This window comes from Rhyacophila brunnea, unplaced genomic scaffold (assembly GCF_057557595.1).
Source record: "Rhyacophila brunnea isolate RB1 unplaced genomic scaffold, BYU_Rbru_1.0 scaffold_2, whole genome shotgun sequence".
Classification (NCBI taxonomy): domain Eukaryota; kingdom Metazoa; phylum Arthropoda; class Insecta; order Trichoptera; family Rhyacophilidae; genus Rhyacophila; species Rhyacophila brunnea.
Window position 1 is genome coordinate 12,942,589 of NW_028232859.1, and position 1,153,433 is coordinate 14,096,021.

General features: G+C 32.6%; 16 protein-coding genes and 1 pseudogene across 27 annotated transcripts; 7 read left to right on the plus strand and 10 right to left on the minus strand.

Annotated features, from left to right (window-relative positions):
- Positions 1 to 1,500: 1,500 nt before the first annotated feature.
- LOC147071881 (uncharacterized) lies at positions 1,501 to 427,719 on the plus strand. 3 transcript variants are annotated; one of them, XM_085947408.1, is made up of 12 exons: positions 1,501 to 1,925; positions 5,850 to 6,102; positions 51,702 to 51,766; positions 143,734 to 144,295; positions 415,469 to 418,877; positions 419,898 to 420,139; positions 421,505 to 421,581; positions 422,844 to 423,249; positions 423,965 to 424,095; positions 425,516 to 425,668; positions 425,896 to 426,059; positions 426,867 to 427,719. In XM_085947408.1, the coding sequence occupies exons 4-12, from the start codon at positions 144,187 to 144,189 to the stop codon at positions 426,997 to 426,999; spliced, it is 4,824 nt and encodes a 1,607-aa protein (XP_085803534.1). In that variant the 5' UTR covers positions 1,501 to 1,925; positions 5,850 to 6,102; positions 51,702 to 51,766; positions 143,734 to 144,186; the 3' UTR covers positions 427,000 to 427,719. The 3 variants fall into 3 exon arrangements, with proteins under 3 accessions (XP_085803534.1, XP_085803532.1, XP_085803533.1); XM_085947406.1 differs by lacking the exon at positions 51,702 to 51,766 and having other exon boundaries at positions 1,501 to 1,618; positions 5,896 to 6,102; XM_085947407.1 differs by lacking the exon at positions 51,702 to 51,766 and having other exon boundaries at positions 1,501 to 1,548; positions 5,896 to 6,102.
- Positions 427,720 to 445,011: 17,292 nt separating this feature from the next.
- Positions 445,012 to 449,531, minus strand: LOC147071882 (E3 ubiquitin-protein ligase LRSAM1-like). The gene has a single exon (XM_085946294.1). The coding sequence runs from the start codon at positions 449,281 to 449,283 to the stop codon at positions 447,127 to 447,129; it is 2,157 nt and encodes a 718-aa protein (XP_085802420.1). The 5' UTR covers positions 449,284 to 449,531; the 3' UTR covers positions 445,012 to 447,126.
- A 21,822-nt stretch (positions 449,532 to 471,353) lies between these two features.
- GAPcenA (GTPase activating protein and centrosome-associated) lies at positions 471,354 to 526,435 on the minus strand. 2 transcript variants are annotated; one of them, XM_085947411.1, is made up of 25 exons: positions 526,306 to 526,435; positions 523,463 to 523,620; positions 516,882 to 517,097; positions 500,455 to 500,596; positions 499,393 to 499,573; positions 491,978 to 492,142; positions 491,827 to 491,861; positions 489,696 to 489,886; positions 489,182 to 489,304; positions 487,800 to 487,919; positions 486,796 to 487,065; positions 485,708 to 485,867; positions 485,495 to 485,585; positions 483,036 to 483,180; positions 482,047 to 482,235; positions 479,852 to 479,977; positions 479,613 to 479,723; positions 479,392 to 479,522; positions 478,241 to 478,362; positions 477,277 to 477,380; positions 475,179 to 475,301; positions 474,494 to 474,554; positions 473,564 to 473,673; positions 473,330 to 473,426; positions 471,354 to 472,727 (listed from the first exon to the last, which is right to left on the minus strand). In XM_085947411.1, the coding sequence occupies exons 2-25, from the start codon at positions 523,610 to 523,612 to the stop codon at positions 472,375 to 472,377; spliced, it is 3,516 nt and encodes a 1,171-aa protein (XP_085803537.1). In that variant the 5' UTR covers positions 523,613 to 523,620; positions 526,306 to 526,435; the 3' UTR covers positions 471,354 to 472,374. The 2 variants fall into 2 exon arrangements, with proteins under 2 accessions (XP_085803537.1, XP_085803536.1); XM_085947410.1 differs by having other exon boundaries at positions 499,393 to 499,579.
- A 1,179-nt stretch (positions 526,436 to 527,614) lies between these two features.
- Positions 527,615 to 532,852, plus strand: LOC147071884 (uncharacterized; annotated as a pseudogene). Its single transcript, XR_015070702.1, has 2 exons — positions 527,615 to 527,698; positions 531,203 to 532,852. The product of XR_015070702.1 is annotated as an uncharacterized LOC147071884 (transcript).
- Positions 532,853 to 538,150: 5,298 nt separating this feature from the next.
- On the minus strand, positions 538,151 to 545,799 carry LOC147071885 (cytoplasmic 60S subunit biogenesis factor ZNF622). The gene is made up of 6 exons (XM_085947608.1): positions 545,215 to 545,799; positions 540,925 to 541,119; positions 539,456 to 539,610; positions 539,090 to 539,236; positions 538,584 to 538,712; positions 538,151 to 538,493 (listed from the first exon to the last, which is right to left on the minus strand). The coding sequence occupies exons 1-6, from the start codon at positions 545,689 to 545,691 to the stop codon at positions 538,382 to 538,384; spliced, it is 1,215 nt and encodes a 404-aa protein (XP_085803734.1). The 5' UTR covers positions 545,692 to 545,799; the 3' UTR covers positions 538,151 to 538,381.
- Positions 545,800 to 558,594: 12,795 nt separating this feature from the next.
- On the plus strand, positions 558,595 to 559,494 carry LOC147071886 (uncharacterized). The gene has a single exon (XM_085947605.1). The coding sequence runs from the start codon at positions 558,732 to 558,734 to the stop codon at positions 559,359 to 559,361; it is 630 nt and encodes a 209-aa protein (XP_085803731.1). The 5' UTR covers positions 558,595 to 558,731; the 3' UTR covers positions 559,362 to 559,494.
- Positions 559,495 to 562,166: 2,672 nt separating this feature from the next.
- LOC147071887 (uncharacterized) lies at positions 562,167 to 574,457 on the minus strand. The gene is made up of 7 exons (XM_085947604.1): positions 574,308 to 574,457; positions 568,064 to 568,363; positions 566,843 to 566,930; positions 566,574 to 566,757; positions 565,310 to 565,422; positions 564,481 to 564,762; positions 562,167 to 563,658 (listed from the first exon to the last, which is right to left on the minus strand). Exons 2-7 carry the CDS (start codon positions 568,333 to 568,335, stop codon positions 563,578 to 563,580), a joined length of 1,020 nt encoding a protein of 339 aa, XP_085803730.1. The 5' UTR covers positions 568,336 to 568,363; positions 574,308 to 574,457; the 3' UTR covers positions 562,167 to 563,577.
- Positions 574,458 to 575,648: 1,191 nt separating this feature from the next.
- LOC147071888 (uncharacterized) lies at positions 575,649 to 582,597 on the minus strand. Of its 7 annotated transcripts, none has more exons than XM_085946312.1 (7): positions 582,543 to 582,597; positions 581,449 to 581,711; positions 580,882 to 580,969; positions 577,767 to 577,950; positions 577,569 to 577,681; positions 576,865 to 577,062; positions 575,649 to 575,757 (listed from the first exon to the last, which is right to left on the minus strand). In XM_085946312.1, the coding sequence occupies exons 2-7, from the start codon at positions 581,655 to 581,657 to the stop codon at positions 575,686 to 575,688; spliced, it is 864 nt and encodes a 287-aa protein (XP_085802438.1). In that variant the 5' UTR covers positions 581,658 to 581,711; positions 582,543 to 582,597; the 3' UTR covers positions 575,649 to 575,685. The 7 variants fall into 7 exon arrangements, with proteins under 7 accessions (XP_085802438.1, XP_085802440.1, XP_085802436.1 ...); XM_085946314.1 differs by having other exon boundaries at positions 582,123 to 582,567; XM_085946310.1 differs by having other exon boundaries at positions 582,033 to 582,567.
- Positions 582,598 to 588,385: 5,788 nt separating this feature from the next.
- On the minus strand, positions 588,386 to 610,931 carry Raf (serine/threonine kinase raf oncogene). The gene is made up of 10 exons (XM_085947412.1): positions 610,299 to 610,931; positions 603,606 to 603,797; positions 599,466 to 599,587; positions 596,587 to 596,707; positions 595,496 to 595,760; positions 593,962 to 594,074; positions 592,949 to 593,169; positions 592,089 to 592,180; positions 591,586 to 591,761; positions 588,386 to 590,042 (listed from the first exon to the last, which is right to left on the minus strand). The coding sequence occupies exons 1-10, from the start codon at positions 610,899 to 610,901 to the stop codon at positions 589,689 to 589,691; spliced, it is 2,259 nt and encodes a 752-aa protein (XP_085803538.1). The 5' UTR covers positions 610,902 to 610,931; the 3' UTR covers positions 588,386 to 589,688.
- A 1,550-nt stretch (positions 610,932 to 612,481) lies between these two features.
- aft (cap methyltransferase 2) lies at positions 612,482 to 617,569 on the minus strand. 2 transcript variants are annotated; one of them, XM_085947414.1, is made up of 4 exons: positions 617,228 to 617,569; positions 616,768 to 616,953; positions 615,645 to 615,765; positions 612,482 to 613,846 (listed from the first exon to the last, which is right to left on the minus strand). In XM_085947414.1, the coding sequence occupies exons 1-4, from the start codon at positions 617,558 to 617,560 to the stop codon at positions 612,573 to 612,575; spliced, it is 1,914 nt and encodes a 637-aa protein (XP_085803540.1). In that variant the 5' UTR covers positions 617,561 to 617,569; the 3' UTR covers positions 612,482 to 612,572. The 2 variants fall into 2 exon arrangements, with proteins under 2 accessions (XP_085803540.1, XP_085803539.1); XM_085947413.1 differs by having other exon boundaries at positions 617,033 to 617,569.
- Positions 617,570 to 618,156: 587 nt separating this feature from the next.
- LOC147071891 (U3 small nucleolar ribonucleoprotein IMP3) lies at positions 618,157 to 623,384 on the plus strand. The gene is made up of 4 exons (XM_085947415.1): positions 618,157 to 618,411; positions 618,502 to 618,713; positions 622,531 to 622,706; positions 623,265 to 623,384. Exons 1-4 carry the CDS (start codon positions 618,275 to 618,277, stop codon positions 623,286 to 623,288), a joined length of 549 nt encoding a protein of 182 aa, XP_085803541.1. The 5' UTR covers positions 618,157 to 618,274; the 3' UTR covers positions 623,289 to 623,384.
- A 484-nt stretch (positions 623,385 to 623,868) lies between these two features.
- LOC147071892 (aarF domain-containing kinase 1-like) lies at positions 623,869 to 628,817 on the minus strand. The gene is made up of 5 exons (XM_085947416.1): positions 628,158 to 628,817; positions 627,658 to 628,068; positions 626,688 to 626,861; positions 626,373 to 626,573; positions 623,869 to 624,968 (listed from the first exon to the last, which is right to left on the minus strand). The coding sequence occupies exons 1-5, from the start codon at positions 628,575 to 628,577 to the stop codon at positions 624,651 to 624,653; spliced, it is 1,524 nt and encodes a 507-aa protein (XP_085803542.1). The 5' UTR covers positions 628,578 to 628,817; the 3' UTR covers positions 623,869 to 624,650.
- Positions 628,818 to 635,648: 6,831 nt separating this feature from the next.
- Positions 635,649 to 896,698, plus strand: LOC147071893 (uncharacterized). Its single transcript, XM_085946419.1, has 13 exons — positions 635,649 to 636,305; positions 675,728 to 675,869; positions 741,591 to 741,770; positions 745,303 to 747,640; positions 767,108 to 767,927; positions 875,794 to 875,894; positions 877,147 to 877,384; positions 878,061 to 878,221; positions 882,181 to 882,371; positions 883,803 to 883,913; positions 892,073 to 892,254; positions 892,731 to 892,947; positions 895,255 to 896,698. Exons 1-13 carry the CDS (start codon positions 636,297 to 636,299, stop codon positions 896,574 to 896,576), a joined length of 6,012 nt encoding a protein of 2,003 aa, XP_085802545.1. The 5' UTR covers positions 635,649 to 636,296; the 3' UTR covers positions 896,577 to 896,698.
- Positions 896,699 to 913,247: 16,549 nt separating this feature from the next.
- LOC147071894 (uncharacterized) lies at positions 913,248 to 914,110 on the minus strand. The gene is made up of 2 exons (XM_085947756.1): positions 914,053 to 914,110; positions 913,248 to 913,955 (listed from the first exon to the last, which is right to left on the minus strand). The coding sequence occupies exon 2, from the start codon at positions 913,946 to 913,948 to the stop codon at positions 913,295 to 913,297; it is 654 nt and encodes a 217-aa protein (XP_085803882.1). The 5' UTR covers positions 913,949 to 913,955; positions 914,053 to 914,110; the 3' UTR covers positions 913,248 to 913,294.
- Positions 914,111 to 914,793: 683 nt separating this feature from the next.
- Positions 914,794 to 925,239, plus strand: cm (AP-3 complex subunit carmine). Its single transcript, XM_085947723.1, has 10 exons — positions 914,794 to 914,962; positions 915,366 to 915,453; positions 915,899 to 916,042; positions 920,770 to 920,829; positions 921,030 to 921,151; positions 921,615 to 921,774; positions 922,848 to 922,961; positions 923,048 to 923,237; positions 923,485 to 923,636; positions 925,003 to 925,239. The coding sequence occupies exons 1-10, from the start codon at positions 914,928 to 914,930 to the stop codon at positions 925,186 to 925,188; spliced, it is 1,251 nt and encodes a 416-aa protein (XP_085803849.1). The 5' UTR covers positions 914,794 to 914,927; the 3' UTR covers positions 925,189 to 925,239.
- Positions 925,240 to 933,808: 8,569 nt separating this feature from the next.
- Positions 933,809 to 1,093,703, minus strand: LOC147071896 (arrestin homolog). Its single transcript, XM_085946420.1, has 12 exons — positions 1,093,612 to 1,093,703; positions 1,083,926 to 1,084,090; positions 1,037,566 to 1,037,689; positions 994,761 to 994,908; positions 994,113 to 994,115; positions 940,855 to 941,002; positions 938,906 to 939,036; positions 937,018 to 937,114; positions 935,747 to 935,855; positions 935,148 to 935,292; positions 933,908 to 934,410; positions 933,809 to 933,871 (listed from the first exon to the last, which is right to left on the minus strand). The coding sequence occupies exons 1-12, from the start codon at positions 1,093,701 to 1,093,703 to the stop codon at positions 933,809 to 933,811; spliced, it is 1,728 nt and encodes a 575-aa protein (XP_085802546.1).
- Positions 1,093,704 to 1,109,413: 15,710 nt separating this feature from the next.
- On the plus strand, positions 1,109,414 to 1,116,296 carry LOC147071897 (chymotrypsin-2-like). The gene is made up of 5 exons (XM_085946421.1): positions 1,109,414 to 1,109,417; positions 1,110,216 to 1,110,459; positions 1,112,612 to 1,112,867; positions 1,114,226 to 1,114,369; positions 1,116,075 to 1,116,296. Exons 1-5 carry the CDS (start codon positions 1,109,414 to 1,109,416, stop codon positions 1,116,294 to 1,116,296), a joined length of 870 nt encoding a protein of 289 aa, XP_085802547.1.
- Positions 1,116,297 to 1,153,433: the final 37,137 nt, after the last annotated feature.

The following is a 1,153,433-nucleotide window of genomic DNA, read 5'->3' on the forward strand; positions in this document are numbered from 1 at the left end:
GTAGGTTAAACTACAAAAATTTTACGGGCCATAGTTGTTAACTATTCCTACATATTATAACACACGGAGTAGAGAAAATAATTGTAAAGATTATACTTATTTGATTCATATTATCTTCACTTCAAAAGCACAAGATAAATTTATGTATTACGATGTTTTTAAGAATAATATTGAAGTTGATATTATTTTTTTATTTTATGTGAAAATGATTCTTAACTCAATAGAAACCGTTTATATAAAGCATAGCAAAAGTAGATATCTTTTTACTCCCAGTTTTCAAAATTAATAACTATGGAGATTTATTATAGTTGTTGCTTACATGAAACTTCTAATAAACTACAGGAAGTACAGGAAGGAAGAAAATGTACATATATATATATACACAAAAGGAAAAGAAGCTACTTATTTTTTTATTTATATTTGATTAATAACTGTTTTATAGTTGTTTATTGTTTCAGGAATATTGTAATATTACATGATAGTATGGCTTTATTATTTTGTGTGCGAGGAACGATTATTCAGTTGATATATTATTATTGTGAACTGGTTGATTGACAGGTTTGAAATCAACTACTCCTTATAATTTATACATATTTTTATATAAGTTAGGTTAACGTCAGTTTTATGTCAACTGTTTTTGTGACGAGTGCTTCTTTATCGACTGAGATCGTTAGTTCTATGTTGATACACATCCATCACTAGGTAATCGACGGATAGGAAAAATGAAAAAAAAACGTTCCAAAACGGCACAGTACAAATTCTGTACATATCACGATACTCAATCATAAGAGTTAAGATGGGAAAGAAGAAGAAGATTCTATCGAAATGTTACATTTCATGATATTTAAAAAAATAAACGATTCGAAAACTTGTAATTTAGGTCTCTGTAAATTGAAGATACTACTAAAGATTTAATTTAAAAACATGTAATTCACTAATAAGTTTTTATCTTTAAATAAAAAGTCTTCTACATCAAATGATTAAAAGTGGGATTTTCTCAAATTTTCTTTCACTTAAAATAATAAAGTTGACGTGTAGGTTAGGCTGGGTTGATATCTCTTACTTTGCATGAAGTATTAATGAAATAAGACTTCCAAAAATATGATATTACTTTTTTAGCAAACTGTATGGGGTATATACAATATTGAGAACATTTCATTTGAAAGCTCAAAAAAAATTCAATAATAAAAATTTCACCAATACACCAAAAAACTCAGTCTAATCTGTTATGACGGAAATGAAAAATAACGTAAACTTAACATCTTTCATCATGAAGAGTGTAAATACGAATGCATCACTATAAAAGGCGTAATAAAAAATATACATGCGAAATTTTCTTAATAAAACTCCCATATAACATCACTGCCTTCTAGAAGTAATGAAACTGTGTACCTCCAGTTCCGCCTTGTTGCTCTCTCGTTCGGACATATTGCCGCGTCCCTCTCTACCATCCCTCCTTTAGTACCTCCACGGCGAGGCATTCAAAACATAGGAGGTACTAGTACGTCACGGACTTTCATCGTGAGTGGTTATGTAGCCAAATTTTCGGTACTAAATCTATTCGAGTGTGCTTACGTGAATGTTCGAAAGTGTTTTTTTTATACTTTACTATACAAACGTAATAATGATTATAAAATCAGTTTGTTTCATAAATATTTATTAGGTTTGATGGAGAAAAATGAAAATTTAATATAATATCGTAAAACGGAAAGCTACTTTTTGGAAGTGGTTTTGACAGCTATCGTATGCTGTCAAAAAAGTTTTTTCAACGAAACATAAAATTGCCGTATGTTTCAATACACCTTGTTTAATTAATGGACTGATCAGTGATCACCGAAGGTTGTTGTAATAGTTCTTGTTTTTGTTGTTTTTCCCCAAAAGTGAATCTGTTTCTATTTTTGACATCGTCAGGCTTACAAAACAAGGTAACTTGATTAGGCGTTTGCTATACATACATATACTTTTCCGTGTTTCATAGTCAATGCAGAACAAAAATATATAATATTTGTCTTTTTCTGTATTATTATTATTATTATTATGCTATAAAAGTTGTTACTATATTATTATTTTATTTTTATTTATTTAAAAATCTACTTAATAATAAGTTTTATATTAGGTATTTCAAAACAATGTTTACATTACCAATTTTTTTTGACTTCGTTAGACAAACATCTATAATAATTATAATTATAAATGAATACATAATTATTATTCTCATTGTTTATATATAGTTATTGAATGAAAATAATATAATAAAGACAGTGCCTGATGATGTCGTAATAAAGTGTATTAGCCAGATATATACATAAAGACTATTGAAATATTTAATGGAACCATTACGATGTAATTTTTCAATTATTAAATTAATAACTTTTTGGCATTATATATATGCGTCATAAAATTGGGAATTATGAGTAAATATTCATCATATTTCTACTATGATTTTGTCGACGTACCTACGTGGTAATTAATATTACCACAATTTTGCAAACATCTTTCAAAACATCTTAATTATGCATGCACGTTTCTCCATATTGTATGCATGTCTTCAAATTTTACTAAAAGCCCAAATGCATGACAGGCTGTCGAAATGTTTACATTATTATAACAATATATAAATACTAAAATGGCATATTAAATTTGAACTGAAAGTCTGAGAAACACTTAATCTTTAATTATAATTTCACCGTCAACCATATTTACTTACTTAATTTACTTCTAATATTTTCCTCAGTAATTGTCATTTTAATTACTTAGTACGGCTATAAATATTGTTATAACTGATCTATTTTCTTTCTTACACTCATTGGCATAATATCATAAAATGAAGGAAGTGTATAAAAATAGAATGACAAAAAATGCCCAAATACTATTACTTTGCCCATTAAAATCATTTTATACAGATGAAAGTCATGGAAAAATTAATTTTACCTACACTGCAATAAAAGTCAATTTCCAAACTCATTTGTATACCTACCTCAGTTGTATCGTTATTTTAATTACTTAATAATAATTTTATGGAAAATTCGTTTGAAGACATTTGTCATAATATTTTATGTACGTACTTAAAACTTAACTTTACCTACATTTCAGTAAGTGTAATTCATACAGATTTTAGTCACATATCTATAATAACATTTTCTGGAAAACTAACCATTTTTATTTTCAGATATTATTGGAACGGTATAATATCTTACTAAATATAATCACTAAATACGTACCAAAATGAATACTTTGGCTTTCTCAATAGCTATGTTAGTATTTTATGCACAGGATTGTATGAAATAAGTAATACAAAAACTCTCGTTGTCATGGAAATAACATTAAATTGTCACAATAGGAATATTGTATAATGTTCTCATTTTTAAACTACTATTTTAATATGTTATATTAGGTTGATATGTAATAAATTAACACTAAGTAATGAAGTTAGTCATTACAGTACTGCCAACTACCCATTATTGGTGGAAAAATATATATAAAATAATACAGATGCATTATGTAGTAATTAACTATTAAATCCAGATACTGTAAAACGTAACGATCAGAAAAGGCTTTGTCCACCTACACCAGTGATTCTCAACTAGGTCCGAGAAAATTCGAAAATAGCTTGCTTAAAAAGCATAACTTGAACTATTTTTGACAACAAAGTAAAAACAAGGTTTAATATGACAGCGAAGCATTTTTAAAGTTTAGATTAATTGGATAACACAAAGTTATTATTTAAGTCGCTTGTAATAGTTTGGGTAGGAAATTTTTGTAGCAACAAGGAATAGAGGAATGGAAATTGTGGAATGTCGCCGCATTCTATGAACTGTTTTGTTTTCTGTCAATGCATTTTAAATTTACACGCTAACAATACAATTACAACTTTAAATATGTATCTATTGCTATACTATTTATTATTGTGTGTGTATTTTTAACATGCATACTAGTTTTTAATGATAATGTAGAAATGAGTGGAATATACCTGTATAAATATATTATGATAACTCGCGCACCCGAATATGATTATGCAATGCAATCTATGATGGGGTTCTTCTAGATTCTACAAAATATTTCATAAGTTCCTCCATATAAAAATGTTGGGCATCACTGGTTTAGAGATATATTGTCGATTGATGTCATTTTAATATGTATCTGCCAAAACTTAATTGAAAATAAGATAACTCTAAAGTCTAAACTAAAATCTAAGGCCTAAGCCAACAAACTCGGTCCAGATTGTACCTATTTAAAATACATATTATGCGGATTAAATAGACACTATATTATATTTAACGCTTCTTATTTATTAATTTAATTATAATATATGATTTAATAAACATATAAGTAGTAGGTGCCTAATTCATTGGATTTTTTTTGTTTGTTAATTATTTATTGGGATAGCATGATAAGACGTACCTCTTGTATTTAAAAAAAAATGATTTGACATACTTACATTTCACTATCGCTTGTGTATGCAATATACTCAGGTGTTATTACACTGGAGAAAGTTTCTACGTAGAAAAAAATGCGGCCTTAATAAACTATGAACCTTCGTTTTATTTTAACATACACTTTTTATGTACGTTCAATTTTATTTAATGTTTTATACTAGCTCATATTAATTATTAGAATCAATAAAATTTCCAAATTAAATTTATTAATTTACCGCCAAATTTATTCCATGTTTATTAATACTGACATCTCGGCTACCTCTATTAGCATGCTTCGTTTTATAATACAATTAATAACTTATTAATTTACCTTGTAACGATGCAGTCTAAATGTAAGAGAAATTATCTCATTAAAATAATTATATCCGTTGTTTTATAAGGAAGCATATACAAAGTATTCTGTTAACTTAATGAATGAGACAAGTATACGTTTCATTTTCTTGTTTATCTGGCCACAAAATTTACTTTGCACAGGTAAATTTTTATCGTAGCGCGCTTCGGCTCTTGTCTCTCGTTAGCTATGTAATGTATCGCTTTTGACATTTGTAATTGGAACGTGTTTATTGAGAAACTGAAAGTTTTAAAAATGGCGGGCGTTTTCTTTTTTTCTGACATAATCGGTGCAAAATATTTTATATTGTTGTCGGTTTGGAACAGATTTTTTTTTTGAACAATATAGTATTTACATTGTTATTCGTGTTACTATTTGCATTATTATCGTATTCCAATATAACAAAAGTTCGATTACTTAGCAATACCATCAGTGGCGCAACAACTTAGGGTAGGTGCTATGCTATGCTCTTTCTATCCTGGGCCAGTGTCCTCCAGATGTCTGCGCCGGCTGCTCTAACATATTTTTTGACACCATCCAACCACCGGAGTGGTCTTGACCTGACAGTCTACCTCCGACGGTCCGGTTTAGTATCCGGAATTCAACTCGGCGATTGAGCACTATCCATTATTGCTACATGACTCGCCCATCAGAGGTCCAGATTATGCCGAATACGCCACTATTCTTCTTCTAGTATGGGACCATAATATATCCTACGCAGAATCTTCCTCTCAAATACCTATATCAATATAGCAATTGTCATATTTAACAATATAATTAACTTAACAGAATTTGTCATCAATATATTCATTAAAACCAACGGATTAAAATAGGGAAATTTAATTTAACCTATTAGCAATATTAAAAATTATAGAAACCACGTAAAAACATAAATATTGTTTTGTAGACAGACAGTATAATCAAAATACTTCCCCATACTTGTTATTACTTAATCATATTATATCAACATAAAATATAAAGGAATTATTATCTTCATCAACTGACAATATTAATTTCGTTTTGGGTATACACTTTTAATACTCGGTCTAGCAAATTACCATGTTTCATTTTTTTCCATCAAGGTTGGCATGCCTGTGTTTCATATACTCACCAGTGTTCTATCTATAGGATTCGTTACAAATGCTCATTTTCCATAGAAATAAAAGTTGTGCAAGATACATATAAATAGTGCCGGGTGTTAATATGGATACATAAATATTCAAAAAACAAGTTTCGGCATTGGCCTGAAAGTGGCAAGTGCGACGGAGACTGGCCGAGTTTATGTAACGACTGCAACTTTGCGACAACGGTTTTGCAACTCTCCTGCTATATTCGGTAAGTTAATATATTTTTTCTTAAATTTATAACTCGAAAGAGTTAAGACAGGTACTTGCTTTTAGTTATTTTTTTGGATGTATGAAAATTTTAACCAATTCTTGATACAGCTATGTCTTCATATAAAAATAGTGAGCACTAAATTTTGATTACTTCATACAGAATATACATAAATCAATAGATTTTATTACTAAGATCTTATTAATTGATTGAAGTAAATATTTATTCACAAAGAAAGATAAAATACTTGGTTAATTACCATATTTATCAATAGACCCAACGTATTTCCCTTTCGCAATCATTGTAAAGCTAAATCTTTAAAAACAAATGTATAATTATTAGTTTATTAGTTCGTTTCTAACGTTTTATTACATATGAATGTTTTTTGTGTTGACATCAGTCATCATAAATATTATATATAATGTGTAATTTTTGTCGAAATTTTAATGCTATATCGCTACTCTACAATGTGCCATATATTATCAATCTCGCATACATATATTACGCCCACGGTAACCGAGCGGCTTACGCGTTGGCTTATAATGTCGTGAATCCCAAGTTCGAATGTTGGTTCTGGAAAATACATATATTGTATTTAAATTTGTGTTTGGAGTCAGAGTATGGACCTAATTGGTTAAGTAAGCGGCTAACGTCCATTTTTCGTGAAAAAAAAAATATTTTAATACAAACCTTCACTCTGTGGAGGCCCATATTATGATATTATTAAGATCGGACAAAATAAAAGTAAAAATACAGGGATTCAATTTTCAAGTTGGATTGATTTTATAATGTAAGTATTCTAACTAGGGTTATTTTGAACAAACACGGCATTAAGAACGATTAGACCGCTTATCAAATTATATTGCTGACAATTTTCTAACCCCCCTAACCGTAACTGTAATATACCGATTATAAGATGTACCATTATATTATTTAAATACCAATAATAAAATTAAAATATGCAACCATAAAACCCTTCTTACGAAAATGAAAGTCACATAACGACATTTAGGGCTTGCGCAGACAGAGCGCGGTCAGGCGGTCTGCGTTCCGCGTTCGGAGTTCGGCGTTCTTTGTACTGTATGGACTTCATACTGTATGGGTACACAGCCGGCGGTCAGACCGCGCCGGTCAATTGGAACGCTAGAGTTCTAGAGTTCTATGCCCGGAATTACAAAGAACGCCGTACCTCCCGTCCAGTCCCGTCATAGGAATTTGAGCAGTCACACAACATAGAGCGAAACCACACGGGGGAGTGAGTACGCAACAGCGGTGCTTTCTCACTTCCACTCGCAGTCGGAATATAGCGGTCTCGCATTATGCAGCGCTTGTGTCAGTACAAAGTTTGTAAACAAATGGAACGCTTATTGTTGACCGCCACCTGTCTGCTGTCCCTGAACGCTAGCGGTCAACGGTCGGTTGAACGCAGAACTCCGACCGCTCTCTGTCTGCGCAAGCCCTTAGTAAAAAAAGCTATAAGTAAATATTATATTATAATTTGTATTTTTACTTATAATACCTATCACTGTCAGAGTCTGAATCATATCTCGACTCATTGTATCTCTAAGTTTTTCATTAAAATATTGTTTTTGATACTGATTGTAAGATGTCATCAATTTTAAAATACATGCTGAGTTCAGAAACATTAAAATAGAAAAAAATGCATCTTAATCGATGCATTACGGTAATAGTTATTCTAGCTGTAATCGAGTTTTACCGCACAAACTTCAATTCAATACATTTAATGATTGATTATATTATCTGCAATATTTCAAGAATTGCAAAATAATAATTTATCAACATAATAAATAAATTGCATGTTTCATTTGCAAATATTTTATTGGTTTTTGTGTCACTCTTGTGCGTTAATTTTCTTTTAACAAACCGGTCGGTTTTGTAAACAACTGCTTATCACGAACGGCGAATTATCATAGAAATGTTTTCTAAATGACCAAATATTTAATACACTTTAGAACTTAGTAACACAATAATACATAGGAATGGATGTACTGGACATAATATAACGACGTTTATTGTTCAACTATTCTTTATTATTTCTCTTCTTTGTGCTGGCCACGAAGCTGTATGCTGACTATGCTATGATTGTGTCAATTTATTTTTTTCAATATTTTGGAGAAATATCTTCGTGCGTGGCGCAACTCATTGATTGCTGTCGCAAATTGCGGCATTTTTCTCAATGGGATTTCAAAGATTATTGTTACAAAATATCACAATTTGAATTGCATGCTTGTCATGAATACAATCAAAATTTTACATTACCGGCAGGTAATAAGACCTACTAGAAATCATTGTTGAAAAATGATAAACCGCACCATTTATCACACTTTATTAAATGATTGCTTTTTTTATTCCGTTTTAAGTCAACCAGAAAATAGGACTACATAATGGCATATTTTAAATCATAAAAATAAAGCGACTTTATTTTTTGTTACAAGTGACATAGAGAGATATAAACACAAATCAATATAACATAATGGCTTTATTAAACATTTTAAAATATCAGTTCATACCTGTTGTAATTGCAATTTATACATAGTTAGTTTTTATTTATATGAAGTGTTACTACACCAGTGGGTCTATTATATACATAAGGCTGCTTTTGGTCCACTACGGTAACTAAATAGGGTAGGAAAGTATCGAATTATTAACACATATTAATAAATACTATGTTTTAACAGCACCTCTCTTGGCTGTGATAAATTTTAGACCAATATAGAAAGTTTTGACAGTTCAGACGGTTAACTTATTGTAATTGTTACAATAAGTGTTAATAATTCGATACTTTCCTATCCTATTTAGCTGCCGTAGCGGACCGAAAGCAGGCTTGTGTATAGAATAGATCCACTGACATGTTCAACGTGTCGATCGCGGGATCGATTTTGGTCGATCGCAAATTTACAAATCGTACCAAGAATTGAGTATGAAAATATTAAAAAAAACCATGTAGGTACCTACATTTAATTGAGATAACTATTTTTATTTTTTTAACCAACATACATGAAAATCTTTCATTAGGAAGCCCGCATGAACGCATTGTACCACCTCACTCACGGCCTGCCGCAGTAGTGAATAGTGAAAGACAGAAAATATGTCAATCCTCTTATGGTCGCGCAGTAGGCTCTTTGTAGGTACATCAAGAGAATAGTTTGAAGACTATGCCTAAAAGGAGACCAAGACAAATATTGTTGTTTAATATGTTTGTTCAGGTTAAAGAATGACAATGGGAGACTGTGGTAAATCACTACCAGTTTTGAGTATAACTCCAAGATTGATAAAATAGGTAATTCCTATTAAATTCCTACTAATAATTTGATTTGACAAAAGATTGAATAAAATAAAACAAAATATTCATTAATTATGTATGCAACGTTAAGGTTCAAATAGACTATATGACGATCGGGCACATATATGCTAAGAGCGTTTTAGTGTCTATGATCAAATCTATGCCATTCCGACATTTATACATACATATTGTATGACAGCTATGACATCGTATTTACATTCTGTGACACCTGGGTTTTTCGACATATATATGACCGATCGTCATAGAGTGTATTTGAAGCATTACACGCCCATGGCTGGGCATACAAATGCCAGTGATTTTTTCATTGCATGTTTTTTTTAGGTTTTTATGTTTATAACGCATGTTTTACAACCGCTCCATAAAAAAAACTTTTTAGAGGCCCATATGCTCTACTTAGAACAAATTTAAATACCATGTTCACTTTTATATGATATATTTTTCACAACTACTGAATTAAGGCACCCTCAAGCTCTCTTCTATTTTACTCGGTTCCTTATACTTTGCTGTCACGTAATTCCGCCAAACTTTAATAGATCGTAAATCGATCTACTTTAAAGTGGTATTTTGGTCATCATATTATTATATCCCTTGGATACTACTAGAATATTGCATTTGTGCAACAGCTACCTAATATATTATAATTTATTGACAAATAAATACATTCAAGTAAACAACTCAATAGATATTTCGTTAGTATATCTAATAATATGTACTTTTTGGTCCTAAATTATAATATATATATTTTAAGCTAAATCAACTAAGCATGTATCTCAGTAAATATGCATTTAAATAAAAACTATTTTGAAACTTCACAATGCACAACACGATTAAATCTATTATTTGAAGTACCGTTTCTACTTCATAATAACGATATTTGATTTGCTCTTTACACAGAATACCTTTGTACTGACTTCAGTTTGACTTTGTGATAATAGAGGTGGTACTTATATTGGATGGTTTTTTTATATTCTATTATCCGTCCTACAAATGGATACAAATTAAGAAAATCCTTCATGAGTTTTGCGTAGTAACCTAACACGTACAGTTTCCAAAGTGATTTTACATCGTAAAGTACAGTGCAGGAACGAGGGTCCGGGCATTTAGAAACCGACGCCGACGGCGCCTTCGCCGTAAAACGACGCCACTTCGCTGAGTAACGGACGCTAGAACACGATCCTGCGACGCCCCTATCGCATTACTGCCATTTAGTGGGCGCCCAGTGACGACTAGTAATAGCAGCAAATACTATAGACAAATTATTATCCCAAAGACCGAGGAAGTACGTCAATCATAAACTAAAGTTGATAAAATATATTTTTAAAATTCAAAATCTAACAAAGATGAAAATTGTTAGACGCATGCTTTCTGTATAATTTTACAAATAGATACATGTACATAATAATATATAATATGTTTTCAAAAAGTCGGTGTATAACGATGCGAAATACGAATTCAAAAAAAAATTAAACAAACATTTTTTTTGTCAAAGTAATCCCAAAAACAATACTGTTTTGACGATCTATTATTATGTTGGTAACAATACATACAGAATATATTAAAAAAAAAACAAAAAATGTTAATACCCTCGTTTAAAAATCATACACTGTAAAAATGATTATTTTCACCGACTTTAAACTGTATTAAGTAATTTATTTTAACAAATGGAAACAAAAGTATATCCATATATTAAGGGAGTAGATGTGCAAAAAAAAACTTGTAAATATGTTCTTTTATTGTGCTCAAAAGTACCAGAATACAATTTTTTTCCACGTCACTGAAATTGACTGTGTACAGTGTAGTGTTGGGCTGAACCGAGGGTCGGGGTTTTCCCGAATTAAAGAACTCTTTGATGGTTATTTCCCTCAATCGTGCGACCCCTGCGTGATAATAGAATGTCCTACAAGGACAACACTGTGGCAAGTTAACCCAAATTCTAAATATTAAGTAGTTTCGGACATATTTCTTCTTTAAGTTCATGAAACATACATTATCATTACAATGCCACTAGTAGTTACTGAAAATAACGTGTTTTTATAAAGAATACGTATACATATTTGGAATAGTTTTATATAATCATTCTTATATCTTGTGTATTATTCAATTAATAAAAAATAATTTTGGTACTCAAACTTATTTTATTTATAACTGAAATTTAGAGAGATTCTGACGTCGTGTAGGAATCAAAGATAGTAATGGTATGATAAAGATAAAGTAAGCAATAAAATAATCAACAAACTGGCGGAGGAGAGGTATTTCTTAAAAAGAAAGATATCAGCATACTAAAATAATTGAATACACGAATTAATAAAATAGGCACTAAGTACCAAATTACTGAATCTAAGATATAAGGGTTTTAATGAATAATTCATTTATTTTTCATAAAAACCCTGTTTTATTACCGTCTCAATAGATTTAATATACTATCTTATTGTCCTTAGAAGAAGTAAAGATAATATGTATAATTAAACAGTGTAAGAAAAACATGTTTGAACAAAGATATTTTAGATAAACACTATGTCGCAACAATATTTTCTTAAAATATAGACTATGTGTCATGCTCTATATCGAAAGTCTCATCAAAGTCAATAAAGTCTCAATGACACATGTTAACCAAATGTCACTTAGTGCCTATTTTTAAAGTAATCACAATGGCTTTTATACCCAGAACACTCTTTGAATATCCACATAAGCTCAAATATATTTTTGGCACTTAAACATGTATTTAGGATATTGGTGATGGTACATAGAAAATTTCTGCATACTCACCTTTTTCTATTTTTGGGCACTTAGTGCCTATTTTATTTCGTGTATTCAATTATAATAATGTAAATTGAAAATTACAGCCGGAAAGAACAAGATCAGAGTGACGCGTTACCTGCGATTCGAATGACGAAAATGATGACATTATAATATAACCATTGCGACAACATCTCATTTATGCATGTATAGTAATTATCTTGGTAGCTTTATTTGTAAAACTCACTACCCAATACCCATATTACGATTGATGTTTGCGTTGGTACAAAAAATCTGAATTTTTTATATTATTATATAGATATCTAATGTTAAGTCTTTGAATAAAAATACTCAATTAATACTTTGGACGCGGAAGATGCACACGGCGCGTAATGGCCAGGCGGCCGATCGATGTAATTAACGTGCATTTTAAAGGGGGCAATTAAAATCTCATTATCTCTTCAGCAGCGAAAGCGTTAAATAAATAATTATATATTATAATATTAAAATTTACTTCATATTTTCATACAATATCCGTTATTAGACGTCGGCGATAAGTTCGGCCATTTCCTCCCTGTCCATCGCTGCTCTAAATAAGGATGGAGTACTGAACCCTAACCGGAACGTTCTTCTTCTATCAATAACTTAATAAAAAAATACTATGAAATATTTTTATTGCTTTCAGTTTTTTTAATTGTTTTATAAGTTAACTACTATTACAGCCCCGCATAGTAATAAGCATATCCGGTTGCATCCATCATTAATTATGTCTTAATTATTGAGGACGTTTAAGAAACCCTTCTTCTATACAAACGGAATTTAAACACCTAAAAATGATGCTTAAAAAACCATGACTAACGATTAAAGTAGGTGGAAATCATTTAAATTAATTGCAGATTAATTTTGTAGTAAACAAATCACTTGCTCTGAGATTAATTTTATAAAGCTAAATTGATATAAAACTGTCCAGTAATTAGTATTACACTCGTAAATTACATTAATTACCTTCAACAAACGTTAAGTAGGTATAACAAAACAATTATTATTTATGTAATCGTGTTATAATGTTCTATGTATACAATATATTTGTTTGTATGACTGCTAATTCAAGACGTACACTATATTTTTGATTCGCTATCAAGTAAAACAATAACAGCATAAAATCATTAAAATTATTGCGTTCACGGTATATCTTGAATAGTTACATATCTTATCAATATTCACGTGAAATAGTCAAACATTAACCGGTTTTATAATGAGAATAATATTTTAATGTCACAGAGTGCAAATTTACTTTTGATTTTCAACAACTATTAATTTTGCAGATATAAAATTAAAAAAATATACATATATTTCATTTCTTTCAGTTAGTTATTATTATTCCACTGTAGTTTATGACGTATTAAGTCTCTCAAATGTGTACTTCTGTATTCTATCAGGAAAGCATTTCATTTTTCTGATTCCACTCACAAAACTACGTAAAAATACCGTGAGAGTGATCGGTCTTCCTATCCATTTCTCTCATATAATATACAGTTATTAATGAAGTTTTCAAATGTAGGAAATCATGGAATATCCTGATACCTATAGCGTATCGTTTAATATATAAATGTATATATATAATCGTTCGAATCTGTTAAACTCTGCAAGCATTTCAAAATTATTAAACATCTAGATAATTTCAGATATGTATTACAAATACATTATTATTTAGAAAACTACACGTGAAATCGCAAAAACCCGTAAGTTATAAGCACAAGTCTTCAACGTTGCAAAATTTTGTATCTGTGTACTTCGTCTCAAATTTAAAATGATTTGTGTACATAAAGTAAGCTTTACAATTTCAAGACGTTTACAACACGCAAACAACATTCTGAGCGTCTAGTGCGAGCAATTTGGGCGAGCACTAGCGAAATGGTCTATGGTCTCGAACATTTGAATGCGAATGCGTTCGCTCGTCCACAAACCAAACGCACGGCACGCTAGAGTCTAGATGTATCTATAGTCTAAGATTAAAACAGTTTAAAGAAACAAACAAGTAGACGCAGTATTCTAAAAAAAGTTTGAATAATAAATACAAAAAATATGAAGTTGGTAAGTAAATGGAAAAATGCTGAATGCGCTAAGTAGTTAAGAATTTATAAAACAACGTCTCCTGTAGGTGGAATATATCGATATCTGAAGTAATTTGGTTGAACATAATTATTATCGTCCTCCCAATTGGCATCATCAATGGCACGTTAGTTATTATGCACCTTGGGAGAACCAACAACCGATGCTCCCGATTTCTAAGGGAATTATGAGGGATACACCGGTCAATAATACGAAGAATGGCAGAGTTCCCATTTACAACGCGTGTAAGTCGGAAATTCATAAATGGCCAAATATCTAGCATTTAGTTAGATAGTATACCTTAGAGAAAGTCAGCAACTGCTAGTAATTATTGCATATGAGTGTTCTTATCTCAAAGATTGGCACGTATGTCCACTCTAACTGCATTTCCATAAAGTATCTATAAAAACAAGAAAAAAATAATTTATTGAATAAATTAAAAATTAAGTGAATTCGGTGAATGGTTTGTAATCAAATCGCTGTAATTTTCTTAACATTAACGTACTTACTCATAAAATTTCTGCTATATTACATATTATTATATATTTCCATGTAGTAAAAATGAAAGGTATAGATTAGATATAGATTCAATTATATTAAAATATAGTACATTAGATTGGCTATTTTTAGTATTTGTTGTGTAACTTCCAATCAATTGAATGGATTTTTGCTGTCCGCTTCGTTTTTATTTTTTAACATGAAAGTAATTTTTTGTTCAGCCGAATGTTACCTCTGTCAAAAATAATTTGATTAATTGAACACTGTTTCAAATTGATTGAAAAGTTTATTTTCCGCGCTTTTTGGGGCTTAACAAATTGTATGCTAACGATAGATAGGATAAGACCAATAAAAAATGACAGCTTAAAACGGATTTTATTCAATGAACAGATAGTACATGATATTTTAGTTTCAGTAAATAAAAAAAATATACGAGAGATATAAATATTTCCACTATCTCATACGTTTCAATTTAGAAGAAAAAACAAAACTCTTGAATTCCAGCATGACGGAAAAATTCCTTATTTTATAGATATAGATGGATATTTCACCTGTCGATATTTAAGGTGTTAAATTATATTCTGCTCGTTAAGTTAGAACCCATTTATATCGAGGTAAAATATAAATGGGTTTCGTAACTAAAATTAATTGGTAAACCCTGACATATTATATACTTACATTATTTTTACGCCTATTATCGTTATTTATATCTTAACATGTAATAATAATAATATACTTTAATCATGTAATGAATTAACATATGAAAATTAATATATTTACAAGTTAATTTATTAATTTTAAATACACCCAACACAATATTTAGACTATTTTTTGTATATATATATATATATAATAATGTCATTAGGCGTTGGGATGTGTAACGCTAGTATTTACTAAAATAATACACCAGAGATTCTTAACCTATGAGTTTTTTGGGACATTTGGGACATTTTCAATGATTAAAAAAATATTGAGATAATAAGTATGGTACCTTTCAAATTAATGTACAAACACTTTTAAAAAGTTTTTCTTTAAAAGTTTCTGGATTTTTTTTATCAAAAAATAGTTCGTATTACAGAAAAAATGTTTTGACTAAATCTCATTAAAAAAAATTGGTCCCAAATCTGAAAAAATATGTACCTACTGTAATAATTTGAGTCTCACCTCAAAAAGGTGAAGAAACCCATTACAATAAAATGTTTCTTAGGTTTTTAAAAAAGATTCTTTCATGGTAAAAAATATAACATTATTGTTTCACATTTGATAAAAGAAAGACAGAAAATAAACAGTTTGAGTAGACACACATAAATTATTATTAGGTTTAAATATAAAATTTTTATAAAATGTATTACACATTATTAGATTTCTGGTACTGTCTGCAATCAATGCAATATGAATAAAAAATAATCAAAAGAGTTTTATAATTTTCAGTTAATATCGGCTTCAATAATTTAATTTTTGCCTTTTCGCATATTCAGCCTCAATCTACATAATAATATATTGTATTCCTACCTATATAGGTATGGATGGTTAACTGATAAATGTTATTAGTATGCTACTATTAATATATTAAATAAACGACGTTAAAAATTATACAAATTACTTATCAGCACAAATAAATGTTCAAGTTTCTTAGAAAAAAGTATTTTCAACTTATTCAGACGAAACAATACAAAACTCTCATAACTGCATTAGAATAAAACTATTTGATAGGATTCAATCATACAAATTTTAAGCCAATTATAAATAAAATGACTAATATATTATTTAATAAAAAAAACTGTAAGAAAAACTCGTGTAGTAAAAAAATATGTCGTGAATACCGACTGAACATTTAATGAAATAAAGGTTGCAAACATCAAAATTAAATTCATTTTATTTGTTTCTACTTATTTGTAACACTATTTTGAAATGAAAATATACTTTAAAATACACAAAGCTCAGTTATTAAAATCATTTAACTTATTCTAACAATCTATTTCGAGTTTTCGCTAGAGAAATAAACGTTCAGTAAAATGAAAACGGCCCTTAAATACGTAATGCCCTTTGGCGAGAGCTTCGAATGGTCGGAACCATCGATTCACCACAACGGCTGTCTCAAATTAGCTCGCGGAATTCCTCCCAAACAGTTTGCCAAACAATCTCTCGTCTAATCCATTAGCACCGCCGCAAATGCAAAGTGTAAAGTTTCAAAAATTCCCTACGCAAACGTCTTGCGAGAAGGCTTTCGTAGTGGCTCGTAGCATCCCGTAGCACTCAGCTGTAATGGCGCATGCAGCTTTAATAGAATCGTGCTTTCGGTAAGGTTTTATGTGATTCTGTTCTATAATTATATCAAAGTCGTTTCTAACCGCGTAATCTGGAAATATATTAAAAGCTTTAGGTATATTACAAGGCCTACTTACAGACTTAAATAGAATTTAAATACTACTCCAAACGAAAAGTGTTTCTGAAAAATGACGAATTGGATTGATTCTTTCATTGGATATAATTATATATGTATTTATAATATTTTAGATCATTTTAGATTTTTTAAATCTTACCCTGTATGCGTATGTTCTGATAAGGCATATACTTGTAAGATGAAATGAATATTTAAGAACATATTAGGTATATAATTTTAAAGTACATGTGAAAAATATATAATCACTAGAAAATTTATTTATGATAAAAAAAAATTCGACACCCAGCGGAATTCAAGCTTGCACCCCCTAAGATTCGCGCCCATGTACTGTGACTGCTAAACTAGATGTGTATTAACTAATTGTGTCGAATTCAATTCGCTGTGCATATTTTTTCTAATTCTTAATTTTCACTGAATCGCTTTCTAAATTGCGTTATTGTTTTGACAATCGGATTTTTTTGCAGATGTAATTTTTATTATATTAATTTTCAGAGGTGTTTTTTTAATGTATGTTCAATAAAGAATGTTATATTCTTAAATCTTGTGAATTATTTGATGAGTAAACAAATGGTTTGTTGAATCTCCAGAAGGTTTTTTATTATGCATAAGTTTATACATAGTTTTACAAAATAGGAAAAGTTGATACTTCCTCGAAATATGATACCAAAGTATAATATGTATGTACTAGCTACTAGATTGATTTAATTATTTCTTTTAATTTTTTTATCATTGACTTCATCATGATGTTTGTAACATTATTCTTTCAACTGAAACAGATCTGATACGGACACCCACATTTCAAAAGTTTCGATTTTTTTAGCGCTGTGTTAATGAAGGTTTAGTCACACCCCCTCTGTACATAAACACCGAAAAGACTTACATTTCTTTCTCTGAATCCCAGATTTAGGTCATAACCACATATTATTATTATTATTCGAGAAATGATGATATTTAAAAAATATATAGAAAATCAATGAGTTGATAAGAAAAACCGAATTGTCCATGGCGAATTCACATTGAATAAAATATACGCAATTGTTAAAAATACTAGGAAAAAATAACTAATATTTATATTTTTACTAGCTGAAGTACCCGGCTTCGCACAGGGTCGCTTCGTGGTTATATTTATCTTAGATATTTGAAAAATAATAAGAGGTAATTATTCTTTTAATATTAAAATATCTGTGTAATACAATATGGCAATATGAAAATAATTCTAATAGGAGTAAAGGTCAAACATAAGAACACTAAATTAAAATCGAATCCAAAATATGAAAACGTTATTAATGTTATTAATATGTAGTAAAAAAAAATCAAAATTGGATGGAACAAACAAACAACAAACTTTGTATTTTATATAATAATAATTTAGAAACCTTCGCAGGTGTGCGCACAACAACTGACAAAAGTTTCATCGCAATCGGATGAATGGTATAGGAACGCATACGAATAGTAGAAGAAGATGATTTTCTAAATTAGAAATCTTCGTGGGCATGCGCATGACAACTCACCAAAGTTTCATTGCAATCGGATTAATGGTATAGGAACGCATACGAATAGAAGAAGAAGAAGATGGTTGTACTAATTCAAAAACCTTCGCGGGCGTGCGCACAACAACAGCTGGTCAAAATTTCATCACAATCGGATGAATGGCATAAGAACGCATACAAATAGAAGAAGAAAAAGATGATTGTACTAATTCAGAAACCTTTGTGGGCAAGGGCACAACACTTCATCAAAATGTCATTGCAATCAGATTAATGGTATAGGAACGCATAAGAATAGAAGTAGAAGATGATTTTCTAATTCAGAAATCTTTGTGGGCATGCGCACGACAACTTACCAAAGTTTCATTGCAATCGGATGAATGGTATAGGTACGCATTCGAATAGAAGAAGAAGATGATGGTTTTACTAATTCAGAAACCTTTGCAGGCGTGCGCACGACAACTCACCAAAGTTTCATTGCAATCGGATGAATCGTATAGGAACGCATACGAATAGAAGAAGCTGGTTGTACTAATTTAGAAACCTTTGCGGGCTTGCGCACAACAACTGGTCAAATTTTCATCGCAATTGGATGAATGGCATAAGAACGCATACGAATAGAAGAAGATAGAATGAAGAAGAAGAAGAAGATGATAATTTTTCTAATTTAGAAACTTTTATGGATGTGCATACAACCACTTACCAAAATTTCATTGCAATCAGATGAATGGTATAGGAACCAAGGAAGAAGAAGAAGATACTTGTACTAATTCAAAAACCATTGCGGGTGTTACCACAATAACTGACGAAGGTTTCATCGCAATCGGATGAATGGTATAGGTACGCATTCGAATAGAAGAAGAAGATGATGGTTTTACTAATTCAGAAACCTTTGCAGGCGTGCGCACGACAACTCACCAAAGTTTCATTGCAATCGGATGAATCGTATAGGAACGCATACGAATAGAAGAAGCTGGTTGTACTAATTTAGAAACCTTTGCGGGCTTGCGCACAACAACTGGTCAAATTTTCATCGCAATTGGATGAATGGCATAAGAACGCATACGAATAGAAGAAGATAGAATGAAGAAGAAGAAGAAGATGATAATTTTTCTAATTTAGAAACTTTTATGAATGTGCATACAACCACTTACCAAAATTTCATTGCAATCGGATGAATGGTATAGGAACCAAGGAAGAAGAAGAAGATACTTGTACTAATTCAAAAACCATTGCGGGTGTTACCACAATAACTGACGAAGGTTTCATCGCAATCGGATGAATGGTATAGGGACCATACGAATAAAAGAAGATAGAATGAAGAAGAAGAAGAAGAAGAAGAAGATGGTTGTACTAATTCAGAAACCTTCGCGGGTGTTGGCACAATTATTGACGAAAATTTTATTGCAATCGGATGAACGGTATAGGAACCATACGAATAAAAGAAGATAGAATGAAGAAGAAGAAGAAAATGATGATTTTTCTAATTCAAAAACCTTCATGGATGTGCATACAACCACTTACCAAAATTTCATTGCAATCGGATGAATGGTATAGAAACCATACGAATAAAAGAAAATAGAATGAAGAAGAAGAAGAAGATGATGATTTTTCTAATTCAGAAACCTTCATGGGTGTGCATACAACCACTTACCAAAATTTCATTGCAATCGGATGAATGGTATAGGAACGCATACGGGACAGACACACAGACAGACAGACATACAGACAGACAGACATTCATTTTTATATATTAGTATAGCCTATACTCTTCCCGCAAGTGCAAGCAATAAGTTTACAAAGTTTTATCGCAATCGGATGAACGGTATGGCTGCGCATTAAATACGAACAAACAAACACACAAATATTAATTTTTATATATTAGATAATGTAGTATTGTAGTTTACATAATATTATATTAGAAGATAACGCGTGTTATTTAAGTATTAGTATGTATTTTTTTCAAGTCGGTTTATATTGCAACACTATATTATTTAGACCCCACGGTGGCCGCGCGGCTTAAGCGTTGGACTATTACGCCGTGGGTCCCAGGTTCGAATCCTGGGTCTGGCAAGTACACATATTGTTTTTCAATTTGTGTGTGAGTCTATGGACCTAATAGGTTGAGCGAGTGGCTGACATCCATTTCTCGTAAAAAAAAAATTGTTAATACAGACCTCTACTCTGTGAGGCCCATATGATCCTATTAGGATCGGACATGGTTGAAAGAAGGTACCTACTTTGAAACATTAAATTTATTTGCACATGTTCAGAAAAAAATTATATATTATTATGTTTTTATCATATTTATAAAAATCTTTCATATTTTAGATAAATTTATAATACGTATTTCAAACGTAGATTAAATATATACTTGGTATATAGGTGGCATAATAAAAAAACATGGTAAATGATTGCTACACTGAATTTATTCAATTTTGTTAAATTAATTATTAATAATAAATAACACTCAGTTAGGAATATAGAATTCAATAAAATTTACTACTTCTAAATAAATACAAACAAAATTTTGAATTGCTCTAAGAAATAATATGATAAGCTATATATTATGATGCATGGTTTAAACTGAAAATCAATTTCATCTGAATGACATGCCTATTAATTTGATTCACAAAGCAAAATTTATTGATGTTATCATTGCAAGTTTTGATTGAAGAAGTTTCATTACTTAACAAAGTTTTGAGTTATGTCTTATAACATTACATTATTTAAGTATTTACTGACGTACGTCTATCTGAGATTATTATCGAGGTATGGTTTTGTCAGATATCACAAATTTAATTCATAAAGTAAATCCACCAATTCTTAAATAGTTACTTGTCAACCTAGACCTAACCTAGGTATTTAGATATATTGTTCTATTCATTATAAATACACAAAATTTAAAAACACCTCAGAAAATTATTATATAACTATGTACTAGAAAAAATATTTTTGAAAAAAAATACGGCACCCAGCAGGATTCTAACCACTAAGCTTTATGTCTTATCTAAATGTGACGATGTTAACAACTGGTAGTTTTTACGATTCTCACTGACAGGTCTTTAAGTTTCCTTATTTTTGGCAGTCGGCTTTTGTATTTCGAATCAAAGTATTAATTTACTTTAATTACTAACCGGTGTCAGCACCTCACCAAGTTTTTGTTATAACATACTTGGACTTGCTAATAATTTAATAAACTATTTTTTTATTCAACGAATAATTTACAATAATCAAAAATGTTTCATTATTGAACATACATAATTTGAAAACACTGTATCGTATTTTTTCAAAAAGCTTTTTTCTATTGGTTAAATAATTATGTAAATATAATACACATTTTGTTCAATTTTCATTAAGTGTTACTATATCATAGAATAAACCACAATATTTTATATACTATTATAATATCATTGTATATACCCACTAGTATAACTTATAGTTCAAACATAACATTGAATAATCTATTAGATAAATTTATTTATTTACATTTAAAAATAGAATAGAAAATATAGCTTGAATACAATGAATTATATATTTTTTTTTTAATTAATGACAGTTTAGTTATGTAATTATTTGGAAGTGCGAGTACGTTATAACTAAAATTTTGAGTGATTCGAGCATCGGTTAGTAATTTGGGCACTTAATTGATACCATGATATAAAAAAACATCCAAATCGATAGACAACAATAACTCAATTTGATTCAGCTGAGGCACGGTCTAAAACGATCGTGATTACGCAACGCACAGATTGTGCAAACGACACGTGACGAATAAAACATAATTTTTTATAAAAATGTTATGTTTATTGTTATTTAAGTAATAATTATAATATATTCATTGACATGTTTTGTTTTTCAAGTAAATGGGTAACGTTTTTTAGTCATCTTTAAACGATTTAAGAATTAATTCCACCGTCGCGACGCCATCACAAAACAAATTGACGTGCGAACAGGTCGACTATCGCTCTCCGACTGGCAACCCATGCAAAATTACGTCACACCTATTGCTGAAAATTATTTGCCGTTTCACTGAAGTATGTATGCTCTTAAGTAAAAGCTACTAATTAACTTAATCGTAATTAAGTAAGACATTAGTAGCTGTTTATTTATTGAAGGGATCACCAATTTGTGGTTTTCTACTTTTGATGTTTTCACTACTACATTGTTGTTTCGCCATGTGGATTATAAATTAATACATTGAACTAATTTTGATTAATGTTTATTGTTTAATTGTTTAAATGCGACCAACTTCACAACTAAATTATAACGCTAGCGTTAATAAAATTCCCTGTCGATAGATGTTACTATATTACTTCAGTGGTTACAGGTTCAACTCTTTTCAGGCGTCGTATTTAAAAAAAATCCTATTAGGTATATATCTGAGGTGTTATGTATATTAAATATATCTATTAGAATATTGCTGTTAAATAGGTTGACCGTGCGATATAAAATACCTATAACATTCGTTCTGCAATAGAGTTGCACGAAATCACACATTCGATGTCAGTATTTCATTTTTGTGACAAAGATTGATATATTGCCCGTCAATTAATTATTTCCTAAATTATCAATACTCCAACAATGTTGTACTCAATATATATAAGTAATATTTTCCGATTTTCTGGTTCGTCAAGTAATAATCGTCCATCTACTTTTGGCCACGACTAAACGCGTTCAATAAGAGCGTATTAAAAGTTACTTCTTCCCCGAATTTTCCCCACCCCGTTGCGATTCTCTGGGAACTCATACGTTATAATAACACAGCGAGCATGGTGAAGTATCCACGACGTAAAATTCGTTATCTTAATAAAATTTACTTTGTTATAACTTGTAACAAGTTATAATTATGGAAGTTTAGCAGTGCGGTCGATCTACGAGAGATTCATACATACTACTTACAGGCATGGTACACAATCGGATTATCTTACATATATGAACGCTGTAGTATATTTGAGATAACATGCTAATTTTAAGTTGTATTTATTTGTTTACGAAAATTACTCAGTAATAAAATGTAATATAAATAATATTATACAAAGTGAAATCTAAATAAATAATAAGGAAAAAAAAAGTAACAAAAAATAACTTTCGTAATCAAAATTATATAAAACATGGATATCATAAAGTAATTATTAGTATTAATTGATGGATAAACAGAAAACTATAGATTAACTAAAATAGTATATCGCTCATGAGAAAACAATACCTCGTATGCCACATCACACTATTTGTACACGAGATGAAAAAAATCTATATAATCTCTATGATTCCATCAAATTTATCACGTATTTTTCGTATTCTACTATTAATCTTAATAGTGAAATACAAAAAATGAAGAATTTATATGCATTAATAGTGTCTATAGAGAGTTTTCTTCAGCTCGTGTTTTGTGATATACGAGGTATTGTTTTCTCATGAGCGATATGTAAAACATTTTCTAGCCATCCCAAATTTTAGAAATAGTTTATTAATAACTATGTACTTAGAAACGGTTCTTGCTCTTCGCAAATAAATCATTCTAATGGAGCTCGAAAAATGTAATAAAAAATTAAAATAAAAATCTGTTTAGTCGACGGAAAATAAAGATTTAAGAATTCATATAATACTGCGTATTTGCAGCCCTTACTTTTGCATCGCTGTATAACTTTATGACTAATGTACAAATTTAATTAAGATTTTTTTGTATATAAGATAATAATATAATATCAACATGTGGGTTTTTGTTCAGTGGAAATTTATATTACTAACTAACAACAAAATTATAGACTTAACCTCTTCAATACGTCCATAAAATAATATAATTTACAAAAATACACCAATCGCACTTGTAATAAACCATTTACTTTATTCAACGAATAATTCACAAGATTTGAGAATTTAACATTCAATAGTAATATATTATCTATAATATAATTATAATGTATGTGTAAATCTGAGATGTTTTCAAATTATATATACTCAAAGGTAAAATCAAACATATAAACTACTCACACAGTAGATACTATCATGGAACCATAAATTATCATTTCTCCGATAGTGTATTGTAAAGACTGCAAAGTTAATATATGTAATATTTAAGTGCACTTGTTCATTTCTATCATCTAATTAAAATTCAAATACAGCCGTAATTAAGAAACTTGGTTATCCGTCAGTGTATTAATACGTTATTATGCTACATAAATACGGAAATAATATGTACTATTTGAGTATTATTGATCGTTCATTTATGTCATCCAATTAATCTTAATTGAATATATTATTATTTCATCATGCACATATATTATTTATATAATTAATCCTTGAAAAAGGTGAATTTACTAATGAATGAAACATGGTCAAAGCAAATGCAGCATGTGTGGGAATAGAAATACGTAATTACCATTAACTTAATAGCTAGTTAGGTACTTGTTAAAATATGACTGCATTCAAAAAGTATTTTTGAATTTTCATATACAAATATACTTACTTATTACATAACTCGAATACAATAATATTTGATTTTTGAACTGTTGAAATGCAGAGTTCAATAGGCCCATTCAATTTGCGTGATTGATTACTTCCCGAACTTCAACATCAGAATTATTACAACCACAACTTGCATGTTTAAAGCCTTGATGAGGAACTAAACACGCAGGGTAAAAGTATCAGGAAGATGTTAATCTTGAATTATCAATATGTATACACCAATCTTAGCAGTTAAAAATGTTTCAACCGGCGAAAAGACTCTTGCTTATTTAAATCTAAAAAATTTCATAAAAATGATAGTGTTATTACTTCATACCTATCAATTGACAATTCTACCCATTGCAGGTTTTGGTTTTCTCAATATAATACTCCTATGCGATCCACGAAGTTCAGTGCGTAAGATGCTGGCCTTTCTTCATCTGCGGGCTTCGGAAAGTCAAGATATATTTATGTATTATCTTAAATGCTGTTATTTGTAATTGTTTCACTTCTAAACTACTGTTTTACCACACCAATATTATTGGGTCTTATGGCCTGTCAGTAATAAGAAAGAAAAAATTTAGAGTGTAAAACTTACCATGTTTCAAGATTCAATCAGTTACAAAACCTTTGGAGGCCCAAGTAGACAATACTACAGTAGTTAATGTATACTTATATATCTTTTGACAGCATGGCCACTATAAATAAGTCACCGCATCCCACTTATATACATAACATCATCAGCCTGAATCTATACACTGCTGGATGAAGGCCTCTTCAAGCTGCTTCCACTTCTCTCAGTCCTGTGCGTTGCGTTGCCACGTAATTCCGCAGAACTTTATCATTTCATTGATCCAGCGGCATCTAGGTCTACCTTGCGTACGTTTTGTAGCTCTTGGATACCACTGGATTACTAAATTCGTCCAACGATTGTCTCTTCCAGTGAATGTGTCCAGCCCAACATATATAAGTACATATATTATATTAAAATATATTACTGTAGTCGGACCTCGATAATATAGTATTATCGGTTTATTTTATTTATAAAACTATTATATTAATCATCATAATCAACTGAGGTAAATACACTATTGAATGAAGGTCTTCCCTAGCTTCCTAAATTCTTCTTAGACTTTAGTTCTTTGCTTCCATGTACATCTACAGAATTTTATGATTTCGTCTATCCATCGGACTTTAGGGCATTTTTGTGCGATGGTTTGTTTTGTGGGGTTTCCACGTTATGCCCAATACGTACATTTCCATTCCATAATTATTAGCCAATTATATATATTAAGTAATATTGCATGGAAATATTTTGTATTTAGGTATATGTTTTTTTTAATTGTACCTTAAATTATAATAACATTGTTTAAATCGCCACCGATAATCATAACTTATTTTTTACAATAAATCACTGATATTTATTTATTAATAACTTAAGTGGTATTAAATATTTATTAAGTTAGATATATCTGAATTGAAAACTTCTGGAAATTTTACTTTTTAACCGTAGATACATTCTAGATATTCAATCTTCGGTATTGCCATTGTCATTGACTACATTTTAGTTTCACTTTCGTCTGCGAGTCGATTTTGTATGGAGATTATAATCAAGACGTTTTGAAATTTAATCAAAATCAATTATTTATTATTGCCGAGTCAAACCGACAACTAAAGGTCATTGTTAAATAATAATAGTTCTAGGCTAGAGTCGCATTTCCAAACTCTGAGATGATTCGATCTGGTTGAATGAAATACAGCCTTTACCCAATACTCACTGCGTATTAAATTTTGTAAGTATATAACTAATTTGGACTTAAAATGTTTGGCTTGATATAAAAATTATAAGTATTTACGATATAATCAATTAACTTAAATTGTATCGGTCAATAAATAAATACCTACTTATATAAACACTAATCTAATTTATTATATCTATTATTTTAAACTAAGAGACATATTTTTTCATTGAATAAATGGGTACGACAATTTATCATAATAAGTTAATTCAAAATTCATTTGAAATGTGAACCTGTAATTAGCGCATCATGGTTCTGGATTGTTTATTTGATCATTGCATCAACGTTGATTCAACATGATATGAAATTATACCTGTCTATCGAATTTCATATCTCTGGGGACGAAAATATGCAAAATGACGCTTGCGTATATATATATTATTCTATTTATATTATTGAGCTAAATTGTAGTTAAAATAAGACTAGTAAATTATAAGAAAATGTGATGCTCGATTAGTAATTTTAGTAATTTACCAAGAATTTTATTATCGCATATTAAAAACGTTAACATAAGAATGCTTTTACATTAAATTATATCAACATGTTTGATCCTAAGAGAATCATATTATGACCCTCTAGAGAAGGGAGGTTGTATTAACATGTTAACATCATAAATGGATGTTAGCTACTCACTCATAGCGTCTGCATCTACATGTACCACTGAACGGTGCATTCGACCCTTCCGCCGTAGTTAATGTAGAAGTCAGTCGGCACGGCATGCCTACACTTGGTATATAAGGGGTATATATACATACATAAAAATACAACCGCAGATGGATTTGAGGTGCTTCTTAAGTCCATTCTCTTGGTCCAAAGACGCAATGAAAAAACAACATGTAAGTCTGCCAGACCTAGTATTTGAACCTGAGATTCGCAACATTATAAGCTGAAACATTACTGTTAAAATATTTCAATTTAAACTGTATTAAAATAATATGTAGTTTTGTCTTTATGTGTAATAATAATTATATTTTTAATTTTATATTAAATATCTAGATACGTATATAATATTATTTGATTGATATTTTACGTAGAAACTAATCACCTTAACTAAATGATCATTCCTTGTAACTCTATACATTTTTTCAATGAGAAGAAAAAATATTTAAAAATTAAATCTACTGTTTAAGAAAATTAAAAAAGTAATCATATTTTAATGTGAGAAAAGAGTGGGTATTTAAATATATTTATTTTTACTATATATATTAATATCAAAGATATAGTACTTATGTGCACGGTTTGGTTTTTTTTTTAAACTTTGGCTGGGAAGTAGAATATTAATTTAAATATTCATCAAACCATCTAACTCCCATTATCTGTTTTAAATGTTTATTGTTCTACCTTAATTTTTTTAAATCACACATTAGTTAGAAAACTCCCAAATTACATCTACGGAGTTACAAAAAATGAGTAATGTGCTTCGAATGTAGTAAATGCTTTTTTGCAGTTACAATACATAAGACAGATTGATAGATAATTAAATTTGCTGCAACACTTCATACCTAACTCCTTTTTCAAACTTTTCTTAACACATACGAGGAATGATCATTTAAGTGACGTTATGTACCTATCTTCTGTATTTTTTGTCAATTCCATATCACGGTGCGTAGTTTCTGTCATTTAATTTCATATTTTTTTTGTCTCTTTGGTTTACTACCTACTAAGAATTTAATCGGTTATCCGAGTAAAATTACCCGGTTATTAGTTAACTTAGAAAGATTTGGTTTAACCCAGTTTAGATCTCTAATCCAATGGTAGAACTCCCAGGAGCCTGACTCAGTATATGCGTGTATCATGCATAGAGTGGAAATTAAATCCATATTATATGTGTAAGTGTGTGAAATGTAAACCAATGATGATGTTGTTGCGTACTGTACGCTTTTCCTATGGGAGTTTCTGCCATCCACGGGCATATATTAAGGCTCTACCATCGCCTCTCTAGTTGTAATTATTGACAATGTGATTTTGTGTGGTGACTGTGTTTTTGTTTATTTTTTTTTCAACGGTTATTTGTTTTATTTACCTTATCCATATATTATGTGTATTAATTTAGCAAACGAATCCACGGATTAGTCGATGAAATTAAAATCAACGATAATAATAAAAATTATGGATTAACGACAAGGAGTCCCGGTGTTGCGATGGTAGAAAATTTAATTGTAAGTAATCAGTTATACACACGTATACATTATGGCATGAAGATTTGTATTCAAAGAACAGATAACATTAGGATCTGTTTATATATTTTTCGTCCAGCATTTCACCAAGCGATAATTTGTATGCATTTTAAAAACATTTGCCGTTTATTTGAGATACAACGCTTAGTTGCCGATAGAAATGTTACAATTAGATTGAATTATAATTTAAAAAATGACCTTGATTTGTATCATATATCTGATAATAATGATGGCAGTGGCGAAAAGTTGGAGATAAGTTGTTAAAATCAGAGATAACATAATATAGTGGACACTAAACTTTGCCAATCATACCTATTTGTTTTCATTGAACTAAGACTACAAACTGCAGATAGTTTTGGTTAAATTGATTTTTAAAAACTAACCAATTCTGTAATTGCTATTCTTAGTTTAATAAAAACAAATAATGATGACTGACAAAGTGTAGTATGCATTATTTATTTCGGATCTTAACGGCGTACCTCCACACTTCGCTACTGACTGATAGGTACATACTTACCTACTTTTGAATAATTCATAATTCTGCCCGTAAAGTGCGAAAATTATAAGTTGAAGTGTCATGGCCGCCGTCGTGGCGCTGCGATATAATATGAAATGATTGTCAGTATTGTAATTCAGGCTTCACGTTAAACTTGCCTCAGTCTACTTATATAATATGTCGTTATTTAGTTTTAATATTTAATATAAAAACTATATACCTACGATAATAACATATTTCTAGCACACATATCTATTTTATTCTCATTATTTCTTGTATTTCGGTAGGCTTTTATTACGTATGAATATTCTAAGTCAACCAAAATTATATATTCTTATGATTCTCTTTTTTTTTCACACTATAAATCAACATTTCTTAACTGTTTAAAAATATATTAATACCATTCAACAATATTATTGTAACCATTGTTATTTTACAAATAATTGACAAAACGGTCATATTTTTATAGGTATATGAGATACTTGTGACTCTTTTTAAAACTATTTTTTTGATCAATGCATGCTTTATAAAGACTGTACACGTACATGCATTTACTGGCACCAATGTTGTGTGAATTAAACTATCGCGATAATAACTGTTTACACGCAAAGTGCTGACTGTCTTGCCAATCTCATTCTTCGAGCGTAAGCGAGACGCGTTGTTCTCATTGTATGGCACTATTTAACATGTTGTGAAAATTGGTAAACGTCAAAATGCATTGCGCTGTGTAGCTCGTATTTTTCCGACTGGTTCGCCACTATCGTTCTTGCGCATAAATCATACAAGTTGCAACTTTCGCGTGAAAATTCAGAAGCTGCTTAATTTTTTTGATCCATGCACGCAGTCTTGCAACATGCACGATAATACGTAGGTATTTACATTTACATTTTTATGGTCGCAACAATTTTTACTACCCCAGTAAAGCCATGGACATCTAAACGGGCTATTATACATTTTATTTATTTGTTATCGAACACATAGTAAAATATATTTTGCAAACTTTTCATACTAATTTATATTTTTGGAGAATTTTCAAAGAGTAAGAAAAGACAGTGCGTCATAATGAAATATTATATGTACATCTTTTCTCCACAGTAAAACATATTCAAGCTTTGCTTCTTAAGATACTTACTTAAAATGCTTTTGTAATCTTTATACGGTGTGTGGACCCTTAATTAATATAATATACATTTTACATTACAAAACCGTAGAAACATAAAAAGTTCAACGTTATGAAATGTTTCTCAACAGAATATTTTAATAATGATGTTGTCTTCATTATAATACCTCTGCATTATATAGAATGTGTGCATTTGTAAAAGAAAACATTATTTCACATTCTTTAGACTAATATCGCAACATTTCTTCGTGTAACATAAAAAACGCCTGTCAATTCACTTTCAATAAAGACATCTTACTAACCAAGTACGTGACTGATGGATTACTGACATATTTCTATGCACTTGCATGTAAGCATCGCCAGAGCAACACTATACTAATGTTAGACAAAATTATTGCATCACAATATCTTTACTAGAAAATATTATACAAGAATCTGAGTCATTTAAACATCTTACATCAACAAAGATGTGCATTTTCAGCCGTTGTGGTTTTGTGTTGGTCACCCACATAAAGATTGACATTTGGCTGAATCAAAATGTCATACGTAAATAATACCAATTTAACATACACCTTTGGAGTCAGAACATGATGATGATTTTTCTCCACCCACTTTTGGAAGGATTAAGTAATTGATATTATGTATCAAATACATTGACAATACCTGGAAACAATCATATGAATTATATAATTACAACATTATTTAACAGTGATTGCTGAAGAAATAATATAATAATTGTTAAATTGATAACACTGCGTTGGCAGTACATCATTGCATGTAAATAATAATAAAAGTTGCTAACTGTGTTGACGTTTTGGTTTTGTTGCTTAGGTATAGTTATTTGCAATTTTGTGCCATTTTTCATTACTTTAAAAGTTTTACTTTAATCTAAATTTATTCAAAACACACTTGAGTGTGTGATGACCTTAGTCTTATGTAACTACTCCTGATACTGAAGATTACTGATACATCACATCTATTATATACCATTCATACGTACTAAACAGCTCCAACGCGTTATGCTTCATGGATTCTGCGAAGCCGTGATCTTCACACCCTTTGTTTCTTACTTAGGTATTTTGTGACATTAGTTAAGTTAAGTTTTAGATTACTTGTTTTAGAATGAATACATTAAATTAAATTGTACGATTATTATATTTTAAGTCATAGTTTTAACAGTGAACGTCGATATAGTTATTGTTTTAATTGAAAATTCACAAACAGTATTCAATTTTACCACATTTTTATTGGCTCGTATTCTTGTTTATCCGATACAGATTTTTTCTTGTGTGTCCAGTACAATTTTTTTCTTGTTTGTCCAAGATTTGTATTGGACGATTGAAGATTTTTAACTAACTTCCCGAATCCCGACTAGCTAGACATTCGAAACTTTTAGAATATATCAGAACACGACGACAATGTATTCTTTTAATACTTTTGGCCATCTTTAAGCAGAATTCATTTTCAGTTAATTCTGTTTTGTATGTTTCGGAAAAAAATCGTTAAAATTAAAACACTATTATTGGTGGCTAAGGGGGTCCTAGCAACTAAATTATTAATATATACGTGCGTTACTATGGAAATCAATATGAAATGTCAAAATGACATTTCAGTATTCTATACTTTTATTTATTCAGTATTTCTATCAAGTACAAAAAAAAAGTATTTATTAATACATAGAATTGTCAAGTTTATATGATTCAATAGAAAATTTAAAAACGTGGTATATAAAAAGTTCTTTTTATCTTATAATTATTTGATTATCACCCTACAAGATTTCGAGAGAAGCAGAGACTTATGAAATAAGTACATATTTTTAATTATTGTTATTTAATTAAGGATTTCACTATTTTGTTTCAATATATAAAACCATTATCAACCATATTTCTAAAGTATAATACCATTTTATTATCAAACATATTTGAATGAAAGCATAAGTCGACATCGACTAATATTATTAATATAGACTTCTTGTTTAGTCATATTCCCTTCATGCTACATAAGCAGTAACAAAAACAGAAATACTGAATAAATACGATGTATTATTGCAGATTTTGATAACATAAATATGCTATTTTTTAAAGCCCGTATCGTATTTATCAAAAGAATAATATTCGTTTGATGTAATATCAAATAGGTAAAATTGAATAGAAACCATAGCAATTTCCCATCACATGCGCTATTACGTTGTTAACTTGCTCAATCAAGCATGTTAATAGAATATAATTATTATTACAAATATGTATCCTTGTCAGAAGGGTACTGACATGGCACTAAGAATGAAGGTTTTCTGGATAAATGATATATAATTTAAAAACACTCCAGAAACATACATAATATATTTTTTTAAATCTTTATAAAAATATGACGGCGGATAGGACTTACACCGCTTTAGAAATTTAGCCACCGGCATATTACCTTATTACTACAAGTGCAACTGAAGCACATTAAAAAATTCACTAATATTAGCGACTGGATTTAGTGGCTTGAATCAAGGTACCGATAATAATATATACTTACCTGAATTACTGACCAGGAATTTCTTTAAATTTTATTATACATACTTGCACTTGCTAATAATATTTTATTTTTTTATCCAACATTAATAAAATTGTCAAATTTGATAATGTAACAAAGTCTTTCAAACCTGTTTCGATGTATCTATGTCAGTATACATGTCTCTCTATCTGTAACGTTTAAGCTGTCTCTCTCTGACGCACTTATGAGTTTGCGTCTTTGTTGCGCGATTTCATAAATATAACACCCACATTGCATCCCTCTAAAGTGCGCTCCATTGAATCGCTCAGTCACGTATATGCATTTCACGCAATGCTTATTCAAGTAAAATACATCGGCTTCATCGAAATGGATACCTACCAATCCATATTGGTATTCAAATCGACGCGTTATTTAGCTATGATTATTGTTACCTATATTACTTTGCTTATGATATTATTGTTAACTAAAATTATTATTGAGCACATCGATAATAATGTTGACAGGTTGCACTGCCATCTGGTATTTTTTTCTAGTATTTATATATAATTTCGCGTCGTGATCATTTTTAATATGCATATATACACGTAGGCAAACAATATTCGCGCGATAATGGCGTTGGCGATTAAGGCTATACCTCAGTTGAGGCATGGTCTAAAAAGATCGTGGCTAGGCGATGCGCGGATTGTGCAAATGACGCGTGCCGAACTAAATATAATTTGTTATATAAATCCAACATGCATCCATTTAATGTTCTGTTTATTGTTCTATTAGTAACAACAATAATATATTCATTGACATGTTTTCTTTTTCAAGTAAATGGGTAACGTTTTTTAGTCATCTTTACATGATTTAAGAATTAATACCCCCGTTGCCATCACGAAACAAATTGACGTGTTCACAGCTTGACGTTCGCACTCCGATTCGAGTCCAAAATTTCGTCACACCTATAGTTGAAAATTATTTGCCGTTTCACTGATGTACCGCCTTAACGGTCGCGCAACTTCTTATTTTGCGATAATATTCGCTGCGTGTGGAATGGAGGTAAGATCAATAACTACGTTTCAAACGAATATGAAGTTTTACACTTGTATTACATATAGTATTAATTTATTGTCTTCAAAACAGACCACTTCAAGAAGTAAACCGTAGGGGTAGCTAGCTGTCACGTGGTCGCACATATAACTAATGACGCCGGAAGTTGTCGGCAAGTTCGTTAATGCGCATAGTTACAGAGGTTCCAGTGGTTGTGTGATGTCGCCAGAATAATTAACAGGGCCACGAACACATCTTTATTATTTTGACGTCTTCGCTATTCATCAATATCACGGCGCGATGCCGTGAAAGGCTTTCCAAAGTCGTAAACTAACTATAAACTTGTACGCGCAAGTTTGTGAACATTTTGGGGATACAAGTTCAGCTTTGAAACATACAATGTCATGTAAACATTGGTGTGGCTTTAAAACTTAATAAATATTACCCCAATAATCCTTAGTAATCCGATACCTACATGTTTTATTATATGTTTTTCATGTAACTACATAAAGATATTGTAGTATTAGTATAAGCAAAAGCATGGCCCCCATATCCTGAAGCGGGCCCCTCTACCTATCGCTTAGGATAAAGACACTGTGATGCTCTACAGTAGCGTTTTCTAAATGGTGTACGCGGTAAAATTAATGTTTATACCTATTTAGTGCTCTTTTGTATATTTTCCATATCCATCCATTTGAATTACGTTAAAGTGCCCTGAATTATGGAGTGGTCGAGTATCAATACATAATTTGTATCGTACAACCACATAATTTGAAATAATATCATAATTGGCGAAAAGTAGCGCCGCAGGCGACTTTTTTTTATATTTGAGAGAATTTGTGATATGTGTTTATATCACTTATCCTGTCGACTCACAACGCCGGGCTCTTCCTGAGCCCGGGCCCCCAGGCTAGAGCTCTGTCAGCCCCCCCCTTGTGGGGGCCATGAGCAAAAGGTACCTATATATTATTACCAATACTATATCATAGTGCATCACTGAGATATTAAACGATAAAATCAGCGCGGAATCGCTTTAGATGAAATAAAATATGTGGCAACACCAAAGTATATTTTTATTTCTTTAACACTATAACAGTCCATGATGCTCAATGACTGTACATACCTACAAACTTATCTAAAGACTAGATAAGAGAGCCACTGTCAAAAACTACTCATATGGTAGTTCGTAGTTCCAGTTTTGACCGTTCTTTAGATAAGTTTGTAGGACTGTACAGTAGTGTATTTAGTAATGAGAAATAATCACAAACATTCAGATTTTGAATAAACTACATAAATGTATTGTAACATCACCGGAAATTGAAGCCAAAGCCTCCAGATAAAAGACCAGTGCCTTACGCACTGGACCGCTATAATTTCAGTAATCACCATCCCCACTAATGCAGTAACGGATATTAAAAGAACGGATGAAAATAATACAGTTAACGACAGGAATGTAATATGCACATTAAATTTTTAAATTGATAGTTTTGTAAATACTGGAAGGAATCCAAAATGAATGAGTGATTTATACACACGGTGTCGTTCTGTCCTGATCATCTTCAACTTTTGGCCGAATGAGTCGCTCTGATGACCTTAATACAGCGATGTGTTTGTTAAATGTAATCACAACGTTTAGAAAATCAGGTATGATATAGTTTGAAACAATATTCATAAAACTATTGAAGATGAACTTGGCAATCCGTGTCCAGCGCAACTGATGCCGTTGGGAACCCAAGAGGAAGGAGTTTAGTCGTAAGTGCCCTCCTTAATGTGGAAAATTGACCGCAGAGGAACACACTGATTGAAAGAAGGCGGCGGAGGAGTTTGAGACTCGAGTTGAGCTGTAGTGGCATAAAAGAGAAGAGATTCGATACCGATCGATATATTTTATATATCATTCTTTGATTTTAACAATAAATAATTTATTATAAAGTAATAAATTTCATTATTTTCTATGTGACTTAGGTTTTGTCTTCCATATTCACTTTTGTATCTTCAGTATGCACACCAACGATAAACATAATATATAATACAGACTGTGATATAGGCTGTAAATCTATGTTATGGTCGCGAAAAGATATTGTTCTTAAGTTAATAATTTACTCTAGCATGTAAAAGTGATGGAAATTTTGTTTATTAAAATATATTACTCGCAAGTATCATCGGAATCGTCCTAGTTCTGACATTTTCTAAATAATTTATTATCTAAATATTGCAAGTTCTTTTGTATATTATGGTATTATTTTTCACTGTACGTAACGTCGAATGAAAGTACAAAAGTTACCTGTTTAATTACGTAGGTACGACAAGAAATGCGCAGGTAGTAATCCCATTATTTTGCAAAACACAGTAAATAATATCCAATGCGTTGCCAGCAAAGTTGAGGTAGAGACTTTATTGTCTATTTGAAATTCATGTTGACTTTCTACGCGAAGAAAGTTGAGTCGACGTTTGAACAGGAATAATTTAAATGCATTCACGATAATTAAGCTGCCGTTGAATAAATGTCTTCTTGAGTAAATCACAGCCAACGAATTTCATGCGTGCACACTTTTGGCCAACGTATAACTTTACATACATTATAATTCATTTTATGTTTGAATTAGAATAACAAAAGCGATCTTGTTTATGGGATACAATAATTTATAAACCTACGGTGATTTTTTTGCATTTTATTAACTTTCTTTAACAATACATTAATTATTGTATTTATAAAAAAATAGACGCCTTTAATTTTTTTTAAATCCTATACGTCTTTACAATGATTTCATTTGACAGAACAAACATCTTAAATCACGCATTGAAATATAATAAGTTAGGCAAATAACAAGGAAGTTATTTTTACTTGTAACTTACTTATAGTGTGTTTGTTTTTGCTATACTAAATTAATTATACTTACCTTAATAATAATACACCTACGCGCATAGATTTTTAATATCTCTGTCTGTTTTACGCTCATTTTTTTATGATTAAAAGGTCAATGTATCATTGATGTAATTCGAGTATAATTGGCAATATATAATAGAAAAAAAGGAAAACCATTTCCTAAAATAGCTTTGAATATATATTTAAAAATAATAAATATATAATACCGTTTGTCGATTGTTGTATGTTAAAGAAAACTGTTTATTACACACTAAGAATAGATTTTTATGCATTGTAAATAAATATGTTTTTGAACTGGCGTTTACATGGTATAACCATATTATAATGGTTTTAAAATTCCATTTTACAGTCATTTATGTTATTATAAACCCATTCTTACATATACCGTGTTAGAGATAAGTATAATATATTATAGCCTCAAATTAATAGCGGTCAACATAAATTTTTTTTTTTTTTTTAGAATTATTAATAACCATGTCCTTGCTTTTTCGTACAAGGTGGTTTGTTAGTAATTTTGAATAATCACAAACACCCAGGCTTTGAGAAAAACACATAAATGTTTTTGTCATGACCGGGAATCGAACCCAGGAACTCTCGGGTGGAAGGCGAGCGCCTTACCAACTGCACCACGAGAGCCGCCGGTCAACATAAATTGTTCGACACTGAAATTTCGAATAATGAATAAAAAACTTAGTTTCAACTTTATTCATACACAAATAAAATAAGGTATTGTGGCGTTTATAAATAAAAAGAAAACGCATGATTGTTTTATTCCATTGCAAATATAACTACAAGACCGTCACTAGATTTTAAAAAAAAATAAGTGTCTTGTACAAAAATTAGCAATTAATTTATAATACAGACATTTACTGCTGCTATTAAAAAACTATTCTAACTTGAATTACAAACACTCTTGATTAAGGCCCGTTTCAGACGGGACACAGTTGTCGCGGTCGATATAATATAGGAGACCTTTGTATTCGAATAAAGGGACATTTGTCTCATGTTTATGAACGCCCTAGAGTTAATGAATCAACGCGTGTCTGGTACATTTTTCCGTCGGCCGCTACATTCCCAAGCCGCCGATATACTTGTTTTTATTACCGCAGCCAGTTTTATGTTATAATTTATAACGCGAAATTATGCATTGACTCATTAGCTCTGTGGCGTTCATAAACATAATACAAAGGTCCCTTTATTCGAATACAAAGGCCTCCTATATTATAACGAGCGCGACACCGGTGTCCCATCTGAAACGGGCCTAAGTCACATTTATACATACGGCAGCAGTTAAATTCTGATTTAAATGGTTATTTTCCAACATACTACCAGGTACTTATAGGTTTTATAGTTTTTAAATTGTAAATAATCTTTCGAACATATTATTATTATGTAAATCAACTTTGACTTATTATTCTGTATAGGTAGACTACTAGCGTAATAATAAGAAAGATGACATATATGTCATCGAATATAGATTATGTTCGTGTAATAGTTCTTTGAATGTGAAAACTATCCATCTAGAAATTGTTTGACGGTGGAATGATACATGTAGAAAACAGTGAATGACGTATTATTTTGTAATATATTTTTTTGAATCTGCTTTAACACACTGTTGACAATGATTGAACACGTAAGTATGTAATAAAATTAGAAGAAAAACGGTGTAAATCAAAGAAAATATAGGTATATTTTTTTAACAAAGAACCACGTAGGTTAAGTTGTAGATTTAAAAAAAATTTTAATTTTTTGTTTTGATATACCTATCACTGGTTCGTACAGGTAAGCCTATTTTTTTTAAATATTACAAAACTTTATAAAAATAAAATAAAATATACACATTAAGTAAGTAGGTAGATAGCTGGTATCCACACAAAAAAGCACTACTTACGTATATATATTTTGATATATTTACTATATTGATATAAGAAAAGGATGTACATATAACATTATGAATTTAATAATACATTTGTTATATTAGAATATCTAAAATGCCAGTCAAAATATATGTAATGTTTACATTGCACAATATGAATAACGCGCTAATATTCCATAATAAATTACAGCTAATATTACCGTAGATACGATAATAGAAAACAACTATTTAATACTATAATGAATGGTCGAGTAATTCACTGAACTCGTTCCGCCCCGTACGTGCCTCGCCAGAGATCATACAGCACCATGTAAATGTAATATCGTTGTATGTACTTGCGCCATCATCGCGAAAATATTTCAACGCGTCGGCGTAGAACAAGCGCGAAACCCGCATCCTAGACTGACAAAAGGTCGCGGATCGAGATACCTCGCATATTTATATTATTATTACACTCGGATTATATGATGCGATCTCGTCTTCGATGTAGTGACATAATATGCGCCGTTGCAAAATCCATTTATGTTAAATCCTATCTTTTGCCAATACAGGCAGCTTGTTTTTTATTGTTCGTGTAAATAATTACATGATTGGTATTTCGTATATTCTTCCAAATACCTGTTGAGGTGAACAACTATATTAAGTTTAACATTTTTATTGTGTGGCAAACATATTTATATTAATATGATATTATTTGTTACTTTTCTGTTATTACGTCGAACAACATTATTATTTTCATGAGTTTATAAAGGTTAATATTGAATCAATCTAAGAAGGAATAAATGTAACTATTTCGTTAAATTTGACACGACCGATTATATATCCTTACCTTTATTATATTAAGTATTAAGTCTTCTTACTAAAAATATTTTTATTGTAAATATATTACGTAGGTTTAATATTACTAACTGTAACTATTCACGGAAACTCATAAAAATAAATCAAAGTCGAGTACTTACTAAAACATATAACTTAGCAACGATCCGAATCGCTTTTGTCCGGTTTGAAAGATATTTTCAACCGACATTTCTCAACCAATTGGCTTAGCATTTACTTAGTATAATAATTATATTTCTAAACATATTACTAGCAGGCGTTAATACAATAATTCATTAAAAAGTGAATTACATAATTCGGTTTTTTAGAATAAATTAATACCTCTGGCATTATATTTAAGTAGGAATAAATCATTTATTCGGGTCATTTTAGAAATTATTAGTAATACGTATCGTACGGCGAATCAGTTATAGACAAATATTTTCTATTGTCGTCTAACTAAAGTTCACGCTTTTTCATGATTTTTATAACATCGGTTATTACAAATGCTATATTTTATTTACTTAATGATAATTTAAACTCTTCTTAGAAGTTGTCACCTTGGACAATTGTCTTTAGTTTCAGCTTGATGAATGATTAGATTGGGTTGATACATTATAAACTGGAATATTGATAAATGCTTTTGTCGTTTACTATATTCTCAAGAGTATTGTTATTTTCCAATATTCGATGCATTGTAAAATTCTCTGATAAATATCATCTTAGGGAGGGGATTTTGGCATTGCATTTGACAGCTATCTGATATTTAGTCATCATAATATTGTGACTACTATTTTTGTTAAAAGGCCCTAAAATGTTTGGTGTTATCTTAAGTATTTCCGGACCTTGCCAGATCTTACGGAATTAAGAATTATTTATTATTCCTCAATTTCCTGATTCCTTAATTCGAAGCATCCACTCTCAAGAGCGAGTCTATTGTTTAGGCCCCGTATCAGTTTATGTACAGTTTTATAGTGAATAGAGTTAAGAAGACATTTTTGAGATTTATAATATTTTTCAAGATGTTAAATATTTATATAAAAATATTAGAATATTATTTATACTTAACAGTTTTATTTCAATTTTCGTAATGTCAACAATTTATATATTATCTTAAAATCTTATAACCGGTTTATTCATTCAATATTGCAAATTTGTTAAATTAAAATACATATTTTAATGTCATTAACGTCATAATAATTATGAACGAGCAATATTTATATTAAATACCAAAATATGCGTCATTATGCGATAGAATCTAAAATGCACTGTCAAAAAATCTTTTCCGTGAAAAATATTATAAAATACGGCTTAAGTATATATAATACATAGAATCATATTGTGTCACATTCCAATTATATTCTGCAGCCATAATCACTTCATAATTATTACTACAATTCAACAATGACATGGTATTATTTAATATCTTATTGGCATTGTTCTATTTGATAACGTATAATTCAGTGTTGTTCTGGTAAAATGACAAATGTTATTTTTTGTCAAAAATGAGCATTATTTGATATAAAGTAAAAGATAAAAATGACTAACGACATGTCGTAAGTCATCAGTAAATTTTAATAAGCTATTAAAAATCAATAGTATATATATCTTCGGATATACAAATATATGATTCTTTCAAATTAAATATATGTGTGAATATTAAATATGTTTTATATTTATATTTGATTTTAACCATTGTCAAATATTAATTATCTTTGGATATAAAAATATATAAGGCTTTCAAAATATATATATGTGTATGTGAATATTAAGTTTGTTTTATATTTCTATTTTTTAATATATTACAGGTAATTTTATAATCTACACTTAACCATTTTAATTACCGTTTAGAAGATTTTGAAAAAAATCAGAGCTTTATGTGTAAAAACCATTTTTGTTGATGGTCTAACACTTTCATTTTGATTTATTCACTCTCATAAAATCTTTTGTTTGAATAACACGTATTTCTAAATAATTTGACATATTGAATGTTAATAATCGACTTTTCTATACAACTTTATACTTTTCCTGACATAAAAAATAACCATAAATAATCATATTTTTTACACTAATTACTACTCACATATTATCTAATAGTATGTAATCTTATAAAACTGAAATTCGTAATGTATATTAAATTTGTCATATTTGTCAAAGATATGATTAATATGTAATATGCCATTTGTTCCCATAAAAAAATAAAATTTTGAATTTTTGATTTCATCACTTCAACACGATTCGATTGGAAGTAGTCACTATTGACATTTATATATTATCTAACAATAATTTACATCTTCTCTCCATATACATACATTATTGTTCAGAATGAATTTAATATAATATGCTCTTCAATTATTCGTCAATAAAACAATGGAATTAGTAGTATTAAATTATATTTATCTAGACATGATAATATATTTTAATTAACATTTTTGTTTATTGTATTTGACGTATATTTCAGTCTATATCAAAATAGATTTCACTCTCACTTAATAAAAAAATAAAAAATAAATCTTGAGTATTCCCTTTGAGTCATATTATATTGTCATCTTTTTTCATTCTTAGGCGGCAAAGTTGCGTGGGCATCGCTGGAAGAATAATGACGTATCCTTGACCGATGCGATTAAAATATTTCTAGATGACAATCGGCTTCCACCTTTTCATTGACAATGATGCTCGCATGATAATCATCATGCGTAGCAATAACGTCATTTGTTTTCTCGCTTACATAACTGTTAATGATATGACTGTCACTTTGGTAAGTGTGATAATAGTAAAGTTGTAACATCTAATGTTCCAAGATTTAAATAAGATGTCATAATAAGATACAACGGAATAAGGATTAATTGAATAAAGCAAACATGTACTTACTTTCTCGGATTTATCTATTCTTATACGTATACATTCTCACTACAACGTTACTACAGTCATATTCTCTGTTTATATTTTGTGCTTATTAGATGCCACTTCATGCCTGAATTTTCCAGTGATTATATCGTTTTCGAGCAATATGCCAGCGCATTGTTATTCTATGCATTTGTTATATTTATGTCATTCATGCTATCTTATAGTGAATGTAAATAAAACCAATTATTTTACCATTCTCTTATATTATGTACCTAAGTAAAATAGTTGTTAAAATACTGTCGCTAATTGATATCAGTTCATTCGTAATCGTTGTCGAAAGATACACCTTTTTGTGAAGCGAGTGAACAAAACTACCTTTTTTTAATTAAATAATAACTTTACGCCAAGACCCATTATTATAGTCAGGCCGTAATACGAAACTGTAAACTTCGATCGTAGTGATATTCATTGCTCATACTTCAAAATCAAAAACTTAAAATAACGATTTTTGCATATATAAATAAATGGCAATAATTTGAACATATTGTATAATTTAAAAACACATCAGATAAATATAAAACTATCATAATTGAAAATTAAAAAATAACTATGACGCCCAGCGGAATTTGAACCTGCACCCTTGGGATTTACGCGCATGCAATCTCCACAAAAAATTAGCACAATTTAGAAATCGCTTCAGAAAGAATTGTGAAAATGATTTGTTAATTTCGTTGCAATTAGATAGAATGCACACAGTTTAATTGATAGATCACATGGGCGCGAATCCCAGGAAAGCGAATTTAAAACGCGCTGGGGGTCGTGTCATATTTTTATTTAAAGATTTTTTTCTAGTATTATATTTCTCTGATGTGTTTCCAATATATGTATGTTCAATATAGAATAAAACATTTTGAAATCTAGTTTATTCGGTAATAATAATTTTAATGAAATAAAATATTCATTTATTGCAAATAGGTTACCGCATTGCATTTAAAGATAATCAATAACTATCACTATTATCGTAATTCGTAATTCAGTATCACGGCCTAAATAGTAATATATTTGTTATAGTTAGCCTTGCTTTACGCTGTATATTGATTCGTATTGTAAGTGTTGTTCTCTCACAGAGTAGTACGCAATGATTCTTTAATCGGTAAAACCAAATTGTATGAGCGATTTGAACGATTTTTATAAATATTAACTGCCCGAATGAATAACTTTAAAAAGCCTTGTAAGTATGAAAGTTGTGCGGATGTCAATTCTATTTTTTGTATAAATTTAATAAGAAATTGTATTTTTGTGACTCAGACTACTGTTTTATTTCTACAGGTGACCATGATCTGCGGTATTTTCCTTGTTGCGTTATGATTAATCTGTAAAACACGTAATTCATTCTAGTCTTTCATATTGATTGAATATAATAATCTTTTTATGGGAAAGTGTGAATACACCTCAGATGGAAAATACGTTCAAGTGCTTCGCAGTGTTAGTTGTATAGATTGGTTTGCCATTATGATTATTGGTAAAGTCATTTATTTTTAATACATTCTGCTATAAGTTTAACATCATATATGATTGGTTTTTGAAACACTTTGTGTGTCATCTACAATATTTCTGTGGGAAATTTGGTAATTTAAAGGCGTTAATTCAATTTATCCTTTTATTCATTTATGCCTCTATTATGATTCATTCGCCACATTGAAGTTATTTATCAAGTTTTTACTCTTTTCTTTTCGTACACAGTTTGATGTTTTTCAAGAGATTCAGCGTTTATTTGATATCATGATAATTATTTTGTATATAACATAATATATAGAAATGACATAATATATAGACACCTGTTTCTTTCACTTGATGACCATTCTTAAGTATAAGTACCAAAATTTTCGTTTAAGTTTATGTCATTTTAGAATTATTATCAAAACTGTATCGTGATGGTAGAAAAAATGTATGCATTGTCGGAAAACGATAGTTGGTAAAATTCCAAGTGATAATTATTGTGTAAAATCGGTGGAAATTTAAATGAAAAAAATCAAGATAAATGGGGAGCAATTACGGTTCACTTATTTTTTAATTCATCATTATTTTTTTATTTGTTTTGATTTCACACACAGAAATACCTATTCGGTATAAATTTATAATATAATTTAATTGGTGTTTATTTAACATAAGTAGGAAATACTTCTTCGAAATATATAATCACTAGAAAAATCTTTTTAAGCGCTTCAATGAGTATTGTAAAAACTATTAGTTAACTTCGTAGCAATTAGATAGGATACGTATAGCTTAGTGATTAGCGCACATGGGCGCGGATCCCGGGGGGTACAGGTTGGAATCCTGCTGGGTCTCGTATTTTTTTCAAAAAGTTTTTTCTAGTGGTTATATATTTTTCAGACACGTTTTCAAATTAAGTATATTCAATAAAATAATGTTACATTCTTAAATCAGGCGAATTATTTGTTGAATAAAAAAATAGTTTAGTTCTAATGGATTCAAGCTCTGTACTATTATATTTAAGTCGTTTTTTGCGACCCGGATTTCACCTTTCGGCATCTTCAGGCTCCGTGTACACTCACCAAAGGTAAACACATACGAAAGGTGAAACCCGGGTCGCAAAAAACGACTTAAATAGAATAGTACAGAGGTTGAATCCATTAGGATTTAAATTCAAATTCCATCAAGTACCTTCAGTCGATAGTATTAATAAAATAGTTTAGTGTTTATTTATTAAAAACAAATTTGCATATTATTCTTTTCTTTGTATTTGGATATACCTACTGCATCATAAAATATTATAAGTATTAAGTAACTTGTATTTCCTTAAAATTGGCCTCTTGTATAGATATAATCATCGCGTCCAAATGGAGCGAATGAAAAATAATTCGCATTTTTTGTTCATTTTCCTATAGGCAAGTATTGCCATTGTAATAGAATGCAAGGCCGCCAGGAGTCAGCGACTATGCGGTGATTAACAATAGGTGACCTCTGACTGTGTTAATTTTTGTGGAAAAACCACAAAGTCATCTTATAAATAAAAATAAAACAACTCGCTTTTGAATGTTTTACGATTATCGGAATTCCTCTTCGATGGAAACATTTAGAATTCTATATTTAAAAATGGAATCACAGTATTTGCAACACACACTAAAAATATGTGAGACACAGTAAGTACTTAGACTTCAATGAGGGCAATTACATATTATAACTATACAGTTATATTTATGATCAGTAATTAGTTCGAATCCCAAAAATTCACATATGGAATTACTTAAAATTTCAAGGTATTGAGTTAATAAATGCCCTTTCTTTATAATTAAGTAAAAAAAAATAATCAAAAAATTCCATTGAGTCATACAATCGAATATTTTTTTGGGATTAATAATTAATTCAATTATATACAGGAAAGACCAGGATAATAATTCTTTATTAAACAATTCATTGTGAATGAGTATGTTTAAAAAACCATTCCGTCAAAAATTAAATTTTAAATTACAAGTATCTCAAAACAATGGTGCTTTTAGCTGTTTCCCTATTTAACTCTCGTTGTTTTAATGTGTATTTGGAGTCATACCATGAACATAATGAGTTTAGTAAGTAAAATCAAGTTGTCCTAAAAAATAATCTATTATAAAAACTCCCTTGTGAGACGGCTTGGTTGTAGTTGGCGAAATTGCTTCGGCACCTTTATTTTTGAAGATTAATTTTATACGAACATATTTCATTGTATAAAATACGTGAATTTCTATAAAATAACTTATTTATTGCATGTATAAATGAGGGGAATTGTAAAATTTAAAAGAATGCCTTTTTTTACAATAAGAGAATCTCATGCCTTTTTATTGATATATTAATTGCAGTGTTTTCAGGGTAATTTATCAATTTGTTCAGTAGGTTCCATGAACAGTGACAAAATAGAACATGACAAAACAGAAAATGACAAAACAGAACATGATAAAACAGAACAGTGACAAAACAGAACAACGATAAATATAACTATGACCTTTCAGGAAAAATAAAAATGTAATATTGAAATTGTCCAATCTCTATTATGTGATTTTTAATAGCTTAGATTTTCAATACGCCATAATAAATCAAATTATATACAATGTTGCCATACAGTAGGTATATATAGTGTTGCCGGCAAGCATAGGAAAGCTCATCTTAATCAATATAATATGTTCAAAATGATTGGGTGACTAGGTACAACGAAATAATGACCTAACCTAACCTAACCTAACCTAACCTAACCTAACCCAACCTTACCAAACCTAAATAGATTCCACAAAAATTAATGTTTCATTTTTCCCCTGGCTGTTCTGTTTTGTCACTGTTCTGTTTTGTCGTGTTCTATTTTGTCATTTTCTGTTTTGTCCGGTTACCGTTCGGCGTTCAGTGGAATACTGAAATATAAAATATTGGTAAATTATACCATGGCAATTATATGGTTGACCAAAATAACGGATAAGGTAACTTTAATATTATCTTTATCAATGCATAACAGCAGTTGAGGCTTGATGAAGTAAACCAAGCCATCACCTTTCATGGCTGTGCTAACATAGTCGATGGCCTAGGCGCATTTGCGAAACCGGTTCCCCTAGCAAATGACTCGGCGTGGATTGTAAATGTCGCAAGTAAAAGTGAACTGAGTTTGTGTCTACTAACACTAACTACTTGCTTGCTCGCTTGCTCAAATAGCATAATATACTTACCAGTTGAGAACAACTATACTGCCAATGGCCTGCGGAAGGCTTAACTGCGCCAATCCCGAACCATGGCAAATATTTTATTATGACTGTAGTATTTATGTATTCGGTGAGATTCATTTTCATTATGAAAATGAGTCCCGATTATATAATTTTATTTTCGCAGTATAAATATGATATTTTATACCAAGACTATTTTAATAATCATCTGTCTATTTAAAATGACATTTTTAGTACCAAAAAATGTACGAGCATATAATATGTTGATGGATTAAATTGTTTGAACATATATTATATAAAAATATTTTGTTGATATTGAGCTGAATTTATCTAATTTAATCGATTCTTTATATTTTTACCGTATGCCACAACACTGAAATAATTAACATAAAATTATTATAAACAACATTTTGTAAGTATATTTTGAAATATATTAATTATTAATATGCATACATTGTTATAAAATATGTTTTCGAATACATAATGCAACCAGTATTATTTTTTTAGTGTATTCAACATTTAATTTAAAGAACTTATGATATTTATTTATATATATCGTTTTATCGCTTCCTATTCACCAAATAATATGAAATTATTTAAACTTTAGAATACGTAACAATATATCGAATACAACTTTAACCCTTTCATTTTCTAGTTTGTTATAATATTGTCAATGCAAAGCATGTTGTTTTTATTTCAAATCGGTCCTGTTGAATAAATCTCAGATACCAACATAATATTGTTTAGCTTGCTATAAGTAAATCTAAGATTTGAAATGACTTAATTGGCAAAATTAATTACTATCTGTTGTCTTCAGTTTTAATTTTATATTATTTAAAACCTTTGTATATGTTAGTTTTTCTTCATTTAATATATATTATTTTAATATTAATGAATCATAATATGATTATGTATATAGGATTATTTGTTGAAACCTAATCATAATAATGTCATAATATTAATACGTAATAACAGGTACGGGATTTATAGAGTTGTACTCAGATAGTTCGTCTGATCAGCACGATATCGAATGATTTCGACAGTAAATAATATTATTTGTTTCAGTTTTTGTATTTATTTATTCAAAGCAAATTGTGATTTCAACTACATCGCTGTCTATTGTTATTCGTCAAAATGTCGACAGATAAAAATTCAATGACAAAGCGTAGCCGTAGAAAATTTATCGCGATAAATAATTTTTATAATATAAATATTGTATAAAACGAAATATAAAATTTTGGCGTAATTTCAACCTGGCATTGTTTTCAGTAAATATGTAGGTATGTGATCTTGTACGCTGGCCTGGGTCATACCGGTTTTGAAAGCCGGTTATTTAAAATTTTATGTGAACTTTCATTTTCTTTTTGCAAAATCTTAATGCTTACTCAACGTTTACTTGCAATCTAAAGAATATTCCAATAATTTATAACATATCGACAGCCTATTTTCTTGCCAATTGAATAATGTATAACTCCCTATAAAAGACCCGTCATAGCATACCACCAACACTTTAAATAATGGTGGCACTAATGGAAATTGTATAATCTCGGTGATGGTTTTAAGGACATGAAGCCACCCTGATAAAAAAAATACAATAACAACCATTAAATTACAACTATTGTTTATCTGTTTAATTGCATATGACCGGTTTAAACTCTTTGGAGGGCTCCTTTCAATTTTTCTGTCAATCGATTGCGTTATTTGTATCATACAAACTCGCTGCCATGTATTCAAGACAACTTCTTTCTGATTTTGTCTTTTCTGTCTTCTACTACCCTTTGCTGAATTATAAACTGTAGAAAATCTTACTTTTCATTGCGGAAAATATAGACGAATACTGGAGGCTTTATGCATTGTATAATAGCTATAAGTGGTTATAAATTTATCATATTATGTAGTTAAGTCTTTTATGTGCTTGATTATTTGTATTTAATTGTACATTATTATTATTATGCTGCTATATTGTGTATACTGTAGGTGTATATTATATAGGCGGGTATATGTTTTCATTTATTGAATAATAATATATCGTTGGTTAAAGGTCTCTGGATGCAATTTAATATATTATTTATTTAACAAAGTAAAAAAAAACTTTAAAGCTAATAATTACCGAGCTTAGCGAAAACATAAATTTTAAAGAAAGTAAAGTAATGCTTTCTTATAATACTATACGTAGGTACTATGAATTGTGTTGACAAATATTATATTGTTCTTTAATGTTCCAGTATTTTAATGTTTTTGTATACTTAAAACCTATGCGATATGTTGTCTAAACCAGTGGTCTCTAAACTTTTTTGTTCGCATACTCCCAAGACAGAAAAAAGAAGCTGCATGTAACCCCAATATAATATCGTCACCTCAATACTACAACTAATTAACTGATTTTCACTGTTTTTGGAAAGCTATTGAATATGATTCTACATTTTCTTCGCTAAAAAATGATAAAACTAGATAAATCAGAATTTAATGGGAACATAAAAAATGTTTCCTACGTCGTATGACCAAACTGTATAGAAAAAAATACCAAATAATGTTTGCATCATAACTGCTGTACGCTCCTTACAATAAACGTCATTAGAAAATGAGTCAATTTTACTTAACTATTATACACGTGAAGTAGAACAGCGTAAGTACTTATACTATTTTAGTTTCATTGTCTTTTTGATTGCCATCAAAAGAGTATCACACAAAATTCAAGGCCCGAAACATTTATGAAACTGAGAAATTTGCAATTATTGTGATTCACTTGCTATTTCTTAGAGTGTTGCAACTCTAAAACGCGGTTCGTGCCAGCTACAGTAGTAAGTTACTGCCTATCCTAACATAGCCGCATTCCTACCCTGCCTTTGTAACATAGAAACGACAATAATATGAAACTAACTTGTATCGGAACGTAATATTTTTCTGGCACTTCGTATTCGATTATTCCGTGCAAGATTTTCAAATTATCTGTTCTATTGTCTATCGCTGTGTGAAGTTGGGCACGAATTACAATCGAATCATATATTAAAAATGGCGGTCGTAAACCAAACAGCTGATTGTCAGTTATTCAAGCATGCAGTGTGGTTAAAACATTATAATAATTAACGGACATTATTAATACTATAACACCCAAACTAATTTCTATAACTACTGAGCAATATTATGTACATATAATTATTCCAAAAAGTAATTGGTTATATCCTCATTGTAAAGCTTGTGTGAAAGTTAACCTTCATTTCAGTTGAATAAAAAAAGTCACTGGCCTTTATTGTTTTAGAAATACAGTATTGCCAGACTTCAGAACTGTACAATAAAACATATTATAATAAATTTCTCGCAAAAATCCGTAAGTATAGTTTCAAGGAAACTGCATGGTTAGGTGAATGACATTAAATATGATTGACTCATTTTCAAAAATATTCATACTTATATAAAAATACATTAAAAAGTCTACCAATATAATAATTACAGTCAAACAGGTTGTCTACAATCAATTAATTATTAAATATATGAAAAGCATGTATTTTATTTATAAAAAAAGTTTGAATTATATCCAGATGGATAAATATGAACTTTTTGTATTTACAGCACAGCACAACATTTGATGATGATTTAAAAAAAATATTAGTATGGTTGAATGTTTAGCCACTGGAAATATAATATACTCGATGGCATATAAAAAAGATATCAACCTCTTTTGAAATTTTGTTAGACTGTACATATCGAACTGTTAATTGTTATATGAGTTTCTTCCAAATATATAGCATTTAACTCAGTGTACCCATCGTAAACAAAAAAATATAAACGTGGTATAAATAATCAACCTAATTTAATCGTTGGCTTTAGTAACCTTTCCCCGCTTCACTATCATATTATAGTAAATTTAAGCATTGTCCCTATAGAGGCAGCTCTCGTAGTCTAGTACGTAAGCCGTTGATCTTTTATCCGAAGGCTCCGCGTTTGATTCCCGCTGAGGTCACAATATATCTATGTGATTTTCTCCAAGCCTGAGTGTCTGTGATTATTTTACTCATATTATTAAATACACTACGGTTTCACTATTTTACTGTCATTGAGCCTCATGTTCAAAATAGTATATAATCTAATAATATACTCAAAAGATAAGCTTGCAATTAATTAAATGTAAAGAAAAATATTTAAAACTACCTACTTACTGCAAATATCGTGTAACATATTTTAAAAATAATGTATTTTGGAAACAATTAACACAATCTGTAAGACGAAATTAGAAATGAGAAAACAATCAATTAAATTAATATTAAAACCAATTATACCTATGTGAATTTAATAATTATTAATTTGGCATTTTATTCAATATATATATTTTTTCTTTAGGTACGTCCAATTGGTGCTGTGAATAGGGCCCCCAACTAGCTTCATTCGTAATCATGCGAAAAAAGGTATCTTCATTGTCTTAAGTAAAAGTATTTTTTAATAATTATATTATACATTGATGTTTTTTGCAACCAGCTATTATATAGACTCTTTTCCTTTGATTGAGGATCCGTTTTTTAATGTCATGTATAACTTTACTTTACTACCGAGATTATCCATTCTCTCCAATGCCTGTGTATAATGGAGTTCTTCACCGTTCTGCAAGACATCTGCATAGCAGTTCTACTATTTATACGTCACTCACATTAAACGTGAAGCAATGTATAAATATATTAATATGTACCATGTTTCATTAAACATCACATTTAATCATCAAACATTTTACTCGTAATGTGACCTGATATTAGTCTTAAAAATCGTTTGACTTCATTTTTACTCAGAGATATTTTGAAAAACGAAAGATCTTTGAATAAAGCTTTGAGAAGATGGAATAGATTTACTCCATTTCTCCTTATTTAAGGATACTCTGTAGTGGAAATCTAACAACATGGTTTGGCACGTTTTTATACTTATTATATTATAAAACCTCTGATTAAAAATATCAAACTGAATACCTGCGTAATTTAGTATTTTAATACGAGTAGAAATTTAAATGCACAGTGAAAACTTTTGCACCTGTTTCGTTTTCATTCAAAAATAACGGCAAACGTTCATTATTTCTTCGATAATTGGTTCAATAAACAACGATCATTATTATCTATCTGACAATCTATATTACAATTTTGTTTGTTTAACCAATTTTGACTTTTAAAAATAGCTTGGACAATCGTTAGCGATCGTCATCGCAAAAAATGTACCCCAAGGCAGTTGCTTGGTTATTCAGCCGCAAAATATTCGATTTTTTCTTTAGTTTTTTCAATGAATGTAGTCTAATATTATTATAATTGTTGGATTGGTCAAAGCGATATATTTATAAACAATGAATAAAGCAATTAAATGCACTACTCTAATTATTGTTATTGTCGACTTTCACTTCATATTTAATTATGCACATTGACACCGACAATTTCATAATTAATGCAATTTATCGTAATGTTATGCTCTCGTAATGCCAACAAAAACATTATATTATATACAAGAACTTATGCAACATATCTGGAATAAAACATAAATAGTACAAAACCAAAATATATAACTATTATTACCTACACAATAATGCACCAAAAGCTGCGAACTAGTGCATTATTTTGATGAGATACCTTTGTTTTTTTTTATACATTAATAAACCCGTATGATTTTAAAACTTCAAATTTCTGCAAACATCGTGAACAATAATTCATACAGTCGTGATAATAATATTATGTAAGCGATGCAGTTCTTCTCTGATTAACTTATATTTTCACCCAAGCATGTCGTTTTGTAATGACGTGTACTTCCAAATTGTATTCACCAGTAATTAGTTTTTGGGATCTTGATCTACATCAGAAATCTTGAGACACGTTCAATTATTACACCTATGCTCAAGTTTAAATCATAGCCTTGCTTGTTGTTGTAGTTTTAGGTAACCGGAGGAGTGGTGCTCCGACGCTTGCAACAAAGAGTAGGTATTTCAAGATTCCACGAAATACTCTGTCAGAGTTAGAAGCTAGCGCCTGAATCGGGCAAGTTTCACAATGGACAAGAATAACATCAAATTTGGAAAATAAGTCAAACGATTTAAGGGGCACCATGATCATGGTTGACATAATTATTATTATGAATATGAAATCTCAAAATTATGCGCGCCTACGTATGATACTCTTAAAATATTTAAATATCATATTGGTTTGATGTTTTTATTCATTTGAAAATGATGTCACTGAAAGATGTTTTTTAAAGTTCACTAATATCGTAAATGTCAGTCTAAAATATTTTGAAGATGTTCTAAAAAAAATGATAGCAGCAAAACCTCAGCAGCAAGCTGCCAATTTCTTTTATTGATATATTATAATGCTGGCTTCACAAGCAATATTACAATATAATAACTATATAGTTACGAAAGTTGTGATACATTTTATTTCATATTATGATTTCCTCAAGTACCTAGGTATAGTGTATAGTCCACTTATTTTTTGGTACCTGTACACACATAAAAACTTTAGTTTTTTTTGAAAAAATAAATAATATGTTTCTAAGCAGTATATAATATCTACCTCCATATATAGTGATTACCTTATATAAATATATGCATATTTGTCTTGAATTATCTGTATTTAACGCATGAGAACAAAACATACAAATGTGAAAGATATCAAGACATAGAGAATACATATTAAACATAGGTACGTGTAAACGCAAATTGTAAATTTGAAAAATCGAAAAAATCATCTTTTTGAATCAGGTCGTGAAAGAAAACAAATGATACTCACATAATAGTTTGACAGATACTTACATTGCGATACTGGTATATCGAGTGGTTAGACTATCGAGAAATTAGTGTTTTATCCAAGAGACTTAAGGGTAATTATTGTAACCTTAAGCTCAGGCATCAGCCGGAGTCGATTCACTGCTGGATAGTGACTTTCCTTAACTCCACACTTCCCGATCCCTTCACTGCCACGTACATCTACCAAATTCTCATGTCTCGTATATCTACATTTTTGAAATACACAATATTCACTGTTTTCAATGTCCATACCTTTATTATTTTTAATATAAACAATGGTCAAAGTTTTAATTAACTATTTCTTTTATTCAACGAATAATTCACAATATTTAAGAATGTACCATTCTAATTATTGAACATACATAATAATCTCATAAGTGTTTTTAGAATTATATATGTTCAATAGTCAAAGTAATTCAACATATTCGATTAATATAATATAGTTAAACTTATATGTACTTACCTAACTAAAACCCGCTGAAAACTGTGTCATTATTCAATGTATAAGTTGTGCTATTATTTTTGCTTTTGACCTACTCAAATTTCAGTAAGTACCATACAAAATATTGAATAAAAAATAGCTTTTGAAAATGTATGGTTTGTGATAACAAACCGGATTGCTTTTCGTTATATTATATTACCTTCCATTTTGTCACATCCACACCCGGCCTCAAAATGATTTAAAGCAGTACGGATTGCCATTGAAGTGTCAATTAGTTCCCAAAAGGCAACTCAGCGATGAGTTGACGCATATCTGGAGTCCTGAGGGGCCAACTCGTCCATAACTTGCGGGCCGGCGTTATCACACGAACTGTTATTCAATTATGGAAGTTGCGACGATTGGATCCGCCGAACTTTGCCGAACTTTGCTTGTCGGCGAGTGTTTCTATCGCGGAGATTGCTTGATGTCAGCTAAAGTCAACAGAAAATGGCAAAATTTCGATTGGAAAAACCTTATTTTAAAATTAGTGTCTTACTATTAATTTATAGCCAATTAATTTTATAATTCATTATTTCTGTTAGTAACTCCTTTAACAATAGTTAAATATTTATAAATACATTATTCAAAAACACCTCAGAAACATAGGTACATAATAGAAAAAAATAGCTGCCGGACGGTACTTGAACCCGCAGCCATCATATTCTAGTCAATGTGCCTTACCAATTACGACTAAATTAACTACTAGTCATTCGACTGAAGCATTTCTCAAATTTCGCTAATATTGGGGGTCCGACTTTTGTGCTTTGAAAAAGTGTCAATAATAGGAACCTATCTACTTACCGTGATTTTTTGCCGACGCCTGGGTCACTCCAAATTTTAGTTTTAACATACTTGTACTGGCCAATGAAACTTGAATTTAAAATAGTTTATTTGCTAAAAAAAATACTCATAAATATTGACCTTGCTATGCCAAAAGGGCATTTGTAATTTTATAGGGCATCAATGTAAAATCATTTTTCATTCATCAATGGTTTCATCGTATTATTATATTTTACGCGAAAAAATGGTTATTACTTCGTCGTGAAATAATTCTTGCTGTTCGTATTTTTAGCATGCTAAATATGAAAGTCTAAATATTCTACTACATTTGACTGAATACTTGCCATGACGTCACTTTTCGTAGGCCACGCTAAACCTAAGGCACTTTAAAATATTCAGTAAATTCTTAAAGATTGTATTGTAAGGCTTAATCATTTTTTTCCGTCATCTTGATAAAAATGCATAGCTTTCACGTTGAACCTATGCATACGAGATACCTTTTTAATAACCATACAAAATGCGTGTTTGTGGTTATTTCGACGATTTAAAATTAACAACTCATGCATGTATTTTTCTATAGAATAGATATACGGCAAACAGTCATCCCTATTTTCCGATTCGGCCAAAATACAATTAAATAATTTTCTTAGGAATAAATAAAATATGAAAAATAATACTTCTAACTAAAATATAGGTACTTACATACTTTTTAAATTTCTATATAAAGCCGTATGTAATGCAATTATTTTTGTATTAAGTATTATTATTATTTAATGAAGACTGAAATATACTTAATGTGTTATTTCTCTACTTAATTCTAACCTAAAAATTTACAAGAATTACTATTTTCTCCTTATATAGACGCTGACACCAAATCCCCCCCTCTCACTTATATACCCAACAATTTTATCATGATATTTAGTATATTATAAACTAAAACATAGATTATTGCTACTCATCTAATATATCTAATATATAAAAAATAATATTTGTTTGTGGGTTTGTTTGTTTGTTTGTTCGTTTTGAATGCACTGCCATACCGTTCATCCGATTGCGATAAAACTTTGTCAACTTATTGCTTGCACTTTCGCGAAGAGTATAGGCTATACTAATATATAAAAATGAATGTCTGTATGTCTGTCTGTCTGTGTGTCTGTCCCGTATGCGTTCCTATACCATTCATCCGATTGCGATGAAATTTTGGTAAGTGGTTGTATGCACACCCATGAAGGTTTCTAAATTAGAAAAATCATTATTTTCTTCTTCTTCTTCATTCTATCTTCTTTTATTCGTATTGTTCCTATACCATTCATTCGATTGCGATGAAACTTTCATGGGTTGTTGTGGTAACACCCGTAAAGGTTTCTGAATTAGTACAACCATCTTCTTCTTTTTCTTCATTCTATCTTCTTTTATTCGTATGGTTCCTATATCATTCATCCGATTGCTATGAAACCTTCATAAGTTGTTGTGGTAACACCCGTAAAGGTTTCTGAATTAGTACAACCATCTTCTTCTTCTTCTTCTTCTTCATTATATCTTCTTTTATTCGTATGGTCCCTATATCATTCATCCGATTCCGATCGTCAGTGGTTGTGCCAACACCCGCGAAGGTTTCTGAATTTGTACAACCATCTTCTTCTTCTTCTTTATTATATATGTATTCTTTTATTCGTATGGTTCTTATATCATTCATCCGATTGCGATGAAACCTTCATCAGTTTTTGTGGTAACACCCGTAAAGGTTTCTGAATTAGTACAACCATCTTCTTCTTCTTCTTCTTCTTCTTCATTATTTCTTCTTTTATTCGTATGGTCCCTATATCATTCATCCGATTGCGATGAAACTTTCGTCAGTGGTTGTGCCAACACCCGCAAAGGTTAATGAATTTGTACAAACATTTTCTTCGTCTTCTTCATTATATCTTCTTTTATTCGTATGGTTCCTATACCATTCATCCGATTGCGATGAAACCTTCGTCAGTTGTTGTGATAACATCCGCAAAGGTTTCTGAATTAGTACGACCATCTTCTTCTTCTATTCTATATTCTTCTATTTGTATGAGTTCCTATTCCATTCATCCGATTGCGATGAAACCATTATCAGTTTTTGTGGTAACACCCGTAAAGGTTTCTGAATTAGTACAACCATCTTCTTCTTCTTCATTATTTCTTCTTTTATTCGTATGGTCCCTATATCATTCATCCGATTGCGATGAAACTTTCGTCAGTAATTGTGCCAACACCCGCGAAGGTTTCTGAATTAGTACAACCATCTTCTTCTTATATTCTATCTTCTTCTATTCGTATGCGTTCCTATACCATTCATCTGATTGCAATGAAATTTTGATCAAGTGTTGTGCTCACGCCCGCAAAGGTTAATGAATTGATAAAACTATTTTCTTCATCTTTTTCTTCAATTCTATCTTCTTCTATTCGTGTGCGTTCTTATACTATTCATCCGATTGCGATGACATTTTGACCAGTTGTTGTGCGCACGCCCGCAAAGGTTTTTGAATTAGTACAACCATCTTCTTCTTCTTCTATTCGTATGCGTTCCTATACCATTCATCCGATTACAATGAAATTTTGATCAAGTATTGTGCTCACGCCCGCCAAGGTTTCTGAATTGAGGCAACCATTTCTTCTTCTTTTTCATCTATTCTATATTCTTCTATTCGTATGCGTTCTTATACCATTCATCTGATTGCGATGAAATTTTTGTAAGTTGTTGTGCGCACACCTGCAAAGGTTTCTAAATTAGTATTATATAAAATACAAAGTTCGTTTAATCCAATTTTGGTTTGTTAGTGCATATTAATAACATTAATAACGTTTGCGTATTTTGGATTCGATTTTAATTTAGTGTTCTTTTGTTTGACCTTTACTCCTATTAGAATTATTTTCATATTGATATATTGTATTACACAGATATTTTAATATTAAAAAAATAATTACCTCTTATTATTTTTTAAATATCTAAGATAAATATAACCACGAAGCGACCCTGTGCGAAGCCGGGTACTTCAGCTAGTACTTGATAAAATGTACTATGAGGACAGAACACATCAAAAATAGATGTTATAACATTTTTTTAATCTGTTATTATTTCAATATTTTTTATCTGTGATTATTGTTCCCATTGTCTCCCATTCGAAATCATGATATTAAAAAATCTATAGAATACAAAATATTAAGATGGTTGTATATTCCATCAGGTAATTCATATAGGTAATTAATCATACTGTATTGTATTGTACCACGGTTTTAATGAATATGTCACAATGAAGACAATTTTTAATTTAATAAATTCTATTCTATATTAAAAAAAAAAATTACAAGATAAAAAGAACTTTTTATACACAATGTTTTTAAATTTTCTGTTGAATCATATAAACTTGACTTGACTAGCTTAAACGATCAAAAAAATTTGTACTTGATAGAAATAATACTGAAATGTCATATTGACTTCGATAGTAACGCACGTATATATTAATAATTTAGTTGCTAAGACCCCAAACCCTAGCAACCAATAATGGTGTCGAAATAACTTTTCTTACATTAAATTGAATTAATTTTCATATAATTCAATGCTACTTAAAGATGGCTAAAAGTATTAAAAATATGCATTGGCATCGTGTTCTGATATATTCTAAAAGTTTCAAATATCTATCTAGTCGGGAAGTTAGTTAAAATCTTGCAATCGATTTTAACTTTGATTTTTTTAACTTTTTTAACTTAAAATTTTTTTAACTTTGATTTTTTGTGGTTCTTTAACCACCGGACAAATAAGAATACGTGCTAAGAAAAACGTTGTAAAATGACATTAATGCGTAGTGTGGATCATCACATCTTCGAAAACAACTAAGAAAACAATTATCTCAAAGAAAATCAGTATTATACCTATCTCTGTTATTTTTAAGAGCCGCTGGATTTATATTACGAGTAACTCTGTCCCATTGCGAACGGTTATACCGTCTGAAGTTTTCCCGCCCAGACAAAACTGCGGAGACTTGCGGGCATTTCGAGAATTCGAATTATATGGCCTTAATATAATAATATTGGTCATAACTTGTGGAAATTTCGCCGGCCAGGGGATGGATATTGAATTATTGCTGAATGTCACAGTGGAGTAAATAAATGATAGAAGTATTCGTTTAATATCGACACGTCTCTGGAAAACTGTACGAATCATAAATACTAGTATAGACATCAGAAGTCGGATACAATTTATGTGAAATCAATTTTTTTGAAGTTATACTTCTTTTGGCGCGTTTGGGAAATCAGATCAGAATGTATTTTTGGCGTGTGACATGTAACACATAATTTATTTTTTCACACAAAAAAAACCGCACTCGATTAGATTCGAACCACCGATTGTTCGGTTATCAGCCTAACGCACTACCTTTATGCCACAGTATCATACTGCAATCGTGACGATTATACAGTATAATTTTATAGTTTAGAATAGTTCCGTTGCCTAGGCAGCGAATTTATTATTGTCGGCCATTTGCAATTCTTTACGTAAACAAACTATTAAACGTCAGATTGAAAGTTGGTACTTTAAAAATGAAAACAACGAGAAACCATTATATAATTTAGTAATATAAGTTAAAGTGTATAAAAATAAACCAACAGCGTTCCAATAAGCTGTCCTTTTTCTTGAGTGTGCAACTTAACAAGATAATTAAGAGCTAGTCAAAGAATCTAGTCTATCATAAGTTTTGTTTTTGTTTTGTTACGCCAAAGAAGTATAACTTCTAACGCGCGTACATAAGTACACACACCGATTTTTTACTTAACTAATCTATATTAGGTACTAACCTCATTACATTTATCATGATCATTTTTAAAATATGGTCATAGCTTACATATAAATTATATAATAAATTTAAATGTGTGGTTCTCTTCTTTTTGGTCCTATACATTGCGTTGGCCACGTACATCCAGCGAACTTCACTATTTCATTAATCCTGTAGATATACCTTTCGTATATTTTCTACGTTTTGAATACCACTGAAAATTACATTTATAATAATTAAATACGCAAAGCTCTCATTTTTTTCTTTAAATTTTAGTCTCAGTATAAAGATATTATATATCCAAGAAAAATATTTTTTACGAAACTTTTCTGTTTTTTTTATTATGTTTAATTTGTGAAGAGTTCTGTGTTATCATGCTGTGAAAGTAGATACATATAAAATACAATTTAATGATAAAAGAATAATGAATTTACTCAAGCAAATAAGAGATTAAAGAATATGTTGAAAATGATTTTCAATAAAATTGGTTCATTAGGGAATTTCTCTTAGTAATAGTTCAAATAATTTTCAAGCATCACTAAACATAATAATATGGATGATTGGGTTAATCACCTCTCATTAAACACCTGTCAATTCTCGATAACTTTATGATCTGTCAGATTCTCACAAATTAAAACCTATCAGTAATAGAGTAGGAATCTACATCACGTGACCGATTGGTATTAACACTATTTTATTGACATACCAATTAAGTGAATAGAAACTGCATTCCAATAGAGTTATTAACATGGCCGTATCATTGTTAATGATTTCTTACTGTTCATTTAATGACAAGTGAATTAATAAACTGGTGTAAAACTGTAGAATAATAAAATCTAAGTACTTACAATATTTCGTTATTATTTATATAATGTAATTTCAATAGTTTACCTAAATATGCGTGATTAACAATATTACGGACTATTTTGTACTAGTTAGTCATCCATTATGGCTTCATTTCTGATATTAAGTACTGTTATTATGTTTAAATAGAAATGTCGTGTAGAATAATTGAAAAACAATGTCTGCAAATTGAGTTATTTTCTTCATTATTCTTTCATTTGTTACTGTCATTATTAGATGATTGTGTCGACACAATAGTATCTTTCTGTATCTGTAAAGTAGGTTTTTTCACAACTTGTTAACAGTTAAACTAATAATAATAATAATAATAAAACCGGTACATTATTAATATTGAAAGCTTGTTTAACGTGATGTTACTTTATTATAAAAAATGGAAAACTACTACACCAACATTGTTTATTTAAATTAATATTAATATGTATTATTTCCATCGTCGGAATTTTACAAATCTAAAGCGTTTTTTTTAACTAGGTATACGATATAGCCCGAAACGCGTGTCAACACATTCTCTTCTTCGTCAGGACTTTATGACTGATATCTAGATGATTTGGCCATCTGAAACCCTTCTACATGATCTCACCTAATCCTTTTCAGCACAAAAGGCTTTTGTCAGTTTGAAATCTGTGACACTATCCCAATCCGACTTTCTACCTAACCCAATATCAATGTGTCGGAGAACTACAGGATGCAAACCACATCCTCTGGGAATATCCGAGAATGTGCTCCGAGAAGGAAGAGATACTCAAGCGGGTCCAACCAGCTGTTGGACCCATCAAGCCGTCCGACCTGGTCGGCACAAAGGTTTTTTACCTATATTGCATTAAAAAAAATTGCGGCGTCTTATTGCGGACGTGAAGATCTCTTCACATAGTTTTTGTATGTCCGTATTATTTAGCTTGGTTTTTGTAATATATTTATAATTAAATTCATTTCCTTTTATGTTAGTTCTTCGTGCCTTTCTATCCTATGGCACTTTTTATTGACTTAGTAAACTTGGTCAAAGCTCACTTGAGAGCTTGGTGACCTCAGTTTTGGGTACCTGCTCCTGAGACATTACCAGGCATAGAAAAACTGCTGATGTTTCACATCGATTAAGACCGAGTATGGTGCGGGGTGGGTTGGTTTTGAAGGGTCTTTGTTTGTGTTTACCCAATATCACGCATTATTTACAGATTGTGAGCATCTTTGCGAAGTATATGACCAAAAGATTGCAGTTCATGAAGAAATCTAAAGTTCACTGATTATGGAGTGATTGGTATTTTTGGTCATCTCGTCTATCATCTGCCTACTTTTGCATGTACTGTCCATCTATCATAAGCATGACAATATATAAAGTGTTCAAAACCATCATTAAGTTTACTTAACAGTACTTAAGTAACTTAAGTTAACAAGTGACATCGCTAGACTAAGGAATAGTGGGGAAGACAAGATGGTGCCTTCATTCAGTAATCAAACTCTAAGAAATTTAATTCAATTTTGTTCTTCAAAGGTAACAACAACTCAAACAAATTTTGTAGCAGCACATTTCAGCATTTTTACGACGTGAGCACTTCCATAGATAATAATATTTGTTGAAAATAATGGCGGGAAAACTAGACAATAGAGACTAGAGTAACAATTTTTCCATCACGGTTCACGGGCATAAACAAACATTTTCCATCAAATTGCCGACTTTTATTGGGTCCATATATGTCTGTATTTTGCAGCCATTGTTTGTTTCGAGTGATTGTTCTGCTATATTAGATTATTCAAGCGTTACAGATGCGGATTATTGCTTTGTATTTTAGAAAACTAAGGTACAACCGGATAGCGCTCTCAGTTTTTTTAAACTCTATTGTATTAAGGTTTTAATTTCTGACATTTATCATTCACAATAGAGAACTTTTCACCTACGCATACCTTTGTGTAGTTAAGTGGAAAATAATTATCTTATGAAATTAGCCTAGCTAAAAAAACAGTCACTCTAATTCTGTGGTATTATTGTAAACTGTATGTATACCATTCAAACGATCTAGTATGTATTCAAATGTCTGTCAACTTGTATTTTAACAGTAAAATTTTCATATTATAACATAATATATAATTTATCATTCAATTCTTTTGTTATTTCTTCTGAAAATATTTATGGTAAACCACGTTTAAATATAGTAAAATTACTGTTAAAAAGTAAAAGTTGAAGCAGTACCTAATACTGATTAATTCACCGGATATGTTCTATTGTATGAATAATTGTATAACTATGTATCTCTGAGAAGTCTGGTTCCCTTAATGGAATGTATCTGGTGCTAAAACCCTCATCTGGTGATAGACTTAGTGGTAGAGATAGTGACGTAGCTAATCAAAGTGCCACCATTAAGCATATTAAGAATACTGTCTCTTTTCAATATAGTTTTAAATTATCTAAAAAAATACCTACTTATCTGTGAATTTATTTTTTTGTTTTTGCTCTCTTAAACAGACAAATGCACGTAAAGTTTGTAAATTGATATGCACAAAATCTACTGAGAATTTCCAACATTTCCACAAAATCCACTCTCAAACACTGATTGTTTTAGGTACGTGGAGGTTCAGACACCCTTGTGACATTTTCTTTTATCTGCGATAAATTGCCATTAACATTAAATATTCGTAGTTATATTGTCAATATTTTTATGCGGTTATTTTTTAAATTAAGTTGCCGTTACTTTCTAATGAAGAGAATGAATCATCTAATTCATTAAAAACCACAGCAGGTCTCAATAGTAATATTTGTATTCGTCCATTCATTCGTTGCCGTTTATAATGCGCCGCCCATATACAACGCATGACCTGCCTACCACTACCGGACGTCACTGGATAGAGATTTCAGTACGCCACTTCCTTGCTTCAACCATATTTGCAACGATTAACATGTCCATTTCGCGAATAGCGTTCATGAGAATGGTAGAAATTCGTACCATTTATGTCAATACAAAAAATATATTTATATATATTGTTTAGACTTGCATGTCATTTCTGATAAATTTTCTGTCTTCCTACTAAGCTAATCCTAGTAAAAAATATTTCTCCCAATGTAATTTTATTTAGGTTTTATCCACGTGTATAGTTGTTCTTTTTTACATCTATATCTACTGATGTATGAATAAAAATAAATGTGTACAACGTATCAACTCTTGGATCATCAAACTAAACTGATGATTCCAGTTACGGATTGCAATACCGAATAAAAATATCAATACCGGTTTTTCGGTATTTCTTAATGAATACCGGTATTCATTTAAACATAAAAAGTACTTATCAGTAAATATAGCTATTAAAATTTCTTTAAAACATTATTTTATAGCAAAAACCTACATTTTTATTTTATTATATATTGTAGAATTGGTGATTTTTACAAATAATTTGAATAAATTGATAATTTTAACTAACACCCTCAAAAAAACTAGTTCAGTAAGACGTGCAGATAACTGTGTTTCCAGAAAATGCTTTTTCAATTGAACGCTTGTACAGTCATCAATAATTTTACTATAGAATAATAAAATTGGACATTTGTCACGGATGTTTTCTATTTCGAAATAATGTTATGTTAATTTTTCGCGACAATTTTATAAATAGGTACCTGTATTTGATGGATTTTGTTTTACTACTATTTAAACTTTGTTGGGTTTAGTAAATATATTTGCATTTTAGCAGCACATAACTTATACACTAAATTTAATAGGCAATACAGTATAAAGTAATGTAGAAATAACATTAAATTCATTTTCAAAAACGTAAACGAGTGTGGTTTTTATTACCGAAAATTCCGGTATTTCGGATTTTAAAAACCGGTTTTTCGGTATTAATAAAAATACTGGAATACCGGTTTGGAAATACCGGTATTGCAATCCCTAATTCCAGTACTTTTGAATCAACATTGAATCTGAGTGTATAATCCTCCACTCCACAAAAGCATATGCCCAATATGAAACATAGGTACTTACATGGTAATTTAACAAAATGAAATTAATTAATCATACGAGTTGAGTAATTGCAGTATTTTTATAGTGTGTAAAGATTCTATTTTATTCTACTCTTTGGGCTTTTGACAAAACTGTACAGTCATCGCAGCCTTATTTTCGTCTCAAACTCAATAATTGCCTATTTCAGTTGACATACATTCTGGCCTAGTATACTGATGTCAGTCAGTCTAATGACAGACATTGTAAACTTCTTTATTTAGTGGTTTAAATATAATTATTTTCACATGTTCATATAGGTAGGTAGTAGGTAAAATGTATTAAAATCATAGAATGTTTAAAGAATTACTTGGGGAAATAATATATTATAATAATATGTTTATATTTTGTACATAACATAAAAGAGAGATAAATTTCTAAGAGATTTAGTTAATATAAAGAATACCTAATATTTACTACATAATAATTTACTTATTTAAGTAATATATTCCTTTACTACGAGACATAATAAAACTATGGTAGCATAAGCTCAAATAAATCATGAAATAATTTGTGTTTCATAATAAAATGTTTCTTCCATTTAAAAGTGGTTGTTATCAAGTTATTTTATAGGCACATTGTATAGCTATAATTTCAATATCTTTTATGTTATCTTTGTTAATGAAGCAAACTGTAATAATTTGCTTTTAGTTATTTTTAATTGTTCTAACTACTAATCAAATTTAATTGTAATATTCCATTAATATTACTTGAATGTTTTTCTCAGTTACCGCCCGATGTAATTTGGAATAAAATGTTGATATTGCTAATGATAATTTCACTTCAAAAATGATATTTCCTGAACTAAAAAGAACTCATATAAGTACTTTAATTTCTGTTTCAAACTTTATGTATTGGATATAATATATACCTACTGTAAATTCTATACTCAGTTCACACTTCAGACACATATTTTTACGGATACAAATGACACGACAGCATAACTGTAACTCTATATTAGGTATATGAAATTTTTACCGCACACTAGAAACAATACTATACAATGATAATATAAATTATATTCAACACTACATATCGGCTTATTTTTGATTGATCTTTTGGTTGTCATAAATACATTATAAAGATAAACGGTTTGTTTATAAAGAGAAGATGTCCATCCCCTTATTTCATATATTATTACATTTTTCATAAATACTATCAAGTTAGAGATTTGGTAATGATATATAATATTACTTATTGAGGAAACAATTATTATTGTTAGCAGATCTGATTAAGTATATAGACCGCAAACCCTTATTTTACGAGGCATGCCGCTTTGTGTTGGACCGTTATCAAAAACGCAAATCGTGGGAATTTCGTTTTATAATTATTTTTATTCGTTCTTCTAAGTGCCTAACTTTTGAGGTTGATTGTCCGCGGTGAGAAATTTAAATGTCGTGTAAATAATCGTAATAAAGGCAAGCCATAAAAATTTGGTACAATGATAATATTACTGCTTGTAAAATAATACACAAAACAAGCAGTGGTATTTATATTCATAAATAAAGGATGGAAATATTTTGCAAAATAAAAATAGCTAACTATTCAGTTAAATTTATTATTAAAAATATTAATCACGCTTTGTAAATTACTTATTTCACCCTACCATGCTCCAGTATCAGAGTATAGGGCAGACATAAAGTTGCACAATTTCTCTACGTCTATCACCACGTTCCTTCTCTCCAGCCATGTAAGACCTGTTGCATTTGTATATTGTGTTCGAAATTAATTTTGTCAATACTTGCCTGTTTATTTTTTAAATTCATATTTTGCGCCATTTCGTATCGCTTAACTAAACAGTGTAGATGAACCTCGAAAGACACCGCCCGAGCGTGAAAAGTCATAGGCTTTATTTATCTTATTTTGATAGTTGAACAATCATTATGAGTGACTTGTGTTAGCATAACATATTAATAATTAATATATATATAGGTATATACCTAAATATATACCACGATAGTTTGTTTCATGGGTGAGGGAGAATAATATGCTATACTCTTAAGGCCATTTCTATATTTTAAGATCTATGTATAACCATTTCACATAATATTATATAAATGTGTTATTGTAAGGGTAAAATATTAATACAAAAAATACTTAACCCCGATTTGTACTAGCTCTCTCTACCTGTTTATCTGAAGGTTACAGTAGGCATAAATGGTATGAAACTGAGTTTGTTTCACTGAATCCTAAAAATCACCAAACACTTATTTAAATCATATTCAAAATCTTCCGCCAAAAAATAAAAAAGCCATAAAATGGAATGATTCATCGAACAAATACAAAAGTGAGAATCTTTTAAATTCATATTCCGTTCTGGTATTTGAACCAAGCCTTCGCTAAGATATTCAACATTCACTTTTTATAAAGTTAACGTGCACCTGTACAAAGTAGGTGATTTGTTTCCGAGAAGATGAACGTCGCTTGATACTGTCTTTTACTGAGATAAGATAGAAATCTCTGACAAATACCAATAACATTATTTGAACTGCGCGGAATCAAAACGTAACAAGTGACTAAATTGTTAGAAATTTTGTTTGTTTACAAACGAATGAATCTGTGTAGGTTTTTGATTTATTTATAAATAAGTTGATAATTTGACCTCGTTCCGCGTATAATGAAGTAAACATCTGGTAATTTATTTTGATGCTTGAAAATTATAAGTAAATTCATTTCTTCTTATTTTGGTTCCACTCGTATCGAAGATATCACCAATTTGATCCTTGATGCGGCTACTCTAAACCAGAGCTAGAAACGAAACCAGAACCAAATCCTGGAACGTTAATAACTTCTTAATTATCTTGAAACTGGAACTTTTGATTCTGAATATTGAAAACCTCGAATGAGAACTAAAAACCATTAAAAATGACGGGATTCCGGAGGTTTCAGCGAACTTATTTTTTGTCATTCAATCATTTAAATCAAAATATTAATTTTCTGAATTACTCACTGGTGTCAGAATCACTCCAAATTTTTGTTATAACATACTTGCACTTATAATTTAATTCTTTTTAATTCTTTTAAAATTAATTAATTAAAAAAAATGTAGTGATCAGCGGGATTATTTAAACACAAGGCGACTATCGGCCTCTAAAGTGATAAAGTGATTTATTACATATTTTTTTATTGAGGTATTGTAATTGTTACATTAAATTAGCCGTTTAAAGAGTCAAAACTGTCTCAAATTTTGCTCTAAATTTTATCACAGCCAAGAGACCTCTCTTGTTAAAATAAAGCACTCATTGCTACAATTACAACCAACTTATTCTAATTGTTACAATAAGTCCTAATACTTTGATACAAACCTACTCTAAGTTTGATAATATTTATCACTTTATCACTTTAGCCGCCAATAAGTATAGAATAGACCCACAGAAGTGTTCAAATTAAGTATGTTCCACAAAAAAATGTTACATATTTAAATCTTGTGAATTCTTTATTAATTAAAAAGAAGAGTATACTTATATTGTTTTAGTTTGAAATATTAAATATAATCGCGTTTCTTGTATCAGCGTACTAGAGGAGTTATCTACATTATTATGATTTTCCTCTGAACATGTAACTTTATAACCAAATTATTGTCACGTAAATCGAATTTCAATTTATAAAACTTCATGTTTATATATTATAATATATAGCTAAAAATCTTGTGTATGTTTCCTTTGAACATTTTTTAAAACACTTTACTTTTGTAAGATTACATTTTCTATTACAGCTGTTTCCTCGCCTCCGTAACTAATAATATTTTAAGCCTTTTTGGTGATGCTGTGTCACTTTTTCTGAGTCTTTCTGAAGTAAATATTGCAAAATAACTTTCTGGATACTTCTCGATGCTGTCACTTGCAAAATATCACCTCGTCAAATATTTTCACCCGTGAAAGGTTTTCCTACGACATATCTACAGATTTTATACAGTACCTACATGGTGTCTGAAAATAACAGAGTTTTTTTTATTAATTTAAAAATAATAATAAATTAATTAAAACCTAAAAAATACAATTAACAAAGTAGGTACTATGGTATAAAATTCACAGCAGTAACTTTTTAGGAGAGAATTCAAATGTATTTTTTAAACTGTTATTGGATGATTTAATATAATGAGAAAACTTTATGCATTTAAAATATACCATACACTTATTAAGAAAAATGCTATCCATTGAAATTAAGACATAACAGCCAGCCAGACAAAATAGACACAGCAGATAACAAATTATTAATTCAAGACGTTCACAATATGACATTTAGAATAAAAAGTACAGGGAAATCAAATTAGTAGGGGGAAAAAAAACCAAAAAATAATTTTATAGCAAAAGAAGATAATAATTGAATCGTTGGCACGGTGATTATAAATCTCTAAAAGCGATAAACGTTAGTACAAATACCATTCGGTTCGCTAAAGATGTATGTTTGTAAAATTTGTCATTTTGAAAATGATTTTTATATTCAGTGTTGAATAATAATAGTTATTTTTTATTTAAATACTATATTTTATGATACCATAATTTTTGTACACCTTGTAAACACATGCCGAAGTTATTTTAAAATTTTCCTGTCTATCACAATTGACATGACAACAACTCAGATGTTTTAAGTATTCAGTTTGATCTATATTTTCAGTGCTGTTTTTGTGGAAAAAGAAATAAAAGCATGAATGATTTTAAACTTAAATTAGCTTCATTCATTCAATATTATTCTCAAGATAAACTGTAATATTACTCAATATTTAAATGAATTTCTTTCTATCTATACCTAATAATATATCGACAACATTTTAACTTAAAATTAACTTAATCTAAATAGTGACAAAGCGATATAGTAGTACACGATGGTCTAATGTTTATCTAATTTTATTATTGTCATAAAAAATATTTAAAATGCCATATTTTATGTATAACGTCCAAACAATTATTCAACGAGACAACGCTTCCATTTTATTGAAATACATATTTTTTAAATGTAATTTTATTAAAAGGAACAAATAGTTATCTGCATTGACTATATTTTTTAGATTATAATAATATAGGCCTCCACTGAGTGGAGGTGCGTATTTACAAATTTTGTTTTTACAATAAATGGATGTCAGTCACTTTGCTCAACTTATTAGGTCAATATTCTGACTCCTACACATATTGAAAAACAACATGCGTACTTACTAGACTATGGATTTGAACCTGAGATCCACGACGCTATTGGCCGATGCTTAAGCCGCGCGGCCATCGTGGGTGTTCAATTATTAATGCGTATAAAATAGATTAAAGCGAAAATGTTTCAACCAGTAAAGTTTGTATACTGCAAATATGTAACATGAAATAGAAAGATAGAAATCAGAAAATAAAAACAGTAAAGGAATATTAATACATTTAAATGGATAAGTTCCAATGTTAATAATTATATATTATTATGTTGGTGATATTATTGAAACGCATATATTATACTAGTGTGACAAAGAACAGAAAAAATATAAATTTGAATTACGATCAGTTTCAATCATACAATATCTTAGAAATGGCGCGTTTTAGAGAAGTAGGTGAATTATTATTAAATGAACCAATGGTAGGAAATAACCATCATAATTTTTACGAAAACTATGTAAAAAAATCACTGTCAACAATGGTCAAAACGCCAAAAATCATAGGTTAGGCACAATGTCGTTCGATTTTATTTTATCTAGGAGAGTAACAGCCTACGTCTTTCGCCATGTCAATGATGCAGCGGTCGGATTGTGCTTGCAGTTGAAAGGGTGATTAAGAGGCTGAAGTGCTGGGAAACAATTGAGACTAGGGGTTGACTGAGGGAAATGGCGCGATCTTATGTTTACCTGACGACTATCGACTGACGATTTCTGCCCGATAGCTAAAAGGGTACATTTGACATACGTTTTTAAAAAATAGCCTAGAAGAGTTAAATATTAAAAGCATTTTATTATGTACTTAATTTTATAACATTTAGTTCACTGCTGTTTATAAAATGTTATTACAACTCTTAGAGCAATTTCTCGAATAACTAACATTTCTTCTAGTTTAGTAGGAAAATTGTCCTCACAATTAATATTTTCAACATGTTGTAGAAAGTAGTACCTATTTGATACCAGATGACACCAAATCGGGTTTTGAGATTACACGAAAATAATTAAGTACCTACTTCCTTGTTGGGTAAGGTATTTTCATTCACGGCAAAATTATTTGACGAGTTCATTTATCTACGCAAAAATAATAAAAACGCAAACTTTTTTTTACAAAATTTATTACTCAGGTGAGTACCGCTCTTACACACCCACAGGTGGCCCTCGTAGTCCAGTGTATAAGACGCTTACCTTTCATCCGGGATTCGGTTCTCGGTGTGGTCACATTAATATATTTATGTATTTTTCTCAAAACTGGGTGTTTGTGATCATTTCTCTTCTATTACTAAATACACTACTGTTTCACTACACTACTTTCATCGGGCCTTATAACCTGTTGGTTGTAGTGTTAAAAAGAATATAAGTAATATACAATATAAATAATAGAGGAATGTTACTAATGATATTAGTAAATTTAATGCTTTTAAAATACTAAAAATAATAATGTACACTTGTCATAACATATAAATAATGTAACGTTGAAAATATTTATGTAGAAGTTATAATCGCATATTTAATTTTTCAGTCAATTTATTCATCTTGGCCGCTTATGCTCTTATATTCTTTAGTTTCTCATTTCATTTCATTGTTTTATTGTATGTTATTTTAAATATCTGTTTGTCAAATTATATAAGGAAATATGTATGTTTAAGAGAAACATAAAGAAAATTCATTACGAATAGTACTTACTACTTCTTACATTTACCTAAAATCTAAACCGTCACAAACGACCGCTTCTCTAACTGTGGGGCACTAAAGAGGTCCTCGGGGAAATCACGCGACGGGACACCATTCCGTGGACCGCAAGTAATCTGTTTATTGCCGGCAACATTTCGTTGTTTCGTTTCTGTACATTTTTTTTCGCTCCATTTTATCATGCGGAGTAATTTTTCAATTTACGAAATGCCAACTTTAAATGAAAACGTCTCCGCTTATTATTGTATCGCCGTTTGCAAACGTCACTCATAATCCTTCGGCTCGTTTTTTTTTCAAACATTAAATTCGTGTCTACAAAATTCGTGGAAAAGAAAAACGGTTTATTAACCTTTTTCTATGTAAAAAAGTAATCTTCTTTCTACTTTTATAAGCTTCTCTATAATTTACAGTTGACGCTTTTATGCTTATGAAAAATAAAAGAGTTCAAGGATATCATTATTAAATGATAGTTTTACGAAAATTATTTACAACTCTCTCTCTCTCTCTCTCTCAATAAACTTATTTATACTTTTATTTAACAGCTAATACCGTACACACTATTTTGAATATAGAATGTGACACAAATATATTACATTATATTAATATAATATCATGTAACGTTTAGACTTCACTGTTATCTTCCACTAGTCAGAAGGTAAGAAGCATGATTTTGATATGACGTAAATTTAACTAACCTATTGAACAACAAGAAACAAATAAAAAAAATAAACAACAATTTAAATACCCCTTGATTAATTCTCCTAATTTAAAAAAAAATCGTCGATGATTTGCATTCTACATTTTAGATATATTATAGTACAAATTACTCAATTAAGAGACAGTTGTTGTTGTCTTCCCGAGTACTAATTAAAGAAGACTCATTTCTAACGTTTTTCAAAAACTATTTTATTTTTGACTATTCTTGCAGACGCCTATGCGCGTTTTATTCAAATTCAATTATTTATGTCAAATTAATTCTCGGTCATATCAATACATTGGTTTATATCCATTACCGATGCATTATAATAATAATGAATTATTTAATATTAAAACTTTTTCATACTTTGATACCAACCTGTTCTTTATAAAAATACCCTAAATGGTAAAATGTCTGAATTTTAAGAATCATATTATTATCAAAGTGTCTATAAATCGCAATATTTCACTATAAAAACGTTGACTTATGACTTCGACACGACATCTGATAAAAGTTTTCCTAAACTGCTTTAAAATCATGAAAATAATTTGTATATAAGGTTTATTAAATGCGGTTAATAAATTAACTCTATCTACATTGCAATAAATACTAATGCATATTGCAAATTGTCGTTTATCTCTTTAGACTACTGTTCTCCCATTCTGAAAACACTTGTATACTTAAATATTGCCACATATACGTTGTTTATTGTACCTTCATGATATATAAACAATTTTTACGTTCATTATAACATCTTATTATAACGTATCTACGATTTTATATGAAATACCAAAGTCGAAACATAAAAATGACAATTAAACACTCAAGAGAATTACTTATTGCCAACATTTTGATTGAATTTATATAGGTACTTACCTAATTTCGATATGAAAATATTATTTTAATTAAAAAATAATATTAATTCAATATAAATACTAAGTCATAAAAATATGTTATTAATTATAATAACTCACGTCGAAATAAAAGTATTGTTATCAATTTAGTAGATAGAGAATACTTTTGTAATTAAAAGTCTCATCTTGGGTAGTTATAATATATTTTCAATATTATTTTATTTCGCAATTTTTATGTCACGAAATTAATTAAAAAATATGCAAATCTCAGTCTTGCGGGGATTAAAATGATTAACCTTTACTATATGCGGAAGCGTTTATCGTTCATGTTAATTTGTGTGTTTAAGTTGATAGTCATGACTTTGACTATTAATCGGCTTTCTTTAGTCAATAACTATACAAACCATTATTAGTATTATGATATATATATATATATATTTAATTAGTGTCATTTTAATATATTACAAGGAACCTTCTTCTTCTTCTTGCTGGTGCTTAAACCCTAGTATTGTATTCAGTATTTTTGTTTTACTGGACAATGTCACCAATGTTAGTCTAGTTGTTTTAACGGCTGAGAATACGTCATATTAAGTTGTTTTTAAAGGCATGTAATCATTATTAAAAACCAACAATTGGGCAAATATCTAACAACTATTCCTCATAAAAATTTGTACATATAAAATCCACTATATAGAAGCTCGTATACTCCGTTTAGGATATTTTATATTTACTTTACACATTACCGTAAACCACAGATACAATGAATAACCACAAAACTAAGAATCGCCTACAGATATTATATTATCATTTTTAATTATTTTTGCGAGACTCACCAACGTTAAATAACTACTTGAGATCGAGTCATCAATCTAGGTTTTAAGAATATATTACTTATATAAATGCTTATATTTGGAAGGTTTAGATCAATAATCTAAAAGTTACCTGTACGTCCATTAATTTTGAACTTATCAATTTGTATTTTTTTCCACTGATTCCTTAGGGTCATTTTGCATTGTTTACGAATAAGTTTACAAAAACCTTTTCATTTAATGAATTCTTTTACTTTCCAGATAGACAATGCCCATAAATCATTTTCAATATCCAAGTTGAACGTATAAATTTCCAAAATGAAATTCGGCCATCAATTATTTGCAAACCGGCGTAGGTACCTACTCGAAAACTTCTAGAAGTTTGTTGAATAAAGTTTTAATATAAAAAGACTTGATTAGGCGTTGATTGATTGCCGCCGGTTTGCATGAAATTAATTACTGTTATGAAAGGCTCATAGCGGTAGAATTTGTCAGGGGGTTTAAAAAGTGAAACTCTTTCTATTATCATTTTTATAATTTTAGTGAAGACTATTTTTATTAGACGAATTATATCATGGAGTATGGACCTAATAGGTAGAGCAAGTGGCTGATATCCATTTCTCGTAAAAAAAAATTGTTAATACAAACCTCCACTCTGTGGAGGCCCATATGATCCTATTAAGATCGGACATGGTCGAAAGAAAGAAGAAGAAGAGGTCACAATATATTTATGTGATTTTCTATCTATATATTTGTATCTAACTTTTAAATAAAATCAGAGTCAGGTGGAAGCAATAAGGCACTGTAAGGTAGTGTGCGGAGTGACAATGGAGGTTAGTCATATCGGTAAGCCACGGAATGGCTCGCTCTGACAAACTTTCGACAAAGATTACGAGGTGCGTGAGTTTCACTAGTCTTTATCTGCAAGCAGACTTATTTTTCAAATAGTACAATCTCACACCTTATTATATTGTTAATATGAAGTTACATTTAACTTTTTACAATTTAATATGTGTTAGATATTACGTATTTTAAATAGTTGTAGTAGAAAAGGTACCTAATCATATACGTGTTCAACATGAGGCGTCATTGCATGACTCGGACCATTTGTTTTTCATCCCGCCGCCCATTTGATTGAATAAAATTACAAAACTTTTCTTCACAAAGGGATAAACTTCTGCCTGTTTTTTTTCTGCGGGGCCGCCGCCGCTCGTGAAAAATGACCGCCGTTTTTGGTAAGGATTTACGAATCTATTAAATTCTAGATCGGACATATCCACCAAATATGTGCACCAAAATGGTATAAAAACTCATTCTAATAATAATAATAATAATATAAGTATTATGTTCAAACATGAAATCATATTTTCGTATATGTACTAACTAATTGCGAGTCGAGTTTTTTTATTTTGATTTTTATATTATTACTCAAAGATTGATTAAACAACCAGCTTCTTTACAATAAAAACCATGTTATTTTTTATGTGTATTTAACTCAGCTTATTACCACTGGGTTAAACGAATGGCTAATAACTATCCCTCACCAAATTCTGTCCCGTAGATGCCCATATGCCCCCATTACGTTAGAATATGATAATTTACTTTTCACTAAGAATTATTGACAGTTAATATAAAGATATTAAAAAAATAATAATGCTTAATTTTAGTTATTTTTTATAATAATACTGAAAGGGTATACTTAATGTTTAAGAATGCAGCATTCTTTATAGCAAAAAGTCAACTTGAAAAGTCTCATAAATATACATAATATTATAATATACTATAAAAAAGTGTATTTTTCGATCGTAATTAAAATTAATATGAAAAAATCAACAAGGAACGCACTTGGTTCAATTGCGCAGTAACTAAAGAATTCAATCATCAAGATAAAGCTGTATGTTTGATCTCTCTTGGTTCAAGATTTTTTCGAACATATATAATATTCGTAAGGTTTTTTCATGTTATGTATTTACATACTTAGTAATAATGTTAGAGTTAGGTATACGATCTTTCGATCCTTTTTCCATATTTAAAATTTCGGTATCAATAAAAGCAAATATTTTCTGTTCTATCGTAAGATAGGCATTTCGTTAGGATGGCAACAGTGACTAATTGAGGCGAGAAAGGAATAAAAGATAAGTTTTGGAGCGAAAAAATAGCGTTTAGGAAAAAACTCAAGTAATTATGGAACCGTGGAATTGCGAAAGTTCGATGCAATTTTATTCCCGATGGGAGAAAATACTATTGCCTTTGTTTATAAAGTGGGAGTTACTTATTGTATAAATAACACGTTATGTTGAATGGCAAAGCTTTCGCAAACAGTCGTAATAAATTAACCGTATATATTTGCAGAGAGAATATTAAAGCTACTATGAAAGCTTCGACGGATTTCTCTACATATTTTTTTGAATATAATACGAGCTAGGTACCTACTTAGTCTGAATCATTTAAATAGTGATTTTTTTTAAGTATTTATTACATCATATTCTATGTTTTCTTTTTTAAAACAAAAAAAACTAGTATGCATTAACGGCATTCTTTAAAAATAAAATACGTCTTTAACCACATTTATAGAAGACTCAGCATTTACTTGATAGCATTTCATTATAATTTATACATTAAGTTCACCACTTGATATTAACGACGTACTTTAAAAACTACTACACGTAATACGTCTTTCCGATTATGTAATATTATAATAATTATTATTGTCAATACTGTGTGATCAGAGTAGATCTATTTAATCATAAAAATCTATTATAATATCAGTTGACTGCAATAAACAATGCTACTACATTTCAATGCGCAAATTAATATAGTTCAAATATTGGTTTATCTGTGTCCAATTTAACTGTTTTAAATGGTAAATCAATCAATAAATATTATAAAGTGCCATAATAATAAATATTTACAAGGCGCCATTCCATATACAAAGTGACTATCAAAGGACATTTTTCAAACTAATAAAATGTTGCTTTTAATTTCATTGTGTGTATGTGTACGCAAGCTAAATTGTAATAATTAACTATTTCTTTTATTCAACGAGATTCACAAGATTTAAGAATTAATAATTCTAATTATTGAACATACATAATTTTTGAAAAACACTTCTGAGAAAATAAATTTTAACAAATAATAGACAAAATCTTTTTGAAAAAAGTAAACCACCCGGCTGGAATCGAACCAGCATCTCTTGGGTTTACTCCCCGTCCGCGTATTATCATCTATGCTACGAGGCGACATACTAATTGCGACACATTTTAACTATTGGCCTTTTTTAATACCTGCTCATCAGCGCTCCTCTAAATCAAGTTACTTTGGCAATCGGTTTTTGTTATTAATTTATCTACTGATTAGTAATTGATATTATCATCATAATATTTCAATTTTATAAAATAGTTATGGTGGTATACATGACAATTGAATATTAGGTATATTTTCCTTTTTTTATTTTTCGTTTCTTCATGAAACAGGCTGTGAAGTCCAATCACAGTGGCAATACTCTCAGGCTTGATAAATTCATATATTAGATTATGTAAACATATTGTAACCTCACCAGGAATCGAACCCAGACGCTTCGGGAGAAAGGCCAGCACTTTACGCGTAAGATATACAACAGAGATATTTATGAAAGCAACAAAAACACAATATGTAAAAGATTATTTAATAATTGCCAAAATTCATGGCCACTTTTTTTGAAAGTTTAAAACACTATTTATTTATTACACCGACTTTACATCTGGATTAAGAATATTTTTTTATCTCTCCAATTCTGTCGATTACGGTAAATTTGATTTGGGATTAGGCATTTATTACGTTGATTGGTGTCAGTAAGTAGTAAAATCCAATACCAATAAGCAAATCTTACACCACATTTACTCCAATAGGTTACAGCTGGTATAACATTATGTATATGCTCACATATGTATTAACAATTCGTCCGTTGAATTTATCAAACAATTTCTTCTTGAATATGAAAAGCAAAAGTGAAATAAAGTCAGATAACATTCATAAATCGTGCCTCTCAGGCTTAGATCGCGATGCGCTACTTTTGGTGTCTCGGAGCAAAAGTGGACCAACTTGAAATTTAATGCCTACTTGAAAGACGATTTAACTTTTTTTTGTTGTTAGACGTTTCTTTTGTGGACCGCATGCGATGTGCTGGAGGTTTTGTTTATTCACAAGTGCGTGGATTTATCAGGTTGGTAGTCACTTTGCGGTTGATCATGATAATGACCACATTTTTTTACTTGATTATTATGGCACGCGTTAATTTTGTGGTGTATTGCATGAACTTTTTTGCCGAATATACTACTTACGTACGTTTCAAATTTGTGATGCTGTCGTAGTTAATTAAGCTCACATCTCTGGACCCCACGTGGGTGCAGGTTCAAATCCAACGTCTCTCAAAAATTACATCTTTTTGATCCAGATCAAGTTTGGCAAATGTCCATCAATGTATATACGTAAAGAAGTATGTCAATAAAACATCCACTAAAACTAAAACGGTAATATATATATACATACTATTCTACTTCATTATTCTATAACTAAGTTGATATTTTAATTTAACGTATAAATGACGATAATATTAGATGTCTTAAACGTAGTAGGTAGGTGTATACTATTTTTTCCAAAATATTCTGAGATTATTAGAGATCCAATCACTTTTTTAATATCGCGTCAATAAAGGGGACCAAAGGTGGTGATATTTACATTTTGGTTTTATTTTGAATGCAAGCCAGAACCACCATTTCGCGGCCAAATAAACTGAGTTGGCTGCAAAAATTTTAATTTAAACTTAAATTTAAAGACTTGTTGCCTGTATATAGCGTATATGTCTAATTCCGAGACGACGGTGTCGGTTTATACAAAACTATGTGAGTGGAATGGTGATCCGCAAATAGGACTAGAAACGTTTAAACCCAACGGCCATACCAAAAACACATTTTCATTTGGATCTGCACAACACTGTCCTTTTGATCTTCAAATGAATATTGTTTTCCGATACAACTTTTAATTATTGAAACCGACCCTCCTCTAGCCTCCTCACTGATGAAGGCCATCAAACGGAGCCCGGTTCCAAGCTAGATCAATGAAAGAGTCTAGAATTCTTAGTACCAGATACTTAATTACCTTTATAATATAAACAAATTCGTTTCGTATAAAATATATGTAAAACAACGATATATTCATTATTTATTTTTTAATTGGCAGACAAATATAATATGTTGGTATTTATGGACATTTTTGTTGAACAGATGACATTTTTCCATTATTATTATCACCATGTACTGCACAAACACACTATACAACATATAAAGCAAAACCATGCTGCAAGAGCACATTTTTTTCTCTCCAACATTCTCCATTAAAATAACATACAGCCAGTTAGTTATTCATATACGGGGAGCGAAAAACGAAATAATAATATGTTCTCTATTAAAGTTTTCCCGCGCTCGGGGAATTTTATTTCGTTTTGCGAACGGTCCGGGAATTTCCCCAGCCGACCTTTATGCCGAATGGAAAATGGACGGACACTACCAGCTTTCATGAAAATCCACTTTTTACGATTGGTGTACGAATTAGCGGATTTGTACATTCTACTAATTTTACAGCCCGTATAATTTAACAAAGCTCTAGTACTTGTAAACGTATTTACAATGCCAACAGTTGTGATGAATCTTTATGTCGTAATTTGGAAAATATCATTACTTAGGTATAAAAAGTATTTTATAGGCGATAAAATTTTGCAAATAACGTATTAAAATTATGAATAAATATTTCACAGTGTTATCAAACAAAAAAACAAATAAACGCAATAATACCTACTTATTACACAATTTAATATTTATCAGGACTGGTCTCGTAAGTCAACCAATCAGTTGGCAATGTTTCATTGAGGCGGATGAAACTGGTTTTGATGATTATTAAATTATATAGAAAAAGTATTTTTCTTATTAAACGAAGATTTGAGAATGTAATATTCTTTTCTTTTATCGATGGCTACGTGGCTTAAGCGTTGGCCTATAATGACGTGGGCCCCAGATTCGAATCCAGGGTCTGGCAAGTACACATATTGTTTTTCAATTTGTGTATGAGTCAGAGTATGTACCTAATATGTTGAGCAAGTGGCCGACACCCATTTGTCGTAAAAACAAAATCTGTTAATACAAATCACCACTCTGTGGAGGGAGACCCATGTGATCTTATGATCTTATTAAAATCGGAGATGATAAAAAAAACAATATTTTATTGAACATACCTACATAATTTGGAAATACCTCAGATATATACTTACTTGCTAATTTCGTTGTAATTAGATAGCACGCACATGGCTCAATTGGTAAATCAAATTGTTGTAAATCCAGTGGATGCGGGTTCGTGTCTCGCTGGGCGTCGTATATCTTTTTCATAAAGATTTTTTCCAGTGGTTATGTATTTCTCTGCGCATGAATCTTTGGAATAAGTTGTACATATTATATTTTATTTCAATTCAAAATTATACCTCATGTTTATTTAAACAGTGTAGATTGACGGAAAAGTTTGCATAATCTCAATTATATTCAAATTCTACCATAAAAATTTAAGCATATTGTTTATATTGAATATCATAATATTATAAAACAAAGGGTTGATCAAATGGTTGGCAATAAATACTTACTCGTCATAGCATTGTTAAATCTCTGAACTTAGAACACACGCAGTAATACACTTTAAATACATCGCAATAAAGATTTGGTAGCGTTTAGAAATTTTAATCTGGCATTATAATGATGATGAATAATTAATGAATTGCTCGTCATTTTCTCATTCTTCAATGACGTTATACCCAAAATTGATCCATAGCATCCTCTATTCTCTATAGACAATATTCTGTCTACCACTGCTCTTCCCAGCAATGCTCATTGTTAACACACTATCTTTCTAGAAAAGTCATGGTATTCTAACTGATTTCTTTTTGGGTTTCAAGAGTAGTTAGTTATTAATTCACCTAGTCACTAGTGCATACATCTTAATTACTAAATTTATTCCATAAAAATAATTATTTATAATCATTTTTTTATCAAAAGCATTCTCCCATAATTATGATTTATATTAGATACCTATATTAAATTCTATAAGTACATGTTTATTTGTCGATAACAATGTTGGTTGTCAAGACAACAAATATAAATGATGTATCTAGTACGTAAAATCATTGATGAAGTAGAGTAAATTTTTAATCTGTAGGTAAAACTGCTTAACACGTGTTTATTTTTAAAATAACTGAATAGTAAAACATAATATTATATTCCATAACACATTTTTTACCACAAATGGACAATTAGCTTTTTTGTCCAATAGCCCGAAACTAAAAATGGCATCCGGCTTACCGCATTAGACTTTTTCTTCTTATCTATTACGTTATAAATGGTGATCAAAGTAAATAAACAAATACTTATCTTAAAAATCGATCTCAGTGATTGATTTGACAAAATCAGAGAAGATAGTGTCGTAAAAAGTTACAAACAATTAATTATTATTGCAACGGCTTATACGTTCTGAGAAAGCATTGAAAATTACTCAATAGATAAACAATAAATTCACAGTTTTTGTTATGACGTCAATCATTTTCTTCTCCGCAATAAAGTAAAATAAAAAAACGACTTTCTTATTGTGAACTGTCATTCGGTAAATAAAATCCATAATTTCGGAAGCGTATAAATTATTGTTAATTGAACAAATATCAAATAACGTTTTTTAAAGACACTATATTCTAACAAAACCTATTTTATGACAGTTGAATCAATTCAATTATTTGAGTTTTCTTGAAATAAGAATAATATATTTTTAAACTGCTTGTTCTTTTGTTTTGTTTTGATCATAGATAATAATATTATCATTTACCCTAGTTCTTATAATTATTATTATAAGAAATGTAGTCGGTCACTAATTTCCTTTATAATAAATATATTTTTGCGTTATAATTTACTGATTTTTTTTGTGATTTCACCGAGGCATTGACTGCAACTCGCTGTCATATCGCCTCTTCTCTTCTAGAAGGGGATCCGTCGATCAGGTCCTCACTCCTATTCTGTTAAATAACTTTACATTTTGCCTAGCTCTTCCGTCTTACCCACCGCCAGGACACCCTTCAATTCGTCGACATTCTCATAGATATCCGCAATTCGCAGCTGTACTCTGTGAAGTTTATATTTAGAGCATTGTAGTGCTATATGTTTTATGTATAATGCCCTCTAAAACATGATATTCGCTTCTTCCCATGAGGACATCAAATCTTTTGCCCATGGTGTGCCCTGTTCTTAGCCTCAGTATTAACTTAAGCTCATTCCTCATCAAAGAAGACTCTACAAACCAGGGCTCCTCTCGTGGTGATGGTAGAATAGACTTACTCCATTTCCCCTTTTCTAATGATGCCCTATGGTGAAAATCTATCCACATACTTTGGCACATTTTCTTTATAGCCTCATTACAATCCAGGTTTTCTGGTATCATTTACTGATTATTATGATGTTTTGATGAACTTCATGTTTCAAATTTTATCACTAATGGATTTTAAGACTTATATTAAGTATTATTAAGTCAGTTAGAAAAACATAATGGTCTAAAAACCATTACATTGTAAAAAGCTTTTCAATATTTATTTTTTTATTCAATGTGTACATTTTGAAACGCTTAATAAATCTATTATTACTTCACCGGATGTTGATTCAATTCGTCAATAATATTTATGACGGATATAAAAAAAATTAGAGTGATATTTTTTTACGTAACGTTTCAATAAGTTAAGGAAACGGAAACGCATTAGGCCTAAAATTAATATTTTAATCACTATAATACTTTCCATCCGGTAGACATATTAGATAATTTTAATAATCTAATAATATTTTTGTAATTATTGTGCTTTAATATTACGCCCACGGTGGCCGCGCGGCATAAGCGTTGGACTATAAAGCCGTGGGTCCCAGGTTCGAATCCTGGGTCTGGCAAGTACACATATTGTTTTTCAATTTGTGTGTATCAGGGTATGGACCTAATAGGTTGAGCAAGTGGCTGACATCCATTTCTCGTAAAAAACAAAATCTGTCAATACAAACCTCCACTCTGTGGAGGCCCATATGATCCTATCAGGATTGGACATGGTCGAAAAAAAAATAATTATATTCAAACAAATTCAAATCTAAAAAATACTGCATCTAATAATTATTGTCAAATATAGAAGATTATATAAAGATGTTTTTAAGGCTATAATTTTTACCAATATACGTTTTTCTAATCACTCGTTTCTCTTTTTTCCAGGTATGTTCCAGTTCTATGGTTGCATAATAAACAATATAATGAACTCAACAAAAATACAGTAGGTACACACTATTTATAGTATTACGTGAATTAATAGGTAAGTAAATAATATTATTGCTTGATTTCATTAAATTTCATAACATTATATTGCGTGGAATTAACAATAATCGTAGTCTTTATGAGTAGTTTTAACTGTATACACGATCATCGTCCGGTGGTCTCTGCATTAAGCTTAGCAGATATGCCAACACCAGTGGCGTGTGGTGGTTTCCAAAATTCTTAAGATTGGGAGTGCACTTAAAACCCGAAAATTTATTCGAAGCGCTTTTTTTAAACAATAAGTTTTCTTTATGTTACCAATAAAGTGAGTGATTTATCATTATTATATTTTGAATTAAAATATCTAATTTGTGTATTAGAAGACAAATGTACGAGTATATGCTTAATATTATACTGACTCCATGAATCTAAAATTATGTAACCCAAAAATATTAACAAGTACTTATTGTAAAGATAAATTGACTAGGTTTAGGTCTGTTACCGAAAGTTGAGGCGATCACAGATACGAAAGATTGTGTGTATTGGTGTATTTTTTTTTTTTTGATTAGTTCAATTTTTTTTCCTAAATCAAGACGAAGAATCTCCTTTTTTAATAATCAATTTAAATAAAAAATTAAACACCTGTTTGTAATGCAATGCGTCTATGTGAATATTCTGGTTGCCTCAACTTTTGGTAACAGACCTATAGTATATACATATTTTTTATTTAATATGTCTATAAAAAATATCACAAGCATCCCAATACGAGCTAATGATACTTCTAAAATACAAAATTTGACAACCTTGCAACGCACAATTCTTTAATACACTGATTTTTTGCTCTTTACAAAAATTAATCAATTCAGAGAATGTTTCTTGATCGATATGAAATTAATGAGACGCAGACGCAGACGCTCGACATAAAATAATATAAAAATATAACTCACATAATATGTCACTCGAATAAATAAATATAAAGCTTTATTGGTTTCTTGGTTGGTCTGTATTGGTTGGAGTCTGTGTTTTAAATAAGGTATTTAAATACGGTTTTATGGTACACTTAATTCTAATAATGATTTTAATAAACGAAAGATTTAAACAATACTGATGATTTAATATTTTAACTTCATATTTTATAAAATTGTCAGCTAAATTTGAATACCTGCTTATCAGGGAATACAATTAATGGGAACTAAAATACCTAACGGGTGTGGAGTAATAGGCAATCTCGAGTGTAGAAGAATATGGGTTAAACACGTGTCAAGAATACGTCATTCTAAGCCTTTCCTACGTTCTGATAACTGCTCACGGTTTATGCACCGACGCTCATTCAATTTTAGTGTATTTGAAGGTTGCAACCCACACTATTGCACGTATATAATGTGTGTTTCATTTTCGTATGACACTCACACATTCAAAACCCTGCATCAAATTAATATAGTGTATTGAGGTATAGTTTATCTGAATTATATTTATTAATCTGTCCTGTGCTACTTATACAAGACAATCTATTATTAAAAAGATTAATTTTCATATAATATATATGAATTTATCAATAATACACAAATTCTTATCTTCACGTATGACTATAATACGGAATGTGATATTGTTTAAGATTTATCTCAATATTTTCCTTTGTCATGTTTTAACTAAAGCCATACGTCACTATAACATTGCGGTAAAGAAGTTTTTTACACATCCGATAGACTGCATACAGAATATAAAAATTTAAGAGCATACGAATAAAATGGAAGATAACATACATTCCTATTCAATGTTCTCTTTCGCTACTCGTTGAATGATTGTGATAAACTTTTACTACGAGATAGTATATCAAGTTTTATTGGTTAGTAGTACTGCTTGGAAAAAGTATTATATTTTACAGTAAACCTGGTTGATAAAAACTACAGCTGAATTACGGGTGTCTTACATATAATATTTTGTTCTTGTGGTGATGTTACGTGTTTTATATAAGTTTAAGTTGTTAGGCATTATACAAAAAATATTTAGAATCTCATAAAATATAATAATTCAATTATTTTGTTAAAATTAAAATAAGCATAATATTGTAGAAACTACATTTTTTTCTTATTAATAATCATGTCCTTGCTTTTTCATACAAGGTGGTTGTTAGTAATGTTAAACGATCACAGACACCCATGTTTTGAGAAAATCACATAAATACATTGTATCCTCACCAGGTTTGAACCCAGAGCTCCCGGATGGAAGCCCAGCGCTTTACGCACTGCACCACGAAAGCCGCCTTGTAGAAACTGGATTAGTAGATTAGTGTTTACTTATTAATAAATTTATTCTATATTCTAATGGATCCTACAAAAAATGTAATTAACATAGTTCGTCAAAGTAAGAAAACTTGATTCCAACCATTATTTAAATTATCTGCTATCTTATAAAGTGGTGTTCTAAAATATGTATTTCTTTTAAACAATATCTATTCACAATGACAGTCCATGATTATCAAGTACGCAGTCGAAGACTGAAATCCACGGACACTTATGGAGCTCTTGCATCATGACTTTTCGTGTAGGTACACTATCATCTCACGTATACGAATCACAAAAGAAACTGCGTTCCTCGTATTATGTATACTCAGATCTAACGTCCACTCGGTCTAAAGCGTTCTCAATTAATAATATGCATGTCACAATTTTCCTAACATAGAAATTTTAAAATCATCTTGCTACTGCAACATAACTATTAGAAATAAGAAAGTTTTTCTTATTGAATTAGTAGAATTAATAATAAAACTTTTTTTGTGTAAAATTTTGATTGTTGTTAATTTAAAATTTGTGCCATTGAACTTGCAGTCATATAATAAAATGTTTTTATGAGTTTATGACTGTGAATAGAAAAATATAGATCGCCATTGTTTCATATGCGATATTTATCAAATTTAAATAGAATTTGAAATATTTTTTTTACACATCTGCAATATGGAAGTTTTCCATTGTTGAGTTAATATATACATATTATTTTAACACACTTCTCATGATTTTATTTTATTTTTTATAGCATGTGAATGCTCATTTAGTAACAATCTGCTATTCAGTATCTACTCTCAATTGATAAATTGTATCGTAATAATATGTATTTACAAATATCAAGCGATCAACATATTTTACATTATCATCCTTGAATTTGGACATATGTTTTAAATATATTATTTTTTAATAAAAGACAAAAAATATAAACCTATTCTTTTTAACGCCACAACAGACCATGCAGCCTACTGATGTGTAGTATAGTGAAACAGTCATGTAATACAGTAGAAGTGAAACAATCAAACAAATGTTGTTGAGTGAAGGTTGTATTGCAAATTTTATAACTGATTAATGTGAATGATTGCCATTCGTCTCACCTAGTAGACTCGCTCTGAATCAAATGCACATTGATCAAATAATATGTATTTTTTTCCAAACGAGGGATCGGGAATTCAAATCCCTTAAAAAGTTTAATGTTGAAAGTTTAAGCTGAAAAGTGTTTTTACACTGAAGCGCTTTTTAAATTTCGTATATTTTTTGGCAGTCGGCTTCTGCATTTTATGTCAAAGTATTAATAATATCCTTAATTACTAACCGGTATCAGGATCTCTCCAAATTTTTGTCATAACGTACTTGCACTTTTTTATAATATGATAATAATTATTATAAGTATATTTCTATGGGGCGTTTTCAGATAATATATAATTAATAAATTATTTAAATTGTTCGATTTTATGAATTATTTGTTGAATAAAAACAATAGCTCATTAGATTTACTTCTGTTTATATTTAACTAGGATCGTCATCGTACTTGTAATTCGTTTGATAAAAAAAGACTTTTTTTTTGAATTTTTTGGCATCTACCAATTACGTGAGAAAAAATGTATATTTATATAATATGTTGCATTAATAGGAAAATAAATTAATTGCCTTAAGACGGCGTAAAGTTAAAACGCTTCCATTGAAAATCCTAGCTAGGGCCAAGTGAAAATTGTTAAGTTGTTACAAGATAGACGCAAGCCTGCAAGCGGGTGTTCCGAAAATATTTGGTTAAGTTGATTAAAATCAAACACACTTAAGAAAGGTAGAGTTCCTCAATTTAAGGGCCTGCCGCTAATAGACAATGCCAGTTTAAACTACCGAAATGATTACTTAGCAATATCCAAAATTCATTAAGTACCGGCTCTTCAACAAATTAAAATAACAATTTACCGGGAACCAGTTAATATCAACGGATGTATTTTTAACTTTTAATGACGATGTAATTTGACTAAGCATTGTTAATTTTATCTTTGTTAGTATTTGGGATTCCTTCCTCGAAGTTTCTGGAGTACTTTTCAACAGTATCCAATGGCTGGACTGATAAAACTCGTCTAGATTTTGACTACAACTTTCTTAAACTAACTTTCGGCAGCGTTTTCTGTCAGATAACCATATCATTTTTGACACTAAAATTTTATCTAGCTATATTTGCATTAATATTTTAAAGCAGTGGTACACAACCAATTTACCCATTTCTTACCCATCTCATTGTTCACGGGGCGCAATCGGTAAAAGTGTTGAAAAATATTATAGTATGCTAGAATAGACATACATTTTACTATTTTCAATTGTATAAGTTACATGTTAGAAGCTCTAATCACTCTCCACTTTGCATTACGTGCAAAAAAATCATGGTGCATGGTTTTCTGTCAGTGACGATTCATAGTTTATATATCGAACACAATTGTTTTTCATTATCGTTCATGAAACATTTGATGATGTGTCATTTTTCACTGCAACAAATGTTATTTTGTTACAGGCCGCGGGTTGTGCATCACTTTATTAAAGAGTAGACATTACCACATTAAATTAGTATATTTTGAGAATATCATCTTAAACGAGCCACAAAGTGTTTTTTGTGGTACGGTATCCTTGTATTTTTAGGCCCCCATATATTTGATGTTGAATACGCTATTCACTATGGCCAAGCAGTAATATGTCGGCTTATAATGACGGCGGTCCCTTGTTTGAATCCCGAGTCTGGTAAATTAATATATGTGTTTGTTTAGGCTTAGACCCAGGGTATGGACCTAATAGATAGAGCATGTGGCTAATATACATTTCTCAAAAAAACAAAAATCTGCTTCCACTCTGCGGAGACCCATATGCTCTAACATGGTGATGTATGTATATATGTGTTTTATCACTTGACGCGTGATACATTATTTATACAAACATGTCAACGGGAGAACGATTAATTCAGTATGTTTAATAGTATTGAGATTGATTGAAATTTCACATAATAAATATTTAATTTCAAATATCTATGGTTACAAAACATAATTCTCGTAATTATATATTTTTAGATTGTATATTAGGTATATACATTATACCATCTTTCTTTAATTTATGGTTTGATTGTCAATATCAAGTTTTACTTCGGCAGTATTTTTTGACGCAACACTATTTTTGTAACATATCTGTATCTATATACGAGGTGGTTGTGAAGATGTATCACCACAGTATCGGATAAATTTATAATTGTATATATTATCACATTTCTTTAATATTTACACATGCTGTCTTTTCCACTTTCTTGTCATATTAGTTGTTATTTGTAATTAAGATATTTTTATATATTTGTATGTATTATGTATTATGGCGCATTGGCCAAAAGCTGTAATGCCGTAATACTCTTTTTTATAAATAAATAAATAAAATAAATAAATAAATAATGTTCGACTTCCAGCGACACTTCGCTAAGCAGTTACCTATTTCTAAATCCAATTACCGACTTGCAACTGCATTTTCTCGTAACTAAACTTTCCGAACTAGCTCTAGATTCTGGAACTTCGTTAGGGCGATGCCGTTACCTGGGTTTCAGCTGCGAAGACTTGAGCTTTCAACTTGCAAGCTCGCTCATAAGGCGATACGCCGAACCAGTTCTGGATTTCATTTGAAACTTTGATGGTATATTGTTATTATATTGTAAAGTTTTGTTTAGCAAACTATACAAATTACTATAGGCATAGCGTTGAATAATATTGCTTTAAAATTTCTAATGAAATTTATATATTATAACAATGTCTAAACACATAAGTCATACTTATTATTCATTTTCCTAATAAATAGATTCATTTTTTATTTAATAATGAATAGGTATGAAAAATATTTAAGAATAATTACCTAAGTAATATATTATATTCGCACATTAAAATAAACTGTTTTCACTAAGTGCCCACAATATTGAAAAAGATGAAATTCACATCGGAAATGGACGGTTTTCACAAATGATCGACAACTTTAGTGTCAAATGATAAATTTGGAAATAAATAGTTTACACTTATCGATTGACTATTGTGACATTCAAAAATGAATAGGTGTATCGACGAAAGATACATTTTGCTCCTTTTTGCAGTTTAATTAATTAAAAGAATACTTTAACATGATTAAACTTAATATTGTACATATATATTCAAATATAATAGTAGGTATATATTATTATTAAACTGGCGCTAGGGGCCGTTCAGGTCCATGGCCGACTGCACAACGTTTTTCCAGGCATCTCTGTCCAGCGCTCTCTCTTCCCAGTTGACTATCCCCAGCCTTTCCGCATCCCTTTGAATGTTGTCCGCCCATCTCCGTCGAGGGCGGCCAAGAGGTCGAGTGCCAGCTGGTGTGCCTTTTTAAATCCTATAGAGAGTTCTAGATCGTTCAGATCGTACAACGTGGCCCGCCCATCTGAGCCTTCTTGACCTCAGAATATTAGTGATTCTAGGTTGGTATCGGTCGAAGAGCTCAGCGTTTGTGCGGATGCGCCACCGGTGGTTCTCATTGACGGGTCCAAGTATTCTCCGGAGGATTCTGTTTTCAAACACTTGGAGCGCCTTTTCTTGTTTTTCTGTTAAACCCCACGTTTCACATCCATACATGACGATTGGCTTGATGACCACGTTATACACCCGGAATTTCGTTTTGATGGACAGCATTTTGGACCTGAACAGACGACTCAGCGCGAAGTACGCTGCATTTCCACTTCTCAGTCGGTCAGAGAGCTCTAGGGACATTTCATTTTTAGAGGTAATGTTGGAGCCCAAGTACTTGAAGAGAGAGGTTCTCTCGAACGAGGAGTTTCTTATTCCAATGTTTCCAGAGGGTTCAATGCCTCTTGTCATTTTCAAATACTTGGTCTTTCCCACATTTACTCGTAGATTCAACCTTTTCGCTGTGTCCTCCAGAGGAGTGAAAATATCTCTGACTTCTTCTTCAGATTCTCCGAGCACCACCAAATCATCTGCGTAGCCCAATATTTTATGGGACCCATTCAGGGTAACTCCACCTTCTGCTTTCAGAGCTTCTCTAACGGCTTTCTCTAAAGCTAAGTTGAACAGCATTGGTGATAAGGAGTCGCCTTGTTTTAGTCCTGCTGTCACCTTAAAAGATTCTGATATACTACCTTGCATATGAATTCTACTTCTGGATCCGTCCATGCATACTTTTATTATATTTATAAGTTTTGACGGTATTTCAAATTCTTTCAATATATTCCAGAGAGCTTCTCTATCAATAGAGTCATATGCGGTTTTAAAATCTACAAAGAGACAGTGTACATCTTGGGCGTATTCCCATTTCTTTTCAAAGATTTGGCGCAGTGTAAAGATTTGATCGGTAGTACTGCGGTTTCGTCTAAAGCCGCATTGGTAGTCACCAAGAATGTTTTCGGCATATGGTAGAATTCTTTCGAGAATAATGTTCGACAGAACTTTGTATGCAGTAGGAAGAAGAGAGATGCCACGGTAGTTTGCACAGTTGAGTTTGTCCCCTTTCTTGAAGATAGGACAGACCAGTGATTCTTTCCATGCTTCAGGGATCTTTTCTTCCTCCCATATTTGTTGCAGTAGCTCAAACATGGCACTAAGAAAGGTTTCTCCTCCATGCTTGAGAAGCTCCGATGGAATATTATCGTTTCCTGCCGATTTGTTATTCTTTAAATAACTCAGTGCTCCCATCAACTCTGCCTTATTTGGTGGCGGTATAAGAGGTTCTGCTGTCGCGATTTCTGGCGATTCCAAAGGTTCATCTGGTACAGAGCGTTGAAGTAAGTTTTCAAAATGGGACTTCCATATGTTTAGCACTTGCTCTTTGTTTGCCACTATCTGACCCTGTTGATCTTTGATTTGTAGCGTGCTAGGTTGAAAGCCTCTTTTTTCAAAGCTCACTTTCGAGAAGAATGATCGAGTTTTATTTCGTTTTGCTTCTTCTTCCATCTGCTCAAAATTACTTTTGATGAAGCTTCGTTTGCACTTTCTCAGATGCTTTCGGACATTTTTGCACGTCTCGCTATATCGTTTCTGTGCTTCTTCGCTCTGCGTATTTTGCAGATAGAGCGCTCTTTCTGCTCTTCTCTCCTCCACCATTTGTCGGCAAGTGTCGTCGTACCAAGGGCACTTTACTTTCTTGGGTGCCAGTCCTATCGAGACTTCCGCAGCTTTTACCATTCCTTCTTTTAGTCTCTTCCACCTCTCATCGATACTCCAGGCTTCTCCTTCGGTGAGTTTTCCGATTTGGTTTTTTAACTCTTTTCTGTAGCTATCTCTTCCGTTTGGAGTTGTCAGCTTTTCTATATGGTACTTCACTCTCGTCTTCGCATTTGCGTGGGCTGTCTTTTTAAGTTTTTCCCTAAAGGTTGCTATCGATAAGTTGTGGTCCGTATCACAGTCAGCGCCTCTGTAGCTTCGAATGTTTTCAATAGCTTTATGGTGTCGTCTATCAATTAGAAAATGGTCAATCTGGTTAAAGGTCTTCCTGTCCCTTGAATTCCAAGTCACTTTATGTATATTTTTACGAGGGAAAGTGGTACTTCGGGCGATTAAGTTTTTGGCGCTGCAGAAGAGAGCCACTTTTTTACCATTTTCGTTAGAATGATCATGTAGGCTCTCTTTTCCAATAAAGGGTCTGAATACAGCTTCCTTCCCTATTTTCGCATTGAAGTCTCCTAGCACACATTTGATATCATGTCCCGGTAGCCTGTCAAAAGTCGCTTCAAGGAGATCATAGAAATTATCCTTTTCGGCCTCTTCTGAAGTCTCTGTCGGGGCATGTACATTCACAAGTGATATATTAAACCATCTTCCTTTGATTCTGAGCACACATATGCGCTCGTTTACGGGTTCAAAAGAAAGTATAGCATCTGCTACTTCTCTAGCGACCACAAAACCTGTTCCGAAAACATGTTTCCCCTCTGTGTTTCCGCTATATTAGATAACATGCTGTCCGACTATAAGTTCTCCGCTATCCGGCCAACGGGTTTCCTGGATGGCGGTAATTTGAACCTTATATTTTGACAGTTCTTCCACTAGGTTTTGAGCTGCGCCAGCTCGGTATAGGCTGAGTACGTTCCAAAATCTTATTCGTAGTCCATTTTTCGGTCCGGGTCGTCTAGAAGCGGTTGCCATATGTCCGAGGCATTGTGTAGTATTAGTAACCTTTGGTGATTTCACGGGAGAGAGTGGTTAACCCTCTGCCCAACCCCCAACCTGGAGGGCCAGGTCTGTTGGTCCGCGGGAGATATTTTATTTTTCTCCTACCCTTGATTAGGGCATTCTCCTATCCTCTTATATTTTAACGACAATTTCTACAACAGTCTCATATTTTATTAAATCTGAAATATATCGTGATCATAGTGATATTAGCTACGAGTAATGATTATTTTGCTTCGTGAAATATTGTTTCGCCTTGTGAATTTCCTCCTTTTTCTATGTGATTAGTTGTCAAAACTAAGTTTATTAATATTTATAAAATGTGATACGTTACTTTTGTTTGGTATTATTTAGTTTATGTGAAAACTATTTTCTGAACATTTGAATATTTTTTGTTGGTGTGAGTTTTGACTAACGTCATATGCGATTAATTCCCACCAGTTTAAAAAACTAGTTTTTTATTAAACGAATAATTCACAAGATTTAATAATCTATACGAGAAAATAGAAAAAAATCTTTTAAATCACATAGCAGGACTATTTTGATACTCATTTAGGTCCTAATTTTCTGTAGAATGTAGACCGTGGTTGTGATATAATATACACTATAGTACACCTTCATTCTTGAATCCAAATTTGGTCTCTATGATATTATTCTTACATCTTTTCTACATTCTATGACTGAATATCGTGACCTGGATGATTAATTGGTCTTTAAACAGCGGTCATTTTCTTGGTTACGATCCACCCTCTTTATATTCTGTAGCAAACAAGCTCTTATATCAGTGAACAATCCGTGGCACTATTGATTGTTTCTATTGAAAAATATTATTTCAAGTTTCAGTTTTTTCAAAGTTTCTTTGCTCTCTGGGTAAGTATATGTAAGCTAAAAACTGGAGATTCCGGCACAGGCAAACCGAAAAGTTTGTCTCAAATATCAATTTTACTGACGATTGACTCGTTTGTAATTTAATGCGTTCCTGAGATTCAATATTTGTGTTACATAGATTAGAGTTAATATTGTTTCTCGTATAGATAACCCACCATTGAGACCTTATTTTAAAAGTTAATATTACCTAGGTATTATATGGGTATATAAACTCAATGATATGGTTGCAGAAAAAAAGTAATTTTCAAACCTTTTCTTTCTGAAGACTGAAAAACAAACGTATTCGAGTAATATAGTAGGTGTTTGGTAGTAAAAAAATTTTCCAGCAATTATATTGTACTTGTTGGAATTGAGAAAGTTCGCAAATCAGCAAAGTGCTTAATATCTGTCTGGGGAGTTTATTTTCAGCCAACTCTCCTTTTTCGTTTCGAACGGCTCCAAGTTTAACGAATTGTTATTTTTTCCATAGAAATACATCATCTATCGGTGGCTTCAGTGTAATTAAAATAAGGCAATAACTTAGTACAATGAACGAAATATATTTTTAGTAAACCGTTGAAGGTAGTATTACAATAAGAAATAATTCATCCATCATTAGAGAGTTAAATTAATAATGCATATTCCACACTATACATTATTAATTTTTCTACTATATAAACCATAAATAAACGATAATATGTTACAAAATTTGAAGAGATTTAAAAACCTACTTTTGATGTTAAATTTTAAGCTCGCTGTGTTATATTATACTGCAATAGTACCTACTTATATATATAAATAATAAAAACTAAAAAAAAACATAATATAGTATTTATTCTGATATCAACCGTTCCGAGGATGAAGTTGTGGCCCGAAAAAGCTGTAAACGTAAATGAACCAGTTAAAGTATAATTAACAAAACGAACTCTGTATCAAAACCTATAGAAAAATAATGAAGTTCTATGACGTCCATCTACCAAGATTTGACAATTAATACCATTGATAGTAAAAAAAAAAAGTAATGTCAATATGTTGTCCAATTGTCCATTGTTCAATCATTTTGGTGAAATAAGTTAATATAAAATAATATCTGAACAGAAAATAGATAACTGAGATATTGTTTCAATCAAATGTTGTACATGACCTACCAAAAATGCTGTTGCAGGTAACCGATAGCAGGTGAGCGACGGTTTGGCGATCACTGATTAAATTATAGAGGAATTTATTCGCAAGAATCTTTCACAAACTTCTTGGCAAATGTATTTTTTTTTAAATTCGTGCGTGTCGCTAAGCAAAAATATCGACTTTACAAAAGGAAAAGGTCATAATCCTCAGTTTTTTCAAAATAGGTCTTATTGCATAATAACGTACACGACTTTTAATATGCGTTGTGTCCAAAGAATGTTAGCTGCAAATGCCGAATTATTATCTAAATTTAACCACCAATCAAAAAAAAAAAAGTTTCGTGGGAAAAAAGACTTAGGAACATCATTTTGTTAGGTTTTTTTAATTAAATCAATACTTAATATCAGATTAAAGATATACAAACCATATTAACAGTTATCATGCACTTCAAGGTTATGTCTATTTTGTATTTTAACTTTGACCGAAAACGTTTTTTTGCCTACTGTAAAATTTTATTTGTATACACATTACACCCTTTTTCCCTTCCAGAGTTGATATACCTAGTCATAATGTATACAGAAAAATAAAATACATAACATCACTTACTGACTGACATCCACCTTTAAATTTGACTGCGATATCTCTTTGGGTATTAATAATTGTCATTCGCATAACATATATCTAACGTGGCTGAATAAGCCAAACATTCCGATCAAATCAATAACCATCATAAACAATAATATTTAGTATATTATATCACAATAATATTAATATTAATTTTAGAATCTATGCAGGCTTCATTATAGATATTTATAGAATATACACGGTTTCTATCCCACATCATTCGCGTCATATAATACATATGTCTGGCGAATAAATAATACAGAACCCCCCTTTGAGATATTTCGTACAGAGCAGAATCCATTATTTATTTCCTGGGCTGAGATTTAATGCAATGCGATGTTAGTTAAACATATATTATTAGTCTTTGCAACAAGCTCGTATTTCGCTTTTGTACACTCATACGTTACATTCGCTGTACGGTTGTTCATCAGAGGCGTTTGTACGAGAAAACAATATGGAATAATAAATCGGCACCCCTTGAGGTATAAAAATAAAGTGTTTTTTTTACCCTATTTCTGGAAATAAATCAAAGACTTTCATTTACTGAGCATGCTACAGGGTATTCGTTTTATTCTATTAATTACTTTTGTTTTTCCAGTTTTTTTAATGCTCTAGTTCAGTGTTCTCAAACTTTTTTATACCTGCGGACCGGTAAAAATAGGAGAATAATACATTTATAACTATTATTTATATTGTATTTAATTCATTAGTTTTTTTTTAAATCTTATAATATTATAACACAATATAACAGTCCGATAGTGAATACAATAAAAATATTAAATGAATTGTTACCTACTCCATAAATTTGAGAAAGTTAATTTTAAAAAATAGTGCGAAATTAATTCATGCATCAGGTCTCTCTGTTTCGTTTTTTTTACTGACAAAGTCGAAAAAAGTCTTTTCACATGAATACTATTGAAAAATTTTAATGATAATTTAATTGCTTTGTAACTAAAAATATTTGTATTTTATGCCTGGATACCAAATTGGCATCAAAAGACGACTCGATAGTTTTCTTAATTCTCAACTATCAATTATTGACGTCTCCGAAGAAGTGATTATTTTTTTTAATGATGATTTGCTCGGAATTCATGACAAACATTTTAAAATAAAAGACAACTATTTGCGGACGGGCGGTTGGGAAACACTGATCCAATAGTAACCGCGTTTTATTATTTTATAACATAGTATACATAACAACGAGATTATGAATCCAGTGACGTCCCTAGACAAAATGCCGCCTCTACGCAGTGCCAAAATGCCGCCACATTTATTTATATTATTTATTATATATATTATTTTTCTTTCATGACTCAATCAATATCTAAGAAATGTTTTGTATGGATACATTACTAACAATACCACTAATTATTAATCTAATTTAAATGCGATTTCTGCTTCAATAAATAATATTGCGAATCTACAATTTCAGATAGGTATATTTAAAAATACACCTGACAACTTCCAAAACGAGTAACTAGCAAACATATTTGGATAAATTTTAAATTAATGTGAGTATGTACCTACCTACAATTCAAATATTATTTGCAAATCTCTACGTCTTATCATTACTGTTCACTAAGGACGTGACCTCCAAGGACAACGGAAGTAAACAAGACATGGCATGGCGAACCCGACAAAAAAAAATAATGTCGTTTTAAAACTTGTATAGTAATAATTAATACATTTTGTTTCCAACCAGTGAGCTGAATTTTTTAATGGAAATATATTTTTGTTATAACTAAGTTTAGGTAGCTATTTCTATATATAAATAATGATTCTTTTCGATTTGCCGCCCTTCGGGTAACTGCCGCCCCAAACGACGTTCAATCTGCCTACCCCCACGGGATGTCACTGGATGAATCCATATAATAAATCACCAAATATGATGTAGCATTTTTTATTATTCTTCAAGTCCCATCCCTTTAATTCAAGTTAGACTATCATTAACAAGATTTTTACATTTTTCCTATGACAATGTGCTGTAGCCAAGATTCACGTGATTGGTATCAAATCGACTTAAATCTTGTTCAAATTATATATCACAGTGACCTTAAGACATTTGTTTACTTACATGTCTTTCTATAAAATTGTGATAAGGAAGGCCATGATTAGTGTAATAGGTCACTAATCGAATTAAATCTTTGTCAAACTCTCTACTATCTGTACCAATCTTTTAAGCCATTATTCGAAATCGGTTTTTGTTTATTAAATCAAAGTAGGTACCTACTACTTTAATTTTTCGCCAATATTTTGCCAAAGTAGCTTGATTTCGAAGAGCGCTGATGAGCAGGTATTAAAAAAGCCAATAGTTAAAATTTGTCGCAATTAGTACGTCGCCTTGTAGCATAGAGGATAATGCGCGGGTATACCCAAGAGATGCTAGTTCGATTCCAGCCGAGTGGCTTACTTTTTTCAAAAAGATTTTTTCTATTGGTTATAATATGTTTTCTCTCGAAATGATGTATGTTTTATAATAAGTGGTTATATTTACGATACTATATTTTTCATATTTACAAATTAATATTTTATTTGAAATTTAAAAAAATCGTAAAAAGGTATTTTTATCAATTAATTCATATCTCAATACTAAATAATAATCTATCGCCATGCGTATTGATTTTTTCTCATTTATACATTATTAAAACTGAAGAGCTTCGTGGTTAACTTTATGGTCAATATTATTAATGAGAAATAAGTTGATATAAATATTATCTTGGATAGTTTCCAAATTTGTGTTCTTTAAACATTCAGATCAATCATTCAAAACACTACCTACCATATAAAAAATTTCAAATATGTGTAAACTATTTTTTTGTTGAACAATGGTGACATGCATCCTTCAAGATCCAATAATTTGTGCTACGCCACTGTCACACATCACACGCGTAGAAGAGTTTCCCATCTAAATTATTCAAGTTTCGCAGTAATTAACAGATTCCTGTACTCAGTTAGAAAATGCTTCATGCCACGCGTTTTGTTAGCACATGGCAAATGAAATTCATATATTTTATAATCAAAAGACTGCAGCGTAAACAGACTTCTTACCCACTGTATTATTTATATAAAATTATTCTGTTGGCAAAATGATATGCGTGAAATATCACATACTCTGTCTGTCTGGGAATATATTATTACTACATGTGAGAGTATGTTTCTTCCTCTAAAATTATTTAACGTTTATAAAGCAAATATTTGCTTATTTTATAATTATATGAGGCATTTAATTATAAAAACCAATAAGCTCATAATTCAATATTATTAAAAAAAATACATTTTTATGCATCAATCTTACTCAATCCGCTTACATGATACTTTATTTTATAATATATCGTATTTGATATTCAAACTAGAACAATAAGTATACCTACTCATTTTTATTTGGTGATAAACTCGTATTTTTATTAAAATATATGAAAAATAATAATTATTCATGTTAATCTAAATAATCGGTTCCTGTAAATTCCATATTGACGACGGCTTAATGATAACGTGTCACTTTATAATGTCGTCTTTAGAAAATTCACATATTGTTTTTCAATGTATGTTTGAACCTAGATTTAGAGCATGGACACACTAGGTTGACCAACACAAACACAGACCCCTCCAAACCAACCCGCCCAGCACCACACTCGGTCTTAATTGAGCGTATCACTAGGCCCTACATTTGGCGTAAAGCATCAGCAGTTTTTCGTACTGATAATGTATCAGGAGCAGATACCCAAGATTGAGGTCGCTCTTAAGTGAGCTTTGACTGATTTTACTGATTTACTCTAATGCAAAGTGCCGTGGAAGAGAAAGGCACGAATAATTAACAAAAAAGAAAAGGAGTTTAATATATATAACAAAAAAACTAAGCTAATCATACGGCTTGCAAAATTTATGTGAAGAGATCTTCACGCCTACAGTAAGATGCTGCAAAATTTACTGAACCATAATTTTCTAAATGAATAAATGAAAATTTGAAAATATAGAATTTTCTAAATGCAATAAAATAGGTTGACCAAATTGCAAACATCCATTTTTCTCTTCATAAAAATACTGTCTTACTTCTAATGAAATTATGCGTACGCGCTGGAGTAAACTATATTAACATACTTACCGTAGCTTGACATTTAATATTTTTAATTTTCTACATCTACAAAACTGTCAGACGCCAGTTCTATAAGTATTATCTTTACACTTTTTATTTTTATATTGGAAAAATACAACATTTTCAATAACTTTTTATAAAAGGTACATACTGTTATTTTAATAATAAAATACCGCCCGACGACAAATCATTATAAAATAATATTTTATTTAAAGCTGTTATTTATAAAACAATATTTAAATTATTACATTAAAACACTTTCAGTGTTATTAATTAAATTTACTTAGAGTTCAAATTAAACACACCACTTAAAAGTTATTCCACTAAATCGCGCACTTCATTGTTATTACAGAAAACAATCATTTTCCACGGAGAACTGAAAATCGTTTGTTCCGTTGAAATCACAATACGCCCAGTGTTACATTGTTATTATTGTAATATTTGTCAAATTTATAAATAATTCCACCGTTGTCCTTAAAGTGGAGAGTTTTGCAGAGTACCGATACACAAAGTAACATCATCCCCGAGAAGCTTAATGTCATAGATATTTTCGAGCTTTCAGCGCTGAAAGCTCTATCGGATGACAGTCACTTAACTTGCGAGAGAGCTTTTGTTTAAAATCAATCAAAACGTCTAGCATATTGACATTGAAATTTTAATTGCTCACTTTTGAGATAAATACGAAAAACAAAACCTTTGAGTTATTGTTGAGACTTAACTGTTTTTCGGCTTAGGCAACTAAAGATGTTTATTAAACACGTTCCAAAATAAATAGAATTTTACTCAGACGCTCTAAGTACTGCGTCCTGTCTCGATACAACTTTCTTTCAAAAAACATAATGTTGATATGTACTATCGATTTGAAACTTTTTACTGTTCATAATTCGATATAAAATATGCTACAATGCGACACAGTTACGGCTTTATAATTTTTATATTTATATTTAGTATAAGTATATTTTACTAAATTTTACAAACAGAAAATCGCATTACGTAAAACATATTATTAAAAGACACATACTGTTGAAAAAGCATTGAAATTCATTGTTTGTTCAACCACATACTACACTATTAACTTATTATTTAACTACTATAATAGCATAAAGTATTATGCGATTATTACGCTATTATATTACGTCGGAGTATAGGTACATAATAATAAATTCAAATCTTTATTAGTTTTATATTAACGAAAGGCAGATAGATAATACATAAATCCTAAAGATTATCCAAATCACAATACTAGAATCAATCATAAATGTCATTTCAAAACAATTACTATTATTTCACATGCGTTAAATTACAGCATTCAAAAACAAAAAATGATTCATACAGATTATATGAGTCGTATTTATTTGTATTCTTTGCCTATTTGGAGAAGCCCATTACCCCTTACCTTGCCACAGGTCTCTTGAAGTTTTGATCATGATCACTTAGTTTAGTTTTTATAGTTTTTTTATAGTTTTTTTTCCCATATATTTTAAAACTTTAGTCCGCTGACACTCGACCAGCTTTAATGCTAGGTATCTATTGAAATACTTGAAAACAAAAACTCCACAATTGTGCATTTTTGTCTTTTAATTTAAAGATATTTCATTCTCAATTATTGTAGATCTTTGAAATAATTGTGACACGTCTATGAAGTTCTACCAATTTAAAGAACTAACCTATCATTGGTGATACCAATTGGGAGGGGAGTTTATGTGGACGTAATTTTATAAATTCTTAAAATATGGTTACTTAGCTCATTCGGCGTACTTTGATTTACACTTAAAATTATTATTTTAATATTTACCCTTTTATACTACTTTTATTTCTTTGTTTTTTAGATACTTACTGTTTGAAAACAATGTCATGTTGTGAACGTCTTAATTTTTCAATTTGTAAAGTTCACTATATTTAAAAAATATATTTTAATTTAGAATTGTAATGCTACACCTACATTTACTTCATCTATGGTTACACCATTAAATCATAATATTATATTTTCTTTAAAAACTGCTTTGTTAATAAAATCATGAAGAAATATAAACCAACGTCAGCAGAAATGATAATGAAATAACTAGATAAATAATATTTAAAAGTTCACAGATGGTAAACAAATCCTGGAAATCCAGGCTAGATCGTTACGTACGGCAAACCTACCGATATAGCATAATTTTTGAACCAGCATATTTCCCTATTGAGAAGCACCAGTATACCGGGTTTCCTTTGTGAGCGCAACCAGCGTTTATTTATCCCTGGTTTTATTTTCATTTAATTAATGTTTTGAACTGCTGGAGGGGATAAAAAGACGAGCAAAGAGTTTCTCCAAGAACTTATTCTGCGGAAGAAGGAGGGTGGAGTTTATTGTTTAAGCTTTTACTTATACAAGGAATCAATGAACAAACAATCGGATGTAGCTCTGAGAATACTAAACAAGTCTTTTCGGTTTGTAGAAATGTTTATCTCAGTATTTGTTTTTTAATCATAGATAGTCCTGCTACATTTAAAGTATCGATACTGGTATTGTATCTAAAGAACGGTATCAATACTCACAATTATCATAGTGAAAAGTTTCTAAAGAAATCCACCAGAGTGCAAAATTTATAAGCTGAAGTGTCATGGCCGCCGTCGTGGCATTACGATATATTATGAAAGGATGATTGTCAGTATTTTGGTTCTCGAAACGGCCACGCTTCACGTTAAATTTGCCGCAGTCTAGACTTTTCACTGAATTACATGACGTTACATAATTTTCATTTTATTTCCAAAAACCCTTATCCTAATAATTCCGATCACTTATTACAATTAATGTACGAGTATGTAGTTTTGGTCTCCCTTCAGTAAGCATTAATAAAATTAAATTTATAAATTGGTTTTCGTACCTATATATTAGCTGAAATATCTTCTCCCAGCAATACCAATAACACATAATATATTTGTAATCACTTGAAATCAGTTGGTTGGAGCGGACCCTTTTTTGAGTTGCTCCATTCCAACTTCGCTCCGGGACCTAATACTTACTCTAGCTCCGCTTCAGGGTTTTCTCCGCTCCCATTATATGTATACAGATATTAAAAAATCTAAATAAATATGTAAGTATGTAGTTTTAAAATAGGGTTTATTTATTATTCATCATTTTTATTAATGATTATATTACTTAAACAAAATTCCCGGCAGCAAATCATCTTTCATTATCTGCCTCTTCTCACTTAAAATTATTTTTATTAATTTTAGTGCTGAAAATTACCTCTCGATACTCGCTCGGTTAATGGGCATACTAGATACGACTCGACATGCCGCTTGAATTCATTCTGGGTATTCGTCGATAGCCTCAAATGCCGGTTTAACTTTGAGTTTTACCCATACCCTCCATACTATTAGTTCCATGTTTTTTACGCCTTTGGATCAAACAAAGAAAATATCATTTAAAATTAGAGTCAAGACAAGATTCTTATAGGAAACAGTATCAAAATGTGTATCGGTACCATATCGCAACTAGGGTATCAAAACGGGTAATCACATTGAAATAAATGTATGGGTACCTTCTTGACATCTCTAATCGTAGGCGTAGATGAATTCTATTTTTGTCTGAATTTATCGAATGAAACCAAACTTTACTAATTGGGATTAGGTGTACTTAACGTTATAATGGTGCTGTAAGCATATACGATTTACTGTCTAATGGGGTTCTAATTTTATTTCCCTCAAGGTGACGTAGTTAGTAAAGCGCTCACTTATCGGCTTAATCGGAAAATAGATGTATCAAGTATAAAAAAAAACATTATAATATTTAATATAATACACGTAATATTTATTATTCTTGCTATCGTGTAAATGCGTGTTTAGTCATCAAATTAATGTGAACGCATGTATGCGTGGCACGACACACCACGCTTTCATCTCATTGTTTTTTTCTGAGAATTTATATGTGCGCACGAACATTCGTATTGTGGAGTAAAGCGTGTCATTTGTACGCGCGTAGGTTTATTTCAGTACACAAATGGTTGTTTTGATTTATCACAAATTGGCAGTTCATCTTCAACAAGTTTTCGTCCATTTTATTCACAAAATCAAGATTAAAATAAAAAATAAGAATCAGATATTATAGTTTGCAGACCTTTCCAATTATTTATCTGCGTATTTTAAAAATTAGTCACCCTATGAGTTCAAGCAATTTAGAGCTATATTATAGCAATACTTCTAAGGTATTAACTTTCCGTAATAATAAATCATGGTTTTGATAGGCATACCTTTATGTCATAGAAATTAATAAAATTATAAAGATATAACAGTAAACCATTATACTATTAAAGAGGGCTGCCCAGTTTGTTCATGAATGTGCAATGTACGAGGATAGTTGAGTTTACAAATCCATCAAAAATATTATTGATTTTGTTTTTATTTTATGTCAATCACTTGCGTATTAAAATGTTTTCCATCGCTTTTTACAGAAAATGTATCCTCCCTGTCAAACGAAAATTGACAAACACTATAGATACTCAATCTAAATTGGCGGCTCTCGTGGTGCAGTGGGTAAGGCGCTGGCCTTCCACCCGAGAGTTCTGGGTTCGATTCCCGGTCATGACAAAAACATTTATGTGTTTTTCTCAAAGCCTGGGTGTTTGTGATTGTTCAAAATTACTAACAACCACCTTGTACGAAAAAGCAAGGACATGGTTACTAATAATTAAAAAAAAAAAAAAAAAAATCTAAATTAGGTCGTCAGTTAGCTGGAATATACATACTGTCCCGCTTTGACATTTCCCTCGCGCAATGGCCAATAAAAATTCAGCGCAACTCCACGCGGCATCCTTCGCAATACGATGTAACATTTTACAAGCGTTAGTGGTAATTTAATTTTAACGGCTAATGTTTTACCACGTTTTTATTAGCTCGTATTCTTGTTTGTCCGGTACAGATTTTTTCTTGTGTGTCCAGTATAATTTTTTCTTGTTTGTTCAAGATTTGTATTGGACGATTGAAGATTTTTAACTAACTTCCCGACTAGCTAGACATTTTAAACTTTTAGAATATCTCAGAACACGACGACAATGCATTGTTTTAATACTTTTAGCCATTTTTTAAGCAGAATTAAATTCATTTTCAGTTAATTCTGTTTTGTATGGAAAGTTATTATTGTTGGTTGCTAATGGGGTCCTAGCAACTAAATTATTAATATATACGTGCGTTACTATGGAAATTAATATGAAATATCAAAATGACATTTCAGTATTCTATATTTATTCAGTATTTCTATTAAGTACAATAAATTTTTTTATTAATACATAGAATTGTCAAGTATATATGCTTCAACAGAAAATTTAAAAACGTGGTATATAAAAAGTTATTTTTATCTTGTAATTATTTACATGTAGTTTTCTTGAGCTATATTCTGATAATGATATAAATTATTAAGAAAAAAATGTTATTAAAAAACGTTATCATAGTTCATAGTTAAACTACGCGATTGACCGTTTTATGGATAATATAATATGCGTCAAAGATATGTAAGTGCTATCTTACAGATATTGAAAGACAAAGACGGCATGTTTGATTTAGTTAACTTCTTATGGTGGATAGATTATAGATAAATGAATTCCTATAACATAAAACATAATAATATGTTATAACGTAGTAATTTTGTAGTTATATTAATATTCCTTACACATTCACAATAAAACATTTGAGGTTGGCATTTCGACTAATTCCGATTACCTACAGCTAATTTTCGCCGCCTCCCATACCAACTCATCTGCTTATTTTAATTTGAGACTACGCCTCACAATACCATATAATATTTTATTCACTATACTTAAAGCTTAAAGGGGGTGGCTTTTTAAATATTTCGCCCTAGGGGCGAATCTAATTCTTACTCTTACGTAATTACCGTTCACCCACTTCAAATAAAAGTATATATAAATATATTTCTTGTACTAATTACTAGGCGCATTGTACAAATGTATAACTTTTCCGAGAAGCTTTTCCATTTGACTTTTCCAGCACTTAAAGGTTAACATGCGTGTCAATTTGATTTGTACGTAATTAAGATGTCTCATTTTTCCTTTGATCCTATTACAGCCAGTATAAATTAATTATGTTATTCGTTTAGTAGCTCGTGGGTATTCTCGTTTCAGATTAAGCCGGATTAAATTAATTGCATAATAAATAGCGAGTCAGTAGTAGCACGCTCTTCGAATTAGCATGTCATCTATTAATTAATTTTGACTCGTCTTTTCATTAAATTAAATATCTGATCTTGAATGCCTTTAAATTTAAAGTCATATCTTTTAAGTGAACAAAATTACTACATAAATTATGCGTCAAAATAATATGTATGAGCACCTCAACTTACTTGTATGTTAAAGTTCAGTCTAAGCTAAGTTATAAAATTTTGTCAAAATAGCACTTACCTAAGTAATTGTTATCAGCTTTTTAAATAATATTGTATTATCTGTTTGCTTTTATAGTATAGTAGAGACTATAATAACTTAATAACAATTGTTTCATAATCCATGAAATAAAACATTTTCAATGTCATTTTTAAGACGCAGTGGCTTAACAAATAAACCACAAAATAATCTCATATGTAATACAATATATTAATAAACATCTAAAATAATAGCGTATTTCACCTGTCGACCTATCATATACAAATTTACTTTATTTTTGTACATCTAAATAATTATTATCATTAATAATGGCTCGTCGTCAAAAATGGATAGTGCCAAACACCCGTGAGGTATAATGGATAGCAGGCCATATGATCACAATTCGACTCGTAGGCTCAAACTTTGGTGGTGGGACGTTATCAATAAGGTTGCTAGAGCGGCCGATATAAACACATGCAGGATACTGGCCCAAGTTAGGGGGAAAAGAATTATGTTCTTATAGGACATTAGGAGCTGCCTTCATTTATTAAGCCACTGATAATGACGATCATATAATTTTCATTTACAACGATCCAGTTCTTCCTTTCGATTTCTTCAGGCTTTATCTATATAATATATTGTAATTAGACCGCATTAGTTAAGCTAACATATAACTTACTTACTTCAACTGGCGTTACAGACCATTCAGGTCTACGACTGATTGCACTACTCAAGGAATCTCTATCCTAATCTCTCTTTTATTCCAGTTGGTCCCATCGGGTTCCTCTTAGCGTTATCCGCCCATCTACTCCAGAGGCGGCTCAAGGGCTTACAGGGATACTTTATAAACTTTATGAAGAACTCTAGATACATCGCATCTAACAACATGACCAGCTGATCTGAGTCTTGGAGCGCTCAAGATATTGACTTTAACGGGATTAATTTGTGCGTCCACCTTTGGTTTTTTTTAACCGGTCGAAGAATTATATCTAATAAGAAGAATAAAAATCTGAAATGAAAAAACAATCATTCTGGAAGTACCTATACAATATGAAAAAGTTAGGTACATTTTAATAAAAACTATATGTCTAACAAAAACATTTATTCAGTTGATAGTATTTATATAATTTTCTTTAGGACAGTATGTTTAAAGTTTTTCGTAAGTTCCACAAACTTTATGTGGATAGTTATTTAACTAAAGCCGTGTATCTGGACAGCAGCAATTTAGAGAAACTCGCTATTTTCTTTAAATTGACAGACATTGGAGAATCCCAGTAATAAATATTTATTTAACTAGTCCAACAAAATATACCTTGGCAGTTGTCGAACAAACAAAGAAGTTTATGCTCAAAAGCACGTTCAATCATTCGCGAACACGTTCTGTAAGAGTGTAACAATAAAACCCCCAAACTTGTAGCTATAGCTTGTTTCGAAGTTTCTTCACTCTAATTGAAATCTACCAGACGCCATAATGTAACAGTTTACAGCGAAGAGAGGAGTTACGCAAAACCGAAACTTGTCATAAATGAAAAGTTTCACTTGCCAAGTTTGATACACCACGCTAAAAACAGACTATTTGGACAATTTTGTCATTTAAACGCTAGTCTATATTATTATAGAAGTTTCCAAAGGAACATGAAATAATATTTTAGTCAGAAATACAACAGTTTTGAATTTTCCTCGCACTTAATTTAAATAAATTGCAATATTATGAAGTATATACGGTACTGTTCGGTTATCAGGAATACAGCGGAAAACACATTTTGAAAATACCCGATAAACTGGATTATTTATTAGGTTAACCGTTAACCTAACCAAACCTAACCTAACCTAACCTAAACTAACCCAAACTAACAAATAATCCAGTATATCGCGTATTTTCAAAATGTGTTTTCCGCTGTATTCCTGATAACCGAACAGTACCGTATATACTTATTCTACATTAAATTATTTGTCTTGATGTGTCTGTCTGTAACGCAACGCATACAGCGTAGCACAGAATACACACACTCTCTCCGAATGCCAAAAGCATGTACATAAAACAATAATCGGTTTCTCTCTGACGCACTTAAATTTCCATGCGAAATAGTTTACGTCTTTGTTGCGCAATCGCATAAATGGAACATCCACGTTGCGTTTTCTCATGGGTTCTGCATCGCTTAGTCACGTATATGCGTTTTGCTCACACTTTCTTAAACCATTTACTGTATTGTATTAAAGTTTCATTGCATTTATTAATAAATATAAATATTTAAGACAAATGAAACTTACGTAAAAATACACGGACTTTGTTAAGGGGGGACATGCTCGTCGAAGGTCAAAATTGAGTTTTTATTGTATTTTCAAACCATGATCCTGGACACTTCTTAAACGTTGTAGATAATCTATTTATATAATTTTGAAGCCTTATTATCTTTTATAATTATTTTAAACATTTGATGACTGCATAAAGTATTTTTGTTACATAAAATAGTATTCTTTTAAACCTCTCGCTCTAATGTTTTAGAATATAGTCATATTTCGGTACATAACTGTGCAGTGGTGTTAAGATTTTTTACATTTATTAATTTTTAAACGCATTTATAAAACCATTAGCATAATTTATTACGAGATAATTTTTTTTAAATATTCACGATAAAAAATTATATTGATAATCTCTGTGATCGCAAATTTGACAAGAATTAGGCATTTTATTATTCAAAAAATCGGCAAGATTAACACATTTGAAGATAATTCTAAAGATACTATTTATAAGCTATGTCTTTGACCATTCAAGTTTGATGAACATCTTACGAATATTGATTGCTTTATAATAATTATTATCTACAACGTTTAATGAATGTCCAGGGTTATGCTCTGAAAATACCATAAAAACTCCATTTTGACCTACGCTGAGCATGTGGGCCCTTAAACGAAAGCGATGAAATAGGCTAGATGTAAGTGGATTTTGGAATTGAAACTGGAACAAAAGATAAATTCATCTAATGTAATTCGTGATGACTAGAAGAAATCTCATCTACGCATATCCAGGGTTAAATTGTTCTACTACATCACTTCACTAGTTTACAAGCAGTATAGTTATAAATGTTAACCTCATACTTTTGTAACCTTGTTAAAATATTTAATATGCATTTTGAAGACTAAATAATTAAATGATAAATATGAATCGATTGTTACTTTTTAAGAAACGAGTTTTGCAATACATTTCTCTTTTCAGTATATGTTGTTGCTTTACAGTTAAACAAAGAATGGAAAATATTCGTCTAGCTTGAAAATAAATGACTTGTTCATTTTGGAAAATCCTCGGAGGCACTTCTTGTCATCATCAATCTTGAAAACTTGCTTGATTATCTTTTCGTCTTAGAAGTAAATAAAATAGTGAAAATACTGAAAGTTTGTTGAAAAATAATGCTTAAACTCTACTGAGATTAACTGAACTAAAATTTTACGTTGGTAAAATAATATAAACAACATGTAAGTTAAAATATAAGACAGAGAATTTATCAGTAAATAAACGTAAGTATATTATGACTTGTTAAAATTGTATTAGATAGGTACTGTCATTTCCCTCCATTTTATAAAGTGAGAAGCACGCTGTCATTTTTATTTTCGTATGGTTTTTCGTCTGGATTCGGGATGTGGAGGTGAACAATTAACACACCGGAATTGTGATGGAAGCGGCGAGGTTTAAAGTTAATATTAAATAATAGTTACATTTTTAATAATTTATTTTACGGAGGACAAAATGTGCGTGTTTACTGTTTGCAGCATATTACCCGCCATCTTGTGTTTCGCTTTCAACGAGAGCATTGTCGAAAAACGGCGACGATGCAAATATTTTTCAACTGTCGTAATCTACGGCATTGCCGGCTCTATTATTATTTATTTTCGTAATCAGCCCTTACTATTTGTTGGATTTGATACCGACTCGGGCCTCTCCAGATACACAGAGACATCCCCAAATGGGGACCATTCGGAGGTGTAACAGTACATAATACAATTGCTAATATTTATATCTCTTTTTATTATATTAATAGCAGTACTACCAACTATCATCCACTAATATAATATGATAAATGACATAGTTATGTAAAGTATTTTCACAAGAACAAGGATTGAAGAAGATTTAATTGTCATGCAACTAATAAATAAGCCATACTTACGACAGATATCGCAGATACGAAATTTGTAAGTAACTTACATTTATTTTATTAGTACGATTTAGATTCACGCAAATTCGGTATAATCTTTTAGATTTTTGTGGGAAATTTTATGCTGTTGCCTGTATGAACAACCGCTAGATTCAACCCACATGCCGCCAAATGCGTGTTATGCAAACTATAAAAAATACATAATCTTAGAAAAGCTAAGTCATTCTTGCAGATTCTCATGCTGCCCCGATCGTCCCCTCGATTGAGTGAAACATTTAAGCCCGATCGTGAAATGTCACGTTGGATTATTCCGTGGAGCCATGGCCAAAATATAATAATTACTATTTTTAACGATCAGTCCGATCCGATCCAGAACGAAGTGTCCTTCGGTTGATGATTATTGTACGTTTTCGGTAATTTTTAATTGAATTATGCACATTATTAAGAATTATTAAGTAATTAATTTTAGCCACCACCCAATGAACGATACAAAGTGATGTTTTACGATCGGAAGTGATCGGCGCAGACGATGGGCGTAAGAATTTGCCAGTGTAATGTTGCCTTAAGAAGTGCTATGTTAGCAATGCTGATTACTATGTTTATAGTTTTACAAAGTTTACAAGTTTTATAAATATCTATGACAAAATTACTGCTGGCATATTATTATTATTATTCAAACGACCCATGTCAAATTTTCAGTTAGATCTAATGCGTGGTTATCATTTAGTAGAATCGGTACTCTTTCGTTGTTTCCGCGGCTATGGGGAAAAAATAGTTCCGAGCCGTCAAAAACATTTTTAATAAATTAATACTCACGTAGATTAAAGTGGAGTTTGGTGAAGTTTACAGAGATTCTGCAACAGCGTTAAAAACTGTTTATTTTTGGATAAATGGTTGAAAATGTGACCGCACTATTACCTAAGATGAATCGCTCTCCAAACGCCATATTAAGGTCACCACAGACAAAATAATTGATACCAACTATATTATAGTATTTATAGCTTCTACGTATATCTTTAAATTTCTTATTCTAGAATATACGTAGGTAGTATAATTATTAGCCAAAAATATATGAATATGTACCTACTTTAAAATATTAAGTTCAATACTTTTTCTTGCGATGTTTTCGGCAAGTAGAAATAAAAAAATGCTCTTGTGGACATGGATCAATATAATTGATGTGTACTGTTTTTATCTAATACAAATACTTATCTACATACCTTTTCAGTCGATATGACATCATTCATTTTCAGTTACAAATCGTTTACCTGCATCTAAAACGTAGTCTTAAAAAAATAACAGGGCAAACATAGAATCTAATGAAAGCGTAAATCAATTATTTTGTAGTAACTAAATATGGAAGAATTATTATGATATTTTTATTTCAAAATGTATATGAAAATTATAAGGAATATCCTGTACGGTATCCCCCACTCATGGCAGTCACTCAACCGACAGTTGCCCCACATTGCGCCGATCTAGCCTATAATATCAGTGGAGGTTTCACAGTAAGTCAAAACTATACAAACACTGTCTAATAACTCAGCCAAGCGAGTGACAGTTGGTTCACGAATCCCAAACAAACATTTAATTATGACTACCGCTAGCATTTGCTAATAATAATCCGAATTATTATGCAGACCACGTGCGTTCGCGATTCATTCGGTAAGGAGTGAGAAAGGTGTACGGTGTGGTGTGGTTCCGCCGCGGCCCTACATGGAGCTAGAAATGCCTCCAGTTATTTGCAGAGGTGGCAGACAAACCTTAAAATAAATACCGTCGAATTGCTTAAAAGTTAAACCCTACAACCGAGACCCTTCGTAACTTCACTGCAAGTACAGAGAAATGGTATAACTTTAATACGATATAAGAAGAATGTTTTTGGCATCGAGAATGCTTTTTTTATATTAACTATCTACACTAATTCTTCTATACGTAACTAGCAATTAAATTCCAACTACTTTTTGCGAGGGTTTATGTAGAAAAATACCGCCATAAGTTAGAAATACTAATAGCAAAATTCCTAAACATTTGCAAGAGACACAATATTTCATCACGTCCCGCATACAAAACACCCTTCGCAAATAAATAATAATAGTAAATTAACAATTATTAACGTCACACGTCTCCTCAATAATTCAAATAATGTTTATATGCATCATATGTGTCGTATTTAATTATATAAATATACCAGTGGTGTACGGTTTATAGATACTGTAAATGATTAGAATTTTAATATAACGAGTGAACCCGTGTATTCGAAGATACACAAGTTAGTTCTAGAAAGATTAATATAGGTATATAATTTTGAATGCAATTACAATATTATTATGTACATTGTATAAAAAATTGCACATATGCTAGTTAGTGCTCTATGCTTGGGAATGTTTTTTTTCCAAAAACTTAATTATTATTTCTATTATCGATATAAATAATAGGTATTTAAACACACCATCTTCATAACTAAAGAGTGTTTTTTGCCTGAATATTGGGTTGAAACAACATAACATAAATTTAATTATTATAAGGTTGGGCCACATTTCATTAATACGAAATTAAATTAAATTACCACAGTCTTATATTACGCTAAGTTGCTATTTTGATGAATTTGGTAATAAACTTATATTGTAAGCGAATGTTATTAGAAGCTACGTTATTTTTTACTTTGTAGAAAACATGTACTGAAATAGTGCATTTAAATGGTTATATATATTATTTATTAAAAGAAAAAAAAAGTTTTATGGCATTTCAGCGATTGGCCAATATGCCATCAAAAATAAATACAATATAAAATGATTTCGAAATTGATTTTATTTGATAACAGCGTATCTACGTGGCTAAATTTACATTCTGAATAAAATAATATGTAAACTTGGAATGTTGAATTATTTTCAAAATATAGTTTGTAATTTTTAATAACGAAAGGAAGAAAAAAAACCTAACCAGCATTTTTATTGTTTTTTAATAACGTCATTAATTAATATTGGATTGGAAAAATAAAACGTTATTAATAATCATCATATTGTACTTTGACAAAAATCATAACATAAACTTTTTTTGTGCCTTCTGTAAAATTTGATTTGGGTGGGTTAAGTCCTTTTACTATTTAAGAGTAAATATATTAATTGTATTGTTATTAATAGTATCATTAAACAGTACTATTACCATTGAGTTTTACTCCTGGCTTGAGTGCACAAACTTAATGAATGACCGTTATTATTACGGTGCGAGAACGTGAAAATTTAGACCGCCTACAAAAATGCAGAACTACGTGACCAGACTAACTCATCTACAACGTTTACGCTTATGCTATAAAGAGTCGTGGCTATTAGTCTGAAACTCTGCTATTCATCGCTGCGATTAAAATTATATCATTAATTCGGTTACATAGCTGTCTTCTTCAAAGCGGGTTAATTAACCCATTTTATTTAATGTTAGGTATTAACTTCCTGTCCTTATTAATGAGGTATACATATAATATTGCTATTCTTCATAATATAACAAACTAACTTCATCTATTGGATTATTATTGTTAGTTCCTAAGAATATAATAATATATAAGTATATCGATGGCTTAGTGCACATGTGTTTTATGTCTGCTTTTGTAAGTTTTGATAAAATCAAATTTACATGGTTTAAGTCGATTAAAAATCGAAGCTAACAAATAATTTATTATTACCTATTTTAATGGGATAATATTGTTTGTAATAATGACATAATTTGGACGTACAATATTTTCATACAATATTTTTAAATTATAGTAAAATATTTTTCAATCTGTCGAAACCCATACAATATAGAATGGTAATTTTCGTTCGGTAATAATTTATGTACATACTCATATGATATCTTTTATTGCATATGTTTTAATTTTGTAATTACATATTTCATAACTAAAAATGAGTCATTATTTTCATCTTTTATAACAAATACATTATGGTATTGTAATAATCAGGGTTTCGAACTAGAACTGAACCGAAAACCGAAAAAACCGTTATTTTTGTCGAACCGAAAACTGGAACCAAACCGGGAAAAAAAATCGGTTTTTTCGGTTTGGTACATGATCAAACACGCACGTTAACAATATGATCTTATTCCCCACTTCAGTTGTCGTTCAGTTGTGGTGACGCAATCCGCCATCTTGACATAATTTAATTTATAATATATTAATTTAAAATTTTATGGCTTCGGCCGTGCGGTGCAGTATAACTTTTGGTTCTGAAGCGTGGCACCGGGCTATCATACAAGTATCATAAAATGTTCTAAATTATGGTAGAAAATATTTTTTTAAACATATAAAAAAATGTTAAAAATAATCACTCGGAGCTGAACTGAAAACCAGAAACCGGAAAACCCGATATTTTTTTTCGGAACGAAAACTGGAACCGAACCGATATTTTAGTTGAATTAGAAATGAAACTCGAAACGAAAAAAAATAACGGTTCGAAGCCATTGTAATAATGGCCATTTAGTTTTAAGAAGTATTAATTTATTATATTTTATAATATTAATAACTCACTTATTTTGAGTAACTAACTCATCTTGTCAGTGCTACGTACATCAGAATTCAAAACTAACTCAATAATATAATAGAATATGTATCTACGTAAGTATATGCGATGTTTTATTATAATGCTCGAAGGTATTTTGTAAAGGATATAAAACATTTCGTTAAAAGTAATTGTTTTCAATCAAATTCGTAAAAGTAATGTAGTTATAACATAAGGGTATTAAGGGGCTTACAGCATTACAAAGGAAAAGATACTCAAAGACAGCCTTTGTTACATGTTTTGAAATATAATATTTTGTAGTTTGTATTTCCGTCACACATTTCATGTATCAAAAAGTATATATGCGAGCTTAATGGACAAAAATACAATTCACCTTTTTCATTTAACCTTTTCGGGCAGTTTATTTCGCATTTGCTTTCATTCCACTGTTTATACTTTGCTTAACCTCCTCAGGTGTATCAAATTGTTTCCCTACTCCCTTCATATTTCTGTAACTATTTATTCCCATGCAATCTGAATGAACAATGAAGGGACGAGACCCTTTTATTTTTATGCAGTATATAAGGTTACAATGTTTTTATTTGTGATAGCTTTGTCGTAGGAAAAAGCATCCCGTCAAAGAGATTAAACACTTTCAACACAATACCCAATCACAAGTATTTGTTAAAACTTATACCTACTACATATTAAAAAAAAAAAACGACGCTCAGCGGGACTCAATTTTCGTAAATTTTGGTAGTCGCTTTTGTATTTATTTTTAAATCAAAGTATCAATTACCTCAATAACAAAACGGTATTAGGATCTCTCCTAATTTTACTTGTAACGTACTTGCACTTCATTTCACGGAAACGTCTGGGGCGTTCACATTATCCCTGCCCTTCGTTATAGACGTCAGTCGTCAGTGGTTGTGTTTATCGAAGTGCGTTTGTCAATTTAAGATAGGCGAGAATAAATTATATAATAATAGTATGTAATGCACACAATGTCAGACTAAACATTGAATAGGGCAAGTTTTTAAGCTTAAAAAACGGCAGTACATTTACTAGGGATGGCATTACTGAAAAGTAACTTTAAAATGACGAACAAATAGATATTGACTGTTTAATCTGCAAACCGGTTAACTCCTTGGGCAAATTGTTTAGGAAGGAGAAAAATTTAATAATTTAACTATCAAGCTGAATTTAACAATTATTCCAAACATATACTTGAAATTTATGTTTTTTTACAAATAAGTTTCACGATGAATTAATACAATATTTTAGCTTCTTTTTCAAATAATATAAAAAAAATTATATAAAGAGCGGAGTTGTTCCATTTAAGACAAAGGGGGGGGGCAAATTTTTTGGATGGAGGGCCAAATTCAAGAATTCAAAATGAGCCGGGCCGCAAGTAAAATACCATTTTTAGATATACACTATTTATTATTAAGAAAAATAAACATTTCAAAAAAATTAATGAGAAGAATGAAAGTGATGTACATTTTTTAACATTTTTTTAAATTCAGGTGTTAATTTTGTAGTTGATATTCTCAAAACTGCTTGTAAATGGGCATCGCAGATGTTTGATCGTAAAGAATTTTTATTGAGGTTCATGATCGAAAATGTTTCGATGCAATTCTCTTAAATCAGTGTCACACTGCAGATTAATAATCTCAAGTTATACTCGTAGCTCTGTCGGTACACTATCAATATCTATTGAAAATGGACCGCGTACTATTGCTAAACTTGTCTCAATTTTTCAAGAGTTACCAAATCTTTGTGAAAAATCGTCATTTTACCATATTCTTCAAATTTATATTCTGGTATATTCAGCAACTTCAAAGTTGGAAAGTGGTCCACGTTGTTATTCGATATTTGTCGAAGGAATAACTTGAGTTTCAATTGAAATCCATTCAAACTTTTTACCATATCTTGCAACGCAGAGTAAAAGTATCCAAATGTGTCACGATGTTCAACGTAGAAAATAGTGGTTACATAGTATGAGACGAGACACATGGAAGACGTACTGAGATAATACATTTACGAAACAACAAATTCTTCAAATAAATTGAAGAATTTGTTTATATTGTCAATATTTAAAAAAAATATATGAACAAGTTATTCGTAATCAGAAGTACAATAAATGATGGCGGGCCGCAAAAAAAATCCCCCGCAGTTTGCTCCCCCCTGATTTAAGGTATTAAAATTTTGGCACCTGCAGTTAGATGTTTTGTGTGAAGAACGATAACGCATTTATTTATAGATTTATAAATTCAAAATTTTGTGTGAGCATAGAAAACATAATTTATAATACAATTTCATCACAATCTAATTTTTTGTCAAAATTACAGTTAGCTGGTTTGTAGATGAAGCAGTCGATATTTAGAAATGAACTTTTTTTTGTTCAACAAATAATTCACATTTTCTGTGGGATGTTTTCAAATTATGTAAGTATGTTCAATAAAGAATGTTACATTCTTAAATCTTATGAACCTACTAACGCCTTATCAACAATATATCATCAAGTCTTTACGACAGTACTTTTCGGACACATAAAATTAAATATTAAACAATAATTAATTAAAATTATTAAGTACATAATTTTTCCAAAGCTTCCGCGATATATTACATTATATTTGATAGAACTTTCTCAGTGTAAAAATAATCATTAAGTCCGCAATATCACTTAGTCAGTTTTACCTTTGAAATGAGAAAAAAATAATAAGTCAGCGAAAGCCCAATAGCGCCCTTAAACCAAAATTCATTGAATACAGCATAATAATTATGTTATATATTATCCTTTTTTCTTTTCTAATGTCAGCTGACGATGACATATATTATAAAACTGGCATTTTTTTAGTGATATAATATTTTTACATTATTTTATTCGCCGTCTGTATTTACACACTGAATATTTAATTCCGCTGTGAGTATACCTTTCGCAATGTTGCCATACGACGGCAAACGTCATTTTTTTCTATTTCAAATATTAAATTACGCCTTCGGGCACGCTGACGTCTCGTTTTGCGGTTTTTTCTCTCCTTTGAGTGGATTTTGTAAACTTCATAAAACGGCACTGCTTTGAAATTATTTCAAACAAAATGTTTCTGTTATAAGGAGAATAATTATTATTAATAATTAATAGTACTTGTAATTAATGAAATAATAAATGTTGTTGTTAATAATTGTAGCGAATATTAAAATACACATATTCTAATTAATATATTATGTTTCTGAGCAATTTAAATGATGTTTTAAAATGTATAATTCAATGGCATACTTTTATAATTTAGATGTTTTATAGATATAAGAATATTTTTTTATCTATTATCATTATGCTTTGGTTTAGACTAGGCTTAATTAAAAACTAACATACAACAGCTGCAATGTGTATTCTTAGTTCAATGAAACTATTGAGTATGAGTGACAAAGTTTAGTGTCCAGATCTCCACAGCCAACTCCACCCTTCACCACTCATATTTAATATAAAGTCACATAATTATAATCGGAAGTTTCCACAAATTAGTTGAATTTAATATCATCGTCATTAGCCGGCGTCTATCTACTGCCAGATGAATGCCTCCTATAGTTTATTCCACTCTATTCGGTTACTCGTTGTCAGTACGTAATCCACCAAACTTAATGTGTGCATCTAACAAGAGGGTGTCCGGGCTGCCGTTTACCTTTGGGTACCACACTTGTAAAACAGTTGTCCACTCGTTGAGTGACATATCAGCCCCCCTGCCATTTAATCAATTTGGCGACCGCTATTTCATCGCGTACTTACTCTTGTCTATCTTTTAGTACATTGTTTTTTGTGGTTTTTATCCATTGAGCTTAATATGCACTCAGCGCAACTTGGCATGGAAATGAATTTAATATAATGATTGGTATAGGGACATTTGTAAAATTTAAATACAGTTTTAAATCTTGCGTGTTATTCATTGAATAAAAAGACAACGAGTAAGTCTTTCTACATTAGTTCTGACGATCCGTGAACAATTTTTAGTGAATATTTCAGATATATAGAATCATTAACGAAAAGTTGTTTTTTAGGAATATTATACAAAAACCCAAATTTGGAATACCGGACCGCCTCCAGTAGTGGGTCTAGGGACTTGGAAGCCCGGGACACTGACTGATTTTGAAGCCCCCTACGATAAAAAATAAATACATTCCACAAATTCTATAAATATCTCTTGTAACTGTTTCATCATAAGTAGTATATTTTTTGTGTTCTATTACGTATCTGTTTGAGTTGTTATATTATGGCCCATTTGATGTTAGTTGCAGGGATTTCATTATGATTTGGGTAGTATTTTACACTCAATTTGTGAGAAATGCATGACTTTTTAAGAACTTGGTATAATTTAATAATTGTATGACTGATGTCGACTGTTTTGAGGCCATCTTTTAAATTTTATGACGAATCGATTGCGTCATTTGCGTCAAAGAAAATCGCTGCTAACCGCCTCTAAATTTTACTGAAATGTATTGTCATCACATTAACGTGTACCAATTTTCATATCTCCGAGTATATAATACGCAAATATTGAGTGTGACAGAAAAAATATTTATCATAATATATTATATTTTTATTATTTATTATGTATGCATTAAAAATACTTAATATATACTTGTGTTGTGATGCATGAAATTAGCTTCGGGAGATTGCAGCAAAATAAATTACAAATCAACTCGCGTCTAATTTCATTCTGTTTACGACAAAATAATGATATTTTATTCAGACGCATTTTCCTTTGACTGTAATATATTTTCTCAAGAATAATAATATTATGCTTGTTCGTATTACTTCGTTGAGATTTTCAATATTCACTCCATTATATAATAATATATGGAAACACATTAGCTTGAATATAATTTTATATTTCAAGATTGTATGTATTAAAATGACTAATCTGAAATATAAATTTGGACAGGATTTGTACACCCTTATTGAACGCGTAATATTCTTAATTGTATGAATACAAATATATTGTTTAAATAATATTGAACTGTTATTTAAATTAATAATACTATTTAAACTTTCAAAATGTTTTAATTGAATATATATATATATATAGTTCATAATAGGTACGAGTATATACGTATCATTATAGAAGATTTCACTTATAGCGTTTAATTTTTATATTGATAATATATTATAATATCAGTATCAAAACATTGAACTTATTGATTACTTAATTGAATATTGTGTATTTTAAAGTTTGTGATATTTTATATTGAAGTATACGTGTCAATTTTTTAAAAAAAATATTTGGAATTTTTAAATTGTGATATTTTTATAATACAATCAACTATTTATAATTATTGTAGCAGTATACAATAGCGTAAACAAGACAAAACAACTATTATCCGTGTTTCACTGCTGGATGAAGGCTTTCCCTAGCTCCCTCCACTCTTTTTGGTCTCTAGTTCAGCGCTACCACCTAATTTCATCCACCGAACTTCATGAGTTCGTCTATCCAGCGTATAACAAGTTTATAGTAACTGGAAATGCCATCTAGGAAGCCTTGTTAGTAAATATCATTACATTACCTTGACTTAGTCATAAAGCTGGTTGCTTTTACTTAACGATCTTTGGGGCAGTTCCTATAACGTTCTTGTTATAATTAATTCGCATAAGTCATGGGTGGATCGCTAGCTCAGAAGAATGCCCATATTATAATGGACTGGAAAAGATGTGTGTTTCTCTTTTTTGTGATTTTTTATGTCTCTGAAGTTTTTATTTTCAATTATTTTGAATCTAACATTTCTAAATTTTTTTGAATATTCAGTATTCAATACAAAATAATATTTTTTTCATTTTATTTTATGAAACGTATATTATACGGTCGGGATTTTTACTAAAAACTTCCAAATTGCCATATTTTTTTTTGCTTCCTAGTCTCAAAAAAAAATCATAAACATTTATATAATTTTTGTTAAAAAATCTATCTTCGTACGGTCTCTATAAAAAATATAAAATTCTCAATAATTTTAATATACGTCCATACACGAAAGAAAACATAAGAAAAGAAAAAGAAAATTGACCTAATCTCTCTGAGCAATCATAAGCGCTTACTTGTATATTATTATTCGTTTCATTCCGGAAACAATACTGTCTTATATAAGCTCCATTTTATAAAAAAAAGTGTAATTTGTTAAAGTGTTCACATAATGTGGATAATGTGGATAATGTGGTTTTCCTCACAAGATAAAAAAGTATTACAATGATGTTATATCATAACACGCTTGGCCTGAAGATAATAATATAATTAATATCAAAATTATTATTTCCTTATCTTGTTAATCTACAATTTATAATCTAATTAATAATAACATATTCGATTTGTTGTTGTTATTAATGTATCATCATCAGTAAAGGTCAATCCACTGCTAGAGGATTGCCTCCCCATAGCTCCTTCTACTCTCTTCGGACCCTAATTTTTCTCTGACGTTGTTATTCTGAGTTCATCGATCCTGCGGATTTTAGTGCCTCCCTATTATAGTCGTTCAGTTCCAATTGGGTACTACTATTTGACTGCATTTGACCAGACCACTTACCGAGCAACATGTTCAGCTCATTTCTTTACATAATAAATATGTGAACTATATCACAGTACGTACTGCCTATCCCTTGGTTTCTTTCATGGTTTTCCACGTTATCCCCGAACAACTGCAATACCATAAAAATATAGCTTCTTAACATATTATTTAGTATTTGTTATTTTTTGCAATATATTGAGATTGCTAAAAAATCGAATTTTGGGGTAAGGTTATTAAGAATGTCACCTATAATATTTAAAAAAAATCGTCAGCAAGAGTTATTCCATAATGAAATTCTAACTTTGTGTTAAAGTTTCGAGCGGCTAACGCGTCGTGGGTCCCAGGTTTGAATCCTGGGTCTGTTAAATACACATATTGTTTTTCAATTTGTATTTGGAGTCAAAGTATGGACCTTATGGGCTGATCAACAACAATCATTTCATCTAAAAACGAAAATATGTTAATAACAAACCTCCACCCTCTGAAGGCCCATATATGATCTTATTACGATCAAACATTGTCAAAAAAAGAAAGAATAAAAAATATTTTAATGTAGTTCACGATGACGTGTGAGTGGTCAAGTCATGGGTTTTAGGTTGGAACCTCAAATCTATGTTATTTTTCTATTTGTGTTTGTAGTATGGACTTAATAGGTTTATTTTCTGTGTGCCTTTATTAATACCTCGCATTTACTATTGAGGTATCTTTAAGGTGGACTTAATTTGAGTTAGTGCTTAATATCCAGTTCTCGTAAGAAAAATACTGCCAAAAATTTTCGACGCAGTTTAAGATCAATATAGAATTGTATAACCAATAAAAAAGTGAAAAAAACTTTAATGAATCCACAAAAAAATATTATTTCAAATTGGTCTCATGTAAAGTTGCAGATTGGCTCATACGCATTTTTCGTTTTATACTCACGATATAGTCATAATTGTGCTTAAGATTCCTATGTATTTAAATATTTTTTTTAATGGCCCCACAAAAAAATCTCAAAAATATCTATCTGTTTCAGACATTTTGAAACATTTAAGCCCTATTTGTTAGCACCCATTTTTAAATATTTTTGGATAATAACATATTTTTACATAATCTAGGTTTAACCACATATTTTCACATAAACACAAAAATAATGGAAAACCGTTCCATAAAAAATGAATTGGCTTTCATCACTTATATTCATAAAATTATGGTCACCTGGTAAACACAATTGAAATGTTAGAATCATCTATAAAGTCACAAGTGGAGCAAATTAATATTTTAAACAATACTGCTGCTAAAATAAGAAAAAATGTTGCTGGACCAATTGAAATAAAAATAAGTACAAAATTAAAGAGTGTTTCAAATAAAAATACTGGACTTCAAACGCTGCAGAATATGAAAGCTCTTTTGGAAAATTCAACTTTTTCTACTTCAGAAATATTTTCATTTACAATACTACGCAATAATGATATCTGTAGAAGTGGAAAGAAGTTTTTCCATTTATAAAAATTTGCTATGATCAAATCGTCAAAGATTTACTTAATCATTATCTAGAAGCATTATTTTATTATTAATTGTAATAAAGCGTTTTTTTGTTTCTAAATAAATAATAAATTAAACTGTTGAAATATATATGATTTATTGTAATACTTTTTTAGCACCTATTTTTGTTTTTTTAGCACATATTTTCTAATTATATCTACATATTTTAGGTACCTATTATTCATTTGTAGCACCTAAAAATCTTTAGCCTAGTCATAATAATTATGAAATGTTCGTATAATATATTTCAATCTTCTTCTTTATTCCAAATTGGCAACCATTTTTCTATTCCCTATACTGAGCCTAGATTACTTCTAGAAAACTCTTAAGCAAGTGATCGTTTTCCATTACGAAAATGGGCAGAGTAATTAATAAAAATAATGTCTCACATATCATATTATATATTGTATAGTATATCTGTGCAGACAGTATAACGTATTATAATCCTATAGAACGAATGACTACTGATATTTATTTCTCTTTAATATGACATTTAACTAGCTTATAACTATATTATCAGTAGTGTTAATTGGTTATTTAACGTTTACTAGTATAAAATAATTTAACTAAATATATTAAACTAAACAGATTACTATGATGCATCTATTTTTAAAATAAAATCTCTATGTAATCATAATCAACTAAAAAGTGAAAAATTTCTATTACGTATTATTTATTAAGTAAATCTGTGTATATTTTTTGTTATTTCGAATCATTAAACGTATTTTTTTATATCAGACCAATTTTTCTAATCACTTTTATTTTGTTATATATTATTTGAATCTCCAGTGGACAATTTATTAATTCAATAAAATGACAACAGAAGTGATTACCGTATTGTGACTAATGAAATTGATAATATTATCTTCTTCGTTTGAATTATCATTTTTTATCCTCTTATGATTAGCTGTCAGAATTAAAACATTAGTTACTATTTTATGCACGGATAATCTGCAACCAGACAATCAAGAGTCTGCCGTATATTAAATTCACGAACACGAACAAACTAATATATTTTTTTATGATTTGCAATAGTGTGTAATTGTATTCGATCTAAAACTGACCATATTTAAATACCACAATTTTGATTGTTATTAATTTATTCAAAGCTATATATTTCTTGACACGTTTCCGACTTAGATCAAGCCCACATTTTTGTTTTACTTTATCATATTTATGAATTAACAGACGCCTAGTGAAGGCCGTCTGGTTAAGATTAAAATACAATAACTTTTGACGCATATTAAGAATACTGTATTGTATTATGTATACCTACTATAAAGGCTTGCACACACGAAAGCATTATTTCCTACTTGAAAAACGGCATACATTTATCGTAATAGATTTTTAGGTTTCCACCGTGCGTTCTTTTCGTTTAACTGGGAACAAAATGTTGCTCAGAGTATAATAGTATGTTATGACAGTTGTGATGACCAGAGATATCAGATTGAATATTAGATTTTGCTGAAAGTTCAGGAAGCCATGACGTTTTGACGTTTCTTTCAGCTAAATGGACCCTTTTGACATACTTAAAAGTAGCGTTTGTATTCATACACCTTACACTTACAGTATACTTCATTAACACGTTATTATCTCTTGAGAATGACCTCTTCAATAACCCCATATAAAGCAAATCTATTTAAAACTCTGAAAGTCTCAAACATTATTTAATTGTTGTAGCTTATTCAAGCATTATATTATAAATTGCATGCACCGGACGTAGATACCTTATAAATATAGTATATTATGTATAATGTATATACATATTGCATAAAATGTAACGTTTGTAAGATAATGGAATTTGTGAGCGTATAAATAATTCATAATGTTACCTGTTTTACCCATAACAACAGGCTATATTTTCAATTCGAAATAATAATACAAAATAATACAATTGCTACTTGCAGATCAATTTTATTTTTATTACACCTAATAAATTGTATTTTATTCAAATTTGAATTTTAATAAAATAAATAATTTTAAAAAACCTCGGAAACATAACTTACCTTTTATAAATACATTAAAAATGGGATATTTATAACAGTCGTACATATATAAATTACACTCGTAACATAAATGAATAAAACAATGAACTTTTTATTGAAAAGCTTTTAATATATTTATAAATTGTGCAATATGTCAATATTAGAGATCATACTTTCGTCAGCATCTTTTTCCTTTAACCACACAGCCCCGAATGAGTTCTGACCTCCACAAATAGCTAAAACTCCGATGAACCCATAATCAACCCATTGGACGTAAAACTCACCTGCGTCTTTTATATACAAATATTTAATTAACTCACGATAAAATTGAATATGCTACGCTAAAAGTTATAAACTAAACTAAAGCGTGGCGCAATATTTTACCGTTCTATCAAGCATTAGTTCATAGGCTAAACTCTGTTATTTATTTTATTGTCCTAACATTTCCAACAGTAAGTTTCACACTTATTTATTAGACACTTTATGTATTAAGTCGTGACCACTGCAATAAATATTATATGCTGCTTATAATTTATTTTAAGATATTCGATGGAGTGTCTCAAAAATATTAACACGTATTAACCATAATGTTAAAAAAAAGTATTAACATATAACTTTACTCAATCTGAGTTACATCGTTATTACCAGAATGAGAAGGAAACGGAAATCAAAAAATAAAATCACGGTAGGTATTATAGTTGTTGCATAGTCAGGCCGTAAGTAGGATCGTCATAATATCTATCTAAAGGTATCGGTATCATATCTATCATAAAGTATCAATACTTTTTTGACATCCCTAGCTGTGAGATGAAACTTCTAACATCGATTGTGATTCACTCATCACTCATACTTCAAATACAATACGTTAAACTATTTATAGAATATGAACATTGTTGCATATTGTAATAAATGGTTATAATTTGAACGAAATAGGCAATCAAAAATTTCCATTTATTGAGAACAGGTTCTCAGATTTCTTTCGAAGATAATCAATAACTATCACTACCATCATAATTCGCAAATCAGTCCAACGGTCTGAATATAGTCAGCCTTGCCACGTACCGAATCATTGTTGCGTATGATCCAGTGATACGATGCGATGCAATAGAGTATTTAACTCTCGAAATGGAAAATTTTTCGAACCGGAGCGCTCAATAATTATCCGAAAATATTTATGTATATGTATTTTATAAAAATAAATGTGTTAGATTTTTTCTTATATGACATATATAGCTCAGACGGTCAAATAATTTTTTCTACAAGATGGAGTGATAATTTTGGAAATTTCATGAACAGGAACGGCGCTCTGGTGCCTTCCGATTCAATTTGAGCCCTGAGTGTATGACAGTTCTAAATTAGTGAATAAAAATTGCCGATCGCTTTTGTCGTGTTTGTCGTGTATTTATATCATAGATATTATTTTGACTTGCCTTACAACGTTCGTCCACACTAACGATACGTGGATATAGAACAGATGGATACAGATAACAAATGGTATTACTATGTAATCCGTTAGTCCAATCTTAAAAAATGAACTTCAGATATACAATGCAATGTTGATACCATTTTATAACGTTTTTCTTAGCTTGTATTCTTATTTGTCCGGTACAAATCTTACAATCGATTTTTAACTAACTTCCCAACTAACTAGACAATTGAAACTTTTAGAATATATCAGAACACGATACCAATGCATTTTTTAATACTTTTAGCCATCTTTAAGTAGAATTGAATTCATTTTCAGTTAATTCTGTTTTGTATGAAAAGTTATTTCGACACCATTATAGGTTGCTAGGGGTCTGGGGTCCTAGCAACTAAATTATTAATATATACGTCCGTTACTATGGAAATCAATATGACATGTCAAAATAACATTTTAGTATTATTTTTATCAAGTAAAATTTTTTTTGATCGTTTAAGCTAGTCAAGTCAAGTTTATATGATTCAACAGAAAATTTAAAAACGTTGTATTTAAAAAGTTCTTTTTATCTTGTAATTATTTTATATACGAATACTTAAGTCATAAATGAAATGTCGGAAAACAGTCTGAGAATATTAATTTGAACAAAAGATTCTAAAAGCGATATTTGGAACCAAATATTACGATACAGTATGATTTATATGACACAACTACAAAATCGACGGGTAATTTGAAAGCACCAAAATTTTACGACTAAGATTCTCTGGTCATGTTTATCCAACGATTGAACACGGATCAATCAGTCCAAAAAAAATGATAACGGTGAAACTGTTTAATCAGAAGAGAGGCGTGCTTAAAAGACCCAAGATACTAAAGCAATCAAAATCTCAGATTGAAAGATAATAGATTGGACTACATACTAAATTCAGGACCTAATCAGATTGCCATAAAATAAATGATGATGCTACTAAATCTAATAGGTAGAATTTACCTATATTTAACATTTTTAATATTTCCTTCTTTTTTCACGGGGATGAAAATCTAATAAATGTACTTCATGGTCTTCTGAACTATAAGTACCTATATATCTAGATCACTGTGATATTTAAGCGTCTGATAAATTGCTTTCTTTTACTAGTAGACTGTGTGAGGAAAGTGAAAAACGGTAGGAAAATTTGTGATATCTTATTATGAATAAATTTTCAAAATGAAAGTTTATTAAAATGTAATAAATTCCAAATCCAAGTAAGCGACCTCAATGCTCAGTGAATAATAGAAAAACTAGATAACATTAATTTATTTGGACTTTCGTTAGATTTTAATATAATGTACTTATAATATATATACTTACACGAAGGTTGTCTAAAGAAAATATAAAGATGAAAGATAATCTTTGAAAAATAAATTTTCTAAAGAACTTAAAATTTGAGAAGATATTTTATCAATGAAGACAACACGGAAAATTTTCTATTTTTATACTTACCATTATTTCATTGAACAGCTTTTTTCACACAAGGGCTTCAACAGTATGTCCCTAATTGTACATTTCTGACAAAGTGTGCCGACTATTACAATGTAATAAAATTTGCTTCGATTAAAGTAGTTGTATTATTAATGTACCTGCCTACTATATGGGTCGTACTCAGTTAAAATATAGCATGTGACAGCCCACAATAATATTATCTAATAAAATATATACACAACCAAAGAAAACTAAAATAATGATACATTTTTTATATATCTAACTAATGAAATAAAAACAATTTCACACATCTTAAATACTGAATATTATATTTAAAATATTAGGTAACGTCATACATTTTGTGATTATAAATATTGTATAGTATACAATTATTATTGTTTAGTACTTTACGCACATACGTAGGTACTTTAATAAAAAAAACAACGGTTTCGTTTGTTTAGACGAACATTTTCAATTGATATATGTACTTATATACTATTATAAATACAAAAAAATATATAAATACTGCATGCTTATAATATATTCCACCATAACCGTTAATGCGTTTTTGCGCCAACATTTTTATTTTTGCTACTTTTTCCGAGATTTATAGAGTCAGTTAAAATGAGTAGCCATTTTTATGATGTTGTCAACAAAAATGTATGTATGTTTGTACCTACCTACAGTTTTTAGACCTGTTAATGAATTTATAATAAAAACAGCATTAACGTTGAATAGTTACTATTCACTTATTTATTTTAAGATGATTTATTATGTAGATAATATTTAAAGTCTCTGTATTGACACTATTGACAGTATGGGTGGAATAATAAATCAATCCTCGTAATATAAATTTTAAAGAAATTCTTGTATGTACCTATTGAAATTATTTCTATAAGTCATGGTAAACATTAACTTACGGTACCTAATGCACTTTTTTTGCGGTGTATAGTAGTCGGACACAAAATCAAGTTAGGTACATAGGTACATAATAATTATACATAAATGATCAAATCAATAAATCGGTGATTAAACCACTCAATGAGACCCTGCGCTATATTAGTATAATGATAATAATACTCGTACTATTATTGGTAATAGTAGAGGTCTATTTGTCTATAAGCAGAATTGATATACCAGATATTCTCAAACATTTTGTATCATGATTCATGGCACATTATTCGAATTAATTTTTTTCATCGCACAACGAAGAAAGCTTAGGGACGTCCACTTTTTTCAAACTGGTAGAATGTATCATTTATGATTTATTTTGTACAACAGTTTATGACGATCCTACACCGCTTTAGTATCGTTAAATAAATTTCCAAATAAGATTTTTAGAATTTTCATCATAAAAAACAATTAAAAATCAAATTATCTATACATATTAATCGATTACCTAGTTTAAATTTTGTAAAATTATTAACGCCCACGATATCTGAGCAGGCTTATAATGTTGCGGGATCAAATATTTGATCTGACAAATTCACATGCTGTTTTTCAATGTGCTTGGACCACATTGTGAACCTAATAGGTTGGTTGAGCAAGTGACTAACATACATTTCTCGTTCTTTTAATTAAACCTCCACTCTATAGAAGCTCATATTATATTCTTCTTAAAATTTTTTTCGCCGCAGGCTACTTTATACCACTTTTACTTACCTATTATAATACAAAATTACCGTTAAAAAATATTTAGTTTTACCAAACGACCGTTAGGACGAAAATATTTAGTTTTACCAAAACTTACATGATTAATTTTATTAATACATGGGACGCTAAAGACGCGCCCAGCGCGTTACGATTAAGGTGGCCATTCGATATAATTAGCATGCTATTTAAGTGTGGTAATTTAAAAGTAATTGTCTAGTCAGCAGTGAATGCGTTAATCTTGTAGTATACTTTCCGACTGCAAGCGGCACACCAGTTGAGAATCTCTATTTTATTCTGTCAGACAGGTGGAGTGGAGTTGCGCGTATTTCATCGCGTAAGAATAATATTGACGACGGAATGTGAAAGCTGACCGCATATTCGCTAAGCACTATATTGCCACTACTCTGTGACTCACAGTAGACAAAAGGTGACCTGCCATAAATTTAATAAAATAATAATTATACTTCAAATAGGTTTCATGTTAACGTTTATTAAAAAATACTTTTTATTAGTCTTGTATATTACAAGTATTTTTTAAAGCATTTAACGCGTTTTCTATAAATTTATTTATTATTCATATTTTTTTCACTAGTTACAAATATTTTTTAATAAATAAACTGTGCTATTGAAATGTTGTATTCAATTCAATCAAAATGGTATTATTTTTAATTATTTTTTTAATTGTCAAGTATTTGTAAAACTATGAAAACTGCAGTAAGTATAAAATTTTTATTATTTTTAATTACTAGTTTGTAGAAATTTAAAATTATTTAATATTTGTTTAATAAGTGGTTAATTGAATATATTGACACATCCTACGGGTCTAGGACGATTTGGCACCGGGACAACTGGACGCCACGGAATTCGAAAATAAATACACGTTAGGTACTTATAGGTATTTTAAAAAAAATATTTAATATTATTATTTATGTTTAAATGATTATAGTATGATTTAATAGTTGGTGAGAATGTAAATATGCAGACATAAATAATGATTTAATCGTGCATATGTTTAAGTTCCAACGAAAAAAGAGTTTTTTATTTTATGTAAAGCCTTATGCATGGTATTTCTCAATCCGCAATGAAGAATACATTATGTTAAGAGTAAAATGAATTAAAACTACTAAGTAGTAGATAGAAACTGATTAAAATACCTCGTCTACGTTCTATGACAGTGCGGCGTCCAATTGTCCGGAGTCCAGTCGTCCCATTCCCGTAGATACATTGTACCTAGTATTTCCGTTCGCATTATTTTTTAATACCATGGTAATGACATTTCGTACATCGGTGTCTGTTTACATACATAGTAGATGTCAACAGTGTGGATAATAAAATAAAACATATTATTTAACACTGCTAGTCTTTCGTGTTTGTGTATTTAATCCGTTTTCAGATTTAAAATATTAATTATATTAAAAACTATTTGTTTAATTACTTGTTAAAATGTCATCAGGTTTGCGGGCTATTCGTCGGCCGATGAGCACACATTAAACGCTAATTACTCGAAAACGGCTAATATTATTTACTAATTACTGAAATTGTATGCATCTTGATCTATCATTATTCCATCCTTTGGTTTTATGATCCATGTTTCCGATGCATAAAAGACCAAGCTGTCTACAAGAATGTAATAAATTTAATAATAAATAGTCAAATATAATTTTTACCACTTGTATCTATTATTTATGTATTTTAATACATGACAATAATGGCATTAGTTAATGGCCATACCGATAGTTCAACGAAAAACTAGCCTATGCATCTGTCAAAAAATAGTTGTTTCGCCAATCAACTCCGACGTGACATTATTTCCAGCTCATTATATAGACAAGACGAAAAAAATATTTATCTTATAAACTGACTTAAGGCGTACTTCATAAACGAGTTTCGCAGAATACAAAAAAAATATTTTCGCTTTTTTTACTCTTAAAAAAATATCTCTAGGCGTATCGTGGGCAAATGTGAAGGAAAAGTTTCTAGTAAGTAACTAGTATAGACCTGCTTTTTTCATTTTCTTTCAATATACGAACCTCTATTTTTAGTACATGGTACAAGACGTATTCATTTATTCCTTCACGTTTGAAGATAACTATAAAATAACATCAGTTTATATTCGACGAAATCAACTATTTGATTACTATCATAAGGATAGAAACCTACAAACAAGAAAGATATTTTTTATTATTGAATGAATAAATACACAAGATTTTTTATGATAATATTATTTATTTAATATAATATTATGTAACCTACATAATTTGAAAAACTTCAGATACATATTCATTACAAAAAATATTAAACATGGAACATGCTTTGCCTACTGATTCTCTGAATGCTGGTTATCTAAATTTGAAGGAAAATTTAATTATCAAAGTAACCGAATCCAAAGGATTCAAACGATTATTATACTTTTCTGAAAATTATGTAATTACAATAATAAAACTAAAGAAGAATAACAGACAAACAATACGTCGCACGCTACTGAACGTAAAATGAAAATAATCGGCGCGCGTAAGTAATCGGGGCGGAGGCGGGGCGCGGGCCGCGAGCGGGCTGCTCGTCTATAGCTGTTATTCTACGTTTATTTTTGTACATTTTCCATGTTAAAAAAAGAAAACTATTTGTGCCATACGAATTATGAACCTGTTTGAATAATTACACACTGGAATATGCGATTAGCAATAATTAACCAACCAGTGCAATATTAATAATATCAAAATTGCCGAAAAACTATGCGTTATCTCTATTGCTAAAACTGTTTTCTATTCAATCAATAATATACAAGATTTATAAATGTGACGTTTTATTTTTAAATATATATAATTCAGAATGCTTCAGAAGTAACTTTCAGAAAAATATTTATTGTAATATGTTCATGAGATGTTTTATAATATTATGTATATTCAAGAAAGACTAATAATATTTACCCAATATTTAATACCATGCTACTTAATTAATATTAAAATGTGAAAAATAATAGCTTCTTCTTCTTCAACCATGTCCGGTCCTTCGAAGAACCAAATCACGCTATCGGCTGTACCTCCAATAACTTCTATCACTCATCAGTCTCTTTTCGTCTTTTGGTATGGTACCAGCATATCGTATCTCATAATCTACACATCCTGTCGATGGTACTTGAAACTTCTTCTTCCAGTTGGTTCAAAGATAGCCTCATTACTCATACCAAAAATCCACCGCAAGCCATCTGTTCTTTGATTATTTTTAGGGCCACGTATGAAGCATGATATTATGATAAATACATTTAATTCCCTATTTTAATTACGATAAGAGTTATAACAAAAATATGTTATTACGTTTTTCAAAAAATGACTTCCTATACTGTCTAAAATGTATTTTTCAGAGCTTACGTATGCATATACGAAAGCTAAAAAGTCTTAATACTTTAGCTAGAGCTAAAAACTTTAAAAAAATAAGTAGATACTTTAAAAGTACTTATCGTGTAATAGGACATTATTTTCATATAAGAGTACATGGTATACACCAACTTTATAAAATAACTGTCACAGATAATAGCGACGATGTTGCTTCATAATACTTATACCTTTAATAGAGTCAAACGGCCTGTTTAATCATAATAATTACCTATTTACATATAATATGTATATAATATCGCAATCATGTCCACATTATCATTTATCTAAAAAACATAGTAAAAATTTTACTGTATAACTAAGTAGCTTTATTTCTTGTTTCTTCCCAAAAATTATTTGTCCAGAACGAAAGCTGAAAACGTTTTTTAAACTTTTCTTCTCAAAAAATATTTTCACAGTGTAGACCAGTTTTACCCACTTTTAAAAATGCAATCAGAATTCAGACCAAAACTTTTTTTTAGTCTTGAATGATTAGATAGACCTTTTCTAAAATAAATCAATACTACAAACAAATGTGGATCTTGACCGTTTTCAGGAAACGTTTCCACTTCTCTATAGCTGCAAACTCGTTGTATTTCTTTCTACTCAGTTAAACCATCTTATTCTAGTTCTAACAACAATTATTTTTCTTCCATTTAATAATAATGTCGAGCAAGACGCTTTCTTGTCTTGATAGATAAAATTATAATATGATTCACGTACACTTCAGCACATATTTAGATCTTGTGAGTGCATCTTAGACACTCAGTACAACTTTCAAGTGCGCTTAATATGTAGTACGCCATGGTATACTCCCCCATAACAGGTGTAACGAGTTGCAGAAGTAAAATCATGACACGGTCTTTCCCAGCACTATTTTTTTTGTGGTTTTACCGAGGATTTGACTGCGACTCGCTGTCATATCGCCTCTTCTCTTGTAGAAGAGGATCCGTCGATCAGGTCCTCACTCCTATTCTGTTAAATAACTTTAAAATTTTTGCCTAGCTCTTCCGTCTTACCCACCGCCAGGACACCCTTCAATTCATCGACATTCTCATAGATATCCGCAATTCGCAGCTGTACTCTGTGAAGTTCATATTTAGGGCATTGTTGTGCTATATGTACAATGTCCTCTAAAACATGACATTCATCGCAGAGCTGCGATTCGCTTCTTCCCATGAGGACATCAAATCTTTTGCCCATTGTGTGCCCTGTTCTTAGCCTCAGTATTAACTTAAGCTCATTTCTCGTCAAATGAGACTCTACAAACCAGGGCACCTCCCGTGGTGATGGTAGAATAGACTTACTCCATTTCCCCTTTTCTAATGATGCCATATGGTGAAAATCTATCCACATACATTGGCCCATTTTCTTTATAGCCTCATTCCAGTCCAGGTTTTCTGGTATCCACTGATATGGTACCCCTGAATGGCCCCAGCAACACTTGTGAGGGCGCTTTGGTCATTAGACCATGTTATACACATTGGAAGAAAAATATGCGAATGTATGTATTTCGAAACTACGTAAATGCGGATATCCATGGGCTCTAGCGCGCACTAACCAATATGTTGTAAGGTTACGTTGGGTTAAAGGACACTGAACGTATGTTATACCATAGCATACGCACGTATATGAGTATAAAAACGTGGAAGATAGTATAATGAAAATAATGTAGACGATACTCTATTTATCGGATTGTCTACTTAATAGTCAAAGTGTGTTTTTAATTAAACAATTCTGTGTGTATTTATATATTATAATTAAATAGGGGAAGCTAAAATCCCTTAACCCTGCTTCTCTCACTATGTGAGGCAGCTTCGTCCTTATCTACTGTGCTATATGAAAACTGTGTTATTTTTTCTTTCAAATTCCCATTCCGTGCAGTGCAAGATTCGAACTCAAACAAAGGGGATCGGAGTGGAGTCGAGTGGATGGTCGATCCACTATTGATTCGATTCTTTTGTTAGAGTATTATGCCTCTCGCAGGATTTCCACAGAACAGTATGTATTCTCTGCTGAGGCTGGCAGATAGTAAATTGACTTTTAAGTTAACTTACATTTTCATTATTTTCTTAACCCCTCTCGATACGCCCGATAATCATTTAAAATAATAGTTAACTACAAGGTGCTATATAAGGTTAAGAAGAAACGATATTAACGTATATATATAAATATGGTTATTTTAGTCTACGTATAGCTATTTCAGTTGTAATCCGAAACCAAGACTATAATTATATTATTAAAAACTACTCGTGAAACATCTGTAATAAATAAAGAAGACAGATAGATATAACAAATGAATATATATATTAAATGCACTTATTTTTTAAAAACCAATATACAACGGTTAGATTTCTTTTATTTTGTCTGTCAATTCATGGTGGAACTGCATTGTATTGTTGTTTTAATTTAATAAAACGCATTTTTTTTGTAGTACTTATTCCATTTTTAATCAATAGATTAGGACCGGTTTCGTCCACCTCAGAGGGACATTTTCAAAGTGGAATAACAACTACAAAAAAAATGCGTTTTAATAAATTAAAACAACAATACAACGGTTAGATCAAGGCATGCGTCGCTCTACTCATTCGTTCCATTTCTATGAATTCCCTGTCAGTACATTCAGATACATACGTCAAATTCACACTCGACTGTGTGAGCGTGCTTGATCGAAAATGATTGGATATAGATGCGTGTCACTCTAATTACACCTCACCTCACCACTCAATCGCTGCTATTCAACGACATAATGATATATAGCACGTGCATTATGTTCGAGAAGTTTTATCTTTTACCTTCGGGAAATTAATTTGAGATATCGATGTGAATCTATATTAAATTAGTAATAGTAACGTAGTCTATAAGTGGTACATATATGTAGTTTTGTATATATAACGTAACACATATACCGACAAGAATAATAAAAAAATATAAATCATATTATGTTATGCCTAAAAACCATGGAAAGTGTCAAAACCCTGATCAAATTTAAAATATAATGAATACCATCGAATACATTGTTTGATAAAATTTGCAATATATTTTCTCCCTGTAAATTTTGATCATTACCTATCTAAAGAAATAGTATTTTGACGAAAATACAAATAACCGTTTTATCAAATTGAAGACCTCAACAAGAATAAAATTGCAGGGAGTTTAACAAGTGGTCCCCGAACACTTGCAGACTTATAAATCTTTCCTTTTGCGTTTTTCAAAATGATTTAGTCAGTGATTCTCAACAGGTTCTTATACCAGTTTGGAAAAATCCAGGAGAATAATGGACCTGTTCTATGTGCCAAATCTGCCATATTAAGGTCATATTTTTACATATTTTTATTTTTTAGAACTTTTACATAATTAATTAGTCATTTTGGGTCTATTTTATGTTCTCTACATTTCCAATTAGCCAATTACCACAATGCAATATTACTGTGTTCAGGACAAATAATTCTAAATATTGCACTATTTTAACATTTATTAATCATACAATAAATTTTATATATTTCATGAGACCTTCATGTTTGTTTCTATTATTCTCTAGTAATTGTGATATTGCCACGTATACTAGAAATTACACTTTACACTTGTTTAATTATTTCACGGTTTTAACATACACCCACGTACTAGGTAATAATATATTAGCAATAATTAATAATAATAATTACATTTATAATATTATTATAATTTGCTCTTTTGTCAAAGAGGTAACGCTATTAAACTGGAGATTGCAATTCTTAGGGTAGAATGTTCAATCTCAGGATTTCACGAAAATTTGTCCATTTTTACCACGTATTCTTGTTTGTTCGGTGGTTGTTTATCCAGTACAAATCTTGCAATCGATTTTTAACTAACTTCCCGACTAGCTAGACATTTGAAACTTTTAGAATACATCAGAACACGATGCATTATTTTAATACTTTTAGTCATCTTTAAGTAGAATTGAATTCATTTTCAGTTAATTCTGTTTTCTATGAAAAGTTATTTCGGAAGAAATCCGTAATCCAATCCACTATTGGTTGCTAAGGGGGTGGCCCTAGCAACTAAATTATGAATATATACGTGCGTTACTATGGACATTAAAATGACATTTCAGTATTCTATATTTGTTTGTTGCAAAATAGCAAAAAAAACGATTTGTTGACAATTGCCTTATTTGTCCTAAATTATTAATACATAGAATTGTCAAGTTTATGTGATTCAACAAAAAATTTAAACACGTGGTATATAAAAAGTTCTTTTTATCTTGTAATTATTTCTTTTAATGTCTACCTATTTTTGTTCAAAGTAGACGATATAATATAATATCATGTTAAGAGACAAGTATTTTTTCAATATTTATTATTTACATTATTTATTGATTACACTTATATTATAGTTAAGTAGGTATATAAAAATATTATTTGTATCTCGTAAAAATAAAATCTTAATCTTCATGCTTTATTCGAGAATTTTCTCTCAATTTTGAGATATTCTAATGACGATAAGTTTTACTGTTCGCAAACTTTTGCATAAACAGAAAAAAACAATATTAATTAAAACAGCTTTCTCAGAATTTAAATTATCAAAAGTTTTCGTTATGTTTCCATTGATATTAAATTATAACTTCTACAATCACAGTTTCTCAAGATATCAATATTTTGTAAAACCTAACCCAAAAACCTAAGCTATTTTTCACAAAAAACATATTTTTAAAACTAAATCCAAAATTCCAGAATCAAGAAATCGGTTTTCAGTCAATCATTTTTTAATTCTTAGTCAGCATTTCCAAAAAACTTGGTTTAAAAACCATTAATTGATAAGGGTGTGTATATGAATTAATATATTATTATTGATATATTTTATTAGTTACTCACCTAGAATTATATTTTACTAATAAATTCTCACCTGAAATTAACACTTTATCTAAAAGTCAGTAACATTATTAGTCAAACAATGCCCAGGTAAATGCTTGACAAAATTTTTATTGTATCTGATATTCCAACTAGTAATTTTAAAGGCTTGAATATAAACTTAACACAATGAGACCAGATATTTTTTTGTAAAAAAATATTTTAACTTTTTTCATTCAAGGCCCAGTAACAGGTAACAATGCTTCATGATTGTTTTTGCTATCCAGAATAACTGTATCGTTGAAATGAAAAATTCTATAATAAGCTTTATAAAAATAATACCAAATAAGTAGTATCAACCTAGAAATAAATATAATTTCGTTTTTTGTACTTTAAATAAAAGTTTCAACAAATTTAACGTTATTTCCAGTCCCATAACAAATAACTGTCACTATTAAAAACATTACCGTGATGTCTCTCAAATAGTTATTAAAGATTATTTGTATATATATATTTCTAATGCATTATTTTTTTTGTATCGTACAAACTTATTACCTACCTATAGCTGCTTTCTTGTGTAGTTGCACTTCACGACAATTCTATTATTTTATTACATATCCATACTCGAGTACCGTATTTCACTGTGATGGGACATTCTCGCCTTGCCATAAAACTAAACATTGTGACAAAAAAACTAAAATATTTGGACTAATTTATGTGTATTATGATTAAACAAAATATATCCGTGAGAATGAAAATTTAGTAGTTATCATTGTAATAATTATTTATTTCTTATTTAATCCCCTTTCCGGGAATTAATCATCAACCGACTATGTCTTCAAAGAACACTTGGGAGTGAGATGATAGTACCAATAAATTATTTTAACTTATCCTTTATATTTATCTTAATTTTACTTTGACTCTTTATCTTTATTTTAACTTAACTTATCTTATCAACATATTATAAATATTATTGTTAGGTTTACTTACTGATTTTACCTTAAGTTAAAAGTTATTCCTGTATAATCAAGCAGGCCATCTTTTATACAAAGCATATCCCATACGATAGAAATTATTATTCTCTTATGTTATTCGTTTTCTAACAACTTGTGAGAATCTATCGATCCCCCCTCATTTAAAGCGTCTTCTTATTAGGCACTTGTTCGTGTTTAATATATTATTATTATCTTTATTTTCTCTGAATTTCCACAATAATATTTATTCTTATTGTGTGTTGGCAAGAATTGTTATTTACAATTTAATTTTGGGGTAGGTACGTAACGAAACCTGAGAATCAAATAAAAGACTCCCTTTCCTTTGTGTTAGCAATCATTCACTGCATTGAAACAGCCCTACAAATCAATTTTAGAATTCGGCTTGAATTTCGCTATCGCAATCACCTTCTATCATGTAATATATTTTATATAAAATCATTTAATGTTTATCCAATCATTAGTTAGAGTTTATGGATACCACGATGTAGAGGCTTCAATGATCCCTGTTGCTTGCCAATCTTCTTGCGCATTTTCTGGTCACCATGTGGATAGCAGTGGCGAAGGGTGGAGGTAGGCTGTTAAGATCCGCCATAAATAGTGCACATTAAACTTTTTCAGACATACATATTTGTTTTCATTGAAATAAGACTACAATTTACAGATAGTGTAGGTTAGATTTTAAAATTCAATTAAACCCTGAGAAACCAAGCCATAATAGATATTAGTCAAAAAATACATGTCTATCTATAAAATATCTAAAATTATGCAATTAAATCATACATAACTTTGAGTATTTTATAGATAGAATAATATTTTTTATTTATTATAGTTTGGTTTACGCAGGGCTTAATGAATCAAAAAAATGAACCAAAAATATGTGTAATATGTAGTTTTAATCCAACGAAAACAAATAACTATGAATGAAAAATTGTACACAATTTTGTCGTATTGCCCAAATTAGACCAAATCTATTATGGTTTCGTTTAGGCAGGGTTTAATTGATTTTTAAAAACTAACTAATACCATCTGTAAATTGAAGTCTTAGTTCAATAAAAACAAATACATATGACTAACAAAGATTAGTGTGCACTATTTATAGCGAATCTTAACAGCCTACCTCCACCCTTCGCCACTGGTGGATAGTATCCAGTGGCCTTTCATAATACCAGAATCTGGTTGGCTTGAAAAACAGATGGAGCACATTAACCTGGTCCAACACTGCTTACTCACTTTAAAAGTGATGAGAGTCCGCTAAAATCATAACAATAACGACAATATCATAACCAATACTGTATACGATTATTTAACGTTTACTTTTGCTCAAAAAAAAATTAATATGAAAATCGTCTAAGTACTTAAATTATACACTGTCCTAGAAAATAATCTGTAATGAATAATATAAATTGGTTTATTTCTCATCCGTAATTTAAAAAGTTATAATGACTTTAAATACTATTGAGTCCTGCATCCTGTGATCGTTCATTAGAGGACTTTCTGCCATACGTCAACCTGATGAAATTTAATCGTATTGACATTGTCTATCGATGCTATTCTAGTGGGAACTATTTCTGACAGTGCAATTTTGCATTTATATCTATGGTTATGTGTGTCTTTTACACACTGCCGTCATATGACTTAATACGTAATTAATTCATACATCTATACAAAATATACAATAGGTGTTATAATTTACAATTTTTACTAACCTATAACCAATTTCATACTATGAAATTATGTATAGTATAAACTTATATTTGACTGTATGGTTAATTTATTAAGTATACAATAACATTTACTAATAGCAGGAGATAGGTACTCTCTCTATCTTTTCAAATGCTTATTTAAATATAATTTTAAATTTCTTTTTGTGAATAAAAATCGTAAGTTTACGTTGCATTATTGATCAGTGCTTTACAGAATATTATAATACTTGTATACTGTCTACCTGTAGTACTATGTACACATTATATTGCGCGATGATAAGACAACCTTTACTTTGAAAGCTTAGCTATTTGACAAAGCTTTGTAAGAGACTAGTAGAATATTATATTTCTCAGGAATATTACATTAATAATATTCATTATATGTGATTCCAGACAATGTATGCATGCATTATAAATGACTATTATTATTATTATTAAACTGGCGCTAGGGGCCGTTCAGGTTCATGGCTGACTGCACAACGTTTCTCCAGGGATCTCTGTCTAGCGCTCTCTCTTCCCAGTTGACTATCCCCAGCCTTTCCGCATCCCTTTGAATGTTGTCCGCCCATCTCCGTCGAGGGCGGCCAAGAGGTCGAGTGCCAGCTGGTGTGCCTTTGTAAATCCTATAGAGAGTTCTAGATCTTTCAGATCGTACAACGTGGCCCGCCCATCTGAGCTTTCTTGACCTCAGAATATTAGTGATTCTAGGTTGGTATCGGTCTAAGAGCTCAGCGTTTGTGCGGATGCGCCACCGGTGGTTCTCATTGACGGGTCCAAGTATTCTCCGGAGGATTCTGTTTTCAAACACTTGGAGCGCCTTTTCTTGTTTTTCCGTTAAACCCCACGTTTCACATCCATACATGACGATCGGTTTGATGACTACGTTATACATCCGGAATTTCGTTTTGATGGACAGCATTTTGGACCTGAACAGACGACTCAGCGCGAAGTACGCTGCATTTCTACTTCTCAGTCGGTCAGCGAGCTCTAGGGACATTTCATTTTAAGAGGTAACGTTGGAGCCCAAGTACTTGAAGAGAGAGGTTCTCTCAAACGAGGAGTTTCTTATTCCAATGTTTCCAGAAGGTTCAATGCCTCTTGTCATTTTCGAATACTTAGTCTTTCCCACATTTACTCGTAGGTTCAACCTTTTCGCTGTGTCCTCCAGAGGAGTGAAAATATCTCTGACTTCTTCTTCAGATTCTCCGAGCACCACCAAATCATCTGCGTAGCCCAATATTTTATGGGACCTATTCAGGGTAACTCCACTTTCTGCTTTCAGAGCTTCTCTAACGGCTTTCAACGGTCTCAAATGACTATAATATTTATTAGAGAACAAATAAACTAAGACACGCGTCCCATGGCAATGAATCAATATTCTGAGATTTTAATTTCAATAGTTTGCTAGTAAAATTAAGTTATACTAGCAAATTCTTATAATCTTTTATTTATATTGTTTACATTATTTTTAATAATAATTATAGTACTGATGATTAAAGGAGATTAAGATACATATAACTTAATAAACTATTTAACGAATAGAACACAAGATTTTAGAATGTAACATTCTATAATAATACTCGTATATTAAACATACATAATTTGAAATCATCTCATGTATATAATCACTAGAAAAAATCTTTTTAACAAAAGAATATGACACCCGACGGAACTTGAACCTGTAACCGCTGAATTCACGCTAGTGTGCTTTTTGGTGATATCATGTTTCATTGGCAGTTTTTTCATCAGCGCGTACTTATATTATAGGAATACGTGAAAAAGGATTGCATGTTACTAATTTGTATAAAAGTAAATTAGACTCTATAATTCATGTATAAATGGTTTTACTATTTTCAATTAAATGTGTTTTATTTGTATCTTTTTGGATTTATGTTATGTACCCTTTTAAATAGGTACTAAAAACAATAATCAATATTAAAAATAATCAATTTTTGTGTCAAATAATGAATCGTTTAAGAATAATATCACATTTATAGAAAAATGAAAATAATTGTGTACAATTTATTATCGGTTATTTAACATTATCCTTATACATACATACAACAAATCTATTTTCCCAACTGTGATACTTATACACATGGGTGCTTTTTTAAATCATCATTGCCTCAATTTAAACAGGCCTGTACCCCCCCCCCTCCCATACGTCAAAAGTATAATATGTTCGCTTTTATTTGCATGTTTATGACAACAATCATATTAAAATATTTAAAATTTTGTAACCAACATTCTTCACAAAGACACTCTTACAGTCTTACGAAAAAGTCAACGATACTCAATATAAAACTATTACAGAAAGGGATGCACTAAACTTATAATATATGTATACTTAATATCGTAAATATCGTAAATATCGTAAGACATTTTATGGTAAATACATAATATATTTCGTATACATTTGCAATAAAACATATGAGATAGGTAAATCTGGCAAAGATAGCCGCCCCCGTACCAACCCATGTGCTTATTTTAGTTTACAAATAAATTCCACAATATTATCATTTATTTATTATACGTTAAGCGCAGTTACAGCAATACTTAATTAAAATACTATCTGGAAAAATATTTTCATTACATCTTGAATTCTATTTTTCTTTCTCGAAAATTTGGATGTGGTGTTTTAATAGTGACGGGGTGGACTTGTAATTTTTTACAGGGGTGGCCGAGTCTACTGGGGCGGGTCCATTGATATACTACTAGATGAGGAGTTCCCACACAAGTGTAATTTTAAAAATGTAGCACAAAAGAAGATATTACGAATATCGTCTTATAATATTTCCTTGTAGGTATAATGCGTTAAGACCATTAACATGGATTCCCGAATTTCACCCGTATTGCCCTGGCATTAAAACTAAATTTGCGTTCTTGGAATAGTGACCATAAGGGTGTCTGCAACCCAAAGCTTGCAAGCTACCAAACAATCATGTCTGAACGGACAGAGCAAGCCGTCATGCGCTGACTATTAGTTAGAGTAAGATGCAAGCTAGATCGGAGTTACTCATAATTATTGCCAGGTCGTTTTCGAGACAAATATTAAGTGAGCTTATATCAAGTTAAGTCCGCTGATATTAAAACAGTAAGTTTTAACAGTGCGTCGCTATAGGATTGGTTTCCCGAATATCCGTTTTTGTCGAAATCGACCTCTTAATGCAGAATGTTTTTTTGTATCTAATTGGACGAGAACCATCCCTTTCTTTAAATTACTTTGTAATGGTAATGAATACATCATTCATATTCTGTAAAAATAACAATTTAAATATCTCCATGTATTAAAATATAGGATTATGAAATTTGTTTTTCGTCTCCTGAACATTTGGTCTATTCGGGAAACCAATCCTACAGCGACGAGTGGTCAAGTCGCTGAAAATCGGGCGTCATTTTAAGAAGCATATGATTCATCCAGTAGTATGTCAATGGGCGGATCTGATTATAATCACGATTTATTTTTATATTTTATAGATACATTTTGTTTCTATCATAATTCTCATTTTGTTTTCTTTTTGTTACAGATCCACTGAACGAACGAGCTCTTCCAGACGACACAACAAGCCAAATTTACAATGACGAAAGAAGTTTAAAATAATTGCATCAGTTTTTTCAACACCTCTCTTTCAAACAGACCGTGAAGTAAATCAGTATTATAACAAAACAAAAAAATAAATAAAGAAGAATCATGCTTTATAGTCGTATTGCTCAAACTATCTTCCAAATAATGCCAAAATCATCGACAAGTATTTACAACAGATAATGAATTTCACCTAAATATAGAATCTTTTTCTGATATGAAACCATAAGACTTTAAAATGTGCTAAATTGTAATTATAAGCAGTGAATGTGAGTGCCAAATTTTAAATTTTAAAATAATAAAAACGTTCCATTTACTGTCACATTAATTAGTGGTAAAAGTATTTTGACAGATAAACGTTGTTCCGTTGTTTCAAATTATTCATGTGTGGAATAGTATGACATCGCAGGAACGAAAGAACAAGATGGCGACCAGTATCATTTGGCGGGACTTATTGCAAGTCATTTTCGGAGTATTGCTATTAGCTGGAGCATCTAAATCTCAAGGTAAGAATTATATTCATTCATTAATATTATGTCACTTACTACTGGCCCTTCATGCCAGAGGTTCCAGATTCGACTCACGTTGAAGTCACAACACATCTACTTATATGATTTTTTTCTAAGTTTAGTTATGCCTGTATTGTCTTGTTCCTCTATAATTGGTTCCCTCGTGATCTGTTGTAATCTTAAAATACATATCGCACACTGAGATCTATAGGGTCATAACTGAAACAACCCAAAAATGACTTATGAATGCATTTCGATAGAAAAAAATCTATTTTTTAATGCTATATGGCATTAACTGCTACTTGGAAGCAGTGGCCTCTTACATAATTGTATCTATGGTTATTTTATATTTAAAAGTTTAATTTAGAGCTATATAGAGGCATTATCTTACATTAGGCCCATTTGTCTAAAAAACATTTCATCTTTGGTACAATATTTATTGTGCTAGACTGCCGTATTTTCAGCAGTCTACTGCAATTAATTGAATTTTAGTTAATTATTTAAAATTCAAACTCAAATCACTCAAGATTATGTTATATGCAGTTATGTCCCTATAGATCTCAGTGTGCGATATGTGTGTATGTGTGTGTATGAGGAAGAGTACAGGTAAGCTGTTAAGAATCGAAATAAATAGTACACACTAATTTTTGTCAGTCATACGTATTTGTTTTCATTGAACGAAGATTACAAATTTGCAGCTGATAGTGTTGGTTAGCTTTTAAAAATCAATAATTAAACCTGCAACCAAACCGATATAATTATAGTCTCTACGTTGATACAAAAGTATGTAATATATTTAAACTTTGGATTCAACTTGAATAAAATATTATGATAAAATTAAATCATACTACTTAATTGAAATGGAAGGCTTTATCTTTAAAATATCATTGAATATTTTTTAAAACATTATTTGAATTATTATGCAATTTGCTGCCTTATTGAGAATCTAAACAAATGTCTAACGAATAACAACCAATCCTTCAAAAAACTGATATTGCAATACGTGCGCATAACGTTACTTGGTTACAAGCAATAATTAATTAACATATTACCCAGTACATTTTCAAACACGTACACATTACATGTCTAAATAAAAAAATACACCTATAACATTAATTTTCACATCGACGGATTCACGCTCGAGATGCGTTTAAGAATTTCATATCATTCTTTTCATATACTTGTGTATTTTTTTCATACGTTTCTTTTGTAAATTAGATTACGACAAGCAACATCGGTCATGCTTCAATTACCTTCCGCCATGATTTTAATTCGTTGCGAGATATTCTATTGCTAAATTTTTTCCACGTCCAACGTTTGATGCATGCATTGTGTTATTACGTTTATATCAAAGTCACGTATTTATGCTTATTCTTAGACAATATTTTACCCAAACGAAACCTTCGCAACAAAGTATGTCGGTATTAGAACATATTCGGTATTCTGTAAAAATCGTAATTCCATCCCTATTCATATTTACGAATTAATTATAATTTTAGATCAGCTAGGATTATTTCTAAACTATTAATAGAGTATTTTAATATATTATTGAATATGTCTAACAGTCTATTAAATCAATAGGAATACAATAAAAAAATAGTTTATTATTAACTAAAAGTTAATTTGTGGTATTTTTTCCAAAACAAAATATTCACAATTTTTTCCCGATGAATGCTATGCCGCAATTATAAGTGGGTCATTATTATAAAAAACTACACCAAGTTTGGTAAGAAGACCCTATTTTAAGAATTTATAAAATAGTGTCCACCTAAACTCACTCACACGCAAGTGGAATATATCAACACTCGAAGAAATTTGGTTATAATTTTATCGCCCTACTAATTGGCATTATCGGTCAGTGGCAGTTTGATTCTGCACTTTGGGAGAATGAACAACTGATGCTTTTTTTTCTAAGATAGTTAGTTATCAGGGACACACAGGTCAACACTGCCCAGAATGGCAGAGTTCTAATTTTATACCTCGTATAAGTCGAAAAAATATGTATATATAATGCCCACCATGTGGGTAATACACAATATGTTGCCATGTAATTAATCTTTATATTAGTGAATAGCAGGAGAAAAATAAGCGAAAATTAAATAAGTATATCGGCAAATATTTCATACTTCTGCACAGTGTATAGAAGCCACACGATTCTGGATCTGAGCTAGCTTCAGATAGTCTTTTTTACCCAATTTCTTTTTCATCTTCTCGTGTTGGATCCTAAAAACCAGAAATATCGCACTCAATATGGTAAATTCCAAATGATAAATTCATTTTATAAATTATCATGAAATATCACTATTTAACTAATACTACTTTTGTATGTTTAACATTCTCAGTTCAATTTAATTAAGTATCCCGCAACTTCGACAAATAATGGCAAGTGTCTATATCATACTATGTATGATCCATAGATTATCAATAATCATATAGCCTTCATGTTTATAAATAATATAAATTTGTTAGCATAATTATTTCCATAACAACTATAGCGATAATGACATAGGAAACAGAGGCGTACTTAACGTTGTTCCGTGTGTGTGTAATTATCTTTGCCGGATTTTCGCTTCAAATGCTCCCAAGAATTTGCCCGCTTGGATGTTATAATTATAAGGCTTATGAATAAGTTGTGGCATTGTTTTCATACTTGATTACATATATGTCGCAACCGAAAACTTGAGCCGCACTACGTAGGCTCCATCCAGAACACAACTTGGAGTATTAAAGTTGGAACGGAATCTACCAAACGTGAGATAGAATGGAATTCAGACTATTTATACCGACAAAAATAATATTTTCATAAGTTTACAATTGTATAAAACTTTATTTAAATTCTACTTTCACATCAATATGTATTTAACTTTTGAAGCATAGATAATAATTTCTGTTGCGTATACTTGATAATTTTTTTTCCGGAGGCAACATTTTAAACGATTTTTATTAAACATTGCCCACTCTGTAGGTTTGTTAAATAATATTCTTAATTCCAAATTTGACATTAATTAAATATATAGAATAAGCATTAAGCTATTTTATACAATATATTATACACAATAATACGAATATAATAATTTATTATTTATCAAATAATTCGTAGGTCCTATCTGTTTACTCAAACACTAACAGTAATACCACAGTAATTAACGAGATTCGCAATTGCAATTGTTCCCAACCTTAAAATATCCACCTTCACTACATGTAACTTGGAAATTTTTGTCAGCTATCCCTTTCTCGTAACGTTGATAGAGGAACGAATGATTCTTCTGGCATTGCGGTCAAGACAAAATCAGTGTGGAACGGTGTTAGTGTCAATTGAAAGTAACGAGACCAACACCTAAATGACTCGCCTGTACTGCCACAATAATCTGACACTATTTTACCTACTATACTTGATAAAGCTCACTATGTGAGAGAAACACGTATCGTAGGTTATGTAGTGAATACTAAGTGATAAATTATTATGAATTATCACCGAGAAAACCTAGATTTTTTTAAGTGTCTTCATAAATCTAGTACTTTCTCATTATCCTTAGTTTGTAGTCGATATTAATAAGTTGTCAAAATCAACCAATAAATCATTTCAAATATTACAGTTCAATATGTTTTTTTTTATAAATGATAAGTACAATAAACTATAATGTTTATACAAACGTTTTGAATCTAAATATTTTTCTGTTTATATGACCAGATATCTTGGAAAACTACATACCTAGGTTAACTAAATTTTCTAAAATTTACAGAAATGATATCATACAACACTATTGATGATGTAATTGTATACTTATATTATTTTTATGTTAAAAGTTTAACAAAAATCGTTACCATATTAACTCCTGAGCGAAGAATATGGGCATCCTAAAATTGAGGATTATTGCAATAAACTTTTAAATAAAGTTGAATAAATTAAACAATAAAATTGTTATTCATTCACTAAAGCTTCGTCCATCTTGTTGATAAAACAAACATTAAAAATCCAACATAAAATTTATTATTATTCCTAGGCAGACAGACGAAAAAAAATTACTTTAATAATATTTCCTGCCAGTCTTGGATGAAATAATATTCTAAATTTACAGTACAACAAATTTACAATATTATTTACACAAATGAATAATCAGTTCTGATTTTGCGTTGAAATTAACATAACTTGGCGCCAAGTTCTAAAACTTTGCTTTCCATAAACAATTCAGGCGTATAATTTGGCTTTATTGCCATACAAATTACCCTTGGGTACTTTATTTAACTCTTATTGTCTGCAATTTCATATTTGGCACACGGGCCCTATTTTATAAAAGATTTTCAGCTGTCGAAAAAGATGATTGTAGAAAAACTGATTGAGAAAAGAATTTGTTTTTAAAGAGAACACAATTTTATTCGAGAAATAGACTGTCTTGCTGGCTTGTTGGATGAAAAAAAACAAAATGGCCTCCAGTGAAATCGATGGCCGCTAAAATGTTTCTTGCAAGCAGTAATAATAACAATATCGAAATTCGCGAGATAAGTACAACTCGGGGAAAAAATTTTCAACGCTCAGTTGGTTGCTAGGTATTGCTACACAAGTACTTACCGTGACAGTCGTCCAAAGCTAAATGGGAGAGGAAAAAATATTTCTTATTTTGTATTATTTCTATGGAGTATAATGTATAAGGTACAAGATGCAAAGCAGTAGCCGACAAGACACGGCCCGGGGGGCGACTCGCGTCTTTCTTTGACGATCCCTTTGATGTAATATTTACAATGAAAATCCACGGCAAAACATTACTTAGTTTCGGAGTTTGTGGGATATTTTAGTGGTAGCAGTGTTTTATTTAAAACCAATGTCTATTAAAAAAAATACTTCCACCATTTCTTAGTGTATGTTTTGAATCGTTCTATTTTCAAATATAAAATTAAATTTTATACTAACATTCCAAACTTGAATATGTGTTGTGTTTTTTACAATGTTAACCAAAGACGTTGAAAAAATGTTCATTTGTAACAACAGTATTATATTCTGATTATTTTTTTTAATAACCATGCCCTGGCTTTTTCGTACAAGGATATTACTACGAGCATAATGCATTGCACTTCAAATAAAAAATATATTCAATGTGCCATCATTATTTAAAATATTCAGTTAAAACATCACAAAAATAGCAAAATATATACCATAATATATACAGTACAACAAAACGTCTAAATAGACCGCCATATTGTATAGTAAGCCCTTTTATTCGTGGTTTTTTTATAACCAATTATTATACCATACTAAAAACATTATGAAATCACCTTTAATAACCTACAATATATTTATTTGAACCTAAATAAACAGGTATAGTCCAAATTCTGATATAAACAAAATAAATATGATCCACTAACTTAAACGACAATAAAGGAAAGCTTTAATCAAATTTAATACATTGCACCTACATTTATTATTATTTTCTAAATTACTTAAATAATCAAGATAAAATACTCCATAAAATATATAATGTAAGTTTCATATACACTCTGTTTAGCTAGATACTCAATGTTATCGTAAAAAGTTTGAAGCATAAGAGATGGTTTTCGATAACTTGTACGAAAGCAAATGTTCGAGTGTAAATTGGCCGAGACTATCAGGTCAGGCCTATTTACAATAGCGAGAGAATCATTTAAAACAAATAGAACTTCATCGGTCAACTCAACGCTGGAGATGTAATTGATATAAATTTTAAAAATAAATATATACATAACAACCATATATTTACTTGATACAAGAGCTAAGTATATAAAACATAATTAGATTTTTTTAAAATTAGTTCTATAATATTGCGTGGATTTTTCCCGCCTTCCGGAAATGTTTTTTAACAAATTTATTTACGGGAAACGGTTGTTAATTTTTCGCAATATATCGTCTCGTTTAATAATGTATAAGTAAATTTTAGCGATGTTAATTGAAGGTATGGTAGTGTGACAGTCATTGCTTAACGGCACTATTTGAATAATATTCAATATATTAATTGTCATAACACTACGTGTAAAAGAGAAAATGATAATTTTAATTTAAGTATGCCTTCTCTACTCAATCCATTGTAACCAACTCAGCTAGTTCTAATAAATTGTTAAATAGGTAAATCAGTTTTTCCAACAATACTTTAAGAGTGATAGTAATCTTTTAGCAAAAACTGCAATGGAATTCAGTTTACTGATAACTTTGAATGAATCAATTATGTTATCACGTGGCCGCATGGCTTAAGCGTCGGTCTATAACGACGTGGGCCCCAGTTTCGAATCCTGGGCCTGGCAAGTACATGTGTCACTACATTACAAAATCAGCCAAGTCTACCTTTAGGTATTTTTGACTTTGTTGTGAATTGCTGAAGAACTACTTCTTTCTAACATTTCCGCATTATCAAAATGCGAAATTAATAATTTTAAATATTCTATTCTTGAAATAATATAAACTTTCACCCTTGTGACTGTGAATTTGAGAAAACAAAAAGCTGTTTTTCTCCTATTCATCTATTATGGACATGGCTGGTTTTGAAATCTACGACAAATATATTGTTTTCCAAAGTATAATGTGTTTGAGTCAGGGTATGGACCTCATAGGTTGAGCAAGTTTAGTGGCTGACATCCATTTCTCGTAAAAACAAAGTCTGTTAATACAAACCTCTACTCTGTTGAGGCCCATAATAATAATATGATCTTATTAGGATCGGACATGGTCGAAAAAAAAATATGTTTTTAATTTTTAATTGTACCTACATCGTATTTTATACGTGTTTTTATTAGTTTGGGGTGTTTTTTTAGAAGGTGATCCAAATGAATTTTGAAAAATTTATAGTTTTTTATAAAAAATAAGAATGTACTTAAGTAAGTATATAACTTCATTTTTTTTTCATTTATATCGAATTGAGGTTTGATGCAGTCACAATACCAACGCTCAAATTGTTTTAAATATTAAGGATATTTTTTTACCTAAAAAAAAAAAATATCTTTAATGTTTAGAGACGTGTTGATTATTTAAAATAAAATGTACTTATATAACTATTTATCAAGTTGTACAAACGTATGTTTAACAGAGTAAATATTCCTGCGGGTCTATTCTATACACAAGGCGACTATCTACCGCTAAAGTGATAAAGTGATAGTATTTATTACATACGTGTATTGAGGTATTATGATTGTTTATAATAAGTTAGCCGTCTAATCAGCTAAAATTGTCTATCTCGCTCTAAATTTTATCACAGCCAAGAGAGGTGCTAATAAAATATAGCACTTATTGCAACAATTTCAACCAACTTATTGTAATTGCTACAATAATTGCTAACACTTTGATAGAAACCTACCCTAAGTGTGATAATATTTATCACTTTAGCGATCGATAAGTATAGAATAGACCCACTGAAATCTAAAGCATGATAAATCCAAATGAATTGACACGTCTATATTACGATGTATATTTGATTTGAATCCGGGCAGGTACATTATCATTGATTAATTTTCATTAAAAAATGGATTATTACCAGGCACCACGTAACCGCTCTAATATTTTATGAATCTCTGGAATATTTACCCACCCTAACAGTGAATGGCGTGAAATCGGTGGTCAGTCTTTCGGGAGAGAAATCAAATATCGCCGACTGCGAAATTCGATTCGTCATTGAATAGTAATAAAATGTACATCCTCCGTTGGTTTATAAGAATGAAATTAATCGACCACGTAATCCATTTTCCAATAGCTGTCAACCGCTGAGCTGGGAATTTATTTCGAGACAGTCAATAACGTTTTATTGCGTCGCGTATTGTGTTGCCAACTTCTCAAAACTTCTGCTGCGTTCTTGATCGCAAGTTTCTATGCCCATTTTTCATTTTTGTTTATTTTTTTCAGATATATTTCCATATCATGTTCGTTTATATGAAAGATAGCTTGCAAGAAGACAATCAAAATTCAATTTGAACACTTGTGAAACTATATTTCAATCATTCAATGTCAACTTTTCTACTTTTTGACATTTCCTTTTCCTTATAACGTAATACTTATTTAATGAACTATTTTCTTTTATTCAAGGAATATTACACAAAATTTAATAAAGTTACATTTTTTATTGAATATTTACATATTTTGAAAACACCTCATACAAATAATATATAACCACTAGAAAAAATCTTTTTGAAAAAAATACGACACCCAGGGCCATTTGAATTCGCGCCCATGTTCTCTAACCAACTAAAATAAATATGTCCACAAATGAACAAATATGTTACAATTGTCACTGAAACGGTTTTGAAAAAGCAAAGTCTGTTGAAAAATAGCATAACATATGTTTCTAAGAGTCTCATGCACTACTGACTGATCTACCCCGGTATTTTTTTGTTAGTAATTATCTGTAAAAATAGTCAAATCATACTTGAATGCGTGGCGACTTCGGACTACTCTTGGAACATTCTTGGTCATAAAAAAACTGCTGATGATTCAATATTCCAACGTAGTGCCTCATGATACGCTCGATTAAAACCGAGTGTGATGCAGGGTGGGTTGGTTTAAGTGGGGTATTAGATCTTTCAAAGTTTTGTTTCAGCTATTAATTAATTTACATAGAATTTCATCAAAAAGTAAGTAAATATGATATACTAGAAAAAAAATACTAGGTGGCAGTTCCACCTATTAGATATCAGCATCTGTCAAACTATCTCCTATCCTAATTCCTATCTTTCTTCCACGACCTGAATAAAATAAACCGTTCCTTTATTTTTCAAATTTAGAATTTACGTATGAAACGGTGTCAGTTTCTTGTGGCAGTGCGGGTGACTCATTTAGGAGTTGTTATCATTACTTTTAGATGACACTAATATCGTTCCAAAGTGATTCTGTCGTGGCCGCAATGGCGGAAGTATCTGTCCTTTACCTTTTCTTTCAACTTATCTCATCCCCTACATATTTACATATGTTTTCTTTCATGTGTTAAGGATAAATCAAGATAAAAATATCATATATACATAAAAACATTTTTATTTCATATTTTTGTCACCATCTTAGTATGGTTTTTGACACAATATTCACTTGATACTTTTATATATATTTTTTAATATTTTTTGTTCATTGTATATAATATAGTTACCGATTTATATTCTATTCAGGAAATAATCAGTCATAACGGTATATAAATACATAATAACATAAAACATTATATGTATGTATAAAAGGATTGCAACCAGTCATACATAAACATAACAATGGCACGAAACAGAACGTAATCATATCAGAATTATTTTTAATTCGGTACTGATACACAAGTTTCAGAATGCAATATTTTCACTGAGTATATCTAATTTATAACAGCATCAGAAACCTAGCTGTTATGAAAAAAAGTCTTTTAAATACTTCATATTGTTATGAAATATCGGAAAAATTAGTACCTATTTCAGTCGGTAATTAAATTAAAAGTAATTGGTTAAAAATATATATCGACGTGCTTCCACCCGCCAGTATTAATATAAAAAGATTGAAAAAAATCATAATATGACATAAATTTTGTTAGAAATTTATTATATTAATTGTCTTAAATTATCTAGTAAAACTTGGTAGTTTTCTTTTTTAAATAAAATTCTATTTTTATCTTTACGTCGTAAAAATCGTAAATTAAATCGTCTCTTTAGATAATAATATGTACATTTCTGAGGTTCTAGTTATAGTTATAGTTAAGATAACATTTATATTATAAATTCGCTACTTACATAGAAAGAGGCAGTACCTAATAGAAAGAATAAAGACCGGTGAAATTTACCTATATAAATATCCAAATTATCATGCGTAAACAACAAAAAGAAAAGAGAATAACAAAAGAAGAAAAAAATGTAAACAGACCGATCAAATAAAAACCATAGACTGATCCTCAAAATTTTATAAAATTAAATAGAATTGCGAGACACTCATTATAATCTGATGTCACCATTATTAACAGTAATAGAAAAAAATAGAGGTTTAAAAAATATAAATGTGTAGATTACAGTATCTGTCATTTATTTACAGTCTGTTTTAATTCGCATATCTCTGTAGCACGATTTTGACAGTGGATTTGTAAGTGAACGTTTTTGTTGTACAAACATTAATCCTCGGAGATTAATATAATATGATCGTAATAAATTTGTTAGTGTAAAACGGAGCAGTCGGTACCTATAATAATTTTGTTATTTGTTACAGTAAAATTTGTGTGATATTTCATTTTGTGAAAACCGGAGGACGTGTATGTACAGTCCAATTTTGTTGATAGATTAGTTTATACGGTTGGGTTCATAGTATTCAATTATATTTTTAATACAATAATTACTTCTCTAACATGCTAATATATGTGTACAATATTGTGATTCTTCTACATATTACTTATATTTACCTTATCGTGGTGAACACCTTAAAACATATGCATTGCACACAATATCTGTCAATTAGTGAATGTTCTTATCAGGGTCAACGAAAAAATGAGCAATTTTCCCCCAAAAAATAGGTGTTTAGCTAACAATTGCGATACCAAGACAACCTAGCAAATTTTTTAAAGAAATTCGATTTACCGAACTGGAAATCTTTAACAATAGATAAGGACAGATTGAGAGAAAATTATCGGATAAAACCAAACTAAATTGTCACGTTTTTGATAATGACCATAATATAGATAATTACCTCTCATTTCTCCGAAGTAGAATATGGAGAAATTTGTTTTTTAGATAAGTAATCAATATTCCGTTTAATCAGAAATTTCAATGACAATATCCAAAATTGCTCAATTATTATTACCCAATTTCACTGCACGTGTTGTACGTTTACAGATTACAATCGCGCTGTCATGATATTAGTCATCGTGGATAACTTAAATTCTCGGTATGATTACCATAAACACCACATTGTATTAAAATACATAAAAAATCGGTGTGTGTACTTTTGTACGCGCTTTAGAAATTATACTTCTTTGGCGTAACAAAACAAAATAAGCCGTTACCTGAGTCTATTAATATTACAGTCGATTAGGTTGATGAAAACGTTCGCGATTCATCTGTGTCTCATATAGCACATGATAATTATAATTTTATTATTGTATTGGACCAAAACTCATCTTCGCCATACAGCGGTTATAATCGATTCAGAAGTGTCCATGATGAATTAATAAAAAATCAAATTTTAATATATTTTTTGAATTATTTAACAACTCAACATTCACAAAATTTATTTATTTATTGATATATAATTTTACTCATAAATAATACTTATATAAATACAGCCTAAAATCTTAAATATACACTCCAATATAAATAAAGTTTTATGAATATCAATTAATAGTGTAGACTGTTAGTCTCCATAAATTTGTTTATAAACATATTATATATGTATTATGGCACAATATTGGTTATGTTTACAACACGTGCTCTTTACTTGGTTGTATTGAACGACTAACTAAATGACACTATGCGCATGTACCCTTGAGACCGAAGTGAATATAATCATAATAATAAATGTGTGTTACATCGGCGCGCGCAACTTCGTCACACGCCAAAAATACACTCTGATCCGTTTTCCCAATCGTTCCAAAAGAAGTATAACTTCAAAAACTTCACACACAATATAATATATTATTTATATATATAATAATTTAATATATCTACTAAAATTATGTATATTATACATAATTTTAGTAGATTAAAAGCAAAAGGGCAAGATTATTTTATGATCTCCTATAACGAATATAGCACAAAAAATATTCACAAACGAATGAGAAGTCAAATATTAATGATTCAATAGATCGAATTCAACCTTTTGAATAATTTGAGTATCGTTAGGTATACAATTTTTGCAATTCAAAAAAGTTAGTATTGTGTACTTTTTGTAGTATAAGATGCCGTTTAGTCACAATGAATAAAATGAATAAGGGTTTAATCAGTAATGGTTTGTCGCATACCTAGTACCTACATAATATTATACTTATATGTAATATACTTAATATAAACACTTCTTTATTATTTTATTTAGACAATAAGCATATTTTTTATGATTTTTTGTCTCAGTGTATTCCCTCGAAGCACATCACAGCTCCATCTATTATTTAATTCCTATATGTAAAAAAGAGGCGGATATATTCGGGATAAAAAAACACAAATTTATCCGCACTACGTGAAAAAGGTATGATCCGATAAAGCCCCTCAGAGTTATGTGTCAAGGAAAAACACCCAAAAGTACATGAGATTTTTCATGCTGCCTCTATAAACCCGTCAGTTACCGGAAGGTCGATAATCGCTTCGTCTGATGCTATCTATATTATTTGGAGTTTCTGTATTCTGTTACAAAATAATATGTGTGTGTTTTCTTTTTTGTAATAATATTGCCAGAGTGACATAATTTACTGAGTCATATTGAGCCAGTGTATTTACTTACCTGTAATAATGTAGACGTATACAAGCGTGCACGAAATATCACCTTCTCTCGAAAATGATTTCTTCTCTACTTTAAAAAATGTATCTCATTTTATATGAGCTAAATCAATTACGGAGGTCACAATAATTAGTAGTCCAATCAAAATTGTCATGTATATATTAAATTTGTTCAATTAAAATATTTGTATATATAATGGATTCAGGAGATTTGTATTTATCAGTGGCGTGCGGTCCGGTCCATTGACGCTATGTGTGTTGAGTATCTCTAGAAATACTCGATAAAATAGTAGACATGTATATTTACAATAATATATATTTATTGTGCAATTTAGTGGTAAAAGAGAGAAACTATTTAGAGCAGTGTTTCCCAAACTTTCGACATCTTCGACCCCTTCTATAATTTTCGTAAAATCGCCAAAAAAAATGCATATATTGCATAAAATATTTATTTTTTCCTTTTTTAGTACATAAACAAAATAATAATAAACGAAAAATAAAATTCATTCATAATAAAATATAAATAAAAGTTATACCTATTATAAATGACATTCATTATAATCAATGAGAAGAATGGAATTGTTTATGTTGAGACAGAACAGCATAATTTGGTTCCCTGGTTGTTAATTTTAATCTGAGCCTGTTCCTTTTTTTTGACTTAATGTCTACAATTAATGCTGAAAAGGCAACTTCACATATATTTGAAATTGGAAAAGGCAAGATGTATGACAGGACTTTCTCTGTTAAAACTGGATACACATGTTGCATTTGCAACCAGAATGATCTTAAAGTACACTCCTTATATTTATTTTTCAAGAATCCGTCTGAAGCTAGTTCCAACAATTGCTCTTCTTCCGCATGCGATAAACCTTCTAGCATAGATGTTGTATAGCCCAGTGCAGCGCGTACCCCCACAAAACTCTTCCCGTACCCCAGGGGGTACGCGTACCATACTTTGGGAAACTTTGATTTAGAGTGTCAAACTTATACCTCGTTTCAAGGTTTAATTAGTCATAAACCCACAAGTAGATAATAATATAGTAGATGTATTTTTTTCAACAGCATGCCCACTACCAAAACTCACTGTACGATACTGGTATTTATAATGTGTGTGTCGTCATCATTGTTATTAATTGTTACTTATTATTGTAAAGAAATGTTCTACGTTTTGAAAGGATAACACGGATCAATATATTTCGTATTACCAATCAAATCGCAGTGGCACTCTGCTACTAAATACATAAAGGCCAAGCATATGCATGACCACTTGTAACTGAGTGTACCCATTAGTGACTATCACAAGTCGTTTTGTCATATAACTACTCATAGCCACGTGTTCACCGCTCTTGTCACAATATATGAGTAAATGAACAAAGTCGTAGAATCGAGCTTCACATTAAGTGACTACCGTTGTAAGTTACACGTGCTCAACTCAGAAACGTTGTGTGTGATTAAATGCAGTCCGTAGCGTACATCAACCACGTGTGGCTATGCTTAGTTATCGTATAAGTAGATGTCATGGGCTAAGGCATATAATATATCTCATCTACTTTTTAGGCCATAATTATTATGTTACATCCTTTAACGCCCACGATAGCCAAGCGTTAACGTGTCGTGGGTTTAGGATTCGAATCCCGGGTCTGTTAAAAGTTACATAATATTTTTCAACGTGCATTTGGAGTATGGACGTAATAGGTTGAGTACGTGTACGTCCTGAGTGGCAGCGTTCAGCGTAGCGTTGAGCGTTTTGCGCAACTCAAACGTATAACCGTGTGTGAAAATGTTCGTAGACAATGTCTTTTTTTGGTTATACATTTATACGGTTATACGTTTGAGTTGCACACAACGCTCAACGCTGCGCCGAACACTGGCACTGAGGCCTCACACTAAGTGGTGAGCATTCATTTACCCTATAAACGAAAATCTGTTGACACAACCTCCACTCTGTTAGTTAGTATGTATGTTAGTATGTTAGTCCATATAATGATCTTCTAAGAATCAAAGATGGTGATGTATTGTAATGTATTAATTATACATGAAAACGTATAGCATCTTTAAACCAAATGACGTAATAATTATTGAACAATTTATGATTTTAAATAATCATTTATAAAAAAACATTGTTTTCCACTTATATTACCTGTAAGTTACATGGATAAGTGTTTTAGTATTATTTTTTCAATATTTAAAAACCGAAAGTTTGGTTTTATATTTTTTTCCTGAAATTCGGTTAAAAATACATTGCTAAATTAAATTGAAAACTTTTGTAACTTTTCGGAATAAATATCGTAGGTGTTAAAGGGTTGCAGTAATGAGTTTATAAATCAAAACTCCGACCGCCGTCATTAGCAGTTACTGCCAGGTGACCCCGCGAATGGAAGGACCCCGAAAGAGGATAATTAAATAACACCTCTTTTTAAGAATAATCTAAAATTAAAGCTGCATTGTCATTGTACCCATTCACAGCATGGCGAATGGGCGTGTTTCGCTGTGAAATACCGCGGTATAATACACATCGAAAGAAAATTAGGAAAATTAAAAACAAATTTGCATTCTTTATTGCCACGCTAAAAGGGCTTTGTGGTATGGAGACAATTTCGAATTAGAACAAAAGTATAATATCGTACTAAAATTGGCAACATTACATTTTTACATAAAATATTTTTAATTGTTCTTTATTCAAAAATTGACCTAATGTTTTTATTACAATTAAACATTTATTATCAGTTATAACAAAATGTTATCTAATATTAAAAATACTATGAAAATAGTAGAATTTCATACATTTTCTTATTATATTACTGTTAAACTGAATAAGAGAACAATACTTTTTTCTTTAATTGTGTTAACTGTCAATTATTCATGGTGGAAATGCATTGTATTAATAATATGTTTTAATAAAAACGTAATTTTTTGTGCTGATTCCATTTTTTTATTAAATAATTGTACCCATTTTGTCCGCCTCAGAGAGACAATTTCAACTGATATAAAATAAAACATACATTTATAATAACCGAATTCAAAAAATTGTGAGAGGCATGAATGTTGTCATTATAAATGCCTATTTTATTTTATATCACTTGAAAATGTCTCTCTGCGGCGTACAAAACCATTACAATTATTTATTTTAAAAAAAATAGAATCAGTACAAAAAATTACGTTTTTATTATAAATTAATAATAGTTATAAAGATTATTGACAATAATCAATCAAATTAAATGCTTTAAATTTTATACTTTTATCGTAGTATAACGTTTAGTATAAAGTTTAAAGTATGGCACTATTTATTTTTGGTCAACTTTTATATTGCGATAAAAATGTTTATCCATTTTAATATATATAATATGTACATATATTACGTGTATGTATTTTCAGTAGCTTAGGATAACAACTCATATTCTGCAAGAATAAGTTTTTAAAAAGGTAATGAACTCCTATGAATATTATTGAATACAATTTTTGATTTACATTACAATATAATATAATATATAAATCTCTTAAAGTTTCCTAAGTTTTGTAAGCGAATTATACCGTGTTAGTATGAAAAATACTGATTGCTTACTTCAAATATCTAACTTATACTAACAATAATAAAGTTAACTTGTTCACTCTTATCTCTGCTTTTTTAAATTTCGAATAACTTCTCCCTTTTACACAATACTAATTTACTTGTATTACCATTAAAATTATTTATTACGGTTATCTAATTTAAAATACATAAGTTTTCTGATATAATAGGGGTATATTAAGTATATTATATATTACCGGCTTTGTACCAATGTACAAAAAAAACTATATTTTTGCCCATTTTATAGTAGTACAAAAAGGTTCAACTCGTATATATATATAAGATAAGAACCACCTTTAAAAACTGGTATACATATAATAATAATATTTTATATACGATACACACATGTTTGTCAAAAACCCTCTATGTAGATTTCCACTCCTCAGATACTGAGTAGGGAAATATTTTTCACGGAAAATGGTTTACCTGAAATATCGGATTTTCAAAGGTATGCTTTTAGAGCGTTGTATCATATAGTACACATAGACTCATAGACAATAGCTATATTATAAATATATCAATTAAATTATTATTAATATACTAAGAAAAAATATTTGTTCATTGAATCAACGATATTGATTGCGGAATATATCATTAGCTATACGAACATCTACAATTATTATTTATTTCCAGCGGGATTTCCTTTAACGGATATAGTGCTTTTGGCCGCCTGAATAATGTCTTCAAAAGTGACCTTCTACTGTACGTGTGCTTCCCGTGATTACAAATGCGTAAGAGTAGCACAACGTGCTATGGAGAGGTGCATGCTGGGCATAACGCGAAAGGACAAAAAGAGGAATGAGTGGATAAGGAAGAAGACAAGGGTTTGCGATGTAATAGAGTTTATTAAAAGCCTTAAATGGAGATGGGCTGGACACATAGCTCGAAGAAGAGACAATCGTTGGACAAATCTAGTCATCTAGTGGTATCCAAGAAGTACAAAACATCCGCAAGGTAGACCTAGAGGCCGCTGGATCGGTGAAATGATAAAGTTCTGCGGAAGTACGTGGCAACGCAATGCACAGAGAAGTGGAAGCAGCTTGAAGAGGCCTTCATCCAGCAGTGGATAGATTCAGGCTGATGATGATGATGCAATCGATTTGACAACCGATTTTAAAGGGGGCCCGAAACTGTATGAAACATTAAAAATAAGATTTTAAAAAGATTCGTATTCTCACAAATTGCCTATATATAAAAATAACCACTTAATCTGCGATACATATCTGTAAAAAATTCACCACTAACATCATTGTGTGTCATTAAAGTCATCTTAAATAATAATTGGATAAGGAAGAGATACGTTACTATTTTTAGTAAGTACGTTGGTTATTGAAATTTAGGGTTTTTTGTTTTCAAAACCAGTTCAGTTAGTTCTTCGGGAATCCTAGCACTTTAACCCATCTGTATTTATTGCCATATATTATTTTAGGTTAGTAATAATTCATACTGCTTAACTTATATAAAATTGAATTGACAATATTTATCAAAAATTGTAATGATCCATTAAGATATTATATGGCCACCCAAACGGAGAAGACAAACTTCACTATATTATTATGACTTAACACCATACTTATTTTTTCAAATAACAATTTTATAATGAAGCTATTAATAGAATGCCTGTACATCTACAATACTATCGAGTTGATAATGGTGATTTTTTTTTTCAAATTATAAACCCTATTTTGAGATCGTTCTTGAAAAAATGGATATAGAAAAAAATCTCCACTCGAAAATTGAATTATTGACATAGAATATTTATTGTTGAATCATCGAACAATTTAAAACTATTTTTTTACATACCAAGCATTAATAATATAATATATACATATTATATTTAATCAAAAACGCGTCGTTATACTTATTGTATAATAATCAAGTTACATTTTATGCGTCAAGCGTGTAAAACTAATTAGTTTCCGATTTCCATTATGCACGTTAAGTTAAAAAACAAAGTTTTCCAATACATATCGTTGCTTGACTGTATAAATGTATCAATACCTATAAGCTGTTATTAACTCACTAAAATGCATTGTTGATACCTACTTTAACAAATACACTCAATAATAAATACTTTATCTCTACATATTGCTACAAATATGTACAATTATACAGGTATATACTCGCCATCTTTATGATTAAGTGTGCATATTATATTTTCTATTTCATACAACTATTTTGCAAATGTTGCCATAAATACCCTTTATATTCTGTTTACCATATATTTTACCTACATTACCTATCCTACTTACCTCTTATCCTCTTGCGTGAAACGTAACCTAGTTCCCGCCAAGGAGCCCATTACTATAAAAATGGTTCACCATAAAGTATCCAATTGGGCAATTTATTTAACAGTCAGGGTTTTCGATTGGAAATGATGAAAAAATCAAGCTTCTTACGCTCTACTGCGATGGTACATTCGTATCTCTTTTGAATATAAAAATTGCGCGTTAAGAATATATTTATAAACTATACATATTAAATTTAAGGTATTTCGGATAAACGTGGTTATTATAAGTACTCGTAATTCGCATGATTCCTAGACAGATCGATAGCTTAAGGCTGGAACATAAGTTTTTTTCTAGGATATGTTTTTTTAGGATGGCCACGCGGCTTAAGCGTGGGTCCCAGGTTCGAATCCTGGGTCTGGCAAATACACATTGTTTTTCAATTTGTGTATGAGTCAGAGTATAGACATAATAGGTTGAGCAAGTGGCTGACATCCATTTCTCGTAAAAAAAAAAACAAAATCTGTTAATACAAACCTCCACTCTGTGGAGGCACATATGATCCTATTAGGATCGGACATGGTCGAAAAAAAAATTTCAAATGGATATTTCTGACATTTTTTTAAATTTAATTTTTTTTCTATAATGAAGAATCTAACATTTTTAAATCATGTAAAATGTGTATAGTATTCAGAATTAGATAAAAAAATATACTTAGCAGTAATAATTATTATTTTTAAAGCTAGTTTCTCTATCATTTAGTTGTGTAAAAAATATGAATCATAATTTATTATTGTAATCTCCGTTTGTGCTCCAATTTATTTTATCTTTGTGAGTAGGTATAGATGCAATAACTATTATGAGCTAATTTGACGTTATTTTTTTTATTTATTTATTTCTTAAGTGTGTTGCCATTATTCACGCGCTGTCACTTTCAAATTCCAATGTTGTCGGCACTGAAGATTTTCAAATTCCTCGAAGCGCGAATGTTTGTTTTCATTTCAACGCGTTTCTTCTCTTTTCTTTATATTTTTTCCCTCTTCATCAAAGCCTACTGCATTCGTTATTAACGCAATATTTGAAGTTTACACTTCGCCGAAATATTTATTTCGTATTCACCTGTCTCTATTTTGACACTGAGTTGACAAACGAGACAGCCACCGACTGTCAACAAATTAATATTAAAGTAAATTTCATCAAAAGTTACCATTGAAGTGGCTGAAATTATTCCAAAAATCAAAGGGAAACAGCAAGTCAGTCGACAGTTGGCAATTTCCACCGACTACTTCTTGATTACTAGTATTTATAATTTATTGTACCTAAGTAGGTACTTATTCATTTAAATAATTCTGATTTATTTTTATCATATTGGCTTTTAACATGATTTATTTATGTGTGCATGAAAAATTAGATAACGAAAAGAATCTCAGAATACCTGTGTGATATTTTCTATAAATGGATCTGATGATTTGTAGCTAATATTTTAATCGTGGTCTCGATAACTTTTTTTAGCTTCATAAAATGTTATAGCTATAATCTGTTTTTCGATGTCTTTAGTTTGTATCTAAAAGACAGTTTAATCTTTGAAAATAGAACACCTCGAAAAATAGTGAAACTAAATAAAATATATCGGTTTTAAATAAACCCAGGTGAACAATAAAATTTTCATGTAAACTCTAAAACTCAATAATATTTTGCTGCAAATTTTCATTTTAAATTATATTACTTACTTTAATTGCAGCTTCGATTTCTTATATTTAATATTGTCTTTCTATCTTATTAGAAGAAGATTTTCTCCAAAATATTTCGTTTTAAATTTGTTCAACAGCACCTTCTCCGAAGTGTGTCGGTAATAATATTTATTCAGACATAATTTTGGCATTCTTTTGTTTCAGATTCGTATTTAGACTTTGTCTTATTATTGAAACCATTGTTGCATACATATACATAACATTTAACTGTGACTTATACTTTTAATACACTGTTATCTAATATTCTCGCATGGAAGATTCTCAAGACGTAAGGAAAAATGTGTAACCTTTTTTTCGACAAAATATTACTAATTTTCGAGAATTTTTTTTTTTTTAAATCGTTTGATTTTCGAGAAGAAAAAATATAATATCTGGCATTAAATAATTTGAAATCAACTAACCGTCCACGAAATTAAATGGAAAAATTATAGGACATGGTCCCACTAACAAATATCTAAGATTCTAAAAAATCTAACATATTCAACATTTGTAATTATTTTGATTTAGTCTCCTGGAAATATCTCGTATATTATGTATAACTGACAGGATTTAAAAAATTAATTAAACGATTTTTTTCCTATTTCAAATTACAAAAATTCTATCGAAACCAAAGAATCAGCGGGAAAATTGTATTAAATAATATTGAAATATAGAGAATGGAAATGTAGTCGACAACCTCTCTCTACCAGCACTGTAAATTTCAAACGTGTATTCTCTTTTATTTATCTATGGTCGCCAATGAAAATACATTGTGGACCGCCTCGTAATTCAAAGTGTAGCTTTGCCGCGTAGATGCAGTGCTGGGAATAAAACAAAATAGAATAAAATGCTGACGACAGTGTTGCCAGAGGGCAATATTGTCCGCAGGGTGACGCTCGTAAAACCGCAGCAACATGACAACATGACATGGTTACGCCGGACGAATGGGTTCACTATGAAACAGCGCGGCTAAAAACATCAGGGGTGCTATATTTATCTCGCTGGCAACACTATTTTACATTATTTCGGTAATTTTTTAAAAATGCTTTTACTATGTTTTTAGGACGTGCTATTAGGATCAGATAATAATATACAAAAGCAAAAATACGCCATAATTTATTTTTATGATTTAAAACAAAACACCGTATCAAGTATGCCAAGTCAAAAGAGTTGAGTGTAAATAATTGTAAGTGATTTATAACATTACAATATTTTAAATTCTAATACCCTGTTTACACGTGCATAGATTTACTGTGCACAGAAAGAAAATGTATAGGGAAACATGTATTATCCAGAGTTGGCAAGATTGCGTGCATAAATCAAATAAGATTGGAAGCTTCCAAATTGTGATGATTTTTTCCGCGCAAGTAAGATCTGCGCCTGCACAGTAGAACGATATTGGCGAACCTGCCGGTAAAAAAACGAACTACGCATTTTGAGGTCCGATTTACAATACGACCTGTCAGATAGTAGTATAAAATGACAGCCTCGCATCTCGCTTACTCTTGAAGAATGAGATTGGAGAGACAGTCAGCACTTTTACGTGTAAACAGTTATTGTCATGATAGTTTAAAATAAGCACGATTGGCAACAGTAATTCCATGCACGTGTACAGGCACTATTATTCTAATTCATTGCCAAATTTAAAATGATTATTTGACAGATAGCTACAAACCAGAAGAAAACTGTAAAGTTGCATAGAAATTAGATTTATTGGATGCTGTATTATGTTTAGAAGTGTAATTTCATTCCATGTGCTTATTGTATGTGTGAATGGTGTACATTGTTAAAAATCTCGATTAGCTAATTAACAAATTTTTGCAAGCGTATTAATATACTTAGAGATTTAACTACTACAACTAACCACACGGCGAAAAATTAAATTTTCTTTCAGCTAATGTAAAATATTGCCAGTCGAAATCATCAATGTTTCACATTAGATGAAACAACAGTGCATGTCAAAATCAGAAAGAAAAAACAAAATTGCCATTCCATATATTTTTATTTTTCAAACTTATACATAGTCTTTACGGCTATTACCTATTAAATTAATACAAACTACTAATGTTCAGTTTTTCCACGCACCTTTACCAGTATTTTTATAAATCTGACACCATATAATCCAGACAAGTTAGTTTCCTGGCATTATCTTATAGCTAATAATATATTTATAATGTTGTACATTTATCACATTGTTTATTTAACAAAATATACTGAGTGGGCTTAGTTAAGACATGTTAGTCATACTAGCATATTATAAATCATGTAAACAAATTTTAGAGCCTTTACATAATCGTCCAATTTATTTTCAATATTATAGTACCTACTTACTCAAGTATTAAGTTATCGTTTTTAAAAGAATTTTATTTTTTACAAAATATAATAATCATAAATAAAAATATAAGCGTTTCATAAAATGGGTTACGGATACTAATCGTTGCTGGTTTAAAAAATGATTCTTTAATAGCGGTAATTTATATTATTCACAGTTTCTTATTTTAATGTAAAATATTAATAAGATATGTCAAAAATGCAGAACGTGGGAAATGGTACGACCTTGTGCTTGCCCTATGTTACGAGGCTGTAACGTAAATGAATAAAAACACAATACAATAATTAAATAACATATCATATAAAAGATTCCCAAGATATATATATTAAAAAATATATATATATTGTGATAAATTAAATAAAATCTAAAATAATTATTTAGGAGCAAATTATTGGTCCTTAAAAACTTGACCAAAAATTAATATATAATACATAGGTACTCGTAAGTACATACCATTTTTTTACATTTTTTTTAAATAATGTATTAACATGAAAATGAACAAATTCTATTTTTATAATATTGAACAGCTTAATGGACAAAAATGTCATAAAAACAACGGAACAGAACGCTATAAATTATTGAATATGATCTCAAATTAATTTATAATCTACGTAAGTATCATTCACGGTTTTTAATAAAAATATTTTTCATTTAGTACATGTTAGGCTTTTGGAATTTCTATTAAATATATAAGGCATAGTTACTTGATAATAGTATCTAGGTTTCTTGTTATAACAAAGTTTACCATTAATCCTGTATGAAAAAAGCCGATAGAATTAGCCATTTGTTTTATTTTATTTACAGGTCATTTTTTACAACACTATTTACAGTACTTATTTCTTTTTCAACAAGATTCGTGCAACAAAAAACTAGAGTAATCACCTCTGGCGCCTTAAGAGACAGAAGTAATTTTACGGAGATACTCAAAGCGTGTCAGAATGTAAAGGAGCTTACACGAAAAATACCTAATAAACGTCGGCTTTTCCATATTTTCCTCACTCAAAAACACCGCGCTAAGTGGAAAATATAAAGGCAAAGTAAAACCGGAATCCCTTCTTAACCTCTGTCACTTTCCGTTGCGGGAACCCCCGTTAAAAGAACCGCACTGTAGGTATATTATTAATAATTGAATACTCGCGCCTATATTATTATACTGTTGACAGAGTAAGGACCTGTAAATATTAGGCAGCCATTAAAGAGAACTTAAATTCTTTGAAAAATGTTGAACTGACGCGCCCCTTTAATATTCCTGCCGTATAAAAATGCCAGCGAATGCCGTTTATACGTTACTTTGATGTGTTTTCTTTGTTTATAAATATTTTATGCTAAAAGCAGCAAATGCCATCGTCAACTATTCTCAGTGAACGTACATAAATATCTGAACAATTTGGTAAAGCGATAAAATATGGATACAAATTTATTCAAGTGGATAAGGGCGCGCTTTGATAAATTATAGACTCTAAAAGTCACAACCTATCGTCACGTCTTTTTATTATCTGATATCTCAAGAAGTACAATTTTAACAATACACTACAATACTTAGATAACATTGAATTACTTCATAATGGAGTAATTGTAAAATATTAGTGCAGTCTGCAAACGTACTTACTAAATTCTTTTAGTGTGACTCGTATTTTTTCCATCTCCATTTATTTTATGTCTATAGAAGGTGGTTACTAGAAAATGTACATATTAATATTTTTAAGTAATTGAAGAAGCTACTCAAAATCTACAATAAAAATAAATACGTATTTGTAGGAAACACATGATACTATATCTTTCTATATGACGTATCATTTTAAGTTTGAAGAAATTATCATCATTATCAGCCTGAATATATCCACTGCTGTATGAACGCCTCTCTAGGTTAATTCCACTTTTTTCGGTCATGTGCGTTGCGTTGCCAAGTACTTCCGCATAACTTAACCATTCCATCGATCCAGAGGCCTCTTTCACCTTGAGGACATTTTGAGGGTACTACTGGATGGCTAGATTTGTTCTTTATTCGGACTATGTGTCCAACCTATTTCCATTTGAAGATTTTAGCTAACTCTATTATATTGGAAACCCTTGATGGCAATGCAAATACATACCTAATGTTATGTCTTCACGGAGTCACGGTTATATTAGCAAACTTTCTATGAAGAATATTTTATGACTATTTTCTCAACTTATTCAATCCGTTTTTTAGACCAAACACACGTTGAAAAACGACTACTAATTTTTCACACTATCACGCATCAATATTTGAGAACAATGTTACCCTTAGTCCATCGTAAACTCCCGCGCACATGAATACACGAAATATAATAGGCTCTAAGTACCAACAAGCTGAATATAATATACAGGGGTTTTAACGAATAATTCATTTTTCATTAAAAAAACACTATTTTATTAGCTTCTTAATAGATTTAACATACAATTTTAATGTCCTTAGTAGAAGGAAAATAAATACAATTTATAATTAAAGATTGTGAAAAAACACGTTTATATCAAAAATGAAGAACTCTCTCGAAGAAGTCTGATGACACATATTGACTAAACGGCACTTAGTGCCTATTTTCAAATAATCACGCTGCCTCTTACACCCAAAGCCATATTTTAATATTCATAGAAGCTCTAATATATTTATTTGGCACTTAAACATGTATTTAGGATATTGGCGATGGCACATATAAAACTTCTGCATACTCACTTTATTTTTCGAATTTCGGGTACTTAATGCATATTTTGTTTCGTGTATTTATATACTAACATACTTCCTAAGCTCATCTCTATTTCGAGAAATATACTAATTAATGCTACTCATTTTATTTGGGTAGTATTAGTCAGTACATTGTGTAGTGATGATTTATAAGTTATTAAAATAAAATAATTGATTAATGCCGTTGACATATGGTTAAGGAACAGTAGTCGATAAACTGTCTTTGTAAAATTTTCTAATATTTCATTTCCATCAAAGCTCCTCGTTACAATGTATGAAAAAACACGCTGCGTACGCCCTCCCTTTTGACGAATTTCCCGGGGTTTTCGCGCTGAATGGAAGAGTCCCGCGCGAACAACATGCGACCAGAATGAAATCCCCGGACACAAAAAGCCTTTCAAAGTCTTCCTGGTCCATATTAGGGGCCACAAATCATTTTGGAAAGGGGGGGCGGGCCGATTGTTCAAATTTGTATAGAGGCCGAGAGGAGCAGCGCACTGTTATAAATTATTTGTACCTGCCCACCTGGCTTTTTATAGTTTTTGGGGCGACTCGAAACAAGGGGTCTCGTGTGTTATGGCCGTTTACTTGAAATCTTTGTGTCAGATAATAATTATTACATTTGTATAACAAAGCTTTAGGAAAACCTTTACATCATATTATTGTTAGTAAGTTCATAAATTCAAACAATGGGTATTATACAATTTACAGTACCGTTGTTATAATATAATATGTGTTACTACTTTAAAGAAAACATGAGTGAAGCTCAAAAGTATTTCCATAAATAAATGACTACATAGTTTTTCAATTTTTTGTTTAAGTATCAAATGTTCAGTAGTTATACAATAGGTATATCAGAAGTTTGCGTCAAAATATTTATATAAGTGATTTAATTAATGTATTAATAATACTAATTTTATTAATAATCAGGACCGGTTAAAGTGAACAAAACCTCAAGCGTCTGATGACAAAATTATTCAAAAAATACTTAGAATTCTATGTCTATATGACGTATACACTCTAAAAAGAAACATGGTGATGAATATATTATCCCAGCATGAAAATAAAAATCGAAACCATAGTAATTTTCAATTTAATATACGTATGTTTTTACAGCCATTCGCTTGCTATGTTAAAACATTTATAGCAGTGATGTTTTGTGTATAACCATTTTTAAATAAATAAACTTTTAAGCTGCTTTGTGAAATAATGAATTTATTTATAGTCCTCATATGACGTAGTTAATAAAATCATGAACCTATTTGAATTACGAATTCTAAAATAAATAAAATAATTCTAATAATTTTTCATATTTTAATAATCAAAACTACTTAATTTACGAAAAAAAAACTATTACTTAGTTGTATTTATCAGATGTCGCAAAATCATGCAAACGAAGTTTTCATTCGTAATATTAATTTGATTCCTTTCAATTCCGTTTATTTAGAAATGTATTAAGATTCCAATAACCTTTCCTCGATTCGTAGAAATTATTATTTATAACTCTCAATATTACAATTCTTACCGGCTGTTTTATTCTATTTTAATACCTACGCTTTTTAATGAAAAATAAAAACCGTAATAATTATTTTGGCGTCAATGTGACTTCTTTCTTTTATGCTATATTCTTTTTATAAATCCAAAAGCATAAAATTTGTGAAAAATAGCTGTTATTTTCTGTCATGAAAAAAGACACTTTCAATAATACTCTCATCTCACTGTAATGTCTTTATATGTTTATTTCATAGCCAACCTAATCACCTGTTTCCAATTTTCTTCCAATAAAGTGGGTCGTGTTATTTTACAAGTACCGTGGTTAAAGACAGGCAGCGCCTACTTGTACGGCGTCGCGCCGCTTGATGGGAAACTGAGCAGGAAATTTAATGAAATCGGAAGCTCGTTTTTTTTTTTCTCGGCGGGCGTCCGTTCGACCGGCGCCGGCGTCCTGACGTCTCCGCTGCGATGGACGCTATTTTAAATTGCGTCTTTTTATCTTTTGACCCATTTAATGGTAGTGCAATTTATATTTTCCGGAATAATGCAAATCGCAAAACGTGAAGATGCATATTTTGTAACGAGATTAGTATTGCATCGTGTAAATATTGATTTTCCAAATAAATCATAAAATTAATGTTGACTTTATTATTAACACATCTTCTCATAATGGAAAATAAAGAGTTTGGACTATAACTAGAGGATCTTTAAAAATTTCTATTATTACAGCATTGTACAGCAATTCTAAAAAAAAAATTTACTACGGTTGAAATAGTAGCAACAGAAAAATATATGTTTTATCTAGACTTATGGCAATAGTACGCAATTATTGTAACATGAGTTATTATCCATGTTTGACATTTGACGTTTGACGTTACAGATGTTACGCGATGTTTTTCAGTGTTCATATAAATATTTTGTTCACAATGGACCATTCTTGTGAGTTATCGTAACATTCGTAACGAATATATTATGCAGATTTAATTATTTATCAAATGTAATAATTTAGTGAACCAACAATTGTATTGAAAAGTGCCCAGGAAGCAAGAAAAATATTCCAATGCATTTTTAACGTGCATTCTTAAAATTGCAGAAGTATTTAGTTGTTTTTTTTTTAACTCATTTAGTGCTAACACCGCGACTGGCGCGTTTGGAGTCATTGGCCATTACATATAATTAACGTGTTATTTAAATGTGGTAATTAAAAGGTTAGCAGTGATTGTGTAAATTACTTTCTAATACTTAATTATTGAGATTATATTTTGTTGACGTTCTTATTGGAATGTATTGTTGATTACTGACTTGTTAAATAAATTGAAGTATTCAGTGCGTGGCCAGTTTAACGAATGTCGCACCTATTTATTTATAAATGCTGTTTAGCTACTATTCACTTACTCGCTGACATAATATGCTTTTTATACATACAATTTAGTGGTTTTTATCTTATAACACAATATAACCTATTTATTTTACCTATTGTTATTATTCGTTGAATAAAAAAATAGTTTAATAAATTAATAGCAAGTGCAAGTACGGTATAACTAAAATTTGGAGTGATCTTGACGCCGGTTAGTAATAATTGATACTTTGATTTCAAATACAAAAGCCGACTGTCAAAATAATTAAAAACTTTAAACGCTTCAAAAATATAAAAACTAACTAGTAATTAATTTCTGCACCATTAGATAGGATGCACATAGCTTAGTTGGTAGAGCACATTAGCGTGAATGCGGGTTCGAAATCCGCTGGGCGTCGTATTTTTTTTTAAATAAAATGTTTTCGAATTAATATGTATGTTAACAATGACGTGACATACCACAAATTTGAAACTTCCTCAAAATTATTCTGCAATGTGAAATAACATGCAGATATAATTGTTATTAGCGAAAATACCTTTTTTTCAGCGCCACTTTCATAATAACATATAAACGCGTAAAAACTTCATATACATAAAAGGACGGTTTTCTTTATCACGTTTTTCTTTGTAATATCCAGTCCACATACTTTTTAGATTATATCAATCTCATACAGTTTCTATTCAATTTGGCTATAATATGACACTTTCTATGAATATGTATATATATCTTGCTGCGTCATAACCTTTCATACATACATGTAACACATAATGTAATAATGGTATTTCGCATCATTTATTTTCACCATCGGGGCATACAGAGGAAAACACCCCTTTCCTGCATCATATCAAAGCAATCAATCGAGTCCTTTATGAGATCACTCCTTCCATTGGTGTACCTAAAATAGATATTTACAATACCATATATTTATAAGTAAATTTTCTTACCCCTAGGCAAATATTCGACCATTATGATTTCGATCATTGTATCACTGGTTTTAATTCCATTGGCTGGGTGAAATAAGAAAATTATTTTTTTTTAATTTCTGTATCATAATCGTAATATGTAACTTCACTTTGTGAGAATATATGCTTTAATTAACTATACCATAGATTGTTAATGGTAATTTATCTATTACAATAATATATGATACAAACGTAGAGCTTGAAAGAGTTGCCACTTTGCGAAGGTGGTGAGATTCAAACCACGGAGCATATTGTGGATTGTGGCCTGTTATTTGACTATTTCTGTGATTTTGTAAAAAACAGCCTAATTGAAGGAAAGCCTCTTACTGGTGCTCAGTTCCTATATAATCAAAGAATTAGTTCTATGTTTCACACAATAAATCCTCAGTAACCATCACCATCGCCGTATCTAGAATACGCCAAACATTTTCTTTTACTTGGGTCGTATCATCCACGCTTATATACCTTATATAAAATTGACGTTCAAAATAATTGAATTGGTATGAAAAACCGTCATGATTTACTCGAAAAACAAAAAAGGAAAAGTCAAGCGGGTAGGTCCAATCCATAGGTCATTTTATTAGTAAGCGCGCATGTTGCAGATTATGCCATGTACTTATGACGTACGCGCTTTAGAAGTTATACTTCTTTGGCGTAACAAAACAAAATAAGCCGTTACCTGAGTCTTAATATTACAGTACATTAGGTTGATGAACACGTTCTCGATTCATCTGTGTCTCATATGGCACATGATAATTGTACATAATTTAATTATTGTATTGGACCAAAACTCATCTTTGCCATACAGCGGTTATAATTGATTCAGAAGTGCCCATGATGAATTAATAAAAAATCAAATTTTAATATATGTTTTGAATTATTTACCAACTCAACATTCACAAAATTTATTTATTTATTGATATATAATTTTACTCATAAATAATACTTACATAAATATATCCTCAAATCTTGATACATAATCTTTACCATGAAAAATAAATATACACTCCAATATAAATAAAGTTTTATGAATATAAATTAACAATCTAGAAATATTGGTTATGTTTGCAACACGTGCTGTTTACTTGGTTGTATTGAACGACTAACTAAAAGGCACTATGCTCATGTGCATGTACCCTCGAGACCGAAATGAATATAATCATATTAATAAATTGTGTTGCATCGGCGCGCGCAACTTCCGTCACACGCCAAACGTGTTACATCGGCGCGCACAACTTCGCCACACGCCAAAAATACTCTCTGATCTGTTTTTCCAAACGGGCCAAAAGAAGTATAACTTCAAAACTATTATCTTAGATGCAAACCAATATTTTTTTGACTTTTTAAAAGCATAATATAATATATTAGTTGGTCTCGTCATATAGACAATAAGTGTTATTATATTTTGTTGAAAAATTACAGTATAGATTCCAATTTCAAAATAAATATGGATGAACACAATCGGATTCAAATTTAGTATTTTATTTCGAATAATCTTAAAACACTTTCATAACTTTTCAATTTATTACGACTGGTAGTTACACTCAGAGTTCCAAATATTAGAGAGCAAAATAAATAGTTTAACTTGTGTTTCACGTACTCACTACATAAGTGTATACACTCATTTAAGGTGAATACAAAGTGATAAATTTTATTTTAAAAACACTTATGCATCGCTTGTATGCCACTGAACTACCCCATACTACCAGTGTATATTGGGACACAGTCAATTTCCTGTCTAACATTGCCACCCCCGCCTGCCTTTCAATTACTTCTAGCACGTTTGTGAACGGTGGACCAAAATATTGTACCTTCTATACTACTATGAAAAATTGATACGGTAGATAAATCAATGTTTACAATCATGTCTGTGTCGTCGACGATATGGATAGATGTTTGCAATAAAAAAATTTAGGCCGAAGAGGTCTCTTTAAAAAAATGTCGTTTTGTAAAAATAGAGAGAATATCACCCACTATATAAAATATTTTTCTTCTTCTTTTACCCTGTCACGTCCCAACATTGGGGCATATGGCAAGCACAAGTTTGCGCCACTTTCCTCGGTCCATCGCCAACTCTTGCGCATCCCGCCATGTCAGACCTACAGCACGTAGGTCGCTCTTGTAGCACCGCTGCAGGGTGAGGGAGGGCCGGTTACGGCGACTGAACCCTTGAGGCTGTGCCATAAAATATATGCTATAAAAATATATTAATAAGTAATCTTCCCGTGTGCTATGAATCTACAAATCATATTCTTATTGATTTAAGTTTTGTACTCTACCATTTGTGTCGTTTATGGCGACTTAATGTACTAATTTTACAAGTTATATATTCATTTTATGTATTAGGATAAAACTATAATGTTAAATATAATATATTAATAAACCATCATTTCGATGAGCAATCACACGATATATTGTTCTAACCACTTTCTGTCTATTCTCTATCCTTTGATTCCCACAAACAATAAACCAGACAATGCATTTAAATTGAATTGGTGCAATACATACGTACATTGTACAATGGTAAAGTCAATAATAATTCAATACCTTATTCTCAAAAACAAATATACTGGAAACACTGATCAATATAAAGGTTAGCGCCACGACCTATCCGTCATTCTAACTTCCCACATTTCCATTTCCCTGGTGATAGTAAATATAGCCCCAGTTTCATACAGTCCACTTGGTTATATTAGCCTTTTTAGTAACAATTTTTTTCTTTTAATTTTCCTGTAGTTAAACCAGCTATATTCTTATTCTTGTACTATATCCTAGTGTAATTCCTGGCCTCCTCAGAATCCATCTCCAGGATACCTTATCGTGGTTATATTCTATTCAGTTTTACGAAATTATGACATCTCGAGATATCTCGTTTTCAGAATAATGCAAGTGGATTAACAGTACCTATTAACCACCGGAGTTTACCACGAGTAACTAGCGATGTCTATTTTCTTTACTGAGATGGTCTCAATTATTTTTAAAGGAGAAAGTGGACTGTATGGAATGAAGGTGTAATTGCAACTATGTGAAAAGGGGGGAGTGTAATGAATAGACGATGGGCTAGCACTGTCTTAAAAATAAATGTTGGCATCTGTAAAAGACAATCATATGCATAGAATGTACAAATAAACTAAACATGTTACGCGAAATTGTGTTTAAGCCATGTTTTATAAAAAATTGTAATTATTACTACATCTTTCTTTTATAAGACACTTAGTAGTATGGTATTGTTTAATTAACAATATATGTTACACTCTGAATGTTTAAATAGCGCTGCTTTAACTTGATTCTATTAGCTCTGTTCCCATGATAAGGTAAGACTAAATTGGGAATAGTGAAAAAGGCATTAATTGAGTCAAATACCATATTATTTACAAAATATATCCTACCTAAATTATATTAACTTGTTAGTTACTATTCATTAATCAATTCATAGATAATGTACCATCATAATATAATTATATGTAGGTATAACTTGGCAAAGTTTCTATCTTGGCGTAGTTCCACCTTCAACTCCCTCTCTCACTTTCAATTACTTGAGCCACGTCCGTAAGCGGCGGTCCACGTCTTATGCGGACTCGCCGAATTTAATGGCGGAACAAGACTTGTGGATTTAACACTACGCACCCCACTAACTGAAATTGGTGATAATTAACTAATGCAGCTGTTTTTAATGATGCTATTTTTAAACTATTTTTTCACATTGCGAAAGAAAAAAGTTATCAATTTTACTGTTATTTTTTAAGACTGCGTTCTCACGCTTCAATTTTTTTTGATCAACTTTTTGTTGAATGTTGAACAATAAATTGTTAAAAATTTTCTTACATACCAGTTTAAATTAACTCGATAGTCATAATCATGATGGCGTGAAATAAATTTGGCGAGTCGTGCGCACAACAACTAATTTGTATAAATTCATAAATAATATTACATAACCTATTTTGTACGACCACTTCAATACTCTTTTACATGAAAATGCAATACTTAATTCAGAAACTAAAACTAATCGCATTCAAATCGAAATATATTGTTCTCGTGTGCTGATTATAATATTATCGACTCGAATGAGGACTCACAATTGAATCGACTAAATATAAAAGATGTAAACTTCACACAATTTAACTTAGATATTAATCAACTTTGTTGAAATATGGTTCCTACTTCAATTTAGTTTTTATGCCATTCCACAAACAGCAGTTGATCAACAAAATATCTGCAAATGCAAACGCGTGATTACGAATATTGAAGAATTAAAATAAATATATAAACCTACTATTCTTTTTTTGGTACCATCTTCTTTCTATTAAAGATTGGTGACCAAATTGCAGTAAGTATAATACCTTGTTATATTGAGTCAATTGGAACATATCACCAACATATTGAGCAACTTGTAGAGGTTGCATATCCATTATAATTTCTTTTTCCTCATGATTCTGCAGATACTCTCTTTTTTTAGTAACCCAGAGTTTGTAAGTATTTTTGGCTTATAGGCTCATGTAAAAACTTCTTCATTTGTAACGTGATCACCCAGTAAATTGTCTTTATACGCTAATACAGTATCCAGTCTTCTGATAATACCGCAAAAAAAACCACTTCATGAAGAATTTTGATACTAATCTTGGCAGTGTGATAGGCGTCTTATTCTGTGCATGCGACTATGCATTGAATGTTCTACGTAATTTATTCGCCAGTTAAACAAATTCCACGCTTTATGTAGGTCTTCTTGTTCATAGTATCTTAACCGATAATCCGCGGACCACTGATGGTCCACGAAGATTTTTGGGTGGGCCACAAAAGTTTTCTGCACTTCAAAAATAATTAGTATTCATTTATAAAAGCTTATATTTAATTTCATGTTGTTATATTACCATACTGTGTTGCGAAATTAATTGTTTTGAATAAAAAATCAATTATATAAATATTCATTATTTTATTCCAATGTTGATGATCCGCAAAACATTTTTCGATTTTTTGTCGTTCGCGGATGTATAAAGATTAAGAAACATTGCAGTCTAGTTAATACCAATACTAACTTATCCTAGGGATGACACTGTTTCGTGATAAACACAAAATTCAACAATTCACAAATAAGTGGGCACTGCTATTTTATACAATATATACAGAAACCACAGATACATACATGTAAGTAAAAAAAACAAATGTCTGATATGTAGAATTGTAAACAGTGTTGACGTGAAAAAATAATTGAAAAAAAAAACAATTTAAAATTCTATTTACCAGCCCTCACCGTGTTAATCTCCAAACGCGACCTGTGTACTTAAATCTAACTCCGAACACAAGTTTTCAGATTTGCAGATAAACCACGTACAGAACATTTATATCAATATTTGAGTGAGAACCCTTCCCCTTCTGTTCCAATACACCACACCTTGCCGCCCTGGTCTCCGCAGGTCTATCAATTCGCGCGAATTCGTTAGACCGAGTAAGTTATTCTTTATGTAGCCCAGCTCGTTGCCCATTTTTTTGCAAAGCCTTTTCCAAAAGATAAATGTATATCGTATAGTGTAGGCAAGGAACCGTGCTAATAGAACTTCGCAGATCATTAAATATCCCTAAAATACCTACCTGAAAAACGATTTTTATTGCCTTGAATGTCTGTTTTTATTGATAATTAACTAAGCTTTTTATTGTTATCACATATTTTGTGAATAATTTGTATTCGACAACGTAATTTTCATTTATTTATCTTTACTAATACGAGATTACAATAATTAATATAATAAAAACTCCAATCTGACAAAATTTAAATTTTAAAGGAGAGGGTTGAAATTTTACAAGTGGTCATCAACGATTATTTGTAATAATTCCAATTTGATGACTACATAATAATATAATAAACTAATATGATATTATTAAATAAAACATGTTAATTCAAAAATTACTATAATTAAGTATATTTAGGTTTGTAGTAAATAATTTTGACATCGGAAGTTTTAACAGCTCAACCCTAATTGTGTAGATTCTGTATTTTATTACAACGTTTTTCTTAGCTCGTATTCTTATTTGTCCGGTGGTTGTTTGTCCGGTACAAATCTTTCAATCGATTTTTAACTAACTTCCCCAGCTAGATATTTGAAACTTTTAGAATATATCAGAACACGATGCCAAAGCATTTTTAATACTTTCAGCCATCTTTAAGTAGAATTGATTTCATTTTCAGCTAATTCTGTTTTGTATGAAAAATTATTTCGGAAGAAATCTGTAAAAATTAAAACTATTATTGGTTGCTAAGTGGGTCCTGGCAACTAAATTATTAATATTAATATATACGTGCGTTACTATGGAAATCAATATGATATTTCAGTATTATTTCTATCAAATACATTTTTTTTATTGTTTAAGCTAGTCAAGTCAATTTTATATGATTCAACAACAACATTCTTTTTTAATAATTTTTTTAAGATTTAATTAGCTGTCAATTATTATACTTCATAATATGTTAAATTGTATCATGCTTTATGCTTGTATTAAGATTTTTTTGCTAGAATCAAGCATAAATAAAGGTATCATCCAGTATCACCAGTTTTTTAATTGCTCCGCTCCGACAACAAAATACTTGATCCAGCTATGCTACATGGTCAAAATAAAAATTCAAATTACCAATCTTAGGAATTTTTGAAAAAAAAAATTAATATTAATCTTCGTCGTCATAAATGATTATATAGAAAAGAATTACCGGCAGTACGTAAAATATTTTTCAACTTTGATTTTTATAATTTAAGATTAAATTTAGAGCAGTAAATGTCGAAAATTTTGACAAGTGGAAGAGTAAAAAAATTATGTCCTCCATCCAAAAAAATACTTTTTTACCGATCCACCTCTGAGTCTGCTTCAACGCTCTGATATTACTCGTACTAGCCTAAATAAGTTTTGTTTACTCAATAAACATCCATATAAATACATTATATGAAGTATCGAAATAGTAAATAATACTATGTATATAAATATTCCGAGGGTTGATTTAAGTTGTGACCAATCTATGCATAGTTATTTTATTTTTTTCTACAGTTATACGCACCACTACAACTATATTGGAAAAATATTCCAATTATAATGAAATAAATTTATGCTAATAACATTTAATTGTCAAATTCCAAATTAAAATATAAATTAATATCACGGAAACAGGTAGCTAGGGGTGGTAATACGTGGTTTCCTAGCAACGTTGGTTTAAAATTGCGGCTGGTCCGTTAATCTTTTCATGTTAATTAAAAATTAAAGTCGATTATTTTTTCATTTCTCCCATTTTGCGCGAATTGCGGCTTATTTTTACCGCGAAATTCAATTTGCGAAATAATTGTAAATATTCTTTTGGATTTATTAACGGCGCCATTTTTCCCGGGCAATAATTATTTAGTGTTGTTTTACCGAAATGTTTTTTTTTTAATTTTAAATAACCAAAATAAAAATATTCATTTATCGCTTAGAGCATTAACTTCAATAATTATTAATTTAATTTTATAAAAAGGATTTTAAAAAAATGTAAATTCATATTTTCCTTCTATAAACAGTCATCGCTGTGCATATTTGGTGTATTTTTATTGGTAATAACTCAAATACCGCAACAAATACTCTTGATTAATTCTACGTAGAATAATGCTTTTGTTTTAACTCTGACTTAAGTAAAAAATAATTACAAGATTAAAAGAACTTTTTATAAACAACATTTTTAAATCTTCTGTTGAATTATTATGCTCACACTTGTACTTGATATGAAGTAAATAAAAAACATTTCAAACAAACAAACAAAAAATTTCCATAGTAACGCACGTATATATTAATAATTTTGTTGCTAGGACCACTCCCTTAGCAACCAATAATAGTGGATTGGATTACGGATTTCTTCCAAAATAACTTTTTATACAAAACAGAATTAACTGAAAATGAATTCATTTCTACTTAAATGGACATGCTCAGCGTAGGTCAAAATGGAGCTTTTATTATATTTTCAAAGCATGATCCTGGACATTTCTTAAACGTTGTAGATAATCTATTTATATAATTTTGAAGCCTTATTATCCTTTATATTTATTTTAAACATTTGATGGCTGCATAAAGTATTTTTATTACATAAAATAGTATTCTTTTAAACCTCTCGCTCTAATGTTTAAGAATATAGTCATATTTCAGTACATGCATGTGCAGTGGTGTTAAGATTTTTTAGATTTATTTAGTTTTAAACGCATTTATAAAACCATTAGTATAGTTTATGTCGACATTATTATAGTGAAATATTTACGATAAAAAATTATATTGATAATCTCTGTGATCTTGCAATCAATTTTTAACTAACTTCCCGACTAGCTAGACATTTGAAACTTTTAGAATATATCAGAACACGATGCCAATGCATTCTTTTAATATTTTTAGCCATCTTTAAAATGGAGCTTTTATTCTATTTTCAAAGCATGATCCTGGACATTTCTTAAACGTTGTAGATAATCTATTTATATAATTTTGAAGCCTTATTATCTTTTATATTTATTTTAAATATTTGATGACTGCATAAAGTATTTTTATTACATAAAATAGTATTCTTTTAAACCTCTCGCTCTAATGTTTTAGAATATAGTCATATTTCGGTACATAACTGTGCAGTGGTGTTAAGATTTTTTACATTTATTAATTTTTAAACGCATTTATAAAACCATCAGTATAATTTATGTTGACATTATTATAGTAAAATATTTACGATGAAAAATTATATTGATAATCTCTATGATCCCAAATTTGTCAAGAATTAGGCATTTTATTATTCAAAAAATGGGCAAGATTAACACATTTGAAGATAATTCGAAAGATACTAATTATAAGCTATGTTTTTGACCATTCAAGTGTGATAAACTTCTTACGAATAATGATTGCTTTATAATAATTATTGACCTAAGAATAAGGTAGTGTTTTTTTGAAATACGCCATTTCTTTTGGCATTCCCCAGTGGTTAAGCTACAACATACAGCCGTAGCCATAAATTGACAAACTATAATTGAAGTAGGGAGTAAAATGATGTTAACGCGCGTGTTTGAACGTACACGCTGAGCACGTCCGCCCTTAAAGATGGCTAAAAATATTAAAAGAATGCATTGGCATCGTGTTCTGATATCTTCTAAAAGTTTCAAATGTCTAGCTAGTCGAGAAGTTAGTTAAAAATCGATCGCAAGATTTGTACCGGACAAACAACCAGCGGACAAATAAGAATACAAGCTAATAAAAACCGCATTATCACTTGCATAAAAAATATTTATACCTACTACTTCAGTTACATATTATTAGAATTTTTTTTAATACCAAACCTACATTTATTCATTGCATTCCTTCTTTATCGACCGATCGAATAAGTGACCAGTACAATATTTTAATCACGATAACATTTCCTAACAATATGCAACTGAGGTTATATTTTAAATTCATTAAAATATGTGTATTTTTCATTTTAATAAAGTCAATATCTATTTCGGTTGTAACACCATTATCAAGACTAGAAAAAAATGTGTTGTCTACACTTAAGTATAAAACTCATAGAATGAGACGGGATGATCTCTCTCGCACCCTGGGACAATTCAAGAATAATACCTAGTTATATGAAAATCGTATTAATTTAATAAAATGTATACTATCATTTTGTGAAGTGGAATTTTATTCAAGTAAGTAAATGCTGACTCTAGTAATAAATAATATTTTTACTGAATTGTAATTAATTTTTAACTGGTCAAAAGGCTATTATTCACTTTTTACTTGGTAACTTCAGGATACCTGCTAGTATTGTAGCTTTGTAGGAGCTTTAAGTGCCAACCTAACCACGATTTCATTAATATTTTCCAAAAAGTCAGCTAAATTTAATTCTTTTTTAACCAAAATAATTATTAGAGTTTCGCATTAAATTATTTATTGCATATACTCCATATCTTCAATAAAATATTTTTATCTTTAGATCTTTTTATCTTTTATGATTAGTTTAAATAGTTCTAAAATTATATATTTTGCTTATTCTCAATGTTACAGTGATCCTGATAATTATTAAAATGTGTATTGTAAGAAGATACTGTCACACCCATGATTATTGGGCCTCTCGCGATAGTCTAAATTACGTAATTATTTGGTGTAACCATGTCACCTGACCTCCTAGTCAACAATGGGCGTGTACGTACATCCAAAATTCCTTGAGTAACTGTCAAAATATTCAACATGTACTTAGCACGTAAGAATTGTGTCTAATTATAATAATAGTATGTCAGAGAAGAATGTGATTTGCCGAATAATAGAGACGAAAGCCAAAGGAATTTAACAATAAGGAGTATGTAAGGGAAAGATGGCAACACTGTTCGATAGAAAAAAGTCAGTAGAGGGTCGCCATTGAAAGAGGTAACATCGGCCCCGCGACTCGAGGAGTAAAAAGAAACGACATAACCACCCATGGACGTGAAAAATTTGTTAGAGAAATGGATATAGAGAATTATGTTTAAAGTGAAAGCGAATTAGAGATTAAGCAGTAATATTAAGTGACGGAACTGTGTAAGAATAATATTGTGAATTGATGGTGTGTCGATATAGCTAAAATATAAAAACCACGTTCTCTGAACGAAACAATCAAGACTTTTTCATTTTACTGCTACCTATTTCTATTTATTATTTATTTTTTGTGAATCCCGGGCCCTACCAACATCCCGAGCAACACAGGACCCGTAATATTTCAGTACCTACTACATATTGTATTTTGTTTTAATTAACAGCGATGAATAACTTAATGGAATTATGTTATTTCTGTGAAGTTTTTTATCTTCGTATAATCTTTATCTGTAATGAAATAGTAATCAATCATTTGATGCCATCCTATGCTAAACAGATTGCTTATCAATACGTAAGCCAAATAAAACGTTTCTATTGAACACCATCCGAAGACTAACGTTTTCAGAGTAAACCTCTAATTCTCCAGGAACTTGAGTGGGTAAGATGGCTTAGCGTAATGTCTGGATTAGTTGCCTGTTGTCTTATATCCCGAAGCGCTTAGCCTGTCTAATTATCCTGAGATAAAGGCAACTCTCTCTGGAATGTTTGCCGACGCAAATTACTATGAAAGAAAAACAATGCGACTCCCGAATAGCACAACACGGAAAATGGAAAATACGGGCAGCATATATCTAGTTGATGCAGATCTATAAGTGAAGCCCCGAGGAAATAGACATGTAGATGATGCTATTAACATGGTAGGCGTGTATATCTATGGCTTAATTTGTAGCCTGTGTCTGAACAAAAGGCTGTCTAAACCTAGGCTTAAAGCAATGTTTAAGTTTGGTTTACTAGTCGGATTTGTGTTTTCGTATTTACAGAATTATGAAACTTTATAACAAATAACACTCGAATTATGAAAGTTTTCAGACGATTTTTTATTCCTAAAAACAATATATAACATTCAATAAATCAAAATATAATAATTAACAATCAGTAATCTCAAAAACAAACCCATTTAAATTGCTAGGATTTTTCTAATTAATAAAATAGGATTCTTATACATGAAATTATATAAAAGTATAAATAATAGTTATGCATTATTAAAGTTAATGTTCCGTTCACCAAAGGAACCTAACGGGAAAATATTAAGCTTACAACTTGAGTAAGGTACATTTATCAAAACTTAGGTAAAAGCATTTAAAAGAAAGAAAAAAAGGTCAAAGATAAACTTACAATTTAAAAAAAACCTTATAAAATATTAATTCGTTGAAGGATCTTATTATAACATTATTGTGTTTATCATTAAAATTTAATTTATGTATATATTAAGCTTTCTTTAATGAAGCGAAATGTCATTAGGTTAGTCGTTAACTCGTATGTTATATGTGTATTTAAAAAAATGATTTTAATATGCTATTTTACAATTTTTCATAGTTTTAATAACTTTTTGCAATACATACCAGTATATTTTTCTTTTGTAATATTTTAAATACATATTATATACTTTCAAAGTAATATTGGAGTAGTATTTCTTATTTCATTATTAACTGAATAAAAACCTGCATCCATTTAATTCCAGCTAATGCGCTTTACCAATAATTAAAACAATAAATATCATGTGCCATACCTAATCATGTCGTAATTGGCTAACAAAAATACCGCTACATTTCAAAATCTTGTGAATTATTTATTGACTAAAAAAATAGTTCAATACCTGTATGAATTTCATTATACTCCTCTATACTAACATCGAATAGCCCTTGGAGATCTTCAATATACTCGTATAAATCCAAATTAATTCTAAATTGGTAAACTTCCATAGAGTTTAGTCTTGTATTATTACCCGAGGAAATTGGCTCATTTTGATTGAAGTTCGCCTTTTGAAACCTGAAAGCTAACCACGTGTTATAATTAAGAAAATCTATAGAAATTGACCTATTCATAGGACTGGTAATCATTTTTTTCATTTCGAATTGAATGAGTCTAATTAATTACTAAATTCATGATAATTATTTGTGCATACTATTCATTGCCTGAAAGTAATAGTGGGATAAGTCGAAAATACTAGTTTTGAGATAATTGAACTTTAATGTTTCTGTCATTCTAATGAAATATTTAACTAAATCTTTACTTTGTTTTTTTTCTGCGGCTTATTATGATACTAGTAAAATACTTTTTATCTCAGTTATCTCGCTGTTTCTTTGAAGTTATAGGACAATTTTCATAAATGCATAGTGGGATTTTTTCTTTTAAATTAAGTATTACAAATTTTTAAATCTCAGTGATTCATTATGTAGGTATAGTTTTCAGATATCGATTGGCATACTTATCTCAAAATTGACTTTTTTACTTTATCATACTGTTGCTTTCAGTTAGATTCAGATTCAGTCAGATTTTTGTTACTTATTAAAACATAAAGCTGAGTTTACTGTTACCGCACATTCTCGGTTAACAGTGCCTTAATTTCATTGTACCCACCGCGAGTAGAATGTGTCTTACCAGGGATATCGAGTTGTTGTTACCTTGGTTACTTTATACAATTGCCTAGAATAACAATTCACCTATGCAGTCGCGATATATTCCACTCGTAATGGGTAAAATTAAATAAAGACGCAGATTCTGTTTCTTATGGCTTTTACCTGGTAACAAAATGTAGACGATATCCAGTGGTAACAAAATACTGTCTACACATTGTGTTACATGTCACGGGTCTATGAAACCTGAGAGAGGTGCGGTTACCAATGTGGACCCGGCTTAATAGTTTTAACAATGAATAATAATATAAGGTGCAATATGTTGTTACGAGTAATAATTGTTAACCATTTACCTAACTTACTGGAACCTTATTAAATATAAGAGATTCTCAACCTATTTCACGTCGCAATTTCTTTTTATAATAATTAGCCAAGAAACTTGCTACTCCTGATACATCTGTATAATAAGGTACTTTTAATAGCGTGAAAACACAGTAAAAATAATAAACAATTCTATAATTCGTGTAAACTATTATACTTAACCATATCTTTTATGCTACTTCTTTCCATATTGATTATCAATCATCACATTTTCGCACATCAATATCAATCATCACACGCAAATTCGCAATTAAGTATTACTTTTTCTAATCTCATTAATACTGTTTTTCTCTTCCCCTTATAACCGACTATTTTTGTTCATGGATATATATTACTAACTTTATACTGAAAAAGATTTCATACTGTATGTGAACCCATTATATTTTTTAGGAAATGTGGTATATTAAATTAAAAGAAATTGCTTTGCAAATAACACATACATTAAAATAGTATTCAAAATAATTTAATGGGTTCTGAAACAAAATTCTTACTTTTACGATATCTGAGTTATTTATATTTGTTACAGGTGTTTTAGGCTATGAAACCGTCTTCGAAAATGTCAACTATAATTTCTAATATAAGTTTCAAAATCACTTTAACTGAATTCTGAAGGAAACGCTAGTTTAAAATATAAGAAAATAATTTATATTTATTATCGTTATTATTATTATTATAGATATTATTCCACGATAGCCGAGCGATAACGCATCAGCCTATAATTTCATGGGTTACTGGTTTGTATCCCAGGTCTGAAAAAAAAATATGTTGTGTTTTCCAATGTGTATTTTGACCCAAAGCATACCTTTATCAGCTTGACCTAATAGAATCTCTAAATGGTTATGTGGTGAATTGCAGGATGCCGACCACATCCTTTAGGAGTGTCCACAATTTTGTCGGTTGAAAGGGAAGAGCTTCTAAAGTCAGAGAGAAAATTTTGCAGCCTTTAAAAAGTTTGCGGAATTTCACGGGGAACGAGAAGGTCTTTTCTCATCGAGTAGGAATCACGCACACTCTAGTGCACGCCAACCAATGTCTTGGGAAGTTGCTCCTGGGACACTTTCAACACAACTTTTAAGGGCGCATAACGTTCGTTACGCCACGACATACGCCTGCATAACGGACGTGGAAACCTGATGTGCGGTGTAAGAAAAAGCAAGTATAGACCTAATAGGTTAAGCAAGTGGCTAATCGTAAGTTCTCATATAAACAAAAATTAAAATATATAATCTTGGTAGGATCCAACGTGTTTAAAAGATATATTTTTAATAATTTTGCATTACAGTCAATATTTTTTCCATTTAGTTGTTAGTCGTTAAAGACTCCACAAAAAAAATATTCTTTAACCCACACTGAAACACTAGTATTTGTACATTATATTATTTAGAAGAACACTAACCGAGAGAGTATATCACAACCAATAGAAAAAACTTTCTTTGAAAAAAGTAAGCCAACCGGTCGGGAATCGAACCCGGCATCTCCAACGGGTAAACGCCCCAAACTAGTCGCATTCAGCCATTATGCTACGGAAGACATACTAATGACGACAAATATTTAAGCTATTGGCTATTAAATACCTACCACTCAGCGCTCTTCGAAATCATGTTACTTCGGCAATCGATTTTTGTTTATTAAATCAAAGTAGGTAGTTATTTTACTATTACAACGATTACTAACCGACGTCTAGGAATTTCTCCAATATTTTTTAAGCAACTTCTTGTACTTGCTAATAATTTTTAATTAACTAGTATTAACCGTAGCATAATGGCTGAATGCGACTAGTTTGGGGCGTTTACCCGTTGGAGATGCCGGTTTCGATTCCCGACCGGTTGGCTTACTTTTTTCAAAGAAAGTTTTTTCTATTGGTTGTGATATACTCTCTCGGTTAGTGTTCTTCTAAATAATATAATGTTCAATAATCAGAATGATATATTCTTAAATCTTGTGAATTATTCGTTTGAATAAAAGAAATAGTTAACTAGTATTTGTTTTTTTTTATACCCGGGAATCTATAGCCTCTATCACAGTTCTATTTATTCAAAATTAAGAATTAGATATATTATTAGTTGGTGTAGTGGTTTATATAACCATAATAGTGTCATTGCCAAGTAAAATGATAGTGTATAGGTACCATCTCCAAGGACTTCCGCGATAAAGAGCACACGTTATATCAGTTGCCTTAATTTATAATAATAATGATAATGGAAAATTATTTCCATGACCCAAAAGCAACCACTATATCCACCACTTCTGACAGACATTCAAAGTTATCCCTTAAGAGGGCACAAGAACCTTCTTCCCTTGACACCCTTCATATATTACTAAAATAATACCTTATGATTAGATAGAGGGTAAGACGCTTTTAGGAAGCACCTTGGCACGTAACCTGGCTTAAATAATTAGCTTATAGTGTGCGCGAAAGCCTTATCGTTTATACGGGTTGGTGCGTTGTCACGTGCTTGGTAATTATAACGTGCGAAAACGTAAAAACCACGTAATGAACTTGTCATTTTCATGGTGAGTAAGGTACTTGCCTGAAAGTTTCAGATAAGTGGTGATGTACTGTTTCACCAGAGTTATTATATTCAGTTTGTACCTTCCAACATAATCAAAAGGTTTCGTTAAGTATTATTCATGTTCTTATATTTTCCTTGAATCTCTTTATATCGACGTATTCTGTACATTTGCAATAATGTTCTTGGACTTGTAACATGCTTGAATGCCGGTTTTATTATGACGATTGGATTCTTAATTTATTTAATTATTTACATTCAACACTGAAAATGTATGAATGTAGTGGTCTTTATCAAGAAGCTTCAAAATACATGTTTAAAAACTGAGTTTACACTGCCAATTAAAAAGAGAGGTGCACTGAGTATAGCTAAAAAAATATACAAAATAAAAAACGATCAAAGATGAACGATGTAACTAAAGAGATTTTCGCGTTCTTATTGTATTATATTTTTTCTTCAATACTCAATATACACAATATTTACATTTCTCATGTTTTAAAAATTATATACTTATTTTCACGTTACTCACTTCTTCATCATTGATCCAAACTCAAAAGTGTTATTTGATATTATAGGTAATCAATTCTCTTTTAATACTCAACTCTGTCAAAGAATTGCCTATATTATATTTCGGATAAATAATATTATATATGTAGGTACCTACAGAAAATATGTAACTGTTTACTGTTGTATTATGTGACATTTTATCTTTAACTTTGTTACTTTACAACTGTCATATTCAGTTCGAATACTCCAACATTTTCATGAATATCTTTTATAACGGAATTGAGCGGAGTCTGTCAAATCAACATCGGAAATTCCATAGTGAAAGCAAGTAATCATTTCCATCCAAAAACTTATTTCCCGAAGCCCTCAAAGGTTTATACAAATACATAACCTAACTTTGGTAACTTTTAGTATATATGTATTTAACTTTGCAAAGTTACTTTTTACATCGTTACGAAGTACTGCAAAGGGCGGAGGGATAGGTACTCACAATGAAGTTCTCTTGACCATGAAATTTGATGGAAATATACAATTTTTATTATAAGTTTGCGATGTTTTATTTGTCATTTTATTAGGTTGTTTTTTTTTGTCGTTTTTTTACAGAATAATCACGAATTTATTGAAAGATATTTCATATACCTATATTATGTGGAATACATCAGACACATGTCTATTATAAATATATTTTGAAAACAAAATAATGCTATCTATGCCATGTTTATCAAATAAAGAATAATACCAGGGCTCGAAATGAATTGGAGCTCACGGTAGCGCCGTTCCAGTTCATGAAATCCCCAACATTATCACTCCGTCTGGTGAAAAAAAATATTTAACCATCTGACAGGTTAAATAATAAAAAATCTAACACAATCATTTTTATAAAATATACATAAAATTAGATAACTATGTTAATATTTACTAATTATTTAGCGCTCCGGTTCGTAGAATTTTCCATTTTGAGCTCTAAATAATACATTCTTAAATCTTGTGATATATTCATACAATAAAAAATAGTTATACTAGAAAAACTTGACGGTAGATGAGGTGTAGAAAGAGAAGGTTGTGATTGCTTGGATGTGACCGGAATCGAGTTGAGTAGTGGTTCGAGTGAAGGACTCGAGTGGAGTTATGAGTTATAGACTGTCCTTGCTATTTATACAAATGCAGTTCATACATTACAAGATACCTTGTCACAATTAAACAAATCATAATAAACCTTATTGATCTAGTTATGATTGAGGAAATGCTGACGATTGCTTTCGCTGCATTATTTTGTTTTGACAATAAAACATACATATTAAAGTGTATCACCCTTGTAATGATGAGTGGTATGATTGCTACAAAAATATTTATTCGTAGAAAAATAATAGCATAAAATTATAATTTCCGTTGGTACCCACATACTACTTATCTTTTAATATATAGATATATTTATTTCGATCTTAAGAAGATCAATATGGACCTCTACAGAGTGAAGGATGTATTAACAGATTTTTTTAATTTTTTTACGAAAACTGGATACTAGCCATTTACTCTACTTAATGCATCAATACTCTGGGTCCAATCACACATTGAAAACACCATGTGAATTTTTCAGACCCGGGATTTGAACCTGAGACCTTTGATATTTTAAACCGATTTGTTAACCGCCCGGCCAATTAAAAATGCAATATACTTAAGTGAACATTCATAAGTTGGACAACCTCAGAAAAATAACTGCCACCAGGAAATCAATAATATTCAAGTACCAATGTTTCAAATATTCAATACATGTGAATGAACCTTAGAAAAATGTGCACAACTATTTTTATCTTGGATTTTATTTTTCTTATAAATGTATGATATTGTTCCAAATTATTTATAGTACTTATTAATGTAAATTCATAGTATCGACTTAGGTTACTTGATGGAATTTGAATTTAAATCGATTAAAACTTATTTATATATTTCATGCTATATAAGACCCCATAGTGTATGTTACCTTTGCACAAATTAATCCAGCATTGTGAGGTGGGTCGGTATTTTGAATGAGAAAAAAATATAATTAAGTTTCACGGAAAACAAGATGATATAATAATTAAATTCGTATATTATTTTAATATATTTTGTGTACTTAATGGTTGCTGCGTTATTCGAATCCAAATATGATGAAAGATGTACTAGTTTAACTCATTTAATTGGCTAATTATTTAAAATTTACGACGAATACAATTATTCAAAACGTAATATTGAACGTTATTTGTATAGAAAGAAATTGATTAATATACAAATAATATTTTGTAAAAATATCGTGGTAGTTATTAATTTCTCATAAAACTACAGTGACTATAATAGTTTTTTTCATTGGCATAATATATATCTAATCGTTATCCAAAAATTATTGTCTACGTGGTAAATTATCCAGCTACGTAAAACTAAAACCTAGACGTAGGTAGAAGGTTAGCTAGGCCTGGGATCGATTTAAAATATTATATGTGGATAAGGATTTTAATCAAATAATCATTTAATCGGTACTTCAATAGTGAAATTACAGAGCTCTCTTATACCTTACTATAATATATTACGTCGTGACCAAGTAATGTTATTATCAAATAATAGTTAATGGTGAATATGATTTTAAAATACAAAGTAAGGTTACTTGTTCCTTCCAATTTTGAATTAATTTGTTATGCTTTCGTTTCACTTTTACTACTGTCAAAATTATTTTAATTTTGACACATTTTATGGCTAAAAACAGTTATTTTAATATTGGATAATGCAATTATTATTATTCTTTGTTAAGTAAGATAAATATATATATATCGATCAATAAACTGACTTCGCGCAAAGCCAGGTACTTCAGCTAGTATTACTGTATATTTTAGAAAATCTTATAGTTGAGACTTGAGACACATCAACTACAAACGATATTGAAACTCACAAGAAAAATACGAGTGCTCTAGGCAGACTGTCGTTTTCGTGCAATTTTCTCTTGATCTTCTTATTACAGGGCTGACATCATATTATGTATTTTTCCTTATAGCTGTGTACCGTTAGGTTAGGTTAAGTTAAGTTATGTTAGGTTGGGCTTGCTACAGATATCATTATCAAGCTATGAAGTAGCAGACTGTACCGATTAATGTAATAATAGGTACGAATCCTGTTCAAATATATGCGTGTTTCGAAAAGTGTTAGAAACAGAAAAACTTTGTGTTTACACTAGATGAGATATTTTTAATGATTTATAAGGGTTTTAATAGCTATATTTATATCATCATATTTTATTGAATGAACAAAAATGTCAAAATATTTGTAATATTATAGTATTATATTTTAATATAACATTAATAATCATTCAATAAGTGACAGCACTAGAAATATTCTCATTTTTATAGAATTCAAAAGAAGAGTATCTATTGCATTGAAAATATTACAAACCTGTTTGATTAATGATTGTCATCTTCTCTTCTTTGGCTGATATACTTATACCATTTATATTCATTGAAATAAGAATATTATGTATAACATAAGAGAATTTCCGCTTAGTGGTAAATGGAGGATAATAGTTTTAAGGCAAACAAGTCCACAAATGAAATTTTTATAAAACGAGTTTCGTATAATTTTCACGTACGATAAAATGTCTTACAAGTAGATGTATACTATTTAGATCCGAAATAAATAGTGAACACTAAACTTTGTCCGTCATACTTTTGTTTTCGTTGAATTAATAATTCATATTGCAGATGCTGCTGGTTAGTTTTTAACTACCCTAAACCAAACCATCACAGTGGAGGTAGGCTGCGAAGATCCGACATAAACAGTATACACTTTTTCAGTCATGTTTAATTGTATTGTTTACGCAAAGTTTAACTCATTCACTGCTGACTAGATAATGACTTTTTAATTACCACCGTTACGGCCGCCTGGTCATTGCGCGCTAGGTGCGTCTTCAGCGTCCAAAGTATTAGTTGAATTTTAAAAACTAACCAACACTATAATATTATGCAATTTGTAGTTTGTAGAAAACAAATACGTATGACTGATAAAATTTAGTGTGCACTATTTATGTTGGAACTTAGCAACCTACCTCCACACATCGTCACTTAATACTGTATCTATTTATTTTTTATATATACTATTTTTAATACAATTTCTTTGTTGTGAAATCTTAAAGTGATAATCTGTCTATATAAATATAATAAATACAATTGTATTTGATTTTTAGTAGGTGAATGTATAAAACCGGCACTTACCGTTGACGAGTACACGAAAATCCTTTGGTTTTGACTTCCGTGAAATTTACACGACGTCTATTTGGACGGCAGATCATGGGAACTATTAAATTCTAATATCGTATTATGGAGTCAATATAAAAAAAATGCATCAAATAATTTTATTTTATTTTATTTACACCAGACAGAAAAACCATATTTTTATTAAAAATTAAATTCTTGCATTGTCAATTGTCATTATGGAACTAAGCCCCATTTACATAATATAGGTATTATTCCATAAATATAGTCAAAGGTATATTAGCATAGATACCTACATAGTATGTATAATATTGAAAATTAACATATACACAATAATACCAATAAAGAGTGTAATAATTTAACAATCAGTAGCAGTATAAAATTATTATATGTAGGTATGTCTACAATAATACTTATAAAAGTCTAACCTAGGTGTCCCCATGTTAGTATAAAGCGTCTACTTCAATCCCCAGCATACCTCAAGAGTACCCATACAATCGACTGCATAACTTATTTGGATGCTAATTCACTGTCTCGGGTACTCAGTTGAGCGGCACTCACATGTATTATCAATCAAGCTTATTATTATTTTAATAATAATTAGTTGAACTGACGTTTACGTGATAGAACTACATTAAAATAATTTTTAAAACAAAGTCATTTTTTGTTAATTCTACTTTAATTGGTTCATTTACATTGACAACTGTTTCAGGCTATAAACCCATTTTCGAAACAGTTAACTTTAACCAATAAGATGAGTTTATAGCCAGAAACAGTTGTCGATATAAATAACTCGATTAAAGTATAATTAACAAAAATAGCTTCGCTTTAAAAACCATTTTGTAATAAATAATAGCCTACAAGTATTTTTTATGATGTAAAATGACTATATCAAATTAAATTTTATTCTTATTACAGATTTTTTAATATACGATTTTTGTAACTAAAAAAAGTTATTAAGGCTTCATCTATTTTATTACTCCATCCTTCTCAATATTGCAGGAAAAATTCTATTGAATATTGTGATATTTGGACCGCGTACAAAGTTTCTCCACCGAACCGTAGTGGGAAAGTTTTCCCGGAGCTTTTCCGCGTTATTTTAGTTTATTTAGAGTTTTCCAAAAAGTTTTGTTTATTCTGCGATACTGTCGGTTACGTTTCAAAGCTTCGCTTTGCTTTGCGAATTTATCGGTTTTTTGGTTGGTGTATAGGTAAGTACTTGCTATTGTTAGAAACGTCACACTTTTCGGTTTTGAGGATTTTAAAGTTTTCTTTTCAATGGCGAAGCTTTAAGCCGCATTTTAAATATAATATATATATTTGGTTAAAAGTACACTTTTGCCAAATCTGTGTTTTTGATTTTCCGTTTTTCCATACATAAATTGATATTTGCTAAGGTATACGATAAAGTTAACGTAAAGTAAAAACGTAAAGTTTTTCTCGATACATTTGTTGTTGAAGTAGTAGTTATGAACATGGGCTGAAATGTACGTGCATGGCGATCAAGTCGATGATCACATCCTCTAGGTACTAAGACTACCCGCTGATGGGATCCGGCCGAGTGAAACTGTTTGCTATGGTCCATTCATATACGGGGCTCATCAACTAAGGCGAACTTCAAGGCATCCAAAAACTCGCTGCATCGTATGGACTATGGAGGACGGAATAATTTCGATCTCTCCTTAGATTCATCACTTTTATCTTCTGATTTCTTTCAGCAGAGTTTCAGTACATAGCTTCAGAGAACACTATTAAAGACGGAAGAGGATATCAGTATATATATTTTTAAAACTCTTTCTAAGCACCTCGGTGCTTGGTTGTTACAACACTGCGGCCCTCGGCACAAGGAAGTATTGTAAAATTATATTTTTCAACCAGATACGTTTATTGGGTCAAGGAAAGTGGCCATACACAAATTGTATCTGCATATAATAGGTACATAAAGGATGGAGATTGGATCAGTCAAATCATTGAGGTTACTTTAATTTCAAAGAAGATATTTTGCATTTTTGAAAGATTATAGATATATTATTAATATCATTGTTTTTCTCAGTATTTTATTATTTTATTTATATATTTTTACAATTACAAAATATATACATATATTATTTATTATAATTAACATTACACAGTGACAGTAGTGTAGTGAAATAGTAATGTTATTAGAATTAGAATTGAAACAATCACAAACACCCAGACTTTAAGAGAATCACATTAATATATTGTAACCTCGCCGGAAATCGAACCCGGAGCCCCCAAATAAAAGCTCAGTACCTTACGCACTGAACTACGAGGGCCGAAAAATCACCTATTCATTAAATGTCACTTATTATTAGTTATAGCAAAGAAATTCATCTTCTCTGGTTTGGATGGATTTTGACTTCGTAAAGAACAATACTGGTAGCACAACACTGGTCTCAATAATACTATATAGAGATAGAAGTACTAAATTAACGGTCAGATTACATTCATGATAATTAACTACTTAATGTTAAAAATACACACTTAATAATTTTTACCAATAGCTGAGTAATTCCATTGAGACAATATATTATAATATTATGTTTAAATATAAGGTAGTAATGAGCTTCTGAATCAGTTGTAGCCGTAATTCAAAGCCTGGCTCAAATAGTCACAATCTCTAGTCAATTACAATTTGTTTACTTTTTTATTGTTAATCTAAAAATTCTAATCAATTTCATTGTAAATAATGATATTTTATCGTGAATATTTCAAATTATATTCATTGACATCACCTTTGAAATATTTTTAATAACTATTTTTACCTTCATTAGCCGTAAAGTGTGCGTCAATTTTTAATTATAATATATTATTTAAAAGCAAATTTATTAAAAGTCTAATACAATGATATTTAAGTAGCAATTTGAATATCGTAACAAAATATTGAATAAATATTTGTGCGATTTTTATTTCTACAAAATATCAAAATAATTATTCACTGTGTATTAATTTCCCTAAAACACATTTAGTTGAAAATAAACATCAAACCAGTTGTAAAATTATATTTTATTAATATGTTTGCTCAATTAATTTTGTAATAAATGTTTGTTATAATAAAAGCTTTGAGGCCATTTTAAAAGCTAGCCGTTAATCGCTTAGTCAATTGGAAACTTTTAATTATACAAATATTATTACTTTACAAGACGAATACTTACTGACTTTTGTCGACACAACTTTAATTAATATATATACAACATTATAAATCGAGGAATATTTTTTTTTTATAATTATTAATCAAATCGGAGTAAAACAAAATAATTGACAAAAGGTGTAAAATTAAACGATATAAGTACATATATATAAATCAATAAAATAATAATTATAAAACTATTGATATACCTAAAGATTTCTCCAAGACAAGTATATAAAAAACCTCTTCTGAAAATCTCAAGATTATCTACCTAAAATATCGAATGCATTACCACTTTGGATTTCTTTACTTATTCGCTGTCTCAGGTACTCAATTGAACTGGACTCACTTGTTTTATCACTCAAGCGACAACCGATAATCTCAGCCACCGTCTTCAAAGCAGACAGTATCCAGTGTCCAAATGTCTCGAAATCGAGGGGACAGACAATATAATAAGATTTGTTAACCAAAAGAGCTGTTGAACCTGACGATTGAACTGATTTATTAAGGTGGGATCCCGCTAGTGTGTCCACCACAGTAGCATCCCAAACTATGCATTTTCCTTCTCTTCATGGAATCATCGTCATACCGTCGGGTCGCCTGCTATCTATCGACAGATACCAAGAGGCTCCTCCTTTGACGGAACTCCTGACGAAATTAAAGATCGACAGATCAAAATCATTGCTGATTTTTTTTATCAATATAACTTATATATGAAATACATATGAAATACAAATACTCAGGCTTAACAGAAAGATTTAAATGTATTGTGACCTTGTCGGCAATCAAACCCATAACCCCAAATATAAGAAACTAATACCTTACGCAATAGACTACAATACTCTTTAAATATTCTGTGGTCTTTGGATTATCTTCGCGTCTCCTATTATATTCTGCAGTGAATAATAAATAATACAGCATTTTTTCATAAAGATTTGAAACTACTCAAACGAATTTCATTATTTCGTAAATATATGAATACTGTCAAAAAATATTTTTTCGGACATTGTAATAAAAGTGCATATCATTACAGGTTCAGGTCATTACAGCATTGTTACATATTATTTTTCTAACATGGTTATAGTACATGCTTCAATTTCACATAACAATGCGTTAATATGTAAGTAGTTAAAAATGGCAATAAGGCTGATAATTGCAAAGTTCCATCCACGTTTGCTCTACTATCATTGACATTTTATATACAAGTGTGTATCTTGGTAATGTAACAGTTAAGGCTATACTTCAGCTGAGGCATGGTCTAAAAATATCGTGACTAGGCGATGCACGGATTGTGCAAATGACGCGAGCCGAACGAAATATAATTTGTCATAAAAATTCAACATGCATCCTTTTAATGTTATGTTTATTATTAAATTCGTAATAATAATAGTGTATTCATTGACATGTTTCTCTTTCAAGTACATGCGGAACGTTTTTTAGTCATCTTTACACGATTTAAGATTATATTCCCCCGACGCCATTACAAAACAAATTGAGGTGCTCACACCTCGACTGTCAGTCTCCGATTGGCGACGACTGCGAAATTTCGTTCCACCTACTGTTGAAAATTATTTGCCGTTTCACTTATGTATGCTCTTAATACTAAGAAAGTGGCACTCCGACTTTAGCGCGCCGGGATTAGCGCGCAATACAACCCCGACTTCAGCGCGACAGTAGCACGCAAAATAATATTATTTTGTATTGTTCCAACTTACAATGTTGACAGTAAATTGGAATTTTTAAGAAGAATCGTTAATAATATTGAAATTTAAATATTTATATGGATGTGTGTTTTATACAGTTTATACTTATGTATGTTTTATTTTGATTTCAATTTTTCTAATGTTTTTTTTATAATGTTATTTATAATATTTCGTGTTTTTATTTTAAAAAAATTGACAGTTTTTTTTGGTTTATATTTATGTATATAATAAAATATAACATATTTTATTATATACATAAATAGCGAATGCTGTGTCAGAATTGGAGACACTGTCACGGAATGGTTCGGGGTCACGACCGGAGTCAGACAGGGTTGTGTCCTTGCACCGTTTCTCTTTATCATTCTCTTTGACTTCATACTACGGAAGTCAATACCACCCGACCGAGGCATACCTGTTACCCCCACGGTGAAGCTATGCTACCTGGAATACGCCGATGATGCTGTCCTATTCGACAACTCAATCGAGGGCATTCAAGAGACAATCGACAGGTTGCATAACAACTCCTCTCGCGTTGGTTTGAAAATCAACGCGAAGAAAACCAACGTCTTGTGCAATAGCACCTGTCCTGATCCAGATTTCCCTCTGATTAGCGATGGACAGAGCATCGAGAGCGTCGACAGCTTCAAGTACCTGGGGGTACACATCACGGGAGATGGCATTTTGCAGAAAGAGCTCGCTATCCGAATGGGAATGGCTGGAGCAACATTCAACTCGATGCGAAATGTCTGGGACTCACGATTGTACTCGGTCAAAACCAAATGCCGCCTATTCGACGCTTGCATTCTGACGGTGCTGCTTTACGGTAGCGAATCATGGCACCTTACGAAGGCTCAGAGCAACCGTATACTGAGCTTCGAAAACAGATGTTTGCGACGAATACTGGGTGTGCGGTGGTATGACTTTAGGAGCAACGAGGAGATAAGAGAACGTACCAAGCAGCCTCTCATCACGCTGAAAGTGAAGAGGCGACGTTGGACCTGGCTCGGCCACGTGCTGCGGATGCCAGAAGAGAACTTTAACCTGGCTTGCCTGTTCTTCAAGCCGACCGGATTCCGGCGTCCTGGAAGGCCGCTAAATACAATCTACAGAGTGTATACGGCGGAGCTACGGGATGCTGGTTTGACCTGGAACGAAGCAAGAAGACTGGCGAGCGACAGGGATTCTTGGAGGCGCCGCGTGGTGTCCATATGCTCCAGTTAAGGGGCGGATATGGGCAAAGAAGAAGAAGAAGATTTTATGAATATAATAAATTAATATATATATAATATAAATAATAAACTCCGCGCTAAGGTCGCCGCCGCAAGAAAGTACTATCATTTTTTAAAAAATCTAATAACTTTTTTTTCTTTTTTGTTTCAGGTAATAACGACAACCTCATTAACTGAACACGCAAGGTAATGTTTATTTCGTGTACAAATACAATATTTATTTTCCACAGTTTTATTTATATTTTATGGTAAATCGATAGTTGTCAGAAATCATCGTATTATACACACAGAAATTTAGTAGACGAAGTAGTATTCTAACACAAAGTTAGTTCTTTCGTAAATATATGATTTAGTTGAAAAATAAACTCTACGTAGTATATTGCAATAAGAGTACATACGTATCTGCAAGTGTCCGCTAAAATATTTCCACATAAACTTACATTATATAATTATTGTATATTCTAGTGATAAATGGATTTCATCTATATTGGAAAAAAATAGCGCATATTGTAATTATGCGTTCATGCCTTTTACCTATTATGCTAACGTGCCCACCTCCATATTGGTATTGTCTGTTTTTCGAATCTATGTTTTGATTATCTACATACCTATCTAACAACATTAAAAGAAAAAAATATTAATTTATTGATAAAGTTAATACACAATTTTAAAAACCATGAAGCTTTCATCATTATTCGGGCTCGATCTACGCTGGATAAAACCTCCTTTGTCCCCTTCTACTCTTCTCGGTCCCTAGTTCATTGCTATTACGTACATCTGCACAATTTTCTTGAGTTCGTCAATCCAGTCCCTGTAGTAGTTAGGTACCACTATATCGCCGAACGATATGTTTGGCATATTATCATTTCATCACTGTATTGACCTGCATCGGTTTCTTTTATGGTATTTCATTCATTGTGGTTATTTTTTATCATTAAAATGTACTTTCTTGGATATGATAGGAAGGCCACATTTAAAAAGTGCTTAAAACTAACCTTCGTTTACCTTTCTCGAAGCTTCTGGTACGTTACAGAGGCCTTTTTTGAGAGATAATGTACCTAGTAAAGCATTATGTTGGTATATGAATGCAATGTGGACTTGGGTGTCAAAACGTGTTAAAATGAGGAACCTTTTGTATTATCTCTTGGAAATGGTTTCTGTAATGTCTTACGTAAAATGTCAAAAAATGGAAAACTGGAATAAACTAAGGACCAATGAATATAAAATATATTTCGTATATTACACTGAAACCCACAAATGTAAGCGTCGATTTGGAAAAGATAATCATATTATAGGGTAGCCAACTGAATGCCTAATATTTGACAAACATAATACGAAATAGTTTTAGAATATACATAGAGAGAATTATATGGACTTTATTCATTTTATCGAGGTCGAATTTGTAAAAAAACTAAATTATTACTATTGTCGCTTCGGTGGATGGTTATTAAATATTTACCCAACTTTGTCTGTATCAAACATTCTGTAAAATACATTTTGGCTTAACGCAGTAATCCATGGCTATACAGACGTGTACTCTGACACTAATCAGTATTGTCAACCGTCATTCACAGAAATAAGCCAAACAGGATAAGAAAATAAGCAGTAAAGTGGCAGAAAAAAATTCTAAAAGTATCTAGAACCTAACGTAAAAGAGAGAGAGAATTAATTGTTTCGCAATTAATAAATTCCTTAAGTCACATAACCTAAAAACAATCAGTTGTGACACCTCTTTTGATTATCACTTAAATATTGTACATTATATTTGATTTATTGGTAAGATGTGAAAGAGGCCGACATATTGAGTTTCAAAAAAAAATGTGTAATATTCTAGTTTTCTTGTTAAAAATTGTATGCTGTTTGTGGTTTCGAAAAACACTAGATTTTAGAAACATTAGATGCGTATTTTACAAGCTAGATTTATATTAAAAATGTTAAATCTGGCAATAAAAACGATGAGTTGGTAACACTGCCACTAATACACTAGGGCTAGAGATTGAATTATTAACTAAACAAAAAAAAATGCGTTAGCAGCATGGAATACATTTTATGTAAAATTGGCACCCGCGTCCATGTTGTTTTAGTGGGAATGGAACGACTGGCCTCCGGACAATTGGACGCCGCACTATCGTAGACACGTGTAGACGAGGTATTTTAATCAGTTTCTATCTACTACTTAGTAGTTTGAATTCATTTTACTCTTAATATAATATATTCTTTATCGCGGATTGAGAATTACAATGTTTAACGCTTTATATATAATAAAAAACTCTTTTTTCGTTGGAACTTAAACATATGCACGATTAAATCATTGTTTACGTCTGAATATTTACATTCTTACAAACTATTAAATCTTAATATAATCATTGAAGTGTAAATAATAACCATAAGTACCTAACGTCTATTTATTTTCGAATTCCGTGGCATCCAGTTGTCCGGTGCCAAATCGTCCTAGACCCGTTTTAGTTACGCTTTTTACGATTTTTTTTATATAAACAATACTAGTTCGTTGTAAAAAAAAAACTTATCTCGTGCTTGTTATTTGACAATTTAAGCCAAGTGTATAAGTGTGAATCCAGCTGAATTGACAAAATACAGCTAAATTTAAAAAAAAATGTATTAATAATCTCTTATATTAGATCAAATAAGTTTTTATCGATATCGTTGTATAATGTATATTTTGTATTCTTTTAAACGTTTAGTAAGTAATAATGTTACCATTGAATACCAAGAATACTAGTGTTTTTTATGTATATTTAAGTAGGTATTAAATAGGTAATATTATGCTCGTTTCATTTGCAAAAGACGTAGAATGTTATCATCACATCGTTATAGGTTAAATTGGGTTATTCATAAATGTCAGCATAGTCATTGAATACAGCGCAGCGGGGTGGCCAACAAAAAACTCTTAAACTGCCTCAATTGAAGACCCGTGTTTTTTCCCACCACCCCCTGCTTACTTACACGGGTAACGAGTCTGTCGACCCTCCACGAGCCGCCACTGGATGTTTTTTGCGCAGGTTTGTTCGTATGTTTGGCCTCTAACCAGTGGCGGCGTAGGCGAAGTTATACATTTTTTTTTATTTAACACGACAGCTATAACTTATTTTATGGCTTCCTGACAACCCACTTAGATGGGTCACTGGGTTTGCCACTGAAAATAATATGTACTCACATATATTATAGGAGTCAGATAAATCCGTATAAATCGGATATATATTTTATTCACATATATTTTCTAATGAATTTTATTAAATCACTTCCTCGCTTATAAAACATACACCTTATATGCAGCTGTAACTATAAATAGTAGCTAATAAAGATTCAATAACTTAAAAAGTAAATAAAAATAATATTATTGTTTTTTTACTAATTAAAAAAGACTTAATTTTTTTGGTGACCAGGGATTTACCTTTCGGCATCTTCGTGTACTCACATGGTAAATATACAACTGATACAGGCTATGGTTAGTTGCTGCTTTAGTATGGACCTTAGAGGTATTAAATTAAAAGAGGGGCAAGAAATCGGCTTTCTCATACAGCTTAATGAAACAGGCCAACAATAGTCGATAACTTACGACAAATAGCGAAAAAATTCAGGGCATCATTTGCATACTTTGGTCATTATAATGTACCCATATATTATAATGTTAACATTGAAATTTTGCCACAAATTGATTACCAGCCCGCCCCACCATACTTTTTCGCCATACTAGCCGGCTTCACCATACTTTCATATAACTTGCCGCCCCTAGGTATAGACATATTAAACTAAATTAATATAAGCTATTATTAAAAGGCATTTTTCATTTATAAGTTTTTTTACATTCAAATATTTACTAATTACGTATATTCATAATAAACGTATTAAAATGTTGTTAAATAATAATTTTTAAGTGCAGAATAAACGTAATATTAAATTCTGTAACATTTTTCTAATGTTATTATAATTAATTATAAAATAATAAGTACGTAGGTATAAATATAATATTTTATATTAATATAATAAATATGCATAATAATAATATTACGACATTGTAATTTAGTAATTACCTGTTGTATTTTTTTAATATTAAGTAAAGAGCTTCATAATATGCAACATCAATCAATGAAAGCTTATTAGTTGTAATTAAACTAAATTTTAAATATATTTTATAATCGGTTCAAAATCCTATATATATAATTGGGTATTTTAAACGGAAATATAAATGTTATTCATTATTAAAGTATGTATAAATTAGACAACATTTAATTAGCTTCTGATTAAATTGTATGGCAAAACGTATGCCGTACGCACGTTTGATAATAATACTTTTTATATCGTTTTATTGTGGATTGAGGTAGATATTTTTGATCAAGAGTATTCGTCGGAAGAATAATGAAAGTAAATAAATTATGTATTAATTACTCTGATTATTGGGAATCTCTAAAATATAGATATTCTTGTTTTTAGAGAAATGAGATTTGTGAGAATTAAAGATATTTTTAGGAAATTTTTTATTTAAATTAACTAGCTAAGTTCTACGCGATTCTATCAAAAATTCTATTTTTGATTTTAAATGAAATCAGTGAAATATTATTTCGGAATAAAAAAAAATTCACCTATAGTGAAAGGAAAATCTTAAATTTATTTGGCAGAATAAGAAAATATTCTCAGTTGAACCTGTCACTTTAAAAAACTGTGTGTAAACCTCAGAGGAAAATGTTAATTTGACAGCTTGGTTTGACTTCAAAAATATGAACGTTTTTTAGCAATGACAGTATTTTAATTTCACCCGGAAGACCTAAAAAAATATCTTGAATCTTAAAAAACTAAAAAACCAATTACAAATTCTCGAGATTAAAATATTCCCAAAATACTGAATTCATGAATCTCGAGAATCGCAAATAGTTAAAAACACCACATACTAAACGTAAACTAGACTATAGAAAAAAAACATTGCGTCTATAGATTAACTGACAATCGGTTAAATTAAAATAAATATTAAATATAAATGATTAAATTGGAAATTTTTGCATTATATGACTAATATTTTCCTTTGAATATCTCAATTCCAAATTGACGTTTGAAGCTTAAACCACAGACATCTGATTTCCATGTGTTAACCATCCACCAACGACTAAGAAATACCTTCGTAGGTGAATGTGGTGGTAATTAAGATGTATTCAGACGGCGGCTGACCCCCGCAGAGGAGGCGGTGCCCCTTTTCATTACTCAGGTGAAATATGGCCGACTTCTTCGGTATAGGTGATAACATGAAACTGCTGAATCCTACAGGCTGTACGACTCAATTAAAAATATTTCTTTCGCTTTTACATAGGGTAGCTACTTTATGAAAGTAGGGTAATAATAAATTAACATATTATTTACCTTACGAACTGACCAACTCTTAAATATTAAAATTATTAAAAAGTATGACAAATTCTAAAACATAAGTACCGACGATCTCCTTGTCTTTATATTATATATTATTTATAAGTTTTGACCTTAAATAACCAATACATCGTTTGAACATTATATAATTTAGAAAAACACTAACTGAGAGAGTATATCACAACCAATAGAAAAAACTTTTTTTTTGAAAAAAGTAAGCCAACCGGTCGGGAATCGAACCGGCATCTCCAACGGGTAAACGCCCCAAACTCATCGCATTCAGCCATTATGCTACGGAAGACATACTAATGACGACAATATTTAAGCTATTGGCCATTAAATACCTACCACTCAGCGCTCTTCTAAATCATGTTACTTCGGCAATCGATTTTTGTTTATTAAATCAAAGTAGGTAGTTATGTTACTATTACAACGATTACTAACCGACGTCTAGGAATTTCTCCAATATTTTTTAAGCAACTTCTTGTACTTGCTAATAATTTTTAATTAACTATTTCTTTTATTCAAATGAATAATTCACAAGATTTAAGAATATATCATTCTGATTATTGAACATTATATAATTTAGAAAAACACTAACTGAGAGAGTCACAACCAATAGAAAAAACTTTTTTTGAAAAAAGTAAGCCAACCGGTAAGATGAATAGATTCATTAAAAATTTTGGCATCACATTTCTCTACAGGTCTTTGTACCATCACCATATCACCATCCCGGATGATCCACTGCCGCCTTCAATTTCTTTAGCTGGGCTTCTGTAAATCCCCGTAGTGCAGTCCTACCATATCAGTTTCGGCCGTTTTTCGTTTTCGTTTTTTTTCCTCAACGGTCAGCCTAAATCAGTTAAATCTAACGAGCAAACAAAGCCAGTTAAGGCCACAAAGGTTGATAATTGTATTGCTTAATAAGTGAATATCTCTTCACTTAGATTGTTCGGCGTATATTTCATTAGCTTTTGAATAATATTTTATTATTCATTTCGGTCTGTTATCCGTATTCCTCTCTCCCATGGGTACTCTTAATTAAATGTATTGTAAACTCAGTCAAAGTGCAGTAGAGTGCGTAGTGGCCTCAATCTTGAATAACTATTGAGACATTCCCAAACATAAACAACTGGTAATGCTTCACAGCAAACATAGAGTTTCGTTTTATGTCCAAATAATACTGAATGTGGTGCGGGGTGGCGTGGTTTGGAGGGGTCTATGACTGCGTTACTTGCATAGCCCATCGTTCTGTTAGCTCTTCCGGTATTGTTTTCATATAGCTGATCCAGCACAACCAACAATTTAATACTATCGATTACATTAAATACTCACAAGTTTATTGGGATTCATCATCATTACAGCAGTATTAAAATATTCCCTCTTTGAATCTTTATATCTCCTAAAATTAAATTGGCTGAATAGAAGACAATTAATTTATCGTAAAAAATCTATTTGAGTATTTTCCTAATTTCATTCATTCATTTGGTAAACATTCATTAAACTGAAAAGACTATGCAATGTACCTTTCTGTGTCATTTTTTCTATACAATTAATATTGGGTGACTAATAATAATATTATAATTACGAAAACTCTTTTCCGAGAATTTTACTGATTGCTAAAACATAATTATAAATTCCCTACCCACGGAGGTATCGTATTTTTCCCTTTTAAATATATGTAATATTATGACATAAGGGTAGGTATGTGTATATTTTAAATTTAGAATACTCTTTGAAATATCACGCATATTAATTTGAAAATAATCAAAGAATATAAAATAACTATGGTTCCAAGAATTATTACCACAGTACACTTTTACTAAATGTAGATAGTAAAGAATAGTTATATGTTATGTCTTTTGGAGTTAATATATTTTCAAAATTACTATTAGATATAACAAGTAGAATCATCAAACAGCTATAGGATTTTTTTAGTATGCATTATTTTTAAGTAAGTGACTAAAAAAACAAAACAATAACTATAACGGACATCCGACTCTTAACAGATTTTTTTTCTTTTTAATAAAATACCAACCATTATTTTGTTATGTTAGAATTATTTCCGATTTTGTGTGCCACAGTTTCATATTCCCCGATGTCACATAAATAACTCAAGAACTGACCCCCCGTTGCTATGGCTACACAAATTTCCGACAAGATAGTACATGAGATATAAATTTTATATCTTTAATATTAATTCATCCTAATTGCTATGGGTCGATAGACATAACAAGATATTATCAGCTATATATTTTAAATATTTCATCTCACTTTTAAAAGTCCCCACGATCCTTTTTCTAAATTACTGTAGGTATCTTCCAGTTAATTAGTATAATACTCTACATAAATCATATTTGTATAATTTCCTGTGTTTTATTGCTTTTTTCACATTCATGAGGGATGCGAATAGATACTGATTAAAAAGTGTTTAATAATTCTTTTCACTAGCTCTTAACTAGAACGACATATTGTTATTTATTATACATAAGTTTTAGTGATAATTATATTTGTACGAAACCAGCATTAAATTTATATTTATATGTTGTGAAATAAAGTGCATTTATAATAATAACTTCTACTACTTCACCCTGACACGCCCCAGCATTGGGGCATAAAGCACGTATAAGTTCATGCCCCTTCCTTCGGTCCATCACCAACTCTCGTACCTCTTGCTTCGCCATAACTGCAGCGCGTAGATCACCTTTGTAGTACCGCTGCAGAGTGAGGGAGGCGGTGACGGAACCCTAGAGATTTTGACATAAGGGTACGGAGTGTCACATACTCCCTGGCGTCATCCGGAACACATGTCCCAGCCACGTATATTGAAATATTTATTTAAAAATAAATTTAGATAATTTTGTTTCATTTTATAACCTACTTATTTTTCTGACTTCTAATTTTCATTTTTTTAAGTGTAGTTGTTAAGGTAATAAGATTTGATAACCAACTTCAACAGAACCATTGCTTTCATAATCAACAAACACCAGAATAGGGACAAACATTCATCGATTTTTCTTCTCCGGATTGTCCAATTTTTTAGCGATATAATCTGCAGGGAAAATGACAATTTGAAATAAACTCTTAGTATTTGGTTAGGTCGAAGGACAGATGTGACGAAAAAAAATTCACTGTAGATGGATGTACCAAATGAAGAATTCCACGGTTTTTCACTGAGAGAGGCCCTGCGTCCCCAAGAGGGATGGAGCTAAACCGGGGGGCCAAATCTTACGATTTTCAATAACGAGATCCCAACGGATAAAAAAATTGCAGACAGTCTAACTAAATAAAAATAGATGTCATCGGCTTAGAGGTATATTTCCATGAAATAATATCAGTATCTGCACACTTTTTATAATATTAGCAATAATCCTAAGATATTTTGAAATAGTTTTCGGTCGTGCTATGAAAATTATGTATAGTGCTTTCTGCAGCTTTTCCGATTCAGGTATTGGGCTGCCGGTCTGACAGAGTGTTATCCTGGATGTACGATTTGTTGCAGACTGCAAAGGACAGCTTTCCAATCGAACTAATTCCAGTCCAAAGGTTTACATTGCGCAGCCAAGCATTTCTCCCCTGCACTGCCTGTCAAATTCGAAATCCAATACGAAAGACAATAGCCGGGTTCGACTCCTGTTGAGATCACAATAATATATGTCATATTATGTGAGTTTCTCAAGCCTGAGTATTTCTGTTTTTTGTTTACAACGTTTTTCTTAGGTCGTATTCTTATTTGTCCGGTAGTTGTTTGTCCGGTACAAATCTTGCAATCGATTTTAAACTAACTTCCCGACTAGCTAGACATTTGAAACTTTTATAATATATCAGAACACGATGCCAATGCATTTTTTTAATACGTTTAGCCATCTTTAAGTAGAATTGAATTCATTTTTAGTTAATTTTGTTTTGTATGAAAAGTTATTTTGATACCATTATTGGTTGCTAGGGGGTCCTAGCAACTAAATTATTAAATAATATATATGTGCGTTACTATGAAAATCAATATGAAATGACATTTCATTATTCAGTATTTTTATCAAGTACAAATTTTTTCGATCGTTTAAGCTAGTCATGTCAAGTTTATATGATTCAACAGAAAATTTAAAAACGTTGTATATAAAAAGTTCTTTTTATCTTGTAATTATTAACCTGTAGCCAGTTGTAGTATTACATAATGTAAATGTTCTTATACGTAAATACTTAAAAAACTAAAATTTTAATTAATTGCTATTATGTTCAAATATAATGGACGATTATTTCCGTAAAATTCTCATTGCTGTGGGTTAATTGTAAGTGTCACATAATGAAGCTGTTGCGACAGAGGATATGTCAAAAGTGAACAGACAGTGAAATATTACGCCGTTCATTACGATTATGGTTTTTTTTCCTTGTGCAAAGCACTTCCCGACAAACTCAAAGTGTAAATGTGTACCTACGTTTCTGCTCTCTCATATCTGAGCGGTGGGGGAAAAATAATGTTTTCCACGACACTTTTTTCACATTTTCACATTAATTTTCCAGTGCTTCGCGTAATTTACGGGCCGGCCTTATCGAAAATTAAGGTGCCTTTGGTGGGTTCATTTAGTTGATTTGTTAGGTTACCCACCTGCCTTTTTCGGACAAACAAGCGATTTATCAAAGTATGTTTTCCCCTGAAAAACTAGAAGACTATATCTACATCGTTTTTATCGCGGCTAATGTTTTCATTATCAATTAAGTACCTTCTATTACATATCATAATACAAACGATATCTAGTAAAAGTTAATTAGATAATGTAGAAATAAATTTATTCAACAGTCACTACACGTGTTCGAGTGATAAAATGTTCCCTTCTAAAGCCAACTATCGTGGATTCAAATTCCGTCTTTTACAAATTTATTTGTTGGTTTTTGTGTGTATTTGTATCTAGATAGAGCATGCAACTAATAGATTGATTAATAATTATTTTTCTCTTTTTTAAATGCTAAGAAACCTCATCAAGCCTAAGTTATTTTAAAAAAATGTTATGGTTTAATTTTAGTGAGAATTCATTTAAATCAATCGTAATTTTGATATAGGTACCTACTTACTCATTTAACGAGAAATCTCTTTGTTATATAAATATAATAAACAACTTTTATCAGAATCGTATATACCTACCTCTGATTTAAAAATTCATGAAATACTATGCTAAAGATGGGATTCAAACCCATATTATCACTTGCATTACTGATGAATGATTATCAAGCTACCGCTTTGATCAGTATTTTTTTATTATTAATATTGACAAAAATGAATACAGATAAAATGTATATTCAATTTCTTCTTTTCCAAGACTTTTATACAATTATAATCGGTATGTTTTTGATGCTGTTCAAAATTATTTTTTTCAATGAATAATATTATATCCTTAAACTTTGTTTATTTATTTTTATATTAAGTGTTGAATACAATATACTTTAATTATTATAAAAATAAGATTAAATTAATTAAAAAGCCCGTTTATTTTACTCTTAAGCAGAATTTTCTCTTGTACAATATTTTAAACTGTGGTCAGTTAATAAAATTCTCTCTTTATAAATGCTTTTGGCAGGCTTTCAACAAGCAGTGAGCCGAAGAAATATGTGCTAAAAATCCCCACCGAAGAAGATAAAATATTTTTAAAATTGCAAATTGATGTCAGTATATATCTCTTTGACAATCGAGTACTGAAATTTTAATTAAAATAGCGAGGCGCCTTAAGAATGCGGTAATTGAATAAAGAAGTGACACATTTAAGTAATGACATTCTGTAGAGATTTTATACTTATTGGAATTTTCCAAATTGCAAATTTTAACTAAATTTTACGAGCGACTGTAAAAGGACACTCTTGCTAAAAAAAAAACTCCCCGACCTCGCATAATTTAGAATTAATTTAGAAAATTTTATTTACGAAAAACATCGTGCCTACTATACTGTCTACTAAAAACACAGAAAAGTTTTTAGATTTTACAGTGCTGGGTAGATAATCAAACAAAAAATCGTTAGAGCTTTGACAATCCTTAGAAATACTTTGCCCATGTAATAGTATTAAAACTAAAAATACTTGAATGATAAATTTTACTACAGTTAACTTATCAATCTTCAATATTTACATGATGAAAAATCTAAAATTGAACAAGTGATCAATTTTATATTCGTGTCTGAATCAATTATAATATAACATGATTTAGGAATAATATATTAATTCGAATCGGAATTGAATGAATGCAGATTTGAGTCTGCCAGGCATCAATATAATATGTTATATTTAATAACTTACTTTATAATATAATAATTGTTGTACATTGACCACTTTATTTTACACAATTTTAAATAATTATAATATAAATACCCAACTAAACCAATTGAATCATTATTTTTATCCTAAATAATAAAATGAGTAGCGAGTAATCGAACAAATGGTTTTAACTGAAATCATATTAATTAATCTATTGTCAATTTTATATAACCGTTAACAAACATCATGATTGTTTGAGTAAGTTTTAACATATAGTTTTTTTTACCTACCTACCTAAAAATGACCTTGTATATTTGTCTTGATTATTCAAATTTGTATTTGAGGCCAATAAGATCAGCGAACTATTATAAATTATGTATACCTGTCCACTTGGTGTTTAATATTTTTTTGGGGTGATTCATAACAAGGGGTTCCATGTGTTATACCCGTTTACTTTAAATCACTGTGTATGATAATAATTATTATGTATTACATCTGTATACTAAAGCTTTAGGAAAACATTTACATCGTACTATTGTTAGTAAGTTCATAAATTCAAACAATGAGTATTATACAATTTACAGCACCGTTGTAATAATATTATATAATATGTGTTACTACTTTAAAGAAAATATAAGTGAAGCTCAAATATTACCTTGAATAATAACTACATACTTTTTCAAGCTTTAGTTTAGTTATCAAATATATATTATTTAAAAGTTATGTCAAATAATACATTAGAAGTTTGCGTCGCAGTAGATATTGGCTAATTTACGTTTTTTATTATCTATTATTTATATTATTATATACATATTTGTCTTGATTTATATAATGAGAGAATATATATTATGTAAATGTGTAGGGGAGACATAGATAAAAGGTAATAAAAGAGGTAAGTTTAATAAGTAAGGTCAATTTATAAATTTAAAAAAATAAACTGAACGCAAATGAAAGAATGGTTTATTATTGTAATCTGGTCGTAAAAGAAAACAAATGATACTCTCTTAATTGTTTTACAGGTGCAGTGCTAGCATATCCAGTAGGTTTATAGAAAGTATTAAACTACATTTCAATTACTTTGTGACAGATTGACATAAAGATAATAATATATAGAAGTATGGAATTATTTTTATGAAATAATTTATTTTGCAGGACTAATGCAAAGTTCAATAATGTTGACAGGTGGCGTTACCACCTGTTTATCTTATCTTATATCGAAGAAAAATATTTTTCTCATTAAAAGTGCTCATAAAGTAAAAATAATATTTGTTATACAAAGAAAGAAAATAAATTTTCTAGAAAGTCCACCAACTGATAGAGAGATTTATCAAATTAGTACTATAGATTTTTAAAACGTAGCAGTCATTTTTTTCTGATTCCCACCAAAATTAACATTTGTATTACATATTGTTTTCTCGTTTTGGTTAAATGGTTTCATAAATAGGCACAATTGAGTTGCTGTCTATGGATAACGCTACAGATTGTTGATTTTTTCTGACTTGAATTACATGATTTCGATTTGGATGATAAATGTAGTTCCAACAAGATGGTGCAAGATGCCGTAAAGCTCGTGATATAATCAACTCATTGAAATGTCCATTAAAAATATATATCTGTTATTTTATAACCCTAGGCCTATACAAACATTTTTCATATTACCACCAAAATCGATTGCAAACAAATATTATTATAAATGTATTATTATATATGAAATCATTTTTTTTGAGTTATGTATGCTTACACACATACTTACGTCCGACCCGAATAAAATTGAATGACTAATAAATAATGTTAATGTATGTAATTTTTCCCCGCCACGGCGTAGAGTCAAAAAATCCGAGTGCCGAAGTATCTTCGTAAAACGCTACGATCGTTTAACATCTACGCGTCATATGATTTTGATGTGAAAATTCTATTTTCGGACTAAAGTATGTGTACGTTCGCAAATAAAAAGAATGCTTTCCAAGCCCTGGGATATTTTTATGAACTGTTTTTTTCGCGATTGTTTTTTTTTTATTATTTTATACGTTTTTGGACTGCTCTGATATATTCGTAGTATCAGACAAAAATAGACACAATAACTAAAATTCCTCTTTCTATTTATATTATATTTTTATAAGAAATTAATATTAATAAAAAATATACATTTATATTACATACTTGCCTTATTTTAAATTAATTTAGTCCCTTACATAATATTATTATATGTGTATATTATCTCCGACACCACGATGGCCGCGCGGCTTAAGCGTCAGCGTATAACGTCATGGATCCCAGGTTCGAATCCTGGGTCTCACAAGTACACATATTGTTTTTTTTCAATTTATGTATGAGTCAGAGTATGGACCTAATAGGTTGAACAAGTGCATAACATCCATTTCTCGCAAACACGAAAATCTGTTAATACAAACCTTCACTCTGCGGAGGCTCATAAACGGACATGGTCAAAAAAAATCTCCGACAAAACTGGCAGCGGTTTTTTCACCTATTTACTGTGAAAAATCAGAATTGAGTTTAAATATGTATCACAAATTTATATATTATTTAATAGACATACAATTCGATTAATATATTATTTAATATAAATTATAGATAATACAATTCAAATTTATTTTAAATATAATACATAGTTAATATTAAACTAGCTGCCCGGAATGACTCCCTATGGGAGCAAGTCTATTGTGGAATGAGATTTTCTATTTGCTAATGAAAAATAAAATTGTTATAGTGGAAATTTCAAAGTTTGATTTTAATACTACATAAATAATGTTATGAATATGCATGATTTTTTGTGAAATGGCTATTTTTAGATCTATACTGGCCAAAAACCTGAATAAAAATGTATCATAAGTCGACAGAGAAAATACATTTAAAAGTTTTGAGGGCACTTAAGTTATTATGCTTAACTAATAATCACATGCCTGCATGGTGGTCCAAACATGTCGATATAACTGCAAAGTATTATTATTTATTATTAATACAGGGTAAGTATAAAATAATGTAATTAAAATGTTTTCATTTCCGTGACCGAGCATAATAAATTACATTTTAAGACGTTCACAATGTATATTCTTCTTGATCGTTCCCTCGTGGTGGAAGATCGTGACCACCATGAATTCTACACCTATACACCCTACATCCCTCTCGTTTTCGTTTTTCTCAGGGCAGATTAAAGGTCCCGGTAAGCTCCTTCACTTGGTTGCCCCAGTCCGCCGACGTTCTTCTTTACAAGGTGTCATGAGAATAAAAAAGAAATTACAAGGAATGTGTTTCCTTGAGTAAGCTTAAAAGATCCTTTATTGAGAATTTATAAAACAAATTTCACCTAAACTTATCTAACACACAAATATAATAATATATAAGGGATTTTATTGAATTGAGTACTAAATTAATTTTCAAAGCATTACCAATGGCATCTTAGAGAACAAATAATTGATGATCCTGATGTTTAAGTTAATAATCAATGGATAAAGGAACATGGCATATTGATGATATTTTTACAACAAAAATATGTATATATCTTTATTTAATTTATAGTAATATTGTTATCACACTAAACCTGTCGATTCAATTAGTAAAGATATTTATTAGTATAGAAACGTTCTGATTCCTTAGTCGCCTTATTTACGTGACATTTTTGATAACTTGTTTCTATTTATTAGTAAATAATTAAATATATTTATAGGTTTAATGTAACTTTACAATTCTCCGATTCCTTTTTATCTTAGGTATTCATTAGAAATCGTGACTTCATTCAAATTGCTTCCCACGTTGCTTTGCTCTAGAGATGTCTGCGTTCCGCCTTCGTATATCAATATAATTTATAAAACCTTTATAATAGTTAATTTTAATTAAATAAGTACGTTGAAAATTCTAAAGGTTACCACAAACTTGGGGTAATATTTAAATAGCACAAGATCAATCGAACTAAGAGTAAATAGATGCCTCGAGAGAGGATTCACCGAGTTCATCACTTATTGGCTACTAATTTGAGAAAGTTGACAAATTCTTAATATATTATTTGAAATTACGTATCACTCTTCAATATAACATCACTCGAGATTTTAATGATATAATTGCACCGTCAAACAAAAACTACTACAGATAAAATCCTTTCACATAAAACTAATATAATGCTCTACAAAACTGTCCTCAAGCACATATTGACTTCTGGATTAAAGTGGTAGTTCTTAGCAAAAACACGATAAGTATCACGCCTTATATTATGTTTACATTGATGACTGCACAACCGTCATATACTGAGCTCTTTCTTTCGACCATATCCGATCCTAATAGGATCATATGGGCCTCCACAGAGTAGAGGTTTGTATTAACAGATTTTGTTTTTTTACGAGAAATGGATGTCAGCCTATTTGCTCAACCTATTAGGTCCATACCCTGACAGACACAAATTGAAAAACAATATGTGTACTTGCCAAACCCAGGATTCGAACCTGGGACCCACGGCGTGATAGTTCAACGCTGAGCTCTATCCTGAGCTTAATCCTGAGCTCTACCTTTCTCAAATCGGTCACACTCTTCGACCCTCTTTAACATTGTCCGCCCAGATTTTTCAGGGTTCTTCATTAAGGAGAACTCAAGATATAACGCTTATATTTACGTGACCGACAAAATAGTCGCAATCTTAAACAATTAACTATATTTGGCATAATTTCTTTTCTTTTATTCAAAGACCTCAACATTCATACGGACGCGCAAGCTCTGTTTTCTATAACCAGCTCAAATATTCTTCGGTAAATTATATTTTAGAATACTTGGATAGTCTTAATATTGTTTTTATTTCCGTTTGACTCCAGGCTTAACACCCAGACAGAGGCAAGTTTCACGGTCATGTTGTATGCCCAGAATTTCTTAGACAGCAAATGGTCCTGAATAAGCTCTTCATCGCGAAGGTCCTATTAGTCTTTCAGACCTTTACTATCTATATCGAGAAATATTAGTGTTTTTAACTGTTTATATAGTTGCCTTTTAACCAGTGACAAAGGCTGGAGGTAAACTGTCGAGATCCGACATTAAAATACATACTACACTTTGTCATTTATATTTATTGTATCATATTGAACTTGGAATAAAATTTCATTTGAATTTGGTTAGTTTTTAAAATTCAATTACATCCTCTCTAAGCCAAATCATAATAGTGGAGATATTCGGTGGAGATCCGACAAAAATAGTGCAAACGTCAGTCATACTCATTTGTTTTCATTAAATTAAGAATACAAATTGCAGATGGTGATATTTAGTTTTTAAAATTAGATAAATCTTGCCTAAACCAAACCATAATAGATAAAAAAAATATATATTATGATAGTTTAGATAAGGCTTAATTGAATTTTAAAAACTAACCAACACCATCTACAATTTTTATTCTTAGTTTAATAAAAACAAATAATGTCGGATCTACACAGCCTACCTCCACCCTTCGTCACTGCTTTTAACATAAATACCTAAATAAACGGTTCTAAAATCTACTAAATTTATAAGTACAAAATATCTCTCAAGGTATTGAAATATTTTGAATATATTTGATTATTTAATTAATGAGCTACATTAATACCCTTAAGCCTTAATATACCTAAAGCCAAACTCTGCTTTTTTTAAACAATATCCATCCATGTAGTATATATCAATTTTAAAATTTTCTTCGACAAGATAATAATGTTTGAACTCTATGCACTATATTTGTTAATACAGTAGGTACTTTATCATGCCAGCAATAGTGGTTGACCGATGATGCGGCTTAGTGAAACTAAATTTAAATAATTTATTTCAATTCAAGCTCACGCTAAAAAAACTTCTCAGTAACCCAAAGTCATTTGCATAATGACGGCCGCCCATCCATTCAAAATAAAGGGCGAAGGCATTTTAGCATTTTACGAGAAGTATCGCGAAATCGACGTCCTCCGCTTGTTTGCGCAGGGAGGGAAAAAACAGGCTAATTAAAGGCAACCGATACGCCCTCCTCGATGGAAATAGAGCCTATTTTAATCTCCACTTTTCATTCAGCCCTCTAGTTGCCGTCTCTTTTATGTTTGTATTTAACATCTACTCGGCAATATATTATTTTGTTGAGGATACAGTAGCGTAGTATCTTTTGTGAGTTATTTTGAAATCGCTATTTGTTTGCTAACGTATTTTCCAATACTAGTTCCAGTTCATTTTAATTCCACTACTATCTTATTATAAAATTAATACTATAAACCTAGGGTACTTAATGAAATTTAAATTCTACACAATTTAAGTACCTACCGTACTTTTTTTTATACCGTTGTTTTATTTCTAAATACATACATATACTTTTATCAAGATCTATTAAAGGCATTGACTTTCAAATAATACAAGTAAATGTATATTATTTTACTCACATATACATCAAATCTTCTTTGGCCATATTCGCCGCGGTTACGTGTAAGTTGTACATATGCAGTTCATCGTGGGACACTTATTCGTGCGCCGCAGTACGTGAAACATGAGTTCGTATAACATTTTATCAAATGACGAGTTCTTCGTTGAGCATTTCACCGTGGAATACATTTGTACGTATCTTACAAAATGCGGCGATAGTTTTTAAATAGTATTGTTCCAATTAGATTAACCCTAACCTAACCTAACCTAACCTAACCTAGTAAAGACATCTCCACATGTTGTAGCATACGTATAAATATACTCCACGGTGAAATGTTCAACGAAGAACTCGTCAATTGATTAAATGTTACACAAACTCATGTTTCACGTACTGTGGCGCACGAATAAGTGTCCTGCGGTGAACTGTTTACGCACAAATTTTCGGACACGATTCGCCGCTAGTTGGAGCATATCGACACCACGCGGCGCCTCCAAGACTCCCTGTTGCTCGGCAGTCTTCTTGCATCGTTCCAGATCAAACCAGCATCCTGTAGCTCCACCGTTTACACTTTATAGATAGTATTAACGACATTCCAGGACGATGAATCTGGTCGGCTTGGAGAACAGGCATGCTAGGTTGAAGTTTTCTTCTATTATCCGCAGCACGTGGCTGAGTTAGCTCCAACGTCGCCTCTTCACTTTCAAATTTAATATATTATTGCTACATATTATAAGGTCTAAAAGTTTCCAATATCTACATAATAGTATTCCAATACCTTGGCAGTTTCAATACTTACAAATAATGCCAGTTTTGTAAACGGTGACATATTATAAATAACGTAAACACACCATAATATTATGTAACATTAAATAAATTGTATTGCCATATCAATAAAAAATATACTATCAACTGATAAAGTAACTATTAAATAATGTGAAGTTTATATTAACTACCTATTAATTTATTAATATTTAATGTATTATGTATATTTCGCAGTATTCTTACTTTTACTGTTGTACTTCAAAGTTTTTTTCAATGCATATTTGGACCCAGAACATGGATCTAATAGGTTGAGCAAATGTCTAGCATTTTTTTTTTAAATATGTTTATTATAATAATAAAACGTCTTTTATTGACGACTGTAAAACTAATGGAAAATAATGTCAATTAAAAAATATCCTACTAATTATCGAGCAATCAGAATTATATAAGATAGTGACAAATTTGATCTAGGAAAGCCTACTTTGTTAATTAATAATATCGTATCTGTAAGTGTATATTGATAAATGCATGACTTTCGTTGTTATTTTTATTTAACGTAGGTATCGTCGAAATTCTGTGCATTTGGACCATAGTCTAATATTATAAATCCTCATTCGTGCAGTTTTCTTAGACCAACAGTTGATAAAGACCTCCATTATACCTTTTCCAATAAAATATTTCTTGCAGGATCTTGTCCTTTTTGGAGAATAAATTCCGATTGATCCATCTTTGATTCGCGAAAATTCTGAATGCAAAATGATTTGAATTATTTTACATTTCATCCCGCCTTATTGAATTCTGACTCTCATGCCTCCCGCCAATTTTGCATAAAATTATTTGTGGAAGCGATATTGGTAATTCAATTTAGTAATAAGTTTTGTGTTCACCCAAATATATTTTGAAAAATACTTTCGAACAATTTTGAGTTCTCAATTATATTTTGGAGACTTTTTCACTTAAAAAGCTCCATCTGAATATTTCTTTCAGTTTATTTAAATCAGTTTTCATTCTACCGAATTATAATATATAATAATATAATTTCCTTTCAATCAGTTAAAATATTTACAATAAAATTTATAAAGGCACTTACTGGAATTTATTTTCTCTTTGACAAAACATCATTCGAAACAAACAACGAAATGTGCAGATATATTTAAAAGCTTTTTTCTGAGTATTGCAACATATGGGAAAAGTGTACTCCATTTATATAAAATTAAGGTAACCAAGGTATTCGTTCAACTAAGTTATGGTAATTTTAATACGTCAGTGCCAGACAAGCACACTAGGGGGGTCCGGTCCGGAACCCTCCAGGAACAAAACAAATATGAATTGTTTAGGTGAATGGAATATTCCTTATTCTTCTTAGTCAGAATGATTTGGCTGTCGAACTGCCTTCTCAGTGGTTGGCCTCACTCTTCCACTTATTCTGCAATAATACACGATACATATGTCAGTGGAATACCCGTGGCATTCATAAATTGGTGCACCCACCTGAAAAAAGATTTTTTTCAACATTTCTAATGTAAACATATCATAAATAAGTAATTTTAATAGATGAGATCTACTTGCTTGCGTGTTGAATCAATATCGTCATAACGTAATATGAGGTTGTGGCATTTTCATTTAATTCAAAATTTATCAAAATACCCAACATGATGCTATTTAAAAACAAATAACCTCACTAAATATTCTTTTTATAATCATCATCATCCGTACTAAATTCATTATGGGTCTTAGTGGCTTTTAGAAAATGTTTCCACTGCCCTCTGTTTGCCACAAGCTCCCTCCACAGCCTTCGCTTCAGAGATACTGTCTTTTTTTATACGACCCAACCACCGTAGCCTATGCTTTCCGATCTTTCTTTTTCATTCTTGTATATTAAAGAAGAACCTCTTTGATGATCGAGTTGCCTTCCACCCTTGAGACACGACTTGATCAACGAAGTTTTTTAATCATGTTATTAATATTGTCTAATATATTTTAAACTAACTACGATACCAAAAAATGTTACTTCATTATAAAATAAAATTACTATGTATTTATAACGCAACTTCAAAATGTCGAAAATTTTAAACAATCTAACCTCATATAATATGTTAGCTAAAATATTTCTTACATCATTTGGATATAGCAACAGTAGCGTACGGAGAGGGCAGGCTGGTCGTACGCTGTTAATGGTGGTATATTATAAGTGGCGGTAAATAAAACAATGAATTTTATATTAAAACTATTAGCAGAATGTTACAGCGAGACAAGAGTTTTGTTCACATGCAGTACTGACAAAGTCTGTGGCCTTTTTACATATACAATAGATTTTGTTTTAAATTATAATTACATATATATTGTTGATAGTTTACAATATATATTAAATTATAGTAGATAAGTAAAACATACAAGTTTTCACTTTTATAGTAGGCACTTTGTAGTTTGTACGTCACTGCGTAGCAACCTTGCTAGATAAAAAACTCTATCTGCATATAAGAAGGTTTTTCTTCAAATACTTTGTTACCTACCTTATTTCTTGATACGGCTGAAATGAGATAGCGCTTTAAGGGTGGTTAAATAAACATCCATCCTTTCAACTTGGCTGAGCTATTTCGTTTATTTCCGTTGTTTTTTTTTCAATAAGAAAACAGACTCCCGTAATAACGTGAACTTCATCAATTAATTAAGATCCGCTTCTCCGTATTGATGACGCAACTGTAAATATTTGCTCAGTCGCCTTAGGGTCCGCACTAATTGCGCTGAAACTGCGGTACGTGACGTCTTACACGAAGTCCCGGACCGTTGGTGAGTAAATAGTGGTCACCTCGTACGTTATCAGACGCTTATTACGCCTATTTACTCAGACCTTATTAGTATTTACTGATTGCTTTTGCCCTACTGGATCTATATCGACAAGAAATAGTTCAGTATTACAAGATTTTACAGGGTATTTCAGAGACCCTCAGTTCTAAATACAACTATGAAGAAGAAAATATAAAAAATATATTCTAATAGATTTAAGTTTTGCACTATTCCATTTGAGTCGTTATTTGCGACCCGGGTTTCGCCTTTCGGCATCTTCAGGCACTATTTACACTCATTAAAAGGCAAATACAACCTGACAACTAATCCAATTAACTCTAACCTATATAACAGATCAATACAATAAAGTAGGTAGAAATTTATCACCTGCCTATTAAGTAAAGGATCACAATAAAAAAATATGACAAACAAATTATGAAAACTTGAAAGTGTTTGTAAAAAAACCCGTACTTTACCACTAATAATATACTCTATAAGCGTATATAAATCGTCAAAACCTAATAATAGATCATTAGTTACTATAAACAATAAAATTCTACACTCAAGAGGTGTAAAATCGTCCATTCTGGGAACAATGGTAATGTATTGGGAAATAATGTAGTTAACTAACGAGATATATCTATGACATCAGTCTTTAAGAGTTAAAGCTAAACAATTAATATTCAATAATAATAAAAATATATGAATCGGAGAAATCGAAAGTACGTAAAATCTCACCAGTCTTGTCTTACTTACTGTTGATCGTAGAAACTACTTAATGCTTTTCAGTGGGTATTTACACTAAATTATCATTCGCTTTCTATATAATTATTATAAAATTGAGATCCCTAAAATCATGAGGCCCAGAACAATTTCTAATGTATATTTAAGAAAGTTATATACATTCTCTCTTTATTTTCTGGTCTCTTGTGATAGCTATTAAAAAGTTAAAAGCTTTTTAACTTTTTAATGTCTTAGTTATATCTATCGGTTACATGTAATTTGTACGTATTACATTTCACCGTAGCACAGTTTGCCGTGAGCTTTCCTATCGGAAAAAGATGACCGTATACTACACGAATTTTAAAATGGAAGATAGTAAAAAAATTAACGAACTAGGTTATTGATTGTAGAATACGAAATGGTACATAATACTCGCCATCCAGATTACAAAAGTAGAAACAAAAGACTGGATACATGAACGTACAAGCCCACATATTACACAATATTATATTAATTGTTCACTTAACCCATTGCAGACAGAATTATATTTTTAGGATCACTTAAAAGGGCATGCTGATTACTAAAATTGATATAACTCATGTATTATTCATTCAATTCAAATAAATCTTTTAAATAGTTATAGGTTTTGAATTTTTCTTGTAAGTATTTACATGTTAAGTAAACTTTGTGTATAAGTGGACCGAAAAAAACATGTCAAATATAGTTTTTGGATTGTTTTAACCGTTTTTAATATAAAATGACATAGATAAAAAGTCCATGATAGAAGTAAATAATAAAAGGAAGATATACTAAAACTGGAGCTAAATATAATATTCTTCAAGATATTTAGAAGATGGAGGGCCATTTTATGTTTATTACTGTCTCCAACACCTCATACCTAGCGAACTGATCATTATTTTGACAAATTTAAATAAAAATAGATTTTATAAATCAAATATTTCTTAAAAAATATATCGGACTGTATATAACTAACATCATAAAATGATAGCTACATATATTATTAAGTAATTTCATTTTTAAAAAATCACAATATGATTTTTTTTTTTGATTTTCATAATCTCCTGCATCCTATAACACCGGCGCCAAATTGGCGCCGACAGGGCGCAATGGGAACTTACATAATATTTTTAACGTATTTTTTTTTTTGAAAGAATTATTATCTTTATCAAAAGTGTTATATTGTCTAATCCGGTGTATGTACTTCAAATCTTTCTATATATTATACTACTGGAAGTTGCCATGTCCCTTTCAAAATGGTCACTCATAATTCTGCGGTCTTCAAAATATTTTATGCGAGATAGAGATATTGTTGCATGATGCTGTCTGTCTTTGTGTGGTAAATTTATTTAATAACACAATTATATCGGTATGTACCTATATGAAAATGTTAAAAATTGCTATTCTTAATTCATCATTATTCTCACCAGCCGGGGTCGATCCAATGCTGAATGAAGTCCTCCCCTAGCTCCCGCTACTCTTCTCGGTACCTAGTTATTCGCTGCTATGTACATCCACCGTATATTCATCGGGTTTTAAGTCGTTCCTGTGGGCGTTTAATACCTTTGGGTACCAGTGTATGGCAGCATTTATCCAGCGATTGTCCACTCGCCCAGCGACATTTGCAGCCCATCGCCATTTCATCCACTTAGCAACCTTTATCACATTACGTACTCTTGTCTGTTTCCGTATACATTGTTTTTTATCATCTTCACGCGTTATGCTCTACATGCACCTTTCCATGACACGTTGCGCTAATCGTATTTTTGGACTTCTCTTACATTAAGAATCCATATTTCACATGCATACATGAGCGTTACTAGCACACATCGGTTGAATACTGTACGTGTAAGACACAATTTTAGGTCACTTTTGAAGATAATATTCAAGCGCCCAAATGCACTCCATACCAGTTTGACTCTCATCATACATACCACCGTCAATTGACATTTGTTGTCCAAGATAGACGTAGTTGTTGACCCGCTCAATTTGACTGCCATTGATGAGATTTTATTTTTATTCGACAAAGCAATTTATTATTATTTTTCTCTTTGAGATATTTATCTTTCAACCTGCTTTACGGCTTTCATTTGCAAGCTTCTACAGATTTTACAGATTTTTGGGGTCGTTCAAAGATACAACAATGTCGTCTGTCTTAATTATTAACAATTTATTGTTTTATAAAATTTGTGCCAAACAATATATTTACCGTGTTTTAGTATCTTTAAATAAATAAACAAATATAATTCTCAATTTAGTTACGTTTGTTATAAATTTCAATATTATAATGTTGTTTCTGTATATAATTGTTTCATTGAATCTATCATTCCACGTAATGGAATAACGTCCTAAACCGGGAGTAAATTGTATTCAAAACCCACCGGTCTACAAAATCTGATATCCCAATTCACGTGTTATATAATAACATATCCTATTATATGTGTCTCCAAATAATATGTAAACCAAATATGCGGAAACAGATATCCCTAATATACATAGATACTTTGTGGTGACGTGTCATCAATATACGTCGAAGTATTACTATTTCCGACATAATGTACTACTGGTTCCTGTTCCCTTGATCTATATTGAAGATATTTGTCTAATTCTATGCTAGTAATGAATTCATTTGAAAGATTATGATTAATATACGACAGATTATTAATACTCATATTGAACTATAGAAATAGTTGTTATAATTATATAAGTTATAATAATTGTTTAATATCCAATATATTCAAATTGTAAAGAGTATTTTGAGATGTATTAATATGAAATATGACGTATTTTTTTTATCACGCCAGATATTCCAAATTTCAAATGCCTACATTATTACAATACTTATTTTACAACAATTATTGACCGATTTTTTTTTAAACAAACAAATGTGGTATTGACATCAGATTTACGTTACGCACAGGCGTGGAGTGGGCAAGTTAAATTTTATTAATTTGTAAACAAATTGATAGAGTATACGTTTTATAACTTTGAACTTTTTTCCACTGTTACTACACTGATACGTACGCCTCTTTACATGATTATCTAGTAATAAATGATTAAATAGATAATAATAGATAAAAAATTTATATATTTTCAGAATATATTACATCATTTTCAAACTAGCACCGGAGTGCAAAGTTATGAAGTATATACGTACTGTACCTATGCATCGGTTTATAATTGCGTATCCAATTTTCCAATTTGTGTTTGGAGTATGGACCCAATAAGTTGAGCAAGTGGCTAACATCGATTTCTCGTAAACAAAAATCTGTTACTACAAACCTCCATTGTATGTCGTATTAGGATCAAACACAGAAGAAAAAAATATAAAAATTGTTATTAATAGTTATATATATATATGATAATGATGTTCTATTTTATGTATTATTAAAACCAAAATTGAAAATACACCCAACATATCACATTTTCCTGGAACGAGTTTTAGCTAGCTGGGCAGCTAGCATAAAACTGTTGAAGGTGTAACAGTTTTCGGCTAAAAAATAATTTTATACTATTATAAAAGTATTGTATAATGGAATAATATACTTTCAAGTGAATTCTTCGGCAAATACTAATGTTATGCTTTATTTACTATTTCTTATAATTGAGTATTAATATGTTTTCTTTTTTTTTCATTCTAGGTAAGGATTACCTGTCATATCAATCGAACTAATGATAACATATTTCCAGATATCAAAGGTTGGTAAGTTTGTAAAGATATATTAGTATTTATTAATAGCAACACTAATTCGTTAAAATCATATCACAACTATTCTAAACCGGTTTGGTATTTTTCGTGCGTATGCGCGAATTCTAACCAGTTTGAAAAATACTCGTGAGATATGTAATTTATGGATGATAAATTATTCTAAACATGTGAAAATTGTTGACTTGTCACTGACAGTTAACCATTAATTTTAATTTTAGTTATCTTATATATCACTTTGGTTGTCTGATGACAGAATTCTAAGACATTTAAATAGTAGTTAAAGCCTCTGACAATGAGTCGATATTTGATCGTTTTTTTTTATTTTTTCACTTATGGCATCGGTTCTAAGTAAACATCATATATAATAGTATTTATCCATTTTTATTAAATTCCTTATTACAATGCCGTCTAATAGATTCGAATTGGCTTATCTAATCTTATTGAAAAAAATAATGATATAATATAAAGTATCGATATATAGAATTTATTGTTTGTTAAAACAGGCGTTTTATAATAAATACAGAGAAGTTTGCTATATTATTTATGCTTTTTTAATATGTTCAAATATGTTTTCTTAAAATATAACATTTTCCAGTCTTCATAAAATATTACATTACTGTTGTCTTCTGCCATTATCCAGTGACGTTACTAGACAAAATGCCGCCCCATTTTTTATATAGTATTTTTATTATCCTTTCATGACCCCAATATTTAAGAAATGGATACATTACTAACAAAATATATACCACTAAATACAATTCAAATGCCATTTATCTTCAATAAACAATATTGCTAGTCCACGGTTTTCAGATACATTTAAAAATACACCTGAAAACTTTGAAAATTCGCGAATGGCTAAAATATTTGGATCAATTAACAATCAGGCAGCTATGTACCTAGCTATAATTCGCAAATCTGCACATGTCATTGCTGGTTGTCAAGGACGTGACGTCCAAAGACAACGGAAGTAAACTAGACATGGCGAACCCGACAAAAAATACAGTCCTGTTAAACTTTTTATGTTAATTAATACATTTTGTTTCCAACCAGTGAGCTGAATTTTTTAATGGAAAGATATTTTTGTTATTAGGTACTAAGTTTAGGTAGGTACATATTTCTATATAATATTCCTAAAGATTCTCTTCGATTTGCTGCCCCCAAGCGACGCTAAATCTGCCTACCCCTACGGGATGTCACTGCCTTTATCTGCATTATTAGTTTGAGTAAATATTATATTTCATTTCGGAAAATATTGCCGAAGTATGCAGCCTTTGTGCATTAATTTGTTGATGGCAATAAATTCTCATAATGTAATACATTGGTTACGTAATTAGATTTAACAGGATCTTCACAGTAAAAGAATGTACCATCAGAATATTGTAGGCTTTCCAGATATATATGTATTGGCGTACAATAATGTCACGTTTTCTCAAATTATTTTCTCACAATATGGCAATAATACATTATTATTTTGAGGTATGCCAATAAATATTATTTTATATTATATTTTAACTATCTGTCATGAACTTTTACGTTGTAATAAATGGCAAATTATCAGTATTTTCAAAAAATAAAACTTCATAATATAATAACAATGTTTGACACATTCATTATGAATTTAGCAACTACGTTTATGTATACCTCAGTTTGCAACTTGTCAAACTAAATTGTTATATGGCTACATATATTATATTATTTAAGCATTTAGCGACCATTTCACTAATAAAAAAACACATAAAGTACAAATTCTCCCTTACATTCCCTACACTGCATAACTACATAAAATGTTCATAAAAATCCATCTGGCAAGTTTTTCATAGTAAAAGTTTCAACTGGAAAACTGTCGCACGTTTGACGACACCTGCGGCGACATTTTATACAGACGAATTTTCGAAACTTTTATATGAAATAATAATAAAATATTACGGCAGTGGAGACCTTGGTTTGATTCTATTCTGATATAAAATGCTATGTAGTACTTGCGCTTAGAGACTGAGCATATTTATATATATATATATATATATTTTACTTAAATAGATCCACGAAATATTATATGTGCAGACGTGGACAATTTCGGGAATGCGCGAACAATTGATCGCGTGGACAATAGGTTGACTGGAATTGAAAGCAATTTGTGGAAAATACTTATATATAACTAAATTAGTCAGCACTAGGTATTTCAATAAAAATAGTATTATCAGTATTTCCAATTGAAAATCGGTATCAATACCAGTACATCTTTTCCGTCCAGAATGAACGAAAATTCCGACCAAAAACCGAGTTGAATATTTTTGTGATTATTTCACTTTTGTTTGACGATTCAGTAATTTTAGATACAGCTTTTGTAATCTCTCTGCTCTCTTAAAACCGATAATACCGGTAGTTTAGATGGTTAAAACTAGTATTTCGGTATCGATGAATACTGGAATACCAGTATTACGATCTCTTGTCCGCATGGGCAATAATTTTACTATCAACGACGGTCGATAAAAAAAAACAAATAACGTATCAATACTTTTTGGTTGGGAAGATCATAAATAATTAATAAGAAAGTTTATTGATAATTAATTGTAAAAGTAATTTTCTAATAAGTATTTGTATGTATTTTTTTTAAAATATAAATTAGTAAAGGCGAAATTTCCTGAGTTTCATGCTTACAAAAGCAACCAATTTTTTCAATAAGTCGCATTGTATTGTAGTCCGTACGCACCAATGCGTAGAGTACAAAATGGAGTAGATTTTTATTCCAAGGGCGTACGTGACAAAGAGGGTATGGTGTTTGAATCTTGTTGAAGCGTGGAAATTCAATTTGTTTATTTAAATAAAGGTGGGACTAGTCGTAAAAAACGTAAACAGATACTGGAAAAAATAAATTTCTTTGTTGTTTTCTGTTTTTTTGTTAACGAAAGACTTTTTTTACTGAAGTAAATTCCGGCTTCCTATTACAAATTTTATTTATCAGAGTGAACACAAATATACACATGTACTTAAACTCGTACCTACAATAACTTGGTAAAATAACCCTATACGGTCTGAGCTTTTATGATCAAAAGGAAAATCTGACAATGTAACTGAGTTTATACTAGATTATTGCACAAAGACACCATTTTCTATTATCAGTAATATTCAAAGTATAGGTAAAATATGAGGACAATTTCCCAAGTTAACAATAAAAAAAAGATAACATCAGATCCGTTTTACAATTAGATTCTTCTCAACCTAGCCTGCCTAATTTTCAAGAGAACCAGATTTAGGTGTCCTGGAAATTTGCTAAATATAAAAGCTCTAATGACATGTCCATAATTGATTCCGCTATTTCTCGCAACACACACATTACTATAATATAATTATTATATATGTATATATAGTATAACATTGGTTTTGGTAATCGCTATCAGTTTTATTTATATATTAATTTAAATGATATTTTATTCGACAGTAAATATATTTTTACAATATAAATGATTCATTTTTTTATTTAAATAATTACAAGATAAAAAGAACTTTTTATATACTTACAACCTTTTTAAATTTTCTGTTGAATCATATAAACTTGACTTGACTAGCTTAAACGATCAAAAAAAATGTACTTGATAGAAATACTGAATAATGAAATATCGTTACATATTGATTTCCATAGTAACGCACGTATATAGTATTTAATAATTTAGTTGCTAGGACCTCCTAGCAACCAATAATGGTATCGAAATAACTTTTCATACAAAACAGAATAAACTGAAAATGAATTCAATTCTTAAAGATGGTAAAAATATTAAAAAATGCATTGGCATCGTGTTCTGATATATTCTAAATGTTTCAAATGTCTAGCTAGTCGGGAAGTTAGCTAAAAATCGATTGCAAGATTTGTACCGGACAAATAAGAATACGACCTAAAAAAACGTTGTAAAATACATTATAACGCGGTATATATTATTCACTTTGATTTCATCGATGGTGGTAGCCAGTGTCAATAAAAATGTTCTTGCCCGTCAAGTAAATACGTAATTTCGAAGATTTTTTTTAAATATATAATATCTTTTTGATGTTTTTCTGACTCATGTAATTTTAACGAAGAGTTTTATATTCACTCTCGAATAAAAAATATTAATAATAAAAGTTATTAACAAGTACAAACTTAAACTAACCTCACCACATTTATAAATCAGGTTAGGTTAAGTTACACATTATAATGAAGTGAATGGCGGAACTTAAATTTGATAACGCAGTTTAATGGTGAAAGAGCCCTCACCCGGCATCTAAAAGGTGTGTGTTTGAATCGCACTTGATCCAAGATTATTTTAAGTAATATAATTATTCTTGTTTCTACGGTGCTTCCACTACATCAATTAATCTGTTTCAATTATGCATACCAAGTAAATATTATTTCTGTCATTGACGTACACATAACAGTTAAATAATATCTTTGAATAATAATATGAATTAAGTAACGGCAAACATAATACTCTCTAACAAATAAATAGATTTCCAGTTCCATGCCGATATCCCTTATTGCGTGGTTTGTGTATTTCTAGTTATAGGCCTCAATTCCTTCCTCCCAGTTAATCAAGATATAACTCAAAATAATACTACTACATCTTAATCGATTTGTCGCTATCTTATTTGTATTAGGTGCAAAGCGATTCTCAAAATGTATAATAATAAATTCCAAAACTTTTCTTTATAAAATAAGTACCTACTGTTAGTGATTTGTCACTGCAAACTTTATCACGAAGTAAACTTTTTGATTATGCCAATACAAAAATATATTATATTTTGTTGTAGATATTCTCATAGTATAGTATTTAGGCTAGAAAGGGAAAATGGCGTAGTAGATAATTTTCAGTTTTACAGAACAAAACGAGATAATAATTTTATTTGCTGTACACGCATATTTTTAGCTAACGAGCTATCGAAAAAAAAAACTTCTTCACCGAATAATTCTTACAGGCGGGACTTTTTTTAAACTGAAAATTAAATTGGAAACTATTTAGCCCCATAATTACATAACGCATTAACTTTTTTTTTGATAATATCCAAATAAAGCCGAAACAATAGGAAGCCACCGTGTAGGTACATACATCCTTTTACAGTCATTAAATTTAATGCTGCCAAAATAGAAAAATCTTTCTTCTAATTAATGATCAATTCAATAATATTTTTTAATCAAGAAATTTAGCGTTCACGCGTTGATAATTCATGATAATTTATAAAATATGTATTTATCAATTGGTATTATTAAATAAAAATAATAAAAACAGTAATAAACCAAAAATTGGTTTACAATCTTTTATTTTGAAGATCCATCCACAAACATAATATCAATAATACATGAAATTGTATTTAATATCCTTCTCCCATATTACATGTTATTATCTCCTTTGCTACCCCTATTATACAGTTTTATCAATAATTGTTGAGGTGCTCCTGATTAAATTAATACAAATGGCATACAATAAAAAAAATATAGCAGAAGTAGTTTTGAAATCATCACAACGATTGATTTCAAAATATGATTCAATTATGTAGGTAACTGCATTGTACGACAAATTAGCATTTTATTCTTAAAATTGACTGATATTCCATGAATATGGTGTATATTATACACAATTTTAATATGTTGGTCTGAATTTTCTTCCTTAAAACAATACTAAAAATATAAATTAATATAATGAAAAATCGATACTTTGAATAGTAATAATGAATTGAACACAAGGCTTAATTTACAGTATATTTAAAACAGCTACGTAAAAGTTACAATGGCATATTTAACTAATTTGAAGTCAATATACTCAACTTGGTTACCAGTAGTGCACCTATATTAGTTTAATCCTCGGCGCCTCAATTATAATATTATCAACATTCAAATGTAAATTTCGATATGCATACTTTAATAAAATTTACCTCGTAAGTTATAGACACATTTTGTAATTTTATAATAGGTACTTCAGTAGATTCCAAAGGTGTTAAAAAACTTATGGTAATATTGAGATGAAGCCTACATGTACAAAATTGAAGAAAAATGTACCTCTGATAATTCTATTATGTTAGCTATAAGGGACTTTGCATGGTTATTTGAAGAGAACTTTACACTACTGCTATGACATTTATTTGCTAATTTTCATGGCGTATGTAAAGACAATCTGTCACGATGAATAGATAAGAGGCCAAGCGGCATTTTTATTTAGTTGGAAAATCCTGTAAATTTTATTATACCTTTTACAATTGCATTCAAATAAGCAATTACAATGAACATAAAAATGGCAGCCATTGCTTGAGTAAAGCTCAAATTACAGATTAATAAATTAAAGATTCTCAGGCCATCCGTTCGGACCGACCGTCTGCCACGATCGCCCCCGATCGTGAAAAGTCACTTTTAAGTTGTTCCCTGAAGTCGTGACCGAATTAGAACAATAGTCACAAACGTCACAAAATATCCGAATTAACCTTGAGCTTCCAATAGTGGCCGCACGAGCGTGTCCTGTCTTGCGTTTGACATAACAACACAACAATTTGACGTTTACATAATGAAGACTTTATTTATTATTCTAACAGACAATAGTAATACAAAATAAAAATAATAGCCTAATAAATACAATCAGCAACTTGTAAGTTGTCTACATTTTTTTTGTAGCTTTACTTATAATTGTTCACACTAGCAACTGAACTGAACGTACATTATGAACGAATCAAATCAAGCGCAAACACGATTGAGTTGGTAGCTGAATCGTTCCGTGTAATTGCTATTAAATTTAAAGTCAACGATTGCTTACAACGATCGCTGAATCTGGTTATATCTGCGAGTCTGATGGTGTAATTAGGTCTTAATAAGATAGGATCGGAGCAATGTTAATATTAGTGGAGTCTACCAACATAACCATGCTTCAAGCCTTTGCTAAAAAATTATCTTTGGTAGATTTTTTTTTCATTGGTCAATATTCTTTGACACAGGCAAAAACAAAACAGTATTTAGTTATTGACTCAATTTATAGTCTAATTAATTCAACGTTTGTCAGATTTTCACATAGTTTGAACGTCTAAATTTCAATTTCATCCTTTGAAAGGAAATCGACTTGTCAAACGAAACTAATATAATTATGTTTACAAAACGATAGCACTGAATATTAACTATTCACTGGCTCAGTCTTTCGATTTTCCTTACACGATTATTTGAACTATTTCAAATACGAAACATTTAGTGGCGGAATTCGATCAACGAGTTAATCGGGCCAATCCTAAATATTCGTTTGATACGAGGGTGGGTCAATAATTCCTTAGAAAAAAGCATTAAAACAGTTTTTATTTTTGTATTTTTTTTTTATTTCTCAACATAATCTACTTGGAGCTCAATACACTTGGTTAGACGTTTCTCAATTTTTTTTAAACCGTCAGAAAAATAAGTTTTCGGAAGGTCCTCAAAATAAGCATTTGTCCGATCGATGACTTCTTCATTTGAAAAAAAACGTTGTCCACTTAGCCATTTTTTTAAGTTTGGGAAAATGAAAAAGTCACTGGGGGCTAAATCTGGCGAATACGGTGGGTGGTCGACCAATTCGAACTTCAATTCTTCAATTTTAGCCATTGATCGTAAACATGTGTGAACACGGGCATTGTCCTGATGAAAGAGGATTTTTTTCCTGTTTAAATGAGGCCGTTTTTCTTCAATTTTGTTTTTTAGCTGGTCCAATAAAGATGCATAATAATCCCCTGTTATTGTTTTTCCTTTTTCCAAATAGTCAACGAAAATAATTTCACGTGCATCCCAAAATACAGTAGCCATAACCTTACCAGCTGATTTTACGGTTTTCGCCTTCTTTGGACATGGTTTGCCTTCGCAATCCACTGCTTTGACTGTTCTTTCGTCTCGGGAGTATAGTGGTGTATCCATGTTTCATCTACAGTCACAAAGCGACGAAAAAATTCATCCGGATTGCGTTGCATGAGCGACAACAGGGCTTTAGAGGCCACCACCCTATTGCGTTTATTGTCGACTGTGAGCAAACGCGGCACCCATCTTGCAGAAATTTTTTTCATGCCCAATTTGTCATGTAAAATAGAAATGACGCTACCTTTTGAGATCCCTGTAACCTCAATTATCTCACTCAACTTTAATCTTCGGTCACTTAACACCATATCGTGGATTTTATTGATCATTTCTGGTGTAGTCACCTCTACAGGACGTCCTGAGCGTGGTTCATCCTTTGTTGATGTACGACCACGTTTAAATTCATTTAACCAGTTATAAATAGTTGCAAGTGAAGGAGCAGATATGCCGTGAACTAAATCCAACTCATTTTTTATTTCCTTTGCTGTTAACCCTTTTATATTAAAATGTTTAATAACAGCTCTAAACTCAATTTTCTCCATTTTCCATTTTTCCATTTTCCACAATTTTTAAATGTACGAGAAACACACAACAACCCGACCAATCTGATTGAAACTTCGCAGCATACTGAATCGGTAGTGCCGCTGCATGAAAACAAACCGCTTACAGTACTAGTCGCGCCACCTGTCGGCTTTTCTAAGGACTTATTGACCCACCCTCGTAGAATTCATCATCAAATTCGTTGAGGTCTTTCAAAAGAGATTATTTCAGAATAACGCCACTCAATACTTGAATAATCAATAAGAGAATTTATTAAATTATTATTTTAATTCATTGACCATACATCAGATTTATGAATGTAAGTTTTTTAAGTGCACGAATGGTAACGTCGTATTTTCTGATGAAGTCGTGGGTATCTGGTTGTAATCTCGATTCTGATATACTCACATTTTTAATGTGTGCTTTAATTTCGAGCACGTGTTTAATATGTTGAAAAACTTTTAAATTGCGCAGATTGCGATTTCTTCTAGTGCGCACGAAGGTGAATTTAATTATTGTTACCGTTATTATTTCCGACTTCTGGTGAAATTTATAGCATCATTTTATCTTTCTCATCGTTGCTCTAACTACGTTATATTTTTTGTCAAAACTGAGCTCCATGCTTACTTTGTATGTTTATAGTGAGGCGGCCAAGATCCGCATCAAATCGTATAACAGATGAAAGAATTTTTTTTTGTGTAAATGTGTTACATAAATTCTAAATATATATATAGGTATTAGAAAAACCCAATTAAGTGGAGTCAAACACAATATATCTTTCATATTTTTCGGATGAGTGCTTTTAACCAATTTAGCAATCGAAGTGTCCTTCTTGAAAATAATTTCTAATAACTACGATATATGTACCTGTATGATTACATCAATACCTATAGGTAATTGACGACTATAAATAAGATTACAAATTTATAATCATTGAATAAAAAAACTTATCGACCAAGATGCGTGTATATCAGTTTAGTACTGGCAAATAAATGTCGCGTACAAACTTTCTTGCCACAAATGAACCCGTTAAAAATACTTCCAGATACTTGAATCATTAGCATTACTAACGTTATAAATTCAATATTTAAAATCTCAATCTTTACGAAAGAAAATTTTTCTTGGACACATTTCTATATATATATATATATACTTATATTTTTTTGAGCCAAGGTGTACGACAATCTTTTTTATGTATCCCAATATGTATCGGTAAACATCTCTTTTCATTAATAATATTATTTAAATAAATAAAATTTTAAGCAAAGAACAGCTCGGTTTTCATAAATATTTAGTTTTAAAAAAATGACAAATATTTCCGAAAGTAGTAACGTAGGTATGTATAAAAGGTATAACTTTCATATTTATGTGGAAAATCCCTTCGATCAACTTTTTGAATATTTAAATATTTGCTAAATTCGGCTCAATAAGCTATGCAATATATTCAAAACTTCAAATTTAATATTATATTAAATTTTATATTAAATTTGAAGTTTATCTTCCTTTGAATTTCAATGTCCAGTTAATTCAGTATCACTGCATCAACTACAAATTTCTGGATTCTAAAATAGTTTATGAAATGAGTGATCAGTCATATTCACCACATCTTATAATATTATGAGCAAAATACTACCCTCATATTAATTTCAGCTATGTATATTGGTATATTATATCTCTTCAGCGCGTTTTCATCCATTCATTCTCCGTGTACTCGAAGAAAAATTCAAGATTTAATAAAAATGTCGTCTTAACACTATTATTTTAAAATAACAAAGATGCAATGCGTAAATAAATTACTCCCATCTATTACGATGACTTATTTATTGTGTGTTTGACGTATTCAATGTGTATCGTTATCTTTATTGAACTTGTGTGATCGTACGAACTTACTTACCATATGGAGTGGATGGATAGAGAGACTCTCACAGACGTAACGCAAAACTTGAAGCTTTGAATAATGTGGATGTATTGATATATAGACGCATGCAGATAGTTACAAACGTCGGAATGATGTTGAAAATTGAGAAATTCAAAGTTAAAATCAGAAAAAAAAAACTTTGGCCATATAATGCGACAACTCGAGTGTGCCAACTTCTACATTTTTTTTTTATTCATGGAAGATTACCAGTAAGCGAAGAACATCATTCCTCAAAATATTAGAAACTGGTTTGACATCTCTACACTATCAAAGGCAGTGGCCGATAGGGAAAATGTGGACAGAATCATTAACAAGATCTGGTAATAAAATGGCTTAAGAAGACGTGTGGTCGTAATAGCAATATTTATTTTTATTACATTATTCAATAAACATTTTTTTCTGTGCTTTAAAACTTTTTCAATATTTGACTTTTATCTCTGTTTAATGGGTATTTTAAATTATTATTTTTTATGGTTTAATTATCGAAAAATTATATTTTAGGGGTATTATATTATATCTAAATAATTAATAAAAAGAAATTTGATTCTAAATTACTCGTAAATAAATTCTTGGAAAACCTAACAATTTCTACTTTAATAATTAACGACATTTTACGGACCCGCCGCGAGCGTGATATCATTATACATATTCATAAACATGCCATTGTCCAAAATATAAATAAATTAGGCTTAATTTTGTTACTTCAAAGTATATTGGGTATTAGTATTCGATTAAATCAAAATATTTCCATCATAAAATATTTTGCGTAACGGGTATCTATCTCCTGGGGACACTTGATACTTGGGTACTTTGGTAATGGGGACACTCAAAGCTATACACATTTCAAAGGGACATTGATAGCGTATCCTTCTTTACAAGAAGATTACTGTCTTTAGAAATGGTTCTCAAACATGCTTACTCAGTTGCTTTAACTGATTCTAAAAAGGACATCGCTATAAATTGTTTAAGATTTAATTAAATGCCCATGTTTAAATGGCATGAATATAAAATTGTCAATAGGCTGGTCATGGCTGTTTGCGGTTAGCCTGAGATAGGTAGTCCATGAGTGATTCGATGTTTTTCACCCTTGAATCATATTTACCCAACAGAATCGTACATATACGTTAATATAATAATATATACAATGCATACTTGATTACATAATAAATTATCTGTAGTTTACATGGCTTAGACCATAATACAGCTCCTCCTAAGTCAAAAAGCACATGGAAGGTGGCTTGGAAAATTTGCGTGGGGTTTACAAACCATTCATTACTCAACAAATACTGCTCGCCATCCTGTTGATATAGCGAAATAGTGAAATGTTTGTCTTTCGTTATCTCGGAAAGTCGATCGACACCACAAATAGTGGAATTTTCAGATTGATATGACCAATAGCAAAAATATAAGCAAATGGTTTGAATGGTGTCATCGATAAACTAAGACCCGTTTCATACGGGACACCTGTGTGGCGCCACCGGTGTGGCGAGATTCCGCATTTACATATAAATGAACGCGACACTCGTGTGTCCCCATCTGAACGCGCCCATTCAATTATGTGTAAATGCGGAATCTCGCCACACAGGTTTCTCGTGTGAAACGGGTCTAATCCTCTAGCGAACCCATTCCGCTCTCCGCAATGAATGGGCTCTGCATAATTTGATAATATTATATTTTGATTGAATGGTGGCGCCGCTTGAAAAATTTACGTATGTGCCGTAACTCCGAATCCGCCTCCTCCTCTGTGCGTTAAAGACCCTTGTTAATAGCTTTTCTTTAAAGATGTCCAGCTTAATCGAATTTTCTTGAAATAAATAGGTGTCAGAAAGGGCCCGAGAAGAAATTTATATTAGTACACCTTTGTAATACGTTCCTTCATCAGCTTGAATCAATCCATTGTTGGATCAAGGTCTCCCTGAGTTGATACTCATTTTGGTCAATAATTGTATTACCGCGTACTTTCGGATGACTCTCTTAGGTACTACTGGATGACTCTATTATATTTATAATGATCATGTATTCCATTTTCAAACATAATAATGATGAATGAAATACTTTTGAATAATCCCATTCATCCACGTCGTACTATTGATAACTGAATTACGTAAATATTTCCCACTTTCATGGCGTTCACTATATGGAAAACCCTATAACAATTATTATTAGCACAGACCCTTTCTTCTGTGTACATTTGTATGTATGTTAAATTGTTTTTATTCATTTTTTTATTTATATGTACATATAGTGAATATTATAAATTATTAATTTAAGACGTTCACAACATGACATTTATAAACAAAGAAATATTTTCAAAACAGTATTATATAAAAAAAAAAAAAAGAAATAGATCAGTATTAAGTTATTAAACAGTAGAAAAGTGTAAATACAAAAAAATATATATCAGGTACAAGGAAGAACACCGAATGAGCTAAGCAGACCCTATTTTAAGATTTTATAAAACAACGTCCACGGATTATCTTGTAATTATCTGATAATTGATAAAAAAAAATTGAATTTAATCTATTTTACGAGTATATTAAAAATCGATATAGGTAATTAAAACATGATTAAATAAATCGGAAATGATCGGATGACAAATACAGAAAAACGTTATACATTATAGTATATAATATACTGCCCTGTTAAGTAAATAAACAAGATTTTGACTTTAGTGAAATGGGAACCCAAAACAACTACCTTTTCTTTTATTTTATATAAAATTATTGAATTGTTTTGATTGTTTACTTAGCGGGGCTTTATAGCAAGCATTGTATATTATTTATGACATTTTATTTAATTGTATACTGAATATCAATACTTTTTCTACTGGATACATTACACCATCGTGTTTGATCCTAAGAAGATCTTAAATGGGCCTCCATAGAGTGTAGCTTATATTAATTAGGTCCATAATCTGATTCCAAACACACAAAACAACGTGTGAATTTAGCCAGAACTGGGATAGACTCACGGTATTGTAAGCCAACACGCTACCGCTCGGACATGTGGTCGTCATGGGGTGGAGTATACAGTAGATTGGCGAAAAAGCTTGATAGTTTAAGTTTAAAGGCAGACAATATAGATCTATATAGCGCTTAATTGAAGTTAATGTAACGCTACTAAAGACAAAGTAATTTTCGTGATAAGTCCCATGTTCTTGTCCATTTGAATCTAATCTTATAATAGTATATATCTCGTGGCTTTGTTTATAATGTATGTGGGTATTTAACAATACATTAGGTACCTACTTACAGTCAGTTACGCCGCTATGTAAACGGCTCATTACCCTGATAGATACGCCGAATTACTCTCGGCGGGGTAATTACCCATAGTTTGGAAACCGCTTCTCCAGAGAGTTGATTAGTGCCGGTAAATACGTAAATTTAATCAGTGAATAGAGGCTTCGGATCCGTAACAAATTATCTGGCTATATAATATATATGTAAGTATATATATATATTGTGTCGTCACTTTGTCTTGGTTTGCGAAATTATTTTGTTTGAGAAACTGTTGAATTGCCTTCAATTAAATATTCGCGCCATTAACAATTTAGTGAATACGAATATCAATACTGTGATAATATGTCTTGTAAATTCTCCAATTCAATTATTTGAAAATTGACTATTATATAAATTCTAATTTTGTATCTATATGTATGTAATATATATTATTAGTTCAAGATAATGCACGGTTCTTTGTTTTTTGAAGATCCTGTAGAACAATAATTCAGATAACAACAAGTGCTTTTTCTCAAAATGATACATCTCCTTAGCAATCGATACCTTAGCCTAGATCTGAAACTATTCTCTCAATCATTTTGTATGTTATGGAGGTGTGGATACTCAACCAGGAAATATAGCTGAGAGTTGAGGCTTTCGAGATGTGGCTGTATACATGTGTCGTCAAAATTCCTAAAACTAACTGAGCGACAAATGTTGACGTTTTCAATCGAATTGAGAAAAACGAAGAAGCTTTGCGTATCGAAACCAGAAAACTAGGCAACATTATGAGAGGACGAAAGTACAGTATTCCCCAATATGCCATTCGAGGAAAGATCAATTGGGAAACTTAGCATAGGGCGACGAGTTCAGTTCCATCGAACGGATAGCAGATGATAAAGTAAAGATCGCCTGATGGTGGCGGACCTCCGTTAGGGGATGGAAAAATAAGAAGAAGAAGTAAGACAGATATGTCCAACGCGTCGAATCGTGGGATGAATTTGTATATATCTCACCATATAGCCATAAGAATTGGGTCATGAAACTGGAAAAAAACATGTACATTCAGTTGTAATATATAATTATTTCATTGGTTTTTGGAGGGGAAGTATTGACCATTTCTATTTTTATTCCCTTCATCAGATTACGTGAATGTCATTTTCAAATTAACCATAAGGAAACCACACGTGACTTCATCCTACCGTTGATTTCTATTGCATGACTCATGACCTACTGCAGGAGTGAGAGAAATAAAATATATGAATATTTGCGCTTTAAACTGTGTTTTCCTTTCCAACGCGCAGTGGACTTTTTACACAGAAGGAGATAGTTTTATAATGAGTACAATGACTACAGAAAATAAAATCAAAACTTAAGACGAATGGGTAATTTAGTATTTCTTTGTGATTGTGGAAAAGGCGTACTTATTTTTATTCAATTTGCAACACCTCGGTGTCAAATTTAATATAACACGTTTGTTTAAGTTTAATAATGACAATGGGAGATGTAGATGATCATTGCCAATTTTTATACTGGATACTAGATCACGGCCTACTTGAATTAGGTTATACCTGTTATAGAGTGATCATCGGATTATTGTAGTTTTCGGGAAGCATCAGTATGGATATTTTTTACACACTATCCTTTTGTTTTTCCCAGAAATTATCTATATGAAAAGCAAATATAGCTAGGAAAGGTCTCGAATAATGGATAAAACCAGCAGATCAACAAACTAACTAGCCCGAAGTCAGTCTCGAGTATCAAACATGGAAAGTTTTTAAAAGACTGTGAACCGTAGTAGGGCGAGTCTACAAGTGCAAACCCAAGACATCAAAAAATACACATTATCATAAAAATCAATTTCAACGAGATCTTACTAGCTTATAAAAATGATGTAGGTACTTACTTACATCCACTAAATTGACCACTCTCCGATAATTTGACCGAATCTGAGAGTTTAATAACAAGGAGTTAACTGCAACTTAAATAAATCTTAATATTATCTTTATTTAAAATGTGTTATAAATGTCCAATTTTAATTAGCTATAAATTGTGTAAAAAACATTTTACCTAGTCTCATATTATGATAAATCAAAGCTCATATAATGCCGTGTGTCAGTAATAGTAACACTGTCTGTTTTGATCTATACACTACTTATAAACCATTCTCCACTCAAATTATTTGTTGTGAGATTCGTCACCCCAGACTTAACAAGACCTCTATAGGCACTACCTAAGTTTATGATCAATATATAAAATTTGTATTTTAAATATATAACAACGTAGTAATCGTTTAATTCTTTTGTTTCAATATATCCCATGAACTGGGCGATATTTGACGTGACTTTTTTATGCCAAACGACTACTTTATCCTTTCGAACGTGATTTTTACTTTTAGTAATAACTTCTGCACTATTTTGCCAAAAATTCCCATAAACAAAAGAAAATTAGAACACGTCCCAATTGCTCTCTCCCATAGCAAAAAAAAAACTTTTCTATTACCGAAACTTTCCTCTGAGCCTTTTCATACATTAGTCTACGCCCTAAATAACTACGTAGGTATGACTGAGAGCTTTATGCCGAAAAATTCAATCCACGTCTCGGGGTCAAGGGAAAAGAAGCTTTATTTGTTCGCCAATCGAAAATCATTAACCTTCGATCCGCTCTAATAAGCTCATCTCTCCGCCGTCCTTGAGGGATTATTTTCGCTTGGCCCAAGGGCGACTCTAAGGGTTTGTGGACCGCGGGCGGCGGAGTAAACAAATAATTATGGGAAGGTCGAACATAATAACCCTGAACTTTTTAGACCTTTCACCACTTTTGGTTATGTATTTTTGATAGCGTGAAGCATCAAAGTCAAAAGCTTTTTCAAGTAACACTACACTCATGATAATAAAATATGTATGAGGCTATCTCTATCTACGTTCTTGTCTGTGGAATCAAATGTGTATAGTATTATAACTTAATACTGAATATAATTTTTCAAAAAGCTTCATCGTGTTATCAATGTATTACGACACAATTAATTTCACTACTTTTTGAAACTATTTTTTTTATTCAATGACCAATAAATACACAATAATAATGAATTTAACATTTAATATTCTTACTAATATAATATGTAACGTTAAAACTATAATTTGGAGATGTTTGGAAATTAAGACAAAAATATGTTGTTAATACAACTGATGTCAAAACTACAAATTATATATTATTATTAACTGAATACAAGATATCAAACACCTCAGACATATAGTTAGTTAGTTGACAGTAAATTTATGTACGATTACATAATTGGTAAATGGATACGTCATGGCTTCAATATTAATAATAATTATTATTAATTCCACAAATTAATTCCTAGTCAATAGCTATTTCGCTTCATTATCAAGACTGTTGAAATAAAATAAACGCTATGTGTTTTCTTAAGTTTTTTTCTAACAAAATGGCCAAAATTTCTAACCTATCCACTACGGTAATAATTTCAAAAGCAATGCCAGTATTTTCGGTGTTAAACATAATCTAATGGATTTTGTGTAAATAGCATATATTATTTAGATTAAAATAACAATAGTTTATTAAATTATTAGCAAATGCAAGTACATTAACGTTTGGAGAGATCCGAACAGCGGCTATAAATCAAGGTAAGTACGTACCTTTTATTGGTACCTTAATCTTAACCACAAAACCCAGTAGGTAAAAATTTTAACAAATATTAAGAGACGCTTTAGTTATATAATTATATATAATTACATGGGGTTCAGATGGTTGAATTGCTAAAGCACATTGACCAAAATCAAGTTTAACTTTGAAAAAGTATTCAGCACCATACAATAATATGATATAATATACTAACTGAAAATTCGGAAATGGGACGACTGGCCTCCGGACAATTGGACGCCGCACTGTCGTAGACACGTGTAGACGAGGTATTTTAATCAGTTTCTATCTACTACTTAGTAGTTTGAATTCATTTTACTCTTAACATAATGTATTCTTTATCGCGGATTGAGAATTACCATGCCTAAGGCTTTATATTAAATAAAAAACTCTTTTTTCGTTGGAACTTAAACATATGCACGATTAAATCATTGTTTACGTCTGCATAATTTACATTCTTACAAACTATTAAATCATAATATAATCATTGAAGTATAAATAATAATATTGAATATTTTTTTAAAAGTACCTATAAGTACCTAACGTCTATTTATTTTCGAATTCCGTGGCGTCCAGTTGTCCGGTGCCAAATCGTCCTAGACCCGAAAATTCACACTTTTATACAAAACTGACCATTTTTTTTTGCTTTGCCGCTGGACTTGACTGTGTCAATTTTAAATATCTAAAAATTTACATAAAATCAGATTTTTAAAAATGGAAGCTCTTTCTATTTCCAAAAGCGACGTTGCCATATTATTTATAATTTCTCTAATGTGTCAATCATGCAACAATTTTATAATTACCTATTTTAAGATAACGTTGACATCTTTAGATAGCGTATATCATTATAGATATATTTTTTATAATACATTGTAATAGTAATAAGATAATTTTTTCGTCATATTGTATACGTCAAGAACAGGTAAATAAATTAATTTGAATCACATTATAGCCTTTCAAAATAAAACATAAGAATATTCATCTTTGAACAAGTATTATATTGTTACAGTGAATATCGCCTAATGGCTCAGCCCGAATCTCTCAAATTGAAACTTTTATTAAATCCTTGCTATCCTGTTGTTGAAGATTTGTAACCCTTCCTTGTTTACGTACGTGACAGGCAAGATGATTTATACACCGCGCTTTATTTTGTAGCCGGCGTTTCATTTCGCAATAGATCTTAGCGAGGATACGAACCCTGACCTAATAAATAAATATATGTCATCGGTTTACTTTTGAAGGTCTCACTCGGCCATGGCACGTTACACTTACGAGCTACGGATATTGAATGAAACATTATGTTTACTTTATAAGTAGGTTATATCTCATTGAGAGCATACAGAAGCCAAATATAAACTGCGAAAGAAAAAGTTTGCTATAAAAGGACGAATACTTATTCTAATGAATTTAAGTTTTGTACTATTCCATTTGCGTCGTGTTTTTCAATCCGGGTTTTGCCTTTCGGCATTTTCATGCACTATGTCCACTCAGCAAAAGGTAAATAAACACTGACAATAAATACAGTTAATTCTAACTTATATAATAAATTAATACTATAAAATAGGTAAAAACTTTATCACCTACTTATCAAGACAAGAATCACGATAAAAAATATAACAAACAAATTATGAATAGTTGAAGTGTTTGTAAAAAAACCCCACACCTGATCACTAATAATACACTCTATAAGCGTATAAATCGTCTAAAACCTAATAATAAATCATTAGTAATTATAATCAATAATAATTACAAGATAAAAAGAACTTTTCATAATATACAACGTTGTTAAATTTTCTGTTGAACTATATAAACTTGACTGGACTAGCTTAAACGATCAAAAAAAAATTATACTTATTCTATATTCTATTTCTACTTATACTGTCATATTGATTTCCATAGTAACGCACGTATATATTCATAATTTAGTTGCTAGGACCCCAGAGCCCTAACAACCAATAATGGTGTCAAAATAACTTTTCATACAAAACAGAATTAACTGAAAATGAATTCAATTCTACCTAAAGATGGCTAAAAAATGCTTTGGCATCGTGTTCTGATTTATTCTAAAAGTTGCAAATGTCTAGCTAGTCGGGAAATTAGTTAAAAATCGATTGCAAGATTTCTACCGGACAAATAAGAATACGAGCTAAGAAAACCGTTGTAAAATACTACATTCAAGAGGTGTAAAATCGTCATGGTAACGTATAGTATAAAGCTTAAATCCGTTAGAATGTTAATTCAAATTTCATCACATGCCCTCGTTTGATAGTATTAATATTACGAATACTTATATTCATCTTTACTATTAAAATACTATGGTCGTTCTGGAACTAAAACTATCGTCTAGCATTATTTACTTGCATCACAATTATTACAATGCCTCAACCTTTGGGTAAGTAGACTAAGAGCATTTACTATAGAGTTTTATCTTGTTATCTGTTTGCGATCTCTGACCAAATAACATAATCTTCAGGCTGTTATTAATTAGCCTTGTAGACTATATAACCAGAAACTGGAGAGTGTAGCGCAGGAAAAAGAAAAACAATAATTTCATACTAGTTTGTCTGCTTTTTTCAAATAATAGTTTTCGAAATCAAGACATACCTATAACCAATTTTTCACCCAGACGGCACCATCGATATACATTTTAAACACATTTTCAGTCATACATAATTTCGAAAACACTCATGAGAAAATATAGCCAATAGAAAAAATCTTTTTCGAAAAAAGTAAAGTTATTTTTTCTATTTTTTTTCTATTGGCTATATTTTCTCATGAGTGTTTTCAAAATGATGTATGTTCAATAATTAGAATGGTACATTCTTAAATCTTGTAAATTATTCATTGAATAAAAGAGATAGTTAATTAAATATTTTCAATCGATTTTTCATATATGATTACTATGGCACTAAAGCTCAGCTCGAATTTTGACTACTTGACTACTTTCTTCCAGCCAGTATGACCTTCTGCAATGCATCTTCAGTCATCAATAATGACATTGATAAATGGTAACTCTGCCATTCTTGGTTGAATTTACCTATGTGTCCCTAACACCTATAGTAGAAATCGGGCACATCGGTTATTTTCTTCTCTCAAGATGCACAACTAACCTTCCTTTGGTAATGCATATTTATTTGGCAATAACTGTGTTCAACCAAATCGCTTCGGATAGTGATATCTTCCACTTGCATGAGAATCATTTTAGGTGGATGTTGCTTTATATATATTACAATGTTTTTCTTAGCTCGTATTCTTATTTGTCCGGTGGTTTTTTGTCCAGTACAAATCTTGCAATCGATTTTTAACTAACTTCCCGACTAGCTAGATATTTGAAACTTTTAGAATATATCAGAACACGATGCCAATGCATTTTTTAAATACTTTTAGCCATCTTTAAGTAGAATTGAATTCATTTTCAGTTAATTCTGTTTTGTATGAAAAGTTATTTCGACACCATTATTGTTTGCTATTGGGTCTGGGGTCCTAGCAACTAAATTATTAATAATATACATTACGCGCGTTACTATGAAAAACAATATGATATGTAAAGTACAATTTTTTTGATCGTTTAAGCTAGTCAAATCAAGTTTATATGGCTCAACAGAATTTAAAAACGTTGTATATAAAAAGTTCTTTTTATCTTGTAATTATTTGTATATAATATGTTCTATACTTAGCTGATTCGGTGTACTCCCATGTACTTTTTTATAATCATGTCTTCTGTTTAAATCTAAAACACGTTTGTTTGTTTTTTATGTTATGTTGTAAAACCCTTTAGTTATGAATATATTATTTTCAGGTTATTTAAAATAAATAAAATTGTATTTTAATTTGAATTCACAATCCCTACAATCAGGACATTGTTTTCCGACCGACCTTCTCACTTCTAGGTTTCTAACAATGACCATGTTAGTGCCTGTGTCGTCTCTGGAATGCACTAAACATTTTACGTTATAGGCATGTAACGTACAATGTTCACTGCATCGTCAAACTTCATAAATTTTATGAAGATGGGATTTTTTATTCCAGGCACTCATTATTATACTCCACCCCTATTCACGGGTTCTTATATCCACCACAAAGTCTTATAAATAGCTTTTTTCTAGGTAAAAGTCTTATCGTCTATAAATGGGAATATAATTTAAAATATATTATATTATTCGCAACCTTCAGTTGGAAAATTATGAACTATTCTGTAACGTATTGACATCGTTTTCATCCCCCCGACGTTCAATGAAAGGAAATAGCTTTTTGACAAGTCGCTTACGTTCTTGAGAACCTCGCCTACCAAAGAGCTTTATTAATGTCAAACAAATGTACGCAATAAAACCTATCAAAGACAATGTTTCACGGAGAGATTCCTGTGCGAAAATTAAATCAAATTAATCACGTATACAGACATATTTAAATACAATATTTTTAAAAGCTTAATAAAAAATATTATAAAACTTATAATTCTAACAGAGGTAAACAATTACTATACTATATACTCGATATGTCTTAACTGACGTCCAATCCTGAAAAAAATAAACGCTAATCTCATAAACATATTATAACGCAAAACCAAACGGAAATCCGACATACGTCAGCTAGATCAGAAAGGAAATATTTAAGTTAATGGCCCTACCAAATAGCACCGGCTCTGCATCATGTGAATAATCAGTATTTTTTGTGACTGAGAATAACTTAGGAGCAGTTATCCAAGACTAAGACCACCATCTATTCAAGTTTGCTTTGACTGAATTTACATGACTTTAAGTTAAGAGTGTCAATGGGAGAGACGACCACGTAGAGGTAAAATTAGAAATTACAATAAGTAACAAAATCTAATACAAAACTGTCGAACAATCTAAGTGAAGTGATCATCATGTTGGCAACTTGACGCTGCAAATTTTCTAAATCCAACAAAATGCGTCCAAACAGTTGATTGAACCGACTTGAGCAGATTTTCCATACACATTTTAGGACATTCCCTGACGATTTGGATTTCCTTCTGTATTTCTCTGCCACATGAAAATTTTTAACGGTGACCAAGAAGACCAAGCTGATACCTATATCATAATAAAAAAGATAGGTGAATTTCTCCATGGAATGATTGCGTGACAAAATTTAAAACTGCCTTCGTCATATGCATGACGAGTAAAAGAGTATTTTTACAGTGTCGCTTATCGCTACATACATATATTTATTTTATTATGGTGCTATATTATTGACAGAATACATTTCATGTCACTAAAGATAAATGACGGCAGAGCAAGTCAGGATTATTTTTTTTATTTTCTAAACTCTTTTTTTAAGCACCACAGTACATGGTTGCTACATCAGTTCCGTGCACCGTCGTTTTGGGGCAAGAAAGTGTAGCACCCGTTTCATTCTGATACATTTATAGTGTCATAGAAGGCGATTGTGCATAGATTATGTGGTAACTTAAATCATTGTTCATGAAGTTATATTGTTATAGTGCAAATTTATTCCTCATCAGATAGGTATTGATAACACCTGTTTAATATTAATTGTGCCATAAAATAATTATAACATAAGCCCGCTCGATGATTAAACATAATTACGATAGTATTTATTATGTTTATGTTTGATAATTTCCAAAACATAGATTGAACGATTGAAGTGATTGGGTGACCGAAATTCTAATGTGAAACGGTCTCTCCCCATTCAAAATATAAGTTATATTTCTTGCGGTAGGCCATTGAGTAGCAAAGCTATAGAAAATAATATTATGAAGTTTCATATTTAATAATTCTATATAATACCTAGGTACCTGTATTATTCAACGGGGTATTTATATATAGTATATACTATGAATATGTGGGCGTGCAAATTGTCGCCTTTGAGTAAACATGTTTTCCATGCCAATATTATTAATAAATAATAGGGAGTATAAAGTTATACGTGGTTATATAATAATATATATTATTTGTTTATTGTATTATATATAAAGTCAAAGTTCAAGTTGTTTTATATTGAATATTTAAACATGGGGTGAATGTTTTGCAAAATATTGTTATAAGTATGAAATTGATATAATTTCATATGACACGAGTTTCCGTATGTAATATAATTTATCAAGTAGGAGTATCGAAGATGCAGAAATCCCATAAATAATAAAATAGATGACAGTTTTATCATAGACGTTAACATGTTTAATAGTTCTCTCTTTATACTGTATGCACGTGTTATTTAAGTCCGAAATAATTCAAAAAAGTAATATTTCAAGAATGAAATAAATAAATAGATGCATATTACGCAAATGTTGTTATCGATAATGAAAACAGATATTAACATAATATTTCCCAATCACTCGCTTACTACACTGACTGGCCAAGTTTGGACACAGGTTATCTGAATCTTTAATATCAGTTAGAGAGATTAGTTTGTTGCTCAAAACAACTGTTAACAAAAATAACACAAATAGCGAAAAATTCACACAAAAAACATAAAAATCAATTTGTTCCCAAAATATTATAATCGATATTAATACTATCGACCGAAGATACTTGATGGAATTCGAATTTAAATTCTAATGGATTTAAGGATATAGGTATGTATTTAGTATAGTGTGTTACATTACAAATATCATATTACGTGAGTTTATATGTATATTTTAAATAATAATGTTATAAAAAAGTAGGTACCATGTAAGAGTATTATTGAGTGTTGGCTGTTTAACTAATAACTTTAAAGACTAATATCTCATTAGTTAACTTCATTAATTATTTTCCAATGTTCCTAGAATTGACGATTTACACCTCTTGAGTGTAATATTTTTAGTGTTTACAAAGAATAATGATCTATTATTAGGCTTTGACGATTTATTATAATATGCTATCGAGTGTATTGTTAAATGCTATATATACCTCAGTTGAGGCATGGTCTAAAAAGATCGTGGCTAGGTGATGCGCGGATTGCGGGTCGCAGGTGCGAATGACGCATGCCGAACGAAATATAATTTGTCATATAAATCCAACATGCGTCCATTTATTGTTCTATTTATTGTTCTATTAGTAACAATAATAATATATCCATTGACATGTTTTCTTTTTTAAGTAAATGTGTAACGTTTTTAGTCATCTTTACACGATTTAAGAATTAATACCCCCGTCGCCATCACGAAACAAATGACGTATTCACACCTCGACGTTCGCTCTCCGAATGCCAGCGAGTCCAAAATTTCGTCGCGCCTATAGTTGAAAATTATTTGCCATTTCACTGATGTATCGTCTTAACAAGATATGGTTTTTACTCATTAGGCTTTTTACCGACATTTCAACTATTCATAATTTGTTTGTTGTAATGGAGTTTTTACCTACTTTATTGTATTAATTTATTATATAAGCCAGATTTAAGAGTGTTCGTTGTCAGTTTGTGTTTACCTTTGGTGAATGTGCACGGCATCTGAAGATGCCGAAAGGCGAAACCCGGGTCGCAAAAAACGACCTAAATGGAATAGTACAAAACTTAAATCCATTAGAATATTATAATCTAGTTTTACCAGTTCAATTAAATAATTACTAAAATAACTTGATACTAGAAACTCAGCAAACTTTGGCCACATTATGCAACATTTTGATGAGATTAAATTTCTATGTCTTAATATTGAAGATAAGATTTCCAGTAAACAAGGTTCTTGTATAAAAATTACGTTAATACTCAAAAATCTGGAAAGAAGAAAGAGACCGGCTTGAACACAGCACTCCATTCACAGCAGTGGATTGCCAAAATCATCACTGATGTTTGGAGATGAAATGGCATTAGAGATTAGTATCTGGTAAATTTTTACATGATCTTTTCTGACATTTTATAAACATTTTTTTTTCGAATTTCTAGTCGAAATAGAATAGAATAAATAATATATTGGGAATTTAGATTTTAGGACTCATATTTTTGAAGTTACTTAGAAGCCAATAGAATAGAATAAAAAAAAATTACACTACAACCGGCCATTACGTATAATTACAATAATTTACGTAATGAAATAATTGAGTAGTAAAAAAGTCTTGAGAAAGAAGATGACAAAGATATATTGTGACCTCACCGGGAGTCAAACCCTTACTTGGCTTACACATTAGACTACGAGGGCCGAATATTTTTTTTTTTTTTTCATTAAAGATAAAATCTGGCAGATATGACTATTTATTGGTATGTACTACCTACGGTACAGGTTTCGCTACTGATACCGACAATGCGTTGAAGTCATTAAAACTTTTTCACGGTATTTGTTTTATTTTTCATTAACTTTAACATTTAATAATATAAATCAGTTTTCATTACATAGAAAATCTTTCAAATTCAAAAAGTATTATTTCAGAATGTGTCGGATAGAAAATTTCTTTATTCTTTCCCTTAATATTATTTTTACACATTACAGTTGTTATTAATTACAAACCGGCAGAGGAGAGATGTACTTAGTATCTAAATATAGAACTTGACCTCCCCATTAGAGTTCCCGCGTCACTCGAACCTATGAAGACTATCGGGTGAATAAGGAGGTTGGGAGCTACATTCTTGCTAAATATCAGCTTATTGGAAAAACGATCACGGGCCCAAACTTGACTAACCTATTAGTGTAAAATAACATTTTAACATAATTAACTTTTCATTTTAAAGTCTTCATTTTTCGTTGTCAAACAATAGATTTTGATAATATTGCGCTTATGCTGACATCTGGTTATAAATAAGTATGTCCCCTTATGACGAAAGTTGTGTTAAGTTGATCGCTATTATTCAACCCAGGTTTGAACTTTGAGCGGGAAAAAACTGAAAAACTTTCCTTTTTCAATATCTCGCGAATATTCGGTTTCCCGGATATTCTTTATCGACGACTTTGCTTTTTTCGCGGCAGTGGCGTTCGAAATTCTACTTATTTTACGAATCAATTAACCATTTAATTATTCCGTTATTATCTCTTCATTGCAATAGACATTTATATATTAACGGCCTACGTGCTCCGCGTAGGTCATCGCGAACGTCACCTACGCGGCGCACGTCCCCCCTTTAGACATAAATAACACATTTTAATAAAAATAGATGATAAGTACGTCATAAAATACTATACAATAAATTTACAAATTATATCGGGAAATTATAGAATGAATGTCTTTAAAAAATGTTACAGTTCTGCGTAGTATCAAAACCAGGAAACTACAGTACCCAGGGGGTGGCACAATAAGAAGAAGATGATTTCAGATTTTATTACAATTAATTATTATATTATTTCTACACACATCAACATAATATACCTACGTACTCATAATATTATTGTGTTAAAGTGTATTCCTAACAACTTAATAGAAAGTTAAACATATACTTTATCAAGTATAATAAATGTTGATAATTTAATTAAATAACAAAAGAATAACAGTTGATCGTTAATGTGAATGAAATTTGAAATAAGAATTGCAACTATTTCCATTGATTAATTTCAACCAAATTAGCGAGTGCATAGTGTAAACGCTAATTTATAGCGTTCGGATTGCATCGGTTGTGGGTTGAAGATACATTCGGGGCATATGCATAAATTATTCGTAAGTGCTATTCAATTAATTTGGTTAATACCTGAAGCCATCTATAAATCATGTTTGTAATAACCCCTTCATTTAATCATAAATATGGTTCGCCTTGGTGAAATTTGAAACATCTCCAAAATCGTAGATATTATAATGTACTCGTATAAATTATTATAAACAGACCGATAGTTTGAAGGATAATAACACTCACACATATGGTAAAATATGTGAGTTCAAATCTCACTCGGACCAACTCTTTTTCTAGGATTTTTTAAATATGTATGTTTCTGGTGTTTTTCAAAATAACGTATTATCAACTATAACATAGATTTTGTATTAAGTGCAGTGTCCAGAGTAAGTCATCCAGCGCTCGAAATGAAAAAGTTTACGAACCGGAGCGCTCGATAGTCTTTTGAAGATATTCACATAGTAATTATATGTTTATTTCATAAAAATAAGTGTGTTAGATTTTCTATTATATGGCTTATCTAGCTCAGACGGTCAAATTATTTTTTCCACGAGACGGAGCAATAATTTTACCGATTTCATGAACAGGAACGGCGCTCCGGTGCGCTCCGGTCCATTTCAAGCCCTGAAGTCATCAGCATCTTTACTCTAGTAGTTATCTTCAATTTACTACTCTCCTTGAAGTCCCTACACCTCTTGCTTCTTGGTATTTCGTTGCTACGTACTTCCGCTAAACATAATTTTTCTTTTCGATCCAGTGAACCCTCGGTCACGTTTTAGATCTTTCAATTCTTCCTATAAATGCTGCTGATGCGTAAGGCGCTGGTCTTTTATCCAGGGGCTTCGAGTAAGATTCTCGGTGAGGTCACAAATGTCTCAAAGGCTGTGTTTGTGATGTATTGACATCTATTAGGTGCAGAATTTACCTGCTATTAGTGATGCCAATTGGGAGAGCAATAACCATGTTTAATGAAATCGCTTCGAATATTGATATATTCCACTTACGTGAGGGTTAATTTAGGTTGACGTTGTTTTATAAGTTTTTATATGTTTTTATAGTTCACTCTGTGTGCTTCCATTTACTTTTACTTTTATTTTTGTCATTTTATTTTATTTTATTCTTTTCTTATTTTATTTCTTATTTTATTACTTATTGTATTATTAACTCACATTTTTTATGTCATGTCATGAACGCTTTGAATTTATAATTTGTAATGTTCATTATATGTAAAATAAATAAATTTGATTTGATTACTGATTATAATACTGCTTCATTACACTACTTTCATAAGGCTTGATGGCCTAAAAAGAAAATAAATAATATGAAACAAAAGTGTTCAATACGTTACCAAAATGGAATTGGGCAAATGCCAAATGGAGTAGTATCAAGCGTAAAATGTATCATCTTTTAAGTGACATTATATTATAATATGTTATAGTTTACTTCAATATAATATCCTGGCCGCCACTGCTTCACAGTACAGACAGAAGGGTGGGTACAAAAAACTTACAACGAGGCCATTACACGACATAAAAACTTCGCCATAGCGAGTTAAAAAGTTTGCCCGAGGTACCTTACCTATCGGCATAAATTTCAACTTGTTAATGCGATACGTTTTTGGATTTCCACGTCCCGGATTTATTTTTTAACAAGATAATGATAGATGCGAAATGCGAAATGTAGATGGAACCCGATATCATGACAAACGCTCTCTCCTGTACTCTCAGTCAACATCATAAGTAGTTTTGAGTGACAGGACTTTATGAATTTCGTCGTCAAGCTTAAACGGTTTGTACAGCAAACTTTTAATTTTTCCTCTTTCATAATAATAATATTTTTAATCGCGTTGTTATATTTCCAACATCCGATAATGCATCAGTTTGGCAATACTATAATTTGATATTGGACAATTGTATAAATATATCAAAAGGCGACTTGGATATGGTCCATAGTGCTGTATCCTCCTCTAAATCCGGCTTGTTCTCTCGGTTGGTTCTCGTCTAGTACATTTTGCAGACGGTTTGAGAGAATTTTTGTGAACGTCTTGTAGAGAATAGGGAGTAGACTTATTGGAAATATCATTATCATATTATTGGTATATATAATATACCAATAAAATTGGAGAAATCAAAGAGCGGTACCAGGAATACAAACTGCCACTATGCATGGGTTTTATAGACTATGAGAAGGCGTTTGATTCGATAAAGAAATGTTCAATACTCGACGCACTCAGAAAACAAGGAATCCCTGGACGCTATATAAATATTGTCAATAATATATACAGTAGCGCAACAGCATCTGTAAATCTCCATAAACCATCGCGCAGATTTCCTATCAGCAAAGGAGTCCGACAAGGTGATACAATCTCACCTAAACTATTTACAGCTACCCTTGAAGACTTATTCAGGCAACTTGACTGGAATGACAAAGGGATCCCCATAAATGGAGAATACCTGAGTCATCTGCGCTTTGCCGATGACATAGTAATTTTCTCGCAAGACTCAGAAGACCTCCAAAGCAGAATGCAGGAACTCGCTGAAGTAAGCAACAAAGTAGGTTTGAAAATAAATGTAAGAAAGACGAAAGTCATGTTCAACTGCTTTGCAGGCCAAAAAGAGATCCTCATCAATGGCACTCAGCTCGAACAGGTGAAAAGCTACATCTATCTGGGACAACAAGTATCTATAGATGGATGTATATTTGATGAAATTGTTCGCAGAGTAAAGCTAGGCTGGAGTGCTTTTGGCCGCCTGAATAATGTCTTCAAAAGTGACCTTCCACTGTGCCTAAAGCGCAAAGTGTTCAACCAGTGTGTGCTTCCCGTGATGACATATGCGTGTGAAACATGGACCCTAAGTAAAAGAGAGATCCAGAAACTTAGAGTAGCACAACGTGGTATGGAGAGGTGCATGCTGGGCATAACGCGAAAGGACAAAAAGAGGAATGAGTGGATAAGGAAGCAGACAAGGGTTTGCGATGTGATAGAGTTTATTAAAAGCCTTAAATGGAGATGGGCTGGACACATAGCTCGAAGAAGAGACAATCGTTGGACAAATCTAGTCATCCAGTGGTATCTAAGAAGTACAAAACGTCCACAAGGTAGACCTAGAGGCCGCTGGATCGATGAAATGATAAAGTTCTGCGGAATTACGTGGCAACGCAATGCACAGGACCGAGAGAAGTGGAAGCAACTTGAAGAGGCCTTCATCCAGCAGTGGATAGATTCAGGCTGATGATGATGATGATGATCAAAAGGCAGAATTCGATCGGGCAGCAGAAGTGCTCTTGGTCCCACACTAAACTTTGTCAGTCATACTTATTTGTTTTCATTAAACTAATAATCCTTCTCCGACCATGTCCGATCCTAATAGGATTATTTGGACCTCCACAGAGTGGAAGTTTGTATTGACAGATTTTGTTTTTTACGAGAAATGGATGTCAGCCACTTGCTCAACCCATTTGGTCCATACTCTGACTCATCCACAAATTGAAAAACAATATGTGTACTTGCCAGACCCAGGATTCGAACCATGGACCCACGACGCAATAGGCCAACGCTTACGCCGCGAGACCATCATGGGTTTAATAATACAATTTACAAATGAAGCTAATTAGTTTTTAAAATTCAATTAAACTCTGGCTAAACCTAGCCATATTAGTTTAATTATCCAATATGCAGTCCGATTAAATAGTGTACAATTTTATCTGTCATACTTAGTCGTTTTTATTGAATTAAGAATACATATTGCAGATGGTGTTAGATATTTTTTTTAAATTCATTAACCCCTACCTAAATCAAACCATAATCGATAAAAAAATGTTTTTCTATCAATAAAATATCTAAAATAATGTATGGTATAATGGCATAATTTTAAATATTTTATAGATAAACGAATATTTTCTGACTATTATCTAATATGGCTTGGATATGGTTTAATTGAATTTTAAAAATTAAAAAACACTATCTAAAATCTACACAGTGTAGTGAGTTATTATTGTATGTTATTTACATAGCAATAAACAACATCAAGTGGGATATAATAGTTTCCAAAAAGCCCGAAATGAAAATAGGCAAGACACAGTATAACTTAAAGAAGAGACTCGGAATCGCTGGGCTAATTTAATAAAATTAAGTGTGTCTGACTTACAAATTTACTGTATGTCGGATCTTAGCAGCCTACCTCCACTCTTCGTCACTTCGTAGATCCATAGTCAGTCGGCTTAAGACCGTGAAAAATATGTAAAATTAACGAAATGTATCTTTTAAAAATGTACAACCACGCCATTTTTGTTGTTTCGGGGCTAGTAGAGATATTTAATCATTTTCCTAGCCCCCCTTTCTGGAAATAACTTTAATATGAAATCTAGTGCATTTTTATTTTAAAAATAAATACGATTGACGAGATATTTACCGCATAAAAAATGCTTAGTTATGGTTTATCACTTTACCAACATGTAAATAAACTCCAGCACTAAACTTTATTTTGTCCAGTTAATAGTAGCACCTAGTTTTTGGTTACAATATTATAAGTATGTTTCAATATTTTTCTAATTGCACTATAGTTTTCAGCAAAGTTTTATGAATAATTTCTAGAAATAAATTAATAGGGTTTTTTTATTCAGTTACATATAATATTAAATAAAAAAGATTTTTCAACCCTACCCATCAAAATAAATCTTCAACTAAGTGGGATTCGAACACGAATTTTGCGCCTGCCTGGTGTGGGTCTAACTTAGTCGATTAGAATACATGCTTCATAACTTTACACTCCAGCTCTAGGATGAAAATGATGTAATATATTCTAAAAATATTTTTACATATACTATATATTTATTCATTTATAACTACATACATTAATAACAAGTGAATATCATTTTGATCTAATTTTATGTGAAGTAATCAGACAAAGAGGCGTATCAGTATAGTAAAAGCCAATAACATCAACTGAATTATTGATTTAATAATATATTAGTATACCTTTGTTGAATAACATATTTGTAAGAATGAAAGTAATCTTACACGTACCAATGTTTAGAAATACCGACGCCATTATTTGATCTTTATCGTAATATCTAATAAATTGTAATTAAATACGGTTTCAAAATATAAATATAATTATTCCAGCCATTTTCTCATTTGCTGAAATTTGAAATGGTTTCATTTGTATAGCAATCAACCCGCTGTTCGACATGAGTTTTCTCGAATAACAAGTTTTTCCAGGAATCCATTTCCCAGCAGAGGCTTTGCTGCATGGCTCGGAAATTGATTATGGGTCGGTATAAATTTTATCTAGTTAAGGCATTGATTGAACACGTAATTAGATTTCTAATGAGAAGCCGCCAGTAATTATTGGAAAATATTTTTCTTGTTAAGCAATATACAATAAAAATAGAAATATGATTCAATATTCGCAACGATAAATTTTTCTTTCAATCAGTCAATTATATCTTTATAACAAATGTTATTTTTACATAATATTATGTATTTATCGTATTTTATACTTACTAAGTCAATGACCCTTTTATAGACATGTATGTATAAACTGTTTTGAAGAATAGTAAATACTATATAAATTCACTCCAAGTGGTGTTTATTTTCAATAGTATGGGATCTGTCCATCAGTTTCCTGTGTCAAAAAAACAAAAGTATATCTAGGTATATTCACAATTCGCCAAAGCGTCTTATATCACCACATCGTGGATTCAACATATGGTCATATACTGTGCATATATAAATATGTAAAAAGAGTCAACAACTTGACTTCTTGGATCAATTTGAGATAAATAAATATATTTCAGTCTAAAGAAAGCTAGTTAATGTAGTGTTTGGCCAATTATGGTAGCGCTAAACTCATACAAATTCATAACCCACCTCCCCCAATGACTGCTGTCCGTCCAGGCATTTTAAAACAGTTAAGTTACCTTCAGACTACAAATGCATGAATATCTCAGTGTCTTTATCATAAAATCATTACAAGTGACAATTATATTATGGTCCGTCGTGCTTGTCAATTTAATTCAATAAATTTATATCATCTAGCCGCAATAAGTACAGGTAACTAGTTGTATGAGTGCGGGAACACGGAGTTAGCCTAGCGCGCCCGCCTTATCAACATCAATTGTTATTACCTGGATTTAATTCCTATATAACCCCCCCCCCCCCACCCAGCATCCAATCATCCTCTTCCTACAGTCTACTAAAAAGCGCCACCATGTAGATAAAATCGTTTTTTTAAGAACTCGCGAAGATTGTGGCAGCGACAAATTACGGACCGAGATGAAAAATTGAAAGAACTTCATCTAGCAGCGAAAATACTCTGGCTTATGATACGATGATTATGACTTAATATTATATTTATTTAATATTTTTATTTACCGACTATTTACTATGCTCGAAATAACCACAATATCATCTGGGGATATCTACATATTCGGTTGATAGAATAAACATACTCAAGTCTGGCATACCTTCACTTGGTTATTTATTATTTATTTAGTTTCTACTAAAATTGTGGCATAGCGCGGTTAGAGAAAATGTCTCTTCACACCTAGATTTGATTGAAGTAGTAATAATAAAAATTAAACCGTCAATAATTTTCTACAAACACGTATCTCAAAAAACACAACTTTTCAGGAGAGGCAAATAACAACTTTATTCTGTCAGTTTTTAATTCAGAAATAAATTTTCTTCTATAAAATATCCATTCAGAATAGTTACACATATTTTCACTATGCACTTACGCACTATACTTTCAACCGATCAGTCATATTGTCTGAGATACAAGAATGCGTTACAACTTTACTGTGAGTCATTCCACAATATTACTGCAGTAAACACGTATCTTGACTTACGGGAAAGTGCTTCAGTATAATCATCTGTCGGAGCTCAGTATTCTGCATACTTACGTAACTCAAGATACGAGTTTATAATATTTATAAAAGTATTTTATTGTGATACGAGTTTTTTGTCATTGCTTAAATATATCATGTTATAATACGTGTTAGTGGAATGTGTGCGTATTCAAATTCTGAATTCATTACATCAAATAACTCAAAACTAACAAAAATTGAGATACGTGTTTGTAGAAAATTAGCGACGAAACGCCATTCAGATTCAAGTTTCTCACTGAACGTTCCCAACAATAAGGTGTGAAAACGTGGCGAGTGGTTGAAGATGAGCATGTGGCTGTGTAAATATAAGTTCCTTATCCGTTGTGATTAATTTCAGAGGACTAATTTTACTAGAAAACTAACGCGACCCAAAACCGCCTTCAATAAATATAGTGCTCCCGAAGCATTAACTTTAAACGACTTCACACCACTACACAAGTTAACTAATCTCCATCGAGTGACCGCACACTGTGGGCAAATTTAAAAATGCCCCGAAACAGACGAGGGACACTTGTGCCCCGGCGGGTCGGCGAGACCCGGTCCACTTATCATCCGTCGCGGGTCACTTAGTCCTCGAATGTGTTTTCGGTTCGCAGACCCCGCTTGACGACCCCGCCTCTAATGACCGCTTACCAACATTCACACATGCACATCTCATGACATATAATATGAGTGTTATTTTATATGGACCTTTATTCTGTATAATAACGAGATAGCTGTAATGTCATATTTAATCACGCGAAAAATAAGCATCCTTCACAATAGTGTGACAGTAGCAATATGTTATAAAGACCTGAAACAATTGTGTAAACTCATACTTAATAGAAATAACTCCTATATTACTATTAGAGCAAAGAAGATTGCAGTAGTTAACGTACATATTTTGTTTCTTGTCTAATTATCGAACATACATCATTTAAATAATAACATACCTACCTATCTTTAAAAAATATGTTGCCGAATAGGACTCAATCTGCAGCACCAATTGTCTTCCAGCTAATGTGTCGTTAATCGACCTTTTAATGCAGAATGATTTTTTGTATCTAAATGGACCAAAATCATCCTTTTCTTTAAATTGCTTTGTAATGAAAACAGCATTCATATGCTGTAAAAACAACAATTTAAATACCTACATGTATTTAAATATAGGATAATGTAATTTGTTTTTCATCTCCTGAACATTTTACATTTGGTCTATTCGACAAACCACTCCTACAGCGATGATTATTACGACAATTATAACTAATAGTCACTCATATAACTGAAATTTTAAATTCCTTAATTTGGCTACCTGCATGCTACTGTGGTATGACTTAAAGTACTAATAATTAATATATACCTTGACCTAACCGGCGTCCGGATCTCTCAAAATTTCAGTCTTAACGTACTTGTACTTGCTAAATATAAATTTATGATCAATAAAGAATGTTACATAAGTATTTAAAATTATTCGTTGAATAAAACAAATGTTAATTTTTTTATTAGTAATACACGGACAAAATAAAATAAGAGAAATTTTAATAAAATGTACCAGTCTCAGGAATATATTTTTTTTCTGATTGATATGAGTTTTTTACGTTTTCATTGAAATTGATTTTAGTGATCCAGATTTTGCATTTATGTATTTTTAAACTCTATGAATAAAATTATTTATTGGATTTAATCGAGATCTAGCTTCTTTTGTAGTATATAAGTTATACCTATTGACTATTTGAAAAACGATTCATTTTATTTAACATGTATATAAAAAATATGAAATTCATATATGAAAATTAAATTTAAATTCTAATAATTAATCTAATTAATAGTTTTGTTATATTTCATAAGAATTGGTTTTACCGACCAGACTATTGCAATTTGACGTCGTAAACTGGCAAACAAATGGTCAGATAGCCAACCTTCTGAGATCGGGATGATGTCTATTGATTTTCTTTCAAACTCTCCGTGTTAAAAAAAAACTGCGTGATAGGGGATTACTTCATTTAAATTACATCCAAACACCAAAAACGTGTTGGCAACGCTACGTATATATTTTAATTTAATTAATTGTTTTTTTTCCTAATTAATATACTTAATGATTTTCTGGCTATATGTTGGTGAACTAAATGAATTAATTACACCCATTAGATACACTAGATTAATGCATACGCCATACATTAACTCCCCCTTAGATCTAGACATTCGGTAATGTGGCACATAATTTCCAATTATTTTCCCAACTTACTAGTCTAAGGGTGAACTATTGCAAAGTTTCCATGCTGTTTTAATTATCATCTACGTGACTTCTGCGCCTGCGGCCGCACAAATTTCTAATGCGTGCTATAATCATAACTTATTTATATGGACTTAGGTATAATATCTTAACTGGATAACTTACTATGCGTATCGTATTAGTCTGTTTTACTGTTAGCGGCCATAAAGCGGTACACAACCATGTAAAACCATACGAGTGCAGTAAACGCCCCTACAGGGCTAAACAAAAGTGCGCCATTAAAGAGTAGTTTTGAAAATGATTCTGCCTTATTAGATTGCTTTGAAGTATCGGAAAGTCATACATCCGCAGTTTTGGGAGCAGAATTAAAAATAGCTGTTATCAGTGACAATGCACCTAACATTGTTAGTTAAAGTTATAAATGATCACAACTGTACAAACTGGAGTTAATGAAATAAAAAAATATTGCAGCATCAGTCTCGTGCCTGAATGCGTGCTCGTGTCTCGGGACGGAATGAGCACTTAAAATCACTTCTTTCAGACACGTTTAGAGCGCATAAAAAGCGGCCGTGCATATCCACGGCTGTGCATATATGACGGGTGGTGGTGGGAACTTATTACATTACTTACGCTCGACGTCGATCTAACTACGTTATATTTTCTGTCAAAATTATCGAGCTTGACGCTTATATGATATGTTTATAGTGCAACCATCAAAACTCGCAATTTAGTGGCCCGCGACCTGACTATATAATCGACTATGGAACTATAAAAACATGACTACATCTTTGCAAACAGGGAATTATATGTGATCTTAAGTATCACCAGTGCATTCTTAGTAGATTCATTACAGTAAAAAGTATTTTTAATCGTTTATAAACAATAATTTTTGTTAATCAAAGATTATTTAATTAATTTGAGTTATTTATGTTGACACGTAATATAAACCTATCTTCAGATCGTTTCTAAGATAATGAGTTGGATCGACAATAAGGTGCTCGGCGATTTGTGAATCTCTCTTGCCTAAGTACCTATTGTATCTATCTATGATTTTATGTGTTCTTTAATGTTATATTTATTTTACATTCTGATAATTTAAAAGGTTACCCACTTTTTTCTGAATTTCCTAAAACTAGTAAACTAAAAAAGGTTCTATGTATATTGTAGTAAGCTCAAAAAATGAACGTGCCTCTTTTTCGTGGAATTGTGAACATTCATGCTATCACAAGTAGATAAGCTAAAGTAATATGTATGTAAATGTTTTATCCTATCAATTTTGTTTTAATTAACGACAGAGAGCGGTCACCCCTCGTGTCGATTATTTCTTTGTTTCGTTGTAGTCGATGGAAATTTCCGATCACGTCCTTCTACAGTAATCACAAACTATAATTGAATTCTTTCTCGGAAAATTAATATATTTTTTTTATTAATCGATGATTTTTTGATTAGCTTACATTTAGCTGAAATTTAAATATTAAAAAAAACGAAACTTATTAAAAAAAATATATCAGTTTTATTGTCACCGTGAAATGCGTTGTTACGAAAAATTGCAAAACCCGTTTATTATTTTACATGAATCTCGTGATATTACGATATTTTTAATTCTTATATAATATTACGATGCAAGAGCAATTTTTAAGTAGGTATTTCAAAAATTATGTACGGTTGTCTGATACTAAATTTTAATCTTTTGGTACTCGTGGCACATTTGAAAAAAATGTATTTTGCTTTGTGGCACACTAAGGATTTAGGTTTAAAAATAATTACAAGATAAAAAGAACTTTTTATATACAACGTTTTTCAATTTTCTATTGAATCATATAAACTTGACTTGACTAGCTTAAACGGTCAAAATAATGTACTTGATAGAAATGATACTGAAATGTAATTTTGACATTTCATATTAATTTCCATAGTAACGCATGTATAATTAATAATTTAGTTGCTAGGACCCCAGACCCCCTAGCAACCAATAATAGTGGATTGGATTACGGATTTCTTCCGAAATAACTTTTCATACAAAACAGAATTAACCGAAAATGAATTCAATTCTGCTTAAAGATGGCTAAAAGTATTAAAAAATGCATTGGCATCGTGTTCTGATATATTTTAAAAGTTTCAAATGTCAAGCTAGTCGGAAAGTTAGTAAAAAAATCGATTGCAAGATTTGCACTGGATAAACAACCACCGGACAAATAAGAATACGACATAATAAAAACTATGTAATAAAACTACGCATCATATTTTTTGTAGTCTCATTGTAAAGGGAAGAGAACTACTGTGGGGTGATGCGGAATTGAGATAAAATTTTGATTGGAAGTTAAATTCAGATAAATGGAAGAGCGAGAGTTTATTGTATACAGTTGGTACAAGACTAAATAAAAGAGATATGTTAGCGGTCCAAGGCTTGGTGGAAATGATGCTGTAGTCCCAAGTGCGGTGAGAGAATGCTTCAGGGCGAGATTTGAAAAGAGAGTGCGCTGGTCCGAGGCTCGGTGGAAGAGATGCTGTGTGGAGTGATATTTGTATTTTATAAAAATACGTATGTTATTTTATTTATTAAATAATGGCATATCTAGCTCAGACGGTCAAATTAATATTTTAACGAGACATAACGATAATTTTGTGGATTTTATGAACCGGAACGGCGCTCTGGTCCATTTCTAGCCCTGATAGTATCCACTCTATGGATGTCCATATTATGTAATTTACCAATTATTTAAATATCTCTTGGGGTCTTTATAAAATTGAGTATATCTACGTATTATAATAGAAATTTACATTTTTTAATTAAATTGAAAATTCAGCTGGTTGATGAATAAATAATCCGTTTTTTTTTTTGAAAACATCGTATATTTTTATGACAATACTTAAAACACAAATTTTAAGAATAAAACATGTCATCAGATAACTAATAAGGCTAGATAAAATCAATTTCAAAATAGTTTCATTATGTTAACCAATGCACTCATAAAAAACTTGCTGATCTTTTTATTAGTATTTATTATGACATGAATTCAAAATTATTATAATTTATATGAAATAATGTCACACAATATATTTCACAATGATGATTTTTAAATAATAAAGTTTTGTTTTTTTTTTTATAAATTTTATTCAGCTTAAGGGGATTGCTCTCATTTTTGTACTGTCTCGACGAAAACATATATCTTCAAAACATAATCAAAGCATAGTGATACTTAGTATACTTACACTTTATTTAATAAATTTCTTATAAACGGTACTCTTTTGCTATTCAAAATAACTGAAATGTTTTCTCGAATAAATTGCCAACAGTCACAGCTATCTCATATTTAACTTAAATGCATTTTTTTTAATTTTGATAAAAAAAATAACTATTTTAAGCCACTTCAATTCTGACGTAAATGATTAGGTAGGTCAATATTTTTTTCTACTTTGAGTTAGGGGAACCTGTTGTACCTCGGACCTATTTTCTGTTTTTGATTTTTCATAAATTACTGGTTATAGGTAAAATTGCTAACTTTAGTTGGTTTGATTTTAGCATCTGTTGCGCATGTTTTGATACATGTATCAAATGAAATATCTTGATATTTATGGTGATTTTAGGCCATATAAAAAAATGTGTATTTAGGTCCAAGGTACAACAGGGGTGTTGTACCTCGAACATATGAAGGTTGTACCTTGGACATACATTTAAAAAATCCTAATAAGGGGACATTTAAGTACCTATGCTAAATAAAAGCACAGATTTATTAAATTCGCATTCGCTTGTTTATTACGACAAAAGAAAATAAGCTTTTTACAAATATATTTTATGGAACAGAAGAATTTTTTTTTCATAACAGTTACACTTAATCATAAACCATAAATATCGTAATTAGAATTAGGTAGATATTATAACACATAAAATGAATCGTATTTAATAATAAAACCTCAATTATCTCTTCCTTATCACCCTAATACTTGACCATTTCCTTAACTTGATAAATGTAGATTTAGAATTTAGTAAATTATGTAAATTTAGATTGGCATTTTTCAGGTAGTAGAATTTTCTGGATATCCTCAAGGATAATTCTTCAAGTCGATGTTCTCCGATCATTTCCAACCCTTTAGCGATTTTCGCATTGAGCTAATCTTGGCCCCATCCTTGCATATTTTTAGGATCTTTCCTTGAAAATAATTATTCTCTTTCATAAAGAAAAATTACAAAATCCCCCACTTGATATTCTAAATTCAGTGTAGATTAAAATTCATCTGGAAATTCTTGAGGTCCTTCTGAATCGCTGGAGTCTTGAATTTCAAAATTATCAGCCGATGACTCTGCTGATGAAGATTCGAAACTAACTAATAGCTTTTTCTTAACAGCAGAAACTTTTTTAAGAACATAATTAGTTTTTTTCGATGGAATAATATTTTAAGTCTTCGCCAGCTTGGTTTTCTTCTTATCCTCGATTCTTAATTTCTCCGGTGTATCAGTCAGACTACGAGATCGACCCTTTTCTCGCCCCTGGCGATTATTTTTCCGCGGGGCAGCTTTGGGGTGAGGTCTTATCATAGAAGGCATACTGCAAAGATGCAGCTTTTGTAATGTATTGCAGCAACATATTATGTTCTTCTTCTTCACTGAAAATTTTCTTTGAAGCCAGATTTTCATAAAGGGTGCAGGCTTTTCAGTATTTTCAAAATGATGAATATACTTTCTTATTGTGCTTCTGAGTAACCCGTTTAGTTTCGGAGCTCTGTTCAGCGTATATTTTTGTTATTTTATTAAACGGATCGCACTTTGTATTTTTTCGTTATCCGGGCAAACCCTCTTGATTCCTGTCTCGATATGTACGAGGCATATTAAGTAAACACCTGGAACAAGTTTAAACAATAGTTTGAATTAAATTGAATGTTTAAATGAATGAACAATATGGGTGGCAAACGCGTTGTACCTTGGACATGTTCGAGGTACAACGCATTTTTTATGTCCAAGGTACAACACCACGCCAAAATGACAAAAACAATTAATAGTTTTTTTTAGGTAAGGAATACAAAATCTATAATAACCCAATGTTATGGACATATGAAATTTAATTCAATTACACTATTACTTATTCACACAAGAAACATAGTATGGCATATATTTACAAAAAAAAAATGAAAAAAACTTACTTTTACGAACGAAAATTTTCAAACTCACTTCACATAAACACGCGTGCCGCTTGCCGTCTGAAACTAGCGTCAATTATCCACCGAGATGAAGGTGTTCAAACTACTATTGTAAATTTCAAGATAAAATGGCGCCAATATACAAAAACATGCATGTGTTCGAGGTACAACCACGTCCAAGGTACAACATATCGACAACCCTACATATCGAAATACGTATTTGAAAGTTGCATATTTTCAAAACTGTGAAAAAAATGGGTGAAATGCCTTAAGAGAAAGAGAATGTTACACCATAGAGAAATATTATTACAAAATATCGTGGACATCAGTAGCATTACTCATCCTTAAGAGGCACTTGCAATCGTCCGAAATTGCCCCAACTGTAGTGAAAAGTATTACTGGCTTTTGAAGGTTCGAGTTCGTAAAAGCCATTAAAATTAACGTCCCGGACTCTCTAGTTTCGTCTCCGGCAGAGTGAACATTAGGGGTGTTACATCCCAGATGTGGAAATATCTACGTAAGTGTTAACTTATTTAAATATGGCACTTTTAGGGTTACTTTCCCATCATTTTCGTGGAATGTTTTAATGCCTATCCATTATTCGAAGGCTAACCTTACCCACGGGAATATAATATATTTTGTAAATCTAAGGATATCTCGTGGATATCTAAATGGATTATAACCTCTGAACACATTAATAGTTTTTCATTTATGCATAGATAATTCTAACATAACACAATAATAGTGAGAAGATTTTAATTTCTGTTTCATTTATCTATGGCACTTCGTCGTCAAGCTCTTAAAATCTCTGTGACGAAAAAAAAATCAGATGAGACAAAAAAAACTCCTCTATAAGCTTAAATATTAAGGTAAACTTTATTTTTTGGAAGCCTGTGAATAATATGATTTGTTTAAATAACAGTATTTTGATAGTGTATAATTATAACAAATGCAGTACTATTTACTAAATTATAATAAGTAATGTATATGAACAGAAAATAATAAAAAAATATTTTGACAAAATTGTCGCATCGAAGCTTTGCACGTTTCATTAAATTATAAAACACTGTGTTTTATTTTAATCAATATAATATTTTTTCACCAAAAGTCGGCACTTGACACCATTAAAAATATATCTATAACACTTTTTTAAATAAATTTAAATTAAAGTAGGAACTACATGAATAATCCGTCAACGTGGTCAAAAAAATCTAATCCAAAACTGTTATTGAGTAGGTACCTTTTTATTAATACAGTAAGAAAAGTCACGAAACCTTATACCTTATATTTTGTTTCCTATAAAACAAAAGTGCCCTGAAAATGGGGAAAATGTAATATAATATTTTCAAAAGTATGTCTATCTGACTAATTAAAATGTATATCTAACAATATAAAAGTAATTAAAATTACCGCAACACGAATACTTTGTTAATAATTACGGTAAATATTTCTCGCGGTCTACGAAGAATTAGATGAACCCAACATAATCCAAAGCTTCAAAATGTCCCGTGTGGATCATTTCCAATAGTTAATGAATGGAAATGGGATCGACTAACCTGTAAAGTTTTTGATGCGATCTGTCATATTATATACCTGAAAGGGGTCAACGTCCACTCCGGGGTGTTGATTAACGACAGACGTGCACACAAGAGGGGGAGGGTGGTTTCAAATGTGTGTCCCTGATAACTATGAGCATCAGTTGTTTGTTCTCCCGAGGAGCAGAACTAATCTGCCATTGGTGATGCCGATTGGGAGGCCAATAACTCTGTTCAACCAAATCGCTTCGGATGTTGATATATTCCATCTACGTGAGGATGAGTATAGGTGGACGTTATTTTATAAATTATTAAAATAGGGTCTGCTTAACTCATCCGGTGTACTTCCTTGTACCTATATATTTTTTTTGTATTTACACATTTATACTGTAGAATAACTTAATACTTATCTATCTCTTTTGTTATGTACCTAATATTGTTTTAATAATATTTCGTTGTTTCTAATTGTCATGTTGTGAACGTCTTAAACTTATAATTTGTAATGTCCACAATATGTAAAATAAATGAATTGAATTGAATTAAATGGACCCCCACCAGGAACGGAAAAAGATACAAATTTATAAAGGTTAATGAAATATTACTCCTTCTTCTTTAGGACTTCGACTTCCTGTCGAAAAGCCTTCTCAACGTGTTGGTCCTACTCCTCCCGGCATTCTACGATACTCAAAACCTGTAGTCACTGGAAGACTCGTGGCACTTATAAATGGCTTGAATATTATAATGCAGCATCTTTAAAAGACAAAACAGTTCAGACAACACAAACGGATAAGAAACGTTTGGCCACACGCACGTAATAAATACTTGTGGATGCTATGGATAACTAACCCTCAAGTATACCTGCAGTCCGGGTGTTTATCGCTAGACTCAAAGTGAAGAGAGTCTGGGTATGGGGAATATACTCGAAAAAATATGGGATTTCGTGGATGAAGCGACGAGAAGCTACAAGTGGCAGGCGAGTAAATGTGGAAGTCAGTGGCACCTTTTAGATTTTCTTAATCCACCCCGCCCACTTGAAAATCAATAATCAATTTTCGTAATAGACCCTTCCCCAACCCATTTCTCTGTGTGCGCACCTGATTGAGGAAATATGTTTACCAAAATATATTAATTCAGTATATTGTGCATACTGCTCAACATTATCAATTCCGACCCCTTCTACTCAATTGTTACTTAGATATTTTATCAGCTGTCCCTTTCTTACATTACATATATATCATTACATATACATTTATACGGTAGAGTAGAATAATTGACAGTGATTATAATATTTATGTATAAACTCAAACGTAAATGTTGGTAGTCAAACAACCTCACCACGTGAGGGATAAATAAGCCCGTACATATTTATATATATATGTAATGAATACCATGTAATGAATGTACGAGTATTTTATAAATTATTTGAGGTACCTAATACGGATCAAATGAATATATAATTTAAAAAGGGCTAAGGACAATTTACACTTTATAATAATATGATATATGTATATATGTAAGCATAAAACCGGATTCAAACATATTACTGATTTTAAAAGATATAAACATTTTATTTCTAACATTGTAATATACTCTATAACAGCGATGGCGAACCTTTTTATACTTGCGTACCAAAATATTTTTAACAATGTGTGGCGTGTCAACAGCTAATATTGGGGATCCATTATAGAATAGGATCCGCATTAAGGTGTATAGTAGTAGTATTAATTCATTATTATAAATTTACAGAAATATTTTCGCCCTGCCATCTCCTCAAAGATAATATCTTTTTGTCATATTATGACAATGAAAATTGAATTTAAAAGAAAAAACAATTTTAAATTCGATATTTTATGTTGCTCCTATTAAATAATATGACACATATTGGTGAAACCTTAATTAAATGCGACGTTTGTTATTATACATGCAGAAGATTTTACCAGTTAAACTCATATATTCATTAGACAAACAAAGAAAAAACCGCAGCAAATATGATATTTCTGAAATTCCAAATATATAATAATTGTGGTCATCAAAAACATTTACTGGTGACAAACCATTTAAACCAAACTCTTGTTCATATCATTACAATGACAACCGTCTGACCGGCTCAAGCGCATTATTGCAAGTGTGATGAAGAATAGCCAATTTTCTCATGTAAAAATGCAAATTTATTTTATAAAACTGATTTCATCACTTTCTTTACCTCCTTTCTTTAAGATTCTTACGCGTGCCAGCAAAATTACGGCGCGTGCCAAATGTGGCACGTGTGCCATAGGTTTGGCACCACTACTTTATAGTCTATTGACTCAAATCTATAAAATCTTATTATTTTCATAACAATGCAAGTATGTATGTAACTTGAATGTTTTGACATGACATGTTCTTTTAGAAATACTACAGATATTAATTAACATTTATATTTTAAAGTCGATTTAGATACTTAAATTGATCGCCGGTTTTAATTAAGTATCTTCTTTTAATCTACGTATAAATATTTTTTTATTTTTATTTTTAAAATAATCACAGCCGATGAAAACATATAAATAAACAGTACGCTTCATTTCGTGTAGCGGATTTGAACTGCTTTTATACAGTGACGTCCCTAGACAAAATGCCGCCCCTGGGCACCGCCAAAATGTCGCCCCATTTTGTATACTTACAGTATTTTGTATCATCTGTGCACGTGTTGTTTCTCGTCAGCATGGACGTCGAAGTGCAACGGAAGTAAACTAGACATCGCGAATACGACAAAAAATTACATTCCTGTTAAACCTTTTATGGTAATTTATAAGTTGGTTGGAAATAAATCCATCCAGTGAGCTGATTTTTTTAATGGAAAGATATTTTCATTATTACTAAGTTTGAGTAGCTATTTCTATACTAAATGATTCTCCTCGATTTGCCGCCCTTCGAGTAACTGCCGCCCCCAAGCGACGCTCAATTTGCCTACCCCCACGGGACGTCACTGCTTTTATAATATTAACATATTGTGCAAATGTGCTTTTTATCACTGGTCCGAAATTGTTGGACTTGTTGGATAAGTCTAAATTAATTGGCAGTGTTTCGATTTATATGTATGAATGCACATATTAAATGAGACCTAATCGGCGAACGGTCCAAGCGCAATGAATTCCCCCCTGAGCGAGCAATAACCTAAACCTATTGAACCGGTCGACGCATTTGCGGAGGGATTTTGTACAATTTTTAATTTGATATTTATTTTATTTTATTCAGTGGACATTTCTCTTATATAATGTTGCATTGGAAAGCGTATGTGTCCTTCCAAATGTGGCTGGCGATTTTAATTCCAGGAGCTGATAGACCGGCGTAATTTACCCCAAGTACGTTCTAATAAACATATAAAGAAAGAAAAAATATTCAGCGAGATAATCTACTTTGTAATAATTTCTTTATTAGTAGGTAATTTTATCAAAACTTTCGATGACCAAGGTAAAATAGTGGTGTGTTAGCGTTGCTTTATGGTTAATAAATTATAAAGCAGCTGAATAATTCTGCATTTTCATGAATTTTAAAACAATTTACTAAAATCGGTTTAACCCCAAAGACTGTTTCAAAATTGCTATGCTACGTTGTATCAAAAATGAAGCAACAATCTAGCCTCAGAAAACGTGAAGTAAACATGTTTTCAATGAAATTCTCTAGTGTAATAATGAAGTAATCTACATTTTTTGTAGTGATTTTTTCATTTGATATTGTGTATTTTATTTGTAAAGTTTATTTTATGGTTATAGTTTATAACTACCTTTCATGTTTTGACTGTATTCTCCATACAAATGGATTCCATAAATTATTTTTAATTTAATTACTCTTTGATATTATAGTTTATTGGTTGAACACCCTACGCTTGGGTGTTCAACCAATGTGTGCTACCCGTGCTCACGTATGGCTGCGAGACGTGGACCCTCAACACGAGAGATGTCCAAAGGCTAAGAGTCACACAGCGAGGCATGGAGAGGTGCATGTTGGGCATCACGCGAAAGGACCGTAAGAGGAACGAATGGGTTAGGAAGCAGACAAGAGTACGCGATGTAATAGACGTTGCCAAACAGCTGAAATGGAGATGGGCGGGGCACATTGCTCGCCGAAAGGACGGCCGGTGCACATTGCTCGCCGAAAGGATGGCCGGTGGACAAATGCCGTCATCCAGTGATACCCAAGGGGTACGAAACGGCCACAGGGTCGCCCTAAAAGCCGCTGGATTGACGAACTGGTAAAGTTCGGCGGAAATACGTGGCAGCGAACGACACAGGACCAAGAGAGTTGGAGAAAGCTTGGGGAGGCCTTCATCCAGCAGTGGATTGACCCCGGCTGATGATGATGATGATGATGATGATGATGATTATAGTTTAAGAAAGAATAATATCACTTTCAAATTTCGAGGTGGTAATAATAATTTTATAAAAATATATTCTGAGGCAATACCCAAGATTCCGACCTCTCTAATTCACCCGAAATGTCGAGTTCTCAATTAGAAAAATAAACCCGATGTTTAGATCTTTCTTACATTAAGGGTTTATTTTCACATTTTCCCTGCTAGTACACGTTGGTTGAAATTGTTATGCTTTAGGTATGGAAGGTTACTTTTAAGGTTCACTTTTTCTATGGAAATGTGCATGTTAGGCTGAGAAGGGTGCGCGATTTGTTAAAGGTTACCAAGCTATTGACATGGCAATGGGCCGGGTGTTTAACGAATGGACAAATACATTCAGGCTCTCTGGATCAACAAATTAATTGCCAACACAGGTTTGTCGCATCAAAGAACTAGGGGCTGATAAGAGTGGTTCTAGGGGATACGTTCATCCAGTTATGTATCGACCCCAGCTGATGATGCAATTTAACAAACTTTTAATTTTTTCCACGAGACGTAGCAGTAGTCTCGAGAATTATACGGATCAAGCTCGCGCTCCGGTGCATTTCGATCCATTTCGAGCGCTGCTTTTAATTTGGCCGTGCTTAAGCATCGGCCTATAACGTCTTGGGTCCCAGTTTCGAATCCTGGGTCTAGCAAGTACACATATTGTTTTTTTTAATTTGTGTATGAGTCAGAGTATGGACCTAATAGGTTGAGCAAGTGGCTGACATCCATTTCTCGTAAAAAACTAAATATGTTAATACAAACCTCCACTCTGTGGAGGCCCATATGATCTTATTGGGATCGGACATGGTCAGACTGTAGTTTGAAGGTTTTGGTTTCAATATTAGGCACGCATAACTTCTTGGTCTTTTCCCATTCGTTTGAAGACGTCAACATTTATCACCCGCTCGGTCCAATAAATTTTGAGAATGCGCCACATCTCTCTGCGATATCTACTGGTTTAGCTGATTGATAGCTGCCATTCCATCGACTGAAAACATATATTTACATTAAACCATATGCAATCTCAGATCTAGGTCAAGGTCTTGATAACTAATGAAGCATGTCGTTACATCCCTGTATAAAACAGAATAATGATTTTATTGACGAAGCTAACATTTTATGCTCCTAGCTACTTATGAAAAAATAAAGTAGCAGCTGTATGTCTTAGTGGCCAAAATTTATCTACGGTGGCTGTGACGTCACAAGTTTCGTAATGTTCATTCCGCATCTGGCGTCCGCATCCAAAGTATTTAGGTACGTGCACAGAGACGTGCAAAAAGTTTTCACCGTCCTTACAAGACTTACATAATGTTAAACCTTTGAGTAAATTTTCGGCGAAATTGTTTTCACGGAGCTTCGCGAGCTAACCGCGTCGCACTAGCCTCGGTTAGTTGGTGTGTTCATGTGTTGTCAGATGAATAATATATTTTTCATTAAAAATAATGTTATTTTTTCTTCCTATAATGACATCATACCCTCAAGCCAGGTATGACATTATGATAATATAGGCATATTCTTCTCTCACAATTTTTAGATTTCGCAATAAATACAAGCTGTTGTTATGTACTATAAATCTGCAGAATGCTCTAGGATAATTATTATCCCCCTGTTAAAAAAACCCCTGAACATTGACCCACCGTATAAAAATAAATTATATTTGATTTCAATTTTCCTGGTACAACAAATAAAGACATAGACAGTTATTTTCCAATTAAACAAAATCAAATTATAAGAACATGGGAAAAATGGATACAAATTTAAAATTATACTTAAATTTAATCTACACATTTTGAAGATAGAGGGAGTATATTACTAGATAATAGTAATATTACTACAGTACCTAAAATTTACTGTTTTAAATATTATTATTTCAAATTATACTGTAGAAAAAATATTTATAATGCCAGACGCAATAGTACACCGGTGATACAGAAACGTGTAGCAGAATTTCATGAACTTATAATCTGTAATCCAAAATGATCTCAATTTGGTAATGTTATAATATTATTTTTATCATATTATGCTATTTTAATCTAACGGCATTTCAAATGGAGGGAGTGAATTGTCTGGAATATTTTATATACAGGATTATTTTCTGGGGGTTTCTGTCTGGGGGCTTATTGACGAGGGGTTAATATCCGGGTTCTGTCCAGAGGTAATAATTGTCATATTACCCCCAGGAGGATTGCTTTTTCAATTTTCCTCAGTTCCCTTAACAGTCTTTTTAGTGCATGTGGAACAATAATGGTGCCAGTAATTAACATGTGGACCTATATTAAGTATTTAATGTGTCACATTTAACTAATATGTGGCTAGTTCCACATATGTATATGTCTTCTCCGCATTAGTTTTAACAATATTGTTACTTATCGGTACAGCAATTTCTAAACTCTCAGTTATTTTTGAGGTTTCAAACAGATTGGTCAATATTTTTCAATCTGTAATAATTATAGACTGGTCACAGTAAATATCTTATACCGTTCATTTTCCAGAACAGTTGATATTAGTTGTAATATAAAGTTTTTAGTAATTCATGGTTAATAATTGTTGGTGCACTATTTCCACATTATTATGAATCTGTATAGTCCACACAAGACCATATAGCCATATAATGTTTGAGGCTTTCACGGTTGTTTTTTATCGTAGTATATTCTTGGGTTTTCACCGTGTCTCCTTCTTCCTTCTTTACTCGACGTTTCGGGCTCGTTGCAGAGGCCATTATCAAGAGATATGTTTTATGATGAAATGTAGTGTATGTATGTGAATGTAAACGTCGAGTAAAGAAGGAAGAAGGAGACACGGTGAAAACCCAAGAATATACTACGACCATATAGCCAGGTCGCGGTGCGAATTGCGAATTCCAATTGTAGTGTTAGTAAGTTATTGCTTATGTTTTAAAAGTAAAACGTTGTGTTGATTTTTGGTATATTGTTACTAAGCACTTTCCTTATACATATGCAAAGTCACCCCTTTAGGGGAATTATTTTCAAGTAAAATCTTAATATGACTGGACTATAACTATAGGGATCGTTTAGTCCACACGATTATCATCAGTAGTAGTAGTAGTAGTATAAATGATGCTACAACTCAGCGTAGGCCTTGGTGGCCTCCGACACGGAAATTAGACAACTGGACACCAGGACAATTGGTCACCGCACTGTCGAATGAAATAAATAAAAGTTCGTTACGATTTTATACAGAAAGTAGACGAGGAATATTAATCAGTTTTTATCTACCATTTAGTAATAAAGTTTTAATTCATTTTGCTCTTAGTATAATGTTTTTTTATTGCAGATTGAGAATTATCATGCATGAGACTTGATAATATAAAAACAAAATTACGTTATTTACGTTTGTATATTTGAATTCTCACCAACTATTAACTAATAATATAATAATTTAAATATAAATAATAATATTAATTATGTATATATTTTTAAATTACATTATAGCTCGCGCCCAGTTGTCCCGGCGCTGAATCGTAATAGACCCTCCGACACTGGTTAATATTATAATCGAAATATGCTCTATTACGACGTAAAATATTTTTTCAACAGAAAGTTATGATGCAGACAAGCGTTTTGTACCTATATTATAATAAATAGTTATTATTAATATCTAAATTTCTCAGTTGATACTAAACATACAACATCTGCTCACTAACCCAATGTAGTACACGTTCAATTTTAACAAACAGAGCCGAAATAATTTTATGAAATGTTTCGTTACAGTTTTTGTTATCAAATAGTTTCCTCTAGTAATAATACTCCGTGAAGTTTGAACAGCGACACAGCCACACTACTCCACCGTCTGGTACTGCGGCCGCTTTTACAAGAGCCAGTTTTGCCGCACTTACTCTTTGGGTTGAGTACTGAATACTGTCCTTTGCTTAACTGATATAAAGCAAACCATCGGCCTTCGAGACGTCATTTTAACATACATTTATCTGTATTATTAGTTTTTTTAAGTTATACTTCTTTAGGCGTGTTTAGAAAATCAGATCAGAGTGTATTTTTGGCGTGTGACATGTAACAAATTTATTTTTTCACACTAAAATAAACGCACTCAATTGGATTCAAACCACCGATTGTTCGGTTATCAGCCGAACGCACTACCATTACGCCACAGTATGATTCTCCAATCGTGACGATTATACATTATAATATTATAGTTTAGAATTGTTCCGTTGCCTAGGTAGCGAATTTATTATTATCGGCCATTTGCAATTACTTACCTAAGCAAACTATTAAACATCATAGTGGCAGTTGTCACTTTAAAAATAAAAACAACGATAAATAATTTAGTAATATAAGTTAAATTGTATAGAAGTAAACCAACGGCGTTCCAATAAGCGGTTCTTTTTCTTGAATGTGTAATTTAACAAGATAATTAAGAGCTAGTCAAAGAATCAGGTTATCACAAGTTTTGTTTTTGTTTTGTTACGCTAAAGAAATATTACTTCTAACGCGCGTACATAAGTACCACCCACCATTTTTTTCATTTATCACGTGTGTTCGGATTCCGTACAACTATTTAGTTAGTAAATCATCCGTGTCTGATATCGTGGATACGTGTGATCACAAATATTTTTAAAAAATCATATCGTTTCTAAATAATAATATGTATTTGATCACGAACACATAGTCGGTAGATAGATCACTTTTATGAAGCTGTGGATGCCGGTTGATCCAGTGTCTGACAATAAATACATATTTTTTTATAGTCCGATAATATAACCACCAGGGGCGCGCCATGCGGAGGTATTGGCGGCAAGATTCAGTGCGGAATATATTTTCAAATATAAATATGTGATTGACTGTTTAAAATACTCTTATCATCAACATAGGTGTATACAAATAATAATATAAGGTTAATATCGTAACACAATAGATAAACGTTTCTGCAAAAAATGTATTTCTTTTTGTATGACAAAGGGTGCTAGAAAATAGACTGAATTTTAATAAAAGACAAATTTTCTCATAAGTTTGATACACATATAAAGGGTGTAGGGATTTGTATAGAACTTTAAGCTGGCAGCACTTTTTTAATTGGCGGCCATTTTGTCAGCTGTTAAGTGATTTATGTTTAGTTTGGTTTGGCATTTCAACATGAATAGACTGATGCCTGAACAACGCTTCCAAATTGTGAAAATTTATTTTAAAACAAGATTGCCGTTGATCCCGATTTTCATAAGCGAATTTCGTTTAGCGATGAAGCTCACTTTTGGTTGAATGGATACGTCAATAAACAAAACTGCCGTATTTGGAGTGATGATAATCCTGAAGTGTATGTTGAGACACCGTTACATCCAGAAAAATTGACTGTTTGGTGTGCTTTATGGGCTGGTGGAATAATTGGTCCGTACTTTTTTATAAACGATACTGGCCAAAACGTTACAGTCAATGGTGACCGCTATAGAGCCATGATTACTGACTTTTTCGTTCATCAATTGAACAACCATGATGTGCAGGAGCTGTGGTTTCAACAAGACGGCGCAACATGTCACACAGCTGGTGCCACAATTGATTTATTAAAGGAAACGTTTGGTAACCGCATAGTTTCACGTTTCGGACCCGTGAATTGGCCTCCAAGATCGTGCGATTTAACGCCGCTTGACTATTTTCTGTGGGAATATGTGAAGTCGCTAGTCTACGCCGATAAGCCCGAAACGATTGACCACTTGGAGGACAACATTCGCCGCGTTATTGCCGATATACGGCCACAAATGTTGGAAAAAGTCATCGAAAATTGGACCTCCAGATTAGACTACGTCCGAGCCAGCCGTGGCGGTCATATGCCAGAAGTCATATTTAAATTATAATGCCAGAAGAGCATCTTTCGAATAAAGTAAATTTCATGTCAATATAAAAAGTCATCTTTATTTTATTCCATTTCAAAGTTCTATACCTCTAAAAAAAACACCCTTTAGTTATTAAAAAAATATATTAGGTCATTGAACGTTACATATTAAGATTGTTTTGTTTTTAAAATAGGGACGTACCTACCTATATTAAAAAATATGTGGAAATTAAATGTATGTATAATATGAATATTTCGGAGAAAATTAAATTACCATTTCAATCATTTTTTAGTTTCTATGTTCACTAATAAAAAATAAAAGCCGGGTGACAAGCTCTCTAGGCACTCCTGATAACAACCACCATTGTGTGTGAGTATAGGTATATGCTAAATTCATTGTATTGTGTTGTTAGTATTTTTTTATCGTAGTAAAAATATTAAATCATTCATGTTTCGATTCATTTCTTAATCACAATGATAAGTAAACTGTAATTTTGTGCGTAGTATATATTATTTTTACTGAACGATGTGGGATGTGACTTGTGATATGAAACAACTATCAGATCCTCAAGGCAAACATGCTTCCTTGCATAACTAATTTACAACGGAGGAGATAATTCAAACCTGTATTTTTTACATTTTGATTACAAACTTAATCTAAATATATACAAAACGTAATTCGCTAATATGTATAGATACCATAATGTGTAATGTCAACTTTGTGCGTGGCTGTACCGACCAGAATTTCCTTTTTCCAAATATCATTGACAAGGCCTTATAAATAACTCCTACAGATTTATCCGCTAATTAGATATTTTTACTTAGTTGTTTAGTTCTTTTACATTTTACATTACCTACTACGCATAATTGGATTGACATATCCTGAAATAACAATCCAAGTTTATAATATAAATTTCATCATATTAATATCATGATTATTTTCTAACCATTGTTTTTTCTTGTTTAATTAATTTCTACTTCTAAATGCCGTCACACTTCTCGACAACAAGAAAAATATAATATACTTTTCCAGAAAAGGTTGTAGACATCTGACAAAAACCACCGTTATTGTAATGTAAGTAGAGTTCATTTTTTAAATACATACAAAATATATTTAAAAATGAACATCTGGCGTTAGTATTCAGGTGCATTATAGAGAAAAAAATCATAATTACGTATACAAATCAACACAGTTTTAAAATGGACCATTATAGCAATTCTAATAAAATTCATTTTCCGATACTTTCATCTGCATTGACATTTAGGTATGTATCTGTTTATTATAAAAGAATAAACAATGTGACCTATCATTTAGTTTTTCACATATTTCAACCATATAAATTATAAATATAAATAATATAATACATCAATGGCTAGTAGCTCTTATGGCAATTGTGGTCACTTTGTTACATACCAATACTCGAATACCTTCTTTCGCTATGGCCGAATACCCTCGTCCAAGTTAAACCTAACATAATATTATCATTATAATTTTATATTTTAATAAACAAGATTACCTTTTCTATTAATTTGTCATTCACTCTGCAATAAGTTATTTATGATCATTTTTACGTATGTTATCAACTCATATTTAGAGCTGCTAAAGAAAATTTTTACTATCTATCTTTTTAACTATATTACTGTTTTTTTATAAGCCAGTAATACAACATGCAATAATTAAATCATAGCATAAAATTTAAGATATTTAAAGTATATATTATTTAAGCTGCAGAACTGCAGTGTTAATTAAATATAAATTTATGTTTATACCAAAATATTGAAACTCAAATATAATTAATAAGTCAAAATCATAGTTAGTCATAATAGTGTAAAGCTTTCTACAACAAAAAAATATTGCACGGTACTGGAATATATAATTTCGTGTACATTGTAAAATAGTGAATTTCAACTGTTTTTCTGCCCACACTCTTAAGGTTACCCACCATAGTATTAATCAACAAAAAGTTACAGCTATTACAATCAACGAATAAATTATTTTAGAACTGGCATTATAAATTCATTTGTAATTTTCTAACCCCTTTCAATTATTTATAATACATCAGTGATAAAGAATAAATAAATTCTCTTTCTTGTTATATACCAGTTATTAAAGGTTAATTACATCTGCTCCAGCCCGCATCCCTGCAAAACTGTTTAGGGAAAATTCTCCCCATCTCTGTCGCTGATAAATTTGTTTGCGCCCCTTTCTCCGGCAACGCTTCCGCCCCTCTCGGCGCGCAAACCACTTGTCGCGGTCATAAAAGCGGGGTTTTCCCTTTTCTGAAGCGGCAGGCAGTTTTCGAACCGCCTGACCGGACGGGGCAGCCCCGAATGGTTGATTCGCACCATTATTACTAACCTTCTTAGCCTCGCTGCTGCGGCGCTGTCCGTCAAGTAGCCGAAAAATTTCGATTGTGAAAAGTCGTAATTATTTATATTTTAAATTCGAATGCTTAATCACGTATATTTTCATATTACATGGAATACGCTGTGTCTGTTAATTACGATTGTGACTATTTATATTTACTTTAATAATCTATTACTTATTAAAAGAATAATTTTTCAAGATTTTAAATACTACAAAAGCATACATACAAAAAATATGGCGCTAACAGGACTCAAAACTGCATCCATCGGATTCTGACTTTTTTGATTTAGCATTTTTTTAAGATTCCTCGTTTATGGCACTACAATTGTAAAGTAAGTTACTGTTTTTCTTCATTCACACCATACTTAGAATTGTTATGATGTGTATAAGTATTATGTCTATAAAAAGTTTATATAAAGATAAAAATATTTTTTGTCAACACATTTATCACGCTTGGCTCTACCAACCCTTGTAAGGAAGGTGTTGGCCTTCTCTATCATTCTCCAGTACAATCCAGGGCCGCGCTTGTCAAATTATTTCAACTGAAAATTTCTCTTTGGACTGCCAGCCATCTTAGTTTTGGTTTTAGAAGATTTTTTGAAGAAAATGACAAGTGCCAGAAAACAAAGAAAAACAATTAAATTCTCAATATCGAACAAATAAAATTAGAATTCCACATTTTTACGATAGTAGAGTTTAGAATGGATGCCGTTAGACTCCATAAGAGTATAAGATATCAATCGATACACTATTTACAACACGCACGTCTGAGGACGACTGCAGTTAATGATATGACAAGTTAGTGATAGATGAATTTTCGGAGGAAGGAAAACCAGTTTATTAAAACTAAACAAAGGGGTTCGTTATGTTTGTATCCCAGTATGTACACATTTAAATGATCTATCCAGGAAAATACGGCAAATTAGATACTTATTTTTAACTGATCAGTGCGGCAAAATGATGAATAGAGGAACGATTACCGCGTTAAATTTTTTTGAAACTTTTGTATGACAATTTTTCGAAACCTGGTTATATAAATGGTACGTGCGTGAAAACGACAGATCTAGGAACGATATATCGAGAGTTTACTGTATTATTATAGTTCTATTTTTATGAAAATAATTGAGTGATGTTGTCGAAAAACTGGATAACCCACAGCATGTGATATTTTGAGTTAACTACTTTATCGACTAAAGAAGATTTTCTTTTAAATACGTCAATCATTTTAGTTAAAACATTTATATTAGTAGATAGCAGTAATCCACAAAAATACATTCCACATTTACCCACTTTATCGTTGAAAAACAAGACAAACCACTACAAGATGGCAGCCGATAAAGATTCTTAGGAGCATTACAAGAATTCATACTTCAATATTGAATAAATCCAGGAGTGGTGACAATTCAATCTGGTAAACTTCAAGCTTATGTTGAAACTGTTAATCAAGATAAAAAAAATAACGTCCTATTGGATACATTTACTAATAAAGCTAGTAGTCCCTTCCACTTGTATTTTATATTGATTATTCAGTTTTTCACTATTATATTATTTGCTTTATTTTTGATGAAAATTTAAAAAACCAAAAAGCTTTGGAACATTAATACCACTCAAGGAATGTTAGATGAACTGAGGATAAATAAATTACCTAAAACTACCCTGTAAAATAATAATACTGTAATACTATCTAAATCCATACATTTTCATATATTGAAAAACTAGATAAGTCATATTAAAAAATGTAATTTATAATAAAAATGTAAAAAAATGTTATAGAATATGTGTTAGTTATTTATATGAATATCCTTTGATTGTAGCAAAATTTCACTCAGTATATTGAAGACAATTTTTGGAAACTTTGATGTTGATTATCAATTCTCTAAAACACACTTTTATGGGTTATACAGTTTTTCGACCACACCCCTCAATAATATAATTACATGATACTATGCACGACGAACGTACAGTAATGTAAGATATTAATTAATAAATCTTTACTTATAATCATTTCTTTCTTTTCTTCTTTTGACCATATCCGATCCTAATAGAATCATGTGGGCCACCACAGAGTGGAGGTCTCTATTAACAGATTGTTTTTTATTTGCTCAACCTATTAGGTCCAAACTCTGACTCCAAATACAAATTGAAAAACAATATGTGTATTTTCCAGACCCAGGATTCGAACCCGGGACCCACGATATTAAGAGATAATATGTATTTATATTTTTGCATGTATCGGAATCTTAAAATTTTGATTTTTCCATAGTAAATAAATATGACCGTGCATGTGCTTATATTTGGTAGGTGATTCAGAAATATTGACCCAGTAAGTAATGGAGTCAAAAGTCGCTTCCGCTGACCTGGACAAAATCTCATTTCCTGGCAGATACGCCTAACAGTTATTCGTATCGACGTCTTCGTAGAAAAGTAGAATTTTGACCGGTGTAAACGCCATTCGATCTGACATCCCCGTGACTTATTTTATTTTTTATCTCCTTGACAAGGGTCGGCGAGGGCGAGGCAAAAGACGTAAAGTAAATTTTCCTACCCCTGCTGAATGTTTTATTATTATTGCGGGTAAACTGTCGTTTGACCGGCATTAGGCCGCCTCAGATACATCTGCATACAGGGATAGCTTCTTCAAAGCAGCCATATAAATTTACATGACTAACGAAATAGTACAACGTCTAGAAATTAAGTCTTCTTGAAAATTGAGTAACTATTTGTATCATTCTTCACAATCGTATTTTTATATAGTCATCGTATTTTATATAGGTATACATATAATTTTACAGAGGTTTTGACCTGAACCCGCTGTCATCTATCGTCTTTTTTTCTTTTGAGCGGCGGATATGTCGTTAAGTCTCTCTCTCCAATTCTATTAAATTTCATTCAATGTCAACAGTTCTATCAAACTCTTCCAATCTCTCAAATAAAAGAGTATATTATATTTAATTTAGTCGACATTTTAAAAGACATTTCGCAACTCTACTCAGCATCGCTAAAATTTGGGGTATTGTACCGATATATGTACAATGTTGTCATGAGCATCACGTTAATCACAGAGCTGCGAGTTGCTTCTTCCCAATAGAATATTAGTCACTAATGCATACAACGATTATTAGTGCAAAACTACACTTTTTAAAGAGAACACCAAGCTTGGAATACGTCACATCTACACCAATACCAACGTTTAGGAAAGGGTTCCACCTGAAATTCATCCCTCCTACAAAATGGTAGACATTTATCCAAAGTTTTTTAATATTTACAAATTGGATATCAAATAATATGTTTTTGAAGATGCTTAATTCAGTCCATAAGACGAGATAATATCCAAGATGGCGACCAAAATTGCCGGCACGTAAAAATTGTTCCAAGATTGTGTTTTTTTATTATTTTTCGGCTAACGTATTTTACGACAATCATGCAATATTTTTTGGTTATATATGGTGACCATTTTTATAGAAACGCTAATCAATGAAACCAGACTTGTCACCCATTGTGCGATCTGGTTTTTGACTCAATATCAGCTTGAGCTCATTTATGATTAGAGGGAATTCGATACACCAGGACACAGGGAGTGGGAAAGGCGGAATAGACTTACTTCATTTCCATAAAAATAAGAAAAAATTTGGAGAGTTGGAAAAAATCACACTTAGTCCACTGAGATACTAACTGAGGTTATAAAATCATGTATAATTATTTAAAAATTAAACAAATAGATAAGCAGTATTATTCAAATGCTACTTGATAATCTTAATGTGTACTGATATTATAATTATGGTGTTTTTCAAAAACCAAGTCTCCTAGAACGAAATCGAAAATAATTCTAATGTAAAAAAATACATTTATGAATCTTTTATATCATACCTACGAGATAACTTAACTGACTCTTTAATAGAAATTCACTATAAACGATTTTCTAAACCTCTATTAAATTTATGAGTCTGGAATAGAATGAACCAATGGGCTAGAATTATAAACATCTATTTCGTGTATCCAAATACATAAAACGACTAAAATTAGTAAAAATGTATATTTTTCTATTTTTGAGTATACTACGAGGGTGGGTCAATAAGTCCTTAGAAAAGCCGACAGGTGGCGCGACTAGTACTGTAAGCGGTTTGTTTTGATGCAGCGGCACTACCGATTCAGTATGCTGCGAAGTTTCAATCAGATTGGTCGGGTTGTTGTGTGTTTCTCGTACATTTAAAAAAAAAATTTGCTTGTGGAAAATGAAAAAATGGAAAATGGAGAATATTGAGTTTAGAGCTGTTATTAAACATTTTAATATAAAAGGGTTAACAGCAAAGGAAATAAAAAATGAGTTGGATTTAGTTCCCGGCATATTTGCTCCTTCACTTGCAACTATTTATAACTGGTTAAATGAATTTAAACGTGGTCGTACATCAACAAAGGATGAACCACGCTCAGGACGTCCTGTAGAGGTGACTACACCAGAAATGATCAATAAAATCCACGATATGGTGTTAAATGACCGAAGATTAAAGTTGAGTGAGATAATTGAGGTTACAGGGATCTCAAAAGGTAGCGTCATTTCTATTTTACATGACAAATTGGGCATGAAAAATATTTCTGCAAGATGGGTGCCGCGTTTGCTCACAGTCGACAATAAACGCAATAGGGTGGTGGCCTCTAAAGCCCTGTTGTCGCTCATGCAACGCAATCCGGATGAATTTTTTCGTCGCTTTGTGACTGTAGATGAAACATGGATACACCACTATACTCCCGAGACGAAAGAACAGTCAAAGCAGTGGATTGCGAAGGCAAACCATGTCCAAAGAAGGCGAAAACCGTAAAATCAGCTGGTAAGGTTATGGCTACTGTATTTTGGGATGCACGTGAAATTATTTTCGTTGACTATTTGGAAAAAGGAAAAACAATAACAGGGGATTATTATGCATCTTTACTGGACCAGCTAAAAAACAAAATTGAAGAAAAACGGCCTCATTTAAACAGGAAAAAAATCCTCTTTCATCAGGACAATGCCCGTGTTCACACATGTTTACTATCAATGGCTAAAATTGAAGAATTGAAGTTCGAATTGGTCGACCACCCACCGTATTCGCCAGATTTAGCCCCCAGTGACTTTTTCCTTTTCCCAAACTTAAAAAAATGGCTAAGTGGACAACGTTTTTTTTCAAATGAAGAAGTCATCGATCGGACAAATGCTTATTTTGAGGACCTTCCGAAAACTTATTTTTCTGACGGTTTAAAAAAATTTGAGAAACGTCTAACCAAGTGTATTGAGCTCCAAGGAGATTATGTTGAGAAATAAAAAAAAATACAAAAATAAAAACTGTTTTAATGCTTTTTTCTAAGGAATTATTGACCCACCCTCGTATTTTGTATGTAGTACAATATAATACAACGTTTTACTCGCTTGCTTCACTCCATCATGATCCAGCATCGGGGCATAGGCCACAAAGTTGCGCCATTTTGTTCGGTCCAGCACCTAGCCCCGCGTATTTTGCCATGTCAGACCTGCATTATGTAAATTGTTCCTACAGTAACCCATCATCAACGCCAGAATCTATGCAACTGTGCCGTAAGGGTATCCGAAATACGTTATCCGAGGGTAATTGGGACCGAAAAAAATACCTCAGCGAATCCGCTTAAAGTGGGGACCAAAATTACTTAGTAAATATGTATAATTTGAACACATTTGGAAAAGAAAAAGACACGTGAGCAAGACAGAAATAGCGTAGGAGTATGGGATTGAAAGTGACAGTGACAGTTGACGACTGCGAGCTATTGCGCTTATGTTTTTTATAGTTTTTTTTTTGTATTTTCCTGCATATTCGTTACTGCAGGGACTCGGATAATGAGGGCGCCTGCACATGTCTCTCCCTCTTAAAGTGCCTGTATCTTCGGATTCATATTCGTCACCAACGAATGAAATCTCTGCTCGTGAACAAGACCCATGTCATATATAATACTTAATATTATAACTATAAACAAATAAAATTATTATAACATGTCAACATTTATTAAATTAAGGATGATTTTACGATACGAGATTATTGTGTGACTTGGGGAGAAATTTCATCATAAATTCGTGTTTCAAATAAATGTTTTCACAAAAAGACCTATTCTTCTTGTCGATCATCCCCTGATGGCTGCGGATCGTAACCACCTTAAATATAGTAATCTACTAAACGGCCAAGACTCCACCCTCCACGATATAGTTATAATTCAAATATCATACGTATTTCAAATGTGGTAGCATAGACCTAATACATTGAAATCCATTTCGCGTTAAAAAAAATGTTAAAGAAACCCAAATCCCAAATTGGATTATAATATATAGTCAATTAAACTATATAATATGTATTCATATATTTCATATAATAGGTCAGTAAGTACTTACTTGTGTAAGCTAATAATTTATTTATTTATTTAGACATTGATCACAGAACAAACTATTAATTCAAGACGTTCACAACATGACATTTAGAATAAAAAGTACAAGTAAATCAACTAGAGAAAAAAAACAAAACAAAAAATAATTTTATAGAAAAGAAATAAAATAAAAAAACGAATAAAAAAATACAAATTAAACAAGAAAATAGAATTTTAAAAAGAGATTACATAATACATCGCTAAAAATGTCTACATCTATAGGGAGTGCATTGGCCAGCCGCACAGCCCTCACTATTGGTACCTGGTGACTGGTGAGCCAGACATGAGGAAACAGCTTTCACCCAAAATAGGTCATGGCTGCGACCACGCATGTAATTGACGGGTGCATAAAAATTCATTTTTTTTTCAGAATATCGGGATTGGAAACTATACCACGTGAGAACAGGGAAAAATGCTTTAAGAGCAGAAGTGTATAATATTATGTATATGTAGTGTATAGCAGAAATGTATAATATATTATGTATGTGTAGTATGTAGAAAAAATAATAATTTGACGTATTCTTCTTTGAAATGCTGGATTTTAATCAAGGATTTTCTTTACAAAGGGACAGATAAACACGAACGAAATAATTTCTTTATTATAAATCATGTCCAAAACATATCAGATAAAAATATGTTATCTTCAAACCACAAAGAGGGCTTACAACACAAAACATCTTGACATATTATTCCTTAGGTCTCGAACACAAATGGAAAAGATTAAGCACTGCGAAAGGCGAATTGATTTTCTAGTTATCCACCTTTCAATGCGCAAAGATTGGCCCTTAGAATGCTCGCCTAGTTGGGCCGGATTAATGTCGTCGATTTGATGGGTTGTCGATTTTTATTCTACCAGATCGAGTGAAAGAATTTCGCGTAAAGGTCTTCCTAAGCCTCGTAGACAAGGCCGTTTGTAACGAGATCTTGTACGAGGAGATATAGATTAGTGTCTGCTTTATTCTTCAAATTGCTAGTATTTGTTACGGAATCTCTACATTTTTTATTCAGGAGGAATCAATGTTTGGTCCGTTGTTTTGTACCTACTTATTCGTCGAAATATAAAACTATTTTTTTTTAAAATACCAATAAGTGATACAAATATATCAACAACCATGAGCTTTAGTTTTTATTTTAATCTTTATACCTATTAGTGAACGAGCATGTACTAATAAATAAAATAGTACAAAATAAACGTTCACAAATGATCATTTTTTTTTAAATATATTTTCCTGTATTTACATAAATACAATCTCACTCGAATTTCTGGGATATATAGAATAACCTAAATAAAATTCTAAGAATTTCTCTGTTCAAAAATAAATCAATCGAATCGATCCGAAACCGGTCCTGATTATAAAATATTAAACTAAGACATATTGTGTTTTATTTTAATTGTTTCACACAACTCTACGCTACAATAAGCACGATACGCACAACGCTAAAGGATAAGGCGTAAGTGTAAGTGAATGCGTAAGGCGCTGGCATTTCATACGGGGGCCCCGAGTTCGATTCTCGCTGAGGTCACAATATATGTATATGATTGTTTTCAAAATCTGGGTATTTGTGTTTATTTTCTTTCTATTACTACATATATTAATGTTTCACTACACTACTCACATTGGGCCCCATAGCCTATTGTAGTGCTAAAAAGAGTATAAGTATATATATGTATATATAATTTCTCAAAAATGTAAGATATCTTCGAAATTAAAGTTAGCTCTCAACCCGTTATGTGTATGAAGCTACGAGTTGTGCACGGCCGCCTTCCATGATGCTATAAACGTATCTGATTGAAAAAAATAGTTCATTATCTCGAGAAGAAACTGGCGCTTAAAGGAAGAGTTTAGAAAAAAAAACTATTCTGGTTTCCTCTGCCGTCATTTTGGTTATAATATATATTTATTTATAATATTACATTATTATTAATTCTTTCTAATTTTTACTTATTTTTTATCATTGCTTAATACAATTCGTGTTCCTATTATTTGACTAATATTCCGAGTTAACTTTAACTGCATATTTTAAATTTATAATAATACAGTGTTATGATGTTACCCTGAAACATGTAGTTGTCAAAAGACTTTAATGTCATCTTTTGTCTGTAACTAAACATTACTTCGCTAATGACGTCAACAAAAAATCATAGCATTTGTCAATAAACCGTGCATTATGTCATTAGCGTTATAAAACCAAGGTGAATCGCTACACAAAGTATTACGGTACTTGCTGAGGAACTCTATTATTATTTATTATACTCCCAAAAACAATACGGGGCACCGTTTCGTACGGCGTTGGTATCTTGGAATAGAGCAAACGGTAGACAATGGCTTGTCTATGAATTACTCCTATTCATTAATTATGACTATTCAAGTTATGAAATAGCGGCGCAATCACAATATCATTGTGGGAATTATTGCCAAGGATAGATACCTCGTGAAATAAAGAGAGGCAGGTTTTCTTTAAATTAATGACTGTATTACCTACGTGATTTGAAAAAAATCACACAATTTTGTCATATTAATGACATAATAATATACCCTTGACCCATTTATAAAAATGTGTGGACTTTTTAAATGGTGTCTAGCAAATCTGATTTTTTACTAATCATGTGTATACACGCATACAATATATTAATATAATATACATTTGGACGCCTGAAAAGTATCTTAAAAAGCAGAGCGTTGGAGCGGAGCTTGGAGCAGGAGGAGGGAGCACTGGAGCAATGAGATTTTACCTGGAGCAGGATCGGAGCCGGAGCACCAAAAATTTGTAGTGGTCTACTGCTCCGGATGTTTTTTTATTATTAAATTTTCGTCCTAAAATCCAATGAAAATAGTATCTTTTGACACTTTGCAACACTGGAATTATTTGAAATATGGCAACACTGCTAAGTGATAGATAACCTCACTTTTTTGACAAAAGAGGCAAATAATAAGAGACGATTTGGTGTCGGATTTGTTTATTAGAATTAATAATGAAAATGGCGATTATTTTAAAACTTATTTTTTTAACATTTGTATATTTTATAATACTTATAAAACTTTTTACCCGGAGCGGAGCAGACCCTGGAGCAGAGCTGGAGCAAATATTAGGCCCCGGAGCAGAGCCGGAGCTTAGCAACTCAAAAAAAGGTCCGCTCCAACGCTCTGTTAAAAAGTGACCATCCATTGTGTCTTAAGAGTAAAATGTTCTACCAATGTGCGCCACCAACGCTCACTTATGCGTGTAAAAAAGGAATGCCAACGTGAGAAAAATCCAAAAATTATAAGTAGTGGCATGGCATGGAAAGATGCAAGCTGGGCATAACGTGGAAAGATCACAAAGAACCCAATGGATAAGAAAGCAAAAACGAGTACACGATGTGATATCGCTAAGTAGACAACTGCTGGAGAAATGGAGTCATACAATGGTACCCAAGGGGTACTAAAACTTACTGGATAAACGAACTCATAAAGTTGGGTGGATGTATGTGACTGCAAAGAAGTAAAGACCTATAAAAGTGGAGGGAGCTATGGGGAGGCCTTTATCCAGCAGTCGATCGACCCCGTCTGGTGATTATTATGATGTTATTATTTATGACGTATCTAAAGACAATAATTTTATCAAAGATTTAAATTTTATTATATTTTGTCTTCATCGTAAATTAAGGTAGTTTTGTATAAATAAAGTAAAACATAATACAGTAAGTTCAACATTAAGCTAAGCAATTCTGTTGTATTTCCTAATTCAATGTATATTCAATTTAAATAATTCTCCACGTTACAATATTCGGCCTGTCGCTTAATCCTGTAACTAGGATTCGCAATCACAAACGTGTGTTCATAGCACGTCCTGTCTTCAGTCAGCCGACCTTCCGAGGGAGGACAAAGCATCGTCTGATTAATCACTTGACGTCCATTCAAACTGGGCTGCGAATCTCGACTTCCATGCTCTCTTGTACTCTTGTCAGTGTTGCCATATTTTAAAAGTGGAATTATAGTACAGAGCCTCCAAAATTATAGTATTTGGAGATAAAATATAGTACGCGTTTCATAGTCGGCTCGTTTTTTTTAGGAAAAATATTTCGTCGCGGGCCGCAGGTTCCCGATTTTTCATAGTCGACTTGTTTTTTTTAGGAAAAAAAATTCGTCGCGGGCCGCAGGTTCGCGATTTTTCGTGGTCGGCTTGTTTTTTTTGGGAAAAATATTTCGCCGCGGGCCGCAGATTTCCAAATTTTCGAAGACCACTCGATTGCGAAATAGCAAATGCAGAATTATAGTACTTTTATATAAAATTATAGTACGATTTTCAAAATTATAGTATTTTGGGCGTACTATACCTATTTTATATCGTACATAGTACGCGGACCAAAATTATAGTACAAATACTATAATTATAGTACGGTTGGCAACACTGACTCTTGTGCTCGAGACGTCTAGCCTCAAAGATGCGATGCCTGTGTGGTTATCAACAGAGGTCTGCGTGAATACTATATTATTTGGAGAAATGTTACTTGAAATAGCGTTGTTTTTTGGACACAATTCGTGAGCTTGAATATATTCAATACTTAGTGTCTTACAGAACAACCAGATCTTAATTACCTAAGCAACTAAAAATAATTACAAGATAAAAAGAACTTTTTATATACCATGGTTTTAAATTTTCTGTTGAATCATATAAACTTGACAATTCTATGTATTAATAAATACTTTTTTTTGTACTTGATAGAAATACCATAGAAATATTATAGAATACTGAAATGTCATTTTGACATTTCATATTGATTTCCATAGTAACGCACCTATATATTAATAATTTAGTTGCTAGGACCCCCTTAGCAACCAATAATAGTGTTTTACTTTTTACGATTTTTTTCCAAAATAACTTTCCATACAAAACAGAATTAACTGAAAATGAATTCAATTCTGCTTAAAGATTGCTAAAAGTATTAAAAAAAATGCATTGCTGTCGTGTTCTGATATATTCAAAAAGTTTCAAATGTCTAGCTAGTCGGGAAGTTAGTTAAAAATCTTCAATCGTACAATACAAATCTTGGACAAACAAGAAAAAATTTGTACTGGACCGTAATTCCGTAAAACCGTATTTTTTCGCCGAATATTCGACAAGTAACATTGTTCGGAATAGCTATCTATATTTAAAAATTTTAAACTCGAAGTTTAAAAATAGCTACACTTTAATAATTTTATATTCATAAAACATTTCAGGCAATACTCTGAGTGTTCATTGATATTGTCTTTTTAATAGTTCTGTCAATTTGCGATAATTCCGCATTCTGAGCACGAGACTGCAGAAAAATTGTTAAGCTTTTAAAACTTACCGCTTTTTAAAACAGAGAAACATAAAAATAGAACGCTATTTCCGTAAAAGCTGAAATGATTCCACTCGTATCAATAGGCGCTATTAGTATGATTAACATTGAAGAGTTTTTCCAGTATTTTCAATAGAGGAAAATGCACCGGATTTCTTTGTTCCCTTCTCATACTAATCGTAGTGTTCTGTTTGAAAAATATGTTATAGACTGTCAAATAGAGCTAGTCATTTATTGTCTATGTTTTTTTTTAAATATGGGTGTTCCTTTTTTAAACTTACGACATCTCTTTTAACAATGTTGAAGGTTTTAGGAAAAATAAACTTTTTTTTTATTATTCAAGGTTAAGGTTTAATTGTCTCATTGCCATATTTTATTGTTTTATAGCTTTTAATAAAGCTATGATATTCGAGTAATTGAATATGTCAATTTAAACGTAAAGACATTATTTATTTACAACATCCGTTAAAATTTGTTGTTCGTTTGTTCATTCAAATCACTATAGATAAAAAAAATGTATTACGAAAGTTAGCGTTGAAATACTAAAGATTTCGTTGAAATAATTATAATTATACTATATTATTTCCCCAATTTAAATATTTTGCGAAGGCGTACAAATATGAATGTCTTTTATGATTTTGTAAAGGATATGATAATAATAATAGGTAATTGAATAATTTTATATTTGATATTCATAGATTTCATTTCCTTTGCTATAATATTATGAACGCGTAATCGAAAAACTTGGAAATACTTCTATTTACAATAACAAGATATTTGTTTCATAATATTATAATATAATCAAGCACAAAGCATTGGTGTAGGTATATTAAGCCCTATCCGGAAATTTGTACGTAAACAGTTCACCGCATGACACTTATTCGTGCACCGCAGTTCGTGTAACATTTAATAAAATGACGAGTTCTTCGTTGAACATTTCACCGTGGAGTATATTTGTACGTATGCTACAACATGTGGCGATCTAATTGGAACAGTAGTTTCGTAAGATACGTAGAAATGTATTCCATGGTGACATGTTCAACGAAGAACTCGTCATTTGATAAAATATTATACGAACTCATGTTTCACGTACTACGGCGCACGAATAAGTGTCCCACGATGAACTGCATACGTACAACTTACATGTAACCATATTAAGCATGTTCTCTGTGTATCTAAAATAGGTCACAACTTACCACAATATTAAATTTAATAATGTTATACCTTTGTACCAATATGAGTGAAATATGAAATAGTAAATAATATGAACCATTGCAATATATAATAATTATGTCAACACAAAACTGTAGTTAACTACATTCTTCATGTTAACATGGAGTGGCTTGAGTTGAATTGTATTTAAATACACAATATTCTTAAACAAATTGACTATTAGTATCTACATCTTTCGTATAAATAGGTAGCTGTAAATTGTAAATTTTCTATCAGTTTATAATAGTTATCTAATCGGGTGAATCAGTTTTCTACTTGTTATTAAATTATATTAACTATGTATATATTTAATACCTACTGTAAAATAATGTATTTTATTTTAATTAATAAAATATATTATATCCAACAATAATTTTATTGACAGTACTAATGAACGTAGTATATGAAGAGTAAAAGGGGCCTCATAATATAAATAATCCTGCTAATAGATATCTGAGCCTTTTCATATTGATGTTATTCTTTAGTATACAGAAAAAATAACTAAGCCTAAAATTTTCGTTCATGCTTTTCTATTCTATTCTTTGCTATTCTACTAAAACTAAAGTGTAAAATATTGATGTGTTTTGTAGTACCTACTATGTGTCTCGGCGTAAGATTTACGTTTACTCCATTAAAATTACAAATCTTTTAAAAAATAAGTAAGTAATAATTTTACTAATGGTCTTTTTTTCTTTTTTTTTCAGGTAAGAACTACAACTGCATTGTCCGCATTAGTAGAGCACATCACAAGTTGGTATGTAATTCATACAAAACACTTCACACAGACATTATCGATTATCAATATCGATATATAGGTACAATGATTTTATATTTAAAATATCTACTAATATTTTGTACATCGTTGAAAATATATGTAAATGTAATTAAAATTCGGTTATTAATTACATATGACACGTGTATTTATACAAATAAAATCTGCCATATTTTTTTTACCATCAAGCGCGTGTGATACTTTACACCTTTCTATGAAAATATTATTCAAACATTTCTCTGCTTTATTATAAATTTTCCCATCAACGAAAAACAAATAGAAAAACCGGACGATTCGATGAATTGCTGTGACAAAATGTGTTTACCTGGTTACAACCTCAATAATTTTAATAAAAAAGCCTCAACACACCCGTACGCTGGCGCTCTAAAAAACAATACAATTTACATGAGAAGAGATGTGAAATTGAACGGGTTTGTGTTTGTGATTTATGCCCAGATATCGGGAAGCGAGTTACACATTTGTTATTTCGAAGCGTAAAGCAGTGATCGTAGACACGAGGCTTATGAATCTGACAGACGGGCCATAAAACTTTATGTATTGTCTTCAATGATTAATCGTCCACAATACGTTGATTGATTTAAGCCGATCAATTAATCCATTATGTCGAACCGGGATTTGATGATGTATTGTGAATCAGGATCATAATATTAAATCAAATGTGTTTTGTTTGTACGTAATTTGTGCTGTAATCTATTTGGCATTGTTACTTCACTGCCTTTACCTTAATATTTATTTATTAAACAATATAAGTGGAAAGCTCGAACAAGGATGTAAGAAAACATATCTAAATTCTTGTTAATTAGAAATAATAAGAAATAATGTAGAAACATGCTTTAAGTAAAATAACAGAAAAAGATTTCTTTGGATAATGAAACCTAATATTCCATCAGCATTTTATATACTAAGAAAAATCTCTTGTAACCTGTGTAAAAGTATTATTTCTACAATAAGAATCTTTTCCATGTTTTACAAAATGTTCCTCATTATTTTAAGGAATAACAGCATAATAGGTATAATGTTAATAACATAATAAACAGAATTGGTTATATATTATGTAGTCTCATAGGTCTGAAAAGTGTCCTCACTCATTGAGGTTTTTTTTCTAGAAACGCTGCAATACACCATACACCGGCATACCGTGAATCCGGTACAGTTATGCCACTTTTTTACTCAAACGTCAAGTATATACGCGTCTCATCTCAGCAGTTTATAAGGGTTGTATAACTCGTTGTACCTTTGGAACATAAAGATTTCAAATAATTGATTTTTTTAATTATCTAATCATATTCAACACCATTAATTTATTTTACTGTAAATTTTGAAACGACAATTTTATATAAAATATTTTTATATCAGTTTACATATACCTTTATTAATAAGTGTAGAATTTGGATATATTGTTGAATATAATACCGCGTTCTCACATATCGGTTTTTGCTGTTCAACTGTATGTATGTTGAATGATAGTTTAAGGTCAATTAATAGGTGGAAACTATATTACAACAAAGTGGATCAATTTAATTGAACGAAGTTAAAGTCCTTTCTACTTGTGTCGATTCAATAGTGAATTCGAGGCAATTGGTTGATCATGCTTTATACCCACGTGTCGAGTTTTGTCCTTTATCTATATATTAAATGCTGAACGTTAAATCGAGAGGAATATCCCCACCTCAACTTCCCTCAATTCACTTTACAAGTTGATCAACTTTAAATTCTAATTGTCTTGAGTTTTGTACCATTCCATTTTGAGTCATTTTGTGTGACCTGGGTTTCGCTTTTCTGCACCTTCAGACACCAATGGCAAATACATACTGACAACGAATACAGCTAATTAACGTTTTAAGCAATTTTATACAATAAAAGAAGATAAATCCTGTATACCTAATCCTTTACTTAGGTAATAAGATTTTTACCTTCTTTATTTTCCTCTCGGTCGATAGCATTAATATTTTGATTCAAGTTTGGTTGAAGTATTGCTCCCACTTATCAATTAACTTTCAACTGCCATTCAACGTAAAGTTGAGCAACAAAAATGGACACATGAGAACGCGGTCTTAGTAATTTTCATAAAAATTATCCTTAGATCAGCAATATCCAAACTGGGAGGCGCGGAGTGTTGCAAAGGGAGGCGCTAAAAGTTTAACACAAATGTAGCCACATGTTTGCATTTTGCAAATGCATAGTTTATAAAAAGCTTGGGGGCCCGGGCATAAGACACATCACAAATTTACTCTAATAGTTTTAAAAAAAGTCACCTGCGTCGCTACTTTATTTCATGACTATTACATATTTTGAATATGTGGTTGTGCGTTGCAATTATTTGATGTGATACCTATATGATGATTACTATACTTAAATGATAACTCCCGTCTATATTTTAGGAAACACTACTTCAGAGCACCACACTGCCCTTAACCTCAGCGATAGGTAGATGGCCCCGCCAAAGATCTTAGTCTGGGGGCCCATTCAGGATGTGGGGCTCATGATAGAATCCATGTGTCAATGAACGATGATGCATTTGGATTAACTACTATTGAAAAGGAAAAATTGATAGAATTATCATGCGATATTTCATTGAAACAAAAACCCTAGTTCAATTTTGATTGAATCGAAGTGAAGAATAATATGATACTTTGTCAAGAAAAGCAATGCAAGTTGTAAGTACTGTTACCAAGGATTCGCGACATCATATTTTTGCGAAACGGGATTTTCTTCATTAGCTGCAATGAAATCCAAATATCGATCCCGTTTAGTAGAAAAAGATCACTTTGTGCTAATTAATAAACAAGCACATCCATTGCATGAAAAATAAATTAATTTAAAAATGAATATAATATAAGTAGTAAAGCCTTGTTTGTTTTTATAATTGAGTTTTTTTTCTTTTTTGTATTAGTACATTTTTGGCTATTTAAAAAGGTGTCTGTATTATTTAATGAAATAAAGGGGGGGCGCCAAGATTAGATTTTTTTAAAAGGGAGGCATAGTAACATAAAGTTTGGAAACCACTGCTTTAGATCAATAAAGATTTATATAGACAACCTAGTTAATCAATTAATAACATTAATGAATGATGATATTATAAACCTTCTCCCCTATAAAGCTTCGTAATGTATATGATATCAGTAAACCTACTCGACAATAATATTATATTACATATTTTAATAGGTACAATATATTTGTTGTTTATACATTTGATTTTATTTTTCCGAAAAATTCTTTTATGAAATCAATCTTGGAATACAAAGTGGCATCAAAAAATATTTTCCAAAAAATCCACACCGAACGGCCAGTGTAATGGCTCTCGTTCGTATTGGCGTCATAAAAACTTGGGTTTTTAATCAATAACCCCAGTTTTATTCTAATGACGGAATTTAAATTCTACCCCAGTGCAGATTTTGGAGGCGATGCATTGGCGTAATGCTGAATGTGTGCAAAATTGGGAAACTCGGAAAATTACCCTACCATCAGCCGCTCAAAACTGTTTTCCTACATATTATTATTTTACGATTACTATAAGACACTTTTTTTTATTCAACGAATAATTCACAAGAATTTAATAATGTAACACTGTTATGTCTCCGTCCCTACTAGTTAACTTCATCGCAATTGTATAGGACACACATAGCTTAGTTGGTAGAGCACATGGGCATGAATACTAGGGGTGCGGATTTGAATCTCGCTGGGTGTCGGATTTTTTCTAGTGGCTATATATTTTCTGATGTGTTTTCAAATTATACATAATCATTATATTATTATATACAATGTCTTCCTGATACTTTCATCAGTTTCATCTCATTTTACTGAATATTCGAATACTATTATTTAGAAATTCTTTTTCTTTATTTTCGTTTTTGTCAGTATTAAAAACCGTCACTCTTTTTAAATACCTTAAATATAACGTCTTTCCTTTGATTGATGTATTCCATCGTATATATCGGATAATTAAGGTCATTTTCTTTAGAACATACCTATAATATTCAATAGACGAATATTCTATCACATTGATAAACAACACTAAAATACATTTTAAAAAAATCTCACATTCTAAACTTTCTAATATTTAATATATTTTCGTTTTTTTTTGAGTAGTTGAATATGATTAAGTTAGTAGTGGGCCATGGGTTGGTACCTACCTCATTCTTATGTTCTAATAATAAGTTTGTATATTGCCACACTAATCCCCACTCTTAACATTATATCTAAATATATATCTGGTACCCATACATGATAATGCCTGCGATACAGACGAAACACGTATAGGTATTTTATAATTGCATGTCATCAATCATCATTACTCAACTTGAATTCCATCGAATATAATGTTATTGCAACCTACAGTGAGTGCAAAAATAAAAGGTTTGTAAAATTATAGTTTTAATAAATACCACTCAACGTAGATATTAGAATATGCAATAACTAAATAATCATTAGATATGATTTTACTATTATTATTGAAAAATATATATTTACAAATGTATTGTTTTTAACACTACAACAAGCCATTATGCGCAATGACAGTACTATGATGAAACAGTAGAGCAGCTAACTACGCTAGAAATCAAACAATCACAAGCAGTTGAGAAAATTGTATAAATATATTGTGACCTCACCAGGAATCGAATCCAAAGCCCCAGGATGAAAAGTCATCGCATGAATTAAAGTAGAATTAACAAAAATCAAGTTTCAAAACCATCATCCTGATAAATATATTACATTAATTATTACATTAATTAATGTTATGCATTGTTCTTTAATATTATATGATTGTTATATATTTTATATCAAGACAGATGGACTAGATATAAACGATCGTTCGTGCTAATATATGTTATAATGGTTTCCATATCCCTCTTAAATCCTTTAGATTATCATGAATAATGATAATTTGTTTAATGATTGTATGAAACATTCATGGTCGACTATAGGAAGAGAACGGATGTGCAAACAGAATGAAGCTGTCTGCTGGAAGCAGTCTAGATCCACTTCCAGATGTAGTGTCAAAGAAGAAAATGAAGAAGAGACATAGAAAAGTTCAATAAAATTAAATAGCTTTTGTGCACCGTTAAAAGATAAAAGCATAAAATCAACGCCACCATTATTTTGAACTTGTCCATAGATTTCTAACGATTATTAGGTTAGGATTTTTGTAAGGTTATTTGCCGCTGGATAAAGCTCAAAGTTTACCCGTGCAGTATTGTAAATGGAAAACAAACAAACTCACATTTCAGTCACACTTTTATATTTATACAAAACCGGAATCACGAACATTCGATGAAATTGCCGATAGATTCTTTATGTCTGACATTTAATAATATCTTTTACAGATGCGAGCTATTCAATCACTATACCATTCTAATAAATATGTAGGTACCTGATTTCATTGATACAGTGTATTTGTAAACTAATTTAGTCTATATTTACTTAGTAGAGCTCTTTGTTTACACAGAAAATAATCATTTACTGTCAATTTAGTCTTGTTGAAAGACATTGTATCAATTAAAATAAAACATGATAATATATAATAATCAATAGAACGTACTTTTTATATACTTTTTATTTTGATCAGTAGGGTTGGGGAAGCAGTTCGGGAATTTGCTTTTAATTAGATGAAATCGGTCCGAACCTTGTTAAATCATAATATGGAATAAATAAACTGCTGTGTATAAACAGAAACATGTGCCATATAATAATAAAAATAGTTTGTAGCGGTTTTCACATCACCACATACCTATTTAAGGGTGAACCGTGATTCAAAGATGAAAATATGTCAGCATTTAATTCTTAACATTGAGGGACACGGTGTATAAAATGTCGCTATTTTCACAGTGACCGTATATACATAATTTAATTTGAATGTTTTGTTCTAATAGATTTAAGTTTTGTACTATATTATATTTGAGTCGTTTTCTGCGACCCAGGTTTCGCCTTTCGGCATCTTCAGGCACAATGTGCACTCACTGACATTGACACACTGACAACAAATATAGTAAGTTAATTCTAACTTACAATAATCTGTTTGTTTTATTTCTTGTGATAATTTAGTCAATAAGCTTGGTTTCAAATGTCAAAATAATTTAAATATAATTTAATCTTAATGCTTAAATGCATTATGGCAACAGTTTAATGTTTATATAACTTTTCTGATCGATCATATTATATACTTTATAATATTATTATACATGAGTGGGACATGTGGATAAAAACTTGAACTATTTTGTCAACATACTTTATCCACTACATAGAACTGCAAGTTTTTAAATAAAATTTAATTCACACAAAAAAATAAGAACATTACAGTTCGTTTCTGAAAGGAAACATCATTCAATTGGGGGTTAAAATCATTTTTATTTAAAGATAAAATTGTTAAAAATAGTTCTTTACCATATGTATCAAACATTATTAGAAAAGTTTTATGTCGTTTTCTCAATCACAGTACAGTATGAATTATTACCTTTGCTTCTCATGGCTTCTCATTTATGTCTTATTGCAGTTCCAAAATTATGAAATCTGTAACTGAGTAATCGTTTCAGTGGCTGCATTGAATAATAATATTACTGAAACAAAATATTACTAAAATATATACTTGTATATCATTATAACTTAAAAGTTTCTTTAAATCCTAAGTATAACCAGGTTTCAGCTTTATGCTTTCCGTAAAATTTTGATTCTTCATACAGACCCGCCTTTTGAAAGTCAGATTCATGTAATGAAGAGACTATAATAAAGCTTTCCCTTTTACATAAGGCCTGAAAGAATATACATCAAGTGTTTGCTTCGAATCCAAATAAGTTTAATTTAATTCGAAATGTTACCTCAGCAGAGGCGTAGAATAAAACGACGGAAAACACTTTTTGTCTGTGTGTTGTCGTCCTCCAAACCGATTTCCCTTTGTTGTCACACTTTCCTTGCATTTTCTATCACACAACCTTTATCCTTACGATAGGAGGCTTACCTCTGTTTTCCTTTGATCGTCTCCCAAGTATAAAAATCTCCTATCTTACAGAAACATATAAAAGTGGATTGAAAAAAGAGAGCACTCCACGTTAGATACATAAATTCTCTTTCGCAAAGATAAATATAGCAAGTCGTATATTTATATCTCTCCCATCGTATATATACATACTATACAGTATACACACCGGTGTCCACACCGCTATATGACGATTCACCAGCATAGTATGTATCTGTTTTTTTTATAAAATACAATCTTTTCTACAAAATAAAGTATAAACTGCAATTAAAAACAAAGCCTGTATGCAGTTTCTAAAGCCATAATACATAACAAGTACTACATGTGAAATGAAAACGTATTGTTATCAGAAATCAAGTAGGTACACATAATTTTGAATGTCATTTACTCGTTGTTTGGGTATATGTAATATAGAATTGTATTGACTTCCAATTATCTACGCAAACACGAAAGACTATCAGTATGTAAAACGTTTCATTAATTATTATTCATACTATTGAAACTTTTTTTGTACGAATGCGTCAACTGATGAAGTATTATAATATTTACCATTCAAGGTAGTATACTCAAACTTCCTTGGGTTGTCCAAGAAGATTTCGGGGTCGTCTGTAGTGGAAAGAATGCTGATGTGTAGCGAGAGATACGACTACGCTACCCTTTTCAATGGGAATGGGAACGGGAACGGGACATGAGAGCATGCAATGTTTCGCAGTTTAGAGGTGAATGAACCGGATACGACCCAGAGTAATTAGAACCAAAAACAATATGAAAAAATGGGAATACTCCGATGATCCTTCAAACTGCGAATGTTATGCTAAAGAAACTGTGGAGTATATGATGATCTGTCCGCTGGTTGCATCCAGCTGCACCAACGATATATTTCGATCCAATTACGTGGTAATTACCAAGGCGAAATTTTACGAGAAATGGATCATAGCCGCTCAACCTATTAGGTCCATACTATACTATGAAAGACAATATATTATGTTTTTCCCAGGCACTGGATTTGAATTTATGACTCACAAAATTATAAGCAACTCGGGCATCGTCATTACGATATAATCAACTAAAAGTCATGGAACTGAATCTCTTTAAAAATATATCTAATATTGGCGACTGGCTTTGTAGTTTTAATCAATCTAACAATGATGGGTAGGCACTTACCTTGATTACTAGTCAACGTCGGAATCTCTTCAAATTTTAATCTTAACATATTTTCACTTGATAAATATAATATAAAATATTGAACAAATAATTCACAGTACTTTATAGCGCAAAATTCTTTATTAGACATACTTTATTGTTAAAAACTAAAATATATAATATGTTCAATAAAAAAACCGGTTTACACGTACATGGATTTACTGTCGGCAGTGCATATTGTCGCGACCATAACGATAAAAAATGCAAATGTAAATACCTATTATCGTGCTTGTTTCAAAACTACGTGCATGGTTCAAAAAAGTTTAGCGGCTTCTGAATTTTCACGCAATTGTAGCGACGTATGTGCATGCGTATTAGAACAATAGTGGAAAACCTGCCATAGAAATTACAAACTATACTGCGCTTTGCACTTCGACGTTTACCAATTTTTACAACCTCTCAAATAGCACCATACAATGACAACAACGCGTCTCGCTTACACTTAAAGAATGAAATTGGCGAGACGATTAGCACTTCTGCGTGTAAACAGTTATTGTCTCGATTGTTTAATTTACACACTAGTTGTGCCATTAAATCCATACACGTGTACAGATGCTATAATGTTACATTCTCAAATCTTGTGAATTTGTCGCTTAATAAAAAAAAAATTCACTTAATTCCAGCTCCGAAAATAATCGCATGGATTTTTTACCATAATTAATTCAAATACACATCCATTGATTAAAACAACATTATAATCCTTATTCATTCGGTAATAATTAAACGCATGATACGTTGATCAGAAGCACAACGTGCTAATCTCTGCTTCATGGTTTGTATAAAAGACTCATTATATAAGACTACGTCTTCTATTCTATACTATTCTCATATTTGTGAATGGCATGGCATGATTGATACCTCCATTTCCCATACCATCCATCTAGGCATATTGCACGCAACCTTTTGATTAATCCCAAATATTGTTTCAGAATATAATAATATACTATGCTAGCAAACACACCGGAGCGACGAAAATTATACAGAGACCCCAGGTAACGTAGATATTGAAGTTAATGAAAATGTCGACCCGCTCGCAACCGATCACTTATCAGGCTTTGAAATAAACTCATATACCTACCCACAACTATTTATAATACGACATTGTTATATACCTACTTCTATATTATAAGTGTCCCACCTAAAGACTCAAATATTCTAAAGTGGTATTTTGAAATGCGTATTATAATAATATTGATTGATTAAATTCCACATTAGATGAAATTATGATAAAAAATGAAATTATTAATACTCGTTTTATACAACTTTTAAGTACCTATTAGTAATATTCTCTATTTATCTGGATCAATTAAATTGACTTGTTTTTTAATAGATAAGTTTTGTAATATTTTGTTATCTAAACAAACACAATAGGTAGTACTCATAGTGTTTTAATCAATATAATCTCTTTCCACGTAGAATTAAGAGTAAACAATAAAAAATATTATACATGTTTTCAATAAACAACGACATATACCTTGAAATGTATCTGTAAAAAATATCTGCAATATTGTACAATTATTTTCTATTGATTGAAAATATCTTGTTGAATCTGACAAAAACGATCCTGATAATAATTAAATAATGCGGAATAATTATCTATCATATTATATTGTATTTTATTTTAATTAATAGAATACCTTTCCACCAAGAATAATTATTAGTAACTAATACCATTACAGTGACAATATTACAAAAGAGTACCCACGTCAGTTTTGCTATCTTTTTCTATACCGATTATAGTACGAAGGCGTAAAAATTATAGTATTTCTTAAAAATATATAGGTCGTACAAGAACATTTTTCGTCTTGAATCTTTTAAAATTATGGTATTTTAGTATATTTGGCGTAAAATTAAAGTATTTTACATTTTTCGCGGAATTAAAATTATAGTAGGTATTGTACTATAATTATAGTACGGTTGGCATCACTGACCCACGTAGAATTCTACAAAGCCATGTTTATAATCAAGATATTATTTTCCATCTTGTTGCTATATTTATAGTAGAAGTAGTAATTAATTATCCAGATTTCTACAATATTATATCTATACATTTTTGGTTGACCACTACATCGAGATATTGACGCATTGTATAATGTTCACCACTTTTATATAGCATGCACTTTTCTATAAGTACCGCATTTCACTACTTGTAGTATTTGGTATATCTTTAAGAGTAGGTAATAAGGAGATAAGAGAGCAGACCAATCAGCCTCTCATCACGCCGAGAGTGAAGAGGTGATGATAAACCTGGCTTGGCCATGTACTGCGAAAACCTCAAAAAAATTTCAACCTGACTTACCTGTTATTCAAAACAACCGAATTCCAGCGTCATATGAGGCCGGTAAAAACATGTTAGTGACAGGAATTATTCTTGGAGGCTCCCGTATGATGTGCACATGTTTTAAATGCTTTAATTGAGGAGCAAATATAGCAAAAGAATAAGGAGAGAATTTTTATATTTCTCATAGATTAAGGGTCACATATATTCATTAAACACTTTGCGCTTAACAATGGAAGATCACTTTTGAAGATACTATTCTGGCACCCAAATGCGCTCCATGCCAGTTTGGTTTTGCAAGCAATCTCGTCAAATATACCACCCCACCGTTAATCGTCACTTTTGCTGTCCAAGATTAACGTAGGTAATTATAGTGTAATAACCATAATTAGGTACTATCGACTGATAAACCTATATGTGCTTTTAAATTAATTTTACATTAACCTATGTTATTATTTGGGAAAATGTGCCTATATCAAATAAATACTAATATCTTGATAATTAATATTTATTACCGTGTTGGCTTTTTTAATAACGTTATGCTCTGATATCAGCAAACACATATGCCTTCCGGTGTCTCCGTATGTTGTAATATTATTATTCGTAATTAAAGTTTGATTAAAGGCAGCAGCGCAGCGTGCTTTTACGATAACCGATCCTATAAATTATTGAATCGCTTTTCTTGATATTTTCCAAAGATATGAGACATTTCATAATAACACACGGCTATATCGTATTTCTAACAATACGTTCCATGCGCCATGTGATTGGCTATAATTCAGAACTCTCCCTCTAATCTTTGTTACCCATCTTTATATCTCAATATATCAACCGAAGTATGTTGATATCACATATGAACAAAAAGTATTTATTTATTTATAAAAAAGAGTATTACGGCATTACAGCTTTTGGCCAATGCGCCATAATACATAATACATACAAATATATAAAAATATCTTAATTACAAATAACAACTAATATGACAAGAAAGTGGAAAAGACAGCATGTGTAAATATTAAAGAAATATGATAATATATACAATTATAAATTTATCCTATTTAAAACGTCTACAAACATTATATAATTAATAAAAAACAAATCAACCTTTATGGTGCCATCAAATAAGCTAATTGCACGATACACAGCATCATGAAACATAACATCTGTCCTGCGACGAGGTATCTTGAAGACCGTGGAGCTGCGAGTGATATTGGTGGGAACATGAAAATTAATATTTGCCAGTATATGCGGATTGTAAATGAACCCACGAAGAAGTAAAAAGAAATGCTTTAAAAGAACAATCACTCTTCGGGTAGACAGGGATTGCATTGATAGCATACCCAGAAGAAAACGAGTCGGGAAATTCATTTTATTGTCATTATCATAAGGAAAGAACCCGTATGTTCTTAAGTAGAGAAATCTAAGAAATCTATTGTGGACTCGATCCAGCTTAATTGTGTGCATGAACCTATTAGGACTCCAAATAATGCTGGCATATTCAAGAAGTAGTAAACAAATGTATTGACTAAATATATACGATATGGATATGGCTATATTAATCAGTTTAACATTACAGAATATAAAAATATAGCCTAGTATCCAGAGTTCGTTCAATGGAAATCGAAATGAAATGAAAATTTCAAACAAGCCACTAATTGCAAAGGTAAAAACGTTATGTTCTTTCTATAATACTTTCAGTGTCAGTCAATCGAGGGAGTGACTAACATTTGCATCGTTTATTGCGGACAAATGAGTCACCGGTTGTTTGCTACGGTTCGAATGAGATGGATTACGATTGACGCAATATTTAATAGATATTTATTATAATATGTTTAATTGATAACTTCCGTATTATATTTTATATATCATAAACCAATACATGTATTTTTAAATGGTTAGTAAATAGATAGTGTCTAATAGAATTTAAATTCTAATGGATTTAAGTTTTGTACAATTCCATTTGAGTCGTTTTTTGCGACCCGGGTTTCGCCTTTTGGTATCTTCAGGCACTGTGTACACTCACCAAAAGGCATGCATTGCGTTGAGTATTAACGAACATTTTGTAGCAAAGATAATCTCTTTCTATGTATCTTTCATTATGAGTTTAGATAAATCATGTTTCTTATTGTAGCAATATGGTCTAAGTATGCACCTTTTCTTCATTTTACGAAGTCAATATGACGATAGTATGATTATAAAATTGAAGTAACATTCTTGTTATAACATATATAATTCCATAAGTAATTTTGTAAAAATAATAATATTATGAGGTATGGATGTTTAGAAAATTTCCCCACCAATTTCGTTTTAGATCAGGATCAAGCAGACGCTGGAAAAAATATCACGTGAACTTTGCCAGCCACTGAATGTGATTCCTTACTCATTGCTTGATAGTCTGCCATTCTGGCATTTCTACACCGTAACAATGGCGTATTTGTAATGAAATAATATTTTATTTATTCGTAGAGTCAATGATCCTACGTATTTTGATCAACTTGGTGAATGACAGGAAGTCAATGATAGTAGCTTTAAGATTACTATAGTCATCCAAACTTAAATAATTATTTTATCGTAGCATTAGGTTAAATGTATAATTATAGAAACATTTTCCTAAGTAAATCTGATTATATTTTTAGTCTTCATTATAATTCAAAGTTATTCTTTTGAAAAATAATGAGTTCTCGGTAATTAGTAATGATTATTGAAAGATTTTAAAATAAATGAACATCGGTGGGCGGAAATGTTACGTAAAAAATCAACGCGCAAACATTCAAAAATATAGCTGGAGAAAATAAAATAAAAACGCTCGCTAGTCAAAGGTGAAATCTATAATATAAAAAATATATATTTCGAGTCTTGTGTAGGTAGGTGCGGATAAGAAAAACGAGGCAAAGCGGGCATTGAAATTTTTAAATCAGGCACCCAACAATGGCCCCACTAATGGCATATTATTCCGAAATAAAAATGTACGCAACCACAAAGGCTTATTTTTTTGCTTTTTAACAACCGGATCGCTTTTCTTATGGCACGCCATTTTGCAAAGGGGCATTATTGTAATGCGGCAGGAAAATTGAATTGTTTGCAAAGATTGGGCCTTTATGTCGAATGTATGTACCTACGGTAATATGTTTTATGGCAGTGTAATACGTAACCATACTCAATATAAGTAATTAATTATATTCATTGTTTTCTCTTATTATAGTATATTTAAATGAAATAACGAACTAAGAAATCTACTAAAACAAACATCCCTAATTAATTACCCACCATTTGTTATTTTTCTCGATATTTTCTATATTTCAATATTTTACGTTTCTACGTTATTATAGTCCTTAAAACCCCTGTTCGGAAATTTATACGTATGCAGTTGGCCGTATCATAGTTCACCGTGAATGAACGTGAACCGTGTATTGACATAAAATCCATGACTAAATAAAACAGTTTTAAAAAAAATTCGACCATGTCCGATCCTAATAGGATCATATGGGCCTCCACAGAATGGAGGTTTGTATTGACAGATTTTGTGTTTACGAGAAATGGATGTCAGCCACTTTCTCAACTTATTAGGTCCACACTCTGACTCATACACACATTGAAAAAAAAATGTGTACTTCTCAGACCCATTCGAAAACCTTCCAGATTCGAACCCGAGATCCACGACGCAATAGCCCAACGCCTAAGCCACGCGGCCATCGTGGGTGAAACACTTGAAAATACGTAGTAAAAAACGACCGAAATACAGGAGAAAGACATAATAAAATAGGTAGGTAAGTATATTAGAAAAATAATCATAATATTGTACATAGGTATTTATATAAAATTCTGATAGGTGCTCGTAAGTATCAATTCGTCCATAAAAAATATCTAATAATATTGTCAGCTATATTATTAGACCAACCAATATCAATATAATTTTCTTATTGAATCTAATAAAGTTGGAATATTATTGTCCGCAATTCTCCACGATCAACGGATCATTTGCTCATTTCCTCTTCCCGGTTAAATTTACACGTAACCGTTAAAACCTCCGATGTGTCAATATTTAAATTTTACTGGAGAAATAAAAGCCGCTAAATAAGCAGAAACATGAATGTTGGCTTTCATTTTTTACTTCATATGTGTGTTTAATTTGATTCATCAAAAGATTCTAAAGAACAGGTTGTAAAAAGATTGACATCACCAAGTATTTGTAATAACTCTGATATGATTACTATTACGCAAATTGGAATTTTATGGTCTTATTAAAATTATATTATATAATATTAAATCAGAGGTTTATATAATTAATTATATTTCAATTTTGAACGTTTTACTAAGCTATACGGTGTAATATAAATTAATATAATATACAAAAACATTTTGATAAAATTGTCACATCGTAGGTTTTACTTTAATGATGTTCTTTGTGAAAATACAGTTTAAATTAAAATAAAATGCAATAGGTATAATATATTATTACGTATTATGTACATACACATAATTCAATAATTATTATTAGGACCGATTAATACCGCATAAGAGGATTTCACTAATGATTATTAATTGATTATACCTATGTATTAGTTTTGATTGTAACTATAGTACAACTTACATTTATTTTATACAGACTGTAATATCTACTATTTATATTAATGTTGCCGAGATAAATACTTATATTTAACTGTATTACAGTAAATTATATTTTATTTGAATAGAGAATTTAGTTAAGATTTCATGTTTTCAATCACTGTAATAATTGTTAACATTAAATTCTCTTTCATTTTTTATTTTATTTATTAAGGAAACAAACACATATTGATTACAAAAATTTAAAATATAATAATGAAAAGTTATTGCAACCAGCAAAGTTCGTTTACAGTGTAAACTTGACTACTCTTACATGAAGCCTATTGCATCGTTTTCTCTAGTTCGGCGTCGCTCTATGTCATATTTTCTGGCAAAACTGGTAAAACTATCGAACTTCATATTTATGTGGTATGTTTATATATGGAATTCACTGAACAGGACCCAATATAGAAAAGTAACCTGGAGTAGATGAATGTCAGAAGATCTTCAAAATAAATCCATTAATAAAAATATTATTCTTCTTAAAAGTATGGGTAGGTAACAAATTAGAGCATTAAGTAAGTAGGTACTCCACTTTATTTTTAAATTCTCTCACAAAGTGGACCCATTTTTCCAGAATTATGAGGAAATTTAATAAGAAAAAATATACAAGACAACAACCGGATGCAAGTCATTATGGCGGTTAAATCCGCGGAAATGACGACATCTTAGCCCCCGGGGTGCTTTGCATGGCATAAACATAAAACACACATATTTCAAATAAAGATGCGGCACTTACTGAAAGAGTTGACTAGAAGACAAATGGACGGTAATATAGGTAGTTTAGGGTTTTCAGGGCTTTTGAATTCTACAATATTTTTTCGGATGATATATTATGAATTATAGTCAAAAAATTACTTACGTTATCAAAATTCATACAGATAGGTATATAATGTCATTATAAATATCTTTACAGGATTAATAAATTAGTTATAATTCGAATAAAATACTTCTTCCACGGCGCTACATTCCGGGGTGGGATTTGGCCTCCTCCACAACCGCTCTCCACTCACTCCGGTCTCTCGCCACACTTCTCCAGTTACCGGGTCTTCCTATATGAAGCCAGCCCACTTCTACGGCATCAGCTCATCTCCTTCTTGGACGGCCTCTGGGTCTCTTCCGTTGGGGTAGCCACTTCGCCATGATCCTTAGCGCTCTAACTTCAGGTATTCTCTCCACATGTACCGCCCATCGTAGTATTTGAGACTTACAATATCTTATGATTGTTTGCTGTTCAATCGGCTCTTTCAACTCGTGGTTCATTTTTATTCTGTAGGTCCCATTTTCCAACGTGGGTCCAAAGATTTTTCGGAGTATTTTGCGCTCGAAGACAGCTAATTTGTTTTCCTCGTTTTGAGTTAAGCACCAAGTCTCACAGCCATAAGTGACCACTGGCCTTATAATTGTTTTATATATTAGAAGTTTACTTCTTCGGCCTAGAATTTTCGATCCCACCAGTCGCTTGCAGGCATTCCAGCATTTATTCCCGGAGATAAGGCAGATTTTTATCTCCTCTTATTTTGGGTATTTAGGCTGGATCCGAGATACGTGAACTTGTCCACCCCTTCATATGCATGCTGTCCTATGTCTATATCCTGCAGCGGTACCTGATTGCGTGTGCTGACCATATACTTAGTTTTTGACTGGTTTATTTGCAGCCCAGCGTTTTCTGCTTTTATTTTCATAGTGCCACCATGGTATGAACGAATTAAATACATGAATACTAATTATAGTGTATGTCTGTTTCTTGGGCTACTGTTTTAGATAGGAAGGTGTAATTTTTCTAAAATGACATGCCTCCAATGCAATAGGGACCTAAATCAGATAGGTAAAGATCAAATGTCAATATGTGGCTATATAAACATATAAACGTGCCCTCAAAATCCTTTGGACCGACAGGATAGCTAACGTAACGATCGTCAAAATAATTGATAAAAACCGAGAATATCCCCGTAGTATTAAAACTATAAAACGTCAGTATAATCACCAACATTGTAATAAAACAAAATACGGCATATCTCAGAACAATATCAACGACATGTGTGGTAGAAGAAGACACCGCATTTCATGGCTTAAATATCTAATCTTAAATAAACTCATCCAGAGACATATTGATTTACATCCCGGCTGTGTCAAAATGATAGTAGGTACTCTAAAAAATGAATCATATAATTAATATGGTATGTTATATTATAATATTGTATATTTTCAATAAGCCTCATCACTGAATGTGCTTTATATGCATTTCAGTATCATCTCCAATTAAATAATAATTCAAATTACATATGTATATTCTTCCATGATATTCTACAAAATATCTATCATATGGCGTACTCTTTTCTGGTTCCTTATTCATTTGTTTATTTTGTCGTCTTTCCACGTAATGCACGCCATAATTTTTCTTTAATTGACAGTTCATGTTTCACATTTATCCCGGAACACTATTAGCGCACATTGGTTAGACAGCTTAATTATACCCATCTCAGACACAACCACTTGTGGCTGAGCTTCCCATCAGCGGCTGCTATCCCACATTTCCGTAGGTCTGACTCATCGCAATGACTAATCAGATGCATTCCAAATCTTCCTTTATCTCTAACCCAACCACTGGGACAGCTAATCGAACGTGTTTAACCCATGCGATACTGTATGTACTAACGTCCCATATAAACTGTATATAAAATGTGATCTCTTGGGTAAGATAACCACCAATTGCTATCGTTGGCTACGCGTAGCCGAATGCTTTAGGTCGCGTTCATCATCATGGCTTAACAACTCAGAACAGGTCATAGCCACCTCCGAGATCTTCCTTCAACCGCCCGCTCTACCATACTGTCTTATTAACACCGTCAACTACTGAAGTTTGAGTCTCCCAGTCGATTTTCAACCGTCTGGTCTGCTATCCAGGATATTCCTCGGCGATTGGGCACTGTTTATTTGTGTTACATGGCCCGCCCACCGGAATCTACTAAATTTAATAAATGTAGAGATAGGTACATTCTTCTTGGAAAGGATCACATTAAAAAATACTATTCAGGCGTCCAAAAAATACTATACGCCAGTATATTTTAGCCATATATATTTGAAATGATTGTAAGTAACAAGATTAACATCATCAATATTTTACGATATCCCTAATAGGAAGCAAATAATCCATTATTACCACCACGAATTTTTCCAAACTTTCTCTTCTTAACACATTCTCATATGCCGTAAACTTTCGAACCGACGATAATAATCTAAATGATTCCATTACGAGCGAGGGCAGAATAATTCCCCACGCCGACACTATCAATCTTTGCCGGAGCATCCCTTTTCCGGCCGGCCCCATTCGAGACGCTCCCCGCCGCCCTCCTCATAAATAAGCTTGGGGGGCATCCCCACGGCAGATATCTTGAGGAAGCGACCTTGTTTTTTGCGGAATTTATTTTAATCTGGGGAAATGATAAACAAGAATGATCTGCTCAGCGAAAATTTCTGGAGTAAATAGATGTTGGAAGACGCGGGAGAATTTTTTTCCTTATTTTTTCCGCTTTCAGCCGAGGAGATAAACTTTTTGTTTACTTCCCGTGTCCGACCTGCTGATTTTTTTTCTCTCTTAGGATTGCCTTTTTAATATTATGTATATTTCAATTTCAAACATTAGGTATGTTTTGATATTATTGAAGATAGAATCAAAAATATTCCGAGTGGCGTAAGTGATATTCAACTTTTTTTCAATGTTTGCGTTGTAAATTATGTTGAAACAAAACGAAACTTTACGAACGATAATATCAATAATTATCTTTATTTTTAATATAATTTTATATTTTTTACCAGGCATGATGAACCTGTTCTTTATAAAAGGCAACAGTTATTTTTATAACTTAATACGGTCGCATCCAAAAAACAACATGTACATTATTTTTAAATTCCAATTATTACGCACTAACTTGAGAAAAAAGAAGATTATTTGTATTCATTCAAAAGAACCTTTTAATAGTTTATACAGATCTTAAGACCACATGCTACTCATCTTTGCTCTAAATCATTGTACCTACCTATCTCAAAATGTTTAGCTTATCGTCCCTTTTTTAAAGATATTTTTTTCAGCTGAATGGGAGTGTCAAAATCATATAGGTCGAGTGGTCAGTGCATAAATACCATTATTATCTTTTATGGCACTATAACTATTGGCGGGTCTTAGCCTCTTTCAAGAACTTCCTCCATCCTGGACAATCCAGCGCCGACACTCTCCAGATGCTTTGGCCGAGCATTCCTAAATCTCCACTGGCGCAATCCAGATCTTCTCTTGACCTCGGGGGTTGCGTACACAGGTCGCTTTGATGATATATTCTCCGGCATCCAATGCACGTAACTGATCCAGCGCAGTCTCTGCATTTTCATATACCACGTGATATTTTCGCTCCTCTAAAGTATGTACAGCTCCCCATTATACCGTGACATCCAAATGGCACTTTTTTGTGTAAATATATGTTATAAATAATAAATTGACAAATTAAACTCTAATAAAAATCAGGTAAATTATTAGTTTATGCTAAGCGTCGGCCTATACATATTGTTTTTCAATGTGTGTATGAGTCAGAGTATGGACCTAAAGCCGTGTCCACATTGGCAAGAAGTTGCTGGCAACCTCGTTAAATTTCGATTAAAATAATTTTTGGTGAAACGAATTTTGAAAATTATCGTGAAATTTAATGAGGTTGTTGCCAGTGTGGACACAGCATAATAGGTTGAGCAAGTGACTAACATCCATTTCTCGTAAAAATGAACTCTCCTAATACAAAACCTCCACCCTGTGGAGGACTATATTATCATCTTAGGATCGGACATAGATCAAAGATATGATAAGTACTTATGTAAATCATCAATTTTAACTATTATAAATATCTGGTATACACTACGACATTCATAGTGCACCTCATTAGAACCGTAGCACACAACTGATAGATAATTGATCCGCAATGCTCGATGCAGACGTTAGCCAGTTCTTCGACTAACTGATACTGTGAGTCTGACTGAGAAAATGCAATGTGCTTTACCTCACCATAGCAAACCCCTCCGTTTCAATTTTCATTTCACTTTGAACTACAAAACGTAATGTGATAAGAAATATTAATTAGAAATGTTTGATATATTTTGATCAAATTGAACTACTTAATCAGATTTTGAAAAACAGCTGAATCTATAATGTCGTATGAAAACTTTTTAGGGTCTGAAACATAAAATTGGTATTTTATAAAGTATCGCATCTGCTCTGGTATTCCATATGCTAAAACTTACAATTAATCTTGTTTTATTAATACCTATTTGGCGCCCGACGAAGTCTAGCGCCCGCCTGCACGCGTGGGCGTCACACGAGACAAACCGGTCCTCGACTAAATATAGCCACAGGCACATTTGCATTCAAACAAATTTATTCCTTCTTTCCAACAGTGCGAATAAATAAATAAATTTACTTTGCATGCTTTTTAGAGTTTTTCTCTCTGTGCGGGTAAGCAGAGTGTTAAGAGGGCTTTAAATTTGCAAATACTTAACATCTTTTGACGAAAGCACATTTTTTCTTGATTACTTACGACTGTATATAAATAATATAACATGGGGGTTGAGGGATGGCAACATCTATTTGATGGATTCAAATTGAGTGTAATGTTATTATTATCTACCCAATACTGATAACAAAATACCAGCGTGAAATTTAGCACAGTCTATCTTTTTGTAATTGGTCTGACGTCTATTACCATTATTTACAGTAGTCAATTTTTATTGGTTATCAATATGTAATGAAATTAAATCGTTCACAACTAAATACTACCTGCTCAACTATTGCATTCTGACGGTAGTGAGTCATGGCAAGTATCGACTACAAACATTTCCCAGATAAAGTAAAAAATATAAGCTAGTTGATTGAAAAAAAACCATTGATCGACTTTCGCTAGTTTCAGCTCTTCTACCAAATGAATCACCTAGGAATTTAAATAAATTTCATTAAGGATAAAAGTCGAAGCCTAGGTATACGCTGGGCTGTGTGGAACCGTACTATAACCATGCAACATAATTTTGATTGTTGTACCGGAAAATATTAGAGCGACGCCGAGAGAAAGAAAACGATGCGATAGGCTTCGTGTAAGAGCAGTCGAAAATAATCACGGTAACAACAATTAAATTTACCATATATAATTCGTGCGCAGTATAATAAATCGCAATCCCCGCAATTTTAAGGTTTAAGTTTTTCCATTGTAGCAATACTTTGAAATAGTCCAACATGTATCATGTTTCAAAATTGAGAGTTTTACTAACTAATGTGGAAAAGAAAGAATTAGAATACACCATTTTGATAAATTTGTCACATGGAAAGTTTTAATAGCTCGACGACGAAACACTAATTTGCATGGTTTAATTATAATATATTTTTATTATTTCTTTATATTGATCATTACATTTTGTTTTATTGAAAAAGTTACAATATTGTATATTTTCTTACAAATATTAAATAACTCCAGTGTAAAGGAAATATCTACTTTATTTCTTTAAATAATTCAATATCTTGGCTATTTTGAGCATTGTTTATATTCCCGCCTCGTTCATTTTTCAAAAGGTAAGATTCTTTTTATATTTGCCAGATAACATCTTTATGAAATGAAAAAAAGTGTCGTGAATACTATCTCTTTCCATTTCGTACAATCAACTCTCTCTTTGCAATATTTCAAAGCTTTTTTAGATCAGAGTATGAAGATAATAAAATAATTGATGTTACAAATAGGTTTGAAACAACTTAATTATCTATTTAAACATTTTTTTTATTATCTATTTTGTAACATTAATATCGGTGTTGTTGGGCATGACCTGTAACTACAAAATTTTGAATTTATATGAGAGCAATTTTAAGCTTTAAATTACCCATATAAATCTCTGTTCGTTTTTTTTCCAAGCATTGAATTTTTTTTTTAAATAAGTAACTGAAGAAGAATATGATAATAATTAGTTTGTCAACTATTTCACTAATTATGAAAATAATGTCACTTATCAGTGATCAAACTATGATATTATGGTGGTCATGTTTTGACCAAACTAACAGCTGTGATGTTCACATCATCATAATAATGATGAAATGCTCAAAAATCTTATGTTAATAAAATTATTATTACCATAGCGTTTTGACTATTTCAAATAAAATATAGATTTCGGGTAATTACCAAATGAAAGATAATACTATATTATAGTGACCCAATTTTTACTCTTAATATAAAATGACCAAAAAAACAGTTATGATATTATGCCCAAACAACACCGATATGTATTACTAGATTTATTATCCATTATTCATAATTTATAGAGTTTATTCATGAAAAATTTTACTACAGAAAAGTGTTTAGTGTGGTTAAATTGCCTATCACAAAAATATATCATTATATTCCATTCCTAGACTTAAAACATTGATGTTTGCTTTGAAATTTTGTTATTCTATATTATTATTTATATTTTTTTGGTAATATTTGTGAAAGTTTATCAAAATATTCTAGATACTAATCATGGTTTTGCACTTTATATAGACATGCAAAATTATACGAGATCATTATTATCTTCGTGCACTAATGTGAAATATTTGCTACAAGTCAATTTCCAATGTGAAATAACTCTAAGATAATTTAATCACTGTGCTTTTATTATTATGTTTGAGCTATAAATAAAAACGTTTTGTTCGACGTCTCTGGATTTAGGGCTATAAGAATAGCCGATCCAATCGAAGATTATGTGTGAACATTTACTTCATAAATCAAGCTAAACATCAAAGACGTAGTGAAAGAGTAAGTGATACATACTTTGTCTTCCTCTATAATAATCATAATAAAATATCAGATTTATGATTTTGATTTTAACCCTATCCTCTTTTCTTCGATCAAAGGCTCGCAAGGCGAAACCGGAAATTGATCTGGCAGGATAGCGAAGGCGTCCAACGGATGTCGCTTGTAGGCTGTGTGCTTTTTTACTTTTTACATTTTCACCTGTAAATACGCTTCCGGGCTATGGCGAACACGATTTAATATCCTGACCATCTTAAAACGTGTTGCATTAAAATATAGAGTGCTAGCAACTTTTTATTATGCTCTCAAAAAAATATCCTCTTTCGCAATGCACATATTTTTTGTGTCTGAATATTATTTCCCATACAATTTTGATATAGCAGTTAAGAAATATTAACAGATATTACTATACTCAATGTTATTGTTTCGTATGGACGCAGTGTATCATTGCTTTTCATCGTACTGTTATACGACCTCCCAAGTTTCATAGTATGTTATACCTACTAAATTTTACAAGTTAATAAGGGTTAATAAACAATAGCCATGTAATATGATGTAATACCTACAGAATTATTCTAACTATCAAGTTCTATCTATCTAACACAAGTGTGGGGCATCAGACGGTCATATCACTATGGACCCGCGCCGGATATCATCCACGAAACGTCAATAAAATAATTAAAATGATATCACCAAAATGTATAAAAAGGGACACGCACCTCGCGCCCTACGTCTATTATTTTTAATTCTTTGTAACGCGTATATCTCAGATTTTAAAAATATAAATAAGACACTGAAAACTTATAAACGTACAAGCACACTTTATTGTTAATTTTTTAAACCTTTTTTTATAAAACATTTAACACTACAAAATGTCTAGTATGTTTTATAATAGTATGCTACTAAAATAAATACATATTATAAAACATTTTTTATAATCCAATGCTGTCCTAGTTGGTATATTGGCGTATACCTACTCTATGTAGCATGATACTCATGATAGATATTGTTATTTATATCAGTAAACTTTGCTGATTGATTTAATAAAACTAAATACAATAAACTGAATACAGTATTCAGTTGAAAATGTCCCTCTGAGGCGGACAAAATCGGTCCAAATTTATTTATTAAAGTGGAATAAGTACTACAAAAAAATGCGTTTTATTAAATCAAACAACAATACAATGCAGTTCCACCATGAATTCACAGTTAACAATATAAAAGAAATCACTAAACTTTTAAAACAAAAATTAATATCGCATCAAACACATTTAAATATATATTTTAAGCACACAAGTAAGTACACTAATTATATATATAAATTATATCTTAAAGGCCATCAATAAAACACATGCATTGTGGGTTTACATTCTTAGCCGAGTTGAATGATCGCAAACATGTACCTAACAATAAATGTAAACCAACAGTTGCATTATCCTTGCGACTTCGCTGCTGCCCTGTTACATCAAAAAGCACTTTGTATTTCTCCCACAGGCCCAGCGGTTATGGTATTTTGATCCTACATGCACAATGTACACTTACTTACCTGCAGGCAGAGCTATGCAGGTTCGAGTCTCCGTAATTCCCCTGGCACGTGATTGCACTTTCAATCCAATTTTCTGCATAGAAATGTTATACCGCTGCGACTGAAGCGATTCTTTTAACCCACAGGATTTTTATTCCGACCTTTAAGGCGGTCATATACAACTGGAATATGTTTGTTTTGTATAATATATACATACGGAGGCTTTATTTCCTCAGCATACCCAAAGTAACTTTTTTAAATGTTCAAATATCACTAAAATAACATGCATAAAAAAATTCACTCCCATGTGAAACACATGACCTTCCACGGTGTATAATAATGTATATTATATTAACGGGAATTTTAACAAGAATTGATATTAGTCATTTTACCACCTCATTGGGTTATTTATGGTTTCATCATCAGTATTTTTCAACCTTTTTAAGTGAGAGGCACACTATAATCGTTAAATTAAAAAGTTTTGCTTGAAATAATAAGACATTATAATTTTCTAAAAACAATTCATGACACACTGGTTGGTAAACACTGCTATAGATCATGGTATTTCACATTTTGTACTACCGTCGCCTGTAGGACACTGGAGGGAGTTGTGGAAGGCGTTGCTGGGCCCCATGGGAACCAAAATAAGTTTGAGAAACTATGATAGATGAAAAGACATTGAAATAAACAATATGTATTTTAAATTTTAATTGATTTTAGTTTTGTACTGTTCCATTTGAGTCAGTTTTTGCGACCCGGGTTTCACCTTTCGTAATCTTCAGGCACTATGCACACTCACCGATGGTAAATTATTCACACTGACAACGAATACAGTTAACTTTGCTATTATTAATAACATTGGTGAGTATGCATAGTACCTGAAGATGCCATAAGGTGAAATCTGGGTCGTAAAAAACGACTCAAATAGAAATGGTACAAAACTTAAATCGATTAGAATTTAAATTCAAATTCCATCGAGTACCCTCTGTCGATAGTATTGACATGTATTTTTCAAGACATGACCTAAACTTTCTTAGAGTCTCATTAAAAAACTTTATAATATTAAAACAGTCATAATGGAGTTCTTTAATTCAATTTATGAATCCAAATGTATTGATTTAATTTTTCTTTATTTCAATACAGTAACTAATACATATATTTAATGGAGTTAACTGTCAATGTATTCTTGTCTGAAATATAATAACTGAATACACGTACAAAACGTTTAATTTTAAATAAACGTTATTATGTTCACTGGTCTTTGAAATTGGAATAAAATTTTTGTTATTAATTTCGATATTGTATCATTTTGGTAATTCATATTGCACATAATTAATGCTTCGCATAAATAAAAGGATTTTGAGATGGATTATACCTAACGCATTGGTTTTGAAAATGTTAACCCATGCAATTAATCACCCAAAAGATTAATTCTGACACCAATTTATACATATTAAATTACACCGCAGAATGCTTTTAATGCATTTTTAACTCAATGCGCATCTACGTATGGTGTATAAATACGTGTTCTACAAATATGTAATGTATCATGAAAGCATTCAGTGAATACCTACTGACTGAATGCTTTCATGTGGTGAAAAAAGCCACAGCATAATATGCATAATGAATAAATGCATTGTACATAAATGAGCCAAATGTGTATGGGGTAAAATGTTGCAGTATGTGTCTGCGTCGTTTGCTGAACTTTTGAGTGATTTGCACTGTATCTCTTGACCGGCCTTGAACCATGGTCCTTGTGGTTCGCCTCAAGTGCAACGTCCCACGTTACGGCCGCTCCTCAACTTGCCTCTTCGTGGAACTTCGCCTTCTTTTTGGTCTCTTTTGTTGTTTACCTTTCGAGTCCGTTAAAATACGAAGAAAGAGGGCGTTGACCTGTCCAAAGGACGTAGGACTAACCACTTTAAATGTACTGTTATAATATGTGGGGGAGTGAGATTTTATATGATGTAATCTGTATTATGACTAAACGTAAATTAATAAATAAAACAAAAAAGAGGTTTGCTTAAATCAAGAAGAACGAATATTATAACTGAAATGCACTCATTATTAAATAATCAACAGCCTAACTTAACAGTAACTTTCTCTTCTTGGTCATTACGTCATGTCTGAGAATCGTGATCATTCTGAATTACAGCCAGTTTTAAAAAAAATCTCCACCATTCACTATCCACTACTTCTATCAGACCAGAGAAAATACCACCCCCAGTACGCTCTTTCGCTTGGATACCTTTCACTTATTTCACCTCCCCTGAAGACTACGTACCCAAAACCATCAAACTCTTATTTCCAGTACGAACAATATGTCTGAAAAGAGATTTATGCATATTGGTAACAGCCGTTATTTTATTTTAAGTAAGTAAAATTCAAAGCATTCGGCCCAAGATCACTTTTCAAAGCAATACATTGACCAACATTAGTTAATAATATATTATAAACCAACAATATTTCTATCGTCCATAGAAACTTATTGCTTTACTAGGCAATTGGAAATACGTCTTTCATTCGTTTAATTCTCTTAATCATATATTTTTTTTTATATTATACTTCCAATACATTTATTATATAATTATGTTTTAGATGTTGTTAACTGTAATCTTAAAATATAGCTACATAATTTATTCATATATGGTTCAAGTTAGTAGACATTGAATAAGATATAGCTTATTATCTATAATTAAAACGCTTTCCAAGTATTTTGCGTTTAAATTATATGAAAGCTTTCAACAATGAGTTCTTTCGCGTACCTCCTGGGTAAATAATGATTTTTAATATACTTAATGGACGTAAAACTTTTCTTTAATACGATAGTACGACTGTACAGTTTTTTATTACTGTTTCAACTAAAAAAATATTTTAATTCTTATTTAAATTTCTTCCTCAGCATAATTTATTTAACTTTTTTAAACATCTTTTAATCTAAAATATTCTAAAAGATACGTTGAGAAAATACAGCCATTTTTCAAATATCGAATAGATTTGTGGTGGAATATGATATATTAATTATTTATAAGTGCTTCAAATGGTCCCATAAAACTAAATGATATTAATTTGATATAACAAAGCAAATAAAAGAAAATAATATAAACGAACAATAATATATTTTCATCATTATGACTGACAGTCAGAAAAAAATATATATACATCTAACTGTTGTGAAGATTTGCTGAAAGATATTATTATTGTACAATACAATATTATGCTTCCAAAGTTTTCTTTCAAAAGCTTCCTGGAAAACATTGCTGTGTGCTCTGTACCATTTTTTTTTAATTTCATAAAACATTGCTTTCATTTATTTACACGTTACAAAGGTTAGTTTTTTTTTAAATCACGTAGCCCTAACCAAAGTATAAAATATTATTTTCTTTGTAGTCTCCTTTTTTGAACCCTTTTACTGCAATTTTTCTTTACGTCTATCCAATTTTTAACCGTTTATAGTCGACTATAATATATAAAGATATATTATTTCTATTTCGTTTTTTAGTACTTACCTATCACAAGATTGTAAATTATTAAAATAAATATATTAATAACACAAATAATTCAGTACAATATAAATAGTTGTTGACATTTGTACAAATGCCACAGATAGGTATATACCATATTAGTGGCGAAGGGTGGAAGTAGGCTGTACATAATAATGTAAATATTACGATATAAATAGTGTACACTAAATTTTTTTCAGTCATACGTATTTGTTGTCATTGAACTAAGACTACAAATTGCAGATAATATTGATTAATTTTTAAAATTCAATTAAACCTTGTCTAAACCAAGCCATAATAGATTTTAAAATAATATTCTTTAATCAACAAAATATCTAAAATGATGTATGATTTAATGGCATAATTTTTAGATATTTTATAAATAGATGAATATTTGAAGATACTGAATTTAATAAAAAAAAACTAATCAGCACCATCTGCATTTTATAATCTTAATTCAATAAAAATAAATAAGTATTACTGACAAAGTTTAGTGTGCACTATTTATATCGGATATTAATAATCTACCTCCATCTCTAGCCGCTGTACCATAATATTATAGGCTACATGTGACAAAAGGCGAAACCAGGATCGTTAACTACATTTATAAAATACATAGTATAAAACTCTAATCAATTAGAGTTCATTTTATTTTTCATGAAGTACCCGATAGTAAATTTTATAACTCTTTGAATTTTAAAATAATATGCTTCTGGATATATAATACTTCTTATTTTCACAATTTATATAATATGTATTCTTCCGAAACTAAGATAGTTTAAGCAAGAGGAATACAGACACAAAGTGTTTTTGAAATATGGTGCTGGAGACGAATGCTGACTATCTTTACTTTGTCAAATGTACGAATGATTCCATCACCAGTGAACTCCAGATTCAAGACTGACTTTGATTGATTTTCGTACGCCGGACTCTCAATTGTTTTGGTTATATAGGCCGCAGAGAGGATGATAAACTGGAAAGTCGAAGAGGACGAGGATGATTTTACTTTAGAGTCAAGACGGACAGACCAAAGCACAAATGCTGTGGGGTTTTCACTGATACAGGCCGCTGAATGCTGGAAATATTCACTCATATTATTGTAATTCCGTCACACTTTTTTTTTAAATTTCTATCAATTTTGCAACTCTTCTATATTTCATATTAGATTAATACAATTTATATGTCAGATTTGGAACATAACTATGTATGTATGTATATTCTTAAATTTAGAATTCCAGAAATACACGCAACCATCTACCGCAATGAAATTAATATGCCAGGTATAAGCGCACGTATTTTTATTTTTGTAAAAACAATTAGATACCTTTACGTTTTACCCGCATTGGCCAAATATTTTGTATGTCAAACGGTAAATAAACGGCGTCTCATGCGAAAGGGTTAAAGCTGAAATATTATTATTGACGCGCATTCCGGCTGTTTGTAATCCTTTTTCCTCTCCAAAGGAAATCTTTTCGAATAAACACATGGCTAATGTAACAGAGTGTAAGCCTCTAACATTATGATACGTCACTGCATAAGCCGAGATTGGCAGGGACCAGCAACATTTTTTATCGTACAATTTTTTTATTAGTTACCAGAATTGTATTTTATAGCATTACTCCAAAATGCGTTGACGCATAACAAAATCATTTTCATAGCCACCGGAAGCTTTTGAAATTAACAAAAAATATTATTATATCATTATTACTCATTAATAACATACAATGTTTTACTAAATTGCAATTATTTGAAACTGTCGAGTCGACGATCTCGATGTTTTATCCGTCGCTAATCACAGGGAAATCTGGAGCAGGCTGTCCTGATCCACGCACCTGTGTGCGAAGACACAAAACGTTTGTTTTCTTCTCGTTGATTTTCAAACCAACGCGAGATGAATTGTTATGCAACTTGTCGATTGTCTGTTGAATGCCTTCGATTGAGTTGTCGAATAGGATATCGTCATCGGCGTATTCCAGGTCGCATAGCTTCACAGTGGGGGTAACATGTATGTCTCGGTCGGGTGGTATTGACTTCCGTAGTATGAAGTCAAAGAGGATGATGAAAAGAAACGGAGCAAGGACACAACCCTGTCTGACTCCGGTCGTGATCCCGAACCATTCCGTGCCAGTGTCACCAACTCTGACACAGCATTCGCTATTCTCCTGCAGGCATTTGATCTGTAATATGCATTCTTAATTCGACGAACACAATAATATAAGTATGACTGAAAAAGTTTAGGTACTATATTTTTGTTGGATTGTCCATAGCTACATAGCATACATATACTATTATGGTTTGATTTAGGGAGAGTTTAATTAAATTTTCAAAACTAACCAGTACTATGTGCAAATTGTATTATTAGTTCAATGAAAACAAATGAGTATTCTTAACAAAGTTTAGGGTGCATTATGTATGTGGAATTTTAACAGCCTACCTCCACCCCTCACCAGTTCAAATGATTCGTTACAAAATTTAAAAGGAGTCCTTGAAACTAAGCAAACAATTATTAAATTATGTATACCAAAATCTTGAAAGGATGCGTATTTCTCATAAACTTAGTGAATAATATTACCCAAAGCATTTAAAAAAAACTATGCAACTAGCGTCAATATCAACATCAACATAACCATTCAAACAGATTTGTACTTGTATACAAAAAAAAAATAACCTCTAAGTCTAAGTAATAATATTATTATTATTTTCATCACTGGCAACTTCAATTATTTAGTTTTTAGAAGATCTAATTATGGTATATGCATACTATTAAAAAGGAAACATCTGATTAGTATGATAATTAGAATGAACAATATGTCAAAGGAAATACATTGGAATAGCAATGGACTAAGAATGCCAAAGGTATACTAACTCTAATTTATGTTGTAAAAAGAATAATGGAATCGTTGAAAGATTCTCAGCTACGCAGTTCTTACTCTAACTGAATATTTTAAATGTTTGACAATTGGTACAACTGGTGCAGGTCAGGTAAACATATATTTAGTCACAAGTTTTGGTGGAATATTTCACCGTAAATGGAAATGATATGTTTTTTGTTTAGGTTATGTTACTAGAAACGCTAGTGAAAATGCGCTGGCTGTTTTTAATACAGAAAACTTATTGACTCTCTCTAACTACTGACTCCGTTTAAATGTGTTGTTTATAGCCTATATCTAAACTGGATAACTTCAGATTAATATTTCATCATGATCAAAATATGACATCTAGATTAAGTGTATTCAAATTATAAAAAAATCATTCGGTGACAGATACAATAAGAATACTGAGAAATCTACCAAATGCTTTAAGCATGTCATATTGTATGTAATATTCAAACAATTTCCATCCAAATTTGCTTTCACGTAAGTGAAAATATATTTCCAGCATAGTTGGCTTCATGACAGGTTAATCCTATACCTTGAAATTACAAGAAACAAATACTCCCGGTTGCTAATATAGCTATCAACAAATTATTTCGATTCATACAAGCTTTCTTTAGAAAGTCTTAATGCTTGGGGAGGAGTTTGATACCTGAGGGTTTGATTTTTTAAGGCATATAAAATATATTTTATCGTTTCCAAAATTGACAGAACACATCAGAAGTACAATTACATAAAAATAATTAGTTCTTTTAATGTAACTTAAATCACCATATATATCATTACGGATTACTGCCAAGGTAACGCTGACTCTTTTAAAAATATTTTATAATTCCTTCGTGAGAGATCCTCAATGTAGTGCTGGACAGAAAAATCGTTTGAAGCTTTACAAGCCGTAGCTTGTATGATAGAATCCCAAAATCACCCAAAGAGTAAATCGATTACATACAATCTATAACAGACAATTTTCACCACATGGAGATTTACATAATTCCCATTGGAGTGTTTTATACTTATTTCGTACATAGGTTTAATTATTAAGTTCCCAATAAATTATTTAAGCATTAAAAACTTAATATCAGTTAGATGATAATAATAAATGTATGTAGACGTTTGAATATATTTTGCGAAATTATTTAATCACAGTTTGATTTTCATTTCTGAAATAACACTCTCATATAATTTCAAGTACATACTATAGAAGTCGAGTAGGTATATATATTTTAACCTCTCTTTCAATTCACGTGTCAACAGTTCACGCTCGCTGTTGTGTTTGCTAGAAGAGCTTCGCCTCAAGTTTACTCAGAGCTTTTCTCGCGCTGCAAAAGCTCGTCGGCTGGCGTAGCGTAGCTCACTACACTGGCTGTTTGACGGCTGTAAAAGAGTTCCACTTACAACAGTGGGAATGAGTGCCAGTGCTTTGAGACCCCGTGCTTTCGATTGAAGCTTTGATTGCGTTTTAGGACCTCAAATGCAATGAGCTTTTACCATTGAGAGCTATTTTCCGAAAACTTTCGAACGTTTTGATGGATTTCACAATCTCAGCGTTTGAAAGCTTTAGTTTATCGAAGACATTCTGTTAACTAAATAGTTTAGTTAGACCAAAACTGCATTTCACAACTACCAAAACCAATTAACAAATGTTAATTAAAAAATAAATTACATTTATGGAGACATTATCTAGTTATATTATAAATGTGCTACAATTTTTCTATCAGCTATAACTAGATTCCGATCGTATATTGTATAGGTACCTAGGTATCTAGGTACTATATGAAAACCATGTCATTTAAATGCCTTTAAATGTAATTTACCATTCTCACCATCTTAGTTAGAGCATGTCGGTCGGAACAGCTCGTTGGTTATATCAACAAACTCTCTATACCCACTGTGGCGTAGTGGCAGTGTCTCCATCTGCTAACATATCTCACGTGGTTAAATCTCGAGCCTGAAAATTAATGCATATGTTATTCTTTTTTTTTCAAAGTTTATTTGGTCAATTAAATTTGCATAACTAAGAGGTTAGGCCGATCAGGCTTGGACAAATGTCTAATAAACTATTCATTGTAGGTAGCTACTGTAAAATGTAAGTTTTTTTATGAAATAACGACTTCTCTTCTGCTTCTATATTATTATATAATTGACCTCTCACTGTGTGGTCGCAAACTATTTATTTGAAATTATTTTTGGCGGCTGAATCTTCTTATTAGGCGTTTTTGCTAAATATTAAGTAAATGGAATTTTATAATACCATCCCGTGACTCTTATTGGTAGCTTTTCTTACATTCTAAATGCGATAAAATAATTTTCAATTCATTATTAAGCTAATAGTTTTAATTTAATTGTAAAAAGTGTAGTATTTCTATATTGAATGTATGTATTTTATCATACCAAATGCATTAATATATAATTGAAACACGTACTTACCTATTTCATGACATTTATATATCATTCTTTAACAGCAAAAATATCATCAATAACAGTTTTTCTCAAAGTCGAGTTATATAATATATTGATAAAGATACTTTAAAATGCAGTATACAAGCTTTAAACGTGTTATAAATTCGATTCCGTATATTAATTATAACATAGTGTTACAGTTCATAGGTACATCAAAATGTTTTATAAAAAACGTAATTTAGTAATCAAATACTTACGTAAATAAATTTCAAAATGCCAGTTTGAGCATCCTTAGTATTGTGTGTGTGGGGAGGGTATCAGTAGGTATCGAATAAATTTTTACAATGGGATATTATTTATTATTTGAAAATAGAATAGTATATTATAATGTATGTATATATCACGTTTGACAGTTCGTGTCCTCGTACTTATACGAGTACATTTACGTGCAGAAAGATAATCTAATAGTTTTGCCAGTTGTTTTGTCACGTTTTCGCCCACAATGCAAGGCCGCCCAGTGCATTGTATAAAGTATCAGGGTGGTATATTCAGTTCTGGAAATTATAATACATACAAACAATTTTATAGGATTTATCTAACTACAATTTTGCAAGCAAATATATAGATAAATTGCAATATTTCTCTCAGATATTTTGTAATAAAAACATAATTCTCATATCATAAATGTTCAGCTCTTTTTTAATATTAAATACCTACAACTTGTAACGTGTTATTAAATTTCATAATCACTGGATCTCGGCATGACATATTAATCAGGTGTATATACTTTACCTCCCAGTTTAATTAAGGAGGTTGGAGATGTTAGTTGCGCCATCTAATACATATTAACGATAATTAAAATGTAACGTGTTTTAAATAATCAATACGCATTTGTTCTATAAATTTAAATATAAACTTATTTTTATCTTGATATTTATTTGGTCGTTATAATTAATAAAACAATGACTATTCAAAAATCTTGCTAGTACATCTGGAGTTTATTATATTTTATTGTAATATTACTATTGCCCACGATATCCGACCGGCTTAATTTCGTGGGTCCCTAGTTCAAATCCTGGGTATGGCATAGGTATACACATATTGTTTTTCAATTTGTCTTTAGAGTCAGAGTTTGGACCTATGAACCTAATAGGTTGAGTAAGTGGCTAACATCCATGTCTCGTAAAAACAAAAATCTCTTAATAAAAACCTCCAATTCAGAACAAGAAAATACGGCCATTACTGTAATGTTAACTGGCATTTTCTACTTAACACAATTCAAATTTATTCAAAATCCACATTTATTTATTGACATAATGTGAATTTAATATATCACAAATTCAAGACGTTCACAACATGACATCAAAAAAACAAATAAGCAATATTATACAGTAAATATTTAATAAAAACAAAATAAAATATATTATGCTGTATTAGATAAACAGTAGGTATATTATAGATAGTAAATAGTACATATTCCTACTGTAAATAAATATTACTGTAGATAAACAATATATAGATAGTAGTTATTCTATATAATTTAAAGGAAATCAGGACCGGTCTCGTTCGCTAAACAGAACATACCAGTACAATTACTATATACCTACTCATATTTTTATGGTTTTATTTTAATTAATATATTATATTTGCGACATTATGTTCTTAGTAATTCTGAATCAAAAACGTCAGATGGTTGATAATTATTGTTGATTGTATAATTTTCATTCAAGTTAAATAATTTCATGTCGATGGAGTCGATAGCAATTTTACATTAAAAATAATCGTTATTGTTTATTACCTAACATGATTTATGAATTAAATATTATCGAAAAATTCATTCGTGTGTGTTGAGTCAGTTTCGAATATTTCTCGTTCTATGAAGCATGCCAGTTTCCGCATTCCCGCCATTTTTTTTTCATACCTATCTGTCTGCTGTTCGAAATACTTACACCAATTAAAGTGGGAAACGTGCTTTCTGAATGTCGAGGCTATGTACCTACTTTTTTATTATTGTATGGCTGTCAACTTGTGACAATCGTTAAGATACTGATAATCATTATATAGAATCAAAAAACTGTATCGTTTAAAATAGGCAGAACAAAAAAGACCACGTACTAAATAGTAGAAAGTTAATAAAAGATATAATTATTTATTTTGTTATCCAAGTTTTTAAAAATTCTCTTATAAATATAATATCCACAGAAGTCTTAATCTTCTAACGATTGTTTTCTCAATAGGCCACTATCAAACATTTGATTCTCAAGTCATTCATCTGCTACATGTATTTTATCAATATTAATCTAGGCATTTTTATACGTATTGAGTGTCCAGAATTCTTGTATACCTACGTTACATTTTAGTTCATCTATTGGATTCTCCATATTCTTCCATAATTCATAGGTTCTTGGATGTTTCGTAACTATCATATAGTACCTACCTACCGAGTAACTCGGCAGTCACCCCATGGATGTGGTCCTGAATCCATCTTCGTAAGATTCCATTTTGCAAATCACTTTACCATTAATTCTATTCATATTATTATATACTATGTTTTTATTCTGATTTATATCGACCCCGGGAAAAATCATTCACGTTTTTCAATAATTTGTAAGATTAATTAATTAATTTGTAACTATTACTTTTTAGTATTTTAACCATTGGCGTAATAACTAGATAGTTTCAACTATATGAAAAATATAAATAATAGGTCCCTCATAAATTAATCTGCCCAAAGAGTTTTTAGTCTTCCAGAGTCAAATTATACAAATTTCATTATTTTGTAAACAAATAAATGCAGATAGATGAACGTACATAATTTGAAAACACGTAAGAGAAATATATAACGACAAGAAAATATATATTTTTGAAAAAAATAATACGACACCCAGCGGTATTCAAACACGCTCCCTTGGGATTCGTCTCCATATTGTGCTCTACCAACTAAGCTTTGTGTGTAATAATTTGTATCTTATTACGACAAAATTAACTAGTGTTTTTACAATTATTCTTATTGAAACGCTTTCCAAATAAAATTATGCTATTGTTTGGCAGTCGGTCAATCTTGAACCAAAGTATTAATAATTAAGTATCTTAATTACTAACCATGGCAGGATTTCTCCAAATTCTTTTTATGACTTACTTGCACTTGCTAATAATTTAATTAACCATATTATTTATTCAAAGAATAAAAATATTCTTTGAATGTAAAGAAAATATTTACAGATGAAAGTGTTTAACTACTACAAACTACAACTTTACCTGCATTATTTTAAGAGTCAATTTGAAACTCTAATTTGCATTCTGGTAACGTGTCTACGAGTATAATACCGCCAGATGTTTATTGTAAAAAACATATGGTACGTACTTAAAAAATAATTTTACTTACATTGGTGCGATCCCAACAATTTTGTATCAGACCTGAAAAATGCGTTAACTTTAATGTTGTTATATTGTATGGGAATGGGATAGTGAATCCTAGATATCAATGCTTTTAAGTCATAAATCGCTAGTTCGTTCTTCGTATACCTTCACAATAAATTTAGTAGTGTTCTATTTTACGAACTGCATACTAAAAATACTGTGGACTTCATGTGTTTTACAGAACACTTACTTCAAGTACACAATAAAAATTAGCACCTACTTTACAACATTTCAAACTATAAAGTATCTAATTGTATTTATTCTCTTTCTGTTTCAGGTAAGATACCAATTCACAGATAGGTTTCACGGAATCATTTAAGTAAGTATGTATCTACTTCTCGACATCCATTATAAATAGGTATCATTATAATGTTTATTGTGTTTTGGCGACCAAATTTCAGTATATGGCACTTTTTCAGGTTGCGCAGCGAAGAAAATCTTTATCTGTCTACGTCTCTGCTATTCGCAATCTTTTCTTCCAAGTTATTTTGAAATAAATTTTCAAGTGATGATTTTTTTAGCTAATCAAACTGACGTATAAATATGCAATTTTATTAATATTGTATGTATAAAAAAATAATTGTCTGGATTATGGGGATAACACATTTTTTCATTGCCGAAGAGTAGAGGTAAGCTATTAAGATCCGAAATAAATGTTGCACGCTAAACTATGTCAGTCAAACTTATTTGTTTTCATCGAAATAAGGCCACAATGTATATTGTTTTTGTTAGTTATTTCAATTCAATTAAACCCTGCCTAATCTAAGCCGTAGTTCTATAAAATATCTAAAATTATGCCATTAAACCATACATACATTTAGACATTTATTTTATAAATAGAAGAATATTTTTTGTCGATTATGGTTGGGTATGAATTTTATAAAACTAACCAATACCATCTGTAATATATTATGTTCTTAATAATTATTATTCACCGGTTACGAATAAGTATGGCTGAAAAGATGTGCACTATTTTTTCGGATCGTCCATTAGCATACCTAAACTATTATTGGTTTAGCCAGGTTTATATTGAATTTTAAAAAACCCAAGAAGTAATTTTGAAACAATCTAAATTAAATTCTCTCCCAACGTGAGGCACCTGGCGACAGAAAACGAAAATTTAAACTTAATACAATTATTTATTAACAATTTATATTTTAAAGTTTTTTCAATTAATCAATACGTAGGTACCTACCTATCTTTAAACATTAAAATCGTATCATATGTCTTTTAAAGGCTTATAATTAAAAAACCGTTATATGCTTTTGGTAGTGCATATTATTATCATATTACTTGAACCATTTAAATATATTTTATACATATTTAAATTAAAAACATTGATTAAAAAAAGGCGTGCATACTTGAAATCCTTTTCACATAACATATCTAATTATTTATCTTCAATTTTGAGACCATACCGAAATTAGATTGTAGATTAATAAAAAATAACATAATTATCTACACACAGAAAGCTTAATAAAATCGGTAAATAAAAAAAAGTACATACCTAAATCGTTTTCACATTTTTAAATCTTACACTTCCATTTATGAATCTTTTGTATTCAAATCTCAGCTCATTTCAAGTCTGTTCAAGTGGTGCGCTTTTTGCTTCTAAAACTGGAACGTGGTACACCTATGAACATGCAAGTATTGCGAGTACCTGTCAAATAACGATAATAAGAATATTCACAAAATTTTCTCCCGCTATTTCCACCAAATGTATTATTATATTATGTAGGTAGGTATCTTTGTTCTGTGTACGTACCTACATAACAACAGTAAAAATCTCTCATAGCTACTAGGTAATAGGTAATATTTTTTTACATATTATTATTATACCCATGATAACCACCCAATAAAAAAAATGACAGCAATGATGACAAAAAATCACTAGTCTGGTATCTTTCTAAGTTTACCTACTTACAAAAAAATATTTGACAGAATGAAATCTATGGCCTCATTTTACAATGTTTTTTTCGATATTTTTGATTTCGTGATAATTATGTACTTATTTGTGACTGTGTGATGTTTTATATGCTGACAATATTACCATTATTCGATGTGAAAACACAATTAGATTCTTTTATTGAGAAAGTTTTTTTTCCAAAAAGTTTACCCATTCCTGGCAACATATCTTTATATCTTTCATTTCCGCTGCAAGAAAAATTCGAGAGATTAGTAAAAGAGACAGGTATACATTGTTTGTGCTCTTTGCTCAGCTTCGAATGGATTTGGCACACATCCGTATAACTAAAAGGCGAAATTTGAATTTGGAAAGAATTTTCCACCAGATGAAGTGGAAATAACGAAATAATCATGGCACGCGGTGGGGTTGCCCTTTGTTTGACGTTTCTTTTGATTTTCGTGCAAAAACTAAAAAGCTTTAATCAGCATTTTCACGTCTTTTGTTTAATTTTATAATGATGGTATAAATGCACGAAATTCGTTGAATACATTTACACCAGGTCTATAACCTTTATATATTTTCCAAAAACAGGTAGGCTAATATAGGTAGTACCTATCTGAAATCGATATCCATTCTCATGCAAGCTATTAATTTTTATGTTTAGTGAATTACATTACTTTAGCAATTTACATAAATATTTTTCGATTACTTACATGGAGAAGAATGAAGATATAAAGACTGTAAAACACCCTTAATCCAATAATATATATTAACATTAAATTTTAGAAATGTTTTGGTGATCCTACGCAAGGTTCTTTTACCCAACAGCTTTGCTGCCAATTTTTTATGTATTGCTTGATGAGAGGTCAAGCCATTAAACGCAACAAATACAAAACCGGATGAGTGTTCATCAATATTGAATGCGAGTTTTGTTTACGTTACAAAGCTTAATGCATACCATGGTAAATATAAAAATTTTAATATAAATTATAAATATATATATATTCTATAAAAACATATTCTTTATCACATGTCACTTTGATTTCATATTTCTCCACACTCAAGTATTATACCTTCGTAAAACCCCACCTATTAGGTAACGCATATCCCATTATTTTTGTATTCCGTGCTTTCTTCGCATCTGTATTTAATAGACTATTGCAACAGCTTATGCCTACTTACAGCTAAACTTGAGATTAAACCATATGTTCTGATGATAGGTTTGTAACAAATACTTTAAATAATGAATAAAGTTTAGTTAATAATATATGAGTAAAAATAAAATATACTTATTTATACTCTAACAGAAATACTTATTAAACTAAATATTCTCATATATCATTTGGAAATACCTCCGAAACAATACAACCATTAGAAAATATCTTAGAAGAATAACTGTCGCTTAATTATGTACCTACGTTCAATAAAGAATGTTACATTTTCAAATCTTATGAGATATTCGTTGAATAAAAAAATGTTTATTTAATATTCGTATTATGCGGAATTTTAAATTAGTTACCTATACTATAATACCTACTACCTTCGGTCTATTTTATAAAATTCATTAACCCCATTCATCTGATTTTGTCAAAAATTTAATTCTCATTAAATACCAATTACTCACTATCAGTATCAAATACCTACCTCCGTGTAAGATTTTTATTACATGCATAATACGTCTAATCATTTAAAAAATAAATATTCAACAAAATTGTATCCATATAGCGGAAAAAATTTCAAACTCCCAAATGCCAGAAATCTTTAACATTTTGTATAGAGAGTTTGTTCTTTCTATTTTTTTTTTAAATTTCGAACATCTATTTTTAGATGGTCATTAAACTGTCTCCTGAAAAAAAGTTGTTGTAAATTTATGAGCTGTAGGAGATAAATCAGATACAGAACTAAAAAAATCTTTTATAGTAAGTGTACGTAATGGGATTTTCTTTATTGTGTCATCGTGTTTAAGGGTCGCGATTAACAAACATAGTTTTACTGGTATCCTTTTCAAAATCTGGCACTACATTTTACAGCATCGATGACACCATAACTTGATCTATACATCTAAAAGATCGAAAATATTGTGGATGAAAATATTTTATTGAGGTATGTGCTTAACTCTCTGAAGTTCTCACACCAAATTATACCATCTTTAAATAAGTCATTTTTTATCGATATATTTTTACTGACATAGTTTATATTCAAGTGGCATTTTCAGATCAAGTATCATTTCGTTTAATACCGTCAAAAGACATTTTTTATCGCGACGTTTTGTGAATTCGCAATCTGAATCAAAAAAAAAATGTGTTTACGAGCGATATTTTTCGAACGATATTGTTTACTGCTGTGCGGCAGACCGATATAGAAGTTTTTCGAACGGCGAGATTATTCGAAAATATTTTTCGTTGTGAAGTTTGAACTGGAAACGGTAAGTCCGAGTTGCCAGGCTACAAAATCTCTCGAGTAGGCTCTTCAGTACTTATTTACAATACTGGGAATACTTGTGTCTTCTATGAACTCCGTGGAATTTATTAACTTCAGTATTCTGAGAACGAGTAATTCTATCTATCCTTGAAGATGTCTTACTTACCAGGGATGCTCGTATTCTGTAGCCATTAAAGTTATATATATTTAGATATATTGTTTTATATAAGATTATCAAATAAAAACAAGGATAAAAGCTTTTCCGTCTACGATTCCGTGTTATTTCAAAATCATTATTTGTTTGTAAACATGTTTGTTTAAAAGGCATTAAAAGTCTTACAATGGATTTTCTTTTCTTTGAAAAAGAAAAATAATAATGGAAGATAATAATATTATATTGGATTACTTTAAATCTGAAGTTATCATTATCTAATAATTAACAGGATTTTCATTGAACATTTCCGTTTATTTGACTTAATTGTGGAACCATAATTTTTTTTTATATACTATACTGGCCGAAGTACCTAATATATATTTATCTCATTTAACAAGATAATAATAATTACATTCGTCAGTATTAAAATATCTGTATCTTGGCATACAACATGTCAAAATGAAAATAATTCTGACAGCCAAGTCAAATAAAATGCAAACTCTATCTGTCGTGAAAATTCAAAATTGGAATTGTCAATGTAACTTGAACAAACAAATTTTATATTCTTATAATAATAATGTAGACGTCAGTTGTTGCCAAGTAGGAAAAATAAATAAAACATATTTCGAATTTTATATAATTATATAGATATATTGTAGATCAGAGATCTCTAACTATAGGCCAATAGCAGTTCTTTCGGCTCCATGTAAATTATTTGAATCGATATTACATATACACATCAACCGTCAAATAGACTCTCGCCTCTCCGATTCGCAGCATGGTTTTTGACTTAGGCGGTCCACATTTTATTTATTTATTATTATTATTTATTATTTATTATTATTTATTATTATTTATTATTATTTATTTCAAATTCTATGGATAAGTCAATTCAAGTTGATTCTGTGTACACAGATATTTCCAAGGCATTTGATCGTGTTGATCACGATATTTTATTACAATTGCCGTCAATTTGTTGATTACCATGGGAATGAATCGCGGATTTTTAGAACAAACTCTGGTGTTCCTCAAGGTTGAAATCTTGGCCCAATTTTGTTTTTAATATTTTTTGATGATATTGTCAAAGTTATAACCAATTCTTCTTGTTTGCTATTCGCAGATGATCTTAAACTTTTTCGAACTATTGGAACCCCATTATGCTGTGCGATGATGCAGTCTGACCTAGATGCTATCTCGCAATGGTCTATCTTGAATAAACTTGAATTCGCTACCTCAAAATGTAATATTATTTCATTCAGTCGTTCAAGGCACACTTTATTGTTCCCATACACATTGTCTGGTATACTATTGAGTAGGGCAACGGAGATAAAAGATTTGGGTGTATTGTATGATGCAAAGTTCACTTTCAATCAGCATATTCTTAACATCAGTACTAGATCTAGCAAAATGCTTGGTTTTGTTATGAGGGTTTCAAAATCATTCCAAAACGTCCGAGTGCTACGTACATTATACGTATCATTTGTGTTGAGTATTCTTGAATATGCCAGCATTATTTGGAGTCCTAATAGGTCCATCCACACAATTAAGTTGGATAGAGTCCACAATAGATTTCTTAGATTTCTCTACTTAAGAACATACGAGTTCTTTCCTTATGATAATGACAATAAAATGAATTTCCCGACTCGTTTTCTTCTGGGTATGCTATCAATGCAATCCCTGTCTACCCGAAGAGTGATTGTTCTTTTAAAGCATTTCTTTTTACTTCTTCGTGGGTTCATTTACAATCCGTATATACTGGCAAATATTAATTTTCATGTTCCCACCAATATCACTCGTAGCTCCACGGTCTTCAAGATACCTCGTCGCAGGACAGATGTTATGTTTCATGATGCTGTGTATCGTGCAATTAGCTTATTTGATGGCACCATAAAGGTTGATTTGTTTTTTATTAACTATATAATGTTTGTGCACGTATTAAATAGGTTAAATTTATGATTGTATAAATTATCATATTTCATTAATATTTACACATGCTGTCTTTTTATTGTTATTTTTAATTAAGATATTTTTATACATTTGTATTTATTATGTATTATGGCGCATTGGCGAATAGCTGTAATGCCGTAATACTCTTTTTATAAATAAATAAATTTTATTGTTACGTATTATTTATATTTGTCATTTTTTCTAATGTTTATAAAGTTTCCAATACTTACATAATGCAAATCCATTGTATATGAGTATTGAAATTTTAATAGACTTCAAAGGAATTAGCAGTGGGTACCTATAATAATAATCTTTTAATATATTAATTTGGCGGATAAACTGTTATTAACTATATTCTGTATGAGTTGTGCATTTTCCATTGGTGAGTACCTACCTATATAAATTTTCCGAAAAAAATAAAACTTAATTAAATAGAATTTTCATTCCGAATTTCTATTTAATTATCTGGATGAGGTAAATAACGATTAAATCATATTTTTAGCTCCATACCAGACCAAATAGATGTATGAATTATTGATTTTTAACTATTCGCTCAACTCTTCGGTTTGATGCCTTGGGTTTAGATACACAACATAATTCAAATAAATAACATATGACTTTGGCACAAGCTCCAACAATCGACTTACGAATCAAGAGTCAAGCAATTTTGCTAACTAAACAATTAATATTAAAACTCACTTATTAAATATTTCCTTTATTTTACCTCGCTCCATATTTATTCTCCAACAACGTATATGCAACAATCAGTGTTGCATTTTCATATACCATGAAATGAATGATATCATAAGTATTCAACTACAGTCAACTTCAAACTGATGAGTTCAAATGTATACAGGTAAAACGTCTGAGTTGCCTGACGAAACAGCGTTTGAACTACAATTTAAATACAATCAACCACATAACAGATTACTAAGTACTAAGGCTTTGAAGCTGGATTCATTTTATTACATTATGATTGTCGGACCATAAAATGCAAGAAAGACGGAGCGCGCTGAGACTCTTCAAATAAAAGGTTATTCAAGTTCACAGTACAATTTTTAAGCGTTGCGGATTGGAGAAATGATACTTTGTGTTAAAAAATGGTAAACTTTCAGACCCCGTCCAGGGTGAACGCGTTCGGCGTAGCGTTGAGCGGCATGCGCAATTCAAACGTATAACCATGTGTGAAAATGTTGGTAGACAATGTCTTTTTTTTTGTTATACGTTTATACGGTTATGTGTTCGAGTTGCGCACGCCGCTCAACGTTGCGAACGCATCCACCCTGGACGGGGCCTCAACTGACGATATGTCAAAAAATTTGCGCGAAATACTTGACAGGAATGTGAATTCGTACCACGAGTTGGATAACCCTGTATTACCAATATTGAATGAGCGTTTCGTTTACACAAAAAAAAATAATGCATATTATTATGATACAGACGTCACTATTGCAAATAACATATTATTCTTTAATAGGTGTGTGTTCCATTTTCTCCACACTCCAGATTTAATCCTTTGTATAGATTCACCCAGAAGAAAGCCTACTTCCCATTATTATTGTGTTCTTTATAATAATCAACATTAAAATATGCAGAACTATAAATGCTAAGACAACAACTGTCACAATAACTACTACATTTCCTGATATTTTTTAATGATAATTAACTTTCAATTCTCAGTAATAAGATTAAAAATATAAACAGAGTTAGCCAGATAGTATATTCTCAAAAATCTTACAGCTATTTATACGTATTAAAAGACAGATAAGACTAATATGTATTGAAGTCATGAAAATGAATAAAATAAAACATTCTAATAAATGAGATTGTGTTTAAAAATTACTGAGTAAATTAAATTTACCCAGTTCCACATAATATCTTAACATAATAATAGTTGAGATTTTCAGGATCTATAAAATTAGTATTAATAATTGAATATAATGTACATGTAATACAATAAATTATTGAATTATGTGAGATAGATACGTACGACGTATTGTGTTCTATTTTTTCTTCCTACGTTTTACGTTCAATCCATTCTTCATTTTTTTCTCGTATGGTCGCTTATCTCGTAATTTGAAACTATTTAAAATATATAATCCACGGTAGATACTCCAAAATTTCGACCATGCTAACTTAAGTAAATATTTCTAGATCACAATAAAAACTCATATTGGAGTTTGTAGACAAAAATAACTTTCTCTTGTTATGAAATTCGATCACTGATTCATTAAGTATTTTTACGAAATTGTTTTTGATAATACTGAAAATTATGTGTGATGAAAAATACATGAACACCGTTAATTAAATTTTCTTCGAACTACCAACATCGTCTATGCTTAAAGGGAATCTAATGCTTCTTTCTGAGCGTCAGTTTACTTAAGATATTTTCTTCTTGTAAATATTTAGATTCCCCAGCATAGTAGAGTAGGTATGCTTAGTTTGCATTTTTACCACTGGCAACATTAATATTCAAAACGCTGAATAATTCTAAGAAAAGTCTTACGTGAATCTTCGCAAATTTAACACAGGGTAGTTCGCCACCCTATAATACATTATTTAGATAAGTATCTAGTTGTATTATAATATTATTATATTAACATATATATTTCAAGGATATGACTATTTCAATAGTTACCAATATTAAACATAATATTACAAATAAGGATGTTCTAATTAATTTATTTCTTTATTTATTCTTTCTTATTTATTATGTATTTGTGTAAATTATCTAGAAGCCAAAATGATTGCTTCGTACCACATTGCCCGCTGGTCGAAACATCACGGCTGTGTCAAATCGTCGTGTCATTTTTTTCTAATACCCGTACTTAATCGAAATGCCTAACCAATTATCGCAAAAAAAACCTGTTAAAATACCTCTGCACTGTGGATTTGTATATTATACTACTTGCTAAATATCTCCGCCCTGTGGATATCTGTGTATTAGAGCGGAAATGTATATAAATACTTGATATCAAATATAAAGGGTTATCAAATTATTACTATAGATTTTTCTTTCTCACCAAAATTGATATTTGTGTTCAATATTGTTTGGAAAATCATCGTAAAAATATACGCAGTTATACAGCGTACACAAATGGTTAAAATGTATTACAACGATAATGAATCTATTTGAGCTACGTGTCAGGCATTACGTGGTTAATGTATGGTATGGTACGGTCAAAATATTTCGACCTACAGAGCTTACTATTCCTAACTTAATTGGAAAATTCGAGTTAAACAGTAATACTTGTGATGTTAAGAATCCAACTCGTCAAAAACGTCGTACATGGAAAATTCTACATTCTTAAATATTTGCATTTGAAGGCGTATATAGTACAGTTAACATAATAACTTAAACTGAATGACCATTTGATGCGTCGAAATTTTGCTGATTGGGTTTTAGAGCAACTTGAAACAGACTATGTTTTCATGAAAAAATTATACTCGGCGATAAAGCTATTTTTTTGTTAAATGGCAATGGTAAATAAGCACAATTGTCGCATTTTGAGTTATGAAAACCCACATACTATTATTGAAACACTTTTACATCCACAAAAAATAACAGTTCGGTGTGGTTTATGGTCTGAGGTGTAATTGGACCGTATTTTTTTTGAAAACGAAAATGGAAATGCGGTCACTGTCAATGGAAAACGCTGCAGAAACATGATTACTGATTTTTTTCTGGAATAAATTAGATGATTAATTTTGATCTGGACGATATGTGGTTCCAATAAGATGGTGTAACATAATATACAGCTCGTGATACGATCAACGTAGTAAGAGAAAATTTAAATATATATATTTCTCTTATATATTTTGATAATCCATTAGAGTGCAACCTATTGAAATATTAATTGATTCGTGAAATGGTTTACTAAAAAAATATGATGAAGATGTATCTTTTTTTTTTAAATTGCATCATTATCAGTCCGCGGCGATCCACCACTTTATTATAAAACCTTCCCTTAAGCTCCATCCAACCCTCTCGATCCTTTTCCTTTTGCTGATTTGCATCTCTACAGAATAAGACCATTTAGTTAATGCAGAGAGTTCTAGGGTGGCTTTGTTGCTGTTTAGATGTGCATCTTGCGTGACGGCATCTGTTCAATGGTTATCCACTCATAGTACTGTGCCTCCGGCTCTTGTCGCTTTTTTATATTAAAAATTAAACTTCAATAAACCAACTGTTTTTAATAAAAATTAATATCCGAAAAAACATCAATACAATGTTACCTTATAAAGCAAAACAATTAATCGTTAAATTTGGAATTAGAGAGATCGTGGGCATTATAAATTGTCTAGTAGAAAAGTTTCTTTTCACCCTGTTGCAGACGTGATGACGAAAAATAAATTAGTTGCGATTAGGTGTTCGTGCCTAGTAATCAGGCGTGAAGATTATCAGAAAGATTCTTTCAATTTAAATTTATCTTTCTTCAATATTTGTGGGAGTGAAATTTGAACTATAATAAATGAAAGAATCCAAAATCGATTATATTTCTACGAACGATTCTTTTTTTAGATATGATTTGACATTTTCTTTCATTTTCAAAACCATTATATTAGATAGAAGACTGCGTATAATTTTGTTTCAAAGTCCAATTTAAAATACCTCGTCATTTATAATCAGTAATTACTATTAGGTAAGTATAAAAAAATCTTCAAAATTCAACATATTGTTAACAAAGTTTTGCTGCCATATAAATAGTATTTTTGCAGGTATACTCACTCATAAATCAATAATTTGTTAGATATGATAGAACCTGAAAATATTTAAATGTATAAACTTATTGTATATTATAATTTTATTTATAATATGGTATCCTCAGTCAATAGTGGGGAGTAATTTTCTTTGATTAATATTTCATTATGTCCAGAAAAAGGAGTGCATTTTGTTTCTCAATATATCTGCGCATTGGTCTTTCATTGGGAAAATCAATTCTAAATCTGGACACTTTAAAGTCTACGAGTAGAGATTTATTTCAATCGTGATTCAACTGAATTGGCTAATAATTTCTCCATTACTTCTGGCTGCATCGCGCACGAAACATTGTAGGCCACGATGGCCGTAGTAATGGCAAGCCGGTCGAGACCAGCAAGACTCTAGAGCAACTGCATTGCGTAATATTCAACGATCCGCTCTTATTCTCGTTTATATGTCCCAAATAACAATAATAAAACCAATATGCGACAATATACCTCTGTCAAAGAAGGGTGAACTCAAACTTTCATGGTACACCGTTAATTATAAGAAAACACACTAATAATTAGTGAATTGTGGACAATTTAAAATGGTGGCATATAGGTATACGGTGTAAAGCTTCTCTCTATGTTTCTACATTTACTATAGAGCTAAAGAAACCATAGCCCATGGCCTAAAAATTGGTAGGGGTCTCGGACCGGCACCTGAAAACTAAAATTTGCAAACATACGTTTGCCCTTACGTTTACGTGAAAGATTTAGTAATGACAGAGTCCAAAAACTCAATAAAATAAAATAACTAACATAAATGAAACACAATACATATGTACTATGGTTAATATTACACGTACTCGTATCTGCCAAAACAATCGTAATTTAAAGACATGGAATATCATACAAAATGCCGTTTTGTGGTGGATCAAATTGCGCAGATTGCGATTTCTGCTACTGCGCACGAATTTCATAGGCTAAATTTAATTTTTTATCTCGCTCGGCGTCGCTCTAACTACGTCATATTTTCTGTCAAAACTATCGAACTTCACGCTTATATGGTATATTTATAATAAGTTTTATTTATGGGGAGCACAAGGGTTTATTAAATTTTAATATAATTAGTCATTTTAAACATCATATGCTTCGTTGTAATGGTCAAATATCTGGATAAACAAATATTTTGGACGGGGTGGTCGACGATAAGGATTTTTTATTGCTATAAAATAGAAATCTTACCTTGTTACTTTTTCAACATTATAGCGGTGATGACATGTTGTGGTTACACTGCCTTCCTCATTTGATCTTCATCACCCGCATAATTATATTAAGTAAATACTCTATATTATCTTTGAGAGAGGGATATGTCAATAGAGTTGATGCATAGTGAAATAATGAACCATACACACAGGTGTCTTTAATATTTGAAACTTATTAGCAAAATTACATTATTAAATAATTAAGAATGATGATAACAATTACTTTAAATTACTGTGAATGACATATGAATAACGCATGTAGGTACGTTTACAAAAAATAGCTATAGGCACTCACTACTACCATTGATTGACTTTAAACTATTTTTTCTAAAATAAATTAGTTATTTTTAGCACGTTTTTATTAGCTCGTATTCTTGTTTGTCCGGTACAGATTTTTTTTGTGTATACAATACAATTTTTTCTTGTTTGTCTAAGATTTTTATTGGACGATTGAAGATTTTTAAGCAACTTCCCGACTAGCTAGACATTTTAAACTTTTAGAATATATCGGAACACGGTGACAATGCGTTTTTTTAATACTTTTGGCCATCTTTAAGCAGAATTGAATTCATTTTCAGTTAATTCTCTTTTGTATGTTTCGGAAAAAAATTGTTAAAAGTAATATTAACTACTCACTATTATTGGTTGCTAAGGGGGTCCTAGCAACTAAATTATTAATATATACGTGCGTTACTATGGAAATCAATATGATATGTCAAAATGACATTTCAGTATTCTATAATTTTTATTCAGTATTCCTATCAAGTACAAAAAAAGTATTTATTAATACATAGAATTGTCAAGTTTATATGATTCAACAGAAAATTTAAAAACGTGGTATATAAAAAGTTCTTTTTATCTTTTAATTATTTTAATAATCATTCATCATCGTGAAGCTCGATATTTCAAGGAACAATTTTTATGCCTGATAGAATACCTACTGCAGTTATTGTTGGTCAAACGGAATTGCACTTACTTGGTCATTTCCGTTTTATAATAGTTTAATAAGATTAGTCTTTTACCCGATATATATTTCAACTTTGTCACACGTTTATCTAAATGCTAAAATTTATAAAACATTGCAAACATCGATTTTTTAAACAAAAATATATTATTATAATGATATTGTTGAAAAATCAATGGCGATAGGAAAAAAAATCGGATTCAATCACAATTACTTTGTACTTCTCAGTTTTTTAAACATATATTTGTGGCGTTCGATGTGTGGATTCACTATGGGAGTCGTCGATGTGTCGTAGGTTATGTGTTGAGGATGATGATGAAGAAGTCGAAGATGTATACAGGAGCGAATTTTTTTAGGCGTAACGGTTGGTACAATAGTATGTTACAATACTAAACTTATGATAGGTACGGATCCGAGGTGCGCATCTCGGTACAATCAGATATTGGGCGAAGCGATATAGAGACTGGAAACGTAATTATAGTCGAGTGACATTTTCATAAATCATTATTCGTTAATAATACAGTCAAAAATAATACCTAAACATTATATTCTAGTACACAATTATATTGAACGAGTCAGCGGTTTAAATACGTGTAGCTGTGATTTTTATTTATTACTACAGTCATAATATAATATGATACTATGGGAATGGATATAAGACTAATTTTCTATTGCGATACCGTATTTAATATCGCCAATCAATCTGCTGATACAGGTAAACAGTTGTTTACCGGTATATGAGTCGCTGGGAATTGATTAATGCGGTCGAATAATTTGATACATTAAAAATAGATATTTGATCAATAATATACTGATAGCTACATATTTAATAAAAATTCACATTTAAATACACTCCGTTAGATTGTCTGAACCACACGCACGGATATTAATAAATCCATAAATAATTAGTAATAATATAGTCACCAAATTATTATACTGCGATATTTCTTTATCCACATTGTATCGGGCTGTAACCAACCCGATTGTACAGTGTATGCGACTGCAATAAAGCAGATCTGGTTATCACAAATTACTTCTACAGCCAACCGTAACGTGAATGTCGTATTCAAACATAAATTATTATGACGATAACGCAGCTCACTTCTTGTGAAGACATCCATTTAGTGCACTCTCAAGTCGCGAAATGACGTCAGCGAATAGACACTTGCACGAAAATTGCTTATGAAATGCCTTATAGCTCTATTCTACTCTATTTTCATCTGCAACCAATGTGCCAAGATTTCATACAATGTCTTTCGACAACAGTGAGACCTTTTTTAGATATAGGTAGGTACTTAATGTTACTATGGCTACTTACGATAAAAGAGAGAATATAGTTCTAATATACCTGAGATCCAAACTACGTTACCTTATAAAATAACATTTTAATATTGTTCATACTCCTAATGGTCATGTAATTACGGCTTTACTGTTTTAATAATTTTGGATTTATGTTATGAATAGATTTAAAATTTATTGTAAAAATCTGTATTTTATTGATTTTCGATTTATTTTACTTTAGACCGATGGCTTCCAAACTTTATATTAGGTACCTACCTACTACGCCCCATTTTTAATTTGGCGCCCTAACCTATTTCAAATAGATGAAATGCTTCGTGTAAATAGGTTTTTTTTACACGAAGCAATAAAAAATTAAAGTTTAAACTTTTCATGCACCCTAATTTGGAAACCGCTGCTTTAGACACTCTAACTTTGAGGTAAATACAGCGTTAAAATTGTTACATTGTGTTATTTTTTTTATATTGTTCATTGAATATGAATATTGTTTTTATCAGGGGAATGAGAAAACGGTTAACTATTTGTTCTTGGCGTGATTGCGAAAACAGTCCCTTCAAGAAGAATAATTACACATTTGGTAAGAGTTCTAAATATTTTATGTTTTTTGAATCATATTTATCACGTTTTTATTAGCTCGTATTCTTGCTTGTCCAGTACACATTTTTTCTTGTGTGTCCAGTCCTAGCAACTAAATTATTAATATATACGTGCGTTACTATGGAAATCAATATGAAATGTCAAAATGACATTTCAGTATTCTATATTTATTCAGTATATCTATCAAGTAGAAAAGAGTATTTATTTAATAAATAGTATTGTCAAGTTTATATGATTCAACAGAAAATTTAAAAACGTGGTATATAAAAAGTTATTTTTATGTTGTAATTATTATTATATACTTAAATAATTTTTGAGTATTTAATTTTTAAAATGTATGCCAAAGCAATAAAAATACAACTGGTTTACATATTATGGAAATATAAGCTACAGGTGACTTTGTATAGCAAGTTCATTTGCAGAGAACCTCACACTATCGCTATGACATTTATTTTCCAATTTTCAGAGCGTATAAAAAAACAATCCGTCACAATGAGTAGATGTTATTTAGTTGGGAAATCATGTAAAATTTGTGTAAAACAGTATAATTACTACACTCGAATAAGTTTAGTAATCACAATGAATATAAAAAATGCATATTAATAATGCTGTTTGTAAGTAAATTCGAATGGCAATTGAGCGATCTTAATATTTGAGGAGTTAACCGACTTTACCATTCTTCATGCGCTCGCAAAATAATTTCAAATGTCATAACATTCTAGTCCAAATTCTTTGGCTACTATTGTCACTGAAATGTGCTTCGTAATTTTGAACTACACAACTACACAAGTTACAAAGTATCTTACTCACTAATAGAAATAGCACGTAAATAATCATTCAATTATTTAATATATTCTGCTGATAATTTATATCTTTTACTGATGTATAAGATACCTATATATTCTAGCCACGTTTTTTTCATTGCACAAATACCACTCAATTTCTACAATAAAAACGATAAAAAATAATATACTTCTTAAACATGCAAGTAAGTATGTTAATTTACCATAGCAATATTAGAAAGTTTCAATGCAAATTTATATTTTCCATGCTGTGAGAGTATTAAAATGTTTTAATATAGCAATAGAAGAGTAATTATACGAATAAGTCTTCCAAAACATCCGCGGAAAGGTCTTATATAAATTTCTGTTATCTCATATGGTAATTTTGTGATGTGAAGTAAGCCGTTTGAAACATTTTTCTATGCCACGTTTATTTTACTTCTGACGTTCACGTATGTCAGACAGTTTCTTTTCTTTCGAATAAATTTGTACACAAATTACATTTACACAATCTCCATTTATACACAATTAAGAGAAAACAATACACATTGACATAATATAGGTACATAACAATATTATTAATATGGAGTATTCAGCGGCGATTTTCCTTGACGCAGATGAAGCAATCGATTCGTCAGGAGATTTAAAAGGGGGCCTCGAATTATACAAAACTGTGATGCCGAGTCGGAGACTATTGTTAATCATTCAATCATTAATTTTTGTATGGGTATAATGAACATACTTAATAACACTTTTTTAGATTATTTGGATACATTGATAATGCTCGAATGTTTTGCAATTAATCGTAATTCTAAGCGTGATTGGAAAATAAAATTCTTCTCCGTATCTATAGCTAAATAAGAATGGCGACTAAAATTGAAAGACTGCGTCGGTAAGGCTGTATTCATCTTATGAACAATAATTATGGATTGGGAAATTTTCAGCAATCTGGTAGGGCATAATACGAAGCAACCCCCTCGGTTCGATGGGTAAGGCACTGGCTTGTTATACCTACCCGGAGTTTCGCGTTTGATTTCCAGTGAGGTCATACATATTTGTGGTAATCTCAAGCCTGCATGTTTCTGTGATTGGTTCGTTGCTACTGTATCACTAGGTACTATTACTACTGAAATTGAGTCTCTATCCTGTTGCAGTGGCATTTTATTTTTTCAACCAGATGAAACAATGTTGTCGAACGGTATGAACAAGTATTTTATGTATTTGAACACCTAATAATGGTTTAACGCATATACAATATGTTCGCAAGGAGGCCTCCAACCCTGGCAAGATTCCCGAGTCTCCTTGTACCTAAAACCACCACTGGCCTATTGTAGTATTAAAAAAGACAGAAGATAAAAGTAGTACCAAATTACGAGTGCAGCGTTTTACATAAATTCAGGAGACGTAGGAAAATTCCAGCATTCTCGATCGTTACTCTCATGGTATTTGATGATGAAATTGATATTTTAAGTTTAAAAATTACTTTTGTAATATGTATTGAATTCATCAGAAATGGATATTGCTCTCAGTTCAGTTCGCTTTCGAGCAATATACTTCATTGTATAACCACATTGTAAATTGGTAGGCCTGTCGCTTTTCGGCATCCGATGAATAATGCATAAAATTTCGTATTTATTTACCGTCGAGAGCCCCTAACGATAGCGAATGCATCTGTACTTGTTCTTACGTAAATATGTTAGGTAAACAGAGTATAAATAATTTAATTATCAGTTATTTGTGAGGTACACTTAATTTTAGATGCACTCCTACCACTAAATATTTGGATTTTTTATAGCTGCTAACAACTTCATAATGAGTACCTTTCTTACCTACTCGTTAAAATCGAAATCAATGCTATTGACTGATCATTATAATATTGGATACACCAAAGACTATTAATTATAAAATAAAAATTGATCATTAAGCACATGTTAGTTGACTAACTTAACTCAAAACTACTCTCAAAAACTTATTAAAAAAATATATGTCCACCCGTTACTTTATAGAAATAATTGTATATCCATTTTGTGCATATAATTACTATTTTATGATTGTTTACTTGCAGTATAAACAGTAGACTTATCAAGGGATAGATTTTGGTTAATCTTTCCATATGCCGATAGGAATTGAGTCGTAAATAATTTGTATAAAGCGTAGGTACCTATACTTTAGTATTTTTTTTATTTAATATTGAATATACTTACACAAGGTTTTAATAATTTTAGATTCTTTATTATAGTGATAACATCATTTTGAAGAACCTCAGAAACATACGTTTACAAAAAAATCTAGAAAAAATTTTACCGAGTGGAACTCAAACTCACGTCTTTCACTTTCCGGATGAGTTCTTTTACTTATGCGAATAATAATTAAAAGAAATATCTTAAAAGCGAAAATTATAAAAGCTACCTTTTATTTTTCACTATACAAAATTGACCATTTAACATAGATAATAATATACATTATGCCTCTATGTTTACTATGTTTTGGCGACATCGAGTTATAATATTGTATACGTGAGCTAAAAATTCAACCATTCTTATTTTTACATTGCATTTCACATCATTTAAAATATACAGATATAGGCCACTCACCACTTACATTAAATTCTCATTGTATAAATAGTAAAATGACAATTGGATTATTGACACCCAGCATTACCTACTCTATTTCTTTTCATTTTTTATCTATCCATTATAAGTCAATTTATGTAGCAATGATGCCACACAAGAATTGTAACACATTCTTTTTTTTTTACTTTGCTCGACTTTCACTTCTTTGCCTTGAAATTATAATAATTATAATTTATATCAGACTGCTCCGCGATTCGGTCCAGTTTAAAACGATACGTTACATACAGTAGTCAAAACACTCTCGATTTGTTAATCATTTGTACTTGAATTATAATTGAATAAAATTATTCTCATTTGGAGTGGAATGCTAGATAACATACCTGCTGACAAAATTACGAAAGAAGCAGTTTAATAGAATTCACTTGAAACTAAGACACCGAATCTAGATTACATAGATACAAATAAAAGAATTTTAATAAGTTAAAAAGAAATATTGATTATTCAAAATTCTCCTCCATAACTTTGAGACAGCTTATTAAACTATAATTCAATAATAAAATATTCATAAATAAACTAAATAACAGTTAACTGAAAATGATTGACTAATAAGTACTCATTTTATAACCACTAACTAATTTTGCATTAAAAAATCTTATTGTTTTATATGTATACGTTTTGTTCAATTAAAACATTGTTAACATTACATTATCATTCAATATTGTAAGTATATTTAATTGTATGTTTCATAATTCTATCACTGGACGTTCACATAACACTCTATTTTAAAAGAGAGAATAATGCTACTAGCAATATTTTGCATCAGAATATGAAGCGTGTAATCGAAATTTCTAATAATTTACATTTTAAAGAAAAAAGTCAATTCCTACATATCTAAATATATTTAATTTAGATGATAAAAAATGGGTATTTTGTCATTTAAATGCAGTTTAATAAATTTTTTCATGGAGCAAACAATGTTTTGCGAAATAAAAGATTTTGATATGAACACCTTTCATGAAAATAGACTGGACCCATTTTCGTAGAAGCAATAACCGTTGGAGAACAATATTGCTATTGTTATCCATTGGGACAGAATATCTGAAAGATAGAAAGAGGCTGTTTGGTGAACAAGATAGTCAAGTTTTGTGGAAGTATGTCACAGAATCTACAGTGATATAATCAATTTGGAGAGGGATTCAACTAATCTAAGCGATATATTGATTGATCCATGCTTTGTATAACTTCATTTTTTTATTATAAATTTCCACCTTAGCTCAGATCACTATACAACAGACGCATGCGCGTGCACACAAAAAATTGAGGGGATGCATTTTGAAAAAATATCAATAATATTTTTTAATTGATTTTTAAGGCAGCATGAGGGGCGAGGTTAACAAAATCTAACAAGTTCCATTTACCTCGCCCGCGGAGTACCGCACGTTTCCGGATACATTCCCCATACCCAGACGCTCCGCACTTTGAATCTAGCAATAAACATCAGACCTGAAGGTATAACTAAGGTTATTCACGTACGAGCTATTGCGAACTGTCACATCCACAAGTGGTTATCAAATACGCGTGGCTTTACTGTCATATAATTAGGATCGTTAGTGTCCGTTCGTGTCCGTTCGTGTCGTCCTCATTGTCTTTTCTTTAAGACATGCCGCATCGGAATATTAAAGATAACAGTGAGTGCCTCAGATAATTGCAGCAATTTATGAATTCCACGGGTTCTTCCAGTGGCAACATACTTTACGTATCGTAGAATACTGAAGGAAGTCCGACCAGTCCGTTGAGAAGGCTTTATGACAACAAATCATATGTGTAGCTATCCTCAGTCGTGTGGTCCTGACAAAAAAGAAGGAGTGATATTATATTTACATAAATAATTTGTATTATTTCCATTTCTGGTGGGGTACGGACCCGTAACCCTCCGACATGAATTCAATAGATTTATTAATATTTCAACAACTACATTGTTACGGCTGCTGTCTTTATAAAAGCTAAAGGTTCTATTATGGATTCTTATTTGACTTATAAAGTAAGAAGGTACAGCTCAAAGTCTCGGTTGCCTTTGAAGTTACAAGGCATATTAATTTTTCATAATTATAGGAAAATTAAAAATTCTCCTTGATAAAAAGAAGGTACACAACAGCTTATTTCACATCATTGCAATTAACTCATCGTAAGTGAAAAATGCAGAATATCTAAATTAAAATTGGCGCTTACGTAAAATAAAAAAAGGATAAAAAGTATCTCCCGCCTCGCATTATTTCATTATTTTTTTTATTATTTTTTACAAAGGGAAATTATCAAAAAAGTACATTTTTTTATTAAAAATATTATGAAGACGTAGTCCCTTTGATCATTTTGGTTTTGGCTGCTGTTTTTGACGGCCTTTGCCGAAGAAGCACGAAATAAAAATAAATAAAATACCAAATGTCGTAAGAATTTCTTGATATTTTTTATCAGCTCTTTACGGCTCATTTTTTGAGTTTCTTTCACAAGATTGAAGGTAAGTGAAGCGATCACTTAGCAATAAGTCGGGGGTGGCGCCATTCAAAATATTATCTTATTTTTACAAATTTAATATTCCAAATTTAAATCATAATCTGACATTAGTCTGGCAAAAAATTTGTATTAATAATTTGTTGGAACATGAAAGTTTATTTGAAATCACATACTCTCGGAAAATGTAAGTAGGTGAGTTGTTGTTTTTAATACAGTTAAGGTTAATGCGCAAAGGTGTAAAATGAAGAATTTGGGCTATCTTTGGGATGTAAATCTGAATAGTCTATAGACTTTGTATAGAGCCATTAAATTCCTCGTTTTTCTCATCTTATAAATTTTAAATATATGAATACAACAAAGCACTATTACTGTTAACGTAGTCGTGCTAAAATTGAGAATAAGGTCACATTTAGTACATCAGATGGATATCTTATTACATACTTTTTCACATTATTATTTCGTGAGTACGTGCACTATATGAATACGTGTATTAATTAAGGCTCTAAGTACCAAAAAGTAGTATTGCCTGTAGATACAAAATACCGAGTCATTGCAGTAAAATTTCATGAAGCAGACCTTTTGAAAAACGTGGTTTTACAGTGTGAAGCAATCACGGCAGCTTCTATAATTTTAAGTATTAAGAACTCGCAAGTGTCAACACACCATCGTCAGCCATTTTATATTGAATGAAGTTGACCACTGCAGTGCTATTTACACCATTATAAATAAAACAGACCAACGGACTTACAACGTCAACAGGTTTAAATATTTTGCTGTATTTTTTTGACTTGCTTGAGGCACTTAGACCATAACTGAAGTTATTGGCGTTAGTATGTAGAACACTTTTCTATAAAAAAATCAGTTTTTTTGTTTTTGGTACTTAGAGCCTTAATTAATACACGTATTCATATTATCTTCAAATGCAATAATAAATGACATCATAAATGGTAATTGGTAAACTTTTCATTGGAATTTAACTCGTAATTTTGAATAAATTGCAACATGTTGCTTTCTTTATTTGCCTTATTATAAAGAAGAAGCTATCCAAGTATTCGAAAACAAAATTCTCTGAAAAATATTTGGACCGCTTTAAGAAAAACAAAGGTGGCGTATCCGTATGAATGCCCAGCTCTTCAAAAATTTAAGTACACGTCCTAACGATTTATCCAAGCACTAGAGGGGTCTCTGCAATAGACCATAAGGGGAAAAGATAATCACGAGGTATAGACCAAAGAGATTGGACTGTATATAAAGAGATACAGCATCTCCGAGGTTCGGAAGTGGGAAATTTGTGGCAAAAATAGAGAATGTCACATTTTCTGGATGTAGGCAAGAACCGGATTGAAAATCTAGAATGACAGTGATCTATGTTCTTTTTAAAAACCTCTATGATGTTTTTCAAAATTTCAGATATATTGGGGTTTGACAATGGTCCCGCATTAAATCTTTTCTAGTGATGCATAAGATCTATATTTTTATGAGTGCTAAATTTGTCTTATTTTTACCATCAGACAACTAACTGATTTTCTTTGGTATCGGTTGATCAACAAACGTATAACGTACCCCAATTATACAAATATGACAATTCTATGAATATATATTATTTATGATACATCATGACTCGGCGTGCGATAATAATCCATCCATATCTTTTGAGTGAAAGTATTTTTGATCTCCAATCCATTCAACTGATTAAAATGGCCTTTATGTAATAGAAATCAATTAAATTGGATTAAAATTTGGTATTAATATAATATCCATGTAATTAAAAAATGACATATTGTTAGAAACACGTGATCTGTGACAGATCATTAATAATTATCAACCTGGATTTATAGCTTGAAGTAGCTGTAAACATATATTATATTATTGCATTCTACTTACTTGTCCGTGAACGCTAATTTAGATGGAGCATATAGACACCACGCGGCGCCTCCAACGTGTTCCCAAATCATCAATCAAAAAAATTATGTCGTATGCCTACATCTGTAAATTATTGTATTTAGCTGTCAGATATCGGTGTAGTGCTAAATAAAATAGTACCGAGTCATTGGTATCTTAAAAATTCAAATGCACCACCCCTCCCTACCTTTTCAAAAGTACATTTTTCAATATGTCGATTATTAGATGCGTAAGGAAAATTTCACCGTTCAACAATGTGTTCTACTAACCAACCTACGCGCGTCATGTCTATTTTATTCGTTATTAGATAATGCGCAATGCCTAGTTTGGTGGAGCACGTTGGCTCGAATCCGGTGAACGCGGATTCGAGTCCTATTGGGCGTCGTATTTTATTACCACGTTTTTATTAGTTCGTATTCTTGTTTGTCCAAGATTTGTATTGGACGATTGAAGATTTTTAACTAACTTCCCGACTAACTAGACATTTGAAACTTTTAGAATATATCAGAACACGGCGACAATGCATTCTTTTAATACTTTCGGCCATCTTTAAGCAGAATTGAATTCATTTTCAGTTAATTCTGTTTCGTATGGAAAGTTATTTTGGAAAAAATCGTAAAAAGTAACACTATTATTGGTTGTTAAGGAAGTCCTAGCAACTAAATTATTAATATATACGTGCGTTACTATGGAAATCAATATGAAATGTCAAAATGGCATTTCAGTATTCTATATTTATTCAGTATTTCTATCAAGTACAAAAAAAAGTATTTATTAATACATAGAATTGTCAAGTTTATTGATTCAACAGAAAATTTAAAAACGTGGTATATAAAAAAAATCTTTTTATCTTGTAATTATTTCTAATAATTATATATTTCTCTTTTTTTCGACCATGTCCGATCCTAATAGGATCATATGGGCCTCCACAGGGTAGAGGTTTTTGTAATTACAGATTTTGTTTTTTTACGAGAAATGGATGTCAGCCACTTGCTCAACCTATTAGGTCTGACCTCACACCCATACCCTCATACCCTGACTCACACACAAATTGAAAAACAATATGTGTAGTTGCCAGACCCAGGATTCGAACCTGAAACCCACGGCGTGATAGTCCAACGCTTAAGCCGCGCGGCCACCGTGGGTGTTATATATTTCTATAGGGTGTTTTTAAATTACCTATGTAAGTATGTTCGATAGAGCATCATTGGCTATTTTAAAAATAGTGAGACAGATAATAATAAGTAAACACAACAAAGTGGTCAATATTAGATTATTCGAAGTATTATTTACTCTATTTTCTCACCTATTATTGTTTCTGATTGTTCTTCCGAAGCGCTTACAAGCACACCTTTTCTTGTTTGAACATCACAAAGCATTTTTATCTGAATTGTTTACCGAATGAATATTGGCTGTCGCACCATATCCCCAGCGATCAGCGAAAGCTCTTTCTTTCTCTATGCGCGTTCGAGTTTGTTATCTTTACACGCTATAAACAAAGCCTTCTCCAAACTGTTGAATGTCGATAGGCTCAGTGTGATAAGCCTAAAGGAATGATTGACAGATAAACATAATTAACGTTATCAGACAAAACTCTGTATAGATCGGTGCTTAGGAACCTTTCTCATTCTCATTTCCGTGTAAAATCACAAGCATACTTTTTTGTGATGTAATTACTTTAGCCACTATTGGTTTAGTATAGTGAGAAAATTGCATTGCCCTCTCGAATTATCAGTCAGTCGATAGAGTGGATTACGTCTTCATCACGCATTGTAGACCGGTTATTTGCTACGGTTCGAACGAAGTGGATTATTATAAGTGATAAAATATTTTCTAGCAATTCATAATCATTATAATCGATTTTTTTTTAAATATGTCTAATTAGCTCTACAATCCGACATGGATATTGATTACCTCACGAAAAGATTTTTAAGATTTTTGTTTTTACGAGAAATAGATGTTACCATTTGCGACAATATTATAAGCCGACAAGTTACCGTCCAGTCAAACGATAGTATTTATTTATTATATGTTGTGTGTGTGAAAAAAATTGTATTAAAAAAACTTATAGTTTTCTCTGAGTAAGGTGTGCTTATAAAACAAATTGAGTTTTCATTCATGGATGTTTTTAGTTGTAATTTGGGCATTTACAAAAATCAACCATCGATATCAACCAACCAACCAACAATAATCAACCACCAATACCAATAATGATGGCGGAGCTCATCGCGATAAACGAAGCAATAAAATACACTTTAAGCGATGATTTCTCGGCGCAATCCGATGTCATATTAACTCCAAAAGCGCTTTATAACATATTGCCGCAGCTATTCGTTCACATAACAGTAAAAACATAGCATACCACATTCTTAACCGGATCGAGAAAAATAGAGAAGGAGATCTATGCCTTCAATGGATTCCATCGCAGATGGGTATTGAGGGCAAAAGGACGGATGATCTGGCAAAGGAAGCTGGTCATTCAGGGGTGCCATATCAATAGATACCAGAAAACCTGGACTGGAACTAGGCTATAAAGAAAATGTGCCAAAGTATGTGGATAGATTTTCACCACAGGGCATCATTATAAAAGCGGAAATGGAGTAAGTCTATTCGACCATCACCACGGTTAATGCCCTGGTTTGTAGAGTCTCCTTTGACGAGGAACGAGCTTAAGTTAATACTGAGGCTAAGAACAGGGCACACAATGTGCAAAAGATTTGATGCCCTATGGGAAGAAGCGATACGCAGCTCTGCGATGAATGTCATGTTTTATAGGGCATTGTACATATAATAGCACTACAATGCCCAAAATATGAACTTCACAGAGTACAGCTGCGAATTGCAGATATGTATGAGAATGTCGACGAACTGAAAGGTGCCCTGGCGATGGGTAAGACGGAAGAGCTTGGCAAAATTGTAAAGTTCTTTATCAGAATAGGAGTGAGGACCTGATTGGCGGATCCCCTTCTAGAAGAGAAGAGGCGATATGACAGCGAGTCGCAGTCAAAGCCTCGGTAAAATTACAAAAAAAAACATTATTTTGCAAAAAAAATATGATAAATACTTAATAATGTGTGAAAATAATACGAATTCGGATAGGGGTTTCCGGGCAAACCGGACCAAATCCGGACGTATGAAAAACCTACTTATATGACATCTTTTTATTGTACGTATGAATACCATCAAAATATTAATTATATTACGACGACTGTTGATGAATTCACTGAAAACTACAATAGGTTTCATATAATATAATAATATTATGTCGCTGACTGAAAGTGTGTTGTCTATGCCCACACAAAAGAAAAAACAACACCCGTTTTCCCCGACTATTTCACACTGTGTTCAATTATTTCACGTCGATGCATTCGCCGGACGTGCTTTAATGAACATACTTACACCATACAATGTTTGAACGCATGCGCGGGATATTTTGAACTCGCAATTCGCGCCGAAATAATGACGATAATAATAATGGCTGCCGGCCGGAAGACAAAGGGTCGCTTCCGGTCCGCCATTTGCTTGACGGAAGGACAAACGCACAACGGCCAATCAGGGGGGGCTTTGTCTATGAGAGAATATGCGCTAGCAAATTGTATTTACATTAGCCGGCTTACGTACCCCTATTATATTGCTAGTAGGTAGTTAATACTGTTTTATTGTTTACCAATTTGCTAATCATATCTGTCCCTTTACAATCTTACATGAACCACAAACGGAAAAGTGCAAAATACGGACAAAGAAATCAGAAATTTAATTGTATGTTTCTAAGTTCAGAAAAGGTGTACCAAATTTTGTTGTCTCTATAGTACAAGTATGTAAAATGGTATAATATGTCAGCAGAAAAGTTTGTAAATATTATGTTGTTTAAATGTTTATTACCAATTGTGTTAAATTTATAAATTAATTGAGAAAAAGTACAAACAATACATTATAATTTGTATTTTATTGAAGTGTTTATTGAAGTTATACTTGAGTGTATTTTTGGCTTACACATAATTTATTTTTTCACACAAAAAAACACACTCGATTGGATTTGAACCAACGATTGTTCGGTTATCAGCCGAACGCACAACCATTACGCCACAGAATGATACTGCAATCGTGACGATTATACAGTATAATATTAAAGTTTAGATTTGTTCCGTTGTTAGGCAGCGAATTTATTATTGTCGGCCATTTGCAATTCCTTACGCAAACAAACTATTCAGCGTCATAGTGGCAGTTGTTACTTCAAAAATAAAAACAATGATAAATAATTATATAATTTAGTATTATAAGTTAAAGTGTATAGAAATAAATCAACGGCGTTCCAATAAGCGGTCCTTTTTATTGAGTGTGTAATTTAACAAGATAATTAAGAGCTAGTCGAAGAATCTAGTTAATCACAAGTTTTGTTACGCCAAAGAAGTATAACTTCTAATGCGCGTATATATGTACACACACCGATTTTTTTTTATTATACCATATTGTTTTTCCATCAAGTGGTATTAACAAAGTAAAAAAAATAAAAAACCAAATGAAAAATACTATTTAGCCCTTATCAAAAAAATGTCTTTCAAATTTGTTAACAATCACGGCCGTCGTCAGCGTTAACAGAATGTTTTATTCGCAAAAAGTTTTGCTCGGCTTTTTGTGCTGCAATTTGCAACATCAAAGGCCGTGATTGAAACGTCGAAGGCTGTGTAGATAGATTGACCAATCGCGTGTCCCGTTCAGAATTGTTCGGTTTTTCGCGCCAATTTCGCTTTACATTTTCACCTCCGGGGTGTAATTTGAATTCAGGGCTGCCGTTTGAAAGGGGAAATTGTTAAAACACAAAGGCGAAATAATTTTCCTTTTAATTAAAGTAGTGAAATAACTATTCAAAGCACTATTGTTTGTATTACTTGCCTATTCAATTAGCTGAAATTACGGTTTCCCAACACATGGGTCGCGATGTGTTTTCAAGGTGTCTATTTTGGTATCAATAAACAAGGTAGAAACTAGCAAAAGTTTAATGTTTCACACGTGACGTCCCGTGAGGGTAGGCAGATTGAGCGTCGCTTGGGGGCGGCAGTTACTCGAAAGGCGGCAAATCGAGGAAAATCATTTGGAATATATAGAGATAGCTACTTAAACTTAGTAATAACAAAAATATCTTTCCGTTAAAAAAATCAGCTCACTGGATTTGTTGGGTTCGCGATATCTAGTTTATTTCCATTGCCCTTCGACGTCCTTGGTGACCAGAAACGAAACGTGTAGATTTTCGAATAATTAGTCTGATATCTTGTTAGTATACTTATATCCATACAACACATTTATTATTAGATATTGGACTCATGAAAGGAAGATAAAAATAATGTATAAAAAAATGAGGTGGAACTTTGGCGCTGCGTAGGAGCGGCATTCTGTCTAGGGACGTCACTGGTTTCACAGTAAACAAACAGAGACAAATAAAGTGAAACAAAATTTTAAAACACAAGCAAATCCAGTGCAAGAAACTATAATGTTGATCAAAGTCGTGTAATTGTTTTGAAACAAAGTTTTTTTGTTAATCTGTTTCTAAACTGTATTAGCCTCAGAGCGATCATAACTGTCTAACTAATATCCTCTAGATTTTTTTTAAATATAGATATCTTATATCTTTATGGTGATATTTAGGTCTATACTCCAAAACAGAAACTATAATAAATTGTTTGTGGAATGCACGCGATCTAAATATTTTCTTGGTAATTTTAATTTATACATGATAATATGCATGAATAAATTTCTACGAATATAGTATATTCCAGTGGCAAAGGGTGGAGGTAGGCTGTTAACATACAACCTAAATAGTTCACACTAAACTTTGTCAGTCAAACGTATGTGTTTTCATTGAACCAAGACTACAATGTGTAGATAGTGATTGTTAGTTTTTAAAATTCAATTAAACCCTGCCTAATCCAAGCCATGGTAGATAATAGCCAAAAAACTCGTTTATACCTATATAATTTTAAATATTTATTACAATACTTCGATTATGGTTTGGTTTAAGCAGAGCTTATTAAATTTTAAAAAAACTGACCAACGCATAAAATCTGTAATGTGTATTCTTAATTCAACGAAAACAAATAAATATGACTGAAAAATTATGCACTATTTTTCTCGGATCATCCATAACATACCTAAACTAATTATGGATTGGTTTAGACAGGTTTTAATCGAATTTAAAAAAATAACCAGCACAATCTGCAAATTGTATGCTTAGTTCAATGAAAACAAATAAGTATGACTGACTAAGTCTACACGTGTGCACTAGTGTTGTCGAATCTTAACAGCCTACCTCCACCCCTCGCCACTGGTATATTCTAATCTTCATTATCCACATGTCCCGAATTGACATAAACTTCTCGTATGCGGTTGTTTATTATATTTTTTGTGTAATTCAATGAGGTGTAAATGACTTTAAAAAAGCAAGGTCCTACCGCAAATAAAACTTAATAAATATTACAAAATTCTAATTTAATTAAGCCCCGCATGCCTTCGCATAAATCTTTTGGCATTATGAAAATTAATTTACGCTGCCAGATTTCTACACCGTGCCCGCGAATTCACAACACTGTGGCTAATATTTGCCTCACAATGTTTTGCTTTGTTACTGAAATCGAAAAAATGCAATACATTAATTATTATTACACATACAAAATTCCGTTTTGCATTACGTAAATAATACCGTATTGTCGAATTTCTAATTCACGTCATTTCCGTTTATTAATTAACGTGAAATATTATTAAACACACACTTTTACCCAACTATCGTTTAATGCGAATATTATATTGTTAGCTCTAATTACCGTGATTCGGTATTTTAAGTATCATCCACCTACTATTAGGTACCATCCAGCCAAGCTCAATCTACTACTGGATGATCGCCTCTTATAAATCATTAAATTTATTTTCAATCTGTAGATCTTCCCTATGTACATACATCAGCCGAATTTGGTTAGTTCGTCGAACTAACGAGTTTTAAAGTGGCATGGCCGGCTTAGTACCATTTCATTAGCTAGCTGATCTATGTTACATCGAATACTCTAGTATGTATCCTTATATATTGATTTATTTTGTGGTATTTTCATATTTTGCCCAACATGCATATTTATATGCCGCGCTGTTCGTGCTATTATCTTATAGATCTTATTTAGCTCACATGAAGACTACCTTACTATTATTTATATTATTATTAGGTACTATATTTTATACAAGTAGTGTTATGCATCATTATAAGTACTTAATGTCTAACTGTTTTTATTGAGTTATTTTTTACTAATTCTCCCATATGAGGGGCTTACAAACAAAAACGGCCGTTTCCATTTTCGTAAAATGTTGTTGAGTCGTTAAAGATGGCTTATATTCTTTATACCTGGACATAATTTCTAAAAAAATATTTTTAAATGTTTACTTATATTTTTTGGACCATGCCGATCCTAATAAGATCATATGGGCCTCCACGGAGTAAGGGTTTGTTTTTACGAGAAATGGATGTAGGCCACTTGCCCAACCTATTAGCTCCATACTCTGACTCAAACACAAATTGGAAAACAATAATATGTGTATTTGCCAGACCCAGGATTCGAACCTGGGACTCACGACCTTATAGGCCGACGCTTAAGTTATATTATTATATATTTTTAGTAAGTGTATAAACATTTGTTTATATACTTATTAATAATATACGTATAACATTTTATAATACTTTTTTTAGAAACTATGCATGTTGTACCTAATAGAGAAATTTTTCATAACTGGAAACTGATGTTTTTTTCACTAAATCCCTAATATACTTTTCATAACATTCATGTATTTATTGGCCTAATTCTTAGAGGTCAATAGGTTTTCCAAAAAAAATCTTTCAAGAACTGCGGAACGCGGCCAAAATTCTCACCAAATTATCACCGGTACTTCACCATTAGCTTAATAGTGATATTAACCCTTTCGGCATTTTGTTGTTGATAAATAATTATTTTATCGTCTCAGCTTCTCGATTTTGTGAACACACTGTATATTTACCTATGTAAATTAGTGCTTGTAGTGGTTGGTGGCAGGTTATTGTTGTTTTGTGTACGTGTGTAAAGTGATAAATTTTATATATTACGTGTTAAGACGCTGCTTCTCAATTTAACGTTGTGTTAAACTGAGACACACTGAACCTTTTAAAGGGAATGTATATGCCTTATGCCTTATAATATAATACACACATATATATATTTGTATTAAGAAGATAAATGATCACCGTCATTTAATATGTCACAGTGTAAGTATTTTAAGGTACAAATTAAAAACGATAAATATTTGATGCCAAGTTTTCCATCCCATAAATCATATTATGTAATTAAATATTTATGTGAATAGGGATGTTTCCAAATCTTTTCTTTTCGTGGTCTCATATATGTACTATTATATATAAAATACAATATAATGAAAGTAAACATGTTTATGCATTCAAATAAAAAGAGTAAGTGATAGAAGAATACAATGAAATAAAATTAGCGAAATGTAACTATATCAGTAAGTAAAAACGTTGTTATGAGTAAACAAGTTTACCTTGGGAGCGATTGGGTCGGTAAGAAAAAAAGAAAATAATACAATAAAACGACAAAAGAAAAATTTAGGTTTAAACTTAATCAAATCTTTGATAGTGACATTAGAAACGCGAGGCCCTTACGCAGTGGAATCACAGAATCCCCCCCCCCCCATCATTCAAAAACATGTTTATTATGATCAGGAAACTAAATTCAAATAATTACAAGATAAAAATAACTTTTTATAAACCACGTTTTTAAATTTTCTGTTGAATCATATAAACTTGACTTGACTAGAAAAATTTGTACTTGATAGAAATAATACTGAAATGTCATTTTGACATATCATATTGATTTCCATAGTAACGCACGTATATATTAATAATTTAGTTTCTAGGACCCCAGACCCCTAGCAACCAATAATGGTGTCGAAATAACTTTTCATACAAAACAGAATTAACTGAAAATGAATTCAATTCTACTTAAAGATAGCTATAAAAAAATCATTGGCATCGTGTTCTGATATATTCTAAAAGTTTCAAATGTCTAGCTAGTCGGGAAGTTAGTTAAAAATCGATTGCAAGATTTGTATCGGACAAATAAAAATACGAGCTAAGAAAAACGTTGTAACGTTGTAACGTTGTAAAATAGCTCATTGGTATCATAAGAAACTTAAAGCAATATTGTTAGACGGAAAAGCGATAATTTCATATGTTAATTATTAACTGTTACTAAAGAAGGTAGAAATTTATATTTGAAATCCGATAAAAAGATTATCTAGGCAAATTATTTACACTGCTAACCAAGCAGTCTCCTTACCGTTGTCCAAATTTTATGCCCTGTAATAATTAGAATCCTCGCACACATGATCCAATCGGACCTCGCACTTACAAGTACTGGTTCTGTAAACAATTATGACATTAATTCAATTTCAATTCAATTTTCAATTCAATTCAATTCAATTTATTTATTTTTACATATTGTGGACATTACAAATTATAAGTTTAAGACGTTCACAACATGACATAAAAAAGAGATAGATAGTATGTTATTTAACAAATATGTAGATACAAAAATATTAATTATATAGGTACATGGAAATACACCGGATGAGTTAAGCAGACCCTATTTTAAAAATTTATAAAATAACGTCCACCTATACTCATCCTCACGTAGGTGGAATATATCAACACCCGAAGCAATTTCGTTGAACATAGTTATCGCCCTCCCAATTGGCATTACCAGTGGCAGGTTGGTTCTGCACCTTGGGAGAATAAACAACTGATGTTCTCTATTTCTAAGATAGTTATCAGGGGGACACAGGTCAACACTGCCCAGAATGGCAGAGTTCTCATTTATACCTCGTATAAGTCGAAAAAAATACATAGCTAAATAAAGATTTCTTCTAAATTGCAAACGGCGCAGTACACGTCATCTGCATGCATTCGAGTTAGGTATATAATATGTCAGCTGTATCAATAGTTCGGCGACGATTTTAATCACTATCTTCATGTGAGTTATGAAACTGTCGCCAACAATACACGCGACAAGCGCCGCGAAGTTTTCGCCGACTTCCAGGAACGGGAGACGTCTCCGCAGACCGCGGAATCCGGTCGGGCTGGAGTCGCGTCGGATCCTCGAAACAATCCGACCGCATCGTCAGCCGGCCGACAAACTTCCGCCGCATGTTTCTGAAAAGTTTCTCGTCTGCCCAGCGCTGACGAAGCACTTTTGAAACAAAACTGCGAACACGATGTATGCTAAAGGGTTATACTGTAACTAAAGCAAGCCTTATGATATTCAAATATCAAAACTTAAAATATTAATATTTATGTCCGTAGAAATGAATATCTCAAGTAGGTACAATAAATGGTAATAAAAATTAATAAAAAAAATAACATAACACAATTAAATAGAAGAAAACTACGCCACTAAAACGAGGAGAAAAGTAGATATTACCGTAATTCACCCTCCCAATTTATTATGGAATATTATCATCTCATTGTATCACGTTTGTTGTCTCAATCTTTGTGATTAGTGTTATCGTTGCACATTGTAGAAAATGAGATTGTAGCCCGAAACATTTACCGATATAAAAAAAAAACAAATTTCGTAGGATTACAAAAATCTTTTTTTTAAAGCCATTCGAACACTAAAATACTTAATAGCATTTCTGGAAAGTTTTTAATGTGATTTATTCGGTAGCCATTGACAATATTTTTATTCTTTTTAACACTACAACAAGCCATGAGGCCCAATGATAGTAGTGTAATAAAACAGTATGTAATGTAATAGAAGTAAAACAATCACAAATACCCAGACTTCACATAAATATATTATATTATATTGTGACCTCATCGGGATCGAACCCGAATCTCCCGGATGAAAGGCCAGCGCCTTACGCACTGGACTACGAGGTAAGTAGCGAATCAAATTTTGAACACAGAGGATATTTATATACGCCATATTTTCTTGACTTTTCAATAAAAACGGCATGTTTGTGATTATTCATTTAAATATCTTGGTAATTCTGCATATTTCGAATCCGTCAACTTGCCTAACACCTACTTGAATAACAACCATTTCTTTCCATATTGAAAAGCCATATAATATTTTATCCGATCATTTCAGGATAGCTTGTTTGCATTTTTACTCATCATCACCACTATGACGTGTATTCGGTCACTTCATAAATTGAGCTACACATAAATATGGCTAATTTATAAAGTGTAGGTACTATTTAAATAAATTTATAATAATTGTGTTAAAATGCAACAAATGTGTTTGAAAACATTGAAGTTTGAACGCGCAAATCGAAATAAAAATTTTAACTGTAATTATTAGACCATGAGTCCCTTTGTCAGCTTTATTTTATAATATGCTCCATCTACTATATAGGTAACACGTATTTCAACTTATTTAGTGCGTGCCATTTTTGCTTCATAGGCAGTCAGTGGCATTCACTCGTTTAAACGGTATAAAAGTTACCAAATCATCCCAAAGAATCTAAAAATCTATAAACTTCTTCCTTACTTGTTTCTTCAAGTTTTATATTCCGTCAGTCCATTACACGCCACACGGAATCTAAAAGGATTCCGAGTATTCGCAACTCACTTACAGATGCCAAAACAATAAATTTGTATATTTTTTCCGCAAAGGATTCAAAATTAAGTCAGCCTGATGTTATTTCGGCAAGTTTCCTATAGGAAGGGTTTATTTTTTTCTCGAGGGGACATTTTTTACGTGATGAGAGCAGTGGCTGGAATAATTTCCAAAGAAAGAGGATCGCATTTTTTTGTTTAAGAATTATTAATCAGTCGAAAAAATATACTTACATAAAATGACGGTTATGAAAGAAACAACTTTCTAAAAACTATCTTTCTGATTTCTATCCTTTTTTTATAATAACTAAATGGTTAGCTACTTCATCACGATTATCCTCTGCCTAAAAAAAATGCAATTTGTTTTCAATTCGTCGTGGGTTGTGTTTATTAAGGCCCACTCACATTGAGGTGCATGTCACGTGCTTGTCGCCTGCTGTCACGGGCTGCCGCTACAGGGGGAAAAGTGTGTAATGTCGTTGTGCTTGGTGTTTAAAATCTTATCAGACTGATACTCTCATCCCGTAGCACATTTTGAACCTTTAACGCGTTCGCTGCTGAAGAGATAATGAGATTTTAATTGCCCCTTTAAAATGCACGTTAATTACATCGATCGGCCGCCTGATCATTACGCGCCGTGTGCGTCTTCCGCGTCCAAAGTATTAAACGAACATTGTCAGTTGGCAAAATCTGCCGTAATCATTAAAACAAAAATGAGCGCACTTAACGTTGAACTTCACTGCATCGGCACCTGCATGATTCAATGAACGACAATTATTGAACGTTTTTATCATATTCCACATGCCAACACTTTTCGTCTGTCACGTCAAACTGTCAAACTGACGTTCTTTTTTGTTTTTAGCAGTTGGCACTTTGTATTTTCTATGAGAATGTACTATATTATCTATGGTCTGCAAGCTGTGTTCTATTATCTATGAATGTCATACCGCATGTATTTTAACGTATGTACGCACACGTAGAAACTGTTAAAATTAGCATGAATAATTAATAATAATTCAAATTATTAATACATTATAGTAGGCACTCTTCATCAGTGTCATTCTTCAGTGAATTTACGAGATGGTGCCCGTTCAAAATATTCTGCAAAATGATAAAACCATAGACATTTTTATCGCAGTGAGTTCACATGATAGTCCTCGATATGCACCTCAATGTGGGTGGGCCTTTACTATCATAATGGACTTATTATAAAGTCTTAATAATTGTTTTTATAATGATCCACATGTTTGGTAATGATAATAAATCATCATGTAATATCTGTTCTACAGCCTCGGTCAGACTTTCTCGAAGCTTATGAACCCAAATGTGACTACCTTCACTACGGTGCAGTGGTTTTACCAACACACCGACAATAATTTATGGTTTTACGGTCGGTGAAACGTCGTCGAAGTTAGCGCTACAGCGTAAAGATAGCCGGTTATGGTGGTTCGGAAAATTATTACCTCACAATACAAGACTCCCCTTGTGATAGTATAAACTCTTTGAGTGTACCTAATATAATATTTACTTTGCAATGTTTTATAATTTACCATTTATTTATATATGCAATCCCTTTCGTTTGAGTAGTCCCTGCACGCCACTCCCTCGCTACATACGCAGAGCGCGGGATCTCTTTAAAGAATTTTTATTGCGCATTTTCCTCGCAAGATGTCCTCCGCGACGGGCGGGAAAATATTTTATATTGGAAGACGTAACGTAACGGCTGCGACAACATCCGCAAAAATATCCGCAGATTGACGAGACGCGCCGCTCCAAGTTCAAACATTGCGCGGGATTTTTATTAAAAATATTTTCATTTTGTTCTGAAATGTACATATCTTGTCTAGTCAAAAACAAAAAGAATTCGAATTCCCTACCTATATTAGTAATACTGTTGCCGCTTTTGTTTTATAAGTGTTTTTCTTACATATCTGCCCGAATTTAATAATGTTTAACATTATTATAATAAAAAAATGGAAAATTCACTATAAAAGATTTGGATCTTTCAATATGTTGACTCTGTTTTTTTTTGTATTTTATAAAATACGATAATATATATTTCTATAATGTGCATGTATTTATGTGACAGTATTACAACTGTATTTACTTATGGTATACAACTAGAGATTCCAATCCCGGGATCCCGAGATATTTTCGATACCTATGAATCCCGGGATTGATAAACATAATCCTGGGATTTCGGGATTGATTTTTTTATCAATTTTTATGGAAAATAAAATAAAAGCGAAAATATAACAGAAAAAAAAACTTTTAATAAAAAATAACTACATTAGAAATAAGCTGAGTTTGAATGAAGTTTGATTTATACCCATGTGTAGGTTGCCGATTCATTTTATTTTTTCACATGAATTATTAAAAATAAGAAAAATTGGAACAAAACAATGCTTCACACTTTTAACAAAGTAATTCCACCATGATATCATACTTTTTACGGCAGTTTCATATTTGGCTGACTAATTAGATTTATGAAGCGGAAAGGCCATAAGTACGCCATGATTATTATTGCTCTATTTTAAATCTTGCTAATACATTCATTATGTCTTTACTATCAGAAACAGCAATCTCATATTAAATTCACATTATTATTTATATTACAATATTATTTACTCCATTAAACGTGTGTATGTCCAAGATTGGACGTATACAATATTAACAATAAATGTCTTAAATAATATAAATTATACTAGATTTATGTTTGACCGATTTTATCAATGTTATTTGTAAATATATTTTTTTTATATTAACAATGGAAAAAATGCCAATCCCGGGATTGTCAAATTGTAATCCCGAAATCCCGGGATCAGAATTTTGGCTCGGTATTGGATTCCCTATATACAACCTATGCACTGTATAGTAATAATAAATAATAATGAATTATTCATTTTCTAATTTAAAGATTTTAATAATACGTATTTGACTGCTGACTAGATAATTACTAATTAATTACCACATTTAAATAGCATACTAATTATATCTATAGGACACCTGATCGTAACGCGCTAGACGCGTCTTTAGCGTCCAATGTATTAAATGATTCAAAATAACTATTTATTAAATGTCACAATCGTTCATAATATTATAAAATATTATATTTTTCTACGACTAGATCTGTCTCGCAACAGCCCATTTTTTTACCACACATTTAAAACTTTTCAACGAAAACTTTTACTCACTTAAAATAGGAGTAGGTACCTAACATTTTATTTTCAATCTTTCGCGTTTCTATTTTTTCTTTTCTTTTCAGTTTGAATGGTGGGCTTTATTTTGGGTTCCATTTGTAAATGCCAGCGGCAAACAGCGGCCACTTAACTAATAACAACAAATCGTATCTGGCAATCAATCGACGAGCTGTCACTCTCATTACTTTACTGTCACTCTCGCGGAATTTTTGTATTTCACCAAATCCCTACATATGTATTATAATATATACACAACACCTTATATAGCAGAGGTGGTTAACTTGTTTGTTGTTGCGATTGACTTTTTACATTAACAAACATAATCACAACCAACCCACAAAATTCGAAATAATTGACAAAATGGCTAATGACCTTTATCCTGGTTTGTCCAAAACTCATCTACCAAAAAAGAAAATGTATGCAAATATTTAAATCTGCCAGAGAACAATAAAAGGTATAGGTACTAGAGTCCGACGGCATAGTCATATAAGTCGTTAAGTAAACTAGGCAACGCTTAACCATATATAGCCGAAATCACCAATGAGAAGAATAAGTAACGCATATATAATAAGAACGTTTTATTTATGCTAAATTAATGACGATATCTCTGCACTTATTACATTAAATCTTCGATATTCTTTAAATCGTTGAAAGTTATCAATATATTGTTTTTAAGTTTTCGCATCGCATTTTAAATTTAAAATTGGAGTGTGGTTGTATGATTTCATGGGGATTCATTATCTACTAATCATGTTCCCTACTTATTCCTGTATGTCTTGTCTTTCTGACAGTAGTTCTAAATTCAACACACTTTAGATGTAAAAACACTTAAAGTCATAATGCTAAATTTCCTCATTTAAAAAAGTTGCAATATCTCACAGAATTAATCAAATAAACGATAATATGTTGCCAAATTACAGTAGGTACGACAGCGATTGGCCAAAAACCGACCTTGTTGGCTATGCCTGTTTGTATATCCATAGATAATATATTCCATTCGGGCTAAAAATAAAATAAAAAATATACGTACGGTATTATTACGAATCAGGAAGCAGATTTGTCAATGATTTTATTTGCTTGTACAGACTGACTTTGATTGAATGAATATTTCATGAAAGATTTATTTTTCTCTCAAAATATTGTATATGTACTTATCAAAAATAGTGGCATTAGTATTTAACTCAGGCACGTGTCGACAGAATAGTGGTACTTATTTAAATAAAGACAACAGTATCAATTTCTGCCGTCGTATTTTCTTCGGGATTTTTTTTATATTAAAATAAAAACGTGACTTAAAAATATTTCGGAAACTAAATTAAACTACCATTTTATGATAATGCATAATATGTACATACATTCAATTAAACACACACTTAACAGTAATATAAGTAAGATAACCACATGTTGCCTAGATGACTTCTAGATTTGGATACGTATCAATGCACTTTAAACACACATAATATATAATTATAATGACTTAGTATAAACATGAAAATTTTATGAGATTTACATTATTTATGTCCTGCATAAACGCTATTTTTTTAGAAGCTATTTATAGAGTAGGTACTTAGGTCATTTGTCTTAATTTTGTGTAACTTTGAAGACATTTATTTATATCGTTTTAATGTAAAATTCAATAGGTAATGATGTAAGCTTATGGTTTAGGGTTATTTCCGAATAATGACTGGAGATCAAGCGAGATTGCAATGTGGGGATTTAGTAGATTTAAAAACAAAATTTCCCAAGTGGTCAGATTGTCGAATACCATCTAACACGTGTATATACCTACTACGTTAATACAGAACGGAAGGCAAGTATATGAAATCAAATCCCCCAAAAAAATAATGGTGCGATTACGCTATCACAAATAAATCTTAATTCTAGTTTAGTTACCTGTTACGGGAAGATATTTAGTTAATTTAAAAATAGAGGTCTAGTGAAAAATTGTGTATAATATAATATATATTCATGTTCCACGGTTGGATTTTATTAACGGACTTTTTACGATTAATGATTTCTAGTCATTTTTCCAAACCATTGGAACCTTGCTATTCACCAAAATCAGACTAAAAAAGCGTGTTTTCTGCAGACGCAGGAATCAAACCTGCACCCACGTCGTCTAGCTAGAACGGACACACTACGACTATCAACCACGCGGTGGAATTTACTATTTAGTAATAGTGAAACTGATAACTTTCATACTATTTAAAATAATATCTCTTACTCTAGTTTCTATCATATATCCATTATTCTAGTTGGTTAGTTGAATTTAACAGCCTGTTATAGTGTGTTAGTCGGTAGTAGACAGGAGACAGGTCCGAAGTAGGATATCAAATATGCAAGGCCTGGTTTCTCATCCTCGTTGCCTACTCTGATACTCGAACAGGGATTGGTAAGCGAATCGTGTCTAATTTCCTATCATCCCTATTTTTATTGTTTTTTTAAACTATTTCCAGTAAGACAGTAATAATGGTTATAAAAATCATGTAGTTCATATAACATTCAGAACAGTTACAGCTTCGAATAAAATAATATTAATTTGACAATTTGAGATTTATTTTTTTGATTTCTCGACATATTTTTTTAAAAGTGTATTATGTAAATAAATTATCTAAATAGCTTCAAAACAATTGTTAGGTATTTCAATAAAAAAAATCACCTTTATTGTATTTTTTGTAGATTCTTCTTCAGCTAAATCGAACGTATCACTAACTACAATTGTCTTGGACAACAAATATCTACTGACTGATATATTATTTCGAAATTAATCGCAGAAACAAACAAAAGTAACCTGTCATTATGCCCAAAGTTCAAAGTTTAAAATGTTTAACCGATGTATGCTACCCGTACTAACGAACGGATTTAAAACATGAATCCGTATTGTGAGAGAAGTCTAAAAATTAAAAATAGCGCAACATGACATGGAAATATCGCAAAAAAACAATGGACACAGACAGGTTTCGAAATGGACCGGAGCGCACCAGAGCATCGTTTCGGTTCATAACATACTTATTTCTATAAAATACCCATAAAATTAGATAAATAGTTCAATATTTTCGTAAAATTACCGAGTGCTCCGGTTCGTAAAATTGTCCATTTCAAGCTCTGGACACGGAGGCAGATGTAATATATAGGCCGGACATGTTGCTTGACGAGTGGATAACCACCGATACAGTGGTACTTAAATGGTACGAACGATCACATAGCTACCCTGAAACCTGCTGGAACGATAAACTCATCAAGTTTGGTAGAAGGGACAGTTAATAACTAGGGACCAAGAAGAGTGGAAGGAACTAGACTATTCATTAAGAAAGGGGTCTATTCCGGCTGTTGATTATGATTATTTTAATTGGCTCTATAACCCGATATGGATCTTGACTGCCTCACGAAGAGGTGCCTTAACAGATTTTTTCACGAGAAATTGATGTTAGCCCAGGTTCATGCTTTGGGTCTCAGTACACATTGAAAAAAAGACTACATCCGAAATTCAAACCCTAGAGTGATTTAATATTGAGCTAACATGTTTCCACTCGGTCATCGCAGGTACTTGATGATGATTTATTTGAACCATAATAATATAATTAAATTGGAATAAATTAAGTCAACGGTTTCCGACTACCTACCGGATTTGTGGTCCAGCTCGCGGTGGCCATCTCATCTTAATACTTAATGAAGTAGTAGTAAGCCAACCTCTGCGAGCTTCAATCTACATATTAACAGTACAGTACTCTACTTATCTGAATTGTTAATTCAAAACTATCCCGCTTACTAAATTTGCAATCAGATGCTACAAATTGAATCATTTACAGCTCCATGCCTTAAATTATTTAACATACATGAATAGGTATACTAATAATTATTATACCCAACATTTGGAAATAGCAGGACAATACGTACGTTTCCCTTTTCTACAATATTATTCAGGTACCAAGACTATTGTAGCTAGTGATTGCAATCTCGAACAACATTTTCTACCCCGTGATTACGGAAATCGTTTTTTTTATAAGCCTGGAATCCCGGAATTCAACCCAAGTGAAATTTGACAAATTTTTTTCAGAACGAATTTGACTCTAGATAGAACGAGTCTTTACACGCATTCCGCAGATGAAATTTTAAAGGCAGTTCGATTTTCGAATCATCGAATTCGAACAATTATTGTACATATTGGTAACAATTTTTCTTCATCCATATAAATAACCCCGAAAACAAAATGACGGCTCGCGTTCTGGCTTGAAGTCTGTTAATTTATTTATTTCACCCACGTTCACATTTGCGTCATTTATAATCTTAAAAATAATGGTAATATCTACATAAAATTAATGACAACTTACTATCATTCCAAAGTTCAATTATATATTAAAATATTTGCTTTGAGACAGCAAATTTCTTTATACACTATCCAATCTTTTGAATTTAATTTTTAAAGGCTTATTTTGATAATACGAGTACCATTACATAGAATCGTTTATGTAATTAAGTAATTAATTTTGTGAATCAGAAATTATTGTGGAATGTTATAATAGAAATGTAAAGTTCTTTTCAAATGAACCTGCAGTGCGAAGTCACTTTTAACTTAATCAGTAGACCAGAAGTTCTTTTTTGCTACAATTCTAGACATTTAGGCTCCATCTTTATAGAAAAGGGTTTTTTCAACATCTCTGGGTAATATGCATTTATTCTAACAGAAAAAATCATAATTTGTAGAAACTTGTGTAATTTAAATTGGTGGATATTGTTGACTTTTATGTAGACATCATACATTTCAATTTTGAAATGAAGAATTTTTTTTAAAGTAAAATCGTATCATGAATCGACCAGCATAAATTGAATCACTTTGTACCTATATAATATCTCCACTGTGATATTTTCATGAATTAATTTCGCTCAAATACGAATTCATAATAATATACCTACCTAGGCGGTTCTCGTGGTCCAGTGCGTAAGGCGCTTGCCTTCCACCCGAGAGTTCCTGGGTTCGATTCCCGGTCAGGACACACAATATTTATGTGTTTTTTTCAAAGCCTGGGTGTTTGTGATTGTTCAAAATTACTAACAATAACAACCACCTTGTATGAAAAAACAAGGACATGGTTATTAATAATTCAAATTAACTATAATATTATGTTATGTTACAATTTCATAGTATATACAGCTGCTATATTTTAACAGCAGCAATACCCTAAGTTTGATAATATTTATCACTTTAGCGGTCGATACGTATAGAATAGACCCACTGATGGTGTTTAAAATAAATCAACGTCTATTGGCTAGCATCTTTATACTGTTACCAATCGTTCCTAGCTTTTCTTTACATATTTTTTGGACAATTTCCCATAATTTACCCAGAATGGGACGAGAAAAACAACTGCACATTAATTGGCCTACGTTTAAGAAAGTTGAGAGTAATTTATTAAATAGCCACTAACTTCGCTAGAGTGAACGTTTTAAATGAATTGGTCTGGTTGCCCGTTTGTAATGAAATATGACGCCAATTATTCGCCACAAACTTTACTGGCAAATTTCGTGATATAATTCCTACAGTGTAATAGAACGCTCCCTCTAAATTTGAATATCACATATCCACCAAATGCAATATGACAGATAAGTAATACAAATCCCTCATGTATAGTTTATAGTTACCGAATATTGCAATATAGATACATAGACAATTCGAAGTCAAGCTCTATTCGTCGGATCATCGTAAATATAGCTTACATTTCGTTACTCATGATGCATATGTGCATAATATACGAAAAACTTTTCATTGCATAATAAAGGAATTTGAATAATATAATAAATATGTATGAAGTTTATGTTTAACATATCGACTGCGTTTAGGAAAAAAGGGCGTAACCCACACAGAACAAATTTTACAGGAGAGGCAAAAAACGTTTTTTGAATGATTTTGGTTCAATATTAATAAAAAAAAAAATGGTCACAGACATTGGGTGCATGATGATTGATGATTTGGTGTAATATCTTTTCGATCTACTAATAATTAAAGAATTTATTACAAAAAATCATTAAAATTGAGGGTAAATGTTTTTTTCCTTAAATTAAAACTTAATTAAAACTCAATTAAAACCTGAATTTAGATAATAAATCGGCATTTGCGGCTTACTTCCTTTTTACAGAACGTGTATTTAGTTGTATACATTGTTAATATCTAATAAAAGCACTTTTCGAAAAATCGAGGGTTACGCCCTTTTTCTTAAACACAGTCGATATTCATTTAAATATCGAACATTACAACCGTTTACGATAATTTAAAAAATAAAAGAATATAATACTTATGTAATTTGTTCGACTTTTGTTTCAAAACAGTTTACCTCATTAAATTTGAATCATGTTGATTCGCATAGGAAATAAAATAAATATTGACGTTAGGTACAATTTTTAATGTAATGTTTTATTATATTATTCTTTCTTAGATCTTTGTTAGAAAGTACTCTTTTTAATTGCAGTAAATTAATTTGTATCTACCTATATTTATTGTGTAATAATATTATCGACATTTGTATACGTAATAATATTTTTCTTTTGTTTTCTTTCAGGTATGTTAAAATTATATTCTCCACCATGGCAACGATCGGTAAGATGATTTGCTTAAAAACTTTTCTCTAATAATATAGACAGGTAAAACCATCTTTCATATTAATATAATATAAAATAATTTCTATGGTTTTTAATGGAATATTAAAATTACAAGATAAAAAGAACTTTTTATATACAACGTTTTTAAATTTGCTGTTGAATCATATAAACCTGACTTGACTAGCTTAAACGATCAAAAAAATTGTACTTGATAGAAATAATACTGAAATGTCATTTTGACATGTCATATTGATTCCCATAGTAACGCACGTATATATTAATAATTTAGTTGCTAGGACCCCAGCCCCTAGCAGCCAATAATGGTGTCGAAATAACTTTTCATACAAAACAGAATTAACTGAAAATGAATTCAATTCTACTTAAAGATGGCTAAAAGTATTTAAAAAAATGCATTGGCATCGTGTTCTAATATATTCTAAAAATTTCAAATGTCTAGCAAGTCGGGAAGTTAGTTAAAAATCGATTGCAAGATTTGTACCGGACAAATAAGAATACGAGCTAAGAAAAACGTTGTAATTGTAATAAAAATATGATTTTCACGTGTAAAAACAATTTTTGTTGAACGTTATTCATACCTGCAATACCTTTTGCATAGTATTATATAATATATAATGTAATATAAGATATTGTCATAGTATTCAAGTTTGTGGACATAGGCATTTCTGCTAGTTTGATACCTATTAATTGCGTGTGTTATATTGTTAATTTCCGTTCAATTATAATATGACCTCCCTATAATCATACTAAACCCATTTCACTAAATACGGCTTGCATTTAATCAAAGGGAACCTCCAAGATTAATACATAAATGTATATAGGGTTTGGTTGTAACGATAATAATTAAATTCGATGCAAAATGCAAACTACAAAGCGCGCGCCAAACAGTGTGAACGAAAGATAACAGAATTTAATTCGTCTGTCTGAATGCAATCGGAAATGCAGTTTTGGTGGCGGGAGACCTAATATTCAACGGCTATTTTGAATCAATGAGAACAGTTGTAAACATTCTACTGCAGTGTTGTAATCAGCTACTCATAAATGATTGTGTATTTAATTTTAATTAGTTTAAATAAAACAACATTTTAAATATTATTTGTTATTTCTGTTTTGCCAAATCCTTGGGTGGAGCATAATATGGACAATGGACGACATCACATTTGTTTGTTACTCGCTAGTCTTCTTGCATCTTCCTTGATCAGTGGCGAAGGGTGGAGGTAGGCTATGGAGATCGCCTTTGATACTGTTCGATGTTATGAACCATGTGATGTATTACTATACGTAAAACAATGCTTACATTTCTTACTTCATATTAATATATATATTATACAGCAACACTTCATAACTCATATCAATACTTATTTAAAAATATATTGTGAACCAAAGACAAAAATATCTCCAGACATTCGGTTATCACAATGGTCTTCTAAATAAACGAAAGAAGTTCTGAGTGATAGACAGTAGTTGTGTAGGTACAGTAAAATTCAAATTATATTCACAAAATTTCTATTCCCAATTTCGAAATATCAGATATTCTCATATAGGTACTTAAACCTATAGCCAATGAAATTATATCGATTGAATTTATAGCAAAATAGCTATATGCGCAATATTGCAAAGTATTCCCGTTCTTTTTATTTCAGCAAAATGCCAATCGCATTGCAACACCAATAAATGCATCGCAAAAAAAATCGCATCGAGAACAAAAAAACCGCCGGTGCATATCCGTTTATTCGCATGTATTTCCGATGAGACTTTTCCCGCGTTTTTCAAAAAAAAAAAAACTGAGATTCCGCAAAAATTTCCACATGCAGGCAGTGTCGAGTTAAATTCCGTTTTATTGAAAAGGCTTTCCGGCGCGGGGAGCTTTTCAAAAGGGCTGATGGATTTTTTACATTTTTTTTATTATTTTTGTGTACCGAAGTGCACAGTGAGCGCGAAATAGTAGCGGCTTCCGGCGACTCAGCGCTCAATGCTACTTACTCACGCTGAAAGTCGGAGTAGTGTACTTACAGGCAATAATTTATATGATAGTTTTTTTTATAACATTCTACGTTCCGTAAACTTTTGTTTTATAATAGTTATGCCTTTGTTAAAGATGTGCACACACGTTGGCCTAGTTGTTACAGAGGCCGTTTTTGTATAAATTCAAAGCTGTGACGTGAATGTCGAGCCTGCGACTAGTCAAAAAAAATGTGTGTTATTTTTCAATATATGTGATCCAGTGCAACAATGACTTAGGCAAATGGCTGACGACATTTACTCAAAAACGATATGTTAATATTACCTTCATTATGCGGAGGCCCACACGCTTCGCTCATTACTAAACATGGAAATTTATTATTTTTGTTGACTTATTCGGATTAGAAAGTTTAGACTCATTGAAAAATTCTTTGATAAATTATTAACTCGGTCGCACATCAATCTCGTCCGACTGCAACACGTTGATTTTTCCGATGTGATTTTGATGTCATTCACAAAACACAATATGAAACTAAATTAATGTACTGCCGCACATAACGATTGTGTGACTTTTTTCTGCTTGTCGGACAAAAACAAATTTCACTCGATATGGACCGTAAATTGCAAAATGTTGCATCAGCGCATCCATAGTGCTCTGTTTTTCGGTCAGTCATTCGTTTAGGTTAACCGCGTGGCGTCTTTGTCCCGGCAAGATCTCGGCTGTTTGCGGGGAAGAGGGTTGCAATATTGTCGGTCGTTTTGATATATGAGTGTGCAGTCGAGACGATTTTGAATTTGCGACCAGGCTTACCTACTCAATTAATCTGGCACTACAGATCAGTCAGGTTCACGACGCACTATATAAATGTTCTCCAGGCATCGATGACATTAAAGAATAATAATTGTGTTTTGAATTTCGAATTGAAATGTTCCCTTTAGGGTTTTGAATAATTTGAAATTATATAAAATTAAATGAGTCCCATCAGTGAATTTTTTTATTCATGCTTACGATCGAGTAAATGGAAAAAATGTGGATTTACCTATGAAAAAAATGCGGTCAATAATTTTTGTCCAGGACGGTAAATAGTATTTATGAATCGTTCAACATATCACACAATTAATGATAAGGAAATTAATCTATTTTCAAATGACAGGTTTTTAATATAAGCAATTAAAATCAGAAATAGCGATACAGATGAGTAGGTACACCAAGCATATTACTTACTTTATTTCATTTGGTATATTGATGTGTAGTCATTATTCACTGATAATATAGATAATTTGGTTGCTGATTTTTGGAACGTGGTGTACTATTAAGAATTCAGATTCCGATACGCGATACAAAAACGCGCGAACTTTTTACGCGCGCATTTCTATGGATACAATAACATGGCAACATGGCCGACCCAATGGGCGGGAAAATGTGAATAGAGATTCCGGCGCGACGCCCCCGCTTCGCTGAATGCGATGACGACGTGACGGATGCAGAGCACTCTCAATGCATCGTGACATACCTTTTATTTATTTATCTGTAATAAAAAAATGTCAAATCGTACACATGTTATGCCTTTGATTATCAAGCAGCATGATAAAATATATGGTTCGCAGAAAAATTCTATCACACTACGTATTTAGAGTAGGTATTTGTGTCATTAAGTATGTCAGTCATGGCCCCCACATCCTGAAGCGGGCCCCCAGGTTAAGATATTTACCGGGCCCCCTACCTATCATTAAGGTTAAAGGCAGGCTAACGCTATACAGTGGTGTTTTCCAAAAGGGTTTAAGGTCAAATAAAATTCAGTGCATTTTTAACAATTTTTAACACTAATTAATAACACGAATTATGGAGTTGTGGAGTATTATCTAACACACATCCACCAACAATTGCATCGCACAACCATATATTTAAAAATGTAATAACACCAAAGTAAAATAGCACCGCCGGCGAATTTTTTACTATTAGAGCAAAAGATGTGTGTTTATCTCATTTATCAGATCGACCCGCCACGCCGGGCCCCTAGGCTAGAACCATGTCAGTCATGGCCATGATGTCAGTCAGTCACGGAATTTGACGGAAAACCCCATAGGTAAACTTTTTTTTTTCATATTAATAAATACAATATCATCAAATTGTATTGAACCAAAAACGTCAAATCGTCACCTCAATACTACAACCAGACAACTCTGATTTGGTCATTGTTGGGAAAATGAAATTTAAACTTTACCTGATTAACATAAATCTAGGCTATAATTATTATTAAAAATAAATATTAAAAATTGTGCTTGTCTAATTTTATTGGGAACAATTAAATTAAATGATGTTCAATTGTATAAAATAATATTGTAGATATATTATTTTATTTATTTATGTTTTTAAAGTTATATTACTTGATTAACATAAATCTAGGCTATTTAAAATAAAAAATGAAAAATTCTGCTAGTCTACTTGGGAATAAATAAAATAGTGTTCAATTGTATGAAAAGGTATTGTAGATATATTATTTTATTTATTTAATGCATTTATGGTTTTAAAGTTATATAATATTTTCAAACACAAAATTAATACAGTTTCCATTAACTTCTGACTTACCTAGTTTTATCATATTGTAGAGACGAGAATGTAGAATCATATATATCTCGAAAACAGTGAAAATCAAGTTATCTAGTTGTAGTATTGAGGTGACGAAATTTATTAAATCACACAATAACGGATATCGCAATTCTATAATAAAACCAAGAAAAAATCCAGTAAAAGCGTTTTTATGAACACATAAAAATAATTTAAACACCAGAACATCACAAATTTGACAGAATGAAATCAATTATTATACACAGATTAACTGATAATATTATTTATAAGTCATGTTTTTCCACCGTTATTTTCAGATGTAGATAACTTGCGTGATTAAGCTTATTAATTGTAATATAACATTTTCCAATTCACTTAAATGTATAGAATCTTATTGACTTATTGAATCGGTAAAAAAAACGAAAAATTAATTTTTATAACAAACTAATATGCTTTTACATCCTGGGCACATAATTTATAAATTTGAAATTCCTCTCCTGAAATTTTACTGTTATTGTAAAATATAATTTTACATTCTCTCAATATTGAACCCTGAAATGGCCACGGTCCTTTCTCTGCATAGTTTAAACTTCAACAACATTATTTTTAAGTCAAATGATGGCATGGCAAATGAAAATAATGTAAACTAAATAATATAAAATCATGATATAAAATTAACTGGTTGAATAATCAATCACCGTTAAAAAGGCTGTAATATGGGGCTATTATTAATTTATCTTTTTGTTGGGTTTATGGTACATAATTTCAGTGATTGCCATCCTCAATTTATTATGAGATAAAGAATATTATAAAGGATAAGAATGGTGGTGCATAAAGTTATAGGTAGTACCTAGTACCTAGTCGATACTTTTTTTCGAATAAAATAAACTCCATTTAAATTTTAAGCGGGAAACTTTACTCTCCTCAAAAAATTCAAATAATCTCATTGGTCACATCTAGATAATAATATGTTTTGTATTTATATTTTATCAATACTCATTTATTTTGAGCAGTGGGCGTAATAATATAAAATGTATGTTTCATTCAATTCAATTTATTGTATTTCTTTTTTGTTTTCTACATATAAGAAAGAAATACGAACATGTTGTTAAAGTGAAAGCTTTTTTCCGATTTTAAACAAGAAGCCCCTGGAAATGCTTCGGCAGCTAAATAAATTGATTGTAGGGAACAGTGATACTTAACATAATATCGTATAGGTAATAGGTATATATTTTTTAATATGACTGATATCATCCATGTGCGTCAGTCCAGCCTGCTGTTGGGCCCATCGGGTCATCCGACCTGGTCACCACAAAGGCCAATATTGATTCATTTAAAAATTTTGCGGTGTCTTATTGCGGACATGAATATCTATCTCTTCGCATAGTTTTGTATGTCCGTATTGTTTTAACTTTGTTTTTTGTACTATATATTTATAATTATCATAGAGGTATTAAATATAATTATGATCATTTGTTTTTGTTAGTTCACTATTCTGCTCTCTCCCACAGTATTATTTATTAGAAAGTCTTTGTATACTCAGTCAAAGCACACTTAAGTGCGTGTAACCTTAGTCTCCTGTATCTGCTCCTGAGATTTTCCCAAGCGTAAAAAAACTGCTTCACGATGCAAACGTAGGGCCTCGAGATACGCTCAAATTAAGATCGAATGTGGTGCCGGGCAGTTGGTTTGGAAGGGTCTATGTTTGTGTTGTATTATAATCGCGATGTAATGAACCAAAGCCAGGCATGTCTCTTCCCTCCCTCTTTATGATAAAAGACTGCAAAAAGCTGGTTGTGTTTGAGATTGATATGAGGATCACTGTTTAAATGAAAATTAGTAAGTACCTACCGAATGTTTTCATATTGGTATGATTTCGATTAGTCAGTCTCGTACATATTGATAATAACATGAATCCTAAAAAAAACGCACCTACCCGGTTTTATTTCTGGCCGTCACATAATAATAATATAATGACGACAATTCAATTAGGTAGTGAAATATTTATTAAGATATAACAACGTGTAGCTCCAAAACATCCTGAAGATATTTTCAATTGGGAAATTGTTAATAATTGACAGTGAACAAATTAATAATATTAGTTAAAGATTAATATACAGAACAATTAAACAACGTGGTCATATCGTATGGAGATCCATACAGGTTTACAATTTACATACTAACGTAAAATTAGTATTGAACATACATAATTTTGAAAACACTTCTGAAAAAATGTATTATGACCAATAAAAAAAATCTTTTTGAAAAAAGTAAGACAACCCGCAGGAATCAAACCTGCATCTCTCCAGGTATCGCGCTCGCCGCGCATAGACCACTATGCTAAAGCTTTCATATTAATTACGACAAATGTTAACTATTGGCTCTTATAATAACTCTCTGAAGCGCTTCTCAAATTGAGCTACGATTGGCAATCGACTTTTGTATTTTAAATCAAAGTAGGTATTACTTTAATAATAACTAGCTGACGTCACGGATTACTCCAAGATATTTACCTTACTTGAACTTGCTAATAATTTAATAAACTATTCAGAACCAAAAATATCGCACAGATATTTCATATGGACATTGTAACGTTTAAGGAACTGAAAGTTCTTCAATTGTTATTATAAATACTCACCTACATACAAGAATGGTACTCATATGTAATAACTGTACTTAAATGAGGATTACTAAATCTATGATGCTCCTGCCCGCCTTGCTCCCGCCTCCACCTGCCTTTGCCACCTTCCGGTGTAGAACATGAGATTCTTTCACTCAAAGGGCATGGATACGGCCACTATCCAGAGCAGCTAAACCCACGCCGGGAAGCATCTCCCATGGCGTGGATTCAATTTCAATATGCAAAAAACACTGTCAAATATGACTGCTGCTGTGTATAATACGTTATTGCCCCCATACATCAATGTTCCAATAAACAAAAGTATTGTAATACATAATTTTGTATGAGTCTCTTTGGCTACATTCCAAGCTTTTTGATACTGCCAGTTATCACCTCCAACTCATTTTTTGAAAATGTAACATCTGGAAATGCATGTTAGAGCAGTTGGTAAACCGGCCGTCTATAAAACCGCGAGTTCCGGGTTCAATCCAGCGGCTGGGCTGGGCTGGGCATTTAAAAAATATGGTATTTTTCAATGTGTGATTGATTCAGTGCGAGGACCAAATGGGTTGGGCGATTGGTTAACCACCAACACATATTATGCTCTGCTATGATCATTTACTTTACTTTTAAATCCGAATAAATTGAATACAAAATAGTAAAGATATCGATATGAAATAGAAGTCTTTCTATAAAAAATAAATTTTCAACTAATATCACTAATTAAATTGTGATTGATTGATCTGAATTCCATCAGCGATTAACAGAAAAGAGATTTAATATTTTATGGCAATAGGTACACGGCCAGATGACGATGTTCTCCATCGCTGGTGTAGAAAAGGTGAAAATTGTTTTTTCAGCAATTCCCCCCACCACACATCTTAACGAGCTTTATTTGGCTTTGATCGTTTCTCGTCCCTCGCAACTAACTCTTGCGAAATATGTGAAAATTCCAATCGCAAGATTTCGTTAGTCGATTCAGCCAACCTCTCAAATTGCTGGAGATCACCGTCTAAAGCCACTCGCGATTTGAGTGAACCGACTTTTTTATGTTCTAGGATCATTCGAGATTCCAAACAACAAAGTATTGGAAATTTCTATCATTCAAAAAAACTTCTGTTTACGAATTCGCACTGTTTATCTCGACGATGTTCCGTCGGCACAGTGCCTAACACCTTTTTTTGTAAAATCCTTTTTTCCATTTTGTTTTGTAGCAGTTCCTTTGCACATATTTCAAAGTGATTGCAATCTTTAGCTAATGGTATGTAATTGAAAAAACAGACTCAAATGGAAGTATGTGACATATCGTGACTCGAATCTTGTTTAGAACACAATGAAAAATTCAAGTTTCGTGTCCTTGTTATAAACAAATAACCACTGTTTGACGCGATGTTTTTCATTTAATTCCACTTCTAAATACTAAAAGTTTCATTAATTCAATTAAATATATCCTATAATTTAAGATATCGAGCATATTATAATTTATAATAATATTATTACTTGATTAGGTACCTGTTAATTACTTGGGGCCCGTAAACGAGCAACTTTTTACGGCATATGATATGGCAATTGTGTTGCCGTTAATAGTTCCGCAAAATACGAAAATAGTAATTACGAGGTGACATATTAATGACGACAAACTTTAGCTATTGGCTTTTTTTAATACCTACCCATCAGCGTTCTTCCAAATCCGATCGCCAATAGTAGCTTGATAGAGCCTCGTAGCATAGTGGATAATACGCGGATTACGGTGTAAACCCAGGAGATGCAGGTTAGATTCCTGCCGGGTGTCTTACTTTTTTCAAAAAGATTTTTTCTATTGGTTATAATATATTTTCTCAGAAGTGTTTTTCAAAATTATGTATGTACGAAAATAGTAGTTTATGTTGCCGAATCTTTCCATGTATTGCCCATACTTTCTGGCAGCATTGGTTACTCGATATTATATATTATATATATTGAACGCAGTCGACAATACGGCAATAATTATTCCGAGACAAATATAATATTTCTTTTTCGCTCTGCTCGATACGTGGGTCTCTGTTTGACCTGCTGCCGGCCTACCTCACCCCTGGCAACAACATCCGGTAGTTAAAGCCAATTCCACAATACTTATACAATTTTTGATTTGTTTATGTGATTATTTAGGACGATGTATGCTGTAGAAACTTCATTGCCGGCCATTGTTGTTTTATCTCAAGTCACATGTACGCACAAAATACATCGGCCTCACTTACCCGGTACTGATGTCGGGTCATACATTGCCCAGCAACGGGGTAGGGGAGCAAGGGGGAATTGGAGCCTACTAAGGAAATTATTGAAAAAAGTAACAAAATGTTCTAATCGTTTATTATTAAGACTTGAAATGAGTCCTTTGGTTACATAGTAACAATATTACTGCAATTTCCACTCAAAAATTCTATAACTAAGGTACAAAAAAAACGTTTTCCCAAAAAACACATTTGGCTCCAATTACCCCACGTGTAGGGTAATGAGAGCCAAAAATTTACCAAATATGTAATGGGAGCTTCATATTTTAATATGCTTACAACACTTATACACATTATAACAGATATAGGTACAATAAAATATTAAATATTTACTAATGTAATTCAACAAAAATATGCTCTAGTACTAAAAACATCAAAATAATCAACACGTCATGTTATGGAAGTAAGCAAAAAACACAAATATAATCTTTCTGGTTTCGGAGGGCATTTTCCAACGAAGTCACCGTCCGACCAGCCTTGAAAGTCGTCAGTTTTCTATTTCTGGGCATTTGGAACAATTAAAATCTTTTATACTAGTAAAAGAGGTGTGAAATTTATATAGGGGTAATGGGAGCCACCTAGGCTCCAATTACCCGAATGTCAACCACTTTGAAGATTGATAAATAACGTAACCAAACCATTTTAAACCTTGATTCTGAAACTACTAAACAAAAATACATGTATCTGGCTATACAATGGACACAAAATATGATAAAATAAGTAAAATTTTAAGTACTTACGTTGATGTTTATGTATTGTAAATTTATATAAGCACCTAGCCCAAAACACATTTCCACTCGCCGCGCGCGTGCACGTGCCACTAAGCAGCCGACAGCGATCGACGGGCTTAGCCGACGATTGACGAAGATGTTTTGGTTATTTTCGAGTCATTTTAGTGTTAGATGGTACCTATTTTGCAGTCGCTCCCATTACCCACAGGCTCCCATTACCCCACGCTCCCCTAATAGTTTTACCATTTTTTCTGAATAGCGAATAGGCAATCTGCAATTTTTGATGCTCGTGTACGGACGGACCCCTTTTGAGACTACGTGAATTTATAGGGATATGCGATATACATCATAAATGTTAATTTCTTCTAATTGAGCTTGTTTGAGTTTTCCTGGGTACTATATTAATTTATTATTATTACCTACTTATAAAATACGTAAGTATTTCATTTGTTCAGCATTATATAATACAGGTAGGTAAAACCTAAAAAAATAAAACTGAGATAAAATTATTATACCTAGGTACGTGCTGATGTTATTATGACAAATAATTTATAAGAAAAAAATCGACATTTCGCTTTGTTATTTTGTATACTTGAATCGAATCGACTCTAAGAATGGACCTATTAACATATTAAGTAATCTATATATTTTTATTTCATTAGTATTTCCTAGTAGTAAGATATAATAAAAATATGATCCTTGAAATAACTATAATATATATATATATATTATCGGATACTCTTTTCTCCTACATATATTTATATATACCTAACAAATAAAAGTATCCTATGTAATAAAAGTCGCTAAGCAGATGAACACCCTAAAATCCGCTAGATTGACAAACTCACAAAGTTCGGTGGATGTGGCAACGAATGAATAGGGGACCGATAAAAATGGGTGGAGCTCGAGAGGCCTTCATCCAGCAGTGAATTAACCCCGGCTGATATGATATGATATATATATTGAAAGAATTTCTATGTTAAACAGGGTAGTATCGAGTGCCGGATAGATTATGTACTTAGGTGAATGTTATCTACATTTAGTCATAGCGACCCAATATATTTCTCAGTGACATCCCACAAATTTGGCTAAACCCGATACTTTGTGGCTGGAACGCAGAGGCTTGCAGCCGCGGCTCAGACTCTAATCTCATATTGATTGTTTTCCAAATGGGTAATTTGGCAGGATTGATGGCACCCCTCAAGGTTCGATCCTCGGTGCCCTTGTTATGCGTCGGCAGTCGATTTATTAAAGCTTACCGACATCATTGTGGGCTTTCCGTTATAAGCGCAAGAAAAAATACGTTATCCTATTATAGTCAACCACGCGCCATATCCTAATATGACTCCCACGTTCACTCAGTAATCGGTTTAAAATGATATTTTATATAATCATACAAAAACTAGACAGTTTATAACCATTACCTAGATAAGAAATTATTTTGGTATGAGAATGAATTACCTACTTCATTTTTAACTTAATATCTGTCATTATCAGCTGGTGTCAACCCACTGCTGTACAATAGCTTTCCCCAGCTCCTCCCATTCTTCTCGTCTTCTAGCTCCTCGCCGTTATCAAATTTGATGAATTCGATTATCTACTATGATTCCACTGTATAATTATTTATTTATAGGACGCATTTCCTATTTTCGCTGGGAGTCTCTCTCTTAAGGTGACGCATCAGTGAAACGCCAAATAATTTTCAACTGTACGCGCGACGAAATTTTGTACTCGCTTCGCATTCATTGAGAGAACGGCGAGTCAGACATACGTCACTTTGCTGCGTGATGGCGACGGGCCAATTAATTCTAAAATCGTGTAAAGATGACTAAAAACGTTACCCATTTACTTTAAAAAGAAAACATGTCAATGAATATATTATTATTGTTACTAATAGAATAATAAACAGAACATAAAATGGACGTATGTTGGATTTATATGAGAAATAATATTTCGTTTGACAGGCGTCTTTTGCACCCGCGACCCGCAATCCGCACATCGCCTAGCAACGATCTTTTTAGACCGTGCCTCAACTAATGCATGGCCTTAACTTGCATATTCAGGTACGCGGTTTATCTACAATGCTCCTCAAAGCAAATTAGAATGCGGTAATCCAGCACGTTACCCTTTTGATGGTGAAAAACTTTAATAGCGTACTTCAGTGAAACGGCAAATAATTTTCAACAGTAGGTGCGACGAAATTTCTCCCTAGTCGCCAATCGGACACCGACAGTCGAGGTGTCCGCACGTCGATTTGTTTTGTCATGGCGTCGGATGAAAATATTCTTAAATCGTGTAAAGATGACTAAAAAAACTTTACGTATGTACCTACTTAAAAAAGAAAACATGTCAATGAATATACTATTATTATTAGTATTATAACAATAAACATAACATTAAATGGACGCGTGTTGGATTTTTATGACAAATTATATTTCGTTCGGCACGCGTCATTTGCACAATCCGCGCATCGCCTAGCCACGATCTTTTTAGACCATGCCTCAACTGAAGTATAGCCTTAAGGAAGCGGACAATATCTACGTTTTCTGACGCTGGATGCATCGTCGATAGTCTGGCAGTCAAAGTAAGATACATCAAATAATGGCAGGCATACATATTAGTTTTCCCCTGATGTTCAATGGTCATTAAAGATAAGCGCACTAAACCCTAATCACTACGCCAGTCTGGATTGATTTGCTGCTCAGCTCTATGATCTTGGACTTGTTACCCTACCAACATGTCCATGTGGCATATACATACGGAATGTAAACCACATCCTCTGAGAATGTCCGGAAATATGTACGGAAATAGAAGAGATGGTCCAACTAATTGTTGGACCCATCAACACAAGCGCCAATTTTATTGTATTGCATTTTTTTAAATTGCGGACGTGAAGATCTCTTCACATAGAATGTTCGTCAGTTTTGAATGAGCTTTGTTTTGTGTTACTTATTTTTTTTTAATTATTATTCGTATATTTTTATTTTTCATAGTTCTCCATAGGCACGTTTTATTAAAGTCAATTTAAACTAAGTCAAAGCACACTTGAGTGCATGGCGATCCCAACTTATAGTAACTGCTCCTGAGATATTCCCGGACATAAAAAATTATGCCTCATAGCCAAATCTACGGCCTCATGATGTGCTCGATTAAGACCGAGAGTGGTGCGGGCGGGTTAGTTTGGTGGTCCATGCTTGTGTTGTATATATCCAGCGGCTATCCACTCGCCGAGTGACATGCCCGGACCATTGTCACTTCTGTCTGTAGTCTTATTAAATGGTGTATTTAGTAACTTTTCAGCGTTATATCGAATATACACCTTTCCATATCTCGTTACGACTTTCAATTTCTGATGATTTCTCTTTCATTATGGGTTGATGTTTAAAGTTTAATTATTTAATTTTAGTTTAATTTAATTTAATTAGTTACGTTGAATAAATCGAGATTCACTAGGGTTATTAATTAATAAATCTATATGTACAGTAGAATGTAAATATATACAGAAAAAATTGATAATAACAATGGATTAAAATATAACAGTGCTTATTGTAAGGATACCAAAACTATGCACGCTTGTAATAGATACTGAGAACTGATAGCAATTCAAAAAAGGTTTTTTTTTCTTCTTTAGGTACGGATAGATAGAAAAAATAGAAATGTTGCGAAAATGTATCAATATATTGTACTTATCTAATAAAATACATTGTTTCTTTTGAAATTATTCAGGGCAAGGTACATGTATTTATCTAAATTTAGTTTTTTAATGATTAATATTTTTTTTCAATCAGTGGAAGATTATATATAATTTTATACGGATATTACGGTATTTATTTTCCCTTCCTTATCCTTCAGATGAGTGCCTAATTGAAATTACGTTAGACTTTCTGAACAAACCTCTTTAATATAATACCCATTAGCGGCGCCGGGGTAATCGAAAGCAACTTCTAATCCAGCAATCAGTAAAACAATAATAATATTTGAAGTATAGTAAATCCCAGAAGCCGATCGGTGAATCCCTTCGGATTTAAAACGCTCCTTCCTAATTTGAAACGGAAAATCCCGAACGAACGGAAGTTTAATTCTCGCCAAATTCTAACGTTTTAATTAAAACTGTGAAACTAAAATCTGTAAGCAAACTAAAAACTTTGTCAACAGTTTTACTGCTAACAAACGCTTTTATAAAAACTGTGATGTTCTTTTCTGTAAAGGTAAATAATTGTTGGTACTTTTAATGCATTCGTTTAAAAGTTCTCTGTGAATATGCCGTGACTTCAGCTAGTTAAATTATAGGGTTGCATATTAACATTTTAAAAGAAATTATATGACGATAATTCCATTAAAATTTATAACTTAAGTTTCAGATTCAAACTAAACCACCTGGTGTGAATTTATTTTACGTACCTATATACGTAAAATTACTTATTTTCCATTGCTTATACAATCCATTAAGGATATTGGCCAACTCACAATTTTTCTTAGCCGGTCTTTGACGACAATTTCTTTTTATCCATCTGTTTAATCAATTATGACATGGACAGAGTACTCACCCGGACACTGAATGATATCAGTTCAAATCATTTTATTCTAGGATTTTTTTCCAAAATAATTCAGATGTTTTAATTTCCTAAATCTTGTGTACTTATATTCGGTACCTACCTACTGAATATAAAAATAATTATATGAAATTAGTAGATATAACATACAGTCGTGGTGGTGATAAACGTATACCCATTAACTATCTAACACGATTATTTATGTCATCATTCAATTCGTGTAGTATGCATAACAATACCTACATCGCATAGATCTTGTTTTTTTTTCGATTTTTCTTCACCGCACACCGCGTCACCACACCCGTTATTCGGTCCTCCTCGAAGCATGCAACCAAATCATCGTCGGGATTTGGTAAGTCTAGATCCTCATTGGTGGCAACTCGTATCTTTGGTGAGAACGAACATGCAATCCACAAGAAGATGTTTAAATACGGCAAGTAACGAGGTCGAATATGATCCAAGAACGGGCAATACAATTGCGATCTTTTGAGCACATGTTTGTATATTCCATAACCATGGTCTAGGAAAAGTCTTCCTAGGAAAATTTCGAAAAGTAATTCTTGAGTTTTGGAAGTAAATTATGTACATATCTAAAAATAAAAGTACAGCTTTAAAAAATATCGTGTAAAGGTTCACTTTTAGATCATATTTTTATGACTACGTCTGGTGTGGAAATAACGATAATTTTGTCCAACCCGAAAAGAAGGTTGAATTAATGTTAAATTCAAATGGTTTACCCACACATGATAAAACATTTCGTTTTATTTTCCGTCAAAATAATAATCTGTATACACAGATGAGGCTATGTTTGTCGTGTTAGGCTTCATACATTTATGTGTTCAACGACAAAATTAACACATACCTATCACTACACATTTATGTTTTACAAAAGTACTCAGTTAATTATAAGCATGTTTCAATTTAATTCCCTACATAAATGAATATTTATTTTATATTCGTAATTTATAACATAATAATATTTTCTCTTTATAAAGTGGTGGTTCAAAACATAATATATTACCACCGCGATATAAACTTTGATGAGAACCCATTTGGAATTATAATATGTCAATATTGATTTCGCGTATCGCTGGCCCTTATTTTGAAGCGAATCAATAATAGGTAGGTACCGATAAATACAACTAATAATATGGTCTTGTTTCAAAAATCCACAAGAAATAATAATTATGATTTTTTGGCAGATAGCACATTAAATTACAACATGCGTCTCTCATAAATTCAGCACACACTTATCTCTTTCTTACAATATTTTATTTAATATATATTTTCATTATTAAAAAATATATATGATATCCGATCTCTATTGATAATAGCATCTAATATAATGGTAATATAATCATCATAATATAATGGTTATCAATTATCATTTTTCTTATAATAAAAGATAATTTATATTACTTTATACACATTATTTAACAACAAATATTGACAAATCCACTTTATAATACTTATTTATAGTAATTATTAGTTAATTTTATATAGATAGATAATGACCACAAAGAATTGGCCCTTAACCTTTGATTAAGCCATGGTAATATCCTCCCTTATACAATTTGGCTGTTTTTTATCGGACAATGGATTTTTGTTTTAGAATTATTAATAACCATGTCCTTGCTTTTCGTACAAGGTGGTTGTTAGTAATTTTGAACAATCACAAATACCCAGGCTTTGAGAAAAACACATAAATATTGTGTACTCACCAGGAATCGAATCCAGAACTCTCGCGTGGAAGGCCAGCGCCTTACGCACTGGACCACGAGAACCGCCTAGGTAGGTATATTATTATGAATTCGTATTTGAGCGAAATTAATTCATGAAAATATCACAGTGGAGATATTATATAGGTACAAAGTGATTCAATTTATGCTGGTCGATTCATGATACGATTTTACTTTAAAAAAAATTCTTCATTTCAAAATTGAAATGTATGATGTCTACATAAAAGTCAACAATATCCACCAATTTAAATTACACTAATAAAGTTTCTACAAATTATGATTTTTTCTGTTAGAATAAATGCATATTACCCAGAGATGTTGAAAAAACCCTTTTCTATAAAGATGGAGCCTAAATGTCTAGAATTGTAGCAAAAAAGAACTTCTTTCCGCGAGAGCCGCATCGGGCAATGGTTAAATATTCCCGACAATCAGACTATGGGAAAATCGTTTCCACATAGTTTTTCATGAGTTTTTTTATACCTACTGAAGTTTCTATAAATATCTACATGTAAAGAAAGGATGTATTTAATTGAAATAAATTATAATTATTGCTGAAATAAGTCCCTGTGGGGGTTAAGTGGTTACAAATTATGATCACTGTGGTCATGATGAAAGAGCCGACAAATTGGCTCGGCATGGTGCCTCTGAACCTTACCGCGATAGCTTCTAACAAATTTCCTCTGAGCTACGCAAAAATTACAATTTCACATATGGTGAAAAGCGAAGTGAACTCACGATACATAAACTCATCGACAGGGGAGTTGACCCGAAAGTTTTTACCTTCGATTTCAGCAGCACGAGACGTCAGGGTGTATAAGGGGCTGTGTTTTGAGATGACTCAGATTCTTACAGGTCACGGAGTCATGCGAGCATACCTGCACCGGTTTAAAATAACATCTGATGGAAAGTGTCCATGCAACGACGGAAGCGACCAGGACGTCCTACATTTACTCCTAGATTGTCAAATCTTTAGCAAGGAGCGGCACAACCTGAACTTTTTATTACAGATGGCAGATGCGGACATTCGAGACCTTCCGGGGACCATGACAAACGAGGCCGGAAGAGATACACTTTTTAATTTCTGTATTGATGTAATAAAAAGGATAAAAATAATAAATGGTGACATGTAACGATGATTCACGCCTTTCAGATCCAGTGACTGCAATCATATAAGATAGGATAAGTATATGCTCAGAATATCAGTCCTATGCGACATTTCTTTTACCTCGAGAAAAAACTCGGCTACAAATCGCAGTCCTCAGTTTCCAATGAATACGACAAAATTTTAACAAGTCTTTAAAATCGTGTACTTATAGGTAATACATCATTTTTTTATGAATATACCGTAAAAGTGCTTATAATATAGGTAATCGTTTAATTAATTTTATCCCAACTTTATCTACGTTAATATAAAAACAGGTATCCCACAAATCAACTGTCAAAAAGTTTAATTCGCCATTCACCCAAACAGCGCGGAATTACTTCCCGAATTCCATTATGCGTTACGTCAAATAAAATACGATAACCCATTATGTAAACATCTCAGCAGAGCCATAAATTTATCCGCCCCTAAACAGGCAAAGTCGTAGATCGTAATGTCGCTCTGCAGGGCTCAAGTGATACAATATTGTAGACATAAGTAAGTATCAAGTTTAGCAAAGGGTGTAGGTCCCATCTGCTACGGAAACGAGATAATTAACAACCCTCTTCTTATGTTTTTTAAGCCGGAAACAAACTGGAAAGCTCCGTGGGATACGGCTCAACGTAGACTGGCTTATATTATTATCGTGCCATAGAAAGCTACATATCTTCTGATATTTAGTAATAGTGTAGCTATGTTTAATATCTCGAAGACTCGCAGAGACTTGAACTATTCGAAGCACCTCCGTATATTTATATATGTATTATAATATGTTTATAAGAATATTTACCTACACATTATATCGATATCATAAACGGAAATCTTTTATTTTAGTTAGGAACGTCTATACTTCTCATACATTATAATTAACATATTATGTTAAAATATGTTAATTATAATATATAACAAAAATCTGTTAGACTACTTCAATAGACAGCAGGGCTCGAAATGGACCGGAACGCACCGGAGCGCCGTTCCTGTTCGTGAAATCAGTAAAATTATCGCTCTGTCTCGTAGACGAAATAATTTGACCGTCTGAGCTGGATAGGCCATATAATAGAAAATCTAACGCACTTATTTTTATGAAAAAAACACTTTGATAACTTTGCTATGTAAAAATCTTCAGAAAACTGTCGAGCGCTCCGGTTCGTAAATTTTTCCATTTCGAGCATTGATTTTGCACTTGAGCACTGAGCAGTTACGAGGGTGGGTCAATAAGTCCTTAGAAAAGCCGACAGGTGGCGCGACTAGTACTGCAAGCGGTTTGTTTTCATGCAGCGGCACTACCGATTCAGTATGCTGCGAAGTTTCAATCAGATTGGTCGGGTTGTTGTGTGTTTCTCGTACATTAAAAAAAAAATTTGCTTGTGGAAAATGGAAAAATGGAAAATGGAGAAAATTGAGTTTAGAGTTGTTATTAAACATTTTAATATAAAAGGGTTAACAGCAAAGGAAATAAAAAATGAGTTGGATTTAGTTCACGGCATATCTGCTCCTTCACTTGCAACTATTTATAACTGGTTAAATGAATTTAAACGTGGTCGTACATCAACAAAGGATGAACCACGTTCAGGACGTCCTGTAGAGGTGACTACACCAGAAATGATCAATAAAATCCACGATATGGTGTTAAGTGACCGAAGATTAAAGTTGAGTGAGATAATTGAGGTTACAGGGATCTCAAAAGGTAGCGTCATTTCTATTTTACATGACAAATTGGGCATGAAAAATATTTCTGCAAGATGGGTGCCGCGTTTGCTCACAGTCGACAATAAACGCAGTAGGGTGGTGGCCTCTAAAGCCCTGTTGTCGCTCATGCAACGCAATCCGGATGAATTTTATCGTCGCTTTGTGACTGTAGATGAAACATGGATACACCACTATACTCCCGAGACGAAAGAACAGTCAAAGCAGTGGATTGCGAAGGCAAACCATGTCCAAAGAAGGCGAAAACCGTAAAATCAGCTGGCAAGGTTATGGCTACTGTATTTTGGGATGCACGTGAAATTATTTTCGTTGACTATTTGGAAAAAGGAAAAACAATAACAGGGGATTATTATGCATCTTTACTGGACCAGCTAAAAAACAAAATTGAAGAAAAACGGCCTCATTTAAACAGGAAAAAAATCCTCTTTCATCAGGACAATGCCCGTGTTCACACATGTTTACGATCAATGGCTAAAATTGAAGAATTGAAGTTCGAATTGGTCGACCACCCACCGTATTCGCCAGATTTAGCCCCCAGTGACTTTTTCCTTTTCCCAAACTTAAAAAAATGGCTAAGTGGACAACGTTTTTTTTTCAAATGAAGAAGTCATCGATCGGACAAATGCTTATTTTGAGGACCTTCCGAAAACTTATTTTTCTGACGGTTTAAAAAAAATTGAGAAACGTCTAACCAAGTGTATTGAGCTCCAAGGAAATTATGTTGAGAAATAAAAAAAAAATACAAAAATAAAACCTGTTTTAATGCTTTTTTCTAAGGAATTATTGACCCACCCTCGTATGTTGCTCATCCAATTCAACAACCATTAACGACTCCCGAAAACTTCTCCATTCTGGACGATCCAATTCCATCACTTTGGATGAGTATCTTCAGATCCTTCGTATCACAGTACAGCCATTTAAGTTTCGGCCATCCAGGTAAGGTAAATCATTCTACAGTGGCACAATGGGTACCTACGACAAAAGTGATTTGTAGTTATAGTGGTATTATTACCTGGTATTATTGTAACCAGTAGAAGAATGCCAATACTACAGTGAATCGCCTCTGTAGAATGATTTACTATGTTATTATGGCGAGAAGCATACATAGCTAGCCTTACTGGTAACTCCACCAGCATTATAATACACGTGACCTAGAATCTAGATCAATATTGTATGGGATCTGATCAAATCTGATGTAATATAATTTCTAAACATAGCTTCGACCACTTGTATTTTATATGCGAATAAAAAATAAGCTTATACAGTGGTTGCCAGCTTAAAAATGCAACCAATAAAATGAAGGTTTTAAAAAAATGTCTAATTATTTAGTTTGGTGATTGTAACAAAAAGAACAATTGAATGCTTTTGACTTTTATATTAATTATAATAGTATTTAGTTTTTACGAAGAACTACAACTTTATTATACAATGTACAAGGTAGTCTATCGCTAGGTTATTACATTGAAAAAAATAAGTACATACATTAAAATCGCTCATAACTTATAAATAAATATCACGAAATAAAAATTATACCACTGTGTAGTAGGCAAAGAAGTGGAAAAACGGGCCTCGATAACTCCGTTACAGCGGCCATTTTATGCAAATAACTTCTTAAGATGTCAATCGATGTTAACGATCACGTTGTACTTTGTAAACAATCTATTCATTCAATAAATAAAATTCAAAAATATTTATTTCGCAAATTTTACCAACAACCGCCTTCGTTGACAAACGTACTTTTACCTCCGTAAAATGTCCAGGTCACCTTGCGTGAACCACTATTTTTTATAAAAAGCACTCGGGCATGTCAGTATTAATTTACCATTTGATATAATATATGTATCAATTATTAACATAACGAAAGAAAATTACATATTTTGTTATTAAGATATTTTCAATAATTATGTAACAAATTATCACTCTCTTCCGATTATTTCTACACAATCAAATACTACTCATATAACCATGTTATAATGAGATTTTTTATTTGTGTCTTTTCAAAAGAAATATCTGGGGGATTTTTAGTTTCCAAAATAGCCGTTATGATGACGTATAGGCCACTATACAGATTATGGAAATTGTACTTTATATGTAGTATGTATACGTTGGTTCTCTGATTATATTGTATAATTTAATTTACATGTAAAAGTAGAGTAGTGGTTCTCTCACCACACCACTCGGAAAATGCTTTCTCACTATTTTTGCAGCAGTGCTAATTTAATGTGCCGGTTTATTAAAAAGTTTCCTAGTGGATTCTCGCTTTCTTGCCCCCTCACTCCACTCCACTGGCGCAGAAGGGAAAATTCGCCGACAATTTTAAAGCCGGTGCCACAATATTAAATGAATCATAGTTTTATTCTCGAAATCGTATCCAAAGATTATATAATTTTTATTCAGCAAGTAGTTCGATTCCTCATTTTTTTTCGAATTGATTGTTCAGGGCTAAATCTTTTTTATAACCCGAATTGAATGCTCCCCACAAATCATTATTAACAAGATAATATTATATAGTGTGTTTTCGTTAATAAATTATTCCAATCAGTTATTTTTATGTTGAAACTTGTTTCGGGCTGATAATTCACACACAAAACAATTAAAATATACATATAATTATATTATACTGTAGTGACTTGGAAACCTATATTTTTAATACGTAATACTTCACATTATGGAAATTAGGATCATTATCATTCAATACTTTTATTTTAGCAACTCGTTACATATTTTCACACGTCCAACTTTAACGTTTAACTCAAACGTTAAACTTAACCAAATTACTGTTGACTAAAATTGAGACAATAAAATATTGTGCATACGCAAATCCTGCCTTGATTGAATAACTCGCCTTTTCTATAACTAAATATCCCATACTGGTGACCCCAACGTGACGCGTCGAACAAAGTTTTGTGAATATTAATTAGATAGTTCTGAAAATGGAGTTATAGCTCGAAAGAGCTAAAATATTGTAGAATTAACAAACATTTTGTTTCGATATAATATGTACTTTTAACGGAGTTCTATTACGTAAACGTCAGTTCAATTATTATACCATGTTTATTATTACCAATTAATAAATATTAGTAAATCATTCAATAAAATTGTAATTATACCTGCATACAATCAGCCAATATTCATTAAAATAGTTTATTTTTTATAACTTGACTATATTATATGCCTAATAGGTACCTAGTCAACCATTACAGAAAATTCAGAACAGCGTCATATTATTTTAAATACTTCCACATAAATCGAATGTTTTATTTTCAGTTAAAATAACTTAAGTGACTTCGCCTGTATTATTTTTTTAAATAAACCATGAAATAACTATTTACCCAGTAAAAATAAAAACTAAGTTGTTTTATTTAATTTCGATTGCTTTCCGACAACACAATCGCAATGTCCCTTTCTCTCCTCTGTATGGTCGATAACAAGTAATTCTCCTAAAACTACACCAATAATACATCTTCAAGTAAGATATTATCTCTATTGACAACGTCTAATAATGTCAATATACAAATCAATTACTCACCTTTGCTTCAATCTGCGTCATTTCGTTGCCACTTTTTCCCCAAAACTAAAAGGTATCCTCCCGGCATTACCATATAATAAAAAAGAGGAAATCTCCAATCTGGCAACCCTTTTCGTGTACTAAGTACCCTCCCCCGCTAGACGTCGTTATCTGCAAAATAGTTTCCCGGATTAAGCGTCGCCGGAGTTCCCCGAATAATTTATCGCGCGCAAAGTTTTCTCGGGGAACTTTCAGGCTCGCACATTGCAGCATACTTTCCCCGGTTTGAGTTTTAATCTGCGACTCGCAGTACCTACCGCCACTTCGGCTACCTATATGTTATTTTCTTTTTGCAAAGTTTATCCACTTTGTCGAGCTTTTGTACGATTGGTGGATTAATCTAGTCTCACGCACATGGCAGAAGTTTACAACCCACTCGCATAGTTTCTGCAATCTACAACCGCGGCATAGAATTAATACGCAATTTCAATACACGACATCCGGTATAGGTGGTTTTGAATGGAAACTTATACAAGAGCTTTAGTTAAATCCAAATCCTATAATACCTGCATAGGTGAAAAATCTTATACTGATTTATGTAATCAAGTATAATAAATATTGTAATACTTCTTTTTCTTTTATTTTCTCTAATACATCTTAGTAGCTATCTCCAATTATGAATACTATCGTCCTTTCATATTATCAGGGTTTTTTCTGGAAAAAATCTTTCTAAAGGATAGACTTTGCAGGGTTATATATAAGTTGTACGTATGCAGTTCATCGTGGGACACTTATTCGTGCGCCGAGTACGTGAAACATGAGTTTGTATAACATTTTATCAAATGACGAGTTCTTCGTTGAACATTTCACCGTGGAATACATTTATACCTATCTTACAAAAAGCGGCGATAGTTTGCAAATAGTAATGTTCCAATTAGATTAACCCTAATCTAATCTAGTAAAAACATCTCATAAAATTCGCCACATGTTGTAGCATACGTACAAATATACTCCACGGTGAAATGTTCAACGAAGAACTCGTCATTTGATTAAATGTTACACGAACTCATGTTTCACGTACTGCGGCGCATGAATAAGTGTCCAGCGGTGAATCGTTTACGTACAAATTTCCGGATACGACTTTGCAAAGCATATTGCTTATACCCAGTACCTAATAACATACCAAAAATCAACACTACCGTTGGAGATACGATAACAAGTAGTCCTATTATAAATGTAGGTGTATTTTTTAATATTCTTCAACTTTGTTTGAAAGATATTTTATTTTTACCGCTAATACGTAAAACTAAAAATCGTCTTCCATTTTCCAAGATAGCTGCCGTAGCACAGTATATTATACGAATGTCGATTTTTATTGTGCACTAGCACTATGGCATAGTATGCAAAGCCTCCACTTCAGGATAATTATTTACAGGGATTATTTTCACCTAATATTACTGAACTATTGATAGTATGTACTTACATATTATTCCTTTGAATCTGTTTTAGCCACCCAGGTTTCATATTTCAGTATTTTCAGGCATCAGTAGTATATATTAATATTCTGAACTATTTTTTTTAATATGGTCCACATTTTCCCCACTAAGGATTAGAATAACTTCAAACTGTTATTAAGCTTATCAGTGGCGCCCAACTGCCTCCGATGAATTGAAAAATTACCCCTTAAGTGACCTTATTAAGAGTTTCCAAGAAAGAGAGTCCTTTCGAAACTTTCGTGAGTTATTGCCTTCTTATCGGTGCGATAGTATAGTTCAGTGACGTGCCAAGTTTCATTATAATAGGGATTACAAATTTTAGACTAATTAATCTTAATGTCATCTTGCTTAATAAATTAATTTTTATTATGACACAAGTAAGGAAAACTGTTTTATATACCAGCTACAGTCGCCGGTCGCGGCCATATATAAGTACCCATAAACAACGTACAATAATTTATTTTATTACGCTTTTTGGGTCACAAGTCTGTAATTATACTGATTTACTAAGTAACTACATCTTTCTCCCCTTTTTCTTCTTCTTACAACCTTTTTACAGGTATTCGCTTGGTCTATAATTGCCTTCCACCAGTTGCGGTCAATACATTTTTTTTTTAATATTCTCTCAGCTTGACCAGATTCTCATACTCTTATAATTACTTAAATAACGAAATACCGTTTTTATCCCTTCTGCCGGGTTATCGGTTAGATATTTATAACTAGCAACATTTATTTATTAAAAGTATTGAGTTCTTAAATTCTAATTGATTTATGTTGTATACCTACTATTCTATTTGAGTCATTTTTTGCGACCCGGGTTTAGCCTTTCGTCATCCTCAGGCATTATGCTCGCTCACTAATGGCAAATACACACTGACAACGAATATTTATACCATGATTTACCTATATAGGTATAATATCTGGCACTAAGGCTAAACGGCCTTTTATCCTCGTCATCTGTTGTAGTACTCACGTTTGTATACTTACCTACTAACGAAGAGCTCGTGGCCCTTCGTAGTGGGTCTGAGAGAAGAAAGAAAAAAAATAACAGGAGAAAATATGGGTTATACAGTAGTTTCTGTCGGAGTCAGCACTGCAAAATATTATAATTTTTTTTATATCTTTTCAGATGGAGAGAGAACTAAATGGCCTTTCTTTTGTCTCGGAAAAAAATAAGCTAAGGTGGATTTAAGAGCAGTATTTCTAGTGGTCTGGAAAATTTGGTGGGGATGGCTGGATCGTAAATTTAAAATCTTTAATTGACTGGTTTGGGAAGACTGACATGGAATTGTAGAATTTTGAATACAGTTTCAAGACGTGGTCGTAGATGGTGTTCACTATGAAGAGTGGTATTGCTACTTACAACGAATACAGTTATGTATTGTTTATATAGTACTCAAGTTAGTAAAATAAAAGAAGATAAACCTTATTATTACCTACTTTGTAAAGGAAAGGGTATAAAAACAAATTTTGAATATTTATACTGTCTGTTAAAACCCGTAGTAAAATACCTTAGACACTATTAATACATTCAGTAGGTAAGCACATTACGGTTGACAATTCATAACTCTGAGATACTTAACGCTTGGAATAAATCATAGCATATTTATCACAATGTGTGATGATTTCGGTGTAAAGTGTCACGTTAGAATTGCGTGGGTGGCCTAGGCGCTCAACCCCTAGTCCACCCACGCAATGATGAGCGGAGGGTTTGCACGAAGATGTATCAATGTGACAAGACTTTGGTGGTTTTTAGCGACAGATAGGAAGAAGAAATATAGAATTAGATATTAATCATTCGTTTGCGAACGATACGTAACACCCCACTGGAAGTGGCTTATATTCAACATATCATTTAATCGCTAGCAGTGTATATATATACTATTATTATATTGTAGAAGAAACAAGAAAGAAATACACAATAAATAAAAAAGTTTGAAGTTTTTACGGCATTAAGAAGGCTCGTGTTGATATCTTGATTGTTTGGCGGCTCTAACTTTCTTTTGTACAACATGTTCAGCGTAAAAAAATTAAAGTTAGTTTTTTCTTTCTTTCGCATATTTTAGTAGAAATTTTCCTTTGTGTTTCGTTAAGTTCTTTAAGTAGGCTCGCGACCTTTTTTAATACTTGTCTTATTTAGACTTTTTGATTCATTCAGTATTTATACCCTTCGGTCTGGATGAACTAATCTTGTCTTATAGAGAGGTCGAGTTTAGCCAAATTTATAATCAAGGACTTCAGAGCTTCTCGACAGTATTTTAGAATGCCTACGACTTATACCATTAGCAATTTTAAAATTATATGTATATAAACCATTTTAAAACAGAATACATAATCTATTTGTCGTTGTAGATGTTGTTTTCAAGGCATTATATAAAAAATTAGCATCCAGAATGGCACTTTTCCCACTTGAATTGTAATTAGATTGCAAAAATCGGTGTGTGTATTTATGTACGCGCGTTAGAAGTTATACTTCTTTGGCGTAACAAAACCAAAACAAAACTTTGGATAAACTAGATTCTTTGACTAGCTCTTAATTATCTTGTTAAATTACACACTCAAGAAAAAGGACCCCTTATTGGAACGCAGTTGGTTTATTTCTATACACTTTAACTTACATTACTATTTTATATAATGGTTTCTCGTTGTTTTTATTTTTAAAGTACCAACCACTCTGACGTTTAATAGTTTGTTTACGTAAGGAATTGCAAATGGCCGACAATAATAAATTCGCTGCCTAGGCAATGGAACAATTCTAAACTATAATACTAGACTGTAAAATCGTCACGATTGCAGTATCATACTGTGGCGTAAAGGTAGTGCGTTCGGCTGATAACCGGATAATCGATGGTTCGAATCCAATCGAGTGCGTTTTTTTTCGTGTCAAAAAAATAAATTATGTGTTATATGTCACACGCCAAAATTACACTCTGATCTGATTTCCCAAACGCGCCAAAAGAAGTATAACTTCAAAAATTGTTTTAATTTAGCATGACACGTATTTTCTTTGAACTAAAATCGATAATCGTTTTAATAACTACGTACATGGGCGCCGGCAGCGTGGTGCAACGTGGTCATAATTTTTTTAGATAATTATTGTATATTATATTAATATACACCTAAGGCTGTTGTGTCTGCTCACGAACTCGGGTGTTTGTAACGCGGTCATACCAATGTACCCCTAAGATTCGGCGGAGACATCGATTCTCAAAGCTCAAAAGCCGAGACTCTTGAAGCTTAGTAAGATGCCATGTCTCACAGCCATACAGGAGCACAGGTAGCACGCACGCGTTAAACAAAGAAGAGATGATTTACGTAGCTGGGACATGTATTCCGGATGCCGCCAAAGAGTGCGGCACTTCGTACCCTTGTGGCACAGCCTCAGGGGTTCCGTCGCCGTGGCTGGCCCCCCCTCACCCTGCAGCGGTGCTACAAAAGCGACCTACGTGCTGCAGGTCTGACATGGCGGGAGGCGCAGGAGTTGGCGATGGACCGAGGGAAGTGGCGCCAACTTGTGCTTGCCCTATGCCCCAATGTTGGGATGTGACAGGGTGAAAGAAGAAGAAGAATATAAATATAACAATATTATTTATTGGAGAAGTTCTACACATAAAAAATCAAACATAATGTTAAACAAAATATTATAATAAATAACTGCGACGCTTATACGAAATATCCAACATTTGGTGGAATAAGAATATGAGTTTTCTTACATACACCACCTTACAAAATATCTTGGCGGCGCCCATGACTAAGTACCTATTTAATAAAAATTGCAATTTTCATCATTAAGCATACATTATACAGACATACATATATACATCATTTAGCTACATACCGACTCAAGTAACATGTGTTAATATAAATATACACATTTCAAATAGTCGTTCAATTCCAGTGTTAGGTTTTCTCGACCATGTCCGATCCTAATAAGATCATAATAATATAGGCCTCGACAGAGTGGAGGTTTGTATTAACAGATTTGTTGTTTTTACGAGAAATGGATGTCAGCCACTTGCTCAATCTATTAGGTCCATACTCTGACGTATACACAAATTGAAAAACAATAATGTGTACTTGCCAGACCCAGGATTCGATCCTGGAACCCATGACGCTAGAGGCCGACTCTTAAGCCGCGCGGCCATCGTGGTTTTAGTATCTTCCAATAATAAAAGTATCTTGTATTTATTTTCTTAGACTTGATGAACACTACACTCAGTGTTCGAAGTGGACCGGAGCTATTCGAAAATCAACTTCATTTCGTGAAATCATCGAAAATATCCTCTGCCTCGTGAAAATTTTGTAAATCGAACACGTTTTAATATTTTCGGAAAATCATCGAGCGCGTAAAATATTCAACTACACATAATAAGACACCCCTCTATGACCAAACCATAAAGCCTGCGGCACACGAATGACAAATTAGACGCGGAGTGTCAACCGTGGTCTACATTTTCATACAAAACAAGCCGAGTGACTTTTCGTAATGTGCGAACGAAACCGCGCCACCCCACATGTAATCTGTCACTCGTGTATAAGAAGCCTACGCTGTAATATTATTATTTGTGAACAAATTTAATATGCCAGCACGATTTTATTACAATAATAAATATACGCAATACCGCATTCTGCGGCAGCCATTACATTGTCGACATAACTTCATCGAAAACAATCACAGAAACAAACCACAGGAAAATAAATTATTGACACAACTTACATTCCGATACATTTTGCTCGATTAATATTAAGCAATATTACCAGGTCAAATGCGGTCCGCTGGTATATCAATGTTAACTTGAGTTGTCATCGCGGCAATGAACACGTTTACTATCAGTAAAATGTTGCCGGCGGGCGCTGGTTTAATGCACGGTTTTATGTTTGCGCCGCTTCGTGGCTTTCCATCTTAATTTGGGAAAGAACATACTCCAACTCTAAAAGGTGGATTTTTTTTTCATAGCATCCTATAAAAAGGTAATATATATAAACACGTTATTATGCCACTAACTTGGACTCACCATTTACATGATTACAGTTTTCTACGAGTCATATTAACCCTACTTCAAATATCTTCAAACATGTTATAGTTATAATATTGCATGCAATAGAAATTTGAGAGTAACGGATAACCGATGATATCATCGTTAGAGTATACGTTTTTTTAATTGTATTAATATATCTATTAATAAATAAATAGATAATATATAATATAATAATATATGTAAAAAAAAAATAGAATATATTACACCATTTTCATCCTAGCGCCGGAGTGCCAAGTTACTCTACTATTATACTTTACTAAGGTTTGCGATCCTGAGATTCTGCTCGTATCAACTACACGATTTAAAATGTCTTAATCCCGGGATTAGTTTAATATCTATATTATACATTTAATAAACTATTTCTTTTACTCAACAAATAATTCACAAGATTTGTATTCATAACATGTATTCTAAATATACCTAGAATACAATATGTTTTATCAAGTTAAAAAATGTTAGTATTCATAGAAAACAGTTCGTTTATAAAATAAAATTAGAGATATATTTTTTCAATCAAGATCAATTTAAAATTTCATGCAGGTAGTTATCTTTTTTAGAATAGAGCTTCATTTTATTTCCAGTAGGTACCTACCTACTAGACAATAAAAATATATTTGAATAAAATTGTCCTGGTTGTTGTCTAATCCTGATAATGAATAGATTTTAATCAATAATAAAATGTAATCCAATGTTCGGAAAAAAAATGTTTGTAAGTTGTCATATAAAGCAGTTAAATGTTTGAATCATGTTTCACTCATTGATAGGTGTATAATATGTGGTAATATGAAATCTGGTCCTAGCTCACTATTTAATTATTTTTCACATGTCCTCGTTTAATACTCGGTTAATTATTCTTCATTTCATGATATCGTGCTTTGTTCAATTCAATCTATAATTGTTAAGTCGGTGCCAACTTTTCTTAAAATATCTGTACGTGCATATATTAATATCGATGCTGACAGTGAAGTTATTAAATATTATGCATATTCAATTCACTGCGCTTTAAGATCAGTCCTTGAATTATCTTATTCTCATTAACAATCTAAAATAAATTAAATCACACTAAGCGATTATGACTCAGCTTTAAATAATTCGACCACACGTTAGCTTTTTGGAACACATACACACTTTAATAGTACGGTACCGAGGACTAGTTAGGTGGGTCATAAGTGATTACATTGTAACGTTTACCTTGCCATGTAAAACAAAACTCATTTTGATAAATTGTTTAACTATAATACAGTTCCCACAAAATTTTTAAACTGATTATTTCCTTTATTGGTAAATTCTTACATTCGCCAAAGACCACTAAAAATATATGAAAATCACTAGCGCCATGCAGCGGTGAAATATAAAAGTATATTTTTTCAACCGATCTAATAACTGCCCATCCATAGCTTGTGACTTATCATAGAATACCTTTATTGTTCAGAAAAATAAAAACAAGTTAAAAAAAACTTACTTCAAAGTAGAATGACTAAAAAATCACAAAGTACTGCTTACCATAAATAAAAATTTAGTAAAATTGTGTTAAGTATATTCATTTGTTTGTCATTTAATATTATTGTTTTTTTCGAAACCACTGACCATTTATTATTTTTAATACATCAACCATAATCTCGTACCTAAACTATTCAAGTCTCAACTGTACTTATCGTTTACCTTCACCAGTCTGTATTTATCATTAAATAGCTAGATAAAACCATTATTATCAGCAGAAATATTATAAAATTAAAAGACCAAAGCTTATATTTTTCAATATGGCCGGATCCATCGTTTCAACTAAAGAGCAACGACTAACAATTATTAATATTAAAAGCAGATAATTCTATAAATCCTCTGAATGATACATATAAAAAAGTAGACCGAATAGGATTAAGATAGAAACTATCTACCTAAGCGACTTTATTGCATATAATTCTTAACTACGCCATCTAAGTGTAGTGTTTTCGTCAACCTCATGGACAGGCAGCACATGAATAAATAAAATGTATATAAATCTTGAATAGTGGGCTAGATATAAATAGAATAATAAGACGAATAGGTACATCCTGAAAAGAGAAGCTTAAGATATTGTTTCGATGCATTATCTCTCATAATATTATATGTTTCCCTCCCGCGAGATAATTTTACACCCTCGCCTTGACCTAATAATATTGCCCTCCCTTATTTTAACGTAATAAGTGCTTACTTAGGGAAGAATATTGCGGCAGACGTATAAGGAAATTCAGACACCCCAAAAGTATTTTTATATTTAATTATGAATCTATTAATAAAACCCAGGCTTTCAGGATCTTAAAAATATATATACTTATGATTGATATAGGTAATAATATGATGATTACCTATAATTCTATAATATATTTTGACGTATGACTGAGTCTTTGTATTCGGCAAGGTAGTTGATAATAATTCTAAAAAAGATTATAACATTAGAATCGCTTAAGTATAAATTTTGAAGGAATAGACACGACTAAATAAAAATGCTATCACAGTGTTGACAAATGTGTCCCCTCCAAAAATATCATGTTTAAATTCGGATTCTCAATGTTGGGGGGAAACAAGCCGCGATTACTGCGTTCCGGTGACTACTTTTTATGAGCATAACTCCGTGTGATCTCAACTGACATAGATGTTTACGTGTATTCAATAAATAAAAGCAATTTAAAAATAATTATTTCTTTCGATTAAGTATTTCACAACCGCCCTCGATGACAATCGTAGTTTTACGTCCATAAACTCGTAACAAAAACTTATTTAATTAAAATAGTTATCATTCTATGAAAACTAGTCTTGAAAAGGAGATGAAAATTTTACACGTTGGTACCGTGCTGTAAATATGGCATCCAAAGAGGTGGTGTCATAAATGTATACTCAAATTTGCTCGATTATTACGGATTATTAATTACTAAATGGAAAACCCATCCATGGATGTAGGAAAAAGTCCTCTATAAAGTTGGTACCTAATCCTTTTATCTTTTACCATTGCCAACAAAATGCCTCAACAGTCTTTCAGTGTGTAATGCGAATGATAGCAACGGTATTTTCATTTATTTTGTTCACCTTTCATGTCAGCAATTGTTTTAAAAATAATGTTTCTGACCCGTGTACAGGCTTCAAAAATTTGAAAATGTAAAATTATATTTAAGATTATTATGAATCTAATATATATTTTGATAGTAATAAACAACGTTATTAAAGCAAATCATTCTAAATTTGAGTTAGGACAGTGTGATGCTGAATTAGCGATTTGTGTATCAACTTATGACAGCATATACCTACACAAGATTACAACAGCCTCCTGCTCGCAATATAGGTATTTCAATCGAACAATACACAATCAATCAAAACACCTCACTTTCAACACGCCACATAAAACCATATGCATTAATAAATTAAAGCATATTATCGCTTGCGAGATATATTGTCTTTTATGGTGTTTCCGTTTCCCACCAGGGTCCAACGGCTTACGTGGGGCTTAAGACGTTATGCAAATGCGAGGCGTGTAACCTTATTTCTATGAAAGTGAAAGGCAAAATTGGTTCAGTGGGTCTATTCTATGCTTATCGACCGCTAGAGTGATAAAGTGAAAAATATTATCAAACTTAGGGTAGGTTTGTATCAAAATATTAGCACTTATTGTAACAATTACACGAAGCCGGTTTTTATTGTTGCAATAAGTGCTATATTTTAACAGCACCTATCTTGCTGCTGTTAAAATATCGCACTTATTGCAACAATAAAAACCGGCTTCGTGTAATTGTTACAATAAGTGCTAATATTTTGATACAAACCTACCCTAAGTTTGATAATATTTTTCACTTTATCACTCTAGCGGTCGATAAGCATAGAATAGACCCACATACAGCTTGTGTGTATGCGTGGATCGTTAATGTGTTGGTGAATTGAGATTTTTTTTATTATTGTAAATATTGTACCATTAAATTCACTATTTTAATATTTTAAGGTCATGATGATTGGCTACTGGAAGGTGTTTAAATCGTGCCATAGTCAAGATGTTTTGTATTATATTTTTTTTACGGAAATGATTATATTATGTAGGTACTCATTATTTTTTTGAATTTTCAATATTGATATTCTGATATTCATTAAAACTTTCTTTAACATAATATTGTGTATGGTTCGGAAAACATTGATAAATGTAAAAATTTTGGAAGAAATAAACAACTAATTGTTACAAGATAAAAAGAACTTTTTATGTACAACGTTTTTAAATTTTCTGTTGAATCATATAAACTTGACTTGACTAGCTTGAACGATCAAAAAAATGTATTTGATAGAAATAATACTGAAATGTCATTTTGACATTCATATTGATTTCCATAGTAACGCACGTATATATTAATAATTTAGTTGCTAGGACCCCAGACCCCTCTAGCAACCAATAATAGTGGATTGGATTACGGATTTCTTCCGAAATAACTTTTCACACAAAACAGAATTAACTGAAAATGAATTCAATTCTACTTAAAGATGGCTAAAAGTATTAAAAGAATGCATTGGCATCGTGTTCTGATATATTCTAAAAGTTTCAAATGTCTAGCTAGTCGGGAAGTTAGTTAAACATCGATTGCAAGATTTTTACCGGATAAACAACCACCGGACAAATAAGAATACGACCTAATAAAAACGTTGTAAAATACAAATTTCTATATTATAGTATAAGTTCTTATATTAGAAATACAAAATTTTCGTAAGGCTTTTAAAATTAAGCCTAATGAAACGACAAATAATATTCTCATAATTTTTTCAGTGCGCTGGGATTTGAATAACCCCTCTCCGTATTCTTTACTGTAGGTATCAAAAAATAATAAACTAAGAATAAAAGTGTAATGTTTTAATTTCGCCAAAAAATCAATGAAATCAGTCAAATTAAATGAATTAACTAATGGGAGTAACGAGACTGGTGTTGACCTACCAATTTGTCTACATTTCTACAAATATTATATTAATCATAACATGACCTATTTCACCCTTAGTAATTGTTCAAAAAGTAATAATTGCAATGCCTCTGCGGGTGAATTTGAAAACTTCAACTCAATATCTTGTCGGCGACCGCATCAAAGCTCAATTCGACACAAATTTTAAAAAAATCAAGTTACATTTTCATTTTTTATAAAAATATATTTTTGAAGTTTTTTTTTGACGCGTTTGGGAAATCAGATTAAAGTGTATTTTTGGCGTGTGACATGACACGCATAATTTATTTTTTCACACGAAAAAAAACGCACTCGATTGGATTCGAGCCACCGATTGTTCGGTTATCAGCCGAACGCACTACCTTTACGCTACAGTATGATACTGCAATCGTGACGATTATACTGTATAATTTATAGTTTAGAATTGTCCCGTTGCCTAGGCAGCGTATTTATTATTTTCGGTCATTTGCAATTCCTTACGTAAACAAACTATTAAACGTCAGAGTGACAGTTGGTACTTTAAAAATAAAAACAACGAGAAACCATTATATAATTTAGTAATACAAGTTAAAGTGTATAGAAATAAACCAACGGCGTTCCAATAAGCGGTCCTTTTTCTTGAGTGTGTAATTTAACAAGATAATTAAGAGCTAGTCAAAGAATCTAGTTTATCACAAGTTTTGTTTTTGTTTTGTTACGCCAAAGAAGTATAACTTCTAACGCGCGTACATAAGTACACACACACCGATTTTTGCAACCTAATTACAATTGAAGTGGAAAAAGTGCCATTACGGATGCTAATTTTTTATATAACGCGATGAAAACAATGTGGCATCTTCAACGATAAATAAATTATGTACACACCGATTTTTTTTAATTGTAAAAAGAATATGTTAAAATCGTTTTGTCACCTGTTAGATAACTTAATCAAACTACGTTGAAACATTTAAAATATTCATAAAATACAATTGCCTTCTAAAGAATGTAAATGATACAGGGGTTTTTATCAATTTATTAAGAGTTCATTTTTTAACTAAAACAGTAAATAATATAATATTCTATTGTTCATTGATACATATTAATTATTTAAAATGAAATTCATCACCAAAATGTAGCAAATTGCAAGTTTTGCTAAAAACGTTTTATTTCTAATACAATGTCCTATCGTCAAGTGGAAAAAAGTAATAATCTATATTAGTATGCCTTATTGCCCACTAAACTTGTTCCTTGTTTGTGTCACGAATCAATCCTCTGCTATAAATCTATAGATTAGATGTAAAAAATATCTTATTCGACCTAACCATAGAGAACCTCGTGGGTGAAATAATTCAGAACCCGAGAGGAGCACTGATTTATTCGAAAAAATCTTTTTTTACAGTGTAGGGATTTCTGTTATTGCTTTCACCCATCATTCATTTTTAGCGATGAATATTGGCAGGTGCGTAACCTTTTGCTGTACCTATTCAAATATAGATCCAAAAATTAGCAATTAGCAAATAGGTAACTATCGTGCCATGATTTATAATACAGCAACTCCACAGTAGCTGGTTTTTATTATTGTGTTCGTGGAAACCTACAATAATATCAGTATGTACAGTCAAAGTTGGTTATTACGATCACGAAAATAGCGAGATCTCGGATGTAATGAGGAAACATTCGTTGACATTTTAGTTTATGATTTTCTCCATACATTTATTCACTTTTATAATTAGCTACTTCTCGGGTATACCGAGCAAAACTGTTAATGTGTCGATCGTTTAAAAATAACATTTTCGACCCTAAGCAATAAAATCAGACCGGGCAGTTAACTAGACCGATGCCACCGGGTTCGGATTACGTTTATGACACTAGTTAAGTACCTGTCTAAGTACCTAATTGGTGTTTTCGCCGACAACATTGAAAAAGTATCCACGCATATGGTTGAAATTTCATGTAAAAAAAATTAAGCTTTGTGAAGTCAGTAGGTACCTACCAGCGCCGGCGGCTCAGCACTTCATTACAATAAACAACTTATTTTGTATTTTATGAATGCCATGCTTGTTTCGGAAATTTTTACGATGGTTTTCAGATTTTTTATGTTCTATGCTTAAATATAACGTGTTGCGAAAAATGTTATACATATAACGATATAACGAGTAATGCTTATAACGAGAAAATTCAGTTGGTCCCATCTTTCTCGTAATAATAGTAAGTTCGACTGTATTAAATTTATTTATGATCATATTAACAGAATCAGAAAAAAAACATGAAAATATAGATTGGCCAACGTCACTCTCGATTTTGCTATATTCTTACATACTGTTAAACAATCTTTTTTATTCAAGATAAAATATAAACTTTGGTCTAAAATGGAAATGTTTATAGTTAACAAAGCGTCACTAATTGCTTCATTCGTTCGTTGCCTTTGGTTACTTTTCATTTATCTAAAATTCCATGATTGCCTAATTTATTTCAAAAATTCCCGGGGAATTAATTATAAGGAGGTTATTCTAATCATTTGCTGGATCGTAATTTTCCCAGCTGCTTCATACTCGTATATTATAAATATAGTACTGTAGTACTAAGCCGCTGTGATAAATAAAATAAAAAAAGAATATAATTTATCGCATTGCCTTCTTGGACGCAGTTAACTACCAACATGGGGCAAATAACACTTCCGTAGGTAGGTAGGTAGGTTCTACAATCTGCTGCTATCTATGGACTGTTAAAATGGTGGGACAGATATTAAATGAAAAATTTCTAGCGTCAGAGAGAGGTAAACAGTGTTACAAATCGTAATTCATAAAGATAATTGTCTTTGAAAATATTATAAATACTGGAAACCAAATCAGCGTCAGTGTGTCATATGCGTCAATTCACATTTTTTAGTAAGTATATTCATAACATCGAACCGGTCAGCGCTCGAAATGGAAAAGTTTACGAACCGGAGCGGTCGACAATTTTTTGTAGATATTTATATACCTAGTTATAAAATTTTATGTGTATTTTATAAAAATGAGTGTGTTAGATTTTCTATTATACGGCCAATCAACCTCAGACGGTCAAAATATTTTGTTCACGAGACGGAGCGATAATTTTACAAATTTCACGAACTGGAACGGCGCTCCGGTGCGTTCCGGTCAATTTCGAGCCCTGGAACCGGTGCTACTTTGGTCTACAAAAATTCTGATGTAGGTACAAGACGTTTGTCCGACCAATACTGACCTACGGCTCGGGGTTGGTGGGCCAATGAGCATGCTCTCGATGTATTCGAAAGGAAGAACCTACGTAGGATATAATCAACTCCGAGGCTGACTATGTATAGACGGGCCGGAATACTTAATTGCGAGTTACGATAGTAGTGCTAGTTATTGAATATTTTCTAATGCAATGCGGTGACCTGTTCGGAGTAAATGAAGATTTTCGATTGTATATTTCGTTCAAATCTCAATAATTAACGTATTACCATTTATGAAACAACCATCATATTCAGATTTCCACATTGCACTCGAAGTGCCTGACTATAACTGGCATGTATGTCCCCGTATTAGAAGGAGACGAATGGCGTATTTAACAACGTCTAGAGCTCTACAACCTCTTCCAAGAATAGTGTATCCCCCCATTCGTTACACTTGTTAGACTCCGGTGGGCGAACTATGTAGCAAGAATGGACAGTGTCTAACCGCCGAGGGGAATCCTGGATACCAAACCGGTCGCCGTAGGTCGACTGAGCACGCTCAGACTCCGGTGGTTGGACGGTGTTGACAAAGATACTAAAGCGGCCAACGCAAACACTCTTGTACGACACTGGCCCAGAATAGGGAGATATGGCGGAAGTTCTTGAAGGACGTTTAAGACTCGCTCTGAGTTGTTAGGCCACTGATGATGGTTCTTAACAGTAGTGAAATTCCGAAAACCAAAAACGGAAAGTCCATTGACGTCCCAAGTGGTTGAAATTTTTTGACATATTACGACACACTAGTTTTCGGTTATAGAATTTTACAGAGTTTTAGGTTTTTCGTGGGTTCATTTTCATTTGGGTCATGGCCACTTGTGCGGCATCGAGAAATATTGCATTCCGAATATGTTCACGATTATTAATTAAAATCTTCAGTATAACCAATAAACAGTGGGAATTCACCCACGCAGGATGGCCGCGCGGGTTAAGCGTCGGCCTATTGCGTCGTGGGTAGGTTCGAATTCTGGGTGTGGCAAGTACACAAATTAATTTTCAATTTCTATGAGTCAGAGTATGGACCTAATAGGTTAAGCAAGTGGCTGACATCCATTTCTCATAAAAACAAAATATCTCAATACAAAAATTCACTCTGTGGAGGCCCATATGATCTTATTAGGGGATCGGACATGGTCGGATTCTAAGTCACAATTAATTATTACCAAAACATTATTTTTCATTTTTTTAACAATGGCTTAGTTTATTTAGTTCCGAATTCGGCCGACATACACATAACAATATGTTTAATAGTTTATCTATAACATTATAAGATGCGTATTTTCCGCTGGGAAACTAACCCAACCAACCACTTTGACAGTGTTCTGTTCTTGTAACAATCCAAAATTTTGAACGACTATATTTATCCATAGCAACTGCTAATAGGAATTAAATTTAAATTTTAATACATAAATATAATTACATTATTAATAAAATTCTTACTGTCTGTGTACGTACTCCATGGTTAAGTTGTGCATTCGTGCTCGCGCACACAAGCTGTTAAGAGCACACACGAGTGATTGATTGCCGCGCAATTGCCCAATCGAATTAAAAACAAAAAAATAATTTTCAGTATCAATTTTTATTACTATAATTAATTATAGATATGATGATCACCTATAGACTTTTTTTGTAATTTCTATTGCATCTCAGTTCTGTTTTTTTTCATGCTTGTAGGGATATAACGTCGCTGTTCTGGCAGAAGACACTAATTCGAAAAAAATGTTCCTTATTTCAAACTTTACCGTCTGGAAACCTTCTGAATAAATAAACAGTCTTTATTTTAAAGTCATCCTTTTTACGATTATTTAATAAACTCACATGTCGAGTCACAGAGACGATAAATAATCACATAATAAGAATTTTGGTGCACATAAGTGCTTACAATTCTAATAATATCTTGAAACTGTAATGTAATGTCCACGGTGTTTCCAATTAATATTCCCGGTTGCAACAATGTTGTAATTCGACTAAGAATGTTTATTGCCAGAAAGGAGCATTAAGCTAAGTTTAGTGGAGCGTTAAGGGTGGGCCGGAGAGTTATTAGGGCCCACTTGCGGCCCGAATAACGGCCTTTAATATACCCTTTTATGGCCCATCTTTCGCGTTTTGTCTTTTTTAAATTAATAATTCGACGCGCTGCTTCGCAACGTCAACTATTTTATTGCCAACTGTATTCGACTTTATTGTTAGATAAAATTTAATATCTAAAGTTGCTTCAGAGTCTTCAAAGTACCAAAAATTCGGAACAAATGTTCAATAACCTTATTATTGTTGGTGCGGTCGTATCGATTTAGATAAAAAAAAGCTTTCATGCATTTATTCATGTATTTATATTTATATTTTTTTGAAAATTAGGAAAAAATACATGAATACTATGAAATTTTCAACGACGTTATTTGTCACCGTCTATAGAACTTGACAATATCATAGTAAATTGCAGTTTTAAAATGACTGGCAGAGGCATTACGGCCACCCTCAAGAACCAACCACTCGAGACGAAATTTGGTACTTCCGACCATTTAAATTTTGTTTTCTTTTTTGTTTCAGGTCAAACGGGCTTCTACTTCGGCCAAGATAACAGATTCGCGCCTAACTTCCAGACCAACAGCGCACGAAGCGGCAACTCCTTCTTCGACCAGAGTGGCTTCGGAGGACAGTTCAACCAGCCTCAACCTCAACAACCGCAAGGGTTCTCGAGTCAGTCGTACGACTCTAGATACAGGCAACAGCCTGCCACTTTTCAAACAGGAAACCAGCAATATTTCATCAACCAGGGAGACTACAGAACGCAAACCAATACGGAAACAGTTCACAGACCTGGTCCTTTCCCAAACCGACCTGTTGCAGCAACGTCCTATCAATTTGGACACCCTGCGTCGACTAATCGACCAGAATTTTCTCAATACGTCCAAACTTCACACAATCATGATCCATCGAAACCTGAAACATTTTTAGGACAGATAACTATTAATAACCCGGATCCGTACCCGGATAATCCTGATGAAGTTCAGCATTTTAACAGCGCACGAGTACGACAGCCTGAGTACAATACGAATATACTCAGAACTCCTGCATTAGATTCTGCTGATTTTGATTCCGGATTCCCAAATGCGGCGCAAATTGTTAATCAAGATATTTACGAGTATACTGAAAAAACCAGACCGACTACATTTAATCCGGTTAGAACCGATTATTCATCAAGAATAAAACCTCCAAACAGGAGTGCTTTCAATTCAAGGCCTTCTTTCTATAGTGCATCCAAACAAGAAGAGACAAATATAGAAAGGAAGCCGTTGTCTGCAATCAATGAAAATTATTTCAGCAGCAATGAAAATAACTTCTCCAATACCCGCAATAGGTTCAAACCTAAACCCACGAGCACAACAACGCCTGCCCCACAAACGGAAAGGAAGAATAAATTTACGCCAACCACTAAATCATCCAATAGAGGACAAGCATTCCACTTGAGGTCGAATAAGGTTGGATTTAGTCCACATAAACCGCATTACAGCTCTACAACCGAATACAAACCACTGTTTGATTTAGAGCCTTTATTAGAAGATGAAATCCCAGATTCAAGATTGTTTGGAGACACATTGAGAAAATCGACTAACGGTTCTGAAGATGTTGAAGTAATTAAATCTAAAGTCACTGAAAAATATGATACTACCACCGGCGGAGATCATCAGAACTTTTCACATGAAAGTGGTCAAGAAACAACATTAGATCCTGGCAATGATGACCAAGAATATGAAACCACTGAATTGAACAAGGATGAGCAAAATACTGATGATGTAAGTGAAGTTATCGATAGTGAATACACAACTGAATATCCAAATTTAAGTGATGTTAAGAGAGTCAGTGCACTCACAAAAGATGTATCAAGGGACCGCTATGCCACAACTATAAGTAACATCAATAACGATGAACAATTGGATACATCGGTAGTCACTGAATATTATGATGAAGACGCTGAGTATGTTGATGAGACAGATTCAGTTCCTGAAAAAGAAAATGAAAATCTTGTGGATCAAATACATCAACAAAATTCAAGCAAAGTCATTCCTACGAAAGAAACTGAAAGTCACCATGATGAAGAAGTCGAATATGAAGAAGTTGAAGAAAGTGCAGTTCCAGATGAAGATTCTACTGCAGCTGGAGAAACCTTTGAAATACTCACTATGAAGCCAAAACCAACAATGGTTAAAGATGATAACTTCAAAGGATTTGTTGACAGTGCATTAATTGATAACACAGAGCCTCCTACTTTCGTCACTGAACACTATGTAGAGCCTGAAGTTCACCAAGAAACGACTGAAAGTGAAAATGCCACAACTGATCCACCAACAATATTGTTGGGAGAGGAAGTTGTATCTGTAGTTACAACAAAAAGTGTTGTTAACGGTACATTCTCTGTTATGGATCGTACAAACCCTCCCCAAAAGAGCACTATTCAAATGAATGCACCAACAGAAAGGCCGATTTCTTCAACTTCATCAAATTCATCAGATGATAAAGCAAACAAACATACCAATACTGTCCCCAATGCTACAGAGAGCTGGGTAGTTGTAGCTTCAGTTCAAACATCAAGAAGTGTTTCAGGAGCAAGATTTCTACCATTCCCAGCCGTTGCACAAAGTGAAAAGAAAGAACCACTCGATGCAGACGGTGAACCTAGTGATGAAACCGATACTGAAGTACCTGAAAGTCAAACTGTTGACGCTGCTTCGGTAACTGAAGAATACAGTTCTCATGATAGTAAATCTCCTTCATCTACTGAAAGCATAATTGACAAACTCGACCGAGTACAGTCTGAACTCTCCGGTGGATTTTTATCTGGAGGATTCAAAGATTCAGAACAAGATTTTGCTGTTCTGACAGAAATGCCACATGAAAATATAACCAAAGAGCAAGTCACCACAGTACCTCCGAACCCTCAAATATTCACAGTGAAAATTACATCGACCACTTCTACGACTGAAAGATCTACACCCGAACCGCTTCCGGTCACGATCAAGAAATTCTCCCCGTACTCTCGACCGTCTACGACAACTGCAAAACCGAAAACAAAGTTACCTTTTGATGCAATCACAATGGACGATTTGGCAGGGTTCTTGCCTGCCGGTTTCAAAGTCAGGCCCAGTTTTAGAGATAGAAAAATTACAACAACAACAGAAAAATTAACTAAATCGACAACTCAAAAGCCGGAGACCAGTAAAAAAGATGATTCTCAAAGCACTAGCGAGGGAGCCGGCATAACTTTCAAAAATAAATTAGTATTTAAAGAAGATTTATCCGCACTTCTACCTAAAGGCTTCAAGCCACAGAAAGAGGAGAAACCACCGTCAATTGAAGACTTATTTAAAAATATAAAACCTGAAGACTTGAGTCATCTTTTACCACCCGGATACAAAGCACCTGGAAAAACCAACACTTCTTCAGAGAAACCCTCAAAGCTTGGCAAAAATGCTGGAGTACTTTCTAAGGCGGAACCTGTGGATATATCCTCACTCCTACCTAAAGGATACAAACACCTCACTACAAGCACGACTGAAAACACGAAATCCTCGAACGAAACCTTTGCTGTCACCAAAACAGTTGACATATCCGCATTTTTACCTCCTGGATTCAAACTCAATTCAACCTCTGTTGACAGTGCATCCGTTTTAGACAAAGTCAAAGTCGTTGATGTCTCCTCGCTTCTTCCGCCTGGTTTCAACAAGAAAACGAGTGACAAAGAGAGTAAGACAAAGACTGAAGCGGCAAATGACAATGGAACCGAAACCGCCACTGCAGCTTCCAAACCTGTATCTAACGGATTTAAAATTGTCTTCCCTTCGAGACCTGGAGCAGGAAAGCCAGGGAAAAGACTGACTACTTCGAAACCTAGCAACGAAGGTGGTGCCATGATGGGAGGAGTGTCGGCGCCGTCTATTCAAAAGGGATGGCCAACTAGGTGAGCAACAATAATTGAATTTAACATAAATGTTATAAAATAAATGTATTCGTCACATTCCTATATTATATTATCTATGATCGTTGTCTTAACGAAATTATCACCCAGGAGCTAATTTTAATTTTAAAATGCTTTTATTCAAATTTTATTTTCGACTGGGGAGCATTTGCAAGACAGTGTTGCTTTATTCACGCATGTGGAATTTCATATCAAATTTATTATTTAATTGCCCATTTCCTTTTTCTGAACAAAGCTTAAAAATGACTCAACAGTAGATTGTTGAACCCAATCTTTTGGAACCTCCCACATGCAAGTTGTATTATTAAAACTAATCATCGGTTTACCATTAAATAATATTATACGAATTGTATACTGCTAAACTAAAGCCAATCACATCTTTACAGACAGATTATAATATTATCTGTTTATTTTATTATTGAACAATAACATTTTTAGAGAGATAATATCTTGAAATAAATTTGGGCTCTCAAAATGATGAACTCATTGTCAAATTCTTTTTTAGTCTTGCAAAATACCACTAAGGTACACAGTCTTTATAGATAACTGGAAAACATGATAATATAGCTATAGATCCAAACGGTTGGCAGTATTAGTCTATGGGTTGACATTATTTCTCTGAAAATGATAAAATAAATAATATAAGTACTATAAATAATACAAATTAAATAAACTATCTAATAAATGCTGTATCTGTATATAATGTATATACGACTAAGGGGTTATTACTTTCGTGGATTGTAATATTCAAGTGGACAAGATATTATGTACATAATACCAAAATTCAATCTCTTTGCATAATACATTATTATCCATAAGTACACATACAGAAAATAAAATAAGAGTTTGAATCAGTATTGCTAAACTTATTGCTCCTTTCTGCAGAATATCTTTCAAATAATTAGATTCTGTCATCCTTACTGAAATTATAGATTCGTTGTCATCCGCCATCCAAAAAGATTCACATTTGTATAACGTCATGATTTAACCACTAATTTTCAGAGCGACCACAGAATTCACAGGCTGGCCAACGCAGTCGACAACTCCATTCTCCATAGAGAAGCTGCTGGAGGCTCAGCGTGCGGCTACAGCCACTTCCGAAGGCAGCGTTGAAGCCAGCTCCTCCACGCCTTCGCCCAAGACCACTACCCCCACTACTACTACCACAAGCACGGCAGCGCCTACAACTCCAGGACAATGCGGATCCGAATGCGACTTGGCAGCCACTATCAAAATTGTCGGAGGTTGGTGTAGAGGTTTTTAAAGATTACTGTGTTTTCAATGGGATGTTTTATGGAGAGGTTATTTTTATAATAAATAGTAAAGTTAATGATCATTGTAGAAATATTTTCACCTGATCATGACTACTATTTTTTAGAAAATTACCTGTTACAAAATGCCGGTTTCAAAAACCCTCTGTGTGAAAATGCATATCTGCATTCATGCCAAGTAATTTTTTCCTCATCAATTCTTTCAAATAAAAGTATCATAATAATGTACTATTATACAATACATAATAATCTAATGTATATAAAAAACATCAATTTGAAGTCGATGACAAATGAACAAAATAAATGAAAATAGCGTTGCTGTCATTCTCATTAAACACTGAAAAAATAGTTATTAAAATTAGATTTTTAATGTATATTATAATAAAATGTCGTGGTTCCTTATAATATGGGCAATATTTGGCAAGGCATGAAAAAGATTTATTGGTAGGTTTTAAAAGATATTCTGTCCATAAGGAGTCTAATTCCAAAAAGCGATAAGTCCACATTTGATAAAAATCGAGGAAAAAATACGCACGTATTCCTTGTATAATTTTACACAATACGTATTGATTTATAAATTGCAAAACGCGACAAAACCCTACAAAAAAAAATATTTTAAGTCTCGAATTATTACAAAAAGCGCCAAGTCCGTGTTTCATATTATTTAAAGCTTGGTTGATTTCGCGCGTATTTAAGGCAACCAATGAGGGAACGTTCAATATTGTAAATGGTATCTCCCATGCTGTAGCATCTGGTGACATGACAGTGCCACGGAAATATGTGCCCTATGTATAATAAATTAAAAAGTGAGGTACAAGTAGCGCTACGTCCAATTTTATTTTGCCTATATTTATTACATTTAAGAGTTTATCGGCTGAAACAAATTGCCATTTGGTTCTAATTTCGACATAAAATACAACGGAAAAAATAATCTTACGTTAAAACAAATAATTGGAGCTTGAAACATAAAAACGTTGTTTCCCGCAAATATCGAATTGTGGACTTGTCGCTTTTTGTAATTAGACGCCTCCCATTTCGATAACTTATGGTGATGAGGGGTTGATGATGGAATTAGACACCAACTTTATAAGAACTTTAAGTAATCTTTTTCTATTATTTTATTCATATGGCACATTCTTAAATAATTATAGTTGCCAGTGTAAAGTTGCTAATAGTTTACAAGAATTTAGATATTTTTTTCATACATCCTTAGGTGGGCTTCTACCAAGTGATTTCATAAATTTTAAATCAACTCAATTTAGAATTATTATAGTGCAGAGAGGAACAGTAATATTCTTTATATCAATAAATGTAATGTGCGTCGTTTTTCTATTTCAGGAGTCAAATGGGTTCCTGAACTATTGGATCACAACACAAAAGAGTGGCAGTTACTTGCGAACGAGGTGTCTAGAGAGGTATGGACATTTTTTTGCATATAAGTACTGAGACAATGATAAAATAGTTACATGCAAGATATTCCTACGATTTGGACAACGGTTGATGTCATACTTTATTTTACTAACAGCAAACCTGAAGTGAGTAAGTAATAAGTTAATTGGCTGGAAAAATAAACTTTCAAAAGGCTGTATTTAAAATATCATTTTGCTACATTTGTATAGTTCATTTATTATTAGCTTTATAAAGAATTGAACCCCAAATAATGTATCACCTTGTTTCAATGTTACTTCAATTTCATTTTGTTTTCAAATATGTACCATTTAAAATACCGTACAGTCCAAAGATGTTGAAAAACCTTCATATATAGAGATGGAGCCTAAATGTATAAAATTGAAGCAAAAAAAAAGGACCAACTCTGATTAAGTTAGTTACAAATGACTTCACATTACAGGTTTATTTGCAGAGACTTTCGCAATGCTTACTGCTATAACATTTATTTTCCAATTTCCAGGGCGTTTAAAAGGACAATCTGTCACGATGAGTAGATAAGCTGCTGATAATATTAGACTTTAACATTATTATTTAGTTGAATAATCCTGTTAAGTTTTTGTGTAGTAATCACAATGAACATAAAAAATGGTAGCCATTGCATGTGTCAAAAAATCGGAATGCCAACTGAGTCATGTCAATATTTGAGGAGTTTACCAACTTATGCGTTCTTCATGCGACCTTCATGCGTTTGCTAAATAATTTCAAATATCAAAATAAAAATAATGTATAAGGCTTTATATTTTTATTTTTCCTTATATTTACAGTCAAAATTCTTAAGTACAGTCAGACCTTGAATTGCGAGCATAATTCATTCTAGATACATGTTTGTAGCCCAATGCTTTTCGTATACCAAAGCGAATTTTCCCACAAGACATTATGGAAACTCAGATTATCTGTTCCAAGACTCAAAAATATTCATTAAAAATGACACAAAATATCATTTATATTTCTATTATTTAAATAAAATATAAAGTACTTATTCCTAATATCTCAACTAATTTCAGTGAGAGAGAAAGAGAAAGAGAAGAATCATCAGCTCAGTTTTGATCATGTGACGCTCGGCAGACAATGAGTATACATATTACTCGTATTGCAAGACTTCGGTCATTTATCAAGTTAAAATTTATTAAAAATCGTTGGTTATCTTGCAAAACACTCGCAATCCAAGGATTTACTGTATTCAATTTGGTATTTCTATCTCTAATCATGATCTTCTTTCTTATTACAGCTGAACACGGCCTACTCAAAGTCTCCCAATCTCAAAAAATGGTACAAGGGTATCAGAATTGACGGTTTCAGCGAAGGATCAGTCCTCGTTGACTATTTTGTGGAACTGAACGAGATTGGTGAAAAAATCGATACAAGCGAACTGAAGAAGATGTTCCACACCTCGCTGTCGGACGCCCCTGCTGGCAGTGTAGTAGAAGAAGTCAAAATCGACGATGGTACACCGCCCCCAGACAGATTGACCGGACGTAAAATAGACGGCTTCGATCCTGACATGATGCTGGGTGACCAACCGACCGAAGATAGATTCGAAGGGAATAATGATTCTGTCCAAAAAATCGATAGATCAAAGGGGAAATTGGAGATTGGAAAGTTCATTTTAGATCCAGTTTACACGGAGTTTATTGGTGAGATGTCAATTTGTATTTACTTATAGTTAGACTTGACCTGTCAGTGTAAATTAATAAGTGGGTATTGTACAAATTTATCAACGGGTAGTAACATCTATTATTGTAACTAGTCACTACACAGGTCCGGGTAAGTGATTTGAATTTGAAAAATTTGAAAATAAATACCTAATTAATCTTTTTATATACCTGCACATAGGATAATATGAACATTACTGATGGCATTAATTATTATTTTGGTAATTCTAACAACATAGCAAGTATTTATTGTAAAACCATAAAGACAAAAATAACTAGCTGTCCGATAATGTACATAATGTGGAATTGTGAACATGCACATAGCAAATTTTTCAGGAGAAAATGAGAAGGAGTTACCCCCGTTTCACATGCAATGAATATTATCGCGTGGTATAAAGTAACAAGACCATTCTTTACCGGCGGAGGCAGATTCCCTCGTTTCATATGGATCGAATATTATCATTCGAAAATGGTCATGCAACTTTATACCGTGTGATAATATCCGCTGCTTGTGAAATAGGTAGCTGTTTTTTTCATTTAATTTCCCTTCGCTAACTATAGGCAAACATATGAATAGTGTTATTCCTTGAAGCGAACGATGTCATTGTTTCGTTTACTTTCAAATTCAAAATAACAATAATTTTCTTATTAACTACCTAAGCGTTGAAGTGACTTATACCTATGTATTTATTTTCAGTGTTGCCAAAACGATTGGATCCTTCAGTGGGCTTTGCGGAAGATAACATGCTCCTGCCGCAGTGGGGAATCGCCGTTATTGTGATTGCTCTTGCTTCGCTTCTCTTTGTGGTCATCTTTGGTGTCACAGTGGTTAGTATTGTCCTCGATGGGTAAAAAACTTGGAATAGTCCAGCTAGAGTAAGATTCAATATTCATGCTATAAATCCAACTAATCCATCTACGTTAAGGCTATACCTCAGTTGAGGCATGGTCTAAAAAGATCATGGCTAGGCGATGCGCGGATTGCGGGTCGCGGGTGTAAATGACACATGCCGAAAGAAATATAATTTGTCATATAAATCCTACATGCGTCCATTTAATGTTCTGTTTATTGTTCTATTAGTAACAATAATAATATATTCATTGACATGTTTTCTTTTTCAAGTAAATGGGTAATGTTTTTTAGTCATCTTTACATGATTTAAGAATTAATACCCCCGTCGCCATCACGAAACAAATTGACGTATTCATACCTCGACATTCGGTCTCCAATTGCCAGCGAGTCCAAAATTTCGTCGCGCCTATAGTTGAAAATTATTTGCCGTTTCACTGAAGTATCGTCTTAACCATGTAGTATTTCACTATTCGAAACATTCCTATCAGAGGTGAATATTAACCTATCCAACAACAGTGACAACCAAAAAGATTATTATTTATGGCATTACAACCCTTGGCGAGTCTTGGGCTCGTTCAAAAACTTCCTTTGCCGACACTCTCCAGTTACTTTTACCATAATGATTAAACTATCAAAATAGAGGAAGTAATTATAAACTTTTTATATTCTAATGCTGGATGCGACTCCAAAACATTTTTACTATGATTTAATTATTGCTATTTTTTGTCATTGATTCAACAATTCGATGTCAATCTTGTCCGATTCAAGAAGAAGTTTCTTAATGGACAATTTTAATTTTCAAGATACGGATGTTAGTGTGTATGTATTATTAATGTATCAATGTATTAGTTAGATCCATGGTCTGAATCTAAACACACATTGAAAAATGACACGTGAATTTGTCAGACCTAGGATTCAAACACGAGACCCTTGATTTTATAGGCGAATACGTTATCATTCGTCCATCGGCAGGCATTGGTATTACTTATAGAAAAATTAATATTAATCCATATTATCTGCATTGCATACACTGTTTGTGAATTAAAAAAAAACAAAATGACAAACGGTTGCTGATGCCGTTTTGGCTATGTAGGTACTTAAATAATTTAGATCATTTCCATCTCAGTTAGATCTCGGCAAATAAATATCCGAACACTTAGTTTCAACATTACTAAACATGATCCTGCAATTAAGAATAACATGCAGCTAATGTAATCATCAGCCTTAGGAAACCTTTTTCAATTTTACTTTTCTATATATTTAGAAAAAGGTTTTTCTTCAACACCTGCTTATATTGTAGTAATTACTTACTTAATTTATTTAGATAACAATATAAGACTCCGACAATAGATGTTTTCTTGGACTGCTAATTGAAAAATATGTATTACGTTGTAGCTGGTGAACCGTCAGAAGAATGCAAAAGCGAAACAACCGATTCCTCTGAGCGAGGACATGCTCCGAGAACTGGACAAGTCCCACATGGGAGGACCTGGCCAGGATGACCTTTACATGCACGAGCATGAACCGCCATACCCACCCAGGAATAAGGTAACAATACTTATTTGATCTTGTCTTATTTCAATAACAATAATTAAATAAATAGTTAATTTTATGTTTTATTTTTCGTACTTATTTCCATAATTATATTTATAACAAGCTCAGTTTCATTATTAAGATATTTCTAAATATTAGCGTTTTCTCTCTCAATTATTAGTACTCGTAAAAAAAAGTAGTATCCTAAAAACCTTCATGAAATTTGTATATTAATATTACAGCGAGGATCCACAGCTATGCTGGATCCCCTGCCCTATCCTGGCAATCCCGGGGACTCATGGCGCTCCGAATGGGGCCCTTACTATAATCAATACCATCAGCAACATTATGCTCCAGATTCTGGACGAGGATCTCAGAGTTATACTGGTGGCAACACCAACTATGGGTAAGTTGTGTTTATACTATGATTTTTAGATTGAACTATATGTTTCTAAATTCTGTTACATCTGAAAATAACATAGGTATCTCTAATTAAATATGACATATATTTTTAGGTAGGTACCAAATTATATGATTTTTTCGCTGTGCTCATGGAGATGCCTTTATGAACAAAAAGCGTTACGAGTCCACATTCAGTTAGGACTCATCTGCATCATAGTGATATAAAACTCATTGGTTGGATACCGATCCATACTAGTTCTCACTAACACTCCATTGACTCATACTGTCTAATACAAATATGCCAACCAATAAACAGCCCTGATTGCGTTACAAGTTATCAGAAATTATGTACGATTCAAATCTATACGAATTTAGCTAAAAGCCTACCCTATATAGTAAATCAATGGGTTCCACAAAGACTCGGTACCTACTAACCGATTATTTAATATCTACCGTGTTTTGTGAAAACTGATTTAATTACGCCAATGCCTAATTTTTCAAAATTTATGAAAATAACTACCGTATCGAAAATTTCCAAGTGATTTTTAAACTACAATAATATGTCCTAAACTAGTAGCTTATCCATTGGCACCCGTATAATTCTGAGAAAATGTGGCATATTCTAATTGAATTGCTTCGGATATCAATTTTATGTTCCACTTATGTGAGTTTCTTAAAAAGGGTCTGCTAAGCTCCTCTCACTTAAAGGACTTCTTTATCCACTTTGTGAACATCATAAATTAATAATTGGCTTATACTAAATGAGATATGGGATGGTGTATAATATAATATATTATGTATTTTACTTCAGGTACAGTGGTTCCCAAACTTATGGCTACAATGGTGGCGGCGGAGGGGGAGGATCCCAAAATTATGGGTATTCAGGCGAGGGGGTGCGGACTCTGTACCCACGAAGAAGATCCGACTTTGACAGCAACTTCTGAAGGCACTCCCTCTTCAACTAGACGCAGTCACCATGTACTACGTGTACTGGCCACCGCAATCTGTCAATTTGACCTCTCAAAACTGAAACGGATTACGTGCTATGTGGCCATAAACAATTAATAAATTAGATACTTATTTAAAAAAAAATCGATTTGCTCCTGCGGCACTTCTGAACAACATACAAAAATACATCAAGGCAGATACATGTGAAATTACCATTACGTTAAGTAAAATAGAAAATTCTGACATTTTATGTGTGCAAAAAATTATATTAGTGTAGGTACTGCTATTTTACATATATAAGACCTCTTGCACACATTCATACTATTATGATTGTGCATTTGTTCATGGATTCACACAAATATATACAGTAATTTGCTACATAACACGCTAAGCACGATCTACAATTAAAAGTTTCACATTGATTGTGGCAACTAATACAATTTTGTTTGTGCGTGATTTGAGTGTGGGTCCAAAATTGATATTGAACTAAGACTGCTTTGATACATTATTATACTGTCAGTTTCAAAAATTGTGCCGTGGGAACAAATCTTAATAATAATTATTAAAACTATTAAAGCTTAGTGGTATAGTGCGAAGTATATATAGCTGGAAAAACTGATTCAGTTGGGCCGTGATTTTCAATGTATTTTCCTCTGTAAAGTTGGTACTTATATAAATTTATGAAATGTGGTTAATTTGTAGGTAATGAATTATGCAGGAAAAATTCAATAATATTTTCTATTATTGAAACATTGGAGTGTTTTCTTTGTGTTTACTATGGTAAGTAACCACGGTAACCACGAAATCATCAATCACACTCCAGTGTTAAAATATATTGCGAGATTAAAAAATTAATGTTTATAAATATATCAGTGGCGAAGGGTAGAGGTAGGTTGTTAAGATCCGACGTAAATAGTTCACAATAAACTTTGTCAGTGATACGTATTTGTTTTCATTGAACTTAGACTACAATAATTGTAGATAGTATCGGTTAGTTTTAAAATTCAATTAAACCCCGCGTAAAAATAACAGATAATTTTTTTGATTGAAGAATATTTTTTATCAATTATGGTTTGGTTTAGGCAGTGCTTAATGATTTTTAAAAGAAAACTAACCAACACCATCTGTAATGTGTATTCTTTATTGCGTACTTAAACTATTATGGTTTGGTTTAGGCAGGGTTTAATTCAATTTCAAAACTAACCAACACCATCTGCAATTTGTATTATTACTTCAATGAAAACAAATATGTATGATCTATTTATATCGGATCTTAACAGCCTACCTCCACCCCTCACAACTGGTGTTAACCATGGTGTACTCGTATATTACCCAATTAACGGAATTCATTAATATAACATGATCTATCATTTTTAATAATCTCTCTGTACAAAAAATGATGCAGCTTAAAATTCTATTTGTTGACAAATTTTAATATAACCTTCATTCATTTTTTAAATATGACTTTTTGCCTTAATTGGTTTTCTGTGTGAGTTTTAATCACCGAATGTAAATATTTCTCAAATCTTCAATATTAAACATCTGCATTTTTTGTCTCGGTGCAGTTTGATTATTAAAAAGGAAAACTTTATATTGTTAGTGTAAGTAGAACAGCATAAAACAGCACCAATAATTTATTTATTGAAACATGTTGTTATGTCACCTTATGTGTGTATAAAAATGATATCACTATTCGAATTAAATGTAATTTATTGATAATAAACAAAATATTATTCAATTATTGTTACTGTACACAATCTTCGATGTTTTAAATAGCACAATCTATGTTATCTCTGTACAGCTTATGAATGTAACTGTCAATTCTAGGTAGTTAATAATATTTTTGTTTATGAATCCGTAAAAGTATCGTCTTTTAGGCTACTATGTGAAAAAACAACAGGTTAATAAGAATTGATAAAATTCTGCACATTTTCTTTTCTTTCTAATTCACTAAGAACACGTTAATCGATCAGTAAACCTACAATCCAAATATTATAATACATAGTAACATGTATCTTACTAAAATAATGGAATTACATTAACACATACATAGTAACAGAACCTCAAATACTACCTGTTTTTCGCTAGGTTAAAATTAGTATGAATGGATGAAAATACTCTTATTGAGTGGGTTTTACGTGTGAATTTTAATTGTATATAAAAGATATTTCCACGAATGGCTGTTTACTCAAAGTAAGTAAATTATAGTTATCAATATTAAAGATATGCTGTTCTATCTTATTATATCCTGCCATTTAAGATCGTGAAGTTATAATCCCTAGTATATCTATTGAAGTAATTCTTTTACTTGAAATTATTAGAATACTCAATATTGAGATTTTTATTTTTAAAAGTGTCAACTGTACATTTTAGGGTGTAGTGTAATTTAATTGTATTTCTGTCATTCTTAATTATTTACCAAGCTTATAGAATAATACTATAATGTTAATAAATTAATTACCGTTATTAATTTATCAAATTAATATGAATTTAAATAATGTGCTTATGAAAACATACCATAGGTATATTTACGACAGTATCACATTAATCATTATTAGATTTGTAAGAGATTTTTGTTGAATATACCTTTTATATCCTCAGTTTATTGTTTGTACCTAAAACAATGTTTAATATGCATTACTGTACTGCAATAAATTCCATTGTGTCAAATGTGTGAATGTGAAAAAGTATATAAGAAAATTGTAAACACCGTGAATATAAAACAAACTTCATAAACATTATTTTTTGTATTAGCGCTTAGAAAGTTATAGAATTGTTAATTTAGTGATTGTCAAATCAATGGGTCAAAAAATGGACATATATTATATCTGGAGAGCACTTTGTAAAAACCTGACAATTCATATAAAATTTGAATACATAACGATTCTATCAATCATTCAACGTGATAAGTTGTTATATTTATTCAGCGATACAAGGTTTGAATGACATCTATACCTATTCCTTTATCTTATAAGAATCGGCCTAAACGTTCTGTAACAATGTGTCAAATTTAATTAGGGAAATTATAAATTTCATTCATGTTTTTTGTAAATCTGTGTCCATAAAAATTCATTAAATGAACTATTGCTGTTATAAAATTTATGTATTTTCAGCATGACCTGAATTTTAAATTTATTAATAACATGTAAATATATTATTTTATTGATTCCAATTATAACCTAGTGTTAATTTACTACCAATAATGTTTTCAGTGTAATATTTATACGTGTTTATAAGATTTTATTGAAATTTGTACAAATTCACAACAAACTAAACTTAAAGTTAAAGATAGAGTTGTTTTAATTGCTCAATAATTTAACAAAGGCAAAAAACAAAATAAAACAGTGAATTATTAAAATTTGTTTACTCAATACGTTCTTTAACAAATTTATCAGTCAATAAGTAAGAAAATATTGTACGTAACATGTTTGATTTTGTGAATTTGTACGAATTTTGCAAAAACATTAACAAACTATGTAGGTATTGTTTTTTATTAAATAATGAATTACCTATTTAAAAATATATATTAGACAAATTATTTTTCCAGATAAGCATGATTGCAGAATGATAAAAGGGAAAGTTTCTTTTTGAAGATTTGGTTAAACAATAAATCTCAATAATTTTAACACTACAAACAATCAATGCAAACCACTAATACCTTGCTTTACGGCCGAGATGCATAAATGTCGTTCATATAAAGAATTATTTATTTCCATGCAAATCCATAAAATCAATTACAATTTTAGAAAAAAGTTTTTAGTTGAAATTTAATTATATTTATTTTAAAACCATGTTATTCATTCCTTGTTTGAAACGATAAAGTGCTTGTGATAAATCCTTCGAAATTAACTCTCTTTTGTCATATTATGTCATTTGGCTGATATTTATGATGTTCAAAACTTGTTATTGTTCTTCATCCAAATATTTCTATCTTCAATTGTCCATTATCCAAAAAAATATGCATCTACATACTTACTTATTATATTTTACTTATATTATACAATATTTTTTCCCAATTTCGAAAGCATATTGCAAAAAATTGCGTCACAATTTATAATGGCCATTATAGTGAAAAGCCGCATAAGCAGTAAGAGCCGTAAGATTGGCCATATAGTGAGACGTATATGTGAATTTACTTAATTTTGACAACACATATCAATCAAAAAGAAATTATACAATTACAACTTCATTTAATTTTCTTCCTAGATCGTAAATTTCTACAATAAATTAATGTTAATAACATCAATAAATCCTGAAAGAAACTTGGTATGTTTGGTTTAATGAAAGATTTGTCATTGTATAATAATGAATAACCTTAGTCGTCCCACGATGTGATGTGATGTTTGTTGTGCTAATGATTTACTGTTAAGAGAACCATAGAAGTCTGACGATGATGATTTTACTACCTATTTTAACATTCATATTATTATCTATGGTTTTTATTTTAGTCTAAGATAATAATTATTATTTGACAATGTGAGAACTGGCTACTCTATACTAACCGTAGTGTTAACACTTTTTTTTTATATTCAAGTCAAATGTAAGATATGAAACTGCATGAAACGAATTTTATGTTATGAAGCAAGATAATAAAATGATTATCAAAATAAATAATGAATTTTGTTTCGTACAATTTTTCTTCAGACCTAAAAAGAGGTAGATTAACTGTAAGAAGGAGGATTGGATCAGGATGGAAACTGGAGAAGAAGTACAGGAGTAAGTAGAAATCGAACCCTGCCCTGGATGTTACGCCATGGCCATAATATATCGTCCGATATTCGAATTTAGATTTAAGCTCATCACAGTATAAAAAGCATTGAATGCTATGTCAAATGTCAGCATGTAGCGCCCTCACTCAGCGGACAACTTATATTGATGAATCTATAGTAGTGAGATACCCGGGGTTCCAGCGGCTAGCTCAGGTGTCCATCGAACCCCGGATTCACAAAAAAAAAAAATTAAACGGTTGGAGTATAAATAAAACTCGGTCTTTCGTGTTCGTGACGTGGTCTTATATTTTCTTATGATTTTTAGTTTCACAAATTTATATCTGGGTTTTTACGATTATAGTCGCAGGTCCTATCCTATTGGAAAAGGGACGCTTACTAACTTTTTTTTTTTCTTTTTCAAACTTCGCGTACCCACGCCATTCTACAAAAAGGACTCTCGTGATTGGCCAAATTTTATCGCATGATTTTGATTTGACGAATCACGAGGACCACCTCGGCGCAGGCGCGCAGATATTTCGACGTAGCCGGCAAGTGCGGCAAAATTTATTATTTTTGAATCCTTATATTTAGTCTTAAAATTATCTCTTTCATCCATCATCATTTTTACTTTTTTAAATTAAATTAAATTTATCTTAATTACACCTCCGCCCAATATGCGATTTTCACACACCGGACGAAGGCCTTTACCTATGAATAAAAAAATACTTACGTGGTTGAGCAAGGAATCAGATTAGATGTTTTATGAAGCCGTTTCTAGAGGTCAGGGTTACGTTTCGACTTATAGCTACTAAATGATTATTTTACACCGGGAGAAGCCCGCCTGTAACAGGGGTGTATCAGTAGGTACCTACTATGTATGATTTCGGAAGGTTTTTGTCTTTTTTATATACTTACCTATTTTTCGTTTGCGTTGGTAGATTTGCAAACGTGAAAATTACAATAGGTAGGTACTATCATTATTTCGATGCCACAACTGCAAAGAAATTTCAAGGGGCATACAAGCATATAATACCTATAAACATAATATAATAAAAGTAGACTTACCCATTAACTTATTTTATCAGTTATCTGATTGCAAAACCTTTTTATCAATATGGTTTAAAAACGCTGAACAACAATATTATTCTGAAACTATACATAATATCATTATAATTTATTGACACGCATCATATGTCAACTCGAAAAATATTGCACGACTGCTTTTGTTTTGAAAATATCATGTAGAATTGACATGAAAATTGAAAAGACTGATCGAAAGCTCAAATGTTGATTGGCTGGACCATGGGTGAGCTCTGATTGGTCATTGAAATGGCCTTGTGTCATGCGACTTCGTGTGTGACCGTGCTGCCATCTATTCTGATAACTGAGTATTTCTGATGTATTAGGTGGTCACGCTCGCTGTATGGAACTTTCACCCCCCTGGTTTCTTTTCAACATTCAATCGTGTAACAACCCCAGAAAAAAATTAGTAATGGCCCAGAATAAATAAAAGTCAGCGAAGAATTTACTCGACAGGTTATCTACGGATCCATTCTTGGATCGAATTATAATGGGTGATGAAAAGATCATCTACAACCCCTGGAGCAGCATCTCTCTTTACACCTAAAGCTGAAATGCTCCAAAAAAAGTATTGTTGTGTGTGGTGGGATATTCAGGGCATTGTGTATTATACCCCTTTTACACGTTCATGGATTGCTGACGTATGTAACAAAAAATGCACATGTAAACACGTATTATCGTGCAAATTGCAAGATTGCATGTGTGAATCAAAAACGTTCAAAAGCTTCTAAATTTTCACGTGATATTTCGACCGTGCAATATCTGCGCCTGCTCAGTAGAACGATTGTAGCGTACCTGCCGGTAAAAAACAAACTACACTGCCCAGAGACTCATTTTGGGGTTAGGCAATTTTCACAGTCTGTCAAATAATACCAAATAATAATAACATCGCTTCTCGCTCACTCTTGAAGAATGAGACTGGCAAGACAGTCAGCACTTTTACGTATTATTATCACAATAGTTTAAAATACACACTATTGGTGCAAGTAAATCCATGCACGTGTACAGGCGCTATTATGAGCTTCTAAAATCGAATGAGACTGTAAATGCTGTGACGCATTGTCAACAATTTGGATAATTTAAACCTGGCATTAATTAAAATATGACCGCATTTGATAAAACAGAAAATGTGTTATTTTCACATGTTACATCAATCACCCAATGAAAATTAATTGACCTGAAATGGGAAGTTTTACAGAATCCCCCGCAAAATTTTCCTAATGTGTAAACAACAGAGCAGGTTAAATATCCCCTGTTGAGTATTTTTGCCCTAAAATCCGAAGATTTTTATTGGGATGAAATAAATAAATTGAAAACAGTCATATCTATCAATAGGCATTATATTATATTAGATTAAATAAACGTTTCTTAAAAAAAAAGTCTTGTCTTACTAAAAAATGGCAAGAACTTATGCACCAACCTAATAGTTTATTGTATGTATGCGGGCATAGGGGAGGGGTATAATATTTAAAGAGATTTAATAAATCCGCGATTAAAATCTCACCAAAACAAATAAATAAAATAATGTATATCAGTTGATCTGATTAAGAATAGTTTGTCACAAATATTTTTATACCAGTGAAAATGCGTTTTAAAAATTAAATAAAGAGGAGTTCAGGGCATGGCCGCTGGAGAAATATAATATATCATAATTTAAATAAGAGCGCCGAATAAAGGGATTTCGTGTAAAATTAGAATCACTACACGCCTGATATGTTACAAAGCTTGGTTTCGCATAAATCTTGGACAATAAAAACTCCCATCCTTCGGAGTAGGTATGGTGAGTTAACAAAACCATTAATAATTTTGAAAAGATAATACTGGCCATATAGAAAACGTCGACTTTCGATGGTACCTACCATTAAAGATGCAGTGGTCGTAATAGATAGTTTATGTTACTATATAAATCATAACAGTAAGAAAATTGACGTGCTTTCGATGGTCTATATATGTAACGTATTGTGGATTCCACACAATAGAAGCGAACTCAACTATTGATTGAATATATGAAAAATAAAGTACCTTCAGAACGAAGGTGATATGAATGGCTTAGAAACCTGAAGAATAAAACCTAGTAATTTTAATGTTTAATTGATAGTTTTGTTGATTTGTGCATTAAAATTCATCTTATTTATCCATTATGTCATCCAGGTCATGTATTTTTGAACTACGTTTCAAGGGTTCAACTGCTAGTTTATATGTTGTATGGATAGGGTTGATACTTCTGGAGAACGATATTAACGAACACTTGTTGACATTTAAATAAAAGTGATTTAATTGACAGTGGTTTATACAGTCTATCTAAATCAGATTGTAACTCACAACAATCTTCGACCGACGAGACTTTTTTATATATTTTAGTAGATCTCATCTGCGTAGTTTGCAAATTGTGAGTTAAGAAAACAGATGCCGATATCATTAATAAGATGAATGGCAAGGACCGAAGTGGGACCCCTGCGGTACTCCAGATGGAATTTGTATAAAACTTAATACAAACCCTTTAATTGCCACCGTTTGCGACTGATTTGATATGTATGATGAAATCCAGCGAAATAAATCACCGTGAATCCACAGGGCCCAGAGTTTTTCAAGCAAAATGCAGTGATTAATTTTTATCGAATGCTTTAGAAAAGTCCATATTTATAGCGTCCACTTGGGTTTTACTGCGCATAGAATTAAGCATGAAATCAGTGAACTCAAGCAGGTTTGTTTCTACGTAGCATCTACTGAAAAAACAGTGTTGATTTGGTGGTATGATAGAGTTACATAGAGCTGCAAATATATTGTCGGAGATCTTTTTTTCTAAGAATTTTCTAAAAACAGGAACCTTGTAAACTGGCCTGTAATTGGTAATAGTGCTTTTGTCACCACTTTTCGTTTTAATTGCGAATATTAGTTTCAAAATCAGTTATGTACATGAAACACTATTTTGAGATAACAAAAAAACACACAAGCACATTTAGGACTGCAAATGAAATATTTTGTTTTTGCAAATTAGTCAATTAGGTACCAGAAAAAGCTTTAAAAACTTACTTTCTCATTTCAAAGTTTGTATGAAAATTAGTACAGAGATCCATTTTTGTCTCATTTAAGTTTAAACTCCCATTATATTTGGCCACGTATTTTTTCCAACTTTCCAACCACTTTTCAAACTATCACATTAACAAATAAAAACTTTCTTCCAAAACCATTATAATGGAGTTCTACCACGTAGTAAATGCCATTTCAATTAATTACCTAGTAATATATCACACTTAAAATCACAAATTAATTGTGTGAATGTTTTTTTTTATATTTTTTCAAGCCTCTTTTGTATGTAAAGAATAAAATTATTAAGGTAAAATAATAATACTCATTTTTCAGTTTATATAATTTTATTTCACAATATACGTTTATTCAAATACAAAATATTTTTATTGATCAACAAATTCAACAGCTAGCGGCACCTGCAACATTATTAAATTTTTATAAAATTTAGTCTAAAAGATTTCTCAATAAAACATTATAATTCATTTATCCAATAATCACAACATAACTGTTTTTTTGACAACTTGAGATAGATGACGTACTAACATAATCGGAGCATTATTTTTTTGATTTCTTTGGTTCAATTTCTATTATATTTTTACAGCGTTCAATAATATTTCATTTTGAAATCATAACAAATTTAATTATCAACTCCATTCAATGACTTGTGACATGTAGGTTATCAAAACAAGACAAAATACCGAAGTTTTCGTCTGAGCCATTTTACTTTCCATTTAACATCAATTGTTCAATGTTTTTACAATTAAATTATCAGTCATATGATAAATAAAATGACAATGTTTGTGAAGAGATGCTAATTAAAAATACTGTGTATACTTTAATAATCAAAATGTGGGGGGGGGGTGTGTCTCAATATTTTGTTGTTATCCCTCAAGCCCTATATGATTAAAATACCTGATTGAAAATATAGGGCTAATTCAAAAAAATAATAAATTTGTCTCATTTTGATAAACTAACAAAACAATGTATACAATAAGGAATATGATTCCTACATGAAATATTTACAATTCTACTAGAATATTTTCATCAATTACTTGGCAGCATCCACTAAAGGTCGAAATATTTACCATTGTGCTTGACGCATCTGGTGTGATAAAAAAAAAATCAAAACAATTTGTTTACATTCAATACCAGTATTAATAACCGAACCGGCGCCAAAATGACACCTTCGTTAATGTTGCATGGTGAAAAAATTTCTCAATGTTAGCCGGCTAGCACATCTAAACTCGTCTCGTCTGAAACATGTCAAATACGTCGATATGACGTAGTTGTTATTCACAAAACACACGTTACCAAATGGAGCTCCGCACACTGCTGGTATGTGGCATTTTAGTTTGAAAAAAACATCTGGTGTCGCTAGCAACAAATATAGTACGACTCGCGCTGCATTTCGCTACGCGTCCGTCTTGCAGTTACGCACGTCACTCCCACTAGGCTCCTATGTGCGCGGCCGGCTATGCAACATGAATGCAACATTCCTACAAGGTTTGATTTATGGCTGTGTCGTAGAGACAAGTTTAGATGTGCAAACCAGCTTAGATGTACCTATCCCCTATGTCTTTTTTGTATTATTTAATTCTAACATAGACTTTTTAAATTCTTTGGCATTCTGCAAAAAAATGTTTTAAGAAAACCTTTTCTTTTATATAATATTTTTTTGATGTCACTGACATAATATCTACTTAACTAAAAACATGAGCTAAAAATATAAAAATTCAATCCAGCGATATTAGTCAGCCCATGTAAATGTTCCTGTAAAATTAATTCTGTCATAATATACATTATTAATTACTGTTTTAACTTCCATGATATTAAAATTTATTTGTATTTGACATTTTAATAGTTTTAAAAGTGCGATGACAAGATATAAAATTATTTGAAATATCATTAAGAAATGCAAATGTAATTTGGGAAAACACTTAGGTAATAGTATTACAATATTGATTGCTTCCTGTATTCTCATTGTACGGTCAGGTCTCTTTTTATGCGGTTTATTTTCAAAGCAAATTTTCGATAAAATATATGTTTTGGAGAGTATTAACATAATGAACAACTTATTGTTTACAATACGTTATGTGCAAAATGGGCTGTTTCCCTGTTTTATAGTGAGGAGATATTGTCACATACTTCGGTGTCTTGAAGCAGGCAAGCCCAACGGGCAGCGTTTTATGCGAATGCGCTCCGCGGCACCAAGCGAATGAGTGTCCCTGAGCAATATCGCCCCCCGCTTTCCATAGTTCAATATCCAGCATATTGTGTACATAACAGTGAGCATTTGAATCGTGACACACCTTTTGACGTTTTTTTAAGTGTGAGTCCATGAAATTTAATTTGTAATTGTTTATCTTTTTATATCGTAAGATTAAAATGCAGTTTTGGAAAATTATGGAACGCATCTCCAATTTTTCAATGTAAGGCAAGTCTTTTTTATGTGGTTATTCTGTGGAATGCATCTACCGCATAAGAAGAGACCCCGAGTGTATAATAATTATAAATTAAGCATATTCATTTCACCATTTCAACAAAAAATATTGATAGATAAAACAGGACAATACCAAAAATATAATTCTTCTTGGAAGTTTAAAGAGATGTGGTACTTTTTGTTAAACCTAATAGGTATGCAAACCAAAAAAGTAACAAACTAAACTAGAATTACGTATTAAACAGTTGTGAATTGATTATCTGAATTCAGTCATAAATGAGAAGGGTTTAATAAGAGAATGTTTTAATCCTTCCCACAGCACGTGTTTCTACACATGCAATAATTACGTTCACACATATTGTAATTCAAAATACAAGCTGGCTGTAATGTAACCATGCGTCATTTAATGGACAAAATGTTTCTGTCGTCAAAATATGTGAAGTATGCTTATGTTTCTGGGTATTCGATACAGCAACGAAAAGCATGTAGTTATTATTTGCTTTCTGTTTTGTTGTAATGAGGTAAGAAAAGAAATACTGTTTTAGTAAATATTATTGATTAATATTCTAATATAGTTAATATCTTGCGAGCGTGAAGACTCAGATGGGCAGGTCGCATTATTGGGCGCAATGGATCTAGAAATATTCATTAGAATTATTAAAAGAGCCTCTGGTGTGGGCGGACAATATCTTGTGTATGCACAATAAGGTGGGATGCAGAAAGGCTTGAAAATGACTGACTGGTGAGAAAGCTCGCGACAGAGATTCCTGAAGGACGGTTGTGCAGTCAACCGAGGTCTTGAATGAACTATAGCTCCAGCTTAAATTTCATTGAAATTATTATAGGGCAATATCTTTAGTGAAATCGTCAAGCGTTCGCGGCCAGGTTTATCAACTGGATATATAATGAAAATACTTAATTCTTCAAAACGACAAAAACATAATATTGGACAATGTAGTACGCCCAGCCCGTACAACCGTGTACATACGTGTACGTACAACCGTGTACGTACGGATCAAGTGACATCCAATAAAAATGAGTTATGAATAAAACCTTTTTTTGAAAATTTAAGTGGACAAAATTATTGACCTGTACTATGATTTAATTACACAAACTATGGTGATCGTCATAAGCAATTACACGCAATGATTCAGGTACCAATTGTATCGTATTCACACTTATAATTGGTTTACAAAAAAGTAGTGTTACTAGTGTTAAAAGTGAACTAACATGACGTCACCGTGAACTATTATGCTAGAAACACATTACTACAAGCTCACAGTAAGTTCACGCCGTGGGAAAAAAATCTGCAACGTCGGTATTTAAAATATTATAAGATAGATGCTCCTATCCCGTAGCATATTTTGAACCAAAAACGAATAGTGGCAGCTAGCACAATTTACGATATATACACTAAGGTCACCTCATGTGTAGCATGCCACAGCACCAACCGCAATGCGTGATAGAACGTTTTTTTTTTATTTCCTACAAGTTTACACATTTTTGAGTCACAGATGGCAATATAAAATTTTTATCTTTAATTAATCACATTTGTTTGAAAATTTAATAGGTGACGGACAGTACACGGTACAAGTTTTTTATATTTTTTTACTTTAGAGTCGGTAGAAGATTTTGATATAAACCCTCGTGTAATTAAGTCATATATAGCCATGTTTTTAATTAAATATAATAAACATATTGAAAGAAAAAAAAGGAAACAATTTCATATAGGAAAAGATGTCACTTGATCTATTAAGGCGTAACGCATGCCAATTGTGATAAGAATAAATAAATTGTCAAAGCAAATTGCTAGCAATATTAGTTAATGGTTAGTATAGAAATAGAATAAATAGATATACTTTTTAGGATAATAAATATAATATTAGTAACAATTTCAAGCAAATTATCTTTAATAATCTTTAATGTTTAATAAGACTCACAATCAGATTATATAAATTGAATAGTTTATAGAAACTGCAAAAGCTCACACAACATTTAAAATTCAAATCTTTCCATTCGTAATGATTGTGATAAGGATTATTATGTATTGAATATTATCATCAAAAAATTGTATGGACCAAAGATAATATATTATATTAATATAATTTGTATTACCCAAGTATGTATCAAAGCTAATCTATTGAGCACTTTGCAAACGGATTTGAGTTATTAATAATTCCAAACACACAAAAGTGTAATGTAGATAAGTACATTATTTAAATACTATAATTTTATTATTATAAGAGTACTTCAAAATAGTATAATAAGAAGATACATTATTAATTGGTGTAGTATAATAATGCTCAATAAAAATAAAATAAAATGGTTTACAATCGACTGCATATGTTATAGTTAGTTAAAAAAACATTTCAATACTATTTCTCCAGGGTCTGGAAACATCCGAAAAGTCTTGTGATAAAAAATTTTAAACATCAGCAGACCAGAGGTACAATACAGGCCATAGATTTTTAATTAAAATTAATTTTAAAACCTTATTTAATTATATATTTAATAATATTTAAAAGACACATACTCCGGTGTATTTCTTTTTTTTTTTTTTTTTAAATACAACTACATTGCAGTAAAAATGCACAACATAAGAGTTATATAAAATGTAATAATATATCTGTCAATGTAAAATATTGGCCTTTTTCAGAACTTACAAATCTTTTAAAAATCGTTAAAATAATAATAATTGTATTTTGTATGTGAATAAAAATAATTAATGTTACCTTCTATTTTTTCCTTTTGTTTAAATAGAAAAAAAAACATTTTTTAAATAGAAGTAAAAGTAAACACTTATTTTCAAACTCCACTTAGCATATTATATCTGAAATTCATTTATTGTATTGCAGTTTCCATACTCGATAACTATCTTAACTAACATTTAAACATTTTGTAAAAAACAGTACACGTCTCCATATTATGAAGTAACTTGTGACAGATGATTGACTTATATGTTATAAAATATTCAAAAAATTGCCATTTCCACTACAAGACGGAGCATATGGACATGCACAGTGTGGAGATATCTTAACAAACCATTTTACGGAGATTGGATGTAAACCATACGCTCATACCCTTAGGATCCATGTCTTAAATCACACATTCTGGCTGATGAAATATGTGAAGATGATACAGCCGCAGGATTCAAACCTGAATCGTGAACATGGGTAATATAGCACAATAAACCTAAGGTATATTAAGACTTACGTAATCGACATAGATTTACAATTTACATAATAGATTGAGTTTGAATTCTCACACATTTTGGTATCTCTACACCAGACAAAACAGTGATTTTATCAAACTGAATAACTCTAAGGGCCAAATGCATAGTATAAATAAGTAGGCTCATGCCTCAGTGATTAGTCAACCAATTTTTGGATGCATTACAAATAATGCATAATGGCTTCCTTAGCAGCAAATTTGATACACATGTAAAAACTGTCATAATTACATATTGTGAACAGAAATCAATGTAATATAGTTTGAATGCCATTTACTTGTTTCTGACAAAGCAAAATTGTATTGAGTACCGATTATCTACACAATGAAAGACTAAAAAGATGAAAAAAATGTCTTAATATTATGTTATTAAAACTATTGAGACCAGTTTAGCATTTTTATACACATGCATCAACTGATAGTGTTGCAATTTGAGTAGTATAATCGAAATTCTATAAATACTTTATCCGTGGTGCATATAGTGCAGTTTTCATACTTTTACCATTGTTTTATAAAAAAAATATTTTAATAAGTTACGTAAAATCGAAATATTAAAAATGGCAATAATGTTGGTAGCCATGTTAGTGATTGTTTCGCTATATTTCCATCTATGCAGATGATTTATAATTAGTTAGTTTTACATAACGTTATCATTCTATGCATTAGACCCTAAATCTAATACATACAGTACATTTTATAATTTTCAAATAATAGTTGGCATTCGTATAATCGAACTCTCGGTATTCAACATTATTACTTTTTGTTTCTTGTCCTGAACTTGACTTAATATGTAATGTTCACAGTGTGAATAAATCTCAAATGCAATCTTCACATTATTTATTGAGTAAATAAAACACCACTCAAAATTAACATAGTAATTAATATAGTTAGAACGTATTCATTATTATTTTGCCATAGTACAATCTTCATTGCTTAATTATTCATGTAAAAATTATTTTTATACACGTTTCCAAGATAATTCAAAATGACTTGAAATTTAATAAGTTAATTGACTTGGAAATATAGGCACTGCATCTTTTTTTCCACAAAACAACACAATAATTAAATTGTCAATTTGTTATAGAAAAATGACATAAAATTTGTACAAGTATAAAAATGTCTCCAGCATATTATTATAATTAATATTTCCACGGTTATTTATACCTATATAACATTTTTTTTTTAACTTTTCATTGTATAAATTTTCATCATTCATATCGAATGACTTCTCCGTTTTTCACTGTTAACCGTATCGTTTTTGTGGCCATGGTCATTTTGAGATGCACCTTTTTATGTTTAGAAACAAATAGTTTCAGTACATTCTAGCATGAAAAATAAGTGAGACAATTTATGCCAATTATACCAAAATTATAATTGTTTTAATAATAAACAACTATAGGCTATAGAAAGCGCTTCAGAGAGAATTGTAAAAACTACTAGTTGATTTCATCACAATAAGACGCACATAGCTCTAGTAGCACATGCGTGCGAATCCTAGGGGTGAGGATTCAAATGCGCCAGGCATCGTATTTTTTTCAAAAAGATTTTTTCTAGTGGTTATATATTTCTCTGAGGTGTTTTCAGTATGTTCAATAAAATAATGTTACATTCTTAAATCTTGTGAATTATCTGTTGAATAAAAAAAATAGTTTAATAAATTATAGGAATATCAGGATGTTACATTATAATTACATTCACAAAGGCAGACCACACGTCGAGTTAAATTAATATTATTATAGTTTATTAGCAATACAACAAACTTGAAGTATTTAATTTATACTAGTCCGTTAACATATATAATTTTAGAAGATTACAAAATACAACATTAGGCATTAAGATGGCACATGTCAATTTAATTATCTTTACAACTAATGCGTTCTAATCATAAATTTGCGATGTCTCATATTGTTTCCATCCCACTTTTTTTTCTAAATTATATTGCTAAGAGCAGATTCCATAAGCAGGTTATTAAATTAGAATAAGAAACTATTAAATATTTTAAATAGGTAGGGATAAGGTATATAATATTATTATAACAATATTTGCGTGAAGACTAGGTATTAATTTTGGGATTAGATAAGAAGTTTTAACCAATCCAAAAATGGCTAACCTGAATTATTTTCACTAGTAAGGATATTCTAACGAAGCTAATAAAATGCAATATACATACTATATAAGGTTTTTAAAACGTTTCAGCAACTTGCATTTAATTATATGTCCAGAAAACAAGCCAAGGATACTCCAATGAATACTTATCAATGACAAGTCAATGAATGTTTTAAAAAATATAGGACACAGTAGTTTACTAAAAAAATTGTGGTTACCAAATAGTTGTGTACATATTACTATTGCCATATTCATGTTAGAATTTCACTGTCGTTTGGTTTACAAATGTTTCCAGCAATTTATTCTATGTATGCCCATAATTAATAAATGATTTGAAAGGTTCAAATTGGGTGGCATTATGCATAAACAGTTCTGAAGTCGAAATTTCGTGAAGGGAGAAAATTTTGGAGACCACGGCTTGATTTGGGTTTTAGTCCCATTGAAGAACAGAATGTATTAACTGTTCAACAAAAATGTTCAGAGTTAAAAAATTATAGAAAAGAACAAATAATACTGGTTGATGTGTTTTTTTTGCAATGTTAAAAAGTTTTAAAGTGCCATTGCACAGTTTTTTAAGAAACAACAAAACTTCAAATCCTATACATAGTCATGTACACACTGGAGTTGGCAACATTATAAAAACTGCAACTCAGCTCGTATTGCCCATTAAATCTCTGAATCAAGCAATGAATCTGTAAGCACAAGATCCCATTAAAATATGGTAAAATAAATTATGATAATTGCAATAAATATTTTATGAAGTTACCGATTTTTTCACTGCGTGTACACGACTTAAAAATTTTATTTCAGCCATAAATGCATAACAGCCGTCCAAGTATGATACTTTCATTTTCGCCAGAGAATTACAGCAGTATATATCGTCACTGTTCTGGCAGAAGACACTAATTCGAAAAAATGACATATTGAGTTAGTTATACCAAAATGTTCCTTATTTCAAACTTTGCCATCTGAAAACCTTCTTAATAAATAAACAGTGTTTATTTTAAAGTCATCCTTTTTACGATTACTTAATAAACTCACATGATAGACCATTTCAAACATTTTAACAACTTCAAAGTCAAATTACTCAAAACTAGTATTCTCCAGTTAGTGTGTTCTGCCAGAACAGAGACGATATACAGTAATACTGTGTTAATTTTACTCAATTTGGTCAACAATAAAAATAGTACTTAGCATGGGGAACAATCATAATTCCTGTATATTAGAGAAAATAGCTATCAGTTTCATTCATTATGAACAGTATTTATAAGAATAATTGTTGTTTAAAATCAGTGTGGTTCCAAACGTGCATATCGATAAAAAAAAACTGTATTCTTTATATTAAAGGGTGTATTAATAAACCACCTGTGATCACAATTTGCTTTACACTGTGTTATTTTTTTTATTTTGCATAACAATTCAAAAAGGTTGACTAAAGCATATCACACTAATTATTTATTAATTATGGTGTCATCGATTTGGGAAAACTTGTTGCAAATGTGCGTAATTTGATGGAATTAAATATCTTTTAGCACCATTGGAAAAAAATTTATATTACACATAATATTCTATAAAGGACAGATTACATAGGTATCCCAGAATCTTCCATAACAAAAAGATTTAAGTCACGTAAGACCTACACTAGAATTATTAGTAGATAAAATATAGTCGAGGGAATAATGTATTTATTATATAATACTATAATGACCAAATATGACACGAATAAAAAGGATTAAAGTTAAATGACACGGCAAGAGCTGATGACTTACTGCAAATAAGCATCATTTTGCAATTCTTACAATAAGTAAGAAATTAAATTTTATTCAAGTACATTTAATATTTCCCACACTTATGCAGTTTTTGGGACATTACACGAGATAATAAAAGATGATGAATAGAAAATAAGTGACATTTCTATTTGTTAAATAAATGAAAACTATTACAAGGTTTTTATTTCACTAACCAAAAATACATGGGTTTTAATATGGCATACTTGCGATGTTTTTTTTTTTGGATCAACTGTCTTTTACAGGTGATAATATAAATTATTATTAATTCTACAGGATGTTTTTAAGTCAATAGCTATTTCGGTTGTAACACCATTATCAAGACTAAAAGAAAGGTAGTTTTAATTATGACGTTACCGAATTAGCTTTCGACTTAAAAAAACATACTGTAGAATTTAATATACAGTCGAACTTGGTTATTACGAGGAAGATGGAACCGACTGAATTTGCTCGTTATAAGCGTTACTCGTTATATCAGAGAATAGATATTTTTATATTAGCGCTCACATAACACAAAAAGTCGCAATTCAAACAAAAATACACAATTAGAATTTTTCCCCGAAACAAGCATGGCATTCATAAACCACAAAAGAAGTTGTTTATTGTAAGAACGCTGGTAGGTACCTACTTACTTCACAAACCTTGGATTTTTTTTTTCAAACATGTGTGGATACTTTTTCAATGTTTTTGGCGAAAACACCAATTAGGTAGGTACTTAGACACTTAACTAGTGGCATCCTGTACGGTCGGATTTAATTGCTTAGGGTCGAAATGTTTTGAAACGATCGACACATTAACAGTTTTGAGAAAAATTTTGACGATATCTTAGCTCGGTATATCCGATAAGGAGCTCGTTATAAAAGTGAATAAATGTATGGATAAAATCATAAACTAAAATGTCAGCGAATGTTCCCTTGTTACATCTGAGATCTCGTTATATCCGTGATCGTAATAACCGAGCTCGACTTTAATTTAAATTGTCATTTGTAAAATGGAATTCTGACTTTAAATGCTGATTCAATTATAATACACTGTCTTTTAGATTTTCTAAATTGATTGTGAACACAAACACATTTATTACGTGCACATGTATAGGCACCATAATAAAATACATTGACAAATAAGTAGGTATAGTGAACTCAGTATTATGGCAGGTAAAACAAATATACCGAGTCGGCACTCCGGTCCAATACAAACAGAACCAATTACATGTTTACTAATATAAGCCAATATATATATTCCGACTATGCGACCAAAATATTTATTTCCTTCTATCAGAATCTAAAACCATATGTCATTGTTATCTACAGTGAGGTGGCAATTGGAAGCGTACAAACTCAAATCTTTATTAATAAATTAAATTTGATGTAATGGTATTATTATATTATACAACATCAAATAAATTATTGAAAACTGTTATGGAAGAAATAATTATAGACAATGAGTGTTATTTTCAATTCTAAATATATAGATATTAAGTAGAGGTGGGAATCTTTTTGTGTGCAATTTTTGAGGTGCGAACCGAATATTATATCACTTATAAATCAAAATTACATTAAATTATGATTGTATTTTGGAAAACAATTCATGGACAGAATTCTACATTAATACATTCAAACGTTATGGAATTCCTTTCAAATGAAATATTGTTTATACAATTTACATTGTGCAGTTGAAAAAATAGTAACATTATTAAATGTATTTGTGTAAGGCCCATTTTTAAATATTATATAGAGTATTACGCTAAGATGGAATTACACGAATTTTACGCTCCACATTCCCTCTGCACATCGGACAGGTCTGCTCGATAGCATCGGAGCATTTAACGCAACAGCAAAGATGTCCGCAAGGTATAAATACCACCCCGCATACTTCTTCCATGCAAACCACGCATTCTGTTAAATTCTCTGCAACGATTGAATGCTCTTTTTTAATGACCGGAGCTGCCGGTTCATCCTCAAATCTCTCGGTATCCACAGGAGCTGAAGGTAATTCTTGCTGGCAAGCCACGGACTCACCCAATTTCAAATGTGTTGCTTCGATTTCTTCCAGATAGTATCTGATAGCTTTCAGTATGCCGACTCGGTCGACCGTCAGTCTCACCCCTTGCTTCTGCAACATGTCATCCGTCAGAGTAGCCAGTCCGTGGCTGCTCGACACCCAGTGCACTAAGAATGGCAAGCAATGTATGACGCCCTCCTGCAGTAAATAATTGGCGAAGGCCGGATCCAATTGCCTCTGCGTAGACACTACAATTTCTGGAACAGAATCCAAAAGCTGCTGGTAACGTATCAACCAGAAATCGGAAGACGTTTTCTTTTCCAGTTCCATCGCGTGAAGAGTTTCGATTAACTGCGATCGTCTGATTTCCTGCTGGTCTAAAAGATCGACGAGAAGGAATGACAGCTTTATTCGCTGGTCATTCAAATTGTCTATATTGTCGTGCAACTTGAGCCGCCTCCTGTCCAATTCGATCGCAGACAACTTTGCGAGGTGCGATTCGACCAGATTAATTTCTTGCACCAGTCCCCATGATCGCGCATCACATTTTTCCAGCAGCACACCGACGGCTGCTTTTTGTACGTCTTCATCTTTCAGTAGTCTCTCCACTAAGCCCGACTGAAGAGCATCTCTCGTTTTGAGAAGATTTCCGAGTTGCTCATTCGAATTGAGTTCTTGCATCAGGAAAGACTGCTTGACTTCGGTTTGAGATTCTCCATAGGTTTTCAGAGACTTCTCATACTGGCATTCTTCCTCAAGTAGACTCTGCATCGCTTTCAAAGTATCGACAGTTTTCAGATTGGTATAGTTAGCTCTGCACATTTCTAAAAGTCTATCGTGCTCTCTTTGATCGTATTCCAAATATTGCTGTATGCGTTGCGGATTCAGCGTATTTAACTCGAGAAGCTGCAATACGACTCTCTCTGTAGCCTGCTCTTCCTCTTGAATCTGTTTTATTAACCTCGCCCTATCGTGATCTCTCTCCAGTTGTATTTTATTCAATTCAGAATCCAATTTCATCTGCTCCTGCGTATATTCCAGAAGAAACTTTTCCTTCTGTTTCTTTGACGCTTCGTGCATTTGACTTTCCAATCGATGGAGATCTTCATCTTCCTGCTCCCAGTTGGAAAATTGACACCTCAAACTTCGGTCGTATTCGGCAGGACTCATTACGGGTCTGGGACTAGTCGGTCCTGTAATATCATCACCTAATACACTTCCCGGAGGTGTATATTCAACATTACCCTGTTCACAGAGAAATTTCATAATTTGTGAAGTGTCTAAATGCACAATATCGCTCGGAGGAAATATAAAATTGTCCGGGTCCAATTCTATGATTTGTAAATTAGTCGCTTGGCACAGTTCTACACAGATATTTCTAAGGTCAGCGTTGCCGATGAGCGACAGTTTCTTCAATCGTTTAAGTTTCCCCATGGAATGAGGTAGACATTTTAGATTGTTGTATGAGACATCAAATACCTCCAGGCAGATTAAAGCGCTAATGTGTTCAGTTATTTTTTTAACCTGGTTATGACTAATGTACAACTCTTTTAGATTGACCAGGAATCGTATATCATCGCTTATCTTATGAAATCTATTTTTGCTAATGTTGAGCACTTTCAGTAAGTAAAGGTCACTTAGATTGCCTCCGTCTTCGAGACTAGACAAAGCGTTTTCTTCTAAATTAAGGGATTCTTTTCGAAAAACCTTGCACAAGGAAAAAATCCCGCTCGGCACATTCTTGAGGGCGCACTGAGAGAGATCGAAGGACGGTTCGGGAGATTCGCGCGCCAAGTAAAGCTTTCTTTCCAGGCGCGCCCGGTTGTCTTCGGCGTTCACGTTCTTTCTTCCGAATAGAGACATTGTCGTATGAAACCCTGAGGGCACAGAGCAGCCCATCGAATCCGCTTAAATGGTTAATTATTATTGGTCAAGTTGCTAGTAATATTAAAGAGAATGATGCCTATATACAGCAATTACCTTAAATTGGTGCTGGGAATGAGCTTTCAAATCAAAATAGATAATAAAGCACGAGTAACAATCACGTTATTGATCACATTGTCAAAGATGAGACTGTTTCATTTTGTTCTTATCGCTAGTGAAGCGCACTATCACATTTTTTATAGAAAACAAAATCTGTCAAGTGTCAGAATATTTGTCATAGACAAACAAATCAATTACCTACTCCTTCAGTGTTGCCATCTTTTCAAAGTGGAATTATAGTACAGAGCTCCAAAATTATAGTATTTGTGGAAAAAATATAGTACACGTTGTCATCAATCTGTTGAAAATGTGTAGGTTTTTTGTTTCTCAGAAGAAAAATAACGGAGAATTTGAGAAACTCCGAGACCTCTTTTTATTTAGGTAGGTACCTCTTCCGACCAAACATGCCTACCGAAGAATCCAAGAAATTTCATTTAAAACCAAAATTCTTTTTTAAAGTTTTTCGAGCAATTTTTTTCCAACTTCTCTAAATCTTCTCATATTGCGAATATATAGTGCCTACTTTTCACCAATTTATCGAACGATTCCTGTTCTATATCGTACATAGTACGCGGACCAAAATTATAGTACAAATACTATTTTTCAATTTTAAACCAAAGTCAAGGGAATTGTTTACGTTTTTCGAGCAATTTTTTCCAAGTTCTCCAAATTTTCATATTGCGAAATTATAGTACTTTGCACCAATTTATCAAACGGAAATATCGATTTTTTTGTCATTTTTACATATTTTTGCCGATATTCAAAATTATAGTTGTTTGGGCGTACTATACCTATTGTATATCGTACATAGTACGCGGACTAAAATTATAGTACAAATACTATAATTATAGTACGGTTGGCAACACTGTTAACTCCTTTCAAAGTAATAGACAATTTGATTTTGATACTACCAATAAATTGATATAAATGAATTACTAAATTAATATTTGGTGTGTATATTGTCCTAGATATTGTTTTTTATACGAGAAATGGATGTCAGCCACTTGCTCAACCTATTAGGTCCATACCCTGACACACACAAATTGAAAAACAATATGTGTACTTGCCAGACCCAGGATTCGAACCTGGGACCCACGGCGTTATAGTCGAACGCTTAAGCCGCGCGGTCACCGTGGGCAAAATCTGTCAATACAAACCTCTATTCTGTGGTGGCCCATATGATCCTATTTGGATCGGACATGGTCGAAAGAAAGAAGAATATTGTCATACTTTAATAATCTACTGATACAATTTAAAGCTGTTAGTAAATGATGATAATTGTGACAAATCATCAATATTTTATTAATAATCAAAGGAGTTTTACCTACCATTAAAACTCTTATTATTTTTGTTGACTCTGAAGTCCCTTGAGATGTTGATCGAATTTTTTGCCTTGTGTTCTTCTGTGCTGGCCCCTTTTTACCCCCTTTTCTTCTCGATTATTTATCTCTCTGGTTGCTTATCTTGTTTAACAGGCTGGCAGGACTGACGCTTCTATCGTTAGCGTCCTTTGTCTTTGGTTATTCAATTTGATATGTCTCAAGGAAACCAGGTAGGTGTTCTCTGGACTTCAGAGTCAACAAGAATAATAAGAGTTTTAATGGTAGGTAAAACTCCTTTCATTATTCGCTATTGACTCTGAAGTCCCTTGAGATATCTGTTTGTTATCACCTGGTAAAGCAAGATAGGGTGGATGAACCTAACATGAGAATTAAGTATAACATCTCCTTGCTTTTAGGCTCAGTGCACCGGGCTGAACAGGGAGGTCAACATATTTTGTTCCCCCGCTGTAGAAGTCTGTGTGTCTATCGGTCTCTGGTAAAATGTTTTAAAAGTAGCTTCTTGGCGCCAATTACCTCTGGCCATAGAATGGTAAGGTCATATTGTACCCGTCGTCTCGATGTGAGTAATAATAATATAGCTGTTCTGCGTGAAACTTCATATAGGTTGTATACTAGTGGTGTTGTTTTCTTGAGGTAGTCCACGATTATTCTTGGATCCCAAATCGGTGGTTTTGTAGGTCTAGTCTTGTGGGTGGATATGGCTTTTAACATATGACGCACTACTATGTTACTGCTGATGTCTTTACTGATCATAGGTTTGCAAAAGGTAGCTATGGCTGACTTATGTACAAGAATAGTGTTATATGAAAGACCTTCCTTATTGTATAAGTGACCTAGGTATCTAGCCACTTCCATCGGCTCGGGGATATTATAGCTTATCGTGTTGGCCATGCACCATGTCTTCCATTTGTCCCATGCAGGTCTATAAGTTCAGTCTTCAAAGTGGATGGTCGCCAGCCGGAAGTGAGAAGTGATCTGTCCTCTACCGACCAGCAAGAAACTAACTCTGCCCACCCAAAATTATCCATAACTGGAGTGATAGGTCCCGGACTCGGCGGCCTTGGTTGTAGGAAACCGTTTAGGCGTTTTAGGTTGAAGACGGGTCGTTGACTGCCGTCTTGCTTACTTACTAGGAACAGGATTGAGAGGAAGCTCGGAGCTGGTTCTGCCGATTCCAATACACCCGATTTCTTCAGTTCCGCGATTTGTGAAGTGATCTCCGGTGATTGTCGCGTTTGGAAATCCTTCTGGAATTGTACGGAAGGCATTTCTTTATAAACGGAATACGGGATCCCGTTATTATTTTTAATATTTCGGTGGTGCACCCTTGGCCTACCAGATATCGTGGAAATGCTGGAGGCGTCCCTCTTTGAACGTGCTGAGGGAGACCCGGTCACATGCGTCTAGGGTAAGTGCCCCACGCACCACCTCGATTATCTCTGGTATATATCCCTAACCTGGTCTGGTATCCTCCTCGTGTATCCCTGCCTCCGAAAGGTGTCCTTGTGTGCACCTGACAAAGTGCTAGGTTGACTCTCCCTGCCCTGGTCAACCACTTTGGTGGTCCGATCGAAGACCTTCTCACGACCCCCACCTCTCTCTAGGAACACCACCAGTTTATCTTTATTGAAGATATGTTCGGTCCTAGGTGGGATCTTGTTAAGAGCCTCTCGCGTGAAGGTGTCTTTTATAACGGAGAGGATTTTCTTCCGCCTCATCTGAACCAACTCTGCCCGTTTTCCACAAAGGATTCGGGTGACGTCCTCAGACACTTTGGTGAGTGCTGAAGAGGTCCCGAACTCTTTTACGACTGTCTCAAAAAGAGCCGTACCGATGGTGTGGTCGCTGACAGAGTCGACCACTCGCTGTAACGCGTCCCGAATACACTCCTTTTGAGCGAGCATCGCATTTTGGAGGCCGGCGATCGTACGCTCCATTAGATGTATCGTTTGCGATGAACGATCGTAGGGGCGTAACTCATCGTTGAGTCCCAACTCAACGAAAGACGGGGCCGCCAAATATTGTTTTTGGGTTTCAGCGTAGTGAACCCTCGCCCAATTATCTGTGTCGAAAAGTTGGAGTCTGGTAAGTTCCGCTACCCGAGCTTTGTCTGGCGTCGGAAAAGCAGGCTCCTGTACTACGACACTAAATACAGGCAACGGTATCCTGTTGGGGTTTTCCGCTGTTTCAGGCCTTGCGGGCGGCCGTAAAAAACTTTCCGGAGAGTCGATGTTTACCGTCGGCTTCTGCGGAGTAGGCACCACTGCAGGCAGACCCTGTTGGGTCAAGATTGAAAAAATCTGAGATACCTTGTTATCCAGTGACATTACTGATGCCCTCAGTTCACCTACTGGATCGTCCAACAGTAATTCTGACTCATTTGAGTCGTTCTCTATCGCTAGTCCCTCCGCGACGTTGCTGGCTTCATTACGCTCCGTGTTAATGCACAAATTTCACAATTTAACTGTACTTTCGTTTGACAAAATGTTTTCGCTTCTGACAAAGGAAAAAAACAATCAACTAATGAATAACCAAAGACAAAGGACGCTAACGATAGAAGCGTGAGTCCTGTCAGCCTGCTAAACAAGATAAGCAACCAGAGAGATAAAAAATCGAGAAGAAAAGGGGGTAAAAAGGGGCCAGCACAAAAGAACACAAGGCAAAAAATACGATCAACATCTCAAGGGACTTCAGAGTCAATAGCGAATAATTATCATTCCATGTTTCACATAGACAATAAAAATTGCGGCAATTAACGAGGCTCGCACAAACCAACGCGAATATTCGCAGCGAATTCGCAACGCAGGCGCTATTGCTGTCGCTACCGCTTGCATTTGATGCGAATTTCACGTTTGGCATCACACCAATGAGACAACGACGCAGACATAGAATAAATAATTTTATTTCCGCGCCAGATTTAAAATTGTAAATAATATTAATATTTTACGCCAAATATTCTATAATTTATATGAATTAAATATGACAAATTTACGTACACTATAGCGCTTTCAGAATTGGTACAACTTTTAACCAATTTGCGTAAAGTGTATTATAGGTGGTAGCATTGGTTGGAGACAGACTAAATACATCAGATATTTGATTATGAGCGGCCGTCAAGTTTTAACACAAAACATTTTTATCCACATTTTTTAAATGCATACATTTAAGTAATTTTATTGTATAGTTTTTCATGTATTTTTATGGTTTTTCCATTGAAATTACGTGAAAAATTCGCATTTTTGTATTTTCACTAAGTACCCCGTCAAAATATCCCGAAAAAAACACCCGCCATCGGTACGTAAGGTCCGGTCAAAAGAGTCTCGAAAAAAGCCAACGCCGCTGTAATGCTCCAATTTATGAACGCAGGAGATCTAACGATACAATGAAAACATCAATTTGTCATAAATTTGGCTATTTTTTGAGACTCTTTTGACAGAAACCTCCATACCGATACGGGTGCTTTTTTCGGGATATTTTGACGGGGTAAATGCGAATGGTTGGCAGTATCGGAGACAAATTGCATCAATGATAATATAAAATTACTGATATATTCGAATGCTCGATACCGAAACGTCAAACAATCGCAGCGCTCCATATTTTTTTTTTTTTTTTTTCTAGAATATTGAACTTTGTAAGATAATAGTATCATTTCGGTACTGTTCGGTTATCAGAAATACAGCGGAAAACACATTTTGAAAATAGCCGATAAACTGGATTATTTGTTAGGTAACCTAACCAAACCTAACCTAACCTAACCTAATGACACGATCACGAAATACATACCTTCAGCCGGCACTTCTTGCGACGATTTTGGACGGTACCGTCGTGACCCCTAACTTCGCCTAGTTTTAGTGGGATTTTGCGTAATATCATTCGTTTCGTAACTAGTAATTATATCCAATGAAGTATTGCGTTGTCAATTTTGTACAAGTGACATGAAATTTCACATTTTGTAGGAAAAACATTAATTTTTGATCATTGAAAGACACCAGGCGAAGCATGGTGTACTTACCCGAACTTCGCCCAGCGTTGTATTTTTCAAATGTAGCCATATATATAAATAAAGGAAAAGATTTAATAGTAAATAGATGTGTTCAAAACAATATGAACCATAGTGATGGGTGTATAAGGTTCAATTTAGCAAGATATTGGTAGTAGGCGAAGTACTGAACTTGTTCTGGCGTGTTTTCATACATTAGATAAACTTCTGTCAGGGTTGTCAATAAAACTAATGTGGAATAGTTTTAATAGTTATTTATGAATTTTTTTTGAACATAGTAGTAAGTATAAAAAAAACATTTGTTTACAACTGCAATAAACTAAACTAACTACACATATGCCTATACCTATTTTAAAATATGTTATAATCATTAGAATACAACTTATTAACATATTGAAAAATCGTTTAAAACTACTGAATCAAAATCAAAATTTCTCTGCGATAATATGGGTTCAGTTCGTGTAGAACCAAAACAATATCGGTTTTAATGATTTGAGAAATATAACCAATGGAAATATAACCAATGAAAATATAAAAACGAACATTTGTTTACAACTACAATTAATTAATTTAAATCAACTATACATGTAAGTATACCAATAACGAAAAAAAAAATCAATCGCGAATGCCATAGATAAAAAATGATAGGTAATAAAAAAATCTTATGATACAATTATCCAGCAAACTTTTATGCACATAACACAATATTTATTCACTATATATATATATTCACCATACACATTATGCCGGCGCTCCATTGGCACGCAAGTCAGACGATTTACAGTCTTCGGACTTTTTTTCGCGTGGAGCACCCCTGCGGACTTTTTAGACTTAGGCCTACCGCGCATGAACGATTTCCTATCGTACGGTCAACAATCGAGGAGTATTGCAATGCAACCCCGCGCATGGACGATCGAGCGAACGGCCGAATTGAAAATCTGTGTTCAGACACAAAATTTTACACCGATTCGAACCGGCCGGGGTCCCATTGGCAATGTTTTTAAATGAGAGCCCGCACATGGCAAGTCATGGCCGGCCGAGAGTGCACTCATACATGCACGCACAAGTGACGCGGTCGTATGGAGCACACGCATACATCGAACCGTTATGAGATCCACATTTGACTTGACAGTTCATCGATGCGTACCTATTGGCTTTGCATGCGCGTACCAATCCCATTTTTTCAGTTTCTTTCTTCATAAATTAATAATATATACACCCACATTTTAAAACAGTTTGATAATCTGTACAAAACCTCTATAAATTATATAATATAAGCTCTTCAAAATCCATTTTGACGTTTCTTATATTGCGTCCGCCATTTTTCGGTGCGGCGCATATCTTCAGTGCGCGCGCATTTCCTCCGATCTATATCACGCCATGCGCGCTCAAACATACCGGCCGGTAATAATTTGAATCATGCGCGAGCAAACCAACGATTGTCCGAATGCTACCGGCCGGTTATGTAATCGTCCATGCGCGGTAGGCCTTATAATCCGCAGACCAGGCTCGTTGGATTTCAAATATGTTTGATATTTTACTCTCCGAGTTGCCAGACTTCGTCCGTCGATCGCAATGCAAATTCGATTTGACATTAATACGCAATCATTCGGACCGCAAAAAAATCTGTAATTGTTTTAAACATTTTCATTGATTTATTTGTTAATTTACACATTATAAAATGAGAGATTTACCAATTATTTTTTTATTTGTATTTATGAAATTCATAAAAGAAAACGTAAATCTTGTGTTGTTTTCACTGCTATATAATTTACGCAAGTCTACATTTAAATAACACAAAATTATAGGGTTATCAGAAGACATTACGATAATCGCAATTTTTTACTTTTGACAGCTCGACTTTTTTATTCGTTCATTGATCAGTAGCAGGGCAAAGACAAATCGGACGATTTATTGTCCTCGGACTTTTGGCTCGCCAATGGAGCGCTGGCATTAGAATACAGCTTATTAATATACTGAAAAATTGTTTAAAACTTCTGAATAAAAAATCAAAATTCCTCTGCGATGTGATTTCGGTTCGCTTAGAACCAAAACAATATCGGTTTTATTAATTTGACAAATATCATCTACCACCGGCCAGCCATATCTGTTTCTTCCTTTATTTCTCAAAAATGTTATCGTATAAGTTTCATTTATTTTTTTAATCACTTGCCCAATATAAAAGCGATCCGATTTCTGGACAGGAAATTTGACTAAAACAAAACAATTAACTGCCAGATTGTCATACTGTTCAGGTGTTTCACTCGTTATATTGAAATCAATATCAGTTTTTATGTTTCTACTCTCAAATTCTTCAGACACTTCACCGAATTTAATAGATTCGGTGTCAACATCACTATCTTCTCGAGGCAAAAAGTCATCAGATTCATCGAATAGCGAATATCTACTAATGCTACTAATAGTCTCTTCAGAATCTGATGAATCTGTAAGTATAATGTGTTCTTTTCGCTTCTTAGTTTTAGTGGGTAAAATTATTTGAATATCCGAAGTTATTGTAATTTTTTTGTTTTGATGCCTTTCGTGTTCTGAGCATTTCCAATCTTTTGGATCTTTAGATGTTCCAGGTAGAATTATTTCATTAGATGTATTAGAATGTTCTGGTACACTTATGCTATTTGCTGATGTATTAGCATATTCTGGAACAATTATTTTACTGGATGTATTAGAACGTTCTGGGGGGAAATTGTAAGTTGACGCAGACGTAGCAGGCTGGATGTAAAGTCTTTTATTTCTTTCTTTCTTCATAGGGTTGGGTGGCCTATTTTCCTTCAGGTAATCTAAAAATGATTTTTCTATTGAATATTCATTTATATTTGATACATCAGGAAATTTCCGCAGTACTTTCTCTGGGTTAAAAGGGTATATGCCGGTATTTACAAAAGCACTAGTAATATTATGCCTTTTTTCGTCCAATTCGTTAATCAGCTGTTTAAGAAATTCTGGAAAATGTGCCTTATTTAGAGATGTTTCTCTTGGATTCTGGTATTTATATTTTAATAATATAGTACGCCACAACTTCTTCATGGGCCCAAAGTAACAAACATCTAACGGTTGAGTCAAATGACTTGAGTTTGGTGGCAAAAAAACAAATTTAATATTGTTTGATTGACACAAATCTACAACGTAATGATTGATGTGTGTCGCCAAAATATCTCCAATTATAACCTTTGGTCCAATTTTAGAATTAGCCCAAGGTATAGCTATTTGTTGGAACCAGTCTTCAAAAATAACAGAATCAAACCAGCCAGATTTGCTCCTGTTATATCTTGCTCCAATAGGTCCATTTATTCGCCACTGGTGAAATAAATGTTCAGCTTTATAAACCACATACGGTGGCAAGCAAACACCACCTGCAGATATGGCAAACATCACAGAAATTGATCCTTTTGTGTTGTTCACAACACGTTCTGGATATTTAATACCGCGGCGAAAAATGCACTTGGACGCACCCGGGTCATCCACCAAATTGGTTTCATCATAATTTAATATATTTTCCGGTGGTACATCTTTCAATGTCTCTTTCAAGTTTTTGAAATACATTTCGATTTCACTTGAATTTTTTTCGGCGCGTGATCTTTTTATATTTTGAGTGGATCGTGTTGTTAAATTAACTTTGTTACGTTTAAGAAAAGAATATGCCCATTTTTTCCCTGGCGGATTGCCATCAAATAAAAATTGTCGCCCGTTGGACAATAGGTATCGATGCACCACAAGTCTTAAGTCCAGCAGAGTCAGTGGACAACCGTAATCCCCAGCAGCAATTAAAACTTTCACAATTTTGTCTTCTTCTTCCTGAGTAAGACGGGTTGGAGAACCAACTGGTTTTACATGTTTACCATGTAGCCTATCCAGCAATGTTCTTCTTGGAATGCCAAATTGTTTTTCCGCTTGATACGACGATAACTTTTTATCTCGCATTAATTCTAATGCAATATTCATCATCTCCTCGTCGTGTTTGGTGGTGTAATTTCTTTTTTTATTAGACATTTTCTTCGCACGGAATATTTTATCTGAAACAAAAAATATACTTATGTAGTTAATAAGTAATATTTGTTGACAATATCATGCAGACATGTTATTTTAATACGGATATTTCAAAAACATAATTCATGGAATTTAAATAATAAAAAGTACACGTGCCAACCCTACGCGTAGGCGAAGCTGGGATCACTTTGGCGGGAAAAGGCTCGAGTCTCTTATTAATTCAAATTAAATGCTTATAATCAAAGATAGAGTTCTTAATGTTTTCAATTAATAAATATAAAACTTCATTAAACCTATAGAATACAAAAATAATAACTTACCTTCAACAGATTCTTTTTACAGACAAATTTTTGTAAGACAATTCGTAACTCGACACTCCCGCATCACAAACAAACGTGTTTTCCTGACACATCCACATGAAGTTAGATTCAAATTTTGGCACAAATATTACCACTATAAAAAAATATATCTTTGGAAAGATAGTAGGAATGCCATTGTCAAAGAAAGAAGGGTAATTTTTAGGTTTAACTAAAATAGGCGATGTTAGGTACTGCAGGCGAAGCTCGGGGTCACGACGGTATTATCGTATACGGTATGAAACGGGCGATATTAACTTGTCATACGACCACACGACTCGCAAGTTCTAACATACCCACCCAGTGCGCATGCTCACATACTCAAGTCGTATGAGCGGCTATGGTCACGAGTGCCCTTTGGTATGGGCAATAATGTCGACACGGATTATGACTAATTCAGGTAGTGATAAGTTTCGACATGCCATATTTCGATAACCTACGTCACGTTCGCGAATAACTACGATGTTTCACACGACTCGCAAGTTCTAACATAAGGCCCATGGGTGCGAACCGAATGCAAACGAATTTGGATCGAGTGTTAATAAAGTATTTAAAGGATCCTGACGTCATTCTGTTACTAGGAGGCGATTTTTTTTTAACAATTAATATAACAATATTGTTGTGATGTATTCGTAAGTGTCGACAAGAACTTTTAGTTGACTACCCCCTCCGACTTAGAGCCGAGCTAGCCTAAAGCAGGGGTTCTCAACCTGGTCTAAGGGCAAGGCCGGTTGAGGGTATAACGCCCTTGTGGTTATACCAGGACCGGGGTAACGTTACTAACCCAACTTAACCTAACCTAAACTAACCCAAACTAACAAATAATCCAGTATATCGGGTATTTTCAAAATGTTTTTTCCGCTGTATTCCTGATAACCGAACAGTACCCTTAATACCCTTCCGAAATCTGTGCGTCGCGAATAATTCGCTGTCGACAGCGTTCCCAAAAATTTATTTCGATACTATATACGTGAAATGTCAAAGACAGCTGATCGACTGACACTTGATTCTTATATCGAATTATTTTCCGTGAAAAACATCGCGGAATTATTTCAAAAATAAAACTCCTTGGTAACACAGTTTTAAATATTTATTAAATTATCTTTCTATAGGTCAATTTATTATAGTTAATATTTATTAACAATTTAACATTATATTTTAACTTTAAATAATTACTATAATTATTTTTTATAAACTTATTTAACTAATTTATTATAATATAAAAACTAATTGTAATTATTTTTATATTTATTTAAACGTATAGCTACACACTTATATATTAATGAGCCGCCGCCTATAAAGTTTGGGAAACCATGTTCCATTTATAAAAGATCGCGGAGTACCTATTACGAAGTACTTAATGACGAATTCGTTTGTTTACGAATATCTTCCATCGACGCGTTTTACGTCACAATGAGTGATGACGACACGACAATATTATCACGCAAAATATTCCCGGAGAATATTTTCAAACTACGCGAATTTATTTTGTGTTTTTGCTCAGCAGCAGCACAGATTCAGAGGACTTAACTCTAGTATAGGAGATCGGCGACTGACTTTGTATAGAAAAAGACGTCTTTTTATACCCTTCAGAAGGGATTTTCCCGAAAATTGGCGTCACAGATGCAAAATTCCCCCACTCTAAATTTATATTTTCATCGAATATCTAAAGAATCGTTCATAATTTGGATTAAAAAATTATGTCTACGCGTAAGGGTTCAAATAATTGTCATTGAAATATGGATTGTATTAACTTAAAATACAGAAAAAGATAGTAAAAGGTCTCACATGACTTTTCGGGGCGTGTTCACACGCGAAAAGTGGACCAATTGGGCAGTTTTTCTACCTCCTCCATCAGACCAAGAGCCAGACTCTTGAACCAATTACAGCAAAGCAGTTTATTTCCCGGCTTTTCCGGAAAATTATGAATATTTAATTACGTAAAAATAAGCGGCCTACAAGTATCTGTAGGTGGAACAAGTTTCGTAACAATCGCAAAAGTCCCTCTGGTACTTTTGACACAGATTGGCTAAATATCTTCTGATCCATTTATCAGGATCGCGATTATGGAAAATGAAAAACTATCAGTTCAAAACGGTGCGTATCGCTAATACGAATAACAAAATCAACTTACTGTTCTAGTATGTCAGTGCAAAAGGAATGAGTCAAAATTTAATTGTCTTTTCTTTTATACCCGTTCCTTCCGCGCCGGTTCTACTCAGCTGGGAGGTAGGTACGATTAAAATTTATATAATTACATTTATGAGGTACTTTAAACTTGAGGTATGGCTTTAGATCCAAGTAAGATTCCTACAAGTATTGATTTATAAGGTTTTAAATTTACCTGTTTAGGGTAACTTTTTTTACAATTTGAAAATGATCTGCAGGACTTAATTGACAGATCTAAGAAATAAATTTTATTTGTAAATTAACAAAATAATAATGTCCTCGGACTTACACTATTAGAATTTCGATTCTTGAAATTCCTTTATCTACTTTTTACAAAAGTAGGTACTAAACTCGTACGTACTTTGTTATAATTAATAACATTTATTTATAATTTAAATTAAGTGTGCATAGCTAGTACTTACAATTTACAATCATTAGATTTTAATTATGACGTTATCTGATGTCATAATTTATTTATTTAAGATATTTTACAATATTCAGCGATAAATACATCGCGAAAAAATTTCAAATCCTCTCACGTAAATAAAATTTGATTTTATATAATTCAAAAATGGATTAATTATGAATTGGCATTTGTTTACAACATTTAGCAAATGATATCACATAAGTCGTTTACATTTTATTATTTATTTTTAACCTTAATTCTAGACATTTTAATCACTTACATTTTTCTTACAAGACCGTTTGGTCTACCTGAAAGAAATTCATCCATAGTTCACTCTGAGTGGCTGTAAGTTGCTCAGACTGTACTACGGGACTCATTACATGTTCATTACAGCTTTGTTTAGAGGTAGGCCGCGCAATTTCATACAAAAATCGACATTTACGATCGATCTGAAAAGTTGTGACGTCACAAAATCGTCACAAGAAATGCCGGCTGAAGGCGTGCATTTCCTGGCCATGTCACTAACCTAACCCAACCTAACCTAACCTTAACTAACCCAAACTAACAAATAATCCAGTATATCGGGTATTTTCAAAATGTGTTTTCCGCTGTATTCCTGATAACCGAACAGTACCCTTAATTCCCTTCCGAAATCTGTGCGTCGCGAATAATTCGCTGTCGACAGCGTTCCCGAAAATCACAGCGATTATTCGCTGCAAATTCGCACTCAAGACGCAAGGTGGTCACGCAAGGTGGTCGCGCAAGCGTGCTCTTTCCCGTAAGCCAATACAAGCTTGATTGGCAAATATTCGCTTTGGTGTGTGGACTGCAAAGTAGTAGTATTATAATATAATATACAAAGAGATAATATTATACTAGGAGTATGACCCGGCGCTGCCCAGGAGTGGAATGATTTAATATTTGAAAATAAAAATTCTTAATTTAATACGATGAGTGCAAAGGATTGAATTAATAAAATATAAGAGATTTTCATTTTTAACATAATATATTATATTTTTGTACATGTATTGCATTTAAATATCCTAAAAAGTAGTACATATTCAATTTATTATTTTAAGGCCTTTCTATATAATATATATAATATCCATCCATAATATAAATATCCAATCCATCATTATAGGACTTTTCGATATACAATGTTAATTGTGGCTTTTCCATTTGGTGCCAAAATATATAAGTAGATTTTTACTACTCCCCACTCTTGATGCCGCTACATACAATTTATTGTCCGTGAGTGAAGTATTTCAATCAAATGAGGCAGCACTGCGTCGCCCGCGCTGCGCCGGCTCGGTTGGCTCCCTGCCGATTTCTGATTCTAAACACAATTATTTGCATCTAACTTTGCCATTTGACCTCCAATCGAGCTGAAATAAACGCTTATATTTTTTAAATGTACACATTCTAGTAACATTTTCATTAAAAATGGGGGTTGCAACATTAACTTCCGCGTTTCAATGCCTTTTTCCGCAAAAACCATAAAACTGTCCCCGGGGTGCAACGGGTTATAAAATCTGAAATTCGAGACCCCAACCACGCACTCCGGCTCGTCGGCCTCCGTCTACTCTCCAAATTTTGTCGAAATCCAACTAATTGTCCGTGAATGAAGCATTCCGATCTAATGTGGCAGCACACCGTCGCCCGCGCTGCGTTTAGCGATTCGAATAACACAATTATTTGCATCTAACTTTGCCATTTGACCTCAGATCGAGCTGAAATAAACGCCAATATTTTTTAAATGTACACATTCTGTGACATTTTCAATAAAAAATGGGGGTTGCAGCATAAAATTCCGCGTTTCAAGGCCCTGTACGCGGCGGCATTTTCCGCAAAAACCGTAAAACTTTTCCCGGGGTGTTAACAGTTTAAATCTGAAATTCGAGACCCCGACCACGCACTCCGGCTCGTAGGCCTCCGTCTACCCTCCAAATTTTGTCGAAATCCGACTGCGAGTGTGGATTTGTATAAAGAAAAACCAACACGACAAACATCCAAATATATTTTCGAAATTATAGTATAGATTAAAAAAATAATGTAAATCGACTTTCATTGCCAGCCAAATTTTAGTAGGTGGCCAGCTATTTTTAGAATCAAATAAATCCCTTTAAAAATATATAAATAGGAGCAGAATGATAAAATAAATATTTGTGAAGACTTGTTTTTGACAAAACATGTTTTTTTTCATACTAAAATGAAAAATATTGCTTAGAAAATATACACTAACAGTTTATTCAGAAGTTATGAGGTTTACAAGAACACACGATTTAACTCGTCCATAGCCTGACGCGTTAACTCGGCTCTGGCAGTGATCAGATTAATATTCCAGGGAGTACAATACTTTTCTTCTAATAATTACAATAAACAGTACTCTGGTGGTTTTTTGTGATTATCTCAAAACTCGATTTTTGGAAGATATGAGTTGACTCTAGGTGACTCTTACTTTTGACTCTGCTGGTCACCAAATAGTTAAGCGGTGAGATTATGCTTTTATGAGCAACGTTATTGAATCCCGACAACTGCACCAAAAAAATAATATATCATTTGAAAAAGTAGATGCTGACAAAAAATGTGACAACTCATTGTTTTTTCGAATTATGTCCTGCCAATTGGAACATAATATTCTAGTTTAGTCTTCCACCTCGTACGATTTTGCTTTACCTATCTCTGATGTCAGGCCCGTAAATCACTATTTTCTTGATTCAAACATTAATTTGGTTACACTCAACTGGTCTTTTCTCAATTATTGGTAAAAATTGTTCGTGGCATTTTTATTGATTACTGACTGAAACCATATTGTCAATAAGTTTCCATCGGTTGGCGACCCCTAAAAAATACCTTACCCCCCCCCCCCCAGTGGGATTCCAACATATTATCTATGATTCCAACCCATGGGTTGGGACCAGTGCTTCTTTTAAAACTTTGAAATACTAGTGTTATAAATAAAAATTCTTAAGGTGGGATGTTTGGAAATCATTAATTATTATTTATACACACAATGTAGTAAAGAATATTTTATTATTTGAAATACAAAATCGTTCGACAAAATTTATAAAAACAAAACACAAAGCCAAATATACATAAATAAAAATATTTTAGGTATAAATTGCCAGTTTTTTAAAAGAAAAACAAAAATATTGTACACTGCTATGGCAATCACCAATAAACGAATCATAATGAACTCGCAATTTTATTGTTATTTAAATACCTATTATGATGAAAAATAAAGAAAATTACATACAATTTACCTTTTATATAGATAACAATATAATGCAAAAATTACTCTAAACTATTTTTAGAATAATAGTGTGGCGAATAGCAACCAGAATTAGTACAATAAAAAAATAATAGTATGAAAATATTGTTTGTGTTGCCAATCTTCAAAATATTACACAATTTGTGAGTAAATTGACTTATACTTTAAGATGACAAAATACTGGTGAAAATATTATCAGTATATTCATATTATGTAGATGGAAGGAATATCTGGAATAAATTATATCGTAATCTGTCTATATGATTATCTTTAAGTACTTACTTACGAAAAATGATACTTTTATACCAATAAGGGGAAAAGATATTTAAATATAGTCAATTACCTGTATGTGGCTACATAATGATATTCATTACATACCATGGCATTTTTCTATTGGCAGTTAAACATATTTTTGAAATGAATAAATTATTTGAAATCAAAAAATAGGATAGTAAAAGTAAAATGAGATTTTAAACAGATTAAACCACAAACTGGGACATTATAATGGTCATCCATATTTGTATTAATAATTAATTATTAGTGGGTATTCTAGTAGATTGTTAAATCGGAATTTAACACTATTGCACAAAATTGTCATGGTAATGAAGAATGAGCGTACACTTCAGTAGTGCGCGAATTTAAAATTCCGCTTTACTAGAAAGGCCCCATGAATTCAAAATAATATCATTTGTAATGCCTTGTTTTATTTCTAATTTACTTTGATAGGTTCAAAATTAATTTGAATATGACTATTAAATTATTGTCTCGATAATCCAACCTGTTATCAAATACAAAAACTTTCCTGCAGGAATTTTTCACCTGTTGTACTATTTGGCAATCGGTTACGTTTGACGCATGGCAGTAACATTATTAATTTCTTATTATGTATTACTAAGACATCTAGCTATTATGCCAATAAAGTTTTTCGCTGACATGTCATTATTATTCATAATACTATTTCCGTTCACCTAGCCAATTTTCTAGTACATATTATGTATTATGTAACTATTTACTTAGTAAATCGTTTGCAAATTTATTCTCAATATTCATAGTTTTTTTTTCTTCAATCTTCAACTTGAACTATCTAGATAAATTAGAGTAGTGGATACATAATATAAAAGAAATGCAAATCCTGTTATGCCACATTTTTTCCTATGACTTCTCATAATATATGCTATAAAATAACACCAACCGCTGATATCAAACTATATGAAATACCGTAATAATAACGTACATATTCATTAAATTAACAAAGCATGGTTATATAAATTATAGTTAAAAACAATAAGCTTGGAATTCAGATTCGCTATAAGGAGATATCAACCTTCTTTTGGGGTACAAATTGATGAACAACAATATTATACTGATTGATTGTGCCTGCTACCAATTGTTGGATACATCAGTCTATAATGGCTGCTTCCAATGATTAACAATAGCATCATGCATTGGTTTCACTCCGGGAACGGTATAGGTCTCCTACCGGCTTCTTATACTGAATCAGGATTTCAAAGCTCACTATTTAATAAGTATATAAAGTTTCTTTTCTCAATATAAATGTGTGGCACCGAATATTAAATTCTGAAGATGACAAATAAATATAAAACATCCCCAATAGTAATAAATATGAAATGTTTATGATACTATTAGGCTTACCTCTACATTTATTAGTATGTACTAATATAACCTATATAATAATTTTTGAAAGTATAATAACAAGTGAATTATATTAAATTTTGATAAAATATCTGAAACTTCTAAATTTATAAAAGTTTAATACTGTAACAAATAAAAAATAAATAAAAAAGGAAAGTCCAATATTTTACACAGAAAATTCTTTCAGTATTTTGAAATCTAGGTATATAATGAGAACCATAGAGAATTGAAAGATAAAATTCCTAATTATTTTATCTAGTGGCAATTTATTTCGAAATTTTAGTCTTCTACATTTCACACGACTTTAATAATATTATTATTAAATTTATATTGGAATAGAGAGCAGAAACTGAAACTAAACAAGCATAATATTAAAATGTTAATTACATGTAAAACGACAACTTATTATCTCTTGAATACTTATTAGATGTTTGGACGCTAGTATTGAAAGTATTTTAATAAAAAAAACCTTACTAAACAAATTATATTGTCAATAATTGCCTCCGTGACAGGGCTATAAAACGTGCAGATGATTAAATTTATAATGTACATTAGGAACAAAATTTATCATAGGCAAAGTAAAGGTTTTATTAATTGAAAGAGTAATGAAAAAAGCTTTACTATTAGGCCCATATTATCACACGCTGCAACCTAAAAACAAGAAATTTACTCATATTATTTTAACGCTCATCAGCCATCTTACAATACATAATCCAATTTGTTTAACTATCTCTCATGACAATATCATATTTTATTTAACATACCTACTTATTTTAACTTAATGAGTAACTTTCTTGGTTTTATCTTAACTAAGCTAATGAAGTAGCTTACAACAATCGACCATGTTAATTTCTTCGAATGAAGAATATTATATTAAATGCAAATCATAAAAAAATATATTTAAATTAAAATTTTATAAATGTGACATTTATAATAATATCAATGGCACTAATGATTAATAAATATGGTGACAAATTTGAGACTGTACTTTACGACAGTATGACTAACAAATACAAATCATTTGAGAAGTATTTTAACACAATGACATAGAACTGCTTTCATTATTGCATGTTGCCCATAGACATACTACGCCTTCACCGTAGAAAATATTAATCCACAAATTTAGTAAAGGGTTCGATTATTTGTACTTATAAATAATCGTTTTTTTTCCTTTAATAAAAATGTTTTTTCTTAGATAGGTACAATCTTATTATACACATCGAGTAAATATGTATAAATATAGCGATTCTTTAGATAAATAATGTTCTACTAATATTCCACATAGACAAAAAACTATACACAGAACTAAAACTATTTTAATTATTATTCTGAGTAGTGTTCAATGCGGTAGAAAAATATCAAATTGTATTTCCATAGAGTATCTTTCGTAAATGTATATCCACACAAAGCTATTTTTTTATTTAATTTGACGCATATGAAATCTAAGAATAGGTACACAAACACGAAATCAAAAAAATACAATAATCTGCTAATCCGGCTGCAAATCACATTCAAAATTCAAATATGTTCATACACAAACGATAGCATATATTTTCTTCTTCATATAATGATTCCAAATCACAGACGCTAGCCGTTCCAATACTGGCAGACATTTACAGTACATGGTTTTCCTTTTAAATGAAGAAGTTTCCAAAAGTCACGTAAAGAACGTTGTTGCTTACTACTGTCCATCAAGATCTTCTTGGCTACGTGTTAAAACTGTGAACTAACAAGCTCCTTCTACTTTTAACCGCACTAGCGACTTCCGGTTATTGCCTAGATCTTCTTGTCGGATAGTACAAATGATATTTTAGATGCGTTAGAAATGATGAAAATTAGGAAAACGAATATAACGTAATCAATCCGGAGAATACATTCCGATTTGATGTCATGGATTACATTATTATAAATATATTACTAAGCCTGTACTACATTGTACATTGTACATAAAACTACTGTCAACATGTCACAAATTTGAAGGAAAATCACACATAATTTAATCCACCCGAGTTTGAATTAATGTTTAAATTATTGATGGGAGAGATGTTCACTCTAATTAGTATTTTTGGCGATTATCATTTATACACACCGAATATTAGGCAGGTTACCATATAATTTTTTAACTGCAATATATACAATATTTAGTAATACAACTTTTACGACCAGTCTATTTCTTTGTGAACAAATTATTTAAAAGCATTTGATAAAAACAGACTGATTTATAAGGCTATATAGAACATATTATTATCATCCGTTAATAAGAAAAACTACTTAAGTTGTAAATAAATTACAGACACATTTTAGCAACATCGGAAAATTATAGTTTATACTAATTCTTGTCATTTAAGAACCGCATTCAATTAACAATCCGTAATAAAATTAATAACTAAAAAGGTAATAATATCTGTTAGAATATAAGATATTCTATCACTGGTAATAAAATAAATTACAATCGCGAATGCGATTTAAAAGAAGAAACACTTCAGAATATGACACACTCTGATGACTTGAACATGTATATTTGTCATGTTTTTTAATTTCACCTGATATCCAACATCTAATAAATTTAATATTTAGGAAATCTAAGAAAATAGGAATGAAATTGTTTGTTATTTTTACATGTAAAGATTAAATTTAAATAAATTTGGAATCATAATTTTTGAAAATTTAAATGCAAAATTTACAAATGTGTAACCACCTAATTAACCATTATGATAATGAATCCTACTTAAATCGCAGATCATTGGTGGGAATTATTACGTTCACCAATAACTACACTTAAAATTTTTTTTAGTCCAAAATAATAAAACATGGAATACCGACTCTTTCAAGCACCAGTAGAATATTGTTTCATTCTTGAAGATCAACCAATCACCATAAATTTACTGAATAAATTAAATTATAAAAATAATTATGTGATGTATCACCGTTTCAGTTTGTATTTCATGCTACATAACGCAAGAAAAGATTCGTCCTCATATTATCCTACCAAAATGTTACCGCAATAATGATTTATTAAATTGTTAAATAATAAGGGGAAATTAAATATTTTAATATTGCCTCCAACTTTTGCCGCATTACGCAACCCACTCCATACTACATTTATTATTTTGTACATTTAGTTTAACTAAACAATACATATGTCTAACCTATATATAATTTGACATGGCATCTTTTTAGATAAATGTATAGAATAACAATGAACACTTCTTTTAGAAGACTTACAGAGAAAAGTTGCGATGATTGCTTCCAGCAGGATTAAGGAATTCTTACTATATTAGCTTATAAGTAAAATTTTATTGTAATATATTATGTTGTATTGGGACACGAGGGCTGCACTAAAATTCACCGAATCGAAGTTTAGCGAATATGCGTGACAGCGAAAATTTAAGAAACAAGAAGAGCGGGAAGAAGTATAGGGAGGCATTCATCCAGTGGTGGATCGACCCTGATCGATGATGAAATAAAATGTCACGAAGGAAGCAGAAAGTCTCTCACGTGTGATGCATGATAATAAAAATTTCATTGTCAGTACCGTAATCAAATTACTAGCATACATCTAATAATATGTAGCATACAGATTATGCATCAATTTATTTACAAAATTATATTAGAACTAATAATTGTAATATTGTTCTTAAATTTACGGATACTTTTAATCGGGTCTCTATTCGAAGCGGTTATATCATCCAACAAAAGAAAGTCAAAACAAGTTGAGTATGCCCGAAATTTAACATACCACCCACCGTTTGTTATGATAATTTACATTAATTATAAAACACACCTGCTCATCTTTTAAACACTAATGGTAATTATCGATAAATAATATTGAAAACAGAATTAATATTAAAAATGAGTATGGTTACATATTTTATGAAATAAGCTCACTTCAAACTTTTTCAAGACCAGCCGTGCCTATTTGAAAAAAAAATGTAAAATATATATATTTAACATATTAATATTTATTTTATATTTTAACTTATAAATATATACACAGTTTATATCAGACTTTGTAATAATGATATTTTGCTGATGATGCTTTTCGAACTCCCGACAATCCGACGAACATGGACTCCAAGCCCTTATAATCTAAATGGAGATGCGATAAGGCTGTGTCCAATCAAATACTACTTTTGCATAGCTATCAATCCGTGCAGAGAAATGTGTTCAATAAAAAAAATTTAAAAAAAAATTACATGACAATAATAATATCAATTTCACGTAACTTCCCTATTTGTGTTCAAGTAAAATACAGTGTGTATGGCAACCACACGCGAAAGATATGAAACTATCTGTTTTGCTCTCCATTTTCATAACTTTCAACATTGCCATAGTCAATGTATAGCAACTGTACATGGAATTCTTATCATCATTGTAAACATCTCACCTTCACTTCCACTAGGGTTCTTCGCATACTCACAAAGTAACTCATCAGTTACATTATCTTCCTGACATATCTGAACATATATATTATGTCAAAGACAAAATAGCCAAAGAAGGTAATATGTATTATGGCTTGTCCTTAATGATTCAAATGCATTATATACTAAGTGTAAACCGACGGTTTCTGTTATCTCGTTGTTAGAATTTCCATGAAACGAGTGATTACGCTGTAGATCATCTGACTTTAAATCAGAACAGTCCACCTCGTCTATATTTGTCACGGCCTCGTTGGTGCATTTCTTAGCGTGCGTGGATGTCAACCGAAAAGTTGACGGTTCGAGATTGACTGCAGCCAGCCTACTGTGGGCGTTTTTGATTTTTCAATTTGGTTTTTCGTTACATATCACCCAAATTCACTCTACGATATAAGTTTCACTTCAAAAAAACTCACTGTTGTGTACAAAGGATGAAACAAATCTGTTTCTGAGTACACCCGCTCTCCACCCCAGAAATTCAAATCGAGAGTGAACATTCTATTAAATTTAATTAACAAAACAATAAAAAATCTTTTTAATTTTCTGCACTATCTTATTCCAAATCTCATGGTTAATTGCATAATATTTACTACATGTACGTAAAGTATCTACCTAACATATTCACACCTTTTATTACATTTCAGTTTCTATAAAAACTCTATACTTTACAATTTCTTTAATTAATTACGTATAGATGTCGACTCATCAATCAATTATTAACTATGAACATACTTTTTTTTAATATTTACCGCAATCTTATAAGAAACTAAGTTTCATTTTTAATTAAACGTATCAATAAATATCATTGTCCTAAACACGGCTGACCTTAAAACATTTGAAAGTTTTTACTATAAATGGTAAGTGAACCTTGAATACTTTAACAAATAGATTACCAAACAAAATTTTGTATGTAAATGCTTATGGCATCAAAAGGCAAAACGACAATTAATTTGGTTTTTGGTCTATATTAGATATATCGATAATAAATGTAATGTTATGTTATACATATAAATAATAATAATAATCAATGTTTAGCTACAATGCTATAAATACTTTTCAATACTTTTGTGCAATGCTTTAAAGACAGACACTGGATTGATGATATTAGTTACAAATTAGATGTAGTATCTCCATTGCAGATGATCAAGTTTAGTTTTCATGACAAGTCTTTTGTTGCATTCATTTTTAAAAGAAATATAGATGATGGAAAATTACATGGTATACATTAAACTCTCGACATAACGGATAAATAAAATTCTGTTTCACAATCTATTTGCACTCAAAATTGAAACAGTCACAATGAATCACATTGAATAATATTCTAATGACGCTTTAATATTGAAAACAATATTCGAATTCACTCAGGAGTTAATAAAAATGCGAGCGTCACCCAATCGACGGATTCCCGCCGAGCATCGTGGCGACATCTTGACTCCTGCGTGCGGAGGCCCTCTCGAGCTCATGCCGCCTCTCGGTTGAAAGGCCCTGACTATAGTCAGCCATCATGGAGTGCCTCTTGCCAATTTCTCGAGACAGCCGTGGACTATGCGGTTCTGAGTCTCGTCTGTGATATGGATCCATGGAGTAGAGCTGATTTGAAAGCGGACAACTGTCCTGCCGCCTTATCGGATGCTGATTTGTATAATTCGAAGATTGGCTCGTGTCCTGGTTGGAAGATAGATTGGGCAGGTATGTTTGGAATGAGGGTCGTGAATTTTGCGCTACTTCTTTTATAGAACCTGCAAAACCAATATGACAATATGTTACAGAGACTACTCACAAATCAATCAATGGACTCCTATTCTGAAAAAGTACCGTTATCTTGAAATCTACGTTTTGAGATAGCTAATTATACAAATACATATATTATAAAAATATTCATATGATATGTGATGTGCATGATTACTCTAATATTTCTATTGTCGAGATACAGTGAATTCCCGATCCATCATTTTTGAAAGAACCAGATGAACAACCACATGGTAAATGTGGGAAAACAATGAATGCGGAATAAGAATAAAAATGAAAATTCCAGGTACATAACTAACAATTAAAATAAGAATTTCACACTTTTTTTTGCGTAAATGGAGTTATGAGTGGATGCCGTCAAAACACCACAAGTGCATGAGATATCAATCAATACACTGTTTACAACACAGACGTCTGGGGATAATTGCAGTTAACGATGTGAGGAGTCAGTGAGAACCCAATGGAACCAATCCACCCAAAAATATTTGTCAATATAATTCCACTCTGCGGTGGTTCATGTGCTCCACTTACAATTTATTTACCCATTAACTTTTAATAACTGGGATTATTACAAGTAAAACAAAAGACTTACCTAGCGTCCTAGAGAGCCAAGGAGGCCACGATTGTTTCTGATTGGCCAAGGCAGTTTGGTATTCCGCTACTAGAGTGTTCAGCTGATGAGTTAACTCCTAAAAAGAAAAAATATAATAATATTGATACAATTTCAATTAAGTTACCCGTAGTTATATGTAGGTATGTAGTTATGCCGCAAAATGCAATTGGGACGATTATAGGCTATATTATAATATTATTCGATTAGCCTTACCTGATTGGTGCACTGCGCTTGTACGTGAGCTAGTTTGACTTGAGCCAACTCCAATTCTAATTCCCTCACACGCTGCTGGGGTCCAATGTCACCCTCTGCTATTGACTCCACTGAAATTACATTCATACAATACATCAAATTGCCTTCAACCACATTTATATTCATAAAAACTAATGAATATGTACATGTAGAAAGTTTCAGTAAATACAAAGTCAAAAAAAAAATTATTCCTGGAATTGTATCGAAATCACATGAGTTGAATGATATGCATAAATTTTAAGCTGGTAGACCCAGTTATATAGAGCTAATGGGAAAATAACAGATATATGCATGTGCACTTTGCCATAAAAATGGGTGATCGAAATTTTGATCAATGTATTACCATCAAATTTTTTGTGAAAATCGGAGAAGGCGCTACTGAAACATTAGAACTGTTTAAAATGGTGGCACATGCTTAAAATTCTATGAAAAAGTCAAGTGTGTTTGAGTGGCATAGACGACAACATGTAAATAGCTAATGAATTGCAGATTAATCAAGAAACAGTTGAGCTAATTTTAACTGAAGAATACGACATGAAAAAGATTTCTGCAAAGATGCAAACAATGTGGCATGTCACAGCACAACCAACTATATGAAACTTTCTGGCCAAAAAAGCGATTACACAATTAGATCATCCTGCCGATTTACCTGACTTAGCTGATTTACGGCTATTTCCAAAATTAATAGCTGAATTTTCCAAAAAAACTGATATCCAACAGAATATGTGAAATGGGAAGGCCGTCTAAATCTATGTATCAAAGCATAAGGGAGGTACTTTGTAGGTAGGAGGTAACAGTAGGCACTAGTGTGCAATTCCACACGTATATTTTTTAAAGATACATTCCGGGAATTAAGTTATCATACTACGTACATAAGTGTCAACCATTTACCTGTTTTATTATCCGCCGCATTTAGTTTGCCGCTACAGGTGTTGCATCCACGAATTGCTTCCTAAAATAATATATTACGACATCATTAGCAACACAAAACAACACTAAATTAGCAAGATCAACATTTATCACTTCAGCATTGCAGTGTTTTGTCTATGGTATTTTGCAAGTAGTTTGATTAAAACAAGAGTCTCATAAAATTTTAATATTAAAACAATTGATGGCATTTCCGGAACGTTTTGAGTGTTGAAATTGAAACATGGCGGCTCGTTATTATAGCTGCCATCTTTGATGATTTTACTTTTCGATATGGCTGACATATGCTTTTGACATATTTATGATTGTTTATCTGAATATTCTCTAAATATCTTGGAATAATATTCTGCACATGTTCCGCTGAATCCATGAACTTACCTAATATGTGGATAATTACGATTCAATACCACATTGAGAAGCCACTTGTCATGGTAATACTATGACATTTAAAGTTAAAACTGAACAGATTCGTCAACTTCATGAATAATAATTTAACGAATTAATGAAATTGATTATTTCAGTGAATCTAAAACTGTGTGGAATGCTTGCAGTTTTTCAGTTGGGGGAATGAAGATTACCACAAATGAATCCGGCGTGAAATGACTAGCAGCAAATTTTAACATTAGAAGAGATATACAATAGAATATACCCTAGTAGTTGCCAGCTGTTGATCCAACCGGCTGCAGATCTCTTTGTACTCCTGAAGGATGGCAGCACTGCGGGCCACGTCTACCACCGATCTGTCTGCCTCTTGTCTCAACAAGTCCTTTGTCTGATGTTACAAAAATTAAAATATGACCGAATTACCAAAATGACATTATGTGTAAAAATGATATCCAACTATACTTACATGAGATTGGCATCAATTTAATGCATCTAAGGCCGGGAATATACGGGCAACTTCGTGTTGCTGCTGCTGGCAGCAAACGAACTGCCGACCAAGGCAACTTATGCTGCCGTGCTTGGCAGCAGATGTGTCAGCGGGAGCTGGAGTTTACGAACGAATCTCGACGCATATCCAAAATGAATGTTGAAGGAGAAGCTGTGTTGTTTATGAAAGTGTTGTTGCCAGGGCTCGAAATAGACCGGAACGCACCGGAGCGCCGTTCCTGTTCGTGAAATTCTGAAAGATACCGTTCCGGCTCGTGGATTCTTTGAAAATTGCGTTCCGTTTCATGTTATTGAGATAATATTGCGTGTAGGTATGTAGTTTTTAAAGTTGTAAGAACTGATTCGTGGGAAAAAAATTCTCGCGCTGACAAGATGTGTATATTATTTATTAATGATTAGTCCTACAAGGTCTATAATATAATATAGGCTGTTCGGACTTCAGATGTGTTTACAAAAAGGGCTAAAGGGGCTACAGGTCCAGGACCTTAAAACCTTGCAGCGAAGGAATACACAAATGTACGAGCTTCTAGAATTTTGAAGATAAGAGCCCAATTCCAAAGAAATTGACGAAAAATAAGTGATTTTGCAAAAATGAGTAGTGTAACCATTTAAAAAAAAACTACATTTTAATGTTGTATTGGGGGGGGGTAATGTGTATTAGCGCAGAGCCCCTTCAAGTATATGTTATGTTATGATATCCGAAAAATATTTAACATAATTTGATATTTTTTAATGATTATTCAGCGCTCCGGTTTATAAGATTTTCTATTTCGAGCACTGGTTGTTGCTTGTGCTTTTAGTACGTAAAAGAAGACGTAGAAAAACTCGCAGATTTTGGATACATCCTATCATGTCTCAGAGGGCTGGACATGGTGAATTTCATACTCTATTTATGCAACTATGGCAGGATGAAGATAAATTTTTCTGATTGATTGTTTTTTTCTTTCACCGTTTTCGTATCAAAATCTTTAATATATTTAGCACATAAATTGGCCCAAGCATTATTTTTAGCAACCCTATCACTATATTATGATTCACATTTTAGATTCCAAATGCACTCATAGTTTTTTATGTCACTTATAAAAGCATCCGTGTCAAAATTATTGTCGTCCATATTTGGCAAAAACTCGGACTGGAATGACGGTGCGCATGACTAGGCGCCAGGCGGTGAGAGAGGTGGGAGGGGCTGAGTTGCTATACCGGGCAGCTAAAGCTGCCGAGTGTATTTTTGTGTGAGGTCTTGTTCTGTGTGTTTCGAGTGAGGTCGGCAGCAGTGAGTTGCTGTGTGTGTGTCCGTTATGAGTTTTGTATGAAAAATTGGGGATCTCCGAGTTGCCACTGCCGGCAGCAGCAACACGAAGTTGCCCGTATATTCCCGGCCTAAAAGTAATACATTTACACAAATTATGCATAATATACTGCAACCTTCCGGTTTACTGTATCCAATTTCATTTAATAACAACAAGAATTTCACAGAGTTGACCAATTTATATACAGCAAATAATGGGACTAAGAAGAAGTAGAGTATTTTTTCTTTTCTGACTGTCCGTAGCAAGTGATGGTTTTAGATACGTGGACATTGAATCATTCGACAGGTTTGGAGTCCATCTTGTGAAAATGTTATGCCGTAAACCAACATGAGTGTGATAAATACAGTAATAATGTTACCAGGATTTTTTTTTAATTTCGAAAGATTGTTTTATGCTTACATTCCTTAGTGATACATTAATATGTTGGTCACAGTACAATATAGGTACTTTATGAAGCAAAATTTGGCAAAACTTAAATGCATGTCAAACCAAATGGAAACAGTTTAAATCAATTAGGTATATAATATTATGATAAAGTTTACGAACCTCTTCAAGTTGAGTTTGAAGTAATGACTTTTCTTGACTCAGCTGTTCAACTTGCGATCGAAGATGTTCCATCTCATTGCCCATTTGCTCGCTCTCTGTAACTTCTGCAAACATCATTCAAAATTAGATAATAATATGATTATTTTTTATTTTTATTTTATTTATTAAGGAAACAATTTTGAATACAAAAATATGTTTAAAAAAGAAGAGTGAAATTATATTGCAACCGACAAAGTTTCCATGACGTATAAATTATAATATAGTTAAGCCTAACAAGAATAAAAAGTGAGAAAGTAAGAAGATCATAAATATAATGAAATTACATATAAAAATGTGGATCAATTATAGACAAAAAATTATATTATATGATATATACATACATTTTAAATTTGGTTAATATCCATTGTACAAAATTTTGGAGATGGCGCGTTTAAACGAAACAGATGTATTATTGAAAAGATCAACGGTGGAGAAAGACATATTGTAATTTAAAGAAGAGCGCCGAATAAAGGATTTGTGTGCATAATTTGAATCACTACGACTAACATGGTACAAAGCTTGGTTTCGCATAAATCTTGATGGACAGTGGAAACCCACCCTTTCGAGTAGGTTTGGCGAGTCAACAAAACCATTGATAATTTTGTAAAGAAAATACTGATCAGAAAGATAACGTCGACTTTCCAAAGATGGTACCATGAATGATGCAGTGGTCGAAATAGAATTAGCTTCGTCGTTTCTGTCATTATATAAATCATAACAGTAGGTTTTAAAATTGACGTGCTTAAGAAATCGGCTTTGTACTCCTTCGAGAAGGTTTATGTATGTAGCATACTATATGGATTCCACATGACATTTTTATTATTGTGTTCATATATGTAGTATTGATAATTCATTATTATTATTTTTCATTCTTAATTCACGTGCAACATTTATAATGAGATGAATCAAACATGTCATTACTTGCCTTTGGTAAGATTTTCAAACTCCTGCTGGTACTTCTGAAGTTTTCTCACTTTGATAGAGCACGCCTGTTTCAAGATATGCCTGCTCACCTCCTCGGCACGACATTTCTTCGGAAGTGTAACTCTGGAATACATAAATGAATTTGAAATCAAGTGACACCTCATTAAGTAAGTTAGTAACATTATCATTACGCACATCGATGATTATGATAAAGATGTGTTTTGGGTCCTAATTTAATAAGTTTCAATCAACCATTAGATGTTTATATCAGTGGCGAAGACTCAATAATGATTATTTAATATTTACATTGACTTGTAGAGAAATGATTTAATCACAACTATTTTATTTTAGCATTTTAATTTTAACGGTTAATATTATATTTTTTGAGTTGTGTTCTGATTTAAGAAAGAGCAAGAACAGTGCTGATTGACTAAAAATTTATGAATGTTGCATACGTCAAAAGACAGGACAATTATTTATATAACTGACGTTTTATGGCAGATAGAATGACCATTATGACGTCAGCCAGAAAATAGAAGTAGCTCTGTAGTCAAGTACCTAACTATAGGTAACTGAAATTTTATATAGACTATAGACCAGGGGTAGCCAACCTGTTGCATACCATGCGCCAAATTTTTTTCACAGACGCGGCAGATACGACATACAACTCAAGCACCTTTCTACCTTCTTATGTTCACGGTTGGAGTTGGAAAATAGGGATAGGGGTAGGATCTGCTTCGCTTAGGGGTTGAAAAGGTATAACTCAATCACACAATTAAATTAATTAATTTATGCCAGTTCAAAAATCACCCGTTTATTGGTTTACGTCTCGTTGGATGAAGATAACTCTGGCCCACAGTTGTTGCATGTGATGAGAGAGAGAGCTTTGAGCGTTTAGATTTGGCTAGTCTTTCAATATTTCAAGATTCAGTTATGACACCTACTTCAAAAGAATAAATAGGCGCAAAGATGCAATGTGCCACTTGTAATCATCCAATGTGCCACGGTTTGGCCACCGCTGTCATAGACAGACACATAATTTTCAAATGTTACTTGGGTGCAGGGTTAAAATTTATTATCAACTGACTTGGAAGCTATTTTAACGTGTGTGAGAAAATCTCATGCTACTATCAATTAATTAATGAGTGGTACCTAAAATATTTGAGTATTCCCTCAAAGTCCAATTGCATGAGATCTTTTTTAGATCTCGCAAGCAAAGCGAGGGCGACTTGAAACAGCGTGTCCATTCCTTGCAGAAGGAATATGTCGACAATGTGAAATACCTGGAAAGAAATAAAAAATTTATATTTTGACTATTATTATGAGCGACAGGAGACATTATATTCAACGAATGAGAATATAAGAAAACATACCAATGGCAGTGGAAATCTGGCAGTGAATAATGTGAGGAACCACTGGGAAGCAAACATGTGAGGTTCGACACCCATCACAGCAAAATGTGCTCGTAGATCTCCCATTTGATCCTATAATGATAATACATAGCTATTAATAATAGAGTAACTTACAAATAGACAGGTAGTAAATAGATTGTAACGTTATTTTTAATATAGACAAGTATTTAATAAACAAAATTGTAGTGAATTAAAGTTACCTCCATTAGTCGATGCAGTTGGTAAAGTCTTAGGGTAAGAACTTCAAATCCGTCTTTGTAAAGTTCTCGAAGACCGTAACCATACATTAGGCGAACCAAAACACAAAAAGCTTGCTCTTCCGGCATCTGCAATAACAGTATGTACATTTATTATATACATTATATAAGTTATAAAATATGGTACAAGTAGCTACTACAAATTCAGAGCCAGTGAGATTTTCTTTGACATCCTGCGCAAACTTCACATGTGGAACCACTTATAAAGGCTTTAAAATAAAACTAACCCCAGTCGCACATTGAAAACTGTCTCAACTGGGATATAGTTCGGTGGCGTTTGGGCATAACCTGTTAACTGCAAAATGTTGAATTTACAGGAGAGCCATTTTAAGCTTAGAATTGCCCACATAAATTTCAGTTCATTTTTTTGTTTAAAATTGAAAAAAACATTTTAAAATAAATAACTGAAGAAGAATATGACAATACTTACGATTGTCAATTATTTCACTAATTAGGAAAATAAGGTCACTTATCAGTGATCAAACTATGATAAGGTCATTGGTCATGTTTTGACCAAACTAACCACTGTGTTTGTTCACATATCATCATATTATTACAATAGCGTTTTGAGCATTTTAAGTGAAATATAGATATCGGGTTATTACCAAATGGAAGATAATACTACAGTGACCCAATTTTTACTCTTAACATAAAATGACCAAAAAAGCAGTTATCAGGTTATGCCCAAACGCCACCGAGTTGTAAATCAAAACTGGGCGCAATGTTGCAACTTTCTTCCGTGCGCATGAGCGAGGGTATGCCGGGACAGTGATGTCACGCGGTTAGCCGAAATGAATGAAAAGCAGCTCCTGCACATATGCCGGTACTAAATTTTGGTATTATACCGCGCCCAATGTTAGGTGAAATTTGTTGCTTATGACACCGGCTGTTTTTTTTTCAAATTAAAATGTCGCATTCGAGCAGTGTGCATTAAATTACATGTGAAAACCAAAAAAACCACATTGACATATTCAATGTGTTGGCAATCGACACAAGTTTAGATGTGCCACCCCACTAAGTATAGTAATAATTCCAATTAATATATGTATATTTTTTTTCTAAAAAGTCCAATAGTACGAATGCGAAAGGGAACTCAACATGAGTATGATGGGCGGCAAAGGAAACTCGATTCAAATGTTCAAAATTCAGTCAAACAGAAGACAGAGATCCTAGGACCATTATTGCCAATGCTGCATATGTCATAACAATAACATTCATAGATTTTTTGCCTAGATTACCTACAATATTACTACAGCTCTGGAAATCACCATGTTTTTTGTTTGTTTTTATAAATGAGCAGAATAAAAGCAAAAGGGCTTCTCTCCAAAATATTGAAATTAAAACAAATAACTTTATTAATTACTTTTAATTTAAACAATGGTCAAAGTAGCTCAGTACACTCTATTAATATAGTATAATAAAACTTATAATGTACCTAAACCTTCTCAAAATTATGTCATTATTTTAATGCACATATCTCAATGTGTAAGCGAAGGAGAGAAGCTCTTTTGCTGTTAACCTACTGAAATTAAATAATATGGTAGCGATGGATTCGTTAAGTAAACTACAGTAAATCCTCGATAATAAGAACACAGATAAATCGAAAATTTTCATATAAAACCATACCTTTAATACAAATTTCATAATTCGAAATGATTTCAGAATCCTGGCATATAACAATATTCAATAAATCGTAATAAATTTCCTATCCATCCTATTTCATGTTGATTCATTGAATTTTTTAATTGAATTGAATTAATTGAAAGACTTTTCTTAAAACATCATAAATTACTTATTTTAAGAAGGTAATAAAAGTAATCCTGACATTTTATGACCCATTAACACACACGGAACCGGAAATGTGGTAGGCACATCTATGATCGTAAATGATATTTTAATGAAAATCAAAAAAAAAATTTTTTTTTTAAATTTTAATATTTTTCCCCCATACATTTCATAATTCATAATTCGATTTTTTTTTTCGATTTTCGGTCCCGTGATATTCGTATTAACGAGGTTTTACTGTAGTAACTATTAATAATAAGTAATCCAATCATAATCAATTCGACCACATAACCTGATCATCAACTAAAAGATAATAAGCAGCGTTTCTAATTGATAATGTAACGAACACTTACATGCAGAAGTAATGTGGCAGCCACAAAACTCAGTCCCTGACAGTATCCTACTTCAGAATCGTGGACAGCATAAGCCCTCGCTAGTCTCAGAAGCGAATCCTGTCCCAAGCCGCCGGCCTCTCGGAAATGGTCATGGGCGGGGAAGGTGCGGGCAATGTCCCTCTGAATTACACCTTCACATGGACAGTCCTGGAGAAATATTACACATCATATTTTATTATAGTATACAATAACACCTGCTCGATCGAGACCAATCAATAACTTGACAAAATATTGAATATTCTTCAGAGAGAAAGAGAAATTGTAACTGTCCAAAGATGTCTGAATAGGTTTCCTGAATACATTGTACTTGATGAAAACTAATTGCCATCCGTATTTTACAGATCCATGCAAACATTCTGAGCTTTGAAGAATCACCTTCTTCGTCTTCTTCAGCCTGTAGACATCAGTGGTGAAGAGTAACGTTTGGAAGGAAGTAGGCTATGGTGATCCAAAAAAATAGTAAATGAAATGGACTATCAGTCATACTTATTTATTTGCATTGAATTTAGAACATAAATTGCAGATGGTGTTAGTTTGAAAATTCAATAATCTAAAATTAAGTATGCAATAAGCAAAGAAAAAGTTTTGAATTTGAAAGCCTTACATGTCATACAATTTGCCGATCTGTTTTTTTGAATATTATAGTAGATGGCACCTCATTTCTCATATAACTTGATAATAAATTGAGTGCTCGAATACAGCAACCTAAGGATGCATCTGTGATATTTGGTCTACATAACTGTAAATAGTCGCCTAGTAGTAGACATCTACTGTTGGACATAAACCCCTCCCAATCCTTTCCATTGCGAGTGTTATTGGATGTGGAGTATAGTTCTATTCTATTTCCATTCTTTGCAGTCTTAGCCTCATAGGCATTCAGAGAATCTTAGGGGCATCTTTAGTGACCGTAATATGCTACGAAATAGAGATGAAATTCCTAGATATACCTTAGTGATGAGTAATCTGTATGTATCCATGAGATTTTGATGCTTATCAGCATCAGCTAATCTTTGCCAGACTTCTCCGCGTAGAGCCTCAGGTACACCCAGCTTAACTAGTGAGCCCAAAGCCCGCGGTCTATCTCCATTCCAGCTGGAAATAAACAAATTAACAATTAAATAGTTATTCAAAACAACAGACCTAGTAAATATGCAGTTAGCATTGTGAAAATGATAGGACTACAAGCACCTTTATTCAAATCTGCCGCGAGTGTTCCAAAAAATAGTTGTATCCACAATAAATAATATCTTTATAACATCCACGTTCGAAACGCTGCAAATGATTCTCCGAACAAAATGTTTGTAGACTGCGAAATCTTTAACGTGAGACTTGCCGGCGTTGTATCTTGTCTATGGTTTTCGATTTCGAAGTATTGAAAGTACTGAAACGTGAGAGGAGGGGATGAAGTTCTCCAAGCCACCGCCGCGTAAAGATTTTGCACTATAGTGAATATTTTCCACGGTCTCTGTAGTGCGCGAAATCATTAATTAAATTTGTAGATGTCTTACCGTCAAATAATATAAGTATATAAATCGTATTGATTACATTTCAAATATATTTAAGTCGGCTCGCACATCGGAACTCGTCTCGCCTAAAAACGTGTCGAATACGTCGATGTGACGTCATCGTTATTTAACGAAACAACATAACGCGCGTTGCCAAATGGAGCTTCGCAGATTGATCGAATGCAACTGTTTCGTCTGAAAAAAACATCTGGCTGTTGCATTCGACATGTTGCATCCTTCTCGGGCTCCGAGTCGAAGGGTCGAAGTCACAAAGAAACACCTATGAATTGGTCATTCCTATACCGGCTCGCCGATCACCGCATTGAAATATCAATACGTTTCGAAGGCTACGCGCGACTGTCGCTAGATAGATGTGCGAGGTTGTGTCATGCAACACCGGCCAGCCGGTCTCGGAAATTTTGATTTATGGCTGTCAGGCACACGAGGCGAGTTATGATGTGCGAGCCGGCTAAAAGATTATAATACTTACGATCCCATACAATTAAAGGTTTTGCCTAAAATTGCATTAAGATATTTTTCTTTCATTTTAAAATTTTGTAATATATAATATCAAAATGTTCAAGCAAGATTTTCATACAATAAAGTATAGTTTTATTTATATAAATATTCGTTCTCATTGACATCTTAGAATGGGAAATATGTGAAAATAATATTATCACCATTGTTTTATAATTTGAAGCAAGTAGTAAGGTACACATTCGCAATACTGAAATTACACAATGACATCTCGTATTCTCGAGTGTGCATCAAGAAAACGTAAATAATTTGTTATAATGCGCATGCGCAAAAGATGTTGCGCAACTAATTTACCCTGTTGTACAATTGGTGGATCTTCCTGTGATAAATTACCGTGGCATGGGTTCGAGTTATATCAAATTACCAAAATGCACAGCACGATGCCTTGAACTCGCGGTGGGTTTGTGGAATAAAGCTGCAGGGATAATGTTTACATCAGCTACAGGTAATTTCGCATTGTGGATTTATTTGCAACAAACTTCACACCCATTCCACATCTCTCATAAAGTGAAAGTATTTTGACACAATTTTATTTTAGATTTACTAAAATAGTCGATATTAGATGAGCAAATATCATCAAAATATTCTGAAATTTGAAGTTGTTATGAATGAATGGTATTGTTTTATTAATATTACACACATCGACCATACGACATTCACACTTGACTTATACTGGAATCAAAACATTCACATATTTATACAAATGTAGTCAGAGTGTAGAAAAAGGGCGTAACCCTCACAGAACAAATTTTACAGGAGTGGCAAAAAAAGTTTTTTTGAATGATTTTAGTTAAATATTTTAAAAAAAAAATAGCCACAGACATTGGGTGCATGATGATTGATGATTTGGTGAAATATATTTTCGATCTAATAATAATTAAAGTTATTACAGAAAAATCATTAAAATTGAGGGTAAATGCTTTCTTCCTTAAATTAAAACTTAATTAAAGTTCAATTAAAACCTGAAATTAGTTGATAATTCGGCATTTGCGGCTTACTTCGTTTTTATAGAACGTGTATTTAGTTGTATACATTTTTAATATCTAATAAAAGCACTATTCGAAAAATCGAGGGTTACTACCCTTTTCCTAAACACAGTCGATATTATGTATGTAATGCCTGTCAAAGGACAGACCGCATCAATTATTGTACACAGAACGCCAGCCAAATAGACTAAACTCTGAACTGAAGATGGCGGTTATAAACAATGCCGCCATGTTACAATGCGCCAACTTACAAATTATTACTTTTTCTGTAGCTACCAATTCAACCATACTGAAAATGTTCCTGTTATAAGTTCAAAAGGCTCCGGCCAGTTATAGTTAGAACCTGTTAAAACGTAATAAGTAAAATGAAATACACACCTGCGTAAAACTTGTGCCCAGTTTTCCAACACACCCTCACAGCAATCTTTTGATACCTCTCCCGTACCACTGAGAAGCGGTTCATCACCATCTAAAATAATTCAACTAATTTACTTGAACGATCTTCACAGAAGTTTCCAGAGAAATTTATCAGTCGGTGGAAGAATTTATTGTGAATTAAGATATTTGAGGTGTTGCGGATGGAATGAGTACCTGAGACATCATCATCAGGGCTGGGCGGTGCCGGTTGCGAGGTGAGTGGTGAAGGGAGCAAGCTAGAGAGACTCAGCGTCATATTGAGCCGACTTCTGTCTAACTCGCCGGATGTCTCTAGGCTTACGACTTCGTATTGAACACCATACAAATCTGTGGTCTGCAATTCCAAATATAAGTAGGTATGTAATTATCATCAAGATTGCAAAACATGATTTATGTCTGTTTTTTTGGCAAATTGAGTTAAGTATACCTTCAGACTCGTAGTGAGATCTACAAGATATCAAAATAATAAGGTATGTCTACGTCTTACAGGTTGGGAGAAATAAGCTGTGTTAATATGTGATAATGTGTCCATTGTTTTAATTCCTTTCGAAGCTTAAAATTGCTCTCACGAACAATTTAGAAAAACGGACATATCATGTTTTGCCATCTTACTACAGAATATACAAGTCGGCCATTTTAGATAGATAACCTAAATAGCATACAAAGTCTTGGTGGGAATTCTCAGCAATGTTTTATTTATTCTTATCTTTTATCACAAACTCCCAGGAATTGGAAAAGTCACATAAATGTATTGTGACCTCGCTGTGAATCGAGCCCGGAGCCCCTGAATAAAGTCAATGCTTTACATATTGGACTACGGAGGCCGTTAATAATTCAGCGTCCACAGTGAAGTAGGTGCAGGTTATATGCCTCCAAAGCAGTAATAGTATAACTGAGACAACTTTGAATAGCATATAGCGCCCATCGGGCCATCCGACCTGGTCACCACAAAGGACAACATAATGCTTTTTAAAAATTTGCAGTGTTGTATTGCAGATGTGAAGATCTCTTCTTTAGTATTTCCGTAATGTTTTAGCTTTGTTTTTACGTAATATACATAAATTAATTAGAACCATTTTTTTATGTTAATTCTCAGTACTCATCTCTCCCATGGGCGCTTTTTATTAAATTAGGTCTCAGTAAACTCAGTCAAAGCACACTTGAGTGCGTAGCAACCTCAGGATTGGGCGGTCATAAGACCTGCAAGCTACTTCAATATTATGTTGAATATAAAATTATACATTCATGATGTAAGCACTCACCTCTTTAAGGTTGATAAAGAACTGTTGAATGAGTGGCCTCTTGGAGTAATACCAGAATCTCTCACTGGCAGGGAAGACCTTGACGGGTGTCTCCACCACAAGGCGGATGGGCTCCCGCATAGCACGAATCACCAGGTCCACCGCCACCGTCAAAAACACAGGCGGTGGGTCCGCACTGCCTGTGTTCAGCTCCGCAAACGCTGCATCGTAAACTGACCAAAAGGCACTCGCCGTGCATGATGAACCTGCTACCCCTCCTGCGCCATTCACCTGTTTTTATCATGAAGCTTATTATCAAGTGGTAATTTAAAAGAAATAAAACAGAGAGTCATAGTAGCAAACAGGTGCTACAGCTATGTTCCAGCAAACACAAACGAAACAAACCAAACTGGCAGTCCGAAACCGTCAGAAATCATCAGATTTTTTACGGGAACGCGATTTTGACAACTAATAATTAGCGTTGCCACTAAAACAGCAACACATTTATCGAAATGTCAGCTTGTTATGAAATTCTAACCTCCTATAGCTCGTCGTCTAGACGATAATAACACAAATTTAATTGTTGTAAGTATTTATTTATTTTGTAAATGTATAAAATATAAATAATGCTTCATTAGTTCATTTATGAGATTTATATGACTAAGGTTTTTAAAAATTACTTTTGCCAAAGGCTTTTCCTAATCGCCCATTTGTTTGATTGTTTTCATGTCGACATGATGTGACTCGACGACAATCGAATATAAATTGATAAAATCGATAGGTAGTATTAAAGATTAGTTAGATAATATAATACCTGATAATTCCCGGTTGATACAGTAAAACCTCGTTAATAAGAACACTGGAATTTGAAACTCATATACAAACTGTTTCAGATTTTTTTTTAATTAGTTTCATTTCATTTTTAATCAAACAATTGGAAAGTTTATTATGTGACATAAACCATAACAGAATATTCAATGACAAATAAATGATAACTTCACATAACTTTACAGGTAATGAATTACCATTTCCAAAAGCTGCATGTCGGAATGTTTGACATTTCTCCCGGCGGCCAGCAGGACTCCAAAACATCTCTCGATGATGAGACCACTGCCCAGAAGAGAAGACTGAGACATACTCATGCTCTGAAATATGAAATAGGTACTTATTAAATAACTAAAAACATGACACTTCAGTTAAAAACAGTTATTCCTTTGTCGGAAACTACAGGATCTATGGGGACTGAGAAACACAGGCAATTGTATCCAGGCATGTCTACTGAATGCCAGAAGTTCACTGACAATAATTGACTGGAGACAATACATTTAAGGTTTATTTTTACTATTCATTTGTTGTTATCCGGGAATGAAAATAAAAACCCACTAATGTAATTCATTTAAATAGCTGTAAATTCGAATTAATAAAAATTATCAAGAAAACACTCCAATTCGTATTATAAAATGATATCAATTTGTGGTGTAACAATACACAATTATTATTGATTTGTATAATTATGATGATTATTAATTTTCCTCAATATCACAGAACACGAAACATAGTTTTGTACTAAAACAATTTTTTTTACACTGTTATGCAAATATAGCCAACATTATAAGTAGACAAGACAGATCATGTCACTTATTTTACATATCTAGGTACGTGGATAGGCAGCCAGATACATTGAAGTTAATGCCCTACCAAACCACATCCGCCCCGCACCACACCCAGTCTTAATCAGGTGTATCACGAGACCCTACATTTGGTTATGTATCATTTTTTTTTTATAACTGGAAATGTCTCAGGAGCAGTTACTCAAGTCTAAGGACGCCGTGCACTGTGTTTTATTTTTTTAAATTTGTTTCTTTATTAAACTTCACAACAGGCTGTGTAGCCCAATAATAGTGGTAAAACTCCCAGGCTTGAGGAATTTACATATTAGATTATTTAAATATATTTTGACCTCACCGGGAATCGAACCCAGAACCCCGGGATGGAAGGTCAGCGCCTGACACACTGCACCACGAGAGCCGCCATTTACATGACTAAGTGAGTACCCGTGGGAGAGAGGAGCACGTAGAGGCAAAATTAAAAATTTTAGTAAATAACAAAAAGTTAATAAAGCTGCCGAAAAATCTAAGTCAAGAGATCTTAACGTTAGCAATATGACGCCGCAAATTTTCTAAATGCAACAAAACTGGCATTTGTGGTTGAACTGACGTGAGCAGCTCATTCCTTTCTGTCACCGACAGATACAGGAAACCATCATTATTTTGAATATTTATATGAACAATTACAAAAATACTAAAATGTTAAAACAGCTGCCAAAGATAATTTAGTGTGCTAATATACAGAATATTAACTTTTCTGTGGCTACCAATTTCAAATTCAATAAATTGTAGTTTCTTACCTGTGGCTCAAAACCCAATTGGGCATTGGGCAACACCTGCTGAACTGTGATGGCAACTTGTTTATCGAAACCTGCGCGAAGCTTGAAGCCGACGCGCTCTTTCGGTACAACGCTAAACGTTCCCTGTAAGAAAAATGAAAATAATTAAAAAAAAGTTAATTACCAATATCTTTTCTATTTCAATTTCTCTCCGTTACTGATTATATTAATGATAAAACATACTAGGGATGGTCGTTAGTTATTCGCTCAATCAGTTAGGTCTTAGCTCTGGATCAAACGGATTGTAAAAACACAGTATCAAATCCACACACACGGTTTCCTGATATTCTTTTGTACACTTTTTCGTCTATAGGATTAATTAGACAAAGTGATACGTAATATATTCATAAAATTAACTTTTAACAAATATTACATCAAGATTATATGCATAAATGTTCGATAACATAATTGTGATTTGTGTCGAAGTATACATATTAAAAAATGGCAGGCTGCAAATTATAGTACAATTGCTCACTTTTGCATCGGCTTCTCGTATTTCTATACTGCATTCAAGGACGTGCATAAGCTGCCTGGTGCTGTTGGCCTCGGGAGGGACATTGCCCGTGGTGGAGAGTAGCGACCCACTCATACCGCTCATGGTGCATTCGCTGGTCATAGAGGCGGTCATCGAACGTGGGACTCTTTCGAAGGCCTTCGCAAAGCAACCTGAGTAACGTAAAACATATTATTATGGCAGCAGGACAACATTTAAAAAATAAAAATAACATAATTATTAATTATACAGAATGATTGGAATGACTTCAGAAATTAGAAATTCGCAATCAGTATTTGTTTCAATTAACAGCCACTCATATTATATTATCTCTCAGTTTAATACTTTTAACAAGATAAAACGGGAATGGGACGACTGGCCTCCGGACAATTGGACGCCGCACTGTCATAGACACGTGTAGATGAGGTATTTTAATCAGTTTCTATCTACTACTTAGTAGTTTGAATTCATTTTACTCTTAACATAATGTATTCTTTATCGCGGATTGAGAATTACCATGCCTAAGGCTTTATATTAAATAAAAAACTCTTTTTTCGTTGGAACTTAAACATATGCACGATTAAATCATTGTTTACGTCTGCATATTTACATTCTTACCAACTATTAAATCATAATATAATCATTGAATAATATTGAATATTTTTTTTTAAAGTACCTATAAGTACCTAACGTCTATTTATTTTCGAATTCTGTGGCGTTCAGTTGTCCGGTGCCAAATCGTCCTAGACCCGATAAAACATGTCAATATATTACATACAAAGTGTCATAAATTTCACATTTTTGGCAATTCCTTACACATCTTTCCACAGTCATATCCAAGTTCAAATTAATAGGCTGTGATCTACTATCCAGTATCAAAACTGCCAGTGATCTTCAACGTTGAAAATGTCCCATTAAGGCGGACGAAACCGGTCCAAATGTATTAAATAAAAAAGTGGAATAAGTACAAAAAAATTTTGCATTTTATTAATATAAATCAATAATACAATGCAGTTCCACCATGTATTGACAGTTAACACAGAAAAAGAAAACTGCAACACTCTGTCATTGTCATTCTTTAACTTTACTTAACAATAATTGTTATCGTCTTTCATCCACATACTCAAGACATACTCAATTTCCTATTCGTCGACAAAATGATAAATTTTCTAATTGCACCCTTGCATCATCAAACTATTCTTCTACTGTGCAAGAGCTTACTGCGTGCAACTAATAAGAAACTACACCTCAGTTTAAAGCGCGAGGACCCACACTTTCTCTCACTCCTGCGGCAGGTCATGAGAATCAAGTGATACTCTTAATTTGAAATCAACTTTCACGTAAGCTGGTTAAGGAAATAAAAAAAGAAATGGTTAATGTTTACTCTTCAAAATCCCCATGAAATCAAATTATATTACAAATGAATGTAAACGCGATTGACGCGTTGGACATGCCTGCTATATAGCACATAGGTATATGTCAGTGGTATTCAAAGTGTGTGTCACAATACCATGTGGCGTTTGAAAAATTGAATATTTCCAAATAATCTTTGTACAATGCACTGATGTGATCTCATTTGTTACCTCCAATGCTTCTTCCCAAGATATAAAAAAAGTTTTGGTACAATAACTATCTCAGCATAGCAACTGGTTTCAAAAATACTTTCAAGATAATATGGAAACATCAACACGGATTCAAGATCTGAGAGAAATGGTGATAGCTGCAGCAACATCCCTTTTGAGTAGGGAGGTCATGTGTTGCTTGGGAGTGACACGTTAATGTGAATAATACAACTTTTGGAAGTAAATTCCGTGTAGTTGACAAATTTCCATGAACACCGCTGACGAATTATATAATATATGTGTATCTTGTAAAATCTTTACGTATATCCAAAATTAGTAAGGGGCGGCACTTTGCACAGGTCTGTCACTGGGTAGCTGTGTATAGCTTGATTCCAAGATTTGAGAAACTGCATGATAAACAACATACTCATTCATACCACTAACTTGGGGGCGCTATGAAAAAATCTTCACATGCTTAGGGCTCCATGAAACGATAATGATTGAAAAGCACAGAATAGGTAATTAATTATTATTATAAATTATCAACTAACTTGAAACTTGTGAAACAGCTTCTGCTATATGGCATCTGAAACAATAAGCAATGAAACATTAACACATCGACTTTACAACAACACTTCGTTAATTATATACTTCATTGCCTGTGATTATTTTCAACATATTAATGACCCGATAAAATATTACCTGAAGACATGGCACTGAAAGACGGCCGACTCTTTGGTGTCACCGTGGGACCAAGTGAATGCAAAGCAGGGCGCCTGAGGCGTTCCAGCGGCACCTCGGGCGTAAAATAAAATTCTGTGAACGGCATAACGTGCCATCACTGCATTTGAAGCCGCATCGTACAGCCTACCAAAAAGACAAATTATTATCATAAAAATTCCTATACAGCTGTAACATGATCAAGCGAATCAATCACTATATTATTTTTCAAAGATTTTTTCTAGTAGGCTATGTTCAATATAAGGAATGTTACATTTTCAAATCTTGTGAATTATTCATTGAATAAAAGAAATAGTTAGCGCTAATTAAATGTCAAAACGTCAGATGATTAGTCATACTTAATGGCGCTTAACACTATGCGGATGATTTCAATTTAGTGACTGAAGACACCACTGAATCACTGAATAGTGGCATAATTGAGAAACGCAAGTGACAGCTGTCAAAATAAACGGCGTGTATTTTTCAAGTAAGTATTAATAGACAATTTTGATAAGTTTTTAAATTTCAAGTGTCAGAATCTTTAATCATTGGTAAGTATTTATTTCGAAACGTCAGAATAATGTCGCCAGTTGCAATGTGGAGGGTAAAATAATGTTTGAGCAAGTAATTATAATAAAAAATCGGTTGTAAAACTAAATAATCATTATTTAAATTACGTATGTCAGTAGATATAACATATATCCATTATTATTATGATAATTTGACAAGTAAACAACTTTATATGGGATGCAGAGCAATTTAGGGTTACCATCCTCGCACATTAAGAATATTTGTCTATGATCGCATGAATATTCGGTACAAATAACCATTATTGTGATTATTAAAAGAACCTCAGAAGTATCGAAGGTGCAGCAAAAAGAGCTAAGCATATGGGCACACCACAAAGGGAAGACAGATAACCTTAATTCCGATAACTTTAAACCCAAAATATAATAAGTGATCAATTGATTGATTGACAGTTTACAAATATTATGGAAATTAAAAATATATTAAACTATTATTGTCTAATTGAAAAAACCCATTTTATAAATTATTTCTATTGAAATGATTGTGAATTATTTGTCTTCAATAATTGAAATTGCATGCAAAATTACTAAAGTTAAGTGTGAGTTAATGAATTATTTCAACCTCGAAAAAAATTCGAGTACCTACCTAGGTACCTATAAGTATTGGATAACGGAGTGACTTCGAATTATTGTAATTCATCAAATTATTATTGTACCTACTTATAGTAATAACTAAATAATTATAGTAATAGCATCTAAGATCGTACCTACATTAGCTGTTAAAATAAATTACAATTAATATTGCTCGTTTAATAATTTAAAATTGCTTGTGGCTACATAAAAAAAAAAAAAAATTATAATAATTCATCGCAATACTAGGTATCGTTTCAATAATGGCTATTTAAATTTATTGTACCTAATACATAATAATTATGTAGGAACATGTTTATGGATATTATACTCCCGGATAACTTTTATTATTCATAAAAACATCTAAGGACATAATTAATATCATTAATTAAATTGTCATAATTATTATGTAGGGATATTTTTTTAAAACCTTTTTTTACCTATCTAGGTAGGTATGTAATAATGAGAGAATTATACCTTATTGCATGTTTAATTTTATTAAAAATGTTATACGGTAAAATATTGTTCATAATATTACTATTACAACCAAATTTTTCATACATTTTGAATGAGATTGAAATAGCTAATATGATTGATCGAACTAATAAATCGAGTTTATGTGATAATGATATTAAATTATTCAAATAAAATAGATAGGTAGCTGCTTACTGGTTTACATGTCGATGAGAAAACAATAATTAACTAAGTATAATAAAAATCTTTTAGATATGTAGGTAACGAAACTAATAACATCGAGACAATTAAGGCATATTAATAGTACATTTTGCTTATTTCAAAATTACAGAAATCGATTAATTATTATTATACCAAATAGTTTTATTTATAGTAGGTACCTACCTACTCTTTTGTATCTTCATTGATGATCGACACTGACTAGGCATTTTGATTTGGGGAAAATATTGTTAATTTTTTTCAAAATTTATAATAACCTGGCCACACTGATCACCGTTGACATGTTTACAAGCCAAGCGTCCTTTCAATTTCTATTTATCATTATTTCCTTCCATCGTCTTCCCATTGTCGAGTCGTGTAAACAATTATTGTGACTTGCCCAGAAGTAAAATATTTTTATTATAATATCACGTGGCATTATATTTAATACACGAGCACGTGGTATATTAATTATCAAAATTTAATCTGAATGCGGTACTAAGTCGAGAAACAATAGATTCATTCGCTGTCTACAAAGAGGTATGTAAAATTTTTATTATTTCATCAATATTATTATAATATATATTACCAATACTCCTTTGCTTATTAAGTAAGAATAACATTAATTCCCGTTGGGAGATTAAGTGAAAGCTATGACCACTAATTTTTCGCCATTCGAATCGCTGTTACCATTTTGTCGTTTTCCATTAATGAAATGACTGCTGCATTTACGTGGCGTGTACTTGACAGAAGCTAGGATTTTGAGAATTGTTTTACCTTACCGGCCCTACGTTGAAGCCAATGGTTAAAAACCTTCAGTGGACTGGCTAAAACGATGGCATACATTGAAAGAATTTAAAAAGAAGTCTGATAGTTGGGTTTATTTGTTTGAAATGCCATTGACGGTGCGCGGCGTCACAAGCATCACAGACGTTTTATGGCGGTCTACCGCTGAAATGTGTCAAAATCGCTTATGGCTTTCGCACATCTATATATTATCGTAATTTAAACCCTGACCAGGTTAATATTTATTGTCAAAATTTGACGTAAGCATTGGGACGTACTATAACTATATCAATATTTTTTTTTTATCTTTTAGTTGCTGTTTGTACCTAAAAAAATGGAAGGGTACTTGGAGATGTATATGTCAGATGAATCAACGGAAGATGTTACCCTAAATCCAACATTTAACAATGCACGTCGAAGAATGAAGAGGGAGAGAACTTGGGAGAAAATTATGACGTATAACTGCAAGGAAGATGCCGAGACCGCAGTGAAAGCTGAAAAAATTTGGAGCTTTCACTATAGAAATGCAACAATTGAAGGAAGTAAAATTTATTATCGCTGTAATGCAGTCAAAAAGAGGGCGCAGCAATGTGATGCTGGAGTATATTTACTTTTTGATAGCAGGTCCGACAATGTGTTTTTATTTAAAGCGACTGACCCCCATACCCATGCGGAAGACTTGGCACCAGTAAGGCTCTCTGATGAACTAAAATTGGAAATAAATGCACTATTCGAATTGAAAGTGAAACCGAAAAAAATGACGCAAATTTTGTTAGAAAAGGGATATCAATTCAAAAAAACACAATTGAATAATTACTTATCCAGAATGAAGAAAGATATTTATGGACCAAGCCAGATTAGTATGGGCGAACTGGAGCAGTGGTGCTTGGACCATGCAACGGTACCAGAGTGTGATGATACCGCATATGTGATTGCACATAGATTTAAATATAGCAGTGCGGATGATAATGAATCAGAATTTGGTGTATTCGTCTCAACGAATCGGCTCTTAAGAAATGCTGTTAAGTCGAAAAATATCCACACAGATGCAACATACAAATTGGTATGGGAAGGGATGCCTGTATTGGTCATAGGGTGCACTGATGCCGATCGCCAGTTTAATGTTACTGGAATGGCAGTCTGCTCCCATGAGCAAACTGCAGACTTTATTTTTATTTTTCGAGCCCTGGTTACGGGTGTCTGCAACGTAAACGAGACAATTAATCCTGATTATCTCATCTCGGATGCATCCCCTGCCATACGAAATGCATTTTGTCATGTTTTTGGGGCCGATAAATTACAAATAATGTGCTGGGCCCACATGCGGCGAAATACTAACAAGAAAGTGGAATCTTTGGTCGATGCCCGTTACAGGATGGCGATCATGGCGGACATTGATTTGCTGCAGTTGGCGCCTAATACAAAAGTGTTTCAAAATGCAGTGCCGCTTTTTATAAACAAATGGCTTGACATAGGTGAATCTAACATTATTACATATTTTAATATGCAGTGGCTAACCACACACCAGAATTGGTACGAAGGAGCTGCCGAGCGAACTCCATCGACTAATAATGCACTGGAGGCATTTAATTTATGTATAAAAAGAGAAGAGACATTCCGGGAAAGGTTGCCTGTTGCAAGATTTCTTCAGTTAACTCTCCAGACATCTGAGAAATGGTCGAAGGACTATTTCCTAGGAACGAAAATCATCCACTGCACAACAACAATTGAGTTGCGACACTGGACAGAGGGATATCAATGGGCAAAATCGGATGTGAGGGTGACAATTAAATCTTCACAGGATAATATTACCCAATATTTTTGTCCGTCGGCTGGTTCCACACAGGTGACATCGGAAGAGATTTCTGGTGTTACCCAAATGTTATGGCGTACGTTCGACGAGTACGCAGATATGGCGTTTAAAGTGTGGATAGTGGAAGTGCCCATTGGGGAAAATTGGGTAAATGGGAGATGTAGTTGTCCGAAATATTTTAAGGAGTACATGTGTAAACATTTAATTGGTTTGGCTATACGCCTGAAATATGCTAAACCTCCTCCGGCCGCAAAACAAATCCCCATAGGAAAGAAAAGGCAAAGAGGGAGGCCAAAGTTGGCAACCCGAGCTCTTTTGATAGATTAAGAATGTGTTAGTAATAAGTTTGTAAATAAAAAACTTTTAATGTTTGGCTGTAAATATGTATGTTTTGTATTTTTTATAATCATTGTCGAATGCTAATGGTTGGTCGTTTGTAATTGAAAGGTTTATGTTAGCGATTGACTGTATCTGTGTTTTGTATTTTCGATTTGAGGAGTATGTATTTTATACGATCATTGTCGAATGCTAATATGTAATAATTCATCATCATCGCGGTTTCTTTATGGTAGTAAGTTGTCGTTTGTAATTGAAAGACTTTGTTAACGATTGACTGTATCTGTGTTTTGTATTTTCGATTTGAGGAGTATGTATTTTTTACGATCATTGTCGAATGCTAATATGTAGTAATTCATCATCATCGCGGTTTCTTTATGGTAGTAAGTTGTCGTTTGTAATTGAAAGACTCTGTTAGCGATTGACTGTGTATCTGTGTTTTATATTTATGATTTGAGGAGTGTGTATTTTTTATGATCATTGTCGAATGCTAATAGTTATCATTCATCATCATCGTGGTTTCTTTATGATAATAAGTTGTCGTTTGTAATTGAAAGACTTTGTTAGTGATTGACTGTGTATCTGTGTTTTTTGTCTTTTTTTATAATCATGAAGTGCTAATCGTTGCCTTTAATTGTTATCGTGGCCATTGTCAAATCACAGCAACTCTGAATTTGTATCTAAAAAACTTTGTTTCTAAATCATTATAACTGAGTTTTACCATGCTGAAAGGTCAGTTTGATCAATGTTGTATTTTAATCTACTGCATTGAGTTTGTGTTTTTGATTCAGTTACCCACTGTATTTTTAAATATTAATTATTCTCATCAAAGTCAGTTCACTTTTTATAATTGTGTTTCATGTAATTGTGAAGAGACCTTAAATATAGTCATATTTGTGTAAATGTGTAGGCTTGTGTGTTACTTAGAATGGGATTCTTATGTCGTCTATCCCCATTGATTTTGTTAAAATATTTTGATTGTCTTAGGAAAAATAATAAATGTATTTTTTTGTAAACTGAAGTCTGCCTTATTATTTATTCTAATGTCGAAAATATAGGTACCTATAATAAACTATACAAACTGAAGTATGCCTTGTTATTTATTGCAATGTTGGAAAATACATTTTATAATACCCACTATACAACAGAACTCAATGGAGCATGTATTTTCAATGATCTAGGCCAGAGTGTAGATCCAAAAAACAGGTATGTAATGAACATTAATTTGATAAAAATAATTCTGTTGGACCCAGAGCCAACAGTTACAGCTGACGGCTAAAACGAATTTCTTAAGAAATCTGTTCAGAAGATCCAAATTGTTTCGTGGAGCCATTTTTTGGATACATTCATTATAGAAAAAAATACTATTCTAGATTTCTAGTGGTTGGGAAGTCAACTGTCATCTGTCAAGGTACAACATAACCATAGACAAAAAATATGGTACAACTAACTTATTTATTAGTCTATGGTATAACCCTCGTTGGAGTGCCAGAGAAGAATACTATCCTACAAAAATTTAAAAAGCGGCCCACTAAATTATTTCTGCCCAAATTTTAATCTATTCTGACACACAAATATTTATACTAGCTATTGAGCATTTTAATAATTCCCTGTGCTTTTTTAAATACTTTCTCACATTTATTTGAATACTTACCAATGATTATTTTTTTACTAGTTGTTGATTTTAAATTATTCCCAACTTTTAATAAACTACTTTTAATAAGATACTTCCTGTTTTTGCGTATTAATTAGAAGCCAAAATAAACTATCGTACACAGAAGTCAAGCAAAAATGGGATTACATTTTGTTTGATTTTTATTCAAAATTTAGGTTAATTTTATCTTGTCTATAAAAACAAACAATGTAAAATAGTACTCTGTGTATAGATAATAATAATTTAATTTAAGATTATACTTGTCTATTTTCCACGTCCATTTCTCAAATCTGACCATATTTAGTGACAGCACCACTTAATATGTTAGTTGATTAATTTATCGGTAACATCTCTGCACTTGGCCCTAATTCTTTGATTGGGTGATTCCTTCAAATATTTTAGATAGAAGCGTTAAGAAATTAATAATATCTTGACTTTATGTCTGGTTTTAGTGGTTACAAACAAACATTGTGTATATCAGTGATAAGCAACTTGCGGCCCCGCGGATGAATTTCTGCTCCCCAGTATTTTTTTATAATATATCGATGAACGAACAAAATTATATCGTTTTGTAAAATAATTAGTTTGGGTAAAATAATTAATTAATTATGCGAAAAATATATGTTTATCAAAGCGACATTCAAAATGTATTTGGTATTTAATTTGGCACTCGATGATAAGAAAGGTTGCTCATCACCGGTGTATAAGTATAATTACTTTTTTATAAAGTTGTTCAACAATGACTTTGAAATTACTTTATTATTTTTTTGCTTTTGAAATTCCACACAAAATTCCTTGATTCCATGGAACTGATTGGGAAACACTAGTTTGGAATATGATCTATGTTTCAGTAAAATAATTTTATTGCAAGTGTTATTTTGACTAATAAGGTAAAAGTTATTCCCCAAACAAAATTCCATTGATTAATCAATCATTGGGTAAAAATATAAATAAAGTGTTATGTTCAAGGAGTACTTACACAACCAGTCCCTGCGAGCAAGTGGGAACAGAGACAGCCACCGCAATGCCCATTTGACTCTCCCTTTGCTCGCTGAGCACGGCCATGTTCCTCTGGATTTCCTGCTCTGACTTGGGGGCGTTAATGGTGGCCGCTCCTAGGTAGCTCACTCCGCTGAACACTGTGCACTCTTGGTCCACATCTGACACTTGAAATGACACAATATAGTCACAAAAGAATTTTGTAAAAAATCATTACATTTACTACAGTCGTTTTCAAAATTGTTTCAGTGTGGAAATCACTCAAATCAATTTGTCTCACTTCTTTTAGCTACTTGTTACATTTGCTAACTACACCCACATTATAAAATATCTTAATATTTAAATAATGGATGCGATAGATATATTGATACCGAATTTTATAAATTACATAAACAACGAGGGGTGGAGGTAGACTGTTAAGATTCGACATAAATAATGCACATTAAACTTTTTTAGTCATACTTATTTGTTTTTATTGAACTAAGAATACAATTTGCAGATGGTGCTAATTAATTTTTAAAATTCAACTAAACCCTGCCTTAGCCAAACCATAATAGTTTATGTATGATATGGGCGATCCAACAAAATAGTGCACACTTTTTCAGTCATACTTATTTGTAAAATATTCTTCTATCTTCAGATATTTTAGATATTTTATAGATAAACGAATATTTTTTTTACTACTATCTACTATGGTTTGGATTAGGCAGGGTTTAATTGAATTTACTAACAAAAACTATTTACACATTGTAATCTTAGTTCAATGAAAACAAATACGATTGACCGACAAAATTTAATATGCACTATATATATCGGATCTTAACGGCCTGCCTCCACTCTTCACCACTGTTATATACTGTATAAATCGTAACATGCCGAGGATCATTGAACACGCTTTTGTTTCGGAAAATACATTTAAAAATTACATCACCACTTATATACAATTTAGACCTGGATTTTAGTTCAACCGACAACATAACGCAGAGATTTTGAGTCTTTGATTATAGAATATGGTTAAAATAATTTTGTAACTTTTTATTACCTTCCTCGTCACTCTCGGTGGGTTTCATGTGATCCTGCTTCTCGGTGGGCGAATGCGGTAGAGCATCCGGCGTTGTCTCTCCGTCTTCATCATTATTTGGTGTTTGGTAGAACTTGGAGCCACCCACCAACCTGCACGTATCCTAAAACAACAAATGAATTCGTTGGTTATCTCAAATGAAACAACATTGGATGATTTTTACTGATCAACTCAATATAAAGTAGTTATTTTACCAACAGTTGACTTAAATAGTCATTTTAGTACATAACCCAAATTTGGGAAATAATTTGGTTTCACAACCCAAAATAATATTAATACAATACCACATACAGATAGTAATTAAATGCAAAATACAATAGGTATGTATGATGGTAACAATATTAAATCTTATTCATGTAAACTTTGGCATTGAGACACCATTTATCAAAATTCCATATGAAGTAATCTACGAATAAAAAAAGAAAGAATGAGCAAATGTACAAATCACGGCAATCAGTAAGACCGGCAAATATGGCCGACATTGCGTGATACACAAAATTACACATACGAAGTTTATACACACACGTACAGACCACATGATATTTGTTTACGCCAAATCGTCGCTTTCCAAGATGGCGAATTTGGTTACCCGTTTTTATACTGCAATGAATCAGTATGTTCCTTCCTTTCTTTTTTTATTCGTTGGAAGTAAAATAAACTATTTATTTTATTCAACGAATAATAAATTCACGAGATTTGAGAATGTAACATTGTTTATATTGTTTTAAATTAAGATATCATTTAAGTCCCCTAATTACTCAATAAAAGAAATAGTTTATTAAATTATTAGTAAGGGTAAGTACGTTATAACTAAAATTACGAGTGATCGGGTCGTCGATTAGTAATTAAGACACAATCACTGCTGACCTGTTAATTCATATTTAATTACCACATTTAAATATCATGTTAATTATATCTAATGGCCAACTAATCCAAACGCGCCAGTCGCGGTGTCAGCACTAAATGAGTTTAATTGATACCTTGATTTAAAACACAAAAACCGATAGCCAAACATAACACAACTTGATAAGCATCTCATGTAAAACCTACTAGTGAATTTCGTCATAATTAGAAAGGATGCCCGTAGCTTCATTGGCTGCGAATCCAATAGATACAGGTTCAAGTCCCGTCGGGCCTCAAAAAAAGATTTTTTCGAGTAGATAGGTATATGTCCGAGCTATTTTCAAATTATGTATGTTCCATATGAATTAATTGTAAAAATTGTAAACATAAGTATTAACCATTCTCATGTAACACTTTTTATGCATAACATAACCTTTTAAAAATCAAATTATTTTAGAGCTTTTTTAAAATTAAATATTCAGTTTTTAAAAGGCTTCGAATTTGGAGCCATACACTATACCAGTAATTGGCACCCCATATTTCATATAACTTGATAATAAATTCAATGCTCAAATACAACAGCCTACGGACGCATTCGTGTTGGTTTTTCCACATAGTACGGCGTATATATATAGGCAGTAACATTGCATAATTAAAATTTATTAAGGTACGTACCTATCAAGGTAAGCTCTAAATGGGTGCCGGACGAAATCCCGCAGGCCGAAATCCCGAAGGCCGAAATCCCGAATGCTGAAATCCCGAATGGCCGAAATCCCGAAAGCCGAAATCCCGAAAGCCGAAATCCCGAAAGCCGAGATCCCGAATACCGAAATCCCGAACGCTGAAATCCCGAATGGCCGAAATCCCGAATGGCCGGAATCCCGAAGGCCGAAATCCCGAAAAATAAAAAAATACAAACACCAATAATTGCGCAATTTTTAATTGCGCAATTTTTACAACAAGTGAGACAAAATCTATTTGTTCTACAAAATTGTCTATCCTGCAAAAAATTGCGCAATCTGCAAAACCCATTTTCCACAAAAAATGGGTTTTGTCTCTCTTATTGATGTTTGTGTTATTTTTATTTTTCGGGATTTTGGCCTTCGGGATTCCGGCTATTCGGGATTTCGGCCATTCGGGATTTCAGCGTTCGGGATTTCGGTATTCGGGATTTCGGTATTCGGGATTTCGGCTTTCGGGATTTCGGCTTTCGGGATTTAGGCTTTCGGGATTTCGGCCATTCGGGGTTTCAGCATTCGGGATTTCGGCCTTCGGGATTCCGGCCTTCGGGATTTCGTCCCAAACCCCTCTAAATAATTACTACATAATAACAAGGCCCATAATATACGATTTCCTTAGGATCGAACATGGTAAAAAAAAGCACTTGAATAGTAATTTCCGAGTGAAACAAGTAGGTATTCGAAAAGGAATTGATTCTGTTTTTAAAGTAGGTACATGATGTTACCTACAAAATATAGATAGTCAAATCTTGCCATCTATAATTGAAATTGGCAGCGTTACGAACGAGCGTGAGTTATAATTTGAAGTATTCTAATTGAATTATAAATAACAGGAAGAAAGACGCATGTACGGCATAACTGATGAGTGATGATGACCCATCCAATTCACAACGCAATGAAAAATTATTGTTTGATGCAAATGGAAGTTATCAAACCTCGTCATTCAAATGAGATTTAAATACAAATAAATAAATAACTGGTGGGAGTTTCCACCTCATAACTCTGCACTCCGGCTGATGTACCTACTTAATATATTCTAAAAATATTTGTTCTACATATATTATCTATTTATTTATTTATTACTACATATAATTAGATCCAATTTTGTGTCAGGTAATCGGGCAAAAAAGCGTATCAGTGTAGTAAAAAGTGCAAAAAAAGTGTAAAGCATATAGTGTATACTCTAAGAATATGAAAAAAAAATGAAATTTACCCACATGATTTAATAAAAATCTGATTTTTTCATACGCCTTCACTCACATAAATAAATAGGATTAGTAAATTTGTTTATTTATTCAACGTATATTTCGCAGGATATAAGAATATTACATTCTTTATTGAACACACATAATTCGGACACACGTCAGAAATATACACATACATCTTTTAAAAAAAATTGGTCCCAAGTGGGAGTTGAACCCGCATCCATTGAATCACCCGGACCAGATTTTTTCTAGTAGGTAGGTAGGTGTTTCCGAATTATGTATAATATGTATAATAATAATATTAGACGCAATGATAAATAAATAAACATTTGATTTATTTTATTTTACATAATAGAATCTATATTATTTACTTTGAAATATGAATTGACAGTTATTATAACACACGTATGGAAGTAGGACAACTACAGGCAGATCACGTCTTACAGATAAAAATCACCCAACCACCATTGAGGCTCTTATTTAATATACCATAAGGCATGGCCCCCACATCCTGAAGCGGGCCCCCAGGCTAGGATCTTTGGCGGGCCCCTAGACCCATCGCTATGGATAAAGACAGTGTGACGCTCTACAGTAGCGTTTTCATGTCAAATCATGTAGGTACGCGGTAAAATTAATGTGTACCTATATTTAGGGTTTTTAGTATATATTAATATATCCATTTGAATTATGGAGTTGTACTGTACAACCCATTGATATACTACTGGATGAATCATATGCTTCTTAAAATGACGCCCGATTTTCAGCGAGTCGGCCTTTGTTAAAACTTACTGAGTAAGCCCGGTCTAGCTTGCATCTTACTCTAACTAATAGTCAGCGCATGACGACTTGCTCTGTCTGTTTTGCGTTGCAGCCACCCTTAGGTTTACTATTCCAAGAACGCAAATTTAGTTTTATAGCCAGGGCAATACGGGTGAAATTCGGGAATCCATGTTAACGGTCTTAACGCATTATACCTACAAGGAAATATTATAAGACGATATTCGTTATATCTTTTGTGGTACATTTTTAAAATGACACTTGTATGGGAACTGCTCATCTAGTAGTATATCAATGGTACAACCACATAATTGTAAATAATAATATTATTGGAAGGAAAATAGCGCCTTTTTTACTATAAATGCAACTTTGTGATGTGTGTTTATCTCACTTATCTGGTCGACTCGCCTCGCCGGGCCCCTCCTGAGCCCGGGCCCCCAGGCTAGAGCCCTGTCAGCCCCCCCTTTGTGGGGGCCATGCCATAAAGGAAAATGAAGGTCATGAGATTTACACTGACGTCGACTGTATAGAAAGAAACAAATTATCCTAGCAGCTAAGGCAGCACAGACCTAAGGAATGGAAATCGCCGAGTGCACAATGACGATGATGACAAAAATTGTATAAAAATAATCTTAAACTAAATATAATGAAAAATGTATACAGTTAAGTACCAACCGTTTCTGGGCATTTATCCTTCATCCTTTTCATAGGAACCAATAACTTAATTAAGTGAGCGGTTGTCAGCACTAATTCTTTCATTGAAAGTTATTTACTGAACTCCACGGGCACCCAAATAAAATTCAATACAAAACTCTGAAGAACAAAACTTGTCTTTTAGTCACCGCATAGAAGCGTAGACTGTCACCCACATATAGCACAAAAGATACTAACTAGAAAGTAAAAAAATCACTATATTTTATACCACATTATTTCATTAGTTCACAATATCGAAAATAAAAATCACAGAAGAATTAATATAGATATAGCGGGCAGTTTCACAATCTATCGAATTGGATATTTCCCTATCTTGTCATTTTGCTAAAAAGTGAAATTGAAGGTTTAATAGAATGACAGTAGTGGTTTTTAAAATCATCACTTCCTTAGAAATTCCCAGTGTAAAGAATTTTTCCTTGAGAATGTCAACACAGTTAGGATTTTTTTTAAGCACTGATCCTGTTTGTGGTTGCACAGCAGAGTAAAGGAGTTTCTTATCAATTTTTTATACCACTATTCAAACACATTGGCCATATTAATATAACCTTTATAACACATTAAATAATATTATCTACACACTGATAGTGTCAATAAAAAACTATTATATTATTTACATCAATAATAATTTCTAAATACCAGGGTGTAAAGATACATAAGTCATAAAATTGCATTTTATGTTTTAATACCGATTCAATAAGTCAAATGTTGTTTGGATATGTTATATTACAAACAAGATTAGTCTAAAAAAAAGGTGAAAAGCACACAAACCAAACTTGTGATTACTTATTATATTCATTCCAATGTTGTAACACTTATATTATTTATTAGTTAAATTGGTTTCATTCTGTTCAATTTGTGATATTTTGGTGTTTTCTATTTTTTCTGTGGGCACAAAAACATTTCTACTGAGAAAGAAAAAAAAAATTGACTTATATCGTTTTAAACCCAGGCCGTAGATATTATATTGAATGAGTTAGGAGTATAAATAAAATTCCCAGTAAGACCCATATCCATTAATGAATCGAAAGCATTATTGAAGACTGAAATGATAATATAAATTTATGTATTAAAACTGACAGGAAATTAACATTCTTTATCATTTTCCATTGAAGCATTTCGTAAAGATGTATCAATAGCTATACCTCCTACATGACATTGTGTATTACTACAAGAGGTGACAAGCAGTGTTATCAACAGTCATTAATAAAAATATGCCAGTTAGCGTAAGAAATAAGCTAGTTGGCAGAAAAAAATGTTAGTGTTTCTCTGCCAACTAGTACTTAATAAGATATAATTACAAACATTTAAGAGAAGAGAGATTAAAGGAATGTTTCGCACCTTATAAATATAATTAGAAGTCATACAGCTAAAAAATAATGCAAACATACAAAATTTGGTCATAGCTTAAATAATGTGATGTTACATTTATTTTATTGTTAAGATATATATTATTACAAAAGGGCAGCATGTTGATTTTCAAACAAATCTGGTATATTATTCCAGCTTTTTATGAGAAATTTTAAGCTCTTTACGGTGACGATAAATGATAGATCTGCTAATAACAATGCTAAATTGGCAACGCTTACCACAAGACATCCATTGCAGCAGTGAAACAAGTCAAAGAAATACCCATTTTTGAGGTATTCACACGAATTGTGATCTCACCGTGCATCAAACGAGCACTCAAGGTAAAGAAGCCGATGTCTTGTGAATCGGACCATATGGGCTGCTATATATGCAAGTAAGAAGGAAAATATTACTGTACAAACATTTCAAACGATTGATTAGCATCAGAGTCATCAAAATTAGGTTTCCATGCGAAGATTTTGTTCGCATTCACGAATTAATGGATGTTCGAATGCAACATCAACAAAAAACTCAATTGACACTGATTGACAACTCTTAAGATCATTTACGTTATGCGTCTGCAGTTTTTTAGATCTGGGAATATTTCGGGAGCAGTCACCCAAGACTGAGGTCACCACACAGTCAAGTGTGCTTTGACTGAGTTTACCGAGTGCCATTGCAATGTTCAAGTGAGAGGATTAAAGCGAATGCTAGAAAAACTATAAAAATAAATAATAAAGGAAACTAAACCAAAGGGGTCAAACTAAGTGAAGACATCCTTTCGCCTGCCATATGAAATCTTGCACGAAGCCTATTGGATCGTTTTCTCTCGCTCGGCGTCGCTCTAATTACGTCATATTTTCTATCAAAACTATCGAGCTTCATGCTTATATGGTATGTTTATAGGACCAACAGCTGATCGAGCAGACTACAATAACTCTTCCGTTTCCATACACATTTCAGGACATTCCCAGAGGATGCGGTTAGCATACTGAGATTCACTGCCACAGAGTCACGAGACCGATCAATAAGAAATGTACATAATCAGTTAGTGTGTTAAAAACAAAATGAAATCAGTACAAAAATAACACAGGTCTTTATCAAAAGTGTAACATATGTATTCACTGGTTCTATAAACAAATAACATGCAGATATAAATACCGATTATACTGAAATAGTAAAGTAAACAAAGATAGTGTTGCACAGTTCACTACCAACTAAACGCAAAATGTCATTTTTTTATTAATTTCAATTTTAACTTTAGCAATCTTCCTCCCACTCAATTTTTCTAAACACACTCATGTGACATCCCGACACTTTTAATGCAATGAATCATTAATGAATTGATTAAAACAAAACAAAACAGCAATCATTTAACTGTGTACAATGTTTTGTAGTAATGTACTATCGATGTATGTTTTCAACTGGATTTTAAAATGATAATTTTAATAAACAGGCAAAGTTTCCTTATTATGTACATATTAGGAATATAAAAAACGATAAGTGCTCAGAAATAAATATGCATTGTATGGCTGTACAACATTTACATTGTTAATATTCAATCCATGTTATCTATACCTACTAATTACTCTGTAGAAATAAACAAAATTGAATGTCTGTTTGTGATTTAGAAATAATAACCTTTTGACCAATGTAATTTCCATGGAATGGCAACATAGTGTTTGAAAAACTGTCTGTTTCGTTATAAAAAAAAACTATGAAATGAAAAATAAACTATAATGGTTCTGTTTCAAAGCCATTAAAGGAGTTCAATTAATAGAAATAAACTACATGGAAAAATAAAATTGTAGATAATCAACATCATCAATGCCTGTCTTCTCTTCATATATTATACGTTTTTATGTTTATCAGTATTTTTTCATTTTTCATTCTCTCAGGATTACTGTGTTGTTCTATTTCAAATTATGTAACTTTGTCTTCGAGACATTTATCTTTAAACCTACTTTGCGGCTTGCTACTGCATCTTTTCCTGGAAATCTTCTAGGTTTTTCAAAAAAGACAACAACATGGCCTGCAATGATGATCTCCCACTGTGTCATCTAAATAGATAGATTTTACAGCGTAATGGTGAATAGTTCGGGTGCAATCATGTCGCCTTGCGCTAATGGGCCACAATTACTGTTAATTAGTAATAAAACAAAAACTGAAATTAATGAAACTAATTAGACTAAGTTATTTAACTCTTGTGTGATTTGAACTATCACCTAACACAAATTCTATTACATACTATATAATCAACTAATTGTTGCCACATTTTGATCCTGTCATTGAATGCGGTAGTCTCATTAAAAGCAAAGTCTACTTTAAAAATAATGATAACTTGGCGACCTTTCTTGTATCTTGTACCCTTCTTTGGAGTAATTTAATAGCAATTTTCTACTTTGTTTGATTTGAAAGACTACTCTACTCTTGTAAAGTATCTAACCCAGTGGTTCCCAAAGTTGACTGGGCTCCGACCCATCTAACAAAAATTTCCAATCTTGGGACCCACCTCTTAGCTGTCTTAGAGAAAAGAGGGCATAAATATTGGTAATGCTCAGATTCCCTAGTGGCGAGTCGTGGAACTACTTAATGCTGTCTTATTAATTGTTCTAATTGAAATAAAAAAAATATTTCTTATAAGTGTTACCAATATTAATGAAAGACTGTTGAAATAAGAAACATAACTTAAATAAAAAAAAATATTACTTAAATACCTACACCTGCAAGGTTTTTTTACAAAGTTATTTTAATGGGAAGGATGTATTTGTTTCTTATTTTTCTTCATTACAGTTTTGGCATCAACTTCAACTTATATATCCAATTTATTTCGGTATTTAGTTTTAATGTTAACCATAGCCGAAAATCCGACCTCACATAGATATGAGGTAGTAAAGAGGAGGAGGACTTTCATAGCTTCATCGAACAGGCAAGGATAATTATCAGCAACTGAGAGCCAGAATTTCGTTAACTGTTTACGATTGAAACTATTTTTCAGTGACGTATCTTCTGATAAATCAATGAGTTGTTCTTCACTTGCTTTTGTTGACATACTAGTAGGTAAGTTGTCTTGAAATGGGTTACAAATCCAACGCAACGAATCAAACTTTTTCATCTCTTCCCCAAAATAGTCGTCAAAGTTATTCTTCTATTTACTATTATTACTTCCTATTTTTTTTAATTCATGTATACAGTGGCGAGGGTCCACTAAATATTCGCTCGCGAACCACTGGTGGGTCGCGACCCATAGTTTGCGAAACCATGATCTAACCGATTAAAAATGTATTTGATATGGAAATATATAAATAGATGGACACATTTTTTTTTCATTTAAGACTTATGTTACTTATTGTGAGTGGCGGCTCGTCCATATGCACTACGGAACTGCAGCACCCCCAAGCAAATTGAGAAAAATGTAATATTATAATATACATAAATTTATGTATATTATATGAAAATATCAATATTATTTAAGCGTGTGATAAGCTCGCCCTCGCACCAATACATCCAATGATCAATAATATTATCATACACCGCGGTAGGTACTTGATTTTGCACAGTACCGTTTCCGATAGAATTTGCTCGAGTTGACAATGGGGGGCCCGGGGAGAGAGGCTCGCAGCTGCAAGCTTAATCAGTACTGCGGGTCAGTCAGTCCGATTTCAGTATTTCGCCCATAGACGAATATACTTTCGCCGTTTCTGCATCGCACGTGAGCACACCCGCCACAGCGAGGAAAGAAATACAGCTATAATGATTTATTAACATTGTTAAAAATTATTTCTGCAAGCAATTTATGCAAAGTTCTTTATTTTAATTATTAATATAATTAATAATTTATATTTAATTTTGATGTTAATAGTAAAATATAATCCAAATAAACATTTTTTTTATTTTTAATCAACCGCAACACCCCCAAATATCTTATCCACGATCCGCCACTGCTTATTGTTCTATTTTATAGTTAATTTATTTTGTATTTTATACATGACATGAATGTCTTATATGTATAATTTGCAATCTTCGTTCAATCAAAATATGTATTTTGAGTGAATGGATAGTAAGGTCCAATTAGTCATCCAATAATGATTAATAATACACTATTATGAGGTATAATAAGATATTATGTAACCTATCGTAAAAAAAGAATTCAACACAAGTTGTTAAAAAATTAATGATAAATTTTATTTTTTGTTTGCATTATTTTAACAAATCTAAGCACAATAATTAAGAATTTTAAGATGCACTTAACACTGTGGTTTTTTTTTTTTTAATTACACGTCGCAAACTTTTCACTTTCACATTATGAAAATCCATTCAATACAAGCTAAAATGCTTCTTCAACAAATGTATACACACATACTGAACAAATATCACATACCAACATATTCCTTCTCAGTGGCGCAACACCCATCAAGGTACTTTCCCACAGTGTGTATATCCATAAAAAATGATATCGAGCTCCGTTTGTTAGTAAAATTAAGCTAGAAGTTGACTGCAAATTCATTTATATTCATTAGCCGCCATTTTTTATATTTGAGGCCTAAATTTAAACATGATTTGGTATTGATTTTAATGATGTGAAGGAATTTTTATTTCGCTATTCGCTTTTGCTAATCGTTTACTAACGTGCTTTCAAAAATAAAATAATCCATTTCCAGTCTTAAATATGCTTGACAGTTTATTGCAATTATCTCAAAATGGTGAAATATGGAGGTTACTAACTTTGAAACTAACATCCTCAATTGTCATTAAATGCGCATCCTGTTTTAGAAACAAAGCACACTATGAGATCTCCAAATAATTCTGAAAAGGTATTGCAATAAAATTAATAAAGGCTTCAAATGACTATATTAATCATATTTTTGATTGCGGAATAATATGGCTAAAGTATGCAACTCTTCTGCATTTGATGATAACTCATATTAATAATAGTAGTAAGTAAAAGTGGTGTAATTCACAAAACCCATCAATCAATTAAAATGGGTTTTTTTATGAATCTGCTTTGATTTCATTTTTATGCACTTACCTATTTTTTTCCACATGTACTAAACTTTTAAATCCAAATCTTGGCAGGTTTTTTTAATTCTTAATTTTTCTTTTGCAGTTCACAAATTTTTTTTTTGATTTAATAGACGATACACTTAAAGTACCTTAAGGGGGGACATGCTCGTCGAAGGTCAAAATTGAGTTTTTATTGTATTTTCAAACCATGATCCTGGACACTCCTTAAACGTTGTAGATAATCTATTTATATAATTTTGAAGCCTTATTATCCTTTATAGTTATTTTAAACATTTAATGACTGCATAAAGTATTTTTATTACATAAAATAGTATTCTTTTAAACCTCTCGCTCTAATGTTTCAGAATATAGTCATATTTCGGTACATAACTGAGCAGTGGTGTTAAGATTTTTTACATTTATTAATTTTTAAACGCATTTATAAAACCATTAGTATAATTTATTACGAGATAATTTTTGTAAAATATTCACGATAAAAAATTATATTGATAATCTCTGTGATCCCAAATTTGACAAGAACGGCCGTATGTTGTAGCTTAACCACTGAGGAATGACAAAAGAAATGGCTTATTTCAAAAAAACACTACCTTATTCTTAGGTCAATAATTATTATAAAGCAATCATTATTCATAAGATGTTTATCACACTTGAATGGTCAAAGAGATAGCTTATAATAAGTATCTTTAGAATCATCTTCAAATGTGTTAATCTTGCCGATTTTTTGAATAATAAAATGCCTAATTCTTGTCAAATTTGGGATCACAGAGATTATCAATATAATTTTTTATCGTGAATATTTTACAAAAATTATCTCATAATAAATTATACTAATGGTTTTATAAATGCGTTTAAAAATTAATAAATGTAAAAAATCTTAACACCACTGCACAGTTATGTACCGAAATATGACTATATTCTGAAACATTAGAGCGAGAGGTTTAAAAGAATACTATTTTATGTAACAAAAATACTTTATGCAGTCATCAAATGTTTAAAATAACTATAAAGGATAATAAGGCTTCAAAATTATATAAATAGATTATCTACAACGTTTAAGGAGTGTCCAGGATCATGGTTTGAAAATACAATAAAAACTCAATTTTGACCTTCGACGAGCATGTCCCCCCTTAACTTGTTTTTCAGATAGAGAGAAATGGTATAAACATAATATATTACGCCTGTGATGGCCTAGTGATCTAAGGATCGAACATGCTGATGTAATGTAATGTAAACATATTATATTATACACATAATCACTCATATTATTAAAAAAAAATATCTGACTAATAAATTTATTAATCTAAAAAAAACTTAATTTGGTATGACTTACAATTTAAAACAACATGACGTGAATTCTTTTCCAGCAAGGCTATTCTAACGTATCACTTTATGTATTCAGGCAGTTAATTATCACAAGAAGTTAACTGTCAAAAGTGCTATCTTTTAACACCTCTCTCGGTTGTGTTAATTTTGAGAGCGAGATAGAGTACTCCAATTACATATTGAAAATTGAGATGCGAGATGTGACTATTTTGAAAAATAATTTATGTCATTGGTCACAGCCGCCGCATTTTTTTAATTTTAATTAATACATTGTATTTCCAACAAGAATTGACAGTTAACACCATTAAAGATACTATTATTTGGTTCTCTTTTTTATAAAATTTAGGTATATTTACAACAATTCTATTGAACTTATTTAAAGACCATGATTACTGTGTCTTTACTATTTGTATCAATAATCATACATTAGAAGCAAAATGGTCCAACAAAACAAACATACAGCTGTAAAAATACACAATATTATATGATTTCTTAAATCTTGATTTTTTATCTACTAAATTGAAACTTTTGTGGTTTTTGTTTAAGTATAATTTTTGTGCTGGGACAAATACTCATTATAAAGTTTACTTTTAGTGCAAGCATAGAATTTTTAAGTAATACTTTGGTAATCTTGTGATTAAAATTACAATCAGATGTGTGAAAATGTGTGCCGCGGAATTAACGTCATGCTGTTTTGCTAGATGTGACTTTACATACTGAAGAATCTGACGCACGATTGGACAATGGTCTTGCGGAGTAACCTTTAAGAGTCATGAAAATGATCCTGGCATGTGCAATAGTATATGCATTAGCGATCCAATTAATAAGTAAACAAAAAAACCAAATTGGTACCTATATAAATATTATTACAATTTTGTAGATATAAAAAACATACGATTATCGCTTTTATTTATTCAATATATCTATGCAAACTTTTGAAATATTGTTTGACATGGCTTTTAAATAACTTTTAAATACTTATTTGATAACTAGACAAAAATTTGAAAAGATATCTATCTATTCACAGCAATATTCATATTTTGTTAGTCATTTTTAGATGTTTGCTATGCATAAAATTCACTTGAATCCTGACGAATTTTCACATTTCTCTTAATATTCAGCGATGTGTGATTTAAGATTTTTGTTATTATTTGTTCATTATGTAGATATTTTCTAATGTTTTGTGCTGTTTATTTCGCATGTAATTCAGATTACTTTTTTATAATATTACTTACATAAAATAAAGCTATCCGGGGGCCCAGAAGTTCCGCCACTGTTCCCTACATGCCCTCTGTTTTATTTAACCATTAAGGTGTTAGTAATGCCCATTGTGCATTGTAATTTACAGTTTTGTAATCCATTTATGAAATCTACAATCATCAACACATAAACAAACTAAAGACTGAATACCACACCAAGTCCACTTTTAATGTTCACATAAAACAAAAACCATTATGAAGTTCATAACATTCCAATTTTACTGCGACTGAAATGTTAATGGGTTGCCATAATTGCATAAAAATTATGCACACTTCTGATAAGACCAATGTCATAAATGCAGCTCGCATTGAAAATTGGCAATAATCTCAAGGTCATTTCAAAGGACAAGTTGAAGGTAGCGATAACGCAGGTAGGTAAAATAAGGTTACATTTGTAAGTCGGCTTTTAGCTCCGTTCACATTCGGGCATTTTTTCATTTGCTAGATGAACACATCGCAGTGCATGCGTAGCCCGTACATTGCCTGCCTCAAACGGGTTTCAATGGCCGTTTTTCATGATGAAAGTGCTAGCGCATATAGTTCCATCACCGATGAACTACTTTGCAATATCGTGCCAGTGTTGACAACCAAAAGATTCCATGAAAAATGTATAATAGTTTGTTCAATAATTTTACACCAAATAAGCTAAAAATACAGTTAAGATTCAAAACAAGAAATGTTCTGTGTACTATAGTTTTTTCAAAATACAGTAGGCGGTCGGTAATCCGGCACCCATATTTGTTCACCTATGCCGGATTGTCGGAAATGCCGGATTATTGGATTTCTATAGGAAATAATAAATAATCTGTCAAGGTCGGGCACCGAACTGCTGAGCGAACAGCTCTCCGCTCTGTAATCCGGCAGTTTAATGTGAAACCTGCCGGATTATAGAGCAGGAGAGCTGAGTTGCAAACTGCCGGACTATTGAACATGCCGGATTGGTGAACGCCGGATTACCGAGTGCCCACTGTACTATATTTTTTACATCTTTGTATTAAAATCAGCATTATAAAAATATGACAACACTGCTTTCCATGAAGAATTGAAAATTATTTGATGTATAAGTAAAGACAGTTGACGCGGTGCGTAACACGCGATCAGCCTAATAACCCGTTTATATGCATGGATTTACTGCTGGCAGTACGTATTATCGCGGCCATAACAAGAAAATAGTGTAAATACGTATTATCGAGAAAGTTGCAAGACTGCATGCATGGATCAAATAAGTTCAGCGGCTTCAGAAGTTGCAACTTGCACGATATCTGCTCATACGCAGTAGAAATACAGTGGCGAACCTAACTACACAAAAAATACAAACCACACACTGCGCAGATTTTGACAATCTTTTTCCTGTTTCTGCTCTAAACAGTGATGGAGTGCTGACTCTCTACTTTTACCAGAAATCTTCCCCTGAATAATAAGATACTTCTCGGGATGTCGCATCATGTGCCCCAAGTTTGCTAACTTTCTAGTTATATTTCTTCGGCTTCTTTCATACTAAACATAATATAACTTTATTCTTCGTGCTGATAGGAAGCATGCGTTTGTACACCAACATTTTAAGAGCTGCAAGTTTTTTTATTGTTGTGTTCTTACAGAGTGGAGGCTACACACCTCCATGCTGAACTAAACGACCGAAAAGACATGGCCGATTTATTAATTTAGATCATGGTTACATAGTACTTTTCTCATGTAAAAGCCACGGTGACATACATTCTTTTAGTCAACATACAAATTATATCAACTCAAACAAAAATTAATCTAAGTTCCGTAGGTTTGAAAACCAATAAACAATTTTTAATAGTGGTATTTGGATACCTATATAATTTTACGTTTAATTAATATTTTTTATGGTATTTCGAATTTAAACATATTGTGATATAAGATTCCACAAGGTAAAGGTTATCTTAAAAGACTCACACTGACGTACACTGGATCAGACGTATATTATGCAACACTTAATCCCACAACCTACAGTTTTAGAGACAAAAGTTATTATTTTAAAGATGATTTTAAATAAGCATGTCAAGATGCAATTATTCCGAATCAATAAATCTTAATATATCAACTAAATTTGTATTCATTTAATAGAAGTCTATTTTAGTTATTGTTAATTTATGCACTGATTGTGTTATAAACAAAGTCATCTCGGCCCATTTTAACAACGGGTCTATCGCCCGACACAGTTATCGACATTAATAACTCAATAATGTTGTAGAATTAAGAAAAACATTATGTCTTAACGGCCCACATGCTCAGCGTAGGTCAAAATGGAGCTTTTATGGTATTTTCAAAACATAGCCCCATTTACAAAACCATTAGTAAAAGTAATGTTAACATTATATAGTGACATATTTATGATAAAAAATTATATTTTATAATCTTTGTGATCCCAAATTTGACAAGAATTAGGCATTTTATTATTAAAAAAATGGGCACGATTAACACATTTGAAGATAATTCTAAAGATACTGATTATAAGCTATGTCTTTGACCATTAAAATGTGATAAACATCCTACGAATAATGATTGCATTATAATAATTCTAAGAATGAGGTAGTATTTTTTTGAAATACGCCATTTCTATTGGCATTTCCCAGTGGTTAAGCTACAATATACGGCCGTAGCCATAAATTGACAAACGATAAATGGAGTAGGGAGTAAGATCATGTTAACGCGCGTTTGAACATGTACCGTTTTTGCGTTTAAAAATTAATGAACCTAAAAAATCTTAACACCACTGCACATGGATGTACTGAAATATGACTATATTCGAAAACATTAGAGCGAGAGGTTTAAAAGAATATTATTTTATGTAATAAAAATACTTTATGCAGTCATCAAATGTTTAAAATAAATATAAAGGATAATAAGGCTTCATAATTATATAAATAGATTATCTACAACATTTAAGGAATGTCCAGGGTTATGCTTTGAAAATACCATAAAAGCTCCATTTTGACCTACGCTGAGCATGTGGGCCCTTAATATACCAAGATATTTTCTATTCCGTACCTACACAGATTTACTGGTCTCGCAAGGAAACATTGCATTATTAATTGTATTCTTACAATCCATGAACATAGATACAGAGCAAGTCTGGCTATATTTCATCATCTACCGATACATAATATTAGTGAATTAATTTATCTTACCGTGACCACGGGTGAGGGTTCGCAGACTATGGCTCCGATCTCCGCATTACTGGCAACACCGTCCGCCTCGGTGACGCCTGAAGAACTCATACTGCTGATATTCAGATCAGAAATTTCCCTTCGGAGGTCTAGAGTACTAGAAGCGTTTGTCTCTATGAAAGATCTGCGATTCTTTGCTGCCTCTTCTGATAATGGAGTCTGCGTCTCCAGCAGGACCTGGAACAATAGACATTTTTTACAATAAATTATAAATATTAATTATTACACAGAGCAACTTCCTGCTTTTGTGAGTGCCATTGAGCAACATGCCTTTGCGATAAAAATTTACTTGTGAAGTCCTGAACTCTTCTTCCGGGATATCATGTGTACAATAATATGGCTGTGCGGCCTAGGTGGGTGGTGGAATGGCATAAAATGAATCCGTGTAATATTAAAAAATAATTGCTGAATCAAAAAGTTACTTATGAAACATACCTATCTCCCAAAAGTGTATGAAAGAAACGCCCACATTTGATAATATTTAATTACATATGATGAAGATAATTGTAAGTATAGCATTGACAACAATTACCAGTTAAATAATTTTAAATGGCAAAATAATCAATACAAATATTTTATACAACTTGAACAAAAGAGGATTGGCATGTTTATGTTTTTTAATCCTTCCATTTGTTGAGAACAATGCCTTTTCTGGATCACTGATTACAGCCAGTCAAGCAACAACACTAAACTTGTATACACAAACATCTATGTGTGTATGCGCTAATCAAAACTCAGCCATATGTTTTTTTGTTGGCACTTTTTTCAATTCAGCTAAGGTAATAAATACACAATCACGGTATTGCCAGATTAATAAAATCAATTATCCCTACTGTGTCCTTAACCTTACAGAATTTATATTATCATTACATAATCAGTATGTTTAAAAATGGTATATATAACAACAAAGCTTGTTACGAAATATAATTATACAATCGTGTATTTTATAATTAGCAATAATTTTATCCACTTCATCTATCAATGATTAACAATACTTTACAATAATTCATTATTCAGTTCACAGTTTGATTCAAATGAATAATTTCAATTTTAATCCATCTATTTAAATAATCTTAAATCTTTGAAAGAGAATTAAAACGAGAATTAAAAAGAGAATTGAAACGTGATTATTTAAAAAAGGAAATGATCCTACTCCAAGAACACTATAAAGCCCAAGAAAGTCGGCTGTTCTATAGAAAGATAAATAATGTTAGGAAGGGTTTCAAGCCTCGTATCACAATGTGCAAGGATGACAATGGCATGATACTCACAGAAAAGCACCGTATTCTTGCCCGGTGGGTGGGTTTCTTTGATCAACATTTAAATACCCCCCATAATGATGCCGGCAACACTAACATTAATACTCATGACCAGGAATCAGTACAAAGTGGCATGGATGATAACGAAGAACCACCGACATTAAATGAGGTAAAAGGTGCCATGTCAAGGTTAAAAACAAACAAATCGCCTGGAATAGATAACCTCCAGAGTGAATTAATAAAATGTGGGGGAGAAAGTCTGCTCAAACATTTACATAGCCTAATCCACCAAGTATGGACTTCAAAAAAGATGCCAGAAGAGTGGAAGGATGGGCTGATTTGTCCCCTGCACAAGAAAGGAGACCAACTAGAATGTAGTAACTACAGAGGGGTGACACTCCTTAACTCTGCATATAAACTGTTGTCGATTCTAATATTCCAGCGGCTGGAACGCATTGTAGAAGGAGTACTCGGGCACTACCAAGGAGGCTTTCGACGAGGGAGATCATGTGTTACTCAAATATTCACTCTAAGGCAGATTCTAGAAAAGACCACTGAATTCAATATTAACACGTATCACCTGTTCATCGATTTTAAGGCAGCTTATGATAGCATTAATCGATACCGGCTATACGAAGCAATGCGAGAATTTGAAATTCCGACGAAAATAATTAAACTTGTAGAGATGACAATGACACCAGTACAATGCCGGGTAAAGCTTCAAGCGGAAATATCCGAGCCATTTGTATCACTGAATGGCCTAAGGCAAGGTGACGCTCTGGCATGCCTTCTTTTCAATATTGCGCTAGAAAAGGCGATATGGGATGCAAAGATTGATGCCCGTGGCAGCGGCACGATATTTACTAAGCCTGTGCAGCTGCTGGCGTATGCCGATGATATCGACATCATTGCCATATCAGAATTGGCGCTGAAAAAGGCATTCACAGCACTAGAAGCCTCTGCCAAAAGAATGGGTTTACAAATAAACGAGGCAAAAACTAAATACATGCCTGTCTATGTCACACCACGAGAAGTCGCACCAAAGTTAGATATTGGTGCATACAAGTTTGATACGGTCGACAGTTTCATATACCTTGGATCTCTTGTAACTCGACATAATGATATTACAGAAGAAATCAACAAGAGAATCATGTCTGCGAATAAATGCTACTTTGGTCTGTTAAGACATTTTAAGTCCCGCTTACTATCTCGTCGAACTAAAAGCACTCTTTACAAGACACTTGTAAAGCCAGTGCTCACCTACGCATCGGAAACCTGGACATTAACTCTGCGAAATGAACGAGCCCTGAACATCTTTGAAAGAATAATTCTCCGCCGTATATATGGACCGATCAGGGATGGCACCAATTGGAGAAGAAGATATAATGCTGAGCTCTACGGGCTGTACGAAGATTGCAGCGCAGTTCAATCAATTAAGATTGGGAGACTGCGATGGCTAGGTCATGTGCACCGTATGAATGACAATGAACCGGCAAAGAGAGTGATGTCCAGCAATCCAATAGGACGTAGAAGAAGAGGGAGGCCAAAGATTCGCTGGTTAGATGGAGCTGCCAGTGACTGCCGTATTCTGGGGGCACCAAATTGGAAAGCGGCCACACTGGATAGGGACAGATGGAGGGAGCTGTTGGAGGAGGCCAGGACCCACACCGGGTTGTCGCGCCCCTGATGATGATGATGATGATGATGAAATCTTTGAAAGAAGGATTCTACAAGCAATATTCAGAACAAAGAATGAAGATCCACCATCACAAAATCTTCGAGGAATTTGAGTAACCGAACACAATCGAAACCATTATTTCCAAGCTATGATGGGCTGATCATGTCTAACGAATAGATACGCATACAACAGCCCAGAAAGTTCCTAATGTGAAGCCGTCTGGTCGAAAGAGTGTTGAAGAGAGACACCAAATTGTTGGATGGCATTGCTTCAGATGCACGAGCGAAAAGGATCTTGAATAGGAGGATTGCAGAAGATAGACCAGACTGGGGATGGTAACTTGCGAAGGCGGCCGTCATAGTTATACTTAATGAATTAATGAGTAAGGCACTGGCTTCTCATTTGGGGGCTCCGAATTTGAATCGTTTACGTTTCGTTCGTCGAATACGTTTGTGATTTTCACAAAACCTGGGTGTTTCTGTGATTGTTTCATTGTTATCACTATACTATTCTGTTGTAATGTTAAAAAAAGGCCGTTAAAGTAGCGTTACTTACGTGTGATTTGTGAATCCTAAATCTTTTACTGTCAAATGTACATTTATTCATCCATTGATCCCAAAAGAATTAACAGTGTTATAATATCCATCTGGGGAACTAAAAATCGCCACTGATCATTCATGAATTTCACCATATCCCTTCCCTTAACTTCTGTTCTTACACACTATACACAGCGATCCGACATGTTGGTCACAATATACAAGTCATATCATCATTGAAACTAGAAAATTGTGTAACTCCAGAAACACTACTTTACAGGAGAGACAAAAAACATTATGGTTTCCTATACAAATATATGGTTTTAGAGTTTAATCATCCATGATTTAACAATGTTACAATTTTTTTGGAATCACAAAATTTGCAAGATGGATAGATATTATCAACGGCCACTAGATGGCATTCAAAGTCAATCTTCAATTAAAACAGTGTTACACATTTTCTAGTTTCAACGACGATATTACACACTGATTTCCTTGAATAAGTGACCACAATTAATTAATACATCATATATAGTATATTAATTGACAGACAAAAAATATTTATATTAATAATCGACATTATTATTTCAGTACCTAGTAATAATAAATGAATAGTTGCATAATATAATATTATCATTATGGCATTATTTTATTTATAAGTAAATTATCCTGAATCTCAAAAAAAAAAATGTGCCATGTTGATATACCAATTATAAACCTTTCCCAAATTGTTCACAAAATAATTGAAGTCATTCACACACTCGTCACTCAAAAACATAGAAATTCACAAAGTTGTCTTTTGGCCTATATGCTCATTTTTCCTTCCGCCTATAGATATTAGAATATGTTCATGAATAACAATCAGTTACTAACTTCATTACATATAAATGACATCGCTTCGAAAAATCACCAATGTGGCACCAGAACAAGACTTTAAAAGCACAGTAATTTACTGTCAGGGCAAAAATATATTGAACAAATCTGTAAAGCTTGAATACTTTTACTATCATTCATTTATAATAAAAATTGCTAAACATGGCATTTCGCCTATAGTGGGGATATCACAAGAATGTTTCACAATGTTCTACAATCAATAAGTGTCCAATAGTTGGTTGTGTGTACAAATAATCTGTAGTGTGGCCCAATACCGCAACTAATCTAGTTGCGTAACAAAACAATAAGTGGCCCAATATAAAATGCTGTCAATAAATATGCCTGTTCATTTGAGTTTGAACAAAAAAAATATATTATGGTAAGTAAGTATGTACATATTAAATTTTAAGAATTGCATAATACTTTTGGACTTGTTTGATAATAAAAACAAATTAAATCGAATATGATTAGATTCATTTGCTTTGCAGTGCTTTAGAAATTAAAATTAACAATGAGGTGCTGAGGGAAAATGAGCCATTTTGACATCAACAAATAATCATTTATTTGTCAAACAGGATTCAAACATGTAACTGCTTTGTACGAAAAGTTATAAGCATTTTATTTCCAACAATGGAGTACATTTCTTGGACACGGTGTATAAATTGTCATTATACACCTGTACATAATTTGAATTCTTGGCTTGACTTGTCCTTTCTCATACAGTATAATACCCTGTCATAGATTTACTGTGCACAGTAATAAAATGTATGGGAAAACATGTATTATCCTGCAGTTGGCAAGAATGCGTGCATAAATCAAACAAGTTTGGAAGGTTCCAAATTCAACGCGAAAGTAAGATTATTTCCGATCTTGCGCCTGCGCAGTAGAACGATAATGGCGAAACTGCGGTACAACTACTAATTTTAGGTTAACCTATTTTCACTACCAGCTGTCAAAATTAGTGCTACAAAATGACAACATCGCGTCTCGCTTATAGTGCCTGTACATGTGCATGGAATTAGTCGGCAAACGTGCTTATTTTAAACTATCATAACAATAACTGTTTACTTGTTAAAGTGCTGACTGTCTCTCCAATTTCATTATTCAAGAGTAAGCGAGACGCGAGGTTGTCATTTTATACTACTATCTGACAGGTCGTATTGAAAATTGGTTAAGCTCAAAATGAGTAGTTCTTTTTTTACCGGCATGTTCGCCCCTATCACTCTACTGCGCAGACGCAAATCGAAAATAATCTTACTTGCGCGCAATAAATCATCACAATTTGGAATCTTCCAATCTTGTTTGATTTATGCACGCAATCTTGCCAACTGCAGGATAATACATGTTTTCCCATACATTCCCAACAAGTTTGGAAGCTTCTGAATTGTGCTGATTTTTTATGAATATTATTTTGAATACTTGGAGATAATGATAATGGCGAACCTACCGGTAAAAAAACGAACCACTCATTTTAAAGTTAACCGACTTTCAATACGTCCTGTCAAATAGTAGTATAAAATGACAACATCGCGTCTCGCTTACTCTTGAAGAATGAGATTGGAAAGACAGTCAGCACTTTTACGTGTAAACAGTTATTATGACGATAGTTTAAAATAAGCACTATTGCCGACAGTAATTCCATGCACGTGTACAGGCACTATAACAACATTAATAAACATAGAGAAAAATCAATATTATTTCATGGATTGTAATAAGAGTCAATTGTGAATGTGAATGTCAATAATTGTTTAAATTAATTGAAATATTTATATCCAGTGCATTTACTTGTGCTTTATGGAATATGATTCAAAAGTGTCTACAAACGATTCACTGAAGAATGGTTTTATAGTGGAACAATTTAACCTTGATACTGTAGATGCGACTTCTAGTGTGCAGGAATTATTAATGTCACGAGATTGCTATCGTCGACAGTACTTGCGTCAACAATATTGCTTCGTTTTCTCTCCCTGGTTGAACAAAACAAAAGTCAATATTTTATAAAGTCATTATTGTCTTTTTTCATAACACTTAGCTAGTCGACCTGCAAAGTCAAGCCCCCAGGCTAGAGCCCTGTCTATGCGAGATGTATGGCTATTGATAGTCTCGGATTAGAAATATGGCCTTCTCTAGTATATTTATAAATCCAAAACTTAAAAAGACAATTAAGAAGAAAATAATTAAAAATGTATGTTGTACCTCAGTAAGAGTCTGTTCCAATTCAGATGTGGTGGTTTCTGTTTGGAGCTGAGGATTCACTGTCGGTTTACTTCCACTCGAAATCACAAACTCATATTCATCACTCGTCGCTAGTGATTCACTGGATTTAATACTTGCACTGTCCTCCATACCGTGGCCTACAAATATAATAACAGAAAACTTTATTGCCAAGAAGAAGAAAAAGAATCGCCATAGTGATGAATAGACCATGAGGTTGGTACTGTAATTGAATTTTTTTTTGTTTAGAATAATTATTGGATAGTGTCCAATAAAGAGCGCTTTCCAGACAATATATTATCATAGAGGCCGCAAATGAAACAATTAAAACCTACACACTAGAGCATCTAGTCCCTAAAGCAGCGGTTGTTAACCGGTGCACCGCGAAAAAAATGATAAAACAGAAAAATCCGCGAAATAGTGAAAACCGAAAAGTCCTTCGCGAAATTATGAAAGCCGACGAAAGATCTAATGTGATTTCGATTTTGCCGAATCGGCTTTAACGAAAACATTGCCGAGGGAATTATTTCCGCTATAACAGAATATTTAACTTTAATGGAAGAAAATATTGCATATTAGGTACATATTATTATTGAAAATTATGACTGGATACGAAATCCATTTGCTACGATTGATACATCGAGTTGTGAATTTTCGTACCAAGAATAAGAAGAATTATTAGTCACCTTTCAACGGATCGGGCTCTAAAAATTAAATTTTCTGAAATAACTATGGAGGATTTTGGATTTTTGTACAAGACTCTCTACATAAGGGCACTGAAAATCTTGTTACACTTTTCAATATCATATTTGTGTGAGCTCGGTTTCTCAACAATAACTAATATAAAAACTAAACGAGAAACACTTACGAATGTACCTATATATTTTTTCTTTAACTGTTATGTAATCTGTTCAATTTGTAATAAAAGTTATGTCCACATATTTTTCTTTATTTTCTGACCGTTTGATTTTGGTGCACCGCAATTTTTTCAACAACGTTTTTGGACAACCCCTAATCGGCCATGCCAAAGTCGTTGTGTAGGCTCGGAAAATAAACAGATATGCTGAAATTCACATACAAACTTGATCAACATGATGCTGAACCGGTATTGTCCTGAAAGGGGGTCAGAATCATGCTAAACTTGGATTCAAAAAATCCACAGTGCCATATACTACACATTACATCTCATGTTCGATCGTAAGAGGAACTGAATTAATAGACCACAATATGAGCTATATTATAATAGGCCTCCACAGAGTGTAGGTTGTATTAACAGATTTTTGTTTTTACGAGAAGTTTGCTCAACCTATTAAGTCCATACTCTGGTTTCAAACACACATTAAAAAACAACATGTGAATTTTCCAGACCCACATTTCGAATCCGGTACCCTACGACAATACCGCTCGTTACCGCTCAGCCATCATGGGAATACAGTGAACAGAATAATTCTGATTCCTCCCTAGATTCACCGCGTTTAACTCATGAAACCATATTGTAATTGTAGAGGATATTAATTTGCTACACGTCAAACTGATTTTATGCTTTTTTAAATGATTTGTTGGACCGGCACGGTTACGTCTCAGGTCACAGAAATTGATCCCTGAGGGTAAAGCAATGGAGAGTTTTCAGTAGGGAAGTTTCCTCATGGTAACCGAGACCCAAATTGGGTTGTCGTGACAATGATAATATATGTATTTTTCTGGTTTCAATCACTCCTAAAAATGTCTCATTCCAATGTCTTTAAATATTATTATCTCATTTTGGGTAATTGTGGCGCAGATGCCGTCATGAGTTTTTATCATTTTTTTTTTACGAAAACAGTTTATTCCATGTTGACGATTATAATAAATACCATTTTCTGTCAGCGCATAGGCTTTTCGATCCAATATTTGTTAATTTAAAATTTTCATACATTTTGATGCATCATTATCACATTATATTTATAAGATTATATTAGGTAATATTAGGTTGGGGTAGGTTAGGTTAGGTTAGGTTAGGTTAGGTTAGGTTAGGTTATGTTAGGTTTAGTTCGGTCTAAAAAGAAAGTTATAAAATCTCATGACGGCATCTGCGGCACATTTACCTCATTTTGTATTATAACACTATCCAAAACATTTTGTATAATGAAACTATCCGAGAAGGAAAAGTAGATATTGCTAAAATATATTAAGTAGGTATGTGATGATCCTTATTTCTGGATCAGTAAACATTGGAGATGTTCTAAACAATCTAAACCCACAGAGTTTGTACATAATGATGGAAAGAAAAAAACAATATTATTTGGTATTAAACGGAAAGTCGTAAATAAAAACAATATATTGATGTTCACGATGCATTACTCAAATAATGAATCATTGTTAGTTGATAATAATTATTAATCCCGGTTCATAGGTAAGTAAGTACTACCCAAGGACTTCAACTAGGTAAAAGAAAAATGTTTGATACCTTGCTTACTTACTACCTCAATAGATACATAGTTATACTGTCACAGAATATTTTGATTTCCACATCTGATTTGTGAATAGTTATCTAGTCTTTGTAAAGAACACGTCTTGAGACTTGTGTATTTATGGATTTGGTGTAGCAGTCATTTGTATGAATATTATCAAAAATGCCATATGCATACAAATACGATCATCTCTACATGCTTATAGCTATTATCAATAAATTCCGCACTTTGACATCAGAGCGATTGATGATTGATTGACGTATAAAACATGTAGTACAACATCCAAAATAATCGATTTTTTGCGCTAAATAATACATATTCTCGCAAACCAGAACTGTGATATGTTTTCGTATAATTTTCGACTGAATTACGCACCAAATTAATAATTGGAGTCCACGTTGATGACAATGTTCAAAATTTCGACTTGATAGTCCATAGCTACGTGTTTACATTTACAACAAAAACGACACCGCGAAATAACAAAACGTCAAACTACACAAATGTCACGGAGATGACGGGATTACTTTTTAAATGTATTTTAGAGCTGTTCAAAATACCGTTATGGTCCCATAACAATAAAATATAATTTTTAAAAATGTCTGAAAATATCATTTATATTCTAATTAGGTATGTACGTACTAAATATTTTTTGTAGGACTACTGGCTAAAATATTTTTTCTACATATTTTTTATTGAAACGCAATTCCATTTACTGCTCCAATAAGTCATGTTTTAAATAGGTACCTATTATTATAATAATATTGGGTGTCTTTCGATAATTTTAATTTTCGACCATGTCCGATCCTAATATGATCATAATAGCATCTTCATGTGGATGTCAGTCACTTACTCAACCTATTAGACCAGTGGTTCTCAGTTGAAATTTGTGGCCGCACAATTGACATTGACAGTTCTATGGAAACGTCTGGTGGCTGCACCAAATTTCACTTTTGTTGTGATTGAAAAAATTAAAGCTAAATTTTATTTACTAAAAAAATGGATCAATTTATTTATAGACAAGTTCATTTAATAAAAGACATTTGAACATTTTAGTAGGTACATATCTATTTATTTAAAAATAATGCAAATGGAAATTCCTCAATACTCCTTTTTTTCCAATGCGAGCCGCACGGCTGCTTCAAAATATACATCAGCTGTCAACTGGCTTCGATACCGTCAAATCCTCCAACTTTGCCAATGGGCGATAACTTTGCCCAACAAAATTATCTGTAATCGCTTATAAACAAAAAAATGGCACAAGTATGAAAAATATAAAAAAATTCGGAAAAACATGATTTTTCTGACAATACTCAGAGTTTGGCCTGTTAGCAGTACTGCCAACCGTACTATAATTATAGAATTTGTACAATAATTTTGGTCCGGGTACTATATACGTATACGATATAAAACAGGTTTAGTACGCCCAAAATACTATAATTTTGAATATCGGAAAAAATGCGTGAAAAGTACTAAAATTTCGATATTTCCGTTCGATAAATTGGTGCAAAGTACTATAATTTCGCAATATAAGAAGATTTGGAGAACTTGGAAAAAAAATGTTCTATAATTCTATTATATCTAAATGTTCTGTACTATAATTCCACTTTGAAAAGATGGCAACACTGCCTGTTAGTAGATTCACTCAGTTGCAAGCATAGACTAATATACTTTTGTTGCAAGTTGTATCCCATCGGAGTTGGCGGGTATTTGAGTGATGCCAAAAATAATAAAGTTCTAATTGTTGCTACTGGGTTTACACATAATTCACGTAAGTTATTCTTATTACATATTATTGGTTGCTATTTAACAAACATTTATCGTAGAGTGTTATTCAATTATCTCTTCAGAAACTCGAACAAATCATCTGGGCAATGTTGCCGACATTCTCAGAGTATCGTCTGTCAACATTGCCCACCTTTAGGGTTTTCACTTTTGCAGTAAGGTGAATCGGGGTAAGTGCATATACGGGGTAAGTGCATCTCCGCCTTCTATCTTCCATACATATTATATTAGAATGCTGCCATCTATGAAGAATCTTTTTCAATCAGGTAAATTCACAATATGACCCATAGATGGCAGGTGCACCACGCACATAGGTACTTTTATGACTATTCAAAGTTTTTCAGTTGGTTTATGTCAAAGTTCGAGTCAAGAGTGTTGTCGTAATTTATCAATAACTTTACTAAAACTTGTGCTGGGAAACTACAATTTGGTAAGTACCTTTCATTTGAATTAAAGTTTGATGTGTATATATTTGTTTAATGAATACTTAAAGATATTCTGACTTATAAGACAAGATGCACTTCCCTCCATAATTTTACATACTGGGGTAAGTGCAACTCTCTCTAGTTGCACTTGCCCCCAAATATTTTTGTATGGAAGGAAATTTAACTAGTGATGGGAAATACTTACTTAAGTTAGTACTTAGGTACATATTTTTAAAATCTAAACAAATCTTTTTAAATTATAGTAAGTACTTACTTACTTTTATTTATTTAAGTACAATATTTTAACATTGCAAATTTTAAATATAAAATGGAGTGAGTACCTACATACTTATGTTGGTGTTTTTTTTTCAGAAAGAAAATGCCGAGGAATTATATTAGAAAGACTTCTAAAGCGTCTACTTATACCAAAGAAAAACTTTTAGAAGCAGTGGAAGATGTAAAAAACGGTTGCATAAATGGGTACCAGGCAGAGAAAAAATTCGGAATACCCAGATTGACAATTATGTGTTATGTTTCTGGGAGGCGTGGGAAAAAATCTACCACGATGGGGCGAAGTACAGCACTACCGGCTGAGGTTGAAAAAAGCCTAGCCGAAAATCTACACATCATGGAGAAACATGGATTTGGACTTTCTAAAAAAGAAGTAATTGAGTTAGTCGCCCAATATATTGCGGATAACAATTTAACAACACCTTTTAAAAATGGAATTCCGGGTCATGATTGGTATATGGGATTTTCAAAACGGAACAATTTATCAATAAAAAACCCCAACCAGTCGAATATGCCAGGAAAAGAGTTTTAGATCCGTTTATAATAAATGAATATTTTGATATTTTGACAAACGAGATAGAAAAACTGGATCTTCAAAACCGCCCTCATCAAATATGGAACATGGATGAGACTAGTTTCTCCAAAGATCCCAGCAAAACTAAAGTCGTTGGGCTTATTGGATATGCTTCCACCAGAACGATTAGTTCACCAGGAAGAGATAACACTACGGTTCTGTTGGGCTGCAGTGCAGGTGGTGATAAATGTCCACCGCTTATTATCTTTAAAGGAAAGTTTGTGTGGGATGAGTGGACTGATCCTGAAAAGTCTTCAACTACCCGATATGCGGCTACCAAAAACGGTTGGATGGAGACATCAATTTTCGAAAAATATTTCAAGGAGAGTTTTCTTCCGTCAGTAGGGCCAACCCGCCCAATATTACTAATTTATGATGGCCATACGACACACATAAGCTTGGGCATAATTGAGGAGGCCAGAAAACAGAATGTCACCATAATAAAATTACCTCCACATTCCAGCCATATACTCCAGCCACTCGACTTGAGTGTAATGAAATCGATGAAAGACGCATGGGACGAGAACCTCGTAAAGTGGCAACGGCTGCATGTAGGTTCCAAACTTCCAAAAAAGATTTTTTCAAAAATACTTACAGATATTTGGAATAAGCTTGATCCCCAAATAATAAAAAATGGGTTCAAAAAGGGTGGTATTCAACCACTAGATAGAAACGCTATAAATACTAACAATTTTGATCCTCTAACTTTATCACGCTGGGAAAAGTTTCGTCTTCAAAAATCAGAGACGACTGAACAAATAGCCACTACTGATTTTGAATTGTGTATTGATCAGAGTAATCAAGCAATCACAGAAATATTGGATAAATCAAATCACGCTTGGGATGAAGAATCAGTAGGTCCAACAATCAATAAAGAGCCGTTTTCATCAATAGAAAATTTGGAAGCATTTTATGCTATACCTTCCACCTCAGAACCTTTTGAAACACAATTTGAACCACACAGAGAAGATTGTATTCAATATTCCGAGCCTTCTACTTCTACTGCAAGAAATAGCTACCTTGACCCGTTAAAGAAGATTACAATTTTAGAAGACAAAATAATTCAGCCAGCTAATTTAGATTTCATGGATAACGATGAAAATATTTCAGAAATAGTGCCAATCAAACGGTCATTTGAAGAACTCATGTTAAGATCTATACGAAGAAATGAGCCTGCTAAAGTAAAAAAGACAAAAATTTCACATGGAGCGGAAGTTATAACGTATGATGATGTCATAAAACGTTTAAATGATAAACTCGAAGAGTCTAAAAATAAAATAAGTACTAAAAGAAGTATCTAGTAGAAGAACTATCAGAAGTACGTGACGCAGATATTATATCGATTTTGCCCAATCCCATAACAGGAAGACGAGGAGAATTCATATTTAAAATGTCTTTTAATGGTTTTAATATTCAATAAGTCATTTTGTATTTATTAAAGTATGGGTATACAACATACATAAATGAATGCATTATGTATATTGTCTCCTTATATTTCATTGAAAGTACTTACTATGTTTCAAAAATGCCATAGAGGCGAGGCGATTTGTGAGTTATTATTTCCACATTAATTTTGCTTATTCTGATATTAACTGTATTATTTAAATTTTAAACATATATTTAGGTCGGTTATTACATTTAGTAAATATTGTGAAAAACAAGATTAAAAAATAAACATATTACTTACATTTGTTTTTTTGCCCATCACTAGCAATACTTAGGTGCACTTACCCCATCCTGACCAGTTTTATTTTAAATATGCTTTGTTACACATATATTTAGTATTTTAATAAAGAGAAATTGTGTATTTATTGCGTTTTATTGCATTGGAGATTGAACCTTTTCTTTATGTGAGCAATTAATAAAAATAATATGATAATATGCACTTACCCCGAAAGTGGGGTAAGTGCATATGTTCGTACTTTTTAAATGAAAATACTTAAAAATCAATTAAAAATAGCATATATTGTTGTGGTGATAAAATAATTAGAATAAGAAATAGTTGAAATCCTTTTTATAAAAATTTGAAAGCAATGTGATACTCCTGTGAAATGTGGCACCATTTTAAATTTCATATATGCATTTTATATGGTGCACTTACCCCGATTCACCTTATATATATATATACTTATATATATTTATAATGTAATTTATTTTAGTTACTTTTTGTTGCGTACTTTAACATTTTTGTTGTTTCTAGGATGAACAATACTGGAAGAGCCAAACCTCGTATTAAGAAACGAAATAGCAGACGCCAAATAGGTGCCCTAATGTACAAAAATTATTCAAAAGAAATGTTGGAAATGGCAGTTGAGCTGGTTAGAAAGAAAACTAGATTAGAAGAGGAGCGAAAGCTTGTTAAAGTTCTCATAGCTGTTGCAGACTTCGGAAGTCCATTAACAAAACTGGACCTTAGGTTATTGGTTTTTGACTATTTAAAGAAAAATTCACGTGAAGATATTTTTAACGGGAAACCACCCGGAAAAGCTTGGGTTGCAAATTTTTTGACAAGACATGCTGCAAAACTAACTGTCAGATCTACGCAGAACATTAAAAAGGTTCGGGCTGAAAAAGGATTAGATGATTTAATGGAGCATTTTAATAATTTAAAGGAAGTTTTAAAAAACATACCTTCAATGAATATAATGAATTTCGACGAAACAAATCTATCAGACGACCCAGGGGCAACGAAATGTATATTTCGAAGAGGTGTTAAATACCCAGAAAGGATCGTTAATTCAACAAAAGGCTCCATATCCATAATGTTCTCAGCTACAGCTAATGGTACATGCTTGCCAACTTATGTTGTGTACAAAGCTCAAAATTTGTACACAGAATGGCTAAATGGTGGCCAATCTGATGCCAGATAATATAATTCTACTAAATCCGGGTGGTTTGACTCACTTGTATTTGAAGACTATTTCAAAACAATTATACTTAATTGGGCTGAAAATCTGTCAGGTCCGAAGGTCGTAATTTGTGACAATCTATCCAGCCACCTGAATGTCGATGTGATAGAAATATGTGAGAGAAAAAATATAAAATTCGTATTTCTGCCACCGAACTCAACGCACCTGACGCAACCGTTGGATGTAGCCTTCTTTGGACCTTTAAAAAAAGGGTGGAGGAAAATTTTGTTCAAATATAAAATAGAGAATCCGCAACAGACGTCTCTAAACAAAAAACACTTTCCAAGATTACTAAAGAGTTTGATTGAAAATATTCAGTTGAATGAAAGCAATAATATTAAAAGCGGCTTTAAATCAACTGGAATCTATCCCTTCAATCCCCCAGCCTGTTTTGAAGAAGATTCCTGAGTACCACGAAGAAGTAAATACATATGGGATTGATAAAACCTTATTGGAATACCCGAAGGAAACAAAATCTCCGAAACCTATGGAGTTTAAACGTAACAAAAAAATCGTTACTGAACCAGGAAAATCAATTAGTCTATCTGATATTATTCAACATTCCACCTACGAACCAAATCAAAATTCTACTGGTTTCGAAATAGAACAGTTTTTCGATGAACAATCTAGATTACCTACTGAGATAAATCAAATTAAAAGCAAATTTACTATCATCTCAAACGAAGTAATAAGAGCAGCGGTTTCCATAACCATCCTTTGCGAAAAGACAGGAACCATGATGCATATTACCACAATAAATCGTGGTTGTGTTGAAGAAAGTCATACAGACGTCAGCAGCTGCTCTAAAATACAAACATAAACTATTGTTAAGCGTGTTCAAGACCAAGTGAAAAGCAAACGTAAAACTAAACTAAATAAATTGACTGCCGGTAGTTCGGATGATCAACTGAAAATAATTTAAGTGACTATTCTGTAATGGATTCGTCTTATGGTGAATTACAATTTTCTTCAGATGATGATCTAGAGCAGTGCTCCGCAACCTTTTCTCACCCATGGCACACCAAATGTATTCCCAGAATTCCACGGCACACCACAGATAAAACAATTTATACATCAAAATATGGACCCCACATGCTGAAGCGGGCCCCCTATTTATCACTAAGGTTAAAGACAATGTGATACTCTAAAGTAGGTAGTGTTTTTCAAATAGTGTTCGAGGTAAAATTAATGGTATTCATTGTATGTTTATCAATTTTTTATATTTATTAATACAAACACTCCCTAATCGGATATTTAAAAATATAGTATCAGCGTAGTAATATAGCGCCACAGGCGACTTTTTTTTAACCATTAGAGAAAAATTGTAATTTGTGTTTATCTCACTTATCTGGTTGATCTGCCACGCCCCCCCCTGAGCCTGGCCCCCCAGACTAGAGCTTTGACGAAAGAGAAACCCGAAGTTCTTATCACCCGTCAAGTATGACTGCTTATCATTTTCAATAAAATTATAACTTGAGTTGAAAAAAGTTGCTCACATAGGTATATGTCGTATAAAATGGGGGCTGAACTGCGATAGCCTTGTCGAAAATCCGAGGACATTTTTTATTAACCGAAATCCAGAAAATACCCAATACAACATCGACGAAATTCATTTTTAGCGTCACGTCGTTCCTGAATTCAACAAAATTCTTCACGAATATAATTATAATGCTTCTATAGAATTTCCGGCATTGGTTGCAAAAGGGTTTCGAATCCAGTCGTATTATTGTATGAAAGTAATGATGACATTTCTTTTGCAGCAAAGTTATAAGTTTTTGGGCCGGACCCAAAATTCATTGCTTGTTTTCAGTGGTAGTGAATTTATTTAATATCCCTATGGTAGTGAAGCATATCAATATATTTTTATTCTGACCTTGCATTTTTTTATTATTTTTTTTCAGGTGCTCAAATATATTACCAGCCATGCACGCAAATTTGGCCATTAAGTAAGTATTGTACCTACAATATACAAAATTATTTGCATTTTTTGACACAATGCGCCGCAAAACACCTAGCATCGTCTCGCGGCACACCGGTTGCGGAGCACTGATCTAGAGGATATTTTTAAAAACAAACCCGAAGAAACTACCTGCTTAGACATGTCTGAAGAACCTGCAGTTGGCAAATATGTCTTAGTAAAATTTAATACTGATAAAAATAAAAGATATTACGTAGGTAAAATTTAACGTGCACATGACTATAACTGTTTTGCAACAAAATTTTTAAGAAACAAAATAAAAGGTCATTTTTACTGGCCGGCAGTGGATGATGTGGCTGATATTTATTCCGCTGACATAGAGAAAGTATTGACACAGCCTAAAATTAACCGCCGTGGTGTACTGGAATTTGGCTTTAATTTTATGAATTATTCAATTCATTAGATTTGTATTTGCATTTTATGGGTATGTACCAACCTGTAAAAATTATATATTCTATATTCTGAAGCATTATTTTCGTGATTATTTTGTTACTTTATAAAAGCAGCATTATAAATACTACTTTACCTACTGCATTGAAATATGAGAATATATGAAAATTTTAGTCAAATGCTACACACCTTCGCCTATTCTCAATTTAAGTATGGAAACAATAAATATCTCTATTTTTTTAAGACATAAAATCAAAATCACTCACAATATGTATGTGCCAACGACACCAACATTTGAACAAAAATTGTAAGTAGGGAAAGTTGCAGTATTTTCACTTATAATTGCCTGTTTTTAAAGAGGTTTTAATTCTTATTTCTGTATTAATGTGTTTTTCTATCAATACTGTACACAGTGCCAAATTCTCTATCTAAATCATTTTTAAGATACTTAATTACCCTACTGAATGTCTATATACTGACGTCCCAATTTATTTTTAAGTTATTACTTATTATACATGTTCTTTTTTATAAACTTTCTTTCCATTCTCTTATACTAGGTACCTGTTTTTTTTCTCTTGTCTCATTTTTAACTTCTCCCTCTACCGTATTTATGCAATTTTAAATAACAGTACCTATTAATGGTTGGTTTAAATAATGCTTTATGTGTCCATTTATTGTTGGGATTTGGGACCTATTTGGTATGTATGTAGGGATGTATTTTATATTTACCTTAACTCTGATTTATTGACCTTAATAAATTAAAAAAACACTAAAAAGGATTTTTTTAAACATACCTAGCTAACTATATATTTTTATTCCTTACCTTGATGTTCTGTGATAACCCTGGATTAATGCTAATATTTGTATGAAAAAATCCATAAAGGGGTTGGTAACATTGCCCAAAGATTTATTCTACAAAGTATTGTTTATTATGCCTCAAACTTTATGGGATCGGTAAGTTTAGCCAGTTCTACATAATAGTTCATAAGGACGTAAGAGTAAGTGCAAGAACGTAGTGGTCGCGCGGGGGCGTCATGCGAAACTCAAACGTATTACCGTGTGTAAAATGTTTGTAGACAGTGTGTTTTTTGGGGCATAATACACACGGTTATACGTTTGAGTTTCGCAAGACGCCGCCGCGCCGCGCCCGCCAAATGACTACGGACGAGCACTAATGACTATTATTCAATGTACAAGATCAATGGGCAATGTTGACAGAAATGGCTGATAATTTTGCCCGCTTCAAAAAATTCAAATATTTCCTAAAATAATTGCTTTTTTGTATTTTAAACAGTTTTTCAAACTTATAATGATATTAGTGATCATTTTTAAATAAAAACGCCAGCGTAACATTTTTTTTTTGGTAAAAATCTGAGTATATTAAAAAAGTGGGCAATGTTGGATGATTTGACGGTATTATTTGTTTTTTATGAAGTGCATTACACTGAATGATCTATCGCAGTAGGTATACAGTAGTAAGAAAAATCGACAATATTAATAAAGCAATTGTTGCCAATTAATTGAATTGACTCGATTTTTGGTCAACGTATAACTTCGACCAAAATTTTTTTCAACAATTTCATAATTTTATAAATAAATTTTTCAAATATTATTCTGTAAAGCGCTGGTGGCCGTGACAAAATCCTCTGGTGGCCGCACATGAAAACCACTGTATTAGATCCCTCACACACAAATTGAAAAACAATATGTGTACAGTTAAATCAAAACAATAATGCGGCCGGTCAATTGTGTGCATCCGTATGGGGCGCCATAATAAATGCCTGGCAGCCGATGACAGTGTATTGGTACATATACAATCGACCGACGCATTATTGTTTTGATTTTACTGTACCTACTTACCAGACTCAGGATTCGATTCGAACTTGGGACACACGACGCTATAGGCCGACGTTTAAGCCGCATGGCCATCGTGAAGTAATTTAAATAATTTTAATATTATGCACAAACACTTGTTGTAGTTCATTTCCAACTTCAAGTAGGCGGTGATCTTTCCAGTATCAAAACTAGCAGTCATCTACCACACTCTCCCCATATCATTCTTCAACTTAAGCAAACATATTAATATATTTGGATAAGGACACTGAGGCATTATGAATTAAACATCAGGACTAACTTGTCGTTCATCACAAAGAAATACTGAATTCCCTATTTGTTGTGAAAATTATACGGTTAGAGTGTGATGCAGAACCATACTTAGGCGCATAAGTTATTAAGATATGCGCCTAACGTTAAGGGGCCAATTTCGACGACATAAGTTTGTTGAGAAAGACATAATTATATAATTTATTTTAGAACACATGCATTGCGCTCTTAGTCTTATTTTGGGCACTCCTGTGCAAAGACACATAGGGCGATGGTAAGAAGTCTACGCCTCAGTTTAAAGCGAGTGGATTCATATCTTCTTTCTCTCTCGCATGCTGTAAGTGATCCAATACAATGTGATAAGATGAGGCTCAGAGGGCTTCTACGTGGTTAATCTGAAAATAATATTTTACTACTATTTTTCGATCTAATTCTTAATAGGCAATACGAAACAGAAAAAAGTCTGTTGGTATTACTGTAAACTGCTTTTTCACTATCATTTGCTTTTGTGTTGTAAAAAAACATGGCGGATATTGTATGTTGAGTATTGTATTTTACAAAGATTGGACTCCTCCTCAATATCTTTGTTTCAGATGTTATTCGGCTAAAAAACTGTTTATTAATGTAAGAATACAAAGGAGTAACTGCATTTCGGAACAATATATGCATATTATTAATTATACATTGATAGTTTTTCCTAAAACATCTGTTACAATAACAAATGTCAAAATGTTTACTCTCCAATCCCAGGGCCGTACTCGTAATATTATTTTGAACCCAAAATATAAGATTTGTTTTTCAAAGTAAAAAATATTATTGCTAGTTAATGACATTCATTATTTAGATAAATTTATAATTCATTTCAGAGTTAAATATATTTTTAAGAATACATACCAAATAAAAAATTGTATTTATATGAAGCATGTAATGGAGTAATATGTGGCAATTTTGTTATGTTATATAATTGTTTTTTTTTGTATGATATTCATATAATATATTATGCAGGGCTTTTCTCTGATATTATGCGAAAGAGATAAATACCTATTGTAATTAACTACATATACCTGTATTTTGTGTGTAATAGTTTGATATTAACAGTAAGTATAAACAATATGCCGAAAACAAACCCATGTTATATTATTCTTTCATAAAGTATTTTCAAAATACACATACCTACATGAGTGAATAGTTAATATAATTAACTTTTTTTTGTTTATAATTAACTGTGTAATTATTTTTCAACATGTGTTTTGTATTTAACAGTTTTATTTAAACAATAATATGTAATTTTATATACTTATTATGAACAATATATAAACACAAGATATTTTTTTATTCCAAGATTTACATATTTGTAAATATGGACGTATTGTTATTAACCGATTTGAGTTTAATTTTTCAAAGTATTGTGTTTTTTGTATTGCTATTAAAAATAAAATACTGCCATTTGCATTATTCTTTCTTACCCTCAATCCTTATAAAAATGTTATTGCGGGAACTTTTCATAATGAAAATACGCTCATCATAAATTGGTTGCAAGCTAAAGTATTGATGAAAAAAATACTTAATGGGCGTTTTTATGTCCGAGTACGGCCCACTTCATCTGTAGGCAATTGCCTACAAAACGTGCTCCATCTGTAGGCACCATGCAATCAATGTCTTTGAGTACCGCCCATTTCCATTTTTTGTTTATATGCTTTAACATTTATTTGAAGATGTACAGTATGAAAAAAGGAAAACTAAGATAAATAATCAATAAAACAACAAATAAAAAATTCAATTTATTTAGTATGAAATGTATTTATGTACAGACTGTATAAAGTACATAATATTTACTCCAAGATAATAATATGACGTATTACATACCCACAAATTAGATGGTACAAATTGCCATTAGTTTCAGGATTTTTTTCCCATGTTAACACTGTTTCATTTATGATAATACATACATAATAAGAAATGAGGACAATCTGTACAGCTTAAAAAGATAAAATTGGTTCTAATAATTGCTTTGAATTCTGAAATGAGTTTGAAGTTTATTCGCCTTCCATCCAAGTTGAGCCTGCCATTTCTGTTGAACTCGTCTCATATACTGGATATCACGAGCTCTCCTGCAAATAAGAATTATTATTAAAACTCGATTAGTGTGATTGTGAAAGTACCATTAGCAAGACATTTAACTCAATGAGATTTTATCTAACCTGACGGAGGCCTCAGTTTGGATTGGCGCCCATCCGAGCATTCTGTATTGACGAAGAACACGTCGAAGTTTATCATCGGTTTTACGAACAACAGTTCCAGTATGACTGGTCAGATTCTGTTTGTAGTATCTGCAATTTAAATTAGAAACAAAAAAAATAAAAAACAAGTATCATTGAATTATATTCAAAATTTCTAATAATAGTACAGTGAGTTCTCGACTTACGACGGGGTTCCGTTCTGTCACCTAGGTCGTAAGTCGAATTTCATTACAACAGGTGAGTGCTTCGAAGATCTATCTCCAAATTTAAAACGCAAGTAAACCAACATAAAGCAGCTACAAAGGGTGACTAACTACACATTGTTTAAAAAATTATAGATGACAAATCGATTGCATCATTTTTTTTGTTCATCGTAAGTGCGAATGGTCGTAAGTCGAGAACTCACTGCATATAAATATGAATACATAGGTCAAATACAAGTATAATAATTTCCATAGAAGAAATACCTCAAAAGAGATCTGTGTCCTATGGTGGCTCCTGAAGGTAAAACAAGCTGGAATTCTTCATCATCTATTAAAGACGGAGGCAACACTGGTTCATCTTTGTCCACTTCCATATTTTCATCACCTTCTACATGGTCAGGATACGATGCACTGCAATAAAAATGGGTATTAATAATTTGCTGATAATGAAGAATGTGAAAAGGAGTAAACAGTAAAAAAAACTTCATTGATTTTGAAGAAGACCGAATGACCGAGCAGAGTGGAGGAGTCTGCTTGAGGCAACTTAGGTTCACCTCAGGATGTAGCACCAGAGAAGACGAAAAAATTGAAAGCGGAAGTGTTAGCAGTCTTAACTAAGTAGGTACTTACCTATAGTCATAAAATTCGGTATATTCAGCTAACGCAGGTCCCTCGTGTATTGCTTTACAATGTCCTTTATCTCTCATGTGGCCTTGAGCAGCTTCCTGAGATCTGAATGCTCTACCTGTGTCATTGCACCATATACACATAAAACCTCTGGATATCTACAAATTCAACGCAAATAATTATAAGAGTATGTATCAAACAATCTTGGTTAAGTAAAATATAAATGTTTTCAACCCCTTCATGTTGTTTCAAAACCCTTATAACTGAAAACATTTGTGTAATATACTGATAATAACTTAATATACTTTTATAGTTTGATATGTGGCACGTTTATTTAAATGGAACCATGTTGACAACATACAATTTTGAAGTAGAGGATGTTGTGTTGCCAACCTCTACATTATTGATTATTTATTCTCCAGAACAGTGAACAATATTTCAACTTGAAAAATATAGTGTTAAGGTTTTTAAATATAAAACGAGTTTATTGGTATTCACCACCACATATAAAGATTGCTTTACAACACACGTTTCGCTCACATAGTGAGGTTTATCAAGTATAACCACAAATATACAAATTTTCATGAATCATTTTAAAGTAAAACCTGAATCTTTAGAAAAGATTTGTAAATATTATGATTTGTAATTTTTCTTTGAAAATCGTAATTATTTTTACACCGCTGATAAAATATATAGGAGATTCATTCGCTAATAAATACATACAAACAAGGTAGGTACATATACATAATAGAAAATTGATAAATATTCATTAAAGCCATTTGTCGTTACATGAAAGGGATGATAAATGTCACTCTGTTGTCAGTATCAATGGAGAGTATTATTGCCCCGTTGCACGCTCATTCCTATTGTAAATCTCAATAAAGAACCGAAGAACCGGGTGTTACATTTATTAACTGTTTTCAAATAGACTTAATGTAGGTATATATTTATAAAGCAGAAATTTAACATGATCCATTATTGTCAACTTTAAGAACTATTCAGATACCAATTCGATTCGATCATTCGAAAGTTTGTTTTGATTGGTTCAAAGTTAACAATTGTTATAAGTAAACCAAAAATATATATTGGTCAACTTGGTCAACACCGCAAACTATCGCAGATTTTATTCAATAACATACTAAGTAGTGTTGTTTCATATTATTATTGTCAGTTAAATGACTTGACTATCATTATAAAAGTAAACATCAAACTGACAGCATCGACAAAGGGCACCGTGAGCCGTAGATGGAATCTAACACCTCCGATGCAACCTTCCAACTCAATCATCGTTTTGATACTGATACTCCGTGATAATATTTCGTTGTTGTGTAACACTGGATGATATGATACTTAGATATGGACCAAGTGAACTAAGCCTTTACGGATAGTTATATTATATTTATTATAATTTCAATTGTGTTATGGGTTCTATTAATGTTTTATAATGACGACAAAATGACATTCCATTGTACCTTTGCTCCCAAATATAAAAGAAGTCCTTGTATATCAATGCAGAACTCTGGGTCAGGAATAAAGAAGGAATGAGCTTCCGTCATATGTGACAAGTTTTTGATCATACTCTTGCTGTGGTGGTCGCAGAAGAGGCAATCTCTCGGTTTGATTAAGGAACTATCTTCCTCATCATCTTCCCATTCATCAGAATCAACCTGGAATTAAATACTAGTTATAAAATAAAATAAAAATTATACATGATCATTACTAACAGATGTCACATCTTTTTTACGTTGAAGTCAAAGGTGACGGGGCCTACTAACTGTGGTTACCCTATAAAAATGCCTGAAGCAATGAGTCTCATTTTTGTTTCAATACCAATGAGCATTGGCGGCTTAATCCGGAAAAAACTAGCAGGTCAATTTTGAATATATTATTTTAATTTGCCTTTTCTTTGTATACTGAAAAGACGTATTGCAAATTGACTTTTTATACATTATAGAATAAGTGCTAGAAATTGTTATAGGTAGGTACCTACTTACCCTTCAAAAAATGTCCGTTTTTCATAACGCCAACCCATCGTTAACCGAAATTGCACACAACGCGTTATAATTTTTTGTAAATTAGGTCCACTTTTCTTTCTTTGCTTTTTGAAAAATCATCAATCACACGATTATAAAAATTGTCTATTTTTCCCACATATTTTTTTTCAATACTGAGCATTGCAAGAGCGGTCAGTCTATCTTGGCCCATCGTATTGCGTACAAAGGTTTTTATTCTTTTGAGAGTGGAAAAACATTTTTCACTTTCAACTGTTGTCATTGGTATGACGCAAATAAATTGGAGAACTTTGATCGACTCGGAAAATGTTTCGTTGAAATTATTGCTGAGTAAAAAATGTAGAAGAGAAACTGCACTATTAGCGCCATGCAAATCATCTCGTTGATAAAACACCAATAATTCATTTTTTAACTTGATTATGTTTATTTCTTCTAACAGTTTTACCAAATTTACTTGACGTGTGGGAAAATTATTTTTAAAATCAGTGTAATTTTCTTTATTGAACAAATCGGATATAATGAGATGATCGTTGGATGCGAATCGTGCTTCCATTTCCATTATAATTGTATCACAGACTTCAATTGCTACTGCGTGCGTACTAACTGCTTCACAAAAATGTTATAAATCACTAAAAACCAAACGTTGTGTGTATATGCAATAACTGCACCAAAAACTCATTACATATGATTAAAATAACCAAAGGCATTCGTCAAAACCTGTCAACGAATCCGAACCGCATACACAGTTGCGTCTTGAGACCAATTATCTAGTGAATTCTAGTCAGTGTTATCATTCTGTTTCATTTAATTAGGTGAAAAAATCTTTTGTCTCACACTCGGTCATTGCCGATATTACAGTAATTCACGCACCGTTACAAGCTTCGATGTCGTATTTTGTGTTATATCGATCTCTGTCTTATGTATGAGAAACGAGAGAGAAAATTTTATAAAAATATTCAATTTGGGTCAATTTTCAGACTGCCGGCGAACAAAATATTTTGTTCGGGGAATTATCGCCCAAACAAAAAAAAGCCCAATAGACAGGGTCGACACAATATCGCGCGCCCTATAATTTCAAATCCACCGATTATTATTAATATTATTATATATGACATTGCACATATTATTAATATTATTATGTTGATTGTAAGGTATTTATTTTGGCAGGTCAATGACCGAATGACCTAAGCAAGGAGCCGCCAGTGCCAATGAGTATCATTTTTCATGTCCAGGGTTTGTATCCCGGAGGTCCTTTTTTAGCCTCATTTTCAAAGGTTTTATCCAAATTCGGCTCTATGTTACGACCGTACTCCCTGGATAAACGTCAGATTTTTATACTCAATACTTGAAAGCATCTAAGCGAGATTTTTTGAGCATAGACAATCATCGAAAAAATCGCTATTATATGGCGAAAACGCTATTATAAGCGTAGACAATAAGTAAAAATATAAAAATAATTTACAATGTAAGTATAAAATTCAAACATTTTAAATTAACAAAATTCGCCGTTTTCAAAAATCAGTATAGCATAATAGAGTTCGCCAATGCATTTCATAAAATTTAAATAATTATAAAGTAACCTAAAACATTCGTGCACACACCAAAGCGAATTATTCGCCAATCAAGCTCGTATTAGCTTACGGGAAAGAGCACGCGACGTTCAGATTTCGGAAGGGAATTAAGTTATTATCTTACAAAGTTCAATATGGAGCGCTGCGATTGTTTGACGTTTCGGTATCGAGCATTCAAATAATATATCAATAATTTTATATTATCATTGATACAATTATTTGTTCCGACACTGCCATCCATTCGCATTTACCACCCGCATCGATATGGAAGGTCCGGTCAAAAGAGTCTCAAAAAATAGCCAAATATATGACAAATTGATGGCTTTCATTGTATCTTTTGATCCCCTGCGTGAATAAATGTCACGTTTGTTCATTAACAACAGGTAAGTAGAGAGCATTACAGCGGCATAGGCTTTTTTTGAGACTCTTTTGACCGGACCTTCCGTACCGATGGCGGGTGCTTTTTTTGGGATATTTTGACGGGGTACTTGGTGAATATTCGCGTTGGTTTGTGCGAGCCTTAACCTTCACATAAAAACGCTCTAAATAGATAAGTAGGTATGCGAAAATAAGGAACATTTTTCAAAATAACGTTATAGAGAACAATATATGATATATAAAATTGAGCCGTGTTAACTAAACGACATTGTTATAATTTCTTCAATGGCTTTTATTTACTCTTTGATTAGTGATTGTTCTTATAAGATTGTAATATTTATATCCATAATCAGTATTCCGTATTAACGCATTACCGAGAAAATTAAGATTAAAAAAAATACGAGGTTAGTTTGGTATAATATTTAATATGAAAGATAACACGCTTCATGCATATTTATGATATGTATATTATGCCGAAAGGTAAGTTTTAAGTAGGAAAAGTGGCATTTTAATGAAAACCAGTGACGTTTAATTTCAATCAGTGTGAGACGTTTTATCGAGGCTATTTGACCGGGCCATTTGTTTGTGGAAGCGAAATATTAAATATCATAAACTGGAGCCTGTTTTATTTATTATACATTTAATTAAATGAATATAAATTAAATACGGAATACTGACTATGGATAAATATTATTATCTTATAAAAACAATCACTAATCAAAGTGTAAATAAGAACAATTCAAGCCATTTTCACTCGTATTTCTTATTTTATTGATTAAATTTGAGTCGAAATTATCTGAAATAATAACAATATCGTTTAGTTATGTAACACGGAAAATTTTTATACAAAAAATATTGTTATCTATAACGTTATTTTGAAAAATGTTCCTTATTTTCGCATACTTAAGCCTCAATTACATTGAGCTTCTTTACGAGCTGTTTGTTGGCGAATTTATAATCTGCCTGTAAATTCGCCAATAAACAGCTCGTAAAGAAGCTCAATGTAATTGAGGCTTTACCTACCTTTTCAGAGCGTTTTTAGACTAAGGTTTAAGCACGAGTGTCTTTGTGTCAAAGATTACTTTATAATTATTAAAATTTTATGAAATGCATTGGCGAACTCTAATATACTATACTGATTTTTGAAAACGGCGAATTTTATTAGGTAATTGAAAATGTTTGAATTTTATTCGTTGTAAAAGATTTTTAAATTTGTTCTTATTGTCTACGCTTATAATAGCGCCTAAGCCATATAATAGCAATTTTTCCGACGATTGTCTATGCTCAAAAAGTGACGCTTAGATGCTTTCAAGTATTGAATATAGAAATCTGACGTTTATCCAGGGAGTACGGTCGTAACATAGAGCCCCAAATTCTTTGATTGAATCACATAATAGCACACCAAAGATGTTAAAAAAAACATCTAAGCATGAAACTGAAAAAAGTTACTGAGCCAATGATTAACTTAATTGCAAGTCAATTCACATTGCGGGTTCATGTGTAGTATAATTCTGAGATGAAAAAGTGCTAAATAAAAAATGAAGATTCTTTATAATATTATATGAACGATCACTATTGAGAGGAACAATCACAAATACGTAACCAAAACAAGACATCAATAATAGGTCTTGATTTTTTTTTTATTTACAAGCAATGCAGAGAAAATCTTAATTTTCCTACAGAACTGAACCATACTAAAAAAGTTCTAGATACACAATCATATTGCGGCCTACTAAATAAATCTATGGCCATAATTTTTTTAAGTATGTAATACCTACCTACTACTAAATAGTAAACAAACCTCTTCGATTTCGGAATCAGTCTCCATATCATCAGATGCCTTCACCATTTTAGAGTCGACAATAACAAATTCAGAACCATCAGAGCTGCTAGACCTGTCAACGTTTGGTTTTTCTTCGACTATAAGACTTTTTTCTTGATCTTTTCCTGCCTTCTCCAAACGTTCCAATTCCAAAGCATTGTATCTATCCTCTGCTTGTTTATGTTTCTTGCTATTCAAGTGATTTTCATATGTGTTTTTCGTATTGAAACTTTTGTTGCATGGCTTGCAATGTTCAACCTTGACTTGAGACTGTTCTGCATCGGCCTGGCGCTGAAGTAAAACCCTCTTCTGGAATTCCTCGGCGGTGACTGGCTCGAAATCTGCAACTTTTCTTTTAAGGTTATAGCGATGCCAATCAGTTTTGTAATGTTCTCTCTGGATGTCAGGATCACGGAACCCAACTCTGCAAGTAATACACGTGTATTGGTGAGCCATTTTTCGATCAATTTTAATGTAAAATTACAATATATTTTATAATTTCACAACTAATGATAGTTAAACACGCGCTTGCGACGCAGATACTTGGTTTTGGTTTTTATGACTAAACAACTGTCAAATTTTATGACATTCAGTGTTGCTATCTTTTGTCACCAAATTATGGCACGCAGTCAGTGGTGCCAACCGTACTATAATTTTAGTATTTGTACTATAATTTTGATCCGCGTCAAAATGATTGGACTCCCCTCTTCAATCTCTTTGATCCGCGTACTAAGTGCCGAGCCACACCGGGCGACTCTGGTCGCCAGACCAGTCGCCGAGACCAGACCGATGCATGCAGTTATATGGAACATGCCACACCTGGTCGCCCAGTAGTCGGGCGATCAGTAAAATCACGTTCTTGCGCTCGGTCTGGTCTCGCAGTCTCTCTGGTCGGGCGACCGGTAGCGATGTATGAAAACATATAGTTATATATTGAGTGCTGCCACACTTGGCGATTAGTCGCGAGCAGCTACGCCGCGCCGCGGAGAGGACGTATTTTTTGCATAACTTGCGTGTACATTCATTATCAGCCATGGCGTTCGATACGGATATGTTCATTATAGAGATACAAACGGGACGTATAGACTTCCGTAGGATAGTATCTTGTTTGGTTAGGTCATTCTTGCACAGAGTCAATAATTAATCAAATGATGATATCGACATTCTAACGTAGTTGAAAAATTTGCCAGGGTATTTTCTTAAATCATCATACAACGTGATAAACACTCCAGACAGAAAGCGAGCTGCGACGAAAGGATGACTCTAGATCCTTTTTTTCTTCTTCTTTTCCAAGAATCTTTTATGCCGCAAATACAGTATACAGCACGAGTGCAACGTTTTCGACGTCCATCTTAAAAGTGAGCGAACGGATTATTGGCTGCCTCCCGGTTGCCACGCGCGGAGAGAACGTATTTTTTCCATACTTGCGTAGGTATTGACATGCCCATGGACTTCCCATCTTAAATGTAAAGTCGGAAATAAGACTTTGTAGGCCTAAAAAGCGGCTCTTGACCTTCTAAGTCAATTAGCGGAGTGGAATACATATGACCGTACCACTTGGTTATTTTGCGGGATTCTGCTGGTGTAAGGGATGAGCGGAAGCAAGTAATTAGATATTAAGTATTAGGAATAGTGAAATTGTAATTTACTAATATGCGATTTAATAATATGTAAGATTAGACTAGGAATGTACCGTATAAGTCGGTGTACAAAAAAACAGCGAGAAACGATTTTTAAATCGATCGTAATTCTGCGAGATCGTAATTTTCTTAAAATCTGTAAACGCAATTCCTTCTGGATTAAGGTAATCTATCTTTTGACACCTCAACGAGCTGATTCCGAGGAGGTTCATTTTTTCGGAATGTCCATCTGACAGTGGGGTAGGAAATTTTCAAAAAAATTTAAATGAACATTTTCCGGATTTTTTTTGGAATCAAGTACACCCACTTATACGAAGGAAAAACAAAAAAAAATACAGTCTTGGAAATTGTCTGATCGCCGGATAAAGTGGACAGACGGCTGAGCATTTTGCAGACACATGTACTCTGTGGCCGCCATTTCGGGTAATCGACCAATCACAACTTTGCAATGGCCGCTGCATGTGAAGAGACGGCCCCTTTATTTAAATAAATCAGTTAGAAATTCCCGTTCGGAGAGACACCACGTATCTATGTTGTCTCCGGGAAGATAAATAATATAAAATAGAATAAAGATAAATAAAACGTAGCCATTTTGCACACTTCCCGCGAGATAATTTTATTGTGGTGGTCGTGTTGCCTCTCGTCCGAAGTAAAGTATCGTAATAAGCAGTAACAAGTGTCGCTAAATACGTTACCATACTTCACGTCGAAAAAAAATTTCAAGTAATTGGAGATATAATAATATGCAATAAATTAGAAATACACAACGGAATTTATGTATGTCAGAATTCTGATTGTTGTAAATAATTAAATATACATGTTTTAAAAGTGAAGAGTGCTACATTTGATACGCACATGGTATACAGTTCTGTCTTTGTTACCAAGGTTGTGTAACGTTCTGTATTTGATCCCAAACAATTGTGGATGACGTCACTAAGAAGTAGTTCAAATTTATCAGTGCAGTACAACATTATAATAAAAAATAATGTATTTTTTTATTTATTGATTTCAATTTTAATAGTTACAATATTATACGTAGGAAGTGCCAAAATGTAACAAACAATAAAATACGTTGATAAGCAACAGTGTACTAAAGAAAATAATAAAGAAAACAAACAATATATATCAATTTTTATTTTTTTTGTACTATCAAGGGGTGATAAAACTACCACCTGAGCTACCCGACACCCCCCAGATATGTCAGTACGTACATTCATTATTATTATTATTTATTGGCTGCCTCTCTGGTCGCGACTGGTCTCGAGACCAGAGTCGCCCGGTGTGGCTCGGCTCTAACTATGTACGATATAAAAAAGGTGTATTACGCCCAAAACACTATAATTTTGAATACCGGAAAAAATGTATTCTCATCTTAAAGATTTAAGTTCGACATTAAAAAATTCGCCAAAAATACGTAATTTCCGTAAAATATAAATTGGTGAAAAGTACCTAGGCTATAATTTCAGAAAATTTGGTGAGCCGAGAAAAAAAGTCGTTTAAGAGAGGTTAAAAAGGTCCATGACTTTGATTTAAAATGGAATTTTTGAATTAGCCGCTAAGCATTTTTGGTCAGAAGAGGTAGATAGGTACTTAAATTTAATAAAAAGGGCATTAAAATTTCTCAAATTTTGTTATTTTTTTTTCTGAGAAATAAAAACCGATACATTTTCAATAGATGACAACGCGTACTCTATTTTTTCCCCAATCCTATAATTTTGGAGGATCTGTACTATAATTCCACTTTGAAAAGATGGCAACACTAAGTTCACAGAGCCTCCAAAATTATAGTATACGCGTTGTCATCTGTTGAAAATGTATAGGTTTTTTCTTTCTCAGAAAAAATATGACGGAGAATTTGAGAAACTCCAAGACCCCTTTTTATTTAGGTCTTCTGACCAAAAATGCTTACCGAAAAATTCAAGAAATTTCATTTTAAACCAAAGTCAAGAGATTTTTTCTTCGTTTTTCGAGCATTTTTTCCCCCAAGTTCTCCAAATCTGCTTATATTGCAAAATTGTAGTACTTTGCACCAATTTATCGAACGGGAATATCGAATTATTAGTACTTTTTACATATTTTGTCCGATATTCAAAATTATAGTATTTTGGGCGAACTATATAACAATCCCCTCCTTCAGCAGGAGTGTAATTACCCCCTTCTAAAATTAGCTCAGTCGGATTGGGGCGGGTTATTTAATAAAAGTTAAATTATTATTTATAGTTCGCAATTTATTAAGTTTCCCCACCCCCCAACATTGGTAAAAATAATAGCCGTAGCCCGCATACCTTTTGTGCGGCCATCACCATTGGTAAGTCCTTCTTTACTTTTACGGAAAGAATTTCAAACGCAACAATCAGCAGAGGTCACTCTCAAGATCGAGGACTTAAAGAACTCAGGGGTTCTAGAAGAAGCAGGTCAAACCCTCAGTTTTCTCTCAACCCTGTTTCTGATCAAGAAACAAGACGGGACCCTATGCCCTGTTTTCAACCGAAAGCGTTTGAATGCGTTCCTACAGCCAAAGCCATTCAAACTAATTCACCATTATGAGGTTCCAGCCGTCTTACAAACAGAAGACTGGCTAGTAATAATAGATCTAAGCCAGGCGTACCTCCAGGTACCCATGGCTTCTCAACATCGTCGATTCATTCGAATAGCCTACCAAGGGGAGCTCCTACAATAATTCATGTGTCTCCCGTTCGTGCTGTCAGCCGCTCCGATTATGCTTGCATCCCTGACCAATTGGGTCGCCGAACGCCTACGAAAGAATGGCTGAGAATATTCACTTACTTAGATGACTTCTTAGTAGCCAACCAATCCGAGAAACAGTCTCGGTTCAGGTGGAATACAGGATAACCTTCCTACAGTCTTTAGGGTGGTTAATAAATATTAAAAGATCATGTCTGAACCCAAGCCAACAATGAGGGTTCCTGGACATCACGTGGGACACACACAACAAGCGGAGGTTTGGCGCAAAGACAGAAGCCAAGCATCGTCAATCGGAATGGAAGCTAAGCGCTACCACGTCATGTCAAAACATTGACCTAGTATTCTGGTTACGGAAATTCGTTTGCATGTCAAACCCAAGGAGAGAGGAAGGTGGGGATATTTCGGAATTATTTATATCTTTAAGAGGACCACCAAAACCAGCCACCAGGACAGTTATAGGGAATTGGATAAGGTCAGTACTGTCGGAAGCAGGGGTACAAGAACCACCAGGCAGTGTCCGCTCAGTGGTGGCTTCCTTAAACTGTAAATATACCCAATAGATGATATCTTAAAGAGAGGTAACTGGCGTAGTGAGTCGACATTTCACGACAACTACCAGAGAACGATGGACACACCACCATCAGAAGGGGAAAAGAACCCATTATCTTCTCTATTCAACCATATACATTGAAAGTCACGATGGTCTATATCTCTTCAATGAATCATTGTCACATACAGGAATTTGGCATACCCAACACCAGGTGATAACAAACAGATATCTCAAGTACTTCAAAGTCAAATTCGAATAATGAAAAGAGCTTTACCTACCAATAAAACTCTTATTATTCATGTTGACTTTGAAGTCCAAGTAACTTCTACCTGGTTCCTAGAGCCATATCATAATGAAGACAAAGGGATCCCAAACTCCCTACATAAAAAGTGGACGAGCGGGTATGACCAGTAAATAAAAAGGGAGGAATGACCAACGACAAGGAAAAGGAAAATAAATTAGTAGAATATAACCTCACGCGAAGAAGAAAGAGCAAACCCTACCTCAAGGACTTCAAAGTCAACATGATTAATAAGAGTTTTATTGGTAGGTAAAACTCCTTTCAATTTAAATTTATATTTATCTATTTTTTTAATTCAAGGCGCGAGACACTATCGGATTAATCAAAATGAATGAGTTTACTTTCTAAGGGCGCGACGAATGAATATTAATCGGCACGTAAACAGACATGGATTAGTATTATGTATGTTTGGTGGGCGAACGCAGACTGTCGGTAATTTATTTTAATTTTAATACCGTATTAACACGTAGAGGTACGTGGATTTATTACTTAATTAGTTATAAGGGCAAATGTTGACCGACTGGACTCGCCAGGAAGTCGTCTTATAACCCTCCCTCGGCACTAATATAGATAAGGGATTTTGTATGTCGATTTTTAATCGTACATCGATCTAGTCTATAAAATATCCCTTTTTGAATTTATTTGAATTTACTGGTTTGTCTGAGGGACCAAGTGTCTAGATATATTATGTCATGTTTAAGTGGGCGGATGTATTGTAGTTATAAAATTGAGTCTATGTTATCGGGTTTATTTTTAATGAATTTTTGAAGGGTGCCTGAGTGACAACCTTCGAGATAGAATTGCGAACAATGTCATATGACGGGGTTGAAGCATGATGAGAATAAAATAAAAAGTGCAAGCATTTAGAACTTCTTATCAGGTACCTATTAACATAAGAATTGGCCCTTCAATTTACATCCACCGACCTACACATAAAGATTAATGAGTTTACGATGAAAAAAGTGTCTGACGCGTTTATCTTAATAACTATCTACTATAAACATTCTTATTCTAACTTATAATTACGTCCTTTACAATAATATGAAATAATATTTAACTATTTCTAAAATAATAGAAAAATATTACTTCGTCATAAGGGAATTGCTTGCTTGCTTTGGATAATTGACTTTGACTTTGGATCTTCCTTCTGTGATTTTGGGGCTCACATACGTTTAGCATTATCCCCTTCGTCTCTAATCTTGATCTCTAGGTGAAGGTTTCGCTTGATTCTACGTGGTGATGTGAATTGCCAGGTCCTTGATGAGGGCCGGTAGATGCTGCAGCCTCCAATTTAAGGTGTTGTACTTCGAATCCATTCTGTAGCGATGTGAGGTTCCCGGTTCTTGATGAGGACCGGGAGAGGCTGCTGTCTTCAAGTTCAAGTGTTGTGGTGAGAATCATAACGATTTTGAAAATTTGCGAATTATTTTTCAAAATTAATAAGTTGTAACGATCAAATCTCACACTTGGACCAACAGGAGCCATCAACTGCATCACATATCACCAACCCGCATCACCAGTCGATCATCTCACTCGCCGATCAAGGAAGAAGACCCCGTCACCTATTCAACACAGGAAAAAGACCGGATTTCCGTAGTTATCAGGGGCTTCTCGATCGGCGTGAACACAGAAGACATCACTAATGATCTCCTGCGCAGAAACTTCCCGATCGTCAACGTCCAGAGAATGACCCGTGGCAGGAGCCAGCATCCGATGCCTCTTGTCCTGGTCAAACTCTTCGACAATGACAGAGGGAGGCTCATACACACTCTGCAATACGCATTACACCGCAAAATCAAAGTCGAAACTCCGAGGAGGACCATTGAAGTTAAATTCCCTCCACCAAACCCGCCCCGCACCACACTCGGTCTTAATCGAGAGTATCACGGGACCCGTCAATTGGTGATGTGAAGCATCTAAAAATTGGCCTGGGAGTGTCCTGGGAGAAGGTGCCCAAGACTTAGGTTGCTACGCTCAGAGTGAGCTCTGACTGAGTTTACTGAGTTTACTCTAATTCAAAGTGCCAGGGAGAGAAAAAGCACATAGAAATTACTTAAAAGAAAATGAAGCTACTTATTTATTATATCAAAGAACGAAGCTAATCATACAGGCAGCAAAATTTATGTGAAGAGATCTTCACGCCCGTAGTAAGACGCCGCAAATTTTTTGAATGCAAGATAGTTGGCCTTAGTAGCAACCAGGTCGGACGGGCCGATGGGTCCAACAACTGGTTGGACCGACCTGAGCATCTCCTCCCGTTCGGAGCACATACTCAGACACTCCCACAGGATGTGATTGGCATCCTGTATTTCCCCTCCGCATGGACATGTCGGACGGCTTGCAAGTCCAAGCTCAAAGAGCCTGCCAGCGAAACCACCATGGCCAGTCACAAATTGACTGGTGTAATGGTCTGGAGTCAAATACTTGGTTATCTCCATTCGCCACTGTATGTCTGGAAAAAACGCGTATGTGAGCCGGCCCTTAGTAGATTCGTCCCACTTTCGCTGCCAGGTCTTAATGGCCGCGTCAAGCGACATGAGTCTAATTTTGCGCTTCAATAGTGCTAATCCCTCGCCGGCTTGTCGAGGGGGGGGGACGAGATGAAAATCACCAACGTCAGCCTCCTCACCTTTGAGGAGCAGCATTGAAGCGCCGCTGACCTGAATGTGCAGGTCAAGTGGGAGAATACCGGCCAGGACCGGGAGCGCGTCAGTTGAGGTTGTACGGTAGGCCTTGGTAATGGACAGGAGCACGAGGAGGACCAGAGACACACACCTCAGCTCTACTTGCAATACGATGACAACTCGCGGCATGATGTCAATTACATAAACGCAGACAGATCCCAAGGCAGACATACCCATACTTCACACGGAGGCCTCTACGGAAATGGACCTCACCATTTCCCACGCTGCTCTCTCACATACACCGACCAGACCTCACAGTACTGCTGAGCCTCAGGAAGTAGAAGCAGACATCAGCCCGACAGACGAAGAGATACCCAAGACCCCGGAAATCAAAATTGCAGTCACCCCGGTAACTGCAACAACCGAAACACCGGAAACGAAAACAGAGACACCGGAAATCATCACAGAATCGCCGGAAATCAAAACAGCAATAACCAGAGACACCACGGACATTCCGGATGCTGACCTCAGCAGCGACAGTGACGAGAGCCTGTTCACTCCAACGGGCTCCCCTTACATGTCGCCGACCGGAAATATCCCAGAAACAGACGACAACCCGGGAGCTGACGACAACCCGGAACCTGACACAAACATAATACCTGCAGACGCCACGGCAGAAATAATGACAACACTCAACATCGCAGAGACCAACACTATTGCCAAACAATACATTGATGGCATCCTCAACATAGCGAATAACATAATCGAGAACGACGCGAGCACTCTACCAACAACAGCCTCAGAATGTTATGAACGCATGGGCCTCGAGGAAAACTTCTTCTCAACTCCAAAAGCGAAAAGAATCATAACGGACATCCTCAAAAGAGCGAGCAAACATAAAGTCGAACTAGACCTTGAAGGAGATAAGCCCAAACTAGAGATATTCTCCGAAATACAACTCGCACAGCTTCGCCATGAACTGGAGAGTATTAAGACCTCAGGCAAAAACCACCAACCTCAAATCAGTGAAACAACAAAGATCATCATGAACCTTCACGACGACGATAATATTCAAATAAATATATCACGAAGACTAGTCCGAGAATTTCACCAAATAATAAAGGAGTACCTCCCACACCAGCTCAAGTACCTACCAGACGACATACCCGATTCGGACACAGAACTCCCGGAACCAAACCAAGAGGTCACCCCTCAACAAGGGTGGAAGAAAAGGAAACCCAGAAGAAAGACGCACCATCGCCGACGTTAAGAAGAATGAAGATCGCCGATACAACGGATTACGTCGCGAAGCAAAGAAGAGGATGCGGTGGCCGAACGAAGAGTGCGCCAGGCTCCTACTACTTATTAATTTTGAAAAATAATTCGCAAATTTTTAAAATCGTTATTATTTTCACCACAACAATTGAACTTGAAGACAGCAGCCTCTCCCGGTCCTCATCAAGATCCGGGAACCTCACATCGCCACAGAATGGATTCGAAGTACAACACCTTAACTTGGAGGCTGCAGCATCTACCGGCCCTCATCAAGGACCGGGCAATTCACATCACCACGTAGAATCAAGCGAAACCTTCACCCAGAGATCAAGATTAGAGACGAAGGGGATAATGCTAAACGTATGTGAGCCCCAAAATCACAGAAGGAAGATCCAAAGTCAAGACAAATAATTCAGATGTGAGCGATGCTTCACGCCGATTTTTCAAGATTTTACTTAACATGCGAATTCCCTTATGATTTATATTATAGACGATAGATACAATTATTTTAAGCATAATCATCGAAGCAAATCTTGTAGAAGTTAAGTATTATTCATTTTATAGTACTTTCTTTCTTTTTTCGTTCTGCGCGCCGGGTAACCGCGTCTGTGCGCTTGGTTACACTCACGAGCCGAGCCACACCGGGTGACTCTGGTCTCGAGACCAGTCGCGCGACTGGTCTCTTCGGGCGATTAAGGCCCTCCTCCCACGGCGCAACTGAAATCTGACAGAACTGGTTTGTGAAGGAACTCATAAACTAGCCGATGTGATGCTTCGCACACGGCGCTACTGAAACCACTTGAAATAATAATCACATAACCTCAAACTGTCAAACTGAACCATCAGCTGTTTTGTACAAAAACCGACAACACGCACGCTGCTGCGTTTATTCGAATAGAATTAAGTTATTTCAATTTTGCTTATCTTGTACTTTTTACGTTTTGGGTTGTTAATGATTTTTATAGCATGACACATGTTCGCAGTGCGACCAATTTTGGTAAGAACATATGATTTTTCACCGAATCCAATGATGTTGGTACCACTGTTTTACGGTGACAAGAAACTTCAGAGACCGCGCGACTAGCATGTCGCGTCTCTTCGTGACCGCTTTGAAGCTGAGAGACTCCAGTCTCGCCGTCAGCGAGCCGCCATTGAAATACATTAGCTAGATACTGGCTGGAATTTTAGTTTCAGTTCCGACGGACATAACGTCGCTATAGTACTTGTTTTCCGAATAGACCAAATGTCGATTGTTCAGGAAACGAAAAACAAAGTTCCCTGTCTTATATTTAAATATCAGTTTATATATCAAGCACTCTGTCTCCTTTTTATGATTGCCACATTATCCAAGAAGAGATTTGATGAATAATATATTAATATAATTCATTAAACTTAAAGAAAATACGTTTTATTTACAAGTAAGCAATGTGGATATACGGATCATTCTCAGCGCTGGCTCCGAAAAGTGGATATTCGGAACAAAACAAGGACATTCGGAATGTAAGACCGTAGCGTATCGTTGCATGGACCACGGTATACCGTGTGGTCAAAAAGTACAAACTTAAAAACTTAATATTTATTTACGTAATTTTTAATAAATTTACTGATAGGTACATGATTTTTTGTAAATAGATGATCAAGTTGTATCAATGATCGTTTTTACCTAATTTCATAGGTAATTATAAAATATGCCATTCACCATTTTCTGTTTACAAAATTGGGAATCAACATAAAATTATATACCTAATTATAGTTATAAAAAATCTGTATCCATAGATTTACCTAATAATAATGTAGGTAGTAAAATTTTCCTAATTTCTATATTAAAACGGTGGCAATGATATTTTTATTGGTCACAAATAATGCTTCATTATGGATTTTAATCGAACTTGATACAATTAAACTTATTACAAACCATATATTGCATATTAGGTATTATGTTTTATTGGCATGGAACAAAAAATAGGGGCATGTGTTATAAAATATTCACTCACGAAACCAGAATTAATCTTAATAGATCGTACATTTACTAAAATATCTATTGGATAGCCAATAGTACGAGTATTATAATTATACTTGATGAAAATACAATCAAATGTACTATTCAATGGAAATCCACAAAAAAAAAAATAGGTATAAACATACATCTTATTAATAAATGAGATTAAATATTCGCGTACATTTTAGCATGAATAGATAAAAAGTAAATTAAAAACAGAAAAAGTTTTGATTATAGACATTAATAATAATTATTTTTTAAGACAGTAGTTACCGAGTCACACTGTACAATTCGTATGACCGTTGGGATATTATCTCTGTTTCTCAGTACAAAATACAGTAATTTAGGTTAAAATACTTACTTCCATAACTCTGCTGTAAGTTCAGAGCGAACTGGTGATGTACCAGACAAGATTGATAACGTTACATTTGATAAATTCACTATTTAAACGATAGAAACTTAAAATAACACAATAGTAGTCAAGATCGCGCGCTTTGAAAGACGAAAAACAGACATCAGTCACATATGAAGTGAGCGACATTAGAAGTAGACAGCGCTATATGAAAGCGATATGTGAGAGTGAGACCGAGCTATTCTATTTGACATTCGGAAAATAAGCACAAATCAATCGTTGCGAAACATGGCGTATTCGGAGTTTTAAAAAAAATATCTCTGTTTCTACATGAATATATACAATTTTTATAAATGATTTCGGTGTAGTTAGACAAAAGAAATATAACTGCATTAAAATGTCGATTTTGACAAAAATGGATATTCGGAAAACAAGTACTATAGCGACGATAAGTTGCGCCGTGGGAGGATGGCCTTACTCGGGCGACTTGCCTGCGACCGGGGCCCGATTTCCTAACTATCGTCTCGTGTGGCACCAGACGACATGACGTAATTGTGACGTCAGCCAATACATGCCACCCGCTCGAGCGTGTATTGGCTAACGTCACAATTACGTCATGTCGTCTGGTGCCACACGAGACGATAGTTAGGAAATCGGGCTGCAGAGAGGCAGCCAATAATAATAATAATGAATATATACGCAATTATGCAAAAAATGCGGCGTGGCTGCCGGCGACTGGTCGCCTAGTGTGGCAGCGCTCAATACATAGCTATATGTTTTCATACATCGCTACTGATCGCCCGACCAGAGAGACCAGAGAGACCGGGAGACCAGACCGAGTGCACGAACGAGATTTTACTGATCGCGCGACTTTATTGCTTGCGCGATTACCGGGCGACAAGGTGTGGCATGCTCCATATAACTGCATGCATTGGTCTGGTCTCGGCGACTGGTCTGCCGACCAGAGTCGCCCGGTGTGGCTCGGCACTAACACGGTTGTTGGCTGGCTCACATATACTACAATGGCTTAGTCGCGGGCATTATGAAGCTCATGATATAGAACAAAGAGATTGGAGTCCAATCTCTTTGACATAGAATGATATTAATATTTTTGAATATTGGAGAAATTAGTGGCTTTAATTTTATTCTTCTTCGATGATTATGCTATACATTTTACATACATACATTATCACATAAAAGTCTTAATTATACAAGTAAATATTCTTAAGATTAATTATTCTTTTATAGCATACGTCTCTGTAACTCGGCACGGTCCATTCATCTCTTACATACTTTACATAACATAATAAGTAGATTTATTTCTTTATTAAAACTTATACCTAAACATTTTGTTTCTTAATACTAGTACATATTTTATACAGTTGAAATCAAGGCAATTAATAACATTCAATCATTCATACTTAAATTACCTTGTTTATAGTACTTTCCCGCCCAGCATGTTTACATACCGGACGGAGGTCTTAATCTGTAACGAAACAACATACATAAACGGTTATACAAGGAAGTCGATTTGGTGTTTTTATTAAGCCGTATAATTAGAGGTCAGGTTTACATGTCGGCTTATTACTAAATGATTATCCAACGTGGGAAGCGTCCACCTACAATGTGGGGGTAACATAATATATCTGTTTTATATCGTACATAGTACGCAGACCAAAATTATAGTACAAAATACTATAATTATAGTACGGTTGGCAACACTGTGTGAACTATAATACCACTTTGAAAAGATGGCAGCACTGTACGCAGTGAAAGAAAATAACCTATGGGCAAAAGTACGCGTTGTCTTTGGTTGACAATGTTTTGAATCTTGTTTTTCAATAATTTGATCAGTTTGGTGTGATCCATTTATCATTTAATAAAAGTATATTAGTCTATGGTTTGGTGTAAACAACCTGCAAGTTTTTAAAAGTTTAAACTGATTGTTAACTCAATATTCATGTATAATATTATATTTTTTTCAACATATGGTAATTGCTTAAAAATCATCATTAACTATCTGAATATTCCTTGTCATTACTTTATTTTATGATGAATCCAAACGGTGAAGAGTGTACTTCTGAAAGAAGATATTTCGAAGGTGAACCTGTGAAACTTTATATTAGAGACTTAAAGAACGGCATAAAAGTGAACAGTCAAGATAAATATATTTACGAATTTGCCGATATGTTTTTCAAAAACATACACATTCACGGAGTGGTAACAGAAATATATGCAAACAATACTTCATTAATTCATTTCGAACTGTCAGATCCCACGGGATCGATAGATGTATTTTTTAAATCTGAAAAGTTTCAAGCTAGGGCACCTGACGCATTTTTCTCGGAAATTTCAGACGACTTAAAATGTTTGCAAAGTGCAAATGATGAGAAAATTAGTACTGACGCTTTAGACACGTTAACGTGGATGATGGAGGAAATTGAAGATGTTTCAAGACCTCTTTTCCTGGACGAAGGAGACTGCGTTTCGGTGGTAGGAAATGTAGTCGATGATGAAACATCGAATGAACGCAACATATCAGCTTTCAAATGTTCCAAAACTACCCTGGCTGCAGACGTTATTTGGCTACAAGAATTGGAACTCATATACCAAACCCATTACAGTTATTCCTTGCCAATAACCAATCTAACACCTACAACACAACTAAGCACTACATAGTTTGCAAATAAAATGGTACCTAATTGATATTAATTTAACGCAAGAAAAAACAAATACTGTCGTATTCACGTTTCTGTCACTTTTTACAAGACTTTCCTACATCATCATGTTATTGAAGAACAGTAAGGCACACTGCATACTGATGTTTGAGTAAAACTCACTTCCGAGCACAGATGCAATTTTAATCCACGTGAATGAAACTGAAAATATTCAAGCAAGAAAAAGAAAGTATTTTAGTATAAACATTGAAAGACAGAAATATTTATTAATTGGAAATATACCAATGCACGTTGTTTCATTTATTGGAAGGTTATTTCTTAACACTTAACCAACCGCTCCCGCCACTGTGCGCATCCTGTAGCAGCCAAACACAAAGCACCGGGGACGTCAATAAGATGTCTTTAGACATGTGCAACTTTGCCATACAAAATAAATTCTATTTATGCGATTTTTGCTTTAAGCCGCGTTGACACGGTCCAAGTACACTTGGACCGAGTGCCATCCAAATAGGCATATTCATACTAATTATTCCTATCCAAGCTACTTGAACCGCGTCCTACTCATCCAAGTTAACTTGGATAGGAATAAATAGTATGAAGCTGTCACTTGGATGGCAGTCGATCCAAGTGTACTTGGACCGTGTCAACGCGGCTTTAAGGATTTAATAGATGGTTGAACTTACTCAAAATATGAATTCACGATACCATATTTATTAATCAGATCCAGGGGCAACGCTGAACACATCATTCAGCAGTGTTTATATGCATGCCAGATGTATGTAATAACATTTTAATATAGTCGTAAATGCCATACCAAAGTGAAGGCGAGTGAACTGGGTCTTAAATCATACTACATAAAACTGTCATTCCTTTCCTTCCATGAATAGGCTTGTTTTGAAATCCTTGATGGTGTTTTATTAGTGACAATTATTGTTTAAATATGATTGAAAATTTTTGATTATCAAACATTGCCTGTGTTTTGTTTTGCCTTTGTGTAATTTTCATAGTAGGTAAAGCGTTAACTTGAAATATCATTTTATTGTGATCACCACCATTGTCATACTCACTTTCACTTTGCACTATCTTACAGGCCGTTACTTGAACACTATGAATTGTGTGGTGGCAGTGACGGTTTGAAATACACATTTCAGCATTTCCAACCATGTTACGTATTGTGCCAAAAGATATTTTTTCCAACCGACAATGTTCCATCCAAGCTGTGTGCGATGGTACATTAACTTACATATTATTGTGTTTTGTGAATGCTAACAAATACATTGCAGCCGTTTCAAGCTTGGATGTGTGACCAAGTGTTAGTGAGATCTACACGGCTGTCAAAATACAAAACCCAGTAACTTCAAAAAAATGTATTATATAGAATTTTAAATTTCCTGTCGATATATCGCAAAAAATGGATTTCTCAACCTTTGCATTGTTTTATGGCCTTTGCTAATTATCAATATTTCCCAATATACAAGAATTAGGATTCCCAAATTAAAAACAAATACAGTAAAACCTCATTAATAAGAACACGGATAATTCGAAATTTTCACAAAAAAAACTCCCTTGAACATTATTTTCATATAAAACCATACCTTTAATTCGAAATGATTTCAGAGTCCTGGCATACAAAAATATTCAATAAATCGTAATAAAGTACAGGTACACTATTTCATGAGCCAGTCATTGAAAATTGTGACGATTTTTCTTAAAACGTCATAAATTACTCATTTTAAGAAGATAATATAAATAATCCTGACATTTTATGACCCACTAACACACACGGAATCGGAAATTTCGTAGGCACATCTATGATCGTAAACGAAATTAATGAAATTAAAAAATTTTGAAATTTTAATATTTCCCCCCCATACATTTCGTAATTCAATTTTCGGTCCCCTGGAATTCTTATTAACGAGGTTTTACTGTACACAGATTTGATTTGAAATTTTGGTTTTCTTAAAACTTTAGTGATTTCAAATGAATACGTTTATGTAGTAAGTGGTAAAATTTCCAAAGAACTGGGTAATCAGCGTAGGTAAATAAAAGAAAGCCAAGAAATATGCTGTCATTATTTAAATATATTAAATAATTAACTCAATATCAAATACTTTTAGATAATTAAAATACACTTGAGAAGTTCATGTATGTTTATCAGTACACTGAATGAACCAAACTCTACTTTAACCGGTTCTATGCCTTCAGCATGTTTTCTCGCTCTATGAGTCCGTGGCCGTGATTGACAGGCCGTACATACAAATTTAGCTTGTCCGACTTTAAACTCAAATTACTAGCCACTGTTGATTGATTTGCATAATCTAAAAAATTAAACACAGTGACATCTGTTTGAATAATTATGAAATACTAAGTCACAAATTATCGGTATAACAGCGATTTTAGTAAGAGCTTTGCTGTACGTTCAACGCGTCATTAAAAGTCTGCGGCCTGTCAGATACTGCCATAGTAATATTGTGAGGCACAGAAATGGTATTATATTGGCCATAATCTAATATAAAAGAATCCATAATCGAAATTGTTATTGGATTTGTAACCAGCGGCAAAGTATAGTTGCTAGGTTTTTAATGTTAAACATCTCGAAAATGAAGCAATTTAAAAAAAATACAAGCAAGTGTATTGAAAAATATAATAGAACAGATTTTTGAAAAAAATTCCCTTTTTTGACAGTCGTGTAATTTAGTTATAGTAAAAATGATTTCTCCTATTTGTCTGAAATGAGAATATGTATCACCTCTGTGCCCAGTAGATATATTTGGATATGGAACGTTGATAAAAATAAAACAACTAATTTTCCTTTCTGTAATTTTATTTCACTTCTCACCTAATCAAAATTAAATACATGTTCGACACTCAAATGACCTTTGTAGATAATAAAGATTTATCTCACCATTGTATAAAAACCAATGGTGTCTCGATTATTATTATTTCTATTTGATTCATGTATAGAATAAATCATACTATTTACTCGTACATATTATTTTATTAAAATGTAAAGATATCAATCAAGGGTAAACAATATTGCGATAAAATATTCTACATCAGGCGTATATCAGGTACCCTCAATAATCTAAACTATTTTGTTGTTACAAAAGAAATATTTTTTAACCTACACAGACCATGTCTTCTATAAGAAATATAAATTTACAAATACATTCTTTTATTTTTCAGTAGAACAAACTAGTTGCAACTCATAAATAACATATTATGTAGTACTTTTCGGTGTTATTTATTTTCCCATAGTACAGATGTGTCCAATTTCAAACAAAATAAAATTTATCTAATCTTGCAAAAGTTTATTGGGTGTTTCAACTCTGGGCCAAAAGTAACCAAAAATATTACTGCCTTTCTCAATTTACTGGTTATGTTGTCAAAACACACTAAGATGTTCAGATTTATACAAGTACAAAGTTGCAAATTTGTACTATTTTTTGAGGTAGTCAGTCATACTAAGGAGAAAACCAGTAAATACGCGCCAAATGCTTTATTTTAATAAAATTTTTCAATTTATTAGGGAATCAAGTAAATATAGTCGTAGAAAACATGGTCATTAAAAACAAACACATTACATACCTACAACTAAAATTATTTATGAAAAATATAATCAATAAAGAATCGATACATTACAGTCAGGCATTACGGAATCGCAGTTAATCTATATAATTGTATTTCCTTAGCACATCTACAATGTTACCATCTCAATTAAATTATATGTGCAGCGTGTCAAATTAAAAAAAAAATCAGATTCGGTAAAAACATCTCGTAATGATTAACTTTGCAAGAGTATTGTTCCAAATACGGCAGAATATTCGTTAAGTGTATAATTCTATAGTGTCTACCAAATGGGTCGTCCAAATAACTCCCTTACAATGTGACTAAAGATTATCAAATCTCCCATTTCCCGCAATGTCAACTAAACAATACATCAAATGACAATGACCGCTGTGTTGTTTCCTGTGTCTTTGACAAAATGCTGCATATAAATGAATCCAAAATATCACTGTGAACGAAATACGGATCAATGTAGAAATTTGACACGCTACATAGAAAAATTACCGAATCACAAGTAAACACATACCAATTTATTTAAACGACACTGAAACACTCCATTTTAAAACAAGATTTCATATACTTATATTATCATAATGTAGAACGATTGTTTGTGTTTGTTTAATTTAATTGTCTTTTAAGATATTCCTCGCTTAATATTGTCGTATCCAATCGTTTTGTTTTCTCCTTTTGTTTGGCCGCTCTCCGTCATTGTTTTGGAAGTTATCCATTCCCTGGAAAATAACAAAATAATTGATTACTACAATAACACGACATAAAATTTACATGAGAGTTCACTACCCTCTGATATCATAATTAAGGATTGTTTATATATGTCACGCCCCAATAGACCGCCACAGGGATGGGGTTTGATATTTTGTCATGAAGGTGAGGGTTGTAGGAAATGTGATATCACAAAACTAACAAAATAACTCATTATCTTTGAGATTTAAATATTCTGTGAGAACATTGTTACATTGAAATCATTGATTTTTTAAATGGGTGTTAAAAATGTGATAATTTACGGTAGAGGTTAAAAAATTTCTCTCATGAGGATTAGAGGCGGGGACCAAAAATCGTGTGACATCATTTGTGGATGACCCATTAGTTAAGGTGTGATTTTACTTATACGATCATCACAACCGAATTAAGTGTATACGTTGAAATGAAATCATATTTGAGTGTGTTGAAATTGAGTCAGTTATTAGATGCTGGATTATACTTGTGTTTGTGAATGAATCGTTTTATTTTTTTTTCAATTTAAATGGATAGTTCAAAATGTAGATGGGATCGAGAGAATGATGAAAACCTTAGTCTGTCAGAGCGAGATCGATATTATACCCAAATGATAAAACAGGCATTGAACCTCCTATAATTTCAGTATTACATGCAAACAATATGAAAGTCCTTCCGATATTATTATTGTTTGAATATCAAAAGCACCTGACCAGGGAAAGAAATACGAATTGTATTGGAGACAGTGTCCATTAATGCAAAAACTCCTAAAGAGGTGAGGGAACAGGCTTAAATACAATAAAGTAATATTAAGTACTGACCCAATAGTTTCCACCCCCTCCGAAGTTATTTCCTCCGGGAAATCCGCCGGCCATGCTGCCGCCCCTCCCACCTCGGAAGGCGCCCCCTGCGCCTCGTCCGCCGGCCCCGCGAGGCGACCTGTTCACCATCTGCTGCGGGAAGCGCGGGGCGGACATGGCGCCTCGCGAAGGGTGCCCCATCCAGCCACTGCCCACCGGGCCCCATGACGGGCGCTTGAAACCTCCTCCTCCGCCGCCCACTTTGCCTTTCATTTCACCTTTGCCTTTAGGCTTGGGGGCGTTCTGAAAGAATATCATCCATAATAACTATATAAAAAAATAATTAGACACTATCAATTGTAATGACAAAAAATATTTAAATAAAAGAATAAAAAATCACCAACCACCAGCTTCTGTGTGGTTAAGTTAAGTTAATATAATCGACCTTTTTTATGAGGATCAGTTATTTAATTATTCAACAGATAGGCTGCATGCACTTACAAATGTTGAAAGCAAATGTGATTTAACCCTGCTGCGAAATCCAACTGACCAGGGAGGAAAATATGCTAGTCAATACAATGGGCATAGTCATAGAGATAGACAAACAGGTACGTGCGTATAATGACTTTACCGTGTCTATTAAAATTACCATTTAAAACGCACAATGTATTGTTGATTTAAATTATATAATATGTATCTCTGCTTAATTATGGATACAATTTAAAATATTTTTTAGAGATACATATGTACATACTTTTTCAATAGAATATATATATATAATACGTTACTGTTATTGATAGAGTGCCATAATCTTTTGCATGCACAAAGACATTAATCCAGAGTTAGTTACCTTCTTGACATCTCCACATTTCTCTATAGAAAGCTTGGTGTTGTTCACCATCAAGAGGCCGTTCAGTCCTAGAGCTTTGTTAAAGCTTTCTTCGTCTTCAAATTCCACAAAGCCTAAAAAATTAACACATGATAAAGTGACCATTTAATAATAATCAGATACACATACATTATATGTGTATTATATTATAAGCACAAAGGAAAACATACTACATATTATTATGTAGATCCTGAGAAGTCAATATAGTACTATGTATGTACACGCCCTGGCGGCTCTCATGATCCGATGCGTTAGGCGCTGACCTTCCATCCAGGGACTTCGGATTCGATAACCGGTGAGGTCAGAATATATTTTAATGTGATTTTCTCAAAACCTAGGTGTTTGTAATTGTTTCAATTCTATTACTACACTACTGTCACCGGGTCTCATGGCCTATGATTTTATTTATGATAACTAACCAAAGATTTGTATGGACCTACAAACTTTATATAGAATTATTGATGGGGGAGCCACAGTCGAAAACTACCCAATCAATACTCGCAATTGGACAGAATCTAACATACGAATGACGTTTTCAAAATGGCGTCCATATGGTAGTTTGTAGAACCATTTTTGACCGTTCTTCAGATAAGTTTGTATTTGTACTGTATTTCCTCGTGGTGTATTGACATAAGGTATATTTAATAGAATTCTTTGATGTTTGAAAGCAAAACCGGGAACTCCTTAAAAATGACAGGGTTCTGTTGCCTGGGAAAAAGAGGCAAAGGACGTGAACCGATGAAATGGAGTAATCAATGGATAAAATGCAGATGACCGATTCAGAATCCTGCACTGTTTCGGAATTGTCATGAAGAAGACGACATAGAAAAGATTTTACACTTACATTTATTATAATGAATGGGAAGTAATTAAATGATTCACAATTTAACTTTTTGGTTAGCAAGAAAAATCAGCTGTTGAATCATTTGGAGTATGTTTCTGTTGGCAATAAAAATACATCAGCCACAACATGTGGTTAGCAAATAAAGTAAATTTCAACAGCAGATAAACACATCTTTTGTCAGATTAATAATAATTAATGCCAAATAAAACTTTTAATAACTCAGAGGCCGGGGATTATTTTTGGTTTGAACCAACATGTCACGGCTGCAATTTCATAGCACTTTATAATAGTGGAAAGGGTGGAAGCAGAGGTGTAGTTTTGTATGTTGAAAGATCAGGGGGTAGTCGATAGTCAATTAGATATATTATAATAAAAGTATACCTGTCCGTCTTCCGGGAATTTTGATGGCTTCTTTGATAGGCCCGCACGCGACTAAGAGATTCCGCAAGCACTCCACCGTCATACGAATGGGCATGTTGTTCACCACGACAGAGAGGGGACCCGCCCGAAGCACAAACACCGAAATGGGGTTCCCGCCAACAATGGACCCTGCTTCGGCCAGGGACTGGAAACAAAAACAATTATAGGCTTAAACATTTGATCACGTGCATTGATTAGATTTCAACTTAATTCTCCAAAAAATAACAAACCTTTTCGGCTGCTTCTGCGTTGGAATAATGCACAAAGGCGGTGAGGGTGGTGTCTTTCGACGCTCCATTCACAGTGATGCCGCCTCGCCTAAAAACAAAAAGTATATATGACAATTGTGCTGCCGGTGTTATAGGCAAACTACTCTACTATTATCAAGTCTTGTAAGTCACAGCACTGCAAGCGCTGACACTGTTTCATCATATAGTTTTTGCACGCTGATACTAATACATCACATGCTCTTTGTGTGTTAACTTGTCATAGCAGATACTCTATCTCTGGCGCTACCGAATAATTAAAAGTTCTCTTTTCTGTTTCTCTTCCTCACAATACCTCTACAATCAAAATGATGCCCTTCGCCTTTTTCAGTAAAGGTTTAGGCATTTTAATGAAAATAAAACTCCACGCGATATCGAACACACCCTGAATTATGAACGCGGAAAATGTAGTAGTGGGGAAAGTAAATGCGGGGGTCTCAATTCATTTTTTTTACCGGCAGGTTCGCCACTATCATTCTACTGTGCAGGCGCAGATATGCAACAAATCTCCACTGTTGCATGAAAATTCAGAAGTTTCCGAACTTCTATGATTCATGCATGCAATCTTGTAACTTGCAAAGACTAAGGAGCGCTGGACTACTCAAAAGAGCTAAATATAAATCGACCCCTCGGGTTACAACTCACCCCTATGAATCATTTTGTACTTTGGAGTTTTGAAGTATACCCCCATGCAAACGTAGAGTGCCCTATATATTACTGGTTTCTATATTTGTTACCACGTAACAGATCTAGGAAACACCCGGTAACCAAGTGAGGTACGGTAACAAATGTGAACCCGGCTTAAAAGATCAAATATCGCATGTGAATGGTTGTTCTACCATTATTTGTCATCGTGTTTTAAATGGTGGGTGATTTATTTGGTCCTTTTTTTAAAATAAAATTTTCCAATGTACCAATGACTTTGTGAAAGGGGTCAATAGTCAGAAAATGTTTAGGAAACTCTGCAGTGGTTAGATTCAGATAGGACATTTTAAAATCTGATCAAAAACTCACTAAGGGTAACAGACATGTGAAATGTCTTTCTCAAAATTTAAATATTACCTAACTACTACATATTAAATTGTGTGTTCGCTCAATACCGGAAACGTCTTATCTTGTTAGATTGAAATGAGGAAATCAACGTAAATATTATTATTATTAGAAATAGGGAATAAATTTGCTCACTTTACACATTTGATCTCTCCGTATTTGTTGAAGAGCTCCTTGATGTCGTCAACGTAGGTGAACATGCAGGTGGTGGGGATGTTTAAGACAAAGACAGTCTTCCCGCTGGGCTGGCCGTGCTTCTCCTCCGTCTTGTAGGTGATGAGGTTGGAATTGTTGGTGACCACTTTGTTGCCCTTGGCCGGCGAGGCGTCCGCGATGCCGTTCTTTGTCTCCGCCGCTTCCGGCTCCGTTTTCACTGCCGCTTGGCCTACTGCTGCATCAGCCGACATCTTTTCTAAGATTTCGGAACTGTCTTACCTATAAAGAAATAGTCACCTGCGTTAGCATTCAGTTACTAAGGTTTCCAAACATCAAAAGGAGAATAGCGATGGCAAAACATACCATGTCGAAATTGCAACTAATTCGGAAGAGCAAAAGCATTACCTAAGTCAGTGCAGTGTGGTACATTTTTTAAATATTAAAAATTTCGCAGCACTGAAGAATGTTTACTGTTTCCTTACCCATCACTTTTTTAAAACTCCTAAATTACTATATTCTGGGTATTTAACTTGAGAACGATAACCAGATCAAAGAGTTTGAACTATATCTATAGGTAGGCTTACCATACGTCCCGGTTTGACCGGGATTGCTCCGGTTTCACATAGTTCCCCGACGTCCCGGCCGGTTTGGCATTTTGTCCCCGCTGTTCCGCGCATGAATGATCGATTGTTAATAATAAACTGTCATGATTGGCCGTAGTAGCATATATGTGATGAGAAAGCGGGGAGGGTGTGAAAAAAGTTCATTCCAGCGAGAAGTACGACTGGTACAATAAATAAATTAATTTAAATTTCTGGTGCAGCATATCTTCTGCATTCTTTTTTGTACAAACTTTTAACCTTACAGCGGCCCATGACGTACGATTCGCGTCACAGTAGATCGCGCTTTAGTTTTGTTATAAATAGACAACATTTCATTGAATATTACTTAGTGTTTTTGTGATTTTAAGTTATTTTACACGTGTTTTTTTGACGATTCGTTGCAGCATTCGGATGATGATTTGATTGAAGTGCTCGTGGAAACAATCGAATCTGAAGACGAACCGAGTGACGACGAAAACGATATTGAAGATTGAGATGACGATACTCCTGCAGACATTTTAAATGGTATCGAAAGACCATCATTGTCATGGCAATCGGACCTATTTGATCCTCGTATCTTTTCATTTGATTCAAATATTTCGGGAGGCAAATCAGATTTGCCTTCTAATGCTCGTGAACCGGATTATTTCAAATTATTTGTTAGTGTATCATTTTTGGAGATGATAGTTCGTGAAACAAATAGACAATTTGTGTTTGCCACCAAAAATATGCGTGTACTGAGTGACCGTTTGAAGCGATGGGTAGACTGTACCACCGATGAATTTTATACCTTTTTGGGAATCTGTTTATCGATGTCGCGGAATTCTCGAAATATATTAACAGAACACTGGTCATCAAAAAGATGCTTATTTTCACCGTATTTTTCGGAGTCTGTCAAGAAATCGTTTTGAAATGTTGCTTCGTATGCTCCACTTTTGCGATAACGAAGCACGGGTTTCAGGAGATCGTTTATTTAAAATTCAAGAGGTTTTAACTTCATTAAAAAATACTTTTCAAAATCTATTGTACCCTTATCAAAATATATGCATTGACGAAAGCCTTCTTTTATTCAAAGGTAGACTTTCGTTTCGACAATTTATCAGAACAAAGGCTAGTCGATTTGGGATAAAAATATTTGTAATGGCCGATTGCCATACTGGATTTGTTTTAGATATAATTATATATACGGGAAAACAAACGGAGATCGACAACCAAAACTATATTGGCATATCAGGAAATGTTGTGGCCACTTTACTGAAGCCATATTTGAACATGGGCCACACGTTATATATTGATAACTGGTATAGTAGTCCAACACTGTTCAAATTTTTGCATGATAATGGCACTAATGCTTGCGGAACAGTAAGACAGAATAGACTCGGGATGCCAAATTTCACCACCAAATTAAAAAAAGGTGAAACCGGATCGTTTCACACGGACGATATGATGGCTCTTTCTTGGAAAGATAAAAAAGATGTGACAATGTTTACCACTCTGCATACCAATATTACCAAACCGACAGGAAAAGTCGATTACAGATCGAAAGAACCGATTGTGAACCCCGAGTGCATAGTAGATTATAACAAAAACATGGGTGCAGTGGATCATGGTGACATGGTCATTTCTTCCGTCACATGTGCCAGAAAAACGATTGTGGTACAAAAATGTATTTTTTCACCTTATTGGTTTGTGTCTACTGAATGCCCACGTCATCCACCAAGAAAAAACTGCAAGAAGCAACCCTTGAGAGATTTTCAAATACATTTCCTGGAACAGTTGATCGAAGATCATAAGACTGAACCACGGCAGAATTTGAAACGGAAGGCTCCACTGCCAGCTAGGCTAGACAAAAAAAAAAACCAATGCTACTCGACGATGTTATGTGTGTTTCAATTCTAAGACTGATAAAAAATGTAAAGAAACTAGATATTTATGTAAACATTGTGACATTGCCCTGTTTCGAGCCTTGTTTTGAAATTTTCCATCCGGAAGAAAATTTTCAGTGTTTTATAGTGTAGTAAATATATTTATAAAATTTCTTTATTGTAAATATTCATCGTTGTCTGTTTGATGAAGTTTTTTTATTTGTGAAACTATTTTTTTAAAAGTGAAACAATTTGTGGCAACCCTAATTCTTGTGCAAATGTGAGATTTCGTATGAATAATTTGTTTTTGGGGCTTGTCATGACATCATATCAATGTGAGTGCTATATTTTTTTTTCATGTAGAATTTTTTATTTTATTGAAATATATAATTTTTAGGCCCTGGTAGTATAAACTCTGTATATCGGCCGGGCAGCTAAAAGGTTAATAGGTAGGTAATAAAACAATTTTTGGTGGTTAAATTTGTTTCTTTGCCCTATACCCCGTTCCTGTCCCGGTTTAGAGTTTCATAGTTATGGTAAGCCTATCTAAAGGGATCCATGTGAATTTTTGTATTTACGCTACTTGGTAGTGACTACATACATATTTTTAATGTGGGTTATAGTAACTTAAACTTCACAATAAAGCCAACTCTAAATTATTGATGCTGGTCTAGAAACGCGCATGGCTCAAATCACCCTGTATATCAATCTAACCAAATCAGACATTGTATGCTATCAGGCAACTCATTTGAGTACAATTTTTGTATCTTTCAGCCGGCCATAGTATAACAAATGTTAGTACGCAGTTTGTTAATGTGATGTAACAAATTCATTTTGTTTGATTAATTTAATTTATTTAATTAATTGCAAGTGTAGTTTACTATGTTATTTATAGAAAATCAAAATAATCAATATTATTTTCGGTACTGTTCGGTTATCAGGAATACAGCGGAAAACACATTTTGAAAATAGCCGATAAACTGGATTATTTGTTAGGTTAACCTAACCAAACCTAACCTAAACTAACCCAAACTAACAAATAATCCAGTATATCGGGTATTTTCAAAATGTGTTTTCCGCTGTATTCCTGATAACCGAAGAGTACCTTATTTTCTAATTTCCACAAAATATAGGTATAAATACAGATTGTCAGTGAAGTTATAGTTTAGAGCAGTGGTTCTCACGTGAAATTTAACTGTGGCCGCACAATTAACATTGACAGTTCTATGAAACGTCTGGTGGCCGCACCAAATTTCACTTTTGTTGTGATTGAAAAAATTAAAACTAAATTTTATTTACTAAAAAAATGGATCAATTTATTTATAGACAAGTCCATCTTATAAATGAGAAAGATTGAAATAAAACTTACTGCTTTGCACTTTAAACAAAGTGATCTACCAGACCCAATATTTATTGAATTTATGAGGGCTCCAGAAGACCATAAAAAGTAAGTTATTTCCTATTGTTCAATAACCTCTACTATCAGAAACAGCAATCTCATATAATATATGTAAACACTAAATACAATATTGATTCTTCGAAATTTTACAAATGATATATGTATTTTAAAAAATCCACATACTATGTGAGATGCAGGTAATATCTGTTAAGTGTTTTTCTAATCTAAAACAAACTTTTTTGAGAAATATAATAAATAAACAAAGACATATTTAATTTACTTTCTGAGAAGTTAGATGTTTCACCCATTTTACACTGAGCTATCTTAGCATATGGACACAACAGCCTTCGGTGATTGAGGTAATCACGAAGAGACACTTTACTTGGACGGATGCTGCCAAAGAGTGTGACACTTGGTACCCTTACGGCACGGCCTCAAGGGTTCCGTCGTCGTGGCCGGCCGTCCCTTATCCTGCAGCGTTGCGCCACAAAAGCGACCTACGTGCTAAGCAGGTCTGACATGACGGGAGGCGCAAGAGTTGTCGATGGATCGAGGGAAGTGGCGCGAACTTGTGCTTGCCCTATGCCTATGCCGGGTCGTGACAGGGTGAAAGAAGAAGATCTTCTCTTTATAGAAGGTAAACCATTGCGCACTACCAGAAAATGCTATTCTGAAGACCACCGGCCGCCACTGCCTATACAGTAGTAGGAAAAATTGACAATATTAATAAAGCAATTGTTGCCAATTCTGCGGCCACCAGGGCCGCACATGAGAACCACTGGTATAGAGCAAAATCAAGAATATTACCAATCTACTTGGGTTTCATTCATAATTAAAGAGGGATTTAATTCCAGGAAAAAATTCTCAATTAGACACCTTGTAAACCCAAAGAATCTGCAGCCGCCATATAAACATCCAGAAAAACGTATACAGTGATGCAACGTCTACGGTGGTACGGTCATAAGCCGTCTTACAAGCTTCCTATTACCAAAACTATCCAGTATGGTGACTCTCACCCAAACTATTCACCGCTTCACTACAACATCTATTCGGGCGACTTACCTTGGAGAACAGATGAATCGCCATTAACGGCACTTGCAAACTTGGAACCATGATCACCTGCGTTTTGCAGACAACATTGTTGTCTTTACAAATTTAACCTTTAAAGATAAATGTCATGATAAATAATTGTGAACCATCCGCGATCCTAATCAATTGCAGTCAAATCGAGCGGATCAACAACTACGTATATCTCGGATAACAAATATCAATATTACTAGAGGTATGTATAACGATATTGCTATAAGAACCAAACTAGCAAGGAGCGTATTCGGGCGCCTGAATAGTATCTTCAAAAGTGGCCTTAAATTGACCCCTACTGATGATATAGATATCCAGTTAAAATAACGAATATTTTAACAGGCAACTGGTAAAAAGCTCTTGTGATGAAGGGCATGCCGAATCTTAAAAAAGACACTACATGCCACTGATAAGAGATTGATGTGAAATAACAGAATGGATTTGTAGTAAGCAGAATGTGAAAGATGTACTGTACTTGGGTTAATTTTGCTTACAAATTAGTTTTTGAGAATTCATAATGTGGAAACTGCCTGCAGACAATATTAGTGAATATGCAGTCATCATCATTATGGGTTCACACAGAGATATAATTTCAATACATATTTAGCACATTGAGAAATCAGTATCGGATAACACGATACTTCTGGGACATGATAGAAAGGAGAGAATATGGCAGATATACCAAAAAATTTTAATCATCTCAATGCTTCCTTCACACACTATTTCGACAATGTACTTAAATGAAAATATATTATCAGATAGATACAATATTATGTAGTGTAATTATAGGCATATTATAAAAGATTTTTGATTGGGCTTTACTTTCATTTGCATACTTATAACTTAGGTAAGTACCTACCTGCTTTAAATCTACAGCATTTTTGCCTACAAACGCATACATTAATATTTTAGCAATTTTATAGTGTGAGATGCATAATATACTACCTATATTGTTCTTAAACGTCAGACATGTGAATGTTTGCATGAAAACCACGCCACCTACAAGCGAAAACAAGGAATGAACGTCGTAAAACATGATGCATATTTGAGATCCGATGTGAATGCCATTATTCAAATCGATAAAAAACATCATTCCGATGATAATCAATCATGTATTTTCAAGGACGCATTACAATGCGAAATGATTTTCAAGGGCTTTATAAAAGTGCGTTGAACCCAGGTTCCATTAAATAACGGTACATTTCCAAATCTTGAGTGATCGAAAATTCAAGTTCACATGACATGATTAATATTTAAAGGATCCTGGTGCATCTTACCTGAAAATATTCCTTGAAGCAATATAATTAGTCAGAAATGCGGATTGCGGGAAATATTTTGATCGGAAACACACAGACGCTAAAACCGGCAGCCCGGCAAAAAGCCACCACAAAATTATTGGGACACGCAAATATGGATGGCTTTCTGTCAGTTTTTGTATTTCTTATGTTGGTAGTAAGTAGGCATTTTATTTGACAAATACAGTTTGTCCTTACTGCACATTCTATACTTTCTTTTGAGAGATGGAATACTCGATCCATCATAAATTACGAATTCAAATTCCAGAATCTATTCTTTTTAGCTTTAAAATATTTTTTTACTTAATATAGTATTTTTCAATGAATATTCAATTAAATCTTTAAATAAAACCGGTTATCCTCCGTGGTTACTTTGTAAATTGTACGTAACATTTCACTGTGAGCTTTCTTATCGGAAAGAGATGACAGTCTCAAATTTTATTAGATTCAATATGAACATTAATTCAATTTTCATAGCTGATTTTGGCAAAATTCATAAATTATTCAAGAATGAAAACCTAACCTATGCAGTATATCGGCTATTTTCAAAATTTGTTTGCTGCTGGCTTCCTGTAAAATGTAAACCGACAAGACCCGTATTTTATTTAGACATGAATTTTATGTCAGTACTATACGACTCAAAGAGGTTGGACGGTCTTTAATATACGGCCAATACCATTGCACGGTGAAGTGTGATACGGCGAACTGTGTTATTAATCGATTGTTTTTAAAGACAAAATGATTACCCCAAAGCTCCCGATGCCTGACCGATCTCGATGCTCTTACATGAAGCATAATATTGTACCGTTTTCTCTCGCTCGGTGTTGCTTCAATCATGTCATATGTTTTTGTCAATACTATCGTATTTCGCACGTATGTAACTGTTATCGATGTTGCTATTAAAACAATAATAACACTTCACCGCAAGTAAACCAATATTGGAATTAAAATGATTTACTGTCACACTAAGCAGTTACATATTTGAATCCCTTTTAACACATAACTGACTGTTCCTAACACATATTTTACTTATACGGCATACGTCACATGTACACCTTTTATCCTCAGCCCCTCATTATTTTATTCTCCTGATCACAGTTACTTGCATTTTGTTAAATTTAAAATTAAACAAAACTATAAGATCAATCGCATAAAAGGTATTGTGGCAATATTTTGATCAGCCTAACTGTATGGTCGGTTGGCATTGAAGTCAACGTTGATAGCAATTTGAGATTTTTTTCACATAGATATGAATGGGAATAGAGGGAAAACATATAATTAGGTGCATAATATGAAACTTGAAAGGATCTATCAATAAACATGTCAAGTTAAGAAATGTAATTTTAATAATCTTAATATTTTATTTATAATCAAATTCATGTTTATTATTTTTTTTTTTATCACCAGCGAAGTCCTCAAAGTTATCAAAACCCTGAAACAAAATTTAAAAATACTATTCAAGTTGAATCAGGTTACATATTATTTATTAGAAATGAATGTAACATGGAAATTTGCGTGTTGGGAATAATACAGAGACCACAAAAAAAACCAATGGATAAGGAGGCAAACAATACATGATGTTGTAGACGTCGCCAAGTTAATCAGCCAAACATGATGCATAGTGAGTGAACCACCGCTTGACAAATGCAATCATACATTGGTACCCAAGGGGCACTGAATGGCCACAAGCATGCCCTAAAACCTGTAGGATAAATGAACTCATAAATGTTGGCAAATGTACACGGCAGCGAAAAACTAGACTGAGAATATTGGAATGACCTAAGGAAGGCCTTCATCCAACAGTGGAACAATCCTGGCTGATGATAAGTGAATCCAGATTACATATAGCTCAAAGAGACAACCAATGGACAAATCTAGTCATCCGGTGGTACTCAAGATGTAGAATACGTACGAAAGGTAGACTTATATGCTCGCTGGATCAATGTAATAGATAAGATTTCCAGAAGTTTGTGGCAACAAAACGAGAATGAGGAATAGTTGTTATTGAATAGCGGGAGGTAACCTCATTGTTGTTCGGTCATTGAGACAGATTTTGCTTACTGACAATATTCGTTTTTGCTTCAAAATATGCTACGGGATGGGGCACATCAGTCTGATAATATTTTAAATACCAAGAAAAATGACATTACACACACGGTAATGTGTTCAGGTCATTACTTGCAAGTATGGTGGTATTATATATAAGGTGACATTACAGATTTATCCACTATGCCATGAATACAAAATATTATACTTAATTGTAAAAATATTTTGTCACCATACTGGGATTTCAACCTAGGGTTTTTCACTTGTTAGCCTGACACTTGGATTTGGACACGAGGCGACCAATGACAAAATTTGGATTCACATAGAGTGACATCATGATTAACACACTGCACCTTATTGGCGCAAGAAAACTGGCAAGCGCTACGGACACTTAGAGGTGCCGGATAGTGCATCTGTTTTTACTAGAGGATTTTGTAAACCAGGCAGAAAATGAATTATTTTTAAAAATCTAAATGAAATAAATATTCCTTACCAGATCTTTTCCTCCCTTTTTCTTGCGTGTTTCTTGAAACATTGGTTTTCCTCTAAATCGGAATCTGTTATGAAAACCACCCGATTGTTTGGCAGCTGAATTATTTCTTTGGTAAGCTGATGGGTTGTGTTGATTTTGCTGGTAGTTATTATCAGTGTTCACTTGATGGTCTTGATTTTTTCCCTTTTTCACTTTTTTCTATAAGTAAAAAATATTTTTTTTAGGATTTAAGAATGTAACATTCTTATATTGAACGTACATAATTTTAAAACGCTTCTAATAAATATATAACCAAAACACGACACCCATTCATTGAATAAAAAATAATAATTAAATTAATAGCAAGTGCAAGTACGTTATAACAAAAAACTTGAAGCAATTCCAACGTCGGTTAGTAATTAAGGTAATTATTTAATACTTTGATTTAAAATACAAAAGCCGATTGCCAATATTGGTAACGTAATTTAAAAAGCGCTTGTAAGTACCATTAGTTGAAATTTGTCACAATTATATAAGACATCGAATGAGATATATATATAGAGTACCGTATTTTTTTCCAAAGATTTTTTGATTATATATTTCTCAGAAGTGTTTTCAAATTATGTATGTTCAAAATAAATTTTTCATTAATTATTCATACTGTTACAGTTTTAAGTTTAATAAACATTGTGAGTTAATAATTATGTAAATAATAACAATATTACCGGTTTGATTTCACATCGTTTCTTTATACTCAATACGATTTTGTTAATTAATAAAATACCATTGAGTGACATCGCTTTATTAAATCCTGCCTCATTTTCGAATTCCACAAAGGCTGAAATCAGAAATGAAGATTTTAAATTAAATATCATCATGATGTACAAAACAAAAAACCAATGTTATCGTGAAAATTCACTAACCTGTTTGTTTACCAGGTATTTTGATGCTTTTTTTTATGAGTCCGCAGGGAGCCAGAAGATTCTTAAGACATTCCAACGACATTTGTACAGGCAAGTTTTCAATAACAATCGAATGGTCGCCTGGGTTGAGTCCGTAAACGGTAAGTGGATATCCATTGAAATATTTTCCTGATACTTCAAGAGCCTAGAAGACAATGCAATGACAATGGTTAGCAGATATTAAAAACAATATCAATTTATATTAAAGTTTATATATTGTAATCCACTAAATGTTTACAAAGTTAAGAATACAGTATACAGGCGGACCTCGACTTTCGCACATTTAAAAAAAATCGATTTTTTAAAACATCGCGTTTTGGGGTAAAGATATCCCCCTCTCGCTCACTCACAAGCAAGTGCATTTCTTGCATCACTTGCATCCTGCTCGCACCCGTCACTTTGCTTGTGAGCTAGCTAGGATAGGTTTAGTCTTGCGCAGGAGCACATGCAGGCTTGTTGTGTTGTGCGTTTTGCTAATTTGATTCATTTGAAATATTTCACCTTAAAGATTTATAAAAAAGAGTGAGAAACAGAAAAACTGCAGTGTTGATACGAACAAAGAGAAATCAAGGAAAATCAAAACTTCACATGACGTTCTGATGCGGTGAATCTTTTGCTTCAATCGGACGTTCGTATGATACAAACAGGTCTACTACGATATGTTCAATTTTGAAAAATAAAATTAAGGAATACGTTCAAAATTGTGGAAATATATCTTTAAAGGTTGTTTCCAAAACACACGGCATAGTTATGGATGAAATGGAAAAATATTTGTCATCATGGATCGACGACCAACATCAAAAAGATGTCCCTCTGAATATTTCAATTATTCAAGCGAAGGCTCTTAGTTTGCACAAAGATTGGAAGGCTAGATTAAAAGAAGATTCTAACACGATTTTTCAAGCAAGTAACAGTTGGTTTATATTAAATTCACTGGAGAATCGGCTGATGCAGATAAAGATGCTGCAAAAGAATTTATTTCCTCATTATCCAAAATTATTGAAGATGGAGAATATTCCTCTAGCCAAATATTTAATGTAGATGACACAGGTTTATTTTGGAAAAAAATACCTAGTCGTACATTCTTATCTAAGGAAGAATCAGTTGCCCCTGGGCATAAACCTTCTAAACACCGATTGACATTGCTTCTTGGTGGAAACTTGGCTGGTGATTTAAAATTGATGCCAATGTTAATTTATCAACCAGAAAATCCCAGAGCATTGAAAGGGAAGGATAAAGAATTGCTTCCAGTAATCAAATAAAAAAGCCTGGGTTTACTGCGTTAATGTTAAAAGATTGGTTCACTTTAAATTTCGTGCCAGGAGTTAAGCAATATTGTAAAGTTAATGATTTACCATTTAAAATATTTTATTTAAAATAAGAAAAAGAAGAGTGGCAAACAGTTAACTCTTGATAACTTTTTAAGGGAAACACCCGCAAACCCCACTTAAACATGTCTCTTAAACATCTTATGTTTACTTGATAAATAAATATTTCAAAATACACATAATTTAATTTTTTTTTACTTCCCTCTACTACTTTCGAACATTCAACATTCGCACACCTTTTCAGGAACCAATTTTGTGCGAAAGTCGAGGTCCTCCTGTATTATAAATCACTTGAAAGTGTACTTCAGTGAAACGGCAAATAATTTTCAAAAGTAGGTGCGACGAAATTTGGCACTCGTCGCCAATCGGAGACTGACAGTCGAGGTGTGCGCACGTCGATTTGTTTTGTCATGGCGTCGGATGAATATATTAATCGAATTATAATCGTGAAAAGATGACTAAAAAACTTTACGTTTGTACTTGAAAAGAAAACATGTCAATGAATATACTATGATTAGTAATATAACAATAAACATAACATTAAATTGACGCATGTTGAATTTTTATGACAAATTATATTTCGTTCAGCACGCGTCATTTGCACAATCCGCGCATCGCCTAGCCACGATCTTTTTAGACCATGCCTAAACTGAAGTATAGCCTTAAACATCCGGGATAAAAATGTGATCAATTTGCTTAGGGCATTCAAATCAGCTTCAGATAAGTAGTGTGCTATAGTATGTGACAATCAACATTTAGGAGCTTATGAATGTCAAATGTCTGGCAAATCGATGGCGTGATAAGATGTGATTCACATTGATATTTAGTAACATTAAGAACAATACCAAGACATGAACAGGTGGTAAGGTCTCTTAGCAGTGGACGAATGGTCTAAAATCTGGAGAATTGTCAAGATATACAAGTTAAATAACTGATGATTTATATCCCCAAATGAGACACGACCCTAATAACCAAGATTTCAACAGAGAATATTCAAATGACAGAACATACCGACTGTTTATTTTTTTGTACGCCCTGAAAAGGTAGAATAAAGGCATAATAATTACTATTGCAAAAAAAAAAAAACTTTACAACAATAAGGAATTGTGCATGGCCTGAACAAAAACGATGCATAAGTGCGAGTGAGAAAGTATTCGGCACCCTTATAATCTATGCGACACACGCTAGAGTAAGATAAAAGGTTTACAGATGTGTAGAAGATTTTGTTGTCGGCGTGGCCGCCAAATCTTAGTTTTTTGCTTAACAAAGCGTCGATAACCTGCGAGCGCGTGTTGCTAAAATTGATATTTTTTGTGTTAAACATAAACTCAGTGGTAAATATTTGTAATTAATTAAGTAGAAAAGATGGTTCTGTGTGCTGTATTAAAATGTAGTAGCCGTACTGATAAGCAAGAAGATGGTATTACGTTTCATAGGTAAGTTGATACATGTTCGTGATAATTTATTTGTATATTATTATATATTTTAATATCAAGTGAGTGTTTTTTTAAAATAACTTAAATTATGGATATTTTTACCTATTGCATTTTGACCGCTTAAAAATACCATATAACGTAAAAAAATAGAAAAATATATTTTAAATTTGAGCGTCTAGTGCGAGCACTTTGGACGAGCACTAGCGAAATGGTCTATGTAAATGTAAATGCAATGGGTGGCGTCTAGATGTATCTATAGTCTAAGGAATTGTGTTATTTTTACAATATCAATAATAAAAAAGAATATCAAACCTTTGTAGCCGCTTCAACTGTAACAAAATATATATAGGCTGTGAGAGTTGGTTCTGTTGGATGGCCATATATATTTATACCGCCACGTCTGTATATGGAAAGACAATATATTAAACAATGACAATGATGAAAGGTCAGGGTGCAAGTAGGCAAACATGCAAAAGGTTAACTTTTCTTCTGAGTGCTTTTCTATTCATTTGGTCTTACATTTATATCATAAGAAAATTGACACAAATACGACATAGGCTGTATCAAAGAATGAAGAGAGGAAGATATCGAAAAAGGTTTTCGGAGCCGTATGCGACAGTAGCAAGTGGCGAGGATGATGAACTGTACGTGTTTGAGTGATCCCCATGCTGTTTCACACGTGAAAAAGAGGCCATTACATAGGCCATGTCTCAAAGATGTAAGACACTTAATCGCTCAAAAGGCACCTCTTCAATAGATCGGAATGGAAAAGACAGTATCTCTGGCGTTGAGGCAATGTAGAGTTGTTCAAAATACCCACATTATAAAAATGATGTACCTACTTACTATAATAATATTTTAAATCGTAAACATACTTACTCAATAGATTCAATCTCTCCGTATTCACTAAAAAGCTGTTTCATATCTTCTTCGTATGTAAATATTGATGTTGGTGGAATGTTCATAATGAGGATGCCATTTTTTCCTTTGGAAATGATTTCATTTGGGATTTGTTCGATAACCGACTGTAAGTTATCTGATGTGTCTCTTTTCTCCATCTCCTCGTGTATATCTATCTCTTCAGCCATGTTGACAGATAATTTAAAGAAGTATTACTTGAATATCCTATAGGTATTGTCTTGCTAAAAGAAAAACTTATATTTTAAGTAATGCTGCCATAAATTTTCAAATAGGTAGGTAGGTACTAGTTATTAGACTTTATAGATACCTACTAAATACGAAATTACTGCAAAATTATGACTGCAAGCTGGAAGTTAATAGCTTTTACGATTAACAAATTCATAATAATATGAAAAACATAATAGGTAGGTAGGTACCTAGTCATTATATTATTCTAGCATTGCTTTGCCAATCAAATAAAATGCGAGTTACCAATAATGTTTAACATTTTAAAATATAAATACAAGTAGGTACTTATGTACTGTTTTGTCTATATATCTTACTTGTGAACATTTATTTCGGTAGTTAGGTATATACCTAGTTATAATATATTTTTTATTATTGTATCTTTGAAAAATCTTCTGTTTATTTACCGGCTCTAGGGATGTTATATCAATAGTTTGACGTATCGATACCAATCCTTTTTGCAATGTCGATACTTTTCTTTATATTATATTTTAATACGCTATTCTGAGAATATTTTTTCTCAACAAATGACGGAAAAAGACACTGCCATCGACATATCTCATTGCTTACACATTTACATTTTTAAAAGAGCCACAGATGCCTCAAAAACGCCGACATGCTCGTGAGTCTCGAAAAGTGGCACCACTCTTATGAGCCATATCTAAATGTATGTAAATATGAAGCTAGTGTTTGTGACACATCAAAAAACCCTGTGTGAAGAGACTTTAGATGGTATTGATAATGATCATAAATTTGATACTCTTACTAATTGTAAGCTTAATAACTAATTAACACTTTTCCCACCAATCTCCATCATCGATACTTACCATCGATACGCTACCGACTATGGCTACCGACACCAACGTCAATACTTTTTCTTCTACGCGCAGATTTTACTGCTGTCATATCTATTTGTTGTGTTGGACAGCTTGTAAAAAAGCGATTTGTGTTTTGTGAACATTTTATAGGCTTTTTTTTTTTTTAATATTATTTGCATTTATTCTACCTAGTCTCTTATATTTCAAGATAATCATAAAACAATAATAAGTTTAAAAATAATAATAACATTATAATCATTAAATATGATAATAAATTCGTATTAATAATGTACATAATATAAAATAGTCTCAAGATTTTATTTGAACAAAGTGTATCATCAAACTAGCTACTTACACTTACAAAATGATAATAAAATCGACTCGGATCATTGGAATAATACCTACTTCATATCAAAAAGAAAGAGACCATGGCAGTTGTTGCAACATGTTAGCTTTAATTTTATTATTTTTTTCTTTAATAGTTACAATAAGTGCTACTTTCATAAAAACCTACCCTAAGTTTGATAATATTTATCACTTTAGCAGTCGATAAGTATACAATAGGGTACTGATCACGATACCTACTTCTTCTTTCGACCATGTCCGATCCTAATAGGATCATATTATGGGCCTCCAGAGTGGCGGTTTGTATTAACAAATTTTGTTTTTACGAGAAATGGATATCAACCAGGTCCATACTCTGACTCATACACAAATTGAAAAACAAGGTGTACTTGCCAGACTCAGGATTCGAACCTGGGATCCACAACGCTATAGTCCGACGCTTAAGCCGCGCAGCCATAGTGCGAGTACTTACCATTGTAGAATTGATATATATATATATAAGAGGAAACAGGAGTCTTATTAGGAATGGAAGATAAGTAAACCCATGTTAAGATTTTGAACAATAATTTATTTTAATTTTTTACAAGTCATCATTAAAATACTATGTATAGTTGATAATATTCAATATTGCACTCTGTCATTCATTCACATGCATACAAATTATTAAAACATTATACTGCAATGCCTGAAATAACATCATCATTAGTTATATTTTTGTTTAAATGGTAAAAACCTAACATGGAGGTAAATTACCATAATAATTATACTCTCCAAAGCAGAGCATCAACTTAACTTGACATATATATATTTGATAGACACGGGTATCAACAATCTTCCATTGTATTATTTGAGTGAGTATTTACTTCATGGTGGGTTTATATTATTACAATTAATGGAGGCTGTTGGATACAAAGTCGCTAACCTCCATATTCCACCATTTTGAGATAATTGCCAAAAAATGTCTAGCACAACTAATACGATATTCTTTTTTCAAACATATTAGTAAACAATTACTAGAATAAACGAATAGTAAAATAAAATGTCCATAACGTCATTTAAGTTAATAAAAAATCATATCACTATTCATCAAATATAAAAAATGGCGGCAGATGAACATTAACGACTTTCCAATCAGGCTTTGGTTTAATTCTAATTGGATTTCATATTTTATGAATATCCACATGACGGAAAAGTATCATCAGAATTAAGAGAAATATCAAAATAATTTAAAAAAAGGAGTTACTGACTTTGAAACCAATAGCCGCAATGGTAAGTTACACAATCATGGATTTTGAATAAAGATTACTAGAATGGTTAAAAATAGTTGTCTTTTACAATGTTATCCTAATATGAATATCGAAATATTCCTTCCGACTTCATACAAATAAACGCATACTTAATACCTAATTATATGCATATTCATTCAAAACCATAAATTAATAGAAGCATAAATAATTTTTCAAATTATTTGAAATTTATGAAAAACAGTAATATGTAATATTATTAATTTGATTGCATTCAAACAACATAATCTTGTCAAGCCTTCCTTACTGTAATAGTGATGAAATTGGATATTAAATATTTCACTGACTTATTTATAAAATGTTGCCCAATTTCAAAAAGCATTGTAAATAGTTGTTAACTTATAATAAGCATCATTCATAAACAAACAAAGTCATTGGTCACAATGAAATTTATAAATACAATTATGTACAGTAAAACCTCGTTAATAAGAAAGAACACGGATAATTCGAAATTCGCCGTAATTCGAAATTTTCGCAAAAAATAAGACCCTTGAACATTATATTCATATAAAACAATACCTGTAATTCGAATTTCGTAATTCGAAATGATTTCAGAGTCGTGGCATACAAAAATTTTCAATAAATCCTAATAAAGTACACTATTTCATGAGCCAGTAGTCATTGAAAATTGTGACAGATTTTTCTTAAAACATCATTTATGACCCATTACACACATGGAATCGGAAATTTCGTAAGCACATCTATGATCGTAAATGAAATTAATGAAAATCAAAAATTTTTTTTTCAAAATTTTAATATTGTCCCATACATTTCATATTTCGTAATTAGATTTTTTTTTCGATTTTCGGTCCCATGGAATTCGTATAAACGAGGTTTTACTGTATTTCTCATTAATAATTATTTTTACCTGTACGACTGAATATGGATCACAGTTACATATGTATGTATAACATGTTAATATCGTCGCATGAGAGGTAAAACTCAACAGGTAAAACTGAGTTTTACTTCTTATAAAATGATATTATAGTGTATTACAAAAATCAAAATTATCAAAATGGCTGTGAATTGTGTCAATTGAATAGTAATTTATTCTGTTCCAAATAATGAAAGTGTCTATTTAGTATTCATTCCAATAGAATCTTAAAAACAAGAGCCATCATTCTAGGACCATCCGGACAAGCATAGCCGTACACATCCATAAGGTAAACGTGATAGAATTTCAATCGAAATCAATATAATGTTTCACAAGTCCCAATAGCAAGTTTCTTATATAATAGAGTGAGGAGATAGAAAGCTTAGATGTGATATCAATTTAAATAAGCTTAGTCAAAAAGGAAAGAGAGTAAAGCAAAAATAAGGGGATAATCACAACACACTTTTCAAACACAATCTCTTCCAACATTCACATTTTAAAATTAATGTATTCTAAGACTCTTCCACAAATTGACCACCAAAGTAGAAATAATGAAAATTACTTTCCCAACATTTTTTGTGTTGATGCAAATATTTATATATGCCGACCTCCGTTAAAAACAATTACGGATGTGAATGATAGGTAATCAATCTTTTCAATGAGATGCTTGTGCTCGTTCAAGATAACATTTTTTGTGTCTGCACAGGTGCTTCAAAGAGCTACCCGTAATTCCAGGTCAAATATTGTTTGTGATTTGATCTTCAACGAGGATGATTGCTCATGGATATAATAAGTGGCCAATAATAAGCCCTTTCTCCAATACGGAAAAACTTTTCATTCATAGTCATCAACCAGAATTCAGACAAATGATTATTTTGTAATGAATTTCGAGGGTTCGCACGTTCTTCAAATCGGGGAGCAATTATTAATCGCAAAAATACATTGTAACATGATTCCAAATCGTTCACAGCACACCGGTTGGGAAGCTTTGTCATAGGCAATATTTAAAAGGTCTATTCACATATTTCATTAATAGTAAATTAATATGTCTTGTGATCAAAGTTTTAGTCGTATTCCAGTTAGCGTAAGAAAGACTGCTGACAATAGATGCATAGACGATGCACATTTTCATTGGTGGCTGTCGTCACAGTCGTTTGAATACTGTTCCTGCTACCTAAACCGTTGATACTTGTAGACTTGAACTACTTTCAGATGACTTGAAACTTTGCCAACCAATAATTAATATTACGATGTACACATATCAATCAGCTGGTAGTTTTGGTTTGACGCTTGCGCATATAAATACACACAATCGCCTCAAAACTATTTTATGATGCAGAGTGGAATAAATGTTTTGTTAAAGTGAGTTTGATTTTTCTAATTAATTTATAATATATAATAATTGAAATTTACACATACAACGATGTCAACATCAAACAACGTCATAAAAAGTATAATTGTAATCGGTAAACAATATACGTTTTTAGTATTAGGTAGGTAAAATGTAAAAATTGAGAAGAGTCTTAACATACATGAGAGATTTCTCCGACTTACACCATCAATATTAAGGGAAACGAAAGCCCTAAAGTAGGATTATATTTAGGAGATGTTATGACAAATGATCGTGACAATGATCGGTTTTAAAAAAAACTTATTCACTCGAGAAGTTGTAAGATGTCTCCTAATTATTGACGGCATAGGAACGAAAAATGGTCTACATATTATTAATTAATAATTATGTTAATACTATGCACTGATGAAGGAATTAAATGTTTTTAATCTAAAGATAATCATATTATATGAAAGATTTTATTATAGAGGAAAATAAACATCCTCTATGAATCAACCTTTCATTTGGCAAATTCCTTACCTTAAGTTAAACTTATCTTTGTAACAATTCTATGATAATAATTTATTTATTGTTAACGAAATAATAATAATATATACATGGAATGTACTTTCATAATTTATGCCCTACAAATAGTTTATTTCACATCCTTTCGTTACATTAAAGAAAATATCTTTACAATGGCCATATTTTAACAATACTTTTTTTTAACCAAAAACGCCAATTAATTTAACTGAGCAATAAATTAAATAGTTAACTAACTGTCTCTAATCAATATAATGAATACTATTAACCCATTAGCAACTAAATAGATAATAAAATTACAATACAAACATTTTAGTTGTGGTTAACAGTTTAGTAGGGGTTGATTGCATTTCTAAAGTAGGTACATTACTTATTGGTAGACAATAAGTTATGCAATAACTAATTTTAAAAAAGGATGACAAGAAAAAAATCACTGCTGTCAAATAATACTTAAGAATTCTTCCGTTACAGTGGGACTCGTGAATTCCAATTCAAAGTCCATTTTCAACCGTCTTGCATACATGAGTTCAAGTGAAGCTATCACGAAAGTGAGAGAACTGGCACTAATGTTTTTTTTGCCTTTTCTTATGTATGCAATTTTAGCAATAGCGCTTAATTATAAATTCTCTCAAAGTAATATTGATTAATATTGTTGTCCGTTTACATTTTTCTTATTTATGTTGACTTTTTTACATACATATGGCTTTCGTAATGTTCGTTATAATGTATAAAGAGATTTGATTGCCTTTACGCTTGGCAAGAAAGGTTATGGATCCGATTAGGCCAGGTAAAAACATGAAAATGTACAACAAAAGTGTACACAACATCAAAACCCGACAGCCATTTTGTAGGATGATACCGAATTGTCAACAATGTAAATTTTAGATATATGTAGACTGTTGTTATTATTTCAATATTTAAAGCAACTATCGGCCCACGATGGCCGAGCCGGTGACAAAGTCTGGCAAATACACATGTTTATTCTTCAATGTGTATTTGGAGTCAAGAGTATGAACCTAATATAGGTTGACCGAGTGGATAACATTATTTCTCGTAAAAATTAAAATCTGTCAATACAACCTCCACTCTGTGGCACATGGTGATGTAATTTAATGAATATTTATTACCGGCCTCGCACGTGCAAACACGATGTGGCCGCAATTATTTTAATTGAAATTCACAGAAAACATGTAATGTAATGAACACAGAAAAATCATTTGCATTGGCAACAAAGTTAGAAACAATATTGCATGTTTGTCGCTTTCGATCAAAGTTATACCCATTTCCATATGTCGAATGTACGTACAAATTACATGATAATGGAGACCGAGCGCAGTAACACATTTTTCGTACAAGAGTTTGATTAATATCCTTGCAAATCGATATAATCATAATTAGCAGATGTACTTCTTATACAATATAAAATCATTGCATTTTCGTGTGATGACATTTTGTTCAATGAAGTTTAGCCGGTTTGAGTATTTCTTCTTCTTTTAGTGCCATCCCATATCGAAGGTTGGAGACCAAACATATTTTGTCTCTAAAATCACGCCTTTCGGTGAGATCGAAAATTTTTGATGGTTTCTTTGATTTCAAATTAAATTGAGGGTGCGTCGATTCTTTGTGTGCAAAAAAACCTTTAACTTACAATATTATAAAAAAATCCTCTATATTTCTGCAGAAACACCATTATACGAAGCTTAATACTTGACATTTACAAGATATTGAATAAGCATATTACAAAATGAAATCACTAGTTTTTTTTAAGTATTAAAGAATTAATCCCATTTTAGATTGCAGTCATAAGCCTATAATTATGTGACATTTATCACTAGGTCACATGAAAATAATTACAACTAAAACATTTAAACTAAAATCATAGTATTTTATAAACTCGTTGCAGTCTAGACTTTGCCAGTACTAGTTCCAGTTATGTAGCCCCCGAGGCCACAAACATGACTTAAAATCACACAGTTAATGTGAAAATTATTGAGATCGTCACAATAACGAAATTATACAATAATAATCAGATATATTATCTAATATAACTATTATTCGGGTAAATAAATACTTAATCGAAAATTCTCGTCATAAACAGCCAATGAAGACTTAAATGTGATAAGTCATGGCACCTTGCGAAGTCTCGGAATAATTGTATGTGTACTGGGATTTCGAGAACAGTGATTGTTTACAGTGGTAAAACTTTTTCATTAATGAGGAGCTACAGAGTTCCACGAGATGTATTTGGCAGAGCTACAGGTGCCGGAATAACCTGGGAGGTGCCATGGGTGTTTTGAAAGAGAAAAAGGAGTAGGAAGTAAAATCAATTTAGTTAAGAGCATGGCAAAATTTAGTACTCGACTATTCGTTATGTGTTTAAGCGTTCATCAATAATATGAGAGCATCGTCAATCAAACACTGACTTATCTGCTGTATTTCATTTACAATAAAAATATCTGAAGTTGTGCACAAAAAAAGCTACCATTATAATTGGTAAGAGATGTACAATATGAAACCGATTAATTAAAGGGGAAATAAATTAGTGAAACGATTCGCAGGTTAAAAAATGGCCACAATAAATTTAAAGACATTAAAACTAGACCTGCACGTCTTTAGCGTCCAATGATAAAAACAAAGCGGACAGACGGTCTTGTGACGTTTCCGTACCGGTGCGCCAGTACGCTCTCCGTTAATAAATAATAAAACAAATCGATGGAAAAACGGAAACAGTCGAAACAACACTCGTTTGCATTTACAATTTAAATATTTCCTACGCCGGATCCGTAGAAGGCGGGGAAACTGCTGCCCCCGCTGGCCCCCGGGCCGAACTGAAAATTGACGGGCGTCTTGGGCGAGGCGCACTGGTACACGAAAAAGTCGTCGGAGCCCTGCAGGTGCGCCCGGTTGAGGGTGGGCTCGGAGGCGCTGCGCGTGATTTTGGGCAGGGCGCGCAACATGCTCTCCAGCGAGGTAAGGATCTGCCGGAACAGTGGCCGCTCCTCCCGTTTAAACTTGATACAGTCCTCCGTGAGGCGCTTCAACGCCCGCGGGCACTCCTTCCGTAGCTTGTTGCAGTCGCACCGCAGGTAACCACGCCCCACCATGAACAGGATCTGCACATTGATAATCATTCAATAATACTGTCATCGTTACGAAGAAAGTGGCTGCCCAAAAAGTGAAGAGTTGGTAAAATTAAAAAAACAAAAAATGCTTTAAGTGACATTGTGAACTGTCATATGCCAATTTATAGTTCAGTTTATGGATGTTGTCACTTTTTATTCATCTATTCTTTCTAAATGGAAGATTCCACATGTTTTAAATTTTTAGGTATTTAAAAACTTCCTTTTAATTATGATGGATACCTAAGTCATTACAATATAATTCATATTATGAAAAAATGGAGATGCCACTTTCTGTTTAAGCCGGCTCGCACATCAGAACTCGCCTCGCGTTAAAATGTGTCGAATACGTCGATGTGACATCATCGTTATTTAATAAAACAACAAAACATGAGCTGCGCAGATTGGTCGTCGGAGGGTCAATGTCACAAACAAACACCTACGAATTGGTCATTCCTATACCGGTTCGCCGATCACCGCGTTCAAATGTCGATACATTTCGAAAGCTAAGCGCGACTGTCGCTAAATAGATGTGCGCGGTATTCACAAGCAACATTGGATCTCAGTTCTCGGAAGGTTTGTTCGGCGCACAAGACGAGTCCTGATGTGCGAGTCGGTTAATGGTGAAAGCCAGAGTTTGGGCTAATGAAGAGGGAACTTATAAAACTCATTCTGTTACAACACTACTTGATAGTAATGTTAGTATATTAAGAGTTACTAACCACAGAAAACTTATATCGTCGCTTAAGAAACAACACCGCGGAAGTCAATTAATTAAAATTTTCAGGGGAAATAAAAAACGTCTCAAAAAATTGAAAATTGATACCTTTTAACTTATTTTTTTGTGTTTATTTAAAAAAAAAAACATTTTTTCATTCAAAAAGAATTTTTCCATAGAAGGAACACGGTGTAGGATTTTTTTACCTACCGAATGTTATTCAAAACTCAAAACCGCCAAATGGGGACTTATGCGGTGTTGTTTCTTAAAAGACGATATAATATTCTCTGCATTAACAGCACTTACTTAATGCGCCTTTTGAAAATAAAAAAGAAAATGATGGCCTGCTATTGATGTCTTGCTTTCATTAATAACTTATTTCAGATTGTATGTGATTGTTCATTTAAATAATAATTCTTATATAAAAAACTTCTTTTGGACTTTTAACACTTAAGGCCACGCACGCACACGATAATCACTAGCAGGTACGACTTGTAGAGTGTCTGGGCATAGGGAATATAAGTGCGCAGGTCTGCAATGAAATTGACAAAGTAGTATAGGCTGAGAATAAGCTGTGCTCAGTCGCTAGTTGCTCTACATGGCATGTGTGGATGTCGTATACAGACATTATGGTAAATGCAATCCGCAGCATGTGGTTGCCAGCAGTGGATATGTCTGCGAGCTCCGTAGGACCGTAGGATCAGAGTGCGACCTTGATAAACAAACCTAAGAAGACAATTATTGGAAAACTTACAAGTGTTACATTATGCTGGCAAGACTGAGTTGTTGGCAAGCATGACAACAAGTAAGGCAGCGTACCTGGTCTTTGTTATTGATGTTGGCGTAAGGAAGTTGCCCAGCAAGCAGCTCATACAGCACGACACCGAACGCGTAAACATCCGACTGGAAAGTGTACGGAGTGCTCTCCTGCATGCGAATTACTTCCGGGGCCATCCAAAGGATCGACCCGGTGGGCTGGTGAGACTGTTGACTCCCTAAAAGAGTACAGTTTTACATACATATTAATTTAATTTCAAAAATTTACAGAAAAATACAGAATCACGATAATTTAAAGATTTGGTTGTTCTCTTTCTGTTGTTTATTTTTTAAATTTAGGAGCCTAAGCTAGATTTTGATTCAAAAAAGGTAGAAAAAGTATTCACAATAATTTGGAATACTTTGTTTACCTACAGCTCCATGCTAACACAACCTGGGACGAAGCAAGACTACCGAGCTACTTGGATTGGTAGAGGCACTGCGTGGTGTTCATATGATCCACTGACATGGACTATGAAAAAAGAAAAGACGAAATTCAAACATACCTGACCAGCGAACCTTAGCAGTGGCCAGTCCGAAATCACCAATTTTCACCGACAGGTCATCGTGTAAGAATATGTTATTTGATTTCAGGTCCCTGTAACGTTTTAAATAAACATAATTAAGTACGTCGTGACAATGTACATCGTTAAACTTGTCTCAATTATCCAGAACAATTTTGAGAATAGGATTTCTCAAAGATTATAATAAATATTCTATTCAACAGTAAAAAATTAATACATATATTAAAATCCACATAATTAGTTTTTCAGTCTATTTCGGTTCTAAAAATATTATGTATACAAATTCAAGACCTAATAAGTATTCAATTCAACACTAAAATTTTAATTAAGAAAACAATGAATGTTGCGATTTTTTAAATTCCAATTGTCAGACAGTTATTAAAAAAAAATTTCAAATGACACAATGGTAGAGTATAAAAACTGCATAATATAAATGTAATAATTACAAATTAATAATTTATTGTTGCTTATCAGTAGTTATACCTATAGAGTTTTCATCATACGTAGATTTTTTTATTAACATGGCAATAATATTTTTACTAAGAGGTCAATCTAGTGTTGACAGATGAATTTAATACCGGTAGTCCTTTGTGTTTGCGTATATAATTGGTACCTACTCAAAATAATTTGCTTTGTCGAAAACACGTAAACGACATTAAAAATTATATAGATTTAATTTCTGGTAAAAATATGACAGTGACAATATATCCGTAATTTGAATATACCTCAGAAATATACCGATATACGCTTTCCAAATTTCACTGAATATTGACGAGTAAAAATTTATTGTAGAAATCTGAAGAGGTATTGAAACACATGAAACAATAGAGGTTAAAACGCACCTATGAATGATATTTTTGGCATGCAGATAGTCCATGCCTTGAGCGGTCTGCCGCGATATCTCTATAAGCATCAGCAATTCGAACTTGGTTTCGAAGACGTGGAGATGTTTGTAAAGGCTGGAACCCTCACACCATTGTGTCACGATGGCCAGAGATGGCTTCGAAACGCATCCCATGAATAGCAGGATGTTACAGTGGCGGGTTTTTCTTAGGACTGCCACCTGAAGGTAAAAAAATATGTGTCATAAAAAAATTAGCCAGCAATAGATAATAGCTCGAGACAAAATGTTTTAACAGCTGTCAGCATCGTTGACTTGAATCTGTGGAATTTACACAGGTTAGTTTCTTCCCATAACAATGCAGTTATAAAATATATATACAGAAGAAAATAGTTAGGGTATTCATTTGATCATACCTCTCATCTTCTAGACATGCCGAGCATATGTCTATATGCATAATGTAAAAGATGTAAAATTGGTGCTTCTCATTTTATAACAGACAGTCTTTTCAGGATCGTTTATTTCATGTACATAACCATTTATATTTTTTAAATAGTAACAGACAGTGTATCTATACTGGCATCTATGTAGGTGCTGAACAAAGCATCAATCAATTTTAAATCATATTGTATACAGTTCGGATTTGACTCGCAAGAAGGTATTACATGAATTAGTTATTTCGGCTAGCCGCTTCCAGTCAAACAGTCAATTCAGTAACACTTAAAATGTAAATTAGTTTTCAGTGTAAATAATCAAAAACTATGTCTCCGTGGGATCAAATCCGAACTAACTTTTCTATCATTGTATAAACTAAAATTCAAACAATTAAACATTTAATTTAATCCTGACATTTCCACGACTTACTTGGCTCCAGAGTCAAGCCATAAGCAATCCCTATATACATTATAATAGTACAATTGACAACTTTTGACAACCAATTTATAAAATATTAATAGTTTATTGATAACGATAAATGGGTAAGTAATTATGACAGCAAATGTACACTATTCTTACCTCATTTTTAAAAGCCTGCAGCTGAGCAGCCGATGGCGTCTTGACATTTAATGTTTTGACAGCAACCGGTCCATGCCAATGTGCCTTGTAAACAGTTCCGAAACTTCCAGACCCTGAAATATGAAAAAAAATACTAATAGACTTTGCTATGATATGTTTTACTGGCAACTTTTGTTCTTCTCCACGAGCTATGTCCGCTATCTGGGTCAATAAACGGCATTACCAATATTCCCTGTTACACATCAGTATTCTAATTTATATTTCACTCCAGTATCCTATCATTTACATGATATACTTGCTAGAACTTATGTGATACTGTTAGATCACGCATTGGGACAGGAAACAACACGTTTTGTTCACACTCTGTTTTTTCCCCTGATATCCCACTTATTTGAAAATTATTATAGTAAATATTAGCCAACTCTGTTTAGGTTACAGATCGACATGGAATGCAACAAAGTCAGATCATTCAATGGAAATATATATCCAAATAAATATTATTTGTGGCTTACTTCCAACGGAAAAGTATTCTAAATTGATTCAAAATGCCCTGAAATTAGTGTTTCCATTCACTGACACATGGAAAGGCATGTGTATAGACATTATCAAAGGATTATTTGAAATAGCTGTACTCATAATGCAGGAAGTGGTAGAGAAGGCATAGTCAAAATACACTCTCTTTGCTATGCAATCTCTGTAGGTGGCTCAAAGGTGTTAGTGACCTGATACGACCAGCCAAGAATAGGAATAGGGAATCTACTGCAATTTGGTAGACGACTTTCAATAGAAGACAATATCGAGAGAAGAAAAGGCAATATCTACGGATATCGTATGTGAATTTGAAGAATATCAAATATTTTTTTTATTATTCAATACTAATTATTCGTAAAATTTAAAAATGTTAAATGCTTTATTATAAGAAATATATTTTTGTACTTTCACTTTTTGTAAACATCAAAAATATGGGAAAAAGGTTGGACAGAGTGGGACTTGAACTAACATTTTTCACTTCCCGGGAGGATGCTTTAGCCTAGTGTTTTAGTGCGCAGAAATAAAAAATATTACATTTCAATTCAGCGGAGTGGTATGAAACGACTATATCGTAAAACAAAAAGTACGAGTGAAATGTCTGATTACAGTTGATTTCATCACGTAATACTATTAATCTATTTTAAAAACAAAAATACAATACACAAGCACTTGCAGGTGCACGAGTTTTGAAGATTTTATTGGAATTTTTGGCATAGGCATTTGGACACCAAAAATTCGCAGACCACCAGAAAATTTCTGTGAACCACCCATTGAGAAACACTGCTCTAGCCTATAAGTTATCGATCAAAATCTTCAATAGCAATATGTTTTTTTCCTTAATGTTGAAAATTTAAAATGATACCAAAAATTGCAGTATCATATTCCTATAAAGATTACGGATTGATCATATCAGGTCGCCAGTTTTCCATTTTTTACTTATTTAGATCACTTGCCCCTTTAACGTAAAATAAATATGACCCTAAAACATAATGAAACAACAAACCTATTCTGGGGCCAATTAAGATCTCCTCAGCGTGAATGACCCAATCGTCCAAGCTCTCCCTGGGCGAGAGCAAGTTCTTGTTGGATTCGTCAGCACTCCTGGCTCTGGGGCGGCGCGGCCTCAGTGAGCCCGTGGGGCTGGCCTGTGTGGACTGGGAGTGCGGCGCCCGAGGTGGTGAGCAAGGCGCCACCGCAGCCACCGTTGGGTGGGTGCGATTCGAACTGCTACCGCTGTTGCCTGAATTCGCTCCCCGTGAAGAGTCATACTGCATCACATAATTAAGATCGTAAAACAACGAGTCTGGATGTAACAAGACGGAGGCTTATGAAGTATCAGTATCAAAACACTAGATGTCATTTTCAGAACGTTTTTCGGGAGGTTGATTGCGTAGCCAGAGTAAACATTATATTTTGTAAGTTAGTGAATTGCTTTGACTGGAATGAATACATTAAGAAAATGTTCCAATCATAGATTTCCACCACAGGTCATCCTAAGACACGGGGAAATAGAGTAAATCTATACTACTTTCCCCATCCCCGGTGATCCGGTTTGTTGAGTCGCCTTTGAGCAGAAATGAGAGAGGAAGAAGTGATTCGCAGCACTGCGATGAATGTGATGTATGCGAGGACATTGCACACATAATGGTATACTACCCCAAATATGAATGACTGAGTAGAGCTGCCACTTACAGATGTCCTTGAAATTGTCAAGTATCTCAAACAACATCTGTGGAAACGGAAGAGCTGGGTAAAATTGTAGTATTTAAAAAGAATTCAAAAAGGTTTGATCAAAGACCATATGACAGCGGGTCGCAGTCAAAGCCTCGATAAAATTATACAAAAATCTACCCCATATCCAATTATTTCAGGATAAGCTGACACAAATTTTCCCTCATTATATTATCGTCACATCGTTGCTACAAATGAATCTGCGAAGTGAAATGAAGTGCAGTTAATTCAAACAGTAGCGCATGAGTCGTCTCTTTCTCAGTTTCACTTTAATATATTTAGGCTCTGTCTAGTAGAGAAGGCTTTTGTCAATGACTTTGATGACAGGGGATAAAGGAGGTATTGTAGCAAATTTTAGATTACCTGGAAATTCAATGCCTTGGTCGATTGTTGATGTTCTGCCAGTGTAAGGGGCCTCACCATGTTGATGCAGACGTTTGGAGCAGAGTTGGATCGGTCATGCTGGTTCAGGGATCTAGGATGTCTGTAAGATTTAATATTCATCAACATAAAATTGTGCCATTCAATACTACATAAAAGGCTGCTGTATTCGTTCCAATTGCAATATTTTCATAACAAAATTAGACATAATAATTGCAACATATTAATTATTTCAGGCGACAGTTTGTTAATGACACAACAAATAACATAGTGAAAATACTATATCACAAATCACACACCAAATCACTAGCACCTTCACACGAAGAATTCACGTAACAGGTTCTGGTACTTACAAAATACATATCAATTGTTTTTGCATGCGGCATACATCATTTGAAGAGTTAACGAACAAAGTGCACAGTTCAATTATGAAGTATTTCACCGAGAAAAAGACTTTCTTTAACATTGAATTGAGAATATTAATTCATCGAAAAAATCAGTTTTATTTTTATTCATTGTCCCATAATTCACGCAAATTTTGCACAACACAAACAAATTTGCCATTGTTGAAAACAGTAGACATACGAGAGTTAGCTGGCAGGACGGAAAAACAAGCAACATCTACAATGTGAATATTGGCATTCCCTCCTGTGTTTGGTCTGCCGCTAAGATACCGGATATGTCCCGGCAGCCATCGTTGCTAAGCGACATGAATTGTGTATCGCAACGCTCTATCCAATGAGTATCGGTGTAAAAGGTTCAATTTGTTTTAATGTAAAATCGGTGTCTATCATACTGGTATCGGATACGTGTATCCATTGTGTGAAGCCAACCTTAGTGTGACAGTCTTCTTCCCAATTAATGTAATATTTGTACTATGTGTTACTGTTTACACTGCAACAACGTTTAAACAGGAAGATTTAGTATTCTCCAGTCCTGTTACATATTGAGGGTATACTGACAGAAAGCATTAAGTCATTAAAACAAGTTCTGAGATAATCGAAAATTCGTCTTTAGCGTCCATACCTACTTATCCGGTACCTACTTATTGTATTGATTTATTATATAAGCTAGAGTTAAGAGTGTTCGTTATCAGTGTATGTTTGCCTTTGGTGAGTGTACACAGCGCCTGAAGATGCCGAAATGCGAAACCCAGGTCGCAAAAAACCACTCAAATGGAATAGTACAAAACTTAAATCCATTAGAATTTAAATTCAAATTCCATCAAGTACCTTCGGTCGATAGTATTAAAATAACAAATGAATATTATTTAATTCAGTCCAGTGATGCACAAACCGTGGCCCGTGGGCATGCGGCCCAAAATAACAAGTACTTCATCACCAAATTTTTCATTGAATATGACAAAATTGTAATTTCCTATATACTAAGTTCTATCGTGCAAATACATAATATGAGGCGTCTAATTACAAAAAGCGACAAGTCCACAATTCAATATTTTCGGGAAACAACGTTTTCGGTTATACAGAATACAGCGGTAAACGCATTTTGAAAATACCCGATATACTGGATTATTTGTTAGTTTGGGTTAGTTTAGGTTAGGTTCGGTTGGGTTAGGTTAGGTTTGGTTAGGTTAACCTAACAAATAATCCAGTTTATCGGCTATTTTCAAAATGTGTTTTCCGCTGTATTCCGTATAACCGAACAGTACCCAACGTTTTTATGTTTCATGCTTCAATTATTTGTTTTAACGTGAGATTATTTTTTCCGTTGTATTCTATGTCGAAATTAGAACCAAATGGCAATTTGTTTCACCCGATAAACTCTTAAATGTAATAAATATAGGCAAAATAAAATTGGACATAGCGCAATTTGTAGCTCACTTTTTAATTTACTCCGCATCAGGCACATATTTCCGTGGCACTGTTATGAGTTTACCAGATGCTACAGCATGGGAGACGCCCTTTTCAATATTGAACGTTCCCTTATTGGTTGGCTTAAGCACGCGACAAATCAACCAAGCTTTAAATAATATCGTCACTGTTCTGGCAGAAGACACTAATTCGAAAAAATGACATATTGAGTTAGTTATACCAAAATGCTCCTTATTTCAAACTTTACCGTCTGGAAACCTTCTTAATAAATAAACAGTCTTTATTTTAAATTCATCCTTTTTACGATTACTTAATAAACTCACATGATAGACCCATTATTTCAAACATTTTAACAACTTCAAAGTCAAATTACTCAAAACTAGTATTCTCCAGTTAGTGTGTTCTGCCAGAACAGAGACGATATGAAACACGGACTTGGCGCTTTTTGTAATAAATCGAGACTTAAAATATATTTTTTCGCAGGGTTATGTCGCGTTTTGGAATTTATAGATCAATACATATTGTGTAAAATTATACAAAGAATATGTGCATATTTTTTTCTCAAAATGTGGACTTATCGCTTTTTGGAATTAGAGCCTCATATGTACATAATGCAGAGTGGAGAGTGATTGGTGTAGCTGATATGTAACTAATAAATTAAAAATAATAAAATGTCTCATAGTATAATATCATTATTTTTTTTAATATTTTTACCCACCACTGCGACCCGTAAAAAATTAGAAAATGGATAATTGACCCTTCTTTCAAATAGGTTGGGCACCACTGATTTAGACCATTCATAATTTTGTCTTTTTTTAATTCAATAAGTAATTCTGAATTTTTTGGTTTTTTATTTTATTTTGTGCTGTTAGGGAAAAATAATTATTGTAAGCCTACCTATTGATTTTGTCTGGTTCCAATGTTCTTTACAAAGTGCGAAAATCACCTTCACCTTGGTCGAATTATCTAGTGACGACAGCCCAAAAACCAAATACATAATATTGAAAGTTTCAATATTTTATAACTCACTTGTTATTATCCTGTTCTGCCATCTGCTTATAGCTAAAGTTGTGAGGGAAGTGAAGGATGCCAGCTTGCGTCTCTGGATTCTGAGCTAGTAGCGCAGCGTAGTATGTATCAGTCATGCGTACCTATAAAATATAATATTAATATCTATGAAATAATCTAGATCTCAAACTGGATAATAGAGCCAGAATACCATATGCATCAATAATATTATGTCAAGTAGTCCAAATAACATTAAAGGCCTCGGTGATGTGTGAAGGTCTTAGCGAGCTAAGTTTGAATAACCTGCAGACTTTTTAGGAAAGATGTATATGACATAATATACTAGTTATAGCACCTGTACACGTGCATTAATGTACTTGCATTAATAGTGTGTATTTTAAACTATAGCGATAATAACTGCTTAGAGGTAAATGTGTTAACTGTCTCGCCAATCTCATTCTTCAAGAATAAGCGAGACGCGATGTTGTCATTGTATGGTACTATTTGACAGGTCATGAAAATCAGTTAACCACAAAATGAGTCTCCGCGGTGCGGTGTAGTTCGTTTTTTTACCAACAGGTTCGCCACTATCGTTCTATTGCGCAGCCGCAGATCAGAGTCCAATTGTCAAATGAAAATTCAAAAGCTTCAGAACTTTTTTGATTCATGCATACAATTTGCACGATAATACGTGTATTCATGTGCAATTTTTTATTATGGCTGCGATAATACATATTGTCAGCAGTAAATCCATTCATGTATAAACGGGGATAAAAGTAATAAATGACTACTGGAATATATAGGTACATGAAAATTTGGCACAGATGTACACATCAAAATATTTGCAAACATATAAGGTTTCTAGTTTTAAAAATTTAACTAGTAACAAAACTGTCGAAAATTATTCTTATTGAAAGACAGCTTAATCATTTTGTTATCAGATGAGATAAACCCTTCATTAATAGAAATCAAATTCCATCAAATTACAATCTATCTCAATATATTAGGCTTGTATTACAAGTACATTCGATTATCACGATTAGGCAAGAACCTATCGAAAATGATATTGATACACTATCTCAACTAGTTGATACTTAGTCAGTATTTACCTTTCATTCTCTTCTTTCTTTAATGAAATAAGTAGGGACACTTTCAATTACACAATTTTACATAAATTCTCAGGATATTAATTAATTGTGTTTTTTTCCTGATCTTTATTGCTGATAATTGAATTTAATTACGATTAGTAAACATAGATTGATTATATTTTATTGTCGACTTAAATCATAAAATGTAAGAGATTTTATGATTGCATAAATATATATTTTTATAAGTTTAAATAAGTATGTACCCAACACTGTATTATTTAGTTTACAAAGTTAAATAATTACATTTGTTGGTGGGAATCTGCATTTTTTTCTATACTGAACGACTCATGAAAAACGAAATAATTGGCTTTCAAGTAATTAGTATTTCCTTTAAATGATACACAATATGTTATTTAATAGATGGTGTAGAGCAGTGGTTCTTAACCGGTGCACCGCGAAAAAAATGATAAAAACAGAAAAATCTTCTTCTTAACGAAAACATTGCCGAGGGAATTATTTCCACTATAACAGAACATTTAACTTTATTGGAAGAAAATATTGCATATTAATTTCCTTCCTTAGATATAGAGAATTATGACTGGATACGAAATCCATTTGCTATGACTGATAGGTACATCGAGTTGTGAATTTTCGTACCAAGAAGACGAAGAATTGGTCACCTTGTCAAAAATTTTATGAAATAAATATGGAGGAATTTTGGATTTCTGTCCAAGACGAATAACCACCTCTCTACATGAGGGCACTAAAAATTTACAGTTTTTTCAACATCATATTTGTGTGAGCTCAGTTTCTCAACAATAATTAATATAAAAACTATAAAACGACAAAGACTTACGAATTTAGACGAAGAATTATTGAGGGTAGCTATATCAAATATTCGACCTCATGTTTCTGATATCTGCAAAATCCGACAAGCTCAGGTATCACATCAATTGATTTTCACATCAAATAAATTCCATTTTGTTTTGGGTAATTTTAGTTACAGTTTTCCATGTACGTATATATCTTTTCATTTTTTTTTTCTTTGACTGTTTTGTAATCTGTTAATTTTGTAATAACAGTTATGTTCGCATAATTTCTTTGTTTTATGACTGTATGATTTTGGTGCACCGGATTTTTTTCTTATGATCAAAAGTGCACCGTGACTTCGAAAAGGTTAAGAACCACTCATCTTTTTTCTATATTTATCTAGATTCCAGACTGCAATAAATGCTTATTAACTGGCCAAATTTTTTTCAAACTGGTCAAATCCTTCTAAGTGGCTGGCGTGTAACAATAATATAATTCCAAGAGAAATATTCAAAGGACTTAATTATACCTAATAATAATGTTTACTCTTACGTTTGCAAAAATAGTGGATGCACGTGTTTTTATATTTTACTTGAGTCCAGACTAAATTTAATGTTTGCTGAAGTCATATTAACATTATAATTTTTCCAATAACCAACCTTTCAGAAATACTCACAATTTCAAAGTGGAAAAGGATTGCTTGACTTGCTTGGGTCATAAAGATGAGCCCGTAATTAATACGTATTTAAGTAAAAGAATAATAAAACATACATGTATTTAAGAAGGTGTTTTCTATTAAATAATAAAATATTTTCAAATTTAAACATGAGAATTTTGACCACATAGTTTCTATTATATAGTAATTTAATCAAAATGTGTCATTGTTTACACTAATAATATTTTGAATTTAAAATATAATATTTTAGGTAGGTACCTTTTCAAGTACAAAATATTTTTTCTAGTAAGTTTTTCTGTAATATTTAATGAAAATATGTTGTTTTAAATAATATAATATTTTCATATTTTGACACAATACTATTGACTAGCTTTTTAACTAATAATGCATAGACCTACTGAAAATACCGATCTTTTCCGAAGAGAAGATGATCCAATATGTTTTTCGGAAGTATTGTGATACGTCAATACAAACCATGCCATCCCATTAGATCTCCATAAAAGAGTGTTACAGCAAATATTATGACCTTCTTTAAAAATCTAATAAAAGTTAAAACGCTATTTTCAAACTTGTAGCAGTTTTTCTACAGGCCGTCGATATGTATGTACTTATATTAATAAATAAAGAAATTATGGGTAAATGTCCCGCATGAATTTTTATAACTTTCTTTTTCGACCAAACCCAACCTAACATAACAAAACCTAACCTAAACTAACCTACTCCAACCTAATATAATCCTAGTTTTTGATAATGATGCATCGAAATGTATGAAAATATCAAATTTAATATTAACAATTTTTGGATCGAAAAGTATACGCGCCAACAGAAAAGGGTTTTTAATATAATTGTCTACATGGAATAAACTGTTTCCGTATTTTTTTTTCATATAAAAGCTCATGCGCGCATCTGCGGCACAATTACTAAAATATGTACCTACTAAAATCTGTAGTATTTGAAATACAACGGAACGTTAATAACCATATGTTACTCGATAAAAAACTTATCTTGAAAAAAAAACAAAAACTTTAAACTAAAAGCAGTTTAAAATTTACAGTGGTTTTTAAACAGCTTCATACAATTATGTAATAAAAATATCGACGGTCCCTAAAGAAAAGTCGGATCTGCAAAATGCTATTTTTCAGTACGAGCAATCAAAGATGTTTCATCAAATATCCTTTGTGACCTATTGCTTGCCATATGAATAAAAATACGGGTTATAGAAACTTTTCTAAACGTTTATAAAAGCATCCGTCTGTCCGGTGAACATAGCAGCAACTGTCAGATCCGACGCATTTTTCTCACCCACGCCCAGCCAACAATGTCGGTTGAACCGACATTGTTATTCGGACACTCTCGGTAGATCCGTCATTTTTAACTTGAATATCTCGAAATTTTTCAAACAAACAAAAAAAACTGTGATTGTGGTATAAATGTTTAAAATGTTTAAATAATTTTTACGTAATAATCCGAAAACGACAAAATTTCAGATCCGACTTTTTTAATTGGGACCGTTGGGATATAATAACCCACAAGTATGGAAGGCTTAATTATTGTTATTCAGTGATGTATAGATGGAATGAACCTTACCCGATGACACATGCTGGGCACTTTGCCGGCGCACCTCTGATGGAATTTGTAATTGCATTGGCTACAGTAGAAGCCGGTGAAGAGAAGTCTCCGACAGCATTCGCAGAAGGCCAGTGAGAAGAAAGTCTTCCGAGTGAACTGATGGGAGATGTGCGACATGATCGGCAGCTTGGCCAGTGTCCGAACCGTTACCTGAAACAGAATATTATGTGACAATCTGAATAATGAGTTTTGTTAAGTGCACTTGCGTGGTTTTGACTGTGAGCATCGTAAGTTAACGAATGCTATCCATGATAAAAAATTAGATATGAAAAAGCTATTAACGTGATGGTTGCCGTGATTATCGACTATCGACCAAAAGTGCACCCGCTTGGACATTTCAACGTGCAGTGTGTGGTGACATTTAATCGCAATTTGAAAGACTTTTTGCATCAATTCGTGACTGTTGACGAAATTTGCACCCAACTATACCAACGTCGTCCAAAAAGTGGTGAAAACAATACTGCCCCTATAAGCAAAAAAGCAGCTATTCGCCAAAGTAGCATTTTGAGATAATGACACATTTACGTTTTTTCAACTTTTCTTAAGAAAATTTCCAATAATGTGAATAAATCTTTTGATTTATGGTACATAGGTAATTATATTATAGTTGTTTTTAAAATCATTAAACTTACCTAAAATATCATTTAATATTTAAAATCTTAGTATTTGTTTTTTTATTTCATATTGTGAATATATATTATATCTGTTTCATATATACAAATACAGTATGTCATTATTCCTAACAAAGAAACCCATGTGATATTTTGTTTTTGCTTATAATTCTTGATCAAACTACATAGTTCTATGTAGTAATGAAGTATTACATATTAATCATTCAAGACGTACCTAGATATCTTTTATTTAATTTTGGTATGTATATTTTGATATAATTATTTACTATTAATTTATTACACATTAAACAGTGATAATATCATTAACAAGTAATTTAATATGTGCAAATATAACTAGAAATTTTTGTAAACCTTTATTAATCATGAAAATATATTAGTTTACAAATACAAGTAGGATATAATGATAATTTTAAAACTTATAAAACATCAGTTTGTTTACATGTTCACAATAGAAGCTTTTGTCAAAAAGTGCATTTCATACTCTATTGAATCATTGTCGTAAGAATTTCTATATTTTAAGAACTTAGATCCCTAATTGCTTTAACATTTACAATATTTCCATGTATGGCGGCCCGTGTTGACTAATTTTATAGCTAGATGAGAAGTCACTCCAATTGAAAAAATCTGAAAACGTCATTTCATTCGTCGAGACTTTCCCCGAATTAGCTTATGATAAATGAAATAATGTTTTTAAACAACGCGCAAGTTAGAGTTAGCCTTAACGTCATTCACAGTTTAAATAGTAGTTGAGGTTATGCGGAAAGAACGTTTTTGCGTCGCATTGCTGCCTGTCAAAAATGTCATCCGCCATCGACAAAAACACCGTATGCCATTGTTTATAAGCATAAAAGCAGTATACTTTCAAGCCACACTGGGTTTTTGCTTATGAATCTCTATATACTGGCTTCTTGTACATAATAACTCCCGTTTTTGCGAAAAAATGAAAAACAATATGTCGATTTTTATACTGAAATAAATTTTATACTGCTTTTGACTGTATGTCAAATGGTTCAGAATTTCACGTCGAGCATTCATTATCCGCACGTTAGCTCAATTTGTAATTTTTGTTGAAAAGCTGCCTTTTTGCTTATGGGGGCAGAATACACAAGGACTGGTCAAAGTGCACGGAAGAAGGCGAAGACCGTTTTGTCGGGTGGAAAGATAATGTGTACTATTTTTTGCTATTTCCAAGAAATCATGATTGATTACTTGTTAAGGGGGCAAGGCAATAACAGGGGCCTATCATACAAACTTATCGAATCGTTTGAAAATGGTCAAGATTGTGGCCCACAAATAAGTTGTCTTCAACATCCCATAAACTGACAGTTGCAATACAAAATTACATGAATTGGTTTCTAATCCACTATATTCCCCAGGTTTCTTCCCTGTGGCCCGTGAAACTTATTCCTGTTCACGAATTAAGAATTTCGCTCGATGGCTGATGGGAAGAAATTTTCATCAAATCAGGATGGCATCGCTGTATTTTGGAATGTTCAACAAAAACTATTTTCAGGCAGTATGAAAAAATTGAAAAATCATCAGACCGAGGATGTAGACCTACATAAGCAGTTTGTTTTGATTCAAACTACCTTTGTAAAATTTGAGTACCTACTCAATTTTAAAATATCCATTCCAAAACTCTTTTAACGGTAGAGTATTTCCTTTTTTATAACAAAGCGATGTGGCACACAGTTTGAACGCCACTAATATGGGAGATTTAATTTCGCCTGTGACATAGTTTTTGACATTTCGCAAAAGATAATCCATCCAATGTGGATTTATTTCACTATTGTCCAGCTAACTTTATTACTTAGCCCATCGGTGACCGACTTTATTTTTGTACATAGATTAGAAAATTGACTTCCAACAAACAAATATTATTAACTCAAAAAGTATAATATGCTTAAATCATTTGATTTTTACATGAATAAAAAAAGGACGCTTTAATAAGATTTAAAAGACAATAAAAAAAAAAAATATATATATATATATATATAGCGAGATAGGGAGGTTCAAAGTTCAATAAACAACAACTTTTGTTTATTTTTTTTTCAGAATTTTAAGTTTAGTGCTAAATAAAAATCCAATTACGTCCTAAAGTTTTAAAAAACTGCTTAATTATATAGCATAATCTATTTTCATATGATAACCCATAAAATATCTGAAAATTATTGACATATGCCGTACTTTTCGCATTTCCAGCAATAAGTGTAATTTCGCGAATTTATTCCAAAATTTCAAAAGTTACGAATTTTCGTTCCGAAACTTAAAAACACAAATGATAATCTATATATATATATAAAAATGAATGTGTGTTTGTTTGTCTGTCTGTCTGTCCCGTATTCGTTCCTATACTATTCATCCGATTGCGATGAAACTTTGGTGAGTTGTTATACGCACACCCGGTTTCTGAAAAAAAATTTGAAAATTAAAAAATCTGAAAAGTGGTTTTCAGTCTTGAATGCATCAGTAGCCTGATGCCGAGTACCTCCGCTACACAGATGTACATTGGAACATATTATTATATATGTCTGAGACTGATTGAAGACACATATCCACATTCCAATGTACTTCCATGTAGCGGAGGTACTCAGCATTTACCCACTAACCAAATATTTTTTCCAAAATTTATTTTTTAACCCAGTCTCTCAAAAGGTTACCGACCACTGATGTATATAGTGTTTGTTACTTTTTAAAATTAAATTAAACCCTAAATCCAAGTCATATTATATAAGAGTCAAAAAAGTTTGTGCGTTTTTATTTAAAAAAAAACTTCTACATTAATTAGCAAGACATTTTCATCTACAACAGTAAACATTATTTTAATTTTAGTTATTTTTTTTTTTGTCAATTGTTTAGTCTAAGCAGGTCTTGATGAATTAAAATACATATTAATAATTAAATACAGTTAATATAAATTACTTAATAATTTAAGAAATACTAAAATACTAATAATGAAATACAAAAAAAGTTACATCTGGCGGGAATCGAACGCGGGACGTCCGTGTGGCAGGTGAGCATTCTACCACCGAACCATTTATGGATATCGGTGATTGTTATATTTTATAATACAAAGGAAAAAAAATTGTTCACCACGGCAACTCGCAATTATTTTATTTGTCATATTACAATACGGATTCACTTATTAACGTATAATGTAAATTATTAATTTAAGAAATACATATTAATAATAAAATAAAACACATTAATACATCAGAAGTGAGATTCGAACATACGCCTTGGCAAAATTGTTGTACCTATAACCCAACTTGATTTCACAACTATTCCCAGTTGTGAAATTCGCAGTTATTATACAGTAAAATCATCGCTATTGCAGTCCCGTGCCATGGCGCAAAGGTAGCGCGTTCGGCTGGTAACCGAAAGGTCAGTGGTTCGAATCCACCCGAGTGCGATTTATTTTTTCCTGTGAAAATAAAAGTGGTCACCCATCTGAGTACTATCCGCGCCCGATGGTGCTTAACTTCAGTGATCGGAAGAGAGCGTTCGACCACTCGATTGGTAACAGTCTGCGTAACGCTGGAATTTTGTGCACACAATTTTAATATCACGGCCAGTGGTAAGACATATACATGTCAAAAAAAAATCTAAAATTCCGGAATGGGTAAAATACTCTAATCATGTCAACTCATTATATGGGACGAAAATAGTATGACGCACAAAAAAGAATTGGAAGCGCACGCCCGCGAAGGTTTCTGAAATAATACAACCATCTTCTTCTTCTTCATCTATTCTATCTTCTTCTATTCGTATGCGTTCCTATACCATTCATCCGATTGCAACAAAACTTTGGTGAGTTGTTGTGCGCACGCCCGAGGTTTCTGAATTAGTACTCTCTCAGTAGTCCGCCACTCCAAAAACCAGACAAGTGTCCAATTATTGAAAGCGGCAGATTATAGTGCATACATACAAAATATGGTAAAAATAGTGTTTTTGAGAAATTTGTACTAGCAAATTACGGTTTTATTTATAATCAAAATCAAGTATTTTCTAAATTATACATATTTATAGACTAGGTGGCGTATGCATAGAACAGCAAACTACATTCAAGCTAATTAATGCAAATTTGCATGCATGAACGGTGACTAATGTTACCAACTTTTAAATTTTGATTCACCGATAATTAATTTAAAATTTTGAAATTGTGAATAGGTGTAAAAATTTGCAAACGGTACCATAATTATAAATGACAATTTACAGAAGGTGTTGGTTAGTTTTTAAAAATCAAGTAAACCCTGCCTAAACGAAACCATAATAGTTTTGGTCTAATTTGGGCGATATGACAAAATTGTGCACACTTTTTCATTCATAGTTATTTGTTTTCGTTGGATTAAAAATACATATTACACATATTGTTGGTTCATTTTTTTATTTCATTAAGCCCTGCCTAAACCAAACTATAATAAATAAAAAATATAATTCTATCTATAAAATATTCAAAGTTATGTATGATTTAATTGCATAATTTTTAGATATTTTATAGATAGACATGTATTTTTTCACTATTATCTATTATGGCTTGGTTTCTCAGGGTTTAATTGGATTTTAGAAACTAACCAACACTTTCTGTGAATTGTAGTCTTATTTCAATGAAAACAAATATGTATGTCTGAAAAAGTTTAATGTGCACTATTTATGGCTGATCTTAACAGCCTACCTCTACCCTTCGCCACTGGCTGACGCAATGTATGACTTTGATTTACCGTTACTTAGCGGCAGCAAAATAAAATCTCACGCCTACTCCAGCTTCATCCAGAGTAAAGATTCGATGGATTGGGTGAATGGCTGAGAACCATTCCTCGTAAGCCTTTCAATATAAGCTTAACTCTGAAATAACTATATTCTCCGCTTAGAAGCGAAAAGGATGATTTATTTTTATATTATGTTGAGTATATAAGTGACGCGATCTACGTAATGTTCTGATATTAATTACTGTTTGTAAAACATTGTATATAGATATAAAGGCGCTTTTAAATGATCAGCTTTGCTGTCAGATCAGTCACCGTTTCAGTCAAGCTGTCAGTTAAACAGACGTGTAAATGCAAAACTGAACAACTGGATTTTTCATCACTCATCAGTTATCGTATCCGTTTTTAGAGTTGCCAGTTAAATTGACGTGTAAATTAATATGTTGCCGTAGTTTTCATACTACTTTTCTAATTTCGATTGAAATATTATAATTTCTTTAAATATATGTAGCTTACTGTATTTATTATACCAACCATGTTTAGAAAATTATTATAAAAATATTCTTTTATACATAATTTATGTTTTTAATTGTCTGTTCTCTCTTTTATGATATAAAAAATAAGTTTATAAAAATCAACACGTGGGTCATTTAAAAAGTCTGCGTGGGTCAGTGTCTGACCCGCGGGTCATAGGTTCGCCATCCCTGCTATAGGGTATAGACTGTTTCCACTGAATCCTTGAACAATATCGATTTGAGGGGCAATGAGTGAATATAAATCTGATGTGAGTAATCTTTTTGTGTGCTAACTAAAAGATAAAGTATTTGAAATTGTAAATTTGTAAAATTGGGTTATGAAGTTGTAAACATCTAATACACCTCTGAATCTGAATGTAATATATTATTCCGTCAGTACTAAATCACTATAAGAAAGATGGTACACTCAGCTTTCATTATTAATAGATATATTATGTTTTACTTAATTTATTAGGTACTGTTCGGTTAAAGCGGATACAGAGGAAAACGCATTTTGAAAATAGCCGATAAACTGGATTATTTGTTAGTTTAGGTTTGGTTAGGTTAACCTAACAAATAATCCAGTTTATCGGCTATTTTCAAAATGCGTTTTCCGCTGTATCCGCTTTAATCGAACAGTACCATTTATTATTTTAATTCCAATATTCAAATGAAAATAAAAAAAAATAGGAGATGATGGTACTTATTATTTATACTTGAAACTGAATTGTCAATACCTGTATTATTTGAAACTAATGACAATGTGTTGATATATTATATTGCTAGGCATTGGCTTACCTCCTCTGCATCAATTAACGTGATGTCAACATCCCAGTGAATAAGTTGATCGGAGTCTGTTTTAACAACTTCACACATTTCACAGGTGAGGTTTCTTAACTTGAGAGCCTTCGAAAGTGCCTCACGTAAAGTCACACCTTCTTTCACTTGAACACTGGTCCGCTGTTGATTTGGCAGATGCGCCCTTAGAAGAACTTTAGGTTGTCTAGTTAAAGTGTCAAATTTCTTAGCATTATTTTCATCTTGAAATGAATAACTGTCATCGTTCCTATCGGGAGATTCAATTTGTACTTGTTCTAAAAGTTTACGCTCTTCGAACTCTAAGTTGTGTAATTTAGATGTGAGTTCTTGATATTCACTTAGATACATCGAAGGTGGATGCTGAAAACTGGCAAATTTTGCATTTAGTGCGTCTATATTGTCACGGGTGACATTGATTATGCTCTGTATATTTCTTAGCTCGTACGTCACCGGATCTGCAAAATCCTCGCTGTCCGTGGAAGTGGACATGTTGTTACTGTTAAAAGACAGCGTGGGAATATTTCCATTAAATCTTCTTGTACTATTTTCTTTTTCTCTCGTTACTGCCATTGTTCTCACCATAGAAAAACCGACATGACAGCTAGATGCAGATGCCGTAGTCCTACTAAAAGTACCATTGCCTATGACGTTTTTGTTCGTGCTCGTGAAAGCACCGTTTATTTTTGTCAACTCAATTTTTGATTGATTTTTCATAAAAAATTCCTATCGTCATTTTACACACATGTATTATAAAAATAATCTGTTCTTATACGTTGTAGTACAATTTAAATAACTTTTAATAAAAATATTTGACTAAATATTAACCACATTTTGCGTTTAGGTTTAGGCAATGATTAATTTTAAATGTACTTTTTTACTTGAGTACTTACCTAGGTAGGTATTAATAATATCCAAACTGCCTTGATATAATATTACAATATAAAAAACGTCACTCGTATAAGTAGGTATTTTATTAAATTCATAATTTTGAGTTTGAAACAACTTTCCTACAAAACATAATTTATAATACAGTTGGGTACAAACTTGATGTAGGTACCTAGGTATCTAAGTTTTAAATGAATTTTATTGTACCTAGGAGTCATTTTCAAATAACTCGCATATTATTATTTATGTGGTTCTACTAGATCCGACGAGTAGCATCACTGAAACTATTGTTGTTAATTTGTGGAAATGTGACATCAATTATTTAGAAGTCTATGGTTCGATTTATTTGGCGCGCCACCTGTTTAAAAAAATAATTATCAGGGCTTTTTCCGAAAATGCACACATTTAATATTATTCATTGCCTACTTGATATTTTATGAACCATAAAGAAGCTGTTGTGAACAAATGAAAACATAGAATATAATTTTTATTAAATTTGCAGCTAAATTCCACAGTATGGCTGTGGAATGTACAGGTTCCAAAGCGTGCTGGTCATTGATTTACTATAATAGGATAGTTATTTAGCTAAATTCATGTAGATTTGATGCATTAGTCCGGTTTACTAAATGGAATGTAGCTAATGAGGCATTAACTGATTAGTATGGAGTGGTTTTCGACAAATGAGATTTTATACTGGGTTTGCCCAAACTGAAGGTGGGCAAATGTACCATTTTCATTTGTAAGAACATTTCTAAGAGCTCAATGAAAAAATCAAACCTCAATGGTGCTGATATTTTCTCATATACCTCTTTCATCCCCTGAGTAAGGGTTCAGCGCAACTCAATCAATCTTCATTCATTACTTATTTTTTTATTCAAGACCGAATTATGCACGAGATTTGAGAGTGAAGAATTTTTCATTTGAAAATACATAACTTGGAAAAACTCTGAAACATAACTATTAAAAATTTTTAACTGAGTGGGATTTGAATACCTATACGTATTTTGCTTGCAGTTAGGCATCTCAAAATAGTATCGATATACTGATACCAGTATTGACACTGTTTCTTTTGATATGACATCCTTACTTGCAGGTAAGTGCGTCAAAATAGTGTCAATGCTTTTTCTTTCGATATAACACCCCTATTGCGTATATTCAATCATAAATAAAAATAATTGACTTAATAATATTATACTGTACAATGTACATTATAATCAATTGTTATGTTCAAAAATTTATAGAATTATTTTGAGTGGGATAAAATAAAACAATTTACGGTGTATATTGTATAATAATGTATTCCACATCATATAAAAATATCACATTTCACATTGTGTTGTACAAAGTAAGAAAGATAGAAATAAAAAATCAATTTGGTATTAAAGAAATCATTTGTCTCAAAGAATGCAACATCTCATTATTATTATAGGCGAGCAGGTTTTGGTAAAAATTACCATGGCCTAAAATAGGTATGGGGATCACTCCTAACAATGTACGTTTAACTTGTTCTGCTGATATAGTATTATAAGTTGAGATAATAGTTTCCATAATTTTCAATGCACTGGATTTATTTCGGAAACCCTTCAAATGTATACCATAGTCTCGAATAAAACCTATTTCCATGAAGGATGTTTCAGCGATGATGTATACAATTCCAACGTTGAATTGTGTCAATAAGCTATAATTTTCCAATATCAACGAATCTCCATCCGATAATGTATTCAATTTTTCATTAATAATAGTTGTGCAAGCCTTTTCCCAATCATCAAAACTTTGTGATGATTTGTGTGATTGAAATTTAATACGATACTCATTGACAGTTGATTGAGATTCTGAGGTATCTAGATTCATATTGTCGGTGTCACAATTCTTTAAATAAAACTCTTGAGTTTTATTATAAAGTGTGAGGATAGGAGACAGGACGAATTTAGAAGACCTTACTCTATCTATAGGTTTACCGAAAGTAAACATCAAATCAACCTTTTGGAGTTCTTTGCAATTGATCCATCTGTTAGGAGAATCATCAATGGTTATGAAAGAACTATTAAGAGATAATATTTCATCTTCTATATTAGCAATCTCTTCTTCTTTTGATAATTGTATTGAGTGTTGTCTTTCGTTAAATGAGCCAGTGTGATTTCTTAGATTGAGATGAATAATCGTATCTTCATGGGACAATCCTTTTAAGATCTCATCTGTGGTATCAATCGGCATTAGTCTATATTTATCGATAAATGTGCAAGCTACGGCAGAGCGGTATTTCTTTAAACTGATCTCTCTTCGTAAATGAGGATTTTCATAAGTTGATATGTTGTCATCTATCGTGGCGACCTGGATATTGTAGAAAAACATTGCACAAGATTTTATTTGATCTAAGAAATCAGCAGGCAAGCAGTGAAGAGGGAACATTGCCTTCAACATTACTTCATCCGTGCCAAAGACGGTCTCAATTTTTTTGATGAATCCTTCGATTGAAGAAAATCCACAATATCCTTTACATATTGCATAGACTTCAGAGTTACCGTGCTTTGATGTAACTGGCTTGAATATATTAACAGATTCGAATGATACCACTAATATGTACATCAAATTAATTGTAATGTGTTCGAAAATGGTAAAAAGTTTTACAACAAATGAGCCTCCTGAAATAAATTAATTGAGTCAGCATTATACAATGTAAAGGTATTAAAAACAGAATAAAACACAGCTACTTTATGTGAAGTACGTAATTTACGATAATATCTTTATATCAGTTTTTTCGGAACTGGCCGTATGGCTTGATATCATGCAGCCAGTGAAAATAATAATAGCTTGCCTCGATAATAATAAGACTTCCTCGGTTGTTTCCGATATTAGCTGGTAATTTGGTTATTACCATTAGTAAATTCAAATATTTAGATGAAATGAACATCACAAATCATAAGTTTACCACATTCACGTGACATGAAAAATAAGAATACAAAAGCCGATATGTGCACAAATCAATAATGTAATTTTTGTGTTCGAAATGAAAATATATGGCTAATTTAACATTATTTTCTTTTTCCATCGTATGTTTTTAAATTAAAACAATATGCCCATTTTTGTTAATTGATGAATCAACAATAATTACTATAAATATAAGCAAAATAGAATTGTATGCATGGGAAGGGCTGGATTTACACTTAGAGGGGCCCTGAGCTAATACATATCGGGGGCCCACAGAAAAAATGCTATTTTACAAAATGCTAAATGTTCCTTTTTTTACAAAAAGTTTTTTGCTTTATCATATCGCAGGTCTTCCAACAACAAAAGTTTTGAATAATCTGTGCAAAACTGATTTTTGCGTGTCATAACATCTGAATGCTGTGGTGCCTTCTCATCGCTGTAGGATTGGTTTGTCGAATAGACCAAATGTCAAATGTTCAGGAGACAAAAAACAAATTTCATTATCCTATATTTAAATACATGGAGGTATTTAAATTGTTGTTTTTACAGCATATGAATGCTGTATTCATTACAATGTAATTTAAAGAAAAGGATGGTTCTGGTCCATTTAGATACAACAATCATTCTGAATTAAAAGGTCGATTTCGACAAAAACGGATATTCGACAAACCAATCCTATAACGAAGCTCTGATATACAAATTTGAAACATTTCTGCCAATAGTTATTTATTTGCAATTGAATTCAACAACAGTACACTGGATTGAAAGTAGCTAGATCATTTTGTCGAGCTTTTGGACCCTGCAGATTCAATGTGCGCGACAGGTCTCAAGGTTTTATTCAAAAATTATTGCTTGGACCCTCTGGGCTCCTTTAGCTCCATGATAAATCCGGCCCTGTACGTGAGTATTAGTTTATATCTTTTTAATTAATCACTTTCTATAAGCCTTTGCATTTCGGAAGATAAAGAATATAGATACCGATACCCCAGTTCAATAGGGGAACAACTCATAAAACCTTGTTCCAAGATAATGGCGTTTTAATTTTTTGCAGTAATTCTCATTTTAATTTTAAAGCCTTGATTTCGATGAAAGTGCATGTTTTTTTATATTTAATTTAGTGGAATTCATCAATGCACAATGAAATTGTACATTTTAATAAAGAATTAACCAATAAATTTGATTATATAACGGAATTACTGATTTATCTCGGAAAGCGTTATTCGATTTTATGACACATTTTTTTGTGAAAGAATTAAGAAATTTTTGATTATTTTTTTTGTTGAATTATAAAGAGAAGATTATTCTACATCGAATGGCATTCTTAACTCAAAACCTTTAAATTTTGAGTTGTTCCCCTATTGAACTGTGGTATCGATACATAATATGTATTTTTTGTTAGATTTTGGACATGTGATTTTATTGGGTTATGAAAATCAGCATTATCGTTGTACAGTGAAACATAGATAATAACATATTATTAAGTATCTAGTTTATAATAATATAGCCTATTACCTTTTGATAACAATTGCAGAGCTGTAAAAATTTCGCAGAAATTTAAGGGGTATACGATTGTCTCCTGCTCATCTGGATGGAGCATACAATTAATTGAGCCATCTGCTGTAATGAGATCGATCTGTAATATTGAATGAAATAAATTTCTTAGAGTATGTTCATTTTTTCAGTTTTCAAAATGGCTATTGTACATTAAGTACAATATGTTTAAACTAGATATCCTTTGAAAATGTATTCCGGGACTCAATAAAGAATCCAGACCAAGGATAATTAAGGAGGTAATTTTCAAAAGTAGTCAACTCAAAAAAAAATGAGAATGTATATTTAATTTTCAGAATTCGCCAAATTTAACACCAAATCGTTTAAAAAGCCTACCTAAATATGAGACTAATTTTTTTTTTTTTTTCGACCATGTCTTATCCTAATAGGATCATAAATGGGCCTCCACAGGGTAGAGGTTTGTATTAACAGATTTTTGTTTTTTACGAGAAAAGGATGTCAGCCACTTGCTCAACCTATTAGGTCCATACCCTGACTCATACACAAATTGAAAAACAATATGTGTACTTGCCAGACCCAGGATTCGAACCTGAGACCCACAGCGTGATAGTCCAACGCTTAAGCCACGCCACTGTGGGTGTCAATTATTTCTAATTATATTCTAATTTTTGATAGCAGACAAATCCAGCAAGTTTATTTTCAAGCGGCACCAAATATATTTCAACCAATCACATCATTGCAAATCCAGATGCCATCTTGCTGAATGCCATATATTATTATGAATGAGATTGAAGATGACGCATTTTTTTACTTTGGCAAAATGCGTATTTGACCAAATTTGCCAAATTGACCAAACTACTTCCTGATAATAATAATATGAATAATGTTTTCCATCCGAAATGAAAAACAAAAATACACGGACATTAATTGTATCAAAAGATGTTAAATATACCTGCATGTTAAAATTTACGTTTATGTTTGCAATTTTGATTCAATGTTCAATGATCACCGAACCGGTGTATCTTGGTCTGCACTAGGCATAACATTACACCGGTTATAATAATTTTATTACTGAATATTAAAGTCTATAATCTGCATGAAAATATTGAAGTTTTAACCATACTTTTCCAATTGTTTTCGCTTTGTTGACAAGGTATTGTGAATTGTTCCAGTCCATCAGGTTCCCAGAATAGTCTAAGCCAAAGTCCCAATGACCCAAGGTGTAGAATATAAAGCGATCATCGCAAATCATACTTAACAATGAATTGCTCTCGTAATACGGATTTAAAGTCGATGCCATCCAATTCCACTGAAATTAAATAGAAATTTGTTGAATATAAACACTTTATTAATTTTCATAGTCGTGCATTATAATTTTTTTAAATCACCTCTAGATCTTTAAAATTCAGCTTTAAGAAATGATTTAACGATGCTACAAACGCTCCAGGAGCTTCGCATAGATGTACGCTGTTAAAAGTATTTAGTTTTATAGCGTCCTCAGAGACAATATCAAAGGTATAAGCACATTCATAAAATTTCGTCCATGCTTGTGTTAAAAACTCTGGATTGATTTTCGATCGTACTCTCCATCGAACGTCTCCAGCGACATTGCGTTTTTTTGTATGAAGACTCCATTCTTCTATAGAATAGTCATTCAGCCGACTCTTTTGGAAGTTTAGATCGCTTTTTAAATTTTGCAGTATCGGAATATCCCACGGCTCTGATGTAAATATTTGCGATGCGTCTGGCATATTCCATTCTTTTCCGTATTTGTCAAATGTAAAAATACTGTTAAAAATTGAATCCACTGAAGGGTTATGATAATTTTGTTCTTGGTGAGGCCTGTGTGGTCGTTTCGATTTTTTGAATTTAGAACTGCTAAACGATTTCGGAAACTGGTTCCTGTCAAATGACATTTTATTATTAACTTCTTTGATTCTTTTTTTGGTAAACAAGTTTAAAGATAATCTGACGTTAGTTAAAATACTTTCTTCGTTTTCTTTTTAGCGCGTTCAAAATGTCATGCGTTTGTTTATGGTAAAAATTACCAAACACGCTCGAGATAAAATATCACTATTAGGTAGAACATACAAGATAAATAATCTTTTAAAAATTATTGATCAGTCAAAATCTAATCAAATAGGAAGTTAATATTACATTTAAAAATAATTATATATAACATTTATGTTAAAATACTTATTTTTTCTTTGCTTTATCTACTTTGATTACGGATAGGTGGGATTTGTCGAGACGGTTTAGTTATAGCTGTATGAAAACTAAAAAGATGCGGCAATTTTAATAGGGTTTGATTATAAAGCAACATTATTTACCTATAACAAACTGATAAAATCAATATTTTATTATTCATATAATGTATAAAAATTTCGGAAAATTTAAATTTCAATTACCTATTTAGTCTTATTTTCAAATCGAAAGTCAATTTACGTGACTGAAAATAGAAATGCAACACAAAATCGATGGATATTGCGATAAACTATGGCTAGATATAGGTACTCTATGGATATAATAGCTGTCAAACGTCGGACCTTGTGCGTTCACACGATTTTGGAATAATTTAATTTTCAATTTCGCAGATAAGTAATCCATAATCCAATTATTATTAAATAATAATGGTGCGTAAACTCAAATATCATGAACAAAAGTTATTAAAGAAAGTTGATTTCATATCATGGAAAGTTGACAACAATCTCCACGAAGTTAAGGTTATGAGAAAATTCTGCATCCAAAAACGTGAAGATTACACAAAGTGAGTATCGTACAGCTTACAAAATTTAGTTTTGTCCAAAAAATCTAGAAGGTGATGAATCTTCAGTAACCCATATCATTCATTTTATAGGTACAATAAGCTGTCACGAGAAGTGCGAGAATTGGCCCGGAAGATAAAAGATGTAGATCCAAAAAATCACTTCAGAACAGAATGTAGCGCCCAACTATTGGAAAAATTGTTTGTAATGGGACTTATTTCCACGAGATGGGATTTGAGTTTGGCAGATGAAGTCACAGCTACTTCTTTCTGTAGGCGCAGACTTCCTGTTATCATGTACAAAAGTGAGTTCAGCCTTCATTCACCCTTTTAGATTACTATTGTAACTACATCTACAAATATATTATATTCAAGCGATGACATTGTTTGAATGTATTACATTTGCTGTAGTAGTTGTCACTACAATAAATTTAAAATGTTTTGTTTTATATTAATTGGAAAGACAATGAATGGAGAAAAACTAATGGTAAAAATACAGTATATATACGAGGGTGGTCCGTAAAATAAGGTCTCCAATTTTTTTCACAAAGAAAAACACAGAATTATACATTGTTGGAAAGCCCGGACTTTGCATGCAATGTAGCATTTTTCGTATATACGTGTCATAGAACTCTTCCACCGCGGCGTGCAGGTAACATACAACCTCTTCTTTCCCACCTTGCACACATCTTGTGATAATGCAAATGTTCTGTCAATAGTAGTCTTATTGACATCAGGGATCAATTTCATCAGGGCACAGCTCCCGAATCGTCACCCGCCGATCTTCAACCATTACCCTCCACTTTTGCAATAGTTTCGTCCGAAACCGATGGCCGTCCGGCACCCTGTTCACCATGGACGTCTGTACGTCCGTTTTTAAACTCTGCACCGTTTTCACACGTTTTTGATGTCCACACACTTCACATAACTGTTGATAAATTTCTATGGGCGTAGTGTCCCTTAGCACACAAAAAACTAATAACAGAACGTAACTCACACCTGGCGGTAGCGGCGAGTGGAAGCTCCATCGCGAGCGGCTACCAAACCCAAACTTAGCGTTGTAGACAGCTCGGATTGGTGGGGATTTGTAGGCAGGGAATCAAGCTACACGCCAGTGTTGCTGGATCTTGCGTTAAAACGTTCCACGCGACTCCAGCGCCTTGGAGACCTATGGACAACCCTCGTACATAATAATATATTATAATATATGAGGCGTCTAATTCCAAAAAGTGATAAGTCCACATTTGGTCAAAATCGAGAAAAAAATACGCACATATTCTTTATATAATTTTACACAATATGTATTGATCTATAAATTCCAAAACGCGACATAACCCTATGAAAAAAAAAAATTTAAGTCTCGATTTATTACAAAAAGCGCCAAGTCCGTGTTTCATATTATTTAAAGCTTGGTTGATTTCGCGCGTGTTTAAGTCAACCAATAAGGGAACGTTCAATATTGAAAATGGCGTATCCCATGCTGTAGCATCTGGTAAACTCATGACAGTGCCATGGAAATATGTGCCTTATGCGTCATAAATTAAAAAGTGAGGTACAAGTAACGCTATGTCCAATTTTATTTTGCCTATATTTATTAGATTTAAGAGTTTATCGGCTGAAACGAATTGACATTTGGTTCTAATTTCGACATAGAATACAACGGAAAAAATAATCTCACGTTAAAACAAATAATTGAAGCTTGAAACATAAAAACGTTGTTTCCCAAAAATATTGAATTGTGGACTTGTCGCTTTTTGTAATTCGACGCCTCATATACTCCATATCGTGAAGAAAACATTATTTCACATGTTTAAAATATAAAAAAAAAAGAAAATAAGGTACAAGTCAGTTATGGGGAAGCCAGCGGCAAACACATTTTGTAAATAGCCGATATACTGGATTATTTGTTAGGTTGGGTTAGGTTAAGTTAGGTTTTTCATCCTTGAATTCATGAATTTTGTTAAAATCGGCTATGGCAATTAGCGCGGTTCCCGCCTGGCTTCCCCATAACCGACTTGTACCGAAAATAAACATCTGCTACAGCAATTTATACTATGTAAGACATTTAAAAATTATTATTATACAATTGTTTTTCAATGTCAGAAGCAAGCGCAACAATGGTTGGTGTCAGTATGTGGATTTTTCCATAAATAATCTTGCTTAAGTGGGCTAGCACAATTTACTGAAAATTCCCAAAAACTAATGAAAACCTATGTTTCAAAGCCCACTGCATGCTGTGGGATTTGTCGATTGGTTTTCACTTGTTTCTGGAATAAAGTAGATTGTGTTATGTTTTAGATTTCAATTAGAAGATGCGATGGATAAATTCTGGCGACCGCCATTGTCTCATTTGGTTTTGGCATTTATAGCTCGAATTGAATCGCCTTTATTATTGGTAATGAAATATATTTTTTTAATATTTTATATTGCTTGAACTGGTTTGGTATATGGGCATTGTGATTTCTACATTTTAAAATGTGAATAACAGGCTGTTTTTCAAGGTTTTTTTTTTTTGACAAAATGGTACCAAACTGATTTACCTATGTAGTTTTTAAAACTTGCTAGATAGGCACCTACTTGTTGTTAGTTAAGCTAAGTTTTGGTTGAAATTTTATTTTAAACTTTAATAATAGGGGCTGAAAAGATTTATTCATTACAATTATTGAAAACTTATTATCTTGATGCCAATATCTACTAGACCAGGGATGGCCAACCTTTTGCATAATTTTTTTCACAGATGCGCCATACAACTCAAGCACCTTTTCTACATTCTTACGGTTGGGGTTTGAAAATAGGGATAAGGGTAGGATCTGCTTCGATTAGGGGAGGAAAAGGAATAAATCAATCACGCAATTAAATTAATTATTTATGTCAGTTCAATAAACACACGTTTGTTGGAGCATACAACTCAAGCACCTTTTCTACCTTCTTACGGTTGGGGTTTGAAAATAGGGATAAGGGTAGGATCTGCTTCGATTAGGGGAGGAAAAGGAATAAATCAATCACGCAATTAAATTAATTAATTTATGTCAGTTCAAAAAACACACGTTTGTTGGAGCACCAATCTACAATAGTCAGAAATGATCTCTTGGACGAGAGGGTAATCGCTGTCGTGGACCCCGCTGATGGTACTACAGCTGCCGGAGAGTCTCGTTTGGTGAAGATAACTCTGGACCACAGTTGTTGGATGAGAGAGAGAGCTCAGAGCGGGATGGAGCACTGAGAGTTTTTGAGCGTTTGGATTTCGCTAGTCTTTCAATGTTTGGTGTTAAATTTGTTACTGAGAGCAGCAGAGAATTCTTCAAATTTTAATCAGTTATTCGCGACCTTGTTTTGCTTTTAATCAACACTCAGGTGTTGAAAATAGATTCAGTTATGGCGCCTACTTCAAAAGAATAAGTAGGCACAAAGATGCAATGCGCCACGGTTTGACCACCACTATACTAGTATGCAATTTTATTCCTGAACTCATAGCTCTCTTCCAGTGTTTGATACCGGCGACGAATGATCGTTTGATGGTGATAGACGAGAGGTTTCCCCATTATGAATAATCTACACTTTAACAATCATACTTATGGGAGATAATAGTATAATATTATCATTGATGAATCATGAAATCTATGAAATTTCTCAAGCTCACTGATGATATAAGTGTATTTTTTATATAACTAATTAATTTATTACCTTTTTTATGAACGCTAAACATTTTGCTTTGAAAAGTGACTAATTTATGGTATACCCATCATTTATGGAAACTTTAACTTGAAGTGTAGCCGTTTGGAGAACTAATAGCTCACAATACACAGATCACAACACTGGTGCCACCCTCAAGTTATATTTGGCGGTCTGTATAAATGGTGCTAAGTCATATTAATGTCAATTCCCCATGTCTAATGATTGCAATCAGTACATAATTACATCCCCATGCAATAATGTACTGATTTGATAATTTGTCCACTGTGTCATCGATTTCCGTACAAAATGTACTCTCGATTTACCTTTGCTAATTTCATGTCGTGACATTTTTTCAAAAAAGAACACCATAATTTTATATGGCTAGTTTATAATATATCTACAGATTTGATTATTAATATTTCTGTTTCATTGTTAATTTCTCTCAAGACAAAATGGCTGAATCTGTAAAAGGCGCGACAAAGCTGATACAGCAGGGACACGTAAGAGTGGGTCCAGAATTAGTGAAAGATCCCGCATTCCTCGTCAGTAGATCACTAGAAGATTTCGTCACATGGGTAGACAATTCTGCAGTCAGGAAACATATATTGGAATATAATCAAACCGTAAGTTCGATCAATGCTGATATTTTTTTTTAAATTGCTACTATGTCCCAAGCTTAAAACATAGTATATACTTATACATATCATATGAATAAATAAATCTGTGTGTGAAAGGAAAAACGCATCAAGTCTAAGATCACAACTTTTCAGGAGAGCCAAAAGAAAATTCAGTTTTGGACAACTTTGATGGTATCATTATGTGTCAATTCGACCTTTTTTTTCTCAATTATGATTAATTTTGCATATTTACTTAACTCATTATTCAATAGACTTCATAAAGGGTTATTGAAGTTCTTTTGAAAGTAATTTTGCGTTCACGACATTTAAGAATGGGTGTTTGGTGTTTCTTGTTTCAAGATGACGGTGTAGGTATCAATCAATCATTTGAATATGAACTTTTATTTCTTCTGAAAATGTAGCTAAGTATGACATAGATCGAGTATATTATACAGTTTTGCATTTCATATTAGCTATTTATCTGTTGATCATAAGGTATTTTTATTTGGCAGCCAATCTCAGTTGTTGAAACTGGTATGTGTAATAATTTTTTCTTTGTTACAGAGAGACGACTTTGACATCATGTGAATCAAATTCTAAAATAATAGCCCGTAATATTAAGACATATTTTTGTAACTAAATATTTGCAGAAACAATAAAATAAATATACATTTCAAAATTCTATTTGATGGTAAATATTCATCTTAATTTTGTAATTTTAATTCCAATATGAAGAGTAAATTTCCTGCCTTATTAGTTTATTCAGCTATAAATTATTATTTCTCATCAGCAGTAGACATCACCGATTATCAACATTTTTAACCATGCATTTTATCAAAATCATAGCGAAGTGTTCTTTGAAATAGCGTAAGTACTCGAGTTATTTATTATTTATATAGTCCTACGAAAATATTATGATGTGTTCATTTATTTATACAAAAAGTAAATATTGAAGAAGGTTGTTTCAAAGAACTTTCTTCTTATATATTTCAAATGTGGGTTAGAATAGTCTGCATTCAGCTGATAAATTGTAATGCCAAGAGTTCATAATATAACTCCATCTAGCTGCCTATAGTCCAAGCTCTTTGGTAATTTTTTTCTGTTCAATAATTTTACTTATTTGTAAAGTTATTGATTTAGGACAGGTTTTTAAACTAAAGAAATTGGTAGTATTGAAAATATATTTTTTTAATAAATTATTTGGTTCTCATACTATCTATCTAATAACAACAATAATAACAAAATACAAACAATGTTGAATAACAATTCATAAATAATAAAGTAATTTTTACCATGTCCGATCCTAAGATCATAATGGGCCTCCACAGAGTGGAGGTTGTATTAACAGATTTTTATTTTTACGAGAAACAGATGTTAGCCACTTTCTCAACCTATTAGGTCCATACTCTAGGTCCAAACACACATTGAAAAACAACATGTGAATTTGCCTGGGATTCGAATCCGGGACCCACGTCATAAGCCGACGCGGTAGCGGACTCAGCCATCGTAGGGTATAATTTGATAAATAATTATTTTGTTTTTGACTAGATAAGAATATGTTTTGTTTGTTTGGTATAACATGGCTTATTTAATAATACATTGAATAGTTAGTGCTATTCTACAACCAACCCTGTGCACTAATATAATATGGCGACATTCTGGTTTAAATTTAGTTTTAAAATAGTTTAATGACGTGTCATTGTTGTAAGCAAGGTTTAGTTAGTTCGAGTGGATAATAAGTATAAACGGCTGGGTGCACAGACCACACGATACAATAGGGGCAATGTAAACAGTGTTAGCGATGGCGATCATCTTGCACATGATGTCAACCGTGCAGCATTTTCACTTATTATTGTGACCTGTTTAAACTACTACATTTGAGTCCATATTTGTAGATGCGATGATTTTGGTGTGCAGTTTAGTCTAAAGTGTTATAAAAACTATGAATACTTACTTAAAATTTAATCTAATACCTAAATAAGTAAAGTATGCGTAGAATTTTAACATTGACCATGCTTTGCTGATACTGATGAAAACTTTGTTGAGAAGATTTTCAGCGTTTCTAAATCTCTCATTGTAAACAGAGATAAGGCAGCATTTTGTCATGACCATGAAACCGCACATCATGTCGCTTGTTTTCAACGAGTACTCGATTCCTCGTATCAAATCATTTGTTTTTAGAATTAGCAATGCCTGCCTGTCAATGTTTTGTAAACATAAAGCTATTTTGTCGATCACGTTAGGCAATTGCATGCGGACTGTATCTCTCTGGAAAGAAATAAAATCATTTTAATCGATATATTATATTCATCAGCAATACATCTTATCCAAATGATCTTGAATAATAAAAGCTAAATAAAATTACAGCACTTCTTATCCTCTGCCAATTTATTTTATTCTATTATATAACCGTGTACACAACTAAATTGACATTATAAATTTCAATTGGGTGCAATGAAGAAAATATAATTTATTTGTTACATTGAATTATAATTGGCAAAGAGGACATTGCCAAAAAAATCTAAATATGTGAATAATTTATCATGATATAATGAAATCATCTGGGTATCAGTATCTTATACCATCATAAATCGTCAGGTGTTTGAATTTGGAACTAAGCTCAACATAGTATAAAAAGTATTGAATGATATGTCAAATGGTATCATGTGGCATCCTTACTCAGTGGACAATTTATACTGGTGGATGTATAGCATGGCACCTAGTATTTTGGATATTTTTAAACACTAAAACAGGTCATGAGGCCCAATCGATAATAGTGTAATAGCAGTAGTAGCAGTGCAACAATCACAGAAATACACAGCTATGAGAAAATCACATAACTGTATTGTGACATCTTTGGGAATTGAAACTGGAGAATAAGGATGAGAAGACAGTGCCTTTACACATTGAATTATGAGTGTAGCTATATTACTGATTGCATTAATCTTATTTTGGAATTATTGCAATAAGGATGATGAAGTCTGATGGAATTGGTCAATGTCGGAATACAAATAGGCAGCACACACACAAGGGGGTTTTCGGGTCTGGGACTCCCCCCAGAAACGGAAAAAATACAAATTATTTAGATAAATGGAATATTTCTTCGTCAAGACCTTACCTACCCGTCGCAACTCATGAATTAGTGCAAGCATTTGAGGCATCCAATGTACCCTTTAATATTCTTACGAGTCATGTCTAAACGACAAGACAGCACGAACGACTCAAACAGACACTAACGATCCATACAATTATGACTGTTAGACCACATGCATTCGATAACCACTTGAGGATGCGAAAGGGCCGCAATAACACGTGCGTGAGTATGCGTAGTTACAGCTGCTGGCTAGATGTTTATCGCTAGACTCAAAGCGATAAACATCTAATGAGGAATGTACTCGGAAAAGTGTGTATTCTGCGGTTGAAGCGATGTAAGACTATATGTAGTAGGCGTGGTAAATGTAAGTCAGTGGCACCGGCTAGATTTTGCCAGCCTTAAAAATCATTAAAAAAATATTACGTATATTTGACAGGCTTAAACGGTTTAAATGAATTGTTAATTTAATCTTCTAATTGATATAAAAATATATAGGTATATACATATATATATTCTTTATAAAACAACAGGCCAATGATAGTAGTGCATTTAGTAATAGAATTAATAGGGATAAAGACCTCTAGGCTTCCTGGTTTTATTTTGTCGATGCCTTTTAGAATAACCGCCCAAGGTCTTCCTGTGACGATGCAAGCTAATGCGGCATACATATTCCCTTTGATGCCCAAACTTTCCGCGTGAAACTTCATTGCGTCGAGGTTCTTGTCAATGATAGACAACCAGAATTGCGAGTAGTGATAACGGAAATCATCAGTCAAATTCTGCAAAAACCATACAATTATTCAATACATATTACACTACACAGGGACATGTACATACTTGAATATTATACATAGATCATGTCATTAAAATTAAAGTAAATATTAGAAACAAACCGCATATAATCCGTGATCCAATAAGTAGACAGTAACATCTTTCTCTCCAGGATTTTTCTTTACCAATATATTACCAGGGTGTGGATCACTATGAACGAATCCGTTGACAAATATCATATGGGAATACAAGTCGCCGAGTTTTCTACATATATCGTAAGGGTCTATGTTGTTTGCCTGAAAATTAATCCACAGGTTGTAAGTAGTCAATCATTTGTTAGTATTGATATAATTTGACTTCACAGTTAGATTTTATATGTAATGAAAATGAATTATTTTGGAGATCCTCAGAAATAACCCATTTAGAAAAAAGTGGGATTCAAACTTACATCTTTTGCTGTCCTGGTATGTGGTCATATCTTTTGAACCATCGATCCGTTTATGATTTACGCAAATTATTACTAATAACTTTCATTTGGCGGGATAAGAGTACATACACAACCGAACATTGAAAGATGTGAGTTCGAATTCCACACCCTCTAACTTTTTCATAGGATTTTTTAATATGTATGTTTCAGAGGCTTTTCAATAATACACAATCTGAGGTTCAATCCTCATTACATTCAGTAGTACAGTATTCAATACAAAGATAATAATTTATCTTTTATGACTTGGGTTACATACAGATTTTTTTGTAATTATATAATAATATTACATTTGTATGGATAATATATTGAAAGGACTTAAATATCATATCAGTTATGCCTTCACATCTTATCTTAGTGCACACATCTATTTTATAATAATATTATGACAAGATTTAAGAATGAAACATTCTTCATTGATTATACACAATTATTTAAAACATCCTCAAAATAAACCAATTATAAAAATCATTGAAATAAATCTTGGACCAAATAAGATTTGAACCCACATCTATTGCATTCAGGGTGAGAGCTTTACCAATTAAGTGGCCGACCCAAATCTTGTATATTTAAATAGCGTCTGTCTGTTGGATGGATATTTATGTTACCTTCACGTAATTTAGATCATTGACTTGGCCACCATCCACATATTCCATCACCAAAACTCTATCTGTGCTGTACTCCCAGTAAACCTTAGGCACTTTCAACCACGGGTAATCCTTAAACATAATGGCGGCCTTCTCCGAGTTATGTCCTTCCTGAACGAAATCCAATTCTCTGAAGATGTTGTGCTTAGTTTCATTTACAAGCCACTGCATACTGAAATCAGGAAATACCCAAGTCATTATCTTTACTAGAGCTTCCATGGATCGTAGATCAGCTTTGGTGTTGCCTTTGACGACGGTATGCTGAACTTTAACAGCTACAATAGTTCCATCTTTTAGTTTGGCTTTATGGACTTGAGCGAGGGAAGCGGTGCCGAGGGGTATCGGATCAAATTCATCGAATAGTTCAGTTGCCTGAAATATAACAGTAAAATTATATTATAAGCTTGGAAAATAAGTTGTGGAAACTAATGTTTAGAAATCATATGATGAAACAAACCTACATCTTTCTTCAAATCCTCCTTAATGACTTTAAATAGCTGATCTACGGTATTGGAAGGAGCGTCTTTGTGCAATATTTTCATCGTATCAACATATTCAGGGGGAAGGAGATAATCCAATGCTCCTATGTGCTGTCCAACTTTAATGTATACCCCCTTGTTAGTTTTACACAGCTCCAGAAGTCGATCAGCACCAACTTTGTGGACTTTGTCTCTGAGGGCTGCATATTCATCTGATGTGTTATCGAGCCCTTTATTATATAAATTCGTCTGGTAGTAGAAACCTATTTTAAACACTGTGATGGCAGCTCGCGTCATTCTCACAAATGCTATCGCATCTATTTCGTAATCATTTTTGTGAAGACTTGCTGCAGTCCCTATGGAGGTTGTTCCGATGATACCGTACAACACACGACGGTACATTTTTGAAATTCGCGCCAATGGTGTAATGTCAGATTTTGTGGATTAGTACATCACACGTAACATTTATTATTATGCAAGACATGATGCTAATTGCCAATACAATACGGAAATGGCTAGGTCGGCCTATGTATAGCTAATCACGAGTCGCGATAACCACAGACTTATTTACTGATTGTGCCATAATAAACATATCGAAGAAAAAATACGCTTTTGACACTTTTATTAAAAATTGCCATACACATAGATATATCTTGACAAAAACCCTAGTTTATAAATATATGAATTATAAAATGACGATAACCATTCTCTAAGCCTTAAGACATAATTTTATAATTTAAAAAAATATTTAATAAATATTATATTTACCTAAAGTATGTACACTACCTATCTAAAAACATTTTATTTGTCTATGGCTTTAGAGATATCGCGAACCGCTTCCGTGTCTATTACTAAGACTAAGTTGGCGCCATTTTTTAAATTACGCGATAGAAATAAAATTTACGTGGATATAAAATTTGACGCCCATATTCGACATAAATAGAACATATTTTACCACATTTTTATTAGCTCGTATTCTTGTTTGTCCAGTACAAATTTTTTCTTGTGTGTCCAGTCCTAGCAACTAAATTATTAATATATACGTTCGTTACTATGGAAATCAATATGAAATGTCAAAATGACATTTCAGTATTCTATATTTATTCAGTATTTCTATCAAGTACAAAAAAAAATATTTATTCATACATAGAATTGTCAAGTTTATATTATGATTCAACAGTAAATTTAAAAACGTGGTAGGCATATAAAAAGTTCTTTTTATCTTGTAATTAATTATTTTAAGGATATTATGATTAATATTTTCACAAAATATCTATTGTAATGATGAGACTGGTATAGCGTGGTTTTGATGCCACCATTTGAATAAAATTTATTGTTGTATTAAGAATAGGTACCTAGAGGAAAATACGAGCTTGCAATTTGAGACATTGAGATTGAGAATCTACACTTTAAGAGGTTTTAATAAATACGAATCTAAAATCATCAAATCAAAGTCAAGGATAAACTTACAATTTAAAAAAAATGTTCGTTGAAAAATGTGAATTTGTGTTAAAGAATTACATCTTATTATTGCATTTATTATTTTGTGGTCATGGATATTAAGTTTTCTCTAAGGTACAGAAAATATTTTTGAAAAAATCATAGTTTTAAAGTTTTTTATAAGTACTTATTATTTATTTTTAAAAACATATTTTTATAAAAAATAAAAATGTGTATAACTTGAAATCTTTTCATTTATATCAAATCTAATTTCGGCATGAGTATAAGTATAAGCATAACCCATTATAATTCATTTCGCATATTTAAAATAATATTCGATATTTACGACATAAAATTTTTATATTATACTTAATTATAACAATAGTATTCATAACTATTATACAGTACGTTCCTATATACTAATAGCTATGCCTATATGGTTGCTCCAGAGCAAGTACGCATTGAGTTGCACATAATGGATAACAATCGTTCCTCTAAATAACTAGGTACTGAGATTTTGAAGGTAAAAAAGAAACGTAGCCATATTGAACCTTGACCAGTTGAGCGCCACTGCCTTACATACCTACCTAATTGGTAGTTAAGTTTTACCTATTGCACAGGTAGTCCACGCCAGTCCACGCGGAGCACCACTACACATGCATACGATACCAACAGGTAGTTACGGTAAATACGCACAGATTCAAAAGATTAAGGTCCTATGTAACATCATCATTTTACAACACATCGAAATCAATCTAGATTATGAGGATGGTTTATATGACTGATAATATTGTTTGAAAGTTTTCCGGAAATAATAAAACATACACGACAATTTTACATACATTTTAACGTAGGTAATCAAATAAAATAAAATTTAGAATCTATTCGATACCTACATATTTTGGATAAAGTTCAACCCATTTCGGCACATCGAATCGGTATTTTAGTAAAGCGGTCTATTAATAATTGTGCATGATATTACTTATTATTTCTTTTATTTTTCTAACAACTTTTCTCCACCCGTTGTCTACTTAATTTGTAATTTTCATGATGGTATGATGATGAAAAATGCATTACAAATCAAATGTTTAGAAACATACTAAACGTTGGCACACTATGATAATATTTAGAAGCAGCGGCGCTTTTAGTTGGTGGGGTTAAAGGTGGCCTCGAAACAGTTTAAATTAGTCAATGAATTCTTAAATTATTCCCACTAAAATCTTAAAAATATTTGTATTTTTCAAAATTGAGTATGCAATATTACCCAAAGCGTAACATAATCCATACAGCTACATCAAATAGAAATAGCCTATAACATAATCACTCAAAACAGTGTTAAAATCAGTCAGTGCCATGGGCATCTACTTCCCTAAACGCGTCATTGTCGATAAAATGATGTTATGATGGTGATAAAGAAGAGTTTGGACAAGTAAGGTTTTTCTTCCACAGCTTTGGTTTAAAATGATTAGACTTTGTTAAGTATATTATTATAGAATGTTGAACCTTATAATATTACTAGCTGACCCGGCAAACGTTGTTCTGCCATATAAATTATTTCTAGTGAATATTTTGGTTGTTAAATAAAAAATAACGAATTTATCGTAGGTGTGTGGGGATGGGATCTATGACAGAAAGAGGAATGGAGCGCTGTAGACGATGACCGCCGATAAAAACAAAAAAACACCAACCATTCATTTTCTCAATTCAAAATGAGTAATGATGTTCATATTGAATGAATTACCTGTGACAGGATCTCGTTGTTTAATGTTTATGCAATATCCGTCTTGTCCCTACCAGAAAATTAGCGGATATTGGAGAGCGTCGTATGAACGGTGTGTGTCAGCGATGAACTCCAGATTATTGTTTCTTCTTAGAATCACGAATTCTCGCGTCGATGTGCGGTTGCCAACCATGATTCCAGCAATGTCGTAAAAAACAGGTGCATTGAATCGACGTACGTGCTCTCCAGCTGATGTTTTATCAGGATTGATGACAATAGCGTGATTGTCACTTTGCAATTTATGCATGTGTGCTTTGAAGAATTTCAATAATTCATTGTGCTCATTCAATAGGGCGTCCAGTTCGCCGACGATACGCCTGGCATTAGGCAAATTGAGGTTATTGTAGCCGCAACGTGTATCCACACGATTAATGTCCTCACCGTCCATGAAGTAGATTTGTAAAAATATATGTGGTTCGTTTGGCATTGGCAGCAATGAGCCTACTTTTTGGTATACCTGGCCTTTGATTTTGAACGTAGAATGGAATTGTTGACCATTTGCCGGAGTATTATGAAATATTTCTGTTGCTCCGAACGAAGTCATTCGGAAACATGAATTGAATGTGCGAATGAACTTCAGGAACAGGTTTGAATCTGGAACCGTGCCGATGAGCATGCCGTTCAATGGTTCTGGTGGTATCTCAATTTCTGGTAGTTGCACTTTTCCTGATGTGCAACACATCCCGGCTGACTCATGTTTGAATTTGAGCGCATGACAATGGAGACATTCTTTGTCCATAGCACCAATCAGCACTTTCGGATGAGCGGAATATTCAATATCTGGCTCGTACTCGAATGCGAGACGAAGAAATGAAGCGGATGTAAATGCTCGATGTACTTGTTGGCGTTGTCAATCATTTGCTCTGCGTGTGTTGACTACGAACCGGCGCGCTTGGCTCCGTTCCAATTGTCGTTGTTGATTTCGTTCAGCTCGTGCCTCTTGTGATTGAGATGCACGCAATTGCGACATGCTCACACGCACGTTTTTGTTATTTTGCTGGATTTGTTCGTCTGTTCTTTCTGCTCTACTATATCGCATGTTTGTGGCTTTATTCGTTCGACGGCCCAAATAGCCCCCTTGCGTCTTGCTGGCATTGTGCACTGTTAGTAATACACGCACACAAAAATAGATAAATTAAAATAAATCGTACAAAATTTTGCACGCACTGCGTTGTGATATGCCGAATAAAATGTCAAAATGACGCGACGCTTTTCTTGAATTCTTCTCGGACGTAGCACCATCTGTTATTCAACAACAAAAATAATTTCGTTCTGTTTGAAATACGAACGACGGTTAAATTTGTTCATACAAAAATAATAAAATCGCAATTAAAAAAATGGGAAGGTGGGGGCAGGAGGGTGAAAATTTGGGGTTATAGGTCTTTTCTGATGCCAAATAATAAAAAAAATACTTTTTTTTTTCTGGATAGAGATACCCTAATCACTTAGCGGTATAAAATATACTTGTTGACCTATTCTCATACCTAACAAATATACATAAAAAAAATCATAAAAATCGGTCGAGTCATTTCGGAGGAGTGCGACCACAAACATCGTGACACGAGATTTTTATATATATAGAGATTATGTAGGTATATTCCTAATAAATCAAAAAATGATCTGTTTTCTTTTACTACCACGTCTTTCATATAGTTTTGGTTGTCAGAATAACGTTATCATGTTAAAAAAATGATTCTAGATAAAATTAAGAAACAACACAATATTATGTACTTCTATTACATACAGCTGGGATAATATTGGTTTTCTTTCTCTTATCTGTATGTACTGTCTCAATCCATAGATTGTACATATTGACATAACTAACAGCTAGATTTCAATAGTCAATAGTGAATAGACCACAATATTTGATTAGACTGTTTTAAAAACAGTGATTAAACAATTTCAATGTTAGTATTTTTGAAACACCAAACTGCACTATTTAAAAAATATATTCGAGCTTCGCTTTACAACTTGCAACAGTCAAATACGACGTCGGTATGATACTTCGACATGGCAACATCATATTATTATTATTATTGAACAATAATGAAGGGTTTGTAAAATAGAGAGGGTAGAGAATACGTATTTTTTCAGTATTTTCGATTCATATGACATACTATTAAAACTGTAAGTATGTAGACAGTGACGTCCCGTGGAGGCAGGCAGGCCAGGAGCGAATACAAATATTACAACTTTTGAGAACAGTGATGATTTTCAATGGAGCAGACAATGCGATCAGTTCATTAGAAAGTATCGACATCTTAGTTTAAAAAAATAGTTAAAGGATAACAAATCCTGACAACATAATTGTTGTTGTATGTATTGTAAGGACGTGAAGGCCTCCGACTTCCTGACTAGCTCAGGCACTTGGAAGTGGAGGTTCATTAATGTGGAGGAACAGGCAGGAATCTCATAGACGTGGAGTAACCAAGAAGTTATGGTAGAGAAAGAAAGTCGATAACTCAAGAAAACACTGGTTAAACTTCATAGCTGGTATATTATCAATGCTGTTATACAATTTACGGATATTTTATTTTATTAGACGGTTAATCGCACATACAACATGTTCACAAAGGATACCTCCAAACCTGTCAGCACAAGAGACCTCCACATGCGTAAAATGACCGCTATTTGAAAATAGTCTTCGTGGAAATGTTCTAATTCTCAATAGGTACATTACCTGTTCGTAAATTTAAAGATTTTTGGCGCACCTACGTCTTGTCTGTTTAAGATTGGTAGCCGAAAATATATGATAAAATAGGTATTCTATCTAACGAATTTTCAGACAATTTGAAACTAAAAAGGGAACGGCATTCCAAATATTTACCCAGAAACGTCACTGTAGCAGGTAGGTGAATTTAATAGTAGTGAGTAAAGCCAAATAAAAATACACAAGTGTGACAAGTCACGTTGGTGTATTTAAAAACTCAGGATCAATCGATAGATTCCAAGTTATTGGTATAGCAATACCACTCATCAGTCATGCATACTACTTAATATAAACCACAGGTTCTCAAACTTATTTCGACCACCGCCCACTTTGAGATTTAAACAAAAACTAGTGCCCCCCAAATTGTTTAACTTACCTTTTTATATTACGAGTACCATCTGTTGCGTATCTTAAAAACCGTTATTGAAAATATAATTTTTAAACATGCATTATTATATGGATAGGATAGACCCATATCCTATTTCTGAGATCAAAGAATGTTTCAATGAGAGGAAATAAAACTCATACTTAATCATATTTAGAAGTATTTTTATTATCACTGAAAGAAGGCTTTGAATTTAAAACTTATCTAATGTGAAGGATGAATCTGATGGTTTCGACGAGTTTGTTAATAAAAAACTCAAATTTTTCGGATTTTTACAGATAGAATTTGTCTGCCGTTTCCCCTTTAGATTTCCTTAACGCCCTCTAATTTTCTTCGAGCCTTCTACTGCCCCCCTGAAAGCCTCCAGCACCCACAAGGGGGCGTTATCGCCCACTTTGAGAATGGCTGATGTAAACAAAACCACGTATGAAACATACAGGTACGAGGAATACTCATATTCGAATCACGCGAGAGAAAACTGCAAAGAATTTTTGTCTCTCCTGAATTTATTCGAAAATTAATCATTTTCGCTATTGCATTTACGAATATTATTATGATTATGTACATAAGCGTTTCCTAAAATTGTGGTAAAAAAATTGAAGCGTATTTAAAATTACCAATTTCGTATTAAAGTTTTATGGGAAATATCATATTTTTGAAAATTAAAAAAGTCATAAAAAGTATATGTCCGTACACCTGAATAATTTGGAACACACTTTTTCTAGTAGGTCAGTAGGAAGACGTAACATAAAGTTTTGAGATTTTCATGTTCAGCATCTTCAATATGCTTCTCATGTATAATTTGGTATTAGGTACATTAGTGTGCTGTGGGGTACACCACTAAATTCTATTTATACAGAGGGGTCCTAGCATGTTAACAGTCTGGGAAACGCTGAGTAGATTCTACTTAATATTCTAATAAGTATATTAAAAAATATTTTAAAATTCATTTATAATTAAGAGGTATATTAATACAATATTGTTTTCAGTATTGGTTGGGTGAATATTGTTGATTGTTTTATTATTTTATTGTTCAGATTTTTTAAAAGTGCAGTATGTTTTCCGAGTGTGTCGTTTAAGCCTTTTCACTATTGGAAAGAAGGCTAATCGCAGAGTAAAATAACGCCGCGAGAGCATAAAATATTTTTCTCACATTTTAGTATTCAAGTGGCATCGCCGTCGTGAGGTCTGCCCGTGTTGGCGTCAAACAAAATAACATGGCCGGTCGTCGTTGAATCAGATACTCTCGATTTGTAAAACAATCAAAAGTTTTCATATTTGGTAAAAGTTTGACACGTCCGCGTAGACATTGTTGTTATTTTGTAATTGACCGCCAATTTTGGATTGTTCGTGTTTTGAATTTGACAGTTAGACAAATTTGTTGTGCGTGCGCATACGTCTTCATAATTTTCACCAAATTAAACTCATAGTTTTCACAGTTTCTTTCAGTAGTAAGTTGCGCAAATTGTTTACATGAATTGAATTCACCTATTGTGGAGAACATAAACTGTTCAAAATTATCAATAACAAAATTACCTCTTTTTGTTAACGTGGGTTTTGAAAGTTGAACAACTATCTGTGATGCAAATAATATAATTGTCTGTGTGTGAATTTCTCATTGTAATTTTATGCATATTCAGCAATAAAAGAAATACAATTTTGTGTGTAAATTAAATATGTTTTAATACTATTTATAGTGCTTTATAGAGTTTACTTTTTTGTCTAATAGTGTTTTGTGAATTTTTGGTGTGAATACAAGAAATTAACCAAAAGAGTTAAATTATATGGGATTGCTTGACCAGAAAGATGTTAATGGTAAGTTATTTGTTTTATACACATAATATTTACGAGTTTATATATTTTTTTAAATACCTGCCATAATTATTACTTAAGAGTTTTTATCACGAGAAAAAAATAAAACACCCTAACTAATTGCCATAGTTTAACATAAAATTTGTTCCGCCTTCCGTTTATTTACTAATAACGATTAAATCAAATGTTTATAGTTGTACAATTTTATTAAACATTAAACTATACAATAATATGTTAACATGTTTTGGTGCAGTGTTTGTTTAAAAAAAGTCTACCATTCTTTTACAGTTAAGAATTACTTCTTCTAATTTGAATAATTCATATAAGACATAAGTTATAGACTGACATCAAATTTATTTTATTTAATATTAGGTAAAATATACATTATTGAATTACCAAACGACAGGTAAAAGACGCTATATGTCGAATGGCTTGCGGTCCATTTATTGTTGAAGCCTGAGTTTACCCTTACATTCCAAGCACCCTTGATCACAGGTAAATAATAAAAAAAAAATGCTGAGTATAAAGATGTTCACCTTGGACTAGCATAACCTGCAAAATTGTAAAAAATGTAAATTAATAGTGCCGATTATGAAATTAAAATATAACATTAAAAAAGATAACAGCAGATATTGTAGTATTGTAGTAGTTTATTTTAAGCATGGGGTAGTTGTAGATGGTACGAGTACCTACCGAATCATTTAAGTTTAAAATTGAGTAGGTACTTATATGGTAATAGAGTATTTTAACGTATTTTTTTTATTAATAATTCCGAGATTAAATATGTTGGAAAATGATCAGTTCGTTAATAAAAACACTCGGATGTGGTCATACTATTTTCTAGGACTATTTTATTCCTATCTGTAATTAAGAAAGTAAAAGAAACAGTGAATATACCTACATCCGCGGCGGTGACGAATTTATTCTTTCTAATATTATAGCGCCTGTTACACGTGCATAGATTTACTGGCACCAATAGGTTGTGTAAATTCAACTATCGCGATAATAATTGTTTACACGTAAAAGTGCTGACTGTCTCGGCAATATCATTCTCAAGCGTAAGCGAGACGCGTTGTTGTCATTTTTATGGTGTTATTTGACTGGTTGTGAAAAATTGTAAACGTCAAAATGCTTTGTGCGGTGTAGTTCGTATTTTTTCCGGTAGGTTCGCTACAAAATTCTACTGCGCAGCTGCGTGAAAATTCAGAGTCTTCTGAACTTTTTTGATCCGTGCATGCAATTTTGCAACTTGCACGATACTACGTGTTCAATCATCGCTATATATCATCAGCTGGGTTTGATTCATTGGTGAATGAAGATCTCCCCTCCTTCCACTGTTCTCGGTCTCTACGTCCACCGAATGACCTTACAATTTTCCACGTTATAAACAGTACAATAACAATTATAAAGAAAAATATGACAACATAACATAACTTAATAAGGCGGCTCTCGTGGTGCAGTGGATAAGGCGCTGGCCTTCCACCCGAGAGTTCTGGGTTCGATTCCCGGTCATGACAAAAACATTTATGTGTTTTTCTCAAAGCCTGGGTGTTTGTGATTGTTCAAAATTACTAACAAACCACCTTGTACGAAAAAGCAAGGACATGGTTATTAATAATTCAAAAAAAAAAAAAAAACATAACTTAATATTGATTAATTTATTCAAGAATTATTAATACACGGGCTAGCACGATTTGGCGCCGGGACAACTGGACGCCACGGAATTCGAAAATAAATAGATGTTAGGTACTTATGGGTACCTACTTTTAAATAAAATATTTAATATTATTAAGATTTAAATTAAAATTATTAAGTATTATGATTTAATAGTTGGTGATAATTTAAATATGCACACGTAAATAATGATTTAATCGTGCACATAAACACTCTTTATATAAAGCCTAAGGCATGGTAATTATTCTCAATCCTCAATAAAAAAAACATTATGTTAAGAATAAAATGAATTAAAACTACTAAGTAGTAGATAGAAACTGGTTAAAATTCCTCGTCTATGTTCTGTATACGTGTCTATCTATGACAGTGCGGTGTTCAATTGTCCTGGCGTCCAGTTGTCCCAATCCTTAATACACTATTTATTTTGATTCAGTAGTTATTTCATAAATATGTTCTATTATCAGTTAGTTAATCGTGCCACCGGTCTTGCGTCTTATCAGCTGATTAGTGATTCGATAACTGATTAAGTGATTGTGATTAGTGATTACTGATTACAAATTATAACAATTGTTTAATTTAGAAGAAAAATGTACCTAATTGATAGAACGATTCACCATAAAATCTATCTGATAAGAGGAGAAAGTCCCCGAAAATCCATTAAAGCAATATATCTCGACAATACGACAGCATTATAATAATGGTCGATATTTACAGTTGTGATTGATGCGTGTAAGAAATATAGATGAGTAAATAAGATAAAAATAATAGCAATAATAAAAGTCAGTGGATAGTCTAAAAACGTAATTTTTCACGTTTCTAACGCCTCTTTTATGTAGGTATGAGTTAAAATAACACTCAAATTTCGTTCTTATTTTGTAATACTATGTTTTATTTTATTGCTTGCTAGTCTATCATAATATAACAATGTTTACACAATTTTTCTGATAGTTTATATTTTACTTTTCCTTTGAAAGAACAAACTTAATAATTTGTCACTTTGTAATCGTGTCGACATAATACGTGGGAATTCTGGGAATATTTTGTCTTATGAACTATGCGATATTTTTGTCCAAATATAACATATTTTACGTGAATACGTTACCAATCAATATCACATAACAATAATAATTGTCCTACGTAGGTACTCAATAAAACCCTATTGTTGATGGGTGATAATTTTCCTACATGGGAAAAAAATTGTAAGTATTATCAAAAATAAATAGTCTAACAAAAAAAATATTTTAACAGCAAAATTTCGTATCTACATTTTAAAGCAGTTTAAGTACATACCTAGTTAAAATGAAAATAGTTGAATGAAAATAAAAAATGTAATCAAGTAATCATATTACACAAGTTCAATGCAAAAAAACATTTTTTACCTCTATTTAAAAATAACGAGAGCTTGCAACTGTCCGTGTGGAATACAGAAATACATGAATGGATGAAAAAATAAATTGTTTCAATTGATGAGACAGACAATGGTTGGGTCAGGCGCGCGTCCCTCGACTTACATACATCACTCCACCGCTGCTATTAGACCATTTTACCTACTCTTAATTTTTGCGAGTGGGTTTTTTTAAACTAGAGATCCTTTCACACGCACACACACTTCAATTCGATTATTCGCTTAGATCACTGGTGCACATCCTATTTATTTTGAAAGAAGGGCCGATTTATCCATTTTCTAATTTAACATGGGCCGCAGTGGGTAAAAGTGTTGAAAAATAATGATATATGTAATATACTAGACGAGACATACATTTTATAATTTTAAATTTAATAGTTATAATATATCAGCTACTCAGTTACTTCAAGCACTCTCCACTCTGCATTACGTGCATATGTATTTGCACAATAGAATTTAGTATAGGAAATTAGAATTTTGTCGTATTCAATGATAAATTTGGTGATGAAGTACTTGTTATTTTGAGCCGCAACAAATGCCATTTTGGGCCGCAGCTTGTGCATCGCTGGACTATAGATTAATACTTGAATAAGTTTTTTGGATTTCTTGTAAAGTAATTTTGTAGACAGGTACGCCGTATTGCCAGAATACCCACGATATTATGTGTACAGCTTACTTTTAATTGGCGAGATTTGTATAGGAATTTTCTATTATAGGTACATTTCCAGTACACAGTGTACATTACAGGTAGTAAATTAATTTGTAACGTTTGTTCATAAGTTAGTTATAACTTATAACAATATAACAGTCGCCATAAGTAAACACTAAAAACTAACCAAGAAAACTTTTAGTTGTAAAATACGTGACGAGTCGTTAAGTATTGCTGATGTCTGGTTCATTGATCTTGTAGAAGCCAGTGCTCCAAACATAATGCATAATATAATATGTAATATTATTCTATCGTAACAAAACATGATTGAAAATAGTAATAATTAACGTTTTTTTTGTCGGTGTTACGATTGTTAAAACGTATTCCACGTTAACGCCATTATCCTGACTACAAAATAAGAAAACTATTGAAACCCAGATTCATTCCAGAGTTATTATTTGTTGTGACTTGGGTTGTGTTTTATATACCGGGTGGTTGATTACTTGTTAGTTTGATAGGTAGAGTATTTTTTGAATATGCACGAAATAGTTATTGTAATTAATTGAGATGTACGAATAATATTTTATATTGCTAACGCACATACGTGTATAATCATCATTATTATGGAATGTACCTTCCAACGCACTATAATATGCAAATGTTATCCGTTCCGTTCCGTATGAAGTACGCCGCTTTGTCCATACTTTCGACCAGTTTTTATGAACACTTTTACCGACACCGACATGTATATTATTTTAAAATGTGATAATGAATACAAACATGGCGCATCATTAATTATTAGGGGTTGCAGGAATACTACACCCAGCCGAAGGTTGACGGGAAGGGCGAATAGATAAAATTTGTGACACAACCTATCGTGTTACGGTTATGTTATTTAACATACATAATTTTGAAAAACACTTCTGAGAAAATATATTATAACCAATAGGAAAAATCTTTTTGAAAAAAATAAGACACCCGGCAGGATCGAACCTGCATCTCTTGGGTTTACGCCCCGTGCGCATTGTCCACCATGCTACAAGGTGACATACTAATTACGAAAAAAATTAATTAACTATTTTCCTTTAATACCTGCTCATCAGCGTTCTTCCAAATCAAGCTACTATAGATAATCGGTTTTTGTTTATTATATAATCAAAGTAGGTACTTACATTCTTAAATCTTGTGAATTATTCGTTGAATAAAAGAAACAGTTAGTTATGTTATTTGATGTAGGCTCTGTCAAAAACGTGTTCTACTTGTAAATGATGTATTTGAGTATTATTGATGTAAAAACGTTTATGTCTAATATAAGTAGTTGAAAATTAACACCAAATGTTCATATAATTCTTTCGGTGGCTGTTCGGAAAAACCATTTGTAGTATCTGCACATTTTCTGCAAAATACGAACATAAAAGCAGAATGAAGTTCCGTATTAGTTTTAATAAGTGTTATGTTTACAGTTAATGACAGATTAATGACAAGATCCGAGAATCTTCAAACCAGAACCGGTTCTGCATGAGAATTGATGCCATATTTTTAGATTATTTAGTCATTTACAGCGTTTAGTGTTTACATCGTCGAAAATAATAATACTATATTCTAGTGAAATCAGTTCGTCTAGGTTCGCTGTGAATATTAATTAGCTGTCATCTGCGCATGTGAAAACTATTTAATGATTAATATATTATTTGGTATAATGTTCAAAATATAGAAGAAATAATGATAATTATATTATATAGTTTTAAATCAGTAAAGCCAGTTCCTTGGCCTTAATGTACCAACATCAACCATTACCTCACTCATTATTTGTTAAATGTCAATAGCCAAGTTGAAGTTAATTAATTTTTAATCAATAGTGTTTTTAAATTGTTTCACGACCGATTTTTTTATTAAAGATTTTACCATGTTTTTTCTACTAGCTTAGTTAGTGGAAAACAAAAAGAGATTGTATTTTGTTATTACAACACTTGATAGTGATTCCGGAACTTTTAGTAACCGGTGGCTATAAAATACTCGTAACATGCTTTGTGTTGGCAGCATTAAATGCATTGTTTGTAAATAAAAATAATAATGCCCTTGCTTAGATTCAACGGGAAAACGCACCCCATACGTAGTAATACATACTAGTATGATAGATCTAGATTCTAGATAGATCTTTGATGACAGTTCGACCAACGTCAGCGGCTGGCCAGTGAACCAGTGTTTTCAGTTGTAAACAATTTTTGCACGAAAATTCGAAGTTATATGAACCACGAAACGCTAGATGCATTGGTTTTTTTTTTAAATATTTAAATATGTCATTTATACTATACAGTTTGCTAGATAATTTAATTATTAATCTTATTAAACATTTTTTTGCTTCACTTTCATAATATAAAATACGAAAACATCATATGGACGAGTAAAATATTTAACCCGCATCCATGTATTGGTAAAAAAAAACTTAAATGTGTTGATTCATTTATATAGGCTAAAAGTACTCAATTATTGTATTAAACGCCTTAACTGTCTCACTAATAATTATTATTAAAAGTTCATTGCCTCTACAGTCTTCAGCGCTGATCATCGAATCTATAGTACTTTAGGAGACATGGGGTTTCGAGGGTGTTGATTAGTGGGGTTTCTTGTGAGTTTTATTGGTGGTGTGTCATAGTGTGTGTGTGTATGCGTTGGCAAGCACACGCGACAGAAGTGAGGTAATTTTGTTCGCAAATATTTAATTAAAAAAAACATTTCCTTATCTTTCAAGAGACCTAAACCGAATATAAAATTTTCTTCATTCATAAAATATATTTAGTTTTGAAAATTTAACAATTTTATATTGTTACTTCTTAATACTAGCGCAGATTAGTACTTTCTTTAAAAAATCGAGTTGCGTCTAAAATAACAAATTTTTTCTATAAGTATATACCTAGATTTAAAAAAAAATGTCATTCACCCAATGGCCAGAATGGAGTAATCGGCAGCGTGCGCGATTCCTATTAGAAATGTCTATGAATCGACCCGTCCGCTGTTTTTGATTTTATTTCGATACGGAGTAAATAAATCACGGCGGTTTTTCGAATTTTCTGAAACTACATGGAAATTTCACGTCAGTAAGCATTTGACGCCATACTTAGTTACCTCTTTGCTGTCAGCTATATGAGCGTATAATGATCGTAATAAGGAAAATGTGTATTGTTATTAATTGTTATGCATAGCGCTTCGCGAATAGCATGTCGATCGATTCAATATTCAGCCCACTCTAAGACAATACTGTTATGTATTTACTTTCTATTATTCCGCTGATACGATGCCACTCCTTTTGAAAGTCTGTTTTGTATTCAAAGCTTTTAAATAATCCCTCGAGAGAATGATAATACAAAAGAATGTTATCTGATGTTGTTTTGAGATACATTCTGAGTTTTTTTTAAACTTTAGCGACGAAAATAGATCTTTCCACAATAACATATTTACTTAAATATATAACTGTACCTACGGTCATTTGAGGTATATTTTTTTAATACGCCTAATATCTATTTAACAGGTAAGTGTAGGTCAATATTTAAATACATAGATAATAATTATCACGAGACCAATGACGTCCCTAAGCCGCCGTCCCGACGCCCATTCCATTACCATTATAGGTATACTAACTCACCTATGCTATGTTATAATAACGGAAACCCTTGCATATCTCAAATCACAAACGTGAATCTTGAGTTAAAGTAATCTGCAATGTGAATAATAGTTTAGTAATATGTAGTCTCAGTGACATTGTTTCAGCTTCACCTTCATTAGCTAAATGTTCCATCTACCTACACAGAAGAAGGCTTTTTAAAAGCTTTCGTACTGATGTACATACAGTATACGATATTTGACATTGTTATTATTCATTAAAATAATTAATTACTTAATAACCAGACGAATGACCTTAGAAATAACCTTTAATTTAATGTTATTTTTAATAATTATTAATATTATTATAGAGTTATTATTATTATGACGTGATAAGTAGGTATCTATGTACCATGTAGCTTCATTGTGAATTATTTATTATCGTCAATATAAATATTACAGGTGAAAAGAATATGTCCAACAGGTCATAATAATAATTTAATAATATTATCAAATACGCTATTTAAAAAAAAAACTAAAAACCAATTAAATGTAAAACATCACTAAATGATAATTTGCTGCGAAATGTATTTATTGCATTTTTTATCGGGCGATATTACTACATAAAGCGTTTGTATGTTATGCTACTATATCTTTGTAATAAACGAGTTAGCACATACTTTTAGACAGAAAGAGATAATAATTATTATTCATAAATGTTATCATTGTGGACTTTATATATAATCAATATATTAAAATAAAATAGGTATATATATAGGTACGTCACAAACATATCTGTGAGAATCTCGCGAGATGGTACGTGGTATGTCTCGTTACCATATCTCGTGGAAATTAATTTATTTTCTATACCAATTATTTATTATGGAAGAAAACTGGTTTAGTATATAAATAGGTGTATTATTATTACATATTTATTCACATTATAATTCTGGTAACTAGAAATTAAAGATGCCTATCCGTTACCTAAAACAGCGACTATATATTTTTATTTTTACAACGTTTCTCTTAGCTCGTATTCTTATTTGTCCGGTGGTTCTTTGTCCGGTACAAATCTTGCAATCAATTTTTAACTAACTTCCCGACTAGCTAGACATTTGAAACTTTTATAATATATCAGAACACGATGCCAATGCATTTTTTAAATACTTTTAGCCATCTTTAAGTAGAATTGAATTCATTTTCAGTTAATTCAGTTTTGTATGAAAAGTTATTTCGACACCATTATTGGATGCTAGGGGTCTGGGATCCTAGCAACTAAATTATTAATATATACGTGCGTTACTATGGAAATCAATATGACATGTCGAGTACATTTTTTTTGATCGTTTAAGCTAGTCAAGTCAAGTTTATATGGTTCAACAGAATTTAAAAACGTTGTATATAAAAAGTTTTATCTAGTAATTATTCTGTGATATCCATAGTACATACTTACATATACACACTATTATGTACCTACGTACAGTAAATTCTCGATTAAGCTATTATATTAAATGTGTCCCCCCCAATATGTTTCAACCTCAAATCCAAACATACATTTAAAATATCTTCACAGTTTTGTAATTTTATTCAGTACACAGAAATAAGGAAAGATATTTTTTTAACTTAGCTTCAGAGAAAGACACCTCATCGAATACAATTTATGTGTCTGAGGTTTTACGAGCATAATAGGTGAGTTTAATTAATTAATGTATTCTATGAACTTTCTCAAAAAAAAATTTTTTTAGGAAAGCGCAGGTTTCTGTTGTTTTATTAAAAAGTGGTTTTTGTAACGTGGTCTCTTGTAGTCTGTTTATGCAAATTAATTGAAAGCAAATTTATTATAGATTTCATACAGTATTCAAACAGTTTATATATATTTTATGCACCTTATACCACCACCGTGGATAGTGTAGTTTCATTCTTTTATTTTTTTATTTGTATAGTCAATCTAATAAGTGCAGCGGTTCCCAAAGTGTGCGTCGCGACTAGCCTAAAGCCTGAACCAGTTAAATGCTCATGCATGGTTTTGTGTAGGAAATCCAATCCCGGGATCCCGAATCCCGGGATCCCGGGATCCCGAGCTATTTTCGATACCTATGAATCCCGGGATTGATAAACATAATCCCGGGATTTCGGGATTGATTTTTTTATCAATTTTTATGGAAAATATAACAGAAAAAATACTTTTAATACAAAATAACTACATTAGAAATAAACTGAGTTTGAATGAAGTTTGATGTGTAGGTTGCCGATTCATTTTATTTTTTCACATAGATTATTAAAAATGAGAAAGATTGGTAAAAAAACAATGCTTCGCACTTTTAACAAAGTAATTCCACCATGATATCATACGTTTTACGGCAGTTTCATATTTGGCTGACTAATTAGATTTATGAAGCGGAAAGGCCATAAGTACGCCATGATTATTTTCTTTACTATTTTAAATCTCGCTGATCTATTCATTATGTCTTTACCAGTGGCGAAGGGTGGAGGTAGGCTGTTAAGATCCGCCATAAATAGTGCACATTAAACTTTTTCATACATACATATTTGTTTTCATTGAAATAAGACTACAATTTACAGATAGTGTTGGTTAGATTTTAAAATTCAATTAAACCCTGAGAAACCAACCCATAATAGATAATAGTCAAAAATTACATGTCTATCTATAAAATATCTAAAATTATGCAATTAAATCATACGTAACTTTGAGTATTTTATAGATAGAATAATATTTTTTATTTATTATAGTTTGGTTTACGCAGGACTTAATGAATTAAAAAAATGAACCAACAATATGTGTTATATGTATTTTTAATCCAACGAAAACAAATAACTATGAATGAAAAAGTGTGCACAATTTTGTCGTATCGCCCAAATTAGACCAAATCTATTATGGTTTCGTTTAGGCAGGGTTTAATTGATTTTTAAAAACTAACTAACACCATCTGTAAATTGTAGTGTTACTTCAATAAAAACAAATACATATGACTATCAAAGTTTAGTGTGCACTATTTATAGCGAATCTTAACAGCCTACCTCCACCCTTCGCCACTGGTCTTTACTATCAGAAATAGCAATCTCATATTAAATTCACATTATTATTTATATTACAATATTATTTACTCCATTAAACTTGTGTATTTCCAAGATTTAACGTATACAATATTAACAATAAATGTCTTAAATAGTATAAATTATACTAGATTTATTTTTGACCGATTTTATCAATGTTATTTGTAAATATAAAAATTTTATATTAACAATGGAAAAAAATCCCAATCCCGGGACCAGTCCCGGGATCCCGGGATTGTCAAATTGTAATCCCGAAATCCCGGGATCAGAATTTTGGCTCGGGATTGGATTCCCTAGTTTTGTGCATATTATGACTTGTCAGAGGATCGGTTACTTACCCAGAAACAAATCAGACCCTTCTCCGTACATATGCTGTAAAAAGCAAGTAGGTATTGTGGGAAAATCAACAATGGGGGTGGCTATTTTGTGTTAGGTATGTTCTCACTTTGGCCTCTGTGGAAAAATCCTAATGCACCAATCAAAGTTTTTATGTCACTGAATTAACCTATCGTTACCAAAGACGTTAAAAAACCTTATTCTATCGATATGGAGCCTAAATATGAGTGTGGAGTAAAAAATTACATATTGTACATGGCCTACTAATTTTAATACCTACTAAATGATTAAGGTTTTGAATTTGGAAGGTTGTTGTATAGACAAAATAATTACAAGATAAAAATAACTTTTTATATACAACGTTTTTAAATTCTGTTGAACCATATAAACTTGACTTGACTAGCTTAAACGATCAAAAAAAACTGTACTCTACATGTCATATTGATTTCCTTAGTAACGCACGTATATATTAATAATTTAGTTGCTCCCCTAGCAACCAATAATGGTGTCGAAATAAATTTTCATATAAAACAGAATTAATTGAAAATTAATTCAATTCTACTTAAAGATGGCTAAAAGTTTTAAAAAATGCATTGGTATCGTGTTCTGATATATTCTAAAAGTTTCAAATGTCTAGCTAATCGGGAAGTTAGTTAAAAATCGATTGCAATATTTGTACCGGACAAAGAACCACCGGATAAATAAGAATACGAGCTAAGAAAAACGTTGTAAAATGGTATTCATTGAAGACTTTATCTGGAAGATAATGCGACGTCTTTTTTCATTATTTATTTTTTTATATTACCTATATTTTTAATTTTTCCCAGAACAATATACCTTTGCGAAAAATTGCAGAAAGAACGACAATAATTATTAGCGATAATTTAATAAGCTGTTTAATCATTGACATTTGTATGTATGTGCAAACACCTCACACGTTATTTTACCAACATAATGGATATATACTTAGTGAGGTATTTGAATGATAACGGGGTGTTTAAGATAAATACGAATCCTTATCATTTTATCAATATTTAGATATCGATATTATCATTTCAATACTTGGATTGGTATCGGATTTTAAATGAATGTAAATAGGTATGGTCAAAAAAGGTTTGACATCTGTGTGGCGTTTATGCTGTTTTATGACGATACGCGGGATATACTTGAAACAAGTTTTCATTTCTTTTCTCTAAAATTAATAAAGATTTCTTGACAAAATGTTATGATTTTAATTTTATAAGCTGAAATAGATGTTGAACAAAATATGAAAACTTTAGAATTACTTAATATGTGTAAAACATAACTAATATAAGACAAGTATAAGTTTGTTAAACCGTAACTGGATAATTTAATTTAATAAGACAATAATAATTGCAAGCGCGAATAGATTCATAAGCTTCTTCAGAAAACTAAGGTACCTATTTAGTGTAAAAAAAAACTCATTGTACAACAATAATTTTGTACTATTGACTACATTGTTTCACTACAATACCTAAAGTTTAATAACACAGATTGGATTATCTCATTTATAGGATATTGTAATGTATATTATACCTATAAATAAATATATATATGTTCCGAATAATTTAAGTTACTTTAGTAGAGTAACCATGAAGTAAACATAGTCATTAGGGATATAATATAATGAAATGTACCTATATCACATTTTGAAATCGTATGTATCACGTGTATTAGTTTTGAATAAAATAAAAAACAATTTAATTAATAAGCATTAGCAAATGCAACTGCTGACGCCACGTATAAATAATGTTGGTAATATCGCTGCCTTGATTTAAATTACAAAATTGGTATTCAATAACGAACGTTATTTATAACACCTCAGATAGCGGAGTTATTCGCAAGAAGGACGGTTGAATCGGTGGCTTAATGGATATAGCCATCGCCTGGAAAGTGTATGTTAATTATAATAGGTATTCTTGTATCTATGGGTCGTATGCATGAGATTCCCAAAAACCTTATAGGCTATATACTGCACGTTTCTATGCACGAGTACAATACCGATCAATAATTCAAAATTTTGAAATTGTAAATGTGTATGAAAGTGTGCGAACGGTACCATATAAAATGTTTGAGGCTTTCACGGTTGTTTTTTATCGTAATATATTCTTGGGTTTTCACCGTGTCTCCTTCTTCCTTCTTTACTCGACGTTTCGGGCTCGTTGCAGAGGCCATTATATCTCTTGATAATGGCCTCTGCAATGAGCCTGAAACGTCAAGTAAAGAAGGAAGAAGGAGACACGGTGAAAACCCAAGAATATATTACGGTACCATATAAATTTAATAATTATAAATGAATAATTATTATGAACTTTAAATAATTTATCAGTTATTTTATCACATTTATTTTATAATTCTACTGTACGAAAGGATAAAGTATTGCCAGTAAACATTTCATTTGGTGGCAATACTGAATACATATATATTATTATGACTAACTTCACTTCAATTATGAGATGTCAAAACAGAATAAGAATAAATGACAGAAATGCAAATGGATTTAGATAATAATATGTAATAATTCTACTGTACGAAAGGATAAAGTATTGCCAGTAAACATTTCATTTGGTGGCAATACTGAATACATACATATTATTATGACTAACTTCACTTCAATTATGAGATGTCAAAACAGAATAAGAATAAATGACAGAAATGCAAATGGATTCAGATAATAATATGTAATGATCTCTGTATAATATTATCATTTATACCAATCACCGTATGACACTAATGATATATCCAGTGTATTTGATAGTTGTGCCTTGTTTATTACAGTTATCTTACAATAATTAACTAGGTAGGTAGGTACCATAATATTTTGAAGAATGCAGAATGCTTTCAATTGCATATTTTAATGCCAGATATAGCAATAGGTACCTATTTTTGCGGTCGTTTAGCGGAGATATTTTATCGTAATCTTACGTAAATCCATCTTATCTCTCCATGAGAAATATTGCGCTTTGTAAGCGAAATAGGTACGAGGCATTGTATCAGTTACCTATTATCTAGATTATAGACTAGGGATCAAAATTATACGTATTTTATAAACAGCACGACTAGGAACTGTTTTTAAAGTTCGCAAATGTTTTACAGCTGCTCTTTTATGTACCTCGTTATTAATACAATTCCGAAGTTAGTATAATAAATAGGTAGGTACCTACTACGTGTCCAATTTATAATATTATTAAAATTGAATACCTACATACTAAATTAAATTAAAAAATATACCTATACTTAAGTAAATATATATTCCTTACGTAAATATTCCATATTGAGATTATTTAGATTTATTTAGAATTTCACGACCAGCGCTATAAACCTCTTTAATGTGTCATTTTTAATCATTTGTTTGTGGTTTTTCTCATATTTATTCAAAATTATGCACGGCATTTTTATGTGGCCTCCTTGAATTTCTCGAAAAGGCTGTTGAACATACTCCGTGCATCCGAGTGTAAAATTGAAAATTTATATTACTTATAACATTTTTTTGAAAAAAAAACACCAAACGGTAAGTAGTGTCGATTTATTCGCATGCTCGCGTGATTATGTTTTGTTTTAAACTATATTTTATAAGATATTGCCTTTAGAGCCGTTGTCATGTGCTAAATATTAGTAACTTGATTTGAAATTCAGTAATTGAAATACTATCATAAGATTAAAGGTGAATGTCAGTAGGTGCATCGTTGAAATATAATATTAACGGGATCGTGGCAGTCCACTTACTAGACGCATCTAGCGGTAGGATACGAATGATGTAATAATACAATTTATTTACTGATAATTTACATAGTGTTTTAATAAATCAATACTTAGGTATCTACTACTACTACAATACTTAGGTAGGTGGCAGCGCGGCTTAAGCGTTGGACTATCACGCCGTGGGTCTCAGGTTCGAATCCTGGGTCTGGCAAGTACACATATTGTTTTTCAATTTGTGTATGAGTCAGGGTATGGACCTAATAGGTTGAGCAAGTGGCTGACATCCATTTCTCGTAAAAACAAAATCTGTTAATACAAACCTCTGCTCTGTGGAGGCCCATATGATCCTATTAGGATCGGACATGGTCGGAGATATGTAAACATTTTTTAAAAGTCAAAGATAAGCTTAATTTAAATAAACCGTTATAAAATGTGCGTCTCATCCACAGAACAATTTAATAAATAGAATTGCGATAGGCTATCCCCAATGACCCCAATATACTATATTTTGACGCATGGTGACGCAGGGCAATGTGTAGTGTCCTGAACGAAAATAAACCACTCATTATAGACGTGCAATAGTGTGTGTTGCAACCTTCAAATACACCACTATTGACAAAATCGTCATTGCATAAACCGAGAGCAGTTGTCGGTATTCGACGTATGACGTATTCTTGACACGTGTTTAAGTTTATCTCATATTCTTCCACACTCGAGATCGGTTACCTGTTACTCCACACCCATTAGGTATTTCAGTTCCCATTATTTCTGAGTTCCCTGGTCTCATCTTATTATTACACTTGTAGTATTGATGCAGGGTATGGAAGGTCAGTCCCGAAAGAAGGAATCCACGCGGCTGTACCTTACCTGTGTTTGATAGGGTAGATACCTACATGTCAACTAATCAAAAATTATCCAATTGAATTAAATCAATACTTTGTATACCTACAAATCAATTAAATATTTGAACACCTATTCGTGCATAATTAGATAAGTGGTGATGTGTAAGTCGCTTTTTAATTATATGTCACTTTTATTGTTGGTAAGTACCTACTCTTTTAATCCTCAACACGTCAATTATTTACATTTTTTTAATAATTTTTTCTAGATTCCATTAATTATAATACATACCTTCGTAAATTCATTATAATTCCGGCGTATTAAAAGAATTTTCAAATTAAGAATCATCGGCACGGAAACACTGAAATCGGTTACATACTCGAACATACGACTGTTTGATTTTTTGTAACGCGTGATATTACGTAAAATTGATTATGGTCTTACAATATTTTTGATTGTAACCCCAGTTCAATGACAAGGCAAAGAGACCGGATCATTTGGCCATCTCGCTCAATCGCCCCCGAGGCTATGTTATTTGCTGTATCCAATATTCATTTCACCATTACATCTCAATGACTGTAATATTTATAATATGTACTGGCTATAATTTTTTTTCTAACTTAAATACAAATGGGCGTTCCTCACCTATAAGTACTACATGTCCATTTGAATCTTGAGGTATCCGGGCTTAAATTTCATGGGCATTTCGATATCCATTCAATAGAGAGCGAAACAAAAGTAATCCGTTTCCGTTCTATCGCTGAGCTCGCCTTCTGGAGCCAATAAAGAAATATAATACAAATTAGTAGTCGTGAGGCTATGTGTAGATATCACTTGTGTCTTGTGTTATGATTATGTAGGTAGTGCCAATTTTACGGCACTTGTTAGGATAACTCATAAATGCGTCTGCAGTAAACAATGAAGTAAAGACACCGTCCATAAGTACATATAGGTAGCGACAGCGTGAAAAGGCTACTTTACTCGAGCATACGTCGCTTTTTGACACGATAATTCCACTGAAATATTCGCGTAATCCGTCCGCGACCTAGCTAAAGGCCATATTCCATTGGCAGACGCACAGACCCAACCCGATCCAACGATCGACGCCAACCGTCGTCGCTAGCTATTTGCAATTACACGCAACGATTCAATCTCGTTGGTCCTTGATTTGATTGGTTAAAATAATACTAGTGTTGCTATTATTAAAAATATAGGTTGAGTGAAAACTAGATATTTCTTAGATTGGTGGCTACACTGAACGCATTCCCGCGCAATTTTACGTCAACAAAACTGAGCTGTCAGCTGTAAAACCTAGCGAGCTTCAGATCTGTTAAAATTTATGCGGCCGTTTGACATTTATAGAAAGTTTGTATACTTATTGTTAATTTACATCATGAATAACTGGGCGAGCTTGAATCTCCAAACCAATTGAGTAATTCGAATATCGAAATCGAATAATCCAAAGACTAATTTATTGTAGCGAGTATGGCTATATTTCAACTGGCTCAGGCGGTCAGGGGCCCGATTTCCTAACTATCGTCTCGTGTGGCACCAGACGACATGACGTAATTGTGACGTCAGCCAATACATGCCGCCCGCTCGAGCGTGTATTGGCTGACGTCACAATTACGTCATGTCGTCTGGTGCCACACGAGACGATAGTTAGGAAATCGGGTCCCAGGACTCGCCGTAAACGAAAACACTGGGTCAAAAGTTGGCTAACTGAAGAACAGCGTGATCGTCATTGAATATGGCAGGGTTTTTTACGTTCCACGCTATATCTTTGGCGTGTATTTATTCGACGAGGACTGTGTCCTCGGTGATACTCCATATATATTTTTTAAGTTTTCGCCATCTTGTAGTTGTTCAGTTGAAATCGACCAGTAGAATGAAATGAACGACCGTTTGCATGACTCAGGCGCATATTCGGCTATTTTCGTACGCTTTCGGCAATCTTCGCTTGATAATGAAAGGATCGCACGACGGATAATAGAAAATTTTCCACTTTCGACCCGATCGCTCACGATCCTTGCAAACCATATAGAATAGAGTTTGACAGTCGTGGCAGACGATCGGGCCAGACGCAATCTGCCAATGGAATATGGGCTTAACACAAATTTGAATTGGTATCAGTCAACACGAATGTGTGTAGTACCTACCGTACGTTTACTACGTATATAAATTTAATGTCAATTCATCGGCAGCTGTAGTTTCTGCTTTTCTACTCGGAATTCTATTCTTAGTTTAGATCTAAATACTTAATATTTATTGATAAGATTGTATGAAGGTGACGAAATGTTGAATAACAATTTAACTTTGCTTTTATATATTTTGTTCTGTCAACTAATTCTTATTGAATAGTCCCTATTTTATATTGTCGCAAACTGCCATGGTATAGATTTGTTAAAACATATTGAAATGAGAGCAGACAATACAAATTGGGATCTCGGGTTGTGTACATGTTTGAATAATTTTATGTGCTTTGATTCATAAGACTATAATAATGTATGTTAATAAAAAAACGTCGCGTTAAAATTGTACTTATATATCGTTATAATAATATGTATTTTATGTAGTTTTAAATCATCAATTTGTAGATACTTCGCGTTTAATTAATTAGGTTTCCACAATTATGCACATTTTCACGTGTTTGTATGTGCTGGTATGATCAGTTTGTATACTAACAAACATTACATTTTAATTTTAATTACATTTCACTAACATAATGTAATGGGGGGTGTTAATGGATGGTAGTTCGAAAAAGTTTGCGAAACTTTGGAAATGAATAAATAAGCTGACACAGATTCGATTATAATTATTATAAAGCTAGTTATAGCCATTTATTATTCAGTTATGTTCATGAAATTCCCATCAATGCTTTGAATTAACGTCTGATTATGCATATGTGGAGCACAGTAAATTTACTCATTCAATATGCAAAATAATGTCTTATTTACCTGTGTAAAAACACCGTTTACAGAATGTCGGTGATTGCTGTATTTTCTAATAAAATTTCTGCTGCTCATGTTGTTATTATTCTAAGCATCACTCCCGTACACTTAAATATGCAATAAAACTCAGCGAATTGTGAAATGGAAATTCTTACAAATTTATAATTATAACATCTTATTTAGATAGACGTATGCCGCTAGAAGACGAAGCATCATAAACAACATATTATTAAATAACTTTTTACACTCAAAGACAAAGTATATTGACGCCACTGTGTCTTAGTCTTAATGATCGCCTTTTAAATAATAATCTCCATGGTCTTCGAATTTTCCGCACTCCGATATAACTACAGGATAAACCATTCCATATAATATCTAACAGAAAATAGATACTTTTTTCTGTAATATGTTATAAACATTTGACAAAAATCTGTAAGAATCATCCTTGTAGCAATCAGTGACGTCCCGTGGGGTAGGCAGATTGAGCGTCGCTTGGGGGCGGCAGTTACTCGAAGAGGGGTAAATCGAGGAAAATCATTTGGAATATATAGAAATAGCTAGGTACCTACCTAAACTTAGTAATAAGTAAGTAATAACGAAAATATCTTTCCATTAAAAAAAATCAGCTCACTGGTTTTGTGGGTTTGCAATATCAAGTTTACTTCCGTTGCCCTTCGACGTCCTCGCTGATCAGAAACGACACGACTAGATTTGCGAATTAGTCTGATATTTTGTTAGTAATGTATTCATACAACACATTTCTTAGATATTGGACTCATGAAAGGATGATAAAAATAATGTATAAAAAAATGAGGCGGCATTTTGGCGCTGCCTAGGGGCGGCATTTTAACTAGGAACGTCACTGATAGCAATGCAGGTAGAGTTCAGTTTAATATGCATACTACACTATATCTATAACAAATCTCATTAATATATCCCATAATATTTATGTAATAACTTTCTTTTAATTTAAATTACAATAACAATATGTCAAAATATGCAAGTACAGACCTACAACTTTATCCGTAGAATGGCCAACAATGGAACTACGAACTACCATAGGACGCCATTTTGAAAATTTCATTCCAATGTCAGATTTTGTCCAGTTACGAGTCTTGATTGGGTAGTTTTCCATAGTGGCTCCCCCATCCCATTCTTCAGATAAGTTTGTAGGTCTGTACTGTACCCACATATCTGAAAAATGTTATTTTATATTCCTATTTTTTAAACTTACTTACATTTTGTATATTCATGTAAAATTATAACAAAAACTAATAGGTACATTAAAATATCGTGTTAAACTTGATATTTGTTAAAAAAATAATTAAATTTTAAAAAGTGTTAAAATTCTAAAGCATCTGTAAATTTAAGTAGGTACGCGTCTGCCATTAATTTTTACAACAACTGAAATGTCATTTTGCTATTTTATTTTGAAGTCCATAAGGCTTATACTTCAACTGGGGCCGGTCTAAAACGATCGTGACTACGCGACGCGAAGATTGTGCAAATGACGCGTGCAGAACAAAACATAATTTGTCATTAAAAGTCAACATACGTCCATTTAATGTTATGTTTATTGTTCTATTACTAATAATAATAATATATTCATTGACATGTTTTCTTTTTCAAGTAAATGGGTAACGTTTTTTAGTCATCTTTACACGATTTAAGAATTAATTCCCCCGTCGCAATCACAAAACAAATTGACGTGTTCACAGCTCGACTTTCGCTCTCCGATTGCCAGCCAGTCCGAAATTTCGTCGCACCTATAGTTGAAAATTATTTGCTGTTTCACTGAAGTACCGTCATAACAACGCGCGTGTATAACAATTTAGTTGCTAGGCCTTAGCAACCAATACTAGTGTTTTGCTTAAATACTTTTATTATTGAAAATGATGATAGGTATATCTTATAATCAAAATCATTATTTTTAAAACCCTTTTGATTCATGTATATGGGGCCAACGTTGTAATGATTTGGTAATAAGAAAAGAAACTTTCTCATTAATAGTAACATCATGGGCGAAAAGTAGACATTCGTATTACGGTAATGTTCGGATTAAAAAAATAACCCACATAAAAACCGTCTATTAATTTTCTCTTTTGAATAATATTATGTAGGTATGTACTTAAGTTAAGGCAACATAATTAAAGCCATATACCTATCCGCACTTAACTTAAATGAACTTCAATTACGCAATAAAAAAAGGGTTCTTATGTCAATTCACTTTAGTTCAGTAGGAAACTACTTATTTGATAATTAATGTGTTTATACTGCAGTGGTTTTCAAAAAATATCCCTTATTGAATAAAAAAAGCTTTTCATGTCATACAAATATGTAGAATAGTGTTAGATTCTTGTGGCACTGCTGGCGACTCATTTAAGTATTGGCATATCGTTACTTTCAAATGAATGACACTAACACCGTTCTAAAGTGATTTCGTTGTGGCCGCAATGTCAGAAGAATCTGTCATTCTTCTACCTACCATTATTCTAAGCAGCCAATTGAAAATTTTCAGGTTGAAAATTCTGATCCTGTTAGTCTGCGCAAGAGGTCTTTTCTCGGACATACAAAATTACCGAGAGTACGCATTACCGGTAATTTGGTGAATAAAACAAAAGGGTGTATTGAGTTAGTTAACTCAATATTACTAAGTCAGTATCTTAATTTAAAATAATGAATTATTTATAAAACAGGTCATTCTCGAAATTTAATTGTACCAGTCTCAGGCAAGTAAGTAAGAATATACGAATAGGATCTTCGGTTCTTGAATCGGTTCGATTCAAGCAATATTAAATCGAAATCTAAAATCGATTTGAATCGTACATCTGATCACAACTATTACTGTTCCTTTTCCATTTGTACCAGCGTCAGATTGGTTCTGAACGATGAGAGAATAACCGACTAATGAAAATTTACGCAGACACCTGGTAATCAATTAAATTATCTTTAAGATAATAATTCAGATCGCAACCGAGTCGAATATCCTACAGCAAACCAACGACTTCCATCCGGTCGTTATTCATTTATTCCGAGCACATATTTATTAAGAATTGATAAAGCGGTGATTTGACGTTAATAGACTTAATTCGTTCAAAATAACTCGATGTAAAAAAATCTAATACGCTATTGGTAAATTAAATAAAATGTGCTTACAGTAAATAGATAATTTCTAATTTATTATTGCTCAACTAGGAAGATACCGACACACGATAACAATCTTCCAGTTTGGTAGCAGTGTTGGTTTGGTTGGTACACACCCACTTTCATAAAGAATGCAAATTTGTTTTTAAAAAAAGAACCATGTCGTTTTGTATGCAATCCATCACCTTTCTCTTGCTATGTAGAATAAAAATGGAAGCAATCTAGATAGTAATAATTTTCCGTGTATAATTTCCTGATCGTCGGGAGTAATTATTTTTAAAATGGAGTGTTGTTGAAATCGATTCGTTCCATTCCCAATCAACGTTGATGGAATTTCATTATTATTTATTTTGATCTGCGCCTAAGTACTGCAAAGTTAATAGAGTTTTTTCACTTTCAACCATTTCTCTATTTTGATGGTAGGTATATATGAAAATACGTAGGAATAATTCGATGAAATTAGAAAATAAATAATTTGATTGAATGTTTTGCCTCTGGGATGTTGTCTAATTTACTAGAAAAAATGAGTCCAGCGAGTTCCATAAACAAAAAAACTAAATTATTTGACGCAGCTGACAATAAGTTGAAAAATAATTAAAAAAAAAAACAGGCAGCCTGCATGGCAGTATAATAATAATAGGTATATTTGTTTGCGATTTTTTGAGATTTTTTTAAATATGTAAGAGCGAAAATTTTCAATAAACATAAGAATACGCACCATACACTCTGGCAGACACTGGATAATAATAATTAGTGTTGTCAAATATAGTTAGGTACTAGAATTATATTTCACAATAATATAACAGAAATTTTGATAAAAGTGCTCAACTACCGATAGACAATAATAATTGATAACTTAAAAATACGTACCTATTGCGGCAAAAGATGAATTTAAAAAAAATGATCTATTTACATTAAAAAAAATTTTCATCTGGTGACTTTTTTCAATAAGATATAGGTACACACGGGTATTTATAAGAAGCTTATGATCAAAGTGTGAGAATTTACACAGGATGAAATATTGTGCCACACTTCAAAATTCCTCGCGGCACACTGGTTGGTAAGATCTGCCCTATTATTTAGATTTGTGATTGCCACTCGGCCACAGTGGTTGACGTGAAATATTAAAATATAAATAGGATACAACATTTTGGTATTGCGTGTGTATTTGTTAGAATTTTTCTAATGGTAATCCACAGGGTCTTGTATTTATATCTATATTATTAATAGGTACACTTTAGACTTTCTTGGTATTTATTTATCGAATTCCAGCGTTATCGAGCCAAATAAAGAAAAGTCGTAGCTTGTAGTAAGTATGTAACACAATCCAAAGCTTATATTATTGCTTGGTTACTACTTATGTTCCCTGGTCGCTACCAAAGATAAGAAGAAAGAATTTTGAGCAGATAGTGAGAGAGAGGGACTTACATTTTTTTTCTGACCGAGACATAGGTACAACTAAAAGTAAATTGTATATTTTATTATTTTGAGTGTATCAGTAAATAACTTTGATATCTGAAAAAAATATATTGTCGTTGAACTGTTGAAACATCCGATGTGACAAAATTTAAAAATTACACGATAGACAAAAATTGTTCTATAAGTAAAATCATGAAGGTTCAATTAAAATATTTGTAAGTCTATGAATAACTTAATTATTCTAATGGATTCAAGCTCTGTACTATTCCATTAGTACAGAGCTTGAATCCATTAGAATTTAAATTCAAATTCCATCAAGTACCTTCGGTCGAAAGTATTAATATTATAACTTAATTATTATTAATAAGTGATTAATACGTAAATTTGAAGTATTGCGGTAATTATATTTTAATTCTGGTACGTATTATATAGAGCATTGAGGGGTTTATTACAATATGCGGTGTTTTATAAATTAACAGACGGTAAAAAAAATCTTAATACATTGGTGGTTAAGATGTTTTGCATAAAAGCTCTTGGAGATATGCGGTAATTATATTTTAATTCTGGTACGTATTATATAGAGCATTGAGGGGTTTATTACAATATGCGGTGTTTTATAAATTAACAGACGGTAAAAAAAATCTTAATACATTGGTGGTTAAGATGTTTTGCATAAAAGCTCTTGGAGATACGTTGTTCCGATATAAGTAAACTTGCTTTTCCTCCAACACATTACGCTTTATAATAATCAACGTTAGGTGATATTCACTAGTGTAAAACTATGCGTAAGTATGTACTTAATTCATATCATGGTACGTACCTTGTTCCCGCACTAAAACTTGATGAAAGCTTAGAAAATTTGCATGACCGGTCCAAGTTTTCTTGAAGCACTTCCCTTTCAAACGACAGATGGGACATTCCCAGACCCAGAGGATGTGATCCTTACCTACAACTCATGACATATCTACGCAAGTTATAAAGTTATATTTAAACGCATTTTTTTTTGAATAAATCCTATAAATATACCCGGAAATTGAATATGTTATATAATTTCTTACATGAAAGTTTAACCACACACTAAAACACGTCGAACAAACGATTAAAAACTAATATAATATGTACCTATTTAAATGTTTATTTTCCTGACAATTGTGGCGTTAATTGCAATATGTAGAGGCTGTTGCCACTTGCTCGTTGTGCCATGAATCCAGTGACGTCCCTAGGTAAAGTGCCGTCCTTAGACAGATTGCAACCCCCCAATCGATATTCATAAATTGGTGGAATTATTGATTCATATTATTAATTTATTCTTGGGATCAGAATCGATTATCAATTTTTAATAACATAACAAGTAACAAAATTATTGTGTGTTCCTGTGTAGTCCCGTCAGTTTTTTGAGAATTTACAAACATTTTACTAAAATTAAAAAACATCCAAAAACATATAAGAATTTGTTTATCACAGAAAGCCAAGCGTATAAATAGCTGCCCTGAGAATCTATGTTTCTAGACTTAATACTGCACAAATATTTTTAGTGAACACTATTTATTACTCAGGGAATATAATATCTTATTTCAAAATAAATTAACATCTGCAATCACTGCCATCTTCAATTATATTTATTTTTAGTTAGAGTATCTGATTCTAGGAAAGAGATATATTGTTATAGTTAGGCATAATTGTCTATAATGTATGTGATACATTGTTATATAATTAGGTATGGTGGAAGTTGGAATTTATGATTTTCGTAAAGGGGATCAAAATTAGTTGGTGAATCGCGTCGCTAAACCCGTCACTGCCTACTGGGTAAATTCTTCATACTTGCATAGCTTGGTGAATTCAGATTCAGAATAATTCAAAGCCTCTGTAGTCTGTAGCAACTTAAGTCGTAACGGTGGTTCGTATTGGAGTCAGATAAAATAATATGAGTACATAGAACCGCGGTACTTTTTACGATCTTATCTTTGCGGTATTATTATCATTGCTAAATTCAACACTAGCAACTTCGCCATGCGGAAATGTAATTCGTCGGCTAGTTTTTAGATTGCCGAGCTGCTGTCTTCAATGAGGTAAGTACTCTGATACTGTGCACAATAATTTATTGAGTCATCAAGCAATGATAATGAGGAAGAGTTCAAAAGAGCCTGGATTTAAGCATGATTTTTCTTTCTTTTAATAACGCGCTATAACTAAGGGATGTTTGTTAAGCCCTGTTGAAATTGTAAAAAAAAAACGCAAACAATTAACTTGTACTCATATTATTTATTCGACAGATCAATACATGGTAGTAAGCAGATGTCACACTACTCTCACTGAGGCTATGTGCGGCAGTAGGTATACTAAGTTACGTGTGTTTTGTGAATGATAACAAAATCATATCAAAAAATTCTGCTCGCTGTCGAGACGAGTTTCTATGTGCAACCGAGCAATTTATCGAACATAAAGTACAGCATAATAACTTAATCCGAGGGCATTCAGAGCGCATGAGATTTATAACTTAAACTTTAAAGGCATGAAATATTCACAAAATGTACAATTATTAGGTACATATATACCTGTTGGTCTGTACTCCACTATGGAAATTTTCCACAAAATAAATGTTTTCGGAATTTATTTTGTTTATTGAATGAATGAATTGTTTAAAAAATAGATCTCATAGAGTTATGCGTATAAAATGGCAGTCTTCACGCAACTTCGCGAACGTGATGGTCCGATCGGTTCAAATAATATATTTACCACCAGGGATTATTTATTTTACACATCGATATTTTTCCTCTCGTTATGTTTATTTCTTGGTTATAAAGTAAGTTATAAGCGATTTTCATGTTTTTTGGACATCATAACTAAGTGGTTGGCAACCTGCTTTGCCGAATACAAAGATCATTAGTATAATAAAAATCATAGAATGATCTCCACTGAGAGTAAAATTTATCTTAGACGGTGTGCGATTTGCAGTAATCATAAGTGCATCAATTACAAATTTTAGTCACAACTATCATTCACATAATTACAAGGTTAAAGCGATCGAATAAAATGCAAGTAGGTAATTTCACTCAGAGAAAGTAAAAAATAGGTTTTCACCACCTTTAATCTAATGCGGATTATATTATAAACTTCCAAAGACAGGATGATATTTTAACAAAGCTTTTACGAGGTTTATACCCTGGATTAAGGCCCAACCTTATGGAGATTGTGGCAATCGGATCTAAAACATAAAAACTGTGACCGGGTTAACAGTCGACCGTTCTGATGATGGGTTTAAAGACCGAAACAGCTGTCAACGTAAATGACTCAATTAAAATATAATTTACAGAATTACTTTGTTTCAAAACCATTATAATTGAGTTCTACCATGTAAACGCCAGATCAATAATTAATAACTACTTTCTGTATTCATTCTGAAGAATAACAATCTCCCGGAAAGAATGACGGACGGAAGCTGTAAAAGAAGAATATCTATGTACCGTACCTACTGTATGTTTCAATGGTGCATTGTATTCCCACAATCACAAATCACCTAATGATGAATCTTTTCAAGGAAATTTGTGGTAGTTCAGTTACTGCAATTATTATTTAAGAATTTATGATTAATGATCGCCTCGTCTAATAAGTATACCTAATATATTTATCTTATATACAATGAATTTATTATTACTGCAACCATAGATAACAATAAGTACCGGTAATATAATGCACCATTAGTAGATAATAATTACCTCATACTTTTTACTATCATACTTATCTACGATTTTATATTCAATTTTGAAATATAATTTTATTAATTTAATATAATACATAATGTGATAGATTTCTTACGAGATCATTTATTGGTTAAATTTCATTAAAAATCTCATACACAATACGACAGTTTCTTTCATAATAGATACTATATTAATAATATAATATTACATCAATAAATATGTCCACTTTATTTTGATTCTAATAGTACAATAAATTGTATTTATTCCAACAATGTTTTTGGCAAAATATTATGCTAATAAATCATGGCAATTTTAGCATTTTATATACATTAATTCTTATTTGATTGTACAAAATGACACCATAAATATATCGAACAAAACAGCACATTTCAACACACGATTTAGACATTTTAATGTTCTTAACTTGAAATCGGCCAAAAATATTATTTCCTTACTCAAATATTCAAATAGTTTCTATGTGAACTAAAAATCACTATATCGCCCACCTTTTCTAAAAAAAAAAGAACATAAAACCAGCGGGAAATCAACATTTTAAATTGTCTTATAATATTTTGAATTACTTTAATCTTTTAATGCTTTTGTCTGTCGACTATATTTTTGGCTATTATTTATATTTATATTATTATATATGCTCCTATATTTTTTTCGGAACATGAAATCTTTTGTGTAGGTGTATTCCAAAGAGGTTTAATCATCTAATATCCATCATCATAGCCGCCCAAAAAGACTGCCGGTGAGTAAAGTTTATGTAAAGTTGTAAAGCTTTTTACGAGCGAAGTTTTCAAGAATAATTTTATTAAAAGTATTAACACAATGTTTTGTGTAATATCCATACGTTAAAGAACATAATTTGAAATAAATCGATATTATTATGTAATTTAATCCAAAAACCTGAACACTAGATTTTTTGTCGGTATAATATACCTACCTAATTTGTATTTTATTTTATTATAAATGGTACTGAAACCATAAACAATAAAACAAATGCATTTTTCATGCACGCATTGTTCGAATTTCAAAATAAATTCTTCTCACGTAGGCGTAAAAGCAGAAAGAAGAACATCGAAACAAAACAATGCGAAACAAAAGATTGCGTCGATCATTATTCCATTAAATTTAATGTTCTTCGGAATGCCATTCTACTATAAATAATACACCGGTGATTGAGTTGCTCAGCATTGCGAATTATTTGTCATTTGAATACTGGTCTTTATTCCAAATGCCCCGCCGTTTTGTCTATACTTGGATAGTGTAAGGCCAAAGTTTGCTACAATTATTATGGTTATGTTATGTGTTATTATTTCCTGTAATAATCATTGAATAATGCACCAAAATAGCTACGTAATTGATTAACCATCATGAATAATAATATCAGGTTCAGATTTCCTACCGGTTTTTCTAGTTTTTATGTCGCATTTTAGAAATGCTAAAATATTCTTTTGGTGGCAAAATCATAAAAAAATGAGCTACCACCGAGCGGTATTTTATTTACAATTCACAATATTAGCATAATATTACTCAGCACTAGATTGAATTTTATTCCTTAATGTGTCTTCAGAATTATTATCAGCTATACAATTTTATAAGCATTATTTTTTTAGCTTATACGCGGGTATCTAAAAGCTAAAGTGGGTACCGTAATGTAATGAGAGAACGTATATGAAGTCATGTGTTTTAAGTTCGAATCCCGCGGTTGATAAATTCATATTATGTTGTTTTCATCAACGTCTGTCTGATACCATCCAATGCGTTGGGCGAGTGCCAAAAAACCGCGACGCGTAGAAAACACAATATTACCCCTTAGCCCCCATCGTATGAAGGTCCATATATACTAAGGGTCCTCTATTGCTACATATAAATAATGATATTTCATTATATAAACAAGCTTGTACTAAGTATTAGTGCAAGAAGTTTTTTTTATCTCAATTCTAGCAAATAAATCCCAGAGTACACTTAGTGTGAAGTTAGATGGTATTAAATCTTTAAAATAAAATAACTTAACAGTTTATTTAATCGGCAGCATTAGTTACATTTCTTCAGCTTCATTTTAATATATCTAGGCTCTATCTTGTAGAAGACTACTTTCTTAAACACCTTTGGTTTTTCCTTTTTTCTTCACCGTAATCAACGTTTGCAGATAACCGATGCTGTTGTACCTTTAAACTAACTGCATGATCATTTGTTATACAAATATGGAGTCACCCATTACTTTGATATTTTCCTACTTTCATTGGTTTTACAATCTCATGTTGATTTTGGCTGCCTCACAAAGAGGTTTAACAGTTTTTTTTGTTGTTGCGTAAAATGGATGTTAGATAATTGCTCTACCCATTAGTTCCATGCTCTGCGTTCAAACATTGAAACACATCGTGCGAATTTTCCAAACTTGGGATTCGAATCCGAGACCCACGACTCCGTAAAAGGACACGCTACCACTCTTCCAACGTGGATACTCTTTCATTTAGTCAACTAAATGATCTGTTGCAGGAAATCATAATATTACCAGTCGTCACTCCAGAACTTTCTCATGTATATTGTATCGATATTTGTTTGATCTTTACTTACATACAAAAAAAAATCGATCAACGTTCACAAATACGTTATTATGTCTTCAAGAATATCTAGTACTTACCCCACTTTTCTTGTAGGTAGGTATCTACATGAATTTTGTGCGCTGAAATTTTCAACGGCTAAAATGCAGTTTGTCTCTGATGTGTCACTAGTATAATTGCTCAAAACAAAACAAACCATTTATCCAACGTAATATTGTTTTTATCACATTTTTTGTTTGTTTTCCACGGTTGTTGAGATCATCGTGCACACCGGCCAACGCAATTAATATTCTGCAGTTGTCATTCAATCGGCGATCACGGTAAAGCACAACTGTTTCTTGTCTGTGATCAACAGATCGCCAACAGTCGAACACAAAGAACGTGTCAGGTGTCATGGCGGATTATGCAGAATTGTGCATGCCTCGAATACCTGCCGACTCAGTATTAGGTCATTTGGCGATCAGGTGTGGTCATTCTGTCTGCATTGCCAATGTTCGCGCGTGGCGTTGTCAGAAATAAATGGAATCCCGTTCGAGAAACGCACAGAATAAAAGATAATGTACAGTTTTAATCCGATTTCTTATATATGTAATGGAACAGCTGGGAGTGGAAATCTTATAAATGTTTATAGACTTTAATAAAACTGTAAAACAACGGTAATTGAGTCATTATTTTGGCTCATATTCACATATTTTGGTTTATCCAGATTCCATATTGCACAGTTTACACATCAGGGATTGTGAATATAGTGTGGTTAAATCCAGCAATACAGTCATTTGCCAGCAGGTACTACAAAACGTTAGTAGGTATATAATATTATGGTATGCACGATCGATTAAATCATTATTTATTCATGATTAAAGATTGCCTTTGAACTCTCACTTTCCACAAATATCTTAAAGAATCTATGAGAACTGCGTAAAAAACAATATTAGATAAATAATACTATTAACTGAGGAAATTACTTTGGAAATTGAATTGATTTCTAATTTTGTACTATTCCATGGGAATTGGTTTTAAAGTTTTTATTTATCCTGATCACTTACTTATTTATTAGAATAGTACGAAACTCTCAATTAAAAAATAATTGTTTTAAACACAATTTAAAACAATTACAATCCATGACGTTATCTTAATTGAACAGCGAATATTGTCTGATTGGTTCTAACCCCGCGTCCCGGCCGATGTATCACTATAGGTATTGATTGACCATCATACATCGTCCGGTGTTTGAATTTAGGACTAAGCTGTACTGTCAGTATAAAAAGTATTGAATCATACTATGTCCAATGTTAGCATTTGTGGCGTCCTCACTCTGCTGACAATTTATACTGTTAGATCCTTATATCAGGAGCTGGTTAATAATAAAATAAAATATTTTTCATAATTATTCATATACATGTAGTGGTAGTACAAAAGTAGTGGTAGATACCTACTATAAAACAATCATACACATTCACGTTGATTGAACAAAAAAGCGCAATTTTACAAATTTATTCGATGGATGCTATGAACAGCGAAGGCTAATCGTGATCGGCGTGGCGATTTCAAAATATCCGCATGATTCGTATGACTATTCTCAACATTTGTTGTGTGGCGGAACCCCTAAAGTATTTTTTTGCGGGTATCCTTACCTAGGTGTTGCAGAAAGGGAAATTACAAAATTCTATCCAAAAATAATTAACCAACATGTCATATATAGCGCCGCAGGCGAAAATAAAATCATCATCACGGAATCTACTCCAAAAAGTAATATTCTACCACATTACCTGCCTATTAGTAATGGAAATTTTAATATATTTATTAATTTTTAAGTAGGCAACTACCAATTATGAAAAAAGATAGTACTTATTCCGAGTGATATTAACACACTACTACATTATCCAAATTTGACAAAAAAGCAATAAGTACATCATCAATGCTTTTGTTAGTCACTTTAGTGTTACCTATAACGTTAACGTGCAAAACTATTTGCTTTTATTTTGTTAACTGTCAATTCATGGTGGAACTGCATTGTTTTGTTTTTTTTGTAGTTATTCCACTTTTAATCAATAGATTAGGACCGGTTTCGTCCGCCTCAGAGGGACATTTTCAACATGAAAATGTCGTAAAGTACTAAAAAAAAAAAAACAACAGTGCAAAACTATGACGAAAACAAAACGAGCAGTGCGTAGCAGGCGGTGACGTTGTGTAATGACAACTGATACATATTTTTTTTTATTATTACATTCCGTGTTATCACAAAAATGTCCATCCGAAAAATCGCTACTTCAAAATGAATTTTAATATGTATTTACTCTATTACCAAAAAGGTTTCAAGTTGTACTTTTTTTTTGCAAGATTTCACAAATTCTCGCGGAGCCCTAGGGTTCCGCAGAATCCTGGTTGGCAATCACTGCATAAGGCTTAGATTAGGCCCGATTCAAGGCCACTAATTAGTTACCCTGATCTATATCTAATAAACAATGCCAGATATCCCTTTTCCGTTGTAATCAGTTTATCACATTATTTATTTCTTTTCATTTTGTACTGTATAGTTTATTGTTAGTACCTACCACAAAATTTCGAAATTAATTTTGATCTAGGTATCTGTAGAAAAGGTTTGCCATTGCTGTGCTACATTCTAAGATAATATATTTAATGTCGTACAATAAAATCAATCACGTGATGTAGGTATAGTCCATAAATAAAGAAGTACATATAGTCAACAATGATGATGAAGTTATTTAATGTTATGTATAGATTATAGTATGTAAAGAAAATACCTTTCTTTGGCTATAATAATAAAATTATTTAATGTTCAATGATAGGCAACTTTGATGCATTGAAAGGGAAAGGATTTTTCAAATGACAGTGAAATGTGTCAGGTGTTAGGGTCATAATACTAGCAATGCAGAAAAACTTCAAATGCCAGCAAAGTCGCTCGCCGAGAATGTGGGAAATTTCTCCAACACTGCGGCTTTATTGGTTTGGTGGGAAGATGAGAAAATCACAGCAGTTGTATTCTGACTTTTTCTCAGACAGCACAATGGAATTAGAGACATTTTATGAGACGGTTCGGAAAGGTGTTTGAGAAGAGGCATTCATTTGTCTGTCACCTTGGAAACTAACAAAACATCGGGTTCCTTTGTTTCGTGATATCTACACTGCAACCAGATGCAATTACCTTTTACAATTTGAAATAGCGTATAAATAGCGCATAACCTTTGAATAGACTTTACTTATAAATGAACAGCGAGCGATTCATTGAAAATATATTATTGATTTTTTGAGGAACTCATCGGCAGTAATTGTTAACTTGATGGTAGTGTATAATATTATACATTACATATTATATTAATTTACATTGTATTCATTTAAAATTAACGTTGAATTGCAATACACATAAACTTTTTGGTGAAGATAATAATAGAGGCAGCCTAAAAATAAATTGATTTTTATTGATTTGTAATTATTGTTGCTGTACCAGTGTAGCTCCCCCGCTCTCTTAAACCTCTCATAATCTCATAAGAATTATCCCCTCCTTCAATTATCTAGTCATGTAAATTATAAAGGATCTTATTCATCGTGTCAGGTTTTTAATGATCGCAGGATTTCACACCAAAAGTTAGCAAAGCAACACTTTTTTTAACTCTTCGTATCCCATTTTAGTGGGCATTCCTTGCTTGAAAGTGGGTGTTTCGTGCTTTGCAACTCGCCACACGTGGCAGGTAATCAGAGCCCCTCCATTTCACCACATTTTCTCAATTACACCTTACAGTTACAAATATATTGTACGTACTACATTTCGTCGTAACACACTTCACCGTGAGCTGTCGCACTTGAAAGAGACAACTGTTTGTATAGCATTGAGATTAAAAAATGACGCGTCGTTTGTGGAGAATTGCAGATATTCCAATTTTATTAGATTCAATAAGAACATTACTTTAATATTGATTGGTATCAAATATCTGATAATAACTGTGTCACTATTATCAGATATTTGATGGGGACAAATTGATACATACGAGCAAATACTTGCTAACATAATTTTGAATCATACGGAATTACGGAGTACTATAAAATTATGATGGTATTTCTAATTTACTTACGTATCTATTTTACCTTATATTCCTGTGGTGTTAAGTGTTTTATTTAGACATGAATTTGATCTCAATGCCATTGGTTTCCGATACAACAACTTACATACGGCCAACTACATACATACAACTTTCCGAACAAGCACCCTACCATGGTTGGCATATTTTTCAGTATTCTGCGCGTTACACATTCTTCGATGCCCTCAGAGGCTAAATCCGCTTGAGATACATTTTCTTTTTCATTTATAAAAATATGCTCCCAGTGCAAATAATATAGACTTTTGTATATTTTAACTATCCTAAAACTCTCTCTATCGAATATGGCAATTTGTACAACTTCTAGTGGCGAAGGGTAGAAGTAGGGTATTAAGATCGGATATAAATAGTGCACACTAAACATTGTCAATCAAAGATATTTGTTTCCATTGAACTAAGACTACAATGTGTATGTGTAGATAGTGTTTGCTAGTTTTTAGAATTAATAAACCTTGCCTAATTCAAGCCATAGTAGATACCTAATAGTCATAAAATATTCGTTTATCTATAAAATATTGAAATAGACAGAAATATCGATTTTATCGATTATAAAACTAACCAACACCATATTATATTATGTATTCTAAATTCAACGAAAACAAATAAGTATGACTTAAAAAGTGTGCATTATTTTTTTCGGATCGCCCATATAATATCTAAACTATTATGGTTTGGTTTAATTGCATTTTAAAAACTAAGCAGCACCATCTGCTAATTGTATGATCAGTTCAGTGAAAACAAATATGTATGACTGACAAAGTTTAGTGTGCACTATTTATGTCAAATCTCAACAGCCGACCTCCACTCCTCGCCACTGATAACTTCGTGTTACTCTCTATCTGTTATTGTTGTTTAATCTCTATGCGACGAACACAAATTTATTAATCACGTAATAAGTCACGAGCTTAAAAGCTTACCAAGGGTTTTTAAAAAAAAGCAAAGATGTTGAATTTTCTTCCAGATGGCACCCTTTGTGATTTCCTATAAAATCACTGAATGTAATAAAATTTCAGTTTGACGTAAGTAAGTGCCAATTAATAATAAACAAATAACATAAACTGTATTCTCAAGCGTATGTATGAAAATTGTTGCCCCCGGTTGTGAGAAAAGAAAGTGTTATTCAATATATTTAACTTCAAATTATAGCGAATAATTACTACGAAAATAAATAACAATTGACCATTTTTTTTAACCAGTACCTATTGTTGATTTGTTTTCCTAAAGTATGGCTTGAACGTTTTGTAAATTATCAACATTATCATCAGGGTTTCATTGATATTGCACAAGGGATAGACATCAAGATCAGTGACCTTACCACTCGGCGAGCCGCAAACCTCAAGCCACATGAACGGAGTACAAGGTGTGTTGTGCAGAGAATGTTGCATCGCACTGTTGCATTTCAAACAGGGCCATCAACATACACACTTCTTGGTGTGTTATATGTTATTAATTTTCATATTTCCCCCCGAAGAATGTAGTGAGTTCCCACAGCTTGAAACTACACTCGCTTTTAGTTGTGTTAAGAGGTTTTTTAACCGTATTCCAATCACAAAACATCTTTTAATAACTCATTGGAACGATGGAAAATAATACATAAAACAAAACAATATAATGTAATATACATATTTAATCCAAATTCGTCAGCTTAGTCTTAGCTTATAGAGGGATATTGTCAACCGATACAAGTCTTAATTAAATTAAGTGGATTAAGTACATAGCATTATATATTTAGTTTTGTTTTATTCAATTGATAATATTGTCAATTTTGGTGACTGGCAGTAGTTATATATGTAAACCTAGAAAGAGAGAATTTTATTATTTATTACTATAGACAACGTACCCGAAGTCACAGGGTATCGGGTAAGGGTTTGATATATATATATATAGCTTTTAGTCGCCCTCATTGGAAGTAGCCATTATGTTAAAATGCGTGAACCCTTAATGCTAGCAATTTACGCATGAATAATATTTTTAGTATACCAGAAGGGTCAGGGTTTTCGATCTGATTTAGAGTCTTATTAATCTTTAATGGCATTGTTTTTTATACGTATTGATTGTAATTGACTGAATTGCGACATAATGGTAACGATATTTTAATATCCTTAGGGTACCACTGGATGGTGTGAATTTTCCGGCGATAATAATATTATGTTCATCTAGTTATATTCTTCTTTCGACCATGTCCGATCCTAATATGATCATATGGGCCCTCATGGCCCCTATGGTGGAGGTTTGGATTAACAGATTTTATTTTTGGATAATGGATGAAAAGAAATGGATGGCAGCCACTTGCTCAACCTATTAGGTCCATATTCTGACTCATACACAAATAGAAAAACAACATGTGTACTTGCCAGACCCAGGATTAGAACCTGGAACCCTCAACACTATAGACCGGCGCTTAAGACACGCGGCTATCGTGGGTATTATATGGCCTGCTCATTTCCACTTCGGTGTCTTGAAGGCATAAAGCCCACCAAAGCGGCGCTCGATGCGCTCTCTATGAAGTAAGCCCCCTCCCACCCGCGCATTTCCCTTCACCTATGTAATAAGGGGCTCAGGAAGCACAACATATTTATTATTATCAGCGTCTCTCATAACAAAGCAATAAAAATATTATTAAATCTCTCGGGGCTTGTAATTAATATTCACGATGACATCATTCTACCAGCAAAATATCGGACACGCAATAACTAAACAATGACTTCACTGTTATTAAATAATGCCTTCTCGCCCGTCTATCGACGACGCTTCCAGGAGCGTGATTTTGCTTGCCGTGTTCAATGAATGGACTACGTTGTATTTTCGTTAATTTGTATCGCTGAGAAGCCAAAAAACGATGAATCATGAGGCAGGCGGGCACAATGCGTCGTCAAATCCAGTGTGCGCTGGCGTATTTGATTACGTTGTATTTTCGATGATTTACGCGCCATTTGTGAAATTTTGCGCGAGAGCCCCGCTCACTGCGTTAAGTGGGTTTTACGCCGAAACGTTATATTATGTTCAACGTTTCTTATTAGATCCCTGCGTGTTATCGCAGTAGACATATTTATTTTGTGACTCCAACTTGCAAGTACACTATTTTGAATACTTACGGATTTTTGCTTTCAATACACACAAGCGAGAATATATAATAAGTACCTATATATAATATTAAACATATTAGTATATGTTTACCTTATAAAGGTTATTACGATTATTTAAATTTATCGCGGGGGAATTACAATAAGATTGAACCAATTGAAATGCGCGTTTACTTGACGACGACTTGTTTAGCAGGAACGATCTGGGATCGAAATTTGAATCGTTATTAAATTAACTTCAAAGTAATTAGTGCAAAAAGTATACTGTTTTATTCAGTGGTACATTTTCAGACCTATCGACATCTTTTTTATGTAGTCATGTCCAATTAAGTTGCATTTATAAATAACCACTACAAGCCTGAACGGAAAACATTATTTTATTAAAGTTAATAACGCAGTAAGTAGGCATAAACTTGGTTTTATTATATGCTTAATTATTGGAAACCATATAGCGAAAGCAAATTCTCAACCCTATTTCCGAGGTGCATTGGTGAGTGTCGAACCGTGTCCTCGCGTCTTCCGCTACCTATCTAATCTACGCGTCTATGGAATACACATACACAAATAGTGTACAGTAATTTTTACTCAGTTTTTTATACACGAAAAACGTAACTTAAACCAAACTTAAACATATGAAACTGAAATATTTAATATAGGTAATAATTTTGATTAATTTTCTTTTTTATATCCACCACTCCACACGTTCTATATAAACTCGGTCGAAATATTCCTGTGATTCCGATATTGGGGATAATTTCCTCGGGGAAGCGCTAGTAGACACCAGGGCCCAAAAAATACAAACACCTCTACTGTGCTGGGGACACTAGGGTGCTAGGAAAGGCTGCAATCCCTGATCAATCCAACTAATGTCGTCTAACATACTCGAGTAATTCCACCATTTCAACCAACACGTGGCACTCCTTGGTAATAATTTAATAAGGACTTTTACTCAATTACTGAAATAGGTAAAATAATTAAAACATATTTGCATCGAATTGGACTTACCTATAAATAACCGTTGCATTCCGGGAGCTGTGCTTTACTGTTTAATTTATCGAAGTACCCACTAATTTTATTATGCTTAAAATCATCATCATCATCATCAGGGGCGCGACAACGCGGTGTGGGTCTTGGCCTCCTCTAACAGCCCCCTCCACCTGTCCCTATCCAGTGTGGCCGCTTTCCAATTCGGTACCCCCAGAATACGACAGTCACTGGCAGCTCCATCCAACCAGCGAATCTTTGGCCTGCCTCTTCTTCTACGCCCTATTGGATTGCTGGACATCACTCTCTTTGCCGGTTAATTGTCGTTCATACGGTGCACATGACCTAGCCATCGCAGTCTCCCAATCTTAATTGATTGAACTGCGCTGCAATCTTCGTACAGCCCGTAGAGCTCAGCATTATATCTTCTCCTCCAATTGGTGCCGTCCCTGATCGGTCCATATATACGGCGGAGAATGTTTCTTTCAAAAATATTCAGGGTTCGTTCATTTCGCAGAGTTAATGTCCAGGTTTCTGATGCGTAGGTGAGTACTGGCTTTACAAGTATCTTGTAAAGAGTGCTTTTATCTGCTCTAATATGATTAAAATATCTAACAATATTTAAAATTCCGTAAAAAAATATTACCATCTTAAATCGTATGGAATCGTACAAAAAAAATTAACTTTGTATTATGGTTTGTTTAGTTTAGATGTAATAGCATGTATACAATATACATAATAGAGGTATAATTCGATAGATTTGTGAAGTATTTTTCTTTTTCGAGCAGCTTTTTACGTCCACAACTTTCATTGTTTCACGATGCGGACTCGGCAATCTTCGATTTGGTTCGGATCTCCGCCTGTCGGAAGAATCGAATGAATGACTTCCGATCAACATGCAAATGGCGGAAATTCTCGGCGGGAAACTCTTTCCCTCGCCGTTCGTGTATGCGCTTACGTGAGAGAAAAACGAACTATTTTATTCAATTTATTTACCACATTCTTCGACATTGGAATTACAGCCAAATATGGTTGTGTTTGATACTTGACATCTTTATTTAGATGCTTTCTTTCCTTAATCCATGATTACATGACGAGAACTTAACGAGATTTAATTCCTGGTTGAGATGTAATTCGACAACCTATAGTTTTTATTATAACCTCATTACATTTTAATGCCTATCACTAACCTTATATTAATTTCACTACCTATACAAATATAATATTATTATAGTACTATTGGGGCTCTATCCCCGTGGGTGTCCGCCAAGTCTCAAACCCACATGAACAAAACGACTATGCGCACTAATGTACTATTTGAGTTCCATTGTCTCGGAAAGTAGATCAACGACGCCCATATTTTTTACATTACTAACTACCGTACATGGGGAACTTGTTAGTGAAAGTTTCACTTCAATACAAAAAAAAGTTTTTTTTAAGAATAATGTATCGAGTGTTTGTAGTACAGTACCACTCTCAAATTGTAATAGAATATTATTGTCACCGCATTAGCAACTATGTACCGTATTTAAAGTCTCTGGGTATACAATAAATCAGTGAAACTTTTAGTGTGACAGAAAAACTTAGTTGAACAGATTGTTTTTTTTTTTTTTTTTTTAAATTTTGGCTTGTTTTTAGATAGTATTTAGGTATGAATGGGTTGTCGCTTATGTCCCGTGAATCCAGAGACGTCAAATTCTGCCCACATGCGTTAATGTGCGGACAACATATTTTATGCCTATTTGATTGATACCTTAATAAACCAGAAATAAATACCTTCAGAATATAAAAAAAAAACCCAACCTAATTTTTTATGTGACACTGATGCAATGCGCAAAAATGTCTCGTCTATGACGATGACGTATTTACGGTGGGTTAACATTTAAAATGCATCGTAATATTATTTATTCAACATATTCTGTGTTTGTTGACGTATCGATTTATTCAATAAACCATTTATTGTTAACATATTGTATTTTCTCACGTGTTGGTCCCTTCATAAGGTTAGTGTTTTGAAAACTTGTCGTGCTTATGTAATTTTTCATCGAATGACACCATATTAGCCGTGGTTATCACCTCCCATAGTGTACCAAAAGTTTCCTGCGATCATTACTCACTCATTTTGCCAATTTTAATGTTGCGTCTTTTTTCAGGATGACATGGGTGACGACCCAGACGAGATATCATTCTCGGAATGGCCTGATCCTCCAGGAAGTCATCCGTGGCTTCCTGCCTATGGATTCCAGCCACCGCAAGACCACGCCTTGGAGAAGGAGGATTTTTTAGACCCAGCTGGTAAGAAACTTTTTTCCTACTCACGTCGGTATTTTGGTGACTGGTAACTCCAGAAAAAGATAATACATATTATGTTATTTTGTCACACATAAATCTATAGCAAAAAATCGGCACATACTTCCATAAATAACACCAGGAATATAGCAGTTACTCCGTTAGCATGCATATGCCTTGTAACTTCATGCAAACTCTACATAGGTTATGTTCAAACATAGAACATCTTTATTGGATGTGATTTTTTAACCTAATTTAACAATAAACTACCATTTCCATATCGATGCGGAACCACACTACACAGCGAAGGTATCATAATATACATTTTTTGGATTTATAATCCAACATCACGCGAATCAGACTTAACCCTATGAATGTTGATAAAATTATGGTATTATTATCTTGTATGGTAGGTATGTAACCGCCTAACGTTCGTGATATTATCTAGGGGTCAATTTCTGTTAAGGTCAAACAGCTTTTAAAAAATCGAGAAAGTATGTATCGCTGATATCGATCGATTGACTGTCATATATTTTTAGTTGAGTTGATCTCTCGTGACCTTACGATATAATTTATTATTTCTACCTTCAGTTATTTTCGTTTATTGAAAAATTGTTAGGTAATGAGATGATCTATATTTGGCCACGTATTGTTCCGTCTTATACGCACGCGGTGTCAATGAGAACTCTGCCACTCTTCAACCTGTGTGTCATTGATAACTAACTATCTTCGAAAACGGTGGCATCAGTTGTTTGTCCTCTAAAGGTGCAGCACTAACCTGCTTGGTTATGCCGATCGGGAGAGCGATAATTATGTTTAACCGCTTCGGATATTGATATTATATTCCACCGATGTGAGATGATTTTAGGTGAACGTTGTTTTATAAATTCTTAAAATAGGGTCTACTGAGCTCATTCGGTCTGCTTCCGTGTATCTTCTTTATATTATTTAAATTTACTCTTGATTCTCTTTTTATAATATTGCTTCTTTTTCTTTGTTTTTAAAACACTGTTTTAAAACTATTTCTTTGTTTTCTTCATGTCATGTTGTGATCGTCTTAAATTTGTAAGGTGCGCTGTAAGTAAATAAATAATTTGAATTTGAATTTGAATTTGAATAAATTACTCACTCAAAAAATGCTACTTTACATATTGTGGTTAAATACCTACATATAATATTGAATTGTTATAATACCGATACAAGAGTAATACAATATCGACTATAATTTTTAATAGGTCAAGTTTTTTCAATGTATGTGAGTACCTTCACACACGATTAAAAAACATGGTTTACTACATTATTGACATTCGACTTCTTATCATAACACGATTTTATAATAATGTAACCTACCAATGTCGAAATTATTTTTAAATTTGTCCGGTTCGGAACAAAAAAAACATGATTTATTGATTTATATTCGTGTTGCTCAACCTATTGTTGTTTCGACGCGTATAAACTGTACTACTAAACATTATTCTACTGACGGGGTGATATTCGGAGAAAGGGTGACTGTAAAATAAATATGATGATATCCTGACAATAAATTAATTATCCTTATTTTTATTGGCGCTATAACCCTGTGGGGGGGGTCTTCCTCGTCCTTCCTAGCGTCCTCCACCTAGGTTTGTTCAAAGCCGAACGTTTCTCCAGTTTAGGACGACCAAGTGGTCGTTTGCCTTCCGACTTCCCGAATAAACTGACATGCATTGTCATGCGTGACTCGTCTATCATATGTAGGTACATCGCCCAGCCGTCTAAGGCCGCCCAATCTGATGGAATGTACAATGTGCGGATCGCCGTACAAAGCATAGAACTCGTAATTGTAACTTCGTCTTCAACCCAATCGTGTCATTGATGGGCCCGAAGACACCGCGCAGCATGGTCCGCTCAAATGAGCACAACACTCTTTCCATGCTTTTAGTAATGCACCAGGTCTCCGAGCCATTCATGACAACTAATCTTATTAGTGTTTTATATAAGATGCATTTCAAGTGTAGGTTCAATGCCTAGTAACGAAGCATGTTCACTGGACTGGAGCGACGTTTGTTACCTACAACAGTACTAGGCTACTCTCACTGTTAATAAAAGACTCCGGGTACACAAAATTCTTGCCATCTCAAAAGCGCCGTTTTGCGTCCTGAAAGTATCACAAGGTCTGTCGGGCCCTGTGAATACACCCAGTAATAATACGTTAGGTACTTAATTAATTTTGTATTTTTGTAAACATGTATCTGACCATCCTCCTACACCGATGGCTTTAAAAATATAATCTCTCGTCAAAATTGTATTGGATGTGCTCAAAACGCCAGGAAAACTGTTATAGGCCCAATTGTCACGCAGAGTAACAAAATATCGCGATAGTCTCAAGGACACTTCTAGTATTTAATTTTAATTATTTGAATTTAGCACCTAGATACCCGGTTTAAAAAATTCGCTCAGTCGACGATTTTCAAGCTCACTTTCTTTCTTACCGTGGTAGAACTCCATTTTCGACCTCAAATTTGCTGTGTTTATCTAGTTTACCTCGTAATTATTCCAAATGTCATCTATCCACTGCACTGGAAACCTTCTACATTTCATTTGTCAGATTTTTCATATCCAGCGATCGTCTCTTCTATTGATATAGGCAACCAAAATTCACTCGGGTTTAGCGTTACTTATGGATTTAAGTACTTATAATATATGTATAAAATATAACATAATTACGATGGGTAAACAAACAATATATTTTGCTGTTTTATCGTTATATGAAATATGCCATTTCTGCATCGGCAGTAGTTTGTTTTGTGTGGGAGCGGTGGCCTCAGGGCTCTGACATTGGACCAATTTCTGCAATCATTTTGTTTATGACTATTTTTTTGTTGAAATTAGAATATTTTTTGCCTTTGGTATAATTTATTATTCTTTTTTACATGCGAGCGTTAAAAGCATGCATCAACAATAAATAAACACACCGTTGATTACAAATCTGATCTGTCATACTTAACAATAATGCTTTAAAATTAAAACCTATCTGTATCTTTCTCAGGTTTTTAGTTTCAGAAAAAATCAATAATCACTAATATTTAAAAATAGTTTTCTTCTTCCACTTTTAATGTAAAAAAATACGTCTGGCAATGAAATAAGTCATTGTGAATTTTATACATTCTTAAATTGTCATAATATAATTCTGTAACATGACCATTCTGTAGTTTTTTTTATAATAAACTGTATGCTTATTAGTAATTATTAGTGGCCAGTATACTAGGGTAGTTTTACCACGGTATCAATCGGGCTATGATTTTTGGATATGTTTTATAGTTTGGTTCTCTATCTTGGAAAAATGGCTCACAAAACGAGGTTTTTCACAATATCTCTTCACCTGTAGGTACCATGACAAAATAGTTGTTATCAATTTTGAAGAGAACCTAATTCAAAGTCTTGATAGAAATGGTCGTTATTCTAGCCATATATGTATAATAGTGAAGCTATTTTTTGTGAAAATGTAATTCTTTGTACGGCAAAGGAGCCAGAAAATGGACTGAGTCATAAAGCTATGACGTTTCAAGAGGCATTTTTCTAATGGATTTGTTTCATACAAGGTAAAAAAGAAATATTGTGCTAAATATAAATATGTATTACTTATTTAAAATGAAAATAAAAAAATGATATCAATTTTTTTCATTTTCTTTATCTTACCATTAAACATATATTAATAGTTCTGGTTGGTGGGAATGAGTTTTTGGGTTGCCATCTGGGTGGCAGACCCCCTTAAAAGTACCATGAAAGTTTCCTTTGTCGCTCTTCAATTAATACCAGTGGTGATGACTCGATAGCAAACGATTATTTAACATTTTGCGTAGGTACATATTGACATATAAATAAATCATAATATAATTATAACAAATTATTAACTACATTATGCAAGTTGCTTTGTATATACCTGCATAATTAAACAGTGTCATCAATGTAATTTCAATGAAATCTCTTGATTATTTCAACTGTAATTCAGTCAGTTAAAATTGTCGTATTATTATTTTTACTATCCAATTGTGCACTATTTTTTTCATTACCACTGTTATTTACCAATGATAAAGACAATTTTCCCGGACGTTTCGTGTACCTATAATATGGTATATTTTTAAACAGGGACTATAATATATTGTTTTTAATATGTGTGGTTGATGATGATAGCAATGCTTCAATTATTTAACCATCAATATAAAGCAAACATCACGAGCAACAAGCGAACGTGACCTGTTTCCACCGCACTCTAAATCAATGAAAAAAATACATCCAATCTTTATGATTATGACAGAACAAAGAGTAACAGCCGTTTCCTCTCGGAAGATCATTTATTTAAAAATCAAAATGGCGAAATCTAGTGTCAAAATAAAATATTACGATAGCTTGCCTACTAGTTGACGGTAGTCTAATACTTTCACTCTTGACAATTTGATAGTTAAAATTATTATTTCGTATTATTTTATTTGTGCAATTTTGTTGGTATTTCCATTATAAGGGTCACTATCACTATCATCAATCAGTCAATGTCATTCAATTTAATAGTCGTCTGTAAGCCGTCAGTTAAAACTATTAAAATAATCAGTGAAAGTATTTTAACCTTGCATTAAAGTTTCTAAATAACTCCTTTCATAAAATCTAGGTTTTGTTTTAGTTTGTGAATTAACTTTCTGATTATGGGTTTATAGAAGCATCGCCCTGAACAGTCTCACCATCCAAAAGTCGAATTTGTATGATCAACCAGCAACCTTAACCTTCTTACACATTAAATTACTTTTTTACACCTTCTTAATATTAGAATTTTATGAGTTAGTGCAATACGTTGGCCGAGAATCGCGATTACCTGTTTTTAATTTTAAAAAAGGTATTGGGCGGTCCACACAGAGATTATATTATGCGACCTCAATTTAATTTAAGCTCGGAAAAGCTCACACACTGACTGATTTATTCGATATAGTGAACACGACGATGTCGATTGACTAAACTTTTTTAAATAAAATGTCATCTTACGAAAACGCAAAAGATTTTGTTTTGTGTGCTTAATAAAAATAATTACAAGATAAAAAGAACTTTTTATATACCACGTTTTTAAATTTTCTGTTGAATCATAATATAAACTTGACAATTCTATGTATTAATAAAAACTTTTTATTATACTTGATAGAAATACTGAATAAATAGAGAATACTGAAATGTCATTTTGACATTTCATATTGATTTGCATAGTAACGCACGTATATATTAATAATTTAGTTGCTAGGAACCCCTTAGCAAACAACAATAATAACTTTCCATACAACACAGAATTAACTGAAAATGCTTTCAATGAATTCAATTCTGCTTAAAAATGGCTAAAAGTATTAAAAGAATGCATTGTCGTCGTGTTCTGATATATTCTAAAAGTTTCAAATGTTTAGCTAGTCGGGAAGTTAGTTAAAAATTTTCAATCGTCCAATACAAATCTTGGACAAACAAGAAAAAATTTATACTGGCCACACAAGAATAAATCTGTACCGGGCAAACAAAAATACGGGCTAATAAAAACGTGGTATTAATAAGAAATAGGTATTCGGAAATATTGGATTTATCTATTCTATTGTATCGTATCTCTACGAACAATATGGTATTGCGCTCAACCATCATTGTCGGTTAAGTTATTTAATCGAAAGCGATAATCATGCCGCACTGACTTCCAATTACGTACCTAGCCAACGAAAAACATTTTTTTCTACCAATCAACAATGATGGCAAGCCAGCACTGTATGCGTCAGTGCATTAAGTAATATGTATTTTGTGAATATATACTAACTTATACAAAATATATTAACTCGACCAATGCAATTGCAATTTTAGTACAAAACAATCAGATACCTTTCTGGTATCATTCCGAAAGATCACATTCAATGACCGGACTGAAAGTGGGCTATGTGCTCATGTCTATGGAATATTATTTTCAAAGTTGGTTTCGTCGGCTTCCCATAATTATGATTAGTTTACTCTAGTTAGCCAGAATTTTTAAAATGAAGTGAATACATGAAATAATTCCAATTCCCGTAGTGGCACAAATTCTTTCTAATGATCCACTTAACCTCTTTATATTTGGGATTAATGTTGTTTACTGTCAATCCCTGATGGAAGCCATTATAAATTTTGTATGATCGAACAACACACTTGATGTTGGTAATAATGAGTCGGTACGATATGATATGATATACAATAATGCACAGTATGTAGGTACGTAGGAACATATTATTACGTATAGGATTACTTTGATTGCAAATATTAGTTATTTATTATTTTGCGTTAATTGCGTACATGTGAAATCATGTATCTGATGATTGTATAATTAAAATACCCAGCTGCTTGATAATAATAATAATAATGTTATTGATATTTAATTAATTGTTTGTGTTAGGGAAGTATTTAATTAAAATGTGATGGTTGCACCAAGTCATGTGAATTATCTAATTAAATCTTTAAATTTGTATTTACCGCCGACTCGCAAAGTACATTAGTCATTAGAATTGCATTGCTCAATAGCTATAATTAATTATTTATCATTTTAGTCTATGATTAACAATATTACAAAGAGGTTGGAGCGGATTTTTTCTTAATATATTCAACAGTTTTCCTTGAATTCGTGGATCAGTCATCCGTCATGTATTTTCCGTTACTGTAGTGTTGAATATTAATAGTATACCTGAATATATTCACGTACATGTAAATACATTGTATTATCATAATTTCATTAGAAGTATGCTGAAATATGCTAAGTATCCAGCGGATATAGGTATACAAAAATATTTAAAAATTACAATCATAGGTTTTTCAATGAACCACTAATTGTAAAAATGACGAACGACAATACGAGATAATTGGATGAATCACTGGTGACCCTCAGAAGGTGTGGTCTCTGTACATTTCCACATGACCGTACTACTGTCCGTTTTCCATGAATTGATACGAAACAATTTGCGAAGATAGCTTTTCTACAACATATTATCTTAATTATTATTTCGTAGAGAATTAGAAATTATAACATTTATAACAATCGGTTTATATACTGTTTATGTACATGAGATATACATATTAAACTTACTTATAATGAGTATTTTCATATAGTTAGATACTAGCTGTCGCATATTTTGTTAGTGTAGTGTAATATGCTCAGTCAGTACATTGATGTTTTTGAAAAACGATCTGTCAAACAAATATCTTACGATGAAATATAAATTATTTACTCAAAATCCAACATTTACTATTATATCTATCTACCTTGGATACATAATTATTATTATAATAGTAGGTGGGTAAGTATGAAAAAAATAACTTTACGATATCGTGAAAAATATATCTAAATAAGCTGAGGATTAAAATAATCCAATTGCAAACTACCATGTAGAGTAATGCGTTAGTTAACACTTTCTACTTAACTACTGTTTTCAACTGTCTATAGATTAGATCTGGATTTGAAATATCCATTTTTACAACTTCATGAACAGAAAGAAACAGAACCGAGGTTTCTTTGTTTTTTTTTTATATTTTAAGGTATACATGTCAGGAAAAGTCATTCAAATGTAGATAAATTGCGGTGAAAATGTTGACAACACATATTAACTTTTCACACACGCAGTTACATACTTGAATAGTTTTTTTCAGACATAACTAGGTAGTTATGTGGTGACGTGAACCACAAACATATTTCACTTCATTTATATTACATTGATCTTTAGCACCTCAATTCATGTTAAATCAATATTAAATCGAAAATGATAGATACGAATACAAAAAATTATTCCCGTGATGGCAGATATTAGAATCAATAGCGTGCTTTAAAAAATATATTTCTTAGGCTAAATTTTATAGCGCTAGATTACAAAGGCGCTATATTTTTTTCTATTAATAAAATCTGGGCGATTCTTATTTTCTTACAGCTGAATCGAAATAGCTGTTGTTTAAAAGTGGGTTATTAAATAACAGATCGTTGTTTATTTCGCCATTCATTCTTACTATTTCGTTTTACTTAGATTTTATACTTTCACGGCTTAATCCGCCATTGTTGAGCCCGCCAATGTTATTTCAGCGAAAATATCACTTTATGGTAAATAATATTAACGGTGAAATTTTGTTGAAATCGTAGACCGTGAAAACAAATTCAAATCTTTTGGGTGGATCGCCAAACCGTCAAATTATTACTAGTAAGTGGGTTCGTTTTTATTGACTATTAAAATTTTATGGGCTTTCTGGTCGAGTGAAATGTTACAGCACTCTCAAGTGAAATGTCTTTTCGTTTAGTTATATTTTTAATTGAGAAAGTATATCAAACTCTTAAGGTTATATATATGCTACAGCGTTATCAGTTACCACATGAAAAATAATAATCGCGTGATTTTACATAATAATAGTTCATATTTTCTATTTTTACAATGATGTCTATGGCCATAAAGTTGTTATCGCAACAGCCATAAAGTGATAAAAAACGTTAAGCTTATTTATTTAGAGTTGAAAGTGGGATGTGGTGTACCTTGACATGTTATCGTTTTCAGCTGTGTGTGTAAGAAAGTACGTTAAAAATCTTAATGTAGTTATGGTGCATAATACATACTAACTTTAACTTGCTTACTATTAATAGTAGTTCCGACTTCTAAATAAAAATAGAAAATTGTTTTTATTTACTTTTGCAAATGTTAATAATTAATGTACATAATATTTACAATGCATATTTTTAAAGAGTTGAAACTATATTATTAATCAATAATCATACATCAGATCTAATTTTGTTAAAAAAAATCGCAGCTACGTATAATTTATTTATAATAACCAGCGGTGTAGTGTTAAATAAAAAAGAGTTTGTTCATTTATATTATTTACACATCCCTCTCCCATCTTAAATGTTGTGTTTTAAAAATTTCAAAATAAAGTCAATCAGAAGATAGCCATGTGGTCAGTTTATCGATTCAAGATGAGTGTGAGTGATCAAATTCGGTGAAGGAACAATGACTATATTTTTTTCCTATAATCACTTCGGAAATACTGTTTTTCGCATTTTATTAGTTTATTGAGTATAAAATAAATACGTATCCCTAGTATACGCTTTTATTTCGAATACTTGGATAACCTTCTCTTTTTTTCTTTCTTTTAGGCTCCAGATTTCACACCCATACAGGTGATTAGTTTCACGGTCACGTTGTACAACTTGTACCTATACACGAAATTTTGTCTTTCTGTACAGGAGTTTGGACCTGAATAGACCAGGGCTCGAAATGGACCGGAGCGCAGTTTCAGTTCGCTAAATCTCAGAAATTATCGCTTCGTCTTGTAGAAATAATAAATACTGTGCTTCGCCACCTCCGATTTGTGACATATTAAAAAGATATGAAATTCATTTACTTTATAATAATATATAATATGATTTAAAGTTTAATATTAAACTTGTCGGACTCATAATAAAAAAGTAATACTTATGACGTGTTGTTTAAAGACCGTTGTTATATTTGACCGTCTGACCAAGGTAAGTATATAACGAACAAATCTGACATATTTATTTTTATACAATGCACGTGAAATTAGATAAATATTTTATTATTTTCTGAAAGTTATCGAGCGTTCTGGTTCGTAAAATTTTCATTTTGGGCGCTGGAATAGACTATTCGGTGCAAATAACGCTGCATTTCCACTCATCGGTCTGCTGGCGAGTTCGAGGTACATCTAAATTAACTAATAATATCAAAATCACTTTCATATTATTTTGTTCACCCTTATAATATTATGTCAATTGTTAGATTTGCTCTTGAGTTGTGTTTTGAAAGCTACACTCTACTACATCCTACCTTTTACTAGAGATAAAAAAGAGCCTATCGAGTATCGACGGGATGTGAAAGCTGAATCCCACGTTTAGTAGGATGATCGCCGTGACCCTGAGTATATGGAGGTATCTCAAATGCATTCGTGTGTGTATTTACAAAATACTTCGACGCGGTCTGTATGGACATATTCGTGTGAACAACATTGCATTGCGTTGCAATGGAACAACATAACCGCCATTACAATTTCCGCGCGAACTCCAACCACCACGCCTTGCTTATCCGCGTTTGACCATTTCGCTACGATCACAATCTTTTTTTGAATTTGTAATGTCGTTTTATTAAATTTTTGCATTCTGGCAATAAATATTGCTGAGATGAAAGTTATTATAATATTATGTTTTTGAATTAGGAATATTGTTTTGTTAGATTCCTGCAGCGCGGCCAACTGATAATCTTGTCATTGCGTTTGTTTTCTTACAATGAAAATGTTATCAGGATTTCCTGATTTTACCGCGCTTTTAACATCTACTGAATATAATATCTAAGCTAGTGTCACCGACAGGTTTTTCCGCCCCTGTGGGGGGCGCTCCCATAAGGAGTAGTGCCACCCAGCCGCTCGGTCTGACCCTGGTAGTCAATGCGCCACCGATGAAATGATGATGACCCTTGGCAAAGCTGAACAAAATATGTCACATGTTAAGTCCCGCAGTTTGCTCTGACAGGCCCCACGGCTTCTCAGAGTGAACTGTGGATGGTTAAGTCGGTCGCCACTGACCATGTAAATATAGGTAATAGGTAAAATAGTATAAGGTTGAATTTTGTTTGTCGAATATAATAGGGTAATGTTAATGTATAGTGTAAATTGTAATATAATATTCATATATAATGTAAAGGGTTAAAAGGTAATAAAGGGGGACTTGTGGATGGGCGTTGAGGGTATGTAATATAATATAGTTAAGATGTACGTAGTGATAAGGGCATATAGATCGATGTCGCTACGCGCCGCACGTACACGGCACGGTAATTGTTAACATATGCTCATAGGCCTGTTGCGAAGGCTCCCATTTGCACGTATGTGCAATCACAAAGCATAGCAACACCTAGGCAATCATCGATCCGATTATAATCACGATCCCGCGTAATTAATTTACATATCAATTCCGTTCATTAATATCCGCGGTCATTCCGCGCGCGGCGTTTCCGAATCGGTATTCTGGCAGCTTTCCTGCTCTCACATACGACGGCGTCTCTGTCGTATGTGTAGAAACCGATTTCGCGATACAAATTTGCTCGCTTTGCAGTGACAGAGCCCCTCTCGCTCGCGTGTATGACGGCATCACGCTCACGCGCGACGGGAGAATCGGATCAATGATTTTGGTCGATCAAGGAGACCACGTACTGGAATAAAGTGCGGGAAATCTTTGATCGGCTAGGTATGAGTATGTACTAAGCAATTATTACTGCCTATATGTTTGGTTGACGGAATGACATCCGTCAACTAGTCGTAAGTATGTGCCCGTGGCGACACCGAGCTATATTAGTTGTTAACGTGAGAAAGATTGCGCGACCAATACGTTTATATATTAGGATCGAGTAACTTCCCCGCGTGATATGGGTTTATATTAAGCTTTTATTTTGTAGTTAAATTACCAATCTACCGAGTTCATATTCTTAGACCAACGTCAAGTAGGTATTCAGGCCGTCGGGGCGCCTCAAAGTTGAGCCCCCCAACGGTAGTTGGCCGAAGGACTGGTATGCGCTGTCGAAGGCCTGGTGCCGCAAATATGCCAAGTTAACCACTGGCATATGACGCCTTATCATCCAGGCTAACTTTGTAGTACTCTTGTTTCTGGGTGAGAGGTACCTTCGCGCCGCTAGGGCCCGTAAAGCCGGCCGCCGCGGGAACGCCCCTCCCTCAGCCATGAAGAGCGCCACCACGCGGGGGGTGTGCTGTATCGATAGGTAATTCAACCACGAATCCGTCGATGCCTCGCACGCCTTCGTAGGTGCGTTTTTCGTGGGGCTGGCCCAGAAACACTGCGGTACTGCTTCATCAATTACACGATCTCAGTACTCCTAGGTACTCGAAGGACGTACGTGACGAGTGAGCGACGCCGCCCGCCGGCGAGCGTCGACTCGCGCCCATAATTTTTCTTAGTCGGCCCGTACGTAGATGTCGCGGGTAATTAGTCATTGTACAATTTCCGCCACTCTCGTAAGGAAACCGTTAATTAATTTTGTCACCCGAAAAACGTTGAGCTAAGGGATGAAATCGGCCAGATTTGCTTATAAACCCCCTATTTTTAATTTCATCAGTCAGTCTTCGCTCACATTCACGACCCTGAACCTGCGAAGGTCAGCGGCGGAATTTTGTTCACACTTTTCATATACAAGTCGCCAGGACTTGTGAGGAGGTACTCGCCCAGGTCCCGATACCTACTGGCAGATACCTACCTCCATACCTACTGTCACTTTGACAGATAGTGGTGAAGTGTCAACCAGCGACTTAGTCGTTTTATTCGCGAGTTTTATCGTTCATTACCGGACCCGGTCCCCAACCTTTTGTCGCGGTGCCCCGTGTTCGCGCAATCTCGATTACAGATAAAGATAAATTAATTCTTAAATAATTAAATAATAAATGTGTTAGTTTATACAATTAATATTGTATAATAAATAAGACTTCTTTTTTTTTTTTTAATAATTTTTGTGGTTTCGGACTTATATAATTTGAACTTTGAACCTTGGTGATCGTGAGACCTAATACAATTGTTTAATATAGTGTAAAGTTCTTTTATTGGACTAGACATAGTGCCTACCTGTTCTTCCTACAATTTGAATGTACCTCCACTCCAGGCCCGGAGCTAGCCGAGGATTCGGAGGCCTACACTAGGAATAAGAAAATGTTGCTCGCATACAATAATATAATAAATCACCCTTTATATATGTATCTACGTCGAAAGAATATTGACTAATCTAATAAATATAGAGAAATGTATTAAGATATTATAATATAATATATTGTTAGCGTGTTACATCATATTATGCGAGTTTTTGCCAGACCCGGGATTCGAACCCAGCATTATAGTATCACATGTTCAATAGTTACCTAACATTAAACTTTGTAATGCTTATTTTATACAACCGAATCAGTCTATACTTATTAATCGTGACCAACGGTAGCCTGAATTATGAATCCACTGCTGGATGAAGGCCTCGCTAAGCTGATTCCACTTCTAGGATTCGTTGGGTTGTGATATTATATTCTGCAGGAGTGATTCTCTCGTCGATATCTAGGTCTATCATTTGGACGTTTTATCCTCCTTTTATACCATTGTTTGACTAGCTTTGTCGAGCGTGTCGTGCATATATTATTAGGTATACCTATATTCTTTTCAATACATTTATTTAAAAAAAAAAAGTAATATTTGATTGAAGAAATTGAAGAATTATGGTGATTTTAAGGAATCTAATAATTTGCCACTGAATTGATAAGCATGTATCTGTATCCATGCTGTTATAATTTATTACAATGATATGTATATTATATAGGTATTATAATATTTAATATCAATATGAGATACCATAGTTTCTGCGGGTTGAAAAACCACGCTAATGGGTCACCATCTAATCAGGGGTCATTGGTAAGGCCAGTCGTTGACCTAGATCATTTTCCAACGTGGAATTTGGTGAATAAGTGCCTGCGTCGTACCTAGTTACAGAATAATAATTGTGTATCGTATTCAAAATCTAATTAATAATACGATAAGCGATCCGCAGTTAAATCGTCAATATTAATCTCTAGAGATAACTTCAAAGAAAATAATAATTATATTGATTTGTATGATGTAGATATTTAATATAAGTAAGTGCTCTCTAAGAATACATTTAATTAGACATCTTTGCAACGCATAATGCCGTTAATGCATTTTGCCGGACGCATTCCAGTTCAATTTCATATTATCAGTCCATTAGCGAAGCGGAACAACTTCAGGCCATTTGTCAATATTGTAAATCAAAATGGCGTTGATTCTATAGGTCTATCATTATCTATCATTACTATTTTTTATTATCTATGGGCCTATTTTGTAATGATCCACGAAATTTTAAATTTAATATTGGAACGTGTAATCGAAATCGTGGTGGGTATTTCTCACTGTCATTCATAATATGAATTGAAAAGAATGTGATTATTCTTCTTCTTTTTTCTCAACACTACATCCACAAGCATCATCACCAATCTTCTCCAGTTTATAGGTATTCCCACCCTGTTCCATTCCTCTTCCATACAGTCGATACATATCTGACCCCGAGTGGCAGGACTTTAGAGGCGTCGGATTACACAGAAAATGCATAGATTTTATTATAAATTAAGTAAACCGAATCCCATGTTAAAAAGGCCAAATATATTTAAACATGGATACATAAAAAATAATCATATGCTTAAAATCTCCGAATTACGACTAACGGCATGCATTATATTTGAATACAAATATATTTCAAAGCATTCCCTCGAAGTCTCAATAACGATTCAATGTTCAATCATATAGACAACAAATTTTTTGATTGTTTATTACCATTAAATTTGAAAAAAGTCATTAAGCTATACTATGTAAAAGTGAATCATTGTAATAAATTGGTTTAATAGACAGTACATACAATCGATTGCGGTGCAATCTACGTTAATGAGTCTAATGACAAATAATGATTACATTGATTTGATATTTATGTGTTATGGTGGGAATACAATTATGGTTTTAACTATTTCTATTGCATATACATTTATATATATTCTAGATATTTTTATATTGGGCGTCCTGTCATCCGAGATTCTTTCAATATGGACCATCCCACTTTCTAATCTACCTTATTATTTATTTTATTTTATAAGCCCTATTTTATAATGTGTATTCAAAAATTTTGTATAATATTTTTATTTCAATGACTGGCAATTTATTTATTATTATCCTGTACCTCGGAACCAATATGTCCCAAGTACGATTTGGGTATGAGGTATGTTTAGATGTTGTATCCAAATCATTTTTTAAATTTACTTATAACATAAATCTGATATTTCGGAAACCAAAAGTCTAATCAATACCTACCTACCATGTCAAAATCCATAGACATCAAACGGCTGAGAAATCTTGCGATCTTTCCATTCAAATAGAATACGCGGGAACAGACATAATATAGCTTATTACCACGTTTTTCTTAGCTCGTATTCTTGTTTGTCCGTTGGTTGTTTATCCAGTGCAAATCTTGAAATCGATTTTTAACAAACTTCCCGACTAGTTAGACATTTGAAACCTTTAGAATATATCAGAACACGATGCCAATGCATCTTTTAATACTTTTAGCCATCTTTAAGTAGAATTGAATTCATTTTCAGTTAATTCTGTTTTGTATGAAACGTTGTTTTGGAAGAAATCCGTAATCCAATCCACTGTTATTGGTTTCTAAGAGGGTGGTCCTAGCAAGTAAATTATTAATATATACGTGCATTACTATGGAAATCAAAATGACATTTCAGCATTCTATATTTGTTTGTTTGTTGCAAAATAGCAAAAAAAAATGATTTGTTGACAATTGCCTTATTTATCCTAAATTATAAATACATAGAATTGTCAAGTTTATATGATTCAACAGATAATTTAAAAACGTGGTATATAAAAAGTTCTTTTTATCTTGTAATTATTTTTATATAAACATAGTATTAGGCTAAAAAAATGCTTTGTGAATTTAATGAATCGTGTTAATATATAATATATAATTGGTCGGATTGTATATTGATATTTTGGATGTTTTCTTATAGTGTTTTATTCTTCGAACAAAATAACCATAAATCAAAAGTCAAGCAATTTTATTTTCGACAAGACGTATTATAAATTACAAAATGAAATAATAAGTAATTTAAAATTGATTGAATGAGAACATGGTGTCGGTTCTTTTTAGTACCTACCTACATTATACAAAAAAAAAATTTCATCTTGTCTATCGTATACAATTATTATTAATAACATTATTTATATTCATAATTATAATATATTGGAATGAAAAGTGAATTTACATATTATTCATTTTGTTAATTGATTGTCAATAATTTTATCTAAATAAGTAAGTTAGATACTCATCTAAAACAAACGAAAGTTTACGGGTTCATATGCTGTATACAATTCGACAATGAAAAAAAATGGGATATCTTTGTAAGTTACACCAGAACAATTTGTGGACTTTCTAGGAAATATCATACTATGTATCAGCGCTCGAAATGGAAAAGTTTACGAACCGGAGCGCTCGACATTTTTCTGAAGATATTTACATATTTATCAAATTTTATATGTATTTCATAAAAACAAGTGTGTTTGATTTTCTACTTATATGGATTATCTAGTTCAGACGGTCAAATTATTTTGTCCACGAGACGGAGCGATAGTCTTACCGATTTCACGAACAGGAACGGCGCTCCGGTGCGTTCCGGTCCATTTCGAGCCCTGCTATGTATCAATAATTAATGATGCTCTACTTTTTCTCATCCTTAAAATCAACATTTCTTGATACCATAATGTAGGTAAGTATACTAATAGCATAAAGAGGTTATTTCCAGAATTAAATAAAGCAGGGCATTATAATGTCATAATATATATTTTCCTACAAAGTTTTCAGACCGTGCTTAGCTCTCAAAGATACCACGAATTCTACTTTGTCGACTGCAAAAAGTGCTTACAATAACAAATATTACGATTTTTTTCGCAGTCAGAGAAATTTATTGTGAAGAAAATGGTTTATTATTTAAGAAAATACGTATTAGATTCCAATTAAAAATAGAGCGCAACAATGTACTAATGAAAAAACAGTTAATGATATTGGATTCATTGATTCGTTGATTCGTAGCCCAGTGATGGGTTATTGACGAGTTGTACCAATAAAGAGGGAACCGATTAAATCCGTTATATTACACCGGTAGATAGCGATTTCAGGACGTCCTAAGTATGGTTAACTTAGTCACTATAGAAAAGCTAATAAATTATTATTAATATGTTAACAGGATTTTAGTACATAAAAAATAATATAAGTAACGACATGCTGTTGTCGTCTAGTTTTGAATACTTACACACCATTTTTAGCAATTTTATAGATTTTTTATCTAAATAATAATGGTTAATTGATAAATAAATTTCAAAATATTTGTTACAAACACAAAAACGATTTGCAGATAAAATAATCATTAGCGTTTGTAATACTTTTTCAGTTTCACTTTTATATATTAAAGCTCCATCTAATTGGAAGATGGTATACAATTTCTTCAATTTTATTGATTATTATTAATAAGTATTACATTCATTCCATAAAAACCGCGCCCGATGATGGTCCTGTTAAAAATATTCAGGTTTTGTTGGCATCCAAGTGGATATAGAATCTTGTAACCGGTTAGGTCGGATTTGCGAAGCGATTAGGACACGACATGTTGTCGTCTGTATAACCAACTCTGCATCTTCAGCCGGAGGATACAGGTTCGACATCTTGCGGGGTCAAATGCAACGGGTCTAGCCTTCTTTAGACGATGAAAAAATGCGTAACGCTTGACCTCATAACTGGTCCATAAATATTGTGTTTCTAAGACTACGCACATAAGAAAGCGATTCTACAAAGTAACTACTTAATAAATTTCAGGTTAAAGTAACTTTACTTTATTAATAGGTGAACTCGAGAAATTTTATAACCCGGAATATTAGACAATTTTTTGAAAACGCGTGCGATCAGAACGATTTGTTTTTAGGTCAATATGAGTAAATTGTATGTAAATCTTTTAATGAAAATATATAGGTAGGTTTAAGTACATTTAAGTAGTCAATGTTATTTTTTTGAAATTACTTAAATAACGATTGAATAAAATAAAACCGATTGTAGTAGGTACAATATAATATACCTACTACCCACAATGACCAAGCGAATACGCAGCAGGGTTATAATGTTGTGGGACCTAATAGGTTCAGCAAGTAACTAACATACATTTATTGTACAACAAAAATATGTTAAGAAACCTCTTCGTGAGGTGGCCCAGATCCACATAAGATTGTAGAATCAAATAAAAGTAAAGTAGTTTTTTAACTCCTCGGAGCTACAAATTGAGGATTCCAGTACCTACTCGTACCTCACCTACTACGCATTGTTCATTATGTTTTTGTCAAAGCGTTTTTCCACCGATAACATTACAATTTTATTACAGCACAGTTTTGAGTTATTCCTATTATTTACTATCTATAATTTTGGGTGTTTATTGGTCTTTCCAATAGTTTTTAAAAAACAGGTATTCTACGATAACCCGTCTATCGTTGGTTACTCGAGATTTTACATTTTTTTTACAAACAAAAAAGATTGGAAGATCTTGGGTTAGATGAAATTGCTGTGCCTTAAATTTAGCACCATTTTCGCTCGATAATAACATGTTTTTGCAAAAAAAGACTCCCTTCGGCAACTAATTATCAGGTGCGCACACAGAAAAATGGTAGGGGAGGGGTTTCATTTTGAAAAATATCCATAATATTTTTTATCAATTTTTAAGGTGGCGGAAGGGGGCTGGGTTAAGGAAAGCTTGCAGGTGCAACTTACTTCCACATTTACCCCGCCTACTACTTTTATAGCTGCTCCCCGCTTTAATCGCGATATACCGCAATTTTACAGATGCAACTCCATACCCAGACATTCCGCACTTCTAGCGATGAACCCCTGACCCACAGGCATATCTAATGTAGTTCACATATGAGTTATTGTGAGGTATCGCATCCACAAGTGGTTATCGAATGCGCGTGGCTTAGCTTAGCATAATAATTAAGATCGATCGAAGTGTTCGTTTGTGTTATCGGAAGAAGAAAACATTCGATGTCCAAATAGTTGCACCAATTTATGACAGATCTTCCAGTAGCCTGAGGTCTTGTGTGTCGTGAAATGCCTAGAGGAGTGAAGCCAACCCGTCCATAGACATTCGTAGAGTCCTAATAAAAAATAAGAAGAAGTAATATTATTTCATTTAGCTAAATACTTTGTTTTTTCCGTTTATAGGGGAGGTCCGTACCCCACCTCTGTGTGCACGCCTGCTAGTTACTGATTACAAATTATATTCCGGCTATCGACAGCGATTATAACACTGCTCTTCCCATGAGAAAAGCCGTTTTTTCTGTTACGGTACAGAGATAAAGTAATTACTTTTTTGACAGCGCGTACTCAATTATTGCGGACTTACTTTTAAACGAACTGACAGCAAACTGCGTGTAAAATTGTCGCGAAGTTTTGTAACGCGAAATAAACAATCCGAGACTCACAACAGTTTTGATTATGACGACGTATATTAAACGCAACCAATTTAAAAGGAGCCGATAATATATACTTAACATCAATCAAGGCGAATTTGTTTATATGCCTCTGTGCCCACGTCCCTACGAATATGAACATTATTGCCAATAACCAGTCTAGGATCGCTTGTGTCTAGGGCAGTTAAAAAGTTCCTATACTATTTGACCGATACTTCGACGCTTTGGTATATTAGGTATATACTTTCTTCCGATATCGATACTGATTTCGCGTTTTCTTTCAAAAATAAATCCATTGCGGACAAGCATAATTTTATATCAATACTTTCTTTCGATACCATACCGAAACCAGGTATCAATACCTTTTCTTTAGATATGACAACCCTACCTGTATCCTGTATAGATGTACAGTGTAAACACTCACACATATTATATATTAGAAGGTTCATAAATCATAATATTACTCAGTGACGTCCCGTTGGGGTAGACAGGTCACGCGTTGCATAGCCTCACGTAATAAAGGGAGAAACGAATAAAAATATTACAACTTTTAAGAGCAATGCGGTCTCTTCATTAGACAATATTAGTTACAAAAATAATTAAAACATAAAAAATCCCGACAACATAACTATTGTTGTATAATTATATTGTTATGGCGGTTGATCGCACGGATAAAAAAAAATCACAAGGATGTCAGCGCCACAAGTCTCCACATACGTAAAACCACCACTGTTTGAGAGCAGATTTTATACAACTCACGGATGTTTCTCAGCCACAAGATAGTGTTCTTCCAATGCTTCTTTGTAATTGGCTCTACAATTGTGGATGGATCTAGGACGCCTCACGAAGAGGTTTCTTGACGATTCATAGGTACCCCTGACATTTCCTTTACACTATGACATAAATACAAAATTAAGCTTTAAGCTTATTCCTCATCACATCACCCAAGTATTCAAGTTTTTGTCGTTTGATCCAGTTCAAATATTTATTGTTTCACCTTATACGTTCGCCACTTCGTCATTTCGGACTTCCAAGAAGATCGTTAACATTTTCGTATAATACAATATTTAAAAAGTTTTTTGGAGGAATTCCTCAAACCACAAAATGTAGCCATATCATAGAATGTTGCAATATAGAATTCTTGTTCTGAAATCTCCATTATAGAGAAGGTCTCCCATCTTGAAGAAGAGTTTTCATCCTTTTGTTTTGATCTTGATCTCTCACGAGTAGTTCCGTCCAGTGCTTGTAGATACAAATATCAGACGGAGTTTAAAAAAAAGCTTTTCGACAGAAAAAATGGTAGATTTCTTAAAAGACGAAAAATAATTACCGGTTATCGTTTATCGGAATAGAGAGTTTTCTCTTAGTTTTAGCTCTTCCCCCTTTTTTTTTTTAAATAAAATCACCTACCTATCTTCAGTGTCCTCAATGTCCAAATCGGGAACTTGATTTTGGGAGGATCGACAAAATATGCTCATACTCTTCCATTTTACATATCAACGTCTACCGTTTTTTATTAAAGCTTTAAAGCTAGTTTCGATATTTAAAAACACTAGACTTAACGTCACACGTCAGATATTTTTTCAAGTTAGAGAACTGGTGAATGAATACTGTTAAAAAACGCAAAGTTGCCAACACTGTTTCCATCGGTCGCTCAACCATCAAAATATAGGTACTTACCTCATACCGTAATAATATTACTGCTAAAGCTAATTAAATTAATTTAGTAATTAAAAGCAAACACCGGAACACCAGTGGTAATATTATCCTGTTATGATATTTTTTGTTAACTGTGGTTCTCCGTATTTTTACGTAAAAAAGCTCGAGCTTTTCCTAATAGAACTTTGACAAATTTAAAAAGCTACCTAATGCTAATAATCTATTGATCTAAAAATAGATGCTCTATTGATTTAATTGTTATATTGATTTAAAACTAGGTACTTTCTGATGGTTTTTTTATAGAATAATTATGTTTTTATATAGTTTCTGGGTATGAAGAATGTACCTGGAAAAGTGCGGTATTCGGTAAAGTGGCGAGAAGCTATACGTAGTTGGCGGAGTAAATGCGGAAGTCAGTAGCACTTGAATATTTTTTAACCCCACCCCTTCCCGCTGCCTTAAAAATCGATAAAAAATATTACTTAAGGGTATTTTTCCCCCAGACCACTTTTCTGTGTGCGAATCTGGTAACTAGTCGCTGAAGAGAGTTTTTTTTTTTGAAAAAAAATATCAAGTATTATCGTCCGAAAATATACACAGGAATTCCACCGCACTCCGGAATTCTCAACCTTTTTTGTTTGAACCATTAAAAAAAATTGTAAAATCTCCAGGACTCTTCGATAGACAGGTTATCAATATTTTTTATTCAAAACTATTGGGAAGCTGGAAGACAAATAAATACACTCTACCACCGTCCCCAAAGCATTTTTCTGTGTGCGCGCCTGCTTGCATAATCATAGATTTATTCATTCGGGTGGTTTACGAATAATTGATCGAAGATAAATATCAACCCTTTTTGCTAGTTTGTCAGACCACGAGGACACCTATATCTGTTTGTTGTTGTTAAAAAGTGCTCGAAGCGATGACATCAGCTCTGTATAACTGAACAAACCGGTTGTGGCCCGAGATACTACGTTCTTGTTCTTACGACGGTCTAATATTCACTAGTAGGGATAAGCCTTTGGTTTTTGCCCTAAATATTGTTTCTTTTTTGCCACAAATTCAGAAATAACTCTGTATTCAGATTACGTTATCATTTTAGATGGCTAGATATTTTTGAGCTTTCAATGGTTTATTTTCACAGTATCCATGTGCCATTGATTTATCAGTATTTATATTTGCTTCGTTTACATCGATATCCTTATTCAGAACTTATTTAATTGATTATTGTCAAAAGTATATATTAATTTAGTGACTAGTATTTACTATAATTGAAATCCTACCTACAATTAACAATCGACATACATCAGCGACAAAGGGTGGAGGTAGGCTATTAAGATCCGATATAAATATTGCACACTAAACTTTGTCAGTTAAACGTATTTGTTTTCATTGAACTAAGACTATAACTGTGTAGATGGTCTTTGTTAGTTTTTAAAATTTAATTAAGCCCTGCCTAAAACAATACATGGTAGATAATACTAAAAAAAAATCTTCATGTATCTATAAAATATCAAAAATTATGCCATAGACCATACATCATTTTAGATAATTTATATGTATAAAAATATTTTTTATCGATTATGGCTTCGTATAGGCAGAACATAATGAATTAGAAAAAAACTAATCAACACCATCTGTAATATGTATTCTTATTTCAACGAAAACAAATAAGTATGACTGACAAAGTGTGCACTATTTTTGTCGGATCGCCCATAGCATACATAAAATATTATGATTTGATTTAGGCAGGGTTTAATTGAATTTTAAAACCAACCAACACCATCTGCAAATTGTATTCTTAGTTCAATAAAAACAATTAAGTATGACTGACAAACTTTAGTGTGCACTATTCAAGTCGAATTTTAACAGCCTACCTCCACCATTCGTCACTGACATACATAGTGTGTCAAAAAAAATCTGAAGTCCTTAAACCAGAAGCAAGAATTTGGTCTTTGGGCATGAAAGGCGCAAAGCCCACAGCAGGTAGGTGAAGCGGCGTGAAACCATCAATTATTTGAGCGGTGCATCCACTTGACCAAAACACCAAGTAATCAAGTACCACTGAGCACACAGCAGGCGCGGGACGGTGAGCGTGTGCGTTCAATGTACTCTGCTTAAAACTTGCCGCCCAGACCAATTTCCCATCGTTTTCTTATCAATCATATCATTTTTGGTAGTCGATTTACAGATAGGTAAAAACATATTCTGTCAATCTGCTTTCCAATATAATGTAGTGCAACCATGGTAGGTATCAGTGGCGAAGGGTGGAGGTAGGCTGTTAAGATTTGACATAACTAGTGCATACTTAACTTTGTCAGTCATGCTTATTTGTTTTCGTTGAACTAAGAATACAATTTGCAAAAAATGGTGCTGGTTAGTTTTTTTTTAATTCAATTAAATCCTGCCTCAACCAAACCATAATAGCTTATGTATGCTATGGGCGATTTGACAAAAATAGTGCACATCTTTTCAGTCATACTTATTGGTTTTCGTTGAATTATGAATATATATTATAATATATTATAGGTGGTGTTGGTTAGTTTTTTCAAACTCATTAAGCCATGCCTTTACCACACCGTAATCGACAAATTATATTCTTCTATTTATAAAATATCTAAAATCAGGCATGAATTAATTGTATAATTTTTGATATTTTATAGATAAACGAATATTATTTTACTATTATCTTCTATGGCTTGGATTGGGTAGATTTTAATTGAATTTTAAAAACTAACAAACACTATCTACACATTGTAGCATTAGTTCAATGAACACAAATACGTTTCAGTGACAAAATTTAGTGTGCACTATTATGTCGGATCTTAACAGCCTACCTCCACCCTTCGCCACTAGTAGGTATCGTGTATTATTTTTGTATGCACTTTATAAACCCCGCGCGAATTTCACGCCACGCCCATTTATGTGAGTTTTATCACAGAGATATGAATTAACAATTATTATAAGGTATCACGAGCTAAAACACCTTCCGTCATTGGCCACTGATCAACTGAATCCCTGATTCTTCATTCTTGTAATGGAAATGCCATTCCACTCCATGATCTTAACGCACATTTGAACCGGCTTGCAAAATTACACCCGTTTGATCTATCCACTATCCACTTATGGAAGTCTATCTCTATTTGGATGAATGTTTTGAAGCTATTTTCTCATTAACTTTTAATACAAAGGTCATGATCAAGATTAGGTATTAAAAAGAACTCTAGATTCGATTGCCACGGCATTCTATTGACACTGGATACATTTTAAAAGAAATAAAGAGTCATCTCTGAACGGGAGAAATGTATTACGTATACTATTTTTATCAAACTACTTTATCACGTTTTATGACATTGTTAATAAAACCGATATATTTTTTTCGGTTCGGTTCCGGTTTTTGTTCCGACGAAAATAACAGTTTTTCCGGTTTTCGGTTCAGCTCCGGTTTGAAGCCTCGTCGGAAATTCAGAAGAAATAATAAATATATTTCAATAGGTATGTAATATATTAGTATATTATGTGTATATTTGACTATAATAAATAATATTCATCGTCTCTGATTGAATTGTTAACGGTAGATTACCTGCGAACCTACTTTCGAATATTAGTTCCCACAGACATCGCTTATTCTATTTGCATGTCGATGTCCACATCTCTGAGTAGGCACTTATTGCCATGAATGCCATGCGAGAAGTTGTCAGATAAATAAGTGTGTAATTCGAGTCTAAAGTTATGTAAATCGTTATGATTTTGTTGAAGCACGAATGAGTTGCGAATTTCATTTTCAATGCAGCCTACATCGCGTCGTTGTGTGACACATTATTAGTGTTTTTTTTTTGTTCATTTTAGCGACCTGATTTTGTCAGTCCGGATATCTCTACCTACAATATCCTCTTGCAATAATTCAACAGAGCAGGTCAGAATGAATATGCATAATATTCTCGTCTTACTTATTCTCTATGCAGTGGCATTATATTATTTTTTAAGCATGTAGGAGACTTAGGTGAATAATCCTGTGAAATTTGCCTGCATCAGTGGCAGAGATGTAAAAATAATCTTTTCACTGAATTGATTTTCAATGGCTTCACTAAGCTTACATAATATTATTATATATGTGCATAGATTAATTAACATTGTTCCAAAATGTATGGATTAATTATGTAAATACTGATGATTCGACGATTTTAACATGCATGACGTGTATAGTATAATAAGTTGGGAGCTTTCTAACTTTTGTCGCAAAAGTTCAATATTCAGTCCGTTCAGCCCTTAGTAAAATCAGTATGCATTCCCGTATGCTGGGGCGATTTTCTTTGTCGCCGATGATGCAATAAATTCGTTGGACGATTACAAAGGGAGCCTCGAAATAGTTCTTACTGACATTAAATTGTTAAATTATACCGAAATCTTAAAACCCTAACCTAACCACTCACCAAATTTATGTTTAAATTTTATTCAAGAATGTTATTTACCAAATAAATTGTTTGAATTTTCATATACACAATGTTCGTGTATGTTAAGATTTTTAATTAATAAAAAAGCAAAGTAGCATCATAACGAAAAAGCAATGAAATAAGACTAAATTTTATATAAATAAAGCTACATTTAAATTTATGGTTTTTCTTCTGTTTTTTTATCAAGAAAATCAGTCATTGCGTCGAGCCTCCCGTTTGGTTTTCGAAATGTAACCCTCTTTCAATTTGCAAAAAAACCATCTGAATAATGTTTTTAAAAAAATATTTGTCATAAGTCTGGATTGAATTACTCTAAAAATAATGTCCCTTTCAGCAAATATTATGGATACTACGAAGTTATGATAATGAGTTGTGATATCAAACAAAAAATGGTCGAATATTTAAAAAGAAAAACTATCGTTTTTGACGTGCTGCCCCTGATTTGTCATATTCCTAAAAGGAATCTACACGATTATTATTATATTTATCTGGAGAATCTAGATTCAAGATTGTCAAATTACATGCTACACATAATACATAGATAAGTACTTATGTGCTTCTTTCCGCTTCCATTTAATTGAATATCCTGATATCCGCCTTTTTCAAATACAGAAGTATCCGGTTCATTTCTGTTACCTTGAGTGTTTTTTTACAAACTGTTTATTTAAAAAAAAAAGCACATATTTCTAATATATTATTATATTTCGTATATCAAAACATCCTTACACACTTGCAATTCGACAGGAAGGGATGGTTTTCAAGAATATCGTTTTAATCTTTGAATTCATATTACAATAAAAAAAATCAATAAAGTTCAGTTTCAACTCTAATTCAGGGATGAATTTTGGGGGTCTCAAAAAATAAGGGTCGGTCTATAAGTTTTCTATTATAATTGAAATAAATAATATTTGAACATATTCTAAGTTCCTACCTATTACGTCATGAGTATTTATAAAACATTCGGGTCATCAACGTTTGGTGTGGTGTAAGAAATCTATTTCTTAGCATAATAATTAGATCACAGACTGTTAGATTTTAGAATTAACTGTATTCAGAGCTGTAATAAAACAATATAATTTTATTTGATTTACTGTGCTGAAGGTATTAAGTATATCAATACAAATATATTTAATCAGTTGGTTTTTGTAGGTATAGCTACTATTACCAGTTTAATAAAATAATACATTGGTAAGACGTGTGGACCAATGAATCGTTGTAATAGTGAATAACTGACTAAAGCAGAGCCAGTTTTATTTTAGCTTGAAATTCACGCCTTTCAACGCGGCTAGGCCTTCAGTGAAATTTTCAGTGATTTCTACCCATTTCTATTCGATGATCAGTTTTTCGTTGACCGTATTAGCAAGCATCCGATTGAAAATGTAACTTCCCTACGCTTGTTTTTGGGGCTAGAGAGCGTGTATTAATCTCTAGCGCCTTTCAATAAGTGAAACTCAATTTCGTAGTTGTATATAACTATCATATAAATGTGATTTGTCAAATATCTGTATAAAAATATATCCGAATGATATGATCGTAAATTAAATAGGTACCTATTGTCAATTACCTACCACGAAACGAAATTACGATGAAAAGTTTTCTTGAGTTCACCGTAAAATGCCATAAGATAAAGAATTTATTAAGTACATACATTTAGAAACACATTCTCTTTTTAATAAAACGCATAAATCTTATCTTATGGGTGAAAATAAATACATATAAGTAGTATTATTCATACGCAAGATAATATTTACATTCTTCAACGATAACACACAGATTAATTCTATTTTCTGTAAACATTTCTTTATATGCATATTATTATATAAAACTATTCATATTGCAAACACACGCTTTTTTCTGTAAAATGATAATATTATTAATGCAAATAATCAATCTAGTAAATCTTGAACAGTGAGCAGTAAATTTCTTAGCTTCCAATCAGTTGTTGCATGATTTTGATGGATTGCGTGGATTTTCAGTGATTTCCAACCTTTTTTGTATGGCGGAGCCCTCGAAGCATTTTACAAAATCTCATTGAATGCCTAGCTGGTCCACAAGGGAATTTAAATAAATTAAAATGCCACTCACGTATTAAAACGTACGTCCTAAAACAATTAAGAGCATGCATATCATAGCGCTGCAGGCGAAAACATATCACCAACATGGTATCTACTGCAGAAAATTATATTAGTTACATTTTCTGCCACATTTTCTAATACATGACCTGACTACCTTGCAATTTTCGGTAGGTATCTATCAATTTTTAAAAATTAAATTAAATTGTACATATTCCACGCTTAATATGGGTTATTATTTGCAAAACTAATGGGATTAATAAAAAAAAACAATAAGTACACCAAAGCTTTGACATCAACAAAATGAGATATGCGCAGTATGTACCTAATTGGTTCTTGTTGCTACAAAAATGTATCTCCCTAGTAAAATTTATTCTATTACCAAAAAATTTCAAGTTATACTTTTTACGTTTTTAAGATTTTGCGGATTCTCGTAGAGCTCGCGGGGTCCAGTGGTTTCGCGGAACCCCGGTTGGGAATCACTGATTGGACCTTAGAGAATTAATCGGTATATGAGTTGACATGTCTTTTCATGTCAATTAATTATGAAAAAAATAATATATCGGATTTCTATCTGAATATTGTCTATAATGGAGCAATTAATTTAAACCAAGCGTAGGAATTGAATGTAAATTTGATCGTGGCTTCATAAAAGTAACAGTTGGTGTAATTAATTTGCCGTATTTTAAATATTAAAAAAAAACGTGGGACACGTTGAAGTTTCAAATGCCAATGAAAAATCGGAAATCTGTTTGATCAGCCGCGGGAAAAACGAATATGTCATTTTGAACAGATTGTAATATTCCAATCATTAAAATATTAACTTCAATCAAGGGAAAGGAACTATTAACAAATAATTACAAGATAAAAATATTTTTTTATAGACCACGTTTTTAAATTCTGTTGAATCATATAAGCTTGACAATTCCATGTATTGATAAATACTTTTTTTTAAATTTTTTTGATGAATTATCCCATCAACTTGAAAGAAAATAATCAAATGCGTAATAAAGAGAGCAATTATAAGAGATTTTCAAACATTTATTAATTGAATAACATATGAGATTTTTAAAACTTGTACTTGATAATATGAAGTAAAAAACAAACAAACAAAAAACAATAAAGCGAGTTAATTCTTTTTTCAAAATCCTCGAACGCCGTTACGCAAAAGTGCAAGCATTGAATTCGATCGAAGCGCCACCTTGCGGATTTTTTCCGAACTAACTTTCCATACAAAACAGAATTAACTGAAAAATAATTTAATTCTGCTTATAGATGACCAAAAGTATTAAAATAATGCATTATCATCGTGTTCTGATATATTCTAAAAGTTTCAAATGTCTAGCTAGTCGGGAAGTTAGATAAAAATCGATTGCAAGATTTGTACCGGACAAACAAGAAAACGAGCTAGGTAATAAACATGTGGTAAAATAACTTTGTTTCTAAACCACTTAATTTCAATTAATAAAAAAAAATATTATCTTCCCCTTATCGCATTGATTTCTATGATAATATGTAGTCGTATTTTAATTTAGTTATTAGTAGGTACGTAACGTATTGTATCCTATTTTTATTATTTAGAGGAGGCTAGGACCCGACGTGGGATGCCAAGCCATCAATCATGATGGTGATTTGTTATTCTAAAATTATGTTACTATATAATAGAAGTCTAGATAAAAAACGAAATACCTATCTATAATATATCTATGTAAATTCTAGGACATTTAATCGATGCGTATCTGTTTGTTAATTTTATGGTAAATAGTTCCGGTTTAAAAAGTTAGTAATACTTGATACATTCTTTTACCATAGACAATAAATATTGAAATTTTACAATGTTGCCAACAGCAAAAAAATATACTTCGTTTGATTATTTGTTATTCTTTTATTGAGTTTTTCTTTCTATTTTTCTCGCGCTCTACTTTTTCGATTTAAAACGCTTTTTGTGTATTGATGTGTACGAAGAATTGTAATTTAATGTTTTTTTTTCCGCTAAACAAAGTCAGATCTCATGTACCAAATATTACTTTTCGTAAGTAGGTGTATAATTCAACTCAACCGCGGAATCTAGTGCACTTTTGGTTTTTACTTACATTTTTGAATTCTTAGAAATAGCTTTTTCTCAGTGCGATAAATTACAAATATCTAACAAAAGTGCGTGGTTTGAATATGTAGAAGTGAAAAGGTATGAGACCAAATTTAATATTGAATCTATTTAATTTACACTACCTAGATGATTATAAGACAGTATTCCCAAGTCGTTTTTTAGGGAAAGATCAACAGTAAACGGAGCAGAGGACGACGCCGCATTTCGTGGCTTAGAACCTCTGTGATTCATATGAGTGTAGCTCCACCGAATTGTTCCGTGTAGTTAGTATATTATAATAGTGCAAAGAAGTCCCCGATGATGGTCGTTCTCTGACAGGGGATGGCACGAGAAAAAAGAATAAGTACCCTTATACTGTTGTTTTTCGATATATGCTTGATCCAGTGTAAGGAGCCAGTATATTGGCCAAATAACACATACAAAAGTATGGTACTCCGCTTAAAGGCGAACATTGTAACAGCTAAAAATGCACAAAAATTGCATCTAGGTATATGTAGGTTACCAGCATTTTAATATAATTATATATATATACACAATAATATCTATACTTTCCCTTTTTACAAATCGACAATTTTTTTTTATTGTGGGTCTCTAATATAGTATTTTAATCTATCTTAGTAACTCCATTGAATTTTAATTATATAGGTATCTACGTTTGACAAAAGTAATGTCTTTTTTGTCAGACATCATATAAAAGCTAATTCCAAAATCATAGGATTCCACTATTTACGAAAACCATAGTAAAATTGTTTCAAAGATTAAGAAATAATTATGTCAGTTCATGTATTGTTGTAATTATAGAAGCCATCCGTCTCTGAAGCCGTAGGATCGAATCTCGCATCTGAAAAAATCGCATGTTGTTTTTTCACTGTGTGTTTGGTCCAGAGCAAGGAGTCAATGATTTTAATGAATGTTTTATCATTTAACAACAATGCATAATTATTATTAAACACATCTAATCGATATATTATTCTATTGTCTATTGGTTGTTTAAAACGAGTTGGATCGGGTTGTGCATACATTTTAATATGATAAAAATAATCCAGTACGCGCGCCGATACCAAATTTGGCGCCAATCAACTTCTTAATCAAGGTCACATCTGTCAAAGTGAATGACATTCGTTATCTACATTCCGATACGATTTGCCTTTTCCATTATTTATAGCATTACGTACATTTATCACATATTATTATTTACAATACATTAGGTATACCTATTACGTGTAATCAATACTCGTGCAATTATCGATTCTCTGTTTTAATAACAATTATTATTATATAATTATTATCATGGGCGTATACGTTTATGATTTAATATTTAATTTTGGACAATACACCTTATCGTAAATATGTATATTTCAGTTGTTGTCAATGGTAGAATTAGATTGCGTATACTAATTACTTACTCCACGTTTACCATTTTACTCTCGTAGTATAGGGAAAGCACAAAAACACACTACGTCCCTCGGTCAAGCGCCAGATCTGATCGAATCTTGCAATGTTAATCCTGACGTGCGTGTGTCTTCTGCCGAGGCCTGCAATGGACTGGTAAAAATAGGGCTGCTACAGATTTATTACGTGATATCTGTTAGGTTTACTTTCTTTGTTTGATTAATTGCTAGGAACATGGTGCAATAAATGTATTCCTCACAATTCTGCTTCAGGTGAAAAGACTAATGAAATTTATTAAGCTCCAATTTTCTTCCTATTTGCTAGAGAACTTCACTACAATGATTATTATTTTCTCTCCAATTTATATTACCTTATACTTATGTAATTTTACATTTTCCAAAAAATACAGCTTGGAATTCTTACAGGCGTTCTGCGCAGTTCCAATTTTTATAACATTACTTAGAAATCGATGACTCGCGAGTAAAATAAATGAAAATAGCGTTGCTGTCATTCGCATTACACACTAAAAATATAGTTATTAATTAAATTAGTCGTGTATATTATTTACATTGTGGCGGTTCCTTAAAATAATGAGAAACATTTTGCAAAGCGTGAAAAAGATTTACTGGAAGGTTTTAGAGGAAGTCATTTGCATACCGATGCAAGATGTAAGACATTTTATTTGACAGGTGGTTAAAAAACTGTACCAACTTTAAAAGGGGATTGTATGCAATATTTATTTTTTATTTTTCTTGAGGCACGTTACTTTATAGATGCCAGCATAAAGCTCCTAATTAACAAGAAATTAGATTTTATTCGCACCTACTTCGTTGGACGTTTTCATCAAGTTGAAAATAAAGTATGTACCTACCTACAATTAGTTTTCATTTAGAAATTTCCTTTTACACAAAATACTCTTTTAAAATACGATGGGCTGAAAGACGGGACAAGAAAGATTCATTTATGCTTATAATGTCTTCTTTACAAATATTTTACGGTGGCAATATTTTTGACGTTCTTTTTTAAAATTCCTAATATATTATACTAAGATCAGTCTGGTATTTATTCAGCGTTGGCTCACAAAACTATATTTACCCTTTTCAATACCTACCGGACGGAGGCCAGACGTTCATAATATTTGAAAAGACATCTTCCTCTTTCGTATCATTGTGTCTTTTTTATACAATAATGAATACATACTTACCTCGGGCAACATTTCACACGTTGTTTATAACATTATAACGTAAAGTTTGTCTAATGTTGTTCAAATATCCTCATAAAATATTATGTTTCACCATACGACGTTTCTCTTCTGATGCCTACTTAATAGTGAAACGAATACACCACGCTTTCGAGTAATCTATTTTGTCGTTCTTCGTCTAACAAAATGTTTCGTTTGTTTATTATGTCGATAAAGTTAACTTACACTTTGATAACAGTCACGAGGTGCTATAAAATCATTAACTATAAATACTTACATCAAATCAAATTCCTATAATATAATTACAAGATAAAAAGAACTTTTTATATACAACGTTTTTAAATTTTCTGTTGAATCATATAAACTTGACATGGCTAGCTTAAACGATTAAAAAAAATGCACTTGATAGAAATAATTCTGAAATGTCATTTTGACATTTCATATTGATTTCCATAGTAACGCACGTATATATTAATAATTTAGTTGCTAGGAACCCAGACCCCTAGCAACCAATAATAGTGGATTGGATTACGGATTTCTTCCGAAATAACTTTTCATACAAACCAGAATTAACTGAAAATTAATTCAATTCCACTTAAAGATGGCTAAAAGTATTAAAAAATGCATTGGCATCGTGTTCTGATATATTCTAAAAGTTTCAAATGTCTAGCTAGTCGGAAAGTTAGTTAAAAATTGATTGCAAGATTTGTACTGGATAAACAACCACTGGACAAATAAGAAGACGACCTAATAAAAACGTTAACAATTATTAAGATGTTTCCATTATGGAGCGTTTGACCTACAGAATAGATAGGATGAAAATGGAAAACCTAGTAACAATACATAGTATACTATATATACAACATATCATTTAACTCTACAATTAATAAGAAAAATGATAAATATAATCTGTCGTATTCAGGCAGTTCGTGATATTTTTTTAACACAGCTGTCAAATGTCGTTGAGTAACACAGTTAACACGTCTTACTTGATTCTAATCGGATGCATTTTGAATAAAGTAAAACGTAGTACGGTGTGATAGCAATTGTTGTATATAACCGCATTATTTATGGAATTGCTCCGAGTGATAACCGTGTTATTTTTGGACCAATAAAAATAACGGGCACGTGCTAACAATTCAGAATAGTCCTGCAAACGTAAATTTTGAAAGTAACATATCCTTTAAGACATGTTTACCCCACATTTCTCCACAGTTGATAATAATGTTACCTTTGTACCACCACACTTAATATTACTTTTGTGTTCCCTGCTCCGACCCACTCGGTAGGTGGAGACCTTTTTCGTCAAAGGTATTATATTCCTTCCAAATTTCAACTCCCTACCTCGGACGATGACGACGCGCATACAATCGGTTCAACCTCAAGAGATTCTACCTAAAGGTCATAAGAAGAGCTATAGATAATAATAAAAAATATCGGAAACAGTAGTATCAGTGGCGAAGGGTGGGGGTAGTCTGTTAAGATCCGACATAAATAGTGCACACTAAACTTTATTAGTCAAACGTATTTGTTTTTATTGAATTAAGACTACAATATGTAGAAGAATGTAGTGTTTGTTAGTTTTTAAAATTCAATTAAACCCTGCCTAATCGAAGCCATAATAGATAATAGTCAAAAAATATTTGATTATCTATAAAATATCTAAACTTATACTAGTAAACCGTACTTAATTTTAGATATTTTATAGATAGAAGGATATTTTATATCGATTATGGTTTGGTTTTGGCAGGGCTTAATGAATTTTATAAAACTAACGAACACCATCACTGTAATATGTATTCTTAATTCAACGAAAACAAATAAGTATGACACAAAAAGTGTGCAATATTTTGTCGGATCGACCATAGCATACCTAAACTATTATGGTTTGGTTCAGTCAGTGTTTAATTGAATTTGAAAAATTATCCACCACCATCTGACAACTATATTCTTAGTTAAATGAAAACAAATAAATATGACTGAAAAAGTTTAGTGTGCACTATTTATATCTTAACAGACTACCTCCAGCCCTCGCCAATGGTATATACTGTATAATATAGTTATTGAGAAAATGGTAACACGAACCAAACAGAATAAAATAACTTTTGGTTACATTGCTATGAATAATTATATTAACAAAGTTTGCATATTTTTATATGAAATTAAATGTCTTGTTTAGTGGTAGTCAAATTTTCGTGTGATATGGAGCCATTTATTATTCGAGTTTTGCATGAAATCCGTGCCCAAAAATCTATCCAGTGACAACATTTTTGGACAATAATGAATCACACGAGATACAGTAAAATAATAATGCAGACAGACTTTCTCCACTGAAAACTGCACCTCGTTTTAGACACGGTTTGAAATAAAAATGGCGTGCCAGTCTCACCGGTTTATCGATTTCAATTTGTCATGCATGGCCATTATGAACTTACCTTATAATACCTATGCAACCGTCAAAAATTGGGACTAATGAAGAATGATTATGTAGGCACGCTGTACACGACCAGCTGATAAGCATACTATACAATACCAGTTATGTACAGGCAAACCTCCCTATTGTTGTTTGAATACGTTATTAATATAATAATTTTTGTATTTATAATTCGTAGTCATAGTATATATAGCTAGGATTATTATATAGTACCTACATACATACGTATTTTTAGACTCATTCGATACATACAATATAATGATCAGGATGTTATTCTTTCTTACACATTATAAAATATGTATATCTACTTACAGTGGCGAAGGGTGGAAGTAGGCTGTGGAGATCCGACATAAATAGTGTACACTAAACTTTGTCAGTCACACTTAGGTATTTATATAATTGAACAAAGAATACAAATTGCTGATCGTACCTATTGTTTGGTTTTTTCTTCTAAGATTTACATATATTGATAATTAAATAAAACGCAACATTTAGTAGATACTAATTCCACTTTTTTTTTTAAATATTCTTCTGAATCGGACGAAACCGGTCCATAATAATATTTTTTTATAAAGTTGAATTAAAACTAAACATTGCGTTTTATTTTATTATTAATCTATTGCATTTCCACCATGAATTATTTATTGACAGTTAACACCATATAAGAGATTTACTTACAATTAAAAAACAATATAAAATGTAATGTTCATTGAACAACTTCCTCTTATAAGTTAGTGCCTACATCATATATTACGGTTTTTTATCATTACCTACTATTATACGAAATACGTATAATTCTTTCGATGATTATAACGATTTTATAATTCGTAGCTAGTGTATTTTTAATTTCATTTTAAAAAACAGCGATTATTCTAAAGAAATTAAATATGTAGGTATTGAACGATATCTTATTTAGTTATAACGAATATTGGCTAGGTATTGTGCCCATACCGAAGCTCAGGCGGCTGGACTGCCCCTCAGTAGTTTTGAGGATGCTCGGAAACAGAAACAAAATAATTGGAAATGGGATGGAAAGTTTCTGGAGACGACTAGCACCCATCATGGGTTATAGAGCCAAGAAGCAGTGGCGAAGGTTCCATAGTAGGCGATTATTTGAAGCCTACCTTCTAAGAAAAATATATAGAAAGTATTTAAATTTTAATAAATAAATAAATGTGCGGGAACCAATTGAATATATCGTCAGAATAATTAATTATTATTTAAAAAATATAAATGAGAGCCATCTATCGTCAGAATAATGTCGAATAAATATAAAAATAAGTGGCAACGCGCAGCAAGTATTGAAATATCGATTCACTCGAGATGAATTTGGCGAGCTTATTGTATGAATTGCGTGTCAAGGGTTTTATTCAAATAATAATTAATAATGCGATTATTAAAAAAACAATTTCTATGGGTTCAATCACGTCATATAAAGATTTTTAAAAAATAATTAATAATTTTATCTCGTGATAATTATTTATCAGTTAATTCAGTCATATACTAACCTATAATATCATATATTATTTTTTGTTTAATTATTTGTTATTTTGGGCTGTTGATACTGCTTTATTTACCGATAATATATTTTAGGCGTATGTTACGTGTAGGTATAGGAAAATACATAATTTATATTCATTGATCAATTCTATATTGTCATAGAGCTATTGAAATTTTATCGATTTAGTGTGACGTTGACATTAGTGTGTACCTATTCATCAGTAGTAATATCGTATTATCGTCTTATTTCCCGTAAGTATACCTGACAAGTGTGCTCTTTTTCTTTGACCTCCACAGCCTATCTCTTTCCAAAAATCACCTTTCGCCACTGCCAAGAAAAATGCTCCATTGAGCAGTTTTTTCAGAATTTTATTTAAAAAAATAAACAGTTTAATTATTATTAGTGTGCGATGGTTATGCCAAATCATTGCATTTTCTTTCATAGTATGCTACATAATACCTACGTATTAATTGTTTTATTATTCACCTCGCTATACACCTGTTGTAATACAACTGTGCGATTCAAACACTTGCTACACCTCTTCTATACCAATATTATTATTGTGTACTTATTTCTGCTCCGCTTCGTTGCATCCGAAACTAACGGCCAATTTCGGCCGTTGGTTCTCTGAATCAGGTGTGTCTGATCACCGACCCAGGGACCAAGTACGGTCCACCGATAAATTTTAGTCAGCCAACTAATTTACAATTATTACACCCTGGAAAAAGATATAAAATCTGCAAAAATAATGGACCGTAAGGGGGCACATGCTCAGCGTAGGTCAAAATGGAGCTTTTATTGCATTTTCAAAGCATGATCCTGAACATTCATTAAACGTTGTAGATAATCTATTTATATCATTTGAAGCCTTATTATCCTTTATATTTATTTTAAACATTTGATGACTGCATAAAGTATTTTTATTACATAAAATAGTATTCTTTTAAACCTCTCGCTCTAATGTTTTAGAATATAGTCATATTTCAGTACATGCATGTGCAGTGGTGCTAAGATTTTTTACATTTATTAATTTTTAAACGCATTTATAAAATCATTAGTATAATTTATGTCGACATTATTATAGTGAAATATTTACGATAAAAAATATATTGATAATCTCTGTGATCCCAAATTTGACAAGAATTAGGCATTTTATTATTCAAAAAATGGGCAAGATTAACACGTTTGAAGATAATTCTAAAGGTACTAATTATAAGCTATGTTTTTGACCATTCAAGTGCGATTAACATCCTACGAATAATGATTGCTTTATAATAATTATTGACCTAAGAATAAGGTATTGTTTTTTTGAAATACGCCTATTTTATGACTTCAAAAATATTTACATTTTAAAATTTGTGATTATGTGATACAATTTTTGTTTATTATGTATCAATTAATACACGACAACTCAATAATTCATGTAAGTACATAGATGTTTTCAAAAATACAAAAAAATTGCTAAAATTACACTTAATATTTGACCTCGAACACCATTTGGAAAAATGTTTGTATAGCGTCATATTCCGTTTAACCTTAGCAATAGGTAGGGGGCCAAAGATTCTAGCCTGGGGGCCCGTTTCAGGATGTGGGGGCCATGACGTTCGCCGTTTGAATGAAAACAAAAATCCGTCGGTATAAGAGACAGAATAAATTGTAGAGTGATGTATTAAAACGTTGAACTTTACGGCCTGTACTAGTCCAATCACATTAGGGCTTTATCTGAAATAGCTTCAATTTAATATGTTTTTCTTCTTTTATTTTTATAAAAAAATAATGTCTCATTAGATGATTTTTTTTCCAATAAATACTTCATACTTAACCAGCAGCCGATTAAAATTTTTTAGCCATTTGAAAAAATGTATGAGATGCAGAGAGAATTAAAAAGTGTCTTAAAGGGGGATGTCATCAAACGTTTCGATTTCATAGAGCCATCTATTCCCCGAATTACAAAGCATATAGGTCAAAATTGGTCAAAATTATATCAGATCTAATTCCAATTACAATCCAATTTAAATGAATCTTCGAGGCATCTTATCTAGATGTCACTCTAATTATATATTAATAAACCATCTAAAAAAAGATAATATAATTACAGTTATTATTTAAACAATGATATATATATATTTTGCATTTTATTTCAATCGGACTTTTTTTATATTTTGTCAGATTATTATAAAAATATACGTGGACCATCGACCTGGTAGTAACTTATAATAATTACTTATGTGAGTTTAATTGGAATGGATTGGATTGTATTAGAATTTGGATTTTATAGTAATATTAAAAAAATATATACTTACATATAATAGTATTGTGTAATGATATTTATCTGTGATAACAATCTGTGAATTATTGACATTCTCATAGTAATGAAGATAATTAATTAGGTATGGAATCATTAGACCATACACATGATCGCCATAAAAATGGCGTCATAGGCTATTTTACAACACATTAATATTAGAAATATAAATATTATCAATACATTATTAGAACAATCCGAAGATGACAGCCGGTTTGGTGTATTTCTCATATAATCTCACTCAATCATGACTTCAATAAATTGAAATCTATTTTTACATTTTTACAGCTCGGTCACCATTTTACGTATTCTCTAAGTCGTTCAACTTTTTTAGACATTTCATCTATTGGAACACTATAAATGGTCCTCCATTTTCCCATGTGGCCACCGTAACACAGCACTGGGTATTAGCACCACTTATGCATACGCTATATCCTTTTTATGGGACTTATTTCTAGATAAGACAATACAAACACAGTCTTAAGTATAAAATAAATGACAAATTAAATATTAGTATATGTATTGAGTAGTACAGAGAAACAACTGAAATTGTAGATAATTAACAATATGATTTGGGAAAGTTGGTAATTATTAGTTAAACTTTTTGCAATCTTGTTAGTTATAAAATTATCTCCTTTTTACTGAGCTTTCTATCTTGAAAGTTTAATATGTATCTTCATATTATTATGTAGACAAGAATATAATAATTAATCCAAATTTACTTGCCTGGTGCCTTTGTAAGTTGAGTACCCCTCTATTTTGCCATGGCTAAACCGGCGGCGTTCACTTCCGTTTCCGACGAATACAAGAGGGAGAGCCTCCGTGTGACGTAAACGAGTTTTAATTTTGTTTGGCGAATATTATGCGTAGTCCGATGACACCCAATATTGCTGGAAAATTAGTAATTCCATATCACACTGCTCTCTCGTGCAGAACATCCTAAATGTATTATACTCGATATACAAGAGACATTTTGAAGAATTTTTTTTTTCGATGACTAAGTCTTGGTAGGTATTAAAATCACATGAAAATTCATTGCAATGGTAATTTTATCAGTTTAGTTAAAATTGACCATAAAAATAAAAATAATTACTATCTAATAACAGTAATAGCCATTTATTTTATTCAACGAATAATTCACAAGATTCGAGAATGTAATATTCCATAATATATTGAACATACATAACTTGAAAAAACCTCAGATATATTAGGTATATCTACTAGAAAAAATCTCATTTAGAAACGCCCGACGGAATTTGAACCCGTATATCCACTGGCATCGCGCCAATATGCTTTAACGAATGCTATGGGCCTCCTACCTAATTACGATAATATCCATACGGGTTCAAATCCCTTCGGGCGACTTATTTTTTGTGATGTTTCCAGTAGGATATCTGAGGTATTTTCAAGTAACTTATTACCATGTTCAATCTTACGATGAACATATGGGCCTCCACACAGTGGAGGTTATGTTAACAATTTTTTGTTTTAACGATAAACGGATGTTAGCCACTTGCTCAAACTACTTGGTACATGCTCTGGATTCAAACCACGTTAAAAAAAATAACATGTGAATTTGACAGACTCATGAATTAATAAGCAGACACTTGACCTCTCATTCATCGTTAGCACCCTATGCATATAAATCTATATTTAAGACAAAGTTTTTTTTAATACGTACAATTATTGTAGGTATCATTATCATCAGCTCGCATTTTGCTCCATAGACCTCCGCTCCGGTATCTTTAACCAATACCAGTTCTACATTTTAATTTCAACGTTCATCCGCTACCAAACTCTAACATCTACATAATGATCTATCATCATCACTGATATCTCAATCTACCTACCGAAGTGTCGGACATCTAACTCATTTCGTCCTTTTTATTAGGGGTTTCACAAAACCCCCGCTTGCACTAATTGCATGGTTCGCCGTTTTCCATACGATACGCCAGCGTCTTGCCCACCGTAGTCATCATATGGAAACAATACTTAGATATGATTTCAACCTGAATTAGGTAGGTTGGCGGCTCTCGTGGTGCATTGCGTAAGGCGTTGACCTTCCTCTGGAGACCTGTGGATTCGATCCCCGGTGAGGGCACAATATATTTATGTGATTTTCTCAAAGCCTGCGTGTTTGTGATTGTTCAAAATTACTCTTGTACGAAAAAGCAAGGACATGGTTATTAATAGAGACTGGATTAACTATAAATGCTTTTGCATATTTGGCCCATTCTCACCGGTTATTGCATATTTTACCTAAAATCTAGTAATGATGCATCTTTTGGCTATTGTGTGTATCCACCAGTATAAGTTGTAGGTGTTGCCGCTGACTGAGGGCGCCACATGCTAACATTTGACACAAATCATTCAATATTTTATATACTGTTATGAGCATAGTTCTAAATTCGACCACCGGAAGATTTATGATGGTATATCGTGGATAGCTGACTATCCTGGAACATTTACATACGTCCGAAATGTTTTATATTGTCGAGTTTATGAGAAAAATATTTCGTACACGAATAAGTTTCAAATAGACCAGCATGTTAAGACAAGTCAATGTTGCATATTTTGACACTTTTCATGCATATTTTAAGCATTTTTCATGCATATTTTCATGCATGTTTCAAGCTTTTTATGTTGCATATAACCCGGTCTCTAGTTAATAATAACTAAAAAAAACCTGAATTAGGAATGTTAGGATTTATCGCTTGTTTTTACTATATAATAATCGGCACATTCTTGCTTGCCTTTCTTACTGTCCAATGCCTTTGTGAAGATCAATAATTCTCTTTTGGATAACAGATGAATTCCATATTATTGAATGGATAACTACATATTGAACATGTCATATCTTTCATTCGACTACAATATAGTCACATATACATACCTACTAAAGATATCCGATGGTATAATGTATTGCCAGTTGAATATCCTCACAATATTGCATTCGTTTGCGGATGTGCATTTTTGCACCTGCCGCCTGGTGGTGTATTCTGATGATTTGTTACTCCGATAAGTAAGTTACGGCGGTAATATTACACAGGTCAAAATACGAGAGATTGTACCTTATGTCGGAACATACTGCTTTGTAAAAAAAAATATTGACACCGATATGCCAGTTAATTAAAACTGTGGGATAAAATAATTTACTTTGTATCGTAATTAATTAGATATTATGAGGATTTGTGGTTTTAATGTATATTATTATCAAGTCCCCCTGGCGTTGCCTTTTAGGTCCATTGGCGAAAGCGTTTCTAACTTGTGATATGTGTAATCCTTTCTTCTAATAATTCTCGGCCAGTCTCGGATATACCTCCGCTAAAACGATTTCCTTCATATAGTTTTAGTTATTTCCTGGGAAGTATTAACTGTAATGGTTCTCCTGGTTCTCTGGTTTCCAGGGGATTTAACTGGCTTGTTTGTGGAGCTGTTGAGTCAGCTGTTGTCGTTTGAATAACGAGAACCCGGATAATCAATAATTAAACAAAATGCAGTAGGTATATGAAATATTGTAATGTATTAGTGCAGTAATTCAAATACCTACTTACAATAGGATCATATCCATTTATAGACATTAGACATATGGCCAAATGCAGAGATGTAGACGTTAATTTGAACCGCAGCTAAGACGTTCTGTAATAATAAAGTCGCCGATAACGGTGGAGTAAGGTAACATTGCTAACAGCCACATGAATGTGACTATGCATTTGAATAATAGATTTTACGGGCTTACTGTACTTTTGATAAAAATAAGTAGACATATATATTATATATATTATGAGGGGTATTATAGAACTGTTATACAATATGACTTGGATATTATAATCTTAGTTAAAATTCTTGTTAAAAATATTAAATATTATTAGCATGAAGCAACATTAAAATCTTTTTGGTACCGCTAGGGTTCCACTTATACCAGATTGGGAAACACTGCATTAGTGTGCCTGTTTCAAAAAGAGTTTATCAGCATTCATTTACAAAGTGTCCAATATTTTTGTAAGATACGATTATATCAACAGATGGTGAATAATTATTATTCTGAAGCAGTTGCATTTTTGTTATTGAAATTTAATACAATACGTAATTTTTTCAAAGTTGTACTTTTACGCATTCCAAAATATCCGTCAAACTGGGCTTCAAATTACAAATTTCATATTTTCGTTAAATAATCTGTGTAGGTGGCATTTTTGCACGGGGCTCTTGCTAAAATGCTTATTCAATTCCGAATATACTTACTTATTGAATTCCGAAGATTAATATTATTGACATTATTATTTATATAACAATAGACAACAGAATCGATAATGCGAGAATTTGCTGGAAATGATAGAACCACGAATAGTTAGAATTGATTTGTTATTCGATCCATAAGAAATTAAATTGCAATGTGAAAAATGTGCGATACCTACCAAAAATACTTAAAAGTTATTGGTCTGTAATAGTAACCAATATTTGTGTAAACATAACTGTAGGCTACATGACAATAAATTTGTCTCGCATTGGTTTGAAAATTGACGCGAAGAAAACCAACGTTTTGTGCAATGAGTAATGACGGATAAGTGCTGCGGCGGTAATATGACTTTAGGAGTAACGAGGAGATATTAGAACGAACCATGCAGCCTCTCATCACTCTGAAAGTGAAGAGGCGACGTTGGACCTGGCTCGGCCAAGTGCTGCGGATGCCAGAAGAGAACCTCAATCTGGCTTGCCTGTTATTCAAGCCAACCGTATTCCGGCGTCCTGGAATGCCGCTAAATACTATCTATATAGTATATACGGCGGTGATACGGGTTGCTGGCATGACCTGGAAATGATCCAGCTAAGGGGCGGACTTGGTCGAAGAATAAGAAGACGAAGAAGGTGTAATATTTGAAATATAGAGGAAATATTTAATTTATTCTGTTTTATATAATTATGCCAAACATTTCCGCGTGTTATTTCTCTATCTAAGTATGTAGGTTCTAACTGTTATTATTTTAATTTAACTCCGTCCAAAAGTCAGTTTTCGCTAGTGGAATGCATTATCATTAATCAATGATCAGTGATTACACTGATTACTGATCACACGGCAGAATACAAACACAACTATGACGATCACATAGGTATTGACTACAATAATATCCTGACAAGACATTTCGATCATTACTATGGATGGCCATGATACGGAGCAATATCTTTATAATGATTGCAACACATTATTGTAAATTAAAGATGCTGCAGAAAATGAGATAGATACAAATATACAATACCTACATCTCAATATTGCGTGACATGAATTGCTTACATTGAACACCTTCATCCATAATAATAATATACACGTGCTGCCATCTAGTATGGTATTTTAAGCGACTACAGATTTCCAAATAAAAATGTTTTCTGCACGCATTATTAATTTGAAACAATAGTAGCGTGTCTATGGTCTATTACCCCATCTTGCATAGTTTTTGATTGATCGTTTGAAATCAGCTGTAGTGATTAATGTGTACGTAAATTAACGTGAAATGAACTTCTGTGTTATATAATTGGGTTTATTAACCCCAACATTCAACAGTAGATAATTGCTACCGAATGGCTAATGCCACTGACTGTGTTTATCCACTGCGAGATGGAGGTGTCTCATGCCATGTTTATATATTTACAGGATATAACATTCCAAAGAATAATTGTACTGAAAATGGGTACTTTTTCCAGAAGGGGTTTAGACATCTGACAAACTTCTGTAAGAATCGTCCTTATTGCAATGTAGCTAGAGTTCATTTTTTTTTTTTTTTAATACATTCAATATATCAAACTTAACGTATTTATATGGCGTCGGTATACCTACATATCTATGCATTGACGATAAATAAAGCCACGATAACGAATACAAATTAACGCATTTTGGAAATTGACTCACATTATAATGAAGGTAGAGCTCATTTTTGCCGTTTTTTACGAAAGATTAAAAAAAAATATGGATATTTAGCAGACTAAACTTTAGTTGAGGGCATACTACAATTTTTCATTTCGTTTAATTGTTCACACACTTCGTAATATCTTAATGCATTCAGTCGATGCCTGCCTGCTTAATTAATTTATTCCTTTTATTATTCTATGTCTGCTTCTTAGTTCTAAGGTGGAGCATATAGGTAAAACCACGCGGCACCTCAAAGAATATGTATCCCTCGCCAGTCGTTTTTGCGTCCTATAGTATGCCAGCAATGGATGGTATTTGGCGATATTCCACGACTACGCTCGTCAGCGGGGATGATTCTTTGCTAAATTAGGGAAGAAAATGTTTATTGAATAAATAAAAACGTCCGGATCGATTGAGATGCACGAAAAATGGCTGCCAGAACGCAGCTATCGATGCGTGATCTGATATTTTCCGCCATTAGAGTATTTTGTGTACAGTGGTATACTTTGTGTTTCGATAATATCTTTATTGATATCGATTACTAAGCGGTTGGTGGCTTATATTTCTGAATATGAAGACGTAGTTATACGTCATAAAACGTTATTATTTTAATTTTCGGTTTTATTGCTTGTTTAGCCATTCAATCTGAACGGATAACACATAAAGTAGACAATCGTGGAACCCGCTCAAGTATCCGGAGACGGGCTCTATTGGAAACGTGATGCAAGAATTTTTCACCATGTCTGCATTCTTCATTTTGTATGAATTGAATACGGAATGCTTTGTAAGTCATATATCAGTTTGTTAGAAATTCTTATCTATTATTCGAAAGAGATGCCATTTCCTGTTTGCTTTCTTTTTTTGAATTTATTTATCTCCTTAGGCTAAAAATAATAGTATATCATTAATGCCAGCGTTTACTGTTCTATGATAGAATGAAGATTACTGACGAAATTTCGGTAGACAGCAATTGATTATCCCCTATTATCTGACTGTCTTTTTTAACTTTTAATTTGTTATCTAATACGCCTGTACTATGCGGTTTAGTAACATATTGTATATACAGCAATTTAGTCTGATATTGAGGGGGAATGAAATAATTATTGTAATAGGGGGTCTCTTACGACATAATAAGAAAAATGCAATTTAATACGTTTTACTATTGATCTACACTTTTAAGTGCCTTAAATAATCAATACCTACATAGGTATTACTATAATTACATTACAATGAATAAAACATTAAGACAAATTACAATCCCAAAATAATTAAACTCTTTTTTATTCAACAAATAATTACAAAGATTTGCAACAAATATAATATATAACCAATGGAAGAGCTTCGTATATTTTTCAAAAAGATTTTTTTAGTGGTTATATATTTCACTGAGGTGTTTTCAAATTATGTATGTTCAATAAAGAATGTAACATTCTTAATTCTTGTGAATTATACGTTAAACATTTTTTTTAATTAAATTATTAGCAAGTGCACGTTATAACTAAAATAATGAGAAATCCTGACACCGGTTAGTAAGTAAGGTAATTAATACTTTGGTTCACATATAAAAGATAACGCAATTCAGAAAGCGCTTCGGAGAAAATTGTAAAAACTACTAGTTATTTTCGTCGCAATTAGATAGGACGCACATAGCTTAACTGGTAGGTTTTTCAAAGAGATTTTTTCTAGTGTTTATATATATTTTCTTTATGGTGTTTTCAAAATACGTATCTGAGATTAAGTTAAGTGAACAGATGGAGTATTTATATGTGGAAATACAACTAAATAATTATATTTGTTAAAGAATTTAAGCAAATTCTACTCTCTTCAGCTATTACCATTATATTACTAATACTATTGCTACTATTGCCATTTTTTTCAGTCGCTAATAACTGTCCTACGACCACATTTCTGATCGATTTTATTATAAATAATCAATGGCCTTACCTACACATAAAATGGGTTTAAAACAAATTCAAATTCATCTTATCAGTTTATAGTTATTTTTACAATATGTACATTTTATTGCAATATGTTTTATAGGATGCGTTGAAAGATTTTTGAATAATCCATAATTTTAATGTTTTTTTAATTTATTAGAAAAAATAGTCTTGATACCTTATATCGAATCAGGCACTGGTACTGCCACAGTACCGATACCATTTCAACAATATCAACAATAGTTCTGAACTTTCTGTAAAATTGTAATACAAAACGTACCTATAAGAAGTATTTATATAGTCCAAATTCTTAATCCAAATTCAGTACAATACCTACGTACCGTTTCCTTTCGAGTTTCCCAAGATCAATAATACTACCATCCATAACAGGCATTGGACTTTGGTTTTCCAGTTAACGATCATGCAATTAGTAATCAATAATAATGATTGTCCACGGTTTTCTAATTCGGCTGCAATAATTATATTATTATTGCAGTTGACAGCAGTAATTAAGTAATACAAGAGCGTTGCAGATTTGCATGTCAATTTTTGCAATATAATTACTGTGACTCTAGAAATCGCATTTAGATTCATTCACACAGAATCGAAAGTGTGTCGACAATCGGCAGGGGCGTCCATACAATAAATTTGAGATATAAACATGTTTTATTATTGCCTTCTAGAAGTTGTTATACAATGAACTATCATTATTTTGATGAAAAATCAGACCAATGTGTAAATAAAAAAAATAAAAATAAGACATAATTGCAGGCCGTCATTTCAGTTTTATTTTAAAATTTCCTCAAAATCTGTTTTTGGGCCGATAGCTATTTTACCACGTTTTTATTAGCTCGTATTCTTCTTTGTCCGGTACAGATTCTTTCTTGTGTGTCGAGTACAACATTTTCTTCTTTGTCCAAGATTTGTATTGGACGATTGAAGATTTTTAACTAACTTCCCGACTAGTTGTTACGGAAAAAAATCGTTAAAAGTAAAATACTATTATTGGTTGCTAAGGGTGTCGTAGCAACTAAATTATTAATATATACGTGCGTTACTATGGAAATCAATATGAAATGTCAAAATGACATTTCAGTATTCTATATTTATTCAGTATTTCTACCAAGTACAAAAAAAGTAGTTATTAATACACAGAATTGTCAAGTTTATATGATTCAACAGAAAATTTAAAAACGTGGTAGGTATATAAAAAGTTCTTCTGCCGTCTTAGAGCCATTCAATAATCGTGAAATCATGAAACACAATGAATATTTATTGAAAATGAATATTGTCCTTTCCTAAGTGTTCTTAAGTCATGTTTTTTGTAAATGAAATTACAGTTAAATGCGTATAGAAATTTAATGTACAGTGACGTCACGCATCCTTGCTACCCCATCTTACGGACACTCACTTATAGTAAAAACAAAACAATAATTCGGCTGGTCGGTGGTGTGCGTGCGGATGTCCGAGCCCTACTAATGGTACTAATTACCAGGCAGCCGATGTGCCCGTAGCGCTTACAACCGTACACGTATTCGTACGCAAACAACCTACGAACCGAATCATTGTTTTGTTTTTACTGTAAGTTACTCGTACCTTCATCTAATTTCGAAGCGAAACAAAAGACAAAATATCTACATATTATACAAATTTAATACTTTAGTAGTATTACGATATAGTGGTTATAAAAACAGGCAATTCTCGCTTTTATTTATTCAATATTTCGACGCAAACTTTTAAGCTTTAATTTGAAAAATAGTGTCTCTCTCTACCCTAGAGTAGTTTCCTTCCTCTATCATACTGAGCAGACAAAACAATATATTATTATACCTAGGCGCGTATACAGAAAAGCGGTATGGGGGAGGGGTCCATTTAGAAAAATAATCCACAATAATAATTTATAATTGATTTTTCTAAGTGGCGTTAGCAGGCGGGGTTAACAAAATCTAGTGGGTGCCACTGGCTTCCGCATTTACCCCGCAGATCCCAGCACTTTTCCGCGTCTAGCAATGAGCACCTAGAATGCAGCTATAACTACTGGTGCTCACCTGCGAGTTATTACGACCTGTCACATTCACTAGTGGTTACCGAATATGCGCGGCCTAACGATTATAATTATTAGGATCGTTAGTGTCCGCTTGTGTCATCCGCACTTTTTGTCTTTTACAAGTGTCGCGTCAGAATATTAAAACCCAATCAATACCGGCAAGTTTTCCAGTCGATAGTAGTAGTATCTACTAACAAACGATGCAGGAGAGTGGTTTGAATCTTTGCTTACTTGACCGCATCAAAAGTTTTTCGAATAACTCAATAGATGGTTGAAAATATTAGATTAATTACGGCCCGGAAAAAACCGGAAATTTCCGGGTCCGGTTTTAAAAGGAATAAACATTAATCACGGAAATTTCCGGGTCCGGTATGATAAGAAATATTAGATGCCTCAGATGAGTGCACCGATTCATTAGTACTAAGGGTCATCTACTGACACAGTCCTTGCGTGTCCTAGAATACTGAGAGGAAGTCTATTAGACAACCACATCATCCGGGTCGTGATCCTTAATTATGACGTTCGGATGAAGAAGATGAAATATTCCATTCATGTCAATTATTTGTATTTTTGTCGTTTTTGTGGGAGGGTTCGGACCTAGAGGCGGCATATAAAGATATGAAAGTATGGTGAAGCAGGCAAGTATGGTGAGGCAGGCTGGTAATCAAGTTGCCGCAAAATTTCCACGTTAACATTATATTATATTTGGTACATTATAATGACCAAAGTAAATCCTCCGTGATGCCTTGCATTTTTTTTATCACGTCGCTATTTCTCGTAAGTTGTCGGCTATTGTTGGCCTGCTTCATTCAGTTGTATGAGAAAGCCGATTTCTTGCCCTTTTTTTTATTTAATACCTCTATGGTTCGTACCCACCTCCCTTGTGTGCGCACATATGTAGGCTATTTCGTAAAATGCCAATCAAATATAAAAATTTCAAAGATGCTTAGCAATATTGTCGAAATAAAATAGATATTCATTTCATACATTAGTCATCACTGTCATCAGCAATTTACTATCAACAAGATGTCATTAATAGTGTCCAATCATATTGTGAAACTAATTTATTACTGGAAGTATGTATTATCTATTGAATGATTTACATGTGATACTAATTCAAGAGCATTTTTTATTCAAAATGTGTACCAAATTAATCATACTAATCTCTCAGGGTTAACTACTGAAGTCAAAGTAGGTTGGCAGTGAATAATTGCTGAATTGCATGCCAGTGACTTTGTCAAACTTCGAAATGAAAGAATTTCATTTTCGTTCGACGTTCGACGTCAACAACCATTATGAGAAAACATGCTTATTTATGAATATTGTATAATTATGCTCCCCCTCACACGCACGCAACTGCGAGAAGTTAAGATTACGACCTGATGATGATGATTATGCGTTGACACGGCATGAAAAAAAGAGAGATATATGAGAAAGAATGCGGAGAAATATGTGATAGGTTTCATGCATTTTACGTTTAGCAGTTTAGCTAACTTGTGATAATATGGTCGAAGAAAAGAAACTTCTACTATGTCAATTCATGATAATGATAATGTACCGATAACAATTCATTTTACATTCATATCCATACCATATTTCCTCTTGGTGGCTTCACATGGTAAGCAGGACGTGGAAATATATTACAGGGAAACCCCGATTCTACGGTTTTTAAGGGACCCTAAAAACGATAAATGCGGGATATATATATTTAAAACTCGTTTTTCTCCTGGATTTTTTTCGAAATCTTGAATTTTTTTCAGTTTCTTAGCTAGAGTTCTAGTTGTCTTCATGGGGGCGCATTTTAGTTGCGACTTATAAAAATTCGTGATACAAGATGCGAGGCAAGCCTGAGCGCCGACCGACCTGTGCAAACAAAGCGACGTGACGAAAGGTCTGTTTGTAACATAAACAATTCTACGAAAGCGAAATGAAATTATCTTTTGGGTGTTTGGCGGGACTTTCAAAAATGAACGATCCGTGCGGGAAAACGATTTATGCGAGAATGGTAGATCGAGGTTCTACTGAGGGTGAGGGTAGAATTGGACAGCCTACAAGTACCAAATCCATTTTTATTGCAAAAAATGTATAAATATTCCAAATTATTATATCGTAGAAATTTGAAACTGGTAAAAAAGATCATACGCAATAATTCCTGGAGCCTTGTGTTGTATTATTATTACATTTCCAGGCGACAATAGGATCCATGTAAAAGAAATCTGATCTACGATTTAATTTTTATTAGAGCTAATTATTGACTAGAAAAATTTTCTGGCCGGTCCTAGGCCACGATTCTGCCAGCAGCGCTTAGTAATTGGTGGGTATTAGGCAGTGGCGAAGACTCCATACTAGGTGATTATTTAAAGCCTACCTTCTTAATAAAAATCATTTAATTTACCAACGGAAAGTAGGAATGTATTATGAATAAATACAGATAACAGCACGTCAAACAATATGCCATGGCGCAACATCTGTCTTTAACAAATTTGTATAATTATTTACCGGGAAAAGTCGTGTTTTTTTTCTGTATGTACCTACTGGTCGTGTGACCTCAGGATGTCTGGAACTTTGCATTCAAAACGATAATATTATGCTTTAATGCGTAAGCCTAAATCTTTACGTATAATATATCATTAAAATAATTAATAATTAGATAACTTAACAAAATAATTTCTATGGCATTCAATCACATAGAAATAAATATAGATTGTCCTTGAAAATAAAAAAATTAAATTATATAATGATTTTTGATGTTTTAGGATGATTTAGGAAAATTCATAATTTAAACTCATCAATCAATTTTATGTCGTCAGTGAGTTGTTGAAATTTCATCGAATTAGTGTGTCGTTATCATTAGTGTGTCCAATTCATCAGTAGTAATATCTTCCTATTTCCCGTAAGTATACCTGACAAGTGTGTTCTCTTTCTCTGATCTCCACAGCCTACCTCGTTCCAAAAGTCACCCTTCGCCACTGGTATTAAGTACTATATTATAATAGTTTAACCATTCGTGCAATGCTGACAAATGAACCACTTACATTGTTAAATTAAAAATTACGCTTAAATTATCTATTTTCCTGGGATAAATTTTATATTGGCTTTATCAATTGACGCCTATGGTAGAACAGTGCGACAACGTCCGCACCAAATCCGTAGGTTGCGGATCCGAATCCAGAGTCTGGAAATTTCTATATATTATATAATATTATAATACAGAATATTATAATAATAATATTATATTGTTTTCGTTAGAGGAAACTGGACCAAGGCAGGTGGTTAAAAACCATTTTTCGTACAAAGTCGTTGAGATAACTTCCACCACGTAGAGGCCCACGTGCTCTGTTTATGAGGTTAGTTTATTTTGGTGATAATCAATTAAGCATGATAGCCTTGGGTTATTTGTGGACCATGAAGATATTATATTATAATATGATAATATTATTAAAACGAGAAGTGATGAAGCTTTTTTGTACTTACTTTTGTAAATATTTAGATAATTATAGGTATGTACCTACCTACTTAGTGCGATATTTGTTTAATTATTATAAACTTGATTAAATATACAGACCTGTTGAATTGCGTTATTCTGATTAAAAAAAAAAAACTGAAGATTTTTTTAATGGTAGGTAGGTGGCAAAATTAATTAATTTTCAAAGCTATACATGCTTTGATTCGCTAAAAATATTCGAATGAATAACGTATATCTGTAAAGCTACTGAATAAATTTATTTTACTAGTTTAGAGCAGAGATTTCTTACAGCGTGACCGTATGCGTATATTTGTGTATTTTGATGACATATTTGTATGTAAGAAAATTTTATCATCAGTGTGTAAGAATTGAATTATTAATGGGCGTAAATTCAAATGTGAAATAAATAAACAAAAAATATGCTTACAAATAAGATCTAAAGTCTAAAGCTTAAGTAAAGTATGAAAGTCTGTGTATTTTCCGAACTTTCCATTCATTTTTCAAATTATTGAGGCTTAGCAACATGCCTAATCTAACGAAAAAAACTAAAATACTTCTATAATCTAGATTCAATAGCATTAAGTGAGTCCAGTGACGTCCCGTGGGGGTAGGAAGATTGAGCGTCGCTTGGGGGCGGCAGTTATTCGAAGGGCGGCAAATCGAGGAGAATCATTTCGTATACATAGAAATAGCTACCTGAACTTAGTAATAACGAAAATATCGCTCCATTAAAAAAGTAGCTCACTGGTTAGAAACAAAATGTTTTAACATAAAAGGTTTAACAGGCCTGTAATTTTTTTGTCAAGTTTGCGATGTCTAGTTACTTCCGTTGCCCTTCGACGTCCATGGTGACCAGAAACGACACGTGAACGGATGATACAAAATACTGTATACAAAAAATGGGGTGGCATTTTGTCTAAGGACGTCATATTTGTATGGGGTAACAGCGATCGCTAACGAGCGGAAAAGTTTAACTTTAAATAGTGAAATGTACCCATCTACACTTGCTGTGACTTCTTCAACTACATGTCATTACTGTTGTTATTAAAAAAATATAACTGAAAATGTTGGTTGAGGAGCATCTATTGTAAAATGTTTGGGCATGCTTTGTGGTCAAACGAAGCGAACGTGGAACGAAATTCGAGATAAAAATAAGTCATTAAAGAGCAAAGAATTAAGTGCCATTATTTCGTACTTAAGTAATCTTTTATCTTGGATTTTAATCTCAGTATTAAGAATAAGAACCAAGTCACTGAATATAATAACTTAAGCGCCTTTATCGGTTCTTCTCGTATTTTTTAAAACTATTTTTAATGATTGTCTTGAGGTTAGCAGCTGTGTAAAAAAAATACATCAATATGAAATTGATAAAACTGTAGCCTGGCACCTATGTCCAATTAAGTCATTAGTTAATTATATATTAGCATTTGACAGCTTAAAACTGTAAGCTTAATATTAATTATCATATCTATGTAAAATAGATTTTATTTTCATTCATTACAATACCTAATACATTTCATCGAATATAGATATTGATTGATGTGATTGCGTTAATGTTGTAGAACTTCCAAACCAAGGCATGAACAAAAATTAACCATACGTGCGAGTGAGAAAGCACTCGGTACACAAATAATCTCCGTAATATGCGTTAGAGTAAGATAGTAGACATGAATAAAGGAGTTAGGTTTTAGAACGTGAATCCGGTAATAAGGCAAACCCTGCGAGTAGCACGTGTTGCTGAAATATATAGATTTTGAGCGAATTATAAGATTAGTAGTAAGATTCTTAGTTAATTTAGAACAAAAGAAAAACTATGTTGTGTTTAAATGTGGTATCCACTGAGAAGCAAGATGATGTTATAACGTTAATAATAATACAATTGAGGTTCTACTGTGCATTATATGCAAAGAAACCGGCTTAATATAGCCGGAGAATACCCTCGCTCTCTTCAGTTCACTTTTTTCACAAACGATTTTCACGTAGTAAGCTCGACCGCTTTTCTTTCTTTTATTTTCTTTGCTCTTCCCTCTTGATATTTTTAAAAATAATTCAGTAAAAGCATAATATCTGCAGACGTCTCTGGTTACCTTTTACGCCTCGTTATACGCGCGATTAAGATTGAATGTGTTATGACGTTATGAGGTGTTCTCTACTTTATTGCTCACAGTTTGTGGACTAGAATTAGATAATGCAATTGTTCAATTATTTATACAATTATCACTTACGTATCAGGCCATCGAGTCAAGTTCCTTCTAACAATACCTTAAAACTGCATTAAGAATAGTACCTATTGAAAATTTAAGAAGTACAATATAAATTAATATCAGAACTACTTAAATAAAATAGAAAGAAGCCAATTGTGATAATAAATACTAACTTTGATTTCTTTTTAATAGGTGTCATTACTACAAAGTATCTCTTTATGAATTGCTTACAATAGATCAGAGGTCGTCAACACGGCATCCGCGGGCCTTAGGTGCGCTTGTGTTGGATATTTTTGTAGCGTCCTTACTGGTGTACAGGTGTTGACAACATTGTGAAGTTCTCAGAAAAAATAGAGATGTTAAATAAAATTAATACATACATAACAAAAAATATAGATACTAAACTAAGCTATCGATCCGTATATTATGATTCATGCGAATTATTTCTTATATTTTACGTTTAAACTACATCAATCTACAAACTACTATGTTTTGTGATAAATCAAGGTAAATGAGATTACTAACTTTATTGTAACAGACGTCTGGGAGTTAGCCACGTGTTTATTATTGTAGGGCATCTACGTCAGTAAACGCGTCACTGGCCCCAGAGAGGAGCCGAGATATCGGCAACCACAAGAATTCCTGAAAATCACAGTAATATACAGAATCCAAGGCCCACCAAAGTCAGGCCGTGACACGCAACTGTAAATATTGATGGTAGTGCTAGTTATTGATCACACTTTGAATGCAATATGGTAAAGTGTTTGTAGAAAATGATGATTGTTGCATATTGAAATAAATGGTGGATTTGAATGAAATATGCTATCGAAAATCTTCATTTAGTCCGAACAGGTTACCACCGCATTGAATTCGTAGTTAAGTTAAGTAAGCACTACCATCGTAATTCGCAATTCGGCCTCGTGCATAACCTAATCGATTCACTATGCAAACCTTCGCACACATTACCACAATATTAGATTGGGTAATTTATATACCCACGATGGCCGCGCGGCTTAAGGGTCGGCCTATAGCGTCGTGGGTCCAGGTTCGAATCCTGGGTCTGGCAAATACCTACACATAGTATTGTTTTTCAATTTCTGTATGAGTCAGAGTATGGACCTAATAGGTTGAGCAAGTGGCTGACATTCATTTCTCGTAAAAACAAAATCTGTTAATACAAACCTCCACTCCGTGGAGGCCCATATGATCTTATTAGGATCGGACATGGTCGAAAAAAATAATATATAAAACTAGTGTTAATTTAAACTGTTATGTAATAAATTCGCCCCTTATGGCAATATGATTGCGAAGCTCTGCAATACATTTTCTACTGAAAGATCTCAATCTGGTCACCTCTATAATAATGGGCATGATCATTCGTTTGCGATCGCGATGGCAAGCCCGGCGAGGTACAGAATTATTACACTCTCTTTAGAAAATCCGTAGAAGCGAAGTTAATGACAGTGAATCAGCGGCGTGGTTTTATCTAACTGTATCATCGCCGGCCTCTGAGATGTGCATTGTTATTGTTTCATACAATCGCTGTTGCCTTTGAGTCGTTCGTTCACTACAATTTGAGAGATTTTCATCTTTGTCGAAACCAGGCAAAGGCAACTCATATACCAACTGATAATTTATTTGTTTTGTGAAGTGGGGCAATTTTAAAGGTAAAAACAAAGAGAGATTAGTGATTACTGATTACTTTCGAGATACTGAACCCGATGAATTGAAGGCTGTGTCCCTTTATTTCTTTTATTGAAACTACCTACCATCATCATGTAGAATGGAACAATCTCTTCGGCTACAGTTGAACCATTATCTTGAGTTTTCGGAACCCAACAGGATTTAGTCGATTGGCATTTAGATACTCATAAAATATAATAAACTATAGACAATTTTATAGCTTCTAATAATTTAATTCTAGGTCATTATAACATGTATGTAGGTTATCGATATCAACAAATCGTTCTTAAAATCGGTATGTACCTATGCAACGTAAAACATCTGCCAATATCAATAGCTCTAAAATTTAGTAATATTATGTACTCGTAGTGTAATAAATTAAAATATTATACTGGAGCAGTGGCGCACCCAGGGGGGGGGGCAAGGGGCCTTGCCCCCCCCCCAAAACATTGAAATTGAAAGCCAATAGATTAGACAAATTAAAACACGGCAAAAAAATGATTTGTAATAATTCTCCAGCACCCTTTTTAGAAAATATTCTTAGATTTTAATTTCTAACACAAAAATTTCGAAACACTAATGTCAGGTTTTTTTAGAAACCCAATACCTAAGGGAACTGTCAAAAAATTCTCGGTGTCCACCCGAATTCCGGAGTGGTGTAGGTCATGGCTGGGGAGGGCTGACAGGGCTCTAGCCTGGGGGCCCGGGCTGTGGGGGGCCTGACGTATCGGGTTGACCAGATAAGTGAGATAAACACACATCATAAATTAGCTTTAATAGTAAAACCGTCGCCTGCGGCGCTATTACACTTCATGGCCATGAACATTTTCAATTCCTTTAATAATTGTGCAATATATTTTTTGATTATTATGTGTCGATACTCGACAGCTCCATTATTAAAGTAGATGTATTAAAAATCGCCAATAATTCACTGTATAAGAACCCTTAATTTGAACTAAAATACAATTTGAAAAACGTTAATGTAGTGTTTCACACTGCATTTAATCTTAGCGGTAGGTAGGGGGCCCGCCAAATATCCTAGCCTGAGGGCCCGTATCAGGATGTGGGGACCATGGTATAGGTACACCGAGTGCAATAGACAAAAGACCGATAAACGAGTAATTAAGCTGTGGAGAAGAAAAAGAGTCTATGGGACTAATTTACATTCTCCTCCTTGGCCCCCCCCCAATATTAAATCCTGGGTGCGCCACTGTACTGGACTTCAGTAGCAAAGGGTGGAGATAGGCTATTAAGATTCGACATAAAAAGTGGACACTAAACTTTGTCACTCATACTTATTTGTTTTCATTGAACTAAGAATACAATTATTTGCAGATGGTGCTGGTTAGTTTTTAAAATTCACATTAAATCCACCAAATCTCTATAGTTTAGGTATGCTACGGGCAATCGGACAAAAATAATGTACCTACACTTTTTCAGTCATATTAATTTGTTTTTGGTGAAATATGAATACATATCATATTAGAAATGGCGTTATTCAGTAAGCCCTGTCCGATTATAAAATTTTAGATATTTTATTGAAAAACGAATATTTTTTAGTATATCTACTGTGGTTTAGATTAGGCAGGGTTTAATTGAATTTAAAAAACTAACGAACATTAACTACACTATACACTGTAGTCTTAGTTCAATGAAAGCAAATACAATATATGGAATAGTACAAAACTTAAATCCATTAGAATTTAAATTAAAATTCCTTCAAGTACCTTCGGTCGATAGTATTAATATTATAAATAAAGTTTAGTGTGCTCTATTTATGAAGGATATTAACAGACTACCATCACCCTTCGCCGCTGCTGGATCCCGACACATTTATTTAACTGTCTTGTTTTAACTGTCAATTCATGGTTTAAATGCATTATTTTATTAATTTAATTTAACAAAACGCAAACATTTTATAGTACTTTTCCCACTTTTAATACATAAATCTGGACCGCTTTTGTCCGCCTCAGTCGTCCACTCAGTTGAAAATGTCCCTCTGAGGCGGACGAAACCTGTCAAGATTTATTTATTAAAAGCAGAAAAGTAGGTAAGTATTACAATTTTTTTTTGTTTTATTAAATTAAATTAATAATATTTATTTAAAAACAAAACACTGTGTAAAGAAAATATCAGAATTGAGGATGTTCACAACATGACATTTAAATTTTAAAAGAACTGGTGATATATAATCAAGCATGTTCTAAAGCAGTGTTTCCCAAAGTGTGGTACGCGTACCCCCTGGGGTACGGGAAGAGTTTGTTGGGGGTACGCGCTGCACCGGGCTTTGTCCTGTACGACATCAATACAACATCCATGGTAGATGCTATTTCATTCTTCTCATTGATTATAATGAATGTTATTTATAATAAGTAGGTATAACTTTTCTTCATTTTATTTATATTTTATTATGAATGAATTTACTAATGAATATACACAATGTTATACATTAAATTAATTTTTCACGTTGACTAGTCTCGCACCTCTCGGTACGAGGAAACAGTTTTGATCCAGAGACCAGAAGAGGTCGTGGCTGTGACCATCTAGCTAAATTCTAGGTAATTGATAGGCGCATATAAATTTAAATTCTTCATAACGTCAAGAATGGATATGATCCCTCGTGAGACAGTCAAAAATATTTTAAGATAATGTAAATCGAGCACGCCTCAGAAAAAGATACCTAATCGGAAAATAGTCGTTTGACGAATTATCGAAACATAATAAATTATGTCTTCGCGCTGTATTTCCATTGTTGTTATCAAACATTTCATATTATAAAAAGAAATTTCTTTTCTTCGTGAATGAGCACCGCAGAAAGGATTCGCGTATTATTTCGATTTCAAAACAACTCAACTATTTCAAATAGTATACGGTTGTCTCGTCTCGTTTCGGTACGCTTCGATTGTGAAAATGTTTTCATTGATTTCCTACTTTTGAGCGTAATTCTATGCATTTCCTATTGAATAATAATGGCCATTTATCAGATCGAATTCAATAGACTGACGTCAGCATGTTATTATTGGCGTTAGCATTCTTTGGATTCACGATTTTCAATTATTTAAACGAGTTTCAAGGAATTCGCGTGAATTTTGTTTTACTGTAATAGTTGTATTAACTTGTATTACGGTGTAACGTAAAATTATTTATTTTGGTACTTTATTTATTTGAATTAGTGCAATAATAGGAATTAGCAAATTACTTGTATTTCTAATATCCCATTCAGCTTTCAATTCAATTGATAATGAATAACTTGATGTTTTTGAAATGGAGGAAAATGTTCTTAGAATTCATTTCATATTCTTGTCACAAAATTTTCCCATAATAGTTTGGAAATAGGTACATCAAAAATATTTTTTCACGAGGAGTGCTGGAAATTTAAAAATCTGTATTCAATGTTGGGCGTGAAAATTAATAGAATAGAATACTGATTATTAGTCTCTCTTATTCAGTAATATTAAATTTGCAAAAAAATGGAATTTGTAAGCGCAGATTTCTGTTTTATCATACTACGTTTGTTTTTATTAATTAGTTCCGTCTTTTGTCAGTAGAGGCGCTTGTGTGTACTACAATCACAACGGTGCGATTGTTTTTTTGCTTAGCTCACGATAATTAAAATATTAATATAATTATATTTTTTTAGATTCATTATTAATAATAATATATTATTCAAAGTTTCCATTATGAGATAGGTACCTTCAGGTATAAAGTATCCTTTCTCTCATTCTGATCGAATTAGGAAACACACATTTATTAAGTTTCTGTTTAACTTCTGACATGAAAATTGTTACTATTATTATGCTCATGTGCTCGTATTAATATAGCTATTTAATGATTCAATTATACACAAATATATTTGATTTAGTGATTTTAACGGTAGGTACCTTAGCTATGCGGTTTGCTGTTTGTAATTGAATAAGAAAATAACTTTCGTAATTATCTATATCGAATGCCTATTTACGTTTATACATTTCTGTTTATTTTCAAGACAGATCAAATTAAACATCAGTGTATGTCAAAACCTTAATTGTAATTTTATTTTGTGGCACCGTCCAATCTCTTTGATGTATAAATTTAATAGCCAAACAAATGGTGAATGAATCGTGAAAACTAAAGTGATGTGATAATAGATTTATATTTACTAGCGCACTCTGTGATTGAATAGTGAAACAATTTTGTTTCATGTTTTTCGCCGTAACACCATTGGTGAGCCGCATTACACAGCCGGAAAGCTTATTTAGCGGGCTTTTTAATATTGGCGCCTTTTTACGACCAGACAATAATTTATTATATACAAATATTTATATGATTTATTGCCCTGCGTGACGTCTAAAAATAATTCAGAACTTCAATCATGTAATTAATGGATGAAATCTGTTTTAATTAATTTAATTGCATAATATATGGGTCAATTCGTTCTGAATTATTGCCGTTTTAAAACTGATTTATTAGGTATGGGTTTGAAAAATATATCCTTGGATTGTAAATTATTCTTTTATTGAGGCCATTTCCTTGTTACCATTGATAAATAATTAAAGTAAGCGAATCCAAGTAAAACAAATACGTATTACGTATACCGTGTACCTATAATTTAAAAAAAATATTTTCATGAGTATCTTCTTAGTGATTTCTTTTAAATCCGTAGCGGAACGAGTCCTAGAAAAAAATGACGAATTGGGACACGAACCCGCATCTATTACCAACTCATAAAAATACGGTATTTATAGATACGCTAATACTATAATTTTCTTGATTTAAAATTACATTAGGACATTTGGATCGAGAGCCCAATTGAATAAATCACTCACCCGGAAAGTTAAAGATGTGTGCATGAAATCTACCCGGAATACAACAATATAAGATTATATATTATTATAAGTAGGTACTGTGTCTGTAAGGCAAAGTTATATAAAATATGCAAGTAAAAACCAATTCCAAGTATGCAGTTTTATTGCAATGAGGACCGGTCTCGCAAATTAATGTATATGAATGATTCAAGTAATGTATGAGGTGTGGAGCAATAACATTTTTTTCAACCAGTTCACAATACTTGTTCAGTGAAATCGGTCGTGATAATAATCATGTGATTGTAATAGTACGAATGACAATGATGGGTACGCTGTACACATATTAGTATCTTCTTTTTTAGTTCTTTAAGTTAGTCAAAGTAAATTTTCATCAAATATTGATTTTATTATACGGTTAAGTCACATCCATTATTCTGTATATGTATATAACATCAATATATTATGTAAACTATAATCTATTACTGTTATATTTTTCCAACGAAGTTTTTATTTATTTAACAATATCTGAGTAATTGGTAGTTGTTTCGGGCTATACATCCATTACTAAAACGGTCTGAACGTGGTCATTAATATATTTATGTACTTATATTATTTGCATGAAGTTGATGTACTATTTTATTTATATTATATAGGTAGGTACGTCATACATTATGTATTGTGTAGTTAAAACGTGATTACGGATTAATCCATTGTCTGAATATCTAATATTATATTTTTTTTTACTAAACTAAGTATTCAATTAAAGTTTAGTTCCCATCATTTTTTTATTGCACCAAGGAGCGCGTGCATTTTCTTGTTATCACTTGGTTATTAGTAATAATTTATGTGTAGTTAGTGTACCTATAAAACAAAACCTTTTTTATTTATTCCAAGAGTTGATACAGGGGTTTCAAATGTGATTATTGTGTATTATTATTTCAATTTAATTAGCAATATACGTACATGAACACAAATCTCTCAAAACTCAACAATAAAATCATTGAACACCGTCTTGTATAGAGATGGACTCTAAACGCATGTGCATGAGTCGAAAAAGGATTTCTAGGACTTGCTTCAGCAAGGCGTTTTATAAAGAACATTATAGAAGGTTCTGTCTGGATACTGGAAGATCATTCAACTTTTTTTTTATTAAAATACTTTTTTTTTTCAATAAGTAATCACTTTCCATCAAAGAACGATCATTTATTTTATAATAATACTAGCTGACCAGACAAACGTTGTTCTACCATATAAATTATTTCTAGTGAATATTTTGGTTTGTTAAATAAAAAAGTAACGAATGTATCGTAAGTGTGTGGGGATGGGATCTATGACAGAAAGAGGAATAGAGCACTGTAAACGATGACCGCCGATAAAAACAAAAAACATCAACCATTCATTTTCTCAATTCAAAATGAGTAATGATGTTCATAATGAATGAATTACCTGTGACAGGATCTCGTTGTTTAATGTTTATGCAATATCCGTCTTGTCCCTTCCAGAAAATTAGCGGATATTGGAGAGCGTCGTATGAACGGTGTGTGTCAGCGATGAACCCCAGATTATTGTTTCTTCTTCGAATCACGATTTCTCGCGTCGATGTGCGGTCGCCAACCATGATTCCAGCAATGTCGTCAACAACAGTCGCATTGAATCGACGTACGTGCTCTCTAGCTGGTGTTTTATCAGGATTGATGACAATAGCGTGATTGTCACTTTCCAATTCGTGCATGTGTGCTTTGAAGAATTTCAATAATTCATTGTGCTCATTCAACAGGGCATCCAGTTCGCCGACGATGCGCCTGGCATTAGGCGAATTGAGGCTATTGTAGCCGCAACGTGCATCGACATGATTGATGTCCTCACCGCCGCGCCCATCAAGTAGATTTGTAAAAATGTATGTGGTTCGTTTGGCATTAGCAGCAATGAGCCTACTTTGTGGTATACTTGACCATTGATTTTGAACGTAGAATGGAATTGTTGACCATTTGCCGCAGTATTGTGAACTATTTCTGTTGCTCCAGACGAAGTCATTTGGAAGCATGAATTGAATGTGCAAATGGATTTCAGGAACAGGTTTGAATCTGGAACCGTGCCAATGAGCAAGCTGTTCAATGGTTCTGGTGGTATCTCAATTTCTGGTAGTTGCACTTTTCCTGATGCGCAACACATCCCGGCTGACTCATGTTTGTATTTGAGCGCATGACAATGGGGACATTTTTTGTCCATAGCGCACTTTCGGATGAGCGGAATATTCAATATCTGGCTCGTACTCGAATGCGAGACGAAGGAACGAAGCGGATGTAAATGTTCGATGTACTTGTTGGCGTTGTCGGTCATTTGCTCTGCGTGTGTTAACTACGAACCGGCGCGCTTGGCTCCGTTCCAATTGTCGTTGTTGATTTCGTTCAGCTCGTGCCTCTTGTGATCGAGATGCACGCAATTGCGACATGCTTACACGCACGTTTTTGTTATCTTGTTGGATTTGTTCGTCTGTTCTTTCTACTCTACTATTTCGCATGTTTGTTGCTTTATTCGTTCGACGGCCCAAATGGCCCCCCTTGCGTATTGCTGGCATTGTGCACTGTAATACACGCACATAAAAATAGATAAATTAAAATAAATCATACAAAATTTTGCACGCACTGCGTTGTGATATGCCGAATGAAATGTCAAAATGACGCGACGCTTCTCTTGAATTCTTCTCGGGCGTAGCGCCATCTGTCATTCAACAACATAAATAATTTCGTTCTGTTTGAAATACGATCGACGGTTAAATTTGTTCATACAAAAATAATAAAATCGCGATAAAAAAAATGGGAGGGTGGGGGTAGGAGGGTTAAAATTTGGGGTTATAGGTAATTTTTATGCCAAATAATAAAAAAAATACAAAAAAAAAATTGTCAAAAAAATAAAAGAAAATTTTTCTGGATAGAGATACCCTAATCACCTAGCGGTATGAAATATACTTGTTGACCTATTCTCATACCTAACAAATATACATTAAAAAAATCATAAAAATCGGTCGAGCCATTTCGGAGGAGTTCGACCACAAACATCGTGACACGAGATTTTTATATATATAAAGATTGAAATGACATAGTTTATTATGATACATAGTTATTTTTGTTTTCAAAAAGTAATTGAATTATGTAATCAACCGGTAGGTATTACCTACTTACACTTGATTGTTATAATAATTTTAAAAAAATCAATCAATTCCGCCTTTAGGTACTTGTCCATTACTCATGTTATTTGTTAAACGTATTTATCACTTTATATTTACTGCATAGGTATATATTTTTTTTATTTCAAAGTGAAAATGTAATCTTGGTCATTTATGTTGTATTTCGCAATAGTATTGCCTCCCTCCGTTTTTTTTTTATTTCCCGCCTGAAATAACTTAACGAACAATTCCACAAAAACTCGTATCGCTGCTGTCAAATCGTTATCTATCCGGAACTATTTTGCAGGAGAGCGAATACAAAATTTGAAATCAGTTAGGCAAGAAAATATAAATCAAATTTTATATTAGTATTTTAAATTCAAATTTGAATTCCAATTCTTTTTACATACTTCTTAAAGAACGTGTGTGATTAAATGGATGATAATATATAACCTCAGTTTTTTTTAACTTGGGAAAATTTTATAACTACACATATTTAAGTAATTCTTCGTCGAAAATAAAAAAAAAACTACATCCATAATCATTTGCCATCACATTACCGAAATAAATATTTTGTTTTGGTTAAACTCGATTGTCTATAAATACTCTTCCAGTTTGACGCTGACCGTGTCTGTGTTTAATATACACCAGTCAAGAAAACAAAATATTTACATTGAACGATCGTTTGGTGTTACCTGCTGACCTTTGATTGCGCTTACCTGTCAAACACATTCCTTCACATGCCGAACAAAACGAACGCTGCTTGCATAACGAAACAAGCGACTTCAAGATTACCTCAAGGATTTTCACATAAGAGACAATCAGCACAAGAATAGTAAAATGATTATTATTGTGGACTTATAATAAAATAAAAATTTAAATACACGAATGAGTCAGTTTTATTATTAGATGGTTCTGCAATAAAAAGATAATTATAATATACAAGTTAAGTCGTCAAGGTGGGTGTGGCAAAATATCTTTAAAATATTATGTTGCTTATATTATTGTCGATTCTCGGTGACTTCCATTATATAAACAAATAATTGTATTGTAAATATTATGTAGTATCTAAGTGGCCTTAAGAAATCGGCAACGTATTGGCAGATACAACTGAGAATGGTTCTCTTATTTATAATAAAGATTTCTTAGTTATGTTAACTAAATAGCGTCATCTCTGTATTTGGACCTTTATCCATATAATTTTAAAACAACAATGAACGGTTTCTCGTTCCTTCAGTTGCTCATTTTCAACTGAAAACCCCTATCATAATAATTATATATAATATAATAATGTATATATATAGGTACTAGAAACACCAATTATAAAGATCGTTTTATTTTATATTAAAAATCGAAAATATACTTTTGTTCGTTTATAGATGAATTATTTTCTTAAGGACATATTCGATACGTAGATTCTTCCCAATCTCTTAAAAGAAACTATCTACTGAATGTTTAAGAGTTTATACCTTATGATGCTTGTAGACTCTTCTCCAGCTGTTGGAGTATCCCTTTCCAGAAATCCTTGTGATGAGGTTCACAATTAAAGACTTTATCATGATGCCATTTGAGACATCCAATTAATATCCATCTTTTTACGTAATATTAATTAGTAAATGATCGTCATACTGTCGTACAAAAACAATACAAAATAATCGTCCATCGAAGGACTCTTGTATTTTACAAAATATTAGAGGCGCGTTCAGGAATTTCAAAAAATCATTTTTCACGTTACCTAATTTTTGTTTTTGAGAACATTGAGAATATTTGAATTTTTCATAATTTTCGAAAAGGCGCGGTAACATAAACTCTTTGATAACGCGATATATTTATCATTCGTAATGGTTATAGTTTTACTTTTGACTATCAAGATGCATTTGAAATAATTATGTGTAAGTATGCACACTATCTACGATTAATTAAAAAAAAACTTTTGAAACTAACTTTCTTTTCGTAACGTCACCGAGTTAAAAACAATACAATTTGAATAATACTTTGCATATGGAAAATTGATAAAGCTTCGATAATATTTCCGTTATTGGTGTCGACAGAACATTAATGTAATCTATATGCATTGTAATTCAAGCATTTTTAATAGAATTTAAATACAAAGCGGTTTATTGATAGTATTTGCAATATAAGATATACATAACCCATACTATCCTCACACCGAAGTCGCAGTTGACAAAAATGGTGTGGAATTATTTAAAATTTAAAATCAAATCGAAGTGATTAATACAATTTCATCAATAATTACGGCAACGTCAATAATAAAAACGCTTTCTTTTATTCTCAGATGCAGCTTTATTCCTGGGTTCGGGATGCGGGGGATCCGGAAGTGGGATGGCTCACTTCTTGGAGACAATCGTCGAGGAGACCAGCGAGGACCTCTGCTCCGACGGAGGATCAGAAAGACCCCCTTGCTGGCTGGACGATAGTGATGCTGATTCTGTCATACACGTACCCCAAGGAAAAGGTATTATATTCAATGAAACAAAGCCATTATGTCACAACAGTCTGTACTTCCATAAACCTGAGTTATTGTTATGTGATTCAACAGTGTTAACATCATTCGTTTGCCATGTAAAAAGCAATACACGCAACATACATTAATTCGTCAATCTGGCTTCAATTCCAGCCCGAGAAACCCCTCAAACTTAATAGTTGGATACTTTCTCAATTTTTTTCTCTTCATCCGAAACTACGTTTAGCTTGGATATTTAAGTAACTTTATGGGTCCCATTTTTCATTGACTAGGGCCCAGGGTTTCCCAAACTGTGATACGAGAAAGATTTGAATAGTACACACTACACACCGGTATTCGTTTGACTTTTTTCGTAAAATATTCAACTTACCTATGTGGTTCACGCATTGTTGCCAACCGTATTCTGTATATTAATATATCATTTTGATCCACAAACTATGTAATTAATAATTGCATCGGAAATACTATTATTTCTGAAAATCAGAAAAGTAATATGAATAAAAATGAAAGTGTGTATAAACGTCATTGACACGACATAAAACTATAAAGTGATACCCGTGTGCTGTATGATTGAGCATCACTGGCATTAAAAGAGACGTAGCACTCGACGTAGGAATTTTAACACTAATTTTACAATTCTAACAAAATCTAGAAAAACAATTCAAATGCCAAAACCAACAGCGAGCTTTAAGTGCTGTGTAAATATTTTACTGTTGATAACGAATTGCAAACAAATCTGCTCAACGTCACTAGAGAAAAAAACACTTTTGCGATTCAAGATAACGGAATAGAAAATATAATAAAATTAGGCATATGCCTTTTTAGAGAAATGGGTATACTTTGAAAATGAGTGTGAAAATGTTCGTTTCTACTATTTCACCGACCTCTTCTTTCTGACTCATTTATTGGGAGACGACGACTGATTAATGCAACACCATTCCATGATATTTTTTTGGTTTTCCCTGCATTCCTTCTAAATAGAAAACTCGTATTCAATCAGTGTCGCCAGCGTAGCATTTTTCTTTCCAGATTTAGATTTTTTCAATCTACACCTAGCTTGTAAAATATGCATCTTCGCATTATCACCACAAACAGCTTTAAATTTCGCACAAAATCCTGGAATTAAAATACACCTGTCAATGTTTTTCGTCAGTGGTAAACTTTTCGTAAACCAACTAATTCAAATCAAAAAATGTATGTACCTATAGCAATTCGATAAATTTTGATGTAAAACCTGATAACTGTAAAATATTATGTTTACAGTACAGCACTAAAAACTGTATGTTTCTGCAAATTAAAAAATATCTTGTTACGTAATTAATTGCACTGGCATTTACTAACTATCACAACAACCCGAGGTTGGAAACAGGTTATCTGAATCTTCAATTTTAGTTAACTATAATTGACCGTTCCGAAGATGAGTTTATAGCCCGAAACAGTTGTCAACTTAAATTAATCGATTAAAGTAGAATTAACAAAAAATAACTTTGTTTCAAAACCATTAGTTCAAATATTGTTTATGTTAAATTTATATCATAAAATTAAACATTTTTCAGTTAACCCATGTAGGTTCGTTACATTACAAGGTTTATTAATAAAATTAGATTTATTTTTTTTACCTTCTAATAAGCATATTACAATGCCAACAATCAGCAAATTCGACTTTTAACTATGTTTTAACAGCACCTCTCTTTGCTGCGTTAACTTTTAGAGCGAGGTAGGCAGTTTTGACAGTTTAGACGGCTAACTTATTGTAACAATTATAATACTTCAATACATAAATATGACAAACTACCCTCGATATAGAAAAGATGCGTTGATATCATGAAGATTTTCAATTCAAGGACCCAAAGTCATTAAAAACTTCATTCACTTATTTTATGTTACAAGAAATGAAAATATAATTAATATTAATATAGATTATATAGTCTTGATAATGGTGTTACAACCGAAATAGCTATCGACAAACCTTTTTAAAATCCTTTAGAATTTAATATTAATTATAATTTCATTTCTTGTAAAATGGAATTCTACCAAGTAAATGCTAACTCAATTAATTATTTTATGTTGTTTTAAAAATAATTATTGTTCTTCTCATTTATTTTTAATTTACTGATTATGTAATATTTACCTACCTTATAAAACAAACAAGGTGTGTCGTCAAAATTTCAAGGTATGCGGAGTGTTCCATCGCTGGAAAAGTTCAGTTTGGATATAGAGAAAATTCGCTTAGAAAACCTTATTATATAACTGATATTATTGTGACAAAACCTGTTTGTGAAGAAAATAATGAATGAAATGTTTCACAGTAACATGTTGTTCTATTCTTCCTGCCTTATCTACCAGATGTCATGTTTATCGTCTTGATCTATCGTGACGATGTCTGAATCTGAAAATAAAGTAGTGATGCTTATTTCTACTGTCGTCGCGTCTCTCCGGTCACTTTGAACCACACGGTAGCTATTAATAATGGACGAGTAGTCATTTCTCTTAATTAACAGGTGTGGTATTAATAAATTGGCTTTGTCATTAAAACTGCTTTATTATTTCCTCATTTAAAAGATATTTGTATTATTGTCAGTGTTCAGCGTAAACTTATTATTATCTGAATACACGACGAAACACAGTTATGCAGGGCGGGGCTCTAACCAGCATCCATCGGATTCCGACCAATGTGCTTTACACAATTGGCCATCTACGCCCTATCAAATTAGATATAGTTCTAATTACAACGAAAGTATCTAAAAGTTATGCGACTGGTGTGTTTATTAATTTTTTCTAATATTGACAATTGGCTTTTGTAATTTGACCAATATAAAGTACCAATTAATGCCTTAGCCGGCGTCAAAATCTCTCCAAACTTTAGTCTTTTCGTACTTGTACTAATAATTTTAAATTATATTTATGGTGTTAACTGTCAAACCAAATCGAATCAAAGTAATTAAAATAATCTATATTTTGTTCAAGGAATAGTTCACAATGCTAATGAATGTAACATTCTTTATTAAACATAGTTTAGAAATAATTATGTTATATCGTTACATTCATGTTCGTTGAATAAAAACATATACTTACTTTAATTTAAACTCATAAGATTACTAAGGAAGATAGGGACAAAACAAACGTGGTCGTAAAATAAAATCTTATTGAGAACACATTATTATTATGTTTCACACTAAAAACATGAATAAAGATAGTATCAATATTTTGTCATGTAGTAGCAAAAAGTCTTTTGAGAACTCATACCTCCTTTACAGAATGTTGAAAATAGTCATGTAGAATTTACAATCGCGTATTTAATATTGCAATCGATTTACCGGTCCCTTTGTATTCGTTCAATCCTCAGCACTGCAAATATACGTATCATAATATTTGTTCATTTGACATTGATCGTTATATTTAGTTGACTCTCTTTCTCCTATTAGGTACTATAATAAAATTAATATTGATACCTAAATCCTGTATTATATTACATTCGTTTTACAATAATTTGTCTAAACAACTGTTTTTATTTTGTCCATAGATGAATGTGACAGTGGATCCGAACGCGATTTCCTCTGCCCAGCAAAGAGACGCCGACCAAACCAACTTCGACCAGAATGCCCTCCGAGTCCAACCGACACTATCAGCCTCTCGTTGAGTTTATCGCGAAGTTCCAGTTTAGCACAATTCGAAAGCCTTGAACAATCTTGCCAATTGACCGATGTATCGGGACCTCCCTCGCCAATATCCATCCTCAGTTTGGACAGTCTGGAAAGATTGAAAGGAATGCAACCTACAGAGATATCTCCTGACAGCCTTGATAATTCTTCAGATTCTGAACATAACAGTTCTTCGTCGCAAGGTTCTGCATATAGATTAGGTTCAAATAGATTTAATAATGGATCCGTCTCCGAAAGCCATTTTAATGATAGAAGTTTACCTGAAGAAAGATTTTGTGATGAAACCTATATTGTACAAAACGGAGTTAAAGACAGTTTAGGTGAAACGAATCGGAGTTTCTTTAACTGCGACGAGGAAACTAGATACTGGAATGCGAACGTGGACCGCACGAACGAGGGCTCCAGTTCCAGCGAGTTCTCCGACACGAGGAGCAGCGACAGCGAGCGAACGATACACGAACAGACCGTCCGGGCCGCCGAGCCCAGAGACCCTCCCCTAAAGTACAATTTCAAATCCTGCAGAAGCCTCGACGCCCTGCCGTCCTTAGAGAATTTAGACGCTACCAAAATAGACGGCGGCGCGTTCGCTTGTCCGCCCAGACGGAAAACATCCGCGCCGCAGTATTCGGTCGAGAACTTAAGCGAAGACAGCGGCTACTCAGACCATTTTTGCAATTTCCTCCGAATGAAGTCAAAGTCGATCCCTAACGTCAGCAAAAAAAATCCCGCCGCAGCGCCGTGCAACGAGCATTCCCTGAAGCGCAAAAGTGACGACGACCTGCCGTCGTTACTCGTCGCCAAGTGTCAGAGGAAAAGCGAAGTGGGCGATCAGTTCGGCGCGCGGGGCGAGTTCCGTCCGAAAGTGGCGTCGCCGGATGTCGCGTCGGCGAGGCGTCGCGAGACCGCTGCGGCGGGGGGCGCCACAGTCGGGACGCAAATAACCGCCGGCGTCTTTCGTTCTCGGCGACCCGAACCGTCGTCGAGTTTGCCTGACTTGTCCGCCGCGTCACGATCGGACGCCGCATATCACTTCGACCCGAAAAACGCGAGGAACACTCTTCCGAGAGCCACCGCCGACAGGTTCGCCAGGCTTCTCGACGAAGAGTTGAACCGCGACGACGGGAATTTATACAGTGTGTCAAGTGTACCCAAGGACTTAAATTTATGTGACGAACCGGCGAGTGCGGATTGTGCTCCGTCATCACTAGATGACAACTGGAGTTTCGGTTCTGAGCGCGCAGTGTCAGTGGCCGCGAAAAATTTCGACCTGTGCGATTTCGACTATCCCAAAAGAACAAACAGAGCAGTGATACAGGAAGCTTCGTTCAAACAGTCGTTTCGCGTGTGTGACAGTTTTACAACGAGTGTCGCGGATCTGACAGTGCTCGATTACCGCAGTGACGCGGACGGTAACGCTAAGAATGTTCTGAAGAAGTTTTCCGCGAGGACTTCGAAAATGGCCAGAAATTTGCCACCCACGCGGGAGAGGAGTGCCGAGAGCGACTCTACGACTGAGTCGGAGAAGGTATTCCTCGGTGAAATGCAGAAGACCATGCGGGAACTGAGCGATCAGTCCAAGAAGATTTTGGAAAAGTCTTTGGACTGCGGTAACTTTGATAAGAATCTCTCAATATTGACTAACAAACGCCTGCATTCAGCTTTTAACCCGTTTGATGATGTCATAGCGGAACTAGAAAAGAAACAAGCGCGATCAAAAACCTCCAGCACGACTCCACAACAGCCTGCAGCACCGGCATACGAGTTCAACTATTATGGAGACGATGCTGATCCACCTTACTACAGAAGACATTATGAATTATCAAACTCTAACACAGAAACGTCAAGTCCGGACGTATCGGAAGCATTTGGTGGAGATCTTTTTTATCATTCCACTCCTGTTAAAGGAGGCGATAAGGTGCAATCGACGCCTAACTTAAACACATTCAACCAAGACGTTGAAGACCTCTACACGAAGGTTACACCTCAGGATGATATGAGGTCGTCAATGCAGCACGTCCCATTGAAGAGCGAGTTCAAACCGGTTGGGATTTTAGGCTCCAAATCTCAAGGCTTGTCAGGGTCAGGAAGTTCAAAAGGAGTCCACTTCTGTCCAGTTGTCGCTGAAGTCAGTTGGAGAGAGAGAAGCTATTCTGAAGACTCGACCGGCGAAGCATCCAGTACGAGTTCTGCGTACAGCGGGTAAGATAATATTGTTTTTATTTTTGTTGTGAATCTCGAGAAACTTCACTTTGTTATAAATAGTATATCTTTTTAACAGTCATATTATTAGCTCTCTCATAAAACGATGAAATCTGTAGCTCAAGGTTAATGGTATCGAAAAAACTAGCGTTATCTATTGAATTAATTATTTTGTATTTAATTGTACGACAGGTACGAATGGTTACAAAATATTATTATTATATTTACAAAGATTTTCTTAGGTCGTATTCTTATTTGTCCGGTGGTTGTTTGTCCGGTACAAATCTTGCAATCGATTTTTAACTAACTTCCCGACTAGCTAGACATTTGAAACTTTTAGAATATTTCAGAACACGATGCCAATGCATTTTTTTAATACTTTTAGCCAATCTTTAAGTATAATTTATTTTCAGTTTCAGTCATTTTCAGTTAATTCTGTTTTGTATGAAAAGTTATTTTGATACCATTATTGGTTGCTAGGGGGTCCAAGCAACTAAATTATTAATATATACGTGCGTTACTACGGAAATCAATATGAAATGACATTTCATTATTCAGTATTTCTATCAAGTACAAATTTTTTGGATCGTTTAAGCTAGTCAAGTCAAGTTTATATGATTCAACAGAAAATTTAAAAACGTTTATATAAAAAGTTCTTTTTATCTTGTAATTATTGTCTGCTAACTTGTGCACTAACCAAATCTAGCGAGCCACGTAATTCCTCAAATTCGCAACTCATACCTAACAACTAGATACATACTCACTTATATGAATATAGCAATATGTGCTGTGAGCTGTTCTTTTATCATTATAATTTTGGAATAATATTATGAATATGCAGAATTTTATTTTTAAATCGTAAATCACTAATGTACCGAATGTACGTAGACATAATGTAGTGTAGGTAGATAATATTTCCTGTTATTCAGAAATCGGGGGGCCCTTGTTTAAAATTTTGATTGATATCTTTTTGTTAAAAAACAAACACAAAACTCGTTCATTAATTAAGTTGACGTTGTATCTTTGACGTTTTATCCCATTTTGTACCACATACGGTTGCTGTCATAATATTGTATCCGTTTTTCTGCCGTTTATCGTACCTTTACCTACCTAATGAACGTTTGTATTGTGTCTATTATTTTTATACAATTATCGTTTGTGAGTATTTATAATATGTATTGCACTAAATCGTGCTGCTTCTTTTTTTGTCCATATATCGCAGATATATAAACACGACTGAAAAATCATAGTCATGAATCGGATTAGTTTTTAATTAACAGGATGTTGTTAACAAATTTAATGCTAGCTGTATAAAAGTATTATGAATAAGTATATCATAAATATAATATAAACTAAATCTATTTCATTCTTATGATTAAAATGTCACTACGTAAGTAGCAGTGGCGTGCCACTCATAAATATGCTGTAGGTGTAGATGCTGCGCATACCCAGGAATAAATTAAATGATCTATGTAATAATATTATACTTAGATATTTACTATGAAAATCGAATGATAAATAAAGGCTCTAAGTAAGTATAATACTAAATTACACAGGTAAATTATTTTCAAACTGTATCAGAGGTATCAGGCTGCAATACCGCATAATTTAATATAAACCCTTTTCGTTGTTTGTTGCAAAATAAAAATGGAACTTTGTCAAACTTGCTTCAGCGATTTTTATAGACCACGTTAGGCTCCATCCGAAAGAAGATTAAACATCTTTGATTGGCAATCAATGATCATGCATAATATAAGACGATTGGTTATGTATTACTTAAGCCAGTCTGTTTTATTTTTGGTAGGTTATAAACATTGAATTGCACACTTATATAATTGAAAAACCATATTGAGTGTCCTCATATAGGTGTATATAGTGACGAAGAGTGGAGGTAGTCCATAAATAGTGCACACTAAACATTGTAGGTACTTATTTGTTTTCATTAAATTAAAAATACAAATTGCAGAGATGGTATTTCAAATTCAATTAACCCTGCCTAAAGCAAATCATACTAGATATTGGGTAAAAAATATTCTTCTATCTATAAAATATCTAAAATTATGGTTTAATTCAAAATTAATCGTACATAATTAAAGATATTTTAAAGATACAATATTATGGTTTGGTAGGGCAGGGCTTAATCAAATTTAAAAAACTACATACCTATCTGGAATTTGTATTCTTAATTCAATGAAAACAAATAATTATGACTGACAAAGTGTTCATTATTTTTGTCGTTTTTTCATAGCTTACCTCTACTATTATGGTTTAATCTAGGTAGGGTTTAATTGAATTTTAAAAACTAATCAATACAATCTAAAAATATATATTGTTGGTTCAATGATATCAAATAAATATGACTGACAAAGTTTAGTATGGACTATTTATGTTGAATTTAGGATAGGTCGGTATTTAGGGTAGGTCAGAGCCTACCTCCACTCTTCACCACTGAGGTGTAGTATAAGTAAATTAAAAATCTATTGCTATTAATAATCTGTTATCTAAATTAAATAGTATACTTACATAATACATGACCAACGTTAAGCCTTAACATAAGTCACGTCATCGTTATCACAAAACGACGACAATAAAATATACCAGTGTCTATGCTCTAATCATAAAATTTTACATGCAGTGTAATAGTGCAAGTACTAAACTTTAGCTGATAATAGATAATTTTTATATCCATAACTAGAGATCGCCCACGATTTCATTGTAGACATCGACAACGGAGTCAGATAAATACATATTGAATAAATATGTATGCTGATTCGTATTATTAATTATTGTTCTGTCTATGGACACGTATCTCTGGCACCTCACATTGTTGAACATTATTGACAAAGAATTTGTTCGATTTCTAGCCGCGCGCTCCTTAAGACGATACTTCAGTGAAACGGCAAATAATTTTCAACTATAGGCGCGACGAAATTTTGGACTCGCTGGCATTCGGAGAGCGAACGTCGAGGTGTGAATACGTCAATTTGTTTCGTGATGGCGACGGGGGTATTAATTCTTAAATCGTGTAAAGATGACTTAAAACGTTACCCATTTACTTGAAAAAGAAAACATGTCAATGAATGTATTATTATTGTTACTAATAGAACAATAAACAGAACATTAAGCCTTAACCCTCGCCTCGTGTCATATTGTTGCAAGTTCGTTATTTTGCGAGAAGTCTCTCTTGTAATATCAAGAATTAATATGACATTCTAAAGTCTAAGCGCTTGGCCACAGTGGTCGGTCGGGCAGCGGGACGGCAGTGGCGTGTATAACTCAAACATATAACCACGTGTGATATGCCCAAAAAAAGACACTATCTACGAACATTTCACACACAGTTATACGTTTGAGTTGCGCACGCCGCTGCCTCGCCAGCGCCCAACCACTATGTTCTAGCACTAAGTAAAGACCAAGTAGGTATCAACAATGTAGCCTATAAGCTGTACGAGCAGTGTTGCCGTCCATATTATAATGTTAACGGTAAAAATGTAAAATACTATAGTTTAACGTTAATTATACCAAACTACGATAATATTTTAATATTTTAATAAGCTTTGAGAATCGATGTCTCGGCAGAATCTTAGGGGTACATTGGTACGACCGCGTTACAAACACCCGAGTTCGTGAGCAGACACAACAGCCTTCGGTGATTTAAGTTATCACGAAGAGACGAATTACGTGGCTGGGACATGTATTCCGGATGCCGCCAAAGAGTGCGGCACTTCGTACCCTTGTGGCACAGCCTCAAGGGTTCCGTCGCCGTGGCCGGCCCTCCCTCACCTTGCAGCGATGCTACAAAAGCGACCTACGTGCTGCAGGTCTGACATGGCGGGAGGCACAGGAGTTGGCGATGTACCGAGGGAAGTGGCGCCAACTTGTGCTTGCCCTATGCCCCAATGTTGGGACGTGACAGGGTGAAAGAAGAAGAAGAAGAAGACGATAATATTGAAGATAATAAGACCAACAATGTTCTTGTAGGTACTATAGTTTTTCAGAAATACTATACTTTTTACATCTTTATACCATAATCATCATAGAATAGATGGCAATATTGTGTACGAGTTTCATCAATACTGGTCCAGTAGTTCTTAGGTTAGAGCAGAGGGGGGCAAACTGCGGCCCGCGGGCCGCATGTGGCCCGCCTGGTATTTTTTTGCGGCCCGCCACCATTAGTTGCACTTCTGATTATGAATAACTTTTTTATCATTTTTAAAAAAATATTGACAATAGATTCAAATTTGAAGAATTTGTTGTTTCGTAAATGTATTATCTCAGTACGTCTTCTTCGCGTCTCATCTCACACTATGTAACCACTATTTTCTAAGTTCAACATCGATTTCAATAGATATTGATAGTGTGCCGACAGAGCTACAACTTGGGAATATGGATCTGTAGTATGACACTGATTTAAGAGAATTGCATCGTCGTGAAGAAATCTCCAAATTTTACAATGCCCTTAATTCAGACAAATTCGACCAACTTAAAGATTATGCAAGAAAAATGTTCGTTATTTTTGGATCAACCTATATATGTGAACAAACATTTTCGATCATGAACCTCAATAAAAATTCTTTACGTTCAAATATCCCCGATGCCCATTCACAAGCAGTTTTGAGAATATCAACTACAAAGTTAACACCTGAATTTAAAAAAATGTTCAAAAACAGTTTCATTCTTCTCATTATTTTTCGTGATAATAAATAGTGTACCTATATCCAAAAATGGTATTTTACTTGCGGCCCGCCGCTCATTTTCAATTCTTGAATTTGGCCCTCCATCCAAAAAGTTTGCCCCCCCCTGGGTTAGAGTATACGTTTCATATCATGTCGTGAGCGCTTTGAATTTGTAATTTGTTATGTTTATATGTATTGATTTGATTTGATTTGAATTTGATAACTTTGCACTCCGGCTCTAGGATGAATAATTACAGGATAAAAATAACTTGTATATACAACGTTTTTAAATTTTCTGTTGAATTATTATGTTCAATATGCTCAAACTTGTACTTGGTATTAAAGTAAATAAAAAACAAACAAATATAGAATACTGAAATGTCATTTTGACATTTCATTTTGATTTCCATAGTAACGTACGTATATATTAATAATTTAGTTACTAGGACCACCCCCTTAGCAACCAATAATAGTGTTTTACTTTTTACGGATTTTTCTAAAATAACTTTCCATACAAAACAGAATTAACTGACAATGAATTCAATTCAGCTTAAAGATGGCTAAAAGTATTGAAAGAATGCATTAGAATCGTGTTCTGATATATTCTAAAAGTTTCAAATGTCTAGCTAGTCGGAAAGTTAGTTAACAATCGATTGCAATATTTGTACTGGACAAACAACCACCGGACAAACAAGAATACCAGTTAATAAAAACGTTGTAAAATGATGTATTACCTGTATTCAAAACATTTTGTTTCGATATTATTATCTATTTATTTATTACTACATATTAATACAAGTCAATATCATTTGATCTAATTTTATGCGAGATAATCAGGCAAAGAAGCTTATCAGTGTAGTAAAAAGAGCAAAAAAAGTCCAAAGTTATAAATCGTATAGTCTACAACCGAACAAACAGACAGACCCAACGCTTCGTTTTTATTATTACATAATAATATTATTATAACCATATTGCAAATAGTAGACACTCCTGACACTCAAAAACATCTCTGTGTAAAACAACGTGGCTACATATTGTAAATGTTAATAATGATATTGAAAGAGGGAACTTAAATAAACTGTGAATTAATAATACTAAAATCTGATAATTTTCGTATGCATTTTTGTAAGCACGGGTAAGTAAATAAATAAATAACTAGGAGCTTATTTTCGTGGTGTATTCGCCCGATTTATTTCTGTAGAGGTATGCGTCCAAACGGCACCCGTAAAACAAACATTAATTTTCATTTTAATTTATTGGAACATTTACTTCGAAGACGAACGTGAAATGCACTAAAAATAGACGTCGAATATGATGATGCATCAGCTACGCTGTGGAGATAGCTGAACGCCTTCCGGTTACTTCTCACTGCTTGCATGTGGCTTATTATCTGTTTTACTTACATACCTATGTCATATACATAGGTTATATCGGTATGTGCGTACTTTCCAAGGAGTTTATTTTGATGTTGTCATTTTTTAATAATATATAGGTAGGTTTTGCACTCTGATCTTTTCTCTTTTTCCAATACGTATTAGGTATCCCGAATTAGAATCTGATACAACATTAACTAAAGTAGCATATTTGAAAGAATTTTTAAAATTACTATAATTAATTGTCGGTCCAATGCATGGCCCCCACATCCTGAAGCGAAGCCCCACTCCCCAGGCCAATATGTTTGAGGGCAGTGTGATGTTCTACAGTAATGTTCCCTAAATGGTATTTCGCGGAACCCATCATATGATCACGGACCCCATTGTGGTAGCCAAGTAACATGCGACCCTTCGCCATATATCTAATAGTCGGAGCACACACTAAACATAATTTAAATCAAATTCTACAGATGAATTATTCTTTAATTGTTAAAAATAATTATACCACATCGAATTGCATCACACCGCCACATATTTTAAAATGTTAATATTTTCTTATATAAATAGCGCCTTTCAGTGACGTCCCTAGACAAAATGCCGCCCCTAGGTAGCGCCAAAATGCCGCCTCATTTTTTATATGTACAGTATTTTTATTATCCTTTCATGAGTAAAATGTCTAATGGTACGTTTACATCTGACACTTATACCGTTATACTTATTTTATGTGTCGGACATAAAACTTCATTTACTGTTTACACCTGCATGGATCTGACATAAAATTCTGGTATACTTCTCGTTGAAATAAAGTCTCGACACTTTATTCAATGGCAACATTGGAATAAATATATGCGGTGTTTACATATGATATTGTAATTTATTCGGACACTTATTTTGTATACTTCTCAAAAACGTTATGTCAGTTGTCAATATGGGAATGTTAAAAAAGAAAGCAGCGAGTGTTATTATTTTAAGTCTTTTGGCAACAAAAAGGAGGAAAAAATGGTCTAGATGGGTGCGGGAATGGATTCAGCGACGAAAAGAACTAGGTGCCTTCCGTTTAATGTCAGAGTTTAAAATCGAAGATCCAACTCAATTTGTGAACTTTAGTTTGCAAGATTGGACCTTTTGCCAAAAAACAAGACACACAATTCAGAAATGCGTAGAAGAACGATTAACAGTAACATTGCGATATCTAGCACTTGATCGTCATTGCATATTCAATATAATATTATCGTACCTAATACGAGTAGAGGTGTGGGCCAAAATGAATTAGGTAATACCATTTGAAGCGCATTTTTTCTTCACAGAGTGCATCAGAATTAATCGTATGTGCCGAGAACAAGCGATATTTTATTTTCGAACAAAATCCATAGAACACGGCACATCCGATTTATTTCTCATTGTCTATGATTTTTGACAGATCGCTACAGTACATTTATTAACGTAAACGTTGGGCATACATTCATGGTGTACCTATGATTATTGATTGTCCGATGTTTTAGAAATATACATATGCAATTCACTAGGTACCTGTCAAACTACGAATATTGTGTCAGGTACTTGACATAAAAGTAGACGGTGGTCCAACTTCGGTGATATATCGCTCCAAGTTCGAACTTGTCGAAAACGCGGTGTTTACATTTGCGTATATAAGTAGATTGAATAAGTGGTAGGTGAGAGTCGACACACGCAAAATAAGTGGCAGATACAAATATACTTACTGTTTACACTTAAGTGAATATGGTGTCATACATAAATATGACGATATTAGTGTCAAATGTAAACGTACCATTAGAAATGTGTTGTATGGATACCTACATTACTAACAAAATATATACCACTAAATCTAATTTAAATGTCATCTCTGCTTCAATAGACAATATTGCGAGTTTACGGTTTCCAATACATTTAAAAATACACCTGACAATTTCCAAAACATGAGTGACTGGCAAAAATATTTAGATAAATTTTAAATTAGGTATGTACTTACCTACCTATAATTCGCAAATCTGCATGTATAATTGCTGGTCATCAAGGACGTGACGTCCAAGTACAACGGAAGTAAGCTAGACATCATGAACCCGACAAAAAATACAGTCCTGTTAAGCCTTGCATGTTAATTAATACATTTTGTTTCCAACCAGTGTGCTAATTTATTTAATGGAACGATATTTCCGTTATTACTAAGTTTAGGTAGCTATTTCTAAATATACCTAATGATTCTTCTCGATTTGCCGCCCTTCAAGTAACTGCCGCCCCCAAGCGACGCTCAATCTGCCTACCCCCACGGGACGTCACTGGCGCCTTTTACTATTGCAAATTTGTGGTGAGTTTTTATCTCACCTAACCAGTCGACCGGTCATGTCGGGCCCCCAGGCTAGAGCCCTGTCAGCCACCCCCTCCCTTTTGGGGCCCATGGTCCAATGACTATGCTAGGGCTAATGCTAGGGACCAAGAAGAGGATAATGTGATAAGGAAAGCCTTCATCCAGCAGTGGATCAACTCCGACTAATGGTGATGATCATGAGACCCACATCGTGAAGCGGGCCCCCAGGCTAGGATCTTTGGCGCCCCCCCTACCTATCGCTAAGGATAAAGGTAGTTTAACGCTCTACAGTAGCGTTTTCCAAATGGTGTACGCGGTAAAATTAATGTGTATGTTTAGTGTTTTATTGTTCCTACCTACTTATAAGTATTTTAATACATCCATTTGAATTATGAAAATGTATATGTGTTAAAAATTGTATCGTACAACCACATAACTTTAAATAATAATGTTATTGAAGAAAAATAGCGCCGCAGGCGACTTTTTTTACTAATAAAGCAAATTTGTAATGTGTGTTTATCTCACTAACCAGTTCGACTCGCCTCGCCGGGCCCCCAGGCTACAGCCCTGTCAGCCCACCCCTTGTGAGGGCCATGGTGATGATATTTTTTTTTGTTATAACCATGGTATCAGGTATCCCGTGCTTGGAAGATAGTATATGTTTTCGCTGAGACAGCTTACAAACGGGATCAATCACACTAACTAATTACCGACACTTTAGTCAAAAATACCGTACTGTATTATTACGTTAATCTGTTATATAAATGTACGGCATCGGTGTGTATAAAACTCCTTATCACGTTTACTAACCACGTGCGCACGGTTTTCCCGTGTAAATCTTATTGAATGTGTAGTGGATATCAAGGTACTAATGAACGATATTTCACTCGAAATTTTACGATACATAATTCAATTTCAACTTTATACATTTGATAATAAAAATCACGATCTTCGACAGTCTACACAGACTCAAAATAAACAATATTAGTCGTTCGAACGAATGGTTTTCCTTTCAGCGTGTTTCAATTTTTGGCATTTTCCATTTTGATTGACGTTTGTAAATAAATAAAAAAAAATCGAGCGAAAAGAAGTTGCTGAAAGAAATGTTATTATTTCAATTTAACCGACACTCTTAAAATATATCTAATGTAATTTCTCCGTGCATGCTTATTGTTATTTTCATATTCTACTTTTAACGGATTTTCTATTTTATTTGACTGTAAGATACGGAAGCTTTAATTGAGATTGCTTTCATGAAACTGGTTTGTGAAGGGTCGGGTTTACACTTGAAAGGACCCTGTGCTAGTTAATATACATTAGCTAATATAACTTTTTATAATAAGAGTTTTCTTCTTCTTCTTTGCCCATATCCGCCCCTTAGCTGGAGCATATGGACACCACGCGGCGCCTCCAAGAATCCCTGTCGCTCGCCAGTCTTCTTGCTTCGTTCCAGGTCAAACCAGCATCCCGTAGCTCCGCCGTATACACTCTGTAGATTGTATTTAGCGGCCTTCCAGGACGCCGGAATCCGGTCGGCTTGAATAACAGGCAAGCCAGGTTAAAGTTCTCTTCTGGCATCCGCAGCACGTGGCCGAGCCAGGTCCAACGTCGCCTCTTCACTTTCAGTGTGATGAGAGGCTGCTTGGTACGTTCTCTTATCTCCTCGTTGCTCCTAAAGTCATACCCCACCGCACACCCAGTATTCGTCGCAAACATCTGTTTTCGAAGCTCAGTATACGGTTGCTCTGAGCCTTCGTAAGGTGCCATGATTCGCTACCGTAAAGCAGCACCGTCAGAATGCAAGCGTCGAATAGGCGGCATTTGGTTTTGACCGAGTACAATCGTGAGTCCCAGACATTTCGCATCGAGTTGAATGTTGCTCCAGGCGGTCAACGGCTGGTCGGCCCCAAGTGGACACATTGACGCCAGTAGATGTGTTCATAGCAAAAGTTGGGAAATGCCAAACTGCCAGTAAGGCCCATCTGCTGGCCTCCCCGTGGCGACCTCCGGGCAATGCAGCGTACGCTGTAGCTAACAGCAGGGGGCGAAGGGCGAGTGACCGGCGCCATAAAACTGGCCTTCTGGCTAAGGGAAGGAAATCCCCGACAGAAAAACCTGGTCGAGCCGACCTTCAGGGCCCTCGTGGCTCAGGCCTCGCGAGCTCTGGGCTAATCACCTTGCCTCCTTAACCGAAACAGATTAACAAAACACCTACACAGCAGCCTCGGACGGCTGAAGAGTTTTCATGCTTATCATATTTACATTCTCTGTTGATATTACAGCATATGTACCTTTTCAATAATTGATTTTGGCCAATAGTGTTAATTGTTGCGTAAACATTTTTTAATTCGTGACGATGTGAATAATGACAATTTTGCATTAATTATATAGATGCACTTAATTCTGAAAACAAATTTGGACATTTGAAAAATGAACATTTGGAAACCATTAAGTGTCTGCCAATTTTCCCTGGTTGCGCAGTATCTTCATAGTTTATTATAAAATAAATTCTACAATTTTATTTTTATTGATGTGTCCGGAATCATATCACTTCTCATGAAAATATTGCAGTGGAGATCGTATTTTCGTTCGCCTTCAGCAAGTCTTCTTCATTCATATGACTCCGATACTAGGACAGATCTGTATAAATATGGCTGATGTCACTGACCTCACCCCACAAAATACTCAGATAAAACGTCTTCACTGGTTAAGATTAATATAACACCTTTTCAGGTTTGACTTGCAAAACAATGTCCAATGTTTTATTTACGACCATGTCCGATCCTAATAAGATCATATGGGCCTACACGGAGTGGAGGTTTGTATTAACAGATGTTGTTTTTACGAGAAATGGATGTCAGCCACTTGCTCAACTTATTAGGTCCATACTCTGACTCATACACAAATTGAAAAACGATATATTTTGTAGTTGCCAGACCCAGGATTCAAACCTGGGACACGCGTCGCTATGTTAATTTGACTATTAATTTTCTAATAATAATTATTTAAATGAAACATTTTATCACAAATTTCATAAAAAAATACAGAATATATACTTCATATTCTATAATTTACTGTAAGACTTACCTAAAAATAATTATCTAGATTCTAGAATCTAATAATTGTCTCCCATCACATTTTATATTGAACACACATCATTTGAAAACATCTCATGCATATACGTATATATACGTATACGTATGTATACGTAATAAATACGACATTCGACGGGACTTGAACCTATAACCGCTGGATTCGCGCCAGTCTGATTTTCCAATTAAGCTAAGGGCATCCTACTTAATTACGAATATTTAACTGATAGTTCTTACATGAAGTGTGTATCAATTTGCGTTAATAATGTTGGCTATCAGTTTATGTATGATCAATAATATATCGAATGTTACATTTTCAAATCATGTGAATTATTCTTTGAATAAAAGTGATTTATTAACTAATTTTTAATAAACTATTTCTTTTATTCAACCAATAAGACACAAGATTTGAGAATGTCACATTCTATAAATACTGATATATCTATATTCTATATATCCCGTCGGGTGTCGTATTTTTTCTTCTTCTACAAAATGATTTTTTCTAGTGTGTATATGCATGAGATGTTTTCAAGTTATGTATATTAAACTTATTTTAATTTTAATCTCCACTGTAAAGACTGATTAGTTGACCATATTTTTTTTAAATTTGTGAAAAAAGTGTATCATTATTAATGTAACCGTACGCACCCAATGGTTTACCTTATGTTAAAAATAGAAATAAAATAAATAAATACTGCTTTCCAAAGATTTACATATTAAGTCTATCACTAAAGAATTACGATCTCATTCTCGATGTTGCCAGATTGCAATAGACAATAGTTATACAGAAATATTTCATAGATCTATGTATAGCTCGGAGATGCACGCGTAGTTCATTGCCATAGCAAGCAAATTAATGAGCTGAGTTACGCAACAATCAATCTCACTGACAAAATAGTTTGATAGTAATACAAACCAGAAGTGAATTAAATAAACGTTCATTAGAGAGGCTGTAGCATTTCCATCGTTCCAGAGCTGTGGAACCGATTAAGCTCAATTTATAGCTCCGTCTAATTCTTTATTGATATGTACATGTTCCGTAGTAAAAGCTCTCGGTTCTTCATTGATAGCTTTATTTTTATCGCACCGACAGCGGAGAAGTGGGGTCGTCTTTCGAGTACCACGCGTAAGTGTTGCTCAAATATTAAAAGGCTGGCTGATGGACTAGAAATTTCACCGAAAGCTGCATGCCTCGCACTATTTGATTGGTATTTATGAAGATCCCATCTTTGAAAGAAATATATTGAGAAATGCCTTCGAAGCCGTATACCACGAAGATATTTTATTTTCTATATTAAATTTAAGAATAAGTATCCATTTCTCTGTTTATATTATCTTTATCCTTTTGCCTACTATAAAATTACAATTAAAATTTAAACCCTTCACGTTGCCGTATGGCATAAGGCATAAAGCCCACCAAAAAAGCGCTCGACGCGCTCACTACTGAGTAGGCCCCCTCCCACCCGCGCATTACCCTTCACCTATGTAATAAGGGGCTCAAGCAGCACAAAATAATTATTATTATCAGCGTCTCTCATAACAGTCATAACAAAGCAATAAAAATATTATTAAATTTCTCGGGGCTTGTAATTAAAATCGGACACGCAATAACTAAACAAAGAGTTCGCTGTTCTTAAATAATGGATTCTCGCCCGTCGCATCGACGACGCTTCGAAGAGCATGATTTTGCTCGCCGTTTTCAATGAATGGGATTGGAGGAACGGTCAGGGGGGGGGGGGTTACGAACGCTGGGTTCGTGGTTGGTTGTCGGCGGACAGCATCAATAATGTCTCCCTAGAGTCTAGAGACTAGACTCTAGCTAGACGGTGGTTGGAATGTATTGAAAGATACAAAGCGTCTCAAGGTTTCCGGAAGTTAATGCAGTGGACGGCGCTTGCGGCAGACAGAGGGCACTATAGACGTACTGGCGCCTACACATAAAAACCATATTTTCTACCACCAGAAATGCCATCTTTTAGCTGTCTTCGCTGATCTAAGCAAGAATTGAGTGCTAAACTCAAACTGGTCCATGAAAATCTTGAGCCGGGAGATTTATTTGTTTGCCAGTGACTTGTTTACTGTACATCTTTCGAGATGTCGCATAATGTGACTAAAGTATGATCAATTTCAAATTTGTATTTATTCTTCGGGTTTTATCATCGTTCGCCACATTGAAATTCGTAACTCTGTTCTTCCAGCTGAGACGAAATATGGGACATTTTTTAAAAGTTTCAAGCTTTCTTGGCGTTGTTCCTCCATCTCCACATCGAATAGAATAGGGTAACGCGAAACAAGTCTTTCGAGGTTATAACAATATCAATATGTATGTATGTCGTTATATTGATTAGTGCATTATACATATATGCACTTATTAATTTGATATTACTGTTTTGCAATAGTTTAATTTGGAAACACTGCTGAATCTAACAATACTCCGAAGTCTACAAGTGGGCGTTGTACCAATTTTGTTTGGACGCGAGTCAAGTAATGAAATAAACATGGCAATGTGTACATACGACTCGTACGGTAACGTACATTCTCAATTTTGTTGGTACATCTTACTCATCTCACCTTGCAATTTAACATTTTCGGACAGCCTACAGGTACCTAGTCAAGCAAAGTCAACAAGATGCGATCATAGATTTAAAAAATATATAAAACGTTTTTAGCGTGTTTAAATTAGGAACTATAGTAAATAATAATATTTTATATTATCTGCGTTAGTAACATTGAATAATTTGTTTGTAGAGATAACAAATATTGATGTGAACATTCTGCTTTGGTTACTTATTTAAACACCTACTATCATTTCCTTTTTTGTTTTTATCTAAATAATATACGTTTGAGGCAAGGTATTTTTATTTCAGAGCAGCTCTGCCATATACATTTTATAACAAGAAACTATGCTACAAAAAATAATATGAATATGTGGAGCGAAATCATTTGCCGCTAGTTCGATAAGAATTATTATTGCATATATTTCAGCTTAATTTTCATATAATAACAGCTCCACCAGCATCCTCCCCTTGTGGTGCCGTCTTCTATCGAAGGTTGGCGACCAAAATTGAAGTAGTTACACCTCCATATCCTGGAGAAGGTATATCATAGAGTGCTCGAAATGGACCGGAGCGCGGTTCTGCTTCATGAAATCCCCAAAACTATCGTACCGTCTCGTAGATAAATTAATTTTACCATCTGAGCTAGAAATGCCATATAACAAAGAATACTTATTTTTATGAAATATACCTATTAGATAACTACTTGCTTATGTTAATATTTTCGTAAAATTTTCCATTTGGAGCGCTGATATAATGCATATCCCAACATCTTGGACATGGAAGTAGGCAGTTTTTCTGCGTATGATAGTGGTTACCTATATATTATACTTATTAGTTATCTCATATCATTGGGTCGTTTTAAAATATTCTCATTGGTAATCAGTCTAGGATGTCTTCATGGTAAGTCAATTAGGGTGGGTACACGAAGGCTTTTCGATAGCATGTTTGATTTAGTCATAATTAAAGCACATTCATACTTATGTAGTCACGACCTAAACCTGAGATTCAGAATGAGAATGGTTAGATAATATGAGTGTTGTCGTGTAGGGGTAGGCAGGGCATGCGTTGCTTAGGGGCGGCAAATGAAGGAGCGAATACGATCATTAAAGGTTTTGTAAGTAGCGGCGTTTTTTCACGAGTAAGTGAGTAAGTGCATGAGACCTCCATGTATGTACCTAAAACCATCGCTGTTTGAGAGTATGTTTTGTAAAAATCCTTTCATCATGAATATTTTTTTTCAAAATTTTAGTTGCATCATAAAATTACTTACCTAATTAAATAGGTAGGTATGCATCATTTTACCTACATACAATTTGAGACTAAAAATAAAAGGTGGCGGTATTCTAAGTCTATGCTATGCTATGCTTTGTTCTCAGCCCTCAGTGGGTTTATTCTATACTTATCGACCGCTAAAGTGATACATATTATCAAACTTAGGGTAGGTTTGTATCAAAGTATTAGCACTTATTGTAACAATTACAGTAAGATGTTTGTAATTGTTGCAATAAATGCTATATTTTAACAACAGCAAGAGAGGTACTCTTAAAATATAGCATTTATTGCAACAATTACAAACATCTTATTGTAATCGTTACATTAAGTGCTAATACTTTGATACAAACCTACCCTAAGTTTGATAATATTTATCACTTTATCACTTTAGCGGTTGATAACTATAGAATAGACCCACAATCTCATTCGTAGATACTCGCAGAAAAAAACGCTCAGAAAACTTAGAGCTTTTGAAATGTGGGTGTTTCGTATCAGCTGGAAAGACAAAATCAAGAATGTTGACGATGACGAAATAAAAACATGACAGTTGGCATAAATCGGCCACATTATGCGGCATTCCGAGAAATATCAACTACAGCATCTTATTATTCAAGGGAAAATCTCCGTTAAGCGAGGCCCTGGTAGAAAAATAACGACCTGGCTGAAGAATCTCAAACATTGGTTTGACCTCAGATTTTACCCCTATTTAGAGCAGCGCCGAAGTCTGATAAGTGATAACGAATATGACACAAAAATAAGAGAAGATACTATATTGATAATTTTCTATCATACGGCTAAAAATGTTGATAGATATAAATAAGTGTATACCTACGTAATTACGTATGTTTATATGCGTATTTTTCCTGCAAATCTATTTCTCACATACCGTCATCATGACGTCCATCCTGTGGCAATTCATTCATTGTGTCGCTTTCAGGAAATTATAATTTTAGAAATTTAGTATGTGTAAGTTCGGTAGGTACCTACATACTGCTGTTCTGTATTCTTAAGACACCTAGTTCGAAATATAACATGACAATATTATAAACACTGTCTATTTTAATTTTTATTATTACGATCAAGTTAATTGTAGTTACATATTAGCTATAGGTATAATGTTATAGAACCACAAAGAAGAAGATATATTTTTTTAATAATATTTATATGTAGGCTATATAACTATAACTTACTAAAGACATCGGTAAATATTTTCGAAAATTCGAACTGTTTTAGATATCGTACTGCCTGTCAATACATATTTTATTATTCAAAGAATAATTCACAAAATTTAAGAATGTAGGTACAGAACAATGCATTCTTAAGGCGATACTTCAGTGAAACGGCAAATAATTTTCAACTATAGGCGCGACGACATTTTGGACTCGCTGGCAGTCTGAGAGCGAACGTTGAAGTGTCAATACGTCAATTTGTTTCGTGATGGCGACGGGGGTATTAATTCTTAAATCGTGTAAAGATGACTAAAAACGTTACCCATTTACTTTAAAAAGAAAACATGTCAATTAATGTATTATTATTGTTACTGATAGAACAATAAATAGAACAGATGGACGCATGGTGGATTTATATGACAAATTATATTTCGGTCGGCATGCGTCATTTGCACTCGCAAGTCGCGACCCACAATCCGCGCATCGCCTAGCCACGATCTTTTTAGACCATGCCTTAACTGAGGTATTGCCTTAAGTCTTGTGAATTATTCGTTGAATAAATAAAAAAAATATTAAACTATTAACAAGCACAAGACGTACAGTAAAAACGAAACGTTGTTTATCCAGTACAAATCTTGCAATCGATTTTTAAATAACTTCCCGACTAGCTAGACATTTGAAACTTCTAGAATATATCAGAACACGATGCCAATGCATTTTTAATGCTTTTAGCCATCTTTAAGTTGAATCGAATTCATTTTCAGTTAATTCTGTTTTGTATGAAACGTTATTTCGGAAGAAATCCGTAATCCAATCCACTATTATTGGTTACTAGGGGGGTCTGGGGTCCTAGCAACTAAATTATTAATATATACGCGTATTATTTCTATCAAGTACATTTTTTTGATCGTTTAAGCTAGTCAAGTCAAATTTATATGATTCAACAGAAAATTTTAAAACGTTTATATAAAAGTTCTTTTTATCTTGTAATTATTTTTATTTTATTCTGAAACACACAGTTTTGTAATTCTTTTGAAAATAGTTCGTTGTGTTTGCCGAAAAACGGCTGACGGAGAAAACGAGACAACGAAAAAGATATGTTTGAGAGGTTTTGGAGGGGAAAAATAGGTTTAGGTGAAAACACCTTTAAAAACGAGTCTTGTGCCGTTTCGGATGGGAATAAATATTTTGGCGAAAACATCTTAAGAAAAGCTCTCGTCCTCACTTCTGGCCGGGATTTTTAAATCTAGGGAGAAAATTATTAAATAGGTTTAAGGGTTCTGGACAGTTTTATTTTCTAATTTGTACGGAGACATTAGATCATTTTGAGTAAAAAATCTTTTGGCAAAAACAGCTAAATAAATAAGTTTTGTCCTTGGCGCTCGACGGATTTTTTCTTCTTCTATAAATTCTGCTTACAATTTTTACGATATAAGTTATGAAAAATTAGTAATAGCTCCAAAAAAAACGCTTCATTTATGGTCTTTTATTCCCACTAAAAATGTCCATATTATTATAATATTATCGCAATTACATAGGTACCTATCGAATTTTTGTAATATTACCAGAAGAATTACCTACTAGATGGAAATTTTTAGTTCCAGATTTGTGGTCAAACAGTTACTAGTAGTTGTTCAGATAAAAACCGTTTTAAAAATAATTGCTGCAAATATGTAATGAAGACAGCAATATTAATTAGTAATTGTCAATGTTAGAAAATAAATGAAATGAATAATAAAATAAAGAAACCAAAACAAACATTTGACTGGTTTATTCAAATTTTAAAACGTCAAACAGCTTTAGATTTGTTTTCATAGATGTCTATATAATAGCACTAGCAGGGAACAGCGCCTTTCGCTCCATAGCGGCAGAAAATACAGTTATGGAAATTTAGAGGTAATTTTAAATTATTTACGACAATACAATCATTAAATGAAATTTGTTACCTTTATTAAAATTCGATGAGATTATACCTATTGAATAATTTATTATATTTAAAGTCATTCCTATTGATCTATTCTGAGGCGATATTTTTAACCCACGGATATTCACACTTTCCTTAGATTTAAATATGGTAATGCAAACTTAACATGCTTTAGATGCGTAAAGTTATTTCTAACGTGTCCGCATCAATAAATTTACATAAATGACAGCAAAAGACAAAACTGGAGATGAATAATATAATTGATGGTGTTTGCGTGGTTTTAATAAACAGCTGTCTAATCTTTTAAATTATTACGAGTCGTCATTGGTAGACCATGTTATTTTCAGTATAAATAACCTAAAACTGAAAATGTAACCAAGGGTTTGACAAGTTTATTTTAAAAACAATATTTATTACGTAGGTCTATTTAATGGTTTTAACAGCTGCTGTAAATTCATGGTGGAAATGCATTGTATGGACAGGTTTCGTAATAATAAAAAGTGGAATTAGTTACAAAACGTTGCGTTTTATTCAATTATTATTACGTATGTATTACAAAGTTAATAATGTATTTATTATAATTTATAATACATAAATAAATAGGTATTGCGTACAATTTGTTAGAAATTTATATTAATCTCCTAATACGTCCGTTAGTATTGTGTAATATCAGTGTACCTAATCAACTCCTGTGGAATTTAGCTACAACGGAAATGAAAAATATATTACTTACTGATAAATAAAAGAAATCCTTTCAGAGAAAAAAATCGATTTATAGATTATACATTTACCTATGTAATGATTTTTTTTAACTTCGAAAGATAACGGCCAATCAGACACAAATTTCGATTTATGGAAAACTTTTCGTTATAATTTACAGTAGTAGTATATAAATTGATCCACATATATAAATCTTTTAACAGTTTTGTTTTAGAGAATTTTAGGGAAGGCCTTCGAGCGACTACCAATATTAAATTTGAATTTGTATTATATCATACAGTCATTAAATTTCATACCGTGATGTGTTTGTAAGTGGCGTATGTATTGCGAAATTAAAAGATTGTTTGTTTTTTGCAGGGTATCCGACGCCGATCGGACCGGCGTCTTCGCAACAGCTGCGCCGCCGCCCTCGCCACCGGTGCCTCCCCCGCTCGCCGCACCCCGCATCGCATTACCGACGTCATCCTCACCGCCCGCGTTGCAACATCATCAGCCACAACAAAAACAACAATATCCTCTGCAGCGGCCGCAAGCCGCGCCCCGTTTCAGAGGAGAGGGGGCCCATTCCACCGCGACGCCGGCGTCTCCCCCCGGCCGCAGTCATACGCCGACCGCGGGCGCAAGCGCACAAGTTCCGAACCAAAACTTTCCCATGGAGCGCCAGAAGACCCCCCCGCGCAGCCGCATTGGGGGTTTCCTTTCCCGATTCGCCAACTTCCGCTTCTCTACGCGCAGGTCCAGCGCCAAGAAAAAACAGGACAACGTAAACAAAGACTCGAATAACGACCCGACGCCGGTTAAAAATGACAAGCTCGCGCCGCAGACAACAAAGCTGTCAAACGAACCCACCCCGATCAGCAATGGAGACAAACTGAAGGTTGTGCACCAAGAAAAAATTGTGGTTCCAGACAAAGAGTGCCCGGAGTATATTTACATTCCTTTGAAAGGGAAGACGGCCGAGGGGCGTCCGCCTTTGCCGCCTGGGCGGGCGCCCCGGAGTCCTCTGAGGGTCGAAGGACTCCTCGAGACCGACTTGGACACGGAAACCACCCGGACGGTTCTGGTCAGCAGTTCCAGGGCGAGGAGTCTTCTAGCTCTGCCCCCGCCGCCGCCGGTGCCGCGGTCACACAAGTCCATGGAGTACCTGCTGGATAAGGAGAATCTCAAATGTGTCGAGGTGAGTCAACAATCTATTCTATTTTTACGCCTTCTCAGTGCAGTGTTGTGTTGTGTTGTGATAATGTGACGTTTTGTGCCGAGACCCGGCGAACATTTTGACAGTTCTTACGCAAACGTCAGTCTGACAGAAAACTGTTTTCTTTGCCATTTGTCAAAGATGAATGAATGCCGTATTTTAATCATTATTCATTACAATCATGGATGTGGATAAATACATTACAATGTAATATTATGCTTTAATTTACCTTTCAAACCATTAAACGGTTATTTTGTTCTTGAGATTGTGGGATATAAAGTACTATGTAATATTGTCAAATTAGGTAAAGATTGCAGTGATCTCCATTTTACAATTTGCTCGGGTGCCACGGTTAATTTGACAAATTAAATATATTCGCCATGGACCGGCGTAATGTCTGTTACGTTATGATATAACAGGCTTGTTATTACCAAATTTACAATAATAAGTTGTAGTGTCCATTAAAACACCGGGGCGCACAAATGTTAAAAGTTAAACCGTTCTACGTTCAGTACCGTTAGTTTGTCAAACCATACTATTTGGTGATTGATAAAACTTCGTCTCGTCAAACTGACTGATTCGCCGTGGCCCAATCGAATATTTTGATGTACTTACAACTATTATATAAATAGTTTATTTAACGGTTATATCTAAACACTTGCTAAAATTTGCATTTAATTAAATACAATTGGGTACCTATTTGGATAGAAGATTCAGGAACCTGTCCACTCAAATAAATTCGAAATTAACCAATATAGGTAGTTTTTTTTGTTATAATAAAAATAATAATAAATGTAGTTACAGTAGGTACATATAAGTACTATGTTGCTGATTCACTTGTTTATTTATACGTGGTGATATAACTACAGGTTTCATGGAGGCTCAAAGATTCTAAAAAGTTGAATTACCTACCTAGTAATTACAGTTAAAACGTTAAAATATTTTTATGAATTGTCCTGTCAAAGTCTAAAAATCATAATAATATGTGATGGAAGGCATAACAATGCACAAATGAATATATTGTTTATTACCAATATACCTATTTTACCTATTATGTATCGAGCACTTACCTTACATAAATAAAGGTGGTTTTAGGGTTCCCTAATATAGGGATTACCTTTTTGACAATTGTATTCCCTTATAAATGAGTCATATTCTTTCTACCTGCACTTGAATAATATAAAATATAAATAGGCAATCGTCTTTGACTGTATTGAGTTTCTAACAATGCCAACGTTGCTAATAATAATGAGGATTTGCATAAATGAAAATTAGTATCTAGCTTAGACAGAATAATATGACATTTCTATGAAAGGTGTACGATTGCCAATGTGTACTCGTCTATCTTACCTGCATTGCGCGAAGTAGCGAACGCCAACATTTTCACTTGTTTAGATTTTACGAACCCAATAAGTTGTACTTATCCTAAAACAATATTACTTATATTAGTTACCCATAAGGTTTCTCTAAATTATTTTTACTAATTTTTATTAATATAAATTACTTTTTTTGGCTAAATATCGATGTGATAAATTTAACATTTATAGGTATTAGATCTGTTACTACTGCCCGACAAAACGCTGAATGTGTAAAAAATATATAGGTAACTACCTTTTTACTATTTTTCTGGAAAAAAGACGAATGTGCCGCATTTGAGTTTGACAACTGTGATGAATAGCGAATACTTTGATTTAACGTTTGTTAATCAATTGATTGTTTTATTGGTGGATTAAGCGTTGGACTATAACGTCGTGGGTCCCAGGTTCGAATCTTGGGTCTGGCAAGTACACATATTGTTTTTCAATTTGTGTCTGCCAGGGTATGGACCTAATAGGTTGAGCAAGTGGCTGACATCCATTTCTCGTAAAAAACAAAATCTGTTAATACAAACCTCTACTCTGGGGAGGCCCATATGATCCTATTAGGATCGGACATGGTCGAAAGAAGAAGAATTTTTAGTCTGTGTTCTATACTTAGTTTCGATGAATAAATAAGGGGATTGGCATTCCTACACCGATACTATTAAGTCATAATTTCAGAGTACTTAATGCACAGATGTAGAAACCGTCTTTAATGATACCTACCCAACAATTAATATTTTTATTTAACTTTGTAGTTTTTCTCGGACTAAGAATAGTAATTAATATTCAGTCTACGGCAGTGGTTATTAACCGGTGCACCGCTAGCTTGTTGCAATTGCACCGCGAAAAAAATGATAAAAGCAGAAAAATCAGTGAAATAGTGAAAACCGAAAAAGTCCTTCGCGAAATTATGCACTGAAAATCTTGTTACAGTTTTCAACATCATATTTGTGTGAGCTCGGTTTCTCAACAATAACTAATATAAAAACTAAAAAACGAGAAAAACTCACGAATACTAAGAATTTATTGAGCATAGCTATATGAGATATTCCACCAAATATTTCTGAAATCCGCAATAACATTAATTGATTTTCACATCAAATAAATTTCATTTTGAAGGTTAATTTTAGTTACAGTTTTTTTCCATATATGTATATAGGTACTTATATATCGTTTCTTTAATATTTTTTTTCTTTGACTATTATGCAAGTAATCTGTTTAATTTGTAATAAAAGTTATGTCCGCATATTTTTCTTAGTTTTCTGACCGTTTGATTTTGGTGCACCGCAATTTTTTCTTATGATCAAAAGTGCACCATGACTTCGAAAAAGTTAGGAACCACTGGTCTACGGTATAACTAATAAAGACATTTAATAAATGTTTAATATGGCATTATCATTATTTTAAAAACATGTTCAGGATGATCACAAATTGTTTTTGCCATCCTTCAGAGGTGAGGCAATGGCACATTCGTCCTTTTGCCAAAATCTACACAGTCATCTGAGCTCAGAACTGATTACAAGATTAGAAAGAAGAACAGAAGTGATGAGAACTGAAGTAATTTTGCATTAATTTAATAGTATAATAAAATGATCGCCGAAAATCCACTAATAAATACTTTATAGATATTATAATTATAAAATCAATTACTTTCGGTTGTCTATTTGAATTATTGATGTTTGTTACTTTCTAATTTTTATCAGGAACATCAACAACGACGCTTGCATTGGGATTTGGGGTCAATTTGATTTGATAGCACTGATAACCTAGTCATGAGTTTCATTTCCGATGTAATATTTGTTATTCTTATTATAAATTAGATACAACAGTGTTCGTTGTGTCTTGTGTCTAAACCCAGTGCACAAGCATCATTCCAATATATTATTAAAAGCGCGTATCTCCGTCCCAATAATTTATTGTGCCAACTACTGATACGGGTTTCCAGTAAAATGCCGCCCACTTTCATTTTTAGTCTCAAATTGTAAGAAAATTTGTTAGGTTACCTATCTACCCATTTTATTGCATAAATCAACAAAACATGACCTGAGTACCTACATAATATTTATATACCTACATAGTTTAAATAATTACAAGATAAACAGAACTTTTTATATACCACGTTTTTAAATTTTCTGTTGAATCATATAAACTTGACAATTCTATGTTTTAATAAAATCTTTTTATTGTACTTGATAGAAATATTGAAAAAAATATAGAATACTGAAATGTCATTTTGACATTTCATATTGATTTCCATAGTAACGCACGTATATATTAATAATATAGTTGCTAGGACCCCCTTAGCAACCAACAATAATAACTTTCCATACAAAACAGAATTAACTGAAAATGAATTCAATTCGGCTTAAAAATGGCTACACGTATTAAAAGAATGCATTGTCGTCGTGTTCTGATATATTGTAAAACTTTCAAATGTCTAGCTTGTCGGGATGTTAGTTAAAAATCTTCAATCGTCCAATACAAATCTTGGACAAACAAGAAAAAAAATGTACTGGACACACAAGAAAAAGTTTGTAGGTACTGGACAAACAAGAATACGAGCTAATAAAAACGTGGTAAAAAATCAACACAATTAGGTTATGTAGGTATAGTAATTTTTCCATAATTATAATAATACCAAGACTGGCTTTACTTTGACTTTTGGCATTATTGATTGGAGCAAATCAAGCAAATTAATTATAAATATTTGGTTGTGATTAAATTTTGTTTTAACTTAAAATTATAATTATAATTAAATAAAAAAATAATTTGTTGGACATTCTTAGATGTAACAAATCTCAATGGTTGCCGATTTCATTGATTTTCTTTGAACTTTCTTAAAACAAACCGTGAAAGATTTTTGCCATCTACTAATTTCGTCTGATACGCTTCAATAATTTAAAAGAGTATAATATGCACCTACGCAAATTTTTGAAAAATACGTAGGTACCTAGTTTAAATTTAATAATGTGAATTTTAAAATATATTTATTCAGTAAGCAGGTATAAAATAAGTGTTCGATTTTTAGCGATTCACTGTAGCATTTATTTACCGTCATTTTATAGGGATTAGAGTCCTTTCATTTAATGAAGTTAGTGTGAATTGTATTTGGCATTGTTTCAATGGAGTTCGTCATTTATACGCAAAACCGTTCTCATTCAAAATTGCATAGCTGTACACCTAATAAAGTTGTATGGATACATTTTAATGTGAGTGCCAAACGGATATAGTTAACGGAAATGCGAAATTGACTGACATTACAACGTGTGATTCGAATCCAGTTATGTGCCCACACGACATTATGCAATAATAATGGTTTTTCAGGCTCAAAGAATACCTACTGTAAAACAGAAACAAAATGTTGAGTAGGTAACACATGATGGAATGGATTATGCACTTACACATACAGTGATAATATATAATATTTTATTATGAAATGTCTATAGACCACTGGTTTCCAACTTTTTTCGTATCGCGACCCCTTTTTATTGTTGACATAACCTGAGATCCCCCGCCACATTAGCATAAAAAGGTATTATTTAAAGGTATGTTGATTAGCAATCATCACATTTAATTTCTTGTTACTTTTTATGTGGCTTATTAACGGTTTATAAACAAAAGTTTTTGTTAATTCTATATTATTGAGACATTTAAATTGACAGCTGCCAGAAATTTGTTCAGAATACAAGAACTCGTATGGTTTTAAATTATTTATCAACGCTATGACGGTATACAAATTTGGTCTCTGGTAAAATATCTAAACACACCCTGGTGAAGGCTTACGCTAATTTCTTTTATACCCCCATTATTTAATGTTTAGCTGCCTACGTATTTTCCGTGAACATACCTGTTCAGTTTGATGATCCTGTGCATTGAAGGGTGGATATAACTTGATAGGATCACAAAAGAAACCAATGAACAAGAAAGGTGCGATTATAGTAGATGGGTTTAGAACCCGTGCTATGGGTGGATTAATTCACTAAGAATTTAACCATGTCGTTTAGTAGGTATTGAAACCAGACAGAGGTTATGTTATCATTAATCAATCACTAATCAGTAGTATCAATATCATGTAACTAAAATCTAATAAACAACATTCGCGCCACACTGACATATTCACTGGATCAATAATTGATAAGCCCTGTCAGAATAATTATGTGTAAATAAGGATTTGTGGTATTAGCAGTAGGTTAATAATATTATTATGCCTTATATTTATTGATTTTCAGTTGCATGGTGCTATTAAACCGTGGCTTAGTTAGCATTATACCATATGTGTTGTTTTGTATGGATGATGTATTAGAATTTAGATCAGTGATTCCCAACTTTTTGGTTTGGTGAACCCTTGGGATATTTTCAAGAATCTTGAGAAACCCCTACCTGACTGACAAATATTATGGTACCTACATATAAAAATATTTCAAAATATTCGTATAAAATAGTAGGCAGTAATAAAGTGAGCTAAAATTTCGCTCAGCAGCCCTTTAAGTAGACAAAAACGCCATCTCTTTTATATATTTTTTAGTTTCAAAATTGTTTTAGGCCGCAGGTGAAAATTTTATGGACTAGGTAGTTGTTTTATCGTGTCCAAAGCTATTTCATACAACAATAGATAATTGTTCCATTGCTGTAACGTTATCATGCAAATTTTAAACACTTTGCTGGAAACAAGATGAATAGTGACAACTGAGGATACTGACAGTTGGATCCCTTGATTTTTACTTTAAACTAAAAAATACTTCATTTACGATATTGCCTGCCAATTTTTCAAGCTGTTGCTTTTGCGGATTCTTGCGGAGCAGCTGACACAGCTCGCAGAACCAGGTTGGGAATCACTGATAGATTATGATTATAACCTGTAGCCAGCATGTACTCACTATAGAATATAATTAAATGTAAAAAATATGTGATAAAGAATCGACTTGACTCGTGTCTGTGAATAATTATTTATCCATCTCAAGAGATTCAGCATTTACTTAGATAATTAATTATGAAATTACTTCATCACAACACGTGTTTCATTCAATGTGATCGAAACACGTGTCATATTGTGTTTTTTATGATACATACATGGTGAGGTGAATATCTATGGTGTGATGAAATGACTAAAAAATCATTAACAAAAATTAAACATTTGTTCCACTTCGACAAGATCACAATTATTGTAATGATTGTTTTAGAATTACATAAGTATCCATTTTTTCCAAACTCACCAGAGTGCTTTATTGATTACCTATAGATAATCCAATACATACATCTATAATCATGAAAGCACTATACGTAGATCTAGTTTCTAGATAAAAATGTAGTTATATTTTTGCGTCAATCCCTGTAAATCCATGGAATTTGTAAAAAAATAGGTTCCCAACTAACTATACTAATTATGGAAATTAGGCAGTTTAAGTTTGTATGCACTTACTAGTTTTCAGTAATGTATTTTTATTTGTATGCTTGTTCCATGAATCCATTCGTATAGCATAGCGGAGTTGAAAAGAGGTTGACAAAATAATTGTTTTATGGCCTCAGTTTTAGTATGAATAAAATTTATATCGTGCTGAAAATTATTTACCATTATTTACCCGAATTCATTGTTTTTGAGCTTCGTGTAGGTAAATGGCGTGTCCATCTGACCGTCGATTTATTCAGTGCGACACGTCATGCAAATTTTCGATCTGAATACCAAATTTTCGGTTCATGACATCGCAGTGTTTCGCCATATTTTATACTCAGTATGAATTTTTATTCCGTGTAAACGGATAAGTCACCTTAAATCAGTCTCAAATCATCAAAATAGTTGATGGTTCCTAGATAATCTTTCATTAATATATCCCCATTCTTCATCCGTATATTTTCTTACCTTATTTTTTAGTAGTTTTTCGTGAACATGAAAAAGTGTTTTTTTTTATTAACAATTTTCGGTCCTAAGATCATATGGGTCTCCACATTGTAGTGGCGAAGACTTCATTCTAGGCGATTATTTAAAGCCTAGATACCTTCTTAAGAAAAATATTTTTTAATTGCAATTTGACGTAGGTACATAATATTTAAATAATAACTTGATTATTATATTATTATATAAAAAAATAATTTCTATGGCATTCAACCACTTGTAAATATAATAATAAAATCTATCTAATGATTTTTGATGTGTATAAATGTTTAGGAAAATACGAATAAATAATTTAAACTCATCGCTCAATTTTAATTCGTCAGTGAGTTATTGAAATTTCATCGAATTAGTATGTCGTTGCAGTGATGCCAACCGTACTATAATTATAGTACAATACTATAATTTTGATTTCGCGAAAAATATAAAATACTATAATTTTACGCCAAATATACCAAAATACTATAATTTAAAAGGATTCAAGACGAAAAATGTTCCTGTACTATATATTTTTCAGAAATACTATAATTTTTACGCCTTTGTACTATAATCAGCATAGAAAAATATGGCAACACTGTGTCATTGTCATTAGTGTGTACCTATTGATCAGTAGTAATATCGTTATTATCTTGCTATTTCCCGTAAGTATACCTAACAAGTATGTTCTCTTTCTCTGATCTCCACAGCCTACCTCGTTCCAAAAGTCACCCTTCGCCACTGCTATAATATGGTAGGTACTTACCTACACCATTGTGCTTGATGTATATACCTACTTTAATTTGCTTCAAGAGTGAATAATTTACACAAATCAACAGTAAAGACCAAAGAGATTAAACTACTTAGAAATAAAAATATTAATTGTATGTAATAATATATAATAATAAAGAAATATAGAAAGGGGGTTTTCATCACAATCATCACCATCTCTTGTAGAATCATCTGCAGTTGTCAAGTTACGCAATGCTTTTAAACTAATTTGCCAATAGATTTTGGTGTGATTATTGGTACTCCGCATTGTTATTGTTTGATGAATGGTTTAGTTTAGTTGCTTGGCATAATATATAAAATAATATCTTATATTTATTTACTCTTCGGTGAAGTATGGTACATATTATTAGATCTCGTAAAATGTTTGGCCCATTTGGCAATGTTTGGATTTGTTTAAAAGTTTGTATTTCCGCATAATAAATGATATCAATGGCGTGCCCGTCGATTGCTGCCTATTTTTTCATACTTATAGGCAGGTATTTATTTTGTAATAGTTTTATTGATCTATGTAGGTGTCTGCTTAAAATGCTTCTAATGCTCATTTTATTGAGAACTATATCACTATATTAATTAAATAATTTGTTTGAATGTTAGTTAAATTCAGAATCAAAGATAAAATTTAACTAATTTATTAAAAACGTTAATCGATAAACTCTACCCTTTCACGTAATGCGTCCGATTTTAACCCGGGTATAGATTTTTTAAATCAATTTTCTAACTATCAATCACACAGTATCTATATTAGTTTACTAATACCAGTGTTTTCCTGGAGATGCCGTATCCGCGTCTTTAACAATGGTTTAAAAAAAATATTTACATCATTTTGTAATAGAATCCAAACTATTAAAAACAATAAATGACTGCTTGCCTTGCTTAAATATTAATTAACGGTTTATGCGATAATGCCTAAATGTATCATTTTGAATTTAATACCTACACTGTCTTAACACGAAAAATTTAGATTCAAAACCATGAAAGTGATTCGTTAAAAATACTGTATCAAGATACTATAATACTAAAAATGTCGAAGAAAACAGTATTCTATAGAACTGTAACCTAATTTGTATGAAAGTGAAGCAAAAACGAACACGTATTTTGCCAATTTTCATGCAAACTGAATAATTAGAAAGATTTTTATTGTTGATGTTAAAGGTGGTGGATGTTGTTAAGAGCATACATCAGTGAAACGGCAAATAATTTTCAACAATAGGTGGAACGAAATTTCGCACTTGTTGCCAATCGGAGAGTGGTAATCTAGATGTGAGCACGTCAATTTGTTTTGTGATGGCGTCGGAGGAATATATTCTTACATCGTGTAAAGATGACTAAAAAACGTCACCCCTGTACTCGAAAAAGAAAACATGTCAATGAATATATTATTATTATTACTAATATAACAATAAACATAACATTAAATGGACGCATATTGAATTTTTTTGACAAATTATGTTTTGTTCCGCACGCGTCGTTTGCACAATCTGCGCGCCGCGTAGTCACGATCTTTTTAGACCATGCCTCCAATGACATTAATGTCATTGCATGCCTCAGCTAAAATATAGCTTAAGTATTAACCTCTACAAATAATTTCAGTTTTCTCGATCACAATATTTGCAAAAAAATCCACATTTAAAGTATTGGTTTGATGGATATAAAATAATATTACACATATCTCACTTAATTATTGTTTTTTTTATAATAAAGTCTCAAAATAATTCTAGCACTTTCGAACCAACGTTCAAGTACTTTTGATACATTTTTAAATATTTGGAAATAAGGACATGGTGTGGTGTGCCACTGGATGATATAACATCCGTACAAAAGTCGTTAGACAGTTTATAGAAAGCAGAAAGCAAAAACATCAGAATCGCATTTATATAAACAAAGCCACATTTTGTTTACGACTCTGCATTTCGCTTCTGCATTGTGGATAAACAAAACGAAGACAAAAATTTACTCGTTGAGCGTAATATAGTTTGACTGCTCGCTTGCTTCTGTCAGACATAGATAGCTAACTGTACTGCTGTACATACAATAAAATAATGCATATGGAAACATCTTCTGGGAGTGAAAACAGTGTAAAAAGAAATGTTCGTTTTTTAAATGTGAATAAAGTTAGTTCCTTGAACTTCGTACAATGCTTAAAAAATAAAAATGCCTTGAAGACACTTGTCGTTTATTTATGGCGACCAAATTATCACCACAATAATAATGCCTAGTATGGCCATTTTGCTTTATATGCAATGATATAATTATTGCGTGTGGCTTGAATGTAAAAAAATACTAGAATTAAACCTTTTTGTGTGGATATTACCAACTTGTTTGTGTGAATGGTGATGTCAGCGCTTAGAAATGTTCAGTTGGTAACATTGATAATATGTAGTTATTTACTTGTGTTGCTACATCAATATGAACCTGCTATTATAAAATAATATAGAACTGATTTACTTAACTGGATAATGCACGGAGTATGGATACTTGGTTGCCTGCAAAATTATTAATATTATTATATTTGGGTTGAAAATATACCAGTATTTTTGTAATTATTAATAACTGCTCGTATTAAAATCATATCATGAATATATTAAATTAATGCACGTCTGTATGTTACAAAAGAAAATGTATTGATGACTGACTACCTAATATGAATTATTTGTGAATGTCAAATAGATTAAATAAAATTCGCACAACTCGGAAAGGGAATTAAATAAAGGTCGTTAATAGTTTACATTACCTACGTATAAACTATTTAAATTGACAATAATATTGTATGGAATTAACTTTTGCGACATACAACGCGTTTTCTTTTAGATACTTACTACACTTTATTTGACATAGTGGATAGTAATATATTTGCCAGACGCCTGCCTACACCGGGTTTTGTATTTCAGATAATCTCGAAGCTCATATCTGTTCGAATTGTATGGCTTTAAACTAGCTATCTTTTTTTGTCAATAAAATAAATGTGATTGTAGGTAGTATCTTGTTCAATTATGGACTAATGATAATTTGATTAACGGTACGCCCAAAAACAACCAAGTTTAATTCTTTCTCTTAGCAGTCCAATCATTGCAGTTTTTATGATGTCGAAAAAATAACCGTGTTTGCAAAACTAACAGCTGATTCGTTTACCCACAACTGAATCGACAAATCAATGAAAGTGAAAAACAAAAGAACCTTTTTTTTGTTGTTGTTCAACTGTTCGCTGCAGCAATAGTACAATTAATCGTCTCATGTTCCATCATGCAACGCAAATGCAATGCTTTTGCAACCATTTAAACCAGTGGTTTCGGAAATCGGTTACGCGAGTCGGTACAAACACATTTTCTCAATATCTGCTAATTAGACACCATGTCCGATCCTAATAAGATAATAATATGGGCAATGGATGCCTATCTATTTTTTTTACGAGGAATGTATGTTAGCCACTTGCTCAACATATTAGGTCCACACGCTGACTCAAACGCGAATTGAAAACAATATGTGTATTTGCCAGACCCATGATTCAAACTTGGGACCCACGACGTCATAGAGTATGGAATAGGCCGACGCTTATTAAGCCGCGCGGCCATCGTGGGCACAAACTCTGTTAATTAACAGATACAATACATTTTGTTACAAATTTCAACAAAAATCTCTCAAAATATTTAGGAGATAATATTGGTATTGGAATTCTAACAATAATAATTGATGTAGCATTACAGTTGTCGTTCACCTTCCCACCAGATGTAATAAGTAAACCCGACCACCGATCATTGGTGGTTTCGTTATATTGATAATATTATTATATATTATATGTTAAGAATTTTACTCTATTATTATTACTAGTTTAATACGATTTAGGTATATTAAATTCCATAAATTAGTTTATGCATTATTTCTGTTTCTGACATTTTAATTCATTTTGCAGCCTCATGAATTATAGTGAAGTAAAGTTAGTAAACTCCACAAATTTAATATTAAGAGCACAAGTTGCCATTCCGATTATCAGCACATAAATTAATTGATATTATGATTAGTTCCATCACCGTCACCATCAGGGGTCGATCCACTCGCGTATGAAAGCCTCCCTTAGCTCCTTTCACTCTTCTCGATCCCTAGTTCTTCGCTGCCACGTACATCCACTGAACTTTATAGTGCGGTTAAAAACTCTAAAATTCCAAAGAGCTTCCGTGTGGTCGTTTAGTGCCCTTTGGGTATCACTATATTACGACATTTGGCCAGCAGCTGTCCACTCGCTGACCGACATGTCCAGTCCATTAACAACTCACCTGATTATCAACCTTTAACACATTGCATATTCTTGGCAACCTTTCCATGCCACGTTGCGCTTCTCGTAATTTAAGGATCTCTCTTACATTAACGGTTCATGTTTACATGTGTACGTGAACAATGGTAGTACACATTGGTTGAACACTTTACGCTTACATTGTGTGATTTATGTATAGTTATAAAAAAGGTCGTCGACGTCGTTAATTATTTTCCCTTTCATATCCACCAACGCACTAGATTTGCTCTTTCTGCCGTTTCGAATTATCGCAACTTTGAAAAGATTGGTTATCACTGAAGAGGTCCTTCACAAAAATGGTACATAATCATATTCTCTTAAAACGTTATTCTCTGGTTCGAAGTTGTCATTCAGATGTTCACATTTTTTCAACAGGCTCCATTCTGTCGTTTGATTCATTCACTTTAGTCAGTCACAGCTTGAAGTGGCGATTCGTACCCGTTCGAGGGTTTGCGGTGTTTTAATTTTTACGAATTGAAATTTGCGGCGTTTTTTAAAACACTGAAGCATAAATATTCAGATTCAGAACAAGGTTTATTTAATATTTATAAGTTTCTAGGATTCCTTCAATTTGATACGGCGATAGTTTTCCATATTATTATTAGTAGGCTTAGGATTTTTAGGTGTTAAAAATGAATAATAGGTACCTAAAATATGTAGATATAATTGGAAAACATGTTATAAAAATTTCATAATTATGTGCTAAAATACAAAAATAGGTGCTAAAAATTTAAGTAAGTATTACAATTTAATCATATACTATATTTCAACAGTTTAATTTATTATTTATTCACAAACAGAAAACGCTTTATTACAATAAACAATAAAATAATGCTTCAAATTTTCGAAAGTGAATCTTTGACGATTTGATCTTAGCAAATTTTTATACCTACATGGAAAAACTTCTTTCCATTTCTACAGATGCTATTATTGCGTATGTAAATGAAACTATTTCTGAAGTAGAAAAAATTGAAACATCTGAGGCATCTGATGGATTTCCCAAAAGAGCTTTAATATTCTGCAGCGTTTATTTTATTTTATTTAAAACACTATTTAATTTTGTACTTCTTTTTATTTCAATTGGTCCAGGAACATTTCTTATTTTAGCAGCAGTATTTTTTAACCCATTTGCGCGGACTTTTAAATTAATATTTAATTACCACATTTAAATAAGATGCTAATTATACCTAATGGCCACCTGATGGGCAACGCACCAGTTATTAATTTGCTCCACTAGTGACTTTGTAGATGGTTCTAACATTTCAATTGTGTTTACCAGATGACCATAATTTGAAGTGATGAATGCCAATTCATTTTTATGGAACGGTTTCCCATTATTTTTGTGTTCATGTGAATAAACCTAGAATATGTAAAAATATGTAATTATCCAAAAATATTTAAAAATAGCTGCTAACAAATAAGGCTTCAATAATTGTCTGAAACAAATGGATATTTCTTTATATTTTGTTGTGGGGCCCCTCAAAAAAATATTTAAATACCTCAGAATCCTAAGCCTAATTATTAGCATTGTTATATAAGTTATAATTTTATATGAAATGTAATTGTTTTATTTTACATTCTTTGATAAATAAGTCTGTAAGTAATGATGACAAGATAAAATGCAACGATAGCTTTATGGCTGTAGTGACTCACTTTATTTACGTTTCAATAATAAAAAAAGTTTAGCTGTCATTTGAGTAGGTATGCAACCTGCGTAATGTCACAAAAGTAGCAGGTGTTCCAAATCTCAAAAATACTATCACGAACATAATGTTCGGAGTAATGTAAAAATGCCACTAATGAAATTGAAAGAATTCGTAAATAAAATCTTGGCAGTTTTGGAATGCTCATTCCAGAAAGAATCTGAGCTGAGCCCAGTCGGAGAGATATTATTATGAAAAAATAACGGAGGAACTCGATTAGATTTGCTTTGAGAGAAACAAAAAAATGTTAAAAAAATACACATTTGGATAATAAGTAGGTTCAGAAATTACTTTTATGTGCAGTATGTGGGTAGGCAAATAACACAATGAACAGCTCTTTGTTTGATTTCACATTTTTGTGGTTTGAGTTTATCAAAATCAAAATTATGTTTACATGATGATATTGGGTCATTTTTATCTTTGAAATTATTGTCGGAATAGAAAGAGGCGCACTCCATTATACAACGAAAACACCAATGATATCTACACATGGCCCCCACAAGGGGGTTGACAAGGCTCTAACCTGGGGTCCCGGCGTTGCGGGTTAACCAGTTAAGTAAGATAAACATACGCCACAAATTTGCTCTAATAGTAGAAAAAAGTCGCCTGCGGTGCTATTTCACGGGCAGATTTTATTTTATAATTATTTTTGTGTGTTTCCTGATTATTTATCCAATATGGCGAATGGTCGCATGTTACTTACCTATCACAAAAGGAGGTCGCGACTCGCGATTAAAGTTTCATAATAAATGATGCCGAGTGCCGACAATTTTTATTCAAGTAAGTGGATTTATTTTACACAGAATACCCTTTATTTTACATGGAACCCTGGAGTTCTTCGGGATACATTTTGGGTTACACTACAACTGTAGAACAATAACACTGGCCTTAACCTTAGCGATAAGTTGGGGGCCCGCTTCAGGATGTGGGGGCCATGAACTTACCTATCGATAACGTTCTTGTCATATCCCAATCGTTACGAATAATTACTTTATAGTCATCGGAATTCGGTATATTTTTTGCCGAACTGCGTTGTAGATTTTTTTATATCATTAACTTAATGAGATATTTACTTATTTGATTATAAATTATTATTTCCAAGAACTAGTAGATACATATCTATATACATCATACATTTGTGTTTTTACAAGAAATGAATGTTAGCCACTTGCTCAACATACCTATTAGGTGCATACACACATTAAAAAACAACATGAGTTTTTTCGCCTGACCCGGGATTCGAACCCGGGAACCCATAACATTACACGGCGAGACGTTACCCACTCGGCCATATTTGGCGATTTTATTATCCAAAATCAACATATTATTCTGATTAGGTGCAGTATATATTTGGGCGTATGTTTCCCATTCCGCATATTCATTTTGAATGTATGGTTGTGGAATGTTCACACATTTTAACCCTTTTGCATTATTTTGAATTCCGAATTGTCAGATTAAAATAGAAGCGCCAACTGGCGGCCGGGTGTTCCTTTTACGATTGCTAAAGCAAACAAAATCAGGAGGAAGCACAGGAGTTACAGCGACGCCACTGGGTGTTTCAAAACAAAACCATATATAGATTACATACAAAGAATGCTGTGGACACACAGATAAACTCGGTCACACCGCATAGTAAATTTTAATCCCCTTTGGACCTGCTTCTGCATAAATAATTTGTAAAACAGGTCAATACGTGCTCATATCAGATAGGTTATGTGGCATACGGGGAACGGTGTGAGAAGATCCTTCATATTAGGTATGACAATTTTATCAGAATACCTAACCATCAATGCTTTGAGATTTTTTAATTGATTTGGCAACCATCACATACTTGTCCAATATGCACATTATCCACTACGGCCTAAATCAATAATTTGTTTTGACTGCAGGATACTTACTTACCCAGAACTATACGATTAGACCACTATAAAAACTGTAGAAAACAACGCGTTCTTCAATATCTTTTTTTTTTTTTTTTTTTTCTAGATGCCTTTATGGATACCTCGCATTTACTATCGAGGTTTCTTAGGGACTTTGGCACGCAAACTACTCTACTTGATGCTAGTCAAAAGAAAATTGTGCCGGCTGAGAGAATATGCCTTATTGAAAACTGTTCTTCTACCCGCATCGGGTATTGCTAATTTGAATTCGGCCAGGGCCTATGAAACCGCCTTGCAAAAACCCTGGAAAATTCTTAGTAGCGCAAGGCGGAGGTGATTCTGATGAATATTTTGTCGTATTCATTGGGAACTAAGGACTGCGATTTGTAGTCGAGTTTTTTCCCGTGGTAAAAGAAATGTCGCATAGGACTGATATTCTAAGTATATACTTATCCTATCTTATATGATTGCAGTCACTGGATCATCTTTACATGTCACCATTTATTATTTTTATTCTGTTTATTACATCAATACAGAAATTAAAAAGTGCATCTCTTCCGGCCTCGTTTGCCATGGTCCCCGGAAGGTCTCGAATGTCCGCATCTGCCATCTGTAATAAAAAGTTCAGGTTGTGCCGCTCCTTGCTAAAGATTTGACAATCTAGGAGTAAATGTAAGACGTCCTGGTCGCTTCCATCAGATGTTATTTTAAACCGGTGCAGGTATGCTCGCATGACTCCGTGACCTGTAAGAATCTGAGTCATCTCAAAACACAGCCCCTTATGCACCCTGACGTCTCGTGCTGCTAAAATTGAGTTCTTCAATATCTTGGACTTATAACTATTTTGACAGTTTTATCATAATATGGTTATAATTTATTTTTTAAGTTATACTTCTTTTGGTGTGTTTGGGAAATCAGACCAGAGTGTATTCTTGGCGTGTGACATGTAACACATAATTTATTTTTTCACACGAAAAAAAACGCACTCGATTGGATTCGAACCACCGATTGTTCGGTTATCAGCCGAACGCACTACCTTTACGCCACAGTATGATACTGCAATCGTGACGATTATACAGTATAATATTATTGTTTAGAATTGTTTCGTTGCCTAGGCAGCGAATTTATTATTGTCGGCCATTTGCAATTCCCTGCGTAAACAAACGATTAAACGTCAGAGTGACAGTTGGTACTTTAAAAATAAAAACAACAAGAAACAATTATATGTGTGTAATTTTACAAGATAATTAAGAGCTAGTCAGAGAATCTAGTTTATCACAAGCTTAATTTTTGTTTGGTTACGCCAAAGAAGTATAACTTCTAACGCGCGTAGGTACATAAGTACACACACCGACTTTTTTAAAATATTTTTTTCGATTTTTACAATAATTATTAGTGTTCTTATTGTAAGTAGGCAGATCTGGAAGTATTTTCGCAATCTCTATCTTGCCACGATTTGGTTGATTGAACTTTGATTATAATATTGCATCACCAAAAGTTAAATTTATCACTGATGTTTAACAAGAAACTCAATTTCATCTATAATCTTAGCTGGTATAAAATACTGACAACACTTCTTCAAGATTGACATAAGTTCAGAAGATAACTAGGATATAATAATAATTAATGAGTTAACATGGGATGTCATTGAATACGCTTTCTAATGTAGGTATATTGTTATTTTAATGTTGACTTGAGTTTTTAAAAACAGAAGTTTCATTGTAAAGTTACAGCAATCTTATTCTTTTATGTTTTACTTGTAATGGTTCTTTCTTGGAGTCATTTACACCTACAGCGAAAACAATGAATACGAAAAAAACATAATGTGTTAGCAAATAATTGTTATATATTATCATGATAATTGGGTGGATATGTACCTACATAATTAATAACGTTATAATTAGACTTGATTGCCCTCACATATCTCTCACTTCAAATAAATAAATTGATGCAGAACATTAACCAGATACAAAAAAAAACGCCCACTTATTTCTCTATCAGCAGACCTGCATTGTTTTTTTTTTTTTTTTTAAATTTAATTCTATTTTTATATTGTTCACAATAAAAGTGAAAGGAAACAAACCTACGCTTATTTTTCCAACACATGCCGTCGCGTCATTAAATCCCTTTAATTTGGTAACATTTTATTGTTCTATTTTTAAATTTATAGAATCGTTCTGAAATTATTTATACTTGATCAAAATAAATTGAGAGCCTATCGTTATTTTGTTTTTAATTTTCCACTATGATCGTTTCGTTTCCGGCAAAAGTTAATATCAGACGAAGCTGTAACGAATCGATCCCAGCTAAGAAAAACGCTTGAAAACGTTAAATTATTTTCATTCTGATATAATTTAAGAAATGGATTATAATTTCACGGCGTACAAAGGAAAATTGTAGATTGTTTTTGTCCCAAAGCCATCACAATATTACAATTTATTATTTTTAAAACAAATATTCATTTGTGTTAAGACTTTATGTACCTACATTAGATTTTAAATTAAATTAATGCGTACCTATGCCTCGAGCAGGTAGGTTCCGTATACGTAATGAGAATCTATGTGTTTTGAACTTTTTATTCGAATAATACCGCCATTTTCCGCTCCTTTGCCGAACGTAGCCACATTACGTGAAACACTTTAGATCTCAGATTTTCTTTGCCGATTTTACAACATAAATTTATTCTTCGCCTTATACCTTCGGAAATACTTTACTTCTCAACTTTACCAAGTTGCCAATGCGTTTCTTAATAGCCAATATACACATTATCACGTCTTCATTTCACATTAAGACCTGACAGCATGTAACATCTAGCAACATTTTATTCTTTTGTATACATAATAATATACTAGTTACAAACGGCACCTGTCATCCACCGCTATGATAATGTACCCAATACCATGTTTATCTCATGATTAATTGAGTACTAATGTATTGAACACAGGTAAAACCTTACAATACGCGAGTGAATTTCGAGATTAATAATGATAACTTATTATATTTTTACGTTAACGCAATATTTTCTTCTGCGAAATAGTGAACATATTAACTTTTTTTTAGATTTTCCTGTGTTTTTATACTGTAACGCCGGTAAAACTGTTGGCTCAAATAAAGAACTGCCCTCTTAAAATTATGTAACCCATTCTGTATCACCATCTAACAGTCTGGATCAATTGACTAGATGAAGGCTTCTTCAGCTGATTCCATTCCTCTCTGTTCTGTGAGTTGCATTGGTCTCGTCTATATTTCGGACGGTTTCTACTTATTTCGTACCATTGCATGACTATATAATATGTCCAGCGATTGTCCACTCTTCGACCCATGTCTGCTGCTCATTTACATATTAGGTTTATGGCTAATTCTATTATATCACTTAGGTACATTATTTGTTCCCCCATCTAATTATTCCGTTTTTTGTGTAAGCCCAACATGCACCTCTTCATACCACACTATACTCTTTGTCAGTTCCTGAATCTCTTTTTTACTGACGATCAATTTTTTGCATGCATATCTGTTAGTTGAACACTGCGTTTAGGCATAATGAGGCGTCACATTTCTAGATATTATTTAGGCGGCCAAAAGGACTCTGGCCCACCTTTATTCTTCGAACAATTTCATCAAATATACATCCATTCATAGGCTTTTTTTGTCCCGGATAGATGTAGTTTTTCACTTTTAACTAAGGAACTTAGCCGAATTTTATCTGAACAATATTCAATACCTAGCTTATTGTAGTATAGTATTGGAAATAAGATAAACATAAATATTAAGCTATGTGCATTGTAATATTATCATATATTTTAGGTTAGGTCTGTTAAGCAATGTCGAGTCAACTTATATAAACAAAATTTTCGCGATAGCCCCCACCCATCGGTATTTAATACTCATCACAGTTTAGCACGTAGTTTTTCAATTTGAAAAAGTGGCTTGGCAGTTTATATATTTACGTGTTTCACGGAAAAATTTTTACGCTTTTTTTACGAGGCGTAAAACACGTTTTGTTTACGATCTCTCTGAACAACGTTCGCGGTTATTTTTGAACATCTGTAGCCATCTAATATTGCATTAATCCGGTATCTCTAACGAAGTACATAACACTGGAATATTTTGAATTCTTCTCTTTTCACAAAGGCGCGATACGCACACGCGCCATGGAATTTGCTTTTATATCTTTACACAGGGGAAAGAAGATGATCTAAACAAAATATTAGCCTAGCGATTGGTTAAATAATTGTTAAGGCTCACTAATCAGACCGTGATACGAAACTGTAAATTTTGATCGTAGTGCTCGTTATTTCTCATAATCCAAGTGGAATATGGTAAACTGTCTGCAGAAAATGATGAATGTTTCATAGTGAAATAAACAGTAATACCTTCGTTCACGGATTTCAATGAAATATTCGATCAAAAATCTTCATTTACTGAGAACAGGTTTATTTATTTATTTAAGAAAACAAAACATTGTGGACGTAACAAATAAAAATTCAGGACGTTCACAACATGAGATCTACATTTTAACAAATATTACTCTCACAAGAGAGAAGAAGACAATAATAATAATAAAAACATAAACAATTTTATACAATAAAGCTTCAAAAACAAAATGCAAAGTAGACCATTATGTCTTTAGGGAGTGCATTTACTAGTCATGCACCCTTCGTTAAAGGTGCCAGTTGGGCTTGTCTCGATGAAAAAAATCTGACGCAGAATAGCTCATGGCTGCGACCACGTAGGTAATTGACTGGTGCATATAAATTAAAATCCTTTAGGACGCCAGGATTGGAAACCATCCATTGTGATAGCAGGCAAAAATGTTTCAAGAGTAGAAATGGCTTACGAGATTCAAGAGAGTGAAAAGTGAACATGCCTTGTAGAAAGGCAGCCGGAAAGTAACCGTTTGACTAATTATTATAAGGAAAATAGTTATAGGTATGTCTTAAAATAAAGACATCGAAGAAATTTCTTTTGGACGCGCTCTAAAATAAGCTTGTAGCAAACTTCATAAGGACTTAATAGACCCATATTCAAGAATACTACGCTGTAACGAGATGTAGAGTGTGCGTATGACATTATTGGATTCTTGAATGGTTTGGCTTGTCGCGTGATGAATTCTAGAAGCTTGCTTGCACGGAGAGCTGTTGTATTTGAAAATAATCAATAACTTGCACTACTATTGTAAATCTCAATTCAATACCTCGGCCTGTCTATAGTCAGTCTTATCATGTATTATTAATAATGCCAGACCCCCAAGTCTTATCATTTTTTTTGTACTACTTCTGTATAGTATTGAAACCTGAAAATTGTCACAAGCTTATTGGAAAAACCAAGCAGTGTTCGAAATGTGGTGTTACATGAGAATATTCCGGATGAATTGGGTCCGAGATAAAAAACGTGCTTATACGAATAAATAAAATATGTATATGTTACGCTGAATGTGCGAAATTGACTATTACATGAAATGGGCAAATTTTTGCCTATATCATGAAAAATGCAAGCCCGTTGCCTTATTTATGAATTAGGCAAGATATCTGCCATGTGCGTGAATTCGGCAGTAATTTTTCTGCCTAGTTCATGCATTGCTCAAATTAGATAGTGGCGCTACGGTGGTATTTTTTGCAACTAAATCGAATGTGTCAAATCCTCATGCATTGGTCAAAATAGATGGTGTCGCTCTGGTGGTGTTTTTTGCAACTAATCAAAATAACCAAATGTGTCAAATGTCATTGATTATATACAAATATACCAATCAATAACTACAATGACGTTATCCATTTACTATGCCCAAAAAAAATCTAGTACTATAATATGATAACGGAAGAATTTTATTAAAAGGTATTTTCGCGGTTTGATTCGTTCTTGGATATAATAGGTATGTCAGGCAATGGTTGATTGTTTTTTTGTGATAGTATGGTTTGGTGGTTTGTTGACAGTTATTAGCTAACCTAACCTAATAATAATAATATTATGTTATTTTATATTAACTAAAAAAACCATCCGTATTAAATTTACTTTTTCTGCTGTCATGTTGACAGATAAGAATTCCATACCCTGCCAAATTCACGCATTCGGCAGATAATTTGCCTAATTCATGAATAAGGCAACGGGCTTGCACTTTTCATGAATTAGGCAACATTTTGCCGATTTCATGTAATACGCAATTTCACACATTCGGTGTAACATATAAGTACATTATAAAGACAAGAAACGTGTGTTCGAATTTCGAATGAGGACCTCCTTTGGGATAGCTATATAGACATGGGGAAGTTATCCGCCATGGAGTCTAGCGTCCGAGAAGTAGAACAGTGAAGAGGAGAAATTATATTTTATATATTTGTGTCACTAAAGTACATCGTCACGTATTTTTGTCTGACGATTTCAAATCATATACATTTTCATACTTAGTTCGTGCAATTCAAATTACATCATTATTCATTAGACATGAATGGCCCGAAGCAGGTTTTGTTCTTGCGCAAATGCAATATAAAAAAAAATACAACCTTTGATTTTATTCTTATTATAGACATGCCAAGTAAGCCGAATGCTCTATGAATATAGTTAATTTAACGTTTCTAATGATGATGATAGTTTTTTTTCGTATCGTAACCTAGAATAAATCTTGGGACCGTAGTCTAAAATAATGTGGGTATGTAGGTACTATACTCGCGTATTTTTATTTTATTTACCTACCCATTTGGCTTCCTGTTTAAAATATTTAACAGAAAAGTGCGGCGTATATCCGATCATGTTTATTAATATTTTAATAATATTATGGCGTGTACAAATTTGTAATCAAATTAGAATGCATCGGTAATTTTGTGTTCAATTTAAAATGTTTATTTTTCATTGGTGTCTGGCAGTATTATTTATAATTATAACTAACTATTGTTTAAATATAGAACGGTATACGGAAATACGTAATGATGCTTTTGAAAAACGTGAGGAATGATAATGTATATTGTATATCATTGTCTGTACAGTTCAAATTAGTAGGTACCTAAGTCTAACACAGTAAAATCCCATCTCTTTTTTATTTGCATCCCGCGAGGTGATTGATGTTCTTAATTCAAATTAGGAAAGTAGATAAGTACCTACAGAGCAAGAGAGGTCTGTAGCCAGAGATAATAGGTATACATAGATCACAGTTGAATACACGCTAGTTTACAGAACGCGTAGCTGGAACCGTTTGTCAGAACTAACAGTAGAAGTTGTAGCCATAAATAATGTAGAATACAACATGTTCGCGCAGCACTCGATATGGACCGGAACGCACCGGAGTGCAGCTCCGGTTCGTGAAATCCTTCAGACTAACGCTCGGTCTCGTGGAAAAATTGAAAATGGCGCTCCGGTTCGGGAATTATTATAAAAATCGTTACCCTATTTTACATTTTTAAAGTTTTGACATGTCGTACACACTTATTTATACAAACAATAATAAGATTTAATTTTGTTTTGCTACAAAGGTGTTAAGCGATTTTAATAACATAAATTCTCGATATAGAGTGTTTTGTACGATTTCATAAGATTTGGGTTTGCTATCGCAGTATTCGCCTTCCGACATCTTCATTGCCTGTGAATATTGTGTGATATTATTAATTTATATGGTTAAACAATCGTAAATAATGCATTATTTATAAGTACAAAATAGTAACGTCCTGCGTGGGTAGAAAAACCACGCACTGCATATATATGGCAGATAAAGAAAGGAAAAATAATATGTACCATTTTTGACAGCATATTTTGTGTACTTTGTTGTGCACTAAGAAGCGTGTATTGGATGTCTAAAGACTGTTATTGCATATTTTGTCCGTCTAAGGTAGGTGTACGGATGTAGATAAGGTATATAACAAAAAAACCGTAGGTACATAATATTAACATTTTTTGAAAATTATCGTGAGCTCCGATTCATAAACTTTTCTATTTCGAGCCCTGTGTTCGCGATAATGTGTATGAGAATTAGGAAGAAATGAATGACCACGTTAAAACTACGGCCAGTATCTGGAGTTTGTCTCTTTGGGGGTTATATAAACCACAATAATAATAACTATCTTGTTTTTCTTCAACACTAAACAATGTGAGGATAATCACAAGAACATAAAAAGCAAACAACTGTCAATTTACATTTCGCCATAATCCGAATAAGCCATCAACAATTTTACCATAGATCACAAAACAATAATTATATTATCGAGCATGAAACATAATGTAGGTAGGTAGTTATGTAGTCTAGTGGCGAAGGGTGGAGGTAGGCTGTTTAGATCCGCCATAAATAATGTAAATTAAATTTTGTCAGTCATACGTATTTGTTTCCATTGAAATAAGACTGCAATTTACAGATGGTGTTAGTTAGTTTTTAAAATTTAATTAAACCCTGCGAAAACCACGCCGTAATAAATAATAATAATCAAAAAATATCCATCTATCTATAAAATATCCAAAATTATGTATCATTTAATGTCATAATTTTAGATATTTTATAGAAAGAATAATATTTTTATCTATTATACAATATCAGTTATATTGTATTCTTAAACCAACGAAAACAAATGAGTATGAATGAAAAAGTGTGCAGTATTTTGTCGAATCGCCCATAACATACCAAAACTATTATGGTTTTATTTAGGCAAGGTTTAATTGATTTTTAAAAACCAACCAATACCATCTGAAAATTGTAGTCTTAATTTAATAAAAAACAAATAAGTACGAATAACTAACAACGTGTTATATGCACTATTTATGTCGGCTCTTAACAGCCTACCTCCACCCTTCGCCACAGATGTAGTCCCATTATAGGTAAATAAAATTAAACCTCCCATTTTATAAACCGCAATTTTTCGTTCCATATTATTTTCGAACTGCTCTCCTCGCGCGCTGTCAGTTCTGTCTCTCACCCTAATCGTTGGTACATTTGATGAAGCGCTATCCTACTTAACGAGTTAATTGAATTAAATTCAATGATAGACGGCATGAATACTGACGGACGGCTATATGCTCCGGGATATCATTGTGACTTACGAGGATCACGGAAGGATTGAGATTACACGAACGCGAGTAGACGTCAGACTGCTTGACTATCTGACCAATTTATCATGTCGAGTGGGCATCTTACAATCTCACAATGACCGAAGAAAACTAAACTTACTACTAACCCACCTCTTGGCTTACTACCATCAATTTATATTTAAATATGCTCACTGTTTCCAGTTTTAGTATTGTACAGTGGTGGTACTAAAATATGAAATAACTAAGCTGAAAGCCCGTCCAAGTGATAATCCAATATTTGTTTGTTAATAGTTATAAACGTTATGCTAGCATTTTTGTGCCTCATGTAAAATAACAGTAATAAATTTCCGAAACCATAAGTAACCTTATTAAGGCTATACCTTAGTTGAGGCATGGTCTAAAAATATCGTGGCTAGTCGATGCGCGGATTGCGGGTCGCGGGTGCAAATGACGCATGTCAAACGAAATATAATTTGTCATATAAATCCAACATGCGTCCATTTAATGTTCTGTTTATCTTTAAGCACTACGGTGCATGGTTGCAGCATCAGTCCCGTGCGGCTCCGTCTCGGGACGGAATAAGCACTTAAAATCACTTCTTTCAGACACGTTTAAAGCGTCATAGAAAGCGGCCGTGCATATCCACGGTTGTGCATATATGATGGGTGGTGGTGGGCACTTTAACGTATGTTCTGTTCTATTAGTAATAATAATAATATATTCATTGACATGTTTTCTTTTTCAAGTAAATGGGTAACGTTTTTAGTAATCTTTACACGATTTAAGAATTAATACCCCCGTCGCCATCACGAAACAAATTGTCGTGTTTTCAGCTCGACGTTCTCTCTCCGAATGCCAGCGAGTTCAAAATTTCGTCGCGCCTATAGTCGAAAATTTTTTGCCGTTTCACTGATGTATCGTCTTAAGATGGTACCTAAGCCTATTATCGTTGTACATTATAACTCCGAAGCGGAAACACAATTACCAAATTCAAATATCGTAGAATTAATAAAGCTTTGTAAAACAATTATAATGAAGACCATCTACCACGTAAATGCAAACTCAATCAACGAATTAAGAGGTTTAATACCATTTAGGTATACTTGAGCAATGCCATTAATGTATTAAATTTTATATTTAACTGATTGTTATGTATAGAGCGGCGATTTTCCTTGACGCAGATGACGTAGTCGATTCGACAGTTGATTGAAAAGTGGTGTCGAAACATTTCAAACCAATCAAACAATAATTATTAAATGATTCCAAAATCTTAAAAAGATGCGTACCTCTACGTATCTCTTACAAATTTAATATACAATTAAAATATTGCCTAAAGCATAATTATTAACAAAATCCCTACAACTAACAATAAGGGCATATGCCCTATGGTCTAAGATAACCACTCAAACAGATACCTACGTACATATACACAAAATACTACTAATACTTATTATGCGTCAACACTGTTATTTGCAATAATAATTGAACAGGGAGGAGTTATGTTGTTTTTTTAATGGGTAGGTTTAATAGGTAGGTGCGTAGGTAGTTTAAATTTATGGTTTTTATTTTATATTTTATCGTGGAGGGTTCAAAATCATTCAGTACCTCGAGCCTCTAAGTCTCTAAACCCGTCACCATGGCCCCCACATCTTGAAGTGAACCCCCAGGCCAGGATCTTGGGCGGGCCCCCCTATCTATCGCTATGGTTAAAGGCAGTCTGACGCTCTCCAGTATTGTTTTTCAAATGGTGTTCGTGGTCAAATAAAATTTAGTATAATTTAGCGATTTTTTAACACATCGAATTATGGAATTGTTGAGTATTTACTCAACACGTCCAACAACCATATTTTATGTTATAAAATGGTAATAACGACGAAGTAAACCTAGCGCCGCAGGCGACTTTTTTTGCTATTAGCGCAAATTTAAGATGTGTATTTAACTCATTTATCTGGTCGACCCGTCACGCCGGGGCCCTCCCGAGCCCGGGCCCCTAGGCTGGAGCCCTGTTAGCCCCCCCCCCCCTTGTGGGGGCCATGCCCGTCACTGTATGTATAATAATAAGCCAAAAAGTAATTCTGAAATCATTAATAATATCTTGTATGGTTCCATCAAGCCATCCTTCCAAATCGTCTTCATTAAATAATCAGGCATTAAACTCTTACAATATCAATTATTCAATTTACAAAGGTGACTGCTATAATTTCATTCCCGCTGACAATGGTGTGTTCGCTTTACCACTGCCATTTTGTTGATATTGACATACAAACCGAATCGCTGACTTCCTTGGCAAGACAAGCAAGTCACTACACTGACTACACTGACTACACCTAACTTGGTCGGGACGCTGTTTGCATACTAAATGAATACATACCTACTTCCATAATATATTGCAAGATATACCTACAATATACACGGTGGCTCGGCTCGTTAATCTTAGTCCACACTTATATACGTAATATATACGTAATACGCAAACAAATTATAAGCCCATTTCTTTGTAAACTTTAGTTCTTATATAAATAATGCACTACAAAAAAATATTCATCAGAATTACCACACCTTGCTCCACAAATAAGTTTAAAGGATTTTCGTAAGGCAGTTGACTGAATTCAAATCAGCAATACCCGATACGGGTGGACAAACGATTTCCAATAAGGCATTTTTCACAGCTGGTACATTCTTTTGAATTAGCATTAGTTTGCGTGCTAGTCATTAATAAAACTCGATAGTAAACGCGGGGTATCTGCAGAGACAGCTACAAAAAATGCACCACTTGATTTTTTTTTTTAATTATTCGTGCCAACATTATTTTGTTTGAAGATCAACGCATACTACACCTGCGCATCTATTCTATAAGTACACAAGACTGCTGTAGCCGTCTACAGTCAAAACTGTCTATCTCGCTTTAATATTTAACACAGCCAAGAGAGGTGCTGTTAAAACATAGCAGTTTTTGTAACAATTACAACTAATTTATTGTAATTGTTACAATAAGTGCTAATACTTCGATACAAAAAATGAAAAACTACTCTCGATAGCTGCCGATAACGGCCTACAGCAGTCTTGTGTATAGAATAGATGCGCTGCAATCATTTCAATCACATTAAATGTATTTCGGTCAGTCGACACAGTTTATATTTGCTCACAAACATGTTCACAATTACTAATTGTTTGGCGGTGGTGCACTTGCGCATGTTTTCTATCCGCGGCGAAATACACAAATCCATGGGTATTTGCATAAAATAAACAGTTTTTATAAATTTATTTGTTTATTTATGAGCATTTATGTATGCTTGCCTGTAGGTACTAGGCTTTTACTTGTAAACAACTTCTGATGGTTAATTATGTCGAACCGAAACAGTTGACGGAGTAAACAAATAATGGTATTTATTTGATGTAAATACCTAATAAAGTTTGCAAAAACATTAAATCGAAATGTGCAGCTCACGGCTCGAAGAGAAAATGTAGTCACCAGTTCATGGTTCTTAGTATAGTTTAGATTTGTGTTGTTTGTCAAAATTCCTTTTTTTGTGTTGTTTTACAATGTAATGAATGACAGACAGAGATATAGACATATCAACATACGAGTTAGAGGCCATCCGTGGACTGAAAACGTATGCGGTTTAGAAACGTGTGCCATACTAAACTTATGATTTCTGTTCATGGAAATATATTTTCACAAAGTATAATATTATAAGCATCTGATCGTATCGTTTATATACCATACACTCACACTTACAAAACTTTGTGAAAATATATTTCCATGAACAGAAATCGTAAGTTTAGTATGGCACACGGTTCTAAACTGTATACGGTTTCAGTCTATGGATGGCCTTTTAATCTCTGAATTCGCTCGCGTAATCTAAGATTGTACATGTGCCCAATTTATCATGAATTCAAATAGGAAGGCACGATTTTACCACTCGTGGTGGTTTTGCATTGGGCGAGCGATGTGTCATCATAAGTCATAACACTCATAACATAACGGTGGATTTTATCTAACTATAAAATACTTAATAAAATTTTTGATTTTTATCGATGCACAATAATTTGTTCGCATTCGACCCGTGCATTCGATATGTTCAAAAAATACTATTACAGGTAACGTGAACAACCATGTTGTCAATCAGTACACTACGGTGTCATCAAAGGTATATGCATCTATTTGCAACATTATACGTGGGTGAAACATTAAACAAACAATTTACCATAGCATTGGTTAAATTAAAGGGATATAAAAAACATGTCGATCCGATAGTACCTCATCGTACTATCGGAGATCCAAATCAACGGGAATGAAGATTGACAGTAAACAGTGTCTTTTCGAACATATTGTACTTCTATTCACAATATCTGCCCATAACAATGAATGAATAATTAATTACACTGGATTTTGTTTTATATGCAAACGCATACTTGGCGACGTCACCCGTTAGGGTTTGGCCTCTGCAATGTTTTCCCTTGTCATAACCATAATTAATCCATTGAACGTCATTTACCTGGATTAAACGTATTGTAAAGTAATATTTTCAAGCGATTCAATGTTTGCTTAGTTGTATTTCGTCACTGTTCTGGCAGAATACACTAATTCGAAAAAATGACATATTGAGTTAGTTAAGTATACCAAAATGTTCCTTATTTCAAACTTTACCGTCTGGAAACCTTCTTAATAAATAAACAGTCTTTATTTTAAAGTCATCCTATTTACGATTACTTAATAAACTCACATGATAGACCATTTCAAACATTTTAACAACTTCAAAGTCAAATTACTCAAAACTAGTATTCTCCAGTTAGTGTATTCTGCCAGAACAGAGACGATTTTTAGTCTCTAAACCGAATAAAATGCTTACAATTTCCTATTCCATTAAAAAAATGATCTGTCATTTGCTATTCTATTCACCACATCTAAAAATGAAAAATAAGTAAGTATATTTATTACGACACTTGTTTCGTTCGGATATAATAGGATAGTACAGCATTAATTGATACCTACATAATAATATAACATTATCATGAAATTACCTACCACTAATTAAACGCGGAATCTCTCGAATAATAATTTATTACACTGTTAGTTTATAATAAAATTATTTCATCTTTGTCGGTAGAATTGATTCGTTCACTCGTATGGTGGCAGGGTGTCATCGACGGCATCGAAATATTCAAACAAAAACACAGCTGTTATCAGTGGCGCACCCAGGATTTAATATTGGGGGGGGCCCAAGGAGGAGAATGTAAATTAGTCCCATAGGCTCTTTTTCTTCTTCAGAGCCTAATTTCTCGTTGTCTATTGCGCTCGGTGTACCTACACCATGGTCCCCATATCCTGAAACGGGCCCTCAGGCTAGGATATTTGGCGGGCCCCCTACCTATCGCTAAGATTAAACGCAGTGTGAAACACTACATTAACGTTTTTCAAGTGTTTTAGTTCAAATTAAGGGTACTTATACAGTGAATTATTGGCGATTTTCAATACATCCACTTTAATAATGGAGCTGTCGAGTATCGACACATAATAATCAAAAAATATATTACACAATTATATAAGTAATTGAAAATGTTCATGGCCATGCAGTATAATAGCGCCACAGGCGACTTTTTTTACTATTAAGGCTAATTTATGATGTGTGTTTATCTCACTTATCTGGTCAACCCGACACGCCGGGCCCCCAGGCTAGAGCCATGTCAGCCCTCCCCAGCCATGACCTACACCACTCCGGAATTCGGGTGGACACCGAGAATTTTTTGACAGTTCCATTAGGGATTGAGTTTCTAAAAAACCTGACATTAGTGTTTCGAAATTTTTGTGTTAGAAATTAAAATCTAAGAAATTGTTCTAAAAAGGGTGCTGGAGAATTACAAATCATTTTTTCGCCAGTGTTTTTATTTGTCTAAGCTTCAATTTCAATTTCAATGGTTAAAATCATTCTGATAATTTTCATGTTTGGGGGGTGTCAGGGCCCATTGCCCCCCCCCCCCCCCCCCGGGTGCGCCACTGTAACCACCTCACTTCAGTGTCAAAAAGAAGCTAAGTACGAATGTACTTAGCTTCCATAGAAATGCAGTTTTGCATGTTTTTTTTTTAAATGCCTGTTTTTAAAGGTCTGGATTTGATGAAATTTACCATATTAGTCTAGTACAGGTTTTAGCACTGCGGTAATGTTTTCGAAACTATACAGATTCCCTGTGTAAATAAAACAGTGCGTAGATATAATGTTAGGGTTTCTTGTTTTCGCGAAGGTAACAAATCCTTTAAATGAGCCTAACATTGACGGAGCACCATCCATACAAATTCCTCCATGATATTTTAGGTTGTTCTAAATATGAAGAAATAGAATCAAAAACATCTTGTCATGTCGTACGCTCGGTGAGTTCTTTGCAGCATAGATATTGATCCACTATTTTGTTTTAATTTATGAAACGAAAACCTGTGAGGCCAACGGTAGACGCGTGCGATAGATTCGGCAACATCGAAATCACATTAGATCTTTCATCGGCTTTCATAATTTCAAGAAGGACTTTTTCGGTTTTCGCTATTTCGCAGATTTTTCTGCTTTTATTATTATTTTCGCGGTGCACTTGCAACAAGCCAGCGGCGCACCGGTTAAGAACCACTGGTCTAGAGCCAGAATATTTATGCTGAATTCCACCGAAAAAAATGTTTTTTTTTAATTTACACCACCACCGACTGTGGTGGGCATGGCCCCCACATCATGAATGTTTGGCAGGTCCCCTTACCTATCACCAGGGTTAAGGGGAATGTGATGTTCTACAGTAGTGTTCCCAAATGGTATTCCGTGGATTTATCTATATTGTTAAATAATTCCCTTGAATTCTTGATTTGTCGGACCTCATATCATATTATCGATCGTTAACATACTATGAACCACTGGTCGCGACCCCCTCTTGTGGTAGCCAAGTAGCATTCGACCCTTCGATATTGGATAAATAACCATTTTTATTTTTCTAGAAACACTAAAAATAATTGTAATATAAAATGATACACGTGAATTATTATCATGTAGTTACGTATATCATATTTTCATCATACTTCATATTTTTTATGTTAATTTTGATTAAGTAGTATAGCGCTACATGCGATTTTTATTTTTATAATATAACAAATTTCTGGTGTGTGTTTATTTCACAATTAGACAAGCCGCCACGCCGGGCCCTCTTAAGCCCGGGCCCCCAGGCTGTAGCCCTGTCAGCCCGTGGTGGGTTGGGTTGGGTTTTTTAATAGTGTAATAAAGTTCCAAAATATTAATTGAAAATGGAAAGAAAGTATTATTGCATTTAACTTATAGGTACACAAACCTACCTAACAGAACACAGCCTAATTTCTCGTTTATCGGACTTTTGTCTATTACACACGGTGTACACCACTCCGGAATTCGGGTGGACACCGAGAATTTTTTGACATTTCCATTAGGGATTGAGTTTCTAAAAAAACCCGACATAAGTGTTTCGAAATTTTTGTGTTTTTATTTGTCTAATCTATTGGCTTTCAATTTCAATGTTTTTGGGGGGGGCCAAGGCCCCTTGGCCCCCCCCCTGGGTGCGCTACTGGCTGTTATAGTAACACAAAATCACATTGTCGAGACAACAGTACTACAGAGTCCATCTCTGAAGTCGGTAAACGTAAAAGTCGGTGATTAACATTGGTTGGATGTTCGCAATGCTCTCCCTATTCTCTCTCCTCTTCGTACACTCTGCATAACAGTGTAGCTGTTACACCGAATGTGCGAAATTAACTATGTATTACATGAAATGGGCAAAATTTTGGCTAATTCATGTAAAAGTCAAGCCTGTTGCCTTATTCATGAATTAGGTAAATTTTCTGCTGAGTACATGAATTCGCCAGGGTATGGAATTCTTGAACTGTCAACATGACAGAAGAAAAAGTAAATTTAATACGGATGGTTTTATTAGTTATAATTGGACATCATATAATATTATTATTATAAGGTTAGGTTAGGTTTTGTAATTCTGAATTAAATTATTCAACTGAATGTCCATTTTGAGGTTAGTTACCAAGTGTCAACAAACTATCACAAACATTCAATCGACCATTGCACGTTTGATACCCAAGCACGAATCAAATCGCGAAAATACTTTTCAATAAAATTCTTCCGTTATCATATTATAGTTCTAGATTTTTTTGCGCATAGTAAATGGATATGAACGTCATTGTAGTTATTGATTGGTATATTTTTATATTATAATCAATGACATTTGACACATTTGTTTAGTTTGATTAGTTGCAAAAAACACCACCGGAGCGCGATCATCTGTTTTGACCATAGATAATATATGTACATTTTGACCAATGCATGAGCATTTGATACATTTAGTTTAGTTGCAAAAAATACCACCGTAGCGCTACTATCTAATTTGTCCAATACATGAACTAGGCCGAAAAATTACTGCCGAATTCACGCACTCTTCAGATATTTTGTCTAATTCATGAATAAGGCAACGGGCTTGCATTTTTCATGATTTAGGCAAAATTTTGCCAATTTCATGTAATATTCAATTTCGCACATTCGACGTAACATAGCGATTGATTAAAACTAAAAAGTCTAGTCCAAGTAAAATACTTGTTTACTAACGTATGGTTCTGTTTTCGAGCAGACTATCGGGAGCTTCCGTAAGATTGCCTGTTGTCAATTTCTTTATTGAAAAGCAATTTTCTCATTGTAATCTAGATATAATTTTATGTTAAATCTGTGTATATTGATTGCTTTATGTGTCATGCAGAGAGAATAAATTTTTATTAACATGCGCGCCCAAAGATTGATATTATCACTCCGATGATAAATTTAATATTCACAAATTATATTATCCAATTCGACTACGTTTGCTTTCAACCGGATTCTATCGGATTATGATTCACAACGTCAAAATGTAATCAATAATCATAAAGTCAGACGATTCAATCATTGTAATTGTATGTATTCATAGACAAGCCACCATTTTGTTTTTCCTTTCTTGTCGCAAAATGAAATCATAATATAATATATTATACTATATCCTATCAGCATAATATTTAAATCATGCATTCCTTCCTCGCGAAATATCTTTATAGAATCATTATTCTATCCTTGACCAAAGCAACATGTTTTTTATTGTGTTCAATGTTCAATGTCAACTAACAGTTTACATTGTAAATAAATAAGAGTCGAACCGAGTTTATAAAACGATCAACAAGACGTCAGGTACTTTCGATAGTGTTTATAATAAATAGTGATTGCTGATTGAATAGTTTACATTTATTTCCCTCATAATTACATCACAAGTTCGCTGACGTGACAGTTCTCGATTGATAATGTTATTTTCCTTGCCACTGAATAGATGTATCCGTTATTTTCAACCAAAGATCCAAATAAATACATATAGGTATATTTATAAAGTTATTGATCAATTTATGTCAGACTTGGTTATTGTTTATTGTGGTAGGTATCGTAATTCGTGATGTGGTCAACCGTCTGTACACCTGTACGTTCAGACATTTTTAACTTATCCCAGTGTCTATTATCTTCTTTTAAGACGTTATTATTGTGATATTGAATACAGTGTTACCTCTAATTTTATGTTACACGTAATACGTGATAATACCTATAGACAGACAGCAATCATAAAAATAAAATCGAGATAACATTTTGGCATAAAGTTAAAAACTTTGCAGATGTTCATGCATAGAATTTATGAAACGCATCTTTATACGAACCTGCTATAAAATAATGCATACTTACAACTATTTTTTTTTAATCAAAGGGTTTTTAACTAAGCAATTATTAATTTCTTAAAAGCATACTTCAGTGAAACGGCAAATAATTTTCAACTATAGATGCGACGAAATTTTGGACTCGCTGGCAATCGGAGAGCAAAAGTCGAGCTGTGAACACGTCAATTTGTTTCGTGATGGCGACGGGGGTGGGTATTAATTCTTAAATCGTGTAAAGATGACTAAAAAACGTTACCCATTTACTTGAAAAAGAAAACATGTCAATGAATATATTGTTATTGTTACAAAACATTTACGCATTTTGAATTTTTATGACAAATTATATTTCGTTCGGCACGCGTCATTTGCACAATCCGCGCATCGCTTAGCCAGGTCTTTCCTCAACTGAAGTAAAGCCTTCTAAAAGTCAATCAAGACAAATTATGTTTTGTTCTGCAGGCGTCGTTTGCACAATCTTCGCGTCGCGTAGTCACGATCGTTTTAGACCGTGCCACAGGTGAAGTATAGTATAGTATTTTTCTATAATCTAAGTATAGCCTTAAGTACGCCCCCGTAAAACTTGTGTGCGCGTATATACGCACACGGCTTACATGGGGCATTGATAAATGACATTGCTGGATGAAAGTATCACCAAGTTTTCTTCAAACTTCTCGGTTCATTATCATGCGTTGCAATGTATCTACTAACACCCTCCTTTTTTTGACGAAACCCATGTGGCGCTCCCCGGGCGCTATTAGTAATAACGTCGATTGTCACTTACGCTTGCACCGCATTCACCCTCATTTGAACTTTGAATAGGTTTTGATTTCAGTTCTGACCTCCATGTCTTTCACTAAATACGTTATCCCGCACACGCGCTTTGTAATTGAGCATAATATATTATACTCATCTTATAATTTCTACTGTGTCAATAAATCAGTTCACCAAACTGTGTACATTCTGAAGCAAACCCCCCACCAAGAACATTCCACCCCTCACTCCTGCGATTCCTTCCGCGGTTTGTTACTACCTACTTTTGCCAAACTTAATCTTATCATTAATCCGGTAGCCCACTTAGGCCATTTTGTATCCCACTAAAATAAACTTAGAATACAACAAAAATAAATTCACAATATTTAACCGCTAAATGCAGCTTAGTGCTTTTTAAATTCCAAGTAAAATGATTGTACTACATCAAAGCATTGATTGTTTTGTTCAGTGTTACCTCGAATTAAAACGTTTTTTCTTCCTTGTAAAGGGTCCTTTGTACAATACTTATTCTGTTTTTTAATCAAATTAAAAACGGCCATAATAAAAAAAGCATGTCGTATTAATTGAACGCTTAATTACTCTCCGACCATTTCAATTAATTCCACTTAAACTAGGTACCTACTTATAACCGTTTATTATGTCCGTGCTATCATCTCGCCATGAGTTAATTTGAAATTATTTTTTATGAGAGTACTTTGTCTAGAACTCTTACTAATAAAATCTTAGCCCGTTGGCCTAGTAATCTATTTTTCGGTCTATCAAAACGAAAGTTATGTCTGCGAATGCAGAATGGCGATGGAGAGGGAACCGGTTCCAGGATAATAGTAACATATCGTAGCTGTAGGATTGGTTTGTCGAATATCCGTTTTCGTCGAAATCGACCTTTGAATGCAGAATGATTTTTTGTGTCTAAAACTAAATGGAACAGAATCATCATTTTCTTTAAATTACTTTGTAATGAATAAAGCATTCGTATGCTGTAAAAACATCAATTTAAATAAGTACCTCCATGTATTGAAATATAGGATAATGCAATTTGTTTTTCGTCTCCTGAACATTTGATATTTGGTCTATTCGACAAACCAATCCTACAGCGACGATATTATAGCATAAGATCATACAGATCATTCCAGTGGAAAGTTTGCTAAATATATTTCATTATAGATAAAATGTTATTTAACGTTAACGTGCATGATATTTTTAATACTTAAATACTACATTAATTACATAATTAAAAATATCATGCATGTATTGACAAAACAATAATTTCAAAAGGTTATAATATCTAATGTAGGTAAGAAAATATGGCTTTATTCTCAATTTCCAGCGATGGTGTAAACAATAATCCGTATTATTGTAGTAAGTATTAATATTTTTTATAATATTATCATGTAAATGTTGATTTCTATTATGAAAGGATACTGCATAATAATGACATATACGTATTTCCCATTAACCCTACAGATTGTTCAGATTTATCTCTCAAATATACCCGAAATTCTTAATTTTTCCACCTTTACAGAGTACGTCGGACCTTATATTATATAATATGTAGGTATAGGTAATATAGGTATATCACAGAACACATGTTAAGGGCTTGCGCAGACAGAGAGCGGTCGGAGTTCTGCGTTCAACCGACCGTTGACCGCTATCGTTCAGGGACAGCAGACAGGTGGCGGTCAACAATAAGCGTTCCATTTGTTTACAAACGTTGTACTGACACAAGCGCTGCATAATGCGAGACCGCTATATTCCGACTGCGAGTGGAAGTGAGAAAGCACCGCTGTTGCGTACTCACTCCCCCGTGTGGTTTCACTCTATGTTGTGTGACTGCTCAAATTCCTATGACGGGACTGGACGGGAGGTACGGCGTTCTTTGTAATTCCGGGCATAGAACTCCAGAACTCTAGCGTTCCAATTGACCGGCGCGGTCTGACCGCCGGCTGTGTACCCATACAGTATGAAGTCCATACAGTACAAAGAACGCCGAACTCCGAACGCGGAACGCAGACCGCCTGACCGCGCTCTGTCTGCGCAAGCCCTAAGATCTAAATATCGCGCCGAGGGTGAACTTTTTAGCAAAAAGCTTCTAAAACGTCAAAGAAAAAGCTTTTCGTTGGAACAAAATCTTTTGATATTCCGTGCCATGAACACAATAAAAATTTCAACTGAGGTAGGTATAATTATAGCATTCTGTAATCTGAGTACTTATATAGCACAGAACAGATGAGTTCCCTGGTATATAGAAATATTTACATTTTTACAACGTGGTTCCGATTATTTCAGTACATATAGGTAGGTCCAACAAGGATACAAAAAATGTAAGTTGCGTTAGGTACCCCAAAATCTCATCGCATTCCTGCGATTATATTCAGGGGTTCTATCTCACTCGCTCTTGCTGACTGTGTTGCATCAAAATTGACAACGCCGTTCCTTTCACTCCCAACCCCTCGTATTTATTTTTCACCTTGGTTGGGGCATCTGTCCTTCAAAAACGAGGTAGAAAGAAGGGTAGGTAGGTATTTTATGTGGTTATATTGGTTATAACGATAAATGGAATATAACTTTACGTACCTAACAAGTATGTGTTAGGAATAATTAATAAAAACGAGGCAAATACGATAATTTTCCAAAAACCAGCGGCACGTTTCTTTGATACAGATGATGTAATTTCATCGTCAGAAAATTTGAAAAAGGGCCTCAAAACGGTTCAACCCGCTACACAATTATTAAACTAAGTAAGTATAGGTAACAAAAACTTAAAGTTATGCGTTATACAAATTTCATATAAAATAATTCTTAAAGCATGGGTAACAAAATCCCTGCAACTGACGTAAAATAATCTATCACATGACCACGCAAATAGATTCGTAATTATGTACTTACCAAAAATAAACCATTAGTGTTATTAGTTGTTATATTGTGTACGATATAAGATACAACAATATTGTGCTGTGCTTATACTATAGATAGGTCCATCGTGCTGTGCGTTCGCTTGGGTGGTTTGTATGGATATACTCGTAGAAGCTGTCTTTCGCAAATACTACGTAACTACGGATTCGCCAACTATATGTGTGTATAAAGACGTACGACTATATTAAGCCATTAATTGTACTCTATTAATTATTTTAATAATTTTATTTTATAGGTTATGTATTTTTTCTATTCTGATATACGAGTACCTAATCTCTGTGAAAATGTAAGTTTATATTTTTCCTGCCTGTCTTACTACCAATGTATAAATATGTTTATCTGGCGTTAAGTCTACAGACAAATAATTCGTCTGATAAGTATTAAAATAATCACATTTAATTTACCTAACACAGCATCACAACAAAATTCTACACACCTACATATCTACAACATGAGTAGAATTATATTCTTTCCATCCGACGTGATGTTCCTTTAATTAATCTCACATTTTTTGCAAAGGAAAGTGAAAACTGTGTGTCTGCCTACAATCTTTGAGTTCTTCTGAATTTATTAAACTCGATTTGTGTACAATCATGATTTACTACCTACTCCACTATACCTACTAATAATAATTCACGCTTCCCACGTGTTTTTTTTTGTTGTAAATTGCACTTACCATTTTTATTAACGAAGAACATCTCACGCGAAGACATTATGCCTAAATATAAAATGATCGTTAATGACCTTTTTCCGAAAAATTCGGTCTCATCGTTAGAGGAAATACTTAGTTTACTATGGAAGTAAATTCTCATTCATTACATTGTCTTGCACGCGTTCATTATGTTTCTCGGCTTCTTTTGGAGCACGTTACTTTTTTAGTTGATATTCTTTGAAGAAATTTAACAATATGTCACGGATGGATGGGTTAATATTATGGAAATTTAAAGCGTACAACTTTTTAGGTTATCTACATTTAAGTTGTACGAAGGAAAATTGGCCGAAACTTCGAGCCCATTTTATTCGCAAATATGAGAAAATTATTCAGGTCAAATTGGATTTTCACCGATCGGCACTTTTTCAAAATGGTAAATTGTCGGAATTTTTAAAGTAGGAGGTACGTAGCATCAATTTCAAATAGTCTTACGACAAATATATATATATATATATATATAAGTTTCCACTTGTATATATTTAGAAATTTATGTACCTATTTATTCGAAATACATATTACCTTATTATGTAATATTTGTTTTGAATTATCTATAACGGCATGAGAGAAAACATAAATGCAGTGTAAAAGAAATCAAAACAGAAGAAGACGTACTAAACATACGCACACGTACGCAAATTCTAATTTAAAAAAATCGGATTAATCGTTCATTGCCAGGTTATGAAAAAACAAAAATGAAAATCTCATAATCGTTTGACAGAATATACTTACAGTGCAGAGTAGCATATCAAGTGATTATAATATTGAGAAATCCTTAGTGTGAGTTATCGAAGAGATTTAAGGGTAATTAATTATAATAGGGATGGGGTGCTACAACCTGCTATCTTTAGGTGACATACACAATCGATTATAAAATAGAAACATCGGCGATGGCGTGCTTGGAAAGATCAGGGAATTCTACAAAGACTCTGCCAGGCTGATGCAGCAGCAGCTCACAAACAAATAATTGAGTCTGAAACATCAGAAGAAAGACAATAAGACAGAGCATACACGTACACGTATGAGAGTAATTCTGACTGAATTAAAAATATTTTAGTTTTAATAAAGATAATTGTATTTAATAAATATTGTAAATAAGCTTGTTGTTATGACAAATAAAATTCGTATTACGTTTCACTACTTTTCTCTCATTTGTGAAACGGCCTGATGATTTCGATTAATGTTCCTTTGTATAAGTGTTTTAGTACAGATTACCGAATGCGAACTTTTGGGTAAGTAGTCCGAGTTTGGTAGCAGGCTGTCAGAGGATATAAAGTGGAATCAGTTAATTATATAATTGCCCAACGAGTAACGACAGAGATTACCTAACGACATCAACCCAGAGTTTGGTTATCCGTTATGATTAATATTTCTCCTGGGAATTAAAGTTACGAGTATCTAAAATTTTTCTTCTGTCGTTATTCGAAACCCGTTATAAAGAACGATGCATACTTATCGCTTTTATAAAATACAAAGTTTGATTATGGAAGAATTAGGGTCCAGAAAAACATCTAAAATGAAGAAGTTGACACTTTTTCTATGGTCATTGATGATTGATGATTATATTATTACCTACTCGGTTAATTTAGACACAATACAGACGACGCGTTAAATCGTGTTATGATTATTATGAATTTCCAAGGAGATCCTCGCGTATGGACTGTATGGAGTACCACTTATCTTCTACAACACATCAGTGGCGAATACTCCGTACCAGGCTATTATTTAAAGCCTAGGTACTTTATTAAGTAAAATAATTTTTATTTGCATATTAACGTATTTAAATAGTACCTAACTTGATTATTTTATATTCTGCAAAAAGTATTTAATTTGCCAACGACATCAGACAATTTTGTCGTACATATATGGAGAAATGTAATATTATTATACATATAATACAGAACCATCTGTCAAAAGTTAAAAAAAATGCAACAGTACCTCGTATATAGTACACACGAATTGATTTGACAAACTTAAATCTACTTAAGTAGGACAATAAAAATTGATAAAAGCGCGTCTGTTCTATACATATACACACTACTCTATCGGCGGTTATCGAGGGTAGTTTATCATATGTTTGTATTTGAGTATTATAATTGTTACAATAAGTTAGCCGTCTAAACTGTCTATCTCGCTCTAAAATTTAGCACAGCCAAGAGAGGTGCTGTTAAAACATAGCACCTATTGTAACAATTGCAACAAACTTATTGTACAAATTATAATACTTCGATACAAAAATATGAAAAACTACCCTCGATAGCGGCCGATAGCAGTCTTGTGTATAGAATAGATGCGCAGGTCTCCATCCTGTCTGGATGCTACGTTTGGAACTTGTCTCGGGACATTGTAGTTGATATGCATGCACACTCAATATGAATAAAAACTCCTTAACCATGTGTCTCGAAATGCACAACGTGACAATATTATATAACACAGGTATGGTACAGGTCCATGCCTGTGTTATATCGATTTCCTAATATCCACGTAAGTGAGTAATACAACGATAATACAAACATGTTCAATTCTTTAGCAATCACTTCACTGGTCAAAGCTATTTAAAGGTGTGTTTGCGATTATGTCTTCAGGTCCTTATATCGTAAATAAATAATTAATGATATTACGCTCGCCAAATTCTGAGGTCATCTCAGTAGAAATTTCATACATATTATTATTAATACCAAATCCATTCAATAAAACCGGTATTCGTCCGTCACACAATAATAATAGAAATATTGAGATTGCTAGGCTTGTCTCGCAATGTTCATGTTTTCCTTCATCTCGAATGAACATTGAAACATGACATGAAACATACTATTTTTTATTCTCGTATAATAAAAAAAAATGATTCAATTTGTCATCGGCGCCCCTGTGTTATCGAAATAATAATCTGCCAAAAGCTGAGGGTAAAGAATGTAAAGAATCACACTGGGGGTGTTAACGTTAACTACCCCCGTAAAAGATTATATTATAATATTTTGTTTAAAATATTGCTGACTTGACCTTCGTATGGTTTCGGTTCACGAACTCATTTATGACAGGTGAATAATTCTGAGGGGTTTTTAAGAAATTATCAATTAAATATAGTACCATCTTCGCATATATTATTCGAAATGTATTTTTTGGAAATCTTATTCCTATTCAATGAAAAGTGTATGGATAATAAACGAATACGAAAAGAATACCAAGTTAAATACTATATAGGTATACCTAATATCTAAATATAATATCTAAAAGGCAATTGACGTATCTATAGTGCGAATTTATTATTCTATCTTTATGATACATAATGAGTAATACAATTGCAATGTGATGAACTAGAGGTATTTCTCAACCTTTTTACATCTGCGGACCACTGAAAATAGGAGAAACATTAAAATTATTCTTTATATAGATAGTACTGTATAATAACGTCTGATCGCTGTTGATTTCGTCGCGTAAAGTGCGTAAAACCATTAATCTATAATTATACACAATGCATAAACACTCATGTGTACGGGCTTTGAATATTTTATTGGAATATTTAGTATACCTAGGCATTTAAATTCGCGGACTACCGGAAAATCTCTGCGGACCACCGGTTGATAAATAAATACTGAATTAGACAACCTTTAGATACCTATTATGAAAATTTGTAAGTCTGTAATCGTAACTACTATTTGAAAGGAAATACAGAAGACTAGCGCTGCACTTCGGTGAAATAAGAAAGTCAGTTTCTATACAAAAAAATATAACAATCATTATATTCTGAAGTTTTCCAGTTAAACCAAAATGTGATATGTACCACATTACTAAGTATACAGGTACTGCAACCTGCAGGTATATTATAACTTATGTCTTATAACATCACACATTTATAACTTATAACTAAAATATATTTGAAATTATACCTGTCATTTACTTATTCTTTTCCCGATTAAAAATTCGTCACATACAGCCCAACGTGTCTTTACTTAGGTACCTAATTCTATTGTGTATTTTAACCACAAGTTCAATAAAACCTCTTCCTAATAGGCAACTATTTCCGGTCGTCAAAGTAAACATATTAATAAATCTGTGCGCATCTGAGCATTGCTTAATTATTTAATAGCTATTGTTGTTTTGTATTACGAAAAAAGAAAGTTTAAAATAATGTTAAGTTCTCAATTTAATTTTTGGGTTTATTTAAGCAGAGGCGTGCGATAGATAGGCACATGGACACCAGTTGGCATGATTCATCCGCGGTATTCTGTTTTTATGATGTAGTTGCAGTTGGCACCAAGACTTGCCATCCAATTAAACCGAATTATGTTTGTCACACCAAATCTGGCTGGATTGTTGAATTCGTCCTACTCGTGTTTGCAAAACTGTATTTACGTAACGCTCGGGAATCTACATCGTCCTTTCAAACATCACACAATGATCTTCAATTTTTGTTCATCACCAAATTGATAAATTAATCACACGCCAAACAGAGTTATTGATGGCATACAACTGACATGTCGATCGCACCATATTATACACATATGAATTGAGTCGTAAAATGCATACGTATCGGTGTTACATTCAATTATTGTATTATAATATGACTTCGTTGAGATATTTAAGTATGTAAAAGCATTATCCATTCCTATTTTTATTTCCTTCACCAACTTTCGTGAATATCGTTTAAAAATTAACTATGAGGCCCAAGCCCGAGTGATTTTGTTATTTCACTTGATTCATCTCCTGACGCAGAGCGAGAGAAAGAATAAATCCACACGATTTAAAGCGTGGCTTAAGCGTTGGACTATCACGCCGTGGGTCCCAGGTTCGACTCCTGGGTCTGGCAAGTACACATATTGTTTTTCAATTTGTGTGTAATAGGTTGAGCAAGTGGCTAACATCCATTTCTCGTAAAAAACAAAATCTGTCAATACAAAACCTCTATTCTGTGGAGGCCCATATGATCCTATTAGGATCGGACATGGTTGAAAGAAGAAAGAAAGAAAGTACTGCCCTTAGGAAGAAGGCAGTAACTCGCCAAATTTGTGAAATTGAGTTATGAATGCCATCCGTTAGGTAATTTTGAAAACTATATATTCTGTTCACTTTGAAATCAGTATTATCACTAAAATACCGTTAAAATCCTTAGTGAAAAAATAGACATCTTCTAAAATAATACATTTTTTTTAGCAAAAAGGCAGTAATTGCACATATTCATTGCAGTTACTGCTTGTTTATTATTAATTTTTTTGTATTTTAACTTCCTACTAATAAAAATTACAACCGTTTTTTATTAAGGAGAAGACGCATGCCAGCAGAGAACCTAGCGGAAATATACGAAGCTTGCAATTTGAGATTTTTTTTTGTTAACTTACAATTTCAACTATATTATTTAATAAATATGTATCCGAAAACATTAAAAAGATTTTTTATTTTTTTTTAACTTAAATATAAACTTACAATTGTAAAAAAATGTAATAAAATGTGAATTCGTTGCAGGGTCAAATCTTATTATTGCATTATATTTTATGGTCATAATTATCATTAAAATTTAGTTTATTAAGTTTTAGATTTTATGTCGTGTAGATTTTTGACTAATACATCGTTTTAATATTTTTTATATATATTTTAAAAAACATCGATTTTTATAAAAATATAAATATGTATAACTTGAAACCCTTTTTATTTATATCAACTCGAGCTTCAATATTGTGACCATGCCTAAAATAAAATTTGATATAAATAAAAAGGATTTCAAGTTATACACATTTATATATTTTTTAAAATCGATGTTTTTTAAAATATATATAAAAAATATTAAAACGATGAATTAGTCAAAAATCTACACCACATAAAATCTAAAACTTAATAAACTAAATTTTAATAATAAATATGGCCATAAAATATAATGTAATAATCAGATTTGACCCTTCAATGAATTCACATTTTATGACATTTTTTTACAATCGCCAGTTTATCTATAAATTAAAAAAAAAATAAAAAATCTTTTTAGTGTTTTAAAATACATAATTATTAATTACTACAGTTGAAATTGTAAATTATCAAAAAAAAACTTAAATTGCAAGCTTCGTATTTTTCCGTTAGGTGCCTCTTTTCGCCTCTGATAGTATAAGCATCCCCCTTAATTGACAGTACTAAAGTTTGAGAAAAAACACATTATGTCATTTATCTCGAAAGTGTGTGAGTCAGTTACTGCCTTCTTCCTAAGAAGGGCAGTGTAGTCCACTTACTATCGCGCAATAGACGCTTTGCTCAGTCGGAAAATACTTTGGTGGCGATTGATGTGCTAACGGAATCGTTCATATTTTTTTGTTCTCTGTGTTACCATTTTATTAATAATTATTGTGAGTGTGTGTCATAGTTTTTATTACTTATAATTATTTCAGAAGGCATAGGCATAGTATAGTGACAGCACAGGGTTTTAGGGGTTCTTTCTTTGATATTCTTAATTTACAAATTTACAGCGATCAGCGTGGTGTAATCTTACCCCGGAAGGACAGTTGCATTTGACACCTAATCGTTAAATAATATCCCATATCGCAAACTAATAAACGAAAAATCATGCATGTACTAGTATGTAATTTTTTTATATTAAAGTTGTAAAATTACAATGCAATTGCGTTTAATAGTTAAACCATACCAGGTGCAAGTAATAATATTATTAATATGCTAATTTCTTTTTACCGTATTAGGCGCAGATTGATTATTAAAATTAAATCAGCTTTCAACGATCAAGTCATAAAAACTTAATTTTTATATTCGTTTAAAAATTTAATAACACGTTACCGAAGTCTATAATTACCGGTTTTATGTATATTGTAAAGTCAATATAAATCATGGCAATTACTCGTTGCGAATAACCTATAAAGTGCTGCGTTAGAATGTATGCAGATTGTGAATCAGAAATACTTCTAGTCGTAGGTTGTAAGCCTACTAGGACCGGATACCGGTTCGTCCACGCCGATGTGCTATTTTGAAAACAATATTATTTTACGATGCACTGAGAAATTTGATAAATTACTGCTGTTGAACACCATGAACGGCTGCCACTTCTAAATTCAAAATGATTTAAGAAGAAAGCATTTATACAATTTGTAGTTTTTAGTGGCAACATTCTGCATTATAATCATAGATTAGGTATAGTATTACTGTGCGTATGATGTACAGACCTATAAACTTATCTGGAGAATGGCCAAAAATGGAACTACGAACTACCATAGGACGCCACATTGAAAAACGTCATTTAAATGTCAGATTTCGCCAGTTACAAGTCGTGATTGGGTAGTTTTCGACAGTGGCTCCCCCATCTCATTCTCCAGATAAGTTTGTAGGTCTGTATCTATAGTCTAAGGTGCGGATACACCTATACACGCAGCCCGTGAATGGATTAATGTTTCCACGTGCACCCAAAGAATGACCGACGAGCATTCCACGTTTTTTGCGCAAGGAATGAGCATCTCAATTTGATACAGAATAGGTACTAGGAATCACTCCATGCTCGCAACGTACGCGCTTTGTGAGACAAAATGTTGTTAACCATTCTCAATGTCTCAGTGAAACCCTGCCAAAAACTGAGCGAAAATAGGAAATTATTGAGTTTTATTCCTGCTGTATTTGTATTTTATCTGGTATTCTTTTACGATACAGTTTATTCTGTGTTCATGGCTGACTGCGTAGCCGTTATTCAGGATTCTCTTTCTCTCCAGTCGGTCAAACTCAGCCTTTCTTGAGTATTTCTATTAATTGTCCGCCCATCTCTGGGTGCAGTGCAGGGGAATGTCTATTGGTGTTTCTTATTAATCGTGGAGTCCTATATGGAATGCATCTAATAACGTGACAATGTCCATCTATGTCATCCTGTCTTCAAGATATTAAATATATCTGGGGCTCAGCGGTAGTAGGCGAGTAGTAATTGCTTTATGTCACTCCAACAATTTTATTTTCGAATAGCTGGATAAAATTAATAGCATTTTACTACAATGCCTTTGCCGTAAGGACGTTCAAGGGGTCGTCCATATATGATGTAACGCTTCAAGGGGGTGGTCTGATATGCTTAGACGATTTGTGAGTAATGGAGGGGAGGGGGGTTGTAGATATCGTGACCACATCACGACTCCTTCTAAGAATAAAAAATATGTATTCTACGCTGAACTCGATAATTGTCATTGAATGAATTGTAACGAATAGACATATTTAGGCAGTGGGAGGGCAAAATATTTGGCGACAAGGTAAGACTATAAATGGGGCGGGGGGGGGGGGGGGGTTTAAATTCCGTAAATCGTTTGATATTATTAAATTTATTGGTTTATAGTCAATTTATTCCCAGCGTTCTAAAAAATGAAAGATAGGTGCATTAATTTTGTGTCATAGTGGTGCGGCGTTTTGCCTGTACTGACTGGAATATTTAGCCGGATCTCACATCTAAACTCACACGTCTGCCGCACATCCATTAATCAAACCTTCTAGGAACGTCGTTTCGATGTTGCATAATATATGAAGACCGCGCACATCTACCTAGCGAAAGTCGCGCGTAACCTCTCGAAACGTATGTTTATATTTGGATGCGGCGAATATAGGAATGACCAATTCGTAGGTGTGCGTATGCTCGTAGCCCGAGACGCATGCAATTTATTGATTGCAGCACTAGATGTTTTTTTTTCAAACTAATAAGTCGCATTCGACACATTTGCGGAGCTCCATTTGACAATGTGTGTTTTGTGAATAACGATTACCTACGTCACATCGACGTATTCGACACGTTGCGTTGAGTTTTGATGTGCGAGCCGGCTTAGAGTTCGTTCCTGAAATGTCGCACAAACAGGTGTGCCTCTCTATCCACATCCGTTTATCCTCCTCTGCATCACGACACCGTGTACTTCCACCGGTGACTGATGAATGATGACATTCTGAAGCTTTCGATTCGCACCGGTTGTTTATCGTGCATCGGGTGCATAGTTGCAATGCCGAGGTGCAGGCGGCATTGCACCCACACTGACATCGCGGACCCATAAATCCTCCGCTGGAATAGCTTTTGTCGGAATGATAGCATAAATTAAGCAAATCGCGTGTCTTTCGCTTCACTGCTCATAGTTTTCTCATTTACTACACGATTCTTGCTATGTTTATAATATATGGTTACAGTTTTGATCGGTGCGTGTGCGCAGTTGGTTTTGGTTTTGATGATTGACTACAAGCGTCGTTTCTTATGTAGATATTTCAGTAAAACACAAAAAAAAACATTAGTGATTTATATATAATAAAAACCATTATTTATGTAGTAACAAACCGCCCTCATGGTTCATTATAAAACGGCGATGTCGGTAACTATGATAGTACCTATTTTGTGTATCAGTTTTAAAATCTAATATAATATAATGTCTTAGGCTGCCCACCCATTACGCCGTTTGGTGGTTGAAAACCTCTCTATACTCCGCGAAGGTATACCGCGACTGTCTTCTACATTTCCTACGGCGGAAGGGTCGACAGGCGAGCGGGTGGTCAAATGGTACGATCGTTGGTTCATGAAAGCGCAGATGATTATGTTTGAGTTGAAAATTTGAGGCGTCTATTTTCAAATACCGATAAGTACTCAATTATTTATGGTAGCGGTTTAAGCGTCGGCCTATAGCGTCGTGGGTCCCGGGTTCGAATCCTGGGTCTAGCAAGTACACATATTGTTTTTCAATTTGTGTATGAGTCAGAGTACGGACCTAACAGATTGAGCAAGTGGCTAACATCCATTTCTCGCAAAAACAAAATATGTTAGTACAAACCTCCACTCTGTAGAGGTAGAGGCCCATCATTATGATCTTATTAGAAGACATGGTCGGGAAAAAATATACGTTTTTTCCTTCAAACCTAAGTTGTCCGTTTTAACTTTAGTTTTTCCCAGTTAGGTAGGTATATTGTATTTTCAGATTATAACAAAATGCACATTTTATTAGCCAATAAACCGTTTATTTATAAGTAAAATAAAATGGGTCAGGGAAACTCTGTGGACATAATTTATATATCTACATTATTTTTACACATATAACATGTATGCATATTTTGTTAGATTTTAACCATTATGTATGTAGATTGTAGAACTTATCTGTTATCGGAAGGATTTTTTCACGGACAAAACCATTGATTTAAATTATATGAAAGTGATTACATAGTGTAAAACTCTCTTTCACATAAATATATAATAGCTTATATGGTTATATGTGAAAATGAATCTGAAGGGTTGCTAAGGCTAATGACAATCTATGACTAATGCATTAATTATTTAAGACGGTAAATGATTAAATTGGCTGGAAGTTATTTCGCATTACAAGTTAGTTAGTTGGTTACTGTGTGATATTTTACTAAGGCCACACTGAAAAGCACCTTGCATCATTGTATGTATTACAATCCTCATAAAGATGGAATTTTGGATGACAGGACGTCGAAAACTCCTATGTTCTGCATTCCAAATAGTTCTTCCTGCCTTATTAAATTATCAATATACTTTAGCAGCAATATAAAGTATTTACCTATTCTACGAATCAATCTCATAGGAGTATAGCAAAATATGTAAGACATGCAGAAAAAACTGCATCCGCAGGCATTTCTAGTTGTTTATGTAATTTAAGCATCCAGCTGTCACCTGAAATGACATAGTGACGTAGAAGAGATGATTCCCATTCCAATTTTAAATTCCTCTCAATGTCGGTCACTGTGGCAAAAAAACCAGTCAAAAAGCGCAAGAAAAAACAACTCTCAGCGAGTGGGAGGGAGCGTCACGAGTTATTTCCGTTAGCGGAATGACTGCGAGATTTATTTTTAGTTTAAATACCTACACTGAGAAATTTGTTTCCATTCCATTAAATATTTACCTACATAGACGTACCTATCGAATGATTGCTTTGATTTTGGCAACTTTATGAGATCGCAAAACTAAAAACTGTTACTGCAGTGAGTGGTGCTCACATTCGAAATGTTGGTAGGTCTGATTAATATCAAATTCAATTTCAAATTTATGACCGCCTGCTCGGCCATTTCTTTCTTGAGGCATGGGTTCGTGAAGAATGAAAAAATGCAAATTATTAGGTGAGTGGACTATTATTCCTTATTCTTCTTCGTCAGGACTACATGATTGAGGATCGTAACCTGGATGATTTGGCTGTCGAACAAACTTCTGAGCGGATTGGCTTCCTCTCATATCGTCATTCTACAATAACACGCACGGCATGTATTAGTGGAAAGCTTATGGGCATTCATGAATTATTGGTGCAATCACTTCAGGCGTCCAATGATTGCTTTAATATTCTGACGCGGCATGTCAAACACAAGATGCGCGGACGACACAAACGGACACTAACAATTAAAATAATTATGATGACCGTTAGACCACCGGTCGTATTAACCTGTAGGCGACACGTAGTTGTAGCTGCAGGTTAAGTGTTCATCGATATATATTAATTATTATATATACGGAGTGTCTGGGTAGGTATATCTAATGTGGTTGAAGCGACGGAAAGCCATAATAAGTAGACAGGGGTAAATGCGGAAATCAGCGGCAGTTACAAGAATGTATTAACCCCCTCCCCTTTCCCACCGCATGAAAAAATCAATAATAAGTTACCTATTATTAATATATTTGGAAATCTACCCCTGATATCTTTTCTTTGCGCGCAAGCATACGTATTCATTAATTAAATCACGTTAATGTAAATGATGTCGCAGATGATACCACACTAATCGCTGCTGATGAAAGAGAAATCACAGAGCTGCTACACCGGGTAGAGGAAGAGAGTCGCAAATACGGCCTCCTTATTAATAGGAATAAGACCAAGTTAATGGTTGTTGATCGGACAACCTTCTACCAACACCAAGTACACTCCAAAACCTCGAAACAGTCGACGAGTTTGTATATCTGGGATCTACCATCAGTGAGGGCAGATGCGAAGTGGAAATAAGAAGACGCACACAGATTGCAAAAAATGCCATGACACGCCTTACCACTATATGGAAGGATCGGGGAATTTCGATTGCCACAAAAATGATGCTTGTCATTAGTGTTCTCGATATTTCTATACGGATTCGGGTCGTGGACCCTGAAGGTAAGAGAACGGAAGGCAATTGCCTTTGAGATGTGGCGTTGGCGCCGAATGCTTCTCATTTCTTGGACGGAGCACAGGACGAACCAGTCAATCATCCAGAGACTGAAGATAAAGGAACGGCTCTCGACGATATGTCTGAGAAGAATTCTGCAGTTTTTAGACATATTGTCAGGCGCGGACCGGACAACCTGGAGAGACTAGTAGTTTTGGGTAGCCTCCAGGGAAGGCGAAGCAGAGGAAGAGCGTCTGCGCGATGGAGCGACCAAGTGAAAGAGCTGACTGGGGGCACCATCCATTCGGCTCTGAGAGAAGCGGAAGATCGAGAAGGATGGAAAGTCTTGGTCGCTCAAAGGATGGCGAAATTTAAATGTGGTCACGATCCTCAGCCATGAGTGCACGACCAAGAAGAGAAGAGAATGTAAATTATAAAAAATGTCTCAAATTTCAAGCTTCCTATTTTTCCGCTAGGTGCCTCTGTTAAGTGGAGTATTCACCTTAAAAGGTAATTCTGCTACTTAATTAATTAAATTTGACACGTAGGTATATTTCCGCCCTGAATTTATGGCAGTCATGTATTATACAGGTGCATTGAATTATGATATTTCACAATATTAGCATGTAATAAGCATTCCCGTATTCAACGGAAAATTGCTTTATTATCGGTACATTTCAGTAAAGAGAAATACGATTAAATTGGCCATATTAATAAGTAAAGTAAAACGCCATTGTCGAGCACAATTTTCTCCGACTCCACTCTAAAAATACCTCCGTGAAATTTACGAGTTGTAAACAAAATTTTATTATCAAGCATCTCTTTCTGTCAAAGTTGTCAACCATCTTGATAAATTCGTTGCCAGGCGACCGTCTGGCATCAGCTGAAAAGAGATCGAAATTTGCACACATTGCTTATTATTCAGATTGGCTGATAACTTCGTTTGCAGATGTATTTCTCGATTTAATTTCACCGGGCGAAATCAGTAATAGCAATATAATAATAATATGTATATCGGTACATCAAAGGGCTGACTTAATAATATTATTATGTACCTACCTATATCTTAAAATAAAAAGCTATTCAATTTATATTGAAAGATTGAGATCGACGGATGGGGTGGAGTGTACATAATGCATATTTTTTTTACAGTTGAGATTGACTGAAAACTGTGATAGTTGATAATATGCCCCCTAAATTCTATCTCAGTAGTTCTCATTTTTTATATTTTGTTGGGGAACCCTTAGCATATTTTTTACAATCTATTGTAAATCCGGCTGACACATTTATTTATTATGTTCGACAAAGGTAAAAAATGAAAAATGTCAACATTTTAACTTAACGACTAGCTTGCCAGTTAACAAATTAATTTTGTACTTAATGGTTTCGTTTTAATATAAGTGATGTATTTTTATGATATTATTCAATAATAACCATCACGCGACAAACTTATACATCTATGCGACAAACCTTTGAAAATGCGTCATTCAGTCACACGAAAACGTAGTTTGCTCAATTACGAAAGAGTGGCAAATCGTACATTTTCCGCATAATACGTGTAATCGCGGAACTCAGGCCAAGACTCACCGTTCCAGACATTTGGACATATTATATTATTATAAAATAGTATAAAGTAAAAAGGCATTTACTGTCTTTTAGTGTTTTGAATAAAACAGTGATGTCCCGTGGAGGTAGGCAGATTGAGCATTGCTTGGGGGCGGCAGTCACTCGAAGGGCGGTAAATCGTGGAGAATAATTAGGTATAATATATAGAAATAGGCACCTAAACTTAGCAATAACGAAAATATCTTTTCACTAAAAAAATCAGGTCAGTGGTTGGCAACAAAATGTATTAATTAAAATATAAGTTTTAACAGGTGTATCTTTTAAAAACCTCAGACTGGTGATTTGTGTAAGTGTCTAACTTAGTAGTTATATTATATTTATGCGATTTTTATATCTAAATTTAATTTTGTATGTTTTAGTGGTATTATTTTGTTAGTAATGTATACATACAACACATTTTTTAGATATTGGAGTCGTGAAGTTATGGTACGAAATACTGCATAAAAATGGGGCGGAATTTTGGCGCTGCCTAGGGGCGGCATTTTGTCTAGGGACGTCACTGGAATAAAATACCTAACTAGGCTGTAAATCCACGGCTGGTCAAAAAATGAAAGTTATTTTTCAATGGGTACCTACCTATATTGTAAACTACATATTCCTCCTATAAAGTCTGTTCATACAACCCATGGAGTTCCAAATGCCACGCGTAGGATCGAACATGGTAATTAACTTCACAATATGTAATAGTTTAATGATACATTATTAATAACATCTCTCAAATATGCACGCCAATGCCTGCCAGTTATGATTTTCGCCAATATCTTTGCCATCAGCTGTGGGGAAATATTCAATTTATATTCCGATTTTGTTATTGATTACATCTGAGTAAAAGTGGGTAAACAAAATGTCTTCCCATTCCAACCTCCTTTGCATAATATTTTTGTGTTTGTTTCCTCGAGTGGTGATTGATGATTGTGTAGTCTGTTGTATGGCATTAAATCCGTTCTATTCCCCGCCACGTATAATTTGTTACACATTATGGATTCAAAAACTTGGTAAACAATACTTTTTGCGGGAAATGATTGAAGGGATTGACCTTTTGTAACAATATATTGTAATATCGTAGCAATGCCATTAAATGTCAATCTTTGATGGTACCAAATCCAAGCTTCGCGTGTTGTTATTGTATCAATCGATATTGTATCGATTTATTTTAATTACTAGTGTCTATATTCTGATGGAGAATGCTTTAATGCTAATTGAACATCCTAAAATTCTATATTTTGACTATTCTATCATCCTCTCTTGACTATTTGACTATTCTAGAGACTAGCCAATTCCTACATGGAGCCAAAATAAGTACCTACTGTGCCACTAACTGCCTTTCGATATCTGGAAGGGGAATGGGACAACTGGACGCCAGGACAATTGGACGCCGCATTGTCATAGACACGTATACAGAACGTTGACGAGGAATTTTAATCAATTTCTATCTACTACTTAGTAGTTTTAATTCCCTTTACTCTTAACATAATGTTTTTTTATTGCGCATTGAGAATTACCATGCCTAAGACTTTATACAAAATAAAAAAACTCTTTTTTTCGTTGGAACTTAAACATAATATGCACGATTAAATCATTATTTACGTGTGGATATTTAAATGCTCACCAACTATTAAATCATAATATAATAACTTAAAATATAAATAATGATATTAAATATTTTTTTAAAGTACCTAACGTCTATTTAATTTCTAATTGCGTGGCGTCCAGTTGAGTTGTCCGGCGCCAAATCGTCTTAGACCTATCTGTGGGTCTATTCTATACTTATCGAACACTAAAGTGATAAATAGTATCAAACTTAGGGTAGGTTTGTATCAAAATATTAGCACTTATTGTAACAATTACACGAAGTTGGTTTTTATTGTTGCAATAAGTGCGATGTTTTAACAGCAGCAAGATAGGTGCTGTTAAAATATAGCACTTATTGCAACAATAAAAACCAGCTTCGTGTAATTGTTACAATCCGTGCTTATATTTTGATACAAACCTACCCTAAGTTTGATAATATTTATCACTTTAGCGGTCGATAAGCATAGAATAGACCCACTGGAAGGCATTGAGTTGGCTAGAGTCGGTGTAATTTTCTTAGGGATCTGAGTAATAAGGGATGGATATTGATGCTTTGTTCTTGAAGCCATTAATTGATTAATGCGTGATATAAGGGGAAGATAGGCTCGTCATTAGATTGACTAACAATAGAGCAAGCAACCTTTCGTAAAATTGAGATGACACAATTCAAGTTTTGTATGTCCAAATTATTCAAAGGATACTTGCATGTTAAAGAAAAACAAAGATGGCGAATCCGTGTTAACGCTGATTCCTTCGATCAATTTTAAGCGAAAATGGTTAATATCGAGGGTGCAGGCCAAAAGGGAGTTACGAATGTTATGGCAAAAATGAGCTATTCCTATATATTATATGGGGTTAAATTATTTAGAATGACAGTGTCAGAAAATTGCGTGCGCAAGAGTTATTCCGTGGCGAAGCAACATTTATTTTTGAGAATGTAGTTGGGTTTGAGGTAAATGTTAATGTACCTACCTATATTATGACGAAACTAATTCAATTATTTTTTCAAATTGTTGTCTTATAACGATTCAAACTGTCACTAATACCCTTTTTGCGGTAAAAAAGTTAAATAAAAGCTAAACATTTTTTTCGATCTTGTTATTGTACCTACCAACTTCAATATACATTGTCATTATACTATAATATTTAACTGTTTTCATAATTTATTGTTTAGTTACTAAATATATTTTTCTTTTGTTTTCAGGTAAGTTTCCAGAGGTGTCTACATTAGAGGTACCACTTACCGTCTTCACAAGATTTATTGAATTGAAGATTTTGGTAAGAGTATTGTCAAATTGTAACTGGGTTTCTTTTCCTTTTTGATTAGGTATATTGATTGAAATAATGGTATTCAGTTTGTGCACAAATGCCATTGTTGATATAGATTTTTACTAACAATAAGTGAATTCCTTTATATGCCACGCCAAATAGTAGCCCGGTATTACATTTAAAAATTGATATGTCATTATTAGACACCGGACATCTGGAGTCCTTTTTTTTTTGGGACGGACTCGAATATTACAACATTTTTTAATTAAAAAATGCGTTAATAATTTATGGAACCTATGTTTTTCAGAAAAATAAGTTGTACGATGTAGTAGGTACAATGAAATATGAAATAAATGATATTGATAATATGTGCAAGAGACTTTATCGATACTTAATTATATAGAAACGCTGCCATTAGTAGATATACTATACTATTTAGAGAAATTAATGAAGCGCTTACGTATAGAGTGGAAGAATTAGTTGTTAATAGTAATATCTATAATATTTAATAATATTCCACTTTTTATATACCTATTATTGAAATCAAAGTTTAAAATTTCTACTAAACTACTTTTATTTTCACTATCAAATAACAAATCACACTTGCTCCCATAATGAGAAGGACCTGACAGCTAGTGTATTATTAAAATCGTACCAAATCTGAATGATTTCGTATATTATGTTGATACTACGAAAATATATAATATGAAAACATATTATTATATTATATGGATTTATGGATAGGTAAAATGGGGAATATCGGACCTACGTGGTTAATGAAACCCTTTAGAAAAAGTTTCGTACGAAAGATACTTCAAATCGTACTTTTGTGTTTCAAGCAAGTGGTTGGACATATTGAGATATTCAATTTTAATATATAGGTAGGTACTGATGTTGTAATGTTTTTTTTGACATTTTGATAGGCCATTTTCAAACACTTTATATTCATCATGCAAAATATGTAAGTACATGCGTTTTCTGTTAATTGCTACTCCCTAATACTATAAATTATATATCATAGTATTATTTCAATGAAATATATAAACCCGATATAATTATTTATTTCGGAAGTTATCAAAATGATACAATCATAATTAGTCGACATTGATACATTGTGTATATATAGTACCTAATACCATTGATAATAAATTATTTTATCAAGAAAATATTAGATATAAATAGGTATAACACAGTTGCAGTGCCTACCATTTGCCTTAACAAGTTGACCTTGGTTCTAATAGTCCATTGCTTTATCCAATCTGGGAGTTCACACATGAAACTATAATTTGATGTTATAGTAATATGGTAGAAAAAACAAAAAAAACTTAACCTGCGCGTTTGTTAACTGATCTACGTATTTTCTTAAAATCCGAGATCACTTCAGTTTTGACGATTATGGATTATAGCTTAAAATTGTTTATTTGTTTTTAATTAGTGAGTAGGTATATTTCGTGATATTTCACATTAGCTGGTTCCATTGTTTACGGGAAATGACGTTTTAACGGGCTTACCTATTGAATGTATTAATAGTATGTAATATATTCATTACGGGTTTCCACAAACACTTCAGATAATCAAAATTTGTTTTTTACTTGATCCTTTACTAATAGGTAAGAAGGTTTTAACAATCTTTTATTATGTCAATGTGCATTTACGATCGGTGAGTGCGCATAGTGCACGAAGAAGCCAGAAGGCATAACCCGGTCGTAAATAATGACTAATAGAATACCTAGTACAAAACATAAATCAATTGGAATTTATTGATTAATATTTTTGCCACTCGTACCCGTTAGATATAGGGACCATTATACCACTTTCCTCTAGAAGGTATATAAGGTACTTTTAAACACTTTGTACATTTTGCATTTTTGTTTATTGTTATTAAATCTTAGTTGATATTATTCTTTTGACTTATTAACTTAAAAATAACAACAATGGATGAAATATAATATTCCTAAATATTATAATATGTCACATATATAATATTGTGTAAGTATATAATATATAATTATCAAGCCTCGATAGCGAAGGCTGCGTGACTAGCAAATGCACTTACGACCTATGTAAACCTGCCGTTCATATTGTTTTAAAAGCACTATAGATGGTTGCACTATTATATCTAAAATGTAAACATAAATTTATATACAATATTGGTATGTACTACAGCTGATGATGATACATACTATCGTATGGAAAATAATTCATTTTTAAGTTGTGGACTTCTCGTACGTATCATGCGACAAAAGCAATAAAATCGTCTTCAAGTTTTTGTCATTGGTCGGGAACCTTTTTTGATACATACACCTATGTGGAATTTTAAACACAGCAAATTTTTCACAGTTTTGAAGTTACGCTATTTCTTAGTGTATATAAATCAGTTATTTAATAAATAAGGACAAATATCACCAACAAGTTAGTTCAAGTAAACAATCGACTCCCACGTCCTCTATACTTAATTGACTTTTTATGCAATAATATGTACCTACCTATATTTTGTACTGTTATTCAATTGAAAATGTCCATTAGGATAAAATCGGTTGAATATCAACATTATGGAATAAATGTGGAAAAAGTACGAAAGTACATATAAAGTGTTTTAATGAAATATGTATCTAGATTCTAGGTACTAGTCGTTTTATGTGATGAATAGTTCTTTACACTTTATAATATGTAAGTATTTAAATCAAATACATAATATAATCATTTATCAGATAATTACTTTTTAATAACAACATTTAAATATAATGCTAATTATGTCGAATGGCCACCTAATCAGCGCGCCTTTAGCGTACAATGAATTAAATGGGATGGCGGGACTTTTTTTAACATTACACACCTACAAACTTACCTGTAGAATTGCCAAAATGGAACTACGAATTACCATAGGACGCCATTTTGAAAATTTCATTCGAATGTCAGATTTTGTCCAGTTACTAGTCTTGATTGGGTAGTTTTCGACAATGGCTCCATTTTTTTTGTAGTACATATTCCACTTTTAATCAATAAATTAGGACCGGTTTCGTCCGCCTCAGAGGGACATTTTCAACTGAATCTTCCCTTGTTCAGTTGAAAATATCCCTCTGATGCGAACGAAACCGGTCCTAATTTATTGATTAAAAGTGGAATAAGTACTTCAAAAAAATGCGTTTTTTTAATTAAACAACAATAAATATTAACGCAATACAATCACTAAGTGAAAATCTGAAGTATTAAATGGGACGGCGGGACTTTTTTTTAACGTTACACACCTACAAACTTACCTGTAGAATGGCCAAAAATGGAACTACGAACTACCATAGGACGCCATTTTGAAAATTGGTCAAAATTTGAAAAATGTCAGATTTTGTCCAATTACGAGTCTTGATTGGGTAGTTTTCAACAATGGCTCCCCCATCCCATTCTTCAGATAAGTTTGTAGGTCTGTAACATGCATTTTATATACTCAAGGTCTTATAACTAATTTAATCACGGTGAGTAGTTTAGTGTGTGGCATTGCGGATTAGTAGCTCTGGAATATTCTAAATCTAAATATATTAACGTAATACTTAATATTTATAATAAACCTATTCAATAAGTGAAAATCTGAAGTAATATTATACTGCAAACCTTTTAGAAAAATGCAATTACGGCTTATGCAATACACAATATTATAATAGTAGGTATTTTAATTATTCAAACGAATATTTCCAGGGATGTCTCGCATCTACATATGTATTCTATAGACCGTACGCCACTGGTATTTTGAAGAGGAAATTTCTAACGATCAATTTGATGAAATTCTTCAATGTCAATAGTTTATAATCAAATAGACCAGATTGGGCAGAGCATCCTCAAAATACTTAAATATCTAAATAAATAAATAAGTATATGACTTTTTTATCGATATGTAGGTATTGTTGTTTAATTTAATAAAACGCATTTTTTTGTAGTACTTATTCCATTTTTAATCAATAAATTAGGACCGGTTTCGTCCGCCTCAGAGGGACATTTTCAACTGAAGGCATAAAGGCTGAACTGATTTCCCTCTGAGGCGGACGAAACCGGTCCTAATTTATTGATTAAAAGTGGTACAAGTACTACAAAAAATTGCGTTTTATTAAATTAAACAATTATACAATGCAGTTCCACCATGAATTAACAGTTAACAAAATAAAAGATATGTAGGTACTTTTGCGATATCGGTATTGTCACTTGGTAATACTAATAGGTATCAATATGATACATTTAGAACATAAAACGGGTCAGCGGACAAAATCTTTCAATATTTGTATTTATATTAATGGTAGGTACGCAAAAGCTATTCGATATTTAATTATGAAAAACATATTCTACACGCAGTTTATAAAAATGGTTTACCATTACTTACCTGCAATAAAACAAACCATCAATTTTGTAATGCGATCTTTTTAATTGCGATTTGCGAATTTGAATTCGTTTGAAGTGGCCACACTTCGCATTATAATATTGGCAAGACGATTATTTTAATTACAATAATTATCATCGCACCTGAGCTGCCAGAAAAAACAACTGACTAATTGTAGAAATCCATACTAAGAATCATTTGGGCAAAAGTCTCCTTAGGATATTGGATTCGTCCACCATTTTAATGTGTTTTTTTATGGGTTGACGGTTAAAGACTCGAAAGATCCGGCCTTTAGTCATTATGAACAATTAGTGATAGCAGGTAGCAGGATATTACATAAAGAGCTTTGCGAATCCACGAGTTTTGCCCGCATTTTACAATCGCCATCACACAGATAGCGTATAAATAAATAGGTACATTGTGCAAGCTTCTAACCAGTAGGCGTGAAATGTCATTTCGTTTGAACAACACATGGTTTTATTATTGGTTATCATCAGCTTATTATCTGTCTATGGAATGTAGGCCGGAAGTTGCGTACTGCATTCATTTAATGTCGACGATGTCATCGAAATCGGTTCATTTGAACGCGAATTGAAACCTAACCTAGAAAATTATCTTTCGCTTTTAATCTTTGACCTCATCCAAATTTGTACGTGAGAACCTAACTAAATACAGCTCTGCGATGAAGTTGAGCTCTAGTCGATCATTTTATCTCAAAACATTTATGATATCCTATAGAATAGCATGATTTATCGATCATATAGGTATCATGTAGGTAGTTTTGTGAAATGTGTTGTTTACAATACCATATAACTATAGAAACAACACCATATAGGTAATAATATAAAATTGGCCATTCATTTAAAGGTGATCTTCCATTCTATATAAATTTCTGAAAATCTACAATAATACATTAATAGTATTAATATGGCGTTGGCTCATTATTGAAAACCTGTTTTATTTGTTTTTTTGGCACGTAATCAATAAAAGATACACCATCGCCAGGTTAGGAAACATAATTGTGTAAATTTTCGTAGCCTATAATCGATTTACGGAATGATGACCTTTTAATTACCAGATTTAAATAACATGCTAATTATATCTAATGTCCACCTGATGGGCAGCGCACCAGTTGCGTTGGACGCAGCGAATGAATCTTCTGTGCTAATACTTTAAGTCACCCTGTCTTTCTTTAAATATTTTTCTTGCGTGATCTGGTAATCTACGATTACAAATTTGTCCAAAAACTCATATAATGACGGTTAAATGTTAGAAGTTCACATTATTAATTAATAATAAGTTAATGTAGGTACCCACATTATTTGTCAGCCTATAATTATTGATATGTAACAATTAATTGTAAGTTTATCTTTGAATTAAAAAAAAATCTTTTTAATGTTTTCAGATACATATTTATTAATTACTACAGTTGTTGAAATTGTAAAGTGTAAGTTTCGTATTTTTCCGCTAGGTTCTCTGTTGGCATATACGTAGTGCACTTTAATATTATTGTAATATCAAATAAAAATATTATAAATGTAAAACAGAAAAAAATATTTAATCAATCTTTGTGTTCAAATTGTTGACACAGATAACGTAGGTACCACCAAACAAAAAATAATTTGAATTTCGAAGCACAATGGATCACTTTCTTTCTTTTGAGCCTGTCTTGACATTCTGAATAAATTACAACAGTTCAAAGCTGTCAGAAAACATTGATCGTTTACAATGTAGGTGCATGGTATTCATACACATACACAGCGTTCTTTCCCTACGTAATAATACCACGAGACGATATCAGAAGGTTAGCAAAACACACAGTAAACGTGGGCAACGAGATGACAATGCTGGTTGTGTAATAGAAACTTCTGATGAAAGATCACTATGACATTATGACAGTTAAAATAAGGAACGTTTTGATTTCATTAGAAAAGGATAAACAAATTCACTTTGATTTAGGAAGGAATATTAATGAATAAGATACGCGGGGCCATGTTGAAAATGTGGCTCCGGATCGCTCGCAGGACCATCTGTGGAATGACTGTTCAGCCATTGTGGTCGCAGCTCTCCGGTTCAACAAATGATTTTGATAAGATGGGTAATGAAAAGCAGATTCCGTTTCACTCGTATCGACTATTAATTTAGTTTAGATAATGAACACATGTCGATCTGGCAGTCTCCTGATTGACCGGCTAAAAATAAAGTGTGTGTATGTGAGAGAGAGCTATATTACAAGTTTGTATTGCTCATCTACGGATCAACATCAACAACAAATTGTTTCCTTTTTTGTCTATTTGATATATAAAAAAAATGTCCCGCCAGATATTCTATTTTTTTTTAATATTTAAAATTTAAGTTTGATTTTATTTTTGTTCTACTCCATTTGAGTGAACATTGTGCACTTGGTGTACATTCACCATTGGTATGTGCGAAACGAAAAAAAGCTACTCAAATAGAAAAGTATAAAACTTAAATAAATTAGAACTTTAATCCAAATTCCATCAAGTATCCTCGGTCGATAGTACCTAATACCTACTTTTTTAAATATTATTTCTACTTAATACTAGATGACAGATAATTTTCAACACAAATGAATGTAGCATTTTCTGTTATTGTTTGCGCGTGGAGTGGGAAAGCTAATTTTTTATTAATCTATATGATAATAATATCAAATATGTAAAATTCAATACTAAATTGCATATCTACTTCTATATGTAGCAGTACCGAGCAGCTAGTCTCTTATTATCTTCATTAGTTTTAGGTATTACGTCCATCTTCAGCTTTTAGTATATATGTATGTGAATTGTAATGTTAATGTTTGAAGTAAATTGATCTACCCTTTATTCGAATACACGTACATGTATACATAGTAAGATGGCGTAATGAAAATAATGGTTATTGCATTTATGCGATAACCGCGGCGCCACAATGGCGGATGTCTGCCGATGCGCTTCCGTGCATTGCTCCCGTCTCTCCCTCACCCCCCCGTTACTTACTTCCTTCCTGTTGTCTGTCACAACCAAATCTTTCCTTTGTATGATCTTTTAATCTCCAGGATTTAGAATTCACGAGGGTGAAATGCAATGTTCTGCAGTCTGCGCATTGATTGCAATTAAGTCAACCTAAGGGGGTAGGCAAAATGAAGTTATGTCGAAATGAATTTAGTATAATTTACAATCAATATAAATCAACACATTACCTATCGACAAAGTTTTCTCCATTAAAATAATATACTAGGGCTACTAGGCAATAGGTAGTTTTCTCGTTTTTTATCGTTTCTCGAGATAACAGTATTCTCGAAATCAAGAATAGTTTTTTGTTCTTAAGATTCGTGATCGATTTATTGATTCCTCTAGAGATATCTTGTTACGGTCAATTTCCTTCAGGGTTTTTTTCCTTCCAATTTTTTTCCGGCAATTTGAGAAATGGGAATTTTGAAATTTAACCGATTAACTTACAATGCTTTCTGAAGAGAGTCCCGCATGGACAACATTGGTAGTGAAGTTGTGGGCGTATGTGTGATCCCTCATCTGGCAAACATTGTACTTAAAGTCATTAAACGACCCTTGAGGCCTGAATGTCATATTTAAATTTATACTATATTTCTCCATACTCGAGAATTATACAGTCTTACAATCACACATCAAAAGTAACACAGTTACCATTATTTTTGTGTTCCCTGGCATATAGACATGTTTTCTTTATTCAAATTTGGTGGGCATATACTAAAGACTACAGTTCTTCTAATAAGAGTGTATATAAATAAGTTACTATAATAAATAAAAGGTACTCAAAAGTAGGTAAGTATTAAATAAAATGTCTTAAAAATGTCACGTTAGAGTCTGAAGTGGTACTGCCTTTCCACTTGTCTAAAGTGAAGGTGTTTCAGAGTAGACTGCCTTATTCCCTTTAGTTCTGAATGAAACAAAAGAAAAATGGTTTATATTCTTTAAGTTGTCTCAGGTGTTATTTTCCTCCTACGCAATTCAACATCTGCGCTGATTTTAATATGCCCCAAAAATAGCGATCATTGTAAAATAAAATGTTATAAAAATACGTAATATAAAAAAGTGCGCCCCTATCTTAATTTTGGTAATGATAATGATTACATTTATATAGATCGAAGTAACTACAATGTTTGTAGATTCTATTTTAAATTATTAGTATGAAAACAATTACTGATATCGTGTCAGCGTAGATAAACGAAAGTTAGAACACACTATCAACGTAGGTATATTAATTGCCTTCAACATGCACAGCACTAAAGGTATCTGCATGAAGGTTTAAACGTTAAAGTAATAAACGTATAAACAGGAATTAATGATAAGACATTTTTATTATTATTGACAGAGAGGCATTGCGTGGCTTACTTTGTACGAATACTCAGTTATACTTACTGTATTTATTTCTACAAAGAATTTTGTAATTTTGACAGGTTTTGACAGTGAAATATACCTACTGTAAGTTTCTCATATTAGTCATACCTATTCCTTATTCTAATTGGAGTTTTTTTTACTGATAAATGTATCGTGCGTAGTTCTCAATCCACGTCTGTTAAAAATCCTTATATCCGTATTACATGACATTTTGTTTAATTTAATTTAATATTTTTTTGTTTGTTTTTATGGTAGTTCCAAATTATGTACGTTTAATTTAATATTATCAATTTCAGTATCAATAATTACCAATATATTTTTATATCGCGACTATAGTAGAACCATTAATACCTTGACTATGATTTTATGGCGTTGTATGTAATTGTCAAGATTTTAACGGGGGTCGTGACGGTAAAAATACATCTGAAAGTGCGGGAGGCAACGTAGTTCCGCAGTTTGCCGCTAACACGCTAGTAGCCATGATATAGCGGAAAGGCTATAGTTTTAGTAAAACATGCCATTCTATATTCAAAACAACTCGATTTGTTATTATATTATATTATTGTATTGGTTATATTTTATACAAACATTATGATATTATGATAAAAAGGTATAGTAGGAGAACATTAACGATATTTTTAGCATGTTACGCGTATATAAATAGATGTTTTTCGCTTCAACAAAATACCTTTTGCAACTTTCGACGGCGAAGAAAAAAACGTAACAATACGTATCAAAATGTCCTATCTAAATTTCTCATATTATGTAGTTGCCGCTTCCGAAATATGACATAAATCCTTTTCAAATTCCTGACATCTCCGCAATATAGAGCGGCCCCCTACCCGGTGGCTTTATTTGCAAATCTTTCTGAAGAGGCGCGCTTTAATACTCCTTTGTCGTAGCGGTCCGTAGAGCCTGGCGTAGCACTTTTCACGCAGCTCGTAGCGGCGAAGCGTGCCTGTTATGAGAAGTAAGCGACGAGGAACTGACAAAAAATGTGCACACTTGAACAATCATACTTACAAGGAGTTAAATTTCGTTTAATCTGTTACTTTTGTTACATCATAATAATATTATGTGTACCTAGGTATATTTGCATTAAAATTTTTATTTAATACTGATATATAATATGGAATATTTTTATTATTAGTAATTCAAGTCAGAGGGGCACACAGAAAAATGGTTTGCGGGGTCCATTTTGAAAAAATTAATGATATTTTTTTTTATTGGTTTTTAAGATTTGCCACTGACTTCCATATATTTTAACCTGAGATTCTAGTCGTTTCAATTGTTGAATATCGAAATTTCCAGGTACATTCCCCATACCCAAAAACTCCGCAATTTGATTCAATATATACAAACCTGGCCTGCCCGTATAACTAAGGGTTATTGCGACCTGTCGCGTCCACACGTGATTATCGAATGCGCGTGGCTGAACGGTCATAATTATTAGGATCGTTAGTATCCGTTCGTGTAGTCCGCACTGTCCTGTCTTTTAGACATGCTGCAGCGGAATGTTAAAGCAATCATTGGATATTGGATGGCTCAGATAGTTACACCAATTTATGAGTGCCGCAAGTCTTCGCAAGTAGAATGGCGAGAGGAGTGGGGCCAATCCGTGGAGAAGGTTGAAGAAGAAGAAAAAATATTCCATTAACTTATATTTTTATTCCGTTTCTGGAGAGTTTGTTTGGTTTGGAGGGGTCTATCTTTATGATAGTATTATTTAGAGGTCACTGTGCGCACTTAATGTTTATATCGATAAACATTATTTGCATTATTACTATACACGTTTCTCTTTTTATTGTAAGCGTTAAATAAATGCTTAGCAAAGTGTCTTGGCAACTGCTCGTAGACTCGTAGATAAGCTCGTAGCAGTTGTGTCAAACTTCAGGCTACGACGCAGGCCTCGCCAGTCTTCATTCTCGTAGATTGCTTTTCTTTTGTGCGGCAGTTGTAAGGTCTGTGTGACGATATTCATAAGAATTGACACAAGTTTTTAGTTAATATTTTTTCAAATTCCAACCCATGAAAATTGACGTACATTAACTACATTATAATAAATAATGACGAAAGACGTGTTAATTTTGTTATTTATTTAAAATAAAGGCATAAACGTATCTTATACAATGGAAATGTATGCTCATCGCCACGTAATTTCTTTGTACATGGAACGTATTTAAAAAAAATTGTTTGTTCTTTATCTGAAAACTCAGAGCTCTGCAATATTACTGTGACCGGTATATGCATTTGAAAAAATATGCGTCTATTGTCGTATATAAATACTACTCCGATGCCTGCCCTAAGGCAATGGCTTCGCATATCAATCACCAATTCCGGGTTCGATCCTGGCTAGGTCACCTTACAATTACATGTAAGTAATGTGATTTTTTCAAGCCTTGATGTTTATGATTTTTCACTACTGTAATTATTGGTACTTACCCTCGTGCTCTGTTACAGTCTTAATTAAAAAAATTACGTACATAAGGATAATTTTTACATATTAGCATAATATTGCTATATGATACGCCCAAACGCGCGGAGGTGTTGAATGAAATCATACATTTTTTCGATATATTGTAGTACCTACTTATTAACGTTATACATATTGGTCTCTCCGTACACCTTACTATGACTATAAGTATAAAGCTTTCAAATCCTATTATTCCTGCCCTGGCCTGGATAGTAGAGCGGCTGTGGTAGTGAGGCCGTGGATCGCTGTTCCGATCCCGCTCCTGGCAAATAAGTATGTTTTTTTTTGTGCAGGGTAATACTAATGAATTGTGTGGTGGCTAACAATACATTCTTTCTAAAAAAAGTCTGTTAATATAAAACCTTTACCATATCGAGGACAGAATGATATACAGTCGAGATACAGCTTAAAAGCGAACATGGTAGTTTACTTACTTTGATTCTTTGTATATATTATATTTTTTTATAAAAACTTATCAATTAGAATATAATATTGGGTAAATTAAATTTTCATTATACCTATACCTTCACTTTACGCTATGTGATTTTTTCTTTGTTTAATTTGAAGGTTTTACTTACGGCCCAGTGTTGTTATCTTTTTTTTAAGAAGATGTTAACACTGTACCTATATAAAAAATGTAAAAATAATGTGTTTCTGAATAAACTATAATATTATTTATCTACACGGATATTTTTTCTTATTTAATCCTTTAAAATTATAGTACTCTTGGCATATTTGACTTAAAATTATAGCATAGCGTTTGATTTGACGTTTTGCGTGGAACTAAAATTATAGTATAATACCTACTATAATTATGGTACGGTTGGCGAGACTGAGGCAGCCATAACTAAATTTTGGAAATCTCTTGCTCCGTTCACGTAGTTCGTTAGTTTTTAACGTGAGACATAATGAATCGTGAACACAGTTTTTTAGTAATATCTTCATGTCATTATGTCGTGATATAATACTCATACAGTATTATCACCTAAATATGTATATTCCGTATATGAGTAGGTGGTGAAAATGTTTTAATTGAATTGACGTATTTTCGAGCTGAGCTTTACGAACTGTAATAACGTATTACGCAGAATATACCCACGGGAACCTGGCAGGCTCCAACTTTTCTCATCACCGGTGTACGTTGGTAGCTTAGCACGCCTTCGGGCAGGGTTGGCCAATCTGTCTGCGAAAGCATAAAATTGTTACTTTGCCTCAGCGGAGGTCTTTATTGCGACATCTCACAGGGATATTGGGCAGTAAACACCAGAGCTTTCTTTTATATGAGAAACTTTCATCATGCCTATATATTACAGTGGTCAAAGTTTCATATCTTCTGTTGACTATTTTACAACAAAGCACGTAAGTAAGTAAGTTACAGTAAAGTCAATTTTAATGGATTTTAGTTTTTTATTGTTATTAAATTAGGTACATACTAGTCATTTTTTTGCAAATGACAAATGTAGTAGGTTATTTTTAACATAATGGAGATAGTGTCGAAACGTACCAATACCAGGTTGCATTTGAAGTTAGTAACGAAAATTCCCTCAATATAAACGCTCATCGGAATGTGCTATTCGGTACCCCAGCCAATATAGCTATGGAATCCACATAATCCATTGCAAACTGATTATTAATTCTTTGCATTCCTGATAATCGTGGTACTTATGAAAAACAAACAGAATGTTTACAGCGGTTAAAGAAAATCAAATAGTGCGCATCCATATGAACGCTGAGCTCTACGAATAATTTAAGCCCATGAAGGTGCGAATATTCGATACAATGGATATCTTTCTATAAGATTTATGTCATTAGGCACTCGGCTTCTGGGTGGAAAATGTCATGAGGTACAAGGAAAGACTGATTATGATCGACTGGAGAGAGCGAGCTCGTAATATAGATGCGCAGAGGACGGTTGTGTAGTCGGTCATGGACTTGAATGGTCCGTAGCACCAGCGTAAGCTAATAAGCAGGTGTCGGTTCATATTCTACCCATGATGCTCTTGTAGTTGTCTTTGGAATCGGCTGAGCGAACTACAGACGCCAACGAAGATCCCTTCGCGTTATTGCTTTGGCGAGTTCACCGTGCATCTATTTTTAACTTTCATGAAAATTATTACCTGTTTCACCTTTTCTCCCCCGCATCCCAGTCACATGACCAAAAAACTAAAGATACCGTCTCAAACATATGGCTAACAGCCTGTATTTTACTCTTAACTATGATGATTATGATGACCATAAACACAAAAATGTAAGAGAATTGACTGAAACCCTGTAGAGTAAATTGCAAGTCGGTTCTTTTAAGTTGTTACCCGCCGTTGGAGTAGCAGACAAAATCCCATTTCTAAATTCAGAGTACGTACTGACCCACCTGACCGTGTGTCCTCTTTTCTACGGCTTGGAGCGGACATGAGATGTTTTAAATTTTGAAAGTAATACATAATTTTATTTCTTTTTCCTTTCTGATTGATGGTTCACTGTCATTGCTTTAATATCATTTATTACGTTTAACGAATTAACTGTAGCGTTGGAGATTTATTTTTTATTTAACATGTTATTCCCAAAGAATTGAAGTTTTCCACATTTCCTAGGCTTTTATACCCACTCTTTGGGGTGCCTACTACATCTTTAAGTAATCCACGATATCGCAAGGATTATCGTAGTAGATTTTTGGGTTTCCACCGTGTGTCCTTCTTCCTGCATTACTCGACGTTTCGGGCTCGTTGCAGAGGTTGCGTCATTATCAAGAGATGATAGATAGAGAGCCCGAAACGTCGAGTAAAGAAGGAAGAAGGACACACGGTGGAAACCCAAAAATCTACTACGATAAAAAACAACCGTGAAAGCCTTAAACATTTTATCGTAAGGATTGTTCGGTAAAATAAAATATTCGCACAGGTATTTCGTGACTAATAAAATAAGTTAATAATAATAACGAAACTTCTGTCTTAATCTTCATTTAATTTACAACAATTATCTTCTAATATCCCGGCAAAACGATAATAATTAAAGAAAGCCCCTTTTCTCTGTGTTTATTATTGTATTATATCACGCCATCAAACTGAAGATGATCTAAGTGTACATCCAATTAACCCCCTTAATGCTGCACGTAGCTGACGTGGCAATTATTTCTGTAAGCGTGTCCTTAACCCGTTGACTGCGAGGCGAGGTAGCAACAGAGTAATCGGAAAATATCGATCGAGCAGCGCGCGCGTCCTCGCGGATATTACACGGCGTCGTGACGTAACGCGACGTCCGCTCCTCCCCTATTTTCCGCCCCGATATCGCCGCTCAAACTTCTCTCATTGTTTCCGACATCTTTTGCTTTGTTTAACCGGTCTTATTATAATGCATCCAAAGAAACACATCGAACTAATTGATGTCAAATAGGGTATATATTTTTGCACATTAAAAAATATTATTCTTGTGCCCAAAATTCGACATGATATTTTGAGCATGTGGCCAGAAAGATAATACCGTGAACTGTGCACGTTATACCTACAGTGATCTCCATGTCATCCTACAAGTGAAAGCAAGACTAACTAGTATTAAAGGATAATATGTTATTTCCAGTAGTTACGTCTGTTTCAAAACGCCCATTCAATATTTGAGGACACGCTTTGTGACCGTTGGTTTTATGGCTTAAAGATATATAAGTAGTGAACTCTGCAAAAACTGTTATCACACCAGTCAGTGTCCGTTAATATTGTGTTCCTGGTATCAATGATGGAAGACACCCAAATTCCTGAAAGATTCCTCTTCAATAAACCGAAAAATAAAAAGAGGCTCAGTATTGAGACTGCGGGACGGTTATGCCTATAAAGAGACACGATATCTACGATAAAAAAGGTGTTATTATTTTACCCTAATCTTGTCTCTTCTATGACGTTTTAAAAGTACATATACAAAAATTCATTCAAAGTTTAAAAAAAAGCCACGTCTCAAAATCCTCCAATCTTTCGATGGTTCATTCTTTTAACGTCCCGTAGTATTTTGTCGTTAGTGCCTACCTATACCGTGTCCAGAAAGGCTGCATACTTTGGCTATGTATGCTAAGTATGATTTACTCCAGCTCAAAGTGCAGAAAAAGGTATACCTAGAGAAAGCTCTTGGCAACACAACCTACGTACTTCCCACAATGTCTAAAGAATTAGTGGCTGCTGCAATGTGCAATTTGGATACCAACCTTCGGTAGAAGACGGCACCAAAGAATAAAGAAAATTGATGTTACACTAAATTTTCTTAGATTAAAATACAGATATAGTCGTGAGTCGATTGACTAATTTTACGATGGATTTTTATTAAATGGATCAATTTATATTTAGATGCCGCCTAATTGCAGATTTAGATTTTATGATTCTGGCTGAAAAACTAAAATTTTATCAATTTTTTTATTAGCGTGAATATAAAAATAATTACCTACTATATTATTTTCAGCTGTAATAACTAACAAGGTGCCTCATACCTTATTATAAATCTTGTGAATATTTTTTTCCTTTAGCTTTACATTCCGATGTGGATATTGGCCTCCACACGAAGAGGTTTGGTTACAGTTTTTTTACGAGAATTTGATGTTAGCCAATTTTATTGCAAACACTCATTGAAAATTGTTGTGAAAATTGTGAATTTGCTAGATATGGCATTCAAACCTGAGGCCCACGATTTCATAAGCGGACACGTTACTGCTTATACTAGTACAATTAACATATTATCGTGATTACGATTTCTTAGTGCTATATATTTATAGTTTCAAAGACGGAAGCAGGGATCGGAGGTATTTATGTACGTATGCACGAGAAAGAGTGGGGGATTTGTAGTTACCATCGCCGTTAAGACGTCCGCTGCCATTATAATGGCAAGTTTATATTGTATTGGGAGATAGGAGAATCACATACTCCCTATAATATAGAATATTATGTTTTGTTAATACTAAATACCTAGGTACTGTGGAAGTTTTCGGCCATCTGTAATATTGTAGGTACTTACAGACCCTTTTCAAACGGAATATGCATATTTTCTAAATTTTCAAAGAGATCGTGGAATCATTTTAACCACGCTTTTAAAAAAAAATGGTTCTTTGTTAAACACCAGAACAGGCCGTGAAACCCAATTACAGTGGCAAAACTCTCAGGAATTTACATATTATTAGATTATGCACATAATATATTTTGACCTCACCGGGTCGAGCCCAGAGCTCCCGGATGGAAGGTCAGCACCTTACGCACTGCACCACGAGAGCCGCCAATATATTCAACATCACTTTATTATGTTTTAGGCAAAACAACACGTAGCTGTTATATTTAAACGACTGCCGATAGATTTCATTCTGGTTGTTGATTGAACATTTTTATTTTTAATTGCCCGATCAATTCCAATGATAACAATATTTGTTGGCTACACTTAAAATTGCCAGCCTTAAATATATATAGGTGTACGGAGGGGTAAATATAAATGAAGAGTCTGGAGATGGAGACGTTATGAATAAAAAAATTGAATTTGAAAATCGTTTACGTACCTACCAGCTAAATTTTCGTACGTGCCATAGGTCGCCAACCCTGGTATAGATTCTACACATAGGTGGGGATGATTATCTGTTGGGTGGTAATATAATATGAGTAAAAATAAATAATAATAATGCACACTTGGTGTATACAAATACACATTATATAAACAAAAACACTGTTGGTAATGTGCGCAGTAATCGTTTTTTTCTAGACATACTGGATTATTTTTATTTATTGCAGCCTGACACTAGATAATTTAGTAATAATTATTGGCTGAGTAATTTCATATACTTAACTAATTTACTTGGTACAACTATCGTAATAACATGTCGCTGATTTCTACACCTAACTACTGAAAAGTACTTGTGGATAGATGTACGTATAAATCAATTTTCATTATTTGTGACAATTATGTTGCGTGTATGTATTGTGTTTAACAAATTATTTTTTTAATATGCCAAGGTTAACGTTAAATAATCGCGGAGTCTTTGTCAAAATAAAAAGTTCAAGAATCTCTGGTTTCATCTCTCTACCGCTCATTCTTTGCATCATCCCTCCCTGTCTCCCATTTTCATACGCGACGCCGACTGTTCTTTTTGAAGGGATGCAATCCATAAGTGGGTGTCGAGTGAACTGGGGTACTGAGGATTGACGCATGACGTCACTTTACCCCAGTTCTGTTCTGTCGACACCCCGCGCCATTAGGGGATTCCTGACAGGTACTTCCTGTTCCTGTCATGTTTTTTTTTCTGACGTATGAATGACAGTTTTCTTTTTCATCTCTGTAGATTGTAGAGGTATATAATATATATTTTTACTAACAAGCGAGATTTTATTTTTACAGTATTTTATCAAAAATATTATTTTTATTCTAAAACTATCACATAAATCTTCCACAGTTTTTATTTTTTTCGTTACTCTATACAATTGCTTAGGACCTGTCCCACTGGGGGGCAATTTGAATATTTTGGGGGGCAAATAGGTCATCTTGAAAATCTTTTGAAGACGAAGCCATAGCACAAGGATCGTACTAATTTTCTTCCTAGTAGTACATGTGATGCCTATACATATTTACTTACGAAAGTTGAATTAAAAATAGTGTGCATTTTTTATTTGAAGAAATTCATTTTTTCCAGAGTTAGTTAGGTAACTATAAAATGTTGATAGGGGGGGGGGGGGGGGTTGAAGCGTTGAAGTGGGGCTTGGCAGAAATAAGGTTGGGTAACACTGACCTAGAATAACCGAGGTAACAACAAATCAAGAATCCCGCCACGATATATTCCACTCACTTTGGGTACAATGGAATAAAAGCGCTGATTTTTAATGCATATTATTATGGTTTCTGCTCCATAAGTAGAGTATTATTATGCCTAAAAATGTAATGTTGCCTTCAAAGTTTTTTTAAACGCAAACGTTGAGCAATTTCTCGACCACTATTCACGGATAAGGAAAATGACGAGATTACAAATAACCTCAATTCTTGGATTCATATACAATATAGGTACATATTAGTATATTGATTGACAGACCATCGTTTTAAATTTACCTAAACAGCTGGATTCGAACCTACTATAATAGTGTTAAGATCTTCCCTTCAGCAGGCGGGAAACACTGAATCTTTAATTATTTTGACGTATAATCAGTTAAACATTGCCATATGTATAACATATATAATAGATAGTACATAATAGTGAAGAGGGTCTGGAAGTAATTTATAAGATTTGTTTGACTGTGTTATGTGGCTTTATTCAATGTATGTAGATTGTAGATCATCTTGGGAATGCTTACTACTTGTTGAAGTTAAGTTAATGGCCACAATTAGATAGTGTTAACTAACTTTCGTTGCAATAGTATTGTAATAGTATTTACTATTAAACAAGTTTTGTGACTTTAACTTTTGTGACCACGATTAAAGTTAAATAAATAATAGGTCCACACATAACAATATATAATATTATAATAGTTTCCGTGCTTGGTCGACTACATCTAGTTTCTCGTTCTACGTTTTTCGATTTTTGATTATGTGTCACCTGTCACTAATAACGCAAATGTTCTCTGGATATTTTATTTTTATTTAATTTTTCTCGAATTTGCAGTGTGCGTTGTGATGAAAATGGATTTCTTTCGAAATGAGAGTCTCCAATATTCATAAAAAAAATCTAGAGAAGAGATACTCACGTTTTCTCAACAAGAGACGGGAATTCTTAATCAAAATCTATAGTCCTACTTCACACTACTTTTAGCAAGACAACTTCGGACTAAATTCGCGCCTGAAAATAATGATATTATAACTGTAGTATAGTAAGCAAAGTGCGCCTGCAGTGGGGTAGTGGTTGCGTCGACGATATAGTCCGGTGGATGAATCGAATTCACATTTGAGTTCAGCGCATGAACCCAACGTTAACCGTCATAATATAATAACCATTCCTTGGTCTCCACTATGAAAACCCATATTATTCGCCTCAAAACGGAATTTTATTGCAATTGTGGTGTTATTTAATTACAATGGGTTTCCACCTAAGGTCAGCAGCCAAAAAATCCAAATTAGTGTGATCAAAATAGGTTATTTATTAACTTCAGGATAGTGAACATTCTTGAAGTTAAGAAACAATCCGTACGTGCTTGTATTTTTCTTTTGTATTCCATGACTGTAGTCTGTTAGTAGTCAACATTAACTTATTTGTGTCGTTTACCTAACAAGTATCTTTTATACGTCTGTCAGCGGCGTCGCGACGCTTTCGACGTCGCCCACTCGACATAGCAACAAGTTGTAAGTGTTTTTACTCGTGAAACCTTTCAACTATGAAAAAAGACTACTCTGGCCAGACTAGACTTATACGAGTACCTACTCGAGCCAATAACCCTTGTGCTACGGATTATTAGGGCCACAGAGTTGCGTAAGAGATATTGTTTGCCGCGGAATTCAAACTATGCGCCGAATGTCTCCGTGTTCGAAAATGTCAGCGAAATTATTTTAAGGTTATTTACATACTTAGTATTGTGACATAGACCATAGAGATATTTTTAGAATAACTTGATTCCTTTTTCGTGGAAATTAAGATTGCAGTGTGTTAAATACATACTCACAACTCATGTCTTATACATAAATAAATCACGTTATCTAATCACTACGTATTATGAGTTGTGATTTTAATTAGAAAAAGATATATTAGTTGTTTTACCATGTCTGATATCCTAAGAGCATATGGGCCTCCATTGAGTGGAGGTTGTATTAACGGATTTTTGTTTTTACGAGAAATTGATATTAGCCATTCGCTCAACCTGTTGGGTCCATACTCTGGTCAATACACACATTGAAAAACAATATGTAAATTTGCTTTTATTATTACCGACATAATTGTATTTACTCAACTAGCTTATAGCAAAATAAATTTCGCCGTTGCGATAACACAATATCATCTGTCATTAATCCAAAGCTTTTTATATCCGTTTCAAATACAGAAATGCCAAGTCAGTTTAATATGGGAGAGCTTATCTTTTTCCGGTACGTAGGCGTTTTATACAGATTTGTATTTTTTTGTATATAAATGCCAGCGGATCTATTTTTAGCGAAGTCCAATTTATTTCACTCGGGGAAGTCGTTTTACATCTTCGGGCCGAAGCTTTCTAATCGATTAGGATTGGTTAAGTTTCGGTTGGAAATGTTTTATTAACTCTATTGCTTAGATGCGGTTGATAACGTTTAATCTGCGATATTCGGGGAAATTCAGTCAGGCAATTTACCCCAAGCTGTTTATTTATTCGACCGTTGTTTAAGTTCGATTTAACACGTTAAGTTGAAGGATATTATGTCAAACTAACTTAGTATGTACCTGCATCTCACCTTTCTCTGGCTTAAGTAGACACAATATATAAATCAGAGGGGGGCAAACTTTTTGGATGGAGGGCCAAATTCAAGAATTCAAAATGAGCAGCGGGCCGCAAGTAAAATACCATTTTTAGATATACACTATTTATTATCACGAAAAATAAACATTACAAAAAAATTAATTTTAAGAATGAAACTGTTGTACATTTTTTTAACATTTTTTTAAAATTCAGGTGTCAATTTTGTAGTTGATATTCTCAAAACTGCTTGTAAACGGGCATCGGAGATATTTTATCGTAAAGAATTTTTATTGAGGTTCATGATCGAAAATGTTTGTTCACATATATAGGTTGATCCAAAAATAACGAACATTTTTCTTGCATAATCTTTAAGTTGGTCGAATTTGTCTGAATTAAGTGCATTGTAAAATTTGGATATTTCTTCACGACGATGCAATTCTCTTAAATCAGTGTCACACTGCAGATCAATAATCTCAAGTTGTAGCTCTGTCGGTACACTATCAATATCTATAGAAAATGAATCGCGTACTATTGCTAAACAAATTTTAATCTATTGTCAATATTTTTTTAAAAATTTATAAAAAAGTTGTTCGTAATCAGAAGTACAATAATTAATAATGGCGGGCCGCAAAAAAATACCCGGCGGGCCGCAGTTTGCCCCCCCTGATATAAATCAAATACAGATTGGAATTATTTTTTCATAAGAAAATAGGTACCTATACAGTTTTCACTACGCATCGCAACGACAGATACCACTTTGGAAATTGACGATTTTCACGAATTTACGACAATGGCTAAACGGGAGATCCTGCACTAAGTAAAAAGTAGATATCACTGTATTATAAATGTGAACTAAAAATACAAGTTGCATATTGTATTGGATAGTTTTTAAAATGAAAATAGACCCTGCCTAGAATAAACCATAATATTAGAGGTAGGCATGTGGCGATCCGAAAAAATAAAGCACAGGGATACGTATTTTTGTTTTCATTTAACTAAGGATACAAATTGCATATGATTTAAAAAAAATGATTAGGCCCTGCATAAGCCAAACCTTAAAAATAAAAAAAACTTCCTCTCTCTTATAAGGATATTTTTTATGTACTATCTATTATGGTTTGCTTAGGCAGGGTTTTGAATTGATTTTTAAAAACTAACAAATAGGATCGGCAATTTTTATTACTTATTGTTTTAATGGGGTGTTGAGCTAAGATGTTTTCCATTGACAACTCTGCGGAAATAAATGGAAAAGCTTCATTGCTTGAGGTTTAATGAATGAAACCGATTTTATGGTGTTGTTTGTCAACTTCAGTGTTGTTACTACTTTTAACAATACAACCTACAAAAAGCTACTTATTTATTATTAGGTTACGGTTGGTTGTCCTAGATTGTGATATGTTTTGAATGTTACAATAAAACGTCAAATATATTCTCATATCGATGTTTATATTACAATTATCGATAATCAATGTAGATTTTTATAGAAGCTGTATACGGTAATAGGGTGGAGCAAGGTAAATTCACATTATTTGTAGCTCCACCGCATATTTCACGAATATAACTTTCCTGCCGGATTGATGTAGGTACGTGCGGCATCCCCGCATTCCTTGCTTAAACTCCCTGTATACAAACCGTCCCTGAAATGAACACCTGGCCTGCTACTTGTGGTAACGTCTGTCTTTTTTCGTTTTCGTGAGCGCGCGGCCTAATTGTTACCCATGTGACATATTGTATTAATTGAGACATAATTATTTATTCGGTAGAATTCCATTTTTCATCATTTAATATTCAACATGCTTTATATTCATTAATCACGAGCACGTTGATTTATTTCAAGCCGGTAGCGTTACTTGAAAAAAAAAACGAAAACTTACATTTTGTGCTCTGTGTTTAATATTTTTTCATTTATTAATTACCAGTTGAAATTCTCATCTATTTTGTTTTAAAATTGATACAGTATAATAATAATTATTAACTATTAGTAGAATTATTGGTACCTATAGTAATGCAATCGATTATGAGGTCATATTATGTCCGTTTAATATCCGTTACGCATTTTCTGTAGTAACAACGTCCGCTGTCGAAACATAATTTATAAATGTCATCTGACATTTCGGTTAATATGTTACCCTTTGGCTATAATGTAATACATTGTAGTAAACTTGTATCGAGTCTCAGACTTTCAGAAAGCAGTCAAAAGGAAAATGTCCGATGAATTTCCCGTTCGCCACATTTCCCTGGCTTTGTCCTTTGCCCGTGTCCCCCCCCCCTCATCCACGTTTCGCATAGTTTCCTCTACTGACAGGCTGGACGGGTAAGTATTGAATGTATCGCTACAAAGGGAGAACGGGGCAAAATAGGTCTGTGGGGTAAAAGGGTAAAACACGGATTTAAGTTAATTAAGCTCATTATCGGCATTCAGGGCTTTGAGTGATTAATTGCTCTAAAGATATTTTTTATGTTATCTTTAAATGTTAAAAGTAGTTTTAAAAATATTATCATTATCGTGTTGGATGTATGTATTATCAATATGTTTGACACGTCGATGACAGAAAGCGAATGAAGTACACCTGGTTAACAGCGAAAAACAAAATTCGATGTATAACCTATTAACATAATTGACAATATTGTATACAAATAACCAGACCTGTCACGAAGAACAGCAGTAATTCAATAGACAATTCAAATTCTATAATTAATTAAAAGTAAAAAAAAAGTTATCACAATAATTTTATTTAAATGCTAATTCTAACCTGTGAATGAACAAAGTCCACGATTAAAGTTAAGTTAATTTCGTTTATAAGCCAATTTATTGTGTGAATTTAAATACGTGAATTTCTGCATGCAATGACCCAATAAACACCAACCTCATGTCGTATTAACCTAATATTACGCCTATGCCAACAAAATATTTAGTGAGTTTGTGACAACATCAGTTGTTTGAGGTGGATTATATGCGCGAGTAGAATAGGCGCTGCGCTGCAAGAGGGAGAAGATAATTTATTAATTTAAACATGCTCTCGCGACTTTTAACGAATTGCATTATACATTTTAATTTAATTTTCCACTTTTCAAAAATCAATTCTTGTTTTTCCACAAGTCGTTACGTAGGGGCACTCCGTAATGTAGAGATAGGTCCCTCCCGTCGCATAGGCGTACAATCGATGTCCAGGGGTTGGCGGGGGAGGGCGGTTCCTACGCGGAGTCTCTCCATGCTACCCCTCAGTCGAGGTTAGCCCCGCGCGCGAACTAGCCCGCTCTACTCCGACGTTTCACTAAGCTCTTCAATCAATGAACTTATCAATTGGACCAATAAAGAAACTTTCATTTCAATATATTTGTGACATAAAATAGAGTGCAGTGACGTTATATTTACGCCCTAATATAATATAGTACAGGTTTTCTTCTTGCATTATTTTCTTATTCATTTTCACATATCAATAAAACGTCAATGTTGAAGACAAAACCAGTTCAAAATACTTGATTATAATAAAGAAATACTACAAGATTGTTGATAACATAATTTAAAACACGTTAATTTATTAGTTATTCTTTATTGTAGTGATAATATCATAACGTAACCCGTGCCTACGCAATTCATATGAAAACCTGTCATTCGTGTTACTTACTAGTTTAGTGTTAATTTGACGTAATACGAATTGAGCTAGCGTTTAGGTATGTAATTGAGTACGATAAGTATGTAAATTAAATCACTTGGCAAGGTATTGCGACGATGTTGTCATTGAATATATTTTCTTGGTTCTATTGCAGGTGTCAAAAAGGGGTGGCACAGTGAAAACTGTGTCAGTTACTTCACCCTTGAAAGGAGGATTGCGATGCGTCTGATGTTATTGTATTTTTCGTTTGTTGTATATTATAATAAAATAAACTTTATTGTATTGTAACTCGGTTAATGATCAAAATATCAAAATATCAGAAAAAATGTGCGTATTCCAACATTTCAATTTTCATAACTATATTAAGTAATATTTTTAATTGAGTTTCCTTCCTACCATTGAAATTTTATAACTATATTAAGTACAATTTTGATTGAATTTCGTCTTCCGAAAATATACAGCTTATTGTAGTACCTATCTATCTAGCGTTTCCGGATTTGACTCAAACATTAACCATTCATCTCACTTGTGGTTGGTTACTTTACTCTGCATAGAATGACCTGGTCATCTGACTAGGTCACAGAATATGACGTTATTATCTCGCCCTGAAGCACTTTATCGAACGACACATATATACATACATACATACTATGAACTATGCCAGTTATAATTATCAACTCTATGAAATTTAAAATATTTTTTTTTTTAATTCAGAACACGTTCTCCGATATCAGATTCATCTGTAATTTACAAAATGATAACCGTCATTTTATAACATTATCATAATAGTTAGACACCAACATTGTTAAATCTATATAATATAGCTACAGACCTAACAGAGAAGTTTGTTTCTTAATGAGATTTTACCACGTAAATGGCAGTTTAATCAATAACGAAAAGTTTAGTCGCATCCCTCGCACTGACAGTTTTTTAAAAAGATTTATTAACATATTACAGTAAAAACAAAACAATGATTCGGTTGTTCGATGGTGTGCGTGAGGATGGGGAGCCGTACTAAATACATGGGAGCCGATGAGCGCGTATTTGTCCGTATTCGTACGCATACAATCCACGAACCGAATCATTGTTTTGTTTTTACTGTACATACTTATCAATTTTGTCATTAGACAGTTGAATAGTTTGCCATTTTGACTGCTTAGTTTGGTAGTTATTATGAGTTTACGATCGCATAACACATTATATTTTTTCTGCAGCTGTGTACCTATTATGCAATAGGATCTTTATTTTAAAAATGTCATTTAATCGTTTAATGCAGGTGTCTCTGGATAGAACTCTTATCTATGGATAGTGATACTTGATGTACCTATTATGCAATAGGATCTATATTTTAAAAATGTCATTTAATAGTTTAATGCAGGTGTCTCTGGATAGAACTCTTATCTATGGATAGTGATACTTGATCGGTTATCAATGTTACCATATAACAAATTTGAATGCCGAACATGACACCGCATACCTAACGGTAAAATTATTCAAATTTGGAAAGGACCTGTGCAGTACGATGTCATTTCAACAATACCTACATGACGTGCGAAATATGGGTAAAATAATAAATAGTTAGGTAGTTTCCATCGTCAATATTAAATAAGTTTTTCTGGGCTTTCACAATTATATGGGCATCCTAATTGATATCTCGGTTTTCACTTGGCAAGCAAAATAAAATTTTCATCGCGCAACAGAGCGTTGTAGTAATTATTAGTCCTCGGGATCCTCAACCCTTTAACTCGTACATCGTGAATATTCATTAATTAACAAAAAAAATGCTACATAGGGAGCAAGTTTCCAAACCAGAATCCTAGCGATCAGAAACATAACACACTAATAATTGGTTTTCCACGAACGGTAAGTAATAAGATATTATTTCATTTCAGGCTGCATAATATTATTTAATTAATATGAGGTATGATTTAAGTTTTGATAATATCTAAACTTCATCATCTTGATGACAATCAAACAATAGTTTCGGTATTTCCTTTAGTAGATAGTACCTTTTCTGCAATTATTGTTGTATCAAAACCAGTTAGTGTTTTACGTTTTCAACATTCAATTATTGAATGTTGAAACACTCAGAAAGGTTTAATTCTAAGTAAACACTATTTCTCTGTTTTTTTTTCCAGAGTTTTGATTCCTTTTCTATTATTTATTAAAATTTCCTATTATCAGAGAATTTTGAAAAAATAATGGAAATCGTATTACAAACCATGTGATATAAATGTATCTGAATCTAATACTAGAAACGTTATTGCATGATTATTTTATCATCAAATGAAAGAAGGCGTGCCCCTAGTCTCATAGATTTATTTTTGCATATAATTTGGCAACGTTGTATCTTTTACATTTACACAATACAAAAATTAAAGTGATCCACTAGTTAATGCAGAAAATTATATAGGTATCTATCCTACTATTTAAAAAAAAATCATTTCTAGGTAGGCAGGTACATACCCATACAATAATGTTTTTCTCTCAGGCTTTTAAAATTACTGTACCACTTTTAATTAAATTAACATGTAAATTATTAAGTCGTAAAATTACAATATGATCTACATATTTTAAACTAATCATATTTTTGTGGTAGCAGTATAATTTATTGAATACTTGATTTTTGAAAGTACCTACGTACATAGTGAGTTGGCTTTTTATCTGTTATTAATTTTGTGACAAGCAATATAGTTACATTATCTGTATGTTATCAAAAATCGGAACTTTATTGCAGATAATGTGTTTACTATGGCTATAAACAACGCTTTATTGCATTAAGATTTTATTGATTCAAATATCTACAATCTACATGCACATACTTCGTCATTGGCTACAGCTATCTAATAACAGAATCATAAATTGCCACCTGCTACCGTAAAAATGACGCAACATCCAATGTAGGTAATGCAACAGTAGTTAGTTCGGATAACTTAATACCTTGTTTTCATAGATATTCGGAAAACCCCACAAATTAAAGTACTACAGAGTATGACTTGAACCCGCATCCATCGCTTTTCAGCCAATATGCTTTATCAATTTAGCCTTCTGCACCATACAATTACGGCGATATTAATTAAAATCCACGTATGTAACTTAAACGTTTCTCAAATCTTGTGAATTATTCGTTGAATATATTTTTTATTACATTATACTATCTTTTATGGATTGTGTAGGTATGTCTGTCACACAAAACGTAAGCCAAATATTCAATAAATGATACCTATACCTGTTAGTCGTCGAGAAATGAGATAATCGTTGTATCAATTGTCAAGCAAATAAATTAATAATAACATGGGAGAGCAATTGATTGATGTTTTTAAAAGGGAGGTAATATGAGTTTTCAGACAGTTTGATGTTTCCATACTCGAGAAGAAGCAAACAATAATTATGTACTTCTTTTTCTTTCTGTGCCATATGCATTATCGGAGATAATTTTGGCACATTTTCAATTTCAATTTATTTATTTTTTAACATATTTTGGACATTACAAATTTAAGTTTAAGACGTTCACAACATGACATTTAGAAACAAAGAAATATAAAACAGTATTACATAAAAAAGAGATAGATCAGTAGATAAATTAGATAGGTACAAGGAAGTACACCGGATGAGTTAAGCAGACCCTATTTTAAGAATTTATAAAACAACGTCCACCTAAACTCATTCTCACGTAGGTGGAATATATCAACACCCGAAGCAATTTCGTTGAAAATAGTTATCGCCCTCCCAATTGGCATTACCAGTGGCAGGTTGGTTCTGCACATTGGGAGAATAAACAACTGATGGTCTCTATTTCTAAGATAGTTATCAGGGACATATAGGTCAACACTGCCCAGAATGGCAGAGTTCTCATTTATACCTCGTATTTTCCTGTCTGTCGCCTCCCTGAACAAGGATGGATTGCTCAACACAATTCAATCTCAGATTCTTGAGCCAGCACCCCCAGAACGTTATTCGCTCACCGGAAATCTTACGATACCCTTGAATGATACGATGCAGAAACACTAGGGCATGGGTTGTTGCATTATGTGGCCAACATATTAATATGCTAATCAAGTTGTTATGACTTTTTTTGAATATTTTTCATTCGCAATACTGAGATCGCTTCCCAAATTAGGTACGTATAAAGCGACGCTTTTCTTTGACGCAGTTGATTCGTCAGAAGATGTAAAAGGGGGCCTCGAAACAGTTGAAATCTGTCATATCAAAATCATTAAAAGGTGTAAGTATATTTTTTTACACATGGAGTATAATAATTTATAATATTTCCCAAACTACTGCTACTAATATCAAATAGCTTATAACGTAACCACTCAAATATATACGTACTATAAAAAAATAAACCGCTACCATTATGCTGTGTCATCTTCAATAATAATTATGTTTAGCTACAGATAGTTTAGTAGAATTTATTGTTTTTATTTTATGTTTTATCGTGAGGGGGATCTCCACGTCCCTGATTAATAATGTAACCGGGATTGTGGTAGATTGCTATGCAAACATGATTTGGGCCAAGGGAAATTTAAAGAATTTTCCTAATTTCAGCTAACTTATTCATACGAAAGAGAAAGATCATTGTAGCCATTACTTACACCTCCCCTAAAACGTGTAGCCCGTTCACAGTCAGACCATGTTAACCCGCAGTGTTTCTTTATTTAAAACAGGTTGTTCACAAATGTCTTCCCTTGAATAAATATGCCAGTGGCGAATACCTTATTACTTTATTAGCCCCAGACGTGACGTCGTTGGTTTAGCCTTTCTTTTTATTGTGAAGGCGGGACTTGCTGGAAACTGACGTCGCTTTAACCAGAGAATAAACAACCACCAAACGGAGCCAAGAATTACGATGTCTTCCTCTGAAACATGAATACAAAAACTCTCAAAGAGTATCTATCAACCTAAAACTATTAATTAAAATAAAACACAATATGTAAAACATACAATACTTAGTATATGTATTTATATAAGTTGACGAATCGGATGAAACCGGTTCTGATTATTATTAAACTAAATGGTACATAAACCATTTTTTTTATTCAAATGAAAAATTCACAAGATTTTGAGAATGTAACATTCCATATATTGAACATACATAACTTGAAAACACCTCAGATACCTATATACGTACTAGAAAAAAATATATTTGAAAAAATACGAAACTCGACGGGATTTGAACCCGTATAACCATTGGTGTCGCGCCAAAGAGCCGGGCGTCGGTTAGTGATTAAGGTAATTAATTGATTTAATACACAAAAATCGATAGTCAATAATAACGCAATTTGATAAACATTTCATGTATGGTCTACTAGTTTAAATTGTCGTCATTAGATAGGAGGCTCGTAGCTTAATTGGTTAATGCACGGATTGGCGCGACACCAATGGTTGGTTGTACGGGACAGTACGGGTTCAAATCCCGTCGAGTTTCGTATTTTTTCAAATATATTTTTTTCTGGTGGGTACTCGTGGTACGAATTGGATAACAGTCATAACAAGACATTCCTGCCATTTGTTACCTGTCAAAGTTGACGTCATCAGTTTAGTCGTCGCATATCGCGTACAATCATTCAACGAAAATGGCAAATCTTCGACGCCCCTACTGCGAAAATTAAAGTCAGAATGCGATAGAATTTATCGCCCAATTGAAGGCTGTATGGCAAGCTGATTAAAAAAATAAGATACTTGAAGTGTTTTGTATCGCTTGACACTAGCAGAGCAGTACTCGTTCGTCCAGCCCGTTCACACGCGAGAGTGTGTCCGAAGAGCCAAAAACGTGGATTTCAAGAACTTAACCTCTCATATGGCTCTATATGGCGAGTTTTGCATAAAGACCTTCATCCAGCTGACACATGAAGTAAAGCCAATAGACCAAAGGAATCATTGCAGCCAACAGATTATGATTTTTCAAGGAAAATCATCCTTAGTGATGGAGACATATTGTTACTTCAATGGGTACGTTAACAGGCAAAACTACCGTATTGGGGCGAGGAAACCCCACAAGTGCTTTAGGAGAGGCTGTTACGTGTTGCGAAAATTACTGTCAGTACGTCTTAGAAAATTATGAAAGAGGACCATTACATTCGAAGCGTCCACTATAGGTAAATGATAACTAACTTTTTGCAGCCGAAATTTGAAGATTTGGATGTGGAAAACATGTGGTTCCAACAGGGTGGGCCACATTTCATACAGCTTTTGACACAGGCTGTATTGCGTGTAAAACAAATCCGCACCAGAACTTTGATAATCATTTATTTCCACCAAAAATTGACAGTTGACACCATTAAAGAAACTAAAAGTTTCGGTGGAATTTGACACTTGGATTCTTTTGTATTAAATATTTGTAGTATTTACGGACAAATAAGTCGTCTTTCGAACTTGTAAAAAAATATAATATAATATTTTGTATTTTATAAAATTTCAACATTTTTAATCGTCTTAGTTAGCAGTATCATTCTTTTACTTAAAATCAGATACTTTTACTAACGGCTAGAATGGATATCGTTAAATTAATCCAACTAATATAAGTTAACATAGTAAGTGACATCTATCGAAATATCAAGAAACAGAATAGTATTTGATGGAGATACATACTACGTTATTTCGTATGCAAGATAAAAATATGGCACCGAATTCAAACGAAATAATTAATAATACTATATTTGGTTGAATTCTGTCTAGAGGTATAATACTTGGTGTTTTGATAACTGCCACTTACGTTTCTCAATTTTACTATTGTTTAGTGGTGTAACAAGTGACTAATCGCAGGCAGTTCAATATTACTAAGCATCTTGGCTCCAAAGACAATATTATATAAAAGACAACAGAGCTTATAATATAACATTCCAAATATTTGTTGAAAATTGTTTCTATGACGAAACCTACTAAATTATATTTTCATTTTTTTTTCTTTCTAAATATCGCATACCATTCTCCGGGTGGTTTGTCAAATAATCCCTGTCATGGCGGAGGAGTATTCTTGAATCGCGGAAGCGCGTTTCCATCGCATCCGGTCTTGTGCTGAAAATTTCCCTTTTTCCCGCCCCTTTTTGCCGCTCTTTTCCCCAGGGAGCGGACCTCTACTTTGCAGTCTTTTCGACCTTTACAAGTTTTCGTCAAAAGCCAACAAAACGTCGTTTGTCAAACTTCTGTGTCAAATTATATTATTTATTATACATGACGTTATTCTGGTGAGATTCTTTCTTCCCCAAAAGTGACAATCTCTTGAATTTCGATTAAATGAAATAAAAGGTGATTTTAGCGTTTGCAATTAGCATTATCTAAAATTCTCTCGTATAGTTTTCTTCGCTCATTGTTAATTCTTTGAATTCGATTTTGTTATGAGATTTTATATGATTTTTATCAAAAATTAATGTCTAATAATCTACTAAAATTTCAATTTTTAGGAAGGTGGTTATTTTATAACTATAATTCAAAAACAAAATATTGATTTTCTTAAGATTTCGGGATTAGCAAAACGGCAATCATTCGAAATCGTTTACGTTTAATCGGTGCAATAGAGCTTAATAATAAAAAACTTTGATACTTTTTACACTTTGTTTGATCATTCAGACTCAGATTCATAGAGAAAATTCAAACATTTTACGTTTATGAATATGTTTTATATATTTTTTGCTGCATCTATAAATACATAACGCGATCCAAATTAAATATTGTAGGTAGGTAGTTACCATAGCAGAATAGCAGTGATATAAATTATACGCACGTCATGTAAATTATATTATATATGCGAGGAAAATGTTCGAATATACATATTTTCCATTTGCAATTTCTCCATATTATGGTCTTATTTTATACTCCTTGGCGCGGAAAATGAACGACGTTTTACAAAATATATCATCACGCGCGCTCTATTGAAGATATTAATAAGATCATAAATATATTTCACTTTTATAAGAATATTTGAAAATAAAATTACTATTATGCTATACTTCATCACCCATCAGCTGTTATCGTAATTGTATGAGAACTGAGAAGATATTACATATTACGTATTATTGTAATATAATATGTGCCATCCTGTGTAACTATTACTTAGGTACCAATAGCATCTGCATTATCTCGGCGAAAAAAATATCAAACCTTCTACACTAATGAAAAAAATAATTCAATTAACACCAAGAATTTGTTAACATAAATATAGGCGATTATGACGACTGACAGTGCAAATCGATTTATTCATCCATCCGTATCTTCCGTACCTATATAATTGAGAAAACTACGCGGAAACTAGCGACACGTATATACAGTATTGCAGTGCTGACAAGTCGACTGGATGAAATTATTATACAAGAACCACAACTAAAGAGATAGCCATCACCGTACCTCAGAATAAGAATACGAAAGATTCAGAAATGTCTTTACAAAAAAAACTGACTGAAGTATCGAGCATTTACCCGAATGAACTTTTCACCCTTCACCGTGTACAATTGTTTAGTATTATTTTTGTTTATGTATCATGTCCGATTCTAATAAGATCATATGGGCGCCTACAGAGTGGAGGTTTGCATTAGCAGATTTTTTTTACGAGACATGCATGTTAGCCACGTGCTCAACCTATTAGGTATATCTTCTTCTTCGGCCATATCCGCCTCTTGGTTTGAGCATATGGACACTGCGAGGCGCCTCCAAGAATCCCTGTCGCTCGCCAGTCTTCTTGCATCGTTCCATATCAAACCACCATCTCGTAGCTCCGCCGTATACATTATATAGATAGTATTTAGCGGCCTTCCAGTACGCCGGAATCTTGTTGGCTTGAAGAACAGGCAATGTTCTCTTCTGGCATCCACAGCATGTGGCCGAGCCAGGTCCAACGTCGCCTCTTGACTATCAGCGTGATGAGAGGCTGCTTGGTGCGTTCTCTTATCTCCGCATTGCTCCTGAAGTCACGCAGTATCCGTTGCAAACATCTGTTTTCGAAGCTCAGTATACGGTTGCTTTGAGCCTTCGTAAGGTGATATGATTCGCCACCGTAAAGCAGTGTCTGACACATATTGTTTTTACGACGTTATAGGCAGATGCTTAAGCCGCTCGGCCATCGTTGACCTTCTTTCAACAGGTAGCCGCTAGATATTGTGGATCGTAGAATTCAATTTTAATAGTTGAACCATCAATTAGTTTTGGACTCTCTGTACCTAATGTAACCTGTATATTTTAGAATTGCACACTATTTTATTTATACACTACGCATATTGGGTTGTAATAATTAATAATAGCTGTATGTACTGAATTAGTTTGTATGCAATCTTGAGGATATAGTTTTAACGGGGTTTTACATTAGACTGATAATTTGTTACCTATCCAATTATATTGTAAAGTAAAACGCGCCGCTATTATTTTATTCATGCAATTGTGACAATTGCCTGTAATTGGTTTAGCAACGCAAATTTATGACCCCCGACCACAACCAACAGTCGGGGCAATAGAATTATTTATAATCTCGCTAAGCACAGGCTTTGAGAAACACTTGCACTGAGTATTTTCTCGTGTTATGTAGAAGTTTAAAACAACTTTTGCGGCCAACCACGCTTCGTCCATATAAAACAGCGAAGTTTATGTTTAGAAATTGTTGTAAAATAGTGGCATACACACTATACTCCTAAAATATTTATAAACTGGCCATTATTTTTTTTAAGCACAGCCAAAAAATATTTTGGACCCTTTGAATGCATTTTTCACGGGTTAAAAAAAATGTTTTTGTGTTGTCATTGAGATTGAAATAGGTGCACTGAGTTAGATGTTGTATATTTTTTTATAAAAATGAACACAACTTTACGACCAACGAGATGTAATTATGAAAAAGCAGCTATACCTATAAGGTGTACACCTACCAACATTTTAACATAATTTACCTAGTGTATAAATACCGCCATTTTCTGCCAATTTGCTTAGCATGACAATAGTAATATTATTAGTAATATTAAATGTTATTTTGGTGTGCGGTTATAATATAATATGAGCATATAAAATATAACATTGATAACAAACATAAAAAAGTTTATGTGTCAAAAAACTTGTATTTTTAAACTGTGTACGGGAATCATTAATAATTCTATCCATTATACTTTAACGATGGCGAAAGCAGTTTTGTATTGCCGAGGGCATGTTGTGATTTTTCATCGGATTATGTCTTCTGCAATGCGTGCTCGGCCTGTATAAATCAGACCGCGAATCGTGAGGGAAACGCTAGCGGATAACAGTGATAAATACGCCATATAAACTGTGAAATTTTGCGGCAACTTTTTAGAAGCGTGCTATGCGGGAGGTCCACGGACGAACCAAAAGACTGCGGTATAAAGTTGGACGGGTTTCAAACAGAAACAAGAAGATAAAAGACGCGTGTACAGTGTCGGATTACAGATGATTAACTACGCAATGGTGGCAATCAAATTAAATAATCCAAATAGACCGCTAGCTGATATTGGACAATTTTTATTCTTCACTTTGGCAACGATATGTAGATATTACAATGGCGAACCTTCCTTCATACCTTCTAAGAAAAATATATCTTCAAGTATTTAATTGAAAATTTAAAAAAAAAATGTGCGGGAACCATCTATAGATATACCAGATACCTACCTATATCAGCATATCTAACTATTAAATATTATATTAGTAATAATACAAATAATAATTGAGCCATCTATCGTCAGAATTTAGGATAAATAAAAAATATGTGACAAACGCCATCTGTTCTCAACTATTAAATACTTTATATGAGATTCAATCACATATCAATTTAATATAGATTGTTTTTAAAGATTTTAGATGTGTATAAGTGTTTGGGAAAATACATAATTTAAACACATCGCTCAATTTTATATCGTCAGTAAGTTATTGATATTTCATCGAATTAGTGTGTCGTTGTCATTAGTGTATATCTACATATTCATCAGTTGTAATATCGTATTATTTCTTAGGTCCCGTAAATATACCTGGCAAGTGTGCCTTTTTCTCTGATCTCCACAGCCTACCTATTTTCAAAAGTCACCCTTCGCCACTGAGATAATATCTTGTAGTATCGATATGCTTCAGCCTTCTAACCTCCGAATCTTCAAGGGCGACTCGTACCGGCGACGGTATTACTTATACCATACCGTTTCGTTCTCCGCCTGCCTTATAAAAAAATGACAATGTTATTCCATGCGTTATCTGTCCATCTTATGATTCAGATAAACAATCGAATTAATTTGCGTATTCAATAGTTTTATTAGTAATATTTATTTATTTACAAACGGTGCATATCATATTTGAATACAATTCACATAATATATTTTTATTAAACATGTCAATGGATGAACTATTTGAAAAAATGAATCCTTACCGTTATATCGAATAATTGGAAGAGTTTGATTTATAAAACTTAATGTTAAATAGGTCACGTTTTTTTTGTATGTTAAGTTTGTGGACACGAAACTGCATCATTCACACGATCTTGGCGCAGTCGAAAATTGGATTAACAGATCTTACCAAACGATTAAAACATTTGACATATTGATTTAAGACTTAAATGTGTACAAAAATCAGTAGTATTTTATAATTATAGTATAGATAAGCTCCAGTTGGTTAGAACGCCGTCCAGTGGGGATATTATTGAAGTTAATAAAACGCTGAAATTCAAGTTATATCTTTCAATTGTTTGTATGTTACCTTTTATAATAAGGGTAGGTACCAAAAGTCAGCTTATATTGATTGATGACATAATTTATAATATATCAAGTAGTCTTCTACGTCACAGGGCTGCATGTTGTTGATACTGTTGCATCACGTGGTTTTTGCGCGCTGATACTATTAGGTACCTACTTCACGTGCTCTTTGCGTGTTGAAGTGTCATACCAGATACTATATCTCAGGCATTATTCTTGAGAGGAATTACAAGCTTTACTCTCTGTTTTTCCTCCTCTCAATCCTCCTTCTACTTTCGAAATAATGCTCTTCTTCTGCTTCCGCAAACGTTTAGGCATTTTAATGTTAATAAAACTCCACGCTATATCTAATACACACTGAATTATGTATGCATGTAGTAGCGGGAAAGTAAATTCGGGGGACGCTTTTAGTTCCATAAACGACAGTGGTGACGTAGATCGTAGAGACTTGATATAGAAGGCGCACTGTGACTAATATTTTAATGGATTAGTTGAATAACATTGAGTTAAGTTTAAAGTTAAAATTAGAATAAAATAACAAGATGAAAGTAACGAGATCAAAATTACAGATGTAGCATAAAAAAGTTCGATATTTGAAATGTATACAGAATTGCCAGTTCACGTAGGTACACTTGAATAGTTTTGAATTTCGCTGATTGGTATTGTAGTTTTTGCTATTTTACTTTTTCGTTTGCCACGTCCAATCATATCATTGACTACTTGGGGATATACAATATTTAATATTTATAGGTTCATACTATTTATTACATTAATTAGTTTGGTCCCCATTTAGTCTGACCAAAGAGAGTCGGACATACTTATTTAGAAAAGTCAAAACTAAATCGAAGTGAAAATGGTCAACTAATCTGGAATTGTCCCATTTTAAATATAGACCGCTTGACCTTCTTTTGCCGCCAATTCAATACTTTATTATTACGTGCAAACTGGCTTTAAAACGATATTAAAAATTGCCATGTTTACGTAGATTGTAAAATTTTGGATTGATTATTCTTAATACAGGCACCCGCCTTAAAATATTTAATTCTGCTTACTTTTGCCTTATTATTCTCAGTCGTTAAACTTTATTGCGAGCTTTTAGCCCGTTGGTCCTATCTGAAATTTTATTTTTTTGTAATTTATACAATACCCAAACTTTGCGATTTCGTGATTATTAAACTTAAAATGCGTAATACTTCTTTGTCGCATGCTTGAAGTAAAATTAGACATATGCTTAATCAATATTGGTAAATACTGGTAGGGTTTTGAGGATGATTTTTTGCATAGTATTTTTCTGTAGTTAATATGTACAAAGTTTATAAATTATTGAATACAGGTTCTCATACGTAGATACCAGTGGCGAAGGGTGCAGGTAGGCTGTTAAAATTTGACATAAATAGTCCACAATAAACTTCGTCAGTCAATAGTCATACGCGGTCATACGTATTTGTTTTCATTAAACAAGTCTACAATAAAATTGACAGATGGTATTGTTTAGTTTTAAAAAAAAATAATTAAACACTGCGAAAACCGTGCCATAATAGATACTAGTCAAAAAATAATCGTCTATCTATAAAATATTTAAAATTATGCCATTAAACCATAAACAATTTTGGATATTTTATACTTGGAATATTTTTTTATCTACTATGGTTTGCTTTAAGCAGGGCTTAATGCATTAAAAAAACTGACCGACATAATATTATGTGTAATATGTACCTATTCTTAATTCAACGAAAACAAATAAGTAAGAATGAAAAAAAATGCACTATTTATATATTGCCCATAGCATATCAAAACTATCATGGTTTGGTTTAGGCAGATTTTTAAAAACTAACCAACACCATCTTGAAATTGTAGTCTTGGTTCAATAAAACCAAATACGTATGACTGACAAAGTTTAATATGCACTATTTAGGTCGAACCTTAACAGCACACCTCCACCCTTCGCCAGTGGTAAATACATATTATATATTATTATCCATGTTATCAAAATTTAACTGAAGTTATTAATTGTTCTGGAATCGAATATCTGGATTCCGCTGTCAAATGACTTGTAATATATAAAATCCATGGCTAATAATTTAATATTACAAACAACCTATGTTTGATTTAATCAATTATCTATTTATTAAGTAGAGTAGGTATCAACATGTACCTACTTTAAATTTGGACAGTCGTGAACATCCATAGGTATTGTCTATTAGTCGTTTTATTCCATTTTCAAAGCAATCTCAAAAATTTCTAATGGTAAATACCGGAACCCTAAATAATAATGTAACCTGGCGTGCTCATAAAATGAAACATGGAGGGTAGCTTGGACCATTAAAATAGTCAAGATCTGGCGCACGCTATCAGCGGAGGAAGGTCAGGAAAATATATCTAAAGTGGAATCGCACTTGACCTGAAAAATGTATCAGGGTTTCAGAAAAATCAACACTAAATTAATAAGGTTTACTTTCTGCACGATTTTTCTTAAGCATACATACTACGAGGGTGGGTCAATAAGTCCTTAGAAAAGCCGACAGGTGGCGCGACTAGTACTGTAAGCGGTTTGTTTTCATGCAGCGGCACTACCGATTCAGTATGCTGCGAAGTTTCAATCAGATTGGTCGGGTTGTTGTGTGTTTCTCGTACATTTAAAAAAAAAATTTGCTTGTTTACAAAAAATGGAGAAAATTGAGTTTAGAGCTGTTATTAAACATTTTAATATAAAAGGGTTAACAGCAAAGGAAATAAAAAAATGAGTTGGATTTAGTTCACGGCACATCTGCTCCTTCACTTGCAACTATTTATAACTGGTTAAATGAATTTAAACGTGGTCGTACATCAACAAAGGATGAACCACGCTCAGGACGTCCTGTAGAGGTGACTACACCAGAAATGATCAATAAAATCCACGATATGGTGTTAAGTGACCGAAGATTAAAGTTGAGTGAGATAATTGAGGTTACAGGGATCTCAAAAAGTAGCGTCATTTCTATTTTACATGACAAATTGGGCATGAAAAAAATTTCTGCAAGATGGGTGCCGCGTTTGCTCACAGTCGACAATAAACGCAATAGGGTGGTGGCCTCTAAAGCCCTGTTGTCGCTCATGCAACGCAATCCGGATGAATTTTTTCGTCGCTTTGTGACTGTAGATGAAACATGGATACACCACTATACTCCCGAGACGAAAGAACAGTCAAAGCAGTGGATTGCGAAAGGCGAACCATGTCCAAAGAAGGCGAAAACCGTAAAATCAGCTGGTAAGGTTATGGCTACTGTATTTTGGGATGCGCGTGGAATTATTTTCGTTGACTATTTGGAAAAAGGAAAAACAATAACAGGGGATTATTATGCATCTTTATTGGACCAGCTAAAAAACAAAATTGAAGAAAAACGGCCTCATTTAAACAGGAAAAAAATCCTCTTTCACCAGGACAATGCCCGTGTTCACACATGTTTACGATCAATGGCTAAAATTGAAGAATTGAAGTTCGAATTGGTCGACCACCCACCGTATTCGCCAGATTTAGCCCCCAGTGACTTTTTCCTTTTCCCAAACTTAAAAAAATGGCTAAGTGGACAACGTTTTTTTTCAAATGAAGAAGTCATCGATCGGACAAATGCTTATTTTGAGGACCTTCCGAAAACTTATTTTTCTGACGGTTTAAAAAAAATTGAGAAACGTCTAACCAAGTGTATTGAGCTCCAAGGAGATTATGTTGAGAAATAAAAAAAAAATACAAAAATAAAAACTGTTTTAATGCTTTTTTCTAAGGAATTATTGACCCACCCTCGTATTATACTTAAATACGTTGTGAATCTCGTATAAATGCAAATGTAAATTATAAAATGTTACAATGATTAGCATAGACGTCGGTTGTCAGGCATTCGTTCGACCTACTGCGTCCTTGGTCTTGATCAAAACACACATTGAAAAATATCATACGAAATTAAGCCATCCCTAGGGCTCACCCATAGCTTTGAAGGATGTCATGTATTTCTTTTCACAGCGAGTACCTATATCTATAGAAACATACTTTTAATACACAGTGTCAAATTGTGGCGAATAGTGCCAGTTGAACGGCGGTAAACGTTTGTAACAAACGAAAATAATAACAATACATGTTTAGTAATCAATGTATTGCAATTTATCTCCAGTATTATAACATAACTATATACTTACGATGGTCATTGTTTTCTTATGCGTCAATTACATTGAGCTACTTTACGAGCTGTTTGTTGGCGAATTTAATAGCGGGCGATTCAGCTACTGTGATTGTGACGATGACACACAAAACTTCCCATTCGCTGATAAGCCACAAGCCAGCGAATATTTTGACAGAACGTAGTTCGTTTTTTTACCGGGAGGTTGCTACTGCGCTCTACTGCGCAGACGCAGTAGGCCCACACGCCGGCGTGTAGCGTGTAAAGTTGACCGGCTTTCAACTTTTCTCGGTAGATTGTTTACAATATACATGTTAGCTTGTTCAATGATGACATTGGGCGACTTTACAGGCAGATTGTAAATTCGCCAACAAGCAGCCCGTAAAGTAGCTCAATGTAATTGACGCATTAGAGATAGGAAGCGTATTGAGTTTTTGGATGTTTTCCTGATATTTCCTGTTGTAAATTTTTCAAAGAAAAGTTATTGTACATATTTCCGTAATGATAGCGATATTTTTGAAAAAATCCAACCACACGATTTCCCGCAAAATGCCCAGAATCGTGAGGCTTTTTTATGCCGTATACACACTCTCGCTGAGACTACTCGAGCAAGACCGAGGGCGAGAGTGTTGTGTACTGTATAGTATCAGAGAAAGTCTTGCAAAAAAAATCCATCCGTATCCGAAGTTGTTTTGGATCATTTTTTTTTTGTTCTGGGAACACTTTGTAATTAGCTAAATACTATTCGTCCGTGATATGAGAAACAATAACGCCGTATTTTTTATTGATTGCCATATTCTATGGATTGACAAGTTTTTGTAAGTTGGTAGTTTTGAAGAGACATAATATTATATTGTATCATGTATCATTTCGTGGCAAAAAAACAATCGACTGAGTTTCAATAACATTTTCATTCACAGCATCAATGATTCTAGTGCCTGGTATCCCCATAAAGTAGTTGTAAAGACACGCGTAAGAAAATTCTGTTTTATTACAAGAAAAGAGATATATATGTATGTAATATATTTTATATGTAGGATAATAATAATAATATAGCACGAGGCATTTTTTACGCCAAGGGCCTCGTAATAATATTTTACGGCACCCCTGCGGCCCGAAGCCATCTAATTTGACATGCTGCGCGGCACACGTTTTGCTATTTAGCGGATTTTCAAATGGATCAGAAAGAAACGTAACTCACGGATGTAATTCGTACGTTGGGTGTATTGTTTTTTTTATCGTATACATTGAATATCTGGCTATAATTATTAATGTTTCTAGTCCCAGGATTCCGCTCGGTTACTTTATCCCGAAGTCCTGGGATTGAAAATGTCAGAATCTCGGGGTTACTTTTTACCTGGTTTTGAGAAAAAAAAAATACTCATTTAGTGTTAACAACGCGACTGGCGCGTTTGCAGTAGTTGGAGATTAGATATAATTAACATGATATTTAAATGTGGTAATTAAAAAGTAATTAACTGGTCAGCAGTGAATGTATTAACTGGAGAAGTTTAATTTAAATGTAAAGGTCAGTGTTATATAATATAATATATATGTACAAAAATATGCCAGATAGGGTAATAAAATAAGCTAGATGGAAAATAAAATGCTAGATATCTCAAAATTCAAAAAGAGTCAAGAAACTAGCATTTCAAAAAAATACTTATGTCATGATTATTGACATTATTTTTACAAAAACAAAGCAAGTAAGCAATTAAGTCATAATTAAGTATGTAACATTCATTTTATTTAATTATCTGTTTGTGTCTACCAACAGGATCATACACACAGATTAAGTAGGTATATTGAGAATATAACATAAAAAATATACTGTGATGGTTCCAAAAACAGGCGGACACAAAAACATAATAAATCAAATAATAATACAGTTATAAAGAATATATTAGAGAGTTATTGAAAATGGTTAAAAAAAACATTTCAGTAAGTAGTACCTAATCATAAGAAAGAAAAAAAAGGAAAGGGATGCAAGTAAAAAAGACCAGCATGTTGACTCTCAAGAAAATCTGGTAAAACATTCTAGCTTCATTATTAGAAGTTTTAATGTGTTTGAGGTGTCAAAAAACTCTTGATTTAACGCCGTACACCGGTGCAAATTTTGCAAGCCAGATGCCAATTCAAATATGCTAGATATGGCAACGTTAATAAAATATTGAAATGCCAGATAAACACATGTTCATCTTATAACGAAAATGCAGGATCGGAAATAATATGCACGATCGTACGTCGTATAAACGAAATCGTTCATCAAAATATAGTGGTACCTACTAAATATTAACTTTCAATGAAATTGTATTTACGTATATATATTATAATATAAATTGATATTATTCCAGTATCAGACATATTATTTTATAATTTTCCAATATTTTATATACTTGCCTACATTCGTCTTATCAAGAGATTTAAAAAAAATACTAATCTCAGTATTGAAAAATTTTCCGGGTTTTCCTAATATGTATGTATGCTTGTAATAATATACCAAATATATTATGTATTATCAACTTGGACAACATAATACTCTATAATAGAGTCGGTATATTTTTTGTGTCTTATTTGTCGAATATAGTTGCTGGTAGGGCCGTCATATCGATACTTAGTATCGGAAGAAAATTATTAATTCTTGCAAGTATGGTTTGAGGGTGTTTTACCGATATGGGTTGCAAAATATCGGTATTGACATAGAAAGAAAGTACCTATACTTCTTGACGGCCCTAGTTGCAGGACACATTTAAACTTTGGCTGGTAACACTATAGGTACCTGTTATTTTTCTTGGCATACCTAGTCTTAACGCCATTTTACAGCTGATATCTATTATTCTTCCTATATGTATGGGGAATGAGTAATAGTGGAGATATAACCAGTTCCGGCAATCCTTGGTGATAGTAATCTAATTTTAGTAATTATTTTTTTTGACATCGGAATATAAAAAAAAATATCGCATACTTTGTGTCATTTTAATCGAGGTGAAAATGTACCACCTCGGTATTGATTCCCTACGGCCTACACATTTGTGGTCATAAACCAGTCACACTATTAATTGTATAAATACAACAATAATTATTATTGGTTTACTATGAATGGAGTTATTAAATTTATAAATTCGGGTACAATATCTTTATTCTGCATTAAAAGCTTTTTCCATACAGTTTACCATTATCATTAATACGAGTCATTGGTATTATTTTATGTGGAAATTCATATCCTTGCATCGATCTGTAATACTAATGAAATAATAATAATAGTGTTTACATTTAAATTGAAAACATTACGGTAAAATTAAATCATAATTTTGGTTAATGGTGTTTATATAAATATCTACTCTTAATGATAATAATATCATCTATATTCTATCAGTGTTTCCCAAAATCAGCGATTTCACCCCCTAGGATGGATTCAGGGAGGTGGTCATGGTAGTAGCCTCTGAAGCAATTGGGAGGCGTGAAATATAAATAATGGGGCGGTGGAAACAAAAAGAAAGCCGAAGAACATTTTTAATTGCAAACGTTTTAATTGCATTTCCTGCATCATATTTAGTGGAACGAGGTTTCAGCGTGATCTGTTAAATTACAAAGAAACCGACTGCAAATAATTAATCTAGTGATTTAAGAATGCTGCTGACAAAAATATAGCTTAACATTAATATATTAAAAGCATCAGTTTAATATTATTTATAATTTTTATTCTAACTATGTTTCCTTTTAGCAGCAGTGTATCTTATTTAGTTGTTTACAACAACGTCTTTATTTAATATAATCCGTAGGTTGGCAAATTATAAAATAATGCAGATTTATCACATCTGTACCTGTACTTTGTAATATTATGTACAGTATGTATAAAACAAGCCACAATCTTTCAATGCGCCAACGCATACAATACCTGCTACCTTTTCTATTACTAAATTCTTAAATCGTTATCAAGTGCTATAATGCAGAAAGTTCAAGTGAGTCCCTCTACGTTTAGTCCAAATACTCTTAATCAAACTAGCGATAGAAGAATATGGAAAATGGTATGCTGTTTGGTGGAAACAAATAAATAATTTAATACTCACATTGATTACTTTCTGAATCCGTAGACTAGTGATCGGTGACCCCACTTTCATTGGGTAGCTCGGTCTGATTCAAACCTCGGCCACGTGTTAACCGAAGGAAATTACCCCATTGGGAATATTTCAGAAATATCATGCATACAATGAACGCCTATTATGGACGCAATTTTGATAATAGCTATCCCTAAGTCGGGTAATGACATCGCATTTTCCCCCCTTTGTGTTTGCGGAGCGCCAACATTTTTGAATATTGATTGATTGTACCCATTGATAGAAAACCATTGGGTGGTGACTGGTGACCGGTGAGATAAATTTAGCATTATTTTTAAGTTATATCCGTTTAATATGTTGTGGTTGAACTATAAACTATTATATCTACTATAACTATGGCATTCATACGTATAGAGCAACGACCCTTCCATGCATCATGAGCTGGAAGCAGGAGATTGGAGCAGACCAATTTTCGATTACTTCGCTCCAGCTCTGCTGGATCGGCTCACGATCCGAGTAAAACGTTTAAGTACTTCGAATTAGGTACCTACCAATATTACAAAATAAATTAAATTAATTTTATAGATTTTTACGAGTAGTGATACGAGTTTTCGTCATCATAATTTATTCTATACAATAGAATTTAGAACAGTAAATCGTCTTTCATAGTTTGCCATTTATAGTTTAAAATCAGAAAATAATCGAAAATCTGGAGCAATGGAACATTAAATTTTATCCCTGTTATGGCTCTGCAACCCCTCTGAAACAACCTCTGAAAACCCCCATTGTTCCATAGTTCAAACGCTCTGGTTGGAAGTATTGTCATTGTGAAAAATATGACCGAATTATAGAGCTTTTCTGCGTTTGATGGTAGCCAAGAGTTCTCTTAAAATCTCCTCATTCGTGTATTGGTGACATGACCACAGCAAGAATATCAATTTACAAAGTTTTTAGAGAAAATATTATCAATAATCATCTAATTAAATTAGTAAAACTGTTTCGAATCTCTGGATTGCATTAGCTGTACCTATGTTCGTAAATACCAACTTTATAAATAATATTCCGAATTGCGTTTACGTGCAGGTATTTTCTTTCCGGGAATACTTTCTTAATTCGAGTCGATTAAGTTGATTGCCTTTATTGGATTTTTAATATTTTATTACCTGCCTAATCATACTTTGAATCCACCAATACCTTAAATTAATTACGACTATAATTTACTACGTAAACATGAAATAATTAAAATAATAAATTTGTATTAATCATGTCATTATTTAATTAACATTGCTATTATTATAAATAAGTAGTACTTCATAATCTATACAAATAAAATTATTAAGTGCAACTCTCTCCTTCCAGAAACCTAGGTATGCAATTAATGATTGAAATAATTAGGGATTTGTTGAAATTACTAAGAAATATCTATGTTTTTGTTATTACGTATTATATGACTACACTATGCAACAATTAGATAAGTAATAATATTTATATATATATAGGTAGGTATAGTCCTCACAGCCTAGGTAGTTATTTCGTGAACACGAACAAAATATAGGTCCTACATTATTTAAGAGCACCTATAGTTTTTATTATTAATCGTAGATAGAAGCTCTCATGAACCAGAGATACAACATTCGTTTCGATATGTGACTGCTATAAAAAAATACCATAGCGTGTAGGTATGAGATAGGTATGTCAAAGATACAATAAGACCTGAAAGCGAGTTGTGTGCATTTCGGTAGGTAGCGTAATACATAATAAATTAATTATATCAGAATTGGTAGGCTTGAATCATATAATACTGTTAAAGAGGCCGTAGCTCAGGGCCCCGTGACTTGACAAATAAATTAACCTCCGAGGTATGAAAGGGGGAAAGGTCTTTTTTTACAGATCGATATGAATTAAAAAAAACACCGACTAAGTGAATATGCGAAACACGAATAAGTGAATTTTAGAACAACATGCATGATAAGATTGATAAGTATATAATACTCTTATCAGTGGTTTTTAATATTTTCCGTCTCACGCGCCCTAAAAAACCATGCAAAGTAAAATACTCGCAAAAAGTGTACCTAGGGCGGTTAGGAAGATTTAAAAAGGATTCAGTAATGATTACACTCAGCGCCGTCCTACTTGAGTCGGCAATGTTACAGTCCATGACAGGATTTTCAGTTGCAGGGTGTCGGTATTAGCATTCCGGATTATAATATCTAAGTAGGTATGTGAATTTTTGTCAATGAGAAAAAAAATATTTATACCGCATGTTTTTGTTTCGTTATGCACTAACTATTATATTTTAATAGTTATGTTTTTATGTAGAACGGTGTCAGATTCTTGTGGCAGTACAGGTGACTCATTTAGGTGTCGGTTCGTTACTTTCAAATAACACTAACATTACACCGTTCCAAAGTGATTTCATCGTGGTCACAATGCTAGAAGAATATGCCATTCCTCTACCTACCATATCAATACCTAATCTAATACGATCACGTAATCTTGAAAAAATCAAACCTGTTCTATTGCTACATTTTATGATTGCTAATCAAATATACCTTTCACATTTTAAGGAGATAGGACATATTGAAGAAAAGATTAAATTTCTTGTTAATTTGGTCGACCCTTATTTTTTACGATATTCCTGAATATTATTTAATATTTCGAATAATAAAAAAATGCATATCATAGCCTAGATTTCGAGTCTATATACCTAATATCCTAGTTGAAAACAAATTATGGTTAAATATCACGCGTGTAACAGTTGTGTGTTAAAAATAGTAAACGAGTGTTAATAATGGTATCTGTGTGTTGTGAAAAATGGCGATGGAGCACGAGGGCAAAATAATTTGTAAAGTTTTTTGAGGCTCTTCTTGCTATAAAGATAAAGTGTATTGGTTATCGTGATGGTAGTGTGATGAAAAGATGACCTGCTGGGAGACGGTGGGTATATTGGCACCCTGCGCTTTGCTGGTATCCTCAGATCCCAATAACGTGAGTACTTTACCAATTAAGCTATAACGGAATGTGTTAAAAATTTATACCATGAATCTTTAACTTGACAGTTATAAATCTGATACTTACTTAATTATTATGAGTAGGTAGGTATGCTGTGTTATCTTTGTGTGTTAATCTTAATTTTTCACGATGTCTATGATAATTGATAATAATTATCTAGTCAAACCTGCACCTATCAAATAATATTTTTGTGACCTGAGCTATACAGTCTATATTGTTATTTTCTGTAAAAATATTTAATACTATTTTTTTACCGAAGTAAAGTTGTTTTAAATAAACATAACGCTGTTATGTTTATTTCAGTAGAAAGAGAAACTAACGTAATAATAAACACGGTCAATTAAATTAGCATTTACTTTGTAGAATTCTATTTTAGAAAACGATAAGATAAACTATATTAACTTCTGTTCTTATCTTTATCGGTAGGTAATCTATCTACTTCTTATTGCTTCATTTTTATTTTTCAAGATGACGTGTGCATACGTCATACTGCAACTGAATTTCATTTTAAAATTTATATTTGATATTTTTCAATATCAAAGAGTAAATTAATATACCTAGTAAACCTTATTAAGAAAGCTTCATTTAATAATCTTTAATATATCTTTAATATTTTTTTTATTTATTTATATGTATGAAAGATGACCTGTTATTATTAATAATTAATCAACATGGTACGTGTATGAATCAATTTACAGACAGAGCTAATATAAAACAACGTCTATATCTATAATATTATTTTGCTAGAATCTTTAGTAGGTACCTACATTTACCTTACACAGAATGGAACAGATTAATAAATCTGAGTTTGGCATACTCGATTTATTGGCCGGACGCAGGGTAATTAGTTCATTTAAATTTTGATCAGACGCAAAAAATGACACTGTTCGATGTTGACCCTTCAAAGTGGAGTGGGGGGAGGGGAGTTGATCGAGTCGTGTGTCGTCATTTTTCAAAAATAATCCAAGTTTGTGTTGTGACCTCTCACCGGCTGGTTGAACTATTTTTGCTCACTGCTTTGATTATGTACCTATTTACATTATAATATTATTATTGTATTGCTGCACCGCTACCGCTTGCATGGTGTGATTATTAATATGATGTTTGTGTTGATAAGCGTGCTGGTGCGGTGATTGTTTTGACTTCGTGTGATCGAATACCTCGCTTAATTTTTGTAATAATCGTTTTGACATTTCACAAGTATGGACGCCGAAGATTGCATGGACACAAATCGGTATTGGACTCGATTGAGGATGGAATGGGAACCTGTATCGATTGATTTGGACGAGGAGGCCCACCGTTCTCACGAATCATCGCCGTCGCATAAATACTATGCGGATTATTATGACAATTTTCCGTATATGACCCGAAGCATTACCGATCTATCAAAGTCACCATACGGCATTCGCGAGTTTTCCAAGCGCATGAGCTCAGGAGGCGATAGATCGCCAGGATGCGCAGGAAAACGCCGAAGGTTTTACGATAACACGGGACCAGCGTCTTTGCCGATTTTCCAGTTATCGCCGGAAAAATCTCGCTCACCCGGAAGATGCACGAGAGAAGCTTCCACATCTCCCTGTTTCTATTTCAACATTGAAGATGATTACAAAAGCATTGAAAAAATATGCAATTATATCGACGTTATTTACGAGTCTATTGATAATTTTGTTTCGAATGCAAAAGAAGATACTGCGGCTGAGGATAATTTAAATAATATCCGGCTCAAGGCACATAACAGTATTTCTTCTATTTCCGGCCTCTCTTTTGATGAATCTTCAGGGTCGTGCGATCTAGAGATCGAAGCTATTGAACGTGAATGCATTCGTGAAAGTGAGGATGACGGAGTTCAAGTGCACTGTGTTGATGTTTCTGTGCATGAATGCGACAGTCTTAAATTGAGACGGACGAGGCCCATGTATAATCTGAGGGCTGAGGACGAATCCGAAGATACTGCCGATAATATTGAACATTCCAACGTGAGAGAGTTTTGGACGCGCTTATCTGAAAACGTACCACCGCCGCCAATTGAATATAATAATAACAAATTCACCAATGCAGGGCAAAGTCTCCGCTGTTCAGAGATAACAGAAAAAATCCCCGCTCTGCCGAAACGCGGCGATTTCAAAATAACCGACAAGGAAACGTCAACAAACCATCATAGCGTACGCGACAGTCGGCCATTTTCGAATCTGATCGAATCTGACACACCGTCAAAGGAAATATTTATAGCGTGCAAGGTTGAAGGTGTGGACGACAAAAGTTCAAATGGCAGCACCGAGGATTACGAACTATTCGTGATGGGCGCATCCATGGTGGAAAATAGCGATGGTTTCGTGAATAACATGCATGGTTCCGATGACAGTTCCAGTGAAATTCCAACAAGTGGATTTCATCTTAGCGGAAATGATGCAACGACAGTGTATTTGGATGCATCAAGTTTAATGATTAACAGCGATAGTTATTTGAACACGAACCAGCCCTGGTCTTCTGATAAATGCCAAAGCCTGCCCGTTGATATCAATAATGGAAACCCTAATCTGCATGGCGTTGGAGAAAAGTTGTGGACTACAATAGAGGTTATTTATTCTTTGATTGTAATTTGTGTATATCTGACTGGATATTTATTAATAATGTTTGTGAAACGAAGCTCATTTTTGTTAAGTAATTCTACTTTAATTGAGTCATTTACGTTGACAGCTGCTTCGGGCTATAAACACATCTTCGGAACGGTCAACTATAACTATTATTACTTATAGTCAATTGTTCTGAAGACGGGTTTATAGCCTGAAACAGCTGTCAACGTAAATGACTCAATTGAAGTAGAATTTACAAAAATAGCTTTGTTTCACAACCATTTTTTTTTTTTAGAATTATTAATAACCATGTCCTTGCTTTTTCGTACAAGGTGGTTGTTAGTAATTTTGAACAATCACAAACACCCAGGCTTTGAGAAAAACACATAAATGTTTTTGTCATGACCGGGAATCGAACCCAGGAACTCTCGGGTGGAAGGCGAGCGCCTTACCCACTGCACCACGAGAGCCGCCCATAATGGAGTTCTACCACGTAAATTCTAGCTCAATTCATAAGATGTTAATTGTTTGTATCACTTATATATACGAGAGATCGGGTCAGTAGGATAATGCATATCATAATGTATAGTCCAACAAAAACTTCTTGGCTACGTGTTAAAACTGTGAACTAACAAGCTCCTCCCATTTTTAACCGCACTTCCATTATAAACTAACAAGCTCCTCCCATTTAGTCGACGACAGCGCCTTTGGCTTGTGCCTAAATCTTCTTGTTGGACAGTAAATTTGTTCTTAGATAAAAATAGGGTAAATGTACCGCAGGTGCCGTCATGAGATTTTATAAGTTTCTTTTTAGACCTAACCTAACTTACCCCAACCTAATATAATCTTAGTTTGTGATAATGATGCATCACAATGTATGAAAATTTTAAATCAACAATTATTGGATCGAAAAGCCTATGCGCCGACAGAAAAAGGTGTTTATTATAATTGTCTACATGGAATAAACTGTTTTCGTAAAAAAAAGTTATAAAAGCTCATGACGGCATCTGCGGCACAATTACCAAAAATAGAAAAGCCGAGTATATGAGACCCGATGTGGTTATGATGGTTTTCTTAATAGCCTTTATGTTATGAGGAATGGTTGGTAACCATTGAGCCTTTCACTCAACTCATTGGGTCCTTCCCTTGGCCCAAAAACACACTAAAAAAGATAACTTTTTCTGCCTCTACTTTACAATATGATGTGGATCTAACAGAATTTCTACGAGAAAGTATTGAATCGCTCATCTTATTAGGACCACTGTCTGAAACCAAACACATTTGAGTAAACAATATGTAAATTTGTACGGTGCGGGACTTGATCTCGTTTTCCACGGTCTCAGAATCGGACATTCTGCCATTAGTTGGAGTTAGATCAACACTATATTCTGTGTATCCATTAAGTAATTGATGCTAGTATCAGTCAATAGTATCAGTGTGCGATTTGATTAGAAAATTAGATATAATTAGGGCCGCCGAGCGATGTTGTTGGTGTAAATAGTCTAATAGAGCAAGTATCATCTGCTCATATTCAAGATTAAATTGTTCCACTACACAGCATTATTCTGATGTAAAAGTATATTTAATGTACCCATATAGGTACTTACTTAATAATATGTCTATATTTTTTGGTTATTTAGGCTGTTAACATGTGTTCTCTCTTTTCCTTCCTTCCTCAACTTTGTTGGGTATGTTGCAATGCCGTTCTTTTAAGAATGGTTTTTGCAACAAGCCTGAAATATCAAGGCTGGAAGGTACAGGAAGAGCAAGTGGTGACAGCTTAAATTCTAATACATTTACCAAATAACTGAAACAGTAGATAATATATAATATTGTACATAATATGGTTTTGAATGAAGGTTATGTTGTGGAAATAAAGCCTTAGATTATGCAAATGTTGTAGCAACCGGCTGAATTTAGCCAGTTTTATGCATTAGTTTCCCTGTCCGTCATGTGCAAAATAATACCGGTCATCTGTATGTTTGATTTTGGGAAATGTTTCAGTTTATCTAGCAAGCGATTCGGTGATGTAAAACATTTGATTTGTTTATTTAACATAATCAGAGGCGAGAACGTAATCTCTGTTAATACTAATTATGTCCCAATTCTTAGAACCTACCTGTATTTATTTAGCATATTGAAGCTCATTATTTGAGTGCAAATGCATTAAATTTTATTTCCTTGATTCTACATTTTATACTTTTTATCTGCCTACTTAATTATAACAAAAAGATAATGTTGATAAAATTATACAGTCATAAATCTTGCCTTCATACTAAATAATATGATATGAGCTCTTAAGATAATGCAGCTGACAACAACATTCTATATCTTATCTTTCAAAAGATATTTTTCTGGTATATTTCTTTCAGTATTCATTTTGGCACAATTCGTGATTGTTCTAAACAATATCTGTCTAATTTGAGTATTCGTTAATTATTTATTTCACCATAATATGATGCTGCGCCGATTTAATAGCTGCAATGTTGACGATTATAACGTAAGAAGTTCATTTATTTGCTGTTCGATATTAACAATTCAATTTTATGAGATTCTCTCTCTGATTGATTTGCCACATTTCATCTTGCAAAAAGGTGTGTCCCTATTTTAAATAAGAAATGTATACAGTTATCTGATGTTTCAACGTTTGCTAATTGCTTGTTTTGTTTTTGTTGCAGCCCCCTGAAAATGACTTGCAGAAGAATTCAGCCGATAGGGTTCTATCCGAACACCAGCTGAGGGTACAGAGATCTCTCCAAAAGCTAAATCTTCCTGATTGGTGAGTACTATTAATTGTAGCATCTTTTATAATTTTTAAAATGTATATTTGCATTCTGATGCAAGTTGGTAACATTAATAATTTGCAACGGACAATTTGGAAAGTAAATAATATCTATAGATGTAGTAAATAAACATATGGAGTGTTTTTTTGTACGAAAATGCTTAAAACAGTTTAACATGAAGTTTTAGTTAATCTCAGAGTCGTAAATGCTGAGGGACCTTCGGTCTACACTCTACATCATCGTATTATTTAACGGTTGATTCTTCACATTGCCAGTCAATGCAATTGGCATATTAAAACTTGCCTCGTTTTCAATCAATCTATGCTGAGCCATTAAGTATTCACATTAGATCTCTTCGTAAGCGATGATTGTAGATTTTTGTTAAAGATTATTTTGATGACCCCAATCACATGTCACAGCGCAGGGTATCAGAGTCGTTAGGTTTTTTGTCACCCCCGGTAAATTAAGGAGGCTCATGAATAATATTATTTTTATTTATTCTACATGTAAAAAATAAAAAAGTACCTATTTTGTCAGCCAAAAATATTGAAATTCATTCTTTATTTTAATTTAATAATTTAACTGTTCATATTCTGTCAAAAGGATTGAAAGTGTATTTAGACATTGACGCTTGTAATAATTTTTAATCTACTAAAGCTGTGTTCAGATTAGTGACCTTAAAAAATATTCTCAATAAAATGTACATATTTGGTTCAACCGAAATATTCTAGTATGTATGTATAGATAAATCGTTTTACAAGTGGCACCATGGGCACGGCAAATGCGGCTTGCAGTTGTAGTGGTATTATTTGCTAGCATTGAAACAGGCATTGTCGCAAGCCATTTAATACACGCGCGAATCGCCTATGGTGCCACTGTAGAATGATTTACCTATACCTATTGCACTAATGTTATCAAATCGAAAAACTCAAACAGTCAAACTCAAGACAAGCTTAAAATCCATATAATTGCATCTAAAGAAAAACCTCTTGTCATTGACAAATACTGCATGAGTGTGACGTGGTCATAACAATGACATTCACCATAAGTTATCTTGGCAGATCTTGAGAGACTGAACAAAATAGGTGACTCCAAGTATTCTGTTCCCTAGATATTTACCTAGGTTGTAACACTGCAGCTCTTGACGGGTATTATATGACACCACCATCCTGTTTACCTCAAAACTGCCAAAAGACACGTAGCATCATCAGCAACAAGATGTTCTGATTCAAAAATGAATTTCCTCAGGTACAAAAACTCTCCAGTACCCCGCGAAGGATTCTTACTGAAGAAGCGTGCATCGGATGCAGGCTCCAACAGCGGGCGAGGCTGGCCACAGCAACAGGTGGGGCTAGGCGGAAAGACAACTTCTTTGGGATCGCTTGGGGGAGGAGTACCGACCAGACAACTGGCCCTCACTCCACCATCGCAGTATCAGCAACCCGGATTCACGCGATGGTCTACTAGTCGACTTAATTCTGCTCAGGTAAATAAAATATTATTGCCAGCTCTCTAGTCGTTTGTAGTTTATTGAAATTATATACTTTATAGATTAAATAATATTATGGCTGTACATCACCTGTATTGCTAATCTCTACTCTCTCAATTTCTCGTAGACAGTGGGAGAATGTTATATTACTGTACTATTTTGCAATATCTTTTAAACCTTTGGTCAATCAGTTTTGATTAATTATTATGTTGGTTATTTTAATTAAAATATTGTCTATTGGAGAAACCTTCCATATGGATACTTTATCAATGTATAAATAACGAAGCATAATTTATCATGCTCATTCACAAGCGGAGCATATGCGGACTCAAGATTATGTTAACATACTTTTTTTATAGCTTTCCCCTTGCCCATTACGTATACGGGACATATTTAAAATCAGCATTTTTTAGAGATGACCATATCTACCGCATATAAAATGGAAGCTAAAAACAAAATTACCAACGGTAATGAATCAGTTATCTGCGAGTCGTTTGGCATTGTAGATTCATTTGTAATAATCGTCATTTTTTTACTCTGCAGACTGATTTATCAGGACTGTGTGTAACTATAAAAATGTGTTGTGATTAAAAAATATATATTTGCAGTACTACAGTTGTAGTCGAAACTGTTTGACTGAAAGAGATCTTACATCGCCATTCTATTGTTGCAGACTTCACCGTGTTCGTCAGCCCGGAGCAGTGTCCGTTGTGGTGCCGTTTCTCCGCTCAACTCTCCGGCTCGCCCCCCGCGAGTCCCGCGCCCCACCCGCCCTCCCTACCTCGGCTGGAGAAGTCAGGAGCGACTCGCCTCTCCTAGAACACCACACGAACGGTAAGCGATCACCACCTATGTCAATATCTCTATTAAATTCACAATTTATTATTCTATCATTTCTTTAATAATATTTAATGAAAGTTTTACACCCATGAGTCCCGTTGTAGGGCAAATTGGAATTGTAAAAAATTACTAATTGGAACATGTTTGCGAAACCGAATGAGTCATATATTCGAAGTTTTCATTGTTATTGTATTTTGTTTTTGAGTTATCATTGTGTCAACTTCTTTCTCCTTCTTTTCTTGACGTTTCAGACTTATTAGGGAGGTCCATTCTCAAATGGATGCAAACAATGTTTTACAAATGTTTTCTGATCATGTTATAATATAATATCTTTAATAAACAATTTTTTTTATTAGAAAGTCCAAGTATGTTATAAAAACTAAATAATGGAGTGATCCGTGTTATCGCTTTAAGGAATTAATTGATACCTACGTTAATTTAATATACAAAAACCGATAGCCAACATTATAACGCATTTCGATAAGCATTTCATGTAAAAATCTCTTTGTATTTAAAATCGTCGTAATTAAGTAGGATGCCCGTAGCTTAATTGGAAAGCAGCACACTGGCGCGAATCCAGCGGTTACAAGTTCAAGTTCCGTCAAGTGTAATATTTTGTCTAAAAATATTTTTCTATTGCCTGACAACAAGAGATCGGCGATAACAGGAAGTCGCATGTAGAAGAATTTCTCTGTGACGTACCTATCATGGCGGTAACGTGTGCGAGAGGCGTTTAAATAATGTATTGACTCTCCTTTTAGATATGACTCCTTTTCTTCTTCGCAATGAACCGAAAATTTTCTAATAATAATTCTAATATCACTCCTGATCGTTTTAGACATATTTTTATTATAAAAAGCTTCAAATTATGTAAATTGACATCCGTACACCACGGGAGCGTAAAATGAAATGATAAATTTGGGGGCATTCCTCATTTGAAAACGGAAGTGCAACTAACTGCACTGAGGGGATTGTTAGCTCACAGTTTTAACACGTGGACTAGAAGTTCTTGTTCGACAGTAGTGGGTATATGCATGAGAAGTTTTCAATTTATGTATATTATTACATCTCTAACTTGATCGTGTTTTTTTGTAATTTGTCTATTAAAATGAAATCATTATATTTTTTCTTTGAAAACACATAATATTTTCAATAAAACAAACCTTTAAGTTTATGTATTTTTACTCACTGGCGTGATAGACAAAATGTACTAGTTATCTAATATCAAGCCATTATATTCGACTTTTGACTCCATCTATTGAATCCAATTATGATATAACAAAAGTGATCTTTGCTAAATTGCCCTCATGTCATGTCACAGTCACAATGTGTCATTGTGTACACTGGCAGCGTGTGTACCTAGCACAATTACAGTTCAGTTCTAGTGAAGGGAGCAATATATCTCAAATATTGGTTTTTTAAAAGGGTAAATTTTATAGTATTATAGTTATTTTTCCTAATTTGCAATTAATCCCAAGAGAAATGTATTATACATGTACCTTCTAAAGTTACTGAATTATGAATAAAATTAATATTGTAAGTATTGTTAGAATTATTGTGTAAATCTATTTTATACTAGGTAGGCGGAAACCCATCCAAGGATGCAAGAATTAAAATCTGAATTCCTTTTAATTATTAAGAAATGCTGGCATCTATTATTTAGGAATGTGTCTCGTGCAAAATAACAGAAAATGATTGCATCCCCTAAGAACTTGGCACCTAATCCCATTATCATTAACTTTATAATGTTTTTCTTTTTTTTTTAGAAGGTAGGCTTACAAACAGATTTCATTGGCAAATTATATTGTTTATGCTGAAAAATAACGAAGTTAATATTTAAATATATTAATGGGCAATAAAAAATATTTTTTCTTAAGGTAGGCTATAAATAATCACCTAGTATGGAGTTTTCGCCACTGTTATGTTTCTATCCACATGAAAAGAAAGCCTTTTCATAATGACGTCATATATGTTAGATACGGATTGTTCAGTTGAAAACCCAAAATCTTTATTTTGGGATATTTAGAGCATTTTCCCGTTTATGTAAATATTAGATTCCACAGTCTGATGGTGGTTAATTCAAAACTTCCAAGATTATAAAATTCAATACTCTGACAAGATTTTTTTGCGACTCTTGATCTCTGAATGCATAATATTGCCAAGTGATTTAGAAGATTGTATATTAATACAATAAATCAAATTTAGCAGTGTAGGAATCCGCCAGTTTGATTTTAATGGTATTGAATTATGGTAATTTGATAATAATAAATTATTGCCTGTCCATTTATCCTCTATTATCAATAGGGCTATGTGAATAAACAAAGAACAATATTGAATCCAGGAGAACTAAAATTTGATTGGTATAAACACAAACAAAACATTCATGGTTTATCAAGGCGTTATCAACTGACCATTATTATTAATTAATGAAGAAATATATTTACAAATATATGAATTTATTTTATAGACCCATCTTTACAAAATGTGGTATTTTTTTATAGCTGGCAATTTCATGTATTTGGTTTTAGTAACAATGGCAGATGCCTACATGAATTTACCTACGTCTATCTGACATTCTTATTTTTTTACAATGTGTATGAATATAATTTTCGATTAATAACTCCTCTTTTGCAAACCTGATGAACTGTTTGTGACCTTGTTAATAAAAAAAAAATTAATTACGAGACCTCTGACGGGTTTAATTTATGATGAGAATGAAACCTTACGCTATTATGTAAATAAGACAAGCGAACAATTGTTGACGGGAAAGTCTGAAGGATGATGATGACCGTGATGATGTTAACGTTTGTTTAATTTTTATAATCTGCATGTTGGTTTTGTTAAAATGTATTCCTGTCCTTTGAAAAGCTATCCGAGTTTACCTATTTAAGGCGATGTGTATATTAAATTGCAACTTTCATATACTGCAGCAACTCATCATTATCATCTACATTATCGTTTACAATAATTCTAAACAAATGATGAAATAATTATTATTTTAAATAGGTACACTGAAGTTTGCAAAAAATATACTGCATATTGGGAAATTTTCTGCAAGTAGTAAGTGGATACACTGTCTCAAAACCGGCGATTTGTTTGTTTGATTGAAGTGTTTTTATTATTTGTTGGACTCTTACCGATCTTGCTGGTCGAACGGACCAGTTCTTTTTGAGGGAGGTTAAATAATATTATTCCAAAATTTCATTCAAATGTATTGAAATATTGCAATACTCAAGAAATCATTAGGATTCCTCCGCGGCGATTAAATTGACTGCTGCCAAATGTCATTTTTATGTAATGGATTTTAAACTTATTATTAATTTTTTCATTATTTTCAAGCTCGGATAAATATTTAATGAAAATGCTATTTTTTTCGAATGCCAACATAGATTTTTCAGTCATATTTTATGTTATATTATACATAAATTCGCTGCAGATCCACGTCCAACGCCTATGTCCCGTCGAGCGTCATAGCTGGAAAGACACAGATAAACATAATATTGTCTATCTTTTGAAAGACTCATATTATTTTCTTTTAACTTGTGTAACCTTTTAATTTTAAACTCTGTTAATAGGAGTTAAATGTAAATTTAAATTGCATCTTTCGTATTGAGACACTAGATTACCCTAGTAGCACTACACTCGACGTCGTATTTTGGATTAAAACAATATGTTCTCTGGTACTTGTGTCGTCACGGTGCGCACATATTTCCATTAGATAGTGTCGTATCTTTCACATTTCTATATATCTAAATCGAAAATTTAAAAAATTTAATTTTTAATATATATGTCATATTAGCTAACATGTGTCTGCGAATGTGTTAAAATTTACACTATTTTATAATTGTATGCTTCATATTAATTAGTTGGCTAAACTTTTCTTCAGAAAATTTATCTTTCCTTGAATGATAGAGTGTAAAAGTTAATTAATTGTATGTTTGTTTATATTTCAGATTGGCTGTGTCATTGCTGCCAGCTAGTCCGCCGGTACCGGCCAACACGACCGAGGAGATCCAGACGAGCATCAAAGAAGTCACTTCGGCTATCGTTCACTACGTCAGCGGGCTAGAGCCTGGAAAGGAAGCCAGGCCCTCCAGTCCCCGAGGCAGTCCCAGGCTTTGTTGGGTTGAAAGCTCCTTTGTTGGTGAGTATCCAGATTTTTCTTTTATATAATTATGGCACAAGACCAAGAAACACTCTTTTCAACCCTTTGTCAAGTTTATAATAAATATTATAATATCAAAATTTTATTATCTTCACTTTCACACTTTTTTATATCTTAGCAAATAATTTATTTATGCATAGTTTTTAATATACACAAATAAAAACACTATCGTGACTAGTGACTGTCATCGAGTGTTTGTTTATAATTTCTATTTATACAAGCTGTGTGCACACAGCGCAAATATGATTGGTATAATCATTTTGATAAAAAAAATGCCTAAACACAAGACTAATGCGACAAGAGACGCTTTGCCTGAAGGGAACATTAAGCAATGCCCACATGACCAGCTAGTTATTGGGGAAAATATGATTTTGTGTTATTTATTATCAAGTAGGGAAACCTGCCTGTTGGATGGAGGTAAACAATAATTATAACAAGACACTCGGGCAGTGATATTATCAATGTATTATAATTCACTTGCAGTATTTCTTTCTTTCTTTTGACCATATCCAATCTTAATAAGAGTAAATGGGACTCCACGTAGTGGAGGTTTGTATTAACAGATTTTTATTTTTACGAGGAATGAATCCTAGCCACTCGCTCAACCTGTTTGGTCCATACTCTGTCTCCAAACACAAATTGAAAAACAATATTTGTAATTTTGTCAGACCCAGGATTCCAACTTGGGACCCACAACATTATAAGCCGACGCGTAAACCGCTTGGCCATATAGTGAATAGGCGCGTACTGACTGGGCGAACAGCCTCAGGCATTTGCTTTGCGAAAATCGCTGCTTGAGGCAGCTCGCAACAAAATTAACGTCAAGCGAGGCAGCTGCGCGCAGAACCTTTGACCATCGATAAACCAATAACGATTAGTTCAGTCGTAGCAATTCTCGGGCCAAGCAGCGCCGTGCGTTTACCTCTTACCTCCGCGAGGCTTTTACGTATATTTTCTATGGTCGAGGCTGCTCGCTCAGTCAGTACGCACCTAATAACAAGTAACACGTGGCAATTTGTTGATAGTTGTATTTGGCTCAACTCAAAAATTTCAGAATAACCTGAATATGTTCAGTTTGCAGTTAAGCGTGGTGTGGCCTAACCTAACCATGTAATTTGCAAATATTAGTTACGGTTATAAATTTAATTCCTAGTATATAAAGTTTCGCATGTTTTAATTTCATTGCTTACCCATGGAATAATAAATCAATTTGTGCTATCCATGTCATTTAACTGCCTCGCAGGTAGGTATATTTTTTATCGAGTCAAGGTAGAATAAAGTGTTCGCCATTGGTCCGCACGCAATGTCATATTTTATTCTCTATTATATTCATTGCAAAAACTATTTAGCTTTTGGACACCTAAAGCTTTGAAACACGGCAGCTTAACTTCCACTCCCTTACTTTTCCAGGCACTAAACCCTTAGAGTCGCCGCAGACCCCCGTCGTGGTGTCACAGCTTTCCCCCCCTCACCAACAGCAAATCAATCACCACACAGCAAGCAACAACCCTACGACAAACAGTAACAGTAACGGGCACGCGAACCACAACAATCAACATCTTCATCTCCACCAACATCACAGCAGTCAGCAGCAGAGGCCCCTCCAGCTGGAACTCCATTCCACGTCGCACGGCAATCCCAACACCACCACGCTCGCCGCCACCACTTACCAGCACGGTGAGTACATTACCACGCTCACCTGAGAACACAGCCACACTAAGAAGAAGCGTTATCATAGGATTGCTACACGATGGAAGTTTGCAAGAATGATTTATGTCTTGTAGACAGTTATATTATGTTTGTTTTTTAACGAGTCAGTCAGTGATCGTGGTCCGGAGAGTTGTCTTATCATTGGGATATGACGGGATTAAATGTTGAAATTTTTATTATATTATTGCTACGTCCGTTGACATGTCCTTTTGGCATGGCATGCATGCTTGAGAATTATTCACATTAATCTCATTTCAGTTGCCATATCGCAAAATATGCCGGCTAAGTATAAGTGTTCTTTCATACATTGAACGAACAGTTATTAAAGGTGTATGTATCATTCAATCTACTCATATTTATGATACAAATAACTGCAATATTTCTCGATGGATTTTTTACATCGAGTTTTAAATTGTTCACTTAGATATGCACTTCATATATATTTTTTTACAAAATTCATTTTAAACAAGTGTATTTTCGATTCGATCGGAAGTTTCAGACGATGTGCGAAACTTGAATCAGTTTTTAATATTTTCTTTTTACATGACTCCACTTTCTGATCACGGTATTAGAAACCTTTGAGCTTCTATGTATCATCTGAAGCCTGCTTTAGATAACGGATGTAGCATTTTCGTTTTAAACTGCAAGTTATTTTAAAGAAACTAAGGCAACGTTATTAGACTGAGTTGATTTGATAGATAGTGGTAGGTGTGTGCAATCATTATGCAGATTATTGAATGTGAGGATTATGTTTTTTATTTGTGGAATAAATTTAATATGACTCCATGTTTCTAATAAATATTATGTGCGGGGACGATTGAATGTTTTTGTATAGTAAATGTTATAAGGTCACACTTTAAAACGTATTCGAAATAATGTTATTTATGAATGTTGTTTGTAGGCGTACAAATTTATTTTAAGATAGCCTTTTCTATGATAAATTTACTTGTTCAAATAATGTTATGCAATTTCATTAACTTTTGTATCAATTTTTTGTTATGCATATTTTATCAAGAAAAATCAGTAATGTATCCGATGTAGGTTGACAGACTTTAAAAGAATATTTCGTACACCATATTATTGCAATATAATTTCCTTCCATACTATTTTTATTCTATATTTTATAAAGTTTACAACTAAATTATAAAACTTGTAAATTATTACTTTTCTAACAATTATTTTTCTAAGGATATATTATTTTTTAAGAATATTTTTTGTGCTCCTGGCTTTTTCGAAATGTGTACCTTAGAATTTAAACCATCATAATAAATCCATCAATCAATCATCAGTCATGTTTTAATAATCCTTTATAAAAAAATCGTTTATTTCAAAATCTTATGCACTTTTATTTAATATTTTACCATCATTGATCACAATTATGAATCAATCAAAATTGATATTTGGGATGGATTAGTTTTTTATAAATTTTTTTTGTATTGTTGAATTTTATTGTTTTATTTCTGTCCATTGTTTTTAAAATTTGTATGTGTTCTTACAAAACTCATGTTTTTTTTTGTGCAGCTAATTAATTTGTAATATTTATTTTGCTGTTTTTGTAAAAAATATTTATATGAAATCACCATACGATTTACGACGAATATGTTTTTTATATTCTAATGTAAATTGTACTGGTTCTGATTGCTTTTAATATTAGTTTTATTTTTTGTTATATTTTTCAAATAGTCTCTGACTGTCTGCATCGCTTTTTATAAAAGAGATACTTCGGCAGAGTCTATTTATAAAACGTAAAATCATTTTTGACAAAAGAAATTATTATAATCAAATCAACATTTTTTTTTTTTAATTTGCAATCAGGTATATTTATATTTTTTTTCGACACAACAGTGAAATAATAAATACGCAAGCCAGGAGAGTTTGTTTTTAATTAAAGAAGTGCATTTATACAACGCCCTGGAAGAACCGTTTCGGTTTGAAAGCGATCTTGTGATTCCTGTATTCAGTTTAAGGAAACAGGAAAATTAAAATTTATAACGCGCTAGGGCCATAAATTAATTATTATATTGTAAAGATTTTGTTACAATTTCGCAGCTATTTTATTGTCAGACGAATAACTTCTGTTATAATTTTCTTAGACTTTTAAGCACACAATATGTTTTTTGTTCATCTGTCTGTTAATTTTATTGTAAAGCATTGTTTTTTTTTACACAATATGTAAATATTATTTTTAAGCAATAATTATTGTATTAAATCATTTGCTATACATTGTTGTTTACACACTTTTTTAAATGTCAAGCTAGTTTGCATGTTTTTTTTAAATTTGATCCTGTCTATTTGAAAGATTTTGCAGTGTTCCTAGTCCAGTCATAATCATTTAAAAATTAAATTCTTAACAATCATAAAATAATATTCTTTGTCATAATATGACTATTTATATTTGTATTAATATTATTTGTTTGTTTTAACAATCAATTTCTTATTCAAAAAATAATTGTTTATTTTTATTACCAGTAACAAGATTCATCACTGCAAAATTTTGTTCTACATGAAAGTAACATTGAATATGTCAGTTGCTCACACGCTTTTTATGTAACGCTCTCTGTTTTAAAACATAGTCTTTGTAATTTGGTTTTATCAATAAGTATGGTATGTTTGTTTCTTAGATGTTGAAAGTATTTATTTAGAATTTTTAACTGTACCGTTCTTATTTAATCTTATCTTTTAGCTATTATTGTAATCTCCTTGTTAGAAAAGTAAACAGATTAAGTAACAGTTATAATTGAACAATAAAGATATTTTATTTTAATTTAATTTCTTTTTATTCTTTTGCTTCCTTGAAATTTTTATTTGCTGATATTGTTTGTTATTTCACTTTATCCTTCAGAGTTTTAAAACAATAGAAACCGGCCGTTTACAAAACAAGTCATAAATGGCCCGATTTCTATGATGTACCTACACTTCTTCAATTGCACGATTTTGGAATTCTCCCTCACAACATGATACCGAGAGATCAAGATCTGATGGAACAGATATCTCTTACACTTATTTATACATTTAAGTAAATAAATATTCAATGACCACAGTTGATTACTTTTTTTAATATAATAGTTGAAAATTACATTTTCATGAGAGAGAAATCTTTCGAATATTTAGGTGACTCGAACACAAAAATATGCAGAGCATTAATTTAGACTACTCTGCAATTTCACTTGAAAGTTGAACGCCAGCGTGGCTCCACTGCGCATAGTTACAATGGGCCAATGAAAGCCCACGATAGTGTGGATGTAATGAAGTTACTACACTCAAACCACTTAACGTGAATTATTTACAAGCGGAATCTGAGCTTTATGGAGAAAATATTATATCTTAGGAGTTAATAAATAAAATATTATCAGCTAAGATGTCGACGAAACTCTTCTGTTAGTTGGTCTTTGTTTTCAAAATCAAAATTGTTGCAGCAAGATCCACTTATCATGTGCCATTTTTCTATATAAACTCAACAAACTACTCTGTAATTTTATCACAGATTGTGGGAAAATTAACATCCTCTTGCTTCACTTTCTCTATAGAAGTAAGTTATTACGCAGCAGCAAAAAAGTTCAGAAGCTTCTGAATTTTCAAGCAATAATTGGAACATGCAAAATCTGCGCCTGTGCAGTACAACGATAGTAGCGAACCTCCCGGTAAAAAAATTAGCTACACCGCACCGACTTATTTTGAGGTTAACGACCGGTCAAATAATGATAACATCGCGTCTCGTTTACTGTTGAAAAATGAAATTGGCGAGACAGCGCTTTTACGTGTAAACAGTTATTATCGCGATAGTTTAAAATACACACTATTGGTGCAAGTAAACCCATTCACGTGTACAGGCGCTATTACTTTTTGTGTATTAAATACTCAAATGGACAGCAATCAATAGTTAGTAGTGAAGGTCTTTAAAATTCATCAATAATTGCTTTTAGATCCACATACCTTTTACTGGTCCACATAGGTTTCTAAAGTAATCATACAAAATGTTACTACATGTTATTAAAATTCTTCCTGCAAAGACAAGCCATCTGGTAAGTACACTTGATCTAACATTAATTTAGTTTTCTGCTTCTGCATGTTATTTTTTTTCAATTTGGGAAACTCATTATGATCCTGAAACCAACTTTTCGGTTTTTGTAAGAAAGTTTTTATTAATCCTAAAATATTGTGAGTTGCCCAAATGGAAATCTACCACGTAAATATCAGCTCAATTAACAAATTTATTGTCTTGTAGGATTCAGATTTAACTCATTAAGTGCTAACAACGCGACTGGCGCGTTTGCATTACCTGGCCATTAGATATAATTAACATGATATTTAAATGTGGTAGTTAAATATTAATTAACAGGTTAGCAGTGGTTGTGTTTTAAGTCAAAACTCTAAAGAAATGTTATTGAATACCATCGCCCACCGGAGGCACCGTTTTGAAAAATACATTTTAAAGTGTTTTAAGACATTAAAAAGACAAATATTTTTTATCACCAAAAAGTATAAACTTACAATTTAAAAAAAATGTGAACTGATTAAATCTTATTACTATAATATAATAATAAGATTATATTATATCACATAATTAAAATTTAGTTTATTAAGTTTTCAATAATACGGCAAAAATATTTTTGAATAATTCACCATTTTAATATATAAAATTTTTAACCCTGGTCACAAAAAAATACTCAAATGGAATAATGCAATACTTACATAAATAAATTAGAATTTAAATTCAAATTCCATCACACTATAGGTTGATAGTACCTATTCATTTTTATTACAACGTTTTTATTAGCTCGTATTCATATTTGTCCGGTGGTTGTTTATCCAGTACAAATCTTGCAATCGATTCTTAACTAACTTCCCGACTAGCTAGACTAGACATTTGAAACTTTTAGAATTATCAGAACACGATGCCAATGCATTCTTTTAATACTTTTAGCCATCTTTAATTGAATTCATTTTCAGTTAATTCTGTTTTGTATGAAAAGTTATTTCGGAAGAAATCCGTAATCCAATCCACTATTATTGGTTGCGAAGTGGGTGGTCCTAGCAACTAAGTTATTAATATAAATACATGCGTTACTATGAAAATCAAAATGACATTTCAGTATTCTATATTTGAGGCGTAGAGTTACTAAACCCGCTCTAGAGACTTTTTTGAGTGTTTTGTAATTTTAGATGTTATGAAAAGTATAATAAAATGTTAAATACAATGTATAAGCCATATTTATTCAAATAAATGCATTTTAATTATCCCGAGAGTGGTCTTTGTCAGTCGCTACCTGACAGAGCGGCGTTCGATGCGGAATTTTTAAAAAAGAGCAGTGTTTGATGCACAGTGGTACATTGTTGATAGGAGATGATAGTTCAGTAGCGGTCCATATTTATTTTAATTATGTAATATATTTTCGAATTTACTTTGTCTAGAAAATATTTTGTAGCCATTCTTACCTACTGGCGGCTGTATAATTTTCGCATTGCACCTACATACTTAGCTGTTATATTGGTATGTAAAATTTTTTTTAAATAGTGGTATGTACTTGTCCTGAAAATAAAATGCTCTGTTTTGGTACAAAGCATTAATATTTATTTATAATAACAATAACACATTTAATATTATCAATAGCATAAATGAAAAAACCCAGCGGAATTAAGTACTGATCTTCACCTAACTAATCGCCCAATTATGTGTGACCCAAATTCCATGAATGTAGAAAACCCACCATTACCTACCAACCTATTTATTAAATGTAAAAATAAAATGATAATATTTTTAAGCAATATTATGTATACTTAGGTATATTAGATATTTTATAGCATTAAATTCAGAAAACCAAATCCGACAAATAAAAGTCTACATTTTATATACAAATAGGTAATATAAACGTGGAATTTCTGAAATTTATTGCAAAAACGTATTAAAAAATAACAGTATTTCCACAAGATAGCACAGCATTGTTACAACTAATCTACAAGTATGATATATTAATAAACTTAGGTAATTGAATTAAAATTCATTATCATTCATATTAACGAATGATACAATTTTATGACGAAAACAAGAATATGTATTGTCATAGGAGATACAAAAATATAACCTAACGTAACATAACATAACCTACCTACTAAATCTATCATTTGTATAGTAAAAATTATCAAACAAACAGCATCTCCCCGACAGAAAATAGTTTTCCTATAATTATATTTTTGACACAAACCAAATAATGTTTTAGACGTGTACTTGAGATTCTTAGGATAGTTTATTTATACCACACAGAATATTAAATATAAATGACAACAAAAAAAAAACACATGAAACTACAAAATAATATGAGATACCACTGGATTATTCATAACAAACAATACAGCAAAATACAGTCAATTTTTAAATACGTTTCTTGGCGTAACATGTTAAATTTCCACGCAGCTGGATTTCTCAAACGCTTCCTTGATTGTCCTAGTTGAGATTCCGTCACACTAACTATGGAAACATTCGTTATTAAAAATAAAAAATAGTAAAAGAGTCAGAGCAAAATTACGACTTTCCTCACTTAACGTTTTGACGGTTTGTACGGAGATTAAAGCATTCGTGAAGAGTCATTATTTAAATTGCGGCGTCGTGATTGGCCGGTTATGCAGAGAGGGTTTTAGCAGAACAAATTTATTTTCAGAGCGGGTTTAGACTGTCACCTCGATATATATTTTGATTTTTTGAAGAAACAGAGGAATTTAAAACTCTCACCTAGAACAGAAGATAGATCTTACGAAAGAGCTCCTGCATACATTCATAACTATTTTTTTTGAAAAATCGCTTAGAGCCGGTTTTGTAACTCTACGCCTCATTTGTTTGTTTGTTTTTTATTTACTTCATATCAAGTACAAATTTGAGCATATTGAGCATAATTCAACAGAAAATTTAAAAACGTTGTATATAAAAAGTTGTTTTTATCTTGTAATTATTTATATTTATTTAAAAAAAAAAAACATTGATTTTTTTAAAAATGTGTTGAACTTGAAATACTTTTTATTTATATTGAATCTAATTTTGGAATGGTCACAATATTGATGCATGATTATACAATGTTTTAAAATGCATATTGATTATTGAAAATGATGTAATCAGTAAAGTGTACTGAGTTGCAGGTTTTGCTAAAAACACTACTCTCACCCTACCCTCTTCGTGCCTTGCTTACCTGTCGTCGTGCACTGATCAATGCTGTCAAACATAGCCGATCAAAAGCTCTCGAGATGTTCTATATTCAATTAGCAAGATATTCCATTATTCAAATTACTTATATCAGTGCTTAATCTGGGTATTCGTCAGTTTCATTTACTGTCAAAGCGGAAAATACCTCCTGCACACATACATATATCAATGCCATAAGTGGTAAATCATGCTTTAACAGTGAATGTGCATGCCAGAATAGTCTTTATTGGTTGATAAGTAACAGATAAGCGATAATCTGTAAATAAAAACCAATAAATAAGAGATACTAGATTGTTTTTACGATTTATTTCTTTACTTGAGTTGGTGCATTATTTAGGAATGGACAAAATGAAAATTCAACTGTGTAACTAACTTTATTCAATTGACTGTAAACTCAAATTTTTCAAGATTGTAAAGGAAACACTCCAAACCGTAATGAGATGTATAAGAAATTTAACTTTTATTTCCTGAAATGGCCTTGATGAGGTAGCTGAAATCTCATCCTGTATAATAAAGTTTCCGGTGTATAACTCGTGTCCCTGGGAGTATTATCTTCGAACAGACGGACATCTGTAGCTTGCAGAATGCAGTTTTTCATTAAAACAACCCTTCACCCATTCTAACTGTAAAAAAAGTAAATTACATACCATGTTCGATCCTAAGCCGAGCAAATGGGCCACCGCAGAGTAGTGGCAGACGAGGTTCATACTCTGCGTCCAAACTCATAACTGTATGAACATAAATTGAGGTATGATAAGGATCGTTCGTCTCCTTATAGAGTGGCAGACATCCCAGCACTCTCTATTGAATCTGGCTGTGAGCAAACCATCTCCCGGTTCCACGACTCTGGAAGATGTTCTGGACTCTCTGTTAGGTCTACCGCCTGCCGCTCCGAGGGTCCCTTCTCCTCAAACCAGTCCGCGACGGTCTACTAGCCCATACTATATACTCGGCCTACAGGTAATGAAGCAAACCATTTATATTGTCATGTTCACAACACTATTGGTTTCAAGCTTTCAACGTCCACTTTGTTTCGTCGGTATTTTTCAAGATTCTGGTTTTTTTAACTATTTTTTTCACCATTCACTGATTTACAAAACAAATAAAAATAGTGTTGCCGTCATTTTCATTCTGAATTCATAACGTGATGAAAAATTGGTACCCAGTTAAATTCCACGTGCATATATGGTTCACCTTATAAATATTGTGGAACTGTTTGCAAAGCATAAAAAAGGTTTGTGAGAAGATTTTAGCAAATATTCTGGCCACTTGGTTGATTCAATGTGAAATTTAATTATAATCAAAAACGTTTTTATCCACCGGACAATACATCAAGTATCACTAATTATTTATCACACATTTATATTGTATTACTGTGAAAAAAATGTCGACTTTCAATAAAGGCAAAATGTGTATTTGATTACTATTAATTCCAGAGTCGTTACAACGAACGAAGCAACAGTCAAACGAGCAGCCTCCAATTTAGCCTGTCGAGCAAAACTGACGATAGATCCACCGAGTACCGCACGGCCAGCCGAATCTCGGGAGACACGTTTGACTCTTTGGAACCCTCGCAGCAAGATGGCGACCAGCAGCACAGTGGGAGACGGCGGTCGAGTGCGGAGTCAAGTAGTTGCTCCACACTGGCTCCAGGTAGGGCAGACGTGTAAGGCATCTCGTTCCAAACTTTTTATATATTTATTCTTTATCTTTTCTCCAACACTATTATTTTGACTCTGACTGACTTACTGAAAACCTCATTAAACGTACCGAAAGCACTTACTATTCAGCGGACCAGTGCCTGTCAATGAGCCATCGGCTGTCGGTCCATAATAGTTATTTAAGAAAGTATGGTGATACATGAATTGCATAGTCTAATTGAGGATACATAATTTGAAATATTGAAAATTTTGGTCGATTAGGATTAAAAAAGTATCATAAGGCTATTTTATTTAGCGCCAAACCGCTGATGGATAATGTTTGTGTCAGAAGTATGTCTGTAGAAAATATTTTAGAAACAAATCTTGGACCAAGTAGGATTCGTCAGGCAAGGGTTCATTCATAACTATATTTTTCAAATTCCATCACTACTGTTCAACTAGAAGATTTAGGCACAAGCCAAAGGCGCTGTCGTCGACTAAATGGGAGGAGCTTGTTAGTTAATAATGGAAATGCGGTTAAAAATGAGAGGAGCTTGTTAGTTCACAGTTCTTGTTGGACAGTAATGGCAGCCATGTTTGTAATTTTAATCAATCACTATCATCAATTTGATTCATATGTGGCGTCAGGATTACTCTAAATGTAGTTTTGACTATATTAATTAAATTAATGAGTAAGTAGTAATTCGAATTAAAAAGTTAATTTCTGAAAACATACATATTAGCTTAGCTAATCAACGGTTATTACAAGTTTCCGTCAAGTGAGTGACTATTGCGTCACTGAGAAATATTGTTTTACAGACTTTAAAAAATGATCGTTTGCTAGCTAGTTATGTAATTTTGCAATAAATTCTATAATCTAAGGGGTGACAAATAACAGAAAGAGTTTTTGAGTGTAGATTTTATGAAAATGAGATTTTTTTCACCTGCGACGCTGACGACATAATTATATGTCCATTGTAAACAGTCGCGGTTCGTGGATAAGATATCTGGGGGTGCTGCAGTTGATTAAAAATAAAAAAAATGTTTATTTGGATTATATTTTACTATTAACATCAAAATTAAATATAAATTATTAATTATATTAATAATTAAAATAAAGAACTTTGCATAAATTGCTCGCGCGTGTGCTCACGTACGAATGCTGAAACAGTGAAATACTGTCGGACTGGCAGTACTGATCAAGCTTGCAACTGCGAGCCCCGCTCTCCGCGCCCCTCCTTCGCCCATTCGAGCATATTCCATTGAAAACAATAAAACAAACATAAATTTATGTAAATTATAATTTTAAAATTACATTTTTCTCAATTTGCTTGGGGCTGCTGCTTCGCAGTGAGTATGGATGAGCCGCCACTGATTGTAAATGTCAATGGATTGTGTATGTCAGAATTATCCATTTATCCGTTTTTGAGTATCTATTGATTCGACATAAGATTTCAGATGAAAAATGGAAGGAGGCAGCATTTTAAGATTTTTAGTCATAGCTCATTGAAATTGACACTTAGCTTATCTTTTCTTAGCTGATATTATGAGGAAAATATGGGAAAAGAAGTGGGTTGAGGTTCTGTTTGTATAGGTCTTTACATACAGCAAAGATTTATGGAATAATAAAACTTTCTACTAAAGAAGTGTCATTGTAATAGTATCTCGAATGAATCAATAATTTCTTAAATCATACTTGACATTTTTTATTATTATAATATTATAATATAATATAAACTTTTCTTGATGTATAAATCTTGATGTGGTTGCATATTATGTACGTATATAAATTTAATATTTTTATATTCATACAATATATCATTATAATATTATGGCATGTAGGCAGAAGTACTATAGCAAGCAAGCATGGTATGGAAAGTGTGCTTTGACTGTTGTAATTCTACATTATTTTATGTCTATATTTATTCATTGCGCTTGGTGTCAAATACGTATATTATTATAAAACCGAAAATATCATATTCTTGTATCGCTGCTAGCTATAATGAAATTATACACATATAACTGTGTATATTGTATACATTTTATATTATTTTATAGTTTTAGATTAATAATAAACTTTTGTGACCTTGTAACACTGCCATAACTTTTATTTAAGAAATTATTAGGTATTATTATCACGCAATAATGTGCCGTGTTCAAATATTCATGAGAGTGAATTATAGCAATATATTTTGAAGGATGTGTGAAACTACAATTTTGAATAATGCCACTCTTGTACAGTAACACCATGTGATTGCTTATAATGTGTAATCGATTTAAATTGTAACATGTTAAGTTCGTTTATTTCCTTTTGTTTTAGGTATGGATGGAGCTGATAAGGAAGAGAATAGTAGTTTAATATCACTGCCCAAAATCAGATTGAGGGCGAAATCGGCTGCGGCCGGGAAACACTCGTCGAGGCGTCAAAGCGAACCGGTTGCGAGCCAAAAGAGTGTTTCCCTAGATAGAAGGGTTAGCTACGACTCGCACATATCAAGAGGTGACCTGACTTTATCGAGGACGTCCCTGTCTGACTTGCAACAATCGAAAGCGTCCTTGAAATCCATCACCTCGATCAACACCGATGCGAGTGGAGATGACCCGTTAGTGCACTGCAGATACACAAAATGCACATCGGCCACAAACCACAGTGACGCGAGACGCAACTATAAAAACTGTCACAACTGCAATTATGTGTACTGTTCGCGGGAATGCCGCAGAGCCCATTGGGAGAAGCACAGGAAAGTGTGCTTGCACTCCAGAGCGAGCGCGCTGTGTCGCCAGATACTATCGACGGCGAAAGAAGACAAAGATTCTTTGCACCACGTCAGCACCATTGCACAAAAAGGATATTTATCCAACGGGAGAGGAGTCGTGAAAGTGTTCTTTACGAGTCCGGATTCAGCGGAAAAATTTACGACTAACGGCTTTCAAAGCTTAGGGGATCCCGCGTACATCACGTGGCCTGATCTCGCTCCTAACGAAATGGGGCCCGAGCTTTATGCTGAATTAATTAAGCTGTGCAAGAGTTATAATCCAGAGACGAGGCTCGTTCTGTACGTGGCCGTCTGCATAATCAGTGAAGTGCCCACGAAGGGAGCCGTTGTCAAATGGGAACGGCAACTCGTTTCCAGATGTGCTAAATTGCGATTGAGTAAAACGGTTATGGGAAAAATACCCCACGGCCAATTGCCGTTTCATTCCAGTCCCAAGGCGAAAGTCAGAAGTAAAGACAAGCAACACAGAGAGAAGGAAGTTATTTATAAATCTGAAAACATAGAAACGCTCATCCTCACGTCAAATTCTGCAAATTTACACCGCGGTAGCGACGTGCCAATTCAAAAAATTAGAGAATTGAGCTTTCACAACATTCAGATGCAGCTTCATAGGAGAGGGGTCAATTTAAAGAGGCACTTCCCGGAAGTTTACTCCAAGCTGTGCGCTTATGTTGAAGGGAGCTGCGATAAGTTCACTCCGATGACGGTTTACCCGCGGGACAACCTAACAGGGAAATCATTCATGTGTGTGATCATGCCCGAAACTGAGCCAGAGAAATTTCACACGCTGCCGAGCGACAGCCTGGAATGTCACACGATAGATGTCAGCGTTGACCATTCCGATCAAGTGTCTACGCCTATGTAGATAGACGGTTTGACCTATAGTTTGCCTAATTTTTATATAAAATTATTAAACTAAGACCCAATCGTACATTCCTGTAAGTGATAGTAACAATTCGTACTCCTGTTTGTAATAATTATTTTATTTTGTATTTACTCCAAACGTTATCAAACTTTAGCTAAAAATATTTTTATATCTATCTTCTTGTCAGGCCTTTCAATTTTGCGTGAGTTTTAAGCTGCATAGAGTTTGGTAACCGTGAGGCTGAGAATCTTAGAAAGTTAGCATCATGAAAGTTCAATATTCATAAAAAGTGAACCGTCCCTTGTAGCTTTTTATTTGTAGCATTTTGATTAAATATTTTAGCGTAATATTGTACTTGTTCCCAGGCATATCTCTATTGTCATAATATTAGTGATAACATTTTTAAATTCCTACATTGATCTTGAAATACAGACATGGTAAAGAGAGCCGGTATCAAAATTCTTGCCTCTCTTAGACATGGTGTAGATCTAAGGCTGATAATGTTCTCAATGCAGGCATGAAAAATGATATGGGGGGGTCCATTTCGAAAAATTATTCATAATAATTACTTATTAATTTATTAATGCAGCGGGAGCAGCGATAACAAAATCTAGTAGATGTTACTGTCTTTCGCATTTACCCCGTGGACTCCCGCACTTTTCTGGGTACCCAAAATCCCTGCCTTGTGTGTGCATCTGTCTCAATGTCACACAAAGCATGTCAGTATTGGCGATATAGTTTTATTGCTGCTGTTGCTATCAGACAGGTTTCGTAGTTCATGGATCATACCGCAGGCAACAGTACCGCTAAAATATTTATACTATCAGATACATTATAGCGAAGCGATGTTGGGTTATATTGACACTGTGAGGCAGCTGTCGAATTTAACATAATGCTGTGGTAAAGCATAATGGATTTGGAGACATCTATTGATGAAATTATGAGACAAATCAACATAACTAGAGGAAGTAAAATAAATTGCTTTACAAAACAAAGATTAGAGTCTACTTTTTGTCATGGTAACACCAGTAGATGGGATATTAATTCGAATTACTATCTAAATGGCGCCCACGATGGCTGTATCCGCCTGGCAAGTTGGCGGTCTCGGTCTCGATTCCCAGATCTGCCAAAATTCATGTAAAATTTTTCAACGTGTTTATGAACGCAACACAGCATGAACTTATTATTATTAGGTTGACAAGTAGATAACATCCATTTCTCGTAAAAGAAATCTGTTATGAAACCTCTTCATAAAGCAGCCCGCATGGCATTGTTGAGCCAATGGAAAAAAAATATAAATTAGAAAAGTCATTAATAGATAAAATAAATATAAAACTATCCCAAATACTAATTTAATTTAATTTAATGATTTCTTTTTTAAAAAAAAAACAGAAAAATGGGTATTTTAAAATAAAATAAAAAAACAGTGGTAGGTACATACTACGAGTAATTAAAAAAATATTTACTATGGTGACACAGATTGTTAAACTAGATTTCATTGATAAAAATTAATTACAAAAAAAGTTACGAGCCTAAGTCATCAGAATTCGCCTCATGCGCCGCATGTCGAAATCGTCGATGTGACGTCTTGTTAATCCACATAACAAACGTTGTCAAATGGAGCTTCGCAGATTGGTCGAATGCGACAGAACAACAAATGCAATATGTCGAGGATCGACTCTCCTAGCATGTTGAAGGTCGCGTCCGCCGAGATTCTGCGAAGCGCTCGATGCGGCCATTTGGTGTACTAGCTAGACGTCAGTGGTCACCGGTCACGCTTTCCACACACAAGACATCAAATAAACAAAAATGGCAGATAAACGCTTCAACATTATGACTGAATCCAATATTTTCGCTACTTACTTTCTACTTAAATGTCTGCGGTATCAACGTATAATAATCTCTACTTCAGCGTTCAATGACATATTGCGTAATGGCGTCTGGCTGGGAGTGTAATATTATTTTGACGTTTCAAGACACGGTGTCGTTAGTGACGCTAGTAGATGTGCGCGTTCGTCACGTGCAACAATGGTCGGAACTCGGTCGCATCGTACGAGGCAAGTTTTGATATGAGAGCAGCCTAATACTACAAGGTTCTAAGTGTTTATTTTTGATAAAACCAAGCCAACAATGTAGTAGCATTCTAAGCTGCCTAATTGTTACTTTTGTTTCTCCAAAAATAAACACTTACAACCTTGTAGAGCTGCAGTCGCGAAGTATTATGAATGAAAAACAGTGCATTGACAAGTCGTAATTCTGTCATAGATGTCTCTAATACCTATTACTCTCCCCCATAAACACATTTAAAATGATCTGAAGATAAATTTAGTTCAGATCAGTTTGCATGCTGGAAAAATAGCATTATTTACAACCGGGACATCAGTATGTATATTATTTTTGTTTTAATTCATAACACAGAATATCCTCTGCATACACATACTTTCATTCAAGATTTATTTTTTCCATATGAAATGAATGTGTATGTGATTAATGATAATAGTTATTATCTCATCAGTGATCAGTCATTATCGTAGGAAAACACATTTGACACCATGTTTGCGGTGAGTTTGTTATTTAAAAATTAGCAATAATAAAATGAACTATTCTTAATGTCTCATGAACCCACAGCCTTAATTTTAACTGGCCTGAACTATTATAATATCATTTTTAGGCATTACTGTGTTAAAAATAAACAAATAGGTATTAACTTAATATTTATAATGTAAAAGTGTTTTTTAAAAATACATACACCAAAGACATTTACCTAATAGAATAGTAAAAAAAATATAATATTATTAGATAATGTTTAATTAATATTGTCTTTTGAAACCGTTATGTATGTTGAGATCATTCTTGATAGTCTATGTATAAAGTTTGTCAAATTATAATTACAGTGGATTCTTGATCTCTTATTTTTCAGCATGTATCCGTTCATTTGGTCAGGTCCCGAAAATGTTCATACAAAATTAGCAAAAATCTTTCTGAATTGATCGTTTTTGTGTGGAATAAATATGCACATAGTGGGATACAAAAATAATGAACATTTTTTGTTTTCTCTAAATAAATCCATTCAAGCCTCCTCCCCTGAAAATTCAGCTGCCGCTGACTCCTAATGACGTCAACCACAGTAGTCTCATCCTCATACATCCATGTTATTGATTGATATCCTGTGCTTTTGTAGAGTCTGACGGCATCCACGCTAAATTCCATTTACAAAGAAAAATTCTAATTTGGTTTTAATAGTAACGTAATAAACTATAAGTAAATTGTAAAAATTAAATAATGGAGTGATCGGTGACGTTGGTTAACAATTAAGGAATTAATTGATACTTATCTCAATTTAATATACAAAAACCGATAGCCAACATTGTATTGCAATTTGATAAGCATTTCACGTAATAACTACTAGTTAAAATTATTGTCGTAATTAAGTAGGATGCCCGTAGCTTAATTGAAAAAGCATCCAGCGAATACAGTGGTTACAAGTTCAAGTCCCGTCGGGTGTCATATTTTTTTCTAAAATGGAATTTTTACTAGTGGGTATAGGCATGAGATGTTTTCAAATTCTGTATGTTTAAAATTTTCATGTACGTGAACGATTGGTCGAGAATCCACTGTACAACTGTGCAAGCCAATATTGTATGTATTGTCATCACCATGAACTCTCAGAGGCAATAAGGTAAAAGATTTAATATGCCATCTTAAACTGTGCTAATGATAGAATAATAACAAGAAAGTATCAATAAATCCAACAAGAATGTCATAAGTGAAGACATAACAGCGAACGGGTGCTATTTTGGTCTACAAAATCAGTTAAAGTCTCGCATCATCTCCCGTTGTACAAACATTCTGATGTACAAGATGATGCGGTTGAAGTGTTGGACTCTCACTGAGGCCGATAAGCGTGTGCTCCATATATATGATATGAGAGGAAGGTGCTGGGTAGGATATATCGGCGATACTAGAAGGAGAAGAATGGCGTATTCGGCATAACCTGGAGCTTTACAACCCCTTTCAAGGAGAATGTATCTCAGTATTCGTTAAACTTAGTATACTTTGATGGGCGGGTCATGTAGCAAGAATGCACAGTGCTCAACCGCTGAGGGGAATCCCGGATACCAGACCGGACAGTCGGAGGTTGATTGGCAGGCCCGGGTTAGGAGTACCCACTCTGGGTTGTTGGATCACTTATGATGATGGTGATGGTGATAATGATAGAAAAGTTGTTTGTGACCCGATTGGACTGATAAATTTTAACGATGATACCAAAATAATGCCATCTTAAATCTTCTGCCTTACTTATAATAATTAAGAGTGCTCTTTTCCATGTGATACACCAAAGTAAGTCAGTTTTTAACACATTCAAGATAATGTTCACCCTCTCTTATTAAAGACTGATGAACTTTGATGTGTTTTTTGGAGCGTGCTTTTTCAATCTGACAAAATTCATAGATATCTAAGCCTCTATACAGATACCAAAACTACAACACTAATATTAAATTCAATCATATAAATCCTTAATGAAAACTAAATGACTAACATCCATTTCTCGTAAAATCAAAAATCTGTTAATACAAACCTCCTCTCTGTGGAGGCCCATAAAATCATCTTCTTATGATTGAACATGGTCAAAAAATAAAAATTTACCAATTACTTACCTCTTACTTCAATTGCTGTAATACCGATAATTTGTGGCTTAGTATTTCATAATTATTCAAATAGATGTCACTGTGTGCTTAATTTTTTAGATTATGCAAATCAATTGACAGTGGCTAGTAATTTGACATCAAAGTCAGACGAGATAATTCGTGAAATTGGTATGTGCGGCCTGGCCTGTCGATCACGGTCTCACAGAGTAAGAAAATTCGCTGAGGGCATAGAACCGGTAACAGCTCAACAACGATGTATAAACATGGTTTATTTTACAACAATCTGTGGCTTGATATGTATTCATACACATTATTTGACAGTCTGTTCATTCATATGAACGGTCTAATAATTCATAATATGTTGCTCTACCTACATTGTTGCATTTATATGAGAAGAGAATTCAATATCAGTGTTGTTAAGGTATTTAATAAAACTGTTAAATTATGATGAAAAATTCAACTATATCATAGTTTAATCATTTATACACAAAAGCTAGGAAATTATTATAACTCGAATAGGTATGCTATAAATTATTATGTGCCAAAAAAACATGACATTTCTAAGCTGTTATCAAGTAAATCATACTATATAAAAATCAATATACTATAACATTGTATTGCATGAGTCTGTTGGAAATAACTTTTCATAATTAATATTATAACTTATGTGTATTAAATTAATAATAATAGTAAATTACTAAACAAAGAACATACATACTAAAACTTGTTAATTAATTATGTGGGTGCCATTTGTGAATAATGTGTGTCAGTTTTTGACTGATTGTCTTTGTGCTGTATGATTTTTATTGCAATTAACCAACTTACGATGAAAAGTTAAATTGCTAATGTCTGCCTGCTAATAAAAATTTCACGGCTCTGCTATTTGATAATCAAATGGCACTGGGATGATATTAACGACAACCCGTAAAGTAATTTTCTCCATTAATAGGAGCTCAAACTATGGGTACTATAACTATTACAAATTGTTTGGACATAACTACTAAATGACATTATTGTTACGTTATAGCTGATAAAATCGTTTATTACAAATAAAGAACAGTTTGAATAAATTGTGTTGAATTTATAATATGATCTAGGTAACACAGAAATCTAATAAGGATATATTATCTACTTGTTCTCTACCCTGTTATCATGATTTTTTAAAACTTTATTTTAAATTTAAATGAATGAAAACAAATGGTAATGATAAACGGTTAATCGAGATCCAATGCAATGTAAAATTAATGTTCTGATTCTTTGATCATAGAAAGAATTGGATATTACTTAGAAAATAAATTTTGAATCATTCGATTTTATATTTGATCAAAAAAATATAAAAGCAACAAGTGCTTTGTTTAAAAAAATAATATTTTTGCATGTAAACATTGTAGAAACGTAGTCAGGTCGATATTGCTAAATCAAAGAAAAATTGGTTTTATATTTTTGCTGTGGTATTATAAAATTGTATGCCTTGCTCAAAAATATATAAAAGCTAGATGAATTCGGCTCATATTTTGCTTAAAGGAACTAAATTATTTTTAATAAATTGAAAATGATAATATATTTCTTATTTTGTATAGCAGGGTTACCATTGTGCCGCATTAAGTTAGAATGCGAAATAAGATGGATAAAAAAACACGTTTATTTTCATATTATTTTTCATGAATAATGAAGCAGCTGTCACAATGATATTTTTTATGTTAAGTTATGCAATTAAGAATCTACCCATCCAGACTATAAAACGATTGAACATTTTTATTGTCATGATATTGTGAAAGATTATGTTTAAAACCACGCATTGCACTTTACACATGAACTTCAAAGGATGGTATCGATGACATACTGTCAGTAACAATTAAATTGATATACGTAATGTACGAAAACATTTTCTTGGCTACGTGTTAAAACTGTGGACTAACATGCTCTGCCTATTTTTAACCGCAATTCCATTATAAGCTCTTCCCATTTAGTAAACAACAGCGCCTGGAAGCGTAGCCAAGAAGATGTTTTCGTACAGTAGGTACAAAGCTAGTTTAGTAACTGAACCATATTATGCATTTTCTGGTCAAGTATGTATATAGAAAAAGGGTGAGTTACAAATGTCAGATTTCATTCATATTTCGCTAAAGATTTTTGAAAAGTTTAATAATTATCTCAAAAGGACGCCTGTTTAAAGAACTAAAATATTCACTATACTCCAGCAATACCCACACAATGACACTAACGCCATCGCCATCCTCTTTGTTAACCGTGCTGCATTCTATAAATTTAATCCATCGGGTTCGAATTGCGTTATATTAGGTTTGACATTATATAACAAATAAAATGGTTTCAATGTGCACTTTGTCATAAATACTTTGCGCCAACGGTTAATCACATATCACTCATTCATGTTTCTGTTGAAGGGATACTTCATTCTTGCATAGCTTTGTCAATATGTGATTAATTGGATGATGTTATACAGAAAGTGACCAATCCACACGTAGTCGCAAAACTAGTTATAGAAGATGGGAGAATTTTTTCTATACGCTTCTAATTAGCTTACCTACTGAAAACTTTTCAAAAAAAATTAAATTGTAAGATGGCTATAAATATGTTTATCTTATAAAATAATATTAGTAAATGTCTGATAATAAAACTATACAAATTTTAATGCCCCATTTGGCTTACTATCTAGATTGTTTCCTTTTTGCATAACACCATTCAAACAATGTTATTTAACTACAATAAAATTTATTTAGGATGACAAATAAAAAAAAAAGATTAAGTATTTAAAAGAGATACATGTTAATTTGTAAAATAACAAAAAGAAATCGTTGATGTAATTTACTTGAATCATAAAAATATATTTTATGTTTTCATTTCAAATTATTTATTTATAAATCTTATTGCGAGTGTAATAAAATAAAATAATAATAGGATGTTAAATTAAAAATAAAATGTTGAAATACCCAACTTCTTTATAAATTAACCATGCCCTGTCATTTGTTAAACAATTCACACATTATTATAACGATTGTTAGTAGTGATGTTTTTTATTTAGACCAATATTATATTTCGTTATTGTCGGAAAGCTATTTCAAATAATATATTAAAATTTAGACTCATTATAGGTAATGGAACTTTTTTGAATGAATAAAATTTTTCTTGTTTAACTTTGCTTTTTATTACCTTTATCCATGAGTGCAGAATATAAGATATTACCATGTCATTAGGACGCCAACTGTCTGCAAGATCTAGCGAGACAGCTGGCTCTGGTAATATTATATTATGTATATCAGTGCTTCCTAACCTCAATCAAACCTGTTGGGAAACTCTGCTTTACACCGTTAAAAGTAAGTATAATATCTAGGATCGCCTAAGCTAAATTCCATCATGTGGCATCGCATGTGCATATTTTATACCCAAATTATATATATTATGTACTGACAAGCCGCCCTTGGCTCTGGATTATACGGGGGGGGGGGGGGGGGGGGGAATCGCAAGAAAGGGGTGGAATGTTTTTGGAGGGGAGCTGCTACAGGATTGACACTATTTTGGTGAACTGATTTATACAGGTACAAGTTATAAATATGAGTATATTTATTTGAATGCACAGCGCAGATGCGGGAAAGGTATTTGGTGAAGAAAGTGACTTCTTAGTTCGACAGGGAGGCCAGAACTGAATTCAAATGAAGGTGAATGGAGTCTGGGAATCGTTAACCGAAATGTGTAACAAATGGGATTTGGCGATCTTGCGCAGGCAGGAGACGGATCCATAGGGTTGCCATCATAAAAAGAGGGTGTTAGTACCCACATGCTTATTTTAGCTTGTAACTACAATCTACAACCTTTTGATAATAGAGATGGTAACATGTTAGCTTATAAGTTATATGTCTCGGGTTCGAATCGTGGGTGTGGAAAATTCAAATGTTTGTTTGGATCCAGAGCATGGACCTAATAAATGTTGAGCAAGTGACTAACATCCGTTTGTCGTATCACAAAAATCTTTGTGAGGTACCCAAGATTCACATTGAATTGTAGTGCCAAATAAGCAACAATATACATTTAAATTAACGCTTTCGCTGCTGAATAGATAATGAGATTTTAATTGCCCCCTTTAAAATGCACGTTAATTACATCGATCGGCCGCCTGGTCATTACGCACCGTGTGCGTCTTCCGCGTCCAAAGTATTAATTAAAACTTTTGCACCGTGCTAGATGCTTTCAGTAAATTCTCACCAACATAGTACTCCCTTCATGCCTAAAATTTTGTTAAATATACATTTAGTATGTATTACAATCATTATTGTTTTCAATAAAATACCTACCGCATTTCTTTTAATAAAGATTTTTTTTATATAATTTTGTCTTTGGGATCTCCATCATTTTGATGAGTTGCATGATAAAAACTATTCGTCTTAATAGTAAGGTGTGTATTCAATTTTGGATCGAGTAGTGCTCTGAGTGAAGGCATTGCTATGTTTTACTTAGGTATTTAAATATAGACAGAAAAAAAAATCTGTAATGGTTAATTTTTGGTGGAAAAACTTTGTAATAATTTAAATAAAACAATATTATATAGTATTCATACCACATAGTTTAACATATAGTCAGGACCGGTTTCATCCATTTTTAAGAAATTATTGTTCAAAAATAAATCAATTAAACTTACCTAGCTTTTCAGAAAACGTTGGTAATAATCGTATTTTTTAATAATGCGGAATTCCTTCAGGTTGACAATGTTTTATTGAAGGGGACGAAACTGTTATTGATTAGCACATACTAAACTATGTGGTAACTACATATTCTATTTTATTTTAATTAATACACGAAACAATATAGAAATTGACTAATACCTTGATAGTTGCTTTCAAATGTGAGTGACAAAATATGGAGAAAACTGAATGTCGTTCTCTCAGTGCATCTATAGCGGAACAACTTAACGTTGGAATTACGCAGATTGCGATTTCTTCTACTGCGCACGGATTACATAGGGTAAATTTATTTATAGTTACCGTGATTATTTCTGACTGCTCTTACAGGAAGCTTATTGCATCGCCTCTTGTTAGTAATTTTTTCTGTCAAAACTATCAAATTTCAATTTATGTGGTATGTTTATAATTAGTTTGTTAGGTGAGTTGATATTTTTTTTATGTAGGTACCGCATTTCATGATTTGGAAACGAACATTATAATTAGGTATTTAAATCTTTGTGCAGATGTAATACTAATCAGCTGATATGTGAAATGATTTCATTAGATTGATATACATTACCTATTGTATGTGTAGCCTCCACGCTTGCTGAATTTGGAAACCACTGATTTATTTTATACTTGTACTGTAAGTGATGTCAACACAGTTCATTACTTTATGATTTTTGTATTAATTTACTCCTTTGCTGATATAATACATACTGTTATGTTGCGAATATCTTAAATTTGTAATATGTGGAGTTGGCTATACGTAACAGTTCTCGCTTACAAAATCTTATAATATAAAAAATACTTTTTTAATAGAACTGGGAGTGTCCGCCACTGTTAAGAGTAGGTATAACAGACCAATGTGATTCATATTTCAGTCGAGCAGAGTCCACAGAGCGAGCACCACGTCATTTTAAATCAAATTTACAACAAAATACCTGGTCATCGAAGATTTTATTTTAAAAATATAATAATAATTATTGTCGCTAGAGCAATTCTTTGCAATGATTTATTAGGTGCCGTGAACGCTGTCGTCAGCAGGCGGATTGAAAACAATGTGAAAAATAATAAAAGTATATGGGGTGCCTGTACGATAATATTTATTTTTAGGCGTTATAAATTATTTCGTGCATTGGCTTTACTCAACCAACAAAATACAATAATGGTACCTACCTATTGTTTCACTAGTACATATATTATAAAAGTAATTGCGTTACTAGTTTGTAAAAGTGTCTCTAAACTCGGGTACATCACTAGATATATTGTACGTTTTTTTAAATATGCATTAGAATTAAACACTCAATCAATTACTTACCTATTTTTTAAAATAATTATGTAGGGTCTTACACATTAAAAATAAATACTATTCATTAATAATGTTTTTTGGATAGCACATGAAATAAAAATGTAGGTAGATAATGTGTTTCAAAATCCTTAGTATGTTTAGTTCTCGTACAATTTCAAGTTAAAAAGTTATTTCTAAGTTTCTAAACTACTAAGCTAAACTCTTAAGTTTAAAAACGTCACAATATCCACCATATTGGTTGCAATACTTCCCACCAAACAGCTGATTAACATATTGAATTTAGTAACATCTAAGTATATTAAAAGATATTATTTTTTGGTCACCCCATACTCACTAAGCTGAAGCGAGTTTGTTTTTTTTAAATTTAATTTATTGACCATTACTTTTGACGCACATATCGGCGGCGACTTTTTAATATTACTAGTAGACCAGCTATTTCGGACCACATATAAAAATATCATATTTTCAATTCTCAAGGGCATTTCTGTAGAGCGTCCCCTTAAGCCATCTCGAATCTCGTCTGGCAAAACTAAAATGCTATTTCAATGTGTACTTGGTTCAGAACAATGGGTTGGATGAACCATTCTCCGTACAACATCATTACTATAACCTCCACTCCATGGAGCTAACTAAAATGGTAATTACCTTCTGCGCCTGTTGGTAACGTCAATACTATTGACTGTGATATATCAAATTTTGTGAGTCACAAAATGTTATCATGGCAATGAAATTTGCATATAATACCATGTTTACACATGCATGGATTTACTGCTGACAGTACGTATTATCACGGACATAATAAAAAAATGCACATGGAAGCATGTATTATCCTGCAAGTTTGAATCAAAAAAGTTCGGAAGCTTCTTAATTTTCACAGGACAGTTGGGATTTGATCGATATCTGCGCCAGCGCAGTAGGATAGTGGCAAACCTGCTGGAAAAAAACAAACTACACCGCGCAGGGACTCAATTTGAAGTTAACCGATCTTCACGACTGTCAAATGTAATGAATGTGAAAAAAGAGATTGACGGGACAGTCAGGACTTTTATGTGTACACAGTTATTATCGCGATAGTTTAAAATACACACTATTGGCTATAACTTTTCTAGACAATATATTCAATGACTGTTGTGCATGTTTTTTTAAGAATAAATTGCAATGAATTTTTTAGAGCCATCCCAGCCTAAACTTTTTACTAATTTAGTTCCAATCCGAGAACGGAATTTTCTTGTTGAGACAAGTTTGTGAACCATTTTTATGAAAGAGGACCATATTGAAATAATGTTATTTTCAAACCATTTCAAACACTACTTTCAACTGACGAATTTACTTACCCCAGCAGTATTCAAGCTGTGTGCCACCACTAGCACCCAAGGGCGCCACAACCTGTTTAGAAAATTTAATAATTGCAATCTTAATACAATGCACTAATGTGTGATCAAAATGATAAGATGTAATAATTGTTGCACCACCAGTTGGTAACCTCTAATGCTTCCTGTCGCGATATAACGCATCGTCTTACGTGGGCGAAGTCGATGCGAACGCAATCGTGACGCAGTTTGAAGCAATACGATGCGAAGCGGCAATGTTGTCAGTACTCTATGACAACATCTTGGCTACATGTTAAAACTGTGAACTAACATGCTCCTCCCATTTTTAACCGCACTTCCATTATAAACTAACAAGCTCCTCCCATTTAGTCGACAACAGCGCCTTCCTTCACATAGCCAAAAAGATGTCGCCGGTCGGCATCGCACATTTATCATGAGCAAGGGCTTTTTATTTGAAAACTCGAATTAATTATGTTTTCGATATAATATGCTTTAATTATGCATCTATAGATATAATGCTTCATGACAGCTGCGCAAGCGAGGGAAAATTTTGACAACATCCTATACAACGAAATGTAAATTAAATAATAAAAGTAATAACCACTTATTTCCGTAGCCGTCTCCCATTCACGGTGAGATAATAGACGATTATGATATCTTTTGTCCCACAATGCAGGACGTTCTTGAATGGAACTGATTAAAATTTCTACATCTGACATGATGAATGTATGATTAATGTCACTTTTGCCGAGTCCACTTCGCGCAATAATATCAAACCAACTCATCACGTCGCTGAAGTCCCGCCCCGCTTCGCAATGCTCGCTAGACCACTACAGGTGACCTTGACTGTTTGATACTTTTGTACTGCGCCGCATTGACTTCGCCCATTAAGTTTATTTTTGGGTATTTCTCCATAGCAATATAATATAATAAAAAATACTTTCAGGCAGCTACCTATATGGTTTACCATAGATTCAAGATAAATAAACGAGCTCGGATGTCATACATTGCTTGGGGGCAACAATTTAAGGAAAGAATACGAATTATACACCTTTAGAGTAGATTCCAGAGAACAAATTTTTCAGCTGCAGTGTTTAACGATCTGTGTAGATCAGAATTTTGTTGCAAGTATCCGTTTAAAATAGCAAAACATTGTATTTTAACAGCCCACGTGCTCGTCGTAGGTCAAAATTGAGTTTTTATTGTATTTTCAAACCATGATCCTGGACACTCCTTAAACGTTGTAGATAATCTATTTGTATAATTTTGATGCCTTATTATCCTTTATAGTTATTTTAAACATTTGATGATTACTCCCTACTTCAATTATAGTTTGTCAATTTATGGCTACGGCCGTATGTTGTAGCTTAACCACTAGGGAATGACAAAAGAAATGGCGAATTTCAAAAAAACACTATCTTTTCTTAGGTCAATAATTATTATAAAGCAATCATTATTCATAAGATGTTTATCACACTTGAATGGTCAAAGACATAGCTTATAATAAGTATCTTTAGAATCATCTTCAAATGTGTTAATCTTGCCGATTTTTTGAATAATAAAATGCCTAATTCTTGTCAAATTTGGGATCACAGAGATTATCAATATAATTTTTTATCGTGAATATTTTACAAAAATTATCTCGTAATAAATTATACTAATGGTTTCATAAATGCGTTAAAAAATTAATAAACGTAAAAAATCTTAACACCACTGCACAGTTATGTACCGAAATATGACTATATTCTAAAACATTAGAGCGAGAGGTTTAAAAGAATACTATTTTATGTAACAAAAATACTTTATGCAGTCATCAAATGTTGAAAATAACTATAAAGGATAATAAGGCTTCAAAATTATATAAATAGATTATCTACAACGTTTAAGGAGTGTCCAGGATCATGGTTTGAAAATACGATAAAAACTCAATTTTGACTATCGACGAGCATGTACCCCCTTAAGTAGATAATAAGTTTTAAAGACATTCAAAGAGCAGCATTTTGAGTTTCTTTACCTAAGTAGGTATGTTGATGTGTCTAGTTTGATTGAGATTTGAGAAAGTATGCAGAGAACGGCAATAAGCTCACCTATTTCACTAATTGGTATTTCGACACTGAAAAAAAAAATTAGACATGAAAAAGTTTGAAAGCCAGTGATTCCTCCCTATTTGTTGAATTACAACTTCAGACTATCTATGCGTTGGCATTTTGACCATATGGATATAGGTATCAATGGTTTAGTATACGGAAGTGTTTTGAGAAATCAAATCAAAATAATTTAAATATCCAAGATGAAATGGAGATTCAAACTAAGTATGTGATCAACTATTGTCCGGCAACTTCATCTTGGCTACGTGGCAAATCTGTGAACTACAATCCTCTCCAGTACAGCTAATCGAACTTCCGGTTTCAAATTAGGAACGCCCCCAAATTATTCATTGCATTTTTGACACTTCGTATTGGACGCATCTATCAATTTACGTAATTTGAAGCTTTTTATATTCAAAAGATGTCTAAAACAATACGAAATAATGCTCGAATTATTATCAGTAAACTTTTGATTTATTGCGAAGAAGAAAAAGTGTCGTATTTAAAAGGCGAGCCTATACAATACTTTCAACAAGCCCATTTTACGGGTTCCTGTCATGTCAGGTATGTCAAAATTCAGTGTTGTAATACTAGAAATATTTCCCCAAATACTGGAAATTATGTTTTTATATTATAAAGTTATGTGTATTGTAAACTATTTTATTATTATTTTTAGACGTATGATAATTAAGTATAAATGATCATTAGTTAGTTAATGAATTGTCCTTGTATTTTTAAACCGATAAGTAGGTAGGTACATATTGTTTTAAAATTTATGTAAGGTGGATATAATTTAATTTATAGAAAATTATTTTCACAGTATGTGTTTCTACAACAATTTTACTAAAAATACGATATAAAGACATTTGTAAATTATAAAACATGTGATTGGGTCATCAATATAATATTGAATATGTTATATCTTTTACTTCTACTTTTTTAGTCTATTTCTATTTGTGTTCTAGTTAATTAATTAATAAATACCTGCAGCAATATTATCAGTTAATGTGGGTTCAATGATACATTTCCTTCCAAATTCAATAATTACGCTGTATTAATTAACCTAATATAATAGTAATAATTAAGAGGTGAAATTATTTGAAAAAAAAAATTCTATTGATATTTATTGAACAATAATTAGACTTATAAATTAATGTACTTATAAACTTACTGAGAATAGAATTGATATAAACTTAAAACCTAATTTCGCGGGATATGTTTTCTCAAAAAATGACAACACTGAAATATTCTATTCGCGACAAGGGCGACTTCCTGTTTTCGCCTAAATAATGTTGTCATACAGTACCTACCTATACTTAATATTTTCTCAAATACATTATGTACTCTATTTTGGATGTACAGTATTTCTATAGCACAAATATGTATGTAGATGGGTGTTAGGTGTAGAATAATTAATTTTCTGTAAAAACAGGACATACAATATCTGAGCCTGTAACTAGCCATCAATTATGTGGTCGATTCTAGGAATCAATCAGTCTAGTCCAGGGGTTCACAAAGTGACTTTTTGATGTGTTTCGCCAGATTTATGTCAAATCTGTATTATATTCGAATATTAAAAATTCCATTTAAAATAAAATTTTCTATATCATTTTTTAGTATAAGAGTAATAATAATGTATATTTAGTTAAAAATATGAGTTTCAAAAGGGCGGTCCGCCAAATATTTTTGATTTCAAAATTGTCCCTTTGACCAAAAAGTTTGTGAACCCTTGGTCGAGTCAGTCTGACATGTGTCCACCGGTATTATTAAATGGAATTAAGTCTATTATTCAAGTCAATCTGAGGGAATAATTGATATTATGTTCAAACAAAATAGAAGAGCGGTGTAGGACACACACAGATAAAGTTGTTAGTTTACCTAATGAAGCTGAATTTTACTAGGAAACAATATTCAGCAGGTGGTTGAAAGCTTGTTAATACATAGAAAATAACAAATGTTCATGATTAGAATGACAGATTATGTCTTCTTATTTTGGTGGCGTCTTTTATCGAACTGACTTGCAGCATACTTGGACTTGTTTCACACGGGACACCTGTGCGGGTTTTAAACAAGATTTAAAGACACCAACTTGATGTGGATTAGTGTAATGTTTCTTAACCTTTTTACATCCTGGAATAATATAATAAATATTTACACTATTTTTGAAACAATTATCGAAATATAATACAACCCCACTGCAAATGTTGGGTATCTAGGTAACTATTTTAGACTGCAGAAATTTTTTGCAGCCCACCCAAAAATCTTCACGGGCCGTTAAGAAACTATGGACTAGTGGACTCGGTAAAGCAATTTTTACAGGACACTACATATAACGGTACAGTATAACTTTTCCAATATGAAAAATGGTCGGAATCTAATATATTAGGTTCTGTCAGTCCCAAGATTATGATTGCAAATGATATGGCATTCTTATTCTGCATTTAATGTAAATGACAAGCAGATCTGCTAGATTGAAAGTGCCACAATATAAATTGCAAGTCTTCTGTCTTCACTCAAACAAACTCCGGACACTTATGATAAGCACTTTTTGACAGCTGCGCTGAAATATAAAAACTTCACAAATTAACAAACCACTTGATAATGAAATGACCAGAATGCAGTGTTATGGAACACTTTATTATATAAGTAAAAATACAATTATTTTAACGATTAGACTTGGCTACACGTTCGAGCTCATCCTTCTTCTTGATCGCATACGAATTGGAAGATCCTTTCTCTGCGTTGATGAGTTCGTCGGCTAAGCACTCAGCGATCGTTTTGATATTTCTGAACGCTGCCTCGCGGGATCCTGTGCACAACAGCCAGATAGCCTGGTTGACCCTGCGGAGGGGAGACACGTCGACGGCTTGACGTCTGACAGTACCAGCGCGACCGATACGGGTGGAATCTTCACGAGGTCCAGAGTGGATAATAGCTGTCACCAGCACTTGGAGTGGGTTCATTCCAGTTAACAAGTGGATAATTTCGAAAGCGTGTTTCACAATACGAACAGCCATTAATTTTTTGCCGTTGTTGCGTCCGTGCATCATCAAGGAGTTGGTCAACCTCTCGACGATTGGGCACTGCGCCTTCCGGAAACGCTTCTGGGCATACCGACCAGCGGAATGGGGTAGGTATTTGGCGTGTTTGTCCTTAACTGCGATGTAATCTTGGAGGGACATGTCAGATACCTCCACACCGTCGCAACTCCATCTTCCGAAGAGTTTGATTTCTGGCAATTCAGCGGACTGTGCTGTGGCAATCGGCTCCGCCACATTGTCGTCGGCTATATCGTTCCAGTTTTCTCCGTCGGCCATGGTGATTCTGTAAAGAAAACATTATAATACGTTAGTTATGTGGGCAATTTTGATTGTTTTAATATTTTTTCCAAGTTCTGTATTGTAAATAGCGGTAAACTTACTTGTCAAAGTGGAAACCACGCTGGAAACCTCACGTTGACGGAAGGTTAGATTAGAAAGAAAGCACACTTTTGTCGCCACGAGCAGGAAACATGAAAAATTGTTGCCAACCTTTAAAAATTGTGTAATGGTTGTATCTAGCCAAGTAAATCTAATAATTTAAATGTCAAACTATTTATACAAAAAATTGCATTCAACGCCAATTTATTGACTGCCAATGTTGGAATTATAAATACCTATTTCAAAACTTAAATTAGAAATAGTAGAAGGGACATGTTGTACCTATTACCATTTACATTTTGAGTTTAAACAAATATCATTTTTATTGTGTTGGAACATTATTTATTGATAGGTACCTATTTAAATGTCAATTTATTTTGTAACCATACGAATTGCGATTTATCGTTTACTTTATTTTCGTGAAAATAAAATTATGTGTAGTTCAAAGAGATTGGACTCCTAGTTCAAAAAATTAAGTATAGGTAGGTACCTACGTAGGTAATACACTGACTAATAAAATTACACGCGATTTTGCAATTGCTACTAAAACAATAAAAATACATAATTATAAAATAAATTTTTGTTTTATTTGAAAAATAAACTATGAATAAAATAGTTCTTATTGTAATATTCATTATATTATTATTTTGTTTGAAGTTTGCTCAACAAATTCTCTGTACATTTATGAATACGTTCGAAAGATTGCTGTTCGTAAATATTTGCTATTGCAACGTCATACTGTCACTCTGACAGCAAAAATCGAATAATTCTGACAGTACAGAAATACATTTTTGGATTATGTTATTTATTATTTCTTGAACCCTGCATTTATTAAGATCAATTGCGTAAGTTGATTGCTCAGTTTAATTAAAGAGCGATGATCCACAGCCTTTTCATTATTAACTCATCGGGGTAAATATTAAAAATACTTTCTAATTATTGTTTGTAAGTTTATTGGATGATTTTGCTGTTCCGGTTTGTATGATTGTTTTCATGCCAAGCTCTTTGGACTATTATGTATTTTATTTAGGTTATCTAATATAATTCATTAAACTATTGGTAGGTATTGTGTTCATATTATGTTTCTTTATTATCATTTATATTTTCTGACTTAGCTTACCTACCGATTTTTTAAAATTCATAGTTTAAATCTTCTTTGTACAAGCACAGTTTTGTAATATGTACTATAATTTATTAGGTGAGAATTTTCAATACCTACAGTTTTCGTTGAGTCAGTTGAGTTAACATATGTTTGTTTTTTTTGTCAATATATTTGATTCTTCCCGTTTATCAATGATGGTTTATTTGTTTCCAGCGATGTTTTCCTGGAGAAACACTGGAGGAGTGTCATTTCGAGATCTGTCTGTGATTACTTTCTCGAGGCGCAAAGGGCAACACCGCACGTAAGTTACATTACAATTATTATTCATTCCAATAATATCAAACTGCATTCGTCTTTCAATTACAAATTTACAGAGATACAAATAATTTGATTCAGCATTCAGCATGTATGGACAGCAATGCTCCGCGTAGTACGGTTTTAGCCTATTTTCTTAATTCAACATTTTTAAAATTCGATTGCCATTTTATAAAGTATTTTTTTTGTGGCTTTGTGTATTTGTGGCCAATTGTATCTACAAAGTACATCACTATTTTTTGTTTCATACTAAATTTTATGTTCAATAAACGAAATAAGAAGAATTTCGCAGATCAAAAATCATCTCTTTATTAATTTTATGGTATTCAACATACGAATTGCTTAATAAAATTAAACCCTTTGTTAAGTAGAGGAGTTTCTGTATCTAAATTATCGAGAGTGTGCTAATATTTTCAATTTATTATGTCTAGGATGTTCCCCCCGTAATTGCAGCGCCTCATCACTATCTCCTCTCCATTCAGAGAGGTGGAGTCAGCTTAGTAGCGGTCTGCAAACAAGAAGTGGCTCCATTATTTGTCATAGAATTTTTGCATAGAGTCGTCGACACATTCCAGGTATTCATTTTCTCCTGATAACAAAAACTAAAATATATGATTAAGTACCTACTACTTATTATTTGTTTATTATATATGTTATGGTTTAGATCTAAAATAAGATTAGTAATTATATATTTTATATTTTTATAATTTTTAAACAATATACTATATTCTTACACTACAACATGCCATGCGGCTCGATGACAGTGGTGTAGTGAAACAGTCATGTAATTAGTACATAGAAATAGAAAAGAAACAATCAAAAACATCCACACTTTGAGAAAATCACAAATATATTGTGACCTCACCGAGAATCTAACCCAGAGCACCCCGATGGAAGGCTGGAATGGAAAGATATTTTCGTTATTACTAAGTTTAGGTAGCTATTTTATATATTCCAAATAATTCTCCTTGATTTGCCGCCCTTCAAGTAACTGCCGCCCCCAAGTGACGCTCGACCTGCCTACCCCGACGGGACGCCACTGGCCATTAGATACTATTAGCATGTTATTTAAATGGTCCGCAGTGAATGAGTTAGATAGTTAGAATTTGAAGCACTCCTTATTCGCCTGTCTCAGGCGTTTGTTTTGAATAATTTAAAATTCGGAAGAATACTGGTCCAATAATGAGACATTTGGCATATGATTGGTAAGTGTTTATGATAAATTTCAATATAATTCAAAAAAAATAAATAATAAGGTTTATATTTCGTCGCCTAAATGCGCGGAACTTGTAACTCCATATTGACCAACTTTACAGGGGGAAGAAAAATCTGTTTTAAAATAAAACGGACAGGTTTAGGAAAATTTTGAAAAAACACTTAGTATTTTAATGTTATAAATGCGTAAATCTGGTCATTTTTACCAAATATTTATTAATAAAGAAGATAGAGGAGTTACATGGTTTGCTTTTGTTTTTTTTGAGATTTGAGCTGGGAGTTACAATGTTTGAATTAAAATAAACAGTACCAAGTTTGTTTACATTATGTTGGAAATTTAAATGCAATTGTATAAATAGGGGAAATAAGCATTGCATAAATGAACGAAAATAGATTTACATAATTAAAGTGTATTTAAGTTAGCTTTCAAATGGCAAATTAGTATATTATATTAGTGATAATCGGACTCCATACTTACTTTCAACGGCTCAAGGTATTTCTACTTATTTAATTTAATTTTAAGCCTTTAAGCTTTCTTGATATAGTTGAGGGAGGCTGTCAAAGAATTTCGGTTGCATAATAGTAGGTACTTTAATTTATTCATCACTAAAACGCAGTTTGAAATAATTAATATTTCCATTAATTCCATCGATTATATTGTAGTGCTCGAATATTAGTTACGACTGTGTCTTCTAGTTTTCCTCCTGGTCGTATGGATTTGTAAAATTTAACATTAATTTTTTTGAAAAAATGATGCTACTCGTATAAATAAATGTGACATGTATGGCTTAGGTTTTTTCCTGGCTTCATTAAACGCAGTTACATAATTAGCATGAACATATTTTTTTTTGATTTCTCAACCTCTTCAATAATTACTGAGCGCACCGATCAACCTCAATTTGAGTATGGTCCTTCTCCATTTTTTATTATACAGTGGTGATATTACTTGGCATTGCAATATTTAATAAAGCATTAGCGAGTACTACATATTTTTCTGGTTTGTAGCTCCATCACTATACAGAATAATGGTTTTATAGTCGTCTGAAAGACGTAGAAAAGGAAGAATAAATTGACTTATTACACTAGAAAGCTAATTTGTAGTAAGCCCATATTCGACTTCACTCACAGCAATGACCACCAATCGTTTTTGGTTGTAGAGGGTAAAATTATGAATGCCAAGTTTTGTTTTAAAATATGCGCTGGAAACATTAGATTTTGGATATAACAAAACACATTGTAAGTCCATTGCAAACACATATTTTTCAGTAATTTTGTCAGATTCCTTTTCACTTCTGCCGTATTTTCTCTTTTCTTGCTGAACAAGGTGTACAAATCTATCTAAATTATTTGTTTTGTATGCCGTGCATACATCGCATTTATATATTTCTTACACTGAAATAGTTTTCAATTCAGGTATTCAAATTTCTGACTCAAACTCCCATACCTACTATGTTTAAAATGTTTATTTGTCCCTAAGGTCAAAATCAGTGTTTCTAAACTTTTTTAAACTTGCGGACTACTGAAAATATCAGAGACGTTTTATGCACCGCTAACTCATAAAGAAAACATTATTTATAATATAATAGCGTACGATCGCAGTTGATTTTGTCACGTAAACCATTAATATATTTTAAGAACAAAAACACAATACTCAAACACTTGCAGGTGCACAGGTTTTGAAGGATTTTATTGAAATTTTTAGCATAGGCATTTGGACGCCAATATTCGCGGACCACCAGAAACTTTCTGAGGACCACTGGTTGAGAAACACTGGTCGAAATTATACATTGGCATAATTAAATATACAACCAAACTTACTGCTTTCCATTTTCTTGGGCAATGGTTAACTAAATTTAATGTAAAGCAGAAATAATGATCGAGTTTGATACAAGGCAACATAAGTGGACTTTTTTGTATGACTTTACTGGAGTTACAAGGTATGAAAACTGACAAATAACGGAGCCTGAGATACAAGGAATGAACAATGTGCTTTTGCTACAGTAAATATTTTTTTGGAGTTACAATATATGAACAGATCGATGGACAATTAAATTTACTATAACACTGCATACTTAACTCATTTTAGGCCAAAAGTGGGGGAATGGGACGATTTGGCACCGCGAACTGGCCTCCGCCGATTGGCCTCCGGTAATTGACCGCCGGTACAATCGGACGCCGGCCAAATTGGACGCCGACCAAATTGGCCTCCGGGAGGATTGGACGCCGCGCAATTGAATTAAATGCGCAAAGGAATAGACTTACGTTACGATTTGTTGGAGTAAATAAGCAAGTCAGTTTAATATGCTTCTATCTTCTCAGTAGTCGTACCTTATACATTTCGCGCTTGACACATTTTTAATATAGATTGAGAATAATTATTATGCCTTATGATGTTTATTAAAAGAAAATAATTCTTCCCTCGTTAAAACTTAAAGATGTGCATAATCAATTGATTTATTGTCTATACATGGGTACTTATTTATATTTACAACAAATATTAAAAATAATGTTAGATGTTAGAATGAAAATTACATTATATTTCAGCGTTTTATCGACTTAATATTATAATAAAGCTTAAACATGTATATTATTATGCATAAATGCGTATTTTAAGATAGTATGAAATTACAAACAAAATATTAAGTAAGTTATCTGCTAAGTATAAATGTTTCAGTAGTTTGATTGATAAACTACTTAGGTACTGGGTGCCGGACGAAATCCCGAAAAATAAAAAAATACAAACATCAATAATTGCGCAATTTTTGCAAGAGAGACAAAAACCCATTTTTTGTGGAAATATAAAAAATGCAAAATACAAACATCAATAATTGCGCAATCGTGAGCGCAATTTTTGTGAGAGAGACAAATCCCATTTTTGCGGAAAATGGGTTTTTCTGATTGCGCAATTTTTTCAGGAGAGACCATTTTGTAGAATGAATGGATTTTGTGTCTCTTGCAAAAATTGCGCAATTATTGATGTTTGTATTTTTTTTATTTTTCGGGATTTCGGCCTTCGGGATTCCGGCCATTCGAGATTTCAGCGTTCGGGATTTCGGTATTCGGAATTTCGGCTTTCGGGATTTCGTCCGGCACCCAGTACTAAGTAGTTTATCAATCAAACTACTGAAACATTTAAACTTAGCAGATAACTTACTTAATATTTTGTTTGTAATTTCATACTATCTTAAAATACGCATTTATGCATAATAATATACATGTTTAAGCTTTATTATAATATTAAGTCGATAAAACGCTGAAATATAATGTAATTTTCATTCTAACATCTAACATTATTTTTAATATTTGTTGTAAATATAAATAAGTACCCATGTATAGACAATAAATTAATTATTGATTATGCACATCTTTAAGTTTTAACGAGGGAAGAATTATTTTCTTTTAATAAACATCATAAGGCATAATAATTATTCTCAATCTATATTAAAAATGTGTCAAGCGCGAAATGTATAAGGTACGACTACTGAGAAGATGGAAGCATATTAAACTGACTTGCTTATTTACTCCAACAAATCGTAACGTACGTCTATTCCTTTGCGCATTTAATTCAATTGTGCGGCGTCCAATCCCCCCGGAGGCCAATTGGGTCGGCGTCCAATTGGGCCGGTGTCCGATTGTACCGGCGGCCAATTACCGGAGGCCAATTGGCGGAGGCCAGTTCGCGGTGCCAAATCGTCCTAGACCCAAAAGTGGAGTTACAAGTTCCGCGCATTTAGGCGACGATTTGCTAAAAACTTTGCCGCCTCTCATTTGCTGCCATACAAAACCTTCCGGCACAGATCAATGTTATACAAAATAAAATCTGACCATTATCATCTATATGAACCGCAGAAAAAACAAAATATATATATTATAGTTATCAACTATTTAATTTGTATGAAGCAATCATTAAAATTCAATTATCTCGAATCCAGCATTTTTGACTTATCCCACTGTTGTTTTCAGGTAGTATCTAAGCATACTTTATGTCATCGGTAAAATGTCATAAATTCCTTTGTTACTGTGTTTTGTTTATAAAATACATATTACTTAGGTAGATATTAAATCGATCTATTTTGTTTGTTTTCAGGATTATTTCTCAGAATGCACAGAAAGCATCATAAAAGAAAACTATGTAATCGTCTATGAGGTAATTACTACATTAATATTATGTGTGTTTCTTATATTATAATAGTAATCGTTTCGGACTACAAACTCTGTCTTCAATCCACATAATGATAAGTGATGTTCATTCTTTTCATACTAATGGTATAAGCATGCATCTGAAAGTATACTGTCTTGTAGTTTATTGTATTTTAGCTGAAGAGTTTGATATGGTGTATGTTTTAGCTTTTAGATGAGATGTTGGACAATGGATTCCCGCTGGCAACAGAAAGCAACATTCTCAAAGAGCTCATTAAGCCTCCCAATATTCTCAGATCTATTACCAATACTCTGACTGGAAAAACAAAGTAAGAATTTTATATTAAAACAAATACTTGTTACAAATTTTTTAATTCTATGTTACTTGTACTTGTTTAATCCTTTTCTCCAAGAGCACACTTTGCAAACTGGTGCTTACTTACACTTATATAACTATAAATAAATTTGAAGTGAAGTTGAAGGTGCTTAGTGTACTGTATGAATGATCATTAACCGGTGAAGATAATGATGTCTGATAATCCAGTAGGGTACAAGATAAGACGCAGGTCAAACATTCACTAGTTGATGGAGATATTAATGACTGCCATATGCTTTGTGACTATGGTTAAGGAGAAGTGGAGAGAGATACAGAAGTCAGGATCACCCTGGGTTGTTACTTTTCTGATAATGATGACTCTATTGTTTGATGCACACATTATTGAGTATATTTTCTGTAATTTAATTAACGTAACATGTTTTTATTTTTCTAACCATTTTTTTTGATGATTTCAGTTTGTCTGGAACACTACCATCCGGACAATTGTCGAATGTTCCTTGGCGCAGAACGGGAGTGAAGTATACAAGCAATGAAGCTTACTTCGATGTCGTTGAAGAAGTTGATGCTATCATCGACAAAACAGGAGCTACTGTATTTGCGGAAATACAGGGATATGTAGGTTTTCAGTAAATAAATACAATCAAGTATTGCTTAGTGTACGTCCTGAGTGGCAGCGTTCGGCGCAGCGTTGAGCGTTTTGCGCAACTCAAACGTATAACCGTGTGTGAAAATGTTCGTAGACAATGTCTTTTTTTTGGTTATACATTTATACGTTTGAGTTGCGCACAACGCTGCGCCAAACGCTGGCACTGAGGCCTCACACTTAGATGTAGTAAGTATTTTTATCAAACAAACAATGGATTGTGACATTCTAATTCTAAACTTGGTTTATTGTTTTACTGCCAGCAACGACAGATTAGAGATTTTATAAACAAGAGCTAGCCGTACAAACAAGGCAACAGATACACAACACGTCGCTAAAGGATTGGTTTGTCGAATATCCGTTTTTGTCGAAATCGACCTTTTAATGCAGAATGTTTTTTTTTTATCTAAATGGACCAGAACCATCCTTTTCTTTAAATTACTTTGTAATGGTAATGAATACATCATTCGTATGCTGTAAAAATAACAATTTAAATATCTCCATGTATTTAAATATAGGATTATGAAATTTGTTTTTCGACTCCTGAACATTTGGTCTATTCGACAAAACAATCCTACAGCGACGAACAGGTGACAGACATATGTGGATTTACCGGTATCTTGAGTGCGTGCATAAATAGGATCCCACGCAGACATTGAGCACCCAAATTTTATAAAATTAAAAGAATGTGGTAGTTTTGTGAATATTTAATTTTCTCACAATCATATGAAAGATTTCCATGAAAAAGCTTACAACACAGCAATAAGTTTCTTGCTCGTGGATATTTTTAGAATTTTTTGATCAATGGATAATAAGATATCTCTACTATATCTACAGTTTAATTGAATTGGCATTTAGGTGGTGTATCTCCACATAGCAGTAATGTCGCCTGGTGCAGTATGATAAATTGGTTTGAGAGTAACACTATAATATCTCTATGCAGTAGTATCGCCTGCCCCTATCAGCCATCTCGATTACGGGATTCAAACGGCTAGATTTTTTTTTATATGTAAACGAGTAAAGATTTTATTGTATTATTTTCCAGATTGATTGCTGTATAAAATTGAGTGGAATGCCAGATCTGACACTTTCCTTTATGAACCCTCGACTGTTTGACGATGTCTCCTTTCATCCGTGTGTCAGGTTCAAAAGATGGAAGGTATGCCGACCAATATTTTAATAATATTAATAATTTATTAAAAGCTTTAATGTCTGAAAGTGAGCACCTGTTAATCCTATTTTCAGTCAGAGAGAATTTTGTCTTTCATCCCCCCTGATGGAAACTTTAGACTGCTCTCGTACCACATATCCGCTCAGAGTGTTGTCGTTATACCGATCTACGTGCGTCACAGTCTAACACTGAGGTCAGCAGGAGAACAAGGAAAATTGGAGATCACTGTAGTCCCAAAACAAACTCTGGGGAGAACATTGGAAGGTAAATTAGATCTCATAAACCTATCTCATTCATCTAATGTTTGAATTACACGAGCAACTTGCAGATTCGACTGCACATACATACCACACCAAAATCATTTAAATTTATTTGTATTGTGTTTGACGTATTTACGATGTTATGTATGTATATATATGTTTTATTATTTTGTTGTCAACAAATTCTTCCATATGAAGTTTTAACCCAGCATCCTAGCTACTTCATTTTAATATGTTTATTTTTTTTACAGGAGTGTATCTAGATGTCTGTATGCCAAAGTGTGTTCTGAATTGCTCTCTCACGACCAATCAAGGAAAATATTCATTTGATCCCGTCACAAAAATTCTCCAATGGGAAATCGGCCGAGTAGACGTTACTAAATTGCCTAATATCAGAGGATCTGTAAGTAAAATTTTTATTGTTATTTTAATTTGATTCCTATTACAGTCGACTTTCGTACGTTCTACTTTCGTACAATTCACTATTTCATAAGTTTCTTAAAAATTTTTGTCGATAATGCAAATGCATCTCGTTGCTCCCCTCTCCTCCAATAAATAAATATTTTAAAATACTCTGATGTTTTTTTTTTACATTGCTCTACTTTCCATTGGAACCATTTATGTATGAAACTCAAGGACCGCCTGTGCTTACCTTACCTTACCTATTATTGTATTCTCTTCCTAATTTTCCTTTTTCAATTTTTAAAATAGTGCTATTGACCATCGAGGCTGATGGCTGATTACACATTGTCTTATCGTTTTTATGTTGAGCTTTATTTCTCCTGCAGAACTCGTATCCTCTATGAAGGTGTGTAGGTGACCAGGTTGGCGTTCTTTTGTGCATGATGAACTCTCCATAAGGTCCACGAGGAGTGCAAATATATTTTTGAAGTTATACTTCTTTTGACGCGTTTGGGAAATCAGATCAGAGCGTATTTTTGGCGTATGACATGTAACACATAATTTATTTTTTCACACGAAAAAAAACGCACTCGATTGGATTCGAACCACCGATTGTTCGGTTATTAGCTGAACGCACTACCTTTACGACACAGTATGATACTGGAATCGTGACGATTATACAGTATAATAGTATAGTTTTTGTGCCGTTGCCTAGGCAGCAAATTTATTATTGTCGGCCATTTGCAATTCCTTACGTAAACAAACGATTAAATCTCAGAGTGACAGTTGGTATTTTAAAAATAAAAACAACGAGAAACCATTATATAATTTAGTAATATAAGTTTAAGTGTATAGAAATAAACCAACAGCGTTCCAATAAGCGGTCCTTTTTCTTGAGTGTGTAATTTAACAAGATAATTAAGAGCTAGTCGAAGAATCTAGGTTATCACAAGTTTTGTTTTGTTACGCCAAAGAAGTATAACTTCTAACGCGCGGGTACAATGGTGAAAATCCAATAATTTCATCATTATGTTCACTTTATTTTAATAGGTAATCATCAAAGTTCCTTTTGGGAGTCCTCGACTTTTGTACACATTTGGCTCCTGAAAATGTCTACGAATATTGGATGTACGAAAGAAGAGCAATCTTTGAAGATATATAAATTTATAAGGGCGAAATATTTTGGGGAGCGGAGAAGAGGAGAGCGATTGCTAGGAAGAGTAAAGTTTTTGGATTATCGACAAAAATCGAACCTTTAAAAAATTTACAAAATAGTGAATTGTATGAAAGTCGAGGACTTTATTATTTTTTATTAATTATTTTTAAAATTAAATTGAATTATTATTAATTTATTGTGTATTGTGCAGGTGTCAGTAGCGTCAGGTGCGGACACAACGGGTGCCAACCCGACAATAAATGTCCACTTCAACATTCAGCAGTTGGCAGTGAGTGGCTTGCGAGTCAACAGACTCGACATGTATGGGGAGAAATATAAACCATTCAAAGGTGTGAAGTATGTAACAAAAGCTGGCAAACTACATATCAGAATGTAGAAATTTATTATTACGTGTCAAAACAATATTCAAATATACATCTTAATCCGTTTTCAGAGGTTTTTACTGCTTTTATGTGTCATGTCCGATTCCTGGCTGAGTCAAATTGAGTATCCCCTACCTTTTCCCTTCCTTACTTACAGTTTACCAACCATTCCCGCCACTGTGGTGCCGTACAGTGTTGCCAACCGTACTATAATTATAGTATTTGTACTAAAATTTTCGTCTGCGTACTATGTACATTATAAAACAGGTATAGTACGCCCAAAATACTATAATTTTGAGAAATCAGAAAAAAAGTTGCCAATAGAAGAAAAACAACGCCAAAATAATCCGTGAGAAGCAAAAAAAATAAATAATCCCCATGTCTAAAAAAAGGTGACGTTCATTACTTAACACAGCGATTTCCAAACTGGGAGGCGCGAAAAGTTAAACACAATTAAAGTAGTCACAGGTTTGCAGTTTGCAAATGCATAGTTTATAAAACGGCCGCTAGTTATAAACTACGCAAAAAACCAGTCCTATAAAAGGTTGTTTCCAAACCTTTCTGCAAATATGGAGACTAATTTTATAATCCCTCACTTTTATACTATTGTAAAGCCCAATGGGTATCTCGTAAAAAAATGAAATAAAAGGGTCAAATTAATCATAATGTTGAAATTTGAGGCAAATTTGTTTAGGAATGATAATTTTGTTGTTAAACTTGTCTATTTGGTTGAAATTATTAAAAAATTGAGTGAATAAATCAATCCAAGGACCACTAATGCATTCGCTGATTTAAAACGACAAAGTGAAGGCATTCATAAAAAAATGGAGCTTAGGAAATCAAAATGACAAAAAAAAAAGTCCCTATTATTTTTAAATGATTTCTACGCCAGAGCTCTTGGTTAGTTTGCTAATGCAATGCGGTAATGGGGTCCGGTTTGGGATGTGGGGTCCATGATAGAATCCATTTGTCAATGAACGAAGATGAATTTGGATTGACTACTATTGAAATTGATTGTGCTAACAAACAATTAATGTAATGTAAGTTGTAAAACCTAGTTTATTTTTTTTTCATTTTTGTATTCGTAAGTAGGTACTTTGTTGACTATTTAAAAAGGTGTCTGTATTAGTTAAAGAAATAGGGGGGGGGGAGGTGCCTAGATTACATTTTTTTAAAAGGGAGGCGTAGTAACATAAAGTTTGGAAACCACTGACTTAACATTTGAATTTTGTCTAAAAAAACAAGACGTTAATTATCCCACGTTTAATTTTTTGAAAATGCAGAAAATTATTGGTCACTCAACGTGTACTATATTTTTTGCCGAAATACTATAATTTTGAAGGCACTGTACTATAATTCCACTTTCAAAATATGGCAACACTGGTGCCGTATCGCAACCAAACACAAAGCACTGAGATCCAGGGGACGCTAATGTGACATGTGCAACTTTGCCATATAAAATAAATTCAAAGTCCAAGTTTTGCTTTAATAATTTGTCATTATTCGAAAAATTAATTTACTATAAAATAAATATATGTTTCAAATTTTTTTTAGCAATACCAGACGGCTTAGAAATTCGTTTTATTTGGTTTTACTCAAAAGTGGCAGAGAGTGAAGTAGTGTTTGGCTTCTATATATTGACTTCTACATCATGGGCGCTGTTTGCGATTTAAGTATACGTCACGCACTTTTTGAATGCTGGCGGTATTGGTTCCAGAAATGGCCACAGTCATGTGTACGTCTCGACATAGTAGTCGAAGTCTAGATCGTAAATACGAATTAAAATTAAAATAAATCGGTAGGTTCAAAATTTATATAATTTTCTATTTTGTGATCAAAGTTTGTTGATTTTTATCAAATATCGTCAGTATTTGCATATTTCTGTGTTCTGACAAATAATAAGTACTACATAAAACACGGTTTATTTTTCATTTCATTTTATTCCATTTAAGAGCATACAATCATCGATAAATCATATGTGTTTCAATCGACATTGAGTGCGCGTACATTTACAGTTGTTGACTTTTTCAAATTTAATTATTATTACCTATGCATAATAAAATATATATGGTGCTTATAAAAAAAGAAAATAATTTTTATAATAATATAGCCTAACAAATCTTTATACAGGAATAGGTACATACAAGAGTGGGTTATCTAACAGATTTTTATAGATGCTCGACCAATCATTGTTATTTATTCTATATATCTATTATGATACTAACGGTATGTAGGTACTAAACTTTTATATGCATACATACAGATTACATCTACAGTATGTCGTAAAACTTACAAAATAAATTGTGATCGTATCTAGAAAAATAGGGAAAAGAATAAATTTTATCATGCAATATGACAGTAAACGATTATTAAAACATGATATTAATTATAATGTTATGTTCGATGAAAAATGGTACACTTTTATTATGTTATAATCTTCTATCAAAAAGTAAATAATATTATTTAAAGTTATTGGATTGTATCACAAAGATATCTGTGTGCAAAACAAAATCGTACAATCTCTACATTTTATTGGCACCTCGATTTGGTTTTACATTTTATAGTATTTCAAAAAATACTAAGAATGATTTTTGGTTTTTGACCGCGGACTGACATTTTTTTGGCAAACGGCGCAAAAGAATTCAGTACGGGCTTGGTTGAACTCCATCCTAGCTTAAAAATGATATATCTACATTCCACATTGTCCTAAAATATAATGCACTATTTAATTGGGGTCTTATTTGTGACAAGAGTTTTTTTTATTAAATATGATTATTTACAACAGGTGTTGACTAGGATTGCATTTTTTTAAAATCCAAAATAGAAAATCATATATTTAAAAGTATTTGGATACTATTCATAATTTATCTACATACATATGAAAATTTCTATAATTATAATAACGAATATAAAAGATACCCAATTATACAGAAAAATACATTTTTCCATGAAATTACTTATAAAATTAATAAGTAAAAAATATCTCAGTGTTGCAATAAAATCTTGATATTATATAAAACAAAAAATGACAGCATTTGTTTTATTTTTGGAACGAATTTGAAATTTTATCATTTCACTATGTACATACTATTTTGAATCTTTGTGAATTATTATTAAATCTTTCTATTTTATTATTCTAATATAATATTACCATTCTACAAGACGTTATACCTACAAAAATGTCTTTACAAGCCAATGATAGTGACGACGAAGTGTATGCCGACAATTTATCTGATTGTTCATGGAATAATGATATTGAAGAGTTGTCAGACAACGAATCGAGTGATGATGAACAAATACCAAGACCTATAACGTTTCACCGTCGCACTATTCCAAGTGATTCTGATTCGGAGACGAGCTCAGATGAGTATGTGGAAGAGTGGCCATCGTTTGATAATCCTCCACTTCTGGAATCGTTTTTAGGCCGCCGCGGTTTGAACTCAAATGTTGATTCTCCTCAAACTGTAAGTGATGCGGTAAAGCTATTTATCGGTGATGATTTGTTTGAATTTTTTGTAAACGAATCTAATAGATATTACCACCAAAACTTACATAATTACAAAGTATATACGAAATCGGTAAAGTGGAAAAATATTACTATGAAAGAAATGAAAAAGTTTTTGGGGCTGATTCTTTTGATGGGACAAGTTCGCAAGGATATAAGGGACGAGTATTGGTCTACGGAACCAATGACTGAAACTCCACATTTTGCTAAAACGATGTCCAGAGACCGGTTTCGGCAAATTTGGAAAGCATGGCATTTTTCTAACAATGAAGATATCATAGATAGTTTAAATTGACCACTTTTTACAAAAATTTATAAACAATTACAAACCCCACCAAGAATTAAGTTTAGATGAGGGAATGATACCTTGGGAAGGAAGACTATTTTTTAGAGTTTACATTCCTTCGAAAATTGTGAAATACGGAATACTGGTGCGAATTTTATGTGAAAGTGATACAGGCTACATTTGCAATTTTGAAATATATTGTGCACAAGGACGAAAATTGCTAGATACTATAAAAAATCTTGTGTCTCCGTATACTAATTTATGGCATCACCTTTATATGGATAATTACTACAACAGTGTCGAAAATTGTAAGGCTTTATTACTATATAAAATAAGAGTTTGTGGCACCATAAAAAAAAACAGGGGTCTACCCAAATCATTGCAAATGATAAAACAGAAGGAAGGGGAATCTCTTTTTAAAAGAAAAGGCGATGTATTATTGCAAGTTTGGCAATCTAAAAAAGAAGTTCGGATGATTTCCACCATTCATTCAGCTGAAATGAAAGAAAGCCAGAACATGGATTGGGAAACGCGCAATAAAATTATAAAACCAACATCTGTAATCGAATACAATAAGCACATGAAAGGTGTTGATCTTGCTAATCAATACCTTTCATATTAATCGATATTGCGAAAAACCACTAAATGGACAAAGAGGGTAACGATGTACCTAATAAACTGTGCACGTTTTAATTCATTCGTCATATTCAATTCGGTTCATCAACCAAAGATGAAATATAAAAAAATTCTACATGGAGTAGCATTGCATTGGCTAACCGACCGAATACCTTCTGATGAAGAATTAGATAGCCCGGCTCCGGGACCATCTACACAACCTACGAAGCGAACACGAAAATTCGATCCTCCCGGAAGATTGTCGAAGAACATGAAACAGCACATATTAGGTAAAATTGTAGGTAAGGGTAAGAGAAAATATCGGGAGACAATGTCGGGTATGCGTAGCTCACCAAAAGCGAAGTGAAACATGTTTTATTTGCCAATTTTGCTGTGTACCACTTCACCCTGGAAAATGTTTTGAGCGTTACCACACTGTAAAACATTATTAGATTATAAAATAAACATTGTGTTTCGTACTTTTTATTTGTATTTTTTTGATATATGTAAGTTTTGTGAGGAAAAGTGACAAGTGACTGTATAAGTGATAAGTTGAAAATCGGTACTTTTCAGGAGAAGCAAAACAAAATTTGCGTTTTTGAGAATATTCTTAAAATTGTAAATAAACCGAAAATAATCATTTCTTTGGAATTTTTTTTTGCACTTGTCTATTAAAATTGATATACTATGGCATAAATATGTGAGATTTTCAATAGTTATGGATTTTACTATATTTTTTTGACAATATATCCCTTTCGTATTTTTTAACAAAGAATATAAATTGAAAACTCTTCTCTTTTGACATGTACTCTTTTGATATGATAAAAGGTGAGATTTTATTATTGTTTTATCATTTGGTGACAATTTAAATTATTTTTCCCCTGCAGACAGACCATAATCAAATGTCACATATTATGATTTCTTTGAAAATTTCAATCGAAAATATTGTTTGGTTTAGAATTTGTGTCAATTTTAAGAAAGCAATATATTTTTGCGCTAATCGCGAAAAACGCCCGCCACAGGATAGTGTCTATTGTTCCAGGCGCCCGATTAAAACATTGAAAAAGCATGATATAATACATTTAATAAAATTGAAAGATTTATTAATCATTAGGCAAATTCACATACAGCACAAAAAGTTTTGCTTAGATAATAATATATATCATAAAACCTCATCATACAAAAATATTTTTTTAACTACATTATAATAATTTACACAATTTACGATAATAATTAATCTAAGATTAACATTTTAAAAATAAGTTCTTTAGTGGCCATAAAATTATTTCCAGTATAAAAATTAGTGGAAAAAAATAATTAAGTTAGTTTTTTAATAAACTATGGGGTGTGGGGTAGATTTATTCATCCATCCCATTTTTATATTGAGAAGTTGTGGGTTGTGATCGAAGTTGGTATGGTTTATTTAAAGTGACAATTAAATCAATACAATGTGGGTATAGCATAATTCGTACGGCAAGTTTGATCATGTATTGAAGTTGAATGTTCACTTGATTCTGTTAGATACAGCGTATCTAACGGAAAGGAAGGAAAGGGAGGAAGGAAGGATTAACTCGGAAGCGAGCTAGATACTACACTGAGCTGAACTCAATTATTACTCTAGGTAAATCAGTGCTTTATAATGTAGTTTTCTCTGTGAGCTCCTCTGCGCTCTATGATGGAGGCCGCCTCAGTAGGTCTGCGGTGTCCAAACGTGTGAGCGAGAAAGTATTCAGATGGGTATAACCAGGGATTTTTTTGTAATGTAACGCGGTGGAACGGCGTTCCGGCACCTTTTTTCACGATATTTTTAATGTTTCAAAAGCAATTAGACGAAACAATGTTCGCGCTTACATAGTACAAGTTAATTTTCCTGAATCATCTCATATGAAAAAACATATCCTGAAAAATTATCTCGTTTGATATATGCATTGAATTATATTACCATTTCTTCAAGTGAATGTGAACGCGAATTTTCGCAAATGAATCTAATTATTACCCCTTTAAGAGCTTCGTTGAAGAGCAAAACAGTTTCGGTACTTTTGTTCATCAAACTCGTTGGACCACCTTTGACACTTTTCGATACTATCAAAATACGTTGATCGGTGGTTACTCAGTGGAAGACATTAGGCCATAGACTCTTAACACTAATAAAAGGAATCGAGACAATTTGCCAGACGAAAATTGGACTGAACTTTGGAAATCACCATTACCACCACAAAGGGGCTGACAGGGCTCTAGCCTGGGGGATCGACTACATAAGTGAGATAAAGTCACATCACAAATTTGCTCTAATCGTAAAAAAATCGCCTGCGGCGCTAATTTCCTTCAGACGTATTAACATTTTATAATATGTGGTTATGTAATCGCATATTTTGGTGAATGATTGTTAATACACTGAATACTTTTAATTTTACCTTGAACACCATTTCAAAACGCTACTATATAGCGTCACACTGCCTTTGACCTTAGTGATAGGTAGGGTTCCGCCAAAGATCCTGGACTGGGGGACCACTTCAGGATACTTTTATTCAAATATATGATGTTTTTACAATTTTATTTTTTACAACTTTAGTTGTTTATTTGTATTTGTTTGTTTATTTTTTTATTCGCTTCGTGGCACAGGAAAAGTTGCTTTATATAATATTTTAATATAATTTTCTTTAGTAGTTAAGAAGTTTGGCAATAAGTGCGTCCCGTCACCTTTATTTTTAAAAAAAATCCCTGGGTATAACCATAGTTTTTGTATGGGACTGGGTAAAATAATAATTGTACTTAATCAGCTCTATGTCCCATTGATTAAATTTTAAAATATTACACTAGGCTATTTACAGATAATTGATTACACGGACTATTGGTAATTGCAGATAATTAATAAAAATTACAGGAAAAACATTTTTCAATTTTGTAATAGTTAAAACCTTGTTAATTCAAGATTGAAAGATCTACAATTTTGAATTTAAAAAAAAAAAAACGATTGCAAATTTTACGTAAAAATAATTGGTGAATTATGGGTATTTGAATTTTCGAAATTCTACCATAGCTCAGATACATAATACAATAATAATGTCAAGAAATACAGATTACAGAAATATATTTGGGTTATAATATATTATTTAAAAAATATTTGGATATGTCTTTATTATGAGTAATTATGTTAAATATGTATAAAAACAAGATGGAGTGAGGTACTTTGAATAGTTGACACTGGATAAGAAACATAGCTTTTATGACTATGTATGAGATTATCTGCTTACATTTAAACTAACACTATCTTATAATATTATTTTTAACAAAAGCAATGAGATTATAAAATGTAATAGGTCTTAATAAATCAGAATAAGAGCTTTTGTTGTCTATCGCATTTTTAGCTCAATAATAATACACTATTTAAACATAATTACAATTCCTTTAATAAAACAAAATGGCACCCAATTAACAATTGCTGTGTATAAGACTGCAATCTGTTGTCAAATTTAATAATTTGATGATTCAAATTTAGTGATAAAATTATTTCATTATTAGCCTTACAATGTTTTTTTCATCTCCATAGTATATGTTGCATATTTTTATCTCATGAATCATTATGGAGCCTTTGCAAATGAATATACAAAACTAGCATAATATTTCTCTCTCGTTTGACGGTGTATAAAAGTACATAAAATTAAAACCACCCCTTTTATTGAGAATGGATTATGACTAAGACATTTTCTCTCAAGGCGTCACATTTCATAAAATAACATGACAGGTAGAAACACAGCTGACCTGGCCTTGCATTTTTAATATTCATAATATCATGTGTCATCTATGTAAATTTTGTGTAACTAAAAGCATTTTTGTTTCCATATTCAACACAAAGATGGCATACAATAACATTTCATTAAATGAAAGTTTAGGAACAATTTGCCATAATAATAATAATAATATAATGTGTTTATTAATTTATTATGCAATGAATTGGTCACTACGAACATCTTCTACCGCTTGCATTTAAACAACAAACTACTTTTCTTATATTCGATGTGAAGTTGTTTTGCTCAATGTCTTCTGTTGCCAATTTTGTGACGCTAGTAACTGTTTCGGAATTTTTTCCCGAGACTTTTGAGACGGTTTCTTTCTTGACTGTCTCTTTGCACTTATCGCTCTGAGCTATGTCATCTTCGCTCACTATAATATCGTCTAATATCTCATCATCTCTAATATTTTTAAACTTCTGCTTGACTTCTCTAGATCATGTGCTGTCGCTGTCGTAGCTGCTTATCAGATTCATATCTTCTTCTCCGATGGTTTTCTTCTTTTCTAACATGTCCATCTTAGCTTGTAGCTTGACGGCTTCCTCCGGATATTTGTGTCGTCTGTTTTCGTCATTCGGAGGCGGATGATCTTCGACGCTGACGATAATTTTTCCGGGTTCAATATTCTCGGAGTTATCGGCCATGATACTTCCAATTTGCATTTCGTCTGGATCCGATTTGCTCATCAGGTCTTTAGATTCGTATTTTATTATTGGCGGAGATTCTCTTTTGTTCATATTTGAATTTTGAAGGTTTTGATCGTTACACGCGGTAATAATCTCATCCGCATTTAAGATGTTTGCGTTTGGTGACATGGGTTCTTCTTCTCTGCACGAATGCGTCAATGAAAAAGGCAGCTTGAGTGACAGTTCTCCTCCCATTGCACTCAGACTGAGTTTGACTTTGACATAGTATGAGACATATATTGCAAATACATTTCGTTCCTCGGGGGTATTGGTGTAGCTGATTACGGTTGAGGCCAGGCTAGCTCCATTCTTTGAGTACGAATCTTCGAGGGCTATCCAATTTTTAGTTGTTCCTGTAAATAGAAAATAAAACGAATTGTCAAACCTGTTCCAAATTCGATATGTGAGATGCCTAGAGTCATATCTCACATATTCCAAAAATCGAGTTTTGAGATAATCGCAAAAAACCACCAGAGCACTGTTTTTTGTAATTAGAATGGTATTGAACTCAACTAAATATTAATGAGTGAGTGGGTCGATTTACATTATTTTTTTAATATATATATAATATTTCTAAGGCAGCAGACACACAGCACACTATGAGAAATAGAGCTACCTGATTGGTTAGAAAGGCCTTGGTGAAAGAACTCACATTATTCATTGTAAAATGTGAGTTATGACACCAACAGTTAACTTTATCAACGACATTGACATGGTTTAAAATGACTTTTGATATCCAACTATTTTTCTTTATATAGATTAATGCCTTTAGAATCACTTGGTAATTAGTAACTCAAAAATGACAAAATTGCAAAATGTGACTTATAATATGATACTAGGCGACTCATGTGGTTTCATTTTGTTTATTTACTGTAACATTTTTTAAGTGTGAATTCTTTGTTGAAGGCCATCATAATATAATCTAAAAGAATTTTTATAATACGTCATGTAGCAATACTGTGTAGTATTTAATATTATATTACCTACTTAAATGTTTTATGATTTTATATTCAGTCATTTTCATTTTATCGATATGCACACTTGGAAACTATAGAATAACTTTTAGAATATCATAAATATTGTTAGGCACCTCTAGCTGGTTTCAGGACGTAAGAGGAATCAAGAGTCCCTCCGGGTCCAACTGGGCATTCGTCTCTTGAAGTAGTGATCGCCACAACGTTCTTGAATTTTCCATTTGAAAACATACACACGTCCACATGTTGAACAACGAAAACCTGAAACAATAAGAAATGAATCTATTATGGCGGTGTCTAGATTTTTGTTTTGGTGATTCGTCCTCAAAAAGGGGTTGAAAAATTTATCTCCCAAAAAAAAAATACCTTGGAAAAAAGAAGTTTGACCAAGCGTCTTTTCCATTTTATTCCATCACTGAATAAAACACATCTGTCAGAAAAAAATCAAACACATCTTAATTCTAATTTAATATTATATTATAATATTTCCCTATTTACATTATTGATACTTTGTAATAGGTAATTAATTACATGTTGCGTTGGATCTAAAAACTGGAGGACATATCTGGATGGAGGCAGGTGGTGGAGTGCGCCATGACCCACTAGCTCTAGGAAGAAGAAGGGCGTAGAGGTTTGTGGACCAATCATATAGACCAATACCTAAGTATAATAACTAGAATATTATTTGTAGTAGGTACATATTATTGTTAATTACCTTTATCCTTCTGACAGTCTTATGGGAGCTATTGTTCACTGTAACGTTAACCTTCACAGGTTCGCCATGTGAATAACTTCCTTTGTCTAAAGATGCCTCCAGTGCCACTCTGGAAACAGAAAGAATATTTTTAATACAATATAATTAATGTATAATGATGAGGGGAACATAATAAATTATTCTCTTATTTTGGTTTGTATCAAGTCAGCTAAACATCACTGCTACTATTTATCTTATGTAATGCTTTTTTTATTACAGATTATTTAATTCGGTCGATGATACAATGTTAAACCAATATCGTGACATGAAGTCTTTCACATTGTTTTTAAATATGTTTAGGCAATATTACGTTATTTATAAAAAATAAATTACAATTTGTTTCATTGTTTCCATAAAAATCAGTACATTATGATATTTTTGGTAACAAAATTTGGAACATTATGTCTATAGAAAATGACAGTGCCATCTAGGTTTGAAAATTGTATTAAAATTTATCCAGTGCAGGCGGTTGTATGTTTTCAATGGCAGAAACACTTGTACGCCTATGACTTTATACGGAATTTAAAAACAATTGTGGAATTGACAGTGATTATAAAGGATTAGAAGGTCCATATTTCGGGAGTGTATAAATTGAAGTGAAAGTATATTATACCAAAACGTCTTACGATAATAATATGAAGGATTATTCTATCCATTGTGAGATGTCACTATGTAATTTTAATTGATGACTAAAATATTAGGTGAAACTGAAGAATAGAATTACGTAGCTAATTTTTTCAAGCAGAGTCAAATAATTACTTATTAACTTTGATTTGCATCGTAAAACTCAGCTTGCAACAAGGGCGGTGAAATTAACTTTTGGTAAGAGTCATAATTTTAAACTGTAAGTATAAAGTTGACTTAAATATATAAAAGATTTTAAGTGCCATGAGCAAGTTTATTCGCCAAAGTTTTTATGTATAGTCAGGTCATAAACGAATTAACTTGCGATATCTTGTGGATGTCATAGCGAGGTTAGTAGTAGTTTATATTATTTTTGAAAAAATATTTATTATTTTAGAGTAAAAATGTTGACGAAAAAATAGAGAATCATGTCAATTTGGTAAAGTTTCACAAGTTTTCATCATTATATTATCCGTATTTTATATTTCTCATGTGATTTATTATATTCCAAAAATAGCTGGCCTAGATGTATCCACCTAGTGAAATTTGGCTGGCAGTGAAAATGTTAAAAGACTGCAAAAATTGAATTATATACACATTTTTCTTACCGTCCATCTGAAAGTAGGAATGGTTTATCGACACTGGCGTGTGGGGCTGGTAGCATCAGTGGAGGCGGGATCACCTTTCTCTCTTGCTCGCTTTCACCTAAAAAGCAACGAATGTTATTTTAATGAAACCATTGAATTATTATTGTTTTCATAGAAAATGTCTTAAAAATGTGAGCACATCGGAAGCACACGCATTGTAAAACCTTGTAGAATTTTAATAAGTAATAGAAAGGACTTTTTGTAAAATAATTAAAAAAAAAAAATGGTACTGTTCGGTTAAAGCGGATACAGCGGAAAACGCATTTTGAAAATAGCCGATAAACTGGATTATTTGTTAGGTTAACCTAACCAAACCTAACCTAACCTAACCTAACCTAACCTAACCCAAACTAACAAATAATCCAGTTTATCGGCTATTTTCAAAATGCGTTTTCCGCTGTATCCGCTTTAACCGAACAATACCAAAAAAATCTATGTCACAATAATACATTTCCTCATAATATTCAAAAATTTATTCATAATTCAATTTTAGTTGTGTTCTATATTATTAGTTCAAATGTTTCTTGCCCACACATTATTTACACTATAATATTATACTTAGTGATTTCCAAACTTTTTTGTTTGAAGGAAACCTTTTGAAAATGTGGGGGACCTCTACTACATATTATTACGTTTGACAGATGTAAGAAAATTACAAACATATTTACTTTACTGCTGACTTAATGATTACAAACAAAAATTGTGTATATATTTTACAACGATTTTGTGTTATTTAATTTTTTTTTCTTATAACTTTGTAATAAGTTATGAATGAACGAAATTGGCAAGTTGTATCTCCTATTTTTGTATTTCTGCTATTCTTGGTAGTATTAACCCATGGGTCCATGACAAATATCTTAGAAATCGAGTGCATCAGTTCTTTGTTCTTCCAAGGTGCAGAACTAGCTAGTCATTGGTAATGTAAATTGCTCTGTGCAACCAAATCACTTTAAATATTGATATATTCCACTTGTGTGAGGTGACTGGATGTTATTTTATGAATATTATTATATACCATTACTCATTTTTTGTCATGATGTGAAAATCTTATAATTTGTGATGTTCCCATTAGATCAGGGGGGGGAAAACTTTTTGGATGGAGGGCCAAATTCAAGAATTCAAAAAGAGCGGCGGGCCGCAAGTAAAATATCATTTTTATATATACACTATTTATTATCACGAAAAATAAACATTACAAAAAAATTAATGAGAAGAATGAAACTGTTGTACATTTTTTAAAATTCAGTTGTTAATGTTGTAGTTGATATTCTCAAAACTGCTTGTAAATGGGCATCGGAGATATTTGATCGTAAAGAATTTTTATTGAGGTTCATGATCGAAAATGTTTGTTCTTATATATAGGTTGATCCAAAAATAACGAACATTTTTCTTGCATAATCTTTAAGTTGGTCGAATTTATCTGAATTAAGGGCATTGTAAAATTTGGAGATTTCTTCACGGCGATGCAATTCTCTTAAATCAGTATCACACTGCAGATCAATAATATCAAGTTGTAGCTCTGTCGGACACTAATAATATCTATTGAAAATGGATCGCGTACTATTGCTAAACAAATTTTAATCTATTGTCAATATTTTTTTTTTAAATTATAAAAAAGTTATTCGTAATCAGAAGTACAGTTAATAATGGCGGGCCGCAAAAAAATACCCGGCGGGCCACATGCGGCCCGCGGGCCGCAGTTTGCCCCCCTCTGCATTAGATGCTAAGTAGTGATATGAATATCTTTGGAAATTTAATGTCATAGCCAAACCAAGACAAGATAATAATACCCATTGTGTATACAGATAAAATGCAAGTGAAAACCATTGCATCAATATTAGGTTTATACCTCCATTTCCGAAGCAAGGATCTTGAGAGTTCTCTTCATTGGCAGGTTCTTCGGGAAGAACTGGAGGCCGAAGTTGAGAACTGGGTCTGTGACCAGGTGAGCTGGATGATTTGAAGTTCTTTGGAGATAGCCTGGAATAAATTTATAATATAGTACCTACTGAAAATCTGCATATTATATTGATGTAACATCTTTTGCGGGATAATAATTTATTTCTTACTGTATAAAATATCTGCTGCCTCGCAGTGGCGCACCCAGGGGGGGGGGGGGGGGCAAGGGGCCCTGGCACCCCCCAAAAATGAAAATTATCAGAATAACTTTAAACACTGAAATTGAAAGCCAATAAACTATACCTTTGGGCTTAGACAAATAAAAACACGGCAAAAAAATGATTTGTAATAATTCTCCAGCACCCTTTTTAGAAAAATTTCTTAGATTTTAATTTCTAACACAAAAATTTCGAAACACTAATGTCAGGTTTTTTTAGAAACCCAATCCCTAATGGAATTGTCAAAAAATTCTCGGTGTCCACTCGAATTCCGGAGTGGTGTAGGTCATGGCTGGGGAGGGCTGACATGGCTCTAGCCTGTGGCTGTGGGGGGCCCGGCGTGTCGGGTTGACCAGATAAGTGAGATAAACACACATCATAAATTAGCTTTAATAGTAAAAAAGTCGCCTGCGGCGCTATTATACTTCATGGCTATGAACATTTTCAATTACTTATATAATTGTGCAATATATTTTTTGATTATTATGTGTCGATACTCGACAGCTCCATTATTAAAGTAGATGTATTAAAAATCGCCAATAATTCACTGTATTGCTATCACTGTTGAACTAAAACATAATTTGAAAATCGTTAATGTAGTGTTTCACACTGCCTTTAATCTTCGCGGTAGGTAGGGGGGCCCTTAAATATCCTAGCCCGAGGGCCCGTTTCAGGATGTGGAGACCATGGTGTAGGTACACCGAGTGCAATAGACAAAAGACTGATAAACGAGAAATTAGGATGTGAAGAAGAAAAAGAGCCTATAGGACTAATTTACATTTTCCTTCTTGGCCCCCCCCCCAATATTAAATCCTGGGTGCGCCACTGGCTGCCTGCATCTAAACAGTAATATTATACCATCTATTTGGGTCAGTGGTATATTATGGTACTGTTCTGGAAAAGAGTGCCTGCTAACAACAGGTGTCCGAAAAGCACCGAAAACATTAAATTTGGACAGTCATACTTATGGGACATAGTAGATAATAATATTATATTACTATTGATGAATATGTACACCCTAATAACAATGACATAATCGAAGGAATTCAATTGAATACTCACTGACAAGATGAAATTTAGTGATAAGTATTATTATGTATATTTAAAAAAAAATCAAATATCAAATGGGATAGGTTTCTGTTTGGCGAATTATTCATAGATGGTAGTATTTTATAATTATTTTAAATTCTTAAAATGATGTAAGAAAATTGTCACCGCTTTATTCAGTAGGTGGTCAACTTCCCATACAAAATATGATTTAAGTTATTGATTAAGTTCGATCACATGTTGTGATTTCATAGATACATTTATTAATTGATCGAATTACGAAACATACACCCCACTGAAAATTTAAACACATCTAATACGAATTACCTTCGAGGTATCTTTACTAGATGTCGTTGTGTTTAAATTTCACGCAGAAAATATTGGCGACACCAATAATTTTATTATATCAACAAAATATTTTTCAAAGCTAAATAATTGTTTAGTTAGGAGCCACTGATCTACCTACCTATATAATTATATAAAACCTCCCACACCCTATAACCTGCCACTAGTAAGTAAATGGTGGAATTTATGTGGAAATGAAATGAGATGAATGGTGTAATACTACTAGGATGAAGTTAGTAGGCACTGTAGGGAGTGATAATAATATACAAAAATTGTGGTATTTTTTTACCTCATGAGGCGGGAGTCTCTGGCAGGTGTCGGACCCGGAGAGCATGATGCTGCCATTTCTGATGGTGCAGCGGTCACTCCAGCACCTTGGACAACACGAATACCCATCCTGACAGTCGTCTTCTTTTCTTGTTTGGAATCGATGCATTCTGGTGGAAAAATAAAATAAAAAGCAAATTATTTTTTTTAGAATTACAGTTACCCACATTTTTATTTTTGTGAAGAAATGTATGTTTTTTAAAATAAATATATAGTAGGCATTAAAATTATGATTTAAAAAAAATGTATATATCTGTGGTGTTTTATTAATCGCGCTCTCGAGGCCTGAGCCACAAGGACCCTGAAGTTTTTTTCTGTCAGGGGTTTTCTTCCATTAGCCAGGAAGCCAGTTTTCGACCCCTGCTGTTAGCTACAGCCTAAAGCTGATGCTGCATTGCCCAGTGGTCGGCGCGGGGAGAGCAGCGGATGGGATTTTCTGGCAGTTTGACATTTCCCACTATTTGCTACGGAACAGTTGTCGATCGGGCTAACCTTCTACAAACAGCACAGCGCTCGAAATGGAAAAGTTTACGAACCGGAGCGCTCGAAAATTTTCTGAGGATGTTAACATGGTTATCTAGATTTTTTGTTATATGGCATATCTAGCTCAGACGGTCAAAATATTTTAACCACGGGACGGAGCGATAACTTTACAGATTCCACAAACCGGAACGGCGCTCCGGTGCGCTCCGGTCTATTTCGAGCCCTGCAGCAGCAAGTATACTCCAAAACCTAGAAACAGATGACGAGTTTGTATATTTGGGAATGACTAGTAGTGGAATAGGCGGTGTGAAGCAGAGATAAGAAGGAGCACACAAGATTGCGAAAAATGCGATGACACGACTTACCACTATATGGAAGGATCGGGGAATTTAAATTCCCACGAAAATGATCCTTGTGCAAACATTAGTATTCTCCATATTTTTGTACAGTGCCGAGTCATGGACCATGAAGGCAATTAATTGCTGACTTCGAAACCCGAACAAGTGAAGGAGTTGACTGGGAGCCACATTCACTCTGCCCTGAGAGAATCAGAGGACCGAGACGGATGGAAAGTCTTGGTCGCTCAAAAGATTAAAAATTCCACGGTGGTCACGATCCTCAGTCATGAGGAAAGACCAAGAATAAGCCATGGACACATCTGCTGGCATCAATATCCCCACTTCTTGATGACCAGCCGTTGACCACCACCCGTTGGACAGAGATTCTTGTAGGCGCCGTGTGGTGTCCATATACTTCAGCTAAGGAGCGGACATGGTCGAAGAAGAAAAATAATACCTATAGATATATACATGTATAGATATACATTCATTAGAGAAAACTTAATAACTAAATTTTAATGATAAACGTAATCATGTAACAATAATCGTCACTGTTCTGGCAGAAGACACTAATTCGAAAAAATGACATATTGAGTTGGTTATACCAAAATGTTCCTTATTTCAAACTTTACCGTCTGGAAACCTTCTTAATAAATAAAAAGTCTTTATTTAAAATTCATCCTTTTTACGATTACTTAATAAACTCACATGATAGACCATTTCAAACATTTTAACAACTTCAAAGTCAAATTACTCAACACTAGTATTCTCCAGTTAGTGTGTTCTGCCAGAACAGAGATGAAATATAGGTACCTAATAATGAGATGGGATCTTAATGGGAAGATTTGAAAAATATGTATTTTCTTATTTATGTTTTTAGATAGGTGCCGATTAATTAAAACACTACCTATACCTATAAATTGCACGTAAACTCTTGCATTTTTCTTATTGTGTCATTAGATCTCGTCAAAAAGTCTGTTAAAATATTTCTGCATTTACGTGATGGCATGCATTAAGTAGCTACCAGTGGGTCTATTATATACACAAGGTGGCTATAGATGGCTAAAGTGATAAATATTATCACTTTATCATATGTATTGAGGCGCTTAATTGTTACAATAAGTCAACCGTCAAAACTGTCTATATCCCTAAGTTAACAGAACGAAGAGAGGGGCTGTTAAAACATAGCACTTTTTGACAGTTTAGAGTGTTTCGACAGTTAACTTATTGTAACAATTAACCTCGTCAATATAAAAATATTATGATAAACTATCGTCGATAGCCGTCTTGTGTATTGAATAGCTTCGCGAGTTCACATTCCTACTGGATCAATAATTTCCAAAGTTTTGTTTTATTTGAATTTAGTATCTAGTAGTAGTAGCATACCTAGACGTATATCTTCTTTCTTTTCATACAATATATTATTATATGTTGCGTAACACATTTCATCCGAAGAATTTAATAATTTTCATTATTTTTAAACGAAATTTTCTTGTAGATAATAAATACCTAGATATTTAAATACAATAATTCATAAATATCCCTGAAATAAAGGTTCTGAAGCAATTGGACACAGTTGTTATTAAATACTTTGAATGATAAACATAACTCGAGACGATGTCATTAAAGGTGTAAAAAAATAGCTTTTATCTTAACAAGTAACAAATCAAATAAAAGCAAAAGTTTTCGAAGATAAAATAGCTATTTGAAAGATGCTTTGTAATTAAGAGAGAGATTTGTCGAGAAAATCAAGTTACTTGCAATTTTCCCCCTTTTTCGCAAAGCAATCTAATTAGTGAAAAGAATTTCCAGCGCAAGCGATTTTCAACAACGCGGGAAATCCAACAGACCAGCGCAACCAGAAATAACGCTGGCAGTGAATTAAAAGCTGCATGCACTCTAGAGTTTATCACTAAGTAAGTAGGTATACAAGTTTAACAAAAATAATTACAAGATAAAAATAACTTTTTATATACCACGTTTTAAAATTTTCTGTTGAATCATATAAACTTGACAATTCTATGTAATAATAAATACTTTTTTTGTACTTGATAGAAATACTGAATAAATATAGAATACTGAAATGTCATTTTGACATTTCATATTGATTTCCATAGTAACGCACGTAGGTATATATTAATAATTTAGTTGCTAGGACCCCTTAGCAACCAATAATACTAGTGAGTAGTAAATATTACTTTTAACGAATTTTTTCCGAAACATACAAAACAGAATTAACTGAAAATGAATTCAATTCTGCTTAAAGATGGCCAAAAGTATTAAAAGAATGCATTGTCGTCGTGTTCTGATATATTTGAAATGTTTCAAATGTCTAGCTAGTCAGGAAGTTAGTTAAAAATCTTGGACAAACAAGAAAAAAATTGTACTGAACACACAATAAAAAATCTGTACCGGACAAACGAGCAAATAGAAACGTGGTAATAATAGTCCACAGATTGTTTTATTTCATAGACTCAGTAGGATGGTTAAAAACATTTTCTTTGTTATATTTCAATAATGTCAAATAAGATATGACAGCAATGCATCATACTAGTGCACTGAGTATCCATTTTTTTATCTGCCTATTCAACAACATTAATTTATGTAGTTAATTTTTGAATTAAATTAATTATTAACATACTTATACGATAGTTATTTAGCACACCGTGGTCGAACGGCTACTGCGTCGGCTTATAATCCCGCGTCTAGGAAATTCACAAGTTATTTTGCAATGTGTGTTTGGACCCATAGCAAGAGGCTATAAATATACCACCATACTAATATGCGTGAAGTTCAATAGTTTTGACAGAAAATATGACGTATCAAAATGACTCCGAGCGAAAAAAACAGATGAAATAATAGGCTTCATGTAAGAGCAGTTGGAAATAATAGTGGTAACAATAATTGAATTATCCTATGTACCTACCTAATTCGTGCGCAGGAAAAGAAATCGCAATTTAAAGGTTAAGTTGTTCCGCTATAACATCCATTTCTCGTAAAAAAAAAACAAAAAATCGGTTGATACTACGTCCACTTTGTAAAGGCCCGTATGATTTAAACAATTTGCGAGAACCAAGAATCTTTTAAAGATTTTGGTAGGTATATTTTATTAATTGTATGACTGGTTTCTGGTTGGACTGATGACTCGATTGCGTCATTTGCGTTAAAGAAAATCGCTGCGTGGCTTTATCCGACTGACTCCCTTTTACATAGTGTAGTTTAACGTTTAGAAGGGATCTATAGGTGTTTTGGGTAGGTACATATTTTTTTTCTAATTTATACACGGTGTAAATGAAAAACTGGCCATTTTCGTAATTGACTTGTGTAACCCTGCTGAGAAATCGTGAGCAACCTTTGTTTGTCCAGTCAGCGCTCGAAATGGAAATTTTTACGAACCGGAGCTCCTGATAATTTTCCAAAAACATTAACATATTATCTAATTATACGTATGTTTTATAAAAGTAAGTATGATAGATTTTTGTTATAAGGCATATGTAGCTCAAACGTTGTTCCACGAGAGCGATAATTTTGGGGATTCCATGATCCAGGACGGTGCTCCGGTCCATTTCGTCCCTGTTTCTCCTGCAGAACTAAACAGCCATTGGTAATGCCAATTGGGAGGGTAATAACTATGACATACACAAAATATAATTCTAGACCGGTGGTTCTCAAACTTTCCTGCGTGGCGGTCCCTTTAAAAATTGTTCAATGGCTCGCGGACCCCTTTAATAAAAAAAAAGAAAATCGTCACGTATAATCTATTTCGAGATTTTGTCTTGATAGTAAGTAGTGTAGAAAAAAAGCCGTCTCACACTCATAGGTGGTTGCGAATGGAATCAGCACTCTTAGAGCCATCTTTGCAATATCAGGATAGGACTGAGCCATTTAAATCCAAAAATCACTACAACACGTTTTATGGGAAACATGTTTTGCACCCCCATATTTATCAAATCAATAAACTGTTCCTGAATTAAATTGTCCTCCGAAGTCAGAACACTAATGGAGAGTACAAATAGGTTATTGATAAAATTCTCGTAGGTCAGGAAAATAGTAAGAAATTACTTCGCTAAGAATGAATACATGCTGTTTCATCACCTCAAGGATATCGCTATCGACTTCAAGCTAATTTTCATCAATATATGTATGTGTTCAGATGTGGAAAAGGGGCAAAATTCTTCCTCTCTAACTTTACAATCCATGGTTCGAACGTCATTTTGAAAGCTGTCAATTTTTCGTGACAATGGAGCACTGTGATATCTTTTCCTTGCAGCGCCAGGTTGAGAGCCAGAGAAATAAGAAAACTGACATCGGAGAATTTCGCGTGCGTGTCTGGTTTGGTATCTTTCAAAAAGTGCTGAATTTCTTTATGTAGTACGAAAACTCTCTCACCAAAAGCCACCTCATGTGTAAGTGCAACTAGAGTGTTTGAAATTAGGAATCGCTTTCTTTGTATAACGAGAGTTAAGTGAGTTTGATTTAATGAAGTTTACTGCTGTACTCGCATGGTTGAGAGCATTTTTCAACTCGTCAGGCATGGTTTTCACCATTAAGGTTTGCCGATAAATAGTACAGTGTATGCCAATAATATTTGGGGATTTTTGCTAAACCAAAGTTTGAAACCCAGAACAGCAACCAAGCATTGCTTACAAAACCCAAGGAATGTTACACGCTATAATTATAAAAATATAAATAGTATAATATGCGTTCGTTTTTCGCGCTCCTACCGAAACGGTGGACCCCAGCTTAAGAACCGCTGTTCTAGACAATCTTAATACAATGTGCTGATATAATTGCATCGTGCACTAATGTAATGAATAATGTAATGAAGATCACATTACTGGATTCGTTCGCTTACAAGGACATTTTCAACAGAATGAAACTCAATTAAGGGAGAACATGCTCAGCGTAGGTCAAAATGGAGCTTTTATTCTATTTTCAAAGCATGATCCTGGACATTCTTTAAACGTTGTAGATAATCTATTTATATAATTTTGAAGCCTTATTATCCTTTATATTTATTTTAAACATTTGATGATTGCATAAAGTATTTTTATTACATAAAATAGTATTCTTTTAAACCTCTCGCTCTAATGTTTTAGAATATAGTCATATTTCAGTACATGCATGTGCAGTGGTGTTCAGATTTGTTACAATTATTAATTTTTAAACGCACTTATAAGACCATTAGTATAATTTATGTCGACATTATTATAGTGAAATATTTATGATAAAAAATTAAAGTAAAATGATGTTAAGGCGTATGGGTTTATTCGCAAGAATCAAATTTGACGTAAGCGCCATGAAAAATAACAATGCTCGAAGCGTAAAAAAACAAAAATCGCTTCGCTCGGCTTCTCGCGTAGTAGATACGAAATCAGAGGTTTTAAAAGTGTTGAATTAATAATATTTTTTTCCTAACAAATTTTATAAACATTTTTGTAGTCGGTAGAATAAATTATAAGAATAAAAATAGTAGACCTCTAAATAAGAACCTCATATTATTGATATGCTGAATTTGTGAAGTGACACCTTTTCTTGAACCTAGCATATTTAGGTTCAAATTCAGTGCAAATATTTTTCAAAAAAAAAATCTAATACTAAAAAACACGAAAGTGTAAACAAATATAATTTTATTCATTTTCATAAGCTAACATTACAAATTATAAGTTTAAAACATTCACAAGATGGCATGAAAGATTTCTGTTATTATTGCGTTTTTATTAAATTATAAAAAAATGACTCATTAAAGAAAGCAATTCAATGAATATTTGTCTAGGAACGTTTTTTTTTAAATTTAGTACACAACAATTATGATTTAAGAAACAATTATTATAATAGCATGTATTTGACGGCAGTACGTTTTGGTCGCCGCGGAGGATTAATAATTGGTTCCTTAATTAGTGTATTGGTTTAACGGTATGCAATGTATTAGAATAACTATTATAAATTGTTTTTTTTTTATAATTTTATTTTCTTTTCTATTGATAGCTATTAATTGATAATTGATATTATTATATTGATATATATTAATTGTTAACTTGATAATTATTATATTGAGGGTTTCTTATATCCATCGACCGTGTTAGTCTAGGATCAACGAGTTCAGGCAATACACAATTCATATAAATCTTGTCACTTGTGATGTGAAGAGTAATATTGTTTTTATTATTCAATGAAATAGGTTCTTACCTCAATATATGTTTTACTTGAGTTAAATAATTACTAATAAATGCCTAAGGTGATTCCATTCAATTCAACTCGGCATTAAATATATTAAATTCTAAAAGTTTTGTACTATTTCATTTGAGTCGTTTTATGCGATCCTGGTTTCGCCTTTCGACATCGTCCTCAAATATACACTGACAACGAAAGCAGCTAATTCTCACTTAACAATAAAAAAATACAATAAAGTAAGGTAAAAACTTTATCACCTACCTATTAAGTCAAAGTGCACAATGAAAAATTTAACAAACAATTAATTATGAATAGTTGAATTGTGGCAGTATGAAAAAAGAAGATTTTACCACAAACCATCTGAAAAATACACACATCATAAAACATATACGTGATTTTGTGCCCCAAAACACTTATTTTATTATTATTTTGACGATTAGGAAAATTATGACACATGTTTCAGTGGCCATTACTATGACAGCATTCGAAAACGTATTTTACTTTAAATTTTCTACAAATTTACTATTTGTGACATAAACCACTTAAGATCGATAATAAATAGACCTTGAAAAATAATATTATTTTGTTTCTATTGATAATGCCAATAAACATACTCCTGGATACGTCCCTTTGAAAATAACAAAACATGGCGACCCAGGTACATAAAAACTGTATTAAGTACATGCAAAGTTTTTCAAATCGTTTAAAGCCCAACCAAGTAGGTATTTATCAAAATAATTAAAGTCCACCTATATTTTATCTGAACTGCTCAAGTCCAAAATATTTTTTTTTATAAATGTTGCACCGAACGAATACCTTTAGGACTTCTTTGTAGCCATCGTGGTTATAAGATTCAATTATCTTACAATATCTCACATGCTGCAACCATTTGTATTACAAGATAATAAATAATATAATATAACTACATTTTTCTCAGTTTGACATTCACTGGTATTTTATGATGTTTGATTTGTCAACACAAATTATAACACCTGGTCTACGTCATGTGGTCTTGCCAATTTGATTGTTACTGCAATGCGAGTAAAGGTCATTTTTCTATGAGTTAAAATACTGTTCGCGACGGATAAAATTTTGGAAAAAAAAGACGTCCTCACCCCTTGAAATTCAGAAGCCTACTAAGGTTAGAAATGAGAAATTAGAAAAACTATATGGATTAATCGATCAAATGGTCTCTTTTTGTTAATTTTGCAAAATAATTATATATCTAAATTGTCTGAAAATAGGATAAATACATGAAAACGTACGACGTGTTTTGGTAATATAGCGTCACTAATTGTACCGAATTTATAGGGTTTTATTTATTTTTTCATTGTTAATTATTATTTATAGTATTACGAAAATGTTATATTATAATAAAAAAATATTTTTATTGTGCAGTATATATTATTTTGTGAGAAAAAATCATTCAAAATTGGCTGATGTATACTCAAACTAAAATGGCTTTAAAATCTTTATTTTTCTGAAATTAAAAAAAGTACGTGAGTTAATCAATGAAATGTATTGTTTTACCCATTTCTTTCATACAATATATACCTGCAAAACTATTATTAAGTTCAAAAATTCACTGTGGCGTGACAGTCGTTTTGGCCAATTTCGAAAACAGGACCGACTATTTGTCATTTATTTTAAAAAGTAAAGCGAATCAGAAAATTTTAATGACACAAAAAGTGTTATTTAAATATTATTTATTAGATTTTAAATAAATAAAGGGTTTATTATGTGTCAATTCGTGTTAAACGTCCTTGCCATTTCCACGATTCTGAGAAGACAGGAAAAAACGGGTCCAATGGCCTTAACGCGCGTGTTTGAACATGTACCGTTAAAAAAAAAACAAATTCGGTTAGGTACGCGTGCGCGTTAACATTATTTTACTCCCTACTTCAATTATAGTTTGTCAATTTATGGCTACTGCCGTATGTGCCGCGTGTAGCTTAACTACTGGGGAATGCCAAAAGAAATGGCGTATTTCAAAAAAACACTACCTTATTCTTAGGTCAATAATTATTATAAAGCAATCATTATTCGTATGATGTTTATCACACTTGAATGGTCAAAGACATAGCTTATAATGAGTATCTTTAGAATTATCTCCAAATGTGTTAATCTTGCCCATTTTTTAAATAATAAAATGCCTAATTCTTGTCAAATTTGGGATCACAGAGATTATCAATATAATTTTTTATCATAAATATTTCACCATAATAATGTCGACATAAATTATACTAATGGTTTTATAAATGCGTTTAAAAATTAATAAATGTAAAAAATCGCATGTACTGAAATATGACTATATTCTTAAACATTAGGGCGAGAGGTTTAAAAGAATACAATTTTATGTAATAAAAATACTTTATGCAGTCATCAAATGTTTAAAATAAATATAAAGGATAATAAGGCTTCAAAATTATATAAATAGATTGTCTACAACGTTTAAGGAATGTCCAGGATCATGCTTTGAAAATAGAATAAACGCTCCATTTTGACCCACGCTGAGCACGTCCGCCCTTTTTCTAATAACATAATCAAGCTGGTCCTGTACTTAATTAAATATAAAAAATAACGTATTATTTTACGTGGATGATAAATACTGTGCAAACGCCATTAAACGACTTCGTTAAACGCAGACAGGCCTTTTAAAAAAAGACGAAGACATCATTAAAAAAATGCTACAGGATGTGAAAATTTTCTAAATATTTTTCTTTTCATGTACCTACCTACGTTTCGTGTAGTTCAAGGTTCGTTCAAGTGTCAAGTGCCTGCAGCCAAGTTTACAGGAAGCAGGGACGCGAGTAATTACGGCGCAAAAGATACTTAATTTGAAATATACAGACTGCAGGACTTTTGTAAGCACTGAGGTGTGAAATAAAAGCTATAGGTTCGTGCTCATTAGGTTCAGTCGCAATCACTCCAACGAAAGAAAAAAATACATTTTATTCTTTAATAATCGTGAAAGCATTTATGTGCTAGAATTAATCGACATTTTAATATAGCCATCTATATCTAGTGTATATTATTAATATTAAATTCCAGAAATTGTGTGTTATTAGAGACAGGCTATGTGAATATTACGACGGATAGACGTTATCGCAAATAGCAAGAAGTCGCGGTTTGATGTTCAATCATTCAATGTTGGGCTTGGACAAGAGAATTTCATGACGGAATTGGGCGCCCGTCAGTCAGGCAGCTTAATAACTGCTGCATAATAAATGTCGATTAAAATTCTGGCGCGAAAATAACGTCACAAATTGTAGAAAAATGTCAATAAGGATTATAGTACATTTATAATATAAAGAAAGACAAAGGCTTGTTAAATGGAATGATATGGCATACATTTTCACGTAGGTATCGGATAGTAATTTTAAATACCAAATTATTAAAATAAGACTTAAAACTCTGTTGTTGTCATTGTAAATCATTCCAATGAATATATATTTTTTCCAGCACGAACATAATATATCAGAAAACTACAATACAGTCCTACAAACTTATCTAAAGAACGGTCAAAAATGGAACTACGAACTACCCATATGCGTGTCTATTCTATACAAAAGGCGACTATCGACCGCTAACGTGCTAACGTGATAATGTGTTAGTATTTGTTACATACATTTTATATTGAAATATTATAATTGTAATTGTATTGTAATCAGTTAATCAGTCGAAACTGTCTCTCTCTCGCTCTCTCTCTATCGCTCATGCTCTAAATTTTAGCACAGGCAGGGGGCATGCCCTTAAAATATATCATTTATTGCAACAATTAATACCGGCTAATTATAATTGTTACAATACGTGTTAATAATTTGATACAAACATACCCTAGTTAGCGGTTTTAGCGGACGAAAGCAGCCTTTTGTATAGAATAGACCCGATGGACGGCATTTTGAAAACGTCATTCGAATGTCAGATTCTGTCCAGTTGCGAGTCTTGATTGGGTAGTTTTCGACAGTGGCTCCCCCATCCATTCTTTAGATAAGTTTGTAGGTCTGCACAGATTTAAGATTTGAGAGATCTAATATTATAATACTCGTATCATGTCACTAATAAATGTAAAACCTTACTAATATAATAAATGATTGTTAGCCTTTCGTCTATTCCACGAGGTTCTTGATCTAACACACATTGGAAAAGATCATATTGTGATCATTGCATTCTGACAACGCAGATAATTTATTAATGTGTCTATATTTATCAATTCAGCCATGCTAGCCACGTTAATGAATCCTTGTCAACTAGTGGTTGTGATTGAGAAATCTCGAGAAATAATCAGGTAAGGTGAATCTTAACATAATTTTCCCGAAATTTAGAAAATTCTCATTTCTACAAAAATCATGTGTAGAGAATAGTAGTTAGCACTAAACTACTTATTTTGGATGAAGCACGCATTGAAAAATGTTGTGTTTGTCAGACACGGGATAGAGCGCGCACTTATGGCTGCAGAGAACGCTGCTTTACCAACTACGCCACCTTGGGTGATATATATGATACTACTCGTAGTATAAAATAAAGAAGTTTCTTGTTCAAAAATTGTCACAATTCATGAACTAAAACACCTGTTTAGTGTACATGAAAAAATGAAAAATTATCTTTTGTGGTCTATACTAATTTTATTGATGTGTGGATGCATGCATGGATCCGACTATTTTGTCTGCTACTGATGTCGACGAATAAAACAGGGTGAAATAATTAATAAGCTTTGAATTTACTACAAAAATATTTTTATTGTATAATATTATTGGTGTCTACTAGATGTGAGTTGGAAATACTGTCACCAGTTTGTGTATTCAAGCCTATGCATAAAACTACCCATAACCAGTACGTGTGGCCCAATAAACTTGTTCGAACGCATACGATGAGATCATCGCGATTCGCTAGTCGGTGTTGGTAGACTTTCAATAATATTGACTTTAAATGCGCGTGAGCGAGTTAGCATAATACACGTGTGTCGAGCCACGATACACTCAACTGTCATTGACGCCATTGCTCTCTCTTCTCCCCAGTTGTAAAGTTGGTAAGTATAGTGAAGAACAGAAATGGTGACAAGTTCGCGTGTCGCCGAACGCTCTATATAATATCCCAAATACTAGTAAGTATTTTGGAATAAGTTTCGATACTAAGTATTTTTTATACTGGTAGTAAGTATACGACTGGATATTGGGACTATTATTGAACGACGCCGCATAGATAACTGAAATTCTCGAAGAAATACACGTACGTTACGATTTGAAGTCGGTATGCTAGTCTAATAAAAAGTAGCTACCTATTAATAAAGTGAGGTTATTGTCGCAAATAATAATGTCGGTGGTGTTGTTTAGCGAATGAATAGCTATTGTTACGCGTAACAGCGTCTGCTGAGATTACCTCGAATCTGTGGGCGTTCATATACTCAGCTTTGCAGCGTAATGGTATGGTGGGGTTGGGGTCATTTATTTAGATGTCGAGATCAGCGGTTGCGAACAAAGCGCAAGAAACAGGGTTAAAAATAGGCGGGAAACATCCGGCGATGATATGATCGTTTTCAAAATGGAGATTGTGTCACGGAGAATAATGATGACACGAATAAAAAGGCGTCTGAAAGCAGGTGCATGCTTTTGTTGAAAATCGTGAGTGCTCTACATTGTACAAATGAAAGGATATGATTGATGGTTAAACTTGAAAGAATGGTTATTCAAAATCAATGCAGGCAGGGTTGGATCTTAAAAACGTTTAAACATATAAGCAGGTATGTATTATATACATAAACAGAATTAAAATATACCATACTATACGACTATTATTGTGTGGAAGGGATGAAAAATAACTATAATCAACTTTTAAACTTAACACAAATTTAACAAACTGCCAAATAGTAAATACGAAATAAATAACATTCTTGTTAATTATATTTGATCCTCAGAAAAATAAAATAATGTCGGATAATCAAAGAATTTTGACTATAGATAGAAAGAGCCTTGTACGTTATTTTTCTGTTATGACATTTGAAATTATTTAGCAAACGCATGAAGCATGGTTAAGTTGATAAACTCCACAAATATTAACATTGTTCAGTTGGTATTCTGATTTTATGACACACGCCATTGCGTGGCTGCCATATTTTTTTAATATTCACTGTGATTACGGGTATTTATACGTTATATAACTGCACTTTTTACTACACTGATATGCCTTTTTGCCAGATTTTTCCGACCATGTCCGATTCTAATAGGATCATATGGGCCTCCACAGAGTAGAGGTTTGTATTAACAGATTTTGTTTTTTACGAGAAATGGATGTCAGCCACTTGCTCAACCTATTAGGTCCATACCCTGATTCACACACAAATTGAAAAACAATATGTGTACTTGCCAGACCCAGGATTCGAACCTGGGACCCATGGCGTCCGACGCTTAGGCCGTGAGGCCACCGTGGGTGATCTTTGCCTGATTACCTCGTATAAAATTAAATCAATTATATTCACTTGTATTAATATATTATGTAGTAATAAATAAATAGATAATATATGCAAACATATATTTTTTAGAATATATTACATCATTTACACGTCCTAGAGCCGGAGTGCAAAGTTATGAAGCATATATACTCTACTTGACTGCAGTTATAAACGGTTTTCCACAAATTTTCAAGTAAATAATAATGCCAAAGTGTACTCTCCAACAAGAAGATTTAGGCAAAAGCCGGAAGGCGCTGTTGTCGACTAAATGGGAGGAGCTTGTTAGTTTATAATGGCATTGTGGTTAAAAATGGGAGGAGCTTGTTAGTTCACAGTTTTAACACTTAGCCAAGAAGATGTTGTTCGAGTATAGTATAATCAGCTGCTTATCGACTTATCGTGATGGATTGTCTTTTTACATACCCTGAAAATTGGTAAATAAATGTCACAGTATAAGTTTAGTGTGAAGTTATCTTCAAATGAGCTTGAAATACGAAGTAACTTTTAACTAAATTCATATGTGGACCAATGGTGCTTTTTTGCTTCAATTTCTTATACAGGCTCTATTTCTATAGAATGAGGTTTTTAAGATCTCTATGGATTATTATATTTTTCAATAGTGTTCTCATTTACATTATATCAAACTGCTGTTGTAGGTTCAAAAAAATAAATTCAAACCATTATTATGTTTTTAGTTATTAAATTTAGTATCACGGTCATAAAATATTTATCGTGTAAAAGTTTTACATAACATATTACGTGTCCAATCCTCAAAGCGTGCCGGGTTTACACCCGCAAGTGTCGCAGTACAACTTTAGTGCCGCTGAGTTCAACTTATTCTGTTTGCTGGGCACATTATAACGCTCAACTCGACTTTGTACAGTAGCGTGCTAAAAAATGACATGAGGGATGTTTTATATCTTTGAATTGGTTATTATAGAGTGGGAGCGTCGAAAATGTCATATAGATCTTGGCATTTTGTTTGACTCACGTTTAACCTTTCACTCACACATCACTTCTACAGCATGCGTGCGAGCAAACTTATAGGATTCGTCATGAGACAAGCCAAGCCATTCAAGAATCCAGCTGTTTTACGTACACTCTATGTGTCATTAGTACGGAGTATTCCTGAGTATGTGTCCATTATCTGGAGTCCTTATTAGGTTTCCTATAAACTTGTTTTAGAGCGTGTTCAGAAAAAAATTCTTCGACATCTTTATTTTAATGTATATAATTATTATGTTCCTTTTGACAGCTTATTAAACGAGCATTTTCCGACTAACTTTCTTCAAGGCATGCTCCCCATTCATTCTCTTGAAGCACCCGTCAATTACATGTGTTTTGGGTGAAAGCTGTTTCCTCATGTCAGGCTCACCAGGCACCAATAGCGAGGGCCGTGCAGCTGGTCAATGCACTCCCTAGAGATATAGACATTTTTAGCGATGCATTATGTGTTCTGTATTTTAAATTCTATTTTATTGTTTAATTTGTATTTTTTTTAAAAAATTATTGTTGTTTTTTATTTTATTTCTTATCTATAAAATTATTCTTTGCTTTGTTTTTTCTCTACCTTGTTTTTTCTCTAGTTGATTCACTTGTCCTTTTTATTCCAAATGTTATGTTGTGAACGTCTTGAATTCATAATTTGTTATATTGTGCTCAACGTGTCTTTTTTTTAAATAAATAAATAAATACTTAAATAAAAATATTTTTTATCAAGTACCTACCCAAAAGTCAAAGTATTTGAATATGCGGATGGGATGCTTATAAATGTAGTATCATTGCATAAAATGTAACCTGCATTAGTAAGTATGGTAAGCATTTCTCGTTAGTATTATAGACAATGATATATCATTATCATTCAAGGGGTTAAAAAGGACAATTTCAGCGTAATAACAAATGTATTATTATGAATGTAAATTTAGATATTCAGCTGGCATAGGATGTTAGCCTGTTACATGATTCTCATGTAAGCGGCAGATGACTATAATATCAGCTAATTGTCGCCCTGTTCCTTCTCACTGATGACTTTGGCCTGAAGCCGTCGCTGGCTGGTGTTCCGTGTGACTCTCAGAATTTGGATACGCTCTCATTCAACTGAGTAGGCGTTTGGTTATAATTTACAATTATTAAACAAATTAAATTTGTACGAAAATGTAGAATACAAAATAAATCTTAATATCATTATTCCAAAATGTACCTCAACTCCCAGTTATATAACCATCAGAAGTTATCATTCAGTAGGAATATATAAGTACGATTAACCGTAGGCAGCTGAAATAGACCGTTTAATGACTAGCACCACCATATTGGATCTAGGACGATTTGGGGCCGGGAAAACTGGACGCCACGCAATTCGAAAATAAATAGACGTTAGGTACTTATACGTACTTTTAAAAAAAATATTTAATATTATTATTTATTTTTAAATTATTATATTATGCTTTAATAGTTCGCGAGAATTTAAATATGCACACGTAAATAATGATTTAATCGTGCATATGTTTCAGTTCCAACAAAAAAAGAGTTTTTTATTTTTATATAAAGCCTTAGGCATGGTAATTCTCAATACGCAATAAAAAAAATATTTTAAGAGTAAACTGAATTAAAACTACTTAGTAGATAGAAACTGATTAAAATTCGTCGTCTACGTTCAGTTTACGTGTCTACGACAGTGCGGGGTCCAATTGTCCTGGCGTCCAGTTGTCCGATTCCCGCCATATTTTAATGGCAGAATTGATAAACGCGTGGTAGCAGCCTTATGTAAGTAAATTAGTAATGGCCGAAGAGATAGCACGTTCTAGGTGAGAAAAAAAGTATTATTTCGTACCGTCTCTGGGAGGGCAAACATTTCTCGAATGTTGACCGAAACCCTAAGGGGCGGGGGGTTAGGGGACTGGGGCTAATAAAGACGGATGCATCGCACAGGTCACAGCTTAAGTTTGCTTACAAGTAGTTACATAGCGACAGCTCTGCTTTGTCCTGCGAGGGTTATTCGGGGTCGTTATTTCGGAAAAAGGACACCTTCAGTCAAATAAACAAACAGATACTTTATTTTTCATGATCGTTATTGCGCCGGGCTTTGTAGAGAATTTTGTCACTGTTACGTTACTACAGGACAGTGGTGCATCTACCATTTCAGTAATAAATTCCCATGGAATAATTATTAATGAAATATGCACAATTAAATCGTAGGATATCTTAATACATTATACTTTCGTTGTGACGTCCCTAGATAAAATGCCGCCCCTAGCCAGCGCCAAAATGCCGCCTCATTTTTTTTTATACAGTATTTTTATTATCCTTTCATGAGTCCAATATCTAAGAAATGTGTTGTATGGATACTTTACGAACAAAATATCAGATTAATTATTCGAAAATCTGCACGTGTCGTTTCTGGTCACCAAGGACGTTGAAGGGCAACGGAAGTAAACTAGATATCGCAAACTCGATAAAACCAGTGAGCTGATTTTTTTAATGGAAAGATATTTTCGTTATTAATAAGTTTAGATAGCTATTTCTATATATTCTAAATGATTCTCTTCGATTTGCCGCCCTTCGAGTAACTGCCGCCCCCAAGCGACGCTCAATCTGCCTATCCCCACGGGACATCACTGTACTTTCGTACGCCACTCGAAACCAGTGAACCGATTTCTGTGGTTGATAGCTTTAATGAATAGTCTGGGTCTCAATAAGAGTGGAAAAATAAAATACATATTAGTAAGCAAGCGGGGAAAGCCAGTATACTACCCGTAGATTTGAGATATTGTTCCAACAAGAAACTAGTTTTTTTTTATATAATAATATAGACCAGGGATGGGCGGGCATACATAAGGTCAACGAGAGCCACATTCTGGATTTTCATATATATAAAGAGCCACACCATAGTCACGTTTTCACGTAGTATTAAATATACGAATTCAAATTTAATTACATTTCTACACAAATCTTAATTGCTATATAACGTATGAAATGCTTATATATATATATATAAGAAATGTAGATATAAGACGCATATCTTGAAGAAGAGACAATTGTTGGACAAATCTAGTCATCCAGTGGTATCCAAAAAGTACAAAACGTCCGCAAGGTAGACCTAGAGGCCGCTGGATCGATGAAATGATAAAGTTCTGCGGAAGTACGTGACAATGTAATGCACATGACCGAGAGAAGTGGCAGCAGCTTGAAGAGGCCTTCATCCAGCAGTGGATAGATTCAGGCTGATGATGATGATATATAAGATAATAAAAAAAACGAGAAAGAAAACACAAAATAATGGGGAAAGAAAATACCTATATTTTTATCAAGGGATAATGGGAGCCGCACTTAATCCAACGAAGAGCCGCATTTGCCCATGTCTGATATAGACTAAGTTTTCGGTGAAACTTGGTAAAATGTGTTTATTCGTTAATTTATATTTAAAGTCTATTTTATACGATGTAATGTTACCCTCGCCATAGCTTGTTGCGCGGCGCATATTAGGATGAATATGCATCGAAGTTGAGTTGGAAAATTAAATAGTATATTGTTCCGTTTTCTTTCCAGTTTGAAGACGGCATATACACATTGGCATAATAAATTAAATGGACCGAGCGATCCGGCCCGCAAGCAATTATTATAAAATGGATAAATTGCACGATGATGAACATCATCTTGCATCATTATTCAATTTTTATGTCATATATAGGTATTTAATATTAATTTGTTCTATATATGGCGTATAAATAATACAAAGGTAGTAGGTAGGTACTTGTCGAGTATTGAAGCTAAAATATTCAAAAACAGCTGTGAATCGTTTGGGAGATGTTAAATTATTGTGATTATCATAATAATATAATATGACGCATTTATTACACTCAATTTGACAATAATGGTGAAGATTTTAATTTAAGTAGAGAAAATATACAAAAGAAAATATATTTGTCAATTACATATGCACAGTAGTATTTTAATTGTCGTCAAAAGGTAAAACTATATTATTTTATATCATCACAATTTTATTGCAGCCTGCTTTAGGGAGTTTCTGTCTTAAAATACCATCCTGATTCTGTGTGACTATCAGCCATGGGCCCTACATCCTGAAGCGGGCCCCCGGACTAAGATCTTTGGCGCCCCCCTTACCTACCTTACCTATCGCTAAGGATAAAGGCAGTGTGACGCTCTACAGTAGTGTTTTCCAAATTGTGTACGCGGTAAAATTAATGTGTATATTATTTAGTATTTTTTTAATATTCTAATTTTGAATTATGAAGTTGTCGAGTATCGATACATAATTAAAAATTGTAATATTTTAAGCAAATTTGTGATGTGTGTTTATCTCACTTATCTGGTCGACTTACCACGTCGGGCCCCTCCTAAGTCCGGGCCCCCAGGCTAGAGCCCTGTCAGCCCCCCTTGTGGGGGGCATGCCGTTGGATCTATAGTATTCTGTATTATACCATCCAGTCTTTTATGGATTTTTTAAAACTTATTTTTTTACGAGGAATAAGTATTGTAAGCCATTTTGTCTAATACATTAATAACAGTACATATTATGTAAATTTGACCAAGTAGCATGCTTCAAGCCTGCAACCCACGGATTCAAACGTGGTTATTCAGTAGGTACTTTGTCACGGGTGCGGGTAGCATAATAGACTATGCAAGTAAAATGAAAAAAGTAAATAAATAAATGGTTGTAAAGTCCACAGCCTCGCCAATCGGAAAGTATTAACCATTTGCTGAACACATAAAACCTTCGCCGATAAATCGAGGGTTTATCCGTTTATCAAACATAAACACAACCACACACTGAGATCACGTATGTTGGCATACTCGCAGAACTTGTTTAGCGGCGCACTTGCCTTTTAGCTAAATTAACTCCACTAGACCCATTGGAAAGGTAAGTCACTAATGCGTGTAAGTTTGTGTTTGACTTGGCAAGTCGGGCGAGAACTTCAAAGGGAAACTGAAAGTACACGTTCCAGCGGCTTGGCCGTGAGTGTACGTACATTAATTTGTCAACGAGTCGACATGGGTAACAACAACAGATATTATAGTCTTTTTCGGGGATAGAATGTAAGTGTCACACCTTTCAATATTTATATAGTTAGACTCAGTCCACATCTGTACCGCAATTGAGGTTTTGGGAGATTTCTAGATATGGATTGCTAGATAAACCTCTTTTGAAAATATTACCCTTTAAGAACTCTCGCATTTGGCTTCTCGAGAAATTGAGATTAGTTTTTTGATTTCTTTCGAGATTCTTGAGAAATCGGCATTATTAGGTAATTACCTCTTCTTTCAGTTTTTTTTTTTTTAGATTTTTTATCGGAAAAAAATCGTATAAATGTAAGAAATTTCATTCAGAATCAGTCAACGCATTTTTTAAAAAGATAAATTAAATTTTCTTGAGATGTTCCATTCAGTATTATTAGCGGCTGTGTTAGGTAACACTAGTGACATTTTTTTTAGTTCTCGCGAATTTCGTTGATGATATCTTGAGAAATGAGAATTCTCAACATTTTTGGAAAATAGATTTCTCGAGACTTAAGATAGGCCTTTTTTGATTATTTCTCGAGAATTCTCTAGAGGAAATTTATCGACCACAACCTCAAATGGTGTCTCTATTTGGAGTTTAAATTTTTGTGATTTAGGTATCTACCTAATATTATTATTGGAAAATTATAAAACTATAATATAAATAAAATTAATAAACTATATTTTTTTAATTTTGAAAAATAATAAATTACTAGTAGGTTGGTATCTAATTGGAATACATCTGGAGACAAGGCATATTAGGCTTACGCTTGTTGTCATTTTACGGTAGCTGTGACCTGTGATACTGCATCTAGAAACCAATAATGGTTTCATAGTATGTAGGATACGTCACAATAATTATCCAAACAATCACTAAAGTAGCTTCGGTCTTACAGAGAGACAACCATCCAAGTTACGGCATGGCAGCGTCTCCCAAATAGGTTCTATAACATAAACTTATGACAGGGATTCCCAACTTTCCCTATGCCTCGCATCCCTAGAATTTTTTGACTAACGTTAGCATCCCTGTTTAAGTGATATAACATTTGAAGTAAATTGTAGGTACATATATATATTCACAGTCCTTTGTTAGAATATGAATTTATCCCCTTTCCTTTAATATAGGCATATTTTGTTAATATCCAAACTAAATCACATTAAAGCTCATCGGGAAAAACTTTGATTTCTTCCGGCAGTTCAAAGAAACAGCGGATGTGTGGAAAATTTGTCGTATTTTATGAAATAATATCTCATACCCCATAGGTTGGGAAACCTATAATTAAGTTTTCCGCGAAAAAAGAGATAAGTATAATATTTTCACTATGTTGTAAGTAATAATTCTGGATGTCAGCTGTGTATAAAAACAAAATAGTTTAGATCGTTTTCCAATAAGTAGATAAGTATTTTCTTGAACATTAACTAATGGGGTCTGAAAAGTTTGATGAAAAGGTGCAAGTTAGCCGTAACCCGGAAAGACTACAAAATAATTCAATGAATAAGGTGACAGATTAAAATAGGAAATGCTGATAAAAATAGCAATGGGCCTGGCATATAGCTTGGCGATTGGACAAGCGCAGGAAAAATGTAGTCATGTAGATGTACCAAAGGGGCACTAAGCAGATACACCCTAAAAGCGATTGGATGAACGAATTAATTAAGTTTAACGGATGTGACGGACCGAAAACGATGATGTTATATATAATATATATTTATATACTGATCTAAAATTATAAGTATCGTTTAATTATATTCTTTTTCTGACACGTAGGTATGTATATACAAGCCAACTATTTTATTTATGGGATATGTAGGATGAAAAAATGAACGAGTATGTGCGTTCCCCATTGTAAAACCGTTTACAAAGAGTTTTTTTCGCCTACGGTATATTTTTTCTGCTGCGTTAATAATATTTATGAATTTACGCGATATTGTACAAAAAATAGGCCATGTCGCACATAAAAAGTCATCTCGATTGCAACACGTCGATTGTCGATGTGATTTAGTTGTCGTTCACAAAAAACATATAACTTAATGTCCTACCGCATATAACGTCGGTGCGATATTTTTGGTGGGAAAAAAATCTGCTTGTCGCATGCAACCAGGGAACACAATTAATCATGTAAAAATCACTTGATATATGCCGCAGATAGAATAGCAAAGTGTTGAGCCGGCACATGTGCAGATGCTGGTTTTTCATTCGTTTCGGCTAGCCACGTGTCGTCATTATTTTTTTTATTTATTTAGGTCAACCAACAGGATCAATCACAGAGGATAGATATGAATATAATATAGACAAAAAATAATATGTGATGGTCCCAATAACAGGCGGACACAAAAAGCATAATAAATCAAATAAAATTAGATCAAATATTATGTACAGCTGTAATGAATATAATTGGAGAGTTATTGAAAAATGTTAAAGAAAAAAAGATAGGGAAAAAAAACAAAAAATATAAAAAAGTATATAGGTACATGGATAAGACGGAAAATAAATAAATACAATAAAAATAAGCAGTCGTCCAGATACAATTAGTCGTGAATTTTGGAGCAACTAAATTTGAAAGAGGCAAGAGAACATAAGAGATCCACTTGATAAACCATGTCCCAGTCGAGACGATTTCGTATGTGCAAACGGCGTAAAAGGGTTCTGTTACTAAATTTAAATGCGAAACACTGTTCTATGGAATGATGCTTTAATCTTCGATCAGCAGCCGACTGTTCTCAAATTTCAAAATGTTTTATCAATGATCAATGAGTTTGGTGAAAAGCGATATGTAATAGGATGAAGTAAGATATCACGGTTTAATTATATAAAGTGTGTGAGAGAAGGGTACACTTACATTCATACTACAATTTAGGGTTTATGTTTACATTGTTTAACACTACCTCACTTGTTTTCACAGTGATAACTTGAGCTGGGAAAAGCGACGTTTAACAATTCTCAAATTTATTCAAAACTTAAGTGATTCTTGTCTACATATTAATCTTTTATATTAGTAAGAATATAATTAATAGTCCGTGATCAATAATAGTCCGTAAGCAATCTACGTGTCGATATCCGAGGCGGTAGAAAAACTTTCATAGTATTTTGAATAACTATTGGCGTTCTTCTAATTCGATGAAATAAAAAATAATTTATTGCCCTGTGATTGTTACATAAATACACATACAAAACATTTAGAGAAAATAATTAAACATTTTTTCAGTTTGCTATTTTTAGTTTGACGATTGTTTGAAGCCAGAATGTATATTTAATACTATACTTCAGCTGAGGCATGGTCTAAGAAGATCGTGACTATGCGACGCGCAGATTGTGTAAACGACGCGTGACGAACAAAACATAATTTGTCATAAAAATTCAACATGCGTCCATTTAACGCATTCGCTGCTGACTATATAATGAGATTTAAATTGCCCCCTTTAAAATGCACGTTAATTACATCGATCGGCCGCCTGGTCATTACGCGCCCTACGTCCAAAGTATTAATGTTATGTTTATTGTTATATTAGTAATAATAATAATAATATATTCGTTGAAATGTTTTCTTTTTCGAGTAAACGCGTAACGTTTTTTAGTCATCTTTACACGGCTTAAGAATATATTCCCTCGAGTCCGTCACAAAACAATTTGACGTCCTCACAGCTCAACTATCGCTCTACGATTGGCAACGAGTGCGAAATTACGTCCCACCTATTGTTGAAAATTATTTGCTGTCTCAGCGAAGTATGCTCTTAATAAGTCGGTCAGGTGGCTAACACCAATAATTTATGGTAAAAATAAATAGTTTAAAAAACTTCTTCGCGAAGCGGCCAAGATTCACATCATCGTTTAGTAGTTGATTGAAAGATCTTTCTTCAGATATTTTAAGAACCAGGTTAGCGACTCATGGGTTAGGAATCCCAATAATAAATAATTCTTATATATATATTAGAATATTAATAAATATCAATACATTATTTGTAATAATATAGTCATATATTTAAAAAAATATGAATTAAACATGAAAATTCAATTATTTATAAAAATACCAACGCTATTATTATAACGCATTATTATATAAAAGACTGATAAAATACATTTTGTGTTATTGTATTGAAAAAACATTTTATGTTGGATAAGGGTTGTTATTGTACTGTGGCCGGATGTACAATTTCTCACGAGAGGAAAATGTTTGTTACTAACTTAAATTTAAGAAAGTAAAGGAGCTTTAAGTGTTTCTTTGAACATTGCTCACAATGTAACACTAACTTGACCATTTATTTGTATTAGAAAGCAGGCAGAAGTCTAAACAAAAACAAGCAATGCTTGTCGATAGGAAAACGTCAAATCACAGCACTAAAAGCAAAAGATGGTTCTATCGTCAGAAATTGGGAACACTTGTTAAGCCGAGTTGAAGAGTTCTACAGCGATCTCTACAGTGATGACACTGACAATACGACTATAGACTTAGATCTTCAGAGAAATGGAAATTCGGAAGACCATACTCCCGAAATTACATCCTGGGAAGTAACCCATGCTTTAAATTACATGAAAAGTGGGAAAGCCCCCGGGGAAGACGGTTTAACGATAGATATCCTCAAAAAAGCAGGAAAGGATGCAAATGAAGTACTTGCACAATTGTTCACAGCCTGCATATGCAAAGAGGATGTCCCAGAGGTATGGAAAAATGCCAGCATTGTCATTCTTCACAAAAAAGGTGACAGAGAAGACCTAGCAAATTATCGTCCAATAAGTCTACTCCCTATTCTCTACAAGACGTTCACAAAAATTCTCTCAAACCGTCTGCAAAATGTACTAGACGAGAACCAACCGAGAGAACAAGCCGGATTTAGAGGAGGATACAGCACTATGGACCATATCCAAGTCGTCAGAGAAATCATAGAGCGGTACCAGGAATACAAACTGCCACTATGCATGGGTTTTATAGACTATGAGAAGGCGTTTGATTCGATAAAGAAATGTTCAATACTCGACGCACTCAGAAAACAAGGAATCCCTGGACGCTATATAAATATTTTCAATAATATATACAGTAGCGCAACAGCATCTGTAAATCTCCATAAACCATCGCGCAGATTTCCTATCAGCAAAGGAGTCCGACAAGGTGATACAATCTCACCTAAACTATTTACAGCTACCCTTGAAGACTTATTCAGGCAACTTGACTGGAATGACAAAGGGATCCCCATAAATGGAGAATACCTGAGTCATCTGCGCTTTGCCGATGACATAGTAATTTTCTCGCAAGAGTCAGAAGACCTCCAAAGCAGAATGCAGGAACTCGCTGAAGTAAGCAACAAAGTAGGTTTGAAAATAAATGTAACAAAGACGAAAGTCATGTTCAACTGCTTTGCAGGCCAAAAAGAGATCCTCATCAATGGCACTCAGCTCGAACAGGTGAAAAGCTACATCTATCTGGGACAACAAGTATCTATAGATGGATGTATATTTGATGAAATTGTTCGCAGAGTAAAGCTAGGCTGGAGTGCTTTTGGCCGCCTGAATAATGTCTTCAAAAGTGACCTTCCACTGTGCCTAAAGCGCAAAGTGTTCAACCAGTGTGTGCTTCCCGTGATGACATATGCGTGTGAAACATGGGCCCTAAGTAAAAGAGAGATCCAGAAACTTAGAGTAGCACAACGTGGTATGGAGAGGTGCATGCTGGGCATAACGCGAAAGGACAAAAAGAGGAATGAGTGGATAAGGAAGCAGACAAGGGTTTGCGATGTAATAAAGTTTATTAAAAGCCTTAAATGGAGATGGGCTGGACACATAGCTCGAAGAAGAGACAATCGTTGGACAAATCTAGTCATCCAGTGGTATCCAAGAAGTACAAAACGTCCACAAGGTAGACCTAGAGGCCGCTGGATCGATGAAATGATAAAGTTCTGCGGAAGTACGTGACAACGCAATGCACAGGACCGAGAGAAGTGGAAGCAACTTGAAGAGGCCTTCATCCAGCAGTGGATAGATTCAGGCTGATGATGATGATGATGATGAGATTAGTTTTATTGCGGTTTCAGTCAAACTGAATTCTATTTAAACAAACAATCAAGAATTCATTCGAAGTATGAACAATATCTACCACCACTATCGAAGTTTACAGTTTTGTGTCAGGACCTTGATTATTTTATTTTTCTTATGAATGTTAGTGTTTTGTCAGAAAAATCAATGTTAACGGCCCACATGGGTAGGTCAAAATGGAGCTTTTATGGCAATTTCAGAGCATAACCCTGGACATTCCTTAAACGTTGTAGATAATCTATTTAAATAATTTTGAAGCCTTATTATCCTTTACATTTATTTTAAACATTTGATGACTGCATAAAGTATTTTTATTACATAAAATAAATTTCTTTAAACCTCTTGCTCTAATGTTTTAGAATATAGTCATATTTCAGTACGTCAATGTGCAGTGGTGTTAAGATTTTTTAGTTTTATTAATTTTTAAACGCATTAACAAAATCATCAGTAAAATTAATATTAACATTATATAGTGAAATATTTACGATAAAAAATTATATTTCATAATCTCTTTGATCCCAAATTTGACAAAAATTAGGCATTTTATTATTCAAAAATGGGCACAATTAACACATTGAAGATAATTATAAAGATACTGATTATAAGCTATGTCTTTGACCATTCAAATGTGATAAACATCCTACGAATAATGTTTGCTTTATAATAATTATTGACCTAAGAATAATGTAGTATTTTTTTGAAATACGCCATTTCTATTGGCATTTCCCAGTGGCTTAGCTACAACATACGGCCGTAGCCATAAATTGGCAAACGATAAATGAAGTAGGGAGTAAGATCATGTTGACGCGCGTGTTTGAACATGTACCTAACCGAAAAAAAAATATTTTTTTCAAAACGGTAAATTTGCCGTAGGTATTTGTTTATCTGCGAGGTGGCATTGATAACTAAAAAATGTACACCCCTAAACATCGGCAAGTTAACAGTTCAAAATAATTTTAACGGAAAACATACAAATTTCACTATATTTAGGATAATTAAATATTATATACATTAGTAATTAATTATAGCGATTCGTGTTAATCTCATTTAAGTTTGGCAAAATTTGTACAGTAACAATAGCAGATAATAGAGTATATCAGTTTAACACGATGAAACCCTTCGGGGCATATTAAAACAATACTGCGCTAATAACCTTCTGAGTAGAGCATCTGTCATGTCAGAGTGCCTATTCAATATTTCAGAGGGAAGTTGTAAGTTGTAGGGAAACTCTCGTCTAAACGAACACAAAATGGTGGAACATGTTATAATCGTAGTACGTATTTGTTGATAGTATTCAAATCAGAAAATGATCTATCAAAATGTTTTATAAATTAGAATTAATTTCTACGATTCAAAAAAAGTTTAAGATCTACCGAAGACTGGACTGGACTGCCGCGTAGGATCGCGTTGACTGGACGAACATGAAGAAAGAGGCCTAGGCTCGAATTGAACTGGAGTGCCACCGAAAGAAGAAGATAATGTAATAGGTATCAAAAAGTTTTAAAATGTATTCTTCTTATCTAAAATTACCTAAATTAAAAGTACCTACGTATAAGTACTGAAAACCTTTGAGTTTATATCTATTAATTATATGAAGAATAGGTGGGGATGGGTGGGGGGGGGGGGGGTATATTTAACGTGAAAAATCAGGTGGTAAATTTCTAAACTACAATTAAATATACGGGTAAGAAATAGGGATCGACTAAGAGTATTAATAAATATGTTATTGCAATTTTTACTCACTATTATATTTATGGTATTGATTTTTAAATTGTCGTAATGCAAAATATTAGAATGAATATTTTTCACACTGTCGAGTACATAATAGGTATAGTAATTTTCGATAAAACGGAAAATTATTAAAAAAAAATTGTTCCTTTATGCATCTAATATGTTCAATACGCCCAGCAGTGACGTTACGTCAAGTCTTTCCAATGTAGATGTAGTCGCAGTTGTTGCATGCTAATTCACAGATGCTGTCACTATTATGTGCTTAATAAATCAATTAAAATACATTACGATTGTTTCTTACTATAAGTATAAACCTACTTACTTGTTGAATAAGTATATAAATGAATATTGCGCCATATTTTCTACATTGCACTGCAGATGGAGCACTAGAGAAGCCTTAATTTGACCCATCCATTCCGGATGAGATAGGCGAGGTCAGAACCGGAACCGGAAGTTGAAAGGATAAAACGCCTCTGAATGACATGGCATAAATAATAGCAAGGCAGCTTCGGTTAATGACCGTACCCTTAAATTATCATGTTTTGTTAACTGTATTAAATTTAAAGTGACAGTTTTAAAAGGGTCGCCAGTTTCATGATTATTTACTTTAAATTATGCAATTTTAAACATCACCGTTTTCATCTTCCGCACCTACCTACCGTTGACATTTCCTAGTTTTCTTATCTCTCCAGAAATATCTCATCGTCTCCATATCTAAATGTATTGAGAGACCATTCCTGTCATTTTCCTGCCATTGTGACGTTTATTTCAAACCAGTGGTTAGGTGTATATACGTTTAATATATAGAGTCTTATTCAGCTGATTAAAAAAAATCTTTATTGTTTTAATGTTAAATTCGATCGCACTAAAAACATTGTAAAATTAACCTTTCCTTTACGAAGTTAACAAATTCCGTCCTGTCCGGTAATGTCACCTAGTGTTACCGCACGAGATTGCCAATTTATAACAGTACGTATACGGAAAATGCCTATTTTGGCAACCTAAATAATTCTTACAAGGTTTCTTCATCATTATTTACTGTTTGTTAAACCATAAAATGATTAAAAATGCATCAAAACTTAATTGAAATTATATTTAGTATTTCTATACATTTTTACAACCTGCAAGTCATAATACTATCTTGATCTCACTCCATAATTTCACATCTCTTTCTCACAATATTGATTATGTCTCTCTTTGTCGCATATATTTTTAGATCTATGACTTTTTTCGTAATGGAATGCGACGCTCTGTTTGCAATGTGCATTAATGATTTATGACCGGTAAGTAAAATCTGACCGATATCTATCAATAATGTGTATTAACTGGATAATGAAATCGATTTAATTGAAATCGAAATATATAAAAGTATGCCATTAAACGATACATAATTTTAGATATTTTATAGACAAAAGAATGCTTTGTAGGTATCGATTATGGTTTGGTTTAGACAGGGCTTAACGAATTTAAAAAACTAACCAAAAATATCTGTAATATGTATTCTTAATTCAATGAAAACAAATAAGTATGACTGAAAAATTGTACCTACACTATTTTTTTGCATCACTCATAGCATACTTAAATTATTATGCATTGATTTTGGCAGGGTTTAATTGAATTTAAAAAAATATTCTTAGTTCAATGAAAACAAATAAGTATGACTGGAAAAGTTTAGTGTGCACTATTAATATCGAATCTTAACAGCCTACTTCCACCTATCGCCACTGACTATATTGTCATGTTGTGTATTATTATTGTTATTGCTAATTCAAAATAATTTAATATTAATTAATTATTGGAAATTAAATTACAGTGAACTGAAAATGATATTGTTTTTATTCTATTCCGTTTGAAATGTAATTAATTATAGCAGCTTAATTTTCACTCAAGTTTTTTTGCTCTAACTTAAAATATTAATTATTATTTCACGCATGCATTTTGAAGTTTGTGAAACGAGTTTAATTTCATTGACTTTACAATGTGTGGAAAATGAGAAGTTTTCTAAAGAAACTTTTTAATTGTGTATTATTATTATTTAGACTGAAGTTCTAATTGGTAGGAATTTAATTTGGATTGTTCCCAAGAAAATTTATAATGGTGCAATTTTCATAAATTTTCATTCGAATAGGCTTCATTAGAATTTTAATTATTCAAGGCCGTGAAATTTCCTTATTGAGTTTTATTATTATTTAGATGTTTTTCGTACGCCTTCTCGAAATTTAAATTAATATTTGAAATAACTTGAAGAAATAAAAACACTAACAAATGATATTAATTGTCGGAAAATCACAATTGTTTATTAATAAAGATAATATTAATGTGGCTTATTTCGAAGAAAGCTACCCACTAAAGTGATGAAGTGAATTAAAAAGTTTTTTTTAATAATATAAAATATTAAGCGATGATGTCATTGTTCAATAAACTTAAGGGGGGACATGCTCGTCGAAGGTGAAAATTGAGTTTTTATTGTATTTTCAAACCATGATCCTGGACACTCCTTAAACGTTGTAGATAATCTATTTATATAATTTTGAAGCCTTATTATCCTTTATAGTTATTTTAAACATTTGATGACTGCATAAAGTATTTTTGTTACATAAAATAGTATACTTTTAAACCTCTCGCTCTAATGTTTTAGAATATAGTCATATTTCGGTACATAACTGTGCAGTGGTGTTAAGATTTGTTACATTTATTAATTTTTAAACGCATTTATAAAACCATTAGTATAATATATTACTAGATAATTTTTGTAAAATATTCACGATAAAAAATTATATTGATAATCTCTGTGATCCCAAATTTGACAAGAATTAGGCATTTTATTATTCAAAAAATCGGCAAGATTAACACATTTGAAGATGATTCTAAAGATACTTATTATAAGCTATGTTTTTGACCATTCAAGTGTGATAAACATCTTATGAATAATGATTGCTTTATAATAATTATTGACCTAAGAATAAGGTAGTGTTTTTTTGAAATACGCCATTTCTTTTGGCATTCCCCAGTAGTTAAGCAACAACATACGGCCGTAGCCATAAATTGACAAACTATAATTAAAGTAGGGAGTAAAATTATGTTAAAGCGCGTGTTTGAACATGTACCTAACCGAATTTTTTTTTATTTTTTTTTAAACGGTACATGTTCAAACACGCGCGTCAATATCATTTTACTCCCTACTTTAATTATAGTTTGTCAATTTATAGCTACGGCCGTATGTTGTAGCTTAACCACCGGGGAATGCCAAAAGAAATGGCGTATTTCAAAAAAACACTACCTTATTCTTAGGTCAATAATTATTATAAAGCAATCATTATTCATAAGATGTTTATCACACTTGAATGGTCAAAGACATAGTTTATAATAAGTATCTTTAGAATCATCTTCAAATGTGTTAATCTTGCCAATTTTTTGAATAATAAAATGCCTAATTCTTGTCAAATTTGGGATCACAGAGATTATCAATATAATTTTTTATCGTGAATATTTTACAAAAATTATCTCGTAATAAATTATACTAATGGTTTTATAAATGCGTTTAAAAATTAATAAATGTAAAAAATCTTAATACCACTGCACAGTTATGTACCGAAATATGACTATATTCTAAAACATTAGAGCGAGAGGTTTAAAAGAATACTATTTTATGTAACAAAAATACTTTATGCAGTCATCAAATATTTAAAATAACTATAAAAGATAATAAGGCTTCAAAATTATATAAATAAATTATCTACAACGTTTAAGGAGTGTCCAGGATCATGGTTTGAAAATACAATAAAAACTCAATTTTGACCTACGACGAGAACGTGGGCCGATGTAGCACCGCCACTAAATAGTGGCAGACTTGAGAAACGCATGTAGTATCTATTTGAATATTCAAGTATAATACACATATCGACTGCTTAATCTGCAAACCGGCTAACTCCATTTGGGAAAATCGTTCAGGAAGGAGAAAAAACAAAATAATTTAACTATTGAGCGGAATTTAACAATTCTAAAAACACATTTGATTTTTTTTTACAAATAAGCTGGATTATATATTAATAAACTATGTAAACTTCCTTTTTATAATATATAAAGAAAATTTATACCTGTAAAGAGCGGAGTTGTTCCAATTACGACATTGGAAATTTAGCACCTGCGTTGGCTGTTTTTTTAAGAACTATAACGCATTTATTTATAGGTTTAGGAGTATCAAATTTTGCATGAGCATAAAAAACATGATTTATAACAAAATGCCATCAAATTTTATTTTTGGTTAAAAGTGCAGTTGGCTGGTTTTCAGATTAAGTAGTCGATATAGACACTCCCGTTTCTTTCCGGGCAATGCCAGCATCACAAAATCATTCATAGAATGTACCCTATTAGTGGTATTTTTACTATTATTGTGTACTTATGTACGCGCGTTAGAAGTTATACTTCTTTGGCGTAACAAAACAGAAACAAAACTTGTGATAAACTTGATTCTTTGACTAACTATTAATTATCTTGTTAAATTACACACTCAAGAAAAAGCACCGCTTATTGGAACGCCGTTGGTTTGTTTCTATACACCTCTGGCGTTTAATCGTTTGTTAATATAAGGAATTGCAAATGGCCGATAATAATAAATTCGCTGCCTAGGCAACGGAACAATTCTAAAGTATAATTTTATACTGTATAATCGTCATGATCGCAGTATCATACTGTGGCGTAAAGGTAGTGCGTTCGGCTGATGACCGAACAAATTATGTGTTACATGTCACACGCCAAATATACACTCTGATCTGATATCCCAAACGCGCAAAAAGAAATATAACTTCAAAAATCAGTTAGTTTGTAAAATTCCGGTTAGTTGCGACTTAAGACAACGTAAAATAGAATTAAACGAGACCCAACGTAGTATCTTCAATTGTTAATTGATGAGAGGCTGCGTGGTCTACGTTATAATTAGGGAATCCAATCCCGAGCCAAAATTCTGATCCCGGGATTTCGGGATTACAATTTGACAATCCCGGGATCCCGGGACTGGTCCCGGGATAGGCTTTTTTTCAATTGTTAATATAAAATTTTTATATTTACACATAACATTGATAAAATCGGTCAAAAATAAATCTAGTATAATTTATAATATTTAAGACATTTATTGTTAATATTGTACATCCACGTTCAATCTTGGAAATACATAAGTTTAATGGAGTAAATAATATTAAATATATATATATATATATATATATATATATATATATATATATATATATATATATATATAAATAATAATGTGACTTTAATAAGAGATTGCTGTTTCTGATAGTAAAGACTTAACGAATGGATTAGCGAGATTTAAAATAGTAAAGCAAATAATCATGGCGTATACCTAATTATGGCCTTTCCGCTTCATAAATCTAATTAGTCAGTCAAATACGAAATTGCCGTAAAACGTATGAGATCATGGTGGAATTACTTTGTTAAAAATGCGAAGCATTGTTTTTTTCCAATCTTTCTCATTTTTAATAATTTATTTGAAAAAATAAAATGAATCGGCCACTTACACATGGGTATAAATCAAACTTCATTCAAACTGAGTTTATTTCTAATGTAGCTATTTTTTAATAAAAGTATTTTTTCTGTTATATTTTCGCTTTTATTTTATGTCCCATAAAAATTGATAAAAAAATCAATCCCGAAATCCCGGGATTATGTTTATCAATCCCGGGATTCATAGGTATCGAAAATAGCTAGGGATCCCGGGATTGGAATCCCTAGTTATAATCTCCTCATGCACTACAACAATTTGTATTAGCATGTATCCAATATAATATTACCTATACAATTTTTTTTCACGAAGTCCTGTGGCAAAGAATGCCTGTCGGATGAAAGTAAACGACGAGTACCTAATTCAAGAAAGTGCATACTTACTGGAGTTTGTTGATTAGTGTTTTTATTGATATTAATTATTCAAATATATTTTAATAATGATTTTCAGTAGGTCATTATATTAAAATTTAATTTTCACTTAAGTAATATACATTTTTTTTGATGATACATCCAAGTATTAAAGCTTAACTTGAACCATCTGAAATATAAGACTGGAATTCGTATTAAACTGTCATCCCCATACAATAAATAACACGTTACAGTGTACAGTTTTATTTTTATGTTTTATTGTAAGCTCGTCTATAATTTCCTCATTCACTTATACATTTCTAAATAATATTTATGATGTTATCAGCGTGTTTGTGTAAATTTTGAAGGCATCAAGTAATTTTGCATAATAATGACATATCTATGCATTCAAGCTGTCGCTATCTAATTTAAATAAACACAAGTCCATATTATTTTTTCTACTTCTAATTAAATTTAAATAGATAATAAATTATTGTTAATTAAATAATTTCTTTAAGTCAAGGTAAGCATTAAATGTTAATAATTGTTTGCTATTGAGCTTTGCCGCTGTTCTTTTTGAGGTTAGCGTTAAGTAATCACATAGTAACAAGTCTTCGACACTGGTATACGGTTGATCTGAGTCTTCATAAATCAGTATCGTCGGAAAGCAATGATTGAAAAGGTGGCTTTTGGGTTTGACCGCAAGGCACTTCCCAAAGGAAGCTGACTATCCCAATCGGGACGGTTGGTTCAATAGTAAAATCTATAGATACTGGGCCAAAGCACCTGTTCTACCTAAGTATTCAGTCTATTATACAAGAATCTAAATGAACTTTTTGAATATTGATTTGATATCACAGATATAATTTTTTCAAGTAGAAACATAGACCAGCGTTTCCCAAATGATTCCACAAATTAACATATTGTAGATATGATGATTGATTACATCCGGCGGATGAGATAGTATTTGAGACACGTCTATTTTAGTACACAGAATATGTACTCGTGTTACAGTGCGTGAAGCACTGGGTCCTTACCGGAGGCTCCGGGTTTTATTCCCGGTGAAGTTATGTCATCGTTTCGATTCTACTGCTGCACTACTGTCATTTGGGCGTCATGACTCATGACCTATTGCAGTTTTAAAAAGAATAAGTACAATATAAAAGTAAGTATATTTATATATATATTTAAATAAACACAATAAACTTCATTTATATTATTGTAATCCACTGCGCATTTTAATGATTAAGTTGTACCACTATAAATAGTTGCCTTTGCTCAGAAAAAATGTAACTTTCAATTTAAAATAATTTTTGATCTTGAAGTTTACTGTAATGATTTTCGTATGGCGTAAAAATATTTAAGGTGTTCTGTTATGTAGTGCACAATGTAAAGGGGTGCTGTGTCTAAATTTGTTTTTAGAAACTCTGCTACAGATAGAATCTAAATTTAAGATAATTAAATTTAGTACACTGGGCGATGTACGAATTTACTCTATTGCCCCTTATTAATTAAATTTCTCTCTGAATAATATTATTATCTATGTCAGTTTAATATAAATAGAAATTTCCACACATAATATGCAATTTAACATGCATACCAGTGACGGCGAACAATTTCTTACACCCAGGGGTTTGTGCATTATTTTACGGTTCAACTAGCGCCAAGATAAATTATTCACTTATTAACTTGACTCCACACACCTGCTATACTTACGTGTTTCACACAGCGGCGTCTAATATAAGAACAATAGAAAACAAAGAAAACTTATTTTCTCAAAACGAAGGATGCTGGGATAATTAATTCAGCTAATTATATTCCTACATCTTCTTCTTTAAGTATTTTCTCACATACGAAGTTGGCAATCATCAGGTGTTCGTATGAAATACTATGTCGATTACCATATTTGCGCCTAATCGGAGCATATCTACCATTACAACATGGAGGTTATTTATTATTAACAGATTTATTACGACAAAATTATTGTCAGCCATTTTTCCAACCCATTGGATCTGCACTGGACCAAACAAACATTGAATTCGCAACCATGGCTACAGAGGCGCCAATTAAAATTCAAAAATAATTATAAGATAAAAAGAACTTTTTATGTACAGCGTTTTTAATTTTTCTGTTGAATTATTATGCTCAATATGCTCAAACTTATACTTGATATGAAGTAAATAAAAAACAAACAAATATAGAATACTGAAATGTCATGTTGACGTTTCATTTTGATTTCCATAGTAACGCACGTATATATTAATAATTTAGTTACTAGGACCACTTCCTTAGCAACCAATAATAGTCTTTTACTTTTTACGGATTTCTCCTTTTCAACTTTCCATACAAAACAGAATTAACTGAAAATGAATTCAATTCTGCTTAAAGATGGCTAAAAGTATTAAAAAAATGCAGTGGCATCGTGTTCTGATATATTCTAAAAGTTTCAAATGTCTAGCTAGTCGGGAAGTTAGTTAAAATCGATTGTAAGATTTTTACTGGACAAACAACCACCGGACAAACAAGAATGCGAGCTAATAAAAACGTTATAAAATATCAGTTCCCCACGTTTTCATAAATTGGCCACACATGTAATTCTAGAGAACAGGATATTATACGTTCTTAATAGTGTGCCCAATTATTACCTTGTTTAGAAACATTATGAAAACAAACAACGAATACAATATATTATTTACTGTATAGGTAATGCGGTTACCGCGACAGTTTATAAGGTCGAATAACTAGAATAGAGAAAAATACATAAAGTATATATTATTTATGTCAAAAATAGTAAATGCGTTGATTGATTATAATCCAAATAATAAAATGTATGTTTTTGTCTATGAAATAATATGGAATATTCAACCTTGAAATTCTTGTTCCAAGGAGTATTATTTTGTCAAAGTTTTATATTACAACCACGACCATATTATAAGTAGAGCAGTTCAAATAGCTCCAAGAACGCTTTTCCAAAAAATAGTATACTATATAATTGTATTGTATGACAAGCTGTATAGTTGTTTTTTTGTCATTCTGTAAATTAATTCGTTCGCGATTGCCAAGCGGTTACACACTGGAAGTGATTGACATTGAAGAACGTCTCTCAGCCACCTGCAAGAGACACGTTCTTCAAATCTTCGGACATATATTAAGAAGAGATCTGAGTAGTTTGGTAATCACTGTAGCTGGCGTAGAAGAGAGAAAGTCGTAAGGGCGGTCGCCTTTCAGATGGAGTGAGATTATTAAGAAAGCGACTAAATTATTAATAATGATTGAAAAAACAAGATCAGCGTAGAATCATTTAATATGGAAGAAGATTGTTGGAAATTCCTGTAATTTCTGTTATCATCGTCCTCAGTAATGAGACAGAGAGTATGAATAGATGATATAATATTAATACTATAGACCGAAGGTACTGGAATTTGAATTTAAATTCTAATGGATTTAAGTTTTTTATTATTCTATTTGAGTCGTTTTTTGCGACCCGGGTTTCGCCTTTCGGCATCTTCAGGAACTATGTGCACTCACCAAAAGATAAATACGCACTGACAACGAATAAAATTAATTCTAAATAATATAATAAATTAATACAATAAAGTAGGTAAAAACTTTATCACCCACCAAGTCAAGGATAACAATACAAATATAACCAGTAAATTATGAATAGTTGAAGTATTTGTGAAAAACCCCTATCACTAATAATACAATCAATAGGCGTATACATTGTCAAATTCTTATAGATTATAAACGATACATATGTAGTATTTGTCCACTTACAAATTACAAAAATGATTTAAAAGTAAATCACTCTAAATTATAAGCACACCACTGCTGTGATGAAAGCAAAATTAACATTCTTGCAAGGATATTTATGGCATTTTCATTTAACTCTATGACTATACGAACACCGGTTGTCTGCACAACATTGTGTGGTAATTAAATTATTAATAAATTATAAATAACTAAAAACGCTACACATATTTTTATGGCCAAAGAAGAAAATATACTTCTTTGAGTATGAAATTATTTCAGTACATGATAATAGCAGCACTGAGATGTTACTAGTTATTTAAAAATATAATGTTTACACTAAATTTTACAATAAGTATATAATTTAATACTTATATAATATTGGATCATTCCTTTTAAAACAATATTGTGATAGATATACGATAGATAGTTATTATAAAAACGTATATTAAAACGTAAATTGTGTATACTTGATATTCAATTATGTAAAATAGTTTTTATTTGTGGTGAATACTCATATAGCACATATTGTAAATTCCATGTGAAACACAAACTTTACAGTATATTGAGCGTATTACTATTTACAATGTAAACATTAAAGCAGTGAATAGAAAGGCTTAGGGTAGTCGTATCGGGTGAAATGCACCTTCAGAGGTGTTAGGCCTAGCATAGTCTGTCGCGTGACCTGTTCACCCGTGAGAGCCTTCCTGAAGGCATCAAAGCCTTCTCAGCTCGGTCAGATGCCCTGACTAACAATTATTTCACGCCTAACTAGTAAGATGCGGAATATTTTATACTAATTTAATTGATACATTCATTAACGATATAATCTTTGCAAAGGCATGTAACAATATTTTGAAATATTTAAATAATAATCAACAAATAAACAACTATAAATAATATAAGGAGTCTAACTATTACGAAAATTCTGGAATTGTTAGTGGTAAGTACGAGTAAATTACGTTTTTGTGCAAGTTGGTTTTAATTTAGTTTCATTTTTTCTATCATATTTTATTACGAAATTAAAACGATATATCTATATATTATATATCAGAGTTTTGCAAATATATATATATATTCGCAATAATTAATCGGTTTTTGTAAATCTTTAGATTAAAAAAAAAATTGGTATCATTTTGGAGCGTTTTAAAATACTGTGCATACGCCCACGATGGTCGAGCGTTTACGCGTCGGGCTTATAATATCAGTCCCTTTCTGAACCGAACCTTGGCATTTCTTAAATCAACGCATCACTATACCCTGAGTTATTAATTTTTAATGCTCTCATTTCTCATCGCCTCATTAATATTACACGTAGAATGACATGAAATAGCTCCAATATCGATTTTAATTGATTCCACATTTCTTACAAATTCTATAACTCATGTGTCAATGTTGGAGATTAGTAGGACTTGGTAAAGTGTTATTGTTTACTATTAATTTGATTTAATAAAACACAAATTTTTATAATACTTTTTCCATTTTTATTAATTATATCTGGATCGGTTTCGTCCGCCTCAGAGGGATATTATAAATTTTGAGGAAAGCTTTATAGGGAGCTGTTTAAATTTTTCTTTAGAAAGAATTATTTTTCAGGAGACCAAATAGCATCTATTGGCGAAGTATTTATTTCATCGCCAGTATTATTTGTCTTTATGAAGAGGTAAAAACAATGACTATAGCTTCAAATGCATCTCCGCCAACGATAAGACGTCTATTATCATATCCACTGTTGTTACTTTCGTTTATTCAAAGTTTCATCTTTGCAGCAGTTGATTTTATTAAATTAATGAATCTAACAGGACTTCAATATGAATATCACCGAGATAACATGCTAAATCCTTCTCAATACGTCATTAAAATTGTATTAGATGTACCCTTTTTGATTATTGATCGCATCTTTTGAAAGAGTTTATAATAAATAATAGAGCATTATAATCTATTATGAGTTTTACCGGTGTACTTTCGAAACTGTTACTTTTATTAGTAAACGGCAATTTATGCATTTTAGAGGAATGAGAAATAAAAAAGATTTTTATTAATTAGTCTGTACTGTATAATATGTTAGAACGATAATGAAATTATACAAATCAGCCAACCCATTTGTGAATTGCTTCATTTAAACCGAGTCCAGGCGAATACTAATTTATTAATAAATGCAAATTTATTTCTACTTTCGCAATTCATATATTTTCTTAATAAATACATGAAAAAATAAATGTAAAATCATCCTGAAACCAAATTTACGAAAAAGAATTTATGTAATGAAATTAGTCAACTTTTTATTTAATAATGAGTGGGCTAAAATGTTTGATGATAAAAAGACTAATTATTGGCGAAGGTTTCATACTAATCCTGCGACTTGTGTTTCGTTTTTAGGCATCTTCAGGAACTTATACATTTAAACAAAATATATTAAATGAACTTAAAACTTATTTTGTATGTATTTTACTATCTATTAAGTATGACATTTAGATCGTAAATAATAAAAATAATCTGTAATAATATTTTTTGGATTAGAACACCATATTTTGAGTTTTGACACCAAGTTTCATATATGAATACCATAATTGGTTTTACAAACCTTTAGCTGTACAGATGTTTGATAAAAGTTCAGCAATTTAACCTAAAGATATTGTTAAGTGTCGACTTACAAATTTTTCCCTGACCACATATTGAATAAAATTACAAGATAAAAATAACTTTTTATATACCACGTTTTTAAATTTTCTGTTGAATCATATAAACTTGACAATTCTATGTATTAATAAATACTTTTCTTTGTACTTGCTAGAAATACTGAATACATATAGAATACTGAAATGTCATTTTGACATTTCATATTGATTTCCATAGTAATGCACGTATATATTAATAATTTAGTTACTAGAACTGGACACACAAGAAAAAATGTGTACTGGACAAACAAGAATACGAGCTAATAAAAACGTGGTAAAATAGTATAAACGTAGTAATCATTATAAAACTAGTGTCGGAAAAAAACGATATTATACGCATCTTTTCCTCTAGCGGCAGCTTACTGTGACATCACGTGACAGCACATATCGTGATCATAACAATAATTATTTGAACGCGCTGCTTGTCTCACATAGCGGGAATTTTGCTTCCCTTGTGTTCCGTTTTTGGAGCGAGATGCGGTGAAGTAAATGAGTACATAGCACCCCTCAGTTGGGAATTCGTCATTTCAAATTGATATTTTATTTGGATGGAAAATAACATAGAATATCAGATTGTGTGTTTAATAGTTCAAATGAAACTTTTCGATACAGTTTGATAACGGTAGGTATATATATTATAATATTATGTTAGATCATCGGGGTGTGATTTTTGAACATGCCTTCGAGCGTCGCTTCCAATAATATTTAAATGTCAATGCATACAAGTGGGCGAAATTCAAACCGTTTCGTCACATATATAACACAGGGGTTGAAATAGGGTACATCTATAGTGCGTTCACACCTCGCATTGCAGTTTATAGTAAGTTAGCTTAATATTTGATTCTAGAATTCAATAATTCATATCATCACAAATCTATACTATATTAGCTGAAATATCTACCGGTGATTTGCCTTTTGATCAGCGCTTATTACAGAAAATAGTATTTATTTAACATTTTATCTGTGTTAATGTCTATATCGTTAAATAATTAAAATTGACTACCTAACTCTTATACTTAACTAAAAAAATACTGGATTTTGTCATTTAACCTGTATGTTAAGTAACAGTTGAAAGTCAATTGATAAGTGGGAACACTATTACTAAGTTGATTGACTTGTAAGTTAAATTGAACGAACTTTAGGTTCTTTTTACTTTTAGTTGATTCAACAGTGAATCATAATACGAGTCAATTGGTAATATACAATAACTGATGTGATACTAACTTTCAGTATGTCAAACTTAGTTTATTGTCGTGCATCACACAGTGTTTTTGATTTAGTTTATAAACAAAATATGGCGTGTTTATAAAAAAAAGCTAGACGAAAAGACGTCAATAAACTAACAAGTTCACTCGACGCAATCTTAGTTAAAAGTATTTATTCAACTGAAATCGAAATGTGTGAATATTCTTGTTCAATTATCAACAGACAGTTTAACAACAATAATCGCTACAGGAAAACGCGAAATAAATTAGGTCACAATACATTTATGTGATTTTATCAAAGTCTACGTGATTGATTGACTTCTACTACTAAACTACAGTACAATCTTGTTATTGAACCTCACGGGAGTATTAAAAAAATATAAATTGTATATGTACCTACTGTTACACCCCCGAATGGTCCCCATTTGTGGATCTAGAGAGTCCCGAACCATTATCAAGCCGACACATAGTAAGGGTTTATTGCAAAAATAAATAATAATAAAACCGTGTATTGTAACACTACATATGTATTTTTAATATTTTTTTCATTTTATTTATCGCGATATTTACGAATATATTAATTTTTAAGAAAGAAAATAATTTTATATGCTTTAAAATTTTAGCACAAACTTCATTAATTTTCGTACAAAGAAAAAGTTCTATCTCACTTCAGAGTTGAAGAAAGCCTTGAAAAGACGTCACGCGAGCATCGCGCATTTGCTAGTAGCGTGTTGTCGTGCCTGCGCGGCTGCCTCAAATTCTGATTGATACCTCTTTAATCTTGTGAAGGAAAAGCGGTTGGAGAAAAGTGAAAAAAATACCTCCAGGCTTTAGCGCGACGACAGCTTAAGGCTTCATTCATTGTTGACGTCTAGAGACAAATGCTACAGAGATCTCTGTCAACACTATTTTACTTGATACGAATGCTTCACTACAATAAATACAGACGGTATTATTTTAAATTATTTTCGTGTAATGTTGTGTCATTTAAAAATATAATTCAGATACCTTTTAGAATAAAATAAACAACCTTTGACCGAATGGGGACTATAAATTAAATACTTACGCTCTATTTTTAAATAGATAATGAGTTTCTAAGGTGTTGTGGAAATATATGAATCAATCTTGTATATTCTTTGAATAACGAATGATTTTTTTAGGTACCTAAGTTAGAACAAAAATTTGGAGAGATCCTAACACCTTCCAGAAAAAAGACAACCGACGTATCGAGAACCACTGTCAATAAAATTGTAAACAGAATGGTAAATATTATATTTTAGAGAAAACACAAATTTTATTGAGTACCTACCGATTATCTACGCAAACACCAAAAATATATTATTTTTTTAGAATTATTAATAACCATATCCTTGCTTTTTCGTACAAGGTGGTTGTTAGTAATTTTGAATAATCACAAACACCCAGGATTTGAGAAAAACACATAAATATTGTGTGTCCTGACCGGAAATCGAACTCAGGAACTCCCGGGTGGAAGGCAAGTGCCTTACGCACTGCACCACAAGAGCCGCCTACCAAAAATATATTGAATAATTTAGAAGCGTTTAATTAGTTAATCTATAGCAAATTTGCGTGTTGTTATTTCAGTAATAAATAAAAACAATCGTGGGAATTGTTTATTAAATTATTTCCAAATAAATAATTGATACTGTAATCATGTAAGTGTTTATTATAAATATTTATTAAGAGTAGTTATTTAAATAATATTGTGGAGTTTTCATACAATATCGACTTCTAATTGCGAGAAGTAAAGTTATCATGTGGGTCACTGTTTTACTTATTTAACTCTCATCTATGCATATCGTTCTTACGTACTAGAATAATTAAGCATTGACAGGCCTTAAGGTTAACATTAGTAAAGAATGTCAAATCATCACTTAAACATATCAGATTCGCTGTTACAATATTTAAATTTAAATTTAAACTGTAAATAATAAATATTATATATTATTATGTATCGTTTTCATGCAAATAAAATTATAATTAAATTACACTACGGAGTGAAAATACATCACTTTGTTGAATAGTTCATGTCCCAGACAGCATGGAGGCATTTACCAAAATATATTACTCGAGCTTATTAAATATTAAAGCAACTAAAAAGGATGAAAGCACAAAAAATCGCTATGTATGTAAATGCACGCCACTGAACTGACTGAACATCAAAGGATAAAAATAGTTCAAAAGTTATGTAGAGTAAAATTTCAGAAATTATTTACTCATAAAAGAAGAATCTAAATTTATTTCACATGTATTTATTTTATTTAGGCTGAAATCTGAAAGAATTTTATAGGCATATTCTATTGAATACACTTTGTATGAAACCGTTCACTCGTCGGTTTTAAGTGTAGTTAAATGCTGCGCAGCTAGACAGTGCTTAGCGGAATAATAAGAACAAAATAAAATATTTACGTGATATTAATAACCGTTATGGTAATAATTTTCGTTTACGTGTCATCATCATCAGCCGGGGTCAATCCACTGCTGGATGAAGGCCTCCCCAATCTTCCTCCAACTCTCTCGGTCCTGTGTCGTTCGCTGCCACGTATTTCCGCCGAACTTTATCAGTTAGTCAATCCAGTGGCTTTTAGGGCGACCCTGTGGCTGTTTGTCCAGCGGCCATCCTTTCGACGAGCAACGTGCCCCGCCCATCTCCATTTCAGCTGTTTGGCAACGTCTATTACATCGCGTACTCCTGTCTGCTTCCTAACCCATTCGTTTCTCTTACAGTCCTTTCGCGTGATGCCCAACATACACCTCTCCATGCCTCGCTGTGCGACTCTTAGCCTTTGGACATATTTCGTGTTGAGGGTCCACGTCTCGCAGCTATACGTGAGCACGGGCAGCACACATTGGTTGAACACCCTACGCTTAAGACACCTGCGCTTTGCAGATGATATTGTTATATTCTCACAAGACCCGAAGGACCTTCAAAGTAGGATGCAAGAACTCGCGGATGTCAGTCAAACGGTCGGCCTAAAGATAAATGTCTCAAAGACAAAAATGATGAGGAACTGCTTTTCGCACCCTGTGATTATCAGTATTAATGGCACCCAACTCGAGCAAGTCAGTAACTACGTCTATCTCGGACAGCAGGTGCCCATAGACGGAAGCATGCACGATGAAATTGCTCGCAGAACAAAGCTGGGATGGAGTGCTTTCGGACGTCGTTTAGGTGTACTTCACTATAAATATTGAGAATCGAGTTTTCATATGTCTTTCCAGTGACCCTTGTATTCTAATGACATGAATAAGAGACCCGGCTTTCGCTAAGTTTGATCAATGTGTACCCAATCTCCCTTCTTTGCGTTGATGTTGACCCTGAATGCTTTAATTGATGAAGTGTCTTATTAAATTATTGATTTTCTTTTGCTGAAAGTGTCAGAAGCCATAAGGTTTTTAAGCGTAGGTCGTGCAAATAATGGCCTCTGCAACGGGTCTAAAACATCTAGGAAAGATGGAGAAGGAGGAATACGCAGGAGACACCAAATAAATAAATAAAAAATATATTTATGTTATATTAATAAATCATATATATAGTGCAAGGTAAATTTATTACGTATGTGTTGTGATAATTTACGAGTCTTCTTACTATCACAATGCATTTTAATTTGTCACCCTTAAAACACAAACTAATTAATCACGAAAAGCATTTATTAATATTAATTGTTCTCTTTTATAGTGAGTTTAAACATTTTCTCTTTTCTACACAAGCTTTTGAATAACTGCTAGAAGGTTTTGAATTAAGTTAAATTTAGAACAGTCTTAGCACACTGAATGGAATGTAAAATGTAAAACAATCATAAATCAACTGTAAATATGTCATCGTCATAGAGCGGGGTTGTGTATTAGACATATTAAAGGACTGCATATGCGTTGACCAAATAATATAATATTTACTTCACTTAGCCATAACCTTTTAACATATTTAATCATAATTGATACACCAACAAAGAAATACATGAATTGTTTCCAAATCATGTTTATAACATTTTGAATATTAGTAAATCAACAAATAAACAATTAATAAAATTAAGCATTAACTTGTAACATCCTGGGTGTGCCAAATACACATATTGCTTTTAAATTTGTGTTTGGAGTCAGAGTACGGATCTAATAGGTTTAACAAGTGAGCAACATCTATTTTCTCGTAAATACAAAAATCTGCCTCCACTCTGTGGAGCTCATGACCTTATGAGGATAGGACAAGGTCAAAAAAAAAATTAAAAATCTTAGTTTACGTAGGTACTCGCTATTACTATTGACATAGGATGTTTTTTTTTAAATGTTCAATTGACTTAATTAAGTAAGCAAAACAAAAATAAAAATGTTGTATAAAAGTATGAAAACAAAAAATTATATTAAAATTAAAACAATCCCGGCAGAATGAATGAAATAATATAATAATTTACAAAAAATACGTAAAAAACAACTAACTAAGTTTAGATGGCTTGATTGAATTATATTTTGCATTATAATAAACCTTACGTTAAAAGTAATTTGGTTTTCAATTTTACAAAAAAGAAAAAAAAATAACTCATCTAATATTGTTATTGCTTGCCTCTGGGATAAGTGGGGGGGGGGGGACCTTGACCCCACTTTGTACTCTATCCTTCGTTTCTTTAAGAGGGATTTTATAAAATACCGCCGGCGACGGTTTACCAACTTAAACATAATAATAATAAGTACACAGTCAAAGAAATCTTCTTCTTTAAAAAAATAAATCAAGAGCGGGTCATAGCCGAAGCTATTTTTGTATCTAAAATGAATTGGACATATTTTTCTATAAATAACTTGACAAAAAATATTGAGTTTTAGAAATAGCTTCTCAATATTAAATTCAACCTCTAGGTATGATATATTATTATAAAGAAAATGTAGTAGGTGCAATTTCAAAAATAAATATATGTATATACATAATTATCTGTAGAAACATTACGGGCCCTTTTAATTATTTTGTAATTAACGTGTTAATTTGCATTTGAAAAGTAATTAGCAAAAACACAATTTTGTGCGGCCCGTAAGCTATGGGTTAAGAGTAAGCGTAATGAGACCAGCGGTATCTACCGACAGAATATGCGAAGCATATTATAATTGAATACATTTTTCAGACTTATAAATTAAACTGATTTAATTAATCAATACGTATCTAAAAACATTAAGAAGAAATACAAAGAAAATTTTTTATTAAAGTTCAAAGATTACCTTACAATATAAACAAAATCGGTGTGTGAACTTATGTACGCGCGTTAGAAGATACTTCTTTGGCGTAACAAAGCAAAAACAAAACTTGTGATAACTTAGATTCTTCGACTAGCTCTAAATTATCTTGTTAAATTACACACTCAAGAAAAAGGACCGCTTATTGGAACGGCGTTGGTTTATTTCTATACACTTTAACTTATATTACTAAATTATATAATTATTTATCGTTGTTTTTATTTTTAAAGTAACAACTGCCACTATGACGTTTAATAGTTTATTTACGTAAAGAATTGCAAATGGCCGATAATAATAAATTCGTTGCCTAGGCAACGGAACAATTCTAAACTATAATATTATACTGTATAATCGTCACGATTGGAGTATCATACTGTGGTGTGATGGTAGTGCGTTCGGCTGATAACCGAACAATCGGTGTTTCGAATTCAATCGAGTGTGTTTATTTTTGTGTAAATAATGTGTTACGTGTCACATGTCAAAAATACACTCTGATCTGATTTTCCAAATGCGATAAAGAAGTATAACTTCAAAAATCTAATGGATTTAAATTAAAATTCTATCAAGTACCCTCGGTAGATAGTATTAATATATTTAAAAAATGGTGATAAAATGTGTTTTCGTTGAATACCCGATTTATATTAAAAGGTAGGTAGGTACGTAGTATATTCAGAGTTTATATTATAGGTACCAACTTAATGATTTTTAAATAAATAATAGTAGGTATTAATGTATGTATGTTATATTTAATTTAAAATACTTAAATATATATTCAACAAAACAAAAATGTGTATTATGGTAACAAAATATTGACAATCAATTCTATATAAATAAAAGAAGTTTTATTGATTTTTGTTTATTAGAAAATCAATGTTTTTTTATTAAATATATGTAAAATTGTTTAAACTTTATTATTATTAAATTCAATTAATTGTATCAAATCGAGCTTTAATATTAGTGACCATACCGAATCTAAATTGGCTAAAAATAAAAATGATTTCAATTATTTTTGACATATTAAGAGAGAACTTCTTAAAGAAATTTTAATGTTAAAAATAGCACTAAAATAATAGGACTATTTTCTTTACGAAAGCACATTTTGTAACTTTTAAAAAGTTGTAATTTACATTTTTTGAAGATTTTTAGATACGTAGGTATTGATTAATTTTAAAATATCAAATGTGAATTATCAGTATATTGTAAAAAATTAAAAGAATTGTATTTTTCTGCTAGGTTCTTCTAGTGGGGATAGCATTCACAATAATAATAATTATGTAAAGCGATGTGCAGTGACCACACCCATAATAAACTTAATAAGTTTTTGAAATATTGGCAACTTTTACGATATAATATTAATATCATATTGACGAGGGATTCTTTTGACCATGTCCGATCCTAATAGGATGATATGGGGCTCCATAGTGTGGATGTTTGTATTAAAGATTTTTGTTTTTACGTGAACCTTTATTTACCTTACTCTGACTCTAAAGCAAATGACCAAACAATAACAATATGTTTTATGATTGGTTAATATATATATTGTTGATCATATCCGATCTTAAGATTATAATATGGACCTTCACAGAGATAAGAGTTGTATTAACAGATTTTCGTTTTACGAGAAATGAATGTTAGCCACTTGCTCAACATATTAGGCCAATACGCTGACTCCAAATACAAATTGAAAAACAATAAACAAAAACAGCATGCCAGACCCAGGATTCGAACCTAGGACCCACGACATGATAAACCAACGCGTAAGCTATCATCGTAGGCATCACATGCCTCTCTATAGGCATGACGTGGGTAGATGACAATATTATATTTAAATTTTGAATTAACATCACATGTTCTGAGTAAATCAGCAAAAATGAATAGACACACTTCAACATTAAAGTAATCACATGTAATTAGACTCTGCGAATTAAGGTTAATTGCTATAATCTAATGCAACTTAATTTAACCTAACCTACATAGCGTATAACGTAATTACTAAGTAATTAGATTTTACAAGTTATCATAATATCATATAATTTATTTAATGGTGTCTGGTGTCTTCTGCAATGCATGTGATCTATTAATAATAATAATGTTACCGGATACAGAGGTTCCAGTCATGTTTGTTAAACGTGATTAAAAATATGCATCGTCGAAAAAATACAAATGTGTATAACTTGAAATTCTTTTTATTTTAAATAATTCGAGTAAAAGTAAACTATCAGAAAATTGTATTAAATTGCATGGTTTGTATATTGCCGCTAGATGTCCCTAGTAAGTTAAAACTCCACTATAATATATATACACGACATATCGCTGACATACGTGATTCGCGAATACTGAGTATTTACTGTATTTTATAGACATATTATATTGTGATGAAGAGATAATTGAAATGATTTATTCATTCAATTGTAGCGTCTCAACTCAGTCAGTCCGTGGCAGGGCTTGGCACTGTCAATAATACAGTCACAAGTTCTCCTGCATTGCTACGCACACAAGTCAAAATTAACACCTTTATATATTATAATCATCTCAACTGAACGAATATCAAAACTGTTTATACGTGTTTCACTGGTCGCCTTCCAACGTCGGCCCAACCAGCTGTTGGACACATCAGGCCGTTCGACTCGGTCGCCACAAAGGCCAACTTTGTTGCGTTTAAGAAATTAGCGCCGTCATTTTGTGGACGTGAAGATCTCTTCACATAGTTTTGAATATAATGTATTCGATTAATTAGAGTAATTTATTTTTATTAATTCCCCGTTCTTCTCTCGTGGGGCATTTTTTTTTATTAAATTATGTTACTATAAATTCAGTCAAAGCACACTTGAGTGCGTTGCGACCTAAATATTGGGTATCTGCTTCTGAGAAATTTCTTGGCTTAAAAAACAGTTGATGCTGAACATCCAAACGTAGAGCCTCGTAATACGCTCGATTAAGACCGACTGTGGTGCTGGGCGGATTGGTTTGGAGGGACACAACGAACATGTATTTTACAACGTTTTTATTAGCTCGTATTCTTGTTTGTCCGGTAGTTGTTTGCCCAGTACAAATCTTGCAATCGATTTTTAACTAACTTCCCGACTAGCTAGACATTTGAAACTTTTAGAATATATCAGAACACGATTCTTTTAGCCATCTTTAAGCAGAATTGAATTCATTTTTAGTTAATTCTGTTTTGTATGGAAAGTTATTTCAGAAAAATCCGTAAAAAGTAAAAGACTATTATTGGTTGCTAAGAGGGTGGTCCTAGTAACTAAATTATTAATATATACGTGCGTTACTATGGAAATCAAAATGAAACGTCAAAATTACATTTCAGTATTATATATTTTTGTTCGTTTGTTTGTTTTTATTTACTTCATATCAAGTACGAGTTTGAGCATATTGAGCATAATAATTCAACAAAAAAATTAAAAACGTTGTATATTAAAAGTTCTTTTTATCTTGTAATTATTTTATAGTAAATTTTGATTTTTTAACTTCTAATGTTTAAAATACATTACTTTTCACCATAATTTATGTTACAATGTAAATTATCAATAAAATGTATTAACTTGAGTTCTTATGTTCATTCTATTCACCCTTCAGCAACATTGATATCATCTACGTAAACAAACGCAAACGAATGTAAGATAAATACTGTGTAGGTACATATTGGATTCAATCGTATTAAGCTTTAGTAAGCTGTAAGTATTTGTATTTCAAAATCTCATCCGCATTCCACATTCTCTCGTATTCAGATCATTGATATATCATATATATAAATTCCGAGATACCAATGAATTATGTATATTGTAATATATTGTGATGCGAAGCAAACAAATGAATACGGAAATATTTATACACCGCTAATAATCAATTTGCTGATATATTTATCTTCGTATATAAGAAATTTATCAAAGTTTATAATATTGACATATCATAACATATAACTTTAACGTTAGATTAGGCTAAGTTAGGTTAGTTGTTTAAAAGTTGTTGTTAGTTGTTAGGTTAGGTTAGTTGTTAATGTTTATACACCGCTAATAATCAATTTGCTCATATATTTATCTTCGTATATAAGAAATTTATCAAAGTCTATAATATTTACATATCATAACATATAACTTTAACGTTAGGTTAGGTTAGGTTGTATTATCCGTTAATATATTAAATGTATAATTTATAATATTAAACTCTTTTATGTTTCCTTTTCATAATAACTTTAAATCCATAGAGGTATTAAAAGAAAAAGAGGGGCAAGGAATCGGCTTTCTCATACAACTGAATGAAGCAGGCTAACAATAGCTGACAACTTACGAGAAATAGCGACGCGATAAAAAAAATCAGGGCATTACGGAGGATTTACTTTGGTCATTATAACGTACAAATATAATATAATGTTAACGTGGAAATTTTGCCGTAACTTGATTACCAGCCCGCCTCACCATACTTTTTCACTATACCAGCCTGCTTCATCATAATTTCATATAACCTGTCGCCCCTAGTTTAAATCTAAATATTATCATTATTTAGTATGTATACCACTGTATAATTTTACAATCATTGATGTATATTTTTAGCATATTAACACGTCATACTTGACGTCGGTCACTATAAAATATTAACAAAGAAAGAACCAGCAATTATCACAAAAACACATTAATAATCCACAATTATTCCAAAAAAGTAATACAACGCAAAATTCATCAATCTTTAAGGCAGTCTGAATACTAAGGTGCTACGAAACACGAGTCGAGTGCTACGGCACGGCGTAGACCCGGCAATTACTTCATACAAATCAATCGATCCATATAATTACTAGTCAGTCTGCTATCTTTTACCGGAATAATATATCAGTCACTATAATGCTTTAGACTCCTGTTCATGACACTATAATTACTGTACTAGTATTTTATACCTGGTGTATTATATTTATTTGACATGTCTCTAAATAACTTTGCTTTGTAAATGAAAGGTTTTCATTGTTATATTCATGTTTAGATGTTATTGATTTATTAGTGTAGTGTTTGAGAATCTAGGTTATAAAGACAATCAGGTAGAACATAGTTTACAAAGAGGTTGAATTAATAGAACACACCCGCCCCGTCTTGAACCAGACTATGTAAAAAATGATTGTTTTGATATAATTGAATCGAAAAATTTTAGTTTATTATTATATAGTTTATTAAGCCAAGTCATAAATAGTGATAAGTGTTTGGTAGAGATATAAAAAGAGATAATCTGGTATAATATAAATAAATAAATACTTCAGAAACCACGCTGATATAACTTAATAGTTAAATGTAATAAGTATCGAGCTAGTATTTAACAGCAGTCTAGTCTAATCCGTATGCATATTATTTCTATTAAATATAGGATTTTATTTTTTCGATAAATCCATAAAAAAATAATTTTGAATTTTTTAATTTTAGATTGATAATTGAATAGTGATAAAAGTTGTATAGTTGAGTTACATAAATATGTATTTCTTTTGAGATAATAATATATACAGTCCGATTCTATGTACGACGATGTTATAGGGAGAACAATATAATTATTTTTTGTTTACTCAACTCATTTCAAGTCGCACTCGGTCCAACCTTTTATTCTAGATTTTTCAAAAATACTCATGCATATTTCTGATGTTTTTCAAAATTGTGTTTTTTTTCAATAATTATTTAGTATGTATTGAAAATAACAACACTATCATTGATTAAAAAAAATGCTGGCCTGCTTTTGACGATTTTCCATTTAAATGATCGTGGTTTATTAGAAAAAAAAATGTATTATCGTTTATATTATATCACAGAATGACTCGGAAAAACAAATTATGGAGCACGCATATTATGGTATTTTACATATATGAATAATATAACAATATTAAATGAGTGCAGTTTATACACTAGCCTTAATAATGTTACTTTTATTATACTTATATGTAAATAAAATTGAAATTTTCTTTAACACTTTCACTCTACTATTCGATGAAAGTTCAAATTAACTCTTTTCAATTACACAAGTTATAATCCATTTATATAACGTAATTGAATTTCTTTATTTAGTTTCTATTATCATAACATGACTTTGTGGGTCTATTTAAATACAATGCGGTTATTGGCAGCTATCGATGGTAGTTTATCATATATATGTATTAAAACGGTTAATAAGTTTACCTAGACGGTTAAAAAGTGCTATGTTTTAACAGCCCCTCTCTTGGCTGTGTTAACTTTTAGAGCGAGATAGATAGTTTAGATGGCTAACTCATTGTAATAATTATAATACATAAATATGATAAATTGATAAACTACCGTCGAAAGCCGCCGATAGCCGTCTTATGTATAGAATAGACCCACTGGATCAGTTTGTGTTTCCTACTGTTATTATTTTTATTGTCTGTCAGAATTTAAAGCCTAGTTTTTAATTGATAATATTGATAAGAATTTTAAGGTTTGTAGAATAACTATATAATAATAAACTATACATATAACTGATTAACAATAGTATGTAGGTGTGTACCTTCATAACACATCAATGAATTTCATTAATATACTTTACGAGCTATACAATACAAGATATATCAATATATTATGGTGTTGATTGATAAATGATTATTGTCATATTATTATCAATTTCATTACATTGTCAAGCAGCTGATTTTGATCTACAACCTTTTACATAGGATTTCAGAAATTGAATATGATGAATAAATACACCGTTAATGGGCCTGGTATTCATAACACGATTTTTGTGACTATTTGTCGCGTGTTTAAAAACGTTACTGTTATATGACTTTTTTTGAAGAGTAAATATAAACGTAATGGAGTTATATTATATTTAAAAAGTAATATATGTATATTATATAATATATTCTCTTTTTATGAATTTTATGCGTAGACACGTCGTTTATTTTTGAAGTCTTGACAATGGTGTTAGAACCTAAATAGCCATTGACTTCAAAAACGTTCTGTAGAATTTAATATAATTTATATTATCATTTGGAAAATAATCCTGACAGTTAAATCAAACAAAATTAATTAAAATCGAATCAAAAGTAAACAGACTTTATCTGTCATAAAAATTCAATATTGGAACTGGCAGGAAAGGTAGTTAGAGTACACAAACTTCCTATTTTTTATATGCAGAAAGAATTCAAACATCGTATTTTGAATTTGATATGTGTATATAGATTAAATTATATAAATACAGGATGCACACCACATCCTCTGGGAATATACTAAAATGTGTACGGAAAGGGAAGAGCTGCTCAATTCGGTTCAACCTGCTGTTATGCCCATCGAACCGTCCGACCTGATCGCAACAAAGGCCAATTTTATTGCATTTAGAAAATTTGCGGCGTCATACTGCCAACGCGAAAATCTCTTCACTTCGAATGTTCGACACTTTTGTATTAGCTTTAATTTGTTACTTACTACAATTTTTAATATTACCTCTACGTGCTTACGTGCTCATCTCTACCTAGATAGAGTACTCTATCTGGGTACTTTAACTTAAAGTCATGTAAATTCAGTCAAAGTACAAGACTTGGGTAACTACTCCTGATACATTTTCAGTCATAAAAAGGATGCTTCACATCCAAACATAGGGTCTAGTGATACTCCCGGTTAAGACTGGGTGTGGTTTGGTAGGGTCATTAACTTCATTGCATACAATATATACAATTATAAATATTCTTATAAATTTGATCAATATATCACTTAATATGTATAATTTTAACTAATTCAACTTCAAAAGTGAGGTTTAAGTCCTAAGTAACTATGCATCGGGATTTATCTGTAAACAGTGTTTATCTTTACTGTGTCATGCATTTATCTTCCTATCGATCCTTTTAGTATAAAGGTAAAACTCACTGTGTGTGATCGATCACCTATTTATTTATTTTATCAAAAAAATGATTAGTTTAACTTACCAACATATGCTCTAACGTCGTATGAAGTTCCGATTGGCGCCCCTCGATATTCTTTGGCTGGCACCAGCTGCACACTTGGTGGAGCTAGCGGAGTCAGCTCCATGCTGAATGCGTGCGCCCTAGAACCCAGTCTCTGGAGTAGAGCATCCTGGAACAATTAAAATATTCAATTAACATTTATTATTAAATGGATGTATTATTTTAAGTAGCATTAGATTTATATTTAATTTTTATAGTGACTGAGTTATAGTGACATAGTGACAAAATTGTGAGTTAAATGTAAATATAGACGAGGAACGGTATCATGAGAAAGTTGAGTGATAATACGCGGACAGCTCAATTATATTCACTAAACGTCTCAGTTCTTGCTCTATGTGTATGAGATTTACTCTTTCCGGTATTGCGCAAGTCTGCGCATAAAAGATACGTGAAAGCTCAACGGAACCTGCTGAATTTTGACGGGGTGCCTGAAACCTACCTATATCACTAAAGTTTGAGTAAATTTTGACCAAATTACGAAGACTGACCAGGAGTTTATAGGCATTAAATATATTTACAACACATGTCTTAATTAAATTCAGAAGTTTTATGATTACAACCATACTGGATGTCATATTCGAAAAGGACCAACTATCTGCACGCTAAGTGAATCTAGCCTCTAAGGATATCAGATGATGGATAGCATAGTAAGCAAAGTATCTCCTATGGAAGCAAACAAGTATTCAATATACTAAGTATATATACTAATAATAAGTGATAGGGTGCACTGTCGACATTTACGTGATATGGAGGTTCTCTGATGCCAAAACCTGCAAGTGCAGAAAAATAGAAAGCATGGAACGCATACTTTTATTTTTCTTAGAATGTATGTTATTATTTTTGGTTTATATTATATATTTAAAATATCATCAAATATAAATCAAAAAAGAAATAGGTAGATTAATAATAAATATTATATTTATAAATAGTGTATTTATTATTTTTACGTTATGAATATTTTGGATATTATCAAAGGATTTATTCATCTAAGGCTAATTTTATCTCCACTTTCCTTTATGTTGATTCATGTTATTTAAAATCAGAAATGATAAAATTAAATTTCAAAAAGTTTAAGTACATACATATCTGAAATTAAATATTTTAAATTAAGCTGCTCACAAAGAAGGCGAAAAACGATAACATCTTGAAATATCAAAAGAGAAATGAGATAAAACAAAATTGCACCTGATTTTAAGTCTGGAGTTTGAAATCTAAAAATATACCAAGCAGACTGCCGATAGAATGAATGCATCTTTTTTCGATATTTAAAAATATCACTCGTTCGATGATTCGAATCCGTAGATAAAAAAGAAATATTACAGTTGAAAAAATATGGCGTCATTTTAAAATTATGTTAAAAAATATTTTACGTTGCCGAGCTTAGTATCTATTACAAAGTAGATGCGTCATGTTTATTGCTATCGGATAAATCGTTTGGAATAAAATTGATTTTCTGAAGTTTATTGAATGGAAAATGTTTAAAAAAAACTACCATTTAGTTGAAATTGTCAATTAGTATGAAACTAAACTGAGTAATTTATTCTCCACGACGATATTTTTCTATTTATTCCTTTTTCGAAAAAATCAAGCGGAAGTCAGATTTTAGCGCAATCGTGTATTACGTAATATCAATGTGGATATGTTTACTTTCATTATCATTAATCTATAGGCCGCCTAGTTTGGCTCCTTTACATAGAGAACCTTTTGATAAGACGAAAGCACTTTGAATTTAGTAGCAATGTAGGCGGTTTATATTATTAAAGAGGTCATAAAATAACAGGATACTCCAATAGAGCACGTGTAGTGGGTGGCGAAAACTAAACATCAGTCAAGTTTTAAATATATATTTGTATTTTTAATACTAGCAATTAAACTGGACGGTGTTTACGTAGTATAATTCGATAACATGAATTTTGAACAAAGTTTACTTAATTTCTACAATTTAATAGTTGTTAATATTGACCGCTATTTTAGGCTAAACACTCATAATATTTAGATCGAATTTAGTAGTATTTTGTGATGAAATAGCTGTCAACGTCAATTTAAAATGGGTAGAGTAAATGAACTAAATATTCTCCAATCACCGCTATTTAACTTTGAAATATGTCTAAGTATGCTTAGTAATTGAATAAAATAACCAAAATATAACAATATTCTCCGAAATATGGTGAAGTGTTTTTCAGATTTGGTAGCGCCTCCCAAATTCTTCATAAAGATAACTCAAAATAAAATATATTAAATAAATGAGATACGATAATTAAATCTATTAACACAAACTATCTCAAGTGTAATCTAACTAAATAGACAATATGTCAATACAACAGCACGACCAATACGGTCCAGTTAAAAACTGTGGCACACGACAAACGCATAACGTTACGTCAAGAAGGAAGAATTCACATACCATTTATGATAAATATAGAGAGAGTTTGAACATAGGGGTATTTATAGAGGGAGGTGAGAAGGTGCCACTCTCTTATAAAATACGAGGAAATAAATTCCCCGTACCCCCTGGTCTACGACTTGTTATTACTTAACGTAACGTTTTCCGGTTGTCATGTCAGATGGCTTTAAGAGTTACTGATATCATATTTATGTAATATTTTTTATCATCAACAGAGTACCGCTATTAAAATTCATTTATTATTTAACTATAAAGGTATTTTTATAGTGGCCATATAAAACACGTTCGGTAATGAATATTAAAAAATAAAATCTATTGTTTTCCGCCTTACCTATTTACCATACAATATAATTGATTTATAATTTATAGGATAATCCTTTAGCTAAATTCACACACATTTTTGATGCATTCAACATTCTTACAGTTCGAAAAGCATTTGGTGTCATTCATTGGTCAGTGCATTTATTGTATTAAACGGTATGCAGCCAATGGGGTATCGAATGATTAGCATGGAGTGGTTTTGAGCCAATTAGATTTTATTCTGTGTTTGTCCGAACTGGTGGACAATGTACGGGTTTCGTTTATAAAAATGTCTTCCCATTAACGCACCAAAAAAAAATCAAATCTCATTGCTGTATATATTGTACATGAAAACGCATAAAAAGAAATCTCATCTATAATGCACGTCTATAAATTAAATAACACAGTAAAAACTATATACACTTTTATTATGATTTGAATATGAAAGTTTTTATTGTTATAATACTCGTATAAGAGAATCTGATCTAACGAAAATTATTACATACCTACCGTGAAGAAAGGTTCCTCCCACTATACTGCTCATATATTTACCATGCGCCATACAACATTTTCCGCGCTTCATTTAATATATAGACCACTAATAATTTATTGTCATTTAAAAAATACAAGGAACATTGACTACAAGTATCAATTTTAAATAAATCTTAATACTATAATTCAGTGATTTAAATAATAATGAGTAACAATGCCTGCTAAATTTCATACAAGATATAGAAAAAATATAACAACATCTAGAACATTTCGAAATAAATAAATTCGACGTAATTTTGCAATATATTATTTACGTTGCATTTTTTGGTTTTATTGTCAAAATACATAAAACTAATTCCGAAATCCTAGCAATTTCATCAGGACTGCGAGATTAAAAAACCAAACAGGATTGCAAATTTAGCTTGTAAAAGTAGCTAAATTTTTATTATCACGAAAAACTACATCTAGACAAAAAAAATCTTTTGCTTCGTATTCTGTTTATATTAAAGCCTTTGATCCGGCTCAAAAAACACACTTATCATTTTTAGTATAAAGAGAGAGCAATTATCCCTGTTTCATAATATTTTTAAAAGCTGTACTTAATCTTTGCTTAAAGAGGCAAAATTAATCGCAAGAAAAGATAATCTTTTTTCTTATTTTTAATCTTATATTATTATTACTTGGGCAACGAAGTTGAACTGGTACTACGATAAAGGCAGTAATACGAGTTACTACGATAGCTGAATTGTAACGTATAGGTTTGTGAAGTTGGTCTCGGGTCAATATTCCGCGTGTGACATATTCATATGTCGGATCTTTGGGCATAGAGCACGGGCCGAATAGGTTGAGTGGCTAATACACATTACTCGTAAAAATCCGTTTTGAAACTTCCGCGTGGCGAAGATTCACATCGAATTGAAAAGCAAAAAATACGGTCGAATTAGTAAGTATAATATGAACTTTCAGCATTCTTTGGGTTTGTAGTATTAAATGTGCATTATTTGCAAGTAAAAAAAAATAGGTCCCGCTCTACCAGATGTATGCCACAAGCTCTACAAGTCCGTGAATGCAAGGCCGGCTTTAAAAAATGAGCGTATATACACGCTGTACTTTACACTCACTACACTAGCCCCAATCGGTTGTTTTAAATAAATTATTATATTGTACACAATATACTGCCATCTCTTGTTATCATTGTGACATTCTTAACTAATATACAAGTCTTTATGATAAACTATTAATATATTTTTAAATAATGGTGTTTCTAAGGTTTTATTTTCATATAAATTCGTGGCCCGCCAGGTACCATCATTCTAATACCGTTGTTTTGATTACTGACGATTTAATGTATACCATTTTTTAGGCTTGTAACACCAATAAAAAGCATGTGTGGTTTTGAAAAGTAAATCTCAGAGTATAAGTGTAAAGTTTGCTAAAAATGAATTTGCAATGACAAAAAACTTGACTCATTCACTTTGACATACTTTTTTCTTTTGTTTCAGTTTCATAGAAGCACGTCTACCCGAAGAGGATAAAAGGTTTTTCGTCAATATTTTAAGGGTTTTTTTAGATTTTGTAACGGTTATTATGTTTACTTATTAATTACGAATTGCTGAACGTTGGAAATATTAATATTTGTCATTGAAGATATTGAAAGGAGATTACAGCATGGATTGCGGGTTATACCGATTGTTTTATGAGTAATGCTTGTAAGTCATTTGCCCAACCCATTGAGTTATTTCAGTGGATCAAGCACAAATAGAAAAAGAAGGTTTTTTTTCTTCTATAAGTGGATCAAACTCGCAATCCAACGTTTCCGAGACGTGCCCACTACTGACCGTGAAAGCAACTATTCAATTTGTCTCGTCAATCTCGTTTCTTATCACACTGTAAAAATACATAGGTACTGACACCTGCCCCCCAGTAACAAAATTCAAAAAATACATAAAATTAACATTCACGTTAAATAAAAAAGTATCTAATTTTATTACGGTTTTACGATTACTTAAATTACCATTAAATTTATAAACGTACCTAGTTATAAACCGATAAAAAGATCAAACTCTGATTTATATTTTTATACCCGCAACCAAGAACTAATAGGACAGCATGTGTTCGAAAATGAGAGGTAAACAGAAAGGGATGCGCCACCATTACGTGAATTGAGTTCGACTCGAGATGATTTTTCCAATTTCCCGCCAATAAGTTAACCCAACAATTGCTGAACAACATTTCTCAACAAAATTATTTTTATATATCATTGTAATCGTAAGTGAAATTATGTGTTGTCAAATTGAAAACGTATAGTTATCCCGTTAGTTTTTAGATCATTAAATTTAATGGTGGATTTTTTTAGTATCATGCAATAAACTAATATATAATACTCTGAATTTATTGTAAAAAATAATATACTCTACCTTAATAATTTAACAGTGCTCGCTTTTTTAGTAATTTAGTTTCTACAAAATATTATCATTGCATAATTAAGTATATTGTATCCACTATCCAATAATGAATTCTAATGACTGATATTTTTCAGATAGATTTGTAAATATATCGCTTTCATTAAAAAAATATATGGCAAAGTCAAAATATATGGCAGGGAGAGTTATTAGTTTAGCGGATGTATTAAAAAACTCCATTGTAAGAAATAGTATAACATCCACCTAATTTCACCAAATGGCAGGTAATTTTAAAACCTTGGGAGGATAAACTACTAATGCTTCCGATGTGTTAGATAATTATTATCAGGGGAAAAAAGTTAACGTAGAATGTTGGCATACTTTGGTCACTTTTAGTGGCATCTTGAGAGATATCAACTTCTACATTGTATCATTCAAAAGAAGAATTCCGGTAAGGGAGACCATTTCAGAAAAAGACCGGTCTGGCTGAAGAATCTTAGAGACTGGTTTGTGTTCAGCACTCTATTCCCAGTTTAGAGCAATGAGATATAGAGAATGTAAAATAATCATCGATAACTACTGATAGATATGGAATAGAAGGGATTACTTTAAAAATTTATGCATTGGCATGTGTAGGGTTAAACCGAATTGAGTTTATTGCGGGAGCTGGGTACGATGTCATGTTTGCCGAAAGAAAATTGAAAAATCAATTTTCATTTGTTGCCTGGACGTATTTCACTATAACGTTTCGACTTGTTTACTACGTGTGACACTCTTAAAATATAAACTTGAATGGAATGTAGTAAGTGTGACTTATTCCTAAGAAAATAAATACTAACATCAAGATTTACTAAGTTGTATATAGACGAGTATAGAATGTAAAAATATAAAGTAAGGATTGATTAATTTCCTTTCAAATATTCGGTTCAGACTTCTCTCAGTGAACTCTCTTGTGAAAACTTTTTTGTTTCTCAAAGATTGCTTTGTTGCTTTTATTTGGCAGTATAATCATATTGAAACCATCTACTTTTTGGAGCCTTTGGTGTTGTGCTCAATAATTCAAATGATGCTTTAATAATTTTCATTGAAAATCGTTCAAACGCGTGTTTTATAATTAGTAATATATATTATGTATATATTATTCTTTTTAACACTACCACAGACCATGAGGTCAAATGACTGTAGTGTAGTGATTCAGTAATATAAATGAGACAATACAAACTCACAGGTTTTGAGAAAATCACAAATATCTATCGAGCTATATTATACCAAGAATCGAATCTAGAGCCCCCTGATGAAAGGCCAGTGCCTTACACACTGGACTACGAAGGCCACAACAACAACAATAAGTTTACCACCTTTTCCGCTACAGGCGAAACAATTGAAACTCCTTTAACAGAGAGATATTACTTTGCAAACCATTTGCCCAGCTTTACTTTAAATTTATATAAACTTTGTGTTTCTCAAATTTTGTCAATAGTACGGACCCCTAAATAAGCAAGTTTATGACCCTACGATATTTTTCCAATAGCTTATATAATTAGCTCCACTACCAGATGAAAGCTTCAGCTACTTATACTCTTCTCGGTCCTTAATTCTTCGCTGTCACCTGCGTCTACCGAACTTTATGTGTTCGTCTATTCAGCAGATTTTAGGGCGTCTAGAAAGTTGTTTAGTATCCTTTGAGTATAATTGTATGACGGTATTTATCCACTCGCCGAAGAATATGTCCAGTCCATTACCATTTAATCTGCTTGGCGATCTCTATCTCTATTGGTTTCTTTTGTGGTCTTTCCGCGTTATGCCCAACTTGCACTTTTTCATACCACGCTGCGCTACTCATAATTTTTGGACTTCTACATTAAGAGTCTATGTTTCACATGCATACGTGAATACTTGTAGCACACATTTGTTCAACATTTTACGCTTAAGACATAATGGGAGGTCACTTCTGACAATACTATTTAGGTGTCCAAATGCACTCCATTCCAGTTTGGTTCCGAGAGGTAAATTGACATTTTTATTGTCCAAAATGACGTAGTTGTTGACTCGCTCGGTTTGAGTGTTATTGATGTTGAGGATCGCTTTTGGTTCAGCAAAACAGTTTACCATTACTTTTGTCTTCGAGATATTTGTCTTTAAGTCTACTTTTCGGGATTCATTTGCAAGCTCATGCAAACTAATCAAATCAGTAGGTGATGAAAATTTCTTTATTTTGTATATATACACATATATATATTTCTATATTGTACGTACCTAAGTCATGGGCTATCGCTAGTTTTTAAATAACCTAAACAAAAAAATCAAAAGCATAGAAAAAAGTCTTATTTGCGAAATAGAAGCAATCAATCACGTGTATTTATTTTAGCTGCCGCACTGTGGCGCTTCGTGCGTATTTTTCCCGCGCAAAAGAAAATTGCGCCAACACAACAATATAACTTCTAATCAAGAGTTTACGTGGGAGTTTATTATTGTTCTAACGTCTCTACATACAATAGTGTGCTACTCAGATTTCATTACCGCGCCGCGTATGTTGGTAGAACTGCGCCACGTAAAGGGAATCGAGTTTTTTCTTCTTCGGTGTCATTTATTTTCACTGCTGAACCATGCGGAACCATTAATTTCTACTCTACACAGGACAATTATGGAAAAAGCTAACATCCCTTGACATAGTCAATCTAGCGTGTTTTATTCAATCAAGATTTTAGGTAAATTTAAATAAAAGTAAGTACATATTATTCAATATCATTATCCGGGTGGGTTCCATCCAGAGAATTTTTGGTATACCTTTTATTATGCATCGGGTTACTGGATAACTGGACGATGGGACAACTGAACGACAGAAATCTGAGTGCTGTTGCAGTTGAATGAACTTGAAGCAGAAAGTATGCATCCGAAGTCAAGTTTTTATATATAATTTTACCGTGACTTTAACTGCAACCCACTAACAAACCCCCTCTTCTTTTTTGAGTGAGGATACGTTATCCAGGTCTTCTCTGTAATTATCTTAAACTATTTACAATTTTACCGAGCTCTTTCGTCCTCCATAATGCCAGGGCAATTTTGAACTCTTCGACGTTTTTAATAACACATGAATGTAGCAGCTATACGATGTGTCATTAAAATTTAAGGCATTATACCACTAGGTAAGCAATGTTCTTCTGAAAAATATATTCATCACATAACTACGAATCAGTTTTAGAAAGTAAATGATTTTTGTGTTGTCATAAATAAATGATAATAGAAATGATTAAGAAAAAAACTTATCTATACCACTGTTGTGAAAGAGAATGCAAGAAGATATCATCTTAATACATCTACTCATTCTATCATGACTTAATAAATATGGACGTTTATTGTCTGAATTTTTAGGAGTAGTTATCGTCCATCCTCTGTCGATATAAATAACTAGAATGAAAGTAAAAAATTGGTTTAAAAATCATTAATATTGCCTGCATAAAATATATTGAATACAAGTACTAGGCATTTTATAAAACAGAAAAAGACCGTTTTTATGACATCAATAATTCTAAAAGTGTCACACAGTAAAACTATAAAGGTGTACGCATATTATTTTATTTCTAAGTATGTCAAATGTGATGCAAAGCTAATGAATAAGGTATATTACATTATAAGCTGTCTGAACCGGAAATTACACCACACTATTAATCCTATTCGTAGATATATATACGCACGCATAAACATTATGTTATTAAAATAAAATCGATACCTTAGAAAGCCAGTCTTCACGCGATGGGGTTGACGTTAATATCAATTACCCAAAATTAATAAAATTAACCTAGAAACTGAATATGATGTGTAGGTTTGAAGCTAAATGGTTACTATTCATTTATTAAATGCACAACGTCCACACTCTGTAATATAAATCTTGGGATTACTGCCAAAAGTTGGTAAGTCTCGAAATCATATTATGAAGTAATTTCAATTTGAAAGATTGACACGCCCTCTAAAATCAGGCATAATTCTTATTTCTTTGTGCTTTATGTGATATATCGGATGATATATATACACATATATATATATATACACACATAATTCGTTGTTAATTCTAAATACCTAAATTATATATAAAACCAACTTTTGGTAGCAATCCCATGAAATAAACTTGTGAAATATCTAAATCCCATCAAATCCCCTGTATAAAAAATCTCAAAAAGTGTGTGTGGTCATCAGAGTACAAGACTTGTATCTGTATACCTAACCTTCTGGCATTTAAAATAAATCAATATGCGTTTAATATATTTTAAAATAGTCACTATTAGGCTCGTCGCATATTATGATAGCTATCGCAGGGAATATCACGTTGATGTATATTTTAGGGACGATTTGTCCATGAGGATATTAGATACGGATGTGGAGGTGTCTTACCGTAATCAATCCGTGCCGTGATCACGATATACGGTGATCTGTGGTTGCGTCTAGACACCGTTATGTGCGACGAGCCTTGTATTTTTTTCACGATTGATTTTTAAATTAATATATTTAGTGGGTATTTAAATTTAATGCTCTCCTGAAAATGAAGTTCTTTTGAATCACTGATATTATTAATAATATTTGATGAAATATTCCGAATAATAACTCAACTAAGGATTCAGTATAAATTGAAATGGGTAAAAATGACATTTCAACGAAGCTATATGAAATAACCAATGACTCGGTTCGAAGATTTTTTTTTAAAAATAGTCTTCTTTTCATTTATACCTATTACATTTTGTAACTATTAAAGAAAATATATTTTCAAAGATTAGGTACATTGCTGTGTAAGAAAGTTTCATTGAATTTTTTAAGCTTTTGCAAAGCGCTAACACAAATGTTGGTAATTTAATTAAAAAAATATACTAAGTTATATATTTACACAAGGCGACTCTTGTAAGGCGCTGGCCTTTAATCCGGGGGCTCCGGGATTGATTCCCAGTGAGGTCACAATATATGTATGTAATTTTCTCATAGCCTGGGCGCTTGTGATTGGTTAACTTCTATTACTAAATATACTAAAATATAGTGTTTCACTACACTACTGTCATTGGGCCTCTTGGTATGTTGTGGTGCTCTAAAGAATATATTATAATATGTATGTGAAATTCAAAAATTACGAAGAGCGCAACGTGGCATGGCAAGGTACATGTTAGACATAACGCGTAAAGATCACAAAATAAACCAACGGGTAAGGAAGTTCTCGATGCGATTGATATTACTAGAGGTCGGCGATCTGAATACAAGCCGTCATCCAGTGGTAACCAAAGGTTAACCCATGAATTAGGCAGATAATTTGCCTAATTCATGAATAAGGTAACGGGCTTGCATTTTTCATGAATTAGGCAAAATTTTGCCAATTTCATGTAATACGCAATTTCACACATTCGGTGTAAAATATAAAAACCTAACTCTATCGACTATCAGGCACTTGATAGAAAGTGAATTTATAAGAATTTTGTATTTTTTATTTTGTCAGTGACTCGGATTTCCGAATAGGGTATACCAACACCAACCTATAGCATATAATATGAAATCATAGATATGTGAGTTGTGCCATACCATAAGTAAGGTATACATACTTTTAATTAAAATCGTAAAATACGAATTACTATGTATGTATTATTCTAAAATTAAATTCTATTGAGTGTACATACTCTAAATCGGAAACAGAATTATTATTTTCATATACGGATTAAGATATTTAAAAATAGAATATTCGTTCTTCTATCGCGATAATATCGTATTATGATAATCTTTCTTATAGCTAAACAATTTAACATTAAAAATGCATACATGCTACTTCTTCTCGAGAGCTGCAATTAGGCAGGGAAAATATTATGATAACCGATTACATCGCTTTTTATCGTTTGGCACCGCTCCGACTATGTCTCGTTTTCTATCAAAGATATAGAAATCACGTTATTGTGGCATATTTATAATATCTATACATGTACCTAAAAAAACACACTGATCTGGCAATATCGCAAAATGGTTCTTAATCAAGATTTTATATTTTCTTTTTTATCTTATCTTAGTCTTGCTCATACAAATATTTCGTCAACAGTCGTATTAAAAAAACATTATTCTATAACTCTATAAATCTATGAAAGAGAACCAAATAAAAACCCTTACATTTTATTTAAAGATGATTGATCTAATCAGGGTATTTATAATATTATAAAAAAGTAAAAAATATAATATTCATTATTTGCAAAATCTCATTTTTGGTAGAATACTCGAGAAAGTTTCTGAGTTTTCTTCAAAGAGATTTTGTTGTAGTTTGTCGACCTTCCATAAACGTACCATTTTTATTGTATGTATATATGTATGTACGTATGTCTGTACATACACACTATGTCTCTTTCATTGCAGGTGGTTACCTTACAAGTTTATGTAGTAATGTTTCACGATTATAATATTTGAAATTTCAATGGGGGTAACATCTTTTCGCAAAGGCAAAGACAAGAATACAATTCGGTGAGACAATTAGACGATGGTTAAATAAAGTGTCTGCTAAAATTTTAATCAAGATAAACATTTATTAATCATCATCATCTTAATCACTTTCGATATACTTTTAAGGGTGGAGATATTGGAGGAGAAAAATTGATTGGAGATTGCTCGAGTGAATCGAGGAGCGAGAATTTATTGCTGCATAAACGGTACACTACAGGTGGTACCAAGAATAAACAACGCAGGAGAGGTGTTAGCGGTACGAGGCTCGGTGGAAGGAATGATTGAATCCCAGGCATGGTGAGAGAATAATTCAGGGCGAGAGGGTGCGCTGGTCCGAGGCTCGGAGGAAATGAGATTTACTTAGTCCGAGGCATGATGCTAGAGTGTATGTTGCCACTTACTATAGCTAAATTTAAATATCTCATCGATCCAACTAGATATTGGTCGCCTTTTATGTTTTTTTATATATATATATATATTGGCTACTATTGGATAGTGCATCTACGTTATAATAAAATTTTGAGAGATCCATATCCGGATAATAATTATTAAGGTAATTGATATCTTAATTTAAAATGAAAAACCTGATTGCCTGAAGTTAACGCAAGTTGTTAAAGCGCTTCAAGATGTAAAAAGTACTAGTTAATTTCATCATAATTAGAATGATAGCACTCTCATATTTTAATTGGTAAAGCACATTGGCGAAAATCTAGTGGATGCCGGTTTGAGTCCCGCGTATTTTTTTAAAAGACTTTTTTGGTAAGTGTTTTCAAGTTACATTTTCTAATCACAATATGAAGTGATCATTGAATTAAAAAATGTTTTTTTGTTTGCTTTCTTATATATATATTATTTATCTTTAGATATTCGTGTATTATGGCCAACATGCATCTTTTTATACCGTTTTGTATACATCTTAGTTTTTAAACTTCTCTTTTAAATCCAATTTAAGGTTAATGTTTTGTACCCACACACATATTTTTAGTAGTAGAAGAACACATTGATTACATCAGGAATAGTGAGGTCATTTTTCAATATTTTATTCAGTTGTCTAACTAAAGTACACTATACATGTTTCACTATGCTTGCTAAAATAATTTTTTTTTGTAAAAATAAATATGTTTTCCAGTGTTCAACTCTTGTCATTTCTACCAATACGTGAATCAAGAAGAATAAGTACCATAGACTGGTTAAGGGTGATCCAGGAAAAGAAAACGGATTTAACTAAAGGCTAATATAAAATACAACAAGATTTCATTTGTGGCTCTCAAAGAAATGGTCAAAGAACTTTACTGTCTGATGTTTGGTCTAGCAAAATTGGTTTAGTAAATAAAATTTGTAAAAGTATTATTCGGAAAAATAGTTTTGTGTAATTAAAAGATTTACCAGAAATAGCCAAAATATATTTTTTGAATATTCATTTAAATTATTTTGATATATTTTGGTTCCGGGTAGTGGATTAGTAAATTATTATTATCGACAAAATTAGAATCAATTATTCATTGTAGCGTAGGTACTCAGTATACAGAAAATTGTTAATTGAAATGCTGTTCCAACTTCAATAATAACCGGTATTGTGATTTAGCAAATACATAAAATTGATAACGTACAATTATTTAACGATTACCATGTCTTCAATTAAGAGAACTTATTTATGATAACATCGTAACATTTTGTTATCATAATTTTATTATTGGTATTATGGCAAGGCTATATTCATATAGTTCTACGGTGACTACTATTTAGTCAAAAGGATTAAACTTCAGTATTTTTCCAAAATATGTTTTAAAGGATAATAATATTGTACGTGACTAAATATACGTTGTGTCTAAAGCAGTGATTTCCAAACTTTATGTTACTACGCGTCCCTTTTAAAAAATCTAACCTTGGCGCCTCCACCCCTTTATTTCATTAAATAATTACAGACACCTTTTTAAAAAGTCAACAATGTATCTACTAATACAAAAATGAAAAATACAAATAAACAAGTTTTACTACTTATATTATACCTATTCATTTTTAAATATTTTTTTTTCATGCGACGAATGTGCTTGTTTATTAGCACAATCAATCTCCTCCAATAGACATCCTTCACCACTAGAATTCAGGTAATTTATTAATATGAATTTTAATATAATAGAGAGATAATATGGATAACAATTTAATTATTACTGAGAAGGATGCAGTTGATTGTGAGAAATGATTATGTTAAGACACGGATGTAGATACGTAACCCTTCATATACCATCTGTCATCGTTTCCGTTTTTTTTTTTTTTTTTAATATTGCTATAAGGGATGAGATACCTAATTTTGCAAAAATACAACGATCCAAACGCCATCAGAGATTTAAAGGGATGTAATAGTTAATCGAAGATATTGAGTCTAAATAAAAGAAACTGAAGTTTAGAAAATTATGAAAATGTCCACAGGATCGTCAGAGTCATAATATTTTGCAAAAGAGTCACTCATATATTTGATAATTGAGTGATGGAAAATACTTTGAAAATAATGCAGAGAGGTTTTCTATTGTCTTCTGAACTTATAAAATTTTAAATTTGTTTGAGGAAGCGTCTACGACTGGGAAGTAATCATGATGTAAGTTTTAAACTTTAACTTGTAAAACTGTGAACTTGTGATTCACAGACTTTTTCTTTCGTGGCACACAGTATGACAAACACTGGTATACTAATTGTTATAAGAGATAAACAACTACCAACTAAACAAAAAACCAATGCTATCAAAAGTATACAAACTGCCTTTTATGCACAAGTATTAAAATAAACATAATATTATTTGTTTGAATTTTTTACGTAATGAAAATATAAACGCTAGAATTTTATAACGAGTTTTGGATTCAAATGTCCAAGTTAATTAAACATGTTATAACGGTTTAGAAAAAGTATTTATTCCGAGTTAAACTAACATCAAAACTAATTTAATTATAAATCCTAATGAGTAATGAATAAATTAAAATTATATCAAATACTAACTATACCTAATCTTCAACTATTCAGAATAGTATGTTCAACTTTTCTTTTGTTCATAAAAACCAAACAATATTAATTCATCAACTACAATACAACTTGTCATACTATTATGTGGTAGATTAAAGCGTTCTTTGAGGTATTTGAACTACTCTATTCTGTAATATGGTCGTGGTTGTAATATAAAATATTCACAAAATTATACTCCTTGGAACAAGAATGTCAAGGTTGAATATTCCATATTATTTCGTAGACAAAAACATACATTATATATTTTGAATTATAATCAATCAACGAATTTATAATTTTTGACATAAATAATAAATACTTTACGTACACTCTCTACTCTAGTTTTCAGGGGAAAAAATCTACAATAAATACCAGATTCAAATGATTTGATATTAAATTATTTAATGATTATCTTGGGTATTTTACTCAATAAGAACAACTATTATTGTAGTAATAAGCAGTAAACAAGTTAAATATACGAATATTTATTTATAATATAAATATAATATTTATTTAGAGTAATTTTTGGAAGGTTTCTAGTTAAAAAAATACTTAAGATAGAAAGAAAGAATTTTTACAAAAATAAATTCAAATTTAGTCAGATTCCTGAAAATGATTTTTAAAAATTTCCAACATAAAAAAAATAAGTTAGCAACTATAACTTTTGAAAAACAAAATTTAAAACGCTATAAAATGTCAAAGAATCGCATATCAGTGAACAGAGATAAACATTTGATAGTTATCCTTTTGGTGGGGTTTTTTTAATGGAATCCGAGAGTCAAACGATTTTAGTGCGGTTTCTATTTGAAAACTTTAAAAAGAGACTTTTTATTCCCCTGACGCATTCAATATTGAAAAAATCTCATTTTACTTTGCAGTCAAACTTTTATAATGAATTTCGGATATCGTTCAGAATATCTTTTAAAATTAAAATCGGATGAGTTCATTGGCAACACAATATACTAACGTTATAATATCAACTACCTATATGTAGGTACAATATATGCCAAAATAATACATACCTACTTTTAATATCATATTGATTCCCTTATGAAATGACACAAATACATAACTAATTACTAATATTACAAGGTTTAGTCTGACATGGATTTTGAAAAAAAAGCAATATCCTCGTCGTTGTAGAATCAATTTAATAAAATAACATAACAACCTTCTCCAATTTAGATAAAAATATGTTTGCTTTATCATAAATAATTTAATACATTTAGTAGCAATTAAATTAAATATTTTATTTTTATCGTAATAGATTTTTGGGTTTTCGCCATGCGTACATCTTCCTTCTTTCTTCGACGTTTCGGGCTCTTTGCAGAGGTTATTATTAAGATTAAGAATTAATAATTATTAATACTTTTTATTAAAGATCTAAAAATATTAGATTTGTATTATTAAAAATACAAATTTTCTTTAAACACATTAAACATTAAAAAATCTAGACCGAGTGCGATTTGAATTTATGAGCTATTATCGATACGCCTATAAGTCATACTAATTAATTTTAATAACTATGCTATTAGAGATGCTCAAATATCATCAAGGAAAAATAATTTTCTCTATGATTATGTGTTATAATATAATGTTCGATGAATTACGTGGCAGTGAAGAACTAGCTATCGAAAAGAGTGGAATGCTTTAGGGGAGGCCTTCATCGATCAGTGTATCCAACTCGATTTATGACGATGATATTATGAATACGATTTATAGATTGCGTCATATGTTGCCTTTCCGAATATGTTAATATTTTTGTTTGTTTAATACTGAATACACACAAAAAAAAATGTGAGTTAGAATGCAACAATCCGGTCCGACATTATTTTCAAGGAATTTAAAAAAATGGGTATCATTGTGAGATTGTTTCCAAAAAAATAAAAAAAAAACTAACGAAAACTAATCGTGAAATAGGGTAAGAGGTACAATCGTAAGCCACCCTCCAGTGATGGGCCACTCAGCAGTAAAACACAAAAAATAGGTATTTTAAAACCTAAGTTATGGGTATTTGTTCCTATATGTGACTCACAACATCATATACTTTGGTTCTAGCACATTATTTCATATATAGGCAGCAAGACTGACCATATAAGTGACCATTTTGTATACCAAGTCACACGTTTTGCATTTTGTCTGACAATTGCTTAACTTTTTGTTAAGGAAATAACATATTTTGAAAGGTAAGATCTCTTTAACTACATCACTAATTATACTTTTTTTTATTAATCGTTATGCTGCAAATTCAAACATATAATTATGTTAAGTTTACGACTATTTTAAATTAAAATGACACATCTATCTGGGTGGCCATTTACTGCACTAAATATATGTAGCAGTTGTATGATGGGCCGGGCTGGCCCATGACTGAAAAAATGGTTTTTTACTTTTAATTAACTTTTTTATGCTAAATAAAATATTTATAATGCACTATGGTACCTACCGTTTTTATTTTTATGTTTTTTTAATTTTAAACAGTCGTTGGCCACGTGGCCGATCACTGAATTTGTACTGGCCCATCACTGTATTTAGAAACATTTAACTTCCCATTTCTTTTAGAATATCAAAATATTGAATAATTTAAGTATTAAGCATACTTTTATAAATATGGGGAATCACTATGTGAAGTTGCAAAAAAAAAATCGGAGTGCTACGATCGATATCAATACATTGGAAATATTTTATATCTGAATCTGGTTACTGTGGGTATAGAGTTTCCTATATCATTTTTCGAAAGGCATAAGCCACATCTTATCTACCAAGTTAGTGAGCTTTGTCAAAATTTTATTTGAAATACATCTTATAGCACTATAATCCTAATGCACCTAGGATTCATCAGCCTATAGATATAACTGTTTTCCCTCCAGTTAAAGCTGCAAAATATCGCAAAATGCTGTTTTCATCCTTAAAGATTTTACGATGTAGTGGGCAATTAAACAGAATAAAACCTTAAAAATATTCAAAATACTAGCGGAGGTAAATAGATAAAACATTTCTTATACCATACTTATCAATTGCGGAAAAATTTAATCAAATTAAGTCATTATCTGACAACAGCTAGAGCATAGAAAATATAACCCAATTAAATGTATATAATGTGTCAGTGCCGAGAGAGAATGCAACATGGCAATAGATACTGAACGCATGGAATAAATATATAAAAATATTGTAAATATACTATCTATAGTTCTAATTCAAACATTATCATGACCTCAGATACCAAAAATAAACGATAAACATTTTTTACAAAGAGTTCCATTTGCCATCACTTTGCAAAAATATAGAGATATTTAAGATCAAAAAATGGAAAACAAGAAAAGTGCAGAGGAAGATAAAAAAAATAAAGGCAAAAACAGCACATTTTAATGAGAAAATTGAAAGTAGAGGCAATCAAAAATAATAAAGTTTAAAAAATGGCGGCCAAAATCATTGTGCGATTTGTGAAGTAATAATAAAACATCTTAATAAATTAGAATTTTCAGTGTATAAAGATAGCTTCCATTCAAATTGCGTTCCAAAATCTCAGCAGGTCCATGTCCCAATTGAGATTGATGTTTTATTTAGTGACTCAGATGATGAAGTATTCAACAGACAGGTTATTAATTTTCTAAGACCTTAGAATCCACTCTCTGTCACTCTATCCTCTTTTATTACATCAATGGTGGGATAAAGCAGTATGTTTGTTGATTATATCATAAGATTAGGCACTTTAATTCAATATTTTATTGAAAAATAAGCCATAGTTGTTTAATTTATTCAGAAAAAGGCGGGTGGCCCATCACTGTCTGGAAAGTGGCCGATCACTATCTGAGTGTGGCCCATCACTGTACTTTTTGCGATTTTTTTTCTTTTATATTTTTTGTTATAACCATGTTTGGTGTTATAAAATATGTACACATATATATCAGTATACATGCTTTGTAAACACGAAAAAAAATTGCATTTCAATAAAACCGCATTAATAAGCTTGTTCTGACCGATCAAAGCAAGCCATTCGTTTAACTGGCCCATCATTGTCCCTCTTACCCTATAGCTGTGCTTGGTGTTGCAAATAAATGCAACTCCTACAAGACGTGACGTCATTCTTCTGTCTGTGTTTATTATTGAGTTTATCTGTATCAGTGACACCAAACAAATGAATGTATGAATTTCAAAATAGACCACCTCCACACAGTGAAATCATTAGATAACATCGAGCACTATTACTGGCTTTATCTATTAAAACGGACGCCATCAGCATTCGCGAAAAAGCTTTACATTGCAGCATTACTACTTATTTCGTTCGCGTTTTAAATAATAATTTAGATGCAATCATGTTGGCTTGATCGGTGAAACTTTGTTTCGACTTTTTATTTAGCTTGTGGTTCATACATTATAGATAACATCGCAGCTATACTAAAAAACAGGTGTAGATATTCATTGCAAAGTAAGTTAACTACAATATTATTTAACCTTGTATTAACTACATTCAGAGTATATTAATATGTCTTTGCGCATTGCATCAGTGTAGACTTCAAATTAAAATTTATTTATTTTTTACATACCCTGAACATTAGAAATTATAAATTCAAGTCGTTCACCAACATGACACTTAAAAACAAAGAAACAGTGTAAAACCCTACAGTGAAGACAGTGTTGATCATCTTAATTTATTGAGTTTCTCTAGATCGAAATGATTAAGCTGAGAAGCAGTAGTTGTATTATCAGAATCATTTATCATAATTATACTTACCTATTTAATCGTAATTCAACAAATGTTTTTTTTATTTATTGATACGGTAAACTAGAAACCCCTGTTTCCGCCCCCACGATGGCCGAGCAAATTACGCGTCGGCTTATAATGTCCTGGGTCTGGCAAATACACATGTTGTTTTTCAATTTGTATTTGCAGTTAGAGTTTGGACCTAATTGGTTGAGTAAGTGGTTAATAACCATTTCTCGTAAAAACAAAAACCTCCACTCCTTAGAGGCACATATGATCCTATTTGGTAAAAAGAAAGAAGAAGAAACTAGACGAAAACATTATTTTTTTAAAAACTAACACACGGCGCGAAAGTTGCAACTTTCAGTACCGTTTGTCGTCAAAAAAATTACAATACCCGTTACCTGGCCATTATAATAGTTTTACACAATATAAATTTTCTCGCTCTAGAGTCATTTAAAAAGGATTAACGTCATCTAAAGCTACACCCTTCTCCATCACTGAACAAAATAAAATAAGATAGCATTTTCACCATGAGACCATGGACCATGGATATAGAGAGAAAACTTTGTATACATTATCGATTGTAGTGGGTTATATGGTGGCCCTTTCTCACTTCGTAGCGTTGGTATTAGAGTGATCTACGTTATGCAGGTATGGCATGGTAAGAGATGTGGGAGATGGCGCTGGACACAGGGAAATGGTAGGACCTTATGCTTATGCTACACCATGCTCCAATGGTAGAGCATGACTGAGCTAAGACAAATAAGAAATATTCTCCTGTAATTATGTAAAAAGTGTAAACTTGCGTTCTGTTACATTAAAGATAAAACTGTTTAAAAATATAGTTACATTTATAAAAAAAAAATAATATGAATGCACATTGTATGTTTTGAATTTCCACATTAATGCACACAGATGCTATTCTGAATCCTGTTGTTTATTTTTCCCACGATCTTCATCAATATTTACAATATGAACATACATTTTTTATCCAAAAAGAATATTCATGCATTGTTGGGTATTTTTGATAAATTCTCAAGTTGTCGGTATTGATGCAAAGAAAATCCCTTATCTGTAACGGTGATTTTTTATTGTTAAAACAATGCTCGGATCCTAAGAAGATCATATTATGGATTACATGGAGTGGATGTTATATAAACAGTTTTTTTTAAAGATAAGTGGATGTTAGCTGTTTCCTCAATTTATCAGGTCCATACTCTGACTCCATTGAACTACAATATGTGTATTTGCCAGACCCAGAATTCAAGCCTGGAACTCACGATATTATAAGTCGACGCGTTAGCCACTGGTCATATCATGTAATATGAGTTTAAATAAATTAAAATGTATTTTTTAATCTTTATTCAACATATTTGGTGAACGTATTGATCTTAGTTTAAAATCATCCCATTTTTAGACGTTTTGGTCTTATTGTAACGATATGGAGCTTTGAATACTTGATTTACTTTGATTTTTTATTTTGCTTATTGACATCAACCATTAAAAGTCCTTTTCAAATATGTTAATTTGTTCACTGTCAGCCCCTGTTATTTTTAATGGTGTATTTAATTCGCAAAATTGGTAACATTCATCGGCAAATTTAATATCGAAATATAATTTAAATCGGTGTTTCCAAAATTTTCAACACGTCAGTATCCTAATATTATATCTTAAAATTGAATTTTTCCCTCACAAAAAATGTGATCTTTTAGTTTTTATTTGAAGCTAACGATAGAATATTTTCAAAATTTAATTAATAACGTAACATATTTTTATGAAATGTATAATGATTACAACAAAAAACAGTTCACCCGCGTACCTCTTCAAAGCTTTTATATACCCACAAGAATATGTGTGTCACAGTTGTGGAAATATATATCTAAAACAGTAAGAAGGTGAGGTTTTCTTATAAAATTAATACAATTGACTCGTTGGAATTTGATTTTTGAATTGATTTACGTTCTATACAATATATACTCTTTGAATCGTTTTTAACAACTCGGGATTCGCCTTTCGGTATCTTCAAGTGCACATTGATAACTCTCCCTCTACATTGGACACGCGTTGTAAATATACAACGATACGTAGGTATAGTTACTTACGGCTTATATACTAAATTAACGGGAATGGGATGATTTGGCACCGTGAACTGGCCTCCGGTACATGTTTAAGCTTTATTATAATATTAAGTCGATAAAACGCTGAAATATAATGTTATTTTCATTCTAACATCTAACATTATTTTTAATATTTGTTGTAAATATAAATCAGTACCCATGTATAGACAATAAATTAATTGATTATGCACATCTTTAAGTTTTAACGAGGGAAGAATTATTTTCTTTTAATAAACATTATAAGGCATAATAATTATTCTCAATCTATATTAAACATGTGTCAAGCGCGAAATGTATAAGGTACAACTACTGAGAAGATAGAAGCATATTAAACTGACTTGCTTATTTACTCCAACAAATCGTAACGTACGTCTATTCCTTTGCGCATTTAATTCAACTGTGCGGCGTCTAATCCTCCCGCAGGCCAATTGGGTCGGCGTTGAATTGGGTCGGCGTCCAATTGGGCTGGCGTCCGATTGTACTGGCGGCCAATTACCGGAGGCCAATCGCCGGAGGCCAGTACGCGGTGCCAAATCGTCCTAGACCCAAATTAACATATTAAAAGTTTATACATTATATCCCAAATTCTTAAATTTTGATCTTTTGATCTGATACGGTGACATTCCTGAGCCTTTTACTCAATGGCCGGGGATTTTTTTCCGCTTTTACCTCAAAATATTTTTTTTTTAAATCCTCAAGTTGGGAAATATTTTGATTAATTCTACAAAATTCAGAAAACACAAACAGTATTTAAATTTAATGGTTTAGTTAATCCATATGTATAGTTGATATTGTCATAAATTAATATAAATACGATACGATAATATAGATACGATAAATAAAGTTTATGTAAAATGGAATTCGTAAAAATTGAGATGGTGCGGTGACGTCACATTGTTAAATGCAAATGCGATGGATCTAAAGCCTTCCATAAGGTTAATGATAGAATCTTATTAGACAATAGGCCCCATGGCTCCCTCCGGAAAAGATGAAAGGATGTGTGTCAAAAAATGACGCAGAGAGTTTGAGTGTGGCTGAATGGAGAAAGAAAGAGAACTTCAGGTAGAAATTCATGTAAGACAGTTAGGCAGTCAGCCATCCACCTGAATAGTCTGTAGGATTAAGTAAGATTTTTAAAAAGGAAATAATGTTTCATTTTTCATAGTATCATCAAAATTGTGGCTTCTTAAGTCAGAGCAATATGGATAGACATTGTCTTCGCGGTTCAACCAATTTCTGTACTTGTTTTTTTAGAGGAAATTCTTGTTTATAAAAATATGTTGTTTCAAACGGCAGCAAGAATTTTATAACTTCCCCATGTGTAGTTTTGACAAGTTTTTAAATTAAAAAAATACAAATTTAATCTGCTTGTTTCTGAAAATGTGTAAGTACTTGTTTATTGCAGCGTAGTTCGCTAACTGTATTCTTCATGTTACTAACATACAAATTTTCATCATCTTCTAAAAACATAACTCATTTAGGAAAGCAGCTACATTTTTTTGTTATACTTAGTTATTATATCAATATTTTATAGATTCAAACTAAAAATATTTAATTTAACATGTTTATTGAGCAGTCATTAATTACTTCTAAGATTTTTATTTTTACCTCAATTTGTATAATTTCCCACAGTTCTACGACCCCTGCCTTAACTAGTCAAAATTTAAATTGGGCTCTTTGTATTTATTTCAGGTTAAAATATTGAAGTGAGACTTGACAACAGAGAGATATAAATTAATATTATTCAAAAATACGAGTTTATTAAAAATGAAACCGCTGTGTACTTTTATCCTTTGATCAGAATACTCAAAATATTTGATGTCAATAATGTTGAAACTGGCAATATAAAGATCATAGCCTATGTACAAATAAGATTGCTTTAGCTTCATATTACTTACTGGAGTTTTATATGTCTAAATTTTTGAAATCAAGAAATATAATTATATAATAATTGATATTGTGCGTTAGGCTGGTCGGTAGAGCGGATATTTATTAAGTCCTGGATTTTTCACAGCTGGAAAAAAATCATGTTGTTTTTTTCAATGTGCGTTTGATCCAGTAGGAGGACACGATGTATTGAGCAAATTGTTGACAACTATTCCTCATAAAATACTGTTAATATAACCTACACCTATAGAGATTCATCGTATTTAAAATATATTATAAATGGTTATATATAAGGTGCATGTTGCAGATTTATATTTTTGAAAAATATCCCTCAATGACGACGAAACCGATTCTGATTGTTATTTAAAATGTTAATCTAACCTAACAGGGTGTAACCTAGCGCCACCTAATCTAACCTACGAGATGGAGCGTTCAGTAACCCAAATATTTTACAAATAATAAAAAGGTTTATTTCCAAATCAAAATAATTGAATTTTAGTGCGTATACGCTGGTTTATACTTATTAAACTATGTGGATGAAGTATGTATCTTATATTATACATATTTAAATTTATTTTACAAAATTGATAACATGTCAATACACCAGAGGAAATTTTCATTTAATTTTTCTGCAATATGTTGCTGGACATGATTTTTGCAATTTATTTCCTGTTTGTCATTACGCTGCACAGAGATGGCGTGCTGAGATTTTCTGAAGTCTTTTACATTTTTGAACTGTGACATCCTTCTACTGCACCGGACATCTTCGGAAATATCGAACACGATGTCATACGTGTCTTAACCAATCCTCACGTAAGGAAAGAGAAGCATTCAGAAAAAACAGAAAAGCACCATACTCCGATAAAATTCATTCATAAACTTACTGTTGAAATAAAATTGAATACAAGCCATAATCAGTTTTTTTTAATATACAAGGTGTTGGCTTCGTATTAACATATCGATAATACGTCATGTGAATCGATATTATATTAGTATAATTGTGAGTGATTAACCAAAATAGACCAAGTTTGATTTCATTTGAAATTGCCACGTTTTTAACAAAATTCGCGGTGCGTAACATAAACGCTTCGAAAAAAAAAATAGTTGACATTTATCTGTGTTATTAATTAGCCGATTTAAAAATCTTACATCTTTTGCTTGAGAGAGTATGTCACGATCGCGGCCAATAAATAAAAAAATCAATTCTATAACCCGTATTCTGCCCTGCTGAGTAAAAAGACAGTGTTTTTGGTTATAGTGAAATTTTTGTAGGAGAACTTAAGTTTTGAACTACCTCTTCTCTTATTTTATGAAAAATTATTGGATCATTTTAACATAATCTCTAAATATACTATATAATATGTCGAAATAATCCAATACGTTTAAATAATAAAAGAGAAAAGGTAGTTTACAACTTGAGTTCTTTTACAATAATTTCACAACAATCAAAAAACCGTATTTTACTTAACAGGGTAGTATAGTTACCATATACATGTGTTTTTATGTAAATTAGTATAACAATAAACGTGTTTGAAACTCGACCACAAAGAAAGTGCCCAGTGTCAACAGAAATAATAATTATAAAAAATATTGGCTATCGTCAAGAATTAATAAAACTACCCAAATGAACAGAAACATCATAGGTTGTTACATCAATTTCATTATTTTGTAGGTGAGTAGTAGTAAAGCCAAATTTATGCGCTTGGATAATATTATTTATAAGCTCTATGGAGATAGTGGTCACTGTAATATTTTGAAACAGTGCAAAGGCACGTTAAATCTACTCGAAACTTGAGGAGAACTGTAAAAGTTTTATGGTGATATAAGGATAGAGCTTTTAGTAGTACGGAAGTGTCCTGACGAGACATTTATTATTACTATCTCGGTTTCGTATTCGGAACATAAGAACATAATTTGACTTTACATTCAGTGTAAGTTTAGGGGTAAGTTATAAGCTTTTAGGTTTCTATTTTTTATAGTAGCTAGTAGTATTTTTTATAGAGTAAAAAATTTAAGTAATATATATATCGAGTCGAGGCTGTAGAGATAAGAGAAAAATAGTACTTTTTCAGGTATATTTACGGGAAATAAGAAGATAATACGATATTAGTACTGATGAATAGGTACACACATGACAACAACACACAAATTCGATGAAATGTCAATAGCTCATTGACGATATAAAATTAAGCGATGAGTTTAATAAATGTATTTTCTACATTATATACATTACATTTTATTTTTAAAAACAATCTATATTTATATGTGATTGAATGCCATATAAATTGTTTTTAAAAAATATCTTTTACATTATTAAATTATTCATTATGTTGGACAAAGCTGCAGTCATAGACAATGATATTATACGTGAAGGTTTACATTGCATACATTAAAGTAGACGAGCAGAGGTAAAGTCCATACAAAAAAAAAATCAGCATTCCTGGCTGAATAATCCGATACAATAGTTAAAAAGAGATTGCGATTTAGCATTTTTTTAACTTTTGGCAAATTGTTCTGTAATCTGTATATATTTATGATACGTTTCTACATTTATGACAGATATCGTTGGAAAATTAAATTATTGAGATATAATATAAAATAATAAAGTTATTATTTAAATACGTCAATATGCAATTAAAAAATATTTTTCCAAAGGAGGTAGACTTTAAATAATCGCTAGTGTTGAGTATTTGCCACTGCTATTGTATAAGTAAGTACACGAAATTGCGAGCTATCACTAGTAGGTATATAATATAATGTAATATTGACTTTATGAAAGTCTAAATTTGAACGCCCCATCGTGTAAATCCAATATCAGCTCCAGCAGGTAGTACAACATACTTTCCTACTTTATTCGGCTTCATTTAAATCCAATATTGATGCTGACATACTGAAACTTTTGGGTTTAATGGACCTAGGTATATGGTGACACCGGTTTTCATTTACATTGTCCAAAGATAGAATCTAAAGTTGGAGCTTCTATTATCATCTGTCCCCCTGACAGGCTCAGCCGAGCGAGCTTAAAGCCCCAGCTGAAAGTTTTAATCGATATAGAACAACAACTAAAATATTATACCATCATAGACTTGATATCGCTCCGCATATTGGAAGCTTATGTTTCTAACGTAAACTTTTTAATAACGATACAAGTGTTCATTACATCGAAGACTAAAATTATGCTGTATCTGTAAAGTAGAGTGAATTATAATTTATTAATAAAAAGCATGCGCTTATTGAAGTAACAATGTCTTAGTTCAATATAGCATGTAAATATTATGGGGATTATTCAGTTTCATCAATAAAGTATTAAGTAAATGCAATAAATGAATTAAAATTTGTTCAAATTCCCCCGATGTCACAGTTGAAGTTAAACTGGCCATTTTCAACGACACACTAAGCCCAATGCGCTTTTATTCGAATGAAGCCTTTTTTAAATTTTGGCGGGAGCATTTGCCAGTGAATATTTTAACTTTCCATTTTCAAAGCAAAGCTGACAGACGGATATTTAACCGAAGCCCGTGAAAACTGTGAAAACTTTGACATACTGTTAAAAAAAGGTCACAGGAGAATTTAATATTACTTTAGTAGAAAGTTTTTTTCTATACTAGCAATACTGTTCATACCAAAATAACATTTCATAGAAATAGTTGAAATCATTAAAAATTAAATACGAAACTTTTTGTTTTTATTTTAAAACAGGTCTCATGAATTTTTTAATCCCTTGAAAGTTATATTTATTTGTCTATAAATGATGAGAAAAAAGTACAATTAATTTTAAATGGCAGTATAAAATACTATAATCGAAAAAAATGCATGTCAACCTGAGTAATTCGAACCAGTATCCAATAGATTTAGTGGTGGACTGTATGCCATTACTCTATAATGAGTTCATATTCTATATCATACTTTATGACTTATGTTAAAAAAAAATAAAAAAACATTACAAAAAATAATGTAACATTATCCGTTTCTTCTTTAGTATTATTGTAATGAATTTTTTAAAAGGCTTACTTTCTCACATCCTCTGGATTTTCATTATTCGAGTGGGGTAGAAGAAAATATAATATTTGAAAAGTATTGTGTTGCGCAACAAGATACAACCTTGACCTGGCTGGCTTTGTTTCGCATCCATCCATTGTATAAAAACGTACGATAAAGATATATGAAAACAGATTGAAAACAATATTTTATATTTTTTTGCAGTTGGATTTCGTATTTCGTGGTTAGTTGAGATTGAATAGAGTTTTAGAACGAAATTAGGATGAAACTGATCGTTCAGAATTCAATGGATTCCAACAAATAAACCTTATATTAATTTCAATTGGAATAATATATTTATCTCTGCCACTACTGGATAAAGGTTTTTACTTCCTGTCTCCACATTATATTATCGATGCAATGAGCTCTCAGTTGCCATTTATGTATTTTAATATCTATAGGATGATCTCAGCTTCAAGGTAATGTACCTTAGACTACAGATGAATCGTATCCTGGATGTACGCACTATGCTTTTTTCACTATAAATTTCACTAATAGGCACTAATGTTCGAAGGCTTATCCTTAAGTACTAGATATTATAAAAATATGTAGTCATTTGATTTCAAAACAAACTAGCCTTAATAAAATAGTCCTGATAAAGCAGCCCATATTACTATTCAAATTATTGTATTGTGTTATTATTTCATATATTTATATGTTACCTATTAAGAATAGTTGAAAATGCATTTTTAGTCAATAAATAAGGTATAGTAATGAAAATGGTTTGGATACCTCTTACATAAATAAACATTAATCTTTGACTATCGACTTTAATATTATATAATATAATAATTATAGTTACTGAATTTAAAAATAACGAACATAATACAGTGTTGAAAATAATGTTGTAAAAGTTTCTAATTAGTCACTCGATTAGAAGATAATTAATAATTAGTCTCATGAAAACAAATAGCCCGGTGAAAACAGCCTCAATAAAATTGTTCGCAGCACTATTTCATTCGTATACCTTATTTATTGACTAAGTATGCATTTTGAAATCTCTTCATAATATTATGTAAACACAGTTAGAAATATCTGAAATACTAACACAATGCAATAATTTCAATATCAGTGTGGGCTGCTTTGTCAGGGCTATTTTATTTTGTTAATGCTGATTTGTTTTGGAATAAAATGATTAGATATTTTTACAATAGTTGTTTGTGGTCAAAAGTGGAGGTTGATAGTTTTTGTTGTGCAGACTAATGTCGTTTGATGGGTAAGCCTTCGTACATTACTGCCATTCTAATTTCAATTTTATCTTTGAGAAGACAAGTATACTATAATTAATATTAAAAACGTTATGGAAGACTTTATCAGATTTAAAAAAAAGGTACAGCTAATATCTAGGATTTACAAATAACTTTACCTGTTAAAATAGATTGCAATCTTAAACATATTTCATGAAAGAAAACGGTTCTTTGTCTATATCAGTGATTTCCAAACTTTATGTTACTACGCCCCCCCCTTTGAAAAAAATCCAATCTTGGCGCCTCCTCCCCCTTATTTCATTAAATAATACAGACACCTTTTAAATTGTCAACAATGTACATACTAATACAAAAATGAAAAAAAAAATATAATAATAAACAAGGTTTTACTACTTAAACTTATTGTTTTCATTTTTATATTAATTTGTTTTTCATGCGACGAATATGCTTGTTTATTAGCACAATCAATTTAAATAGTAGTCAATCCAAATTCATCATCGTTCATTGACAAATGGAGATATCATGGGCCCCACATCCTGAAGTGAACCCCGAGGCCAATGTCTTTCAACCGCATATTTAAAATATGTAATAGCCCAGAAACAAAGCAGTGCCACAGGCGACGTTTTTTTACTATTCATAAAATAATGTGAAAAGTGCATTAGAAAACTAACCAAGAACTCAGTAAATAGATTTTTGTTTGCTTCAATATATATATGGCGTAGAAATCATTAAAAAATGGAGACATGGCGAACTTATTTTTTTGTGATTTTGATTTCCAAAGCTCCAATTTTTTATGAATGCCTTCACTTTGTCTTTTTAAATTAGTGAATGCATTAGTGGTCCTTGCATTGATTTATTCACTCAGTTTTTTTTTAATTTCAACCAAATTGGTTTAAAAACAAAATTATCATTCCTAAACAAATTCGCCTCAAATTTCAACATTATGATTTGACACTTTTATTTCATTTTTTTCACGAGAAAGTATATTTCAAAGTATAGAAGTGAGGTATTATAAAATTAGTCTCTATATTTTCAGACAGGTTTGCAAATAACCTTTTATATGACTGTTTTTTTGTGTAGTTTATAACTAGTGGCCGTTTTATAAACTATGCATTTGCAAACTGCAAACCTGTGGCTACATTGTGTTGAACTTGTCACGTCTCCCTTTTCAAAACTCCGCGCCTCCCAGTTTGGAAATCGCTGGTCTACATTATTAATGATACACAAGTACTGGTATAAAAACACATCAATGTGATCTTAGCTCTTTTAAATTCAGGCGAATAGTTTATCTTCAAACAGATTGAATTAAATATATTGCTGATAACGATGTATGCTCATTCAACGGTTGAATGTCAGTGGTGATGATAAAATTCATAAAAGCACACACATATAATGCTAAACGTCGATCACAACAACATAGAGGTTGGCAACTCCTGAATAAAAACATGTTTAATGTACAATAGCTATTCAATCGAAATATATTTTGTTTTATTCTTTGAAGAAGCAAATTGATTCTTCTATTTTGTTTGCCTAAGGATTTTTAGGTAAATCTTTATTTTGCAAAACACATGTTTATTGACGAACAACCTCTTAAAGCATATTTCGTGTTTATTTTGAAACTCGATATGTATTATTGACATTATTGTACTCTTTGTTGACAATCTCTAGCTGCTAATGTTACAAGAGTCCATTGTCTAGAATGAAAAATATATTGTAACTATAAAACGCAAGTAGCCATTTTACAAATACACAATAAGATGATGGATAATAAATATGTATTAACTAGGTTTTTGTATTCACGATTATTATTTATTAAATACTGAATATACATAAGGCTAAACAATATTAAATTATTTATCATAGACTCATTATTTATTAAATACTGAATATACATAAGGCTAAACAATATTAAATTATTTATCATAGACTCATATATTTTTAAAATCCTTAGACGTCGGCTAGAATTAGTAAGTTAGTAATGTCATGTACCTATTAATTACAAAACCGATTGAATTTTGATTGACAGAATATGAACTAGCTTAGATTCTTCTTCTTATTGTGCCATCCCCTAGCGGAAGTCAGCCACCATCAAGGCGATCTCATCTTTGTCGTCTGCTACCCGGAACAGTTCAGTGGAGCTGCACTCGTATCAATCACGGAGGTTCTTAATCCACAAAATGCGGCGCCGTCCTCTGCTACGCTTCCCATTGATCTTTCCTTGAATGACAAGTTGGGGAATGCTGTATTTTTGTCCTCTCATAATGTGGCCGAGGTATTGTAGTTTCCTGGTTTTGATACTACGTAGAAATTCTCGGTCCTTCTCCATTCGATTGAGAACTTCAACATATGTCACCCGGTCAGTCCAAGGAATTTTGAGGATGCGTCTATACAGCCACATCTCGAAAGCTTCAAGTCTCCGTGACATCTCTTGGTTTAGCGTCCATACTTCCATACCATAGAAAAAAATTGAGAGCACATAACAACGTACCATACGCAGTCTCAGACCTAGGTTAAGATCTCGATTGCTAAGGAGGCGTCTCATTTTGAGAAAGGCGCTCTTTGCAATCTCAATTCTAGTTTTTATTTCCTGAGACTGGTCTCATTTCTCATTGACCTATGTACCTAAATATTTAAAATAAGTCACATGTTCAATTTTTTCGCTATTAATGAAAAAATTTGTGTTGGTGTCTGGTGTCGCTGTTTTTGATACTAGTAATAGTTTTGTTTTCTTGAGGTTCATTTTTAAAGATAAGATTAGCTTAGATTAATGGTTTTGAAACAAGTTATTTTTTAATAATTATACTTTAATTGACTCATTAAATAGGATATAGAGTGACTAATAAGATACTATTCCTTAATATGGGACACAGATATCAATAATATATTGACCCTCTCACTCTCCCATAACAACCCGAGATTGAGAACAAGTTAAGTTATCAAAATCTTCAACTTCAGTAAAGTTATGATCGATTGTTCCGAGTTTATAACCCGAAAAAGTTGTCAATGTTAGTAGTATTAACAAAAATAACTTTGTATAAAAACCATTCTAATGAAGTTCTACTACAAAAACGTCAGTTAAATTAAAATCTCAGTTTGAATGTAGTTATTAGAAATAATTCGCATGTAGTTATCATAGACGGATTCATAGAGAAAAGGCCGGAGCACTTACCGGGACGTGAGTTCGAGTCATAGGTACTCGATATAATTTTTATTGTAAGTTATTTTGTAATTGTTTTTTTCTAGGGTTTTTCAAAATTATGTATGTCGTATTAAAATATGAATACAACGGAACAATACAATATTTTTCTGTGAAATATTCTTAAATAATATTAGGTTTGTGTATTATTAAGAAAGCTCTACGGATTAATATAAAGCTTTCACAAAGATATTATCAATTTTTACATAATTTGTATTTAGTTTATGAATGCACGTTGAAAACGTTTTTATAGTTCCAGACGACCCTTGAAAGCTCCATCTATATAATGTCTAATTAATACGTAAATTACATAGCTCGTCTTGCTGGTATATCCTCCGGTATTTTATGCAAGTGGCCGATCCAGCTCAGTCATTATGCCACGTGATCGTTTCGCCCTTATAAAGAGTGTACAGCTTTTCATCATACCTTAATTTCCAAATGCCACTTTCTTAAATAGCCCGAAAAATTTTCCTCAAAACTGTCCTCTCAAAGATATCCATATTTCTTTCATCCTGTTTGCTGAGTGCTCAGAATTTTGATCCGTACGAGGACTGTTAAACTTTTTCATTAATAATCCAAATTATCTTTTGCACCATTATATTTTTAAAGTTAAATTATTAAAAACTAACTTACAAAGTAGATAAGTTAAACCAGCTTCTTAAAACTTCATTTAATTGCCATCCAAAGAAAAAGGTCTTTGACTTCGACGAGAAGTTAATTTCTATATTCTGTTTTCATCCCATGAAAATGTTTACGTTTGCAAACTTTGCCGGCTTGATAAAGCAGATAGATTTTAGTTTTGTGAAGGGATTACCCACATCCAATCTTTCATTTTGTATATTCAACGGGTATGTACCATTTCTAATGATATATTTGTAATCTTTGTTATATTAAAAGCTTTTCTTATGAATAACGTAAAACGAATAAAAGCTTCAGTGACACCGCTACTTAATAATAAATATAAGATCAGCCAACATGCTTATTTTGATACATTATGTTTATATTTCATACATATTATTACATTAGTAAGGAATTATGTCGATTGGATTCGAATCAGCGATTGTTCGGTTATCAGCCGAACGCACTACCATTACGCCACAGTATGATACTCAAATCGTGACGATTATACAGTTTAATATTATAGTTTAGAATTGTTCCGTTTCCTAGGCATCGAATTTATTATTGTCGGCCATTTGAAATTCCTTAAGTAAACAAACTATTAAACGTCATAGTGGCAGTTGTTACTTTAAAAATGAAAACAACGATAAATAATTATATAATTTAGTAATATACCGTAAAACCCCCTAACTTCGCCAAGTGTCCCTAACTTCACCTAAATCAATTAAACACTAAAAACTCATGTTTTTACTATTGCAGCACTTTAAGTCACTGAGGCGATTTTAAAGATAATATTCGTCCTGTCACCACACAATTTTCAAACCGCCATTATTTTCGCCGTGTTTGTGTTAGTACCGTTTTTTCGAGTCCGGTTTGAAGAGATTTTTTCGGAATACCTCTGAACTTTTGCTGATTTCTACGAATCTTGTAGAGGTAGGTTCTTCATATTTTTAATATAATATAGTGATATAGTCTGCTTGCCAAATGTAACGTGCGATTTCCGATATTTATAATAAAACATCAATTATTTGAGTATGCAATGTCAGGCTATGTTTTTTGAACTACTTGTTCCTACACTTCCCCTGGCTTTAGGGTTGTCACAAAAAAACGATTTTCTTGAAATAAATGTGTTTTTTTTATTTTTATTGTTTTTAGACTAAAAACTATTCATCACTTTGAATCACCAGTTAACAATTTTTCTCATATTTCCTTTATTAAAAATTTACTATGTAAATCAACACATAAAAATGATACTATAATGCTTTGGGTTTTGGCAGCCCTAGCGTAAATTGGTAGGTTGTATGAAACAGTCATTGAAGTGATTCCTATCTTCGCCAACGTAGATATTTCTTTAAAATATGTCAAATTGTCTCTAGCATAAGACCTGAATTTGCTTAAGGCTATTTTTTAATAGATTTCGTGAGTATCCATAGACAATATTTTTTTATTGTACCTACTAAAACACATTAGGCGAAGTTAGGGAATCGTGCCGTAACTTCGTCTATATAAAAAATAGTGATTTATTGTATTATTTAGTATGAAAAGGGTATTACTTCAATATAAATAAAATTAAACACTATCATTGTGCATTACATAAGATCTATAAGACTTCATATTGGTGGATATTTTGGTGGCAAAACGACTTTCTGTTAAAAAACCGGGCGAAGTTAGGGGGTTTTACGGTAACTTAAAGTGTATAGAAATAAACCAACGGCGTTCCAATAAGCGGTCTTTTTTCTTGAGTGTGTAATTTAACAAGATACTTAATGAAAAGCAAGTCGAAGAATCTAGGTTATCACAAGTTTTGTTTTTGTTTTGTTACATCAAATAAGTATAACTTCTAACGCGCGTACACAAGTACACACACCGATTTTTTTACTTATTATTAAACCCATTTTCCAACAAATAAAGATTTCATTATTATTTTTACTCTCCTGCACAACTATCATTTTGTCAATGAACCCTTCATGTGCTTTGTTGTAATTTTTTTTGTTCCTATAAATATTAACAACAAAACATATCGACCACGTGGAATTTTTTGTTTTATAATTTACTTAATCTTTTCATGCTATACAATATCGGAGATCGGTCAACACCAGAGCAATTTTTGGTTTATCATTTGCAAGCCGGAACAGTTCAATGAAATTTCAATCGTACCAATGACGGAAGTTCATAATCCACAAAATGCTGCATCTTACTCGGGTCTAGGACGATTTGGCGCCGGGACAACTGGACGCCATGCAATTCGAAATTAAATAGACATTAGGTACTTATAGGTATTTTAATAAAATGTTTAATATTATTAGTTATATTTAAATTATGATTTAATAGTTGGCGAGAATTTAAATATGCACACGTAAATAATGATTTAATCGTGCATATAATTAAGTTCCAACGAAAGAAGAGTTTAATATAAGAGTTATAAGAGATAAGGCCTTAGGCATGGTAATTCACAATCCGCAATAAAAAAAACATTATGTTAAGAGTAAAATGAATTAAAACTACTAAGTAGTAGATAGAAACTGATTAAAATTCTTCGTCTACGTTCTGTATACGTGTCTACGACAGTGCGGCGTCCAATTGTCCTGGCGTCCAGTTGTCCCATTACCATATTACTCTGCTACGGTTACCGATGATCTTTTATTAGATAGCGAGTTAATAATTTATAATTCAAGTGGATTGAAAATTGTTTTTCAGACTGAAAATAATAGCGCATCATGATGATAAATATATATTACCTAGAAAGTCTGTACATTGTTCAAGTTTACATCCCAAAAATAAACAAAAAATATTTATGTTCGTCTATTATATGACACATTTAAGACACATTTTAAGTACATATGTATTTATTGAAATTGTATTATATTAAGATTTAAGATTGAGATTACTCAGTCATATGGAAATAAATATTCATAAAATTATGATTGCCGTCAGTTGGTTAAGTTAAGAGATATTTTTGTAGGAGCAGTGATCTAAAAACGCCTGTACGAATTTCTTTGGACTTGTTATAAATAGAATTGAATTTGAATATTGACGCAAGTGCTGTAAGACGAAAATACAGACTAAAGATAAACAGAAGAATGTTGACTTGCGGCAAAATAGTAATTTCGCAAATAAATTATTAAAATTTTAATAAAATCACAGTATCACTCCTCAGAGTTTTGTCAACTGCAGCTCCACTCAGAGAAAAAAGATTAAAAATGGCAGCGTCTATTTTTTTCCTGGCATAATAACTATATTTTTTCTTTTCTGTTCCATTTCATTATGTATTTTTTTTTATATAATAATGCGCGCGCTTCTTTACTCGCACTTCCTCTTACCACCACTTCACCGCTGCTACTCATGATGAATTGTGGCAAGTGGATTATTCGATAACGGTAGGATGTAGACGCGCAATCTTTTACACACATAAGCGCATCTATTATATACACACAGCTGCTATCGGGGGCTATCGGCAGCTGTCGAGAGTAGTTTATCATATTTATATATTATAATTGTTATATTAAGTTAGCCGTCTAAGCTGTCAAAACTGTCTATCTCACTTTGAAAGTTAACACAGCCAAGAGATGTGCTGTTAAAACATAGCATTTTTCGACGGTTGAGACGGTTAAATTATTGTAACAATTAACTCCTCAATACATAAATATGATAAACTACCCTCGATAGCCGCCGATAGTCGCCGATAGCAGCTTGTGTATAAAATAGATACGCAGGAGTGATTGGGCTAACAATTATTAATAATTGTAAAATAAGTATGTTAGTAATTTAATCTAATTTAATTTAATTTAAGTAAATAATTAATAATAATGGCGATTGGAGATAACCAAATATCTGACTCCTGACCATCACACCAGTCAATTTGTGACTTGACACGGTGGGTTCGCTGGCAAGCTCTTTGAGCTTGGACTTGTAAGCCGTCCGACATGTCCATGCGGAGGGGAGATTCAGGATGCCAACCACATCCTCTGTGAATGTCTTAGAATGTGCTCCGAACGAGAGGAGATGCTCAGGTCGGTCCAACCAGCTGTTGGGCCCATCGGGCCGTCCGACTTGGTTGCTACTAAGGCCAATTACCTTGCATTTAAAAAATTGCGGTGTCTTACTGCGGGCGTGAAGATCTCTTCACATAATTTTTGCTGTTCGTATGATTAGCTTCATTATTTTGTTTTATATATACTAGAATCATTTTTATTTTCATAATTTCCCTGTGCTCTTTTCTCCCCGGCACTTTGCATTAGAAAGTAACTTTAAACTCAGTCAGAGCTCACTCTGAGCGTAGCAACCTTAGTCCTGGGTATCTCCTCCTAGGGCATCCCCGGCCTAAAACTTAACTAGATGCTTTACATGGCCAATGTAGGGCCACGTGATACGCCCGATTAAGAACGGGTGTCGTGCGTGGCGGGTTTTGGTTTGGAGGGATTAACTTCAATGTTAGTAATTTAATCTCCTCTTCTTGGACGGCCATATGCGTCACATGTAAGCAAAATTGGTAACTGACTGTGTGTATTAATTAAAAAAATATATAATTAAAGACATAGCTCAGTTTTTATAAGCTGTATTCGTTGAACCTACTTCTAAAATATCAAAATACCACAGTACAATTTTCGCCCTTGTATTCTCTTCAATACGATAAAGAAAATGACTTTCCCGCATCCTTTTATTATTCGCATTCAAGAGCTTACGAGCATCTAAGAGTTTGATCCTATGACTGACGTTTGACTTACAGAGAAAACAGAATACTTACCAATAATATGTTACCAAAATAAACACGAGGCAACAACCGAAAGATGGTGATTTTTTTCATTCAATAAATTATTGTATTTTGAATGACAGTTGAAAGCTAATTGATTAGTAGGAATCATTCTTCAAGCAGGTTTATTAAGTTGTAAGTTGAATTGAATGAAATTGAGATTCTTTCTACGATTGTTTATTTACCATTCGAGTCAACTGGTTGCCTAGCAAGTTGCCTAGAGTAACCAAGGTGATATCAACTGGCATCGAAATGTCAAACTTGTTTGTTTCACTAGACGGCACCTTGATTACGATTGTCGGTTCAACTTAAATCGATACGCAGTCCTTTCGATGTTTTGTTCAATATTCAACAGACAGTTGAACAACAAAAGTCGATATTTGAGAACACGGAATCTGTGCCAGAAAAACCTTTAAGCGAACAAGAGTCTGAATATTTTGAATACCTAGCACAAATAACTAATATTAGTATGTTTATATATTGACCACTAGTGGTAAGATGCTTATCTGAGTACAATACGTACTTAAAAATATTCATATTCGTTTTATTTCTAGCTTTATAACCATTATGTAGGTCTTAGCTTCCTCCAGCATCTACCTACACCCAGGTGTATCCAAAGTCGGTTTCTTCTAGTTGAGGATGCTCAAAGTATTTATATCCAACTCGAAATTATCCATCCATCTTGTAGGAGGTCGACCAAGACTTCGTTTACCTCCCTTGCCAAATGTTAGTTTCTATGTCATGCGAGACTTGTCCATCCTTTGATAATGTCCCCATCATTTGTGACAGTTTACTGTGATGGACTGTACAATGTACAAGCTCCCATACAAAGCTTACGTCTCGTTGATGTATCTCTGTTTACACCCTGACTATGTGTAATTGATGGGTTCGAAGATACCACGTACCATTCTCCGCTCAAATGAGAGAACACTTTTTCATATATACTTTTAATAATCCAAACAATGGGTTGGCAGATCTTCTGTAATGCAAAGATGTGGGATAATTTCAATTAAGTCACTATAAATGCTTACTATTATTATTTATAATTTTTAATAATATACATTATCAACAATTCATTCATACTTAACCAATATAAAAGAAATACAAAAGAAATTTATTTAAATCTAAAATCTAGGATATAAATTAAATACGTTTATATCAATTGCTACTAAACTGACTTAAGAACTTTTAGACCGCATCCACAGAATTTTAAAAAACACTTGCGAGCAGTGGATCCACCTCTGCCGATAATGATGACATATTTTTGTTCAAGACTGAATAATAATAACACACCGAGTCATCACCATTATCATATTCAGTCTATTTCAACTCCCTTCCGGATGAAAGCCTTCCAAAGCTCTCTTCGTCCCTCTCGGTTCCCCCTTCTTTACTGCCACGTAATTCCACCGAACCTTAAAATTCCATGTATTGTTTTTTAAATACACAAATTTCATGCATAACCAGGCAACCTGAATGGTTAAATTAACGACGTATTAGTTATTAACCTAATGAAAGTAGTGAGTAAATAATTTAGATATGATAAAATTATGATAAAATAATTTACCGTGTTCTGATTAGTGTGTTATTTTACCGTTTGGATTTTCTTGTCACAATCAAAATAGGATGGAGAAGAGAAGGTGGTCCGAGCAGTTTACTAATTTCTAACACCAGCGTTTCTGGGTTCGATTACAGTTGAGATCACAAAGTGATTTTCAAAAGCTTTGGTACTTCTGAGATTATAATTTATATGTTGTAGTGTTACATAAACGGCTATTGGAGAAAATCACAGTTGATGCGTGCTTTTGTTTCAAATACATAAATGTAAATATTATATTTATTGTGAATCAGGACGATTGGCAGCGTTGACTACATGGCTAGCTGAACACGTAGATATTATTCATATGCTTAATGAAAAAAAAAATACTTTCTCACAATGATATTGAAAAAATAAATTTATCGAGTGAGACATTTGTTCGATTGTTCCAGCCTTTTTATTTAACCCAACACGGTTAAAATAAAAGTACAAGTATTCTAGGCTTTTGGTGAGAAAAACATTTTAATAATATAATGTTAGGTACTGAGGTGAAAAAGTGCTTACTTGCAAGAAGTAAATTGACTGTGTGAATTTTGGATGCAAAATAATATAATGTTATAAACAACTATTTTTTTCCTTTCGCACCGATTTAGAGCCAAAAACTGCTGACGGTCTGTGAATCATTAAATAAATAAATGTCAATTAAATAAATTATATTACTTTGAGAACTGAGTCACACAGATCCGATGACAGCCACGTCTGTGTCTGTTCATTGAAATGTCAATAAAATAAATATTTTATGGGCTGCTTAGCATTGAGTGCAGAAACTTTTACGAACTAGTCCAATACTTTACTAAATTTACTACAGTGGCAATACTATCAATATATCGTTATTTGTGTAAGTACTTACTATTAATAATTATTTTGTTCTTCAATAAGAATTAAGATAGCAATTAATAATAATTAACTAACAGAAATAAATTGGTGCTGTAAAGTTTACTACGGATAAGTTTTGGGGAAAAACTGGCAACATCAAGTATTGAAAGCTAAGTTGCGAAATATATCTATTTGAAAACTTAGGATCTGCAGAACTACTTCCCAAAGTCTCATTATACGTATTCTAAGAATTTCAGTATTATCGCTTTATAACGTGAAATTCTGGAGAAATGTTTTGTGGTTGGAATAATATTATACCGGATGGATGACCTTAAAATGTCAGCCAGATAAAATAATCTTTAGGTTGCGTCTTATATATTATTATAAAAGACGTCACGACACCACAGCAAAATGGAGCTATAATTATTGCAGTTGTGTGACCAATAATATAATATTGCCTTTGTTTTATCATATTATTTTAATAGATTGTAACCGCAAGTGAAATATATTTCTCGAAATTTTATAACGAAACATTATAAAGAAACGAGAATTAAAACTATTACAAAATTCTCTAGATATCTCGAATAAAGAGTTTTCGATCATAATATTATCGTTAACGACCATTTTTTAGAGAAATATTCATTTTCTAGCACAATCGATGGCTTTCAAATGATGTTATAAGGATGCCGTAAACGGTAAAAGTAACGTGTTCTACGTATATATTAAATTATTATATATAAATAAGAAAATTATATGGTTTCTGTGTTCATTGCCTATGAAGATGACGTATAAGTGCCGAAAACTATATTACATATTTCATTTGATAACGCCTATGAAAGAATATATTTCATTAAAAAATATTGGAATTTTTCAAATTAAAACACTTTTAAATACTCAAAGCGTATTTTTTATTTAAGAATCCAAAATCGACTTTGTAATACGTTTTTAATCGAATTACTTCATATCTTGTGATATATTAATAGCTATATACCTGATAGCATATAGCTATCTCCCTCTCATTTAATTAATAATGCTTCTTTACGCTTCATTTGAATTATGTAAAATTATATACGGTTCCGAATGATAAAAATACTACACGGAGTTATCGGCTTCTTATTTGAAACGTATTGATTTCAATTTCATATAATTGGGAGACGTTATAATAAATTAATAATATAGAAGAGCTTTTTTCAGTTAGAGTAGGTAATCAAAGTTTAGATAGGCAATCATGTATAAAAATAACTCAATGTCATCATTGCGAAAAAGATTCATTAGATATTGCATTATGAAATATACATACGTAGGTATATTGTTATTAATTTTGTTCACCGATAAGAAACATTTCTAAAAATAATTACAAGATAAAAAGAGCTTTTTATATACCACGTTTTTAAATTTTCTCTTGAATCATATAAACTTGACCATTCTATATATTAATAATTTAGGAAAAATAAGGCTATAGTCAACAAATCATTTTTTTGCTATTTTGCAACAAACAAAGAAATATAGAATACTGAAATGTCATTTTGATTTCCATAGTAACGCACGTATATATTAATAATTTTGTTGCTAGGACCACCCCCTTAGCAACCAATAATAGTGGGTTGGATTACGGATTTCTTCCGAAATAACTTTTCATACAAAACAGAATCAACTGAAAATGAATTCAATTCTACTTAAAGATGGCTAAAAGTATTAAAAGACTGCATTGGCATCGTGTTCTGACATATTCTAAAAGTTTCAAATGTCTAGCTAGTCGGGAAGCTAGTTAAAAATCGATTGCAAGATTTATACTGGTCAAACAATCACTGGACAAACAAGAATACGAGCTAAGAAAAACGTGGTAATAATACCATTCTAAACCTATGGCGGGGTCTGCATTCAGCCAACTTGGAGTCGCATAGAGGTAAATGCTGTATTCTGTGAGGACTAAATGTCGTTTATTCAACATACCTGTGCTCTTGTATGCCTGTGAGACATGACATCTTACTAAACTTAAAAGGTCTCGGCTTTTGAGCTTTCAGAATCGATGTATCCTAGGAGTACATTGGTGCACCCGAGTTCGTGAGCAGACACAGCAGCCTTCGGTGATTAAGGTAATCACAAAGAGACGTTTTACGTGGCTGGGACATGTATTCCGGATGTCGCCAAAGAGTGCGACACTTCGTACCCTTGAGGCATAGCCTAAAGGGTTCCGTCCTCGTGGCTGGCCGTCCTTCATCCTGCAGCGGTGTTACAAAAGCGATCTACGTGCTGCATGTTTGGGAGGCGCAAGAGTTGGCGATGGATCGATGGAAGTGGCGCGAAATTGTGCTTGCTCTATGCTCCCAATGCTGGATCGTGACAGGGTGAAAGAAGAAGAAGAAAAAACCCTTTTCAAAGATATTTTTTGAAAATTCTATTTCCAATATCGTCTAACTTTTTAATTTCAACAAAACATTTAGCTACATTATAATATGTGTATATAATTTTTGAAATTAAAATTGTTAGTTGGGAACTAAAATATTACATACATAACCATATTTCATCCAAAAGAATGTCATAATATTATTATTGTGCAGTTATAGATTACAATGAAAGATGGCATATCAATATTTTTTTCCAATGAATGGGTGAAAGGTTACAAAATAATAAATAATTGTGTTATATTTATTTATAGATTGTGAAAAAGTTTATATTGGAAAATTTCTAAACTCACTCTGCAATTACTCTGAATCCAGCGGTAAACGATCAAATTGCTATAGCATCCCCTCCTAATTGAATTATCCCAAAATAGTTCAAGGTTTTACCTGTAGTGGAGTGTTGGGCTCCCCTCTCACGTTGGATTGCACAGGTGGATAGAGTTGGGCCAAGCACATTACTGCTTCATTACAGAACTTCAAACCCATCACTTCTTCATCTTCCCGACCGTATCTGAAACAATGAAAGAATAATTTAGAAATTATAATAATCTATAAACGGCTGAAGTCAGCGGCGGACCTAATCACTCGAGGCCACTGATCGTAGTACCAATTGGCTATACCAGTGATCGCCAAACGGTCGCTCGCGAGCTACCCGTAGCTCTCGGCGGCATTTTCGGTAGCTCGCGTAGGATATATTATCATATTTATAAATTTGCATCTCAAATATAATTATTGATCTCCGAAATTAAATATTTATCGAACTGACTCACAGATGATAGAAACAGACTCACAGATGTACATCTTGATAATTGCATTCGGATGGGAGTGACAAGGTACTCACCGAGATTTGAAATTATTATTATTTTGTTTATAAATAAATAATTTAAGTACGCATTTTATGTTTCATTCGAAGTCTTATATCCTAATTTGTTTTAAGTAATATATTAATATTATGTATGGTACGATAAAGGACGATGGTAAAAAAATATGAAGAAGGAATATGTATAAGTAGCTCATCAGACAATTTAAATTTCTGAAAGTTGCTCACATCCTTATTGAGTGTAGAGACCACTGGGCTATAACGATAGAAAAATACGTACTATCTTATTTATATTTTAAGAAAAATTTAATTACATATTGCCGCATTTGTCATGAGTGTAAAAAAGTTTTTTAAATTGACGCAACTGTATCCTTTGAGTAAGTCCTTATATTGTTTTGTATGTTTTCATTTTTATTCGCCTTAAATGCCAATATTGTACTTAAAATGACATGAAATAGTTCCAATTAATCATTTTCATGGCTATAAATCCACCAGCAATATGTCATAGATTAAGGTTTTCTATTGAATACCTGTTACCGACAGTTTTCGTTTCCTTTTTGAAGTCTACGGTATCATTGAATACCTTTTGATGTTTTTTTGCACGTTTGACTTTTAAATCAAGATTATCTATAAATTTGTTAAAGATATTTCTCAATAATTAAAAAAAATATTTCGTATTTTGACATATAAGTTATATTGATAGATGATAATAATTGCACAACCATTCATAAATTACGATTTTCATATATCCCATAACATAATTCCACTCCTGATTAATGTATATAATTGTCAAATCTTTAGAAAAGGGCAAATCGAACATACTTCATTAATTAGCTAACTATTACTAACTAATGTAACATTCTAATTATTGAACATACATAATTTTGAAAACACTTCTGAGAAAATATATTATAACCAATAGAAAAAACCTTTTTTGAAAAAAAAAAACGACACCCAGCAGGAATCTAACCTGCATCTCTCGGGTTCCGCGCCCCACTAATAAGCGTCATACTTAATTGCGACCAATTTTAACTAATGGCTCTTAATACTTTACTCTCTGAAGAGCTTTTCAAATTTAGTTACTATTGGCGATCGTATAGTATAGTGGCCTATGTGTGTGGGCGCGATACTAGAGAAATGCAGGTTCCATGCCTGCTGAGTATCGTATTTTTTCCAAAAAAGATTAGAGTTATAATATAGTTTCTCTTTCAAAATTATGTATGTTCAATACTTCATTAACAAAATAATCCAAAAGGTATGTTTCTGATGTGTTACTATATCCATGTCTGTTATTAAATCATTTGAATAAAATACACTTTAAAAAATATTAGCCAGGCAAAAATTTTAAAACTAAAATTTGGAGAGATCCTAATACCACGCTTCAAAATTACAAAATATGGTCGCCAATATTGAATTTGAAATATTACTATTGATTTTTTTTCCTAATAAGTGTACACATATTTTTGGTGTCATGAATAATTATGCTGTATTTCAGTTTAATCTATATTGTAGAATATAAATCTGTTTGTAAACGAAAAAGACAGAAAAGTTTGAAACGGAAAATTATGCAAATGCATACACGAGAAAAAGCAATAGCTGAATCAACGCAAACTTAAACATAAAAGTTTATATGGAAAGTTGTGTATATCTTAATCATATTTTGATTCTTCTGAATAGTAGTGATTTTAGACTTATCTCCTTTTTCTTTTTACATTCAGAATAGTCTTATAAAAATGACGGAATATATTAAAATAATTATGAAGGTATTTTAAGAGATGAACAAATATTGTACTTTTATTAAACTATTTCTTTTATTCAACGAATGAGACACAAAAGTTGATAATGTAACATTCTATATGCTGAACATACATAACGACGCCATAGATGTCAAGGGAGTCAAGCCACAAATTTGGCGAAAAAGAGTAAAGTATACAAAAGCATTTTAAAATGATCACAGATGCAGTGGTCAATGGATTTAAGCCACAAAGCTTTTTTGACTACATTTTTTGTTCATTTCAATATTCAGTGGTCAAGAGATATAACACACATAATTTCTAAGATAGTATTTTTTTCGTTATTTGTACTAAATACTAGAAAGGTAACACCACAAAGTATATTATATGTTCAAAGTTTCACCGTTATATCTTTAGAAACAAAAAAGTTCAATAAAAAAATGTTACTTTTATTATTGTCACACAAAATCTTTGCGTGCTTGTTTCTCAGCATTGTGATTTTGTGGACAGGCTCTCTTGACATCTACGGCGACGAATTTACTTTGAAAATATCTCACAGGACTTAAACCGGTATCCGCTGAATTCGCGTTAGTGTGCTTTACCAATTAAGCTACGAGCATTCTATTTAATTACGACAATTTAAACTAGTAGTTGTTACATGAAATGCTTATCGAATTGCGTTATAATGTTGGCTATTGGTTTTAGTATATTAAATTACGGTAGGCATCAATTTAATTAATTTCTTAATTACTAATCGACGTCGCCAGCGGATACAGGTTCCAGTCTCGTCGGGTGTCGTTTATTGTATACAAAAAGATTTTTTCTAGTGTGTATAATGCATGAGATGTTTGTAAAGTATGTGTTTTAATTATTGTACTATAATCGCGATTAGTTATTCATTATTATTGTTTGACTAAGCGTTTGGAGGTAAAAGGATATTACTTATGTTTAAAAATAAACCTAAGTCGATGTGAGTATATTTGATGTTTTTTTTTAATATTTGGTTTACTTACTATTCCTGTATGAATGAATGTAATTTAATGTACGCAAATATCTTTATCATACAGTAAACTAAATCCCAAAGCAGATCTAATTTGTAATCAAAAGTAATTGGCGAAATTTTACCTTTTTCGACATGTGCAGGCCAATCAATGTTTGTATTATCAAGAGATAAAATCAAGTTACATGGACCTTCGTTAGTTGTGTTAGAGTAATGGAGTCAAAAATATAGAAAAAATAAGGCAAATAAAATGGCTAATATAATGAAGGTCTTTTTAATATCCTATAATATCCTTCGTTATGGTAAATGAAATAGGTCAATGAAATTATCTGCTCAAATCAAAGCAAATGACAAATAAACATAATTTATATCGGAATGAATGCTACCTTTGATTCGTATATCATATGGCAGGCATATCTAATGCGTCAATCGCAGGATGGACCATATAAATTATAATATAAAGTAATGTGATTTCATTGATATTTTGAAGGACGATCATTAACCATTTCAATTTTTTAAATAACATATTTAAAAAAAAACTTCTATTGTATTGTATCATAGAGATATTTTGCGTACATAAAATTACGTTCATTCATACAGGAACAGTAAGTAAACTAAATAAAAAAAAAACATTAATTATATTCACGTCGAAATATGTTTATTTTAAAAAAACCTACGAAACATACATATTACAAACACATCCTGAAAAACATTGGACAGGGTAGGGACTCGAACTCACGCCTTTAACTTTCCGAGTGAGTGCTTTGGCCTCCAAAGACGTGAGTTCGAGTCCCACTTGGCCCAAATTTTTTTCTAATTTTTTTTCAAATATGTATGTTTCTGAGGTTTTTCAAAATATGTTATTCCTATAATAAAGAATTAAACATCATTAAAACCTAGTGTATATTCAATATTGAATAAAAAAACAAATAATAATTTCTATTTTTATTTCCTTAACCAGCTTACACGAAAGTTCAAAGAACATTAACCACGAGGAAGTCCGCGTAAACTTACCGTCTGCCACATGAGTGAGAGAAAGAGAAGTTGTGGATTCCCGCGCTTTAAATTGAGGTGTAATTTATCCCAACCGTCACGCAGTAAGCTTTTATTAGCATGAGAATGGTTTGACAATGAGTACAGTGAATGACCAAAAGGAGACCAAGATTTTTTTGTAATGATGAAAGACGAGTGCTATTGTTTAATTTGTAATATTTTAGTGTCATCAGTCAAATATAATACGTTTATTTAAGTTCAAGAATGACGATGGGAGAGTGTAGTAGAACATTGCCAGTTTTGATACTAGATAATAGATTATAGCATATTTGATGTTGGACGTCATGCCTGTCATATAGAATACAGATTTAACTAAATTTGCACAGGTTTAACGCGTTTATATTATTGACATTTAAAAATCATTTTCAATCGTTCTGTAGGATAAACGAGGGGGGGGGGCATTTATAAGTCGACCTATTAATTGATACGAGGCAGTGCGTAGACGATGAGTTTTTTTATTACTATTGTTGAAGCTAATTTCGTGGTAGTCAAATTGACTGAAGGCTCTATACAATTTTGACGCATGTGAGTACCAGCAACAAAATTTCAAACTTGGTTTTTATCCATTCTTAATTAGTATTCCCAGATCATGAGAAAGTTTCCCTTTAGTAGTTAAGAAAAGAGGAATTTTATTATATTTTTCCGTATAAATTTTGTAAATTATGATAAAAAGTCACACTTTCACACAAATTTCTTACAAACTTGTTTCATATAGCCACTAATAGTATACCTACTCCCAAGTCTGCTTTGAAATAATGAATTATACAGACGTTTTAATACTTCGCTGTAAATACACTGGAAGCAGTGGTGGCTGCTCTAATATCCTGCAAATGCACGGCACTCCCTTTTAATTTTTAAAACTAATGAGTGTAATTGTTATTCACAAAAATGAAAAGTTATAATTCATTTTTTTTTAATTTTTGCCGTATAATACCCATATACATCTGAATGAATAATATGCCATGCCAAAAATGTGCGCAACCCAATGTTGCATGGAGTACATAATTTTTAGTTTGCGTAAGATTAACCAAATATCTCTAAAATACACCTGAAAATATAGTCTATATAACTACAGAAAAAAAATATACGAGGAGCTTTCACTGGGTTTTAATTTTTATTACATGTCGACTTTTGCAACGTATTGCTCATTCATTTATACATATTAAATATTACTTTACTTAGGGTATTATGCACTAAATCAGGATTTGTCAAAATTTATTTGAATTTAATTTGGTAAAGAATGTAAATTTTATAAAAAATAACAAAAGATCTTTTGAAGCGGGCCAATTTTAAAAACGCAGATGGTACTATTAATTGATATATACAACTCTAATGTTTTAGTTAATAATGTAATCATTTCAATTATATCCCTGGAAATTAAGAGGAGATTTCTCTCTACGTTTGAGAAAATTGTAGACGCGTATGCTAAGTAGAAAAAATGCTTTTTTGAAATAAGGTGAATAAAGAAATGAACCCCTACCGAACGCAATTTTGAGAACAACCGGCCGCTACTGTTTGGAAGTATGGAGGGCAAATTGATACCCAACATCTGTAGCCTCTTGTTGGTATAGTTATATGACCAGTAAACGTCAATTTACTGTCAGACATAATACAAAATAAATATCTCTTACAAATATTATTCGCGATGGAATTCTACTGAATTGAATATTGAAGAATTGAACACTCTTCAGTCTTCAGGAACAACGAAATCATAATAGAGACAGTATTGTGTAGTTATCTAAATATTGTGAGACTAATATGCTCCGTCTGTGCCGTGTGTGTATTTTGCCGGTTGTGTTTTGCATGTAGGCGCTCGCTCTGCTGTGAATTGGCGAAGAGAAAAAAGTGCTCTACATCACGGATAAAGTAATTCTGGAATGTAAAGTTCCCCAGTCTAATTTGGCGTACGCGGTGTTCCCCGTAACGTTTCACGAATCGATAATTCAACAAAGGCGGTGAAAATATAGCGGGAATTTTTTTTCCAGAATTTTCCAGGAATATTTTCTCCCGCCGTTTTTATGAAACTGAGCGGTAAATTTAAATAGCCAACTCATGAAATGTGCATATTGTAATATTTGGTGATACAATACGTCGGATATTAATCGTAAGTATAATATTGTAAAACAACGAAATTATTAAAGTGTATTAACTTTACTAATAATATTCATGACACAATACCCACTAATGGGACCTGGCAGCTTCCAAAATAATTATTAACCGTTTTCTCTCCCCTTCCTTGAATATCCAGTTGAATAGATATGTACTCTGATAGTTTTGGGATAATTTCCCAATCCATTAAGGTAACTTCATTGTGGTCTACATGCGAATTATCGATAATGCATCATTCATTGATTCTACGAATTTCACCCAGAGTCTTTTACATTTGATATTTAGAATCTTCACAATATTTAGATTACCACAGACAGTAATTCATCGCAATAAAAATTAATTACATTAATGCCACATAAACAGTATTAAAAAATAAACACAAGTTTGTAATGCAATATATGGAACTGCAGCATTTGTTAAAATAATATATTCGATGTTCTATAACATTTTTACAGAAATTGATTCTATATTGGTATTTAAATATACCAGCGTTTGTCAATCTTTTCATTACATAATATTTTAGCAAAAATCTATATAAACTGGAGTTGCTACAAAAAGTTGGTAACAACGGATTATGTGTCTATATATAAATATGTATACTATAATACAAGTATAAAGAAATTAGCATTATCCTTGATTTTAGATAGCATGTCAAACTTTAAAATTGCAATTACTCCATAACATGATTTCGACACTTACAAACTTTTTGCAGTAACCCCACGAATCTTATACAATGTGCAATTAATGAGAAAAATTCATACACGACGTGGAAGTCATAATATGAGAAACGATGTACCTACAAGGGCAATTTTTAATCAATTAGAATTTTTCACAAGACGCAAAATATTATACTATTCCGATAAAGTATGCATTGGAAAATGCAGATAAAAACATTTTTTGCTTTACCTAAATTAATTATCTAAAAACAACTACTATTTTCTTAATAAAACAATAATAATATATTAGAAGTTAACCAAAGTTCTCAAAAACTAAGTTCATTTAATTAACTGACCTCAAATGAATAAATTCTCGATGTAGTAATGTGACCTCATACGAGATGCCCAGAAGATTTGGTAAAGGTTATCCTCTATATCCCGTAGGGGGGAGGGGGGGGGGGGGGTTAGCGCCCTAATTTGCAAAGAAAATGGATATTAACCGACTACGTAATGATTTCGGGTATTACCCCTTGAAGGTTCAACGAGCCCTTTTCGAAATCTCCAAAGTGTTCGAAAAGGGTTTCTTTTGTTTTTATTGATTTTTGAATGAGTGTATTGGGATTTTAACATAGTATGCATCAGAATCACGTAACATTATTCGAGGTTAGAACATTATACGCTATATTATTACATACATAGTTGTTTTATGGTAAGAGTTTTGTATGTAATTAATTTTTTAAGTATCTGGACTATTTGACTTTTTGACCATGTCCGATCCTATGATTATCATATTGTATTAATAGATTATTTGGTACTGTTCGGTTATCAGAAATACAGCGGAAAACACATTGTGAAAATACCCGATATACTGGATTATTTGTTAGTTTGGGTTAGGTTATGTTTAGGTTAACCTTTTTTTTTTTAATTTTTACAGAAACTTTTGCAAAATTCACAATTTTTATTTTTTGTCATTGATTTGTACACTTATTATATTATATTATATTAATATAATGACATTATCGCGATCCTAATTTTTCCTCCGTGATGGTTGATGCAAAAACTTATAATCCGCCCATTGCAAAAGTCGACAAAAATTTTCTCCATTTGATATTGACACGAGCACTCTTGAAATACGATTTTATTGGTGGATTTAACAAGCAAATAGTTATGGAGCTCAAAATTTTGAGGTCTTGGAGATTTTTGACATTTTAGATAAAATTGAGGATTTGGAGAGAGAAAAATGCAATCTAATTTCACAACACAAGTGGGGCGCTCTAAAAGATTTACATTAAGTAGATACTACGATTTTTAATACATATTATAGAATAGCTTTACGAATTCATATTCGAGTCTTCATAATAATATGTATCTGAAGAATCATTTTCAAACATGAACAATATAAATAGCATTTAGAGAAGCCAAATAACCGATGAGAATTTCGAGAGTCGCGCCTGAAATTAAAAACTACAAGTTACATACCAAACATACACACTCTCCAAAGAAATGCAAGGAAGGTCATTGTTCACATTAGTTTTAAGGAATGCGTAAAAATTGTATGTAATTCATATTCTGTAAAAAATATATTTATAATGTCAACAATAAAAACATATCATATTAAGTATTTACGTTAGTTTTATTCGGGAAATCTTCCTAACTTAACAATTAAAACAAATAAACAATTAAAAAATGTAATTAATTCATTTAAATAAATCATATTTATAAAAATATACGCATGACTCTCGAATTTTTTTTATCCGCTATGCAACTCATATTTGGCTCTTTTGGTTCAAGAGTTTGCCGACCCATGGGTTAATCTAACAAATAATCCAGTTTATCGGCTATTTTCAAAATGTGTTTTCCGCTGTATTCATGATAACCGAACAGTACCGATTATTTTAACGAGAAATTGATGTTATCCACTTGCTCAATGTATTAGGTCCATACTTTGAGTCAAAAAACAATATGTGTATTTGCTATACCCAGGATTCGGACCTACGGCATTATAAGGCGATGCGTTAGCCACTTATTAAATAATATTGGATAGTCAACTTTACACAATGACTTACATTCGTCACTTTTCACTGTAGCGCATTAATTTTTTTCCATGTTAAAAATGACTATGTTTATAACAATATTTAATCACTTTTGTAAAAACGGACACCCAACCTTTTATTTCTAATATCTTCTTCTTCTTCTTCTTCCACGGCGCTACATCCCGAGGTGGGATTTGGCCTCCTCCACAACCGCTCTCCACTCACTCCGGTCTCTCGCCACACTTCTCTAGTTACCGGGTCTTCCTATATGAAGCCAGTCCACTTCTACGGCGTCAGCCCATCTCCTTTTTGGACGGCCTCTGGATCTCTTCCGTTGGGGTAGCCACTTCATCATGATCCTTGGCGCTCTAACTTCAGGCATTCTCTCCACATGTCCTGCCCATCGTAGTCTTTGGGACTTACATCTAATATACAGAATTCGAATCGCCTACCTATGCATACAGAATCACTCAGATGGAATATTATAATGTCATAGGTAGTATATTTAGGTACATACTCGTATTAGATAACTACTGTTTTCCTTTCGATAAATGTATTTTTATAACAAGTATTTTCCGAAAATTGTTCTTGAAAACATGCACGGTTTTTACTTTACTTAAACAGTTAAAGCTCTTAAAGAATTTTCACTTCTGATCGCACATTGCATGGATTACCATCACGATGCTTGGAAAAATGTGAATTTTATGCAACTGTAAAATTCTGGCATGGTCTTTGCTATAATCTCTTATATATACACTTATGTCAATAGCGAAAGAGACTGCGATACTAATTAATAAGTTTCTTGGAGGCGAAGACATTTCGAGTGATTTGCTGTGTATTTTGACTTATTTTTTCTGACTATTCTTAGCTTTCTACTCTTATTAGGACTTGTTATTTTCAATACGAATGTCATATTATTGTAAATATTGTGTTATACCAATAATCGTCCAGTTATCACCCGGGGTCTTCGAGTATGATTGCCGGTGAAATAATTATAAAATTATATTAATGTGGTTTACTCAAAGCCGAGTGTTTATGACTTATGTGATCGTTTCATTTATATGTATTACTACACAACTGTCTTTAAGTTCATGGCATGTTTGTTGTAGTGTTAAAGGGAAAAAAAAGAATATATATGTATATTAAACACATAAAAAGTAATATGTTCTAAAAAATAAATAATTTAGTAATAAATATAAGACAGTAATATGATATGACTTATGTAATTAACCAGGATTTTTTGATCTACAAAACTACGATTCAAACACACCAAAAGAAATATAAATACTTTGGGAAGAAAAACATAAGGAAAATGTAAATTTAAATGGAAAATACGTTGCGTATAATATTTTCTACACAAATTGCGGCGTGTAATATTAGTTTGCATGAATACGTAATTTACATACGTTTTTTTTCAGTAACGTATCCCCGTATATATTCTCCAATTTTTAAACAAAATAAGTGACAGATAAAAATATATAAAATAAATGGTAATTTTTGGAAATTTTTCTGTCTTAAGAAATTTATATTTCCATTTATACTCGCTGAACTTTTGGCAACATAACATAATTTTTTTTGATTTGTTTTTAGATAGATCTTACTTTAATGTAGTACCTACCTAACTTGGCGGTGTGGCGGTTTTTAAAATGTTCTTGCCATAAAGTACATTCTTCGAAGCGATGGGGGATGAGTTATTATTAGGTTTTCTTATATTTTTTCATCTCGCTATGCATTATTCAGAAGTATTCAACTTTTGTTTTTCATAAAATATTTCTTTAATTATATTTTTTAACTCTAAACTTCCACTTCTCTCTGATATGATATTATCACTAATATGTCTGCTAAATTGGTAAGAGAGAAGTGGTGAAAACTGGTACTGAAAATATCAGAAATTTGAGGTGAATAACTTCTGTCTGGTAGAGCTGTCGGGCTCCCGACTTTGTCATAAATGATATGCCTATGCCATATATATTTCAGATATATCAGAGTATATATATAGCCTGAATAAATAATGATTAAATTCCTCTCCTATATGTGCGTATGGATATATCCAGACTATTGAATATGATGTTGAAACTTCTGCTTAGATATAATATATACCTACTTTTCTTAGGGGACTTTTTGCCATCTTCCGTTAAGCTGATGAAAACGCGGTGACGTGGATTGGGACTTTACCGGTGCTTCTCTACTGATAACTATTTCGTGACAATGAGATTTTAATTAAGTAACTGTGGTTGGTTTATTTTATTGTCGTCTTTCTTCTATCACCAAACGAGTTAATGATTAGTGGAAGGCCTATAATATCTATCTCAGTATTATATATAAAATCTATAAAAATATCATCGTGTACGAGTTTTTACTGCTAATTCACTTGTTTTACATTATTTAATCAGCGAGAATTAATTTCGATCTAGACAGGTACATAAATAATATAATGCATGTAACGCATGACGTGGTGAATATGAACTTACGAATCTTAAAAATATGATTTTAATGCCGCGTTCTCACCTGGCATATTTTGTCGTTCAACTATCATATGTTGAAAAGCAGTGGGAAGTTAGTGGAATCGTTTTTTAACAAAGATGACCAACTTTTAAGTTGAATTGAACGAAAGAGGTCATTTATAGTTTTTTCGATTCAACAGCGAAACATCATTCGAGTCCAACTGGTTGTCTAGCACCTGTGTTTGAAAAATTAAGCAAATCGCTATTTCGACCATCTTGCTTAAACAGATGACCGTACAACTATTTTCGTTACCAATATTAATTTATTACAAATCAAAAGTAAAACATATCCTATGCCCTATTTAATGGTTTAACTGAACGTGATTTTGGCTTTTGTGATGAAACATAATAATTATTATTTTCTTCAAATATTATAAACCGCTAATAAATAAATTGACATGGGATACCCGACAAATATTATACTAAACTGTAAAAATAATAAGTATTTTTGTATATGAAGTGTCTAAATATTGTAAATTTACAACATAGGTACAATTATTTGAATTATTTACCAACTCAACATTCACAAAATTTATGTATTTATTGATATATAATTTTACTCATAAATAAAAGTTGCAACATTCAGACCCAACCGGCCTAAGCCATAGCCCTCAATATCACAGCTGAAAATTACAAACCTCTAGCATTTAGAACACCCGAACGTCGCCGCGCAAAATAAATTATGTTGCATCTACGGGCAAAACTTCCGTCCTACGCCAAATTAATGCGTTACATTTGCGCGCGCAACTTCATCCCACGCCAAAAATACAATCTGATCTGTTTTCCCAAATGCGCCTAAAGAAGTATAACTTCAAAAATTTTAAGTTTATCGACCCAAATAAAAAGGTGAAATTTTGGTTTTAAATTAATAAATATTATTCAAACTAATTTTGTAGAGTAGGTACCTATCTAATATAAAATTTTGACAATTATCATTTCCATTTTCATTCATAATTTTAAAGTCAACTTGACAGACGTCTCTATACTGATTTTTGATGGATGTATTAGTATTATCAATTGTGATCTAAGGTGCAAGTAGGGTAACGCTACATACAAATAATAATAAAATAAATATATTTATGTTTTTATTCCCACCGGTTTATAATTCCTGGCAAAGGTAATATTTCTTCGTAATGGAAAGAGCAAGGTGTTATTTGCACAGGAACAAAGTGCTGAAAATTTTAAAAAGTTTTCAACCGAAAGATAAATCTTTAATCAAAACTCGGAGAAGGTGATACGGAAATGCGGAATCACATTTTCACCGAAAACGTATTTGTATGATATATGGTTTTTTATTCTACTACATTGGAAGTGAAGATTTATTTTTAAGAACATTAAAAGAACATTAATAAGTATAATTAGAAAATATCCCAATTTAATGATATCAGGTATTTACATGTGTGTAATATTAAGACATTTGTGTAAAAATATTAAGGACTGTAAATTTAAATGAATCGCATCGATGGAAGTTGTAAAAAATTGAGTTATCTACTTATTTTATATTTAAATTATAATGTGTTTATAGCAAAATCTTTATTAATAAAACAATTACTTTATCATTTTCACCACCTACTCTAAATTAGTTAAACTTTTCTACCTATATGTTCTGTAAACTTATTAACTATTTAATTATTTATTTTTGTATTCAACGAATCATTCGTAAAATTTAGGAATGCAGCATTCTTAAATCAAATGAAAAACAGTCTATTTAATTATTAGCAAGTGCAAGTGCGACACTAGCTAGTAATTAGGGTAATCATAAGTACTTTGATTTGCTAAACAATAACTCAATTTAGAAAGGGCTTCAGAATAAAAAAAAAAACACATAATTTCGTCACAATTAGAAACACATATAGCATGGTTGGCAGGGTACATGGATACGGGTTCAAATCTACCTGGGTGTCATATTTTAGCCAAACAAGTTTTATTTCTCGTGGTTATAATATATTAATTTTTATCATAAATCCCTATGTTGTTGAAACAAATTGAAACGAAATAAGCTCAGTTTGGTGAAAACTTCATGTTTGGCAGCTTTATAAGTAAATTAATTAATTAATTATACATAATAAGTAATGATGAAGAAAATATAATATAATAGTTGTCAATGTATTATAATAAAAATAATATATCAACGTTAGAAAAGAAAAAGGGCGTAACCCTCAGTTTTTTCAAAATAGGTTTTTTGCATAATAATATTGTACACGACTAAATACACGTTGTATCCAAAGGATGTAAGCTGCAAATGCTGATTTCTTGTCTAAATTTATTTAAGTTTAAATAAAAGAAGGAAGTGACAGGAAAAATGACTTAATTATCATATTAGCTGGTTTATTGTTTAATTAAATCAATAATTATAGCAGACTAGCATAATTATATCAGATTGGAAATATAAAAACCAAATTATTAATTATCATGCACTTCAAGGTTATGTGTATTTTTTATTTTAACTTTGACCAAAAACCATAACAAAAACGTTTTTGTGCTTCTTGTAAAATTTGATTAGTGTGGATTACGCCCTTTTTCCTTTCCAAACTCGAATTATTATTATTATTGCACTGGACTACAATACACTAATACGTATAATATAATCGATAGTGAGCGAAAGGAAAAATGGAATTTCGCCTGTTAGTAATGTTGGAAAATCCAGGCTTAAAATATCTGAAGTATACTGCTTTTGTTGTTTATCAGTTATCTGGAAAGGTATGCGGGGTAATGCTTTGCAGAAGTCGTACCTACGGAATGTTCTAGCATCTCTACCAGTTTGCTTATACCCGTGTATTTCATTTGAAATCCGTAATACGCAGAGATGCTCTGTGAACCGATTCTTAAAAGTATTGGTTTGGTTTTTGGGTCAGTTGGTAGGATGTCACACTACAAAGTTCAAGTATATATTGGTATTGTAATCAAAAAGGTTTGACATATATATTAGTTGAAAAGGTGTTCATACGGCAAAGATTAAATTGACTATTAACGTCAGGCCGTAGAATGGCGCTGTTGCAAATTGCTTGATTGGTAAAATACGATTGATGCAAGTTCGAATCGCACTAGGTAAAAGCATTTTTAGATTTTGTATAATAATATGTAAATATCCATGATTCTGGGGTATTTTTAACAGTGTGTCTTTATATTTTCTAATGTAGATACATATGTAGCTGCCAATGACTTCGGGCCTTGTCAGCATTATTTCGCCAGTGTAGCAGTCATTTAAAGTATCGTACAATCGTCGCATCACAGTCAGCATATTCTACACGCGTAAAATCAAAGTGAAATAATGCAGAGGCTATCAGATTTCTCAACACCAAACTTCATCAGCAATGACTCGCAATTTACCGAATATTCATGCATATAATTATGGGGTCATAGATGATGAGTTAGTCAGTCTAAATACCTATTGGTATCAATCTTAATCTCAGCCCGATTAGTAAGCTTTGTGTCAGTCACTTCGCACAGCATTATATTCCACCGAGCTCAGACCTCGGAACAGTATCATAAGTATTGTAACATAGCGCTCTTGTAACATACTCTTGTACCGACTGTTTACGAGGCAAATAAAATTCGCTCCTCTATCCATCGGAGCAACCACCAAATCTTGACTTCTCATCTCGTCTCCTGACGACTCTCCATCTACACTTCCTGGTCATCCCCAATCACAGCGGTCTCGTCCTCCAACAACGAGACCTACAAAACATATAAATAAATATCTCAAAAAACACACATTTGACAAATATAATGGTCTAGTGGTTACCAAGAGATAGAAAACAAACACTTATTGTCTATTGAATGGTTGATCGCACAGAATAAATATATTATTCGCAGAGGACTTCGTCCAGTAGTGGATTTGTCTAGGTTTATGACGATATTGACCCTGGAGCGGCATGCATAATCTAAGATTTCGATCCTAAGGATAAGTCTCCGAAAAGCATGACTTAACTATAGACAATCCTGAGTATAGAGTTAAGGAATCCTTAACCATGGACTATTTTTGTCATGAACACGCCCACGCCAAACAGTGTAGGACCGTAACAAAAATATGGATATTTTGAAGTATCAATACTTTATGAAAGATACAACAATATTTTGCTATTGATAATTTCTTTCGATAACGATGGATAGATATATAATAAAATTATAAATAATCCTTCGCAAACAACCATAATTTGACAACGATATTTACAAACATGGCCCCCACAAGGCGGGGGGGGGGGGGGGTTAACAGGGCTCCAGCCTGGGGGTCCATCAGATAAGTGAGATAAATACACATCAAAAATTTGCTCTAATACTAAAAAAGTCGCCTGCGCACTATTTTATTTCAACGATTTTAACGTTTTAATAATAGAAGTACGATGCATTTTTTTATTATCGTATATCGATACTTGACAACTCCGCAATTCAAATAGATATAAATTCTAATGGTTTTAAGTTTTGTACTATTCCATTTGAATCGTTTTTTGCGACACGGGTATCGCCTTTCGGCATCTTCAGGCACTATGCACACTCACCAATGGTAAATACAATTGACACACCGACCCGGGTCGTATAAAAATGACCCATTCACTGCGTCCAACGCAACTGGTGCGTTGCCCATGAGGTGGCCATTAGATATAATTAGCATGTTATTAAATGTGATAATTAAATATTAATTAAATGGTCCGCAGTAAATGGGGACGGCGGACCTTTTAATATAGAGATATATTAAAAATACACAAAATCACTAAAAATACAGTCATCATCATCATCAGCCTGAATCTATCCACTGCTGGATGAAGGCCTCTTCAAGTTGCTTCCACTTCTCTTGGTCCTGTGCATTGCGTAGCCACGTGAATATCCTTAATTTTACCTCGAACACCATTTGAATGCTGTATTTCGAAAATGTTGCTTGACACATTTTAAAAAACAGTGACATAAGTTGCAAAAATCGTCATATTACCTAAATACACAAATGTTAGTAGTTTTTTTTAAAGACAACGGTTAATATTGGCTATAAAATAATATATTTTACATCTACCTACCTATTTATTTTTATACCTATAGGATTGTTTTCACTATTTTCGCTAAACCACAATAGTGACTAGTAATGTTTTCAAAATACAGCATTCGTTTTGAAAACGCTAATGTGGAGCGTCACATTGCTTTTAACCCTAAGTAAACTTAAAAATCCTGGCCTGGGGAGTCGGGGCCCGGTTCAGGTCGTGTGGGCCATCCTTTCCTTAAAGGACGATCCATCGATACTTTCTTTCGATACGGTACCCATTCTATGTATCGATACTTTTTCAATGTGTAGACAGGTCTATGCAATGTTACTTCGTTTTACGTTTTGAGTGTTACCATGTTAAAAAAATATCTTGATTTGCCTGTAGAATTACGTATAATGACTTATAACGGAAACATAAGAGTATTATAATTAAATAATAATAATATGCATTTATAGTTATTGCATTTATAAATTGTCAGTTGTCATATTTTTGTCATTGTTTAACAATTATAAAATAAATTACCTAAACTATAGGAAACAGAATTTTTTAATATGGTATTATTTTCAATAGAAAAAAACGAACGAAGCTTTAAGACGATTTTAGCTAAAAACGATGTTTCTGCATAGCGTTTTGTACTGAGGAAATTTTAGTTAAGACCAATGTTTCTGCATTCCGCTCTAGGCATAAAAATTATGTATGGAAAAAATAATCTAAAAAGTTTATAATGCTAAACTTGACGACATGTGTTGGCAGAGATTGCAGTGTTTGGCTGTGAATTCAGTAGTAAGGCAGTGGCAATTTTATTTGACGCAGATGATGCAATCGATTCGCTGAAAGATTTAAAAGGGGCCTCGAAACAGTTATAAACCAATCATACAATTAAACAGATACTTCAGATACAGAAACCACTCAAATAATTATGTGTAATTTGTTAATGTTATCATCATTATATTTAGTTAAAGGGTGTGATTTATTTTATTTTATTTTTTATCAAGGGGTTTCAAAATCGGTCAGTGAGTCGATTATGTTTTCGTATTAAATAAATATAAAAGGATATATTTTTGCCAATTTCAACATAGGAATATTATAATTTATTGTTATGTATCCAACATTTAACTGTCAATCGACAGATTGGCGATTCAAGCTCATACGGGGTTGTTTTTTGTTTGTTTTTAGAGTCAGCCATGATATTTATTTGTTATACATCAGTCGGATTCATTCTACACGTAATATTGTAATTTCCGGGAACGCAATACATCAATCCTTGATAGACCAATCTATTCACATTCGTTATTAGGGGCGACATTTTCTTATCAAGTAGTTATGCTCAAAGGTGTAGATCGTCGCACTGGATCATGTTGAGACATTGCAATATTTTATTTGGCAGTAGACATAAATACCCACTTAGGTACTCCTTTGTTTTTCTAGTGCGATAAATTTTAATTCAAAATAATCAAAGCCTGCCTAAATAACCGTAAAATATTCTTCAAAGAGACCCTTAAAAGGTAACCTAATAAATAAATGGACGCACAATCAAATGAAACAATTTAAAATATAAATGGCTTTGAATCACTAAGGGAAAGGCAATTGTTTGAATAATGTACAATGAACCGACGCAGTGTATTCATAATATAACGACATTGTCAGTTGCTTGTTATTTATTGTGACAAATTTATTACATTTTGAGAGTTATGAATGTTATGTTATGTTATGAGTGTTATGATACTATATTTAAATAAATGTTTGTATATATAAAGAAAAACGGTTGGAAATTATTGGAAAACAATGTTTTCCGAGGACCAATGCGACGCAACCTGACGTAGTAATAATATCATCATAAATTTTGTTCCTATTTTTTAACATTACAACAAGCAATGAGACCTATTGACAATAGCGTAGTAGTAGACGCAGTAGAATCACGTAAACACCCAGGCTTTGAGAAAATTACATTAATATATTGTGATTGCACCCGGTCTTACGCACTAGACCCGCGTGTTAAAATGATTATAAATGCAATATGTTCCTGTTTGAAATTGAAAATACCCAAAGACTCAAATGATTTAATCAGTCAAAACGGATCATTACGTCTAATTGAATGAAAGTCTCCAAGTCACTACTGAGTCACTCAGTTCCTATTAGTAGTATAATAATATACGTTAATTTAAATATAGGTTCCTTCAGATGGCGCTGCCAAAGTGCTTGTTTATAAAGGGTCTTATACATAGTATTATTTTAGAATAAAAATTCAATAATAAATAATATTTCTACCCGATCCCCAAACATGCCAATTTTATTGCCTTTAAAAGAATTGATATATTATACGACTATAAAGACCTCTTCACCTAGTCTGCTTCTAGCTTTTTGTTATGCATATGTATTATTTTACATTATTATGTTTGTTTATCTGTTATTATTGTCTGTGTTGTTGTTGCTAACATTACCAATAATATTAGTATTATATATAAGTAATGAACTCAGTCTTAAGTGACTGCTCCTGTGACTTTCCCACACATAAAAAACTTGTGCATAAAAATCGCATCGTTAAAAGTAAAATTATGACTGGGACAGGTACGGGGTGGTATCGAGGGTAGGTTTGTTTTATTTACTGCTTAAATTTATATCTTTTATTTCTCTCTGATGAACAGAATTTTTGAAGTGTCGCATTGACTGATTGATACATGTACATTTTATATATGAAATTTACACAAATAAAAATGAAACAAGTGTTTATTAGGTATATTTTTTAATATTATCACACATAATGGTATTTTGTTACGGTAAAAATATAATATGTTTTAATTAATTTCGATTTTTCACCGCGTCAATCTGTGATTATTTTTTGTGTCATAGCAGTGGCTAACTTCACGTCGTTTGATTCAGAGTAGAGTGTCATGGAGAAGTGTCTTGAAGTGAGGTAGGCGTCCTCCAGTCAAAGTGGGTGTAAGATCCGGTCTGAAGTTTGTTCAGAATAATGACGCGCCAGCCGCAAACTAACAATAGCTCTATAGACAACGAGATGGAAAAGGGACGTTGTGTATAATTTCAAATTTAAAATAGATTTTTTCTATTTTTAAATTTAATGCTATTCGATGTATCCTTTTTATGGCTTTGCAAACTTATTTTATAGTGAAGTATGATGTAAACAACTCAAAGTAATATATTATTATGGGTACATCTTTACAATGCGATTAGCTTGGTATAGAGACCAGCGCCTTTATTCCACTGCACCCACTGCGAGTGAAATGTGTCGCGCCGATAGTTGAGTTTTTATTTACCTTGGTTATTCTATGCAATTATTGCCTAAGTCCTAGAGTAATCAATGCATTAACAGCTTAAGAATCTCGTCGAGATACAAAGTTGATTCCGCCTAATCATAAATAATATTCATTGGGACTAGGGAATTTTGGCTCAATTAAGGGAGTGCCCTATTTATGTGAATTCTACAATTTATTAATTATTTAATTATTATTAACGATCAATATTTTACATGTACAAATAATTATTATTTATGCTTCAGACACAATATTAGGTAACTTTTAAAGACACTATTCTGGTATTTAAAGGTAAGGTATTATTGTATTTCTTGCCACAAAATACTTTGAATTGAGTTTGCTAAACAATTCGAATAGTGTATAATTGAAATTCACAACCCGTGCCCATACAACATTACTTTAGTTATCTGAGTGAAAAAAGGTTTTGTTGAAAGTGAAGGCATTTCCCAGAGGTCCGGTCCGGTGGAAAGCAAAACCCCAAAAAAAGCAGTCCTGCACTTTTCCAGGAATTTTGCCTGTCATTTTCCAGCTCTATGTCGGAAATTAAATTTGTGTGTTTGACTCTAGGGAAACAGAACGGTCTTGTTTTTCAATGAAGTATTGCCTGCATAAATGATTTACAACCCGTATGCGTTTTACATTTTGATCCAGTGCAGTTATGTAAAAAAATATATTTAAAGAACGTACAATCAATAATCTGCAAAAATATTTTCTGTAATATGTTAGTCAAAGTAGTTTCTTAGTAGGTTCCCCCCTCAACTCAAACCCTCAATGTTTTATATATTATTTACCTACTTCACCTTGTCTTGACTCCAGTGTTGGGGCATAAGGAAAGCACAAAGTCGCGCCATGTCCTTCGATCCATCACTACTTCTCGCGCCTTCCGCCATTTATGAGACAACTGCAGTGCGTAGATCGCTTCCGTAGCACAGTTGCAGAGTCGCGCCACGGCAACGGAACCCTTGAGGTTTTGCCACAATTGTGAAAGCTTTTCATGATTGGTGAGTGTAATATCTGTACTCATACGAACCTCGGAAACATGGACATTAATTATATGTCTTAAACATTTTAAAAACAAAAGTCATGCGTCATATTTGCAGACCAATCAGGAACAGCAACAATTAGAGGATGAGATACTATAGTTTTATAGTATGTATGCCGTTTCAATGCTAGTTTCAGTGGTTACATTATTAACGACAATTCACTGGAAAACAGACCAATAGCGATCAACCAACCATCAGCGTAGAAGAAGAGGCTGGAGAAATTTTGCTACAACTGACTGCCGTATACTTGTGGTACCAAATTGTATAGTCACAGTTTTGGAGAGGGATGAATAGAAAAAGTTATTGTAGTAGGCCAGAATTCACCACGGGTTGTCATGCTACTGACGATGAATCAAAACATTATTTGATATAAATCGATTGTTGCTAAGATAAAATACAAGGTTATTTATACCTAATAATATGTTGTTAATATAGTTTATCGTGTAGTGCTGGATTAAGAAAAATCCTATTACATGATAACGAACTCAGATTGACGCAGTCTGGGTGATTTACCCCCTGCTTAGATCGTGTTGACTGTCAATTAATGAAACATGCCCAAATGACCCGTACAGTATGAGTAAAAATGCTTCCGCTGAAACATACATAATGTGCAAGACCTATATAGGGTATTACATCGATCATAAAACGACCCAGTATACGATGCCCCTGATTTATAAGACGCAACTTAATTATTGTTACATACCAATAACTACAGCACCTATATTTTATTATATACTTTTGTCTGTACATCATCATCAGAGTCGCAAACGTCTCCAGAATCAGTCACCGATTAAAAATGTGTAAATTTCGATCTAAGTAGTTTCGAGATATATTGAATCGATAGTTAGTAGGTAATATAACCATACTAAAAGTCAATTCTATGTAAAGAAAAAAAAACTTTAAACTCATTTTTTGAGAAAAAAATATGTTTTTTTTTAAATTAAAAATAAAATACATTAAAAAATACGTGATTTACCAATTTATTAAAATCGGATTTTCAACAAACGCACATTTTTATAATGGGTCTTTTAAAAATGTTATCATTATCTTTGATTTTTGTTTTGTTTTCATGTTTTTGGATAAATGTAAGTAAGTATAATCAAAAAAATGTAAAAAATCATCTTTCCCACAGTAAATCATCAATAACATAGCACTCACCATATAAAAATGGTATAATATTTAAATATAAGAAAATCCTTTTAAATATATATTTTCAGCCGGGGTCGATCAACTGCTGGATGAAGACCTCATCCAGCTCCCTCCACTCCTCTCGGTTACTTGCTCTTCTCTGCAACGTACTTCCACCAAACCTGACAAGATCGTCAATCCAGTGGGTTTTGGGGCACCCATGTGGCCGCTTAGTACCCCTCGGGTACCACTGAATAACCATTCGTCCAGCGGTTGTCCGTTCGCCGTGTAATATGTCCGGCTCACCGCCATTTCATAAATTTGGTGACCTCTATCATATCTCTCACTCATGTTGGCTTTCTTATACATTGGTTTCTTCTGAGGTCCTTACGCGTTATGCCCAATATGCACCTTTCCATGCCACGTTGCGCAACTCTCAATTTTTGGATCTCTCGTGTGTTGAGAGTCCATATATTGATATATTTAATTTAAATTACTACCTTTTTTATAATTGAATGATGAATGCAAGAATGTGTAAAATATCTTATTTAATATTCGACAGATTTTATGGTAAGGTATCATGACGTTTGTATGCGTAAATGTCTTACATAATTCATTATTATATTAAAGTTGTAACCACAATATTAAAACAGAAAAAATACATTTGCATGATATTCGCATGATTCAATAAGACGTGCTGTAAAATTACTATTTACTGAATTGAAGGAGGTACTACCACAGATTAAGTAATAATTAATTTGTTAATCAAATTACCGGTGATGGACAGTTTTATTTGTATTAGAGCCGATTCTACAGAAGTACGCCTACAAGGTCCTTAAAGTTAGGGTAGGTTCCCATTTATTTACTGTGCTCCCTATTTATAATTCAGTGTTGGCCTGTGTTAAATATTTATTTAAGTCCGAGTGCAAGTACAAAGTATAAATACAGACATTCTCCAAATACACGCTACGGAAAATTAGATGAAAAATCTTAAAGCAGAAGTTTAGATAATGATAGCAAGAAATTTAGATTTATTATTTATTATTGTAATAAAGGTAGGTTTTCACCACGTAAAAAAATTTGTTCAACTAATTTAAAACATTTTTCTTAATACACGTTTTTACTCCTTTAAAATTCTTAATTTTTGAGAAACCATGAATGTACTAAAAAGCTTACCTTATAATTATTATGGGAATTATAAAATAGATTATTTTAAGGTTTCAATCTGAGAGGAATTCAGGGCTTGAAATGGATCGGAGTGTACCGGAGCGCCGTTCCGGTTCGTGAAATCGATAAAATAATTATCGCTATCGTCGAAAAAAAAATTTGACCGAACAAAAAATCTAGCACACTTATTTTAATAAAATTTGATAACTACGAGTATGTTAATATCTTAAAAAAATGTCGAGTGCTCTGGTTCGTTAACTATTCCATTTCGAGCGCTGGAGAAATTGTTTCATATTGAATATGAAAATACGGCCACAATATCCGATTAAGGTAAATCAAGATTTAGACACATTTTAATTCTTCTTCTTCTTGGTATCGGAATATTCAAATTGACGTCGACAAATCATCCACGTTTTCCCCAATTTGTAGGATAACGTTGAAGTAGCATTTCAATGGGTACGCCTTGCCATGAGAACAAGTGTTAAATACTTTGCAACTCGCCGCATATGCAGGCTGAATCATCAAACAATTCATTGACTACGCCCTATTTTCGTTAGAATATTTTGAGGGCTTTCCATGTACAGTATTCGAGACTGCCGGTACCAGTCTCGAATACCATAAATAAAAAGCCCTCATGCGAAGCTCTGCTGACCATATCCATTTTTCAAAGCCCTCGAAGACTAATTCAGTCATATTTTATTTTGTAAAACAATGATAACGTTCGTACGGATACGCCATCTTTGGATTAACCAGCCCAAAATTTTATTTTAAAAAACTCGAATGGCCTCGTCTTGTTTTTGCGCTATGCTCTAGGTTTTTCACTCAAATAAAACTATTGATTTTAATATGATCACGTAGGGCTCAAAATGGACCGGAGCGCACCGGAGCGCCGTTCCGGTTCGTGGGATCTTTAAAGTTATCGCTCCGTCTCGTGGTTAAAATATTTTGACCGTCTGAGCTAGATATGCCATATATCAAAAAATCTAGCACATTTATGTTTATAAAATACCCATAAAATTTGATAACCATGTTAATGTCCTCAGAAAATTTTCGAGCGCTTCGGTTCGTAAACTTTTCCATTTCGAGCGCTGTGACCACGTTAAATACTTAAAATTTTGTCTTTTGGAAACGCGCTTGAGCTTGAATAGACTATTCAGTGCAAATAATGTTGCATTTCCACTCTTAGAAGCAGCAATGGCCGAGTACGTAACAATAAAAATGCTTTTAAAATATAGAATTGTTCACCAAAATATAGTACTATGTTTATAAAATTAGATAATAAATTGCAAACAGAGAAAGGCGCAGTAAAGTAATTTTATTTAATAATACTTGTCAACCCCCGTAAAGTTTGAATACCCTTAAATTTAATGATATCATCCCCTTTCCTACGTAAATAATAAAAAAGGGTTTGATAAGCAAGCGAAGTGAACTGAAAGGAACCAGGTCACTGTTTTCATTTTAATTTAAATTCGAATCAATGTCACAGAAGTCATCTTTAATTAGAAATTTAGAATAATATTTACAGAGAGTATAATAAAGTTTATTAAAATAATAAAAAAAGATAAATTACCGTTTTCGCTATCAAGCGCAGGCCAACAAATTCTCAGATAGTGATGATTATTAACAGAGTATTAAAAAAAATCGTTTTTTAGCAATTTGGACAACTCATTGGGTCCTTGATCTGGATCAAATACATAGAAAAAAAACAATAACACAACTCCAAGTGGACTTTTTTAATGAAAATTTTTTTTAGGGATATCATTAAAAACAATACATGTTGTTTTTTGACCCAATAAGTTAAGCAAGCGGTTAATATTCATTTATCATAAAAATAAAAACTGTCAATACAACCTCCACTCTGTGGTTTTTGATGATGATTTTCTTAAGATCGGACATGCGATATAATATAATGTAAGGTACTTGAAATATATTGATAATTAAATCTACTTCAATTTTTGGGAAATTTAAATAAACAACATAAATGAAAAAGTAAAATCAATTATTAATTGTTACTAATATTATGTTTGTTTTTCATTATCAGACTATAACGCCGTGTGTCCCAGGTTTGAGTCCTGAGCCTGGCAAGTACACAATATATTGTTTTTCAATTTGTGTATGAGTCAGGGTATGGACCTAATAGGTTGAGCAAGTGGCTGAAATCCATTTATCGTAAAAAACAAAAATCTGTTAATACAAACCTCTACTCTGTGGATGCTTATATGGTCCTATTAGGATCAGACATGATCGGAAAAAAATCATGGAAAACGCAGATGGATTGGTAGCTAAGTTTTTAATCAAATTCGAGTTTATGAATAACGATGTATACATTCTGATAAACTTTGATTCACGAATCAAATAAACAAGTCTTTCTAAATAATATTTTCGTATATAAATAAAGCCCGCCATTTTGGATTATACTCTATTTGCATTTTAAATTACAAAACAAGTGTTCTAATAATGATTGGCGTTAAGTATCATAATAAATAAACAGGAAATCGAGATATTAAAGGTAAATACACTTGCACGAGTTATTAAAATAATATAAACATGGGCATGGTATGCCACGCTACGCCACCTCTACGCCAAACGTCTACGTTGTATTATTATACTTCTACGGTGGTGCTACGTTTATGAGAAACATCATATGTTATTTATGATTGCTTCCTAAGAATTCCTAGAATATTCAACTGGTTTATCGTATTTCAAATGTTTAACTTGTTTCATCGCTTAGTAACTATTATAATGTTGTAATATAAGGATACAGCATATCATAATATTTTCGAACTGTGGATATTTCAAAGTTATAAAATATTTTATTTATATTTCACCTTTTTACTCATTTTTGTTAATAAATTTTGCTTGTGTAATACTTATAACATAATATTAATTAAAAATTCAATTTAGGAAAACTGTGGATTGATGTTACGTACAGTATATTTTTGTTCATTACTTTTATATTTTCAAATTCAAGGCGTGATTTTATATTTTTAATGAAATTGGTAATAAAGAATTTTCAATTAATATTTACAATATCCAAAGATAATAATGGTTCAACTCATCCACAAAGTAAAAATAGAAAGGGTTTTGACATAAACAGATTAATGGCCAATTTGATGGTGATATTATACAGATGGAAATGAAAGATGTGATAACAAAACGCATGGAAATTGTCCAGGATTTTATTTATCTTGGATTATGTGCAACTAAAAGTGGGAGTTGAGAACAGGATGTTACTAGATTTCTACTAGATATATGATTAGGAATAAAAAAAGCAGTCATGCCTAAGCTAGATAAAATTTGAAAGATCACGATCATAATATAAATAAGATCATTACCAGTTTTTTCTACAATAAGTTACATTATAAAATCATGACAAATAAAAGAAAAGAATAGCAAATGGATGGACGCTTTTGAGATGAACTGCTGAAGACAGAAACTCTAAATTATAGGGATGGCCAAACACACCAACGCCTAGAATATAAAGGAGATACACTATAAACGTTGTGAAAGATGCATACTCTGTTACCTGGTCATGTTACCCACCGAAACGCCGACAATCTGGAAAGGCTTGTTGTTACTGACAAAATCAAAGAAGTAAGAAAATATGAAAAGGCTCCAACTCGTTGGAATGAACGGGTGTATAATGCCACGGTTTTCTCCCTACGTAGAGAATCGTCGTGAGTGACATATCTGTTATGTTCAATGGAAATCGCGAGCCTCAGCAGTAACGTCAATGAATATGGAGATTAATTAAAATAAGTCACAATGTGTAGTATGTATTCTACTTATTTTAATTATTAAACCAGCAAGAATTATTTCCACCAAAATTTGACAGTTGATAACATAAAAAAGAATATAATGACGAATTTGCGAGATAAAAATAAAAGGATGAGGCTTAAGACATTTAGTTTTATTTCTTTCTGAAAAATACAACTAAATAAAACATTGGACTAGTACATTTTGTTTATATTGTAAATAATAAACAGTACAAAAAAAAATATTAGATTTGATTCATAATATACCTGATATATATAACTTTTTTACAATTAAAAGAATAAATAACGGATATTTGTTCTAACGAGGTAAATCAATAAATTTTTTACCAGATATTAATTTATCACACGCTGAATATATTAAGCCAAGCAGACCTAAACACGTCTTGAAAATCTAGTATTCGAACTTGCCACCCATGGTTTTAAAAGCAAACAATGTGACACTCGACGCCGATTTAAAAAATAGACACTTTGTTTAGTAACAAATCATAAATACTGAAAATTAATTATTACTAAATAATAAGTAATTAAGTAATGAACCAGAAAATAATTAACATATAAATACAGTGAATACAATGAGAAAATTAAATATCTCTCTGATGATTTCGATTTAAAAAAAAATAGTTGTCATGTACAAATTGATTATCTGTAATGTGAAAAAAATGTGATAATTAATCAGGTATGGAAATAAAAAAAGATAGCAATGGAAAAAGTACTCCTACGATGAAGCAAAGATTAAATTATTGACTCTTAATGTCAGGCCATTGATTCGCGCTGTCAGGTAGACGCTGACTAATGGTGAAATATTTACCTATACATATCAATGGATTGCAGCAGTAATATAAAAGTTATTAAATATAAAAGCATTGTAAGTATATATATATATGTACATAATGAAATAGTATAGATGTTAAAAAAATGCTCTATTTTAGGCAGTAAAAATATATATACAAAACTAATCAAAATCAATAAAAAAGATCGTATTTTAAACAATTGAGTCTTGTAATCACGGTTTGCAGATACAGTGAATAAATACAACCATTAGAGATAGTTAATTACGTGAACTTCCTTCGTCATTTTATATAAACTGATTCTATAAAGAATTTTTAAATGAAGCTACATTTTAAACTAAATTTAATTGGATGCCCGCAGGCATCCGTCAAGGTAAACTGATTAGCAAAGAGATCCGTTCATGAGTCAAGGTTAAAGTGATCGAATCAAAGGAATCAAACGCTCTTATTTTTTGCCACCGGCGTTGCATATAGAGAAAATCAAGCTTCTGTATTTTTTTCTTCGTCAAGCATATACCTCTAGTTTTGGTTAAGTATATTTGAAACGGAGGAAACGGGGAAAATTTTGGAGGTCAAAGTATAATGAGAAGTTTTACACACGATATGGGGCCGAAAAGATCACGTGGGATATGTTCGGTTAAAGAAACTGGAGAGTAACGGCGTTGGATCGTCCAGGATGGAGAATTTTTTTTCAGGAGGCCAAGACCCACCAAGGGTTGTAGTGCCATACATGATAATGATAGATTAAAATTTAATGGCTACCCTCTAGTATATTTTTTATTTAAACATTTGATAAATTATTGTAAGGTACATAATTAATGTAAAATAATAGTTTTAAATAAACCTTTATCCAGTGTATACAGTTTTTTTCCATTAGGTGCTTAATAATTAAAATAAAAAAAATAAAGGTTCCGTGAAGTAACGTGATATGTCACTAACAAGAAAGCTTGACTACATAATTAGTATCGGATATTATAAAACTTAACTCACGAAATATTTAAAAAAAATCAATCATAAAATTAGTTAGAAACAATGTTAAAAATTTATATCGTTTAAAATATCGATAAAAATTTAAATAATATAAAATTTCCATTGGTACAACGCCAACGAACCAAAAATTCATATTGCAGTATTGCACAGAACAATGTGTTGTACTGGAGAACGTTCAGAGTTTTAATATAATTCTGATTCGCTGATAACGTTGTGATAAAATTTCATTAAAACGGAAAAGCTTTTGGAACTTTGTTTAAATTTTACATTGTATAAAACTGGTATGGCCAACCGGTCGATCACGGTCGCATTCTATTTTTGTATGCTCTTTGATTTACGTTTTTAACAGATTAATAGATTTTACATAAATTTAACGTTTTCAATTAAAAACTGCATCGATGAAATAGATGTTGCATGATAAATAACTTTCATATTTATATAAAAATATATATTTAATGTAATGTAAAACTTGGATCACTTATATATATGGATTAAGATTTATAAAAATATTACGATTTTAATATTTGACTTTTGAAAAATGCACTGTAGTAATTAAATAGATAATAAAAAAAACTGTTTTATTCAGGACTGGGAATATATTTTTTAAAATTTAAATAGTAGTAAATAATTATATAAGCGCATGGCAAAATGAAATGACCAAAAACATTTTACAATTATTAAATTTCAAATATAAAAAAATAGTGGCTGATGATTCTACTTACTCCTTACTACTTACTACCAAAATATTTGGACTTGATAGTTAATGCATTTACATAATTAATATGATAGAGGATCAGAATCATGACAGCTACAAAAAATAGTGGAGGTAAACAGACTTTGAAACCAATAACCTCATTTCCTCATTTAAATACTCACGTCTCGATACTCTCTAAAATCATTAAAATAATAAGTATACTAGGAAAAATCATTACCAACGTGATGTACACTAATTTACATTTTTGCAAATACTCAATGCTGAAGAATCATTTCGATGCAATGTTTTCCCTTTATAATATTTATGGCTTGGCTTCAAAACACATAAATTGATATAAACATGTGAAAAATTATATCAGTACACTTTTTCCTTGGTACTTCTGGATTATAGCGTCCGCCATCCAGGCAGCTCTTGTGGTGCAGTGCATAAGGCGCTTGCCTTCCACCCGAGAGTTTTGGGTTCGATTCCCGGTTAGGACATAATATTTATGTATTTATCTCAAAGCCTGGGTGTTTGTGATTGTTCAAGATTAGTAACAACCACCTTGTATGAAAATGTAAGGACATGGTTATTAATAATTCTAAAAAAAAGTCGCCATCTATTATACAACGTTTTTATTAGCTCGTATTCTTATTTGTCCGGTGGTTGTTTGTCCGGTACAAATCTTGCAATCGATTTTTAACTAACTTCCCGACTAGCTAGATATTTGAAACTTTTAGAATATATCACAACACGATGCCTATGCATTTTAATACTTTTAGCCACCTTTAAGCAGAATTGAATTCATTTCCAGTTAATTCTGCTTTGTATGAAAAATTATTTCGGAAGAAATCCGTAATCCAATCCATTATTATTGGTTGCTAGGGGTCTGGGGTCCTAGCAACTAAATTATTAATATATACGTGCGTTACTATGGAAATCAATATGACATTTCAGTATTATTTCTATCAAGTACATTTTTTTTGATTGTTTAAGCTAGCAAGTCAAGTTTATATGATTCAATAGAAAATTTAAAAACGTTGTATATAAAAAGTTCTTTTTATCTTGTAATTATTTCTACTTAAAATGCGTTGTGATGAATAAAATATATAGTAGGTTATGTTATGTTTTCGTTTGTTTTTTTGCACTCTTTGCTCTGAGTGCAGTGAATGCAGAACATCGAATAAGGAAGGAGGAAGCATACACGGCGACAACCCTAATATCTTTGCCCCTTCTTCTTTTCTTTCACCCTGTCACGTCCCAACATTGGGGCATAGGGCAAGCACAAGTTGGCGCCACTTCCCTCGGTCCATCGCCAACTCCTGTGCCTCCCGCCATGTCAGACCTGCAGCACGTAGGTCGCTTTTGTAGCATCGCTGCTTAGGTATCTCGGCAACTATATTTATATGTTAAAAAGTTAGCTACTCCTGGTGTAACAGATATACAATACAATGTAAAATAAAATAAAATGTATATACATTACAATCGAATCCAACGTTGGTATTGGACAATTGAACAAAACAATCTTTTGTACTTTACTAACCAGAAGCTCGGTAATGGCCGATTCCTGAACATTTATATTTCCAAACAACGCCGCATAGCGCTGCAAACATTGCGATGGCGGTGAATAATTTATTTGAACGGGTTCACCTTGAAAAATATTACTGCACGATTTTCCGGCTGGGGAAAATCTACACGCCTTTCTCCTTCTGTGTTGCGGCAGGAAAACGCCTCGGAAAAGTGGAAAGTGTGGCTATTACGGTGTTACTGTGCGCTTATACAGTGCAGCAAGTCTTCAAAGCACGCCGTAAAGCCTACTATGAAATTTCGAAGCTTTCGCGGCTGTATTGTGTTAATATTGTTAGCTCGCGAAATATTGTCATCGTAAAAATCTTTACCGCGTAACGGTATACTTACCTGTATTTTCTGGATGCCGTTGTATTTTGATTCTCTGGATCAATTCATGTACTTACATATTCTTTTTTTAAATCATTTAAATATAATGATATTATCTTGTAAAATATAAACTTATAACAATCTTGAATCTATATATTGATGATAAAATTGAATCATTGTTTGTGATTTAAAAATATTTACATTTTGACTACTCTACGATATCTAAGCACATTGAATGTTTTATATTATTTTTATATGTTTATTTGTTCTGTTACAACTAAAAAACTATGAGAACAATATTGATGAGACTTACACAACATACTACATACATTTTGATATTAAAAGCTTCTAAAGTTACAAGATAAAATAACGTACTTGCTACAATTAGCAGTCATGAATATACAAAGTGGTTATATGGTGAGGTGAGGTGCGATGCAGGTAGAGGAGTGCAAAACTAGATTCAACCGTTGTTAAATAACGAACTTGCAGCTGTGGTTAGATAACAGCAGTGTAGTGGTGAAGTGAGGTGTGGGTAAAGAAGCGAGCTTCTACATTCAAGCGTTGTCTTTTTCCATCAGCTCTACAATATGATGTAGATCTTGGCCGCCTTACGAAGAGATTTTATATAAAAAATTATATTATATTATTATATCGCCGCTATTCTGACAAGACGTGCAAGTCTGCGTTCTAAGTTTAAATTCAATAATTTACTTATAAAACTGCATTACAATGTCTAAAAACATCAGTAATACCGTGGAAAATGTGGATTTGTTATGTATTATAAGACAGCAGTCAGAAATGATTGCCATTTTGCTAAAAAAGGTAGAATCAATCGAAAAAATTCTAACAGATCACCAAATTTATAATTTAAAAAAATCAGTGTAATTAAGCCCAGTGCAATTGTAGTAGACGTACCATTGCCAGCGACATCGCCTACACCGGCAGCGCGTGCAATAGCGAAAGACACTGTTTGCTTCTCGCTCTCGCCTCCTGTGCCGGCACCGAGAACAACACCGCCACCAACCTATGCAAGGACGACACGGTCGCAATCGAAAATCAAAACAAAAATACTATGTGAAGGATCATATATTAAACCAGGGCCCAGTACCGTGCCAAATAATGTAAAAACATCTTCACAACCTCTAATAAAAAAAACCGTGTGATAAGAACTCATCGTTACCCGAGGCCTCACAACCGAAACCACCAGCTGAAGGTTTACCTACGCCTGGGATTGTTGATGGATGGGCCACCGTTGCACGGAAGCGGCGTATCGCGGTTCGGGGAAACCTCGCTGGACGAGCGAAAACTGTTGTTAAGCAGTATCACATCTGCCCGCTTCACAGAGATACAACAACGGCTGATGTTCTAACCTATTTAAATAAGTTGTGTACCGCTGATTTCACAGTCGTGAAAATTAAATCAAGGGGGGACTACGCATCCTTCAAGGTAGGTATCCCTTCTGATGTCACGGACACTGTTTTGAGGGCGGATAACTGGCCACGCCACTCATTCGTAAAAGAATGGGTGTCGAGAGTGGAAACTCCACGGTTGCCGGTTAGCTGACTTTGGAACAGTCACCGTTCAGATAAACTGTTATTTTACTATCAGAATGTTTGCGGCTCGAAGACAAAATCTGTGGAATTTTTGAACGGCGTGTTAGCTGACGACTATGACGTCATAGCGTTAACTAAAACGTGGTTTAATGACAGTGTTTTCAGTCGTGAATATTTTGGTGGTGATTATACTGTCTTTAGAAGGGATCGAGACTCCGGAACAGGCCTCAGGCAGGGAGGAGGCTGCCTCCTGGGAGTTAGAAATATGGAAGGGTTGCAGGCCGAACGTTTTCGTATTTTGGAGACTTCTGACGAGGACCTTTGGGTTAAACTAACATGTAACGGAGAAATTGTCTACTTTTGTGTCGTGTATTTTCCTCCAGCAAGTGAAGTGGAGGGGTATAAACTTTTAGTTGAAAAAATGTTATCTAGTATCGTCGTATTTGGGGACAAGAGGGTTATTGTGATGGGAGATTTTAACCTAAACTCAGCACGCAGCGGTGAAAGGGTCAAGAGTGAACTGGAATTTCTGTGTGGTGTTTTTGGATTTTCCAGTACATTGATATTCTTAACTCCAAAGGTGGACTTCTAGATAGGATTTTTAGTAACGCTATTTTATCAATTTTGCGATGTACATTACCTTCGATACGAGAGGATGTGTACCACCCTACATTGGTTTTTTTACAAGTATTTGATGCGATTCGCCCGCTGCGAACAGAAATTCCCTCACACGAAGCTAATTGGTGTGGGGGATGGAAGTTTGATGGTGGAAATTTTAAGCTGCTTTACTCTTTAATGAGTGAAGTAGATTGGAGTGAGTTGCGTGAGATTTTTGATGTGAATGAGGAGGTACAATACTTTTATAATGTTGTATATAATGTGTTTAATAAATGTTTTTCAAGGAAGTCACTATGTCGAGGTGGAAGACGATATCCGAAGTGGTTTTCTCGGGAGATTATTAGAGACATTAGAGTCAAACACTACTATCATACAGCCTGGAAGGCTAAGCATAGTCAACATGACTATGAAATGTTTGGCCTTTATCGTATGAGAGTGAGACAAGCTGTTTTCCTGGCCTATCGAACATATATGGAATCGGTAAAGGATTGCATTCGCGAAAATCCTAAATCGTTTTGGGATTATATAAAATCATTAAGAAAGGATGGTGGATTTGCCAATTCGATGACTTGGAAGGGCGAAAAGGTGACTGGACATAGAATGGCAGAAGCATTTGCTGGTCATTTCAGGTCCATCTACGCAAGTAGTACTCTGAATCTGGATGTCGCCTCAACGTCAAGAAAACGATCGTGCGGTGCCCAATCCGTTGACATCTTCCCAATTGATGAAGGTGAAGTGTTTAGATTTATTAAAAAACTTAAGAATACGCGCTCTTTGGGACCGGATAACGTCCCTACATTTTTTTTAAAAGGGTGTGTTGATTTTGTCAAAAGCCCACTTGCATATATATATAATCTTACAATGGAGACAGGTATCTTTCCGGAAATATGGAAGATGTCGAAGGTGACTCCAATTTATAAGAGTGGTATAGAGTCGTCAGTAGAAAACTACAGGCCGGTAGCAGTTTCTTTCTGCACCAGCAAAAGTTCTGGAGATGATCATGCACAGCATGATTTTTCCAAAAATTGAGTCATTTATAATGAATGAACAGCATGGATTTAGAGCAAGCCGATCAACGGAAACCTGATGGTATTCACTGATTATGTGTCGTCAGTACTAGATAGAGGCAGCCAGGTTGACTGTTCTTACAATGATTTCTCGAAGGCAGTTATTTTAGGAACCGTCAACAATACGTTTCGTACGGCCTCTATCAGTCACAGACCTTTTACACATTTTCTGGTGTCCCCCAGGGCTCAAACTTAGGGCCATTGCTGTTCACATTTTCATAAATGACATAGCATTGGTAATTAAAAATGCTATGTTTTCGTTGTTTGCTGACGACTTGAAACTCTTCATGGAAGTTGTCACCTTGGACGATTGTCGTCAACTCCAACTTGATATAGATAATATTATATTAGATTGAGGCGGGCGTAACAAACTGGACTTCAATATTGATAAATGCAATGTTTTATCGTTTACTAAAGCCTCACGAGTATTGTTTTTCCAGTACTCGATGCATGGCAGAGTTCTCTCGCGAATATCATCTGTAAGAGATGTTGGAATTACGTTTGACAGTAAACTGACGTTTAGTGGTCATATAGATACCATTTGTAAAAAGGCGCTAAAGATGTTGGGCTTTGTCTTGCGTACTTCCCGGGTCTTTTCGGATGTTATGGTACTAAAAATTCTCTATAACTCCTTAGTTAGAAGCAGACTTGAGAGTGGGTCTATCGTTTGGGCCCCGCATCAGTTGAAGTACGGCCTTATGGTGGAGAGAGTCCAAAAGAAATTTTTGAGACTCCTTTACTTTCGGCTGTATGGATATTATCCGTGGCTCTATCCAACTGATTTTCTCTTAGGGATGCTTACATACTGTAGTTTAAAATTTAGAAGGGATCTTTATTTAGCTACATATTTTTTCAGACTAATACGCGGCGTAAATGTGAACTCTGCCATTCTTGGTGGTGTTGCCTTGTGCGTCTCCGATAATTACCTTAGAAATCGAGGGCATCCGTTGTTTGTTCTCCCACGGTGCAGAACTAACCTGCCATTAGTAATGCCAATTGGGAGGGAAGTAACCATGTTTAATGAAATCGCATCGGATATTGATATATTCCACTTACGTGAGGGTGAATTTAGGTGGACGTTGTTTTTTAAATTCTAAAAATAGGGTCTGCATAACTCATCCGGTGTACTTCCTTGTACCTATATACTTAATATTTTTTGTATTTACACATTTATACTGTACATAAAACTGTTTTAATAATATTTCTTTGTTTCTAAATGTCATGTTGTGAACGTCTTAAACTTATAATTTGTAATGTCCACAATATGTAAAATAAATAAATTGAAATTGAAATATAACTATTAACTACTTGTTATTAGGTCCATAGAATAGCCTCTAAAACCAGCCTGAAACGTCAACTAAATGAAAAGAAAGAAAACGTGGTAAAAATTCAAAAATATATTAGTAAAATAAACAGACATGGTAATCTCAAATATTATAATATAACGTGGTTCAATAATCGTTTTTGACGATTTGGCAAAGTAACACGTGTCGCAAGTCGCAAGGATTGTGATGTAAGATCTAAAGCAAGGATTTTTAATATGTTAACAACGCAAAATTTAAATGTATATTTCATGTTATGTCACCTTTATATTTCTGTCAACCTGTTACCAAGAACAAACAGCGAAAAGAAAATAAGAAAGAAGGTCGAATAACCAAATCCAATAATGTTTGATCAACCCGTTTTTTACATCGATATGTATTGGGGCGTGATTTATCTTTTGCGTTCTCTATTCAGGTTGAAATAGCAAACTATTGATATAGGACCGCCTTATCTATACCAATTTTATTTTTATTTTCTTAAGAGCATCTTAACAGTATTGAAGCATCGATCGGTTTATTTCTGAACTTACTAAAAGGCATGACAAACTACAATATGCCAAAAACATGATATAACAAAAATTACTGAGGATATATTATTATTTCTACCTCAATATGTGTAAAGCATTAAGCAGTGATTGCCAACGCCAAAAAGTTTCCAGAACAATTCGTTAAAGTTTACAAAAAATAGTACGTACAATTTAAATTCCTTTGTGCAACAACTGACCACAATAAAATGAATTATTATAATATAACAATTAACCATTTGAAATTTCGGTTTGGTTAGTTGTCTATATTTTTAATGCTTTTCCAAATTATTTATATTCAATAAAATTATGATACATCCCTCTCTCTGCAAAAAGCTCCATCACTTGCTCTCGGGGATGCTGTATTTTTTTCTACATCGTTACCCTAGGTCTCTTGGTCTCGTTTTCCTTTCTGATTGAATGTGAGCCTATTTGATGGCTAAGTGTCTTTCATTCTTAAAAAATTGCCTACCCAACTGGCGTCACACGACGGAGGGATTATTGTACAACATGTATTATTAACTTCATGGTTGTAAATTTCTCGAGACGAACCAACTAACTTATTAAAATCAATATATGTAAATATTTAAAAAGCACAAGAATGTCCCAAAAATTTGTGGACCATTCCTCACGCTTATAGGACTAAATTTTATTAATGATATTAATATAGAACTTGAATACATTATTATTAATAGTTGCATAATATGTATTTATTATTTGCAAGAAGAAAATATAAATCAGTAGCTAAATTGATTAATACAGTCACCGTGCGAACAATAGTTACGTGTTTAAATACTAATAACCATTGGTCAAAAAGTTTTCTTAGAATATCATATTATATATTTATAAAGTGTTGTCAACTTACATAATATTTTTAATACAGAGTGATACCTACATTGTTAATAATATTGTATAAATTTCATCATGAATAAAAATATATTTATACTCAATAATACAATGATTGCCTGTAACTAGTAAGCCAGGCATAGAGTAAAAATTGTTTTAGTTTTTTTGATGTCAAACCAATACATATTATCATACAGGAAGAAAATCGTTGAACTTTTTAAAATGTTAATAGAGAAATGTAAAGGTAGGAAATCACTGAAATAAAGTGTAGCGTAACATAAAGCTTTGTGATTTATTTTTGGAACTTTTAAAGTAAACGTATTAACTTATTGCGAGTTTATTAAGTGGGGTTTGTAGCTCAAAAACCCCATTTTCTGCAGTACGTTTTGTCGATCGTTTAATAATAAATACACGGATTTAAGATTATTTATTTAATATAGAACACCGTTGAGCAGAGCGATTGGTTCCTGATCCATAATAACAGAGGTGGATTGATTTCACGCGCTGTATTTTGTATGTATGCCCCAGGGAATATCTGACAATGAGATATATTTTAAAAAAAAAGTCTATTAAAGCCTTTATATTGTTGAAGTCTACCTTGAAATGGTTGCTTGAAAATCAACGGAAATAAAAGTAAGGTTTGTGCCTTGATTCAGAAATCCCTATGTTTAGAGATGGCCAAAATATCAAGAGTATCGACAGCTTTAAGGTTTAGGAAAGGGTGCATAGTACTATTATTTTGTACAATTGTTTATTGTTGTTTAAATTATATTATATTATAACAGACAAAACAGTCTGATTGCATATAATATGTAGGTATATTCTATTACTAATTAAATAATCAAAAACCGATCAGTAAATAAATTGTTAATAATCAATCTACTACAATTTTGAGACATCAATACATATTATGTATTAAATAATACAAACTGCTGCTACATATTTGCCAAAATAGTTGATAACCGTGGCTTTTGTGTTATTTCAGAAAGACAAAGCGCTGCATTAGCATCCATTCGATTGCTCAGTTTCATTTTTATTGGTGACATGGCCGCAAAAGTTTTCATAACAATTAGTTGAAACTTCGGACGATAATTTAATGGATTCATAATTATTTAGAGATGTTTATTTTTCTATTTATTAAACTATTTTTGAACCGGCAGAAAATATTATCTGCGGAGCGGCGGTTGGCAAACACTGCTCTAGGCCACAGAGCTTTACCTTAGAAGATATCAGTCATACTTTGGTCAGGTAGTATCGACTTTCATAATATTACTTTGAGGTAGATGGTAAAAAAATACGGAGCAAGGATGCAACCCTGTCGGAATCCGTTCATGGGAATATACTCCTGAGGGAGATAATGGAGAGCTTTCTCATAATCCACAAAACAGCAGAAAATGGAAATGGAGCTTTGAAGATCGTGGATTCTTTCATAACAATAAAGCTGCTCGTTGCATTTTAATATATTATGTCATGGAGTGGCGAGAAGTGGAGGTAGGCTATTCGACATAAATAGTGCACACTACAATTTGTCAGTCATACTTATATGTTTTCAATGAACTAAGAATACAATTTTCCGATGGTGATGGTTAGTTTTTTTTTTAAATTCATTAAGCCCTACGTTACCAAAGGATAATCAATAAAAAATATGCTTCTATCTATACAATATCTAAAATTATGTATGGTTTAATGGCATAATTTTAGATATTTTATTGATAAAGGAAGATTTTTTTTACTATTATCTACTATGGCTTGGATTAGGCAGGGATTAATTGAATTTTAAAAACTAACAATAACTATCTACATATTGTAGTCTTAGTTCAATGAAAACAAATACGTTTGCACTATTTAAGCCAGATCTTAACAGTTTACCTCCACCTTTTGCCACTGGCATACAATGGACATGTCCTGTCCACTTGAATGAGAAATTTGATGAATTAAATGAAGAAATTAATTTAGCAATTATACGCAAGGGTATAATAAAATACATATGTAATTTTCAATTAATTATGTACATCTTCAACAGAACTTTCATTTTAAATGAATTCAATATCAGACATTATATTATTATTAATATTTGTAATTCTCTTGTTAAAATATGACCAGTTAAAAATCGAATGCCTCTTAAGTCCCGTCCATAAATCGATTACATGTCGTGGTGCTTTTGTTTTGACGATATAAGAGTCTTAAATCGATTGGCTTGTGCTGCGTCCAAATATAGAAATGTTCCGCTGTGAAAAAAACCTCTTTGATGTGAGAGAGGGGTGTATGCCAGAAGCGCAGGAAAATGCTCCCAAGCATTAAACCGTGAAATATTACGTTCACATGTGTTTGCTTGTTATGAAGAGTAGTTATTTTAGAACAAAACGAGTGAGTTTTTAGTATTAAAATTTACTACATGTACCTATCATTATTTTAAAAACACTTTTCATAATGATGCCTGTACGCGTGCATGGAATTACTGTCGGCAATTGTGCTTATTTTAAACTGTCATAACAATAACGGTCTACACGTAAAAATGCTGACTGTCTCTCCAATTTCATTATTCAAGAGTAAGCGAGACACGAGGTTGTCATTTTATACCACTATCTGACAGGTCGTATTGAAAATCGGTTAAGCTCAAAATGAGTAGTTCGTTTTTTTACCGAAATGTTCGCCCCTATCGCTCTACTGCGCAGGCGCAGATCGAAAATAATCTTTCTTGCGTGCAATAAATCATCACAGCTTGGAATCTTCCAATCTTGTTTGATTTATGCACGCAATCTTGCCAACTGCAGGATAATAGATGTTTTCCCATACATTTTCTTACAGTGCACAGTAAATCCATGCACGTGTAAACGGGATATTAAAATAATTTAGTGAAGTGATTGAGAATACTGCCCTAGAAAATAAAAACACAGTGTTTTTGGATTACGTGTAATCAGAACCCAAGTTTTAACCTACATTTTCTCTTATATTATGTAATATTATTGGATTGTTTTGACATAAATACACACTGTATATTGAATTTAGATTGATAATCTATCTCAAATATGTAGAAAGAGATAGGTTTATTTTTATTTATTAATGTAAAATGAAAATTATTTTTATTTATAGAAAATTAAGCCTTAGCATGACTATTAACTTACTGAAACTCAATTTGAAAAATATTTCCAAAGTATATTTCCAATAGGATATGTTATGATAAATTGTATATTATATTTTCTATGACAATCCGAATATAGCAAAATATTGTTGTGATAAAAAGCACTTGACGAAAAATACTCGTATTATGAAAATAAATTTGTCAAACTGTCAACATGTAGACATTATCACATTTACGATATCATCTTAAATTTGGTTTTGAGTCCATAGCTGTCGATACCAATAATTCAAAAATCGAATTAACAAAGACATTATTTCAAAGCCATTAGAGCGAAGTTCACAAATAGTTCATCATTCATGAATACCGAATGTCAAAATGCAGAGGAATATTTTTATTTATGACAAATAATAAAGTTTTACTAAGCAAACAAAAGCGTTATAGAATACTTATTTATAATGCCAGATTGTTCAAAGTTTAAGTGCTTTACACTTCCGGTGAGACAGTGGCACACAACCCGCATCGTGCCGTTTATTGCGGACCACTGACTGGATGAAATAGTTAATGGTTTAATATACTATTAAGTACACACGCACGTTCTTGCTCGATGGTTTTACGCTGATTCCAACATGTCTCAATGTGTGTACCATCTGGCTCGATGGCTTTTTGTGCGACGTAATTTGTGTGAGGGAGTGAGGATACACCGGCAAGGTGTGGCCTCACTCTCACAAGTGGTCAAAGTCGTGGTGGTGCGACGGTGGTGCGACGGTGGTCTTACAGCGTCTTGTGTCGAGACGCAACGACGAACATGCTTCCAAGTCAACACGCTCGATCGAGCAAAACCGTCGAGCAAGAACGTGCGTGGATACCAGGTTTTAGATGCAGTAAATGCATATTATATTGACTCGCTAACGGATTTTCTCAGAACAACCCATATACTGAGCTTCGAGAATAGATGTTTGCGACGGATACTGGGTGTGTGGTAGTATGACTTTAGAATTTAGGAGTTACGATGAAAGCGGCCTTTCATCACTCTGAGAATGAAGAGACGAGATTGGACCTGGCTCGGCCACATGCTGCGGATAACTGAAGAGAGCTTCAATCTGATTTGCATGTTCTTCAAGCCAAGCATGACCAGAGCGACGTAATAATACTGGCAAGTATTCATATGCTCCACCTAATAGGCGGACATGGTTAATGAACGTTTATGCTACGCTTCTCCGTCACGCTAAAAAACGTAGAGAATTTATTTACACAAACGGTAATGTTGCGACTATACATTATATTAAAATGTGTGGGCGGTCCGGTACTCCAAACATGGGTATCTATATGTGTCGCTGAGTTTCAAAACCCACTATAACACTTTTCCATTATGATGAGAAAATCAACAAAAAAATTTTGAACTAAAAAGGTATTTGAATGTTTCAGTAGTGTTATAGCGGATATTGATAGACGCATTGATTTTGCTTCATAAATGACAGTTAATCGTCGAGGCGATAAAATTTTCATGTAGAGATTTTAATAACGAATTCATCGATTATATATCTTAATTATTTCAAAAAAGTGTTATAGCGGGTTTTGAAACTCAGCGACACATATAATGTTTTTTTATAGTGAAACAATTTAACCTTGAATATGCGTATCAATTACGCAGGAGCAAATATTATCACGATTAATATTCGTGAGTGCACTTATATCGTGTCTATTTTTCTTCGACTCAGATTATGTCTAGTTTCCTGCCAAAGCTATCAAACTTCGCGCTAATGCGGTAAGTTTATAGTGATCATATTGATCTTGAATCGTCAATACTACATTTCTATAAACGGTTCCCAGATAGAAATGTAAAAAAGGGTGTCGTCGATTTATTTATCAAGATAATATAACTTCAACATTTCATTGCTTTTCTTGTGAGCAGCTAAGAGTGGGTATATAAATATTTATTTAACAGATTATGAGGACATCAACTCGTACCTAGTGAAACACGTAGAAAAAAACATCCACGTTAAAAAGAAGCCGAATTGTGTATGCAATTAAAAGTCAAATTATGAGATTAAAAATAATTACAAGATAAAAAGATTTTTTTTATACTACGTTTTTAAATTCTGTTGAATTATTATGCTCAATATGCTCAAACTTGTACTTGGTATGAAGTAAATATAAAACAAACAAACAAACAAAAATATAGAATACTGAAAGTCATTTTGTTATCCATAGTAACACGCACGTATATATTAATAATTTAGTTAGACCACCCCCTTAGCAACCAATAATAGTCTTTTACTTTTTACGGATTTTCTGAAATAAATTTCCATACAAAACAGAATTAACTGGAAATGAATTCAATTCTGCTTAATGATGGCTAAAAGTATTAAAAGAATGCATTAACATCGTGTTCTGATATATTCGAAAAGTTTCAAATATCTAGCTAGACGGGAAGCTAGTTAAAAATCGATTGCAAGATTTGTACTGGACAAACAAGAATACGACCTAATAAAAACGTTGTAATAAACAGTATTTTCAATAGGTATGATGAACGCGAACTGATAAATTGGCCTCACTGATAAAAAGGTTGTGGTAAGGTTACTAAACGTATTGTTACAAAAAGTGTATTGTGCAAGCGACGTCGTAGTTGCGGTAGACCGAGATGGCTGAGTGAAACTTTCCCAGCTTTGTATGGTAAAAGTTTTCTTTTCAGTTAGCGCCTTGTGGTGTGGGTACAATATGAGTATTTTGATGCGGAGGGGGATGAGATTTATTGCCTTCACACTTTTTTCTGTGTTTTACAAAGAAAGAGTGCGACGTGGTGGAGGAAGACCGTCACGTTTGCTTTTATTTAAGTTTACGTGCCAACATACAATTTTCGTAATGAGTATCCACGTAGTGTCATAACATTTGCTTTTGATGAAGATATTGTTATTTTGAAGGTCATATTCTGGTAAATTATTCTGGTAGGTACCTAATTTAGTAAATTTAAGATTTTAAGCATAAATATCATTAATAACGATACTACTATAATATGGAACACTTCTAATTGAAAAGCTCGTTCAAGGAAGCATGAAACAAAACATCTTTGTTAATTATTAGGAAGATAATGCTGGCATATATAATTTAAAAATTTGCTTCATGTAAAAAAACAACAGAAAAAGATTAAATAAAGTCTGATACCTATCATATTTTTTTACCATATCCAAAAAACTGTTTTACGTATGTAGCAGAATCTCTTATAAAACTTATACATACCTATATCTTTTCCATGCTTAAAATACTGCTCCATTATTTTAAAGTGCTACAACATTGGCAGAATTTCATGGATTTTTAAAAACTAAATAATACCATCTGCAATAATTATTTGTATTTTTAGTTCCAGTTCAAGCCTACCTCTACCCTTCACCACCGGTTGTTACATATTATGTATTATATATTGTGTTTCCACGATATTTTAACCAAAGGTTTGTACATTCGAAACTAGGGAATCCAATCCCGAGCCAAAATTCTGATCCCGGGATTTCGGGATTACAATTTGACAATCTCGGGATTGGCATTTTTTTCCATTGTTAATATAAAATTTTTATATTTACAAATAACATTGATAAAATCGGTCAAAAATAAATCTAGTATAATTTATACTATTTAAGATATTTATTGTTAATATTTTATACGTTCAATCTTGGAAACATTGCTGTTTCTGATGGTGAAGACTTAATGAATGGCCTTTCCGCTTCATAAATCAGCCAAATATGAAACTGCCGTAAAACGTATGAGATCATGGTGGAATCACTTTATTAATAGTGCGAAGCATTGTTTTTTTCCATTCTTTCTCATTTCTATTAATTTATGTGAAAAAATAAAATGAATCGGAAACTTACACATGGGTATAAATCAAACTTCATTCAAATTCAGTTTATTTCTAATGTAGTTATTTGTTATTAAAAGTATTTTTTCTATTATATTTTTGTTTTTATTTTATTTTCCATAAAATTTGTAAAAAAATCAATCCCGAAAGTTTCAGGATTATGTTTACCAATCCCGGTATTCATAGGTATCGAAAATAGCTTGAGATCCCGGGATTGGAATCCCTACTCTAAACTAAATTGGATGGATGCATGTACAAAATGCTTCAGCTACTGTCTATACAGCAAACAGGCAAACTAAAAATACGTCTGATCCTATTTATACGCATACGCGGCCATACGTATATCTATATATGTATTTAGATCCCATGGTAATCAAAATATATTCTCAAATATGCAATCATAATATATACACTTAGCGATAATTTACTCATCAGATCTATTCTAATTTCAAACCATGCAAAATTGTTATAGATGCTGTATACCAGAAAATATGTCGAATTTTAAGTAAGCTGTGATCTACCTATTATCCAGTATTAAACTGGCAGGATCTATCATACCCCCCATTATATATCTTCAATTTAAACAAACGTACTATATTTGGATGTGGACACTAAGGCGTTATGAATTAAGCAACCACTTTCACCGTCACAAAAAAATCTAAATACGTCGTGAAAATAATATATTTTGGTCATCTTTTTGACACTCGTTGAACTCATATTTAAACTATTTTTCTACTGTACATACAATTACGCAAATTTAAGATTAAACTGAGTCTCAGTTATATAAATTTTCTTTCTCTCGCTCCTACGGTAGGGCGTGAGTAATGCAATATGAATCGAGTAATACGACGATGTCATGTGGGCTTTTTCATGGTTAATTTGAAAACGGCGTTCACGCAAGCTGGTCAAAGGATAATTAATAATCCCCCTTTAAAATCTAATGACGTGTCATGTTACATTTCACGTGACATGTCTACTTTTCAAACGCAGATATTAAATAAATAATGTTAATTTAATTAACAATAAATTTGGCACAACCTTGTTAAAAGTATGTGTCAACCTTGTTTCTAAAACAATGACGGTTAAAAAATGAACCAATGGGGTTTCTTCCCGCCTTTTTGAAAGCGTCTTGTCAACAAATAACTTATTTCCGCCCAGAAGATCTCACTCCAAGATTAGATTCAGTTCAGATTGGACGCGCTCGGTTAACATAATAGACATAACAGTTTCAACGCAGAATGGCGCTTCTTCTTTCGGACGGAAAGATAGAAGACAAGATGAGATTCCAGCCATCACACTTAAAGCTAAGTAATAATTACCATCTTACAACAAAAACTCTAATGTACTGTACCAAGTGAACGCTTCTCAAATTTGTATTAGAATTTTAATATGTTTCCGTATCATTTTTAAATTTCAATGTAAATTGTTTTTGTGTAATTAAATAACACTTTTCACGATTAGCTGTGTTCTTATTTTTATACTGTTATATTTAATTTGTAAATACACACATTTTAAGGCGCCCAAAAAATTATAATTTAATATTTCAACGAGTTTACAAATGACATTTTATTTGAGGTAGATAAATGATTTATAAAGCATTCTTTACACAGGGTTAAGTTGGCAGAAAGCCGAATCTTATAAGCTGTGAGATTAATAGTACTAAATATTTCGTGTTTTATTGATTGAATTAGTTGGCACTCTATGTTTGATAATTGTTCATTACAATTATTAAACTTCTTTTACTATTATCATTCATACTAGGTATATACATTTTACACTTTCCCATTTTTTTAATATGACAGACGTCATATTGTATTATAACTAAATGTACACGCTTTTTACATTTTCACGATCTACGCAAAATAACACTTTTAATGGCGGTTTCACAAAGCGAATTAATTAGATAACTTCTCGGGCTGTCATTTAACTGTGAGGTTACCGGTAGCAAGTACCTACCACGAGAACAAACTTGAATCAAAGCATGGGTACCACCTCAAAGATTCGATTTATCGATAATCGCAGATAACCGATTTGCACACATAATAATATACTTGTAACATCGGATATATCCGAAATCTGTGTTATTGCAGTAAACAGTGTTATTGGGTACTATGGGGTTACGTAGTTGGAATATACCTACCATCTGGAATTAAACATTGTGTTACGATAATAAAATTATTTTCTGATCGTTGTTGTCTTAAATTCTTTGAACATCAGTAGAGCAGGTAATATAAATTAAATATCACATACCGGAACGTCAAAGTAACTTGTCCATAGACTTTCTTCGACTCGACGATCTCGGGGTCGACGCAAAGCACACCCTGTAGTTTGTCAATGAGTCCATTTTCGATCACCAAGTCTCGCGAACACAAATAGAGGGTCAACTTGTTGTTGGGCGATGTTTTTTTGAACACCCTGTAAAATAAAATAAATGGTAGAGATTAGTAATACAATAGTGTACAGTTGATAGAATATATTTAATTGTGTGTATTTAACTTTGCGACAATCATAATATACAAGCTTAGTTAGATAAGATAGGGAAGATCAATAATGGTTTACCATTAAACCAAAGAGGCAGTTGATTATAGATAAGTAGGTACGTACCAAAATCTTAATGATATAGTTATTATCTACAATCTAATTATAGTAAGTAAAAGAAAATCCAGTCAATATAATTTGTGACAGTGGTTTTCAAATTTAACGAATAAAGATTTTTACATGGTGCATTAAATTTTCTGCTTTATCGGATGCGTGAATATATTTTACACCGCATAGTTTCTCAAATATTGGATACGTACAGGTTTCCGTTGACACATTATGGTGGCAAAATGTTACCCCTTACGAAACCTCAAATCCGAAATTTAATTTAATATTTCGTTATCTTAAATAGATACACGCAAATACATTTTTTAAGTATATTTATCTGAAAACATATCGCACCCGGGGAGTTATAGTGGCACAACTGGAACATCTTGTTTTTGCAGGAGAGCAGTTTGTATATTTTATTTTGGTTTGTTAAATCAGTTTTTTTTAAATTCACTTTATAATAGCGTGAAGTTGGCACAGTCATCTCATTTTGAATGTTATCCGTATTAACAATGGCACAATGATTATTGTGCCACTATTTCTGCTTGAATTCAAGTAAAATGTTGAAATATGATAATGAAAAAGATGCTTTTAAGGCCACCATTATATTTTTAAGAATTATGCCGCTATTTGTGCGAATAGAAATGATATCTTGGAACATTTCTGCATACAGACAAAATTGGACTTGTGGCACTATTATTCCCCGGGTGCGATATATAATTTGTCAACGCCGTGTTAAATTTTTTTGACTAAGTTAAAAAAGGTTGTTTTATTTCCTAAATTTCCACCCCCAAATATCGCATGTATGCCTACTTACACTTAACGTTATTGCAGTAATCCTCAAAAGCTTGAATCCAAGTGAACCATGTAAAAGCATATTAATCGTAAGTAAAATTATCATGAGGTGAAGTATTGGAGGTCATAAACTAGTACAAAAATGTGGCGCATAGCTTGAATTCCACTGATTTATGGTATATTTTTATCGCACAGGACTTTAAAATCTGTCAGAACCTCCGGTCTCCACGTACTTAAAATCACCACTGAGAAATATTTTGGTTTAAATATAGAATGCAAAAAAAATAAACACTTTTTTTTCAAATGAACCAACCGTTATGGCTCGTCTTACGTGAGCAACATCGGCAAAGCGATGAGCGGCGCGCGCAACTCTAGCGTATAAATAATCATATAAGTGTAGAACCAAAAAAAGACTGTTTACGAACATTTTCACACACGGTTACACGTTTGAGTTGCGCGTGCCGCTCAACGCTTCGTACGTCTTCGCCCACATAAAACGCCCCGTTACTATTTTTGTATCGATGTGGTATTTTATAATAACACTGATATTTGGAAAGGCTAACGAAGACCTGGTTGACTTTGCACTAGATAAATGGAGGGATAGTGTGGAGTTGAATGGACACAGCGAGCATCAAAAATTAGAAGAAAGTGGCTTTAGATATAGAGGCCACAGAACAGGGTTTTGAATGTGTGAGTGTCCTACAAAAATGAATCACACATTATAGACATACCTACAATTGTGTGTGTTACAACCTTCAAATACACAAATATTGAATGAGCGTCAGTGCATAAACCGGAAACAGTTGTCACAACGAAAGACAAGCGTATTCTTGACACGTGTATAAGTTTATCCCATATTCCTTCACACTCGAGATCGGTTGACTGTTATTCCACACCCGTTAGGTATTTCGGTTCCCATTAATTTAGTGCTCCCTGATGGAGGCTGATGCAGACAGAGGCCAAGACTTGTGTACGGTTGTACCATCGGGAAGAAGATGATTGTATGGTACTACATTGATGGAATTAGTGCAATTTTTTATGGAATTATTTTACTAAAAGTCTCATTTACGCTGTCGAATTGTCTGGCCAATAATATGTCGGTTAATCAACTAAATTGAGAAATCGAACAAAATAACACTTACGTACTCCGTTATTCGATTATCGGATTGCCATACCTGTTCAAATCTCCTTTGTCGTGTTCATCTGAACTAATCAACTATTAATATGGTTTTAATAATATACACTCCACATACCTGTTTTAATAATATACACTCTACATACCTAACGCAATGCTCATGTATAATATACTGTGCTTTCTCATCAATAAACTTGGAATTGAATATATCGCCTATAAGCAATGTATTGCTGTGCGGTCAATATACCGTGAACCGATAAGAATTAGTGTAAATATACAATTAGGCGCATTATTACGCCTACCGCAATTAAGAATTCAAGTTCACGCTTTCCTTGAACAAGTTTTCATAAGTTGCGTTGTACAAATATTTTAGTAGGCTTCAGAATCGTTATTTTAACCTTTAAAACATTACCCACACACTAACTTGTTGATTTATAACAGGTACAAGCTTTAAGCTTCAGTTCAAATGTTTTCCATGTAAACAAGTGAGCGTTGATCGTTGAATTATTTAAAATTTTAGATAACAGTAGACTTTTCTATTGTACGTTGGTATAATAAGGGTTAAAATGTTGGCTATAAAGGGCTGTTTTCCTCTATTATGACAACTAAAAATAATAAAATACCGAAAACAGTAAAATAACGGGAAAAAAGGTATTTCAGAGGCTTTTATAGTATTTACACAATATTTCTACCGCATTAGATGCAACAGTACGTAATATAAACAACTACCTACTTGAAAACATAATATTATTCTATTTCTTGTTATTATTATTTCATACATTATATTTTTTTAATACAGATTTGAATCCCAGCCATCTTTTGGGAGGTCTGATGAAGGCAATCTTCCGTACATCACAGTTCGTGGTACCCTAGTTTCGCCCACCTATTTAATCCCGTTTATTCTTCTTCAACTTTCCTATCTGACCACATCCTCAAAAATCTCGGATGGTGTTACCTGCAACACATCTGCTTGTGCTCGTTTGTAATCTTTGAAACATGCCTACATTTTATTTTAGCTGTATCTGCTCCGCTCTTTTTCTTTATACCAAATCTAATAGTTACAATATTGAAACTTTTTATATCTTTAGCGAGCAACGACCTCGGGTCTTGTCAGCGTTATTTAGATAACGTAAGAATCAGCAAGTCATTCAACAATCGCACAATCGTCTCATCTACAGTCACCATATTCTATAGGCGTGACATACTTCGAAGGGGTTCGACTACCTTGGGTTTGGTCATCGAAATGCCTGGAAGTTGCAATAATGCAGAGGCCGGCAGATTTCTCAATTGCAAACTACATCAACAATGGCTCTCGCAATTCACCGAATATTAATCTTTCATCTTTCATTATTATTATCCTACAGCTTTGCCCGTTTTTGCGAGCGATTGTGTGCCTTATTCGTCATGTCCAATAGGTTTAAATGAAAAATCGGCTCTCGGATCGTGAAATATCGGTAAACCATAGTTGACAGCCGTTTGACGAAATACCACCCTAAATCGGTGATTTTCATTCATTTCCCGATACATTTTCCAGCGACACGCCACTTTATCGACAATTGATTATGTCGGGAATTAATTTTTTCACAATGTTTGCAACACTCAAACCGGCTCACCAAAGATGGCCGCTTTAAATTTAAAATGCGTTTTAACCGATATCTACAATCGATTTTCACAAACTAATCGTAATAAGATTGACCGATAAACATATGAGAACTGATTTATTTAATTTTTTGTGAATAAAGTTCTTTGTTTTGAGTTAAGTTTCTACACCTCTGACGGAAATCAAGTCTTTTGACACTACGTATTTATCGCGCTATGTATACTCAACTACATTATTCCAATTTACTCACCGCGTGTTTACTTATCAGATGCATTCGAGTAACTACAATTTGAAGTGAGCACAATTTTGTAATACTTAACACAGTCATAAAAAAATCACTTTTAAAAACTAGGTACCACCCGTCATTTGTTGTTTCACAGGTCACAGGTGATATTATTTACGTCTCATGATGATTTTAAAATGCACAGCACTATATAATAACTCACATTTATAACAAGTACCCGTAGATAACTATAAATATTCAAATAAACAATAACATTTATACGAATTCCGATTAAAACTGATCATTTCATTGAAACGCGGGCGCACGAACGTTTCGGCGTTTTAACATAACCAAGGAAAAATATTTCCAAATTAAATGTTACTTTTTTTTTTGTACGGCTGTTGAATGATTTTTTTTTTGAACCAATCAAACTTATATACATTTAATTAGCTCATTATATAACCCAAAAATATTTAAAAGGTATCAACCAGTGTTGCCAACTAAAATTTTCAAAGTTCAGTAGATTTTTTGATTTTTTTTTCAAAATATCAGTAGATTGACAAAAATGTATATAATTCAACGATTGTGTTTGGTGAAAGCGTGCATTTTAACACAATCTTACAAGTGTTTTTTAAAAAATCATGTAAAAAGTGACTTTTGTTCATCACAAATATCATAATTTCTTCTTTTCCTGACAAAAATTTCAGTAGATCTAATGAAATTCCAGTAGACATGGCAACACTGACTATGCGATCAACCCAGTGTTGCCAAGTCAAAATTTAAAAATTCAGTAGATAGACATGGCAACACTGACTATGCGATCAACCCAGCAGTGTTGCCATGTCTACTGAAATTTCAGTAGAACAACTGAAATTTTTTGCCAATATACTGAACTTTTGATTTTTTTTTCGAAATTCAAGAAATCTACTGATATTTGTGTTTCTCCATAATTGTAAATAAACTGATGATTCTTTTTATAATAAACTTGAAATGATTTACGCATGACCTTTTTTGATGTTATACACTTCTAAATTGACATAAAAAGCATTGTAACTCTACCCAAGAGCACCATTTTATCCATTAATATCATCATTGCTTACAATAAATTAATACAATTAGTTATTGTTATTCTTATTAGTTTTAAATCATATCTAATAAACCACATTTTTCAAAATCTTCTGAAATTTTAAATTTTGACTTGGCAACACTGGGTTGATCGCATAGTCAGTGTTGCCATGTATATCTACTGAATTTTTAAATTTTGACTTGGCAACACTGCAAATATTAAATTATGATTTGGCAACACTGGGTTTTAGTGTTGCCAAGTCAAAATTTAAAAATTCAGTAGATAGACATGGCAACACTGACTATGCGATCAACCCAGTGTTGCCAAGTCAAAATTTAAAATTTCAGTAGATTTTGACAAAAAAATCAGTAGATTTCATAAAATATCAGTAGATTTTGAAAAATGTGGTTTATTAGATATGATTTAAAATTAATAAGAATAACAATAACTAATTGTATTAATTTATTGTAAGCAATGATGATATTAATGGATAAAATGGCACTCTTTGGTAGAGTTAAAATGCTTTTTATGTCAATTTAGAAGTGTATTACATCAAAAAAGATCATGCGTAAATCATTACAGGTTTATTATTAAAAGAATCATCAGTTAATTTACAATTATGGAGAAACACAAATATTAGTAGATTTCTTGAATTTCGAAAAAAAATATCAATTGATCTATTGAAATTTCAGTAGACATGGCAACACTGGATACCATAGAATATTATTTTAAAATTTGATAGCGTAACATTTTTTTTATGGCTGTTAAATGATAATTTTTTAAACCAATGAAACATATATACATTCAATTAGCTCATATAACCCAAAAATATTTAAAAGGTATTCAACAATAATTGGTGTTATACATATTATTTAAATCATTATCAACCAGGATCAATCCACTGCTGGATAAAGGCCCCCCTAGCCTGATTCTATTCCTTTCTGTCATTTGAATTCCTGTATTTATCAAAATCGGTGATATTATATTTATCCTCATATTCATATCGTCATCATAATCATCGACCTGAACCAATTCACTGCTGGATAAAGGCCTCCCTACCCTGATTCTACTCCTTTCTGTCATTTGAATTGCTGTATTTATCAAAATCGGAGATATTATATTTATCTACATATTCGTATCGTTATCATCATCATCATCAACTAGGATCAATCCACTGCTGGATGAAGGGTTCCGCAACCTGATTCGACTACTAGCAGTTAAACGAATTTGTGATACTATACCTATTTATATCATCCTTATCGACATCGACCTGAACCAATCCACTGCTGGATTAAGGCCTCCCTAGCCTGATTCTATTCCTTTCTGCATTTTAATTGCTGTATTTATCAAAATCGGTGATATTATATTTATCTACATATTCATATTGTCATTATCGTCATCGACCTGAACCAATCCACTGCTGGATAAAGGCCTCCCTAGCCTGATTCTACTCCTTTCAGTCTTTTGAATTGCTGTATTTATCAAAATCGGTGAAATTATATTTATCTACATATTCATATCGTTATCATCATCATCATCAACTAGGATCAATCCACTGCTGGATGAAGAGTTCCCTAGCCTGATTCTATTCCTTTCTGTCTTTGAATTGCTGTATTTATCAAAATCGGTGATATTATATTTATCTTCATAAATTATATCGTTATCGTCACCATCGACCTGATCCAATCCACTGCTGGATAAAGGCCTCCCTACCCATATTCTACTCCTATCTATCATTTGAATTGCTGTATTTATCAAAATTGGTGATATTATATTTGTCTACATACTCATATCGTTATCATCATCATCATCAACTAGGATCAATCCACTGCTGGATGAAGGATTCCGCAACCTCATTCTACTACTATCAGCGAAATGTCAAACTGTCTGACGTGAAAAAAAAACTCATCCCGGAGAGAAAACTATGGCGCCATCTATGCATACTTCACAATTATATTAAAATCCAACACCGCCAAGCCGTCTGCAAGACCTAGCGAGACAGACTGGGGAGAGCCAGCTGGCTCAGCTAGTTTATATAAATAGCGAGTCGTAGTTGATGAGTTACCTCAGTCCGCTCAGTCAGTTCCGTAATCTCAGTGTCAGTCAGATCTCAGTCACAGTCAAATCTCGGTATCATATCACGCCGCACTTCCACCGAGCCTCAGATCAGCACACTCTTTCGTCACATTTCGCCCTTTACCACAAGACCACCAAATACCAATAAAAAGGATTTCAAGTTGTGCGCATTTTTTTTTTTTTTCGATCGATATTTTTCGATTCCTTTCATTAAATTTGACTTCAAGAAAATTATCTGATCTAATATCAACCAATTCTTATTGAGCTGCCCACGTAATATGATCATATTTTAAGGATTTAGCAAACGATGTTCTTATGCAATTGTACTTTTGGTATTCATTTAAATTTGGGAAATATATGTTGAAAAATCGTTGTGATTCGATAATGTGATCTAGTATAACACTTTTAATTGAAGTCGAGAGTGATATTTCATTGGTGGTAAGAAACTCATTCATTCAAGCACGAAAAACTTGTCAGTGCATCCTTGATTAATACCTTTTGAGAGTGAGTTTTTTTAGAAATCTTGAGGTTTGATATTCAGAATTAAAATGTTGATATCTGTTCCCCGAAGAGAAAGAATTAATTTATTTACTAATCCGCCAAATATGAAGCAAAACACATCCATTTTTCATCACTAAACTGGTAAGAAAGATCTGATTTATTGTCACGAAGAAAAAGGCAAAGTTCATTACTAAGTTCTACAATAATTTTATCCGATATGGATAAGAATTATTCTTATCCATATCGGATAAAGTATGTATTGTGATCGTGTAAAAATTCGACCTCGAGATTTTGACTGATTTGCATCAGGTATTCCCGAATACACGACTATCACGTCACGTGACAGTAGGTGGCGTGATGTTAATGTGTTCAGGGAATTATATGCAGGGATGAGCCAAGGGTATCTGCCATCCGGCTGTCAGTTAAAAATTATCGCCCCCCCCCCAAATTAAAGATATTTTATTGTCATCAAAATATTCATAATAAAAATGATGAAAAATGTCAAAATTTACAATATTAAATAATAATATATCATTATTAATTATAATGTAAAGTGAAATGATTGAAATGTATCGATTGGAACACGGAAGCATAAATTTATAATGATAGTAAAGAGAATTGCGCTGACTAGGGGTTATAAAATAACGTACGTTGTGGACTATTATGTCAAAGGGTAACAAGGGTAAAGTGAGTGAGTACATACAGGACTAATAAATTGATAAACACTCGCCGATCGACGCGTGTCTATAATATCATAAAATGACACGTGTCCTCTTTAAACACGTATAACACGTAGATATCGCACCACTTACCACGAATTTAATATGAGTATTACAAGTATATATAATAAGTAGTCGAGTATTATGAATGTATGAGCATATGAAGTTCTCGTTGATTTTAAATAATAAATCACAATATTTTAAAGGCCATAGAAGTTTTTATATTAAACCTGATGCAAAGTTATTATCGCGATGTTAGTAAGTACCCATGTGTTATTTTTTGTTGAACACAAAAGAATATTGTCAAGTTTAGTACCTATTTTTTTTGAAAAATAATAATTTTAAGCCTGGATGATTTATGATTAATTTACCCGACAGCTAAATGCTATGAGACAAAAGCTCGTTATGTTCATGTTTAATTAAATGGTTGATGCTTTTGGCTTAATGGATGACCCGTATTATGGGTATTGTATTGCGCCCCCAAAAGCTTTTATTTTTTATGTAGTAAGCACCTATATGAAAGTTAGGTGTAGTAAAGCAAATTATTTTTAAAATATTTGACTTTAAATATAGTATGATTTATTAAAAAATATTTTGATGAAAACAAATAGGCAGGAATATTAATGGTAAATATTTTTTTTAAATATGGCGCTGTTGAATATAATATAATGGTGAAGGTAACATTTATATGGACTTGATTTAAATTAAAGACAAATATTGAAATAAATATTTTAATCATAATAAGTAATTTTTTTATAATAGGAGTAGATAATTTTTTGGATTTCGCACAAAGATGTAAGAGTCCAATGTGGCCAGAATAAAATATAGGTACTATTATGTGATAGTGAGGATACTCCAACGATCCCATATACTGATTTCGTAACGCTGAGAAAACCATGGAGCACGTGATTGTCTTTTCGTCTGCTGCATTCATCTCTATCACCAAAGTTAATGATGCCGTCATAGCTGTAGAACTTGAAGAATATAGGCGCATTTCCCACACAAATTTAATAAAAGACAATAACCCCAGGCCATGTTAGCGCAATTGTGACAATGCGCTGATCAGCGAGTTACACAACTGTGGCACATCTCCTCAGCTATAGTCAGTCAAACAACAAACTCTGGTTAGCAAAATGGCGCGAAGTTGCAACGGTGCATCGGTCAGCATATTGCAAATAGCAACCTACATCAATAATAGCTTTTTTAATTTATCGTATATTCATTTATATAAATACCGAGTCATAATTGATGGAATATCAGATTCAGTTTCAGTATCTCCGTACCTCGGACTGAGCCAATCTCGCCGAGCGACATTGAATCGTAACATCTCCGACTAAGCATATCTCACCGCGTGTACCTTGTACTGTTAACTTCGCTTTTGTTATTGTACTTATCAACCCGTAAATAAAGTCAGAGCCTTCTTCTAATCTACTCTCTTATTCATCCTCATCTACATTCCATCCACACAACGCAAATCCATTTAAGTATTTAACTATTGCGTACTTTCCAGAATAACTATAACTACAAATGCAGTAACAGGGGATAAATATCATGGGGGGGGGGGGGGGGCAGTCGGAAGCCAACAGCGGTGGAGTGAGGTTGTACAACTTCACTTGCGTATTCGTGTCGCTATTCGCCTGGTTACTCGCGAACGGTTATAAATACGGGATACAACAAAAATAATATTATTTGTAAATGAATTTGACAATAAACTCAACATGTGTGGTCCCATGTGATTTTGACAATCAGTGCCAGTGCTTGAGAAAAAGTGAAAAATATTTATTGTTGCACGGATAGTGCACTTTGTGCGGGGAGTGCGTCAAACGCTGTGAAGCGAGGGGTTGTCCACACTGTTTTTTGTTCACACTGTTGCGCGAATTCCAAGACCGCGTGAACGGCAAAAACAATAAAATGGAAAACACCACAATGGAAGTGAATGAAACCAAAAAAACGAAGAAGAAAAGAAACGATGATGAAGAGGAAGTGGTTGGAGAAAAAGAAGAAGAATGGCAGACGGTGACCTCTGGAAAAAAACCCAGAAGAGACTCTGGGGTCACTTCAAAGGGAAACTAAAACATCGTCATGATAGCGACGGGAAGTAAAATTCCATTAAAGTTGAAAATAGCGCAGATGCTGCATAAGGCAGGAGTAAAAGTACAGAAAATTTACAATAAAAATTTAAAGACGTACATCCAAGTAGAAGACGAAAAAGAAGCAGATAAAGTGAAACAAACTGGAGAACTCAAAGATCTCGGTTTTGTGACCAAAGAGAATGACTCCTGCTCTTATGGAGTAATAAGAAAAGTCGATATTAATATGGACCTCCAAGAACTGCAAATGGAAATCAAAAGTGATGCAAAAGTAATCAACCTTAAGAGGTTGACAAGAAAAGGTGATACAGGAGAGCTGACAAAGACCTCGTCAGTCAGTATTAAATTTGGGGAGAAAATATTGCCGAGAACAATTTACATATATGGAGTCTCTTTTGCTGTAGAACCGTATGTATTCAGGGTTATGCAATGCTACAAATGCTGGCGATATGGGCATATCGCGAACAATTGCGGACGTACAGTAGAAACGTGCCCTAAGTGTGGTGAAAACCACAAAACCTGCGAAAAAAATGAGGAAATTACGTGCATCAATTGCAAAGGTAACCACGCGGCAAACAGCCAAAAATGCCCAAAGTGGCAAGAAGAATAGAATTGCAAAGAAGCAATGAAAAAAATGAACATACTTTTCAAGGAAACAAAAAAAAAATATGTTAAATAATAGCTTTGCTGACATATTAAAACAAAAAAAAATCGTAGGAAGAGATGAAAGCGAAACAATTCAAAAAACTAAGGAAATCAAAAAGAAAGAAGAAGCGGTGGTAGAAGCTTCAGGCTCAACAATAATAGCTACAGGTAGTAGCGTAAAGCCTACAAAAAATAAGAAAAATTCAAAGGGGAAGACAGAGGTTAACGCGATGGGAGAAATTATGAAAGTCTTGCTGAAAGGGGGAGACTGGCAGCAGATCATTAAACAACTAATAATTAAAGCAGTGGACTGGGTATGCAAACAATTCAAAGAAGGACACTTAAAGGAAATTCTAGGGGAGGTTCAGGAGCAAAATGGATAATAAAAAACAAATTAGGATTTTACAATGGAATGCCAGAAGTATGAAGCAAAAAAGGATGATATAGAACTCTACTTAATAAGACAAAAAATTTCAACAGCATTAATCTCAGAGACTTGGCTGAGTTCTGAATTAGACTATCTGAAATTCAATGATTACACGATGTATAGAAAAGACAGAGGGGATGGTTACGGAGGAATAGCGATTTTGGTGCATAAAACACTGGCGTCTAAAGAAAAGACCCTACAAGGCCTTCCAACTGAACTGGAGGCATGTCAAGTCGAAATCAGAGGGACACAAAAACTAAAAACAGTGACAGCAATATATTGTAAACCCAATGTTAGCATTCGGAAAAACGCATGGAGCAGGCTCTTCGATCAAATGGGAGAGGGATCAATTATGGATGGGGATTTCAATGCACACCACCCAATGTGGGATCATTTACTTCAAGACGCAAGAGGAGAGGATGTCGCTGAAGTATGCCTTGACTCTGACTTAGTAGCGATTAACAATGGACAAAGTACCAGGGTCACCCCTCCAAATCAGAGAGGAGCGGCACCGGATATAACATTTATCTCCAATGAGCTGGTACTGGAAACCGATTGGAAAATAGACTCCGATACGATGGGCAGTGACCACTTACCCATTATCATCGAGTTTGTGGAAAATCAATGCCAAACAGAAATCATCCCAAGAAAAAATTACCCTAAAGTGACATAGACAGACTTACAGAACCTACCAGAGATGTACAAGTAGAGTATGATAAATTGGAGGGAATATTGAATAATGGGGCAAATTCAAGCATTCCGAGACTCAAAGTATGCAGTCACCCAAACTTTAGACCAAAACCATGGTGGAACTCCGAAGTATCAAAGGCAATCGCTGAGAGAAGGCTTGCCTATACTCGCTTCAAAAAAATCAGTTCAACAGAAAATTACCTAGAACTAAAGAAAAAGCAAGCCACGACTCGAAAAGTAATCCTAAAAGCCAAAAGAGAAAGTTGGAAAGCATTTTGTGACTCCGTCAACTCGGAGACTTCCTACTCAGAAATGTGGAGAAAAATGAGTTGGATGAAGGGCAAATCGGGAAACAATTTCAAAAATCAACTAGATGAAAGCATGGCGTCACTCCTCCTTCAACAACTAGCAAGTAAAAGTGACGAAACGAAGGAAGAAATCGCAGAACAGGAAACATATAATCCTAATGATACAATGAATGAAATTCTTACAGTGGCGGAACTAAGATCAGTAACCAAAAATAAAGACACTGCCCCCGGCATCGACGAAGTTTCATATTATATGATCGCTCAGCTGCCAGAGATCGGAAAAACAAACTAGTGGAGATATTCAACTTAATCATGGAAACCGGCAAAGTCCCTAGGCAATGGAAGGAAACGATGATTATCCCAATCTTAAAACCAGGGCGAGACCCTACCCTAGTGTCGTCAGTCAGACCAATTGCACTCATATCAAGCATGTGCAAAACGTTCAACCAGATGATTGCAAGAAGAATCGAATGGTTTGCAGAGAAAAAACAACTATTTCATCACAATACTACGGGATTCAGAAGGCAAAAGTCGACTCTGGAGAAGATAGGCAACCTAGTACTAGACATCAATGCAGCACAGGTCAAAAACAAAGTAACCCTGACAACATTCCTGGACATCCAGGATGCGTATAATAATGTGCATGTGAAAGAAGTGTCAAGGGTGTTGAATGAATGGGGAATCGGTGGGAAGATCACTAAATATCTTAAGCAGTATTTAAATGAAAGAAAAATCACCATGTGCATTAATAATGAAAAGAAGAGTACGGTATGCTCAAGAAGCTTTCCGCAAGGAGACCCCCTATCCCCATTACTATTCAACATTCTTACAACTGACATATTAAAGTTAATAACAAGGGTCAACATTGTACAATATGCAGATGATTTCGCACTTTTTTGTTCGGGAAAAAGAGTAGATGAATGTCAAAGGTTAATGCAGAAGAGTCTTGACGAAATGAAATTATTATTGGAAACGCGAGGCCTCAAAGTAGCCCCCAGCAAAACTAAGGTGGTTCTTTTTGCCAGAGGCAAGAGACAAAACCAGCTTAACTTAAAAATCGACGGCACTATAATAGAAAGAGTAGACACTTATAAATTTTTAGGTATGAACCTGGACTATAGACTAACGTGGAAGCATCATATTAGTCATTGCGCGAATAGCCTGACACAACCTCTGAACATACTCGAAGTACTGGCGGGAGGTGGGTGGGGCGTACACCCCATTCATATGAGAAGGTTATACACGGCACTCATTAGAAGCCGATTAGATTACGGAAGCATGTTTTACCACTCCGCTGCCGAAACTAATTCGGTGAGGCTAGACCGCATCCAGTCCAAAGCATTAAGAATATGTGGAGGATTTATCAGGACAACACCCATTCACGTGCTCCAAGCGGAACTCAGCGTACCTCCACTGAATGTCAGGAGATGGGCACTGGCTACCAAGACATGGATGAAGTGGAAATCTATAATAGATAACCCCATATTGGCAAAGGTGAAACTCCTATACGAGCTTGTTGAAAGCAATACATACTATGAGAAAAGAAAGCTCCCTCTACTGGTAGGAATCCTAAAAGCCACAGAAAGTTGGGAGGTATTAAATACAAAATGCCTAGGTATGTATTCGCTGAGGAGGCCAGTTGGTACCTACGACCTCAGCTCTGTTATCCAACTAGAGGTTAAAGGAATAGACAAACCAGAACGGAGCATAGTATCCGATAAAGGAAGAGAGCGTGTCGAAAAAATGCTGACAGAGAGGTACGCAGGATGGAGCCACCTTTATACAGATGGATCCAAAGATCAGAATAGAGCAGGAGCAGCTCTTGTGATACCAGAAGTAGGTATAAACAAGAGCTGGAAGCTAAACCCAGCAATACCAATAATGACGGCGGAACTCATCGCGATAAACGAAGCAATTAAATACACTTTAAGCGATGATTTCTCGGCGCAATCCGCTGTCATTTTAACAGACTCCTAAAGCGCTTTACAACATCTTGCCGCAGCAACTCGCTCACATAACAGTAAAACCATAGCATACCACATCCTTGACCAGATCGACGCCAAGAAAAATAGAGGAGGAGATCTATGCCTTCAATGGATCCCATCGCACATGGGCATTGAAGGAAATGAAAGGGCAGATGATCTGGCAAAGGTAGCCGGCCATTCAGGGGTACCATATCAGTGGATACCAGAAAACCTGGACTGGAATGAGGCTATAAAGAAAATGTGCCATAGTATGTGGATAGATTTTCACCATAGGGCATCATTAGAAAAGGGGAAATGGAGTAAGTCGATTCTACCAACACCACGAGAGGTGCCCTGGTTTGTAGAGTCTTCTTTGACGAGGAATGAGCTTAAGTTAATACTGAGGCTAAGAACAGGGCACACCATGGGCAAAAGATTTGATGTCCTCATGGGAAGAAGCGAATCGCAGCTCTGCGATGAATGTCATGGTTTAGAGGACATTGTACATATAGCAATGCAATGTCCCAAATATGAAGTTCACAGAGTACAGCTGCGAATTGCAGATATCTATAAGAATGTCGACGAATTGAAGGGTGTCCTGGCGGTGGGTAAGATGGAAGAGCTAGGCAAAATTGTAAAGTTATTTAACAGAATAGGAGTGAGGACCTGATCGACGGATCCCCTTCTAGAAGAGAAGACGCGATATGACAGCGAGTCGCAGTCAAAGCCTCGGTAAAATCACAAAAAAAAAAAAAAATATCATGGGACATTAAAACAAAACTCGCTATCGCAGCATTCAACCCAATGCAGGATGTCTGGGACTGCTGTACTCAGTCAGAACGAAATATCATTTATTCAACACTTACACTCTGTTGGTTAGATAGTAGCTATTCATTACATTGAATAGACTATGACTGCATATACAGGGACGTCCTAATTTAAACATTTATTTTATTAAATTACATAGAATGAGTCTTACAATACTGTTGGGAATAGTGGATTGTTTTGAGGATCGTAAATAAGCAACGTAGTTTTAATATACGATTAACTTTATTTAGATTAATCTGCATGAATATCATTATACAGAAAGATTACATTCTATATGCACGCGTTATCAAATAACCGAAGAGAACTAACTAGTATCACGCCGCACACACAAGTGCGGCGTAAGAGTGGGAAGAAGAATCTGTCTCCCTCTTACAAACAATAATCGGTATCTAGCAGCGTTGCACAGCGAGCGCTAGATGTAAACACGTACTTCTTTATTCTTATATTATTAATTATATTATTTAATTATATTGTTATATTAGACGGATATCTATCAACAAATACATATCAACAAAGCTCTGTATTTATTATCGGGTGGAAAATTTAAGAGTTAAAACGAAATATACAAAAAATACCGATATTTATGGGATTAAAATCTGCGATTTGATTTTAGAAATATGTGTATCGAAAAGAATAAAATCATATGATGAAGCTAAGAGAAGTATTCTTGAAGGTACCTATTGTCCATACTCCATATGCTCCACTTAAAGAATAGAAATTAAATGAACAATTTATTATGATTTTTTAAATGGATAGATGAAAAATAAGTTACCTATGGTCTGTTTGTGATTTTGTATTTACTACTTGTAACATCAGCCATATATCTATCAACGTAAATTACAATTAGGATATGGTTTTAATTCTGCCGCAGGATAAATGAAAATGCCATTTTCAGAGAGTTTAAAACACGTTTATTTTATAATAGATATGTTAGTATTCATTCTTTTTTTTCATTTCATATCATCGTAAAAATCCTCGAATAAATCTCTGACGTATTATTTGGTCCATAATATGATCTGTCTAGAACGCTTTTTGTCAATGCAATATGATATGAAATATTTCGTCATAAAATGTACGAGATTTGTGTTTCTATATGGAAATAACTTTGTTCATTGCCCATCACGTAAAGCTACTGCGTAAATATTTGATTTTTTAATATAACGTCTCGCACCCTAGAGAAATTTGTCTTTTCCGTAAGGCATGCGTTGTTATCACTTGGTTACTTAAGATGTCACGCTGTCGTCTAAGATTAATAAATATTGAGTAGATAATGCTTCCTTTTCATTAAAGAAATAATCATAATGGTAAATACATGGCATGGATATAAGGAAAATCAGCGCTCGTCAAAGCATGCCTTCCAGTTGGGTTGTTCATAAATTAATATAACAGGGTCACTGAAGCGCTTTTTAATAATATATATTTATTAATTAGTCATTTATTTGTGTTAGTTCACCGCGCCTCTCTCTCCCATGGACGCTTTTTGTTAGAATGAATCACATTAAAATTAGTCAAAGCATACTTGAGTACGTGGCGACTTTAGTCTTTGGTATCTACTCCTGAGATATTCCCAGGGATAAAAACTGATGATACTTCAAGTAGAGCCTCGTAATAACCTCGATAAAATGCGACTGAGTGTCGTGCGGGGCAAAGGGGTCTATGTCTGTATATTTGACAGTTCTAAGTAATCGGAAAATTGTAATTCGCAAAGAGAATTCGCTGTCTGAATGGTAATGGTAAGAGTAATATTTATTTCGGTGCGGAATATCTGATCTAATCCTAATAGTTACGTCCGATCCTAATAGGATCATATGGGCCTCCACAGAGTAAAGGTTTGTATTAACAGATTTTGTTTTTTACGAGAAATGGATGTCAGCTACTTGCTCAAACATTAAGTCCATACCCTGACTCACACACAAATTGAAAAACAATATGTGTACTTTCCAGACCCAGAATTCGAACCTGGGACCCACGGCTTGATAGTCCAACGCTTAAGCCGCGTGGCCACCGTGGGTGTTTATATATATGGGACTCACGAATCAACTCAATTAAAATCTTGAAATCAAATGCCACCTGTACGTCGCTTGTATTCCGACGGTGCAGCTTTACGGTCGCGAATCATGACACTTTACGAAGACTTTACTAGAAGATAGATAAACCGTATAGGTACTAAGACTTAAGAACAAATGTTGCATAATATTAATTCTGTTTTTTGGGTTCAGAAAGTTTTTAATACATATGTTTAACATTTAACAACGGTATTTATCTTTACACTCTTACACAATACTCAGGTACTTATATACTGAATAGTTGTGGTTATTGTAAATAGTTAAATTCATGAGGATTGTTTTTAAGCTGTTTGTTTAACACATCTTGTCCATGACATACTTAAAAATATACAGATTCCATTAAAATACGAAATTAACTCTGCACGGATATATAAACGCGACCAGAACACAAAAGTCAAGTATGCTAACCACTACGTCATTATTTGAGTTCTAAAATACACACAAAAATACTGCTCTGATACGAACGAACGTTTCAAAATAAATCATTGTTAGATACATCTCTAATGCCATCAATCAATTGGAATTAGTAAATAATCCCAGTGTAGTTACACAGAAAGTAACCGGATCACATAACACCAACGGAAAAATAAGACACTTTTGTATTAAGTGTGATTATTTGAAACAACACACTCCATAATACAACTGTTCGCTTTTGAACGATAAATTTAAAATATTTTTAAATGATTGTGAATAACTTTTAAAGAGATAAGATGGATTATTTATTATTTTTCAATGTTTTTGAGGTTCGGTTGTTTATACAAGGGTAATCTATAATATTCCTTATGTAGAAAGCGGTCAGGCGTAATTTACGAAAAATCAGTATTTTTACGCCACGATGGCCAAGCGATACGAAACTGTAAACTTCGATGGTGGTGCTGTTTATCGCACATACTTAAAATGCAATAATGGTAAACCGTTTGTAAACAATGACGATCTTTGCACATTGAAATACATTGTAATACTTTGAATGAAATATTATGTATTCGAAAATCATTATTTATTACGAATACGTTTCTATAACACGTATTACCAACGTAATTGACAATTATTCAGTGACACGGTCTGAATAAAGTCTGCCTTGCATGTCGGCTTATGATATGGTAGATCCAGGGATCGAATAACAAGTCTGGCATATTCACATGAAATTTTCCAATATGTGTTTTGACTTATAGTATGGATCTAATAGGCTGTGCAAGTGATTAACATTCATTATTGTAAAAAAATATCTGTTAATACAACCTCCACCCTGTAGAGCTCCGTGTGAGCCTCTTGGGATCGAAGGTGATGTAATGTAATTATTTCAAAAAATATTTGTCATTAAAATATTATTAGGTATATATTTTATAACGGATCACAAAATAAATTTTAATACTGTTAAAATAGCGTAAGAGTATTTAATTAATAGGCAACGTAAAATAAATATCCATAATACCCAAATGTTATAATAATAATTGTATTAGGTAACTAATGTGTTTGGCTCATTTGAGCGGAGCGTGCTGCGTGGTATCTTCGGACACATCAATGACATACAGATGGGGTGGAGACGAAGATACAATTACAATCTGAACGCTTCATACGGGACACATACAGTCTATCAAATTGGGCCGTCATAAATGGTTGGGCCATGTACACACGATAGGCGAGTTATACACGGCTAAGAAAGTGACATTCGGGAAGCCGGAAGGCAAATGAAGACCTGGCCGATATCGTATAAGATAGAGGGATAGTTTCGAGTTGAATTGAAGAACTTGGGCGTTTTGGATGGAGGATGGATGCACATGCTAAATGAGGTCAAATCCCACAGGGTTGTAGCGGCATGAAGAAGACTAACATATAATATTGTAGCTCGTTTATAAAAACTACGTAAGTATTGAATTGCATAATGACATTTATTTTACAACGATTTTATTATCTCGTATTCTTATTTGTTCGGTGGTTGTTTATCCAGTAAAAATCTTGCAATCGATTTTTAACTAACTTCCCGAATAGACATTTGAAACTTTTAGAATATATCAGAACACAATGCCAATGTATTCTTTTATAATTTTAGCCATCTGTATGTAGAATTAAATTCAATTTCAGTTAATTCTGTTTTGTATGAAAAGTTATTTTGGAAGAAATCCGTAATCCAATCCATTATTATTGGTTGCTAATGGGGTGGTCTTAGCAACTAAATTATTAATATATACGTGCGTTACTATGGAAATCAAAATGACATGTCAAGTACAATTTTTTTTGATCGTTTAAGCTAGTCAAGTCAAGTTTATATGGTTCAATAGTATTTAAAAACGTTGTATATAAAAAGTTATTTTTATCTTGTAATTATTTGCACTAATGCTATCTACATTAATACAAAAATAGATATTAATATGATCTTAAATTTCCAAGAGCGTCCCTAAAGACTATAAAAGCAAAATATGACGGAAGAAATTGTTTTATGGAATCCCAAAGCACCACGCCAATATTTTTATGAGTGGAGTACTTAGTTTATTGTATAAAGCTTTTACAACACATGCCTGATCGTTTTCTGCGCATTGGGAAAAATTGATCTGTCTGTGTAAATAATTTATATTGCACGAAACCACCCAAGCAGCTTGGTTGTTTTCTGTAAAATGCGTTATTACTATTATTGAAGAATAAGGGCGTATTTAAAGTAGTATTAATATTTTCTGCAAATAAGAAATGGTTTATTCTGCCATCAATGATTTTTGTGGTTATATAGAACAGCGTACGAAGTCGAAATTAGTGCTAGATTGTTAAGCTTTAAAATTATTTTATTTTTCCAAATTGTGACTTGGTTACTTTCTGGTTAACTACACTCATTGTTACAAATAGAAAATATAGAAATTGTAAATTGCTGCATGATATATTATGAAATAGCATATTACGTGAGCTTAATGGAGACATATTATTCGTTCGGACATTAATTTATAATCAGTCATGGGAATTGGACTATACCACTGAAGAGAGATGTAATAAATTATTGCTAATGGCGTGACGCTGTGTACCTTTGACAGTTGAGAGTGTCGACGGCAGCCATGTTGTGACGTCAATTATGTTCCTTTTTCAAACACTGGAACCGCGTTCACTTATTTTCGTCACATGCAGAATCTCATTTAGCAATTTTCCCACGACTACGGGAACACCTGAAAAAGAAAAAGAAAACAAATTGGTTAATTAAGTATCTACATATTTTTTTAAAAGTTAAACTATTTTTTATTCAATGACGGTGGCATGATAAATAAATATAATTTTAGGGGTCATTTTTAAGATATTGAGTTACTTCAAAAGTCCCTAAATTCCAAAGTGGCGGAGAAAAAAAAACAATTTTTATAATAATTACGGTGTGATTTTATTTATTTTCGATTTATATATTATTTTATGATTCTGAATATTAATTTGTTTTGATGATATTTTGCAGTTGGAACCTCATAAAATACCATGACGGTGGTGAACATGTTTTTTTTTTGAATTACCATTTAATTTGATTGAATTTTAGTCTAGACATATATTTTATGGTGCTAAATATTTGAAGTTAGGTTCGATATTCTGCAATTGGAAACCAAAGAACCAACAAGATGGCGGCTAAAAATAAAAATAAATCTGATTAAATTGATTATTTTTTATACAATTATACATATTATTAGACTACACGGTTGTATTTTGATAACGTGAAAATACGACATAATATACTGGAAACAAGGTTCGGAAATTCAATTATCTCGAAAAATCTATCGACGATAAAGGTATATAATTTTTGCATTTCCATTTAGAAACCGACCATTAGGAATCTATTCGTTTAAGATTGATAGCGTTATTATTAAGGCAAGTTAGTATTTTTGAAAGAAGGTTTCATGGGAAATATATGTTTGGTGTAGGTACTAGAAGAAAATGAAGCTCTACTATGTTGATATATCAATTGTAGGTATACATACACTGTGCAAGTTTTATCAAAATCTGTTCAGTAGTTTTGCAGTTGCTCGTCAAGTTTTTAACATGTATTTGTTTTACCGCTCGACGTGATATTAAAATTGTGTGCACAAATTCCAGTGTAACGCAAAAATGTTACCATTACTATTTTATCGAGCGACCGAGCGGTCTAATTTTGAATTAAAATTCTGTTTCGTGGTTTCGAATCCAACTTCCGACAAATATTTTTATGTATTTCTTGAATTATTAATTTATATTTTAAACGAAATATACGTTAATAAGTTAATACTAGACTTAGCAAATTGATGATAAAAAATACTTTTCTATTTATAAAATATCTAAAACTGTGTATGGTTTAATGGCATAATTTTAGATATTTAATAAATAAATAAATATTTTTGACTATTATCTAATATGAGTAGGATTAAGGGTTTAATTGAATTTAAAAAAAATGACAAACACTATCTACATCAGTCGACGGTAACCTTTTGAGAGAATGGGTAAAACATATACATGTTCCAATGTACTTCCGTATAGCGGAGGTACTCAGCATCAGGCTACTGATGTTTTAGTGAAGGACTGGAGCGCCCTTGTAATTTTAATTTGTGTTTGGAGTTAGAGTGTGGACCTAATGGATTGAACAAGTAGCTAACATCCATTTCTCGTAAAAACAAAAAATGTTTTTTACTTTAGTGATGTATTTATATTGGTCAACAGTTTAAATTATTTAAATGTACATTTATTTAGTTGTCCTGCCGAATAGGATTCATTTTCCTATCCGGGCCCAGTTATATGCCCTGTATTTTGTGCTTCGGTATTAACTGATCAATAAATAAATACTTACATTTAATTACTAGTACAGATTAACAAACACTAATAATACCAGCGACAAAATAGAACATCGGATCACCTTCGCCAAAAGCTTCTAAAGAGCAAGGCACTCTCATGGAAAACCAAAACAATATTGTATAAAACTCTCCTGCGCCCGGTATAAATAATGCTGGGGACTTAGCAAACAGGATGAGGGACATATGGATATCTTTGAGAGGAGAGTTTTGAGAAAGGCTATTCAAGAAAATGACATTTGGAGGTCAAGGTAAAATGAGGACCTGTACACACTTTATGGGGGCGAAAAGATCACATAGCATTTGAAAATGCAGAGAATGTCGATAAAATGCCGGAGGATCTACCAACGAGGCGGGCTATGTACGCAACCCTCGATGGCAAGATAAGACCTGGACGGTCGAAATTGAGTTAGCTGGACTGCGCCACGGGAGATTTAAAAATGCTCTTTCAAAGCAACCGGAGAGTGTTGGCACTAGGGGAAGTTTTTGAAGGAGGCCAAGAACCACCAAGGGTTGTAGTGCCATCAATGATGATGACTGATTAACATTTATTAGCTACCCTTTGGTTTGATTTTTATGAAATATTTATACATTTTTTGATAACTTATTATTATCTTATTATTACGTTTATAATTAATCTAAAATATTACTTTTTCATTAACTTTTATTCATTACGTATGTTAAGTTCGTTATATTTTTTATTAAAGTGCTTAATAATTAAAATCAAAATAAAATTATAAAAAATATTTTTGAATTGATAAAGAAATTGTTATAAATTACAGCGAATTTTCAGAATTTATAGGAAAATAATGTTTATCAACAAAATATACATAACACCTCATAATACAATAATCAAACGACATTATTTGCCGATAATACACAATGGTATAACATTTTTCTTCTCTTAACACTTTATAACCACACCGATATTATTTTTTTAATGTGAAGAAGCTTAAGTATAATTATTTATATAGAAAACTTAAAATTTTTGTGACGAAATGCAACATTTGTGGAACCTCGCCGCAATAATGCAATTATAGTTAAATACTCATGATTTTCAACAGAAACGATGAAAACGCGGTCAAAGAAAAAGTAAGAAACAGTGAACTTTTTCAAGCGTCCGATTTACCAACGACTTAATTATTAAATTCATTAAATTGTATGAATTGAAAAAGTAGTAACTACAATTATTTAGTCGTATAATGTATTAAAACTAAATTATATTTTGATATGTACATGTACCCTAGTTAGTCAAACCGGGTAGGCCATGCCCCCTAAAAGGGGGAGGGGAAGGCTAACAGGGCCCTAGCCTGGGGGCCCGGGTACAGAAGGGGCCCGGCGGGGAAGGTCAATCAAATAAGTGAGTTAATAACATCACAAATTTGCTTCACTAGGAAAAAAAAGTCTATTTTCCTTCAAAAATATTATTATTTAATATTATGTGGTTGTACAATATTTTTTAATTCTGTATCAATACTCGACAACTCCATAATTCAAACGATTCATTTGTATCCAATGTATGTATTGATATATACAAAAAAAACACTAAATATACCTACACGTAAATTTTACCGCGTACATCATTTTGGAAAACGCTACTGTAGAGCGTCATACTGCCTTTATTCTTAGCGATAGGTAGGGGGGGCGCCAAAGATCCTGGTCTGGGAGCCCGCTTCAGGATGTGGGGGCCATGGGGTAGGTATTCAATTTCGAATATTATAATATAATATAATTACAGTATGTATTTGTCATGTTCTGTTTCGTCATGTTCTGTTTTGTCATGAAACCGTCGAGTGATGGACTCGTGATAATAGTAGTGCGTCGAGTGACAGACTCGATGAGTGAGTGAGGATTTACGGATTATCCTCCTTATTTATACAAATACATTCCATATATTATTACAAGAGACATCGTCGCAATTAGAAATTGTAATAGACCCTACTGATCTAGTTATGATTGAGGAAATGCTGACGATCGTTTTTGCTCCATTGTTTTGTTTTGACAATAAAAAATTCATATTAAAGTGTTTCACCCATGTAATGTTAAGTGGTATGATTGCTACAGAAGTTAACAAGTTTAGAAGATATGGTTTCTTCACCATCGTCGTCAATATAAATACAGGTAAATATGTATATAAAATTATCTATATACGTGCATGCTCTTACTAATTAATATGTAAAGGTATCGTTGGGAAGATCGCAACTCTTGCACGGACACGACAGAAGAAAGTAACTTTGTGAGTATATTTTAGATACCATAACGAAAGTGAAAATGAGAGTGACAATTTCATGCACAGTTACCATACATTGATGACGACGATGTTGAAGATTATAGAAATGGAGAATAAAATAAATAGTTTCACTTCTGTCGCATCTATCAGTGCCATCTGCTCACTGCACACACATATTTTTATCATATTCATTTTACCACATTTTTATTAGCTCGTTTTCTTGTTTGTTCAGTACAAATCTTGCAATCGATTTTTAACTAACTTCCCGACTAGCTAGACATTTGAAACTTTTTGAATATATCAGAACACGATGACAATGCATTCTAGCCATCTTTAAGCAGAATTGGATTCATTTTCAGTTAAATCTGTTTTGTAAGGAAAGTTAAAATCCGCAAGGTGGCGCTTCGATCGAATTCAATGCTTGCACTTTTGCCTAACGGCGTTCGTTTTTTTTGTTTGTTTTTTACTTATATCAAGTACAAGTTTTATAAATCTCATATGTGTTATTCAATTAATAAATCTTTGAAAATTTCTTATTATTGCTCTCTTTATTACGCATTTGATCATTTTCTTTCAAGTTGATGGGATAATTCATCAAACAAATTTAAAAAAAGTATTTATTAATACATAGAATTGTCAAGTTTATATGATTCAACAGAATTTAAAAACGTGGTATATAAAAAGTTCTCTTTGTCTTGTAATTATTTGTATTTAATTTAAATTCCATATTTTTTATTAACTTAAATATAAGTAAAAATTGAGAAAAATGTACACTCAATGGTTCTTAAAGGGTTCTTTGAATATTAACCGTAGGTTTTTACATAAGTATCAATACACTCAGTATAGTACAACCGTCAATACAATTAATATGTGTGAAATTTATTGAAGATCGTAAATAAGATAATTATTGTACATTACCTACAAATTGATTACAATTATAAAATTTCTAACCTTTCTGAATATTTAACCAATATGAAGTCGAAAGTGTTTCTTTTATTCGCATTGACATTCATCATGGGTAAGATAATATTATGATGCTAATACATGATTAGTTACTAAATACGTATACCAACTAATATAATATATATAAATTTATTTTTATTTTGTATTTAATTGCATCTTTTTTTATGTTTCCAAGGATAACCTGCCAGTATTAGTGTAAATAAAATCATCTTTTCATTAAACTGGCGTTTACGTAGTAGTGCGTACTAACTTATAATAGTTTTGAAACAAAGTTATTTTTAATATTCATACTATCGACCGAGGGTACTTAATAGAATTTGAATTTGAATTCTAATTGATTTAAGTTTTGTACTATTCCATATGAAACATTTTTGTCTAACTAGTCCATATTGAACATTTATAATTTTGTTATTAGTTAATAGTTAATGAAATTATTAGCAAGTTCAAGTAAGTTAAAATAAAAAATCTTGGAGCGATCCGTGACGTCGGTTAGAAATTAAAGTAATTAATACCTACTTTACAAAAACTGATTGCCAATAGTAACTCAATTTGGAAAGTGCTTCAGAGAGTATTGTAAGAGCCATTTATTAGTTAAAATTTGTCAGAATTATATAGGATGCCTATAGCATTGTGGTCGTCCCGAGAGACGCAGGTTAGATTCCTGCTGGGTGTCGTATTTTTTTCAATAAAGATTTTTTTTATTGGTTATACATTTTCTCAAAAGTATTTTCAAAATTATGTATGTTTATTGTGTTCGTTGTCAGTGTGAAAAAAACTTAAATCCATTAGAATTTAAAGTAATGTTTGTCAACGTTCTACCTTAAAGCTATTATGATCTAATTTGTTTTTCAAGGTGCTTGTGGATATACCAGAAAATCGCTAGGGCGCAGAGGATTCGAAAGTCCTAGTCCCTGGTTAGAGGGAAATATGAAGCAGAGAAAGAGCATCGGTTTTAAAATCATCGGAGGAACAATGGTGAATACAACTTCGGTACCATTCGTTGTCTCTTTGAGGGGGAGCAATTACAATGATCATTTTTGTGGAGGCGTTATCATTTCCGACAGATGGATTTTGACCGCTGCACATTGCTTGCTCGGGTAAATAAATAATAATATAAAACCAACAGTTTTTATTTGTATGAAGACAAATTTTTATTTTTTGGTGGTTATCTATAAATTTGGACTATCTTTTATATTTCTATATGACATATTACTATACATATTATTCTAAAAAATATCCATGTAGTTAGGTAATTAGCAACGTTAAAATTATAAATTTCATCATACATATTTTGTTTTTTTTTTTAAACAAATTAGCCGCCGTTTGTTAATGAAGTAAGTACTAGATTTTATTATTATAATTTATAATTTTATTACTTTTATGACTTTTAAAAATCGCTCTGACAGTTTCGGTCAATTTTCTCTTTATATAATAATGGTCGTACAAGTTTCCAAACGTGTTTGGATTCATTCAGAGCTGGGCCATTTTATTTAATCGGCTTCGTACCCGTTAAAAATACATTTACCCTTGAAATAGTTTTTAGGATTAAATTGGACGAGTCATATACGGACCTATAGTTTACAAATAAGAGCACACACTAATAGTGAACGATGTGAGTTCAAATACCACTTAGTCCAACGTTTTTCTACAATGTTAGTTTATGTTTTTTTATATGGGTTTTCAAAATAGTAGGTGCTTATTTTCTTTAATTAGTACACACTATCAGCTAAGGTTATTTAGCTGTACATATCTAAAGATTAGCGGTACCTACCTGATCTTTCATTTTAAAAGTGAAAAATTACTCGAATTCCACCCAGTTAACAATTAATAGGCCATCCATGGACTGAAACCGTATGCGGTTTCGAACCGTGTGCCATAAGTAAGCTTATCTTTTCTGTTCATGGAAATATATTTTCACGAAGGATATTATAAGCATCTGATCGTATTCGTTTAAACCATACACTTACACTTACAAATTTAGTGAAAATATATTTTCATGAACAAAAATCATAAGTTTAGTATGATACGGTTTCAGTCCATGGATTGCCTCTAAGACAGTTTTCACAAAGTGCCGACAATATTTAAAAATATGTATTTCACATCGGAAATGGATGATTTCACACGTGATCGAGAAGTGTCAAATGGTAGATTTTCATAGATAGATAGAAATAGTTCTCATTTGTCAATAGATTATTGTAACACTCAAATAGGTAGGTGTATCGACGAAAAATATTTTTGAAGTTATACTTCTTTTGGGGCGTTTGGTACAGAGTGAAATTGAGAGCTGACATTGTTACGAAAGTGCGCGACAGTATGAAGTTAGCTGTGAATCAGTTAGGTGTATACAAACGCAAGCTTGACAGTAGAATTGTTCCATAAACGAACGATTAATCGTCAGAGTGACAGTTGTTACCTATTTTAAAATAAAAAAAACGAGAAATAATTATATAATTTAGTAATATAAAATAAAATGTATAAAAATGAACCAACGGCGCTCCAATAAGCGGCGTTTTTTCTTGATTGTGTAACTTAACAAGATAATTAAGATCTAGTCGAAGAATCTAGGCTATCACAAGTTTTGTTTTTGTTTTGTTACGCCAAATAAGTATAACGTATAACGCGCGTACATAAGTACACACACCAATTTTTTTGCTCTTTATTGCGGTTAAACTCATTGAAAGTGTATTTTAACATGAGTAGTAGGTATACATACATATTATATTCAGATATAAACGTACATATTACGTTTATAAACAAACTCATTAAACATATATTATCTATCCATATTCTCTTATATACTATTTTATTGATATTGAGTTATTGAAACGACAATTTCCACAGTAATATCATACCTACATTATTAGATAGATCAGAAACATAAAGTCTTGCGTAATGTCGCAATGACTAAGAATTATTTTGCTTGGTGAAAATAATATTGTTTCGCTTTGTGAATTTCTTCCCATTTCTACGTGACTAGTTGTCAAAATTAATTTACTTATATTTTTAAAATATGATATGTTACTTTTGTTTGGTATTATTTAGTTAATAATATTCATACATTTAGAAAATAGTGGAAACTATTTTCTAAATGTATGAATATTATTTGTTGGTAATGCGATTAATTCCGATGCTGTCAAAATTATATATTTTAAATACAAATAATACCCTATTATTCAGTATTTATTCAACATTTTATATATCAAAACCGGTTTCGTTTACGACGTTATCACATTTACGTTACCTTTTCAGTGCAGCAGATACGCTCGCATTCATGATCAAGGTCAACGCAGGCTCCAACTCTTTATTATCAGGTGGTACAAAATATGAAGTCAAGAACATGGTCTGTCACCCAGATAGGCTGATGAAAAGCGAAGAGAATGATATTGCGATGATAAAGACTGAAAAGAAGATTGAATTCAACGATAAGGTACAGCCCATGGCGCTACCTGATAAGCCCTTAGATGTGGAATCATCGGGCAAATTATATGGATGGGGGAAGACAGCGGTACGTATCTAAAGTATGAAGCATCTTGGATACATGAGACAAAGCTATTTTAAAACTTTATAGTAGTCGCAAAATGATACGCATTTTCCCGGCGTTGCAAATTTACTGTCGTAAAAATGCATAAGATTCCTAAAATTTGATTTTTTGTTAACTAAATTTAAACTTACTGTATACGTATCCAACGTAGCGTAAGATATTGTCCCAATAAGCTGAATTCAAAATAAAATATATTATATAAAATTATGGTAGGCGCTTGTAAGTATTACATTGTACATAGAAATGACTGATGATAATGACAGCGATAATAATCGTAATAATAATGAATGCAATCCCTGTCTACCCGAAGAGTGATTGTTCTTTTAAAGCATTTCTTTTTACTTCTTCATGGGTTCATTTACAATCCGTATATACTGGCAAATATTAATTTCCGTGTTCCCACCAATATCACTCGTAGCTCTACGGTCTTCAAGATACCTCGTCGCAGGACAGATGTTATGTATCATGATGCTGTGTATCGTGCAATTAACTTATTTGATGGCACCATAAAGGTTGATTTATTTTTTATTAACTTTACTATAAAATGTTTGTGGACGTGTTAAATAGGTTAAATTTATAATTGTATATATTATTATTATGTTTCTTTAATATTTACATATACACATGCTGTCTTCTCTACTTTCTTGTTATATTGGTTGTTATTTGTAATTAAGATGTTTTTATAAATTTGTAAATATTATATATTATGGCGCATTGGCCAATTGCTGTAATGCCGTAATACTCTTTTTTCTAAATAAATAAATAATATCAGATATTTGATACCAATCAATCTCTAATAAAATTGAAAAATAACTGTCTGAAATGCTCCGCATTTTTTGATTTCAATGCGATATGCCCATCTCTTTCCGGTAAGACAGCTCAGGTGTTATGACAACAAGATAGCTCATGTGCTATGACAATTTACAATTTTCATGTAAATATTTTCATGTAGCAACCGAAATAGATTTTATAGTATTTTATAGTTATATTTTATAATAGAAGTATACATATCTAATATATTTTTTTTTAAAAAGATTCACATATTTCTTTAATTAATTAGCTTTATTCCCAGGTTCGAATGCTGGGTCTGGAAAATACACATATTGTTTTTCAATGTGTGTTTAGAGTCAGAATATGGACCTAATAGGTTGAGCAAGTGACTAACATCCATTTCTCGTAAAAATCCAAAATCTGTTAATACAAACCTCCACCCGGTGGATGCCTATAATGATCTACTTAGGATTGGATATGATCAAAAATAAGTTTCATAGGTACCCTTAAATTTTTTCTTAGTAATGTAAGTTATAATAATTTGATTCCAGATGACAGATGTTACAACGGAGACATTGCATTCGGTGACCTTGCAAACCATCGATCTATTTGATTGCATGGTCAAACTTAACACGTTCTTAGTCTACAAGACCAACATATGCACGTTGAGCAATGTAGGAACAGGCTCGTGTACTGTAAGTGTTGCAACATAGTAAGCATATTAACTTTAAGGTCACTATAGAATTCAGAGGTGGCGAACCTATGACATGCGTGCCACTAGTGAGATACCACGAGATGAGATGATTTTGCATGGCAGGCGAATGTTTCATTTTGAAGAAAAAAGAAATTGCTATTTTATATAAGTATATCTTTTTTATAAAAAAAAATTTACAAGAGTACTTATATAATATAATATTAAAAAATAATGACGCCATATCCATGCGTATTTTCTTCGGTTTTTCATATATTATGTTTATCAATCGAAGGGGGGACATGCTCAGCGTACGTCAAAATCTGGACATTCCTTAAATGTTGTAGATAATATATTTACATAATTTTGAAGCCTTATTATCTTAATATTTATTTTAAGCATTTGACGACTGCATAAAGTATTTTTATTACATAAAATAGTATTCTTTTAAACCTCTCGCTCTAATGTTTTAGAATATAGTCATATTTCAGTACGCCCATGTGAAGTGGTGTTAAGATTTTTTATATTTATTAATTTTTAAAAGCATTTATAAAACTATTAGAAAAATTGATGTCGACATTATTAGAGTGAAATATTTACAATAAAAAAATATAATGATAATCTCTGTCATCCCAAATTTGACAAGAATTAGGCATTTTATTATTCAAAAAATGGGCAAGATTTACACATTTAAAGATACTGATTATAAGCTATGTCTTTGACCATTCAAATGTGATAAACATTCTACGAATAATGTTTGCTTTATAATAATTTGTGACCTAAGAATAAGGTAGTATTTTTTTGAAATACGCCATTTCTATTGGCATTTCCCAGTGGCTAAGCTACAACATACGGCCGTAGCCATAAATTAAGAAACGATAAATGAAGTAGAGAGTAAGATCATGTTAACGCGCGTGCTTGGCACGTCAGACAGTCGAAAAATATTATTTGGAAAATTTTGGCACGTGTACGTAAAAAGTTTCGCCAACACTGCTATATATATTCTATAATAAATCGTCTGGTATTAGAATGTAGAACTAAGTAAGAATGATATGTAAAATGTTAACATGTGGCGCCCTCAGTTAACGGACAATTACTTATACTTTTGGATATACAATCGCAAAACGATTCGTAACCCACTGACGACCGAAACGTACTCTCGACGTAGAATACTCCACTTAGCAGAGACAACTTGCTAAGCAAAAACGAAGCTTGCAATTTGAGACATTTTTTTGAGAATTTATATTGTGTTTTAATTAATGAATACGTATCTTAAAACGTTATTTTTTTATTTAAAGTCAAAGATAAACATTATTTTGTTTAAAAAATATTACAAAACATGAATTCATTAAAGGATCACATCTTACCATTTTGAAATCATGTTTGTTATTCAAATTTAGTTTATTAAGTTTTCTTTAATATATACAGAAAGGAATTTTGATAAATTCATGGTTTTAAGGTTTCTTATTTTTATTTTTAAAAACGCCTAATTTTTCAACAATTCGATCTATCTTCTGTCTTTGCGCGTGATGTCTCATAACACTTATCCAGACTACGTTGTGAAACGGTTAATAATTTCAGATTTTTCTCTAACTAAGAGACCGAGTTTAAAATTTTTGAGCCATCTGCCCTTATGCCTCAGATGTAGGATGTTTAACTTATATGAGACAGCGTGTTAACAATTTGAAATAATATTACTTTATTTTTAGGGCGATTCGGGAAGTCCTCTGATAATAGACGGAAAGCTGCAAGGACTCGTATCTTGGGGAGTGCCCTGCGGCAGGGGCTATCCTGATGTATTTACCAATGTCTATTCATACCTGGAATGGATTAACGCAACGATGGAACGGTTTACTGATGATGTGCCAATTGATGAAGACAGAAGATGTTTGCCCAAAGATTTCCCAAAAGATCTTTTCAAAAGACTATAAATAAAACTCTTTTTAAAACCGTAAAAACATATCTTTTAAACATGTTTTATTGTTGCTACTTCATTGGTCTAATTTAGAGACAAATTATTCATGTTTAATACGCTATAATAAATGTGAAAAACCTGTCGCTTGATTTTTTATTTATATTAATATATTAAATATGTATAATCATTTATAAACATATTTCAATTCACTATACATGTGAATTGTACGGTATGGAAATTAAAAACGTTATGGAAGAATTCGTTAGATATAAAGATAATCGATAATTGTATACAGTGGCGCACCCAAGATTTAATATTGGGGGGGGGGGCCCAAGGAGGAGAATGTAAATTAGTCCCATAGGCTCTTTTTCTTCTTCATATAATTATTTTTACATATTTTTACAATACACGGCGATATATTTGTACAGTTTCTCCTAGTTTTTATTGAAATGGAGGCATAGTGGCGGTAACCGTTGAGCGTGTCATCAGCGACTGGCGGATTGGAAGTGACTAACAGCAACCATGCTGGACATGTGCACCTAGTATGCTAAAACATTACTTAAATAATATCGGCTGTGCTACCCGCTTGGTCTAGAGCAGTGTTTCCCAAAGTGTGGTACGCGTACCCCCTGGGGTACGGGAAGAGTTTGGTGGGGGTACGCGCTGCACCGGGCTATGGCTGCGCTTGGTGCAACAAGCATTAATACATTATCGCATGCGGAAGAAGAGCAATTGTTGGAATTATTAGCTTCAGACGGATTCTTGCAAAATAAATATAAGGAGTGTACTTAAACATCAATTAGGTTGCAAATCCAACATGTGTATCCAGTTTTAACAGAGGAATTCTTGAAATACATCTTGCCTTTTCCAACTTCATATCTATGTGAAGTTGCTTTTTCAGCATTTGTAGACATTAAGTCAAAAAAAAGGAACAGCCTTTTGGGTGTGGACCCGCATCTCAGATTAAAATTAATAACCAGGGAACCAAATTATGATGATCTGTCGTTTCATTATAAATAATTTCATCCTTCTCATTGTTTATAATGAATGTTATTTTTTAATAATATAACTTTTATTTATATTTTATTATGAATGAATTTTATTTTTCGTTTTTTATTATTTTGTTTATGTACTACAACAGGAATATGTAAATATATTTTGATTGTTATTAAAGTACTTATATGCATTTTTCTTTGACGAGAAGTACTCAGTGTTACGAAAATTATAGAAGGGGTACACAGATGTCGAAAATTTTGGAACACTGGTCTAGAGAGCTACAATATTTATGCCGAATTCCACCGAAAAAAATGTTCTTTTGATTTACACCGATTGATTTACACATTTACAGCCTAATATCTCGTTTATCGGTCTTTTGTCTATTGCGCTCGGTGTACCTACACCATGGCCCACATATTATGAAACTGGCCTTCAGGCTAGGCCCTAAGGTATTTGATAGGCCCTATCCACTGTTTATATTAAAGGCAGTGTGAAACACTTATTAACGTTTTTCAAATTGTGTTTTATTTCAAATTGAGGAAACTTATACAGTGAATTATTGGCGATTTTTAATAAGTACATCTACTTTAATAATGGAGCTGTCGAGTATTTTTTTTTTTTTTTTTTTTTTAAACATATTGTGGACATTACAAATTATAAGTTTAAGACGTTCACAACATGACATTTAGAAACAAAGATATATAAAATAGTATTACATAAAAAGAGATAGATCAGTAGATAAATTAGATAGGTACAAGGAAGTACACCGGATGAGTTAAGCAGACCCTATTGTAAAAAAATATAAAACAACGTCCACCTAAACTCATTCTCACGTAGGTGGAATATATCAGCACCCGAAGCAATTTCGTTAAATATAGTATCGACACATAATAATCATAAAATATATTGTACAATTATATAATTTAAAACGTTCATAATCATGAAGTATAATAGCGCCGCAGGCGACTATTTTTACTATTAAAGCTAATTTATGATGTGTGTTTCTCTCACTTATCTGGTCAACCCGACATGCCGGGCCCCCCACAGCCCGGGCCTTAGGCTAGAGCCCTCTCAGCCCTCACCAGCCATGATCTATACCACTCCGGAATTCAGGTGGACACCGAGAATTTTTTGACAGTTCATTAGGGAACGGGTTTCTAAAAAAAACCCGACATTAGTGTTTCGAAATTTTTGTGCTAGAAATTAAAATCTAAGATCTATAATCTAAAATCTATAATCTTACTGAAAAGGGTGCTGGAGAATTACAAATCATTTTTTTGCCGTGTTATTTGTAATTCGTAAAGTATGGTATAGTTTATTGGCTTTCGATTTCAATGCGTAAAATCATTCTGATGATTTTCATATTTTGGGGGGGGGGGGGGGGCAAGGCCCCTTGACCCCCCCTGGGTGCGCCACTGATTGTATAGTATCTATATGTTAGGTTATTCGTTTAGAGTGTTCCTCTTATTTTTCACGTTATGTGCCTTTGGTAGGCTGAGCATACACTTAAAGAACTACTAATTAAGTTCATTTTTCTGCAGTACAACGAATGCCTCAAAATGCACGACACCGAAAAAATTATACCTTGCAGATGTATTCAAGAACATCGAAAAAATGTGTCTTGGAATTAGAAAAGACACAAACTTGGTAAATTTATTTAATATAATTAGAAAGAGGGCTAAAACAATGACTTATAGAAAAGAGACAACTATAACAAAAATATTTTACTGATTATATTTCTTCTTTGTTCATGTTAACTTTATAGATACAAAATGACACCTCCCAGATTCCCACGCCGCAGGATCTCAACTCCCAAATCTGGTGGTGTAGTAATTAAGAGAGAAAAGTACAATAAAGATGTACACATACTAATGCAATTTGCAAAATGACAAAGTATCCCTTAATTTCACGGTGTTGTATGAAGAAAATTTTATTTAAGAACTGACAGTTCTCTGCTGTGGACAAAGTAGGCTAATAAAATAGTTATAGTTTTTATACACAGGTGCCATTGTTAATTTATAATAATAATGTGATCCATTAGAAAAGCAGATGTACTTACATCATGCATTTAAGGATTAATGCAAATAGAGTTAAATTAAAATTTTATAAGTGGACTTGGGCAGACCCATAAATGTATGAGGGTATCTTAATTTTTACTACAATGTTTTTATTAGATCGTATTCTTGTTTGTCCCGTGGTTGTTTATCCAGTAGGCACAAATCTTGCAATCGATTTTTAACTAACTTCCCGACTAGCTAGATATTTGAAACTTTTAGAATATATCAGAACACGATGCCAATGCACTCTCTTAATACTTTTAGCCATCTTTAAGTAGAATTGAATTCATTTTCAGTTAATTCTGTTTTGTATGAAAAGTTATTTCGGAAGAAATCCGTAAAAAGTAAAACACTATTATAAGTTGCTAGAGGGGTCTGGGGTCCTAGCAACTAAATTATTAATATATACGTGCGTTACTATGGAAATCAATATGAAATGTAAAAATGACATTTCTGTATTCTATATTTATTCAGTATTTCTATCAAGTACAATTTTTTTTGATCGTTTAAGCTAGACATGTTAAGTGTATATGATTCAACAGAAAATTTAAAAACGTTGTGTATAAAAAGTTCTTTTTATCTTGTAATTATTTTATTTATATTTTTTTCCATTTAATAATGAATGATTTCAATGATAACAATAGTATAAAATATTTAAAGAACACCTGAAAAATTTCATGGAGCAGAGTGGAGGGATGAGTGAAGCGGTAAGGTCTAGTGGTTGGGCGTTGCGAGCTACTCGGATGTGTAAACCGCGTCTATTTTGGGAGATATCGATTTTCCTGCACACAACACTGGTCGAAATGTCAAAAGATTTCGAGTGGCGACTCTGTTTTTCTTGTCATTCGAGATGGTTATGACCTTGTAACTGTTCTAACTTGATCTTGACTTACGAGCTTTGAAAATCGATGTCTCCATCGAATCCAAAAGGGCTCGCACATCAGAACTCGCCGCATGCGTCTTACGATGAATTCGTCAATGTGACGTCATCGTAAACCAAGAAACAAACGTTATCAAATGGACTTTTGCAGATTGGCCGATGCAACTGCAACTCTGCGACCCTGCGACATTCGTCTAGTTGCAATGGCCAAAGCGTGCATGTCGATCTCGGGAATGTCGCCTCCGCGCAAGCGCACAGCTTGAGGCCATCGGCCATTTCTGTTTCTGTCTCTGTCTACACTGTCATTGCTCGCTCATCGCGGTGAGCGTTTGACGTTTGTTCATACAATCAACACAATAAAAATGGCAGACGAGAGACTTCTCCTTTTTCACGTTTGACGTTTGCCGCTAGGCAGATGTGCGAGTTGTAGCATACAACATTCGCCGGCAGTCTCAGAAGTCTTTGATTTATGGCCGTCAGGCACACAAGGCGAGTTGCGATGTGCGAGCCGGCTTAGAGGGCTCGCACATCAGAACTTGCCGCATGCGTCTTACGACAAATTCGTCGATGTGACGTCATCGTAAACCAAGAAACAAACGTTATCAAATGGACCTTCGCAGATTGGCCGATGCAACTGCAACTCTGCGACCCTGCGACATTCGTCTAGTTGCAATGGCCAAAGCGTGCATATCGATCTCGGGAATGTCACCTCCGCGCAAGCGCACAGCTTGCGGCCATCGGCCATTTCTGTTTCTGTCTCTGTCTACACTGTCATTGCTCGCTCATCGCGGTGAGCGTTTGACATTTGTTCATACAATCAACACAATAAAAATGGCAGACGAGAGACTTCTCTTTTTTCGTGTTTGACGTTTGCCGCTGGGTAGATGTGCGAGGATGTACGATGCAACATTCGTCGAAAGTCTTAGAACTTTTGATTTATGGCCGTTAGGCACACAAGGCGAATTGTGATGTGCGAGCCGGCTTAGGGTTACATTGACATACTGTCGGTATCGTGATTTCTGGTATTTGTATCAATGAGATCCTCGTGAATTATGCTACAAACCAAATGGTTCATGGTACGCTCATGGATCGTTTGTTGGGTGCACTAAGAAATGTAATCTGATAATAATTAATAAGCAAATAGGTTAATATTATAATTAGTTAATAGGAAACAGTTCTTACATTGTACGAGCCATACTATATGAAGCAAAGTAGCTATTATTAATTTCTCTTAAAACATCTGTTGGTTGTGCCAATCATAGTCGCCCTTCCTAATATTCCCCTTCTACCTATAATCAAAATTATTGTCGCAAGTCCAGGCGCAACTCAGATACGGGTCATCAGTCAACTGTGATTGATAAACAGTTAGTTACATCAACTCGCGAGTCTCTTTTACTAACTCCATACATAGTGACTTACAAATGACAATTCAACCGTGTTGCATAAAAACCGCCACGCGCCATCATAAATTCATTACCCACTAAGTATCATCATACAATATATAAATAAAGTTCATGTTGATTCATGTGAAAGTGAGAGTGCTATAATTATACAACAATCAGCAATAAGTGTATGCGTGCAGGACCTGTGTGTCAGAAGGGCACCCCAAGAGCCAGCAGTCCGGACCAGCTTAACATCAAAGATAAGTGCCTTGACACACCCCTGCTTTCGCTGTTCCTCACCAATTTACAAATCATTAACTCACCTTCATACAATCTACAAAAGCATAAGCTTTTTGCGAGGTGATCAAGATTTACACCAAACTGTAGAGGCAATGAACAGGTAAGTAGTGATGTGAAAAACTCCTGTCTTATTAATTCACCTATGTCACTTGTATCCTTTTTATCTTCAGCCGTTTAATTGTTTTATATTAGAATATTTTAATATTATCATAATAATATGCAAAGCAAACGCAAAACAACAAAGGCATTAAAGTTAAATTGCTTATAGGACTAAGTAGATACGAATTGAATTATGACTTTGTTTTCAGACATTTTTGTGATGGAAATTTGTTTGTGCAAGGAATGAAAAGAAAACGCAATTTGACTTTGTAAAGACGTAAAAATACCGGATAAGTTTTGCAGTACTGATTATTGCATGATGTAAATAAAACCAGAGTGTAATAAGGATTCGGTTTGAATATAGTGGCTTGATTAAATTCGCTTATTATTTTTAGACAAATAAGGTATATTATATACTAGCGCAGCGGTGGAAAACCTATGGCACGTGTGCCACTGGAAGTACGCGAGATGATTTTGCATGGCACGCGAATGATTTATTTTGAAGAGAAGAAAACCTATACTAACAATAAATGACTGATCGCATTGTACAAGAAATAGCAGGCAAATACTCTTCAAGAATAAGCATTACGTTTAATGTAAATATGTAATTATATAGTTAGATCTTGAGGCTTTATGCATCACATAAAATATTATCGCACTAACCTCATCAGGTGGCGGGAGAAGCCGTGCCGTGAACCTCTGATTTTGATCGATTTATAATGCTTGAGACCACTGTCGAGAGAGAATGCCTCATCTGATCAGAGCAATTTTGATGTCAATTTGTGCATAAAGAAACAAACTAAGTAATATAGTAACAATAAATTTCATTTATACCCGCAACAATGACTGTAACAAATATGAATCAAAAACTTGGTGGAGCTAATAGTAGTAATTCTGGCAGACAGTTTCAAATTTGGTGGACCTAAATGTATGGCGTAATTGAAAAAAGTGTGAATGGTATCTAGAACATCATCAAATTTTAACAGAATTCTTAAAAACTATTTTTCCCCATGAAAATCTGCTCGGCTCGTCTAACTACCTATCGAAAAATGATATTTGGGAAATTTTTGGCACGCGTACGTAAAAAGGTTCGCCGACCCTGTACTAGTGAGACTACGCGCCCGCATTAGGAAGAAGCACCTAATACTGATTATAATACTGGCATTCCGTCTAAGATTACCTCATATTTAAATTATATGCCTAACTTGGAAACCTCAGAAACCTTCAGTTGGGGTACCTATTAACCGACAGAGCGAACTCATGTCGATGCGAGTAACATCAAATTAGGTACTTAAGTAACTGATTACAAAGTGCCTAGGAGAAATATGGACCACGAAGCTTTAAGTAGGGGTTAACGGAGATAATCGGCGCAAACAATACATATTAGAAAAAAATCTTTGAACATACTGGGATTTTAATACTTGTATTTCAATTATTTAGCGATGGCTCTAAAACTACGACACAACTATCTCTTCATTGATATTTACAAATAAAAACGATAACTGAATATATTGTATACATTGGTTTTAACTTTAAAATGTATTTTTTTAATACAACGGATTCATTCTATTGGCACGTTAAATGATTTTGTTGAGGCACTCAAGCGTTACAGGAAATTAACTTTATGTTGTTTTTGTGTATCTAACATTTTTTTTTTTGGGCAGGATAAACGCTAAAATGTGCACATACCACTACGCTATACCTACGTGTACTAGCTTATCTAATTCATTCTCTTACTCAGTGGCAATCGGTTTTTGTATTTTAAACCAAAAAATTGAATTACCTCAATTATTACTAAGCGGTATCAGGATCACTCCAAATTTTTGTTATAATTACGTACCTACTTGCAAATAAAAAATTAATAGTTTTTTTCTTTCATAGCTTAATATTACGTTCTATGTTCATTTTATTTTATTGTACTTTTACATCATCTTTTCTCAAATAATAACTTATATGCTATGTATATATATATATTATAATATATTTTTGTAATATTATTATACCTAATTGTTTTTTCTGTGTTTGTTTTTATGAGTTTACTAGCTGACCCGGCAAACTTCGTACCGCCTCAAAATCAATACTCTTGTGTTAACTTATTAGCTGAATTAAATTCAGTTTTTTATTAAGTTAAAATGAATACTCAAAATGAATAAGTTCGATAAATGAGCAAAAATCAAATCAAAATGAAAAGTATTTTAATTATATTGAACTGTACACACTGTACGTGACGATGACCACGTGGATTAAGCGCCGGTATATAGTGTCGAGGGTCCCATGTTCGAATCCTGGGTCTGGTAAGTTCACATATTGTAATTCAATTTCAATTCAATGATGACTACCGAGCCAACCTTCAGTCGTTAATTGTGCGGTGGCAAGCCAGGCAGATCCAATGAGTTTCAAAATTCAGTTGGATAGTTGGTTGCTTCGTCTTCGTTTGTTACACAGTCGATAGATTTGAAGGAATGCAGTGGACCAACGATTTGATTTTGAATTGTGAAGTTTAAGTGATCCACATCTTTGTTCTTTATTGCAAGAATGCTCGTTCACTCAACCAATTGTCATGTTTGTGATTAGCAATGATGTTCGGTAACACTTTGTTGATGAGTTCGTCCTTAGTTGAGACGAAATTGGAAAAATTCAGCGGAAACGAAATCAATCCGCTCGATTCATCGACAGGAACACGGCCGATACCGATAGTCAGCAATTGCTTGGAGAAATCTTCGGCAGATGGATCGTTTAGCAATGCAACTCGCATGTTTGTCGTCAGCTGAAGCGTCTTCACATAGCACCACAGAGTCGATGATTTGAGGCAAGCATTTATTTCATCAGCAGCGGTCGATCTTGGAATGACTGGTAGTGTTTGGCGAAAATCGCCAGATAGTAGAATCATTGCGCCTCCAAAACTTCTTGAGTCATTGCGCAGATCTTTCATAATTCGATTGAGTGCTTTCAATGCGCGTTTGTGCGCCATTGTGCATTAATTCCAAATGATGATTTTACTTGCTTACAAAACTTTGGCCATTGCTGAGTATTTCGCAATGTTGCATGTCGGTTTTTCAGTCGGCAATTTCAACGTTGAATGAGGCGTTCGGCATCCTTCTAACAACGTGGCCGCTATCCCAGAAGAAGCAACTGCTACAGCATTTTCGGATCTCGCACGAATAGTAGCCAAAATCAATGACATGAGGAATGTCTTCCCAGTTCCATCGGGCGCGTCGAGGAAAAATAAGCCACCATTTCCATCATCAATTGCCTTCATTAACGTATCGTACACCTCCTTCTGTTGAGAGTTCAACAGTGGTACATTCGTTCGAACTGATTGGTTCAATGCATCTCGATCATATTCACGATCACGTTCCAATTCTCGATTGAAAGTGTCGTTCATTCCACGATGTGGCGTTGGCATTCCTAACTTGACTAAAAAACTACCGCACATGAGGTAACACATGTATTCGATCAAAAACAAAGCCTGGTTATGTATTTCCTCATTCACCTCGAGATCGGGATTCGCTGAACTGACACAAATTCGATGTAAAATTTCTTCTGACATGTCATCCTTTTACTTGTTCCACAGTTCAGGTGTATTCGATGGGAAGCATGTCGAAATAATGATATCAAAAAATGTGCGTATCTGACTTGGAGATGCAGAAACAATTGCTTCAGCGATTTTCATATCCCAATGAGTATCGTTTTCAAGCAAATTGAGCTGTTGACATGAAGCACGAAATGTTGGGCACACTACACCATTGACAGTTAGACATTTCGACTATCATTCTTTCTTTTGTTTGTTTGTTTCTTCTTTATTGTTTCTGTCATGTATCAGAGATGGCGTTGTATATGGATTTAAATTTTTTGTGATTTTATTTTATTTCCGAATGCGCGAGGTTTTCATCGTTCAAATTCATCGATGTCAGTCAAAAGCCTTTCCATACAAAATGTATGAGAAAATTAATTTTTTTCATAATTTATTTTTTCCGTGATTTATACGATATTTTAATAGTTATTCTGCTATTCGGGGCGGAGACAAATCCAACAAATCAAAGATCATAAAAATCGGTCCAGCCGTTCTTGAGTTATAAATGGTGTAACTAACCCGACTTTGTTTTATATAATTATATAGACTAGCTGACCAGGCAAACGTTGTTCTGCGATATAAATTATTTCTAGTGAATATTTTGGTTGTTAAATAAAAAGTAATGAATGTATCGTAAGTGTGTGGGGATGGGATCTATGACAGAAAGAGGAATAGAGGACTGTAGACGATGACCGCCGATAAAAACAAAAAAACATCAACCATTCATTTTCTCAATTCAAAATGAGTAATGATGTTCATAATGAATGAATTACCTGTGACAGGATCTCGTTGTTTAATGTTTATGCAATATCCGTCTTGTCCCTTCCAGAAAATTAGCGGATATTGGAGAGCGTCGTATGAACGGTGTGTGTCAGCGATGAACTCCAGATTATTGTTTCTTCTTCGAATCACGATTTCTCGCGTCGATGTGCGGTCGCCAACCATGATTTCAGCAATGTCGTCAACAACAGTCGCATTGAATCGACGTACGTGCTCTCCAGCTGGTGTTTTATCAGGATTGATGACAATAGCGTGATTGTCACTTTGCAATTCGTGCATGTGTGCTTTGAAGAATTTCAATAATTCATTGTGCTCATTCAACAGGGCGTCCAGTTCGCCGACGATGCGCCTGGCGTTAGGCGAATTGAGGCTATTGTAGCCGCAACGTGCATCCACATGATTGATGTCCTCACCGCCCCATGAAGTAGATTTGTAAAAATGTATGTGGTTCGTTTGGCATTAGCAGCAATGAGCCTACTTTGTGGTATACTTGACCTTTGATTTTGAACGTAGAATGGAATTGTTGACCATTTGCCGCAGTATTGTGAACTATTTCTGTTGCTCCGGACGAAGTCATTTAGAAGCATGAATTGAATGTGCGAATGGACTTCAGGAACAGGTTTGAATCTGGAACCGTACCAATGAGCAAGCTGTTCAATGGTTCTGGTGGTATCTCAATTTCTGGTAGTTTCACTTTTCCTGATGCGCAACACATCCCGGCTGACTCATGTTTGAATTTGAGCGCATGACAATGGGGACATTCTTTGTCCATAGCACCAATCAACACTTTCGGATGAGCGGAATATTCAATATCTGGCTCGTACTCGACTGCGAGACGAAGGAACGAAGCGGATGTAAATATTCGATGTACTTGTTGGCGTTGTCGGTCATTTGCTCTGCGTGTGTTAACTACGAACCGGCGCGCTTGGCTCCGTTCCAATTGTCGTTGTTGATTTCGTTCAGCTCGTGCCTCTTGTGATTGAGATGCACGCAATTGCGACATGCTTACACGCACGTTTTTGTTATCTTGTTGGATTTGTTCGTCTGTTCTTTCTACTCTACTATTTTGCATGTTTGTTGCTTTATTCGTTCGACGGCCCAAATGGCCCCCCTTGCGTCTTGCTGGCATTGTGCACTGTAATACACGCACATAAAAATAGATAAATTAAAATATATCGTACAAAATTTTGCACGCACTGCGTTGTGATTTGCCGAATGAAATGTCAAAATGACGCGACGCTTCTCTTGAATTCTTCTCAGACGTAGTGCCATCTGTCATTCAACAACATAAATAATTTCGTTCTGTTTGAAATACGAACGACGGTTAAATTTGTTCATACAAAAATAATATAATCGCGATTAAAAAATGGGAGGATGGGGGTAGGAAAGTAAAAATTTGAGGTTATAAGTATTTTTTTATGTCAAATAATAAAAAAATACAAAAAAAAAATTGTCAAAAAAATAAAAGAATTTTTTTTCTGGATAGAGATACCCTAATCACCTAGCGGTATGAAATATACTTGTTGACCTATTCTCATACCTAACAAATATACATAAAAAAAATCATAAAAATCGGTCGAGCCATTTCGGAGGAGTTCGACCACAAACATCGTGACACGAGATTTTTATATATATAGAGATGTATATCAGGCATCTCCAAATTCAAATAAGTTGTATCAACTATCCCGGTATACTATACTCTTCTATTGGAATGCTTCAACTTAAATAAATGTATTATATTTGGCTGATGACACTATTATATAGATAACAAATTAAACAATATCACGTGTCTTTGACCATCACGAAGGAATACAAAATTTCTCATAAATTGTGAGCTTAGATAAAAATATTCTCCTACAGTGCAAAAAGAAAAGTCATAATACTGCATAAAAAACGTTACATAGCAAACTATAATACTATGTTATTATATAATACAACACATTATAAGAATTTTACATATTATAATAATATCATATATGTTATAATAATAACATATTATAATATCAACATATTATAATAATTTCATAAAAGAGAATTAGGGGGATATTTTCCTCTTGGGGTTGGTCAAATATAGAAAATGTTAAGCCCAAAAAGACTGCTCTTTTGTGCAGAGGTTTTTGGTAGGCATAAACCTAAGCCGCAAAGTTGCCATATAACTGAATCACCGCAGGCGTAACTCACCGCAATGTTTGAGTAATATGGAGGGAAACTGTGCCACATCGGTCGCATAAACGTAAGTCTAACGAAAATATCATGTTCATGATCTGTTTGTCATTTGTATTACGTATACAAACATTTTGTTTTCCTAAGTGGTGTTATTTTAAATGGTTTCCAAAGCTTTCCACTGCTTTATGTTACGAATTGACCGCAGGCGAGTTTACATTACTATCGTGTATTGTATGTAGGTAATAACATACACTAAATATTGACCTCTCGTTCAGGGAGTTTGCCGAAATCAGCTTCTGGCGGCTTTATAACATAGAGTTGCTTAGCTGCGCTGATAAATATAATTCGAGGGCTTAGTGTCAAACAACACTATCTACAAAAGTGCAACTTTACAGGAGAGCCAAAAATCGTTATTTTAGATTATTGTAACTTTACAAGGGAAATGTTTATTTAAAACCTAATGTTAGTATTTTATAATTTATCGTGTATTGTACATTTATCTTGCTTATGATGATGTTAAAATTTATAGGGATAGTTTTAAAAAAATATGAAAACAAGGGTAACTTATGTAATTAGCGTTAAACTTTACTGATGATTTAATAAGAAATTAGAAAATATTGACATAACGTTGTTTGACTATCATGTAGCCGTAAATGTAAAATAACGTTATCTCAAAAAAAAAAACACTTTTTTGTAGATAACGTTGTCTGACTTTAAGCACTAGAATTATTATGTTTTATTAAATTAGTGTTATAAATGTTGAAAATACGCTACCTATGTAATAAACATTTTACCTCGTCTCAAGTGGTTTGAAAACTAAGCAGCCTGGCTGTCATACTTTGCATTGGAATCGACGAATGATCGGCGGTAATTCTGTATTATATATTAATTATTGTAAACGGTACGATATCAAGTGATTAAAAAGTAATGCTTGTAATATAATATTAATTAGAATTAGTAATAGAAAAAAGTTGCGGGTCTCCGGCCCCAATACAACACTAGTTCTGTAAATGCTGTAAATGACAATAATATCGACATTATCGGCGTATGCGGGCAGCTTTAGCAAATATTCTTTCGCTCACAGAACAGATTAATAAATATAAATGTGAAAGCCATCGCCATTGCCCAAAGTTCTGAAGCAGGGTGGTTTATGGCCTGACCCCCATAAAACCCAAGTAAAAAAAAACCGCGTTGACTGTTCTCAAAGATTGAAATCACGTTACATTAACGTGACAAACTAAAATACATATTATCAACTATTGAAAGTAGCATATTTTTTTAAACGTGTTTAAGTTTATCCCATATTTTTCCACACTCGAGATATAAGATCTCGAGATAGCCTGTTATACCACACCCAGTAGGGTTAGCCAGCTCCCAATATTTTTGTGTTCCCGCTATTATAATATCTGCATCCCGTATTTATCACCATTTCTAGTGCAATATTAAAAAAACCAAACTAGGACATCACCTTGCCAGATTATAATATGAATGGCTCCGATTTTGCTGACTGCAGTTTTATTCGGCATTGCACTGATGCAATTGTCATCTTTAAAGGTTTATGATTTTTGTTCGAATTTCAAATATACTGTATGCTTTCGATGGATGCTGTCACAAGCCGCCTTGAAGTAAATAAAAGCTATTGAATTCGGTCGTTTACTAGAGAATCTGTGAATATTTGTGTGAGACATGATTTCCCTCGTCGAAAGTCACCTTTATAGTGAACGAGTATTCTTTTTACAAAAGGTTCCAGTCACTGGAATATTAAAATCGATATACAGTATTGAAATTAAAAATGAAAATTATAAAAAAGGAGGAGCTGTAAAATGTTATTTTTCTTAGCCAGAGAATGATATAATAAGGTAACTAACTATAATATACATTATTTTATGAAACTTAATGATTTAATTAATTATTTATTAGTTAGGTAAATACTAACTTCGTAGAAATTAATATTACATTACCAATGCATAAAATTCTACAAAGTTATCATTCCAATTTCAACTTTATAAAAGCGATTTATTAGTCTGGGAAATACATCAAAGTAGAATTCCGGACAGCAAAAAAAAAAAAACAATTCATAACATAAATGTAGTAGACAAGGAGACACCAAAACTACGCACATTTATGATAACTGATGACAAATCATAACGTCATTTCCCTCCTTTTCTTCTTATTCGTCGAGAACTCGTGACTGAGGATCACGACCCAGATCATTTGGCCGTCTGACAGCCTTCTTCGTGGCTTTGCTACTCCGCGCTCGGTATTCAGCGGGACACAAGGCTTTCGTCAACGTGAAACCTGTGACTATCTTAATTTATCTGGAGGGACAAATTCCTTGCCCATTTCAACCTTCGACCTGACCCAACATCACGAGTTTTTCCAGGTTGTCATCTTATCTTACAATAAGTTAGAAATATAATTATATATTATATACTACGCTATATTATTGTATTTGGTTCACATAGTAAAATTTACAAACCATAAAGACGAAAATTTAATTAGGCGAATTTTCAATTTAGTGTTGAGCAATTGGTGGGATTTTTTATTTTCTATTTTATATTTCTATATCGAATTGAAAGAAATTATTGTAAAAATTTTCAGTTTAATATTTTAATTTATTTCTAAAAAATCTTTATTTTTTACCACGTTTTATTAGCTCGTATTCTTGTTTGTCCAAGATTTGTATTGGACGATTGAAGATTTATAACTAACTTCCCGACTAGCTAGACATTTGAAACTTTTAGAATATATCAGAAAAACGACGACAATGCAATTTTTTAATTCGTTTAGCCATCTTTAATACTTTGGACGCGGAAGACGCACACGGTGCGTAATGACCAGGCGGCCGATCGATGTAATTAACGTGCATTTTAAAGGGGGCAATTAAAATCTCATTATCTATTCAGCAGCGAAAGCGTTAAGCAGAATTGAATTCATTTTCAGTTAATTATGTTTTGTATGGAAATTTATTTCGGAAAAAATTCGTAAACAGTAAAACACTATTATTGGTTGCTAAGCGGTCCTAGCAACTAAATTATTAATATAAACGTGCGTTACTATGGAAATCAATATGAAATGTCAAAATAGCATTTCAGTATTCTATATTTATTCAGTATTTCTACCAAGTACAAAAAAAGTATTTATTAAACCATATAATTATCAAGTTTATATGTTTCAACAGAAAATTTAAAAACGTAGTATATAAAAAGTTCTCTTTATCTTGTAATTATTATTATTAAGCTTACTTTAATTGGTACAATGAAGAAAAAATTAAATTTCTATCTTACACACCTCATAATTATCTTCTTACTCTTGGCACTCGATGAAGATGAAGATATAATATGTCCCGGGTGATACATCAACTGTTTGGATGCTGATAGAGACAATGCATATGCAGATAAATTATTGCGGTACTGATCCGATTCTATCGGCGCTACAGTCGCAATCACAATGGTAAACGAAGAGATAATAAGTAAAAAGTGAGAGGTAGGAGTTCAAATTGATATATTGATACCCACATTCAGTACTCTACCAGAGTAGCCAGACAACATAAACATGTCGAATTATGTAGACAAGAACTTCACAACACAGACTTCGAATTACAGTTTATTAAAAAATAATTATTTATGAAACTCGTCCAAATAAAATTGAAATTAAAAAAATTCTCTCGCGGTCGAATAGTGGCGGGTGCACACAAATCGGTCAGCGGGCACCATGGCGCCCGCGGGCACGCGGTCGGGAATCCCTGATCTAGATAAATAAATAATATCAATTATATGTTGTTAATTAGGTATCCATCATATAGAAAGAGAAGTCATGATATTGTCCATGCCACTCGCTCTAATTTTACAATTAGGTAAATACTCGATAATTAATGTTACTAGAGTAAATTTAGTAAAGATATTATATGGACATACTTATTTTTTTTATAATATTATACTTTGACTCTACCTATATTTTTTTTTTTACCAATTCTTTTATTTTTTGACACGTTTCAAGTCACTTCGTATTTTGGTCTACTTGGACACAAACTAGACATGTTTTTCCATTGGGAATTCGCTTTCCCCGAGAAAATAGTAGTGCTCTATGGAGTGCCATCAATCATAATGTCTGCCGTCATTATTAAAGTATTGAAGCAGTAACGTATTTATAACAATAAGAACAAATATTTAACCTCAAAATACACGCGGAAAATTTATATGTTAGCAAAACTTAATGACCGGCAATTTTCAATTTAGTTTATTACCCCGTACAAAAATAAAAAGTGAAAATATATTACCCACGCTCGCTGAAAATAATGTAGAAAAAAGTTGTCCGCATAAAGTTTTGCACACGCGTGACCGTAAAATGAATGTTTCAAATATCCCTTTTGTGTGGGAATGGAATATAAAAAAAATATTTTTCACCTATGCCAACACAATGCCTTCTATGCAAATCGTAAAAGTCTAGCGCGGGAACAATTTACTGACCATAAATAGTGTGTACAGAATAGATAGCCTGCCGTAAATATTTTTGTCTTTGGATATAAAATATTTGTGTTCCAATTTTAATTCTTGTTGGTGACACTAAATGTGCACTCATTTGTTTTGTATCATTTGTCATATTATTTAACGATTTAACACACCGTAATTAATAATCTAGTGAGCTTAGAATCCGCATGGGTGTGGCGGGCTCTGCGTTCAACCAACTTGGAGTCGCATGAAGGTCAAGGCTGTATTCTGTGAGGACCAAATGTCGTTTCTTTAACGCGTGCGTGCTACCTGTGCTCCTGTATGGCTGCGAGTCTCGGCTTTTGAGCTTTGAGAATCGATGTCTCCGCCGATTCTTTGGGGTACATTCTTACGACCGCGTTACAAACACCCGAGTTCGTGAGCAGACACAACAGCCTTCGATGACTGAAGTTATCACGAAGAGACGTTTTACGTGGCTGGGACACGTATTCCGGATGCCGCCAAAGAGTGCGGCACTTCGTACCCTTGTGGCACAGCCTCAAGGGTTCCGTCGCCGTGGCCGGCCCTCCATCACCCTGCAACGGTGCTACAAGAGCGGCCTACGTGCTGCAGGTCTGACATGGCGGGAGGCGCAAGAGTTGGCGATGGACCGAGGGAAGTGGCGCCAACTTGTGCTTGCCCTATGCCCCAATGTTGGGACGTGACAGGGTGGAAGAAGAAGAATTAATAATCTATTTTGATGGTTTACCGCGCGGTAACGTTGAATTAAATATATTGGGTTCAATTTCACGATGGCCAAGGGTGTAACATGACGTCCAATTATGTCGGGTATGCCGGGTTCAGATCTTCTGGCAAAAATTCACATGATGTTTTTAAATATAATATGTTGGGACTCAAAGTATGAACCTAATATATTGAGCAATATAAAATAATTATTTTCTCAGAAAAAAATAATACCGCTAGCGCAGTATTTTCTAAATGTGTTCCGTGAAGTTATATTAGGGGTTCCGGCTAGGCTGCTTTTTTTGAAGTAAGTATATGATTTTAACAAAAAGATTGCAGAATAACACTTAAACACATTTCAATCACATTTAAAACGGTATTTGACGAAGACAGATTATTAATTTTCCGACAATATTGGCCCAAACATATTACCATCACGTGATATAACGTGGCTGAGTGATTCACTATCTCTAATTCAAAGTGATATCAAGTGATAGTGCGTAACGAGATGGTAATGCGTTCGGACCATAACAGCTACGATTATTTAAAATAAAATATGACGTGAAGATAATAAATGATCTACGCCACGATGGCCAAGCGGTTATTGCATTGGCTTAGAATATCGTGGGTCCCAGGTTCGAATCCCGGGTCTGGCAAATTCACATGTCTCTTTTCAATGTCTATTTGCACCCAAAGTATGGACCTAATAGATTGAGCAAGCGGCTAACAAGCATTTCTCATAAAAAGAAAAATCGGTTAATATAACCTTCACTCCTTGGATGCCCATATTGTGATCTTCTTAATGCCGAACATATATTAATAAATTAAGAATATTGCATTCTTTATTACATAATATAAATAAATAACTTAAAAATATCACAGAAACATTATGTTGGAAACAACATTGGAATTATTAAGGTATTCGATCACGCAGGACATATTACATATATTCAAAGTTGATGTAGGTATGACTTAAAGCATTATTTATAATAATTACAAGATAAAAAGAACTTTTTATATACCACGTTTTTAAATTTTCTATTGAATCATATAAACTTGACAATTCTATGTATTAATAAATACTTTTTTTGTACTTGATAGAAATACTGAATAAATATAGAATACTGAAATGTTATTTTGAAATTTTATATTGATTTCCATAGTAACGCACATATATATTATTATTTTGTTGCTAGGACCTCCTTAGCAATCAATAATAGTGTTTTACTTTTTTCGATTTTTTTCCGAAATAACTTTTCTTTTCTGTTGAATTATTATGCTCAATATGCTCAAACTTGTACTTGATATGAAGTAAATAAAAACAAACAAACAAACAAATATAGAATACTGAAATGTCATTTTGATTTCCATAGTAATGCACGTATATATTAATAATTTAGTTGTTAGGACCACCCACTTAGCAACCAATAATAGTGGATTGGATTACGGATTTCTTCCGAAATAACTTTTCATACAAAACAAAATTAACTGAAAATGAATTCAATTCTGCTTAAAGATGGCTAAAAGTAATAAAATAATGCATTAACATCGTGTTCTGATATATTATAAAAGTTTCAAATGTCTAGCTAGTCGGGAAGTTAGTTAAAAATCGATTGCAAGATTGGTATTGGACAAACAAGAATACGAACTAATAAAAACGACGTAAAATGCGTGTGTTCGAATCTCACTCGTTCCAAGATTTTCTTAGGATTTTTTATAATACATAGGTATACTTTTAAAGGTTTTCCATGTTAAGTACTTTAAATAATTTCAAATTTTAATGAAAAAAATTATTTTGCTATGATAATTTATAGTCTTGGGCAGTGTACCAGGGAATTGACATAGACAGTGTACTGTGCACATGAAATGGAGAAAGCATGTGAAGAAAATCACTGAAACCCCTCCAAGGTATAGTAGTAGCAGGTATAGTGTAGTATACGCTTCAAGGCTGACAGAAGACAATATGGTGAAATGGAAATAGCTGCTTAGAGTCTACGACAACAATGTTTATTGGATTCGTAAAAACATATTTTATTATAAGACCGTCTTTTAAATACCTTTTCGAGAAACTATAATATGTACAGTGGCGGATTTATAAAATGTAAAGTCCCGACGCACTAACTGATTTCAAGGCAACCCTTGATAAAAAATAAATAAACATCTATTCCCACCATTTTTTATTAACATAACATTTGGTCTTATTACATTACTTTTCATAGAGATGCTGCTTTTCTTTGGTATAAATTAAAAATATAAAACTACTTACACGAACTTGGTAAATAATATTCATGAATAAACCTTAAAAATAAACTTGGTGAGTGATTACATTAGATGCCCTCTTTGGCAATACTTAAGTTATTTTGATGTTGGCACCATTTTTGCAATAAATACAATTTGTGCTATAATTTTTAAAATTTAGATGTAATTTATTATGAATTATGACTAGTTTGAAGTGTTTTGAGGTCCCCTTTAAAACGTCTGATAAATCGATTGCGTCGAACAGTGAGCTCCGCACAATAAAGCATTTATGTATTTTGTGCGAGTGTTCACGCACTTTCTCCATCTATTGCTCGAGACGTCGCCCCGCCGTCCTCGGTGGGCTTTGCGCCTGATCATCTGTTTTCAGCCGTTAATATAGCATAACATTTTAAAGAATAATTGTTGTTAATCATAATAATAAATTAATTAATAAATAATGTAAATTTCTCTTTTTTTTAAATTGGTTCAACAATCCGACGTGGATCTTGGATTGTGTTTATAATAACATCAATCGACTTTACTAACGCTCATTATAATTTCTACTAATAGTGATTTAATATCGTATAGTGAGTCGCACTTCGCACTTGAAGAATCAAACATTAAACATCAATCAAAATTAGTTCGGTGTATTAATTATTATCGACATGGCGAAACAATAATCTAGTACCTGGTCAAAATAACAAAAATGGGAAACCACTAATTGGTGATCCCGTGAATGAAAAAACAGCTACATGTTTTATAATAAATATATTTTGTACATTTGCTCAACCTTTAAAAACCCATACTCTGGGTATAAATACACACTGAATGAACAATATGTGATATTGCAGCACCCGGGATTCGGATTCGAGACCCATGAATTTATAAGCCGACGCGTTAATGTAAATATTACTTTATAAAAAGTGACGGACACCGATTAGATTAAATTGGCATATTTTCTTACAATATTTTATGAGCGTTACTTCCGAGATACTAAACAGCGCACACAATGAGCCAAACAACCTTGGCAATTAATATGGAAACTCGTAAAAGTGGTCGAAAAACGAATATTAAATACGCTACAAATTGTGTATTTAATACAGAAATAACGTTTTGTTTGTAGCATTTATCGTGATATTACAGGTAGCGTTAATAAATTTACCACAGCTACAAATAAAAGGAAGTAATCTAAAAAATCGCATTGGAAATTTATTGATGATTTTGCGAAATATGACTGTTAGTGTTGTACAGCTTATGAATGATTTATCAATAACAACTTCCATTATTATAAGCTATAAGGTGTAGGTATTATTTTTCGAGTGTCGATTGTTAAAAAGAAAAAGGACTTAACCCACACAAACAAAATTTTATAGGAAGCATAAAAACGTTTTTGTTATGGTTTTCTGCCAAAGTTAAAACATATAATATACATAAACATTAAGTGCACGAAGATAATTATTTTGATATTTTATGTTTACAATCTAGTATTAATTATTAAGGTAATTATTAAAAAAAAACCAATAAAAATAATGGTTACGTCTTTTTTCCCAGTTCACTTCTTTAATTTAGATAATAATTCGGCATCTGCAGCTGACATACTTTAGATACAGCGTATATTTGTAGTCGTGTTAAAATTTATTATCTATTGAAACCTATTTTGGAAAAAAACTGAGGGTTAACTCTCTTTCCTTTCTTCTCGCTGTGTATTATTTGTGGTAGATATCTAAGCTGGATAACAAATGCGTGGAACTAATACTAAAGCGCCAACCCCACGATGGCCGAGCGAGTAACGTGTAGGCTTATAATATCGTGGGTCCCTGGTTTTCGAATCCTAGGTCAGGAAAATACACATATAGTTTTTCAACGTGTGTTTGGAGTCAGAGTATGAACACAATAGTTTGAGCAAATGGCTAATATCCATTTCTCTAAAAACAAAAAAATCCATTAATACAAGACTCCACTTTGATATTCTTGGGAACAGACATGGTAATAACTAATAACACAAATTTAATGATGGAGTAATACAATTTTTTGGACGATGCCAAGAAAAAAATTATATCAACTAGTATTACAACATTATTCATGCATTCGTCGTTAGTCTGTATTCCCAGTATTTTTTGCAATAATTAATAAAGGTAATCACGTTGATGTATATGTTAGGTTACTAACGTATGTACTCGTACTATTATTTGTAATTTTGTGCGATGTTCATCTAAATATACATCTAAATATATAAAAATTAAAAAATATTTTTATTGTAACTTCTACTGATAACTTTGGAGAAGGCAATTCCAGGCATTTAACAACTGACCGGTTTGATGCGAGGCTGATTGAGTTGAATTAAATATTTATGGTTCAAGCTTGTAACATGTCAGCCTATAATATCCTGGGTCTGACAAAAATTTACGCGTTGTTTTTTCAATGCGTGTTTTATCTTAGAGTATGAACCTAATAGGTTGAGCAAGTGACTAATATCCATTTATCGTAGAAACAAAAATCTGTTAATACAACTTCCACTCTGTGTAAGCCAATATGATCTTCTTAGTATTATACAGAGTAAATAAAGTAAAATATAGTATGTATTTATGCCTGTAACCGTAATACAAGGCACTTATACTTCAGTGCGACCATGGAAAATAAATTACACAGTTAATTTAATCATTAGCCTACATAATCTTTATTTCACCATCACTTAATATATTAATTTTATTTAACCGTCATTTTCATAGAAGAAAGTTTCCTTCAAAAACTTTGATAAAATCACACTGATTTAAATAATATTATCATCATCATTTTTGGCAATACAGCAATAATTGATGGGCCTTGCTTTCTCAAAAAACTTTCCTTATCCCGGAAGATCTAGTACCATCGCTTTTCAATTGGTTTGATCGGGAATCATTCAATCATGCACTTCGTTGTGCAGTAATTTCCTTTTTGTATATCCTCTGGCTTTTTATTTATGTAGTCTATCCAGTTGTAATGGTAATTTACCATTTTTTCTTGAATACAAAGTAAAAAGACAGCATATGGTAACATACTATTGCAATCATTATCTCAATCAATTGTATCTGTTCGATGCTATAAACCAAAGGTTTTCAAACTTATTTCGACCACCGCCCACTTTGAGATTTAAAAGAAATCTAGTGCCCCCCATATTTGTTAACTTACCTTTTTACATTAAATTACCATCTGTTGCGTATCTTAAAAACAGTTAAGTATTATAAATATTATTTTTAAACATGCATTATTATATGGGTATGATAGAAAGGGTGTGACCCATATCCTATTTCTAAGATCAAAGATTGTTTCAATGAGAGAAATAAAACTCATACTTAATCATATTTAATAAGTATTATATTAATTAGTATTTTTATTTAGATTAAAAGAAGGCTTTGAATTTAAAACTTATCTAATGTGAAGGATGAATTTGGTGCATTTCAACGAGTTTGTTAATTAATATCTGGCTCGAATTCACTTAAAAACAGCCGTAAGCCGCGTTCAGTAACTTGCAGCCGATTTCTCTTTTTAGTTATCAACGTTGCTATAGCATTAAATCCACGTTCACGCAAATACGACGATGGAAATGCTATCAGAAGTCGTTGAACAACGACGAGAGATTCCCTTCTGCAGCCAAAATTCTTGGTAGCCATTCTTAATTTTTAATTCTTCGATTTTTATAGATAGAATTTGACTGCCGTCGCCCCTCTAGATTTCCTTAACGCCCCCTAATTTTCTGTGAGCCTTCTACTGCCCTCCTGAAATTCTCCAGCGCCCACAAGGGGGCGTTATCGACCACTTTGAGAAACACTGGTATAAACAATAATAGATACATACCAACATAGATAAATTAAGTGCCCACTCTTAATATTTTATCAATTTTTTCGAAGAAATATAAGTATTTAATATAAAGATGATGTAGCTAGATCAGTGGTTCTCATGTGCGGCCCTGGTGGCTGCATGCGGCCACCAACATCATTTTCAGTATTTAAATTAATTAACTGGGCTAACGCTAAATATGCGTTATTGGAAATGAGTTATGACCAAGTACTTAAAAACCATTTTAATAATACCACGGTTGAAAAATTTTAGTCGAAGTTATACGTTGAACAAGAATCAAGTCAATTCAAAGTATTGGCAACAATTGCTTTATTAATATTGTCGATTTTTCCCACTACTGTATAGGTAGGTACTGTGAAAAATTATTCAGTATAATGCCACAATGTGAATTCAATGTGAAGCCAGTTGATAGATGTAAACTTAGAAACAGCCATGCGGCCCGCATTGTAAAAAAGAAGTAGGTACACATTGAGGAATTTCCATTTGTATTATTTTTAAATAAATAGATATGTACTAAAATGTTCAAGTGTCTTATATTAAATGGACTTGTGTCTATAAATAAATTGATAAATCTTTTTAGTGAACAAAATTTAGGTTTATTTTTTTTAATCATAACAAAAGTGAAATTTGGTGCGGCCACCAGACGTTTCCATAGAACATGTCAATTGTGCGGCCACAGTAGTTAAAATTCATGTGAAAACCACTGAGGTAGATTAAATAAGATTTACTTTAATTCTATGGGTTCATGTACCTTCTGTAGTAATATCTATTCGATATCATTAATTAAAATGCTTTTAAACGAAACACTGCTAGACTGCTACTTTAAAAAATAATATATTACACAGAAATAAAATTTATTTGACCTAAAAATGACTTTGTTACATGTAAGCTAATTTTGTAAAACAACAACTGAAATTAAAACCTTTTACAGTAATACACCGATAGCCTTGTTTACTCTCTATTTCACTATAAACAATGCAATCACAATAATGTCCAGGGATACCTACACGTACCGTATCAAAGCTCTAGCTGAAAAAATCATTCCTGACCACTGGAAGGCTTGTATTTACATCTAAAACCATTACGCGTGTATAAAGCTAAGAGGTTTTGCATGTTTGCTTCCATCCCTTAGCCTTGCCTGTATATCCAAAGCCTATTTCAACTAAAAGTTTTGCGCAAGGCCACCTGAAGCACAGATTAACCTGGCCATATGCATAATATGAAGATTTGTTCACTCGTATTTACGTAGGCCTTGAGTTGTATATAATGTTAGAGCTATATTATATCTACTGTCGTAATAATTAATACATAATGCGCTAGCAAGCAGCGACACAGGGAATATGTTTTCGATTCAAATCTTATCGAATGGGTGAATATCACATAATTTTATTAAAATTGTATATTTGGATTGTCAATACTCATGTCTTATGAGTAAGGGCTAAGCGAATATATACCTAACAAACGACTTCTTCATTATTTATCATAAATATTAAACCATAAATTTTATTAAGTACGCGTAATTTTTTGGCTCTGATAATAAATATAAGTAAAATGCCAATGTTATGTAAATCTATCTAATTAACGACGGAATCAATCCATACATAATAAAAATTGAATCACATATAATTATTGTTCCGGTTTCGTTCACTTCAATGATACATTGTCAACTGATACAAAATATAAGTCTTTCCACCAATAATAAATTGACATATTAATATTATCGACCGAGGATACTTGGTGAAATTTGAATTTAAATTCTAATGAATTTAAGATTTGTATTATTCCATTTGAGTCATTTTTGTCAGTGCGCTTTTGTGGCGTAGTGCGTAAGGCGTTGGTCTTTCAACCAGAAGCTCATGGTTCGATCCCGATGAGGACACAATATATTTATGAGAGTCTGAATGTTTGTGATTGTTTCACTTATATTACTAAATACGCTACTGTTATTGGGGCTATAGGCCTGCTGTAGTGTTAAAAAGAATATATTAGAATATATTTGGGGCCTAATGCTAGAAGTGCGCATATCAAATATATCAATAATTTGTTCAGTACAGGTAATTGTTTATTTCTTATCATCAATTAATATTATTAACTTTGACAGCACACATAATAAAAACCTGGATATAAAAAATACAAATTAATAAGCTCAAGGCGGAAAATCAGACAGTTTTTTTTGAACATACTGGTAAATGAGGAAATCTCAAAATTTGAATCGCTATGTCAACATAGGCATTTCTTTGTCTAAAATATGCTGACACAATATTTTTACTTACACTTTAAATGTGGTATTATTTCATTAATTTTACATCGGCTGACATATGCATTTCTAGCATTGAAAGAAGGAACACTTTAAAGTACTTTCCACACTTAACTCAAAATGGCCAAAATCTGACTTAAACACTTCTATCCTTTTATATTATTAGACCCCAGATATATGTATTTTTTTTCAATAGTGTCTGGTCGCAAAAAACGACTCAAACGTTATAGTACAACACTTAAATTCATTGGTAAATAAATTGACAGTTAACATTATTAAAAGAAAAAAATAGATATTTTAAAATTAAATACATAACAATTTAATTTGGGAAATATATTCATAATACACCATAGTAAAAGCTGGCGAAAATATTTTTGTACCCATTTTTTATTGCAATAAATCATCGTTGAAATACACATTAAACATTCAAAGAAAATTTTAAAAGTACATTAAAACACATAATTTGTTCTTATGTCTGGAAGTTCATAATATCTGAGACGGAAAACTCGTCTAAAATTTTCTTTCCTCCGACGTTTTCCCAAATGACTTTCCGGTGTTTTCTGACGTCAACCTCGTTGTTTCAAGTATGTCGTGATTTTCAAAACGAGCTCCCTTCACATTGACAGGCATAACATTAAGATATTGTAATTTTATACACGTAAATATTTGTCCAGTATATTTGGAGCATAAAAAATGCTGATTGAAGTGTCAAATTTGAATTTTAAATTTAGACAAAACGCTGGAATTTATAAAATAAATTTAAATTTCTTTAAATAGATGATACGCGGCTTAACCTTCAATTAAAGTAACCAAAATAAAACGATTACCATATAACTAACTAAGTACCTATGTAGGAATTTGTTTAACAAATTTATTTGTTCATAATAATAATTGTAGGTACAAATTGGTTTACTAAAATAAAATTGAATATATTAATATTGTTATATTATAATACTACTAGATCTTTATATTTATATATATATTTTTTTAAATTTATTGATTTACATGTCACATTATATATTCAAGACGTTCATAACATATCATGGAAAACAAAAAAGAGTAAAGTTAGTTTCAGAAGACTCTTCCAATGAAGTTTCATTGGAAGTTATTCACTTCAGTGTATTCCAGTTTGCTTTGTAAGTGTTTACTATTTAGTTATGTAATAATATATACATACATGTCTAACAAATACCGGAGAAGTTTGTTGTGTTTTTAACTTTGAATTGAACACAAGGACTCGTGTTCAATTCTGTAGGTATAACGTACATAATATTATGTGTGTACCTTTCAATTTTGTTTTTTTTTTACCAAAGATTAAAACGAAGTTTGCTTATTTTGAATTCGAATTTAATTTGGTGTTCTTTGTTTGACTTTGCTATTAAAATTATTTTCATTTTAATATATTATAAATGTTCAATATTGAAAAAATGAAAGTATTATCGTTTTGTTTGATATGTATCGATCAACTAAGCGATCTCGCACGAAGCTGCGTATTATAGTTGGTATATTTATATATAATAACAAACTAAGTATATATTTTGTTTGTTTCCTCTAATTTTAAATTTTTACCACAGATCATGATACAATTTGCTTATTTTGAATTCGATTTTAATTTGGCATTCTTTTTTCTTTCTTTCTTTATTTGGAAGCAATTGAGCTCTTCTCTGAATGGAAGGCTATTCTGCTTTACAATGGTTTACAAAAGTATACATACATTTTTTTTAACGACAGGCATAAATAGTTACATTATTAATGATACAGAATTACATTTTTGTTACACTATACAGTTTACACTAGACATTTACGTTACATTTTTGGAGAAATTCATGTACAATTTTCATAACTGAAATATTTGGTTTTGCCAGGAACGAATTAATCGTAAAAGGAGGGTATAACCTGCATTTCCCCAACTTATTCAATAACACTTCTCTCTCCAGGTCATAGGCATCACATTGCCAGACAATGTGGCTAAGATCTTGAGTGGGATGTCCACACTGACACTGAGGGCTATCTACCACTTTAATTTTGTACAATGATTCGTTGAGACTGTAATGCCCTGTCCTGCTTCTAGCTATTGTCACTATTACATCTCGTTTTATTTTACAATGTTTACTAAACCAAGTTTTAGGAGATCTACTATAAAAGTTTTGATAGTAGTGTGTTCCTTTTTCTTTCCCAAGATTTTCTCCTCCTCTGGCGTACGTCCTGTCTCGCCGAAGCACCATAAAACCTGGGAAGCTAATAACAATGTGAGATTGGCATTCTTTTGTTTGTTTTTTACTGCTGTCAGAATTATTTTAATTACCATGTTTTTATTGGCTCGTATTCTTATTTGCCCAGTACTAATTTTTATTGTTTGTCCAGTACATATTTTTTCTTGTTTGTCCAAGATTTGTATTGGACGATTGAAGATTTTTAACTAACTTCCCGACTAGCTAGACAATTGAAACTCTTAGAATATAATATCAGAACACGACGACAATGAAATCTTTTAATACTTTTAGGCATGTTTAAGCAAAATTGAATTCATTTTCAGTTAATTCTGTTTTGTATGGAAAGTTATTATTGTTGGTTGCTAAGTGGGTCCTAGCAATTAAATTATTAATATATACGTGCGTTACTATGGAAATCAATATAAAATGTCAAAATAATATTTCAGTATTCTATATTTATTCAGTATTTCTATCAAGTACAATAAAAAGTTTTTATTAATACATAGAATTGTCAAGTTTATATGATTCAACAGAAAATTGAAAAACGTGGTGTATAAAAAGTTCTTTTTATCTTGTAATTATATTTTGTTATATTGTATGTATAGATTAAAGAATTGTTTTGATATATATATATATTGTTTATTATTGTTTAATTACTATTATTGTTTTGTTACGTAGATAAATCAATCAACGAAGTAACCCGTGAAAAGCCCGGATACTGCAGCTAGTTTACATAGTACCTATATACTATTAATAATATACACACTAGGTCTTCACTAATTCTTGCATTGTAATAATAGAATGCATTAAAGCATATTTTTTGTAATATATTGTCACAATAATAATATTAATTTTAGTAGGTGCCTATAATTAATTAAATATTAGATTTTCAGATTTAAATTGGCTACCCATGTTCAACAAATGGACCTGCTTGACCAGTCTGGAAAGTTTTTGATGCGGAGGAGTGTTTGGATGGCGTATCAGGATGCAGAGGCGATTAGAATCCCGGATTAGTGGAGGATTTTGGAGGATAGTCTAGACAGGGAAGTATAACTCTAGGAGTCCAGAGCCCATCCCAAGATTTTGTGCTGCGTTGCTAATGTTTTTCGAGGTATTCTAAGATAATGTATTTTCAATTTATTGTTTATGAACCATGAATAATATTTATTTAGTATTAAAAAGTAATAATTTAATAATAATTACTATTTTCGAGTATAAATACGACATAAATAAATTTGGCTGACCTACCTATACAGTTGTGTCAGTAATATTATTAATCATATATATATCAGTAATTTTAATGGTAAAGATGGTTGCGTCACTTTAGCGATATTTGATATACCTAGGACGGCATAGGAACATGTTAAGATTTAGTTTTCATTAATTATAATATGTGGACCGATAGCTCAAAGATAAAAACACTCCTCCGGAATATGAAAGATGTGAGGGTTGAGTACTACTTGTCTTACTCTTTTTTTCTAGGATAGAACTTTATATATTTTATTACAATGTGGAAAAATGGGCATTTAATGCAAGAGAGAAAATAGGCTAGAGTGGCTAGACCAAAGATAAACCTCCTTCTATAGATGTAGTTTAAATGTATGACATTGAAGCTAAAATATGACAAATGGTTCATATGTAAAATTAGCTACAAGTATATTAATTTGCATTACATGTTCAATCAATTTATCACAATGAATAGATGGCAGCCATTAATACTACACATATTATTTAGTTAGTATAGGAATTATTATTTGATTGAAAAATAATGTAAAATATGTATATAAAACTGCACTCTAGTAAGCAATCATATTATACATAAAAAAAATGGAAATTTGTAAGGAAAATGAGCGATCTTAATATTTGTAGAGATTGCCAACTTTACCATGTTTTATGCGATTGCAAAATAATTTCAAATGCCATAACAGAAAAAATAACGATTCCTTTTATTTATGTGTAGAACACTTACACCCCGAAAGAATTACTCTCAGCATTATACGACGTACGTAGAATGCATACTTAATTTATTGATCGCATGAGCACCGACAATTTGAAGATTATGGAACATGGATTGACTTCAAATCGCTGGAGTAACCAGGCGACGGAAGCCATGGGTGCATTTCTACCAACGCCCTATCCAGTTCCGAATCGCCTTGTCCACATACCGTACAGTACTAGGTGTATAAAACAAAACTAAAAGTTTGCTGTCATGTTTTTCCAATTTATTTTGACAGATGACGTTTATTAATTTTACATAAGAATAATGAATATTTGTCATTCGTGTATGTAATGAAAAGTAGAGTAGATATACTATTACGTTTTATAACTTTGCACTCCGTCTCTAGGACAAAAATGATGTAATTATATCCTAACGATACTTTTTTTTTACAAAATATATTATCTACCTATTTATTTAATTATTACTAGGTACATATCATTTGATCTTATTTTATGGGAGGTAATCAGGCAAGTGTAGTAAAAAGTGCACAGTTATAAAACGTAACTCTATATTTACGTGTATTATTTATGATTTGACCATTGATTAGAATTGACGAAGTGAAAGCTTTGATGAAACATATAGACAGCGAAACGAATGCCTCATGCCTGACGCATGCACAAAACTTCTTGGTGTAAAACTAGACTTTAAAAGTTTAAGTGAAGTGGGTGATGAAGTGTTTAAGTGTGAGTCGTCGCATGTAATACAGTTGTTCTGGTCAGTAGAGAAGTCGCGACCCTAAACTATTTGAAAAAAAAACGACTACGAAGAATATAAATTAATAATAATAACACCAAATTAAATGTCTAAAATTTAATTATGTGGACTATAATAACGTAATTGAAGCAGTTTCCTATTTTTAAAATATTTCCATGTCGTCCACGTCCTAAAAAGACGTCTTAGTTTAAAGTTTATAGGTTTAAATACATTCGCACAGTACCTAGAGTTTATACTGCATCAGACATGTGTAGTGTGGCTCGTTGACTTACTTACTTGAATCTCTTGTGCACACTTATAATAGTTTCATGTATTAAAACAATCCATAAACTCAAAAAATAGCCATAATTCGTCCCTGTTCTGGCAGAACACAATAACTGGAGAATACTAGTTTTGAGTAATTTGACTTTGAAGTTGTTAAAATGTTTGAAATTGAGTGAGTTTATTAAGTAATCGTAAAAAGGATGACTAAGGGGGGACATGCTCGTCGAAGGTCAAAATTGAGTTTTTATTGTATTTTCAAACCATGATCCTGGACACTCCTTAAACGTTGTAGATAATCTATTTATATAATTTTGAAGCCTTATTATCTTTATAGTTATTTTAAACATTTGATGACTGCATAAAGTATTTTTGTTACATAAAATAGTATTCTTTTAAACCTCTCGCTCTAATGTTTTAGAATATAGTCATATTTCGGTACATAACTGTGCAGTGGTGTTAAGATTTTTTACATTTATTAATTTTTAAACGCATTTATAAAACCATTAGCATAATTTATTACGAGATAATTTTTGTAAAATATTCACGATAAAAAATTATATTGATAATCTCTGTGATCCCAAATTTGTCAAGAATTAGGCATTTTATTATTCAAAAAATCGGCAAGATTAACACATTTGAAGATGATTCTAAAGATATTTATTATAAGCTATGTCTTTGACCATTCAAGTGTGATAAAAATCTTATGAATAATGATTGCTTTATAATAATTATTGACCTAAAAATAAGGTAGTGTTTTTTTGAAATACGCCATTTCTTTTGTCATTCCCTAGTGGTTAAGCTACAACATACGGCCGTAGCCATAAAATGACAAACTATAATTAAAGTAGGGAGTAAAATTATTTTAACGCGCGTGTTTGAACATGTACCTAACCGAATTTTTTTTTATTTTTTTTTTAAACGGTACATGTTCAAACACGCGCGTCAATATCATTTTACTCCCTACTTTAATTATAGTTTGTCAATTTATGGCTACGGCCGTATGTTGTAGCTTAACCACTGGGGAATGACAAAAGAAATGTCGTATTTCAAAAAAACACTACCTTATTCTTAGGTCAATAATTATTATATAGCAATCATTATTCATAAGATGTTTATCACACTTGAATGGTCAAAGACATAGCTTATAATAAATATCTTTAGAATCATCTTGAAATGTGTTAATCTTGCCGATTTTTTGAATAATAAAATGCCTAATTCTTGTCAAATTTGGGATCACAGAGATTATCAATATAATTTTTTATCGTGAATATTTTACAAAAATTATCTCGTAATAAATTATGCTAATGGTTTTATAAATGCGTTTAAAAATTAATAAATGTAAAAAATCTTAACACCACTGCACAGTTATGTACCGAAATATGACTATATTCTAAAACATTAGAGCGAGAGGTTTAAAAGAATACTATTTTATGTAACAAAAATACTTTATGCAGTCATCAAATGTTTAAAATAACTATAAAGGATAATAAGGCTTCAAAATTATATAAATAGATTATCTACAACGTTTAAGGAGTGTCCAGGATCATGGTTTGAAAATACAATAAAAACTCAATTTTGACCTTCGACGAGCATGTCCCCCCTTAAGACTGTTTATTTATTAAGAAGGTTTCCAGACGGTAAAGTTTGAAATAAGGAACATTTTGGTATAACTAACTCAATATGTCATTTTTTCGAATTAGTGTCTTCTGCCAGAACAGTGAAAATATTAAAATCAAAGTAAGCATACATTGTTTTTGACCTGTAAACATTAAATATAAGTTTTAACTAAAAACACAAAAAGTGCGTATAATACTAATTATTACATTTGCTTTTGATATCTATATTATGTGGGTAGAGCTGGTTGGCGTAAATATAACTAAAAGTCTAATTCCACTTCAGTATAACGTTGTTATTTAAAAAAAAAAGTAAAAAAGAGTTAGACCGAGTATTGTTATAAAATTTTTAAATAAGTATATAAAATACGAAAAGCGATAAAAAATAATAACTCACCAACCCCAGCGCTTTATATTAAGTAAACCTGAAAATAATCCACACTTGTTTACTTTTTTATTAAGTTGAATTTTGTTTCAAAATTCTGTATTTTATAAAGAACGCGAAATTAAATATTTTCAAACATACAAATAACAGACCAAACAACAGCAAAATAAAACCGCCGTTGGTGGATTGTTATTATTTATTTTTTCTTCAAACATACGGTTTTAATTTTTCAGTGGTCATACAGTTTTGACGTACTTGTATACGTAGAGTGGGCTGTATAATAACCGTAAGATTCTTATGATTCCGAAAGATGTCACTGCCTATTTTAAATAAAAACACAGGTACGTAAATAATAATAATAATAATATGTTTTGTACAACCCGCGAAAAATATTTTTTTACTTGTCAAGGTATTTTAAGTTAATTGTTTGCTATCGAGACTTCGTCACTGTTTTGTGTAAAGGTAAGCCTAAAATAATCGCTTAGTGTGAAGTCTCTTTGTTACTGATAGGATAGTGAAACCTACTGCCGCTGTTCTGCAGTGGTTAGCATAAAAAGCTTTTAACAACGAGATAATGATGCTAATTAGTATAAGTATAATGGTACCGCCGGGCTCTACTATGTGACTTTATCTTTCATAAATAGAATGTGTTATAGAAACCATGATCATAAACTGACAAAATATATGTAGGTATAATCTTCATGCGAGAAGATAAAATATAATACTAATGACACTTTAAAGTGTAAATTAACCATTAAAAAATATGAATAAAATTACAATTTCTCTCTGCGAATCTGCGAATAATTAAAAAAAAATATAGATAATTATTTTGTTTTTTATGAGGGAAATATTTTTTTTAATAAATTTGACTATTTGTATAATTACATAGTTGATCTGATAGGAAAATGCATTTAATTCTTTTTGTAAGTTATATTTTCAATAATATATATATATCTTTATTTTATTCGGATTCATTTATTTCAGAATCGAATACCTTTTCACACTGCACTGATACTTTATGAAGAATTTTGTTCCAACATTTCTTTCCTTCAGACAATTTTTCGTAGATATGTGGCTTCAAATAAAGCGATATAAAATTAAGTAAAAAAAATATCTGTGATATTATGGTATTACGCCTATGATTCCCAAACAGTGTTCTGTGAAATGCTGGAATCCTGGGAGCCGTATCAGAAGAATTCTAAAAAATTTGCTGAATTTAATTTTTTTTTGGTAATTGAGTTAAATTATCCGAAGATGTAGCTCTAAAGTCAAGCCAAAAAATAAAATATTCTTTAGATACATCTATGTCAAAAATCTTTTAAAAATATTATATACTAACTTTACTCTCCTGCCAGTAATGTCTCATAAGGGTAAAAAGGTAGGTCATGCATTAGTTAAGCGCAAATTCCAAACGGACGGCAAATTAAAGAGGGAATGCGAATAAATAGATTAGTTAGTATATTTGTCATTCAAAATGGTTAGTCGATATTTAAGGCTATTATTTTCAAACTGATTTTGACTCAGTAAGTATTTTCCATCATTTTTCGTTTTTAATTGCATGGAGATTAGAATATATCAACGCAAAAATATTAAAAGGGAGTAGACACAATCACTGCTAACCTTTTAATAACAACATTTAAATAACACGTTAATTATATCTAATGGCCAACGACTCCAAACGCGCCAACTAAATGAGTTTACTTATAATGAGCGACCTAAAAACAGCATTAGGTAGCATCTTGAGTATCTTTAAAGATGGCAGTTGCTAATTTATAACACGTGTATTTTGTAAATTGCCCCTCTGTACCTTAATATATTGTGTCAGCCGATATTTATCACGAGATTTTACAAAAAAATCAAGGACTTCGCCAAACCAAAAATGTTGGAGTTCTCTGCACTAGGTAAAGATTGATTTAATTAAAAGACAAGGCATTTGAAACACTAACGTCGATTGGAACATAAATTGGGTAGGTACTCAATTTGAATGTTTTACGTGAATGTTTGTAAAAACAAAAGCACTCCAGGCTATCGATGGAAGCTTTTTCAAAAATCACGGTATCGCTCGCTGGCAGTCTGCGTGTTTTGAATTTATTATCGTTTAACGAGTATTCGAAAAGTGCCAATCTCTAAAATTTTAGCGCCCGGCCATAAAACAAACGTCTAGGGTACTTTTCGTGAGAGTTTCAATTGCGTGACAGTTACAAATGAAAAATATCACCGGCCGTATAAACGTTAGCGGCGGCTCATATAAAAACAATGCGGTTTAAATTTGATGTTTGTCAGGGGTGCTTTTAGATTTTTTGAGCCAAAGCTAAAATAAACACCGAAGCATGATTGCTTGAACTAGAATTTAAGAATATTTATTTTATTATTACCGTAAGAAATACTTCATTTATTTTAAGTACTATTTGACGTTATATATTTTTGTTATATACTAAAGCCAGACTTATCTAATAAATTATATCAAAAATAATATAATATACCGATGCCATTTACAGAATACTGATACAGAATAATACAGTAACAGTATTCTCAACATAAACGACGGTCCAGAATATTTTAAAACCAGAAAAAGAGGTGTGTAGGAGTAGTGAAGGGTGGAGGTAGGCTGTGAAGATTCCGGCACTTTTAGCAAAATCTAATATTCGATCTGATAAATTTGGTGGTCACAACTAACACTTTATATTATCATCACACGTTTGCTTTCAGCTAAACATATCCTTTTTACATATTTATAGCAGTATTTCCATTCAAACACTTAAAAGAACAGTACAATATATTATTATCTCTTGAGAAAGGCCTTTATAACGAGTCCGAAACATTGCTGAGAGAAAGAGGAAGAATACGCGGTGGTCGCCCATAAATTTATTACGATAACAAACAACCTTGAAAGTTTCAAACATTGTACTACTTAACGCTTGAACTATATATATCACATGATCCGATTTGTCCCCTGAAACCTCCATTTTTTTTAAAATAGGTAACACAATACTTTTCTATATATATAAAAAAATGTATTTTTAAGATATTAAAGATTCAAATTAATAATATGCACTATAATACTAACTTTTTATTCAAAGAATAATTCACAAGATTTAAGAATATAACATTCTAATTATGTACGTTCAATAATTAGAATGGTAAATTCTTAATTCTTGTGAATTATTCGTTGACTCAAAAAATAGTTAATTAAAAATTATAAGCAAGTTCAAGTAAATAACAAAAAAAAAATCTTGGAGTGATCCGTGACGTCGATTAGTAATTAAAGTAACACCTACTTTGATTTAAAATACAAAAGACGATCGCCAATGTAGCTCAAATTAGAAAGCGCTTCAGTGACTATTAAAAGCTAATAGTTAAAATTTGTCGTAATTAAGTACTAAGACTCTTGTCGTGTTAATGTGCGTGGGCGCATACCCGAGAGATGCAGATTCGATTTCTGCGGGGTATTTTACTTTTTTCAAAAAGATTTTTTCGGTACTGTTCGGATATACGGAATACAGCGGAAAACGCATTTTGAAAATAACCGATAAACTGGATTATTTGTTAGTTTAGGTTAAATTAGGTTGGGTTAGGTTAGGTTAGGTTAGGTTAGCTGGTATTAACGAACCGGGTTATGCACATATTTTAAGTTTCCGGAGACAGGTTTATGTAAACCCAGAAGACACAATTAAACTGCCTGAGTCAATGCAAATAAATTTTGATAATACCCTGTACTGGATTTACTTCTCCACCAAAAAATTGACATGCTTTATATGCAAAGAAGAGGGCCATCTGGCCAAATATTGTAAAACAACTGGAAATAATGAACCTCACACTGTACAATTGCCTGACTCTCTCAATGTACCAAGGGTGTTAACCTTTCTTTCGTTAGAGAGAGAAAATACACTCCAGGAGGATGAACTAGCCGCAGATATAGAGTCGGACAACTCTATTATCAACAAGGATACGCCAATCGGTTCAAAAAGGCCGTTGACCAGTCCAACTGATATCAGCAGCGTAGAATTTGAATTTGAAGATACAGTGAAAAATAATGCAATCTCACGCATTCCTGCACTCCAACAGACACCAAAAAAATCAAAAAAAGAAAGAAAAAAAGTATCCACTGAGGATACAAATGAACTTTTGTTACCTGCCAAGGAACATGTTGAAAATAATCGTCATAGATTTCCAATCGATTATGAAACATTACTCAGTTTCCTTCTGAAAATACATGGAAATTCCA

Bases quoted from the DNA above. Each gene is read 5' to 3' on its own strand.
- LOC147071881 (XM_085947408.1), top strand. From the start codon at position 144,187: ATGACATCGCAGGAACGAAAGAACAAGATGGCGACCAGTATCATTTGG. The intron at 425,669-425,895 runs GTAACAATACTT...TTAATATTACAG, and splicing joins CATACCCACCCAGGAATAAG to CGAGGATCCACAGCTATGCT. The intron at 426,060-426,866 runs GTAAGTTGTGTT...ATTTTACTTCAG, and splicing joins GGTGGCAACACCAACTATGG to GTACAGTGGTTCCCAAACTT.
- LOC147071882 (XM_085946294.1), bottom strand. From the start codon at position 449,283: ATGGGCTGCTCTGTGCCCTCAGGGTTTCATACGACAATGTCTCTATTC.
- GAPcenA (XM_085947410.1), bottom strand. From the start codon at position 523,612: ATGGAGGACAGTGCAAGTATTAAATCCAGTGAATCACTAGCGACGAGT. The intron at 487,920-489,181 runs GTAAGAAACTAC...TTCATATTTCAG, and splicing joins AATTGGGTTTTGAGCCACAG to AGCATGAGTATGTCTCAGTC. The intron at 474,555-475,178 runs GTATATTCTATT...ATATTATTTTAG, and splicing joins AACAGCTGGCAACTACTAGG to GAAGCAATTCGTGGATGCAA.
- LOC147071885 (XM_085947608.1), bottom strand. From the start codon at position 545,691: ATGGCTCACCAATACACGTGTATTACTTGCAGAGTTGGGTTCCGTGAT. The intron at 539,611-540,924 runs GTACAATGGAAT...TTGAATTTGTAG, and splicing joins TTTTATATTTGGGAGCAAAG to ATATCCAGAGGTTTTATGTG. The intron at 538,713-539,089 runs GTATTTCTTCTA...TTTAAATTGCAG, and splicing joins GGACACAGATCTCTTTTGAG to ATACTACAAACAGAATCTGA.
- LOC147071886 (XM_085947605.1), top strand. From the start codon at position 558,732: ATGATGAATCCAAACGGTGAAGAGTGTACTTCTGAAAGAAGATATTTC.
- LOC147071887 (XM_085947604.1), bottom strand. From the start codon at position 568,335: ATGTCGGCTGATGCAGCAGTAGGCCAAGCGGCAGTGAAAACGGAGCCG. The intron at 566,931-568,063 runs GTGAGCAAATTT...TTTTGTTTTTAG, and splicing joins GGAGAGATCAAATGTGTAAA to GCGAGGCGGCATCACTGTGA. The intron at 566,758-566,842 runs GTTTGTTATTTT...TTTTGTTTCCAG, and splicing joins ACGCAGAAGCAGCCGAAAAG to TCCCTGGCCGAAGCAGGGTC.
- LOC147071888 (XM_085946312.1), bottom strand. From the start codon at position 581,657: ATGGCTGAAGAGATAGATATACACGAGGAGATGGAGAAAAGAGACACA. The intron at 580,970-581,448 runs GTAAGTATGTTT...TTCCATATACAG, and splicing joins GGAGAGATTGAATCTATTGA to ACGTGGCGGTATAAATATAT. The intron at 577,951-580,881 runs GTTTGATATTCT...ATTGTCTTCTAG, and splicing joins CAGTTGAAGCGGCTACAAAG to GCTCTTGAAGTATCAGGAAA.
- Raf (XM_085947412.1), bottom strand. From the start codon at position 610,901: ATGGTGAGAACAATGGCAGTAACGAGAGAAAAAGAAAATAGTACAAGA. The intron at 596,708-599,465 runs GTGAGTTATAAA...TAAATCTTACAG, and splicing joins GCAGAACAGGATAATAACAA to ACATCCTAGATCCCTGAACC. The intron at 595,761-596,586 runs GTAATCTAAAAT...TATGTGATGCAG, and splicing joins CCAAGGCATTGAATTTCCAG to TATGACTCTTCACGGGGAGC.
- aft (XM_085947413.1), bottom strand. From the start codon at position 617,560: ATGTCATTTGACAGGAACCAGTTTCCGAAATCGTTTAGCAGTTCTAAA. The intron at 616,954-617,032 runs GTGATTTAAAAA...ATTTAATTTCAG, and splicing joins TGAATTTTAAAGATCTAGAG to TGGAATTGGATGGCATCGAC. The intron at 613,847-615,644 runs GTAATAGGCTAT...AATTTATTTCAG, and splicing joins TCTGCAATTGTTATCAAAAG to GAGGCTCATTTGTTGTAAAA.
- LOC147071891 (XM_085947415.1), top strand. From the start codon at position 618,275: ATGGTGCGTAAACTCAAATATCATGAACAAAAGTTATTAAAGAAAGTT. The intron at 618,412-618,501 runs GTGAGTATCGTA...TTCATTTTATAG, and splicing joins AAACGTGAAGATTACACAAA to GTACAATAAGCTGTCACGAG. The intron at 618,714-622,530 runs GTGAGTTCAGCC...ATTTCTCTCAAG, and splicing joins TCCTGTTATCATGTACAAAA to ACAAAATGGCTGAATCTGTA.
- LOC147071892 (XM_085947416.1), bottom strand. From the start codon at position 628,577: ATGTACCGTCGTGTGTTGTACGGTATCATCGGAACAACCTCCATAGGG. The intron at 626,862-627,657 runs GTAACATAAATA...ATTAATTTTCAG, and splicing joins ATGATCTAAATTACGTGAAG to GCAAACAACATAGACCCTTA. The intron at 626,574-626,687 runs GTTTGTTTCTAA...TGGTTTTTGCAG, and splicing joins TGGATCACGGATTATATGCG to AATTTGACTGATGATTTCCG.
- LOC147071893 (XM_085946419.1), top strand. The intron at 675,870-741,590 runs GTAAGAAACTTT...TTTTATTCTCAG, and splicing joins GGATTTTTTAGACCCAGCTG to ATGCAGCTTTATTCCTGGGT. The intron at 892,948-895,254 runs GTAGGGCAGACG...CTTTTGTTTTAG, and splicing joins TTGCTCCACACTGGCTCCAG to GTATGGATGGAGCTGATAAG.
- LOC147071894 (XM_085947756.1), bottom strand. From the start codon at position 913,948: ATGGCCGACGGAGAAAACTGGAACGATATAGCCGACGACAATGTGGCG.
- cm (XM_085947723.1), top strand. From the start codon at position 914,928: ATGATCCACAGCCTTTTCATTATTAACTCATCGGG. The intron at 914,963-915,365 runs GTAAATATTAAA...ATTTGTTTCCAG, and splicing joins TTCATTATTAACTCATCGGG to CGATGTTTTCCTGGAGAAAC. The intron at 921,152-921,614 runs GTAAGAATTTTA...TGATGATTTCAG, and splicing joins ACTCTGACTGGAAAAACAAA to TTTGTCTGGAACACTACCAT.
- LOC147071896 (XM_085946420.1), bottom strand. From the start codon at position 1,093,703: ATGTTACGATTCAATGTCGCTCGGCGAGATTGGCTCAGTCCGAGGTAC. The intron at 1,084,091-1,093,611 runs GTATTTATATAA...TTTATTTTACAG, and splicing joins ATTCCATCAATTATGACTCG to GGTGTTCAAAAAAACATCGC. The intron at 994,909-1,037,565 runs GTAAAACCTTGA...TAATTGTTCCAG, and splicing joins AGCCCAACACTCCACTACAG to GATGCTCTACTCCAGAGACT.
- LOC147071897 (XM_085946421.1), top strand. The intron at 1,110,460-1,112,611 runs GTAAATAAATAA...TTACCTTTTCAG, and splicing joins GCTGCACATTGCTTGCTCGG to TGCAGCAGATACGCTCGCAT. The intron at 1,114,370-1,116,074 runs GTAAGTGTTGCA...CTTTATTTTTAG, and splicing joins TAGGAACAGGCTCGTGTACT to GGCGATTCGGGAAGTCCTCT.